At 35.7% G+C, this 1,153,433-nt stretch overlaps 8 protein-coding genes across 20 annotated transcripts in view; 3 read left to right on the plus strand and 5 right to left on the minus strand.

Annotated features, from left to right (window-relative positions):
* Positions 1-191,099, minus strand: part of Rhp (GTP-Rho-binding protein rhophilin) — a 288,568-nt gene extending 97,469 nt beyond the window's left edge. Inside the window, exons 1-8 of one of the 2 annotated variants that reach the window (XM_090398531.1) lie at positions 190,947-191,099; positions 157,272-157,486; positions 76,627-76,742; positions 47,627-47,755; positions 35,698-35,773; positions 13,200-13,277; positions 8,507-8,631; positions 7,475-7,583 (exon numbers count right to left, since the gene is read on the minus strand). In XM_090398531.1, coding sequence (XP_090254657.1) covers positions 7,475-7,583; positions 8,507-8,631; positions 13,200-13,277; positions 35,698-35,773; positions 47,627-47,755; positions 76,627-76,742; positions 157,272-157,346 — 708 coding nt within the window. In that variant the 5' untranslated portion in view covers positions 157,347-157,486; positions 190,947-191,099. The remainder of the gene's footprint in view (positions 1-7,474; positions 7,584-8,506; positions 8,632-13,199; positions 13,278-35,697; positions 35,774-47,626; positions 47,756-76,626; positions 76,743-157,271; positions 157,487-190,946) is intronic. The other variant, XM_090398532.1, reaches the window with a different exon arrangement.
* Positions 191,100-251,713: 60,614 nt separating this feature from the next.
* Positions 251,714-332,869, minus strand: LOC150103085 (Fanconi anemia core complex-associated protein 24-like). 4 transcript variants are annotated; one of them, XM_090397841.1, is made up of 5 exons: positions 332,847-332,869; positions 312,063-312,202; positions 278,122-278,274; positions 260,681-260,825; positions 251,714-252,010 (listed from the first exon to the last, which is right to left on the minus strand). In XM_090397841.1, the coding sequence occupies exons 2-5, from the start codon at positions 312,183-312,185 to the stop codon at positions 251,898-251,900; spliced, it is 534 nt and encodes a 177-aa protein (XP_090253967.1). In that variant the 5' UTR covers positions 312,186-312,202; positions 332,847-332,869; the 3' UTR covers positions 251,714-251,897. The 4 variants fall into 4 exon arrangements, with proteins under 4 accessions (XP_090253967.1, XP_090253964.1, XP_090253965.1 ...); XM_090397838.1 differs by lacking the exon at positions 332,847-332,869 and adding an exon at positions 332,618-332,836; XM_090397839.1 differs by lacking the exons at positions 312,063-312,202; positions 332,847-332,869 and adding exons at positions 326,879-327,360; positions 332,618-332,713.
* Positions 332,870-333,149: 280 nt separating this feature from the next.
* Positions 333,150-470,445, plus strand: Syn1 (Syntrophin-like 1). 2 transcript variants are annotated; one of them, XM_090397440.1, is made up of 6 exons: positions 333,150-333,572; positions 357,138-357,565; positions 394,927-395,069; positions 441,948-442,156; positions 449,992-450,170; positions 468,953-470,445. In XM_090397440.1, the coding sequence occupies exons 1-6, from the start codon at positions 333,164-333,166 to the stop codon at positions 469,043-469,045; spliced, it is 1,461 nt and encodes a 486-aa protein (XP_090253566.1). In that variant the 5' UTR covers positions 333,150-333,163; the 3' UTR covers positions 469,046-470,445. The 2 variants fall into 2 exon arrangements, with proteins under 2 accessions (XP_090253566.1, XP_090253567.1); XM_090397441.1 differs by having other exon boundaries at positions 357,162-357,565.
* Positions 470,446-471,570: 1,125 nt separating this feature from the next.
* LOC150103087 (malonyl-CoA-acyl carrier protein transacylase, mitochondrial-like) lies at positions 471,571-557,871 on the minus strand. Of its 2 annotated transcripts, none has more exons than XM_090398554.1 (5): positions 557,205-557,871; positions 534,435-534,647; positions 507,810-507,897; positions 488,665-488,879; positions 471,571-472,397 (listed from the first exon to the last, which is right to left on the minus strand). In XM_090398554.1, exons 1-5 carry the CDS (start codon positions 557,679-557,681, stop codon positions 472,005-472,007), a joined length of 1,386 nt encoding a protein of 461 aa, XP_090254680.1. In that variant the 5' UTR covers positions 557,682-557,871; the 3' UTR covers positions 471,571-472,004. The 2 variants fall into 2 exon arrangements, with proteins under 2 accessions (XP_090254680.1, XP_090254679.1); XM_090398553.1 differs by having other exon boundaries at positions 488,665-488,882.
* A 2,465-nt stretch (positions 557,872-560,336) lies between these two features.
* dpa (disc proliferation abnormal) lies at positions 560,337-798,606 on the plus strand. 3 transcript variants are annotated; one of them, XM_090398134.1, is made up of 20 exons: positions 560,337-560,526; positions 576,396-576,469; positions 579,394-579,417; positions 604,998-605,111; positions 621,990-622,077; positions 637,386-637,464; positions 637,586-637,795; positions 642,157-642,391; positions 653,680-653,922; positions 656,115-656,199; positions 666,132-666,278; positions 666,365-666,456; positions 682,877-682,979; positions 697,714-697,890; positions 702,560-702,653; positions 721,020-721,168; positions 749,015-749,132; positions 760,424-760,665; positions 777,017-777,227; positions 798,353-798,606. In XM_090398134.1, the coding sequence occupies exons 1-20, from the start codon at positions 560,522-560,524 to the stop codon at positions 798,449-798,451; spliced, it is 2,589 nt and encodes an 862-aa protein (XP_090254260.1). In that variant the 5' UTR covers positions 560,337-560,521; the 3' UTR covers positions 798,452-798,606. The 3 variants fall into 3 exon arrangements, with proteins under 3 accessions (XP_090254260.1, XP_090254258.1, XP_090254259.1); XM_090398132.1 differs by having other exon boundaries at positions 560,339-560,526; positions 721,014-721,168; XM_090398133.1 differs by having other exon boundaries at positions 560,340-560,572; positions 721,014-721,168.
* A 30,759-nt stretch (positions 798,607-829,365) lies between these two features.
* Positions 829,366-1,001,165, minus strand: LOC150103089 (nudC domain-containing protein 1). 2 transcript variants are annotated; one of them, XM_090397646.1, is made up of 9 exons: positions 1,000,855-1,001,165; positions 960,800-960,954; positions 951,933-952,106; positions 927,601-927,802; positions 876,924-877,118; positions 868,265-868,475; positions 853,478-853,622; positions 842,483-842,599; positions 829,366-830,286 (listed from the first exon to the last, which is right to left on the minus strand). In XM_090397646.1, the coding sequence occupies exons 1-9, from the start codon at positions 1,000,985-1,000,987 to the stop codon at positions 829,816-829,818; spliced, it is 1,803 nt and encodes a 600-aa protein (XP_090253772.1). In that variant the 5' UTR covers positions 1,000,988-1,001,165; the 3' UTR covers positions 829,366-829,815. The 2 variants fall into 2 exon arrangements, with proteins under 2 accessions (XP_090253772.1, XP_090253773.1); XM_090397647.1 differs by lacking the exon at positions 1,000,855-1,001,165 and adding an exon at positions 1,000,290-1,000,785.
* A 15,499-nt stretch (positions 1,001,166-1,016,664) lies between these two features.
* On the plus strand, positions 1,016,665-1,049,963 carry imd (death domain-containing immune deficiency protein). 3 transcript variants are annotated; one of them, XM_090397334.1, is made up of 5 exons: positions 1,016,665-1,016,808; positions 1,030,143-1,030,274; positions 1,038,803-1,038,964; positions 1,042,362-1,042,454; positions 1,044,847-1,049,963. In XM_090397334.1, exons 2-5 carry the CDS (start codon positions 1,030,160-1,030,162, stop codon positions 1,045,074-1,045,076), a joined length of 600 nt encoding a protein of 199 aa, XP_090253460.1. In that variant the 5' UTR covers positions 1,016,665-1,016,808; positions 1,030,143-1,030,159; the 3' UTR covers positions 1,045,077-1,049,963. The 3 variants fall into 3 exon arrangements, with proteins under 3 accessions (XP_090253460.1, XP_090253461.1, XP_090253462.1); XM_090397335.1 differs by having other exon boundaries at positions 1,038,842-1,038,964; XM_090397336.1 differs by lacking the exon at positions 1,042,362-1,042,454.
* Positions 1,049,964-1,060,044: 10,081 nt separating this feature from the next.
* Positions 1,060,045-1,146,245, minus strand: LOC150103091 (uncharacterized). 2 transcript variants are annotated; one of them, XM_090398577.1, is made up of 5 exons: positions 1,145,809-1,146,245; positions 1,106,329-1,106,371; positions 1,087,834-1,087,929; positions 1,074,985-1,075,045; positions 1,060,045-1,065,448 (listed from the first exon to the last, which is right to left on the minus strand). In XM_090398577.1, exons 2-5 carry the CDS (start codon positions 1,106,338-1,106,340, stop codon positions 1,063,860-1,063,862), a joined length of 1,758 nt encoding a protein of 585 aa, XP_090254703.1. In that variant the 5' UTR covers positions 1,106,341-1,106,371; positions 1,145,809-1,146,245; the 3' UTR covers positions 1,060,045-1,063,859. The 2 variants fall into 2 exon arrangements, with proteins under 2 accessions (XP_090254703.1, XP_090254702.1); XM_090398576.1 differs by lacking the exon at positions 1,106,329-1,106,371.
* Positions 1,146,246-1,153,433: the final 7,188 nt, after the last annotated feature.

Consider the following 1,153,433-nt stretch of genomic DNA (forward strand, 5'->3'; position numbering starts at 1 on the left):
AAAAACTGGTGAGATCTTTCTGAACCAATAAATACAAAATGTTATATTAAGGAAATGACAATCAAGGAAAAGAAGGAGTAGCCATAGTACTCAACACAAAATAAGAGGCTAATCTTCTTGAATGGCATGCAGTCTCAAGTAGAGTGATGTGGGCTAATATCAGAATGGGGAATTGGACAATGAGACTTATTTGTGCCTATGATCTCACAGAAGATTCTACTAAGGTAGAAGTGGAGGAATTTTTTGAGGCCTTAGAAAAAGCAACTGACACAATGAAAAAGGAAAAGTTGGTCCTTGTTGGGGATTTAAATAGCAGAGTAGGAAATGATTGTGAGACATACAAAAATATTTTGGGAAAATTTGGAGAAAAGAGCAACGCTAATAATAATGGCAAATACCTGTTGGATTTCTGCTCAGGACATGGACTGGATATTACTAACACCATGTTCCAACATAAAAATGTGCACAAATTCACATGGAGAGAAGAGGCTAGGAATAAGAAAAGTCTCACTGACTATGTTATTGTTGATAGTGATGTTTTCTCCTTGGTGCAGGACACCAGAGGGTACAGAGGATTTGAAATTGGAAGAAGTGATCACTATTTAGTCTTGAGCAGGATAAAATTGAATTTCATATTGAAAAGAATAACATGTAAGAAAGTTTTAAAGTGAATAAAAGTTGAGCAGCTCTCAGATGTGAACTGTAGACTAAAATACGCAAAGATAATTGAAGAAAAAATTAAAGAGTTTGAGAACAGGAACCAAACCTTGGAGATTCAGTGGCAAGCCTTGAAGAAAGCCCTGATTAATTCAGCTAGAGAGACATATGGTGAAGTTGTCTGCAAGGATAGAAAAATTAGAACTCCATGGTGGACACAGGAAGTTAAAGAGGCAGTGAAGGAAAAGAAGAAAGCATATCAAAAGTTAATGGCAAATAAGTCAGCTTGTGCTCTTAGAGAATACAGAGACAAATGCAAGAATGCTAAACACTGTGTAAAACTAGCTAAACAAAAGTCATGGGATATCAAGAAGGTGGCAAAATATTCTGGAGGTTGTTGAAGAAGCTTAGGAATGGAAGAAAGAGTGCTGTAAAAGGAGTTAGAGATGACAAAGGTGACATAAAAACGAGAGAAAAAGATATCCTTGAAATATGGAGTAATTAATCTTTGAAAGACTGCTAAATGAAACAAGCAATGATGACAGCACAGTGGTAAAAAACACTGACCAGGCATGCAGTCAGTAATACATATCCATACTTGAAGTAGAAAAAGCCATCAAAGGCTTGAAATGTGGAAAGGCAGCAGGAGTAGAGGATATTCGACCAGAAATGCTGAAGTATGGTGGTATAAGAGTCTTACAGTGGCTGCACTGCATAGTTCAGAAAGCCTGCACAGAGGGATGAATTCCCGATGATTGGAGTAGAGCTCTCATAGTACCCATATATAAAAAGAGAAATAAAACTGAATGTGAGAATTACAGAGGTATTCCCTACTGAGTGTTCCTGACAAGATCTATACAAGTATACTTGAGAAACGGTTGAGAAGAAGTGTGGAAGAAAAGCTTGGTGAAGAACAAGCTGGATTCAGGCCAAATAGAGGCTGTCAGGATCAGATCTTCACATTACGACAAATATTCAAAAAAGCATGGGAATATAACAAAGATCTGTATTTAAGTTTTGTAGATTTGGAAAAGGCATATGACAAGGTGCCAAGAGAGAAGCTATTCGATACTCTACAGTTATATGGTGTCAATGGGGTATTATATCAAGCAATACTTAGTCTTTATTTGAGTTGTAAGTCAGAAGTTAGAATTGAAGGAAGTACGGGAAGATGGTTTAATGTTAAATCTGGTGTGAGACAAGGATGTACATTATCCCCTCTGTTATTCATTATCTATATGGATCATATTATAAAGGAAAGTGGTATTAAACATGATATCAAAATTGGAGATGTTAATGTCAGCTCTTTGCTTTATGCAAAGAATGTTATACTTCTAAATAAATCTGCTACAAGTCTGCAAGATTCTCTGACTAAATTGAATAACTGTTGTAATACATATGGTATGAAGGTCAGCAATAAAAAGACAAAGACAATGAAAATAGGTAGAAACATTGAAAATGTCAACTGTGTTGTGAATGGAGAACCTGTGGAACAAGTAAAACAATTCAGCTACTTAGACACGATTTTTACTCAAGATAGTAAATTAAATATAGACATAGACAACAGAATCAGTAAAGCTGGTATGGTGGGAAGTCAATTGAATCAATTCATGTGGAATAAGAGAGAAATTTTAGTCGGTACACTAAATTAGCTGTATACAAGACAGTGTTCAAACCAGTTTTAACTTATGGATCTGAGAGCTGGGTCAGAAGTAAAACACTTGACCAAAGACTAGAGACCGCAGATATGAGAGTCCTGAAAAAGATTAGAGGCATGAACAGATGGCATCAATGGCAATATCATATTAAAAATGAGGATATTAGGAAAGAACTTGATATTCTCAGCATCCAGGAATGCATTAGCAGAGCTAATCTCAGGTGGTATGGTCACTTAAACAGAATGGGCGAAGAAAGATTAGCAAAACAAGTGTTCACTGCCAGGTTGGCAGCAAAATGACCCAGAGGAAGACCAAGATATAGGTGGATTGATACTGTACAAAGTGCCTTAGACGATAGAAATATAAGATCTGATAATGTTGGAGTCTTGACAAGTAACAGACTGATTTGGAGGAAAATTGTAGATAGGAAATTAGTAATAATGTAAATTTTTCATGTAGTACTATCATATCCTGTACATCTCTTGAGGATACATGTGAGGAATTTGATGACAATGACGGTTTTGTGGAGGAGTCTGTATTGGATATTCCAGTTACCGGGAGCCAAAGAGTTCAAAAATAAAATCCTATCAACTGTTTTTTTGGAACAGCCATTGAGAATAAAGTAAGTCATCATTTTGTATAACAGAAACTGCTCTGTTCTTTAGTGTGTGGATTATGCCTAATTTTTGGAAAGGATGGTGAAGAGGCACGAAGATAGCATCCTGTATGTGAACAATAAAACACTGTTCAGTGGAGCAACACATTTTATAAACAAAAATTTGGACTTGCCATGAGCAATCCCCTCTCTCTTCCTGCATCTGACCTTTTCTTGGAGAATTTTGAAGACTGAAAAGATTAGAAAGAACATGATGAGAAATTAATGGACATCAATTTTCAGTTATACTACTGACTCACCATATTAACTGTTCATTCTCTGATTCATCTTAGGGCAGACCACCAATTGACAGGTAAAGCACAATACAGACCTCTCCCAGTGAGGTATCAGATAAATTTTCAGACAAAGAAATTCTTATGGCAAAAGAGATACATCCTATATGCAGGAAATGGCAACTAGACTTGCCATGTCGTAGACACCATCAAGTAAAACACCAATACCTTGATTATTGAAGGACTGAAGAGTTCATACTATGTTCAGTTGACATAAGAGGATTCCACTCTCTTACCCTTTCTCCATTTTATCTGGTGCTTCACAGTTTTGTGCCACACACTAATAGGGTGCTTATTATCACCAACTCTTGGCACAGGGTTGGCACTTAACCTTTGTGCAATCAGATATTCCATTGAAGAGAACTGCACATTTATTAACTCTCTCTGATTGCTTAAACTTCTTTTGCTATTCAATAATATTCATAGGCTGCCATTATAATTCACCATATTGTGAAAATCACTATTCTATTCAACTTCTAATCCCTGAAAGTTAATTTTCTTCAGTCTGATTACCCAAGCAGTAAAGTCATCTTCCTGGTGAATTCAGTGACAACTAAAGCAGACTTGCCTTTCCAATTTCCAACCATACAAGAAAAAATTTTCCTCTACATATTCCTAACAAAATAAGCATCTATTCAACCAATTCAAAAAGCACAGAGATAAAAGAAGTCCACCACAAAACTAAAATCTTGACTTATTACCCTTACCTCAGTCCTTTCTACAATAATGAAGAGAGTAATCAACAGTCAACTTTTCACTACCTGGGAGCCTTACAGTTAATTAATGACTAGTGGCCGATTCCATCCCTAGATCTATGACACATTGTGAAACATTGCATGGAAATGTTTGGAAAAAATTGTAATGATGCTCTTGACATTTCCAGAATACTTTGTCACATTTGGCATTAAGGACTGCTTCCTGTTGTCTACCTTCCACTTTTACCTGGCTAGCCAGTTTTCTCTTTAGCCAATCACGACATATCCAGTTGAATGGCTTCCTCTCCTCAGATCTGTCCATCAATGAAGGATGAGAGAGAGTTCTCTTCTATCACATACCTTTTTTTTTCCATAATAAATGACCCATCATTCAGTACTTTCGCTGCTGTCTGGATATTCAATTCCTCTTTTATTTAACAAACCTTGCAGTACACAAACACACCAAACTTCAAGATATCCTATAAACTATAATTTAAATACACACATTCATGACATTCTTCAGTGAAGTGGGGGTAATCTGGTCACTACCAGATTATTGTGCTACCAAAACACAGCTTTACCTTCTCACAAAAAATATCAATTCACCTTCTTTTATCTCTGATAATATACAAATTGCTAGACAAGCTCAGTCTCTTCTTGGAATGAAATTTATTTCAAGTCTTTTCTGGTACAAATGAATAACTTTTTCAGCCTAAAAAAAAATTATCATTCTTTTCTGCTCAAGACGATATTTTTTACTTTCCAGTTAATAACTTTGTATTAATCCCAAATCCAACCAAACTTAGAATATAGTTTTTTTTTGTTTGAAATGGTGCATTAAAATCTTTCCTAAAAATTCTTTATGCTGTCCAGAAAACAGTTTCATTTCAATCCCTCTTTCACTGACCCAATTCAATCTCCATCACACAAACTATTCTCTTTCTCCTACAGGAACTGTACTACTTCAGTACTTGTAGGCCCACCTGTTAATTATTGATTGATCCCCGATATGGCAAAAATCCAAAGTCTAGTAATCTTTTTATTCTTTGCAATCAGGTCACCTACTTCCAGTAGTTTAATTCACATATCATGATGGATGGATTTCTTTTTTTAACGGGAACGAATTTTTCATGATTATTACACATTTTTATCCTTATTACTCTTTTTCATAATTTTATACTGATAATTAATTATAAAACTAACTTGTTTACATAATTTGCGGTACAAAAAAACTGTATTGTTATGGTAGTAAAAAGAATTAGCAATTGAATTTATTATATGCTGTTCGGTACTCTTCAGTATTAATACAGTTCAGTATTAAGCTAAACTGAAATGGGTAATCTTCCCCACCAGAATGTTTTACTAGCTATTTACTAATTTACACTGACACACTAGTATATGGAAAATACCAAAATACTGTTATATTACTCTTTTTCTATATTTTCCCTTTTAGCCTTTAAGATTAGTCTATACTTAACTCGTTGTTCTCTTAAATCTTTCCCTTTTTTAAACAAACAAAATCTTTGGCCGCTCTTAAGTTTAATCACGTGTAGGATACTTAATGATTAGGGCTTTGTCCTAGAATGAGATGCGGCCATTAAACATATCTTCTGAGACAGTCCACCTGATAAGCATTGACAAATTTATTTTTTAACTGTGCCAGCCAATACCGAGGACAGATGAGATTCTTATCCAGGATGGCTCTCTCAGAGTGATACACAGTAACTAAACTACAATAAATATCTAACTTCTGTTCACTATATTCTTGCATGCAGTCATGGTCCGCTTCATTAAATTATACACGTGGGTTCTTCCTGCTAAGTTCGATAATATTTTTTATGAGTGGCTGTTTGAATTCATATACCAAACCAGATCAGGCAGGTACTAAGAAACATTTATTAATTAAAGAAATGATACATGAAAGCCTTACTACTAGGTAATCTGAATCAAATTTTAGTAAGACCTCTGGTTCATTACTACTAATGAAACACAGGAACAAATTTGCTTGGATCACCTCTATATGTAACTTAACATTATCTCATCACAAGTTATCACACATTCTACACTCACGTGGTCACTAGTTATAACACTTAACACAACACAATTCATACAAAATAAATAGAGCCCTTCCAGGCAGACAGTTCTCAAACACAGATGGGTCTATGCCAAGTTGGAGACAGTTCCTAAAGTTGCATATAATAAGTCCACTACACAAATGTTCCTTGGAATACACACAATTCTTTAACTAGAAAATATAATACAAGGGTCTACATTACCATCTCTGAAATGATACTCGCTCCTTTCTTCTGCCTTGTCTGGGCATCAAGGCTTCTTCTCGGTCTCCTGCTCGTCTGGTCACCTTCGACAACTGTACGGTCAGATTCTCAGCGGGGAGGGCGATATGGCTCAGGAGCTTAGCCAGAATGGATGGCATCTACTTGGTTTTTCCGTCGCACGATATAGCATAGCTATCCTAGTCCAAGGAAATAGCTAGCCCTATTCCATACGCTGTGGAAGACGACTCATACCTTCCACGGCCAGCCTGGAACTTCTCCGTAGGTGCAGACTGGACCAACGTCCGAGAAGTCAAGAAGCAGGAACCAAAAAAAGCCCCGAGTGGAGGTTGGTTGACCTTCTTGTTTTCATGCTCTTCCCAGTGTTTCTCGTATATCACAATGCCTGCCAACGGTCACGTGGGTTTTCATCATGGCATCCAGCTCCTTCCACTACATCGCACATGCTTTTGGCGTGTTTTCTTAGAAAGCGCTCTAGTTTCTCTTTCTCGTAATTTCTCTTTCCCTCCGGCCATATGTTATTCTAGACGGCTAAAGTGTGACCCTTGGACCTTAGCTTATACACTTTGCTTTCTCATACTACATGAAATGGGATACTTTAAATGAATTAATACCTTAAATAAATTTACAATTAGACTTCCTACAAAACAGGTTAAGTCTCACATATTTTTCATATTAATTATTTCTTCACTTCTATCTTTCTGTTATTTATATATATATATATATATATACATGGCATTCATTGTCAAAACACAACATTCTCTACCCACAATCAAGGTTAGTTGTTCCTGAATAAATTAATGTTTTGTCCCACTTATATTTTGATTATTCAGGACACAACAATACCAATCATCTGATAAATTGATGTCAATATTTCTCAGGTAATTATTTCAAAAAATGCTGAATAAACTAATAGAATAAGCAGCATTACATATTACATATAATTTATCCCACAGTTATTTCCCAAAGATTCACTTTTTCTTTTTATTCTTTTTTTTTTTGTTACCTTTTAAGAGAGTTAGCTACAGAAGCTAATTGCCTCTGAATATAAATCCATGTTGGAAAACAATTAAAATTATACACTGCACAAACAATGATTAAATCAAAAGTAAATCATGTTTCCTTCTGTATAAAGTTAAATTTTTAAAACTCATGCATCTCTCTAAATCATTTTAATTTCATAATTTTTTCATAGCGAAATCTATGACAGAATTCTATTTACCTGTTTGGCTCCAATTTGGGTATAAAGAGCAGCAATATTAAAGAGTATGCTAGCTTTTTCAAAAGCAACTGTTTTCTGAATACTAGGAACTCCAGTTAAAGAATCAAACCTGTTAAAGAATTGAAAAATAACAATTTAACTGCAAGGAAAAAAAAAAAAAAATTCTGTCCAATTTCCTTGACAACCAAAAATATAAATATTAACAAACAGGTGATAATAGATTAACACACACAAAAAAACACAAGTCTGAAAGAATGAGAGTTCATATGACCATTTGAATGAATGAACATTTCATACACAACACAGAATAGTTGGTCACTTTCACGCATTTCATGCATAACCATAAAATTTCACGGCACAAATATAGATTTCACGTGCGTTTACAAAATTAAAATAACTAGCAAGCAGTTACATGGTCTCAAGGTTTCTTCTCCACTACTGGGAAAGCAAAGAACATTAACAAATGGAGAATAATTTAACTGAAATTAAATCACTAATGCCTCCGATTTTCTCAAACCTGTAAAAATAAAAAATCTCACCTAGTCACCATACGTAGTACAACTTCAAACTTTACATCAACAATTATTACTTAACCTCGTCACCCATGTATATCAATTCTTTTAAACAGCTTTCCTCATCCAGTATTCTGAAGGATTGCAAGTGACAAATGTCAATAAATTCTGTTTTGTTTCCATCACCTAATCATCATCATCATCATCATCATCATCACACACACACACACACAGAGGGGGGGAGGGAGAGAGAGAGAGAGACTTCATAAACTATAGGTTCTTTAACCCTTCTGGTTATATAAATCAGTAGAGTTAATACTGAAGTAATCTGCAGTAGTCACCAACTAAAATATACAAATAAAGACGGAACTAAGTCAATTCAACAACATAATTAAAAAACAAATCATACATATAGTATACAATGTGTGATTTACTTTTATGTTTATATATGAAAACAATTCTATGATATACAGACTGTGGCAAAAAGTATAAGTTATTAGAAATATGAAAGATTTCATACCATTCAAAGAAAATTCCCATGCTTCTATGTGGAGGAAAAAAACGTCTGTCAATGAAATAGAGGAGGTTGTAATATTCAAAAAGTAACTTAACACCCAACTGATCCCTGGTAGGTGTTCGTATAGCCTAAAATTTGGAGGAAGAAAAAAAAAGAAAACTAATATTTAAAAAAATATATAACAGGAAGCAGAAATAAATATACTTCTGTTGGTTAAATCTATTTATTATTCATTTTATATAAATTAACATTTTTTATGTTATTAGTTTTATTTAGAAAGAACAACCTTGAAAGAGTAACATAGTTTTGAAATAAAATAATTACATATTTCTTTTATTTGTACAGTTCTTTTGTATGGTATGTATATATGAATGAGAAAATAAGAGGCTATCCCTGGAAACTGTAGTGGAATGGAGGCTATCCCTGGAGTGGTGGTGAGCAGAGTGCACTGCCTGAGAGTGTGGCAAGTTTAAACACATTGCGTTTAAGGAGGCAGTTTGATAAACTGTGTGTGTGTGTGTGTGTGTGTGCGTGTGTGTGTGTGGTGAGGAAGGGAGAGAGGGCCTCGTGCAATGATTTGACTTCATGGAGGTCTGGAGCTAATAATAATAATATTATTATATAACACCTCCAGGGGAGTCCTAAGAGACTCATCAAGGGAGGGCACCTACTCTACAACTCTCCACCAACTGCAACTCCACCACTAGTATTTCCACAGACAATCACAAACATCCATGCCCACGGCAGGAATCAAACCTGTAGCCTTTTGGCTGGAGAGCGGATACGATAACCACTCAGCCAACCAGGCCGGCATATTTGTTAGAAAATACTTAATACACTGAGTTAGTTTTGCATTAAGAACACCCCCCTCCTCTATTTGCATATTCCACGTAATAATGAAGAACCACATGATATCGACGTCGTGTGTGTATACTATAAATGGGCACATCTATCCTCTGTACATGATCAGCAAACGTTTGCTAGTAATTGGAAAATGTGGTGCCAATTTCACCTCAGGCAAATAGTTGGGCCCGGAGAGCAGGTGCCAGTATTTTGGAAATAGCTGCACTTGTTGGCTGCTCCTGTACTACTGTATCAAGGGTATACCAGGACTGGACTAACCAAGAACAGACATCCAAAAGGACTCACATTGGTCAGACATACATGGTGAGTGTCGGATGTCATGACTGGTATTTCAGCAACAACATGCAGCTCACACAACTCACCCACCAGCACAACAGCAGGGTAGATCAACCAATTTCTGCATGCACCATGCAATGCTTCGCCTGGGGTTTCACAGCCAGAGACCAACAAGGGTACCCATGATGATGGCCAGGTACTGCAAACAACACCTTGCATAGGCCAAAGAACATCGGTAATGACCCTCAATTGATGGAAGAAGGTAATCTGGAGTGAAGAGTCCTGTTTCCTGCTGCACCATGCTGATGGCCAGTTTTCATTGGCATAAATAGCATGAAGCCCTATGCCCTGGTTGCACAGTTGGGATTCAACAGGCCAGTGGAGGTGGTGGTGGTGATGAACCTTGCACATCCTAGGTTCATTGGTCCCTGCAAGGGACCAATGATGCATGTGCAATGGTCCCTAGGCCCCTTTCACCAGATGGTGAATGCTACAGGAACCTGTCAGCCAACAATCTCCATCCATATCTGTAGGAGGTCTATCCTGATCATAGAGCCATCTTTTAACAGGACAACACACCTTGTCATCAGGCTCATACAACTACTGAGTGGTTGAAGGGACATGACAATGAATAATTATATTAATGACAATTAATTATTAACATGAAATTTGCCACATTGCCTTCTCCCCCCCCCCCCCCAAAAAAAAAAAAAATACCCTGACTGTAACCCAATTGAATATGTGTGAGATATGCTAGAACAGGGTGTGAGAATTGCTGATCCTCTTCCACGGAATGAATGTGAACTGACAGAGTTGCTGCAGCACATGTGGGTAGAGTTATGCAAAGAGGATGTTTGACACCTTGTGGAATCTGTTCCTAGAAAGAGAGGTGGACCAATGCGTTATTAGGTGGGTGTTCCTAATGCAAAGTTAACTCAGTGTATGACTTATTACAAATTCCCATTTAATGAAATCTCCAAGTGGTAGAGTTCTGCAGCCTGGAACAAAAAGGGTGAGGGTGATCCTTGCCTAAGAGGATAAGAGTTACTGGCCTGGTGTGAGGTTTGAAATGCTTTTTTTTCTTTTTTTAGGAGATAAAGAGAGAGTCTAACAGGTGAGACTGAAGGAAGCCCACTTAAATACCAAAATTGTGGATTTCAAAAATTAAAATTTTAGTAAATTATTAAATTTTGAATAAATTATTACCCCTATTTATTAAAAACAATAAAACTCTGAATTTTTTCCCCAAATTACTCATTATGTTCCTCCACATGAATGTTGGTGACTTTTATCCTTTTGTAAATGGTCATAAGATTACAGCATACAAACATTAGTTTGGCATGATCATTTGCTTTCCTGGTGTTGCTTGAGCATATACCCTATTGGTTGGTGAGCGAAGGCGGTATGGATTTGAATCATCCATGGCTTCAGTAAGATTCAATAATTTCAATGTTTTGTAGTATTTTCATTGTCACAATAATATAATTGAGACTATCAAGGCAATTTAACCTATTCACAGGTTGGGATGAAACTTTTCAGCCTGTCCTTGGCCTTGCAGCAAGACAACATGTTTTCTTGTTCTTCAATTTACAAATTGCAGATACACCACAAACCGTGGTGGGTTCTCTGACTAAAACTTCATGGAGAGGGGATGAAAAAAACGGATATATTAGAAACCAATAATTAAGGAGAATCCTAATATTTGGTTGGTATGTTTAACTAAAAGGTGTAAATATGAGCCCTGTGAGAATGACTGACAAATATAAGGGAGAGAAAGAACCTTGGTTCATATTTACACCTTTTAAGTAATTAAATATACCAACCAAATATAGGGTTCTGCTTAATTACTGGCTTCTAATATACAGTAGAATCCAGTTAATTAGGGCAGCCATTTATTTGGGATAAATCTTAAAGAGCAAAACCAAATTGAGAAAATTGCCAGAGTTTTCCTCACTTGATTGGGACAGGAGATTGCAGCACTCAAGATTATCCCTATGAAGTAATCGCCTGTGAATGATTTATTAACTTTGTTCCACACGTGTTTAAGGTAGCACATGTGAATGATTCAACTCATGTTATAAAGCATACTATCTTCTAAGGGTAACAGTTTCTAACTAGCCTCAGTTGCATGCACTTGTCATCTTTCATGCTGAGCTAACACCTAATCAGATAAGAGTAGAAATTTTTCAGTACTCTGTTTTTGGCTATTTTGGGGTTTAATTTTATTAAAAGTTTGGACCCTTACCAAGATGCCAAGTAAAGATTTGTCAACATCAGAAAACACTGCCTTACTAGACCAAAGCAAAGGCCATTCACCCCATACCAGTCGTCGTCCGGCAGAAATAACTGGATTACTGAAATCTATGATTGCACACTTGATACAACAGAAAGATAAACTGCAAGAAGAATGAACATGCCATGGAAAAAAGGAAACATTCCTAAAATGGAAGCATGAAGATGAGGATCCTGACATTAAGAATGTCCTAAATCAGCGGTTCTCCATTATAACTGAACCAAGAGTGTACCTCAGTGCTCCAATGTTAAAAAAGAAGTCATAGTAGCTGGCTAAGAAGTGTCTTCTAAGGGTAACAGTTTCTAACTAGCCTCAGTTACACCTTTTAACACCTGGGTCAAAGATTTCACATTGGATTACATGAAAGGATTTTAAAGATAACTGGTCTCTGTTTCAATATTGATGATAAGAGAAATTTAACCATGAACATATTTTACTATTAAAATTAATTTGAATAAATGATTTGTTGCTCAGTGAAATGTTAGTTTGTCTTTTCAATCTTTTTAATTAGTAACATCAAACTTCGCATGACTGGAATGGCTGCTGAAATGGGCCAAAATATTCTAGTCTTGATGTGTCCCAATTATCAGAATCTACTGTATCCTAAAACAACCCCCTCCCCATGTAATTTGCTGGGATGGAGCAAATTATATGTGATCCTATAATCTCTGCACATACATGTTCATATCTATAATGAGCATAATTAAAAGAAAAAAAAACTTATGAGAGGGAAGAGAGATTTGTTTGTGAAATATCAATAACTAATCAATAATAAACAATGTCTATTGTTTTGGATCCATACAATCTTGTATGGATCCAAAACATTAACAATGTTTTGGATCCATACAAGCATCCTGGATCAATGCTCTTAAGATTCAACGAGTCTTAAAAGCATCGTCATCTAGAGTAAGAGGTCTTCCAGATCGAGAACGATCAGAGAGAGAGATCAACATTTTTTTCTGCAAATCTCCTAAACCATCACTGACATTCTTTCCTTGTTGAAACAAAAACACCATACAATGACATAAATGGTGCTCTTCAACTTTAAAGTCCACCATATTAAAAATAATAATCTGAAATTTAAAAAAAAAAAATTTTAAATAAAAAAGTAATTCTAATATTTAAATAAAAATCAAAATTAATGATTTATGTGTTATTTAAAAAAATACAATCGGCTAAAAATGAACTATTAAAAATAATTGATTTCTTTCCGGTCCCCCTTATATATATGAAAATTTAACAGAAATTCAATATATACTTAACCTGGCGAATGTCTGTTAATTCTTGTAAAGCTTTCTCATACCGTCCTGTCTCCTCACTGTAGTGTTCCAAAATAAAGTCCTAAATATACATATTATTTTAAATTAAAAAAATAATAATAAATTATCTACTTATATTTCAACCTAAGATCAAATACTACTTCAAGAGTGAAAAGGCAATCTTTAGTTAATAACTAATTCAACTTTTGTATGACTCACCATGACAAAATTATTTGCAAATTACCCAATATCAGTGCTATATTAAAAATTATATATAATGAATGCATGCTCAATTAAAGGAAAAAACCATCTGTAGTAAGATAAAATCCAAAAACTTATAACTAAGAGCTAATTAAGGATTCTGTCTTATCTAGTAACATTTGTCAAATTTTTTAACCTATTTCCCCCCCCCCCTCCCATGTAGCTAAAGCAATATCAATTATTAATATCATTCTATAATAATTAAAGAAGTTCAGTTGCTGAACATCAGAAGTAATTACGATGTACATTTTCTTTTAAAATACCAAAGAAATAACCATTGCAAGTAATCTTTCATTCTGAAACGATTGTTCAATGAAAAAGAAAATACCGTATTTTTCGATAGATAATGCACACCTAATGTATATCGTGCACCCCCTAACATTTTCATCAATCCTTTTGATGTATAGATAACATGCATGCACCAACTAGCGGTAGAGTTAGGAAGTACAGACAGAGGATGGAGGAATTCTTTAAAAGCACATGTGTTGCTAGTAGCAGTGGTCGAGAACGTCATATAAAGATACAGTTACATTGATTGTAGAAAGTTGGGCTGCTGTAAGTGAAAACTGTGTGAAATGGTTTCATTAAAGCACAGGGAATGCAGCAGTGGTTTCCGGTGACAATGATTATGAAGCTGAAGAAATACCAAACGAAATTTTTAATGCAATCGATTCTTTCAATATTGAGTCTGATGAAGAATTTTTTGGATTTGAATAGCGTAATGTTCAATAAATATTAAGTAATACTTCTACTTTGTTTTGTTATTACATTTGATTTACCTCTCATACCTCTCAAATGTATACCGCACATGTTCATTTTTAACGATTTTAGAGTTTTTTTTGTATATATAATGGGCGCGTTACCTATTGAAAAATACGGTACTACATATTTTTATTATTATTATTTCGTATTTTCTTGCAGTATAAAAAAAAAAAATCACTGCACATTTAAAAAATACATTTACTACTATTTTACTGTAAATAGGTATGACTACATGCTCCCAAGTAATTTTTGTTCTAAATTGTCATGTGAATCCAGTTTTGAAAATAAATTATAATCTTAAATATCTGTAAGCTGAATTGGTGGGTAACCAATTTAAAAAAAAAAGGAAAGCTGAGCTTTCCTGTTTTTTTAAATTGGTCCCATATGCACTTTTTTTTAAAAAAAAAAATCAGATCCGTCTTTCTTTCAAAGATAATTGTATCAGAAAATTTATAATTTTTTGATAATAAAACTGAAACTGTTTATTATAAATTAAGAAATTATTTTGACATAAATACTGTATCAGCCTGTAAAAGAATTAGTATTTCTGTTTAGGATGTCAGCTAATCAAACACTTGGAAACAAAACAAGCCATTTAGAATATATACTGCACTACTCCTTGAAGCTCTTTAGTGTGTCCTTTCCATTCTTTCTCAATAGCAGCACGAATAATATAAGCTTTTAGTCTTTTCCTTGGGCTGAGAGGTTTATTATCCAGTATATCATAGACATAGCTTATTCCAAAATAGAAACCAGCAACAACGGAAGTAGTAAATTTGGATTTTTTTTTAAGGAAGAAAAAAAAAACATTACCAAACTTTCTTTTTTTGTGACATAAATATAAACAATTTTATGTATTTGTGAAAAAATAATGTGAAATGTATTTACAAAACAGAATAATATCAGCAAACAGCTGAACTAATTGTAGATTGCAAAAAAATAGTCTGGTATTAGAAATACCTTCTTCAACAGATACAACAATATTATTGTCTTATTTCTTTCGTCAAAATCATAAAATGAAGTAACAGATTTTGAATAGTGTCTGTGAAAACTTTCGAAGCAGTAGAAAATTAGACAGGGTAGTTATATACAATTCAGTTCTAGGAGCAGAGAGGAAAGAGGGGGGGGGGGGGGGGTGCAACTAGAAATCTTCAAAATGAGCATAAATTTTGAATCAGTCTGTATAGGATATATATCATACATTTTCACCATATCCCTATCTATGGTTAACACCAGATATTATAGGAATGTGCATCCTACCAAAAAAAAAAAAGGTTAAAAAATCATTTGTTGCAAGTTTAAACAAAAGGTGAAGGCAACTTTCTACTGACATATCACTGGTAATAAATTTTTGAAGAGCCTGTGTAGCTCAGTGGATGTGGCGTAGGGCTAAAAACGGCCTCGCCTACTTCCTATATATACGGGAATAAAAAGGCGTTAGCTGATTTTTTTTTTTTTTCTGATAAATTTTTGATATTAAAGTCTCACAATTGGAAAATGAGTAACACAATTAAACATCATTTTTTGTTCAATAAAACAGAAAAAAACTTGTTTCTAAAACTTAAGCATGATGATCCATATAGTGGTATTGTACAAGGAAATAAGTAAATTTCCTTGCACTGCGAAGAATTATGAGGATATCATGGAAAGACAAAAAGACAAATGAAGCGGTACTAGAGTGATGGTAGGAATAAACAGGAGCCTGATGAAAGAAATTAAAAAGAGAAAAGTCACTATTTTGGACATATTTGGAGACATAACTGCCTACAAAGGAACTGTTGAGGGAAAAAGAAAGAGAGGAAGACAAAGACTGGAATGGATGAAAAATATAGAAGACTGGACCTATCTCTCATATGAGGAATGCAGCAGAGAGGCACAGAATAGGACAAGGTGGAGACACATGGTAGTCAATCTCCTGGAGGGAGAAGACACCTGACAGGACAAAGAAATAAAACAAAAGTCCATATTTATTTCAGTAAATGTTACTTAAAAACATTATTTATAAATGACAATTCTCTTTTTACACGACCTTTTTTACATGGTTTAGAAAACGAAAGCAATTCTATTTTACACTGTATATTTTGATTTACCATGGTTCAAATGCAGCTTATTTTTAAAATTTCTGTTTGAATTCAGTTCTGTTAAAAAAGGTATTTCCATTATAATTATCATTTCCTAGTACGGTATGTATGTATTTAAACTTGAATTTAGAGGAACCCATTCAATGTTTTAAATATCAGGGATTACTCTATGCTACAGAATGTAGACAAATGCCAAGTAGAACTTATATAGCAAAATCACAAAAAAAGTGTTGGTGGCTTTAAAGCAGCTAAGGATCATGTAACTATTATTTTGCAACAATGCTTCAGGAGATTGTATATTAAAACCATTACTCAATAATTGATCCCTAAAACCAAAGACAATAAAAAGTGTGGATTTTAATATGTTACCAGCACTGGAAGAAAAATAAAAAAGTTTGGGTTACAAAAGAAATTTTTAATGAATGGTTCCATCAATGTTTTGTTCCAGAAGTTAAACACTATTTGATGAAAAAAAATCTGGACTTTAAAGTTTTATTGATTATAGACAATGTGCCTGTCCATCCTGTTTTAGAACACCCAAATGTGTAATTTTGTTTTCTGCCACCTAATACAACATCCTTAATACAACCACCAGACAAGGATGTGACTGCTACCTTCAAAACTTACTACATAAGAACATTCCAATACATTTTGGATAAACTAGATAAGGATAATTTACTGACAATTATTGATGTGAGGAAGAAATTTTCTATTTTGGATTGCATCAAACTTGCTAAGATGGTGTTATCAGAATTGAAACCATCTACTTTAAATGCATGCTGGAAAGCTACTTGGCCAGAATGTGTGAAAAAGAAAAACCCTGTACCTTTGCATGCAACTGAATATCCCAATATCATCAGATTAGCACAAGCAGTTGAAAAAGGATTTGATGATTTTTCGTCTGCAGATCCTTGAAAATCTTGATGAAAAAGAAAAAAGTGATGATGAAGAGATTCTACTCACTGCCAGATTAATTAAAGAAGGACTTCAAATTGCTAGCAAAATTGCACCTGCAAAGTCATTTTCTTACACATGATCCAAATACTGAACAAGTTGAACAGTTTAAACATGAACTTAAGTCATGTATGGTGTGATATGATGAATTATACAAAGATCTAGTCAAAACAGGATTTCAACGATTAATTAAGAGTTTGTGGTAAAAAAAATTTTTTTTTAAATTCAATCTTCAGAATTATTGGAAATTAGTATACTAATTTAGTTCATTTTACTCAAGAAAACGTTTCGCCATTGCAGTATTAGCAGGACAGCCAAAGTGTTTCAAGTGATGGAAATGATTTAATTCCAGTATCACACAAAGGAGTATGTATACTGTCAGAAAGTGATGACAAATAAAATTCAACTAATAAACATATGTGCAGGCATATTTGGATCTTTTCAAATTTATGTTTTATTAGTGACACACTATTTGTTTTAAGAGATGCATATATATGTGTTTTGTTTGAAAATAACTTATTGTTCGTATAGGTTTTCACATCTGGAACCATTCTTCTAATTTTTTATGCACTATATTCTTTTTTTTACACGATTTTTTCTGGAACCAATCTATTGTATAATGTATAAATGGAGAATTCAGTGTACATCATAATGATTTTCAATGCAAGCATTTTATAATACTGTGGAAATAATTTCTGCAGTATTGTCATTAAAATGAAAGAACAAACTTTCTTATTTCATTGCACTGATTTGAAGAATAAAGATAGCAAACTTACAATTACTAAATAAATTCATTGCAAAGGCGATCTCTTGACACATTTCAGAATAAATTATTTTCACACATGTGAAATGTGTTTTTATCTTTGAGAACAGACACAATAAATAAATTATTATTACATGACACTGCCAGGGAGTCCAAGGACTCATCCTGTAGAAATAGTGCAGAAAAAGTTCAAATATCAAAAGACAATGAAGGAAATTCCAAATAACACAGTATACTTAAAGGAAGTGACACAAAGGTCACTCCATTACAGTTAATCCCTAATGGCTCCATGGTGGAGGAGGGTAATTACATGATAAAAGGTAGAAAGTAACTCATGTTTTGATCCATGAAAAATCCTAATGTGGTCTTGAGTATTTTATCCACATCAGCTGATTGAGAGGTTAATCTGTCCTCATGCTCAATATTCCAAGGTCTTAGTCACCTCTGCATTTTAACATTTTCATATCATGCATTTATCCAAGTGACTAGATCTGTGCACAGAAATCCAGATATGATGTGATTAATACCTTATACAATGGAACTATTACTATCTTATCCCTACTTGTCACTTCATTAGGACAGCAATTTTCTAAATAACTTTTAATGAGTTCAGTCTCACAAACTTCAGCTCCCTACCCACACACTCGCCGATCCCTTACCTCTTCCGCCTTCTAGAGTGAAGCTCCTCTAATGTAATACATCTCATTCCATCTTCTATGGCCAGAGTGCATGACTTTTCACTTAGCAACAATGAGCTGATCTGCCATTTCATTTGGCCCAAAGTATCAATCTACTTAAATCCTTTTGTAACAACACTGTATAAGAGTTAAGTGACACTGCTCCTCCAAATTTAGCAAAATCAGGAAACGACTATCTCCTCTCAAACCAAGTCATATCACATTATATAGATAGTGTATATAAGATTAAACAGCAGTCCCAGAAAAGAACCCTGTGATGTACTTTCTCCTTCATAACATCCTTCTCAACAGCTGCTACATAATTCATCCATTTCAAACCTCCCACACACACTATTCATTCCTAACTTTAAGAATACAATGCATTGATGACACCGCTATCAGTACATCATGTCAAAGTCTAATATATTCATGATTTCTCTCCCCCCTTCAGTTGATTATTCCATAGCAGGTCATCAACTAGTTTCCTCAGTTCGTGTCTGCTTCTCTGCAGTTTCATACATCTTTATTCAGCAAATCACTCACCTAGCTACTTCTCATTTCAAAACAGACCAATGATCACCAAATGGTAGCTTTCATCGTTCAGTAATAGGTGAAGGAACCATGATGCCAGCAGTTTGTGGCATCATGGAGACTTCTCATATTAGATCATAGGAGACATTAAGTCTGACACTCATGTCGCTTCCACCACATATTGTGCAAGATAGATATCCCCAAGTAGCACAAGAAATTCATTCTCCTTGTTTGCACGTTCTTTCCCACTTCCAATCAATGTTTCCCTAGCTGAAGCTACCAATCACCTGCCTGCCAATTGCCAGTCTCATCTGCCAATTGTAGGAGAATGCTACTTTTCTGAGATCATCAGTAATACCCTATCCTTATTTATTTTTATATATATCCTTTGCCTTCTTGAAAAATGATAAGTCCACCATATTCTATACCCATTACATATATCCTAAATCCTAAATCTCAAACTTTATTGTTGAAATTAGATATTGCAATAACATTCATAAATGGTTTGATTGAAGCAAAAATCAAGCTTGGAATAATGTGGCAAATTTCTTAAGACTTCCAAACATCAAATTTCATTAAAATCCATTGGCCAGAGCCCTGAAACAACTTGCATATATATGAACGGAAAAACAAGTTCAATAAGTGCTTACACACATTTGTGAGACACAATAAGAGTTACCTGACTGGCTTAGGCAGATGACCAGCCTTGGAAAAAATGGTGTAATCTCCAATGGTGTAATCTCCAATAAACTTACAATGAGGAAAAGAAAAATATTTCTCTACTTGTGAGTAGATGCAGCATATAAAGAACATGTTATAATTACAAAAATGAGAGCCCGGAAATTTCTGCCGCCCCTCAAAATTTGGCGCTCTAGGCCCGGGCCTATTCCTAAATACGCTACTGCATATAGCAGATTAAGAAGTTTTCTTCTGGGCACATGTTATATGCTCAGAAGAAAACTTCAACAAAATCTTTGTTAATTTTAAAATGTGGAACCATTTGAAGTGAATGACAAGCAGTAACAACAGAAAAGTAATGCTAACATGGGACATCACAAGTTTGTAACTCTAACAACACTCATATCCAAAAGTTGAGATAGAGTGGAAACCTGTTTTTATTTTTAACAAAACAAGAGGATATGAAATTCGATTCTTGATTAAACAAAGATGGAAAACAACCATAATAGAGCTAAAGGACTATCTGAAAGTGCAGTCTTCTTAAAAATTATAACACCCAAAGGTAAAGTTAATGACAAAAATACAAGGTCTACAACCTCTCACAATGCTGAAATTAACAACAACATTGCAGACATTTAGTAAATAAAGACAATCACTCATACATTTACATTACAGTAGCAGTTGACATTTAAAGAACATTTTTTTTCGACTTTCAAATTAAAGATACCAAGAAATTATACACTTGGTTTCATCCTTTATCCAAGTGTAGGCAAGCAAAGTTTGCACATGAAGTCTCTTCACATCAATTGCCTTAGTATCCCATAATGCAAAGCACATATCCTTACAGACATATATGAAAAGCATTATGGGAAGGGCCACTACCCAGACCAGTTTCGACCTTTATTGAGGTCTCGTGTAAAAACACTTTCAACATCTATCTCTAATCTAGAGTATTTTAGTAATCAGGTGTGACACCTGTTGACTATTCAGATCAATTCAGATTTTGTAATTCAGTTTAATAAGTGTAAAAATTACAATCAGTTATGCATCTATAAAAAAATGCTCATGCATCCGAAGACAATTATGGAAACAGAATGAAAACAAAATACTGAGTTTACTTAGTATTCTGTTCTTTTCTTAAGTATTTACAAAAAAATGACAAGTTCTACATCACAAATACCAAAACAGCCAAGATAAAAAGAATTATTATTATTACTTGACGCCTCCAAGGAGTTCAAAGACTCACTGAGGGAGGGCACTCACTCCACAACTCTCCGTCTCCAGCACTCAATCCACTAACTACAGTGAATCGCATCATCTACACCAGTGGTAGCTAGTCCATAAGGGCTGCAGAGCTGCAGACCCTCCAGTATAAAATGAAAGTTCCTGTTTTATTATCGGTGTTTGCAAATTTTTATATATTTATCTAAAAAACATTATTTTCTTGTTTGTAATACAGTACTGCTCGATAGTATTTTATATAATTCATTTTGCAGCAACAGTTGTATTTTGCAGTAGTCAATGTACTGCGCGGGCTAGGTCAGTACTGGCTAGTATACTCAATGCTGGAGCTGCATTCAATGCAGACCTCACCAAACCGCTACCTATTGGGGATAATGCAGTGGAGGTAACACATGATTTACATGCAGTTTGGGCTGGAAGCATTGCAGCCTAAGATATGTTACCACTACACGTGCACAAACAACACAAATTAACATCGCCATTATCATAAGTAAATATTGTGCATTTACTAGCATTTATGATTCTCAGCTCTCAACAGAATTAAAACTTTAAGAAATTCAAGGGCACAAAATTGACTTACTTCTTTAGCCATGCTAAGTATACAGAAAAACATGATTACAAATATGACAAATTTTAATGATAAGGTCATAGATAAATTTGTAAATCAAAAAGAACAAAGAATGGAATTTAAATATAGACAGATAATCATTCTCTTGACATTTTTCTTTTTACATTCAATTGAATTTAAGTGTATAACTTGACTTAGCAAATAAATTACATAATTCTTTCAATCCACGTCGATTTTTTTTTGTTTTACTTTTATTGCTACACCCCACCACTACAAATTCTTACGAGCCACCACCGATCTACACCTATGCCATCTGCTGTCCACCATCACCACCACCACTAGTATTTTCATAGACAATCACAAACATTCATGCCTATAACGGGATTTGAACCTGCAGCCTTTTGGCTGCAGAGCAAATACACTACCCATTCAGCCAACTAAGCTTTGACTGGCTTGTCTGACTGGTTGGCCAAAAAATAAACGAGTATTTTGAACTCAGACTTGCAAAGAAAGGAAATTGAAAGGCAGAATGCTAACAATGCATTTGATGTATAATGATTTGAAGTCATATTTTCATATATGAGTAGCCAAAAGGTGTCACACATTATTAAAATACTCTGGATTAGAGAAAGTTATTTCCACTTGGTTATACTATAAAACTTCTAACTATACTAAATACTATACAACAACAACAATACTAAAACCTCCAACAACTTTCTCTAATCTTGAGTATTTTAATAATAAGGTGTGACACTTTTTGGCTACTTGTATATGAAAATATGACTTCAGCATTACTTCAACCTTAGTATCACCTCTGGGTCTGGCTCTCACTGATGAGACCTCAATAAAGGTCGAAACTGGTCTGAATAGAATTTTACATGTCTGCAAGGAGATATGCTTTACATTATGGGATACTAAGGCAAGTGATATGAAGTCATTAGCTTCTTTATATGAGTTGCCCCAGTCCTGAAAATAGTTCAAGTGCAAACTTGTTTGCTTACACTTGGATAAAGAATCAAACCAAGTATATACGTTCTTATCTTTATTTATATAACCAAGTAGAAAAACTTCCAACAACTTTGTACACTGTTAACTAGTTTGAAGGCTATTCTAACTTTCACTGATTTTAATAATCGGGCTATTTTTCTCGATGCGTTTCCAACATATATGGTAAGCAGATAGTGCCTTTGAAATTAATTTATGAGTTAAAATAGGGCTGTCCATAGGAAAATAAGTTTCTTCAGTAACCTTCTTTGAGTATCCATTTTGGAGAAATTAACAAAATAGGATTTGAAGTTGTTTTCTTTTAATTTCATCATACTTGAGTACATTTAAATCTTTTTTTTAGGTTCTAATGTTACCTAATTTTTGTTGAGGGTGATGAAAAGCACCAGCATGTAAATACCTATGCATATGGGTTTGTTTTTTTATAAACCTCTAATGGTAATCCTCCACTGATGTTTTTGTTGACCAAGGATATCTGGGCAATGATTAAGGGTCAAAGCTGTATAACTGAGAAGAGACCTCCACATAGCCTTTAAAGGAATGCGGAGAACCGACCAGGGCTTCTGACCTAATATCAAATCCTCACCTTCTCGAGGTGCACCCTGTTGGGTATCTACTTGGATACTGAACGAACGAGGATGGGCTGGCAATTTGGGATTTAGTCGACCAAATTGTATTCTTATTGGTTAAACCAAAAAAAAAATGATGGTACAACATGACAAAATTTCATGCCGGCTGGGGCGTCGCTTGGTTAAACAAGGCCCCCGTTGTTTTCGCCAGGGAACCAGGGCGAACAGCGAAAAGTCAGCTACTGGAACAAATCTGAAAACAAACCCCAACTCAACATCACCAGAGTTAAAGATCGGTACTATCAACATAAGAAGCCTGAATAGCAAAGAAATGGAGCTAGCTGAGGAATTAGATAAGTACCAGATCGACATAATAGGGGTGACTGAAACAAAAAAGACAAAAATTTGGTAATGACAATCAAGGAAAAGAAGGAGTAGCCATAGTATTCAACACAAAATACGAGGCTAATCTTCTTGAATGGCAGGCAGTCTCAAGTAGAGTAATGTTGGCAAATATGAGAATGGGGAACTGGACAATGAGACTTATTTGTGCCTATGATCCCACAGAAGGTTCTACTAAGTAGAAGTAGAGGAATTTTTTGAGGCTCTAGAGAAAGCTACTGACACAATGAAAAAGGAAAAGTTGGTCCTTGTTGGGGATCTAAATAGCAGCACAGGAAATGATTGTGAGACATACAAAAATATTTTGGGAAAATTTGGAGAAAAGAGCAAAGCTAATAATAATGGCAAATATCTGTTGGATTTCTGCTCAGGACATGGACTGGTTATTACTAACACCATGTTCCAACATAAAAATGTGCACAAAATGACATGGAGAGAAGAGGCTAGGAATAAGAAAAGTCTCATTGACTATGTTATTGTTGATAGTGATGTTTTCACTCTGTACACTCTGGTGTCCTGCACCAGAGTGTACAGAGAATTTGAAATTGGAAGTGATCACTATTTAGTCTTGAGCAGGATAAAACTGAATTTCATATTCAAAAGAATAACATGTAAGAAAGTTTTAAAGCGAATAAAAGTTGAGCAGCTCTCAGATGCGAACTGTAGACTAAAATACACAAAGATTATTGAAGAAAAATGAAAGAATTTGAGAATTTGAGTTTGAAAACAGGAATCAAACCTTGGAGATTCATTGGCAAACTCTGAAGAAAACATTGATCGATTCTGCCAGAGAGGCATGTGGTGAGGTTGTCTGCAAGGATAAAAAAATCAGAACTCCCTGGTGGACACAGGAAGTTAAAGAGACAGTGAAGGAAAAGAAAAAAGCATATCAAAAGTTCCTGTCAAATAAGTCACCTTGTGCTCTTAGAGAATATAGAGACAAATGCAAGAATGCTAAACACTGTGTAAAACTAGCTAAACAAAAGTCATGAGAGGACTTTGGCAAGAATATAGAAAATAAATATCAAGAAGGTGGCAAAATATTCTGGAGGTTGTCGAAGAAGCTTAAGAATGGAGGAAAGAGTGCTGTAAAAGGAGTTAGAGATGATAAAGGTGACATGAAAACAGGAGAAAAAGATATCCTTGAAGTATGGAGTAATTACTTTGAAAAGCTGCTAAATGAAACAAGCAGTGATCACAGAACAGTGGTAAAAAACACTGACCAGGCATGCAGTCAGGAAAACATATCCATACTTGAAGTAGAAAAAGCCATCAAAGGCTTGAAATGTGGAAAGGCAGCAAGAGTAGATGATATTCGACCAGAAATGCTGAAGTATGGTGGTATAAGAGTCTTACAGTGGCTGCACTGCATAGTTCAGAAAGCCTAGACAGAGGGACGAATTCCCGATGATTGGAGTAGAGCTCTCATAGTACCCATATATAAAAAGGGGAATAAAATTGAATGTGAGAATTACAGAGGTATTTCCCTACTGAGTGTTCCTGGCAAGATCTATGCAAGTATACTTGAAAAACGGTTGAGAAGAATTGTGGAAGAAAAGCTTGCTGAAGAACAAGCTGGATTCAGGCAAATAGAGGCTGTCAGGATCAGATCTTCACTTTACGACAAATAGTCGAGAAAGCCTGGGAATATAACAAAGATCTGTATTTAAGTTTTGTCGATTTGGAAAAAGCATATGACAAGGTGCCAAGAGAGAAGCTATTCGATACTCTACAGTTATATGGTGTCAATTGGGCATTATATCAAGCAATACTCAGTCTTTATTTGAGTTGTAAGTCAGCAGTTAGAACTGAAGGAAGTAGAGGAAGATGGTTTAATGTTAAATCTGGTGTGAGACAAGGATGTACATTATCCCCTCTGTTATTCATTATCTATATGAATCACATTATGAAGGAAAGTGGTATTAAACATCCAATTTTGATGATTAAACATCAAAATTGGAGATGTTAACATCAGCTCTTTGCTTTATGCGGATGATGTTATACTTCTAAATAAATCCTCTACAAGTCTGCAAGATTCTCTGACTAAATTGAATAGCTGTTGTAATAAATATATTATGAAGATCAGCAATAAAAAGACAAAGACAACGAAAATAGGCAGAATCATTGAAAATGTCAACTGTGTTGTGAATGGAGAACTTGTGGAACAAGTAAAACATTTCAGCTACTTAGGCACAATTTTTACTGAAGATGGTAAATCAAATATAGAAATAGACAATCAGAATCAGCAAAACTGGTATGGTGGGAAGTCAATTGAATAAATTCATATGGAATAAGAGAGAAATTAGTCAGAACACTAAATTAGCTGTATATATACAAGATTGTTCAAACCAATTTTAACTTATGGATCTGAGAGCTGGGTCAGAAGTAAAACACTTGACCAAAGACTAGAGACCACAGATATGAGAGTCGTGAGAAAGATTATAGGCCTGAACAGATGGCATCAATGGCAATATCATATTAAAAACGAGGATATTAGGAAAGAACTTGACATTGTCAGTATCCAGGAATGCGTTAGCAGAACTAATCTCAGGTGGTATGGTCACTTAAACAGAATGGGCGAAGAAAGATTAGCAAAGCAAGTGTTCTCTGCCAGGTTGGCAGCAAAACGACCCATAGGAAGATCAAGATATAGGTGGATCGATATGGTACAAAGTGCCTTAGACGATAGAAATATAAGATTTGATAATGTTGGAGTCTTGACAAGTAACAGACTGATTTGGAGGAAAATTGTAGATAGGAAGTTAGTAATGACGTAATTTTTTCCATGTAGTACTATCATATCCTGTACACCCCCTTGAGGGTACATGGCAGGAATTTGATGATGATGATGATGAGGAGGAGGAGGAGTAGGAGGATATCTGGAAATGATAATATATTGTCTTTTCTGTTCCTAATATGAATGTGATTTTTGGATAGCAATTATTCAAAAATTGTACAAATCTTCAAGGTTTTATCGAGTTCTCAATTTCATGTCAGGTATGTGGTCATCCTAGTTCCAAGTAAACTGTTTTGCTCTGAATACCACGATAGTTTTTGTGGTATGCTTAATGCCCATTTTTTTGTCCTCTGTACTGATTGTAATTCCCAGAATACTTCTTTCCATTACTGTTTAGATTGTTCTAAGTTTTTACTCAAGCATGGGTGTTGATGTTAACTTAGGACAGCGCTTCCCAAACTGTGGGCCAATCCCCCCACCCCCTTGGGAGCCGTTTTTTGTTGAGAGAGGGGACATTAAATAATGAAAACAAATTTAAAATGTTTTAAGACTAAGTGTGCCATGTCAAATGTGTATGTAAGATGCTAAAAATGTAATACATGCATTTGAATTTTGTAATATTCCCTGTGTATGTTTTGTATTGAATATAAATACAATAAATATTATAATAATATATGTCTGTATTACGATTTTTTTTCCGATGGAGCCATGAAATATTTTAATTTTTGCAAAGGGGCCTTTACATCCATAAGTTTGGGAAGCACTGAATTAGGAAATATAATAGTCTTCTCAGCTTCCTTTTTAAATATAAATAGACAAATGATTCTTTGTGCATTGGCCCAATCTCCATAGATTTTGATTCTTTGATTACTTTATATTGTATATCTAGGTCTTGTCTGCTGTCAAAGGGTATTCTGGGTATATGTACTCTGGCATTTTGAATGTATTCTCTGGAATCTCTCACATGCCAGAGAGCACAATGAGATGGAGAGAAAAGGAAAGCTCAGAAATATGGCTTGGTGATCACTTGATCTGTTTCTTATTGTAAATTTTATTGTACAACAGATAATGCTTCTCTGTAGGTGATGTTTTGTCTTGAATCCTGCTCGTCTAATAATAGCACTGATTTGCTTTGGATTGGTCTAAGATCCTATGTTCAATCAGTATAATGAAGAACTTGTTAATTTATGAGGAAGTAAGACTTACTGGAATAAAACTATCTCATCTACTAGAAATATATACACGTTTACACAAGAATAATGTTTAATTTGCCAAATATTTCGGTCTGAATATTACAGACCATCTTCAGTGGCTACATAAGAATAGTTTTAAAAAACAAGGTGGAATACGAACAATTGATCATTCACACATAGAATGTGTCAATTGTTTGTATTCCATCTTGTTTTTTAAAACTATTCCTATGTAGCCACTGTAGATGGTCTGTAATATTCAGACTGAAATATTTGGCAAATTAAACATTATTCTTGTGTAAACATGTATATATTTTTAATCATTATGTCACAAGTATCGTTAAAAAATCATATCTTACCTACAGTTTTTCTTGTATAGAAGAATCACAATTAATTCTTTAATATAAAATATAGAATTATCCACTGTTTCCTCTAAACTGTGCATGCACATCCATTAAAAAGAAAGTGCACATGCTAGTAGCTGCATGCACAAAATTTTTGTTTTTAGAATTTCCAATTTACAGTCAGTAATTTTTGAACATATTATAAAAATGAATTATATGATAAATCATACTTTCACTGATTTTATTTAGTTATTTCTCCAATATCTCCACTCCAATATTACTCTAACCCTTTCCAACTTAATATACTGTAACTACTTTTAACTACTTGTGGGATGCGAGCGAAATGATGTGGATTTCAACAAGTTGGTAGAGACATATTTGTTTAGAGTGTCTACTGTCCAGAGAGTATAGTCATTCTAAATGCAACATGCACAGGGTCATGGATTCTTGTAACTATATGGATTTAAGTGAATTAATTTAGTGCTTGCAATTTTAAGTTATTGCTAGATGAAAAATAGGACAACAATGATATGAGAAATATTACATTAGTGCACACATTGAGTCTCAGACTCAAAACTTGCACACAGAATGGTTTTCCATGCACACATGGGCCAGCCAAAATTAGAGGGAACACTGACCATGACCTTTACTTTTTTCATCTCTTGGATAGCATTTGTAAGTCTTGGTGATGCTGCAGCTGCTGATGTCCAGGACACCTGTCTTTAGTCATGTAGCACTAAGAAATTGATCAGTCTATAGATTGATCCATCTCTTGCTAATAGTATGCATGAGCATCTGTTTTTATAGATAAATTTAGTTCATGTTTGATATTTTAAAGCTAGTGTTATTCTAAATCATTATTCATTAATGCATTGTTAGCAATTTAGTATACTGGAAGTTTATTTTTCACTTGGTTAGACTATAATGAATTCAGTACTAAATTTAATTACTAAATTCATTATAGTCTAACCAAGTGAAAAATAAACTTCCAACATCGTTCTCTAAATCCAGAGTAATTCAATAATAAGGTGGTACACCTGTTGGCAACTCCTATAAATATGACCTTTCCTATTGCTTCTGCCTTAGTATCTCCACGTTTGGGTCTGCTTCCCCCTGACGAGACCTCAATAAAGGTTGAAACTGGTCTGGGTAGTGGCCCTTCCCTTAATGCATAGCAGTATATACATGTCTGCATCTGCAAGGAGATGTGTTTTGCATTATGGGAGATACTGAGACAAGGCGTGATGAGAGCTTGGTCCAACTTTGCTCGGAGTTGCCTGGTGTTGCACTACCTTAACTCAGTCCTGAAGATATTTTCAGGTGCAAACTTTGTTTGCTTACACTTGGATAAAGGATTAAACTAAATTCATTACAATTTAGTATAGTTGTTAGAAGTTTTGTAGTATAACCAAGTGGAAACAACTTTCTCTAATCCACAGTATTTTAATAATGTGTGACACCTTTTTGGCTACTCATATATGAAAAAATGACTTCAAATCATTATTCATCAACACATTGTTAGCATTCTGCCTTTCAATTTCCTTCCTTTACAAGTTTGAGTTCAAAATACTCATTTATTTCTTGGCCAACCAGGCCGGTCAAAGCTTGGTTGGCCGAGTGGATAGCGTATTTACTATGCAGCCAAAAGGCTGCAGGTTCAAATCCCGTCGTAGACATGGATATTTGTGATTGTCTGTGAAAATACTAGTGGTGGTGGTGGTGATGGTAGATAGCAGATGGCATGGGTGTAGATCGGTGGTGGCTCGTAAGAATTTGTAGTGGTGGGGTGTAGCAATAAAATTTAAAAAAAAAAATCAATATGGATCGAAACAATAATGTCATTTACTTGCTAAGTCAAGTTATACACATAAATACAATTAATGAATGTAAAAAGAAAAATGGCGAGATAATTATCTGTCTAGATTTAAATTCCATTCTTCGTTCTTTTTGATTTACAAATTTATCTATGACCTTATCGTTAAAATTTGTCATATTTGTAATCATGTTTTTCTGTATACTTAACATGGCTAAAGAAGTAAGTCAATTTTGTGCCCTTGAATTTCTTAAAGTTTTAATTCTATTGAGAGCTGAGAAACATAAATGCTAGTAAATGCACAATATTTACTTATGATAATGGCGATGTTAATTTGTGTTGTTTGTGCACGTGTAGTGGTAACATATCTTGGGCTGCAATGCTACCAGCCCAAACTGCACATAAATCATGTGTTACCTCCACTGCATTATCCCCAATAAGTAGCGGTTTGGTGAGGTCTGCATTGAATACAGCTCCAGCTGTGAGTATATTAGCCAGTACATTGACTACTACAAAATACAACTATTGTTACAAAATGAATTATATAAAATACTATGAGCAGTATTGTATTACAAACAAGAAAATAATGTTTTTTAGATAAATATATAAAAATTTGCAAACACTGATAATAAAACAGGAACTTTCATTTCATACTGGAGGGGCTGCAGCTCTGCAGTCGTTATGGACAAGATACCACTGGTGTAGATGATGCGGTTTCCTGTAGTTAGTGGATTGAGTGCTGGAGACTGAGAGTTGTGAGGTGAGTGCCCTCTCTCAATGAGTCTTTGAACTCCTTGGAGGTGTCAGGTAATAATAATAATTCTCTTTATTTTGGCTGTTTTGGTATTTCTGATGTACAACTTGTGATTTTTTTGTAAATACTTAAGAAAAGAACAGAATACTAAGTAAATATTCTGTTTCCATAATTGTCTTCAGCTCTATTATGGCTGTTTTCCATCTTTGTTTAATCAAGAATCGAATTTCATATCCTCTTGTTTCGTTAAAAATAAAAACAGGTTTCCACTCTCTCAATTTTTGGATATGAGTATTGCTACAGTTGCAAGCTTGTGATGTCCCATGTTAGCATTACTTTTCTGTTGTTACTGCTTGTCATTCACTACAAATGGTTACACAGTTTAAACTTAACCAAGATTTTGGAAGTTTTCAGTCTGGGCATAGAACATGTGCCCAGAAGAAAACTCTTTAATCCGCTATATGTATCTCTTAACAAGAGATTACACCATGGCTAGTCATCTGTCTAAGCCAGTCAGGTAACACTTATTGTGTCTCACAAATGTGTGTAAGTACTTATTGAATTTGTTTGTCTCTTCATATATATGCAAATTATTATTATTATTACCACGGGCTACTCCAGGAGTCCTTAGACTCATCGAGGGAGGCCCTAAACATCATGTTCACGCAGCTGTTCAACATTCTCACAGTATCTATCATACCTTGCCTTGAACTCGCTCACTGTCATAGCACCCGCAACAGACTCTGGCAGCTTATTCCACTCATTTACCACTCTAAAAGTAAAGAACCCAGCTCTAACACCCCTGCTAACCATGCTCTTGCCCAGCTTCCATGGGTGTCCCCTAGTTCTCCCACCACCAGTCCTGATCTCAAAAATATCATCTGAATTAATCCTATAGAATCCTTTTATCAATTTGAATGTCTCAATCATGTCTCCCCTTTTCTGCCTATCAACTAGTTTCTGCAACCCACAAATCTTCAACCTGTTCTCATATGGTTCATTCCATAGACCTGCTATCATCTTGGTCACTCGCCTCTGGATCCTCTCAACCTCCTCCCCATCAAGAAGGAACCGAGGTGACCAAATCTGGGCACAGTAGTCGAGATGAGGTCTTATCAGGGCTCGGTACAGAGGTACAATAACTTGTTTTTCTCTGCTCGTCAAGGTATTTTTCAACAACCAAGTGAGTTGATGAGCTGATTTAGCTACTTTCGCAATGTGCCCCCCTAAACTTCATCTCCCTATCCACCAACACTCCCAAGTCCCTGGCCTCATCAATCTCTTGGAGTACAGTTCCATCAATGTGGTATACTGCTGCTAATCTTTTCACTCCGAAATGCATAACCTTACATTTTGTCACATTAAATTGACATCCATTCTCCTTAGTCCAGAACTCCAATCTATCTAAGTCATCTTGCAAGACTTTGACATCTTCTGCATTCACTATCGCCCTACCCAACTTTGCATCATCTGCAAACAAATGAACTGTCCCACTTAGACCCTTCCCTATATCGTTAATGAACAGATTAAACAGCAGTGGTCCAAGAACAGAACCCTGTGGCACACCACTAGTCACAGGTCGTTTTTTGGACTCTACTCCTGAATAAACTACTCTTTGATATCTCTCCATCAACCACCCAGCTATCCATCTCACCAACCCTATATCCATTCCCATATGTTGTAGTTTACGGATTAGAATTCCATGTGGTATCCTGTCAAACGCCTTTGCCAGGTCCAGCAGTATCACTGTAAACCCATTTCCCTTATTCAGTTCAGCCGTCACCTTGTTATGAAACTTGAGCAAGTTACTGAGGCATGATCTACCCTTCACAAAGCCATGCTGTCCTCTGTACAGTATCTCATTTTCATCAATCCATTCCTGTATTTTTCCCTTGACTACTTTCTCCAAGACCTTGACAACGACTCCTGATATGCTGATCGGTCGGTAATTTGCAACCATAGTCTTGGATCCTCCTTTATGCAGTGAAACTATTTTCCCCTCTTTCCACGCCTTCGGGACTAAGCCAGACCTGAGACTCAGATTAAACAACATGGTCAAGGGCACTGATAATTCATTAGCCGCTTCATGCAAGACACGTGCCGGTATACCATCCAATCCCACAGATGTATTCACATTAAGGTTCTGTAATAGACTATTCACCTCCACTTCATTCATCACAATTCCCATATAAACTAATGGTTCCTTCATTTTTTCAACGTCACCACCTGGATGATATACTTTTGCAAAGTGCGCGCTCAGTAACTCCACTATATCGACTGGTTCAGTGAACTCTTTACCATCGTCATTCCTTAAAATCATTTTGCCATGTACAGTTTTTTTCTTGCTTGCAGCATATTGAAACAACTGTTTGGGATTCTCTTTTGCTTGCATAGCTAGTTTCCTTTCATAATCGATTTTTGCTGTTTTTACCACACTCGTTACCCTTCTGGCCTGTACTTTATACCGTTCGTGTGCCTGCAGGTCACCCCTTTCTTTAAATTCCCTCCATAGTTGTTTCTTTTTTTGCAGCTCAAGCTTAATGGTGTTATTCATCCATTTAACCCCTCCTTGTTTCACTATTCGGACCTTAGGTATACAATCAGCCATAACCTCCTGTAAATGAAATCATGGGAAGTGATCTTTGATCACTTCCCATGCTCTATCGACGTCCAGCCCTTGCAGTTGTACATGCCATGGCACTGATCCAAGCAATCTCTTAAGCTTGTCATACTTGCCAGCACGGTAATTCCACATATACCCTGTCTTAATCACAAATTTCACACCTTTAGCCACCTCCCAGGTCAAGACCTTATGATCACTCTCACCAATAGGTGGCAACATGGTCATATTCATTACAGTCAAATTCTCAGATACTATTACCAGGTCAAGCACTCTCACACCCCTAGTATTTTCAATTACATGCTGTTTCAGATAGTTATCCCTTAATAATTGAATAAAATCCATTTCCTTCCTCACATGTGTCCTCTCCTCCTTCCAATCAATGTTACCATAGTTGAAATCCCCCATAATAATTACCCTCCTTCCACTCATTTCATCAATTTGCATACCATCTCCACCATCTATTCCATCACCTGGTCTATAGCAGCACCCAACTGTATATTTTATTCTGCCAGTATCAATCTCACACCAAATAGCCTCAAATGAGCTCCTTTCACTATCCTGCAATACTTCAATTCTCCTTGGCTGCAGTTCATCAGCTAACATCAATAACACCCCTCCCCCAATTTTATTCTCCCTGTCCCTCCTAAACATACTATAACCTACACATTCTATCCCACTAACTATATCATCTTCCATCAGCCATGTTTCACTAATGCCAATAACCTGTGGCCAGGAAAAGCCAATCAAGGCCAAAAATTCTTCCTTCTTGTTCCTAATACTCCTGGCATTAGTATACATGAATTGCAATGTTCCCTTTGTTCCACCCCTATCTTGATGCGTTATTCTAAATATCCCATTCCCATTTTTTGTCCTTATTGCTGGCTCAGGTACATTATATACAATTTTACACTCAACTGTCTCACTGATGTCTGGATATCCACTTCCCCCCCTCCTTGGTAGTTCTAGTTTCCCTGGTTCTGCACATCCATTTTCACTTCATTCAGCAACACTTTTTCCAGTCTCCGCACACCAAGTCCATTCAAATGCAGGTCATCCATCTTGTATAAGTCCTTTCGCCCATCAAACTCATTCCACACGTCCACAAATTCCACACCACACCGTCCGCATAACCTGCGCATAATATCATTTGCGATTATGGCCCTCCTTCTAAACTCCTCTCTGTCATACCGCGGTAACAGACTCACCATTCTAACTCTGTCACTCTTTTCTTTCGCTACCTTTAACAATACTTTCAAGTCCTCTCTCATAAAAAATTTATCACCTTTCAATTCATTCGTACCAGCCACAATTGTTATTTCTTTCACCCTCTGTTTTTGCACTCTAATGCTCTCACTTACATCCTTAAATTTCGCACCCGGTAAGTACGATTTAGATTGTTTCAGGGCTCTGGCTAATGGATTTTTAATGAAATTGGATATTTGGAATTCTTAAAAAAATTTACCACATTATTCCAATTTTTGCTTCAATCAAGCCATTTATGGATATTATTGCAATATCTAATTTCAATAATAAAATTTGATATTTAGGATATATATAATGGGTATAGAAGCACAAACTTGTTTGCTTACACTTTTATAAAGGATCAAACCAAGTATATACTTTCTTGGTATCTATAAGTTATAACACTGTACAAAATTTCCTACATTTCCCTAAGGATAGTATTTCATTCTACAAACATATTGAGGTATACAAGATTCCTTGTTTCTGCAGAAAGGTGTGCATGCATCAAACCAGAAGTTTTGAAATCCATAAAAAAAACATGTAGGTGATGTTGAAAATAACAGAGAAGAAAGAAAGAAGCAAACAAATGGCTCAGATTCTCACAGTAGATTGGCAAACTCCCTCCATGCCTTACTTAGAAGAGAATACTTTTGTCAGAATATTCAAGGAATCTTCTGAGGTCATTTGCTCACACAGCACATGAAATAGAAACCAAGGAATTATTCTTTATGACATCTGGAAGTCTCAGTGTATGTAACATTTGCTACCTCTGTTGTGCCATCAATCACAAAGTTTGCACAATAATGTACAGACTTTGCATGATATGCCTAATGATACATGTGATTAAACTGTTAATCCAATATCTCAATTTATAGAAATAACAGCTACTGGAAACATTTGAGATTTCTCTCTCTCTCTCTCTCTGTGTGTGTGTGTGTGTGTGTGTGTGTGTGTGTGTGTGTGTGTGTGTGTGTGTGTGTGTGTGTGTGTGTGTGTGTGTGTGTGTGTGTGTGTGTGTGTGTTCCTGAAGATACTGTCAGCATCTTTAGCAATAAAAGTTCTATAGTCAAATCTGCTTAATTATCCATAGTTAAACCTAGCAATTTTTTTTTTTCAGGATCAACTTTCAAAATCCTGTATTTTCTTATATTATATGTCAAAATCATTAAGAAAAATACAGTTCTAAGACTAATAAGTATTTAAAATGCAATAAAAAATGCAGTTTGTTTGCATTAAGAGTAACTTAATGAAGCAATGTCAAATTGAGAAAATCAGGTAAGTTATCTTCAAAACAAACATTACTTACTTTAAATGGTTCCTTGAAGTCAATATCTTTAGTTTCCTTAAGGCCAAGTGGAATCATAGGAACTACTTGAGAGGCACTAAATATTTTTCCAATGAAAATAATTTTACTATGATCAACCAATTCATCTATTTTTATATTACAATGGAAATGGGAAAAGGAGAAGGAAAGCATATCAAAATCATTACAGCTATATGTTTCTAACATCTGAAAGCCTTTCAATTAATCATTTTGTTACTGCACTAAATTTACTTTCTGTTTATGCAGAGATGTCTGTGTTCAGATTACAAAAGTGAAACATTCTGTTTTGATAGGGAAAAAAAAAACTTTTATTTGTATTAGTTGTGAGACTTAAATAGTATGTGAATATATCATGCATGATTTGAATATTAGTCATGCCAGTTTTAACATTATTTAAAAATGAAAGCGCATGAATAATATGACATTATAAATTATTAACATCATTATGAAATGATAACTGTAAAAATTAGCAGATGACAAATTTTAAAATTAAGCTTAAAAGTATATTATTATTATATAGCCCAGAAGAAAAACAATGTTTGCCTTTGAAGTTTAAAGTTTCAAGCTCCCCAGGAGTTTTAAATGAGTCGCCTCAACTTAAAAGATGATAAAGTTTGTCCAGCCGAGTTTGTAGTACAAAAAACATGACAAGATGTAGTTGACACTGATGATTATACATCCAATTGTTATTAGTGCTTCTGATTAAAAGCAATAAAGGAAAAAAAACTTCACTGGCCAGACATTCTGAACCACTGGTTCTCATCAGATACCAGGCCAGACAGAAAATCGCAGAGTGCAAAAGTCCTTGCAATACTATGGTTGTTGTGTAGTCAAGTAGAACAACAATGATTGTCTTTGAAACTTAGTTCTGAAAGTGAGTGAGAGCTTATGAGAACAATATTAGTCATGAGAGTCAAATAGCTGGGATATTACACTAGTTATTCAACAGATGACAAATTTTTCCAGGAACCCATATCTGCATTTTGTGGTTCTGGTTAAGAATTTTATTGAACCTGACAGCTATTTTAAATTATTGGTTCTCATCAAAGACCAAGTAGAAACCCTCTAACAGCAACTCCCCTCTCCAATACCATAAAAATCTCATATTTTTCCTAAGTGAACTTCTGATTAGTACCTAAATAACTATAACCATAATTATAAATGAAAAGAGGATAAGACTATGTAACTGCAGTAGCAAATCTACCTCTGATCAGGGTAAGTGACCATGCAGTCTTCTTGTTGCTCAACATGTTGAAATTTCAGTCAAGAAAGGGTTTATGCAGAACTACAAAGCTGGAGATTATGAAAAATGTATGAAACAACTTGAAGCAGCGATAGCATAAGAAACTACATGGAATGAATGTCATTAATGCATGGGAAGTGGTCAAGGATTGTTTGAGCAAGGCAGTATCAAAGTGCGTACCCAAGATCAGGATGCTAAACCAAGTAGGGATTAAGTGGATAAGTAGCAATATAAATCAAGAACTTCAAAAAAAGTATTGTAGAAGGAATATAAATAACAAGATGATCAGCATACCCGTGAGCAATATGAAGCACAAGCAAAAAGGACAGGAAACTAGTATGGTAAGGAAGGCTAAATCAGACTGAGAGAAAATTAGCTAAGCAGGCCCAAAGTAAATCCAAAAGAGTTTTGTCACTACATAGAATGATTATGGAAAGATAACATCAGTGCTGGGAGGGGTGCTTAAGGATCAAAGCTGTATAACTGAAAAGAAACTTCCAGATAGCCTTTAAAGCAATGCGGAGAACCGACCAGAGCTTCTGACCTAATGTCCAATCCTCACCTTCTTATGGTGCACCCTGTTAGGTATCTACCTGGATGCTGAACGAATGAGGATGGGCTGGCAATTTGGGATTTAGTCAAACAAATTGTATTCTTATTGGCTTAAACCACAATATTAAATGATGGTACAACATGACAGAATTTCATGCTGGCTGGTGCATCACCTGGTTAAACAAGGCTCCCGTTGTTTTTTGCCAGGAAACCAGGGTGAACAGTGAAAAGTCAGCTACTGGAACAATTCCTAAAACATACCCCAACTCAACACCACCAGAGTTCAAGATCAGTACTATCAACATAAGAAGCCTGAATGGCAAAGAAACGGAGCTGGCTGAGGAATTGGATAAGTACCAGATTGGCATAATAGGGGTGACTGAAACAAAAAAGACAAAAATTGGTGAGATCTTTCTGAGCAATAAATACAAAATTTTATATTCAGGCAATGACAATCGAGGAAAAGACAGAGTAGCCATAGTATTCAACCCTAAATAAGAGGCTAATCTTCTTGAATGGCAGGCAATATCAATAGAGTGTTGTGGGAAAATATCAGAATGGAGAACTGGACAATGAGACATTTGTGCCTATGGTCCCACAGAAGATTTTACTAAAGTAAAAGTGGAGGAATTTTTTGAGGCTTTAGAGAAAGCAACTGACACAATGAAAATAAATCAAAGATACCAAAAAATTATATACTTGGTTTAATCCTTTATCCAAATGTAAGCAAACAAGTTTGCACCTGAATTATTTTCAGGACTGGAGCAGCTCATATAAAGAAGGTAATGACTAATGACTTCACATCACTTGCCTTAGTATCCAATAATGCAAAGCACATCTCCTTGCAAGGAGATATGCTCTGCATTATGCTTTGCAGTATATAATTTCTTGCTATCTTTAATTTATAAAGAAGTGGAAAACTTCCAACAATTTTCTCTAATCCAGAGTATTTTAATCATAAGGTGTGACACCTTTTGGCAACTCATATATGAAAATATGACTTCTGCACTACTTAGTATCACCTCTGGCCCTCCAAGCATTCCTCTGCTGACAACAGATCTGGACTCCATACTTAGTCCAAATGACTCCATAATAATAGCAGGAGATTTCAACTCAAAACACACATCTTGGTACAGCTCATCTACTAATACCAAAGGTCACACACTTTTCAACTATGCAATGCTCAACTCTATTGTAGTGACCGGCCCTACTGAGCCCACCCATTTCAGCCCTTCGGGTGGCTCGGATGTGCTGGACATTGTCATCTTTAAAAATTTAAGATACCAATACAAATTGGAATCAGTCAACGAATTATCTTCTGACCACAGTCCAATAGTGCTTAATCTAGGTTCATCAGATCAATTCTCTCCTCTGCACACATTCATACCATGGGACAAGTTAGCAAAGGTTCTTCCTGATCATATTGGTCCGGTACCCAATATCAGTAAAAAGGAAGAGATTGACACAGCAATAAATAACTTAACTATACAAATTCAGAAAGCAATTGAATCAGTCAGACAATCCACTGCCTTCAACCCAACTAACCGAATCCCTGAAGAAATCATGGATCTAATCAGAGCAAAAAATAGAGCCAGGAAGAGATACCACAATACCAGAGCCCCATAAGATAAAAAAAGTATTGAACAATCTAAACAGGCAGGTCCGAGAAGCTCTTCAAAAACACAGAAACCAACAATGGGAAACCAAATTGACCAACATTAACATTGATGATCATTCTGTATGGAAATTCTTAAAAGCAATCCGCACCAAAAAACAACTCATACCCCCTATCCAAACCAAGAAAGGAACAGTTCACAAAGATGAAGAGAAAGCCGAGGCAATAGTAGATAATCTAGAATCTCAGTGCAACCCATCGTATACTAATTTAAATATCAACCTTATATACAAGATTCATCGTCATGTTAGGTCAACCTTAAGACAGAACAATGTCAACTCAGAACTTATCACTCCTACTAATCCAACAGAAATGATAAATATCATCTCCCATCTAAACAATAAAAAAGCCCCAGGACCGGATGGCATAACTAATAGAATAATAAAACTACTTCCAAGAAAGGCCATAGTCCATCTCGTTAACATTACAAATGCCATCTTTAGATTCCAGCATTTCCCTTCTACATGGAAAACAGCCACAATCATGCCACTGAAGAAGCCAGGAAAAAATGCTCACCTACCTGAAAGCTACAGACCCATAAGCCTATTATCCTGCCTCGGAAAGATAACAGAGAAAGTGATCCTCTCAAGATTCCAAGCAGAAACAGATAAGTTAGGAATTTTGCCTAATGAACAGTTCGGCTTCCGTAGGGCCCATAGTACATCCCAACAAGTGCACCGGCTGGTAGAAATTATTACTAAAGGTTTCAACTGGAAACTCAATACAGTTGCCATCTTCATCGACGCAGAGAAGGCTTTTGATAAAGTATGGCATCAAGGTCTTCTCTACAAACTGATTAAATTTAATTTTCCAGTCAGGCTAATAAAGGTAATACATTCTTACCTGAAAGACAGATACATGCAGGTCAGGGTAGGCGAAACGGTTTCGACCAGACGCAGGATCTCGGCAGGCGTACCTCAAGGATCTCTTCTGGCACCTCTACTGTTTTCAATATATGTAGCAGACATCCCTCTGAACCCAAGAACAACATTCACTGCATTATATGCAGATGATACTGCACTGATGGCAAGATCACTGAGCCCAAAACTGGCAACTAAAAGATTACAAAATAGCATACACACCTTAGAAAAATGGATGGCAGACTGGAGGATCCAAGTTAACCCCCAGAAAAGCTCAGCCATACTGTTCACTAGAAAGAAAATTCACACCATGGAGGATATTTATTTATTGGGAGTAAAGATTCCATGGCAGACTGAAGTTAAATATCTTGGAGTGATTCTTGATAGTAAACTCCTATTCAGCAAACATATTAGTTACATTACCTCTAAGACATCCAACGTCTTAGCACAGCTCTTCCCTATGATCAACAGAAAAAGTAAACTGGATATGCAAACAAAATTAACAATCTACAAGATGGCAATTAGACCGGTTATCACTTACGCATCCCCAGCTTGGAGCCACACCGCAAATTCAAACATTCTAAAACTTCAGAGATTACAGAATAAGAGCCTGAGGATGATTCTGGATGCCCCCTGGTACATAAGAAACACCCAGATCCATAGAGAAGTTAATATCCCTTATATCTCTTCCCTTCTCAAAAATCTAGCCGAGAAGTTCTTTACCAAGACAAGTAACCACCCAAACCCTTTAATCAAGGAAGCCTCGGAATATAATGAAGAAGAAATCAACAAATATAAAAGACCAAAGTCTATCTTAAGTTCAGCTGAACACAACTAACTTCACTGCCCTCAATGGGTGAGCATAAAGCTCACAAACATTCCATTTAAAGTCCTACCATTAAAAGACAAAGGGGAATATGAAAAGCAATTTTGCTTCACCCATCTAGCCAGAAATGTTAAATGTTAATGTTAATCACCTCTGGCTCCCACTGACAAGATCTCGGCAAGATAAGTACTTTGGTTTTCTTTAGTTCGTTTTTCACTTTGATTTTATTTTACTGTTGTTAGTGGTAGTTTCACCTCCACTAGCACTGGTATTTATTAAAATAAATATTAAAATTGCTGGTAGTGCAATTAGTATCTGCATTACGGGATTACTTTTGGCAAGAGGGTGAGAGATCAGACAGTGAATGAGCTTAAAGAATGGTATGTAGACCTATCTAAGACTGGACCTCCCGCAGTGACTTTTGACTCCCTGAAGATCCAGAATAATAAAGAAATGAAGCTCTACAGCATTATGATCTAACTTACTGAAACTTTTCTTAAGTTACCTCTAATGCTTAGAAGTAACTTAAGTTTCAATGAATTAATCCATAATAACCCTGATTCAGAGGGTTTTTAGGATAATTTGACCCATGAAAGGCCGCCAGCCCAATGAGAATGAGTGCAATAAGTACCCTAAGTTGTATAAGGATTAGATAATCTGGAATCCCATTACAGAGAAAACATGGTCTTGATGATGTTTAGGTATTAGATGATTGAAAAAAAATCATCTACTACTTAAACATGCTCAGAACATTCAAGTTACAATGAGATTCAAATCCAAAGCCTTAACATTAAAAAGCAGAAATGCTCATCACAGACAAGACCAGCAAGTTTGCAGGAAGGGATATGATACAGATTGTCATAGTAAAAAAATTGAACAGAATATTTGTTGGAAACAACTGCTATTTAATTATGAGGAGGGGTCATACTTGTTTTTGAAACTAAATTATCACCATAATGTTTAGAAAACAATGTGATTAGAAAACTGAAGGTTGTGTAAGAAGCTGAACGTTCTACAATTAATCTACATATTTGACTGTAAAATCAAGACATATTAGCCATTTAAAAAAAAATACTTTGCATTCGTATTTGATACAAGTTTCATGCAATATAATACACATGCACAGTTTTTAATTTGAAATAACAAAAATTTATAAAATATGAATAGATCACTTTTTTTTTTCAGCAGCCACAATAGAGTAACATAGCATCAGTAACTATTAGTTCTATGTTTAGAACATTAGAGGAAACCATAAACTTTAGATATTTTGTCCATTTACAATTCGCATTGTTTCATTTATTTATGGTCATGTGTCAACTATAACATGGTTTTTGTTCTGAGGATGCTGGCTTGAAATCCAACAAAACATTATTATTATCATTATTATACAGGTATCTCATGGAGTTAGAAGACTCATCATGAGAGATCCATTTATTCACACACACTAGCCATCATTCACACAATACCTATCAAATTTCTCCTTAAACTCATTTACTGATGAAGCACCCACAACCACCTTTGGCAATGCATTCCAACCATTTGTCAATCCTATAAAACCCATTTAATAACTTAAATGCTTCTATTATGTCTTCTCTTTTATATCTATCAGCTAAATTTTGAAGCCTACAGACAGTCAAATCTATTCTCATAAGGAGCATTCCACAGACTTGCCACAATCTTTGTCACTCATCTCTGGATCATCTCGACAACTTCATCAATACGGAATCCAGGAGTCCAGATCTGTGCCTTTATTAAAGCCTTATATAGGGGAACAATAACCTCTCTATCCCTGCTTGTTAGTGTGTTCTTCAACAACTATGTAGTCTGATGTGCTGTTTTGGTTGCCTTTGCCATCTAAACTTCAACTTCCTGGCCTCATCGGTTTCTGCAGTTCAGTTCCATCAATACAGTACAGTCATACCCCCACTTATGCGAATCCGGAGTTACGTGGTTTCATATATGTATGTATTCCCATCCCGCTTCACGGCTCACCACTGGTCGTATCTTTCTGGCGCCGGCCGCATTCGCCAGTGTCGCACATGCTGTGAACAAGCACTGATGTGTTTTGCACGGTTTCCATTCATACACGATTTTTATAGTTTACAAACCTTGCGATTGTTTAATGTTATGTTCTTGATAAAAATTTTATCACATAAAAAATAATAATGTCGTCCAAAGGAAGCAAGTCCAATTCTTCTACAGCTAGCAAGAAAAGAAAAACATTGACTTTGGAAACAAAACTCAACATTATTAAGGATTTTGAAGGCGGAATGAAAATTTGTGAGCTAGCAAAGAAGTTTGATCTACAGGAATCCACAGTAAGAACAATCATAAAAGAAAGATTTCCAGATTTTGGAGGACATAGATTCTAACGAGGAACGAACTGTAGCTGCAAGGTAAGGAATAAAAAAATCATTAGCTTGCTATGAAGAAATTTTGCATGACAAGAAAAAGACATTATGCCGTCAGATGAATCTATTAGATTTTATGAAACCATTGATATCGAAATAACTTTCTTTTTTTTATGTACGAAAAACTACAATTATGATTATACTTCTTAAAAAATATAGGTGTTTTTGTAAACCTTTGGTCCCAATTAACTAATACTTTGTATGTTTGTATGCAAAATTATACCCGAGTTACGCAAATTTGACTTGCGCGCTTTCTGTTGGTCCGACCTACCACGCAACTTCGGGGTATGATTGTATACAGCTTCTGATCTCTTCCCAAAGTGCATTACTTTACACTTGGCCACATTAAACTGGCAGCAATTTACCTTTGTCATACTGCTAGTCTGTTTAAGTCTTCCTGCAGGATCTCTGCATCATCTTCATTTACCACTGCTCTTCCCAGTTTAGCAACATCAGCAAACAATTGACGACCAAGCCCTGTGGTACACCACTGGTCACTGCCTCCTCCTGGACTCAAGTCATCCATAAACTACTCTTTGATATCTGTCCATCAGCTACTCTCTAATCCAAATCACCAGATTTATATCCATCTCCATTTGCATCAATTTATGCAATAGAGTTCTATGTGGAATCTTCTCAAATTCTTTTGCAAAGTCTAGCAATATCACTGAGTAGTAGTGATTTCCCTTATCCAACTCCTTGTCACTTGATTATAAAAAGTAAGCAAATTACTAAGGCAAGACCTACCCTTCACAAAACCATGTTGTCCCTTATGGAGAATCATATTCCTATCCACCAAGTCTTAAATTCAAGTCTTTCATCAATTTCTCAAATACCTTGTAACCACCACTCCTGAGATGCTGACTGGCCTATAATTTGCTACTTTTGTCTTGGAGCCACCTTTATGCAATTTGAATATTCTTCCTTCTTTCCACTCCATTGGCACAATCCCACTACTAAGGCTTAAATTAAACAGCTTGTCAGAGGGAGCTGATAATTCCCTTGCACATTCTTGTAATACACAGGCCAATATGCCATCTTATCCCATAGCTGTGTTGAGGTTCTGTAATACTTTTAGTACCTCCCTTTCTTCAACCTCTATTCTCCTATCAGTCAACATCACATCTAGACATCACAATGTCACTACCTAGATAGTGAACTGCAAATTGCTCACTCAGTAATTCAATTATTTAGTTTGGTTTTTTACCTCCCCACCATCAGCACTTTTTAAAGTCATCCTTCCACAGTCATTCCTCCCTTTATTTGCCCCATAGCGAAAGAACTCCTTAGGGCTTCTTTTGGGCTCGTCAACTAGCTTTCTCTCATAATTAGCTTTAGCCTTCCTTGCTATACTTGCCTGTCTTACACTGCTCATGGGCATGCTGATCACCTTTTCCTTTATAAACTCTCTCCATAACCTTTTCTTTGTGTGCAACTCCTGCTTAATGAAACTATTCATCCATCTTACTCCTGACTCTAGGCATACATTTAAATACTGCTGTCTTTAAACACCCCTTTGACCACTTCTCTTGTGCACCAACATCTCTCCCCCTACAAATTCTTATGCCATTGCTCTGCTGAAAGCCCTGTTTGTGAGGTGTTGTAATATAATTAAAATAAGTTATGAATAACATTCAACACCTAAGCTTGTAAATTAGATGGCCTTACTCCTGAAATAACACAAAATCAGAACCGTCTACAAGCCTCTCGACAAAGTCTAGATTTTTCTCAGGTAAAAGGAATACGAAGATCCTCTTTCTTTCACAGGTGTTTACAGTATCCCCTGTCATGTAGAATCCCATAATTTAGACACAAAGAACATAAAAATATATTCAGTATGGACAATCAGAAAGCAGACTTGCTCAACATGCCTTGGATGAAGACATTTCTCATTACGTGGAAGAAAGCAATGCTAGTAACACAGATCCCGGTTTAAATCACAGACTGTTCCTGGAAGCAGTTCATGTGGTACAGAACCTAGTGAAATGTAATAGAAATGATGGCTTGATTCTACATAAATTTTGGCCACTGCCCCCCCCCCCCCCACTCTGCCCATCAGCAATAGTTACAGAACATCACTGCAGAAAGTGCCACCATCACCCTCCATACATGCGACTGTCCTTGATCTGGTAGTCCTTTTGAAGTTTAGTCTTCACTGAGCACATAACTTCAAAGTTGACTCTGATAAGGATAGCTTGAGCTAGCAAAACATCAGGTTGTAAATATTTAGATCTAGTAGATAATCTATTTCATTCATGTTTCTATATACAGTAAAACCCCTTTTTTACACTTTTCAGGGGACTGATGGAAAAAAAAGCGTAAATAGCAGGAAATGTAAAAAAACATTAAAAAAAGGCTAAAAGATGACTTACTGCTAGTATGCGAGTCTACATACTCGATTACAAAATTTAATAACTGAAAATAAATGAATTTACAATTACTTACATTTATCTATTTAAAAAAATCTTTAATTGTTGATCGTTTTTGTTTTTCGGTTTTTTTTTTTTTTTTACATGCCGCCAGATTGCTTTGCATTCAGTTCAATGCTTGACCTGTTTTTTTTACTATTGTGTTCAAAGTGGACATGGAGAGTCCAAGATATTTTGGACTCTCCAATCTACACATCACAGAATTGCCATCTTTTCCTCTACCGAAATACATTTTCTGTCTTTTTTCTCCATGTTACTAACATGGATAATCCATCATCACAACTTGAAAGCAACTTTCACACACTAAATTATGTAGCAGAAATTCTGCAATATCAATTCTTACTGTGATTGAAAAATCACAGTATTGCTCACGACTACATTACTGCTGCAAGCATGCAGGCCACCATGATGGCGGAAGCGAAACTACAGTTGAAAGCAACGCCACCATCTGGGAACAGAAATGCACAGATTTCCGCACAAATCAATTTAAAAATCAGTATTGCCACCCAAGAAAAAAACGCAAATTACGGGAAATAACGTCCACATCAAGTTGTTAATGGCGGGAAAACAATATATCGTAAGAATAGGCCTTAAGACGGGACAAACGGAAAATGACGTAAATAGCAGGAAAACATAAATTGCGGGAACATAAAAATGGGGTTTTACTGTAGTTTTAATTCCAGAAAATTCAACATGGAAGTGTGTGAGCAGTAGTGCACATTAAGCTCCAATGCGTTGGCAAAGTCAACATGAAATTCTTTTTTTTTTAATAGATGAAGTCTGGTTTTGCTATTTTATGGGGTATATTTTTATTGAATTTTTTGGCAATTTTTTGTTGATTTTGCAGGATATATTCTGAAATTTTTTGCTCATTTTGTGGGAGATTTTTTTTAAACTACAGTAACACTAATTCTTTATGCTGTCTTTTTTAGAATAGGGCATGCAGCAAGATTGAAGGACTTGTGGACAACACTCCAATCTAAGAGTAGCCTTGAAGATGATCCTATAAGTTCCTATACACAGACTCCGTCCAGGTACAATCAGGCAAATAAGGAGGAGGAGGATGATTTTCCAGCTGATCAGAAAGCTTACCAAAATGGTTACCATCACATTATCTGGCAGCTGGCCTATGGAAACCACTCTACTGTGGTACCCTCAAATGGGGGAGGTATCGGCTCACTAGTTGAATAATCACAATGTGGAGATCATGCCCAGCAAATCCACCAGCCTCTGGAAACTGTTCTAGAGACAAAATGTGACAATAGCTTAAATGGTAGAGAACTCATTGTGTGGTGAAACACTAGGTGATGAGTCATCTAACATCTAAGTCTAGTTGGCATTTTCTCCAACTAGAAAAGGGCTTTTAAGGTGGTAATACTCTCCTTGCCAGAGCCCCATTTGTGGAAATGGGATATACCAAAAGAAGGTGGGGGTTACATGTCTGGGACAGGCTATATACTGCATATGTCACCAGTTCATTAATGGCCTGAAATTAGTTATAATAATACCTGATTTGGGGCAAACTTATAACCAGTTAGTTACATAAAATAATTCTAGATGCATGTGATTTACAGTGATAATATGGTATTGTGCTATGCAAATAAAGTAGGGTTATCAGAAATCAAACTCACTTAAAAAGGCAATATGAAGAAATACATGAAATATAACAATGAACACTGGATATTGATCACAATGATGCGCTATGAAACTAAATGACTGCATCCGATTTCATAAAAGAAAATGGGGAAAAATATAGAAAATCAATAATGTTTTTAATACAATAAATATTAAACAATAGAAAATATAACTAGAAAAAACTTCCAGTATATAAAACTTCAGTTCAAATAAATTAATTAATAAAACATTTTAATAATAATGCTGGAAATTATATTACAGTACTAACTGTTTTTCTTACCTGTTACTTTGATAAATTTGGACAGAACTATTTAATTCAGCTAGCTGTTCTTTAAGTAACTGTAAATTGGAATTAACAAAACTCAGTTCCAATGCGACAGTTTCTTTTAACTTCTTGTTTGTAGTTGCTCTAATTGCAATGGAAAAATGTCATAAGCAATAAAGAATAAAAACATCATTTCCTATCATAAGATTAATGTATTTATTAAAAATAATTCAAACACTTAAAAAATTTTCTGGATACTAAGGATGATGCTAGAGAAGTAATGTTTATGCTAGTGTTATGTCCCTTTCTATCCTACGATTTTGTTTGTCTTACAAACTGCCTTCGTCTATATTCTTCTAACTTCTACTTTCAAGACATCACCAAAATTTCTACTAATATCTGAGTTATTGTTCCCCGTAGTATCCCTAGTATTTGTATTTTAACTGCGCCCTTTGGGATATTTAGTTTAAGATATTTTATACATAAACAGAGAAAAGGAACTCAAATATCTGAAAGTGTAACTATTGCAGTCGTGACACTATTTCTTGTTACTCAACATTAATTCCCCGCGTGGTTAGGCTCGAATGTTTCTAAGCGGTGCATTGGATTAGCAATATCAGACAACCTTTTTTTATCATTAAACAAAAGGTTTATTTCTCTAAACATGGTTTAGAGAAATATTTCTCTAATCAATATTTCTCTAATCAAAATACTCAACTAAATTAATTACACACAAAAATTAGCTTAATACAAGTAGTTGGGCTATGATTCGACAAAAGTTACTACGATCATGCCGCCACAAAATTTCATACAAAACATGAATTCACTTAACATGGAAAAATTAGATCACCACACATTATTAGATTATTCAACTTCAAGTACACTAACAAAATCATTAACTACTCTAGCACATACTTATGACAATTCTGATTCTCTACACATCACACTAGGCATTCAAATTCCTCTGGCTACTTGATTACTCAATTCACACTAATCAAACTCAATATTAACAAAACCATTTACTTCATTAACACACAACTATGTCATTAACTTTCGTTTTACAATGTAGTAGGCACTCAAGATTCTTAGGATAATTAATTATTCACAAATTATCAACACTAGCTAGCTTACTTTTAACACTCTCTATCAAATTCTAAAGTCCTATTATAATTTCCCCCTAATCACTTTAACAGTTCCGTATTATGACAATGGTACCTATCACAAACAACTTCTAGTTAACATAAGACAAAATTCACAATACCTTTCTTTAGCTTCACTTACGGGCCTTTACCTTCTACTGAACGAACTTGCTTGCATAACTTCTTGCAATTCAGGGCTATATAAACATCTGCACCATCGGCTGTACTATCCGAAACGAGGACATCGATATTTTCACAGCTTCCTATGACTCTATGGATATTTCGCTTTCTACATAGGAATACGGGAATAGCTTTCCCGCTCACCTTCGATTCCTTGTTGTGGCATGAGGATATAAGCCATATCTCTCCACTCAGGAACACCGTGAAATCCACTAGAAAACCAAACTAAAACCACCGCGACTATCCAAACGTTTCTTCTCCTCTGGCAAAAAGGCCTCAAGCCTCCTTGACTATCTAAACGTCTTCCCCAAAACCCAAAAGAGCCTACTCTTCGAAAAGACACGAAGGGGGGGGGTTACCAACCCTTTTATAGCTGCTCCCCTAATGGCGCCCTTTCTTACTTCTTTTTCCCGCCTCCTACTTGTCTTCCGTCTGTCTACCAATTGGGTAGCATTTTGCCGCCATACGTCATTTTGATCAGCAACTCGTAACGAAGTTTCTATCCGGGTATAGGCCCTAAGCGATATTCCGTTATTTCTCTTGTTAGCCTCTATCTTAACCCCCTTTGAAACCTTTTCTCAGAATTCTACTTAATGCTTAATCTGTAGCCTCTTACATAGCATATTTCATGACTCATTCTTTTATACTTATGCACTTAACTCTTTCATTCTTAATCGCATTACTACATTAATTCTTAGATAGCTACTTATTTAATACAAATTCCTTGTTTAGTCATAATACATCTTAATACATTCTTTTCTTTTGTTATCTTAACTAAACAATAGACCTTTACATTTTACTCAATTTATACTGGATTGAAGAATATTTTATTAATTAAATTATCCTTTTTATGCAGGGGTTTTTATTTATGTTATTTATTTTTCATGTTACACCATGATAACTGAGAATACTATATTCTCAAGATATCAGGCGTAACACTAGGAAAGACTAAAAGTAAGTCCCAAACACATTTGTGTTGAATATTATCACAGGTAAGGGAAAAACTAAGATTATGTTTGTGAGAAAAAGACAAAACTGTTTTGGAAGTAATGATGGTGACCAGATTGTCATTAACCCACTCAAGAATGGTATGGAGATCAGTGTTTAGGGTATGTATTGTAGACTTTAAAGTGTGAGATTTTTTTTTTAGCACAAGATTTGCTATATAAGCAAATAGTTGCATTAATAGCTGAAGAGAAAACACTCACCATCATCAGGCACTGTGGACAGTCATTACTTTTATGTTCTCAGCAAATTACTGAAAAGATCTTGATGCAAAACATTATCAGATTCCTTTTCTTTTATCATTGACAGAGTCTGCATTGAATGAATGGAAAAATTCCAGTATACATTTCTCCAAACCTTGTCATGGCACGTGCCCCAGTAGTGAATGGTGTAGACAAGGAGATCTAAGGTGGATTTTGATTGGTTGAATCCATACTGATGACTGATTAGTTGACAGTTCTCCAGCGGTAAGAAGTTGATTGTCGATGATGTTCCATATTACTCTATACAGCACTGAAGTAAGAGCAATAGGTCACATGGTAGGTGCATTACATCCAAGCTGTGCATTTTTTTTTTGACCCCACACATGAACGGTCAAGACTTATAACACTACAGTGCCATGTGTGAGCAAATGATTAAGGGGTAATGTAGCTTGTTGATATATTTCTTAAAGAGTGGGAAGTTAAACTCAGTGGGGAAAAACAATATGGAGGAGATTATTTAAAAAAAAAAAAAAAAGAGGTAAATGGAATAAAGGATGCCGATGAGAAATTAGTTCAGTGTATTCAAAGCTGGACAGTTTGAGTATTGGCCAGTGCCTTTTCTAGTTCTTCTATGGTTAGAAAAAAATAGAGGAATGGAAAGAGCCAATTCAGAAGAGCAATGCCCATGAAGGTATATAGAACAGGCACAGCACTGAAACAGAGTGCCTATGATAAAGTGACTGAAGTGAGTCTGTGAGTGAAGGGTCTTCTGTTAAGCAGATTACCCTCTTCTGAATATCATCAAGAGTTCTTAGAGAGGTCTTGGGTGCTCTACCAGAAATGTGGGAACAGTATTCCAAAGTTAGATGGATCTGAGACTTTAAAGTGTTGGGAGTTGAGAGGAAGAGAAGTTGTGCTTAGAACAGAAAGGAACACTAAGCTTTTCAGAGGCTAAGGAGGCTATATAAGTAATATGTTTATAACAGGATAAACTGGATGTGACAGTCAACTCAGGAAGAGAAAGTTGATCTGGAAAGGAAACTGGAATGAGTAGTAAGGCAGGCTTGAGTTTTTTTTGTTAGCATTGAAATTTATTAAGTTGTCTTCACCCTTTTCAGGATGTTGAAGTCAGTGTTCAAGTCACTGGTTATGGAAAATCTTGAGGCAACTAACATTAGGGTACTGCAGTGTTTATTGAATGAGGAATAGAGATTTGAAGTCAAAACAAGGAGGTCTGATGTAAAGGGAAGAGTGTGGGTGAGAGCACAGAACCCTGAAGCACACCACCAACAATACAGAAATCTGATGACAGGAAGCTATCCACCATGACACACAATGAACAACCATTGAAGAAGCTGGCAATCCAATCCAATCACAGAGTGTAGAAGGGAGACCATAAGATGGCAGCATGTTCAGGAGGCCTCGGTGCCAGAGATGATCAAATGCCTTAGAAATATTGAGAGCAATAACATAAGTTCTTCCAAATCTTTCCATGGCCTGAGTCCAAAGGCGGGCGAGAGGAGCTACAAGGTCAGGTGTAGAACGAGAATGGCGAAATCCACATTGGCAGTTACTAAATAACTGATGAATCTCCAAGGTAATGAACAAGCTGGTTGTTGATAACCATCTCTGTCACAGTTGAAAGTACTGAGGTGAGAGCAATAAGACAATAGTTAGATGGCTGACTTTTGTCTCTCTTCTTGGGTCAAGAATACAAACTGAACCAGAAACTTTTTTTAGTATCATGATTAATGAAGGTTTTTCTGATGTCTTTTTAGCAAACATTCAGAGGAGACATGCAGTAGGCAGTTTGTGGAAGTACAGGAGGTGATTTGCTTTTGACATCTAGACAGGAGTTGGAAGGGGAAAAAGTGATGCCAGGAGGCCTGCCTTTTCCTTGGAAAAGGTTACCATAGTACCATTAGGATGCAAGGGAAGGGCAAAAGTTAAGCCCAACAACCTTAGCAAAAAACAGAAAGGCTCAACTAGCAGTTCATCAGCAAGCGAGTTTATTGCATTTCATTCTTATTAAGCCTGATTTGAAAAATCAAAACTTTTTTTTTTACACTTTGCTAGCTGGTGGTGCACCCTGTTGGGTATCTACCTGGATACTGAACGAATGAGGATGGGCTGGCCATTTGGGATTTAGACACCAAATTGTATTCTTATTGGTTAAACCAAAAGACAGAATGATGGTACATGACAAAATTTCATGATGGCTGGGAGCGTCTCCCAGATAAACAAGACCCCCGTTGTTTTTGCCAGGCAACCAGCGAAAAGTCAGCTACTGGGCCAAATCTGAAAACACACCCCAACTCAACATCACTAGAATTAAAGATCGGTACTATCAACATAAGAAACCTGAATGGCAAAGAAATGGAGCTAGCTGAGGAATTAGATAAGTACCAGATCAACATAATAGGGGTGACTGGAACAAAAAAGGCAAAAAATGGTGAGATCTTTCTGAGCAATAAATACAAAATGTTATATTCAGGCAATGACAATCAAGGAAATGAAGGCCTATCCATAGTATTCAACACAAAATACGAGGCTAATCTTCTTGAATGGCAGTCAGTCTCAAGGAGAGTGATGTGGGCAAATATGAGAATAGGGAACTGAACAATGAGACATTTGTGCCTATGATCCCACAGAAGGTTCTACTAAGTAGAAGTAGAGGAATTTTTTGATGCTTTAGAAAAAGCAACTGACACAATGAAAAAGGAAAAGTTGGTCCTTGTTGGGGATCTAAATAGCAGAGTAGGAAATGATTGTGACATACAAAAATATTTTGGGAAAATTTAGAGAAAAGAGCAAAGCTAATAATAACGGCAAATATCTGTTGGATTTCTGCTCAGGACATGGACTGGTTATTATTAACACCATGTTCCAACATAAAAATGTGCACAAATACACATGGAGAGAAGAGGCAGGGAATAAGAAAAGTCTCATTGACTATGTTAATAGTGATGTTTTCTCCTTGGTGCAGGACACCAGAGTGTACAAAAGATTTTAAATTGGAAGTGATCACTATTTAGTCTTGAGCAGGATAAAATTGAATTTCATATTGAAAAGAATAACATGTAAGAAAGTTTTAAAGCAAATAAAAGTTGAGCAGCTCTCAGATGAGAACTGTAGACTAAAACACACAACGATTATTGAAGAAAAACTGAAAGAGTTTGAGAACAGGAATCAAACCTTGGAGATTCAGTGGCAAGCCTTGAAGAAAACCCTGATTGATTCAGCTAGAGAGGCATGTGATGAAGTTGTCTACAAGGATAGAAAAATTAGAACTCCATGGTGGACACAGGAAGTTAAAGAGGCAGTGAAGGGAAATAACAAAGCAATATCAAAAGTTCCTGGAAAAGAAGTCAGCTTGTGCTCTTAGAGAATACAGAGATAAGCGTAAGAAAGCTAAACACTGTGTAAAACTAGCTAAACAAAAGTCATGGGAGGACTTTGGCAAGAACATAGAAAATAAATATCAAGAAGGTGGCAAAATATTCTGGAGGTTGTTGAAGAAGTTTAGGAATGGAGGAAAGAGTGCTATAAAAAAGGCGGTAGAGATGATAAAGGTGACATGAAAATGGGAGAAAAAGATATCCTTGAAGTATAGAGTAATTACTATAAAAAAACTTAAACGAAACAAGCAGTGATGATAGCACAGTGGTAAAAAACACTGAACAGGCATGCAGTCAGGGATACATATCCATACTTGAAGTAGAAAAAGCCATCAAAAGCTTCAAATGTAGTAATACAGCAGGAGTAGATGATATTCGACCAGAAATGCTGAAGTATAGTGGCATAAGTCTTACAGTGGCTGCACTTCATAGTTCATAATGCATGGACAGAGGGACGAATTCCTGATGATCAGAGTAGAGCTCTCATAGTACCCATATATAAAAAGGGAAATAAAACTGCATGTGAGAATTACAGAGGTATTTCTCTATTGAGTGTTCCTGGTAAGATCTATGCAAGTATATTTGAGAAACGGTTGAGAAGAATTGTGGAAGAAAAGCTTGCTGAAGAACAAGCCTGGATTCAGGCCCAATAGAGGCTGTCAGGATCAGATCTTCACTTTACAACAAATAGTCGAGAAATCATTGGAATATAACAAAGATCTGTATTTAAGTTTTGTAGATTTGGAAAAGGCATATGACAAGGTGCCAAGAAAGAAGCTATTTAATATGCTACGGTTATATAGTGTCAATGGGGCATTATATCAAGCAATTCTTAGTCTTTATTTGAGTTGTAAGTCAGCAGTTAGAATTGAAAGAAGTACAGGAAGATGGTTTAATGTTAAATCTGGTGTGAGACAAGGATGTACATTATCCCATCTGTTATTCATCATCTATATGGATCATATTATGGAGGAAAGTGGTATTAAACATGATATCAAAATTGGAGATGTTAATGTCAGCTCTTTGCTTTATGTAGACGATGTTATACTTCTAAATAAATCTGCTACAAGTCTGCAAGATTCCCTGACTAAATTGAATAACTGTTGTAATAGATATGGTATGAAGGTCAGCAATAAAAAGACAAAGACAATGAAAATAGGCAGAATCATTGAAAATATCAACTGTGTTGTGAATGGAGAACCTGTGGGACAAGTAAAACATTTCAGCTACTTAGGCACGATTTTTACTCAAGATGATAAATTAAATATAGAAATAGACAACAGAATCAGCAAAACTGGTATGGTGGGAAGTCAATTGAATAAATTCATATGGAATACGAGAGAAATTTTAGGAAAACTAAATTAGCTGTATACAAGACAGTGTTCAAACCAGTTTTAACTTATGGATCTGAGAACTGGGTCAGAAGTAAAACGCTTGACCAAAGACTAGAGACTGCAGATATGAGAGTCCTGAGAAAGATTAGAGGCATGAACAGATGGCATCAATGGCAATATCATATTAAAAACGAGGATATTAGGAAAGAACTTGACATTCTCAGCATCCAGGAATGTGTTAGCAGAGCTAATCTCAGGTGGTATGGTCACTTAAACAGAATGGGCGAGGAAAGATTAGCAAAACAAGTGTTCTCTGCCAGGTTGGCAGCAAAATGACACAGAGGAAGACCAAGATATAGGTGGATTGATACGGTACAAAGTGCCTTAGACGATAGACAAGTATATATCTTGACAAGTAACAGACTGATTTGGAGGAAAATTGTAGATATGAAGTTAGTAATGATGTAATTTTTTTCATGTAGTACTATCATATCCTGTACACCCCTTAAGGGTACATGGCAGGAATTTGATGATGATGTGTAAGCTGAATGAAAAACTGGAGTTTTTAATTTAAGTCAATTGAACATAAGCTGCATTTTTATCATGGATGCAGACAAACGTTTTTTTTTTTTTTGGAAACAGTGCTTGAATACGAGTCAGGGATGTGCACTGGAGTGGGGGAATGAAGGCACACTCATTCCAGTGAGAATTATTTCAGTTATTAGTTCAGTTCAGTACATGAGTTTGGATCATGAGAGCGAAAGTAGCATAAAAATTTCAGAAGTCATCCCAGTTGGCATAATTATAGCACCACGGGGTAGAAGGCTGAGATTGGCTGGGAGGAGGATGAAAGATAGAGAAGGAACCTGAATAAGATTGTGCTCAGTCGCCAAGGAGAGAGCAGACATCCATAGGATATTTGGAGAGAGAGAGAGAGCTGGTTAAGAGAAGGTCAAGAATGTTGGTAGAATGATCAGGACTATCTGGTTGGTATATTGACTATTTCTGTTAGGTCATTTTGCCATTTCTGATGGCAAAAGTTTCAGCTTCCCTTCCGGAGGAACAATTGGTGTTATGGACATTAAAGTCTCCAAGGAGGAACAATCTCACAATTTGGATAATTAATTTGTAAGAAATCAATTTTGAATGATAGGTTGACAAAAAGAGTAGCAGGATTGTCATAGTTAGGCAAGCAGTAAAAGCAGCAAATGAAAGCAGTAAAGTGAGGTAAGAAAAATTACCTGCCACTTTGTGTTGTTATTATTACTATTATTACATGCTCCATAGAGTCAGCACTCATCGTGAGAGGTTCATTCAACTGACAACATATTTATCATAGAGAATCTTAAATTCCTTAACACTCTTTGCATTAATAACACATTCTGGTAATGCATTCTGTTCACTCATAATTCTCCATGTAAAAAATCTACTCCTCACATCCCTCTTCACTACATGACCTTTGGTTCTTCCCCTCTCACCTTCTACTCTTTTTCTAATCCCCTCTGGATTAATCTGATAAAATCCTTTCAATAGCTTAAATGTCTCTATCATATCAACTCTCTTCCTCCTATCCAAACTCTGTAATCACCTCTGGACCCTCTCCAATGTCTCCACATCACACTAAAAATCAAGTGACTAGATTTGAGCACAATAGACCAAGTGTGGTCTGACCAACGCTTTACACAGTGGCACAACCACTTCCTTATCCCAACATGTTAGAGTACATAGAAGAACTACGATGTTCAGTCTTCGCAACACTAGCAATATGCCCCCTAAAGTTCAGTCTACTGTCAACCATCACTCTCCGAAATCTCTAATCTCATCCACTTCCTGCAGTACAATACCATCGATATAACACACAGACATATTTCTGCACTCCAAAATACAACACCATGCACTGATTGATAGTAAAACCACAACCCCACTCCTCTGTCCAAGTAAAAAAGTCCTGAAGGGAATTAACATCAGCAGTGATACTTATAATTCTTCCCAACTTTGCATCATCAGCAAACAACTAAAGATCCCCAGTCAATCCACATGATATATCATTTACAAACAAGTTAAACAGAAGGGGCCCAAGAACAGAACAGGCCCCCTCCTTTTTTGAGACACTTCCCTATCATACAACAACCTGCAGGTATGGACATTAAAATTCCCAAGCAGGAACAATCGCCCAATTTGGGTTATTTATTTATTTCGTATCCAAACACAAGTGGTATAGTAGTAAAGCAATTCGTACAACAGTATTTGCAACAAATTAGGATACATTACAAATGAAAACAGCTTAAATTTAATAGGAGGATTATTTATTGTATATATATGTTCCTCCAGTATCTTGCGCAATCAACTGCTCTTTCTGTTCAGGATATAAGGCTCTCTTTTGTGGAAGATGATTAAAGAAGGGAGTAATTTGGGTAATTAGTTTGTAAGAAATCAATTATGAGTGATAAGTGGACAAAAAGGGCAGCAGGACTATCACAGGATCAGTAAATGCAGCAAATGAAGGTGGACAAGTGAGGTAAGGAAATCATGAGCCACAGCAGATCAAAAAGTGGGGATTCCAAGTTGGATAGCCTTTGACAGAGGATATCAGATTTCCAAAAAGCACGTTCCACCCTTTTTGCAAAATGCATTGTATAGGATGTAGTTGGAATAGTCGAGGTGGACTATTGTCGTAGAGGATGCCAACTGAGATTCTGTTAGGAAAGAGAGATCGGGTTTTGATGTCTGTTAAGTGGTGATGTATGTTGTCACTAATGTTTGTATTAATGCCTCGAATGTTGGTGAAATGAATATGGAAATTTTTTTTATTGAAAAAATTTTGGTATTATTTATGGTGGGTTGTGGGTGTTTTTATTATGTGTTCCAATTTTTTTTGTTATATTTTCATATTTGTAGATTTTTTTAAATTTTTTGTGGGAGTTCTTTTGTATCCACAGTTAAAAGTAATATTTTTATGATTGACTTTCACGTGTAGGGTGGTTGATTCAGAAAACAAAGAGAAGGGACATGCAGCAGGGTGAGGGACTTGTGTGCTTAACTCTTACAAAGGGAATGCCCAGACTCCAGTCCAAGGATGGCCTCGGAGAGTGCACCCCCCCCAGCATGCCACTGACCTGGTTTCCCCTCCAGGTATGACCAGCTAATTGGGAAGCCTCCAACAGATGCATTACATCGAGTTCAGTCCTGTGCACCATCTGGCCACCAGTCTGCAGAAAGCTGTTTTACTGTTGTACCCTCAAATGGAGCAGAAACTGGTGCAAGTTAAGTATAATATAATACAGAGGATCAAGAATGAGTTAATTCAGGAGTAAATATCTTCAATCCCATAACTGGTAAGAGTCCAACGAATCCCCAAGTCTTTTTGATATTAGTGTTGTTAACAATTCTTTTGATGTCTTTATCGTGGAAGGCCATACCTCCTTATTTACCTAGAACTCTGAATGTGATGCTGAGTTCCAGGTAAATTAAGGAGGCAATTTGCTTTGGTCAACTATGCAGAGCTTGGATGAGAAGAATGATACCTGGAGATAGCATCATCTTTAAGTGATGATGCAGTGCCTCTGCCATCTAAGTGATAGAGAGGCTGGAGCACAGAATGATAGAAATTGTGCCCAACTTTTTTAAGGGACCAGAAACCAGACAACCCTGTTAATGATAGTTGTACTAGTGTTGTGAGTCTCAGTGCAGACTGAAGAAAAAAAAAAAAAAGTTGAGTGTTTGTCTCACACCTACCATCCTACTACTGACCAATTGCCATCATCTTAATCCTCTCCAAAATAATGGAGAAAGTTTTCAATGGTTAACCTCGCTACCTAGAAGCACACCAGTTAATCGGTGACTACCAATACAAATTCCACCGATGCAGATCCACTGCTGATCTCTTAGTCTACATCCCCTACCACTGGACACATGCCACGGAAAGGTTTGGAGAAACATGTGCTGTTGCCCTTCATATTTCCAGAGCTTTCAATCGTGTTTGGCATTAAGGCCTATTTTGCAAACTGTCTTCCTATGGTCTACCTGTCACTCTATGTAACTGGATAGCCAGCTTCCTCTCTGGTCATTCACTACATGTCATGGTGAACGGCCCACTCTCCTAGCTTTGCCACAATGCAGAGTGCCTTGAGGCTCCATTCTATCACATATATCCTATTTCTCTTATACATAAATGACCTATTCTCAATCATCACCAATCCTATACACAGCTTTGTTGACAATAACATACTCAATATCCTATTCCTCTGATAAATCGTGTAGTTCTCAGTTATCCTTAACATCAAGATCATCTGCAACCACTGCCTTAAACATTGATTGCCATACCATCCTTCAGTGGGGCAAAGATAACCTAATTGCCTTTAATGTTGCCAAAATGCAGTCCAGCCTTTTCTCTCACAAAAGGGATCTCAGCTCACCTTCCCTTATCCTCAAGTAAAATACACACATCACCAGACAGGATTAACACTCCCCCCCCCCCCCCCCCCCCCCACACACACACACCTGAACGGGCCCTTACCTCCAGTCTCGCCTGGCATAAACACATCACATTGATAGCCTCCTCAGCCTCTAAAAAACTAAAAATACTTTTCTGCTCAAGAAGCTTTACACCCATCAAGCTACTAACCCTATATAAATCCCAAATCCACTGATTCCTATAATATTGTCCAGACATTTGGGGTGGTGCACCTAAAACCTTAAAAATTCTTGATGGTTTCCTGAGGAGAGCAATTTGGCTCATAGATGACCCTTCTCTCACAGACTCACTTGAATCTCTATCTCACAGATAGAATGTTTCAGCTCTGTCTCTCTTCTATAGGTACCGTCCATGGTCACTGCTTCAGTGAATTGGCAAGCACCATTCCTCCACTTACTGTTGGGCCTGATACCCAACATCCCTTTTCAGTACAACTTCAAACACATTGAACCTGCTTCTCTTCTTCATTTATTCCATCTACTTCTGTCCTCTGGAACAGCTTTCCTCATGTGTTTCCCAACTTCAACCAATAGATTTCTTCTTTCTCAATTCCTATCTGCACCTCACAACTCACAAATGGCACTGATGTGCTATAAATTCTTGTACTTCTGTGTGAGATCAAGCAATTCGTTTGAGTAATGCTGTCTGTTTTATGCTGTAAATCGTTTTTTTTTTTTTAAGTTTACCTTACTTATCACACAGATAAGTATTTTGAGTAATAATTGGTAAATTTGCTCGAATCTTACATAGTATTATTTACTTTTTGTATCTTAGCGTGTCTGGGTGATTTCTGTATGTTTTCTGAGTATTTTAATTAGTAAATTGATAGACACGATTATTTGTGCACATGGCCCCCATAAAGAGAAATACAAAGATGGCATTCAGGTCGCCATCTTTGTCTAAAAATTTTAATTTAAAGGATTTGATTCAACGTACCGTTTGCAAAATGTATGCATTGAAGAGAGCAGCTGGAGTCTGGTTAAACAACGATAGTGGAGTGAATGTGTGGATAAAGTGTAAGGAATGTGGGGATTTAAAGAGTGTTTCAGGTCGTGAGAGTGATATCGTTGTTGAAAGTGAGAATGTAGAAAATAGTGATATGCGAGGTATGAATAGTAATATTTGCGAGGTAGTACCAGATAGTTGTGAGAGTGGCGTTGAAAGTGAGAATGATGGTAAACATACAGAATGAACGAATGTATTAACGGAAAATAAAAATGATGATACTGATGCAATGAGTGAGATCGCACGGTTACGCAGAGCGATACACAGAGCAAATCGGCAGCTGGAACGTTGGCAAAAATGTTTACCGAGCGTATTGACTAATAATCAGCAAAAGTATGATAGGAAAAATAAGAGTATGATAGTGGGCGTAAACAAAAATGAAAGAGCGAGTGTTGTACGGAGATTCTTTATAATAGTAAAAGGTGTGATAGTTGAGAGTTTAACAAAATCGTACCAACCTGGTGCGAACGTTAAGGATGTAAGCGAGTCAATTAGAATGTAAAAGCGGCAGGTGAAAGAATTGATAGTAGCAGGTACAAATGATTGAAAGGAGATAAAATCGCTATGAGAGGGGATTCGAAGGAATTGTTTGAGGTAGCAAGAGAAGAGTGAGAGTTAGGATGGCGAGTCTGTTGCCGCGGTATGATAGTAAAGAGTATAGAAGGAGGGCCATAATTGCTAATGACTTTATGTGTGGATTATGCAGGAGGAGTGCTGTGGAATTTGTGGATGTGTAAAGTGAGTTCGATGGGCGAAAGGAATTATATAAGATGGATGGTTTACATTTGAATGGATCTGGCATACGGAGACTTGAAAAGGAGGTTCCAAGACTGCTGTTGTAAATTACCGACGATTAGCAAATCAGGAATCGTTGTCAAGGTCTTGGAGAAATTAGTCAAGAGAAAAATACAGGACTGGATAGATGAAAATGGGATACTGTATGGGGGACAACATGGTTTTGTGAAGGGTAGATCATTCTTCAGTAACTTGCTCACATTTTATAACACAGTGACGACTGAACTGGATAAGGGTTTACAGTGATTCTACTGGACCTTGCTAAGGCCTTTGACAGGATACCCCATGGAATTCTAATCAGTAAAATGCAGCATATGGGGATGGATATAGGGTTGGTGAGATGGATAGGAGAGTGGTTGATGGAGAGAGATCAGAGAGCGGTTTATTCAGGAGTAGAGTCCAAAAGACGGCCTGTGACTAGTAGTGTACCGCAGGGTTCTGTTCTTGGACCACTTCTTTTCAATTTGTTCATTAATGATATAGGAAAGGATCTGAGAGGAAGTGTTCACTTGTTTGCTGATGATCCAAAGTTGGGTAGAACAATAGTAAGTGCATAGGATGTCAAAATTTTGCAAGATGATATGGATAGTTTGGAGGACTGGGCTAAGGAAAATGGATGTCAATTTAATGTGGCAAAGTGCAAGGTTATGCATTTTGGGGTGAAAAGATTAGCAGCAGTATATGATGTTAGTGGAACTGTACTCCAGGAGATCGATGATGCCAGGGATTTGGGAGTGTTGGTGGATAGGGAGTTGAAGTTTAGGGCGACATCGCAAAAGTGGCTAAATCAGCTCATCAAATCACTTCGTTGCTGAAAAATACTTTAACAAGCAGAGACAAACAAGTTATTGTTCCTCTGTACCGAGCCTTGATAAAACCCCATCTAGACTACTGTGCCCAGATATGGGCGCCAGGGTTTCTTCTTGATGGGGAGGAGGTGGAGAGGATCCAGAGATGAGTGAAGTTATTGTAGTACTGTGAGGTAACCAGTTAATTGCAACATAAGATATGCAGTAGACAGCAGCAATTTAGCTAATGTCTTATCTAGTGATGGAATATGCAGAATTTGACCATTCGCAGTGGATATTAAAATTTGGAAAGTTCAGAACGAAGTCTTTATTTTCCCAAAATAATCTTCATGCTACTTGAGAATGGTGAGAACAATTTTTAAGGAATTGGTTATAGAATATTTGAGCACTGATTACTAGAAGGCATTGTGAATGAAGAAAGGAATGCCCAGTTATCACCAAAACTATGGATAGGATTTGAGGGGGTAGAGAGAGAGAGAGAGGCAGTATAGCAGCAAGAATGTAGTATGAGTGAAAACAGAGTACCCTCAAGTACCCTAGCTGATAAAGAAATTTAAAAGAAACCATGATGTGATAATGATTCATGTTGAAGTTTCTGGAATAAACTACATAGAACTGGAATGAAAATTAACAATTTAATAACTAAATGAAATTACATGCAATATTTCACCTGCTTCAGCTAGCATTCAAAGCACTTTGAAGACACACACACTCAGCAAAGACTACAAATGAAATGACCTAGAGAACGCAGACAGTTACGTGTAGGCAACAGCAGTACTCGCTCCACAGCAGACTTCTGTGATTACTGATGATGGGACAGTTGTTCAAAGTTTGTGTAGCATTACACCACCAGTTCTACTGAAATCTACTGGGTTATACAGAACATGAGCTGCTTTGAGGAACAGTCTGTGTGATTTGAAATGGAGAATGTTGTCATTACAAATACATGTTTTGTTGATTTTCACTGAATTTGAAATATGCATGAATAGTCTCTGTGATTTGAAATGAGATCCGTGTAGTATCCTCGCTTTCTTCCACTTTATGAAAGTGGTCTTCTTCCAAGGCATGTTATGTTAGTCTGTCTTTTGCCCATATTGAATATACTTTTCATATTCTTACCAGGGTAGTCCTATCTGCTCAAAACACTGGATTCAGTATTTCAGATACTATTGTTAAATTGTGAATGAAGCTATGTTATGTAATTTATTATTTTTCATTCACATTTAACATGGCTTATTAAATATTAATCATGGTTTATATAAAATTGTTTATTATTCCTTAATTAAGAATTACTAATTAAATATTTACTCAAAATCTGACCTGCTATTAACTTATAAAATAATAATATGTTTAGAATTTTGTATAACTAAATATATGTGGTGTAACGTAAAGTGTTAATTTATATTTAACTGTATACGTAATCAAAAAGTTAAAGAAGTAGCTTAAATATTCTGTTGTTTTATTTTGTGAAATATTTAATGTTATGTAATCACTCATGAATAATAATAGACCATACATTACATTAGCGAAATGTTTACGTGCAGTCTGTTGTCATGGAGACGCACGCGTAAACAACCACGAGTGGAGTAGAGCGTGGCGTTCGAACGTAAGGTGGGAGTGAAGGTCATATAGAGATATAGATAGATATATAGAGAAGAGGGAAGGTCATAGAAAAGAGATAGAGAAGAATTATTATTAAGGAGTGAGGAGAGAGTTTTGCGGAACCAAGATTATATAATCCTCAGGGCAGAGATTTATGAGTATAGTGTTCGAAAGTGAACCTATAAGTAGTGAAACATAAAGTTTAATGTTATAAGCGAAATCTGCTGTTGTTATGAAGAAAGGTTGATACCGTAATCAGATAAAAGGAAACTGGACAGTCAATGCGAAAATTCTGATTAGTTCTAGTTAATCTGGATTACGATTAAATTCTATGTTGCCCTAAGAAAAAGGTTATATTGGTTACTTGGAGAAGAGTGAACAGGAAAAGATATTAGTACCTAATTACTGTTGTTTGGAATAGTGAAGTGCAACTTACAGTAATACAGTTTAAACTATGGAGAATATTTGTTATGTGTGTTCCGCTAATGTTAATTAAGTTAATTCATAAGTGCTCTCTCAATAATTTGATGTATTGAAGAATTTGTCTGGTAAGAGTAGTTGTATAAGTTTCTCTATTCTAGCATTAACTGTAATATACCTCCGATGCTCAAGGTCTGGGAATATATTTGCTTGGAATATAGCTTACGTAGTTTATTGCCTGCTGTGAATATAAACATTGAGCTGATAGATTTGTGAAGACTGAATAAGTGTGAAATTGTTATATTAACTTGAGATAAGAAGATTTGTGTTTTTGAGACTGTGAATAGTATATGAAAGTTAGAACATTGAATTAGCATCAGTGACCTAAGAAGATGTGTTAAGTTAATTGTATAGTTCCATTTTAAAATAGAGTTCTTGTATTTGTTGACCATATCATATATTAAATGTTTTATTTTGTTGATCTAAATATTGTGTTTGCCTGAATTCCTTATTATTGCACCGTTCATAAATATTCGAATCTTGCGGGAACCCCAAGTAAAAATGATAATAGATGATTCGGCCTAATGAGATGACTGTTAACTTAATTTAGAACTGATTCTACTATTTATATAGACTAATCTAAGAATAGGGTGGCGCAGTATAAATATAAATTTCCCTACTTTTGGATCGGTGATCATTTCGTAATTAGTTGTATTATTCATAAAAGTGACTTGAAACTAGATAGAATTAGAACACGACAGAAAAGAGTCGTCACGACACTATAAACACAAGAGAAGGAGAGAGGATCCCGAAAGTCCATGATTTGTCTACAGACTCTTCTAATTTTGTGTGGTTTTAGGAGTTGATCCCAGTCTGTCTGTTGTACTTTTAATGTAAGGTAGGAATATGGTAAATGTATAATTTGGTTGGTGGGGGGAAGTCTTCTTTTTATTGAAAAAAAAGAACAATATAGGAAACATATAAGCAGACTAGCAACAAAACTAACAATACTCTGGAAGAAGACCATGTCATTAAGTGGAAGAAAGTCAGGCTACTATAGAGATCCTGTTTCAAATAACAGAAACTGTTTCTGTTGTTCTACATAACCCAGTGAACTGCAACAGAACACAACACACAATGATATGACCTTCACCTAAAACTTTTCAGGCATAAACTGCCTGATATCTGAGTATTAATAGTGTCTCTTGGCCAAAAATGAATTGGATATTCTTGATTAAACTTTATTTAATCAGGAAGCTCAACAGTCTTACATCTCAAGCAACTTCCAGTAGACAAGGTGATTGGCAACATGTCATATTAAAAGCTTTCAACCAATGAAGTCAAAAATGTAAGCACGTGCTTCAGTTTCACAACTGCTTCAGAAAAAAATCCAGTATGCTCAGATCATAAATGAATTCAATATGAAAAGATTAAAACAAGATGAAGAATACATTATTAGGCTAAAAGCTACTATCTTGTTAAAAAAAATTGCACCCCCTCCAAAAAAGAAATATCATTAAGGGGGAAAAACAGCCTTGAGAATTAAATCATAGTGAAGGCAGACAAAGCAAATGCCAAAGTGATGCTTAATGCAGAAGACTAGAATAATAAAATAATTAAGTGATATGTCAACATATATTCCAACAGTGAAAGATCCAACAACACTGATTAAAAAAATAAAATCACAAGCCTGTTAGATAATATTACAACCTGTTAAAAAAATTTCACCCCCCCCTCCAAAAAAGAAATATCATTAAGGGAGAAAAACAGCCTTGAGAATTAAATCATAGTGAAGGAATACCAAGCAAATGCCAAAGCGATGCTTAATGCAGAAGACTAGAATAATAAAATAATTAAGTGATATGTCAACATATATTCCAACAGTGAAGGATCCAACAACACTGATTAAAAAAAAAATAAAATCATAAGCCTGTTAGATAATATTACAACCTGGACAGCAGAAACTTTGTCCAAATTAAAAATCTTTTGGGTTACACAAAACTGGAGTCGCATTGCATCCCATCATAGATTCTATAAATTGTTCCCACCTATAAACTTTCTAAACATCTGGCATCTGAACTTAAGAAGCACATTGGCAAAACCTTATCTTACACAAAAAAATTTCACATGGACTTGAAAACTAATATACAGAACCATTTACTGGTAATCTCTTTTCAGTAATGTTCCAGTAGATGATACACTAGAGCTCTTTTCCAAAATACTTTCTCACTGACATTTCCCATCTCTTTAAGCACTGCCTTAAATTTGGATATTTTAGCTGGAATAACCAGCTTGAAACAAACTGAAGATTTGAGTAATGAGCTTCCCTTCATCCCCACTGCTAACTTATAAATGGAATATTTTAAAACACTTCAGCACTGTATTCAGTCCCCTCTCCCATTCAAGCCAAAAGTATGGCCAAGTTATACAGACAATGTAGCCATTTGGCTGCAATAGCACATAAGCACTTTCTAATCCACCACAAAAGGCTCTAGTTTTTTGAATACTTCAACTACAAGCAGTGGTGAGCTATGGAAATTTTAACAAAGGGCTCGCAACATTGAGCAAAAAAAAGCCACATTTCACACAAAAACTTTTATTAATACAGCTTGTGTACAAATGCCAATCAAAAAGTATGAGGGGACAATCAACCTGTAAAAGTTATCATTTTTAAACAAAAATTTCATGATCTAAACATTTTTGCACACAATCATCTGTGTTAATTTATCTTACATAAGAAAAACACTTTTTAACTATCAAAATATAATAAGAATAAAATCTTTTATAATCGCACATATATATATGCAATAGTCCATGCAATAGAAGTTTATATGACAAACAATCTCATCATCATCATCAAATTCCTGCCATGTACCCACAACGGGTATACAGGACATGATAGTACTACATGAAAAAATTATATCATTACTAACTTCCTATCTACAATTTTCTTCCAAATCAGTCTGCTACTTGTCAAGACTCTAACATTATCAGATCTTATATTTCTATCATCTAAGGTACCTTGTACCGTATCAATCCACCTATATCTTGTTCTTCCTCTGGGTCGTTTTCCTGCCAACCTGGCAGAGAACACTTGCTTTGCTAATCTTTCTTCGCCCATTCTGTTTAAGTGACCATACCACCTGAGATTAGCTCTGCTAACGCATTCCTGGATGCTGACAATGTCAAGTTCTTTCCTAATATCCTCGTTTTGAATATGATATTGCCATTGATGCCATCTGTTCACGCCTATAATCTTTCTCACGACTCTCATATCTGCAGTCTCTAGTCTTTGGTCAAGTGTTTTACTTCTGACCCAGCTCTCAGATCCATAAGTTAAAACTGGTTTGAACACTGTCTTGTATACAGCTAATTTAGTGTTCCAACTAATTTCTCTCTTATTCCATATGAATTTATTCAATTGACTTCCGACCATACCAGCTTTGCTGATTCTGTTGTCTATTTCTATATTTAATTTACCATCTTCAGTAAAAATCGTGCCTAAGTAGCTGAAATGTTTTACTTGTTCCACAGGACAAACAATCTATAAATAATAAATAAATATTATCTAAACACAATAATACTGAAATATGTTATACTGTATTTCTGTTTTTATATACTTCGAGTGATAATCAACGGATTTAACCATACGATTGGCTACCAGTAGGGAGAAGGGTAAAGATAGCGCATTTGCTTATTTTATTTTCAAATTTGGGTGCATTCGTTATAAAGGAGTTGAAACAAACAATAATTCCAAATAATCTATACACTGGCGAATAGACTAATTTTTGCTAGGCTACCATATGAGTTTGTCGCTTAATATATTTCAAAAAATTATGGGTTTTTTTTTTTTTTTGAAAAAATAAAAAAGTAAACAAGAAGAACAAGGGGTTCTCAAATTCGAGAAAAAATTTAACAAAGGGCTTTCACGAGCCCCTTATAGCTCACCTCTGACTACAAGCCAACTGGATGGGTTCCTCACATGTTCAGTCTACTGCAAGCTTCCCCCAACACACACACACAGAAACCTATGTGTCACTTTACAATACTATCCAAAAGCTTGGAATTTTCAAAACTTCAGCCTCCTAGACAGAGCAAATTTCATCCTCATCTGAAACAAATGACTCCTCTTACATCATTTGAACAAAACAATTATAAAAAAGAACCCTTGCCAAACGTTTTAAAAAGAATAAACCTTTCTACCCCAGCCCAACAACATTAACATACACCATATCCCTACCTACATTTAAGATACAGGCATACTGTGCTCATTCTTAAAAAAAAAAATTAGAACAGTATATAAACCTCTGGACAAGTCTCTGGCTTTCTAAGAAAACTCATAGGCTGACAAGATCCTCTCACTCCATCCCAAGTGTCTAACAGTATCCAATGCCAATGTAGGAGCCAATATTTTGGACAGGTAGGATGGACCGTGTTGGAAAGAAGAAAAAACATGAAAGTATATTCGGTATGGACAAAAAAGCATACTATCACAATATGCCTTGAAAGAAGATTATTTCAATCAGGTGGAAGAAAGCCAGGCTACTACACAGATCCTATTTCAAATCACAGCAAATGTTTCTGCTTGTGTTCTACATAGCCCAGTGAATGGCAAAAGAACTAATGGTGTAACCCTATACAGCAGAGCTTTCCAAACTGTGTGTCGCAACACGTTAGTGTGTCGGCTGCAGTGTGAAGGTGTGTCACGCGAACATAAAGAGTTAAACAGAATAATCGCTGAAAATTTCCACAGCGGAATCCATTCGCAAAGTACCAGTACGACTTTTAGTTTGCGCCATTAAAGAAGATATTTGGTCACCCGCTCGGAACCCCCCCCTGAGTCTATACCGACTTGCATGCAACCATCACCATCAGTTTTGTTTTCGTTGGGTTTTCTATAGTTCATTCAAGTATGAGTGACAGTAAATGTAAACAGAAGCTAAATTGTGCAGAGCCACACAAAGGAGTCCCAAAAATACTTTACTTTAAATAGAATGTAATTGCAAGATGTTTTACGTTCTAGAATTTAAATTTCACTTTCAAAATTATATATACAAACTATCTTTTAATTATTTTTAACCTTTAAGAATATTTCATATCAATATATTTCAATAAATAATGGAGAATAAATGCAGCCGAATTCATCACTGTGATTTTATCACGTAGTAGTTGCTCGGTTTTATTATCGTTTGACCAATAACAATAAAATGCCCCACTTATTCATACAAATGTTATTATTGATGTTTATTCTAACTGTAACGTGAATAAACAAAGAGCTGGTGCTTTTATTTTATGTTTAGTTGCTATAATAAATTTAGGTTAATCCTTTATTCAAGTGAGCAAACAAAGTTTGCGCCTCAAAATATCTTCAGGACTGAATATGGTGTTGTACTACCTTACCCCGGTAAGGTAGTACAACACCATATTCAGTCCTGAAGATATTTTCAGGTGCAAACTTTGTTTGCCCACACTTGGATAAAGGATTAAACTAAATTTATTATAGTCTAACCAAGTGAAAAATAAACTTTCAACATGTTTAGTTACTGTTAAAGCTTTACAATAAATTCACACAGTTTTATTTATCAAATTGATGTTGAATTACCCGTAAAATGGATAAGTTTCTAATTAATAAAAGAAAAGCTGAAGGTGACGTTTGTGATGAACAAAATGTATCGACTATAGAGGAAACTACTCAAGAATCAACTGTTGAACAGTCTGCATTAATACAGAAGAAGTGTAAAGGAATATTTTCCACACCTCGTTTATACAATAAAGATTATATGAAATTGGGGTTCACATTTTCTGGTAATGAAAACCATTGTTGTGTAAAAAAATGAAGACATCAGAGAAAGCTCAAAAGGCAAGTTACTTGGTTGCTCAAATAATTGCCAAAAACAAGAAGCCACACACTATTGCCAAAACCACTATAAAAGAATCTTGCTGTGCTATTGTTCGAACAATGTTTGGGCCAGAATTTGAGATAGAAGTTAATAAAATCCCTTTGGCAGATTACACGATTGGAAGACGTATTCAAGACTGTCTGCTGACATTAAGCTGAAAATAAAAGATATTTTTCAAGACGATAATATGATTTTTATATTGCAGTTAGATGAATCAAGAGATGTCGATTGGTTAACGCAATTACTCGTTTTTATGCGTTTCATTCATACCAACAGAATTATGGAGCAATTCTTGTGTTGTCTAGAACTTCCAATGAAAACTAGAGGTGAAGATATATTTAAAACAGTAGACTGCTTCATGAAGGAAAATAATTTGCTATGGTTAAATTGTGTAGGAATATGCACAGATGGCACTCCTTCAATGGTTGGTTCAACAAAAGGTTTCACAGCTTTAGCAAAGAAAGAGAATGAAAATATTATAATTACTCATTGCTTTTTACATCGCGAAGTACTAGTTGTGCAAACCACTGGTAATGAATTAAAAAAGGTTATAGACAAGTTGTTCAAAATGGTCAATTACATTAAAAGTAGACCTCTTAAATCAAGATTATTTGCTAAAATTTGTGAAGATATGTGGGCAAAATTTAAAAAACTTATACTACACTCAGAAGTTCGATGACTGTCAAGAGGTCAAATGCTTTGTCGTGTATTCTGCGATCTAATTCAAAACAAATTATGGTGCACAAAATTGGCATATCTTGCCGACATATTTGAACACTTGAATAAAATAAGCACCAGTATCCAAGGAAAAGGAGAAAATATCTTAATCAGCAGTGGATAAAACTTGTGCTATGAGAGACAAGATAGAAATTTGGAAAAGGAAAGTGAAAGAAGGAAATTTTGAAATGTTTTCCAAAACTGCAGACTGTGAACTACAATGTGATATCAGCTCGCTAATTGTTGACCATTTAACAATGCTCGGAGAGAAAATTCGTCACTACTTCCGAAATATTAAAATACAAGACTATGATTGGATCAGAAATCCATTTTTTCAACTGCAACGATTAACTTGTCACTTATTGAAGAAGAAGAATTAGCTGAAATAAAAAATGATTGAAGTCTGTTAATGATGTATGAAGAGGGTGATTTAGACAACTTTTGGATTCATGTTTCAAAAATGCATCCAAACGTAGATAAAAAAGCGTTAAAAATTCTTTTGCAGTTTTCCACTACATGTGTGAAGTATCCTTTACAACGATGGCAAACTTGAAGACATTGAAACGCGGAATCTTAAGAATGCTTGATGACGAAATGCGAGTGTCTTTATCTACTATTCCACCATATAGTGAAAAGCTGTGTTCATCCCATGAAGCTCATATATCTCATTAAAATTCTATTATTATATATTTCTTTCTTTTCTTTCTATTTCTTATAACAATGACATTAATCTTGGAAATAAATATAAATATATTATATATTTTTATTTTGTATATTTTATTATATATAAAAATACAGTATGATCGAAAAAACTCAACAAGCGAGCTATGAAATCTGTTTTCCCTATATTAAATACATTGAAAAATTAAGAAGAGAGAATCATTTCAGCTCACTTGAAGTGTTTTTTATTCGATCATACTGTATTATATATTTTTAATAAAAATGAAAGGTTTTCATGAGATAGGTTGTGTCGTGAAAAAAGTTTAACCTCTGGTTTGCTAATAGACTGTGTAGTTCCCTCAAGACAAGAGTATAGTCTAACTATATCATGCAACCTTTAAAGGAGTTATATGATATTTGATCTTATCAAATATCAAAAGGAGTTGCTTGTTATAGTAATGATGGGATCAGTTTTAAAAGGAGTAAATGATTAATCACTTACTATAAATAGTAAATTTTTATTAACCTGGTATCGGATGAACAGGAAGAGATTTTTAAATAAACCTAAAAGTTATACAAAATATAAATGTAAAAGCATATACTTAAACTACATGTGATCTGGCCACATGACCCATGAGAGGCACATCAGACTGAATTACTGTGCCGCGAAATTATGTTTGTCTAAAAAGTGTGTCACTAACATGAAAAGTTTGGAAAGCACTGCTATACAGATTTTGGACAACTGCCCTATCCTTCTGTCAGCAGTAATCTTAGAAGACTATTATAGAGAGCACCACTGTTGCCTCCATGCATGTGACTGTCTTTGTTCTCTAGGTCATTTCTTTCCAGGTCTTCACACACTCTCTCTCTCTGTGTGTGTGTGTGTGTGTGTGTGTGTGCGCGTGCGCGCATCTCTTCAATAATACTAGCTTGAGTTAGCAAAACATCAGCATGGAAGTATTTAATTTAGTTATTAAATTATTTATTTTCATTCCAGTTCTAGATGGTTTTCATTCTAGAAATTGCAACATAAATCACTACAACAGCTACAGAAACTTTAATATGGAATTACATGACATGATGAACCGCCAGAAAGGAGGCTACCAATCCAATCACAAAGGGTAGATCCTAAGGTGATAACTGAGTAAGAAGGCCTTGGATGCTCGACTGTCAAATGCCTTGGAAATAACAAGAGCAGCAGAGTTCCTTCACATTTTACCATGGGTTGTGTCTGAAGGTTGGCGAGTTCAGCTAGATCTGCCATGGAATAAGAATGCAGAATCCATGATGGTAACTATTAATCAACTGATTCCAGATAGTGAAGAATTTAGCCTTTAATGACTTCCTCCATTCAAGTATTCAGGTGAGGGCAGTGTGTGTGTGTGCATACTACAAATAATTAATATGTATAACAACCCTGTATGCAATATAATTAACATACTGCAAATATCTTAGTACGAAGATTAAAATGTCAGATGATTAACTCATTTCTATGCTGACCATCTCCACACGTACGTATATACATACATTACTGCTTCTAGAACACACTCTCTCTTTACAGTGTCTCCTCTCTACCCCAACTCAACTCCCCCATTTCCCTATCCATTGTGCACATTCCTGTTCTCACATACTCGTCTCTCCAACTACTCTTCTCTCCATTCATACTTCCTATTCCACTCTTGCTCTTTCAACATCACCAGTGACTTTTTTCTTTTTTCGATCCCTTGTTCACATCATTCATTACATTCACTTCTAGTAACAATTTCTCCAGTTAATTCATGCCAAATCCATTTAAATACAACAACAGAGTTTCCAAACAGTGTATCGCAATAAATGAACATGGGTAAATGGGTGATATCTTAGCAACTTTGATTGTGGACGTATTATCAGCACAAGACAGATTGGTCATTCTGTCACCCAAGTGGTAAGAATCCTAGAGTTCTCAAGGGCAACAATATCAAAGGTCTATATACCATCAATGGACATGTACCAGTGTCCTGTGAGCAAATGGCAGCCAACCACATGCCACTGATGACTGGAGTCTACGTAGACTGTCCAGACTGTCAGCAGTGGTACATGAATAGCATCTGCTCCCATAGCTCATGGTATGCAAGGTATGCCAAACTGTTAACTTGCTGATGCTGCTTGGACCTCTGACATTGAAACTGGATGTGATTTGTGCTGCCATTGCCATTAATCATGTACCATTGCTGACAGCTCAGGAGCAAGGGATACCACAGACATCAAGATGATGAAGTGAATCTTTATGTAAACAGATAAGAGTAGCTAATTTTTCCTATGGCCTGAAGAAGACCTGCAAGTTATACCTTTTAAGAATATTTTTTTCCTGAGTTGCCCAATGTAGAGGGGGGGATAGCAATGGATTTTTTTTGTATCTTGGATTTATGTGTGTGTGTGGGGGGGGGGGGGGGTGAGACCTCTGTTGATTTTGTGAAGGCAGAAGCTACTGGCTAAAAATATGCCATAAATGTGACTGAATGCAGTAGAAAGGCTGGTATGATCCAAGCAGATGCTTCTCAAGCTCTATCAGTTAATGCTTTGACATTACCATACTGCTGGAAGAGGTGATGGATATACCTTCTAGTGTGGATAGATTTTCCGTAGACAGACAGGATAAGGATCAGTTGTTAAACCAAGAGTGTCAAGGAAGGACACACAGTTACTGTTTTCCTTTTCAATGGTGAAATGGATCGCTGGATATTGGCTACCGATGTGTGCTAAAAAGGTTTCCAACATATCCTTCTCCATGTGACGAAATGGAAAACACATCAACGTACCTTAGTCATTTAAGGCTAAGGTAAAACAGCAAGAGTACATAGTGAAAGTGAATAAGTTAGATATGCCTGGAGAAGGAGGGGATAGAGAGTATGAATGATTTGTGATTTCTTTTAGGAGTACACTACTGAATAAGGAGGCTATACCAGAAATTCAGAAATGACCATGATGCCAGTATCCTTAAATCATATCTGACAAGCAAGATTTGAAGTTCAGAGTTTAACATATATATATATATATATATATATATATAGAGAGAGAGAGAGAGAGAGAGAGAGAGAGAGAGGGAGGGAGAGGGAGAGAGCACTATTGGGCTAAGTATTTGACCACTTTATAAGTAAGGAAACCAATACTGTCTGCAAAAATAAAACATGCATACCGCTTTCAGACTATACTAAAAATTAGCCACCCTAATTTACTCACCTAAAGATCCACTTCACCTTCTTGATTATCCTTGTGTCTATGGTATCCCTTGCTTGCAAACGTAAATACTTCAACGATCAAGATGGTGAAACTGGAAGAACAGGTAACATCCACCTGGCAGAAAACATGTCCATCATCTGCACTACAGCTGTTCCAGAGTGACAGACCATGCCATGGATATAAATTATTATTGCATGACACCTCCAAGGAGTCCAAGGACTCATCACAGGAGGACACTCCATTCTATATAAACCATCCTCTACATGACTTTGAACCTCTATCTACACAATGTCACCATCTATAGCACTACTCCACAATCCATCAGCTACACACAACACCATTTACCCCACTAATAGTACTTTTCTTTTTTCATCTGTAAATTGTATGTGTGTTTGTAGGAGAGCTGATTTGCTTATATGTGGGATGAAAAACCAGTTTCCACAAGATAATCAGGAAAAAAAATATCATCGGATTTAATGGGGGGGTGGACCTCCTTTTTTATACAGAAACAGATGCAAATCAGAGAGAGAGAGTTACTGTAATCTTCCACAGAATTCCAAAATTCTTCAAGCCTAAACAAATTCAGCTGTATTATATTGCCAAAAATCTGGGAGACCATGACAATTTTTTGAAACACTAAACTTTTGAAATCAGTGTGTTTTCCTTCCTATGTGCATGTGATGTGCTTAATATTTCTTTGTACCCATAAAAATGCCTTGGTGACCAAGAGATGAAATATAGGGTTGTAATCTAATTAGCTAAATAAATTTAATCAGTTCATTATTTTTAGATGTGTTTTCTTCATTAAACATTAATATCTAAAAACCATAGATTTGCTCCTTCAGTCTCTTTTGTATTCACAAATTCTCAGCACTTGTTCTCTCAATAACCCTTTTGGCTGATAACATTCTCAATCACATGATCCTCACTGCCTTTGCTTAACATTTATTCCTTGTTTGCCCCTCTCATTTAACACATCACTTTCTTCAGATCCACACACACTCTTCATTTCTCCTGTTCAATCTCTCCACTAACACATCCTCTATATCTCCCCACTCCCCATATATATATCATATATATATATATATATATATATATATATACACTCATAACAACTAATCTTCAAAAAATATACACTGCACACATATATTTGATTTTTACACTGTGCATTACAATCTCTTAACGAGCTTGAAGATCTCTATCATATCTCCTCTTTTCCGCCTATCCACCAAACTCTGTAAACCATCTTCCCTCAAACGCTTTTCATAACCAACAATTCCAAAGTCCTGATGTCACTTTGGTCATTAGCAGTAGTGGCTCGTAAGAACTCGTGGTGGGGCTGCAATGCTACCAGCCCAAACTGCATGTAAATTACACATTACTCCCACTAGGTATCAGGGGTAATGCGTAATTGAGTATACTAGCTACAAACTATCTAGCTATTGCTACAAAATGAATTATATAAAATACTATCAAGTGGTATTGTATTATAAACAAGAAAATAAAGATTTTTAAATAAATATATAAAAATTTAAGAATGGCAATAATAAAACAGGAACTTTCATTTTATACTGGAGGGGGCTGCAGCTCAGCAGCCCTTATGGGTGAGCTGCCGCTGGTCATTAGTCTTTGGACCCTATTTAGCATTTTCACATCACAATGAAAACAAGGCAACCAAATCTGAGCACAATATTCCAGAATTACTCCTTATCTCTGCATCTCAATATACTTTATATCATGGCAGCAATACGATGTGCATACAATTTTGCTAATATTACAGAATATAAAACATCTGACTTGAGAAGTTCTATCAGCACTCTTTCTGACCATTATTCAACTAAGTAGTGAAGATTTTTATCTTCATTACTAGAACAGTTAGCTATAAGTAAATAGTTAACTATAAATAAAGTGAACCTTTTTAGGCTTTCTCTGAAACCTTTTCAATATAAGCAGGATATCTATATTCAAGATAAATGCAACATTTTTAATGGAATACTACAAAAATGTTACACAATTGCAGCTTAAAACTGCCAAATGTTATAGTTGGCACATAAATGCTTAACTAATAACATATATTATGTTAAAACATAATATAAATCCATTGAAGATTTAAACCGTCCAACAAAAACAAACAAACAAAAAATTAATAACTCACTTAAATAATTTTTCTGCTCCATTTCTCATCATCATCTGTTTGTTTATTTCTTGGTTCAGTTTGGAACGTCTGTACTGTAATTTACCTCTGCAAGTTGCCACTCTTGGATCTGAACCCTATCATATTAAAAAGACCTGGTTCATAAAGATATCAACATTAAAATTACAGCATCTGTATTAATACCATATGCAGAAATCAGATGTATAATGGTCCAGGGAATATAGATAATTATAATCATCCTTACTAAACCAACTTTTGTCCAATTAAAAGGAGCATTTATTGTCAGATTATTATCTTAAGCAATGTAAATAATTTGTTTTTAAGGCACTATTTAAGTACCGAAGTATTCTCATTTGTTCTGGATAGGACATTCTCTGTATTATCTAACCCTTAGTCCATTCATAGTACAAATACTAATGTACTATAAACAGCCTTTGGTAGGTGCCATACCATTTATTTTGAATGGCATGGCAATGTATTTTTGCCTCTTGGAGAGTGGTTTGATAAAGTAATGATTGTTACATACAAATCGGATGTATAAAAATTCACTAGGCTCGATAAAACAGTACTTTTAATACAACATCACATTCCTCTCTATTCGATGTCTACCACTTGATGTGCATGTTTAACTAGAAATGGCTTGAAACATCACACAGGGAACCTCCACCTATGTGATACTATTTCAAATCCCAACAGAATGTTGGATTTAAGTTATTCCCCCACTCCCCTGGATGTTTCTATCTCTCTCTCTCACACACACACACACCCCCTACAAATGTATGTTTTTTTCCAAGCATATAGTTTAGCTTACCTGGTTAAAATCTCATTTTCTTGCAGCATATGCATATCATTAACCTGAACAGACTAGCTAAAATAAATAAATAAATGCTTTTCATTATGTATAGGAAGTAGATGAGGCCAATTTAGCCTTATCTAATTTCTGGAGGCTGAGGGAGCAGTTTAATCTCTGCTGGTAGCCAATCAGAGATAGTCCAGCTATTACTAAACAGCTATTACTAAACAACATCTGCTGAATTCAGCCAAATTCAGATTATATGCAATATAGCAGTTGTTGGCAAGATCTGATATTTCAATCTTTAATTTTGCTACTAATCCACTGTCATTGTTTTTTCCCAACATGTTACCTGCTACATGTTAACCAATTAATCTTCCATGGCAGGAATAGTAGGTTCATTTCTTAGTCTAATCTATCAAAGTCCCTGCAGCTGTTCAGTTTTGGAAAGGAATTATTTAAGTAAATGCTTCTTTCGTTTCTGATTTTTATCTGTGTATCTCATAAAAGGGAAAGTTTCTCCTCATCAGCACAAAGACAGAGGGATGTAAATTGTGATTACTGATGGAACTATGACAAATATAACTTGGTAATAGATGGCACAATCTTCCCTCATGACAGGATACATTAATTAATCAAGGTGGCACCAAATGGCAAAACAAAATCAAATAAGAAATGCAAGAGAATGTTATTAAATGTTTGAAATAAAAGTGCCAGAATTTGAGCAAATAATCTAATAGTTGGATCAATGTAGTTATGTATTAAAAATAAATAAATAAACAGGGGAAAACAATTGACACATAAATTTGATAAGGCTAAATCCCAAAATGTTTAGTCTAGAAGAAGTTAAAAGAAAATACAGAGAGCAGTAATTTCAATAGAGAGAACGAGTAACAATGATATAGATTGAGGACTCTAACATTCTTCCATGATACAGCAGAACGGAAGCTTAGAAGTCACCCAAACAAAAAAAATTAAAAGCAGAAATTACATGCAAGAAATCTCTTCTGATAAGAAAATGAACTTATATATTTGAAATAAAAAGGTTAAGTGCTGGAAAAGATAAATGTCAACAGTTTGAAAAGATGGCATCATAGCTGCAAGAAGAAAATTTTCTGGAAAAGCTGTGCAAAAACAATGTCCCAGGACAGGATTGAAATTGAAAATTGTGCAACAGTGGAGACACTTCAATGAAATATTAAGTAAATAGCAGTGATAAAATAGGGATGGAAATAGAAAAAGGAGTAGATGAATTAAAATTGTAGGCCTGGTTGGGCAAGTGGATAGCAACACACCTGCTCTCATATCAACAGGTTATGGGTTTTAATCCCACCTTGGGCATGGATGTTTATCCAAAGCCTGCTCTAGACAGGCATGATCGCTCTGAGTTTATAGAGCTTATGGGCTTGTCTTGATTGTTATTTAAAAAAAATTATACTATCACACCATCTAAATTGGAGATAAAAATAAAAAAGGCTATTAAAGGAACAATGGGAAAATTACAGTGGATGATAGAATCACTGCAGAAATTCTAAAAATTGATATTGCAACTATCACAGATCCAGATCTGCTATTTCAAGAAATGTGGAAAAAGAGAGGTTCCTAATAACAAATTTAAGGCATAAACTGGTTTGAAAATAAATACAAATAAAATGGCAGGTGAAAATCACTGAATAATGCACAAAATTGAAATAGTTTAAATTTTTACATATTTTGTAAAAATTGAAACCATTTCAATTTTTACATATTTCGTAATACTTACATATTTTGTGTAATCCCAGTGTACGAATTTTGTTTGCTTATATTTGAATAAGTGTAAGCAAACACTCATCCAAGTGTTTGTCACACTATTGTTTAATTTCTTAGCATCTTTAAATTTAATTTATAACCAAGTGAAAAAACTTTCAACAACTAGCTCTGATTCCATGTTTAAATTTTGGTAGCTGTCGTTATGTTGAAGTTCTCTCATACATATCATCGGTGACTGTCCCCTTCGCTGTTTCCACGGCGACCTGCAGGAGATTCATAAAGTGTTAAAGGAGGCTCTAGAGTTGCTTTCAACATTGGACATTGAACTATAGCTGAAATTTACAGCTAACGTCTCACTAGCTTAAGCTAGCATAATTAGAGGCAATTTAACACTACACACACAGTGAAGACAAACTAAAATGACAGTCTTGGCAGTCTGACGTATGTGATACAGGACCTCCTTACGTAGAGAAAAGAAACTAGTCCGTGTAGGAAGGGACTTTATTTTTGGGGCATAATTAAGAGACATTTTCATTTAAGTAATAGAGGGGATTCACTTGATTCAACATAAAGGCTTTGAAGGGGTGATGTGCGAAAAGAAGTAGCTAATCGATACCTTTATAATGGATCGGGTCCAACCACTGAAGCATGTCCTCACTTGAAGAACTGTAAACCTGGCACCAATAATGAAGCTTTGAGTGTACAAGTGCAAGATAAATTCAGTTCAAGGTACATCGATCAGCACCCCATTCAATAGAGGATACAGTGTGGAGAATGTTCAATGCTTTTTTTTTTTTTGCACTAATCCCAAGGATATATTGAGCTATTGGAGACAACTTCTTCAAGACGCATGTGACAGAAGGAACTGGAGGTCAAAGAGTGCTAGATATGATCTAAATGTCGAAATGGAGTTCAGTTAAAGAAAGTGAACTTTATCAAAGATGAGTCCCTGAAACTTCATCTCTGAAAGTACAGGGATACTAGCTTTCCCCATCCTTAAATCAGGATCAGGGTGGAAAGCGAGTTTCCAGCTGTAGTGTACACAGATGGTTTTTTCGGCAGATAATCTGAATCCATGACAGAGAGCTCATGAAGATACACGATCGATTGCTTGTTGAAGTTGTCTTTCAATGATCACATATTGCAGGTCAATACAATTGCTTACTGTGAGAGGAAGCTGTTCAGTAACTGAGTTCACTTTAATAGTGAACTCAGTTACTGAACAGCTCAGTTACTGAACAAGAAGAGGGTCACACTTAACATAGAGCCCTGAGGCTCTGTGTAAGTGTGACCCTCTTCTTGATGATATGGTTAAGATAACGTGCTACCCACCGGGACTTGGAACACATGGCTGGAGAGAAAGTCCTTAATAAAAACAGAAAGTACCCCCTTCAGACCAAGATTAAACAGATCCTTTAATATGCCATATCTCCAGGCTGTGTCATAGGCTTTTTCCAGAAACGAGAACCATATGTTCTTGTTTCATGAAAAAAAAAAAAAAAAAAAAACTGCTACCTCCGATATGAGATCGACTAACTCACCTTCAAATATAAAAGACCATATAAGGATTCCTCTTGTAACGGCAAGAATCGAACTTAGTCACTTTCCAATCGATGAGGGCAATATATTGTTGTTGTTCTAATTGCGCAACAGAGACGCTTATAGCAGTTAGAGTAGGTAATTTTATTTAGTCACTGTAAATTATGGTGGCTGTTAATTCACTTAAAACTTCTCAGATCGTTTCGATGCAGATTACAGTTAGTACATACCAAATTTCATTTAATTCCGTTCTCTGATTCCTTTGATGGTACACCTGAAATGGTAACTGTCGACAAATTTCACTAAGCACTCAACTTGTGTACACCAAATAGATAAAATGAATCTCAGGAAGTGATTACGCACTTTACGAAATGATTACAGAAGTGCGTGCATTTCTGTAAATGAAATTAAATTTCGTTTAATTTGGAACACACCAAACCGTTTTTTTTTTGTAAAACGGTTTCGAAACCGTTTTACAAAATTATGGGAGGAGTAAATGGTACGATTGAAAAATAAGATGGCTCAATATTTAAAAAGATTGTACATTTCAATTAAATGTACAGTCATGGTAAGAGCCGAGATAACTTTCAGATGGATGGACGCAAAAAAGGCTAATAAAATACACGATTATCTAATTTTACGAAATGCCCCTAAATTATTTGGAAGCTTTGTATACTGCCACTGCTTCACTTCTCAAAATATATAAACAGGCGTGATATTTATCTCAGACTATTCAGGATATATCATTAGCTTCGGGCGCATTAAAATGTTCAGGATTCCAAATTAGTGCATCTGTGAAATCAGTTTCACGCAAGCTATGTGCATGCGCAAATAGTTTATTCTGGAAAAAAGACCCTGCGAGATGTTTTTCCTCGACAGTTTTTTTTTTTTTTTTAGTTGTTTTTCAGTTATGACTTATCATGAACAACTGATTGCCTAAACTGTAAAAGTAAATTTTAGGACAAACTGAAAAAGGAGAAGAGCAGTGTACACTCCAGCAATGATTCCTTGGATGTGTCATAATAAATATTTGAAAAAACGAGGTGAAAGTCGTGTGAGTTGTATTATTTGTAATGGCTATTCTTCAACAACGTACAGCTCACCTGACTTTTACATCGGTAAGTGTGGAGGATTTGCTCATGAAAATTATGGCAAGTCTATGTAAGACCTAACACAAGCCACCGGATGAAAAGCCATTAGAAACAAAAGGTTGTTCTGGTATAAAATAAGTCAAGATTTTCATGAGTCATATTCCATCTAAATGCGTGCTCCATATAAGTCATATTGTCGGCCGAATGGTTAGCATATCTGCTCCAAGACTGCAGATTCGAATCCCACCGTAGGCATGGATGTTTGTCTTGAGGTGGGGATGAATTTCGTCGCGTACTGTGAGACGCGCCGATCCGCTTAGATTGACCTTTAAGTGACTTGAAAAAGTTCATTATCTACAGCAGTGCTTCCCAAACTTATGGATGTAAAGGTCCCTTTGGAAAAATTAAAATATTTCACGGCCCCCCAATCGAAAAAAAAAAATCGTAATACAGACATATATTATTATAATATTTATTGTATTTATATTCAATACAAAACATACACAACGAATATTGCAAAAATCAAATGCAAATATTACATTTTTAGCGTTTTACATACACACTTGACATGGCATACTTAGTCTTAAAACACTTTAAATTTGTTTTCATTATTTCACCGCCCCCCCTTCCTCAACAAAACTAACGGCCCACAGTTTGGGAAGCGCTGGTCTACAGAGCAAGAGACCCTGAATTAGGTTAAAAAAAAAAAATGATGTGTGTGTGTGTGTGTGTGTGTGTGTGTGTGTGTGTGTGTGTACAAGGTGAGTCAAAATGACATGAGCGATTTCTGCCTATTTTTACGAAGAAACAATTAGCGATAGGAAAACGCAACATGCAGTAATTGAAAAAGAAACTCAAGAGTTCCAGATTACACAAGATTACTATCTTTCAGCAAGATGGAGCACCGCCGCACATCCATCACAAAGTCACGTCCCTTTTGAACATCCAACACCTTAGCAGATGAATAGGCCAAATGGATCCTACACGGTCACCGGAACTTACGCCCCTAGATTTTTTCCCCTCTGGGGTATGTAAAGGACAAAGTTTATGCGCCGCCTTTGCCACAAAACTTGGTCGATCTGAAGGATCACATACGCAAAGCTTTAGAAACAATTAATCGTCAGATGTTGGTTTCTATGTGGCAAGAAGTTGCATAACGATATGCAACTTCTTGATTAAATGTTCGCACGTGTGCCGTGCAACATTTAACTTTTATAAATCCGACACAAAAACTGTTTTAGTTACTCTTTCAACTAATGCAAGTTTCGCATTGCTGTGTTGAATAGTTTTTGTTTAATAAATGTTTCTAATCGCTCACGTCATTTTGACTCACCCTGTATATATGTAATAAAATATTCTTATCCCACCCACAGTACGAAGGCACTATAGGTTTACAACTTTTAGTGGGTTGGAATCACAAAAATAAACTTTCTGATGTTCTTGATCTGTAGTAATCTTTTCTTTTATTCTCTGGAAAAAATGAATTTGCATGTGAATTTTAAACCAGGACAAGATGTTACATATGTTTGACTTTCTCAGTAGTATCATTAGACAGTGCGTTCTTGCTGGGCGAGGGGGGGGGGATATGTTCACGGGATACCGTAAGCCCTCCTTTAGACCCTGATCATCACCAACAAACTCTCCATATACCAAGTCAATTAACAGCAAAATTATGTATATTTACTATTGGCTATATTGGACCACAATAAGCTCTGGAAGATTCGTTTGAGTTCCGACGTCGATGATACTCGTATAACCTTTGCTTCCTTGCATCAGTTTTATATTACGTCACAAAATAACAGGCAAAAACATAAGTATGAACTCAGTTTCATGTCTCATATGCAAAAGTTAAAGTAAGCATGATACATGCTTGTTATACCAATCCATATCGTGCAAGTAGTTAAAAATTGCTTAAATTAGTTCACGGACAGAATGAAAGATATCGACAGTTGAATATACCACTCCAGGATCAAAAGCAATACCACAGTCGTTATGCAAAGCTGTTACTGTTTCCGTGTACTTTTTTGGCGTCCTCTCTCTCACACACACAACCATACAATTTATCCCCTCTCACGTTATTCAATAACGAAATAAATAAGATAATCGAATATACAAGTTTTTCTCTTAAATGTTCTAAATAAATTCAATTTTTAACTTAAATAATTACATAGAATAATACTCTTGATAGAATATTTTGAAATGAAACATACCAACGATTGAATTCTGACTATAGTTTGTTTTTTTTTTTTTAATGATTGAGATTTCTAAAACTAAGTTTATTTACTGGTGCTGAGAAAAGGGTTCATCTCCGTGAACGAGAAATCATTCTAGTATTTAACCATTCAACCCGCGCCCCACCCCCCAATCAAAAATGCCATTTAAAAATAATACCTAGTAATAACTAAAGTTTAAACACGCATCCAAAGTAACAGATTATTTTGATTTTGGCTTAAGGTTTAAAAAACTAAACTTGACAGGCATAGAAGGACATTAAATCAGTTTTCTTGGATTGATAAGACTTTCGGGGGGCCCTGTAACCTCTAGAGAGCGCGTCCACCCCACCAGATACGGTGGGGTGGTCCGAATATATTGAATAAGGACTCGTGGACCAACAGGGCCAATCACCTTGATTATAAGGGAAGTGGAACCACCAAGGTCCCCCAGCTGGATTTATCATCTTCTTCCTCTACTTTGAGGAAGGTCCACTCACTTGAATCTTTTCTGTAAGGCCGTATAAGCCAACTCTTCTTATTTTATGACCTTATTAGAGTACTCGAGGGCTATGGGAATCTTTCCATTTCTGGCCTATAATCTGTCCTCTCTATAATCTACTCTTTCCCCTTCAGCATATATCCTATGCCTCCTATGGGCTTAAATTTGGAAGAAGGCTAGTTCAGAAGCCTTAAGCAGCCCTACCACTGGACTATCCATCGCCAGGCTAGTCACCTGACATGGAGAACATCAATCTACCTTTAAGCCAAAAGAGAAAGGTAATCGAAATGAATCTATGGAAAACGACCTGGAATGGAAACGATAAAATATAATACATATAACAAACTGGAACGTAAGAGGAATAGCATATAAAGAAATAGAATTAGACCAAATATGAAATGAAAAAAAATTTCAAAAAGTAGTAATCACTGAAACAAAAAAAATAAATTAAAAGGAACCAAGAGAAAAGAAAATTTTAATGTAATATATAGTGGAATTGACATAGACCAAAGAGCACAAGCAGGTGGTATGATCTGGATTCATAATTCCCTTTCAAAACAGTTAAAATATTATAAATTATGGAATGAACGAATAACAGAAGCTAGAATAAAAATAGATAGAGTTTATTTAACAATAATTGGTTTATATGTCCCAGAAGAAGGAAGACAATATAATAATATTGAATTGTATAATCAGTTACAAAATATATACAGTATAATAAAATAAATAAAAATTATGTAATATTAGCATGAGGCTTCAATGCAAGAATTGGAAACACGAAAATTAATAATAATATAGGAATATATGGAGAGCATACTGAGGGGTGTAGTCGGGCCAGGGCGTTGCCCTGATACTTTTTTTAAAACTATAAAAATTTTTAAATTCATTATAATAAATTATAAGAATTATAATAATGAGACTTATAATGCAGTTCCAGCTTTCGGTCGAAAAAATAGCAGCTTGCCGCTCTTGTCATTTTCGTTTCAGAAAAGAATGCAATCTCTCTGCCATATGGCCGTCGCAATAATAATAATAATAATGCCGCACTTCGTGCTCTGGGTTTTTGTTTCCAAGATAGAGAGCCCTGGCACTATTTCTTTTAGGACTACACCCCTGAGCATACTCTAAACAGGAATGGTAAAAAATTGATAGACTTTGTAGTTTATAATAACCTTAAAATAATGAATTCTTTCTATAAACAATAAAGACATATATAAAGAATATACTTGGGCAGCAAAAGGATGGAAATCAATATTATATTACTCTTTAGAGTTCACATAGGACATGAAATAAGTAGTGACCACTTCCTCGTTAAAATAAAATTAAGATTACCACCTAAATGGCTACAAATAACAAGAACAGAAAGAAAAATTAAAACATTTGTTTATGAAACTAGATTATTAAATGACACAAATATACAATGGCTATATGAACAAAGAATTAACCAATATTTAGATAAAATAAAAAGAAATGAAGAAACAGGAATAAAATGGCTTAATATAAAAATGATACTAAATACAGCAGCAAATGAAAGATCAAAAAATTCAATAAAAAGAAAAAAAACCGAAGATATGGGACGATACAATCAAAGAAATAATCAAAATAAAAAAAGAAGCATATCATAAATGGTTAAGCAGTAAAAGATTAGAAGATGAAATAAAAGAATATGAGCCACAGCTAAAAGAGAAGTCAGAAAAATACAGAAAATCATGGAACAAATTTGTTTTTAATTTAGAACATGATTTATATAAAATAAGACCCAATGCATATAATATTTTGAAACATTTAAGTGCAGATACTAAAGAAAACGTAATATTAAACACCGAAATTCTTCTAATTTCGAATTTTCGATACAGACTTGTGGACAGATAAATATTTAATGAAAATGAAAAGAACTAAAGAAGAATTAGAAATCAGCCTGAAAGAAACAAGAAAATCACCTGGAGAAGTGTTAGATTCAGAATTATATAAATATGCAGGAATAAGGTTCAACGAAATACTCCTGTTATTTTAAAATAAAATCTATTCAACAAGTAACCCACTAATAGAATGGAAAAAAGCAAATGTGATCCTTGTCTTTAAAAAAGGTAGTTGAGATTACCCTAAAAATTATAGAGGTATAAGTATACTAAATTCCTGTTACAAAATATATAGCAGAATTTTAAATAAACTAATAAAATATTCTGAAAACTTTATTTTAGAAGTACAGAATGGATTTAGAAAAGGACGATCATGCACAGACCCGGCCTTTTGCCTAAAATTAATAATAGAGAAAAGAAGAGAATATAATTTAGAAACACATATTACATTTATTGACTGTGAAAAAGCATTTGACAAAGTTAAAAGAAGCATTTTATTTAACATATTAAAAGAAAGACAATTATCAAATCATATTGTAAAAGCTATTCATAAGTATGCGAGTATATGAAAATAATCAAATAAGATTAAATTATGAACTATCAGGTACGAGAAGATCGATAAAACCAAGGAGCCGACGGGGATATCCCCCTTTCAGCAACTCTTTTCCCTATTTATGTAAATGAAATAATAATAAAATGGAATAAAAATTTCCATCAAGGTATTAAACTTTCTCCAACTGTGAACTTAAACACTCTCCTTTTGCTGATGACCGAATAATTACAAATTCTGAAGATAACTTACAGGAAGATATTTTAAATTTAAATGAGGAAGCCAAAGATTATGGAATGATAATATCAACATAAAAATTAAAAACGATGGCCTTGAAAGGACAAGATCCAGTAAGAACTAAAATAGTAATAGATAACAAGGTTTTAGAACAGGTGAATTCATTTAATTACCTAGGATGTATATTACATATGAAAACGATATAAACTTAAAAATTTAATATTTAAAAATAACAGGTGTAATTAACTCTATATTTAAACCTAACCTAGTTCAAAAACAAACCAAACTAAAGTTAGCCCTACCAGTCCTAGTATATGGAAGTGAAATCTGGACAAAATAAAAAGATTAATAACAGCTGAAACGAAGTTTATCAGAAAAACTGCAAAGTAACTCTATTCGATCATAAAAGAAATGAAGAAATTATGAAAGAATAAAACCAGGAATCAGTAACAAAAAAAATAAAAATAAAAAAATAAATGGATGGAACACATTGAAAGAATGAAAACAAAGATTACCAAAACAAGCCTTAAATTACAAACCACTAGGAAAAAGAAAACCAGCACGTCCTCTTAAGAGATTCAATGATGACTTCTAAGGCAGGAACAGGCCACTGTAGGCCTAAATCCTTGACAAGCATGATGATAATCATGGGTAGATATGAATGCAAACAGAATAAACCGATATACATTCTAAAACAAATTTTAAAAAAATCAGCATCAAAAAACAAATGAAATCAGTGTCAAATTATTAAGTTTGTTTACATATCAATAAGTTTTTAGAAAATATAGCAAAATGTATTTTAACTTACGAACTTAATTTTCAAAACGCACTCCATCTGCAAAGGAATCATCACACCATTAAAATGAAATAAAAGGAAAAAGAATGTACTCGGTTCCTATCTACATAGCAGCACTAGATACATTAATCTATTCCTGACGAAAAATAGCATTAAATGTAGAACGACTAAAGGTAACTTCTAATGTTTTGGAACACTGACCTGCTCCACTTTAGTGCGAGAATAGCATACAATTTGGTCGCGGTCATCAAACCGACGTCATCATTTGCCTGTGGATATGCTAGGAGCATCCAAATATCAGGAATTTCGTAACACGAAGCAGAACTCGAAGTGATCGCATCCTAAAAAAAAAATGAAATGCGCAACTACGAAATCCTGTAAACAGATCCGATATCGTTCAACTAGAATGCTGTTCATCTGCCATTTCATTACACCGCATTGCATTAAAAAAAAAAAAATATATATATATATATATATATATATATATATCAGTGGTTCTATGCGTGTACAGCAAAAAGTGCTCTAATCTAACGTTATATTGTACCTTAAAATTTCCGTATACTGATTAATGTATTTGCGAATCAAGTCAATTTTTACAAATCTAATTTGCATAAATCTTTGAAGAAATTGGCTAATATTGGACTGGATTATAAAATATTAGCTAGGATAAGAAGGATGGCTGAGAGACATATCAATAAAATGCTATACGAGGGATGCGAGTCTACAAGATTTAAGGTGATCGGTGGTGTACCACAGGGAACGGACCTTAGTCTATTGTTGTTCAATCTTTACATTAATGACATCAGGAGGAGGGATTTGGCAGGTGACATATAATAAATGCCGCTGATATGCAGTGCTTGCAGAATGATTTGAATAGGCTGGAATTAGCTACAGTTAAGTGTTAATAAATGTAAGGTATGCACTTGGTGTGATTAGATATCACATGAATTATATTGATAGAAATTATGCTAGAAGCTGCTGCTCAGGCTAGAGATCTTGGAGTTTTAGTAGACGGGAAGTTGAAGCTCAAGGGTCATATAGTAAAAATTATAAATAGAACTCGGAGAATAATTGCAATGCTGAAACGACCCTCGACATGTAAAGATAAAATAATTTTGATCTTCACAAGGCCTTGATAAAACTTCACTTGGACGACTGTACGTGGGTCTGGTTTCGGCGGTGATTCTGATGCAGTGGAGAGAGAGAGTAAAAAGAGTGTTAAAGATGATACCGATTTGTGGACCGCACATACTAGCATACGGGAAAAAGATGGGTGATGTGATGAGACTGACCAACTTCTGAAAGAGCCATACAGGTTACCAGTAGATGGAATTTTCCATTTTATTAAGTGCCGTTTTATGAAGGCATGTTTCTGATGAAGAAACATGCCTTCTTAGATGAGTTCCTGACTGCCTGGAGGTTTCTCTTGATAATAATAGTAATCATCCTAGGACGGAGTGCTTAAGGATCAAAGCTGTATAACTTAGAGGAGACCCCCACATAACCTTTAAAGGAATGCGGAGAACCGACCAGGGCTTCTGACCTAATGTCCAATCCTCAACTTCTCATGGTGCACCCTGTTGAGTATCTACCTGGATACTGAACGAACGAGGATGGGTTGGCAATTTGGGATTTAGCCGAACAAATTGTATTCTTATTGGTTAAACCAAAATACAGAATGATGGTACATGACGAAATTTCATGTCGGCTGGGACGTCGCCTGGTTAAACAAGGCCCCCGTTGTTTTCGCCAGGCAACCAGCGAAAAAATCAGCTACTGGAACAAATCTGAAAACACACACCCCAATCAACATTACCAGAGTTAAAGATCGGTACTATCAACATCAGAAGCCTGAATGGCAAAGAAATGGAGCTAGCTGAGGAATTAGATAAGTACCAGATCGACATAACAGGGGATGACTGAAACAAAAAAAGGCAAAAACTGATGAGATCTTTCTGAGCAATAAATACAAAATGTTATATTCAGGAAATGACAATCAACAAAAAGAAGGGGTAGTCATAGTATTCAACACAAAATACGAGGCTAATCTCCTTGAATGGCAGGCATCTCAAGTAGAGTGATGTGGGCAAATATCAGAATGGGGAATTGGACAATGACACTTATTTGTGCCTTTGGTCCCAGAAGGTTCTACTAAGGTAGAAGTGGAGGAATTTTTTGATGCTTTAGAAAAAGCAACTGACACAATGAAAAAGGAAAAGTTGGTCCTTGTTGGGGATCTAAATAGCAGAGTAGGAAATGATTGTGACATACAAAAATATTTTGGGAAAATTTGGGGAAAAGAGTAAAGCTAATAATAATAGCAAATACCTGTTGGATTTCTGCTCAGGACATGGACTGGTTATTACTAACACCATGTTCCAACATAAAAATGTGCACAAATTCACATGGACAGAAGAGGCAAGGAATAAGAAAAGTCTCATTGACTATGTTATTGTTGATAGTGATGTTTTCTCTCTGGTGCAGGACACTAGAGTGTACAGAGGATTTGAAATTGGAAGCGATCACTATTTAGTCTTGAGCAGGATAAAATTGAATTTCATATTGAAAAGAATAACATGTAAGAAAGTTTTAAAGCGAATAAAAGTTGAGCAGCTCTCAAATGTGAACTGTAATACACAAAGATTATTGAAGAAAAAATGAAAGAGTTTGAGAACAGGAACCAAACCTTGGAGATTCAGTGGCAAGCCTTGAAGAAAACCCCGATTCATTCAGCCAGAGAGGCATGTGGTGAGGTTGTCTGCAAGGAAAGAAAATTCAGAACTCCGTGGTGGACAGGAAGTTAAAGCGGCAGTGAAGAAAAAGAAGAAAGCATATCAAACGGTCCTGGCAAATAAGTCAGCTGTTGCTCTTAGAGAATACAGAGACAAATGTAAGAAATCTAAACACTGTGTAAAACTAGCTAAACAAAAGTCATGGGAGGACTTTGGCAAGAACATAGAAAATAAATATCAAGAAGGTGGTAAGATATTCTGGAGGTTGTTGAATAAGCTTAGAAATGGAGGAAAGAGTGCTATAAAAAAGGAAGTAGAGATGATAAAGGTGACATGAAAACAGGAGAAAAAGATATCCTTGAAGTATGGAGTAATTACTTCGAAAAATTGCTAAATGAAACAAGCAGTGATAGCACAGTGGTAAAAAACACTCAACAGGCATACAGTCAGGAACACATCCACACTTGAAGGAGAAAAAGCTATCAAAGGCTTCAAATGTGGAAAGACAGCAGGAGTAGATGATATTCGACCAGAAATGCCAAAGTATGGTGGTATAAAAGTCGTACAGTGGCTGAACTGCATAGTTCAGAAAGCCTGGACAGAGGGACGAATTCCCGATGACTGGAGTAGAGCTCTAATAGTACCCATATATAAAAAGGGAAATAAAACTGAATATGAGAATTACAGAGGTATTTCCCTACTGAGTGTTCCTGGCAAGATCTATGCAAGTATATTTGAGAAACGGTTGAGAAGAATTGTGGAAGAAAAGCTTGGTGAAGAACAAGCTGGATTCAGGCCAAATAGAGGCTGTTAAGATCAGATCTTCACTTTATGACAAATAGTCGAGAAAGCCTGGGAATATAACAAAGATCTGTATTTAAGTTTTGTCGATTTGGAAAAGGCATGTGACAAGGTGCTAAGAGAGAAGCTATTCAATACGCTAGTTATATGGTGTCAATGGGGCATTATATCAAGCAATACTTAGTCTTTATTTGAGTTGTAAATCAGCAGTTAGAATTGAAGGAAGTACAGGAAGATGGTTTAATGTTAAATCTGGTGTGAGACAAGGATGTACATTATCCCATCTGTTATTCATTATCTATATGGATCACATTATGAAGGAAATTGGTATTAAACATGATATCAGAATTGGAGATGTTCATGTCAGCTCTTTGCTTTATGCGGATGATGTTATACTTCTAAATAAATCCGCTACAAGTCTGCAAGATTCTCTGACTAAATTGAATAACTGTTGTAATAGATATGGTGTGAAGGTCAGCAATAAAAAGACAAAGACAATGAAAATAGGCAGAAACATTGAAAATGTCAACTGTGTTGTGAATGGAGAACCTGTGGAACAAGTAAAAAATTTCAGTTACTTAGGCACGATTTTTACTGAAGATGGTAAATTTAATACGGAAATAGACAACAGAATCAACAAAGCTGGTATGGTAGCAAGTCAATTGAATAAATTCATATGGTATAAGAAAGAAATTAGTCGGAACACTAAATTAGCTGTATATATACAAGACTGTTCAAACCAGTTTTAACTTATGGATCTGAAAGGTGGGGCAGAAGTAAAACACTTGACCAAAGACTAGAGACCACAGATATGAGAGTCCTGAGAAAGATTAGAGGCCTGAACAGATGGCATCAATGGAAATATCATATTAAAAACGAGGATATTAGGAAAGAACTTGACATTGTCAGCATCCAGGAATGCGTTAGCAGAGCTAATCTCAGGTGGTATGGTCACTTAAACAGAATGGGCGAGGAAAGATTAGCAAAACAAGTGTTCTCTGCCAGGTTGGCAGCAAAACGACTCAGAGGAAGACCAAGATATAGGTGAACTGATACGGTACGAAGTGCCTTAGACAATAGCAATATAAGATCTGAGAGTCTTGACAAGTAACAGACTGATTTGGAGGAAAATTGTAGATAGTAAGTTAGTAATGATGTAAATTTTTCATGTAGTACTATCATATCCTGTACATCCCTTGAGGGTTCATGTCAGGAATTTGATGATGATCATCCTTGGACAAATACCTGAAGAATGTTTTCAATTCTTAGTGCATAAAGTGTATTACATATGTATGCATGTATACATAACATTTGCGTAAGCTCCTGGTAACTTCCACATACTACGTCCTCAGAAGAAAGAGGAGCGCTCTAGCTTCTGGGAGTTGAACCTATTTCATAGTCACCGACTATGAAAACCTTTTGTGGATTTTCTTTTTTTTTTTTTTTCTGTTTTCTTCTAATCAATCCGCTCAAAGGAGGTCGCAAAATCCACAATAACACAGCAGTGCTAACTAGTGAAGACAAAAAGAATTTTTTTTATGTGACATTTGACGACAAATATTAAATTTTCTAGTATTACTCGTGGGAAAAAAAAAAAAAAAAAAAAAAAAAAAAAAAAAAAATTCGGGATCCAAATATAGCCTTTGGTGTTTACCAAGTAAAGGGGGGAAGTTATGCAAAATTTTGGTGTTCCAACTGTGAAATTTTGTGCAGTGGACAAAAACTGACTTATACAGGGTGGATCAAGTCTCTAGTTCATTCAAACATTATCAGCATAGAAAGGATCTCAAGACACACAAAAAACTCACGTAATAACGAGTGATGCCTATACGATAAGTTCATTTTTCAATCATAATCTCACACGTAAAACTGCATATAATCCCTATAATTTCAACAATCTGCTTATTCAAAAACTAATATAAACAGGTTTGATGTTGCACACATTCAAAACACCAACGGCGCAACATGCATTGCACGTTGCGCCGTTGGTGTTTCGCAAAGATATCTAGTCAGCTGGGAATTCAAACTCCCAAATACTGCATTTAGTTTTGTGGTTTATATGATGAGGAGTCAAAGGAGTAGTATGTGGTCTCAAGGATGCATAGCTTGCCAATAGATGTGAACTAATAAAATTCGGGAAATGTCATTTATTGTTACCAAGTCTGATGCATGAATATCCTCGTCGTGGCTCCTGGGTAACGCTTTTATGACTAAGTTATAAAAGGACAAAAAAGGGAGTTCCTGACGCTTTCAAATTGGGACCAGCGAGCTAGGGAAGACAACCCTAGCACAGAAATTAGTCCTCCAGGTTTTCTGGGAGTTGAACCTATTCCCGAAAAAATTACCTTGTGAGGAAATTTGAGGAAACAATAACTGCTGGACGGACTAAACGACGACAAAATGGCAAATGTTTTTAGCATTTGAGAATTAAATCGTGGAACGTACTTTCTCTTTGCCGATCTGGAGCAGTTGGATAAAAACAACTTAGATATTACTGCTATAGAAGAAATTAGATGGAAAGGAGAGGGGACATAAAAAAGAAGAATCATGTTATATTTTATATCTGCCAAAAGAAAGATCACGTGTTTGGAACAGGCTTCATTATAAACAAGAGAATAAAACATCTTATCATGCACTTCAAAGCAAAATCATATAGAATGTGTAGATTACGAATCAAAGAATTGTTTTAACTACAGTTTTATTGTGCACATGCTCCAACTGAAGAAAAAATGATACTGAAAAAGATCTCTTTTATGATTATTCATATTAGATCTATGGAAAATGCCAGAGAAGGGATATTAAAATTATTACAGGCGATATGAATGCTAAGATGGGCAAAGAGGATCAATGCAGGCCAACCATTGGGAAATATAGCTTACATGATGAGTTCAATGATAATGGGAACAGGCTGATCATCTTTGCTTCATCGAGAAACATGGTTGTTGGAAGTACAATTTTTAATCACAAAAAAAGATCTGGAGTCTCCCGATAGAAACACCTTAAACCAAACTGATCACTTCTTAATACACGCAGGACACTTGTACAACTTTATGGATGTCAGATCCTATAGAAGGCCAAATATTGACTCGGACCACTATCTAGTTATATCAAAAATCAGAAGCAGAATCTCAGATGCAAGGAAGATTCATGGATTCCATGCCAGAAAATTTAATAATACAAGACTGGTGGAATCAGAAATCAAAACCAGATACACTGGAGAGAAAAAAAATTAAAAATTAAAGAACGCTTATCTATTCTAACTGACAGTGAGTGTTAATGATGCCTGAGAAAATTAAGAATCATAGCGACAACAGCAGATATGGAACTAAGAAAAGTACGCAGAGTTGAATATAAACTAGTTCGATATCGAATGTGAACGTGTGACTAGCAAAAAATGAGGCATATACACGAATGCAGCAAAGGAACCACACTCGTAAAGCTGTAGAGGAATGTCATATGGCCAGAAAGGAAGAAAAAAGAGTGCATGAGAACAGAAAGAATACTATGAGGTCGAACTTAAGGAACTGGAACATCTCTGAAGTATAAATGAAAGTGGGATCTACTATCGAAAGTTAAATAGAAGGCGGAGACTTCCAAGCCTAGCACAACGTTATGTAGGAGCGGGGGGGGGGGGGCATAACCCTGAGTGGGAAATACTAGAAAGATGAGCAGAGCATTTTGATGAACTATTGAATACTAATATATCTGATCAGTTGGATGCCATGAATAAAACAAGGAGCCAAACAGAAGATTCAGAAGCAGCTGAACAAATACCAACAACTGCGGAAGTGAAAGTAACTATTACAAAACTTAATAATAAGGCCCCAAGAATAGATACGATACAAGAAGAATTAATTAAAAATGTAGGTAGAGAATATTTCAGGCATCTGTATCAACTTATTACTAAAATCTTGATTAATGAAACAATCCCAGGCAAGTGGAATTCTGAGCGTAGTGTGTCCTATACATAAAGGTGATGTAATGATCTGCTCCAAGTACTACAGAGGAATCAACTTATTATGTACTATCTATAAAAGTTTCTCCAACATTTCATTTAAGAGACATAAATCCTATGTAGAGAATGCTATTGCTGATTATCAATGTGGATTTCGTCAGATAAGATCTGCAAATTATCAGATTTTCATTATACGTCAGATACTTGAAAAATGCAACGAATTTGGAATTGAAACAAACCATCTATTCATAGATTTTAAAGAAAAACGAAAATAACTATGTACAAAGTGCATATAAAACCAGTATTAACTTATTCCTTATTATCAATGGTAAATGAAAGATTCCCAAACATTTTTTTGAAACAGTACAAGAAAATAGGATGTGGGGAAAAATACACAATTGTGAATAGTACAGATTGTTTTAATGAGCCAGACATTATTAAGTACATTAAAATCAATAGATTCAGTTGTTAAGTTGCTATTGTTAAGAAGATATTCAATGCTAGACAAGAAGGAAAAAGAAAAACTGGAAGACCCAAATTGAAATGGGAAGATTTAAGTGCTCCAGGATATTAAAGCACCGGGAGTTAAAAACTGAAGGAACTTAGCAATAAACAAGGAAGGTTGGTAGAAGTTTCTGAAAAAGGCCAAAACCACATAGGGAAGTCGAACCAATGACGATGAGGTTTATATGATGTTCGCCTGATGACAAGCAGCAAGGTACTGAAACTTAATTGCGAGTACTATAATGCAATATCATGTGCGAAGTTATTTTCACGTCGACTAGCATCGTAGGCACTGTTTTCCTTTTCCATTTTTAAAAGTATTTCTATGCAAGGTTAACGTAATAATGTTTGGTTGAAAAGCGAGAAGTGTAGTAGTGGGTGGATTATTTAGTGCAGAATAGCCTCTGGCAGAGAAGAGCGAGGATTCTTCTCAAGAGGAGTAATCTTGGTACCATGCAATAATAATAATAATTCTGCTACAATGAACACTCCACTACCCCGAATTTTATGTTAGTTTCAGACGGGAAGGTGACAATATAAGTGGGGAATAAATCCAAATTCCCCCCCCCTCCTTCTCTCTCTGTTTTAACTACTTGTTTGATATGATTTTTTGGGGGCATTTGTCCTGATATATTTGTTTGTTTTAGTCTATCGCTAGGTGGTAGTCCACAACCCGTTGCGGCAGTGGGCTTTAAAAAAAAAATATATATATATATATATATATATATATATATATATATACACAGGGTGTTCGGGATAAATTTGACAGTTTCGTAAGGAAAAAGAAAATCTTCTTTGTATCTATTAAATTTAATGAATTGACAAAAACACATTACAGGCAGAGTTAATTACAATACTATCAACAAGATTTACTCAAAATAACCACCATTAGCATCGATCACAGCTTCAATTCTGCTTCGGAACCTCGAACAAGCTGAATGCTACAGTCTCCCTGGGAAGGGCCGCAAAAACTGTTTTAATTTTATCCATTAACTGGGCTTTTGTATTACTGGAAGTGCGATTGGTGTCTTTTTCAACTGCGCCCCATACAAAATAATCCATGGGGTTAAGGTCTGGGGAGTTTGGAGGCCAAACATTTGGACTGGTGAAGTCGTAGAAATTTTCAGACAACCATTTTTGACTTTTCCCAGAGATGTGGCAAGGGGCCGAATCCTGCTGCCATACATAAGGCCTACCATTGGCTACCCTTGTTATCCAGGGCTTGACTACAGTTAGCAACTCCACGAACAAAGCCCGAATTCCAATGCCAGGGTTCTTCAACACCTGTTCCTGCAGATTTGCGAGGAATTCTGCTGTACGAACGCAATCAGATCGTCTGCTAGGGATCTTTCTTCTTGCTACATCCTCGTAGTCACCATTGCAAGTCTCTAGTTCATGCCTGATTGTTTTTACTGTATTCAGGGAGCATTGGGCAGCAGTCGTAATATCCTTATTTTGATGGCGGGCACGAATCATCATGATACAAGTTATTCTCTTCCATGATTCAGGTGGGTTCCAGCTATCCATCCTTTCTGACATCTTGTATATGAATGAAGAAGGGTCCAAACTTTTAAATGAAGAGAAGTGTGTGTTAATACATGTAACTTACGGAAAAATATAATTAATTATAAATATGTCAAATTTATCCCGAACACCCTGTATGTATGTATGTATGTATGTGTGTGTGTGTGTGTGTGTGTGTGTAGGTTCAAAATTCCACGTACAAACTTTGAAGGGAGGTAGAGAACATCAAAATCAACCATATTTACGTAGGAAAGCATGACTGGAAACGCCACCCGAAAGTGATAGGTGGTGCTGTTCACTACCTATCATTTTCAGCGCTCAAAGTGAGCAATTGCGGCCTTCAATCACCACAACGCTAATATGTGAGCCCATGAGAACCCACAAGCTGTGCAATCACATGCTGCACAACTACGTTTTGCCATTAATGTATGGGCAGGTATGGCCGCTGACTGTTTAGTCGGCCCAAGCCAGTTGTCACCCCGACTGGACTCCCAGAAGTATCAGACCTTTCTGGGAGAAGTTCTGCCGGATTTACTGAACAATGTTCCAATGACTGTGCGTCGCAGATGTGGTTCCAACACAACGGGGCTCCAGCCCATTTTGGCATTTCGGTGCGTCAGTATTTGGACAGGTCCTTTGTGGCTCGATGGCCTGGGCGTGGTGAACCCGTCGCATGACCCCCCCCCCCACACACACACTCACCTGATTTATCGACCATTGATTTCTTTCTGCGGGGGGGGGGGGGGCTTAAAGCCATAGTGTACGAAACACCTGCTGCCTCTGACATGGACCTCGTGGCAAGAATCGCCATCGCCGCTGCTAATATCCGGGAAACTCCAGATATTTTCGAAAATATACGGCAATCAATGCGTCGTCGGTGTCAGGCATGCATCACTGTTAATGGTCATAACTTGGAGCACCTGATGTGAAACCATATTATGTATCCAACTACTATTGAACTGTTCAGTTACGCCTAATAAAGTTTTTACATTACTTACTGCCTTGTGTTATATCTGTATCTTTCTGTCCCTGTTAGTACCTTCTGGTGGCGTTTCCGGTCATGCTTTCCTATGTGAATATGGTTGATTTTGATGTTCTCTACCTCCCCTCAAAGTTTCTACGTGTAATTTTGAACTACCCTGTGTGTGTGTGTGTGTGTGTGTATGTATATATATATATATATATATACACATGTGTGTATGTGTGTGTATATATATATATATATATATATATATACACATGTGTGTATGTGTGTGTGTGTATATATATATATATATATATATATATATATACACACACACACATACATACATACACACACACCTGTTCAGTATGGTTTGGGGACATTTGTGTTTGCAGGGTCATGCTCACTGCAGTATAGCGCTTGGTGGAATAGTGGGTTAGGGTGAATAGCTTCGCAGCCTTTTCGAGTAAGAAAGTTTTGATCTCAGGGTAAACGGCTTTTCTAAAGCCTTATTTTTCTTACGAACCATGATGCGTTAAACGATATTCGTAAAGATTTGTTTTGGATTGTCTATAGTTTGCTAGCGTTTGAATCCGCTGTGCGAACACAAGGGTGAGTTATATACAGGGTGGTTCAAAATTCCACGTAAAACTTTTAGGGGAAACGCCACCGAAGGTACTAACAGGGACACAAAGATACAGAAATAACACAAGGCAGTAAGTAGTGTAAAAAACTTTATTAGGCGTAACTGAACAGTTCAATAGTAGCTGGATACATAATACGGTAAACGAGGTGCATGTGTGCCATTTCAGCGTTCGTAAAACGATGCATGGTCTTCGTACGACGTCGAAAGCTTGAATGAGGAAGCCCCAATTGCTCACCTGGAGCGCTGGCGAACAGCGCCACCTATCACTTTCGAGTGGCGTTTCCGGTCATGCTTTCCTATGTGAATATGGTTGATTTTGATGTTCTTTACTTCCCCTCAAAGTCTGTACGTGGAATTTTGAACCACTCTGTATATACATCACAACTAGACTGCCTGATCAGCATATTGTATAACAGCAGTTTAAGTTATGTGCTGAGCCGGCTACGACGATTCCGTAACAGGTAAAACTGCCCAATTACCCTATTTGATTTTCAGCAGACATGATCGATGAGTTGTAAAGCTCATAATCTAGTTTAATTTCTTTCTGCGGGGGATCCTTAAAGCCATGGTGTACGAAACGCCTGTTGCCTCTGACATGGACCTAGTGGCAAGAATCGCCATCGCCGCTGCTAATATCCGGGAAACTCCGGGTTGACTGCTGGCTACCATGGAATGGCATCCAGTAGCCAAACATGAAAATTTCGCCTTCCAGGGACACTCGTCTTCTTGTGAATAGCACTGCAGTGCTCTTGTCTGCATTTACATCAATTCACCATTTTTTTGAACCATTGTTCTAATACTGAGACTGGGTTTCGCAGTTTTTTAGTTGCCTATCTAGGTTGCAAGGCACGGATCATTATGCAGTATCATTGCGTATCGGACCATTGTGGTGGTAACGCGATGGATGCCAGCCACATAGATAGCCGGCAGCCGTGGGGAAGGATGCCTGCAGTGATTCCTGTAGCTTCACGCTGAGTTTGCGATCACTGATGTACGATTTGACAAGTTTGAACAGTCCTAGTAGGAATTTGCCCTGCATAAGTTTGAAAAGAAGCCCATCGTGCCATATTTCATCAAATGCTTTGGCAATGTCAAAGAAGATCGCTCCTGTGTGATGCTTCTAGTTCACCCCAAGCTAATGTTTTCCACGACTCTGAGAACTTGTTCTGTGCAGAGGTTCTCCCGGAATCCAAATTATTCACTGGAGATATTTAATTCTTTGGTAACTTTCTGCAGTCTTATATTAGTATTACCCTCTCAGGTATTTTTCCTGGGCTGGAAAGCAGGCTAGCTGGGCGATAGTTTTGGGGAAGGTGTGATGTTTTTCCTGGTTTGGGAATTAAAAGTGCATCTGCTGTCTGCTACTTTTCATCGTGCAAGGAAGTAAAGATATCTTAATATTGCATTAATAATAGTAACAATGTGCATTGCAGCTTTATGCGGCAAGCATTTGATAATTTGGGGATTCTTTTTCGCTTTTTAAAGCGAACGTGTGGTATTGGAAGTCTTCAGATCCCCTCGTCAATCTTGGGTTTCGTAAAATTTATTTGACAGTTTTTGAGAGCTGTGGCCACTTCCGTCCATTGTTCCTTGGCTCGCAGGATAACAGGAAGAACTCTTTCTTGATTGGTTCGTATCTACTTCCATGGGAGTTGCAGTTTCGTTTTATGTTGGTTCCTCGCGTCGTTTTTTCCTTCTGGATTCACAAAACTCGTCTTGTTCCTCAGCTGTTTCCTGGGTAAAATATAAGCTTGATTGTGAGAACAGAGTCTGGGACTCTGGTCTGTTGTCGATAATCGGAGTGGTTGTTGGCCTCTCAAGCTCGACTTGGATTTCGTTTGCAAGATGTTAAAAACTTCGGAATTGTGTAAACATCTGCTCGCACTGTAGGCTCTTCCATGGGGGTTGTCTATTTAAAGTTTGTAAAGCGCGATCCTAAATTCTAAGTTAACAGTGGGGGGGGGGGGGGGGGAATGACTACCGAGTATCAGAATATTTATACTATTTTACCGATATAACGAAGAAATCGATCGAGCTGTTGGTACGAAATGCAACATTTCACCAGTTCAGTTAATAAGCGTGCTGTATCGCTCCGGAATTGCTTCAATTATTCGAACCTCAACCAGTAACGTTCAATAAATCACGGTTATAACCTTTCCTTTTGCAGAATTCTTGTATTTTTTTTATTTCGTACACTATACCACTTTTATTTTTTATTAAGTAACTTAGTACGCTGTAGATTGTTTTTTCACTAAAGTAACTTATTTTTTCATTTTTACCAATTCATTTAAGTATATGTGCTTATCAAATATCGCATAATACGTTGCTAAATGACGACGGATTTAGAAGCATACCAACCTATTTCAATCTCCAACAGAAAGACGGATGTATTATCAAAGAGCACTTATCAATGAGAATGTATTTTAAATGAGCACTACGAAATGTTCACATTGCTAATGTGAACATTTCGTAGTGTAGCCCCCCCCCCCCCACCCCAAAAAAAAAAGCTTAGATACCTAACAAATTCATATTCTCCACACCGAATTATTTCGGAGATTTAGGTGAATTAATTTTGCTGAATTTTGTATCTTTGAAAAAAATTCATTCAGCCGAATCACCCAATTTTTCTTTCAAGCGGTTATTGGAAGAGGCGCAAAACAGAAGAACATGTAGAAACTGTAATATCTCGCTCGGGCTGACTAGAATTTGAGAAAACGTGGAATACAAGATATATACAAAATGATGATCATTACAGTTCAATTCTAGTTTCGATCAAGTCATCTTCATTAGCAAAACAATTTGAAATATGTAATAATTCTGCACTGGCTGGATGGAATTTCATATAATTTCACATTTTTCAAAATTTCTCAAGTCGTTTCTATTGTTATAATTGCAAAATCGAGCAAAACAAAATGCCATTTATTTATGTGCGCTCCACGGCATAAAAGGCTTTAAACTTTTACTTTAGGTACTGTACTGTAGAAGAGTTAAGCGTTAAATAATTCGAAACCCATTTGATCATTCCGACGTTTAAGGGTTAGCACTTCTTATAATTGTCTATATACAATACAGTATTATACTGCTTAGAGACTGTAACAAAACTAAGTTTTTAAAAAACTTTAAGTGGTGGTACATCTGTAAAAACTCGGACAAGTATCAAACGTCATAACACAACATTCGCAGTTTTAATTATTCAAAAATTGGTTACAGTGGTATAATAATATATCACTTCTTTTTTAAAAAAAAAAAAAAAAAAATCAATGACATACGAGGGCCCCAACAGCTGAGATGAAAGAACGAAAAATTTGCTCGTTAGCGGGGACAGCTTTCCATGGAGTCGTAGCCCATTAACATTTCATTGCCAAGTCGCAACTTTACCTTCCGATGTTTAACATGTGAGATGATAAAAGGTTATATATACATATGCACCTCTAGCGCAACTGGAATAAAGATGTTGCGCCTTTCGATTGAAAAAGATCTCGTTTCAATAACGTGTTAACGAGAGGAATCTTTATAAGGAATTTTTCAATCGAAGGCGAGTTTAGACATCAAAGGAGGTAGCAAGAAAACACCCCATTCGCATCCAGACAAATAAGCAAAAAAAAAGACAATTTACAGACAAAAATGAAATGGCAGATGGCGGCAGTGTCGTGTGTCGATAGAGGATTAATAAGTGTAGACGGTGGCTGTGTGGAGTAGAGTGTCCTCCCGTAATGAGTCCTTGGAGGTATCATGTAGTAATATTTGAAATGGTCCAGAATAGATTTGTGGAAAGGGCATCTGCGACCCTACCACTTCTAGCAGAAAAGGCCTACCTGGTTGGCCGGATGGTTAGCGTATCCGCTCTCCGGCCAAGAGGCTGCGGGTTCGAATCTCACCAAAGGCATGGATGTTTGTGGTTGCAAACTCTTTGTGGAATGGGAATAACGAACAGAATAAATTTAACTGGTAGTGTTAATGGTAAAAAAACCCAAAATATGGGGGGGGGATGATAGTGCTCAACCAGAAAAGTGAAATTCTGGATAAACCGAACAGTGGGATGTTAAATGTGACATTAGCCAGAAATAGCAATGTGAATGAGTCGATCAGCTGATACATCAGAAGGAAAAAGCAATGATGTTGCTTGCTCCCTTATGAGCAGAACGTATTCATCAAGTTTGTGACAGAGCACTAATAATAGTAATAAATGGGGAGAAAATGCTATAAACGTATGGTTCGAAAATAATCCAGAGAAGGATGTCCCTCGTGTGAACGTTCAAAAAATTGATTTTATAAAAATATTCATTCGAAAACTTGGGGAAAAAATGGTATTCGTTATAAAATGTCAAATTAATGAAAGAATCAGCAATAAACTGATCATGTTGCCAATGAAAGCTTTTCTTTCATTGGCGACATGAGCTGGGCATTGTAGAAGAAAATGGCTTATAGGCTGGACTCTTTAAAGCTGACGAAACTGGCTTTTCTCTTCTGATCTTGTAATAGAACAAACAAACATTAAGATTTAAGGTAGGCCAGGAAGAGAATAACTCTTCTGAATTTTGTTAAAAGGTCCCCTCATGGAATTGGACTACATCGGCGAATCCCGAGGCAATGAGGGAGAGGAACAAGAACTTCTTGCCGGTATATTAGCAATCAAAAACACTTGTGGAAGCAGCCTTCTTGCTACTGACTAGAATCACAAATATTCTGAATGAATAGTATATCTAGGCTTTGAATAAATAGTATAGTAGTCTCACAACTACAATGAAAATAATCACCTAACAACATTCACAAACCCTGTCACAATGGGATTAGAATCCTCCCTATGGGTTCCAACGGAGACACTATATGACCGGCAGCTAACAGTTCAGAGACACAGTTTAAGATACTAATACATTTAATTAAAAACAAACATACCGCGCAATCCTGGGAAAATCTGAAATAGTACTCGCTAAATCTGCTAGCATCTGTGTATTAGAATACTCTTCTCATAAAAACAAACATATCAGAGATAATCATATGAAGTGTATTTCGTAATCATCATGTTCCATAACTGTTGCTATGATTCATGTAGAAATTTCTGAAACAAAACAAACAAAAAAAAAAAAAAAAAAAAAAAAAAAAACACGTGAAACTGAATGTAAATAAATAATTATTCACTATAAATTATTTAACAATCCGACGTTTTGCTAGCTCAAGCTCTCATGATCAGAGGCACTTGAACAATACAGAGTCAACGAAGACGGCAATGTGAAATGATTTCGAGAACAAGGAATGTAACGCGCATGGAGGGCAATAGTTGTGCTTTTTTTTTTTTTTTTATGTTGCTCCCACCCACACAAACTTGTAATAATACATTATGCACCCGTGGGCGGGCTAAGGATTTTTTTTTTTCTATTTCTTATCAATTTTATATTTTTTGTATTTTTACACAGTCCAGAAACCCTGCTCTACAGACCAAACATGGAACTTTTTCAAGCCACTTCAGGCTTCCAATAAGCGGAGAGGTGGTCTCACGTCAGCGACCTGTTGGTTAGAAAGCAGGTACGCTAATCACTCGACTAAGCAATTCTTGTTGAGAATTTATGTTATTAATGCTAACAGGAAGATAGGATGGTGCAACAAAATTTATGCGAGATCACACCATCAGTTGCAGTTAAGCGAATTTTTTTTTTTTTTGCAAAACTTATGACGCTTCCATGAATAGTCTTTCTTATTTAATCTGTGAAATGGCCTGGCTTTCCTCAATCTGATGAAATTTCTTTTCCTCCAAGGCATGCCTAGTCTGTTGTTTTGGTTGTTCCATATCCGATTTTATTCGTCCAAGCAGTATGGTGGTCCCAGTCAGTCTTGTCTGTCCGAAATCACTGACAGATGAAAGGATCCTGGCAATCCTTGATTTGTCTCAGGAAGGTGGAAATTTTCTTTTGCGTGTATACTGTCACAATTCCATGTTGTTTCAGGAGAGAGCCCAGTTTAATCGGATAAAGATAAAAAGACCCCCCTCCCCTCCCAACCGGACAGTCTGTTTTGGGGGCGAGGTCTTTTTAAAGAATTTGATTTTTTTTATGTTGTATACGTTTTGTTCGAATTATGTCTTACAAGTAGAGATTTTTGCTTCAAGCAGCGTATGACCACCTTGAGAGTGAAATTTGCTAAACCCTGAACCACACTTTTTTTCTACATGATTATATCAGTTAATATAAACAAATAACTGAACTGTTTTAAAATTTTAAATCATTCACATTTGTGAAAAACTAAAACTTTTACATTTTAAACTAAAATGTCAAACTTTTAAAAATGTTAAACTAATTTTAAAAACAACATTGGACAAGTCTACAAACTCATTCTTTCCTAAAATTATAGTTTTTATATATAATTTTAAATGATAAGATAAATGCTTAGCATTAAACCACACCTCACAAACTCACCTATTGAGAAATGCTTAATTCGATACTCGTAAGAAGTATAATTAGACAATAATAAATACTATTTGAAATGATATTTAGGGTAAGAATATACACACTAAATATAAGCTGGCCACATCCAACCCCGCTCAGTGAGTTCCCCAATCCCAGAGTAACGTACATTATTTGGTGGGATTGGCGAACTGATTAAGGTACGATAACAGGCCATCACAAATGCATAAATTACGCAATAAGATGACGATAGCATCTTCGATCAGCATAAGTCAAATATACCTGATTAAATATTTGACAAGTCATCTAGTCTTGTACATATTTTAGAGTTTTGATTCTCTCTCGCGCGCGCGTTGTCTGATCAAGAATTTCTCATGTCATAATATGTATACAGCTTTCTCTCTGCCATAACTTCAAGTAGCGTACGGGTATGATAAGCTCTGGAAGTATTATAGTGTTCTGTTCAATTCCATTCTGGAAGTATTATTCTATTCTATTTCTTGAATTGCCTCTAACCCACCAAATTTCGAATACTGCTACCTCTTATTATAGCAAACCAAAGGTGTGGGACTTATATGGATTTTTAATGGATATGTCACTTTCGAAGAGATGTGAGGTTTACTGAAAACTTCATAATTTATCTTATGACGACACTTCCTCCACAACAGAACAGAAAGCTCGTCATCTGCGAACACTAAAGTATCTTGCAGTGACAGTGCAACAGGTGATCGAATATCTGAAGAGTGAGGCACTGCTCTTAAGGCAGATTTCAAGTTTGTGTATAATATATCAAATGCTTATTTTTCATAAGAGATCTAGATACATTAATTAAAACAGAAGTAATAATTATTTTCTTCCAGATGCATTAGTTAAACAGCAAATTGCATTTTCTCTGAATCCAGTGAGTTAAATTTAGAGGACATACGGCAACAATGAAGTCTCTGTATATCATTGCCCTCCCACGTTTCATACCGAAAATAACAGAAATAACAGAAACTGACCTTATCACGCAAGTTATATTAATACAGTCCACGCTTATTTTATAGCCTTTAACCTTTAAATGTGTTGTACATTATAAAAAATGAAAGATCTATGAATACAAGTAAGAACTTTAACTCATTTTTTTTACAGTACTTCTTTATGACGGATTAGTTTTCAATCTACGCTAAATGAGCCACGGCAGCCAATTAAATGACAACGAAACAGGGTTTTTTAAAACAGTTTTACCTTTCCGAAACTGATTTTTCAACTGGCGTAGAAGCAAATCGGTCAAGAAAACACACAATTTACAAACAAAAGTTACTATTGGTGATAGTGTTGTTGCGATATGGAGAATTTAGTGGAGATGGTGAGTTGTATATAGTACAAGATTGTCCTCCTGCGATGATTCCTTGGAGGTGTCATGTAATAGCAGTAGTAATAATAATAAAGTTTCGTAAATTTATTACTGAGCAATTCATAAAGGTTCCTGGACTGATCCTTTATTTAGAGCTCCCCTAGAAAGCAATAGAATCCATGTCTTTTCAACAAAAGAAAATTTTGCACATTTTTGAGTTCTAAAGACTTAGCAATAATTTTTAGTTAACTGAAGTAGCGGACTTGGAAGTTAGGGAAAATGAATAAATATAGCTGGAGAGTCAACTTAATAAAGCAACACAATGAAATTTTAGGAAAGCCATTGTCAGAGCTTGATGTTTAAATTTATTAATAATTTTCGATGCTTTCAGAACATTTTTTATAGTTTGAAACTTGAAGAAAAATGGGATATGGGTTCAAGTTTTCATTATTATTCTTTCATTAAAATAGCAAAGTACGTCTGTTGTAAAATTTGTCTATCCAAGATAATACTGATGGCAATTAATCTATCTAAAATTTATTCTAATAAAAAATGGAGGAGGGATCAAAGACAAAGTTTAAGGGTGCATTATTTACTTGTAGAGATTAATCCATGTTTCAGTGATACTTAAAAAAAAAATAATAAGAAGAAGAAACGTATCTGAGCAAACTGCTATATTTAAAGCCTTGGGAGAACCTATTGACCCACTATAAGATGAAGTAAATTGGTCCTAATAGCCAGCAGTTAGAAAAACCAGTTCCTTCAACCTCGTTTTTACCAAATGACCGTCAACAGTTATACAATTAAAACAAGACCGCCTTTCTTACTAATGGGGATTGATATCGATTCATTCTTAAAATAGCACGTCATTTATTTATCAGGGAGAAGCACGTTTCACAGCAACATTGAAGGGAGGATATCTTGTTTTTAAACAGATATGTCAAAATACTAAACCCCAATTATTTCAACTGCTACAATTTGAAATATGTCATTTTCATGTCGGAATATTTTTGCGGTATTTTTAAGTAAATCCTCACTTAATACGGAGACGAAAGCGGTTGTGTCAATATCAGAGTTTCTCAACTCAAGAACGACAAATGTTTCCATAAGTGATAAAATTAGCAAAATATACAGCCCCGTTGCAGGTGCGACAACTTTAGACACATGAACATGATATAGTCCATAAATCGTTTACATGATAGTACTTTAGTTTTTATACAGCTGAAGAACTGTTTAACAAGTAAAAATCCTAATTTACATATTGTGTAGACAAAACACATCGAACATAAAAATCAGAATTACACAAATAGAAACAAAAAGTTACGTGAGCAATGCAACATTACAAGGTGCATTCGGGATAAAGATCAAAGGGGAACGAATTATATCACCGACATCAAAGGTAAATTCATTGCGCGAGTAGCCTACGAAGTAATTTACTCTAAGTTTTATTAAAATTTTGAATTTAACAGAAATTCATCTACTCTGCATGTCCTCACTCGTTTGTCTTCACAACTGTATGTTTATTAGGATTATTATTTTTTTATGTGGTCCCCTCCCACGAAAGGTTTATTTGTAAACCTGCAATGGGTGGGTTAAGGATTTATATATATATATATATATATGACTACTACTATTAACTCGGAGTTGGGATATGTTCATTTTAATGTAAACTGACTAAAAATCCGAGAATCATAACAAATTGAGATTTATTTGAAAACGCAACATGTTTCGTCGGGATTGACTTCAGGCGTTAAGAACATAGAAAGCTATTAAAAGACACTGAAAAAAAACATTGAGACACTCTAAAGCTATACAATTATAAAGCTATAATATTCGACTGTAAATTACAGTTATTATGAACTTGAGCTATAGTCCGTGTTAAAGTTCTATTGTTGTACACTTGTGCGTGTGTGGAACCACGCGATCTCCAGTATCTGATAGTAGAGCTGAAACAGTCAATTATCCCACCGTCAACGTAGAGACACAGGAAAACTCCAAAGGTTACATCTCCTTGCCATATATCAGCACACTATCCAAAAAAACTGAGCAGAATCTTAAAGAAATTTAACCTACAAATGTGCTTCTCGACTCTTCCAAAAATAAGACCAAGTTTCAGCAACTACAAACAATCTCACAACCTTCTACAATTCCCAAGTGTATACAAAGTCACATGTGAGTGCGGAAAACCTTACTATGGCCAAACGGAGAAATCTATCCTCCTATGTCTCGAGGAACACCAGAGAGACATTGCTTACAAGAGAACCAGAGCTAGTGTATCAGGCCATGTCCTGTTTTCAATAAACACGAACAACGAAAGCCGCCAACATGAAGTAAACTGGACAACAACTTCAAACCTACACATTTGCCACGATGAGGTAGAACGCCGCATTGTCGAGTCAAAAGAAACCACCTTGGACCCTCTTCATATGAACAATAATCTCAGCTATAATTTGCCTGACTCTTTCAGCTCTACTATCAGATACTGGAGATCGCGTGGTTCCACACATGCACAAGCGTACAACAATAGAACTTTAACATGGACTATAGCTCAAGTTCATAATAACTGTAATTTACAGTCGAATATTATAGCTTTATAATTGTGTAGTTTTAGAGTGTCTCAATGTTTTTTTTTCCAGTGTCTTTTAATAGCTTTCTATGTTCTTAACGCCTGATGAAGTCAATCCCGACGAAACATGTTGCGTTTTCAAATAAATCTCAATTTGTTATAATTCTCGGATTTTTAGTCAGTTTATATTAAAATGGATATATATATATGTGTGTGTGTGACAGAATGATCATTAACTCGGTTAACATACATATTGAAGAATTGAATGACTAGAACCGAGATTTAAGTAAAAAGGTTTTAATATAAAAACAAAAAAAAAAACAACGTTCTTGAAACGTTGCAAATTTCATGCTGTCTTTCCTAAATTTATATTCTTTAAAGAAAACATAACAACTGAACGTGAAGAGAATCTATCATAAAGCTAAATTAGACCTACTGTCTGAAAGAATCTCGGATACTAAACGAACTCTCGCATTTCTTTTCAATAAAAAAAGAACCATAGCTGAGAAACTGGAAGAATCTCTAAATAATGAAAGTTGGCATACCTTTAATACATACTGTGAATCTCAAGCAGCCAGAATACAATATAATAACAAAGTAAATCTTAAAAGTAAATTTGAAACATTAAAAAGATTACAAAATAATAGGAACTTCTCAAAACCACACATCAATATTGACAAAGTCGTTATCAACAAATCTTCTTATATACTTTCAGATGTAGAAAAAAACATCCTTAATAAAGGTCTAAACATTTATTCCTTCCCCAAAATTAATACCAAAGGAGACGCTACTTACAAAAATAGAAAAAGCTACTTTTTTTCTCCCTCCACAAGATGCAAATCTTCTACGTATTGAATCAATCTTTATTATCAATAACGCAAAACCACCTGCAGACAACATTACTTCAACTGAACGCAAAGCTATTATAAGTTTAAAAAACAACAGATATATAATCATCCTCCCTGCGGATAAAGGCAATGCAACAGTCATCCTCAACTATGTAGATTACCAGAATAAAATGCTTGAATTACTACATAATGATACCTACTCAATACTCGAGAGAGATCCAACTCGTGAACTTCAAAATCGTACAAACAGCTTATTAAAAACAATAACTGAATTATCCCGAAACGTTCGTTTATCTCTACGCTCTCTCCATCCGTTAATTCCTCGCATATATGGTGTTTCTAAAATCCATAAAGAGAACACTCCATTACGTCCAATTGTAGAAGGTATCAATTCTCCTACGTACAATCTTTCAAAATATCTTGCCAAATACCTAAAAAGTTTTTCAGGCAAGTCTCCATCCTTTATCAAGAACACTACAGAATTTGTTACATCAAGGATATTACAGTTAATGAAGATGACATCATGGCTAGCTTGGACATAACTTCTTTGTTCACTAATGTCCCAACAGATGAAGTCCTAACATTACTCAAGAACAAGTTATCCAAAAAAAATGTTAGCCTTGCTTACACATTGCATCAGGTCCGGTTACTTCAAATTTCAAGATAATATATAGAAACAAAATCATGGACTGGCTATGGGTAATCCTTTATCCCCTGTACTCGTAAATATTTACTTAGAGGATTTTGAAACCAAGGCTATCTCTTCCTTTATTTTAACACCTAAAGTTTGGAAACGCTATGTGGATGATGTCTTCATTGTTTGGAGTCATATGGACATGAATCCTTTATGGTTTTCCTCGAACATCTCAATAGCCGACATCAAAGTATTAAGTTTACTGCCGAGCTTGAAACGGATAATTCCTTGGCTTTTCTTGATGTCAAACTGACTCGCTCTTCTGGTAAACTCAAAATATCGATATATAGAAAGCCCACACATACCAACAGATATCTGCACAGTCAAGCTTGGAATAATTTCAACCTTGGGACATAGAGCCCGTTCTCTTCTTGATGACCCAAATGAACTTCTTACAGAAATTAACCATCTGAAAACTTCTTTCGAAGTTAATGGATATTCCAAGAGAATCAATGAAAAATTCCTTCTTAATCCTCCTAGACATCACTCAGAAGAAACAAATAGATTCAAAGGCAATATATCTATTTCTTACATAAGTACTGTTTCACATAAATTAGCAAAAGTTCTAAGAAAATACAATATCAGAACCTTGTTCACTCCACTTCTAAAGATCCGTTTCTTAATAAGCCACCCAAAACCTTGTCATCATCAACTCAAATACCCTGGTGTATATAAAATATTGTGTGATTGTGATATTCCTTATTTTGGGCAGACAGACAAATCTGTCGAATTGCGTATAGAAGAACACATGAGAGACATTACTTACAAGAGACAGCGAGCCAGTGCATTATCAAGTCATATCCTTTTCTCGGCTAATCCTAATTATGAAAAAAGTCACAAAGTCTGCTGGGAAAAATCTACTAACATCTTCCGTTGCAGTGACGAACTAGAGAGAAAAATCGTGGAATCTAGAGAAATCATCTTCAATCCTGTTCATCTAAATAACAACTTAAGCTACAACCTCCCAGATAGTCATTCAGCTGTAATCATGTACTGGCGTTCACGTGATGCTGCAAGCACGCACTCTCCCAACAATGCAACAAACGAAAGAACAGCTTCAAATACAACTACAACGTTTTCATGCTAATTATGTATAGAGACTGTCTATGTTGTACATAGTCTTTTAACCTTCAATGTTTAGTGTTTTTTTCCTTTCTTTTATAATGTCACCTGAAGAAGGCTGTTACATGCCGAAACTAGTAGTGTTTTTATATTAAAATCTTTTTACTTAAATCTCGGTTCTAGTCATTCAATTCTTCATTAAAAAAAATAAATAAATAAAAAATATATATATATATTGGTATTTTTATTTTTTACCGGACCCGGAAACCCTGCTGTAGAGACCAAACAAGGAACTTTCTCAAGCCACTTCAGGCCTTCAATACGCGGGGCGGTGGTCTTACAACGGATGATGAAATTCATCTCCCACCTAAGCACATTCACAAACATCCATGCCCATGGCGGGATTCGAACCCACGACCTGTTAGTTGGAATGCGGATAAGCTAATCACTCGCAAACCAGACCGGCATTTAACACCATTAACATTAATACGCAAATAAAGTTACTCGTATAATTTTTTTGTTTCTGTTTTCATGTGTAGTAATTATTGACCCATCTTTATAAAAATTAAGTTTGTTTGCAAAACATACGCGCCTTTGATAAGTTGCCATTTCAAACAGACCATATCATTAAACTTGATTTACTAACAATAATTTACTGCATATTATTCTTAGTTTTGAATTCTTACAAAAATGCACCTTTATGCAGAATTTTAATAACTCGTTCATCGATCCAAAGCCGTCACAAATATATTATGACAACATATTTTGCTTCTACATATATGAAGGCAATGCGTTTTCGGTAACGTTTTTCTTTTTTTAACATAATGGTTTGGATCTACCTTGTAAACCGGTTTAAAGCTAAGATAGGTTTGGAATAAACGGATTAACTCTCTGCACTATACATGTGGATATGTACTTATAATAGAGGAAATGCAGTATTTTATCCTCATTGCTTAAGCGAGGTTGTATGGGCTGGAATTAGACCCAGCTGGTTTGGTTAGCTTTACGGCCAAAGCAAATAAAACCAAAATGCCAATAAATGTTATGTTAACTATATGTTATTTCCGGCCGATCTACCTGACTAGTGTAGTGAAAAAACTTGACAGTCCGGGAGAAAAGCATCCTCCACCAACTCATAGCTTGAAAAAAATTCTTCGCATCCTAGAGGAGATATGAACCAGTCTTTCAAACTGATCGATAGTGAATGAGCTAATCTTAGTTGTCAGCCGAGTACTCTTTTGGTCAGATTGCTTTTTTTGTTATTTGCAAGATCTGTTTCCCCAATCTATTTCACATGCTAATTGTATCACGTTTCTGAAAAAACTTTTTAAATATTATTATAAATAATATATAAACATATATATATTAAATTAGTCAATTGTATATTATAATTGTATAATACTAATAAGATTAGTAACTTGCAATTATTTTAATATCTTTAGTTTATATTTTATTAAATATGTCCATAAAAGTCTAATCATTCAAGGAACAGGATATACTGGAAATATCGGGCGCATTAAACTCGAATGTTTGTGCAAGCTATAAATTCAACTGACATCTTTATTTTCCTCACGAGTAATAATTACAACCATTACTTGACTTCTTGGAGCAATACGCATAGGCATACATTTTTTGGTTGATTTCAAAGTGCACGATGCCTCTTTTAAGCATTCCCGCTTAAGTAAAATATCCTACTATGTTCCCTGTTGTAATTGCCATACTTCTATTTGTTCTCTATTAAAATATATATCCTTTGATCCTTTATTAAACATTTTGCTATTTTTATTCAGTATACACCATTTTAGAATACGAATTTGCTAGAACCCAAAAAGAGTCGAACTAAAGCTTAATCACAGAACAATATTAATCTAACTATACAATTCAATTTAACAAACACGAAGAGCCAAGTGCAAGTAAGGACAGGCACGCATATTCCCTGCCCCCAAATCTCATCTAGCACCATGGATTTAAATGTAATAATACAAATTCTGTTCTAGATAAGTGCCCCCCCCCCCCAAGTTCCAAGCCTCTTCGGGTCTCGGAAAAGCAAAACTGTGGTCTCGCACCAGATGATAAAATTTAACTTTCATAAGCGTACAACGACAGGAATTCCTATACGTTGCATAGTTTAAAAATAATAATAAATAAATAAAACTATCCACACATTCAACTAAAATTAACCATAACTCAGTAATTATTGCTTGATCGTTTTATACACGAAGCAGCAACAGCAATTTTTAAGCAGCCTCCCGACCTAAATAGAAACTGTAAAAACAAGCTTACCATAAAATAAATAAAAAACTAATCTTAATCCATGATGAAATAGTATGGACTGATTGAAATTAGCATTACTATCAAGGTAGCTGAGGAGGCTAGTCCATCATGTCAGTAAATTCCGTGTGTTGGCGATTGCCTTATCTGTTTCAGAAGGGAAAAAAAATGCTGACACCACCGCCGTATTAATTTTTTGTTTTTCATTCTGGAATTTCGTTTTTTTTCCCCTACAATATTTTATATCACTCTCAACTATTTTTATAATGTTAGCAGCGTTGTCGCTGTAAGAGGAAAAAAAATTCATACTGCTTCATCTTGGATCTTCGAGATATCATAGCAAGCAGTCAAGATCAATGTACAGCATCATTCTACAAATTGATCTCCCGTCTTTCTTCCGTAATCTCGCCCCAACAAAAGGGGACTAGCAAATGCGAATACTGCTGGCTTATGAAGCATACCCTTCTAACTGAAAACTACTAAAATTAATTTTGTGTAGTTCATTGGCTGTTTCGAATATGCCAAAGGCAAAAGTTTTGTGGTGAACGTATCATGTCAATAAATTTCAGATATTCTCTGGTCGTTTTTATCTTATATCAGGTGAGAAACCAAAGATTCCGAAGAGGATACTGTAGTAACTTGAGATCAGTAGTATCTTCAGTTGAAATTTCCTTATGTTCCTACTGAACTACAAAAGGAGTTTCATGTGGCAAAAATCCCTTCTGTAATAAAACCAATCTCACCTCATAATTTTGAGACACGACAGGATGAGATTAACAGACACAATAAATTACATAAGAACATAAGGATTACTTTGTATAGGAAAGTATCAGCAATGATAGAGAATTAGGATGAACAGATGGATTTTTTTTTTTTTCTTACGAAAACTTATTAAACTTTGATTGTTATAAAGTCGCTATACAGTATTGGTGTTCAACTTTTTTTTACTACGCGAGCTACTTTTCTATAAAAAGTTATTCGGCGATCTACTCTCTTATATAGATCACGTTCCCCCAACCTGATGTCTGATTACACACAAATAAACAACTAAAAACTTTATTTGTGTATTTAAAAATTTATTTATCACTTTTAATTATTTTAATACAACAAATAAAGCAAATATATTGGAATAAAATATTTATTTCTCTATTTTGGAAAACCAAAGTTAGAAAAAACAACAGATTGATTACAAACTCACAAGTTACAGGAAATGCTGGTTGATTAAAAAAAAAAAAAAAAAAAAAGTTAATGTGAAATTTGGCATTGTTTGGACCTCGCAATATTTTCATAGTCAAGTTGATATGAAGAAGTGGCCAATCGCAGACAATCAGCCAAATGATCATTTGTAATTTGGTTTCTTAATTGATTTTTTATGACGGTCATATTTGAAAAAGCGGATTCTGACAAGTATGTCGATCCGAAACATGACAGAATTGGGAATTTTTCATGTGTATACTTCCAAATGACTTCATTGTTTATTGATTTTAAATGTAAACTATTCTGAATGTTTATTATCTTAAGTTCTACTTCAGCTTGGTTTATATCAAACAGCCCACTAATTTTATTTGAAATTTCTGTGATGTTGAAGTAGAAAAAGCCATCAAAGGCTTGAAATGTGGAAAGGCAGCAGGAGTAGATGATATTCGACCAGAAATGCTGAAGTATGGTGGTATAAGAGTCTTACAGTGGCTGCACTGCATAGTTCAGAAAGCCTGGACAGAGGGACGAATTCCCAATGATTGGAGTAGAGCTCTCATAGTACCCATATATAAAAAGGGAAATAAAACTGAATGTGAGAATTACAGAGGTATTTCCCTACTGAGTGTTCCTGGCAAGATCTATGCAAGTATACTTGAGAAACGGTTGAGAAGAATTGTGGAAGAAAAGCTTGGTGAAGAACAAGCTGGATTCAGGCCAAATAGAGGCTGTCAGGATCAGATCTTCACTTTACGACAAATAGTCGAGAAAGCATGGGAATATAACAAAGATCTGTATTTAAGTTTTGTCGATTTGGAAAAGGCATATGACAAGGTGCCAAGAGAGAAGCTATTCAATACGCTGCAGTTATATGGTGTCAATGGGGCATTATATCAAGCAATACTTAGTCTTTATTTGAGTTGTGAGTCAGCAGTTAGAATTGAAGGAAGTACAGGAAGATGGTTTAATGTTAAATCTGGTGTGAGACAAGGATGTACATTATCCCCCCTGTTATTCATTATCTATATGGATCACATTATGAAGGAATGTGGTATTAAACCTGACATCAAAATTGGAGATGTTAATGTCAGCTCTTTGCTTTATGCGGATGATGTTATACTTCTAAATAAATCCGCTACAAGTCTGCAAGATTCTCTGACTAAATTGAATAGCTGTTGTAATAGATATGGTATGAAGGTCAGCAATAAAAAGACAAAGACAATGAAAATAGGCAGAATCATTGAAAATGTCAACTGTGTTGTGAATGGAGAACCTGTGGAACAAGTAAAACATTTCAGCTACTTAGGCACAATTTTTACTGAAGATGGTAAACTAAATATAGAAATAGACAACAGAATCAGCAAAGCTGGTATCGTGGGAAGTCAATTGAATAAATTCATATGGAATAAGAAAGAAATTAGTCGGAACACTAAATTAGCTGTATACAAGACTGTGTTCAAACCAGTTTTAACTTATGGATCTGAGAGCTGGGTCAGAAGTAAAACACTTGACCAAAGACTAGAGACCGCAGATATGAGAGTCCTGAGAAAGATTAGAGGCGTGAACAGATGGAATCAATGGCAATATCATATTAAAAATGAGGATATTAGGAAAGAACTTGACATTGTCAGCATCCAGGAATGCGTTAGCAGAGCTAATCTCAGATGGTATGGTCACTTAAATAGAATGGGAGAGGAAAGATTAGCAAAACAAGTGTTCTCTGCCAGGTTGGCAGGAAAACGACCCAGAGGAAGACCAAGATATAGGTGGATTGATACGGTACAAAGTGCCTTAGACGATAGAAATATAAGATCTGATAATGTTGGAGTCTTGACAAGTAATAGACTGATTTGGAGGAAAATTGTAGATAGGAAGTTAGTAAAGATGTAATTTTTTCATGTAGTACTGTCATATCCTGTACACCCCTTGAGGGTACATGGCAGGAATTTGATGATGATGATGATGATTTCTGTGATGTTCAAGTTTTCTTGAAATGGATTATTGATAAAAGATAGAATCATTTTAGTTTTATTAAAATCTTTAAATTTTGAATTTATTTCTTCCTCAACTAATTCTATTTCACGAATAAATTCTTTTAAATCATAGCGAAGCATTTCTTAATTTTGTTCAAAAAATTTTAATAAATATGGGAGATGTCTAAATTCGCGGTCATTTATATTTTTCTTTAATAAAAGTAGGTATTGTTGGAAAGTTTTTATTGAATTAACATGTCAATTAAATTTTTATCTCTACCTTGTAACTCTAAGTTTAAATTGCTTAATTTCGTACAGAAATCTACTAAAATGATAAGTGTAACAACCATCTTTTATCACTCAATTGTGGATAAATATCTCCTTTTTCATCAAGAAAAAATTTTATATCGTTAATTAATACAATAAATCTTTCTAAAAATTGACTTCTGCTGAGCCAGCGAACATTATTGTACAACAGAAGTTTAATATCATCATCTGCCTGTAACTTAAATAACCGCCGTTGCAGGACTTTTCCTCGAACAGAATTTACAATTTTAAATGTAATATTCAAAACATCTTTTGTGTTTAATCTTTTACTACACAGTACATGTTGGTGAATAATACAGTGGTACCTTAAAAAATCTGGATATTTGTCATCGTTTTTACATAATGAAATGAAGCTTGATTTATTACCTATCATTGCAGGAGAACCATCAGTAGTAATAGACACAAGTTTAAAAAGAGGAAGTTTGTGTTGTTTCACAAATTCATCAAATGCTGAAAAAATGTCTTCTCCCCTAGTCCTTCCCAATAATGGTATAATTTTCAAAAGTTCTTTATTTGAATAATCTTGAAATACCATTAACTGAGCAATATCAGTGAAGTCGTTTGATTAATCAAATTGTAATGAAAACGGAACACACTGGTGAATGTCTGACATTAACCTGGCCTGGAAAGTTTTCTCTGGCAATTGGAACTCTTCCTTTCGGCCATTTGAAACCATGTCTGCGGCCTAGAAGTAGTCTCTCTCTCTAACGACGTCTCGAACCGAGAAGCTCCTTTCTGGAAGCGGGAAACTCCTCTCTCAAGCAACGTGGATCCTGGCAGTCTCTCTGACGGCGACTCTGGACCAGGCAGCCTCCTCTCTCTGACAGCAATTCTGGAACCGGGACCCTTCTGCTTGCTTCAGTCCCTTTTTATTAGGTCTCCTCTGAGACCTCGCATGAAGTTTGGCAACCCCCCAAAGAATCGGTATGGGTCTTTCATCTTAAGTTTCAAGTTCGGCACGCCTTTTATTCTCCTCCGCTTTCTTTTGATTGTAAGTTGCCGGCCATCAGAAAGTTGTTTGAACTCTTTCTGACTGACTTCGGAGATGTTTACACTTAGAGCCTGCAAGCCTTTCTCATACATACAAGTTTCAATAAAAATCTTTCTAATGCCGCCATGTACAGCTTCGGCGACAATATTCACATGGGACTTAACCTAAGTAAAAAATCGATGTAATGTGCTTTGGAATATTTAATATTTAAGCTACAATCGAGTTTTTACACTTTGCTTATAATCGTATTCACTCAGCTCGCTGTTTGACTTCCACTGATCCAAATTAATTCATTTATCCGGACTTATAAGAAAATTACTGATTTGACAATTTTAACGAAAAATAAATAAACAAATCAATACACTTAAAGCGAATTAAAAATAATACAAAATAATGATAAATAAAATATGTTTTCAGTTTTAATTAAATTTGTAAGTAAGGAGGAATACACAAGAGATCGACCAAAAATCGCTCCGCGATCGACGGGTTGAACACTACTGGTATATACTGTATACTTTAGGATGTGCCAATTCTAGTAGCAACTTAATAGATTTCCTCACCCATGAAAACACTACCATTATCAATCGTTTTATGTGGCAATGTAACTGCAAAGTAGAATGAAATGTTATTTGTAATTTTTACTCATCCTTTCTCTAGTTAGAATACTGATATTTCATTCAACCACAGTATCTCCTCTACCGATAGAAACATCACCTAAAGTAGCCACTTCTAAACTGACTATAACTTCCTGTACTCTCAAGTGGTTAGCTTTTTTTTAACATATGAGATGATTTTGATGATATAATTAATTTTAAATTAACTGGGTAAATTAGTCCAGGAATAAGCAGTCGAAATCAGTTCAACAATACGACCCGCAGCATTTTAATTTCTATATCTATCCATTTTGGTCCGGTTATCAAAACTATGCGATTTATAGAAGTAGCTTCGGTGATCTCCCCCCCCCCCCCATTTTAGTCCGATTTCAGTTGACCTTACCTTAGGCAACTTAAGAGACGACTATATAACAATCGAAAACGGTTGAACTAGGCGACCAATAAAGATCTGCGGAGAAACGATCTCCTCCCCTTAATCTTTCTATTTATGTTCAGTAATGCAACAAAAAATAAAATAAAAATATCATATATTCAAATTCGTACGAATCGGCTGAACGATGCGACCTGTAGAGGAATCTAAAGAAAAAAAAAATTAAAAACTGACTTCTTTTTTTTTTTTTAAGTGGTTTAGCTGTTTTATTAACTGAATTTAACAATCCACATTTAGCAGGCTGTGTCCTATCGAACATAGATGTCGAATAAAAGTTCCATCGATAATATTCAATTTAGACTAACACAGCAGGTCGAATTTGATCCCTAATGATTCTTCTAATAAGATTAGTCAGTAACTGGCTCAGCGAATTGCCGGCCTGGTAGCCGAGTTAACATGCCCTACTCACTTCAACCTACTTGGTACAAGGTTCGAATCCCCACTATGGTTGTGTGTGCGCGTGTGCTCAGTGAACGTTTTTAGGTGGTAAATAATTTTAACATCCGAGACTTCCACCTTACTTACGGAGGCCTGAAGAGACTAAAAAAGTATCACTTTTGTTCTCCAAACAGGGTTTCCGGATGTTCTATGGCGGGCTAAAGGGAGTCGCATTTCCTTCATCCCGCCCATACTAATGCATTAGAGGCTAACACCCTTTTGGAGGGACGATTAAAAAAAAATAAAAGAACTTGGATAACCTGGTACTGATGCTACTTCGAATACTGGATAACTTCGTCGACATTCTGCGAGAAATTATACAGTTATACTCGTAAAATGTCTCACAAAATAATAATTTCTAGTTTATCTGATTTTTGATAACATATCATCGAAGTTCTCATGTAGGAAAAAATCAATAACTTCCTCTCTTGGCATATATATATATATATATATATATATATATATATATGTTAAAGATACCAAGCTATTTTAAACCTGGTTTTACTCCATTTCCCAAGTAAGCAAACAGACAAGTAATATATATATACAGTATACATAACATCTATGGCTGCCTCACAGTTTACAAAAATAGCCGCGATTTTTCTTCTGCAAAACTACAACTACAATTCCATTAAATATCCAAAATTCGCTAAGGAATTCTGTTACATTTGAAGAGATCCGAAAACCCTTTTAAAAACCAGTCATTGCTCAGGTGTAAACATTGTCCTGCGCTTCGCTTCAAAAAGCGCTAAAGCGTGGGCAGCATTCGTAGCCGTCAAACTTTTGGTAGTGACAGCTCTTCTACATAATCTTAGTTCTTCGGCAGTTAAATCACAAAAAATCACAGTTAAAGCTGTAGTAGTGGCAGCACAGAAATAATGAAACATTGAAATCTTATAACTGAGGCGACCAACTATAGTATAAAGTTCTAAGGGGTCATGGTTTAGCCAACCTGGTTGGCCGAGTGCTTAGCGCACTCGCTCTCCCACCAACGTCGCGGGCTCAAATCCCGCTGCGGGTATAGATGTCTGTGATTGTCTTAGCTGGTGTACTGTTATAACCCTTGATGTAACGCTGTATAACTTCTTTTTTTTTTTTTGCTGTTCTTGCGCCATATAAAATATGTATATATATGGTTTAAATATATCGAATAATTTATGCTTCGACTTCATATTATTTCAATAGTATCCAAATGTCTAGTATTCATTTCAATTAAATTCAATGGACACTTTGCATCATGTAATTATTGACTTGTAAACACATCAAAGCCAGTGATGTCTTTCTTGCCTAAAGTAGTAGTAGGACTTCACAGATTACCAGAGACTAATCACATGGCTGTTGGGATAATCAACATGAAATCAAAATCCTTAAGAATGGAAAATAGCTACCATATCAGATTGTATCACATTTAATTATTAGTCCTTTCAAAGTGTAAGTTTGGAAATTGCTTAGAGTCTTCGTAGCAAAATAAAACGATCATACATTCTTTAAAGTAAAAATAAAATGTCGTTTAGTCCGTCAACTACTGATAATTAAATCTCGTAATTGCTCTTTAAAAAAAAAAATGTTCATTTTAGGCGTTCTGAAATACAGCAAGCAGTCAAAATTAAAATTAGCTAGTTTCGATTTTTTATTCTTCACATGATGTATTTATTCTATCACAATCTGATTTTATTACTATTTTTGATATGTAAGACTGAATGCTGAAAGAAAACAGGGAAATTCATTAATTCATTCTACAGGTAGGCGACTGTTTGGGATATCAAATTCCCACACAGTAGGAAGACTAGCAGAATAACCAGTTGACTTAACCTCAATACACAAATATAATAAGGCGTTATATGTGAACATGTACAACATGCAATATCAATCGCTCGTTTAATATTTTAGCAGTTTACATTACCAACAAGACACGCACTTTAAAACAATGCAAAGTGCAAAAACCAACTTTTAAAAAACAAAACAAACTTTAAAAATCATTTATCATTTTCGCAAGGCTGCTTTCGAATTTTATTCAGATCACGAAAAAAAAAAGCAACAGCAGAATTTTTGATACAGTACATGACTCACGCTTAACCGAAGTGTTAGAAATAAATATAACATACAAAAGTATATTCATATGTTTAGTTTATTACTTAAACGTAATAAACGTGTACACACACACACACACACGCGCGCGCAGAGAGAGAAAAACAGCTTTTCAGATAAGTACAAGCGTTCAATATAAAGTGCGATTTTAAAAAGTTTTAAACTGTTACCATCAAAGATTTTCGCATCTCTTTTGGAGAGGATCCTGCAATTTAGGAAATCCTCTCTATATCAAGTCCCTTTATAACCAAGTTTGTGTTTAAGTGCGGAGACTGTCCGTGACTTATATCTGGGTATGGTTCTTTTTGTCTTTTGCAAAAAATCTGTTTAGTGACAAGAGACGGTGTCACGGAAATTGATGCAACATCCTTAATAACGATCACTTTAAAGATCTTTATTAAGGATGATGCATCACTTGTCTCTGACAATTTCCTTTCCAAGATTTATTTTTCTTTGTACGACCTTCTTACATAAACAATACTGACTCAAAATTTGTTGCTAATATTAGTTGATAAACATACTTTTTTTTAAGCGATCGATAATACAGACTGCTCGAACGAAACCATCGCTGGAGTGTCATTAAATCTAATCCTACATGAAAGTTTTTGACTTTCAATTTCTCAGCAATACCTCTATATTTTGATCGCAACTGACTATATCTTCGGAGTCTTAGATTTTCTGGCAGGAAATACAGGCTGACTTGCACTATAATCGCGCAAAGTTTTACTCTATGCAATCCTCTCAGCACAGATTAGGTGGTACTGGTGCAAAAACACATTATTTTTTCCTTTTTTTTTTGCTTGTTTGTAACGGAATGGTGATTTTTCCTTACTGCCACGTATTGCATGGGTTTCAAAACTTTTTTTTTAAATAATAAGACATCGCAGATGCCTTATTTAAAATAAAAAAAATCTTCAGACATTCTACAAAAGAAAGCAAATATTGCATGATCAGCACTTTATAAGGAAATGCATTGACAATATTTTTAACAGAGGAATACCTCCTCTGTTTTTAAAAAATAGTCTTTCCTTATGAGGAAATTGCTCTCACAGAAATTAGAGATACAGATCTAAATGACCAGGTAGTAATGAACAATTTGCTGTGATTAATCCCTAGTCAGGAGAGCTCCTGACTATGGATTAATCACAGCAAATTGTTCATTACTACCTGGTCATTTAGATCTGTATCTCTTTAATTTCTGTGAGAGCAATTTCCTCATAAGGAAAGACTATTTTTTAAAAACAGAGGAGGACCAAGTTTTACTATTCCTTTCTGACATTCATTAATTATTCATTACATTTGAAAAAATGTACGCTTCAAAATTTTGATTACTGGCGATGGGAATTTTTAATGCAATAATCGCAAATTTCCAAGTTATAAACAATTCTTACCTATAATTGGGCTTTGTGTAATTTCATATGACGAAGATGCATGTTCAAGTACAAAAACTGGACGATTCAGATTAAACCGAACTGCGTAAATAAGTGTCCATTATATATATATATATATATATATATATATGCGAAAAATCTGTACAGCGAAGACGGCTTTATAAAGTATGTACATTTATACACACAGTGGTGCAAACAAGCAATATGCATTCTTGCAAGAAGTATCCAAAAACTGAAAACGTTCTTAATTACTATAAACAACTTCATTAGACAAGTATTAAAAACGATACTAAGTTACCTAATTTTGCACAGGAAATTCCTGAAACAAAAAACTGGGACATTTTAGTGCTGCTAAGCGCACGCACACACAAGAAAGAGAGAGAGAGAGAGGGATGATTTCTTAGGCATTCTCCAACGAGAATACTATTTGAATAAATATATGTTTATTCATAACGCAGATTCTAAAACATCAAATTTGGAACAAATACGAAATGTTGAAAATAAAAATACTATAAATTAAGTCGAAACTACCACTTCATATTAATATAAGAATCAAACATTATCTACCAGCTGTGCAGCAAATACACTATCGAAATAAACAGTCCCCCCCCCCTTCACTCCATGTTAAGAAGTAATGTTTTTTTTTTCCTTTACTTCTTGACAAAAACATTCAATTACTTACATTATCATCCGAAATAGTCTGTTCTAGCATACTCCTCTCGCGGATGCAAACTTGCAATTAAATACTTTCGGTCTCTACAGTTACCAACGATAGCAACAGGTAATGGCTGGGGTATACCAAGTAAAGACCAATATATTCGTTACACTAGTAATGATAATGCCGGCAAGGACAAAACAGGTTATGGAGCAGCTGATCGGGGTTGCCTGCTATAAAAACTACCTCAACTAGTGTACCCACAGCGGCACACTGTACGTTATCATGCAGATACTCTAGCCAAACACTAAACCAAGGTGCCATGTAGAGAATTAGATGACCACTTTGCAGGGCGTAAAACGAACTTCCTATTAAGTATTTGTATATTGACGAGTTCTATCACCTACGACAGAATACTGGCCTACTAGCAGACAGGTAGGTATGTTTCCTATTTGAAATCCTTAGTAGCACAGCATACTTGAATGCCACGAAAGCACTGGAGTGAAAAAGTTTTTGGAGCTCGCGATTAAGCAGAGCATATCCACTTCGGAATGGACTCAACCTCGCAATGACTTTGTAATGTAAAATATTACTCTTACCACCATAAGTCTTTAGAACACCAGAACAGATACGAAGGGAAGAATGGGGAGAGGAATCGATAAGATGTACATATGAATGCAATTCCGCTTCTAAAACTGAGGCCACTGAACCGAAGATAATGGCGTCGCTGAAAGTATTGTCCATTTTACGACAGCTTAACGGGTCGTATCTAACATAATAGCGCGCATTATTGCAAATAAAAAAAATGAAAAAATGGTTAACTACTATTAAGAATATTGTAACAATACAAATTCGTAATTAAAATCAAATATATATTTATGATTACTGTAACGGGTGATTTGAAAAAAATTGTAGAAATACGAGTTAAAGGACGTATACTGAATAGCATTAAAAAGTAAATAAATAAATAAATGCATACTGTGGGGAAAAAAAACAGCAAATAAAACAGTCACATTTTCTAGAGAAGTCGGATAAGTTCACATCTAAAAATTAAACATACTGGAGAATGACAATTTGTGGTAGAAATAAAATTATGGGTAGGTATCTTTTCAAATGTCAAGAGATCTCGTTTTACAACTGTACCGCGATCTCAGATCTATATTACCAATTCAAAAACTGCAAGTGTTTTGACGAAATTATCTCCTCTTCGTTGTAATGAAAAGAAATTGCACGTCGCTATACAATACGAGAGTAGTCTAAATATATTACGCAGAAGAGGATTTTAACATTTTCAGGCAATGGATTTCAAGTGAAAGGTGATCGGGGAGGGGGGGGGTCATCCATGATCACATTTTGGTGGGGGAAGGAGAATGTGGTCAAACAACTGGCAATTAAATTGTATACTGGTATAGAGGATGGGGGGAGGGAATTCTTGGATTCATTAAAAAGTTTTATTCAAATATAAAAAAATTTACCTATATAATAATTAGTTACTATATTACTGTTCCAAAAATAACTTAAGTGTCAATGAAATGTTTGGGCTTCTGTATTTGAACAGAATTTCTTTTTTAAACTGTGGTTACAAAAAAAAAAAAAAAAAAAAAAAGCATCCTTAATTCGCAATAAGCACTGAAGGTGAACGTATAATATCTCCCAATATGTGAAAAGGTTTGCTCGCATTTCATATCCAAGATAAACCGGTATCCTTTCAATTACTTTTTGACATTTTTTTTTAATTTTAAGTGGTTAAAAACTATTTTATATTTTAGAGAAGAAAGCAATTTTTTATGCTTTGGTCATTCTACACCCACTATTGCGAAATAGCATCAGTGTCACAACAGTAAGCTTTCGATATTCGTTTAGCAATCTGCATCAGTCATTAAGTTCTCGCTATCTTTAGAAATAAATCGAGCTTCATTAATAAAAATATGTATTCATTCATACCGTTTAATATTATTCTAACTTGAATTTTAAAAACAACAACAACTGAAATTTCCATTTCAAATAATACAAATGATGACACTAACGAATTATCTGCAATGATCACTCAGCAAGTAATAATTTACTTTGATCATATCATATCAAAAGGTGACAGCTTGGAGTTTTTTGGTATGATTAGAAATCGTTAATTTTTGTATTCTACGTATTATCGGATTTAGCGTTCAAGAAAATAACTCGTTCACAGAATGAGTGATCTAAACATTGAAACCACAGTGTGCATTTCTGCTTGAAGTGGCTTTTGGCAGTGACTTGATTACGGTTTTCCCAGCAATGCAAAAAGAGTCAAATACTAAACGTTTATCATTTTACAGGAAATAAAAATGAGCCCCCCCCCCCACAAAAAAAAATTAGCATAGTTTTGAAAGAATAGTAATTGCAGATCATTCGTTAGTGTCATTATAGTTTCATTAATAAAAACACGTATTCATTCATACCGTTTCATATTATTCGTAACTTGAATTTAAAAAAAAAAAAAAAAAAACTGAATTTTCCATTTAAAATAATACAAATGATGACACTAACGAATGATGATCTGCGATTACTATTCTTTCAAAACTATGCTAATTGGGGGGGGCTCATTTTCATTTCCTGTTAAAATGATAAACGTTTAGTATTTGACCCTTTTTTGCATTGCTGGGAAAACCGTCATCAAGTCACTGCCAAAAGCCACTTCAAGCAGAAATGCACACTGTGGTTTCAATGTTTAGATCACTCATTCTGTGAACGAGTTATTTTCTTGAACGCTAAATCCGATAATAAGTAAAATACAAAAATTAACGATTTCTAATCATACCAAAAAACTCTGAGCTGTCACCTTTTGATATGATGTGATCAAAATAAATTATTACTTGCTGAGTGAAGCTGCCGTGAGTTAACATTTTAGAAATAAAAAAAAATTAAATTCCAGCTTAAACTTCTCATAAATTTTAATTGTACTTATTAATACTTTTATTTAAGCTAAAAAATTGCGATATCAGCAAATAAATTGGCAGGCAATAGTGCTTATAATACAAGGATTTGGGGGGGGGGGGGTCTCTTTACGCCAGCGTTTGGTTCTTGGAAGGTGCTGGCGTCAAAAAAATAAAAAATAAAATAATGGAAGTCGATCAGTTAATTACCTTTCCGTCTAATAACGGAAATTAAATAAGAAACTAATTATTATTATGACACTAACGAATGATCTGCAATTACTATTAAAATACTATTCTAAAAAAAAAAAAATGTGACACCACCAGGGAGTTCATAGACCCATCGAAGAAGAGTGTGCCAACAGAATTGAACGATTGTCCTCCTTCAACTACTAACTGCGCTGAAACTTGCTAACTTTTGCATGAGCCATTAGTAGCGGAAGCTCTACCAATCGACCAACATAAATTCATTCTCTTTTTCTATTTTTTTCACTCTAACCTGGCTTTCAAAATCCTGGCTGGAGCCACGATTTTGAAAACAGCACAGCTGACTGGTTTCTCAAAAGGTGAGATATCGCTGGTGTTTAATCAGTGGAAAAATAACCCACTCTGCTTGTATAAGCGGAGTAACTGTGGTCAAACTATTATCAGAACAATTCTGATACTGATAACACTAAGAAACTCGCCGCCGTATACGGACAAACAGAGCTTCGTGTGTGCAGCAACTGATTGAATCATTTAATGAAGGCTGTTCCCAATTCATATCTCACCGAACGATGCACAGGAAACTGAAGAGGGTCGCTATTGGTAGTCGCATGCCCATACGAAAAACCACTGATTTCCGCGAAGAATTGGAAAGTTCGTCTACAGCGATGTCAGGAACACCGTGACACAAGTCACGGAACACCTTGTGCTGTACCGACGGTAGGCAGAGAGTTTGGCGGGAGCCCACGAAGCAATGGACTAGCTTGCCTTGTAAACAACTCAGGGTTTTCTGGAGGTGGCATCATGGTGTGGGGCATGTTCTGTTGGCGGAACGGATCCCCTGATATCGCTGGAAGGGCACTGTCCTCCAAGAAAAATCCGAACATTGTTGCCGATCAAGTCCATCCTGAAATGTTGACGTTTAATCCAGCAGGTCATGACGTCCATTTCATGGACGACAATGCTACTGACCATCGCGCAAAAATTGTTCAGCAGTAGTTCAGCGAGCATGACAGCGACTTCCACCATTCTTCCCTAGCCACCAAAATGCCCGGATCTGACACCCATTGAGAATATGGAACATATTAGGAAAACAGATCCGAAGAAAAATGCTCTTCTGTCAAATCAGAGCCAGTTAAAGGACTGTATGATGAATGCCTGTTATGTTGTAGACGTAGGCTTCTACGTCTACAACATAACAGGCGTTCACCATACAGTCCTTTAACTGGCTCTGATTTGACAGAAGAGCATTTTTCTTCGGATCTGTTTTCCTAATATGTTCCATATTCTCAATGGGTGTTCAGATCCGGGCATTTTGGTGGCTAGGGAAGAATGGTGGAAGTCGCTGAACCACAGTTGAGCAATTTTTGCGCGATGGTCAGTGGCATTGTCGTGCCAAAACGATAGAGGAGGTCAAACACGGTATTAATCTATGGATCAAAATTGAGTGATTCATTCTGTGGTTTGTTGTCAGTTTAAAACAAAAGGGATGCGTCTATCTAAAAGTTTCAGTAAATATTCCAAATTTTCATATAAACCCATTCATTCAGAATAACTCATATAAGTAAAGAGTGATTAAATTTTGTACAAAATACTTAAAATCTGAAGATATGAATAATCACAGATGGGAATTATAATTTGAAAATTCTGTCTGTGAGACGTTCTTACAGATCGCTGATAGACAAACAGAAAAAAACGAATTCGAAACACAAAGAGAGTGATAATTATACAGTATATCGTCTAATAAACCAAGAAGCATTTACTTATGGAGGTTTTTAAATATATTACTGATTTTTTTCTATGATATTTCATAGTTCAGTATAAAACGAACTATAAAATGTTATTTGATCATATCTTTGCGTCGTCGCAGTTGATGGTGGTTCACCAATTCCAAGAATTTTCTTTGTGTTGAAGCTTACAGTTTCTGTCCTACACCATAGTGTTCATAGTCTGCATACATCACACATTCTGCAAGTCACTTGGCTTTTAAATATTCAAGCAGGTTTTATCAAAGAAATTACCCAACATGCTTTTAAGAATTCTACAAGAAGAAGGTCGGTGCACAATATATCTTTTCTGACATGTAATGATGACTCATGTGAGCGAAGCGAGTTCGAACTAAATACAAACAAGGAATAGTAAATGATATATTTTCATACAACTTTATTGTGTGAAAGAATTACGTGCTCAAGTCCACAAAGTGAACCCGACTTTGAAGCGTATTCACTTCCTATCTAAGATAATGCAAGTCACTGCTTAACTTATTCTATACCACGAAGTACGGTAATCTTAATAGGAATTAATCTAAAAAACTAACAAACAACACAGAGTAAGCAATATATGTTTTGCTTGTGAAAATAGCTGTTTTTCTGGTGAAACATGTCCATAACCTCCATCTAAGACCACCTGAACTCAGCACAGTTGAAAACCTTATCAGACAAGTAGCGCGAAAGACATCAGCCCAAGCACGTAGGTTTTTAAGGGCACTTTTGCTGGTTCTGGCGTTCCGTCAAATTAGCTTTACAGATTCTGAGTGCATTAACCGATCGCCCTATCTGCTGGTACACCTATACAAAAGGTTTGCGATAATTTCAGGGAGGAAAGCGTGAATGACATTTCAGAACTCAGATCAGTGCTTGTTAATTCATGATTACTACTTCTACGTTTAATTTCGTAATGGCGTCTAACCCGCGTGTTGTTACCGAGAAGTTATCAAGCGACGCCAATATTTTCTATGTGCGAAAGGTACACAATTATAATATTTCAATCTTCATGACTTCTTTATAATTGAGAAAATCATAACTGCTAGCTCTTTATTAAACTTCATTTTAAATCTCAACTCGCACAACAGCCATGCACTGATGATGCCACAGTATTCCGAATACGATTTGTAGCAATTCCTAAAATACTGCCAGACTGCCTAAAAAATAAAGCAAGGAATTGGGAATTTATGCTTCACTCAGATTTTTTCTTACATGACTCGAATATGACAGCTATGACTAGGTATATCACTGTATACAGATATTAAAACAGTTTTTCCTTCTTATAGATGTCGATTTTGTGTCTATCAGAATTGTTTCTTCCTCCCTTGTCTTTATCCCTTCATGATCCGAAACACGAAAGGTTGTTCAACCTATGGATAAACAAATTGGGAAGGTCGAGAAGAAAAACGTGTTAACGCTAAACTCGAAAAACCTGCAGAAGTGTATTTCTCGGTAATATATAATTAGCGAGGAAGGCAATAGAAGGAATGAAAGAAGGAAAACATTCTGAGTTTGGAACAGAACTGTAAAACTAGATTGGTTAAATCATCGTTTAAAGGTAGAATACAAAACAGATCGGAATGGCTGGTCTTAACGTTAAAGACAGCAAATAAATTTGATAAAATAACGTTATGTTATTTTTAACCCATGAAAATTAAAGAGAGATGCTTGGTAAGACAATGTAACGCGAATATCATGCACAAATACCAGCTTAAGACGAAATTTGCTCAAAGAATCTGGGAACGAGAAAAAAAAGTCGGATAAGTAATGATCGAAGATGACAGTTCCGTCTAATAGGAAAAGTAGGTTTGGTTTTATGGAATGAAAACGGACATATCATTAAGGTTGGAAACGAGCAATGTATATTTGTGAAGTGAAAGTTCGGAAAGCTTAGAATATTTTTCTGTATGTGATCTCTTTCTTTCTCGGCGTTGCACTATTGTTTCAAGAGTTGAAATTGGGAAAAGAATGAAATATGTAAATAATTATTTTGCGAACCATCAACGTACATAAATTCACCCAGTCTTTCTACAAACCGAGTCAGCACGCTCCACCACATAACACTAGCAGCCACATCTTGCATAAGAAAGAGTGAGATAATTCACTAGTTGACCTGGAGATCCTAAGGCAGGCTGTCCAACCTTAGGTAATCCGAGGGCCGCATTAAAAAAAATTAAATTAAATTAAAAAAAAAAAAAAAAAGATTTATCCGAGGGCCGCATCCTGAATAATAAATACAGTACATATATTATATTATATACGTTGGAACAAAACAGTGCAAGAACGCTTCTTTGACATATTTAATATTTGAAAAATACGTGGGTATATAGTGATGTAAAAACACCAAATAAAATTACCAACATCAAGATTATCGATTAGTAATAGAATTAAAATATCTAATAATACGCATTCGATTCAAATTGCTATTTTATTTTTTTTGCTCGTGAAAATCAAAACCCACAGGCAGGCCGCAGAAAATCGCACCGCGGGTCGTGTTTTGGACAGCCCTGTCCTAAGGCATTACCAACTTAGTGGCCAGTCTTCTTAGGTAAAGTGACAGCCACAAAATGAAATGTTGGAACCCGCCATGATATCCATCTCTGAAAAGATACTTCATTACAGAAGACATGGAGTGTAAAAAATCCTAGTCTTTAAGAGTAAAAAATGTTCATAAAAAGCTTCAGATAATTAAATGTGGGTTCACACCAAATGATGATTTTCATTGACTTTTAGTTCTACAGAAGCTTGGCATTTCCTCTAATGAAGGAAAGTTGGAGGAGAGGTTGCCAAGCCTCTATCGTAATCTCCCTGACTGTGTTCGTGCACTCATGAATAGTTTCCTCCGGCTTGATGGTTTATTGCTTTTTAAATACAGTCAGAGGATTTGATTACTGCAAACTGGCTGGACCTTGATATTCAATATGCATCCAGATTTTCGGTACTAGAGTAGCGCGGTGGCAAGAACAATGTGGCATTTTTCCTCCGACTGAAAAATCTTGAGTACAAATAGTGTCTACAAGTCACTATAACAAGACACTCTCAGGCTGGCAAAGGTGAGCTTAAGATAGTAATAAATAAATAAAAAATAAATGCTCACACATTGCCCTCATCTTAGTGGCATTTAAAGATATACTAGAGATGAAGCAAGGTCATACCAAGCTGTTAAAATATAGTTTGCCATATGCTGAAGAAAATGTCCATGAACTCTGTATCGTTTCCCTCATATCAAGATCGTTCCGTTTTAACCATAACATGCATGGTGAGGAATTCTGTGAACTCCAGGGAGTGTCCATTACTACTGGTGGCTTAAGTATCAATTCAATCATAATTTTAAGACTGAAGGTTTAAAACAAGTATCTTAATTCAGGTATTTTACCTTGCAGCTTCAAAGAGCAAATAAACAGCCTCAATGAGTAACTATTTCTCCATTCGCTCACCCACAACATTTACTAAGCTCGAAGACCTTTTTTGTGCCCCTCAGTCTAAAAGAAAAAAAGAGAGAGAGAGAGAGAGAGAGATACTGTTCTAATGAAGATAATGCGGCATAATTTAGGAGACAGAAAGAAAGAAATACGCTACCGAAAACTTTTGGTATTGTAATTCGGAAAACTATTTTTAGCTTCCGACAAGATAGCTCATTATTATTTATTATGTTATTTATTACTTCCAGGGAGTCATGTACTCATCGAAAGAGTCCCAATATCACTCAACACCAGCTGTTATATTATTCTTTAATTCATTTACGCTACCTCCAAAGGCAAGCTATTCCAATCACGCACCGCTCTATGAGAGAAAAATTTAGCTATCACCCCTTTCTTAACTGCATTCATTCTAACTTCCATGGACGCCCTCTCTCCAACCTCGATAAAATTAAATTCCGTCTATCGTTATAAAATATGACTCTTTCAGAACTTTGTAGGTCTATCATATATCACCTCCCGTTCTTCTGTTTGCTGGTGTCGGCAGTCTGAAAATCTACATTCCATGCAAATATCATCTTTAACACTACCCACTGCACTGTCTCCAGTATATGTGCATTACTTCGAAAACAGGAGACCAGATCTGCATGTACTTAATAGTCCATGAGTGGTTATCAAAGACTTGTAAATAGGCAAATTGACTTCCTTATCCTCAGTATTGCAAGTATCCTATGAGTTATTTTTGCAATCTTTGCAATATAGTCCCCTTAAACTTCAACTACCTATCTACTGAAACTAAGATTTCTGGCCTGATCAATCATTGTCTAACTCAATCATGATATTATAAAATGCGAGCAACTTGTCAAATATGACCTTCCCTTAGTAAACATACTATTTTTGCAAAGTACTGTAACTCTCTCCCACCAGCTTTTCCAAAAGCTTCACCACTACAGAGATCATTTTCTTCTTAAGAATCTCTTGCTTAATATGACTGCACATCCATTTTATCCCTACTTTATCTATTCTCGAACTCTAGAGACACATTCAGCAACAGATGCCATTGAGACAAATTTACTATACTCTCAATTGGTCATAATTCCCTGTTTTGTAATTCATGTTATGGCGGTGGTAGCATCAGTGATGCTATTCAAGACTATTTTTGTTGGCTTAAAATTTCAAAAAAAATATTAGAGTAGAGACACGCCAAGAACTTAAATGCAAACTATTCATAAAAACCTTACCCATTGCGCCAAAAGATACTTTTAAAATGACTTACGAATGCATTGTGTACATTCATAAGCCAAAGTAAACGTGTGAAAAAAAAAAATAATAACAATAATAAGTAGCTAAAAGAACTCTGCCAACTCTCGTTGAGGGAGACGTTAGAGGATTTATTTGCAACTTCCGCCATCTCGTGTTTTTAATTGGTATCACTGTCTGAAACGACGCAAAATCTACTATCGATTTCTGAGTAGCAAGGTTAAAACCAGACTTTTCGGAGGAGATGCACGTGTCCGAGTAGCAAATGGTTCTTATTCCACAATGCTATATTCCCAGAGGAAAAAAAAAAAAACCACTATAAATTTGATCCCACACTATGAAACCAGGAAACATTGTCACAAGGCTACATTAGGCATTACAAAATAAAATGTCAAAAAATAAAAAAAAAATCTGCTAACTCCTTTTACTTTTACAAAGGATGCAGATGAGGCCGTTTATTGCTTAACTTTTTAAAAACTGGGAAGGATAGCCAATTCCACCCTTAGTCAATCATGGATAGCTGGTTCAAGGCCAATAACGATTTTAAAATCAACTATTGGCGGCCTATTAATAGGCATTCGGGGAGAAGAGTGCGGCAGATAACTGTCATCTAATGGTCCCTAACACTACATATTGTCTGAGAGAGAGTTCTTCAGTCGATTTTCTTGAGTTGTGGGATTAAAAAGCCTGCTTCCTATATATCGACTAACTCGGCAGCCGCTCGAAGAAAGGCTTGGAGTTCCTCTAGTCGGGCGACTAAAATCAAACTTATAACGGTCTCTTCGGGTAAACTAACACTAGGGATGGAAACGCCATTTTCACAGAGCTAAAGGGCCTATGCATACTCAAATTTATTAACTCGTTTAATAATGCAAAAATATACATATAAACTACTTAGCAATATCAAGAAAGGGATGTATAATGAAGGGAGTTATATGTAAATATTTTCAAAATAAATAAAATTGGGTTCAAAAAAATTTTCATTCTCTTTGAAAATTCCAAAATACAATGGCAATAATCAGCGAAGATAATAATAATCTAATATACCCTGTTATTTTAGTTTTAGAGGTTCTATTTCATGGGAGAAAATGACGAGAATTAGATCGTGGTTCGAATACTGTTTGATGCCACATAGGCTAGAAAGAAACGAGTTAATGAAGAGCATCGCACAAATGATGTAATGAAATAAATGCATTCAACAAGAGGAAATCATTCAAATCCTATATAACAACTAACGGGAAATGAGCCTGAATGTAGTTTTATTCGACCTTGTGCTTTTCTCTGGTTTAAGCAATCCGCCCAGACGGCAGTTGTGCTAACACTTGTATTCGATGAATACAAAGGTTGCGTGATCACGAGTTTCCACAACCTTGAAACAATAAAAGGTTCTCGTCTATTATTGGGTGTAAATAGCATAATGTCCAGTAGTGCCCAAAAGTCTTTTAGTCTTCTCTTGAAAAAAAAAAAAAAAATCGACTGCAGCATAAATGCTCGTAACATTTTTTTTTTTTTTAAATGAGGAAAGTGTATTTTTATTCGACGACAGTGCACGGATTTCACTTTAGAGCAGTTTGGAGTTGAAAGAAGTGCACAGTGGTACTAGTTAACCACGATGAAATAGAGAATAGTATTGTTTAGTCCGTTTAAAATACACAATGCTATTTTTCGAGTTTCAGATCCTATTCCCTCCTCACCTTCTATCTTATGTCTCAGAGGATGGACTTGGAAAAAAACTGGGGTTATAATTACCAGACGTTTTAGGTTAAATATCTTCCCGGTGAATGAGGAAGAGCAAAGCGATTAACTTGTCATTTTAAATAATGAAACCGCCAAATAATAAATTTTATTCCCACTTTAAGATTTTATAAATTTTTACTTTTAATATTTGTCCTTGATTTTTTTTTAAAAAGGCGACCAGAAAAAATAAATCTCGACCGAAAGAATTTAATACAGATAACACAACGACAAAGCAGCACGTACTCAAATATATTCCTGACACTGAGTGTACCGTAAATATTCCCTTAGGGAGTATTAAAACGATGCCACTATCAGAAATTAATCGTAATGAAAACAAATCTACCACGACAAAAGGTCATAGACCGTTCATTGTTTTTTGAAATTGGCTATTAAACAAAATAACGCATTATTCCATCCACCATTTATCAGCCAATCCGAGCAATCGCATCTGATTAACATTAATATGTGGTACAGCTCACTCGTCGGATCTTGCTCCGTTAAAATTTGGGGACAAGCAACTCACACTACAATAGGATTCCCAGATGATTTAGCCTTTAAATTACGTTTAAATAGTCGACTGTCGTCCAGTAAAGCATGCGTGACAATTTTAATTACTTTCTATTCCATTTTTCGAGCCTTTTTCATTTTTTCGTATAAAATTAACTTTTCACTACTGTTCCCAATTTAAATATGAATTTGAATTATTAAACGTACATTTAGGTGACCTATACAAAATAATATGCCTTGCATAACTTACAATTAATGGAGGTATTCTAATTCTAATTTAAATAAAACAACGTGATAATAGCAAAGTAATTAATCACAGCTAAAATTTTGGTACGTACCTCAACCCTTTATTCTCATATTTAATTAATTAGTCTGAGAAATCGAATCAAGTGGAAGCGCCAGAAATTTCAGACTGCTGATCACAGTTCGAAACCTAAAAACTAAAACGGAGCAATGTGAACAGAAGGAATTAAAATACCGGTGAATTTTGAAATGTTTTTTGTCGCTGTGATTAATCCCCTTCTGAAGGCTCAAATCCTACTCAACTGACAAACCATGCAGTACTCTGACACCGCAGACTACAAGATCATCTACAACTAGTGCCTTAAACATTCATCTACATACTATCCTCCAATGGGGAGAGGACAACTTTGTAATGTTCAATACCACCCAAAACACAGTCATGCCTTTTCTCTCGCGAAAGAGTTCTCGGCTCACCTACCTCAACCCTCAGTAATACACAAATCACCAAGACAAGATCAGATCTCTTTCTTGAATTAACGTTTATCTTCAGTCTTTCATCGCATAAACACATCACATCAAACAGCCTCCCCTCAGCATTCAAGAAACTTGGCATTCTCTTCCGTTCAAGATCCTATTTTACACCCAACCAACTCTTCACTATATACAAATCAATCCAATGCTTAGAATACTGCTAACATGTTTGGAGCGGTGCAGCTAAAAGTTCCCTTAAAATCCTTAATACCATCCAGAGGCGAGCAAATTAGGCTCATAGATAATCCCTCTCTAACAGACTCACTGCATCCTCTATCTCATAGGATATGTTTCAGCACTGTAATTCTACAGGTATTTCCATCACTGTCCAGCGAATTGGTAACCATATTTCTCTACTTTCTGTTAATATAAGAGCAGTAATTGCCCACCATCCCTTTACTGCGCAATTGCAAACATACCGAACCTGCTTCTGTTAATCTTTTATTCCGTTCACCTGTCCACTGGAACAGCCTTCCTGAAGAAGTATTCCCTCACAACTACAACCTGGAACTCTTCAAAAAAAAAAAAAAAAAACATCGATAAACTTCTCTCTCAGTCCTCATCTGCCTACAGGTCCCTCGACCTGTCGTGTATGGGATCAATATAAAAAATTAAAATTAAAAAAAAATTATATATATATATTATATCCTATATGAACTGACGATAATATTGGCTATATCAAATCTTTATTCAATAAGTATAATCTTTTTTAGAACTGTCAATTAATGTCAATTGATGATATTGAACCCTTAAGCAGTATATAGAATACTATGAAAGTTCAATGTGATCAAGTTCATATTATTACTAACTTCTTGTCAACAAAATTCTTCCAGACTAATCCGTTATTTGCCAATATTACAGATGCTACATTTTGGCTCTTCAAAGGTACTACTAAACTAAATCAATTCAACCGATCTCGGTCTTCTTTCGAGTCGTTTTCCAGCCATTGAATACATATTTTGCTAATATTTTCTTTCGGAATCCTCACTGCTAGCACTGTTAAAGTTCCTTTCTAATAGCGCCATTTTTAATATCATTCTGCGACTGTTGCAATCAGAACTCGCATACTTATGAACTCAGGTCTTTGAATAACTTATTTCCAACTCAAAAAACAGTCTGATTATTCTGTACTACAATCTAGTATAGAATAAAGGAGTTATTCATTTTGACTCTCAGAGATCAAATTTCATTATCCAATTTCTCATTTTGAAATTTGCTCACATCACTCCTTTTCTCTAATCGCTGTATCTGAATATAACATCTTGTAATACTTATGTTGGTATGGTATTTCTGCCAGTTCCACATCTTTTATGTGCATGCTTATACTGATGACACAATTCAGTGCTGTTAAATTGGAGATTCTTCCAGTTGCCGACTTTGTTGTTCGCCCTGGTTGACGAAAACAGAAACTGTCCGACCACACATGGGAGAACCCTAGTTGGCACAATGCCAAGAAGTCAATTCATGTTGAAGGGAAAATAAATATTAAAATGAATGGAAATGAATTAAAAAAAAAAAAAAAGTTAGATTTAAGACACACGAGATGCACATAGTCCAATTCTGGTTTGAAACAGTGTATTTTTATTGACAAAATAATGCAAAACATTAATAATCACTGGCTTGACAGAATTTAATAAAATTCTATCAAATTTAATATCGTTATTCAAATTTGTCGAACCATTTCAATCGGATTATTAGTTATAACAAAATTAGACAAAAGAATACGGTATTGTATATCATGGGTACATAATCTCAAAGCGAGTCATTATGAGACAACGGATTTTTATAAAAGTATCATGACCACTCGATAGTTTCTTTTGAATAACAAACTATGCCCAACCATCAAGACAGTTCTTCAGAAAACAAAAGAAATATAAACAATCAAAAATTCAACTCTGATCAATTTTGTTTGCGTGAGACACTCAGGCTGAGACCAGTTTGTGAGACGAGTGTTCTGGGCTATTTTACTTATGCGAGAAAAAAAAATATATATATATATATATACTATTTTTGTATAAAACAGACTAACTAATCTTCAACCGAAAAGCCTTTATAAAAGATTTTGCATTCCAGAAGGAATTCTGATTTTTTTTTTCTTTCACAACCAAAGAGCATCGTCCTCCTTCGTTTGAAGCTGCTTGAAGTCAATTTCTTTCTCATTCCCTGACATTTTTTTCAATGGACATAACTCTGACATGATAATTTCGTTTTGCGCTGTAACTGGACTATTTGAATGGAAAAATAAAATGTGTATAGTACATAAGCCAAAAAGTCAGCCTCTAATCGAAATGTGATAATGAATGATGTCAATATACAATAAAGCGATTAAGAAATGCACCTTTTTATGGCTGAACGTCTACAGAACTTCCTTAGTAGTTTTTATGCGTGTAGCAAATTATGTGACTTCCACCCACGAAAGGTCAAAGCTATAGTACATTAGTACTCGTGGTGAGCTAAGGATTTCTATTAATTTTTTGTATTTTATAATCATTTTTTACCTGCTCTGCAAACCTTGCTCTAGAGACGACATGGAAAATTTTCGAGCCATTCAAATATGCGGGGCGGTGATCTCACACCAGGAGATGAAATCCATCTCCCACCTAAAGACAAGCATCCCTTCCCACTGCCTGTTGGCGAGGGGCGAAAACCCTAACCACTCTGCCCACTCAGGCCGGTGGAAATAGAAACTGAACGGAAACTTTACATTAGCATATACGCAAGGAGTATATTGCAAAAACGTGCATAACACACCGTACATACATTTCCTATCAACTTTACGTGATCAATATATCTCTAGCACTGTAAAATTGCATTAGACAGATGTTTAAGCAGGTGTTATATGCTAAATATAAATTTCAATTTTCTTTCGATTCCACGAGAAAAAAATAAATAAATAAACATGAAACTAAAATAATTCTTACTAAAGAAATTATAGCATTAAGTTTTCAACATCATACTATTTAAAAAGAGCAGACCGTTCTTAAATTATGTCGTGATATTTCTGTTATCTGGATTAAATTGAGAACTAAAGGAAAGAGATGACAAATCTACTTACATACACAAATATTCGAAGCAATCGCGGATCTAGACTTAAGGTAAAGTCTTGGGGAGGGGAGGGATATATGACGTGGAGTTGCCACAAGTAACCTTTTTTTGTTGTTGTTAAGTCTGTATAATTACAAATATATATCCGGCCTGGTTGGCCGAGTGGTTAGCATATCCGCTTTCCAGTCAAAAGGCTGGGGGTAGTTGCGGTTCGCTGTAGAAGGAGACAGAGCTGTGTAGTGGGTGCCCTCCGTCGATGAGTCTTTGGACTTCTTAGAGGTGTCACGTAATAATAATTTATTTATTCGTATGGAGTTTCCTCCCTATTTCTCCCCCGTCCCTAATGAGGCGAGTTGAGCCCCCTCATGGTGGGTTAAATATTTATGACCGCTGATCCGTGTGTGTGTTCACGGTGACGGTCTGCCTGTTTGCGGATGAAAAACCCCAGATAAATTGGTGGAAAAAACCCTGCTGTCCACGCCCAAGACCGGCTAACTTTGGCTATGGCTGAGGAAGTTCCTTAAGCTCCTCACGTCGTCGACGGGAATCGAACCTAGGACGCTCCTTCCCCAGGCATATGGTTGCGAAACGCATAGCACCTAGACTAACCGCGCGGACACGTAATAATAATGATATTATTATATTGAAGGGAACCAAAATTCAAAACTATCACTGATTTCTTGGAGGAGGAACGATTCCCCTATAGCGTAGTCCTGTGGATTCGCACCAGAGACGACATTCTTTTCTTTAAAAGCAGTGGTGTAGCACTTTATATATAATTTAAATCCATAAATATATGAATAAACTTACAAGTTTGTTTCTGCTCATAACATCCAGTTTTCATTATGTGGCCATGAAACAAGCACTAATACATCCGAACCATTGGAAGAATTTAAAACTTATCAATATCTCAATACCAGTAGCATGTCCTCTAGTATAACCACACAAATGATCTCATTTTAGCATCTCAACGAAAAGAAATCAGGCCACCTGCTCTAGCAAAGTGCAGAACACTCACTTTTGGGAATTCATATTCCAGCTGAGCAAATGTCTGTTTTCCAGGTACCAAATTTAGGGCAAATGAAAGGGTCATATTTAATACAAAAAATATCATTTCCATACTCCACAAAAGAAGTAACATAAACGCATCTGTCAGTAAAAGCTTGAAGCAAGCTGTTTGTAATATCCATATACATTATTAATAACCATATACATATCCATATACATTATGTAATATCCATATACAATATACATTACGGTAACAATATACATATGTATATTGTTACCGTTAAACTGATAGCGAATGGTTTTAGAGAACCCATAAAAACTTCTGTCACTTGTTTCCACATTTACAGTAATTTTCTTCAATATTATCTTCATAAACCTGTCAGAATTTGTATTATCACATCATAAGTAACAAGTGCCTTCTTGACAATCATTCATTTTGAGTGTAGAGATGCAATATTGCATCTGTACACTTCCTACACGTCAAAATTTTTATGTAAACGTGTTTTTTTTTTTTTTTTTTTACATAAGGCAACCGTATTATTATTAACACACAAATGGGAAATCGCAATGTCAGCTATTTAAGCACATTTTATTAGTAATAATGACATATTAAACATGGAAATGCATAAAAGAATAAGAACGCTGGTATAGTAAGAACCAGATGAATACATTCGCAATGAAAGAGGAATTAGACCCATTAAATCCATTTTAACTTCAATAATTTAACTTCAAGACTGGATACCACAGCTGAATGAAAAGATGGCATCAAACAGCATTAAAAAAAAAAAAAAAAGGGGGGGGGGAATGAGATATTAGGAATTATATTATTGGTATGCAAGCAGAGCTAAAGTGGAAAGAGTAGCAAAACAAGTGTTTTAATGAAAGAATGACAGGAAATAAATCCAGAGGAAGAAGACTAAATCTAATTGGACTGATGCAGTTAGAAGTGCCTTAAAATAACGAAATGAAAGATCTGACAAATAACAGACCAATCTCGAGGAAAACTGCTGATAGTAAGCAAGTAATAATGTAGTACAGCCACGGTATCCTGTATACTCCTTGAGGATACATACAGTGTTCCCGTTAAATAATGAGACAATTATATCAAAACAAAAGAACTATATTTGGAATTGTCAATTACACAGATTCAAAATAATCTTCCTCCAAGTCCACACAACATCTACATCTGTCGTACAGCACGGTAGAAGTCCTGAAGACCTTGCTATAAGTCCTCAATGAAGCTGAAGCGCTCCCCTTACAAGGCTCTTCATCTTTCCCCTTCCCAAAGATAAAGTGTGCTTTTCAATGCGCGCTTCATCTATGGGAAGAGCAAACGTCTGCGGAAGCCAAATCTGGTTTAAAAAAAAAAAAGTGGGAGAAGGGATTTCAATCACACAGATCGACTTCGAAGCCAGAAACTGCTTCACAGGCAGTTTCTCACTTCGTGACAAGGTGTGTGCGGCACAAACCTGGAATAAATCTTTCTCTTTAACAAATCTCTAATATTAATCTGGCCGTTTCCTTACCGACACTAAGCTGTAGAGCGAGTAGCCTAGTGGTTATTCGCCTATCATGGGCAACAATTTCCCTAGCTTTCACCACATTTTCATTTGTTCGTGCAGAAACTGGCCGTCCATGGCGTGGTTCATCCTCCGCAGACTCCTTCTCTTCTTTGAAAGTTTAAAACCAGCAGAACACCAGTGCATGGCTCAGACAGTCATCGCCGTAAACTTTTTTTTTTTTTTAGGTCTTGGTATGCTTCTGTAGCAGTTTTTCCTAATTTAGAGTAAAATTTTATCATGGCTCTTCGCTCCATGACGCAACTTCTGACACGCTCCACTCATACTCTTACTTCAACGGTTGCCACACGAAAACTGCTGCGTCACCCGACTCAAAAGTTGCACCTGCAATTACAACACTAGCGGTAAACTATAAGCACGTTTGTTACTTTTATTCAAAGGCTGTCCTGTAAAAAATCAATCTCGTCACTTAACGGGCACACTGTGTATAAAATAATCGTGCGTGTTCAAATAGTGATTACAATGTGTGTGTGTATATATATATATATATATATATATATATATATTTTTTTTTTTTTTTTTTTTTGCTTAAATAATAAAGCATCTTTATTTTAGGTCATAATATAATTAAAATATTAGTTATATTATTCAATATAATTAATTATATTATTGCAGTTACAGACCAACATAAAAAAGCCAGTACAGAACTAACTATGTTGACATAATTGCTATTACTGAAATGAAGAAAACTAAGACAGGTGAGATACTTCTAAACAACTACAGGGTGGCCCATAAGTCATGAAGGGTTCAAACATTTAATAACTTTTTTATTTTTATTATTTTTGTTATAATTAAATACAGAACCTGGAGGTTTTTTTTTTTATTAGTTATGAAAAACCACTTATTTTAAACTCCTTTGTGACTTATGGGTCATTGTATAAGATCAACATTAAACATGCAGGTTAAGCGTTTCAATGACAAGCAATTTCAAATACAGGTGATGCGGACAATGAAAGTTATTTGTAGTTATGGTTCTCGTAGAGAAAAAAAAAAAAAGTAGAGGAATTTTGAGTAAAAAATTACAAGTGACAAATTAAAAGGTAAGGCTGGTTCTTGTTGAAGATCTAAATAGCAAAACAGGAAACAAATCCTACAGAAATCTCCTCCGTGGTGCAGTCGAAAGAATGAGAGGCCAATGTACCTTTCAAGAAAATGTGTACAATAATGCCAGAAATGTAGAAATGTATAGGATAGGAACCTTTCATATTATTTCATTATTGCTTGAGCTACGCTTATGGGAATCAGAAATATGTCATATCGTCCGTTCTGAGATGATTCAGATACAATGTTTGATGTCCGGAAGTTCTTGTTTTAACTGTTGTGGATTAGGGCATATATCATGAACCCAATGTAACAGTTTTTATGATTCTAGTCTTTTGAGAAGGATGGCGAACATATTCTTGATGAAGGAAGCGTTCAGCAAAGGTGGGTTTTTGATAAACGGAGGTAATTTCTGAAGAGGAGCGGGAGAGTAAAATATCTAGGAAAGCTAGTTTATTTTCTTTTTCAATTTCCATCGTGAAATTGATTAGAGTATCTTCATTGTAAGGTCATATGGCAAAGCCATCACTGATGAATGTACTCAAAACAAAAGCTGAGCCTGCATGGAGGAGAACATGATTTCTAGATGTTGTAGATAAAATTGGGCAGGGGCAGGAGTGAAAGTGGACTCCCCCATATGAGTCCCTTCAGCTTGTCTGTAAATTCTGTTCTAACAAATGAGTAGATGACAAAGTCGAATAATTTCTGACTATATCTGGCAGAAAGGCTTTGAGAGCAGATGAAGGAAATCTTCCGTGTGTTAAGGCTTAAAACACACGGTGTTTGGAGGCAAAAAGTACAACCTCTACACAGTTTTTAAACCCCACCGGAAACTTGCTACCCTTATCCGTTCTACCAAAGATTAGCTCCCTCCTTTCTCTCTCTCTGCCTGGAGTTTGTAAAGTACTTTGTTCCTGCAAGTTGGCTTACTTCGGAGAGACAGGCAGATCAGAGACTTTTAGAACACAAATCTTACATCTGCAATTAGGACTATGATCAATCTGCCCTTCCAGCCATTAAAGCATTAAAATTAGTTTTTAATAATAATTTCCTAGTACTGCAAATATTTCATTAAACCTCCAACATGAAGGGAATCTTCCAGAGGCACATTAATGAATAAGGATTCGATATCGAAGCTCGCCATAAGTTTATAAGTTAAAGGGATAGATTTCTCACTTTATCTAGGAAATCAGAAGATTTTCTTTTTATGAAAGAATGGGAATTGCCAATTTGAGATTAATAAACGGACTAAAAACTCAGCAATGCGAATGTGAGAGAATCGATATAAGCCACAATGAGACGAAGAGGAATGCCTTACCTGTGGATTTTAGGCAAATCACAAAACTTATTTTGCTAGGACCCCAAGCTTTAAGTTTGTCTACAGTGCCTCCATCAAGACTGGTGACTTCATCTATTAATGAGTTTAGCTCAATAATAGATGAAGTCACCAAAGTTGGGTATTCAAACATTCAATAGCAATCTGCTCACTATCCTTCTCAAAAGACTGGAATCATACAAAAATCTGTAACATCAGGCTCATATTATATGCTCAACAAGAAAATCCACAACAACAGCCTCCGTAGCTCAGCCAGTACATACAAAGCCCTTTGGCTGGAAAGACCTGGGTTCGATTCCTGTCCGTGAAGTGAGGAACCTCTATCTGGCCTCTGTCGACGAAGGTTTCATACGGAGGTAGGGGTTTTTCGTCCCCCAGAACAGGCAACCGATCCCGTGAACACCCACAAGGATTACAGTCAGAAATACTTAAGAAACGGTCTCTCCCCAGCCATAGGCCTGATTCGTTAGCTATGCCGTTCTTGCGCCGAGATAAAATGGGGGGGGGGGGGGATTGAGATGGCGCTGTACCTCCCCGTAAAAGGGGCTCACTGTCGTTGTATCATCATATGAAATAATAATAATCCACAACAGCTACAACAATAACTTCTGGACATCAAACATTGTACCTGAATGGCATCTCAGAATAGACTGACATATTTCTGATTCCTATAAGTGTAGCTCAAGCAGCAATGAAACAATATAAAGGGTTCATATCCTATACGTTTCTGACGTCTCAAGACCAATCTCAAGAATCCTGAAAAAAAAATAATAGGAATAATAATAATTTAGTGACTATGTTCATTCCTTTCAACTATCATCATGGTTCCATCATCTAAAGATAAATCCTCATCCCATCTCTCTTCCTGGCATCTATCAAGTTCCTTGTGACTGCCACCTTTCTTACTTTAGACAAGTTGGACATTCAGTGTAAAAAGTGATATATATATATATATATATATATATATATATATATACACATATATATATATACACAGTTGTTTACAGATGATGCAAAGTTGGGGACCGGTATGAAGAGTAGAATAGATGTTGCAAGAGGACATGAATAGGCCAGGGGAATGGGTGAGTGTGTGGAGCTACCAGTTCAATGTAACAAAGTAAGATATTAAGATCTGGGAAACAAAGATGGAATGGAGAGTATGAGATTGATATCTTGGAGGAGGTGGAAGAGATGAAAGATCTGGAGCTGATGATGGATAGGGACTTGATATTTCAGGCACATTTGGCTAAAATTGTGAGGGTAACACAGAAGATTATAGCAAAGATGTCGAGAACACTGACATGTAGATGTAAGAATGTTCTGATTCCATTGCTCCATACTGTGTGCATATTTGGTCACCTGGATTTCAAAAAGGATGAAGAGTTGTTGCATAGTCTTCAGATATTATGGAAGACTTTTGGATCTTCAATTTTGGGTCTCCAGAATATCAAATATGAGGACAGATTGAGAGAATGCAAATTGCAGAGGCTAGTGGATAGGAGGAGGGGGACACAATCACGAAATAAGTTGGTAAAGATAATTAACAGATTAACATGGGTGGGATTTTTCATAGAATGACTAGAGACAGCAGGAAAACAAGAGGTCATCTCCTGGAAGCTGTTTAAAGAAGACTGAAGAGTAGGTCTTTTTGCATGGAGAGTGGTGGGTGATTGGAATACACTGCCCGAAATTGTAGTGAGTGAAAAGAAGACAGTGAATGCTTTCAAGTCAGGAAAATGATGAGCTGTGTGTATGAGTTGGACACCTCCCAACTCTCTTGATGAGCCTCTTGACTCCAGAGATCTGATGATAAAAATTTTTGCCAACTTCACTGTATAATTTAGAAAGCTGTTCAGAAGGCAGAGTTTCAAATAATTGGAAGAAAGCTCTCATAAGAACCATCTATACAAAGGGAATAAAACTATTAATAAGGTAAAATAATTTCCTTGCTGAGTCCATAAATTAATTTAGCTAAACAGGTATTTGCCAGGATCAGAATTTTAAAATTAAGAAATTCGATAAATCATAAAAATAACAAGAATCTTCATTTAAGTACTGTATCAGTAGGTATGGATAAGGTGTGTATACAAGATGCCAAAAGAAACTGTTCAAAAATATGATTCTGTGTAAACAAGGCATCAGACAAAGCAATATGAAGCCTATACTTAAGTTGTATGTCAGCAGTTAGAAATAAGATCTGGACAAGAACATGATTTAATATAAAATCAGCTATCAAGTTAAAACACCATCTACTATAAAGGAAATGGACATTAAACCTGATAACAAAAATCAGATATTATTATTATTGCACTCTCTATGGAGTCAGCAGACTCATCATGGGAGGTTAATTCAACTGACAATATATTTATCATACCAAATCTTAAAATCCTTAACACTACTTGCATTAACAACACATTCTGGTAATGCATTCCATTCACTCAATTCTCCATGTTAAAAATCATTCTCACATCCCCCTCTCACCATCTATTCTTTTTATAATCTCATCTGGATTAATCCAATAAAATTCTCACTAACCTAAATGTCTCTATCATATCAACTCTTTTTCTCCTATCTACTAAACTCTGCAATCCACATTTTTTCAACCTCTCTCCATAACCAGCAGTCCTGATATTGTATTAGTCACTCACCTCTGAACCTTCTGCAATGTCTTCACATGACACTGAAAATCAGGTGACTAGATTTGAACACAACAGTGCAAGTGTAGTCTGACCAGTGGTTTATACAGTGGCACAACTACTTCCTTATCCCTACATGTTAGAGTACTTCTTATCATATCATCACTATGATGTGCAGCTTTTGCAACACTAGCAATATGCCCTCTAAACTTCAGTCTACTATCAATCATCACTTCCAAATCCGATCTCATCCACTTCCTGCAGTACGGCACTGTTGCACAGCCTTATATTTCTGAAATCCAAAATGCAACACCTTGCACTTATTGATATTAAAACTATAACAACACTCTAGTCAAATCTTCGTGAAGGGAATTAACATCAGCAGTGCTACTTATAATTCTTCCCAACATTGCATCATTAGCAAACAACTGAAGATCCCTAGTGAGTCCACATGTTATATCATTTACAAACAAGTTATCATTCAGAGAGCCAATTTCCAATCCATCTAACTGATATACTATTTATTTCCATTCTCTACAGCTTGTAAAACCAACTTATGTGGTAATCTATCAAACTTTGCTTTTGCAATATCCAAGAATCACTGTATATGATTCTCCTTTATCTAACACATACATTACCCTATCATAAAATGCAAGTAAATTGCTAAAACAAAATCTACACTTTACAAATCCATGCTGACCATCATAAGGAATGCTATGTCCATCAACCCACTCCTATATTCTATTCCTAACCAATCTCTCCAACATCTTGACCACAACCACAGTTATACAGACTGGTCTATAATTGGAAACGTCCATCCTATAACCATTCCTGTAGACTGGTACTATTTTGCATTCTTTCTGCTCCTTAGGAACCCTACCCACTGCAAGAGATATTAAGTCATTTCTTTACTTTGTGACGCCAAAAATGCTAAATAAATCTACTACACATTTTCAGACCTCTTTGATTAAAGTGAATACCTACTAAGAAAAACTATCATCAAAATCAGCAATAAAAGACAAATTTAAAAGATAGCTAGGAATGTGAAGAACTATTGAATAATAGTTATTGAATAAAAATTATTGAATTCTTATGGTAAATCTACAAAACAAGTAAAACATTTCAGCTATTTAATCATAATTTGTAGTGATGATGGCAAATTAAACATGGAAATTTACAACAGAAACAACAAAACCAGTACAGCTCAGTCAGATGAGCATTTATATAGACTCAAAGAGAGAGAATGAGAGAGACCAAAATAAAACAGCTGTGAGGATTAATTTTGAGAGGGTTTCATATTTATAACAGACATAAGTACTTGACAACATCAGCATGTCACTTACACAAAATGGGAGAAAAAGCGAACAGGTGTGCAGTGGTAGGAATAAGATCCACAAGAAGACCAAAGTAGATTAAAGCAGTTCACATTATAAATAAATGAATACAATGAAATAAAAAAAAATAGGAAAACACTAGCAGTGCCTGGAAAGACCTAAACACAAGAATAACAAATAACAGATTAATTTGAAAAACTGTTGATAGAAAGTGAGTAATAAAGTAAACTTAACTGTTATATTATCAGAATACCAACTACATATCCTTTGAGGATCTATATCAGAATATGATAACGACATCAAAAATACCCTGCTGCACATCCACAAAACCTTGAGCTAATATTGTCAGGGAATACTTAATATTATCTTTTTAATCGCACAACTCTTAACACAATGCAATATCTTGCATCACGTGTGACTTTGCTAGCTTATAACTATTCAGGTCCGGTTTTATCATTAGGTTAACCTAGGCAATCGCCTAGGGGTGCTAAGACTTCAGGGCAGGAGATTTTGCTACATAGTTCGGGAAAAAATTACAACCTTTGAAAAAAATTAGTAAAACCTTGATTAATAATAAAAAACTGAAATAAGTCAAGCTGTCCTGGTGTTCACTGATGATCCTACATTATTTTCATCTTTCTCTATTTCTTTATTTATTATTTTTATAAATATTCACATGTGTAGGTGTACATGTGCTTGCGCGAGTATGACAAAATATATAGAGAGAGACAGCGTATAGGGGTGCCTAAATTTTCTTTGCCTAGGGGCATCAGATACTCTCAGACCGGCCCTGAAACTATCAATTCCTAACTGAACTTTTATTATCATTAAAGTACTATTTCTTAATTACAACAAAACTGTAGAGTCATGCTACAGTTGATAATCTGAACAGATATGCAACATGAACTACCACATGCTATTGCTATATGTGAAAAAGAAAGGTGTTCTCTTTCTCCATTATACGTACTAAGTGAAATATTTAACTTGCTTTGAAAAATCATACAAGTTCTCTTATGATTTCAGTAGATAATAAATGCAAATGCTTATAAGTCATATTTTATGTAAATTGCTTGATTTTACAGGTGAAAATATACATTATACACAATGTTGTGAAAACTTTAAAGAAATATGCAACTGTTTTGTAACATATTCTCCACGATTTACAAATTTGCAACTTAATAACTAAATAAGTCATTTTGAAATTAGCAAAAAAACCTTTTTGCACAATTAAGGACTATGCCATTATTTCAAATTCTGAGAATAAAATTCTAAAAAAAAAAACACTAAAATTTGATTTATTATTATTATTATTTCGGGTTACTCCAGGGAGTCCTTAGACTCATCGAGGGAGGACCTAAACTCCATGTCCACACAACTATTTGGCATTCTCACAGTATCTATCATACCTTGCCTTGAACTCGCTCACTGTCATAGCACCCACAACTGACTCTGGCAGCTTATTCCACTCATTTACCACTCTAAAAGTAAAGAACCCAGCTCTAACACCCCTGCTAACCACACTCTTGCCCAGTTTCCATAGGTGTCCCCTAGTTCTCCCACCACCAGTCCTGATCTCAAAAATATCCTCTGAATTAATCTTATAGAATCCTTTTAGCAATTTGAATGTCTCAATCATATCTTCCCTTTTCCACCTATCAACTAGTTTCTGCAACCCACAAATCTTCAACCTGTACATTTACAGTAGCAAACTAATTAATTCAAACAAGCCTCATTTTCATGAAGTTTTTGGTTTGGTTTTTGTTTCAGTTCACTATTTTGGTTGAGTGCTGTGTGTTTTGGCTGTCTGCATGATGTTCATTAATAGTGTTGTGCATTTTTAAGAATGTAAACAAGTTGACATTTGTAGCGTTTTATTCATTTTGAGTAGCTATAATATGGATACATTATTATTATTATTACATGATGCCACCAAGGAGTCCAAAGACTCATCAAGGGGAGGGCACCCACTCCACAGCTCTCTGTCTCCATCACTCAATCCACCAACTACAGCAAACCGAAACTGCCATCATCATCTACCCACCATGATCACTAATATTTTCACAGACAATCACAAACATATATGCCCAGGACAGGATTCGAACTAGCAGCCTTTTGGCTGGAGAGTGGATGCACTAACCACTTGGCCAACCAGGCTGGCAAAAAGTACACAAATCACAGTCGACAGGATTCGAACCTGTGTGGGGAAACTCCAATGGATTTCGAGTCCACTGCCTTAACCACTCTGCCACAACATATCCAAGAAACTGTTCAAAAATATGTATTCTTTCTCAGCACACATTCATGACTCAAAGACAAATTGCCAACAAGTGTAGTGTTGGTTTGGGTACGGTTAATGAAATTTTAAAGTAGTTTAGGGAGACAGATACCTTTTTTTTTTCCTGAGAGAAAAGGAAAATGTGGGTGAAAAAGGAAAACCACACTTACTCAGGATCATTTACGAATTAGGAAAAGCAAAATTAATCCAAAATTGTCTGCTGTAGACTTAGAGACTTGGAAGCTAGTGGGATTAATGTTTCTGACCACTCCGTGAAGATACTGGAAGCAGGAAGTACCGCCAATAGACCAAAAAAGCCGTTGACAAAGGCTATGCAGAAAGAGGCTCCAGTGGGGGAAAAAAGTGTACAAATACGGGACTGTTGAAGGGTGGAAGGAGGCCATATTCTAAGATATGAGAGAATTTCTTCGTCCGAGGGCAAGTAGCTTATGTTCACAAATCAGCAGCTGAGAAAACTTCTCTTGCCCACTTTCAACAAGCTCCTAAACACCCAGTTAAAAAGATATTCTGGGGTTGTTTTAGACATGATGGTCCAAGATCACTTGTGCCTGTTAATGGCATGATGAAAGTGACCAATACATAAATATTGAAGAAAAGAGTGGTCCCACAGATCCAGAAAGACAAAGAACTCATTTTCCAACAGATCTCACTCCATGCCACACTTGAAACAAAGTGAAAGAGTTTCAAGAATCTCAAAAATCACAACATGCAATTGTTGCAGTGGCCAGGTAATTCTCCTGACATTAACCCAATAGAAAATTTGTGGACAATAGTCAAAAAGACTAGGAAAATTAAATTGTGATACGAAGGATAACTTAATACAACCTATTATAAAAGTATGATTTAGAGATTTAGAAATAAGAAAAATGTGTTCTATGTTGGTAGAGTCCATGCCTAAGCAAACTGATGAACTTATTAGGAATAGAGGATCATATAAATTATTCCGTAAAGTTGGAGTTTCTTACTTATTTTCGTGCAAAATTAAAATTTTTCTTTAAAATGTGAGTGTTCAGATTAATTGTTTGCTAATGTAGAAATCCCAGTTTGGGAGAAACTTGGATTTTCTTGGGAAATTTAGATGTGTTACAAATGGAGTTCATAATGTGCAGATGTAAATACAAACCATGTTTTAAACATATGCAATAAGCAAATATCTAAAAAAAAAAAATAATAATAATAATAATAAATGTATATTCAAGATAAACTATGCACTCATTTTGATGGGGGGAGAATTCAACAAAAAGATTATCTAAATACTCAACACTAAGCTCATTAAGGAATAACTATCTCAGACATTATATATGACTGAGGGAAAAGCCGAATTTGATAACATCGAACAATATGACTGTGAATTGATCATTAATTAGCCTAGAAAATGGATAGGTATGGATTAAAATGAAGTGTGGAACTATATGAAAGTGATCATGAAAGACTGAAAGCAGAGGTCTTTTGAAACCTTTTGAAGAATACTCAACTCTACTAATTCTAATTGATTCATGTAAGTTCCTCATTTGTATTACTAGTAAGTTTAATAGCAAGCTTATGTATAGGAGCACCCTGCTATTAAACTAAACCTATACACAATTAAGATGAACAGGATGCTGAAGAAAAGTGTACCCACTTCCACTCTCCTATGCAAGTTATCCTGATCACCACTGCAATGGCTTAAACAGTTTCTCTGTCTTAAATGTCATGCAGTTGTCCAATACATTGTCTGTTAGTGGCTATGTAACTACATTAAAGTGAAAAACTGATATGACTTCAATTAAGAATATTCATGTATCTTCAGAAGAAGCACTAAATCAAAATTATGTAAATCAAAAAATTATTATTCCATTTATAAGTACATTTCTCTTTTATGCTATATTCTAATGCTCAAATGCAGTATTTCATAATATAAGTGTCACTCTCAAGATCTGTTTCCCTTGGCACAGCAATAACTTACTACATCAAAAGTTAAATATTAAAAGCAACTAGATGCAACAAAAGGAATCGATTTTCAATGAAATATTTGATGCTATCTGATGTTTTTCTGCTATACTATGAACTCAATAAATCACATGAACAGGCAGGTAATTAATCAGGTGCACTTAATTACTGATTTCTAGTCATGGACTAAATCTGGCTGACCATGGCAGAAACTGCATACTGCTTTTTTAAAATTTACACATCATTAAAACATGAAATTTATACAAATAACTTACACATCTATACAAGAGATGAAAACAATAAATGTAGTCTTTATCCATCAGAAAAAACCTGCTTAGGTTTTTTTCTATAATAGGAGAGTGGGTAGAACAAGATGCCATTGCTGGAAATTGTATAAAGAGGGTGTGAGCAGAGGAGTGAAGAAAAGGTTCTTTGCATGGAGAATGGTTGGCGAGTGGAATACATTGCTTGAGTGTGTTGTGAATGTAGATGCACTTAATCAGTTTAAGGCAAAGTTGGATGAGCACTATGTGCAATAGTGTGTACCCTCCAATGAGTCTCTGACTCCATGGAGGTCAGATGTTAATAATAATAATGATGACCATATATGTTTATGTGCTGATAGAACAGTGTAAGACAGCATCAAACTAATCCAAAAAGAATTTGCAAAACTCACCTCTGATCTTTTCTAGTAAAACTATAATGATTAATTAAAGTGACATGCTAATGTTTCACATTATTATGTGATATACAGATTCACATACAGTTTATCATAATTGATAAACTCAACTTTCCTTGATAATTGCATAACAGTTACAAATAATCTACAAACCAGACTGAAGGGACACCATAATAGCAATTGGTTAGCACAAATGGCTGGATATATGTCAAACTTATGTATCATAGCAAATGAACCTCATTTCAAATGGGTAACTATACTAAATCTGGTACAACATATTTTTAGATCTGTGTTTTTAAATGAAAAGGCACATTAAACATTTCAGAGAACACAACGATAAGTCAGAACAACCCAAACATTTCAAATATCAGACAATATTTTTATAATAAAATGCAATTGAAAAAACCCCATATAAAGATTCCTGCCATCTTTTTTTTGTATTTTACAAAATTAAATACAAATTTTTTTGTATTCCATTCAGCTAATTCAATTGTCTTCTCTTCTCCAGGATGGACTGTTTTTATATACCTAATGCAGCCATATTTTTTTAACCTGGAAGTCATTAGAGCAATGAGTGCCATTAAAAAAAAAAAAGAAGAAAAGAAATCTCCCTATCTCCAGGCAGAAAGAATTTCTGTTAGCTCTTAGCTCTAAGAACAGAACATGACTGAACACGCCTCATGATAAATTTGTAGCAATGGTTTGCGGCCGCGTAATGCACAACTCCATAAAGTTTGCAGTGTAGTAATTTGTTAATCCAAATGTAATTACAGTGATTATAAAATAAAGAGAATCTGACTTTCATCATGACTGGTAGCAAGCTTACTGATTTTGTACCACAAGCTGAAAGACAAAATGACTTATTATTTTTGATCATTAAAATTTGGTAATGATTTACAAATGTCTTGCATGGTATTCTAAAATTTTAGAAAAAAATTTAAAGTGCAATTCTCAGATATTACAGTGATCTCTCAATTATTTATCTGTTGGTCAGTTAACTGATAGGATAGAGGATAGAGTGAATGATTTTGTTTATCAACTGATGAGTTCTCAGTATGGTTTGCTTGTATACATGAAGGAGCTCTGCTCCTGCTAACAGACTAGTTATCCTATTCTTGAATGAAAAAGTGTATAAAATTTATATGCAGGACTAACCAAATGCAAATCTTAAATCAGACAATATACAATAAAACTAAATTTTTCATCTAGTTTTAAGATTACAGCTACTACAGTTTAAGTGAATGCAGCTGACCATCCAGTTAACAATGGAAAGTTTCAGTTTCTTGGTTTAATGAAGCTAATAAAAATTTGTAAATGTAAACTTAGATGTGTTAACATTTACAAATAAAGACAGCCTTTGTGAAGCACTAGGTAGTAGTTATAGTTCAATCATTGAAGGGGGGAAAGCTAAGTTTGCAAAGGATAAATAATTCGGAAAGCCCATTATCCCTTATGCAGAACATACCAACATAAATATGAGCTTGTTTTGACCATCACTTCCGACAAAAGGTGTGGGTAACATAATATAACTTATAACATTAGTGCCATACATGTAAAGGAGAAAAGGGGGGGGGGGGGGAGAGAGAAGCAATCCATTGATGTTCCTGTTTAAACAACTAGATGTTGAGGTTCTTGGTAACACTCGATGCATAAGTACATTCTTCCAGAGAACAGATGAAATGAAAGACAGGAATTGGCTTCATACATTCACAGACTAAATGGTTGAACAGTTATTTATACTTACAAATAAATATTAATATGTTAACATATGCCACATGCATTTTCTGGGTGGTATGCACTATCAGTCAATTAATGCCAAGGCATTGTAAAATGACTGTGTATGATACATAAATCAAATAAGGCAAAACCAGATATTGTTTACATCTGAGCAATGTATAACAGTTTTGAAACAGTACTGGAAATACAATGTACGTGATCCATACAGACAATCATGAAGTGAATTTGCAGCAAGGCCTGCAACAACTACTATATAACAATCTATAAGCTAATACTGGAGTACTAGATGTGCACAGAACCACACACACCAATGTGGATAGTTATAGATAGTACTGCTGTGGTGCAGACATTTAGACATCACTTGTAGATATAGGTACTATATCCACAAGGCTTGAAGCAAGAGCCAAGTACAATGAATATCAGCTTAATTGAAGCAACACATCCCAAAACTGTCAGTAATCGTGTAGTAGTTTTGTAAGATTTCAAAGGAAAGTTATGAACAATTTTAATAGATATGAGCTGGTGGTCAAATGAAGTCATCACAAGACTCAATAACACTGTGAACTTCCATAACCATGTACAGAATCTAAAAATTCTGTTTTTAGAATCTAAAGAAAAAAATTCCCACAAGACCATAAGCAGCAACTTAGAGAATGACACGTCCTCGGGGTATTCTGGTGCCATATTTTCTTTAATAAAGTATTTCACACTAATCAATAGGAAATAGTACTAGTGTTAGGTTTTAACATATCTGAACATAATGACCTGAAAGTATTGTACACAGTTCCTTCTCCCACAGCCGAACGCGCGCGCGCACCAGCATTCAGTGAGTTTGAAAACTCTGGATTGGTCATCCCTATCAACACTTGCTCACTTAGCTAAAGAGTCGAAAGCCAAATTTTATTAAAAAGGGACCAATTTTAATTGGTGCCTTTTTAATAAAATTTGCGGAAGGCGGAAATTTAGAAAATTGTAAATAACACCCCATCAATTAACTAATTAAAATATGTCGATATACAAAAAGTTACTATTATAATACGCTGTCGATGTCGCCAGGAAACTTAGCGTCGGCCGGAGAACCGTTCGGTTTTTGTAAATCCCCTCCCCCCTGAGCACTTTCAATGGACCTGGTCAGCTATTCCTCACAACTACAGGGTAATTACGCCAGTTCTAATACCAAGTGTTTTGTGTTAATGCTACTTTCACATACAAGACATTTAGTTTATTGCAGACTCACATTAATAATATTATTGCTGGTGACTGCGTCACCAGCTACTGGAAACAACAATTTTAGGATACACATGTTGCAGATCATTCAAAACAGCAAGGAATACCTTCGCACACTTAATTAAACTCCAAATTCTTCCCTGATAACATATGATTACTTAGACAATAAATGCAAATATAAAATTTATCGACTGATGAACCAAGTGTAGTAGACCACAACAGCTATTAAAACTACAGTTGCCTGCAGCTAGCTGTAGACAGCTTTCACCTTCGTTTCTATTCTCGCCTGCAGCGATTACTATAACACTTTGTTGTATACGTATGTACATGTGTATATATATTTATATATAAAATAGCCAAAGGTGAGCCAACTCTTAAAGACTCGCTCTTAGCGATGAATTTTTGAAGTCGTGTATTTCATACTATGGCTGTAATTATATTTATAAAGTTAATCAGAAAATATAATTCACTTTAAAAAAAATCTAATACTCACCCGTACTCTCTTGAAATAATTATCATCCTTATATTCAGGTTTGGTGTTCTTACTAATTCTAATATCCGTTTCCATAATACCAAAGAAGCAGTTAATGTACACAAACTTTCACTACCACCACTATTGTTGACACTGGCAGCGTACACACTAGCGTGGTTTTGGACGAGTGCCGACTGAAACGACTGAGTGAAGTTCATCAGCGCCCTCAAGTGGCTCTTAAGATCAAAATTACGACACTATCAGAAGCTGTTTCCGTCAATTCAAAACATAGCTAATAACATTTAGTTCAGAATAATGAAGTTAATAACATATAATCGGGTGGATTAAAGTAAAACAAGTCTTAACATCATTCACTAATCTTTCATTACTTTATATATAAAATGTAAAAAACTCTGCATTTACATCCTTTTCATATAAAGATGCTTTAGCCCATAACCATGGTGTAATGAATAACAATTGCAAATTATTATTCATTACACCATGAATAACAATTACAAAAAAATGAGGATTCTGAAAACAATTGTAGAATATGCAAATAGTACTAACGACATATTTGATATTTTATAAGGGCCCCCTCTCATATCTGAAATGCCCAGAAAATTTTGAAACTAATACAGTGAAATGCAAAAAGCACTGTTTATTATTATTATTATTACTACACAAGACCTCATGGAGTCAAAGACTCATCTGGGAAGTCCTTTTATTGCACACACACACACACACACAGCTCATCATACTGTGCTTTGAACACATTCAAACTCCCTGCAGACACCACACTCTCAGGCAAGGCATTCCAATCATTTACAACTCTGCACAAAAAAAAACCTGCTTCTCACTCCCTACTCACACCTTCTTGTGCAGTTTTATACAGTTTCCAGGGTATTGACAGAGTAGTTCTAGTGCTGTTGTTCCTCATATAAACATATATGACTGCAGTCTTAAAATGGATTTATTGCATTTAATGAAAAAGCAGTTTAATCCCTTTAATCTGATTATATTATAATAATAATTCATACAACAAATGGCTGAAGCCGTTAAATTGGGGAAAAAAAAATTGTTTTAAAAATATACCCAAAATGTGGAAAAGCAGAGGTTGTTCTGTTTACAAACTGAGAATCCCATGGCTACTTTGCTAGCTTAATTTTTATTAGTATTCCATCAAGACTCTGTACTGAGGTTCAGTATGATCCAGGAGTCATTAATTCATAGTATGAATCTGACATCCTGAACAGTGAGTAAAGTTGAAGGGAATGTCATGAATGATAAAATTCAGATATGTGTCATTCTTTCCATACACAAGAAAATGGTGCGAGCAAAGAATTGAAAGTAATATTAATCCATATCATATATATTACTATTTTAAATAGCTTTCATGTAAAGTAATTAAAGTTACATCACAGGACATCCAGTTCAATTCTTTCTTTATACACAAGAAAAATGATGAAAAAGAAATATTAAGAGTAATATTCATATCATGTGTGAATACTATTGCAAAATAACTTTTATACAGGGCAATTAAAGTCACAAACTATTCAAGTTAGATGTCGAGTGATACAAAAGATATATTTAATATAAAAACTTCTATATCCAATATTGGCATCATTTTGTGGACTAGCTGTTCTATGGATGGGCAGACCAAATAGAATATGGAATCAGCTCATGCTGTTACCCTTGATGAAATGGCTACCAATCAAATAACACAAGTTACAAAACAGATACTCAATATACATATGTAATTTAATGAATAAACTTATTAGTATCAATATTACCGGATACCTCCAGGGAGATATCGAGGATGGCCACACATCACCAGTTGTCATACCTTCTGCTGAAATCATAGACGTTACCTACATTCTTAAAGGACTACACCACCTCTAAAGGCATGCTATTCCAGTTGTATACTGCTGTATGAAAGAAGAAGAATCTAGCTCTCACCTCTTTCTTGTCTACATTCATTCCTAACTTCCATGGATGAACTCTTGTACTCTTCCCTACCCTCCATTATATTAAAAATTACACCTAATGGTATCCTGTATGATCCTTTAGAAGTTCGTCAGTTTCTATCACATCAACTATCTTTCTTCAATTTGTTAGCGTCAGATCTACATATTCTCGATCTGTTCTCATATCAACATTTTCCACAGACCTGATATCATCCTTAAACTCTCCTCTGCACCCTCTCCACTGTATCTGCATCACTTCGGAAAGCTGGAGACCAGATCTGAGACAGTAGTAGAGATGAGGTTGTATCAAGGCCTTGTAAAGAGGCAAAATTCCTTATCCTTATATCATTTAAATTTAAATAGGATATGTTCCTGTCTGATCTTTTTTTCCCCACCAACCCTGCGCAGATAAGTTTCTATTCATATGAAGTCATTGTAGTCTCCACAAATTAATTTAGCATTAAGAGTATCAAAAAAAAAAAAAACATATTTTGATTTTTGATAAATGGGACAGATTTAATTAACTTTTTTTCTTGCAACAAGTGGAAGAATTAAGAGATTTTGCATCAGAAAAAAGTGACTGGTGATATCAACTGTCTCTGGAAGGATAGTAAGGACATATTAAAGAAATGCCATCTAAACAGCCTTCAGATTTGTGGAATGATATGACAGAAACATACATGTTAGTACATAGTTTATACCAAATTATTGCTCTCTCTCTCCCTCTGTGTGTGTGTGTGTGTGTGTGTGTGTGTGTGTGTGTGTGTGTGTGTGTGTGTGTGTGTGTGTGTGTGCGTGCGTGCGTGCGTGTGCGTGCGTGCGCACGTGCGCGCTCATAGGGTGAAGGGAGAGAGAGAACTGGTATATGAATTTTTGATCATGGATTTTTTTTGTTTGGAAAATGGTGGCAAGTAAAATGTGTTTCCAGGGAATGTGGCAAAAATGGAAATAAGTTTAAAGGTAAGAAAAATATGCATTGTATTTGTTATCAAGGAAAATTTAAAAAAAATACATTTTATATGAAAAGAAACCCAAATACTAAAAAGATAAGTTCCCTACTAGCTCCATTGCTGTTTTCTATATACATGTCAGACATCCTGCACAATCCCATGTCTTCCATTTTGGCCCTGTATGCGGACGATACAGCAATACTAACCAGATCTCTCCGACCCCATTTCATTACTAGAAAGCTTCAAGAAAACCTTCTAAAGCTGGAGGGTTGGTTCTCCAAATGGAGATTGGAAGTCAACCCCCAAAAAAGCTCAGCCATTCTTTTCTCAAAAAGGCCAATATCTCCTGCAGGAGATGTGTTACTATTCAATACTAAAATTCCCTGGCAGATAGAAACAAAATACCTGGGTGTAATTCTCGACAAAAAGCTATCTTTCAACCAACACATAAAGTTTACGTGTGCAAAGGCATCTAAAGCCATCGCACAGATCTGTTAATTAATAGAAATAGCAAGCTCAGCAACAGAATCAAATTGCAACTATACCAGATGATGATTCGTCCTATAATCACCTATGCCTCTCCAGCCTGGAGCCACACCTCTAATACTAACATTATCAAAATACAACGAGTACAGAACAAGTGCTTGAGAATGATTCTGAATGCCCCATGGTATGTTAGAAACATTCAACTTCATGGAGATACAAATATTCCCTATATTTTCTTTTTCCTACAATCCTTAGCATCTAAGTTCTTCCTAAAGACGTCCATACACCCCAACGATTTGGTTCAGCAAGCTGCAGCATACGAGACAACAAACATATTCAAGCATAGAAGACCAAAAGCTATCGATGCATAATCTCCATGCCCATTCAGGGCGAGCAAACTGCTCATAAATTTTACCCTCACTGTAACCGCAACGGATAATGGGGAATATGAAAAGCATCTTGCTTCATCCCTAAAGACATAAATGTCAAAAAGATAAGTTGGCTGAAATTTAGAAAAAACTACTTTTCAGATATTGTTTTTATTGATGTGGTGTAAGGGATGGTGGCTGTTATGGTAATACTCGAATTTTGGAGGCCAAGTGATTAGTGTATATGCTCTCCAACAAACAGGCTGCTGTAGGTTTGAACCTAGTCATGGATGCATCATGTCTTTAGATAAATTTCATTGCCTTTTGTGAAACCATCACACCACTTATTAGAGACCTGAGTGGCTTGAAAAAGTTATGTGTTTGGTTTCTCGGGCAAGGTTTCTGAACTACATAAAAATAAATATAATTACAAAAAAATCCATAGCCCATCCTCAGTACAAATTTACTAGTGGTTAAAAAAATAATAAGTAACTGCTTGTAAATGTCAATCAGCCTCCCCTTTTTTCATAAGAGATGTATGGCTATTATTGTTGTTACTGTCATTATTAGATAATGTCACGTATTTTCTTACACGAAGTAGGTAAAACAGTCAGCAAAGAAATGGCCGAAAGCAACTGGACAATACCATGATGTCTGTGGCATTTTACTTTCTTCTCCCTCCTTTTTGCTTTTTTCTTTTTTTTTTTTTCTCTCCCTATTAGTTTGTATTCTTGTGGCAACACAAACAACATTAATTAAAGCAATTGAAGAAATCAGTTGAGACATGACTTGCAAGAGAGTCTCCAATCAAAACTAGCCTACCTTTCATATATGTACCCATTTATTTTAGTTCAGTTCAAGTGATTTCTCAGGCCAGCTGAAGAAATCTAAGAAATAACTATAATTGTGATAGAAATTTGTTGAATTATGTCATCCATAGGGATGTTTGCGAAGGATAAGAGTGGCAGATGGTGGGGGGAGAAATGATGCTTTTGTGGAAGGCTGTTTTTACAAAGTACTCCTGTTCTCCTATTAATTAAATTTAATAATTAAAATGTAGCAAGCTGTGTTCAGCTTAATTCCTTCATCGAATAAAGGAGGCGGATTGATATTTCATAAAATCACACTTAAAGGATGTAGAATTTGGACCTTAATTATTTTTGGAATTAATATTGGTCTGTAATACACACACTATCCAAATTTCATCAGTATTGTATATCGCTAGTAGCTAAAAATCATTTTGTCAGCAAGCACTTGCTTCTTCAGCAGTTCACACAGATAAAAATCACTCGTTTTTTGGCGCAGTCACAGTCACGCACTTGAATGGTTGCGTGACTGTAACTGGGAAAATTACCTGTCACACAATTCAAATTCTGAACTCAAGCGTTTGCAGCAAGCAGATATTCAGTACTTACAATGTCAGCTTAACCAGAAGTACAACTTCACAAATTCCAAATACTGTTGCCACCGCTTCTTTGTGCATGTGTGTGAAAAATACATTCACAATATTTCCATATTGGATGTGTAAGAAATAAGCGTCATAGTAATACATGGAATGCATAAAAAAATGAGATTATCCAATGAGTTGCTCTAGTATTCCTAATATATACAATGTTTCTGCAGTCAAGATGGATATGAGCAGAACTATGCACATTATCAATGAAGGATTGATGAAAATGAGATACAGTATAGGGGACAGCATGATTTTGTGAAGGGTAGATCATGCCTCAGTAACTTGCTAAGGTTTTATAACACAGTGACGGCTGAACTGGATAAAGGTAATGGGTTTATAGTTATACTGCTGAACCTGGCTAAGGCCTTTGACAGGATACCACATGGAATTCTAATCAGTAAACTGCAATATATGGGAATGGATATAGGGTTGGTGAGATGGATAGGAGGGTGGTTGATGGAGAGATACCAGAGAGTAGTTTACTCGGGAGTAGAGTCCAAAAGACGGCCTGTGACTAGTGGTGTGCCGCAGGGTTCTGTTCTTGGACCACTGCTGTTTAAATTGTTCATTAACGATATAGGGAAGGATCTAAGAGGAATGGTTCATTTGTTTGCTGATGATGCTAAGTTGGGTAGGGCAATAGTGAATGCAGAAGATGTCAAAATTTTGCAGGATGATTTGGATAGATTGGAGGTCTGGGCTAAGGAGAATGGATGTCAATTTAGTGTGGCAAAATGTAAGGTTATGCATTTTGGGGTAAAAAGATTAGCAACAGTATATCACATTGGTGGAACTGCACTCCAGGAGATTGATGAGGCCAGGGACTTGGGAGTGTTGGTGGATAGGGAGTTGGAGTTTAGGGGACACATCGCAAAAGTGGCTAAATCAGCTCATGAAATCACTTGAATTCTGAAGAATACTTTGACGAGTAGAGATAAGCAAGTTATTGTTCCTCTGTATCGAGCCTTGATAAGACCCCCATCTTGATTACTGTGCCCAGATCTGGTCACCTAGGTTTCTTCTTGATGGGGAGGAGGTTGAGAGGATCCAGAGGCGAGTGACCAAGATGATAGCAGGTCTGTGCAATGAACCTTATGAAAACAGAAAAGGTTGAAGATTTGTGGGTTGCAGAAATTGGTTGATAGGCGGAAAAGGGGAGATATGATTGAGACATTGAAATTGCTGAAGGGTTTCTATAGGATTAATTCAGAGGATATTTTTGAGAACAGGACTTGTAGTGAGAGGACTAGGGGACATCCATGGAAGCTGGGCAAGAGTGTGGTTAGTAATGGTGTTAGAGCTGTGTTTTTTACTTTTAGAGTGGTGAACGAGTGGAATAAGCTGCCTGAATGACAGTGAATGAGTTCAAGGCAAAGTATGTTAGATATTGTGTGAATGTCAAATAGTTGTGATGGACATGATGTTTAGGGCCTCCCTCGATGAGTCTAAGGACTCCTTGGAGTCGCCTGTAATAATAATAATAATAATAACCCAAATGTCACTGTTAGAGCAATGGCAGTAGAAGGTCACAGATCCACTTAGACATCCAAGCTGTTAGTACTCAAAATAGATCTGTTTCCATTGCATGATACTAGATTCATATACTCTATTGTCAACTGGTATACTGGAGACGAATTGCTGGCTTTTAATATATAGAAATGGATCATGCGAGTCACTTCGGCATATGACCATGTTTCTAGTTGTCCTACGATCAGCTGCCTCCATAGCTCATTCAGTATCGACGATGTCCTTTTGTTGTCAAGATCTAGATTCGAATCCAGTCTAAGGATCCAAAGAACCATTATGACAGCTTTACAACTGAAGGTGCGTTAGCCAATCTCTTGAAAGGATGGGGAAAGGGGAATTCCTCCCGGAAATTCGATTTTCGCCTGCAAACGGGCAAGTCGCGCTAAAGTTCGCACACAATTTACATAGAAAAGATACATACAGGAATAAAACTAATCCTAATAAATTTAACTTATAAAAGCCAAAGGATACTTGGCCGATTATGGTCCGTAAAGGCCTTTAAGTACCAATGGTGATTACGAAATGTACAAATTAAATTGAGTGTAATGAAAAAACTGTTTTTAAGATAAAGATATAGCGAACTTTCCTCTCATATTCCCTTTCCTTCAATATGCGGTTTTATTATCTCATTCAGTATTGATTCCCTGCCCTCCCTCAATGATTCCCGAGAGATCGCTAATTTATAGCATTTAGTACAATTGGTAAGTTAAGAGTTGAATTAATCCAGGAACCTTACTCTAGAAATTGCACAAGCCACTCCAGGCCTTCAATAAAAAGATGGTGTTCTCGCACCAATGACAAAAATCGTTAAGAGAAGAAAGCTAGTGGTTCAACTGGTTTCCTTTGTTCCTTTATAGATTAAAATACTACCTATTTTTATTATTAACTAAGTTCAAAATGTAACCGGTAATGGAAACTTAAAAATGGCTCCAACACTACATTAATTAAGCACGTACGGCTTTTTTTTTCTTTTTTTTTTTTAAAGGAACATTTTTAATACTGCTTACATCTGTCTACCCTTTATAACTTGTTGGTATATGGCGGCTGACAACGCAAAATAGTTGTCGCATTACTTTACATGTCCTGCAGTTAGTGTTGCGTATAAACGCTAGACTACCTACTGAAGTAAACGGCAGGTGGCAAAATCCATAGTGACTTCCTTATCTGCTTTCTTTGTAGGTGCGTCATAATGACGTCACGCAGTCTTCATAAATCCAATTACTGTTTATTCAAGCAAATGATTTTACGTGTGGATGCAGACAATGAATTTCGTGTCAATAAGTGCATTCGATTATAATGTTGCGGCAGTTTTTGTTCAGCATGGCGGGGAAAAAAATTTACTAACACTATTTGTAGCTTAACTGCACTAACTTAAAATTGTTCTTCTCTGTGGGAAATGTAAATAAATCTCTAATTCAAATATACACAGTGTATTACAAAGTGTATATATATTTTTTTTTATTCTCTAAGTTTGCAAAAAAGAAATCACTCATCTACATATAATGAATTTGAGATATGGATAGAAGAGCTTAATCAAAACATCTAATGGATGGATTATTTGTAAACACAAATTAAGTTCTAATTATCTTCTTCTTATTGTGCTATCTTCTATCGAAGGTCAGCGACCATCCTGGCGAACAAACCGCGCTCTTGTGCTAATCTGAGCAGTTGTGCACTGCTCTTTCCTGTCCACGTCTTGATGTTGTCAAACCATGATATTCTTTTTCTTCCTCTAGTTCCTTTGCCATCAATTCTTCCTACCAAAATAGTTTGTAGAAGTTGGTATTTGCTGTTTCTCATGATGTGTCCAAGATATGATGTTTTTCGTTTCTTGATTATTTGTACAAGATGTTTAGCTTTGCCAATGGATTTTAAGACATCTTCATCGGTAATTTTTTCTGTCCATGATATCTTTAGCATTCTTCTGTATAGCCACATCTCAAAGGCTTCGATTTTCTTGATGGTTGTTGCCTTCAATGTCCATGTTTCAACTCCATAGAGCAGAATAGACCACACGTAGCATTTCAGCATTCGGCATCTGACTTCCATGTTTAGGTCTTTATTGCAGAATAGTGTTCTCATTTTCATGAAGGACTGCCGTGCAACTTCAATCCTTGTCTTTATATCTATTTCTGAATCCCACCGTTCATTAAGCCAGCAACCAAGATATTTATATCTTGACACTTGATCAATATTTTTCCCATTGAGTGTCAGTTTCATTGATGAGGCTGGATGTTTGCTGATGATCATGTATTTTGTCTTGTTGGTGTTTATATTTATTCCCATTCTTTGGCTTTCTATGTATACTCTGTCAATGAGTTTTTGGAGATCCATAATGTTATCTGCAATTAGCACGGTGTCATCTGCATATCGTAGGTTGTTAACAATCTTTCCATTTATTGTGATTCCCTCTGGACATTCTTCCAATGCTTTTTTAAAGATTACCTCTGCATATATGTTGAACAGGAGTGGTGAGAGCACACATCCTTGTCTCACTCCTCTTTTGATGTTAATATCACTGGTGGTAATGTTGTCTAATTGAACGGTAGCTGACTGATTCCAATACAGATTTGTTATTAGTCTTATGTCTTGTTCGTCTAGCCTTATTTGTTGAAGGATTTCTATTAAGTTGGTGTGTCTGACATTGTCGAATGCTTTTTCAAAATCTATAAAACATAAAGACAGATTTCTGTTTTTCTATGCATTTTTGTATCAATATTTGGGTACAGAAAAGGGCCTCTCTAGTACCAAAACCATTCCGAAAGCTGAATTGTGTTTTACTTAGAGTTTCTTCACTTTTTCTATAAATGCGATTCTGAATTACTTTCAAAAATATTTTTAATATTTGGCTCATTAGACTAATAAGTCTGAAGTCACCACAGGAATTCGCTTTGGGTTTCTTTGGGATAGTGATAAATGTAGATTTGAGCCAATCTGATGGAAATTCATCACTTTCATATATTTTATTAAATAGTTTTTCAAGAAGTTTGATGTTATCTGGTTCGATTAATTTTAAAATTCTGTTTGCACACCATCTGGTCCACTGGCTTTTCCTGTTTTACTTGTTTGTATAGCATTCTCTATTTCGCATTTCATGATTGCTGGTCCTTGAATGTTATCTTTTATATTTATAGGCTTCTGTCTAGTATCATTGAAAAGTTCTGTTACATATTTTATCCAAATCTGTGCTTTATTCTCTTCTTCTAGAACTATTTTTCCATTTTCGTCTCTTAGAGACATTATTTGCTTTTCCTCAGTTTTCCGGAAATTTCGTTGATTTTCTTATACAGATTGAAATTATCATGTTGTTTCTGAAGCAGTTCAATTTCAGTACATAAATTTTTCATCCAATTTTCCTTGGCTTCTTTTATTTTTTTCTTGATGATGTTATGTGTTTCTGTATACCTGGCTAGGTCTTTGTTTTTATACATTCTTCTTGTATCAATAAGAGAAAGAATCTCATCTGTTCTAATTATACCCAGTGGAAAATTTAGAGGGAAAGTGAATATTATGCAGGATCCCAAATTCTGGATGGCTAGGGAATCTTGAGAACGAAGTTGTTATTCTAAAGCAAGGAATAAAAGTAATTCCGGATTTCAGTCGGAATGCGTCTGTCCCGGCTATCGTTAATACTTGTGGATTAGATCTGAAACTTTATAGTAAATAAGTTATTTCTGGATGCTTTTGGAACCTCTTGCAAACTTTCGTTCACATACCCGATGCTTTTTTTTGTCACGAGATGATCCAGACTCCTCAAACTGTACCAAACACTGAATTGATGGATGTAAGATTTATTTCTAGCGTACATTACAATGATAATGGCCCGTTTTTATGTTCTTCGTGCGTGTGTGTGTCTAAAAACAGCATTGAGTAATTATGGGGGTCCTTCCTCGAAAAAAAAAAAATGCATATTCAACTTTAGTGACAATCCATTGCAAATTTTGATAAATGTATTCAATTTTAAAATAATATTTATAAAGTTCTTCGATAATCTTTCGTGACTTCCTCAAATAATATTCAGACAATAAATTATAATTATTTATTGTCTGAATCAAATTTTCGTATATCAATCAATACAAGATAACTTGGATTTCAATATTTTGATTATGCCTTGATTTAACTGGCTACTAATAACACTCAAATTATCATAAAGATTCAGTAGATGCTAGTGAATATTCTATCATGCATTTTATAATTTTCCACCGTCATTGATCAGATAACACTTGATTCATGCTGAAGCTATTAAGTGGGGACAATAATTATCTATTCCAAGTGAAAGAAACTCAAAGAACTAAATAACACCTGGTCTGTGAACTTCATCTTTAATATATCTTTAAAAATATTCAGAAAGTAAAATTTCTTATTATAATTAGTTTAAAGGCTGATTAGTTTGTATTAATCATATTTCATAACTGCTAACATGAAAAAAAAAATTTTTTTTCTTCTTCTCAATCCTTCAGAATATAGCCCTGGATTGAAACATTAAGGGAAAGATAGCCTAAACTTCTCTAAAAGAATGCAAGAAGCAAATAAATTTTGAAATATTCTGTGTCTGTACCAGAAAAACAATTACTGACGTATATAAACACAACTTTCTAATATCAACATTCCAGATGAAAAGTGAATTTAGAAACCCAAATTTACAGTTATAAACGAAGTACGGGCTGGCCTTTTTTCATCATAATGAGTGTCGAGTGCTTAGAATCCTCTCCAAGACAACACATCAACGCTACCCTCTAGGAAGGTTCATAAATTTTCCTCAGTGACTTAAGTCTGGTTCAACATTGATAACTAGGTCGCCCCTGGGTCCAGCCATGTGTATTATATCTCATTTCTAAGAGGGGAGATTAAGTGAATCTAAGCACGGGACGTAATCTATACCTTGTCGTTTTATCCCTGATTGGTTGAAATATAATGAAAGAGCATCCCTCACTTGGGAAAGTGGCCTCTTTAATGGTATTAGAACACACACATGTACTCTACGAAAGAATTAAAAAAAAAAAAAAACTTTAACATCAGGCTTTTTAATAAGCAAAACTGATAGTATCATTATTGGGTGTATTCTGTCTTTTGAGCGTATCGTTTCTTAAATTACTTGATGGGTTTTGAACCATGAAGTAATTGATAAGCACTTTTCTTACAAATATATACAGTATATTCTTCGAATTCGCCAAATTGAACACATAATGAACAACACTTCATCGACTTCAAGAACAAAAAAAAAAAAAAATTAAGAAAAAACACACTACCCTACTTTTCAGTAGCTTCTGTAGGTGAATTTTTTCGTTTACTTAAATGTGTATATTTTATGTATTGGATCTGATATTTATGTCGATATACTCAAATATTATGCAACTGAGAGTCGATATTATGAGATCAGTGATTAACATAGTGAGCATTTTGAAATGGAGAAAATGTTGTAACGGTTACTGTTCAGTCTCTAGAGTACGAAATAATGAGTTCGTCCGTCGTCATCGGGGACGGTGGTTATTACATGGTAAGAGTTGGACTTCTGGCTAGTCTGTTATATATACAGATTGAGTGGGATCTCTGGTATGTCAGCAATGTTCTGCGGAATGTAACCGAGTTCCGGGAGGATGAGAACCTGATATTCTCAGTATGAGACCCGGTAACTCATCTTCAATTGAAATGAAAAACTCTATAAAGTTTCTTACGTCACCGACGGAAATCGAACCTAGGTCTTTTCAAATGAAGGGCACGATGCGATGTCTTAGCTATGGAGGCACAATACAAACAGTAGTAAGAATAAAGCAGTTAATTTTACAAATATAATGCTGTAATTATTTCATAATTGCTTCTGAATTGAGGTCACTAGAAGTTGACCTCTCAAACATAAATGCAATAAGTAGTTATATACTGCTCTCAGTATCACTGTCATTTCCGGAAGGCTTGAAAAATAGCTTTTATCTCATATGCAGTAATTTTGTTATGCTAATAACGTTTAACCTTGAACTAAGGGTCACTTTGTTAAGTAAGTGCGAAATTCTTTGCGGCAATTACCTCACCTGTAACTACACCCTTCAGCAAAATGCGTGATGAATATTTATCATACCATCCTCACTAGATATTCAGCGAATTGGAAGAGCTCAAGAATGATAATAAAATGACGTGTGCGGTGATTATTTGTAAGTTCTAGGGTAGACTAACGTTTGAAATATTTATACAGCCGTTAGCAGAAAACAATAGGCTGTCTTTTTTGTCCTTGGTGACGAATATCACCCTTTCTGCATGCCTCCCACTTTTCTCTGATGACCTTAACGTCATCCCGTACCTCCTACACGTTACAATAACCTCGGCGATGTTTTTTTTTTCTCTCTTCACTGTGAGGCGGAAGTTACTCACTAATACTCCTTACTACCTTCAGACAGCTATTCGCGTAATGTCAAGTACGTAGTAACACTTACGTCAGACAAGTTCATCACTCACTATTCGGAACCTGGTATATCGAGGCACATGCTGAAATCACCTTCGTTATCCGCACCTACACTTCAAAAACCCATTACCCCCCTTCCCTCACTTCCCTCTTTTCTCCAGAGTAAGATAAACGATGCAGTGAAGCCATTTCGTGACGAAACGGCAGCTGGATATAGCTAAGAAGAAAGTGTAAAAGTGGTGTAATTTCCTCTTACGTCATTTCTTTTAAGATGCTTATTAATTTTATTATGCATATCTAAGAAAATATAAACGTTAATTAACGTGATATCCACTTTCTAATACATGAGACTTAATTTATTGCCACTGATCGTTGCAGAACTGGCTGTTTACCAAAAAAAAAGGGATAATTCGCCATCTTTAAAAATATAGAGGTAGTTTCTTTCTCAAGTCTTAACTTGTGGTGCACGGATGTTAAGTCCCTGTGGTAACAAATAAAACTGACCTCACTGTTCTTCAGCTAATCATTTTTAAAGTAATAGTGAGAAATTTTCATATCCGCTAAGTTTCATACATCATATCATTATCTTAATATATGTGCCAGTCATTGCGTATGCATTTTCTGATGCGTCATGCTGATAATCCAGACTCATCTTTGCAGAGTTATCGTATCACATCATGCTCAGAGACAAAAAGAAAGTAGTAAATACGCACTGTATATTCAGTTAAGTCGAAATTTTTTCACGTTTTAAGTCCCTTTTGATTTTTAATAAGCGTGTGTTGAGGTTCCAAAACTCTTTCATCTCTCTCTAATTATACAGACGGTATAATCAGATAGGTACAACCATTCGTCTGATAATTAATTCTATTTTTTTTTTAATAATGAAATGTTTATAAAATAAATAATCAGACAACTCCAGGAATTTGTATTTATTGATTCACAACTCTTAAAAACCCACGCGGGAATGTAATGATGATCGAATCATAAAATTAATAAAACTTTCATATTTTGTAGTGAAACTGAAATTAAACTAGAAACTGAAATTAAAGAAACATTTAATAGAAATAGGTAGAGAATTGTAAATAAGTGCACTAGTCCTCTGTCATGCGAAGATAAAAAAAAATAATAATAATATAAAAAAGGAGGAACTATAATGGATCATTATAATAAAATAAACCTCCAAATTAGCCTGCAACATCTCATTACATATTCAGGAAAACTCCACATAAAAGACATTTCATTCGCAATTATCACTTCTTTTTCCTTTTATTTAAAGCTAATTTTTGCAGCTCTTGATTTCACTACAAAAGTGTGCATTTCTACGACAAGAGTAAGCTATTGAAGCAGTTTCTTTCCCAAAAAATTATGTTATTTGAGACTGTTCGGGCATTCTTGAAATTCGAAGCCTCTTGCTTGCATATATGTATTTTTTATGTGACTCACATCAGGAGATTTGTAAATCTATACTACGTTAATACAGTGAATTGTCAAAAGATTTCTTCTATTTTATTTTTATATGCCTAATCCAAAAAAAAAAAAAAAAAACTACTCTAGAGGACTAAATATTAAACTTCTATAAGCCACTTTAGGCTTCCAAGATGCTGTGGGTGATCTCACACCGGGCAATGAAATTAATCTACTACCTAAAGATCAACACAAATATGCGGCATGATTCAAACACGCACCTTGTTGATCGGAGAGCTGATACGCTAACCGCTTGGCAACCAGATTTGTACATGTGTAGGTTCGTGATCCAAGTCGTTTTCATCACTGTAAAGGTATCCAAAATGATTATAATCTCTTTCTTATCAAAATAGACATTCTAGGAAAAACACTTAATTGACAATGAAACTATCATCGTTCATCCCTAGTTATCAAGGAAACTTTTACAAATAAGGAAAAGAGATACTATTTCTAATCCCTTCGTCGTATAAAAACTTACCAAATGAGGAAATATTTTTCAACAATAGGTAGTGACGATATTATAAACAAACAAACAAAATCCTTTCTTTTACCTTGCGATTTTTCCTATAAGAGAAAGTTACACAACTTGAGTTAATTACCAACGATTAATTTCATTTTATCATTAGCCAAGGTTTGGCTAAAAATGTATACCAATAAATTACTGTAATTGAAAATTGTGCTTTTTTTTTCTTTTTTTTTTTTTTCGTATTATTTCTTTCACTACTGGAATTAATAACACCTCTGTGGTGTAGTCGAAGTACTGTGTATCCTTTGGTCAGAAAGAACTGAATTCATATTCAGTGAAGTCACCGATGCAAGGCACTTTTTTATTTTATTATTATTATGTATTTAAAAGTTGAAACTAACGTAACCGACCAAGACGGACTTTGCAGAGTCCGTTCTCAGGAAATTTGAGCTTTCATAAATAGATGAAGGCTTCCTGACTAGATACAACTGACAGATAATCGTCTCATGGCCTTGGTTGTCTTTGGAAGAAAAAGAGCTACCCCTAACTTCACTATTAAAAAATAATAACAAAAATTATTAAAATTAAAAAAATTAATTATTAACCCCTCCAAGGAGTCCAAAGACTCTTCGAAGGATGGCACCTACTCTACAGCTCTCTGTCTCTACCACTCAATCCATCAACTACAATGAACCTCAACTACTTTCATCACCTACACCAACGGCATCTACTGCCCACCACCACTAGTACTTTCACAGACAATCACAAACTTCCATTCCCACAGCGGGATTTGAACCCGCCTTTTGGCTAGAGAGCGGATACGCTAACCGCTCAACCAACCAGTCCGGAAAGTTTGCAAATCTGTTGAGTTTTTAGATATTTTCATGATATCTAATAAACAGATAAAACACATGATAAGTTTTATGCGGACTAAAAGCGGGCAAGTCATATTTCTTCGTCTATTAATCATCAAAACAATGTAAACTTATCGAACGGATAGTAGGTATCATATGTGTTCTTAAATAAAATATTTTGTAGTAATGGTTCATTATTATAATTCTTTTCCGATAACTTTTTATAAAAAATTACCAATTCACATAAAAGAGGACTTTTTTGAAACGCATTTAACATTTACTAAGTTGTATAATCACTGATAAATGAAGAACTTCTTTAAAAATAAAATAAAATAAAATAGAAAACATTTATTCATATTCACTTCCGGAATTTTGTTTCATTGCTTCACCTTAATGATGAGTAGGATTCCTTCTTCCTAAACTGAGAATAAATGGCACTGATTAGTTTTTTAAAAAAAAAAACATAATAAAAGCCAAGTTTTAGCATTATTTTGATCATTTCTTTGAAAAAATTCGTACAGGTGCGCAGTGGAAATCATAATAATGTGATAATGCAAAAGAAACAATAAGGAAAGGACGACAGCATTCTAATTAAGAGTAAACCTATCATGTGATGTTTCTGACATGATTGATTTATTATCGCGAAACTATGGGAAATAAAACACTGTCCTACTGTCTTTATTTCAGATCAGCTGGAAGAATGAATACAGCTGAGGAACTCCTGCTTCCGTGCGAGACCAAGTCACACACGAGGAGAAAATAAATAACCGGAACAGAATCCAAACTTCATGCGGTGGACCAGAACAAGGGCGTCTTGGTCATTACGTTACTTCCTTTACCAAATTTATATTTCCTAAAGTTATATGCAACAGTGTTACATGAATACGTGTTAGGAATTCCTACATATTTAAAATAGGCCAGGTGATTATGAGACGTATTTTACTAATGAACCCGGACAAATTACAAATTTGCGTCAGGCCAGTGTGTGTGTGTGTGTGTGTGTGTGTGTGTGTGTGTAAAGGAATTTCCTAGGGTAGGATATAGCATTTATAATTAACGTTTTTTCGTATTATCATTATTGTCATTGTTTTACTATTAAATATCATTTTCACAGTTATCCCATCATTAATGATGAAATTTATTATAAAATTTATCTGTGCAGGAAGTAAATGAAGGGATCAATTACTGCATTAACTGAATAATCCTGTTATTTTTGAAAATAATTACCTCGTACTCGGCATATTCAATCATCAACCTGATATTATTGAATAGTGCTCTTAGTTCGCCATTTCTTTAGTTGTGACAGTTCATGGACAGACGGAGAGTTGTTCATCTTCAAGCAAGTCATGGTCACGCCAAAATTCGGTCTGGGCACTTCAGTGATACATGGGATAGGATATCGTACATCGTCCCCTAACATTCCCCTGTAACCATTTTCTCGTGAGTGGCTTTTGATGCTAGGTTCTTTTTTCAGCAAGTATTTCCAGGTTGTGTATGAGGGAGTAATATCCCGGAAGAGGAAAGTCACTAGTGGCGTGCGCTAGAAGTCTGTTTTGGGACCGTTGTTGTTTAATTTGTATATAAATGACACTGGAAAGGGCTTTAATGGTGATATACAGTTGTTTGCAGATAATGCAAAGTTGGGGTGCGTTATGAGAAGTAGAGCAGATTTTGTATCTTTGCTAAATAGACTGTCTGAATGGGCGAGTGTCTGTGGAGATGTCAGTTTAATGTGTCAAAGTGTAAGGTTTTAAAATTTGAGAAGCAAAAATGGGATGCAGAGGATTGGTGAGGATATATTGGTGAGTGGATAAAGACTTGAAATTTGTGGACATTTTGCAAAATTGTGAGGATGACACAGCTGATTATGGGAACGATGCGGAGAACACTGGCGTGTAGAAGTAAGGATGTTTTGATTCCATTGTACAAAACTGGTCAGGCTTCATATGGATTACTGTGCTCAGATTTGGTTGCCAGGTTTTCAAAAGGACGATGAGATGTTGGAGAGGGTTCAGACACGACTGAAGTTGGTTTCTGGTGTCTGGAATGTGGAATATGAGGACAGATTGAAAGAATGCAATTATAGCGTCTAGTGGATAGAAGGAAGAGGGGAGACATGATGGAGACGCATAAATTGGTAAGGATATTAACAGATTAACGTACACGATATTTTTCATAGAATATCTGAAGACTTGGGAAGAACGAAGCGTTTTTTTTGCATGGAGAATGGTTGGGTGATTGGAATGCATTGCCTGAGGGAATGCAGTGAATGCAAGGACGTTATAAATGCATTTAAGTCGAGGTACGATGAACTGTGCATGTGAGAGTGGGACTCCCACGATGAGTGTCTTGACTCCATGAAAGTCTGTTGATAATGATAATAATAAAAAATAATATTAAATTATGAACAGATCGAGAAATTGTCCGATTTTCTGATATTAGGTCACTTAAATTTTTGGTGTAAAAGTTTTCTTAGATTACTTATATACATTTAATAATGATACATAAAAAATTCCATTCCTCTGCTAATCCATCTATTTCGTAGTTAAACTGCGAATTATCATTTAATTCTCGTATATTTTTTATGGTCAATCGTAACCACAAGTTATTCAACCTCTACTATATTAACACTATGAACTGTCGGAAACGTGAGTTTTAGAAGAATTTGATAACGTTGGATTTGAAAACCTGTAAACTGTATACTCTTCAGGAAATATAAGAAGGAAGCCTGTTCCAAACGACAGTAGCAGAATGAATGAAGGAGGAAGAAAAGTTTAGGTTTTGAGTTTAGAGTTGAAATGTGAAGAATAGACGCTTCGTGTCTTTACGACGCAGAGTGGGAAAATTACGGACGTTAATTCTTAGAACCTGAAAGATTTATAAATTACTGATGCCAATTCTTAGAATCAAATAGCATCAATAACCAAAGAATATTAAAAAAAAAAAAAAAAAAGAGGAAATTCTCAATTGGACGCTGTCTAGTTACGCTGAATATCAAAACGAGCATGCGCAAAATGTAACCATTCAGACGGAAAGATCAAAGCAAGCGTGATTGGGAAAAAGTCAAATGAGTAGTAATCGAAAACGCTAAAATATCAGCCGTTGAGATCGGGAAGGTTTTGGGAGATTTGCCTTATACAAAGATTAATATTTAAATATAGAATTTTACATAGATGCCTTTTCTGTTGTTTTGTGATTTATTTATTGTAATAACAAACAAACAGCATGTGCATAGCACTAGTATATATATATTTTTCCTATTTAAAAATGTCTGTTGCGTAAGTTGGACTCAAAAGGAGAGAAAGTCTGTGTGTGTGTGTGTGTGTGTGTGTGTGTGTGTGTGTGTGTGTGTGTGTGTGTGTGTGTGTGTGTGTGTGTGTGTGTGTGTGTGTGTGTGTGTGTGTGTGTGTGTGTGTGTGTGTGTGTGTGTGTTCTCTGGTGTGTCACTCCAAAGAAATTAATATCAGATATTATTGATAATTCAAGATAATTAACATTACGAGACACTAATTTCCTATCAACAAAGTTCTTTCAAACTGGACTATTACGGACATCCCGCCGTGAGCATGGATGTTTGTGATTGTCTTTGAAAATACTAGTGGTGGTTCTGGTGGGCAGTAGATGGCGTCGGTGTGGATGATGAGGTTCGCTGTAGCTGGTGGAGACGGAGAGTTGTAGAGTCCTCCCTCGATGAGTCTTTGGACTCCCTAGAGGTGTCACGTAATAATAATAATAATAATAATAATAATAATAATAATAATAATAAATAATATCTCTTATTAAATCATCCCAGACGTTATCATCGAATTGCTAATATGTATCTTCAAGGATACTATGTGATTGGAAAAGCAATATTCTGAAAATTATCCTTTATTCTATTTATCCAAAATCCAAATTTATCCAAGTTATTTAATTTATATATATATATATAAAACTTTCTGTCAACGCGGGGAGCTTAGTCGATAGTTCGGATCTTGCTAGGACACGAGTGATTGTGAATTTCTGATCTCCAAGTGTGGCAATCACTTATGAGAGGTCGAAGCGGATTGAAAAAGTAAACGTACCATGTTTAATCTCTAGACGAGGGCTCCTGTATTATCTAATAGTTAACATGCCCATTGTATTAAAAATGTATGCTTCTAACTTTTCGTCAATGAGACTACTGAAAATTAAGTTGTTAAATAGATATTAACAATTTTACACATGTCTATTCCAACAGAAATAACTTTCCCTGTTTCTATTCTAACTCAGCTTCAGTTGAATAGCACGTAAACGTCCCTTGCTTCTAGACAGAATTTAACCCACCGTCATTCTAACTTAAAGGATGTCGTAGCTTCTAACGGAATTATGGAAACAGTTGTATAATTTATTAATTCGTAAAAGATTGATTGCACACTTATTCGGCTTGGTTAAATCGAGTTTACTTCACCTCCTAGGGCGAAGCAAACTCGATTACCTCAAATAATAAAGGATAAACTTTCCTTAAAAATATAAGCCAGCGTTTCTAAAAAAAAAATTAGCACTGAGGATAAATAATCCTCAGTAGTCAAGTGTATAACGAATAGATTTAAAATCATAAGCACTTTTTTGGCTATTCTGTATCCGCGTGGTTTAAAAAACAAACAAAAAGAAAAATAAGCGAAGATAAACAGAGTTAGATTACGTAGAAAACACCAGTCGATTTATGACCTTGAGCACGAGTAACTTTTGTCATTACCTTTGGTGCTACTATTATGGCATGTGGTGTGTATTTATTGCATCTGATAACTTTATCAGCGTATGCATTCCAATGATATTAGCCAGTTGCTTGAGCTAGTGGCCAATTTTTATCTTGTCTATCTTCTTTTCCATTTATTTTGCTATGCATCATTAAAGCAACCTTCCTTTACTGCCAGTTAAGTTTACTTTTTCACACACACACACACACACGCACGCACGCACGCACGCACGCACGCACAAAAAAAAAAAAAAGAAAGAAAAAAAAAGTCTAATGCATAAGACAATTAGACCGAAACTGGGTGTTCATAAGTAATTGCACTTGCATAACTTGGGCAAAAAAGAAGGTTTCAAGCATCTTCCGAATATACGGAACATACGAGGAGAAAATTTATTAGAGCAGAAACAAATCCTTTAGAAATTAATATCGTCAATGTTAAATACTCCGATATTACTTCTTTCTATATAATAGGAAGTAAACACGTACACAATCTCCCACTCCTTACGCATATTTTATAGCCACATCAATATTCGAACGAGGTTCGATATATTTTTAGGCTTATACATCCTCACTTACTTGTGAAATTCATTTTACAACTTCGTTCTTATGTTTAAAGAAAAGGAATCTCGAAATAGTAGGCGTTATTGATAAAATGGACCAACATTCAAATTGTAATTAGGCTCGGTCGGATTCATTTCCAACAAAATTTAAAATTTATGTTGAAGACCGTTACGAAGACATTTTGTGTGTGTGTGTGTGTCCGCCTCGAACTAATAGTCACAATCGACGAAAATATTGGCTCTGATCAAAAGCTGCTCTTCTGGTTTCACAATATCACAACACCAATAATGAAGAACACCGAAAACACGAAGCAAAGTTGGTCTGTAAACACTTTAATACAACACGGCGTATATGCCTATCGCGAAGCCTCACGATGCAGGAAATGGGGGGGGGGGGGACTCGTGTAAGGTCCAAATACATATAGACGCATGCGCGCGCACATTTAACGAAAGGAGGGAGAACAGGTGCATTTTCCTCTACACATTGAAACAACTTTGCTGGTAATCGATGTCATGTTTATAAGAAGGAGCAAGTATCTGTTATTTAAAAGGGAAGCGACTGTCTCTGTTTACTTTATGCATTAGTTGTGTCTGTCTGGAGCATAATTCATTTCTTGATTTTGTTGAAATATGGTACAGAGGATGATGCTTGTAAACATGCATAACGAAACATAGAGTTTGAACTGGAAGAATCCTATTAATCACTGAAACTAAAATAGTCCAGGGTTTTAATGGATTCTAAGCGTTACGTATCTATTACATAATTAAAGACACCGATTCGTTTCGTTAGCCTGTTGTCCATAATATATGGACAATAGGCTAACGAACATGGTTATGTCCATATTCGTTATGGACAATAGACGAATATGGACAACTTTGCATCATCATCGTTCGCTGATGATGCAAAGTTGGGTAGGGCGATAGTGAATGCAGAAGATATCAAAATCTTGCAGGATGACTTGGATAGATTGGAGTTCTGGGCTAAGGAGAATGGATGTCAATTTAATGTGGCAAAATGTAAGGTTATGCATTTTGGGGTGAAAAGATTAGCAGCAGTATACCACATTGATGGAACTGTACTCCAGGAGATTGATGAGGCCAGGGACTTGGGAGTGTTGGTGGATAGGGAGATGAAGTTTAGGGGGCACATTGCGAAAGTAGCTAAATCAGCTCATCAACTCACTTGGTTGTTGAAAAATACCTTGACAAGCAGAGAAAAACAAGTTATTGTACCTCTGTACAGCCCTGATAAGACCTCATCTCGACTACTGTGTCCAGATTTGGTCACCTAGGTTCCTTCTTGATGGGGGGGGGGAGAGGATCCAGAGGCGAGTGACTAAGATGATAGCAGGTCTATGGAATGAACCATATGAGAACAGGTTGAAGATTTGTGGGTTGCAGAAATTGGTTGATAGGCGGAAGAGGGGAGATATGATTGAGACATTCAAATTGCTAAAGGGTTTCTATAGGATTAATTCAGAGGATATTTTTGAGATCAGGACTGGTGGTGGGAGAACTAGGGGACATGGAAGCTGGGCAAGAGTGTGGTTAGCAGGGGTGTTAGAGCTGGGTTCTTTACTTTTAGAGTGGTAAATGAGTGGAATAAGCTGCCAGAGTCTGTTGTGGGTGCTATGACGGTGAGTGAATTCAAGACAAGGTATGATAGATACTGTGAGAATGTCGTATAGTTGTGTGGACATGATGTTTAGGGCCTCCCTCGATGAATCTAAGGACTCCCTGGAGTAGCCCGTAATAATAATAATAATAATAATAATAATAATAATAATAATAATAATAATAATAATAATAATAATATCACACACTTCTATATTTCTAAGAATCGATGAGGCACATAGAAAAAAATTACTAATTTACAATTAGTAAAGGTGTAACATTTAATTTGTAACAATAAATTTACTCAAGTAGTAACATTTCATGCACACACGTGGAAATGATAAGACGTAAAGGAAAATCTGGAGGACTCGACAATGGTCGGAAATATTGAATTTCAATAAGATCTGTTCAGAGAGCGGAAGAACAACCTTGCGAAGGGAAGGCTCCTAAGCTTATGTGCATTTTACAAATAGAAATCTGAGGGCTTTTAGAACATCGATTATCATATTTGTGTATTCGTACTCATTCATAAGGTAAGTAAGCGTCTAAAAATGAGTGAGAACTCATTAGATTCATTTTATCTTTTCATCCTTATTCAATTCATTCCTCGACTTAGAGTGAATGATTTTTATTGAAATTCGTTATCTGGAATATCTGGGCCATAGACGCTTGCTTTCAAATAGTATCTCCGATCTAGCAGATTTTATGTCTGTGTTTTTGCAAGTGCATATACTTCATTCAGTTATTAAACGTTTAAATCACTTGTGCGGATTGAAATCGTATCACTGCATGTTCAGCTTATTCGAAGTGACTGCGTGATTATCCTCTCCCCCTCCATCAGTCCGGCTGTTTACGAAGCGCAGGACCGGATTTAAGGTTGTTGTTGTTGTGACCTTTAAGCTATAACTTTTAAGACGTCCCTTCTATTAAACAAATTTTAGATTTAATAGCTTTAAGAAGGTCCTTTTAATGATGCGAGGTCATACTATGCTGAAGCTTGTCTAGCTCATGCTTAAATCCACCCGTGATGAAGCGAATAATAAGTGATTAGAAATAATTTCTGTTTTAGAATTTGATGCGGATGTACATTTCTCACCACGAAATTCATAATTCATGTATATTTTTGTTTGTTTACTATTACTACTTAAACTTGAATTAAATAAAGAATATTATATTATCAGCAAGATGTCAATATAAGTTTAGTTATAATTACATATTACATATATTAATATATTATACTACCAATCTTAATATCTTACTGGTAACATAATATTTTTAATTAAATTTTTTTACTTATATTTCTAATCTAATATAACATAATGCATATATTTTAATATAACATAACAACCTCTGTAGCGCAATTGGTGTGTTGATATGATTAAAAGTTTATATTAAAAGTTTATATAAAACAAATGGAATAAGTAATTGGCTATACAAAACGGAACAACTTAGAATGTAATTATTGTTATGTAACCCTTCTTATGTATTATATATATATATATAAGATGAGGACTGAGATAGAAGTTTATTATTATTATTATTATTATTTATTTATTATAGCTGTAGATTGTAATTTGGGAATACTTCATGATGAAGGCTGTTTCAGAAGACAGAGTTAGATTGCATAAAAGAGTAAGAGGAAAAACAGGTTTGGTGTGTTTGTGATTGCATAGTAAAGAGATGCTGGGCAGCGGCTGCTCTTGATTTAACAAGTTCAACAGAAAGTGGAGGAATGATGGTTGTTGTTGTTGCCAATTGACTGGAGCAGTGATCACGGAAGTACCTGTAGAATAGACACAATGCTGAAACACTGCGTCTATGAGATAGAGGTTGAAGTGAATTTGTAAGAGAGACAGAGGTGGATTATGAGCCTAATTGCTCGCCTCTGAACAGCGTCAAGGATTTTAAGGGCAGTTTTAGATGCACCATACCAAACATGTGAGCAGTATTCTAAGCGTGTGCGGATTTGGAATTTGATTATAGTTAAGAGTTGGTTGGATATAAAATAGTGTCTTAAATGAAAGAGAATGCCTAGTTTCTTGGATGCTGAGGATACTACTGATGGTGTGTTTAGTCTCCTTTGGTCTTACCGTTTATCTCCAGTCTCTCCAGTGGAAAGACTAGAGATGAATGGTTAGTCGAATCAGAGGATCTGATCTTGTCTGATGATTTGTGTCTTACTCAGGACAAGGATAGGTGAGCTGAGAACTTTTTTGCTAGAGAAAAGGCAAGACTGCGTTTTGGTGAGATTGAGCATGATGAGTTTGTCCTCGCCCAATTGAAGAATAGTATGCTTAAGGCACTAGTTGTAGACGATCATGTAGCCTGTAATGTCAGAGTACCGCACGGTTTGTCGAATGAGTAGGATGAGTGGGGAGTACTATCGCCAGCAAGACTGTGGATAGGATTAGTGTTGATTATGAGTAGATCATTTATGTACAGGAAAAGAGAGTAGGTGATAGGACAGAGCTTTAAGGCACTCCAGCATTGGTGTGAAGCTCGAGGAGAGGGAGCCATTACCATGACTCGCAGAGAGCATAAAGCTGGCTACCCAATTACAGAGGATGGCAGGGAGACCAATGGATGGAAATTTATTTAGTAGGCCGAGATGCCACACACGGCAAAAAAACTTTGGAAACGTCAAGCACAACAGCATACGTTTCTCCGAACGTTTCCGTGGCACTGATCCAGTGGTGGGTATGATATAAACTATGAGGTAAGCTGTGGATCTTGAATGCGGAATCCGTACTTGTGGTCGCTGATTAATTGGTGGGTTTCTAAGTAGTGGAGGAGTTGGCTATGATGACTTTTTCCATTATTTTGGAGAAGACAGAGGTGATGGTAATTGGTCAGTAGTCTGACGGTAGACATCTATCACCATTTTTGGGATGCGGGACGGTGTTAGTTCTGAAGTACAATGTTCGACAACAATTGGAGAGATGAATCCTCTCAAGACCGGAAGACTTTTCAGTATCCAAGTTATTTTTAGTGTTATCTGATGTCTTTTTGTCGAAAAACTACAGGAGGCATATGGTGAGTGGATTTCGATATGGTAGGAGGTGATTTCGTTTAATCATCTTTATCTTTGAGTAAATTAACATTGGTGCCATCAGGATGAGAGAGAGAGAGAGAGAGAGAGAGAAAGAGAGAGAAAATGAGAGGAAAGTACAGGAGAGCAGAAGTTGCCTCCAACGGCATTAGCAAGGGACCATAACTCATAGTTTACATTTGGACAGAAGGCAAGTTTTCTGCTGTTGGTCTTTATGAAATCGGATTTGTATCAGCTGATAACTGAATAGCATATATTGCGCGCCAGTACAGATGATCCAATTAAAGTCAAATTTTTTCAGAATTTTCTATTAAAATAAAATTTTCTATTAATAGAAATTTAAAATTTATATTAAAATAGAAATTTAACAGAATTTATATAGGCATATTAACCACCCGGCCAAATTTAACGAATTTTAATATTTAGGATCACTATTAAAATTTTCCTAGCCTTTTCAACTGGAATTTAATGGCACAATAAGGCTAAACAAAAATATATGACAGGTATATAAGAGCAAAACGGTTATTTATGTGTCACTAGTTTTGAAACGCACATTTGTTCTGACTGCCTAAGTTCATTCTTACTTCTTAGCTTATATACTACACGTAGGTAGGTACTTTTGTTTTGTCCAAATTTGGCACAGAAGCCTGTGCGCCTCTGTAAAATGGTATCTTCCTCCAAAGAGATAAAAGACCAGATGAGAAGCTACTACAGGTCTGATTCTAGTCACCAACTAAAGGACCATCTTCTAGATCTTTATTCAGCCGATTTCCAAGTTACTCAATCTTGTGCGTAGGCAAGTTTCCTTCTAAAAATTCAGATTATTAATCCAGCAACCCCAAAAAGCGAGAGTAGAATTCACACTATTTCAGACAATAATGCACACACATACATGCGCATGCGTTAAGGCTGCTATCTTGTGGCAGCAAATACCTGCCATTCTCTCCCTCTCTCTCTCTCTCTCATTCTTTCACAGATTAATTCCAATCACTCTATTGCAAAAGTTCGATTTGTGCCTGATGCCTCTTTTATAGACATTTGTACGGACAGTGTGTGTTGAATGAGCGACCATCATTCCTCCACTTTCTTTCTTCCAAGACTGTAAAAAGAGTAGTTCTGATCAGCATTCATTTTCTGTCCAGCTTCAAGCCAACCAAACCAACTTCTTTTCCTTAATTTTCATTCCATTTACTTCTGTTTTTTTTTTTTGTTTTTTTTTGAAAGAACCTCTCCTTTTACCAATAGGTTCAACTTCAGCTGTTTAAGAAACACATTAATCGATTCTTTCTTTCTCCTTAAATTCTTTCCCACATGCTACACTGATGTCCCATAAATTTCATAACCTTTGATGTACAATGTGATAAAAATATAATAATAATAATAATAAGCATTCTAATGACGTTTTACTTTTTTGTTGCTGATAAGCACTATTCTATAATTAATTTTTCAATAACTGAGAAATCTAGAGGAATTTTTAAACGGAATGTGTCTCTTGGCGTGTATTTGAATGACCTCCGTTCGGCCCTCGTTTGGCTGACAGCACGATCGCGTTCCAACGGCAAGGTTAATTAATTAATCTGTTTGCATAAAAAGTTTAAATTCAAATTGTTCGAAGCACGCAGACAACTCCCCGCTAAATTGAAAATTAAATTTAAAAAAATAAACTACAACTATAGAACCATATTTTATCAAACTAACTTCTTCCCAAGAGAAAGAGTTTTTTCTCATTAAACTCTTTATTATTGAAATAATATTCTTTTATCATTCAAAATTTAATTCCATAAGTTTTGTTGTAAAAAATGTATTTCGTCGTTTAAAAATGTTTCACGTTTGTAATTTAGTCCAACGCAAATGTTGAAAAATAAATACCATCATAAATCATTAAAAACTGACAAAGGTTTTACTTTATCTTTAAATAGGTAAACTTTCTGATGAACTTTTTCTTCCCCTCTTGTTATAGTGATTGCATTCCATCAACCAATTGCCTCCCGGATAATGCCATGCTTTAATATGGCATTGTGTTATGTTATCTATAACTATTTCAATTATTTAAAAAGAAATGACTTCAGCACAGTAATTACATAAAAACGATTAAGAAGAGTGGCTACATGAATTTCCAAAAGAAACGTAATTATAATAATAAAAAACAATACTATCAGTCATTAAAGCTTCAATAATATATACAAAAATAAGCCAAAGAAAAATTTCAGACAGGTTGATCGTGATGAACTGCTATATCTTTCTGAGCAAACAAGAGTATTCCACATCAGTTATCGTAATGGAGAAAATAATCTTAGCATAGATCTACCAATCACTTTTTATCAGAAGTGAAGCTGTGACTTAGTTCCAATAATGTCGATAACAAAACGTACGCACCGTGTTAAATTTCAGCACAACACAGGCACAGGGTATGGTTACAAAAATATCTAGGACAAAGAGATATTCTCAGTAAATATGAAAACTAGACTATGATTCGGACAAATACTATCGCCTAGAAATACTGTACCTCATATCAGACATCGATAATGCAGATTTCCAGAATATAATAATTACAACCTTCTATAACAGACTGAGAAAACAATGAAGTTGAGGGAATAAAAATAATTTAATAATAAAAGATACTTTATAACTAAAGTTCAAGTTGCTTGGGTTTAATTTATAGAGAAATTCTGCTTTTTTTTTTACACGTGAATATAATTCTTCATACAAAGCCCTACACAGTTATCTGATTTGACGCACATCACATGAGGTACCTGAAGGTTCTACTTTGAAGAAGACATTTTAGTAATACTTTTTTTTTTTTTTTGATCGGACTTTGTACATAATATAATATAATATAATATAATATAATATAATATAATATAATATAATATAATATAATATAATATAATATAATATAAATAGCGAAAACAGAAAGATCATGGGAGAGTTCAATGCAACTGCACTTAGACTCGGTTGTTTTCTTTTTAACTGACCGGAAAAAGAAGCATTGGAAGACCAAGAAAGTGATGGCATGAGACCGGAACAGGCCACTTGGCCTAAAATCCATGATAGGAAGAAGAATTGGCCAACTTCAACAACGACACCACACGCAGTGGAGCCAGAGGCTATTATGCTCCCTGTAAAGGAGCAAAATTTGTATCTTAATCATTTGTTGGAAGACATATATATACATACAGTGGTATCTCGCTAATCAGAACCTCTTTAGTCCGAACCCTCCAGTAATCCGAACTGCGGTTTGAAAGAAAAAAAGTTTTATTTATTACGTATTATTATTTTATGTACTATTATTTTTATTTAATAATTATTATTTTAACTATTATTATTTATTTTATTATTATTACAGTACAGTCTTTTTTCATACTGTCGATTGTACGGTTATACAGGAGGCCTATTTTGATTTATTGTGTGTTCACGTTTGCTATTTTATACTGTACAGTAAGTACTGTATTGTCGGCATGGATCATAAAAAGAGGAAATTCAAAACGTCCGTAATTTGGTTAAAAATATAAATCCAGATGTTGAAATTTCACAAACAGATGTTACGGAATGGATTACAGATAGAACCGAAAGTGAATTCGAAATCAAATCAGATGCTGAAATTATAAATATGACGCTACAGAATGAATTAGAAGATGATGATGACAATAAAGAACTCGAAGAAAAAAAAGTAAATCATGAAGAGGCAGCTGACAGTTTTAATATGTGTATAGAATGTGCTAAGCAGAATGATAAGCCATTCCACAAAATTTTGTTGCTAATGCAGCTCCGAGAACAAGCATTCGAAAAAAGTTCAACTTCCAAGAAGCAAAAGAAAATCAGTGACTTTTTTACAAAGAAATAAAAAAACTTTTTTTTTCTCTGTTATTTTGTGAAAGTTTTTTTTTCTGTTGTGTACAAGAAAGTGATATTTTTTACTCAAATTAAGTTATGTACTGAAATATGCAATTTTATTAAATCAGAATCCTCAACAATATAGGTACATAACAAATTAAATTTTTTCCTAAAATAAACTTGTGTACTGAATTATTTTTTTGTTTTACATTACAGTAGTCTTCTTCTATCAGTTAATTTATTTACAGAATTAAATTGATGTACCATTAGAATCTGATTATTTTTGTCTTAAACGCTAATTATTGTTGTCTCTTGGAGGAAAACTCGCTAATTCGAACTTTTCGCTAATCCGAACGAGCACGGTTTTTATTAGTTCGGATTAGCGAGATACCACTATATATATATATATAGTTTTTTTTTTTACCTTGGATAAGTTATATATTAAAGATACCAAGCAATTTTAAATGAAACTTGATTTTAATCCAATTTCCCAAGTAAGTCAAGTTTGCGCCTGTACGTAGTGCAAGTCAGGGAGACTCGGCACGTAGTGCAAGTCCAGGCAACTCGTGGTAAAAGTGGAATAAGCTTTGATCGCTATCCTTGGTATTTACCCTTAATGCAAAGCACATCCCCTAACGGAGATGTATGATGCTATACATTAAAGGCAGGGTCACTACCCAGACCGGTTTCGACCTTTATTGAGGTCTCATCGGTGGGAGTCAGGCTTAAAAAATTGCTTGGTATCTTTAATATATATATGTATATGTTAAAGATACCAAGCAATTTTATAAGCTAGGTTTTAACATATACATATACATGCATATATATATATATATATATATATATATATATATATATATATATATATATATATATATATATATATATATATATATATATATATATATATATTAGTAAATTTTAGTTCGTAGGAAAGGAATTGGAAAACAGACGTTGATGTTTGAGTGTTTAAGTAAGAACACTAGATTATTATCGAGAGGCCTTTTTGGATTTTGAAGTGCTTTTTCCTTCATTTCATTTCCAGGAACCGTAACACTATTTCTCTCACTCCCCTTTTTTTTTTTTCAAGGTTACCTCACATCACTATGGTTTCAACATTCATTTCTTTTCCTCTCTTAACAAGCAATTACTTGGATACTTCGCTAGTCTAAAGTGTAGACAGTAGTTCCTCCTCCCCCCTTATCCGCGGGGGGATACGCTCCAAGACATCCCGCGGATACCTGAAACTGCGGATAGTACCGAACCCTATATATATACTGTTTTTTCTTATACATACACTATGATAAAATGTAATTTTTAAATTAGACACAGTAAGAGATTAACAACAATAACTAATAATAAAAGAGAAGCCTAAAAAAAAAAAAAAATCTGCTGAGGTTGCTAAGATTCCATTCACATTCAGAAAACTTTATTACAGTATGTGAATGGAATCTTAGCAACCTCAGCAGAAAATTTTTTTTTTTTTTTAGGCTTCTCTTTGGCATATACGAATTGTCACATCACTACTCTTGCACTTTGGAGCCATTGTTAAGTAAATAGGGGTTACTTGAACACAATCACCGCGATAGTAGATCTGATAACCGAAAACTACTCAGAACGGCGTGCAATTCCAGATATTCCTGATTTCCGAAAGGCCGCAAAAATGCGTTTAGCTTTTTCCACCTTTGCAACAAGTTGTGTCCTGGTGTTGCACCTCTGGAATCAGCTGAATTGTCTATTATTAAAAGAAAGAACAATACGGCTTCATTCCGGCGATGTAAAATTCTATAGGCAAAGTGGATGTTAGATCTAACATTATTTCAAAGCCGAATGTTTGTAGAAACTATGAAAGTTTCGTAAGTTGACCTGAGAGCTTACGAGAATACAGTTCTCGGCAGTTACCTTAGCTACTTAAGTCAAGTAGGTGGTGTAACTCCGGGATGCCGAGAATTGTATTCTTGTAAGCTCTCAGGTCAACTTACGAAACTTTCATAGTTTCTACAAACATTCGGCTTTGAAATAATGTTAGATCTAACATCCACTTTGCCGATGTTATTATAAATTGTTTATTTCTGGAATTTTCCATTTAATATCTTTGATTGGGGGTTGACCGCGGATAGCGAACCAGCGGATAAAGGGAAGGGGGATTACGGTATAAAGAAGACAAGAAAACTAGATATTAAAGGTACGCTGCTTCTGCTAGTACTATTACTAATAATAATAAATTAAGGATGTTTTATGAATTGAAGATATTCGTATCATTCAGCTGTAGCAGTTATCCGATTTACAATAAGCGCAGACAATACCAACCCTTTTGTAGCTCAATTAGCAACAACAATGTAGAGAGAGAGAGAGAGAGATCTGGATTCGAATTTCATTTACTATACGTGGAACTTTTACCAAGAATTTGTTATCAAATCACCGACTATTCTTATGAGTTTAATCATTAGGACCAAAATTCCATTTGTTTTAACTCCAACTATCAAAATTGAAACTTTATCGGTTCGATATTTTTATTCGCTAGAAACGACAGATAGATTTGAAGCGTTGAATCTAATTAATAGAAAAACTATCCTATCCTTAGGACGGGTTGAGTCCTAAGGGAATATGTCCTAATATATCCTGAAGCTATGGATACTTATTGTCAACTGAGAATTAAGAATCTATAACAGAAGTGAACAAACTTTTCTGCAGAATGGGCAAATTAAAAGTCTAATGTCTTTATGGATCATTATCCAAATGTGAAAATTTCCAGACTGTTAACTGTGCAAAAGACTCATCTTGTATCATGTACAGGAAGTAAACGAAACTTAAAATAGAAACGTTTTCCTTAAATTAATGGAATTAAAACTTAGCAAAATTATTGGAAATAGTAAAATAATAAGTTTTAATTTATTGAAACAATTATTCCATTCACAAAAGCTTTTAAATTTCTAATACATCAGTATTACAAAAGGTTATATAATATGAAATCTCTGCTCTCTAGACTAACCATAAATTGTAGAAGTTTTTAACCATCAGTATTAGTTTCTACCATGAATTTATGATAAAAGTGATAATTCATAGAAGAAGAAGAAGAAAAATATTTTTTATGATGTAGCATTCGTTGCTGTAAACGTTTTCAAAGCACCTCAGAGACTTCAATAAGCAGGGCGGCAGATTTACCCCTGCTTTATGGAGTTTCCATTACTCCATATACGACTCATTACACGTCAAGGATTTAACCCTGACACACAACATGGATTTAATCATCTTATTCTAAAACTACAGATTTGCCGACGTTCTTTTAGAGTAAGATCTGACGTATTCGAATGTAACCTAGACGTACAGAATTTATCACAGGGATTATGTCGAACGACATCAGTATACGTACTCGAAAAGGGCTACTATACAGTTACGTTTATAACGGCTGGTTACATTTCAGTCATTGTTCCGTGTGTGTGTGTGTGTGTGTGTGTGTGTGTGTGCGCGCGTGCTATAGTCGGATTGAGCTTTCATTATTATTTTTGTGTAATATCTATTGAAATAACAGTTATGTGTAAACAGCAAAATGTTAAGAGGATATTTGTTGGACTTTTAAAAACTGTCGTATTATATTAAATGCACGTTTAGAGTTGCTGCTGAGAATGGAGTATGATGTATATTATCACATGTTGTAAACCAAATTCTGATAGATATACAAATAAATAAGAATTTTCTGAGTTTTGCCACAGGGTTCATATTCTTGTTTCGAAATAATCAATCATAATAATGAACACCAGTGTAAATGCTGATCGACTTAGGCCTAAAGGATGCATTACTCATACAATGTTATTTTAAAAGATAAATATGTCACACAGTCTCAATAAATGCTCTGAATAAAGTCGTGCGTAACATTATTCTTTATTGCGGATCAAATCATCAGGATGCATCAATCCGGTTTACATCATATTATGACAAGTTACGTTATCTGTAAATTTGTATTACAAATCAATAGTAGATCCGTAATGAACTTACCAACCACTTAAGCAACATTCTTTATGTAGCCTTGCGAGAAAGCCAATGCTCTCCATCCTTCCAAGTGAATCGGAGCGATGGTGCGAGCAAAGAGTTAGAGAGAAAGTTACATTCATCACTACTCACGATTCTCCACAACGTATCCGTCAAGGATTGCATTCGTGCCATACGCTGCTCTCTTAATACAAAATGTTTTTACACGCCAACAGCTCCGATTACTGGGGTGTAGAATTTTGTATTCGTAAAAATTCTACACCTCAGTAATTGGACACATGATTACCTGACTGAAATTCATGTGTTTTTATTTATCAACACTTCAAATGCGTATGAAGTTTCTGAATTCTACGATAACGAAACCTGAATCCACGAGTAATGCACGTTAAATCCAACTCCTCGTATTACTACCGTGCTACTAATGTTATATGTAACAAAAAAAAAAAAAAGTTAAGCACGAAGCAAATATGCAGAATGCAGCACTCCGTATTTACATACAAATCCTATCTACCAAGATGGTGTGTTTTATTATAAGTTTTTAGTTTTTTTTTAAATTATTATTGTTGTTATTGCATCTTTCAGAGTATCACATCCACCTATCAAGACAGCTTAAATTAGGATAATGAATGGTGTCCCATGTGATAATAGTAAATCAGCGAGTAAAAAAATCTGAAACCCTTTATGTTAGCAGTGACTATTGGATACTCAACACAATAGCAGTTTAAGCTTTTAGAGGTTTGTTGATAAACTGTTTGAAACAAAACTTTCCCAATTTGAAAATATCTTCTAATGTCTCCAAAATATCTTTGGAGGATATATCCAATATATCATCCAAAAATATCCGCTGACTATAAGAACAGAAAAGAACTTTATTAATGTGGCTAACCACAAAGATGATTTTGATTTATTCGCAGAGTGGCACTTTTTTTTTTTCTTTGCCACGTCGCACAGCCCATGTGATGGCGCAGTCCCAGTCAATGAGAAAGAGAAAGATAGAGAGAAAGTTGCTATCCGTCATTATTCTGCTTCAGAGAGCTTTTGAAGTTACTCGAGTATCAAAGGTTATTTCACCACGACTGAATGATTATGTCTGTTGTGTTTACGTTGGTAGATATTGAATTTGTAATTGACATACTACAGAATTACTATTAAAATTAATCGCCAGATCCTTTTCAAAAATTACATTTAAATGGTGGGGATAAGTTATGTTTATTACCTATCTAAGTAAAATTGGTTAAAATAGAACAAAATTTTATAATCATTTCGAACAGCCAGTGTGCACACTTATTCTTTGTAAATCTATAGATAATATGAAATTACACTAGCACATTATATATATATTATATTTATATTATAAAAAGTAAAGAAAAAAACTTTTATTACTTCACGCTACTCAGGAGGTACTAAAAATCGTGTCTTGATAAGTGAATGCGCTAAACACAAATCAGACTTGGGGATTCAACATAAGGCCTACAAGGTGGAGTACAAAATTAAGAAAAATAACACTGGGAATATCCAGGGCCGTACTTATGCACAGGGTCATGAGACTCTGCCTAGGGGGCCCCGAAAAATTAGGGTCGATTTTAGGGCCCCCAAACAATTAGGGAGGGACCCCCGGAGCACTCTAGCGCCTCGGGAAAAGTAAGTACGGCCCTGGGAATATCTAAAGCAAGTGAATGAAATCTTCAAAAAAATAAGTTTGTCTGAAAATGGACATAAGAAATCCAAAAGTAAACACCCTGAGTAAAATGGCAGAAGGATAAGAAATTGGACAATCACGCAGCAAGCTGTGCTGTGTGATTATTCTCGGTAAAACGTTCTGTCTACCAGAACGTTCTCGGTAAAAAAAAAAAAAAAAAAAAAATAACATGATTAATAGGATGCCTGAATAAAAATAACATAATTAATAGGATGCCGGGGGAAAATAAATCTAAAATATGTTTTTTTTTTCTTTCTTCCATCTAAAGGATAGGGTAACCAAATAAAAAAAATAAAAATAAAAACATTTTAACTCGCTTTTATCAAAAGCAAAGATTATGCAACTTCATCCCCATTCCCACCATGATGATTTCATCTGGAATACCCCAGAGTAGGAAACAGAATATTCAGAAGTTTATTTATTCTCCCCTGACTGATAGTGCTAGTCAATTGATATCGACTGGATATCATAAGTAAATGATAACAATCTGAAAATATTGAGTTCGATGTTTGAAAGCTTATTTCTTTGAACTAGAGACCTCATGTTACGCTCACGTTATCACCGATTAGGGCCTTCAATAGCCTAATCAACGCCTTAAATGTATCCAGTACTGGAGAATGGTACTTCCATCAACAAATACACAGATATTGAAGGGTGAATTTTCTTCGATCATGAAGATAATAGTAAGGTTAAAAACAATGAGAGAAAGTTACAGAAACTGTTTTGAAATGAATTATCGCGTCTCTCTCTTTCTGTTTCCATCTTCGACAAATGGGAAAAATAAATTCAGTGATTATACCATATTAATTACGTATTCAGGACAGTTAATTCTCACTTATGGATAAACAGATAAACTAAGCAAAGTGCACCTTGCTACAGTTAGTAGTTTCCAAGGCGAACAAAATGAAATGATGTTGATATATTACAGGTTCTTCATCTAGGTCAGTGTTTCCCAAAGTTTTTTGGATCATGCCCACCTCAACGCCTCAAAGAGTTTGATGCCCCACCTCAACTCTGATACTTGATAGCTGAGTATATCAGTGATGAGGTGACGAATGCAACATATTTTCTAATTGTCCCCCAAAATATTCAAACCCCCCCCCCCTGTAGGGCGTACGCCCCACGTTAAGAAACACTGTTCTAGGTCATTGTGCATATTAGATTCGCATCTATTAGATTCGCTGCATATTAGATTCGCATCTATTAGATTCGCTGCATATTAGATGGCCAAAGCATCTATTAGATTCGCTTTGGCCATCTGTTCTTGAGATGGCCAAACGAACAGTTTCACTAGGACTAAACGGATTTTTAAGAAAATTTAATATTTAAGATTTTCATAGAAATTTCCGAGCCACCCCAATTTTAGTTTCAGTCAGACCATTTTAGGGGAAAAATTTGGCGAAATAATTCGAAGCAATACACCGTCGATTAAAACAAAACGGTTTGTTGAATGTCACTGAAACTTGGTAGGTGTACAACGCTATTAGCTCCTGAAAATTTCAGTAGGGCAGAGGTTATGTAATAACACATTTGAAAAACGCGAGTTTTTCATAGTAACAGTACTGGTTGGTTGAGCAGAAGGCGAACATTGTGCTTTTGTTAGTCGAAACAAAAACTATTAACTGGAGTTATAAGCAAGCACACACGCATACTGTGTATTACTATTCTTCCCGATTATCTTTGTATAACACACAAAACGTTTCTTTGTTCCATTCTTTATTCCGAAAATCTGCATTGATACAGCTACCACTCCGAAATTTCGCGTCTTTCTATTGCACTATGAAAAAGACTGTGGCCTATGTTTGAACTCCGAAACATTCGATTCTGAAACGTGAGCATTTTTATTTTATTATTATTATTTAAAAAAAAAATTAGATCCGCAATTTCGCTAGCATAGCTTCTAAATTAAATTTTACTTAGTGGTTGATTTTTATCGTTCGATGTAAGACCATTACAACTCTGCTTATTGGACGCGTTTGTAAAACTGGATTCCTGGATCATACGAGGTGGTGAATAGTTCTTATAAACACTTAGAACAAAAACGATATTAAAGCAACTCTTCTTATATAGCCTAAAAGAAAAAGAATAAATGAATAAATTTGATGAAACATGAGGATTAAAGGGATTTAAGATATTTTTTTTTCTTGTGGTTATATCAGTTGCTTTAATATCAGTTTTTGTTCTCGGTTTTTATCAGAATTTTTCATCCCCCCCCCCTTCCCTCGTACTCACTGTACTAGTCAACTCACCAGTTTGGATCAATATCCGGAGGAGGAGAAGTCTGAATTAATGGAAAGTTCGAATTAACAAGCAAATTTATTAAAAATACATCAATATACATTAACTAAAATGGTATTAGGAATATAAGTATGATGAAAATAAAAAAAAGAACATTTTTTCAAGCAAACACTGATAGTCAAAACAGAATTTTGATATTTTATAAATAATTCAACAGAGCAAGAAGAATAAAATGTTGTTAAAAAATAAAATACATTTAAATTGTATTAATGATTTGCATAAAACATCCCGAAGGTGATTTTTTTTTTTTTTTTTTTTTTAATCTTCGAAATTGAATGGTCTGTTGAGTTCCCCGTTTCACTATAATAGATCGCTGGATAAATAATTATTTAGGACTTTTTTTTTTTTTTTTTAAAGCAATGATGATAATATAATAGACGATTAATAAAATTAAAAACTTCCAAGAAGACAATGTTATCACAGGAAAATCAAATTACAAATAAAACAACTGGAAAGGAAAATCGCAAGACACGCAGTGATCACGTGAATTCTCATGGAGGTTTCACGAACTGTTTTTACGCAATCGTGTCCGTCAACAAATTCTGACAACTATTGTAAATTTCCCTAATCTCCATACAGATCTTTTTAGCTGTATGGAACGTTTCTATGTAAAAGTGGGAAAATGAATTGTTTTTTAGTAGAAATGAGATAAAACATGGGTATTTTAACACTTATCCATGTGAAATTGCATAATTAAATTCACTTTTAGGAAACATTTACGTTCTATAAAGAAGTACGTGCATAAACACGAAAGCGATATCCGAATTAACGGATATATCATTACTGAATGAGGCACTCATGATTATATTTCAGTACCCTGAATGTCAAAGATAATTTATACTAAACGAAATGCAAACATAATGATCGTCATGGTTATAAGGAAGAAACAAACAATTACTACAGTTCATGTGCAGCTTAGTAAATATTAGTATCCGATTAATCAGTAAATTTAGCGTTATTGTAAGCATTCCACAAACATGACATTCAGAAATTTACATAACTGCTGATAACATTATCTATGACAACTAATTTTATGTAATCCTATCTGCACACAAATTATGACAATGCATTGTGTAAAATTTTTGAATCTCCATAGATATGAATATCTGATATTTAAAAAAATAATAATAACACTAATAATAAACCATAATTAACTTTGTTTCACTTTTGTAAGGAAAAAAAAAGCAGAAAGAAATTAAAATTTTATTCTTTCTCCTTTTTTGCCATTATATTTAACTCAATAGTTTATGTGTAAGTAGGTAATTAATACTTTTCCGTAATGTTGAAAAACAAATTCTGGGGGTAAAAATATTTATTAAATTGTCAAAAATATAAATATTAAAATTATTTATATCGGATTAAATTCTTTTATAATTAACAGAAGACGAGGAAGAGGCGCTGTGGTAGTGAATTCTCCCATTAGAATACAAAGGGAAATTTTTATTAAGAGGAAGGCTGCTTTACGGATAGTCGTAGCTTGAAGTGAGATGGGATGCCATCATAGGTTTTTTAACTGCAATGAATTAAGTAAAAAAGATGCAAAATAAGTTAATATTTAATGAGATGTGTCAATTGTTAGAGGTAACGAGGCACTCGTGATTTTTATCAGGGTTAAATAAATAACAGAAGATAAAGGTTAAATAAATATGTGATATTTTTTAAATATCAGATATGAATATCTGATATTTAAAAAAATAATAACAGTAATAATAAACTATAATCAAGTTTCACTTTTGTAAGCCAAAAAAAAAAAAAAACAGGAAAAAAAAATCATTATCCCCTTTTTTGCTATTATATTTAACTCTATACTTATGTAAGTAGGTAATTAATACTTTTCTGTAATACTGAAAAACAAATTCTGAGTAAAAATATTTATCAAATTGTTAAAAATATAAAGATTAAAATTATTTATATCGAATTAAATTCTTTTATAATTAACCGAAGACGGAGGAGAGGGCGCTCTCGTATTGAATTCGCGTTGTGAATTCTCCAACAATTAGAGTATAAAAGGAAATTTTTATTAAGAGGAAGCCTGCTGATATATATATGAGTCCTCCTGGAGACGGCCTGGAGAAAGTCCTTTTTAGGACTTCCAGGGTAACAAATGGCAATGCTGTAGCCAATGAAGTTTTAACTGAGGCTCGGCTATTGCCGTTACCCGGCCATGACTAGAGCTTTTTAGCTCAATAACACTCCATCCACACAGATTTACTTCATTCAGATGACGGGATAAAGAGTCAAGGACTCAGTCCATCGCCCAGTTCTTATAAGAACTATAAGAGGAAGACTGCTGCAATAATTGTGTTGTTGAGAAAAAGTCAAGATGGCGTCTCGCGTGTTAGTGTTTCGTGTCGTGTATTTTTTTATGGTGAATTGTGAATTTGACTGATATGTTTTTAGAGATTTATGCTTATATTCATTAATAATATCAGTTAATTACTTGCTGCCATAAACAGGCACTTTATTTTCTATACTGGTTTATCCAGGTAAGTTTATTGAATTTACAAGGGCGATACGCTAGGCCTACTGCCGCTAGTATCGCCATTGTTGTATTTTATATCGCCACATCTTATTGCTGGTAGACACCTTAGTGTGTCTACGGGATTTGCTAGTGGACTCTGAAAAGTCCACAGGATAAGCTGTCTACGGGATTTGCTAGTAGACTCTCAGTCTACAGGATTACCTGGGAAACTGTTAGTTTCTCTCAAGTCTAACTATGGAGTCTCCATATGACGAGCTTGATTTCAAACAGCTTTTGGCTGTCTTTAAACATGTAGGAGGCTTACTACAAAGGAAATGGCCAGGTAAGGTGGCAATCCACCAGGTTGAGGAGGTAGAAACAGAGGACTGCCAATCCCCTGACCCTCTCCCCTGCACTTCTCAAGATAACATTAGAGAGATTATGTCACCGATTAATGATCAGACCCTAGTGGACTCAGATAACTCATTAGATTATCAGGTTGTCAGCAGGAAAAAACGTAAGAAGGATTCGCCAGCAACAGAGCCTGAAATAGTCCTTCAACCCCTGGAAAAAACAACTCCAATGGAGTTAACAGCACAACCTGACGTAAGAATAGAAACCCGACTCCAGGGCACAACCTAAAGAGAGGATCCCACCTATAATCTTGAGAACCAAAGAAAAATGGTCATCAATAACAACCAAGATGAAGAACGTAAACATCAAATTTACATCAGCAAAGAGCACAGATGAAGGAATCCGGATTCAACCTGAAGGTATTTCGGACTACCGCCAACTAACCAGATTGCTGGATGATCTCAATGCTCCTTATCACACATTTCAGCTTAAAAGCGAAAAGAACTTAAAAGTAGTAATTAGAGGGCTGGCTGAGACCATACCAGCCGAAGAAATAGCTACTGACGTCAAATCACAAGGCCTAGAGCCGATTAAAATTTCACGGATGTACCGATCGGACAAGCGCCCTATGCCTCTGATCCTGGTTGAGATCAGTAAAGAGCATAAAGAAATTTACGATCTTAAAGTAGTTTGCAGTTTGGTCATCAAGATTGAGCCTCTCAGAAAAAAGGCTTCAGCTGGTCAATGCCATCGCTGCCAAAAGTATGGACATGTGCAAAAGCTATGCAAAGCAGAATTCAAGTGTGTCAAATGTGGCAACAACCACCCTTCACACACTTGCGTCAAGCCACGAACCACACCTGCTAAGTGTGCAAACTGTGGCGGCCCACACCCAGCAAATTACAAGGGATGCTCATTTTATCCACTCAACCTGCAGAAAACTAGAGAGGTTCTACCCCTGCCTAATCAGAAGAGAATTACACAGAAAGCAAAACGCGGGTTGTTACTCCTGAAAAGACATATGCTTCTACCGTCTATACTAATAATAAACCGGCATCTTGCAACCAAGCCACTGAAGCAATCCTAGCTGCCACACTAGGAGAGATGTTGACAACCTTTAGCAAAACAAATCCCAGTCAGGCTGACACCCAATAAATTCCTCAAAAGCACACAAGTCATCTTCTCTATGATTAATGGATAACACGGTCAATTTAAATAATTCACTACAGATTGCTTATTGGAATGCTAACGGGCTAAAAAACAACCTCCTAGAACTAAAAGAATTTACTGAAAGATACAAGATAGACATCCTTCTGGTCAATGAGACGCACCTTAGACCTTGTGACAACCCCAAAATAAAGTACTACACACTACTAAGATCAGATAGACTTAATGCCAGAGGGGGCGGAACTGCTATATTTGTTAAAAATAGCATTAGATACAATGAGATCAAGAAATCAGCAACCATAAACCTGGAAGAAACAGGAATTGAAATACAAACAAAAAGCACAGGCAGCTTAAAACTATATTCAGTCTACAACCCTCCAGGCAAATCACTTCTAGCGTCAGACCTCTCCCAACTCCTTGACACAAACGAAGCAACAATGGTGGCAGGAGATCTAAACGCAAAACACCCTGCTTGGAATAGTAGAAACACCAATAACAACGGGAAGAGCCTACACAAATTTGCTATGTCAAGAAACATCACCATAGCAGGTCCTATTGAACCAACTCACTATGGACCAATGGGCAGGCCTGATGTGCTAGATATCGCCATTTTCAGGAACACCCCATATCAATTCAAGTTGCAAGTTATTAATGATCTTAGCTCCAACCACAATCCAGTTCTGCTTAGCCTTGGCGGAGAAGCAATAACCATCCCCGAACAATCGTACATAAATCTCAAGAAGCTCAACTTAACTCTCAGCAACACCATAGGCCCTGTTCCGACTATCTCCTCACCCAAAGAAGTAGACATAGCGATCAATAAACTAGAAAGAATAATCCAATCAGGCCTTACAACAGCCTCCACCATCACCGTTCCAACCCAAACTAACCTGCTCCCTGAAGAGATTCTAAAACTTATCCGAAGCAAAAACAAAATTAGGCGACGGTACCATTCAGCGCTATCACCCCAGGATAAAAAAGAGCTTAACAGAGCAATAAACCTAGTCTGATATGCAATCAAAGACCATAAAAATCAGCAATGGGAGAGAAAACTAAGCTCCTTAAGCATTGAAGATAACTCGCTATGGAAGATGACTAAAGCCCTTCGCAGCGATCACCTCAACATAAAACCAATACATGGAGAAAACGGTATAGTCTGCCGAGACGATGAAAAAGCTGAAGCTTTTGCAGACTCATTGGAGCTGCAATTTCAACCAAACTACACTCATGCGGACTTGCGCTTCATTGAAAAAATCCACAAGCAAGTACGCTATGCACTTCATCGTCCCGCCACCCATGACAACTCAAACTACACTACACCAAATGAAATACACCAAATTATCAAGAACCTCAATAACAGAAAAGCACCAGGTCCTGATCAGATTTCAAACAAAATTATTAAAGTACTTCCTCATAAAACAATAATGCATCTTGTGGCAATCATTAATGCTATGCTAAGACTCAATTATTTTCCCACTCGATGGAAGCAGGCAGATGTAATCCTTGTACACAAACCAGGGAAAGCACCCCAGTTCCCCTAGAATTACAGACCTATCAGCCTCTTGTCGAGCTTGGGGAAAATAGCAGCAAAAGTAATTCTTAAACGCCTCCAAACTGAAACAGAGAATCTAGGTGTAATCCCAAAAGAACAATTTGGATTTAAAACAGGACATAGTACAACCCAACAAATCCACAGACTCATAGAATACATCACTATTGGATACAACTGGAGACAGCATACAGGTGCAATCTTCCTAGATGTGGCAAAGGCCTTCGATAAAGTGTGGCACAAAGGCCTCATCCACAAACTAATTACTGCAAAATACTCACTAAACCTCATTCAAATCATAGACTCTTACCTAAAAGACCGAAAATTTCAAGTGAAACTTCGTGGACTCAGATCAACTACAAGAAAAATCACAGCAGGTGTCCCACAAGGCTCCCTGTTATCACCACTACTCTTTAACATTTTTATCTCTGATGTCCCAAGTACGACATCAACCATCATGGCATTTTATGCGGACGACATGGCAATACTCACCAGATCGCTCAAACCATACCTAGCCACCCAAAGATTACAGACTGCAGCTAAAAATCTTGAAAAATGGTTTCGATTATGGAGAATAGATGTTAATGTAGATAAAAGTACGGCCATACTATTTACAAGGAAGAAAGCAGACCATCATGGAACAATCACGATGTTCAACACTGTTATCCCATGGCAAACAGAAGTAAAATACCTGGGAATCATACTAGATAACCGTCTCAGTTTCAACTCCCACATCTCTCATGCTTGCAATAAAGCAAATTCAACAATAGCTCAGCTCTACCCTCTACTCAACCGCAGAAGCAAAGTCAGTCCAGAAAACAAATTAAGAATATACAAAACAATCATCAGACCTATACTGTCTTATGGTTCCCCGGCATGGAGTCACACCTCTCCTAGCAACATCAAACGATTGCAATTAATCCAAACCAAATGCCTCCGAATGATCTTTGATGCCCCATGGTTTGTAAGAAACACCATTCTCCATCAAGATGGAAACCTGCAAGACATACCTACATTTCTCCTCCAGATAGCAACCAAGTACTTTACTCAAGCATCACTCCATCCCAACCTACTCATTCGTGAGTCATCCAACTATGATGAAAATGACAGATGGAAACATAAACGCCCAAAGGCGGCCCTGATCACAGATTGAAACCTTTCAGCACAGCCCTAATAAGGGCGAGCCAAGTGCTCAAAAATTTCTCCATTAAACAGAGAATTTCAGAGCGGTGTAGAGAATAAAGTCCACGGGACTGACATCCATCAAGCACAGAAGATAAAAGATAAAAAAGGAAGACTGCTTTACGGATAGTCAGAGCTTGAAGTGAGATGGGATGCATCATAGGTTTTTTTTTATTTTATTTTTTAAACTAATGCACATAAGACTTCATGAAAGTAAAAAAAACAAAAAAAACCGCAAAATGAGTTGAGGTAACGAGGGTTAAATAACAGAAATGCAATGTGTAGAAGTTTCACATATGCTACCGACATAGTATATTAATTCTATACACATCCAAATTATTCCTTTTAAATGTGTACATCAAAAATGATTATGTGTACATCAAAAATGATTATGTATACTATTCAAATATGAATCATTTTGCCAATAATAGTCTTTTATTTATCCGTTTTCAAAAACTGCTACTCGAACAGTCGCGTATTAGGAACTGTAATACATCATGGTAGACTCAATAGTAGCGAAAGTGCGTAAGTCAGATTCACTCGCTACTCATTAGAAGTAGAATTGAATGGCTCGAGAGGTTGCTCGCATACATAGCAGCAGCTAACTCCCCCGACCAATTTGCTCTCTTCTAAACTGAAAGTTCCTCATGTAAATTTTTCGTTTGAAAATTTGGAAGCAGAGTACATTTTTGCAAATCCACGTAAAGATTTCATTTGAGATATTAATAAGTTGAAATGTGTAGAAAGAACGAGCCAATGATATTAGAAGACATCACGTTCACTGTAGAAGATAAGTGATAACTGGAACACAATCAAATGGCAATAAAATTGAAATATTCTGACCATGATATGACGATGGAAAGAATACGACAATGACGCGATAACATTAAGAGGAAGAATGACAAATACGTCTCAAGACAAAAGGAAAAGAAGTAATTGATATAAAACTGCAATATCATTGTTATTGCACTTGAGAACCACTATCAATTCTCTGCCAAAAGTGTATAAAACGGAAAAATAAAAATGTTGATTTGTCATTTTAAAATTAAAAAAGAATAATAATCAGAAAATAAAGATCCATTCAACGTGATAGGCAAAGAATCATAAGATTTAAAATTACCAATTTTATTCAGGCCTACTGGAGGGAGGTGCTTGAAGGAAACACTTAATATTTACCGCTCAGTTGTAAATTTTATTACTTTCTATGGTAATCTATGTGTATTTCCATAAAATGCAAAGTATCCATACACACACACATCTCTCTCTCTCTCTATCTCTCTCAGGGTTTCCTCCTCTTAATTGCATCTTCCTGTATATCTTTATGTATCCGCGTGTTGACCTCTCATTTTATTTTTATGTTATTTTTTAACAAATAAATTAGTCCAGATCAGGCTGTTTACAAACTTTTGATGGCTTAGACAGGTTCGGACCCTGGCCTGCGTAGTAAACAATATGTGGTTTTACCCACTGAGCTGTCGAGGCAACTTAATCTCAGTTGACAACATCTACTTTTATTTTTTTCGACAAATCTTTTTGCTCCTCTCTTATAATATTATGGTTTCCCATTGCTAAATTGCAAATTTTCATTCGCACATGAATCCACATTCACAAAAACATTCTTATTTTTGAATGTTAAACTACACCCATTTACTTTTACACAACAACAACAAGGAAATTCAAGGCTCGAATTGCTTCCTTAATGAGCGATGACTAAGCTAGTCGTGAGATTCAAATTGTGGGATTTTTGCCAAGGTTAATCTCAGGCAGGTTTATAGACACAATAACAACTTAGTCGGAATTATACATGAAATGCTAATTCCAAATCTTATATTGTTTATTTGCGATTAGCGAATCGTGTCATTGATAAGTGACAGTAATCTGGTCTTATTTAGAGAGCGGGGTTTTTTACCAGCAGTAATCACCTTTATAGACACAATAACAACGTGGTCTGAATTATACTGGTGGCAATTCTGAACCGTTATTTTTTCATAGTTGAGCTTCTGCGTTGGATTTCTTTCATAGCTTCTTTCGCTTTCCATTTCACATTCTTACCTTAAGCAAATATACAGCTTCATGGACATTAAAACGAAGACGATACACTAATGCATTGGTTCCCAACCTTTTACCACTTGCGTACCCTCTTTTAACCCATTTCTATAAATTGTATCCCTTGTTTTTAAAATAGCTGTTTTTAAAAATAGCTCTTAATGTAAAATAGTTTACTTTACTTGTTTTCCGCCATTACTGATTATTTTTCGTGTACCCATGAATGGCCCAGTACGTACTCCCGGGGATACGCGTACCACCGGTTGGAAACCGATGCATGTATCACTGTTAATTTGGTGAATTCTGAATTGTTCGAAGTAAAAGCATATTGGTAGACAGTAGCACAAAAATTAATTTAAAGAATGTTATATCCTTTTTTAAAATATATCAGGACTTGGGACTCCTGTGTGTGTGTGTGTCTGCTGTTATATAAAAGAACATACTTCAAAAATGCAATTCTGGTGCCAACCACAAACTGGCCGATGAACACATGTGTTTGACAGAAATAACGCATTCCGCTGATAAAGCAAGAGTTGCTTTATCATCAAAGAGCTCTAATCAACCCCCCCCCCTCTCTCTCTCTCTCTCTGTATGTACTGTATATGTTTCCCAATGTTGGATTAACAGCATCCACCTCCACATTAAAGAGAAGTTTGCATGCTTCAGGGATTTTGAAAGCACGTTATCTAAAGAGTAAATAACAAAACCTGAATCACGATTTGACCTATGCTCTGGGAAATTGTTGTTTACACATAATGCAGTTTCGCAACTGTGCTGACATCAATAAAACCGTTTAGGAATTCGTGGCATTATAACATTGTTACAACGGGGATTTTTTTTTTTTTTCGTAGAAGATTAGTTTTCCTGGAGTTTCTCACCGCCACTTACAAAAAGGTGTATTATTTATTTATTTTTATTATGAAGTAGCTTTACCAAGAAACTATAATTGTTGATGAACATTCCAAAAAATAAAAAAAAAGTAAAAATAAAAGAAAGGAAAGGAAAAAATAAAATGCGGAATTTGAGAAGAACGTTTTTAAAATATAGGCAAGTTTAATTTACTTGCTAAAAGTCATAAAACTATTCATTAAAAACTTATTATTATTATTTTTATTATTATTATTAACCGGATCTCTATAGAGTAAAGAGACCAATCACTGCTTTGAGATTTGATTGATCTTTAGTGTTCAATAACTTATTGAATTTAGACGTTAATTTTTAACCTTATAAAAATTCGTTACTAATTATGATACTGTGACATAATCACATTAATCATGGGCATCGCGTTGACAGAGTGGGTAGTCTAGCCTCTCCGCTCCTTGACCTACAGGTTGTAGGTTCGAACATCCTCAACATTTATGCTGCCAGCATGAATGTTCATGAATATCTTTAGGTATTAGATAAACATTTGTACTCGTCTGAGTGTAAGACCATTCGAATTATGTAATCACCCACCCCTCCAAAAATATATGAAATGTGCTATGAGTTTCCAACATTTCATGGATGAGAGTGACGTTAAAAAAAAAAAAAAAAAGTAGTGATAGTCTTGGGAAATTTATCACTGAGTGGCTACTGGTGGAGATTGAACTGTCTCCTCAGTCTCTAAGATCCTGGATAAAGTTAAAACTGCCTCGCCTACTCTTTATAAAGAATAAAAGGCGTTAGCGGATTTATTTTAGTTTACAAACAAAAAAAAAATATTAAAAAGGTACTTGTACTTGCATTAAAACAGCATTGAAGAATAAAATTTTCAGTATGCTAATTAAGAGTTTACTAATCGGAGTCTTCAGTGTAAACTCACAACGTCCACATGCAATAAAGAACATTTTTTAAATAGTCGTTACTAAAAAAAAAAAAAAATTCTCATAGCGTAGTGATGTACTGATTTTTTTTACATATTTCTAAGAACAGTACCATAATTTTATCATTGTATTCCATTTTTTGTTATTATTGTAGTTGATAGTATATTGGTAGATAACAGTACAAATGTTAATTCAAAGATAGCAACAACAAATCCTGATTTTACAGACTGGCAATTTCCATAACAGCGTTTTAATCAAGTAGAGGATGAAATTGTCTAATTTGATCAAGATGGGTTTAATATTTAAATTTTCATGGGGATTTTAATACAGATCCGTCAGAATTTAAAGTAAGTCTCGTAACCCAGTTATGGCACTTGTTCCCTTGACCAAAATTCAGTAACAAAATAAATACTCGGTATTTATGTGCTTTGGAATTTCCTCAGTTCGAAATTTCAAATTCATTCTGTTGAGCTGCGTTGTTACATGGGTACAGCAAAATCACATGTGATGTCCATAGCCACTGCTACACTGTTTTTCAATAGCTGCATATTTCGGGGGAAAAAATCCAAATGAATGAATTATTATATCAATTACCCATCATATACACTGTATTGGGATAACTCCGTTCTCGGTTATTATTCCAACACAGATCTGTGTTGGAATAATAACCTGGAAACGTACAGATGAAGGAAATGCTCCAATTTGGAAACGTACAGAAAACATGCGCTGATATTTTTAATAAATATTAAAAATACATTGACGACATTTATGAGGAGGGGGATCTAGAAAGTTCTCAAAACACCTAGAAGAAAAATGATATTAAAGCAACCGATATAACCACAAGAAAGAATATACTAGTAGCAGAGTTATGAGTGTAACTTATGTTATTATATCCTCGTATGTTCTTTTTGTGGTTATATTAGTTGTTTTAATATCATTTTTCTTCTAGGTGTTCTTCTAGGTGTAATTTGAAATAACATTTATAGGTCCAGTGCAGGGGAGAATGCTGGTCTTGAAATTCACGCTTGCTCTTGTTATCATTCAGGGAGTGAGAGGTGTGACTGAAGTCTGATTAGCGGAATAATGAATTACTGACCATTTAAAACTATATATTTAGAAATTTATGTACATTTAATCGTACAAATACAACATTTTTTTTACAAATGATATTCTATCTTTTTCAATTTAGCTACTTGAATACAAATTCTACCCTACGGTTCTTCTTTATGAACTGGTCAATAACATCGTCATAAAAAAGTTGGTTGTAACTTAATTTTCCCAAGCAACACGCACACTTGTAAAGGCTGCTGAAGCTCACTGGCTAGAGCTACTTTGACTGCATACGGCCTGTGTTTAAGACGACGTGAAGGGATCGGAAATGGCTATTCTCGCGCATGAAATCACAGTGCTGCAGCGAGGACCTGGAAGCTCCTACAACCGAGCAAGCATTGGCCTTCGATACACACAACGCAAAGCTCAATTATTGCCGCGCAAGCTTAAGACGTCTTCTGTCTACAAAAATAAAAGCCTAAATAGAATGCTTATAAATGCATGCATTTATTACTTGAAGATCATTACATGAAGATTTACTTGAGACTTACCAGTGCTTGATATTTAAATTCTTGAATTCATTTTTTTATGAACACTTTTATTGTAGCGGTTTATTTACCCAAGATTTATATTTTGATTAATGCTTAAGTCTCTGATAGTTAAAGTATCTAATGTGAACTCCATGACTCATAACAGACGTGGAACAAAGTCCAAGAAATGAGATAAACAATGTTATCCATAGCTCTATCAGCAAAATTAAAATAACATTTTTCTTAATTTAATAAATAATAATAAAAAACGCATACTTGCAGAATATTACCAGTATTTCACTGCCGAGTCAATGTTAATGAATTGCTGCTTTGTCCTCTGAAACATACGGACTGTTGTGTTGGTAAAAGTACTGAAACACTACTGTTCTTAGAATGAAACACTGACATACATATTCCTGAATCCGTAATGTCTATATAAGGGAAACAGATGTACCATCATAGTCGATGGAGAACAACTGATGGACTTGGAGAAAGATGTTATCACAGGATGCCATATTACTAGCATGTCCACTCGTGATATTCGCAAAAGACATCACCAATGCATCATCTGATGAAAATGTGAGGATCCCACCACAGCCCAGAACGATCGAAGAAGCTAATACCAAGAGATCAAAAGGTGGTTCTGAAATCTTTGTCACAAAATTAGTTCAAATTTTACAGAGGTTTAGATTAATAATTAGACTGCAAAATGGTGTAAAATTTCATGTGGTGAAAAACAGAAATATTTTTTACCTATATCGATTTTACACGGGCCATAAAATACCTATATGTAATTAGAAATGTATGTAATCTACTGTAATGTAATAAATTTTGTAATATAATGTTAGAATAACTGAATGTAGAACCACAAGCAATTGTAACTAAAAAGATTAGACAGGATTAGGGCAGTAAACTGAAGGTCAACAACAGTCTCAAAGGTCACCGGATTATATGAGTTTTGCCGCCAAAATCTTTTTTTTTTTTTTTTTTTTTTTTTTTTTTTTAGCTAGATGGGCGAAGCAAGAATGCTTTTCATATTCCCCGTTATCTGTAGAGGACAATATAAGGATAGGGTATTATTGAGCTATGAGCTGTGATCATGGCAAGTGGGTAACAGCAATAGCCGAGCCTCAGTTAGAACTTCATTGGCTACAGCATTGCCATCCATTGCCCTCCCTGGGTACCTATTTTAGTCGCCTCGTACGATATGCATGGGATGCAGGGGAGCTATTCTTATCCCGGCCGCCACACGGGACCGCCAAAAACCAAACGTAAGCGTGGGTGATAAGGGCGATTCCAGTAAATCCGGGAAGTTTTGGAAGGAAGGCCAAGGGACAGCAAATGATGTAAAAGGTGGAGATTTAGGGGGAGGGCTCTCTTATTTTTTGTTCCTGTGGCAAGCTTTTCGAGGAGGGGAAAAGTTGGGGTCCCGTGAGCAGTAGTTCTGGAGATCATGGGGAATTCGCTGGTAGAAAAGGCCGTATTTCAGTGTAGCCTTCCGTGAAATTCTTCGACTAGTGTACCGATCCATTTGCGTGCTGATTTCTAGCAGCCGAACAATTTCCCGACATCCCCGAAGAAATGCAGTACTGTTACAAGGGAGGAAATCGTCAGACGACTACTGTCATCTGGCGATACTGTCATAATGCCCGATCACAGCCGCCGCACAAGATTAAGAAAGGATCCAGCGGAATTTGCTCTTAACCCTTTTGGATTAAGGACTGTACAATGATAATAGTGAGCTTGTAAGTAATCTGCTTTATGTTAATAGTCTAGATTGTGTGTACAGACGATAGATGATTCTGTTTAACTAATGGCACAATGCGTTGAAGAGGTCAGATAGCCGAACGTCAGTTTGAATGTGTATAATAGAAAATTGTAATCTTGAATATTGCTTGTGCTATCTAATGCTTAGAACGTGTTAAGTATAATTTTGCCTTATATTAATAATAATGAGAGCGAGGTTATGTGTGCTAAAATCCATCCACTTGTCTAATAAGATGAGTGTAAATAATTTCTTTGTCTAATGCTTTAAGTGAATTGTCTTAATGAATATGTGGAGAATCTGGCACGTGATACGTCCCAGTACTTTTGTATGTTAATTTGTCTTATTTAGAATAAATATGTTTGGGTTTGTTAATAGCTTACCTGATCTTTGTTAGCCAATGCATTGTCTCATAAAAACCTGTGTGACCTAAGTAAAGTAACAGCCACGACCGAGTAATTCGAGTTGCTTGAGATAAAATTAATTTAAAGGTTATTTTTCGTGTTTAGCTAAATTATTCTCTTGTATGTAAAGGAAAGATAGAAAATTCTTTTACACAATCCTTAATGGCGCAGTCGTTAACAAAAATAATTTTTAAGGATTAATGCATTTGAATTATAGCAACGTAGATTTGGCCCCAACCAGAAGCTTTTCCTCAGTCTACGATCTAGCACATGTGTGAGCATACTTTACAGCACTGAAAGGGGGGAGGGGGGGAGTAAAGCTAGGTAGATTACGAAAGGATTAAAGTCAAATAATAGTATTATATGTGAGTTAGAGATAAGAGCATATAGGCATTTTGTACAAGCTCAGGCAATCACGAAAATAACGAAGTAAGAGGGGAGATACCTAGAAGTAAAAAAGTAACGTCATAAACAATATAATAAAATAAATTACGAAATACGAAATATTACAATGGTATGTACAATCTCGGCTTCTCCATACTGCGCACAAACGCATCTACCACAAAAATCAACATTAACATTAACATTAACATTTCTGGCTAGATGGGTGAAGCAAAATTGCTTTTCATATTCCCCTTTGTCTTGTAATGGAAGAACTTTGAATGAAGTGTTTGTGAGCTATATGCTCACCCATTGAGGGCAGTGAAGTTAGTTGCGTTCAGCTGAACTTAAAATATATTTTGGTCTTTTAAATTTGTAGATTTCTTCTTCATTATATTCCGAGGCTTCCTTGATTAACGGGTTTGGATGGTTACTTGTCTTGGTAAAGAACTTCTCAGCTAGATTTATGAGAAAGGAAGAGATATAAGGGATATTAACTTCTCTATGGATCTGGGTGTTTCTTATGAACCAGGGGGCATCCAGAATCATCCTCAGGCACTTATTCTGTAATCTCTGAAGTTTTAGAATGTTAGAATTTGCAGTGTGGCTCCAAGCTGGGGATGCGTAAGTGATAACCGGTCTAATTACCATCTTGTAAATTGTTAATTTTGTTTGCATGTCCCGTTTACTTTGTCTGTTGATCATAAGGTAGAGCTGTGCTAAGACGTTGGATGTCTTTGAGGAAATGTAACTAATATGTTTGCTGAATAGGAGTTTACTATCAAGAATCACTCCAAGATATTTAACTTCAGTCTGCCATGGAATCTTTACTCCCAATAAATAAATATCCTCCATGGTATGGATTTTCTTTCTAGTAAACAGTATGGCTGAGCTTTTCTGGGGGTTAACTTGGATCCTCCAGTCTGCCATCCACTTTTCTAAAGTGTGTATGCTATTTTGTAGTCTTTTAGTTGTCAGTTTTGGGCTCAGTGAACTTGACATCAGTGCAGTATCATCAGCATATAATGCAGTGAATGTTGTTCTTGGGTTCAGAGGGATGTCTGCTACATAGATTGAAAACAGTAGTGGTGCCAGAAGAGATCCTTGAGGTACGCCTGCCGAGATCCTGCGTCTGGTCGAAACCGTTTCGCCTACCCTGACCTGCATGTATCTGTCTTTAAGATAAGAATGTATTACCTTTATTAGTCTGACTGGGAAATTAAATTTTATCAGTTTGTAGAGAAGACCTTGATGCCATACTTTATCAAACGCCTTCTCTGCGTCGATGAAGATGGTAGCTGTATTGAGTTTCCAGTTGAAACCTTTAGTAATGATTTCTACCAGCCGGTGCACTTGTTGAGCTGTACTATGGGCCCTACGGAAGCCGAACTGTTCGTTAGGCAAAATTCTTAACTTATCTGTTTCTGCTTGGAATCTTGAGAGGATCACTTTCTCTGTTACCTTTCCGAGGCTGGAACAAAAATCAACAACAATCACCGCTGTATAAAAATATCATGATCGTCCACAAAGCGCTGAATGTCAGTGATATACAGAGAAGTAATAAAGATTTTCCCAATCGGCTGGGTGAGTGTGGGCATGGATTGGCATATTCCAGAGAGTATCTAAGAGAAACATCTCCCAACTGTTACCACCAGAGACACAACAGTGGAGATTTTTCTCTTATTGTAAACCCAACCTTCGGTTGCAGTGTTTAAAAGCATGAACATTGTAACTACACCGTGACAATTTTACGGACAGACCCATGCCTCTTTCAGTGATAATGTGTTATACCATACTGTAGGTGCTACTGAGACATGGTTTGAGGAAAATGATGTGGAAAAGCCTGTCTTGCACCGCCTGTCGATCTCAAATGAAAAGAACGCCTTTGGGACGGTTGGAATGGGAGAGGCCCAGCGCGTCCAAACAGCGGCACACTAGACTGATGGTTATGTACGATGTTGTTGAATTCATACTGCTCAACTCATCACAAATCTAGTAAGTTTAGAAGGGCAAAAATGGTGATCAGAGTTAACAAAGGATGTGCAAATTCGTTGATTGGATTTTAACGGTATAGATGCGAACTCAGATTGATAAGAAAATAAATATTTATTAACTTAATTGCTAATATTTTGCTGGTAATATATTCAGCATCTTCAGAGCACACAAACAAAGTTTGTTACAGTAGCGAAACAACCGCAATCCGGTGTAACAGTGGGACTAGTATGGGTAATTGTAGCGTGCAACACAAAAATTAAAGTCCTACCATCTAAGTTAAAAAGAGAGAGAGAAAAAAAAACAGATATTAATTTGGTCTTAGGATGACTTCTCCTAAATCTATGGTGGATTTATACAGCCATACTTGTTGAGGTTTGGAGTATGTTTCAAGGCTTCTGTTGATTCCAGGAACAACCTCTCTGACTTGTAAAAGCTTCTGTGCAGTACCTTTTTTCCCCAGTTGATCCTATGTGCAGAGGTAGTATCCAAAGCATGGTCTGCCAGACCCGACTTGCCATAGCAAAAGTGCCGGATATACTTTTTGTGTTCACTGAGGTCGATGTCCGCAGTTCTTCCTGTCTGTCCATAGTAGGCTCAATGACATGAACAGGGCATTTCATAGACTCCTGGATGTGATAAAGGAGAGAATCTGTCCTTAGGTGAACGGATGAGAGTTGCCAATTTCATATAAGGACAGATTATCTCCTTTATCACATCCAGGAGTGTATGAAATGCCCTGTTCATGTCATCGAGCCTACTATGGACAGACAGGAAGAACTGTGGACATCTGCCTCAGTGAACACAAAAATGATATAGGGCACTTTCGCTATGGCAAGTCGGGTCTGGCAGACCATGCTTTGGTACTACGCCTGCACACAGGATCAATTGGTCTTTTGTTTTTACTGCATAGAAGCCGCTTTTACAAGTCAGAGAGTTGTTCCTGGAATCAACAGAAGCATTGAAACATATTCCAAACCTCAACACGTATGGCTGTATAAATCTACCAATGATTTGGGAGACATCATCCTAAGACCAGATTAATACATGTTTTTTTTTTCTCTTTTTTTTATTTTTTAAAATTAGATGGCGCCTAATTAGGACTTCAGTCTTTTGTGTTGCACGCTACAGTTACCCATACTAGTTCCACTGTTACACTGGATTGCTGTTATTTCGCTACTGTAACAAACTGTGTTTGTGTGCTTTGAAGATGCTGGATATAATACTAGCGAAATATTAGCAATTAAGTTAGTAAATAGTTATTTTCTTATCAATCTGTGTTAGCATCTATACTATTAAAATCCAATCAACATGTGCGGCGAACACATAAGCCTTTCCACATGTGCAAATTCGGTTCCTCTGATAAACAGTGCTATTGTCACAATATTTATTTTCATACAGTGTAGTTAAATTTCAGAAAATATAAAATATTCAGAATGATTATATAATTTACAATAATTTCAAGTATACCTATCCATAAATTAATATTTTATATACAACACAATTAACACAATAAGCTTAACACCAGTGTTTCGACTGGACTGTTTTTCCAAATCCTACAGTTTTTGGCTTGTGCTTTTGACTCAGGGATCATCTCCACTTCCTTTCCATTATCTGTTATAACTGTCATGATTTTCACAGGTGATATATTTGTGAATGGCACTTCCTTCGTCTGCAGAATTTTTTATTTTATTTTTCTCTCTTTATTTATTTTTGTTGAATTGATTCTCTCGATTGATCCTGCAACCGATTTTTAGTCGGATGGAGTTTCTTCCACTAGCCACAATAACGCGATAAGTGTCACCTACATTATCATACAAATGATCGACAGTGCAAGCGAGGTTCACTGAAAGACAATTTTCATATTTAGTCGCATTAATATTTAAAATGCATCAGTGAATATGCAAGCCCTAGAAACCTGACAGACTGAAAATCTAAAAGCGATTCCGCGTACAGTAATTGCACACATTAACAGTCAGCGATAAAGTAAACCAGTCAAGCGAAAAAATGCGCCACTAGCATACTTGGAATTGTTGTAATTGTTTCTTGGGATCCTCAAATTTGGCTGAAAATTTTCTCTCTCTCTCTCTCTCTTCAGTTAAATATATAATGCTGTGGATATTCAGCCAAGGATGAAATGTTAATTATTGCATGCTTAATAGTCATTGAAATTCTATACTGAGTTATTACAAATGATTGGTGTCGTTTCATAGACTTATTCAAATAAGACTGAAGGTGAGGTGTGGTTTCGTGCTGATGAGTTCTGCACCACAAACATACGAATACCTTAGTCATGTGTTCGATATCTAGGAGGATGGAGGATTAGTAATATGACTGGCAGATTTCTCTATTCAGTTTATCTTACTAGTCAGCGATTTCAAATAATCTGTGAACTCTTCAATGAGGGTTGGAAGCATATACATTTGTGATGCAGTGATCACACACACACACACACACACACACACACACACACACACACACACACACACACACACACACACACACACACACACACACACACACACCTATATATATTTTAAGCTCTGCATTACTTCAATCATAGCATTGTCAAGTTTGGTTCCCACTGACGAGACCTCAATAAAGGTCGAAACCAGTATGGGTAGTGACCATTGCCTTTAATACATAGCATCATACATCTCCGCAAGGGGATGCGCTTTACATTAGGGAAAAAATAATAAGGAAAGTGATCAGAACTTAATCCACCTTTACCACGAGTTGCCCAGAGTGGCACTACCATGAGTTGCCTCAGACTTGCACTACGTGCAGGAGCAAACTTGACTTACTTGTCTGTTTGCTCACTTGGGAAACAGGATTAAAAACCAAGTTTATATAAAATTGTCTGGTATCTTGAATACATAATATACCAAAGTTAAAAAACTTTCTATATATATATATATATACAGTATATATATATATATATATATATATATATATATATATATATATATATATATATATATATATATATATATATATATATATAAAAGAGAAACACCAAGTTTATTTCGAATTTCTAGACTACCTTCTTCTGGACGAATCTTTTTAGGCATTTATTATTATTATTATTATTATCATTATTATTATTATTATTATTATTTCGGGCAACTCCAAGGAGTCGACAGACTTATCGAAGAACGCCCTAACATCATGTCAAGAACAACTATTAGACATTCACACAGTATCTATCATACCTCGCCTTGAACTCATTCACAGTCGTAGCACCCACAACAGACTCTGGCAGCTTATTCCACTCATTCACCACTCTCCAAGTAAAAAAACCTAGCTCTAACACCCTTGCTAACCACATTCTTGCCCATCTTCTATGTATGGCCCCTAGTCCTCCCACCACCAGTCCTATTCTCAAAAATATCTTCTGAATTAATCTCATAGAAACCCTTCAGTAATTTGAACGTCTCAATCACCCCATTTCCACCTATCAACCAATTTTTGCAACCCACAAATCTTCAACCTGTTCTCGTAAGGTTCATTCCATAGTCCTGCTATCATCTTGGTCACTCACCTCTGGATCCTCTCTACCTCCTCCCCATCAAGAAGAAACCCTGGCGCCCATATCTGGGCACAGTAGTCTAGATGGGGGCTTATCAAGGCTCGATACAGAGGAACAATAACTTGTTTGTTTCTGCTTGTTAAAGTATTTTTCAGCAACGAAGTGATTTGATGAGCTGATTTAGGCACTTTTGCGATGTGCCCCCCCCTAAACTTCAACTCCCTATCCACCAACACTCCCAAATCCCTGGCCTCATCAATCTCCTGGAGTACGGTTCCACCAGTGTGATATACTGCTGCTAATCTTTCCCCAAAATGCATAACCTTATACTTTGCCACATTAAATCGACATCCATTTTTCTTAGCCCAGTTCTCCAAACTATCCAAATCATCTTGCAAAATTTTGACATCCTGTGCACTCACTATTGTTCTACCCAACTTTGCATCATCAGCAAACAAGTGAACAATTCGTCTCATATCATTTCCTATATCGTTAATGAACAAATTGAAAAGTAGTGGTCAAGAACAGAACCCTGCAGCACACCACTAGTCACAGGCCGTCTTTTGGACTCTACTCCTGAATAAACCACTCTCTGATATCGCTCCATCAACCACCCTCCTGTCCATCTCACCAACCCTATATCCATCCCCACATGTTGCAGTTTACTGATTAGAATTCCATGTGGTATCCTGTCAAATGCCTTAGCAAGGTCCAGTAGAATCACTGTAAACCCTTATCCAGTTCAGTCGTCACTGTGTTATAAAACGTGAGCAAGTTACTGAGGCATGATCTATCCTTCACAAAACCATGTTATTCCCCATACAGTATCCCATTTTCATCTATCCAATCCTGTATTTTTCTCTTGACTAATTTCTCCAAGACCTTGACAATGATTCTGATATGCTAATCGGTCGGTAATTTACAACAGCAGTCTTGGAACCTCCTTTATGAAGTGGAACCATTTTCCCCTCTTTCCATCCCCTCGGGACTAATCCAGACCCGAGACTGAAATTATACAAAATAGTCAAGGGCACTGACAATTCTTTAGCCGCTTCACGTATGACACGAGCTGGTACACCATCCAATCCCACAGATGTATTGACATTGAGGTTTTGCAATAGACTACTCACCTCCACCTCGTTCACCACAATTTCCGTATAATCTATTGGTTCATTAAATTTTTTAATAATGAAGCTATTCTCTATTTCAGCAAACATAAATCACCATATTCTAAAGAATCTAAGAAACTGGACATAGATAATGAATCAACACATTTTTGATTGTCGTGGATTTGTGCAGTTTCACAAATGCACACTCATTTTTCAGAATATGACATGGCATGTTACAAGTAAGAAGTGAACATTGTAAAATGGGTTTCATACATTATCTCCAGGAAGCTCACTCTAGCGCCAGAACAAAATAATCGCTGTTTTGGTACTGCAATAGTAAAACAAACGTTAACTAAGTACTAGTAAAAATATTGAAATACCGATAATCTATAGATTCAAGTAAGTAAAGCTTAAAAGGTTTATTATTTGCACTGTTGTTATTGTCATTCTACTCAATATATTGTTTGTTTCGAATAGATATTAAAAATCATGTAATTATTTCAAATCACGATAGTGATATAACCAAGGGAAAGGGACGAGAAAGTGCTCTCATACTTTATGAGAAAGTATTCTCATAAACCTCAATGACTTAAATCTCGAGGTAAGCCACTCGAGACTTCAGTCATTGAGGTTTATGAGAGCCAGACGAAGTACTGAATATTTGCCAGCAAAGGTTGGTCGATTGGTAGCGCCTCTGCTACTAATGGATCACGCAAAAAGTTAAGCAAGTTTGAACACGGTTAGTAGTTGGAAGGGATTCAATCTTTCGATGCTGTTGGCACACTCTCCCTCGATGAGTCTTTGCACTCCCTGGAGGTGTCACATAATAATAATAATAATATTTGCATCTGGACAAGCCGAACTTCAGATGTGAGTTAACAGTTATTCGATATTGAACAGAATGATGTAGCGCAATCAGGATTTAATCTTGGGGGGAGGGGTGTGTCCTGGTTGAGTAGACGATTTGAGAAACACACTGCACATCAGTGGCGCACCCAGAGGGGGGAATGGGCCCGGGCACCCCCCCAAAGAAAAGGAAAAAACACTAGAAAATTTTCAAAAAATCTTTTCCTAATTTTTTTATTTATGTTGTGTCGTGCCTTCTATTTCTATACTACTTATGAGTTAGCGATCATTGCAGATGCTCATTCATAGGTCGTATGGATGCGTAGTGTGTATTTGCAAATCGTCTCCTCAACTCTCCCCCCCCCCCCCAAGGTTAAATCCTGAGCGCTCGGCCCCCTTCAAGATTAAATCCTGAGTGCGCCACTGCTTGCGCATCGCATACGACCTATGACTGAGCATCTGCAATGATCGCTAATTCATAAGTAGTATAGAAATAGAAGACACGACACAACATAAATTAAAAAAAAAAATTAATTTTAATTAGGAAAAGATTTTTGGAAAATTTTCTAATGTTTTTTCCTCCTTTTTCTTTGGGGGGGGGGGAGAAGGCCACTTGCTCCCCACCTCTGGGTATGCCACTGAACGCAACTCACTGTTCATAAGAGACCACAACGCATAATACGCTAATGAATGCTATAACGAATACTGCACAGTTTCAACACGATTCGATTTAATGACGCCATAGCTGACGTAGAATTATGCAAAGCTGTCAAAATATTTCGATTACAAAACGAAGCAGTTTAATTCATGTTTCCTCGCGGGTGTTCAATATTGCGTGTGCATTTTGCGGTGGTCCTACCTCGAGAAAGTATTAGAAAATATACTAGGAAGAAGGAAATTTATTTGAGAAGTACTCAAGAATGAAGACTACTAGGATACATGAGTATTGAAAGCATTTAGAAATATCTGCTAACCTAATACAAAATCTGCCGTAGACGTAACCCACTTTTTAAATGTGCGAATTTTTGCTCAAGGTCACGTGTTATTCTAATTATAGAAGGTCGCATTTTGTGATGCATGAGATAGACATACAACGTACGTGCATTAAGTTTAGTAGGAAAATCGCTTAAATGGCAACCGATAAGAATGAATGAATGAATGAATGATATAATCACGTAATCACAAGAAAGATATTTATTTAACCAAATATTTCGGTCTGGAAATAGCAGACCATCGTCGGTGGTATTACAAGAACAGTTTAAAAAATATACAAGCTAGAATACTAACAATAGATCGTTGAAATTAGAACATGCCGCGTGATGTTATATCACTAAGTATGAAACGAAATATTTTGAAGTAGAAACATGATTGAATTTGCTATTAAAAAAAAAAAAAAAAAAAAAAAAAAATTAATGAGTAATCTTGATTAGGCTTTCCCAGATTTTTGATATAGATATGCAGTCATTACGATTCAGGTTGGGATGATGGAGCAAGGCCTCCACGCTTTCCTTGAACAAACGTTCGAACCTATAACGGGATCTATGTAAGAGGCGCGTTTTGGACCAAAGGATGCTGTGGTCAGTTTCAATCCCGTGTTGAGCCAAACCAGACTTTTCAGGTTTATTGTGAAGAATGGATGATTGATGTTCTTGGATTCTTTTTTCAAGAGAACGTCCAGTCTGTCCAAAGTAAGAGAGATCACAGTTGCAAGGAATTTGATAAACTCCAGGAAGAGATAAAGTTGAGCGTTTGTCTTTAGGAGAAGGAAAATGAGAAGACAATTTGTTAATAGGAGAATACGTAGCTATTAAATCATATTTCTTCAAAATTCTTGCGATAGGTTCTGAAATACCGGAGATATAAGGAATAGGTACTCGACGTATTGAATCTTTGTTGTTTTGTGGAGGATTATAAGATGTAAGAAGACGTTGAATACTTTTTTCAGAAAAGCCATTGAGTTTCATGTGTTGCTGGATAGTAGAAAGTTCTTTCTGTAGATAATCAAAAGTAGAACAATTAGTTTTGGCTCTTTTGATGAGACATTTTATAATTCCTGTTTTTTGACATGGATGATGGGCTGATTCTTTCAGAATATAACGACCTGTGAATGTTGGTTTCCTGTATACTGTAGTTGTAAGAATATTTGAAGATGATCGGATGAGGAGAACGTCTAAAAAAGATAACTGGTTGTTTTCTTCTAATTCCATAGTAAACTTTATGCGATGATGTAAGGAATTAATACTGTTTAAAAAGGAAGATAAAGTGTTTTTACTGTGAGGCCAAATAGCAAATATGTCATCTATATATCTTACCCAAAAAGATGGTAGAGGGAAACTAGATGTGAAGAGGACTTTTTCTAAATGTTCTAAATAAAAGTTGGCTAAAGCTGGAGAAAGAGGACTTCCCATGGCTGTTCCTTCTACTTGGCTATAAAATTTGTTTTGACATATGAAATAACCAGAATGTATAACGAAATCGAATAGTTTTATAATATCTTGAGGAAAGATGTCAGCAAGTAGTTTTAAAGTTTCCTTAAGAGGTACATTGGTGTATAAAGATTCTATATCAAAACTAACCATAAGATCTGTAGGTTGTAATGAGACATCTTTTAATTTTTCTAAGAAATCTGAGGAGTTTTTTAAAAAAGAACTCGAGTTGCCAATGTAAGATTTCAGCAATTTAGCTAGATATTTAGCTATACGGTAAGTAGGAGAATCAATGCAATCTACTATTGGACGAAGAGGATAGTCAATCTTATGGATTTTTGGAAGGCCATAAAATCTAGGAGGTCTTGCAAAATGAGTTTTAAGTCTTTCAATTGTGTCTTTATCCAAACTGATGACTTCATCAAGGAGAGAATTTAATTTCTTTAGTTGTCTGTTGGTTGGATTATAATCAATTTCTTGATATGTGGAGCGATCTCGAAGCAAAAGAGAAAGTTTTCTTCTGTAATTTACTGAGTCCATAACTACTGTTGCTTTTCCCTTGTCAGCTTTAGTGATAATGAGGTGATTATTTTTTCTCAAGGACTGTAAAGATTTCATTTCAGAAGGAGATATGTTAGAAGGAGGAAGTTTAGCCTTAAGTAGAGAAGAAGCGACTTCTAGGCGAAGAGCATTAGCATTATCGCTGGTTAGATGATTAAGATTCCTTTCAATGTTAACTAGGAAATCTAGATATGGTATTTTATTTGGAACAATAGAAAAATCATGTCCTTTTGAAAGGATGAGGGTTTCGCTTTTAGTCAAAGGACGTCCGGATATATTTACAATCCAATTATCTGGAGTTATGAATATATAAATATATCCGGACGTCCTTTGACTAAAAGCGAAACCCTCATCCTTTCAAAAGGACATGATTTTTCTATTGTTCCAAATAAAATACCATATCTAGATTTCCTAGTTAACATTGAAAGGAATCTTAATCATCTAACCAGCGATAATGCTAATGCTCTTCGCCTAGAAGTCGCTTCTTCTCTACTTAAGGCTAAACTTCCTCCTTCTAACATATCTCCTTCTGAAATGAAATCTTTACAGTCCTTGAAAAAAAAATAATCACCTCATTATCACTAAAGCTGACAAGGGAAAAGCAACAGTAGTTATGGACTCAGTAAATTACAGAAGAAAACTTTCTCTTTTGCTTCGAGATCGCTCCACATATCAAGAAATTGATTATAATCCAACCAACAGACAACTAAAGAAATTAAATTCTCTCCTTGATGAAGTCATCAGTTTGGATAAAGACACAATTGAAAGACTTAAAACTCATTTTGCAAGACCTCCTAGATTTTATGGCCTTCCAAAAATCCATAAGATTGACTATCCTCTTCGTCCAATAGTAGATTGCATTGATTCTCCTACTTACCGTATAGCTAAATATCTAGCTAAATTACTGAAATCTTACATTGGCAACTCGAGTTCTTTTTTAAAAAACTCCTCAGATTTCTTAGAAAAATTAAAAGATGTCTCATTACAACCTACAGATCTTATGGTTAGTTTTGATATAGAATCTTTATACACCAATGTACCTCTTAAGGAAACTTTAAAACTACTTGCTGACATCTTTCCTCAAGATATTATAAAACTATTCGATTTCGTTATACATTCTGGTTATTTCATATGTCAAAACAAATTTTATAGCCAAGTAGAAGGAACAGCCATGGGAAGTCCTCTTTCTCCAGCTTTAGCCAACTTTTATTTAGAACATTTAGAAAAAGTCCTCTTCACATCTAGTTTCCCTCTACCATCTTTTTGGGTAAGATATATAGATGACATATTTGCTATTTGGCCTCACAGTAAAAACACTTTATCTTCCTTTTTAAACAGTATTAATTCCTTACATCATCGCATAAAGTTTACTATGGAATTAGAAGAAACAACCAGTTATCTTTTTTAGACGTTCTCCTCATCCGATCATCTTCAAATATTCTTACAACTACAGTATACAGGAAACCAACATTCACAGGTCGTTATATTCTGAAAGAATCAGCCCATCATCCATGTCAAAAAACAGGAATTATAAAATGTCTCATCAAAAGAGCCAAAACTAATTGTTCTACTTTTGATTATCTACAGAAAGAACTTTCTACTATCCAGCAACACATGAAACTCAATGGCTTTTCTGAAAAAAGTATTCAACGTCTTCTTACATCTTATAATCCTCCACAAAACAACAAAGATTCAATACGTCGAGTACCTATTCCTTATATCTCCGGTATTTCAGAACCTATCGCAAGAATTTTGAAGAAATATGATTTAATAGCTACGTATTCTCCTATTAACAAATTGTCTTCTCATTTTCCTTCTCCTAAAGACAAACGCTCAACTTTATCTCTTCCTGGAGTTTATCAAATTCCTTGCAACTGTGATCTCTCTTACTTTGGACAGACTGGACGTTCTCTTGAAAAAAGAATCCAAGAACATCAATCATCCATTCTTCACAATAAACCTGAAAAGTCTGGTTTGGCTCAACACGGGATTGAAACTGACCACAGCATCCTTTGGTCCAAAACGCGCCTCTTACATAGATCCCGTTATAGGTTCGAACGTTTGTTCAAGGAAAGCGTGGAGGCCTTGCTCCATCATCCCAACCTGAATCGTAATGACTGCATATCTATATCAAAAATCTGGGAAAGCCTAATCAAGATTACTCATTAATTTTTTTTTTTTTTTTTTTTTTTTTTTAATAGCAAATTCAATCATGTTTCTACTTCAAAATATTTCGTTTCATACTTAGTGATATAACATCACGCGGCATGTTCTAATTTCAACGATCTATTGTTAGTATTCTAGCTTGTATATTTTTTAAACTGTTCTTGTAATACCACCGACGATGGTCTGCTATTTCCAGACCGAAATATTTGGTTAAATAAATATCTTTCTTGTGATTACGTGATTATATCATTCAGTCTTATGTCGCAAGTATCCTTAAAACAACAAATGAATGAATGAATGCAGATGGTACTGAGCGATGATGGACTGAACCGTGAAAAGCTTTTAAACAGTTCTGCTAGTTGATGTCGAAACTGACGCAGGTCATAGCGCCCTTCGATTGCCAGAAGGGATGAATTACGGATGAAGAACGCAATTTACTGAGAAATGGCAGAGGACAGCTCATCCGTGAAATATCTGTGATGAAGTGCACTGAAAATATCCACAAAGTGGACATCCGGCAAATGGAAAATTCGCATAATGATCCCTCCAGTTCAACGTCTGCTGCAGTTTATTGGGAAAAAAAAAAAAAAAAAAAAAAATGCAATACATCAAGTAAACCATGTTCTTCTACTAATAGATTTAGCAAACTTTATGAAATAACAACGTAATAACCAGTGATTTAATGTTTTAAGGAACAACCTGAGTGGCTCTGAAGAAGTCATTAGAGGTATAATGTGATCATTTTTGTAATGTGAATGAACTGTTCGAAACATGAAAACTATTACAGCAACATACGCACGTATAATTTCATCACCTGAACCTTCAAGCCTTTCTGTCTTTCATCTTTTAACCTCGCAGTGATGACGCCATGACATTCCATGTCAAAACAATTTACGGATGTGTCATTCATCTTTCCATGTATTGTTTTCTGTGTGCAAAGACCAGCGAGCCTTTCTACCCGGAAGTTATTATGTCGATATGTACTCCCACATACTGTATTTCTTGTCTGCGCAGTTTGCTATCATATAACTAGTAGCTTAACTGCTTGAAATATCTTTGCGTTAGTTACCCACTTTCGCAGAATTGCATGTGATGGATTACAGAGATTACTTAAATAGGCACTTTATTATTTATTATGTGGAGTTTATAAATACCAAACAGAACTGAGACTTTCTTTGGTTAATGAGCAAGTAACGATATCTTCGAAAAAAGAAACTGATATTAATGCCTGATAAAAGAAGTATTAGGAAAAAAATTCAGTCTTAAAAAATCATACAATCACTCATGCTTTTGTTATTTACTCATCTTTTGCTATTTGATGTGCAGTTTCTAATTATATAAGAAAATAGGAGGAGCAACCACACCAGTGGTGGCCCTTACATAAGCACTGCGACACTGAAGCACCCCGAAGGAAAAAATGAAAAAATTAAATTTTGTTTGTGTTTATGAATAATAACAATGCTTACAACATTATATAAATGCAGTACAACATGTTAAAGGTTACAGCTTATGTTTTCACATTGAATAGTTAATAATTGGAATTGTTCAATTAACTCTTTAATTACGAAACAAATGCACTGCGATCTAACGCCGATATTCGTTTGCTCTTTTTCATTGCACGTTACGTCATTCCCAAATGTAACTGCTCAAATGGCAGTGTATTTTTAGTAAGCTTACGCGCCTTATTTCTGTGAGATATGAAACGTTTATTATTGGTGCATGTGCTTGGTGAACTATTTTTTGTAAATCTTATTTTATTTTGTTAAAATGACATATAATTATTTATATATTATAGATACAAGGCTGAATTATGACGAGTGTCACTGTTGAAAATATGAAAAGAATAATATTTTTTCAATTATCGTTACACGAAACAAATGCACTGCAATCTAACGCCGATATTCGTTTGCTGTCGTTGCACGTTACATCATTAGCTACACTGCCGCTTGAGCAGTGTATCTCATGTCTGCGCTCGTTATTTCTGTGAGATATTATTATTATTATTATTATTATTATTATTATTATTATTACCACCTCAAGACCTCATGGAGTCAAAGACTCATCTGGGAGGTCCTTCTATCACACACAGCTCATCATACCATGTTTTAAACACATTTAAACTCTTTGCAGACACCACATTCTCAGGCAAGGCAATCCAATCATTCAAAACTGTGCACGAAAAAAACCTGCTTCTCACTCCCCTACTCCCACCCTCTTTATACAGTTTCCAGCGATGACCTCTGGTTCTCTCCTGATCTGAAACTATTCTCTGTAAAACTTCTCCAGCCTTGATCCTATAACAACCCCTTACCAACTTGTAGGTTTCTATCATATCTCCCCTCTTCCTCCTGTCCACCAGACTCTGCAAATTACATCTTCTCAATCTTTCCTCATACTCGACATTCCAGTGCTCAGAAACTTCCTTAGTCAGTCGTCTTTGGACCCTTTCCAACATCTCTTCATCCTTCTGAAAACCCGGTGACCAAATCTGAGCACAATAGTCCATGTGTGGCCTAATCAAAGCCTTATACAACGGAACACGAATCTCCCTACTTCTACACGTCAGTGTCCTCCGCATCATTCCCAGAAGCCTTTGTGTTGTCTTCACAATTTTGGCGATGTGTTCCCTAAATTTTAGATCCTTCTCCACTATCACTCCAGATCTCTTATTTCCTTTACCTCCAACAATATATTCTCACCAAGCATAAATTCTGCATCCCAACTTTGTTTTCCAAATTTTAAAACCTTACATTTTGCAACATTGAACTCAGATTCCCATTTTTGTGTCCAATCAATCAATCTATTCTAGTCTTCCTGTAAGGCACAACATCTTCACTACTCTTTATGGTTTGTCCCAACTTTGCATCATCTGCAAGCAACTGAATATCTCCATCCAAATCTTCGCCAATAACAATTAATATACAAGTTAAACAGTAATGGACCTAAAACAGACCCCTGAGGCACTCCACTAGTGACTTTCCTTTTCCTGGATATCGCACCCCCCATACACAACTTGTTAATACCTATCAGATAGCCAGTCTCCAATCCAATGCACCAATCTAATATCCAACCCCATCTGCTCTAGTTTGACTGTCAACCTATCATGAGGTACTCTATCAAAAGCCTTTGCGAAATCCAAGTATATTACTGTGTATCCTTCTCCTCTGTCCAAGGAAGCACTCACCTTATTGTAGTAAGTAAGTAGATTACTAAAACATGACCTCCCTTTAGCAAATCCATGCTGTCCATCAAAGATAATACCATTGTTATCAACCCAACTCTGGATCTTAGTTCTCACAAGCTTCTCCAACAACTTAACCACAACACCTGACACAGATAGGCCTATAGTTTGATGCTTGAGTTCGATCACCTCCTTTATCAAGTGGCACAATCTTGCCCTCCTTCCACTCCTTAGGAACTTGACCGAGCGCAAGACTGATATTAAAAAAATATGTCAAGCCAGGTGTCACTTCCTGGCACTTTCTTTCAGAATACGTGGTGATATATTATCAAGTCCCACAGCCTTATTAACATCTAGTTTACTCAACTCCCCATACATTTCTTGCTCATCTACAGTCAGTCTCTCCTCCCCATCATCAACTGTTCTCAATCTCTCCATGAAGTCACATTCACAAGATTGAAAGATCTTTATGAACTGCTCATTAAGTATCTCCACCACACATTCTGTATCAGCTGTCTTTATACCATTTTCTCTAATCAATGTCATCCTTCCATAATTATTCTTTCTTTTGCTGCCTACATATCGAAAGAACTCCTTAGGATTCTTTTTGGCTTCATTAGCCAACTGCTGTTCATACCACCCTTTAGCTACCCTCACCAACCAAGTCACCCTCCTCGCTTGGTCTTTGTAGACTTCATGGAATTGGTTATTTCCACTTCTCTTATGCTGCCTCCACAATGCCCTTTTTCTCTGTACCGAATGCTTAATCTCTTTATTCATCCATCTCACACCGATCTTATTTAACCTTCTCACCCTTGGAATACATTTAGACATTGCATCTACTAAACAGTTTTTGAAAATTCCCCAAGCTGCATTGATCTATTTTCCAGCTAATTCCTTATTCCACCTACACCCGCAAGCTGTCTCCTGAGGTCTTCATAATCCCCCCCCCTCTTGTAGTTCCACATATACCCTTTTCTCACAGGGGTCCTCACACTGCTGGCAACCACCTAGGTAATTCATGGTCACTCTCACCAATTGGTGGATGATTTGACACCTCATTTATAATAACATCCTCTCATGAGATGATCAAATCCAAGCCCCTCAATCCTCGCATGCCCTCTGTTACATACTGTCTGAGGTAGTTATCCCTCAAAAACGCAAGAAAGTCATTTTCTTTACTTTCAGTTGCTATCTCATCATTCCAGTCTATATTGCCATAATTAAAATCACCCATAATGATCACCCTTTTCTTATTTGCTTGGTTAATTTAACTATACATTTCACTATCACCACCATCCACATTACTTGGTCTATAACAACATCCCACCAAGTATTTGATTCCATTCACCTCTATCTCACACCATACTGCCTCAAAACCACTGGCACTATTTCCGTCTTGCATCTCTACTTTGTATGGACATAACTCTTTCTCTGTCATCAATAGCACTCCCTCCCTCCCTTTTTACCCCTTCTATCCTCACGAAACACATCATACCCTTCCATCTTTATTCCTGTCAGGATGTCATCCTCTTCCAACCATGTCTCACTTATTCCAACAATCTTTGGGTGAACAGACGCAATTAGTGCAACAACCATTTCATCTGCCTTGTTTCTTATACTTCTAGCATTTGTATACAAACACAACAGCTCATTTCTGGATCTACAGCTAGTTCCACTGATACCACTCACTCGATGTGATCTCTCCATGCTCGACTGGGGCCATTTCCTTTTCTGCTTCTTCATTTTAAAACCCTTTTCAATTCCAACTGTTTCCTCTTGATCCCTGGTCATCCCATTCCTTTCCTGCATACACATGCTCACCTCCTCTTGGAGCATCCACCTTTCTCACGCTGTGTACCTCTGTCCACCCTGAGCCTCCCCGTTTCCCTGCTCCTCTTGCACACCCATTCTCTCATTTTCTATAATCATACCACTCACTTCCCCATTCATATCCACCTTTTCAATCTCTCCTGTCTTACTCTCCCGCTCTTCCAGATCACTTCCCACTCGATCTGATTTATTCTCTCTATTTACTTCTCTACCTTCCAGCAGTAGTCTCTCCAAGCAATCACTATAACCACTCAAATGCAGTCCATCACTCCCATACAGCTCACTTCGTCCCTCAAACTCATTCCACACATTAACAAACTGTACTCCCGTCTCCTCACATATTTCGCCCAGGATATCATTCATAATCCTTGCTCTCTGCCTCATTTCACCACAGTCATACCTTGGCAACACGCTAACTATCCTTCCTGTCACACTATTCTCTTTTATCCTTCTAAGCAGCCTCCTGATATCCATTCTGACACACTCTTTTTCCTCTCTCAAATCATTCGTACCTATTAATACTATTAACCCTTTAGCTCGCTCCTGCCTCATATCCAATACCTCAATCACTCTACTCATTTTAGCGCCTAGAAAAACATACCTTGTGCATTTTATCCTCTAGCACACCTTTAATAATGGAGTCGCCATACAACTCCTCTTTCGTTAACTCTTTCATGCCATCATTATTTATTTTAATAGTTTTTACCCGAATTTTCTTAATTTCATTCCGCATCCATTTCATTTCTTGCCTCATCCAAATCCAATTCAACTTCCGAATCTCGGGAAACATTCTCTCGATCATTCAATCTTTCTAACCTTCTAACGCTCGACCTAACCTCGCTATCATTCTTTCCATTTTCACACTCATTCATCTTTCTTTGTTTCTGTACTTTCAGTCTAACATGAGTCGAACTTTCGCTATCATCCATTCTTTCGATTTTTTTCATTTTCGATTTCTGCGTCACGCCCTTTCTAGTTTCATTCGTTCTCTCAATTTAGTTTCCTTCCACCACTCTCACCTCACTTTCGTCCATTTTAACATCCGTTACGGTTTTCAAATCGCTCTTTTTCTTTTTTACTGATTTTTTAACATTTTTTCGCCCCTCTTTCTCACCATCCTATTTCAAACGCGCACTCATTTTCCCCGCGACATTCTCGCTACTAACACTTTCTGTCATTAATTTCATGTTTGCATTTATCAATTCCTCGTTCAGGTCACACTTCGCACACGCCCTCTTTCCATCCTCACCAAATATCCACAAATCATTTATGTAATCGAAAGAATACATATAACAGACCTCACACTTAACGAAATGACAAAAATCTAAATTGAAGTCATGGAATGACAATGCGGCCGCCATTTTTTGCAGGTTACTAAGTCTAATAATAACGATTTCGTAATTAAGTTTTGGCAAAAAAAAAATCCCCCACACTAATAAAACCGGTAGCGCACAACGTTTACAGCCTCTCTTATTCAAACAAATACGCATATATATTTAATTATTCCTAGAAAACTTATCCCAGTCAGGAGCTCTTCTTATACATGTCACTGCGCTTGACTCACGAGCGCCCTTTATGAAATGTTTATTATTGGCGCGTGTTCGTGGTAAGCTATTTTTTTTCTAAAACTTATTTATTTTGTTAAAATAACATAATTATTTATTTATTATAGATACAAGACTGAATTATGACGAGTGTCACTGTTGAAAATATGAAAAGAATTATATTTTTTCAATTATCGTTACACGAAACAAATACACTGCGATCTAACCCCGTTTTCGTTTGCACTTGTCATTGCTATTGATACGAAACTTTTATTATTGGTGTTTGTGTTCGTGGTGAGGATGAAATATTTTTAATAAAACAATTTTTAATATGTAAATTTATTTATTAATAAATTCGTTACTGCATATTAAAAAAAAAAAGTTGTTGTTTTTTTTAATATGCAGCATTCCCCACTTAAAATTTTCACCGGCCGCCACTGAACCACACACATACACATTATCAACACTTCTCTGAAAGTGGATTGTTAAACGATACAATTTCCGGCGGTAAAGAACAGAGCCAAAATACCGGAAATATTAGCAGCAGTCATCAATATGATTCGCGGCGTAGTGTTTCATGAATGTTGTGCCGGGTTCTTCTTTTGGCGTTAAAATCCTTCTCGTCAGTGATATACTCAACATTCCAGGAAATCTCTTAATCCACGCGGTGTGTGTGTGTGGGGGGGGGGGGAGGACCTAGGATGAAGTAAGTCTCTCTCTCTTTCTCTTCTTCAAGCCACTGTAGTAGGATGATAAAATTCATTTATCGCCTAAAGAGAAACTATTTTTATCCAAAAAAAAAGGGGGGGGAGGGGAGGAACATCCGTCCATATTGCTATATACATTTACATAATACAAAATACGAATTTAGAGAAAGTATTAAAGAAAACCAACGAGTATAGAAATTCTCACCAAAAAAATTAAGAATTTTATTCCCACATTTTGACAATAATGAGAGGACCATTAATCTTATTTGCATAGTGAGAATTTCTATACTCGTTGGTTTTCTTTAATACTATCTCTTAATTCTATATAGCTATATCCGTCCATATTGCTATATAGCAATATGGACGGATGGTCCCCCCCCTTTTTTTTTTTCTTCTATATGCATACTTTCTAAAATAAGAGCATTTTTGTTTCTTTTCGAATAAACAAATATAATTTACACGTGACCCTGCTGATAAGTCCTAATTAGAAGTGGTGTTGATTTAGCTGGATTAACACAGCTGTTCTTCCATTCTGCAACCAAACTTCAGTAGCTGTCGTATCCGGTACTGCTTCAATTTATCTTCCACAACCAACTTCATGAAATAATTCGGGATGTAAAGGAAATTAACTAATAAGGATGAACGAAAGTCTCGAAGATGGTAATTATACCAATTAACTTAAATCAGTTTTAGGAACTGGGTTCACACTGAATGCTGTACAGATTAACGGTTCAGAGAGTTAGCAGCAACAAAATTCTATATGTAATTTAAATTATTCGAGCTGCTTATTCGAAGATTTTCGGAACTAATTAATATTTAAACAAAGATTTAAAGGGCGAAAATGTTTTTTTTAACTTATAATGTAAAACATTAATAGTTTTTTTTTGTTATTATTCAGAGAAATGCATAAATCAAAGTTTTTAAATTTTGAAAAACTCAATCCCTACTTCTAAAGCCTAAAATCTTGATTTATTGGAGATTGCACTTCGAAGTACTTTTTTCAAATCAATGTTTTGTTTTATTTTTCTTCATCTCGACGAAGCGCCATCTATCTTTACAATGTTATAATTATCACATTCAGGTTTAAATATTGTAACTCTCGTATGGTTTTTTACAATGAAAGCCACTCTAGTTAAACTCGTAAAGACACAAAGATATCTGAAAATAACTTCATTTTATTCATATACTATCAGAAAACTGAAACAAAGATACAACTGCAACAATCAGAGGCAGTGGCGTAGCTAGTTGGGGGGGGGGGGCGGTCCACCCCGGGCGACACTTTGAACCTTTTTGAACTTTTGCAGTTAATTCTAAAATACAGTCTCGAGAACTCAGTTCCAAATATTGTCATACTACTGCGAATTTTCCTCACAACTGCTGTGAGCAAAATTACCTACATTACTATGAAATAGACTTCGCCAATGTCATCGACGATTTTGCTAACAGAAAAGCAAGAAAATAACATTTTAGAATGTTGAAATTAAAGTTTTACTTCAAAAATAAACATAGTGTTTTAATTTATTTAATTTAATTAATATATTCGTTTTGACTTTTTGTAGTATTTTTGGTGTGTATTGATAGGGGTGGCAAACTCAGGGATCTCCCTGGGCAACAACAGCTCTAGCTACGCCACTGATCAGAGGGCAAAGTTGTTCCTACTCGGGTAATAATTATTATTTCTTGGAACATACCCCCCCCTCCTCCAACTCTCCAAGAAACAAGCAAAAATTCATTATATAATATAAATTAATTGAAAAAGATTAAGATTATGATAGCGTTTAATACAGTTGCGATTAACTGACACTCGGTTAACTACCAATTCGTTTTAAACCGAACAGAATTAAGGTGGAGTTGTACTTTAACCGAAGGTCTACTTGCATTTTTTTTTTTTTTTCACCTAAAGCCAGTACAGTTTTCTTGAATGAAAATTTTCATTTTAATTTTTGAACATTTCCCCCCATCCCTTTCAATACAAAATATATTGAAAAGGATGGAGAAAACAATCTCCTGTTTTAATCAATCAAGACTTCACTATGCTTATTGTAATATGTTTTTAACCATAATAAACACGTGAAATGAACAAAAGCGAAAGGTTACAAAATAAATTAACAAAATAAATGTTATAAACATAGTATTTCTCAATCTTCCTTCGGAACACAAAAATAGATAAATAATAAAATAAACTAAAAAAATAATAATAAAGTAAACCGCTCCATCAGTCAATATCCAAATAGATATATTGGATTAATCTGCGATGTGTATTGACGAATTTAATGAGGATCCCATCCTTTTTACACAGCGTTTTCTGGGGAGAGAGTCACTTGAAAAGCGACTTTCTAAGTACTTCGTGTACGTTAGTATTATTTAGTAACACGCATTCCAGTTCTATAAAATGCAAAATATCATCATATATTACTACTGGCTGAAAGCTGGAACCAGCGCCATCTAACAAACGGTGTTGTATTTACCTAGCGTCGCTTCAAAAGTGATGGTACGTACTGTACATGTGAATATTTACGGAGAGTTGCATGGGCCAACATTTTTAGTCCCAAATCGAACCAAAATTTCCGAAAATTGTACGATATTGAGCCAGATGTAATGTGACTAGTGTTATCTTAGAATTAAGAAAGATTTAAAAAAAAAGCATGAAGGCGAGTTGTATACAGAAATCTGTTATTATTATTAGTGGAGAGGTGAAACACAGCTACATTCTGTCTGCTTGAGCTTGCTACATGTGTGCTGTTTAGCAGAACGCAAGTTCCTCTCCTCCCCCCACGACTATAGTGTGACAATTTATCCTTCAGCTTCATATCGATATATTCATTTCAAATCAAAATGCGATGAAGTTTGCTTCATATGCAGAGTTGCACAGCTAAGCATTACAAGATCGTATGAATAATTATAAAAATAAAGTTTGTGAAAATTGAAGAGGTATCAAAAAAAAAAAAAAAAAAAAAAAAAAATATATATATATATATATATATATACACACACACACACACACCGGGTGTCCCTGAATTCATGGTCCAAACGTGAGAGGATGGTAGTACACACCGAATCCAGCAATATTCGTCATAGAATATGCTGCCGCAAACGCAGTGAGGAGTCGGAAATGAAGGACAGACAAAGGTTTCCAAAGTCCCATTTATTGGAGATCATTACAACAAATGCTCAAAGTCCGCCCACCAACGTTGATACACGCGACACAACGGCGGAGTAGTGATTGGCGTACCTGCTCGTAAACACCAGGCTTGTCGCATATTCTATGACGAATATTGGTGGTTTCGGTGTGTACTATCATCCCCTTGGGCCATGAATTCAGGGACACCCTGTATATATATAAGAAAAAATAAAAGAGATAATAATAATAAAAAGATAATACTTTTTTTTTTGTATTCCTGTAAAGATGTCTGATAAATCAAAATTTTACTGAATAGTACCATGGTTTCATGATTTGATTTTCTCATATTTCAATGAATATATTCAAGTTCCACTCACTTGCATTAGGTTTGATTAATCAGATTACCGCCGAAGCAACAAAAGTTCCACTGCACACGTGTGCCAGAAATGGCGTATATCTTCTGAATCAAGATGAGTGACAAGGATGATTTTATCACCAGGTCGACAATGTTCTCAATTGGAATAGAGATAAGCTCAAGACGTAGATATTTGTTTACTCGTAGATATTTTTAACACTTAGAAATATAGGTTTACAATGACTCTACTGTTCATTATAATTATTATTATTACGTGACATCTCCAGGGAGTCCAAAGACTCATCGAAGGAGGGCACCTACTCTACAGCTCTCTGTCTCCACCACTCAATCCAACTACACAAACGCCATCTACCGCCCACTACTAATATTAGTATTTCCGCAGACAACCACAAACAGCCATGCCCATGGCCGGATTCGAACCCGCAGCCTTTATGCTGGAGAGTGGACACACTAACCCTCGGCCGACTGTTATACACAGTATCCGATTTAGAGTACTGGAGACTGCCAAGTACGTTTTCTAGAGGTCTTCATTCAACAATCATTAATATATGTAATGCAATATTTACTTTCAATTTTTTTTTCCTTTCTTTTATCTTTCAAGCTTTTTAGAGCAACAAAAATGCATACCTTGCAGCAGTTCTCTCGATCATTACACATCGAGTGCCCAAGATCTCGACATTTTGAGGCTCTGGTACAGTTATTGCACTCTGATTTCGATTCATTCAAATACCTTCTAATGTCTAGGATTTTTCCCCCCCTACTACTATTCAACTGCAAACATTTGGGCATTACCTGAAGAAAACTTGTTCAACCTGGATCGGTCCACTGCTGGACGAAGATCTTCCTAAATATTCTCCATTCCATTCTATTTTCAGATTTTCTAGTCCATTGCATTCCAGTAATCCTAACAATTCCTTCTTGCCATCTCTTCCTTGATATTTCCCTCTGCCTGCTGCCATCCATGGGCCTCTATTCTGTCAATAATTCAGGCGATCTTGTGTTATTATATCTTACGTGTCCAGCCAATCTACATTTTGAACGCACAATATAACTAAGAGAGAGCTATTGCTTTCCAATAACTGTGAAATCAAGAAAACAACGTGATCTACATATCAAGTGACATCATAGGAAGTGATGCTGTCGGATGATCTGCATTGCTTATTGAGGTTTTTTTTGTTTCTTAATATTCGGAATAGGGCATTGCTAAATTTTTCGCGTAGGCAGTGCCATTTCTCTGCAATGGTTCTAGGTAGTAGAGTTTCTGCAAATGAGTTTGTGCATGTTATTGTTTGTAGTCGAGGCATGTTTATTTTACAAGAAATGATGCTGCCTTTGGTGCTTATTTTTCTAAGGTGTGTGTGTGTGATAACAGTCTGTTATTGGTTGACTTTTCCCCCACAACTTGTGGCTTTTTTTTTTTTGGTTAAGTAAAGGTAGGGATATGGATTTTAAAAGGACAGGTTAGGTTTCGAGAGCCACAGGTCGGTGTTTTTTTTTTTTTTTTGCTACCAACGTTTTCACTGCTGTTTTTTTGGTAGTATTGCAGTATCCTCCCCCCGATCCCCATTTTTTAAAGGGATGATATGTTGATTTCACTGAGGTTCGCTTTCCAGGGCTAAAAGTCAGTGGTGTCTGGTAGTATATTTTTGAGTCTTCATAACAGTGTATTTGTAGTCATTTTTTATTTTCTGTGTTTCTGTAATTTTTCTTATGTGACTTTCCATAATATGGAAATAATAGTTCGAAAATCTTATCTTTATCCGTTTTGATAATGATCTTGGGCTGTCTGCATAGCCCAAGATCATTATGTTGTATGATGTAAATTCTTTTGTTTTTATTGTACTTGTCATTATTGTTGCTATTGCTGACGTTGATGGAATTGGCAGTAGTTTTTTTTTTTTTTTTCCGCTCTGCATTCTCTTGACATTTTATCTGTCAGGACACACTATCTTGAGTTTGCTACGCCTAGTTAATTATTTTATAAGAGATGTGTTATCATGGACAATGTTTGCTTTACACACACACACACAAAGAAAGACCCTGATAAACGCTCAGGATGCGTTCTTAGAATGTAGGGCCAAATAAAACAGCGTTAAACAGGGTCATTTTAACCTTACGTAAATAGGGAAAGGTGAAAACACAAACATGAATAGAACAGTTGAGCTTTTATTCAATATTCTATGTTCACATCAGTGGCTGCCGATGAAAATTTCAAGTGAAGGTGCTGCATATACAAAATAAAAATAAATATCTTTTTTTCCTAACCAGTAACCAATTTATTAATAAATAAATTTACATACTGAAAATTACTTTATTAAAAATATTTCACCCTCACCACACCAATAATTAAAGTTTCGTATCTCACAGAAATAACGCGCGCAAGCATACAATTTATATGTAGCGACACTGCTCAACGAGCAGTGTCGGATTCACATGTTACGTACAGTGACAAGTGCAAACGAATATCGGCCAGTCTAGCTGCAATTGGCCGAACGCGATAATTCCGGCACCGCGTTAGATCGCAGTGCATTTGTTTCGTAATCTAAAGCGTTAATCAAACAATTCCAATTATTAACAATTCAATCAATGCCGAAACATAAGCTGTAACCTTTAACATGTTGTATGCATTTATATAACGTTGTAAGCATTGTTATTATTTATAAACACAAACAAAATTTAATTTTTTCATATTTTCCTTGGGGGTACTGCAGTGTCGCAGTACAAGCCGCCACTGGTTTCCATGTTCTAAACGGCTCAGATACATAGCTGCCTTTGTATCTGAGCCGCTTCTCCAGTCATGCGAATGCAATGGAGGTTAGTACGCTTTTTAAATCTATCAAACCAGCCTTTGCTAACTGTAAATGTTTCGGACGTTTGTCCTATCCTTTCTTGAATATGTGAAAAATGGTTCTTGCTTTTTCGATTATTATTAATTGACTTAAGGGAATGCTGCATCGATTATGATCACCCGTCCAAATACAAACTTTGTGTGTGTGTGTGTGTGTGTGTGTGTGTGTGTGTGTGTGTGTGTGTGTGTGTGTGTGTGTGGCTCCATTTCTTCAAGAATATAGCTTCTTCGACCTTTTTTGCTGAAACTTTTGAGATTATGGTTGCAGATCTTATTTTGTATGTATCTTCATAATTATTCTTATAGTAGACGTTGCTAAGTTTAAGGGAGCAGCTCTATCGACTTGACGCTCACCTGCTTCTAACTGCCTTAACATGCAGTTTCATATCCAAGGAAATGCTTTTTGCATCTTTACTTTTTCACATTCACTTTCACAGACATTATGACTCAAAAAAGAAGATGTTTTTTTTTCTAATTCAAACACTGCTGTATGTATTTAATTACTGAACGTGTGTATTTCTTACGAAACGCATCGAATTACTGAGTTGGTACATTTAGTATCGTCGCTTGAAGCAGGAGAATTCGGGAAATTATGCGCCGTTATCGTATAGACGAGAAGCTCTTTGGTCGGAAAGAACTGGGTTCGATTCCCGTGCATGAGGTGGGGAGCCTTTATCTGATCCCTTTCGACTAAAGGTGAGTTAGTTAGCCGGTCTCATACGGAAGTAGAGGGTTTTTTCGCCCTCGGGTTTCATTCCTCAGAACAAGCAAACCGGCCCCGTGAACACACACATGGATCTACAGTCATAAATATACTTAACCCCTCATTAGGAGGGCTCAACCCGCCCCAAGAGAAGAGGAGGGAAAAGAGGGGACACCCCATACGATTAAATAAATAAAGGCACGAATGCGGTGAGTTCAATTCGGAAAATTACCGTTTTACCGAGCGTTTTTGCAAACGAGCGAAACAGCGTTAACCTGGATTTTACCGTATGGATATTTATATCGCGATTTATTGGTGTGCAGTAGCTTTCGCAAAGCTGTACCGAAAAAGTGGAGCGTCTGGTTCAGAATAGATACCATAATCAACAAATGTGTAGCCAGAGGCTACTTAACAACTTTAATATTAACTAGAGAATATACATTAGATTACATCATTACTTTTACGCCCAGAACCGCAAAGTAGTACCTGAGAAGCCCGTCTCGATTAGCATAGTTTTCTAGTGTGTGCTGATTGTTATTACTTGGGAATGCAGCCGGGAAACAACAACAACAACAAGAAAAAAAGTTAAATGAGGGAAGTGCATTATCATGTCTGTTAGTTTAGTGTATTCTTCTAAGCGGTTTGCCTGTGTTGAAGGATGCAAAACATGGAGGAAAAACCCTTCCACCGCCGTATGAAACCGGCTAACATGCCTTCAGACGAAACGTTCGAATCCTAGATGGGATTCGAGCTCATTTCAACTAAATGACATCGTCGTTATCTACCAAGTTTGTTTCTCCTTAATCAATTGCACATACATGTTCCTATTGTATTGGTTTGTTATTTTTTTTAAACAAAATCATTAAGTTTCTTACTGTTGTTACTTTTGCCTACACCACATTTCTCTCTTATATACACAACTGCTTCGCAATAAGTCAACGGACACTCCATGGGCAAGGTGCCATATAACAAGTCACGTGTTTGTAGCCGGTATAAATTGGAAGAAATATGATGCTCCCAAGTCAGTGCAACTGTATCCTGGTGAAATGGCTGTGAAAATGGGATCCGACGGAGTTTGATAGGATGTCATGTTGCAGGCCTATCTGTTCGGCCAAATGTTGACAAATTGGGACATCCCAGGTCAACAATCAGTGTGATGGAAGTGCAGGGAGTCAACTGCAAGTGCTATCCTCAGTGGACAACCCACCACACTCACCGAACGTCACCGTAAGGTGCTACGAAGTATATATATATATATATATATATATATGTAAAAACCACCATTCGTCGGTCGACACGTTGATTGCGGAGTTCCGGTCATTGACTAGAACACGAATCTGCACAAAAACATTCAGAACCGATGTTCACAATATGAGTTTCCATGGAGCGCAATATGCAAGCCCTACAATACCCGTACCAACATGCAGCGTCGTATTTTAGTTTTCAGTGCTAAGAGTGTGTACAGTGGGACGTGGAAGCTTGCAGAGCTGTGTCATCGAGCAACGAATCACGTTACACCCGCCACCTACTAGATGGACTGGAGTGGGTGTGGCGGATGCCTGATGAATGTCTCTTACCAGAGTGTTTTATTACTAAATAAGTTTTTTTATTACTTTTCAAACTACGTAACCCCAAGTACGAGATTCGGAGGTGGCGGTGTGATGGTATGTGACTGTTTTTCGTGGTCTAACCTTGGACCTCTGTTTGTGGTGCCACAAACACTGAACTTTGAGATGTCTGAACATTTTGGACAATGTAATGCTTCCTGCTTTAGCATTTCTATGGAACTGGTCATTGTCTCTTTCAGCAGCACAATGCACCATATCATAAGGCTGCTACTGTAACTGCATGGTTTGTGGATATGAACGTCACCACATTTGACTGGCCTCCACAGAGCTCTGATCTCAACCTTATTGAACATCTGTGAGATGAACTAGAGAATTGAGTGAGGTCAAGGAACGTCCACCCCCACAACAGTCCAGGACTTCATTACATGCCTAAAGAAAGAATGGTCCAAAATTCCCATTGATTGAGATCTTACGTTTGTGGAAAATATGCCCCATAGGATTGCTGCAGTTATTGCAGCAAAAGGAGGTTCTGCATCTTATTAAGGTGGGCACCATGGTTGTTTGTTCCTCACACTATGGTGTCCGTTGACATTTTCCCAAGCAGTATGTATGTGTGTATTCTCCATGTAGTCTATATGGACATTTTCAACTAAAGGTGCATTATTGCATACGTTTCACATTCTGCAAAACCTACGTCTAGGTTCGTTTCACAAAATGCGCATTAGGAGCAAAATTCGGGTCAAAACAACATTACATATTTATAATACAAGCCAAAAACGTCTCTAGGTTCATTTATATAACATCATACAAGAATGCTATTACAAAGTTTCAACCATTTTATACCACTCAATAACGTATAATGTCACAAATTTATCATAACATAAATATAAGCTATAATTCAATATTTTAAGATAGTTCAAATGATAGTTCAAAAACGTCTCTAGGTTCATTTATATAACATCATACAAGAATGCTATTACAAAGTTTCAACCATTTTATACCACTCAATAACGGATAATGTCACAAATTTATCATAACATAAATATAAGCTATAATTCAATATCTTAAGATAGTTCAAATGAGACTTTTATTTAAGTAGGATACGAAGGACAACTGGACTACAGTCCTCTGATGCAGTTTTCTAAAACAATTACCTCTTTAGATTGCTAAATAAATAAATAAGTAAACTATATTATGGCACTGTAAAATATGTATTAAGCTATTAAAATATCTTTATCGACTTTCTTAATCTAGTGAATTTGTTGGAGCAAAATACTTTTCATTATGCCAATGCTTAGAGGAGTTTTTTTATTACTTTCCAAACTTTCCTCATTATAATGACATGTACTTAGAGACAAAAGAATTATGGGACTTTTCTTTAAGGACGACTGGTTAAAGACAGCGACTAAGTGGATAAAAAGGATGTTATGTCTGGCGTGTAGCAAAACACGTTCATCTTTCGAGTGCAATGTACTACGCCGTTCGTCATCTACTGAATTTATGTATTTGTGAGAGAGAGAGAGAGAGAGAGAGAGAGAGAGAGTTATGTGTTAATCAAGATTACGTGTTTTTATTGTTTTTAGTTAAGGCTGCATGGAAACTGCGTTTTCAATGCAAAGACTACGAGGTTCTTGTCCTTTCTACTAATGAGACTTCACAAACAATGCATTCATACTAGGGCTGTTGTCCTGAGAAATTTTCTAATCTTTCTTGACTCGATTGCCTAGAAAAACAATTCCAGATTTGAGACCTTTCGAAAATGTAAATTTACAAATTTGTAAATTTAAAAACTATTTAATGTAATGTTATTCATTATTTTATACACTGATTTGTGTTTTCTCTCAATATATAATACAATAATATCATTATATAACTATAAATCAAGTGCAACAAAACAGGTATACGCAGTGGCTCACCCAGAGGGGAGACCAAGGAGCCCTGCTCCTGAAAAAAAAAAAAAAAAAAAAAAAAAAAAAAAAAAATCACTAGAAAATTTTCCAAAAATCTTTTCCTAATTAAAATTCATTTTTTTTTTTTTTTTTTGGTCTACCTACTCACTGATGAAGCCTCAAAAAAGACTGAAACCGGTCTGGGTAGTGACCTCCTACCATAATGTAATAACAGCATACATTTCCTAGGAAATGTGTTTTTACATTATGGAAAATACCTAAGAATAGCGATCTGAACTTTCCCCACCTTTGCAACAGGTTGTCCGGTATTGTGCTAGGTATTAATTTTATAATTTTAATATGCAAAACATCCAGGATATTATGGATCCATCCATAGTTTAGAGCCAAATACTTTAAAAAGTTTCGAGGATATAAACTTTGGCATCTGAGTTGCATTGTTTTAAAACATACGAGCTCTTGAAAGATTTTTTCACTCGGTTAGCCTATAAATTAGATGCCGAGCAATTATATGCTTGATTTAATCCTTTGTCCAAGTATACATGTCCAAAAGGGGGGTGTGCTTTGCATTATGGGATACTAAGGCAATTGATGTGGTCATTAGCCCCTATATACAAGTAGCCCAGTCCTGAAGATATTTTACGCTCAAACTATGTTTACTTACACTTGGACAAATGATTAAACCAAGAATATAATTTCTTGGCATCTTTTAAACACAACTTTTACCCAGGCGTCAGTGTATTTGCTTTTATTAGTACTTAAATTAGGTTTCACTGACCTGAAAGCTGTTTTGAACTGTTGATTCTCATCAGAGAGAGAGCCAAAATCCTCTCGATATCGTAGCAATCCTATGTCAGAAAGTTAAATTAAATTTAAAAACAATTTAATTTAATTTTAATTTAGATTTTTACACAAAGTTATGGGTTTTAAAGAAAAATTACTTAATTTTTCGCTTTATCCTGAAACAAATTGTGACTGTCTAACGAACAATATCAGACAGAATAATAGCCCTTTACACACGCACACACACAGTGAAAGAAACTATTCACTACAATGAATATTTTCTCAATTCTTCAACGTTTAGTTTCCAGCTATAGAAAATTCAGAGAAGTGTGAGTAGTCTCTATCTAATATTACTTAATCCTTTAAATGTGTTGCAATCTAATAAATACCATAATTTAGGAAGTAATATATCCGAGTCTGAAACTTCTAAAATAAAGTATAACGAGCATCCAGAATGTCAACTTTTGCTGACGGGAATAGTACATGTAATGGAAGATATTTCACATTATTTAAACGTTAGCGATATTAACTAAAGTTTTTTAAAAAGATAGTCTTAATTGTATAGTAGTATACATGTGAAACAGATATGGTAGAAGAATCGAGCATGCCATTATTAACAAGTTAACAGTGTTTAATTTTTCTTTTTTCCATTTTCTCTTTATCTGGGAAAAGAAGAGGGTGAATGGGAAAATGTGATAATGATGAAATATGTTTCAGTGTTATGACAAAATTTAAACTTTTGAATATAATTTTTTTTCTATAATCAAAATAATCCTTACTATTAGCACTGGAAAAAAAGAAAAAAAAAACACGCCGGTTTAGTGTAAGCAAAAGAAAATGCCTACATGAGTGAACAAGCTGAATTAAAATAACCAGAAGAATTTCGCTGTGATCAGACATTTATACAGATAGACTATTGTGGTTGCACTGATGACCAAAATATAATGAAGAAACTAAACGTCCAGATATTCTATTAAAACTTACAAATAATGTTCTTGTTCATTGGAATTATTTCAAGACGGCCATAATTAATAACAATTGAAAACAAATCTTTTTAGGTATAAGCCTGTATAGCCAGCAGAAGTGGCATTTGCATCCTCTGTCTAGGCCTTCCGGAGATAGGCTAGTTCTAGTCGCTGCCTGGAGGAACTTTTTCTAAGCCTTTCTTCAATCCATTCCTGAGTTAGTCGATGTCTGGCACAGACAAGCGGATCCCCCCGCTCCCGAAAACTCGAAGTTTCGTCCTATAAACTCAAATAAATCGACCGTAGAACCCACACTATTTCAGACAAGAACATATCCTGTTAGGGTTAGGAACTAAGCGATGGCAGCAGTCATTTTTCATCGGTTGCCGCTTATAATTAGTGACAATCGTGGGCCAGCTATCTCTGGCTGTTGAACTGTTAAGTTTTCAAAAGCTAGATAGGGCTAAAAGACCTCACTACTTCCTATAAGGGAATAAAAGGGGTTAGCAATTTGTTTTATATTTTTGACCTTTAGTCCTCTAAAAATGGAGAAAATACAATGATAACTGAATAATTCTTACTTTTAACACCCCCTCCTCCTCCACTGGTTTACTGTAAGCAAAAGAACGAAAATACCTATGTGAGTGAACAAGCTGAACTTTTTCCTTCATTTTATTATACTTTTTTCTGTATATTCAAAAACAGAACTACCAGTAAGCTCATCAAGAAGAATATAAAAAGAACATTTGAAATACAGGTGGCCATAATCAGAGGCCCTGTAACAAAAAATGTATTGGATGAAATTGAACTAAACTTGTTAGTACTCTGGAACATGGGAGCTTTATTTACAGAAGATAAATAATAGTACAAAATTCTACCACCAGGGGAAATATGGCGCTAGAATCGTACGATAGTTGCATAATCTCACTGTTTCTACTGACAAGTTGAAGGATAGGAGAAAAGGATAGGCAGTGATGCCAGGATCATGCCACAAATGGATTATTCCTCAACAAGTTGACAAAGTTGCAACTGCTGGCATTAAATATGGAATGAATAACACACAGCAGGGTCAGCATGCTCGGGCAATATCAAAGCAACTGAACATACATATTCAACTGTGTGGAAAATCCTGCATCAAATGCTGAGGTTTTTTGTCCCCTGCAAGATCTCCCATACTCAAGATTTGCTTCATGGTGATGTGCAAACTCAACTGCAGTTTGCTCTAAATTCTTAGCTCAAATGGAGGTGGATAATGCATGGACGTGAAAGATCTTGTGGAGTGATGAGGCATATTTTTTACCTGAATGGTAGTGTTAACTCACACAACTGCTGCATTGCAAATTACCCTTGTGTTCCATCAGACCCCTTTACACTCACCAAGAGTCAGTGTGGTTGGGTTTCACTACATCGTTTATTATCGGTCTGTATTTTTTCGAAGAACTTTGACTGACAGGACCAGTGACTTGTACATCAAGAGATGCTGTGTAACTTTGTTGCTCCACAACTGCAGCAGCGAAGATGCCTTGATTCTACTGTATTCATGCAGGATGGAGCATCACCTCACATTGGATTGCCTGTACAGTAAATGTTATGAAAAAACTTCACAGTGATTACTCATGCATTTTCTGCAGCATGGCCACCTTGTTCACCTGATCTCAATCCCTGACTTTTGTTTATGGAACCATCTGAAATGCGTGGTGTATGAAGGACGTTCCTGATTTAGCAATCTTGAAAGACAGAATAATGTAGCATGAGGCGAATCAATGCAGATCTGTTGCATTCCACTGAAGAGAATGCAGTTCTTAGAACATCTGAATGGATATATTGAACGACATCTGTAATTTATATGAACACAAAAATTGATTTCTTTTAACCATTACTGTTTAATTAATCCAAAACCATGCATTTATAGCGCTAAATGTCCCCTGATGGCAGAATTGGGTACTATTTTTTATTTTTTGTAAATCAAAAACCCTATGTTCCAGAGTGTACTTACACCAAGTTTGGTTGAATTTCGTCCAATACATTTTTCGCTAGAGGTGTTCAGGGGCTCTGAACACCTCCTTATTTATGGCCACCCTGTATATTAAGTTTTTTTCTTTTTTACTTACAAATGAAGAATTATTGCATTTCATTCTCTCTCTCGCTCTTTCTCTGTGATGTTTCATTAATTGTTCATTCTCTCTCTCTTTCTTTGTGTTCTTCTGCATTCAATTAATGAAAGCAGAGCAAACGAATACTACTCTGCCCGAGAATCTGATATGCATTTGACATGCATAAACAGGTCATTGAAGTGTAGTGAATGAAATCGTAGCTAGAACAAGAAATTTTCGGTTACAAGATTTAAAATGTTAAACATAAAAATATTCATCCCATTGTAACACGTAGATGAGTCAATACATGAAATGAGTTTCTCAGATAAATAACAAATATTCAACTACACAATAAGCCATTATATCAAATGAATTTTTTGTTTGAAACCAGACTGATGGTAGATACATCTAGTATAAGTACCCACTTAAATTGGTTTCTTCGCAGGGTAGTATCCTGTCCTATTGACAGATATCGAAATAAGGAAGTAAAACGGAAAGCCTGTGTAGCTCAGTGGATGTGGCGTTTGCGTACCACGGCGCTTAACTGCACGAAGGAAGACTTCTTAGTTTCGAATCTAGTCGGCGACTAGAAGAAATTTTTCTAAGCCTTTTTTCGATCGGTTCCCGAGTAAGTCGATCTCTGGCACAGCAAGCGGGTTTTTTCTCCCGGAAACTCGGGTTTTTCGTCCCGTAAACTCAAGAAAATCGACCACAGAACCCACATTATTTCAGACATTAAATAGGAGCGTTAGGGACCACGAGATGGGGCACTTGTTGAGCCGTCTCTCTTCACTGTGTGCCACTTAATTAGTGATAGCCTTGGGCAAGCTATCTCTGATGGGGTACCAGTGGAGATTGAACTGCTCACTCAGTCTCCAAAAGTTAGATAGGGCTAAAAATGGCCTCGCCTACTCCCTATACACGGGAATAAAAAGGCGTTAGCTGATTTTTTTTTTTTTTTTACGAAACGTAAAAGAAATTTAACAAAAAGAAATTTTCCATTTGCCGATTATCGCATTCGCCGAGTAACATGAAGGCCAGTTTATTGAGAAAATGTAGGAAGCGAGTCTCCAGTAAGTTTGGAAAATAACACAATAACTGCACACAAGGAATAAGGTATATGGGCATCCAATTGCTGACAAAGTGGACACAAATATTAACATTAACAAATACCAGAAAACATCATAATGTAATATTCAGACTTTTTTGCATGGACTCTAACAGATACAACACAAAATGAAGATATCCTCTTCTTCCTGTCATGGTCCTAGGCTAAATGGCTTGTTCCAGTTTTGTGCCACTACTTTCTTGGTCTTACATTCTTCCTTTTCCATTTATGTTATATTATGATTATTATTTGACACCTCCAGGGAGTCCAGATTCATCGAGTGAGAGTGTGCCAACAGCATCAAACGATTGATCCCTTCCAACTACTAATCGCGCTCAAACTTGCTTAACTTTTTGCATGAGTCATTAGTATCAGAGGCTCTACCAATCAACCAACCTTTGCTGGCAAGTATCTGCCTAGTAATTTTGGCATTCTGCTGTTGTTCATTCAAATTAAATATTCCATTTATTTTTGGTTATATGATGTATATTTATTTATGCTATCAGCTAAGCTGATTTTTGTTTATTTATGCAGTTTATATTTATTTATGCAATTCATGTTTTATATTTTAATAAAAAAAAATCTAAAGCCTTTTATTTCCCTATAGGGAGCAAGTGAAGCCATTTAATCCTATCCAATGTTCTTTTTTGGAGAATGAGGGAGAAGTTCAATCTCCACTGGTAGTTAATCAGTGATAGCTGGCCCAAGACTATCTCTAATTTTAAGCAACACTGAAGGAAGAGATGCAAAACAGTACAGCCATTTCATGGATCCCTAACGCAATACATTTGTTTGAAACAGAGTGTGTTTATCAGTCTATTTACTCGCGTTTCGGGAGAAAATACCTGCTTACTCATGTAAGAGATCGACTAACCCTGGAACAGGTCAAAAAAGGTTAGAAAAAGTTTGTGACAAGATTTGAACTGAGGGTGGCCTAGCATTATTGGGTGCAAATGTCACTTCTACAGGCCTCTAAGTTTTACATTTAGACTCAAAATTGCATTTGTTTTATGCTCTACATCGTATATTCGACTGTTTATTCTGAGAAATTTTATTTCTTCTCTTTGAATTCGTTTTTCATATTTCCTTATACTGTACATGGCCAATGTTTCGCTCACATATAGCAAAGATCGTTTAGATAAGAAATTATATCTGATTCTTGTATATATTCATACAATGGATGGCTTAAAATGTTATCCTATTTTCTTTGATAACATTTGATGGGTGTCATATAAGCATGTACACTGCCTGTTCATGGATATATATATATATATTTTTTTTTTCTTTGATAACATTTGATGGGTGTCATATAAGCATGGACACTGCCTGTTCATGGATATATATATATATATATATATATATATATATATATAATTAAGAGTTTATAAGACAAAAAACTGGAATAAGACAGTAACAATTATTTTAATTAAATCACGTTTAATCCTGTTACATAGGATTTCAATTGGTGTAAATATGAAAACTAGTGGACAAACAGTTGACTAACAGTGGTTACAGCCAATAAGTAATTATATAAAAGTCTGAATATATATATATATATATAACTGTTCAGTTATATGTTTTTAAAATTGTATTGTAATGTGCATTGCATTATTGAACACAGTGTGCATATTTACAAATTAGCATACATGCGTTTTGCTAATGCTGGCTAGGATGTATTCAGACAAATTGATACTTGGGTTTATATTTAATGTTTTGGATCCAATATCATTTCAAAGGATTTCCAAATTCTTCTGTCAGTTATGTAACAGAAACGGTGTAGTAGTTCAATTTATCCCATAACACTTGTCTCATTGTTATTATTATTACGTGACACCTCCAGATAATCCAAGGACTCAAAGGTCTAAGCATTTTGTGGATCAGCTGAAGAGAGTACATGTGATGACCAAGCTGTGAAGACCGTACTTCTTCAGTATTTAATATCTTGGATGTTAGTCAACGTGTTGCTCGATAGAGTTTTCTATGGTAAGATGACCTGAATTCGCCCCATAGACACCCATATTATTATTCTTTAAGTGGGCTATGTTGAGGTCTTGTGGATTGGGGTAGTGAATCTCATCTTGATAAAGGAGATGAATACTGCTTTGATTTTGTTTTCATTATAGCCATCTTAAATACTGGAGTGCTTTAAATTCCTGTCAGTAATGAGCCAATGGGCTTTTGTTCCTAATGTAGAAATAATATCTAATTTTTAAGGTCTATTATGATGGGAAGAGGCATGCAGATTTTTTTTTAAAATTAAAATACTTGTTATAGTTCACCCACAGTTTGTAGATCTCTGCTTGAAGACTTGTTAAGAATAGTCGATTCATGCTGAAGGGGAGAAAGAAATGAAGGACGTACGAATTGGTCGCCAACACGCGAAATCACATGCTTCATAGGTAAAATTTTCCAACTGTTATACAGGCAACATAGTTAACTACAATGTTCATAAAAGAGAAGTTAATTTTCCGACACGTAATAATAAACAACTCAACACGGACTGATTACACTATTATCGGAATGCATTCTCCTCCTGTTGACATGCGCAGAAGTGTCAAACGGTCTCGAATCTGTGGGTGTACTATACCATCTTTTCTGCCTTATGAACTATTAACTCATATATACATACATACACACACTACTTGGAAAGAAGTCGATGGACACCATATTCTGAAGAACAAACAGCCCTGCCACCCACCTTAATACAATGCAGGACCTCTTTTCACTTCAATAACTGCAGCAAATCTATGGGGTATACTTTCTACATATAATAGCGATTAATGGAAATCTTGGACCATTCTTCCTGTAGGCATGTAATGAGGTCCTGGACTGTTGTTAAGCAGATGTCCCTTGACCTCACCCAACGCTCAAGTTCATCCCAGAGAGGTTCAATGGATTGAAATCAGGGCTCCATAGAGCCCAGTCAAGTGTGGTGACATTCATATGCACAAACAATCCACTCTCTTGCTGAAAGATAACGGTCAGGTACATCTCAGAGTTGATTGTTTGTGGCACCACAAACAAAGGACTGAGGCCAAATCATCAAAAACAGCCGCATATCATCACACTGCCACCTCTGAATTTCATAGTTGGGATTACACACTGTGGTACAAGATGCTAACTGGACATAATTCCGAATATGAAATTCAGAGGTGGTGTTGTGATGGTGTGGTCATGTTTTTCATGGTTTCCACTGACACCTGCTTATCTACTCATAAAGAGGGTGTAATGTGATTTGTTGCAATCTTCCACATCCCAATGTACATGCTTATTGCAACACTGAAGATGAGGCTGCATGTTGATTCAGTTAATGTGGGGCTTGCATATAACAGTTCTAACATGGAAACCCATGTTGTGAGCCTTGGTTCAGAATGTTCTTGTGCAGATTCAATATTTGAATCTGCACAAGAACAGATTAAATATTTGAATAATGTAATCATTTCTATATTTCAGCTTATTCTACTTGAGTGGTCTGAAAAGTTCTCGGCCTCGCCCATAAATGGCAACACTATCGGCAAGATTTTTTTTCTTTCTAAGTTGGTACATTTGTCCTAAGCATCCATGTGAAATTGCAAGTCATTCTATCAAGTATTTTTTTTTTTTTTTTTTATACAGCTGTCGGAGGTCAAAGTGTTGTCTGAATCTCTTGAAATTGGATAAAATTGTGTACCGTGCAGTTATAAAATTCTCTGTAAAAGAAGGTTTAATGCCAAAAGAAATTCATTCGAAGTTCATAAAAGTTTATGGGCACCCTTCTCCTTTGTTTGCGACAATTAAGAAATGGGCTGTGGAGTTTAATCGTGGCCGTACCAGCCTTGAAGTTGATCCACGTGAAGGACATCCAAAAAAGTGTAACAACACCAGAAATCATTGAAGTGCACGATATGGTATTGGATGACCAGCGAGTCAGAGTGCATGAAATTGCTGAGACTATAGACATTTTAAAAGAACGTGTAGGATATATTTTGCACGAAGAATTGCAAATGAAAAAGCTTTGCGCAAGATGGGTGCTGCACTGATAAAAAACACTCGTATGAAAATCTCTGAACAGTGCTTGGAGCATTTTAACAAGAATAAAACTGATTTTTTGAGTCAATTTATTACTATGGATGAGACTTGGATTCACAGTACACACCAGAATCCAAACAGCAGTCAAAACAGTGGATAGAAGCCGGTTGTTCAACGCCAAAGACAAGATCATGGCATCGGTATTTTGGGATGCTAAAGGCATTTTGCTTATTAATTATCTTGAAAAGGGTAAAACAATAACCGGGGATTATTATTCCGATCTTTTAACCAGACTAGATGAAAAAAGTAGTGAGAAAAAATCTAGTTTACACAAGAAAAATATCTTTCATCAGGACAATGCACCTGCCCACAAAGGTGTTTTTGGCAATGGGAAAATTAAGGGATCTGTACTATGAATTGTTGGAACATCCACCCTGTTCCTCAGATTTGGCTCCCTCTGACTTCTATCTCTTCCTTGCTGGTCAGCGTTTTTCTTTGAATCAAGAGGCGATTCTGTAGAGGGGTATAATACTGAGAACCACTACAGGGACAGGATAATGGCACTGGAGCATTGCTGGAATAAATGTATTAGTCTTAAATGAGATTATGTTGAAAAATAAAAATAATTTTGAAATTATAAATTCGTTTTTTCATTGTTAGGCCAAGAACTTTTCAGACCACCCAAGTAACTTGTGACAAAGATAGAAATTAGTTTCCTTTTAGGTGTGTTTTTTTCAATTAGGTAAATTATAAAATGGTACAACTTGCGCTATGCACTCTCTTATTAGAAATACTTTTGTTATAAATGACAGCATATAGTACTGTTTGTTTCTTGAATTTTTGGTATTGGTTTTTGTTTTCTTTCCTTTTTTTTTGTTTGTTCGCCTGTTCTTATCGTTTTTTTTTAGAAAAACATAACACAAAAGATAATGAAGTTCTCTTTTATTACATTTGGAATTTTGTGGCATAGTTTTGTTACCGAATGCATTACTGGATTTTAAAGATGCTAATTCAAGTTCTGCTAAGGAGAGGCAATTTATGTACATGTTTTCTGATCAAGGCTAAGATAACCTATTTTTACAAGTGCATTTTTTTCCCTTCTACAAAACAGACAAACTTCTCTAAAACAGTTGGACATAATGCAAAAAACAGCCATACTGAAGTGTTTTTATTCCAACTCCTTGTCACTGACGTATGCTACTGGAATCCTGTTAGCCTCTTCAAGAAAACAGATGAAATTACAAACAAATCTGAGATTGAAAATCCAAATCAACTGCAGAGATTTGTTTATTACTGATTTCTGATGTAATATGGCTAGACATAAAATTATGATGTCTAAAATATCATTATATTATGAATTAATAAAACTATTTAATGATTAGAATAAATTTATCTACTGATTTATGTTTTTATTTCCTTTCAATATATAATATAATACAATAATAACATTATATGACTGTAAATATAAGTGCAACAAAACAGCTACATTCTACTTAGCTACTCCAAGTTCGTTCTTTCATAGCATCACGCTCCTTACCAGATGGTTTGTTTGTTACAGGAAAGAAACAAAATCACTACCAGTACCCAAAAGGCTTTTATGCTGTAATGTATGGTGAAGTTATTATTTTTCATTTTTATTTTCAAATTTGGATTGCATTTGATAAGTTGTTGGTATTAAAATTTTTATAATTTTTTTTCTTAATTTTATAAATTTAATATGGATCCATCCATATTTTATAGCCAAATATAAAAAGATACTTTAAAAAGTTTTGAAAATTTGCTTTTGAAAAAAATGAGTTTATGAGACTGTGCTTGAAAAATCAGTTAATGAGAATATAACTTTCGGCATCAGAGTTACCTTAGTTTGCACTATTTAAAAGTAAAGCTCTAGCCAGGTTTCCCTTTTTATTAATGTTTAAAGTGGGTTTCACAGTCTTGATAGCTGTTTCAACTGTTAATTCCTGCCAGAGACTAGGCAGAAACTTGAGAGAGAGAGAGATAGAAATAGGGAGGGAAAGCAAAAATCTTCTCAATATCGTAACAGTCCTATGGCAGAAAGTTAAGTTCCTTAAGTGAACTGTCAGCAGATGCGTAAACAGTTACATGAAGTATAGAGTCGAAAGGTCAGAGAGGGGAAACTTAAGTAAGAGAGAGAAGTATAATGTACCATTTATCTGACCTTCCAACCATTGATCCTTTATTTAAAAGACTCTTGAATAGGTGCTAGTATGTCAAATGACTTTTGGTATAGCACTATGTATTTTTAGTTATTTCACTCTTCAATTATACAAATGACAAATTACTTTCCTGCTGTAATCACTGAAACTGGTTTAATGATGTGACCTTAGGTGCCTTGAAGGATGCTCCCCCACCCATTTTAGTTAACTATACATCTACATTATAAATTCAATCATGGTTTCAGTTATGCAATCAGTAGAAGTGGTTATAAAGTAGCTACCCAATAATCTTTTCATTTCAGCCAGATTGGATAGTAATAATGCATCAGTGGTGGTCCTAGCAAAGCACATTGAAGTAGCGGTCTGGCATGTGGCTTACCAATGAGTTTATTTTAGTAAATATTATAGATAGTGCAGGAAGGTTTCATTTTATAAAGGCAAAACAGTCTAAATAGATGGAAATGAATGGTTAATACATCACAAAACATATATAAACTATAAATTACTATATGAATGTTAGCCAAAATGTATCAATGAAACAAAAAAATCAAATTTTATTATATTACTGCAAATTTTTCTGCCTTAAAAACAAAGCTCTTTTTAAAGTTTTTAAATTATATAGTTTATCAAAATATTTATATCTATTAGAACTTGGATAACTATAATAATCAGCTGTTGGTTAAGTGAAATTTCTAATTTCTTGTCAGTGTTAGCAAAGCTAGCTGCTTCTATCAGGACAATGGTGGAAAAAATCCCACACTTTTTGAGCACTTGATTTTCCAATAATTGGTTCTAATTCTGTTAAGTCTGCATTTATTACTGCTTGAAGTGCTGTAACAGAAAAGCAATATCAGTGTTTGAAATTTTTAGTTACGATTAATTATAACATCAAAATTTTAATTACAACAGGACTAAGGATAACAAATTAATCAAGCATAACCAATTCCTCAGGAATCATTTTGAATGATTCCTGAAATTTGAATGATACAGCTAGAGTTGCAGAAGAATTTAATAAGTACTTTGCAAAGTGTATATTTGAAGACTGATTAGAGGAGAACATCACTTATCTTAAATCAACATAACGCAACTGATAAGGTCAGAGCCAGGAATATAACTCCTTCACTGGTAAGAATAATCGTATGTCAGGGATAATCAATTCAACTTGTGATCATCCAATATACTGCTGAGATTTAGAAAAGTACCTTCTGATTGAAATCTGTAAAGATTATTCAAACTTCTAAGAGTAGTTCATCACAAAGTTGAGAATTACTGAGCAGTTAATCTTATCAGTATTACAGACAAAGTAATGGCAAAATTAATTAAAATCTTTGGGATAGTTTGATAGAAATCACTTGAGTAGGTCACAGCATGTTTATGTTTTGTGAAGAGGTAATGTATGAAATAAAATCAGCACTAGATGCAACTTTACTGAATTTCAGCAAATTCTTTGACAAGAATTTGCTGAAATTTCAATGATTAAACTGCAGCACATAAACATTGATAATTATCTAGTGAAATGGTTAGGAAATTGTTTGGCAGGCAAATGAAAGTGGTAGTGCTTAAAGGGAAGCCATGTAGGAGCCATATTGATAAATAGCTGTACATGTCTATTTGCCATAAAGGATTTAGGTTAAAAATCGAACTTCTCTCATTAATGTCAAGCTGAGTAGAATTATTAATTGTTCAAAAGACTTATTCTTTACAGAATGATCTTAAAAGATTAGAAGAATGAACATAGAAGTTAGGTTTACAATTTAAATATGAACAATGCAAGAACAAGTGACTTGTGAAGGAGCTAGTATGAGATGAATAAGTTGAAGTAAATGGGTTGAATTAGAGCTAAAGCAAGGCCATTGTTTGAAGCCACTATAAGGTTATTATTTTATGTTCTAATTGCCTGTGTTCTAATTTCCGTCTTTTTTGTGCAAGAAACAATTTAATTTTCAGGAGGAGAACCCTACCTTCTGTTTTCCAGAAGGGTGGAAAACTTGCCTTCACTTACATCTTTCAAGAAACAACATCATCATTACCAACTGGACTATAATTGAATCTTGTGCTGTCTCAAAATGAATGAAAACTTCAGTGATTTGAGTATTTGGTTGAGTTGGAATCTGAGTTCAGAAATCATAGTGCTAAGACAACTACTAATTCTCAGAAGAATGTGGGATGAACTGAAAGAAGCATCTCTTTATAGGAGAAAGGAAGATGAGGTCCTCTCATATGTCACTGGTGAGCTCGGTATTGGATTATGGCTCAAATTTCTGGATATCAACTGAGTCAAAGATATTTAAGGAAGATTCATTAAGTACATAATGATTATGGGAAGTGTGATTAGATGAAGTTAATTCAGGAGAGATTAAACTGAAGTTTCAGTTCAAGTCATATGTAATAGACAGCAATAACTTGTTGTAATTGGCTAAACCAGGGATTTAGGCATAATAAAATAATATTGGAAAAGAGAACAAATATATATATATATATTTTTAAAATCAAGGTAAAAAATGTGAAATAATTTCATAAATAATGAATTTATGCAATTCTTTCTTAAAGTTACATAGCTGTTACATCTGGGGGATAGGTTAAATTAAAAATTAACTTATTCTGTATAATTATCTAATGTAGTAGGACTGCACATGTCAGCATCTGTCATGTGTTTGAGAATAAAATTGTGTGTGAGGAGAAGACAAGCTGCACACACAATGATGTGCCAAGTGTAACAATGAGTAATAGTGAGTTTCATACAATGTCATCCTAGAGGAACTTTAAATCTCCTGATGAAACACCAATAATAACGATACTGTAACTTTTTATTTATTCAATTAATTTTTACTTAAAAAAAAATAAATATATGCTGAAAAGATCAGTAACTAACAGCTCAGTGAGGAAAAACAGTAATGAAAGAAAAAAGAACCTTATTTTAAATATATATATATATATATATATGCAAATATCTGAAATACATTTCAATGATATTATAGCAACAAATACTGTGTATATCCAAATCTTCTTGTTTGGCGTAATTATTTTCTAGAATATACCTGAATGCACTATCTCCCCCCCCCCCCCCCCAAAAAAAAAAACAACATAAGATTAAGATGCTGCAAATCAATGCTAGACATGGAATTAAGAGAAAATTAATTTCTTGATTTTTTTTTTTTTTTCTCCCCAAAGAGCTGGAGAGGTTATAATCTGATTAATACTTCATGAAGAAAGGGAAGCTGTTCCACAAAACCAAAGTAAATGGCAAGAAAGATGAATGGGAGTTGCACGTTGTTAGATCCTGAGTGAAGGAATCTCGCAAAGAAATCATTCATTCAGAATCTAACATACTAAACTTACTAACAAAGAGAAATACCTGCCCATCAGCTAAAATCAAAAGTGAAACTTCTTCACTTTATGTATAAATTTGCAATTTTATCTTATGTTCCATGTATTTTGATCACTACTAGACTTAAATTAGAGAATGTCTTAAAGGAAGAATTTTGTTAATATTAATTTTAAGCCTCACTTAAGCTGTATAGATTAACTGTGAGTCACCAGATAGTTACTAAGTAATAATTCTTAGAAAGCATACAAGTACATGTGTCCAGCGTAATGCCGGTGGCAGTAGCTTACATGGAATGTACGTTGATGCGTATTCCATGAATCCAAGAGCATAACGGGGTTGGGAAAGCAAGGGATGAAAAGATATGGGTCATGTGCATAAGGGACTCCGCGAAAGGAGGCACTCTAACAAAGAATATAAGGGGGACGAGCGCCGTATCGAGGTCTCTCTTGTCGTATCGTTTTCCTGTTTAGTGGCTCGGAAGTTAGCGGGAGTTCGCGTAAAGGGGGGGGTGAAGCGTCTGTGCTAAGATAAGATGTCGGACAGCAGGCTTTCTTGAAAATGGAGAAGGATGCTACGCAGAGCTGAAGGTAAAAATTTCCAGTCCTAGCAGAATCAAGCCATCGCTGAGAAGTCCCATCGAGTTGTTCCTGAAACGCAAAGATTTAAGTCCGTTTTCTGCAGAAATAATGAAGATAGCGTAACCCCTATGTTGGCGTATGGACAGCCAACAGACAAGAAGTAACCAGACGTACATGTGGTGCTGAAAGACGTGGAAAAAGTTCCGTAAGGTGAAATTACTCTATTTTTGTGTATAAAATTCATTAGAAGAGAGAAGATTGTTTGCGAATGTGAAATTAAGAATAGTATTCTAAAGAACTCTGTGGACAGTCTCTAATTAGAAGGTTAGCCTCCTTTGAGAGAGTAAGAAGAATTGTTTGGAAAAGATCTTTAGTAATTAATTGTATGTGATAGGATTAACTTAATGAGATCAGAATTGTGGATTTTAGTAACTGAGTAACATTGGAATGTTTGTTTATATTATCTTATAAATAGCATTACAGAAAGGAATTTTAGTTGAACTTCATATCATTTGCTATCTATCCCAATATGCAGTTATTGTGTTTTGCATACTTTATGACCTTTAATTAATTTAGAATATGTTAACCTCTTAACTCGAGTTTCATTTAGTATTGAGTCATAATTGAGTGTATGAATTTTGTATTCTGTTTAGATATTCCAATAAACATGTCATATTTACCTAAACCTGAGTCATGCCTGATTACAATTCCAAACTACCACTTATAAAAATAGAACTCATTTTGGCGGGAAAGAATTAGTAAGAGTATATAATTATAGATTTAGGTCACGACTGCAATAATCTGAATCTATACGGCAGTGTTAAAGTATTGTTAAAGTATAGGAGACAATACTAGGCTAAGAGTCTAGTATTGTCTCCCCGAGTAGGAACTTTTTCTACTATAGGATACTGGCTGGTGCAGCATAATAAAAATTTGCCAGTACCGAAGAGGAAACAGTCCTGGACATAAATAGATATAAGCATATTAGACCTGATATCTGAAGAAGAAAAATAGCGATAGAAAGATAGAATAGGAAGATATAAAGCAGTAAAATATAGAGAAAGCAACGACATAACGATAGAGCAGCTGGCAGGACTTTAATTGAATGAGGCTTAAAATAAGAAAGGATAATAATACAGTAAACGAACTAATTAAGTATAAAATATATAAGTAAATATATTTAACAATGTTCAGTTAGCCAGCAATTCAACTTCCAAAAGGGTGTCAAGCAGGTGTTACTCATGTTATTTTTGGCTTAGCATAAAAGGGGAGAGGGGTCATTTCTGCTGAACAGTCAAACAATCTTATCAAAGGCCCTGGAAAGGTCAAGGGCAACAGCCCAAGTTTCTCCAATCCCTTCCACAACACTTGCCTAGAGGTGGATGATATAGGTTAGCAGATCTGTTGTGGATCTTGAATGAAAGATTACATTTTGGTAGTCACTGATTAGTTGAATTGTTTTTTAGGCAGAAGAAGTTGATTTTCTTCATTACTTTACACAGCAATGATGCGAAAGTAATATTATTATTACCACAGATCAATAGTTTGATGGTAAACACTCATCGCTGTCATTTTGGAAATGTCCCTGGGGTGGATGCCAGGCTGAGTATAATATAGTGTAGAAATGATAAAGGACAGGTGTTAGTTCAATTGATGGGATCCATGTTGTTCAAGATTCTTCTGATGACTTTCTGGTGTTAGGTTACAGAAAGCATATGTGATGCTGTATTCAAGGTAAAGTTAGTTGTGATTTACCTTCATCATATAGACAGAAGATGGATAAGAAGAATGATGCTAGGAAGTCAGTTTAGGTGAGAGAAAGGCAGAAACACTAATGGGCAGAAATTGTGCTCAACATCTTTTGAAAGAGACCAGAAGATATGACTACCATTGACACAGGCAGTGTTTACTACATTTAGCCCCTTTCAAAATCAGGCTTAGCATTGTTAATGATTATTTACTAAGTACTGCAGGCTGTGCATGAAGTTAGAGTTTTTGTCTCAAGTCACTTAAATTTTTTTTTTTTGCATCTGTATGTAGGGAGGAGGAGGAAAAGCATCCTCAAAAAACAAAATGGACAGGAATTTTGAACAGAGTGGGGAATAAAGACCTCTCATTTCAACATGGATAACTTCTATCATACATTCACAACAAGTATCAGGATCTGGAGAATGGACACAGTAGTCTAACCATGAAAAGGGCTTAATCTATTGGATCTTCCCACTTGGTAATGTTGTAGAGCCAAAGGATATGAGTATAATTTGGACAGTTAACAAGGAGTGCAGTTGTGGCAGTAATTTGGAATTCAGTTAAAAACAGGAGATAGTATATCTGTAAGTGAAGGTGCACATTATACTTTATCAAAAATGCCAGTTAAATGTTGTGTATGTTTTTTTTTTTTTTTGAGAGAGGGGGGGGTTTGTTTTATATTTTAATTACAGTGACATTATATCAAATTTGTTATTTTCAAAATGATGGTACAGAGGTGATGAGAAAAAAAAAGAGTAGGGGAACATGTAGGATTATGCACCAACTGAACACATCAACACTAGATTAAGTCCTGTGTGTACTGTCTGCTTTATTGCTGTATCTCAAAAGATGGGAGGTGGGGGTTGGATCCCCCACAGTATGTTTGGCAGTGTTGATACCCTTGAAGGATATTACTCACTGCATGTTAGAAGTTTGGGAGAGAGTAGAAACAGAAATCAGAATTGTTGCATTGGGTAACAATTAGTCAGTTTATCTCTCTAATAATCAAGATGGAGGTGTTTCACTGGGTGATGAACATCATCATCTACCACTTGTAAGTCAAGTTAGCATTTAATCTAACTATGAAGGTATCCTTTGACAGTAAGATTGCTTAGTGAAGAACTGGAGCTCCTTTGGGGCACATCTTGAAAAAAGTATGGCTGATTTGATTGGGAGAGGCTATATATTGCATATTAATGGCTGTGTGCTATCATGTCAGGAGATATGCTTAAGTAACTCAATTTATTAATATTAATTAATATTGCTAAATAACATGATATAATAATAAGTATCTCCTTTTATATATACGAATCACAACAGAGGATCAAGAAATGAAGTACCAAAAGGCAACACAAAAGGGTTTGGTCTTGTTATATGTAAACAGATTCATCAGTAAAAAGCTTATCTTCTTAGTGGGTTGCCTTTGTGAAGTCCTTAGAGAAAGACATTAAGTATATATTTTCATGACCTTCAGAAAACTTCAACTCAAAAGCTTGTGTACTTTAATAAAAAAAAAAAGAAAAAAAGAAATGCGATCAAGAGGTAAAATTGTAATTATCTCTGATATTGTTTCTAGTCTGATAGCACCACATCCTAATAACATTTCAGAAAAAAAAAAATCTTCTCTCAAGAAATGATATTTTCTTTAAACATTGCATTTAAAATTGAGTAAAAATGCTGAGTATTTTTATTTTAACTGCCAAATCTATAAAAACAAAATATTTTATGCTTTTTATTCCAGCATAAGGCTTTCATCCTAACAGGAGTATTGTAGGATGCATTTTGTAATTATAATATCTTATTGCTACAGTAGCTGTAAACCACTGATTTACAGTTGCTGAAATTAATCAATGGGTTCCTGCCTACCACTGAAAGAAACCAAAAGTAAGGAATGGTGTTATCTGGAAGTGAAACATGAAAAACCAAATAGCAAAAACTATTATAGTAACTTTCAGAGGTATCTTCTGTTGATTCAGTATCATTTTGCATTTCTATGGTTATGTTCTGAATACAAAGTTGCAGAACGAATAGCATCTTTTGTACTTTATAGTTGTGTTTAAAAAGTTGGATGTTTTCAGATATCATCAGATCTCACATGGAATATTTTATTCAATGCGAGATCTGAGAATTTGGTGAGAATTTTCATTCTTAATGAAAATTCTCACCAAAAATACCATAGGATTAAAAAAACTCATAAAACAATCACCTGGTGTGAGTAACAATAATCATCACTTATGTCTGAGTAATGGAAAAAAAATGATGCATACAGATAATAAATTAAACTAAATTTTATTTAATTATTAAACCAATATTTCATTTTGATCCTATGTGCATGTTTTTTGTCCTAATACGTAAGCAGTCACATAGAAGTAGTAAGGCAAACTACAGTAGAGTATTAAATGGCATAATTCTATAGTGCTCTAATTGCCATCCTTTTTATGGGCATGGAAAGGAAATCTTGATTGGCAGTCTCATAGTAACAGTCACCAAGATTTATTTATTTAGCCTTCATAAGATCATTAAAATCCTGCAAATTGATCTACTTTGCTTAAAGAGGAAAAACTGGAAGAACATAAAAGAAAAGTGCATCTTATATCTACATTATAGCCACTCAAGAGTAATATATTATGGCAATGATTCAGATTATCGTATTCAATCTGTGTGTGAGAAGCGGGAATCTTTATTATATGGACGTACATAAAAATCTGAGAGAATGTTTTTGTAATCTGCCCAGTTATACAAAATTCTATTACTACTATTATGTGACACCTTCAAGGAGTCCAAAGACATTGAGGGAGAGCACCTACTCTACAACTCTCCATCACCACCACTCAATCCACCAACTACAGCGAACCGCCCACTACCAATGGTATTTCCCACAGACAATCAAAACATCCATGCCCACAGTGGGATTCCAACCCACAGCCTTTTGGCTGGAGAGCGGATATGCTAACCACTCGGTCAACCAGGCTGGCAAATTCTTCCAACCTAAATAAACAAGTGACCTATACAGGCATACTTTGGTCATAGATATGTCAGGTTCCCAACCACTGTCACAGAGAAAAACGCTGCCCCCTCCCCTCTGACTTGTGAATGCATGTAATGCATTTTAAGTGGTCATTTATGTGCATAACTGACTAAAAAAGGTTTTTTGTTTGCAAAAAAACAAATTTGGTTTTTAACAACTATAACATCAGTAGTGCAGGTAAGTCTAGCCTATTGCCTGTGAGTTTGATATGCAACTGTCACTAAATTTAATCATTTTAATCTAATTTTTATTTTTTATAATATCTTACAAATTTTATAAGTATCATCAGCCTAAGACAACAGGATGCTGTTCACATTCATTTCCAACCTCATTTATTCATTTAGGTCTCTAATGACTTTTGCCAATGTTAGACTGAACAGGGTTGATGAGAGAGCATCTCATTGGCAGAGTCCAGATTTTGATTCAAAATCTGATGAAAACATTTCTGGAGGAAATGTACCTTGCAGAGGGTGTGGTGATTACAAAGTTATATCATATTTTTAAATACTTTTGCAGTATTCTAAAAAAAAAAAAAACAAGTCTCATTGCACTCCATAGTCCACTTTATAGACTTTAATAAAATTTCAATTCAAAATCAGACTGCCAGTCAGAACATTTCATTTTTCCACTTACATTCTCATTTTCAACTTTGAACCTAAAACTGCTTTAATATTATTATTATTATTATTATTTCCACTTATTATATCATAAAATTCTAAACTCAGCAACAAAGATAATGAAATTAATAGGTACAAGTAGTAAATTGTAAGCTTATTAAAGAAATAATATCTGGAATCAACAAGTGTGAAGGGACATACATTTGAAATGCTTAAGTAGGTCTTTAGCTTTTACTTCACCCAGTGATGGCACCTTCATTAAAGAATTAATTAAAGATATCTGGAAAGGCTGAGCACGTTTCTTTTCAAGTAATGGATTTGGTTTGGACCTGCTTTCAGTGTGTATCTTGATGAAAACAATAGGAATATGTTTCAGCAGACATTGCAAAGACATGTTTATATATAAAATACTTTGAATTTCTTTAAATAAATTTCACTTACAAAAACAAAACAAAACAAACAAACACCATATACATTATACATTAAACTAATTCCCATTTAATGGCTTTCCATTTTGCACTTAGTAGAAATCCCAAATACTTTTTCAATATATTCTCTTAGCCTTGGTTTAAATCTTGGTTTGATTTAAACCAAGACAGCTAAAATTAACAAAATGAGAAACACCTATCAACAATATCATAAATTTTTTCATTATAAGATTCTTGTACTAGGCAGCAATATCAAAAATGCATTGATGAAAAAACAAACCTCACAAGAATTATAAAAGAATCAGCTTTGGGGTACAGAATATGTGGAATAGAAAAAAAGAAGAATATACAGGGTGTTCGGGATAAATTTGACAGTTTCGTAAGGAAAAAAAAAATCTTCTTTGTATCTATTAAATTTAATGAATTGACAAAAAAACATTACAGGCAGAGTTAATTACAATACTATCAACAAGATTTACTCAAAATAACCACCATTAGCATCGATCACAGCTTCAATTCTGCTTCGGAACCTCGAACAAGCTGATGCTACAGTCTCCCTGGGAAGGGCCGCAAAAACTGTTTTAATTTTATCCATTAACTGGGCTTTTGTATTACTGGAAGTGCGATTGGTGTCTTTTTCAACTGCGCCCCATACAAAATAATCCATGGGGTTAAGGTCTGGGGAGTTTGGAGGCCAAACATTTGGACTGGTGAAGTCGTAGAAATTTTCAGACAACCATTTTTGACTTTTCCCAGAGGTGTGGCAAGGGGCCGAATCCTGCTGCCATACATACGGCCTACCATTGGCTACCCTTGTTATCCAGGGCTTGACTACAGTTAGCAACTCCACGAACAAAGCCCGAATTCCAATGCCAGGGTTCTTCAACACCTGTTCCTGCAGATTTGCGAGGAATTCTGCTGTACGAACGCAATCAGATCGTCTGCTAGGGATCTTTCTTCTTGCTACATCCTCGTAGTCACCATTGCAAGTCTCTAGTTCATGCCTGATTGTTTTTACTGTATTCAGGGAGCATTGGGCAGCAGTCGTAATATCCTTATTTTGATGGCGGGCACGAATCATCATGATACAAGTTATTCTCTTCCATGATTCAGGTGGGTTCCAGCTATCCATCCTTTCTGACATCTTGTATATGAATGAAGAAGGGTCCAAACTTTTAAATGAAGAGAAGTGTGTGTTAATACATGTAACTTACGGAAAAATATAATTAATTATAAATATGTCAAATTTATCCCGAACACCCTGTATAACTGGAACAGCATATAAAAACCAAAAAGGACAGTCGTGAAATTTTATTATCCTGAAATTTAGCTGTTTCTGGCTAAATTTCAGGATAATAAAATCAAGTAAAGCACAAAAGAAATACTGCTACTGCAAAAAACAAAGATGAAATAATTTTGTAAGAAAACCAGAAAAGGACATATCAAAACTATGAAAACCTAATATTATGAAATAAATCAATACATAAATAAAATGTAAATGAACATTAGCCTTAGATCATGGGCTGCATGATTGTGAGCTTTCAGCTAAGTCACTGTTTTAATATTTATTTAATGATATTTTGATAATTACTGATTGTAGTAGTAGTATTCTTGTGTTTGACTGTGTGGGTGAGTGCATTTATTTTTAATATATTTATACCACGTATGATAGAAAAACCGTGTTGTTCATTCATAGTGAAGAATTTATGGAGACAAAAAACATGAGTTGGAGTAATTACTTTACTTATAATTATGAAAATAACAACATTCGACGTTTTGACCTCTGTATTGAGGTCATCATCAGGAAAACATATGCACAGGACACTACACAAAAGTAAGATAAATCTAAATGCTTTGTTAATCGCTTACTCTTATGCCTGACCTGTGGTGAAAAAATTTTTTTAAATAATTAAAAAAATATATATATACAACACTATAAATCACTTAACAAGCTATATTAAATTTTTTATTTTCATCAGTATAATAATATACAGATGATAAGAAAAAAGGGGTACTTAAGGGTCAAAGCTGTATAACTGAGAGGAGATCTCCACATAGCCTTTCAAGGAATGCGGAGAACTGACCAGGGCTTCTGACCTAATGTCCAATCCTCACCTTCTCGTGTTGCACCCTGTTGGATATCTACTTGGATACTGAACGAACGAGGATGGGCTGGAAATTTGGGATTTAGCCGATCAAATTGTATTCTTATTGGATAAACCAAAATAAAAAATGATGGTACAACATGACAAAATTTCATGCCGGCTGGGGCATCACCCGGTTAAACAAGGCCCCCGTTGTTTTCACCAGGGAACCAGGGCAAACAGCGAAAAGTCAGCTACTGGAACAAATCTGAAAACACACCTCAACTCAACATTACCAGAGTTAAAGATCGGTACTATCAACATAAGAAGCCTGAATGGCAAAGAAATGGAGCTAGCTGAGGAATTAGATAAGTACCACATCGACATAATAGGGGTGACTGAAACAAAAAAGATAAAAACTGATGAGATCTTTCTGAGCAATAAATACAAAATATTATATTCAGGCAATGACAATCAAGGAAAAGAAGGAGTAGCCATAGTATTCAACACAAAATACGAGGCTAATCTTCTTGAATGGCAGGCAGTCTCAAGTAGAGTAATGTGGGCAAATATGAGAATGGGGAACTGGACAATGAGACTTATTTGTGCCTATGGTCCCACAGAAGGCTCTACTAAGGTAGAAGTGGAGGAATTTTTTGAGGCTCTAGAGAAAGCTACTGACACAATGAAAAAGGAAAAGTTGGTCCTTGTTGGGGATCTAAATAGCAGAGTAGGAAATGATTGTGAGACATACAAAAATATTTTGGGAAAATTTGGAGAAAAGAGCAAAGCTAATAATAATGGCAAATATCTGTTGGATTTCTGTTCAGGACATGGACTGGTTATTACTAACACCATGTTCCAACATAAAAATGTGCACAAATTCACATGGAAAGAAGAGGCAAGGAATAAGAAAAGTCTCATTGACTATGTTATTGTTGATAGTGATGTTTTCACCCTGGTGCAGGACACCAGAGTGTACAGAGGATTTGAAATTCGAAGTGATCACTATTTAGCCTTGAGCAGGATAAAATTGAATTTCATATTGAAAAGAATAACATGTAAGAAAGTTTTAAAGCGAATAAAAATTGAGCAGCTCTCAGATGTGAACTGTAGACTAAAATACACAAAGATTATTGAAGGAAAAATGAAAGAGTTTGAGAACAGGAATCAAACCCTGGAGATTCAGTGGCAAGCTTTGAAAAAAGCCCTGATTGATTCAGCTAAAGAGGCATGTGGTGAAGTTGTCTGCAAGGATAGAAAAATTAGAACTCCATGGTGGACACAGGAAGTTAAAGAGGCAGTGAAGGAAAAGAAGAAAGCATATCAAAAGTTCCTGGCAAGTAAGTCAGCTTGTGCTCTTAGAGAATACAGAGACAAATGCAAGAATGCTAAACACTGTGTAAAACTAGCTAAGCAAAAGTCATGGGAGGACTTTGGCAAGAATACAGAAAATAAATATCAAGAAGGTGGCAAAATATTCTAGAGGTTGTTGAAGTAGCTTAGAAATGGAGGAAAGAGTGCTGTAAAAGGAGTTAGAGATGATAAAGGTGACATGAAAACGGGAGAAAAAGATATACTTGAAGTATGGAGTAATTACTTTGAAAAACTGCTAAATGAAACAAGCAGTGATGACAGCACAGTGGTAAAAAACACTGACCAGGCATGCAGTCAGGAATACATATCCATACTTGAAGTAGAAAAAGCCATCAAAGGCTTGAAATGTGGAAAGGCAGCAGGAGTAGATGATATTCGACCAGAAATGCTGAAGTATGGTGGTATAAGAGTCTTGCAGCGGCTGCACTGCATAGTTCAGAAAGCCTGGACAGAGGGACGAATTCCCGATGATTGGAGAAGAGCTCTAATAGTACCCATATATAAAAAGGGAAATAAAACTGAATATGAGAATTACAGAGGTATTTCCCTACTGAGTGTTCCTGGCAAGATCTATGCAAGTATACTTGAGAAACGGTTGAGAAGAATTGTGGAAGAAAAGCTTGGTGAAGAACAAGCTGGATTCAGGCCAAATAGAGGCTGTCAGGATCAGATCTTCACTTTACGACAAATAGTCGAGAAAGCCTGGGAATATAACAAAGACCTGTATTTAAGTTTTTTTGTCGATTTGGAAAAGGCATATGACAAGGTGCCAAGAAAGAAGCTATTCAATACGCTACAGTTATATGGTGTCAATGGGGCATTATATCAAGCAATACTTAGTCTTTATTTGAGTTGTAAGTCAGCAGTTAGAATTGAAGGAAGTACAGGAAGATGGTTTAATGTTAAATGTGGTGTGAGACAAGGATGTACATTATCCCCTCTGTTATTCATTATCTATATGGATCACATTATGAAGGAAAGTGGTATTAAACATGATATCAAAATTGGAGATGTTAATGTCAGCTCTTTGCTTTATGCGGATGATGTTATACTTCTAAATAAATCCACTACACATCTGCAGGATTCTCTGACTAAATTGAATAACTGTTGTAATAGATATGGTATAAAGGTCAGCAATAAAAAGACAAAGACAATGAAAATAGGCAGAAAGAATCATTGAAAATGTCAACTGTGTTGTGAATGGAGAACCTGTGGAACAAGTAAAACATTTCAGCTACTTAGGCACAATTTTTAGTGAAGATGGTAAATTAAATATAGAAATAGATAACAGAATCAGCAAAGCTGGTATGGTGGGAAGTCAATTGAATAAATTCATATGGAATAAGAGAGAAATTAGTCAGAACACTAAATTAGCTGTATACAAGACAGTGTTCAAACCAATTTTAACTTATGGATCTGAGAGCTGGGTAAGAAGTAAAACACTTGACCAAAGACTAGAGGCCGCAGATATGAGAGTCCTGAGAAAGATTAGAGGCATGAACAGATATCATCAATGGCAATATCATATTAAAAATGAGGATATTAGGAAAGAACTTGATATTGTCAGCATCCAGGAATGCGTTAGCAGAGCTAATCTCAGGTGGTATGGTCACTTAAACAGAATGGGCGAAGAAAGATTAGCAAAACAAGTGTTCTCTGCCAGGTTGGCAGGAAAACGACCCAGAGGAAGACCAAGATATTGGTGGATTGATACAGGACAAAGTGCCTTAGAAGATAGAAATATAAGATCTGATAATGTTGGAGTCTTGACAAGTAACAGACTGATTTGGAGGAAAATTGTAGATAGGAAGTTAGTAATGATGTAAATTTTTTTTCATGTAGTACTATCATATCCTGTACACCCCTTGAAGGTACATGGCAGGAATTTGATGATGATGATGATAAGAAAAAAAAAATCTAAATAAATAAAAATAAAGTTTTATAGCAGAAGTACATTAAACTCATCTCTACACGATTGCGGAACCTCGACACAAGAAAACCTCTAATATTAAGATTTTCTTGTGTTGGGGTTCTGCAATCATGTTCTGGATGCTATATAGGTTGCAGATGGGTCCTTCAGATTCTTAGAATTTCTAATTCATTATTCTTGTTTAGATTCTGATGATGTTTCAGCATCTCATAAGCTTCCTAGAACTTTCAAACCATGTTTTGGTGCAGTGTCATCAGAATCTAAACAAATATAGTGGAATAGTAATTCTGAGAATCTGGAGGGCCCATCTGCAATTTATATAGCATCCAGAACATGATTGCAGAATCCTAACAACCAGAAAACCTTAATATAAGAGGACTGTAGAGATTTGTTTAATGTAGTTCTGCTATAAAACTTTATTTTTATTTATTTAGAATTTTTTTTTGTATCATCTGTATATTATTATACTGATATGAATAAAAAATTTATTTTAGTTTAATCTTTATAAATAATAAATTACACGATATTTTAATGATACTTGTGACAACGATTAGAAATATATACACGTTTGCACAAGAATAATATTTAATTTGCCAAATATTTCGGTCTGAATATTACAGACCATTTTCAGTGGCTACATAGGAATAGTTTTAAAAAACAAAGTGGAATACGAACAATTGATCATTCACACATAGAACGAGCCGTGTGATGTCATATCGCTAAGTATTAGAAGAGTAAACATTTTTGAAGTCATAATTAAAGATTATGATTGCAGAATCCTAATAACCAGAAATCCTTAATATAAGAGGACTGTAGAGATGTGTTTAATGTAGTTCTGTTATAAAACTTTATTTTTATTTATTTAGAATTTTTTTTGTATCATCTGTATATTATTATACTGATATGAATAAAAAATTAATTTTTTTATTCATATTCAAGATTATTATATCAATTCAGAAATTCATATAATAATCTTAAATAACATTAGACTAATATAGGAAATTTACAACAACAACAACAACAAAAAAAAAAAAAATTAATGTGTTATCCTGATTAAACTTTCCCAAATGTTTGATATAGATATACAGTCATTACGATTCAAGTTAGGACGTTGAAGTAAGGTCTCCACACTTTCTTTAAATAAACGTTCAAATTTGTAGCGACATCTGTGTAGGAGAGTCTTGGACCAAAGGATGTTGTGGCTTGTTTCTAATCCATGCTGAGCTAATCCAGATTTCGCAGGTTTGTTGTGTTGAATTGATGACTGATGCTCTTGAATTCTTTTTTCTATAGAATGTCCAGTTTGTCCAAAGTAGGAAAGATTACAATTACAAGGAATTTGATACACATCAGGTAGAGATAAGGTGGAGTGTTCAACTTCTCATTTATTACAGAAAGAACTTTCAACTATCAAACATCACATGAAACTAAATGGCTTCTCCGAAAAGAGTACACAACATCTTTTCGATTCTTACAATCCAACACAGAACAGCAAAGATTCAATACGTCGAGTTCCAATTCCTTACATTTCCAGGATTTCAAAACCAATTTCAAGAATTCTGAAGAAATATGATTTAACAGCCACTTATACACCTATTAACAAATTATCCACCCATTTTCCTTCATCTAAAGATAAACGCTCAACCTTGTCTCTACCTGGTGTGTATCAAGTTCCTTGTAATTGTAATCTTTCCTACTTTGGACAAACTGGACATTCTATAGAAAAAAAAATTCAAGAGCATTGTGGCTTGTTTCTAATCCATGCTGAGGTAATCCAGATTTCTCAGGTTTGTTGTGTTGAATTGATGACTGATGCTCTTGAATTCTATATATCTAAATCAAAAATTTGGGAAAGTTTAATCAGGATAACACATTATTTTTATTTTTTGTAAATTTCCTATATTAGGCTAATGTTATTTAAGATTATTATACGAATTTCTGAATTATCTTTAATTATGACTTTAAAAATGTTTACTCTTCTAATACTTAGCGATATGACACCATGCGGCTCGTTCTATGTGTGAATGATCAATTGTTCTTATTCCACTTTGTTTTTTAAAACTATTCCTATGTAGCCACTGAAGATGGTCTGTAATATTCAGACTGAAATATTTGGCAAATTAAACATTATTCTTGTGCAAACGTGTATATATTTCTAAATTACACGATAAACACAGTAATTAACTTAATGAGATGAAAGTACAGATATTTCTTACTGAAAATAACAATACATCATCAGTGTGTAGAAACAAGCAATCAAAGGAACCAGATTACAAAGTACATACAGCAGTCAGTGGTTTACCAATTAAAAACCATTGCCATGTGCTAGAAATTAGTATTAATAAATAATATTATTAAACAACTATTTTTGATGGTTAAATGATGAAATGATATGATGCTACAAGTTATGTCCATCATACCAGACTGAAAAACTCTGCAGTTCAAAACAAACTGGCACCTCTATCAATAGTTGGTGTTGACCAGTGTTAAATTCTGAATGAAGAGAATTATAAATTATTAATACTTCATTCAGGATTTAACATAATCTGTCATTCCCTGAGCTAAGTTTGCTCATCAGATAAATAGTGAATTAATTACTTACTACTGTTTATTCCATAGTTATAAAATAATTATATATTCTAATAGTTGTTAGTTGTTTATCCTGTACTATTTCCTTGTAGAGTATGTATATATATATTATGTAGACTGTGTACGGAGACTCTGTATTAATCTGCATATGGAAACCATCGCGAAGGACATAGCATAACAGAATTAAGCACTACATGTCGTTACGAATTTATCCACCAGCGCACATTTCGGTGCAAGTTGCTATACGGTGTAACGAAGTCAGTGTGAACCGGGTTTTGGCAGGAAGAAAAGGAGATTGCAGGGAGTTAGAACAGGGTAGAAGGGACAGGGGGGATCTCTCTGGTTTTTCACTTAACTTTTAGGCTTTTGTTCATATCCAGATTCCTAATTCCTCGTTGAATAATAGTAAAGGACGTAAGGAAAGGCAAGGATTGCCTAGGAAGCCTGAAGGATTGTCAATTTAGAGAAAAAAGCTTTGTGTTCTTGAACCGGTCGAGCCATTTCAATAAACCAGGATTCTATCATACTGATGTGACCAAAAGGAGAAAGCTAGAATCAAGCAAGGAAGTATATCTCAGGATCTGTGATAATAAGCTAAGTAAATCCTTTCTAAGTCTTTCGTGAATGTACTAAAAGAAAGAAGGAAAGTGCATTGCTATGATGACAATTCGTGTTTGAAAGTGTGATTAATTGAACATTGTTCTATGAGAACGTGATATAAGCTAAAATTGACTTATCAAGAATTAATATATAGTGAATTAATTACAATACCACCTGAGATTAGCTCTATTAACACATTCCTGAATGCTAACAATAGCAAACTCTTTCCTAATCTAGTAGTCCTCCCCTTATTTGCAGGTTCAGTCACCCATGGTCAACCCTGGTCTGAAAATATTAAATGGAAAATTCCAGAAATAAACAATTCAGAAGGCCATTCTGAGTAGCGTGATGATATCTTGCACCATCCCACCTGGGACATTAATCATCCCTTGTCCAGCATATCCACGCTGTACTGTATACGATACCTACCCGTTAGTCACTTGGTAGCCATCTTGGTCAGTAGATTGACTGTCGTGGTATCTTAGAGCTTGTGTTCAAGTAACCCTTATTTTATTTAATAATGGCCTCAAATCACAAGAGTAGTGATTCTTGGCAATTCGGATAAGCCAAAGAGAAGCTGTATAGTGCTTCCGTTACATGATAAGGTGAAAGTTTTTGACTTCATAAGGAAAAAAAAAAAAATTGTATGCTGAGGTTGCTAAGATTCATTCACATAACTTATTATAGTATACCGTTATAACTAGTTCTATTTTATTATTAGTTATTGATCTCTACTGTGCCTAATTTATAAGTATGTATAGGAAAAAATGTAGTGTGTGTGTATATATAGGTGTTGGTACTACCTATCTCTCTCTGTGGTTTCAGGTATCCAAAGGGAATCTTCGAACGTATCTCCCTGTGGAGGGAACTACTGTATCCCCATTTTTAATGTGATACTGCCATTCATGCCATCTGTTCACTCCACTAATCTTTTTCAGAACTCTCATATTACAGGTCTCCAGTCTTTGATCAAGTGTTTTATTTCTTATCCAGCTCTCAGATCTATCAGTTAAAACTGATAGATCTAATTTAGTGTTTTGACTAATTTCTTTCTTATTCCATATAAATTTATTCAGCTGACTTCCTACCATACCAGCTTTACTAATTCTGTTGTTTATTTACATATTTAATTTATCATCTTTCAGCTATTTAAGCACAATCTTCACTAAAGATTGTGCTTAAATTGAAACGTTTTACTTGTTCTATAGGTTCACCATTCAGGATACAGTTGATGTTTTAAATGTTTTTGCATATTTTCATTGTCTTATATAAAATATAAAACTGGTTGCTACAATAGGCTAGGGGATTCCAGGGATGATGTGTAAGACATACATCAGCAAATCAGTACAATGAATGTAAGTCAAGTAATTATGGCGTGTGGGGGAGGGGTTCAACTTCGGAGACAGACTGGAAGGAGGAAATGGAATTTACACATTTATTGAGAGATAATTATTTGAAGCAGAATGTGAAGGAGGAGACTCAGGATATGACTGTTATAGGATCAGAAGACTTGTCCATAATTAAGGTGGATTCATTGCCTCCAATTGGGGAAAGTGATCATGTAGTCTTGACTTGAGAGGTAGCAAAACATTGAAATTCCAGTTAAGGGATGTGGAACTACAAGGCAGGCGAGTATGAGATACTTAGGAGGTAGCTTGAAGCAATACCATGGCATAAAGATCTGTAAGGGAAGGATGTGAATACATCCTTCCCTTACAGTGCATGTGGGATATTCAAGGGGTATCTGGAGGAAGTAATGTCACACTGTATACCCATGGTCAAGAGGGTAAATCTCGGAGGAGTTAGATGGATGAATAGTATCACTAAGCATGAGCTACAAACAAAGAAAAGCCTGTGAAGGGTATAGAAAGAAAAAGGTGACCAGCAAAATCATGAACAGTATGAGGCTCAGGTAAGAAAGGTGACTAGCATTGCAAGGAAGGCAAAATCAGATTACGAGAAAAATTTAGCTGAGCAGGCCAAAGGAAATCAGAGAGTTCTTTCGTTACATGGCAAGTAGGAGGAAGAATGACTATGGAAGGATATCTTTAATGAGTATAGATGGTGACAAAGTGGTGACAAAGGCAGATGGAATTTTTAAGCTATTGAGTGACCACTTTGCAAGGGTATATCATCCAAATGAAGATATTTTATGGCAGATTTGATGAATGAAAAGATATGTATATACCTGATGGACTGCATTTAAATGGTTTTGGAATTAGATGCTTGAAGAGAGTGTTCTTCAATGAGAGGTTAGAAGTACAAACTCAGGGAAACTACATGTATTAGAAGGAGGGATGCAGTCAAGTGAGAGTTCAGCCACTCCTAAGACAAATGAATGTGTATGGAAATCATTACGCAATGGTGAATGCAGTTTCGCACGTTTCAAACCTGAATAGGTTGGTGATGATATTACACAAGGGTAACTGTGGGACCAAGGAGATGTTGAAATGCATATATATGAATGCCAGAAGTATCAGAAATAAAGGACAGAAGTTTATGACATCGATCAACTTGACATGGCTAAAAATTATGGGCACTAGTGAGATGTGGTTGACTGGAAATGATATAGTTACAGGAATAAAATGTAAATGGTATTGCATTTTTAGGGAGGATAAAGGAGAATAGGAGAGGAGGTGGGGTATTCTTGATGATACATGAAGAATTTCAACTAGCAAAATTAGAAGTTAAAGAGGATTTTAGGTCTTGGGAGAGATCTAGTATGAGATGAATGCCAATAGGACAAGGTATATTGTTGCTTGCTGCCAGGAGGTCCACAGGAAAATGTGGATGCCTTGCATTGGCAGATTAGCTCTATCTGCAATCCAAGCAATTATGAGAGACATCAACTGTGGTGAGAGATTAGAGAGAGGAAAGGGAGAATGGTAGGAGATGAAAGTGGACATTATATAGTTACTAAGAGATAATAATCTAAATGACCTTGATAGAGAAAGCAGGAAAAAAAAGATTTAAAGATTAATCTAATTAAACCAAACTGATGACAAATTCTGATCAAATCGAACTGAAATTAACATTTACTGTGACCAATTAGTTAGTTTTAAGAAAAACAAGATAAAGAAATATGTAGAAGAATCACACAAGGAAACAAAGTATTTTGGTTGTATAAGGATCGTATGTTAGGAGATTTGCTTATGTACATAAAAAAGAAAGCTCTTTAATATACACATTATTTCAATGTTTACCTATGGAAGTGAGACATGGGCAACAATTAAAAAAAAACAGGAAGACAGGTTGCATGTAGCCCAAAGAGGTTTAGAGAAAAGAATGCTCCACATAACAAAAAATGGATAGAATAAGAAATGCCAGAATTAGAGAGATGACTATAGTAGAAGATATTGTGAGGTATTGTGAAGCATGTAAATGGAGATGGGCTGGCATATTAGTAGACCACCAGAAGAAAGGTGGACAAAATTAAGCACCAAGTAGATACCAAGAAAAGGAAAGTTCACAAAGAACAAGATGGAAGGATGATCTACAAAGGTTTGATATGATATGGCAAACATTGGCTAAAGACAGACAGAATTGGAGAGTTAAGGGGAGGCCAGTATTCGGCAGTGAATAAAGAGGCTAAAGAGGAACAATAAGAATTACCTGACACAGCATATTATGGAGGAGACACCATAGGTTCGAGAGTGCTGGATCTGGTAATAACATAACCTCCCTTGATGATGTAACCATCATCAAGGGAGGTTATGTTGAACTATAAAGCTAGTAATTATGACAGACTTAGGAGATATCTTTGAGCAGTGCTGTGGCTTGAGAAGCTGCAAGAAAAGAATATCAGTTGTGTGTAGGAAGTGGTCAGGGATTATTTGAGAGAAGCAATATCAGATTGCATATCCACAGTCAGGAGGATTAACCAAATGGGGTTTAAATGAATGACTAGGCATATAAAGCAGGAACTGTAAAAAAGAAGACACTGTAGAAGGTATATAAAGAAAAAAGTAATCAGCAGACTCATGAGCAGTAAGCAAGAAGGGTTACTAGTATGGTAAGAAAGGACAAATCAGATTATGAGAGAAAATTAACTAAGCAGGCCAAAGTTAATCCAAAAGAGTTTATGTAGCAGGTAAGAAGAAAAATGGCTATGGTAGGATGATTTTATTCAGTGTTGACTGTAGGAAAGTGACAGAGGCAAAACAAATTTTTGAATTGCTAAGTGGTCTTTTAGTAAAAACATATCATCCAGATGAAGATTTTGCAGTTGCTGATGTCAGACTTGCATGTCATAATTGAGGTAGATGAACAGGAGGTGTTCAGTGCATTGAAAAATGTCAATGTAAATACAGCAGTATGACTGGATGGAATGTCAGCCTGTAAACTAAGTGAATGTGCAAGAGGGCAGTGTCACTAATTAAATTGTTAATCTAAGTGTCATCTGTGGCAAGGGGTTCAAGAAAGTGATTTATCCAATCTAGTTTTGGTTTTTAACTTTAGTTGCAATTTTTTTTAAATGCCTGAAGTCTTTTGTAATTCATTTGTCTTTTGAATAGTAAAGTTTATCTTTTTTTTGCCTCCACATATTTATTAGTTTCAGATTTCTTTTATATTTATTTTATTGCATCTAATATCCCATTTACTTGTTCCAAAATTCTTCTGTATATTCAGAGTAAGTTTCTATTTTATAATCAATTCTTTTCTCGAAACACAATGTGTATCAAATTCCAGATACATAACCTCAAGGTGGAGGGATTATTTGAAAGGAGCAGTATCAGACTCACAGTATCACACAGACAGGAGGATTAACCAAATGGAGTTTAAATGGTAGGCATATAAAGCATGAGCTGTAAAAAAAGAAGACATTGTGGAAAGTATATAAAGAAAAGTGATCAGCACACTCATAAGCAGTGCAAAGTACAGACGCTTAAGATATAGCACTCCATGGTAAAGCTTACATTATTATGTCAGTTTGGACTCCAGTATTATCAGATCTTATATTTCATTCTTCAAAAGGCATTTCTGTTTGCATCAATCTGCCTAGATCTCAGCTTTCCTCTTGGTCTTATTCTTGCCATCAAACATCTGTTTTTCTCTAATATTCTGTTTGAAATTAGCTCTGTTCATATATTGCAGAATGGTAATAGTGTCGAGTTCCTTCCCAGTATCTTCATTTTTAATATGATTCTGCTACTGATGTTATCTATTTACTATTTTTCTTAGAACTTGAATACCTGTTGTCTCATCTTTGATCAATTGCTTTATTTCTAACACCTCTCTCAGGTCCAAATGTTAAAACTTTGGCTTCTCTTATTCCACATAAATTTATTCAATTGTCTCCCCAATACACCAGCTTTACTTATTCTACAAAATTAAGATTTCAATACACTCTTTATGTAGTGGATTAATTTTGAGGTATGAAATCTTAGAAGTAAGTTGAAAGTTTATTTTTCACTTAGTGAGACTATAATAAATTTAGTTTAATCCTTTATCCAAGTGTGAGCAAACAAAATTTGCACCTGAAAATATCTTCAGGACAGTAAAACACCGGGCAACTCATAGCAACGGTTGACCAAGCTAACATCACTCCTATCTCAGTATCTCCCATAATGCAAAACACATCTCCTTGCAGATATGTATAATGTTATGCATTAAGGGAAGGGCCACTACCCAGACTAGTTTCGACCTTTATTGAGGTCTCTTCAGTGGGAGCCAGGCCCAGAAGTGGAGATACCAGGACACAGGACATATATGGTGCAGAGGGTGAAGCTTGACGCTTTTTATATTCCCTGTTGTCTGTTTCGGAAGCAGTGATGGGAGAGATTTGTGAGCTATTTTAGCGCGCCTTGAGTGGTTACATGTCGTTGAGTGTTAGGATGGCTTTTGATCTTTTATGTTTCCAGTGGTCATTACCATCATAGTTTCCGGCTTGTTGTATTAGTTGGTTTGGATGCGTAGATGTCCTCATGAAGAATTTTTCTGCTAAGGAGCGTAGTTGTGGAGAGATGTAGGGGATATTTATGTCACAGTGGATCTGGGCGTTCCTGATGAATCACGGGGCATCCAGGATCATTCGCAGGCACTTGTTCTGTAGTCTTTGCAGCTTGAGGATGTTTGTCTTGGAGGTATAGCTCCAGGCTGGGGAAGCATATATATAATTGTAGAACGGATCACTGTCTTGTAAAGTAGAATTTTATTTCTTGTGTTTAGTTTGCTGTGTCTGTTGATGAAGAGGTACAGCTGGGCGATAACTTTTGAAGCTTTGGTGCATGTGCTCTTGATGTGGCTGTTGAAGCATAATCGTTTGTCAAGTAGTATTTCGAGGTATTTAGTTTCAGTTTTCCAGGGAAGTTTTGAGTTGAACAAGGTGATGTCTCCTTTGGGGGATGCTCGTCTTCTTGTGAAGAGCATCGATGTACTTTTCTGGGGGTTTAATTGTAGTCGCCAGTCTGTAAACCATTTTTCTAGATTCAGGATGGTGTCTTGTAGTTTTTGGGTTACGAGATGAGGTTGGCGGGACCTGGCTAGTATAGCCGTGTCATCTGCATAAAGGGCGATGGTGGATGCGAGAGGATTTTGAGGGATGTCTGCCATGTATATGTTGAACAGGATCGGGGCTCGCAGTGATCCTTGAGGAACTCCAGCCAGGATTTTCTGTTGGGTTGAGACTGTTTCATTTGTTTTCACTTGCATCTTCCTGTTTGTGAGGTATGATTTAATCAGATGTATCATGTTTAGTAGAAGGTTTGCGATGATAAGTTTGTAGAGGAGGCCTTTATGCCAGATCTTATCGAAGGCCTTTGAGATGTCTAGGAAGACAGCTCCGATGTGCTGATTCAATTAAATCCTGTGGTGATGTATTCTACCAGTCTATGGATCTGTTGGGTGGTGCTGTGGTTTTGACGGAAGCCAGGCAGAAGCAATGCCGAGGTCATCTTTACCTATAAGAGTTGCCAAAAGGTTTGCTACCTTTTTTTTTTTATTAAATTACTCTGGATTTAGAGAAAGATGTTGAAAGTTTATTTTTCACTTGGTTAGACTATAATAAATTTAAGTTTGCTCACACTCATATAATCCTTTATGTGAGTGTGAGCAAACAAAGTTTGCACCTGAAAATATCTTCAGGACTGGGGTAAGGTGAGATAGGAGCAATGTTAGCTTGGTCCACCTTTGCTATGAGTTGCCTGGTGTAGTACTACCTTACCCCAGTCCTGAAGATATTTTCAGGCACAAATTTTGTTTGCTCACACTTGGATAAAGGATTAAACTAACTTAGAAGTAAGTCTTTTCCTGTTGGTGGTTGTTTTAATAAGCTTAATTTTGCTGATAAAACTGTGAGTAGAATGCCATCTATTTTCTTTCAAGTTTTTACATTTTGGAATGACATTTTCCCTCTTTTTGTTGACTAACAGAATCAATTTTTCATTTTATCAAAGTGAGATTCAGGTGTATTTGCAACTGCCTCTATAAAAAAACAGTTTTTACAAAATTCAAGGACTACTGCCTTGTCTATTCTTTTTGTGAATCCCAAAGTTTCTCATTATTTCCTCCACATCTTCATAATATTTACTTATTTTTGAAATGAAGTCTAGTTACTATCAATGTGCCTTTTCTATAACTCATGAAGTTATGTCATTGCTGGTGCATAAACTTGAATTATTATTATTTTTTTTCTTGGCAAGTAAAATATTCTTGCATTTTTGATGTCAATTCATCCAAGTCCGATATGTCTCGAGTACTTAACTCCAATTAAATTTTCTAGTTTTAAATGAACTTCTAACATTAATTGTCAACAATCTTATCTAATCTTGGTTTTCCTTTCATAATTTCTCAAATTTTATATTTCTCATATTCCTGATTTCCCTCATGTCTCCAGAAAGATTTGGTTGTTACAAACATGGAAACACTAAACACAACTAGAAACTGATTGTTTGGAGAAGTTATAAACAAAATAATGCAGATAGCTTGCCAATCCTCATGCAGAGTCTTCATTATAAGAACAGGACAGAAACTTTAGAAGAGAAGACAGACTCCTGCAGAACAAAAGAAGAGAAGCGATCACCACCACTCTTCAAGTACTCTAATAGCAATGGAGGGATGAAGCAAGAGGAAAAGAGAGAACAAAAAAAGTGTAGGGACTAACCTACAAATAATATAACAGGAATATATTACATAATCAAGACCAAGTGCAACAACTAGGTTTGATGCTCCTTTACTCACTAAAGTGAGCCTGTAAACCTTTAAAATCTTCAAATGCCATTTCTAGTGATTCTGCAAATAAAATTTGGACAAAAAAAAAATAATCATTCACATTTTGGTTTAAATTATATTATATAAATAAATGCAGTTTTTCTCATTTTTATAAAAAAAGCAGTAAGTAACCAACCATGTCAAGATGGAGTTACGTAAAAGGCTATTACGTGAAGGATTTAAATTAATTTTATGCTTTTATCTTAACTAAGTTTTGATAATTTTTATTTTTATATACTGAAAAGAGAAATTACTCCAAAAAAAAAAAAAATTAGTAGAAATTGGTGGCTAAATTACGCTGAAGCAACCAGCATCATCAGTTTTTTTTTTTTAATCTGCAATTTACCCTTATCTAGAAAACACACATAGATGCATGTCTATGCATATAAAATAAGTATATTCAAAGAATTAGAAAAAGGATCTTACAATTTCAGCAAGAAGATGAGATGCTTCAACTTGAGATTTAACTGGAATCAAGAACAATTTTAATTCAAATACAATAAATTTTTGTATTAAAAAGAAATACTGTTCAGTTACATGTGTCTTTTCAGCTATCACAATATATCTCATTCCATCTACCTAAAAAAAAAAATAAATAAATAAATAAAATACTAATTGCTTGAGCAAAAATGTATATACATATTATACTTGAATAATAAGAGAGTGATGTGGACAAATATCACAAGGGGGAACTGGATAATATTTATTTGTACTTATAGTGCTTAGTAGAACCCACAGAAGGTTCTGCTAAGGAAGAAGTGAAAAAATTTTTCGAGGCATTAGAGATGGTCCTTGTTGGAGATCTAAACAGCAGAGTAGGAAATGTTTTGGGAAAATTTGGAGAAAAGAGTAAAGCTAATAATAATAGTAAGTGCCTGCTGGATTTCTGTTCAGGATATGGATTAGTTATTACCAACACCATGTTCCAACATAAAAATGTGCACAAATTCACATGGAGAAAAGATGCAAGAAATGTCTCACTGACTATGTTATAGTTGATAGCCTATGTTATAGTTGATAGCAATGTTTTTACACTGGTTTGGGACACAAGAGTACTCAGAGGATCTGAAGTAGGAAGTGATCACTATTTAGTTTTGGGCAGGATAAAATCGAATTTCATACTGAAAAGAAGAGTGTGTAAAAAAAAGTTTTAAAATGAAAAAGTTGAGTCTCTTTCAGAATTGAACTGTAGACTCAAATACACAAACGTGATTCAAGAAAAAAATTGAAGAGTTTGAAACAAAGAACCAAACCTTGGAGATTCATTGGCAAATCCCTGAAGATATCACTGAGTGATTCAGCCAAGAGGCATGCGTTGAGATTGTAAGGATAGAAAAAAATCAGAATCCCATAGTGGACTCGGGAAGTTAAAGATGCAGTAGGAAAGAAGAAAGCATATTGAAGGTTCCTGGCAAGTACATTTGTGCTCTTAGAGAATATGAATACAGAGAAAAATGTAAGAAAGTAAAAGCAAGGTGTAAAACTAACTAAACAAAAGCCATGGAAAGAGTTTAGTCTTTCCATGACTTTTGTCCAGAAAATGAAAATCAGGAATGTAGTAAAATATTCTGGATGCTACTGCAAAAGCTTAGAAATGGATGAAAGGATACTGTAAATGGAATCAGAGATGATAAAGGTGACATGAAAACTAAAGATATTCTAGATATTCTAAATGAAACCTTTCTTTTAGGCTTACACGGTGATCCGAATACATTTTGGAAAATTATGGAGACAACTACCGTGTTTGAGTAAAACTTTACTTTAATATAAACCAAAATCCACATTCGACGTTTCGACCTTTATATCAAGGTCATCTTCTGGAGCATATATACTATATACAGAAAAAACAAGCTGCACTACAAACTACATGGTTTGTTAAAGTTACTGACCAACCGTTACAATTACTGGCTTGACCCCTGGTGAAAAAAAAAAGAAAAAAAAAAAGAAAGAAATATTTTTAACAATCCTTTCCTTTAGTGTTACATGGTGATCAGCATTCATTTTAGACAAATTATGGACTCTGCAACTGTGTTATAAATAACTATTTTAATTTCCCGACATTTCAACCTCATATTAAGGTCATCATCTGGAGTATACACATATATACAAGCTGAATTACATTTCACAGAGTATGCTAAAGAGACAATGATTTGATCAACATTCTACAGGCATGACCTCTAGTGAAAACAGAATAAAATTTAAAAAAAACAATTAAATCAATTAACTAAAAAAACTACATCATGCTATATTGTATTAAGATAACATCAGAGAAACATTCTTTCAAATAGATAGTTTTCTTACTATAAGAAGTATATAGATAGTTTCCTTACTATAAGAAAACTATCTATATGAAAGAATGTTTCTCTGATATTATCTTAATACGATATAGCTCGATGTAGTTTTTTTAATTACGGTAAGTAATCATCCGAAATCAGTTCCTCTATCCAGGCTTTCTTTCTGGATAGAGGAACTAGCAATTTTTCGAAGTAATTACTCCATACTTCAAGGATATCTTGAAGTAAGGAGTATAGATAGTTTTCTTACTGTAAGAAAACTATCTATATGAAATAATGTTTCTCTGATGTTATCTTAATACAATATAGTTCGATGTAGTTTTTTTAATTAAGTAATTAATTAATTGATTGATTTCTTATTTTTTTCTTATTATTTTATTTTTTTAATTTTATTCTATTTTCACTAGAGGTCATGCCAGTAGAATATTGATCAAATTATTGTCAAAGTGTGCTGTAAAAGGAATTATATAAGATAAAGGTGACATGAAAACTGGAGAAAAAGATATCCTTGAAGTATGGAGTAATTACTTCGAAAAATTGCTAGTTCCTAAACTGCTAGGAACTGATTACGGATGATTAGAGTAGAGCTCATAGTACCCATATATAAAAAGGGAAATAAAACTGAATGTGAGAATTACAGAGGTATTTCTCTATTGAGTGTTCCTGGTAAGATTTACACAGGTATACTTGAAAAACAGTTGAGAAGGATCGTGAAAGAAAAGCTTGGTGAAGAACATGATGAATTCAGGCCAAATAGAGGCTGTCAGGATCAGATTTTCACTTTACGACAAATAGTTGAGAAATCATGGGAATATATTTAAGTTATTTAAGTTGGAATATACTTTTAAGTATATTCTAACTTAAATAATATAATTAAGTTGGAATATACTTTTCCAGATCTGCAAAACTTATATTTAAATTTTGCAGATCTGGAAAAGGCATACGAGGCATTATATCAAGCAATACTTAGTCTTTATTTGTGTTGCAAGTCAGCAGTTAGAATTGAAGGAAGTACAGGAAGATGGTTTAATCTTAAATCAGGTGTCAGACAAGGATGTTGTTATTATTATTATTATTGTTCCGGGCAACTCCAAGGAGTCGACAGACTCATTGAGGGAGGCCCTAACATCATGAGAACAACTATTCGACATTCACACAGTATCTATCATACCTTGCCTTGAACTCATTCACGGTTGTAGCACCCACAACAGACTCTGGAAGCTTATTCCACTCATTCGCCACTCTCCAAGTAAAAAACCTAGCTCTAACACCCTTGTCAACCATGCTCTTGCCCAGCTTCCATTCATGGCCCCTAGTCCTCCCACCACCAGTCATATTTTCAAAAATATCTTCTGGATCAATCTTATAGAAACCCTTCAGTAATTTGAATGTCTCAATCATATCACCCCTCCTTCGCCTATCGACCAATTTCTGCAACCCACAAATCTTCCACCTATTCTCATAACGTTCATTCCACAGACCTACTATCATCTTGGTCACTCGTCTCTGGATCCTCTCCACTTCCTCCCCATCACGAAGAAACCCTGGTGCCCATAATTGGGCACAGTAGTCCAGATGGGGTCTTATCAAGGCTCGGTACAGAGGAACAATAACTTGTTTGTCTCTGCTTGTTAAAGTATTTTTCAACAACGAAGTGATTTGATGAGCTGATTTAGCCACTTTTGCCATGTGCCCCCCTAAACTTCAATTCCCTATCCACCAACACTCCCAGATCCCTGGCCTCATCAATCTCCCGGAGTACGGTTCCACCAATGCGATATACTGCTGCTATTCTTTTCACACCAAAGTGCATAACCTTACACTTTGGCACATTAAATTGACATCCATTTTTCCTAGCCCAGTCCTCCAAACTATCCAAATCATCCTGTAAAATTTTGACATCCTGTGCACTCATAATTGCTCTACCCAACTTTGCATCATCAGCAAACAAGTGAACACTTCCTCTCAAATCCTTTCCTACATCATTGATGAACAAATTGAAAAACAGTGGTCCAAGAACAGAGCCCTGTGGCACTCCACTAGTCACAAGCCATCTTTTAGACTCCACTCCTGAATAAACCACTCTCTGGTATCTCTCCTTCAACCACCCTCCTATCCATCTCACCAATCCTATATCTATCCCCATCTGCTCCAGTTTACTGATTAGGATTCTATGTGGTATCCTATCAAAAGTCTTGGCAAGGTCCAGTAGTATCACTGAAACCCATTACCCCTATCCAGTTCTGCCGTCACTGTGTTATAAAACGTGAGCAAGTTACTGAGGCATGATCTACCCTTCACAAAACCATGTTGTCCCCCATACAATATCCCATTTTCATCTGTCCAATCCTGTATTCTTTTCTTGACTAATTTCTCCAAGACCTTGACAATGATTCCTGATATGCTAATCGGTCGGTAATTTACAACAGCAGTCTTGGAACCACCTTTATGCAGTGGAACTATTTTCCCCTCTTTCCACTCCCTCAGGACTAACCCAGCCCCGAGACTCAAATTAAACAAAATGGTCAAGGGTACTGACAATTCTTTAGCTGCTTCTCGTACAACACGAGCTGGTATACCATCCAATCCCACAGATGTATTGACATTGAGGTTATGCAATAGACTACTCACCTCCACTTCATTCACCACAATTCCCGTATAATCTACTGGTATATTGGTTTCTGCAATGTCACTACCTGGATGATATATTCTTGCAAAATGCTCACTCAGTAACTCAACTTTATCAACTGATTCAGTTACCTCCCTACCATCGGCATTCTTTAAAATCATTCTGCCATGTACATTTTTCCTTTTACTTGCTACATATCTAAAAAACTGTTTAGGATTCTCTTTAGCCTGCATGGCCAATGTTCTTTCGTAATCCTTTTTTACTTTTCTTACCACACTTGTTACCCTTCTGGCCTGCGCTTTATACCGTTCGTGTGCCTGCCGGTCACCTTTCTCCTTAAATTCCCTCCATAGTTGTTTCTTTTTTTGAGCTTTTGAGCTTAACGCCATTAAGCTTGAGCTTAATGGCGTTATTCATCTATTTAACCCCTAGTTGATTTATTATTTGGACTCTAGGTATACAGTCAGCCATTGCTTCATGCAAACACTTCTTAACTACCTCCCATGCACTAACGACTTCTAGTCCTTGCAGTTGTACATGCCATGGCACTGAACCAATCAAACTCCTAAGCTTGTCATACTTTCCAGCCCGATAATTCCACATGTACCCTGTCTTAATTGAAAATTCTACACCTTTAGCCACCTCCCAAGTCAAGACCTTTTAATCACTCTCACCGATTGGTGGCAATCGGTGAGATTGCCACCAATTTTTACAGCTAAATCATCTGAGGATTTGGCTGTAACAAATATGACCACAGCCAAATCCTCAGATGTAATTACTAGGTCAAGCACTCTCTGATCCCTAGTATTTTCCATTACATGCTGTCGCAGATAGTTATCCCTTAATAACCGCATAAAATCCAATTCCTTCCTCCCGTGTGTCCTCTCCTCACTCCAATCAATGTGACCATAGTTGAAATCTCCCATAATAATCACCCTCCTTCCACTCATTTTTTCTATTTGCTTGTGCATACTGTCACCACCATCTTTTCCATCACCTGGTCTATAGCAGCACCCAATTGTATATTTAGTTCTGCTAGCCACAATCTCACACCAAATGGCCTCAAATGTGCTCTTTTCTCTAACCTGCAATTCAACTTCTATTCTCCTTGGCTGCAGCTCATCAGCTATCATCAACAATACTCCTCTTTTCAACTGAAGTCAACTGAATAAATTTATATGGAATAAAAGAGAAATTAGTCAAAACACTATATGGATCATTATCTATAAGGATCATATTATGAAGGACAGTGGTATTAAACCAGATATCAAAATTGGAATGTTAATCTCAGCTCATTACTTTATGCAGATGATGTTATACTTCTAAATAAATGTGCTACAAGTTTCCCTGACTAAACTGAATAACTATTGTAATAGATGTGGTATGAAGGTCAGCAATAATAAGACAAAGACAATGAAAATAGGCAGAAGCATTGAAAATATTAACTGAATTGTGAATGGAGAACCTATAGAACAAGTAAAACGTTTCAGCTTAGGCATGATTTTTAATGAAGATGGTGAATTAAATATGGAAAGAGACAACAGAATCAACAAAGCTGGTATGGTAGGAAGTCAACTGAATAAATTTATATGGAATAAAAGAGAAATTAGTCAAAACACTATATTAGCTGTATACAAGACAGTGTTCAGGCCAATTTTAACTACTGATCTGAGAGCTGGGTTAGGAATAAACACTTGACCAAAGACTACAGACCGCTGATATGAGAATCCTGATGAAGATTAAGGACATGAATAGATGGCATCAATGCAATATCATATTAAAAAAGCAGATATTAGGGAAAAAAACTTGACATTGTTAGCATTGAGAAATGTGTTAATAGAGTTAATCTCAGGTGGTACACTTAAACAGAATGGGAGAAGAATGATTAGCAAAACAAGTGTTCTCTGCTAGGTTGGCAGGAAAAAGACCCAGAGGAAGACCAAGAATTAGGTGGATTGATACAGTAAAAAGTGCCTTAGAAGATAGAAATATAAGATCTGATAATGTTGGAGTCTTGACAGGTAACAGATTGATTTGGAGGAAAATTGTAGATAGGAAGTTACTGATGACATAAGTTTTTCATGTCGTACTATCATTATCATGTACACCCTTGAGGGTACATGTCAAGAACTTGATGATGATTAAGAGAGATCTCCAGGGACTCATCAAGGGAGGACACATACTACACACACCAGCTATCATACTTATTCTTGAATTCATTAACAGTGCTTCCACTCACAACATCCAATGGCAATCCATTCCAATCACACACCACCCTATGAAAGAAAAATGTAGCCCTCACCCCCTTCTTAGCAGCATTCATTCTCGGCTTTGAAAGATGCCCTCTTGTCCTTTCTCCACCCTAAATTTCCATAAATTGAAAAATTCCATCAACAGAAATCCTGTGAGATCCTTTCCGAAGTTTGTAGGTCTCAATCATATCACCCCTCTTTCTCCTGTTTGCTAGTGTCTGCAGTCTACAAATTCTCAATTTGTCTTCATAATCAGGATTCCACAATCCTGATATCATTTTTAACACTCTCCTTTGCACTCTCTCCAATGTCAGAATCACAATGGAAACCATGAGATCAGATCTGCATACAATAGTCCAAGTGAGGTCTTATCGAGGCCTTGTAAAGAGGCAAAATGACATCGTTATCTTACATATAAACGTTTGTTTCAGCATTGCAATTATCTTTAGAATTGTATTTGCAATCTTTGCTACGTGGCTTCTGAACTTCAACTTCCTATCTACTAACACTCCAAGATTCCTAACCTCATCAATTTCTACAAGAATAATTCAAGCCCACCAATATAATACGACATTGGATATCTAATCAAGCTAAAGTGAATGACGACATCTATTTTAGCCTTATTATTTAAACCTTAGCAGAATCGACAAGTATTCATGGTGTATCCAATTCCCCTTGTCTAATTCAATGGTAACATTGTTATAGAATGCGAGCAAGTAGCTAAAACATGACCCCCCTTAGTAAACTCATGTTGCTTATTGCAAAGTAGAGATTTACTGTCAACCCATTTCTGAATGCAAGTCCTAACCAGTTTTTCCAAAATCTTAACCACCACTACTGAGATACTAATTGGTCGATAATTGGATACATCGGTCTTTGCGCCACCCTTATGTAATGGGATTACTATACATTCTTTCCATTCCTGTGGAATCTTCCCTGTTCTGAGACTCATATTAAACAGCCTGATCAAAGGAAAACTAGTTCAGCTGAACATTCTTTTAGCACAGGTGCTGATATCTCATCAGTCCCTATTGCTGAATTCTTATTCAGTTTGTGCAAAAGTCCTAATACCTCCTCCTCATACACCTAAGTTTCTTCATCCAGTGAAGAGGTAGCAGTGAACTCAATGTCGCATACACCAGGTTGATAGCTTTTCAGAAAATGGACACTCATTAGTTGAACAACCTCTTCTGCATCTGTATAACCCTCACACCATCTGCATTTAGAAGAGTTATTCTTTCATATTCATTCTTTCTTTTACTTGCAGCATATCGATAGAATTCTTGTGGGTTGTCTTTAGCATGCAGAGCCAGTTTCTTTTCATATTCAGACTTTGCTTTCTGTACAACAGTGACTATTTTAGCCTGCTGCTTATAATTATCATAATGCACATCATCCTTATGCACACGGTATTCCTTCCACATCATCCTTTTCTTATGAATCTCAGGCTTAATAAGATTACACATCCATTTGACTCCTACCCTATTTATTCTTTGAACTCTTGGGACACACTCTGATATTGCATCATTAAGTATTGTATAAATGCTTCCCATGCACTTTTGATATTCTTCCTATTCATCAACTAACTCCATTCCACTGAACTCAGTATACTCCTCAGTTGGTCATAATTGTAGTTCAGCAAATAACCTTTTCTGAATGGAACATTCATAAACTTAGTCACTTCCCAACTGAGTAACGCATGATCAGTAGTCACCATTAATTATTTGTTCCAAGCAATAAAAAACCTCATCTTCACACATAAGCTTCCAGAGGCAACCTTTGTGCTCGTATTCATGCCATGTAATGAAAAACACCTGCATCCATCTACAGAACCACAGGAATAACTTTTGTTTCTGTTCACATACCCTGGAAAAATCAATTTTGAGTGTAGCCACTAGTAACATTTTATTTTTATGAAGTTTTGGAAGGCCACAAATACTGAGAGGGAGGGATGCAAATAATGAGGTATTAATTTTTGATGGCCATGATGTGAATGATTTAAGTAATGCAATAAATTATCCTTAACCCCATAGAAAAAAATGCTATATTCTTCTTTTCATAATTTAACTGAGGTTTATTATTATTGTACACATACCTCCAAAGAGTCCGAAAACTCATTGTGGGAGATCCAAACCATCCACACGATATTTATCAAGCTCTCCTTGAAATCAATCTTTGTTCATCATAACGGACAAAGCACTCAGTAGACTTGGCAACCCATTCCATCTATTCACCACACTCCGAGCACGAAATCCAGTCTTCGCACTCTTACTCAACTTCCAATGACCTCTTGTTCCACCTCTCTAGTCAAGTGCTGATATATTTCCTCTAAAGCAATTCTATAAAACTCTAATGATTATCAGCCAACTTTTGCAACCCACAAACCCTCTATCTATCCTCATCATCAACATTGGGAAGATTCCACAAACTACTCACCATCTTTGTTATTTGCCTCTGGATCCTTTCTAGTGCTTCCTCATCCTCAAGAAACTTAGGTGACCAGTATAATAATAAAATAATAATAATAAAAAATGTAAAGTCATGCATTTTGGAGTAAATAGATTACAAGCTGTGTACCACACTGGTGGAACTGTACTCCAAGAAATTAATGAAGCTAGGGAATTTAGGAGTGTTGTTGAAATTTAGAGGACATATTGCTAAGGTTTATCAAGGTAGCTCATAGGATTACTTGGTTATTGAAGAACATGCTAATAAGCAGAGATCAGGAAATCAATTTACTCCAAAATGCATGACTTTAAATTTTTTATTATTATTATTTTATTATTTTCGTGACACCTCCAAGGAGTGCGAAGACTCATCGAGGGAGGACACTCACACCACAACCCTCCGTCTCCACCACTACATCAACGCCATCCACCACCACTAGTATTTTTTTGTCTGTAAATTGCATTCGTGTGTTCTGAAGGACCGATTTGTCTGTATGCAGAATGAAAAATCCGAGTTTCCAGGAGAAAAAACCCTGCTACCTCACCTTCATTTGAAAAAGTCCATATAAAGATTCCTCCCCACATTAAACTGACACTCATTATCTTTTGCCAAGACATCCATAGTTAGCTTATTTAAATCATCTTCCAAGCTCTCCACATTGCCTTGATTAAACATTATCCAATTTTGATTCATCGACAAACAACTGCATACTTCCTTTCAAATTATTTCCCATATCATTTATGCACAAATGAAACAGTAGTGGTCCAAGCACAGAATCTTGCAGTGCATCACTAGTCACCTGCTTTCTCCTGTCTTTATCATATACTACTTTTTGGTATCCCCATGTTTAATGGAATGAAACGGCATTGGGAAAATATTTCATCTGAGTTAGAGACATCAGGGAATACAAAACGAGACTTGCAACACATGCAGGCACGCAGCACAAAACTAAGTGAAACATATGGACAAAACCTAGTTAGGACTAGAGTCCTAACTAGGTTGGGGCACCTTCTATAGGCACAGTGTTTCCCATATGTTGGGAAGTTTTATGCGATGATATTTATTCAAATTAGGCTGATTTTTAAGGCCAACTTTCAGGAACAAGAACTCTATAAACTGAGTAAGGAAGGAGTTTGTGTTTAGTGGAGCATATGTATATGATTAAGTTCTGCTGTGAGAGAGAGAGACCTCACTGGAACAAAGGAACAAGAAGTCTCTCTTGCAACAGAACTCAACCATATTCACACTTTTTTTAAAAAAAAAGTAATGGCTATAGTTCCCACAGTATCAAGGAAAAAAAAAAATCTTTTTTATACTCATTATCTTCAGAGTGCGAGACAGAATGTATACGTGACAGTGAGTAAGTGAAACAATACAAACTGTAATGAACAAAAGATCTTAAGTCCTAATTTGGTGCCATCTAAATGTTGCAAAAAAAAAAAAGCATTACAGCTATGTGGGAGTCACTCTTAAGATAAGTCTCCCAAATTTTTGGCAAATTAATGCAACCATATTTATTCAGATTAGGAGAATTCTTCATAGCCATGGCTGACTCAAAAAAGAATCTTTCCGATCTGTAATGCCTTCTAAATTACGCATAATTGTTTTCTTCCATCTAATCTTGTGTGAAGGGGTGTCCAAAGCATGGTCTGCCAGTCCTAACTTGCCATAATAATGGAAGCAAATGCATTGTTTTATGTTCTTCCAGATAGATGTTAACCTTCTCTACCCATAGTAGGCCAAGTCACAGTCACATGGAACTTCATATACTCCATGGTACATGCTAGAGGGTGAAGTTTATCCTTAGGAGCGTGGATCAGAGCTACTATTTAACATGAGGTTTGAATGTAATGCAATGGCCATGTTTTATTAGTACCTTGGCTATCTTTTCTGATGTAGCTCTGACATATGGAATAGGAATGGTAATGTTGTGTTTTTGTGAATTAGAGGAGAGAGAAGTAATGGGGTTATGTAGTATTTTACCTATTTTGTAGGAATTGTAGCCATTGGCCAAGAAAGTATGGTACAGAGTTCTGCATCATTAGAACAAATGGCTCTGTGTTCAAGTATTTTTAAAATACTATGCTGTTGGGCTGGATGATAATTGATGTGATCGTTTATGATATCCTGTATGTGTTGGCGTTAAATTCTGTTTGAGAAGAATTTGAAGTAAATTATGCTCAATCAGGATTTAACATATCCACCATTTCCCCAAGGTTAAAGTGATATTCAGAAAATATACTTCTGTAGAAAAATACTGTTGTAAATACTCTAATTCTAAGTTTATTTAACTTGTAAGTCAAATCTGTAAATTGTGTGTTAAAAGTTTCCATATATCTTGTAAAATACAATTGGGTCTAGACACATTTCCTGGAATTTAATCCTATTAACATGAAAGTCTGCCTTCAGCAATGCACGTGAAAAAAAATGTGCAAGTCACGATTCCGACGATAAAGTTGTCCGCCAAACGCGTCTGTGGCGCTATTTTTGGAGTACAATTACATTTACGACCGCTAGAGTACCTTTTGGCACTAGTGGCCTACGGTACGATAGATGATTTGTTGTGTGAACTGATCCAATGAAAGTGACTGAGAGGGAAATATAAAAGTTATTACCAATCCTAGAAAGACTCTCTTGTTACAGAACTTCTTGCCTAATGTGTCATTTTGGATGAAGCGCAGGCTTGCAGGATAAATTTTTTTTACTATTGTTGACATGAGTCTTACTAACTTGTTCTTTTGCATTTTATTTTACTAACCTTTAGTTGCTGGTAGCGCTTTTTAGTGCTACTGGATTATTTTAGAGTCTTTGGACTCTAATTCTTTTTTTTTAGATGCAGAGACCAGAAATGAGCAGAGTGATCCCTGTCCCCCCCCAAAGGACCCGGACCTTAGAAGTGGAGATTCCAGGGTTGGAGGACCCCAGAGTACCGACCAAAGTCCTTAAGGAGCTCGCAGGAGTTCAGAATATCTTCTCCTTCACCACCTACAGAGGAGGAAGATTTCTGTTTGTGGTGAAACACGTGACGACGAGACAAACTCATGGAGGACTTCCAAGTCCAATGGAAGCAGGTGACCCCTACCATGGTGGGGTTGCAAGTGCGCCAGCTAAAGATCAGCCGCTTTCTCATGGAGTATTTAGAAGCTGAAGACTATGTGCTCACGCACGTATTCAGCAAGTGGGGGAAAGTGAGGAACATCAAAAAGAGCGTCTCCCAGGAGGACCCCGCCTGGTACTCCGGTGAAGTCACCTTCACCATGGACATGTGACAACCTGTGCCCAATCTTGTTACCATCGGCACGTCACATGTCATGGTCAATTACCCCAGAGTGCAGAGACAGTGTCTGCCATGTGGCTCAATTGAACATCTGGGGAGTGACTGCCCCCGAGCCAAGTGCTTCAACTGTGTCAGGCACATCTTTAGCCAGTGCACACATCCCTGCCGAAAGTGCGCTAACATAAAACACAAAATAACATCTTGTCCTCTGTGCACATTCGCAGAGCGGGCAGGGCACCAATCGAGCCATTGAACACGCAGCCTGCAAGAGACACCGGTGAATTTCCGGTCTCCCCAACACCAGTGAGGACAAAACTTTTTCCCAGACTATACTAGGGAAAATTAAGAAGCGTCCTGCTACAACACCAGCAGAAGAAACTGTTCCCCCCCCCCCCCCCAGCAACAACATCCGCTGAGGAAACAGTCTCCCCCTCGGCTACTTCACCATTCCATTACCACCGTTGGAAGTAGAACAACACACAGCCGAGGGTACAGACAAAGCTAAGGATAGCGTTCCACCAGCTATCCCCCCCACCCCTCAACAACACCAGCTTCGTCTGTCGACGCTTCACAGGCCCCCCCCCCCCTGCAGTAGCCAGCCAACCCTCTGCAGAAGAAGCTAAAATGGAGGAGGTGGAACAACAACTACCACCCCCTAAAGAACCACCCAAAAAAAAAGAAAAGAGGAAGCTTCTTCAAAAACAGAAAAAAAACATCGTACCCATTCAAGGAGAAGCAGGGATACATCAGAATTGGAAATGGAGGTGAAAACCCCTCCTCACTGATCAGAGAGCATCAACTCGAAGATTGGAAAATACACTGGCTGCCAGTTTAACTGTTATGACTATAAAATAACAGTAAACAAACTCACCAGCATTAAATTAAGAACAGTCACCATGAGTTCGAGGTCCTCTTGGGCTTGTGTGCAAAACTGGAAGCTGTTCTGCAGGGGACCGGATACTCTGCCTACTCCCTACAAATTGACTCACTGGTTAAATACGTCAAACAACTACGTATCAATGGCAAGAGAGTTCTTGTCGTTGACTGGAAGTACCGAGGCAGCATCACCGGGTATATTAACATCTACGCCCCGGCAGACCGAACATCTAGGTCAAGATTCTTCCAGTCACTCCACAACTACCTGTATGGCGCCCATCATGTCATCCTGATGGGGAACTTAAACTGCGTGGCAGACCTGGCCTACAAAAAAGTAGGAGGCAATCCCAAGACAGGTACAGCTGGCTACAGGGACTTGGAAATTCACCTTAGGAATCTCCAGTTGACAGACAACTGGAGGGCTCACAACCCCTACTGTCAAAATTATACATAGACAGGCCAAGGCACACAGATCGACCGCCTCTATGTGTCACCTTCCCTTGTCTCCAGAGCTGAGACAATAAGGCATGTTCCAATTAATTATTCCATCTCGGGCCACAAATTAGTTGTGCTCACGTACCATGCACTTGAAACTGTAGAAGTTGGTCCAGGCCCCTGGAAATTACCACCACACTTGCCATCCCTGTTCTCAGCCAAGCTTAACCAACTGTGCTCCACCTGGTGCACCGCTTGCTGGGAGTGGGACACGTGGGCACGACTGAAAGCTAACATCAAAGAAAATATGATAAAATGGGGCCAGGAACGTGCCTTCCTTAGAAGAGCTCAGATCCGTGACCTGCATAAGGAGAGAAGCCGGTTTGTCGCCAGCCAACACCAAAGGCTTTCTATTTCACAACGCCATCCGTGACATTAATCTCGACATTGAAATGGAGAGACAGAAGCAGGTGGAAGAAAAGAACATTAAGATCCTTCTCCACTTCCGCTCGGAAGACAGGTAATTGGGCGCGTTTTATAACAGGCGTTATGTCAACTTCCAGCAGGAGCGAATCATCACCACTATCACTGAAGGTGGGTGCAATTGCACCACAACACCCGACTTCATGAACGCCTTCTGGGGGGTACTACAATCAACTCTATCCAGACAACAGTGCCCACCAGGATTACTACGGTTGGAATATTGACCCGTTCCCTGTGCACATTCAAGCAGGGTTGAATGCACTGATTACAGTGGCCGAAATAACATCAGCCTTCAAACAATGCCGTACAAAGAAAGCGCCTCAGTCAGACAGATTAAGTGCAGAACTCTACCGAGAGGCCTGAGATCGCATCCTCCCCATTCTCGTGGCAATCCTCAACATCTTTCTCACCATTGGAAACATGCCACGGGAATTTTTGGAATGCCATACCGTCTTCATCCCGAAGACCAAGAGGGACCCTTCCAACATCAAGAACTGGCACCCCATCAGTCTGTCGAACACAGACTATAAGATCCTCACCCGTGTTCTCAACCACAGACTGAAGATCGGGATGAGGTACGTCATCAAAAGTACACAAGCGTATGGTGTTCCTGGTCGATCGATGGAGTTCAATCTCATTTTCATCAGAGAACTGCTACGTCTGGTTAACATCAAAAACTACTCCATGGCATTATTGACTATTGATCTCAACGGAACGTTCGACAGCGTCCGGCAATCCTTTCTCTTTAACATCCTGGAGAAAGTCGAGGTCAGCAGTGGACTCCTTAACATCATCAGAGGAGGCTAGAACAACAGCTCCACTTGTCTCCTCATTAACGGAGACCTATCTGAACCCATTACCATCCAGAAAGGGGTCAAACAAGGGTGTCCGCTGTTCTTCACACTAGTCCTTGAGCCGTTCTTACGAGCTGTCAACAGTTCTTGTGCCATCAGAGGAATTCCATTTCCTCTCACCACGGATGATTCCAAGCCTACGTGGATGACGTGGTGGGCACCCTTAGGGACAACGACTACATTCAACTTGTAATTTTCTTTTCTTTGCTTTCTTCATTGTACCCTGATGAAGCCAACAGCACAAGCCAGCAAAACTAGTTGGTAATTAAATTAGTTATTCACCAACACTTGACCAATATCTAAATAATAGTTAATTTTCATTAATCTTTGTGGTCAAGAATTAACAATTTCTAGTGTTTTTTTTTTTCTTTCTTCTCTTTTACTTAAAATGTATGGAATATTATGTGACATGCACCTTTTATTAATAGTGACTGAACATATGGACACTTAGAAATTGTACATATACACTACATTTAGAAATTTGTAATATTCAGTTTTTTTTTTATTTTATTTTTTTACCTATATATATATATATATATATATATATATATATATATATTATTATTACCCCAAGAGCTGATGGAGTCAAAGACTCATCTGGGAGGTCCTTTTATCACTCACTCACTCACACTCACACACACACACACATCATCATACCATATCAAAAACACACTCAAACTCCTTGCAGACACCACACTCTCTCAGGCAAGGCATTCCAATCATTCACAACTCTGCACGAAAAAAACCTGCCTCTCACTCCCCTACTCACACCATCTTTATACAGTTTCCAGGGATAACCTTTGGTTCTCCCCTGATCTCCCACTATTCTCTATAGAACTTCTCCACCATTGATCCTATAACAACCCCTTACCAACTTATAGGTTTCTGTCATATTTCCCCTCTTCCTCCTGTCCACCAGACTCTGCATATTGCATCTTCTCAATCTTTCCTCATACTCGACATTCCAGAGGTCAGAAACTATCTTAGTCAGTCGCCTTTGGACCCTTTCCAACATCTCTTCATCCTTCTGAAAACCCGGTGACCAAATCTGGGCACAATAGTCCATGTGTGGCCTAATCAAAGCCTTATACAATGGAACAAGAATCTCCCTACTTCTACATGTCAGTGTCCTCTGCATCATTCCCACAAGCCTTTGTGTTGTCTTCACAATTTTGGCAATGTGTCCCCTAAATTTTAGATCCTTATCCACTATCACCCCAGATCTCTTATTTCCTCTACCTCCAACAATATATATTCTCACCAAGCATAAATTCTGCATCCCATCTTTGTTTTCCAAATTTTAAAACCTTACATTTTGCATCATTGAACTCAGATCCCCATTTCCGTGCCCAATCACTCAATTTATTCAAGTCATCTTGCAAGGCCACAACATCTTCACTACTCTTTATGATTCGTCCCAACTTGGCATCGTCTACAAAGAACTGAATATCTCCATCCAAATCTTCGCCAATATCAATATCCAAATGGCCCTAAAACAGACCTCTGAGGCACTCCACTAGTGACTTTCCTTTTCCTGGATATCGCACCCCATACACAACTTGTTGATACCTATCAGATAGCCAGTCTCCAATCCAATGCACTAATCTAATATCCAACCCCATCTGCTCTAGTTTCACTGTCAACTTATCATGAGGTACTCTATCAAAAGCTTTTGCGAAATCCAAGTATATTACTGTGTATCCTTCTCCTCTGCCCAAGGAAGTATTCACTTTATTGTAATAAGTAAGTAGATTACTAAAACATGACCTCCCGTTAGCAAATCCATGCTGTCCATCAAAGATAATACCATTGTTGTCAACCCAACTCTGGATCCTAGTTCTCACAAGCCTCTCCAACAACTTAATCACAACACACACAGATAGGCCTATAGTTTGATGCTTGAATTCGATCACCTTCTTTATGAAGTGGCACAATCTCGCCCTCCTTAGTAACATGACCAAGTGCAAGACTCATATTAAAAAAATATGTCAAGGCAGGTGTTAACTTCCTGGCACATTCCTTCAGAATACATGGTGATATATTATCAAGTCCCACAGACTTATTTACTATTACTATTATTACGGGCAACTCCAGGGAGTCATTGGACTCATCGAGGGAGGCCCCAAAACATATTCATCACAACTATTTGACATTCATACAGTATCTATCATACCTCGCCTTAAACTCATTCACTGTCACAGCATCCACCACAGACTCAGGGAGCGCATTCCACTCATTCACTACTCTAAAAGTAAAGAACCCAGCTCTAACACCTTTACTAACCACACTTTTGCCCAGTTTCCATGGATGTCCCCTAGTCCTCCCACAACCAGCCCTGTTCTCAAAAATATCTTCTGAATTAATTTTATAGAAACCCTTCAGTAATTTGAATGTCTCAATCATATCTCCCCTCCTCCGCCTATCAACCAATTTTTGCAACCCACAAATCCTCAACCTGTTCTCATACGGTTCATTCCACAGACCTGCTATCATCTTGGTCACTCGCCTCTGGATCCTCTCCACCTCCTCCCCATCAAGAAGAAACCTAGGTGACCAAATCTGAGCACAGTAGTCTAGATGGGGTCTTATCAAGGCTCGATACAGAGGAACAATAACCTGCTTGTCTCTGCTTGTCATCGTATTCTTCAGCAACCAAGTGATTTGATGAGCTGTTTTGGTCACTTTTGCAATGTGTCCCCTAAATTTCAATTCCTTATCTACCAACACTCCTAAATCTCGTGCCTCATCAATTTCCTGGAGCACGGTTCCACCAATGCAGTAAACTCCTGCCAATCTTTTCACCCCAAAATGCATAACCTTACATTTTGCCACATTAAACTGACATCCATTCTCCTTAGCCCAGACCTCCAATCAATCCAAATCATCCTGCAAAATTTTGACATCATCTGCATTCACTATTGCCCTACCCAACTTCGCATCATCTGCAAACAAATGAACTATTCCTCTCAGATCATTTCCTATATCATTTATGAAAAATTAAACAGCAGTGGACCAAGAACAGATCCTTGTGGCACACCACTAGTCACAGGCCGTCTTGTGGACTCTACTCCCGAGTAAACCACTCTCTGATATCTCTCCGTCAACCACCCTCCTATCCATCTCACCAACCCTATGTCCATTCCCATATGCTGCAATTTACTGATTAGAATTCCATGTGGAATCCTGTCAAAGGCCTTGGCAAGGTCCAGTAGAATCACCGTAAACCCATTACCCTTATCCAGTTCAGCCGTCACTGTGTTATAATACGTGCGCAAGTTACTGAGGCATGACCTACCCTTCACAAATCCATGCTGTCCCCGATACAGTATCCCATTTTCTTCTATCCAAACTTGTATTTTCCTCTTGACTATTTTCTCTAAGACCTTGACAATGATTCCTGACATGCTAATCGGTCGGTAATTTACTACAGCAGTCTTGGAACCACCTTTATGCAGTGGAACTATTTTCCCCTCTTTCCACCCGCTAGGGACTAACCCAGACCCGAGACTCAAATTAAACAAAATGGTCAAGGGTACTGACAATTCTTTAGCTGCTTCTCGTACAACACGAGCTGGTATACCATCCAATCCCACAGATGTATTGACATTGAGGTTATGCAATAGACTACTCACCTCCACTTCATTAACCACAATTCCCGTATAATCTACTGGTTTATTCGTTTCTGCAATGTCACCACCTGGATGATATACTTTTGCAAAGTGCTCACTCAGTAACTCAACTATCTCAACTGATTCAGTTACCTCCCTACCATCGGCATTCTTTAAAATCAATCTGCCATGTACATTTTTCCTTTTACTTGCTACATATCTAAAAAACTGTTTAGGATTCTCTTTAGCCTGCATGGCCAATGTTCTTTCGTAATCCTTTTTTGCTTTTCTTACCACACTCGTCACCCTTCTGGCATGTGCTTTATACCGTTCATGTGCCTGCCGGTCACCCTTCTCCTCAAATTCCCTCCATAGTTGTTTCTTTTTTTGCAACTCAAGCTTAATGGTGTTATTCATCCATTTAACCCCTACTTGATTTATTATTCGGACTCTAGGTATACAGTCAGCCATTGCTTCATGCAAGCACTTCTTAACTACCTCCCATGCACTATCAACTTCTAGTTCTTGCAGTTGTACATGCCATGGCACTGAACCAATCAAACTCCTAAGCTTGTCATACTTTCCAGCCCGATAATTCCACATGTACCCTGTCTTAATTGAAAATTCTACACCTTTAGCCACCTCCCAAGTTAAGACCCTATGATCACTCTCACCGATTGGTGGCAATGTGGTCATATTTGTTACAGCCAAATCCTCAGATGTAATTACTAGGTCAAGCACTCTCTGACCCCTAGTATTTTCCATTACATGCTGTCACAGATAGTTATCCCTTAATAACCGCATAAAATCCAGTTCCTTCCTCCCGTGTGTCCTCTCCTCACTCCAATCAATGTGACCATAGTTGAAATCTCCCATAATAATCACCCTCCTTCCACCCATTTCTTCTATTTGCTTGTGCATACTGTCACCACCATCTTTTCCATCACCTGGTCTATAGCAGCACCGAATTGTATATTTAGTTCTGCTAGCCACAATCTCACACCAAATGGCCTCAAATGTGCTCTTTTCTCTATCCTGCAATTCAACTTCTATTCTCCTTGGCTGGAGCTCATCAGCTATCATCAACAATACTCCTCCCCCCATTTTATTCACTCTGTCATTCCTGAACACACTATACCCATCACATTCAATCCCACTAGTTATATCATCTACAGTCAGCCATGTTTCACTAATACCTATAACCTGTGGTCTGGAAGTGCCAACCATGGCCAAAGCTTACTCAACTTACTTTGGGGAGTTGAGTAAGCTTACTAGCTTACTCAACTCCCCAAACACCTCTTGCTCGCTTACAGTCAGTCTCTCCTCCCCATCATCAATTGCTCTCAATCTCTACATGAAGTCACATTCACAAGATTGAAAGATCTTTATGAACTGCTCATTAAGTATCTCCACCATACATTCTGCAACAGCTGTCTTTATACCATTTTCTCCAATCAATGTCATCCTTCCATAATCATTCTTTCTTTCTGGCTACATATCAAAAGAACTCCCTAGGATTCTTTTTGGCTTCATTAGCTAACTGCTGTTCATACCTCTCTTTAGCTACTCTCACCAACCAAGTCACCCTCCTTGCCTGGTCTTTGTAGATCTCATGAAATTCGTTATTTCCACTTCTTTTATTCTGCCTGCACAATGCCCTCTTTCTCTGTATCTCATGCTTAATCTCTTTATTCATCCATCTCAGGCCTACCTTATTTAACCTTTTCATCCTTGAAATACATTCAGACATTGCATCTACTAGATAGTTTTTGAAAATCCCCCAAGCTGCATTGATCTCTTTTCCAGCTAACTCCTCATTCCACGTTACACCCGCAAGCTGTCTCCTGAGCTCTTCATAATCATTCCCCCCTTGTAGTTCCACATATACCCTTTTCTCACAGGAGTCATCGCACTGCTGGCAATCACCCAATTAATCACCTCATGGTCACTCTCACCAATTGGTGGATGATTTGACACCTCATTTATAATTACATCCTCTGATGAGATGACCAAATCCAAGACCCTTAATCCTCGCATGCCCTCTGTTACATACTGTCTGAGGTAGTTATCCCTCAAAAACACAAGAAAGTCATTTTCTTTACTTCCAGTTGCTATCTCATCATTCCAGTCTATATTGCCATGATTAAAATCACCCATAATGATCACCCTTTTCTTATTTGCTTAACTACTTTGATTATACAGTTCATTATCACCTCCATCCACATTACCTGGTCTATAACAACATCCCACCAAGTATTTGATTCCATTCACCTCTATCTCACACCATACTGCCTCAAAACCACTGGCACTATTTCCGTCTTGCATCTCTACTTTGTATGGACATAACTCTTTCTCTGTCATCAATAGCACTCCCTCCCTCCCTTTTTACCCCTTCTATCCTCACGAAACACATCATACCCTTCCATCTTTATTCCTGTCAGGATGTCATCCTCTTCCAACCATGTCTCACTTATTCCAACAATCTTTGGGTGAACAGATGCAATTAGTGCAACCATTTCACCTGCCTTGTTTTTTTATACTTCTAGCATTTGTATACAAACACAACAGCTCATTTCTGGATCTACAGCTAGTTCCACTGATACCACTCACTCGATGTGATCTCTCCATGCTCGACTGGGGCCATTTCCCTTTCTGCTTCTTCATTTTAGAACCCTTTTCAATTCCAACTGTTTCCTCTTGATCCCAGGGCATCCCATTTCTTTCCTGTCTACATATTCTCTCACCTCCTCTTGGAGCATCCACCTTTCTTACGCTGTGTACCCCTGTCCACCCTGAGCCTCCCCGTTTCCATGCTCCTCTTGCACACCCATTCTCTCATTTTCTATACTCATACCATTCACTTCCCCATTTATATCCACCTCTTCAATCTTTCCTGCTCTTCCACATCACTCTCCCCTCGCGATCTGATTCATTCTCTCTATTCACTTCTCTACCTTCCAGCAGCAGTCTCTCCAAGCGACTCACACCATAACCATTCAAATGCAATCCATCACTCCCATACAGGTCACTTTGTCCCTCAATTCATTCCACACATTAAGAAACTGTACTCCCATCTCCTCACACATTTCAGCCAGCATATCTTTCATAATCCTTGCTATCCACCTCATTTCACCACAGTCATACCTAGGCAACACACTGACTACCCTTCCTGTCACACTATTCTCTTTTATCCTTCCAAGCAGCCTCCTGATATCCATTCTGACACGCTCTTTGTCCTCTCTCAAATCATTTGTACCAATTAATAGTATTAACTCTTTTGCTCGCTTCCGCATCATATCCAATGCCTCAATCACTCTGCTCATTTGACCACCTGAAAAACATACCTTGTGCATTCTATCCTCTAGCACACCTTTATTAATGGAGTCGCCATACAATGCTACTCGCTCATCTTTCGTTAACTCTTTCATGCCAACATAATTTATTTTAATAGTTTTGACCTGAATTCTCTCAATTTCATTCCGCATCCATTTCATTTCTTGCCTCATCCAATCCAATTCAACTTCCGAATCTCGCGACACATTCTCTCTATTATTCCATCTTTCTAACTCCCGACCCCCTCTTCTCACTTTCACTCTCATTCATCCTTCTTTGTTTCAGTACTTTCGGTCCAACATACGTCCATCGTTCGCTAACATTCTTCTCACTTTCACTCTCATTCATCTTTGTTTGTTTCTGTACTTTCGGTTTAACATGCGTCCAACTTTCGCTATCATTCTTCTCACTTTCATTCATCTTTCTTTGTTTCCATACTTTCATTCCAACATGTGTCCAACTTTCACCATCATTCATTCTTTTTTCGCTATCATTCATGCTTTCGATTTTTTCCAATTTTGATTTCTGTGTCACGCCATTTCTAGTTTCATTTGTTCTCTCAATTTCGTTTTCTTCCGCCACTCTTGCCTCACTTTTGTCCCTTTTAACATCCGTTATGGTTTTTAAATCGCTCCTTTTCTTCTTCTTTTTTTTTTTTTACTGATTTTTTTAACATTTTTTCACTTTTCTTTCTCACCATCCTTCTCTTTCAAACGTGCACTCATTTTCCTGCGACATTCTCGCTACTAACACTTTCTCTCATCAATTTCATATTTGCATTCATCAGTTCCTCGTTCAGGTCACACTTCGCACACACCCTTCTTCCATCCGTTCTAAACATCCACAAATCATTTATGTAATCGAAAGAATATATATAACAGACCTCACACTTAATGAATTATATAAAACATTATATATATATATATATATATAGGTAAAACAAGAAGCCAGGTAGACCTCTTTTGAGGTCTACTTGGCTTCTCTTTCCAATTAATTTATATTTTATTAATTGTTTAAGATATCAGGTGTTGGCCGTTTAGTTTAGATGTTCTATCCAATTTTGTTTGTAATTGTTTAGGGTTTCTTCTATTGATTTTATTTTTAGTTCTTTTAAAATATCTTAGTTCCTTTTTAATTAAATAAATAAACTGTATAATATACCCTTAAAGAGTGGACAGGATAATATGATAACACAACATAATTAAGAGTTCAGTATTTATTGCCTCTTATTGGCAATTTTCTAACTGTTGTTTAAGCTGTTGTTTGTGAAGTTCCCAATTTCGTAATCTTCTAAGCCACTACTAACAGCATCATCAATACACCCAAACCTCTGTTGTCTTCTGGGTATTTTCCATGCCATCAAATATCTGTTCTGCTAACCTTTTTCATTCTCTTTAAGCGACCATATCACTTCAGATTAGATCTGCTCAAGTTGATCTTGACATTGTTAGGATTCAAGACTATTTCACTGTTTTTTAATATTATTTTGCCATTAATGCCATCTGTTCACTCCCAATTTTCTCAGAACTTTTATCTGTGATATCCGGTCAGTGATCAATTATTTCCAACCAACTCTCAGATTGATAAGTCAAAATTGCTTTGAACACCATCTTACACACATAGCCAATTTAGTGCGTTGGCTAAATTTCATATAAATTTATTCAGTTAGCTCCCCACCATACTAGCCTTGCTTATTCTATTGTCAATTTACATATTTAAATTTGTCATCTTTACTAAAAATGTTATGCCTAAATAGCTGAAACTATAAAAATAACTTCTGCTATAAAATGCATTTTAGTTTTTGCTACTGAGAAATGTAGATTACGTTTTACAGTTCTTTAGCTGCTCTTAAGCAGTTATTCAATTAAGTTAAAGAGTCCTGAAGATTTGCACCACATTTAGTTAAGAATATAAAATCACCTGCATATCTGATTTAATCTCATTTTCATTTATAACGTGATCCATATAGATGATAAATAATAGTGGAGGTAGCATGATACAAAAGATGTAAAGTAAGTGTTCATGCTATTTTTCATCATCATCATTTTTTATATTTTTCATATATCTTCAATTCTAACAGCTGACAAATAACTAAGTATTGGCTATATATTGCTCTATATGAGTCACATTTATAGCATATAACTGAAGTTTTGAGAAAAGCTTTTTTCTCTTAGCACCTTAGCACTTGCCTTTTCCATATCTACAAAACTTAAATTTCCTTATATTCTCATGATTTTTTGCCTTAAAGTAAAAATCTAATCCTGACAGTGACTATATGGAATGAAACTAATCCCCCCCCGCCTTTCACGTTTCTTTTCTGCTATTTTTTTAACCTCTCCTCAAATATGCTTGTACAAATTTTACTTAAGATTCAGTAAAGAAATACAAGAGTTTTGATTAATGCGTCGTTAACCCTGCGGAGCTCGCAACTGATCTGATAGATGCATGCAAAATGCTGATCTGATAGATACATGCAAAATGTTTAATATAAATATTCTTACATAATTCAGTGTATAGCTTGGAGGTCATGAGTAGCTGTGCATTCATATGTTACGAGTGATATTCCGCACTGTTTTTTGCTGTCAGTTTGGTTTAACACATGTTATGTAAAGGTTTGTGATATTTGACAGTAAATTGTATCTGAGAAATACCATGACCTCCGATGAGTATAGTATGGTTTAGTTATTTTTTTTTTTATTCTTTGTTCAATAATTTCTAGATTGTAACTAAAAATAAATAAACCATCATGTATTACTGAAATAGAGAGCCAAAGGCTTATTTATCATACATGTCCTTATTAAACATTTACTTTACATTCATTTTTTATCTTTCCTAAAAGAGTACCATATAAAACGAATTATTAATACAGTAATCGATCATGGACAAATTGTAATTTTACCATTGATTATTAGATTTGATTAATGCAATTTTGATATACACGGTAACATCGAGGGATACCTATATTTTAAAAAATATCGCTATCTTTAACAATTTTTACCTTGACATTGTATTGTTAGTTTGAAAAAATGTACATAAAATATATTCAACATTATTTCCCATTGTTGAGAAGAATAAAATAAAATGTCAGCTTTATAAAGAAGTAACCAGTTATTTAACAAGAAACCACAAGGAATAACTAAGTGCACTTTACTACTCAGCTGCCAGTAACATACTGAATATAACCAAACTCTCTGTACTATTGAAGGCCTGCATGCCTTTCTTTCCCAAAGTGATCAGGGAAGGAAAAAATAGCTGGAGTATTCAATACTAAACGTTATGACTGAATTGGTTGCCATTCAAGAAATATAAGTAGAATGATTACAAATCAAAATGGGAAAATTGGACATTAAGACTTATTTGTGCTTATCAGGGGTGTATATTCAGGACATGCTAGGTATGTACCACATACCTAGGAAATTTCCCACATATTTCAGCTTGGTCTATGCTTGGTCATACCCGTTAAAAATGCATGTCGATTAATCATCACATCATGTAGGTATACTGCATTTCTCTTGCTTCATATATAACTAGTGAATGTGTGCTTCAATAGAAACACTCATCTTATCTAATTTATATTCACACTATGAATGTCATGATATTTGTAACATTTCAAGACAATTTAAAATTAATAACTGCTCAAAAATTATTTCTTCACGAACTTCCGGTGTGTGGCACACATCTAGTATGCCCTGAATATACACCCCTGCTAAGCACAAATAAGTCTTATTGTCCAATTTTCCCATTTTGAAATTTGTAATCATTCTACTTAAGTTTCTTGAATGGCAAGCAATTCTATCATGTTTAATATTGAATCGTCTAGCTATTCCTTCCTTTCCCTGATCCTTATTGTCTAAATGTAACATCTCAGTTATTATATTTAGCAGTATTTCATCTGTTTCAGTCTTTTTCATTTCACTATCACCATATGGTAATATGGCATATCTCTAAACCTTCTGTGGCTTTCTACTTATTTATCATGGATACTTCTTATGTTGATAGCCTACCTTCAATTCTACTGAGGTGGAGTTTATTGCGGTAACCAGTCACTGTTTGCCCTGCTTCTTTAGCGAACACAGAGAGATCTTGTTCAATTGTATAATGCTCCAACTGGCATGATCTTACATCACACTGTACTAGCATCTCTTCCTTCTAGCCCTTTTCATAATCACTGAATATTTGTAGAGAATATATGATTTATCTAAGTCTCAAGCTGCCATCCCATCTTTGTTTGATCAGTATCCAGGTGGATACCTAATAATAGAGTACACCACAGAAAAGATGATGATTAAACTTAAGTCAGAAGTATTAGTTCTCTGCATTCTTTACAGGCTATATGGAGGTCTCCTTACCGTTATCTCCATGAAAAAAAAAAAAAAAAAATCAACAACAGATTGTAATATGAAATGCCTACAGGACAAATAACATCCATATTACACACTGTGGAAGAGACCCAGATCACTAAAGTTTGAAAGGAAAAGCTGGTTGTGTTGTGAAAATTAAGAATCATCAAGGAAGGATATTTTGCTATTAGTCAAGTTGGATTGGAGAAAAATCATCTTTTAAAGAGTGGCTTTCAAGCCCATTGTGACTATACAAGCTCTGTTACATTCACCTAACAATCACAACCCTTTCAACAAACATCCTGGAGTTCACAATATTCCATTTCTTGTGACCTTGCTTACATAGGACAAGCATCTAGAAGTTTGGAAATTAGGCAAAAAGAGCATACTGGAGAAGTTAATAACAACAGAGAAGGTAGAGGCCTAGCTTTCCACTTCTCCCACACTCACCACAATACTGAATGGGACAAGAGCTCCATGACTTACCTAGAACACAACTTCAGTGCTTGCAACATCAAAGAAGCTACAGTAGTTATCCACTCACAAGGCACACTCAACAGAAACCAAGGAATGATTTTGTGTGATATTTAGAAGTCATTTATTAGATCTTTCCACACATCAGACTTGAACTTTTCTGCCAACTATCATGCAAACCTACTGAACAACGACTAACCTGTCCCAGTTTCCATGCTCCAGTTTTTTTTTTTTTTTTTTTTTTTTTTGCACTTTTATGTAACAGTTCCTATATGTTCGGTTTTTAGTTATGCAATGGTTCCTGTTTACCACTTGTATTTTTTTGTTCTTCCTAACCCAGAAGAAGCCACTAGCATATGTGGCAAAACTAGTTGGTTTAACTTTCTATATTATCATGACCTATTAAACCAAGGATTAGTTATCACTGTCACAAGAGAATAAAGTTTTGGAGATGATGGTACTAAAATGGAACTAATAAAGAACATACAGAAAAGAAATAAAGATATCACAGTTATCTCCATGGGAGTATCTATCACATATTACCTATATGTGATAGATACTAATGAGGGATGAAAGTCTTCAAAATGATTAATTAGAGAAAAGAAATGAAGGAGCAATGTAGAACTATGTAGAGAAAAGCTCAAGACAGAAATATATGGAGATCCATAATGACCCACCTCCTGGATGGAGATGACACCTGACAGGACATTTCAGTTTTAACTCTATTTATGAAAATAATTATCCCCACCCCCCTCAAGCACTGAGATTAGACTGATTCCCCTTCAATTTTCACATTTAGAGAATGCATTTCTTGGGTATTAAGATTATTATTATTTCCTGCCATTCTTTGAGTAGCATTTTCATTCTCCAGCACTTGAGTAAAGATCACCTGCAACTGATGATCGGAAATTTCTTTGTCTTAAGCATTCCTGTTGTTAAGTTATCACTGCTGTTGGCCTTTCCATTTATCTTCTCTACTAGATTCATTATTTCTAATACTGTAATAAAATCAACAGAGTCATTCCTTGCAGGTTATATGGAGGAGACATCTATATAATATGTAAGGAATGTAGGGAAAAGACTCGAGTTTCTGACATTAGGTCAGATGGTAGAAATATCCACCTAAATAATGAATGAGTGAGGATGAGCTATTAAGTCAATACCAAACATGAGAGATCAAACCTATAAGAGTGCTGTGTGTATGTGGGGGGGGGCAAGCAGTTAAGGAGAAAGAAGGAATCTATTAACAAGTTTCTCGAGAAGCTGGGGAAAACAGCCTTAATAAGAGCAGCAGAGGGAAGAATGAAGCAGATAAACTGGTTGAATATACCTGGAATCCAACTGTGTATAAATGTGGAGCAGTAGCTGCTTGCATTCAACATGACCTGAGTAAAGAGGAATTGCAGTCTGTTCTTCTGCAAGAAAGTATCCATAAAATACCTCTAATACTCATAAAAGTAGCACAATGCAGAAATCATGAGTGTGTGTACAGAGGAGGGAGAGCAATCTCCCTCCTCTGTACACAAGCAATAATTCCCAAGGAGGATCTAGGTATTCCACCCAGAAATGTGAGAACCACATTGCTAGGTCAGCAAGAGCTGGGATCCATAAAACACTAGGAGCTAAGCATGATAAAAGAAACATTCTGAAGCAAAAAAAGAAGACCATCACCTCAGAGGCAATGGTACAGAAGACACATGTTAGGACAAGCTAGATGCAAAAATTAGTTCAAGTGAAAAGATGATCCTGATCGGAAACTATAACACCCTCAAAAGGAAGAGGGAGTAAAGCAGAGCACATGCAGCAATAAGACAGAATTATGTCTCAACAGCACTGACATTTACTGGATTATCCTCCCTCCACATGAGAAAGGAGGAGACTAACATCCAAGATGCTGGCCATATATCCCAAAGTCCAAATCACTTGAGCACTACAAATGCTTTTTGAAGAAAGAAGAGGAAATAAAGAGCACTATCACAGAGGAAACAATGGACAGCTTAAAGAATTGAAGCTAAAGAGAGAAGGTCATTAATGCAGAGGATAAGGAGCATGGGTGAGAACACAGAGCCTCAGAATACTCCAGCACTGCTAAAAGGAGACCATCCTCCATGATGTGCAATGAATGACTGGAGAGGAACTGGCAATCCAGTCACAAAGCACAGAAGAGACCACAAGATGGCAGCCCAGCAAGATCTCAATGACAGCAACAATAAATACTAGGAGTGACAACATAAATTTCTCCAAATTTTCTTATGGCTTGAGTGCAAAGGTAGGCAATAGAGCCTGTGATCCCTAACTTTGAGACTCTAGGCAGTAGAGAAGCTAGCCTAGAGTCTCAAAGTTAGGGATCATATGTTGTTTGACATAGCACTGGAGTATCATCTTATTTAGGAAAATAAGATGATACTCCAATGCTATGTCAAACAACACTATAGCAAACTATCCACTAGCAAACTCATATGGACCACAAGCTACTCTTGTGGTCCATATGAGTTTACTATAGTATGAATTGATTGGATTATCAATTTGAAATACTTTGTTCATACACATCTGAACAATGAAATAGTGCAACAGATATTCTTAAGGATTTAAGATATTGAATTTTAATAAAAGTCATCCAGCCAGAGTCCAGGAAATAACTTGCACGTGAATGTAAGGTTATAGAAGATTATGCAAAATGTACTTAAAAATAGAACGGCAAAATTGACATACAGCTCGGCAGACAGGTTCTTAAACTACTTTTGAAATCCAGTACCTCGTGTTTGAAACACTTTTTTTTTTTGCATAGTTTAAGAGCAGTGTTCTTCCCAGTGGCGTATTTAGGTATAGGTCCAAGCCTAGAGCGGCAAATTTTGAGGGGTGGTGAAAATTTCCAGGCTCTCATTTTTGCAATTATAACATGTTCCTTATATGCAGCATCTACTCACAAGTAGAAAAATATTTTTCTTTTCCTCATTGTAAGTTTAGTCTGCAAATATATTGGCATGTAATCAGATTCTGCATAACTATACAGACCGAGACATGTGCACTGAAAGCTACTGTATTGTTGTCGGTAACTTGACACAAAAGCAATAGGAATTAGTGAATTTGATCCCTTCCTTGCTGAGCACGTTGCAAAAGGCTGGAAAAAAAAGGAAATGATTTCGTTTCCTATCTTTCCTTTGACACGTATGGGGAATTTATTAAAATAATAGGCGAGAAAGTAATCAGAATTTATTGTGGAAGAACTTAAAATAGCTAACTACTATTCCATAAGTGTTGACTCAACACCAGCCTCGTCTCATGTTGATCAGCTGTTCTTCATTGCACGATATGTGAAAGAACATGGAACTCCTGTGGAGCGTTTCATTCCTAATGTAAGTCACAAATCTGAAGAGTTACGAGACGTGTTTTTGACTTCACTAAACGAGCTTGGAATTGATGTAGCAAATTGCAGAGGTCAGGCATATGATAATGCTAGTAACATGTCAGGCAAGTACACAGGACTGCAAGCAAGAATTCTTGAAATAAATCCATTGGCAGAATTCACACCGTGCGCTGGACATTCTCTGTCTCTAATAAACTGTACGTATTTTTCACATCTTCAACACATTGGCGGAGTGTTCTAAGAAAGCACCTGGAAACTTCTGCAAAAGTAATCAAACATCCTTTGCCTACTCGTTGGTCAGCTCGTGATGATGCTTGTCAGAGTCTTCATGAGGAATGGACGGAAATAATTTCCACTTTGTCCGAAATTGAAAATGACACTACTCAGAAGAAAGTTATGAGATATGAAGCAAGTGGGATTCAACGGTAACTTCAGTCAATGGAGGTTGAGATCATAACCTGCCTATGGGTAGGTCACGAGGGGCGGCACTTTCTGCGGCCCTAGGGGTGGGAAATACCTAAATACGCCACTGGTTCTCCCCAGAAATTTTTACCAGCTGGGTAGAATGAAGCATAGCTGGGCATACAAACATTTTGAATGAGTTAAGAAAGACCCTTCTTCATAACAAATTAAAATAGTAATTTTATTAGAAATGACTTCAAACGAGGATAATATTTTATATAGCAAATATAACAAACAAGACTAGGATCTTTCTTATTTTCTCATTAAGTAATGAAAAACCTTGTAATGCTCACAGCTTAAAATTCTATAATTAATTCTTCTCCTCTTCTTAGAAGCCCAGTTGTCAGCAGCTTTTTTGTAATTAAAATCTGCTGGATCTGGTCCCTGCATTGAAATCAGCATCAGATTATTTAGTGTTCTGACTGATGAGATTCCTAATACAGGTTTTTATCCTTTTTAATGCAGAGAAACCACTTTCACATTCAGCTGTGCTCACAGGCATGGCCAATCCAACAGCAGCTAGTTTTGCTAAATTTGGAAAAGACTCGGAGCTCAGATGTTGTTGCTATTTCAGTAGTATTTGTCTTGGATCTAGATTTTTGTATAACTGTCCATTAATCATTTTTGATGCAACTGCCCATTCTAGTTTAGTACTTTCATAGTTTAAAACTGCAGGACTTCCATTTCTAGAATAATAATCAAAAAGAATCTCAGAAGCCTTAAGTTGATCATGACTTTCTGCATTGAAAAGTAGGAAATGGTTGGCATATCTGGAAATCTTGCTTCTAGGTGTTTAATAACTGTGCCTATGTATTTATCATATATTGTAGTCTTAAACATAATAACATTGGAATCTGAATAATCAATGTGAAGGTCTGACCGTTCACCTGAAAGATGCTGATGAAGATTTTGAAAATGACTGCCAGGAGTGTCTTTCAATTTCATGATGGATAGTTTTCTGGCTTCTAAGACTGGCTCTATTTCAGTTAAGTCAACATCTTGCCTTTGCCATGATCTAGACAAGTTAGATAAATGCGGTAACACATCTGAAAGCATCATTAGTGAAGCTACGAAATTGTATGTTCTCATATATTTACTTAAACCTTCAGCTGTGATATCATTTTGTTCGGTGGCCTCTCTTTCCAATGCAGCTATAACACTCACCATGCATTCTCTTAGAGGCTGTATTGCAGAATCATGAGAAAGCCATCTAGTGTAACTAGCCATTTTAAGTTTAATCTGAGGACTGTTCAGTATATTTTGGATGTGGGTTAAACCAGCCATCCTGACTGAGGAATTTTGGAAGAAGAAAAACAATTGCCTTAAGATATCATTAAACATGACTAAATAAGGCACTTCAGCAGCTGCTTAGGCACTAGCAAGAGCCACTCGGTGGTTTACACAATGACAGTTGACCATGAGTCCATCTGTTTTATCTTTGAGCAGCTTTGCAACTCCATTTTCTTTCCAATTATGACAGCTGCTCCATCAGATTCTAGGCCTACCAGATTACAAGCTTTTAAGCCTAGACTGTCAAGGGTCTCAATTACTTTGTTAGTTATAGTCTCAGCTTTGACATCAATGATATTGCAAATTGATAAAAAACTAACCCTGACCTTTTTTCTAAGTTAATGTACACAATCAGCTGTTTTAAAAATGAGATGTCGGTAATTTCATCACATAAAACACTGAAATAATCTGCAGAATGTATATTTTTCAGTATTTCAGATCTAATTTTTGATACTAAAATATCAATCAACTCTTGCATTATTCTTTCTGAGGTATAATGTGCATTTTTACCAACGTTAAGATGTTCTAAGTAGGAACAGCCCATAGCCTTGCAATGTTCAAGCAATTTTTTAAATAAAGTAGTATGTGGTAACTCATTTTTCGCTAACCAATACATAGATCTTAAAGCTCCCAGAAAACCATCTCTCTGCAAGTTATTCAAAATAATATTTCAATTTGCCACATTTCCAGTTTCTTCTAGTATATGTTTTTCAATTATATCTGAACAAGAATCAGTGTATAACTTGCTTTGTTCATGGTCAACCAAGCTTTCATTTTGAAGTCTTGTGCATGGCATAGTTACCCAAGTTACTTCCTTGTTTGTGGGTCGTCTCTTTCTGTATTTCATACATTCCATTATCTTTCACCACTAACCAATGGAATTTTTTAAACAACTCACTGTTAATACTCTATAAGAGGTGTTTAGACATACATTTTACATTTGAAAGACTCTGCAGAAATCGACGATACTGTTGTTGATTTGGTGTATTCACTACTATGCTTATCGGTTTCATCTTTCTTAAAATAACTTAAGAGTGTGGTTTTCTGATTTGACTTTTTACTCATTAGGGAGAATTTAATAAATAGAAAATATCATTGCTATTAAATTAACCAGAACAAATCACTGAATTGTACACTGACAGTAATACCCGAGACACATAACACGTGTTATGTCGCAATTTTACTATCTATAAGTATTAATTACTAGGAATGGGAATTGGTATCACTAGAGACTGACGTCATAGTCCTCGAGAGTTTCGAGAATTCCCCAAGATCACAACTATGTTTGATGCGCAGGCCTATTTTCTTTTACAAAATAAAATATTAAATACTTGACTCACGATCTTCCGACAAAAACCATTATTAAGAAAAATAAATGTAGATTTTTAACATTGATTTTTGCCTTCGATTCAGATTCGCTCAATTTTCACAATGTATTTCTTTCAAACATCAAAATTATGTCTCTTTCATAAAAGATCTTCTTTGTAACCAATACTGTTGTATTCGAGATTCCCATTTTTGTCTTCTTCCGCATACGGATTGGTGTGCATCAAAGTGAATATCTGAAGCTCTCGAGATTGGCTTGAAAATGCAAGAAATTGAGCTGGTCTCATGAGTATCGAGAGTCTGGTTCGATTTCTCATCACTATTAATTAAACAATGTCTTAAATTATTTTCCCATTCTTGCTCATTATTTATCCATGTCAATTCACAACATTAATTAGCTGGGCGGTCAGTAAAACCAACTGGGCGGTTTGCCCATTCTAAAGGTCCTGGGGAGAACATAGAAGAGAATGGCAGTGTAATATGCTAAGTACTTTTATAAGACAGAATAGATTTTGCCCAGGTCATCATGCAGGTTTAAAAAATTTTCAAAATTAGTCTTAAGACATGTCATGTAATATTATTAAACAGTGATTAAGTGTATGAAAAAAAAAAGTCTCACCTTACACAACCTCGCAAGTCTTTTACGATAGTCATCTCCAGCTATAATATCTCCTTCAGTAATATATACAACTGCGGTTCTATTAGCAGGATGAAAATCAACTATTCCCAATGATCCTGACATTATAATTTGAACATGTCCTATTCATAACAACATACAGACTTCAGCAACATACACATAATAATAATGTGTGTATTAACTAAATATTTTCTGATCCAGAGAAATTTGCATTAAGTTTTGTTGACAAGAAATTATATTATTGTTTTAATCCTTACCCAAGTGTAAGCATACAAAGTTTGCATGAAGTATCTTCATGACTAGTCTAACTTGTATACAGAGGCTGTTGATTTCATATCAATTGCCTTGGTATCCAATAACGCAAAGCATACTCCCTTTTGGATGTGCATTATAAGAAGAATCGCTACTCAAACCAGTTTTGACCCTTGCGGTTTATCAGTAGGATGTAGACAGGAAGATACTAAGATTGAATCAATACAAGTCTTATATTTTCCATATACAAGCAGTAAAACAGTGTATCGTCATGTTACTAAAATATTCTGGACCAGAGAAAGTTGTAAGTTTTTTCACTTGGTTAATACTTCAATAGATCAGATGAAGATCAGAGATCTTTGGCTCTTTTGGGATACTGCTTTCTTTGCACCCAAATATATGCAGGATGTTGGATCATGAATGAAAAGATTTCTTTTAAGAAATGATTTATTCAGGATTCAACAAGTTTTAGCTAAACAACAACAAAAATGCTTGTACGTAGGTAAAGATACAAATTGCTTAATGAATCATATGCTAGTACTATTTTATGTAATATTACTTAAGGGTAAACGATGTCAATTTTGTAAGAATTTATAATGGAGGAAGTATTCTTTGTAAGATATATGTTATGGCATGAAACAGAAGTTCAAAGTCCACTAACGAAAACTTCGGGTGAATTGCATAGGCTATGGCAAATTGTATAGATGCGGAGTGGCATGTGCATGGGGTTTTCCAGGAAGATGCGAATTGAAAACACGAGACAAGCGCAAAAGAGGGTGCCAGGCAAAAAGGTATAGTAGTGAAGAGGGCACCAAACCTCTTAAAAGGGGTTTGCCACCCTTTTAAGAGGATTGTCTTTCGTTCTTTTCGTCTGATTTGCTTTGGATTTTCTTGTGAAGTCGGAATAAGTTTGAGTTCAGGATCGTATCGATAGCATGTAGCCATTAGCTGCCATCGGTTCACGATGTTGTACGGAAGGAACAGACGAGGAGATAATCAGTAGCCTTCAGAGTAAGTGTGAAGGCACTGGCCGACATATACATCCACGTGGATTGATCCTAGCCATGCTGTTTCTAGTCCGCGATGGGAAAGAAAGGCAGAACAATGAAGTCCAAGCCTTGCCTGTGAGACAATCGTCTAGAAGAAGACCGAACATTCCGTGGGATGAAGTAAGGATAAGATGACAGAATGAATATACTTCCAGAAATATGGTAATATAAAACCTTTTGTAATTCTTTGTTAAGAAAGAGAGGAATATTGTAATATAGAAGAAAAGAGATGTTATGTTTCATTACTTTATACTTGCAGGGAAAAGGACTATAGCGAATATTAGATAGCAGTGTCTTAAGTCTTAGGGCTATTTCTCAAGTAATTATTTGAGTGAATTGTAGAGTAATGATCTATTAAGTTATCGATGTGATTGTTTTGAGAGTATGTGTAGACTAGTAAGGATATTTAGAAGATAACAAAATTTTGTGCTGTGAAATTAACCTATGATTGGATATGTTGTGCGAATTACTGTTGCTACGTTTAACTTTATAACTTAGTTTAATATAACTAAAATCTACTATTAAAAACTAAAGTTGTTATTTAAACATGGTAGTTGTCTCCATAATTTTCAAAAATGCATTCGGATCACCATGTAAGCTTAAAAGAAAGGATTTACAACTTAGGATACCTCTATTCCAATTGAGTATGTTCTTGTAAATGTGTATTCTTAGGAATTTAATAAATGTATCTTGGATATCTTAACCTGTTTTGTGCCTTATATTGAATCCAATGCACTGCTTGCTAATATCTGAATCTGAGCAGGAAAGAATAATATGACAGAGACCACGACTGCAAACTAAAGTATTTTAAGAGAGAGATAAAATTGAGATAAAGAGTAATTAATAGACTGATTTACTTAATATATTTTCTGAAGGTTACTCCTTGGTTAAGAGGAATTTCTAACCCAGGGATCTGGCTGGCACAGCTTGATCAAATAAATATTGCCAGAACCTGATTAGGAGGGAACTCTAGACCATTATTGCTGAGGATAGGACTCAATTCAGAAGTCTACCCTTTGTTAATTATTTAATATACTTCATCATTCTAAGAATCATCCAATTATGTGGATAGATTTAACTGTAGATAAGAGAGTAAAGAGTTCTGATAGTCTCGTGTGTATAGACCATAAAAATATATAGTTAAAGTAATAACACTACACAGTGACAATCTAAGATAAGTGATACAAATAAGAGAACACAATAAAGTATAAATTAAAGAAATGCAATGATATAACAAGGGAAAGCAGTATCCCAGAGGTATCGTGGACAATCTATTCAGGATTTGAACAGACTGAGGGTGAAGTTCTGACATGTATCCTCAAGGGGTGTATAGGATATGATAATACTACATGAAAAACTTACATCATTACTAATTTCCTATCTACAATTTTCCTCCAAATCAATCTGTTACCCGTCAAGACTCCAACATTACTGGATCTTATATTTCTATCTTCCAAGGCACTTTTTACTGTATTAATCCACCTATATCTTGGTCTTCCTCTGGATCTTTTTTCCTGCCAACTTGGCAAACACTTGTTTTGCTATGTACATATTATGTATATATTAATGAAGGCGAAACAGTATTGTGAGGGTGAAATTCTGTGACAAGAAAGTAAAATTCAGGAGACAACAGAAGAACGAAACCAGTTACTGTTCCATGAAGACCTGACCAGACTGTGCAAAGACAGTCATTGGTTTTTGGAATGAGAGGTGAAACTGGAAAGAACTTTTCACAGTTAAGTAGCTATGGTAATATGAGATCTTTGGAATGTTGATTCATATTGAAGTTTCTGGAATAAACTATGTAGAGACAGGAATAAAATAACCAATTTAATAAATAAATTAAATTACTTAAATAAAGAGCCAATAGGCTTCACTTTGGCAATGTAACATTATTTAAATTAAGGGGATATAAAATTCCACATTATTTCAAAGCCGAATAAGAAACTCAAAGATAGGAATCAAAGAGTTTCATGCCAAATATAGCCAACTATAAAAAGTTTTGGCGAATTGTAGTGTAAGCTAAAACACATAGTTCAAAACTAGGGCAACTCGCAGCAAAGGTGGGTAAAGTTCTGATCATTATTCTTAGTATTTCCCATAATGTAAAACACATCTCCTAGGAGATGTATGATGTAGTTTTATAGTTTGCTTTATTCAGCATGAAACTCTTTGATTCCTATCTTTGAGTTTCTTATTCAGCTTTGAAATAATGTGGGATTTAATATCCTCTTAATTTAAATAAATTAAATATTTACAACCTGAAATTTCACCAGCTTAAGCTAACATTATCATAGGCACTTTATGCTCTCTATTGTGATGTTTCATGATTATTGCTGATAAGTGGATAGGACAGCATGCCAAACTTTATGTAGAATTATACCATTTCTGGGAACAGTCTCTGTGATTTAAACTGGGATTTATGTAGTAGCTTTGCTTTTTTCCACCTGATGAAATGATCTTCATCTGAAGCATGATAAGCTAGTCCACTTTTTGGTAATCCATCCTGTTTGTTCAATCCCGCATTGACAGGGGGGATAAACTGACACCTGGGAAGGAGGATCCTGGTGATCCTTAATTTTTCTAAGGAAATTGGAGACTTTGTCCAGAGGTTTGTAAACTATTCTGAAAATTTTACTGTTTCAGGAGTGAGCCCAGTTATTGTTGTACCTTTTGATATGAGGTAAAGATATGGTGTGTGTGTGTGTATATTATTATTATTACCCCAAGACCTCATGGAGTCAAAGACTCATCTGGGAGGTCCTTTTATCACACACACATCTCATCATACCGGGCCTTAAACACACTCAAACTCTTTGCAGACACCACACTCTCAGACAAGGCATTCCAATCATTCACTCTGCATGAAAAAAATCTGCCTCTCACTCCCCTACTCACACCATCTTTATACAGTTTCCAGGGATGACCTCTGATTCTCCCCTGATCTCCCACTATTCTCTGTAGAACTTCTCCACCATTGATCTTATAACAACCCCTTACCAACTTGTAGGTTTCTATCATATCTCCCCTCTTCCTCCTCTCCACCAGACTCTGCAAATTACATCTTCTCAATCTTTCCTCATACTCAACATTCCAGAGGTCAGAAACTACCTTAGTCAGTCGCCTTTGGACCCTTTCCAACATCTCTTCATCCTTCTGAAAATCCGGCGATCAAATCTGGGCACAATAGTCCATGTATGGCCTAATCAAAGCCTTATACAACAGAACAAGAATCTCCCTACTTCTACACGTCAGTGTCCTCTGCATCATTACCAGAAGCCTTTGTGTTGTCTTCACAACTTTGGCGACGTGTCCCCTAAATTTTAGATCCTTATCCAATATCACCACCAGATCTCTTATTTCCTCTACCTCCAACAATATGTTCTCACCAAGCATAAATTCTGCATCCCATCTTTGTTTTCCAAATTTTAAAACCTTACATTTTGCAACATTGAACTCACATCCCCATTTCCATGCCCAATCACTCAATTGATTCAAGTCATCCTGTAAGGCACAACATCTTTACTACACTTCATGGTTCGTCCCAACTTTGCATCATCTGCAAACAACTGAATATCTCCATCCAAATCTTCGCCAATATCATTAATATACAAGTTAAATAGTAATGGCCCTAAAACAAACCTCTGAGGCACTCCACTAGTGACTTTCTTTTTCCTGGATATCGCACCCCCCATACACAACTTGTTGATACCTATCAGATAGCCAGTCTCCAATCCAATGCACTAATCTAATATCCAACCCCATCTGCTCTAGTTTCACTGTCAACTTATCGTGAGGTACTCTATCAAAAGCTTTGGCGAAATCCAAGTATATTACTGTGTATCCTTCTCCTCTGTCCAAGGAAGCAGTCACTTTATTGTAATAAGTAAGTAGATTACTAAAATATGACCTGCCTTTAGCAAATCCATGCTATCCATCAAAGATAATACCATTGTTGTCTACCCAACTCTGGATCCTAGTTCTCACCAGCTTCTCCAACAACTTACCACAATACCTGAACACAGATAGGCCTATAGTTTGATGTTTGAGTTCGATCACCTCCTTTATGAAGTGGCACAATCTTGCCCTCCTTCCACTCCTTAGGAATTTGACATTATTAGTCTGGTTGAGGGGGAGGTTTTTTTTTAGAAGTCTTATGAGAATTTTGTGTTATCACTGTTCACATAAGTTCAATACAAGGAAGAATAACTGTGTTGAATGATGACTGTTGGGAGGTGACTGATGCAGACAAAATGGTTAACTTACTGAGTGATCATGTTGGAAGGTGTATTATCCAGGTGGATGATACTGTAGTAACAAATGTGATATGAGCTGATGTGTAAATAGCAGTAGGGAATTGAGAAGTGCACAGAGTATTACAGATCCTTAACAAGAATAGTTATAGGATTAGATGGCATTTCAGCTAATGTATTATGAAAATGTGAGAGAGAATTAGTAGTTCCTTTTACAGATTATTAAAGTCTTGGCCCTGGGTGGGTCTCAAAGGAGTGGAGAAGGGCAAAATAGTTCGCATAAGGGAGACTCCAAGACCGAGGCAGCAAATTATTGACCAATCAGCATCTCAGGAGTGGTGATTAAGGTATTGGAGAAGTTGGTTATTACAGACTCCACGTTTCAGACAAAATATTACAGAAATTGCCAAAATGGCTTACAGAGTTATATGATTATTAAAGAATACCTTGACACAAACAGAGAAAGGAGGTTATTACACTTCTTTATAACCTTTACAAGGTTACATCTGAAATCCTAAGGTTTTTCTTTTTAATCCAGTTAGCTGGGCTACATTTGACAAATTGACAGGTGTTGTCGTCTCGGATGAATAGTGTCATAATAATTAGGCTTGTGGACTTCTAGCAATCCCCCATGGATTAGTCATTAATTCCCCTGGAATAATGTGAAAATAACAATCTCAACTCTTACTTTAAATATTGTCTATACTACCACTAATGCTGTAGCATTAGTTGCTATTTTTAATTATAGCACAATATAACTGAAATGGTTCCCTAGTAGTTTTTTGTCCTAGTATAATTTTGTCTATAGGCTGATGTGTCTGTATGCAGGATGAAAAACCCGAATTTCTGGGAGAAAAAACCTTGCTACCTCCATACGAGATCGGCTAACTCACCTTCAAATGAAAAAAAAAAAACCCATTAAAGATTCCTCCCACTGGGACAAGAATTGAACTTAGGCCTTTTCCAATCAAAGAGCGCAACATACTGTTGTTCTTCTTACAATTGTGCACGAAGGCACATATTATATACATATGGAGTATAAGAATATATATTATAACATATATATGATATAATTATTATTACAGTAATGATATATGATAGTGATATTATCATTACAGCAAACCTCCTGAAGACTAAGGGAGTGAGGAAAAGAGAGGTTTATACAATAAACATTGTGTTGCTTAAGTTTCGCTGGAAATTTCACTTGAATTAAAATAAAGAGGAAGTGGATGAATAACTTCAGTCACTCAACCATTTTTGTCGAAAGGTTTGGAAAACTTTTCTTTCTCTCTTTACATTGCTTAAAGTCTCCTGGCAATAGGTCCTTCAGCACAATGAGGTGATAACGAGAAGCAGTGTTAAAGAAGAGAGGAAACGAAAATGCTCAGTTACTACACTAGAAATGGCATCCTTCATATGGTTTTATTATTTTCTTTATCTCCATGGAGTCGCAAGACTCATCATGGGAGGTCACTGCAAGTCAATAATAAAATTTAATGTACCACTTAAACTTATCCACAGTTTGCACTTACACCATTCTCTCAGGCAATGCATTTCATGCTCCCACCACTCTCCATGCAAAAAAATGTACTTCTTACTCTTTTATCCACTGCTTCCTTTTGCAACTTCCAGGGATGACCCCATGTCCTTATTCCTTCCATAAGAAAAAAGCTCCCAGTGATAATCCAACAATAATCCCTTAAAAAAGCTTAAAATGTCTCAATCATATCCAACCCTCTTGTCTTCATGCACCAAACTCTGCAATATACATGCATAATCAAGATTGTCCACATATCATTTTTGTTATCCATCTCTATACCTCTCCAAGGATATTCCATCTCCTTCAAATCCGAGTGACCAGCTAAGCACAGAAATCTAGATGTGGTCTGATCAAAACTTGATGTAATGGGACCACCACCCTTTTATTTCTCGTGATCAATGTCCTCTTCAATATTGTATCAATTCTCTGAGATGTCTTCACAATCTTTGTAATATGTTTTCTGAGCTTAAAATTTCTATCTATGATCACTCCAAGATCCGTTGTTTGCTCTATTTCTTCCAGTATAACTTCACTAAGTGAGTATGATGCATCCTATCTGTGGATCCAATGCTGGCCTGGTTGGCCAAGTGGAGTCCAAACTCATCGAGTTTGGACTCCTTGGAGGTGTCACGTAATAATAATTTCAAAACCTTACATTAAGTTACATTAAACTGATATTCCTATTCATTTGTCCACCTCTGCAGCTTATTCAAATCTTGAAGAGCCAAAATCAGCACTATTACCTATAACCCTCTGACACTTCACATCCAGTGTTGGTGCCAGGTTATTTTGAGCCCTAGGCAAAGTTTACAAGTATGCCCCTTATTTCACAAGTTGGATATTTTTTAAAATGAAATTTTAAATATAAAAAATAAAAATTATTTTGGCATGCTTTATTAATAATATACAGAGTAATATACAATATGTATAATATATGAAAATCAAATTTTAATTTTTCTTGCTTTCAATTTTGCAAAATTTTGAAAGTTTTGCACCCCTTCATGGCTTGTGCCCTAGGTGGTTGCCTAGTTTGCCTAAATGGTAATGCCAGTCCTGTTCACATCATGTGTAAACAGAACATTTCCAGTAGTCCCGTGACAATATCATAGGCATAAAGATTGAACAGTAGTGGTCCTGGTACTGAACCTTCAAAATTCTTTCATCCAATGCATTGCTCTAAGCTGGTTCTAAGTCTGTGAAAGCTGCCTGCCTTATAATTCAACATAAATTCTTTCTAGAAGCACTGAATAGACCATATGTCTGTTTATCCTCCAAGTCAGGACTGCATGGTCACTCTCACCAACATGGGAAAGTATACTGACATCTCAGTCACAATCAGATTCTATGACCAAATCCAAAACTCTCGATCCTCGTGTTCTCTCCACCACATGCTGCCTAAGACAGCTGTCCCTCAAGAAATCCAAACTCAGTTCCCTTATTGATGCATGCTGTCTCCTTTGCCCAGTTTATATCGCTATAGTTGAAGTCACCCATAATGATGACTTGCTCTGCACTTCCCAAACTAATTTTCCTAAACATTTCCTGCTCATCACCAGTTATATTTCTTGGTCTGTAGCAACATACCACTAGACATCTGGTCTTATAAAGATCTATCTCACACTATATACTCTCATAGCCATTAGTTATTTTCACCACAATTTTTCCTGAGAGGGCACAATTCATCTCTAATCATGAGTAACACTACTGCTGCACTATATCCTTCAATTTTTATCCCTGTTTGAACATCCTCCTCACTCAGCCAAGTTTTACTAATATCAACAATCTTTGAAGAGACAATCAGTCAATGCCACAAACTGATTCCTTTTATTCTCAATACTCCTAGCATTCGTGTACAGAAAAACCAGTGCCTTGCTAATATTCTTATAGCCATTATTACTTCCTGCATATTTCACCTGACTCTGCAATATTGTGGTATACCCTTTCATTTCTCAAGCCATTATCCCCACAAGACCATTCCTACTACATTTCACCCATACAATTCTAGTTTCCATGCATTGACACAATCATTTGTCTACAAAACCAAATGCCTGCATCCTTTTGCATTCAAATATAATCTATCTTTTGTGTATAGCTTTCTTACTCTATGCATCCACATATTTCAGACCTCTCTTCCTATACATTCTCACTGTCATCTCATTTGTTATCACTGATGTTCACCCTGCATACCAAGGCAACACACTATCTTTCCTCTGATGCATTACTGCTACACTATCCTTAACATCAATCTCAAATCTCTCACTACACAATTCCTCTCAGGTCATTTGTATCTATAACAATTATTACTATTATCTCTACATTTTCACCTCTCTTCATTGCCACTCTGTCTCTTGCTATCCTTCTACCCAGTAAATACTCCTCTGGCACACCCTGAATCATCCAATCTCCATACATGATGTGCCTAACTGATTCATTCATCCTTCTTTCATTGGCATCCCTGACGTTTTCTGCTTCCAATCTTTCTTTCTCACTTTCCCTACATTTCATCTCTCTCTCTCTCTCTCTCTCTCTCTCTCTATAACTACCTTCCACACTTTTGACTTTCTCCAACTTCCTCTCTTCCCCTGTCTCTCCCATTATTTCATGTCCTTCTCTCATTCTCCTTGCCAACCTGTCCAGACTCCTGATCTCTTCATTCACCCTCCTCAACTGTCTTCATGCCTTCCATCTCCTTTCTCAACAGTTGTCTCTTCACACACCCCTACTTTCGACTGACATTCACACACACAATCATGGTCATCAGATAAACCATCTCCCTCTGTCAAATCCATATGTACATCTTTCACATTCTCTTTACCCTCTAATACATTATTAGTATCCACAAACTGGCATTCACTTGTTTCTGAAGCACTATCTCTACTGCTGCTGAATTCTGAGATCAAAATATTAATGTCTCCCAGCACTTCCAACCTGCCACATTTTGAAAGTACACGATGTATACATTGTTGGATCCTACTTCATCTTAATCTATACTTTGGATTTGACATGATTACTATTACGATGTTCTTAACTAATTGATAAGTTGTGAGTTGATTTCTAATTCAAATATAAAGAAAATTTATATTTAAAGACTGCACCACTTTACATCTGAATTAGTTCAAGAATTGAAGATAAACCAATCCTCAACTATTTCTCCTTAATATATATACTGGCCGAGTATATTTAACTAACTTAATTCACCTGCTTTGGTTCGAATATTTTATGAATGGTGCAGTAAAAGAGATTCAGGCAAAATACAACTTTTGATTAACAAAAACAAGCATTTAATTTTATAATCACAAATTATACACTTAAGTTCAAATCACTAAACAAGTTATTATAAACACTTCAGCCTTTCTGATAATACTGTCATACAAACTCAGACAATGGTAATTTGTTATCTTTAATACAGTCTTCTCACAGTTCTTTAAGTTCCAAATACAATAAAAATTGCAGTAATACCTCTTCACAAACAAACACTTTTAAATTTACACTTTAGCTAACTTCCTCAATAGTTACTGTTAGTATAAGGAAATTCTAGGATGAAACACTCACACTTCTCTGTATAGGAATATTAACGGTTGGAATAATCTTACCGATAATTTTTTTTCTTCACCTACTTATACGTAAACACTTTTTATAACTGTAAACACTTAAACAGTATACGGCATTCATTAAAATAATTCTTCTAAGCAATAACTGAATTAATCATCGGTCACAATACACATAAATAGACGTTGCATAAAGTACTATTGATCACTCATGAATTAAGGCAACACACAATAATTCCTTAACTTGAGGTTTTATATGCACAGTTGTTCACTCTTCCGGCATTCAATTAATTTTACAGCCTCTACTATTCTCTAGTTACTCGATGCTTTATTTCAAGATTCTGTGTGTCCTTGACAGGTCGCCCCTGAAATTATATCTCAATTCAAGTATCGCTAGTCTAATTAATAGTCTCTCAGCTGATTTCCGTAGCTATAATTGTTATTTTACAACTTATTAGCTAACTGCTTCTCGACTAGTAGACTTTATTAGCTGCTTGAGTGACTTGCCGACTCGCTATTATCGCACTGAGATTCCCGAATGCTCCAATTCCAACCTAATGCCAATCCTCTCCTTTCTCTCTCTCTTAATCTATCTAATCTCTTAATTAATAATTTCAGCATTCATCACTTATATATCTGTTCTTCCCGTCTAAATTATTCTTGTGATTTTTCTTTCTAAAACTCTATTCAATAAACCTTCTCTTCACGTGGTGTTCCAAAAACATGCTCGCTCACTTACATACGTTTCCATGACAACCAAACAAAATATAATAAAATTGAGGTATTGCATAAAGCTAAACTTCTACAAATAGGAATAAATAAAGAATATTTATATTTCAATTAATGCGCAGTTAAATTATCAAATATAAATTCTATATTAACATAGAAATAAGCTAAATAGCTTGATAATATTTTAACACAGAGTTTTTCTACTATTAATACATATATTCTTGATTAAATAATTAAATATTAGATAAAATTAAAGGTAGTTATATGAATATTAAATTATAAACAAGTGATTTACATTAAATAATATTTACAAATGTAGCCTTTGCCATGGTGGATTATGTTGGATTCTGAGGAGAGTATTAATAATTTAAATTTCTCTTCATTCAGAATCCAACAACATGCTTTGAATTTTCGCGTTTTTTTTTTTTTATCTTTTCATTGAGAAAATGATCGCAAAAAAAACATCTCATATGTAAAAAAAATGAATCCAAAAACTTGTAAAGCTGGTAGTCAGCTGCAATTTAGAAATGCAGTTTTGGACGGTGGTGAATGTGTGGAATGTGTTACCAGAGGTGGTTGTGAATGCTTTGCCCGTTAACAAATATCATACTTCTCCTTAAGGCAGTGTTTCTCAATGTGGGCAATTTGAATATTTTTGGGGGAAGTTAGAAAATGACACTGCATTTGTCACCTCATCACTGATATACTCAAAAAACTCACCATTGTCGGCGATAAATTGTCGATGTTGCAACCCTGACTTTCCGAGAAAAAAAAGCTGACATCGCTAGTACAGCAATCAACATAAATACAGTATCAAGAACTCTGAGAAAAGAAAAATGATGAGTCTATTAGAAATTTATTTAACATAAAAGGGACAATGGCATGGCTTTCTGATGAGACAGAAATGAAATACCAAAATTCAACTAGTTTTGCAAAAAAAAAAAAAAAAAAATACTGTTGCTCTTCCCGTAGTCACATTTAGTTGAATGTGGCTTTAGTGCTGTAAATGACTTGCTACTGAACAAAAGAAATCATCTGGATATCACAAACCATGGATTTGAGATTGAAAATGACTAAATTAGTACCTCAAATAAAAACTCTTTGCAGCAGACATCAAGCTCAAGGATCGCATTAACTTAGATTTTATTTTCGCCAGTTCAGTTCGATTTAAGTTTTATAATATACAAAGTGTAATATAAAATTCATATTCATTGAAGTGAAGAAAGTCTAATTAAAAACAGTTTTATCTATGTTCCTTTTTTATTTAAAGTATATATTTATATTATACTTTTTCAGAACTGGCTGACTATTATGCTAGAGGGAGGGGAGCATCAAAATCTTTGAGGCGGGGCACGATCCAAAAAACGTTCGGAAACACTGCCTTAAGGAGAAGTATGATAGGCATATATTTATGTATATACCTATATATAGGTATATATTTTTGTTCGAATAATGGTTAGTATGTCAATGTATGGTCTCCTGCGGTGAGTCTTCTGACACCATGGAGATACCCTCATAATAATAATTTAGAAATGCTCTTTATGAGTCGCTTCTTTACCGGGGAGTGTTGTGAAATGCGATATAGAGATGCAACTAAGTTGGCTTGTGATTTAGGATTTTTTCAGTTCCAAATATGAGAAACTTTGGTTTTGTAGTGTAGCTGCTAGATTAACTAGCAGAGATGTGATTAAAGTTATTAAATTACAGATTATACTGTATTTAAGAACAGCAGCACAGGTAAGTGGACTGTAATTGCAACGAGGGCGATTCGTTAGGCCTAACAGCCGACAGAATCGCCATTGTTAGCACATTTATTTCAGATCCAAATATTTGCAGAAATTACTTGCGTTCATACGCAAATCGTCAATGATGAATGTGTTAGATTTGGACGCCCTCACAGATTCTCTGGATGAAGGGGCAGCGTTAATTCTAGTAAATAAACTTCAAAGGAAGTTTAAGCTAAAATGGCCATCTAACATGATAGATCCTGACATCATTATAGACTCTCTAGATAAAGGACTTGCATTCAGCTTCATAAAGAAACTCCTTAATAAGTTCGAGCTTGAATGGCCTGGCTTCCTAAATCTTACTCTTTACCTGAGACTGATGAAGATCAAAATGAAGACGCTCTTCAAATGGAGGAAACATTAAATCTAGTAATCTCAGACTCTACTCATTCAGATCAAGGAGAGATGCACACGTGCAAAAAACGCAAAACTCTGGCCTCTGAGTCAGTAAACGAAAATGGCATGGATGAAGATGCCCCCAACACAGATTCTTCTGCCTCCATCAATGAAAAGGTGCCTCCAGTCATTCTTAGGGAAAAGCAGAGATGGAGAGTCTTAAGAACTACCATGGCCAACCTACAGATAAATTACTCCACTGCCAAGAACACAGAGGAGGGCATCAAAATTCAGCCCGCTACAGTGACTGACTATAGAAATTTAACCAAGAAGTTGGATGTAAGAGGTATACAATACCATACCTTCACACTTACCTCGGAGAAAAATTTAAAAGTGGTACTCAGAGGAGTATCAGAAGACACTGAAACAGCTGAAATAGCTGCTGACCTCAGCATGCAAGATCTGCCTCCCATAAAGGTCAGTAGAATGTACAGATCAAACAAGACCCCTATGCCTCTGGTATTGGTGGAAATACACAATATCTATAAAAATATTTATAACTTGAAGACAATCTGTGGGCTTAAGGTCTCACCGGAGCCACTTAGGAAGAGGGCCTCTTCTGGGCAGTGCCATAGATGCCAAAAATTTGGTCATGCCCAGAAGTTGTGCAAAGCTCAATACAGATGTTTAAAATGTGGTGACACCCACCCCACACATTCCTGCTCCAAGCCAAGAACCACACCGGCTAAGTGCGCTAATTGTGGTGGCCCCCACCCCACAAATTACAGAGGGTGCATTTGCCACCCAAAAAACAGGCAAACCGAGTTAATCAGTCAATCTACCTCATTATCAGAAACGAGAGCCCCAGAAGCTCAAGTTCATCAGGCTCCTGTTAGTTTGAACAAGATGACAGGTGTTCACCCACAATCAACTGAGCCCCCCAAGAAAATAAATCTTCAACACCAAACAAGAACATATGCTGACGTGGCCCGTCCCAAAAAAGCAGTCCATGATCAGAATATGCCGAATCCACATTCAAATATAACAGCCATCATCACCTCTTCTCTTGCAAATATGTTACAGGATTTCAGTAACGCAAATCCATCACTAAGCACTACAAAAAGTTTCTTGCAGCAAACACAGTCCATTTTATCTGCACTCTCCAATGCATAGGAAAAAAATTTTCCCCAGATTCTCTAATGATTATTGCATGAAATGCCAACGGCCTTAAAAATAAAATACTAGAAGTACAGGAATTCAATGACAGATATAATCCGGATATATTATTAATTAACGAAACTCACCTGAGACCTGCTGACAATCCTAAATTCAAAGGATATCAACTTTACAGGAATGATAGGCTGGATTATAGAGGTATTGGTACAGCCATCCTCATCAAAAATCACATCAACCATCATGCTGTAGCCATTCCTACAACCACTAATCTCGAAGTCACAGGTATCAATGTCATCACAAACTCTGTCGGAAACATGCTGCTTATAACCCACCATCAAAAACATTGCTGACCACAGATCTGGATGCTATCCTCGGCATTAAACTACCAGTTATTATCGCCGGAGATTTAAATGCAAAACATCACGCCTGGAGCAGTAGGTCTATAAATAGGAATGGCTGCATCCTCTTTAACTACACAAACTCAAATTGCGCAGCTGTGGCTGGCCCCTCAGTGCCAACTCACCTCACCACAGTCCCACTGCCTCATCTGACGTCTTGGATATATTTGTCCTTCAGAATGTCAACCTTCAGTGCACCTTGGTGTTGGATTCTGAATAAGGAAAAATTTAAGTTATTAATATTCTTTACAGAATCCAACTTAATCCAAGGCTATACTTGTAAAAATTATTTGATATTAATTCCATGATTGTAAATTATTATTCATGTAATTGCCTCGAGTTTATTTATTAAATTTTATTAATTAATCTAAAATATGTGTTAGCAATGATAGGACCTTGTATTGAAATATTATTCTGTTTATTTTGATTATTCCTAATTTAATATTATGAGGAATTGTATATATATAATATAAGTTTAATATGCCTTATGTGAATTATAATATTTTCATTTTTATTTATCACTACCAGTATGTAAAGGTATAATGTTATGCAATATTTCTGTTTTTATTTTATTTTGTTTGTTACTATGGAGACGGGCTAGAAATAGCTAGTGCATGCATGGATCACGAGATATGGTATTCAACTGCAGAGAAGGAATTGAGATAAGAGAGCGTGAGAAACAATTTTGGGCGGGAAAAAGGAGGGAGGTATATAAGCTGAGAGCGGAGAAAACCGAGGGCTCCTCTCTTTTTCAGGACCGACCATGCTGGGACATGAGAGCATGAAGTATAGCACAGACAGATGAGGAAAATACTAGAGGCAGCAAAGTGAATGCAAAGGATTGATGTGTCTAGAACTTTAGTGCTGTAATTGGACTATTTAAGGACCGGGAAAGTAATAGGCAACTGAGAATAATTCTAGAAGTTAAAGAATTACTACGTGTTCCATTAGTTTCATGGAACTATAACAGAGAGCTGAATTGGTCGAATAGTGTTAAAGAGGGAATGAGCATTTTCCTTTATCCAAGTACGTCTATACTCGTGAAGTGCGACCATTAATAGTTCAGTTATCATTGAGAAGATTCATTCTAAATAGTGTTACCATAGTGTGCTAAGTAAATATAGTTATAAAGAGTGCCCATAGTGAAATTGATGAGCAAAGGATTTATCCGGTAAGAACTGTCCAATTTTATGTTACTTCAGTGCAGATATATATGTGTAATTCCTCCTGTTATTCTCCACATTAACTATAACATTTTTTGCTGAAATCAGCCAGAGTATGAAGTAGGAAAGTGTATACTCATGAAACAGTTATTGCCACCATTAATGTATTGAGACTTTACTGACTGTATGATAATAGTTAAATTTATTACTAAGAGATTTTGTGATATTGAACTCTATTAAAAGTTATTTTAATATTGTGAAAGCTATAAGTCTGATAGCAGAATGCCCATAGACTGAATCTGTAAGATGTTGTGACCAGTTAAGCTAAGACATTTATATTATCTTGTTTTCAGAATTGGGTTTATATGTATAATATATAACCCTGAATTAAATGTTTTGTTTTGATGATTTTAAAATTGTGTCTCCTTTACTGCACCGTTCATGACATTATCGGACCTAGCACGAGCTTCAAACATAAGAGATAAACTCGGTCTACGTAAGAAATAATATTGATATAAAATTAGTTGATGGTTGGTTTCACTAATTTTCATTAGACTAATCTAGATATAGAGTGGCACAGTCTAAAAATATAAATTTCTCTATATTTAAATTAGTAATCAACCAGCTACTTATTACTTGTTTAAGAACAGAGTTAAAACAAGATGGCGGATCAAAAACAAGGAAGTACAATCCAACACTGGAATCATTGAATGAATTATCAGACCACCATCCTATTTTGCTCCAACTGGGTTATCAGAGGGGACTTCCCCCTTCATCTCACGCCTTCATTCCCTGGGAAAAACTATCCAAAATGCTTCCAAACTACATTGATCCTGTCCCTCACATTAATTCCAAGGAAGAAATTGATTCTGCAGTCAAAAAACTTATTGATCAAATCAACACAGCCATAGCATCTATCACTTCAAATTCAATTGCTTTCAAGCCTAAATGACTACCAGATGACATAATGAACTTAATCAGGGAAAAAAATAAAGCAAGAAAAAGATACCACAACACCAGAGCACCCCAAGACAAAACATATCTCAACAAAATGAACAGTGCAGTGAGAGATGCACTTAAAGTCCACAGAAACAAACTATGGGAAGACAAATTAGCCTCCATATCACCTGGTGATCAAACCATCTGGAAGTTCCTGAGAAACATCAAAAACAAAAAAATATCTCTTCCTCCTCTCAAATCTGACCTGAACATTGTTTACACAGATGCAGAAAAAGCTGAAACTATAGCTAAAAATTTAGAAAAACAGTGTAGCCCTTCATACAAAAATCTAAATTTCAATCATATTTACAAAGTCCACCGCCACGTCAGACACGTGTTAAAACGGCCTGATACCTGTACCAGCCAACTCACACCTACTTCCCCAGCTGAAATTTATGACACTATAAAGAACTTAAAGAATAAAAAAGCTCCAGGGCCTGATGGCATATCCAACAAAGTTATTAAACTGCTACCCCGAAAGGCCATCGTACATCTTACAATAATAAATGCTATGTTCAGGTTTAAGTACTTTCCCTCTGCATGGAAGTTGGCAGATGTAGTTCCTATATACCAGCCTGGCAAGGATCCTCAGCAGCCTCAAAGTTATCGTCCCATAAGTCTGATTTCCAATTTGGGCAAAATAGCAGAAAAAGCTATCCTTTCCAGAATTAAACATCCTTCCTTCAGAACAGTTTGGTTTTTGCCAGTTTCACAGTACCACCAAACAAATCCATAGATTAATAGAGTTCATTACTCTTGTCCCCATCTACAAGGGTAAAGGGGATGCACAAGACTGTAAAAATTACAGAGGAATAAAGTTGATGTCCCACACAATGAAGATCCTAGAAAGGGTTCTTGATGGTAGATTGAGGAAGGAGGTGGAGATTGCAAAGGAACAATTTGGATTCATGCCTGGTAGATCAACAACAGATACTATCTTTGGGTTACGGCAGATGATGGAAAAATATCGAGAGAAACAAAGGGAGCTACATCTGGTATTTATTGATCTGGAGAAAGCATACGATAGAGTGCCAAGGCAAGAAGTCTGGAGGTGTCTGAGGGAGAAGAAGGTGCCGGAGAAATATGTCAGGTTGGTGCGGGAAATTTACAGAAATGTGAAGACAAGTGTTCGGACCTGTTTGGGACAGACAGAATGTTTTCAAGTAACAGTTGGCTTGCATCAAGGGTCAGCATTAAGTCCGTTTCTGTTTAATATTGTGATGGAGGTGGTAACAGAGGAGGTGAGAGAAGATGTGTCTTGGACAATGTTGTATGCAGATGACATCTTGTTGTATGTAGATTCAAGAGAAGAAGCGGGAACTAAACTGGAAAGATGGAGAAAAGTACTGGAAGAGAGGTACGAGACTGAGCAGAAGTAAGACAGAGTATATGTGTTGCGCAGTCGGCGGCGGCCAGGAGACAGATCTGGAGCTGGAAGGAAACGTCATCAGGAAGGTGAGAGACTTTAGATACTTAGGTTCAACAGTGGAAGAAGATGGAGGAGCTGAGAAGGAAGTGGGATGCAGGATACAAGCGGGTTGGAGGGAGATGGCTGGAGTGTTATGCGATAAGAGGGTGCCGATCAATCTGAAAGGCAAAATTTATAGGACAGTAGTGAGGCCAGCTATGACATACACTATAGAAACTGTAGCCCTGAGGAAAAATAACATCAGCAGGATGGAAGTAGCAGAGATGAGAATGCTTAGGTGGATGTGCGGTGTGACCAGAAAGGATCGTCTGAGAAATGACTATGTCAGGGGAACAGTGAAAGTTACGAACTTAGGAGCAAAAATACAGGAAGCAAGGTTGAGATGGTTTGGTCATGTGATGAGGAGGGAGGACGAATATGTGAGAAGAAGGGTCATGCAGATGGATGTGCAAGGAAGGCAGAAGCGTGGGCGGCCAAAGAAGAGATGGAGGGAGCTGGTAGAAGAGGACTTGAAGATGAAGAACTTGGATGTGGTGACAGCCCAAGACAGGAAGGTGTGGAGGAGACTCATTACAAACAGTGACCCCACTTAAGTGGGAGAAGCTGCAGAAGAAGAAGATTACCACAAGTTACAATTGGCACTAGTACACTGGAGCAGTTTTTCTCGACTTAGAAAAGGCGTTCAACAAATTATGGCACTTTGGACTGCTATACAAGTTGATTTTAGCTGCCATTCCATTAGATCTAGTCCAAATTATAAAATCATTTCTTAGTGGCAGACGAATGCAAGTCAAACTAAATGATATATTATCTAACCAGTGATGAATCCTGGTAGGAGTGCCTCAAGGGTCCCTACTGGCACCGATACTTTTCACAATTTACATGGCGAACATTCTGCACAATCCAATGTCATCCATCATTGCCCTATACGCAGACGACACAGCTATACTAACCAGATCTATTAAACTGCACCTTGTCACCAAGAAACTGCAAGAAAACCTGCAGAGATTAGAGCACTGGTTCTCGGAATGGAGATTGCAAGTAAACCTTCAGAAGAGTATCGCCATGTCTTCACTAAAAACTCAATATCTCCCAAAGATGACATCTTCCTATTTAATATCAAGATTCCTTGGAAAGCAGAAGCCAAATATCTGGGTGTACTGCTGGACAGAAAACTAACCTTCAGTCCACATATAAAAGCCTCATGTAAAAAAGCATCAAGAGTCATTGCACAGCTTTACCCTCTTATCAATAGGAATAGCAAGCTGGATACCAAAATAAAACTGCTCCTTTATCAGTTGATGATTCAACCCATTATTACTTATGCGTCCCCAGCCTGGAGCCACACCTCAAGTACAGATATCCTCAAACTACAGAGAGTGCAAAACAAATGTCTCCGCATGATCTTAAACGCACCATGGTATGTCAGAAATGTCCAACTCCACCGGGATACAAATATCCCCTACATCTACTCTTTCCTGCTGTCTTCGGCAGTAAAGTTCTTCTCAGCATCCTCTTCACATCCAAATTAATTAGTGCAACATGCAGCAAATTATGATGAATCAGACTTCTCCAAATATAGGCGACCCAAGGCCTATATTTGGAGATTGAACATACTTCCAAATGAAGATATTTAAATCGCACCCACTCAGGCAGAGTACTTAGCTCATAAACTTTTCCTCACACAGTAATCTTATCAGATAGCAGGGATTATAAAAGCATTTTGCTTCACCCTTATAGTCAGCATTGTCTTGCTTCTTTACCGTTGTCAAATACATTCCCAAATGATCAACAGAAAATTAATAAACATTATAAGGTTAAATATTTAACGTCTAACAACAAATGCATAAACAACGGCGGTAAAATATAAGCACTTACGACGAAGGTATGAGATTAGCAAACTTCCATTCCATCTGTCATTAACTACCACATGACCAATTGGCACTTTTATGTCTTTACGTACTGGGGTCTGTGTTTGTTCGCACATACTATATGTATGTATGTATATATATATATATATATATATATATATATATTGTTTTTAATCCTGGATTTATCTTATAATATGGGAAATATAAAGTTAAGTATGCAGATCTGTTTCTTGTACCTCAATTTAATGGAACAAAGAGCAGCCTACCACGTTTTCAAAACAGAAAATTAGAACAAAATCATAATATCCGCCAATTTAACGTCATCTGCTGTTAAAAACAGCAAGTAGTAACTTCTGTCAATGAATATCAGCATTAACTTTATATTATAAACAAAAATATATAAGTGGATTTATTGGATCATTTTTTATTTATAAAAGTAAAACAAAATAAATTTTATTGAATCCATATTTAATATAATGACGTCATATATGCAAGGCACTTGATCTAAGTGTAGTCTGCCAAAATGGCGGGCAGTGGATATGCACGTACTGGTATGTTGGAGGTGTATGCTAGACAGCAGTGGTATAAAGTTTTGTCTACGTTAGAAGAAGATTGCCTGAGCATTAGTTTGGATGAGAGTTATGAAGCAAGTAATGGACCAACAAATGGCTTATCAGATTCTGAGCCTCCCGACATTCCAGAGAGCATCGCTAATCAAAAACGTGTTGTACGTGTCGTTAAGCAAGACAACAACGGCTTGGGAATCAGCATTAAGGGGGGGAAAGAAAATAAAATGCCCATTTTGATTAGTAAGATATTTAAAGGGATGGCAGCAGATCAAACTGAACAGTTATATGTGGGAGATGCAATTCTGTCAGTGAATGGAGAGGACTTAAGGGATGCCACACATGATGAAGCTGTGCGAGCATTGAAACGTGCAGGCAAGGTAGTCGATTTAGAAGGTATACAAAATAAAAACTATTTTAATTTAGTTTTAAACGTCTTTAATCCTACTGACGACAAACGCAGTAAAGTCACTCTTACACACTATTTCCTAATATTACAACATTACATCTAACTGTTAAAGACCATTTACTGTTCAGTTTTTTTGCATTGCCAGATAACGATTTATTTAATGGGTACGTTTGGACATTCTTTCGCTAATCTGCTTAAATGTTAATGTTTGAAATTAAATTCGAGTGCATTCAAATTGCGCACGTATATTGAAATACATATTTGATTTGCAGGATGCATATTTGCATACTGCAATATGCATTACTGTGTATTTCTTTAATTTAATCTAAATTCAACTTATTTTAAAAGTCTCCTCAATAATGAAAAGTTTAACACCCACTTCGCTAGGGGATGAGATGATCCACCTTCACACACTTCTAAAGAATTGATTCTTTTACCAGGAGTTGCTTACCCTGAATGCTGTGTACAATGTACTGGCACATAATCGGAATATGAGATGGATTCTTGTTAATGTGCCTTACAAAATTTTTCGTTTTTTTCCCCTTTTTTTTTGTTTTTATTATTATTATTATTATTATTTTGGGGACTCCAGGGAGTCCTTAGACTCATCAAGGGAGGCCCTAAACATCATGTCCACACAACTATACGACATTCTCACAGTATCTATCATACCTTGCCTTGAACTCGCTCACCATCATAGCACCCACAACAGACTCTGGCAGCTTATTCCACTCGTTTACCCAAAGATATAGGATATCTTTGGGTAAATGAGCCCAAAGATATAGGATATTAAAACAATTACAGCTTCCTAATCATTGATTAAAAAACAGTATGCCATTTAGTGACTTACATTCTTCTTTTTCAACTCATAAATATGGAATAGTGTCTTGAACTGGTATATAAATTATTTGAAGATGGGATTTTTTTATATTCTACCTAATCACAATGAGGTCTGAATAAAGTGGTTTTGGAGAGACTTATTGTTATGTTGGTTAATGTACACTTCTGAGCAAATGTGCTAACATTATGGGATTTATGTAGCTACTCCTAGAGATATAATGTAATATATATATATATATATATATACTTAGTTTATTTCTTATTTCCTAAAGGAGCACCCCTTGTATTAAATCATTGACTTTTTACTGTGGTTAAATTAAGACATGAATAATATGTTTTAAACATATATTGAAAGAGAAATGATATAAGCAGCGTAATATTTGACATACCTTTGGAGATCTTCATGTTTGATTTTTTAACGATACTTGTGACATAATGATCAGAGATATATACACGTTTTTGCACAAGAATAATGTTTAATTTGCCAAATATTTCGGTCTGAATATTATAGACCATCTTCAGTGGCTACATAGGAATAGTTTCAAAAAACAAAATGGAATACGAACATTTGATCATTCACACTTAGAACGAGCCGCATGATGTCATATCGCTAAGTATTAGAAGAGTAAACATTTTTAAAGTCATAATTAAAGGTATTAATTCAGAAATTCATATAATAATCTTAAATAACATTAGACTAATATAGGAAATTTATAACAAAAAAAAAAAAATGAATGTGTTATCCTAATTAAACTTTCCCAAATTTTTGATATAGATATACAGTCATTACGATTCAAGTTAGGATGTTGAAGTAAGGTCTCCACACTTTCTTTAAATAAACGTTCAAATTTGTAGCGACATCTGTGTAGGAGGAGAGTCTTGGACCAAAGAATGTTAATATTGTGGCTTGTTTCTAATCCATGCTGAGCTAATCCAGATTTCTCAGGTTTGTTGTGTTGAATTGATGACTAATGCTCTTGAATTCTTTTATAATATTCAGACCGAAATATTTGGCAAAATAAACATTATTCTTGTGCAAACGTGTATATATTTCTAATCTTCATGTTTACTTAAAATTTTTTGATGAAACAACGTCAGAAAATATAAATGGTAAAAAAAATTTATATATAAACAGAACTCGAAAACAATAATGAACTATAAAAGGATTTTTGGGACTGTCAATTAGATTAAAAATGTGTTGGAACTTTTCTCAGAAGGGGGTAGAATAGAGATAAAAATATATTGAAATTAGAAACAGTTTAATACATACAGTGGTGCCGTAGTGGGTTCATATGAAGAATGAACTACTGAAATTGAAAATAAAAATAGAAATTACAGGGTATGAGTCATCTTTAGAGTTCAAATATAAAGTGGAGTCTATGTCATGTCAGCTTTATGTTTGCATCTAATTTCCTGAGTTGTTTATTGACAGAAATCTCAGCTTAATTTGCATGTGATGGAGCTTCCATCTTTCTGATAAATGGCCACATAGGGGATGGTGGGCATTTATGAAATTTCTGTTGCACTTTATGGCTATGGTTTTTGAAATTCTTAACATTGTTTTGTTAATTTGTATATCAATTATAATGGCTTTTTTTCCATCTGTGGAGTGTGGTTCTGTTCGAATGCATGGATCATGATATCAGTTTTTCCATTATTTGATTTTTTATTCTAGTTTTGGTTTTTATTCTTCTTATTACTTAATTAAAGTAAAAAGCCAATGATTTAATAAAAGGGTGCTCCTTTGAGAAATATAAGCATTGATATCAACTTAGAGGAGCAACATGAAAAAATTTTAGAAAAATAATCTCTCTCTCTCTCTCTCTCTATCTATCTATCTATCTATATATATATATATATATATATATATATATAACATCATAAAATATTGTGCATTGTTGCAACCCCCCCTCCCAAAAAAAACCCAACAACAACAACATTATTTTTGAATTTGTTGAAAATATATTTTTTAACATTATACCATCACTATTATGGCTGTATCCTAAAATTTTTCTAAATATTTCCACATCTTCCCTCTGTTAGTTCAAAGTGTCATTCAGATCTAACTGGAGGACATTCTCATTAAATGAATGGTTAGTCTATCTGTTTGCAAAGAGAAGGAGCAAAAAGTCTTAAAAAAGCAAAATAAAATTATTGCACAATTAAGTCGTAAGCATATTTAATTCAAAATTGATATGTTGATCCACTTTGAGCATATTAATAGCATGTACACAGTAGCATATTTGCAGTACAAATTCTTTTACAGGTAAACCAGCTCACTGAACTTACACAATTATGACACAATACACTGCCTCACAGCCATAGTTACTTTGGCCAAACAATCCAACACAATCATCCACTTACATTACTTTGGTTTATCTAATTTATCTAATATAATCATACTAAACTAAAATTAACAGATAATCATATTGAAATTGTGGATTTTAGGCAAATCTTATTTGCCTAAAAAAAGCGCTTTAATGTTATGCATTATTTCAGTGTTTACGTATAAAAGTGAGACATGGGCGACAACTAAAAATTAGGAAGACAGATTGCATGTGACCCAAAGAGCCTCAGAGAGAAGAATGCTTCACATAAAGGGATAGAATAAGAAATACTAGAATTAGAGAGATTACTGGAGTTGATATTGTGAAGTGTTGTAAAGCATGTATATAGAGCTGGGCTGGCCATATTAGTAGACTGCCAGATGAATTGTGGACAAAATTAAGCACTGAGTGGATACCAAGAGAAGGGAAGGTCATCAAAGAATAAGATGAAGGGAGTGGGGAGGCCTATATCCATCAGTGAATGGAAAGAGGCTGAAGACATGTCATCTATATTACATGGAGTCATTTTTTATAGCTTTATTCCATAATATCTAAAGATGCATTTCATTTGTCCATCACTGCTAAAGATTTTTGATCAGTGATTTGTGTGTGTAGACATGTTACGGGAATACTTGTTTGGAGGAGCAATGGCAAATGTAACTATGGTAATAAAGCAAGGTGAGAATAAGAATGAGGTGATAGTGATGGTTGGTACAAATGATCTGAGAAATAATGTGCATTGGGTACCAAGAGATCTGAGGTTAATGTTAGGATTGTGCATCGGAAAAGTGTGACGAAAGATAGCTAGTGTGTTGTCCAGATACAATAATGAAGAATTGAGGAGGAGAGATTTGAGGATAGAAGAAAGCCATATGAAAGAGAGACAGTATTTGAATGTTGAAGGATATAGACATCTGGAGAGAGAGAGAGAGATTGTTGTCTAGAAGAGTGAGAGTGTTAGGGCAGGGAAATGAGTTGTCGGTGGATGGTAGCAAGGTTTGCCTCTTGTGGGGGATAGTCACTTGGGAGATGAGAGAATTATAGTATGTTGTAGTCACATGGAATCTGGAGGTAACGATAGATATACTAACAGTTCCTTGATATTTCTTTATATAAATGCCATTAGTATCAGGAATAAAGTTCTTAATAGACATCATGAATTAATTGCATTCGTAGCCTCAGCCTGAAAAGATTATTGGAATTGGTGAAATGTGGTTGATAGGGAATGATATCCTTATAGGAATAGAAGTAGAAAGATATAACATATTTTGGCAGGATAGAAAGGACAAATGGGAATGATGTAATGTTATAAGTGATGAGTTGTGTCCTCTCAGAGTAGAAAGTTTGGAAGGAAATAGCACTAATAGTTTTAAGTGTAAGGTGGACAGGATATTTAAAGGAATTTTGCTATAGGCCAGAAAACCCAGAGGGTTATAATCAGAAAATGGTCCTGATGGAATTCCACCAGTTGAGCTCAAGAGATGTGCTCCTGAACTAACATCTGTTTTGTATTATCTGTACATTACATTAATCTTAGCTCACATCCACCTTACAGCATGAAAGGAAGCCCATATACAATCATTTCCAAAAAAAGAAAAAAGTGGTGTCTGCCATCCAACTTTTGACAGCTATTTCTCTCTTAACAGTGTTGTCAAAGTAATGGAGAAGGTTTTATCAACAGTCAACTTCTTCAGCATTTGAAGAACTGTATCTAAGCAATGACTTACTGGTATGGATTTTGTCCATCAAGATTCACAGCAGATCTCCTATCCTAAAGCACCCACTTCTGGACATCTGCCATGGTTTGGATCTTTTGATAGGTGGTGGCATTCTTTGGCTTCTTCCTTCCTTTGTAATTGGATTGTAAATCTTCTTGCAGTTCATTCACTGTGTATAGTGGTGGAAGTTTTTCTCTCTTCAAATTTTTCTGTTAAGGAAGATATTCCTCAGGACTCTGTTATATCACCCGTCCTATACATGTCCTCAAACCCTGTTCACAGTTTTGCTGATGATGGCACTCTCCACTCATCCTATTCATATGACAAACCTTGCAATGTTCAGGCATCTCAAGCTTCAAGATCATTTACAATAAGTTCTCTATACTATAAGGTGATTAGGCTGTCCTTCATTGGAAGGACAACCTAATCACCTTCTTTACCTAAAACACGATTTTTCTATTTTCTCACAAATGAGACTTAGTTCTTCTCCACTTGCCTTTTTGATAATGCTCAACTTAACATTTAAGACAAAATGGAGTGAAACAGCTCTGAGAATAATTCTTCCAGTATTTTCTCTCAGTAACTGAGACATCATCGAGTACAATTCTGAAACTTGTAACACACACACACACACACACACACACACACACACACACACACACACACACACACACACACACACACACACACACACACACACACACAAAGGCACCACAAAACTAAGTGAAACGTGTATGAAAGACAGTAGTCCTAACTAGTTGGGATTTATTCTGTGGGCACCTGTTGCCAGTCAAAGATGTAAACTGTGATTTCAAAGTATTAGTGTTATTAGTGTTTCCCATATTTATTTAAATTAGGCTGATTTCTGAGAGCAGCTGCAATTTCAAAAATAGTCATTCTCTTCTAAATTTATTTGCTGTGATGGAGCATAGTGGTCTTTTTTAAATTGATTCTAGGAGCTCTATCTAAAGCATGGCCCATTGTGTTCTTCCATGCAGATGTTGGCTGATTTTTGTGAGTATCCATAGTAGGCCAATTTGCAGGAACAGGACATTATATGCTCCAGGTGCAGAGAGAGAGGGAGAGAGCTGATCTCAAGTTAAATGTATGAATAGCAAGCTTTTGGTGGTGCTTGAAAGCTGTGCAGAGATTATTTCTTTAAGACTGGTTATTTTTTATGAAGTGACTTGGAATGCAGCTGCTCTCAGAAATCAGCCTAATTTAAATAAATATGGTTGCATTAAACTTCTCCCAAAATTTGAGAAATACTAATACTGTACTTTGAGATCCCAGTTTACATCTTAGGCTTCCAACAGGTGCCCCACCTAGTTAAGACTGCTGTTTCATCCATGCTTTTCAATTAGTTTGTGTTGCTTTTGTGTGTGTGTGTGTTGTCTCATGTTATACTCCCTGATGATAATTCAGTGACTGAAGCAAAATGTTGGAAGAATTAAATAATAATTTTAATTCTTTCTCATTGCTGTTTCACTCCATAAGCCTCTAACGTGAGTTTCTCTCAGCACTTAAGCCTTAACACATGGACATCAAGCTCACTTAGCTCCTTATGTACCTTTTACTCAGTCACCAGTAAGTCTTAGTCTTCTCCCATTTCCTCTTCCCTTGAACTTCTCATTATTTCAGACTGATGGAGATGAAATATCCTGATGAATTGCTTACTGAGTACATTGACTATGTCCTTCTTACCAATCTACTATTTTTATCCATTAACATCATTTTGCCATAATCATTCTTCTTTCTGTTGTCCACATATTAAAAAACTTCATGATTTTTCTTGGTCTGATTTGCTATTTTCTGCTGTGCAGTTCTTTTTCTGACCTTACTGAGTTACCTTACTAGAGTGGTCTTTATACTCTTTTTTGCAACTAATTATTATCGTTATTCATCTTGTGCCACCTCCACCTCTTTTATCTTCATTTAACATCTTCTATAAATTGCCTTTTTGACCTTTGGAATATATTCACACATTGATGTTATTAAATATCTCTCAGAAGCAGCATTTATCTCCTCCTCACTTTGCTTCTCATCCTATGCTATAGCTCTAAGCTGTCTCCCATGCTTTTCAGGATCACTAGTCTTATAGTTCTACAAATATCCTTTCCTCACAGAAGTCTTCATGTGGCTAGCCACCATCCATGTGATCACTTTTGCCAACAGGAGATAGTTGTCTTTGGAGAACTCAGGAAATTTATTTTCTTCATTTCAATCTATATTATCATAATTAAAATCACCCATAATGATCACCCTTCTCATATTCACTAACCTAAGTTGCTTGTATATTTCTTCATCACCACCCTTCACATTACCTGGCATATAACACCAACCTTCATCTAAGTATCTCTTCTTCTCAATGTTCACCTCACACCATGCTGCCTCAAAGCCAGTGTACTGTTTCCCTCTTGCATCTCTACCTTATGCTGACATTCCCCTGTTATTATCAGTAGCACTTCCCACTCTTTTTATCCTTTCTCTCCTGTGAAAAACATGATATATCATAAACATCACATCTGCCCACTTCTATTCCTGTCAGGATATCATTCTCATCCAACCATGTTTCACTTATTTCAACAGTTTTTGAATGAATAAACTCATTTAATGAAACAATTTCATCTCCCTTATTTTTGATATTCCTGGCATTCATAAATATATACCACCATTCACTTTTGTCTATAATTAGTCTTACCCATGCCACCTGTTGGTTGTGATTTCTCCACCACACATCTTCTCCTCTTAATATCTACCTCTTTTTATAATTCCTTCTGTATTAATCTGGTAGAATCCTTGAGAAGAGTGGACGTTGGATAGTAGAGGGTCGTTCAATAAGTCTGTGCAAAAGTGAAGAAAACAATTTTTTTGGGACAAACATTTTTTATTTTTCAACATAGTCTCCTTTGAGGTCTATACACTTAGTCCAACGATGCTCGAGTTTTTTGATCCCGTCCATATAGTATGATTTGTCCAATTCTTCAAAATAGGCAGTTGTTTCGGAATCACCTCAATCACCTCATCGTTTGATGAAAATCTCTTTCTGCCAGCCATTTTTTTCCTGTTTGGAAACAGATAGTAGTCCGAGAGAGCCAAATCTGGAAAGGAGGGGGGGGAGGATGCAAAAGGACTTCATAGCGTAAATCGAACAATTTTGCGGTCACAGTTGCAGAAGAGTGAGCGGGTGAAAAAGATTGTGGTGAAAAATAATTTTCTTTTATGCCAGGTTTGGGCGTTTTTCCTTTATTTCATTATTTAAATGATCTAGAAAATTCTCGTAATACACTCCAGTAATTGTTTTGTCCTTTTCCAAGAAATTTATGAAAATTATTACACGAGCATCCCAGAAGACGGTGGCCATAACCTTTCCTGCTGAAGGAACAGTTTTCTCTTTCTTTGGTGCAGATCCACTTGCAACCCATTGTTTTGACTGTTCCTTGGTCTCAGGCTGGTAGTGATGAATTCATATTTCCTTCACTGTTACAAAATGACGCAAAAAATTCCTCTCTATTCCATTGAAACAGCTTCAAGCTGTTGGTGCAACAGTTCACACATTGACGTTTTTGATCCAGTGTGAGCGAACGCAGCACCCATCTTGCGGATAGTTTTCTCATATGTAAATGTTCATGTAAAATATTATATACGCGGTCATTTGAGTAGTGACCTCAACAGGGCGTCCAGAACGTTCAGCGTCACTTGTGCTCATATGGCCACTTCGAAAGTTACTAAACCATTTATAAACCATTCTAATCAAAGGTGCAGACTCACCATTATATTTATCAAGCTTAGCTTTGGTTTCCTGAGCCGTTTTGCCTTTCAAAAAGTAATGTTCAATCACTGCACGAAATTCTTTCTCATCCATTTTTCACAAATCATAGTACTTGATCGATTCAAATGAATGCCAAACACAGAGTAATAGATCTGTCTAACGGAAATTTAGTGTGTGATCCTCCAACAGTTGCCAGCAACTAAAAATAACTTCGATACGTACTGGTGGTGCCATCTCTTAGACTTTGCACGGACTTATCAAACAGCCCTCGTATATCTCCTTAGATTCAACTACCCCCCCCCCCTTTCCACATCCCAAGCCATTCAATTCCAATGCTGATCATCCCCATACACACATCACTGCTATCCAACATCCACTCTCCTTTATAATAAAGTAACAAAAAGTTACAAGAGCGGTTTACAAGGGGAAAGACATCTACTGCCTTTTTTTTTTTTTTTGCAAAGGCATTTGACAAGGTGCCACATGATAAACTGACATTTAAGTTGCAACATATGGGGCTTGATATCAGTCAGTAAACTGGATTGAAAATCCAGTTTACTGGCTGTCTGATAGATATCAGAGAATTGTGTATGGGAGGTCACTGGTAGGAGTCCACAGGGATTTAACCTTTATGTCAGTGATATCGTCATTACATTATACAGATATTCAGTTTTCAGATGTGCAGCTTATTATTCCTTTGTAATCAACAGATTCATTGTGGGAGGCCCACTCAACCAGCAACATGACCATCTTGAACTTTGACATTATTTACACTCTTTGCATTCACAATGCACTGTGGTATTGCATTTTACTCATCAACAATTCTCCACATAAAAAATTACTCCTCACATCTTTAGACAACTTCGAGGGATGGCCTCTCCTTCTTCTCATCTTAAGATCCACCTCTTTTTATAATTCCTTCTATATTAATCTGGTAGAATACCTTAATTTGAAAGTCTTTATCTTATCTCCTCTTTTCCTCCTATCCACCAAACTCTGTAATCCACATTTTCTCAATGGCTTTTCATAACCAACACTCCAGAGTCCTGATATCACGTTGGTCATTCATCTTTGGACCCTCTCTAGTGTTTCCACATCACAATGAAAACTAGAGGACCAGATCAGACCACAATATACTATGTGTGGTGCCTCTATAAAATACCAATGTCTTTTATAGAGGCACCACCTCCTCATCCCTAAATGTCATTGTACTTTTTATCATAGCAGCAATACGATGTGCAGTCTTTGCAACACCTACATTATGCCCTCGGAACTTTAGTCCACTGTCTACCATTACCCCTAAGTCCAACTCCGCGAATACAGTATGTAGTCTTATATCTCTATATCACAAAATGTAACACATTTTATTTATTAATGTTGAAACTGCAACCCTACTCATCTGGCTACACTAAAAGTCTATTCAAATAATCAAATCTTCCTATGGAGAATTAACATCAGCAATATCCTGATAATTCTAAATTTTCATCATCAGCAAACATTAGAAGATCCCCAGTCAATGCACATGAAATATTATTAACAAATAAGTTAAATAGTAGGGCTTAAGAACAGAACCCTGAGGCATGCTGCCCATCCCCTTCCTTTTCTGAGATACTGCTCCATCATACACAACTTGCTGGTATCTTTAAGAAAGCTAATCAAATCCATCTAACCAATCTGTTATCTAATCTTATCTTCTGCACCGTATACACCAATCTGTGATGTGGTAATATATCAAATGCCTTTGCAAGGTCAAAAAAGAAAATCGCTACATATGAATCTCTCTCTCTATTTTATCCAACACATTCATCACCTTATCATAAAATGTAAGCAGATTGCTGAAGCAAGACATGCCCTTCACAAACTCATGCTGACCATCATAGAGAATCTTACATCCATTAACCCAATCCTGCATTTTATTCCTAACCAATTTTTCCAACACTTTGACTACAATTGCAGATATACAGACTGATCTATAATTGGAAACCTCTATCTTAGAATCATGCTTGTGGAGAGAGATTATTTTTCCTTCTTTCGACTCCTTAGAAACCTTCCCCACTGCAAGACTTTCATTAAATAACCCGGTCAAGACTATGTCTAACTCTCTTTCAGATTCTGTAAAAATACGTGGCAATATGTCATCCATTCACACAGCCTTATTAACATCTAACCCAAGCAACACTTGATACACATCTTATTCTTTCACCTTTAATTCTCCTAATCCTTGCCTCTTTTCTACATGTTGTACAGCATCATTCACACCACTATGATATACACTGATATGAAGTGTTCATTAAATAATTCCTTTATATCATTTGCTATGGGTTCTCTACTACAATAACTATCCACCGTTATCAACCTGTCATAATTATTTTTATTCTTCTTCATGCCATAACAGAAAAAATTCTTTTGGATCAGAGAGGAGATTGACCAGCCAGTCTCCTCTCATATTCCACTTTTTCTTTTTTTAACCATGCTTGTCATTCTTCATGCATCTATCTGTTCACTACAAACTGTCTTGTACCTCCTCCGTAACGTTTTCTGTAACATTGCTTGATTGATATCACTGTTCATCTGTCTGTCTCACTGCTACTTTGTTTATTTGCTTAACTCTTGGTATGCAGTTATGCATTGCTTGTGTTAGATACTGCCTTATCATTTCCCATGCATTGTTAGCATCTTTTCTGCACAATTCATCAACCCAGTGTATTGATGCTAGTTGACTAAGAACTTCTCATAATCACCAACCTTATAGTTCCACATATAGACCTTCTTGGTAACAACTTTTTTACCAAGAAATAAAAAAGTTGTTACTTTTTTACTTCTTGGTGCAATATTTTTTACAACTAGGTAAAAAAGTAACAACTTTTTTACCAAGTTGTAAAAAATACTGCACAATCACTCATCAACTGGTTGCTACATTAATTCTTCATTCACAACCACATCCTGTGAGGATATCACTAAATCCAACACCAATAAACCTCGTGTTGCTTCCATCATATGCTGCTTTATGATAAGCAGAAACTCAACAGATTCACTCTCCTTTTTTCCATATACCAGGGTGGTCTGAAAAGTTCTCGGCCTAACAATGAAAAAACGATTTATAATTTCAAACTTATTTTTATTTTTCAACATAATCTCCCTTAAGACTCGTACATTAATTCCGAGGATGCTTTAGCTCCATTATTCCATCCATGTAATGGTTCTCAGTAAGATCTGCAAAATACCCCTCTACAGCTGCAATCACCTCTTGATTCGAAGAAAAATGCTGAACGAGGAAGAGTTTTAGTTTTGGGAAGAGATAGAAGTCAGAGGGAGCAAAATCTGGGGAATAGGGTGGATGTTCCAACAATTCATAGTGCAGATCCCTTAATTTTCCCATTGGCAAAACACCTTTGTGGGCAGGTACATTGTCCTGATGAAAGATGATTTTTTTCTTCTGTAAACTGGGTCTTTTCTCACAAAGTTTTTCGTTTAGTCTGGTCAAAAGATTGGAATAATATTTCCCAGTTATTGTTTTACCCTTTTCAAGATAATTAATAATAGCATCCCAAAACACCGACTTGGTGGAACCGACTTGGTCTTCTTTGGCACTGAACAGCCAGCTTCTGTCTACTGTTTTGACTACTGTTTGGATTCTGGTGTGCAATGGTGAATCCAAGTCTCATCCATAGTAATAGATTGACACACAAAATCAGTTTTATTCTTGTTAAAATGCTCCAAGCACTGTTCAGAGATTTTCATGCAAGTGCATTTTTGATTTGTGAGCAAGCGCAGGCACCCATCTTGCACCAAGTTTTTTCATTTTTTTACATTCATGCAAAATATATCCTACATGTTCTTTTGAAATGCCTATAGTCTCAGCAATTTCATGCACTTTGACTCATTGGTCATCCATTATTGTGCACTTGATCAATGATTTCTGGTGTTTTTACACTTTTTAGATGTCCTTCACGTGTATCATCTTCAAGGCTGGTATGGCCATGTTTAAACTCGGCAGCCCATTTCTTAATTGTCGAAAATGAACGAGAAGAGTGCCCATAAACTTTTGTGAAATTCGAATGAATTTCTTTTGGCATTAAACCTTCTTTTACAAAGAATTTTATAACTGCATGATACTCATTTCTCCATTTCAAGGGCTACAGACAACACTTTTGTTTCAGACAACTGTATAAAACAAACTACTTGATAGAATGACTTGCAATTTTACATGGTTGCTTATGACAGGTGTATATACCAACTTAGAAAAAAAAAGTTGTGCCAATAGTGTTGCCATCTATGATCGAGGCCGAGAACTTTTCAGACCACCCTTGTAATTGTAGTTTAGGGCAGTGCTTCCCAAACTTTGGGCTGTGGTCCCCTTGGGGGCCGTAAGTTTTGTTGGGGGGGGGGCTGAAATAATGAAAACAAATTTAAAATGGTTTAAGACTAAGTAGATCTTTTTTAATCTTAAAAGAAATGTATTTAGTTTTTATTATTTATTATTCCTTTTTTGTTATTTTTTATATTTTAATGGAAAAATATCACACATTGGTGTTGGTTAATGAATATTAGTAAATATATGCTTATTCATATGTTTCATTTCAAAGGTACTGATAAGAAGCACAAAAAAGCTTACAAACCAAAATCTTGAATATAAATTGTATTGAATATAAATACAATAATTATTATAATAATATATGTCTGTATTATGATTTTTTTTTTTTCCGATGGAGTGGGGCCGTGAAATATTTTAATTTTTCCAAAGGGGGCCTTTACATCCATAAGTTGGGAAGCACTGGTTTAGGGTGTATATTTCAAAGACAGTGAATGCAATCTAGAGGATTGCTGCAATACTAAGAAGGATTTTGACTTGGAGAGAGATGAGAATGGAGATTCTGTTATATTAAGCCTTGATCAGACTTAACCTGGATTATTAATTTCAGATTTTTCTCAAGTCTAATAGTTTTCGACCATTGTTATTCATGCATAATTCTCCATATTTTCCTAAGACATTTGGGATTGGATTATTTTCAACTGTAGCATTAAGATCTCCTGCTATTAATATATAGTAATTTTTATTACATTTATTTAACCGATTTTGTTGTTCTTCATAAAATTGTTTAGAATCTTCTTCCCATCTTCTTCAGAGGTATATACTTCTATGATATTAAGTTGCTTCTATTTGTTTTTAATTTAACTGTTATAATTCGATCATTTACAAACCATGCCACTAGTAGCTCTGATATGTTGGTCCACTCCACTATATAACATAGTAAAAACCATCTATATCTTTTGTTCCCTTTAATGTTTTTTTTTGTTTCTGTTATTGCAGCTATATCAATATTATTAGTTTTTAGTTGTTTTACCAATTGTGATTCCTTTGTTGTTATGCTTTGCACATTCCAAATGGCTACTTTTAAATGTCCGAGATTGATTATCTTTATTCTTTCTTGGCCGTTTTCCATTGTTTCGGTCCAATGAATTTTCCATTTGAAGTGTAATTTTTTACTTGGTAGGGTAACCAGCCTTATGCAAAACCCCCAACCAGGACCAGGGTATCTCTTTTAGTCTGGCATCTACCTCTCAACGTGTCCAGCTAGGGAGGGGGGCCTAACATTAGCTTAGCTGCTGCTGGCATAGTTCTTGAGGTTATTGGTGTACGCAAGCTTCCTTAATGCATCAGGTTTCCTCTCTATATGGCTGATTAATTCCTTTGATCGACTTTTATATTTCTATCTTATTACTTCCCTATTGAGTGTTCAGGTAAAATTTATTTAGGTATAAGTTAAAGATATCAAGAAATTATATACTTGGTTTAATCCTTTATCCAAGTGTAAGCAAACAAGTTTTCACCTGAACTATTTTCAGAACTGGAGCAAGTCGTCTAAAGAAGCAAATGACTTCACATCACTTGCCTTAGTATCCCATAATGCAAAGCACATCACCTTGCAGACATGTATAATGCTATGCATTATGAGAAGGGTTACTACCCAGACTGGTTTTTACCTTTATTGAGGTCTCATCAGTGGGAGCCAGATCCAGTGGTGATACTAAGGTTGAAGTAATGCAGAAGTCGTATTTTCATATACGAGTAGTCAAAAGGTATCACACCTTATTATTAAAAATACTCTGGATTAGAGAAAGTTGTTAGAGGTTTTTCTACTTGATTATACTCTAAATTAAAGATACCAAGAAATTATATAATTTATATTATAAAAACCAAGTATATAATTTCTTGATATCTTTAGTCTACAGTATAACCAAGTGGAAAAACTTCCAACAACTATCTCTAATCCAGAGTATTTTTAATAATAAGGTGTGACAACTTTTGACTACTTGTATATGAAAATATGACTTCTGCATTACTTCAACGTTAGTATCACCTCTCGGTCTGGCTTCTGCCGATGAGGTCTCTGTTTTCGGCAAGATTGCTTTGGTTTGCTTTCATTTGTTTTCACTTTGATTTTATTTTACTGGTGCTAGTGGTGGTTTCGTCCCCACTAGCACTTTTTTTTTTTTTTTAAATTTTTGAAAATAAATATTAGGATTGCTGGTAATGCAGTTAATATCTGCATTACAGGATTACTTCAGCAGTATCACGGCTGCCATTTTATAGTAGCGCAAATAAAGCATTTGCTGGTGGTGTACAATTATTTCTGTATCATGGGATTATTTAATTCTCAGTCTTACAATCAAATGCAGAGATTATAGTCTTTTCCCACTTGAGATAATGGTTCCAATTCCTCCAAGGATGTCAACTCTAGGAATTGAAATTCCCAGATGTGAAGAAGCGAGACGGGTAACTAATGTTTTAAAAGAGACAGTGCAAATAAGATTTATTCTTTCATCCCTTATGGCGGAGGGAAATATTTAATTGCAGTTAAAGATGTGGAAACAAGGGACAAACTATTACAGGGTTTTACTTTCGAAGGCACACAGTTATTCCTGTAATGGTCAGGAGCCAGGTAAAAACAGTAAAAATTGAAAGATTTCCCATGGAAATCTTTCAATTTTTATATAAACATTTTCGAAATGGGGTAAGATTAGTTATTACTAATATACGAAAGGATTTATCAGGCGAAGATCCAAATTGGTTTTCTGGTGATGTCACCTTCACAATTGATATGAAGATGCCCATACCAAATTTTGTCAATATTGGTACAACCTGAGTTATGGTAAACTATCCCGCAGTACAGCAGCAATGCCTGTGTTGTGTTTCATGTGATCACTTGGGTGGTAACTGTCCCGAATCTAAATGTTTCAACTGCATGGAGATCGGACATATTGCTAATCAGTGCCTCAAACCCTGTCAGAAATGCGAAAGTTCTGAACACTGCATTAACGCTTGTCCTTTTAGAACTTTCACGGAAGAGTGGGAGCACCAGTAGAGCCAATTAGAACACCATATGTTGGAAGTTTTTTTTCCCACTTGGTTAGACTATAATAAATTTATTTTAATCCTTTATCCAAGTGTAAGCAAACAAGGTTTGCGCCTGAAGTATCTTCAGGACTGAGGCAACTCGTGATAAAGGTGCGGCAGATTGAGAGGTATTGAGATTGTGGGAGTGATAGAGAGTGAAATTGTCGGAATGCAAGATTTAATGAAATAGTTATTGAAAATGAAAAATAAAATGGACAGTATGGCGAGTGATGTGAAATGGCTTTGAAGTGAGTGTACTGAAAAAGTGTTGCTGGATGAAAGTGCAGTGTGTGATGTGTGCACGAGATCAGAAGAAAGAGATGAAGGGGAAAATCAGGAGAGTGGTACTGAAGAGACAGAAGTGCTTGGCAGTGGAAACAGTAGTATGTGAGAGATGAAGAGAGAACGGGAATGCAAGAGGAACAGGGAAATGGATGGAGGTAGCTCGGGTTAACAGGGAGACAGGATATAGGAAGAGTGGGTTGAAAGTGGCAGTGAATGTGTGTATGAAGATGGAGTATATTGTGATGTGAGTGTGGAATTTGAGACTGAGCAGATATATTTGGTAAGTGGTGATTGGGCAGGTGTGGTGGGAAAATCACAACCAACACATGGCTTGGATAGGACTGCCTGTAGACCTAAAAATGAACTGCTCTGTTTGTTTACAAATGTCAGAAATAAGGGGGGGGATTAAATGGTTTCAGGGATTGAGTTTTTTTGCCCCAAAATCATTGGAATAAGTGAAACATGGTTGAATGAAGATGATATCGTAACGGGAACAGAAATGGAAGGATACAGTATTTTTCACGAGGATAGAAAGAGCAAGAAGAGAGGTGGAATGCTGCTGATGATAGCAGGGGAATTAGGTCCACATAAGATAGACATGAAAGGGGGAAATAGTTGGCAATGGTTATGAGGCAGTGTGGTGTAACATGGAGGTTGAGAGGAAGACATTTAGTTGGATGGTGTTATTGGCGTGGGAATGTGGAGGGTGGCGATGAAGAAATGTATAAACAACTTGGATTAGTGAATAAAGGAATGGTAATTTTTATGGGTGATTTTAATTATGGCAGTATAGATTGGAATGAAGAGACAGCATTTGGAAATAAGGAAAATGAATTTCTCGAGTTCTTGAGAGGTAACTATCTCAGGCAACATGTAAAGGAGGGCATGCGAGGATTAAGAGTTCTAGATCTGATCATTTCATCAGAGAATGTAATTGTAAGAGGGGTTTCACACTTTCCTCCATTTGATGAAAGCGATCATGAAGTAATCATCTGTGTTGTGGCTAAGTCATATGCAGACTTGTGAGGAAAGGATATATGTGGAATTATAAGGCTGGTAATTATGACAAGCTTAGGAGACAGCTTGGAGGTATAACATGCAACGAGGAGTTGTGCGGTAAGGAAATAAATGCTGCATGGGAACTGACAGTATCGATGTGAATGTATTCCAAAGGCTAAAAGGCTGAATAAGGTAAGTATAAAGTGGATGAATGTAGAGTAAGCATGAAATCTGGAAGAAGAAAGTACTTTGGATGAATAATAATAATTAGAATTATTATTATTTGACACCTCCAGGGAGTCCAAGACTCATTGAGGGAGGACACCTGCTCTACACCTGTCTCCACTACTCAACTCCCATCTACTGTCCACTACCACCACTAGTATTTTCACAGACAATCACAAACATTCATGCCCACGGTGGGATTCGAACCTGCAGCCTTTTGGCTGGAGAGCGGATATGCTAACCACTTGGCCAACCAGGCTGGCAACGATGGTAATTATCAGTCACATGAGCGTATAAAGAATAAGCCACGAGATCGACTCAGTTAGTAAGGAAAACAAAAGTAGAGTATGAGCAGAAATTGACAAATCAGGCAAAGAAAAACCCTAGAATTTTTTAGATATGTGGCAAGTAGAAAGAAGAATGATCATGGTAAGATGAAGTTAATGGATGAAAGTGGTAGAATGGTGACTGTTGCAGAAGACATTGTTGAGGTATTCACTGATCAATTTATAAAGGTGTTTCATCCTGATCAGGGTGGAATCATGAGGAACTTAATGTAGAGGACATAGGAGGGGATGGCTTAATTGTGAGTGAGGGAGGTATTTGATCAAATCCTATCACCAATAAGGTGATAGGATTTGATGACATATCACCACGGATCTTAAGGGAATATTCCAGGGAATTGGCATGCCTGTTTAATAAAAGTCTTACAACAGCAGGTTCCAAGGAAGTGGAAGGAGGGTAAAATTGTTCCACTGCATAAGGGTGGTGATGAGGTTGTAGCTTCAAATTATAGGCCTGTCTGTGTATCTGGAGTTGGTGAAGGTACTAATCAGTACCTTCAATAACGAAGAAATTGGTGGGAAATAGGATACAGAAATGGGTCGATGACAGCAGTATTCTATATGCTAATACTAGAAGTATCAGCAACAAAAGAGAGGAGCTTTTGTCATTGGTTTGTGCAACCTTTTCAAACTTTTATGCATTAGTGAGATTTAGCTAACAGCAGATGATGTAGTTAGAATAGAATGTGAAGGGTTTTGTATTTTCAGGGAAGATGTGATGGGAAGGGGGGGGGGGAGGACTGCTGCTGTTAGCAAATGGATTGTAGCCATAAAGAATAGGAGATATGTGGGAGGGTTCCTGTTCATTTAAAGCAGTCTGGTGTGAGATCAAGGCCAGTTTGTTGTTGCTATAGGCTGGGGATTCCATGGATGATCTGGAAGACATTCATTGGCATATTAGTACAATGAGTGCAGACCGAGTGATTATTATGGGGAACTTGAGATATGGATTGGAAGGAAGAAAGATCATATGGCAGGAAGGAAATGGAATTTATACACCTACTGAGAAATAATTACTTGAGGCAGCATGTGATGGAAGGGACTAGTGAAGTGAGAGTAATGGACATGGTCATAGGAACAGAAAAGCTATTCATAACCAAGGTGGCCTCTGATTGGCAAACATGACCATGCAGTCTTGACTGGGATGATTGTAAAACATGAGGAACATTCTGTCATTAAGGGATATATGTGGAACTACAAGGCAGGTGATTATGACAAGCTTAGGTGGTGAGGAGCATAAATCTGTGGCATGCATAAAACCCTGCAAAGGAAGGATGTTAGTAATGCATGGGAGATAGTTAAGGGACATCTAGCAGAAGCAATATTAAATTGCATACCTAATATAAGAAGTTAGATGGATGAGTAATATCATTAAGCATGAGCTACAGAAGAAGAAAATGCGATGGGGGTGGGGTATATAAGGAGAAAGGTGACCCACATGATAACGAAGACAAAATCAGATTAAGAAGAATCTATCCAAGCAGGTCAAAGGAAATCCCAAGGAGTTCTTTTGTTATGTGGCAAGTAAGAGGAAGAATGACTATGGAAGATTAATCTTAATGAGTGATGATGGTCACGAGGTGACAGAAGCAAATAAAATAGTTGAGTTACTGAGTGATCACTTTGCAAAAGTGCTCACTCAGTTCTTTTGTTATGTGGCAAGTAAGAGGAAGAATGACTATGGAAGATTACTCTTAATGAGTGATGATGGTCATGAGGTGACAGAAGCAAATAAAATAGTTGTGTTACTGAGTGAGCACTTTGCAAAAGTATCATCTAAGTTAGTTTCCTACATGTTACAAAGTAACATGTAGGAACAGAGATGGATGAATTGGAGGTTCTTAGGATATTACAGAATCTCAATGTAAATACATCTGTGGGATTAGATGGAATATCAGCTCGGGTTTTGCGAGAATATGCATGGGAACTGGCAATGTCCCGACTATGCTCTTTAGTTTGTCTCAGCTCTGGTAGAGTTCCAAGGGAGTGGAAAGAGGACAAAATAATTCCTTTTCAAAAGGGAGGTTCTAAGACTTCAGTGGCAAATTATAGAACAATCATCTCAGTCGTGGTGATTAAGGTATTGGAAAAATTGGTCAAAAAGAGAATTGAAGAATGGGTAAGAATATGGTACTGTATGAGGGGCAACATGGCTTTGTGAAGGATTGGTCATGCCTTAGTAATTTACTGACTTTATAATAGAGTAACAATAGAGTTGGATAAAGGAAATGGCTACTCAGTGATTCTGTTGAATTTTAGAAAAGGCATTTGACAGAATACCACGGAACTCTGCTATGCAAATTAGAACAAATGAGGATGCATATTACACTGATTATGTGGGTAAGAGGGTGGCTGCTGGATGAATATCAAAAAGTGGTATATATAGAAGGGCAGAATTAAGGCAAAAGCAAGTGACTAGTGGTGTGCTGCAAGGTTTGGTGCTGGGACCACTACTGTTTTATTTGCACATAAATAATATAGGGAATAACCTGAAAGGAAATATTCATTTGTTTGCTGATGAGCAAAATTAGGTCAAGCAATAGTTAATCAAGACAATGTGAAAAGCTTGCAGAATGATTTAAATTGGCTGTCAGTATCAGAAAAAGATAATGGGCATCCGTTTAATGTGGAGAAATGTAAAGTTATGCATTTTGGAATAAATTGATTACAAGCTGTGTAAGACGTCTATGAAATACTCCAGGAAATAGATGAAACTAGAGATTTAGTCTTGGTGGTGGACAGAGTTAAAGTTTAGAAGACACATTGTCAAAGTTTCTAAAGTAGCTCATAAGGTTATTTGGTTATTGAAGAACACACTAACAAGTAGAGATAAGGAAGTTGTTATTCAGCTATATAAGTGCTTAAATTGTTCACATCTAGATTACATCAGGTCTGGTCTCCTCAGTTTCTTGGAGATGAGGAAACCATTATGGAGAAGATTCAGAGGCAAGCAACGAAGATGGTGAGTGGTCTGTAGAATGTTTTCTGTGAGGATACATTGAGGCTGTGTGGATTGCAGAAGTTGGTTGATAGGAGAAAAAGAGGGATGAATATGGAAATAGATAATGGAATATTATTATTATTATTATTGTTCCGGGAAACTCCAAGGAGTCGACAGACTCATCGAAGGAGGCCCTAACATCATGTCTGGGACAACTATTCAACATTCACACAGTATCTATCATATCTTGCCTTGAACTCATTCACGGTCGTAGCACCCACAACAGACTCTGGAAGCTTATTCCACTCATTCACCACTCTCCAAGTAAAAAACCTAGCTCTAACACCCTTGTCAACCACACTCTTGTCCAGCTTCCATGCATGGCCCCTAGATACAATATACAAAACTAATATGTTGGGAAACTAGTCAAATAAAGTTACATGGAATAAGAGATTAAAATTAGCTAAAACACTAAACTAGTAGTTCAGACGACAGTACTTAAACTGATTTTAACTTATGTATCTGAAACTATAGAAACATTTAAGTTGCTAAGCACTTAAATGTTTCTTTAGGTTTTATAAGGGTTTTATAGAATCAATGTAGGGGAAGTATTTCAGCACTTAGCGAGACCAAAACAAGAGGTCATCCCTCAAAGTTGAATAAAGGTGTGATTAATAGGGGTTTGAGGACTACATTTTTTCCTTGGGGAGTTGTTAATGAGTGGAATGGGTTGCCAGAGTCAGTTGTGAGTGCTTTTTCTGTTAATGAGTTCAAGGAGAGGTATGATAGATTCTATAGATAGTTGGAGTCTTCTGACTCTATGGAAGTGTTTATACAATAATAATAATAAACAAGACATTATGTAGAGCAGCATATAGGCTATATTCAAATTGCAAGTATGGTTAGAATTGAAGAGGGAAAAAGGAAGGTAGTTTGATGTCAGATCAGGTATAGGACAAAAGTGTGCTATCTCCCACTAATAATCATTGATGTGGTTCATATTATAAAGAAAAGTGGCATTAGACCTTGTTATTAGATATATTTGTCTGTTTACTTCATGCATATGATGTTATAGCCTTAAATAAAAATCCAGGAAAATTCTTCAAAACACTGAAGTAAATAATTGCTATAATGAATAATGCATGGATCAGCAGTCCAGCTCGTAGCATTCGAAATGTGCATCCTCTAATAGAGAAACCTATTAAACATAAAACCTTTCAGATAGTTAGGCATATTTATTAGTGAATATAACAAATTATCTCTAAAAAAGGTAGTTAAACTTTTCTTTCAAGAGATATGCTGCTTCTCACATGGTATAAATCCCAAATTTATCTGACCATGGAATGTTGCTCACACTTTTTGGGTGGTGCATCCAAAACCTAAGATTGCTGGATGCTATAGAGAAGGGGGCAATCTGATTAATTGATCATCTCTTTTCTGACAGATCCACTGCAATCTCTTTCTCATAGATGTTCCATTACTTTCCTGCACAATGTTTCTCAGAACTGGCCACCATCGTTCCATTTTCTTCCCAGAACAAGTGCAGCTAAACTTACCAAACCAACTTCTCTTTTCTTTCTCTTTTATTGCATTGTTTTTTTTTTTTTTTTTGGAACAACTGCCCCCTTTCTTTGTCTTCCACAAGTGCTGTCACCTTCAGCTGTTCAAGAAACACGTCAGTGGATTCCTTCTTAGTTCTTACCACATGTGTCAATGTGCTATGAGGTCTAGATTTGCAACCTTTAATGTGTGGATTTGTTATTAAAAAAAGAATTAAATGTGGAAATAGATAATGGAACATGCAAAACTAATACAATGGGGAACTAGTCGAATAAATTTACATGGAATAAGAGAGAAAAATTAGCCAAACTAAACTTGTATTTTAGAGCACAGTACTTAAATTAATTGTAACTTATGTATCTGAAAGTTAGAAATAAAACAGTTGATTGAGGACTAGACTGCAGGTATTAGTCATGAATAAAAGTAAGAGAAAGTGATCAGTGGGCAGAATCACAAGAAAGCAGCTTGATTAAGTAGTAAGTTGGGTTAGAATTAGTGCAGTCTGAACGATAGGATATAATAGACTTACTTATAGTTCATATAACAGACTTTTATATGACAGTTGATTTTTAAATAAGAAATACTTTGGTAGAGTGAAATTTTTGAACACTTCTGGCCAGCCTTTGCAATTGTTTCAATCTTGGTGTTTGTATGCTACCATTTTAAACTCTTAGTAGGTTATAAATGCATGAATTGTTTTATTTATTTATTTTTTGAGTAAAATTTGTCTTTAAAATAATATTTTTATATATAAAAAAGATATATATATATATATATATATATATATATTTATAATAAAATTGATGATAGTAAGCAGTAATATCATTTCTTGGTTTTGGTATTGCCATCTAAATTATCAAGATTTAAATTTTAATCTTAGATAAATTTTAACTAGATTGCTTAATTTCTCTTTCAAAGTTTGTTTTTCATAAACATTTTGCCATAGTAACACTTTGCTTTGCTGAAGCACCTAATTGGTAATATAGATAACAATACTTCTCTTTTTTGCATGGATATTATTTTTATTTTATTTCTTTTGCATGTTTTCCTGTGGGCACACATTACTCCATCCTCAATGTTCATTTACTCTGTTGCATGCAAATCTTGAATACTTCATATGAAACCATGCCTTCTGACTGCAGTCATCACATCGTTTTATCTTACAGTGAAGTATCTGAGAGAAGTGACTCCATATTTTCGCAAAGCTTCTGTTTTAGCAGAGGTAGGTTGGGAATTTCAGCAAGGTGGATTTTTAGCCCGTGATAGCTCTCAAGGGCATCACAAAGCCAGCCGTGCTGATACTCGTTATGTACCCCTATTGCTTTGTCATCTAGCACGGAATCTTACTATGCCTGATCCAGACAACCGAACCTTTGAACTACATTCACCAGATCGTCGTCATTCTTGTGTTTTGCGATGTTCTGATAGTGCACAGTGTTCAGCATGGTTTAATGCAGTACATTCAGCTATTAGTTCTCTTATGAGTCAGGCAGTAGTAGAAGCAAGCCATCTCTTAGTAGAAGTTCTGGAAAGAGCAGAATTGAAACATATGGGATGGTTGGCAGAAAAGGTAAGCAATATATATATATAATTCCTTTCTTTCTTTTTTTCTTTTTTTTTGAATACATATAATCATAAGATTTTTATGAAGTGACCATTATTATTAATACTCTAGTTAATAGTTGTTACCTTCATGATTACAATTAAGGTAATACATTTATAGAAACAAATTTCAGATAAATGTTTGTGCTAATCCAGGAACTGGTGGAAAAAAAAATTGAATTGGAGTAATAAAAAAAAATCATTTTTTTGCTTCTTTATTAATGATAGGCTGAAAAAGCAGTGCATACCAAACCAAATTGAGATAGATGAAATTTATTTTTATTAATTGCAGAATTTCTGGCATGGTATTGAGGCTGTCTTCTGTATAATGATTGGTTGCATTAAGTCAAAATACAAATCAGAATAAAAATAAAATGTTTAATTTCTGTATAACCATAAGGCAGATTATGTAATTCCCATCAATAAAATATCATATTTTACTCATGTTGTATCTTAAGAGACTTCAGTCACTAGTCCGCAAAGATGTTTTTGAGTAGTGCAATAATACACATTATTAAAGCGCATTCAGCTTATCAAAGTGTTGTATCTCAAGATCTGCTGGTCAAAAATCAAGAAGTTAAATGTTTTTTCAAATGCAGTAATGTCTTTGAATAATGAAATAATACATAAGATTAGAACAGAGTTTGCCAGAAGTCTAGGATATACTGATTATCTAAAATTCATATATTCCACTCAGACCAGTAATGAATTTTGGGTGTCCAATATATAAACTGACAAAACAACTGTCATTAGCCCTCTCTGGCTTTGGAAGCAATTCTTCTCTCATATAAACAATGCAGAAGATTAAACTATTCAAGGTGTCACTTGTTTCTTTCCAATATCCACATCAGTTTTTATGTTGTCCCCTCTGTTTATAAATATTCTGTTGGCTGATACTAAAATTATTTTACTCTAGAAATTTTAAAACTCTTTGAATTTACTATTACTGTTGGATACTTTAGATGTAGATAAATTTAAACAGGTCAAAATAAATATAAAATAAATATAAATATAAACAGGTCAAAGGCCTCTAACATTGAGTTTGCATGTCTCATCTATACTTGATAATGTACATGTTATCTTATTTTTAATTCTGTTTATCCTCATGCTTCTGTATGAATGGATAATATTGATATTTTTGCTATCTGGACTTCCAAACAAAGCTTAACCATTTTTATATAAGATTCAGATCCATCTACTGTAGCATGCACTTTATTCCTAAAAATGGAATTGATTTTTTTTCAGTCTTCTCATAGAAAGCCTAATGGGCTTTAATTTCTGTTTATGAAATGAAAATATGCACCGGAAAATATACAGATCATCTCATTGATGTCCTGTTCAAAAGTAATTTAATATTAAATGTTTCATACTCACTAGTCAGAGTTATGCTGAAAGAAATGGAGGAAGCAAGGAGTCTTCTTGTGATTGTAGATAGAAATTTGAAGTTCAGGGACATATTGCAAAAGTTATGCAGGCATCTCAAAGAATTGCTGCAGTATTGAGAGAACATTGACCATGAGAGATTAAGGGATGGTGGTCCCATTGTATAAAGCTTCGATCTGACCACATCTGGATTTCTGTGTGATCACTGGAATTTGAAGGAAGTTATTAATATTATTACCCTAAGACCCCCATGGAGTCAAAGACTCATCTAGGAGGTCCTTTTGTCATACGCACAGCTCATTATTCTGTGTATTAAACACATTCAAATTCTCTGCAGATGCCACCCTCTCTCAGTCAAGGCATTTCAATCATTCACAACTCTGCATGCAAAAAACCTATTTCTCACTCCCCTGCTCACACCCTCCTTATACAGCTTCCAGGGATGATCTCTGTGGTTCTCCCCCTGATCTCCCATCATTTTCTTTTAAACCTTTTCAACATTGATCCTATAACAACCCCTTACTAACTTGTAGGTTTCTATCATATCACCCCTCTTCCTTCTATCTATTAGACTCAGTAAATTGCATCTTCTCAACCTTTTCTCATATTTGACATTCCAGAGATCAGAACCTATCTTAATTAAGCGCCTCCGTAGCGCAATTGGAAGAACGACGGTACATTGCGCCCTTCGATTGGAATAGGCCTAAGTTCGATTCTCGTCGCGACGGGAGGAATCTTTATCTGGTCGATTTCAATCGATGGTGAGTTAGCCGATCTCATACGGAGGTAGCAGGGCTTTTTCTCCCGGAAACTCGGGTTTTTCATCCCGCATACATACAAATCGGCCCTTCAGAACACACGCAATTTACAGACAAAAAAAAATTACTAGTTGTGGTGGTGTTGGAGGTGGGCGGTAGATGGCGTTGATTTGTAGTAGAGGTAAGGTGTAGAGACAGTTGAAGATGTCCTCCCGCGATGAGTCTTCGGACTCCTTGGAGGTATCAGGAATAATAATAATAATAATAATAATAATAATAATTGCCTCTGGACAACTTCCAGCATATCTTTGTACTTTTGGAAACCGGGTGACCAAATCTCTGCACAGTAGTCCATATGCAGCCTGATCAATGTTTTATACAGTGGAACCAGATTCTCCTTATTTCTGTAAGTCACTATCCTCTACATCATTCCAGAATTTTTTGTGTTGTCCTCACAATTTTGGCAACGTGTCCTCTAAATTTTAGATCCTTATCCACCGTCACCTCAAGATCTCTTATTTCCTCCACCTCCAACAAGTATATCTCCACCAAGCATAAATTCTACATTCCATCTTTGTTTCCCAAATTTTAAAACCTTATATTTGGCAACATTCGATTGGCATCCTCACTTCTGTGCCCATTCATTCAAGTCTTTGTTAGGCCACAACATCTGCTCTACTCCTCATAGTTCGTTCCAACTTTGCATCATCTGCAAACAACTGAATATCTCCATCTATATCTCTTCTCCAATATCATTAACATACAGGTTAAACAGCCATCATCCTAAAACAATACCCCTGAGGCACACTACTAGTGACTTTCCTCTTCAGGGATATTACTACCTCATGCACAACTTGCTGATACCTAGCAGATAGCCAATCTCTGATCCAATGCACTAGTCCCTAAATGGTGAACCTATGGCATGTCAACGATTTACAGGTGATATCCTTTTATATGTGTATAAATTATTGAACTTTTTTTAAAATTATTACAATATGTACAAGTTAAATTTTGTTATACACGAGAGAGCAGCTATGAAGACATGCATATGATTGGTGCGGTATTAACAAAAGATCGTGCATCCCAAAGACAAAGGCAACCGACAGTTGTTGAGTTGAAATGCTAATTCTCTTCAACCAAATTCCATAACATCTGAAACTGTCATAACAACATTCACTATATATTTCTTAGTTTTAACACATTTATAATGAGGTGTCGTTTATCATTCTGATGGAACTTCTCATTACCGGAGGGCTCAACTAGCACAATGTTTCAACCCTTGGTTGAATTTCATTGCTGCTTACTTGCATTTGAGTTGGCAGGCAAAATCACACACTCATTATATGGCATGTTTCAATTCGTGGTAGAATTTTATTTGTAGTTACCCTTCGTGATCTGTCATAATGACATCAAGAATTTTAAATGCAATAAAACAAACACTTATTTCATGTAATTGAAAAATTGGACAATAGTTTTTAGTTAGATACTTTGTTTCGGTGCAACATATGGTTTTGCTTTAGTCTATACATTACACAGATCGCAAAAGCCTCTGCACCTTATTCAGGGATACAATAAAACTACTTGTTTTTATTGCATCTGCAGTATAAAATGGCCGTTGGGAAGGGTGTGTTGTCCGTGGGGAGAGAGTTACTGTCGCCTCGATGTGAACATGTTTAAACATTTTTCATGTGCCAGGTCTATGCAGAACTTTTTAATGTATTGTTTCGTAAAGTAAAATCAGGGGTGTGAGTTGTACGCTAGGGCAAGTTATATTAGAGTAAATACGGTAAGCATTTCACCGACAAGTTGACATCCTTCTGCTGCTTCCCCTGCTCAGCTGACTTCGATGGTGAGTTAAAATGCATAAATATTTTTCTCACTACCGTTTTTTTTTTTTTTTTTTTTCCAAACCAACATCATTAAAATCAATTTAATAATATATTAATCATTTTATACTGAATAATATAAATTTATATATAAATAAATATTATAAATACAGTGGGAGCCAGACCAAGCTGATACCAAGGTCACTTCCCATAATGCATATCATTGTGCATGCCTGTGGGGATGTGTGTTTTGCATTGTGGGATGCTAGGGCAGGTGATGTGAGGTCATAAGCCTCTATATATGATTTGCCCCAGTCCTGAGGGTGGTTCAGGCACAAACTTGTTTGCTTACAAAGGATTAAACCACGAATAGAATTTCTTGGTATCTTTAATTTATAGTATAGCGAAGTGGAAAAACTTCCAACTACCATCATTTTATATTTTGGTTAAGCCAACAAAAATACAGTTTGGTTGCCTAAATCCCAAATTACCAGCCCATCCTTGTTTGTTCAGTATCCAGATAGATACCTAACAGGGTGCACCATGAGAAGGTGAGGATTGGACATTAGGTCAGAAGCCCTGGTTGGTTCTCTGCATTCCTTTAAAGGCTACGTGGAGGTCTCCTCTCAGTTATACAGCTTTGACCCTTAAGCACCTCATCTTTATACCCTCTTTTACTGCAAGGTAAAAGAGGGTATAAAGAAGATGAGATATATCATTCATGAGCTTAATTTCCTAACAAAAATATCCCAAATCCCTGTAATAATTAACTTTTTCTAAAGCCTCTTTCCATTTATATTCATGTAAATGTTATCTTCTTACTGAATTGCAACTTATATTTCTTTATATTAATTTAGTCCACTCGGTTAGCTTAGTGGCTGTGCACTTCGTAACCATATGCCTGTGGAAGGAGTGTCCTAGGTTCGTTTCCTATCGGTGACGTAAGGAACTGAAGGATCTTCCTCAGCCATAGCCAAGTTATCTGGTCTTGGGCGTGGACAGTAAGTTTTTTTTCCAGTTTATCCTGGGGTTTTTCATCCCACAAAGTAGGCAAACCAGCCTTGAGAACTCAACACTACAGGGCATAGGGCTGACCACCTTATTCTGTGAACGGTTTGAGATCCGATGATTAATAAACCTTTGACACCGCAAGGTAAAAGAGGGTATAAAGAAGATGAGATGAGATTATTTATAAAATTATAAATAATTATTTATAAAATATTATATATATATATTGGGTTGGCAAATAAGTTCGTTCGGCTTATGCATCAGTACAAGTTTACACTGTTTCGCCTGTCGCTATTCCGCAGTTGAAAGGCGACAGTTCACATAACCTTTCAGTGAATTTTGGTTGGCCTACTTCAGTTGCGTGTGTGTAACATATTTTTAGATATGGAAGGAAATAACGTACATTACTGGCATATTTTGCTTTTTTATTTCAAAAAAGGCAAATGAGCTGCGGAGGCCCATAAAAAAATATGCAGAGTATATGGGGATAGTGCCTTAACAGAACGCGTATGCCAAAAGTGGTTTGGCAAATTCTGTTCTGGAGATTTCGATGTCAGTGATACGCTGGTCACCCGACCGAGGTTGATTTTAGTGTGAAGGATATCGTCTACAAAAATCCATTACAAACAGTGCGGGAGATTGCTGCAGTACTGAACATATCCCATACAAGCATTAAAAATCATTTGCACAAGCTGAGATATGTTTCAAAACTCAAAGTTTGGGTGCCGAATGAATTGACTGAGGCCAATATGACTGCTCGCATATCCATCTGTGATTTGATTCGCTTCGTCCCCAAGAAAATGACCCATTTTTGAAGTGGATGATTACAGGAGATGAAAAATGGGTCATGTACAATAACTGGTACGTAAAAGATCATGGGGGCACAAGAGCGAACTGCTGCAAACAACCTCGAAAGCGGGATTGCACCCAAAGAAGATCATGCTCTCTGTGTGGTTGGATTATAAAGGCGTTGTCCACTACGAGGTGTTACCGTCAGGTAGAACGATTGATTCAACTGTATTGCTCACAGTTAATGCAACTGGCCTGTGCAATTAGCACAAAATGTCCTGAATTGGCAAATAGGAAAGGAGTTATCTTTCACCACGACAACATCAGATCCCACACATCGTTAACAACCCGGAGTAAATTGTTACGTCTTGGCTGGGATGTTTTGCCACATCCTCCGTATTCACCGGATCTGGCACCTTCTGATTACCACTTATTCCGATTGTTGCAGAATTCTCTGAATGGGAAAACCTTCACTAATGAGGAGGCTGTCGAAAGTCACCTGGATCAGTTTTTCACCAGTAAACCTCAGGAATTTTATGAACGTGGCATAATGAAGTTGGTGACCAGATGGCAAGAGGTCATTGATAAAGAGGGTCGATATATAACTGATTAATATGTATTATATATATTAAATAAAATGTGTTTCATTCCACTCTGAAAAACTGAACGAACTTATTTGCCAACTCAATATAATAAATAAATTAATTAATTTTCTATTAATTTTCCCTTATTAAAAACTGCTCAGCATGTCAGCAACTTGATTTATAAATTTTTGGCACATGCACATAAAAAGGTTCGCCACCACTGCACTAGTCTAATATCCAACCCCATCTGCTCTAGTTGACTATCAACTTATCATGCGTTAATCTATCAAAAGCTTTTACAAAATCTAAATATACTACTGTGTATCCCTCTCCTCTGTCCACGGAAGCTATCATCTTATTGTAATAAGTAAGTAGATTATTAAAACATGATCTCCCTTTAGCAAATCCATGCTGTCCATGAAAAATAATGCCATTGTTGTCAATCCAATTCTAGATACTGGTTCTTATTAGCTTCTCCAACACCTTAACCACACATCTGACACATAGATAGGTTTATAATTTGGTGGTTGAATTCTATGACCTCCCTTATGAAGTGGCACAATCTTGGCCTCCTTTCTGACACAGTGCAAAACTCATATTGAAAAAATGTCAGGGCAGATGCCAACTCTCTGGCACATTCCTTCAAAATAATTCCTTAAAGTCTCACAGTCTTATAACATCAAGTTTGCTTATTTCCCCATACACCTCTAGCCCACTTACAGTCAATCTTTCCTTCTCATCATCTGCTGCTCTCAAACTCTCCATGATGTCATGTTCACAAGAATGAAAACCTTTATGAACTGCTCATTAAGTGTATCTTTCACAGCAGTTGTTCCTATATCATTTTCTTCAATCATTGCCATCCTTCCATAATCATTTTTTGTTTTTTTTGGCTTCATTAGCTAACTGCTGCTCATACTTCACGTTTGCTACCCTTGCCAACTAAGTCGCCCTCCTTGTCTATTCTTTGTAATCCTCATAGCATTGATTATTACCACTCTTCTTATGCTGTCTCCATAATGCCTTTTTCCCTCTGTATTGCATGCTTAATTCTCTTCATTCATCAATTTCACATCTACCTTATGTAACTTTCTGACCCTTGGAATACATTTGGACATTGCTTCTAATAGACAGTTCTTAAATATTCCCCAAGCTGCATTGATCTTCTTTCCAGCCAATTCCTCATTCCATGCAAGATGTTTCCTGAGCTTCTCATAATCATTGTAGTTCCACATATAATATGTTCCACATAAAAATTTTTCACATATAAGGTAAATATTTAACTATTTTCCTCACAGAAGTCCTCACACTGCTGGCAATCATCCATGTAATCACTTCATGGTATCCTCTTCGTTGATGAAAGAAACCTTGGAGAGGGTGCAGAGATGAATAACAAAAATTGTTTGAGGATAGACTGAGGGCATGCAGATTGCAGAGTTTGGTGGATAGAAGACCAAGGGAATATATGATTCAGACATTTAAGCTGTTGAAGAGTTATTATTGGATTAACACTGAGGAGATTTTTCATATTGCAGAATTTTTGCATAGAGAGTGGTAGGAGCATGGAATGCATTACCTGAAAGGGTGGTGAAGGCACATGGTGGATGAGTTTAAAGAGTGGTACGATGCACTTTGTATTGACTAGTGAAGGTTCTTTTACAACAATAGTTGAATTTCGTTAAATTTTGCTATCAATGTTAAAACTATTTAACTATTGTTGTATTTTTTTTTATAACATCTATCTTATAGAAAAAGGGAAACTTCAAACACTTTTTTTTTTTTATCAGATTTTCAAGTAATGTCTATAGTAATTCTATTCTTTAGGTCCAAGATGCTTCAGAGAAGATTACAAGAAGACTTCAGTGTTCTGAAAACTTAAGTTTTCTTTTTGTTTGTGTAAAGTTATCTTCTTCATATTCACCTATATATGATTGGATCTGTTGCTCTGTGCAGGAGCTTGCCAAATGCTTATGTAGTTTATGTTGATCTTATGGCCTTTCGTAATTTGGACAAACAGGAAGGAATTTATTTTCACAGAAGAACACCTTGTTCTAGGCATTGTATCTTCTGCAGCATCTCCTTGATAAGTGTCTGACTCTCTTATATAATAATAACTCACAGAAAGCCTTGGAAAAACACCACTATACTATTCAAAGGAAATTCACTTTAATTATGCATAACAAATCATTCCTGTGGTTCTTTGCAAGTTTGCTGTAGTGAAAGTTGACTATAAATTATTTGTCAATCATCAAAGTATCATGATACAATTATCAAAATTCTTGTATGAGTTATCATTATTGCCCATTTGCCTTCACCACATACTCATTATTTGTTATATCTTTAAAATAATGCAAATGACATTAAATTCACCCCCGCCAGTTTAAACTATTTAATTATTTCTGATTATTTACTTTTTTTGACTTTATCTGCAACATTTCTGCTTATTTCTATAATAAGGGCATATTATCCACCTTTGCCATATGGGATAAACATGAATAGTGTCTAATTTCTTTCAAAAAATTAAGTGATAATGTTATGCCGGAACCTTTTGAAATATAAAACCAAGTTAACATAAAACTAACAAATCCAGTCCAAAATTGATTGCAAAAGAAAGAAGATATGAAATAGAATTTGCATAGTGAATACAGTTAACCTTCAAAGAAGTCTTTATTATTTGGCAGGTTTTAGCATGAGTAAAAGTACCATTGAAATACAATATCCAGGCTATCCTGATAAGCTGTTAACCCAGCTTTCTCATTGTCTGTCTCTTGTCTCTATAGCACTTTGGCATATTCAAGCAGTGTTCCTGTTATACCATATTTATTCGAATATAACTCGCCCTCATGTATATCTTGCACCCCGGATTTTACTTTACGTAAAATAAATTAAATAAATTAAAAAGTTTTGCATATACTTAGCATACGAAACAGTTTAAATCTTTAAGAAATAGATAGTGAATATTATTATAGAAGTTTCGGATATTTTGGAATTCGGTTGAAGAGAATCAGCATTTGAACTCAACAATTGTCAGCTTGCCTCTTGGTTTGTTGTTGAGTCACGGTCTTTTGTTAATACCTCACCAATCATAATGCGAGACTGGTAGTAGCAAATAGTAAATTCTTGGTAAGTCATGGTGATCTTATGATTCCTAAATGATAAAAGTGTAAGCAATAATGAAACTGTTTGTTTTAATTTAATTACAGAAGCATTGTCACTAAAGATTCAAATATATTGTCTGATGAAGGTGAGCGACCAATCGCATAAATAACGTTGATATTTATTTCTTAAATCTTTAAGAAATAGATAGTGAATATTATTATGGAAGTTTCGGATATTTTGGAATTCGGTTGAAGAGAATCAGCATTTGAACTCAACAATTGTCAGCCTCTTGGTTTATTGTTGAGTCACGATCTTTTGTTAATACCTCACCAATCATAATGCGAGACTGGTAGTAGCAAATAGTAAATTCTTGGTAAGTCATGGTGATCTTATGATTCCTAAATGATAAAAGTGTAAGCAATAATGAAACTGTTTGTTTTAATTTAATTACAGAAGCATTGTCGCTAAAGATTCAAATATATTGTCTGATGAAGGTGAGCGACCAATCGCATAAATAACGTTGATGATTAAAATTTAATACATTCCTTTTATAAATAATATGAGCAATTATAAATTACGATGAATATTGGAGATTTAAATATAAACATCAGTTTCATTTTTTCCTGAAAAACTTTAGTTTCTGGAAATCCCTGCATATATCTTGCACCATGATTTTTTAATTTTCATTTTAGGGAAAAAAGCGCGAGTTATATTTGAGTAAATATAGTATATTTGACTAGAAGATAACCATTTCGAAATACTCTTATAATTGGAGGAAATGCCAGATTGACCTACTCAGTTGGGAGATGACCTCATTGACCTGTGAAACACCATTGCTGTCTTCCTTTATTGTTAGCCTGAAGTGATGGTGTAACGTTTGGTCTCCAAAGAAATGATTGGTAACTTCTTTTTCGCTCCCATCCCAACATGTGGTATGTATACCTTTCAGGGTCATATCATATGTATCATAAAGATTCAGTCTTCTTCATTTAAGGAAATAGCAGCAAAGTGGTTCTCCAGGCTGGTTGCCAGATAATGTGTGGGATTGAACCTGATGGTAACATTAGGAGACTTCAACAAGCTGGTGCATAATCCAGCTGCCACCAGTACTCAGAATGCACTAACGCAGCCACTGTCAAGGCCACATTATGGCTTAGAGACCTTTCTCAAACTATGGACAGGGAACACAGCGTGAGAAAGCCTGAAGCTCCAATACGATGTGAATGCATATGTGGACAAAAAGGGAGGGGGGGGGGGTGACCTGGGAACTAGGGCAAACAGTTGGATTTGAAGAAGGTTCTGGGATGAATAAGGAGAAAAAGAAAGTTTGAGGAAAGTATGGAGAAGTCACAGCTAATAAGTGGTATCAGTGAAACTTGTTATAGATCCAGGAATGAGCTATGGGTTTGAGGTAGTAAGATGTGAGATAGAGGTGAATAGAATGAAATACTTGGTTCGATGTTGCTATAGACCTAGTAACGTGAATTGTAGCAACGATAAAATGTTTAATCAAATTAGCCAAGCAAATAAGAAAAGGGTGATCATTATAGGTGATTTTAATTATGGTAGTATGGACTGGGATAATGAGATAGCAACTGGAAGTAAAGAAAATGAGGCTCTCTTAGTTTTTGAGGGACAACTTCCTCAGGCAGTAAACAGCAAACCAAGAAGTATGTAACAGAGGGCAGATGAGGATTGAAGCTCTTGGATTTGATAATTTCATCAGAGGACGTTATTATAAATGAGGTGTCAAATCGCCCTTCATCCTCATCTGCCACCCTCAAAAACTAGGGAAACTCATTTTCTTGAATGACAATGAAGTGATTACCTGGGTGGTTGCCAGCAGTTTGAGGACTTCTGTGAGGAAAGGGTATATGTGGAACTACAAAGCTGATGATTATGAGAAGCTCAGGAGACAAGTTGCAGGTGTATCATGCAATGAGGAATTGGATGGAAACGAGATCAATGCTGCTTGGTTGATATTCAAGAACTATGGTAGAAGCAATGTCTAAATGTATTCATTCCAAGGGTCAGAAGGTTAAATAAGGTAGATATGAAATTGATGAATGAAGAGATTAAGCATGCGATACAGAGGAAAATGGCATTATGGAGGTAGCATAAGAGGAGTGGTAATATTCAATTCCATGAGGATTACAAAGAATAGGCAAGGAGGGTGGCTTAGTTGGCAAGGGTAGCAAAAGTGAAGTATGAGCGGCAGTTAGCTAATGAAGTAAAGAAAAAAATCATAGGGAGTTCTTTCGATATGTAGCCATCAAAAAAAAAAATAATAATAATATTGATTTGAGAAAATGGTATAAGAACAACTGCTGCAGAGGATATAGTTGAGATATTTAATGAGCAGTTCATAAAGATCATTCATTCTTGTGAGGGTGACACATCTTGGAGAGTTTGATAGCAGTGGATGACGAGGAGGAGAGACTGACTGTAAGTGAGCCAGAGGTATATGGGGAATTGAGCAAACTTGATGTTAATAAGGCTGTGGGACTGGATGATATATCATCACGTATTTTGAAGGATGATAAGTTGATAGTCAAACTAGAGTGGATGAGGTTGGATATTAGACTAGTGCATTGGATCAGAGATTGGCTATCTAATAATCAGCAAGTTGTGTATGGGGGAAGCAATATCCCAGAAGAGGAAAGTCACTAGTGGTGTGCCTCAGGTTTAGGTTTTAGGGCAATTGCTGTTTAACCTGTATTAATGATATTGGGGAAAGTATGGATGGAGATATTCAGTTGTTTGCAGATGATGCGAAGTTGGAACGGATGATGAGAAGTAGAGCAGATGTTGTAGCCTAATAAGAAAACTTGAATTGATTGTGTGAATGGGCACAGGAGTGAGGATGCCAGTTGAATGTTGCCAAATGTAAGGTTTAAAATTTGGGAAACAAAGATGGGATGTAGAATTTATGCTTGGTGGGGATATATTGTTGGAGGTGGAGGAAATAAGAACTCTTGAGGTGATGGTGGATAAGGATCTAAAATTTAGAGGACACATTGCAAAATTGTGAGGACAACACAACAAATTTTTTTAAATTTATTTTTTTATTATATTTATTATAAATACCACAAATTCTGGAATGATGTAGAGCAGCACTTCCCAAACTGTGGGCCGTAGGTTTTGTTGAGGGGGACCGTTAAATAATGAAAACAAATTTAAAATGTTTTAAGACTAAGTAGATTTTTTTTATTTAAAAAAAAAACGTATTTAACTTTTATTATTTATTATTTCTTTTTTGTTATTTTTTATATTTTAATGGAAAAATTCGCACATTGGTGTTGGTTCACAAACTTTGCTTCCTGCATATTTCGGCGCTTAGTGAATATTGGTAAATATTGCTTATTCATATGTTTCATTTCAAAGCAGTGGTTAATTGTATTTACTTCGAATGCTCTCCAGGGAAGCTCCAAATCTTCCTGTCCCTTTCATCATGCATTAGTAATCAGGGACTGTTGATATTGACTTTATATACATATCAAAACTCATTTTATATTATCACTGTCATCCGAGCTAGTTTTTTGTTACCAATAAAAGTTTCGCATATACTTCACACATGAAAAAAAGCTTAAACAAGTTCATGTGGGGAGATAGTAACTCGCTTGCAGTTGTAAACAACATGCCCTCCCTAACAGCCACTATACTGCAGGGGCAATAAAACAAGTACTTTTATTATGCCAGTGAATAAGGTATGAGGAGTCTGTGTAATATATTTCTCATCAAATAGTGCAATTAGAGACAACTGGGATAAAAACACACTAATTAATGAAAACATATGTTGCATGGGCAAACACAGTATCTTACTAAAAACTATTGTTATTAATTAGATGTGTGTGAGTTTTTGATTTCCCAAGGCAGCAATAAAATTCAACCGAACGTATTAAAATTCGTAAAAGTGTTAAAAGTAAGTAATATATATATATATATATATATATATAAAAAATGAATGTTATGGAAGTTTCACATCTGGAATTCAGTTGAAGAGAGTTAGCATTTCAACTCAATTGTCAGCTATGCTTTTATCTTTCGGTTGCGCGATCTTTTGTTAATACTGCACCAATCATATGCACGTTTTAATAACCTGCCTTTGCTGTCTGTTTCGCGTTAGGCTTAATTACCGTAAAGGGAGAAAAGTCACAAAAGAGAAAAATGTTCCTGGTCTGGGGATTCCCTTATTCAGGTAATATTCACTAATTTCATGTTATCAGTCTGTGGTGTGCCAGTATCGGTAAGTGGTGATATTATTTGATTTATTCTACGTTAAAAAATTTAACCCGAGATGGATAAGTGGCTGATAAAAAATAAAAAAAATTCCTGCGAACAATCAGAAGAAGCAGAAACAGACTCAAAAAAAAGGACAGTATTTCATATTTTACCTGCATTGTCTTCAGAACAAACGGTAAGAGGCAAAAAATGTAATATATGCATTTGAATTTTGCAATATTCGCTGTGTATGTTTTGTATTGAATATAAATACAATAAATATTATAATAATATATCTCTCTATTATGATTTTTTTTCGAGGGGGGGGGCATGAAATATTTTAATTTTTGCAAAGAGGGCCCTGACATCCAGAAGTTTGGGAAGCACTGATGTAGAGGATGGTGACTTACATAAATAAGGAGAATCTGGTTCCATTGTGTAAGACATTGATCAGGCTGCATATGGACTACTGTGCAGAGATTTGGTCACATGGTTTTCAAAAGGACGAAGAGATGCTGGAAGTCATCCTGAGGCAATTAATTAAGATAGATTCTGATCTCTAGAATGTCAAATATGTGGAAAGGTTGAGAAGATGCAATTTACAGATTCTAGTGGATAGGAGGAAAGGGTTGGTATGATAGAGTACAAGTTATTATACATAATAAATAACGGAAAAACTCACGTAGAAATATTATTTAATAGTATAATTTTCGCCCGTGTGTCACAGGCATCTTCAGTACAATTAGGCACAAAAATTAAACACTAACTGACAATTCCAAAAAGCGCCACCTAAGTTACAATAAAAAGTTAGGAAAGATTAGCTGATTTGTAAAGTACTATCTCCCATAAAGGGGATAGACGTAAGCCGTCGGATCTGTTTAAGTTAGGAGAATGAAGTAGAGTTTCACATGCTTCTTTATAAAGGCGTTCCATGAGAAACTGACTTTTGTGAAGAACTTTTGTCTTTCTCTAATGAACTCTGTGTCTAGTGAAGATGGCATGTTCTGCAAGTCCAGACTTTTCAGGTTTAAAGTATTCAATATAAGATTGGTGTTCTTCTAGCCGAATGGAGGCAGATCTTCCCGTTTGTCCGAAATAACATAATCCACAAGAACACGGAATCTGGTAGACACCTGGATGATTAAGATGTGGAAGCTTGTCCTTTGGAGAAGCGAGAAAGGTGGAGATTTTTCTAAATGGTCGAAAGGCAACAAAACTATTCAGTGGTTTTAAAATTTTTGCTATACGTTCACTGATGCCTTGTATATAAGGGATGGTAATGCGCGTTATTTCCTCTGTGTTTGAAGAGGGAGACATATTAAATCTACTCAAAGATTCATCGGGCCCACTCCTTTTGTTCTACAGACGATCTTTTACAGAAAGAAATACGATATATAACTTCTTCCTTTCTATCTAATGGCTATAAGAATTGCTTCATTAAAAGAACTTTGAGTAGATTGGCAAGGTGTTGCTATAGGTTTCTGAAGAGGTTTATCATAAAAAGGTGGGAGATCAGGGAAGAACAAGAGGTCATCCCTAGAAGCTGTAAAAGGAAAGTCTGAGCAAGGGAGTGAGAAGAAGCAGATCACTGAGAATTTTTTCATGGAGAGTTTTGAACGACTGGAATGAATTGCTTTAGTGTGGTTTGCAGAGAATTTGAATGTGTTTAAGGCAAGGTATGATGAGTGTGTGTATGATGAAAGGACGACCTAGATGAGTTTCTGACTTCATGGGGTCTTAGGAGAATAATAATGTTTCAGAAGAAAATTTTGTTTTTAATATTGATTTGCATAAACTCGTGGAAATTATCCCAATTCATTCCTTTGAAATAGATTTTTATAATTATCTTTGATTTCACTGTATCAGCATGCAGTCGGTTTTTTCCCTTTGTTCCATAATAATTTCACTAAAGAAAAAAACTCTTTCTACTGAAATGATGGAACTACACAGTGTCATAAATTCAACAGTGGTTTTCATATTCACAAAAGAAATGTTTTCATTGTGAAAGTGCTGGAAAACCAGAAGCAACAGTTGTTTGTTTTATGAATATTACATGAAGACATTTCATTTTAGAAATCAGATATTGAAAAAAGGCACATTTGTCATTCTAAAAGCATATCTGAGTATGCTAGGGCAATTACAGTTTTTATGACAATTGGCCTATCCTATTCAAGTAGGCTGGATGGCCACTACAAAAATCAGAATGCAGACATTGCAGAGGGAATGTGTTGTTCAATCCGATGCAGTCAATGGAAAACTTCACAGAACTTTCTAAATGCACTTTCCAAATATATGTGGTTTCATTGTTGTCAGTCAGTTATCACATATAACATGATCAGAAAGAGAACTGTTGAATTACTAGTTTCTTATATTTTGTTGTGTGCATCTTTAGATTAAGTTACAAAATTAGAAAAAGTATAATAGAGACATTTATAAATTAATAATTGTTTTATATCAAATGAAAAACCAGATGTTGAATATAACATCAAGATGTCAGATGTCTTGTATTCATATAAGTTTTTAATATCTGTTGACTAAATCTGGTTAAAGATGAGCCTGGTTTTTGCTACATTGGTTTGGATATCATAGCATTTTGGTAGTTGCTTTAAATTTGCAAACATAGTTGTTGAATTAAACGTCTGGTATTCCTATGAGTTCTCAAAATAGTTGATACTTTTTGGAATGAAACACTAATACTGATTTATTGTGCTTGTTTTTTCTCCATCTCTTTGATAAAGGTCTTTGAGGCCGATTTCTCCCAGTTGACTTGTCTGTCCAATATAATCATTACTGCTTGCACAGAAAAATTTGTGCACTCTTAGTTGCTCGAGAGAAGAGTGAGGCTGTTTTGGTAATCGTAACATCATGGACATTTTTTGTAGCAGTGTGAAGGCAAGTTTTAAGTTGTGTTGCTTGTTGCTTGGGAATTCTATCTTATTGGTAATGTTTTTAATGTAGGGGGCAAAGAAACAGCACATTTGTCGTTGTCTTGCTGGTATGTTCACTAGAATATGTAATTGTCTGTTTGTTATTGATTGTTTTAATATTGTAGCCAATTTTTATGAGTATATCTCTAAGATATATTATTTCTTGTTGCCTTTTGTCATCACTTGATATTGCGAATGCTCTGTCTTCGAGTGTTTTCTTTTTTTGGGCATGTTCAATACTAGAAGATACCTACATGCCACATTGCATCATCATTGGATGATGATGCAATGTGGCATGTAGGTATCTTCTAGTATTGAACATTTTTCTGTAGACTTCAAATGCAAGTGTGCCATGATTTTCTATTGAGATGAGAACATTTAGGAAAGGAAGTGATCTGCTTCTTTTAACTTTCAGTGTGAACTGGATTCTGTGGTTTGGACTGGTAAGAAAATCTTTGAAATTGTGAAGGAATTCTTTGGAGCTTAGGCAGATGAAAAACATAAAGTCCACATACCCAAACCAAAGGCTGGGTTTAGTATGGTAATCATTGAGGGCTGTTTGTTCAAATAACTCCACAAACATATTGCAAGGAAATACTAAGCCATCTGTTTGTTCATAGTAAAGATCTTGAAACTGAAAGAAAGTGTTTTGAAGGCAGTGATTGAGGAGTTTGAGTGTCCAGTGGTGTGTTCTCTTGGAATGTTAGTAAAAAGGCTTGTGATGGCCAAACCTGTCATGATATCTTTTTGATTTGGGATATTAAACACATCCTTGATTTTGTTGAGGAAGTCTTTGGAGTTTTTTAATATGTGAAGATTTGTTTCCTACGTAGGTAGACTTAAGGGTAGAAAATATTTGCATAAGTACTATATAGGCAAATATCTGGCATCATAGTAGGTCTAAGTGGAACTCGCCTTCTTTGTGAATTTTGGAAATGTTATAAATACATGGAATGACTGGATGTTTTCATGTTATTTATTCCTCGATCTCTTTAGTCTTTATGAAGATCCTTTATTAAATCATTTGTGTTATATGGGATCACTATTTAATAGTCTCTAAGTATTGACATTACTACTTTAGCATTTCTTGATCTACTTTTAATACAAAAATGTAATTTTTGCACTGATTCATTAGGTCTTTAATTTAGGCATTAGAGATGTTCCTGTCAGGAGATTTGAAATTCTTATACGCATGATGTCCATAATGCTCTTGGAATTCTATATAAGTTTTTTAATATGCAGATGATTATGTCAACTTTAGAAATATGGTTGGAAGATATGGCAAAATTAAAGCCTTTGGCTTAACATATTTGTCTTGGCATGCAAGGGAGCATGTGAGGATAGGTTAACCACTACTTTATCCATTTTACTTTCTGCCAGTTGGTTCACCCCCCCTCCCCCCATAAGATGGGTAAATTTCTTCTCTGATGCGAGCATATAGTTTCAAGCAACATATTCTGTCTGAATTGAGGTTAATTTGTCTCTTACATCTAATAAATCTGCTTGCATTCCAATGTTAGATGTGAATGACAATCGTGTTTGTCTGTTTCTGATAAAACAATCTTATTTTTTTATCAGAATCAAAATCTTACATCTAATAAATCTGCTTACATTCCAATGTTAGATGTGAATGACAATTGTGTTTGTCTGTTTCTGATAAAACAATCTTATTTTTTTATCAGAATCAAAATCTTACATCTAATAAATCTGCTTGCATTCCAATGTTAGATGTGAATGACAATCGTGTTTGTCTGCTTCTGATAAAACAATCTTATTGGAGATTCTTTCTCATAACTGCATTAGAGAAGCTTTTTGATCGTAAATTCATTCTTAGAAATTTGGGAATAAAATAATTGTTCTGACAGAAGTTGCTGTTATATAAGTTAGACGATACATTGCACAATAAGCCATGTGTCCAGCATCCTAATGTTATATTCAACATCTCTCTTTTTGTGTTATATATGTTTTTCTTTCTGATTTTCTAATTTAATCTGAAAATTATACGATAAAATTGGACATTTCACACCATAGAAACCTCAATTCATTCTGGTTTTAGTTCCAACCTCAGTAATGTTCATTTCCATCTTAACGTTTGCAAAATCTCACCAACTTTTCTTGATAAACTGAACTTGCAAATTCTTCAAATATTACTCATCTCACTTTTCCAAACTGTATCATTGACTAATTCATTTCTAAATATGGCACCTGTGCATATGTTCACTCTGATATATATGTTAAAGAGTCAACTTAGCATTTCCTGTTTTTGGGTGAAAAATTTCTCCTCTTATTCTGCCAAATTCATTTGCTGTTTCTGTTACTCTTCTACTGCCACTAGAAATTCTAATTTTTTTTTAATGGTTTTATTCATTCCAGCTTTCCTAACAGTGAAGCTTTGTTCCTTGGGGATTTTAATATTCACTACATCAACCAGCTTTCCTCTTCCACTGTGCTGGTGGAAGAGGAAAGCATTCCTATCAAGTAGATAGGAATGCTGAGACATTCCTGTGAATATCTTTTAATTCATACATCACTTTGTATGAATTAATCACATGCCTACCTAAATGCCAGATAAAAGTAAATACTCTGCAAACACCCTAGATCTCTTTCTTAATATTAGTGACCATCACAGTACATTATGAATGTTAGTTCTATAGGTAATTCAAGGGCAAACTAGCTGTGATCATTTTCCCCATGCAACACGCATTCTTTCATCCATGTGTTGTGTGCAACAAAAGAAAGACAAATGAGATAATCTTTTTGCCTATTTAATTTGGTTGCAGCATTGTCTCCAGCTTGTTGATCCTAATATACATACAGAATGTATCACCAAAGTAATTATTATTGGTGTGGAAACATTTATTCCTAATTTTACTCCGATTTCCTGTTCATTATCTAAAAGTGAAGAAATGAGCATACTATAAATGGCTCTCTTCTAAAAGTCCATCTTCCTCTACTACTTATCCTAAAGCTCAGAATAGCTGAAAATGATGCACATCTAAAGCTTAGTTTGTAAGATCCAAAAAGCAAGAAACTTTCATTTTGCTTAAATGGTAGTCATGCTTTCTAGTCTCTTGCCATAGCTCTTAGACTGTAACTTCAACTCTACACTTCTCTTACACTGTTCTACTTTGATGGTTCTCTTGCATCATCCCCCCAGAACAATCCCCCCCTTGGCTGCTTACTTTTCCAGTTCTTGGATAGTCGTTCTTTGCAAATGATCCCAAATATTTTCCAGTGTGCTGACCTTTTATCAAAATGAGATCAGAGGAATCCTGTTCAATTTGAATATCAAAATCATCCCACACCATCATATTTGTGTTACTTGACATTAAGCTGACTGCAGCATATTATTTTTAGTTCAAAGTGAATATACTCTTACTGGCATTTTTGTTTGCACGTGTGTGTGTGTGAACTTTATTCAGATAATTTCCTAGAATGACAGTGTCAAGAGTTAAAGTATGTCATTGATTCTAAGCCAAATACTTTATTGAGTCACTGTTTATTCTTATTACAAAAATTATGAGAGATGAAATTTCAAATGTACTTAACTTGTGAGTTGAATATTATCATCACTTTTTTTAGTGGATATTTAGCAGAACACAACTGGCAAATTAGTTTTGTTCAATTCATTTAATGAAAGAACTGCAGCACTTTAAAAATACAAAGATTTTCCCAAAATGTCACTTCCAATAACTGGTACCTCAGCAAGTTACAAGTTCAATGAATTTCTGCCACTTCTCATACAGAGGGGGGGGGGTTGAATAAAGGTAGTGCGCTTTCTTCATGGACATTTTAACAGGCTCCATCATCAGCCAATTTTGACTGAAGTTGGAATTATTTCTGACACTACATGAAAGCTTTTCTGAAAATTTCAGCAGAATCAGAATGGTTGTAAAATGGGAAGGCATGTCCCACACAGATATGTCTGCATTGTGTTATCATTTTTGACTAAATGTGAATGTAGTTGTTTCATATTCTGTTTCAAGGTCCCCTTACAATTTTGGCACATTTGGACCAAACTAGACAGTTATAGTACAAAGGAAGGAAAAATGTAACATGTACAGACTGCTTCAGATTAATTTTAAACTAATTTTCACTGTATCTTTTTTGAATGTTTTATGTACAATTGTGGGATCTCATGAAAACCATCTCATTTATAAAATAATGACTCAAGTAGTGATGAAGCAGGGGGTTGAGTATTTGATTTAATACCATATATTCAGTTAACATTATCACTTTATTTGTTGAGAAGATCATCTGAACAACTTAGAGCAGTAGTAGCATAGACAGAATGCCTAATTATTAAAAATGTTCATCAACACAGTTGTATCTAAATAGTGACCACACTCCTGCTTCCCCAGTTATTGCCCCCCCCCCCCATCAAACTTGTTTCATCTAAATAAAGCTTCCATGGATGGCCCCCTACTCCTCCCACTACCAGCCCTATTCTCAAAAATATCTCAAAAATTAATCTTATAGAAACCCTTCAGTAATTTGAATGTCTCAATCATATCACCCCTTTTCTGCCTATCAACCAATTTCTGTAGCCCACAAATCTTCAACCTGTTCTCATAAGGTTCATTCCATAGGCCTGCTATTATCTTTGTCACTCGTCTCCGGATCATCTTCACCTCCTCCCCATCAAGAAGAAACCCTGGCACCCATATCTGGGCACAGTAGTCTAGTGGGGTCTTATCAAGGCTCGATATAGAGGAACGATAACATGTTTGTCTCTGCTCGTTAAAGTGTTTTCCAGCAACCAAGTGATTTGATGAGCTGGATTTTCCACTTTTGTGATGTGTCCCCTAAACTTCAACTCCCTATCCACCAACACTCCCAAATCCCTGGCCTCATCAATATCCTGGAGTATGGTTCCACCAATGTGATATACTGCTGCTAATCTTTTCACCCCAAAATGCAAAACCTTACATTTTTCCACATTAAATTGACATCCATTCTCCTTAGCCCAGTCCTCCAAACTATCCAAATCATCCTGCAAAATTTTGACATCCTGAGCATTCACTATTGCTCTACCCAACTTTGCATCATCTGCAAACAGATGCACAGTTCCTCTCAGATCCTTTCCTTTATCATTAATGAACAAATTAAACAGTAGTGGTCCAAGAACAGAACCCTGGAGCACACCACTAGTCAGAAGCCGTCTTTTGGACTCTACTCCTGAACAAACCACTCTTCATCAACCATCCTCCTATCCATCTCACCAATCCTATATCCATTCCCATATGCTGCAGTTTACTGATTAGAATTCCATGTGGTATCCTATCAAAGGCTTTAGCAAGGTCCAGTAGAATCACTGTAAACCCGTTACCCTTATCCAGTTCAGCCGTCACTGTGTTATAGAACATGAGGAAGTTACTGAGGCATGATCTACCCTTTATAAAACCATGCTGTCCCCCATACAGTATCCCATTTTAATCTATCCAATCATGTATTTTCCTCCTGACTATTTTCTCCAAGACCTTGACAACAGTTCCTGATATGCTGATCGGCCGGTAATTTTCAACAGCAGTCTGGGATGAAAAAAAGGATGTTGTATGTATAACTTATTATTAATTAAAAATCTAGTGATAAAGGATTCTGTTTATTTACTTATTGCAGCAGGGATATTGGGATTTATCAGCACCAATAGTCTGTTGGAACTCAGAATTGGATGAGAATAGGTCATTATGTAGCATTTTTGGGAATGACAGAAATGAAAAAAGAAGAGAGGGTGTACTCTTAACGATAGCAGTGCACATCACCACATTTGGAGACTTAATACAAGTATTGATGATGTGTACCATGTACAGGCATCAAAATCTGATCTACTATTCCTTACTGAATCTCATCTGTCATCCTCTAAAGCTACATATCACTTCAACTATCCTAACGAAACAATGTATGATACCTTCTGAGTGAAGGAAAAGACTGTTGTAAGGTTTAAAGGTTTAACGTTTCTTTCCAAAATTTCATAAACCTTGTATCCTCCTCTATATAATATACTCTGGCTTAAGATTACCGTACTTAGTTGTTTTCATTTATTCCTTTTACCACTCTCCTAATACAGATAACCATGCTGACCTCTTTTGATTGTTAATCTTGAAGTTAGTGTTGTAGTCTAATTGCCCAAGCAGTGAAATTCTTCTTTGGAGACTTCAGTATTCATAATTCAAACTGCCTCCCCTTCTCTGAATTCAAGATCAAGCTTGTAGGGAACCAAACTATTTGTTACTATTACTGAAAGAAATAAAGGATTAAACATAAACAAAGACTAAACAAATAAATATAATAAAATACATAACTGAAAAGCCATCCTCTAAAGCTACTACATGTAAATCATTTTTAATAAAAATGTACTACATTTTTTCCATGACAAAAGATCACAGTAGAGGGGAGGTTGTGAAGAAGAAGAAATTATAAGTTACATTTCAACTTTGTTGTGTAGTACAGGAAAACCAACGAGACAGCAGAATAATGAGATTGAAGAGAAATGGCTGGAACTCATTGGCATAGAAAAGCTCAGTATAGCCCTCCACCACAAAATCCTGTATTTATTCCTTTGTCCAGCACTGGACAGAAAATAGCTGATGATGATGAGTGTTTCAAGCAGGAGAGTGGAGATTCACTTCAGTGTTGCCATCATCAAGTTTTGCACTTTGATCTACCAAATGGATTGTAGTACACTATACTGGTCGAATGAGTTTCAGAAGGCAGTGGAGGCAAGCAATTTGGGAATGATAGTAGATAAAGAATTAGTTTAGTGAGCACATTGAAAGAGTTATTGAACTCTTCCATTATACATGCGAATTGCCTCCATGCTGAAATGAATGCTGACAAGTCAAGATAAGAAAGTGATATTTGAATATAGTATTGATGAGACTACTGTGTGCAGATCTGTTGTGCTGAAAATCTAGAAGTTTAGAAAATGCTGCAGAGGTATTCTGATGGACTGTGGCTTGTGCAGAGATTGAAGGGGATGGTGATAATATCAAGTCATGAATGTTCCCATGATGAAATGATCAGTTACAAACCTGTGGTGAATGTCAATAATGGTCAGTTTTGACGTCTCCTCCCTATTCACTAATGTCCCACTCAAAGAAACCCTAGAGCTCATCCAAGCCAAGTTTCTTACCAATATCTCAGCCCTATTTCAGTTCACAATGAACTCAGGCTATTTCATTTGGCAAGGAAAGTTCTACAAACAGATAGAGGGGACAGCCATGGGTTCACTACTTTCCCCACCCTTGGCCAATTTCTTTATGGAGACCTTTGAAGAGAAAGCCTTAAACTCCGCCCCACAAAAACCCACCATTTGGCTTCGTTATGTGGATGATGTGTTCGCTCTTTGGCCACATGGCTCAGACTCACTCCACTCCTTCCTAACACACTTAAACAACCAACACCCCAGAGTCCAGCTCACCTTAGAAAAAGAAGAAAACAACACCCTCCCCTTCCTAGACACTTTAATCACCCGCCAGCTTGATGGATCTTTGGTTTTCTCTGTTTACAGAAAACCCACCCATACTGGCAAATACATTCACCAGCAATTCCCACCCCCTCACAACAATATGGGGTTATAAAAACACTATATAACAGGGCAACATTAATCTGCTCAGATGACAAGGCCCTAACTACTGAACTAAACCACATCCACAACACTTTCTTAGCCAATGGCTATAACCCCCAAAAAATACTCAAACCAGTAAACCACAATCCCCCCCCCCCCCCTCCACAATAAAGATTACACCAAATCTATCACCATCCCTTACATCCAGGGCACCTCTGAGAATAACCAATATCCTCAGAAAATATGACCTTCCTTCTTGTTACAGACCATATAAAAAGTTGGCATCCCTTATCCGCTCTACCCAAGACCAACCACTTCCCCTAGACCTACCTGGTGTATACCAGGTCCCTTGCAGCTGCAAATTGTCCTACTTTGGCCAAACAGGCAGAACAACAAATACCAGGATTTCAGAACACAAAGACTACATCCGGTTTCACCAGTACAGCAGCTCTGGGCTGGCAGACCATGCCTTAGATACCCACCATACAATTCGTTGGAAGAAAACAAAAATAATACACCGCAGCAAGTTTAAATACGAAAGATTATTCAAGGAATCTTCAGCAGCTCTAAAAAACGTTCCTAACCTCAACAAATTTGGGTGCATGAAACTACCCCAAATTTGGGAGACTTACATTTTGAGAACTTCAGCCCAACTGCCAAGTCAACCAAATTAGCCCACCAGAGGGCACCATTAGGACTTTAGGAACAATATTAGTTTCTTACTTTCTTCCTCATTTGCTTTTGTTAGTGCCTGCATGCACATACCATATCTTTATGTTCCTGAAGATGGCAACGTGATGCTGCCGAAATATAGAAGTTATTTATTAAAGTTACCTTTAATTAATATACTTTATATGCTTCTTGTGTAGAGGCTTAAGTGCTGTGAGGACATTATGTTGGAGGTTTAATGGATTTTTTACAACACTCAAAAAGAATTAAAATAGAATTTAATACTTCCTATATTTCGTCCTAGTCACTAGGACATTAGATGTCCTAGTGACTAGGGCGAAATATAGGAAGTATTAAATTCTATTTTAATTCTTTTTGAGTGTTGTAAAAAATCCATTAAACCTCCAACATAATAAATACTTTATATGCGTTGTTAATTCCGTAAACTAATTACCAGTTATGTCATTGTTACTATTGCAGAACTGCTCTAATTTTAGATGTTCTCAACAAGTAAAATGATAATGTTAACTGAGTATTTGATTTTAAATCAAATACTCCACCTCCTGCTTCATCACTACTTCATCACCACTGTACATAAAACATTCAAAAAAGATACAGTGAAAATTTGTTTAAAATTAACCTGAAGCAGTCTGTACATGGTACTTTTTTCCTTCCTTTGTACTATAACTCTCTAGTTTGGTCCAAATGTGCCAAAATTGTAAGGGGACCTTTAAAAAGCATATGAAACAACTACATTCACATTTAGTCGAAAATGATAACACAATGCAGACATAAAGCTGTATAACTGAGAGGAGACCTCCACATAGCCTTTAAAGGAATGCGGAGAACCGACCAGGTCTTCTGACCTAATGTCCAATCCTCACCTTCTCGTGGTGCACCCTGTTGGGTATCTACTTGGATACTGAACGGATGAGGATGGGCTGGCAATTTGGGATTTAGCCGACCAAATTGCATTCTTATTGGTTAAACCAAAATATAGAATGATGGTACAACATGACAAAATTTTATGCCGGCTGGGGCGTTGCCCGGTTAAACAAGGCCCACGTTGTTTTCGCCAGGGAACCAGGGCGAACAGCGAAAAGTCAGCTACTGGAACAAATCTGAAAATAAACAACAACTCAACATCACCAGAGTTAAAGATCGGTACTATCAACGTAAGAAGCCTGAATGGCAAAGAAATGGAGCTAGCTGAGGAATTAGATAAGTACCAGATCGACATAATAGGGTTGACTGAAACAAAAAAGACCAAAACTGGTGAGATCTTTCTGAGCAATAAATACAAAATGTTATATTCAGGCAATGACAATCAAGGAAAAAAAGGAGTAGCCATAGTATTCAACACAAAATACGAGGCTAATCTTCTTGAATGGCAGTCAGTCTCAAGTAGAGTAATGTGGGCAAATATGAGAATGGGGAACTGGACAATTAGACTTATTTGTGCCTATGGTCCCACAGAAGGTTCTACTAAGGTAGAAGTGGAGGAATTTTTTGAGGCTTTAGAAAAAGCAACTGACACAATGAAAAATGAAAAGTTGGTCCTTGTTGGAGATCTAAATAGCAGAGTAGGAAATGATTGTGAGACATACAAAAATATTTTGGGAAAATTTGGAGAAAAGAGCAAAGCTAATAATAATGGCAAATATCTATTGGATTTCTGCTCAAGACATGGACTGGTTATTACTAACACCATGTTCCAACATAAAAATGTGCACAAATTCACATGGAGAGAAGAGGCTAGGAATAAGAAAAGTCTTATTGACTATGTTATTGTTGATAGCGATGTTTTCTCCCTGGTGCAGGACACCAGCGTGTACAGATGATTTGAAATTGGAAGTGATCACTATTTAGTCTTGAGCAGGATAAAATTGAATTTCATATTGAAAAGAATAACATGTAAGAAAGTTTTAAAGCGAATAAAAGTTGAGCAGCTCTCAGATGTGAGCTGTAGACTAAAATACACAAAGATTATTGAAGAAAAAATGAAAGAGTTTGAGAACAGGAATGAAACCTTGGAGATTCAGTAGCAAACTCTGAAGAAAACATTGATTGATTCTGCCAGAGAGGCATGTGGTGAGGTTGTCTGTAAGGATAAAAAAATCAGAACTCCCTGGTGGACACAGGAAGTTAAAGAGGCAGTGAAGGAAAAGAAGAAAGCATACCAAAAGTTCCTGTCAAATAAGTCAGCTTGTGTTCTTAGAGAATATAGAGACAAATGCAAGAATGCTAAACACTGTGTAAAACTAGCTAAACAAAAGTCATGGGAGGACTTTGGCAAGAATATAGAAAATAAATATCAAGAGGGTGGCAAAATATTCTGGAGGTTGTTGAAGAAGCTTAAGAACGGAGGAAAGATTGCTATAAAAGGAATTAGAGATGATAAAATTTGTCATGAAAACGGGAGAAAAAGATATCCTTGAAGTATGGAGTAATTACTTTGAAAAACTGCTAAATGAAACAAGCAGTAATGACAGCACAGTGGTAAAAAACACTGATCAGGCATGCAGTCAGGAATACATATCCATACTTGAAGTAGAAAAAGCCATCAAAGGCTTGAAATGTGGAAAGGCAGCAGGAGTAGATGATATTCGACCAGAAATGCTAAAGTATGGTGGTATAAGAGTCTTACAGTGGCTGCACTGCATAGTTCAGAAAGCCTGGACAGAGGGACGAATTCCCGATGATTAGAGTAGAGCTCTCATAGTACCCATATATAAAAAGGGAAATAAAACTGCATGTGAGAATTACAGAGGTATTTCCTTACTGCAGTGGCGCACCCAGAGGGGGGTCCAAGGGGCCCGGGCACCCCCAAAGAAAAAGAAAAAACACTGGAAAAATTTCCAAAAATCTTTTCCTAATTAAAATTCATCTTTTTTATTTATGTTGTGTGCTACTTATGAATTAGCGATCATTGCAGATGCTCAATTATAGGTCGTAGGCGATGTGTAGTGTGTATTCGCAAAACGTTTACTCAACTCGGGCCCCCTCCCCCCCCCAAAGGTTAAATCCTGAGCACTCGGCCCCCTCCAAGATTAAATCCTGAGTGCGCCACTGCCCTACTGAGTGTTCCTGGCAAGATCTATGCAAGTATACTTGAGAAACGGTTGAGAAGAATTGTGGAAGAAAAGCTTGGTGAAGAACAAGTTGCATTCAGGCCAAATAGAGGCTGTCAGGATCAGATCTTCACTTTACGACAAATAGTGGAGAAAGCATCGGAATATAACAAAGCTCTGTATTTAAGTTTGTCGATCTGGAAAAGGCTTATGACAAGGTGCCAAGAGAGAAGCTATTCAATACGCTGCAGTTATATGGTGTCAATGGGACATTATATCAAACAATACTTAGTCTTTATTTGAGTTGTAAGTCAGCAGTTAGAATTGAAGGAAGTACAGGAAGATGGTTTAATGTTAAATCTGGTGTGAGACAAGGATGTACATTATCCCTTCTGTTATTCATTATCTATATGGATCATATTATGAAGGAAAGTGGTATTAAATCTGATATCAAAATTGAAGATGTTAATGTCAGCTCTTTGCTTTATGTGGATGATGTTATATTTCTAAATAAATCCGCTACAAGTCTGCAAGATTCTCTTACTAAATTGAATAGCTGTTGTAATAGATATGGTATGAAGGTCAGCAATAAAAAGACAAAGACAATGAAAATAGGCAGAATCATTGAAAATGTCAACTGTGTTGTGAATGGAGAACCTGTGGAACAAGTAAAACATTTCAGCTATTTAGGCATGATTTTTACTGTAGATGGTAAATTAAATATAGAAATAGACAACAGAATCAGCAAAGCTGGTATGGTGGGAAGTCAATTTAATAAATTCATATGGAATAAGAGAGAAATTAGTCGGAACACTAAATTAGCTGTTTACAAGACACTGTTCAAACCAGTTTTAACTTATGGATCTGAGAGCTGGGTCAGAAGTAAAACACTTGACCAAAGACTAGAGACCACAGATATGAGAGTCCTGAGAAAGATTATAGGCATGAACAGATGGCATCAATGGCAGTATCATATTAAAAACGAGGATATTAGGAAAGAACTTGACATTGTCAGCATCCAGGAATGCGTTAGCAGAGCTAATCTCAGGTGTGGTATGGTCACTTAATCAGAATGGGCAAGGAAAGATTAGCAAAACAAGTGTTCTCTGCCAGGTTGGCAGCAAAACGACTCAGAGGAAGACCAAGATATAGGTGGATTGATACGGTACAAAGTGCTTTAGACGATAGAAATATAAGATCTGATAATGTTGGAGTGTTGACAAGTAACAGACTGATTTGGAGGAAAATTGTAGATAGGAAATTAATAATGATGTAATTTTTTTCATGTAGTACTATCATATCCTGTACACCCCTTGAGGATACATGGCAGGAATTTGATGATGATGATGATTACATATCTGTGTGGGACATACCTTCCCATTTTACAACCATTCTGATTCTACTGAAATTTTCAGAAAAGCTTTTATGTAGTGTCAGAAATAATTCCAAATTCAGTCAAATTTGGCTGATGATGGAGCCTGTTAAAATGTCCATGAAGAAAGCGCACTACCTTTATTCAACCCCCCCCCCCCTCTGTATGAGAAGTGGCAGAAATTGAACTTGAAACTTGCTGTTGTACGAGTTATGGGTAAATGACATTTTGGGAAAATTTTTGTATTTTTAAAGTGCTGCAGTTCTTTCATTTATTCAATTTCATTAAATGAATTTATTCAATTCATTTAATGTAATATAAGAAATACTTTAATGTATTTTTTATACTACAACCTTCTACAAAACTAATTTGCCAGTTGTGTTCTGCTAAACATCCACTAAAAAAGTGATGATAATATTCAGCTCAGAAGTTAAGTACATTTTGAATTTCATCTCTCATGATTTTTATAATAAGAGTAGACAGTGACTTACTAAAGTAGTTGGCTAAGAATCAAAGAATGAATGTCATAATTTAACTTTTGACATTGTCATTCTAGGAAATTATTTATGTAAACACTCATATGCCAGTAAGCAGTATATTCACTTTGAACTAAAAAATAATATGCTACAGTCAGTTTAATGTCAAATATGATAACAAGAGGAGTCATTCTCAATAACCATAGCAGCAGTGCTCAAAACACAAAACCTGATAACTAGAAATGGATAGTTTTGAGCAGTTACCCTCACAACAGACTGTTTTCATAATATAGTGGATTTCATAAAAAATGTGGATCTCTGAGCAGCTCAATAAATACTATGAGTAAGACTGTATGGCATGATGGTGTGGGGTGGTTTTAATATTCAAATTGAACAAGATTCTTCTGATCTCTTTTTGATAAAAGGTCAGCACTGGAAAATAGTCAAGAACATTTGCAAAGATCGATTATCTAAGAACTGGAAAACTAAGTACCCAGCAGGTTGGATTGCTCTGGGTTGATGATGCAAGAGAACCATCGAAGTATAACAGTGTATACTTTGATGTAGATTAGAGTAAAATTAGAAATAAATGTTTCTGCACCAATAATAATTACTTTGGTGATACATTCTGTATGTATATTAGTATCAGAAGACTGGAGACCAAATTAAATAGGCAGAAATTACAAATATTATCTCATTTGTCTTTCTTATGTTGCACACAACACATGCATGAAAGAATGCATGTTGCATGGGGAAAATGATCAGAGCTAGTTTGCTCTTGATTACCTACAGGACTAACATTCATAATGTACTACGATGGTCACTAATATTAAGAAAGAGATCTAAGGTTTTTGCAGAGTTTTTACTTTTACCTGGCATTCAGGTAGGCATATAATTAATTCATACAAAGTGATAGTAATGTCTCAGCATTCCTATCTACTTTACCAGCACACAGTGGAAAAGGAAAGCTGGTTGATGTAGTGAATATTAAAACTCCCAAGGAACAAATCTTCACTGTTAGGAAAGCTGGAATGAATAAAACCATTAAAAAAAAAAAATAGAATTCCTAATGGCAGTAGAAGAGTAACAAAAACAGCAAATGAATTTGGCAGAATGAGAGGAGAAATTTTTCAGCTAAAAACAGGAAATACTAAGTTGACTCTAACATCATATATCAGAGTGAACATATGCACAGGTGCCACCTTATTTAGAAATGAATTAGTCAATGAATATAATTTGGAAAAGTGAGATGAGTAGCATTTGAAGAATTTGCGATTTCAGTTTATCAAGGAAAGTTGGTGAGATTTTGCAAACATTAAGATGGAAATGAACATTACTGAGGTTGGAATTGAAACCAGAATGAACTAAATGGTGTGAAATATCCACTTTTTTGAGAATCACATATAACAGTCAGCAATAGAACTATTCAATCACATGTTTTGTACATCCTGTACATTTTCAGATTAAATTACAAAATCAGAAAAAAAAAAGTATAACACAGGGAGAGATTTCTAAATTGGTAACAATTATTTTATTCCCAAATTTCTAAGAATCAAGTTATGATTAATAAATCAGATCATCTACAAAAAAACTTCTCTAGTCCTGTTACGAGAGAGAATTTTCCAATAGGATTATTTTATCAGAAACAGACAAAAACTTATGATTATTATTCACATCTAGCCCTTGCAATGCAAGCAGATGTAGTTAATGTAACTGACAGATTAACCTTGATTAAGATTGAATATGTTGTATGAAACAATATGCTCACATCAGAGAAAAAATTCACCAATCTTATGGGGTGGGGAGCAATAAACTGATAGGCTAAGTTATCATTGGATATAGTAGTGGTCAACTTATTCTCACATGCTTTCTTGCATGCCAAGTGAAATATGTTAGCCAAAGGCTTTAATTTTGTCATATCTAATCATATTTCTGAAGTTGACATAATGATCTGCAGAAAAAAAAAAAAAACCCTCTTATATAGAATTCCAAGAGGTGCTGTAGACATCATACGTATAAGAAATGCAGCCATTCTGATTACTTTCAAACCTCTTGAGAGGAACATCTATATTGCTGAAATTAAAGACCTAATGGATCACTGTAAAAATGACAACATTTTGATATTAAAAGTAGATCAAAGAAATGCTAATGTAGTACTGGATTCAAACATGTCATATACAAAACGAGAGAGAGATCTGCTTAGTGATGTCAATACTTATAGACAATTAGCATCCCCATATAACACAAATGATTTAATAAAGGATCTTCATAACTGGCCTAAAAAAAATCGAAGAATAAATAACATGAAACCATGCAGTCATTACATGTATTTATGACGTGCCCCAAATTCACCGTTATGGTGTGTCTGTGTGTGTTTTCCACTTAGACTTACTATGGATGGTGAACATTTGCTTGTTTAGTAACTGTGCATGTAAATATTTTCTGCTCTAATGTCTCCTTATGTAGGAAACACTCATTTTCATATATAAAAAATTCCAAAGATTTCATTAACAACATTAAACCAGATCCAAAAGATGTCATGGCAAGTTTGGACATAGCCCGATGAATTATTTTTGGTAGTTAATTTTCTTTTTGGCATTGAAATATGAATATATCATATTTCAAGGATTCATATATCATTATGATATATTCATGGGTGCTAAAAGAGTGTTCAGCTGAAGTGGCTATTCCTTTGGCCAGGCTTTAAAATTTCAGTCTCAGAACAGGGATGATTCTGTAGGAACGGAAAGAATGGTAATCCAATTACACAAGGGTGGTGCAAAGACTGATGTCGACCAATCAGTATCACAGGAGTAGTAGTGAAGATTTTGGAAAAATTGGTCGGGGCTTGCATTCAGAAATGGGTGAATCTCTACTTTGCAATGAACAGCATGAGTTTACTAAGGGAAGGTAATGTTTTAGGAACTTGCTGACATTCTATAATAATGTTACCATTGAACTAGACAAGGGGAATGGATACACCATGATACTTTTGGATTTGGCTAAGGCTTTTGACAGAATACAGCATGGATGACTATTGCATTAATTGGAGAATATGGTTTTGGATTATAAAATATTAGCATGGATAAGAGGATGGCTTTTTTGATATCTGTCAGTCAGCCATCCACTTATCCAGCCTTGGTATACTGGGGATGTGAGTTTGCAAGATATAAGAGGTATATATTGTGAGGTATCATGTTCACCCCAAAGGGAAGGTCTTCTGTCCTTTCTATCCTAGAAGCTGGGATCACTTCGTTGACGAAACCTCCTCTCAAGCCCCAGACATATATCTCGGTACTGTCCTGAATGGACAAGGCTATCTGTTCAGCTGTGAGATCATGGCTCCGACCGCCACCTGACACCCCCTACTGCATATTTCCATGTGAGGGTGAAGGGTGGCGGGCTTGGGGTTCCATCACTTAGATGGCTGAATCGCGTAGTTAGAACTGTCTTCTTCCCCTATCTACAGAGAAGCTTTCTATAGCCCATTAATACAAGAAGACTTCAGGCAGGCCAAAGGCTGGGCCCATTATCAAGGTATCTTGAGTCAGCACCTCAGAACACAAGAGATGGGCATCTCTGCTGCACTGTTCTGCAGATGGTGCTCCTTTAATAGAATCATATCTGGTACCTCCCCAGCATAATTGGGTAAGGGATGGCACCTGACTCCTCCCTGGGTTTGAGTATATTGACCTTATCAGGATGAGGATCAATGCCCTGCTCACTTGAGCCTTCACAGCTCGATGGGGTAGTGATGACTCAAATTATAGGACTGTCTGCCACTACAGTGAGACATTGTCTCATATAGCCCAGTGTTGCTTCCGCACCCATGGGGTCCACATGCGGAGGCATGACGCCATGGTCTCCATTTTGAACAACTGCTTTTAGAACAAAGGCTGGGAGACCACGGTGGAACCACATTATAGGACCTCTGAAGGTTTGCGTAAGCCAGACTTAGTGAATAAAAGAGATGGTGACGTTTGGGTAGTTGATGCCAAGTGGTGGGAACAGGGCGCCCATTAGTCTATACCCATAATAATAAGGTAAACTATTATAAGAATAACCAAGATCTAGTTAGTAAGATATGGGCGGAGCATGGGACAACTCTGAGGTTTACCAGTGCCACTAACTCTTTATATGGCGTATGGAGCGCAGATAGCTATAAGGACTTAAAACACCTTAGGCTTATGCAGAAGGATATAAAAGTTCTTTCCTTGAGGGCCCTACAGGGCATAATGGTGGCATGGCATTGCCACAGAGAATGACTACAGTGATAACTAGAACAGGCATGGCGTAAAACAGTTGTAACGGCTTAGGCCTATATCAAGTTTGGACGAGATGTCTGGATGTGATGTAAGGGTAGGACTGCCCATAACCAGTACAAAGATTAAAAAAAAAAAAAATAACCAGTGGTATGCCACAAGGATCAGTCCTTGGTCCATTGTTATTTAATTTGTTATTAATTATATTGGGAAGGATTTGACAGGTGACATACAGCTGTTTGCCAGTGACGCAAAGATAGGTAGTGTAATCAGGAATGCTGCTATTCAGTACTTGCAGAATGATTTGAATAGGCTGGAATTGTGGGCATGGCATAATGGATGTCAGTTCAATGTAGATAAATGTAAAGTCATCCACTTGGGTGTGATTAGATATCCAGTGTCATATTATATTGGTGGGATTATGCTAGAAGAAACTGATCAGGATAATGATCTTGGACTGTTAGTAGATAGTAAGTTGAAGTTAAGGAGCCATGTAGCAAAGACTGCAAATACAATTCAAAAGATAATTATAATGCTGAAACGAACTTTCACATGTAAGGATGTCATTTTGCTTCTTTACAAGGCCTTGATAAGACCTCATTTGGACTATTGTGCGCAGGTCTGGTCTCCTGGTTTCTGTTGTGATTCTGATATACTGGAGAGAGAGAGAGAGTGTGCAAAGTAGTCAAAATGATATGAGGATTGTGGAATACTGATTTTGAAGACACATTGAGAATTTGTGGACTGCAGACACTACAAACAGGAGTGATATGATTGAGACTTACAAATTTCTGAAAGGGTCATACTGGATGTCAGTTGATGGAATTTTTCATTTTATGGTGGGTGGTGAAAGGACAAGAGGACATCCTTCAGTGGCGGCCCGTGAAGCTTTAAGTGGGGATGCTGCCTATAAAAAAATAATTTAAAAAAATTATTTTTTTCTTAATTAGTAATCAATTTATTACTAAATAAATAAATTGGTTACTGATTAGGGAAAAAAAGAATTTTTTAAAAATTATTTTGTATAGGCAGCACCTCCACTTAAAACTTGACGGGCCGCCACTGACTTCCTTGGAAGTTGCTAAGAAGGGGCTGAGGGCTAGATTTTTCTCTCACAGGGTGGTGTGTAATTGGAATGGATTGTCATTAAATGTTGTGTGTACAAACAGTGTGAATGAAATCGAGCATAAGTATGATAATTGGTGCGTGTAGTATATGGCCTCCTTTGATGAGTCCCTGACTCCCTGGAGGTCTCTCTTAATAATAATGATAATAATATTCTGCTTTTTAAAACATCTCAGAGGAGATGTTTTATATGCCATATATGTGATGAGAAGTACATTGTTGTTGATCTTAACAGGTAGAGGTTTATAGATTATAAAAGTAAGGATGATATTCTGAATTGGAAGTTTGCCTTGTTGTATATGTTATGGCTGTTGTCCTTGTTGGAGTAGCTCAACATGTGTTTTCATCAGCGACATCAAGATGATGATGTTCAGAGGTAATGTCCTTGCAGGAGTTTAGAGTTCTATTGGTTATCACTATTTATGGTATTCTTTTTATGTCATATTTTCCTTCCTGTTCTTTATTTTAAGCCTTGAATAGGCTATTTCTCTTTCTAAATATAGTTGGGACCAGATGTTTATGGTGAATAAGGAGAGAAAGTTTCATAATAGGGAGTTTTTTAATTTGTTCTTAGGGTAGCTATCACTAAGTCACATATAAATGCCAAGTATCATGCAAGCATGGATCTAAATGTAACTGTAAGCATGCAAGCACAGGAAAAGTATCCAAGAAACTGCAGACTTAGATGATCGGAAAGACATCAGCAAAAAAACATTTTAGCTTACATCCAGTAACACTCTATGTTGAGCAAGCCTTCTCTACAGCACAAACATAAATTACAAACATCTCATGTCCTAACAGAAATTTAACTATTATATATATAGCCTGTAAATAAATTGAGCTTTATCTTGTATACTTAGATTATTTTATGGATATCAAGTACAGGTAGTCCTTGACTTACGACGGGGTTACGCTCCAATGTCTCCGTCATAAGTCGATTCTGACGTAAGTCAAGGACTTTTGTTAATTCTTGATTTGTTTGATTTCTGTTATATTATTTCCATAAATTAGGTTTCTATTTAACTTAAAACGGTTAAAAATTTATAAACTTACATAAACATTTATAAATTATTTATTAGCACATATACATATGAATATATAAATACAAAATTAAGAAAGAAAAATTTAAGAAAAAAATGCATAAACACATACCAAAATCACCATTTTTGATATGTGTTTACTTCAGATTTTTCTTGAAAATTTCAACAGTTTCAAAATCGGAACTAGCAGCTTCTCCCATTATTCGTATGTTATGTAAGTTAAATCGGCTTTTGAATTGATAAAACCAACCTTTACTAGCTTTAAATGTATGCTTGCCGTATTTATCTTCTTGTTGTTTTTTCCTTGAATTGTCACATAGGCTGCATGCTTTTGTTTGAATCATAAACAAACTGAGAGGAATATTCTTGTTGATTTGATCATCTATCCATATCATTAAAAGCTTCTCCATTTCATTGAATTGGCCCTTCTCTTTTTTCGTTAAAATTGTACATTTCATATTAACTGCCTCTTTAGCTGCCTCCATTATTCTTGATTTATCTTTTATAATTGTTGAAACAGTTGAATGCAATAGTTTTTCTTGAATGCAATAGTTCTTGTGCTATTTCACCGACTTTCTTTCCTTTGTCATATGCTTTAATCACCTTCATTTTAGCATCTAAACTTAAAGCTTTCCTTGCCTTCTTTTTTATGTTGGAATTTTCATTAGTAGCATTAGTAGTATTACTTCTCTTACTGGGTTATGACGAGATACAAAAATTGCAACGAGAGAAACTAACACTTCGACTGCTGATTAGCAACTAACCTGCTAAAGGCTGTGATAAGTTAGAAGTGGGTGAATCATAGCAGCGGCTATTGCGTATTGGTGATAGGCTTTATTTGTCGACTAATGGCGACCCTGCAATCCGTATTCAAAAGTAATGTGATATATGTATGTATATGCTGGTGGCAAAGTTAAATTAGAGAATTTTTAATAATAATTTTTGGCTGTCATAAGTGCAAATTGTCTTAAGTCGAGGACTACCTGTACAATAAAATGGCAATATGGTATAAGAATATAGTTTTTATAATTGTTTATCTTATCATATTCAGAAATCATGATACATTATGAAAACTCTTACTGAAATAGGTAATTTATGCATTATCTAATAAAATGCTTATGCAGTCTTCATTTGGAAAATATTTCATTACAGATAACAGATGATGCTGGTGTAGTTCAGTGGAGACCAGTATTTGTAGCAATTACTGATAGAGACTTACTTTTATACGATCTTGTACCTTGGACCAAGGAAGCATGGGCTGTTCCTGTTAATAGTTTACCATTAGCACAAACAAGGTATATGTTTTCAATGACTGATTCAAATGATATAGTTTTTTCCTTTATGTATATATATATATATATATATATATTCACACACATATATAACACCGAGTGAGCTGTTAGAGATAACTAGCGTGATAGTTTTATGACCACTGTAAGCATTCTTAACAGCATTTTTTGCGATCGTGAAGTGGAAATCATGAAGCAGAAATACTCCTGTCTAGGATACAGGAAACACGTTCATCTGAAGATGGGTTGGTTAGTCTCATAAGGAGGTAGCTGGCTTTCCTTCCAGAAATAGAGATTTTTCATCTGACTCACCCAAGTAGCCAGAAGAACACATGTATGTTATGTAAATAATACAGACATAATATTCTGCCTTCATAAACTTAGTTGTTTTGACTGTAATGGAAAACAGAAACATTAACCTTGATGATATCCTGTAGTTTAATCAGATTTGCTAGCTATGGTTCTCTGTTGTGAATATCTCATTCCCATGATATCCAAGTGGTGCTCCATTGGTTTGAGATCCATGATTATTTTATGTGACACCTACTCACAGATGGTTGTAGACCTGTGTGAGCTAAGGAAAGGAATTTTTTTTATCTATTTTTATTCAATCTATATTTTTTTTTGTATTTAATTTATTTTTTACACAATCTGGAAACTAGAACAAACTGCTCTCTAGAGATCAAACATGGAACTTTTTCAAGCCATTTTAGGCTTCTAGTAAGTGGGGAAGTGGCTTTACACCAGTTATCGAAATTCATTTCTTACCTAAAGAAAATTGCAAATATTCATTTTCCCATGATGGGATTTGAATCTTCCGTCCTGTTGGTTGGAGAGTGGATAGACTGACCACTTGGCTAACCAGGCCGAGTGGATTGGAAGAAAGTACTAAAATTGAAATAGCAGATCATAATTTTTGGAAATATAACTCCTTCACCAAAGAAATTATCATGGTACTCTCTTCTGGAAAAGCACTGCTAATTTTCTTGACTGTATGATTTATCAGCACTGGGTACTTCAGAAAGATAGTTTTCCTGGTGCATATTAAGCAAACACACTAAACCCCCCATTTACCTTTTAGTAGGAAAAAAACAAAAACAAAGAAAAAAACCTACAGTTCTTGACAGAATGTGGTTTATGCTTCAAGTCAGTTCACACTGATAGTGATATCTTCACATTGGTTTAGGATACAAAAAAGTTTACAGGGAATTTAAAATAAAAAGTGAACACTAATTAGTTTCAAGAGAATAAAAATGAGTGTCATGTTGAAAATAAAATGATAAAGTTTTTTAAAAAGAATCAGTCAGTTAAAGATTTCAGAGACATAAAGTTAAATATTATTATTAAGAGCGACCTCTAGGGTGTCAGGGACTCATCAATGAAGGCCACATACAACATACACACCAGCTGTCTGGAATTCATTCACACTGCTTGCACACACAACATCCAATGGCAGCCCAATCACGCACCACTCTGAGAGAAAAAAACTTAGATCTCACACCTTTCTTGACGACAGTCATTCTCAGAGATGCCCTCTTGTCATTTCCCTAACTTCCATAAAATGAAAAATTCCATCAACTGAAATCCTGTATGATCCTTTCAGAAGTTTGCAAGTCTCAATCATCTTACTCTTCTTTCTTCTGTTTGCTAGTGTCAGCAATCTACAAATTCTCAATCTGTCTTGATAATCAGTATTCAACAATCCTGGTATCATTTTTAACATACTCTCTCCATTGTATCAGAATCACAACAGAGACCACACCTGAGCAGAATAGTCCAAATGAGGTCTTATCAAGGCCTTTGTAAAGAAGCAAAATGACATCCTTATCTTTACATGTGAAAGTTCGTTTCAGCATTACAATTATCTTTTGAATTGTATTTGCAGTCTTTGCTGCATGGCCCTAAACTTCAACTTGCTATTTACTAACAGTCCAAGATCCCTAGCCTGATCATTTTTTTCTAGCATAATCCCACCAACATAATCTGACATTGGATATCTAATCACACCCAAGTTCATGACTTTGCATTTACCTACATTGAACTGACATCCATTTTCTCATGTCCACAATTCCAGCCTATTCAAATCATTCTGCAAGTACTGTATATCAACCACATTCCTGATTATCATACTCTTTGCATCATCAGCAAATAGCTGTATGTTACCTGTCAAATTCCAATGTCATTAACATACAATTATATTAACAATTATATATTAATAACATTAATCCAATGTCATTAATATACAAGTTGACTACCAATGGACCATGGACTGATCCTTGACACACACCACTGGTTACCATGAATCTTGCAGACTCACATCCCCCCCCCCCCCGTATAATGTTTTATACGGGGGGATGTGTGTGTATCTATTTCTCTTGTCTAACTCGATGGTAACATTAGAGTCTCCATAGCTCAGTTGGTATAGACAAAGCCCTTTGGTCAGGAAGACCTGGATTCAATTCCTGTCCATGATGTGAGGTGAGGAACCTTTATCTGGTCTCATACAGAGTTAGAGTTTTTTCACCAAGAAACTTGGGTTTTTTGTCTCTCAGAACAGGCATGCCGGCCCCATGAACACACATGGATGTACAGAAGAGATCAACCCATCCTAAGGGACAGGGGAGGAAAGGGGATAACCCCATATGAAATAAATGGTAACATTATTATAAAATGTGAGCAAGTTGCTAAAACATGAACTTCCCTTTATAAACCCATGCTATTCATTGCAAAGTAGAGACTCTCTGTCAACCCATTTCTGAATGCGAGCCCTAACCTACTTTTCCAAAATCTTCACCACCACGCTTGAGATACTGATTGGTTGATAGTTGGATACATTGGTCTTTGCACCACTCTTGTGCAATACTATTACCATACATTCTTTCTACTCCTGTGGAATCTTACACAAATGTTATTGGAGTTATTATTGGCATATTTGAACTTGGAATGGAGGCAAAAATGAACAGTAAGAACAAGGTCATCCAGATGCTTGGCATGAAAATTGAGTATGTCTTGAGTGGTGTGGATTTTACAGAGATGGTTTGTTGTCAGGAGTATAATAGGTATGTATGCGTGGGTGAATGGAGCAGATGTATTTGAGAGATTAAACAAGAGAAGTGAGGGTCCGTAGAACGTGTGATATGTTAATGGATTGTGGTGATTTGAATGAAATTTGGGAACTGGAAGTGAAGAATACCAGACAAAAGGCAGTGATGGATGTAAGCCTAAGAATGCTGGCCAGAAGAGTGAGCATGAGAATATGAGTGCAGAGAATGTGATTGTGCATATGGAAATGATTACAAAAAGAAAGCTAGGCATAATTACAGAAGTAGAAGTGTGCCTGACTGAAGAAGCAAGAGCTGGCATGACGTGGAAATGGAAGAAAGTCTGACTGAAGCAATAGCAAGAATGATTGCTGGAATGCAAGATTGAAGAATAAAATGATTCTTCGACTCTTGAAAAATGAAATGAGGCATGTATAGAATGAAATTATATGTATGGAAGAGTGCAAGAGAATAAAATGAAATATAGTGGAGAGAAAGAATTAGATGACTCAAGAATCTCACTATATGGAGATTCATGTCATAAAAGGTATGATAGATGAGAGGGGTGCACAAGGTATGTTTTCCAGGAGGGAGAATGAACAGAATGATTGAGGTGCTGGATATGAGAAGTAAGCATGCGAGGGAGTTAGTGGTTGTGGTTGGAACAAATAATTTGGTTGGACATAGGAGAATGTGAGATTGGATATCAAGAGATTATTGAGGAGTGTCAAAGACAATGGTGTAGTAGAAAGAGTAGTTTATGTGTTGACCAGATATGACAATGATGAGTTGCAGCAGAGAGCAAAGATCTTGAATGGAATGTTAGCAGAAATGTGAGGAGAAAGGAGAACAGTTTGCAACATGTGGGATGAGTTAGGAGAATGCGAGATTGGATATCAAGAGATTATTGAGGAGTGTAAAAGACAACGGTGTAGTAGAAAGAATAGTTTGTGTTGCCCAGGTATGACAATGATGAGTTGCAGCAGAGAGCAAAGATCTTGAATGGAATGTTAGCAGAAATGTGAGAAGAAAGGAGAACAATTTGCAACATGTGGGATGAGTTTGAGAAACTAATGGAACTATATAAGAGTGGTGGACTGTATCTGAATAGTTTAATGAGTCATTTGGAAAGGTTGCTGTTGTAAGGAAGCATAATGAGCGATGCAAACAAGGTATCTGTGATAGTCAAAGAAGATGTGAATGAGCTGGAAAGTGGACTAGGTGAGACTGATCTTGTGAATGGAAAAGAGAATAAGAATGCAAGTTGGACAGGGAAATGGGGTGGGCCAGGGAGGTCAGGGAAATACAGTGCAAATAGAGTGGATTCTTAATGCTGTAACAAATGCATGTATGTGGATGGTAAGCATAGGAATGGAACACTTGGTGGGGTACATGGGGCAGAAGGTGAATAGACAGGAGGAGGTGAAAAAGTCTCAATGATGGGGCATGAGTAGGACTGGTTATAGACCAAGAGATGAACTGTTATGCTTATTTATAAATGCCAGGAGTATCAGAAATAAGGGAGATGAAATTGTTGCATCGATTGAGTTTGTGTACCCCAAAATAGTTGGGATAAGTGAAACATGGTTGGATGAGAATACCATCTTGATGGGAATAGAAATGGAGGGATGTGATGTTTTTCATGAAGATAGGAAAGGCAAGAAGGGAGGGGAAGCACTGCTGATAGCAGCGGGAATTATGTCTGCACAAGGATGACGTACAAGGAAAAAAAATGTGGCGGTGGTTTTGAAGCAGTATGATGTGAAGCGGAAGTTGATTGAATGAGATATTTGGTGGGTATTGCTATAGGCCAGGGAGTGTGGAAGGTGGAGACAAAGAAATGTGTAGACAACTTGGCTTAATGAGTATACAAAAGGTGATCATTATGGATAATTTCAATTAAGCAATATTAATCTACAATTAGTCTACAAAATTACTTACAAAATCAATTAGTCTTCAAAGAGATAGCAACAGGGAATAACGAGAATGAATTTGAGTTCTTAAGGGACAACAATCTTAGGCAGTATGTAATGCAGGGCACAGGAGGGTTAAGAGTCTTAGATCTGGTTATATCATCAGAGGATGTGATTGTGAATGGAGTGTCTAATCTTCCCACCATTATTGATAGTGACCATGAAGTGATCAGCTGGGTTGCTACCAGTCATATGAAACCTTTTATAAAGAAAGGGATATGTGTGCTGGCCTGGTTGGCTGAGTGGTTAGCATATTTGCTCTCCAGCCAAAAGGCTGCGGGTTCAAGTCCTGCCATGGGCATGGATGTTTGTGATTGTCTGTGGAAAGACTACTGGTAGTCGGTGGTAGATGGCATTGTGTAGTTGCGGTTAGTGCAGTGGATTGAGTGGTGGAGACAGAGCTGTAGAGCAAGTGCTCTCCCTCGATGAGTCTTTGGACTCCATGGAGGTGTCAAAATAATAATGATAATGTGGAACTACAAGGCTGGTGATTATGGAAAGCTTAGGAGACAACTTGGAACTATAGTGTGGAAAGAGGAGTTAAGTGGGAAGGATATAGATGCTATGTCTGAGTATATTCCAGAGGTGAAAAGATTAAACACAATAGGAGTAAAATGGATGAATGAAGAGATTAAGCATGAAATCTGGAAGAAGAATGCACTGTGGAGGCAACACAATATGAATGTTTGCAATGATCAGTTGCATGAAGAGTACAAAGAGTATGCCAAGAAGGTGACTCAATTTTTAAAGGCAGCAAAATTGCAGTATGAGAAGAAATTAGCAACTCAAGCTAAGAAAAATCCTAGTGAGTTCTTTCAATATGTGGCAAGTAGAAGGAGTAATGACTGGGAGGATGATGCTGGCAGATAGGTAACCAATGCATAGGATATAGTTAAGTATCAGTTTATCGGTATATTTCATTCTCGTGAAGAAAACTTAAGGGAAAGCTGGAGTGTAGAGTGTATGGTGGAGGAGGGGCTGATGGTGAATGAGCTGGAAGCATATAAGGCAATAGAATTTGACACTATATCACCACTTGTCTTAAGGGAATACTCTATAGAATTAATGACACCTTTGGCACACCTGTTTAATATGAGTCTTTCAACAGGGCAAGTCCTGAAGGATTGGAAGGTGGGAAAAGCTGTTCCACTTCACAAAGTAGGGTTAAAATTGAGGCTACAAATTAGTCTAATTTGTAGCCTCAATTTATGTGTCTAATTAGTCAATTTGTGTGTCTGCAGTTGTTGTTAAGGTGTCAGAGAAGTTGGTGAGGACTAGGATTCACAAGTGGATCAATAATAGCAGTATTCTTTATGATGCAGCATGAGTTTGTTAATGGGAGGTCATGTTAATGGCAAAGCCTTTGATGGACTAGTAAGTTGGATAGGTGATTGGCTGTCAGACAGGTATCAGCAGATTGTGTATGGAGGAATCCCAAAAGAAGTTGCTAGTGGAGTGCCATAGGGATCTGTTTTGGAACCATTATTGTTTAATTTGTACTTTAATGATAGCAGCTGTTTGCTGATGATGAAATGTTGGGAAGAACTATGAGAAGTAGAGCATATTTTGTGACCTTGCTAGAGAATCTGAATAGACTATATGAGTGGACAAACAAGTGGGGTTATCAATTTAATGTTGCAAAGTGCAAGGTTGTGAAATTTGGTAGGCGAGGTTAGGATGCAGAGTATACAATTAATGGAGAAATTTTGAAGGAGGTGTGAGGGGATGGGAGATCTGGGAGTGATGGTGGACAGAGACTTGAAGTTTAGGGGTGATATTGCTAAAATTGTAAGAACATCCCAAGATTATGGTAATAATGAGTTCAGAAGCAAAGAGGTTATGGTTCTAGTGTGTAAGGCTTTGATTAGATCACATATGGGCTACTGTGCATGCATTTGGTTGCCTGGTTTTCAGGAGGGGGAGGATGTATTGGAGAAGGTTTATTAAGTTAGTGTCAGGTTATGGAATGTCAAATACAAGGAGAGATTGAGGGGGGGGGGGGATGCAACTTACAGAGCCTTGCGAATAGAAGAAGAAGAAGAGGGAACATAATTAAGACATATAAACGTGTGGACAGACTTATGTGTTCGTCGAACATTTGTTTATTATTTTAACGGTATAATAGAACACAGAAACTAAGTAAATAAATAATTTATTAACTTAATGCTGATATTTCGCTGGTGTTATAACCAGCATCTTCAGAGCACAAAAACACTGTTTGTCACAATACGCGAGACTAAAACAACATGATGCACACCATCTGCATAAAGTAAAGTTCAGATTAACAGCTCTAATTTTGACATCAGACATTTCTGTCTCCTCTTTTCTGAACTATTAACCAGTTTTCGTAACCCACAATCTGGCTTCATGGTAGACATTCACACAGATAATGCAAACTTGGTCACCTGTTTCGGAATTCCCCCAAAAATATCCAGGTGGCCAAATTTCAGCACAACTGTCATAACAGCTAAATTGGTGAACATAACAGAGCTTGTATTCACAATGGGCTTGAGCTTGAAAACCATACTTATGTCATGAGATTTCAGGAGATTGGCAATTTTGAGAGAAAGTTTGCCAGTATAAGGGATGGAATATAGGTATGATGCATACCTAGTGAACAATGACTGACCCGTACCAGCTTCCACGCTCCACATGTTTGTTTTTTCTTTTGTGCAGTGTTCCTACATGTTTGGTTTTAGGTTATGTAATGTTTCATGTTTATCACTTATTGTATTTTTTGTTCTTCCTAACCTAGAAGAAGCCGTTAACATATGTGGTAAAACTAGTCAATTTAACTATCTATATTGTCATGGCCTACTAAACCCAGTGTTAGGTTATCACTTGTCACAGTCGAATATGTTAGTCAGCTTTGACATTGTTTCTCTATTTGCCAACATTCCATTATCTGACACCAGTAGTTTACTATATGATGATTTCCCTCCTTGTGTGAAGATTTTTAATTTGTTATACAATCAGGATATTTCTACTGGAAAAACAAGATCTATAGACAGGTTGAAGGCACAGCCATGAGTAACCCTATGGCTCCACTTTTGGCAGAGTTTGTTGATAGGAAAATATGTAGGAATAAGATGATATTTCTTTAAAATTCTATCAGTAGATATGGAGATATACCAGAAATATAAGGGATCAGAACCCTGCATTCTGTTGAATAAAAATTCTATAGACAATATGAATGTAAGATCTCCTTGGAGAGAGAGAGAAAGAATATAACTTAATATACCCAATTATATCTATTGTGTGTGTGTGTGTGTGTGTGTAGTAAATATTTTAATTTTTTTTTGTACTTGAGCTTCATTCTTTGAAATATACAACATGCTGATTATTATTATTCTATGGAGTCAGACTCATCTGGGAGGCCCCTTTGTCATACACACAGCCCATCATGCCTTGTCTTAAATACATTCAAATTTTCTGCAGACACCACACTTTCAGGCAATGCATTCCAGCAGTCATTCACAACTCTCAATGCTAAAAAAAAAAAAAACCTGCTTTTCACTTATACAACTCCTAGGGATGACCTCTCGTTCTTCCCTGATCTCCAAATTATATGAAAAAAACTCTTCAACAGTTAATCCTATAGTAATCCCTTACCAACTTGTACTCTATCACCTCTTCCTCCTATCCACTAGACTGTACATTGCATCTTCTCAACCTTTCTTCATATTTAACATTCCAGAGATTAGAAACCACCTTAGTCAATTGCCTCTGGACCCCTTTCCGACATCTCTTCATTCTTTTGAAAACCAGGTGACCAAATCTGTGCATAGTAGTCTATATATGGCCTAATCAGAGCATTATACAATGATACCAGAATCTTTTTATTTCTACAAGCCAATATCCTCCACAGAATTCCCCATTGTCTGTATTCTACACACACACACACGAGGGTGGTCTGAAAAGTTCTCAAGCCTAACAATGAAAAAATGAATTTATAATTTCAAAATTATTTTTATTTTTCAACATAATCTCCCTTAAGACTAGTACATTTATTCCAGTGATGCTGCAGCATCCCATCCCTATAGTGGTTCTCAGTAAGATTTGCAAAATACCTCTTGACAGCTGCAATCACCTCTTGATTTGAAGAAAATGCTGACCAGCGAGGAAGAGATAGAGGTCAGAGGGAGCTAAATCTGGGGAACAGGGTGGATGTTCCAATAATTCATAATGCAGATCCCTTAATTTTCCCATTGCCAAAACACCTTTGTGGGCAGATGCATTGTCCTGATGAAAGATGATTTTTTTTTCTTCTGCAAACCAGATCTTTTCTCATGAATTTTTTCATCTAGTCTGGTTAAAAGAACGGAATAATATTCCTGGTTATTGTTTTACCCTTTTCAAGATAATTAATAAACAAAATGCCTTTAGCATCGCAAAACACCGATGTCTTGTCTTCTTTGGCACTGAACAACTGGCTTCTGTCTACTGTTTTGACTGCTGTTTGAATTCTGGCATGTACTGGCGAATCCAAGTCTCATCCATAGTAATAAATCGACGCACAAAATCAGTTTTATTCTTGTTAAAACACTCCAAGCCCTGTTCAGAGATTTTCATGCGAGTGCGATTTTGATCTGTGTGGCACTCATCTTGCGCAAAGCTTTTTCATTTGCAATTCTTCATGCAAAATATATCCTACACGTTCTTTTGAAATGCCTATAGTCTCAGCAATTTCATGCACTTTGACTCACCAGTCATCCAATACCATATCGTGCACTTGATCAATGATTTCTGGTGGATGTCCTTGATCAATACCATATCGTACACTTGATCAATGATTTCTGGTGGATGTCCTTGATCAATGATTTCTGGTGGATCACTTTTTGGATGTCCTTCATGTGGATAATCTTCAAGGCTGGTATGGCCATGTTTAAACTTGGCAGTCCATTTCTTAATTGTCGAAAACAAAAGAGAAGAGTGCCCATAAACTTTTATGAACTTCGAATGAATTTCTTTTGGCATTAAACCTTCTTTTACAAAAGAATTTTATAACCGTATGATACTCAATTTTATCCATTTCAAGGGCTACAGACAACACTTTTGTTTCAGACAGCTGTATAAAACAAACTACTTGATAGAATGACTTGCAATTTCACATGGATGCTTATGACAGATGTACCAACTTAGAAAAAAAAAAAAAAAAATCGCGGCGATAGTGTTGCTATCTATGGTCAAGGCCGAGAACTTTTCAGACCACTCATGTATATAGAAAACCTAATAATTCCTATAATTATTAGGTTTAATGGAATAAATATAGCACAAAGAAACAATTAAACATAACTTTAATGGATCCTATATTTTGTCTCTGCCACAGAGATATTATTAGGAACACAATCTTAAATTTGTATTAACAAATTTAAGACACAATCTTAAATTTGTATTAACAAATTTAAGATTATTACACACCAAACCACTTATTTTGGTGTGTAATAAACAAATTTATTACACACCAAACCACTCAAAACAATAAGCAGAAAAAAGTTAAGACTAAAACATTGTGCCCTTCGATTGGAAAAGACTCGGGTTTGATTCTCGTCGTGACAAGGGGAATCCTTATGTGGGCTTTTTTAATTGAAAGTAAGTTAGCAGATCTCATATGGTGGTAGCAGGATTTTTCATCCCAAGTACAGACAAATTGGCCTTCAGAACACATGCAGTTTAGAGACAAAAATATAGTGATGATGGGTGGTTGATGGCGTTGATGGTAGTAGTGTCATAGTAGGAGAATTAAATAATAGTAGAGAGGGTGAGATGTATTTAGTGAAGTAGAATGCCCTCCCACGATGAGTCCTTGGACTCCCTGGAAGTGTCACATATTAATAATAATAATAAAAGCCTGAAGTTCTATGAGGGGCACTCCATATGGGTGTCGTTGGGTGCAAAGCCTAAGAATTAGTTTTCCAAATCTTATGAAAGATTTATTTACCATGTTTATTAAGATTAGGTTGGTTTTTCAAATCTGCTACTGATTCTAAGAAAAGTCTTTCAAGTCTTTCTTTTATATTTGTTGTGATGAAACATAGTAGTTTTTTTTTCAAATATAGTATTAGAAAATGAACTTACCTACATACATTTTGACTGATAGTAATGATACATTACCTTATAATTCACATCAACAGATTGACATTGACACAGTGCCTTATGCCAGTGATGATGAATCTTAGACAGTATTAGGGTTTTATTGAAAACACCTTGTGAAATTTTGTTAGATACAGGAGCACATATTTCTTTTATTTCTTGGTCACTTTAATAAAATTAAAGAATTGATTCCTGATAATATAGAATTAGATATTCAATTAGTTTGATAGGTATCTTTGAAACTGAAATTTTTATTTCTAAAAAGAACAGTGCATTTCTTTTCATTCCTTGTTTTCATTTGATGGTTTCTCGTTGCTATTTGTTCTTCGAGAGACATCTAATTCTAAAATACAGATTACTCTTGGTCTTGATTTCCTAAAGAAATATAAACTTGTCTGTAATTTCTTGGATGGTACTATTTCTCTTTGTGCAAAGATGCAAAATTGAAATATATACTCTGAAGTTTGATTCCAAACAAGATCAAATGCTTGAAACTGAAACAATAAACACAGATGAATCAGAGATAGTTCTCTAATCCAGAGTATTTTAATAATAAGGTGTGTGACATCTTTTTGGCAACTCGTATATGAAAATATGACTTCTGTATTACTTCAAACTTGATATTACTTCTGGGTCTGGCTCCCACTGATGAGACCTCAATAAAGGTCGAAACCGGTCTGGGTGGTGACCCTTCCCATAATGCATAGCATTATACATACCCGTAAGGATATATGCTTTGCATTTTGGGATACTGAGGCAAGTGATGTGAAGTCATACCACTTTTACCACGAGTTTCCCCAATCCTGAAAATAGTTCAGGCGCAAACTTGTTTGCTTACACTTGGATAAAGGATTAAACCAAGTATATAATTTATTGGTATCTTTAATTTAAACACAGATGAAGTAGAAGTTGGATTTGTTTCAATAATTAAATGCCATGAGTTGATATAATGAAAAGAATTATAAAAAGAGAAGACTCACGTAAAAAAACCTATTAACAACATAGAAGTTTTGCCTAAATATCATAGGCATTGTTGATATAAGATCACAGAATAGCTATTAAAGAACAGACAAGTGTCATCTATTGAGCTAACTTATTTTTTAAAAAAAATTATATATGTCTATCCTGTTTTGTGGGAGATTGTACTTTTTAAATCTGCTAATCTTTCCTAACTTTAGACAAAAGTCTATGTATATATTTATAATTTTTTTTAAATAAGTTAGGAAATTATTTACTTTTTTTTTTAGTTACCTTACATTAGCCAGGTGATGTATTTTAGAATTGTCTGTTATTGTTTAATTGCATTTTGAGATATAGTACTAATGATGCATCGGATACTTAGGCGAAAATTTTAACGTTAATGTGACCCCATTTTTATAATTTTTTTGTTAAAGAACTCAGAATAAAAGAGAAATCGAAGAAAATGCAATGAAATTGGGAACTACAGCCCATGAAAAGAAGCTAGTCAATATATTCTTTGAGTCTGTACTGAAACTGTTCTCTAATGTCTTTATCAGAGATACTGTTTGTCTTGTACTACTGCCCTTGAGCATTCTGTGTACAACTTACTACTCAGACACTTACCTGCCTGGGAACCTTTGTGGCTCAGTACGGTTTGACAATGCTGTTTGGTCGGAAAGACCTGAGTTCGAATCAGTCTAGGACACGATAAACCTTTATTAGGGTTTTTCAACTGAAGGGGAGTTAGCCAGTCTCATACAGAGATAGAGGGTTTTTGAGGTGGAAAATATCATGATGTAGTAGAAAGAAATTCAGTTGTTTATGAATTTATATTAGAAACTAGTAAACTAAGTTCCCAGAACATAAGAGCATTCATCTTCTTCTCTTCAAGGATTAGGTATTTGCATGTTTTGGCTTCAGTTGGTATTTCCATCTTGTCATTGGTCTTCTCCCCCCCTCCCCTTTTGGTCTTGATTTATCCACCTCTTTTGGTAACCAGTCTTTTCATCCTAAATAGATGTTCTTTCCATTTCTCTCTATATTCCCTGATCTTTTCATTTATGTTATAAATATCTAGTTCTTTTCTGATTTTTTCATTTCTTATATGGTTCAATTTTGTGCATCCTTTAATTGTTCTTAAAAATCCCATCTCTGCAACTTGTATTTTACTTTCGACTTTCTTTTCAGCTGAACATGCTTCTGAACTATGTAATAGAGTGGTTGTTACTTTGTAAAATTTTAGTTGAGTTTCTTGTCTTGTTTTTTTTTATTCAGTGTCCTTTAAATTGTTCCACAGATTTTCTGAAATTACTTTCTTTTTTTCATCTATATCTTTTAGATATGCTATTATGCAGCCTAAATAATTAAAATGTGTCATCTGTTCTATTTTATTTTCTATAACTATTTTTGATCTAACATGATCCTGACCTTTAAATGCCGTAACTTTTGTTTTCATTTGTGAAATTTTTAAATTGTATCGTTGTCTTATTTTGTTTAATTCATAAACTGATTTTTGAAGGTCATCTTCATTGTCTTTTGATATAATCTGACATCTGCATACATGCATTTACAGATGATCAGTATATGAAAAGTATATTCATACTTTTATATACTGACTGAGATCCGAGAATTAGAACAAACAATTAAATTGATAAAATACGCAACATGTTTCATCGGAGTGGCCAACTTCTTCAGGCATGAGAGAACATAGAAAGCCAAAATTATTCAATATTATACTTATATTATTCAATCTTTATGTCACAAGTATCCTTAAAATATTAAAATATCATAGAAAGCCAATAAAAAATACTATAAAGAAATGTTGAGTCACTATAAAAATATAAATTTGACTATAAACCACAGTTAACTTTGAACTGGAGCTACAGTCCGTGTTAAAGTTCTATTGTTAGACACCTGTGCACGTGTGGCTTCATGAATGCACCAATATCTGACAGCAGAGCTGAATGAGTCCAGTAAATTGTAGCTGAGGTTACTGTTCATATGGAGAGGGTCCATGACAATTTCTTTAGACTCGACTATTCGGCGTTCTACCTCATCGTGGCATATGTGAAGGTTTGAAGTTGTCGTCCAGTTTATCTCATGTTGGCGGCCTTCATTATTTCTGTTTATTTACTGAAAACAGAGCATGGCTTGAGAGGGCACTAGCTCTGGTTCTTTTGTAAGCAATGTCTCTTCGGTGTTCTTCGAGATGTAGGAGGATGGATTTTTCCGTTTGGCCATAGTATGGTTTTCCATAGTCACGTGATTTTGTACACATCTGGGAATTGTAGATGGTTGTGAGCTTGTTTGTATTTGCTTAAACTTGATCTTAGTTTGGGAATAGTAGAGAAACAAATTCTTCTTAGTTTCTTGGAAAGTGTGCTGATGTATGGCAAGGAGATATAACCTTTGGTGTCGTCCTGTGTTTCTACATTGACGACGATATAGTTGTTTATTGATAGTTTTTGAAGAGTAGCCATTGTTTTTGAAGGTCCTTTTGGGAAAGAAGAGTTTTGGAAAAGTTTAACATAAGAATGTGCTTCTCTACTCTTCCCAAACTAAGATCAAGTTTAAGCAAATACAAACAAGCTCACAACCAGCTACAATTCCCAGGTGTGTACAAAATCACATGTGACTGCGGAAAACCATTGCTTACAAAAGAACCAGAGCTAGTGCTCTGGTTCTTTTGTAAGCAATGTCCTGTATTCAGTAAACACAAATAACGAAGGCTGCCAACATGAGATAAACTGGACAACAACTTCAAACCTTCACACATACCATGACGAGGTAGAACGCCGCATAGTCGAGTCTAAAGTAATTGTCATGGTACCTCTCCATATAAACAGTAACCTCAGCTACAATTTACCGGTGTTAGATCTTGATTGATGACTCTATCAAGAATAGAACTACTCCATTCAAGATTTAACAAGAGAACAATATCAAGCAAAAGCACACTTGTACTCTTGGCAAAGCAGACATAATATGTAAAGATGTAGATATTAACTTTGCTTAAAAAAAGGAATTAAAATATAAAAGAAGAGGTTGAATCTTAAATTAAAATGAGATTGAAGTAGGAAATAAATATTAAATTGTACTATGTTTAAGGTTATTGTCTAAATTAGACGGAATCTTAATTTGTCAAAAACATCAATGTTAAATCATCGCTCATTAGGTCATCAAAGATGACCTAATGAGCGATGAGTAGGCATTCGTGGAAGGCGCAAGAAATTCGCTTTCCCCAAAAAAGGCGATGCGCATACAGCAAGGAGGTGACATCACTCAGTGACAGCGAATGGGAGAGTGTCATAGACAAGTTTGGAGTGCGGAAAAAGGGCACTATAATGGGGTTTAAAACGGATTCACATTGTTGAGAGGGACTACTTATTTTTAGCTTCCTTTTACATTTTTTCCTGGTTCCTGTGGTGTTCCCCTGGTCGCGTGTGCTCTCCCTGTGAGTCTCCTGCTTGAAGTTCCCAAGTGGAACAGCATGCCTGATATCCAAAAAGACCTGTGAAGACGGCAAAGCGGCAGCGTGTTTCCCGTTGCTGAGTGATACAAGTCGAAGAAAGTATAGCACGAGATGATGGCAGTGTTCGAGTTTTAGACCATTGGTGTGGATCTAACTGATGAGAAAGCAGCAAAGGATTCCTTTGAAGGTAAATCACATTAGAAGCGACGACGCGAAAAGTTGGTAAGCCCAGAAGAAACAAGTGTCGAATTCGGGACGAGCATGTGACTCCCATGTGACGGCAATCCATCGTACAGAGGGACAATCTATAACAAAGAACAGACGGAAGGATCGAGAAATCATCTAATAAGGTGGTAATGTACAAATCTTTTTTATGTGTTATCCATTGGTGATGAAGGTGTAAAATGGACAGAGTTTAGAAAAGAAGATAGAGAGATTTTTGAGACAATTTCCTGTGTTATGTTAATTGAATGGACTGGTAGTCTACGTTCATAAGTTATATAGGCAAAGTTTAATGTGAATGGGTCATTAGTAACAGTAATCTAGTTTAATACTGACATCCATGTTTGTAATATAGATGAACATAGGATTCTCATAAGTGTGTTTTAATAGCCTGTCTATTTGATTATTATTACCCTGCTTTACTTGTATTTTAGTATTAACCTTGATTTGCTTAATTATATGTGTTGTTTAAATTGTAATGTCTTAGATAAGTAATTAATGTGATTTACCATGTATACCCGAGTTTGTCTGAGTTGATTGAATTTTACCACTCACAAAATTATCGAACCTAAGTTTAGAGGAAAGAAGGGAAATTTAAGATTGTCAAGACCATGATTGTATACTGAGAACTCAATCTACCTAACTACTTAATCTATATAAGGTATTACTCGAATTCTGGGAAAGTTATTTCGGATAAGAATTTCTATCCTAGAGTTCTGACTGGCGCAGCATTAACAAATAAATTTCGTCAGAGCTTGAAGAGAGAAACAGCCCCCAGAAAGTCAGTTTAGAAGCCAGATCTCAGTAGGCACAAGGAGAACAATAGAGGTAAATTATATAAGAAAACAATGACATAACACCGGAATCATTCAGCTCTGCTGTCAGATATTGGCGCACTCGTGAAGCCACATGCGCACAGGTGTCTAACAATAGAATTTTAACATGGACTGTAGTTCCAGTTCAAAGTTAACCATGGTTTATAGTTGAATTTATAGTTTTATAGTGACTCAATATTTCTTTATAGTGTTTTTTATTGGCTTTCTATGTTCTCTTATGCCTGAAGAAGTCAGCCACTCTGATGAAACATGTTGCGTATTTAATAAATTTAATTGTTTGTTCTAATTCTCAGATCTCAGTCAGTATATAAAAGTATGAACATATCCCAATTCTGAGTTAATACAACAAATCATCATCATATATATATATATATATATATATATATGGGAATAAATTTTTAACTTGGGTATATTGTATATTAGGATAACCAAGCAATTTTATATGCTTGGTTATTTTAGCTCCTAATCCCAAGTATGCAAACAATTAAGTTTGCGCCTGAAACAAAGTTCAAGTCTAAAGATGGTACAACACCAGGGCAACTCATTGTAAAGGTGGCTAAAGCTTTGATCACTATTCTTAGTATTTTCCCATAATGTAAAGCACATCTCACTAGAAGATGTATACTGCAATGCATTATGGGTGGGGTCACTACCCAGACCGGTTTCGACCTTTTTTGAGGTCTCCTCAGTGAGTAGCTAGACCCTAAATACCAAGGTTTTAGTAATACAAAGCCTTATCAACTTTACCTATATAAGTTGCAACAAGGTGTATTAAGTTTTAATAAAAATCTCTGGAGGAGATATTGATGGGAATAAATTTTTAACTTGGGTATATTGTATATTAGGATATTAGGATAACCAAGCAATTTTATATGCTTGGTTATTTTAGCTCCTAATCCCAAGTATGCAAACAATTAAGTTTGCGCCTGAAACAAAGTTCAAGTCTAAAGATGGTACAACACCAGGGCAACTCATTGTAAAGGTGGCTAAAGCTTTGATCACTATTCTTAGTATTTTCCCATAATGTAAAGCACATCTCACTAGAAGATGTATACTGCAATGCATTATGGGTGGGGTCACTACCCAGACCGGTTTCGACCTTTTTTGAGGTCTCCTTACCTATATATCAACTTATATAGGTAAAGTTGATAAGGCTTTGTATTACTAAAACCTTGGTATTTAGGGTCTAGCTACTCACTGAGGAGACCTCAAAAAAGGTCGAAACCGGTCTGGGTAGTGACCCCACCCATAATGCATTGCAGTATACATCTTCTAGTGAGATGTGCTTTACATTATGGGAAAATACTAAGAATAGTGATCAAAGCTTTAGCCACCTTTACAATGAGTTGCCCTGGTGTTGTACCATCTTTAGACTTGAACTTTGTTTCAGGCGCAAACTTAATTGTTTGCATACTTGGGATTAGGAGCTAAAATAACCAAGCATATAAAATTGCTTGGTTATCCTAATATCCTAATATACAATATACCCAAGTTAAAAATTTATTCCCATCAATATCTCCTCCAGAGATTTTTATTAAAACTTAATACACCTTGTTGCAACTTATATAGGTAAAGTTGATAAGGCTTTGTATTACTAAAACCTTGGTATTTAGGGTCTAGCTACTCACTGAGGAGACCTCAAAAAAGGTCGAAACCGGTCTGGGTAGTGACCCCACCCATAATGCATTGCAGTATACATCTTCTAGTGAGATGTGCTTTACATTATGGGAAAATACTAAGAATAGTGATCAAAGCTTTAGCCACCTTTACAATGAGTTGCCCTGGTGTTGTACCATCTTTAGACTTGAACTTTGTTTCAGGCGCAAACTTAATTGTTTGCATACTTGGGATTAGGAGCTAAAATAACCAAGCATATAAAATTGCTTGGTTATCCTAATATCCTAATATATATATATATATATATATATATATACAGGGTGTTCGGGATAAATTTGACATATTTATAATTAATTATATTTTTCCGTAAGTTACATGTATTAACACACACTTCTCTTCATTTAAAAGTTTGGACCCTTCTTCATTCATATACAAGATGTCAGAAAGGATGGATAGCTGGAACCCACCTGAATCATGGAAGAGAATAACTTGTATCATGATGATTCGTGCCCGCCATCAAAATAAGGATATTACGACTGCTGCCCAATGCTCCCTGAATACAGTAAAAACAATCAGGCATGAACTAGAGACTTGCAATGGTGACTACGAGGATGTAGCAAGAAGAAAGATCCCTAGCAGACGATCTGATTGCGTTCGTACAGCAGAATTCCTCGCAAATCTGCAGGAACAGGTGTTGAAGAACCCTGGCATTGGAATTCGGGCTTTGTTCGTGGAGTTGCTAACTGTAGTCAAGCCCTGGATAACAAGGGTAGCCAATGGTAGGCCGTATGTATGGCAGCAGGATTCGGCCCCTTGCCACACCTCTGGGAAAAGTCAAAAATGGTTGTCTGAAAATTTCTACGACTTCACCAGTCCAAATGTTTGGCCTCCAAACTCCCCAGACCTTAACCCCATGGATTATTTTGTATGGGGCGCAGTTGAAAAAGACACCAATCGCACTTCCAGTAATACAAAAGCCCAGTTAATGGATAAAATTAAAACAGTTTTTGCGGCCCTTCCCAGGGAGACTGTAGCATCAGCTTGTTCGAGGTTCCGAAGCAGAATTGAAGCTGTGATCGATGCTAATGGTGGTTATTTTGAGTAAATCTTGTTGATAGTATTGTAATTAACTCTGCCTGTAATGTTTTTTTGTCAATTCATTAAATTTAATAGATACAAAGAAGATTTTCTTTTTCCTTACGAAACTGTCAAATTTATCCCGAACACCCTGTATATATATATATATATATATATATATATATATTGAATAGAGTTGGAGATAAGCTACATCCTTGTCTGACATTCTTATTTATTTTAATTTTTTCTGTTAATTTATTACCTAACTGTAACTATTTTTGTATCTTTATATAAAATTTATATCAAATGTAATGGATATCCTTGTTTTTTTATTTATTCCATAGTTTTTCTCTGTGTATTTTATCAAAAGCTTTCTCCTAATCTATAAAGGCCAGATGAGTCTCTGAATTAAATTCTTGTATTTTTTCAATAATTTATTGTCACATAAATATGGTCTATACACAATCTTCCATGTCTGAAACCATTTTGCTTTTCTGAGAATAGTTGTTTACGATATTTCTGAGTCTTTTATTCAGGATTTTACTGTAAATTTTGTAACCTGTATTTAATAAACTTATTCCTCTTTAATTTCTACAATCATGTCTCCTTTTTTAAATATAAATATAACTTTAACTTTTCACTAATCTGATGGAACCTTAAATTTCCTCCAACAGTTATTTATTAATTTTAAGAAGCTGTGATGTAAATATTCTCTATGATTCTTTCAAAGATATGTATTTATACCATCTAATCTGTTTTGATTTTCTATTTTTTGATACTTTTATTGTTTTAGTTCTAAACCGATTGGATCTATATCAGTACTGATTTCTTCATTATTGTTTTCTGTTATTAAATTTGGGTCATACCATAAATTCTTATGTTCTATCCATTGTTTCTCTTGTATTATGTTGATTTGTGCTGTATCTCTTCCTTCATTGTTTAATTTTATTAATATTTGGTAGGTTATTTCTTTTGTTTTTGTATATTTCTTCTGTTTCCTTTGTATGTTTTTGAAGGGATGATTTGTATGCCATTTGTTTTTCTTTTATTGCATTTTTTATATCTGTGTTCATTTTTAATGTTTTTCTTTTTAATATTTTATTTTTCTTTCCAAGTGCTTCAGAGGGTGCTTTATGGATTATCTTTATTAAAGTTTTCCATTCTTCTTCTATATCTTCACTGATTTAGGCTTCTTTTAGCTAATCCGTTAATTGTGATTGCTGTAGCATTCTAATGCTTTTTCTTGTAATATTGTTCTATTTCTTGTTTTTTCCTATTTACTTTCTTTCTTTCTTCATTTTGTTAGTAGTTTCTAAAATAGAAACTACTAAGAAATGATCTGAAAAAATTTCTTTTTTCCTCTGTAAACACGTACATTTTTTACACTTGAAGCTAGTTTCTGATTAATAACGATATAATCAATTATAAATCTTGTTCCTTTGCCATTCCATTTATATTTATTTATATTCTTTTTTTTTTTTTTTGAAAAAAAAGTATTAGTTATTTTAAAATTATTGAAAATCCCAAAGTCTAATAGTTATTGACCATGGTTATTCATGAGAAGTTCTTCATATTTTCCTAAGACATTTGGGATTGGATTATTTCCAACTCTAGCATTAAGAGCTCCTGCTATTAATATATAGTAATTTTTATTACATTTATTTAACTGATTTTGTTGTTCTTCATAAAATTGTTCGGAATTCTTTCCTACCTTCTTCATACTTCTATGATGTTTAAGGTAGCTTCTATTTGTTTTTAATTTAAATGTTATAATTTGATCATTTACAAAATTGTACTTTCATATTCTGTTTTTCCATTTATTATTGATTGAAAGGCCACACCACTAAAAGCTCTGATATGTTGGTTCACTCCATTATATAGCACAGTAAAACCATCTGTATCCATCACACATCCACATGGCTACTTTTAAAATGTCCAAGATTCCTAATCGTTTATCTTTATTCTTTCTTGGTCGTTTTCCATTGTTTCAGTCTGATGAATTTTCTATTTCAAGCATCTGAGTTAGAAATTTTTTACTTGGTAAGGTAACCAGCCTTATGCAAAATTCCCAACCTGGAGGATCAGGGTATCTCTCTTAGTCTGGCCCCCTACCTCTTGACCTGTTCAGTTAGGGTGGCCCTACCAGTGGCTTAGCTACTGCTGGCATAGCTCGAGGTCATTGGCGCATGCAAGTCTCCTTACCACGTCAAGGTGTTGATTCCATTAAGGAGGAAGAGCATTCATAAATATATTTATTAAATATAAGAATCTTATTCCTAGTGATTTTGTACATTTTAGATAATAAGATTATTATTATTATTATTACTGGCAGCTCCAAGGAGTTCTTAGGCTCATCGAGGGAGGCCCAACATCATGTCAAGAACAACTATTCAACATTCACACAGTATCTATCATACTTTACCTTAAACTCATTTACAGTCATGGCACCCACAACAGACTCTGGCAGCTTATTCCACTCATTTACCACTCTCCAAGTAAAAAAAACCTAGCTCTAAACCCCTGCTAACCACATTCTTACCAAGCTTCCATGGATGGCCCCTAGTCCTCCCACTACCAGTCCTATTCTCAAAAATATCTTCTGAATTAATCTTATAGAAACCCTTCAGTAATTTGAATGTCTCAATCATATCATGCCTATCAACCAATTTCTGCAGCCCACAAATCTTCAATCTGTTCTCATAAGGTTCATTCCATAGTCCTGCTATTATCTTGGTCACTCGTCTCTGGATCTTCTCCACCTCCTCCCCATCGAGAAGAAACCTTGGTGCCCATATCTGGGCACAGTTGTCTAGATGGGGTCTTATCAAGGTTCAATACAGAGGAACAATAACCTGTTTGTCTCTGTTCGTCAAAGTGTTTTTCAGCAACCAAGTGATTTGATGAGCTGATTTAGGCACTTTTGCGATGTGTCCCCTAAACTTCAACTCCCTATCCACCAACACTCCCAAATCCCTGGCCTCGTCAATCTCCTGGAGTACAGTTCCACCAATGTGATGTACTGCTGCTAATATTTTCACCCCAAAATGCAAAACCTTACATTTTTCCACATTAAATTGACATCCATTCTCCTTAGCCCAGTCCTCCATCCAAATCATCCTGCAAAGTTTTGACATCCTGAGCATTCACTATTGCTCTACCTAACTTTGCATCATCTGCAAACAGATGCACATATCCTCTCAGATCCTTTCCTATTAAACATATTAAACAGTAGTGGTCCAAGAACAGAACCCTGTGGCACACCACTAGTCACAGGCCGTCTTTTGGACTCTACTCCTGAATAAAGCACTCTCTGATATCTCTCCATCAACCACCCTCACTCGCCTATCCATCTCACCAACTCTGTATCCATTCAAAGATTAATAAGATGAACTAGTAAACTTAGTTTCCAGAACAGAGCATTTATAAATGGATTTAGAAAATAAAAGAATCTTAGTCCTAGTAATTTTTTACATTTTAGATAATAAGATTGGTCTTAAAAATATTTGTAAATTAGGTAAAACAGCTCATGTCCATATAGGATATTAAAAAAAGCTGTCTCCAGTAAATTTTAAATACAAGAAACTCTGTCTAATAGCAAACTACCATTAAGACATGAATAAGATTGGCAAATTTTTTGGGAATATAAAACTTCAAATTTCTCTGATATATCTGAAAATTAACTTTCAAATTGATTGGTGAGATTTTTTATTTTTTTAAGTTTTTTATGTTAGGTCCATATATGAGAGGTCGGCTGATCAACCTATAGTACTTTGTACTGTATGTGGGTAGTGGGTTGGGAAAGGAGGAACTTGTTGACATTGATTTTAAAAGCCTATATATTGTATTCCTTGGGAAATACATCAGGTAGAAGACTGTTCCACAGTACAGCAGGCAGGGATGAAGGAGGAAGAAAAGAAACTTGTTCTGTGGGTTTCAAGGTGAAAGGATTTTGGTCGGCAGCTGTACGTGTTCCAGTGGGCTTAGTACAGAGTGAGGAAATTATTGATGCTGTTTCAGATGAACATTTTCCATGGAAATATTTATAGAATATATAAATTGCAGAGACTAAATGTCTGTGTGAAAGTGAGGGGAGTGAGTTGGTAAGAGATGGTCATTTATCAGTCTAATTGCTCTCCTCTGTATTGAGTCAAGAATTTTGAGGGAGCTTTTAGGAGCCCCACTCCAAATGTGAGAACAGTATTCGATAGCTGGACAGATTTGTGATTTGTATAAGAGTAACAGTTGTTTAGAGATGAAGTAACGTATTGAGCGAAAGAGAAATCCTAGTTTTTTGGAAGCTGACAGTGGATGTGATGTGTTTATGCCAGGAGAGGCCTGATGTGAAAGTAATTCCGCGGGAAGGGAAATCTCATCTGGTCTGAGAATGTGAGTGTTTTCAAAAATAATACTGGGGGGGGGGGGGGGGAATGGTTCTTTTTTTTGTGGGAAATAAGACAGAACTGGGTTTTACTAGCATTGAAGTTGACGAAGTTATCTGAGCCCCATTGGAGGTCAGAATTAAGGGAAGTTGTGGTTAATGTTCTGTGGGTTGAAGTGAGTTGTGAGTTGTGTAGGGTAAGATTTATTAAATGAAAGGAAGGAGTGCAATGCGTTGTCATCTGCAAAACTGTGTATTGGGTTGGTCAACTGAAGTAGGCCATTGATGTACAGAAGGAAGAGGGTCCATAAGAAAACTAAAACCTTCTGGGACCCCTAGCATTACTTGGATAGAGAAAGGAAAGGGAGCCCTCTACTCACACATAGTGTGCATCCAGACAGAAAGCTGGCAGTCCATCTGCAGAAGTCCTGAGACAGTCCAAATGATGGGAGTTTGCTTAGTAAGCCTTTGTGTCAGATCTGGTCAGAAGCTTTAGAGATATCAAGTGCAACCACTTGGGATTCGCCAAATTTCTCCATGGCATTTGTCCAGAGATGGGTGATATACGAGAGCAAATCACCTGTTGATCGACATTGACGGAATCTGTACTGGTGGTCGCTTAATAGCTGTACACCTTTAAGACAGAGTAAGAGTTGAGAATTGATGGTTTTCTCCATCACTTTAGATAGAACTGAGGTGAGTGAGATAGGGTGGTAGTTAGATGACAGCGATTTGTTACCCTTTTTTTAGGAATGGGTTGAATACAGGCCAATTTCCAGGCATTGGGATATATACCAGTGGAGTAAGCGAGTGTGTACAGATGGCATAGGATAGGAGTTGGTTCTGCTGCACAGAGCTTCAGGACAATTGGAGTAATGCCATCAGGGCCAGGAGCCTTTTTTGTGTCTAATTTAGACAACAGGTTTATGATCTCTTTCTGGCAAAAGGATACAGGGGACATTGTATGTCGGGCAGTTGGAATGATGGGGGGGGGGGGCATTTGCCATGTATGTATGCATTGGAGGCAAAGTGTGAAGCCAGGAGATTAGATTTTTCTACAGGTGATGTTGCAATTGAGGATTGGGTATAAGCATTGAAGGAGGATGGAGTTCTTGATTTGAACCAGTTGTGGTATGCCTGATATTTCATTTATACAGCCTTGGCACATCTTTTGGACAACCAGGGTTTAGATAGGGGATGGTAGTTCAGGGAAATGTGGGGAATGTATATTTTCATGCCAGTGAGGGTTACTTTGGTGATACACGTTCGGTGCATATGTATGGTTGGAAGACCAGAAATAATAGTACAGCCATGGGAATGAAGCATAGTAGTCTCAGAGGCTGTCCCATTTGGCACTGTTATAATGCCAAACTACTCTTGTGTGGATGTGACTGTGTAAGTTGTTGCATGGGGAAGGAGATGAGCACTAGGTTGTGGTCAGAACTACCCAGTGGACTCACTACATTCACTGCATATTTGGAAGGATTATTGCTAAGGAAGAGATCTAGGGTATTTGGGGAGTGATTCGGGTTATCTGGTATTCTGGTCAGCTTGTGAACAATTTATGTAAGGTCGTTAGTGATGGCAAATGTTTCAGCATCTGTCTGCAGGATCTGTACAACTGGAAGAGGAAAGCCAGTTGGTGTTATGGACATTAAAATCACCTAGGAGGATGATTTCACTGTTAGAAGAGTGGGACTAGAGAAAATCAACTGTTAAGGAGAGGAAATTATAGAGCTTGGAGTGGTTGGTTGTATTAGAAGATCGATAGAGACAGGAGATGAATTTGACTGAGTTGGGGGAGGGATATTTTCAACCAAAGAAGGTCGAAGTTGGGATTGTAGATTAGGTGTTCTTTATCAGGGTATGTCAGAGCAGATATATGCGCACACGCCACCCTTGGGGTTGAAAGGAGTTAAATAGTGTATAGTTTGGAAGGTTGAGATGGATAGTGCTGAGGGAAGGTGAGATTTGAGTTTCTGTTAAAAACTCAGAGTACGTGGAGTTTGGTGGACTGCAGATGGTAGTGGACACTATTAAGGTTGGAGTTGAGACCACAGATGTTGGTGAAGTGGATATGTCAGGTTCTGTGAAGCATGACTTTGACTGCAAGGGTCTTGCACATTTCCTATGCAGTGCCTGCATACTGGTCTCCTCAGTGGCTACTAGTGGCTTGAATTTTGCCCTAGTTTGGTTTGTTTGTAATGTATGGTCCAATTGTCTCCATTTTGGCATTTTTCTTCTAGCTGTCTTCGGAGTTGCCATCTTTCTTCCCTCTGGGCAAAAGTTAAATCAGGTCAAGCATGTATGCGCGATTGGGGGCAACTATCCTTTAGCTTGCTATTTATCGCTATTATTAATTTGGATGTGTTTGTCGGTGTGTCACAGGTCACTTTCACGAGATGTAGAAAGTTCATTCCATTCTTTCTTTTGTTTATGGGTCCGAAATGGATGGCATTTGGCAATATTTCTGGGATCAAAGTTGCATTTACCTACTAATTTGCTGACATCTTCTTTTAGTGATTTATCATTTTCTGCTGAAAAGTTCATAATAACAGTGTTGAGTCTCCTGTTTTCGGCCTCGAGCAACTCGTTACTGTTGATGCAATTAGGTCGCTGAGTTCATTAGCATGGACAGGTGCACTTGTGATCAGCTGCTGGTCGTCAAGTGTCTCAAGCTCATTTTCCAACTTTCAGATTTTGGAAGAGAGAGTATTGATCGTAGTATTAAGGTGTTGTTCGAGGTTTTCAACTTGTTTGCCTAGGTTCAGTACCTGTTTAATGGAAGGAAGGCACATCGGACAGAAGAAAGGCTGGTTGAGATCGATAAAAAGCTTGTGCACCGATTCATCTATTTTTGCACAGGAAGTATGTAGCCAGTGGCAACAGAAATTGCACAATATACCTTTTTTCCTTTCAGTAAATTTGGATTGTTAGTGATTTATTATATCATTAGTGATTTATTATATCAGATATTAAGGTGGAGACATGAGTTGCCTCAGCTTGCACTACCTTAAGGGTCAGTTGCTGCAGTATCCAGGTATTTGCTTATGCTTGGAATCGCCGAACTTTATATAGTTTCTACTATATTCGGCATGAAACTCTTTGAGTTTCTTATTCGGCTAAGAAACGATATGAGATGTAATATCCCTTTACTTAAACAGGCTAGTATTATCTGATAGGATGCTGTTATAGGCCAGAGAATGTAGAGAATACTAATGATTCTGAAATGTTTCGGCAGATTGATTGGGCATGTAAAAAGAAGGTGATCTTGATGGGAGACTTTAATAACAGGAGTATAGAATTGTAGAAGGATATAGTATACAGAAACAAGGAGAATGAGTTTTGTTGTGTTTCTGAGGAATAAATATCTTAAGCAGCATGTGACTGAATCAACTAGAGTCTTTAGTGTTTTGAATTTGGTGATAACTTCACAAGATGTAGTTTTTAATGAGGTATTAACACTGCTGCCAGTTGATGAGGGTGATCACGAGGTGCTTTTTGGGAAGTGGTGAAACAAGAAAAGGTTACTGCCAAAGAAGGATACATGTGGAATTATAAAGTGAGTGATTATGGGAAGCTCTGTAGTCATTTAGCATCAGTATGTTGGGTAGATGAGATGTGCACAAAAGATGTTGGCGGTGTCTGACACAAGCAATGTATAACTGCATTCCAAAGTTAGGTCAGTTAATAGAGTAGGAGTGAGTGTTAGACAACAAAAGGTTATAGAGGAAGTACAAGACAGTAGGTGGTGATCAGATCCATGAAGAGTATAAATTGCAGGCTAGGAAGATGACATTCATGGTAAAGGAAAAGGTAGAGTGAGAGGGGGAATTGACTACTAAGGCCAAGGTTAATTCAAGGGAATTCTTCTATATGGCAAGCAAGAGGAAAAATAATTATGGCAGGTTGATTCTGGTGGATAGCCATGGCAGCAGAGTGACCATTGCAAAGCATATTAGTAGAATTATTGAATGACCACTTTATCAGCATATATCATACTGGTGTAAATGATGCTGTGTAACATGTAGATGGGAGATAAGTATTAGGAGGATTGGAAGAAAGAATACGATGTGTATCAAGTGTTGCTTTGGGTCAAAGATATATCAGGTGTTTGTTGGATTAGATATTAATAAGACTGTGGACATGGATGACATATTACTATATATTTTTAAGGAATACACACAGCAGTTAATTATACCCTTGACCTGGTTATTTAATGAAAGTCTTGTAATGGATAAGGTTCCCAAGGAGTGAAAAGAAGGCCATGTTTCTAGGACAGAAATTTTCAATTATAGACCAGTCTGTATAACTGCAGTTGTAGTCAAGGTGTTGGAGAGATTGGTTAGGAATAGAATACAGGATTGGGTTGATAGACATACGAGGGTTGTTTGAAAAGTTTGGAAAAAATAAGTTAAATGCATTTTTTTTTGGAAAAAATCACATTTATTTCTCAACATAGTCTCCATCAAGGTATACACATTTGGTCCAGCGAGTTTCCAATTTTTTCATCCCATCTAAAAAGTAGGATTTGTCAAATTGTGCAAAATAGTCATTGACAGCTTTGATGACATCCTTGTTAGAAGAAAATTTTTTCCAGCCGAGCCGAATTTTTAAGTTTGGGAGCAAGAAGTCGTACAGGGCCAAATCCAGAGAATACGGTGGATGTGGAACCAATTCGAACCTCAATTCATGCAATTTTGCCATTGCGACAGCCAATGTGTGGGACGGTGCATTGTCTTGATGAAAGAGCACTTTTTGTGCCCCAATCTTGGCTGTTTTTTTTTTTTTTTTTTTCTTCTCCCAGTTCTTCTGTCAAAACGGTCCACTGTTTTGACTGCTGCTGCTTTGACTCCAGTGTGTAGTGGTGGATACAAGTTTTGCCTACAGTCACAAATCAATGCAAAAAATCCTGTGAATTGCAATTAAACATTGCCAAACACTGCATTGAAATGTCTTTTCGCATATGTTTTTGATCGACAATTTTTCGTGCAGGATATTATAGACTCGTTCAGTTGAGATGCCTATAATCTCAGCAATCTCACGCACTTTCACTCGACGGTCTTCCATAACGATTCCATCGATTTTGTGAATCATTTCTTTCATAGTGACCTCAATCGGGCATCTGGAGTGCACTTTATCTTCGATGGACGTATGACCATGTTTAAACTCATTTATCCAAAAATAAACTGTCATAATGCTGTGCAGAGTCCCCATGAACTGCATCTAACTCGGTTTTTGTGCAGTGATAAAAGTGTTTTATCACTGCACAAAATTCGTTTTTCTCCACTTTTGTGAAAAATGCGAACACGGTCATTTTAAATGTTTGCCAAACGAGAACTATGCATTGCACGTGGCTACAATTTTGCCAGGGGTCATGAAAAAGATGATACGTGCTGACACTATATGAATGAACGAATTGTGTTGGAAATCTATTGGAAATTTACCAAACTTTTCAAACAACCCTCGTAGTATTCTTTATGATGGTCAGCATGAATTTGTAAAGGGTAGATCTTATTTCAGTAATTTACTTGCATTTTTTGATTAAGTTAACACGTGTTAGATAAGGGAGAGTCATATATAGTGATACTCTTGGACTTTGCAAAATCATTTGATAGCTTACCACATGATAAGTTGGTGTACAAGCTGCAGAGGATGGAATGAATAGTATATTGGTTAGATGGATTGTTCATTGGCTCTCTGAACTATACCAGCAAGTTGTGTATGATGGAGCCAGTGTCTCAAAAAAGGAGAGTAACTAGTGGTGTATCCCAGGCTCTGTTCTTGGGTCCCTGTTGTTTAACTTGTTTGTAAATGATATATCGTGTGGCCTGACTGAGGATCTTCAGCCGTTTGCTGATGATGCAAAGTTGGGGGGAATTATAAATAGCACTGCTGAAGTTAATTTCCTTCAGGAGATTTGAATATTCTTTTAATTGTGGAGTTCAGAAATATAAGGCTGTGTACTATGTTGATGGGGCTATACTGCAGAAGTGGATGAGATTCAAGATTTGGAAGAGTGATGGTTGATGGTAGACTTAAGTTTAGTGGACGTATTGTACGTGTTGCAAAGACTGCACATTGTAGTGCTGCTTATAATAAGCAGTACACTAGCATGTAGGGATAGGGAAGTGGTTGTGTCACTGTATAAAGCACTTATCAGACCACATTTGGACTGTTGTGCTCAGATTTGATCACTTGGTTTTCATTGTGGCGTGGAAACATTGGAGATTGTCCAGAGATAAGTGACTAAGACTATATCAGTACTCTGGAATTTTGGCTGTGGAGAGATGTTGAAGGAATGTGGTTTGCAGAGTTTGGTGGGTAGGAGGAAAAGAGATGATATAATAGAGGTGTTTAAGTTAGTGAGGGGATTCTTTTGGATTAATCCAGAGAAGATTAGAAAGAGAGTAGAAGGCAAGAGGGTTATGTAAGAGTGTGGTGAAGAAGGGTGTGAGGAGTATAATTTTTAGATGGAGAATTGTGAGTGAATGGAATTCATTACTGGATTATGTTGTTGATGCAGGGTTGCTAAGGATTTTAAGAATCGGCACGATAAATATTTTGTCAGTTGAATGAACCTCCCACGATAAGTCTGCCCAACTCCATGGAAGATGTAATAATAATAAAAAAGGTAATTAAAAACTAAAAATAAAGATTCTGTATATATATAGAATAATTACTTTGAAAGATTATTCAGTAATTATTGAATGACACCACATGGAGCAGTAAGGGCCTCATCATAGAAGCTCCTTTGCATTACATAATTCACTGTCTCCAGTATGGCTTTTGTATACTGGAGACAGCAGATTATGTGAAGATGGCAAATTAAATAGGAATAATAGAATATGCAATGCATATATTATAGGGGGATTGTTGAATAAATTTACATGGAATAAGAAAGAAATTGGCCCAAAGAAGAAACTGTCAGTTTTCTGTTTGGGCAGGAAAGTTTTAAATTATGGTTCTGAGAGTTGGTTAAATGAAACAGTTGATCCAGTTGATCAGACTAGAAACCACAGTATAGAAGTTTGTCTTGGGAAATTAGAAGAGTATACTAGTGGCAACATTGGCAGAATTATTGTATTAAAAATGAAGACATAAGAAAGGAACTTGACATTGTTAGTTTTCAGGAATGTGAACAGAACTGATCTAAGGGAGCATAGTCACTTTAATGATATTCGTTGAAGGAAGGCTAGGAAAATAGGTGCCGTTGCTAGAATTGCAGGGGAAAAAATGTTAATCTGAAAGAAAAGTTATTGAGAGGATTATCCTGTACAATCCTTGAGGCTACATATTGATAATTATGGTGATTTGCACATGCTTCTGAGTGAATTTTTCATTTTTTGATTATCAGCAAATAATTTTTATTTTTATTTGCTTAAAAGCTTATCAGTATAATATTCATTCCCATCCCATCCTATCTTCCTGTTCATGTTAGGATTCATGATAGGCTCAACAGCCTGCCACAGCCAAGTAACTTGGCTTCTAGAAACCTGATTACTGCTTTTGATAGGGAAGTTAATTCTGTCTACATTGTATGAGACTGGCTAAGTCACCTTTACTTAAAGTCCTGATAACGGTTTTTTGCATCCTAGATAGGATTTGAACCCCAAATGGATAAATTCATTTTGAGTAAGGTCAGAAATACTAAATATTAATGTAATCGATTACACTGCTTGGAAATAAGTCAATAGACACTCCCATGGGCAAGGTGCATTGTGCCATGTAACGAGTCACGTGTTTGTAGCCAGTATAAGTTGGAGGAATATGATGCTCCCAAGTCAGTGCAACTGTGTCCAAGTGAAATGGCTATGAGAAGGAAACTGACAGTTTGAAAGTAGCATTGTGATAAAATGCTATGTTGCAGACCTATCTGTTCTGCAAATTGTTGACGAATTGGGCCATCCCAGATCAACAGTCAGTAATACAGAAATGCAGGGGATCAAGTGCAACCCACAGTGGATGACCAACCACACTCACCGAACATGACCATAGGGTGCTACAAAGAATAACACGTAAAATCCGCATTCGGCACCCTACACATTGAATGCAGAGTTCCAGTCATCGACTGGAACATGAATCTGCACAAAACATTTTGAACTAAGGTTCACAACATGTGTTTCCATGGTAGGACTGCAATATGCAAGTCTCACATTACCCGAACCAACATGCAGCATCATCTTCAGTGGTGCAAAGAGTGGGTACAGTGGGACATGGAATCTTAGAAGGTTGTGTTATGGATGGTGACAAATTATGCCACATTCTCTAGTGAGCAGATGGATGAATGTGGTTGTGGTGGATGCCTGGTGAACGTGTCTTTTCAGAATGCGTAACCCCAACCATGAAAATCGGAGGTGGCAGTGTGTTGGTATAGTCTACATTTGGCCTCGGACCTCTGCTTGTAGTGCCACAAATTTAACTCTGAGAGAATATCTGAACATTCTGGACAATGCAATGCTTCCTGTTTCACAGCATTTCTGCAGAACTGACCATTGTGTCTTTCAGCAAGATAGTGTAGCAGTCCTACAGGGCATACTTTCTACGCTTGTGGAAAGTATGCCCTGTAGAATTGCTGCAGTCATCACAGCAAAAGGAGGTTCTACATCTTATTAAGGTGGGCACCATGGGTGTTTGTTCCTCACACTATGGTTAGTGTCTGTTGACTTCTTTCCAAGCAGTGTACAACTCTCCCTTAATTCTGCTCTTTGGTTTAAAACAGAATGGTGGTCAACTGAGTGTCAGTTAATTATGAATCTGTTAAGCTATTCATTTTAGAAATTATGGACTTTACAACCATGTTATAAATAACTCTTTTAATATCCCGACATTTCGATCTTCATATTAAGATCATCATCTGGAGTGTATACAAATATACAGGACAAGCTAAGTTACATTACATACAGTTAGCTAGAGAAACAATGACTTGATCACAAGTTATTCTACTGGCATGACCTCTAGTGGAAAAAAAAATATTTATAGACTACGTCAAGCTAAATTCTATTTCTGATAACATGAATAAACATTATCTTGCTGAAAGAAGGCACAGCCAAAGGGGAATACCACTGCAATTCTGCAATCCTGGTCTGCAATGATGTTTAGGTAAGTGGTAGACACCATAAATTCTTGCTCATGAATTTGGACCCAGGGTTTCCCAGTAGAATATTGTTCAAAGCATTGTTTGGGATATTAAAAGAATTATTTATAATACGGTTGTAAAGTCCATAATTTCTAAAATGAATACTGATCACCGTGTAACACTAAAAGAAAGGACTGTTAAGCTATTGTTTTAATATTTTTCAATTAATTTCTGTTATACAGTATGGTGGAAAAAAAAAGAAAAAAAGAAAACAGTACTGAATAACTACAATCATATACACTGAAGAGCTAAAACATTATGACCACCTACCTAATATGATGTTGGTCCTTAACGTGCACACCTGCTTCAAACAGCTCTTATTTGGTGAGGCATCAACACTACAAGATTTCTGAAGATTTCATGTGGTATCTGGTACCAACACATAACCAGCAATTCCTTTAACTCTTGTAAGTTAAGTGGTTGACATTCCACAGAGTGGATGTGCTGTTCCAACACAAACCACAGATACTCGATTTGGATTGATGCCTGAGGAATATGGAGGCCAGGGCAATACCTGGAAGTCTTCCTCATGTTCTGCAAACCATTCTCACACAATCTGGGCAGTGTGGCATGGTGCATCATCTTGCTGAAAGAAGGCACAGCCAAAGGGGAATACCATTGCAATTCTGCAATCCTGGTCTGCAGTGATGTTTAGGTAGGTGGTAGACACCATAATTTCTTGCTCATGAATTTGGACCCAGGGTTTCCCAGTAGAACATTATTCAAAGCATTACCAGTCAAGTCAGCAGTAACCCTTCTGTTGGCTTGTACCATCCGGGATAGCCTTTGTTCACCTGGCGCACTGATGAGCTATGGTTGGTCCATGGTTTGCTGGCAGTTCGTGGTTTTTGCTCTTCAGATCACTCTTTGAAGGTACTCGCCACAGCTGACCGTGAGCATCCTTCAAGCCTTGCTGTCTTGGAAATAATCTGATCAAGTTGTCTTGCCATCACAATTTGGCCTTTGTCAAAATCACCTAAGTTCATCGCCTTTCCCATCTGAAGAACAAGAATAACAGTGATTAAGAGTGGTATCAGGTGTTATTAGTGCGGTGTCGTTTCCCTGCAGTTGCTTCGATTTGTATGAAGAATCGCTGGTCATGACGTTTTGGCTCTTCGTTCTATGTTATGGAGTAAAATAGTTTATTAACAAAGAAATATATCTTTGCACACATGATATGTAGATCCATGACATCCTCATCGAATAAAGCATTAACAACAGTAGATTACTTGTTCAGAATGGGCTCTTTTAAGACAGGTTTCATAGTGTATGTGAAGGTTCTCTTTCATCTTGGAGAACATGGGTTGGGACATCTGTTGGACATATCATGTAATTTTATCCCTTACTTCATCAAGGTTTGAAGATAGGTCATGGTGGAATACTCATTCCTTCAACAAAGCCCCAAATGAAGGCATCAAGCGATGTGAGATCAGGAGAATACGAAGAGTACAGGAATTCTGTGAACCTCGAAATGCGCCTCCTGAGGAAGTGTTCTGATAAATAGGCTCTAGAACTATGTGATGTGTGACAGGTTGCTCCATCCTTTTGGAATATCTGCGCACAAAATGGAATGTTTTTTGCACAACACATCCAATGCAAATCCTGGGTGAATGGAGCCGACACATTCTTGATGTAGCATTTGCTATTCAAGGTCACAGTTACAGCACCCTCTCAAATGAAGTAGGGTCCAATTATTCATGGCCAGAAATCGCACACCATGTGGTGAACAAATTCAGGTCTTGAGAAACCAAGAAACTTGTAGGTTTGTCTGTTTACATGACTGCTTAGATGGAAATATGCTTCATCCGAGAATCAGACATTATGTAGGAAAGACGGATCTTCATAGACTCAAAAGTGTGCACAGTATTCCCACCACGTAGTTGTTTTGCAGTGTACAAAATGTTTAACAGCAACAAATCTGTTGCTGTTAAACAATGTACCACCTGAATGATGTTCGAAAAAGCACACATCTTCTTAAGGATTCGCTGTAGTGACTGCCTCGGTATCCCAGGTTTTACCTCTGTTTGGCATTGACTGCATTTTGGAGACTGCAACACTTGTTCCAGCACATGCCCATGATTCTCATTTGTGTTAACAGTTCATTTTTCCCTGGAATTGCATTGAAGCATTGCATCAGTACAAGGCAATAATGACACTATTGCTTTCAGCATGTTTATGAAAATGACGAACAAACTGCTCACAAATATGTCGTAGGCTTGGACTATTTGCTCTACCAGCTCTGTATGAGCGAAAATAATGCTCAACAATAAACATATTGTCTTCCAATGTCAATGCTATTGCTACAGCTAAATGTAATGGCATAGACTCTACATGTGCTCTTCTAATAATGTGCATACAGTCAAACAGCATATCTCATAACATGTGTACTGAAGGGGGATGTCGAAGTTCAGTACTTTTTTTTTTTTTTTTTTTTTTTGTACCATACAATTAATTTTTTGCATATGTCTTGGTGAGTTGGCAGGGGGAGAAATTCATGTTCCAATAAGAAATAATAAATTATTCCCCAAGTAGGAATGATTTTGTGCTCTGATTGTTTCAGTTTATCTTTGTTTCAATTTCTGATAGTATATGAAAAAGTGAAGTTATTTTCAGATCTTTGTGTCTTCACATGTTTAAAGAACATGTCTTTTCTTGTAAAAACTAAAATGAAAATTGCAATATTTAAGTCTGAAGGTGATAATTATAAAAGATATAGAAAGTTTTTTAACTTGGGTATATTATGTTAAAGAAACCAAGCAATTTTATAAGCTAGGTTTTAATCCTTTTTTTCCCAAGTGAAGCAAGCAAAGGGGGCGCTAGTGGGCCAAGTACTGCGGACGTGTTTTAAAGAGCTCCTGATTCAGATAAGTTTTTACTAGGAATAATTAAGTATATATGCGTAATTGTTTGAGTAAGAGCGGCTGTAAACGTTGTACGCTACCGGTATTATTAGTGTGGGTTTTTTTTTCTTGTCTAAACTAAATTACGAAATCGTTATTATTAGACCTATAACCGGCAGAGAGAAAAAAAAAAATGGCGGCAGCATTGTCATTCCATGATTTGAATGTAGATTTCGGTCGTTTCGTTAAGTGTGAGGTCTGTTATATGTATTCCTTCGATTACATAAATGATTTGTGGATGTTTAGTGCGGATGGAAGAAGGGTGTGTGCGAAGTGTGACCTGAACGAAGAACTAATGAATGCGAATATGAAATTGATGACAGAAAGTGCTAGTACCGATTGTATCGCGGTTGCACGTTTGAAAGAAAAGGATAGTGAGCAAGAGAAGCGAAAAAATGTTAAAAAATCAGGAAAAAAGAAAAAGAGCGATTTGACAACCGTAACGGATGTTAAAAGGGACGAAAGTGAGGTGGAAAGAAACGAAATTGAGAGAACGAATGAAAGTAGAACTTGCGTAATGCAGAAATTGCAAGTAAAAAAAATCGAAAGAATAAATGATGGCAAAAGTTCGACGCATGTTGGACCGAAAGTACTGAAACAAAGAAAGATGAATGACAGTAAAAGTGAGAAGAATGATAGCGAAAGTTGGACGCATGTTAGTCCGAAAGTACGGAAACAAAGAAAGATAAATGAGAGTGAAAGTGAGAAGAATGATAGTGAAAGTTGGACGTATGTTGGACCGAAAGTACGGAAACAAAGAAGGATGAATGAGAGGGAATGTGAGAAGAGGGGGTCGAGAGTTAGAAAGTTAGAAAGATTTAATGATAGAGAGAATGTGTCGCGAGGTTCGGAAAGTGAATTAGATTGGATGAGGCAAGAAATGAAATGGATGCGGAATGAAATTAAGAGAATTCAGGTCAAAACTATTACAATAAATCATGATGGCATGAAAGAGTTAACGAAAGATGAGCGAGTGGCGTTGTATGGCGACTCTATTATTAAAGGTGTGCTAGAGGATAAAATGCACAAGGTATGTTTTCCAGGCGGTAAAATAAGTAGAGTGATTGAGGCATTGGATATGAGGCGGGAGCGAGCAAAAGAGTTAATTGTATTAATTGGTACAAATGATTTGAGAGAGAACAAAGAGCATGTCAAAATGAATGTCAAGAGACTGCTTGGAAAGATAAAAGAGAATAGTGTGACAGGAAGGGTGGTCAGTGTGTTGCCTAGGTATGATTGTGGTGAAATGAGGCGGAGAGCAAGGATTATGAATGGTATTCTGGCTGAAATGTGTGAGGAGACGGGAGTACAGTTTGTTAATGTGTGGAATGAGTTTGAGGGACGAAGTGAGCTGTATGGGAGCGATGGACTGCATTTGAGTGGTTATGGTGTGAGTCGCTTGGAGAGACTGCTGCTGGAAGGTAGAGAAGTGAATAGAGAAAATGAATCAGATCGAGAGGGGAGTGATGTGGAAGAGCAGGAGAGTAAGACAGGAGAGATTGAAGAAGTGGAAAACAATGGAGAGGTGAGTGGTATGAGTATAGAAAATGAGAGAATGGGTGTGCAAGAGGAGCAGGGAAACGGGGAGGCCCAGGGTGGACAGGGATACACAGCGTGAGAAAGGTGGATGCTCCAAGAGGAGGTGAGAGCATGTGTAGGCAGGAAAGTAATGGGATGACCAGGGATCAAGAGGAAACAGATGTTGTTGCAAAGGGTTCTAAAATGAAGAAGCAGAAAGAGAAATGGCCCCAGTTCAGCATGGAGAGAGCACATCGAGTGAATGGTATCAGTGGAACTAGCTGTAGATCCAGAAATGAGTTGTTGTGTTTGTATACCAATGCTAGAAGCATAAGAAACAAGGCGGATGAAATGGTTGCACTAATTGCGTCTGTGCACCCAGAGATTGTCGGAATAAGTGAGACATGGTTAGATGAGGACGACATCCTGACAGGAATAGAGATGGAAAGGTATGATGTGTTTCATGAGGATAGAAGGGATAAAAAGGGAGGGGGAGTGCTATTGATGATAGAGAAAGAGTTATGTCCATACAAGGTAGAGATGCAAGAGGGAAATAGGGCCAGTGGTTTTGAGGCAGTATGGTGTGAGATAGAGGTGAATAGAATCAAATACTTGGTGGGATGTTGTTATAGACCTGGTAATGTGGATGGTGGTGATAGTGAAATGTATAGTCAAATAAGCCAAGCAAATAAGAAAAGGGCGATCATTATGGGTGATTTTAATTATGGCAATATAGACTGGAATGAAGAGATAGCGACTGGAAGTAAAGAAAATGAGTTTCTTGAGTTTTTGAGGGATAACTACCTCAGACAGTATGTAACAGAGGGCACACGAGGATTAAGGGTCTTGGATTTGGTCATCTCATCGGAGGATGTAATTATAAATGAGGTGTCAAATCATCCACCAATTGGTGAAAGTGACCATGAGGTGATTACCTGGGTGGTTGCCAGCAGTGCAAGGACCCCTGTGAAAAAAGGGTATATGTGGAACTACAAGGGGGGTGATTATGAAGAGCTCAGGAGACAGCTTGCAGATGTAGCATGGAATGAGGAGTTAGCTGGAAAAGAGATCAATGCAGCTTGGGGGATTTTCAAAAACTATTTAGTAGATGCAATGTCTAAATGTATACCATGGGTGAGAAGGTTAAATAAGGTAAGTGTGAGATGGATGAATAAAGAGATTAAGCATGCAATACAGAAAAAAAAGGCATTGTGGAGACAGCATAAGAGAAGTGGAAGTAACCAATTTCATGAGGTCTACAAAGACCAGGCAAGGAGGGTGACTTGGTTGGTGAGAGTAGCTAAAGAGAGGTATGAACAGCAGTTAGCTAATGAAGCCAAAAAGAATCCTAGGGAGTTTTTTCGATATGTAGCCAGCAAAAGAAAGAATGATTATGGAAGGATGACATTGATTGGAGGAAATGGTATAAAGACAGCTGTTGCAGAATGTGTTGTGGATGAATAAAGAGATTAAGCATGCAATACAGAAAAAAAAGGCATTGTGGAGACAGCATAAGAGAAGTGGAAGTAACCAATTTCATGAGGTCTACAAAGACCAGGCAAGGAGGGTGACTTGGTTGGTGAGAGTAGCTAAAGAGAGGTATGAACAGCAGTTAGCTAATGAAGCCAAAAAGAATCCTAGGGAGTTTTTTCGATATGTAGCCAGCAAAAGAAAGAATGATTATGGAAGGATGACATTGATTGGAGGAAATGGTATAAAGACAGCTGTTGCAGAATGTGTTGTGGAGATACTTAATGAGCAATTCATAAAGATCTTTCAATCTTGTGAATGTAACTTCATGGAGAGATTAAGAGCAGTTGATGATGGGGAGGAGAGACTGACTGTAAGTGAGCAAGAGGTGTTTGGGGAGTTGAGTAAACTAGATGTAAATAAGGCTGTGGGACTTGATAATATATCACCACGTATTCTGAAGGAGTGTGCTAGAGAGTTGACACCTGCCTTGACATATTTTTTTAATACGAGTCTTGCACTTGGTCAAGTTCCTAAAGAGTGGAAGGAGGGCAAGATTGTGCCACTTCATAAAGGAGGTGATCGAACTCAAGCATCAAACTATAGGCCTATCTGTGTGTCAGGTGTTGTGGTTAAGTTGTTGGAGAAGCTTCTGAAAACTAGGATCCAGAGTTGGGTTGGCAACAATGGTATAATTTTTGATGGACAGCATGGATTTGCTAAAGGGAGGTCATGTTTTAGTAATCTACTTACTTATTACAATAAAGTGACTGCTTCCTTGGACAGAGGAGAAGGATACACAGTAATATACTTGGATTTCGCAAAAGCTTTTGATAGAGTACCTCATGATAAGTTGACAGTGAAACTAGAGCAGATGGGGTTGGATATTAGATTAGTGCATTGGATTGGAGACTGGCTATCTGATAGGTATCAACAAGTTGTGTATGGGGGTGTGATATCCAGGAAAAGGAAAGTCACTAGTGGAGTGCCTCAGGGGTCTGTTTTAGGGCCATTACTATTTAACTTATATATTAATGATATTGGTGAAGATTTGGATGGAGATATTCAGTTGTTTGCAGATGATGCAAAGTTGGGACGAACCATAAAGAGTAGTGAAGATGTTGTGGCCTTGCAAGAAGACTTGAATAAATTGAGTGATTGGGCAAGCAAATGGGGATGTGAGTTCAATGTTGCAAAATGTAAGGTTTTAAAATTTGGAAAACAAAGATGGGATGCAGAATTTATGCTTGGTGAGAATATATTGTTGGAAGTAGAGGAAATAAGAGATCTGGGGGTGATAGTGGATAAGGATCTAAAATTTAGGGGACACATCGCCAAAATTGTGACGACAACACAAAGACTTCTGGGAATGATGCGGAGGACACTGACATGTAGAAGTAGGGAGATACTTGTTCCAATGTATAAGGCTTTGATTAGGCCACACTTGGACTATTGTGCCCAGATTTGGTCACCGGGTTTTCAGAAGGATGAAGAGATGTTGGAAAGGGTCCAAAGGCAAATGACTAAGGTAGTTTCTGACCTCTGGAATGTTGAGTATGAGGAAAGATTGAAAAGATGTAATTTGCAGAGTCTCGTGGAGAGAAGGAAGAGGGGAGATATGATAGAGACCTACAAGTTGGTAAGGGGTTGTTATAGGATCAATGGTGGAGAAGTTCTACAGAGAATAGTGGGAGATCAGGGGAGAACCAGAGGTCATCCCTGGAAACTGTATAAGGAGGGTGTGAGTAAGGGAGTGAGAGGCAGGTTTTTTTCGTGCAGAGTTGTGAGTGATTGGAATGCCCTGCCTGAGAGCGTGGTGTCTGCAAGTAGTTTGAATGTGTTTAAGACACGGTATGATGAGATGTGTGTGTAAGATAAAAGGACCTCCTAGATGAGTCTTTGACTCCATGAGGTCTTGTTTTAATAATAATAATAATAATAAATAAGTCGAGTTTGCACCTGAACATAGTTCAAGTCTGAGGCAACTCATAGTAAAGGTGGAGTAAGATCCAATCACTTTCCTTAGTATTTCTCCCTAATGCAAAGCACATCCCTTTGCGGAGATGTATGATGCTATGCATTAAAGACAAGGGCCACTACCCCAGACTGGTTTCAACCTTTATTGAGGTCTCATCAGTGGGAGCCAGACCCATAAATGCCAAGGTTGAAGTGATGCAGAGCTTATAGATTTTTTAATTTTATTTTATACCTTTACTACGAGTTGCCTCAGACTTGACCTATGTTCAGGTGCAAACTTGACTTATTTGTCTGTTTGCTTCACTTGGGAAAAAAGGATTAAAACCTAGCTTATAAAATTGCTTGGTTTCTTTAACATAATATACCCAAGTTAAAAACTTTCTACATCTTACTCTCATCTGGAGATTTTTGTTTAATAAAGTCAAAGCACCTTGTGGTAACTTGTTTAGGTAAAATCTATAAGCTCAGCATCACTTCAACCTTGGCATTTATGGGTCTGGCTCCCACTGACGACACCTCAATAAAGGTCAAAACCGGTCTGGGTAGTGGCCCTTGCCTTTAATGCATAGCATCATACTCCGCGAGGGGATGTGCTTTGCATTAGGGGGAAATACTAAGGAAAGTGATTGGAGCTTACTTCACCTTTACTACGAGTTGCCTCAGACTTGAACTACGTTCAGGTGTAAACTTGACTTATTTGTGTGTTTGCTTCACTTGGGATAAAAAGGATTAAAACCTAGCTTATAAAATTGCTTGGTTTCTTTAACTGTAAAGATAGATGGATTTGGTGAAAAATAAAGTAAAAACTGTGGTTTGGAAAAAGTACTTCAAAGTGTAATCTCCAATAAATCAATATTTTAGATGGCTTAAAAGTGTGGAGGGGGGGGGGGGAGAGTGAAAAGTTTCAAAAACTTAAAAACTTTGATTTATGAATTTCTCTAAATAATCACAAAATAAATAGTACTGTTAATGTTTGTACATTATAAGTTAAAAAAAAAATTATTTTCGTCCATTAAATCTTTATTTAAATATTGATTAGTTGTAATTTCCGAAAATCTTTGAATAAGCAGCTTGATTGATTCAGCTCTGAATTCATTAATCTCTAAGTTTTTTTGGCATGATGAATACACAATGAGAAAGTATAGTTGATAGTTTCAAATTCGTTTGGTAAATGTGTTTTCAAGATACTCCATAATTTTGACTGAAATTTACTGATGAAGATAGAACATGATGTTGATGATATTGGTGTATGAAGAACTAAAACAGTAAGTTGTCTTCTAAAATCTAGAAAACTGCAAATATACTGTGTGCAATACTTCGATGGGAGTTGAAGTACTGTACAATATATTTGCAGCAATAATTACTAGATACTTTTCTGAATACTCTTGTAGCTCTCAGGATATTTCGTATGATGTAGTGTGTGTTCTTTGTACTCATTAACAAGAGTGAATGGTTTATGGTACAAAAGTGAGTGGAGGGAGAGTATGTCGTATGCAATTGCAAGAAATTTCATAGTCGTGTGGAAAGTGAGAGAATGAAGCAACTGGTATTAACAACATAAGGGCAAGATAGCGAAAATGTTGTAGAGAATGTGGAAGGAGGGAATGATAGTGCACACAAAATATGAATGATAACATAAGGGCAAGATAGCGAAAGTGTTGTAGAGAATGTGGAAGGAGGGAATGATAGTGCACACAAAATATCATGAAAGAAGTGGTTGAAGGTAATATGGATAATGAAGTGACACTAAGGAGTGAAATAGTGCACTTGTGTGGCATCCTTCACAGGAAAAAATGTGAACCAGAGTGACTGGAGAAACAATTGTAGTATGGTACACCTGGAGGAAGAACAAAAAAAAAAAAAAAAAAAAGAGCGAGAGAAAGAATGGGAAAGTGTTAATTGCATTTGAATGGTTTTGGAGTGAGTGTTGTACAATAAGAGGTTGGAAGTATAAACTCATGGAAATGAAGTATTGGGGAGGATGCAGTGAAGTATGGGTTCGCTTATCCCCTGAGACAAATGAGTGTGTGTGTGTGTGTACAGAAATGATGATGCAATATTTGAATGCCTGTGAATCCATTTCACAGCTTTCAAATCTGAATGGGTTGGTAATGATATTAGGCAATGGTAACTGGGAGTCCAAGGGGATGTTGAAATACATATACATGAATGTCAGAAGTTTCAGAAATAAAGGAGAGGAGTTTTTGGTATTGGTCAGCTTGACTTGGCTAAAAATTATAGGCATTATTGAGACATGGTTGGCAGGAAATGATGTAGTTACAGGAACAAAATATAAAGGATATTGTATTTTCCAGGAGGATAGAGAGAATAGGGCAGGAGGTTGGATACTGATGATGATACATAAAGAACTTCAACCAACAAAATTAGAAGTTAAAGAAGATATAAGTCTGGGAGAGATGGTTCATTTGAGGCTATCTGGTGCAAGGAAAACAAACCAAGTGAATAGGGATATAAGTGAAGAGCTGCAAAAAAAAAAAAACATTATGGTGGGAATATTAAAAAAAAAAAAGAAAGGTGATCAGCATCCTCATGAGTAATACAAAGTGCAAGCAAGAAGGGTGACTAGTATAGTAAGAAAGACCGAATCAGATTATGAGAGAAAATCAGCTAAGCTGGCCAAAGTAAATCCAAAAGAGATTTTTCATTATGTGTAGTAATTGAGAGGAAGAATGACGAAGGGTTACTTTGATCAGTGCTGGTTGTAGGAAAGTGACAGAAGCAAAAAAAAAAAAATAGTTGCTGACTGTTACTTTGCAAAGGTGTATCATCCAGATAGTGATTTTGCATTTACTGATGCGAGAATTGAAGTAGATGAACAGGAGGTACTCAGCATATTGAAAAATATCACTACAGCAGTGGGACTGGATATTATTGGCCCGTGTACTACAAGAATGTGCAAGAGAATTGGTGGTGTCTGTGATGAAGTTGTTCAATCTAAGTCTCAGTTCTGGTAACGTTGTTCTAGGGGAGTGGAAAGAGGATAAGATAGTTTCATTACATAAAGGTGGTGCTAAGAGACAAGTAGCAGAGAACAGATCAACTAACATCTCAGGAGTGGTGGTTAAAGTATTAGAAAAGTTGGTTAAAGGTAAAATCCAGCAGTGGGTGGGTAGGAATATGATATTATATGGTGAGCAGCATGACTTTGTAACAGTTAGGTCCTACCTTAGTAATTTACTCACATTTTATAAGAAAGTGGCAGCATGATTAGATACGGAAATGATACAGTTGGACTTTGCAAAGCCGTTTGACTGGAATATCACTTGGAAAACTATTACAAAAGTATGAGCAAATGGGAATGGATATGAAGCTAGTAGCATGGATGCTGTGGGGGGGGGGTATGACAGACAGAACCAGTGAGTGGAATCTGGGTGAATGAAGATACCTAGTGGAGTGCCTCAGGGTTCTGTACAATAGCCACTATTCCTTAATTTGTATATTAATGATATAGGGAAAGATTTAAGCTGGTGGGGAGGTATTCAGTTGTCTGCTGATGATGCAAAACTGGGAAGGGACAGTAGTTATATATATAATGATATCATATATAATGATACATATAATGATCGTCAATTTAATATTGCAAAATGTAAGGTTATCGGTTGAAAAGTTTACATATTGTGTATCACATTGATGATACTGGATTGCAGGAAATTGATGAGGCTAGGTACCTGAGGCTAAATAAGGGACATAGAATTGAAGTTCAGAGGACATATTGCAAAACTTGGTAAAAATAGCTTAAAGTATTACATCAATGTATAAAAAATGCTAACAAGTAAATATAGGCAAAGGGAAGTTATTATCCCTCTTTATAAGGGCATGATTTCCACATCTTGACTGCTGTGCACAGATTCGGTCATCTTGGTTCCTTGAGAATCAGGTGGTGGAGAGAGGATTCAGAGACAAATGATCAAGATGGTGACAGGTCTCTGGAATTATCCCTATGAGGATGGGTTGAAGTTGTGTGGGATGCAAAGTTTAATTGGGCAGAAAAGAGGGGACATGATAGAGACTTAAGTTATTAAAAGAATTCTATAAGATTTATACAAATGAAAGTTTTCAGTTTGTGAATAGAGAAAGAAAACACTAGACATCACCGTTGGAAGTTGTGTAACACTGGTTAGTGTGTAGACTAGATTTTTTGCTTGGAGAGTAGTGAGTGAGTGGAATAAATCTGTCAGAATTACTTGTGTGCACACTGACACTGAATGAGTTTAAGGAGAGATATGATAGATATTGTGTGTATAAAGGTTAGCATGAATGTCCCATGATGAGGATTCTAACTCCATGGAGATACTCGTATAACAATAATAATATATTTAACTTTGCCCTACTTTTACAATGTCACAGTAAAGAATGTCAATTCTAGCAACTGTTTCTATAGAATTTGAGATATTGGAGCAAAAGTATTGAAATAGTCATAAAGAATTTTTTTTTTTTATGATGGCAAGAGGTTTACAACTTTTATAATAAATTATTATATCCTTGTGACTAAGTTCCTAATTATTGCAATTAAATTTTTTTTTTCTTTTCTTTTATGTTCAGTAATTTGATTTGTATAATTTATACAGAATGAATTAAAGATACCAAGAAATTATATTCTTGGTTTAATCCTTTATCCAAGTGTAAGCAAAAAAAGTTCGGGTACGTTTGGATAAAGGTTGTCAAGTATCTTCACATCTATATACAAGTATCTTCACAACTTGGCTACTTGTATATAGATGCTAATGACCTAACATAATTCATACTGCACCTCCTTTCAAACGGGTATAATGCAATGCATTATTGGCCTTTATTGAGGTCTCATCAGAGGGATTCAGACTCGGAAGAAGTTCAAAGAGTCTGGGTCTGTCTCTCAGATTCTTAGTCTGACTCCTACTGATGAGACTCCAATAAAGGTTGAAACTAGTTTGGATATCTATATACAGATATAAGATACTTGTATATGTATACATGTATCTTCATAACTGGGCTACTTGTATATAGATGCTAATGACCTAACATAATTCAAACTACGCCTCCTTTCAAATGTGTATAATGCAATGCATTATGATAAGAGTCACTATACAGACTGGTTTCAACCTTTATTGAGGTCTTATCAGAGGGATTCAGAAGAGATTCAAAGAGTCTCTCAGATTCTTGGTTGACTCCCACTGATGAGACTCCAATAAAGGTTGAAAGTAGTCTGGGTAGTGGCCCTTCTCGTAATGCATTGCATTATACACATCTGAAAGGAGGTGTGCTTTGTATTATGGGATATTAAGGCAATTGATGTTAAGTCATGACCTCTGTATACAAGTAGCCTAGTTGTGAATATTTCATGTGCAAATTTTGTTTGCTTACACTTGGATGAAGGATTAAACCAAGAATGTAATTTCTTGGTATCTTTAATTTATAGTATAAAATCAAGTGAAAAATCCTTCAACATTTATAGAGAATGACTTTGTGTTAATTTTTATTATTGAGAAATAAATAATATAGCTACTTAAAAATTTCAATTGTGGAAAAGATGTTGTGTTTTTAATATGCACAAGCATAGTGACTGCACTGTATATATGCAAGTTTTTTCTCTCATTAGCCAAGTGGATAATTTAGCACTTACAGGTTGTGGGTTTACATTTGAACCATGGGATGAATGGATGTTTGACAAAAATCTTTTGGTTGTAGGTGACCTTTCATTACCTGGTATGAGGATGCTGTTACAGTCAAAGAAGCACACCACCCTGATTATTGGAGGCTTGAAGTGGCTTTAAAAAGTACCACATTTGGTCTTTAGACCAGAGTTACTGGATTATTTAGTGCCACTTTTGGCCCAAATGAACCTAGCTGTGTATGTTATGTCTTTATATAGTATATAGTCCATTTTGCTGACTTGCTGAGAATGGATATTTTATCCATGTTCTGAATTATTGCTATTTTCTTGAGTTTTTTCTCATGAACTAGGAATAATGTTTTAACCATAGATATAATAATTTTTGTGTATATGGAATTTAACATGTCTCAAGAAAACTGTCTAAATCAATTTGTATTCATATTTAAGATTGTTATAAAACAAACATGAAATGAAATTGCTTAGAAAGAAAAATGTAGTTAACCAATTTGTTAATAATGCAGTTTTAATTAGGTGGTCAGTAAACATCAGGAGTAATTCAAAAAAAAAAAAAAAATGAAAATAATTTTTTGACTTATTTTATAGGTTAGTTCATTCAAGCAGTAGTCGCCAGCCGGTTACTAGTGTTTCAGGCCTTACAGATGTTACAACTTTTACGTTACGGCTTGGCACTCGTCAAGGTGTGGAAAGTAGAGTAATGAGGGTGGAAACGCACCGTGATCTTGCATTCTGGGCTAGGCATTTAGTACAAGGAGCACATTCAGCAGCTGTTACAGTCAAAGAAGCACACTTTTGTAAGTTTTGAATTTTATGTATTGTATAATTATAACATAATTGTAATTATACAGTTTATTAATCTATCTTGTCAATTAATTGTATAATTTAATATAGATAGTCACCATACATTTTACCTTCTCCTACTATTTTTTTATATTATTTTTACTTTCCTGTTTTTTAAAGAACCAAGAAATTATATACTTGGCTTAATCCTCTATCCAAGTGCAAGCATACAAAGTTTGCGCTTGAAATATAATCAGGACAGGGCAACTCGTATATAGAAGCTAATGACTTCACATCACTTGCCTTAGTATCCCATAATGCAAAGTACATATCCTTATGGGTATGTATAATGCTATGTGTTATGGGAAGGGTCACTACCCAGACCTGTTTTGACCTTTATTGAGGTCTCTTCAGTGGGAGCCAGACCCAGAGGTGATACAAAAGTTGAAGTAATGCAGAAGTCATATTTTTTAATATACTAGTTGCCAAAAGGTGTCACGTCTTATTAATAAAATACCCTGGATTAGAGAGGGTTGTTGGAAGTTTTTCCACTTGGTTATACTATTAATTAAAGATACCAAGAAATTATATACTTGGTTTAATTCTCTATCCTAGTGCAAGCTTCTATATACAAGCTTCATTAGCTTCTATATACAAGCTTCATTAGCTTCTATATACAAGTTGCTCTGTTTTGATTATATTTCAGGTGCAAACTTTGTTTGCTTGCACTTGAATAGAGGATTAAACCAAGTATATAATTTCTTGGTATCTTTAATTTATAGTATAACCAAGTGGAAAAACTTCCAACAACTATATCTAATCCAGAGTATTTTAATAATAAGGTGCAACACCTTTTGGCAACTCGTATATGAAAATATGACTTCTGCTTTACTTCAACTTTAGTATCACATCTTGGTCTGGCTCTGACTGAAGAGACCTCAACAAGGTTGAAACGGTCTGGGTAGTGACCCTTACCATAATGCATAGCATTATACATATCCATAAGGATATGTGATTTGCATTTTTGGATACTAAGGCAAGTGATATGAACTTATTAGCTTCTATATACGAATTGCCCTGTCCTGATTATATTTCAGGTGCAAACTTTGTTTGCTTGCACTTGGATAGAGGATTAAACCAAGTATATAATTTCTTGGTATCTTTGATTTATAGTATAATGGTTATAACCAACAAGTGGGAATTTCCTGTTTTTTACTTTCTTTATTATCCCTACTAACATTCTAAATGTAATGTAATACCAATGAACTTTTATAAGTGAAAAAAAAAAGAAGGTCTATTGTTGTTTTGAGAGTTAATTTAGTTCATTTCAGTAAAATGTTTGGATAGTCATATTTGTAAAGATAGATTGCAAGACTTACTAATGTCTAAAGTAATATATATAATATGCTTTACATTTATTTATCTCAAAAGTTTCACTACAGTTAAAAAGTAGTTATTACACCTACAGCTATTTTGCCTGCTTCTGTTTAGGAGTGCCTCTGTTTAAATGTCATTGGCTTTTTACTCATGGATTCTTAGGACATTGTAGATGTATATTTACCAATAAATATATGTAGCATAAAGGAAGAGAAATTTGCACATACGTTTTTTCTGGGTGCTGTGGCTTTTCTTCTTTCTGTGATGTCCAAAACTACTGTGTGTGTGGGGGGGGGGGGGATTAGGCAATGTGGGAGAATTAAAATAGAAATGGAAAAAACCCGAGTTTTTTTTTAATAATATATATACATACATATATATTATAAGGGATGGGCATAGGACGGGAAAGGGTGAAAGGGGGTTGAAAACAGCAACTTATTTTTAGAGGGGGGGGGGGGATTGACGGGGTGTAGTCCGTTTCGACTGTTATTGGTCGTCGTCTGAACACATGGAGGAAGTGGATGCTATGTCAGGTCGGGTAGGTGCTTCTGATTTTGAAGTGTTTGTGTTATCGCCTATTGGTCGGGGTTGTGACCTCAATTTTATGTTGTGAAGCTTCCAAACCTTGGAGATTATGTAGGGCCTGTGTACGTTGATAGAGTTAGCGTCACATTTTATGGCTATTGTTTCTGATATTCTAAGCATTGTTTCATTGTCTTGTCTACTATGATGGCCTTGTCGATCTGCGGGGTATGTTTTTGTTCAAGGGCGTGAACAGCTATTTCCGTTTTTGCTGTGCTTTGTATTTGATTTTTCTTTTTGATGTTGCATTTTTTAGTATTTAAATGTTCTGGAATAGGGATGTTACAATCGCGGAAGTGTTCTTGTAGTCTTGCCCATAAAGACCTGATTGTGGAACATGTGTAGGTGATATCACAGTCTTTTTGGCAGGGAAATTTATAGACTACGTTGTGATGTTCAAATATTTCTTTTTGTGTGCGAGATTTAGTGGGTTTTAGGAAATTTGCCAATTTTTGGTTTGTGATGAATACCAGTTTGTAGTCAGTATGTTTGAAGATGTATTTATAGGCTTTGTATGTGTTTTGGGTGTATGGTAATTTGATAATTTTTTGTGTGGGGAAGTTTGTTTTGGTACTTGGGTTGTTTTGGCGGTTTTTGGCCATCTTGTTTGCGTAATTTATTAGTTGTATAGGATAGTTGCGATTTTTGAAGATCTGTGTTAAGTTTTTTTATTTCTGCATTTAGATTACCTTGATTGGTTGAAAATTGAAAAAGTTGAAAAACTCTATCAATGTACACAGGCTCTACTACATAATCTCTGAGGTTTGGAAGCTTCACAACATAAAATTGAGGTTACAACCCTGCCCAATAGGCGATAACACAAACACTTCAAAATCAGAAGCACCTACCCGACCTGACATAGCATCCACTTCCTCCATGTGTTCAGACGACGACCAGGAATAGTCGAAACGGACCGCACCCATCAACCCCCTTCCCCCTTGTAAAAATCAGTTGCTGTTTTCAACCCCTTTCACCCTTTCCCGCCCTATATAAATATAAAAAAAAATGCTCCACCCATCCCTTATAATATATATGTATATATATTATTCAAAAAAACCTGGTTTTTTTCCATTTCTATTTTAATTCTCCCACATTGCCTAATTCCCCCCCCCCCTCACACACACACACAGTAATTTTGGACATCGCAGAAAGAAGAAAACCCACAGCACCCAGAAAAAAGGTATGTGCAAATTTCTCTTCCTTTATGTTACATATATTTATTGGTAAATATACATCTACAATGTCCTAAGAATCCATGAGTAAAAAGCATTGGCTTTTTACTCACGGATTTTAAACAGGGGCACTCCTAAACAGAAGCAAGCAAAATAGCCGTAAGTGTAATAGTTTGTTAAGAGGAGTAACATGCGAGTTTTCCCAGAAATAATATCCTTGTTAAAAAGTAGATTTTTGAAAAATAAGTGATGAAACGAATTGGCTATTAAATTTTTAATTTGATGTAAAATATGTGCGGGTCTTCCAATAATAATCTTATTGGCACCCTCAGGGAATCCAAGGATTCACTGACAGAGGTTCTTTTAGTCACCCATGCCTAATTAATAACTTATTTTATGGTTTTGGTTGGTATTACAACACTAACCAAACCCAATTATAAAAAAGTTGTTTATTAACTGGCTTATATTTTGCTGGATTTCAAACCAGCATCTTCAGAGCAAACATGTTACAGTTTACATTTGACGACAAGTAAGTGAAATGATTCAAATTGTAATGGACAAACGATCTCAAGTCCTAATTTGGCATTGTAATACTGTAATACTTCTTTTTTTTACAACATCCGAAGGTGGTGTAAAAAAAATATTACAGTGTGTAGGAGTTGATCTTAATTATAATAGTGTTCCCAAATTTTTGCCAAATTAATACAGCCATACTTGTTAAGGTTAGGAGAATGCTTCATGGCCATTGCTGACTCTAAAAGTAATCTTTTTGATATATCACATTGGTTTTCTCCTGTCTAATCCTGCGTGAAGGGGATGTCCAAAGCATGATCTTCTAGTCCAGATTGCCATCATAATATTAAGTTTAGGAAAATTAACTGCAGGATATAGGAAAACAATAGATTTTTGGATTTTAGGTACCCCATGTATATAGGGTGGTTTAACATGAACAGCTTTTATTTTGTTGATTTCTTTATGTCAAGAAGTCTGCGTTTTTTTTTTTTTTTTTTTTCCCAATAATTTATGAACTTTTTTCATTTGAACATAGTGGAATCTTGATCTATGAATTGACGAACAAAATTGCCATTAAGAATATCCACTTTTTTTTTCCCACAATATTTTTATTCTTATAAAAAAAACAGCTATTTCATTTTGTGATATTAATTTTTTAGGTGATTTAAATTTGGTCAGGATGATTGCTATTCCTAAATGAACATTATTGATTATCGAATGTGGACGATTGTAGATGCTCCATTCTATGTTCATCATAATTTAGTTTTGGAACTTGTTTAGATGTAATAGTAAAGTTGTGACCTTGACTGAAAGCATTTGTTAGTATCTTCTGTAAGCACCTGTGACAATAAATTTATAACTACACAATTGTGACGAAGTTGTGGGCATAGTACATTGGCATTGTGGGAGGATTTCAAATTTATTAAACTACCTGCTTTTAACCTTTGTGAATTCTCTTTTTACTAATGTCTAAAGTTAATATATACAATATGCTTTAAATTTTATTTATCTCAAAAGTTTATCTTTCACTAAAGTGAAGAAGTAGATTTTTGAAAAAGGAATGATGAAGGGAATTTGCTATTAAGATGCTATTTGAGATGTGATATAGGGTCAATAATTCAGGATTTAGAACATTAAATAGTTCTTTGTGTAGAGCCAGTATAGTGCTGTTTAACTTAGTAAGCTCTGTGTGAGTAGCAGAAATTTGTTCATGTAGGAGTGCTAACCTTGCCTGTTAAATATGATATGCCTTATCTGAATGAAACTTTTCTTTGAATTTGAAAAATGCAGGAATTGTATTGCTACCCTGGCATCTTTTGAGGAAGGATTACCTGTTAAGTTGTCTGACCATTTTCAGTTTCAGCTTATTAAACTGTTGTGCTTTGTATATGGTATCATCTCTGTGGAGTATCATTAATTGACAAGCTTAGGCATTGGATGTTATTCATAACTTATTGTAATAGTATTAATTTAATGGTATTTTTTTTAACAGTAAATTTAAACATCTTATTATAATTTGGTTTGTTTGGTGTTGTGATACCATTAAAATATATCTCAGTTAATTATGTCAATGTACCTCGGATATATTCCATATATCAAAGATACTATCTGAAAAGATGGTCAAAGTACTGATAAAATATAACCTTCATTCAAATATAAACTTTGATCTGCTCTTTGAAGGACAGCTCCATCCTCTGGCATATCCTGGAGTGTATGAAGTTCCCTGTGACTTGCCTACTATACTATGGACAGACAGGAAGATCTATTAACATTTCCCTTGGAGAATATAAGAAATACATTCACTACCATTATTATTGCAAGTCTAGACTGGAAAATCATGCTTTGGACATCTTTTCACACAGGATTAGAGAGGAGAAAACAAGTGTGCTATATTGAAGTTGTTGCAGGTCAGAAAGCTTATTTTTAGAGTTTGTAATGCTGTGAAAAATTTTTTTAACCTTAACAAGTGTGAGTGCATTAATTTGCCAAGCATTTGGGAGACTTATCATAAGATCAACTCCTACACAACTGTAACACTTCTTTTTTACTTCCTGACATCCTTCTGATGAAAGACCATGGGAAGCACTGAGGATAGTTTGTGCCTTGGTCATCTAAACAAGAGTTGAGTAGACTAATCTTTAGGATGTTGTTGTTGCCATCTCTTTCATTAGGATGAAGGAGAAATGTGGAAACCAAGTTGCACGGAAGTTTTACCTAACAGTCTTGGCAGAGGACTAGAATGCTCAACTGCTGTTTCAGCAGGAGGCAAACTTAGTGCATTTGGATCTTAGAAAGTCTACTTTAGCTTGAATTTTTAGCTTGAGCCATTGAGTATATTCTGCATTTTCAGCTTAGACTGCTCTGGCACACTTGTTGGACTTGGATGGTAACTGGAGATATTGATTGGAATGTGGAATAAAGGCACTCACTTCGGTAAAAATAATTTTAGTTATTTCAATAAAAATATCTTTTCCTTTTCTATACATATTAAAGCATACTGGGGAAGGGAGCAGCATACTCCTGCTTTTTAGTTCCTTTCCACAGTTATTGACTGCAACGTTTGTCCATCCTAGAAAGAAATGAGAATCATATTTAATGGTGGTTGCCAAAAAGTCTCTTGATGGTGCTGATGTAATTTCTGTTTTTAATTGGTTTATGTTTTGTGTTGGCATCTTCTGCTCTCCTATTTCATTGGTATTTATCCTGATATGGATGGATTCAACTATATCCAACCTTTTTCTGAGAAGAAATCTTTGTCACTAAATTGTTATTCTATTGCTTGTACATTAATTAAAGCTTTCTAAAGTAATAGAGATTTCCATTAACAGTGAAGAAATCCATTAACTAATAAAAGATTGCCAGAATGAATTCTGCCATTATTGATCAACTTATGTCGCCATTGGACAAATATCATGGAAGGGATTGGAAAAACTCAAATAATTGTTGTTTATATCTCTTAAGCATTTGATTAGATTTGTAAGTGTAAAAGTCTAAGTAAACTTCTTTCTCATGGGCTGTCTTCTGACTTGCAATTCGGTTTCCAGTGTTTCTTTTTGCCTGGCTGCACATTATATGTGATGGGCTTTTATTCTCAAATTCTGCATTTAATTATGGTTATGACAGGAGCCTTTGAAGCCTTTGGCTCTTCATATATCTAATAATTTATTAGGACACCTCTCGGCAATACTCATAGAAGGGTTGTAAGTTCTGTTTGCTACAAACTTGATATTAACTAGGTCTACCTACTCACTGATGAGACTTCAATAAAGGTTGAAACCGGTCTGGGTAGTGACCTTCTCTCATAATGTAGAACAGTAATACAGCTCCTAGGAGCTAAGTTCACATTATGGGTAAATATCAAGAATAGTGATCGGAGCTTGCTCCACCTTTGACATGAGTTGCCTCAGCTTGCTACCTTAAGGATCAGTTGCTGCAGTATCCAGGTATTTGCTTACGCTTGGGATCGCTGAACTTTATATAGTTTCTACTATATTCGGTAGGAAACTCTGAGTTTCTTATTTGGCTAAGAAACGATATGGGATGTAATATCCCTTAACTTAAACAAGTCATATGTCGCCGAATTGAAGCCTTTGGCTCTTCATATATCTAATAACTTCCATTCTTACTTTTGACAGAACAAAATTATCTAGACAAGATGTGATTTTCCTTCTTGGGATAGCTCTGTATCCAAGAACTTTTATATTTCACTCCAGGAATTACTTTGAACAGTTAATTTTTTACACATCACAAATTTGTGTGCTCATTGAATACTGATTTCATTGTTCAGACAGTCATTTGGAATAGTGTTCTAGAAACTGTTGACTAATACAGAAGAGAGCAGTTGAGTTGTTGAGTAATTTATCTCTTCCCTGTGTACATAATCTATAGATATGATTACTCTTCATTCAGAGTTAGTAATGGTAATTCTCTCACTTTTCTATAAATATTAAGCTATATATGACTGTTCATAACCATTTTGCATTTCAAACTCACTTTGCTGTTACCCTTTGAAGCAGCCTTCCTTGTATTTTCTAGTGAGTACAGTCTTGCAGGTCTTTATATTCGTTTCTTTTGAACTTTCTGTCTATTTACAGTCTTTATGTCCTGAATTACATTAAAAAATATTACTTGATTTACATTTAAATGTCAATTATATGTCACTTTCTTAATCTCCTACTCTTATGTGATAATGTCTTCTTTTACAGCTTGCTTGTATCAAGCTCAAGAATGTATAATAACCTTACATTATGAGAATGGTTTTCTCCTTCAAGATGCACGCCGTCACAATATTCTCTGGCAGTATCCTTATGAAAAATTAAGAATGTCTGCAGATGATGGAATGAGGCTTGTGTGGCTGGATTTTGGAGGAGAAGATGGAGAAAAGGTAATTTTCCATACAGCAATGCAGCTTGCTTTGCTGTGTATTTTATATGTATATATAAATGAAAATATTTTTGTAAAATTAACAATTAATTATAAAAGTTCTCTGAAACAGTAACTGAATTTGTTGCATTGGGTGGTATATCTGAAATTTCTTCTGCGGCGACAAAATTTTTTTCATATGCTCCTCTCAAAAAAGGCTCTCAGATGCGCTTCGCAGTAATGCCATTAATTTAAAAACTAAGTATTTTTTCAGATTTATTGGTTTTATATTATTGCCTTTGCTATATATTTTATAACTTTTAATTTGATTTCTAGTATTCATAGTTTATTTATGCATTGACTAGGGAGGGCTATATGGAATTGGAGGATTAAATTTCAAAATTATATTGTGTTGTTTATTATAATAAAATTATGGAGATGTTACCATGTTAGAATAATAGCGTCATATAAACCAAGATGTTTTGTCCTTCATATCAAGGCCTTCATCTGGAGTATACATGTATGTACAAAGAGACAAACCACATTATAATTCACATAGTATGCTAGAGGTATCACTGATTTGGTCATTGTTTATACGCTACTGACCTGACCTCTGGTAGGGAGAGGGAAAAAACCACATCAGTACTCAAGTCCTGTTATCTGTTCGGTTCAGCTTGATAGAGGTCATTAACTGATAATCAAAACAAAAACGCTATTAGTGGGGGCCAATATGTGAAATAAGAGCTGAAATTATTGCCTAGAGACCTGAAGTGATAGATTGCTGGAGGACATGAAACAGAAGTTATGTGGGTTGAATGTTTTGCTATCCATATTTTTAGATTTTTAGGCCATCATTATTGTTTAGATTAAGATGATTAATCAAAATTAACCAAATGTTAGTATGATGTAAGTTAGATTCCTTTCCAATCAGATGTAGCCAGTTGGAATGTCTTTTCTCCAGTGAATAACTCGGGAGTGACAACACCGCAAGGAACTGCCATGTGATCAACCTGTCCAGCCACACCCAAAATAATGGTGGACTCTTGCTACTTAATAAAGGCCTAAACTTCGCAGTAGCACTTGAAACTGTTAATAAACTAGATGGTATATATCATATTGAAAGGAGCATTATGTTTTTTGCAATTAATATAGCTGGTAAATTTTTTTTTTAGAAATTTGTAACATTTTGAATAATGCAAAGCAGTATCCACATATTGCAATCCCATTGAACTAGTAGCTATCAGATCATTAAGAGCAAATCATGATATTGTTATCATTAAGGTAGACAGGTAATTCTACTGTCATTTTAAACAGTTCAATTTACTTTTCATCAAATGAATCAATTAGTATCTGACAGCAAAAAAAAAAAAAAAAAAAAAAATTTCTTCATGGGTGTCGAATATTGTTAACAAGGTATTACCCCACTACACATGCACCTCAAGAATTTATCATCTTCCTAAAATGCATATTGTGGCACTTGGGCCATTACTTAAAAGTATAGATAGCCTTAATTATCACTTAGCCAAGAAACTAGCATTGACATTCAAGGAGTTGGTAGGTCATTCTCTCTACTATAGAAAAACCATGTAACACTTCACAAAATTTAGAATGTTACATTCGGCAAAGATGAGTTATTAGTTGTTTTGATGTTTCTGCAGTTTCACAATTATCCCAATTAATTACACGATTCTTCTCTTACATCACAAATTTCACTCAATATTACAGCTCTTTTTTTTTGTCCATGTACTATATGCTGGTTACTTCCTGAACAAAGGGACAGCCATTGATGGACTTGCCAGTATACTATTGCCAACTTTTATATGGAAGTTTCTGAGCAATGTGTTCAAGATTCCTCTACTTTAAAATCCACAGTTTGTCTTTGATACATAGACGATATTTTCTTTATCTGGCCACACACCGCCACCATACTTTCAACACTATTCTTCATCTATTACAAGCCAATGCATACTGATCAATGAATATGTGTAAACTCCCACCAATATTCTCTCTAATTTTTGCTGGGCAATGTGTGAATGAGAAACATTTTGTGTACAAGTTTTCAGTCTCATACTCAATGTGTACAGTAGCAAAAGTCACAAACTCTTGAATTTGGCAGCAACATTGTCATTTCAGCACATTTGTCCAGCTCCTCAAATTTAAACAAACGTGCAGTTATTTTTTTGCTTAAACTTCAACAGTGACATTTTAAAGGCAGCATTTCTCGTATTAATGTTGCCACTTTTTTGTCTAGCTGTAACCAGTAAAATTGTGATCACAAAATTAATGTGTTTAAATTCATGTAGCTACAAATATTCATCACTGTTTGCATGGGTTAAAGTGATTGTACTGTCTAGATACTAAATATAAATATGCCTCTATAACTTGCTGACGTCAGCATTAGTTTGTCCACGTGGCACAAGCTAAAAGTAAGTAATTGGTGTATTACGTTGGAATGGGTTAGAGTTAGAGAGGAGAAATTACTAAATAAAATAAGTGATAAGTATGATTTATCATATAATTCATTTTTATAGTACATTCAAAAATGATTGACTTGCAGAAATTCTGCAAGTAAAAATTGTGTTTGCAATTATTGGACATATGCACTCCCTTTCTGACCAGTGTGCATGTGCATAGCTTAGAGGAAACATTAACTACTATGCTTCACAGGAACTTGTCATTAGTACTCTCAAAAAGAGAGCAATAAAAGTTTGCTTTAATGAGGAAGCTCTTCAGCATGAATTACAAATTGTTAGCAGCACTTTTATAAACAGTGGATTTAGCAGAAATACTGTGAATAAATTTCATAGGCCAGCTAAAAATCGAAATAATATAGATTACAGTAAACTGATCGCAATTTTAAAGGGATATCAGGGGGAAAAAATGCTATCCAATTAAAAGCGTAATGTCACCTCTACAAATTGAAATATATCTAACTCCTTCAGGGATTCTGTCCCTCACAGGTCCATCCCTGACATGTACTGAATGAAGTACATCTGTAACTTAACTTATATTGGTGAAGCAGAACATATGATTCCAATCTGGGGGGAGGGGGTGACACAAACAACACATCAAATTTAATAATTTTGATCAATCAGGCTTTTCTGACCTCTACACTGAAGTGATTGCAAAGGAACCTGTTCCTTTGCAATCACTTCATCAGTGCTTCCCAAACTAATGGATGCCAAGGCCCCCTTTGGAAAAATTAAAATATTTCACGGGCCCCCATCGAAAAAAAAAAAAATCGTAATATAGACATATATTATTATAATATTTATTGTATTTATATTCAATATTTTATGTTTGTAATTTTTTTTGTGTTTCTTATCAATACCTTTGAAATGAAACTTATATGAATAAGCATTTATTTACTAATATTTATTAATCGCCGAAATACGCAAGAAGCAAAATTTGTGAACTAACCCCAATGTATAATTTTTTCCATTAAAATATAAAAAAGAACAACAAAAAAAATAATAAAAATTAAAGACTAAGTAATTTTTTTTTATAGATTAAAAAAAATCTACTTAGTCTTAAAACATTTTAAATTTGTTTTCGTTATTTCCGCCCCCCAAACAAAACTTATGGCCCCCAAGGGGGCCGTGGCCCACAATTTGGGAAGCGCTGCCTTACATCATACTAAAACTTGGTATGAACACAAATTTAAGGAAGTTGTGAAATTTCGATCAGCAATCCCAATCTAAATGATGATGATGATGGCCTAAAAATATCAAAAAAACATGACACACATTCAACATGCGTAACTTCTGTTTCAATCTCTAACAGTTCCTTATTTCAGGATTATTCAAGACAATAATTTCAGCTCTTATTTCATATATCGGTCACCATTATTACTTTTGTTTTAATTAGTTAGTGATCTCTAGTCAAATACATAACAGGACTCTAGCTTTGTGTTTTTTTCTTCCACCACACATCAGGCCAACAATGTTAAGAGTTGACCGAATTAGTGATACTTTAGCATACTCTATGTATTGTGATGTATTTTAAGATGCCAATATCAGTTTTCCTTTCTTTTAGGGTTACACTAACACAGTGGTCAGCATTCATAGCGAAGAATTTATGGAGACACCACACGTGTTAGAATAATTACTTATTAAGAAAGTAAAATTTGATGTTTTGACCTCTGTATTGAGATCATTATGAAAATATACATATGTACAGGATACAAGCTACCTGACACTACACAAAAGCATTATGAATCTAAATGTTTGTTATTCCTTTACCCTAGCCTGACCTCTGGTGACAAAAAAAAAAACTACATAATTTCTAAAGTCCTCCCATATTGAGATTTTCTTCTGTTTTGTGTTGTTCTGGAAGCTATGCGAGTTGAAGAAGGGTCCTCCAAATTCTTGGAATAATTAATCCATCATTCTTGTTCAGATTTCGATGATGTTTCAGCATTTCACAGGCTTCTTTGAATTTTCTCTTTCAAACCAGGTTTTGATGCAGTGTAGGGACTTGGTGGCTTTTCAATCAGTTCTATGACATGTTTATAGTGAATGGTCTGACAGGCCTGTTTTACCATAGTTGGAGGTATTTAATGTGAAGTTTGTGTTCGTCTTTTCTAATTGGGATGGGGGGGGGGCATCCTGTTTCCCCTATGTAAAGTAGGTTACAGATACATTGGATTTTGGGTAAGGTATGGAAGAGTTAAGTAAATTTCTTAATTTGCAGAGGGTTTGAAGGTTGTCATAATATTGTATTTAAGTAGTGTGTTCTATTTTTGCTGAAATGCTCCTAATGTATGGTATGGCATTCTTCTAATATTTTTTTTTGCTTTTAATGGCATTTTTATGGAGGATCTTGTGAACTGTTTTTTATTGTAGCCATTTTTTCAAATGTTTGGCTAATAATTTCAACTTCTTGGTTCAGAGCATATTCATTGAAGCAAATAGTTAGGGTTCTATGTTTGATTGGGCTGAAGACCCCTAGTTTTTGTGCTGGATGGTAGTATGAATTTTTATGTATGTATTAGCTATGTGTGTCAGTTTGCGATAGACTGTGAAGGAGAGGCAGCCAGAAGGATGACGTGTGACACAGGTGTCTTGACACGTATCGTATATTCCTATAATTTCTCATCTGTTTATCTTCAGGAGATCTGATTATGACAACCTCTATTTGGCCCATACCCAGTGTATTCTTCTCCAAGTTTTCTCTTCTCAAGTATGCTAGCATAAATCTCACCAGGAATGTTAAGTATGGAAATACTAATGTAATTCTCAGATTATTTCATCCGTTTTTTTATAGATGAGTACTAAGAGAGCCCTATCCCAATCCCTGGAACTCAACTCAGGCAGTGCCACTGTAAAACTTTTATACTTTCATATTTGAGTACAGTGATATCTCGCTAATCCGAACTAATAAAAACTGTGCACATTCGGATTAGCGAATTTTCTTCCAAGAGGCAACAATAACTAGCGTTTAAGACAAAAATAATCAATTTTAATGGTACATGAATTTAATTCTGTAAATAAATGAAGTAACTGATAGAAAAAAAAAAGCTACTGTAATGTAAAACAAAAAAATAATATAGTACAAAAGTTTATTTTAGTAAAAAAATTTAATTTGTATGTACCTGTATTGTTGAGGATTCTGATTTAATAAAATTGCATAGTTTAGTACATAACTTAATTTGCGTAAAAAAATATCACTTTCTTGTACACAACACCAAAAAAAAGTTTTACAAAATAACACAAAAAAAATTTTTTTTTTTCTTTATAAAAAAAAATTACTGATTTTCTTTTGCTTCTTGGAAGCTAAACTTTTTTCGAATGCTTCTCAGAGCTACATTAGTATCATTCTGCTTAGCCCATTCTATACACATATTAAAACTGTCTCTTCATGTTTTACTTCTTTTTTTTTTTTCGAGTTCTTCATCATCGTCTTCTAATTCATTCTGTAGTATCATATTTATAATTTCAGCATCTGATTTGATTTCCAATTCACTTTCGGTTCTACCTGTAACCCATTCCGTAACATCTGTTTGTAAAATTTCAACATCTGAATTTATATTTTTAACCAAATTATGCATGTTTTGAATTTCCTCTTTTTGTGTATACTGTATTTGTGATTCATGCCGACAATACAGTATGTACTGTACAGTATAAAAAAAGCAAACGTGAACACACGATAAATCAAAATGGGCCTCCAGTATAACGGTACAATCGACAGTATGAAAAAATACTGTACTGTAATAATAATAAAATTATTAAATAAAAATAATGGTACATAAAATAATAATACGCAATAAATAAAACTTTTTTTTTTCAACCCACAGTTCGGATTACTGGAGGGTTCAGACTAAAGAAGTTCGGATTAGCAAGATACCACTTTATTTCTGAATGAATGTCATCTATCCTAGCTGCTGTCCCAAATTTCAGGTTTTTTATGACTTTTTCTACTTTAAGCATGAATATGTATTCCTGATTGCAATCCTGTTGAGTTCTTTTCTACCACCTTGTTGACACTGTTGGTTTCAGTGAGCAGTCTTTCAAAGTTATTACTCCAGACATCTAGGATATCTTTATTACTTTTATCATGTTTGATTCCCCTTTCTTTCCTCAGTTTCTAAGGCCCCCTCCCCCCAATCACCTCAAGAATATTTTGCTACCTTTTTTGATACTTGATTTAAAATTTTTCAGGAAATGACAATGTATACTAAACTATTAACTAAAAAACTGTAATCAGTACCTTCCAGTATTTTGGCAATGTTACATTGCCATCATTTGGGATCTAATGCTTTTCCCCATGTGTTTGCCTTGTGGTGTGACTCATGGACATCTGGAAGGAGGATGTAGTAGTCTCGCATTACTTTGGCAAGATGGGCAGTCCTGAGTGCACCAGCCAGGATCAATCAGCTAGTGGGGGTTGCCTACAAGGGTAAACAGTGTTGCAATAAGTATCTTATTCCATGGTCCAGGATCAGGACCCAACGCTTTTAGTGGTGCTGGTACGGCATCCAGGGTAGCTCTGGCATTCCACTCCAGAGCACAGTCATTGCTTGCCAGTCAGTGGGCATCCATGTGTGGCTCTGTGGTGGTGGTTGGGGGAGCTCTGGTGCCAAACAAAACACCTCTAGAGCATGAATTCTTCATCCTCAAATGTTCCAAAACAAGCTTCCAACTGCTGATACCATAAATACATCATTTGGTAATAGAAGTAAGAAACAAAAGATAAGTGATACTAGTACAAATGTACCAGTGTTTGTGATCATCCACAAGCAAAAACAGCCAACAGGGAAATATCACCCTTCTTTATTCCAAAGGGTTTAGGACTGGCAGGATCTCCCAGAACTCCAGATCATATCCTCGTGGAAACATCATGTCAGCAATACTCAGAAAAATTACTCAGGACAACATTAATGGGCAGAATACCAATCACAGTAACACCACAGTAAAATGCTTGATTCTTGTAGAGGAGTGAAATCACAATGGGATCTCCTTGATATTCCTGAGAAGGTTCAGAGCTTATTTATTAGGGGGTAACAGGTGTGAGATGCATCCTGATATGTAGGGATAGTCGCCTAGTTCTGTCCAGGAACATGCTTACTTTTGATACGTGTAATCCTCTAACATATGTAAAAGCAGGATACCTCAACTGTCCTGTTGTTATTATTATTTTGTATGGTGATTCAACGGTTGTGAACCCTTATTATGGGAAGGTACGGCACTACCTCAATCCCCCTATTTTTATCTGGGCCTGGGACCTGGCATAGCTGACAATTCAGACCTATGGCCGGAGGGATTGCCTTAGGTAGTCCTGACTGTATCTGTATGTGTTCATGGGGTCGGTTTGCCTGTTTGCAGGATGAAAAACCCCAGCTAAACTAGGGAGAAAACTCTGCTGTCCATGCCCAAGACCAGCTAACTTGGCTATGGCTGAGGAAGATCCTTAAGCTCCTCTCGTCGCCAACGGGAATCGAACCTAGGACACTCCCTCCGCAGGCATATGGTTGCGAAGCCCAAAGCCACTAGGCTAACAGTGCAGACAACTGTCCTGCAGGACCGGCTCTACCGACAGTGCAAGACGTGCATTTGCATGGGGTGGCAAAGTTGGCATAAACTATACGAAAAATAAGGGAGAAGGGGCAGCAAAATTCCTAGGGGCGGCCCTGCTGTCCTGTTAGATTGTACATCTCTAATCCACTTCTTCCCATAGTCCACAGAGGGCCATATAATAGATATTAGAAAATATTTCTCACAGAAATCTTCCACTTATTCCTTGATTGACACTTTGCTTTTAGCGCTGTAAGTGAAGCACCTGTCCAGTTTTTTATGTTGTCTATACAGTTTATTCTAGGTCTACCTCTCTTTTGAGCATCCGGAATAAGTCCTTCAAGAACTTGCATTGGTAGATCATTTGATATGACAAAGCCACATAAGTTGTTTCCTTTGAATCTTAGTTATGATATCTTATGGACTGCAAAAAAAAAAAGATTTTTTTTTGTCTTACTTCAAAATGCCAGCAACCTCTTTTTATCTTCTTTTAGGAGGGGCCAAGTTTCACTTCCATATAGAAGTACTGAATTAACTAGTGTGTCAATAAGGCATAATCTGTTTCTAACTGTAAGCTCGTTATATGTCAATAGTGGTTTTAGTTTTTGGAATGCTGTTGTTGCTTTTGCAATTTTTGTTCTAACATCTTGTCTTGGTCTTCCATCTTTATTAAAAATATTGCCTAGGTATTTAAATAGCACAACTTCTTCTAAAGGTTACTTATGATTAAGCCATTTATTTTTAACAGTATGAATTAATTTTGTGCTGATTTCCTGAAGATCTGTTTTTTCCCTCCTAGGAGATCAGTATCATTAGCAAATTTTAAATGATTTATTCTTCTTCCTTCTATAATTTCCATTGGAAAGGAAGTGCTATAATTCCCTTTGATCTCAACCATCAAAAGATGAGTACAAGGATTTAATCAGTTGTATTATTTTGCTATGTTGCAGAATTTTAAAGGGCCTCATGCCAGATGGCTTTCTGTAGATCAATAAAATTATGATATATTACTTTGTTCTATATATTTTTATCCAATGATATGGGGCATAAATATATGGTCAGTTGTACTCCTGTTCTTTCTAAATCCAGCCTGGAAGTCTGAAAACTTGAAATCCATTTTTTTTTTTTTTTTGCTCAACATGTGAGAATAAGATGTCCCAAAATATTTTGCTTGATGTTAACTGTCTTAAAATTATTGCACTTTTTTTTTTTTTTTTGCTTTTCGTTTTTTTGGAATGGGAATGACTGTGTGTCAGTCTTTTGGCTAGATCTGTGTGGAACACTGAAATCTTTTCAATATTTTTTCATGATCAGTAATATTTGTTTCATCCTCAATTTTCTAGTTCTTACAAACCAAAGGCTTTGTTAAGTTCTTAATTATTTGGTATGCTGTTGTATGCATATTCTTTGAAGATCATCCTCAATTTCTTTGTATTTATTTTTTTGCAAGCTTCAATATGTTCAGATAATTATCCTGTTCATTGTTGTTTTAATGTGCCAAATTGGTTGTATCTTCTGCACTGATCACAAAGCTGTAATACTTCTTGGATAATCCAAAGTTTAATACGTTTTCTTCCTAGGATATTTTTGATTGCTTCAATAACTGTACTTGAAAAACTGTTGATATGAGGAATCAGGATCAAGAGAAGTGGAAAGATGAGAAAGAAATGCAAAAAATTAAAATAAACAAAATATATCATAGAAGGATGCAAAAAGGAAGGCAGCTGCCACCGCTACACCTATTCTGAGATCATCTTACTGAGATAGTGGCAGCTAAGAAAATATCAACAGCATCTCAAACATGCCTGTCTCTTCCACCATACCTGAACTTTGATCGTAAGTTCTTTTCTGTTTAGTGCATTAATCACATGACCTACGGTTTCATTCCAGAAACTATTCCAAAAGTGGTTCCATACAATTTGAATACTTCGGTACCACTGAAAGTAAATTAAACTTGTCAACTGATCCTGACACATCAGTTGATGTACTGAATATCTTACCAGAGGAAGAGATGGACACTGGCTGTCCATACTTCCCAAAATCAACTGAGAAATATAAACCTGATAAGAGGAAGATTTACCAAATTTTTGGAATTAGTCAATTGTTATTGCCATCCCAAATCCAGAAAAGCATCCAACACAAGCAAATAATTATCAACCTATTGTTCTGACTGCCTTTGTAAGATATTAGAGAAAATGGTAATGCCAGAATTCTCTGGTACTTAGAAAGCAGTGATCTTTTCTCCAATACTCAGTATGGTTTTTGTAGACATTCTCACCTTTAGACCATTTGATCTGTTTAGAAACTTGTATAAGAGATGCATTCCTAATGCAAAAACATCCAGCTTCAGTGTTCTTTGACATGAAATAAAAGCTTATGACACAGCCTGGCATGTTAAAAGTTCTCTATAGCCTAGGTCTCAGAGGACACTTTCTGGTATTTATATTGAAAACTTTCTGTCCAGGCATGCTTTCCAAGTCAGGGAAGTACACTATCTTGGTCATATAATCAAGAAAAGAGTGTTCCCAAATGCTCTGTCTTAAGTGTGATACTTTTTGCGATCAAAGTTAACTTAATTGCTGAACATCTTTTTCCACTGTAGGCAGTGCTCTATATGTTGACTTCTTAATTTACTGTCACAAGCAGTTAATAGTGTCTCTCTACGGGCTCTTTGAAATGGGTTCAGGTTTTCAGCAGAAAAAAGTGTCCACGTATTCTTCTGTTGAAAATGCATTCTTCCCTCCAGTCCTGAATTAAGAATGGGACAAACTATTATTTCAGTAGTAACAGTTGGGACTCATCTTTGATAGGAAACTTACGTTCCTTGCACACATTTGTTAACTAAGAGAAAATTGCAAGAGAGCATTGAATTTCCTTTGTACTCTATCCTCTTCTTGATTGAGGTGTGTATCAATCTCCATTACTTCTTTTTCATCATGCACTTATACATTCAAAGCTGGATTATGAGTCTCAAGTCTATTTCTGCAATGCAGAATAACCTGCGATGGTTGGATCCAATCCATCATTAGGATATAGAGATAGATACCGGTGCCTTTTGCACATTGCCCACTCAAAGTCTTTATGTTGAAGCAAATGAACTGGCTTAGATAGAAACAGTCGTCTCTTAACTCTATGCATTAAATAAAATCTCTTCCATTTAATTTTATTTATCTACGTGGACTAGTCTTTTCTCTGCATTGGAAAGCTCAATATCACAGACATCAGACTACTACAGATCCTTTTGTTGTGCATGTTAGAGATTATGGAAGCTGTCAGCATGAATGTTAACAGCATTGCCTACACCAAACATAACAGCATTAACATGGCAGGTTTGCACTCCATCCTGTAACCTCTCCCTTTGTCAACTACAGAAGTCTCGTACTCCATCTGTTTTGTTTGCCTGCAATTGTTTAATGGATAGAGAGCAGCCCATTTTGATTTCTTGCCTATCTATGCTGATGGTCCAGGATCAGGGATCTCTGTTAGCAATGCTACTTTGTTTCATGACATTACTATCTCCGACAGATCCCACCCGATTGCAGTAATTATGTAGCAGAGCTGCGTGCCATTCAGCTTGCACTTATGCACATAAAAGAAACCCGTTACCAAAAGTATGAATTTATATAGCTTCACTGACTTCGCAATCTTGTTCTCCCTGTCTATAATCCACATCCAGTGCCACAACAGATTTCCCCTGTTGTATAAAATGAAGACCTTTAGTTTTCATGTTTGGTTCTGCTGGATTCCCACCCACATTGGAATAATGAGAAATGAGACTTCAGATGCAGCTCATACTTTTGACAGTACCATATACAGATTACAAGCAGTTTATAAGATCACTGCTAACTGCCCATTGGCAGTCATCAGCAGGAAGCACTAAAAAACAAATTACATGAGACCAAGCCTGAAATTAAGCATCGGTAGTCTAGTCAATGTAGAAACAGAGAGGATTTGATCTTGCTAGGCTCCATGTATGTCAGTTATCTTACGCATTTTTATTTACTGAGGGTTGATGAACCCACCTATGTGTAAAAAAAAATGCAACACATGTTTTATCATTTGTCATATCCTGGTGGAGTGCTAGCTCTTCACAAAAGAGAGGAATGAAATTTTTACCTATCTAGCTAGCTGATAGGTAAAATCATTTAAAATTTGATTATAAATTTTATTTATATTTAGATATTACATCGCCTGAAGTAAATTTTTGTACATACATATTATTTACTAATTTATCTCTGTTTATTAATACCCTGTGTACTGCTGTGACTTTTGCTAAGAAACCATAGATCGATCAACAAAGTCTCTAACATCTGATTATTGTTTTCAAACTCTGTTTTTCTTGAATTGTATATTTAAGTCTGCAGATCTCCAAAAAGCCGTTCAGCTTTGATTCTTTTTCATATTTTTCTTTTGATAAGATTGATTTTTATTCTGATTACTTCCCATTTCAATACCTTGTATATTTTGTCTGGATACACTTGCTATAACTGTAAATTATTTAAAGAGAAAAGTATTTAATATGACACTAATATTCCTGATGATTATCTCTCATTATGTCATCAATGAATACATAGAATGAATGGTGACAGCTACATGTGGTGATGTGATTTCATTCTCGTTTATGTTAAATGCTTTATCTTGTGTCCCGAATCAACATGAAGATATTATCGAGAATAAGTGAGTCTTCTGTGTGAATATGTGCACATCTTTATTTCGGATATGGTGACTAGTCTGTGCTGAAGAGAAATCCAGCATATACATATTATTATCCCTTTTTTATCCAAATTTTTCCAATTAATTTTTATATGTTTGCTATAGGGTTTGATTTATGTTGTATGTTTCAGTAGTTTCAATCACAAGGAATTGTCAATAATTCCTTGTACCAGTTATTTGGGAGATGGAGTTACTGGCAGTCTTATTTTCCCATATGTTGCTTGTTTTATAATCATTCATTTTTCCTTGAAAAGTGAAAATGAAAACATGAGCCAGATCTTGTTACTGTCCACATACAAGTTAAGTTGAAACTTACAGATTTCTTCAGAATAATCTTCCCAAGCATTGCTATCTACAGTTATGCAGTACAAGTTTGAGTAACTTTCTTGTCAGCCACTGAGACTGATTAGAATATGGGAAATAATGCATCACATCTTCTTGCATTCCTTATACTCTCAGAAGATAGTTTTTATATCATGTATAGACCATTCAGAAAACTATCTTTAAAGAGTTTATTTTCCATTCTGAGATTTTCTTTAATGTAAGGAATGATACTCGTGGAAAGGCTTAGACGTTGGTTATGCATTTTTTACTAAGTAATTTAAGGAAATTACAACGTCACTAGGATCTACATTAAAATAAATTTTAATATACTTCAATATTTCGGCAACGTCACGTTGCCATTTTCAAGAAACTTAAGAACAAAACAAGTGCATGCAGGCACAACAAACAGTAAATGAGGAAGAAGTATATTAAAATTTATTTTAATGTATATCCTAGTGGCGTTGTAATTTCCTTAAATTACTTAGTAAAAAATGCATAACCAATGTCTAAGCCTTTCCACGAGAATTACGATAATCCACGGAGATGATATTGCACGAAAAGCACGCCATTACGGTAAGAAGAAGTTAAAGCTATCAAGACAACTGAATCGTCTCGCCTTCTTCCTAAAACGCTGCCTGTATAACCAGGTAATTCCTAACTGTGTGAAATTCAAGCACAGTTTCTCTTCGCAAAAGGCGCTTCGTATTTATAACCGTGCCAGCTAAGCCTTACTCAGAGAACAAATTGCCGCGACGCCATTTCCTGAATGATGCTAACTTAGCTATACAGGCACTTGAATATGACCTTTCAAGCACCTTAAGCCACGAAATTTAGTCTATTTTATACGACATCTCGTGCACTGCAGCGGAGAAAGAATTTAAAAAAGTACGAGATCGACACATCAAAAAATTTGAAAATTTAAAAAAGAACTCGATCTTGAAACCACAACTTCCTACCGAAACGGTAGTCAACATTTCGTCAATTAGTGTAAAACCTGAAGCACTCGACGCCCTCACACATGGCCACAACTTCGCCATTGCACTGAGAAGAATACCTGCTGAATATATTATGATACGAATTGAACGTGGGATATGACACCTTCCAAACCACGTTGCCAACGATATTAGACTGGATGTAGCTTGTGTTCTGACCTAAGCTAATTAAATCTCTACTGGAATTAAAGAAAAACAAGAAAATAATAATCACCAAAGCTGATAAAGGGAAAGCCACAGTATTGCTTAACCAAAAGGATTACACAGGTAAGCTGAAAGCTTTATTGTTAGATCGGGCTACTTACCTCCCTATCGAGTACAATCCCACCAACTCACAAATTAGAAAACTCCACAGGCTCCTTAAGAAGGTCACTTCTTGGCCTGTGGAAATCACTAACAAATTAAAACCATTTAACTCCATATCCCCCCCCCCCCCCATATTTATGGACTCCCAAAAAGACAAGGAAAATGTGCCATTACATCCCATAGTGGATGGCATTGATTCCCCCACATACAAACTAGCTAAACATTTGGCCAAAGCTCTCTCACACTATACTGGCAACACACCTTCACACATAAAAAAATCAGCCCACTTGAAAGCCAGCATAGAAAACCTTACACTCAAACACAGTGACATAATGGTCAGTTTTGATGTCTCCTCCTTATTCACAAATGTCCCACTCAAAGAATCCTTAGAACCAATCCAAGCTAAATTTCCTCCCGATATCACAGCCCATTTTCAATTCACAATCAACTCAGGCTATTTTGTTTGGCAAAGAAAATTCTACAAACAAATAGAGGGGACAGCCATGGGTTCTCCACTCTCCCCACCCTTGGCCAACTTTTATATTGAGACTTTTGAAGAGAAAGCCTTAAACTCTGCCCCACAAAAACCAGCCATTTGGCTTTGCTATATTGATGATGTGTTCGCTATTTGGCCACATGGCTCTGATGCACTCCTCTCCTTCCTAACACATATAAACAACCAACACCCCAGAATCAAATTCACCCTGGAAGAAGAAAAAAACAACTGCCTTCTTTTCTTAGACACACTAGTCACCCGCCAGCCTGATGGAACCTTGGTTTTCTCAGTCTATAGAAAACCCACCCATACAGGCAGATACATTCACCAACAATCCCACCATCCCTCCTCGCAACAATATGGAGTCATTAAGACACTACACAATAGGGCTAAACTTATCTGTTCAAATGACAATGCCCTAACCACAGAACTAAACCACATTCTCAACACTTTCTCAGCCAATGGCTACCCCCTCCCAAAAATATTGAAACCAGTAACCCCCCCCTCACAACAAGGATTACTCTAAATCCATCACCATACCCTATATCCAAGGCACCTCGGAAAAAATCACAAAAATCCTAAAAAAACATGACTTCTTGTTACAGACCATATAAAATATTGGCATCCCTTATCTGCTCTACTAAAGACCAACCTCCCTCCCCCTAGACCTACCTGGTATATACCAGGTCCCTTGTAGCTATAAGCTGTCCTACTTTGGCCAAACAGGCAGGACAGCCAATATCAGAATTTCAGAACACAAGGACTACATCTGGTTTCACCAGTACAGCCACTCTGGTCTTGCTGACCATGCACTGGATACCTGCCATAGAATACAGTGGAAGAAAGTCACGACAGTACACCGTAGTAAATACAAGTATGAAAGGCTTTTCATGGAATCAGCTTCAGCCCTAAGAAACAATCTGAACCTCAACAAATTTGGCTGCATGAGACTGCCTCAAATTTGGGAAACCTACATCAGAAGACCTTCAGCCCAATTCGCCCAAGAATACCAACATTGCCTGCTAGGGGGCACCATCAGGACTTTAGGAGAAATAATAGCTTCCTGCTTCTTCCTCATTTACTGTTTATTGGGCCTGCATGCACATGTCTTGCTCACAAGTTCCTGTTGAAAATGGCAACGTGATGTTGCCGAAATATTGCTAAGCTAAACCTTTTTTTTTTATTATTTTTTTTTTATTCCCGTATACTTAGGAGTAGGCGAGGCCATTTAGCCCTATCTAACTTTTGGAGACCAAGTGTTCATTTTGAACACTCAGTCTCCAAAGAGATTGGCAGTTCAATCTCCACTGGTACCAATCAGAGATAGATGGCCCAAGGCTATCACTAATTAAGCGGTTCACAGTGAAGAGAGACGGCTCATATTTGCCGCCATCTTGTGGTCCCTAACCCTAATACAATATATTTAATGTCTGAAATAATGTGGGTTCTATGGTCGATTTTCTTGAGTTTCCGGGAGGAAAAACCCGCTTGCCCGTGCCAGAGATCGACTAACTCAGGAACCAGTCGAAAAAAGGCTTAGAAAAATTTCCTCTAGTCTTGACTAGACTCGAAACCAACTCTTCCTTCGTGCGGCCAATCGCCGTGGTGTGCAAACGGCACATCCACTGAGCTACACAGGCTTGAACCGAAATATTGAAGTATGTTAAAATTTATTTTAATGTATATTCTAGTGACGTAATTTCCTTAAATTACTTAGTAAAAAAAAGTAAGGAATGATAATTCTGTTTTTTGGACTGAGTGCTGTATCAAATCACAAGTTTTATTAAAACACTTAAGGAATTGAACAACGTAGTTAAGGATATAAATTAAATTAAACTTTAATAAATATTTTCCGATATTTCGGCAACGTCACGTTGCCATCTTCTAAAGGAACTTACAAAAAAAAGTTACATGCATGTAGGCACTACAACACAGAAACTGGGAATGAAGAGATGAAGCTATTGTTCTCTTAACAGTCCTGATGGTGCCCTCTAGCGGGCTAAGTAGGTGTTCTTGGCTGTTGGGCTGAAGGTCTGCTGATGTAGGCCTCCCAAATTTGGGGGAGTTGCATACAACCAAATTTGTTGAGGTTTGGAGAATTTCTTAGGGCTGAGGCTGAAAGAGTCTTTCAAATTTGTATTTGCTACGGTGTATCACTGTAGCTTTCTTCCACCGTATTCTGTGGCGTGTATCCAGAGCATGGTCCGCAATCCCAGAGTGACTGTATTTGTGAAAACGGATGTAGTCCTTGTGTTCCGAAATTCTGATATTCGTTGTCCTGCCTGTTTGGCCAAAGTAAGACAGTTTACAACTGCAAGGGACCTGGTAAACACTAGGTAGGTCTAGGGGAAGTGGTTGGTCTTTAGTGGAGCGGATAAGGGATGCCAATTTTCTGTAAGGTTTGTAACAAGAGGGTCAGGTCATGTTTTCTTAAGATTTTGGTAATCTTTTCTGAGGTGCCTCGGATGTAGGGAATGGTGATGGATTTAGAGTAATCCTTGTTGGGGAGGGGAGGGGATCAGTGGTTTGTAGGTTCTAATATTTTTTGGGAGGGTAGCCATTGTTGAGAAAGTGTTGAGGATGTGATTTAATTCAGTGTTTAGGGCCAAGTCGTTTGAACAGATTAGTTTAGCCCTGTTGTATAGTGTTTTCACTACTCCATATTGTTGTGAGGGGGGGGGGGTAGGATTGTTGGTGAATGTATCTGCGTGTATGGGTGGGTTTTCTGTAAACTGAGAAAACCAAGGATCCATTAGGCTGGCGGGTGACTAGTGTATCTAGGAAAGGGAAGCTGTTGTTTTCCTTTTTTTCTAGAGTGAATTTGATTCTGGGGTGTTGGTTGTTTAAGTGTGTTAAGAAGGAGAGGAGTGTTTCAGAGCCATGTGGCCAAATAGCGAACACATCATCAACGTAGCGAAGCCATATGGTTGGTTTTTGTTGGGCAGAGGCTAAGGCTTTTTCTTCAAAGGTCTCCCTAAAAGAAATTGGCCAAGGGTGGGGAGAGTGGTGAACCCATGGCTGTCCTCTCTATTTGTTTGTAGAATTTTCCCTGCCAAACGAAATAGTCTGAGTTCATTGTGAACTGAAATAAGGCTGAGATATCGGGAGAAAATTTAGCTTGGATTAGCACCTTCAGCCCAACGGCCAAGAACACCTACTTAGCCTGCTAGAGGGCACCATCAGGACTGTTAGGAGAACAATAGCTTCATCTCTTCATTCCCAGTTTCTGTGTTGCAGTGCCTACGTGCACATAACTTTTTTTGTAAGTTCCTTTAGAAGATGGCAACGTGACGTTGCCGAAATATCGGAAAATATTTATTAAAGTTTAATTTATATCCTTAATTACGTTGTTCAATTTCTTAAGTGTTTTAATAATGCATAACCAACGTATAAGCCTGTCTACGAGAATCAAATCACAAGTTTCTTTTATGATTAATTCATATGGAAGATATGCACAAGAATACACATGATCATGTATATTTTTGAGAATTCTTTCTCATTATTTCTATTATTCAGGAATTTGTAGGAATTAAAACTTTAACTTATAGGCCACGGCCAAATAATCTCATTCATGATTATAATTAGTTTGCATTCGTAGATTTTGGTTTCAAACCTGTAAAGTCTTGAACCACAAGTCTTGATATATTTTTCAAGTAAACCAAATCTAACCCATTTCACATTCTTCACTATCAAGTCACCAGTTAGTTTATGTATGATTTGCACTTCAGTTATTTTTCTTATACTATTAGCAGTTTAAGATTGCAGAATGGAATCATGAATCTTTGTGGTCTCCTTTTAATTCAAATAGCTAATAATACCTTAAATTCATCTTATTGTGGATTGTCTACACTTTTTAGTGTGTTTTTGTTTACATGTTGTCCATTATTCTGTTAACTTATTTATTTGTATTTTTTTTCTAAGAATAACACTAAATTCTTTTTTTCCCCTTCTTTTTCCCAAGGAACTTGATATGCTACAGTCTCCAAAGCCGTTTGTCTTTACATTACACACCTTCCTGTCAGCTAAAGTTACTCGATTAGGACTGATGGCATGACAATTACAGCAAGTGGAGGACTGGGAATAGCAACGTTATCTGCCATAATCCACATTAAATAGAATACCTGATACTTAATACAGTACCTTACTTCCTAACCTACTGGCTTCCTCTTTATTAACCAAGAGGATGACCTTTTTCCTTCAAAGGTACAAAGTTGAAACTGCAGGTATGTTCTTAAGCCTGTGCTTTGTTTCTAACCAAGCCTGTGCTTGTTTCCAGATGTTTCAAGTGATATGACTGCTGGAATTGCAAGAAAATGAGCTACTGTTCTCCCAGTGTACAGGAAGATGTGTGCATTGTGGCTTAGTTCAGTATGACATCCTTTTAAAGTTGCCATGGTCTAGAGATTATTTTTCCCAATGACAAAATATGTAATAATCACTTCCTAGGTATGTGTAAGTATATAGATAAATGGAGGGTACAAATAAATATCTCAGGAAAAAGAAAGGAAAAAAAAAAAAATGAAAGAAAAATGCCGAAGTTTACTAAACGTACTGCTAAACTTACAAAATGTACTTTTAATAAAAAGAAAGTTCAATTATAAAGGAGAACTGGATTAAGTGAAACAGCTAGCTTAATAAATAATTCATATATCATCCTGAATAAATTTAAATGGCTTTTAAGTCCATCTAGAGAATTCATTCTGGTATCTCAGCAAACATTTTCTTACTAATGCTACTGATTGTATTGTAATAGAATGATTACAAAAGTACAAAGTAATATCAGAAAGTTAACATTGAATAACTTGAAACAGTCTAGCAAATTGTGTAATATTTTTATAAGTATGTTACATGTTTTCTGTATGTATTTAAGTTATATCAAAATTATTTCTTGCAATTTTAATTATTAAAATCATTTGAGTGAAACATTGTTCTGATGCTTGTCATTACCTGTGGAGAGTTCAAGGGGATAGATTAAATGAAGTTAATGTGGGTATTCTTTGGGAAAAGCAATGGGTATTTTATTTTGGAAAGAGGAGGAAAGCATCTATTTGTGTATTTGTTTTATTGTTGATAGATTTTGTTGTTGCTAGTCTTGGTATCCTGACCAATTTGTCAGATTTATTTTAAGATGTAATAATAGTGTCTACATATATGCTACTCCAAATGTAAAACAATAGACATTCATAAAACATCCTTGAACACATTACTCATCATTCTGTTTTACCAATATGTGAATAATTCCCTCCCTGGCTCTCAAAGTTTCATATACCTTGAGTCATTTGTTTTTGTATAATGTAACATTTTTATACAAATATCAAAGTTGTAATCATCACTTGAGTAAGAGTGAATTATTATGAACTGGAGCTAAGGAAGCTTCTTTATGAAATATGTACAGTAGATTGTATCTTTCAAATGTTTTGTAATAAAAGCCATCCTGGTGGTTTGTTGTTGAAATAGATGCAAGTTACTTTAAAACATAAACCATTACAGTGATACTATAGTTATATTAATTCTGGAAGTACCAATATTTGCAAATTGCAGGCCTAGAGAGAGTGGATACCAAATCACTTCTGTGGTTTATTGACTTATGGTAACATTTAAGTAGTTTCTTCAGTTTGTCACTGTATAACTACCTTGTTAAAGGAATCATTTTTACTGCGGCCTCAACTTCATTAGTGATTTAAGTGATGTCCTCTTAAACTCTTCTCCAAAGGAGAAGAGTTTGAGAGGACATGCTTAATATGAGAAGAACATCTCCTCCAAAGGAGAAGACAGTCTGTCTTCTCCTTTGGAGGAGAAGTTCTGTCACTCAGGACAAACTGTTTGAATCCTTATGTTCAAGTTTTGCAGCATTTCAACATTGTGCTCAGGGTCATTTGTAAGACTAACAGGTAATGTAATAAACACCATTTATATTTCAGAAAGCACCGATCATGTCTTTGCCAGTGACTGGCACAATCGAACTTTTCTTTGGTCCTAGCAAACCTCTGATGCTTATCTCCCATTGAATATGAATGAGTGGAATATTTCTTGCAATCAGATACTCTTGTTACTGCATTTATTACCTCTCCGTACATCGTGTGGAAAAATAATAAATGAACTGCATAGTTCACATTAATCTGTGGGCCTATTTATGTGATCCAAGGAGTCCAAAGACTCATCAAGGGAGGGCACCTACTCTACAACTCTCCATCACCTATGACATGGGCATCTATGGTGATGCCCATGTCATAGATTGATTTGGCCGTCATTAAAGACCTTATGATCTCAAAGCAAAAATACGTTTCTGATTGGACAATGAAACCTAAACTTTAACAAATTTTGGTAATTTCTTAGGTTTCAAGTTTCAGACATTTGACATGACAACACTATTTATTTCGTGGATGTAATTGAAATTGAACTTGACTGCTTTTTAAAAATTCTCCAATAAATTTGAGCATAGCATCCATTAATATTCAGCTTAATTTTTGTAATAACTTATCTCCTGCAGTTATTCCTATCATGTTTTGAATAAAAATAAACCTCAAATTGAGATTTTATAATTGTGTTTTTGTTCACAAGAAATGTGTAGTAGCCTGATTGGTGACTAAAGAAGTATACATTTTATTATTATTACGTGACACCTCCAGGGAGTCCAAGGACTCATTGAGGGAGGGCACCTACTCCGTGACTGTCTCCATCATTCACAATCCACCAACTGCAACACCACCAATGCCATCTACTCCCCTACAACCACTAGTATTTCCACAGATTGGCTGGAGAGCAGATATGCTAACCACTCGGCTAGCAATTTTCATTAATTATTCACAAAGTATGGTTTAAGGATAAATCAAGGGCCCATCCTTAAAACTTGTGTGAAAGAGTGGAAATTTAATGTTGTAAAGGTAGAACTATAAGACATAATGGACTAAATGTACCAAGTCTAACCCATAAAAGTTCTATAACAAAAATGCAGTTATAATAATCTTGTATTATTATAGGTCAAAGACAATTTTTTTTTGCAGCAGTTCATTTTAGTGAACATCAATGGCTGAGCAATTTTTCCATGCCTTTGCATTTACCATTTTCAGAATAGTTTTTAAACTCTGTCCAGGACCGCACTCAACAGTTTTTGGGAAAGAAGTATCAACTGGTCTTTCATAAATAACATGAAGAGTTTGCTCCCACTTCACAGGGGAACATATCTGAGCAGTAAGTGTCTTTACTATAGCATGCCGATATGGCTTGCCATCTACGTTAGAATACACTGGAATTAATGGAGAACTAAATTGTATAGTTTGGAGTGCTTGAGCAAGAACTTTCTGTGCAGGTTTCATTAGTTTTGTATGAAAAGCACCACTCACTGGAAGGTGTTTCAGCCTTGTTATTCCAAATTCAGCAGCATTCACTTCAATGAACTTGAGTGCCTGCAATATTAAAATTTCCAATTTAAAATCATTGGTTTGTGCTATCATTCCTAATTAATTATTATAAAATAGCTCCAATTAAATTAAAAAAATTATGTATTCAATTACTGAATTAGTTCTATTTGTCTAAACATTTTAATTTAAAATGTTTAGAAAAAGAAGTTATTCCACTAGATACAAACTTTCCAATACACATTTATGCATAATAGTATTTCTTTCAGTATGTTGAGCATACAGTAAGATGCCAGTTAACACTCAAGATACATTCTTAGAATTTAAAGTGCTAAATTGTAACCTTATGGAACAAGGGGAAAGGTGAAAACACAAACATGAATTGATAGAAGTGTTGAACTTTTATTCAACAATACATGACATTTTAGATGAAGAGCCAAGCTGAATGTCTCTGAACTCTGGCATCATAAAGATGTAGCTATGAAGGGTCGATTGCCATTTTGCTTTTTCATTGTGATAATAATTCTGCCTGAATGCTATGCTCTGCCAATTCTTGTTAAGGACAAGCAGCAACTTACTTCCACTATTTTTTCTAGATAATTATAGCTCAAAAAAGAAAAAAAAAATTAATTTTTAGCCAATTCAAACACTAGTGTATGTGTTTAATAACTGTACCTATATATTTCATACCAAGCATGTCCGTACATTGAGTATTGCTTGAAGGCAGTGAGTTCAGGGAATCACCATTTTGCATAGCATATCCAAAACACACTTTGAATGGGATAGCATTAAGAATTTTACCAATGTTTATAGTAAAGCAGTGATAATCTCTCTTTCGTGTATTATGAACTATTCTTGATCAAACATTTCCTACGTACATTCCTTTTAATCCTAGAAACTTTTTTTTTTTTCGTTTGTAAAATTTAGTCATCATCAAATTCCTGACGCCTCAAGAAATGTACAGGATATGATAGTACTACATGAAAAATTTACATCATTACTAACTTTCTATCTATCTACAATTTTCCTCCAAATCAATCTGTTACGGGGTGGTTAAGAGTCAAAGCTGTATAACTGAGGAGACCTCCACATAGCCTTTAAAGCAGTGGTTCTTAACCTGGGGTGTGTGTGCACCCCTGGAGGTGCGAGAGAAGTTTCTAAATTTTGACCCAGACTCAATAGACAACAGCTATTTAATAAAAGACGATTTTATTGAAATACGAGCCAATGCACACATTCAAATGGAATTTGAAAAACTGGACTTGGAACAATTCTGGTGTACATAGTTAGAACCTTATCTACAGCTAGCAAAAGCAGCATTGCAGACACTTTTACCATTTGCCACCACTTACCTGTGTGAAATGGGATTTTCAACAATTTTGCACATAAAAACAAAACCCAGAAATCGCTTAAATGCAAGTGATGACTTATGCTTGGCTCTTTCAAAACAGGAGCCTCGCTTCAAAAGTATTATTATCAATAAACATAGCCATTAAAAATTGAGATATTGTTTTGAATGTTTATGTAAATGTAGTGTTTATTTTTCAATAAATATAAATTATCTTGCAATAGCTGTAATTTCCTATATAAAGAAATAGAAACACATTTTTCAAGGGGGTGCTGATCACTAAAAAGGTTAAGGCCCACTGCTTTAAAGGAATGTGGAGAACCGACCAGGGCTTCTGACGTATTGTCCAATCCTCACTTTCTCGTGGTGCACCCTGTTAGGTATCTACCTGGATACTGAACGAACGACGATGGCCTGGCAATTTGGGATTTAGCAGACCAAATTGTATTCTTACTGGCTTAAACCACAATATTAAATGATAATACAACGTGATTATCATCCGGTTAAACAAGGCCCCCTGTTGTTTTCACCACAGGGAAACAGGGCGAACAGCAAAAAGTTAGCTACTGGAAAAAATCCTAAAACACACCCCAACTCAATATCACAAGAATTGAAGATCGGTACTATCAACATAAGAAGCCTGGCAAAGAAATGGAGCTAGCTGCGGAATTAGATAATTACCAGATCAACATAATAAGGGTGACTGAAACAAAAAAGACCAAAACTGGTGAGCTCTTTCTGAGCAATAAATACAAAATGTTATATTCAGGCAATGACAAGGAAAAGAAGGAGTAGCCATAGTATTCAACACTAAATATGAGTCTTCTTGAATGGCAGGCAATTTCAAGTAGAGTGATGTGGGCAAATATGAGAATGGGGAACTGGACAATGAGACTTATTTGTACCTATGGTCCCAGAGAAGGTTCTCCTAAGGTAGAAGTGGAGGAATTTTTTGAGGCTTTAGAGAAAGCAACTGACACAATGAAAAATTGTTGGGGATCTAAATAGCAGAGTAGGAAATGATTGTCAGACATATGAAAATATTTTGGATAAATTTGGAGAAAAGAGCAAAGCTAATAATAATGGCAAATACTTGTTGGATTTCTGCGAACATGGATTGGTTATTACTAACACCATGTTCCAACATAAAAACGAGCACAAGTTCACATGGAGAGAAGAGGCTAGGAATAAGAAAAGTCTCATTGACTATGTTATTATTGATAGTGATGTTTTCTCTCTGGTGCAGGGCACTAGAGTGTACAGAGGATTTGAAATTGGAGGTGATCACCATTTAGTCTTAAGCAGGATAAAACTGAATTACATATAGAAAAAAATAACATGTAAGAAAGTTTTAAAGCAAATAAAAGTTGAGCAGCTCTCAGATGTGAACTGTAGACTAAAATATACAAACATTATTCAAGAAAAAATGAAAGAGTTTCAGAACAGGAATCAAACCTTGGAGATTCAGTAGCAAACTCTGAAGAAAACATTGAATGATTCTGCCAGAGAGGCATGTGGTGAGATTGTCTGTTAGGATAAAAAAATCAGAACTCCATGGTGGACACAGGAAGTTAAAGAGACAGTGAAGGAAAAGAAGAAAGCATATCAAAAGTTCCTGTCAAATAAGTCAGCTTTTGCTCTTAGAGAATACAGAGACAAATGTAAGAAAGCGAAACACTGTGTAAAACTAGCTAAACAAAAGTCATGGGAGGACTTTGGTAAGAACATAGAAAATAAATATCAAGAAGGTGGCAAAATATTCTGGAGGTTGTTGAAGAAGCTAAGGAATGGAGGAAACTGAGATGATAAAGGTGACATGAAAACGGGAGAAAAAGATATCCTTGAAGTATGGAGTAATTACTTTGAAAAACTGCTAAATGAAACAAACAGTGATGACAGCACTGTGGTAAAAAAACACTAACCAGGCATGCAGTCAGGAATACATATCCATACTTGAAGTAGAAAAAGCCATCAAAGGCTTGAAATGTGGAAAGGCAGCAGGAGAAGATGATATTCGACCAGAAATGCTGAAGTATGGTGGTGTGAGAGTCTTACAGTGGCTGCACTACATAGTTCAGAAGGCCTGGACAGAGGGACGAATTCCTGATGATTGGAGTAGAGCTCTCATAGTACCCATATATAAAAAGGGAAATAAAACTGCATGTGAGAATTACAGAGGTATTTCCCTACTGAGTGTTCCTGGCAAGATCTATGCTAGTAAACTTGAGAAACGGTTGAGAAGAATTGTGGAAGAAAAGCTTGGTGAAGAACAAGCTGGATTCAGGCGAAATAGAGGCTGTCAGGATCAGATCTTCACTTTACGACAAATAGTCGAGAAAGCATGGGAATATAACAAAGATCTATTTAAGTTTTGTCGATTTGGAAAAGGCATATGACAAGGTACCAAGAGAGAAGCTATTCAATACGCTACAGTTATATGGGGTCGATGGGGCATTATATCAAGCAATACTTAGTCTTTATTTGAGTTGTAAGTCAGCAGTTAGAACTGAAGGAAGTACAGGAAGATGGTTTAATGTTAAATCTGGTGTGAGACAAGGATGTATTATTCATTATCTGTATGGATCACATTATGAAGGAAAGTGGTATTAAACATGATATCAAACTTGGAGATGTTAATGTCAGCTCTTTGCTTTATGCAGATGATGTTATACTTCTAAATAAATCCGCTACAAGTCTGCAAGATTCTCTGACTAAATTGAATAGCTGTTGTAATAGATATGGTATGAAGGTCAGCAATAAAAAGACAAAGACAATGAAAATAGGCAGAATCATTGTGAATGGAGAACCTGTGGAACAAGTAAAACATTTCAGCTATTTAGGCACTATTTTTCGTGAAGATGGTAAATTAAATATAGAAATAGACAACAGAATCAGCAAAGCTGGTATATTGGGAAGTCAATTGAATAAATTCATATGGAATAAGAGAGAAATTAGTCGGAACACTAAATTAGCTGTATACAAGACAGTGTTCAAACCAGTTTTAACTTATGGATCTGAGAGCTGGGTCAGAAGTAAAACACTTGACCAAAGACTAGAGAGCACAGATATGAGAGCCCTGAGAAAGATTATAGGCGTGAACAGATGGCATCAATGGCAATATCATATTAAAAACGAGGATATTAGGAAAGAACTTGACATTGTCAGCATCCAGGAATGCATTAGCAGAGCTAATCTCAGGTAGTATGGTCACTTAAAGAGAATATGCGAGGAAAGATTAGCAAAACAAGTGTTCTCTGCTAGGTTGGCAGCAAAACGACCCAGAGAAAGACCAAGATATAGGTGGATTGATACGGTACAAAGTGCCTTAGACGATAGAAATATAAGATCTGATAATGTGTGAGTCTTGACAAGTAACAGACTGATTTGGAGGAAAATTGTAGATAGGAAATTGATAATGATGTAATTTTTTTTCATGTAGTACTATCATATCCTGTACACCCCTTGAGGGTACATAGCAGGAATTTGATGATGATGATGAACAAATGGTTGAAAAGTCATGGGAATATAACAAATATCTGTATTTGAGTTTAAGGGTCAAAGCTGTATAACTGAGAGGAGACCTCCACATAGCCTTTAAAGGAATGCGGAGAACCGACCAGGGTTTCTGACCTAATGTCCAATCCTCACCTTCTTGTGGTGCACCCTGTTGGGTATCTACTTTGATACTGAATGAACGAGGATGGGCTGGCAATTTGGGATTTAGCCGACCAAATTGTATTCTTATTGGTTAAACCAAAATAAAAAAATGATGGTACAAGATGACAAAATTTCATGCCGGCTGGGGCGTCGCCCGGTTAAACAAGGCCCCCGTTGTTTTCGCCAGGGAACCAGGGCGAACAGCGAAAAGTCAGCTACTGGAACAAATCTGAAAACAAACCCCAACTCAACATCACCAGAGTTAAAGATCGGTACTATCAACGTAAGAAGCCTGAATGGCAAAGAAATGGAGCTAGCTGAGGAATTAGATAAGTACCAGATCGACATAATAGGGGTGACTGAAACAAAAAAGACCAAAACTGGTGAGATCTTTCTGAGCAATAAATACAAAATATTATATTCAGGCAATAACAATCAAGGAAAAGAAGGAGTAGCCATAGTATTCAACACAAAATACGAGGCTAATCTTCTTGAATGGCAGTCAGTCTCAAGTAGAGTAATGTGGGCAAATATGAGAATGGGGAACTGGACAATGAGACTTATTTGTGCCTATGGTCCCACAGAAGGTTCTACTAAGGTAGAAGTGGAGGAATTTTTTGAGGCTTTAGAAAAAGCAACTGACACAATGAAAAAGGAAAAGTTGGTCCTTGTTGGGGATCTAAATAGTAGAGTAGAAATGATTGTGAGACATACAAAAATATTTTGGGAAAATTTGGAGAAAAGAGCAAAGCTAATAATAATGGCAAATACCTGTTGGATTTCTGCTCAGGACATGGACTGGTTATTACTAACACCATGTTCCAACATAAAAATGTGCACAAATTCACATGGAGAGAAGAGGCTAGGAATAAGAAAAGTCTCATTGACTATGTTATTGTTGATAGTGATGTTTTCTCCCTGGTGCAGGACACCAGAGTGTACAGAGGATTTGAAATTGGAAGTGATCACTATTTAGTCTTGAGCAGGATAAAACTGAATTTCATATTGAAAAGAATAACATGTAAGAAAGTTTTAAAGTGAATAAAAGTTGAGCAGCTCTCAGATGTAAACTGTAGACTAAAATACAGAAATATTATTGAAAAGGAAATGAAAGAGTTTGAGAACAGGAATCAAACCTTGGAGATTCAGTGGCAAACTCTGAAGGAAACATTGATTGATTCTGCCAGAGAGGCATGTGGTGAGGTTGTGTGCAAAGATAAAAAAATCAGAACTCCCTGGTGGACACCGGAAGTTAAAGAGGCAGTGAAGGAAAAGAAGAAAGCATATCAAAAGTTCCTGTCAAATAAGTCAGCTTGTGCTCTTAGAGAATACAGAGACAAATGCAAGAATGCTAAACACTGTGAAAAACTAGCTAAACAAAAGTCATGGGAGGACTTTGGCAAGAATATAGAAAATAAATATCAAGAAGGTGGCAAAATATTCTGGAGGTTGTTGAAGAAGCTTAGGAATGGAGGAAAGAGTGCTGTAAAAGGAATTAGAGATGATAAAGGTGAAATGAAAACAGGAGAAAAAGATATCCTTGAAGTATGGAGTAATTACTTTGAAAAACTGCTAAATGAAACAAGCAGTGATGACAGCACAGTGATAAAAAACACTGATCAGGCATGCAGTCAGGAATACATATCCATACTTGAAGTAGAAAAAGCCATCAAAGGCTTGAAATGTGGAAAGGCAGCAGGAGTAGATGATATTCGACCAGAAATGCTGAAGTATGGTGGTATAAGAGTCTTACAGTGGCTGCACTGCATAGTTCAGAAAGCCTGGACAGAGGGACGAATTCCCGATGATTGGAGTAGAGCTCTCATAGTACCCATATATAAAAAGGGAAATAAAACTGAATGTGAGAATTACAGAGGTATTTCCCTACTGAGTGTTCCTGGTAAGATCTATGCAAGTATACTTGAGAAACGGTTGAGAAGAATTGTGAAAGAAAAGCTTGGTGAAGAACAAGCTGGATTCAGGCCAAATAGAGGCTGTCAGGATCAGATCTTCACTTTACGACAAATAGTCGAGAAAGCATGGGAATATAACAAAGATCTGTATTTAAGTTTTGTCGATTTGGAAAAGGCATATGACAAGGTGCCAAGAGAGAAGCTATTCAATACGCTGCAGTTATATGGTGTCAATGGGGCATTATATCAAGCAATACTTAGTCTTTATTTGAGTTGTGAGTCAGCAGTTAGAAATGAAGGAAGTACAGGAAGATGGTTTAATGTTAAATCTGGTGTGAGACAAGGATGTACATTATCCCCTCTGTTATTCATTATCTATATGGATCACATTATGAAGGAATGTGGTATTAAACCTAATATATCAAAATTGGAGATGTTAATGTCAGCTCTTTGCTTTATGCGGATGATGTTATACTTCTAAATAAATCCGCTACAAGTCTGCAAGATTCTCTGACTAAATTGAATAGCTGTTGTAAGAGATATGGTATGAAGGTCAGCAATAAAAAGACAAAGACAATGAAAATAGGCAGAATCATTGAAAATGTCAACTGTGTTGTGAATGGAGAACCTGTGGAACAAGTAAAACATTTCAGCTACTTAGGCACAATTTTTACTGAAGATGGTAAACTAAATATAGAAATAGACAACAGAATTCGCACAGCTGGTATCGTGGGAAGTCAATTGAATAAATTCATATGGAATAAGAAAGAAATTAGTCGGAACACTAAATTAGCTGTATACAAGACTGTGTTCAAACCAATTTTAACTTATGGATCTGAGAGCTGGGTCAGAAGTAAAACACTTGACCAAAGACTAGAGACCGCAGATATGAGAGTCCTGAGAAAGATTAGAGGCGTGAACAGATGGCATCAATGGCAATATCATATTAAAAATGAGGATATTAGGAAAGAACTTGACATTGTCAGCATCCAGGAATGCATTAGCAGAGCTAATCTCAGGTAGTATGGTCACTTAAAGAGAATATGCGAGGAAAGATTAGCAAAACAAGTGTTCTCTGCTAGGTTGGCAGCAAAACGACCCAGAGAAAGACCAAGATATAGGTGGATTGATACGGTACAAAGTGCCTTAGACGATAGAAATATAAGATCTGATAATGTGTGAGTCTTGACAAGTAACAGACTGATTTGGAGGAAAATTGTAGATAGGAAGTTAGTAATGATGTAATTTTTTCATGTAGTACTGTCATATCCTGTACACCTCTTGAGGGTACATGGCAGGAATTTGATGAAATATGATGATAGATCTGAAAAAAGCATAGGACAAGGTGCCAAGAGAGAAGCTATTCAAAATGCTACAGTTGTATTGTATGGTGTCATTGGATCATTATATCATGCAATACTTAGTCTTTGAGTTGTAAGTCAGCAGTTAGAATTGAAGAAAGAACAGGGAGATTACATTATCACCTCTGTTATTCATTATTTATATGGATTACATTGGAGATGTTAATGTATGCTCTTTGCTTTTTGTGGATGATGTTATACTTCTAAATAAATCTGCTACAAGTTTGCAAGATTCCCTGACTACATTTAATAAGTGTTGTAATAGATATGGTATGAAGGTCAGCAATGAAAATAGGTAGAATCACTGAAAATGTCAACTGTTGACATTTTCGGTGGTGGGGAGGAAGAGCCCACATGTGTGGTTGTATATATATATATTGATCCATTCAACGAAACTAGTATTTCTTTTAATAAACCATGTCACCTCTTTATCTCTCAGTATCAGTCATTTAAACTAATTAATAATATATATACAGGTAACCCTCTTATAACACGGATGTTAGGTTCATAGAAATGCCGCGTTATATAAATCATGTTATGTGAGACTTAGATAACAATAGAAAAAGTAGGGTTAGGTTTTGAAATTTTATTTATTTATTTTTTTTAATTATATAAACAACGACATATCCAACCAAAATATATTTTTATTTATTTCAGGTAATTCACGTAAGTTAAGAAAACAAACTACGAGGCAAATACATAGTATAAAATTATAAAAATTACAAATTGTACACAAACTTCATTGTACACAATGCATAAATGTTTTAGACAATAAAATAAAGCGCATATTTTAATTGTCATTACTGTCTTCAGAAATAACATTTCGTGGATATTCTTTATTTACGAGTGACTGGACGTCGTCTACACTTGAAATCTCTTGGACATCATTTGTATAATTCTCATTGCATATACTTCGGCTGGTTTAGTTATCAAGAAGTTAGTAATAAGATCTTGCTTATTACTTACTTGCCCTATGCTGCAATTTTCTTTATTAATCATAATATGGTGCTAAACAAATATCCAATTGTCTCGTGAATTTTCTCGAGTGCTCCATTGAGGGATCATTATCCATAAAATAACTTCCTAACCTTCTTGTCAAGTCCAATCCTTCTGCTAATTTCTTTAAACTGAATTCTATAACAGAATCTTCGGCAGAACTTTCCATGGAACTAACTATTTGGTTCCACAGCATCTATTAATTGTACAGTTCCTCATTTAAATCTGTTTCCCCATCAATTAATTTACTAATTTTGTTTTTAACCATATCGCAAAGGTGTGAGACTTTATTATACGACTTAGCTCGGATCCACTGTAGGTACAAAATTTTGTCCCAGAACAGCTTCAGATCATATTTTTTTCCAGCAAGCATTCAGCATAGAGGGTTGTAATTCCTTAATTGACAGAAAAATAATTTTCACACAATTCAATATTTAAGACTCTTTCCATGCTTGAGGCAGTGTCATGTTTGGATTAGATTCCATTTTTTCCAAAATTAATTGGAATGTTTGACGAATATAATATGACTGAAATGTTGATATTATTCCTTGGTCAAGTGGTTGAATAAGTGAAGGAGTTTTAGGCGGCAAAAAAGTTATTTTAATATTCAGATGGCTTAGATTTGTTGGGTGGCCTGGTGCATTATCTAAAATTAGTAGAATTTTGAAGTCCATATTCTTTTTCTTTGTGTAACTTTCTACATCGGGTACAAAACACTTAAAAAACCAATTTTCAAACATGCTAGCTGTAACCCATGCCTTTTTGTTGGGGCACCCCTGAGAATATCGCGTACACGAGCAACGCGCTTTGCACTTACCATTGACCAAGCAATAAACACTTTCTCGGATTTTATGTTCATTTTGTTTGATTGTTCGAATTGTTGATTCATTTAAATTCAGAGTCCTTGCAACAACTCCTGGTTTTTCTCTAATTTTCAACCGATCCAAGATTTTAATTTCCTCTTCAATGTTGGTTTTTTCCCTTTCGTTGCAGTTTTAGTGGCCATTACGATAAAAATAAACTTTTACATAAAAAAAAAGCATTACATATTGTATATAGCTCACCAGAAAATAAACTGCTCATCTTGAGAATAACACACTTGTGATTTTTAATGTGCTTTCCTGGCAGAAAACGAAGACAATTTTCAATAATAAACACTTTATAGAGTAAACCCTAGATGGTGAACCTATGACACTCGTGCCAGGGGTGGCACGTCAACGATTTACAGGTGATATCCTTTTATACGCTTATAAATTATTCAACTATTATTATTATTACAATACGTACAAGTTAAATTTTGTTTTACACGAGAGAGCAGCTATGAAGACGTGCATATGATTGGTGTAGTATTAACAAAAGATGGCATGACCCAAAGACAAAGGCAAATGACAAGTGTTGAGCTGAAATGCTAATTCTCTTCAGTCGAATTCCATAACATCTGAAAGTGTCATAACATTCACTATTAGTTTTAACACGTTCACGACAGGGTGTAATTTATTGTTCTGAAGGAACTTCTCATTACCGGCTGGCTCAACTCTCACAAAGTTTCAACCCTTGGTTGAATTTTAAAGCTGCTTGTTTGCATTTGAGGGGCAGACACTCACACACTTATTATATGGCATGTTTCAATTCTTGATAGAATTTTATTTGAAGTTAGCCTTTGTGATCTGTCATAATAACATCGAGAATTTCAAATGCAATAAAACAAACACTTATTTCATAATTGAACAATAGTTTTTAGTTAGATACTGTGTGCAACATATGGTTTTGTTTGAGTGTATACAGCATAGTTTCTGATAGGAGGACACGCGATTCATTAGTTAGTGCCGTTTTTATTCCAATCTCTAATTGCGCTATTTGTTGAGAATTATACAGACTGTAAAAGTCTCTGTACAGTACCCTTATTCAGGGATACAATAAAATTAAATTCGATACTTATAACTACTTACGTGATACGGGGAGACACAAATTTAACGAAAATAAAATTCTATTTTTAAGTGGCGTGGTGAAAAATATATGAAAAAAAAAATATAAAGGGTTACTAGAAATTATAGACCGCGTTATATGAGGGTTACCTGTATATACATACACACACCTATTTTTATCATTCCTATTTATCTTGCATAGACCCCATGTTATATTCAGCCATTACAAAAAAAGAGAGATAAGTCTTGCATCACCAAACTGCTTTTCAGTTTTTCTCAAAAACATGGAAAACCAGCAGCACAAATTCTGCCAACCTTGATCTACAATGAAAGTACCTTTGAACACAAGCCATAGAGGTTTGAAGAAACTTGTGTAGTGTCACTGATTTGCCTGGCATTTCATCAGGTACAACAAGGACTACTCACCTTTCTATTTTTTGCAACTGGGTTACCAGCTTCCTCTCCTGAAAGTTCTCCATGATGATTACAATAAATTTCCTTCCTCTTCTTCTTATGACAAAAATGCAAAATCATTCAAAGCATCAATACCTAAGTATTTGTGATCAGTGCTTCTAAAATGCAGTTCCTATTTTTCTTGCAAAAAAAATTCACTTTCCTTTACTGTTGATAATACCCAGTTTTCTAAAGAACAGATTTCTCTTTTTGGGTTGATTAAACCTTTCCTAGAGGAAGCACATCACATATAAAGTCTTAAGCCTCCAAAACAAAACACACACAAAAAAAGTTCACTTTTTCTTTCAAGTACTACTCATCTGTACAACTGCTAAGAATTAATATCAAATTTGGCCTACCCTGGAATATTCCTCATGTAGTTCAAGTACTGCACCAAAAACCTCTCTAAAAATACTTGATACTTATAAATTAATCCAGTTAACTGATGCCTCTTTCTGTTTCTCTCTCTCTGACATTCAATTTAATGACTTTTTCATAGATATTGTTTCCTCTAACAGAAACAGCTGTCAGTCAATATCCATTCACTTTCCAGCTTCAAACCTACTGAACCACTTACCTGTTCCTCCTCTTTCATATCTATTTATTTAGTAAACAGCTTCATTCATACTATCTTCTCAAGACATTTAACAATCCAGCTTTTGAGGAAAACCAACACACTCCAACATGGCCCTTTAACATGTGGGGGTTTACACACACACACATGCAGTTCTTGACTTTACAAGTTAATTTGTTCCTGGTGCATGTTTGTAAAGTGGGAATTTATTTCCTATAGATGTAATGTTAAAAACAGATTAATTCTCAGCAATGAAATTTTGACCATAGTAATGTTAAATAAAGATCAACAAAACAATAGTTTGTGCTTAAGCAATGATTTTATTATTATTATTATTTATTATTTGTCACCTCCAGGGAGTCCAAAGACTCATCGAGGGAGGGCATCTATTCTACAACTCTGCTTCCACCACTACTAGTATTTCCACAGACAATCACAAACATCCATGCACACGGTGGGATTCGAACCTGAAGCCTCTTGATTGGAGAGCGGACACACTAACTACTCGACCAGCCTGGCCGGCCGAGTGATTAGCGTGTTAGGTTCATGGTTTTATCTGAACAAATGAAATTACAGTCTTTAAAATCAACAAATTATATAAGTTGTTTGTTTCCAAGAGAGACTTCTCTTTTCTTCATAAATTTCATGAAGTTATTCATAAGCATTTTTTGAAATCTGAAGAACATTTTTAGTGTGCTTGAAATTTGAAACTTGTGACTTGAAAATCTCAATTGCTTTTTTTATATATAATGAAAAGCTTCTTCAAGTGTAATAACAGTTTACATGCTGTTAATTTCTTTAGTATGTAATATGTAGATTGCATGGATTATGCATTTTTCAAATTTCCTTCAAACGTTTTTCTTTATCCTTTAAAATTGCACACACAGAAGTGTTTAGGTAATATTTTGTACAAAGATCTTTAACAGTCTACTGAGAGTCTCTACTCATGTAATAGTAAATTTTTGGTATACTTGAGGGAACATAGAGGAACAGACATTTTCCAATGTTATTCCTCTTTGCAATTTATTTTTATTAGCATTCATTCTCCCCATTACTTCATTCTGGCATACAATTTGAAATAAGTACAAAATTGAGAACAACACAAGTACTTTTTGCAAAGTCAGCATGGTAACTGCTTTGAGTCAGTGAGATGCACTCATCTGCCTGAACAAATATGTACAGTATTGTATAGCTGTACAAATGGTGTTTGAAATATGTTTATGAATGTTCAAGAATTTATTTATTGCAATTAATGTTCATATTTTTGATTTTGTTGATATGTGAAAAAAAAGAACAGTTAAACCTAGCAGCACGTAAAGTGCAAACTGCCTATATGCATATAACTCATTTTCTTCATTTGTTAAGATTAGATGCAAAAAGGCTGGCTACTCCATCAACTTTGTTATTTGGTTGGTAAAATCCAGGTTTCAGTCCTATTTAGTATAGGAACATGTGTAAGGCTTTTCAACTAAAAGTGAGTTAGTTAGTCTAATAGAGAAATCGCAAGATTTTCCCTAACACAAAACAGACAAACATAATCTAGGCATGTCATCTTAATTTTCCTATCAGGAAACTTATTCAGTGTATATAAAAACAAGTTTCTTGGCTATGACAGTCAGTGAGCCTAACCATGTTAAGAGGAAGATGGCTTTGGAGATTTATGTACTTTGTATTTTGGTGGGTCACCAGTCCAACTATGCAAAGGATTCATGATTTTAATGTGAATGGGAGAGCAGGGCCTGCAGTCAATGTCAGTTACTGAAGGAATAGCCATGAAGACACTGCTCAACACCAGGTTCTAGCAACCTGAAAGTTTGCTTGATCCCAGAAAATGCATAGTACCTCCACTTTGTATAAACCAATTCAATGAAGCAGTTTATATAAAGTGTAAGACATTTTTCCAAAGGAAAAAAATCTTTAACTGTCTTCATTAATGAAGATACTTACTTTGAATGAACTTGAAGGAACAATGAGGCATGTTTGTCAGCTTGGCTGACCATATGGTTAATGTATCAGTCTCCAACCAAAGGTTTGAATCCAGCCATGGATGTGGATTTTGCCTTTAGGTGGGAGATGAATTTCACTTCCTGGTTTGAGACCAACCACCACTTTTTATTTGGGGACATGACATGGCTAGAAAAGGTTCCATATTTGGTCTGTAGAGTGGGGTTTCAAGTCTCTGTAGAAACTAAAAATAATAAAAAAATCCTTAGGCTTCTCATGGTACTGTACTACAGCTTACAACCTTTCCCAGGTGGAAGTGACAAAGAAAAACATGGACTGGATTTAAAGAAGTTATTTATAAATTTTTGGAAATAACAAAAGACATCGATTACCGAAATACTGTCAACATCTGACTCAACAAGCTGAAAGATCAATACTTCAATACAGTCAACTGTCTACAGAAAACACCATTAGAAACAAAATTACTTGCTCACTATAACAAACTCCCTCAAGTCTGACCAAATCTCTGTATGCACAATGCATTCTGAAGAAAATTCAGTGTATAAAACTATTCTTGTTGTTCCTACAATTGAAAGTCAACTGTACCATGAATATTAAATTAATTTCTGAAACTCGTATTTGGATTTCCTGAAAATCTCTGAGCTGTTAGCAGAGAACAAAAGGAAATATCTTGTTAAAGCAAACATAATATAAATTGTTTATTGTACTAAAATAAACAGTTTTATGTGTACACACATACACACAATGCTTGGAAAAAAGTCAACAGACACCCCTATGGGCAAGGTGCATCATGCCATGTAATGAGTCGTGTTTGTAGCCAGTATAATTTGGAGGAATACGATGCTCCCAGGTCAGGGAATTGGCTGCAAGAAGGGAACTGACGGTTTGAAAGAGGTGTTGTGATAGGATGCAATATTGCAGGCGTATCTGTTTGGTAAATTGTTGACAAATTGGGCCATCCCAGGTCAACAATCAGTGATACCATACTCGGATGGAAGCATAGGGAGTCAACTGCAAGTGCTATCCACAGTGCATGACCTACCACACTCACCAAATGTGACTGTAGGGTGTTACGAAGGATAATATGTAAAACCTATCATTCATGGCCAACACATTGAATGTGGAATTCCAGGTTCAACTGGAACATGAATCTGAACAAAAACATTCAGAACCAAGGCTCACAACATGGGTTTCCATGGTAGGAATGTAATATGCAAGCCCTATATTACCCAAACCAACATGCAGTGTCATCTTCAGTTATGCAAAGAGTGTGTACAGTGGGATGTCGAAGCTTGGAAAGCTGTTATGGAGCAATGAATCATGCTATACCTTCTACTGAGCAGATGCATAACCCCAACTATAAAATTCAGAGGTAGTGATGTGATAATACAGTCCTATTTATTCTGGTTTGGCCTCAGACCTTTGTGGTGCCATGAACACTGAAATACAAGAGGTTTCTGAACAATGCAATGCTTCCTACTTTGTGGTGTTTCTATGGAACTGCCATTGTCTCTTTCAGTAAGACAATGCAACATAATCATAAGGCTGCTGCTGTAACTCTGTGATTTATGGACATGAACGTCACCACATTTGACTGGCCTCCACAGAATACTGATTTCAAGTCTATCAAATATCTATGGGATGAAATGGAGCATCAGTGAGGTCCAGGGACGTTACCCCCACAACAATCCAGGACTTCGTTACATGCCTACAGGAAAAATGGTCCAGAATTCTCATTGATCACTATTGTATACTTGTTGATAGTATACCCCCCCCGTAAGATTGCTGCAGTCATCGTAGCAAAAGGAGGTCCTACATCTTAAGGTGGGTGCCATGGCTGTTTGTTCCTCACATTATAGTGTCCATTGAATTCTTTCCAAGCAGTGTATGCGTGTATATGGCTTTTATTTTTCTTCCTAATTTGTAAAAAATTATTTTCAAAACCAGCATATATGATTATGAAATTCAACCTATTAGAAGTAAAACAATTTTTAAGATGTTTAAATGTGTAGGTCTGTGTCATTAAATTATTTGATACATTTATCTGTGTGTTAATTTTTTATGAAAGGTTGTGCTTCATTCAATGCATGCAATTTGTTGGGAAAACAAAGCATTAAACATACCTCCTGGTTTCCTGCAATGACTTTACAACCTGGAAAAAGGAAGTTTGCTACTGAACAAACAGGATTTTCTACACCTAATCTAGCACACCATTCCTGTGCAGCAAAACAAGCAAAACCTATTTTAGCACCAGCTCTATAAAACAATGTCATCATGCCACTTGGCAGTAGCTCTGATGCAGCTTGCATTGCTTCACCTCTAATTTTCACCAGCCGTACTGCTGAATAAAGAAAATTTAAATTTAAAAACTTGTTTTTGCACATATATAAACACTTTTTTTATTTTTATTTTTATTTATCACACTTAATAAAACTACATAATATGAGGAGAGCAGTATGCTCCATTTATCTGGTAAATGTGCAATGGTCACAACAGCTTCATAATACAGGAATTATTACCATTCATAGTGTATGTGCATCTGTATACAAAGGTTAGATAATCCAGGTACCCTGATCTAAAGAACAAACATGGAACTTTTTCAAGCCATTTCAGTAAGCAGGGCGGTAGTGGTATCATACTGTAGATTAATGTACCACCTAAAAGCATTCACAAAGACCCATGCCCACAGTGGGATTTTAATCTGCAGACTTTTTTTTTTTTTTTTTTTTTAAAATAAATGTAAATGGAACACCCATGAAAAATTGCAAACTTGAAGTAAATATGTTTACTATAATAAACTTACAGTACTAAGGGCTTTGCTTGTATGCATGATGTCGTTTAAGGAAAATGACAGACTATATAATAACTAAATAAATTTACTTATTATTTCCAAATACTGGCATCTTCAGGGAATTAATACACTTGTAAATGACAATGAACAGGAGAAATACAGGGAGCTATAGTCCTAAAACTATGCCACCCATTGACTTTGGCTGGGCTGATTGTCTGATGAGTTTCCATATGAGAGCAGAAAAAGATTTTAGGAAATGCCTTCCAAATTTAAATTTGCTTCAGTGAAGTAAGGTGGCTTCCCCCCCCCCCCCCCATTGGATTCCATAATAGATATCCAGGACATGGCATACAACACCTGAGCAGCCACAGTGGTGGAAAAATGATGCAGCCTTTGTGTTCTAATGTCGGCTGTTCTGCCTGTTTGGCCTTTGTATCAATGGTTGCAGCTAATCTTTAGTAGAGCATATAAGGGATGCTAACTTTCTGTGTGGTTTGTAAGTTGTCACAAGATTGTGTTTTTCTAAGCTTTTGGCTACCCTTTAAGAGATGCCACAGATATGGGGAATGTGAATTGCTGTAATCTATGGTTTGCTAGATCTAGCTATCCATAGTCACAATCAGAGATGTATTTTTTTTTTATGTTCTTCAAATATATCCATAGTAGACTAACTTGCAAGAAAAAGGAACTTTACACAATCCAACCCACTTACCCACCAGAAACAGAGAGAAGGAGTTGGTCTTTGGATGAATGAATAAGGGTAGCCAGTCTCAAGTAGTGGCTTGAACGAAGCACAGATATTGTAATTTTTTTCTTTGCACCAAAATTCTGGCTATTAATTCTAATCTCTCCAGACATAGAGAACAGTGATTGCAATATTAAAATCTACATGTAGAGAATGTTGAGGATTGTAAGAAAGGATAATTAGTTTTGTTAATTTTGCTGGAATTTTGTAGCAATTAAAAAGAAGGTCCATAGTTAAGTTCAACTGGGATGATGCTTCACTGAAACAGAATTTCTTCAAATTTTGTTCAAAGCTGAATGAAACTTGGTTTTCAAAACACATCCTCTGCATCTATAGGAACACCAGCTTTGCTCTCTTAAAGCGTAGGTTGTAGTTATGTTTTATAAGTGTGGGTGACAGAACTGAGTTATATAGATATTAAGTAAAAAGTGTATATTTCCTTAAAGTATATATTGCAGGTATAGCACCAATGCATAACAGAACAATGTCAGCCATGAGGTCTTTGTCAGACAAATAAAATTTGTGCGATTTTTGTCCAGTGTCGAATGTGAAAGATGTATTCGTTGCAAAAGAAACTGGCAAGTGAGTGTTTTGAGAGAGAGAGTGTGCAGAGAGAATGAATTACACGATAGTTGAGAGTACTGATAGAAGACCAGAAAAAATATTGGTGGTAATATTGAAAGTGCAATAGGGGAGGGTCAGGATAACGTAGAAGACCTGAATAAAGAAATAACTGCTTGCATGTAATCCTTCATAGATAAAGCACAAAAATGCAAGGCTGCAGCAACATCAAGACATTAGTCAAACTGACACGAGAAAAAAGCAAGCAGTAGTCATGGCAATGACCGCTTCCTTTTTTTTGCCCCCCCCAATCCTGTATGAACTAATGAGAGAAAGAGGGTAAAGAGAATTTTTAAAGCGTGATTCTATGATAAGAAGAGTAATTCACAAAAGCACTACAAAATCTCTTTTTCCCAGTGCAAAAATCAATAATATTAGTGATGCTGTAAAAATATGAAAGGGAAAGGTTGGCCTTTTGTTTTGTTCCCTGGAAATGTTAATAAAACTAAAGCAGTTAAGATGGATGCAGGCAAATGTTTGTATGAAAGCACCTATGAGGTGAATGAACAAAGAAATGCAGAATTTAGAAGGAAACAATATTGAATGTGATACGTCAATTAAGGATGCAACTATGGGGCTACTACAGTTTCTATATATTAATGCTAGATCATAAATAAGACAGAGGAGTTTTTAGCAATAGTTATTGCAACCTTGCCAAAAGTTAATGGCATTAATGAGACTTGGCTAACAGCAAACAATATAATTACAGGGATAGCATATGATGCGATTAGTACAATCAGAGAGAGAGAAAACAAAGTATACAGGATTGGGGGGGGGGGGCATTTCTTTTGAGGTGATCTAGTGTAAGACTGAGGCCAACAGGACAAAATATAAAATTGGTTGCTGCTAAGTCCATGTGTCAGCAGCTTAGTACAGTCAGTGCTGGTCAAGTAATTATTATGGGGGAATTCAATTTCGGAGACAGGCTGGAAGGAGGAAAAATCACATGGCAGGAAGGAAATGGAATTTATACGGTTACTGCGAGATAATTACTTCAGTCATGAGTGTGTTGGATCTGGTTATAAGATCAGAGGACCTACATCTCCTCCAACTGGAGAGAGTGATCACATGTTCTTGACTTGGGAGGTAGCAAAATTTGGAATATTCAGTTAAGAAAGGGATATGTGGTTTATTGCTGTACAGAAATTTGTTTTGCTGGCCTGGTTAGTTGAGTGGTTAGCACATCCACTCCAAACCAACAAGCTGTGGGTTTGAATCCCACTGTGAGCATGAATGTTTGTGGTTGTCTTTAGGTGGGAGAAGAATTTCATTGCCTGGTGTGATACCACTCCTCTGCTTACTGGAGGCCTAAAGTGGCTTGAAAAAGTTCCATGTTTGGTCTCTAGTGCAAGGTTTCTGGACCAGGTAAAAAAATGAATGAAAAATACAACAAAAAATAACACGCACACGATCAATAATATATATATATATATATTATTGATCGTGTGTGTGTTATTTTTTGTTACATATATATATAGCAATTTGTAGTATTAACTCGGTATTGGGATATGTTCATATTTATATATATTGACTATAACTGAGACTAGAATAACAATTAAATTTATTCAAAACGCAACATTTTTCATCGGATTATCCGACTTCTTCAGGCGTGGGAACATAGAAAGCAAATAAACACTATAAGAAACATTGTATCACTATACAAACAACTATTATAAAATTCAATTAGTTTTGAACTGTAGCTACAGTCAGTGTTGAAGTTCTATTGTTAAGCCTATAATATCGTTAACCCACCCACAGTATGAATGTACTATAAGTTCACAAATAAACCTTTCACATGAGTTCTTCAATGCTGTGAAACTGTCGATGTAATTTCATTTGAACTGGCTCTACTAACGAACTACAAGAATTTGTCTGATGCCTAAACACTTTTTACTCTAGGATTAAATTCACTTTTCAATTAGAAAGCAACACATGATTGCCATTTTTAGACATGTGGCCATGTTTGTCTACAGACCAAGAAAGAAATGGATTGACAACATTAAAGGAAGCACCCGCTTAAACTCCATAATAGAACTACATAAAAAGACAGCAGACAGAAAGAAATGGCAAAAATTCGTCTGAGTAAAATAGTTTTCCATTCTTTTTTTTCCAAAGAATGGAAAACCATTTTACTCAGGGAGTTAAGTTAACATTCACAGAGTGGAAGTCGCAACATTAATCAGCAATAGCTTGCAGAACTCAATCTTAACCTTAGAACCACATGGTTCAAGAATTATAGCAATTAATTAAAAGGAAAAGAAAAGGGATTTTTTTTCAAAATTATCCAAATTTATGCTTCCGATCAATTACATGAAGATGAAGAATCAGATACTTTCTACCAGCAACTACAAGACCTTATTGATAAAACAAATAAAAAGGATATCCTAATAGTAATGGGAGACTTCAATACCAATGTAGATTTAAACCTGACATGAAAGATGTGATAGGCAAATATGGAGTGGATGAGAGAAATGAAAGAGGCGCATTCTGTAAACACAACAATCTATTAATCTCTAACACTATGTTTTTCCCATAGATCACCACACAAATACACACAGACATCTCCAGATTATATGATTAAAAATTGTATTGATTATATTCTGATCAAAAATAACTGGAAATCCTCAATCCAAAATGTAAGCATACTGAAGAAAGTAGATTTTGACTCTGATCGTGAATTTATCTGCAAAAATTAAGTTGAAATTTAAAAATAACAAACCAAAGATCCTATAAGCAACATTATTAACATAACAAAACTGAAAGATATAACTATACTAAACAACTACAGAAACAGAAAATAATCTTTAACAAAGTAGAAAATACATGTAAAATGGGCAGAGAAGTAGTGGTAAATGCTGCAAGAAAAATACTTGGTACAACATTTAGAGCAAATAATGAGTAGATAATCACAGAAATTTTGGAAATTTTAGAAGAAAAAAGTGCTGCAAAAAATACTCTGAACAGAGAAAAATAAGCAACATTATAAAAGACTGAAAAACAAAATAGATAGAATGTGGAGATCTGCTAAAAACACTTGGTTAGAAGAAAAATGTGTGAAGCCAATAAAAAGAATGATAGCAAGACTATATAAAATTATAAAAAAAAAAATAACAAACACCCCAAAACAGGCCACTAAAACTACTAAGATAAAAACAATATTAAAACTGGAACAATCCAAGAGATTAAATACAGGCAGCCCTTGTAAACCGAGGACTGCCTGTAATGCCAGATGCTTGGATGTGCTTTCTGACTGTAGTGTGGTCTGACTGAGAAACGACACTAGCAGGCACTCCAGTGTTTACCGAGCTACAATGACGTACATGTATCAAACCTAGTTTTACTGTACGAATCTACCTAATTGTTCTATTTAATTTTTTTTTTACATACATATGTATTTAAATTGATAAAGTATGTAATTACTTACCACATCTGATAAAAGAAGTGCAGAAAACTTAGCAGAACTTGGTGTTAAGAAGGTGTGAAAATCAATCACACTTGAAAAGAAGATGGAGGCGAAGTCTGTAGAAGTATGAACTTACCTCCATCGACTCTTACTACAATTATGAAAAATGCAGATAGAATAAAACAGTCTGCGCAACAATCTACGGCAGTACTAAATGCAAATTATAGCAGGTGATAAACTTCATGAAAAAATGGAAAAATTATTATCATTATGGGTGGATGACCTGAATCAGAAAAACATTCCTCTGACGCAGGCTGTTATAACTGAGAAAGCAAAACAATTTTTGAGGATCTTAAAAAGACAGATGGGGACAAAGAAACATTTTTAGGAAGCCATGGTTGGTTCATGAGATTTAAGTCTCGAAGTAAGTGCCATAGTGTCAAATTATGTGGTGAGGTGGCAAGTGCAGATGTTACGGCAGCAGCTGCTTTTCCTAAAGAATTTCAAGACTGTGTAGAACATAGAAGTTATCCTCCTGATCTCATATTTAATGTTGATGAGACTGGGCTCTACTGGAAAAAATTGCCATCACACACCTTCATTTCCTGTGAAGAACGTTCTGCTCTAGGAACTGGAGCTCCAAAAGATAGACTTGCGCTTTTGTTGGGTGCAAATGTCTCCAGAACTTTGAAGCTTAAACCAATGTTGGTGTACCATTCACAGACACCACATGCCTTCAAGGGTCTATTGGAAATGGAACAAGAAAGTTTGGGTTAAACAAGACGTTTTTATAGATTGGTACACAAATTATTATTTTTGTCCTACCGTGCTTTGCTTCTGTAAAGAAAATGATTTGCCAAGGCATTGCTTCTCTTGGATAATGCCCCTGGACATCCTCAAAACCTTATTGAAGTAAGAACACCATTTGATGTCAAGGTTGTTTACATGCCCCAAACACTCCATCGCTTTTGCAACCGATGGATCAGAGGATTATATCAATCTTTAAAGCCTATTACTTCCCTATAACATTTATGGAAATGGTAAGAGTCTTGGACACTTCAGGAAAAACTATTAAAGACTATTGATGGTTATTCGATATTTTGAAGGGCATTAACAACATCAAGGCAGCTTGGAACGAAGTGTCAGCAAAGTGTTTAAAAGGAGCATGGCGAAAATTTCTTCCAGCATTTATGCACAACTTCGAGGAATTAGAGCATGAGGAGAATATTATTGAAGACGTTACCAAGCTTGCGAAAGAGGTGGGATTGGACGATATTACAACTGAAGATGTGACAGAAGTCTTAGAGAGCCCATGATAAATCGCTTTCTGATGAAGACTTAAAAGAATTAGCCGAACAATTAGGTCAACATTCAAAGGAGGAGAAAGAAAATGAAGAGAAAATGGCCGATTTACAGTATCCTTGCAAGCATAGAGACATTGACTGATGAACTCTGCAAAATGGACCATGATTGGGAATGGAGTGCGAACGTAAAAAGGAGTGTAATCGCATCTGTTCGACCTTACACTGAACTCCTTAAAGAAAGAAAAAGAAAATCTAGGCAGTTAGCACTGGACTCTTTTTTCAAAAAAAATGCAAGTGATCCAAAACCAGGAACTTCAACATAGAAATACGTAATATCTTTTCGAAGTTTCATATTTTTTGTATATAATTTTGTTTTGTTTTCGTTATTAATAATTTTATTTTAACAAATATATATGTATGTATTATCAAATCTTTAAATATAATAATGTTACACATACTTCGTGTGCATATTTTTTGACTGGCGGACCATAACTTTGTACCTCCCATTAAAATTGGGTTCATTTTACACCGATTTGGTTTATGCCTGTTTTTTCGGGAACAGAAGTGAGGCGTAAACCAAGGGCTGCCTGCACTTTTCCGGAGGGAAGAAGACTGGAAAAACACAAATGAAGAAACAGAAAAAGAAAAAGCCTCATTCATAATAAAAGAAATTTTGAATGCAATAAACCAAATGAACTTATCTAAGTCACCTGGTTATGATGAACTTCCTACTGAACTGTGGAAATTTGATTTCTTTATCCTCCCTTTTTGAGAATTGGTATTATGGTGCCTGTCTTCCAGTCATCTGGAATTCTACCAGCATATAATAATGGTTAAAAAGTTCCAGCAGGAAATTGATGGCTGTTATGCCATCATGCTTGAACTTTTTAACCATATATTATATACTGGTAAAATTCCAGATGACTGGAAGTCAGGCATCATAATACCAATTCTCAAAAAGGGAGATAAACAAACATGTGAAAATTATAGACCCATAACACTGCTAAGTCATAGCTATAAAATCTTCACACACACTATTCAAAAGAGAATTCAGACTTTAATGAATGAGACAATAGGAGAAGATCAAGCAGGATTCAGACCTGGAAGGTCTACTATAGACCATATTTTTACATTTAATCCCCCAAACCAACCAGGATGTCTATAGACGTCTAGCTAAATCTGGATACAATTGTAACACCAATTGAATAACATGGATAATACGTGCAATTTGGTCTCACTATTTCATCCACATCAGTCGGCAGGGAGATTAATAGCCTGGCTGAAAAGTACTGGGTATATAACTTACCTATATATTGCAGTTTTAATGACTTCAAACAAGCATTTGATTCCATTTACAGGAACAATATGATAAACATCTTAAAATGTACGTAGTTAGATTCAGAACTACAAACTTTTATTACAGATTATTATAAAGATACCAAAGCAACTGTCAAATTTAATAAAATAAAAACAAAATAGAAAAAGGAGTCATTCAGGGTTGTCAAAGTGGACACTCTCACCAAATTTATTTCTTGACTATCTCAAAGAAATATGCAAATCCATAGCTGAAGAACCAGGTCTACAAATAAATGGCATGAATATCAAGTACACCAAACACATCAGCAGATGATATTTCTTGCAGAATCTAAAAAACAACTGAAAAAACAATAAACATTTTAAATGAAGAATGCAAAACTTTTTGAATGAAAATCAACCTAAGCAAAACTAAAACAATAAAAATAGGAAGAGATGAAGAAATATCACTAAACTTAAAAAATCACATACTTGAACAAGTAAAGCAATTTACATTTCTTGGCAGTCTCGTTACTCACAAGCTCGAAAATACAGACTTAACAAAGGATGATCTAATATGAATAAATTAAACAAAATATGGAAAAATAACAGCATTTCAAAAAGCATCAAACTAAAACTCGATAAAACCATTATTATACCTACAGCAAAGTATGAAGTAGAGACTGGGACACTCAAACCAGAAAGAAATACAGAAAATCAGAGCATTTGAAATGCCTAAGAAAAATAAACAAGACTCACCGGTCAGAAAACAAAACAAATGAGTAAGTCACGCATGAATTAAACTATAGAGACGATATTATACCTATAATTCTTAAACAGGAATTAAGATGGTTTGGACTCCTCCAGAGAATGTCCTTTCAAAGATTACCAAATATAATTAGTGGATTGAGTGGCAGAGACAGAGTTGTAGAGCAGGCGCCCTCACTTGATGAGTCTTTGGACTTCCTGGAGGTGTCTAATAATAATAATCTTGAATGGAATCACTGAAGGAAGATCAAAAAGAACTTGGCTACAGTCTTTGAAGGAAAGGTCACAATTATTGAACCTCAGAGAGAGATGACAGAAATGACCAGAGAGAACCAAATGGCAAAGAAGATAGTAACGAACAGTCCATGTCCAGAACAGAAATCTCGGAGGTGCTTACCATTATTATTAGCTTTGTCCTCTTCTCCAAATTTTCTCCAAACATTTCTGTATTGTCTGGTATTTATGTACAGTGCTGTTCTTTTTTTTTTCCCAAAAAGGACCAACTTTTCCTTCATTTATGTTAGCTGCTTTCACTAATGACTTGAAAAATTTATCCACAAATGGTTCCACTTCATTAGCATAACCTTCTGTGGGACTAGAGGCACAAATAAGTTTCTTTATCAAATTCCTTGTTTTGATGTTTGTCCAAATGACTATTTGAAATTGCCTGCAAATCTCTGTGTTTGGTGTTAAATGGTATTACTAATCCTTACTTTCCCCATCACTATTGCTTGAATATAATACCCTATAGAAGGATTTGATTCTGTTTCAGTCATTTGAGTAACAGCAATTATGTCCACATGATACTTTTTCTAGTTCATCTGTTAGTTTGACTTTTTTTTTTTCCTGTCAACACTTTTTATACTGATGATACCTATCTATAATTCTTCTGACATGACATTTGTGTCAGTAACTGATTTTCACTGTCCATCCTAATTTCTTAATGGAAACAGTGGGACCCTTCTTTACCCAGGCAATGCCCCAGCTTGCATGACATTTCACTGTGTCATACCATGATGATAGTTTCTAAGTTTATGCCAATACAGAAAACACTTTGAATGGCTAAAGTTCCAAATTGCAGCCATCCTCATTTATTCATTACATACTGAACACCCAGTAACAGAGTACACCACATGAATGTAAAGACTAGACATTAGGTCAGAAGCCCCTACAGAGAGTTCTCTGCATTCCTTGAAGGCTTTGTGAAGGTCTCCCAGTTATCTCGCTTGACATTTAAGCAATCCCATTGAAATTAAAAAATAAATAAATAAATAAAATATTCAGTTATACCCTCCCTGAATATACAGACCACCAAATAATCAAACACCTAATAATCTTCTCAGATTAACAGTGGATGCTTGCGATTTTCCCTCTTACAAATAATTCTGACAACTAGCCCCCCATCTTACCCCCTCACTGGTCATACCACTTTTTTCGTTAAAAATTCTACCCAATTTAAAGCTTCTATTAAAAATTGAATTTTAAACATTTATTAAATTATAGTCAGATTTAGTATGCATCACTCCTCTCTTTACCAAAATCCCCTTTTTAAATGATACCTTAACACCTTTAAAATCTTTCTCAGACATCACAGATCTTCACTCTTTCACCACTGCTGCAGATTTTTTCTCTTAGAAGAACAAAATATACATTCCTATTATTATTTATACAAAAAAATATATTATTAAATATATGAAGAGCCAAAGGCTTCAATTCGGCAACATGAACTTATTTAAGTTAAGGGATATTATATCCCATATTGTTTCATAGCCGAATAAGAAACTCAAAGAGTTTCCTGCAGAATATAGTAGAAACTATATAAAGTTTGGCGAGTCCAAGCGTAGGCAAATACCTGGATAGTGCAACTGACCCATTTGGTAGTGCAACATTGAGGCAACTCATAGTAAGGGTGGAGCAAGTTCCGATCACTATTCTTGGTATTTACCAATAATGTGAAACCCAGCTCCTAGGAGCTGTATTACTGTTCTACATTATAAGAGAAGGTCACTACTCAGACCAGTTTCAACTTTATTGAGGTCTCATCAGTGAGTAAGTAGACCTAGTAATAACCACCTTATTATTACATTACTCTAGATTTAGAGAAAGGTGTTGGAAGTTTATTTTGCATTTGGTTAGACTAAAATCAGTTTAGTTTAATCCTTTATCCAAGTGTAAGCAAACCAAGTTTGTAGCAAACAGAACTTACATATCCTACTATCAGTGACCTTCTCTCATAATGTAGTGCAACATCATAAAGGATGATATCATAAAGATGTTATCTATATGGATCACATTATGAAGGAAAGTGGTATTAAACATGATATCAAAATTGGAGATGTTAATGTCAGCTCTTTGCTTTATGCAGATGATGTTATACTTGTAAATAAATCTGCTACAAGTCTGCAAGATTCTCTGACTAAATTGAATAACTGTTGTAATAGATATGGTATGAAGGTCAGCAATAAAAAGACAAAGACAATGAAAATAGGCAGAATCATTGAAAATGTCAACTGTGTTGTGAATGGAGAACCTGTGGAACAAGTAAAACATTTCAGCTACTTTTAGTGAAGATTGTAAATTAAATATAGAAATAGACAACAGAATCAGCAAAGCTGGTATGGTGGGAAGTCAATTGAATAAATTCATATGGAATAAGAGAGAAATTAGTCGGAACACTAAATTAGCTGTATACAAGACAGTGTTCATACCAGTTTTAACTTATAGATCTGAGAGCTGGGTCAGAAGTAAAACACTTGACCAAAGACTAGAGACTGCAGATATGAGAGTGCTGAGAAAGATTAGAGGCGTGAACAAATGGCATCAATGGCAATATCATATTAAAAACGAGGACATTAGGAAAGAACTTGACATTGTCAGCATCCAGGAATGTGTTAACAGAGCTAATCTCAGGTGGTATGGTCACTTAAACAGAATGGGCGAAGAAAGATTAACAAAACAAGTGTTCTCTGCCAGGTTGGGAGCAAAACGACCCAGAGGAAGACCAAGATACAGGTGGATTGATATGGTACAAAGTGCCTCAGATGATAAAAATATAAGATCTGATAATGTTGGAGTCTTGACAAGTAACAGACTGATTTCGAGGAAAATTGTAGATAGAAAGTTAGTAATGATGTAAATTTTTCATGTAGTACTATCATATCCTGTACACCCCTTGAGGGTACATGGCAGGAATTCGATGATGATGATGATAAATTAAAGATGCCAAGAAATTATATTCTTGGTTTCATCCTTTATCCAAACGTAAGCAAACAAAGTTTGCTTATGTTGAAGCAAACTTTGAAGTGTGAAGTCATATCACAACTGGGCTACTTGTATATAGACACTAATGACTTCACATCAGTTGCCTCAGTATTCCATAATGCAATGCATTATGGGAAGGGTCACTACCCAGACCTGTTTCGACCTTTACTGAGGTCTCATCAGTGGATGTAAAACCAGACCCAGAGGCGATACCAAAGTTGAAGTAATGCAGAAGTCATATTTCCTATACGAGTAGCCAAAAGGTGTCGCACCTTATTATTAAAATACTCTGGATTAGAGAAAGTTGTCCAGTCCTGAAAATAGTTCAGGCACAAACTTTGTTTGCTCAACACTTGGATAAAAGATTAAATCAAGAATATAATTTCTTGGCATCTTTAAGTTATAGAATAACCAAGTGAAAAAACTTCCAATATATATTATGTGTTTCTCACCTATGAAAGGTTATTAATAAACCTATAATTCTTGTTGAAAGGCTTATACGCTGGTTAAACATGATAACTAATAATTAAGGAATTGACAGCGTACACTAGAAATATAAATTAAAACCAAATTTAATAAATACTTTCCGATATTGTTTTTTCCGATGACGTTGCCGAAATATCGGAAAGTATTTATTAAATTTGTTTTTAATTTATATTTCTAGTGTACGCTGTCAATTCCTTAATTATTAGTTATAATAAACCTATAGTACATTTGTACTGTGGGTGGGCTAAGGATTTTTTCTCTCCATTTTTAATATATATATATATATAATTTTGAAGAATCTACAGCTGTCCATAAAAAACCAAATTTTACTAATACTAAACCAACTTAATTTTAAATGTATTCAATTTCTCCAAACATAGTAAATTGTATAACCTTTGTCTACTATATCACTTTACTTTGTGTTACAACTTATAGTATAAAGATGAAGATATTTCTATGACAGAAATGAAAAACTGGAAGTATTGTTGTTATGTTCCATCAAGTCGTTTTCGACTCATGGTGATTCTATGAACATACATTCTCCATTCAGATCTGTCCTTGGCCATATCTTTCAGAATTTCAAAGCACATTCCAGTTGTTTCTTTAACTCCACCCTTCTAATTCTTGGTCTTCCTCTTCTCCTGCTTCCATCAACTTTAGCAAGCATCATCATCTTCTCCAGACTGTCATTTGCTCGCATAATATGTCCAAAGAATGACAATTTTTGCTTGATGATCATAGCTTCGAGAGAGCAATCTGGTTTTATTCTGTCTATCACTGATTTATTGGTTTGCTTTGCAGTCCATGGTATTCTTAGCAAGCTTCTCCAAACTCATAATTCAAATGCATCTATCTTCCTTCTTTCACTCTTTATCAGAGTCCAACTTTCACATCCATACAGTACCACAGGCAATACCATTGATTTCATGATTCTGATTTTTGTTGTGAGGCTTAAATTTTGCTTAAATTTGTCATTGCTTTGAACAAAGGCAGACAAAGGGTAACTTCACAGTCATTTTGAATACCAAAGATTATATTACAAAGATCGATACTTTACTAGCTGACCAGTCTACATATCAAATATTAGAAAAAGATTCAACCATGAAAAACCACAACGAGACCAATCTTTTGATTCGCAATATGAATGGATGGCCTCAGGACTTATAAAGAAAACTAAAATGTTTATACCCAATAACTCCACGTCTGTATGGTGTTCCTAAAGTACATAAAGATGAGGTTCCACTCTGCCCGATCGTAGATGGCAGATACTCTCCCATATACCTACTAGCCAAACACCTCGCTGACCTATTAAAAGAGAAGATAAGGAAATCAGCTTCATACATAAGAAATTCTTAACACTTCGTTGAAAAACTTAAAAACATTAATATATCCAACACAGACTTATTGGCAAGTCTGGATGTGGTCTCTTTGTTCACAAACGTACCAGTTGAAGAAGTCATTAAGATTATAAAAGATCTCTTTCCAAATGATATCACGCAACTATTCTGCCACTGTCTCAAGTCCAACTACTTTAAAGTTAACAACGTAGTATACCAACAACTAGAAGGCTTAGCAATGGGCAGTCCCCTGTCACGACCACCATGTGCAAACCTGTTCATGGAAAAATGAGAAAATTACATCCTAGCAAAAATAAATTCAAAACCATCAGTCTGGTGGAGATATGTTGATGATGTGTTCATTATCTGGAAAGATAAGGAAGATACCTTACATGAGTTCCTCCAAAAAATTAACTCCTTCCATCATAAAATTAAATTCACATTAGAATTGGAAAACAATCATCAATTACCCTTTTTTAGATGTAGTTAAAAAACAAGATAATGGAAATATCAAACTTACAATATATCGTAAACCTACAGATACTGGACGTTATCTCCATTATATATCCAATCATCACTATGCACAGAAACTGAGCATTATACATATGCTAAAAAACAGAGCCAAAATATCATGACAGAGGAAAAAGACGTATTGGCTGAGCTTTCCCTTATATCAAAAACTCTATCACAAAATGGTTATCCTCAAAATATTATCAACAAACTTCTCTATAGAAAAAACCTCCAGCAACAACCTCAGATGACCCAGTACATATCATCCATCGTCATACCTATGATCAGTCTCCACCAAAATAGCAAGAATCATGAGACCTTTTAACATCAGAGTTGTTTTTACACCTACCACAACTACAAGACACTTATAAAGATCCACTAAGGATAGTGTCGCTTTCTACAAATACGCAGGTGTTTATAGCATACCTTGTACGCGTGGCCTTACCTACATAGGCCAAACTTCAAGAAGCCTAGAAAGTCAAAAGAAGGAACATGTCAGATATGTCAATCATAATAGAACAGACACCTCAGGGTTAGCACATCATTTCTAAACTTCAAATCATTCAATAGATTGGGATAACAGTTCCATGCCATATATCGAAGAGGATTTTAGATGTAGAGCCTAGCCTTTAAAGAAGCTGCAGTAGTCCTATGAACAGGAAATAATCTCAATAGAAACCAGGGAATTATATTAAAAGACATGTAGAAAAATCTGTTAAATTCATTAAGTTTAACAGAACTAAATTACACAAAAAATTATAAAATGTGACTTAATAACAATAACTAAGTCTTCATGCCTTATGCGTGTGATGTCACACATACTCTCCAATTTGTCTAACTGTTTTTAAACCGTTACTTCATTCTTTTGATTTTTGCATTTAATACTAGCATAACCTTTCTCATCTTGACAAAGCTAGACAGTTACAGCTAACGAAACTAGTTGACGATTTGTATAAATGTTTATTAAATTCATGGTCTTAAAAATCAAATAGTATGTTTCAATTTGTCATTACTTTCTTTCTGAGTAATAATCTTCTTCTAACTCCTTCAGTACAATAACCATCTTTATCAATTCGGGATCCTACGAACACAAAATTGTTAACTGCTTCCATTTTCTCTCTATCTACTTCAAAATCATTAAATTCACATGTTGCCATAAATTTTGTCTTTTTGAGGTAAGGTTAAGCCGATATTTAGCACTTTCTTCTTTAACTTTCATAATAAGTTCCTCCAAATCTTCTTTATATTCTGCTAGCAAGGTGGTATCATCTGCACACCTCAAATTATTAATATTTCTAATATTAATCAAGGAAACAAAGGTAGACATGCTTTTGATATTCCTGTGCTCTTTCTATTATCCATTCTTAAAATGTATTCGCTGTACAAGTTAAACAGGTACAGAGATAAAATACATCCTTGTCGCACCCCTTTACCTATAGTGAAATACTCAGTTTCTTAAAGATCTGTTCAGATAGTAGCTTCTTGTTCGTAATAAGGATTCCTCAGAAGGATAATGAAATGCTCTAGTACTCTCATTGTTCTTAACACATTCCACAGTTTCACATAATCTACAGAGTCAAAAGCCTTGCTATAGTAAGGAAACAAAGGTAGACATTCTTTTGATATTCCTATGCTCTATTATCCCTCTCACATTAGCGATTTGATGGAATTCTCTTGTTCCTCTGCCTTTTCGAAATCCTGCCTGTTCATCTGGCATTTCTCTCTTCATGAATGGTTCCAGTCTTTTCTGAATGATCTTAAGTAAGACTTTACTTGCATTAGAAATCAGTGCTATAGTTCTGTAATTTTTGCACTCTCTCTCTCTCTCGCATCGCCTTTCTTCAATAAAGGTAGTATATAAACTGATTTTTCCATTCCCTAGGCCATGTAGTTGTGATCCAAATTCGCTGACAAAAAGCTTTTAAAATTTTAGCTGCCTCTTCTCCCAGGGCTTTGAGCAGCTTAATAGGTATTCCATCTCTTGGTGCCTTCTTACTGGATAGCTGTTGCAGTGCCCACCACACTTCACTCTCCAGTGGTACTGGCTCCTGTGTATAATCCTGCTCTTCAAATTTCTCAGTAATTTTGGAGTTCTTTCTGTAAAGGGCTTCTGTATACTCTTTCCATCTTTCTTTGATGTCTGCAGCTTCTGTAAGATATCCTTTGTGTTTACTTTTCAATATTGTCACCTTGGCACAAATCTTCCCTGTTAGTTCTCCGATCTCTTTGAAAAGATCTCTTGTTTTGGTCTTCTATTTGTTGGCATTCCTGGTTAAAGTATTTTCCTCGTCTCTTCTGCCTTGTCATTGAAACTCTGCATTCAAAATGCTGTACTTCCTGCAAATTTCCTGTGGCTTTCATTTTCCTCCTTTCCTGAACAGTTTTGATGGCATTTTCTGACAGCCATTTAAACTTCTTTTTATTCTTACAAACTGTTGGAACATTCTTCTTTGCTTCTGTTTTAATTATATCTTTAATCTCTTCCCACAGTTCATCTGGTTCTCTTTCACACAAATTGAGTGTTGAATCTGTTCTGTATACTAATATTGTATTCAGCTGGTATGTTTCTAAGATCATATTTGATTGACATTTGTGTTGTTTTCAGTTTCCATAATTTCACATGTATCGTAGCCACTAATAACTCATGGCCTGTTCCACAGTCTGTACCTGGAAAAGTCTTGACAGATTGAATTGCACTTCTCCATCTTCTTTGTCCAAGTATATAGTCAATTTGATTTCTGTATTGTCCATCAGGTGATATCCATGTGTACAATCTTCTTTTGTGCTGTTTAAAGCAGGTGTTAGCAACAAAGAATTCTCTGCACAAACTCAACTAGTCTCTTCTCTGCAGTGTTATGAATACCTAAACCAAAACGACCTGTTATTCCTTGTTCCTCAGTCTCTTCCACTTTTGCATTCCAATCTCCAATAAGTAGCCATAAATCTCACTTTGGTGTTGCATCTATCACTTGTAAATTGCCATAAAATTCTTCAATGTCTTCTTCTGGTGCCTCTGTAGTGGGTGCATAAACCTGATGGTCATATTCATTGGATGTCCACTCACTCTGAGAGAAATGATTCTGTCACTCACTGGATTATAACCTAATACATACCTAGCCATCTTTTTCCTGAGTAAGAAAAATACTCCATTTTTACGACTTGTCTCATGTCCTGAGTAATACACCATATAGTCCCTTCACTGAAAATGGTCCATTATATTTTTGTTTAATTCTTTCCTTGTTATTTCCATTAAACATTCAACATACATTTTAACTAGCACTTAAGCGTTAGACACCCACCGTGGAGTTCGTTTTGAGCTTTTTACTTTTAAGAAGGAGTTTGCTAATGGTGTTCTCTATCATAAGAACTGACAGCAATTACACTCGTACCTTTAATATAGAATTTACTACCTTGCTTCAGTCATGTTTTTAATGGTTATTATTCTGAAGAAAATGCAGTTTATCTGTAAAGTGTTACCAGAATTTTGTACTGAAACGGTATAGTTTCTATTTAATCAATGCATGGTTGTTTCTGCAACTAAATTAATAACCATTAAATTTATATATCTCAGTGAATGCTATATGGTATGGTATGTCATTTATTAGATATTGACCAAGAGGGCTAGATGGATAGCATCTCTGCTATTCAAAAAGCTGAATGTGGGTTTGAATTGTACCATATGCATGGCAGATGTTTATGTCATTACTTGGTGCAAGACCACCACCTCACTCATAGGATGTCTGAAGTAGGATGAAGAAATTTCTGCCGCTGGTCTCAAGAGGAGAGTTTCTAGATTGTTTAGTCATTAGCTCACACTGACAGTTCTTTATTAAAGAAAGGAAGTTAAGAAAGTTAGTTGTGCTAAAAATGTGTGCATAAAAAAAAAATCACATTTGATGTCCGTAGATGCTGTATAGTCACTCCCGTACCTCACCAGGTTTGGGGAGTGAACTCTTCTGCTAGAATAAGTGGTAGGGTTCAAACCTGCAGCCTCTTGGTGGAGAGCAGACACGCTAGACTAGCAAATGTAAATGCAACATATGCAAACTTTTTGTTTGCACAAACTTTATTAATGATTATAAATCTAAAAAACAAAGTTCACCATGTCAATAAAATGATGATAAGGATACAAAATTTACACTTTTAGAGTATAGAAGATTACTGAATAGAGAGCATTGGTAACTAATTAACTGCATAACACAAAGGAAAGGATACTCATAATGCTAATGAGATCTTTAAAATAAAATGGAATGAAAAAAGAAAAGAATAGAAAAAAAAATCCTAATACTCTAATTCACTCATTTCAATTTGTTTCATTTCATTTGTTTCAATTTTGAATTATGAGCCAGCTCATAATTCAAAATGAGCTGGCTTTTATGTGAACTGAATCCATGAAAGGCTATAATCCAACTTAAATTATTACATTATTTTGTATCCTGGATGAGCTAAACATTAGATAATCTGGATGACCTTCAAGAAATCAAACATAAAACATTTCAAGCCATCAAGTCTCCAGAGTGCATTCGTAGTTTCACACTGAGAAATGAAATTCATCCGCCACCTGAAGACACTCAGAAACATCCAATGGGATTCAAACCCACAAGTGTCTACTGACTGGAGAGGAGAGGTGTTATCTACTCGGTCAATGCTTAAAATTAGTAAATTAAGTTCTCATAATATCCTTAAAAAGATTCTGAATTCATGAGGTGATTTTATTTATCAGATTAGGAGAAAAATGCAAACACTTACCATCCTCAAAAGATAAGGCTCCAGCAAAAACCAACGCTGCATATTCCCCAATACTGAAGCCTGCAGTTGCAATACAGTTCTCAATTGTCTGTTGATACAATAAACTTTTAAGCGATGCATACCAAAATTTATAGATTTTCAATATTATACATAAAATCAACATGCTTTAAGGATGGAAACAATTATCAAACATTATAACAGCATTTTTTGTTTGTTTTATTTTATGAGTATTATTGATTACTTCACTCTCTAGATTATTTTGTTTTGGGAAGGAAGGAAATTGTTAATCCATTCTGTTCAAGACAACTGGCTTATTTAAATAGTTCAATATTTCCTGCTACTGTCCCTGCCATGCAGATTTCTAACATCATTCATATCAACTTAAATGAAATATCTTTGGTACATCTCATCTTCCTTTTACCATCTTTTAACTTGCAGTGTTGAGGGTTTATTAATCATCAGACCTCAAACCATTCACAGGATAAGGTGGTCAGCTCAATACCCAGGTGTATCCTATGTTCTGTAGTGTTGAGTTCTCGAGGCCGGTTTGCCTGCTTTGCGGGAAGAAAACCCCCAGAATAAACTGGGGGAAAAAAAACCTACTGTTCATGCAGTAGGGTTTTTTCATTACTGCATGGACTGGCTAACATGACTATCGCTGAGGAAGATCCTTCAGCTCCTCACGTCACTGACGGGAATCAAACCTAGGACACTCCTTCCCCAGGCATATGGTTGCGAAGCGCACAGCCACTAGGCTAATCGCGCAGACTATTTTTGGTACATCAGTTCAAATTTGAATACAACTGTCAAAACAGTTTGGTTTTGGTAATACAGCCTGCAGAAAAAAATAGAATTTATGATCAGAAATGTCTGGAAGTAAATATTTTGCAGGGAAATGAGTCATCTCCTTCATAATACGGTCTTGTTGTAAACAATGCAAACATTGTTTACAACTTTGAGAGAATGAATAAGTAGCAATCATTCCACTCATTCATTCTCTCCAAGCAAAAAATCTAGTCTGCACACCCTTATACCCCCTAGTTTCTCTCTCTTTGTCAGGTACTGAAATTTTTTTGTGTGTGTTAATCTTATAGAACTTCTTCAATAACTTTAATGTCCCTTCTTTTCTGCATATCAACTAAACTTTGCAATCAGAATCCACACCTTCAAACTATGATCTTCACTTGTTAGAGTAATTTTCAACAACCAAGCAATCCTTTGAGCTATTTTGCCAAATTTGCAATATGCCTTCTGAACTTCAACTTTCAACCATTACCTAAAAATCCCTAGCTTCATCAATTTCTTGCAATCCAGTGCCATTAATGTGATACACAGTATGTAATCTTTTCATCCCACAGTACATAACCTTATATTTTGCAACAGTCAATTAACAGCCATTATCCTTGGCATACCATGCCAATGTATTTAAATCATCCTGCAGGATATCTACATCACCATTAACTATTGCCTTCCACAGTTTTGCAACATCAGCAAACAACTGAATATCTCCCCCTTAAATCATTAATATACAAATAAAATTGTAATGGTCCTAATAGAGCCTTGATTCACTTCATTACTTACTCTCATTCTCCTAGTTTCCACTTCATATACTACTTTCTGGTGATCTATCAGCGCCCCCCCCCAAAAAAAAATTCATAACACTGGCTTTGTATCCATTCCTATTTGCTACAACTTAAGTAATAGTTTTCCATGCAGTATTCTGTCAAATGTCTTTGCAAAGTCCAACATATAGCCATTTCCCTATCTAATTCTGCTATCACTCCATTATAAAATGTAAAGCAGGATCAATTTTCTACATCACCTTCTGTGATGTTAACTGGTCTATAATTTGCTATTTCCATCTAGGAGCCTTTTATGTAATTGGGCTATCTTATCCTCTTTCCATTCCCTTGGAACTTTCATAGAGCTGAGAATTCTCAGCTAATCAGCTAAACTTTGTTAAATTTGATATAATTCTTGATATAATGCCCCACTGACACCATATAACTGTAGCGTATTGAATAGCTTCTCTCTTGGCACCCTGTCATATGCCTTTTCCAAATCGGCAAAACTTAAATACAGACCTTTGTTATATTCCCATGCTTTCTCGACTATTTGTCGTAACGTGAAAATCTGATCCTGCCAGCCTCTATCTGGCCTGAATTCAGCTTGTTCTTCACCATCCTTCTCGACCGTTTCTCAAGTATACTTGCATATATCTTACCAAGAACACTTAAAGAGCTGTAATTCTCACATTCAGTTTTATTTCCTTTTTTATATATGGTACTACGAGAGCTCTACTCCAATCATCTGGAACTCGTCCCTCTATCCAGGCCTTCTGAACTATGCAGTGTAGCCACTGTAAGACTTTTATACCTCCATACTTGTGCATTTCTGGTCGAATATCATCTACTCCTGCTGCCTTTCCACATTTCACACTTTTGATGGCTTTTTCTACTTCAAGTATTGATATATATATATATATATATATATATATATATTCCTAATTGCATGCCTGGTGAGTTTTTTTTTTTTTTTTTTTAATCACTGCTAGTTTCATTTAGCAATTTTTCCAAAGTAATTACTCCATACTTCAGGATATCTTTTTCTTCAGTTTTCATGTCACCTTTATCATCTCTAATTACTTTTACAGCACTCTTTCCTCCATTTCTGAACTGCTTCAACAACCTCCAGAATATCTTGCCACCTTCTTGATATTTATTTTCTATGTTCTTACCAAAGTCTTCCCATGACTTTTGTTTAGCTAGTTTTACAGTGTTTAGCTTTCTTACATTTGTCTCTGTATTCTCTAAGAGCACAAGCTGACTTATTTGCAAGGAACTTTTGATATGCTTTCTTCTTTTCCTTCACTGCCTCTTTAACTTCCTGTGTCCACCAGTGAGTTCTGATTTTTTCTATCCTTGCAGACAACCTCACCACATGCCTCTCTGGCAGAATCAATCAATGTTTCCTTCAGAGCTTGCCACTGAATCTCCAAGGTTTGGTTCCTGTTCTCAAACTCTTATTTTTTTCTTGAATAATGTTTCTAGATTTTAGTCTACAGTTCATATCTGAGAGCTGCTCAACTTTTATTCGTTTTAAAACATTCTTACATGTTCTTCTTTTCAATATGAAATTCAATTTTATCCTGCTTAAGACTAAATGGTGATCACTTCCAATTTCAAATCCTCTGTAAACTCTAGTGTCCTGCACCAGAGAGAAAATATCACTATCAGCAATAATATAGTCAATGAGACTTTTCTTATTCTTTGCTTCTTCTCTTCATGTGAATTTCTGCACATTTTTATTTTGGGACATAGTGTTAGCAGTAACCAGTCCATATCCTGAGCAGAAATCCAACAAGTATTTGCCATTATGATTAGCTTTGCTCTTTTCTCCAAATTTATCCAAAATATTTTCGTATGTCTCACAATCATTTCCTACTCTGCTATTTAGATCCCCAACAAGGACCAACTTTTCATTTTTCATTGTGTAAGTTGCTTTTTCTAAAGCCTCAAAAAATTCCTCCATTCTACCTTAGTAGAACCTTCTGTGGGATAAAAGACACAAATAAGTCTCATTGTCCATTTTCCATTCTGATAATTGCCCACATCACTCTACTTGAAATTGCCTGCCATTCAAGAAGATTAGCCTCGAATTTAGTGTTGAATACTATGGCTACTCCTTCTTTTCCTTGATTGTCATTGCCTGAATATAACATTTTGTATTTATTGATCAGAAAGTGCTCATCAGTTTTGGTCTTTTTTGTTTCAGTCACCCCTATTATGTCAATCTGGAATTTATCTAAATCCCCAGCTAGCTCCATTTCTTTGCCATTCAGGCTTCTTATGTTGATAGTACCAATCTTCAATTCTGGTAATAATGAGTTGGGGCGTGTTTTAGGATTTGTTCCAGTAGCTGACTTTTCGTTGTTCGCTCTGGTTCCCTGGCGAAAACAACGGGGGCCTTGTTTAACCGGGCGATGCCCCAGCCGGCATGAAATTCTATCATGTTGTACCATCATTTAATATTGTGGTTTAAGCCAATAAGAATACAATTTAGTTGGCTAAATCCCAAATTGCCAGTCCATCCTCGTTCTTTCAGTATCCAGGTAGATCCCTAACAGGGTGCACCACAAGAAGGTGAGAATTGGACATTAGGTCAGAAGCCCTGTCAGTTCTCCACATTCCTTTAAAGGCTATATGGAGGTCTCCTCTCAGTTATACAGCTTTGACCCTTAAGCACCCTTATTAATGATTATTCCATTTATTTTTATTTCTTCTTCTACATCCTGATGAGCCTCTCTAAGCATCTGTTCACTATAAAGGTTAAACAATAATGGTGATAACTTGCATCCATGTCTAACTCCTCTCTACCAGGAATTCTCCTGTTTCCTATCCATTTACATATACTGACGGTGTTTGGACCAATATAATCTCTTTAAAAGTTCCAAGTCATAATAGTCAATATCAATAATTTCTAGAATGTCAAAAACCTTTTATGTTTCACTGTATCAAATGCCTTTTCAAAATCTAGAAATCCCCCAAACAACTTTTCACCATGGTTTAGTGTTTTCTCTCCAATAATTCTTAGACAAGTTATAGCCTCTCTAGTTCCTCTGTTGGTTCGGAATCCAAACTGTTTCTCATTCATTTCTTTTTCTATTTTATTCTTAATTCTCTCTAAAATTATTTGTGCTAAAATTTTTGCTGTGCGAGTTATAAGACTTATCATTCTAAAATTGTTACAGTCTAAAACTCCTCTTTTTTTTAGAATGGGGATAAAAATTGATCTTCTAAACTCCTCTGGTAATTCTTGTCCCTTATAAATTTCGTTAATAATTTGCCATAACACTTCCATACCTTTTTCACCTATATTCCTTATAAGTTCTATCTGTATACCATCTATTCCACAGGATTTTCCTTCTTTTATCTTTTGAATTGCTAGATTCAATTCCTCCCTCATGATGTATGGTCTCTGCCCACTATGCTCTTTCATTTGATTTTCTCCTCTTCCTCTGTCTTCATAAAGTTTACTCACAGCAGCTATTTTTAATGCATGGGCTGTATATAAGCATGGCCTGGTGCACTAGAAACCGAACTTAGCCCATCAAAATAAGAAAATCCAACATATGTTTATTCATCTTTTGAGATTGACATTCTTGATTATTTTTAGACAAATCTAACAAAGATTCGGCAACTTGCTCTCTAAAAGCAGTATTGATATGTTTCTACCAGTCATACCTTTATAGAGGAAATAAGAGTTTATGACAGACGACCCTAAAAGCATGTCGACAGCAATTTTTCTGTACCATTTGAAATCCTTTCTCAAACTTGTTGAGTAAGATTTGATCTGGTCAGATAAATCTATGAAAGTTTCAGATTTGTTATAATCTACGATGGCATCAGGCTTATTTACTTCAGAATTTCGACTGGATCTGACCAACATGCTTTGTAGAAAGAGCTAGGTCATCACGTTTGTGCTGCCACTTCGTGACTACAATTCCTCTATTGCTCTCCATAGAGATACAGTCACCTTTTTCCTAGTTTTTTTTAAATTACTTCTCCTGGGTTGTTTTTCCTCAAGGTACTAACGAGGTGTGTTTTTCTTTCAAGTAACTTAAGGGCGAGATCTACACTCATGTAATAATTTTTTATGTAAACTGTTCTGCCACAATCCAGCAGTGGGTTGCATAATTTCATAACAACAGTAGTTGGGACATTTTCATTGGCATTTGTCAAATTTTTCTCTTTTCCGCAATAAATTCTGAAGTCATAGGTATAGCCACCTACAATGCACAACTTGAATAGTTTGACTCTGAATTTATTGTTTGTTTTTTATGTATTGCAGAAATGTTATTCTGCCTCAAAAAGAACCAACTTCTCGTCTATACAGACTCATTCTCTGGGTGTGAAATAACATTTGAAATTAGCTTTCAAAGATTCAATTAGTGACATGAGCTTATACAGTCTATTGGAAACATCTGCATTTTCATTATTCGAAAAATGTCAGTTTGATAGCAGCAGCTCGAAACGATTTCGTGACATGACATTACTAATTTTATTTGAATACATTATTTTTTCGACCAATAGACGGGTGAGGCAAACGGAAAAGACCCATCCAAAGCTGCAATCCAATGAAAGTCTTCATTTCCTGTATGTTAATATCCTTCCATTTGTTGATTCTCACACTGGGCAAAAAACTTGCGTTTATTTTCTGAGAAGAATAATGATTAGTTTCGTTGATCACGAGTTCCAACAAATGATCATCTAAGAACAATCTATAAAAATCAATGGGCAACTTTTCAAACATATTTTCAAAAAGTTCAACAAGTATTCCTGCATTTTCACCTTTGAATGGAAATTCCTTCAAATACCTTCCGGTTATTTTGTCCCACGCGAGAAAAGGTAATTCATCTTCATTATCTTTTACTGAGGAATCATTTAGGTAGAAATTACTCACAACATTCTCAATAGCTTCTGTGATGTGGTCGTCTGTAAAATAGTTTTCGGTAGGCACGTTTATGGATGAGGAACAAGATGGAAAAACAGGAGAAATGTCTGGCAGTGTTTTTTCTTTTTCAAGAGTGGTGTTTCACTATCTGAAGATAATGAGCAGCCTGCTTTACTTGGTTCATACTTTGCATCATCAGATGAGCCCTCGAAAGGATGGTCTTCTTCTTTCGACATCAATTCGTCTAAAAGTTTTTGCAATATTTGCTGCTGTCTCTCGTAGCCATCCATATTACTAAAATAATAACGTTGTCAAAACATTCAATATTTTACATCAGCATTACCTAATGAAAAGAAGTACCCGTTTTTTGTTTCACTATATCAATCACTTAGCTAGCGATAAAACAAACAAAACAAAGTCAACAACTCTGTAAACAAACATACTAAGAAATCCAAACTTGGTAGATAGGTTATATGTGAAATGCATATGCCTCACATAGCCACGTGGTGTTTAACTGTTGGCACATGACCTTTCCTGCTGATGGAACTGACTTTGTCTTCTTTGATGCTGAACAAACGGTTTATGTCTACTGTTTTGACTGCTGTTTGGATTCTGTAATGGTGAATCCAAGTCTCATCCATAGTAATAAATCGACGCACAAAATCAGTTTTATTATTATTAAAATGCTCCAAGCACTGTTCAGAGATTTTCATGCGAGTGTGTTTTTGATCTGCTCTGAGCAAGAGCTTCACCCATCTTATGCAAAGCTTTTTCATTTGCAATTCTTCATGCAAAATATATCCTACACATTCTTTTGAAATGCCTATAGTCTCAGCAATTTCATGCACTTTGACTCGGCAGTCATCCATATCGTGCACTTGTCAATGATTTATGGTGTTGTTGCACTTTTTGGACGTCCTTCACACGGATCATCTTCACGCTGGAATGGCCACGTTTAAACTCGGCAGCCCATTTCTTAATTGTCGAAAATGAAGGAGAAGAGTGCCTGTAAACTTTTATGAACTTCAAATGAATTTCTTTTGGAGTTAAACCTTCTTATACAAAGAATTTTATAACCACACGATACTCAATTTTATCCATTTCAAGGGATACAGACAACACTTTTGCTTCAGACAGCTGTATAAAACAAGCTACTTGGTAGAATGACTTGCAATTTTACATGGATGCTTATGACAGATGTACCAACTTAGAAAAATAAAAATCTTGCCAATAGTGTTGCCATCTATGGTCGAGGCCGAGAACTTTTCAGAACACCCTCGTATAAAATAAGACCTAATATATATAAGATTTTGAAACAGTTGAGTACAGATATAAAGAAAACAAAACTAAACACTGAATTGGAATTAGAAGAATTTCTACATGGAATTCTGGACAGATAAATATTTTAAAAAAGATAACTGGCAAACATTTAATGAAAAATCACCTGGAGAAGATGAGTTAGGTTCAGAATTATATAAATATGCAGGAATAAGGTTCAAAGAAAGACTCCTATTATTTTTAAATAAAATATATTCAACTAGTAATCCCCCAGTAGAAGGTAAAAAAGCTAATTGTGATCCCTATCTTTAAAAAAGGTAGTAGAAATGACCCTGAAAACTATAGAGGTATAAGTATACTAAATTCCTGTTACAAAATATATAGCAGAATTTTAAATAACAAACTAATAAAATATTCTGAAAAAACTATTATCTTTTTTTGGCTATATATAGCCTACTTTCGTTTAGGAGTGCCCATTTTTTACAATGTCATTGGAGAGTGTTTTACTCAAATCTTAGGGTATTACATGATGCGTTATAAAACTAACATATGAAGAATAATATAGGAGGAAATACGGACATACCTTTTGTGTATGTTGCTGGCCGTCTCCTTATCCCGGCGATATGCATTCATCTGCTGTTAAGGGAGGGAGTTTGGGTAAAAGTGGGGGTAAATCAATGTAGAGGAATTATTTGAAAAAATTTGGGAAAAAAACCAAGGATTTTTATATGCATAAAATGATTATTATCAAGGATCCGTGGGGAATGCATTGGGGGGGAGGGGGATGAAGAGGAAGGATTAACTGGAAAAGGTCAGGTGTGGAAGTAATGGGGTGTGAACCATTTTGAATGTGCGTCGTCTTCTGAACTCATGGTGGAAGTGGAAGGCTATGTCACATTGGCTTGGTGTTTGTGCTTGTGTTATCTCCTATTGGTTGAAGTCGTGACCTAAATTTTATGTTATGGAGCTTCCAACTCTCGGAAATTATGTAGGGTTGGTGGACGTTTATTGAGTTTGTCACATTTTATGGCTATCATTTCCAATATTCCAAGCATTGCTTCGTTATCTTGTATGTCTAATATTATGGCCAGTCGATTCGTGGGGTATGTTTCTGTTCAAGGACATGGATTGCTATTTCTGTTTTACCCCGCAAATCGATAAGGCCATGATATTAGACATGAAAGATAACAAAGCAATGCTTGGAATATTGGAAACAATAGCCATAAAATGTAATGAAAACTCAATAAACGTTCACCGATCCAACATAATCTCCAAGAGTTGGAAGTCCCATAACATAAAAATTAGGTCACAACTCCGACCAATAGGAGATAATACAAGCGCACCAAAGACAGAAACACCAAGCCAATATGACATAGCCTCCACTTGTACCATGAGTTCCAAAGATGACGCACGGTTGAAATGGACCTTTTCCCATCAATCCCCCCCCACACACACACACCCAAAGTGCTCTCTACCCACCCTTAATAATAATAATTTTATACATATAAAAAAGCCTGGGTTTTTTTCAAAATTTTTTCAAATAATTCTCCCATATTGCTTTACCCCCACTTTTCCCCCAAACCCTCCCTTTGACAGTTTAGCAGCAGATGAATGCATATCGCCGGGATAAGGAGATATGCCAACAACATCCAAAAAGGTACGTCCGCATTTCATCCTACATTATTCTTCATATATTAGTTTTATAACACATCGTGTAATGCCCTAAGATTTGAGTAAAAAACCAATGACATTATGGAAAAAGGGTACTCCTAAACAAAAGTAGGTATATAGCCAAAAAAAAGATAATAGTTTATTTTAGATGAATAACATGGGAATTTCCCAGAAATAATACCTATTCTGAAAACTTTATTTCAGAAGTATAGAATGATTTTAGAAAAGGACGATCATGTATAGACCCAGCCTTTTTGCCTAAAATTAATAATAGAGAAAAGAAGAGAATACAATTTAGAAACACATATTACATTTATTGACTTTGAATAAAGCATTTGACAAAGTTAATAGAAGCATTTTATTTAACATATTAAAAGAAAGAAAAATACCAAATAATATCCTAAAAACTATCATAAGTATATATGAAAACAATCAAATACAAATAAGATTAAATCATGAGCTATCATATACGAGAGAGAGAGATAAACCAAGGAGTCCGAAAGGGATGTCTCCTTTCAGCAACTCTTTTTAGTATTTATCTAAATGAAATAAAAATTTTATCAAGGTATTAAACTTTCTCCTACTGTGAACTTAAACACTCTCCTTTATGTCGATGACCAAATAATAATTACAAGTTCTGATGATAACTTACAGAAAGATATTTTAAATTTAAATGAGATAGCCAAAGATTATGGAATGATAATTCTATTCTATTCCCTGAGCCATATGGCTGGTGGTGGTAGCTATATGCTACCATACTAGGGAAATGACCATGAGCAGGATGGTTTCCCGTTGCCTTACTTGCCATACTATATCCTATGACTGTATCCTGTATGTTCACATTGCCGGTTTGCAGGTTTGTATTTTAGTCTACAGTTGACATCTGAGAGCTGCTCAACTTTTATTTACTTTAAAACTTTCTTACACATAATTCTTTTCAATATGAAATTCAATTTTATTTTGCTCAAGACTAAATAGTGATCACTTCCAATTTTCAAATCCTCTGTACACTCTGGTGTCCTGCACCAGGGAGAAAACATCACTATCAACAATAACATAGTCAATGAGACTTTTTTTATTCCTTGCCTCTTCTCTCCATGTGAATTTGTACACATTTTAATGTTGGAACATGGTGTTAGTAATAACCAGTCCATGTCCTGAGCAGAAATCCAACAGATATTTGCCATTATTATTAGCTTTGCTCTTTTCTCCAAATTTTCCCAAAATATTTTTGTATGTCTCACAATCATTTCCTACTCTGCTATTTAGATCCCCAACAGGGACCAACTTTTCCTTTTTCATTGTGTCAGTTGCTTTTTCTAAAGCCTCAAAAAATTCCTCCACTTCTACCTTATTAGAACCTTCTGTGGGACCATATTCACAAAAAAAAAAAAAAAAAAGTCCAGTTCCCCATTCTCATATTTGCCCACATTACTCTACTTGAGATTGACTGCTATTCAAGAAGATTAGCCTCGTATTTTGTGTTGAATACTATGGCTACTCCTTTTCCTTGATTGTCATTGCCTGAATATAACATTTTGTATTTATTGCTCAGAAAGATCTCACTAGTTTTTGTCTTTTTTGTTTCAGTCACCGCTATAATGTCGATCCTGTACTTATCTAATTCCTCAGCTAGGTCAATTCCTTTGCCATTCAGGCTTCTTATGTTGATAGTACCAATCTAACTCTGGTGATGTTGAGTTGGGGTGTATTTTCAGATTTGTTCCAGTAGCTGACTTTTCGCTGTTTGCCCTGGTTTCCTGGCGAAAACAACGGGGGCCTTGTTTAGCTGGGTGAAGCCCCAGCCGGCATGAAATTTTGTCATGTTGTACCATCGTTTTTTATTTTGGTTTAACCAATAAGAATACCATTTGGTCGGCTAAATCCCAAATTGCCAGCCCATCCTCGTTCGTTCAGTATCCAAGTAGATACCCAACAGGGTGCACCACAAGAAGGTGAGGATTGGACATTAGGTCAGAATCCCTGGTCGGTTCTCCTCATTCCTTTAAAGGCTATGTGGAGGTCTCCTCTCAGTTATACAGCTTTGACCCTTAAGCACCCCATGAAGGTACATATCAGAAATTTGATGAATTTTTAAATTCACAAACTCTTTACTGTCTATTACAGTTGCGTTCATCATTATGATCCTGAAGCAGTCTATGGATTATCACTGAGCTACCTTACTAAAGGGTACAAAAAAATCAAAACTCAGCCTTTCACTAAAAAAGGCTTGCTGACTGTCTTTTGGGACAGCAAAGGTGTTGCTCACTAGGTATGGTGAAAAGGACAACAATAAATTCACAAAGCTGTATTCACAAGTGAGGAAGATCCTTAAGTTCCTCATGTTGCCGACGGGAATTGAACCAAGGACACTCCTTCCCCAGGCATATGGTTGTGAAGCGCAAAGTCACTAGGCTAACTATGCAGACTATGGAATGATAATATCAATAAAAAAATATGGCCTTTAAAGGACAAGATCCAGTAAAACTAAAATAGTAATAGTTTTACTGGATCTTGAATGAATTCACCTGTTCTAAGATTTTAGAACAGGTGAATTCATTTAACTACCTAGGATGTATGATTACATATGAAAATGAAAAAGATATAAACCTAAAAATTACAAAATATTTAAAAATAACAGGTGTAATTAACTATATTTAAACCAAACCTAGTACAAAAATAAACAAGACTAAAAGTATACGATACGTTAACCCTACCAGTCCTATTGTATGGAAGGGAAATCTGGAGAATAAAACAAAACGGCAAACAAAGATTAATAACCACTGACATGACGTTTATGAGAAAAACTGCAAAGTATATTCTGTTTGATCATAAAAGAAATGAAGAAATTATGAAAGAATTAAACCAGGAATCAGTAATAGAAAAAATAAAAAAATAAACATAAATTGATGGAACGTTGAAAGAATGAAAACAGAAAGATTACCAAAACAAGCCTTAAATTACAAACCATTAGGAAAAAGAAAGCCAGGATCCTCTTAAGAAATCTAACGATGACTTCTAAGTCTGGAACAGAGCACTCTAGGCCTAAATCCTCGACAGGTATGATGATGATAACGTAAGATGATATTTCTGATTGGAACCAGGTGATCATTCCAACGTATGAGGATTCTCCTTATGGCTGTCACTCCTTGGTTCTTCAGTCCAGAGCAAATCTTCTCATCAGGAACATTCAGGACATCTCACTCCAATATCATTCCTTGAGAAATATTCCAAGGATTGTGTGTGTGTGTGGGGGTGTAATTGATTGGTATTGCTAAATTTTGGAAGAATTTTAACATTAGGAAAGCTATTGAAATAGCTATGAGTCAGGGCAAGAAATTACGGCTAGCACAATAAGGGCCATGTGGAAATATCTTCTGCTTTACTGTGCAAATGAATTTTGCCACTTCGAAAGTCAAGTTGACAATCTTATTGAAGAAATTAGGATAAATGGAAAGGATTTTGGCTTTGAAGATGGCGATTTCTCCAGTGTAAGAGAATAGCTGAATTCACATTTACTGCCACTCACTGACAATGGATCTTATAGAATTGGAGCAACAGCATGCCCACAACAAGAAAGAAGATTGTGATTGAAGGAGCAGAGTGTATCTCAAAGGAAATTTTGTGAAAGAAACTCAAATAGATGTTTTGAATAATGGAAACTTAAGCAACAAATTATGGATTTATATCTGAATGTGGAAAGAAGCATGTTAGTTCATCCAACCCTCGAGAACAGAATTAGCTGTTATCATAAATTTCATGAAGAGAAATAAGCTACAACTATTCAAATGATGCTTGACAAATATGTTTTGTAGAAAGGCAGTTTCGATATATACAATACAATTGTTGCATGAATTAACCGCATGTTCCTAGGATCCCAAATTGATAAAGATGGTTATTGTATCGAAGAAGTGTTATACCCTGATAAGTTAAGAATGTTAAATTTCCACTTATCATGGTATAACGAGCAAAGAAGTAAAAACCCTGGAAAATAATTAAGTAAACATGCTTGTTTCTAAGTAGGTATCGTTGTGAAATTTAGAAAATATTGAATACATTAATTTAAGAAGAAAGAGATAATTAATCAGCTCAAGGAGGATTTTATAATAATAAAAAAGGGAATTTAGATAAATATGTATAAAGCATAGTTGCCAGAGATAAAGTGTAAATTAAGAGAGTTATGATTTTGTGTTGATATTAAATTCAATGTAAGAATAACTTGTAAAATAAAAATGAGCTCGAAGTTCTGGGGGGGGGGAAAGCAGTCTGTTGCCCCAAGCGGTCGCTTGCTTGGTGCGTGGAGTAAACTCTCTTGGTTTTTTTTTCATCGTGTGGAGTTTTCGGATTTCCTCGAGTAGTGAAGGTTTAGCCTGGTGCTGGTTCGGGGATGGCCGAACGATACCTCTAGACTAGGACGATGTTACTGCGGGTAACCTTGTCCTAGATTCCCTGAAAGTAACGGCAGACCATGCTGTTAAAAAGTCAGCAGAAGCATGCGCCCAATATCTAGGCTGGTAATTACTATGAAGAAGTTAATCCAGGGTAGATTGAGGGAAACAAAGAAGTGTCCTAATGAAACAGATGCAGAAAATTAGAGATACCACTGAGTGGAGATAAGTAAAGTTTGTTATTTATATGAATGTAATCTGAGTGCGTGATGATATGGGTCCTTTGTTAGTGAAGGATTTAGATACAATTATAGGTCAGGACTATAGCACGTGTGTTTTATAGGAAGTCATGAGTGAATAGTAACTACTATTCACTCATGAATCTGAATATTTGTATGTTGAAGAATGCTTAAAGTTACCAGTTGTTAGTGTGGAAATTAATGAATGGAATTTAGTAGATTTAGATGTTAAAGAATTATTAACTTGTGTGTGAATTATCTGAAGAAAATTGTGTTTTAGGGAAGTCATGAGTGAATAGTAATTAAGTGAATCTGAATATTTATATGTTGAAGAATGCTTAAAGTTACCAGTTTGTTAGTATAGAAATTAATTAATGGAATTTAGTAGTGATCTAGATGTTAAAGAATTATTATCTTGTGTGTGAATTACTCGAGGAAAATTATGTTCAGAGATCATACCTGATGAAGTTTAGCTGTTTAATTGATTTAGATTAGAATATGTCTATTTAGAGTGATGATTGTTTATGTATGTAAACTGTAATTTTAGAAGCTAATAAACCTTGCTTGAAATTAACTAAACACGAGTCTGTGTATAGAATTCGATGCACCGCATGTGAAACTTATTAGAGATCTGAGCGGGAGTTTAATTGATTAAGGTTAAGGCTATGATTGCAACCCTAGGTCACATGAGTATATCTTCTAACTTACCTCTTGATTGAGTTATTATCTTTAATCTAATAATTCCAAGCGGCACGGTCTAAAAATACAAATTTCTTGGGATTTTAAGAGAGGTAATGTTTGAGGACTCTAGCCACAATGAATTTTGGCTCTACCCTGAGGCTATTTCTTTGTGTGATAGAGATACCACGTGACCCATGTAGAAGAGACATCACTTTTATCGGCTTGATATAGAGATATAAGAATTTATAAGAAAGGGGGCACAACAGAAGTTAGAAGAAGATTATTACTCGGGAAGAAAAGCAACGACACATTTAAGCAAGATCTTTAAAGTTAAGATATTAGCCTCACAACAAAAATCAGAATCGTGAAAGCAATGGTATTCCCTGTGGTGTTGTATGGATGTGAAAGTTGGATCCTGAGAAATAGTGAAAGAAGGAAGATAGATGCATTTGAATTATGGGTTTGGAGACGCTTACTAAGAATACCATAGAACTGCAAAGCAAACCAATAAATCAGTGATAGACAGAATAAAGCCAGATTGCTCCCTTGAAGCTATGATCATCAAGCAAATATTGTCATACTTCGGACATATTATGCGAGCAAATGACAGTCTGGAGAAGATGATGATGCTTGCTAAAGTTGATGGAAGGAGGAGAAGAGGAAGACCAAGAATTAAATGGGTGGATGGAGTTAAAGAAGCAACTGGAGTAAGCTTGGAGGTTCTGAAAGACATGGTCAGAGACAGATCGGAATGGAGAGTGTATGTTTGTGGAGTCGCCAGGAGTCGGAAACGACTCGATGGATCATAACAACAACAACAATCTTAAGTTTACCTGTACACACACATGCACAATGATCCCATACACGAGAGGGAACTATAAGCAAATCACTGACATGTCTGGGGTGTAAGTGAGTAATCAGAAGTTCATTAACTGTGACAAAAGCTCCAAAACATTAAGAATGAATTCAAATATTCCCCATTGGTTTATAACTTTAATACATGCAGTGTGTGTCGATATATAAGGTACACTCATTGCATGAATTAACCAGATATATTGAAATTTACCTGTACACACACGCTGATGCCATACACAAGAGGTTGAAGGACCTATTAGTACATCAGTGACATGTCTGGGGTGCAGGTGAGGTGTCAGAAGTTTATTATTATTAAGAGACCTCCAGAGAGTCAGGGACTCATCGAGGAAGGTCAACATACTACACGCACCAGCTATCATACTTATTCTTGAATTCATTCACACTGCTTGCACTCACATTTAATGCAATCCATTCCAATTACGCATTCATTCTCAGCTTCCAAGGATGCTCTCTTGTCCTTTCCCCATCCTCCATAAATTGAAAAATTCAATCAACTGAAATCCTGTGCGACTCTTTCAGAAGTTTGTAAGTCTTAATCATATCACCCCTCTTTCTCCTGTTTGCTAGTGTCTGCAGTCTACAAATTCTCAATTCAAAATATTCCAATAATATCATTTTGACTCTACTTTGCACTCTCTCCAATATATCATAATGACAATGGAAACCAGGAGACCAGACCTGTGCCCAATAGTCCAAATGAAGTCTTACAAAGGCTATGTAAAGAGGCAAAATGACATTCTTCTTATTATTATTATTATTGTTCCGGGAAACTCCAAGGAGTCGACAGACTCATCGAGGGAGGCCCTAACATCATGTCTGGAACAACTATTCAACATTCACACAGTATCTATCATATCTTACCTTGAACTCATTCACGGTCGTAGCACCCACAACAGACTCTGGAAGCTTATTCCACTCATTCACCACTCTCCAAGTAAAAAACCTAGCTCTAACACCCTTGTCAACCATGCTCTTGCCCAGCTTCATTGCATGGCCCCTAGTCCTCCAACCACCAGTCATATTTTCAAAAATATCTTCTGGATCAATCTTATAAAAACCCTTCAATAATTTGAATGTCTCAATCATATCACCCCTCCTTTGCCTATCGTCCAATTTCTGCAACCCACAAATCTTCAACCTATTCTCATAAGGTTCATTCCACAGACCTGCTATCATCTTGGTCACTAGTCTCTGGACCCTCTCCACTTCCTCCCCATCACGAAGAAACCCTGGTGCCCATAACTGGGCACATAAGTCCAGATGGGGTCTTATCAAGGCTCGGTACAGAGGAACAACAACTTGTTTGTCTCTGCATGTTAAAGTATTTTTCAGAAGCCAAGTGATTTGGTGAGCTGTTTTAGTCACTTTTGCAATGTGCCCCCTAAACTTCAACTCCCTATCCACCAGCACTCCCAAATCCCTGGCCTCATCAATCTCCTGGAGTACGGTTCCACCAATGCGATATACTGCTGCTATTCTTTTCACCCCAAAGTGCATAACCTTACACTTTGCCACATTAAACTGACATCCATTTTTCCTAGCCCAGTCCTCCAAACTATCCAAATCATCCTGTAAAATTTTGACATCCTGTGCACTCACAATTGCTCTACCCAACTTTGCATCATCAGCAAACAAGTGAACACTTCCTCTCAAATCCTTTCCATGTATTATCTTTACATGTGAAAAACGTTTATTTCATCATTGCAATTATATTTTCAGTTGTATTTGCAATCTTTCCTACATGGCCCTTGAACTTCAATTTCCTATCTAGTAACACTCCAAGATACCTTAGCTTCATCAATTTCTTCTAGCATCATCCCACCAATATAATATGACATTGGATATCTAATCACACCAAAGTGAATAGAAGGACTGGGCACCTTTACAGCCAATCCTGTGGAATCTGAAGTGCATAATCAAAAAGGCCTGATTTTTTCATTATGAAGAAATTTAATGTGCTTAAAGGGTGCTTAACAGTCAAAACTATATAACTGAGAGAAGACCTCGACATAGCCTTTAAAAGAATGCAGAGAACCGATCAGGGCTTCTGACCTAATGTCCAATCCTCACCTTCTCGTGGTGCACCCTGTTAGGTATCTACCTGGATACTGAACGAACGAGGATGGTCTGGCAATTTGGGATTTAACTGACCAAACTGTACTCTTATTGGTTTAAACCAAAATAAAAAATTATGGTCAAAAAAGGCCCCGTTGTTTTCGTCAGGGAACCAGGGCAAACAGTGAAAAATCAGCTACTGGAACAAATCCTAAAACCCACCCCAACTCATCATCACTAGAGTTCAAAATCAGTACTATCAACATAAGACCTAAATGGCAAAGAAATGGAGCTAGCTAAGGAACTGGATAAGTACCAGATTGACATGATAGGGGTGACTGAAACAAAAAAGGCAAAAACTGGTGAGATCTTTCTGAGCAATAAATACAAAATGTTATATTCAGGCAATGACAATCAAGGAAAAGAAGGAGTAGCCATAGTATTCAATATGAGCTAATATTGAATACTATGGCACACAGTCTCAAGTAGAGTGATGTGGGCAAAAATGAGAATGGGGAACTGGACAATGAGACTTATTTGTGCCTATGGGTCCCACAAAAGGCTCTACTAAGGTAGAAGTGGAGGAATTTTTTGAGGTTAAAGCAACACTAACATAATGAACAAAGGAAAAGTTGGTCCTTTTTTCATTATGTTAGTGTTCTTTTCCAAATTTTCTCAAAATTTGGAGAAAAGAGCAAAGATAATAATAATAATGACACATACCGATTACATTTCTGCTCAGGACATAGACTGGTTATGTTCCAACATAAAAATGTGCACAAATTCACATGAAGAGAAGAGGCAAGGAATAAGAAAAGTGTCATTGACTATGTTATTGTTGATAGTGATGTTTTCTCCCTGGCAGGACACCAGAGTGTACAGAGGATTGGAAATTGGAAGTAATCACCATTTAGTCTTCAGCAGAATAAAATTTAATTTCATATCGAAAAGAAGAACATATAAGTAACTTTTAAAGCGAATAGAAGTTGAGCAGCTCCCAGATGTGAATTGTAGACTAAAACATACAAACATTATTGAAGAAAAAATGAGAGTTTCGGAACAGGAAACAAACCCTGGAGATTCAGTGGCAAGCCATGAAGAAAACACTGATTGATTCAGCCAGAGAGGCATTTGGTGAGGTTGTCTGTAAGGATAGAAAAATCAGAACTCCATGTTGGACACAGGAAGTTAAAGAGGCTGTGAAAGAAAAGAAGAAAGCATATCAAAAGTTCCTGGCAAATAAGTCAGCTTGTGCTCTTAGAGAATACAGAGACAAATGGAAGAAAGCTAGACCCTGTGTAAAACTAGCTAAACAAAAGTCACGAGAGGATTTTGGTAAGAACATAGAAAATAAACATGAAGAAGGGCGGCAAGATATTCTGGAGGTTGTTGAAGAAGCCCAGAAATGGAGGAGAGAGTGCTATAAAAGGAATTAGAGATGATAAAGGTGACATGAAAACAGGAGAAAAAGATATCCTTGAAGTATGGAGTAATTACTTCGAAAAATTGCTAAATGAAACAAGCAGTGATGAGAGCATAGTGGTAAAAAAACACTGACCAGGCATGCAATCAGGAATATGTATCCATACTTGAAGTAGAAAAAGCAGCAAGAGTAGATGATATTCGACCAGAAATGCTCAAGTATAGAGGTATAAAAGTCTTACCATCGCTACACTGCATAGTTCAGAAGACCTGGAACAGAGGGACGAGTTCCACATGATTGGAGTAGAGCTCTCGTAGTACCATATATAAAAAAGGGAAATAAAACTGAATGTGAGAATTACAGCTCTACTGAGTGTTCCTGGTAAGATTTATGCAAGTATACTTGAGAAACGGTTGAGAAGGATTGTGGAAGAGAAGCTTGGTGAAGAACAAGCTGAATTCAGGCCAAATAGAGGCTGTCAAGATCAGATTTTCACTTTACGACAAATAATGGAGAAATCATGGGAATATAACAAAGATCTGTATTTAAGTTTTGTAGATCTGGAAAAGGCATACGACAAGGTACTAAGAGAGAAGCTATTCAAAATGCTCCAGTTTTATGGTGTAAATGGGGCATTATATCAAGCAATACTTAGTGTTTATTTGAGTTGTAAGTCAGCAGTTAGAATTGAAGAAAGTACAGGAAGGTGGTTTAATGTTAAATCTAGTGTCAGACAAGGATGTACATTATACCCTCTGTTATTCATTATCTATCACATTATGAAGGAAAGTGGTATTAATCCTGATATCAAAATTGTGTCTGTTAATCTCAGCTCTTTGCTTTATGAGGATAATGTTATCCTTCTAAATAAATCTGCTACAAGTCTGCAAGATTCCCTGATTCAAGTGAAGAACTGCTGTAATAGATATGGTATGAAGGTCAATATTAAAAAGACAAAGACAATGAAAGTAGGCAGAAACATTGAAAATATCAACTGCATTGTGAATGGGGAACCTATAGAACAAGTAAAACATTTCAGCTACTTAGGCACGATTTTTGGTGAAGATGGTAAATTAAATATGGAAATAGACAACATAATCAGCAAAGCTGGTATGGTAGGAAGTCAACTCAATAAATTTATATGGAATAAGACAGAAATTAGCCAAACCACTAAATTAGCTGTATACAAGACAGTATTCAAGCCAATTTAATTTAAACTTATGGGTCTGAGAGCTGGGTTATAAGTAAAACACTTGATCAAAGACTAGAGACCACAAATATGAGAGTCCTGAGAAAGATGAACAGATGACATCAATGGCAATATCATATTAAAAACGAGGATATTAGGAAAGAACTTGACATTGTCATCATCCAGGAATGTATTAGCAGAGATAATCTCAGATGGTATGGTCACTTAAACAGAATGGGAGAAGAAAGATTAGCAAAAACATGTTTTCTGCCAGGACAATGACCCAGAGGAAGAACAAGATATAGGTGGATTGATACAGTAAAAAGTGCCTTAGAAGATAGAAAAATAAGATCTGATAATGTTGGAATCTTGACAGGTAACAGACTGATTTGGAGGAAAATTGTAGATAGGAAGTTAGTAATGATGTAATTTTTCATGTACTATCATATCCTGAACACCCCTTGAGGGTATATATCAGGAATTTGATGATGATGGATTTGTGCTCTTCTTTTCTTACTGGAATTGTTTGTCCTATGTTTCTCTAAGTAGAATAAATTATAGGTGCACTGGATTTTGTATACCCCTGGGGAGAAAAGAAATATTTAAGTGAGCTAAGTAGGCTTTTTTGATTTTGTGGGTGGCTTGAATGTCACCTTGACATTGTATTTCTGTAGTGTTCTGCCTATTTTCTCTGAAATTTTCCTATTGTAAGTAATGGCTATGACCTTATGATTTTGGTCTTGGAAAGGATTCTATTGATTGTGTTCCTGTTGTAGGCATTCTTTAAAAATGTTTTGCTGATCATTTCAAACTCATCTTTCAGAGCCTGCTTATCAAAGCAAATTGCTAGAGCTCTATTTCTGAGGGATGCTAATGACAGCTACTTTTTGTGTTGGATATGTCTTTATGTATGTATTCTTTGTATATGTAGGTTTATGGTAGACCATGACAGAAAGACAGACCAGGGAAGATTAATCTCCACAAAAGGAATAGTGTTATTTACTGCTTTCAATCTCAGTCATAAACTAGATATGTATGTCTGTTTGTTCGGGTGGCGTAGGAAGATATTTAAAGTTTTGTAGCCGTGGGTCCAAACAGGATAGCAGATCTCCAAATACAAAATACTAGGAGTTCAATTTATAACCAGTGGTTGATGGACAACAAACAGAACCTAAAAATAATAGGAGTGTAGAGAATTAACTAACCAGTAGTATTTGATGTAGTTCAATTTATTTAAGTGTTTAATTATGACATTTAAAGCTGGTATGGTAGGAAGTCAAGTGAATAAATTCATATGCAATAAGAGAGAAATTAGTCGGAACACTAAATTAGCTATATACAAGACAGTGTTCAAACCAGTTTTAACTTATGGATCTGAGAGCTGGGTCAGAAGTAAAACACTTGACCAAAGACTAGAGACCGCAGATATGAGAGTCCTGAGAAAGATTATAGGCATGAGCAGATGGCATCAATGGCAATATCATATTAAAAACGAGGATATTAGGAAAGAACTTGACATTGGCAACATCCAGGAATTTGTTAGCAGAGCTAATCTCAGGTGGTATGGTCACTTAAACAGAATGGGTGAAGAAAGATTAGCAAAACAAGTGTTCTCTGCCAGGTTGGCAGCAAAACGACCCAGAGGAAGACCAAGATACAGGTGGATTGATACGGTACAAAATGCTTTAGACGATAGAAATATAAGATCTGATAATGTTGGAGTCTTGACAAGTAACAGACTGATTTGGAGGAAAATTGTAGATAGGAAGTTAGTAATAATGTAATTTTTTTCATGTAGTACTATCATATCCTGTACACCCCTTGAGGGTATATGGCAGGAATTTGATGATGATGATTATGACATTTAACACATGCACACACACACACACACACACGCACATATGTGCACGCACATTCCTGATGATGACCTAATAAAAGTTGAATCATTGAGTGTTATTTTATCTTAGTTTTAAGTAAACTAATTGCTGTAACATTGGAGTCTGTATAACTCTACCTAATGAATGCTAGCCAATGTGTAACCATGAATGAAAGAACTTGGCACATTCAGACCAACAGACTTCAAGATAGAATATAAAACTGAATCCTCAGTTATGCACGTAAATTAAAATAAAAGACAAAGTTGAATGTAAGAAGCCTAATATATAAAATGTTTGGTTATAAAAGACTGTTTTGCAGAATGCCAAGTAAGCTGAATGATTCTATTCCTCATAAGCTCTCAATTTTTTGAAAGTGTATTTTTTGAAAGTTATGAAGTGTTTACGAGAAATTGCAAAGTTAATCATAATTTCTTGTAACTTAAAACATAAGTTACTATGGTATTTGGAGCATTTCTTCCTAGCCACTAAGAACCAAAAGTAAGAAACAACCAAATCCAGTGAAACCAGTGATCCAAAGTAGCAAAAAAAGTGAAAATATGTGGGCACTTGAACAGTATCCACATCTTGTAAATAATTTAGTATGAAGACAATTCATGCTGAAGGTTAAATTTTCATAATGAATTCTCAGTAACAACAAGCTCCTATTCAACATTATCAAATTTAAGACTGGCATCAACGGAAAAGAAATTGAACTAAGAAGAATTCAATAAGTACTAGAATGACATAACAGATGTTACCGAAACAAAAACAGGTGGAATTCTTCTAAGCAACAAATATAAGATGTAATGTTCAAAAAATTATCAGAGAAAATAAAGAGTAGCTATAATAGCATTCAATATTGAATATGAAGATATTAATTAGAGTAATGTGGGCAAATATCAGAATGGGGAATTGGACAATGAGACTTTTTTGTGCCTACAGTCACAGAAGCTGTACTAAGGAAGTAGAGAATTTTTCAAAGCACTAGAGAAGGCAGATGACACATAGAAAAATTTGGTCCTTACTGAAGATCTTAACAGCAGAGCAGGAAATTAATACTTCATATGAAAAATGTTTGGAGACATTTGGATAACCTAACATTAGCTTATGACACTGTATGGAAGAATGAAGAAAAGTTTGCTGTATAAAGCAACTAAAATAATCAAATGCCAAAAAACACTAAATTTGCTAGAACAAATGATCTCCAATAGTAAAATAAAGGTTCATCTGAATTCCCAAAAAAGCAGAACGTTTATCTCACAAGGATCTGTACTCGCCCCAGCTTTATTCACCCTTTACACAAGCAATACCCTCTCGAATAGACAGATGAAAGTTTATCTATGCTGAAGACATGGCTATTGTCACCCAAGACTATGTTCCAAAGCCATGAGGAAACACCGAGCAAAGATCTGAGCTCGCTACAAAATTACTTTGAACGCTGGGGACTATCTCCTAATTGCAGCAAAACTGTTGTTTCTGCTTTTCACCTAAATAACCACAAAAACTTCTACAACAGTAGTCTAATCAATGAAGGTAACCCTTGTTTCTTTGGTGTTACACTTGACCATAGTCTAATTTACCAAAAACATCCGGGGGAAAAAAAAAAAAAAAAGTTAAAAAGATCTGCCAGGAACATCATAAACAAGCTGACATGCACAACTTGGGGTTGTAATGCCTCGACTTAGAATAGCATCCCTGACTCTAGTCTTTCATGTTGCAGAGTACTGTTTGTCACTTTGGAGCCAAAGTCACTACATAACTCTTGTAGACACAAAGCTTAACATAACAATGTTAAGCTGCATGTTTCAGTACTGCTAGAGTTCCAAGGGATTGGAAAGAGGGCAAAATAATTTCCTTGCAAAAGGAGGTTCTAAGACTGTAGTAGCAAATTACAGACTAATCAATATCTTAGGCATTGTGGTAAGAGTACTAAAAAATTGGCCAGAAAGAGAATTCAAGAATGGATGGATAAAAATATGATCCTGTATGAGGGGTAACATAGCTTTGTGAATGGTAGGTCATGTCTTAGTAATTTACTAACTTTTTATAATAGAGTAACAGCTGCTTTGGATAAAGGAAATGGTTACACAATAATTCTGCTTGATTTCGCAAAGGCATATGACAGAATATCACATGGAATTCTGTTACACAAATTACAACAAATAGGGATGGATATGATATTGGTTGTGTGGATAAGAGGGTGGCTGCTGGAGAAATATCTGAAAGTGGTATATGGAAGGGTAGAATAAAGTCGAAAGCAGGTGACTAATGGTGTGCCACAATTTTCAGTGCTGGGATGACTACTGTTTAATTTGCACGTAGGAAGCAGCCTTTAAAGGATATATTCAGTTGTTTGATGATGAGTGAAAGCAGGTAGTAATAGTTAATCAGGGCAATGTGGAGAGCTTGCAGTATGATTTAAATAGGCTGTCAGTATGAGCTAAAGATAATAGGTATCAGATGAATGTGGAGAAATGTAGTCATGCATTTTGGTATATATAGATTACAAGCTGTGCACCTATTAATGGAATTGTACTCCAGGAAACGGATGTAGCTAGTGATTTAGGAGTGGTGGTGGACAGAGAGTTGATGTTTAGAAGGCTTGCTAAGGTTGCTTATAAGATTACTATTGGCTACTGAAGAACACACTTTCAAAATTTTTTTTTCACATTTGACGTCCATAGACACGGTATGATTACTGCTGCACTTCACATGGTTTTGGCAATTATGTCTTCTGCTATTACCTAAGTGGTAGGGTCGCAGATTCCCTTTCCACACAAAGTTTGTAGGACAATTACAAACATCCCTGCCCACAGCAGGATTCGAACCCACAGCCTCCTGGCTGGAGAGTGGACATGCTAACCACTCCACCAACCAGGCCGGCTAAAAGTACATAACCACAGTAAAACTCATACTCTGAAAAACCTAAAATATATGTGTGTGTGTGTGTGTGTGCAAGTTTTATATATAGCCATTATGTCTAGAGCACTGAACCCCACTGCTATCAATAAACATGAACAGATAATTCTGATAATTCATAAACAAAAAAAATTTCTTTCCTGACAAGGAAAATGAGTATACTAGCAATTAGCAGTCGCTGTAAAATTCAGCATACTTTAGAACCTGAAAGCCTACTTTTCTGTTAAATACAGTTCTATTATTTCTGAAATGACAAAAAACGATACATTAAAATGTATAATTTTTTGATTCAGATGCAAGAAATAATTTACATCGCATTAACTTAAAGCTCACAAGAGTGCAACTCTCAAAACTTTGTACCATTCAAAAGTCATGTCAAAAAATTTGACCCCCCCCATGTGGCTCATAATCTGAACAAAATGATCTCACATTACTGCTGAAAAAGCCCAGATAATTCTTCTCTTAAGCAGCAACATCTCTACTGTAATATATAAATGTGTAAGCAAATACTATGTGTTACATTAAAGTATTAGAGCAGCTTTTTTATCTTTTCTTTTTTTTTTTTTAAATAGTTTCTTTTTACCAGAAACATTTTTCTCTCTCATCCTGAAAGACAAGTCAGCCAGAAAATGCACACAACTGGCAGAAAGAGTAGGCTATGTATGGAGTATTAGCCCTAGCATATTTTAATTAGGTTTCTATATAGGCACTTGGATGTAACAAGTTATATATCCTCCTGTGTACACCACATTAAGTGAATTTTTAATTGCAGTAGAGTTATAGTTAACCAAGTGTTTTAACCAGTATTAAAATCCAAAAACAGTTGCAGTATGGGTTTCTTCAACTTTTCATTTTAAAACTCTTTCAGTCAATAATTCTGCATCTGACATATGCTTCTGATACAACATAGATTATACACATATACTTGCAGTGGATAACTAGGGCAGAGGAAGAAATGGTCACCTTGGATGCCACAATTCACATAATAGCAAAACAGTGTGTGTAAAAATAATTAGAGGGGCAGTATGGACAGCAACATTCACTTGACTTAGGTAGCTTCTATGCCTAGTTATACCACATCATCTAGTTGTATGCCTGCACTGCTCTTTCTAATGTTTCCCACATTAACCTACATAAGAAGTTAATTGAAATAGTTCTGTGAATAAAACATATTCACTGAACTTGCAGACGTTATCTAGCAAACAGGAACTAGGGCCTTAACATTCACACTATGAAGCATTTCTCCTATCTAGCTATGCAGAGCTGGTCTCAAATTCTTTCCATTTGGTGGATGCAGTTATTTACCAAAAAAAATGTGCAAGAACACACTAATAAGTAGATATAAGGAAGTCATTATTCCTCTTTATAAGGCCTTGATATACCCACATACGTACAATAATGATAATAATATAATAAGTATTTACTGAATGGTTTGTAGTTTTCTTAATTGAAGTGTTAGTCTATTTATGTGCCATTGTATGCTAACTTTTACTACAAGCAATTCAATTATGCATATGCAAGTGTGCGTGCATGTGTGTATTTCATCTCTATTATTAATGAATCTAAATATACTTACACTAGGAGAATCAACCCTTAGTTTTTCAATAGCAGACAAAGATGTGACTAAAACAGCTGGTTGGCAATGTACAGTCTTATCCAATTTTGATTTTGGTCCATTCAGGCATAAGTCTAAAAGATCATATTTCAAAATATCACTAGCCACATCATACATGTCTTTTACATTTGGATATTCGATCAAGCTTTGTCCCATACCAACAAACTGAGAACCCTTAAAAAAGAAAATATTTTTAGGAATTTTGAACATTTCTAATTATATGTATATAACACAAACATTCATTTGATATATATTTTAAAGAGAAATGTGAAGACAGCATGTAAAACAAATAAATAAATGAGAATTACAGGAAATCCCTAAATATATTTAATTAATGTGGATTTCACTTACTTATAACTAATAGCATCTTCAGGAAGTTATATGGAAAAATGCATAAAGCTCTGAATATTCATAAATCTTTATTTGATGTGTATATATGGTAGTACTACAAACTTTTCTCCAGTGTTTTAATTTATTTATATTTAGAATCCTATGCTCTAGACTTCTATAGAGATTTATTTCATGGAGAGGAAAAAGGAGAGTAATACACAGTAAAGGTGCGCAAAGAATGAATTGAAAAGCAGATTATTAATCAAGCACTGGATTCTATTACTACTTTCAAAGCATATACTTCTCTACTTTCTATTGCAGCTTCCAAGGAGAAAGATAGGCTCTAGATGCAAGTACAGCTGCAAATGACAGAAGTTGAATTTTTGCACTAATCTTGTGATAAATTGTAGATAGATTTTGTTGTACAATTTATTGTCATATCTCATTTCCTATAACAAATAAAATAATTCTGGCAATTATCTTCAAATATCATATTTATATTTTTCTCTAACATATACATATTACTCAAAATTTTAAGAATGGATTAATATCAGGTCAGCCCACCTCCTTCACTAAGATTGCTAGCTGCATTCCTAGATGCTGAATGCATAAGGCGAGCATAAATAGCACATCTGGAGTTCTTTGTGACTACATGACCAACAAAATCTTATGCACAAAACAATAAAATGAGTGCAGCAGCTGGCTTATTAGCAAAAATTTAGCCCATATGTAGCACAGATATGCTATAGACCTTGCAATCTCTCAAATAAGATTGATATTGAAAAACACATCATAGTAGCTTGACTGCTTATTCAGCAATAGTGTAACGATCATTAAGAGTACTAGATGGATACCTCTTTAATATCGATCTCATTTCAGATGTTATAACGGGATACGATACAAAATTAATTTAGCCAGATAAGAAATCAGAATCCAGAATGTTCCAGAAATATTTTGCCTATTATTTGTCTAGTCAGTCATTCAAGTGAGATGCACAAGGTACACAGAATGTTTTTAGAACAACTATAACTTTATAAACTGCAGCAATTCTTTTCCTGAAACATTCTATTATCTGCTGGTGGATACATTTATTAACAATAATGGATAAAGGAATTGTAACAACTGTCTGATCCTTTATTCACTTAATTATTATTTAATTACTCTGGATCAGAGATGTTTGTTTGCTTATATTTGGATACGGGCTTAATAATAGTGATACACCTTTTCACTAATTGTATATGGGAATATATGACTTCTGAATTACTTCAACTTAATATCCCTTCTGGGTCTGGCTCACACTGATAACATTTGATAATGTTCATCTTTGGGTCAGCTTGCTTCTTGGGGAATATAAAGGTTCTGCTCACTGGCAGGCTTTTGCCTGTTAATGAGTGTAGCCACTGCTCAGTTTCCTCTCCTGAAGTCATTCAGGTCAGGAGTAACAAGTTTAGTAGCAATCCTTTAGGATCACTTAGTGAGATTTAGAGTGATCTTGTATATCACTTAAGAGTTTTTGGAGAGGAATCCCAATATTAACAGGCTGAAGCTGGTCTGGGCAGTAACCCTTCCCATAATGTATAACATTATACATACCTGAAAGGATATATGTTTTGCATTATGGGATACTATGGCAACTGATATGGTCATTAGCCTCTATATACAAGTCTATATACTTCATGCATAAAATCTGTTTTCTTACATTTGGATAAAGGATTAAATCAAGAATATAATTTCTTGGCATCTTTAATTTATAGTATAACCAAGTGGAAAAACTTTCAACATTTATCAGCAATAGTTGAGGATGTCAGCTAAGTTCTATGAGAAATACAGAGATAATATGAAATTTTATTGGAACTTGTGCCATTATAACATTTGTTAAACCTACATATTCATGAGAATATAATAATTTTATTACTGAAAATATTTCAACTAGAAACTAACTAATCATCAGTGTATTAGCATAATAACAAGGTGTAGCTACAACCTTTGCCTTCTTGTGAATACTTGTGTTTAATAAATAAAAAAATAAATAACAGATCCAGTTTTGATGCATGTCATTAATGTTAATAATGAGGCCCCGAATATCAGTATGCGTGCGTAGTAATTTATAAGTTTTTAATTTGTGTATTTTTGATAATTTTTTTTTTTGTTGTTCCTTCTGTATTATTGTGGGATTTTTTTATTTTTCATTCTGTAAGTTTCTGATACCATCAGAACCTTACAGAACAAGGACATGCAGTTTGGGTGAAAGATTCAATCCCACATAGAGTGCCTAGTCTCCTATCTAAGTGTGTTCTTGTATATCATTAAACCCCTTCCAGGCACAATTGGGAAGAGTAAGCAGCAGCCTTCTGATGCATTACCATTAAATTCAGTCTTGTGTACTATCCACATGTGAGAAAGTGGCTGGCCTGTAGTGGTAGTGGAGGTACTATGTCCCTAATTAATTATGTCAGTGAGCATATCTATAAAGGGAGTCACATCCTCACTAAGAATAGGAAGAAAGCTGGAGAGACCCTACTATTGTCATGTTTGATCTCTATTTCAAGCATATAAGCAGGTCAGGTGTTTTACTGTTCTGATGCAAGTCCTCTACCACTCAAGGGTCTACGTGACATTTCCTCCAACTGATGAAGGTATGCTTGGAGGTAATACTAGCTTATAATTAATGAATACTTATATGGCAGCAATCCTCAGCTAAAATGCAAGATTCCCATTAAGGAAACAGGCCACCACTGTTGTAAGGTAGAATTGGTGTGACTGGGAGAACACTATATATTGCAACATTACTAGCTCGTTAGCATTATTATTAGAAATTAGTATCTAAGAAGGATCAAGATACTAGGTTCCAATTAGAGATCTTATTTTGCAGACTAACTGATAAGTCACTTCAGACCATTTCAATAAGCATGGTGGGTGATGATAGTGTTATTTTTTTTAGCAGGCAGTGATACTTGCTGAAACTCAGGGGATAGTTGATATTTCTTCAAATTAGGGATCAAACTAGGGAAAGCATGCTTAGTACGCAGCAATACCTGCCTAATACACCTGGTCTTGTTTGCAGAAACAATACATGCTGTGGGAAGATGGGATTGACTTTTGAGAGAGGCTATATACTGCATATCCAAGCTCAACAATTCCAAATTTAATCTATGTTTCATAGAATAAATTATGAACTTTTTGCACAAAAGAATATTTATAGCATAAGTGGGATTCACAGACAAAACAAAACATCTGGAAATCTCTCATATATAATCAACTGAAACTTGATTATATATATATATATATATATATATATATATATATATATATATATATATATATATATATATATATATATATATATATATATATATATATGCATGTACGTATTTTATGGCAATACATTCAAGACTAAAAATCTATAGCACATTGGATGTTGCAGTTGGGCTGAGGATTAGGTAATTTTGCAACTTTACTCTAGAGACCAAATATGATACTTTTACAAGATACATCAACATCAACTTCAATCAGTAAACAGATAGTTTCACACTCGATGCTTTTTTCATCATCTAGTGTGTGCGCATGAAGTTTCCAAACATCTGTGGATTGAATTCAACCATGGCTGGATTTGAAGCATTCTGCTGGAAAGTAGAGAACAATAAACTGAGCAATGCAGATTAGAACTACTCTACTTATAGTTCCCCTATATTGAACAAAAGGGTGATAAGATTATTTTCATCACCTTTCGTGTCACAACTATGACTGATTTTATTATCATCATCAGACCACCATGGAGTCACGAGACTCATGGGAGGTCCCGCTCTTGCACATGCAGCTCATCATCCCGTGACTGAAATGCATTCATTGTCTCCACAATTACACTTTCAGCAACGCATTCCAATCACACAACACTCTCCACACAAAAAACCTACCTCCTCATGCTTTATAGATTCTATGGATGGATCAATTCTCCCCATTCCATGAAAAATCTCATCCTCATTAATCAGGTAATTGCTCCTTACCAACTATGTCTCAATCATGCCACAACCTCCTCCTATCCATTTTTTTTTTTTTTTAGTTATTTATTCACGTTTCATGTCAGTGGATGCTGTATAGTTAATCTTGTACCATACTCATAGGATTTTGGGATGGATGCTTTCTACTAGAAGATGCCCTTTCCACTCAGAATTAGTACAACAATCACAAACATCTATGCCCATGGCAGGATTCAATCCTGCAGCCTCTTGGCTGGAGAGCGGATATGTTAACCACCGAGCTGACTAGGCTGGTTTCCTAACCATTGGGCTGTGCAATTTGCATTCTCTTCCAATCTGTCTTCATATTTCACATTCAAAAGACCAGAAACCACCTTAGTCGATCATTTCTGAATCCTTTACTCTCCTTTTGAAAACCAGGCGATGAAATCTGTGTACAGTATATATGGTCTGATCAAAGATTTATACAATAGAACCATAACATCCTCACTTCTAAATATCAGTGTTCTTGGATTATTGCTATAATCTGCTATGCTACACTGAAAAGTTTAGCAAAATGTCCAAAAATTTCAGGTCTCTATCCACTCCTCCAGATCTTTCACATCCTCCATCCCCTCTAAGATATCGCCACAAATCTTACACTCTACATCTTAACTTTGCATCCCAAATTTTAAAACCTTATACCTTGCCAGATTGAACTGGCATCCCCCACTCACTCACCCATACACCCAGTCTAATCAAGCCCTCTTGCAAGGCTACAACATCCATTCTATTTCCCATAGCTTACCCCAACTTATCACAAACAACTGTTTATCACCATTCACACCCTTCCCAATGTTATTTATATTGAAATTAAACAACAATAGTCCCAGAAGAGACCCCCCTGGGGAAAACCACTAGTGACTTTACTTTTCTGGGATATCACTTCCTCATACACAACTTGTAATACCGGACAGCCAATCTCTAATCCAACATACTAATCTACCATTCAAATTAATCTCTTCCAATTTATTTACTACCTTATCATGTGGCAGTCTATCAAATACTTTTGCAAAATCTAAACATAAAAATTTACTCGATTCCTCATATAATTCCTGCTCACCATCAGTGGCTCCTTTCCCACTTGCTCTTAAGTTCTGCATTATGTTACACTGACAAGGACAAAATACCTTAATGAGTTGCTTATTTAACATCTCCACCATATCAGACAGATGAAAGGACTTATACAAGAAAGATGGTTTGCATCTGAATGGATTTGGTGTTCAGAGCCTGGAAAAAAGTGTTTTTGAATGAAGTGAAAGTGATATATGCCAAATCAGGAAAACTAGAGATTTTAGGGAAGGAGCTGTTGAGTGGATGGATGAATGAATACCATTATTAAGCAGGAGCTACAAAAAAAAGAAAAATTTGTGAAGGAAATTCAAGGAGAAAGGTGATTAGCAGGCAAATGAGTAGTACAAAGTACAGAACCAGTGTTGTAAGAAAGGCAAAAGTAGAGTATGAAAGGAAATTAGCAGCATAGGCCAAAGATAATCCCAAAGTGTTTTTTTGGTATGTTATAAATAAAAAGAAGAATGTAAGTGGCAGAATGATATTAATGAATGCTGATGGTAAGGAGGTAACTGAATCAGCCAAAACAGCATAATTACCAAGTTAAGAGCTCTGCAAGAGTATATCATCCAGGTGGAGATATTGCAGTAACAAGAGAGGCAAAGGCTTATATGACAACTGAGGTAAATGAACCGGAGGTGCATGGCATATTACAAAACTTTGATATGAATACAGCTATGGGATTAGATAGTGTACCAGTTCGAGTTTTACAAGAAGGTACTAGGGAATTTGACCACATTTTTAAGTCTCAGCTATGGGTTAGTCCCAAGAGGGTGGAAAGACAGAAAAATAGGTCCATTGCACAAAGGAGGCTCCCAGAATGATGTAGCAAATTACCAGCTGATCAGCATATCAGGTCATAGTGAAGGTGCTGGAGAAGTTGGTCAATAGCAAAATACAGGAATGGATAGAGAGAAATGGGATACTATATGGGGAAAACATGGTTTCGTGAAGAGTAGGTCATGCCTCAGTAACTTGCTCATGTTTTATAATCACAGTTGAGTTCGATAAAGGTAATGGGTTTACAGTGATACTGTTGGACTTTGCAAAGGCTTTTGGCAGAATACCACATGGAACTCTAATCAATAAACTGCAGCACATGAGGGGTTGGATATAAAGTATAAGTGGATAAGATGGTGATTAATGAAGAGATAGAGTAGTTAATTGGTGCAAGAACAGCATAGGTAAAAATTCATTCCTCTCTCATGTAAAGTGCTGTTATTCCACCAGAATAGGACAAACATTAAGAAGTGTGTTGCATTTTTCACACACAGGTGGGTCCTCAGTAAATAAGAATGCGTAAAATGACTATGACCTATGCAGAGCCTAGCAAGAACAATTTCCTCTCTTCTCTTTCTACATTAACTACAAATGCTTAATTTCAGGCTTAATGTCACATAATTTGTTTGTCAACGATGACTGCCACTGAGTAATTAGTTTGATCAAAGTGTCAGTAGTCTGTATATGGTACTGCTAAGCAGTACATCAAAAAAAAGTATGAGCTGATCTAGCAGCTGCATCTGCAGTCTCATTTCCCTTAATTCCAATGTGGCTGGGAATCCAGCACAACCTAACATCAAAATTAAAGGTTTTCATTTTGTACAACAGGTGTAACATAAAAAAGAGCTCAATTAGTATGTATAATTACACACTTTTAGCAGTTGTTATCTTTTATATGCACAAGTGCAAGCTGAATGGTATGCAACACTGCTGTATAATTACTGCAATCACGTGGTATCTGGTTGGAAATAGTAAATGTCACAAAATACAACAGCACACCCAACACAGGTGTCAATTCTTGATGGGCAAGAAATCAGAGTGGGCTGCTCTGTGTGCATTAAACAATTGCAGGTAGACAGATGGAGTATGAAACTTCTGTAGTTGACAAAGTGAGAGTTTGTAGGATGGAATGCAAACCTGCCATGGAGGGACACTGTTATGTTAGATGTAGGCAATGTTGTCAACATTCATGCTAACAAACATACCAAAAGAACGAATAACAGTCTGACGTGATATTAAGCCTCCCACTACAGAGAAAACAGACCAGTTCATGTAGAATAATCTGGAAGAGACTTTATCTTCTTCTTCTTAACATGGATTTTAGGCCAGTTGGCCTGTTCTGGTCTCATGCTGTCTCTTTCTTGATCTTCTGATTCATCTTTTTCCACTTATTTTATATCTGTATAATATTTTCAGTAGTCTGCTGCTGTCCATTCGATTTAAATGTTCTATCCATTTTTGTTTATACCGTCTTATGTAGTAATTAATTGGTTTTATATTCGGGGATTGTAAAATTTCTTCATTTGTTTAATGGTCCCACTTGGCATATCCAGCTGTTTTTCTGAGAAATTCCATTTCTGCTGTTTGAATACATTTTTCATCTTTCCCTTTTATGGTCCATGTTTCACTTCCTTATAGTAGAGTTGGTTGGAAATATAAGACATTATATACTGTAGTCCCACCCCTCCTCCTTATCTGCTGTTAACTCTGGTCAGAAAATATTAAATGGAAAATTTCAGAAATAAAGAATTTATAATTGCATTGGCAAAGTGGATATTAGCCAAGTTGCCTTAGCTTGCACTACTTGGGCAACTTGAGGATGCCAAGGATTCTCTCAAGCTCTCAGGTCAACTTATGAAACTTTCATAGCTTCTACAAACATTTGGCTTTGAAATAATGTTGGATCTAATATCCACTTTGCCTATGTAATTTTACATCACCAAAATGAAGCCGTCTGGCTCTTTCTTTTAGTAATAGACAATTTATAAGTTTTAAATCACACGCCATTCTGAGTAGTTCTCAGGTATCAGATCGACTGTCACTATATCGCAATGCTTGTGTTCAAGTAACTCTTATTTTACTTAATAATGGCCTCAAAGCGCAAGAGTAGTGACATGTTGGCATTCGGATATGCCAAAGAGAAGCTGTAAAGTGCTTCCTTTTAAGGGAAGAAGGTGCACTTGCATAAAATAATTTTTCATGCTATAATTTTCTATTTTATTATTAGTCATTATTGTTAACTTCTTATTGTGCCTAATTTATAAATTAAACTTTATCATAGGTATGTATGATTCTAGTAGCAAGGCTTATACATTGGTCATACATAACTGGTAATTAGTTTATGGAATTAACAACGCATACAAAGTATATTAATTAAAGCTAACTTTAATGAATAATGTCTATATTTCGGCAACGTAGCGTTGCCATCTTCAAGAACATAAAGATATGCGTGCACATACCATATCTTTATGTTCCTGAAGATGGCAACGTGACGTTGCCGAAATATAGAAGTTATTCGTTAAAGTTACCTTTAATTAATATACTTTATATGCGTTGTTAATTCTGTAAACTAATTACCAGTTAGGTATGTATGTATGCATAGGGAAAAACATAGTCTATATAGAGTTCGGCACTATAGCAGGGTGTTTTGGAACGTATCCCCCAGCAGATAAGGGGGGGGGGGCTACTGTAGTCTGATTCTAGTGTGTTTTTGTACTAGTGATGGCTTAAATAATATATTATTTATTATTATTTATTATATATTATTTATTAAAATATTAAACTTTGACAAAGTTTAATATTTTAGTGTCTGTCTTTTTCTTCTTCATATGATAAATCACATCCTAAGTATTCAAAAGTATTTACTTGTTCTAACATTTTATTATCTATCACTATATTACTTCTTATTAGGTTTTCTCCTTTGAATGCCATTATTTTCATTTTTTTCCCTTAGATATTGTCGTATTATATTGATTGGAGATATCATTTAATGAGCTTTGTAAATCATCTTCTGATGTAGCTAATACTGTTTGATCATCTGCAAATAATAGTGCATCTATCTTCATTTTTGGGGTTATACTGTTTCCAGATTGTTATAATTTTTTATATATACAGGGTGTTCGGGATAAATTTGACAGTTTCGTAAGGAAAAAGAAAATCTTCTTTGTATCTATTAAATTTAATGAATTGACAAAAAAACATTACAGGCAGAGTTAATTACAATACTATCAACAAGATTTACTCAAAATAACCACCATTAGCATCGATCACAGCTTCAATTCTGCTTCGGAACCTCGAACAAGCTGATGCTACAGTCTCCCTGGGAAGGGCCGCAAAAACTGTTTTAATTTTATCCATTAACTGGGCTTTTGTATTACTGGAAGTGCGATTGGTGTCTTTTTCAACTGCGCCCCATACAAAATAATCCATGGGGTTAAGGTCTGGGGAGTTTGGAGGCCAAACATTTGGACTGGTGAAGTCGTAGAAATTTTCAGACAACCATTTTTGACTTTTCCCAGAGGTGTGGCAAGGGGCCGAATCCTGCTGCCATACATACGGCCTACCATTGGCTACCCTTGTTATCCAGGGCTTGACTACAGTTAGCAACTCCACGAACAAAGCCCGAATTCCAATGCCAGGGTTCTTCAACACCTGTTCCTGCAGATTTGCGAGGAATTCTGCTGTACGAACGCAATCAGATCGTCTGCTAGGGATCTTTCTTCTTGCTACATCCTCGTAGTCACCATTGCAAGTCTCTAGTTCATGCCTGATTGTTTTTACTGTATTCAGGGAGCATTGGGCAGCAGTCGTAATATCCTTATTTTGATGGCGGGCACGAATCATCATGATACAAGTTATTCTCTTCCATGATTCAGGTGGGTTCCAGCTATCCATCCTTTCTGACATCTTGTATATGAATGAAGAAGGGTCCAAACTTTTAAATGAAGAGAAGTGTGTGTTAATACATGTAACTTACGGAAAAATATAATTAATTATAAATATGTCAAATTTATCCCGAACACCCTGTATATATATACATATATATATATATATATTGAAAAGCAGAGGTGAGAGGGTACATCTTTGTTGTACTCCTTTTGATATATCTTTCCATTCTGAGATGTGCTCTAATTTAACTGCTATTTTGTCTCCAGTATATATTTCTTGAATGGATTATAAAAGTTGGTTTGGTATATTTAAATTGGTCAAGATTTTAAACAATTTTTGTCCACTAATTTTGTGGCTTTTTCATAATCAATAAAGGCCATGTGTGTCTTTTTGAAATTGTCTTCTCTTTACCTATAGGGCATAATTAAGAGAACTGTTTCCATCTAAGTGATAAAGCCAGTTAATTTGTTTCAACATAAAGACTTTGAATGTGAGATGTGTGAAAGGCACCAGTAGCTATCGGTATACTATGTTGATGGATGAATCCAACCATTGCAAATTATTTTGCTTTGCAGAACCACAGACTTGAGACCCCCATAATCCAGCTTTGAACATATAAGCACATGATAAAAACAAACCAGTGAAGATCAACATGCATCCCATTCAGTAGAGCAGCATTTCCCAAACTATGTTCCGTGAAAAATTATCAAAATTAATTGCGACAAGTTCAAACATGTTTGAAAATTGGGCACTCCTCACTTTTTTAAGGCCAGCATGTACTGGCCTTAACTAAGCCGACTGTGGTTGTCGACACTTCTGAGCACAAGTGAAGTACGGAGGTATCTATTCTAGGAAATGTGTGGTTACAAGCAAGGTCAATGCAATGTACTGCAGCCCCCAATACACATGTAGTGTGCGCTGTCGCATTTTTGTGATGCGATACAGCCTGCTGTGGCAATAGTGTGCACTTAGCTTTATATTGAATATGAGACTGAGACCGATGATACTCGACTCTAACCCAGGTGTTCTGTTAAAATTTCAGGATTTGAAGTGCTCCGTCATAGGAAAAGTTTGAGAAACCCTGCAGTAGAGGATAAAGTGTGAAGGAACATACATAAGCTTGCTGTTGAAAGTTTATTTTTCACTTGGTTAGACTATAATAAATTTAGTTTAATCCTTTATCCAAGTGTGAGCAAACAAAGTTATTGCCTGAAAATATCTTCAGGACTGGGGTAAGGTGAGATATGAGTGATATTAGCTTGGTCCACTTTTGCTACGAGTTGCCCGGTGTTGTACTACCTTACCCCAGTCCTGAAGATATTTTCAGGTGCAAACTTTGTTTGCTCACACTTGGATAAAGGATTAAACTAAATTTATTATAAGCTTGCTGTTAAAGATGAGTCCCAAGAACTTGGCTTTGGTTGCTAAAGGAATAACAGTTCAATCAATTCTGAATTCAGGATTTGGATGAAGCATGGGTTTTTGGACACATTTTTTTTCTGCTGAAAACCTGAACCCATTACTAAGAGCCCATAGAGAAACATGATCAGAAGATGTCTTTAAATTCATTTCATGTTACAAGAGTGAACGTAAATTGTGAAGTCATCAAAATGTAGACCATTCTCTGCAGCAAGAGAAGGCTGTTCATCAGTGATTGAGTTAACTTTGATAACAAAAAAAGTCACACTTAAGCCAGAGTATTGGGGAACACCGTATTCCATGATGGTATGGCTGAGAAAGAATATCTTCTGCTCTGAGTTGGAAAGTTCGCCTCGGCAGACATATGTATACTCCAGGCTATGCCATAAGCTTTTTCCCATGTCTAAGAAAACTGAAACCAGATGTTCGTGCTTCAGGAATGCCTCTCTTATAGAAGTTTCTAACTGGACCACATGGTCTAAAGTTGAACAATGTCGACAAAAGCCACATTGCATATTGGAAAGAAGATTGTTGTTTTCTAAATACCAGAGAAGTTTGGCATTAACCACTTTCTCTAAGATCTTACAAAGACATTTGGTCAGAGCAACAGCTCAATAATTATTTGCTTGTGTTAGATCCTCTTGGTTTTGGGGATAGCAATGAATTATGCCAAGAATCCAGAAACTCTTACTCTGCAAGCATTCTGTTGTATATTAAGAGGAGATCCAAAGATGATGGTAGATGTTTTATCATTTCATAATGGATGTCATCATGTTCTACTGCACTAGGGTGAGACAGTAAAAGAGCTCTTTTTAGTTCCTCCTTAACAAATAGCTGATTATATGGCTCAAGTCATTGGTAGAAAAATTTAGCCTTTGTTACTCTTGCTGCTCATTCAATATTAAAAATACAGGAGGATATGAAGCTGTTGCTCAGTTTCTTGAAAAATTTTCTCCTAAAGTGTCAGCAATTACACATCCATTAAGGTCGTACACAAATGGTATGTTCTACATCTACCTTTCATTTTCCTGATTTTATGCCATACAATTTTTGCACTAGTTGTGTGGTTAATTGAGTTAAATTGGATCCAAGATTGTTTTCGACCGTGATGTTTCACCTAATGTGCTCTGACTGAAGCACGATTAAAAGCTATTTAGTTTTATATGGTGAAGTATCTACAAAATATATCCCACATTCTGTGTTGATCTTTTCTGGCTGCCTGGCATTCTAGGTTTCAGCAAGGCTTTGGATAGAGTGGAAATTGAGATGATGTTCTTGGACTGGAGGCTGTTGCTGCTTCACTGACAAATGTTTGACTTTATCAGTATTAAATTTTGCAAGATGGAAAAAAGTTTCTGTTAACCTGGTGCATTTTCTCTATGGGAATTCATGTAGGAGAACATCGTTCCTGTGTAAACAGGAAATGATTGTTTCCATATATGTTCTCTTTGACATCCTATGTGAGTGGTGAAAGAACAGAAGGAGAACATATATGGAGTATGACTGCCCACTAAGATGGCTACTCTTCCATTAGCAGGAGGACCATATCCAGTTCTGTAAATGCTTACAGCAGTGAAATTCCTTAAGGTAGGGTCCCCACTAGACCTTAGATATGTTTTCTGTAGATAGACAGAAAAGTAAGGTTTGTGTTTCTGCAGCAAACTCTTGATAACATCAATATTCTGGCAAAACCCACAATAGTTCCATTGTAAGTTTTCCTATTGTTTTGTTTTATAGACTTGTCTGGTTTTCAGGTGGTTGAGAGCTTACTTTTGTCAGGTTTATATTTATCAATTTTTTGGGGAAGTATTGATGGCCAGTGTCTATCTGTTCCTCTGGCAAAATATTCAAGACATCTGATGTGTTAGGGTCAGTTGTCCAGTTTAGTTTACTTTCAGTGGATACCAAAGTATTCATTTTTTCCAAAGGGATGTCTGGTGGTTTATTTAAGTGACACCTCTGCCATAATTTTTTGACAAGTGGGCTCTCACAAATGTAACCATTCTTGGTTCCATTGTGTCTGGAGTAAGACCGTAGGTCATGCGATCATAAAGTTCAGGTATGGTGAAATTATCAGGTGGTGGAATAGACAAACATATGTTTACATTTTTTTGCTGCCACCTTCTCAGCATAAGAGGGTCTCAGAACAGGTGTAATGGTCGTTAAGTTCCTTTTTGCATTCTGATATATATTTTGTTTTGTTTTAATTTTTTGTATTTCTTTTTCATCTTTCCACTTCTGACATGCACAAGAGTAGGCTACATTATTATTACCCAAGTCCTCATGGAGTCAAAGACTCCCAGATTATCTCCTGATGATTGACACATTTAGATTTTATGGTAGAGCAAGATTTGTTATCATGCTTATTACTACCATTGAGACATTTGACATGGGACAGGGTAGTTTGGGCATGTATTTAAAGTATCTGAGTGGATAAGGGATGTACACTAACACAACAGTTGAGATACTCTACTTTTACAATATTGCAGGCTTACATGTATCAAAAGTAAGGATGATATTCCTGTTTGGAACCAGGTGACCATCTCTACATATCAGGATGCATCTCACACCTATCACTCCCTGATCTTTAAGCTCTGAACATATTTCCTTATCAGGAACATCAAGGAGATTCCATTCTGATATCACTCCTCAACCCAGTTGGAATGTTGCTGGCATGATGTTTCCACAAGTATATAACCAGAATGTAAATTCTTAACAGTTTTGAGAGATCCTGCCAGTCTTAAATTCTTTCAAATAAAGAAAGGCAACATTTTCCCTACTGGCTTTTCATCTGTTGAAAGGATGTTCAAAAACACCAGTACAATTATACTAGTATCTTTTTTCTTTCTTCTGTTACCAAATGCTATATCTACAGTATCAGAGGTGGAAGTTTGTTAGGACAACTGAAACATTTGAGGATGAAGCATTCATGCTTAAGGGTTTCCTTGGTTCAACACCAGAGCTATCCACTCACCATACATGGATGCCCACTAATTGGCAAGCATCAACTATGCTCAGGAGTGGAATGTCATGGCTACCCTGTGGGCTACCAGCACCACAGGGTAGCCCACAGCTTGGGCTACCCTGTAGTGCTGGTAGCCCACAGCTTGGACCATGGGATGAGAGACTTACTGTAACACCGTTGACCTTTGCAGGCAAGCCCACTAGCCAATTGATCTCGGCTGGGCCATTCAGAACTTCCGAATTGCCGAAACAAAGGCCAAAGTAGTGGCAGGGTCCCCGTTTCTGGATGTCCATGGAAAACCTGGTGGTAGAGCATTGGATCCCAGTGATGGTAGGATGGAAGAAAGGATAGTAAAAAGACTCAGGAGAAGTAGAGTAGAGGGAAAAAAAAAAAAAAAGGGAGAGAGAGAGAAATAATGAAAAGGGCGAGTACCATCACTGGGAGATCTCCTCTACCATGATCAGTTATCTCACAGGGTTTCCAGTAAAAGGAAGTGTGACAAGTGGACCTCAAGGAACTGTTCTTGGACTGCTACTATTTAATTTGTACATTAACAATATTACTATTATTATATGGGCATCTCCAGTGAGTCCAAAGACTCATCAAGGGAGACCCAACTTATCCACACAATATACCATACCTCTCCTTGAACCCATAAACTTACAAAGCATTCACAACTGACTCTGGTACACCATTCCACTCATTCACAACTCTCCAAGCAAAAAATCTATTCCTCACACCCTCTGCTGATCACACCTTTATTCAACTTCAAAAAAGATGACCCTTTGTTCTGGTCCCTCTAGCCAAATATTGAAACATTTCCCCTGCATCTATTCTATAAAACATTATACGCAACTTAAATGTTTTTATCATATCCCCTCTTTATCTCCTATCAATCAACTTTTGCAATCCACACACACCTTCAATCTATCCTCACAGGGCACATTCCACAGGCCACTCATCTCTGAATCCTCTCCACCGTTTCCACATCCCCAAGAAACCCAGGAGACCAGACTTGAGCATAGTAATCCAGATGTGGGCATATCAAGGCCTTATAAAGAGGAATTACAACTTCCTTATCTCTACTTGTTAATGTGTTCTTCACCGGCCAAGTAATCTTATGTGCTACCTTAGCAACATGCCTTCTAAACTTTGACTCTCTGTCTACCCCCCCCCAAATCTCTAGCTTCATCTATTTATCTCAAAATACATAACTTTACATTTCTCGACATTAAACTGACACCTATTAACTTTTGCTCATACTGACAGCCTATTTAAATCGTCCTGTAAGCTCTCCAGATCACCTTGATTACTCTACCTAATTTCGCATCATCAGCAAACAACTGAATATTTCCTATATCATTCATGTACAAATTAAGCAGCAATTCTTCTTCTGCAGCTCGTGCTTACTGATATTACTCATCCATCTAACTCCTACCCAATTAACCCTCCTTACATGAGGTATACAATTTAATACTGCTTCCTCCAGATGACCCTTAACTATATCCAATGCACTACTAACATATTTACCCTGCAGTGTTTTATATCATGGTGCAGATTTAAGCTATGTCATAATCTCCTGCCTTGTAGTTTCACTAATATCACTTCTTGATAGAATATTCTTCATGTTTTACAGTTTTCCAAGTCAAGGAAATGGTCACTTTCATCAACTGCAGGCAACTCCAGGGAGTCCTTAGACTCATCGAGGGAGGCCCCAAATCATGTTCATCACACCTATTCGACATTCATACAGTATCTATCATACCTCGTCTTAAACTCATTCACTGTCACAGCATCCACCACAGACTCTGGCAGTCCATTCCACTCATTCACCACTCTAAAAGTAAAGAACCCAGCTCTAACACCTTTACTAACCACACTTTTGCCCAGCTACCATGGATGTCCCCTAGTCCTCCCACAACCAGCCCTGTTCTCAAAAATATCTTCTGGATTAATCTTATAGAAACCCTTCAGTAATTTGAATGTCTCAATCATATCTCCCCTCCTCTGCCTATCAACCAATTTTTGCAACCCATAAATCCTCAACCTGTTCTCATAAGGTTCATTCCACAGACCTGCTATCATCTTGGTCACTTGCCTCTGGATCCTCTCAACCTCCTTCTCCCCATCAAGAAGAAACCTAGATGACCAAATCTGGGCACAGTAGTCGAGATGGGGTCTTATCAAGGCTCGATACAGAGGAACAATAATATGCTTGTCAACGTATTCTTCAACAACCAAGTGATTTGATGAGCTGATTTGGCCACTTTTGCAATGTGCCCCCTAAACTTCAACTCCTTATCCACCAACACTCCTAAATCTCGTGCCTCATCAATTTCCTGGAGTACAGTTCCACCAATGTAGTAAACTGCTGCTAATCTTTTCACCCCAAAATGTATAACCTTACATTTTGCCACATTAAATTTTATGGATAGTTCTTCTGATCCTATGATCAGGTCCAATACTCTCCCACCCATAGTCCCCTCAATCACATGCTGCTTTAAGTAATCATCTCTCAGCAGGTGTATAAATTTAATTTTCTTTCTGCCATTTGATCTTTCTTCCTTCCAGTCTCTCTCTCTCTCTCCATAGTGGAAGTCATCTATAATAATCACTTGATCTGTACTCATTGTACAAATTTGGTAATGCATGTCTTCAGATCATCTGTGGAATTCCCTGGCCTATAGCAACAACCAACTGTGTATTTCGTCTTACTCTCACACCAGATTGCTTCAAATGAACAGCCACCCTTCTGCCTATCTCCTATTCCTTTTGGTTGCAATTCATCTGCTTTCATCAGCAGTACTCTTCCCCATCCTATCTTCCCTGAGAATACTAAACTCTTTACATTCAATCTCTGTATCTACATCATCTGCTGTTAGCCAACATTCTTGACATTAAACTGACACCCTTTAAATTTTGCTCATACTGAAAGCCTATTTAAATCGTCCTGCAAGCTCTCCATATCACCTTGATTACTCTACCTAATTCCGCATCATCAGCAAACAACTGAATATTTCCTATATCATTTATGTACAAATTAAACAGCAATGGTTCAATCAATGCCCAAAACTCATCCCTCTTGTTCCTGATACTTCTGGCATTAGTATACAGAAACAACAACATCCCTTTATTCCCCCACCCACTTTTGCTTTATGAATTGACTAACCTATTCAATATTTTTGCTTGAGAGATTAAATTTCTCACTTGGTCATTCTCATACTCACTCACTTCATAGTTGCCTTCACACATACTCACTTGCTTCCACCCTAATTGCTTAAGTTACCCTGAATTTGCATGTCAGCATGCTTGGTGAACAAAGTTCTCTCCAGACATCTAATACCAAAACCATTCAGATGCAGTCCATCTGCATTGCACAAATCCTTGTTTCCATCAAACAGAGACCACAGATCCATATATAGGAAAGTTGTTTGCTGATGATGCAAAATTAGGTAGAGGAATAGATAATAAAATTTTTCAGGATGATTAGGATAGACTGGCAGTTTGGGTAAAGGATAATAGATATCAGTTTAATGTGAATAGATGGAACCATACTCCAGGATATTGACAAAGCCAGGGATTTGGAGGTGCTAGTGGATAGGGAGTTGAAGTTTAGAGGGCATATTGCAAAAAGTGGCTAAAGCAACTCATTAGGTTACTTGGTTACTGAAGAATACCCGACAAACAGAAACAAGCAGGTTTCTCTATATCTCTTTATAGAGCCTTGATAAGACCCCATTTTGACTACAGTACACAGATTTGGTCACCTGGGTTTCTTGAGGATGAGGAGGTAGAGAGGATCCAGAGCCAAGTGACCAAGATGATAGCAAGTATATGGAATGAACCTTATGAGGACAGGTTTACAATTTATAGGTTGCAGAAACTGGTTAACAGGTGGATAAGGAATGATATGATTGAGAAATAGAAATTATTGAAGGTTTTTTTACAAGATTAATACAGAAAAAAAAATTCAGAACAGATCTGGTGTGGGAGAACTAGGGGCCATCCTTGGTAACTGAGCAAGAGTGTAGTTAATAGGAATCAGGACTAGATTTTTTTTTGCATGGAGTTGTAAATGACTGGAATAGGTTGCCAGAACCTGATGTGGATGCCATGAATGTGAATGAGTTCAAAGCAAAGTATGACAGATACTGCATGAATGTTGGATAGTGCTTAGCATGATGTTAAGGGCCTCTCTTAAGTCTAACGACTAGATGGAGTAGCCCAAAATAATATCATCTTCAATCGTTGTCATTGGCAATATTATCCCTCCATAATCATTATTTCTACTGGCCAAAGGAAACAGCAAATTGGCCTCATTTGCTGAGTGCTGCTCATACTGCACTTTTACTGCCTTTATCAAGCAAGCTACCTTTCTTGCTTGCTCTTTGTATTCATCATTCAACCAATTATTGTAATTCATCTTGTGCTGTCTCCAAAATACTTTTTTCTTCCAGATTGTATGCTTCACCTCTTCAGTCATCCATTTTATGCTTCTTCTCTTCCGTCTAAGATGGGTTGAGTCTTCTCTTGAGCAGGATCTTCCAGTCTTCTCTATTCCTTGTTGTTCAAAAACGTTCTTTATATGTTCTGCATCCTGAGATGTTCTTTATTAATTTCAACCAGGTAATTCTTGGTCTTCCGAGTCTTCTTTTTTCAGTTGGAAAAGTATTGATTAGGATGTTAGGAAGTCTGTCTGTCCATTAGTACAGTGTGGCCAAACCATCTCAGTTGTTGTTTTCTAATTTTTTCTATTACTGTCTTTTTATACCATAATTCTTGTCTGGCTGTGCTGTTTGTTTTCTTTTCTATCCAACTTGTTCTATTTATTTTTCTTAAGCATTTCATTTCAAATGCCAGCATTTTTTTCTCCTCTCTTTTCTTAACTGTCCACGCTTCTGCTCCATAGGTGACTGTTGGTATAATTATTGATTCATATAATTTGATTTTGGCTTGCTTAGATATCTTGTTTGTTTTCCAGATTTTTTGTAATTTTCCCATGGTGGTCCATCCTATCACTATTCTGTATTTGATTGTTTTGAGTTCATCTATTGTTTCTGTTAGTTTTGATCCAAGATATATGAACTACATCTTGGATGGTATTTCTGTTCCTCCCTATTTTCATCACTTTTGTCTTTTGTATATTTATTGTCATGTCATGTCATATGTTTTACAGGTTTCGTTTAGCTTGTTTATCAATCTTTGCAGTTCATTTGGGGTTCTTGCAATAAGGACGAGATCATCTGCATATTTGATATTATTTATGTTTAAATTGACATTGATTCCAGGCTCATTGTCTATTGCCTTCTTTACAACTTCTTCTAGATATATGTTGAATAGGCATGGGGATAATGGGCATCCTTGCATTACTCCTTTTTGGATCTCTATGGGTTCTGTTGTGAGTGTGTCCTTTTTAATTATTGCATTTGTCTTGGAGTAATATTTTATCAGAAACTGTATTATATATTTGTCTATTGCTTTTTCTAATAGAACTTTAAGAAGGATTTCTCTGTTGATGCTATCGAAAACTTGTTTAAATTCCACAAAATAATAATATAGTTCTTTATGATCTTCTCAGCTGAGCTCTGCTAGTTGGTGCAATGTGAAAATCTGGTCTATTGTTGAACAGTTTCTCAGAAACCCAGCTTGTTCTATGCCTATCAGTTCTTCATAGGTGTTTTTTAATCTAGTTTGTATAATTCTTACGAATGTTTTATAGGTGTGGGAGAGTAAATTGATTGGTCTGTAATTTCTGCAGTCTCTTTTGTCTCCTTTCTTGTATATTGGGATGATCTCTACAGTTCTCCAGTCATTGGGATCTCTCCTGTTTGTAGTATTTTATTGAATAGGGTTGTTAATTATTCTATTGATGTGCTGCCTCCATATGACCACAGTTCAGTAGGGATAGTATCAATGCCTGGTGCTTTATTGTTTTTCGTCTGTTTTATTGTGTATCTAACTTCTTGTAAAATTTTTGGGTGGTCGTTATTTTCTTCTATTGTTGGCATTGTAGTTTTGTTTCCTTGGTGAAAGATAATCTTAAAATGGTTTGACCAGATTTTTCGTATAGCTTCAATATTTCCAGTTTCAGTCATCTTGTTGTTTATCATTGTTAGCTTTTGCTGAGAATTCCTTTGTAATTTCTCTTATAGTGTCATGGAAGACTTTTAGGTTGTTTCATTGGTATGCTTCTTGGCATTTCTTATCTTTTTCCTCTAACCATTTTTCTTTGGCTTTTTTGCATAGGTTATCAACTTTATATTTTAGTGCTCTGTATTTTTCTCTATTCTCTTCATTGTTTTGTTGGTTTACAAGTATCTTGGCCACTCTTTTCTCTTCTATTGTAGCTACGATTTTTTGGGTTATCCACTGTTTGTTTATTTTGGGTTTGGTACCTAGTGTGTCTTTTGCAATTGTTTCTTTTCCTTCTTCCCAGTAATTTCTGCTGTTTTGGAAGATGGAGGGTTTTAATTTCAAGCACATCTGTTCTAAAAATCAACTTCTGCTTGAGCTATCTTTTAGTTTTGATAGGTTGATGTTTTCTTCTTTTCTGATATTGTTTTTCCTGTTGAATTTTATCTTCACTTTGGCATTTAATATTTCATGGTCAGTGTTGAAAATCAAAGCTTCTTAATGTTCGTACATTATTTACTGATCTTTTCCATTGTTTGTTTATGATGATATAGTCAGTGCAGTTCTTTATGTTACCATCTGCGGATGTCCATGTATATTTATTATTAGGGCATTGATAGAACAATGTGTTTGTAATCATTAGATCATTTGCTTTACAGAAATGGAATAATTGTTCTCCTCTGTCGTTAAGCTCTCCATATCCAAATTTCCCCATCACATCTTTTTTGTCTACTGTGAACTGTCCTATTTTAGCATTAAAATCTCCCATCACTATCATGAGTTCTCTATTTTCATGAGTTCTCTATTTTTGGAATTATCTATTTCCTGTTGTAGTTCTTCATAGAAATTTTTTATTTCTTCCTCTGAATGGTTACTGTCTGGTGCATATATTTGGATTATTTTAATTGTTTGACCTTTTTCTTTTGCTTTAAGTTTGGCTGTGATTATTCTAGGAGACAATGATTTTATTTCAATTACTAAGTGTGTAAGTTTCTTCTCAATTAATAATGCAACTCCTTCTCTGTGTATGTTATCTTTTCTTCCTGAAAAGTATAGTCTTCCTTCTGATAAATCCATGAATCCATCTCCACACCAATGTCTCTCTGATAAACCTAAAATACTCCATTTCTGTCTTTTTAAATTTTCCTGGACTAATTGCAATTTTACAGGTCAGTATAATGATCTTACGTTGAGGGTGGCTACATGTTTTACGTCCTGGGCTGACCACATTGCTGATTTCTCACCTACTCTATGTGGTCTTTAAGTAGGCACGTCGGCTGTCCCATATGCAGTAGTACTATCTCGGTTTGTAGACTTTCTCTGGCTCATGGAAGTTACTGGCATAATAATGTAGCCAGCTTGCCATGCCTCTGCTACATCCTTTGGTCCACGGCTCTTTATTCTTTATTCAGAGCAACTCATTTGGGTTTCCCCCATCTGCCACCCAAGGGTAGGAATGTAGTCTTTCCCCAAGATTTTATGTTTACGTTATTTAATCTCCTGATCTTCGAAGTACATTCAGACATTGCTTCTGCTACAGAGTTCTTCATAAATATTGATCTCCTTTCCATTCAATTCTTCATTTCATAATATAGCTGCATTTGTCATAATCACTAGTCTTATAGTTCCACATATATCCCTTCCTCATTGAAGTCCTGATATGGACAGCTACTACCCAAAGGATCATTTCCCTGTCTCGTTTACCAAATGGAAGAAGATTTGATACTTCATTTACAATAACATCCTCTGATTAAAATAAAAAAAAAAATCCAGGATCCTCAATCCTTACATACCCTCTATCACATATTGCTTAAGACAGTTGTCCTTCAAAAACTCAAGAAATTAATTCTCTTTACTTCCAATCTACATTCTACTAAGTCAGATTTCTATGAGAGGTTAGTTTTTGGGTGATGATTAAAACAGTTATTAGTTTTAAATGAGAACTCTTAGCCCTTATCCTAAAACTAATCCATTTCATCCCAGTTTCAGAAAAAAAAAAACAGCATTTAATTTTCACTGTACTGTTACCACTTAGTTCTGGAATGGAAAATAAATGAAAGTAAAGAAAAAAAAAACAGTAGATATCCTAAGGTAACAGACACCATAGAAAATTTCATTTAAGTTTCTTACCTGTCCTGGAAAAAAAACGACTGATGTATTCTCAGGATTAATATTCGGTCGCAAAGCATACTCTGCTTGACTTCTTCGAGGATCGATAGTTGTTGGATATAACGGTGTAGTCCACATATCGCCTGACTTAGAAGTATCATCTTCAAATGTAGCAGCATTTTTTAAAAGATCGTTAACGTTTTCATTAAGTAAATTAACAGTACAAGGCGACGACTGTTCTTCTGGAAGAGACTTTGTATTGGTCTTTGATAACTCATTTACTGAATCAGAACTGACCGAATATCTTTTAATTGTGCTTACAAATGAATTTATGTAATTTATTCGTAGAGAATTCGCACTTCCTAATTTATTGCCAAAAGGTAAGCTTATTCGGAGATGACATGTCTGAGTTCTATATCTCAGTATTCGAATACATACTTTTATTAAGTTCCTGTTCGCTGTTTGTACAGAATACATATTGAAAAGCAAGGTAAACATTAAGATTACTATAAATTTCCAATTAGACCTTTATATCAAAGGTTAACATCACAGAAGGAATAAAAAACCTACTTATTAGTATTTTCATTACCCATACATTATTACAGAATAAATACAACAGCAGGATTTTCGTAACGTACGAATTTTGATCTATCAATCATAACAACTCCACCATGCGGTTTAAATACAATGGAGCTACTCCGAGAAAAACTTGCATGGGCCACGTGATTTTAAAGGTATTATGTTGCAAGTTTTGGCGCGAAAAAACGCATATTGAACGTGGTCGCTTGTGTACTCCATTTAACGTAAGTTTAGTATTAACATATAAACTTCGTATTTAACCTCGTCCTGATTTGATGAGAATTTTCATTTCCATATGACCCTCGATAAGCTTTTTAATATTATTACTTTTATATGTTAAGTTTAATTTCTGGTTTCCCAAAGCTGCAATAGTACAATTCGCTCTTGTATATCGAAAATACAAATATATACTAATTATAATGAATGCAATATTTGATGTACTCTCATGGGTAGCATATGTAATACAATGCGTGCAAAATGTCACTTAATTATGAGTAAGAATAATTAGTGGAAATCAGTTTCTTCAGTAGGTGTACATATATTGTTAAAGCACTGTGTTGCGCTTTCATATTAGATTGTTTCATTTGCTGAACGGCTTCATAAATGTCACAATTCCGAGAAGTCTAACTTGCAGTTCATTGTGAATATAATGAAATGCAATTATATTTACTTGAATTGTGAATTTCCATGAATATAGTTTCCAATTTCTAAACTTTTTGTAGAAATTTATTCTTGAAAATAAGTGGACAGTTTAATAGGCTATAACGTTATAAGTTATTATTACATATGGGTATCCCCATGTAGTCAGAAGACTCATCGCGGGAGACCCAAGCTATCAAAACAATATCTATCATACCTCTTCTTGAACTCATTTACAGACGAAGCACTCACAACTGAGTTAGGCAATGCATTCCATTCATTCACCACTCTCCAAGCAAAAAAATCTAGTTCTCACACCCTTGTTAAGCACACTTTTCCTTAATTTCCAGGGATGACCTCTTGTTCTTCCATCACTATCACACAGCTGAAATATTTCCCTTGCATCAATCTTATGAAAACCTTTAAGTAATTTAAATGTTACTATCATATCTCCTCTTCTCTGCTTATCAACCAACCTCTATAATCCATAAGCTCTCAATCTATCAATGTAGGGAGCATTTTTTACACCACTCACCAACTTAGTCACTCTCCTCTGAGCCCTCTCCACCATTTCATCTCCAAGGGATCCAGGCGACCAGACTTGAGCACAGTAATCCAAATGTGGAAGTATCAATGCCTTATAAAGAGGAATAATAACCTCTTTATCACTGGATGTTAGTGTGTTCTTCCATAACCAAGTAATCCTATCTGCAATCTTGGATACCTTAGCAATGTGTCCTCTGAACTTCAATTCCCTAACCTGTTATTCCCCAAGTCCCTGAGGCTAGGGACTTGGGGGTATCCCAATACTCCCAAGTCCCTAGCCTCATCAATCTTTTGGAGTACCGTTCCATCAATGTGGTACACAGCTGGAAATCTTTTAACCCCAAAATGCATAACTTTACACTTTTTCAGATTGAACTGACATCCATTACCCTTTGTCCATTTTGCCAGCTTATTTAAATCATCCTGCAAACTCTCACATTGGTTTGATTTCTTATTGGGCTTCTCAACTTTGCATCGTCAGCAAACAACTGAACATTTCCCTTCAAGTCATTTCCTATATCATTTATGTACAAATTAAACAATAACAGCCCAAGCACAGAGCCCTGAGGCACACCACTGGTTACCTGCTTCATCCTGGACTCTGCTCCTCCATACACTAATTTTTGCTATCTCTCCATGAGCCAATCTCTTATCCATAACACCAGCTTAGTATCCATCCCCATTTGTTCTAATTTGCGCAACAGTATTCCATGTGGTATCCTGTCAAACGTATTTGGAAATCCAGAAGTATCACTGTGTTGCCATTTCCTTTGTCCAATTCAGATGTCATTCTATTATAAAAAGTTAATAAATTGCTAAGGTAGGATCAACCTTTAACAAAACCATGTTGGCCCTTATACTGTATCATATTCTGATCCACCGAATCCTGAATTCTGACCTTAACCAACTTTTCCACTACTTTTACCACCACTCCCGAGATGGTAATTGGTCTGCAATTTACAACCGCAGTCTTGGACCCTCCTTTATGCAAAGGAACTATTTTGCCTTCCTTCCATTCCCTAGGGACCATACCAGAGTTCAAACTCAAGTTAAATAACCAAGTAAGAGGATTTGACAATTCACTTGCACATTCGCGTAACACTCGAGCTGATATTCCATCTAAACCAAGAGCAGGGTTTGTGTTTAAATTCTGCAATATTCTAAGTACCTTTGTTTCATTAACTTGAATTCTCACATTAACTTGAATTATTGACTTTCATTAACTTGAATTATTGCTACAGGTACAGAGATATTCTCACTTGGGTGATAGACTTTTGAAAAGTGCTCACTCAGTAACTGCTATTACATCTGATTTGGTCACCTCGATACCATTGGCACCCACTTAGGTTAACCTTATAATGAAGTTATAACGAATTATTATCAAGCTATGCTTTTGCTAAAATGTAAATCAAAATATGCTAATAAGTTAGGTAAGATTAGTTATAATATTTATTTAATGTAATTTAATGATAATAAATGCTGATGAGGATTAAAAAATTGTTGTTAATGTGTGGATCAGTGGTGACTCGTGGCTTGAAATCGTGTGGGTGCTGCAACTTTCGAAATATACATACATGCTGTAAGTACAGTGTATACAGTGTTTGGATAAAATATCAAATATTATGGTAAGAATTTTAAAAAAAAATTAAACATGAAAAAATAGTTTATTATGAATAAAATTATACAGTTTGGTATAATTCAAAATTACTTAAAAATAAAATCCATTATCATAACTCCAATAATGTTCTAAAATAAAAACTATAACAAATGTTATGTCTTTAATTGTAATGTCCAAATATTTAAAGAGACTTTAAAGAGATGTGTGAGAGAAAAGATGTGCAACTTGAATGTATGGAGCAAATCTGAAAGCAAGCTGGAGTGGGTGAGAAAGAGATGCACTGCATTGAAATGAGTTGGAGTTATTGGGATTTGGTTTGGGATTTTGAATTATGACTAAAGCAACTAAGGCTGTGAGGCCAGCTGGACTGTTAAATGCATAGTTTTTCTCCTCCCAGGTTGCTTGTTTTGTGAGATGAACTAGAGTTTTCACAAGGGAGAATCCATCACCTCCATAAGAAACCATCTTTCTTATCCTCATGTGAAAAGCCCTTATAGAGACTCTTCTTGTCCTAAGTGGGATTCAAACATCAAATCCCAAAAATATCTGAAATAAGGAGAATAAAGTTATTGCAATAATCACGTATACGTTTGTCCAAAGACGTTGAACGAGGACAACATCTGGACAGGGATAGATGGAGGTATGATGCTTTTTTGTGAAGACAGAAAGGGAGTGGTAATGCTATTGATGAAAACAAGAGTTATGCCTATCCATGGAAATGCAAATAGTTGCATTGGTTTTGAAGCATTATAGTTGGACAGGATGAAATATCTTGTTTAGCTATAAGTAGAAATATAAGTTGTCCAAATATAAGAAGGAAAACAGGTCTTGGAATATGTGGATGCATGGAGTATGTTTAAGGATAGAAGAGAATTTTATGCATGGAGATTTGCAGAAGAACATGACATTTGGAGAGATTTGTTTTCTGGGCAAGTGTATATATCGGGGTAGGGAAACTAGAATTGTACAGTTGAAGGTAGCAGAGATTTATAGCCTCCCTCGATGAGTCCTTGACTCCCTGGAGGTCTCAGATAATAATAATATTCTGGTCGAAATCATCTTCCAAAAATAATTGGAGCAACACTCGGGTGGGAGGTACTAATTATGTCTTGTCAGATGTCATCTCCTTCCAGGAGGTTGACTACCATGAGCTTCCACCATGTAGAGTTTTGTGCTTCTCTTTTGCATTCTTCATAGGACAAAAAGGTCCATTCCTTAATATTTCCCATCCAGTCTGTTCTTTGTCTTCCTCTTCTTGTATCATTCCTTCTGGAAGTGTTTTTTGGAGGGATTGATGCCTTAGTATGTGACCGAGGTAGATGGTTTTACTTTTCTTAATGGTTTTCAACAGATTCGTATTTTATGCAATCATCTCTAATATTTCTAAATTAGTTTTTTTGGCAGTTTTTTGAGGATCCACATCTTTTAGTTTATTTTCACAATAATTTGATATTGTTCAGGTTTCTGCTACATATAGCAGCGTTGACCATACGTAACATTTGGACAGCCTAATTCTTATTTTTGTAGGTTTTTTGTAGGGATTCATGTCTTAGAGTGTGACACCAAGGTAAGGGGTTTTCCTTTTCTTAATGGTTTTCAACAGATTCCTATCTTCTCCAATCATCTCTAATATTTCTAAATTATTTTTTTTTGCAGTCCATGGGACTCTAAGAATTCTTCTGAGGATCCACATCTCAAAGGCTTTTAGTTTATTTTCACAATATTTTGATATTGTCCAGATTTCTGCTCCATATAGCAGTGTTGACCACATGTAGCATTTGGACAGCCTAATTCTTATTTTTGTGTGAATTTCCCTTGAGGCCAGAATATTTTTCATGCTAATAAAGGTTGATCTAGCAATTTCTATTCTTCTTAATATTTCCTTATCATACTTTCCATTCTCTGTAATTAGATGATCCAAATATATATAACTATCTACTTTATCTAAAGTATTTCCTCTGATCTTAATATTTATATGGGGTATATTCGCTTTTTCTCTTGTTACCAGCATGGTTTTGTTTTTTGTTTGAAGTTGAAATTAAGTCCATATTTTTCACTTAGCTTCAGCGTCTCTTCTAGTAGGTTTTGAAGATCTTTTTTCAATTTCAGCTAGCAAAATATATATAACTGATCCAAATATATATAACTATCTACTTTATCTAAAGTATTTCCTCTGATCTTAATATTTATATGGGGTATTTTCCCTTTTTCTCTTGTTACCAGCATGGTTTTGTTTTTTGTTTGAAGTTGAAATTAAGTCCATATTTTTCACTTAGCTTCAGCGTCTCTTCTAGTAGGTTTTGAAGATCTTTTTTCAATTTCAGCTAGCAGTACTGTATCATCTATATATTTTAAGTTGTTTATATTCCTGCTTCCTACGCTGACTCCTTTAAATTCTTCTAATTGCTGGAAGATATTTTCAGTATAGAGTTTAAACAATATAGGAGAAAGAACACAGCCTTGTCTGACACCCTTCTTTACTGGGAATTCCTCTGAGATTTCTCCTGATATTTTTATTGAGGCAGTTTGCTCCCAATATAGTTTTATCAGTAATCTGGTATCTTTACCATCTACTCCTAAATTTCTGATGCATTTGATTAGTTGTTCATGTTGTATATTGTCAAAGGCCTTTGTGTAGTCAATAAAACACAAGTAGACTTCTTTCTGCTTCTCCAGATATCTTTCTATAATAGTTCTGATGTTGAAGAGTCCTTCTCTAGTTCCTTTATTTTCCTGGAAACCAGATTGTGTTTCATTAATTTCCCTTTTGATTTTATGTTTATTTCTTTCCAGGATGATATATAACATAACTTTTGCTATCTGACTGATCAGACTGATAGTTCTATACTCTTCACATTTGATTGCCTTCGATTTTTTAGGTATTGGTAGGAACGTTGAGTGCTTAAAATCTTTTGGTAGGTGTGCAGTTTCGTATATTTTGTTACATATGTCAGTCAGTGATCTTATAGCTTTATCATCTAAAGCCTTTAGATATTCTGCCATAATGCCATCCATTCCTGGAGCTTTTCCTGGTTTCAGTTTCCTAATGGCATTTGTTACTTCCCAGGTAAGAATAATAGGGGCCCCCTTCAAATCTTCTTGCATTGGCATATCTATTCTATCATGATTTTAGAGTTCCTTTGAATATTCTACCCATCTATCCCATATTTTTTTTTTCTCCATTAGGATGTTTCCACTGGTATCTTCAATGCAATGAGAGCCTACTCTTTTGCAAGATTTGCTAATTAGCTCCCTAACTTTTTCATGAAGTTCTCTGGTTTTGTGCTTTTTGTTCAGAAGTTCAATTTCCTGGCATTTGTTGTTGAGCCATAGTTTGCAATCCTACATTCTTTCCTGATCTCCTTGTTTAAGTTCTTGTATTCAGGACGATTTTTGTGTTTCTTTTTTTCTGCCATCATTTTCAGTATGTTGTCATTCATCAGGATTTACTCATTTTCTTCTAAACTTTGGGAATTGCTTGTTTTACTGCTTTTCTATGCCCTCTTTAAATTTCTGCCATCTATCCTCAATCTCATCTTTAGGGTAAGGATACTTAGTGGGATCAGCAACATTAACAGCAGTGGATTGTGCCAGTCCCTTTAAAAATTTATCTTGTATTTCTTGATTTTTAAGGGAGCCAAGATCATATTTTTCTATGTTTATAGGTTTCATTGTTTTTTTAAATTTTATTGCTGCTTTAATGACCACAGGGTTGTGGTCAGATCCAATGTCAGCCCCTGGGTATGTTTTGGCTTGTAAGATGTTATTCCAGAATCTTTTTTAAATCATTATATAGTCAATCTGGTTTCTACAGCTGTCTCTGGGACTTTTCCATGTGTAAAGTCTTCTAGGAGGGTGGCTAAATAAAGTATTTGCTATTACCAGATTGTTTTCTCCACAGAACTGTATTAATCTTTCTCCTCTTGGATTTCTGTGTCCCAGGCCTTGGTTTCCCATGCAGGAAGAGATCTTTTCTGAGCCTACTTTAGCATTTAGATCGCCCATAACGATAGTTATATCATCTGATTTAGTGTTGTTTAGTGCACTTTGAATGTTTTCATAGAAACATTCTACATCTTCATCTGGGTAATCAGAAGTAGGTGCATATATTTGGACAATAAAAATATTAAACGGTTGAGCTGCAATTTTTAATGCAATTATCCTGTCACTTATGGGCCAAAATCCAAATAAGGATTGCACAATCTTATTTTTTAGTACAAATGCTACTCCATTCCTATGACTGTTTCTGCATGAGTATATAATTGAATGGCTCTTTCTATTTATTTTTCCATTAATAGTCCTTACTTTACTGATACTAGCAATGTCAATTTTCATTATGGTAACTCACCACAAAACTGAACTTTTCTTGAGGAGTAACACCAGAGTGGAATCCTTGATATTCCTGATGACATGATTTATTCCAAATTAAAAGATCAAAGAGTGATATTAATGAGAAGACCTCTCATACATATCATACATATGAATGATATTCTAGTTCTGACCAGGAATATCATCTTTACATTTAACACCCTGAAACCCCAAACATCAATGAAAGCAAGATATCATAATTGTCCTCTCAGGCTTTATATCCTGAACCCTTAGGGCTGCTTTAAATGTCAGGAATATTGTCATGCATGGCCATTTCTGTCCAATGTGTCCATTAAAGAGAATAAAGGCTGTGTAAAAACTCCTAAAAATTTGCTAATTGTGAAGGAGAACTCAGCTTACCCTTTAGTATGCCAAAGATGGAAGGATGAAAACAGGATTCAAAAGATCATGACCGAGAAGACATTCCATACCAGGATGCAAAGAGGAAGTTTATTACAACAACATGTAGTGGAAAACCCTGAGAAGGCAATAGCAAGAAAGTTTAAGAGGGGACATTAATATCTCTTTCACACCTTCTCACAGTTATATCATTGCTGAGTGATATAATTTACTCACAGTATCTACAATAAAAATATTATTAGAGTAAATTAGAGAAAAAAAAATGAATATTGTTTCACTCTGGAAAACTCACCAGAAATGACTGCAATAAATCAAAACTCTAGTTACTAACAAAAAATGGATGGTATGCCTCAAAGCTTAAAGGACATGCCTCCAGATTTGACTAATAAATGGGATGTACCCTTGCATTCCAGAGAAAAAAATAAAATCATTCTACCTAGTGCCCTAGATGGAGCAGAATTTGATGTCCTGGATATTTTTCCTGAGGAGCAAAATTTGAACCCTGGCCATCCATAATGGGAAAAAAAAAAAAAAAAAACTGATAAGAACAAAACTGCACAACACTGGAAGCCAGGAGGATTTGCAAAAATAACCATTGAAATTGTTCTACAAGAATTCTTTTGAATTCTTCCGGAATATGGATAACATCTTGATCCTCCTGCAGAATTATCAGCCTGCATACTGAAAGCCTGGTGAAAATCTATTATTATGGAACATTGATATTACTTTTAAATACAGGATAGGGATATAGGGACTTGCCTATGGATGGATTATTCATCTGCCTTCTGCAGAATTCTTGAGGAACAGATGTCTTAGGCAACATGTAACAGAATGAACAAGAGGTTCAAGAGTTTTGGATTTGGTTATAGCATCAGATGAGTTGATAATAACTGAGAATGACATCTCTCCCACCAGTTGGAGAGAGTGACCATATGGTTTTGACTTGGAAAATGAATAGACATGCAGGAGTATCAAAGAGACAGGAACTTATGTGGAATTATAAAGCAGGTGATTATAATAGTCTTAGACGTCAACTTTGGGAAGTTTCGTGGAGGGAGGAATTGGAAGGCCAGGATATCATTAGTGCATGGGAAATTGTGAAAGAATATTTGTTAGCAGCAATGGTAAGTTGTATACCACGAGTGAGGAAGAGGACACAATTTGGAGTAAAGTGGATGACAAACAATATTAAACAGGAATTGCATGCGAAAAAGAGGCTATGGAAGAGATATAAGGAGACAGGTGAAGAGAAGATGCATGAAGAATATAAGACACAGGCCAGAAGAGTGACTAGTGTGGTAAGGAAAAACTGGAATATGAGAGGAGATTGGCCCTAAAATCCAAAGAAAATCCTAGGGAATTTTTTAGCTATGTGGCCAGTAAGAGGAGAAATGACTATGGAAGAATGATATTGTGGGATAAAAATGGGAATAGAGTGACTAATGCAGAGGACATAGTGGAATTGTGCAATGAACACTTTATTGGAGTATTTCATCTTAGAGGAGTCAGTTTTAATGCTAGAGGGATAGGGCAGGTTCGAGGTTTAGAGGTACAGGAGGAGAGTGTGTTTCAGATACTGAGTACTCTGGATGTCAGTAAAGCTTTGGGACTGGATGGTATTTCATCACGAGTTTTGAGAGAATGTGCTAAGGAACTGACAGTGTCTTTAACGTGGCTTTTCAATGAAAGGTGCCCAAGGAATGGAAGGAAGATAAGATAGTGCCATTGCATAAGGGTGGTAACAGACTGGAAGTGTCTAATTATAGGCCAGTCTGTGTGTCATCAGTAGTTAAGATTTGGAGAAAGTAGTGAGGGACCGTATACAGCATTGGGCAGATGAGGGTAATGTTATCTGTGAGAGTCAACATGGATTTGTGAAGGGATGCTCTTGTTTAAGCAATATGCTAGCCTTTTATAATAAAGTTACAAGAACATTAGATGAGGGAAAGGCATATACTGCCATTTTCTTAGACTTAGCGAAGGCATTTGACAGGGTGCCACATGATAAGCTGATATTTAAGTTGCAGCACATGGGTCTGGATGTCAACTGGATTCAGGATTGGCTGTCCGATGGGTATCAGAGAGTTGCGTATGGTGGGGCAATTTCAAGGAAGCAGAGGGTTACAAGTGGGGTCCCACAGGGCTCAGTACTGGGACCTATATTGTTTAACCTTTATATCAATGACATTGCAAGGGGATATTCAGTTGTTTGGGGGATGATGGGAAGCTGAGAAGGATTATTAGTAATAGTGCAGATGTGGTAGCCCTGCAAGAGGATTTGAATAAGCTAGATAGATGGGCAAATGAATGGGGGTGTCAGTTTAATGCAGCAAAATGTAAGGTCTTGAGGTTTGGGAAACATCGATGGGATGCTGTATACTCTATGGGAGGAGTTATACTGGAGGAAGTAGGGGAGACAAGAGATCTGGGGTTGATGATTGATAGAAACCTGAAATTTAGGGGACATATTGCAAATGTGGTGAAGGTAACACAGAGGATTGCTGCAATTATGAGAAGGACAGAGATAAGAGGGTTATCATTCCGTTGTATAAGTCTCTGATCAGACCACACTTAGACTGTTGATTTCAGATTTGTTCCCCAGGATTTGAAGGGGATAAATTAACTGTGGAAAGGGTACAGAGATGGATGACAAAGATGGTTTCAGGACTGTACAATTTTGGTTATGAGGATCAGCTAAGGGAATGTGGACTGCAGAGTTTGGTGGATAGAAGAAGGTGATATGATTGAGACTTTTAAACTATTGAAGGGGAGAGGTGATATGATTGAGACTTTTAAACTATTGAGAGGTGGTTACAGGGTTGACACTGGGGAGTTCTTTCGCTTGGTTGAACAGCAGGAGGGAGTGATGACAAGAGGCCATCCCTGAAAGTTCCGAAAGGAAACTGTGAGCAAGAGGGTGAGGAGGGGTTTCTTTGCATGGAGGGTGGTTGAACTGTGGAATGCATTGCCTGATGGAGTGGTGAGAGCGAGAACGGTCAATGAGTTTAAGGAGTGGTATGATAGACTTTGTGTTTCTTAGGGGGGGGGGGGGACCTCCCCTCGATGAGTCTTGACAGACTTTATGTTCTTAGGAAGGACCTCCCACGATGAGTCTTTTGACTCCATGGAGGCCTGAATAATAATAATTTACCACCTGGTACAGATATATCCCAGGATGACATATTACAGCTGCCACCCCATAGTCCCCCTCTATGTTAAAAGTGGCCTTTAAGTTCCCCCTTAAGGGGGGGGGACTTAAATGGCTGCCAACTGTGTGTTAGTGTTCGTATTAATATTTTTTTAATAAAAGCTGCCACAATACCTAAAATATCCAATTGGCTTCCACCTTTGACTATACCTTCTTGGAATGATGATTCTTCACCAGCCAGAAAAGCCTCAAACAAAGCTTGGGTGATCTTCTACAGATATCTGTGGGATATCTGATAAGAAATCTGATTGCTTTTACATCTGTTTAAGTAGTTCAGGCATGATAATATGATCTGCTGTCAGAGCCAGGATTCACAATTCTAGTAGATGTATATAACCAGATCAACCATCTCCGATGAGATGTGGAATAAAATCAAATGAATGGCATATGTGTCAACTATCCCACCCACTTTTGATCCTATAACACAGTTGATGCAGAATTACTGATGGAAAAGCAGTTTCAGGTAATATTCTCAGAAGAATATTATCAAGAATATCATGCATCACTACATCATCTCATTAAACTCTACATGCCCATTAAAGATGCATTCCTTAAAAATGATCAGCTGGTATCAGTTTCCTTTGAGGTGAATAAAAGCATAATGATGCTGCCAGGCCCCCTCCCCCTAGGAATTTTGCCTCCCCTTTTCCCTTATTTTTCGTATAGTCGCCCCGTGTAGCATATTTTGCCGCCGCTTCTTTCTTATTTTTCGTGTAGTTTATGCCAACTTTGCCGCCCCGAAAAAACTTGCCGCCCTGTCCAAATGCACATCTTGCACTGTTGGTAGAGCCGCCCCTGGATGCTGCTTGGCGGTTTCATCATATTGACAGATATACACAACTGTGGTCTTTGATGACTCTCCCTCTTTTCATCAAAAACTTCTGTCTATTATCCAAACATTTCAAATCCAAGTGTGAACCACTCTTTCCTGATCCTATCCCTTAGAGAAAGAAGTCCCATAAGGGTTATTTTAAGCATTGTGGTGCTACCCCTGTGTAGATGATTTCACCATCTACATAGAAAGCACTACTTACATGTATATCTTTCTATGAGTGTCATAGGAAGATGGTTGTAGTAAACCATTAACCATATTTTCACTTGGGCTCTTGCTTTGTAAATTGGTACAGGTTTCTCCTCAACAAGCATCATTCCTCCTGATCCAGAGCTATGAGATTATTGTTCTAATCCCCCTAAGAGGAGACTAGAACAATTAATCTCAGTTACAACAGAAATAAAGTACAGTAATACCCCTTCTTATGACACTTTGCTTTAGAGCAATCTGCTCATACAATGCTTTTCAATTATGACTATTGCCCATTTATATGATGTTGCATTTACTCATACAAAGTTTCAGCAAAATGATGCTCCCATGAATCAACTGACACACAGTTTTCTTGAACTCTTTGTGTTTTGTTGTTTCACTGTGAATTATAAACTGTTTATAAGGTTTTATTTTATCATTGTTAATAATTGCAGATAAAATTCAAAGTAAAGGTGCTGTTTCTTCTACAGAAAAGAAGATCAGTTAACCTATTACATTACATGCTAAGATTAAAATTATTAAATTTAGTGACGATAGTGTATTGAACACAGAGAGGCCACAGGCTAAATTTATCTTGTAATACTGCTGTTACAGTTGTTAAAAAAAAAGATAAAGTTTTAAGTGAAGTGAAAAGTGGTACACCAGTTAATACCAGAGTTATCCAAAAATATGACAATCTTATTGTTCAAATGGATAAGCTTTTAATAGTCTAGATTGATGCTGAAACTAGTTGGCATATTCCCTTAAGCGATACTAATCAGAATAAATTTTTCATTTACAAAAATTATTCTAAGTTTTTTATTTGCATATTTAACATAAATAAATGCTTTATTTATGTCATTTATGCATATATGACTGCTTAAAAATGTTATTAAACCATTACATTTATATACAAGTGAAAAAAAACTACATGGCAGTGGTCTGAAATCTAATGTTTCATACGACCAGGATATACTTACTTTGGGATTTATATTTGATACAGAAAACTAACAATCTTGTCATGCATACATCAACTCTAGAATAGATGCTATAGAGAGCAATGAACATCCTGTGTTCCCGAGTCTATGTTTTTTTTGTCTAAGTTATGTATATTTCAGTGGTTGGATACTATCCACCATTGAGCAATTGGATATCACTTGTTCCTAGTCTTTATGCTGAAACACATTGACCTCTACTGTTCTTTCTTTTAAGGTTACACAGTGGTCAGCATTCATGGTGAAGAATATATGGAGATAAAAATACGTGTTGGAATAATAACTTGACTTATAATTAAGAAAATAACATTCAACGCTTTGACCTCTTTGTCAAGGTCATCATCCGAAAAACACACATATGCAATGGCACAAGCTTTTATGATCAATTTGATTTATCCTACACCAAAGTAAGATAAATCTAAATACTTTGTTAGTCATTTACCCTAGCCTGATCTGGTGAAAAAAAATAATAATAAATAAAATACAAAATAAATTAGCAAAATAAAATGATTTTTTATACATATTAGTATAATAATATATAGAGGATAGAAAAATAATAATAAAAAAAATCTGTAAATAAATAAAGTGTTATAGTGAAACTACATTAAACATCTCTACAGTCCTCTTATATTATGGTTTTCATGATGGCACAACCCCAACATAAGAAAACCTTAATATAAGATGTCTGTAGAAATGTTTATTGTAATTCAAGTATAAAATTTTATTTATTTAGAGATTTTCGGAAAAAAAATTATTTTATTTATTTATTTTTCTGTCATCTATATATTATTATCCTGATACGTATAAAAATTTATTTTATTTTGTTAATTTATATATTTTTATATATTTCATTTATTATTGTTTTTTATTTTATTTTTATTTACTTATTTAATTTTTTTTCACTGGAGGTTAGGCTATAGTAAATCATTAATTGATGATGATGACCTCGATACAGAAGTTGAAATGTTGAGTTTTCTTTAATTATAAGTACAGTAGTTACTCCAACATGCGTATTTTTGTCTCCATATATTCTTCACTATGATCCTTTACTGTTGTTTCAACATTGACAACTGTGTTTGCTCTATGCAATGAAAATGAAATCCCTATTCCTTATACAACATGTGGCAGACTACCATACACTCTTTTGGACTGTGTATAAAAACTTCCTGATCTTGAGATATTACTGTAGACAACATGCAAAAGCTCCTCTTAACATGCCACCACCTTGGCACAGTTACATTCCATTATCAGTCTTCTCTTTGCGCATGTTAGGGATGCATTTAATCATCACTACAGCAGATTTACACAACCAGCCTCTTGAAAATACATAACACAGTGCTGCACAGATAGTTCAAAATTCAATCTCTCGTATGATCTGCTTCTATAAATTAAAGATGCCAAGAAATTATATTCCTGGTTTAATCCTTTGTCCAAGTATAAGCAAACAAAGTTTGCTACTGAAGTATTTTAAGGACTGGGCAACTCGTTTATAGAAGGTAATGACTTCACATCACTTGCCTTAGTATCCCATAATGCAAAGTACATATCCTTACAGACATGTATAATGCTATGCATTGGGAGCCAGACCCAGAGGTGATACCAAGGTTGAAGTAATGCAAAAGTCATATTTCCATATACGAGTAGCCAAAAGGTGTCAACATAAAGGATCAAACCAAGATTAAATTTCTTGGCACATCTTTAATTTATAGTATAATCAAGTGGAAAATTTCCAACAACTGTCTCTAATCCAGAGTATTTTAATAATAAGGTGTGACACCTTCTGGCTACTTGTTTATGGAAATATGACTTCTGCATTACTTCAACCTTGGTATCACTCTTGTTCTGCTTCCACTGACGAGACCTCACTTAAGGTCGAAATTGGTCTGAGGGTAGTGATCCTTCCCATATATGGACATCTATAATGCATAGCATTATACATGTTCATAAGGATGTGTGCTTTCCATTATGGGATACTAAGGCGAGTTGCTGAGTCCTGAAAATACTACAGGTGCAAACTTTGTTTGCTTACACTTGGATAAAGGATTAAACCGAGAATATAATTTCTTGGCATCTTTACTTTATAGTATACTTACAACAAAGATCTGCTTCTATCTTCCCAGACCGTATAATATCTAATTAGATTCCACTGCTATGTAGCAATTATAATGGTGACTTGCATGCCATAGAACTTGCACTACATTATATAAAGATGAAATGCTGCCGACAATCCATTACTTACACTGACTCATTAAGTTCTATAGGCTTTGAAAAGGTTTCGTATGCTATATACAATTCTCTCTGGGATCCAACATCTTTCATCAAATCTGAAGGCTGCAGACAACAATGAAGTCAAGTCAAGTCATTTCCTAAGATGTGTTCAGAAACACCTGAGTTTGAATCCTATCTAAACATGAAGACTGTTTATTGTTTAGATTATATTTGGTCATTCAAACATATAATTAAATTGTAATATATATTGATCTTTAATTGACCATGATTTATAAACATCTAATACCAACAAGTTTCACGAGGGGGGGCTGTCCAGCTTCTTCAGGACTTATTACGGTAAGAGAAAAAAACTCAAAGTGGCTAGTACAGAGAAAATGGTGTAACACTATCGTATAAATTAAACATTAAAACGGAATGTGTAACATTGCACGCATGGAGCATGTAGTGTTAGTCACTGTTATGAGAGCACGTTCTGTAGTTTTGAGTGAAATTAAATTCTGGCAAACTGAGTGATCTTATTAAGGTTTTTTTTTCATATGTCAGCTATTATCATTCCCTGGTTTCTGTTAAGATTTTCTCCAGAACGGAGGACTACAACGGCAGCGTTTTTGAAATTTCTATAATGGAAATCTTCTTCTAGGTAAGGCATGGAGCTGCTATCCCAATCAATGGTATGGTTAATAATCGTGAAATGATAGGCTAGACCTGAGTTGTCTGTTCTGTTGTTATTAACATCTCCTATGTGTTCTTTTTTTTTTTTTTTTTTGGATTTCGAGGCTTCTCGATGTCTGTCCTATATAGTTTAGACCACAAGCACATGAGATGTTGTACACTCCAGCATGTTTGAAAAAAGGATTAGTTGATTATCTTTTTCCAGTTCTAAAGTGAATTGTATTTTTTGATGAAAAGAATTAATTTTAGTTAAAAATTCCAAAAGAGCTGTTTTTGTGTCCCTCCAAATTATGAAGACATCGTCTACATACCTCCACCACACTAAAGGTTTTGGGTCTACTTTTGAGAGGATGTCTGTTTCTAGCATTTCCATGAACAGATCTGCACAGGGCGGCGAAAGGGGACTGCCCATAGTTAAGTCATTTAGTTGCTCATATCGCTTCATTCCATTTGAAATAATTAGATTTTTGGATGTCCTAATCAAGAAACTAGCAGATGGACATATCAAACTAACAGTCTACTGCAAACCAACACACACACTGGATACTACCTTCATTTCAAGTCAACTCACCATATTGCCCAGAAGCTCAGCATAATACATATGCTCAAAAATAGAGCTACGAACATCATCATCTCAGAAAAAAAAGAACTCTATGATGAAATTACTTATATATCAGAGACATTAATAAAAAATTGGCTATCCAAAGAATCTAATCAACAAGATTCTTCATAGAAACCCCCCCCAACAACCTACCATCACTCAATACAGTTCATCCTTAGTTATTCCTTATGCAGGTACAGTGTCCGAGAAGTTTGCAAAACTTTTTAAACCTTTCAACATCAGAGTTACGTTCAAACTGGTTAAGACTGTCCGTCAAGTTTTAAGATCGCCAAGAGACATTGATCCTTTTTTCAAACACGCTGGAGTGTACAACATCCCATGTACTTGTGGTCTAAACTATATAGGACAGACATCAAGAAGCCTTGAAATCCAAAAAAAAAGAACATATAGGAGATGTTAATAACAACAGAACAGACAACTCAGGTCTAGCTCATCATTTCGTGATTACTAACCATACCATTGATTGGGATAGCAGCTCCGTGCCTTACCTAGAAGATTTCCATTGTAGAAATTTCAAAGAAGCCATTGTAGTCCTCTGTTCTGGAGAAAATCTTAAGAAACCAGGGAATGATAATAGCTGACATATGGAAAACCTTAATAAGATCACTCAGTCTGCCAGAATTTAATTTCGCTCAAAACTACAGAACGTACTCTCATAACAGTGACTAACACAACACGCTTCTTGCACGTAATGTTACGTGTTCTGTTTTAATGTTTAATTTATATGATAGTGTTACACCATTTTCTTTGTGCTAGCCACTTCGAGTTTTTTCTCTTACCGTTATAAGCCCTGAAGAAGCCAGACAGCCCCGTCAGCGAAACTTGTTGGTATTATATGTTTATAAATCATGGTCAATTAAAGATCAGTATATATTACAATTTATTGAAGATTGTTTATAAAATTTTTCAGCTGAAGGTGGTTTAGCCAGTCTCATATAGAGGCAGAAGGGGTTTTTCTTCCTGGAAATTTGGTGGTTTCATCTCACAAAACAAGCAAACTCAGAAAAACGCATGCATTTACAGAATACACTAGTGTCATTTATTACAAGGATATTAAGGAATGGTAAATTTTTGTGATCATCCAGTTCAAGAGCGAATTTTATATTGGGATAAAAGCTACGATTTTTCAGTCTTCTGCCTGTCTCTTTTATAGATTACAGGCAGATTATAAAAGAAAAATTAATATCCCACAGGCAAACTTCATGACATAAAGAAAACAACAATAAGCTATACCATTTTAAGCTTCAAAATTAAGCTCAACACCACTCATCACTTGATGGAACTCCTGTTAGTTACTAGGACATATTATTAAAAAAATGTGAGGGTCTTGGGCAAGTGCATTCCTTGTATGGAGTTTTGTTTAATTTGTCAAGACATCTGAAAAATTTTGCAAAACCTGCAAATTGTCAAATGTGCAGGTTATTCAAGATTCTTGTGTAGTCTTTCTGGTAGAAAGCTACATAAGATATACAATGCCATATTCCACGCATACGAGATAATTTGCCTTTGTCATCTGTGCAGGAGTTGAATACAAGAAGAATGCTTTATCTTTAACCGATGTTTCATACCACCACCACCACCACTTGGTTGAGAAAGAGGTGAAGCACAGACAAAAGTTGCACCCAAAATTGTTTTTGAGGTACCTGAAGTCATGCCTGCCTAGAGCCTTCGTAGCTCAGTTGGTATGGACGAAGTCCTTTGGTCAGAAAGACCTTGGTTCGATTCCTGTCCATGGCATAAGGAACCTTTTATCTGATCTCTTTCAATCGACTAGACAGTCTCATATGGAGGTAGAGGGTTTTTTCCCTCCTGGAAACTCGGGTTTTTCATCCTTCAGACAGGCAAACAAGCCATGAGAACACATGCAATTGACAGCCAAAAAATACATTATAACCAATAGCTTCATGTTGGTTTCATAAGAGTCCCATATAGATAGTATAGCACTCACGGCCGCTGTGTCATCATACGCTTGCTCACTCATGACTGCCATTGGGCCAGGTGGCAAGTTTTCTACATTCAGCCCTTTCAAATTCAGACTTAGCCCTGTTTATATCTTTTCCTCCTTTTAGCATATTTTGTTTTTCAGTTATTTTATAGCTCTGATTTGTTTAGAAAGTTGAAGATTCCTAATCATTTCTTTATCCTATCCTGGTCATAATCAGTTATTTCTCTAATGAATTCTCCCCCCCCCCCCAACCTGGAGGACCCTGAACCAGGTTGGGGTGGAGGAATTGACCAGAAATAGAAATTATTGATAACATAAAATTTAGTGTACTAGAAGTTGTTTGTGCATTTTAAAAATATATGGTTTATATGAATAATTGATATATTGATGTGAAATCATTTTTAATTCAGAATGTCTTCTCCTGCGCGAAATGCAGTTGGAGGGTCCCAGCATGAACATGCATTAAGTGAAGAACCAAGAACACGTACGTTTTTGTATTATTTATCTTCATGAATTAAAATTATTTATCTAAAGGGTATTTTGAAAAGTTCATAGAAATATCACCAGAAAAACAATTCAGAATCAGAGAAATGTTATGAATATGTTATATGAAATAAGAAAATATGTAGTCAAAAGTAATGCTTATGAAAAACTGAGTTATGAAGTTGTACATATTAACAGTGAGACAATGACTTTTAAGAATTGTTTAAAATATTCACATTGAAAAATTCAATTGCCTTGTTAAAACATCATTTCACAGTGTGTATTCTCAAAAGTGTGCATGATACTATGAGAGTCAGAGCTGGATGATGGGTAAGGAATCTATAGTCTGTAAGGAATAGAGAACCAACTAGGTCTGGACTAATGTTCAATCATCACCTTCGTTTGGTGTATCTCATTACCTGGTAACCACTTGGGTACTGAACAAATGCATGGATGGGGTGGCTATTTATGACCTGGCCTTTTAGATTGTATTTACTATGTGATCAGATCATTAAAACATATCTGAATGACCTGTTTACTTTGAAATACTCCGTGCCATTTATCATCTGAAGACATTAGCTGATTTTCTTTTGCAAGCTGGAAAATCACTAGAGACCACATATAATTTACAGACAAAAACTGCAGTTAACATATTTGAGTGGTTTTTGGAGTGTGCTGTAAGTTGTATTACATGCATAATGCACTTAATATACTCCTAGATATGATAGAGCAGATGAAGATTTCTAGTTTGGAGTGTGGTTTGAATGTGATGCAGAGGTTATATTTATTTGTTACCTTTAGCTATGCACTTTTGAAATTTATTCTAGATAAAGGATATAAGAATAGTTCTGCTTTAATCTTGTGTGAAAATCACTAGAGACCACATATAATTTACAGACAAAAACTGCAGTTAACATATTTGAGTGGTTTTTGGAGTGTGATGTAAGTTGTATTACATGCATAATGCACTTAATATACTCCTAGATATGATAGAGCAGATGAAGATTTCTAGTTTGGAGTGTGGTTTGAATGTGATGCAGAGGTTATATTTATTTGTTACCTTTAGCTATGTACTTTTGAAATTTATTCTAGATAAAGGATATAAGAATAGTTCTGTTTTAATCTTGTGTGTTTGAGAATGGGAAACTTAAGTATTTTATTTATATTATCAAGGTTGTAGCCATTGGCTAAGATAGTTGAGTTGTGCAAGAGTTCTGCTTTTGTCACAGAACTCAACTATCTACCTTTTCCATAAATTTTTAGCCATTAGCTATCCTTATAGATAAAATACTACATTCCTTTCCATATACAATATACAAGACAACTTTTTTATTCCATATTATTATTATTAGGGTTATTGTCATGGAGTCAGAAGACTCATTGCAGGAGGCCCATACTAATCATTATTTACACACAATACCTATCATACTTCAAACTCATTCACTGTTAGAGCAGTCACAGCTACCTCTTGTAGTTCATTCCAATCATTCATCACTCTCCAAGCAACAAAATCTAGTCCTTTTTTATTTTTTCCCCCCATTTTATTATAAGAGAAATAGTTGCTTAATTTGTGTATCCAGAATATTGTTATTATGATAAATTAAGAGATTGAGTTAGACACAAAAGAAATTCAAAAATAATATATATATTTACAAATATTATTAGTGTAGATTTCTCTGTATTATGTTTAAATGGTGTGTGTAAAATGGTTGTTTTACAAGTGCAATTTTGCATTTTAAATAACTTTATCTCCTAAAGAGAAAAAAGGTCTACAAATTTAACACAGAACATAAATATAAATTAAAGAACATAAATACTACATAAGATTCCTTCTCTTCAAAATCACAGGATTTTGTGAGAATACAACACAAACTTTAAGCTCATAACACAGTTTCTTTAGCTCTCGATAATGGCCATAAAATATACATTTTTTAACTCATGACTCAAAACGTGATTATACATGTTTTTTCTTTAAAACAAAAAAATAATTTTTGAACAGTCTTTCTTAAAAAAAACGTGTTTCTTTCATATCTTCTTTGTAGTATCATTTCCTTTCCTATTTCTTTAGAATATGAAGATAATTTTAAAGTTCTCTTATGGAAGCTTTATCACTATCCTTAAATACAAAAAGTTCATCTCTTACAGGTTTACAGTGCTCATCTGGAATACATTTGTTCCATACCATATCAAAAAGGAACTATCCTTTGCTTGGAAGAAAGTGTATAATCACTTTTATCTGACACAACTTTCTTCATATCAAGGAAATTCATCTGTTAATTTTGGGATAACTATTTGTTTCTCATGACACTCTTATCCACCTTTTCGACTTAAATTCCTTAAAACTCTATTTTCTTCTCTAACACATCCAACTCCTTTTGAACATCATCTCTTTCTCTGTTTCAATGAATGCAACAACTGTTCTATTTTACTCTCTCACTCACTAATTCAACTTCTTCTTTGGAATTACAATGTTCATGCAGGTGCACTACTGCCTGACATGGTAAGCAATATGGTGATGAGATGAGCATCACTTGTAAACAAGTCGGCAGTTCTTCAGTGCCATGAAAACACCATCAGAAAGTTCAGTAATTTCTTCTCTCAAGTTTATGTTACACAAATGGAAAAAAAAAATGCACTAGATGGTCCTTTTTTTACAAATAAAAATATCACAATGAAATAGTTTTCGACGTGCCGTAAATAACAAAGAACTTGTTACAGAAACAAAAAGAACAGATTCCAGTGGATTTCTGCATTAGAGAATGTAGTATGGCTCCATTCTTAATTTTTGTTTTTGTGCGTTTTTGAAATTTATGAAATATATTATTTTTGAAATATATTTGAAACAATTCTGAATTATAACCAATAAGACTCAATTTATTTTTAAAAGCATGGAAGATAAATTTTGCATTATTTCTTTTATTATAGCTTCAAGAAGAAACAGAAAAACTCGTATGTATTAATACGTTCTTGTCAGTACTTTATTCTGAAAGAAAATTTTTTTTAGTAATTTAAGTTTTACTTCCAACTTGAAAAGTTACTTTATAAAAATATTTCCAGATTATGTATCTGTAAAATATAGAATGGTAAAATATGAGTGGGGGAGGCTGAAAAGTTCTGAAGCAAAGAAAGAACATATGAGGATATAAGAACTTAAGTTACTTTACCTTCATAACCTCTACTACTGGTATGTTCTTTCATATTGCTATATCAGTTGCTTTAATATAATTTTTGTTCTAGGTGTTTATCAGAACTTTTCAGGCTCTTCCCCCCCCCCCCCCCCACCTCATATATTATAATGCTGAAGTAGATGTTTCCAGCAGTATTAGACCCCTTGAATTTAACCACATGATTTTGGATATACAAGGCATGTTCAAAAAAAAAAAAAAAAAAAAAGACTGAACTTTTGCTATAAAGACTTTATTGCTAATTTTTACAACATTTTAAGCACTGTCCCTTCAAAGTAGCCCCCTCTACTGGTGATACACCGTTCCCAATGTTTCTTCCATTGTTGGAATTCTTCTTGGAATGCATGTTTTGTGATGGCGCAGTTCTCTTATCGCATTGTTCTGAATCTCTTCGAAGTTCTGGAAACGACATCCTTTCAAATTGGTTTTAAGTTTGGGAAACAGGAAAAAATCTGCTGGGGCTAACTCCAGAGAATAGGGTGGTTGGGGGCGCATTGGATGTCTGATGTTTTTGCCATATAACTGCAGATGAGGAGCAACGTGAGCTGCCGCATTGTCATGGTACAACATCCAATTCTGGTTTTCTCACAATTCAGGCCTTTCCTGCACACAGCATCATTCAAAACGTGCTAAAACTTTCTGGTACAATTCTTTGTTTACCATCTGACCACGTGGTTCAAATTCATAATGGACAATACCTTTCTGATCAAAAAACACAACCAATATTACCTTGATCTTTGACCGACTCATCCGTGCCTTTTTTTTTTTGGTTGAGGAGACCCTTTCCCCATTCATTGTGATGATTACATCATCTTGGTTTCAACATCATAGCCATAAACCCATGTATCATCTCCTGTTATGATGATGTTAAGAAAGTTTTCATTACCATTTTTGTTGGCAAGCAGTTCCTGACTGATTTCAAAACATTTCTCTTTCTGATCATCATTCAACAAACACGCCATGAATTTTGCGCTGACACAACGTCTGAAGTTTTTCAGTCAAAATTTGATGGCAAGATCCTATGCTGATGCCCACTTCGTCAGCAACTTCTCGGACAGTTAAATGACGATTTCCACGAATCACAGCACGACTCTCAACTTGACCGTCGTCTGTTGATGTGGAAGGCTGTCCAGGCCTGGGATTCACTGACTGACCTTCTGCCCTTTTTACAATGCTTAAACCATTCATAGCACTATGTTTGACTCATACAGTCCTCTCCCGTATGCTTGGTTAAGCAATTGAGATGATCCTGTAAAATTTTTACCAAGTTCAGCATAATTTCAGACATGCACACACACACACACACACACATTGTTCTTCAAGCTCTTTCATTGCTACTTTGTCCCTAATCCAACGAACAGTTTGTGTGCTTGTGCTGACTTCAGCAGATGTAACTCGACGATTGCTCATAGCAGAATGGGGAAATTGATAATTTGTTGTTAAAACCTGTCGCTAAGTTTGCTCAGTAGCCGCGCCCTCTCTTGGTGCTATTAAAAAGTTCCGTCATTTTTTGAACACGCCTTGTATTCTGTGTGTGTGTGATGCATAAATATGAATGACTATGCAGTCTGCTGTATTCATTTTCAATTATCACAGAGACTGAGTTTGAATGCTGTTAGATGGTTGGATACAATGTTGCTCGTCTGTTCTTGATTTCGGAGACTTTTTTTTTTTTTTAAAGATCAATATATGAATGTCACATGTAGGCATAGTTTCCCAAAGCCTCCCATATCCATTGTAGTAAACTGTGTGAACCCTTCAAGTTGGCTGTTAGTGAGAGTTGACTCGAAGGTTAATGTCTCAATATTGTTTGATTGAGACCTAATGGGTCGTCATATTTTTATAGATCTATGAATGGTTACCTTTGCTGATCTAAAATCTTCAACAGAATTTTGCAGGAATATAAATGAGATGTGTATGTACTCTTCTGGGTATTGTAGAGGAATTTCATGGATGAGCTGTGGCTCACAATTAATGCTCATTCTTTTTTTTCTCTCTTTTTTTATGTTGAAATACAGAACCTGGAGAATTTTTTTTATTAGTTATGAATTATTCACATTTTAATCCCCTTCGTAACTTATGGGCCACCATGTATATAGCATAATTGGTTTTCTATTATCTGATATCCTGTGTGAAGGAGTGTCCAAAGCATGGTCTGCCAATTCAGACTTGCCATAATAATGGTAGTGAATGTGTTTCTTATGTTAAGTTATTAATTAAATGAATTATTTCTAGCTTCCTGTCAACATTTCTCTTCGAGACTACTAACTGCTTTAGTTAGTAGTGTGATGACAGCAGATGAATTGCTGCCAAGAAGAGTATGAGATAGGTATGTATGCGAATAGCAATAATTTGAAATAGTCTGATGTGACATGAGGCATTAGGACAAAATATACAGTAGATTGTTGCTGTAGGCCAGGGGATTCCAAGAATGATGTGGAAGACATGTATTGGAAAATTAATACAATGAGTGCAGGTCAAATAATTATTATGTGGGATTTCAACTATAGAGACATAGATTGGAGGTAGGAAACATCACATGACAGGAAGGATATGAAATTTTATACACCTATTGAGGGATAATCACTTGAAGCAGCATGTTTCAAATTTGAAATTGACGAGGTTATCTGAACCCCTGAGGGAAGTGGTGGTTGATGTTCTGTAGGTTGAGGTGAATTGTAGACTAAGGTTCATCAAATGAAAGGGAGGAATGTAATGTGCTATCATCTGCAAAACTGTGTATTGGGTTGGAGGTCAACTAAGTAGGTCATTGATATACAGAAGGAAGAGGGTTGGTGAGAGAACAGAATCTTGTGGAACTCCTGCATTAGCTAGATGGTGAGAAGATAAGGAACCATCTACCATCACACATGGTGTGTCCAGACAGAAAGCTGGCAATCCAACTGCAGAAGTCCGAGACAGTCCAAATGATAGGAGTTTGCTTGGTAAGCCTTTGTGCCAGACCTGGTCAAAAGCTTTGGAGATATAAAGTGCAACTACTTGAGATTTGCCATATTTCTCCATGACATTTGTCCAGAGATTGATGAAATATGAGAGTAGATCTCCTGTTGATCGGCAGTGATGGAATCCATACTAGTGTTGCTTAATAGCTGGGTGCCTTCAAAGTAGTGTAGGAGTTGAGAATTGATGGTTTTCTCCATCACTTTAGATAGGACTGAGGTGAGTGAGATAGGGAAGGAATTAGATGGCAGTGATTTGTCGCCCTTCTTAGGAATGGGTTGAGTCTAGGCCAATTTCCAGGCTTTGGGAATAGAAAAGAGTGGAATAAGACAGTATGTACAGGCAGCATAGGATAGGAGTCAGTTCTGGTGCAGAAACCTTCAGGACAATTGGAGGAATGCCATCAGGGCCTTTTTTGTGTCTAATTTTGACAATCAATAGGTTTCTAATCTCTTTCTTATAAAAAGGATATAGGTGGCATTGTATGTTGGGCAGCTGGAATGATTGGTGGGGCATTTGCCATTGTCAGTTATGCATGCATAAGTTCATAGTGTGAAACCAGGAGATTAGCTTTTTCTGTGAGTGATGATGCAATAGAACCAACTGGGTATGATAGGGGGTGGGAATAGTGTTAGGCAAAAGTTACGACCAATTGTTGTGGCATGAGACCAAAAGATGCGGCTGCCATTTGGACAGACTGCAAGTTTCCTGCTTTTTTGCCCATTCAAATTCTGTTTTGGAAGCATTGATAGTTTACTTGTATTTATATTGGGCTTGGGATGTAGTTCTTGATTTGAGCCAGTTGTGGTATGCTTGATTTTTCATTTTTGTACAGCCTTGGCACATCTTTTGGAAAACCAGGGTTTGGTTTTCCAAAAGATGTGCCAAGATTTGGCAGTTCAGAGTAGTGTGGGGAATGTATGTTTCCATGCCAGTGAGGATTACTTTGGTGATACGTTCGGTGCATATGTTTGGATTGGAAGACTGAAAAGAATAATCCATCCATGGGAATGAAGCATAGAAATCATGGAGGATGTCCCACTTGGCACTGTTATAATGGCAAAGTACTCTTGGTGGGAGTGGCTGTGTAAGCATTGTTGCATGGGGGAGAGATGAGCTCTAGATTGTGGTCAGAATTACCCGGTTACCCGGGGGGGGGGGTTCACGAAATTCACTGGGTAATTGGTAAGGAAGAGATCTAGAATATTTGGGGAGTGTTTTGAGTTATCTAGTATTCTGGTTGGCATGTGAACAGTTTGTGTAAGATCGGTAGTGATGGAAATGTTTCGGTATATCTGCCTGTAAGATCTATATAACTGGAGAAGGAAAGCCAGTTGGTGTTATGGACATTAAAATCTCCTAGGTAAATGATTTCACTGTTAGGAGAATGGGACTGGAGAAAACTAATTTTTAAGTAGAGGAAATTAAAGAGCTCAGAGTGGTTGGTGGCATTAGGAGAGCAATAGAGACAGCAAATGAATTTGACTGAGCAGGGAAGGGATATTTTCAACCAAATTAGGTTAAAATTGGGCAATTTCAGGTTGGGTGCTCTCTGACAAGGTATGTCAGAGCAGATATATGCATATATGCCATCCTTGGGTTGAAATTAGTTAAACTGTATGTAGTTTAGAAGGTTGAGATAGATTGTGCCTGGGGGAGGTTAGATTCGAGTTTCTGCCAAAAAGAGAGGTGGGGTTTGGTGGACTTGAAAATATTAGTGGACACTATTAAGGTTGGAGTTGAGGCCAAGGATATTTGAAGTGGATGTGCAAGGTTCTGTGGGACATATTTGAACACAAGGGTCTTGCACATTTACTATGCAGTGCCTGCATACTGGTCTCTATGGTGGCTGCTAGTGGTGTCACTTGATTTTTTGCACTAATTTAACTTGTTTGTAATCGATGATCCAACTGTTGTCTCCATTTTGGTGTTTTTCTTCAAGTTGTTTTCAAGGATGGCATCCTTGTTCCCTTTGGTCGAGCACATTATGTGCAATTGGAGCAAGTATCCTTTAACTTGTTATTTATTGCTGTTATTAATTGGATGTGCTTGTTGGTATGTCACAGGTCACTTTCACGAGACATGGAAAGTTTGTTGTGTCGTTTCTTTTATTTATGGGTCCGAAACGATGGCATCTGATGATATTTCTGTGATTGAAATTGCATTCTCCTGCTAATTTGCTGATGTCTTCTTTTAATGAATTAACATTTTCTGTTGGAAAGTTCAAAATAGTGTCGCCGTCTCCTATTTTCAGCCTCAATCGACTCGTGTACTGTTGATGTGATTGGTCACGGAGTTCATTAGTGGGCAAGGGTGAATTTCGATGGGGCATTGATTGTTGGGTAGTTGCACTCTTATTGGCTTAAACCACAAATACACCTGATGGTACAACAGGTTAAAATATCGTGGGGTGGGGCATAGCCCAGTTAAACAAGCCCCTCCCCACTGTTTTCATCAGGGAACTAGGGCAAACAGAAAAAAGTCAGTTACTTAAACAAACTCTCACTCAACATCTAGAAAAAAAAATATGAATAAGCCCAATGGAAGATAGGAACAACCAGTATAAGGAGTATTAATGGAAAGGAAAGGAAAGGAAATCAAACTCGCAGAAGAACTGTAACAGTGTTATGTGGACATAATTGGCATTACTGAGACAAAGAACACAAAAACTTGGGGAGAGCTTACTGAATAATAAGTATAGGATGTTATTTTTGGGCAATAATGATCAAGGGTAGGAAGGATTTGCAATAGCATTAAACACCAAACACTAAACAGAAAAAAAATGAGTTTGAAAACAAGAACCAAATCTTGTTTTCAAATCTTGCTGGCAAACTCTGAAGAAAACATTGTGATTCAGCTAGGAAGGTATGTGGTTTAGTTGTCTTCTGCAATGATTCTTTTCTTATCTCTTTCTCTTATTGTCCATCCTTCACTGCTATATATTAATGTTGGTTTGATTAAATATTATACATTCTTAGTTTGCTTTATTTTGGTAACTGTTGCTGACCTTAATGTTTTGTTGATTATTACATTGTGATTCAGCTAGGAAGGTATGTGGTTTAGTTGTCTTCTGCAATGATTCTTTTCTTATCTCTTTCTCTTATTGTCCATCCTTCACTGCTATATATTAATGTTGGTTTGATTAAATATTATACATTCTTAGTTTGCTTTATTTTGGTAACTGTTGCTGACCTTAATGTTTTGTTGATTATTATATTTACTTTGGAGAATTTGTTATTTTCTTAGAAATGTCTAAATCTTCATTGTAACTTACTTTATAACCTGGATAATTAAAATTGTTGGCTTATTCAATTATTTTGTCTATAATTATTTTAGTTCAGATGGGCATTTTTTCTGTGCCATAGTTTTAGTCTTTTCTTGAGAGATTGACTTATTACATTGTTTTATTATTAAATTCAGTTTATATACAGCTTTTGGTAGGGTGTCCTGAGTTGTTCCAAATATCACTTGGTCTTCTGGAAAGAGTAAGGTATCTAAGATAAAATTATTCTCTATTTGAATTCCTTCTGTGTTGGTTATCTTCCATTCTTTGATTATTGGATTCATATGTACTTCAAGTAATATTGGAAAGGTGGACATCTTTGTCTAAGACCCCCTGTTACTTCAAATGCTTTAGTTTTGTTCTCACCTTTTTTTATGCTTATTATTGTTTTCTCATATAGGCTGTACAGTTGATTTAATAAATTTATATGCAAGTGTTGTGTTAGTATATCAAATAGTTTATATTTGGAATTTTAAGTTCTTTTCTTTTTATATCATCACCTTTAATTATATTTAAGATCCAGATTTTTTGTTGGGGATGTGGAATGAGCTTGCATGTAAGTACTGCCTTGTGTGAGTTTATTTTCTGTAGACTTTTAACATTAATCCTCCAATGTTTGTTTTTTTACCAGGATATCTAAGAATTGCAAGTTGTCATTTTTTTTTCTCACTTTAGCATGTTGATTTTTGGATGGCAATTGTTTTGGAAATATACAAAATTTCAATGTCTTTTTAGATGTGCTTCAATGATAAACACAGTATTTACATATTTACACCAAACCTGTGGCTTTTTGGGGTGTTTTGATTTTAGTTGTTTTTTAAGATCTTCTGCAAATTCATCTATATTATAGATCATATCATTGGTTTTTTTGTGCAGTGACCAAGTGGGATCATGGCCCATTTCTGAGTAAGAGGAAGAATCTCACAATGTAGAGTAATCTTGGTATCACAATCCACACTATTTAAAATGATCATGAAGTTACCTTTCTTGGCTGAATTTAAGGGTGATGATATCATGATTAGCATGGAAACTTCTTAAGGCACTCTTCTCCAATGTTGTGATGTTACTTTTTTGGTAGCCAATTTAGTTAATCTCTCCCCCCCCACTTGGTATCTTGGCTTCACTTAGTAATTTCTTGGCATCTTTAATCAAGTTTATAGTTTGAAAATTTTATAATAATTTTATTCATACGAAGGATGAAATAAACCAAAACTGATAACTCTGCTACAACAATCAGACAATCTTACCTGTCCGTCCTACATGTTTCTGCCACAAGGGTGCTTTTACTTGTACTTTTGTGCAATCTGATATTCCTTGATAGGAGGATGCCTAATCTTGAATATTCCCGTTTTGACGTTCTGTGGTTCATGATTTCCTGCATACCAACTTCCCTAACAGTAAAGTCCTTGGTGATTCTCCACGAATATGATTGTAACTCTAACTTGCTTTGTTTTTCTAATTTTACTGTCACCACACTGGAAAAAAAGCTGAGGTATTTGTTGTTATCAGTGGCCTAAAGCAACTTGTTCATCTCCTGACCAGAATTTCTGGAAATTTTCTCAACTCACTGTTCACAATGGATCTTTTTTTAACTACTTCTCCTTCTGGGCAATGCAGCAATGCATATTATGACACATGAGGAGGTAATTGCTTCTCTTGATAATTCAGATCATATTCTCATCTACGTTTCATCTCTCGTGGAATGCCCTTCCCCTCATACTTGGTTATTATACAGTATTAAATGCGAAGATCTCCGAAACTTTTTCTCCTCCACTACTTTTCTCCAGATCTTGATACTAGTTGTGATCTTATTACATTAATAAAGGCCTTCATTCCCCACTCTGCCCAAATTTTCTGTCTTATATTTTAGTGACGGTTTTTCAATAAGTGTGCTTGGATGATCTAAGAAAAGAAAACAGCTTATCATAAGTGGCTTAAGACCAAAACTTCAGCTTCATTTACAGCCTACATTGAAGCTCATTACACTTGTAAAATGATCACTAATAGGACTCTCTGACTTGGAAAGGGCTAAATGTAGAAAACTTACTTGTGGTAGTAAGGTCCCTCAGGGGTCCTGGAAAAAGCTGTTGGGTGCAACTTTTGTCCATCTGTGCTTCCATCTCTTTGTCATCCAAATGGTAATAGTGTAACATCACCTATAAATAATGCTGACCTCCTGGTATCATTCTTCTCATCCAACACTTGCATAGCATGTTTCCTGTGGTCTTTTGCCAGAAAGACATTAGAAAAATCTTGAACAATCTGGATACCAACGAAGTTTTTTCTGGTCCTGATATAATTCCACTAGTTGTCCCTCTGAACTGACACAAAGAAATAATGTTTATACTATCAACTGTTGCTCTCACCTGCATCACCAATGTGAAGACAAATGCCATGGAAAGGTTTGGAGAAATCTGTGCAGTAGCACTTGATAAGGTGCATTTGATAGATTTGGCATCATGGGCTTCTCAGCATATTGCCACCTTATGGTCTGTCATCCATAATTGGATTGCCAGTTTTCTCTAAGGTGATTCATTACATATAATGGTGAAAGGTGTTACTCAATTAATGCAGGTGTTCGTGTTTGTCAGGACTGTTTCACCCACTCTCTTCCTGACATAAACAACCTGCTCTCTAGCTCTGTTCACAGTTTTGTTCTAAAGCACATTTTTGTCTTTTTTCCTTGTAAAAAAAAATACTAGTGTTTCTCTCTTCACCTTTGACAGTGCTTAACTTAACAGAATCAGATCTTTTACTCCTAGCCTTTCTTGGCATAATCATATTACTTCCATAGCATTGCCAACCTCTAAAAAACTTGGCATCCTTTTTCACTCAAGATGTTATTTTTGATCTGTCCAATTACTTATGCATTATATTAGTTACATTACTTTTGCTGTACAAATCCCAAAACTACTTGACCTTGGAATACTGTTTTTTCACATTTGGATGGTGCACCTAAAACTTCTATAAAAATCCTTGGTGCTGTTCAGAAGAGTAGTTCAATTGTTTGATGACCTTTTCTCACAAATTCTCTCCAGGCATTGTCTCACAGTTATTATTAACTTTCCTCCCATTGTGTCTTTTCTCTGACTACTTCCATAAATGATGTTTAGCAGAAATGGAATTCATTTACCCCTCCCCCATTTCTGCCAAACCTAAAGTAACATGAGTGATGGTTGCTCAGTATTTATTTAAGTTTTAAATGTTGATAATACTTGGACTCTTCTACTCTTCTCTTCATCTTTCATTCCATCTGTCTGTTCTCTAGACAGCCTTCCATGTGATGAGATATTTCCAAGAACTACAACCTTTGGCTTTTTGAAAAGAACATAAATGAATTCCTTCTCTGTTAAACTCTACCTATACATAGCATCAGTTTGCTGTAGGTTTGTAACCTCTTTGCAAAAGCAAGAAAAACCCAACCAGCCAACCCAAAAAAAAAGAACTGCAGAAGTTCATTCCACATTCTCTTCACCAGCGTAAATAATATGCACCATCACAATCATATCAAAGAAAAAAGTCCCCAGTCTTGTGCAGCTCTTTGCAACCACCACCAAGGTGGTGGTGATGAATCTGGAAGAGCAGGTGGTGCTAAGAATCTCGAAGAGGAAGGTAGACCACGTCCACAAATTCGACCCTATTTATTGGTTCTTTCAACGCTCAAACTCTGTCTTCAGACTCCCATATTGATTTTCTGTTTCGAGAACTGCAAAATGTAAAGTTTGATGTCCTTGCTATTTGTGAAACCTGAAGAAGCTCTGAATTAACAGCAAAATGGAACAATGGCAACCAAATTTTCCTGGGAGCTTCAGATAGTGCTACAAAGGTTGGAGAAGTTGGCTTCAGCACAAATGAAAAGCTACCTAAAAAATATTATTTCTTGTACAATCCATTCTGAATGACTAGGAACTAACACTAAAATTAAAAATAGGAGAATCAGTAACAATAAAAATAGTAGTAGTTTATGCACCTACTTCAACAGCTGAAGAAGAAGAAATAGAAAACTGCTATGAACACTTACGAGAAACATTACAGAAGAAAATAACATACACTATAGTGTGTGGGGATTTCAATGCAAAGATTGGTACAGGATCTAATGAAGAAAAATACATTCGACCATGGGTAAAGGGGAAAGAAATGAATGAGGTGAACTCCTAACAGAATTTGTTGAAGCAGAAAGGCTTTACATTATGAACAGTTTTTTTAAATAGAGAACTGGAAAAAGATGGACTTGGCAATCTCCAAATGGAGAAACAAGAAACGAAGTTGATTTCATCCTAACAAATTGCAAAAGAATAGTAAAATTGTTGAAGTTATTAAAAAAACCTGTGATATCCATTCAGACCACTGCCCAATAAGTGCCACCCTAAAAATACATAGTAAAAATGAAGAACGTGTACGAGCACAGTCCAACCATAAAAAATGCTTATAAATAAAAACAGATAAATTCAGAAGAATTTAGAAAAATTGTGGAAGAAACTGACTGGAAATTAAAAAATGACATCAATAAAGATTTAACAAATTTTAATAATCATTTATTGAATTGCAAAGAAAGAGCTTCCTATGAACTTCCTCCTAAGACCAGGGAATGTCTATCAGTGAGAAGAATAGAAATATTGAAGAAAAGAAGAAAACTGAGATACAAAAAAAGACCATTTAAAATATAAAATTATCTGTAAACAACTGAGAATATCAAAGACGACTCTAATGTATATAGAATAACAAAATTAGCAGAATTAGGCTCCACAGTAGCCTAAAAAAGTAGAAAAAGAAATAAGTCTAAAGCAACCACTATCATTTCATACAATATCAAGGAAACAGGCACACAAACAGAGGTGAAATTTAAAAAAAAAAAAAAAAGTAACCTTTTTATGAGAAGAGGTTCTCATTAGCTAATCTAAACAAGTGGTCACAGGGTCCAGTACTAGATGAAAATTTGGAAATACCATCTGTCTTACCTGAAGAAGTAAAAATGGCTATCCATCATATGAAAACTGACCGGTTATCAAGAATTGACTGTATAAAATCTGATGAATTAAAAATGGATGGACAAGTACTCTTTAAAGCTCTAACAGAAAGATTTACTCGATATATACAATTACAGAAAGCACCCACTGAATGGAAAACATCAAAGACCATAATTCTACATAAAAAAGGCAATAAAGAAGATATCAGTAATTATAGACTCATCTGTTTATTATCACACACATACAAAATATTCACCAGAGTCATTCTAAACAGAATACAAACCTCCATCAATGAAAATAGCTGCAAAGAACAGGCTGGTTGCAAAAAAGAAGCTTTTCAACAGTAGACCACATTCTGACTTACTCAATTAACAGAAAGATACAGGGAATACCAAATGGCACATTGCTTTCTTTTTATAGATTTTAAGAAGGCATTTGACACTGTTGAACATAACAAAGTAGATTTACTTTTTTTTTATTCCAAGCTTTAATAGAACAAGGAGTAGAAATAGCATATATCCAGCATGCATATCAAAAGATTCCAAAAGAATGGAAACTGGAGCAGTAATAAATATTCACAAAAAAGGTTCCCAAGGACAAATGTGGAAATTACAGAGGCATTACTCTCTTAATAACAGCATCTAAACTATATGCAAACATTTTAAACAACAGACCAATTAAATATACAGAAAATTATTTAGAAGAAGAATAGTGTGGTTTTAGAAGAGGGAGAGGATGCACAGATATTTATCCTGAACATTTGATGTCCTGCAGTCCTAACATCCAAGCAATGAGGTCATCTTCTAGAGGATATTGGTGTCGAAAGTGAAACTTTCTTCCCTTTTCCTGTTTCATTGATCATGTAGGAAGAAGTATTTGCTGTTACTACTCATAAGTTGACAATCTTTCTTTTGCAGATTGTCCACTTAACCACCAAACAGAATACACACACTCTTCTCTACCATCCTAACACCCTCAGTCCCCTAATAAATTTTCTAGATTACTGGAATTTTAAGCTCTCTTCTTGGTAACTTTCACCATAACCTTTTGCAAGTTGACTTTTCTACAGAATGTTCTTCCACTAACTGTCTCAAGTCCATTTATAGTATTGCTAAAAGAGATGGACTCCTTGCTTGGGTTCATGATTATTTTCACTCATCTGATCCAAACTGCTCTTACAAAATAACTAAAATAATTACTGTGGCTTTGGTGCTGTTCAGAAGAGCAGTTCACTTGCTTGATGACTTTTTTGTCACAAATTCTCTCCACCCATTATTGTCTCACAGGTATTAATTTTCTTCCCTTTGTGTCTTTTCTCTGACTACTTCCATAAATGATGTTCAGTGAAAATGGAATCCAATTCTAATGGAATGTTCAGTGGAAATGGAAACCAATTCTAATGGAATGAAGCCTCCTTTTCCACTTAAACTCTCCCTCCTTCTCATTCCATTTAAAACAGAATCACTTAATCGTAATCTCCAAGATTCAAGATTTTGGTGAAATTGTAATGTTTTTCTCACTTGGTTCCAAAGCAAATTATACTTGTTAAGAAATTTTATTTTTGTTTAATCGTTTATCCTAATGCGTAAGCAAACAAAGTTGGCATATAGTATTAGGCTATTTGTATATAACGGCTGTTGACTTCACAAATTGCTTCATTATCTCATAATGCAACGTACACTTTCCTTTTAGACATGTATATTGCTATGCATTATGGGAGGGGTTACTACCCACTATGGTTTTGATGTTTTTTGAGGTCTCACAATGGGAGCAAGACCCATGAAGATACAGACATTGAATTAATACAAAAGTGATATGTTTTCCATATACAAGTAGTAGCAGCAGTATATCACCTCAAGGAATTGTGCTTTGCATTGTGTGATACTGAGGCAATTCAGTGTGAGGTCAACAGCTTCTGTATACAAGTAGCCTGGTATTGAAGACGTGTAAACTTTCTTTACTTACACTTGGATAAAGGATCAATCAGGAATATAATTTCTTGGCAGGTAGATTTACTTTGTAACTCAATGAAAAAGTTTTCTAAACTGTAATTTTCAATATTCTGGTCTTGATTATTTTAATAAGATAATACGTTTTTTCTGTTTATTGCTTTCTTTAATTGTTCTATTAGGGTATACATAGAGGTTATAGGCAATTAATGCAGCCAGCTTGCCACTCCTCTGCTACATAGCTCCTAATAGGATGGAGCCACTAACCCGAGAGCACTATCTCTCTCTGTGGATAGAGGCTTCTTCTAACATAAGATACCATTGCATTTTGCAGCTGCTCTTGACATGGGGTGCAGATGCTGTGGAGTGCTTTTAGACACTAGGTAGTGGTCCTGCCCAGTTCTGTCAGCTAAATCAGTTTCAGTTATTTCAATTATGGCTCAGGCTTTAGACAGCTTTGTACTCACTTTGGCACAACACCTTATAGGATTCTTGTAGGCATTTTTTTGTGTCAACGATGCCACTCACTGACTCACCACATCCTGGTAGTGTTGCTGCTGTTGGTCTGGGACTGCTTATTGGTTATTTGCAACTAGCCACCATATCTGATGGTCTTTCTTCTATCCTCCACTTGGGACTTGCCTGGTAGTAGTCAGCTCTACCCCAAACAAAGCAGTAAATGCAGAAAATACAGAATGAGAATTAACTTGAACAAAACAAAAGTAATGAAAATCGGAAAAGAAGAAGAAAACTTAGCAAGAAATCTCAGAGAACAACCACTAGAACGAGTAAAAAGTTACGTATATCTTGGCAGCCTTATTACAAATAAACTAAATAACCTTGAACCAGTAAAGCACAGATTCAGTATGGGATGGTCAGGCACGAACAAAATAAATAAGATATGGAACAACAGCAATATAACGAGAGGCATGGATGTCATAAAATTTTATTGAAAATCCTTGGATTCAAATCCTGGCTAGGATGCAAGGAACTTTATAAAGGATTTTCAGCTGAGGTTGAGTTAATCACTCTCAAGGAGAAGTGACACTAGAAATTGAAGTTTTTCATTCTACAAAACATGCAAATCATTTGGAGAACACATGAAAGTAAGAGACACTGCCTCAGCTTGTTGCTTTGGCCACAGTTTCACCCAATTTCAATCCCTCTAGTGACCAAACTATGAATTAAACACATATGCAGAGAAGCCTAAGTAGTTTATTTCATACTGCTTATGTTGGTTTATTTTATTTAAAACAAAAAAGGGCATTTTTTTTTTTTCTTTTAGGAAGCACCTGTATTTTATAATTATTTTATATAACCCAGCACTGCTGTGTTTATTTATTGTGAATATCTGTTAAAAATACTTTCACAGCATTGTGAAAGTTTTTAATACTTTCACAATGCTGTTTTGAAAAGGCCAAATTCCACTTTTTTTTTTTTTTTTTTTTGCAGATTTATTGCCATTTTATAACCAGGAAAATTCATAAAGGGAATTTACTTTTTTCTTCAACTTCTCCTCTCCCTTTTCAAAATTTTTTGCAGTGCATTTCTTGCTTTTACCAGTTTGACATCTTTTTTTTAAACACTTATTTCCAATTCTAAGCTTTTTTGTATTAGTATCTAGAATATTTTTGAGTTTAATCTTCTCTTTCTTCCATTTCTTCATTTGTTTTTATGTTATTCAACAGGACATACTGATTTACTTAGCCGTAATGTCCATATGATTTCATACTTCTTTATCTTCTAAGGGGTATTCAAAGAACTAACAACCCTTATCTGCTTTCCTAGGTATAAACCCAAATCTTTGACACATTTAAGGGTGTATAAAAATGCTGTGTGCCTGAAACTTAGTGTGTTTCAGACTGATCTAAAGTACTGTTAACATCTTTGCAGAACATAAGAAATGTTTATTTCTTATGTTCCATGATTATTGTTAGTCAGGACTAGCAGACCACATGTTGGATTTTGAACACCTGGGATCACTCTGTATTAAAAGGGGGAAGGGGAACAGTGGTATTGTATAGATACTGTTACAAATTTGAGAGATTAGTTTCAAAGTTGGCATCATTAGCAGTGAAGTACTCCTCTTATCTCAGCAAATAAGATTGCATTAATTGCCAATAAATTGGGAGACTTATTTTAAGACCACTTTCAGCTTGGACAAGGACAGTTGAAGAGGAGTTGACTTCCATATCATACATAGTTATGAAAAGATGAAGGAATTGGAAAGCATAGTGGGATAGGCACAGAGTTTGTGTTGGGTCATTGTTAACAATATCTGAGCAGTTCTTCTGGGTATTTTGCCCGTCTAAATTCTGGTTTTACTTGAGTCTTGGCTTTTTATTTATTTATTTATTTCAGTATTAAGGTTTACTTGGGATCGCTATTGTCATTTATTGTTTTTAAGGTATTGTGGTAACATTTAATCTTTTAATGGATAAAAAACCTGTTAATATTACTGTTCTGGAACATTTAGAATTCCTTTGTTGCTTATGCCTAAGGGTCAAAGGGGTGCTTAAGGGTCAAAGCTGTATAAAGTCAAAGCTTTAAAGGCTATGTGGAGGTCTCCTGAGAGGAGACCTCCACATAGCCTTTAAAGGAATGCAGAGAACTGTTCAGGGCTTCTGACCTAATGTCCAATCCTCACCTTCTCGTGGTGCACCCTGTTGGGTATCAACCTGGATACTGAACGAATGAGGATGGGCTGGCAATTTGGGATTTATCTAACCAAATTGTATTCTTATTGGCTTAAACCAATATAGAAAATGATGGTACAACATGACAAAATTTCATGCCGGCAGGGGCTTCGCCCGGTTTAACAAGCCCCCCCCCCGTTGTTTTCACCATTGAACCAGGGTGAACAGTGAAAAGTCAGCTACTGGAACAAATCTGAAAGCACACCTCAACTCAACATCACCAGAGTTAAAGATTGGTACTATCAACATAAGCAGCCTGAATGGCAAAGAAATGGAGCTAGATGAGGAATTAGATAAGTACCAGATCGATATAATAGGGGTGACTGAAAAAAAAGACAAAAACTGGTGAGCTCTTTCTGAGCAATAATACAAAATGTTATATTCATGCAATAACAATCAAGGAAAAGAAGGAGTAGCCATAGTATTCAACCCCAAATATGAGGCTAATCTTCTTGCATGGCAGGCAGTCTCAAGTAGAGTGATGTGGGCAAATATCTGAATGGGCAATTGAACAATGAGACTTATTTGTGCTTATGGTCCCACAGAAGGTTCTACTAAAGTAGAAGTGGAGGAATTTTTTGATGCTTTAGAGAAAGCAACTGACACAATGAAAAAGGAAAAGTTGGTCATTTTTGGGGATCTAAATAGCAGAATAGCAAATGATTGTCAGACATACAAATACATTTTGGGAATATTTGGAGAAAAGAGCAAAGCTAATAATAATGGCAAATACCTGTTGGATTTCTGCTCAGGTATTGGACTGGTTATTACTAACATCATGTTCCAACATAAAAATAAAGTACAGGAAGATGGTTTAATGTTAAATCTGGTGTGAGACAAGGATGTACATTATCCCCTTTTATTATTCTTTATCTATATGGATCACATTATGAAGGAAAGTGGTATTAAACATGATATCAGAATTGGAGATGTTAATGTCAGCTTTATGAGAACGATGTTGTATGTCTAAATAAATCCGCTACAAGTTTGCAAGGTTCCCTGACTAAATTGAATAACTGTTGTAATAGATATGGTATGAAGGTCAGCATTAAAAAGACAATGAAAATAGGTAGAATTGTTGAAAATGTCAACTGCGTTGTGAACAGGGAACCTGTGGAACAAGTAAAACATTTCAGCTACTTAGGCACAATTTTTAGTGATGATGATGGTAAATTAAATATGGAAATAGACAACAGAATCAACAAAGCTGGTATGGTAGGAAGTCAATTGAATAAATTCATATGGAAGAAGAGAGAAATTAGTTTGAACACTAAATTAGCTGTATACAAGACAATGTTCAAACCAGTTTTAACTTATGGATCTGAGAGCTGGATTAGAAGTAAAAGACTAGAGACTGCAGATATGAGAGTCCTGAGAAAGATTAAAGGTGTGAACAGATGGCATCAATGGCAATATCATATTAAAAACGAGGATATTAGGAAAGAACTAGACCTTGTCAGCATCCAGGAATGTGTTAGCAGAGCTAATCTCAGGTGGTATGGTCACTTAAACAGAATGGGCAAGGAAAGAATAGCAAAGCAAGTGTTCTCTGCCAGGTTGGCAGGAAAACGACCCAGAGGAAGACCAAGATATAGGTGGATTGATACGGTACGAAGTGCCTTAGACGATAGAAATATAAGATCTGATAATGTTGGAGTCTTGACAAGTAACAGACTAATTTGGAGGAAAATTGTAGATAGGAAGTTAGTAATGATGCAGTTTTTTTCATGTAGTACTATCATATCCTGTATGGTACATATCCCTTGAGGGTACATATCAGGAATTGGTGATTTTTTCTCATGTAATCTGAATTACTATGGATAAACTAGTTACCCTGAAGCAAGGTATGAAGAAATCTAGAATACACTGCTGTAATAAATGTCAACAAACGACCCTTTATTGGCACGTTTCCTATAAATTTGCCATAAGCCTTTTTGCACACTAGCCAAATGTGTATAAGAATGTCTTTTACAATTTTCTGCATTCGGGAGATATAACTAGTAATGAAACATGACCTGACTGTGCCATTGTTAAAATATATCATGTTATATATTTATCTTATTCCTTTTATGTTATTTCTCATACAAACTCCTCTTTTATATAGTTCTTTATGTGTGCCTAACTTGACCCTACCTAGGAATGATTCCTTTTCGGACACTGGCAAATTTATATTTTTTTACTGTGCCAGCCAGTATCCTATAACATGAGTTTATTCAGGTTCCGGGAATATTCCTAGATTGGTTGGCATTCACTCCACACTGTAAATAGATATCGGTACTAATTGCAATCATGGCCAATGATCTATTACTCAAACACATTCATCAAAAACCCTCCCGCTATGGTTCTTATTTTTGCAAGTGGTAATTTGAAATCTCGAATTCAGGCATGAGTCAGGTATATGCAACAAAACATGTTGATTGGAACAAATGACAATTACAACTAAAATTGGATTAAACTACTAATACTTCCAAATCTCTTACTAGGTTAATATCTCATGCTGTGCTAGTTACACAATGCTAAACTCATCAAAATTGCACTCAGGTCACAATACTAATCATACAAAACAATAGAACTAAATGACGATATTTATGCAACTTGTTACTATCTGATAAAGATCATCCACTAAATACAAATACACATATATTTTTAGTCACATGCATCTATATAGATTCATTTCTGACATTTCTTTGTTCAACAGAATTATGCGATCTGAAATTACGAATTCTTATCAGAGACCTCTATGGATTGTCCACATAACTTAATCTAACATTAATTTCTATCTCTTTCAAAACATACAGCAAAGGTCTACCCAGTTCTTTCCGAATGTCTGTTAACTGCCACGTGTTGTTCGGGTCATCCTTCAATCTGTTGTCTCGGTGCCCGACTTATGGCTACATCGTCCCTTCTACATTTTCCGAACTCGAACTTATTACTGCCTCGGGGTTATCTCCTCTCCTTATTGAATGAGACATCCAACGACTGGCACATTTTCTCCATAGGCCGATGATTCATAAGCAGCTCGTCATGGGACCTTGTTCAGCATACTCAGAACGACTGCCCACTGTCCAACATCATAGGACCCTGGCTGGTCCTTTTTCCGTCCACTGGTCAGGAATCCTCGAGGTGAAGTCAGGAACAAAAAGCCCCGCAATATAGTGTGTATTGCCTTATATTCTCTCTCTTCTTTTTTGTACGACCCTTAAATTTTTTGCCCTCAAGATCATCCTCAATTTCCTTACTGCCGTTAGGTGCTGTATTCTAGGGAAGCGTGCTTGCGTCATCCTCCGCGTATGCAGTACTGTTGGATTGTGATAGAGTGGAATTTTATGAACTCCTATCTTATCACAATCTAACATGGGTTTCCAAACAAAAAAAAGGGAAATAAATACAATAAATTGCCTCTAAGTGTAAAATAAGTAATATGTATATGTATATCAAGTGTGTTCTGTTATGAAAAGGTTAAATAAGTATATATTTTGTGCCATTCGCGAATGAGGTTAAATTAATATTAAAAATGTAAAACATTATCAGAGCTTTATAAAATAACATGTATAAAAGAATTATAGAATGTAAGCACAAATTCAACAGTTGGGGGGGGAGTCAAGTCCAAAGGTCACGGAGCCGTAGCGCGAGAGAGCGGCTTGCCCCAAGCAAACAACGTGACACCAGCGTACGTGCAATAGCGGGGGAGAGATATGGACGCCATGACATAGTAGCACGTGTGAGTTGGCTGGACATCGAAAAGGGCGAGAATTGCCGAGAAAGAAAGAGGGAAATATAAGGGTCATGCGACCCTGTAACAAGGCTTTTTTTTTTTGTTCTTGGATCTCAGGTGTGTTCCTCTTTCTCGTGGGGGAAGAGGGTGACGGTGCCTCGGTATCGAAAAAATCCCGATAGGCAGCTACGGTCTTGGCGGCCGTATCCTCCACGAAAAGAAGCAAGTCCGGCTGTCCACAGAAGGCCAGTTTCCTGTGAACCTATGAAGCACTAAAGAACCAAAAAGGGAAGATAAGTAAACTTTGTTTGTGTTACATTGATTATGAATGAAAGATTTGTGTCATGTTAATATGTTATAGAAGAAGAACATTAATGATATAGGATTGTATTGTTATCACTTTAGAAGAATATCGATTTTAACCTTACTATCTGTCGTTGTGTTAAAGTTCGCCTTTATATTGAATGAAGTTAAGGATATGTTAGAGTAAAGAATTGGCAAAAGTATAAAGAGATTGTGAAAGATATGAATGTTATCTTGTGTAGTCTGACAGAGCTATGGAGTTTTAGATTGATTGTGATAATAGTACATGACTAATGCATTAACGAAGGTTAATATAATTCTTACTTTAGGAAGCTACTGTATAATATTTTATGAGTGTAATAGTAGTGTTTGAATATTATATACCTTGTCTGGAACTCCCTTAAGATGGGATTTTAATTTATGTTATTATGTGTATCAACTTTTGAGTATAATAAACCTTGCTCTTGATTCTAACAAAGACTTTCTGTGATTTCTGGAATCCGATGCACCGTTTATAAAATATTAATGCGAACCTATGCGGGATATTAAAAGGGTATATTTTGGCCACGTCTGCAGAGTTAATAGGTATCGTTAAGTACTGTCCTGAGAATACTGTTCTGGTTGTTAATATTAATTAATCTAATAGCGCTAAGTGGCGCAGCGAAACAAATAAATTTCTTGGCGTTTTACGAGAGGTAAATCTCAGACACTCTGATACTCTGGTACTGCCTCGATCTCGAGGAAATTCCATTGTCCCTCAGAGGTACCACGTGCTACCCGATAGAGTGTATTACGGAGATATAGCATGAAAGGTTAAAATAGTTGTGATAAGGAAGAAAGCGACACAACAGTACCCTGCGTCGTTATGGACGACATGTGCGTTTCAGAAGCGACCTTAGCACTGGTGCTCTTTACTGTCTGGCGATTTACGAAGTTCCAGACAGCTTAATAGGACAAAATTTAACTACTATTTCCTTCTTACAAAAATCATAATATCTGATAATTTTCCAGTTTAGTTTTTTGACTATAATTATTTCTGATACAATTCATATACTATTACACAATTTCCTATACAACAAATCAGAACTTTCTGCTGGTGAGCAGGTATTATCTAAGTCAGCCAGAATTCTCATGTTAGATTCTGAATGAATAATTTCTTTAAATTCGTCCATTCAGGATCTAACACCATATCATGGTCTAGTTCTCACTGACATTTTTGGAGCTTGTAAATAATATTTTGTTATGTATCGTTGGGTTTAACATGTGCTTTACACATGGTACTTTTATTAAAAAGATACTGATGGAACTATCAAATGTGGTGTATATATTGATTTGTGCTTCGTTTAGGATTTTGTAATAAGAACTGCTGATCAGGTCTGATTCCAGTTTCCCACTTATATTGCTCCTAATTAGCTAGTTCTAAGTAATGTACACAATTTGTAAAAGATGGCCTCACAGATAAAAGAGATGTGACAGTAATCATTGATATGATTACTGTCACATCTCTGAGGATTATACTGTAAAACAGCACATTTCATACTGACACTTATTCAAAACTTGAAAGACATCCTACTCATGAACTGCAAATCCATTTACTTAAGACCAATATTTTTTGGAGGGGTGATGTGTAGTGCACGAGCATCTTTATTAGCAGTGATGTGTGACAGATGCAATTCATTTAGAAATTGTCCGCTCGGTTAGCCAGCCTAGTGACTCTGCACTTCACAACCATATGCCTGGGGAAGGAGTGTTCTGGGTTCGATTCCCATCACCGATGTGAGGAGCTTAAGGATCTTCCTCAGCCATAGCCAAGTTAGCTGGTCTTGGGTTGGACAGTAGTTTTCTCTCCAGTTTATCTGGGTTTTTTCATCCCAGAAGCAGGCAAACCGACCCTGTGAACACACACATACGGAACTACAGCCATAAATACTTAACCCCCCCCCATGAGGGGCTCAACTCGCCCCAATAGGGACAGGGAAGAATAGGGAAGAAAACTCCATATGAATAAATAAATTTAGAAATTAGTAATATTCAGTAATTATTTGCACATTTACCTATTATGCAAATAAGCTTAGTTATTTAATAAAATTATATTTTCATGATGTCTGTTGTAAAGATATTTGCTGTATAAAACATTTTTTTATATTTGCTGTATAAAATTTTTATTAAAAATTATCATGTACATTTTACAGCTAAGCTATCAGCTAACTTTTATTCCCTTATAGAGAGTAGGTGAGGTCTTTTAACCCTATCTAGCTTTTTGGAGACTGAGTGGGAAGTTCATTCTCCACCAGTAGCCAATCAGAGATAGCTGGCCCATGACTATCACTAATTATAAGCAGCAACCAATGAAGAAGTGGAAAAACAAATGCTGCCATCTCTTCGTACCTAACCCTAACAAAATACATTACTGTCTGAAATAATGTAGGTTCAACGGTCAATTTTCTTCACTTTTTGTCCCTGAGTTTTGGGGGACAAAACTCAGGGACAAAAAACCTGAGTTTTGGGGGACAAAAATCTACTTGTCTGTGCCAGAGATCGACTAACTCGAGGACCAGTCAAAGAAAGGCTTAGAAAAAGTTCCTCCATTCAGCGACTAGACTTGAACTAAAGTCCAACTTCAAGTGGCCTAGTGCAGGGGATGCAAGTGCCACTTCCACTGGGCTTTTTTTTATACTTTTTATATATCTAGAAGAATATGAAGAATATATTTTACTTCAAGAGGCCCAATAAGTTTGGTTTAGCCAGCCATGTATTATCTGCTAGACATAGAATTCATTGAAACGAAACTAAAATTCTACCTAAAAGTTATTTTCTTCTTGAAATATTATATAAAGAAAGTTGTGAAGCTCATATTCATAAGTTGAATCTCAATAGAAATAATTCTGGAAGCTTTTTTCATTTGGTTAGACTATAATAAATTTAGTTTAATCCTTTATCCAAGTCTAAACAAACAAAGTTTGCACCTTAAGTATCTTCAGGACTGAAGCAACTCGTGGTAAAGGTGCACTAAGCTCTCATCACTTGTCTTAGTATCTCCCATAATGCAAAACACATCTCCTTGCAGACATGTATAATGCTATGCATTAAGAGAAGGGCCACTACCCAGACCAGTTTTGTCCTTTATTGAGGTCTTGTCAGTGGGAACCAGACCCAGAGGTGGTGATACTAAGGTGGAAGTCGTGGAGAAGTCATATTTACCTATACAAGTTGCAAAAAGGTGTCTCACCTTATTATTAAATTACTCTGGATTTAGAGAAAGATGTTGGAAGTTTTTTTTTTCACTTGGTTAGACTATAATAAATTTAGTTTAATCCTTTATCCAAGTGTAAGCACACAAAGTTTGCGCCTGAAGTATCTTCAGGACTGAGGCAACTCGTGGTAAAGGTGGACTAAGCTCTCATCACTTGTCTTTACCATAATTCAAATATGCATTATGGTAATATGGCATCAGGTAAATATGACGTCTCCATTACTTCCACCTTAGTGTCACCATCTCCGGGTCTGGTTCACACTGATGAGACCTCAATAAAGGTCAAAACCAGTCTAGGTAGTGGCCCTTCCCTTAATGCATAGCATTATACATGTCCACAAGGAGATTTGTTTTGCATTATGGGATATACTAAGGCAAGTGATGAGATCTTAGTCCACCTTTACCACGAGTTGCCTCAGTCCTGAAAATACTTCACGTGCAAACTTTGTTTGCTTACACGTGGAGAAAGTATTAAATTAAATTTATTAAAAATAATTTCCTTCAACTCCCAATTTCTGGAGGTCATCCTAGGTAACACTCATTATTAATTATTGTAAAAAATTACAATAATTAATATTATAATTATTTAAATTACTTCTCTATATTCGAATAGTTTGTAGATTGGGTTCTGTCTAGTTGATAGCATATATTGTCACATGCTTGTAATTTTATGCATTTTATTGTGATTATCTCTTTTCAGCTATATTGACAATGGCTAGGAAAACTAGCAGAAAATTCTACAAATAATAAATATTTTCTTAAAGTGTGATTTCGTTACTGGATAATAATTTTATTGTTTATCAGACTATAAAGTAAAATTGTATGAAAATAATTTTTTTAGTTTTCTTTTTATATTCTTTAAATTTTCAATTTTTCTTGTTGGCAAAGAATGCGTACCGATACTTATTGTTTTATTAAAAAACATTGCATAGGACTATTTCAGAATATACAATGAATTAGTTTAACATGGATCTTCTCATCCACCTATCCCTTGTATATATTGAGCTGTAAAAGTTTTACAGTTGGTGCAGTAATAATTCAGGAGCCTTCTCAGAAGGTTGAATTCTGCACAATTGCAGCAGAGTTCTGATAGTATCATCCATAAAAAGAAATGAAAATTAGTGGAATGTGTCTGCTAAGTGTACCATGTAAGATATATATTTAAGCATACTTGAGAAGAGGGAAACTTAAAGAAGAACAGAATCAGATTTTTACATTAAAACAAATAGGTTAGAAATTATAGGAATAATATAAGGCTCTGTATTTAAATTTTATAGATCTGGAAAAAGCATATGACAAGCTGCTAACAGAAAATATTCAAAATACTATAGTTATATGGTATAAACATGCTATTATATAGAGCATTACAAGCCTGCAGGATTCCTTAATAACTGCAATAACATATTTGGTATGAAAATAGCAAGAAAGACAATTTATGAAAATAGGCCAGAACATTGAAAACATCAGCTGTATCTTGAATGGAATACCTGCAGCATGTAAAACATTTCAGGTATTATGAAGATGGCAAAATTAAATTTAGAAATAGACAACAGAATAAACAAAGCTGGTAAGGAGTCAAAATACTAAATTCTCTGTTTGTATATCAGATTGCTCAAATTAATTTTAACTTGTGGGTTTTTTTAAGAGCTGAGTTAAAAATAAAACACTTGATCAAAGATTGGAGATGGCATTTGTGAGAGTTCTGAGAAAGATTAGGCTAGTGAACAGATGGCATCAATAGCAGAATCATATTAAAAATGAAGATATTAAAAAGTAAGTTGATATTATTAGCATGCAGGCATGCGTGTATAGAGCTAATCTTTGGCAGTATTGACACTTAAACAGAATGGGAGATGAAAGGCAAAAGGGGTATTTTATGCTAGGATGACAAAAAGAGACCTAGATTAAGACCAAGATCCAGTTGAATTGATGCACTTAGAAGGCCAAAAAATTAGATCTGACAATATTGAAGTCCAGCCATATAACAGACTAATTTAGTAGAAAATTGTTGATAGGAAGTTAGTAGTTATGTAAACCTTTGATGTATGTAGCACTTATCATAGTATTCTGTACATCCCTTTGATTGTGATGATTGAACTTGTATCAATCATATTTCTATACTGACCTTGTAATATTTTTATATTGTTTGTGTTTTTTGTTTAGTAAATATTGCTGCATGTTTCTAATAATACTGTAATTATTTTCTAATTACTCAAGCATCTCACTCATCTCACAGAGGAAGTAGTACTAGTAGTGATCTTTTACCACTTCCTTCCTCACCTGCTGAAGGAATCCAACCTCCATCTAGCCAGTTGTCTAGAAATCTTCCAGGTATTTAATCCTTTTATTATATTTCAAAATTAGCATAGGATGTTATTGTCATTGGATTTTTTTTTTAAAGTAATTTTCGTGGTATTATGTGATTCTTCAAGTTTCCACTCTGTAGTTGAAAGTCAATTCTCGCTATAGGAAACACTATTATTGGATACAGAATCAGAAACAAAACCTAGTTTATTTCTGAGGAAACATCATTTTATTGAACTTCCTCACTGTAGTAAACACCGTCATAACATAACAAACTACTGAAAAGTCTTGGCCGTTGACCCATAGATGCAGTACTATGCTAGAAGAGATTAACTATAGCAAACTGTTCCTGTATAAACAAACTATTCCTGTGTCCCTATGATCTTCTAGTATGATGGTCAGATGGATTTTTCATTAGTTTATATATATATATATATATATATAAACTAATGAAAAATCCAAACCAGAGCTTCTCAGTATCAATGTTACAGCAAATCTCTTCTATAAGAAACTGTTTTTGTTTCTGCTCTATAGGGACAGTTAACTGTAATAATGCCTTATGCATCTCAACCCTAAACCATTCCTTTGTATGTGCATATAGTGAGATTAAAATAGTTTTTATTTTGAAGTTTTATTTTGTTTTTAATTTATATCATCAAATTATTTCTTTGCTCCACGTATATATTCTGCATTGAGGGTTGGCTTCAATATCCAGAGTTAGCCATTGCTACTCATTTTACCATTAATGGCTCAAGTATCTGACCATGCCTTCATTGATGAAACACACACACACACATATATTAAATTTTGGTCCTTATTTTAATACATTCTAATTATAGCATACTCCATTATATTGAGCTTGGCACTGTATTAACACTTAAATGGCCTCCATAATGTAGCTGGAAGAGTAGTGTGACATATGCCTTTTAGTTGGGAAAAGACTTTAGTTCTTGCCATAACACAAAGAATCTTTTGTATATGTTGAGTTTTTCTTTCTCTTCAGTTTCTGCCCAAATTGCACATTGGTAAGTACCTGCTAGATTTCTGCTCAGGACATTATTATTATTTTATTATTATTATTATTGTTCCGGGAAACTCCAAGGAGTCGACAGACTCATCGAGGGAGGCCCTAACATCATGTCAAGAACAACTATTCAACATTCACACAGTATCTATCATACCTTGCCTTGAACTCACTCACGGTCGTAGCACCCACAACAGACTCTGGAAGCTTATTCCACTCATTTACCACTCTCCAAGTAAAGAACCTAGCTCTAACACCCTTGTCAACCACGCTCTTGCCCAGCTTCCATGCATGGCCCCTAGTCCTCCCACCACCAGTCATATTTTCAAAAATATCTTCTGGATCAATCTTATAAAAATCCTTCAGTAATTTGAATGTCTCAATCATATCACCCCTCCTTTGCCTATCGTCCAATTTCTGCAACCCACAAATCTTCAACCTATTCTCATAAGGTTCATTCCACAGACCTGCTATCATCTTGGTCACTCGTCTCTGGACCCTCTCCACTTCCTCCCCATCACGAAGAAACCCTGGTGCCCATAGCTGGGCACAGAAGTCCAGATGGGGTAAATATGACTAACACCATGTTCCAACATAAAAATGTGCACAAATTCTCATGCAGAGAAGATGCAAGCAATAAAAAAAAAAGTCTCAATAACTATGTTAATGTTGGCAATGATATTTTCCAACTGGTTCAGGACACGAGTATCCAGAGGATTTGAAATAGCAAGTGTTGAGCAAGGTAAAATTGAATTTCATATTGAAAATGAGAGTAAGAAAAAATTTTCAAATGAATCAAAGTTGAGTAGCTTTCAGAATTGAACTGTAGACTCAAATACACAAACATCATTGAAGAAAAATGAAAGAATTTGAAAACAAGAACCAAACCTTGGAAGTTCAGTGGAGAAAACATTGATTGATTCAGCCAGAGAAGCATGTGTTGAGATAGTCTTTAAGGATAGAAAAATCAGATCTCTATGATGGACTCAGAAAGTTAAAGAGGCAGTGAAGTTAAAGAACAAAGCATATCTAAAGTTCCTGGCAAGTAAGTCAGCTTGTGCTCTTAGAGAATACAGAAAAAAATGTAAGAAAGTGAAGCACTGCATAAAACTAGCTAAAAAAAATTCATGGGAAGACTTTGATAAGAACATTGAAAATAAATATCAGGAAACTGGAAAAAATATTGTGGAGGCTATTTGAAACGCTTAGAAATTCAGGAAAAAATACTGTGAAAGGTATCCGAGATGATAAAGGTGACTTGAAAACTGAAAGCAAAGATATTCTAGATGCCTGGAGTAATTACTTTGAAAGATTGCTATATGAAACAAGTAGTGATGCGTGATGAATTTTTTGGATTGGAATTTTTATTTGAAATTGTGCACGGCAAAGGACATATGATTGTATAAACATAATGATCAATTAGATTGAGCTTCAGTCACTCACAAGCATTGGCGATGCAAGTGTGTTATTCATAGTTCTCTTCAATTACACCTGAATTTTTTAATTTGTTTTCTTTTTAACTATAACCTTTCACAGTGATTGTGACGTTTAAAGCACATTATCTGAAAGAGACTTTTAAAATGTTAATGGAAGCAACTGATAAAGATGGAAACTTTTCTATCAAAGAAATTTGGAAGACATTCAATATTTTAGATGCATTTCGGGTAATGCAGGGTGTCTGGCATAAAGTTTCCGAAAAAACTATGAGAGGAGTATGGCATTAACTTTGTCCTCAGTGTAATGATAATTTCGAAGGCTTTGAAGACCCAACAAAGTTTGTGAATTCTGAAACTGAAGCGATCACAGGTATAGCTAACCAGTTGCAAATGGAAGTTTCAGAAGGTGATGTTAATGAGCTGCTTCAATCCTAGAGGAACAAGAAAGAAACAAAGAAGAAAAAGACAAATAAGATGATGAATATGAAGCTCCAACTCAGTTTTTTCTTTAAAATGCCTAGAAGAAGCATTTAAACTTCTTGAAAAAGCTGAAGCAATCTTTGAATCACAAGATTCAGACTTTGAACGATTTGAATTTTCCCTCGAAATGAATAATGCTTCTGCTTGCTATCAAACTATATTAAATGAAAAGAAGCAAAAATCAGTGAAGCAGATGACATCTTTGGTCAATAAAGCATCAGTAAAGTCTTTTCTTATCATTTAATATTCACATTATATTTTATATATTCCTTCTTACGAACCTAACTCTTGCTTATAGCATCATTTCTAAGGCAAATAAACTCTCGCTTTACGAATTCCCAATTTATGAACAGCCGCCAGGAACCAATTAATTCGTAAAGGCGGGAACTACCTGTATATAAAATGTGGAAAGTCAGCTGGAGTAGATGAAATTCAGCTAGAAATGCTCAAATACAAAGGTATAATAGTTTTACAGGGACTGCATTCCATAACTCAAAAGATATGGTCAGAGGGGTTGAATTCCAGATTGGAGCAGCTTTCGTGGTACCCATCTTAAAAAAAAATAGGAAAATGAAAATGTGAGAATACAGAGGTATTTCTCTACTGAGTGTTCCTAGTAAGATTTATGCAAGTATATTTGAGAAAAAACGACTAAGAAATATCATGCCAGGGAAGCTTTGTGAAGAACAAGCTGGATTCAGACCAAATAGAGATGAGGTTTCCAGATCGTATTTTCACTTGGGATTATAACAGGGATTTGTATTTAAGTTTTGTTGATCTGGAAAAGGCATGTGACAAGGGTGACAAGAAGAAAGCTCTTCAAAATGCTACAGTTACATGTGTAAATTGCACATTATATCAAGCAATACATAGTTTCTACTTAAATTGTAAGTCAGAAGTTAGAATTGAAGACGATACAGGAAGATGGTTTGATATAAAATCAGGTGTGTGACAAGGGTGCACATTATCTCCACTGTTATTCATTATCTATATGGAACACATTATGAAGAAAAGTGGTATTAAATCTGATATCAAAATTGGTGATGTTAATCTTAACTCTTTACTTTATGCAGTTGAAGTTATACTTCTGAATAAATCAAGTACAAACCTGCAAGATTCTTGACTGAATTGAATAACTGTATTGATAAATGTGGTATGAAAATCAGCAATTAAAAGAGAAAGACAATGAAAATAGGCAGAAACATTGAAAACATCAACGGTATCCTGAATAACAAAGCTATAGAACATGTAAAACATTATCACAATTTAGGCACAATTTTTAGTGAATTTGGTAAATTAAGTATGGAAATAGGCAAAAGAATTAAAAACTGGTATGGTAAGAAGTCATCAACAAATTCGTGACATGTATTCTAAAGGGGTGTACAGGATATGATAGTACTACATGAAAAACTTACATCATTACTAACTTTCTATCTACAATTTTCCTATAAATCAGTCTGTTATCTGTCAAGAATCCAAGTAGAAACTAGGTTTATCAGATCTTATATTTCTGTCTTCTAAGGCACTTTTTACTGTATTAATCTGCCTGAACTTTCTCTGGGTCTTTTTTTCCCTCTGCCAACCTGGTAGAGAACACTTTTATTGCTAATCTTTACTCTCCCATTCTGTTTAAGTGACTTATACCACCTGAGATTAACTCTACTAACATATTCCTGGATGCTAACAATGTCAAGTTCTTTCCCATTATCCTCATTTCTAATATGATATTGCCACTGATGCCATCTGTTCATGCCCCTAATCTTTTTCAGGACTCTCATATCTGTGGTCTGTGGTCTTTGGTCAAGTGTTTTATTTCTAACCGAGCTCTCAGATCCATAAGTTAAAATTGGTTCGAACACTTTCTGTATACAGCTAATTTAATTTAATGTTTAAACTAATTTCTCTCTTATTCTATATAAGTTTATTCAGTTGACTTCCTTCCATACCAGCTTTGTTGATTCTGTTATCTATTTCCATATTTAATTTACCATCTTCACTAAAAATTGTGCCTAAGTTGCTGAAATGTTTTACTTGTTCTATAGGTTTCCCTTCAGCATGCAGTTGATCTTTTCAATGTTTCTATATATTTTTATTGTCTTTGTCTTGTTATTGCTGATGTTTATACCAAATCTATCACAAAAGTTACTCAGTTTTATCAGGAAATCTTGCTGACTTGTACCAGATTTATTTAAAAGTATGACATTATCTTCATAAAGTAAATAGTCGAGATTAACATCTGCAATTTTGATATTAGAATTAATACCACTTTGCTTCATAATGTGATCCATATAGATATTGAATAATGGAGGGGATAATGTACATCTTTGTCCGACACCAGATTCAACATCAAACCATCTTCCTGTACTACTACTACCTTCATTTCTAACTGCTGTATTAAAACTCAAATAAATATTAAGTATTGTTAGATGTAATTCCCCATTGACACCATATAACTGTAGTGTTTTGAATAGCTTTTCTCTTCGCTCCTTGTCATATGCCTTTTCCAGATCTACAAAACTTAAATACAGATCTTTCTTATATTCCCATGATTTCTCAACTGTTTGTTGTAAAGTGAAAATCTGATCCTGTCAGCTTCTATTTGGCCTGAATCTAGCTTGTTCTTCATCAAGCTTCCTTTCCACAATCCTTCTCTACCTTTTCTTAAGTATACTTGCATAAATTTTATGAGGAACACTTAGTAGAGAAATACCTCTGTAATTCTCACATTCAGTTTTATTTCCCTTTCTATATATGGGTACTATGAGAGCTCTACTGCAATCATCTGTCCAGGCCTTCTGAATTATGCAGTACAGCTACTGCAAGAATTTTACCAGCTTCACTGAAAATTGTGCCTAAGTTGCTGAAATGTTTTACTTGTTCTATAGGTTTCCCTTCAGCAGGCAGTTGATCTTTTCAATGTTTCTATATATTTTCTGAGGGTGGTCTGAAAGTTCTCGGCATTGACCATAGATGGCAAAACCAGGCAAGATTTTTTTTTTTTTTTCCTAAGTTGGTACATCTGTCATAAGCATCCATGTGAAATTGCAATTCATTCTATCAAGTAGTTTGTTTTATACAGCTGTCTGAAGCAAAAGTGTTGTCTGTATCCCTTGAAATGGATAAAATTCAGTATTGTGTGGTTATAAAATTCTTTGTAAAAGAAGGCTTAATGCCAAAAAGAAATTCATTCGAAGTTCATGAAAGTTTATGGGCACTCATCTCTTTCGTTTTCAGTAATTAAGAAATGTGCTGCCGACTTTAAATGTGGTCTTGGTCTTCACCATTACATACCAGCCTTGAACATGATCCATGTGAAGGACGTCCAAACGTGTAACAACACCAGAAATCATTGATCAAGTGCATTAATTTCAAAGTGCATGAAATTGCTGAGACTAGACATTTCAAAAGCATGTGGAGGATATAGTTTGCATGAAAAATTGCAAATGAAAAAGCTTTGTGCTTGCTCACAGCAGATCAATAACACACTCGCATGAAAATCTCTGAACAGTGCTTGGAGTGTTTTAACAAAAATAAAACTGATTTTGTGTATCGATTTATTACTGTTGGTGAGATTTTGATTCACCATTACACACCAGAATCCAAACAGCAGTCAAAACAGTGGGCTGACGCCGGTTGTTCAGCACCAAAGAAGACAAAGTCGGTTCCATCAGCAGGAAAGGTCATGGCATCGGTGTTTTGGGATACTAATGGCATTTTGTTTGTTAATTATCTTGAAAAGGGTAAAACAATAACCGGGGATATTATTCCGATCTTTTAATCAGGCTAGATGAAAAAATTTGTGAGAAAAGACCCAGTTTGCAGAAGAAAAAAATCATCTTTCATCTGGACAATGCACCTGCCCACAAAGGTGTTTTGGCAATAGGAAAATTAAGTGATCTACACTATGAATTGTTGGAACATCCACCCTATTCCCCAGATTTGGCTATCTTCGACTTCTATCTCTTCCCAAAACTAAAAACGCTTCCTCGCTGGTCAGTGTTTTTCTTTGAATCAAGAGGTGATTGTAGCTTTAGAGGGATATTTTGCAGATCTTACTGAGAACCACGACATGGACGGGATAACGGCGATGGAGCATCACTGGAATAAATGTATTAGTCTTAAGGAAGATTATGTTGAAAAATAAAAATAATTTTGAAATTATAAATCCGTTTTTTTTTTTTTTTTTCATTGTTAGGCCGAGAACTTTTCAGACCACCCTTGTACTTATGCATTTCTGATCAAGTGTCATCTATTCCTGCTGCCTTTCCACATTTCAGGCTTTTGAATGTCTTCTACTTCAAGTATCGATATGTATTCTTTGATTTCATGCCTGTTGAGTGTTTTTTCTCACTGTGCTAGCACTGATTGTTTCATTCAGCAATTTTTTGAAATAATTCTTCCATACATCAAGGATATCTTTTTCTTCAGTTTTCATGTCATCTTTATCATCTCTAATTCATTTTACAGCAATCTTTCCTTCATTTTCTCATTGTAAGAAAGCTAAACACTGTGGTTTGCTTTCTTACATTTGTGTCTGTATTCTCTAAGGAGCACACAAGCTGACTTATTTGTCAAGAACTTTTGATATGCTTTCTTCTTTTCCTTCACTGCCTCTTTAACTTTCTGTGTCCACCATGGAGTTATAATTTTTCTATCCTTGCAGCCGACTTCACCGCATGCCTCTATGGCTGAATCAGTCAATGTTTTTTTCAGGGCTTGACACTGAATCTCCAAGGTTTGGTTCCTGTTCTCAAATTCTTTAATTTTTTCTTCAATAATGCATGTGTATTTTAGTCTACAGTTCACATCTGAGAGCTGCTCAAGTTTTATTCGCTTTAAAACTTTCTTAGATGTTCTTCTTTTCAATATGAAATTCAATTTTATCCTGCTCAAGACTAAATGATTATTAAATACTTAAGGAATTGGCAGCGTGTACTAGATTATAAATTAAATCAAGCTTAAAAGAAACTTTAATATATATTTTTCAATATTTCAGCAACGTCACATTGCCATCTTCATGGGAACTTAAGATAAAGACACGTGCATCAAGTACTACACAACAGCAAATGAGAAACGAAGTGAGGAAGCTACTGTTTTCCCCTTAGCGGGCTATATTAGATGTTTTGACCTTTGGACTGAAGTTTTCCTGATGTATGTTTCCCAAATTTGGGGCAGTGTTATGCAACCAAATTTGTTGAGGTTTGGCATGTTCCTAAGGGCTGAGGTTGATTCCATGAATAGTCTTTCATACTTGAACTTGCTGCGGTGTATTACTGTGGCTTTCTTCTACCTTATTCTGTGACGAGTATCCAGATCTGCAGGCCCATAGTGGCTGTACTGGTGAAATCTTCACTAGTACAGCCCTTGTGTTCTGAGATTCTGATATTTGCTGTCTTGCCTGTTTGGCCAAAATAGGACAATTTACAGCTGCAAGGGACCTGGTATACACCAGGTAAGTCTAGGGGAAGTGGTTGGTCTTTAGTGGAGTGGATAAGTGATGCCAAGTTTCTATATGGTCTGTAACAAAAGGTCAAGTCATGTTTTTTTAGGATTTGTTTATTTTTTCTGAGGTGCCTCGGATGTAGGGAATGGTGATGGATTTAGAGTAATCTTTTTTCTGAAAGGGGGGAGGGGGTTGTGGATTAGGTTTTAGTATTTTTTGAAGTGTTAAGGATGTGATTTAGTTCAGTGGTTAGGCTTTGTCATTTGAGCAGATTAGTTTTGCTCTGTTGAATAGTGTCTTTGTGAAAACGGTAGCTTCCTCTCTTCGTTTCTCATTTGCTGTTGTGTAGTATTTGTGTTCATGTGGCTTTATCTTAAGTTCCCATGAAGCTGACAACGAGACGTTGCTGAAATATTGGAAAGTATATATATGAAAGTTTGATTTAATTTATATTCTAGTATACGCTGTCAATTCCTTAAGTATTTAATAATCATGTTTAACCAGCGTGTAAGCCTTTCTACAAGAATTACTATCAAGACTAAATGGTGATCACTTCCAATTTTAAATCCTGTGTACACTCTGGTGTCCTGCACCAGGAGACTTTTCTTATTCCTTGCCTCTTCTCTCCATGTGAATTTGTGCACAGTTTTATGTTGGAACATGGTATTAGTAATGACCAGGCCGTGCCCCGAGCAGAAATCCAACAGGTATTTGCCATTATTATTAGCTTTGCTCTTTTCTCCAAATTTTCCTAAAATATTTTTGTATTTCTGACAATCATTTCCAGCTCTGCTGTTTAGATCCCCAACATTTCCTTTTTCACTGTGTCAGTTGCTTTCACTAAAGCCTCAAAAAAAAAAAAATTCTCCACTTCTACCTTAATAGAACCTTCTGTGGGACCACAGGCACAAATAAGTTTCATTGTCCAGTTCCTCATTCTGATATTTGCCCGCATTACTCTACTTGAGACTGCCTGCCATTCAAGAAGACTAGCTTAGTATTTAGTGTTGATTACTATGGCTACTCCTTTTATTGCCTGAATATAACATTTTGTATTTATTTCTCAGAAAGATCTCACTAGTTTTTGTCTTTTTTTGTTTCCGTCACCCCTATTATGTCAATCTGGTACTTATCTAATTCCTCAGCTAGCTCCATTTCTTTGCCATTCAGGCTTCTTATGTTGTTAGTACCTATCTTGAACTCTGGTGATATGAGTTGGGGGATGTTTTAAGATTTGATTTAGTAGCTGTCTTTTTGTGTGATGTGATGGATTCAGTATATTCAGGGATGACATAAAAATAGGAAGGACAAGAGAATACTGCCTATGATCCGAGAGTAATTAAATTCAGAGTAAAAATATCCAAATGGTTGTGGTGATAGTACAAGTAATACAGCAATGATCTGAGGCCATTTGGTTTAACAGGGCTTAGAAAGGAGAAAATACATGAGCATGAAAGGATGGATGTGTGTTTTAAATTAAGAGGGTCAAAATTTTCAATGTCACGACATGATGATAGGAAAAAGGGAATGATGCATGTTGGACAACACCAGGAAAAGTTATGTCTGACAATCATTTCCTACTAAGCTGTTTAGATATGCAACAAGGACCAGCTTTTCTTTTTTTATTGTGTTAATTGCTTTCTCTGAAGCCTCAAAAAATTTCTCCACTTCTACCTTACTATAACCTGTGTGACCATAGGCACAAATAAGTCTCATTGTCCATTTCCCCATTCTGATATTTGCCTACATCACTGTACTTGATATTGCCTTCCATTCAAGAAGATTATCCTTGTATTTAGTATTGAATACCATAGCTACCCCTTCTTTTTCCTGATTGTTATTGTCTGAATATAACATTTTGTATTTATTGCTTAGAAAGAGCACCAGTTTTGTCTTTTTTTGTTTCAGTCACCCCTATTATGTCGATCTGGTACTTATCCAATTCCTCAGCCAGTTCCATTTCTTTGCCATCGAGGCTTTTTATGTTGATAGTTCCGATGTTGAATTGGGATGTGTTTCAGGCTTTGTTCCAGTAGCTGTCTTTTTGCTGTTTGCCCTGGTTCCCTGGCAAAAACAACAAGACCTTGTTTATTTAAATCCTCACCTTCTCATGATGCACCTAACAGGGTGCATCATGAGAAGGTGAGGATTGCCCCATCCTGCATGAAATTCTGCCATGTAGTCAAATCCCAAATTGCCAGGCCATCCTAGTTTAATCCTCATCTTCTCATGATGCACCTAACAGGGTGCATCATGAGAAGGTGAGGATTGCAAATTAGGTCAGAAGCCCTTTCACCGCATTCCTTTATATGCTTTGTGAAGGTCTCCTCTCAGTTATGCAGCATTGACCCTTAATCGCCCTTGTCTGAATCCTGTTACCTTCCCCATTTTCTCATGCCTACAAATTTCTATTCCCTCAATCTCATCTCACATTTGCTCTGACATGCCAAATTCCCAGTATCATCTTTGTTATCTGACTTAGTATAATTTCTCTAGTTTTTTCGTCTCTGAAAATCCAGGTGAAATTTATAAGATAGTGACAGATGTGGTTATATTTAGGCCTTCCATGAAATCATGGAATATTATTATTATCATTACAGTAATGCTTGTTCACAAGTCTTAACTGATGGAATACAAAACATCCATTTCTGAATCTCAAAGTTTCAGATTCAGATTCTGGTATCTGTGTTCATTTGTCTACTTTCAAGATCTTCATTAACCATTGCATTAAACATTGATCTCCTAGCGATTGTTGAGTGGAGTGAGAATAACCTGATTATTTTTAGTGCTGCTAAAATGCAGTTTTGTCTCATTTCTTAGAAGGGAGACCAGGCTTTACTTCATTCTAACTTATGACAATATTCTGCTCGCCAACCAGGATCAATTTGTTCCGTCTTGGATTGTCTTTGACATCTAGCCTATCCTGGCAGGTCCATTGCCTCTTCAGTCTCCAAAAAGTTCGTATTCTTTTTCACTCTAAATAATACTTCACTCCTGCTCAATTCCTGACACTTTATAAAGTCCAAATCTGCCTGACCTTAGAATGATACTGTATGCATATCATTTGGAGTGTTGCACCTAAGAACTTCTTAAGAATGCTTGATTGTATTTAGAAGAGAATAATTCACTTAACTGATGATCCCTGTCTTTGTGACTCCCTCCTGTTGGTGCTTTTCCCACAAATGCATTGTCTTTTTTTTTATAGGTATTTTCATGTGTGCTGCTCCACTTAACTAGCCAATACCATTTGTCCTCTTTCTTCTAATTATGTATGAACACAAGCATTTGCTGGTCAACACCATATACAGTTCATCGTCAAATTTATCGAATCAACTTCTCATCTAACTACTTGTCTACTTACAGCACTGCGTGTGGACAAGTAATTAGAGAGAAGAAAGGAATATAAATATGTTGATGATTACAACCCTCAGGTCTTCAAAAATCACAGCAAATTCCTTTCTTCTATCTGACCACATCCCTACACTTACAGCACTGAATGTCATAGGTCTTGGAACTTCTCTCTCCTCTGTGTATGTTTGTGGGGGGGGGGAGACAGATTTAAAAAAAAAAAAAGCTTTTCGTTGTATTCAAATTTCCTGAAGAGCCACAGCATAGACACCAGTCCTAAATAACATCTCTGCAATTGCAAACAACTGAATATCTCCTTACAGTTCATTCATGATATCAACTTAAAAGTTAAATAGTAATGCTCTCAGCTCTCCCCAGGAATGAATCTTGTGGAACATTTGTTTTCATCTTCTTTCTCTGTGATACTGTTTCCCATGCACAAATTTTTGATAGCTGTCAACCAGTGCATCCAGTCTACTAGACAATTATCTAAACACATTTGTTTGACCCTAAGCATTATTTTCATCATCAGATCTTCATGGGATGGAAAGCTTTTGAGAAAGGCAAGAAATACTGTTGGTGCAAGCAAGAAACTTGGTTTCTTACTTACACCAACAGCAAAGGATGAAAGCTACCTGTAAGACCCAATCCATTAGAACTATGAATTTGACTCGTAAAATATATGAAGTCAACTGAATAAATTTATATGGAATAAGAAAGAAATTAGTCAAGACACCAAATTAGCTGTATACAAGAGAGTGTTCACACCACTTTTAACTTATAGATCTGATAGCTGGGTTAGGAATAAAACACTTGATCAAAGACCGGAGACCTCTGATATGAGCGTTCTGAGAAAGATTAGTGGAATGAACAGATGGCAGTATCACATTAAAAAAGCAATATTAGGAGAGATCTTGTCATCGTTAGCATTCAGGAATGATATGGTCACTTAAACACAATGGAAGAGGAAGCATGAGTGAAACAAGTGTTCGTTTGCCAGGTTGGCAGGAAAAAGACCAAGATGTAAATGGATCATACAGTAAAAAGTGCCTGAAAAGGCAGAAATATATGATCTGATAATATCAGAATCTTGATAGATAACAGATTAAGTTGGAGGAAAATTCTTGATTGGAAGTTAGTAATGGTGTAACTTTTTCATGTAGGACTATCGTAATTATCAGGAATTTGATTTGATGATTTGTTGATGGTTTTATAATAGCTTACTATTCTTTTAATATTTTTGACATTCCCAATTTTTTTATGAGCAAGTTCTCTTCTTCAAAATTATGCTTTTGTATTCCATAGATTATTGTTTAAACACCTTAAAAATTTCAACACACACAATGGAAAATCTTTACTTTTTTTTTATTTCTAGATTAAATTAAGTTTTGAAGATGTAATGAATTTAGAAAATCTGTCAAATAGTCACTTTGGTCAAAGTTTTTGGTTTACAAATATAGGTTCCTTATTTTCCACTATTTTTTTCACAAAAAAGATTTGTTTCTTGCTTTTGAAAGTAAAGCCCTGTGTCATGAGTAAATCATGAACGATTGGTGAATGCTTCAGACTTTTTATTGGAATCCCTACAAGAGGTCTCATCAAGTTTTTTTGTTGATTGATTAGTAGGATTATTTAAGATTTGTGCCCTGGATTCTATATTGGCCTTAAAATTAATAGGTTGTAAATTCTAAGTATTAATATTTAGTATACCAATAAATTTGATATTAAATCAGATTTCTCTCTCTCGGATTTCCTCATGTCTGAGGACTCGTGATCTTCCTGATGATGCTTCACCATTTCTTTCTCTCCTGTGCCTCTCTTATTGCTTGTTCAGTTCAGTGATTCTTGATATTTGGTCAATCCACCTGTTGGGGGGTTTCCTCTTTTTCTTTTCCCACGTGGTATACCTTGGATGATTACTTTTTCTAGGCAGTTGCCTTCTCTTCTACATATGTGTCCAAAATATTGCAGTATTCTCTTTTAGATTGTTTATCAGTCTTGTGTGGATATTCAATTCTTCTAGAATACTTTTGTTTGTTCTCTTTTCTGTCCAAGATACTCTTAACAATCTTCTCCAGCACCAGAGCTCGAATGCCCCAATTCTTCTTCTGTCATCTTTTGTCATAGTCCAAGACTCAGAAGCATAGAGAAAGATTGAAAAAACTAAGGTTTCTACAAGGTTAATTTTTGTCTTTTTGGAGATGTGCCTGTCTTTCCTGGTCTAGGTTAAAGCAGTCATTGTTTTTTTAGCTAGTGCTATTCTTCTTCTTATCTCTTTTTTACATCCATCTTTTTTTGTTATCATCACTCCAAGGTAGTTGAAATGGTCATCAATTTCAATTCCTTCTACATTTATCTCTTCTGCCTTGTTTAAAATCATTATTTTAGTTTTATCCTGATTTATTCTTAAACTGTGGCTTAGGCTTTCCCATTCTAATTGATTCAGGATGGATTTTAATTCCTGTTCGCTTGTTGCTATTATCACTGTGTCATCTGCATATCGTAGGTTGGTGATTGTTCGGCCACCTAATTTAATGCTTCCATTCCACTTTTCTAGAGATCTTTTCATTATAGTTTCGCTGTAAAGGTTGAATAGTAATCGTAAGAGTATGCATCCTTGTCTTGATCCTTTTTCAAATTGGAATGCAGGGGACAGTGAGTTTTCAATTCTTACTGTTGCTTGATTTCCTTGATATAAGTTCTTTATGAGGATTATTAGATGGTTTGGTATTTCTGATTCTTGCATGATATCCCATTAGATATCCCACCTCATGCAGTCAAAGGCCTTGGAGTAATCTATAAAGCATAGATAAAGGCTTAAGTTGAATTCCCTTACTTTTTCAATTATTTGTCTGATGTTAGATATATGATCTCTAGTCCCTCGACCTTTTCTGAATCCTGCTTGTTCTTCTATATCTGATGGTCTATAAAACTTTATAATCTCTCCTTAATAATGTGTAGTAAAATCTTGCTGGTATGTGAGATAAGGACAATGATGCGGTAGTTTTCACACTTGTGATTGCTTTTTTTGTAGATTGGGATAATGGTGGAATTGGTCCAGTCATTCGGCCATCTTCCAGATTTTATTGCATAAATCGTGTATCCAGTTTACTGCATTCTCTCCAAGGTTTTTCAACATTTCAGCTGGTATTGAATGGGGCTTTGTTATTCCTTAATTTTTGATTACTTGTTCTACTTCACTTATGAGGATCTCCGGTTCTGTTTCCATGTTTTCCATAGCTCCTTTGTCTTGTTGAATAGCTGGATCCTCGTAAAGCTCTGTGCAATACTCTTTCCATCTTCTGGCTATGTCATTTAAGATCTTGCCATTTTCCTCTGCAATTATAAGTTTTGGTTTGAATATTTTGGTTATATCCTTAACCTTCTTGAGTAAATCTGCTGTTTCGTTAGAGTGTCTTTCTATTTCTTTACAGATGTTTTGGATATAGTTATTTTTATCATTTTGACTAGATTTCTTAATAGCTTTATTCAGGTTCAGGTAATTTGGGTTTTGCCAATTTGTTATTTTAATTTGTTACCTTTTTTCAGTTAGTTCTTGGTTTTCTTTTGTAATCCATGGAGTATCATTCTTCTTTTTTATTGGGATGTGTTTGGCTGCAGATTTTGCAATAGCTTGTTTTAGGCGTGTCCAATATGATTCAATGCTTTGTTCCTGAGGTGTGTTTTTTTTTGTTTCTCGAGCTCTGATTCAATGTCCAGTGTAAATTTCTTGTCTATTTGTGAAAAGTCATATCTTTTGTTGCTGTTGTTCTTATTTGCTTTCAGATGGATCTTTAAATTAGAGATTAATAATTGATGGTCTGATCCTCAATCTACTCCTGATTTATATCATATTTATAGATATTAAATAAACATTCATTATTATTGTTTTTTTTATATTGAATTACTTGTAATGATATAGTAAGTACTAAAATTTGTTATTTAATTTGGATCATGGATTATGGTCCAAATTAAATAACATGGATCATGAATTAGTCGAAACAAAATTATTTACACCATTATGTTAGAAAAAAAATGTCTAGGTTCTATTCATGTGGTAATGAGTGATTATAGTCAAAAATGCAATTACAAATTTTTTTATTATTATTTTTTAAAAAATAATTTTGAGTAATTTTTTTTATTTTGCATAACAGATTGAAAATTGACCCTTCAGTATTGTATTGTAGTTCATAAGATCTTGCTGATGCTCAGCAAGGTAGCTCGCTTCTTTAAAGCTAGAAGAATTTTATTTATCTCTAAATAGCGAATATTATAAATTCATGCTTATTTCAAAGTCAAATGCATATTAATTTAAAAAGTTTTGAAAATGGACTAGAGAGCTTATGAGAATACAACCCTCATCAGTGTAGATTCTTTGGCTTGAATTACTTCAAAGACATGAAGGATCATGCATATTCAGCTTTTATTAGTTATTTTAGGTTTCACTGGTCTGACAAGGGTTGTGAATTGTTTGTTCTCATCAGAAATGAGCAGAAACCTTCCATCTATAGATTCATTGAACATCATCAGATGCTTTATGGTCACAACCACTTGGTGATGTACTACACCAGTCCTCACCAATTGGTTCTGTTGTATGTTTTTTCTGAAAGCTTCAACTGTTCTTCAGACACATCATCCATCTCATTGAGAGTCTATCACTTCTTCTTTTTTCTGGAACTTTACCATCAGTTACTGTTTTGAGAAGTCCTCCTTCCATTCTTTCAATATGTCCAAAGTATTTCAGTTTTATTCTCTCAGTATCCTTAGGAATTCTTAAAATTCTAGCAATCAAGAAGCACGAATACCTATAGTAGTTATTCTTGCTTCTTGAATATTTTGAACATGGCCCAAAATATGTCTTAATTCACAATTTTCTCTTCCATTTAAAAGTAGCTTGTTTTACCTGGTGTTCTTCTGGATGATTAAGGGGATGGTTATCTTGATTAAAATAACACTTTTAATATTGTTTACTATTTAGTTTTAATATTTAACTTTTTTTTTGTATTCTGTTTATCCTTCTTTTATAGATAATATTGTTTTGTGACTGCAGATCCAAAAATCCAGTTTATCTTTGTTGTTTACTAGTTTTATTTATATATTTCATCAGTTTGTGTGTGTGTCTATATATATATATATATATATATATATATATGCACTACCTTTTTTTCCTCCAGTGTTTAGTGAGATTGATCTTAGCTCACCTTTGAATTATGGAACCCCGAGTTCTCACAGTACTGGAGCTGAAACGCCTCGGTCATCAGTGTAAGTATCATATACCATATGCAGTATTTTCTCTTGAAATAGTGTTCCAAAAATGAACTTTATTAAAGTTTAGATTATCTCCTGTCCGGAGTACCACTGCAGCTTCTTTAAAGTTTCTACATCTGAAATCTTCTTCAATGTAAGGCATGGAGCTGTTATTCCAATCAATGGAGTGGTTTGAAATCGAGAAGTGATGGGCTAATCCTGAGGTACTTGTTCTGTTGTTGTTGTTGTTAACATCCTCCTATATGTTATTTTTTTCAGATTTCTAGGTTTCTTGATGTTTGGCCTATATAATTCAGTCCACAGGAACATGGGATGTTATATACACCTGCGTACTTGTAGAAGGCAATACTGTCCTTAGGAGATCTTAACATGTGTCTTGTAATTTAACAGGTTTGAAAGATGTTGAAAGACCTCATGAGTTTGGCTATTTTTGTTGAAACTAAGTGAGCATAAGGTATGACAGTGGACGATGTATACTGCGTGAAGGTTGTTGCTATGGGTTGTTTCTATGGAGAATCTTTTGGATTATTTTTTTTGGGTAACCATTGCTAACTAGAGTTTGAGATATGAGAGAGAGTTCATCAAGGAGATCTTTTTCTTTTGAGATAATATTTTCTGCTCTATTTTTAAGCATATGTATGAAGCTAAGTTTTTGTGCATGATGGTGAGAATTCTATAAAGAATTCTAAGCATTTCACTAAAAAATTAAAAGGTATTAACATCTGAAATACAGACCTACTTGCAAGCCTAGACATAGTGTCATTATTCACAAACATACCAGTTGAAGAATATAATAAATTTAGTTTAAACCTTTATCCAAGTGTGAGCAAACAAAGTTTGCCGCTGAAAATATCTTCAGGACTGAGGCAAGGTGGTACATCTGTTGGCAACTCGTAGCAAAGGTGGACCAAGCTCTCATCACTCCTTGTGAGACAGTATCTCCCACCATGCAAAGCACATCTCCTTGCGGACATGTATAATGCTATGCATTAAGGGAAGGGCCACTACCCAGACCGGTTTCGACCTTTATTTAGGTCTTGTCAGTGGGAGGCAGACCCAGAAATGGTGACACTAAGGCAGAAGCAGTGGAGAGGTCATATTTACCTATATGAGTTGCCAACTAGTGTACCACCTTATTACTAAATTACTCTGGATTTAGAGAAAGATGTTGGAAGTTTATTTTGCACTTGGTTAGAATATAATAAATTTAATTTAATCCTTTATCCAAGTGTGAGCAAACAAAGTTTGCACTTGAAAATATCTTCAGGACTGAGGCAAGGTAGTGCATCTGTTGGATAAGAATTAAACTTAATTTATTATAGTCTAACCAAGTGCAAAATAAACTTCCAACATCTTTCTCTAAATCCAGAGTAATTTAATAATAAGGTGGTACACCGGTTGGCAACTCATATAGGTAAATATGACCTCTTCATTGCTTCTGCCTTAGTGCACCCATTTTTGGGTCTGCCACCCACTGACGAGACCTCAATAAAGGTCGAAACCGGTCTGGGTAGTGGCCCTTCCCTTAATGCATAGCATTATACATGTCTGCAAGGAGATGTGCTTTGCATGATGGGAGATACTGAGACAAGGAGTGATGAGAGCTTGGTCCACCCTGCCTCAGTCCTGAAGATATTTTCAGGTGCAGACTTTGTTTGCTCACACTTGGATAAAGGATTAAACTAAATTTATTATAGTCTAACCAAGTACAAAATAAACTTCCAACCAGTTGAAGAAGTTATCAAAATCATAGAAAAATCTCTATCCACATGACATAGCTCAGCTTTTCCACCATTGTCTCAAATCAAACTATTTTAAAGTAAATAATATAATGTATGAACAACTTGGTGGCTTAGCCATGGACAGTCCCTTGTCACCTCCTTGTGTGGATCTGTTCATGGAAAAACTAGAAGCTGACATCCTCTCCAAAATAAATCTGAAGTCATTAGTCTGGTGGAGATATGTAGACGATGTCTTCATTATTTGGAAAGACAAAGAAAATGCCTTACATGAGTTCCTTAAAAAAATAAATTCTTTCCACCAAAACAGCTTTATTAAAATGAATTCCAGTTTCTATTGGTTTAAATGAATGTCACTTACCTAAAATTGTCATAATAATAAATCTGGCCAGCTTGGTTGACTGAGTGGTTAGCATATCTGCTCTCCAACCAACAGGCTGCAGGTTCAAATCCTGCTATGAGTAAGGATATATGTGATTGTCTTTAGGTGATAGATGAATTTAACCTGCATGAGACCACTACCTTGCTTAATGCCAATCCTTTGTGGAGGCTAGAAGTGTCTTGAAAAAGTTCCATGTTTTGGTCTCTAGAGCAGGGTTTCTGGAGAGGTAAAAAAATTAATAGAAAATACAAAAAATAAAATAAAATAAAATAGAAATAAAAATTAATAATAATAGGGAGGGGAAATCCTTCTCTAGTACTAATGTACTATCGATTTACAATACAGTTGGTTTCATGACTATGAAACCTAACTGAAAATTCTGCAAATATTAAGTAATTTTCCTAATGTAAGTGTCATCCTTTATTTTATTTTTATTATTCTACAAGAAAATAAAACATGCATATACAAAGCTCCCTAGAAGGAGTCTGATTCGATATCTTGGATGTTTTCCCTGATGAAGAAGAAATAATGAACACTGGCTGTCCACAATTCTTTCAAAAGAAAAAAAATCCAAAGCTAAAACAAAACCTTTCAACCAAGCCTTTGCTATCTGTTCAAATGACATAGCCCTTGAAACCGAGCTTAGGGACCTTTGCAATGTCTTTTTAACCAGTGATTATAGCCCATATAAAATAGATAAAATACTCTATGCACCCTCCATACCTCCTGCAACCAACACATAGGAAAAATCAAAACTATTCCAATCCCATATATTAAGGGTACATCAGAAAAAATAGCCAAAGTTCTCTGCAAATATGTTACTTTCAAACCTTTCATTCAGCTAGCTACCTTTTTCTGTTCTCCTGAAGATCAGCTTTATCCTCTTGCATATCCTGGAGTTTCTTGTTCCTGCAGTTTAACTTCCTTTGGACATATTAAATCAGTTAACAATTTGCTTTGAAGAACACAAAAATTATATTTGTAATCTGTATGGCAAGTTGGGATTGCAGACCACTCTCTGGATGCTCCTTCACATATGATTAGATTGAGGAAAACATCAATAATAAAAAGTTATTATAGCTCTGAGAGGCTATTTTTAGAATTGACATCAGCTCTGAACCATCTCTTAACCTCAGCAAGTATGATTGCATTAATTTGCCAAAGATCTGGGAGACTCGTTAAGACCTTATAGCCTAACTTCTCCAAATTAACTTTATAGTTATCTGACCCCATAAAGAGTGCCATGAAGGGACATTAGTTCAGTTTCAGTTACAGTTTGAATTGTTTTCCACATTTATTTAGTTTAGTGCTGGTCACAGCTATAATTGTGCTCTAAAGATGCTGGGTAGAAAACCAGAAAAATGTATAAGTTTTTAGAAAATAAGTTTAATAAATGTATTTTTTCTTCTTTTTGTGTTGTTTATATCATGAAGCTCTATTATCAGTAATCAGTGGCACCTGAGCTTTCTATACATAAAACCTCTCAACATAGGAAGCCAGATACCACTATAAAGAAATAATGAAAACATTTCTTCAATGGGATTGTCATGAATTCTGACAAAGCATTAATGACATCGGTGGGCTCTTGTAGAAGTAGAAACCAATATGCTTCTGCCTACAGTATATGTACCTGAAATTCTAGTTACAATCTGGCATTATGAATCATAACTACATTCTTAAAGACAGCACAGGAGATGGGCTTGCTCAAGGAGGAGTTGCCATCTGTAGTCGGCAACCACACCCACCTCCAACAACTCCACGTAATACCAACAGAGAGGCAGTTGCTATCCCACTCTCGTTTGAAATGCTGCATTTACCTTCTACTGCAATAGATATCTCCCAGAATAACTGATGATGTCATATTGAAGTTAGCATTCACCCCATGCTTTTAATGGAGGATTAAAACAGACGTGGTTCTCTATGGGGGTAGTGCTTTAACAAATGTCATCAGAAGAGTTGTTGATCATGTGCTTGAAAACAACCTCTTCCTCTTGAACACTGGAAGCAACACCTTCTTCTACATGCCTAGCCAAATATTCACTGGCAATGATTTAACTGTCTACTCACCTTCCCTCTTTTCACAATTCAACTAGGAAACTGAAAATAACCTATATGGCAGTGACAATTTCACTGATATAAACCTTCTTACATTGCAGATATCACGATGGAAAATTGAGCAAGCTGACTGGCCCACCTTCTCTACTTTAGCAGATTCAGCTGTCATAGTCATCTATCAGTTATGCAGCAAACCACATGACAGAGCTTATACACACGTTGCAACAACTGAAATCCCTTAAACATCTAATCTGTTCCACATTTCCCTAAGCCATGATGGAATAATGATTGCACATCATCCAAAGAAGTCTGGAAGAAAGCAGAGTATCTTCTGTGGATACCTCATTGCTGTCCAACTCTAGCTTGTTGGACAGAATTAACTGAGAGCAAAGAAGTATCTGTTTAAATCCAGAAAATTAAAAGCAGATATTCCATCCACCAGCTATCTCTCTGTATCGTTGAACATAATGATTGCACAGTTGTGAATCCAAAAGCGATTGCTGACATGCTTGAGGAGATTTTTGCTAAAATATTAGCCACATCTCCCTATCCCCCCCCCTCAATTCCTTGCTGAAAAATGCAGAGCAGTAAAATAACATTCTGTTTTGTTTGAATTGACCATGGATCAATTTCTGCATCTTTTCAACAGAATTTTCTGAGAGAATGAGTTTCTCAATACCTGGCAAAAGGATTATTATTGCCTTTCTTAAGCCATGGAGGGATCCAAAATCCCCAATATTTACCATTCAATTTCTCTGACCAGCTGCCTGTGCAAGATTCTAGAAAAATAGTTAACACTCGTCTTTTATGGTTTCTGGAGAGAAACATTTTTTCCAGAACACAGTCTTGGCTTCTGTAAATACAAATTTTATATTATTTTATATACAAATTTTATAACTGTAAATAGCATTTTACAACAGGTCATCTAGTCTGGCTGGAAGCATCCATTAGAGATGCCTTCTTAAAATGTGAGCACTTAATATCGGTGGTTTTTGATATGAAAAAACAAACAAACAAATGACTGCTTGGAAATTTAAAATATTGAAAGACCTGCACAGTTTTGGTCTCAGAAGGAATCTTCGGTATTTTATCCAGAACTTTTTATCCAACCAAATCTTCAGAGTATGAGTGGGAGAGAATCTCTCTTGCCTGTATATCCAAAAGGAGGGAGACCTTTTTCGGTTTTATGTGTGTTGCTGTTTGCATTAGAGGTTAACTTGATAGCTGAAGAACTTCTTCTAACTGTAAATAACGCTCTGTGTAGATGATTTTACAATCTTTCAAAATGGACGCTTGCAAATTGGTTCAGATTTTCACAGCAGAAGACAGTTTGTATGCATTTTTGCTACAGACGTTTTCATTCTGACCTAGAACTGAAATTAGGAAAAACTTTAATACTATCTGCACCAGAAGCCAAGTAATTCAGAGGCCCTAGTGCTGTCCTCCCAGACAGTAGAATAACTTTTCACATCCTACTAGAATGTAGCAACTTTACTGCTGAGCTGTGTGCAATAGTGCTTGCATTAAAATACATAAAATTGCATTGCTACGAAAAGTGCATAATGTATTCAGATTCATAGAGTTATGCAAGCAATAAGATTTATAAATATCCTATTGAATCCAACATGTCCTCTAGAATAGAATAGAAACTACACTTGGATGTACACTTCTGTTGGATTTCAGCCACATTGGGATTAAGAGAAATGAGGCTGCAGATACTGCAGCTTGCTCAGCTCATTTCTCAGGCTTCCATCATTAACATAATAATAATAATAATACTTCAAGGGGTCACTTTAGTGAGTACAGGCATGGCAAACCCAAGGTACCAGATGCTGGACCATGCCTTACTTCATGTAGTATACATTCTGTTATATTATTCTGTAGACTGGTCCCTCCCCTTTCTTTGCTTCTTTCTCCTCTCCTTGCTCCTTCCCCCTGATGCTATTAGAGTATTCGAGGACTAGGAGTGAATCTTTCCTATCTTGCTAAGTCATTTCGTCTTATGCAGCCACTGAAGGAGGCAAGCTAGCCTCAAAAAATGGCAGTCCCAAGCCCAGATAAATGGCGAGGGTTGATGTCAGGAAGGGCATTCGGTCGTAAAACTTCACTGCCAGCTCTAGCTATGATATGAGTCAAAGAGAAAATGATATAAGGGCTAGGGTGTACCCCTTAAGTGACACGCAGCTACATCGCCCTACAGCTGTGAGAAGTGGACGAGGGCTACCACATCAAGGGCAGGTTCAGTTAAAGAAGCGAGCCCAGCAGGTGGAGAGGATGTTGTGAGTGGGAACACTGAATATTGGAAGCATGACTGGAAGGGGAAGAGAGGTGGCAGACATGATGAGGAAGAGGAAGTTGAGAAAGATGAGTTCTGGAATGTGTTAGATGAAGAAATGAGGGAACTGGAGGAAAACGAGATGGTGATTGTTGGAGTAGACTTGAACGGACACATAGGGAGACAGAATAGAGACTGTGAAAGGGTTCGTGGTGGCCACGGAGTGGGAATGATGAACCAGGAAGGAGAGAGGGTTGTGGACTTTGCAGTAGCGTGTGATCTGGCAATTGTGAACTTGTTTTTCTACAAGAGGGAAGAACATTTGATAACATTTAGGAGTGGTAACAACAGATCACAAATTGACTACATTTTGACTAGAAGAAAACATTTAAGGTTGTGACAAATTGTAAAGTAATTCCAACAGATCAAGTGGCACAGCAACACCGACTGCTGTGTGCAGACTTTAAAATAAGATCGAAGATAAGAACCTCTGGAAGCCATGGGATGAAGACAATTAAGTGGTTTCGCTTAAAAGAAAAGAGTGTGAGGAATCGTTTTAGGGAGAGGGTGTTAGAGAGGATTTCGGATGGACTGGAAAGTGTACAAGATTGGTGGAAACATAATTCAAAAGTAATCCTGAGCTGTGCAGTGGAGGTGCTTGGTGAGACATCTGGAAAGATTAGAGAGCAGAAGGAGGGTTGGTGGTGGAATAATAATGCACAAGTGGCAGTGACAACTAAGAGGAAGGCAAAGCAGAAGTGGGATGAATCAAGAGTGGAAGAGGACAGAGAGGTGTACAGAGAGAGAAAGCAAGAAGCCAAGAGAGTTGTGGCATAGGCGAATGCCATGCATATCAAGATCTGTATGATCAATTAGAAACAAAGGAAGAACAGAGAAAAATTTACCAACTAGCGAAATGTAGAAATAAAGCAACAAAGGACATCTTACATGTGAGGCAGATCAAAGATGCTGAAGGAAGAGTATTATGGAGAGATGTTGACATAAGAAACAGATGGAGAATATACTTTGAAGGACTTTTGAATGAGGAAAATGCAAGGACTCACAGAGAAGATGGGCAGCCTTCTGAGGAGATGGCGCAGAACATCAGTAGAGTGGAAGTGACGGAGGCCGTGAAGAGGATGAGGAATGGAAAATCAGTGGGCCCTGACAGGATTCCGGTGGAGGCATGGAAGGCACTGGGGGAAGAGGGAATTGACCTGCTGTGAGACCCGTTCATGAAAGTTTGCCAACAGGAAAATATACCTGAGCAATGGAGGGAGAGTACTCTTGTTCCCATCTACAAGGGTAAAGGGGATGCACAAGACTGTAAAAATTACAGAGGAATAAAGTTGTCCCACACAATGAAAATCCTAGAAAGGGTTCTTTATGGAAGATTGAGGAAGGAGGTGGAGATTGCAAAGGAACAATTTGGCTTCATGCTTGGTAGATCAACAACAGATGCTATCTTTGGGTTACGGCAGATGATGGAATAGTTTCAAGAGACACAACGGGAGCTACATCTGGCATTTATTGATCCGGAGAAAGAATTATTATTTTAAGAGATTTGATTTTAAGAAAGAAGCATTATTTTGAATGAAAAATAATATTAAATTTTTTGGAGACTGCAGATATAATATGATTATGCCATGATAAGTTATATGTGAAAGTCAGCTAGAGAAAGAAAAACTGATCCTAAATAGCAAATTGGAATATTATCAGAAATAAGGAGAAAGATCATTCTACCAAGAAATGAGAAGATTGTGTTTTGGAGCATTGAAATTCTCTAGATTATATTCACCCTACTTGAGAGTGGTGAGGAGAGCAGTGTTTGAAGGTATTGGTCATAGAACATCTTGAAGGTTAAATCATTTGAGGATTGCAAGGCTCTGTGAATGAATAAGGGGAAATGGTGTATTGAAATTGGTGAAACAGTGGATAGGATTTAATGTTAGTGAAAGGTCATTTATATGTAGGAGGAAGAGGATGAGTGAAAGCATAGAGCCCTGGGATGCAGTAGTGTTGATGGAAAAGTCTGAACAGAGGAAACTGTCCACCATGGCATGCAGTGAATGACCAATCACAAAGAGCAGCAGAGAGACAATAAAATGGTAGCTTTGCAGAGGGTCTCATTACCAGACTTGACTAAATGCTTTGGAAATATCAAGAGCAACCATGCTATATGAGATTCTCCAAACTCTTCTATCTCCTTTGTCCAGAGATGGGTGAGTGTAGTGAGGAGATATCTTGTAGAATGAGAAAGGCAGAATACATAATATTGATGACCTGATTAACTGATGGCTTTCAAGGTAGTGAAGAATCTGGTTGTTGATTGCCTTCTTCATTACTTTAGAGAGTACTAACGTTGAGGGCAATGGGATTAAAATTTGGTGGCTAACTTTTTATTTCTCTCTCTTTTTCTCTTTATGGAAAAGCTGAATAAAGGCTTTTTTTCCTTACCACTGGATAGATGCCAAATGAAACATCATTAACAAGACGAGTGTTAATTCTTGAGCACAAGTTTTCAGTACAACTAGAGAAGTATCATCTTGGGTAGAAGTCTTTTTAGTATCAAGGTTGAGTATTTTTCTAATATCTGATGAAAGATCAGAGAAGGCATCTGTTAGGTGATCTGTAGTGAATAGTGGATGGGGATTTGCTTTGGTCATCTAAACAAAAGGTGTAGGAAAAGATTGATGCGAAGAGGTATGCTTTCTACAGGATATGTTACTGGAAGTTTTTTTTTTCCACTTAGACTATAATAAATTTAGTTTAATCCTTTATCCAAGTGTAAGCAAACATTGCACCTGAAGTATCTTCAGGACTGAAGCAACTCGTGGTAAAAGTGGATTCAGCTCTCATCACTTGCCTTAGTATCTCCCATAAATCAAAGTACATCTACTTGCGGACATGTATAATGATATGAATTAAGGGAAGGGCCACTACCCAGACCTGTTTTGACCTTTATTGAGGTCTTGTCAGTGGGAGCCAGACCCAGAGATGGTGATACTAAGGTGGAAGTAATAGAGAAGTCATATTTACCTATATCACCCCCTCTGGGTGTGGCTCCCGCTGATGAGGCCTCAATAAAGGTCGAAACCAGTCTGGGTAGTGGCCCTTCCCTTAATGCATAGCATTATACATGTCTGCAAGGAGATGCGCTTTGCATTATGGAAGATACTAAGGCAAGTGATGAGAGTTTAGTCCACTTTTACCACGAGTTGCCTCAGTCCTGAAGATACTTCAGGTGCAAACTTTGTTTGCTTACACTTGGATAAAGGATTAAACTAAATTTATTATAGTCTAACCAAGTGGGAAAAAACTTCCAACATCTTTCTCTAAATCCAGAGTAATTTAATAATAAGGTGAGACACCTTTTGGCAACTCCTATAGGTAAATATGACTTCTCTGTTACTTCTGCCTTAGTATCACCACCTCTTGTTTGGCTCCCACTGACGAGACTTCAATAAATGTTGAAACCGGTCTAGGTAGTGGCCTTTTCCTTAATGCATATCATTATACATGTCCGCAAGGAGATGTGCTTTGCATTATGGGCAGTGGGGGCCGGTGAAATTTTAAGTGGCGGTGCTGCCTATACAAAATTTTAAAAAAAAATAATTATTTTTTTCCAAATCAGTAATCAATTTAAATCACTTAAAATTTCACCTGCCACCACTGATTATGGGAGATACTAAGACAAGTGATGAGAGCTTAGTCCACCTTTACCAAGAGTTGCCTCAGTCCTGAAGAGACTTCATGTGCAAACTTTGTTTGCTTACACTTGGATAAAGGATTAAGCTAAATTTATTATTGGGTATGTTACCGTTGAATTATCTGGATGAGGAAGAGGTTGAAACATGGTAGGGCAGAAGTTTTGTTCTTGGCAAGAGACTAAAAGGCTCAGCATTTGACGTGTGTGTATTAGATTACTAATTGGCTAGAAAAGTGCAATATATAGTTCCTGGTCCTGCTTTCCCCACCTTCCTGTGCTCTTGTGTGTTTTCATTAATAGGTCTGGCACGTATTGCCACTACAAATCTGTACTTTCCTACTTGGACAAAATGCTAGATAGACCCCTAAGTGTTAATGACTCTCATCTCACAGTGAAACTACCATGTTGCTTACTGGGGGAACCAGACATAACTATTGCCATGGTATGATCCCAAAGCAGTGTTTCTGGTTTCTACTGTAAAAATGGTCATAATTTTTAATTCTTAAACTTTTTTACAATTGTTTCCTCTATGTTTGTATTCTATAAGTTTTGGTTTATAACCATGTATAATTGACACTTGTGATGTGTCTGATAAGAAATGAATATTTATGTTAAAATAAAATGTACAGTATGTGAGATTGATTTTATTTACCAGATATCATATACTTGCAATAATTTCAGTGGTTCTTTATTGTAATTCACAATTGTTAAGTATTATGATATCATTTATCATAAAGACATTATCTTTTCACTAACAACAATAACATGTCAGCTATTACTAACTTCTCAATTGCCACTTAATGGAACAAGTGTGCATGCTCACTGAGAAGATGGATTGACTGACAGACAGAGAGAGTTCAGTACCAGGGTAATGAAAAAACAAAAGACCAGAGAATCTTGATTTAAGAAGTACTTAGAAAACTTGACAGTCAGAATATATTAATAGAAGATTCTGCAAAGGGAATCTTAACAAGGTGAGTCCTTTGACTGAAAAAGGTGAGACTGTCAACATATGAATAGTAAATAAAAGAAAATATTAAGTAGTTGTTTTATTTCACTATTCGAAGAAATGCTAGATGAAAAGTTTTGTCTTCTGTTCTCCAGGAAACCTGTGATTATTAATTAATTTTCTTCAAACATGTCATCATCATCATCATCATCTTCCTTATACCCTCTTTTACCTTGCGGTGTCGAGGGTCCATTGATCATCGGACCTCACTCCGTTTACAGGATAAGGTGGTCAGCCTTATGCCCCGGTGTATCCTATGGCCTGTAGTGTTGAGTTCTCAAGGCCAGTTTGCCTGCTTTGCGGGATGAAAAACCCCAGAATAAACTGGGGAAAAAACCCTGCTGTCCACGCCCAAGACTGACTAACTTGGCTATGGCTGAGGGAGATCCTTCAGCTCCTCACGTCACCGACGGGAATCGAACCTAGGACACTTCTTCCCCAGGCATATGGTTGCGAAGCGCATAGCCACTAGGCTAACCACACGGACAAACATGTGAGTAGTGAAATCTGAAACTGTAAAGTGTCTTTAATGAAGAGACTCTACTTTGATACAGTGTTTATAAAGCAGTAAAAGAAACTGTTTTTCTCTATCAAAGAATTTATAATTTGGGCTTGTTATAATAAAATTGTCAGAGGTAAGACTATTTATACTCCAGTGAGGATGAATGAAATTAATGGAACAATATATGGTAATTAAGGAAACACTGCATACTCCAGGAAAGTTAATAAGAAGTTTTATATTTTGAGAAAATCCTTGATAAAGAACTGACTCTTTTGAACATTTTTTTAATTTGTAGGAATTTATTCATCATCATCATCCTTTCAGTGATTTAGGCCCAGTTGCTGTTCTGGTCTCTTTTCATCTTTTCCTTGGTCATCCCTGACTTCTGTATCCTCCAACTGGGTGGTATTGGAGTATTTTTTTTTTTTTTTTTTTGGGTAGTCTTTAACTGCCAATTCTAGTTCAGTTCGCTTTTTTTGATATTCATATACTTTGTTCAATACTGAGTCTATTTTTAGTTCTTTACATATTTTTGTGCTTCTTCTTTTGTCCCAGAGAATATAGTCTGTTATGCTTCGTAGAAATTTTATTTCTCCAGTTTTTGTTCTTTTTTTCTTCTGCAGTTTTTATAGTCCATAATTCACTTCTGTACAGTAGAGAAGATCTTGCTAAAACCTTATAAACTCTTATTCTTCTCTAGGTTTGAAAATATTATCGATCATTCCATTACCTTTAGAAAATTTAAATTTTGATATCAATGTCAGCTTCTTTTGTATTTGTTACAGCACATTCAAGGTATTTGCAGCAGTTAATTTGTTCTAAAATTTTATTTTCAATCATGATTTTACTTCTGACTGGAAATGGCCCTTTATGAAAGCCATGATTTTTGTTTTGTCTGTTGATATATTTGTATTCTTTTTTTTTTTTTTCACTTATGTTTAAGGTATATATTGATTTTTGGAGTTCATCTTCACTTCTTGCTATGATTATTTGGTCGTCTGCAAACAAAAGGGGTATTGAGTATAGTTCCAGGATCCATGAGTTTAAATGCTGGTTTTATATTTTCCTTCCATTTCTTTACTAATTCATCTATATAGATATTAAATGACAGTGGTGACATTGGGCATCCTTGACATGTAGTACTATCATATCCTATAGTGCTATCATATAGGATATGATAGTACAACATGAAAAATTTACATCGTTACTCACTTTCTATCTACAATTTTCTGCCAAATCAGTCTGTTACTTGTCAAGACTCCAACATTATCAGATCTTATATTTCTGTCATCTAAAGCACTTTGTACTGTATCAATTCACCTATATCTTGGTCTTCCTCTGTGTCGTTTTCCTGCCAACCTGGCAGAGAACACGTGTTTTACTAATCTTTCCTCGCCCATTCTGTTTAAGTGACCATACCACCTGAGATTAGCTCTGCTAACACATTCCTGGATGCTGACAATGTCAATTTCTTTCCTAATATCCTCGTTTTTAATATGATATTGCCATTGATGCCATTTGTTCACGCCTCTAATCTTTCTCAGCACTCTCATATCTGCAGTCTCTAGTCTTTGGTCAAGTGTTTTACTTCTGACTCAGCTCTCAGATCCATAAGTTAAAACTGGTTTGAACACTGTCTTGTATATAGCTAATTTAGTGTTCTGACTAATTTCTCTCTTATTCCATATGAATTTATTCAGTTGACTTCCTACCATACTAGCTTTGTTGACCAAAATGCAAAATGATGGTACAACATGTCATTCCATATTCTCCAGGGAATTTTCCTGATCTGCTTTGCTGTATTGCTTGTCGGAGATTTTGTAATGTTATTTCTTCCATTATATAGTCAGTAGTAAGCATTATGTCCTTTTTTGATTCGTTACTGTCTTGTCATAAATTTTAGAAGTCCCGGTTTTCTCTTTGATTATTTCAAGTTTCACTTTTTATTTTACCTCCTTATTCATATTCCTTAGAATTTTGTATGTATTTGGTCTGTGAGATCTTTCCAGTTTTGTTATGAAGTTATCCCATTTTTTCTGTATTTTTTTGACATGTTTTTTTGCTATTGTTCTTTTGTATTTATAATTAATTTTTGCTTCTAGTGATTTTGTGTTTATTCATTGTTTATATGCTTCTTTCTTATCTTTGATTATTGCTTCAATGTTTTCATCCCAATTTCTTATTCCTTTCTCCTTTTCCATTTACTTTTTGTTCCAAAACATTCTGTTGCTTCATTTATTAACACATTTTTAAAATTATTCCATTCTATCTGTATATCATCATTTTCTTTAATTTCCTCTAGTTCTTCCATTTATTCTTTGCAAATAAGGTCGATACTTTTATCATCCATGAGTTGAACTCTAAGAGATTTCTGGAGCTCTTAGCACTGATTTGTTAATTTTAAACCATCTTTGAAGTATTCTTAATTTTCCTTGTAAGAGATAATGATCAGATTATATTTCTGCACTTCTAAATATCTGGCTATCTAGTATCGTATTAGCTGTTTGTCTATAGTCTGTTTATACTTTTTAGGTTTCTTTATTTCCAAGTGAATTTATGGAAATCTTTATGCTTGAAAAAAATTTTTTTAGTAATTTATAAGCTATTATATGCAGAAAAACCACTAAGTCTATATCCATTTTTAATGCACATTGTTTCACCATTTGTTCTTATATTTGTACTTAGTGGAATGTTCTCTACTCTGGCGTTAAAATCTCTCATTATTAATAGATAATCATTTGTGTTTATGTTATCTTTTATTTTTTGTAAATCTGAATAAAAGGCATTACTATCTTCCTCTCTTCCTTCCTCTGGGGCATAGACACTAATAATAGTCAGGAAGTCACAGCTTATTTGTAATATTTATTCCAGAATAAACACAAATAAGTCTCCTTGTTCAGTTCCCCATTCTGATATTAGCCCACATCACTCTACTTCATGTTGCCTGCCGTTCAAAAAGATTATCCTCATATTTAGTATTTAATATTATAGCTACTTCTTTTTCCTGATTGTTATTTCTTGAATATAACATCTTGTATTTGTTGTTTAGAAAGATCTCACCTGTTTTTGTCTTCTTTGTTTTGTTAACACCTATTATGTTGATCTGGTACTTATTTAATTCTTCTGCTAGTTCCATTTCTTTTTCAGTGAATTTTCTTATGTTGATGGTGGTCGTCTTGATCTCTGTTGATGCTGAGTTGGGACATGTTCTGAGATTTGTTCCAGTAGCTGACTTTTTTTGCTGTTCACCCTGGTTCCCTGATGAAAACGGGAGCTTTGTTTAACCAGGCGACATGGCAGCTGGCATGAAATTCTGTCATGTTGTACAATCATTTTACATTGTGATTTAAGACAATAAGAATGCAATTTATTCAGCTAAATAAATGAATTGCCAGATCATTTTCATCCATTCAGTATCCAGGTAGATACTGAACAGGGTGCACTACAAGTAAGTGAAGATTAGACATTAAGTCAGAATAATAAAATTAAGTGACACTTAATGTATATTCATATTTTTCACACTGCTATGAATGCTCAAGCTTATTTAGTATACAGATTAAAAAAAAATATTGTTGCATTTTAAATTAGAATATTTTTAAGATTAGGCTTTATTTTTGCAATTTGATTTCAGACGAGGTACACCAATCCGGCATCGAACTGATATTCGAAGTGAAAGAAAATTACGTCAGGTTAACGTCGGAACTGTTGATGTAAGCTGTTATTATGCTTTTATAGTTTAAATGATTAGTCAAATTATCCATTTTTTAAAATTATATCCTGTCTTATTCTTCAGTTTTATTCTTTCAGTTTTATAATGAATTGTTTGTTTAGGAGCCGTCAGATTTGGTTGGAGGAGCAGTAACCAGTGACTCTTTGGCAGGCCCACAGTTGGTGATTTGGGGAACTGATGTAATTGTCAATGATTGCAAGGAGAAATTTAAACAGTTTATTTTAAATTTTGTGGAACATGATGTTGAAATGGATGAACGTACAGATAATATTAACCTTGATCAACCATTTTATCAACAGAAATTGGAAGAGGTAAGAGTCACAAAGTTAAGATTTTTATCAAATGATTTTAACCTCACTATTCTGTAAAGATAAATTATTACAAATAATAAATGAATTGATAATTCTTTTTTTATTTCATCAGGTATTATCAGTACTTGTGAAAAGTTATCAATTCCATATAATATGATAACAAAGTGCTATAGCATTTTGTCATGACAAGTTTAGTTGTTGTTCAAAAAAAAAAAAAACAGTAATAGATTTTGTTATCATTCTATTTTTATGACACTCTCTCACCAACGAAATGTTTACAACCTCTTGTGGGTGAGTTTTCAGCACATTAGTATCATGGGAGTTGATTGATAATGTGGGAATCCTACTTTAGAGATCAAACATGGAACCGTTTCAAATGAATTCAGGCCTCCAATAAGCAGAAAGATAATTTTACAATAGGCAGCAAACAACTACTACTGCCAAAAAACATTCATAAATATCTATATTGTGGTAGTATTTTTATCTATGCTCTATTGGATGAAATATATATCACTCCTGATATACTTTGTATCTATGATATTTCAATATAATGTCAATGGTATTACAATTTTAATACACATTTTGTATTCATGACAAATGTGGTGTGTATACATGTCAGAGTCGGTTGGGTGGTTAAATAGTGGAAAGGTTATTAATGTGCTAAGTTGAACTGGCAGGGCTATTTTGGCAGTACCATATTTGGGCACATAGTTAACCCAGCACTGGTAAAGTGGGAAAATGTAACAAAAGTGGTAAGGTGGGGTCCCAAAGACCCACCCAAATAATATAGTATATTATAGAAATCCATATCTTTTTAATCAATATTAGTTTACGTATTGTTTAAGTATTGCTCAAGATAGAGACTTGGAAGACCATAATTTGCAATATTTAATTTTTAATATAAATCTCTTTTCCCTTTTCACATTGTATCATATTGTGAATAAACTATGTATGTATGTATTGTTCCTGTAATTTTACAGAATAAAAACACAGATCAACAAAATTAAATTTTTATTACCCAAAAAATACTTAACTAATTAAACATCTTTATTTTCAACAAAAATATACTCTTCCTAGCTTATATAATGAACGAACTAAGTAAATCAGTATTTTTTAGGCACTTTGGCTTACAAAAGGAACATATACATTATAAGAAGCTAATACAATAATAAACATTCAGCCTTGAAATTCCAGTGATATCACTAACTAAAAATTTTCATTTTCTGTAATTGCACAGTCGGGGCACCTTGGAATTATGTGATCGAGACGCACATATTTTGCTTGCTAAACTTAAACTTGCTTGTGCGCAACAGCCTGTTGTTTGGGGCATCGAGTAGCAGGTTATGGGAGGGGAAGTTATACTGAGGCATGACTCATTGCCACGTATTGTTAAAAAGTTATAGTCAATTTAAAATCTTTGGGGTCTGTGTTAAGACCGCTGAGTTAAAGAGAAAAATGGAATCTGTTGATTTTTGGTTTGTCAAAGGCCATAGTGCTTGAAGAAAACAGTACAGTGAAGCTGTTACTATGAGCAGAGTTAGAAAGAACAAAAGAGGAGGACAAGCAGTTACTTTAATAAGTTTGAGCTGAACTGTGTATGGCAGCTTCTCTACACAGTTTCTTATGAGAAATAAGATAAATTTGTTTTGGTAACATTGCAGTTATCCTCTGTTATCATTCTAGATTACTTTCACTCCACCAGAGAATGATAAGGAGATCACTGTCTAGAGACAATAGCTATGGAAGATCTTTAAAATTGAATCACTGAAGTATTGCAGGTTTGGGGGAATGAAGAAGAGGAAGAGTGTGAACAGCAACTATGAATATGAATTGTGGCCACTGAGAGAAAGTTATTAATGTGTGGTAGGGATAGCATGGATGAAATCACAGAGCTGTAAGAGTATCCCAGCATTGAAACCCAAAGAGAGAGAGAGAAGAAACCATTCAACATGACACACTCACACACAATGATAAAAAAGAAACCATTTACCCATTTCAAAGGACTGAAGACCATATAATGGCTTGGTAAGAAGCTCTCTATGCCAGACACAATTTTATATATGAAATAAAGGCATGATGGGTTTCCAGAAGAAAAAAAAAACAAGCTGTCAACTCAGTTGAAGAACCCAGGAGACAGTATATGAAAGGAGCTTACCTAATAAGCTTATTTAACTTTTTAAACTATTTAAAAAAAATAAAATAAAATAAAAACTTACATGCTGTATCTGATTGTGCGAGGATACATTAATCAAAAAGTTCACATATATTACATTTTCCTATATTTGATAGTATTCTCTTATGCAAATTGTTGTGTCCTGAATAAGCATTAAAAAAGTTTATATTAAAATATTCAGGTCACAACATTAATTCTACTCAGGCAGAGAACATGGAACGTTGGCAATAGAAAAATAAGTTGTTTGTGAATACAAGTCAGGATAAAGTTTAGGGAATTGTATAAAATTGTATAAAGAGTTTAAATATAATCTGTATTAAGTGTGGGCCTGATAATAGAAATCCATTTGTAAAAAAACCAGCCTCTTGCACTGAAATAGTAAAGCCTGTGAGTCAGGGTTCAAGGGTCACTTTTACCGTCCTGCATTATGAAAGTACTGGAAAGGGGAAACCTAAGCATCTTCCAAGAATAGGAGGCAGATACACGTGCGGAAAAAAATAATAGAGGGAGCTAATGAGATTGATGTGGACACACGTGACCGAGTTGGCGCGTATCGCAAATATCGAGATTTACCGAGAGGAGAAAATTGAACAAAAAGGCCTTGCATGAAGATTCGAGGCCTCTTATCTTTTTTCTTCCTGGATTCCTGATCTCTCGGAGTGGTCCTGCTCGTCGTAGGAGGGAAGTCCCTGACCAGTCGCAGAAGGCACTTAGTTTGTCCGTCGTAGCGTTCGTATTGGGCCAAGCTATGTCTGTGTTCTAGGATAGCTGTGATGTTGTCGTACGACGGAGGGACTAAATTGAGCCGTCCATTCAAGGCGAAGTTACCGTGCCACTTCCCAAGTTTCCCTCGGAGATTCTACTCGTACAGATCTAGAAGATATCCTCCAAAGCGATTATATTTGAAGACCTTGATGATTAGACAAGGTGGGAACAAGTTTTAAGAGTTCAAGGACAGAAATGGTAATGTAGATTTTTGAAATACTAATTCCAGTTGTAAGAAGAGAGTGAATTTCCTGTGTGAACATTTAAATTGGACTGAACTTAAAGAACCGTAAGAGTAGCCTACAACTAGATACTTGTCCGAGACAGTGTGTTAAGAATTGTTTGCCCAAGAGGCCGAATAGATATAAGATTATGTTAAACTAAAAGAGTAATTGTGCTGATGTGTTCACTGTCTACCACATGAACGTGTTTCACGTGTTAGCCACGTGTATCTGGATTCGGATACACGTGGCTAACACGTGTATCCAAATGGCTTAATGATAATCTATGAATTTTACTTTATGATTGCATTTAAGGTTATTAAGATTTAGTATATGTGATAAGTACAAGTTAATTAGAAGTTTTGATCTGAGTTGAGTGCAACCATATTATCCTGTTTTGAATGTATTATAGTGTATCACCTTAAAGCTCATTAAATTGTTTCATTCATGTACTTGCCTGATCTGCCTATATTATATGAATTCAAAACTACCACTCATAAAAATAACAACGAACCAAGCGGGATAAACCCATGAGTACGAATGCAATAAGTAAGCCGCGACTGTAAGAAAGAAAAGGGAGGGGAGATTAATTTATGCTTCATCATTAACTCTCTGAAAGGGTCACCCTGAACAAGAATCCTTTCTACCCTGGTATTAGCTGGCGCAGTATAAATATAAATGTGTTAATACTTATAGAGTGAACTTCTTCAGATTGTTTGTTTAGGACATAGAGAGGCCAATAGGACTGCAAAGTACTGAAGGAGAGAATATTTGATTGTAGTGTTTAAATCATAAGGGATAAATTGTATAACTAAGGTACAGTGTTGGACGAGTTTTGAACTTAAGAAAGATAGACTACTGGGTTAGTTAAGAAAGGGTAGATAAAAGGTAAACAACTAATTAAGTAAAGAAATAGCAAATAAGATAAAAAAGGGCAATGGCATAAATGCCGGAGTCGAAAGGATAGTTAACATTAGAACGAATATAAGAAAGAAAAAGTCACAACATAAATGGCGAAGCCAGTAGGATTATAAAGAATAAGGAAGTTAACCTAATCGATTAGAGTATAAACTCGCAACAAAATGCATAAGAGAATACTATCAAATTCGAATGCAACTTACAGTTTATTATTATATAATTTAAAGTACTGACATTTGTTTTTGTATTTTTTATAAGCATTGTGGAAACCCTTGTATTTTCAGATTTATACTTTAGAAGAACCTTTTCTAAATATAAATTGTGCTCATCTGTGTCAGTTTGATAGAGATTTGTATCGTCAGTTGGTGAGTTATCCTCAGGAAGTGATACCAACTTTTGATATGGCAGTAAATGAAATGTATTTTGAAAAATACCATGATAGCCATTTGCCTCATCAGATACAAGTACGACCATATAATGCTGAGAAAACAAGAAATTTAAGAGCCTTAAATCCAGAAGGTTAGTGATTTTGCCATCTAAGTAAACGTGTCTTTGGATTATTTGTATTCATATTAGTGTTCTGTATTTAGTTGCTGTAGTATTTAATTTTATGACAATTTTAATCATATAATGCCTGTAAATTAGAAATAACTTACATTTACTGAAAATTTGAATAATGTAAAGGTGTCAATTCAAAGTGGAACTCAAATTGTGTGTTATAATTGCATTTGTTTTTAGCACAATTGTTATTGCCTTTGTATTGTGACAATTGATTTGTGCTACTATAGACCTCCAGGTATATAGCAGCAACCAACAATATATTTTGTTCTATTGGCCTCTATCTGACATCAGAATTCACAAATTCTGGTGTGAGATAGCGGTCAGTATAGATGAAGCCCTTTGGTCAGAAAGCCCTGGGTTTGATTCCCATCCATGACGTGAAGAACCTTTATCTGGTGTCTTTCGACTATAGGTGAGTTAGCCAGTCTCATACAGAGGTAGAGGATTTTTTCATCCTGAAATTTGGATTTTTAGTCCCTCAGAGCAGGCAAACTGGCCTGTGAACACACACATTGATCTGCAGTCATAAATATATACTTAACCCCCCCCCCATTTATTTATTTAGCGTATGGCTCATACATGAAAAGTTACATCACATTAATCCTTAATATATATGAACAGAATAATAGACATATGTACAATAATAAGACATAATACAGTAAAAAAAAAGAGACACTCAATAATAGGTTACAATTCTGAATCTGGGTTGATTAGCTAGTCAACTGCACTTGGTGTAGCATGGATGAAGTCCGACAGGTTTCCATTGTATGCACATTGGGCACATTCTGCTGTAATATGATTAATTGTCTGGCAGGATGATCCACAGTGCACTTGGGTGAGGCAATCATGCCCCATTTCTAAAGGTGGTCTGCACATCTGTCATGATTGGTGCAGATTCGGTAAGGGTAGACCAAGTTTTTTGAGGTAGGTCAAACCTGAAGGCGTCTGTGTTGGGTCCACTAATTCATGGAAGTCCTCTGTTGAAGTGTTACACCAGGACTCTTTCCACTTCTCCTTCATGTTGAAACTTGCCTCTGCAAGATTTTTTGCTGTTCAGATTGGAGAGTGCCTTGACTTTAGCCTGTTTACTTCTTTGGGTGGGATGTCTTCGTGGATTGGAAGATTTTTGATTTCCATGATATTGCTGTATTCATGTAGAAGAAAGTTGGATGTGTGGAGGTGGGATGTTGCTTAGCACTGGGAACCAGTAGGTTGGAGTTATTTCACTGTTCCAGAAATAAGGCGCATAGTGGTGTTAAGCTGAGCATCAACCAAATACACATTGGTGCTGTTCAGCCATATGGGTGAGCAGTATTCAGCTGCAGAGTAAATGAGACCAAGAGCAGTGCAGCGAAGTGTTGTTGCTGAGGCACCTCAAGTTGTTCCACATAGTTTTTGAAGTATAATTTTTGCCTCCTCATCCCCCATTAGGAGGGCTCAACCAGTCTTAAGGGAAGGTGGAAAAAGGTGGGGAACCCTATATGAATAAATAAATAAATTCTATTTTTGTTTCTTGAAGTTCTTCAGCTATCATTAAAATACCCCTCCTCCTGCCATATATTTCCTCTTATCTTTTTCTGAAAATGCAATATCCATTACATTCTTTCCTTGTAATTATACCATTCTCTGACAACCAGAGAATGGTTGTCTGCAGGGACTGGAGTTTTGGCATTGGTCAGCTCAACTTGGCCAAAAAATTATTGCTGATGCAATCTTCAGTCTTTGATCAAGAGTTTTATTTCTAAGCCAGCTCTCAAATCCCTAAGTTAAAATTGGTTTGAACACTGTATTGTATACAGCTAGTTTAATGTTTTGACTAATCTCTCTCTCTTGTTCCATATGAATTTATTCAGTTGACTTCATATCATACCAGCTTTGCTAATTCTGCTGTCTATTTCCAAATTTAATTTCCTATCTTCACTAAAAATTGTGTCCAAATAGCTGAAATATTTTACTTGTTCTGTAGGTTTCCTTCAGCATGCAGTTGATGTTTTCAATTTTCTACATATTTTCATTTGTCTTCATCTTTTTAATGCTTATTTTCATATCAAATTTTTTACAGCAATTATTCAATTTGATCAGGGAATCCTGCAGACTTGTTCTGGATTTATTTAGAAGTATAACATCATCTGCATAAAGTAAAGAGCTGAGATTAACATCTCCAATCTTGATATCAGGTTTAATACTGCTTTCCTTCATAATGTAATTCATATAAATGATGAATAACAGTGGAGATCATGTGCACCCTTGTTGCACACCTGATTTTATATCAAACCATCTTCCCATACTTCCTTCAGTTCTAACTGCTGATTTACAACTCAAATAGAGACTATGTATTGCTTGATATAATGTACTATTTAAACCATGTAATTCGAGTACTTTGAATAGCTTTTTCTCTTGGCACCTTGTCATATGCCTTTTCCACATGTACAAAACTTAGATACAGATCCTTGTTATATTCTCATGATTTCTCAACTATTTGTCTTAAAGAGAAAATCTGATCCTGACAAGCACTGTTTGGCTTGAAGCCAGCTTGCTCTTCTCCAAGCTTCTCCTCCACACTTTTTCTTAGCCGTTTCTCAAGAATACGTGCATAAATCTTACCAGGAACATTCAATAGAGAAATTCCTCTATAATTCTCACATTCAACTTTATACTCTTTTTTATAGATTGAAACTGAGTTCCCCAATCATCTGGAATTTGACCCTCTGACTAGGCCTTCTGAATTATACAGTGTAGTCACTGTATAACTTTAATAACTCCATATTTTAGCATTCCTGGTCGAATATCATCTACTCCAGCTGCCTTTCCACATTTCAGATTTGTGGTAGCTTTTTCTACTTCAAGTACAGATATACATATTGAAGATGGCATTTCTGTTGAGTGTTTTCTAGTACCATGCTATTAGTGGGTGTTTCATTTAAAAATATTTCTAAGTAATTACTCCATACATCAAGAATATCTTAATCTTAAGTTTACATATTTCCATTATCTCTTATTCCTTTTACAGTATTCTTTCCTCCATTTCTGAGCTTTTCCATTAGTCTCCAGGATATTTTACCACCTTCCTGATGTTTATTTTCCATGTTCTTACCGAAGTCTTCCCATGACTTTTGTTTAGCTAATTCTACACAATGCATTGCTTTCTTGCAATTTCCTCTGTAATCTCTAAAAGCACAGGGTGACTTACTTGCTAGCAGCTGTCGATATGCTTTCTTCTTTTCCTTGACTACCTCTTTCTTGAGTCTACCATGGAGTTCTGATTTTTTTAATCCTTACAGATTACCTCACCATATGAGGGTGGCCTGAAAAGTTCTCGGCCTCGATCATAGATGGCAACACTATCAACAAGATTTTTTTTTCTAAGTTGTTATGAGCTCGTACATCTATCATAAGCATCCATGTGAAATTGCAAGTCATTATATCAAGTAGTTTGTTTTATACAGCTGTCTGAAGCAAAAGTCGTCTGTGTGTCTTGGAATGGATAAAATTGAGTATCGTGAGGTTATAAAATTCTTTGTAAAAGAAGGTTTAACACTTAAGAAATTCATTCAAAGTTCATGAAAGTTTATGGGCACTCTTCTCCTTCGTTTTCGACAATTAAGAAATAGGCTGCCGAGTTTAAACGTGGCGGTACCAGCCTTGAAGATGATCCTTGTGTAGGACATTCAAAAAGTGTAACAACACCAGAAATCATTGATCAAGTGCACGATATGGTGTTGGATGACTGGTGAGTCAAAGTGCGTGAAATTGCCGAGACTATAGGCATTTCAAAAGAATGTGTAGGATATATTTTGCACGAAGAATTGCAAATGAAAAGGCTTTGTGCAAGATGGGTGCCACGCTTGCTTACAGCAGATCAAAAACTCACTCACATGAAAATCTCTGAACAGTGCTTGGAGCGTTTTAACAAGAATTAAACTGATTTCTGTGCGTTGATTTATTACTATGGATGAGACTTGGATTCACCATTACACACCAGAATCCAAACAGCAGTCAAAACAGTAGACATAAGCCAGTTGTTCAGCGCCAAAGAAGACAAAGTCGGTTCCATGAGCAGGAAAGGTTATGGCATTGGTGTTTTGGGATGCTAAAGGCATTTTGTTTATTAATTATCTTGAAAAGGGTAAAACAATAACTGGGAATATTATTCCAATCTTTTAACCAGACTAGACGAAAAAATTCATGAGTAAAGGCTACAATCAATTTATCCTTTTGTAACGATACTTCATTATTTTACATTTCACTAACAAATTCCTGTAAGCACCCTCATTACACATACTAATTCCAATTGTATCTTTCCAAAACTTTAATAAAATGTGCTTACTTATGGTAGCCTTTTACATACACCATTCAGTCAATTGCACAAAACCTCAATAACGCCTTCATCATTGGTTACAATCGTTGCTTGAACGATGTGGCGGTTTTTGCTCTGGGAATTGCCAGACAAAGTCGGAGCGATTCTTCTGTTGGTACTGCCACTGTGATTTCCCATTGGTAACTGGAAAGGAACTGCCAAAGTCTCCTTATGACTGCGTGTAGTAACACGTCCACACATTCAAACAGGAGCTCCATCGATAAGGGCCTCGCCTCCACACACACCTGAGACTCTGCCGAAAGTTTCCAAAAGGCAACAATCAATAGGTCCCCCCAAAAAGCATAAAAGTCCTCTTATATATCTTCTTTAATCCTTTGTTAGTACGTTATAGTTTCCAGGATTACCCACCAGCACAATGACATCACTTTGACTCCCTCTGCTTCCATGTTTCTATCGTGGGTACATATTTTTATGTTCGCAAGAGTTTGAAAACGTTTGTTTTTGCTTAGTCATTGTTCTAATCTCTGCTAAACCCCTCTTTTCTGTTTTATATACACTTAATGGAAATTATTTTATGCATTTTACAGAAAATTAATTACATTTATTTAATTACCACAAAAATTCTATTTTATATGTGTTTGGAAATCTCTGTAAAATTGAACTCTATGAGTTAATTTAATGAATTGCGAGAGATGATTTTACAACATTATTGAAGGAATATAAACAAGAAGAGTGATCAATATGCTCATGAGGAATATAAAGCACAAGCAAGAAGGGTAACAAGTATGGTAAGGAAGGCTGAATCAAAATTTGAAAGAAAATTAGCTAACTAGGCCAAAGTAAATCCAAAAGAATATTTTTTGCTGTTTAATAAGTAAGAGAAAGAAGGATTATGTAAGGATAGATCTACATCTTACTCAGTGCTGATGATAGGGAAATGACAGAAGCAGAAGAAATAGTTCCATTACTGAGTGATCACTTTGCAAGGATATATTATCTGGGTTGTGACTTTGCAGTTACTGTGAGAGAAATTGAGGTACTCAGTATGTTGAAAAATATCAGTGTGAATACAGTGGTGAGTCTGGACAATATGTCAGCTCATGTGCTACGGGAATATGCAAGTGAATTGGCAGTGCCTCTGATGAAGTTATTTAATGTAAGTCTTAACTCTGGCAAGGTTAAAAGGTAGTGGAAAGAGTGCAGACTTTAGCTGATGGGTGGAGGAGAAGGAGATATGATAGAAATTTGAGTTACTGAAGGGATTCTATAATGTTGACACAAAAGAAATTTTTCAATACATGAGGAGTAGGGGGGGGATGAAGGGTCACACTTGGAAGTTGTCTAAGTGTGTGGTTAGTAAGATTGTCCGGTGAATGAGTAGAATGGATTGCCAAAAGTGGTTGTGAGTGCCCAACAGTGAATAAGTTTAAGGAGGTGTGTGATAAGTATTGTGTTAATGGATAGTATGGGTCTCCTGTGACGAGTCTTTTGACTACATAGAATACCTGTATAAATAATAATAATATTCCAAAGCTCTGGGTTGAGAATAGAAGAGGGCTCTGTTTCAAGAAAGCTAATGGCAACCATAACTATCTTGTGTGAAAAACTGTAATTCTTAGATCTTCCCAACAACTGTCTACAAATGACCTCATGACTATAAAATATACTTTTGGTGTATTTAAACAACTTTGGTAAATATATTTTACCAGAAAAATAAAAAAGAATCAGGCCTGATTATATGATGTGGTTTAGAAAGTAGATTGTCCTTTCATGGAATTTTAGTTATCTATTCGCTTCAGGATACATTCTAACCTTTGCCATTACCCAGAGTGTTATCAAGTTCTGTATGCCTATGAGTTAAGCCACTTTGGAAAACTGGGGTGAAACAAGAAATACATATGCTTCTGTCATTATGACAAGTCAATACTACTAGATGCCATCCTTTTGAATGCTGTTTTACATGGTTAGGTGGCAGAAAATTATGATTCTTAAGCTGCTTTTCAGAATTGGCAGTAGCATTGAAGCACTTCACTAATTTTACGAGTATGCCTTTGAAATACTATAAGCCTCTCGTAATTTGAGAAGAGCCTGCATAGTTCAGTCAGTTTAGATGAAGCCCTTTGGCCAGAAAGACCTGGGTTCATTTCTTGTCCATGATACGAGGAATCTTTATCTGGTCTCTTTCGACTAAGAGTGAATTAGCCAGTCTCATATGAATGTAGAGGGTTTTTTTCATCTGGAAAAAACTCTCCATTTTTTTGTCCCTCAGAATAGGCAAACCAGTCCCATGAACACACACACATGGATCTACAGTGAAAAAATATACTTCATCTCTCATTAGGAGGGCTCAACCCATCCTAAGGGACAGTGGAGGATAGAGTGGAACCCCACATAAAATAAATAAATAATTTGAGATCCTTTAATTTTATAAACTTCAGTCCAAATGGCCTAAGCTCTCTGTCATCTCAGTGAGTGCTTAATAGAACTTTGGTTTTTCTCTTGTTTAGCTTTGTAGTACAGTCACAAGGATGACATGGTGTATTATGGTCTACCTTCTTCCTGTTTTTCAGTTGGGTTGCTATTTTACTGGTCATTTATTATGCATCTTCTTAAATGGTGTCTTCTTTTCAGATTTTCTCATGAATGCTTCAGTAAACCCCAGGACTATATACTTTGTGCCTGCATTATTCCTCTTATACATGACCTTCTCTCTCTCTCTCTCTCTCTCTCACACACACATGAACCTCAAATCCTTTATGTAGTTTTGCTGACAATAACATACTTCATTCTTCTTCTTCTTCTTTATTTGCAATCTTGTATTGTTTAAATGATTTGCGATCTTCCATAATCTGTCTTAAACATGATCCTCTTGTCATTTTTCAGTGGACTAAGGCAGCCTGTTTAATTTTAGCGCTAGCAAAACACACACACTTCACATTTCTTATAACAAATATCTCACTTCATTTCTGTTTACCTTAGATAATGTTCAGATCTCTAATCAGGAACAGATTTTTCTTTTCTTGCTTTGCCTCGCACAAATGCATCACATTCTTAGCCTCTTCAACATTCCATAAACCTCTGTATCCTCTTCTTTTCAAGGCAGTGTTTCTCAAAAACACAAGAAAGATATTTAATTAACCAAATATTTCGGTCTGGAAATAGCAGACCATCTTCAGTGGCACTACAAGAACAGTTTAAAAAAAAATACAAGGTGGAATACTAACAATAGATCATTTAAAAATAGAACAAGCCAAATTGAAATAAGATATTAATTAATAATATTAAATAACATAAAATTAATGAATTAATGAGTTATCCTGATTAGACTTTCCCAGATTTTTGATATAGATATACAGTCATTCCGATTCAGGTTAGGATTATGGAGTAAGGCCTCTATGCTTTCTTTGAATAAACGTTCAAATTTATAACGGGATCTATGTAAGAGGCAAGTTTTTGACCAAAGGATGTTGTGGTTAGTTTCAATCCCGTGCTGAGCCAATCCAGATTTTTCAGCTTTGTTGTGATGAATGGAGGATTAATGTTCTTGGATTCATTTTTCAAGAGAACGTCCAGTTTGTCCAAAATAGGAGAGATCACAGTTGCAGGGAATTTGATAAACTCCAGGAAGAGATATAGTTGAGCGTTTGTCTTTAGGAGAAGGAAAATGGGAAGATAATTTGTTAATAGGTGAATACGTAGCTGTTAATTCATATTTCTTCAGAATTCTTGCGATAGGTTCTGAAATCCCGGAGATGTAAGGAATTGGAACTTGACGTATTGAATCTTCGTTGTTTTGTGGTGGATTATAAGAATCGAGAAGATGTTGAGTACTCTTTTCGGAAAAGCCATTGAGTTTCATGTGTTGTTGGAGAGTAGAAAGTTCTTTCTGTAGAAAATTAGAAGTAGAACAATTAGTTTTGGCTCTTCTGATTAGACATTTTATGATTCCTGTTTTTTGACAAGGATGATGGGCTGATTCTTTAAGAATATAACGACCTGTGAACGTTGGTTTCCTGTAAACTGTAATTGTAAGAGTATTTGAAGGTGACCGAATGAGGAGAACATCTAAAAAAGATAACTGGTTATTTTCTTCCATTTCCATAGTAAACTTTATACGATGATGTAAGGAATTGATACTGTTTAAAAAAGAAGGTAAGGCGTCTTTGTTGTGCGGCCATACAGTAAAGATGTCATCTATTTATCTTACCCAAAAGGATGGTTGAGGGAAAATAGATGAGAAGAGGACTTTTTCTATATGTCCTAAATAAAAGTTGGCTAAAGCAGGAGAGAGAGGACTTTCCATGGCCGTTCCTTCTACTTGGCTGTAAAATTTGTTTTGAGATAAGAAATATCCAGAGTGTATTATGAAATCAAATAGTTTTATAATGTCTTCTGGAAAGATGTCAGCAAGTAATTTTAAAGTCCCCTTGAGAGGTACATTTGTATATAAAGATTCTATATCAAAGCTCACATAAGATCTGTAGGTTGCAATGAGACATTTTTTAATTTTTCTAAGAAATTGAGGAGTTTTTTAGAAAGGAACTAGAGTTGCCTATGTGAGATTTTATTTCAATAATTTAGCTAGATATTTGGCTATACGGTAAGTAGGAGAATCAATACAATCTACTATTGGACGAAGAGGAAAGTCAATCTTATGTATTTTAGGAAGACCATAAAATCTAGGAGGTCTTGCAAAATGAGTTTTAAGTCTTTCAATTGTGTCTCTATCTAAACTGATGACTTCATCTAAGAGAGAATTTAATTTCTTTAGTTGTCTGTTTGGTTGGATTATAATCAAGTTCTTGATATGTGGGGCGATCTCGAAGTAAAAGATAAAGTTTTCTTCTGTAATTTGCTGAGTCCATAACTACTGTTGCTTTCCCCTTGTCAGCTTTGGTGATAATGAGATGGTTGTTTTTTCTCAAGGACTGTAAAGATTTCATTTCAGAAAGAGATATGTGGGAAGGAAGAAATTTGGCCTTAAGTAGAGAAGAAGCGACTTCTAGGCGAAGAGCATTAGCTTTATCACTAGTTAGATGACTGAGATTCCGTCCAATCTTAACTAGGAAATCTAGATATGGTATCTTATTAGGAACAATAGAAAAATCATGTCCTTTTGACAGAATGAGGGTTTCACTGTCAGTTAGAGGACGTCCGGATATATTGACAATCCAATTATCTGGAGGTTTGAAGGGCTTGAATTGTTTAGACGAAAGAGCATCATATTTTCGGTTTAGATGTTGACTTAGTTTATTATATGCTCGTTGAGAGAAACGTTTAGCCACATTTAGAACTATGTGTGAAAGATGTGGATCCAAGTTTGTTGAAATATAGGTGAAAAGATCAGAAATATGATGACTGTGAATAGCAAGATCACGTTTAGCAGCTTTAAGTTGGTTACAGATTAATGATAAACTGGTGTTCCGGGAAATATTATGAGCTCCAGGAGATTTCCTTCTCCTAAAGACAAACGCTCAACTATATCTCTTCCTGGAGTTTATCAAATTCCCTGCAACTGTGATCTCTCCTATTTTGGACAAACTGGATTCTCTTGAAAAATGAATCCAAGAACATCAATCCTCCATTCATCACAACAAACCTGAAAAATCTGGATTGGTTCAGCACTGGATTGAAACTAACCACAACATCCTTTGGTCAAAAACTTGCCTCTTACATAGATCCCGTTATAAATTTGAACGTTTATTCAAAGAAAGCATAGAGGCCTTACTCCATAGTCCTAACCTGAATCGGAATGACTGTATATCTATATCAAAAATCTGGGAAAGTCTAATCAGGATAACTCATTAATTCATTAATTTTATGTTATTTAATATTATTAATTAATATCTTATTTCAATTTGGCTTGTTCTATTTTTAAATGATCTATTGTTAGTATTCCACCTTGTATTTTTTTTTTAAACTGTTCTTGTAGTGCCACTGAAGATAGTCTGCTATTTCCAGACCGAAATATTTGGTTAATTAAATATTTATTGTGTTTAGGTGCATATATTATTCAGTCTTTATGTCACAAGTATCCTTAAAACATCAGTGTTTCTCAATATCCAATTCTTATCACCATATAAATTGTAAATCTTCCTGACCTTAGAATACTGTTCTCACATTTGAGAACTACTTAGAAATACTTGATATTATTCAGTCCATTTAAGAGATGTCCCCCTCTGTGTTTCACATGCACTCCAGCCAAATATAAGAGAAATATGTGTTTCTGCTTGCATTTGTTGTTGGCTATTTTGATGAGTGCTGTTGTACTGAATGAGTCACTATCATTCCTCTACTTTTCTCTAAGCATGTAAAACCACAACCAGCTGCCAGTCAACATTCATACATAGTTTATCTTCTAATGTACCACATGAATTTCTCCCCATCCATTCTATCTATAACTGCTCTTTTGAACAATTTTCCTTAAACCATTTTTCACAAATACTACATCTTCCCAGGAAGTTGCTTTTTTGATTTAAAGCTCTTTCTTAATACACAGTAATGTTTTGTTATAGGTTTTTCCACCTGTCACATGTGAAGTTGATATAAAAACAAAATAATATATCGTTCGTGAAGTCGTTCTTGAAGAAACATGTTGTGTTTTTTCAAATAAATGTCATTGTGTTATAATTCTCGGGTTTTAAGTCAGTTAATTTAGAAAAATGAACATATCCCAACCCCGAGTTAATAGTACTAATCAAAATAATATATATATATATATTATTTTGATTAAAATAATATATATATATATATTAATAAATGTTAAAAAGTGCATGTTATCGAAATGTATTTTTAAATACATTTCAATAACATGCACTTTTTAAATTTTATTATGAAGTTGAATGAATATGTGCTTAACATATGTAAAAATTGTGGCTTCGCTGTATGTATGTATCTTTCTATATTACAAATTATGTTTTTTTTCTAGATATTGATCAGCTGATTACTATCAATGGTATGGTAATTCGTACATCAAATGTTATTCCAGAGATGAGACAAGCTTTCTTTTGCTGCAACGTATGTTCTTTTACCACAGTCGCTGAATTAGACAGAGGTCGGATTTCAGAACCTGTAATATGTCGCCATTGTAATACTAATTATACATTCAGTTTGATTCATAATCGTTCACAGTTTTCTGATAAGCAGATGGTTAAATTACAGGAAGCACCTGGTAAGTGTACATTTTTTTTCAAATTTTTTGGATGACTGATTTATTATATATATTGCATATACAATACATGAATATGTATTCATTCTTTTTCTAGTACTGGATGCTAGACACCTCTCTGGCACATTTAAAAGGACAACATGATAGCTTGTCCTTTTGTTTGAAAGACATGGGTTTGAATCATGTTTAGGACATGATGGAATTTTTATGAAGGTTTTTCAACTGAAGTTAACTGGTCTTGTAACCTAGATGGTAGGTTTTTCATCTAGCAAAACAGACAGCTTGGCTGCACAAAGCAACAAACATAATAATAAGCTTGTATCACAGTTGTTTTAGCTGTAATTCCTGTCAGACAAAACTGATTGTTTTGAATTGATTAATATAGTAATCAAATATGAAATTAAAATTGAAATGGGTTTCAAAATTATGTTCAGTATCAGTTTTCAAACTGATTATGAATTTCCATTATTCAGGCTTTTGATATTTTCTCATAAAAAAAAAAAAATTCTTAATGCTGTTATTGGTTGTATGACTAAACAACTTTTGTTCTTATTTATCCCTCTTTTAATACTGATCTAACTTGAATCATAGCCTGGCTACATACTACTGATTTATGTGGTTTTTGTCTTGTTATATTTGTTTGCAAGTTATTAGTTAACATTCTTTGTATTATTAAAATGTAGCAGCATATATTTCTCAATGTTCCTGTATGAGTGCTTGGGATTTAAAAGTGCCAGCCTGCATGAAACAGTCATACAGAGTAAGCATATTCACACTGTGTATTCATACATTGTCTGTTCATTTGTAATTATGTATCAGTTGTAGATGGCTAAATGAAATTAAGATTAAAAAAAAGTTACTAATTATTGAATTATTTAGCTGGAACTGTGCTGAAAGAAGGGATGTTTGCAAAAGAAAAGATAGATTTAATTAGCTGCCACTGTGAAATTGGATGGAATTATGTGCAAGGTGATGAAGTGGAAATGTATTTTTGAACTTGCTATATAGCAAAGATGACTACAAATTTTGCTTGACCATCACTAGGTTTTTTATGGATGGATTTGAAGTCAGCATAAATATAAACTTTTTGTTGTGTTTGTGTTTTTAATGTTTGATTATTATTATTTGCATTTCATTATATATTATTATTATTATTTGAAGCAGTGTTTGAGAATGTTGCCAATGAGATATGTGATAAGGAATTGCCTGATTTTACTGAAAATGGAATTATGTTTGTCATTGCTGTCATTAGAACTCAGAAAACTTTTCTGAATTAACTTTGTCTTTATCTGATCCCTAGAGGGGGACTTATTAGGACATAAGTTCATTTTTCATTTATAGTTTGAATTATTTCTACAGCTATCTAATTAAGTTCTGTGTCTACCACATTTATAATTTTGTGATCTGAAATGCTGATTAGAAATCCAGCTAAACATCAGTAAGATCAATATATTAATTACATATATTTTCCTCAGATGCTTATACCATGAAGCACTGTTATTAATTTCATCAAAAACTTGGTGCCATTAGATCCTGGACCTTTTAATGCATCACTATTTTTCAAATATTCTGTGTTTATGATACTATTAGCTTGTTGCAAAGTCATTTGGGGTAGTATCATTTCAAGTTTTTTTTTTATTTTACGATCCTTCCTGTGATGTGTATTACAATGCACACAAATCTAGTAGTGAAACTTTAATGTTCAACAAACACTCCATGAAGCAAAAGGATAGAGTTATCTATTTAAGTAAACCTTTTTTATTTTATTCTCTCATTTTAAAATCAGAAAATATAAGTTATAAAAATAAAATCACAGTTTATATTTATTTAGATTAATTTTAAAAAATGCTGCAGATTCCATTACCTAGGCTATGCTAACACCTAGACTACAGAGGATATAAGCACTGTGAATCAATGAACAAGATATTCTTACGATAAACTGTCACAAGCATACTAGAGAGAGAGAAGTTGTCACTTGAATGCTGGTTTTAAATATTTTTAAGCTCAGTATTTATATTAAGATTCTTCTGTGTCGAGGACTTGCAGAAGCACATTTTAACACACCTGGACTAATTGTAGTAATAGCAAGTATGACACCTATTAATAAATTTTGTACAGAAATAACTAAATTTAATATTTGAATGCTATTCAATTCTTTTATTTAAAAAAGTATATATTTCTTTTCACCTGTGTAGATGATATGCCTGCTGGTCAGACACCATATACTGTTATACTGTATGCTCATAATGATCTTGTAGATGCTGTTCAGCCTGGTGACAGGTATGTTATGAATAATAATTTCTAAAATAAAATAAAATAAAACTATAATATGGACACTTTATATTTACATGATTAGAGTCTTTTTATTGTTCAGGCAGAGAAACATTCATTAACAATTGTTTTCACTCAAGTTGAAGTGCTGGAATGATATATACATGCCATTTACATAACTTAAGCATGTGAATATGAATACAATGGCAATATCATATTTTTAATATGATATTGCCATTGATGTCATCTGTTCACTCCTCTAATCCTTCTCAGGACTCTCATATCTGCGGTCTCTAGTCTTTGGTCAGGTGTTTTACTTCTGACCCAGCTCTCAGATCCATAAGTTCAAACTGGTTTGAACACTGTCTTGTATACAGCTAATTTAGTGTTCTGACTAATTTCTCTCTTATTCCCATATGAATTTATTCAATTGACTTCCTACCATACCAGCTTTGTTGATTCTGTTGTCTATTTCTGTATTTAATTTACCATCTTCACTAAAAATCGTGCCTAAGTAGCTGAAATGTTTTACTTGTTCCACAGGTTCCCTGTTCACAACACAGTTGACATTTTCAACAATTCTACCTATTTTCATTGTCTTTTTAATGCTGACCTTCATACTATCTATTACAACAGTTATTCAATTTAGTCAGGAAATTCTGCAAACTTGTAGCGGATTTATTTAGAAGTATAACATCGTTCCCATAAAGCAAAGAGCTGACATTAACATCTCCAATTCTGATATCATGTTTAATACCACTTTCCTTCATAATGTGATCCATATAGATAAAGAATAACAGAGGGGATAATGTACATCCTTGTCTCACACCAGATTTAACATTAAACCATCTTCCTGTACTTCTTTCAATTCTAACTGCAGACTTAACTCAAATAAAGACTAAATATTGCTTGATATAATGCCCCATTGACACCATATAACTGTAGCGTATTGAATAGCTTCTCTCTTAGCACCTTGTCATATGCCTTTTCCAAATCGACAAAACTTAAATACAGATCTTTGTTATATTCCCATGCTTTCTCAACTATTTGTCGTAAAGTGAAGATCTGATCTGACAGCCTCTATTTGGCCTGAATCCAGCTTATTCTTTCACCAAACTTTTCTTTCACAATTCTTCTCAACTGTTTCTCAAGTATACTTGCATAGATCTTGCCAGAAACAATCAGTAGGGAAATACCTCTGTAATTCTCACATTCAGTTTTATTTCCCTTTTTTTTTTATATATGGGTACTATTAGAGCTCTACTCCAATCATGGGGAATTTGTCCCGCTGTCCAGGCTTTCTGAACTATGCAGTGCAGCCACTGTAAGACTTTTATACCACCATACTTCAGCATTTCTGGTCAAATATCATCTAGTCCTGCTGCTTTTCCACATTTCAAGCCTTTGATGGCTTTTTCTACTTCAATTATGGATATGTATTCCTGACTGTATGCCTGTAGTGTTTTTTACCACTGTGCTATCACTGCTTGTTTCATTTAGCAATTTTTCGAAGTAATTACTCCATACTTCAAGGATATCTTTTTCTCCTGTTTTCATATCACCTTTATCATCTCTAACTTTGTCATCTCACTCTAATATGAAAATCATTAATATGGGGTTGGTCCATTCTTTGTTGCTATAACAGCTTTCAGTCTTCTATTAAAGAGTTTCTGCTAGATTTTGTTACATTCATGGGTTAATTCCCTTCCATTCTTCCAGAAGGGCATTACTGAAATCAGTCAGTGATGTTGGGGTATTTCGGCCTGGCTCACAATCAGTGTTTCAATTCATCTCACAGTGTTCATTGAGGGGTGGAAATCAGGGCTTTGTGTAGGTCATTCTAGTTCTCAAGTTCATCAAGACATCCCTGCACAGACTTCACTTTGTGGATGGGAGTGTTAAACTCTCAATTGTGACAAATATTATGTTAATATTTTTGATCGACTGCATCAGTTATACCAAACCCTATTCACCTTGGTATTATTATTATTATTATTATTATTATGTGACACTTCCAAGGAGTCCAAAGACTCATCGAGGGAAGGCACCTACTCTACAACTCTCCTTTACCACTTAACCCACCAACTACAATGAACTGTTACTACAATCATTACTTACATCAACACCATCACCACTACTGGTATTTTGTCTGTAAATTGCATGTTCAAGGCTGATTTGTCTGTATGCAGGACGAAAAACCTGACTTTTCGGGAGAAAAAAGTTCTGACCAGCTGTCTTTATAAGATTTGGAAAAAAATGGTAAATGCAAGGCTCTTCTGGTATTAGTAAGCAACGCACCTTTACCCATTTCCCACTGATCAACCTTGTACCATTTGGTCCATTGTAGAAACATGTATAAGTGATGTTTTCCTGAAATGAGAACATGTGTTTTCAGTGTTCTTTGACATGGAAAAAAAAGCTTACGACACAGCTTTGGAAATGCTGCACCTTAAAAGACCTGTTTAATCTTGGTCTGAGGAGACACCTTCTTGTTTTTATTAAATACTTTTCATCCAGCTGAGTCTTTCAAGTTGAATGGGAAGAATGATGTCTCAGTCATATCATAAAGAAGTTCCTGAAGGGTCTTAAGTGTGATTATCTTCACTATTAAACTGAACTCAATTACTGAATAGCTTCCTCCTACAATAGGCAATTGCCTTTGTCTCTGATTATGCAATACGAGGGCCACCGAAACACAACTTCAAGTAATCAATCATGTCTCTTTTCCATGGGTTCAGGTTTGCTGTATATGTACACTTCTGCCATAAATGCTCTCTTCAACCTGATCCTTATTTAAGAATGGAACAAACTCAGTAGTACCTGAGACCAAGTTCTCTGAACCCAAAGACAATGAATGTGTGTAAAGAATGTTAGCTTTCTGTCAAAGATGAGTTCCAAGAACTTGCCCTCAGTTGGGTACTGATTGATGTTCCTTGCTCTGTATTCATGGTGCACTTGTTCAAAGCTTGATTATGGATCACAGGTTGAATGTTTTGCAAGGGAGAGACACTCCAGTGGTTGGACCCTATCCATCCCCAGGGTATCGTAATATCCACTGGTGCTTTTTCCTTATCACCCATTCTGAGTCTTTGTTCGAATCATTCTTTTGAATCAGATGACCCCCTCCCCCCCACCCTCTATCACTTAGATGAAAACATTTGTCTCTTAACCCAGCATTAGTAAGGCGGGAAAACGTAACAAAAGTGGTAAGGTGGGGTCCCACACTAAACTTGCGTGCACGCGACAGCCTGTCGACTATGGTGTTGAGTAGCGGGTTACGAGAGGGGAAGCTATACTGAGGCATGACTCACTGCCACGTGTTGTTAAAAAGTTATAGTCAATTTAAAATCTTTGGGGTCTGTGACACCCCACCTTTCTAACACCGGGTTAATTATAACACAAAAATAAAGCCTCTTCTAAATCATCCTACATAGAATAGTATCTTTTCTCTAGAGATGGAGATACTGGAGATCCAATATTACTCACGTCAGACTACTGTTTATCCTTTGGATGCTTGTTAAAGAGGCCATGGAAGCTATTGTCATGAATGCTGACAACTTTAGCTCCACTAAACAAAACAGCATCCAGCCATGACAAGCTTGCACCCTATCCTGTAACCTCTCACTTTGTCAACTACAGAAGTCCCATATATCATCATCTGTCTACCTTCAATTGTTTAATGCACACAGAGTAGCCCATTCCGATTGCTTGCCCATCTATACTGATGGTTTAAGATCAGAGATCTCTGTTGGCTGTTCTGATGTGTTTTCTAGCATTACTGTCACCAACCATATCCCACTCGATTGCAGTAATTATACAGCAGTGTTGCATGCCATTCAGCTTGCACCTGTGCATATAAAAGAAAACTCCTACCAAAAATGTGCAGTTTATACATTCTTCAAGTTCTTTACAGACTATTTCCTCTCTGGTGAATAATCCACATACATGCAGTGCTTGGTAACGGGGTTATAAGTTTTGTACAAAATGAAGATCCTTAATTCTAATGTTCTGTTGTGCTGGAATTAAGGGAAATGACATCACAGATGTGGCTGCTTGATCAGCTTGTACTTTTTTGATATACTGATTTTTGACAGAACCATATACTGACTACACACAGTTTATAAAATCGAAGTTCATTGTCCAGTGGAAATACTCCTGGCAGGAAGCACTGACAAACAGATTGCATGAGAAATTAAATTGCCTGAAATTAAACATTGGCATTGTAGGAAGAAAAGAGGAAGTTGTTTTTTCTACATCGGTCATGGTTCTACATGGTTCTGCATAGTCATCTTACACATTATTTACTGAGGGCTGATGACCCACCTATGTGTGTGAGAAATGCAACACCTGTCTGACCATTACTCATATTTTAGTGGAATGTTGGTACTTCACAAGAGAGAGAGAGAGAGAGGAATGACAGGTTTACTTATCTGGCCGAGCTCTATACACTCAGGTATTTTCAGACTTGGGCAAATTGCGTGAAGATTTTGGTCGACCTGGTTGGCCAAGTGGTTAGCTTATCTGCTCTCCAGTCAAAAGGCTGCAGGTTTGAATCCTGACATGGGCATAGTTGTTTGTGATTGTCTGTGAAAATACTAGTGGTGGTAGTAGTGGGCAGTAGATGGCACTGGCATAGATAATAAGGTTTGCTGTAATTGTGGATGAGTGGTGGAGATGGAGAGTTGTAGTGTAGGTACCTTCCTTTGAGTCTTTGGACTCCCTGGAGGTGTCACGTAATAATAAATTTATTCTAACACATTTGATTATAAATCTGTTTACATGTAGGTACTTACCCATAGACATACATTTTTACTCATTTATCTTCTTATAGCTATTTATTAATACCTTGTATAGTTAACTTCCTTTCAATACCTTTAAATATATAGATACTCTATTTCTTGTACATATATTTTATCCATCACTCTTTATAACTATTTATTCATATCATATATATATAACTATTTACTAATACCTTTAATATGCAGATACATAACACTTTGTACATACATGTTATCTTATTCACTAATTTATATCCGTATAACTATTTATTTATTTATTAATCCACTATACCCTGTGACATAGTGCAGTATGACCTTTATTGTCATGCACCATAAAACCCCTAATCAATCAATCAACTCTGAATAGATCCCACTTAATCACAGTAATTATACAGCAGAGTTGAATATCATTCAGCCTGCACTTGTGCATATAAAAGAAATCGCTACCAAAAGTATGTAATTTATACAAACTCATTGAGTTCTTTATAGGCTATCTCCTCTCCTGTGTATAATCCACATCCAGTGCTGTTGTACAAAATTGAAGAAGTATATTGAGGTTTGTTGTCCCATCCACAATTGAAATTAACAGAACCTGTCACTATGAGCGTCCAATGGCAGTCATCATGATAGAAAGCACTGACAAGGAAATTTCATAAGATTAAGCCTGAAATTAAGCATTTTTAGTCTAGTCAACATAGGAAGAAAAGAGAGAAAGTTATTCTTGCTAGACTTCGCATAGGTCACAGTCATCTTTCACATTCTTACTTACTGAGGGTTGATGACACACCTTTGTATGAAAGATGCGACATGCATCTCACCGTTTGGCATCTTCTGGTGGAATGCCAGCACTTCATGCAACAGAGGAATGAAATTTTTAATTATCTAGCCGAGCCATGTACACTTAGGTAGATGTTATCATACTCAGACAAATTACACAAAATTTTAAAATTTTTACCTAGTCTTGCCATAAATACTGTTACAACTTCCACCCATCCCCGCACTTCCCACAGAATTGCATGAGCCTCAGTTCCATTAGTGGCGCTGTGTGCAGTCAACATTTGTATGTTTATCAGTAAAGAGAGAGAGAGTTGTTCATCTGTATGGGTTAACATACAGTAGGAAAATTATGAGAACCGTATAGCTGTAATAGTATTTCACAAAGTTGGAATGCAGCTACCTGTTATTTTCAACATGATTAAGACACTTGGGGTCAGTAGGATATTTATGTGTTTCACTGTTAACTGTTATTATGATACAGAAGATGTATGTGATCGCCAAAGAACAGGTTGACCATGCTGTTTTAGGGTGCTGAAACAGCTTGTGAGAGCTGTGAAACATGCGTCTGTCGTAATCCTGTGAGAATGTAGAAAGTGATGTCATGAGAGATGAACGTTTCAAAGAGAACAATGTCTCATATATATGAGAAGATTTTCACCATTGAAGAGTCATTTAACTGGAAACACAATCAGGTATATGCTCTGGATGGTCGCATAGCTCATGCCATACCACTCTCAGGATGCAAGGAGGTCATCACCCTGTGTCAGTGATGGTTTGGTGTGTGTGTGGTGGGGGGGTAACATATAGAGGATATTCAAGTTGCATTTCTGTGAGGAAGGGGTCAAAACCTCTGTCAAAGTGTATCAAGACACTGCTGGAACCCATGGTACAGCCTCTGAACAACATTTTGTTTCCTTGTAGGCAGTGGAACTTCTAACAGGACTCTGTCCCTGCACACAAAGGTTGGGCCTGCCCCATCTAGAAGTCCTGATCTGAATCTATTGAACTTCAAATTGTGGTTGGAGCTTGAGAGAGTAGCCTGCAAAAAATGACACTTCAGCATCGCCAGCCTGGATTCGGAGTGAACGGTGGCAGCGTTTCCATTGAATGTTATGTATGTGGTCTCATATACTTTGGGTATGTAAAGGCATGAAGGCAAAAAGGGGACATTTCAAACGTTGAATGCTGCTATATACACATTATAGATGTGGTTTGTTTGTACTGAAAGCTGTAAATGATTTACTGATAGATTAAAGGTACATGCACTGCTCAAATTGTAACAGTATTTACGGCTAGACTGTGTGAAAAGAATTAATTTATACAAACACATTTCATTATAAATTCTATTTATATATAGATATTGCATTCTTTAACTTAATTTTTTGTTACCTTGTATACTGCTGTAACTCTAGATATGGTGCAGTATGACCTTTGCTGTCTTTGTGACAATAAACAAATCAACCAACCAACCAATCACCCAAGGACAGGCTGACAATTTTGGCATTGGCTGAAAAGATTATATTTTCTCTCTTTTATCTGAAACTGCAAACATTATCACATTGAAGGATGGCATGAAGATTAGAGTTTAGGGCATGGGGTATAGATGATCTTCAGATCTTTGAACAATGTGAGATTTGTCACATTGTTCAAAGCAAAATTCAACTTGTGAATTTTTCTCTCATTAGTAAAACTCTGTATAGTGTTTGTGGTGCTTTAGAAGGTTTATATATATACATATATATATATACGAGGAAGAGAATGTGTGTGATAACTGATCCCGAAGGAATATCTGCTTTGATGGAATAATATGATAAGGGAACACCCTTTACCATTGCCTGCAGTGAACATCTTCACCAGCTTGAATATCAAAGAGGTTTCTGGCAGTGATATCACCAACTGTGCCAAACCAGTGCATGCCTGCACCTCTCCATCTCTATCCTGTATGATACTCAACTACCCCCCCCCCCCCCCTCAAAACATTTACAAAAGGTGGAAGGTAGCCATTTTGCTGAGAAGCCCTATTAATTGTCTTGGAAATGTAGAGTGCAACAGCACAGGTTTCTTCAAACGTTTCCATGGCACATATCAAAAGATGGGTGATATAGGCAAGGAGATCTGTGGATCTTGATTGGCAGAGTCCAAATTGGTGGTTATGGTTTGGATGACAATTCTCAAGGTGTAACCTTCTCCATTACTTTAAACAGCAGTAGGATGCAAGCAATAAGTCAATAGTTTGATGTCAGAACATCTTTTTTTTTTTTTTTTTGGAATTGGCTGAATATGTGTTTGTTTCCATGCTCTGGGAAGGAAGGGGATGCCGGTTTTGTATATACAGTGTAGAGATGAGGGAAAAGTTCAGGCATACATCTGTTGAGTACAGTTGGTGGTATACCTTTATCACCAGAAAACTTTTCGATATTCAGGCTGATGAAGATCCTTTGTGTTTCTTGCAGAAAGTGATTGGAGGTGATTACTTGTCATCTATGCAGTGGCTGGAAGAGAAGAATTAACCAGGAAGTTAACTTTATCTTCAGGCGATGTTGCAATAATGCCATCTTGGAGAGGCAGGACTACAGATACATTGCACTCAAAAACTTTTGTAAGGGACTAGTAACAGTAATTGAAATGACTGTCTTTGGTTACATGATTACATTTAGTCATTTTAGAGTTACATATAGTCCTGTTAATGATTCTTGTGAAAGTGCTGCAAGTATCAATATAGATGATAAATCAGACCAGAGTTTTTCTTTCAAGCTTCTCAGAGTGTGCTGCTTTTTTGGACTCCCCTGTCATCCTCCTCTTGGAAAACTATGGCTCGAACAGAATGGGGGAATGAAGTTCTTCATTCCGACATGGATAATTTTTTTAACATGATCACGATAAGTATCTAGATCTGAAGAATGAAAACAGTAGTCTGACCAAGGAAAGGAAAAGTAAAAGTCTTGAATATCTTCTCACTTGGCATTGTTGTAATTCCAAATGATGCAAGGTTGTGATTGACTGATGGGAAGGTGTTGTGCTAGAAATGAAACTTGTATGAGGTTATGATATGAGTTACCAGTGAGAGGTCTCGTCAACAGTGTACTTATAAGGAGAACTGGTTAAGAAAACATTCGGTGTCAGGTGAGTGGAGGGGATTTTGAGGTATTCTATTTAATAGATGAACAGTTTGCTTTAGGTCATTGCTGGCAATAAATATTTCAGCTCTCTTACAGCTTGATTAGTGGAATTAGAAATTTAAAACTAGTTGGATTGTAGGAAATCAAACTTCAAAGATAAGAAGTCAAAGAGATCAGAATGCTCTTCAAAATTGGAGAACCTGTAAAGACAGCAGATGAATGATACATAATGATGCAAGGAAATCTTAAGCTACAGAAGATCAGAAAGAGGAAATTCTAGGTTGGGCATTCTTTGGCAAGGAATATGTGCCCACCCCCACACACACACAAAAAAAAAATTATAGTTCTTGTGGCAGAAGGAATCAAACAAAGTACAGTGTGAACAGTTAGGATGGCGTATAATTGTTATTGTTGCAATAATTTGGAGTTGGGTCAAAAAACAGGTTAGGTTTGGATGACTAGATGTTGGTGCATATCATGTATGTTGACATTTATGCTACAAACGTTGGCTTATCAACTTTATAAAGTAGACTCTTAGTCTTATAGTAGCTTGTACAACATTGTAGTCTTCCATCCAAAGCATGAACTGCAGTCCAGTTTTGCCATGATGATAGGAAATGTAGATTTTATATTTTTTAAGACAGATGCTGTCACATATTTCAGTCCATAGGAAGTAAAAGGAATTTTATACTCTTTTAGATGTGCTAGAAGATGAAGTTTGTTCTTAAGAGAATGGATTTGGTTGGATGTGATGTGGAGAAATTATAATCTGTATTCTATTACTGATGGACAAAAATCAATAATGAGCATTACACATTTTGCAAAATGTGCTAAAAACGCACACACACTGGAAACAGGTACTTCATAAATCTTTTATTGAAAAGAGTGTTCATGCATCTGTTTGAGATTAAAAGACTCTTCATTTTGAAAATTTGTAGTGGGAAGTTAGAGACAAAGTAAGGAGAATGAGCCGAAAAAATCTCATAAACAAGATGTTTTTGAGATTCTTTTTGGCACCTCTTACATTTATGTCTAAAAAAGGCAAACACTGATAATATATAAAATTCTGATCGGCTAGTAATGTATCCCACTTATAACATCATGTATTTCTTATCATATGGCATGTTGCTATGATGCTACTTATATTATTCCGAGATTTTTATTAACAGTTTTCTTTCAAAACAATATTGTAATAGTGTAAGCTTAGACCATTGCATCCTATATATCAGAAATGTGATGATGATAAGGATTACTTTTTTCTCCCCAGGATTACAGTAACTGGCATTTATAGAGCAGTCCCAGTACGTATCAATCCAAAACAACGAAATGTAAAGGCAGTTTATCGTACTCATGTTGATGTTGTGCACTTTAGGAAAATTGATACAAAAAGACTTCATGAAGATACTGAAGATGGGTGAGAACATTATGTTCAGTATGTTTCTTATATTTATCTTTAATAGTTTTGCTGTTTTTACTGACTTATGCAAATATTTGTTATAGAGGTGATTGCCATTTTCCACCAGAAAGAATAGAGAAGCTTAAATCATTGTCTCATTTGCCAGATATTTATGAAAGATTGGCTCGGGCATTAGGTAATGTTTTACTTATTTTAATAAAATATAATATTTACTCTGTATTGTTGGACATAATTATTGAAAAATGCAAATATCAGTTCTTCGTTAATCCATTGAGCGAATTTTTTTATAAAATAGACAAACCTACCTTCAGAATTTGGCCAACCTCAGGCATTTGAAAATGATTATTTGTATTTTATTCTATTTTATTTTATTATAAATAAATAAATACATATATACAGCTAATTCTCTTTTTACACAATTTCGAAATAATACGGTTTAGAAAACAAAAGCAATTCTATTTTTACACAGAATATTTTGATTTAACACGGTTCAAATGGCGCTTATTTTTAAAATTTCTGTTTGAATTCAGTTCTGTTAAAAAGGGTGCTATGCGATTAATCGAAGTTAAGTTGGTCCGTTACAGGAGGCCTGCCTATATAAGGCTGCTTAGAAGGACTTAAGCTAAGCAATCATTTCTTGTTTACAGTTCGAAATGTTTAAACGTCTTGTGTTTTGTTTGTGCAATAGAGTTATACAGGTATGTATTAATTTTGAAGTTTTGTATGCGTAATATCAAATGAGTAAAATTAATTATTGATTATTTTCAGTTATTTTCTTAACATTACCCAATTAATCACGATGTCAGATAATTTAGTTAGACAGAAGAAGAAAAGAAAAGCTATTTCTTTAGAAACTAAGATCCAAATTTTAGATTGTTTAGCAGCTGGAAAAGGTTCAACATCTTTAAGGAAATGTTTTGGATTGAATGAACTACTCTGAGAACAATTAAAAAAAATTGAAGAGGCCATTAGAAAATCTGCTCTTTATGGAACAAAATTAGGAGCCAAGTTGTCATCGTATACGAGAGAGATTATAAGTGGGTGCTGCACTTGCTCACAGCAGATCAAAAACACACTCACATGAAAATCTCTGAACAGTGCTTGGAGTGTTTTAACAAGAATTAAACTGATTCTGTGCGTCGATTTATTACTATGGATGAGACTTGGATTCGCCATTACACACCAGAATCCAAACAGCAGTCAAAACAGTAGACATAAGCCAGTTGTTCAATGCCAAAGAAGACAAAGTCTGTTCCATGAACAGGAAAGGTTATGGCATCGGTGTTTTGGAATGCTAAAGGCATTTTGTTTATTAATTATCTTGAAAAGGGTAGCAGTCAGGAATACATATCCATACTTGAAGTAGAAAAAGCCATCAAAGGCTTGAAATGTGGAAAGGCAGCAGGAGTAGATGATATTCGACCAGAAATGCTGAAGTATGGTGGTATAAGAGTCTTACAGTGGCTGCACTGCATAGTTCAGAAAGCCTGGACAGAGGGACGAATTCCCGATGATTGGTGTAGAGCTCTCATAGTACCCATATATAAAAAGGGAAATAAAACTGCATGTGAGAATTACAGAGGTATTTCCCTACTGAGTGTTCCTGGCAAGATCTATGCAAGTATACTTGAGAAACGGTTGAGAAGAATTGTGGAAGAAAAGCTTGGTGAAGAACAAGCTGGATTCAGGCCAAATAGAGGCTGTCAGGATCAGATCTTCACTTTACGACAAATAGTCGAGAAAGCATGGGAATATAACAAAGATCTGTATTTAAGTTTTGTCGATTTGGAAAAGGCATATGACAAGGTGCCAAGAGAGAAGCTATTCAATACACTGCAGTTATATGGTGTCAATGGGGCATTATATCAAGCAATACTTTGTCTTTATTTGAGTTGTGAGTCAGCAGTTAGAATTGAAGGAAGTACAGGAAGATGGTTTAATGTTAAATGTGGTGTGAGACAAGGATGTACATTATCCCCTCTGTTATTCATTATCTATATGGATCACATTATGAAGGAATGTGGTATTAAACCTGATATCAAAATTGGAGATGTTAATGTCAGCTCTTTGCTTTATGCGGATGATGTTATACTTCTAAATAAATCCGCTACAAGTCTGCAAGATTCTCTGACTAAATTGAATAGCTGTTGTAATAGATATGGTATGAAGGTCAGCAATAAAAAGACAAAGACAATGAAAATAGGCAGAATCATTGAAAATGTCAACTGTGTTGTGAATGGAGAACCTGTGGAACAAGTAAAACATTTCAGCTACTTAGGCACAATTTTTACTGAAGATGGTAAACTAAATATAGAAATAGACAACAGAATCAGCAAAGCTGGTATCGTGGGAAGTCAATTGAATAAATTCATATGGAATAAGAAAGAAATTAGTCGGAACACTAAATTAGCTGTGTACAAGACTGTGTTCAAACCAATTTTAACTTATGGATCTGAGAGCTGGGTCAAAAGTAAAACACTTGACCAAAGACTAGAGACCGCAGATATGAGAGTCCTGAGAAAGATTAGAGGCGTGAACAGATGGCATCAATGGCAATATCATATTAAAAATGAGGATATTAGGAAAGAACTTGACATTGTCAGCATCCAGGAATGCGTTAGCAGAGCTAATCTCAGATGGTATGGTCACTTAAATAGAATGGGAGAGGAAAGATTAGCAAAACAAGTGTTCTCTGCCAGGTTGGCAGGAAAACGACCCAGAGGAAGACCAAGATATAGGTGGATTGATACGGTACAAAGTGCCTTAGACGATAGAAATATAAGATCTGATAATGCTGGAGTCTTGACAAGTAACAGACTGATTTGGAGGAATATTGTAGATAGGAAGTTAGTAATGATGTAATTTTTTCATGTAGTACTGTCATATCCTGTACACCCCTTGAGGGTACATGGCAGGAATTTGACGATGATGATGATAATAACCTGGAATATTATTCCAATCTTTTAATGAGACTAGATGAAAAAATTCGTGAGAAAAGACCCAGTTTGCAGAAGAAGAAAAATCATCTTTCATCAGGACTTTGCACCTGCCCACAAAGGTGTTTTGGCAATGGGAAAATTAAGGGATCTGCACTATGGATTGTTGAAACATCCACCCTATTCCCCAGATTTGGCTTCCCTCTGACTTCTATCTCTTCCCAAAACTGAAACTCTTCCTCGCTGGTCAGCGCTTTTCTTCGAATCAAGAGGTGATTGCAGCTGTAGAGGGGTATTTTGCAGATCTTACTGAGAACCACTACAGGGATGGGATAATGGCACTGGAGCATCACTGGAATAAATGTATGGCAGGAATTTGATGATGATGATGTCTTAAGGGAGGGAAATTATGTTGAAAAATAAAAATAATTTTGAAATTATAAATCGTTTTTTCATTGTCAGGCTGAGAACTTTTCAGATCATCCACGTATATGACTTTGGTTGTTGGGGGGTGGGGGGGGTGAATTCAATGATTCAAGACTACCTACATTTTTGAAATTTTCCTGCTGCTTTCATGGATAAAAAGCAGTAATCACAAAAGATAAAATGTTAAAAAAAATCACTTGTTTGAAACATCTGATATTACATACTAATGCAGTTCCTATGGATACTGTAATTAAGTTATCTGCTGAGTGAGATAGATGGAGAACCACAAAGATGAACTGATTGACTAACAATTTCTGCATCCTGAGGTCCAGGAATTGTTACTTAATTAATCAGGCATGGCAACACGGTACTATTCATGGCAGAATAGTGTTTGTGTAGGAAGAATAGTTTATGAAGTAATTTCCAACGAACTTTATCTTAAAGATTTCATTGTCAGTCATATACAAATATGATAAATGAATGCTCTATCATATTTGTATATGATTCATTATATTTCTAGAACATTTTTTTTTTGTTATTTTTTTTATGTTGCTCCCGCACACGAAAGGTTATTTCAAACCTATAGTACATTTTGTATTATGGGTTGTCTAAGAATTTTTTTTATATTTTTATTAATTGTAGTTTTTGTATTTTTTATTATTATTATTATTTTTTAAGATCTAATTTTTACATTGTTCGGAAACTCTGCTCTAGAGACCAAACATGGAACTTTTATAAGCCACTTCAGGCCTCCAATAAGCAGGGAGATGTTCTTACACCAGGTAATGAAATTCATCTCCCACCTAAAGACAATCACAAATATCCATACTCTGTGGAATTTAAACCCATTCTGTTAGTTGGAGAGAGAGTGAGTACACTAACCAGCCCATCAAATTACAGTGCCTCTCTTGCATCAGAATGATAGCACTGTTTTTGTGAAATGGCAAATATAACAAACTCATGAATAATTACAGATAGTTTATATTATAGGTTATTTCATAGAAAACTGCTAATTTGATTTTAGAGTAACCATTATGGGAAAAAAGAGGTAATTGTGATCAAAATACTTCCAAGACTAAAAAACAGAGAAAAGCTATAACACTGGAGGAAAAATTAGAAGTTATAAAGAGGTATGAACGTAATGAGCACACAGTCGACATAGTCAGAGCTACAGGAATTTCAGAATCAACTTTAAGAACAATAAGAAATCAAACAGAGAAAATAAAAGAAAGTTGTAACAGTGTGACAAGAATGTCGACAACTAAGATAACACAGATAAGTGCACCAATTATGGAGGAATTGGATAGGATGTTGGCCCAATGGATTGAACATGAAAATCAACGTTCTGTTCCGTTATCTACCCTGATTATCCAGGCTAAAGTGAAACGTTTGATGATTTGAATGCTATAGATCTGATCCTAAAGTGCAATCTTTTGCTGCAAGTGCTGGGTGGTTTGAATGTTTCAAGGTGCGACATGGATTCCATAATTTCAAACTGACTGGCAAGGCTGCAGGAGCTGATGTTGTTGCTGCTTAGAACTTTCCAGCAAAATTTCTAAGTGTTCAGTAACATGCTTATTTGACTCAGCAAGTGTTCAATCTCGATGATACAGGGGGGGGGGGTTGTTCTGGAAGCGTATGCCTAGTAAAACGTTTCTATTGATGCAAGAAAAGAGGGCCTCAGATTTTAAAGCTTCCAAGGACCATCTTACTTTGCTGTTAGGAGGAAATGCATCTGGAGATTATAAAACTAAACGACTGATGGTTTATCACTCTGAAAACCAATGCACATTCAAGGGCTATTCAAAGGAGGATTTGCCTGTTGTATGGAGGTCAAATAAAAAAGCATGAATTACCAGAGCTGTGTTTGAGTCCTACTTTTGCAATGAACTGCGTCGCGAATTGAGGCTTATTGTGACAGGATAAATGTATCCTTCAAATTCTTCTGCTTCTGGACAATTCACCAGGACATCCTCCAAGCATCACTGAAATTGATGATAATATCAAAGTTATTTTTCTGCCACCAAACACAACATCCCTCATTCAATCTATGCATCAAGGTGTTATTGCAACTTTCAAGAGTTATCTCTTCCGAACATTTTCACAGCTAGTTCAAGCTACATGTACTGATGGTGAAGATAAAATTTCACTGAAAGAATTTTGGAAGAAATATGATATAAAAATTGCAAGGCAATTGACAACATTGGAGAGGCATGGGCAGAAGTTGAACAGTCCTGCATGAAGGGAGTTTGGAAGAAAATTTTGCCTGGAGTTTCTGGTTCTAATGATTTTGATTCTGAATGTGAACTTGCCAATTCAAGACATGACATGGTTAAAATGGCAAAATCTGTTGGATTTGAGGATGTAGATGAGACAAATGTGAATGAACTGCTCGAGTCCCACTCTTCAGAGCTCACTAATGAAGATCTTCTGGAAATGGAAAACAACATGAATGATTAAAGTCAGGAGCCCTTTGTTGCTGAGCTCATCAAACAGCTTTCAACAAAATAAATGACCGAATTGTATAAATACATTGACAGTGTCATCAGAATAATTGAAGAAAATAATCCTAATGAGACTAGAAGCGCCAAAGTTGTGAGAGAAATTCAGAATTTTTTGACTTGCTACAAAGAACTTTATAGAGAGAGGAAGAATGCTGCCTGTCAGCTAAGTCTCGACTGTTTCATTAAAAAAGTTGAAGATCATTAGCCTATCATACCAGGGACTTCAAGAGAGTGATGATCCAGACTCACCAGACCCATTCCATTCATTATCCGATTCAAGACTCTCAGAAGTATATAGTGTTTAGGTGTTTATGACATTGTATTAATTAAATTCATTCATCCAGCCATTCATTCATTAAAATTTGTGTGTTGTGTTTATAAGTTTAAATAATTCATTCATTAAAATTTCTTTTGCTCACAGGTATTTTCATCCCTATTTCATCTAAATTCAACTCGCTTTACACGATTTCGTGTTACGCGATTATTTCATAGAACCAATTAATCGCGTAAAGCGAGAGAAATGTGTAATGTGAAATTTAAGAGATTTCTAAATTATTGGTAATCTTATCCGGAAATTGCCAGTATATGCTGTACTATTGTGTACGTGCACACAAACCTCTTATTCGTTAACATGTTGGTGCTGAGCTTCGTCTGCTTGCAAGGACACTGCCTGTGAGAACTCAGTTTACTGCATGTATGCTGCTTCTGAGTTGGGCAGGTGCATTTTCACACAATTTATATGGCATATCAGTTGGAACTTTTTTGTTAGAATTTTACTTGTAAAATTAGTATTTGTGAACTGCCTTAATGATATTGAAAATCTCAAATGCAGTTTGTTTTCTGCATCCAATGGCGGCATTATAAATGGGAGTGCCCACATTTTTGACAACGAAAAATTTGAAAGAGGATGTCAAGACAAATGTATTTAGTTAGATATTGTGTTTGATGCTCCAATAAAACTGTTTTATTGTGCGTACGTTTGCAGCATAGTATGTGTGGGTGAATGTGAGTTTTTCATTAGGCGGGATCATTCATTTGATCAGTTGTTCTTAATTACACTAATTGTTACTAACTGTAGTACGTAGACTCTAAATGTCTCTGTACAGTATTTAGTGATACAATAAAACTACAGTTGACCCTTGAAGAACGCGGGTTGATACTGTGCAGGTTCACTTATATGCATGTCTTTTTTTTTTAAAATAAATATATTGGAAAATTTTTTAGAGATTTCGACAGTTTGAAAAAAACTCGCGGACAAACTTGCATAGCTTAGAAATATCGAAAAAAATTGAGAAAGAGTTAGGTATGTCAGGAACGCATAAAATACACTATCTACCAATAATTGTCCAGACACTTTAGCAATTTACATTTGATACCAGCAGGTGAACCCTAATATCAAGTAGGATTTGATTTTGATTACCTCCTGCACCCTTTGGATCACCTCCAAAGGGGTGCAGGCTTTCGTACAACGTGCTGCATACATCAGGTGGAATTTGTTTCCATTCGTCCGTCAAAGCAGCATTGAGTTCAGCTACAGATCGAGGATGTGCTTCTCTGGACCTCAATCGTTGCACTATTTCATCTCACAGGTGTTTGATGGGGGTTGAGGTCAAGATTCTGCACACACCAGGGCAGTTGTTTAATACCCATTTCTTCATACCATTCAATTACAGCTGCAGCTTTGTGGCATGGGGCATTGTCTTGATAGTAACATGGGGCCATTCCATTAAAACTCAAGAGTGTAGACAGCACCTGATATTCCAGAATATCAAGGTATTGAGCTGCCTTCATGGAACCACAGACAACGACCAGCGGTTCCACTCCAAACCATCTGAATGCACTCGACACCATTACTTCACCACTACCACCATCAAACTTTACTGCCATCAGACCGGAAACAGATGAACTTTGATTCATCACTCCATAATACTCTTTTTCCACTGATCAATTGTCCAGTTCACACGCTGTTTGCACCAGGCCAGATGAGCTGATTTGTTCGTTGTTGTGATGTTCAGCTTGTGTGCCGCTGCTCTTCCTTGGAAACTCAGTAAATAGAGTTCTTTTCATACAGTATTAGTGCTCACCATGGTGTTACTGGTGCTCTGGAACTCACCACGGATGGTCTGTGCTGATTGTAGCTCGTTTTTGCATGCCATCCCATTTTAACACCCTCATGTTCCTGTCAGTCATATTCAGCAGCTACCCTGGGCGTTTTCCTGCACTAGTGATGCCAAAACTTCTCAATTTGTTGATCACATTGCCAACTGTTGATTATGGATGCACCAGTTGAGTGGGAATGGCACCTATGGATATACACCAATGTGATAGCCTACAATGTCACTTCTCTCTCTCGAAGTTTGAGTTCACATCAGGTTGCCATACCACCCAACTGCTACAACGAAATACTGCTTCCTACTATCTGTATACCAATTTTTATATTATTAACAAACCTGGAATGTTCCATAACTTCAAATAACAGATAATTATTGGTTGGTAGATAGTGTATATGTAGATACTAGTATTATTATTAGCACCATTAAATATACACAAATCTATTATAAAAAAAGTTAAAATTTATCAAAACTTGTGCACACAAACACTTGCATACCATGCATGGCCATTCGCAGTTGAGAGAAATGTAAACAAACTTAAAGATGCAGTATTAAATCACAACTGCATAAAATAAAATAAAAAATTATAACAATTCATTATAACAATAGATAAGAGAATCAAACAATTATGCAGGAGATTGAATGAAGAATGGATCAAAAAAAGAACAAAACCAGAGAAGCATTCCTGAAATGAAAGAACTTAATGAAAAAGCAAAATGAACACAATCTAACAATATCAAGGACAAAGAAGGTAACATAATTGTTGATAATGAAAAGATAAATAAGAGATGGGTGGAATATTTATCAAACCTCTATGATGATGATGAGAACATGAGCGACGATTTACGGCACCATAGGTTATGTGCAGCAACATATACCACTCTACCTACAAGAAATGAGCTACAACGCATAATCAAGAATCTTCCTAATAGTAAATCCGCTTGGTGTGATAAATCCCTGAAGAACTGCTGAAAGCTTTGACTGGTTACAATAACTTAATTAGTGAACACTATTCCACACATCTATAAAACAATAGAATTACCTGAATCTTTTACAACATTGCTCTTCATTTCAATTCCAAAGAAAAATAATACCCAAAATTGTGAGGATTATAAAACTATATGCCTAATCTCTCAATGCATCTAAAATCATTTTAACCACTGTTAACAAAAAAAAAAAAATTGAAAGAGCCTTAATTGGTGAACTGAGTGAACAACAGAAACGCTTCAGAAGAGGAATGGGAACCATTAATGATATCCTGGAACTAAAAATATTATTGGAAAGATCACTTGAAAGGAACATGAACATATTCATATGCTTTATAAACTTTCAGAAAGCCTTCAATCAAGTAAGACACAATGAACTGTTTAATATTCTAGAAAAATTAGACTTAGAAGATCATGTACATAAACTTATTTTATGATTTACTCCAAGCAGAAAATGCAGCTGTTTAACTCTGAGACTTCTGAGGTGAAATGGAAAGAGGAGTTAAACAGGGCTGCATCCTTTCATCAAATCTATGTAATAATTACAGTGAGACAGTGATGAAAAAGATTGAAAAACAAATTATATGAATCAGTATCTATGGTATAAAATACTATATTCTTAGATATGCTACTAATTGAAGAAGGTAAAGATGTTGGCCTACATTTAAATGCAAAAAAGACCAAATTTATGAGAATCTCAAAAATAAATAGATCCGAGCCAGAAACATTCATAAACAATATAAAAATTGAGCATACAACAGAATACAAATATTTAGGTACCTACTTTTACTGCAGATGGAAAATAAGATAAAGATGCCTTCTGGAAAAATAAAGATCTGCTCAGAAGTTCTGTGGGTATAAAGACAAAGAAGAGAATGATAAGAACATTAGTATGGCCATGTTAAAAAAAAAAAAAAACGTTTAATTTTCTTGACCAAAAAGCTCTGGATAATTTAGATAAATTAATCAAATGAGAGACCTATGTATTCAAGAAAACAGTAAGACAACAGATAGTGGTCTTTGAAATGTGGTGCTACAGAAGAGCCCTGAAAATCTCATGGACAGAGCATGCGACAAATGGAAAGGTACTACAGAGAATGAAAACACAAACATCTTTATTGCAGGAGATGATCCAGAGAAAGATGAAACTGGTAGGACATATATTGAGGGGATCAGCAGGATAGAGGACACTAATGGCTTTAGAAGGAAAGAGTATGGGAAGATGATCAAGAAGTAATAAAAGGACTTGGCTTGATGATATAAGATCATGGACAGGATCATATGACTATGCTGAAACAAAAAGAAGACCTGCCAACAGAGAGGACTGGAAGGACATAGTGCTTCACCATCGCATTCAGGAAGCTACATGAAGAAGGATTCATTCATTAGTGTATGGGTTAGGCTACTGCAAAGCAATCGTATCGATTGCATTAAGCTACCATAAAGCAGTCATATTGCCGCTTCTTCGTTATCAATGCATGAATTGTTATAAGTGTAAATAAATATGAAATAATTTCTTTTTCACATTATCTTTTCATTTTTGAATCTAGTGTTAGTAATACATATAACATTTACAGTGTTTTGTGTTATATAAGACAATATTGATGTAGGTACTGACAGCCATATGAATCATCTTGTAAACAGACAACGTAAACTTACAGTATCGATAAATACAGTACAGTATTGTAAATGTATTTTCACTTCCTTATGATTTTCTTTAATAACATTTTCTGTGCTCTAGCTTACTTTATTGTAAGAGTATAGTATATAATACATACATACCATACAGAATATGTGTTATTTGACTGTTTATGTTATCGGTAAGGTCAACAGTAAGCTATTAGTAGTTATGTTTTTGGGAAGTCAAAAGCTATATGCATATTTTCGAATAATGCACGAGTCGGTGTCCCTAACCCTTGCATTGTTAAAGAATCAACTGTACTTGTTTTTCTTGCTTGTGCAGTGTAGTCTCTGTTGAAGATGGGATTTTTTCACACTGCAGTAACATTTTCATTTCAGTCTTTTGAAAGAATAGACATGGTGAGTAAAAAATGGTCTATTCTTGAATAAAAATCAGTCATTCTCTGTATTATAAGAAATGGAGAAGAAATGTCATAACATGTCAAATGTTTACTAATACACAAACATGAAATATTGGAGCACGAGTTATTTTCGGGGTGCTTAAGGGTCAAAGCTGTATAACTGAGAGGAGACCTCTACATAGCCTTTAAAGGAATGCGGAGAACCGACCAGGGCTTCTGACCTAATGTCCAATCCTCACCTTCTTGTGGTGCACCCTGTTGGGTATCTACTTTGATACTGAACGAACGAGGATGGGCTGGCAATTTGGGATTTAGCCGACCAAATTGTATTCTTATTGGTTAAACCAAAATAAAAAATGATGGTACAACATGACAAAATTTCATGCCGGCTGGGGCGTCGCCCGGTTAAACAAGGCCCTCTTTGTTTTCGCCAGGGAACCAGGGCGAACAGCGAAAAGTCACCTACTGGAACAAATCTGAAAACAAACCCCAACTCAACATCACCAGAGTTAAAGATCGGTACTATCAACGTAAGAAGCCTGAATGGCAAAGAAATGGAGCTAGCTGAGGAATTAGATAAGTACCAGATCGACATAATAGGGGTGACTGAAACAAAAAAGACCAAAACTGGTGAGATCTTTCTGAGCAATAAATACAAAATGTTATATTCAGGCAATGACAATCAAGGAAAAGAAGGAGTAGCCATAGTATTCAACACAAAATACGAGGCTAATCTTCTTGAATGGCAGTCAGTCTCAAGTAGAGTAATGGGCAAATATGAGAATGGGGAACTGGACAATGAGACTTATTTGTGCCTATGGTCCCACAGAAGGTTCTACTAAGGTAGAAGTGGAGGAATTTTTTGAGGCTTTAGAAAAAGCAACTGACACAATGAAAAAGGAAAAGTTGGTCCTTGTTGGGGATCTAAATAGTAGAGTAGGAAATGATTGTGAGACATACAAAAAAATTTTGGGAAAATTTGGAGAAAAGAGCAAGCTAATAATAATGGCAAATATCTGTTGGATTTCTGCTCAGGACATGGACTGGTTATTACTAACACCATGTTCCAACATAAAAATGTGCACAAATTCACATGGAGAGAAGAGGCTAGGAATAAGAAAAGTCTCATTGACTATGTTATTGTTGATAGGGATGTTTTCTCCCTGGTGCAGGACACCAGAGTGTACAGAGGATTTGAAATCGGAAGTGATCACTATTTAGTCTTGAGCAGGATAAAATTGAATTTCATATTGAAAAGAATAACATGTAAGAAAGTTTTAAAATGAATAAAAGTTGAGAAGCTCTCAGATGTGAACTGTAGACTAAAATACAGAAATATTATTGAAAAGAAAATGAAAGAGTTTGAGAACAGGAATCAAGCCTTGGAGATTCAGTGGCAAACTCTGAAGGAAACATTGATTGATTCTGCCAGAGAGGCATGTGGTGAGGTTGTGTGCAAGTATAAAAAAATCAGAACTCCCTGGTGGACACAGGAAGTTAAAGAGGCAGTGAAGGAAAAGAAGAAAGCATATCAAAAGTTCCTGGCAAATAAGTCAGCTTTTACTCTTACAGAATACAGAGACAAATGTAAGAAAGCTAAACAGTGTAAAACTAGCTAAACAAAAGTCATGGGAGGACTTTGGCAAGAATATAGAAAATAAATATCAAGAAGGTGGCAAAATATTCTGGAGGTTGTTGAAGAAGCTTAGGAATGGAGGAAAGAGTACTGTAAAAGGAATTAGAGATGATAAAGGTGAAATGAAAACAGGAGAAAAAGATATCCTTGAAGTATGGAGTAATTACTTTGAAAAACTGCTAAATGAAACAAGCAGTGATGACAGCACAGTGATAAAAAACACTGACCAGGCATTTCGACCAGAAATGCTGAAGTATGGTGGTATAAGAGTCTTACAGTGGCTGCACTGCATAGTTCAGAAAGCCTGGACAGAGGGACGAATTCCCGATGATTGGTGTAGAGCTCTCATAGTACCCATATATAAAAAGGGAAATAAAACTGCATGTGAGAATTACAGAGGTATTTCCCTACTGAGTGTTCCTGGCAAGATCTATGCAAGTATACTTGAGAAACGGTTGAGAAGAATTGTGGAAGAAAAGCTTGGTGAAGAACAAGCTGGATTCAGGCCAAATAGAGGCTGTCAGGATCAGATCTTCACTTTACGACAAATAGTCGAGAAAGCATGGGAATATAACAAAGATCTGTATTTAAGTTTTGTCGATTTGGAAAAGGCATATGACAAGGTGCCAAGAGAGAAGCTATTCAATACGCTGCAGTTATATGGTGTCAATGGGGCATTATATCAAGCAATACTTAGTCTTTATTTGAGTTGTGAGCCAGCAGTTAGAATTGAAGGAAGTACAGGAAGATGGTTTAATGTTAAATCTGGTGTGAGACAAGGATGTACATTATCCCCTCTGTTTTTCATTATCTATATGGATCACATTATGAAGGAATGTGGTATTAAACCTGATATCAAAATTGGAGATGTTAATGTCAGCTCTTTGCTTTATGCGGATGATGTTATACTTCTAAATAAATCCGCTACAAGTCTGCAAGATTCTCTGACTAAATTGAATAGCTGTTGTAATAGATATGGTATGAAGGTCAGCAATAAAAAGACAAAGACAATGAAAATAGGCAGAATCATTGAAAATGTCAACTGTGTTGTGAATGGAGAACCTGTGGAACAAGTAAAACATTTCAGCTACTTAGGCACAATTTTTACTGAAGATGGTAAACTAAATATAGAAATAGACAACAGAATCAGCAGAGCTCGTATCGTGGGAAGTCAATTGAATAATTTCATATGGAATAAGAAAGAAATTAGTCGGAACACTAAATTAGCTGTATACAAGACTGTGTTCAAACCAATTTTAACTTATGGATCTGAGAGCTGGGTCAGAAGTAAAACACTTGACCAAAGACTAGAGACCGCAGATATGAGAGTCCTGAGAAAGATTAGAGTCGTGAACAGATGGCATCAATGGCAATATCATATTAAAAATGAGGATATTAGGAAAGAACTTGACATTGTTAGCATCCAGGAATGCGTTAGCAGAGCTAATCTCAGATGGTATGGTCACTTAAATAGAATGGGAGAGGAAAGATTAGCAAAACAAGTGTTCTCTGCCAGGTTGGCAGGAAAACGACCCAGAGGAAGACCAAGATATAGGTGGATTGATACGGTACAAAGTGCCTTAGATGATAGAAATATAAGATCTGATAATGTTGGAGTCTTGACAAGTAACAGACTGATTTGGAGGAAAATTGTAGATAGGAAGTTAGTAATGATGTAATTTTTTCATGTAGTACTGTCATATCCTGTACTCCCCTTGAGGGTACATGGCAGGAATTTGATGATGATGATGATGAGTTATTTTCTCTCTCCCCAAAAGAAAATGAAATTGACGGAGAGAGAGAGAGAGAGAGGTTTTATTTCTGACTGGCGTGAACTTGTTAAATTAAACATATTTTCTTTTCTAATCACCATTGAAGAACCAAGTAAGTGCTTGGTACTTGTGCACTTTGTGTTTCTTATTTCATGGAATTAATTCAAATTAACTGTTTATTTTTAATTAAAATTTAATTGTATTTTGAAATAAATCAAATAAAAAGTATACATTTAACAGTACCACTATACTCAATTTAATACATTTCATAGAGCATGAGCATCTGACTAATGCCATCTCCAGTGTATTTGAGAGTCAGATAATTGGGACTCTACTGTACCTAATTATTTTCCAAGCATTAAACAGCATATTGCCACATGAAAGCCTGCTGTTGAATATTTGTTAACAAGTTATGTTCCTAGAAGACTTATCATTATTCACTGCCCAAAATTTAAAAAGAAAAGAAAGAAAAGTAAAAAAAAAAAAAAAAAAAAACTACAAAGCATCATATTTTGGAGCCATAAGAGATATTAAAAAAAAAAAAAAATAAAAATGCATGCATGAGTTATTTTATCTCTCCCCAAAAGAAAATCAAATCGATGGTTGATAACAGATTATTCTGTCATATAGTAGACAGTTCATCATCATCATCATCATGCGTATCAAGGATTTAGACCTAGCATGGCCTGTTCCGGCCTTAGAAGTTATCGTTGAATCGTTTAAGAGGATGTCCTATTTTCTTTTTCCTAATGGCTTGTACTTTAAGGCTTGTTTTGGTAATCTTTCTGTTTTCATTCTTTGAATGTGTTTCATCCATTTATGTTTATATTTTTTAATTTTTTCTATTACTGGTTGGTTTAATTCTTTCATAATTTCTTCGTTTCTTTTGTGATCAAATAGGGTATACTTTGCAGTTTTTCTCATAAACTTCATTTCTGCTGTTATTAATCTTTGTTTGTCTTTTTGTTTTATTGTCTAGATTTCGCTTCTATACATTAAGACTGGTAGGGCTAATGTATTGTATACATTTAGTTTGTTTTGTTTTTTAACTAGGTTTGGTTTAAATATAGAGTTAATGACACCTGTTATTTTTAAATATTTTGTAATTTTTATGTTTATATCTTTTTCATTTTCATATGTCGTCATACATCCGTAGTTAAATGAATTCACCTGCTCTAAGATCTTGTTATCTATTACTATTTTAGTTCTTGCTGGATCTTGTCCTTTAAAGGCCATAGTGTTGGTTTTTTTCTGTTGATATCATACCATAATCTTTGGCTATCTCATTTAGATGTAAAATAGCTTTTTGTAAGTTGTCTTCAGAATTTGTAATTATTATTTGGTCGTCAGTAAAAAGGAGAGTGTTTAAGTTCACTGTAGGAGAAAGTTTAATTCTTTGATGTAAATTTTTATTCCATTTTATTATTATTTCATTTAAGTAGATATTAAAAAGAGTTGCTGAGAGGGGACATCCCTGTCGGACCCCCTTGGTTTATCTCTCTCGTATATGATAGCTCATGATTTAATCTTATTTGTATTTGATTATTTTCATATATACTTGTGATAGCTTTTATGATATTATTTGGTATTTGTCTTTCTTTTAATATGTTAAATAATATGTTTCTTTTAACTTTGTCAAATGCTTTTTCAAAGTCAATAAATGCAATATGTATTTCTAAATTGTATTCTCTTCTTTTCTCTATTATTAATTTTAGACAAAAGGCTGGGTCTATACATGATCGTCCTTTTCTAAATCCATTCTGTACTTCTGAAATAAAGTTTTCGGAATAATTCATTGGTTTGCTATTTAAGATTCTGCTATATATTTTGTAACAGGAATTTAGTATACTGATACCTCTATAGTTTTTTTGGTCATCTCTATTACCTTTTTTAAAGATAGGAATTGCAGTTGCTTTTTTCCATTCTATTGGGAGGATACCAGTTGAATAAATTTTATTTAAAAATAATAGTCTTTCTTTGAATCTTGTTCCTGCGTATTTATATAGTTCTGGACCTAGCTTATCTTCTCCAGGTGATTTTCCGTTTCTTGTTTCTTTCAGGTTGATTTTTAATTCTTCTTTAGTTAGTATAGTAGTAATTTTTTTAGTTATAGTATAGTAGACAGTTAACCTGATGTTTACCATTGCTTATGATTTTTTGGCTAATTGTCTTTTATTCGTAGCTCCTGGCATTTATGAAAATGAAGATATCAAGAAAGGAATATTACTTCAGCTGTTTGGTGGCACAAGAAAAGATTTTACAGATACAGGGAGAGGGAAGTTTAGGCAAGTAATATTAGTATAATTAAAAGAACACCAGTTTTAATAAAGCGATATTAGTAATGATTTTAATAAATTCATAGTAGTTGTAGTAGTGTGTATTGTATTAACTTTATTCTGTTTGGAGGAATGAAGATATATAATGCATATGTGAAACCATTGTATCCCCTATGCTAAACAGGCATTTTATTAAATGCTTTGACATACATATGTATGTTTGATATTTGGTGAATATCGAAATTTCCTTTGTTGCAATTTTATGGTAAATGAAGTTAGGAGTGGAAGAAGAGTTTCAAGGTTGCATTTGAGCTGTTATCGGTAATGTCTGTATACTTCTTTGCTGGAGAAATAACTCATTTATCAAGGCATGGGCATTTTATTAAATGCTTACTATATATATATATATATATATATATATATGAACAACATATTATATATATATATATATATATATATATATATATGAACAACATATTATATATATATATATATATATAATGGGGTGCTTAAGGGTCAAAGCTGTATAACTGAGAGGAGACCTCCACATAGCCTTTAAAGGAATGCGGAGAACCGACCAGGGCTTCTGACCTAATGTCCAATCCTCACCTTCTCGTGGTGCACCCTGTTGGGTATCTACTTTGATACTGAACGAACGAGGATGGGCTGGCAATTTGGGATTTAGCCGACCAAATTGTATTCTTATTGGCTAAACCAAAATAAAAATGATGGTACAACATGACAAAATTTCATGCCGGCTGGGGCGTCGCCCGGTTAAACAAGGCCCCCGTTGTTTTTGCCAGGGAACCAGGGCGAACAGCGAAAAGTCAGCTACTGGAACAAATCTGAAAACAAACCCCAACTCAACATCACCAGAGTTAAAGATCGGTACTATCAACGTAAGAAGCCTGAATGGCAAAGAAATGGAGCTAGCTGAGGAATTAGATAAGTACCAGATCGACATAATAGGGGTGACTGAAACAAAAAAGACCAAAACTGGTGAGATCTTTCTGAGCAATAAATACAAAATGTTATATTCAGGCAATGACAATCAAGGAAAAGAAGGAGTAGCCATAGTATTCAACACAAAATTCGAGGCTAATCTTCTTGAATGGCAGTCAGTCTCAAGTAGAGTAATGTGGGCAAATATGAGAATGGGGAACTGGACAATGAGACTTATTTGTGCCTATGGTCCCACAGAAGGTTCTACTAAGGTAGAAGTGGAGGAATTTTTTGAGGCTTTAGAAAAAGCAACTGACACAATGAAAAAGGAAAAGTTGGTCCTTGTTGGGGATCTAAATAGTAGAGTAGGAAATGATTGTGAGACATACAAAAATATTTTGGGAAAATTTGGAGAAAAGAGCAAAGCTAATAATAATGGCAAATATCTGTTGGATTTCTGCTCAGGACATGGACTGGTTATTACTAACACCATGTTCCAACATAAAAATGTGCACAAATTCACATGGAGAGAAGAGGCTAGGAATAAGAAAAGTCTCATTGACTATGTTATTGTTGATAGTGATGTTTTCTCCCTGGTGCAGGACACCAGAGTGTACAGAGGATTTGAAATTGGAAGTGATCACTATTTAGTCTTGAGCAGGATAAAATTAAAAAATTTCATATTGAAAAGAATAACATGTAAGAAAGTTTTAAAGCGAATAAAAGTTGAGCATCTCTCAGATATGAACTGTAAACTAAAATACAGAAATATTATTGAAAAGAAAATGAAAGAGTTTGAGAACAGGAATCAAACCTTGGAGATTCAGTGGCAAACTCTGAAGGAAACATTGATTGATTCTGCCAGAGAGGCATGTGGTGAGGTTGTGTGCAAGGATAAAAAAATCAGAACTCCCTGGTGGACACAGGAAGTTAAAGAGGCAGTGAAGGAAAAGAAGAAAGCATATCAAAAGTTCCTGGCAAATAAGTCAGCTTTTACTCTTACAGAATACAGAGACAAATGTAAGAAAGCTAAACAGTGTGTAAAACTAGCTAAACAAAAGTCATGGGAGGACTTTGGCAAGAATATAGAAAATAAATATCAAGAAGGTGGCAAAATATTCTGGAGGTTGTTGAAGAAGCTTAGGAATGGAGGAAAGAGTGCTGTAAAAGGAATTAGAGATGATAAAGGTGAAATGAAAACAGGAGAAAAAGATATCCTTGAAGTATGGGGTAATTACTTTGAAAAACTGCTAAATGAAACAAGCAGTGATGACAGCACAGTGATAAAAAACACTGACCAGGCATGCAGTCAGGAATACATATCCATACTTGAAGTAGAAAAAGCCATCAAAGGCTTGAAATGTGGAAAGGCAGCAGGAGTAGATGATATTCGACCAGAAATGCTGAAGTATGGTGGTATAAGAGTCTTACAGTGGCTGCACTGCATAGTTCAGAAAGCCTGGACAGAGGGACGAATTCCCGATGATTGGAGTAAAGCTCTCATAGTACCCATATATAAAAAGGGAAATAAAACCGAATGTGAGAATTACAGAGGTATTTCCCTACTGAGTGTTCCTGGCAAGATCTATGCAAGTATACTTGAGAAACGGTTGAGAAGAATTGTGGAAGAAAAGCTTGGTGAAGAACAAGCTGGATTCAGGCCAAATAGAGGCTGTCAGGATCAGATCTTCACTTTACGACAAATAGTCGAGAAAGCATGGGAATATAACAAAGATCTGTATTTAAGTTTTGTTGATTTGGAAAAGGCATATGACAAGGTGCCAAGAGAGAAGCTATTCAATACGCTGCAGTTATATGGTGTCAATGGAGCACTATATCAAGCAATACTTAGTCTTTATTTGAGTTGTGAGTCAGCAGTTAGAATTGAAGGAAGTACAGGAAGATGGTTTAATGTTAAATCTGGTGTGAGACAAGGATGTACATTATCCCCTCTGTTATTCATTATCTATATGGATCACATTATGAAGGAATGTGGTATTAAACCTGATATCAAAATTGGAGATGTTAATGTCAGCTCTTTGCTTTATGCGGATGATGTTATACTTCTAAATAAATCCGCTACAAGTCTGCAAGATTCTCTGACTAAATTGAATAGCTGTTGTAATAGATATGGTATGAAGGTCAGCAATAAAAAGACAAAGACAATGAAAATAGGCAGAATCATTGAAAATGTCAACTGTGTTGTGAATGGAGAACCTGTGGAACAAGTAAAACATTTCAGCTACTTAGGCACAATTTTTACTGAAGATGGTAAACTAAATATAGAAATAAACAACAGAATCAGCAAAGCTGGTATTGTGGGAAGTCAATTGAATAAATTCATATGGAATAAGAAAGAAATTAGTCGGAACACTAAATTAGCTGTATACAAGACTGTGTTCAAACCAATTTTAACTTATGGATCTGAGAGCTGGGTCAGAAGTAAAACACTTGACCAAAGACTAGAGACCGCAGATATGAGAGTCCTGAGAAAGATTAGAGACGTGAACAGATGGCATCAATGGCAATATCATATTAAAAATGAGGATATTAGGAAAGAACTTGACATTGTCAGCATCCAGGAGTGCGTTAGCAGAGCTAATCTCAGATGGTATGGTCACTTAAATAGAATGGGAGAGGAAAGATTAGCAAAACAAGTGTTCTCTGCCAGGTTGGCAGGAAAACGACCCAGAGGAAGACCAAGATATAGGTGGATTGATACGGTACAAAGTGCCTTAGACGATAGAAATATAAGATCTGATAATGTTGGAGTCTTGACAAGTAACAGACTGATTTGGAGGAAAATTGTAGATAGGAAGTTAGTAATGATGTAATTTTTTCATGTAGTACTGTCATATCCTGTACACCCCTTGAGGGTACATGGCAGGAATTTGATGATGATGATGATGATGATATATATATAATATGTTGTTCAGCATGCTGAAGCAATATCTGGAGAAAAAAAGAAAAAAAAAGTAGTTCTAAAATTCATCACCGTGGGGTTGTAAACATCAAATGTATGGAACTTGCATATCGCACAACTTGGTAGGTGCCAGGAGGGTTTTAAAAAGATAGACACGGGATTTTTTCGTTCATTCTGGTTGTGAATACTGTCCACAGTGATGCATTGTCCCAACATGCTTTGCTCTTGAAGCTGTACTAGTTAAACAATTGCTGTGCTGTTGCTGCACTCTGTGAATTTCGTCATCTGTGCTCTGCGCCAAATGATTAGTTGTTTTGAAGAAACAAAATTATTGCGGGTTAGGCTTGTCAGAAGTTGCAAACCAATCAGTTCACAACAAGTGAATGAAGTTGCTGATGCCATTGTAGAGTAGGCCATAAATAACAGCAATGTTTCCTGCAGTGCACATTCTGTATCAAGACACATGCATGTGAATTACACAACTGTCTGGAAAATTCTACAGAAGATTCTATATTTCTACCCATTCAAGATAACTCTGACACAGGAGTTGTGCCCACAGGATTTTGAAACTCAACTGACATAAGCTTTAACATTGCTTGCTCAAGTGGAGTTGGATGCTGTGTGGTTGTGGAAGATTTTGTTGGGAAATGAAGCTCATTTTCACCTGAGAATTGTTAATACCCACAATTGCCAGAACCATTCCTCTTTGAAGACATTCACCAGTCAAGTTCTGTGATGTGCTCAGTTACTAAAGATAAACAATTTTGTTGTGCCACAGCTACAGCAGTGCCTGTGCATCGATTCAGTCATTTTCATGCAGGATGGTGGTCTTCTCCATGTATCAGTTGATCTGTACAGGAGGTTCTTCAAGAACGCTTATGCCAGAGTGATCAGCCATGCATTTTCCACTGCATGGCTGTCTCATTCACCTGATCTGACCCCCCCCCCCCCTCTGACTACTGGGTTTATTTCGATCATCCTGATAACTTGCCAGCATTGAAAATATATATATAACATAGCATGTGCACAACATCGGTCCAGACCAGCTGCATTCTACCGTTAAACACACCAGGCAATGGATGCAGTTTGTGGCATACCAGAAATGGCATCATATTTAAAGTATGGGCTGTGAATGCATAATGGAAGCAAATAAAAATCTGTTATTTATTTATGCTTGAGTCGTTTTTCTCCTTCTTACACACACACACACACACACACACAAAATTACATCTACATTAGGTACACCACGCAGCATCCCCTGGTAGTGAATTTTGGAACCTTTTCTCAGATATTGCTTCCTCATGCACAATGTATTCCTGCAAAGTTTGGCAGCATTTGGATCACTGGGTGGCATTCCACAAGGCCTTAAACAGAGATACTTTAATTTTGATCACCCTGTATATTGTGACAGCATGTGATATTTGGTGTACACTGCTTAAAAAGAAGTCGATGGACAATTCACCTTGCCCCCCACGGGCAAGTTGCATTGTGCTATTTAATGAGTAAAGTATTTGTTTATAGCCAGTATAAATTGGAGGAAAGTGATGATCTTAAGTCACTGTAACTGTGTCTGGGTGAAATGGGAACTGACAGAGCTTGAAAGAGGTGTTGTGATTGGATTCTATGTTGCAGGCCTATCTATTCTTGAAATTGTTCACAAATTGGGCCATCACCAGTCAACAATCAGTGATATCATTCTAAGATGGAAGCACAGGGAATCAACTGCAAGTGCTATTCCCAGTGTACAGCCTGCCATATCACTGAACATGACCATAAATTGCTACAATGGAAAATATGTAAAAACCGACATTTATCAGCTGACACAGAATGCAGAGTTCCGTGCATCGACTTGAACACAAATCTGCACAAAAACATTTAGTACTGAGGCTCACAACATGGGTTTTCATGATAGGACCATAATATGCAAGCTTCTCATTACCTGAACCAGCATGTAGTGTTGTCTTCAGTGGTGCAAAGAACATGTACAAGGGAATATGGAGGCTTGGAAAGCTGTGTTATGGACCACTGACTCATGCTACACCCTCTGACAAGCAGGTGTGGGTGTAGTGAATGCCTGTTACTAAACGTGTAACCCCAACTATGAAATTCAGAGATACCGGTGTGATGATATGGGCCTGTTTTTTTGTGGTCAGACCTCTGTGGTGCCATGGACATTGAATTACGAGAAATATCTGAACATTCTGGACAATATGATGCTTCCTACTTTGTGGTTTTTCTACAGAACTCACCATTGTCTCTTTTACAAGACAATGCTGCATGTCATAAGGCTGCTACTGTAACTGCATGGTTTGTGGACATGAACATCACCACATCGACTGATCTTCACAGAGCCCTGATCTCAACCATATTGTACATCTGTGGGATGAACCAGGGTGTCGTGTGAGGTCAGCGGACATGTGCCCCACAACAGTCCAGGACCTCATTATATGTCTACAGGAAAAATGATCCAAAATTCCCATTGATTGCTATCATGCATTGTGGAAAGTGTCCCACTAGGATTGTTGCAGTCATCACATCGAAAGGAGGTGGTACTTCTTATTAAGGTGTCATAAGACACCTTAATAAGTACATTGACTTCTTTCCAAGCAGCGTATATTGAAATTCCATTTGATACAGTTCTATTGGAAAAACAAGTGGAATAATTTCCTGGACCAAGTATTTCATGTCAGGAGATGATTATCTTGAAGTATGAGATCATTACAAGTAAGTATTATAATAAAGACATGTTTAATAAAAGAGTTCTATATGTCATTTGCAAGGATTAAAATATTAATGAAAATTGATTTGATCGATACTTCATTCATGTGTTTATTTCATATGGAAGGTATACTTCCTTCTTCTGAACGAAAATAAGAATAAATACTCCAAGGCTTAAAATTGTATAGCACCTGTGTGTTTATTTGGGATCAGTTATTCATGCACATGTGACAAATGTGGCTTTGGATTTTTTTAAGGTAAATCCTACCATTGAAAATTACTTAGTGGAATGGATGAGTTAAGGGTTAGCTATTCCAGAAATCTTACTCTGGAAACACAAGACATTTTATTATTATTCTTCCTTCTCCCTTTCCTATGGTTCTGCAACCCAAATCAAGCCTTGTCTTCCTGTATTTATTGCTTTCCATCCTGTCTGCTCAGAACCTTACTTCTCCAGTATTGGACATTGCAATGTTGATGTTTCCATCTGAAATAATGGTGTTTATCTGTTTATCCATCTTGTTCTTGATTTTCTCTGGATTTTTACCAAGAACTTTACTATTTATAGTCTTCTTAAGAATTCCGTCATTTTCCATACAAAGAACATGTATTGCTCACTGCAGCTTTTTTTGAATTTGATTATTTCTAGATATTGTGGGTTCTTCATAGAGTTGTTATAATTCATGGTGGTATCTGATCCTCCAGAGACCATTATTGTTCACTGGGCCAAATATTTTTTTCTAAGAATTTTTCCTTTCAAAAGCTGAAATCAGATACTTCACTCTTACTGTCAATATCAAAGGTTCACATCCATAGGTAAAAGCTGGATGAATTATCAGTTTATATATTTGTATTTCAGTTTTCCAATGGATAACTTTTAAGCCGAATATACATGAGAGAGAATAAAAAGCCTGATTACCTCTCTTTATTCGATTATGCTGCATTTTTATTATCTCATTTAGTTGGCTTGTGATAATTACAACTAAATATCTAAATTGTTCCACTTTTTCTACTTCAGGGATCCCAATTTTCACATTTGAATCAATTACCTTTCGCTTTCTGTTTTGTTCTTTATATGATGTTAAGGTCATCCACATATTCTGCTATATGCATTGATTTTTTTATTAGAGTACCGTTTATTGGCTGGGAATGATCAAATAATATCCAAAGCTTAGTTAAAAATTATCATTAGGACTAGACTATCTCCTTGTTTTTATCCTTGAGTTAATGGAAAGAGATCTGTTAAATCATTTTGTAATTTAACTTATGCTTCTGAGTTTCCCATTTTATTTTTAAAACTTATTAGCTTGTCTGGTTTAATTTTTCTCTATTAATGCTGTCATATGCTTGGAAATCAATAAAAATCTGAATATTAATATCAAATTTCCAAAATTTCTTTAATAATTGTTTAACTATATCTGTCTGATTAGTTGTATATTTGCCTCTTCTGAAATCTGGTTGGTTGATGCCAGTTATCATTCAAATTTTTTGAATGGCATGCAAAAGGGTCACGTAGTAGCTCTCAACAAGATAAAAGACTGTGCAAGGCGAATTGTGTTTGAAAGAGGCTCTTTTCATGGATGAATAAAGTTGCAAACTTGGATGTCTTGTAATGTCTCCAAGACATCATCTAGATGATTTCACGTGGGGAAGAATGATTGGTAAGCTTGAATTACTGAACCAGCAGAATTACTAATATAACCAGAAAGGTTGGAATCTCCCATACCATTGTATCCAGGCTCTTGGCATAGTGAGCCAAACCAGTGGAATGTGATCCAGACATTTGCTACCACAGAGCATGAAGACAGAATTTTGGTTGTAAAAGCAAAATGTAATTGACACACTGTGACAAGTCATAGAGCACGTTTGCAGTTGTATCCATAAAAGTTGGACAAGACGCCAATCGACTAACATACTCTTTATAGACGAGAGTCGTTTTAATCTTTCCTTCGATTCTCGATGATACTTGATCTGACATGAAAATGGTATACTGCTTACTGTTGCTAGAATATTCTTGAAAGAGATAGATATGGCAGTGCTGTGGTCATGGTATGTAGAGGCATTATGCTTAATGGATGCACTGAGGTACAAGTGCTGGAAAAAGGGACTCTGACTGTTGAACAATATTACAATGAAGTTTTTCAACGTCATGTTCAATTGTTCTGTGGTGCTCTAGGCGAAGAATTCAGTTTTATGGATGACAGTGCCACACCACATTGTACACAAGTGGTGGAGATACTTCTGGCGACTGAGGATATTAATTGAATTGAGTGGCCAGTACTCTCACCAGATCTCAGCCCCATAGAATGCATTTGGCATGCAATAGGGAGATGCATTGCTGCTTGAAATTCCCTTCAAGAAAACAGACAAGGCCTTATCCTTGCTCTGAAGGAGGAGTGAACCAGCTTGCCTCAAGAACTCCTTAATTACCTGATGATAAGCATGGTACAATGTTGTGAGAGCTGCATCGTAGTTTGGGGTGGACATATTCTCTACCCAAATGTCTGTCTACATAGTTTTCTGTAAGCACTGTACATTAATTCCTTAACTACATCCTTAGGAAATTTGTAACTTTTGCCAAAAATGTTGCAAATTAATTTGTATGAAATTTATAACACATTTTTTGTGTAATATAATTTATTAGTATGCTGGCAATAAATTTATGTCCACATTTAGCTATAGTCATGAAAACGGTGTCATATATAGGTAAAAATGTACTTCATCCTTAGCTTTTGGATTAGCACCAGTGTTAATTTTGAGTTGCAGATGTAAAGATCCCATTTAGTAATTCATTGAAATATTTTCTCCATCTGTTATTTTTTAATTTTTTTCTTTGTTTGTTTGTTAACATGTGTCATTTTTCATCTCTGCATATATATAGTCTAGACTTATATCCTCCTTTAATTTGATTAATTATGTTATATGCTTGCCATAAATTAAGGTCTATTTCATTTTAATTTATATTTATAATTTTATTTATTAACCAGTCCACTGTAAAGAGGCATTTTTACTGACAAAGCAAATTATGTAGCATAGTATTGGAGTGTCATTTTCCATCTCTGCATATGTATAGCCTAGGCTCCTCCTTTAATTAGATTAATTATGTTATGCTTGTATGATTACTCTTGTTCCTCATTGATTGTTCTGTTGTGCTTGTCATTTCTTCAAGAGGAGTTAATCTTTTCTTTCATCGACAGACTTGATTGTTATATTGGTCTCTCATCCTAGTTCTTTATATTTTTTCTTCTTTAATCCTAGTTGATCTTGTAGTAAATTCTTTGTATACATTCTTTTTTATTATTGCTTGAGCACATCCTTCATCAATCCAATCTCTTTTCTTTTGCTTATTTTGATATCCCAGAATTTTCTCTGTAGTATTCAGAATCCATTTTTTGATATATATGTTCCTATATCTTGTTCCGTCTCTATATTTTCTTTAATTTTGTGTCGAAATTTTTTTTTTTTTTTATTTCATCTTCTTTAACGTTCTACAAGTTAAAATTTAGTGCCCTTTCATTTCTTACTTATTTCTTCATTGATCTGCATAAGCCTTTTTTTTTATAGTCTGTAACAAGGACAGGTTATTTTTATATTACTCCCACACACGAAAGGCAGAAAAGCCTATAGCAAATAAATGCTGTGTGTGGGCAATAGATGAGGAAATCTTCCTCACAGAAATATTTCAGTCAGTTTTTAAATGACATCTAGTTTTAAGCTCTGTAAGAAAAGTACCCTTTTTTTCAGTTTGCTATATTGTCTGTTGTTTATTCTAGGTCAGCCTTTTTGGGTTCCTGGAATAAGTCCTTTGAGAACTTGTATTGGACAATCATTAGATCTGTTGGTATGGCCAAGCCAGATAAGTTGTTTTCTTTGAATCTTTATTATGATGTTATCTTTTGGATCTGTGAAACAACTGATTCTTTGTCTTACTTCAGAATTTGTGATATAATCAGTGCATGATATCTCTAGGAAATGTCTGTAGCACCTCATTTCAAATGGCAGCAACCTCTTTTCATCTTCTTTTAAGAGGGTCCAAGTTTCATTTCCATATAAGAGTATAGAATTAGCTAGGGCATCAATAAGATGTAAACTCGTTATCTATCCATTGCGGTTTTAATTTTTGGAGTGTTATTACTGCTTTTACAGTTTTTTTTTAATATATTGTCTTGATCGTCCATCTTTATTAAAGATATTGCCTAGGTATTTAAATTGCTCAACTTCTTCTAAAGGTATTGTATCTCTGATAGGATTTTTTCAGCTTCAGTTGCAGCACATTCTTTTTGGTCTGACACACAGATTATTATTATGATGATAATTACATAACACATCCAGGGAGTCCACAGACTCATCGAGGAAGGCCACCTATTCTACAGCTTTCTGTCTCCACTATTCATTCCACCAACGCCATCTACCGCCACCACCACTAGTATTTCCACAGACAATCGCAAACATCCATCCCCATGGTGAGATTCAAACCCGCAGCCTTTTGGCTAGAGAGCGGATACGCTAACCACCCAGTCCAGCAGATATTTATCATTGTGTTTGATTTTTCAGTACTTATGGTTAAGGCATATTTTTTGAGTATAAGTTATTTTTATGCTGATTTCCTGAAGATCTGATTTGTTTTCTGCTAGGAGATCAGTATCATTAGCAAACTTTAAATGATTTATTCTTCTTCCTCCTACAGTGACTCAATATTGCAGTTCTTGAGAGCTTCATTTACAACACATTCAAGGAAGCAGTTAAATAATACTTGCACAATTCTCACTCCCCATTGCATTGTTCCATTAAGATAATGCTGTAATTCTCCTTAATTTCAACTGTTGTTTCAGAAGATGAGTACAGGGATTCATTTAATCATATTATTTTGCTGTTTCATAATGTAGAATTTTCAAAGGTCATCATACCAAACAGAAACACAAGGGCTTTCTTATAAGTCAATAAGATTATGTCATATTGCTTTGTTATGTTCTTTGTATTTTATCCTATGATATGAAGTGTAAATATATGGTCTGTCAAATTCCTGTTTTTTCTAAATTGGCCAAAAATTGTGAAAAATTCGTTCTGCTTTTGCATTAGTTCGTGAGAATAAAATGTCCAGAAAAATTTTCTTGGTGGTTGATGAGAGCAATTGTCCTAAAATTTTATTGCACTAAAAAAAAAAAAGTAGTCCAAAGTTGTGAAAAAAATAAAATAAAAATAAATAAATATTAATTTGGTCTTAGGATGACTGTCTCCCAAATCTTTGATAGATTTATACAGCCATACTTGTTAAGGTTTAGAGTATGTTTAAAGACTTCTGTTGATTCCAGGAACAACCTCTCTGACTTGTAGAAGCTTCTGTGCAATACTTTTGTTTTTTTCCAATTGATCCTATGTGCCAGGGTATCCAAAGCATGGTCTGCCAGACCCGACTTGCCATAGCGAAAGTTCCGGATATATTTTTTGTGTTCGCTAAGGCGGATGTCCACAGTTCTTCCTGTCTGTCCGTAGTAGGCTCGATGACAAGAACAGGGCACTTCATAGACTCCTGGATGTGATAAAGGAGTGAAGCTGTCCTTAGGTGAACGGATGAGGGTTGCCAATTTCACATAAGGTTTTAATACAGTGCACAGTTGATGTCTGTTGAGCACCCTAGATATCTTTTCAGGTATGCCTTTAATGTATGGAATGGTGATAGTTTGTGGTAGTCTTCTGTGGTAGATAGTGGGGGAGGATTTCTGGGTAGCATTTAGTATTTTATCTATCTTATGGGGATTATAGCCATTGGTTAGGAAGATGTGGCGTAGGTGAGAAAGTTCAGCAGTGAGAGCAATGTCATTGGAACAGATTGTTCTATGGGTTAGTGTTTTTAAGATACCATATTGTTGAGAAGGGTGAATGGTGTGATTGTTTGTGTAAATATCTCCCTGTATGTGTGGGTTTTCTATAAAAAGAAAATGCTAAGGAACCTTCTTGAAGATGTGTGAATGGTGTGTCCAGGAAGGACAGGCAGTCATTGGCTTCTAGTTCCATTGTAAAGTGGATTTTAGGGTGCTGACTATTTAGATCCCCTAAAAATGTATTCAATGTTTCTGGGCCATGTGGCCAAATAGCAAACACATCATCAACATAGCATAGCCAGAGACTAGGTTTGAGAGTGGCTGTGTTGATAGCTAGCTTTTCCAGATGTTGTGTGTAGAAGTTGACTAAGGGGGAGAAAGGGGGATCCCATAACTGTCCCAACTAATTGTTTGTATATTTTCTTTTTCCATTTAAAATAACCTGCCTGTACTGTTAATTTAAATAGCTGAAATATATCAGGGGGAAATTGTGAATTTAGTAAGTTAAGTGTTTCAGTCAATGGTACATTAGTGAATAATGAGGTGATATCAAAACTCACCATTAGATCTGAACTATTTAAGGTATGGTTTTCTAAAATACTTTTTAGGTGGGTGGGATTTTTAACAAAAGAGGGAGAATTGTTTGTGTAAGTGGCTAATAGTTTGGCTAAATGTTTAGCTAGTTTATATGTAGGACTGTTTATACTATCTATAATAGGGCATAAAGGTATACCTTGTTTGTGAATATTTGGAGCTCCATATGTTCTGGGTGTTTTAATGTGAAAGAGTTTGAGTTTGTTGACTGTTTCTTTTGGCCATGAAGTGATTTTGTTCAATAACTTGCACACCTTATTCTTTTGTGAGTTCATGGGATCTCGATCTATGATTTGATATGTTGACTGGTCTTGGAGAAGTGCGTGCATTTTGCTTTCATATTCTGTTGTATCCATTACTACAGTTGTGTTTCTTTTGTCTGATTTGGTTATTTTAATGTGGTTATTATTGCGTAGCTCTTTTAGAGCCATTATTTCTTTATGTGGGATATTATTTTTGGGAGGCTTAGAATGGATTAGGATATTGGCCATGTCTAACCTAATATAATTGACTATTGCTGGAGGCAGGTTGTATATTCCACGTTCAACAGAAGCCATTATTTTAAAGTGCTGCACAGAAGCTTCTACAAGTCAGAGAGGTTGTTCCTGGAATCAACAGAAGCCTTAAAACATACTCCAAACCTTAACAAGTATGGCTGTATAAATCTACAAACGATTTGGGAAACAGTCATCCTAAGACCAAATTAATATTTATTTATTTTTATTTTATTTTTTTCACAACTTTGGACTACTATTTTTTAAAACTTTCAAAGACTACTATATTAGTGATAGCCTTGGACCAGCTATCTCTGATTGGCTACCAGTGGAGATTGAACTGCCCACTCAGTCTCCAAAAAGTTAGATAAGGCTAAAAAAAAAATGGCCTCGCCTACTCCCTATATGGGAACAAAAATGCGTTAGCTGATTTTTTTTTTTTTTTTTTTTCAAAACTTTGGACTACTGTTTTTTTTTTTTTTTAACTTAGATGCCGCTGTATTAGGACTTTAGTCTTGTGTTGCATGCTGCAATTACTTATACTAGCCCCACTGTTACACCGTATTGTGGTTGTCTCGCATTTGTAACAAACTTTGTTTGTGTGCTCTGAAAATGCTTGATATAATACCAGCGAAATATTAGCTTTTAAGTTAATAAATAGTTATTTTCTTATCAATCTGTGTTCGCATCAATACCATTTAAATCCAATTCAACATGTGTGACGAACACATAAATCTATCCACACGATTGTAATATTTTATTAATGTTATCTTTTTTTTTAATATTATTGAATTTCCTTATAATATTCTTAATTTTAATTTAAGAATGTTATTTTATGTTGTTATTTTATGTCTTGTTCTAGTATATGTGTATGTGTGTGTGCATGTTTATGATCATTTGTTACCTATTAAGCTTAGACATGAAGAAAAACTTTCTGAACTTGCAAATCTTCTTGAACATTCAGTCTTTTAATTATTCATCGATTAAATCTTGTGTCATTGCTAACCATCTCTCTCTCTCTCTCTCTCTCTCTCTCTCTCTCTCTCACACACACACACACACGTATATATAATTTGTGAGTTTGTTCAAGTTGTGTTTAGTTGATATTGCTGGAAAGGGAGAAAAAAATAGAAATTAATAGAAAAATAAATTATGATATAGGAATTAGTTTTTTTGAGGATTATGCAGCAATTTATGCACATTTTTTTATTGTTGTGTAAAGGATTTTACAAAAAATATTTACATTGTAGATCTGAAGTTAACATTCTGCTTTGTGGGGATCCAGGCACAAGTAAATCGCAGTTACTGCAGTATGTTTTTAATTTAGTTCCAAGAGGTCAATATACATCAGGGAAAGGGTCAAGCGCTGTTGGTCTTACAGCTTATGTCACTAAAGATCCTGAAACTCGACAACTAGTTTTACAAACGTGAGTTGAATTTTAAGTTCGTATGTTGAATTTTGTATTGTTTCAAATAAATAGTAGATTTTGTAATATTTTCATCTATACTTACTAAATAGTTCTCGTGGAAAGGCTTAGACATTGGTTATACATTCTTACTAAATAGCTTAAGGAAATTGCAACGTACAATAGAATATACATTAAAATAAATTTTAATACACTTCCAATTTCATCTATACTAAAAATGAAAGCTTCATTCTAGAATATTTTAAATGATCTGTAAGTTATTTCATTTATTCTTACTTTTATGTAAATGTTATACAAGAAGCACTAAGAATACATGAAATAAAATAAGTCATGGTTCAGTGGGCCATTCAGTAACATATAGTTTGGAACATCCATTACTGTGTTAATGTTAACCTGCTGGACTTGAAGGGAGGAACTTACAACCTAATAGAAACTGTGCTTCCCTGTAATGTGATATTATTGCACTTTTAGTTACGATATGCCATTCATATATGAGGGTCATAATATATATTATGAATGAACGTGAAAACATGAGCAGCTGTTCAAGATCCCTTTAGAGTTCAACTGCAAATACAACAAACTTACTTCTGCACTTCCTCTTTTATTTCATCTATATTCTCTGGCAGAGCCTTCCCCATGATGTTTCCGCCAACTACATCCTCTGGCATTATCAAGATTAATATGAGCAGGTTCCATTTTTCCTAACCCTCACCTATGCATGGTACTAATGTCACTGTAAATCCTTCCTCTCTCATGTTAAAATAATAATAAATAAATAAATAAATACACACACACACACACACACACACACACACACACACAGTCGGGTCTCTTTTTATGTGGTACATACATTCACAGAAAACCGCATATAAAAAATCGCACAAAAAAAGACCTAACTTACCTTAGAAAATTAGGGATACATTCCATGATTTTCTAAAACCGTATAAAACCTAAGCAATGAATTAAAATAAACCTAAAATCGCATAAAAAATTTATAAAAATTCAGGAAATTAAGAATGCCTAAGTTTGTTTTAAAGCTTTATTCATTTAATTTTATTGAAAAATAACAAATTTTTTTTTTTTTACATTTTGTCATCAAAATTATCATCGCTGTTAGACAATATTCGGCAATGTGCAACCTGCTGCGAAATCACTTTCATCACCAGAAGAGATAGTCAGCGCAACAGATCTGTATGGTAAAGGCAATGGTTCTTCACAAACAGAATTTTTTTTCTTCTGACAATGTAGTCAGTGATTAAACTTTGCGATGATGATTTTAGCAATTTTTATATAGCTCACAATATCCAGACATAGTTCTTCAGCTCATGTTGGAATTTAAAGGTTCATTCAGAATTTGTGTCATTAACAAGAAAATGATTTTCCAATTTATTGCATAGTTCAAGACCTTCTCGAATTATATTTGCATTGAGAGAGACAGGTTTTTTTCCACTTCACTATCATTTTTTGGATCTTCGACGATATCTAAAGTTAAAGATACCAAGCAATTTTATAAGCTAGATTTTTTAAATCCTTTTTCCCAAGTAATCAAACAGACAAGTAAGTCAAGTTTGCTGCTGCACGTAGTGCAACTCGTGGTAAAGGTGGAGCAAGCTCTGATCACTTTCCTTAGAATTTTCCCCTAATGCAAAGCACATATCCGCAAGGAAATGTATGATACTAATGAGGTCAAAGCACCTTATGGCAACTTGTTTAGGTAAAATATTTATAAGCTCTGTATTACTTCACCCTTGGCATTTTTTAGGTCTCGCTCCTGCTGACAAGATCTCAATTAAGGTCGAAACTGGTATCGGTAGTGACCATACCTTAATGCATAGCATCATGCAGCCGCAAACTTAACTTACTTGTCTGTTTGCTTACTTGGGAAAAAGGATTAAAAAAAAAACCTAGCTTATAAAATTGGTATCTTTAACATAATATATACCCAAGGTAAAACACTCTCTAGATATCTAAAGTCAATCGATATCCAATAATATCATCATCACTTAAAGCATTATCCACAAACTTCTCCACCGATTTCCTGTGCCAAAGTAATGATTTCAGGTTAAAATGTAGATGTTTGCATGGTTGCACTGTTTGCAACACATCTAAGCCAAGCTGCTTTCCAACAGGCATTTAAAGTTTGTGGTCTTATTTCAGTGATAGCAGACGCAAAATGATTTAAGCGATCCAAAATTGAAAATTTTTTCCAAACGTCAGTTACTGTTAATGATTCATTTATTCAATATAAATTGAAAAGTGTGCTTAACATAATATTTTTTAAAAGTAGCAATTATGCCTTGATCTAATGGCTGAATAATGCTTATTGTATTGGTGGAAAAAACACAACCTGCACATTTGGATGTTCTAAATGCGGATGACTTGGTTCATTGTCAACAATTAATAAAACTTTTAAATCGAGAGCTTTTTGCTTCATGTATGTTTCAACTTCTGGTACAAAGCAATTATTGAACCATTCAATAAATACAGCAGTCGTTACCCAGGCCTTTGTATTAGCCATCCAATGTACCAGCAGCTGTTTTAGATCTTTGCCTTTTAGAGCATGTGGTTTTAGAGATCGATTTACTAAGAGGGGTTTCAACATTTGATCCCCTGATGCATTGCTACAAAGTAACAACGTTACTTGATCTTTGCTTGCTTTAAACCCACTTGGTCTTTTCTCAGACTTTGCGATGTGAGTTTGACTAGGCATTTTCTTCTAAAATGGGAATCCTGTTTCGTCGGCGTTAAACACTTGATCAGGATAATATCCACTATCTTGAATAATTTTGGCTAACTTCTCTTGAAAATTTTTGGCTGCTGCAACCTCGCCTGTAATCTTCACGTTATGAATTGCATTCCTTTTTAAAAACCTGGTTAACCATCCTTTGCTTGCTGAAAATTCTTTATCAGCCTGGGAAGCAGAAGTAGATGGCTCCAATTGCTTCATCTGTTCATAAACCCGAAGAGCTTTTTGTTTAATTAAATAACCATTTATAGGAATTCTTCTTTGAGTTAATTCTTCAATCCAAATTATGATCGCTCATTCCGTTTTTTCTAATAAAGCATCTCTTGAGTACGATGATAATTTGGCTCTTAGTTTTGTGCTAGAAATGACAGATTTTCTTATTGCGACTTCATTCTTTTTAATTACTCTTATAGTAGATTTGCCTAAATTAAAATATTTACCAATCGCCGTAGATCCCTCTCCTTTTGCTATGTGATCTAAAATTGGTGCTTTTGTTCTACATTGGGCCAAATTAAATCTTTAAAATAAAAATTAGCAAAATTTAGACTTTCGATAATGAAAAGACAAACACTTGCTCACATGCAAAATTAAACTTCACGGACGCTTATTGCTTACACATTACTCATGTGCTCCAACATACTATTCATTATGTACAACGGTACATAAGTTTTGAAGTTATGCACCACATAAATTCAAATCCGCATAACAAAAATAGGCATAAAAGGAGACGCGAGTGTGTGTGTGTGTAGCAACAGAAAGAGACAGATTATAAATAAATGTGAAGATAGCATACACAGTCGTACCTTAGACATTACTTATATAGCAACAGAAAGAGACAGATTATAAATAACTGTGAAGATAGCATCACAGTTATGAAATAACTGTGATGAAATAACATCGCATTATAGCATCACAGTTACCTTAATGCATAGCATCATGCAGCCGCAAACTTAACTTACTTGTCTGTGTGCTTACTTGGGAAAAAGGATTAAAATTTCATAAAATTTCAATCATACATAACTTTGCAAGTTATGTATGATTGTAAACACTGTTATAATAAACATACTGACCATCACATGCTACTGAGAACTTTCAGCTGAAAAATTTTTAACTCAAAACAGTCTTGTTCTAAAAAAACATTTACTATGACTATCCATTCTAAAATACTATTCTCCATATAAGTTTTCTGTAGTGAAAGTTCACTGTTTTAAGTCATGTAGCTTTTTCCTTGACCTTTTTATCCCCCCCTTCTTTTTTTTTTTTTTCATTTCAGCAAAATTTTATTTTACTGAATTGAAAATCATGGTACTATAATAAAGCTCCCCATATCATAAGGTACAAATCTGTAAGAAGATATATTAATTGTAAAAAATATATATGCTTCTTTTCTCAGCAGTGCATCCGACATATAATAAAATTTATCTTTGAAGAAATCCATTTTCAGAAGAAAAACTGTCTTACTGAAAATGTTTTGGCATTTTTCCATTTGTTAAAAATAAATAAATGAATGGCACCTGGACGTGTTTTAACTTAAATATGGATGCATCGTGAGAAGTTGTACGTCTTGCATACATCTTTGTGCAGTGATTTGGTAAGACAAAGGCATACTGTCTCCATTGTTATTCATCATCTGTAAGGATGACATTATTAAGCAAAATGGCATTTTAACATCTTCAAAAATGTGGAGATGTTAAACCGAGTCTCTTTATGTTATACTCCAATGTACAATGAGTCTTATCCAGTACCTTATTTCATATTCCGAGTTTACTCTGTTTTTCACAGTCTACGAAAATATGCAGTAATCTTTTTTGTGAAGGATTTACATTTTGTTTAAAACATTATGATAATTTTATAAATTATTTTGGTAAAGCTTTATTGTCTTATAATTTGATCAAAAAATAATATATGTATATGTCTTTCCAGCGGAGCACTAGTGTTGAGCGATAATGGCATCTGCTGCATTGATGAATTTGACAAAATGAGTGACAGTGCGCGATCTGTGCTTCATGAAGTTATGGTAGGTTCCAATATCAGTATCATTATTTATGTTTTTTTTTTATGTTGAGGCCATACACAAGAGGTTGTTTAATCAACCTATAGAATGTTAATATATGTATTAGTAGTGGTTTGGAAAAGGAGAAACTGGTTTACATTTGATTTAAAACTCTCTTTATTGTATTCTTTGAGAAACACATCAGGGGTAGGAGGAAAAGAAACTTGTTCTTCTGTGGGTTTCAAAGTGTACTGTGAAGGGATGTTGGGCAACAGCTGCATGTGTTTCAATGGACTTAGTACTGAGTGGGGGGAATTATTGATGCTATTTTAGATAAACATTAGCCATAGAAATATTTATAGAATACACATATTACAGAAACCAAACTCTTGTTTGAAAGTTGGAGGAGTGAGTTGTTAAGAGATGGATTATTAGTCAATCTAATTGTCCTCCTCTATATTGAGTCAAGAATTTTGAGATAGCTATTAGAAGTCCCTCCCCCCCCACTCCAAATGTGAGAGCAGTATTCAATAACTGGGTGGATTTGTGATTTGTATAAGGTTAACAGTTTTTTAGAGGTGAATAACATCTTGAGCAAAAGAAAAATCCTAGTTCTTTAGAAGCTGAGGATGCATTGGTTGTGATGTGTTTATGCCAAGAGAGGCTTGATGTCAAGATCTCTTCTTGATTTCAAGAAGAGAAATTTCATCTTGTCTGGGTGAGTACCTTATGGATGATATGAGTACTTTACAGCAGTAAATGTTATTTGTGTAATTAATTGGTTTTATTATTATTATTTAAAAAAAAATAAAACTAAGAAAATAAAACCAACGGGGTTATGTATATCTTGTGTTTCAAATGTTATATTCACTTTTAGCTTTCTTGTAGCTTTGGTTATTATTAGTATAATAATAAAATGAAAAGACCTGGGTTTGATTCTCATCATGGAGAGGGGAATCCTTATATGGGCGCTTCCAGTTGAACGTGAGTTAGCTGATCTCATACGGTGGTAGCAGGGATTTTCTTCCAGAAACTTGGGTTTTTCATCCCGTGTACAGACAAACCGGCTTTCAGAACACATGCTATTTACAGACAAAAAAAATACCATTGTTGGTGATGATGGTAGTAGTGTCGTAGTTGGAGAATTAAGTAGTAGTGGAGAAGATGAGATGTATTTAGCGAAGTAGAATAGTGTGCTATCCCATGATGAGTCCTTGGACTCCCTGGAGGTGTCGCATAATAATAATAATTGAAGTTTTAAATATTACAAGACAGGATCTGCAGCTTCCATAGCCATCCACGATCACTACTTGGTTCCTATTAAAGGCTCATGCAAGGGATTAACTTCACTTAATTCGTGTAACTGACATGATAAGAATTTTCTTCCTAATATGGTTGTAACTATTCACTCCACTGTGTGGTTTTCAAGTGGGATGTGCATATAAGACTTGCTTCTCATTACTGTTGTGAGTAATGCTACTGCTATAATGTTCATTTTTTTCTAATTCATAATTCTTTTTATCTGCATTATGAGGCTTTTCACAAGAACATTAGATTTTATGGATCCTTAGACATTTCTATGTTATGTTTTGAAAAGATCCCTGAAGGCTGTGTTGGTTTTAGACAGACTTTTTATAAGCTCATCTTAATATTTAAAATCCATTGTCTGCATATATCCATTATGAAATGATAAAACATCTTCCATCGATGTTCTTCTCTTAATATATATCAGAAGACTTGCAGAAAAAGAGTTACCAGGTTCTTGGCTAAAGTCAGTTGTTATTGCTGTCCTAAATCCAGGAAAGGATCCAACATAAGCCAATATTTATTGACTTGTTGCTCTCACCAGATTGTTAAAATAGTTAATATCAGAACATTTCTGGCAATTAGAAATCAAACAATCTTCTCTGCAATACACAATGTGACTTTCGTAGACATTGCTCAACCTTGGACCATTTGGTCTGTTTAAAAACTTGTATAAGACGCTTATGATACTGCCTGGATATATATAACATATTATCTTGTTTCAGAGGACACCTGTATTTAGTAAAAAAAAATTGTTTATTTTTAGATGTGATCCTTTTTTGCATTTAAAGTAAACTCATACACTGAACTGTTTACCACCACCGTAGGCGCTGTATGTTGAAAACATCACAATTTACTGCCAGTCTCATAACATGAAAGCAATTGAAAGAACAACTTCAACATTCAGTTGATCTTGTTTCTCCATAGGGTCTTAGTAATGGGTTCCAGTTTTCAGCAGAAAAAAAGTTTCTGTGTACACTTCTTCTGGAAACGCACTTTTCATTCAGATTCTGAGTTAAGAATGAGACAAACTGTTATTCAAGTAGCAACAGAAGCCAAGGTCTTGGAACTCATCTTTGACAGAAAACGTACATTCTGTGCAAACATTTATCAACTAAGAAAGTGCAAGAGAGCATTGACTCTTCTTTGTACTCTATCCTATACTGAATGGTTGGATCTTCATTGCTTCTTTATCATGTGCTTATACATTCAAAGCTGGATTATGGGTCTGACTCCTGTCCATCCTTTTGGTATTTTTGTTAAAGAGATTATGGAAGCTATTGACATGAAATATTCATAATATTACCTGCACCATACATAACAGCATTCCTCCATGGCAGGTTTGAACTTCATCCTGTAACCTGTCCCTTTGTCAACTACAGAAGTCTCATACTCCATCATCTGTTTGCCTGCAATTGTTTAATGCAAAGAGAGCAGCCCACTCTGATTTCCTTCTCATCTATATTGATGGTTCAAGATCTGGGAATTCTGTTGATTGTGCTACTGTGTTTCCTGACATTACCAACCAGATCTCATTTGATTGCAGTAATTATACAACGGAGTTGCATGCCATTCAGCCTATGCTTGCAGATATAAATGTATAATCGACATCCAGTGCTTTGTGAAGCAGAATAGCCTACACTGATTGGCCCCTTCCATCTTCAGGGAATATGGATAGCTACAGGTGTGCCTTTTACATGTTGCCCACTGAAAGTCTTTATATTGAAGCTTCAATTTTGTACAACAGCTGTAAAACTGTTGTACAAAATATTGAAGACCCTTAATTTTGATGTTCAGTTGTGTAGAATTCTGAGTCACCATTGGAATTAAGAGAAATTAATGTAATGTTTGACAGTACCATATACAGACTACAGACAGTTTATAAGATCAAAGCTAATTGCCCACTGGCAATTAGAGAATAGAGAAAATTTTTCTTTCTAGGCTTCACATAGGTCACAGTCATCTTACACATTCCTATTTACTGAGGGTACATGCTTTTGTATGAAAAATGCTACATGCATCTGAAAGTTTGCCATATTCTGGTGGAGTGCCAGCACTTAATGCGAGAGAGGAATGAAATTTTTAATTATCTGGTCAAGCCATATACACTTAAGCAGATGTTTTTATTATTATTATTATGTGACACCTCACTCAGACAAATTGCATGACATTTTTAACTTTTTACAAAGAATTAATTTATATAACACATTTGATTATAAATTCTATTTATATGTAGATACTGCATTGATTAACTTAATTTTTTGTTGTTACATATTAATATACTAATTTATCTCTTTGAGTATTTATTAATACCTAGTGTAGTGTACTGCTGTAACTTTGATATGGTGCAGTATGACCTTTGCTGTCATTGTGCTAATGAACCACAAATTCACCCAACCAACATTCACATTTGAACATTTCTAGTTGAATATAGCATCTGTATACCCCAGCTGTCTTTCCACATTTCAGGTATTTGATGAATTTTCTACTCCAATTGTTGATATGTACTCCTGAATGCCATCCTCTTGAAATTTTATTTACAATGTCTATCACTATATCATTTACTACTCTAGACTTCTAGAAGGTCTATCTTCAATTTTCATGTCATCTTTTTCAAAAGCCTCCAGAATATATTTTCTTTCTGATATTTATTTTCTATGTTCTTATCATAGTCTTCCCATCACTTTTGTTTTGCTTGTGTTCCACACTGCTTCACTTTCTTACAATTTTTCTCTGCATTCTCTCAAACTACATGCCAACTTACTTTCTAGGAACTACTTTCAATATTTTTTTTTTCCTGATTGTCTCTTCAAATTTCATGAGTCCATAGTATAGTTTTGAGTTGTCTGTCCTTATAGACAATTTCACCTCATTGCTCTCTTGCCAAATCAGTCAGTATATTTCTTCTAATTCATTTTACTCACTCCCTCCCTCTTCTTTTCAATTTGGTGCTCAGCTTTAACCTGCTGAGAACTAAATAGAGTCACTTCCTGTTTCAGATCTTCTGTATAAATCTTTTGTCCTGAACAAGCATGAAGATAATGCTAACAAGAATAACATAGTCATTGAGACTGTTCTCTCGATATGAACTTGTGCACATTTTTATGTTGGGACATATGTGTTGGCAGTGACTAGACCATATCCTGAACAGAAATCCAACTGGTTTTTGCCATTATTATTAGCTTTGCTCTTTTGTTCTTATTTGCCCAAAACATTTCTGTTTGTTTGTCTGGTAATCGTTTCCTACTCTGCTGTCTTTAATGCCTCAAAGAATTCCTCCACTTATTCCTTAGTAGAACCTTCTGTGGAATCACAGGCACAAATAAGTCACATTGTCTAGTTCCCCATTCTTAGCTTAACACCACTTAACTAAATTTTTTGTTATTACATAATTCAAGAAGTTTATTTTTGTATTTAGTGTTGAATACTATAGTTACTCTGTTTTTTACCCAACCATTGTTGCCTGAATTTATAACACCTTATATTTATTGTTTGGAAGAATCTCACCTGTTTTTGTCCTCTGTGTCAGCAGCACCTATTGTTCTAATCTGGAACTTATATGATCTTCTACATGTTCTTTTTTTTTTTTTTTCATTGATGCTGCTTATTTTGATTGTACCAGTACCAGTCTTGAACTCTGCTGATGTTGAGGTGACGTTTGTTCCAGCTGACTTTTCACTACCCTGGTGAAAACAGTGTATGTGTGTGTTGGGGGGGGGGTAACTAGGTCATGCTTCACTAGCATGAGATTCTTTCATGTTGTACCATTATTTTTTATTTTGGTTTAAGCCATTAAGAATGCAGTTTGCTTGGCTGAATCCCAAATTGCCAGCCCATCCATGTTCGTTTATTATCCAGATAAGTACTTAGGTTGTGGGATTAACAGAAATTCCGGCATTAGAAAATGCCTGAACTCTTCTCCAAATTTCTGACCTTCTGCCTGTTTTGTAATTTTCACAGTGGTTACCCTTGAGATGTGTCTTTAATGGAGGGAATAATCAGAAATTCCATGGAGCCAAAACTTCACAATTTCAAATCCTTTATTGCAGCCCAAGTGTGTAATGATTTGACTGGCATGTGCTAATACGATTGTTAATTTCAATATAGTATACAAAGTTATTTGCCAGTTTTTCCTGATTAACGGCATAGCTTTAAGCATATAGAAATTAGGTAGGAGATGAATTTCATCATTTAATGTGCTACTACCACCACCCTGTGTATTGAAGTGGCTTGAGTTTCATGTTTAGTGTCTAGGGCATGGGTTCTGGACCATGTGTGTGTGTATGGGATAAAATATACAAAAAATATATAAAGTCAATAAAAATGAAATAAAATCTTTTTTGCCCATGGTAAATGTACCATAGGCTTACAAGTAACCTTTCATGGGTTGGCTTCACATAAAAAAAAAGTATTTATTTATTTTTAAAGTCATCCTTTGCAGTTTTGGCTTCTCACTTTATGCTAGGTCATTAATGCCCACTCTGTCAGTACTCACATCTACATTTGTTTTCATATAAAACCTTTTATAATTGGCAATGAATCACAGTAATTAACTTTTTATGCATCATTACTTCTGCATTACTTAGATTTTAAATAAGTAAGCCATTCAAAACTCTGTTGCTACTTATTCTGGTAGTTGTGAAGGCTGATATTCTGGTAAGCACACAACTGGTAACCTCAAAATACTCGAGATGGATTTGATCATACATTGTGTTTATGTGAAAAGAGTTAGATTACTTTTATGTCTCTTTAGTTTCATCTTTTTAGTTAATAATTTCTGAGATATTTCTGGTCCAGTACTATTGGAGTCAGTCAAGGGATTGGTTTGTTCCAGTTTATTACTAATTTATATAATGCAGAAATCACTCAAAGGTTAAAACTTGTCTTTTCATGACTTCTTAAATTCAAATTACTTTCCATTTAGGAAAGAATATAGTAGATAAATGTCATGAAGACAGCAAACTGTTCCAGTGGCTATTGAAAAAAGGAGGACTGAAAAAATGATAAATGTGAAATAAAAACTGAAGATAAAGAGTTATTTTGGATACCTCAAATGATGTATTTTAAAAATTATTAATTCTATTAAGAAATAAATAATGGCAGAATAAGGTAGAAAATATTTAAGGGTAATACATTTGGGAGCACATAACGATACCAGAGGGAGGAAACTATCAGATGCCTGAAATGTGTTATTTAACCAGAAATGTTCTCATATGGAGAAATAAAAGTTTTACACTAACTCAGAAGGTTAAATTCCAAATGATTGGAATAGGACTTTCATCAAGATTATAGAATTAGAGATTACCCTAGTGTTTTGTTCTAGTTTGTGTGCAAGCATACTTGAAAAGCTGTGTTCAGGCAAAATAAGGATTGCTGGGATGAAATTTTAACTTTAAGGAAAACAGTTGAGAAATTGGTGAAATAACAAGTGTCTCTGTTTAGTGGATCTGGATGAAAAGGCATATAATAAGGCATCATGAGAAAAGTTGAATCCAAACATTATAATTACTGTAAATGTGAAATTATACAACAGTTAGAATTGAGGGAGATGCTGTAAGATGATAAGATGTAATCAGGTGTAAGACAAGGGCACTTTATCTCCACTGTTATTTATCATCTCTATGGATTGCAATTGTGAAAGAAAGCAGCATTAAATGTGATATCAGACATACTAACCTCACCTCTTCTTTTCGATTGTGTATATCCCCACCTTTTAGATATACACAATCAAAATTGGTTTGAACACCATCTTGTATACTGCTAGTGCAATATTCCAGTTAGTTAATTTCTCTCTTATTTCATATAAATTTATTCAACATATTTAAATTGTGCCATACCAGCCGGGTGCCTGCCCTGGGCACAATTAATCATCTAATGCAGATGATTAATCTGAAAAAGGCAGATTAATTAAAAAGAAAATTGTTAATAATAATATTAACTTAATTATGTAGTGCTGCCCTAGTATCCTAAGCACCCCATGAGGGCACATGTGCAGCAAGGCAGAAAGCATCTGATCACAGTTGAAGATAAGCTCAAAAACACATGAAGAGAAGAAAGAATGATCATGTTGCCCATGGGCACAAAAATCAAGTTAATACAAACTCAAGACAGTTTTTGTAAGAAATATGAAGAAACAATCACAAACCTACAAACGAGAGTTGTTTGTCATAAGTACACAAAGAATTTTTTGTTATTCTACTGCTTTTATTTTTTAATTGTGTCCAATAGAATGCAGGCTGTTACTATTCAAAATCTTGTAACAAATAGCAGTTTAGTGCACTTACTCAATGTCCAAGTAAGGATGAAAAGAAAAAATAAAATGTAGTAAAGGCACCATTTGACAATACAAAAAAGACGGTTAAAAATCAGATAAGAAAGGAACACAAGCAAATATTCATGCTCATCTATAATGATAGTTTATTGGAGAAGAAAGATTTTTCTATAAGGAGCTGAAAGGTATTAAAATAATATACTTGGATAAAGTTTGTAAATCCTTAATCAAAAAACTGGGCATTTAATAATAACACTAACAGATAGATGTAAATGTTGAATTTTTGAATAAAAAATAAAAATAAGCTAGAAGTGTTAAATTCATATCAGAATGAAACTGCCAACTCACAAGACTGATTAAAACTTTACCCTGAAGGTAATGCAAGTTTATCTTCCAACAACTCTCTCTGTTTGTGAACAAGGAAGTTGAAATTGATTTCTGATGAGCAGTGGCCTAACGAGGGTGTGGCGAAAGAGGTGCCCGCCCCGGTCACAACTAGGTTTGGGGCACAAAATGTAGAAAATGTAAAAAATAAATAAATAGATATAAAAGTCTGCTATTTTATATTGTATTTTTAAATTTCGGCAATACACTGCTTTAGACATGCGGAATTCCGCTGTGTTGCAGAATTTGTATTTGGTAACACCGGTGAGTTCCAATTCGTCTCGAGTTAGATGGCAATGACAGCGCCAAATATCATGACTTGATCCACTTGAACATAACATTTCTTTGCAATTATTCTCATTTTTTGTCTCAAGTAAATTTTTCCATCGCATCATTAACTATTAATGAATGTATTTTTCCATTTTATACACTTACACTTGGATAAAGGATTAAACTAAATTTATTATAGTCTAACCAAGTGCAAAATAAACTTCCAACATCTTTCTCTAAATCCAGAGTAATAAGGTGGTACACCTGTTGGCAACTCGCATAGGTCAATATGACCTCTCCTATTGCTTCTGCCTTAATATCTCCACGTTTGGGTCTGCCTCCCACTGACAAGACTTCAATAAAGGTCGAAACCAGTCTGGGTAGTGGCCCTTCCCTTATTGTATAGCAGTATAGATGTCCACAAGGAGATGTGCTTTGCATTATGGGAGATACTGAGACAAGGAGAGATGAGAGCTTGGTCCACCTTTGCTGCGAGTTGCATCACCTTACCTCAGTCCTGAAGATATTTTCAGGTGCAAACTTTGTTTGCTTACACTTGGATAAAGGATTAAACTAAATTTATTATAGTCTAATCAAGTGCAAAATAAACTTCCAACTACTGATGATTTGTTTGCCATGAATGAAACTGAATTATTAAAAAAAGAAATATGTGAAGTTTTAGATCTAATACTCATACAACTGAATGATAGATTTACTGCTTTACAAGAGGTTGCAGACGACTTCAGTTTTTTAAATGGACATGCTCTAAAAATTATGCAGCTAGAACGATGCACAGCTGACTTGGCATTGAAATATAATAGTGACTTAGATGCTCCAGAATTTGTATGTGAAATTGAGAGTTTCAAATATCAAGCCATGGAAGTTTTGAAAAATTTAGGTGATATGGACACTTTTCAAATCTTGCAAAGAAATTACGAACTCTCATTACAAAACACGTATCCAAATCTAGACATAGCATTAAGGATTTTCATAAGAATGCCTGTAACAACAGCTTCCTGTGAACATTCGTTTAGCAAATTGAAAATTGTAAAATCATACCTTCATTCATCTATTGGACAAGAGCAATTGACAAACATGTCTATAATATCAATTGAAAAAGATATTGCAAAAACATTAAATTATGACGATATAATAGATAATTATATAAATATAATTATGGGGTGCTTAAGGGTCAAAGCTGTATAACTGAGAGGAGACCTCCACATAGCCTTTAAAGGAATGCAGAGAACCGACCAGGGCTTCTGACCTAATGTCCAATCCTCACCTTCTCGTGGTGCACCCTGTTGGGTATCTACTGTGATACTGAACGAATGAGGATGGGCTGGCAATTTGGGATTTAGCTGACCAAATTGTATTCTTATTGGTTAAACCAAAATAAAAAAATGATGGTACAACATGACAAAATTTCATGCTGGCTGGGGCGTCGCCCAGTTAAACAAGGCCCCCGTTGTTTTCGCCAGGGAACCAGGGCGAACAGCGAAGAGTCAGCTACTGGAACAAATATGAAAACAAACCCCAACTCAACATCACCAGAGTTAAAGATCAGTACTATCAACATAAGAAGCCTGAATGGCAAAGAAATGGAGCTAGCTGAGGAATTAGATAAGTACCAGATCGACATAATAGGGGTGACTGAAACAAAAAAGACCAAAACTGGTGAGATCTTTCTGAGCAATAAATACAAAATGTTATATTCAGGCAATGACAATCAAGGAAAAGAAGGAGTAGCCATAGTATTCAACAAAAAATATGAGGCTAATCTTCTTGAATGGCAGTCAGTCTCAAGTAGAGTAATGGGCAAATATGAGAATGGGGAACTGGACAATGAGACTTATTTGTGCCTATGGTCCCACAGAAGGTTCTACTAAGGTAGAAGTGGAGGAATTTTTTGAGGCTTTAGAAAAAGCAACTGACATAATGAAAAAGGAAAAGTTGGTCCTTGTTGGGAATCTAAATAGCAGAGTAGGAAATGATTGTGAGACATATAAAAATATTTTGGGAAAATTTGGAGAAAAGAGCAAAGCTAATAATAATGGCAAATATCTGTTGGATTTCTGCTCAGGACATGGACTGGTTATTACTAACACCATGTTCCAACATAAAAATGTGCACAAATTCACATGGAGAGAAGAGGCTAGGAATAAGAAAAGTCTTTGACTATGTTATTGTTGATAGTGATGTTTTCTCCCTGGTGCAGGACACCAGAGTGTACAGAGGATTTGAAATTGGAAGCGATCACTATTTAGTCTTGAGCAGGATAAAATTGAATTTCATATTGAAAAGAATAACATGTAAGAAAGTTTTAAAGCGAATAAAAGTTGAGCAGCTCTCAGATGTGAACTGTAGACTAAAATAAAGAAAGATTATTGAAAACAAAATGAAAGAGTTTGAGAACAGGAATCAAACCTTGGAGATTCAGTGGCAAACTCTGAAGAAAACATTGATTGATTCTGCCAGAGAGGCATGTGGTGAGGTTGTGTGCAAGGATAAAAAAATCAGAACTCCCTGGTGGGCACAGGAAGTTATAGAGGCAGTGAAGAAAAAGAAGAAAGCATATCAAAAGTTCCTGGCAAATAAGTCAGCTTTTACTCTTACAGAATACAGAGACAAATGTAAGAAAGCTAAACAGTGTGTAAAACTAGCTAAACAAAAGTCATGGGACGACTTTGGCAAGAATATAGAAAATAAATATCAAGAAGGTGGCAAAATATTCTGGAGGTTGTTGAAGAAGCTTAGGAATGGAGGAAAGAGTGCTGTAAAAGGAGTTAGAGATGATAAAGGTGACATGAAAACAGGAGAAAAAGATATCCTTGAAGTATGGAGTAATTACTTTGAAAAACTGCTAAATGAAACAAGCAGTGATGATAGCACAGTGATAAAAAAACACTGACCAGGCATGCAGTCAGGAATACATATCCATACTTGAAGTAGAAAAAGCCATCAAAGGCTTTGTTGGATTCTTAATGAAGAGAAATTTAAATTATTAATACTCTCCTCAGAATCCAACATAATCCACCACGGCAAAGGCTACATTTGTAAATATTATTTAATGTAAATCACTTGTTTATAATTTAATATTCATATAACTACCTTTAATTTTATCTAATATTTAATTATTTAATCAAGAACGTATGTATTAATAGTAGAAAAACTGTGATAAAATATTATTAAGCTATTTTATTACTATGTTAATATTATAAGAACTTGTATTTGATAATTTAACTGCGCATTATTTGAAATGTAAATATTCTCTATTTATTCCTGTTTGTGAAAGTTTAATGTTATGTAATAGCTCAATTTTATTTATGTTTTGTTTTGTTGTCATGGAGACGCATGTAAGTAAGCGAGCGCGAGAATTGGAACAGAACGTGAAGAGGAGGTTTATTGAAAATGCTGAAAGTTTACTGGAAAGTTAAAGAGATCTTGAGAAGAATTTAGGCGGGAAAAATGGATATAAAAAGGAGAAACGCTGAAAAAAAAAAAAGTATTAGGAGATGAGAGCATTAGAGATTTATTAGAGAGAGAAGGATTGACATTAGGTTGGAATCGGACATTCGGCATTTACAGTGCGATAGCGAGTCGGCAAGTCACTCAAGCAACTAAATAAAGTCTACAAGTTGAGAAGCAGTTAGCTAATAAGTTTCTGAATAACAAATAAAGCAACGGAAGATAGCTGAGTGACTACTGAATGACTAGTGATATTTTAGTTGAGATTTATTTTCAGGGCTGACCTTTCAAGGAGACATTGAAACGTGAAGCATAATAAGAAGTAACTAGAGAATAAATAGAGGCAACAGGGTTATGTTTAATGATAGCGGTGTTTAGAATTATAGTGCCTAAAGAATTATTTGAATGCCGGAGGAATGAACATCTGTATATATAAAACCCCAAGTTAAGGAATTATTGTGTATTGCCCTAATTCAAGAGTGATCAGTAGTGCTTCATACATGAACATCTGATTATATGTATTGTGCCCGTGAACTAATTCACGCTTAGAAGATTTATTTTAACGAGTGCTATTTATTGTTAAAAGTGTTTGTGTATAAATTGATGAAGATAGAAGATTATCGGTAAGATTATTCCAACCTTTAGTTTTCCTATATAGAGAAGTGTGTGAGTTTCATCCCAGAATTTCCTTATGTAACTATCGCGAAGATTAACTGAAGCAAAAATTTGAAAGTGTTTACTTGTAAAGCGGTGTCACTGCGATTTTATTGTATTTTGGAACTTAAGGAACTGTGAGAAGTCTGTAATATAGAGATAACAGATTTATCTTGTTAGAGTTTGTATGACTGTATTATCAGAAGAGCTGAAGTGTTTGTAGTATCTTAATTAGTGATTTGAGCTCATGCGTATAAATTGTGATCCTAAATTAAATGTTTGTTTTTGTTAATCAAAAGTTGTATTTTGCCTGAATCTCTTTTACTGCACCATTCATAAAATATTCGAACCAAAGCGGGTAAATTAAGTAAGTCAAATATACTCGGCCAGTATATATAATATTGACACCTAAAAGGAGAGATAGTTGTGAGTTGGTTTATCTTCAATTCTTGAACTAATTCAGATATAAAGTGGCACAGTCTTTAAATATAAATTTTCTTTATATCTGAATTAGAAATCAACTAGCAACCTTCTATTTTGTTTAAGAACATCATAGTAAATGACATGTCGGATCCAAGGTATAGATTAAGACGAAGTAGGATCCAAGAAATTTAAATTATTAATACTCTCCTCAGAATCCAACAGCTTGAAATGTGGAAAGGCAGCAGGAATAGATGATATTCGATCAGAAATGCTGAAATATGGTGGTATAAAAGTCTTAAAGTGGCTCTACTGCATAGTTCAGAAAGCCTGGACTGAGGGACGAATTCCCGATGATTGGAGTAGAGCTCTCATAGTACCCATATATAAAAAGGGAAATAAAACTGAATGTGAGAATTACAGAGGTATTTCCCTACTGAGTGTTCCTGGCAAGATCTGTGCAAGTATACTTGAGAAACGGTTGAGAAGAATTGTGGAAGAAAAAAAAAGCTTGGTGAAGAACAAGCTGGATTCATGCCAAATAGAGGCTGTCAGGATCAGATCTTCACTTTATGACAAATAGTCGAGAAAGCATGGGAATATAACAAAGATCTGTATTTAAGTTTTGTCGATTTGGAAAAGGCATATGACAAGGTGCCAAGAGAGAAGCTATTCAGTACGCTGCAGTTATATGGTGTCAATGGGGCATTATATCAAGCAATACTTAGTCTTTATTTGAGTTGTAAGTCAGCAGTTAGAATTGAAGGAAGTACAGGAAGATGGTTTAATGTTAAATCTGGTGTGAGACAAGGATGCACATTATCCCCTCTGTTATTCATTATCTATATGGATCACATTATTGAAGGAAAGTGGTATTAAACTTGATATCAAAATTGGAGATGTTAATGTCAGCTCTTTGCTTTATGCAGATGATGTTATACTTCTAAATAAATCTGCTACAAGTCTGCAAGATTCTCTGACTACATTGAATAGCTGCTGTAATAGATATGGTATGAAGGTCAGCAATAAAAAGACAAAGACAATGAAAATAGGCAGAATCATTGAAAATGTCAACTGTTGTGAATGGAGAACCTGTGGAACAAGTAAAACATTTCAGCTACTTAGGCATGATTTTTATTGAAGATGGTAAATTAAATATAGAAATAGACAACAGAATCAGCAAAGCTGGTATGGTGGGAAGTCAATTGAATAAATTCATATGGAATAAGAGAGAAATTAGTCAGAACACTAAATTAGCTATACAAGAGAGTGTTCAAACCAGTTTTAACTTATGGATCTGAGAGCTGGGTCAGAAGTAAAACACTTCACCAAAGACTAGAGACCGCAGATATGAGAGTCCTGAGAAAGATTAGAGGCGTGAACAGATGGCATCAATGGCAATATCAAATTAAAAATGAGGATATTAGGAAAGAACTTGACATTGTCAGCATCCAGGAATGCGTTAGCAGAGCTAATCTCAGGTGGTATGGTCACTTAAATAGAATGGGAGAGGAAAGATTAGCAAAACAAGTGTTCTCTGCCAGGTTGGCAGAAAAACGACCTAGAGGAAGACCAAGATATAGGTGGATTGATACGGTACAAAGTGCCTTAGATGATAGAAATATAAGATCTGATAATGTTGGAGTCTTGACAAGTAACAGACTGATTTGGAGGAAAATTGTAGATAGGAAGTTAGTAATGATGTAAATTTTTCATGTAGTACTGTCATATCCTGTACACCCCTTGATGGTACATTGCAGGAATTTGATGATGATAATAAATATAATTATTATTATGATTATTTGACACCTCCAGGGAGTCTAAAGACTCATTGAGAGAGAGTGTGCCAACAGCATCGAACGGTTTTCCCTTCCAACTACTAACTGCGCTCAAGCTTGCTTAACTTTTTGAGTGAGCCATTAGTAGCAGAGGCTGTACCAATCGACCAACCTTTGCTGCCATGTGTTTGCAAATAAAAAAGCTAGAAAAATTTCTTTATAAAATATGCTGAACTTATTTCTGTTTTTATTATATTATTTTATATTATACCTATGTCGTGTAGTTCTTTAATTTATTTGTCATTGAATATGAATAAAAATTTGTTCTTATTTAATGATTATTTATTTATACAAATACATAATTGGATTTACAGGCAATTCATTTTGATGGGGTTAATAGTAGGTATTTAACATATTCAGTAAAATATAACTTGTTACATTTAAATTTTTTAAAATTGTTGCCATTTTTGGGATGGGGGGGGTGCAGTTAGACACTTGCCACAGGCGCTTCATACCCTCGTTATTACGGCACTGCTGATGAGATAAGTCAGGCAATGAAGTACATATTTTAGTGTTTTAATTTTTTATAATTAAAACATTAATGTTTGTTGGTTATACAGAAATTAGAACTTAAAGAAGAAAGGTGACAGTTTTTTTTTTTTTTTTTTTTTTTTTTTTTTGGTGGGTGGGGAGACGAATAAAAGAAATCTTGAAACAAATCTACTTGGAGACAGCTAAATGACATTAACAAAATGAAATAGAGTTCATATTGATAGGCAAGTCTCCATATTGTTAGAATACTTGAATATTTTAAAGTAATATTAAATAAAGATTATAGATTAATTTGAGCAAAATAGCAATAAATTTAAGAAGTGAAAGGAGAAAACTTAGTAATAAAAGATATCTATAAAAAGATTGAGAAATTCAAAGAGAATATAAACTAGTAAATTACAAAAGGAAAGAAACAAAAAAAAAATCTAATAGAAATAATAAGAAAAATTAAACAAGATGCCCATAATATAAGACTTGTATTCTAAGTGTCATAGTGTAAAACCTTTAGAATATATTGAAATTTGCTGAACACTGAGATAGAGAAAAATAACTAATTTTAATCTAAAAAATTATAAGTAAGAAGAAAATAAAGTTTCTTAATAAAGGAATATATGAAACCTATAATTGATGGATATTCACTGCTGAAATACTATCAATTCTTGCTATAGCACTTGTAGCAACCAAAGAAATAGGTTGTTATAATGGAAAATTTGCTAGAGTAAGCAAGTTTACTAGTGATGTCTGAAATAGTTATTATTCCTAGCAATTTTTGAATAAAATTGCTAGAAATAAAAACTGTAATTTCCATATGTTTCAAAGATAATAGTCAAAATCTTAGAGACCATCAAAAATGAAAAATGATATGATAAACACCAGGGCTGTATCTGCTGCACACATCAAGAGAAGTCAATCATGTTAATTGTTTTGTCCAAACCAGACACAGAATCTAGTGGAAGGTGATTAAAATTCTCCATTAAAGCAGATTTCTTTCTTTTTTTTTTATTTATTTTAAAGACTGTTTAAGAAGAGCTCTGAATCTCCATTTCATAAGCATTCCAGTAAGCATAATTGTCTACATATAAATTTTGGGAAGTTGTAACTCTTCATATACTTTTGTATTATTTTTTATATTTATATTTTTATATATTGTTTTTAATATAGTATGATTTGATAATTCATGCCATTTCCATTTTCCGAGGACATGTTAGGCACAATGGCCTGTCATGGCCAAGTGACTTGTTTATTTTGAAACCTGATTAAGTCTCTGATAGGGCAATTAATCTTATCTGCATATTATGGCTGCAAATTGTGTGTATTATTCTGGCTGGTTTGCTGGATGAAAAATCCGAGTTTGGGACAGAAAGTCCTGTCACCTATGAGACTAGATAACTCATCTTCAGTTGAAAAGCCCTGGGAAAGGTTCTTCATGTCCTAGATGGGATTCAAGTTCAGATCTTTCCAACCAAAATGCATTATCAAAGCTAGTTGAGCTACAGATGCTTGATTGATTTATATTTTTGCTTAATCACAGACACTGGGTTCTAATATATGTAATCTTGCTGCATGCTGTGCAATTGCATAGTTTTTAAATATAATTAATTGTTAATAATTTATACCTATAGGACTACTCTTGCCTTCTTTAAGCTGTTAAATCAGTTGCATTTCAACTTAAGCATAGTCATGGAAGTAGGCTGAAATACTGGGTACTGCTGAAATTAATAAATGATCTTTTACAGTAATTAATTCTTTCTTGAATGTGATGCTGTGTAAATTTATGCTATTTACAAATGCTGAAACACCAGATAGGATAGGACAAGCGATGAAATTTGAGATACCATAAACAAAACTAGTAGATGTCCTATAAATGGGTTTGCACACATTTTTTTACCTGTTTACTTGTTAAGCACCAAAGAGAAAGAGAGGTGTAGTATTTTGCTATCTAGTTTCTAAAACAAATGATAACGAATATGACACAGAGATATTTTCAAATGAAAAAAAATAAATAATAAATAATGGCAGATACAATTCTTGGGAAAAGCTTGAAAGTTATGTTCAAGTTTGATAATTCTGTAATGAAAGTGATGGAGGAGAATCAACAAATGGCTGAGTGCATCTACTAGTGTTTTGCAGTCAGAAACAAAATAGTAAGATGTAATTGTCTCAGGGAGCATGGAAGATTACATTATATGCTACAACTAGTATAAGTCTTAATAAGATTGCTAATGTTGATCTAAGTACTTGTATACCACATGAAGGAAAGGTTTCCTATTCTAAAAGGTTTGCCTGTATACTACCTGTATTCATATTCTAAAATTATTCTGATTTCTATGAACTTGTATGTATTATGCATTTTTGGAAATTATGGAGACAACTACCGTGTTTGAATAAAAACTTTAGTTTACTATTACTAAAATTTTACAATTCGACGTTTCGACCTTTATGTCAAGGTCATCTTCTGGAGCATACAAATATACACAGGAAACAAGCTATACTACAATCATACTGGTTCGTTAAAGACACTGACTAACCGCTACCACAATTGTTGGCCTGACCTCTGGTGGAAAAAAAAAAATAAATAAAATAAAATTATACATCAACGCTAAAGTCCTATTATTTGTGTTGTCTACTATATACATATATTAACATCATTCCAGCCAGTTGGAGTGGAATGGTTTCTAATAATAGCATATTGGCTAGAGTCCTGACTTATGTTGAATCTTTCAAATTATCTTTCAAATCTTCAACATAAGTCAGGACTCTAGCCAATATGCTATTATTAGAAACCATTCCACTCCAACTGGCTGGAATTGATGTTAATATATGTATATAGTAGACAACACAGATAATAGGACTTTAGTGTTGATGTATAATTTTTTTTTTTTCCCGCCAGAGGTCAGGCCAACAATTGTGGTAGCGGTTAGTCAGTGTCTTTAACGAACCAGTATGATTGTAGTATAGCTTGTTTCCTGTGTATATTTGTACGCTCCAGAAGATGACCTTGACATAAAGGTCAAAACGTCGAATTGTAAAATTTTAGTAATAGTAAACTAAAGTTTTTATTCAAACACAGTAGTTGTCTCCATAATTTCCAAAAATGCATTCGGATCACCGTGCAAGCCTAAAAGAAAGGATTATATGTATTATCATTGTTTTATTTAAGAATAAGTAAAAAAAAATATTGGTAACGTTACACGGATATACACTTAGTTTTCTTTTATGAAATGTTGATTCATTGATAATTATAATGTGTTTGAAATGTCAAAAATATAATTCTTTTTTTAGGAACAGCAGACACTTTCTATTGCTAAAGCAGGAATTATTTGTCAGTTGAATGCCAGAACATCAATTTTGGCTGCAGCAAATCCTGTTGAATCCCAGTGGAACAAGAATAAAACAATTATTGAAAACATTCAGTTGCCACATACACTTCTCTCTAGGTAAATATACAAGAGGATTTTTGCATAGGCCAAATAACAGTTATAAATTTTTATTAACTTTCATCTGAGGGTTATTTTTTATTCATTATTATTATGTGATCCCTTCAGCGAGTCCAAAGACTCATAGAGGAAGGGCACCTACTCTACAGCTGTTTCCACTACTCAATCCATCAACTACAACGAACCACAACTACCATCATTACCTATATCAACACCATCTACTGCCCACCACCACCACTAATATTTCCCAGACATACACAAAGATCCATGCCCACAGCAGGATTCAAACCCGCAACCTTTTGGCTGGAGAGCAGATACACTAACCGCTCGGTCAAATAGGCCCGGCCATAAAATGCTCTGTTCCTCTAGTCGGTGACTAGAATCAAACTTTCAACGCCCTTTCTTCGAGCAGTTTAGTACTGAGGAGTGCAAACACCACTTCCACTGATTATTCATGTTATTCATATAATATAAAATATTTGATTTGGTTCATTTAAGGTGTCTTATCGTTTAATTAAATCTTCTTTTCTTAATTTTGCATTTTAAAATTTAACACAACCTTTGTCATTCTTGAAGGTAATCATCGTCATCATCATCAAATTCCTCACATGTACCCTCAAGGGGTGTACAGGATATGATAGTACTACATGAAAAATTTACATCATTACTAACTTCCTATCTACAATTTTCCTCCAAATCAGTCTGTTACTTGTCAAGACTCCAACATTATCAGATCTTATATTTCTATTGTCTAAGGCACTTTGTACTGTATCAATCCACCTATATCTTGGTCTTCCTCTGCGTCGTTTTCCTGCCAACCTGGCAGAAAACACTTGTTTTGCTAATCTAATAGCATTAGTTTTTTATGAATGTAATATTTTAAAATGATTTCAATTTCTAGCCAGTCTAACCTGCTACTGAAAACGGTGTTCTGGTCACCACAGTGTGTGCATGGCATCCATGCTATTCAGAGGAAAGATCAAACCTATGTAGTAGTATGTATCATTAGGTGATAGATGAGTTTCATTACCTGGTCTAATATCACCAAGTTGTTTTGGTTTGGAAATTTTCAGTCTTCTGGAACAAAATTTTTTTTTCTTTGACACATCACTAAACATTTATTATTGGTATAGAAACATTCATTTCATTTTTCATTCCATTATTTATATTAAATCTCTCAAAAGAGTTGCAAGCAAATTATTATCGGTTTCAAAAGGACCAGAAACTGGAGACCTGCAGTTTCTGGTCCTTTTGAAAGGTTTCTGGTTCCTTGCCAAATCATTGTCTGTAACTTTTGTCACACCCTGTTTCCATTTAATTTGCATTGTTTTGGATCTGTTGTATCATTACCCATGCTTGACCTCTTATTTTTGTATTAATTTTGATAAATTTCCTCTTACTATTTCTAAAATACATAAAATCTTTAGTATCTTTTCTTTCTTTTTTTTCCCCCCTCCTCAAGAAAGATAGAACTTGGTACCAAACACCTGGTATGAAAGGCATTGATTATAACTTGTGTTTTTGTTTAATGGGGAAAAACACTGGCATTTATGAGTAATAATTAACTTTTGATTTAGTTAGTTTTCTCAGGGGGCTTACATTGGTGAGTACAGGCATGGCAAATCCAAGATAGACCTGATCTTACTTTTCACAATATGCACTTGATATATCATATCTGTAGACTGGTTTTCTACTCTTCTTTCTTCTATTCCCTCTTACTTCTTATCCCCCCCCCCCAGTGCTATTTAGAGCAATTCGAGGGCAGTGGGGTGACTCTTTCTTCTCAAACCATAGTTTCCACTATCTACTAAAAAAAAGGCAAGCCTAGTTGCTTTAAGGTGGCAGCCCCACTACTAAGATCCCTATCGTCATGCTAGTAACTTGACATAGGGAAACACCTGTTACTTTTTAAGTCTTGATAAAATTCAAATTGGACAGAAATCATCAGAAAAATTTGCAAACTGAAAAAAGGTTAAGAAACTTCAGAAAAACATGAAGTATGCTACATGGAAATTAGAAGCATAGCACATAAAGAAGAAAAATTAGATAAAATTTTAAATGATGAAATTACTTTCCCCCCAATGCTATTAGAGTATTCGAGGGCTAGGGGTGAATCTTTCCTATTTTGCTATTTCATCTTATGTGGAAAGGGCCTCTGCAACCCTACCACTTTCTTCTTGCAGTGACTTCACTCCAAAATGCTACTATGATTGTGCCTAATAACGCATCTCATGCTACATCGGCTGTCGCGCAGAATAATCAGAGCCACGTTCAGGGCTTAGGCAGAGGGTCCTGTTCGAGAAGTATATTACAGTCTCCATCAAAAGTCAGTAATACCGTGAATCAGCAACACAGAATGTATAAGATTAATCTTAGAAAAGAATTTTACATAGGTACATGGAATGTCCAGGGTTTACAGATGGGTACTCTTGAGATTGTCTGTAAAGAGATGGATAGGTATAAAATTAACATCTTGGGAATTACAGAGACCAGATGGAATGGAGAAGGTTACTTTAAAAGACAGGATGGTAAGCTAGTTATTTACTCAGGTGGTGACTCAAAACATCATGGGTAGCTGTGATACTGAAGACAACTCAGGCAAGAAGCCTTCTTGGTTATAACCTCATTAATGATAGGATTCTCTCCATTAGACTTAAGGCTCAGCCTACCAATGTATCAATTGTGGTAGTTTATGCACCCCACATGGATAGGCCTGAAGAAGAGAGTGAAGAATTCTATGAAAACTTGCAAACTGTTTTGGACTGCCTACCAAGGAGAGACATACTGTACATCTTAGGAGACTTAAATGCAAAAGTGGGAAAGAGTATGAGAGTCAGGCCGGAGTGTGGCATGTTTGGTCTGGGTGAACGTAACACCCATGGTGAAAGACTGTTGGAATTTGCCCGTGCTAACAGATTAGTTATTACCAATACCTGCTTCCAGAAACATCCATGACGGACCTATACTTGGACATCCAACATTGATAGGTCAAGGCACCAGATTGATTACATCCTGGCTCTCCAGCGGTGGAAGACAATCATCTCTGATGTGCATACTTGTCCTGGAGCAGATTGTGGTACAGACCATCAGCTGGTAAGAGCCAAAGTAAGACTAAGACTCCGAAGACTTCCAGGTCAGGCACATTCCACTAGATTGGATGTTAGAGTAATTCCTAGTGGATTCACAGAAGAAACATCAACTCGGCTGGATGATTTTTTGGAGACCAATGAGGAAATCTCACCAGAAATGCTTTGGGAAGGAGTCAAGATGATAATACAGGATACAGCAAAGACGTATCTTGGCCCAATAAGAAAACCAAGAGACCCATGGATATCAGATTCAACATGGGAACTAATCAAAAGAAGGCGGTTGGAAAAACAAAGAGACACAGGAACCGAAGAATACAAGAGATTACATAGAGAAATCAGAAGAGCCATCAAGCAGGATAAGGAAAAGTTCTATACTAATAAATGTGAAGAAATAGAGTTCCAGATGAGAAGGCATAATTATAAAAGGATGTTTTATTTAGTTCGTGACTTAAAGCACAAGTTCAAGCCTAAATTGAATGTCATCAAAGACAGGAATGGATCATTACTAACAGAAGAGTTGGAAATCAAAAACAGATGGAAAGAATGCTGTGAGGAACTGTACAGCAGAGTGGGTAAAGAAAATGTGGAGTCCTCCCACCAAGAAAATTTTGATTTGGAACCTCCTCCACTTAGGCATGAAGTTGAAAGAGCAGTTAAGCAGCTCAACAGCAATAAGGCCCCAGGTGCAGATGAAATCCCAGCAGAGTTAATTAAGGCCACAGGAGATGGAGGGATAAGAGTGTTTCATAGATTGATTACAAGGATATGGGAGACAGGATCATGGCCTAGAGACTGGAAGAAGTCAGTTTTCATACCACTACACAAGAAAGGTGATATGAAGGCATGCAAGAATTATAGAACTATTAGTTTGATATCTCATGCAAGTAAAATTTTATTAAAGATTATGCTAAATAGGATTGAGGCCAAAGTTGAGGCAGAGATGCCAAAGAACAAGCAGGTTTTAGGAAAGGTAGGGGCACCAGAGATCAGATCCTTTGCCTTAGACAGATCTTAGAAAAATATAAAGAATTCAGACTCCCTCTGGTAATGTTTCTTAGACTACTCTAAAGCTTTTGACTGTGTTGAGCATGTGAAACTGTGGGAGGTAATGGAAAGAATGGGTTTTCCTCAACCCACTATCAGGTTGATAGCGAACTTGTATAAGGAGCAAGAAGCCACAGTAAGAACAGGTGTTGGATTAACTGACTGGCTTCAAGTTGGAAAAGGAGTTAGACAAGGATGTTTACTTTCTCCTGACTTGTTTAGTATATATGCAGAGGACATCATGCGTGAAGCATTGGATGAGCTCAGGACAGGAATTACGATAGGAGGTAGATTGATCAGTAATCTGAGGTATGCTGATGATACAGTACTCCTTTGTAATGACATGGAAGAACTAGGACTAATTCTTGACAAAGTTAACAAGATCAGTAATAACAGAGGACTTCAACTCAATTCTAGCAAGACAAAGATCATGGTTCTCAAAGGAAAAACAAACAGAGAAGCTCTTGAGAAACAAATGTATCTTAATGGAGAAAGAATTGAGGAAGTCAGCAAGTTTGAGTACCTGGGATCCATTATTAATGTGAAGAATTGCTGTTCAGAAGATGTCAGAAAAAGGTTAGGAATGGCTAAAACAACAGTCAGAGATCTGTCTAAAATCTGGAAGGATGGATCTATCTCCATGGGAACAAAGTTGAGGATTCTGGATGCAGTTGTTTTTCCAACAGTGACTTATGGATACTTGGAACCTAAAGAAGTCAGATAAGAAACAGATATCTGCTTTTGAGACGTGTTACAGAAGGCTGTTGAGGATATCATACACTGAAAGGCGTACAAATGAATGGGTGTTAGAAAAGATTAGTAGAACTTTAAGGCTCCTTAAGGATATTGACAGAAGAAAATTAAAATATTTTGGACACAGAAAGGATGGAAGGAGGACTTCTCAGAACAGTAATAGAAGGTAAAGTTCCTGGAAAAAGAGGTAGGGGTAGACCATCAATGAGATGGATGGATGGCGTGTGTGGAGTGACTGATCTTCAGAGAGTTGAGGCTGCCAGAAGGGCAAACGACAGGACTACATGGCGAGGCCTAGTGTGGAACATCATCGAGCATCGGAGTGACCATACGGCATCTGTAGATGCCCAGTGAACACAGACAGACAGTTCTTATAGAAACAAAAAAAAAAAAAAAAAACTTAAAGGAGCAAAAGAAACAACTAATTATCATATCATATATAGTGGAGTGGACAAACAAATACGTGCAAAAGCTGGTGTAATGATTTTGGATCCATAAATCGGTTAAAGCAAAAATAACTTATTATACATACTGGAATGAAAAGAATATTAGAGGTGCGATTAAAATTAAATAAAGAAAATGTAACAGTTGTTGGAGTGTATGTCCCTGAAGAAAGAAAAGAAGAAAATTATTACTTTTACAAACAGTTACAAGGAATATATGAAAAATTAAATAAAACAGACCATATAATTATAGCTGGAGATCTTAATGCCAGAATAAGAATGAAAAAAATTAATAATAATAATATAGAAAAAATTGGAGAACCAACACTAAACAAAAAATGGAAAGCAACTCATTGATTATATAATATATAATAAAAGAGGACAAAAATCATAATAGACTACTTTATAACAAATAAAAAAGCAGCAAACCTCTTTCTAGATGTTAAAGTCAGAAAAGAGCTAGAAATCGACACAGAATCACTATTTAGTGCAGACAAAACTAAAGTTTCCACCCAACTGGTTACAAAAAATACAAAAAAGTAAAGAAACTAGAGAAACCTAATTACAAAGTAAGACTACTAAATGGTTCTACGGTCGATTTTCTTGAGTTTACAGGACGAAAAACCCGAGTTTCCGGGAGGAAAAACCTGCTTGCCCGTGCCAGAGATCGACTAACTCGGGAACCGGTCGAAAAAAGGCTTAGAAAAATTTCCTCTAGTCGCCAACTAGACTCGAAACCAAGTCTTCCTTCGTGCGGCCAAGCGCGGCGGTGTGCAAACGCCACATCCGCTGAGCTACACAGGCTGAGCTGACTACTAAATGATTCAAGTACAAGAAATTTATACCAACAGAAGGCTGCTCTTCTAAGCACAATACCCAGACCAATACCTAGGTCGTCTGCAGATGATTTGTTGCCTGCACATCACACCTGAATGGTGTGATGTGCAGGCAACAAATAGAAACATCAAGGCAACGATGACTGCCTTGATGCTTCTATTCTAGTGGTCTCATTGGCAGGGTGATCACACTGTAACAGTACAAAAGCAACTCATGAGACACGAATGCTGTCATTGCAGTGGCTAGGCGGGATTCTGACTTAGAAGCGTTCAGTCATAATCCCACAGATGGTAGCTTCGCACCACTGGTCACTCGACCATGTACATATACCAAGTGTCCGAATCCGCGGTTCCTCTCATATTGAGCAGGATTACTATCTCGACTAGTCATCAGTAGGATAAAACTAACCTGTAATCTTTATTAGCAGATTGGACTCTCTTGATAGATGTCAGTGCCATTTATTATTAAAATTGATTGTTCTTACTCCTACTATGGATTTGGCCAGTCGAACTTGTACCTATCTGTAATTGATGAAGCCTATGAGAATTATCCCTGTTCAGGCTAATAATGGAGTTTATGTGGCAGGCTCATACTACACAGCCACCAAATTGACCAAACGAGACATCCATCGCTAGAGAGTCAGACAAAAAGGTTCCCAACAATTGCTATGCTGGGGCAGGGTTTTAGAGTTGAATGGAGTACACCACCTTCTCCTCATTATCTAGACGAAATATACCATTTAATGATGGAGCTAGATCGCCAAATTCCCTATGATAAGCTCGTGTGCATAGGTGGGGTGGAAAGTACCCAAATTAAGTAGAGCTCTTATGCATCTACCTTTGGGATCCTCATATGAGGCCTGTTGAACCTGTTATAGGTGGTTAGCATTTCACTAGGAATTATGAAATGTTCTATAAACACTCAATATCTATCATCAGGCTCCCTCTGATGACTTGATTATTTTCTTAAAGGATATCAATAGAATTCGGCTAGTTAACTTGACCAACAGGACTAAGGCTCAAACCTCCACATCTACCTCAAAGAGAATCATAGTTACTCCTATTGTTTACCCGCTTTTGATTGAATTTCTTCACTTTGACATTCAGAGCACTGGGCAGAAATCACATTGCGTTATCACCTCTCAATGGCCATCGCAATGCTTCCATGAGACATTCCATGAAAAGGCCCCAAAGCTGGTCCAGGCTCAATCATTCCATCACTGGACAGTTTCGCCCAGTCCCAGTGCAGTACCGTACCTGCTTTGGACTCCAGCCCGACTGACCCAGTCGTCAGGTTACTGATCCGTCTTGCCGACTTCCCTTACCTACATTATTTTATCGACTAGCGGCTGTTCAACTTGGAGACCTACTGCAGATATGGGTACAATCCAGCATGAAAATGGAGGTGCAGTGCTTTAAGGGGATAGCATCCCTATCTCTGGATGAGCCAAATCCAGGGGGCCAAACCCTTACAAAGAAAACACAACTCTCCCTGGGACTTCTGTCAACTTCTCTGAGTTTCGGTTGCGTTACTGCACTTGGCCCCAGAGGGACCAACATCCGGGTTCTGAAGGTTTTTTCTCGCAACGTCCTGCTTCGGAATGGATTTCTCAATTTCCCTTAGGACCGACTGACCCATGTTCAACTGCTGTTTACATGGAACCCTTCTCCACCTCAGTCCTCAAGGTTCTTACTTGAGTATTTGCTACTGCCATAAGAAAATGAAGATATTGGGGAAGAATGGAATAATATAAAATAAATTATTACATCAGTAGCATATGAAAGTCTAGGAACACACAAAAAATATCATAAAAATAAAAAATTACATATATGGGACAATGAAATAAAAACAGTAATTGAAAATAAAAAGCTGGCCTTTAAAATAGCAAAAAACAAGATGAATTAAATATAAAAAAAGACGAGCAATAGCAAAAAGAGAAACCAGAAAGAGAGACAAAGAAATCTGGGAAAAATTTGTATTGTATCTAGAAAATGACATTTACAAAATATGACCCAAAGCATATAAAATACTAAAATACATGAATGCAGATATAAAATAAATTGCAAGATGTAAAAGAATTTTTGGATTACTTCACAGATCTTTGGACAGATAATATTAACATAAAAAAAATTACACCAATAACTTACAAAACTCTTTAAATGATATAATAATGATGAAAGAATTAAAGGACATCCTAAGTAAAATAAAAAGTGGCAAATCAGCAGGAGAAGATGTGATAAACTCTGAACTGTATAAATTTGCTGGAAAAAAATTTCATCAGAGATTATTAAAAGTTTTAAATAAAAATGCACTTGAGTCTCTTTTTATGCATATCTTTTTTTATGCAGTTTTGAAGTTATGCAGTGCATAACTTCAAAACTTATGTACCATTGTACTTAATGATCAGTGTGTTGCAGCACATTCTAGCGTAACGTGTAAGCAGTGAGTGTCTGTGAAGTTTAATTTTGCATGAGAGTAAGTGTTTGTCTTTTCATTATCGTAAGTCTAAATTTTGCTAATTTTTATTTTAAAGATTTAATTTGGCCCAATGGAGAAATAAAAAAAAAACAAAGAAAAGCAGTTTCTTTGGAAATGAAAGGAGAGGGATTTACGGCGATTGGTAAACATTTAATTTAGGCGAATCTACTATAAGAGCAATTAAAAAGAATGATGTCGCAATAAGAAAATCTGTCATTTCTAGCACAAAACTAAGAGCCAAATTATCATCGTACTCAAGAGATGCTTTGTTAGAAAAAACGGAACAAGCGCTCGTAATTTGGATTGAAGAATTAACTCAAAGAAGAATTCCTATAAGTGGTTATTTAATTAAACAAAAAGCTCTTCTGTTTTATGAACAGATGAAGCAATTGGAGCCATCTACTTCCGCTTCCTATTCTGATAAAGAACTTTCGACTAGCAAAGGATGGCTAACCAGGTTTTTAAATAGGAATGCACTTCATAACATGACGATTACAGCAAGGTTGCAGCAGCCAAAAATTTTCAAGATAAGTTAGACAGAATTATTGAAGATAGTGGATATTGTCCCAATTAAGTTTTTAACTCTGACAAAACAGGATTGTTTTGGAAGAAAATGCCTAGTCAAACTTACATCGCAAAGTCTGAGAAAAGAGCAAGTGGGTTTAAAGTAAGCAAAGATCGAGTAACGTTGTTACTTTGTAGCAATGCATCAGTGGATCAAATGTTGAAACCCCTCCTAGTAAATCGATCACCAAGACCACATGCTCTAAAAGGCAAAGATCTAAAACAGCTGCTGGCACACTGGATGGCTAATACAAAGGCCTGAGTAACAACTGCTGTATTTATTGAATGGTTCAATAATTGCTTTGTACCAGAATTTGAAACATACATGAAACAAAATGCTCTCGATTTAAAAGTTTTATTAATTGTTGACAATGCACCAAGTCATCTGTATTTAGAACATCCAAATGTGCAGGTAGTGTTTTATCTGCCCAATAAAACAATCATTATTAAAACACTTAAGGAATTGAGCAACGTAGTTAAGGATATAAATTAAATTAAACTTTAATAAATATTTTCCGATATTTCGGCAATGTCACATTGCCATCTTCTAAAGGAACTTACAAAAAGGCACGTGCACGTAGGCACTACAAACACAAGTAACTGGGAATGAAGAGCTGAGGCTATTGTTCTAAAAGTCCTGATGGTGCCCTCTTGCGGGCTAAGTAGGTGTTCTTGGCCGTTGGGCTGAAGGTCTACTGATGTAAGCCTCCCAAATTTGGGGCAGTCGCATGCAACCAAATTTGTTGAGATTTGGAGAATTTCTTAGGGCTGAGGCTGATTCCATAAATAGTCTTTCGTATTTGTATTTGCTACGGTGTATTACTGTAGCTTTCTTCCACCGTATTCTGTGGCGTGTATCCAGAGCGTGGTCCGCAAGACTAGAATGGCTATACTTGTGAAACCGGATGTAGTCCTTGTGTTCAGAAATTCTGATATTCGCTGTCCTGCCTGTTTGGCCAAAGTAAGACAGATTACAACTGCAAGGGACCTGGTATACACCAGGTAGGTCTAGGGGAAGTGGTTGGTCTTTAGTGGAGCGGATAAGGGATGCCAATTTTCTGTAAGGTTTGTAACAGGAGGTCAGGTCATGCTTTTTTAAGATTTTGGTAATCTTTTCCGAGGTGCCTCGGATGTAGGGAATGGTGATGGATTTAGAGTAATCCTTGTTGTGGAGGGGGGGGGGATCTGTGGTTTGTAGGTTCTAATATTTTTTGGACTTTTTTTGGGGGGGTAGCCATTGGCTGAGAAAGTGTTGAGAATGTGATTTAGTTCAGTGTTTAGGGCCAAGTTGTTTGAACAGATTAGTTTGGCCCTGTTGTATAGTGTTTTCACTACTCCGTATTGTTGTGAGGGGGGGGGGAATTGTTGGTGAATGTATCTGCCTGTATGGGTAGGTTTTCTGTAAACTGAGAAAACCAAGGTTCCATTGGGCTGGCGGGTGACTAGTGTGTCTAGGAAAGGGAGGCTGTTTTTTTCCTCTTTTTCCAGGGTGAATTTGATTCTGGGATGTTGGTTGTTTAAGTGTGTTAAGAAGGAGAGAAGTGTTTCAGAGCCATGTGGCCAAATAGCGAACACATCATCAACGTAGCGAAGCCACATGGTTGGTTTTTGTTTGGCAGAGGCTGAAGCTTTTTCTTCAAAGGTCTCCATAAAGAAATTGGCCAAGGGTGGGGAGAGTGGTGAACCCATGGCTGTCCCCTCTATTTGTTTGTAGAATTTTCCTTGCCAAACGAAATAGCCCGAGTTCATTGTGAACTGAAATAAGGCCGAGATATCATGAGAAAATTTAGCTTGGATTAGCTCTAGAGTTTCCTTGAGTGGGACATTTGTGAATAAAGAGGAGACGTCAAAGCTGACCATTATGTCAGTATGTTGGAGTGTAAGGTTTTCTATGCTGGCTTTGAAATGGGCTGAGTTTTTTATGTGTGATGGTGTGTTGCCAGTATAGTGTGTGAGCTCTTTGGCCAAATGTTTAGCTAATTTGTATGTGGGGGAATCAATGCCATCCACTATTGGACGTAATGGCACATTTTCTTTATGTATTTTTGGGAGTCCGTAAATACGGGGGGGTATAGAGTTAAATGGCTTTAATCTGTTGGTATCTTCTACAGGCCAAGAAAACAATCATTATTCAGCCATTAGATCAAGTTATTATTGCTACTTTTAAAAAATATTACATTAAGCACACTTTTCAATTTATATTGGATAAATTAGAAAATGAATCATTAATAGTAACTGACGTTTGGAAAAAATTTGTATTTTGGCAGATGCAACATGATTTATGCCTTAAATCATGTTGCATCTGCTGTTGCTGAAATAAGAGCACAAACTTTAAATGTCTGCTGGAAAGCATTTTGGCCTGGATGTGTTGCAAACAGTGCAACCATTCAAACATCTACATTATCAGCTGAAATCATTATTTGGGCACATGAAATTGGTGGAGAAGTTTTTGATACATTTATCCAGAATGATGTAGATGAATTGCATGTGGATAATGCCTTAAGTGACGATGATATTATTGGATATCAATTAACTTTAGATATCGTTGAAGATCCAGAAAATGATAGTGAAGTGGAAGATAAACCCGTGCCCCTCCCTGCAAATATAATTCGAGAAGATCTTAAATTGTGCAATAAATTGGAAAATAATTTGTTGTTAATGACACAGATTCTGAATGAGCCTTTAAATTCGAACGTGAGCTGAAGAACTGCATGTCTGGATATCAAAGCTGTATAAAAAATTAGTAAAATCATCACAAAGTTTAATCACTGATTACATTGTCAGAAGAAAAAAATCAGCACAGAACGAGGGTGAAGCTAATTCTGTTTGTGAAGAACCATTGCCTTTACCCTACAGTTCTGATGTGCTGACTATCTCTTCTGGTGATGAAAGTGATTTCGTACCAGTTCGTAAACGTTGCCAAATATTGTCTAATAGCGACGATAATTCTGATGAAAAAATGTAAAAAAAAGTTACTTTTCAATAAAATTAAATGAATAAAGCTTTAAAACAAACTTAGGCATTCTTATTTTCCTGAATTTTTATAAACCTTTTAGGTTTATTTTAATTCATTGCTTTGATTTTATGCTGTTTTAGAAAATTATGGAATGTATTCCTAATTTTTTAATGTAAGTTAGGTCTTTTTTGTGCGATTTTTTTTTATATGCAGTTTTCTGTGGAACATATCTACCGCATAAAAAGAGACCCAACTGTATATACAAATGGACAATTACCAATAGAATGGAATACAAGTATAGTAATGCTTATATTTAAAAAAGGGGATAAAACAAAACCTGCTAATTACAGGAGTATTAGTTAATGAAAATATATAGTGAAAAAATATTATTAGAATATCAAAATGGATTTAGAAAAGGACGCTATACAATAGATGCAACTTTTTGTTTAAAACTACTTATAGAAAAAAAAAGAAGTGAATTTAATTTAGAAACTCATCTTTTGTTTATAGATTACAAAAAAGCAATTGACAAATTAAATATATATAAACTGTTTTGATATATTACAAAGAATAAATATATCTTATATTTTACTACATGCAATAATGAATATATACAAAGATAATGAAATAAAAATAAATGAAAAAATGTCTGAAAAACGATCTATAAACCAAGGAATAATACAAGGATGTGCTCTGTCTCCAATACTCCTCAATATTTATATTAATGAAATATTAATACAGTAGAACACCTTAAACAATCCAGGTATAGAAATTTCCTGGAATATCAAAATAAATACACTATTATTTGCAGATGATCAGATAAGGAAGAAAATTTACAAAGAGCAATATATAATTTAAATGTTATAGTAGAACAGTTTGGAATGAAAATATCCATAGATGAAACTAAAACAATGGCATTTTGTAGACACACTCCAGTTAAAAGTAAAATAGTTATTAATAATAAAATAATAGAACAGATAAATACTTTCAGTTATAAAAAGCCAAACGGCTATTTTATCTGGCGAAGTTAATTAAATTAAGGGGATAAAAATCCCTTATTTTACAGCTAGTATGCGAAACAGATCGGAAACTATGATCTATGCGAAACTGAGATCGGAAACTATGATCTAAGAGTTTCATGCCGAAGAACTATCGGCAAATCCAACATAAGTGAACACCTGGTAGTACAACACCAAGGCAACTCGAAGCAAAGGTGGAGAAAGTTCCCTCACTATCTTTGATATTTTCTCATAATGTAAAACACAGCTCCTAGGAGATGTAATACTGCCTTATATTATGAGGAGAGGTCACTACCCAGACTGGTTTCAAACTGGTTTGAGGTCTGATCAGTGAGTAGGTAGACCTGGATGATATCAAAGTTTAAATGAAAAGAACTTGCATACCTTCACTATATGAATGCCAGAAAGGTGTGCCCATATATTATAACTAAGATAAAAAGCCAAACGGCTATTTTTTTCTGGCGAAGTTAATTAAATTAAGGGGATAAAAATCCCTTATTATTTTACAGCCAGTATGAGAAACTCTGAGAAATAGCTGTTTGGCTTTTTATCTTAGTTATAATATATGGGCACACCTTTCTGGCATTCATATAGTGAAGGTATGCAAGTTCTTTTCATTTAAACTTTGATATCATCCAGGTCTACCTATTCACTGATGAGACCTCAAAAAAGGTTGAAACCTGTCTGGGTAGTGACCTCTCCTCATAATGTAAGGCAATATTACATCTCCTAGGAGCCGTGTTTTACATTATGAGAAAATATCAAAGATAGTGAGGGAGTTTTCTCCACCTTTGCTTTGAGTTAATTAAATTAAGGGGATAAAAATCCCTTATTATTTTACAGCCAGTATGAGAAACTCTGAGAAATAGCTGTTTGGCTTTTTATTTTAGTTATAATATATGGGCACACCTTTCTGGCATTCATATAGTGAAGGTATGCAAGTTCTTTTCATTTAAACTTTGATATTATCCAGGTCTACCTACTCACTGATGAGACCTCAAAAAAGGTTGAAAGCAGTCTGGGTAGTGACCTCTCCTCATAATATAAGGCATTGTTACATCTCCTAGGAGCTGTGTTTTACATTATGAGAAAATATCAAGGATTGTGAGGGAGCTTTCTCCACCTTTGCTTTGAGTTGCCTTGGTGTTGTACTACCAGGTGTTCACTTACGCTTGGATTCGCCGATAGTTCTTCGGCATGAAACTCTTAGATCGTAGTTTTCGATCTCAGAGTTTTGCATAGTGGCTGTAAAATAATAAGGGATTTTTATCCTCTTAAATTAACTTTCAGTTATTGGATATGATATAATATGAAGGAGAAAAAGACATAAAATTAAAAACTTCAAAATATTTACAGATTATAGATCTGTAAATATTAAACATGCTTGAAAATATACAATACTTTAATAGTGCCCACATTATTATATGGCAGTGAAATTTGGACAATAACCAAACAAGAACAAAGAATAAAAAGAAGTGAAATGAAATTTATAATCACTACAAAATACACATTATTACACCAAAAAAGGAACAAAGATATTTTAAAAGAACTAAAAACAAAATCCCTATCCAAAACAAAATCCCTATCCGATATCCAAAACAAATAATAAAATATAAACCAATTGGAAAGAGAAGGTCGGGTAGATCTCAAAAAAGGATATTGGATGATAATGAGACCCGAATAGACCAACACTGTCTGTATTCGTAATTAGTATTATGATGATGATTTAGTTAGCATTTTGTCTTGGTGAAAACCTTGTCACCAAGACATTTTCCGATGCACAATAGCAGGAAGGCAAACAAGTACCGAGTTCAGAATCACATGATTCTACAGTCCTAACCTGCACTTTTGTAGGTATAGTGAGATCTTAATTGTATCATTAGTGGACTCATGGCAGTCTCCCAGTTTGTTAGTTGAGAGAAATGTAGTAGATGTTGGACATTTTCTGTTCTTCTAGTTTGAATCTCAACATAGCTATATATGTCTACCTTGATGAAATGTTTTAAGCACAACTTAACAGCCAACACCCTAGGATCTGTTTTAACTGAAAAAGAAAACAACTCTGTCCTTCTTGACAATCTATTAATCTCCCCAGCAGATTCTTATCCTTTTGTGTTTACACAAAACCAACACACATTGCTTGGTACATCTTTTTTTTTTCAATGGGATTTTTTTACCCATCAAAAGTTGTAAGCCTATAGTGCATTTGTATACCATGGATTGGTGCACTACAGTACATTAGTGTCATATTATTTTTTTTATACATATACAGTTTACTCTTGAAGAACGTGGGTTTGAATAGCACAGATCCACTTATACACGGTTTCTTATGAATAAATATATTGGAACATTTTTTGGAGATTTGCGATAATTTGAAAAAAACTTTCAGACAAACCGCATATTGAAAAAATTTTTTAAAAGGTTAGGTATACCATGAATGCATAAAATATATGTAGATACTAGTCTATTTTATCATTTACTACTATAAAGTATACACAAATCTATTATAAAAAAGTTAAAATTTATCAAAACTTTTACTTACAGACCATACATGGCCATTTGTAGTTGAGAGAAATGTAAATAAACGTAAAGATGCAATATTAAATCGTAACTGCATAAAATTAACTTATTAATTAGCATGAAATAAAATTTTTATAATGATTCAGTCATTAGTGTATAGGCTAGGCTACCATAAAGCAATCATATTGCTGCTGCTTGGTTATCAGTGCATAAATTGTTATACCTGTAAATAAATATGAATTTTTTTTTCATGTTATCTTTTCATTTTTGATGTCTAGTGTTAGTAATACGTATAACATCTACAGTGTTTTGTATTATATAAGACAATATTTATGTAGATACTGACAGACAGATGATTCATCCTTTAAAAACAGGCGATGTAAACTTTTATTGATAAATACGGTATGGTACTATCAATGTATTTTCACTTCCTTATGATTTTCTTTAATAACATTTTTTTTTTTCTAGCTTACTTTATTGTAAGAATATAGTATATAATACATATAACATACAAAATATGAGTTAATCGACTGTTATGTTGATTAACATAAACCAGTCAACAATAGGCTAATAGTAGTTAAGTTTTCAGGGAGTCAAAAGTTATACGCAGATTTTCAAACACAGAGGTTGGCACCCCTGCGTTGTTCGAGGGTCAACTGTGTGTATATATATATATATTTTTTAATTTGTTGTTTTTTATGACATCCAGAAACCTGCTCTAGATACACCAAATCTGGAATAATGTGGTGGTTTCAGGATAAAATTCATCACAGGACAATGAATTCATCTTCCATCTAAAGCAGGGGTCGCGAAACTTCTTTGACCGTCGACCCCGTCAAGAGTTTCTTGACTTTTTATCGGCCCCTTCTATTTTACTATTACGTAATTATAATAGGACATGCAAAAAAGACGCTTATGTGAATTTTTAGATTGTTTATTTTATAGTTACAGTGTTTATTGTATGTATAATATAGTATATATTATTATATTGGCTTAATGTCAAAAGGGTACGTTTTTGTTTTTGACGTCCTTCTTAACATTACATATTTGATAGGAGGGATAAATAATATGTAAAATATAAAATTTAATTTAGATAACAAAATAACAATAATACAATCTTCCTTATATATATATGAAAATAAGACTTAAATAAAAGAGCCAATGGGCTTCGCTTTGCCGATGTAACATTATTTAAATGAAGTGGATATTAAATCCCAGATTCAGCATGAAACTCTTTGATTCTGATCTTTGAGTTTCTTATTCAGCTTTGAAATAATGTGGGATTTAATATCCCCCTTCATTTAAATAATGAAAATAAGACTTTTATTAACTTAGTATACAATTTACTAACGTTGTCAATGTGAAGGGTGTGCTTCGTGACTCTTGACAAGATTAGAAATGTTGAAAATTAGTAAGTTTCAGCCTTAAATCGCCATGGAATTCTATATCTAGCTTATTTCTTTGTTTTGTTAAAATGGAATTAACATGACTGAAACCAGCTTCAACCATGTACGTGCTGGCCGGGCAGGAACCACCGACATCCGTTTATTGGTAAATACTTTGCTTACTTGATTGGCCTCCGTAACTATTTTCATGACATTGCTCCATCTTACAAGTTCTATTCATGTATTTTCATGACATTGCTCCATCTTACAAGTTCTATTCGTGTCACTGTTCCCACGATTCACTCTTAATTGCATTGTCATTCAGGATGGAGGTGATCCGAGTTAACCAAATTAAATATTACCTACAATGATGTCTTATATTTTTCTATTGACCCCCAATCGACCTCTGAGCCCGAATCAGCCTCTAACAATGTTATATCGACCACTTTGGCGACCACTGATCTAAAGCAATCACAAATGTCCATGCTTTCTGCAGGATTCAACTCCCCTACCCCGTTAGTTGGAGAGTGAGTATGCTAACCATTTGGTTAAATAGGTTGGCAATAATTTTTCGTCATCTTTCACACTGTCATCCCTCTTAACATCAGGCACTTTGAAGTTACAGACCATACCATTGAAATAGCTCATTGGATATTATTACAAGAGAGACCTCCAGGGGGGTCAGGGACTCACTGAGGGAGGCCACATATATCATTCTTATTATCTACACTCACTACCTCCAAAGGCAATCCATTCCAATCACACACACACACACACACACTACTCTATAAGAGAAAAATCTAGCTCTCATGATTATGTTGACTTGCATTCATTCATTCTTAACTTCCATGGATATCCTCTTGTCCTTTCCCAACTCTATAAAATGAAAATTTTTATCTGTGAATCCTGCGTGACCTTTTTCAGATGATTGTAGGTCTCGATCACATATCACCCCCCTTCTCTCTTTCTTTCCATGCTTGGTTACTGTCTGCAGTCCAAAATTCTCAGTCTGTCCTCATAAGCTACAGTATACAGTCTCATGTTTAATACTGCCATTGTGCCCTCAATACTGTATGTATACATTACCTCAGAAACCAGGAAACTAGATCTGCACACAGCAGTCCAGATGAGATCATATCAAAGCCTTGTAAAGAAGCGAAATGATTTCCTTCTGAATTATACAGATATAAATACAAATCTGAGAGACTTGTTTTAGGGCAAACCATTAGCTCTAGTGAACAATAAGCACTATTTATATAGAGGTAAATAGGTAAATATAAAAAATCTGCAACTGTTCTTAGAATCTGACTCATTCTAAAAAATAAAATTAAAATAAATAAAAATAAAAATGTCGCCTGTCATCATGAGATCATCAGTGGAATGATCATGATCCCTTCCCACCCATAGAGAGCATTAATCATGGCATTTTGAACTCCATTTTTGTTTGCTTTTATTGCTGTTGTGCCTGCATGCACATGCATAACTTATATCCTTGTGCCAATGAAAATAATAGGTATAGCAGTATGAGGTGAAATATCAGCTAATAATAACTACATAAAAAGCTTAATTATCCCTAGATGTCTGTTTCTTCTGTTAAAGAAAAATATTATACCAAAAAAAGTCTTGCGATCTTCATAATATTTCCTACAATTGTTGTGAAGGTTAGTGCTTCAGGGCTGTCTCCTGTGCCACTCGATATGCAGCTGGAAATTAACCCATATTCAGCCTATTCCTAAGAAGGGCAACAAATCTTTATAATCAAAATTAGCATCCCTTTTCTTTCATTTTAATTATTTCTAAAGTAATGGCAAAAACCATTTATTATGGCTTCTTCACTATCTAGAACTCTCATCTAATAAATGATTGACATAAATCATTGGGATGGGAGGGGGGGTCATCCTGCTTATCTCGCTCATCTTTGGACGAAAGTCATGAAAAGGATTGCATAAAAAGTTCCCGTCATTTGATTTTCTGACTTCTGCCACTGATTTGCCAGTTTACATTATGGTTTTGCATTATATGTGATGGTGGACAGATCTTTATTTTCAAGCTTTACCAGTAATGATAAAGTTTCATAAGGCTATTCTTTTTCCTACAGTCTCCCTTCCATATATCAGTGATCTTCTCCATGTAACTGCAGATCCAATTCATAGTTTCACTGATAACAGTTGGCTACGCCCCTCCTGATTCGGCAATATCTTACACTGCAGAAGTCAACAAAGTGTTCCAGATATCATCTTCTACAATCCTCAATTTGATTCCCAAAGTGTGATCAACTATAATGTCAGTGCTTAAAATCCATTCTTACTTTTAATAGTATCCAAATCTCTGGACAAGAAAAGATTTCTCTTCTCTGATAACTCTAACCTTCAATCTTTCTTGCCATAAACATAATACAAATGTTGCCTCATTAACATCCCAGAAATTGGACTTTCTCTTTTATCTACAATGTTACTTTACATTTAATAAACAGCCATTAACTCTATGCAATTCACAAATCCATCCAGGCATTGAATATTGTTCTCACATTTAGATTAATGCTTGCGCACATTGTTTAAAAATGCAGTACATTATACAGTGGTAAGTAGGTTCATAGACCCACATGTCACTAATTCACACATTTCTTTCTTTCTTTCACACTTTCTTTCACATTTAGTTTCTGCTGCTTGTATTTACTAGAAATATTTCTGTGCTATTCGTTAGAATTTGTATTGTTAATTCAAGATTGTTTCAGTCTTTTGGAACAGCATATCCATGCATCGATTTCCTAGATTTTACAATCTTGTAGATTTTTGAATATGATGTCATGAAGTTTCTTCTCTCTCTCTCTCTGTTTTTCTATCCACAGTACTAATTTACAATAGGTTAAACAATCTGTTATGTATGGGATTATCATTTAAAAAAAAAATGATCAGTTACATTTATACTGCCTGACTTTTTTTTTTCTCCTGTATAACAGACAACCACTGTGACCTATTTGTTTTTTCTCTTCTGAGTAGAAGTGGAAAAACAAATTGGTTTTTCATTTTTTTGAAGAATTTTTTTAAATTAAATTTTTTCTTCAGTATTGATTCAGGTGCCACATCACTGTCATTTGGCTTTTTAGTGAACCATGAAATTTAATCCATTTTTAATTTATATTGCAGAAAGTAGTTTATTTCATTTTTTTAGGTGCATTCAGTAAAATATTGTGATTCATATTAAATTAATTTTTGTATGTATGCAATTACATTTTATAGATGCACTTTATTAAAATTTAGTATTTGAAATGCTTAAAAAAATTAGTTGAATATTATCCTTTTTTTTTTTCACTTGGATTATATGTAGGAGACAGAGGTGCTAAACATGTTGCAGTTATATATGTGCAGTAACTCTGCAATTTGAGATATAAGATGTACACAAAATGGATGCCCATGTTTTGTTTGGGTTTAAAATGGATCATTTTTATTGACATGTTTTCATGTCATTTGTCAGGCTATTTGTATGATAAAATTGGTTAAAAATATATTTGTAGTATCCAAAACTAGGTTGATGCTCCACTGCTTGTGTCAGATGTGGTGTTGGCATTATCATCCTTAAAAATTAATTCTTCACCTATAGCACCATGGAACAACTGAACATGATGTTGAAAAACTTCGTTGTAATATCGATCACCAATCTTAGTCCCTTTTTCCAGTATTTGTATCACATTGGTGCATCCATTAAGCATGATCCCTCCCTGCACCATGATCCCAGCACCGTCATATCTATTCCTTTCAAGAACATTCTCGTGATGGTAAGCATTACCACTTTCTTGACGACACCAGTTTAGGTGTCGTCAAGAATTGGAGGAAAGACTAAAATGACTCATGTAAAGAGTACATTAGCCCTTTGTTATCTTGTCCAATTTTTATGGATAAAACACCACTGAAAATGTGCTTTACAGTGAGCTGTGGATAAAGGGATGCAGACTACTGGCCTTTGGACATATTATTATTATTATTCCGGGCAACTCCAAAGAGTCGACAGATTCATCGAGGGAGGCCCAAACATCATGTCACGAACAACTATTCGACATTCGCACAGTATCTGTCATACCTCGCCTTGAACTCATTCACGGTCATAGCACCCACAACAGACTCTGGCAGCTTATTCCACTCATTCATTACTCTCCAAGTAAAAAACCTAGCTCTAACACCTCTGCTAACCACATTCTTGCCCAGCTTCCATGTATGGCCCCTAGTCCTCCCACCACCAGTCCTATTCTCAAAAATATCTTCTGGATTAATCTTATAGAAACCCTTCAGTAATTTCAATGTCTCAATCATATCATCCCTTTTCCGCCAATTGACCAGTTTTTGCAACCCACAAATCTTCAACCTGTTCTTATAAGGTTCATTCCACAGACCTGCTATCATCTTGGTCACTCGTCTCTGGATCCTCTCCCCATCAAATATGGGCCTACTAGTTGTAGATCTTGCCACATTTTGTTGGGATACCTGCATACCTGTGCTTGAATGGAGCTGACTTGCCATGTTGCGTCGATTACGTTTTGTTGTTATAACCAAAAATCTGTCTTCGTGCTCCATGGTAGAGCAAGGGTGATCTCTTAGCAAACATCTGGAACACATTCCATTGATTTGAAATGCTGCTCAGTGCCTGGACACAATGGTACATGAGATTCTAAACTTTCTGGCTCTATCAGTAATTCTGTAGCCTTCAAGCTTTTCAATAATTATTCCCCATTTGAAATCATCTAGATGTCTTTGAGACATTACAAGACATCCCAGTTAGCAACTTTATTCCTTCACAAAAAGAGCTTACTTCAAACACAATTTGCTTAGCACAGCCTTTTATCCTGTTGAGTGCTACCACGTGACCCCTTTGCACGCCATTCAAAAATTTGAATGTGTATCCACTTTCTACTCAAAATTGAGTCATACAAATTGCCACAGTTGATATAAATGGATTTGCAGTTGTAATCTTCAGAAATAATATTCATTCTTAGGTTTTGGACACCAGTTTATATATGGCAGTTTGTTTTAGAAATCAGTCTGTTAATACAGTTTTTTTTTTAAATTTGGATTTTATTCTTGATGGTGTATGCCATAGAGTGTAGGAAACTGGTAGTATAGACAACTGTTTTTAATCTTTTCTCTTCATAGTGGTCAGTGCAGCAGTAAATAAATGTAAAATATCAAATATAAAAGAGTAGAGATAACATACCAACCTTGGCAGTAAATAAATGTCTATTCAAGATAACTAAACCATTTATGATTATTTCAATAGGTCCCCAAGAACAGAAACTGTTCCTACTTATTGGAAATTTGCAAGGATAATACCAATTCATAAGGGAATTCATGATGTGAAATGGAAACCGTTAGTATGCCAATAACTTACAATAAGTGGCCTATAGATTTCCATATAATTCTCATATAAGTTCCTGCTTTGTAGTTCAGCATGTAACCTTTTCTGAATGGAACATTCATAAGCTTACTCATTACCCAAGTGAGTACCACATGATCACTGCCACCAACCTGAGGCAGAATAGTTACATCTTTAATGGAAACTCCCTCTGACACTATGATCAGATCTAACACTCTTCATATGTGATATTATATATGCATATGTTATTCCAAAATGTATTTCCTTTCTTATAAGAAATAACACTCCTCCTCTCCCTTTCCTCCACGTGATCTCTCTTGACAGTATTATAATTCTCCTCATGCAGTTCCCTATTGAGAACCTCTCTATTAAGCAAGTTTCATTAACTTCTGTTACATGCAACACAGTAACTTATTTTTTAAATTTCATGTAGTAGTATAAAGAAATTTTGAACTCCTGAAATCATGTTTTGAAGACAGTTTCCTCACTTTTCCTACTTACTGGCCAGGAAGTAGGAAAATCTTCTCTGTTATGATGACTGTCACGATCCTTCAAATTTCTTAAGCATATCACAGCAGTTAGGGCTTTCCCATTTTGAGGGGAACAGTAAACACCCAAGCATATGCTGTCTTTACAGAACTATGGTTACTAATACAGTGATTTCATACATTGAGAAATCCATGATCATGCCTATACATAGTTTATTTTAAAATAATTAAAGACTAAACAAGGATATTTTATTAGTCATTATTTTTGAAACTTGGGACCGAATAGTTTTGCTTGCACCAAAACACTGGTGGCTTCATTGGAGTTTATAATAGGTACAAAAATATAAAAATAGACAACAAAGTTGTCCAAATGCTGAAAAATCATTACTAAAGAAAATAAATCAATTCATCCTAAATATGAAGTCACATGCCATGCATTAACTGTCATCAGGCAAAGACTGAGGATATTATTGTATGGGCACCTCCATGGAGTCCGAAAACAGACAAAGCACTCACAACTGACTCTGGCAACCCATTCCACTCATTCACAACTCTCCGAGCAAAAAATGTAGTCCCCACACTGCTATGAACCACACCCTTATTCAACTTCAAGGGATGACCTCCTGTTCTGGTCCCTGTAGCCAAATGTTGAAATATTTCCCCTGCATCAATCTATCTATAAAACCCTTTAAGCAACCTAAATGTTTCTATCTTATCCCCTCTTTTTCTCCCATCAGCATACTTTTGCAATCCACACATCCTCAATCTATCGTCATAGGGAACATTCCAGAGACCACTCATCATCTTGGTCAATTGACTCTGAATCTTCTCCACTGCTTCCTCATTCCCTCTCAAAACTCAAGAGACCAGATCTGAGGCCAAGTAATCTTATGGGCTACCTTAGCAATATGCCCTCTAAACTTTAACTCTTTGTCTACCACCACCCCTAAATCTCTAGCTTCATCTATTACCTGGAGTACAGTTCCATCAATGTGGTACATAGCTTGTAATCTATTTATCCCAAAATGCATAACTTTACATTTCTCCAAATTAAACTGACACCCATTATGTTTTGCCCATACTGACAGCATGTTTAAATCATCCTGCAAACTCCCCACATCACCTTGATTAACTGTTACTCTACCTAATTTTGCTCATCAGCTTACAACTGAATATTTCCTTCAGGTTATTTCCTATATCATTTATGTACAAAATAAACATTAGTGGTCTCAGCACTAAGCCTTGCGGCACACCACTAGTCATCTGTCACCTTGATTCTGCCCCTCCATATACCAATTTTTGATATCTGCCAAGGGTCGCTTAAGGGTTAAAGCCAAATAACTGGAATGACTACATATCACCTTTCAGGAATGTGGAGAACTGATTGGAATTACTGGCCTAATATCCACTCCTCACCTTCATGTGGTGTGCCTCGTTAATAGGTATCTACTGGGTACAGAACGAACATGGATGGACTGGCAATTTGGACTTAGCCGACCAAATTGTACTCTCTGTTGGCTTGAACCACAAACTTCTTCCAATAGTTGACCATTTCGCTGCTCACCCTGGTTCCCTGAAAAAAAACAGCAGGAGCCTTGAAATACCCCAGCTATCATGAAATCTCAACATGTTGTAACATCATGCCCCCTGCCAATTCTTCAGTGAACCAAGGTGAACAGTGATAAGTCAGCTACTGACACAAGCTCCAACTCAACATCTAGAAGAAGACGAAGAATAAACCTGACATCAGAAGAACTGAAGATAGAAACCATCAATATAAGGAATTTGAATGGAAAGGAAATCGAACTTGCAGAAGAATTGGAAAAGTACCATGTGGACATAATTGACATTACTGAGACAAAAAATAAAAACTAGGGAGATCTTACTAAATATTAAGTGTAGGATGTTATTTTCAGACAATAATGATCAAGGAAAGGAAGGAGTAGCAATAGCATTCAATACCAAACATGAAGATAAACATCTGGTTTGGAAGACAATTTAAAGTAGAGTTATGTGGATATACTTCAAAAATGGGGAGATGGACGATGAAACTTATTTGTACTTGCGGTTTCACAGGAGGTTCTTCTAAGGAAGAAGTGGGGGAAATTTTTGAGTTATTACAACAGGCAGCTGTCATAAAGAAAATGGAAAAAGTGGTCCTTGTTGGAGACCTGAACAGCAGAGTAGGAAATGAATCTCACCAGCTATATAGGAAGATTTTGGGAAAATTTGGAGAAAACGACAAACTTAATAATAATGGCAAGTATTTACTGGACTTCTGCTCAGGACATGGACTAGTCATTACTAACACCATGTTAACTGTTAACATCGACATAAAAATGTGCATAAGTTCACATGGAGAGAAGACACAAGAAATAAGAAAAGCTTCATTGACTACGTCATTGTTGATAGTGATAACAATCTGGTTCAGGATACGAGTGTATAGAGGATTTGAAATTGGAAGTGACCACTACTTAGTACTAAGCAGGATAAAAATGGATATCATATTGAAAAGAATGGTATGTAAGAAAGTTTTAAAAAGAATTAAAGTTGAGCAGTTTTTACAAGCAAATTGTAGACTTGACTTTACAAACACTATTGAAGAAAAAAATGAAACAAATTGAAAACAAGAACCAAACCTTGGTCCTTGTCTTGTTCACTGGCAAACTCTGAAGAAGACATTGATTGATTCAGCTAGGGAGGCATGTGGTGAAGTTATCTGCAAGGAAAGCAAAATGAGAACACCATGGTGGACAAAAAAAGTTTAAGAAGCAGTCCTGTAAAAGAAGAAAGCATATCAAAAGTTTCTAGCAAAGAAGTCAGCGGACATCCTAAAAGAATAGAGAAAAATATCTCGCACCAGACTGCTTCAAATGAACAGCCATCTTCCTGCTTATCTCCTATTCTTTTTTGGCTGCAGTTCATCCTCTGTCATCAGCAGTACTTCCCTTCCCCCATTGTGTCTTCTCTATCATCCTTGAAAATACTAATCACTTCACATTCCATCCCTGTAATTACATCATGCGCTGTTAGCCAAGTCTCACTAATCCCTATAACTTTTGGTGACATTGCACTAACCAATTCCAAAAACTTCTCTCGCTTGTTCCTGATACTTCTGGCATTAGTATATAGAAATTGCAGCATTCCTTTAAGTCTGCACTCATCTTTACTTTCTGATTTGACTACCCTATTCAATATTTTTGCTTGAGAGACTAGATTTCACTTCATGTGTGCCTTCACACAAACTCACCTATTTCCATCCTAATTGCTATGTTTTCCTAAATTTGCACTTCAGCATGCTCAGTGAATAAAGCTCTAGACACCTAACACCAAAACCATTTCGATGCAATCCATCAGCATTATAGAAATCTTTCCTTCCTTCTGTAAAACACAGACCACAGATAGGCAAAATCAAAATTCAAGATGTTGAAGTACTTAATGAGAGATTTCTAGATGTCTGTTATTCAGGTCTGGATTTTTGTTCAAAAATCTGTGTGAATGGATAATTGTAATGGGTTTTTTAAGAAGTCTGGTGGAGTAACAGTTTTCTTCTAAATGCAGCATGGTCAAAATATCCCAGTTTAATGTATGCTTATTGGTTGAGGTATGGTTCGCAAGACTAGTTATTTCTTTTCATTTTATGCTTAACATCTCCATCATGTTGTTTCTTTCTCCCTTCAAATCCACAGGTTGGCTGTTGATTTGAGGGGAGAAAGGTATTCTGTATATTTCCAGGTGTTTGTTAAAGGGGGGGGGGGGGTGCTGTCCTTAGGAGACCTGAGTAGGCTGCAGATGGTTTCATTCAGCTTGAAAGTCACTGTGATGTTAAGTCCTTTATGAGAAGTAATCTTAAATAAACTGCTTAATCAGTCTACTCAAATAATCTACTGAAAAATCAATTTGCTGCAATTATAAACTGTAAAGGTTCTGCATGCTGGAAAATCTCTCTTGTTATTGTCATTGTTGTTTAAATCAACATCATTACAAAATGATTATGAACTGTCATGCTTCACTTCAGTTTCTTCCATCAGAATCTAGCTACTTAAAGTAGCTAGACATTTTATTTTTCTTCCTCAAACTATGGATTTTTGCCTCTCTAAGTTGCTTCTTTCTTCTCTTGTACGAATGTCTTCTCTAATATTAGGTTCACTTCTTTCTACTAACGGTTTCTCTTTTTCAGAACAACGTATCTGAGTGATTTGTTCACAAATGTAGGATTTGTGAACCTGGTTTGCTTTCTGTACCTTCTTCCCATATTTTATGACTACTGCACTGCACAATCCCAGGCTTCCTTGCTTAAACATCTATTACATTTTGGTTTAATTCTTCAATTCTTGTGTACTGCTTTATAAATTGCATAACATGCATTTCTTCTTGATATACCTTCATTTTACTTCACATATTCAGTATGACTATCATGTGGATATGTGAATTTCCATTTCTTCAGAAAAATTCTCATCCACTTTCCACCCCCCCTCCCCTCCCTTAATCTGTCTCTACTCATAGTTAATAATGGCTTGAAACAAAATTTCTATTATGTTTTACTTACTATTTACTTCGACATATAAAAATTAGCACTGCTTGAACAGGTTTGAAAAATAACAATTCAGAATTAGAGAAAAAAGTGCTGTTGACAATCAGAGATTAATAATATTTAGTGTACTTTTTCAAAAAGTAAATCAACTGAATTTTATTTGTCAGTAGCAACATAGAAAAGTATTCTTGGGAGAGGGAAATTGTACTGTCTTTTTTTTTTTATCAGTGCCAGGTAGAGGGATCCACCCTCATAGTCACATAATACTTTAGAATTTTATTTAATATTTACTTATTTTATTTTATTTACTTAATGAACGTTAAGTTTTTTTATTTTATACTTATGATTTCACTTTTGTTTATATAATTGTAGATTCGATCTGATTTTTCTAATTCTTGATCCCCAAGATGAGCTGTATGACAGAAGATTAGCCAGGCACCTGGTATCATTGTACCACAGAACACGAGAAGAAGAGGAAGAGGAGTTTCTGGTTAATAAAATTTTATTTTGATCATGACTTTGTAGTTTCATGTGATTTCCTCCATTTTTTGAAAACATGTTTAGATTGGAACTTAAGCTTACATGTAGTTCTTTGTCTGGAAAGAGAGAGAGAAATACTATTAAATTCTGATTTGAATAACATACATACATAAACAGGTTTATTGTTTTCATGTACAATAGAATTCTGTTATTTGGGACAAATCTTGAAGAACAAAAACCAAATTGAGAAAATTGCCAGAGTTTCCTTCGCTTATTTGAGACAACAAGCTGTTTATTTAAGATAGGAGACTGCAGTTCTTGAGATTATCCCTCTGAGGTAATTGCGTGTAAATGGTCGTTAGTTTAGGGATTATTGGTACAAGTAGAGCAAAGGTTATTCTGTTTAATGCAGCTTGTAAATGACTCATCAGCTTTGTTCCATGCATATTTTACATAACGCATGTTAATGACTCATCATTCCTCTTACCAGTTCAGGGTTATATAGCGTATTGCTTTTTTGAGGGGAATAGTTTCTAACATAGTGTCAGTTGCATGCATTTCACATCTTTCATGCAGAGCCAACACCTAACAGAAAAGTAAAAAGACTTTTCAGTACTCTGTTTTTGGATAATTTTGTTTTTAAATTTATAAAATTTTGGACCCTTAGCAAGATGCCACATAAAGATTTTCTACTAACCAAAAAAAATTGCCCTACTAGACCAAATCAAAGGCCATTTGCCCAGTTTTAATCATTGTTGTGACAGAGATAACTGGGGTAATGAAATCTGTGATTGCATGCTTGATACAACAGCAAAATAAACTTCGAGAACCATGGAAAAACAAAGAACATCCCATAAACGGAACATAGAATCTTTTTAACTATTAAACAATTTTAACAATTTGGTCCAAGAGACATGCATTTAAAATATTATTCAATAATGACCGTATATTATATAAATAGGAGATCGACGATGATGTATTCCTTCATAATTGTATATACGTTTACATTATTATCTGTTGGCACATCACTTAATTCATCAATTTCCGCTAGTGTCAATGAATAGATATTGGAAACAATTGGTTCTATCTATACGTTCACTGGGCATCTATGGATGCCATATGGTCACTCCGATTCTCGGTGATGTGCTACACTAGGCCTCGCCATGTAGTCTTGTTGTTTGCTTTTCTGGAGGCCTCAAATCTCTGAAGATCAGTCACTCCACATGCACCATCCATCCATCTCATTGATGGTCTACCCTTTCCTCTTTTTCCAGGAACTTTACCTTCTATTACTGTTCTGAGAAGTCTCCCTTCCATCCTTTCTATGTGTCCAAAATATTTTAACTTTCTTCTGTCAGTATCCTTAAGGAGCTTTAAAGTTCTACTGATCTTTTCTATCACCCATTCATTTGTACGCTTTTCAGTATACAGTCTTCTGTAACACCACATCTCAAAAGCAGATATTTATTTCTTATCTTACTTCTTTAGGTTCCAAGTCTCACATCTATAAGTCGTTGTTGGAAAAACAACTGCATCCAAAATCCTCAACTTTGTTCCCATGAAGATAGATCAGTCCTTCCAGATTTTAGACAAGTCTCTGACTGTTCTCTTTGCCATTCCTAATCGTCTGAACAGCAATTCTTCACATTAATAATGGTTCCCAGGTACTCAAACTTGCTGACATCCTCAATTCTTTCTCCCTTAAGGTACACTTGTTTCTCAAGAGCCTCCCCTGTTTGTATTTCCTTTGAGAACCATAATCTTTGTCTTGCTAGGATTGAGTTGAAGTCCTCTGTTATTACTGATCTTGTTAACTTTATCAAGAATTAGTCCTAGTTCTTCCATGTCATTACAAAGAAGTACTGTATCATCAGCATACCTCAGATTACTGATCAATCTACCTCCTATCCTAATTCCTGTCTTGAACTTAGCCAATGTTTCACGTATGATATCCTCCACACATATACTAAACAAGTGAGGAGAAAATAAACATCCTTGCCTGACTCCTTTTCCAACTTGAAGCCAGTCAGTATCCAACACCTGTTCTTACCATGGCTTCTTGCTCCTTGTACAAGTTGACTATAAACGTGATAGTGTGTTGAGGAAAACTCATTCTTTTCATTACTTGTCACAGTTTCACATGCTCAACATAGTCAAAAGCTTTAGAGCAGTCTAAGAAACACATTACCAGAGGGAGTCTGAATTCTTTATATTTTTCTATGATCTAAGGCAAAGAATCTGATCTCTGGTGCCCTTACCTTTCCTAAAACCTGCTTGTTCCTTGGGCATCTCTGCCTCAACTTTGGCCTCAATCCTATTTAGCATGATCTTCAATAAAATTTTGCTTGCATGAGATATTAAATAGTTCTATAGTTCTAGCATGCCTTCATATCACCTTTCTTATGTAGTGGTATGAAAATCAACTTTTCCAGTCTCTAGGCCATGATCCTTGTAATCAATCTATGAAACACTCTTATCCTCCATCCCCTGTGGCCTTGATTAATTCTGCATGGGATTTCATCTGCACCTAGGGCCTTATTGCTGTTACGCTGCTTAACTGCTCTTTCAACTTCATGCCTAAATGGAGGAGGTTCCTAATCAAAATTTTCCTGGTGAGAGGGTTCCACATTTTCTTTATCCACTCTGCTGTACAATTCCTGGTGAGAAACTGTATTCTTTCCATCTGTTTTTGATTTCCAACTCTTCTGTTAGTAATGCTCCATTCCTGTCTTTGATGACATTCAATTTAGGCTTAAACTTGTGCTTTAAGTCACGAACTAAAAAAACATCCTTTTATAATTGTTCCTCTTCATCTGGAACTCTATCTCTTCACAATTTATTAGTATAGAACTTTTCTTTGTCCTGCTCTTCTGACTTTTCTATGTAATTTCTTGTATTCTTCAGTCCCTGTGTCTCTTTGTTTTTCCAACCACCTTCTTTTGATTAGTTCCCATGTTGAATCTGATATCCATGGGTCTCTTAGTCTTCTTATTGGGCCAAGATACTTCTTCGCTGTATTCCTGTATTATCACCTTGACTCCTTCCCAAAGCATTTCTGGTGAGTTCTCCTCATTGGTCTCCAAAAAATCATCCAACCAAGTTGATTTCTTCTGTGAATCCATTAAGAATTACTCTAACATCCAATCTAGTGGGATATGCCTGACCTGAAAGTTTTTGGAGTCTTAGTCTTACTTTGGCTCTTACTAACTGATGGTCTGTACCACAATCTGCTCCAGGACAAGTATGCACATCAGAAATGCTCGTCTTCCACCGCTGGAGAGCCAGGATGTAATCAATCTGGTGCCTTGACCTATCAATGTCAGCTGTCCAAGTAGAGGTCCATCGTGGATGTTTCTGGAAGCAGGTATTGGTAATAACTAATCTGTTAGCACGGACAAATTCCAACATTCTTTCACCATGGGTGTTACGTTCACCCAGACCAAACATGCCACACTCCGGCCTGACTCTCATACTCTTTCCCACTTTTGCATTTAAGTCCCCCTAAGATGTAAAGTATGTCTCTCCTTGGTAGGCAGTCCAGAACAGTTTGTAAGTTTTCATAGAATTTCTCACTCTCTTCATTGGGTCTATCCATGTGGGGGTGCATTGACTACCACAATTGATACATTGGTAGGATGAGCCTAAAGTCTTATAGAAAGTATCCTATCATTAACAGGGTTATAACCAAGAAGGCTTCTTGCCTGAATTGTCTTCATTATCACAGCTACCCCATGATGCTTTGAGCCTTCTGAGTAAAGAACTAGCTTAGCATCCTGTCTTTTGAAGTGACCTTCCCCGTTCCATCTGGTCTCTGTAATTCCCAGGATGTCAATTTTATACCTATCCATCTCTTTACAGACAATCTCAAGAGTACTATCTGTAGACCCCGAACATTCCATGTGCCTGTAAAATCCCTTCTAAGATTAATCTTATAACTTCTTTGTTACTCATTCACAGTATCACTGACTTTTGATGGAGACTGTAATATACTTCTCGAACAGGATCCTCTGCTTAACCCCTGAACTCGGCTCTGATTATTCTTCACAACAACCGATGCAGCATGAGATGTGTTATAAGGCACAACCATATTAGCATTTTGGAGTGAAGTCACTTCAAGAAGAAAGTGGACTGGTAGAATTGCAGAGGCCCTTTTCTCATTTTATCTGGAAGCAGCCCTAGCCCTTGAATACTCTAATAGCATTAGGGGGAAGGAGCAAGAAGAAAAGAAAGAAAAAAAAGGGGAGGGACTAGTCTACAGATAATATAACAAATGTATATTACATGAAGTAAGGCATGGTCCAGCATCAGGTACCTCGGGTTTGCCATGCCCGTACTCACTAAAGCGAGCCCTTGAAGCAAATAATTGGTTAAGAATTGTTATTTAATGAGCTTGATTTGAAAATACCCTATGAGAATTTTTACTGATTACTCACTGTCTTCTTTTTTTTTTGTTATGAAAATATCACATTTTTATTATTATGCTGACTTTTTGGAGAAAGAGCATGGGTGAAGGTACAGAACCCTCGGATACTTCAATATTGATAGAGAAATCTGATGAGAGGAACACAGGCCTTTCCATATCCCGTGTCCAAAGGTGGGAGAGATTAGTGAGGATGTTTGCTGTAGAATGAGAATGGCAGAATCCATATTGGTGATCACTAATTAAGTCTCCATGTAGTGAATAAGCTGGTTGTTGATCCTTCTCCATCATTTTTGAAAGTACTGATGTGAGAGTAATGGGATGATAATTAGATGGCTGACATTTGTTTCCTTTCTTTTAGTGTTGCATGGTGATCAGCATTCATTTTAGAAATTATGGTCTTTACAACCGTATTAAATAACTATTTTAATTTCCCAACCTTCATATTAAGTAAGGTCATCATCTGGAGTATATAAATATACAAGGACAAGCTGAGTTACATTTCACACAGTAAGCTAAAGAAATAATGATTTGATCACTGGTGGTTATTCTACTGGCCTGACCTCTAGTAAAAAAAAAAAAAAAATACAGATAAAATTACAAATCAATTAATTATTTAGAAATTACATCAAAGCTAAATTCTATTTAAGATAACATGAGAGAAACATTCTTTCTTATAGATAGTTTTCTTAGAGTAACAATGATATCCTATTTTTAACATTACAATTCTTATATTAGATTTAGGATTCTGGATTATCTGCAGTCCTGTTTATAGTTAACTCTTAGAGATAAAGGTTTCATGGGTAGAATATGTGCCTTCCATATGCTTGGGATTTTTAGACCATCATTATTGTTCAGATTGGGGTGGTTGATAAGAATCTCACAGGCTTCCTTAAATTTGTGTTCATATCATGTTTTGGTGTGATGTAAACAACTTTCTGATCACGCCCTGAATACTTTACATAGAATTGACTGGAAAAAAAGCACGTTGTTTACATCACACCAAAACATGGTATGAACGTAAATTTAAGGAAGCTTGTAAGATTCTTATCAACCACCCTAATCTGAACAATAATGATGGTCTAAAAATTCCAAGCATACAGAAGGCACATATTTTATCCATGAAACCTTTCTCCCTAAGAGTTAACTATAAACATGACTGTAGCTAATCCAGAATCCTAAATCTAATATAAGAATTGTAATGTTAAAAATAGGACATCATTGTTACTATAAGAAAACTATCTATAAGAAAGAATGTTTCTCTCATGTTATCTTAAAGAATTTAGCTTTGATGTAGTTTCTAAATAATTAATTAATTTGTAATTTTATTTGTATTTTTTTTTTCTTTCACTAGAGGTCAGGCCAGTAGAATAACCGATGATCAAATCATTGTTTCTTTAGCTTACTATGTGAAATGTAACTCAGCTTGTCCTTGTATATTTGTATTTACTCCAGATGTTGACCTTAATATGAAGGTCGAAACGTCAGGAAATTAAAATAGTTATTTATAACAATAATTTACTTATAACAATATAGTTATTTATATTGTTGTTACAGACCTGGTGGATTGGTTGCTGGTGATGAAGAAATGCATCACCAATAGAAAAGGTGAGTGCGAAAAGAGTAATCATAATGGGAGACTTTAATTATCCAAATATTGATTGGGTAGCAGTAGAATCTCATGAGAAGAATCGAAATGCATTTATTGAGCTGTTGCAGGACAACTTCCTCAAGCAGCATGTGACAGAAGGAACTTGAGGTCAAAGAGTGTTAGATTTGATTATAGTGTCATTGTGCGGTTTCAGTTAAAGACATAACTATTCTGCCTCCAGTTGGTGACAGTGATCATGCGGTACTCACTTGGGCAGTGACTAAATTTATGAATGTTCTATTCAGAAAAGGTTACATGCTGAACTACAAAGCAGGAAATTATGACCAACTGAGGAGTATACTGAGTCCAGTGGAATGAGATCTGTTACTGGATGGAAAGAATATCGGCAGTGCATGGGAAGCATTTAAACAATACTTAGATGATGTGATATCAGAATGTGTCCCGAGAATTCAAAGAATAAATAGAGTAGGAGTCAAATGGATGTGTAATCTTATTAACACGTTTGCTGCCAACTATGAGTATACTCGTAGTTGGTAAACCAGCCACACAAGCCAGCTACAAGTATACTCGTATGATGCTTACCGCTGGCAACGAGATTACTGTACTGACCTTGAAGAAGTGAAAATGCTTGGCTTGTGGAGCTAGCATCAAAACTGTGTATTCTCATAGATGGTATATGCTCTGCACAAGCCAACTACGAGTATACTCGTATGACGCTTACTACCGGCAACAAGATTACTGTACTGACCTTGAAGAAGTGAAATTGCTCGGCGTACGGGAACAGACTATGCCGAAGTAGCGTGGCAGCTAACGTGTTAAGCAAGAGATTCGTAAGAAAAGGACAATGTGGAAGGAATACTGTTTGCATAAGGATGACGTTCGTTATGAACGAGCAGGTTAGAATAGTCACAACGGTTGTATGGAAAGCGAAGGCTCTGCGTGCTAAAGACAACCCACAAGAATTCTATTGATATGCTGCAAGTAAAAGAAAGAATGAATATGAAAGAGTAACTCTTCTAAATCCAGATGCCATGAGGTTACAGGTGCAGAAGAGGTTGTTCAGTTAATGAGCGCCCATTTCATTAAAAGCTATAAACCTGGCGAACACAGCATTGAGCTCACTGTTACCTCTTCACTAGATGAAGAACCTCAGGTGTGTGAGACCGAGGTATTAGAGCTGTTGCACAAACTGAATAAGAATTCAGCAATAGGGACTGATGGAATATCATCACATGTGCTAAAAGAGTGTTCAGCTGAACTGGCCATTCCTTTGACCAGGATGTTTAATATGAGTCTCAGAACAGGGAAGATTCTGCAGGAATAGAAGGAATGTATGGTAATTCCATTGCACAAGGGTGGTGCAAAGACCGATGTATCCAACTATCAACCAATTAGTATCTCAGGAGTGGTGAAGATTTTGGAAAAATTGATTAGGGCCTACATTCAGAAATGGGTTGACAGTGAATCTCTACTTTGCAATGAACAACATGGGTTTACTAAGGGAAGGTCATGTTTTAGCAACTTGCTCACATTCTATAACAATGTTGTCATTGAACTAGACGATGGGAATGGATACACCATGATACTTTTGGATTTTGCTATAGCTTTTGACAGAATACAGCATGGCAGACTGCTGCATAAATTGGAGAAAATGGGTTTGAGTCATACAATATTAACATGGATAAGAGGATGGCTGACTGAGATATTAAAAAGAGGTATAAGGGAGATCTGATTCTGGAAGGTCAGCATGATTATAGACAGAGAGCTTTTGTCCCTTCGGACGGCTGTGCCGAAAATATATATCTTCTTTCTTCTCTTCTCTCTGATTCCTGATGCCACCTTAAGCCTCTATATATGGCATCACTGGACGTCCAAAAGGCCTTTGATAGTGTCTCCCTTCCTACTCTACTTTGAGCGCTCTCTATTGCTGGATGTCCAGAACCCTTTCTTTCGTATGTTATGGAGCTATACTTGGGTAGCTCCATCACTATCACTACAGGGTTCCGTGCAACTTCTATTCCCACTAGAGGGTAATCCTCTATCTCCTCTTTTTCTTAAATGTGTCATAGATGAGTTTCTTCACTCTCTTCCTAGCCATATAGGCTACTCTTTAGGCGCTTCTTCCTTTAATGCTATGGCTTTGCGGCGATCTTATTCTCGTAGCGTCTACTAAGATAGGCTTGCAGGAACTCCTTGACCGGGCAGTTGACTTCTTCTCCATTCAAGGCCTTTCTATTAATGTAGAGAAGTCCTGCTCTAGCTCTTGTCCCCTCTGGTCGTGAGAAGAAGCTTAAGGGTGAGACTATAGAGTTTTCCCTGCACGGGAGGCCATTGCATGCTTTGACCATCCTGGAAGAGTGGAGATACCTTGGTATCATGTTCACCCCAAAGGCAAGGTCTTCTGTCCCTTCTATCCTAGAAGCTGGGATCGCTTCTTTGAGGAAAGCTCCTCTTAAGCCCCAGCAAAGACTGTTTCTTCTTTCTCACTATCTCCTACCTCGCTTTTACCACAAGTTGGTGCTTGGGAGGACATATATCTTGGTACTGTCCCAAATGGACAGGGCTATCCGTTCAGCCATGAGATGATGGCTCCGACTTCTGCCTGACACCTGTACTGCATATTTCGACGCAACGGTTCCATCACTTAGATGGCTGATCCCACGCCTGCAGGTGTCAAGAATCGCAAAGCTAGAACTATCTTCTTCCCCTATCTGCAGAGAGGCTTTCTATAACCCATTAATACAAGAAGACTTTAGAGCAGGCTAAAGGCTGGTCCCATTATCAGGGTACCTTAATTGAGTCAGCACCCACAGAACACAAGAGGTGGGCATCTCTGTTGTACTGCTCTGTAGATGGTGCTCCTTTAAAAGAGTCATATCTGGTGCCTCTGCAGCATGATCAGGTAAGGGATGGCACCAGACTCCTCCCTGGGTTCAAGTATATTGATCTTGTCAGGACGAGGATCAATGCCCTGCCTACTCGAGCCCGCACAGCTCAATGGGATAGTGACTACTCAAACTGTAGGGCTGGCTGCCACTACAGACAGTGAGACTATAGCCCAGTGTTGCTTCCACACCCATGGGATCTGTGTGCGGAGGCATGACGCCGTGGTCTTCATTCTGAACAACTGCTTTAAGAACAAAGGTTGGGTGACCGCGGTGGAACCATATTATAGGACCTCCGCAGGTTTGCGTAAGCCAGACAGTGATTAAAAGAGATGGTGACATTTGGGCAGTTGATGCCCAGGTGGTGGGAAGAGGGCACCCACTACCCTATAGCCATAATAATAAAGTGAACTACTATAAAAATAACCAACATCTAGTTAGTAAGATATGGGAGGAGCATGGGGCAACTCCGAGGTTTACCAGCGCCACCATCTCTTTACATGGCGTATGGAGCATAGATAGTTATAAGGACTTAAAACAGCTTGGGCTTATGCAGAAGGATATAAAGGTTCTTTCCTTGAGGACCCTACAGGGCACACTGGTGGCATGCCGTTGCCACCAGAGAATGACTACAATGATAACTAGAATAGGTATGGGGTAAAACACCTGTAAAGGCTTAGGCCTATATCAAGTCTGGATATAATGTAAGGGTAGTACTGCCCATAACCAGTACAAAAATTAATAATAAAAAAAACAAGTGGTGTACCACAAGGATCAGCGTTTGGTCCACTGTTATTCAATCTGTACATTAATTACATTGGGAAGGATTTGACAAGCAACATAGTTATTTGCTGATGATGCAAAGATAGGTAGGGTAATCAGGAATGCCGCTGATATGCAGTCTTTGCAGAATGATTTGAATAGGCTGGAATTGTGGGCATGGGAAAATGGGTATCAGTTCAATGTCAGTAAATGTAAAGTCATTCACTTCAGCATGATTAGATATCCAATGTCGTATTATATTGGTGGGATTAGGCTAGAAGAAACTGATGAGGCTAGGGATCTTGGAGTATTAATAGATGGGCAGTTGAAGTTTATGGGGCCATGTGGCAAAGATTGCAAATACAACTCAAAAGATAATTGTAATGCTGAAACGAACATTCTCATGTAAAGATAAGGATGTTATTTTGCTTCTTCACAAGGCCTTGATAAGACCTCACTTGGACTATTGTGCGCAGGTCTGGTCTCCTGCTTTCTGTTGTGATTCTGATATATTGGAGAGAGAGAGAGAGAGAGTACAAAGCAGAGTGTTAAAAATGATATCAGGATTGTGGAATACTGATTATGAAGACAGATTGAGAATTTGTGGACTGCAGATACTACAAACAGGAGAAAGAGGGGGGGTGATATGATTGAGACGTACAAACTTCTGAAAGGGTCATACAGGAATTCAATTTATGGAGGGTGGGGAAAGGATGAGAGGGCATCCCTGGAAGCTGAGAATGAAGGCCGCCAAGAAGGGTGTGAGAGCTAGATTTTTCTCTCAGAGGGTGGTGCATAATTGGAATGGATTGCCATTGGATGTTGTGAGTGAAAGCAGTGTTAAAGAATTCAAGAATAAATATGGTAGCTGGTGTGTGTAGTGTGCGGCCTCCCTCGATGAGTCTCTGACTACCTGGAGGTCTCTCTTAATGATAATAATAACATAGTTTTAAAGTACATAATTTCTAAAATGGATGTTTGTCTCCCTGTTTAGGTACACTAACTTGGTCTTCCTCCAGGCACAACCTGGTGGAGTAAGCAGCAGTAAGATTATTTTCCAGGTGATCAGGAAATTTCCCAAGAGACACGTTACCATTGGGTTTGGTCCCATGTAGCAGCCAGCCTGCAGAAAGCTGTTTTACTGCTGTACCCTCCCATGGAGCAGAAACTAGCTCCCTAGTTGAATAATAATACTATGCTGAGCATGCCCAGCAAAGCCCTTACCTGCATTGGATGTGGGAAGAAGCTGTGCGAGACAAAAGCCATAGTCCTATTTTTTTTTACTAATTTCAGGATTGTAACCATTTAAAGCACTGTTTGTTTAATAGCTGAGATTTCATTGGTGAGAAGTGTTTCAGGTGAGTAGTTATGATCTCTTTATTACAGTTTTGAATATTCTTATTTTTGGAAAGGATAATGCATTGAGGATTGATGTATGTAACATCCATAAAATATGGATTTATAATGCATAGAAATGAACACTTTTTCTTGTTAGTTTGTTATAGTGAGTATTAAATGTATTATATTGAACTTAAGAAAAAGTTGATATTGGTTCATGATATTTTGGGATAGTTATATCCCGAATATGAAATTAATATAAAAATTTCACTTTCATTTATTAGGACTTGGGACTGTTAAAAGATTATATTGCATATGCTAGAACTTACATTCATCCTCGCCTCAGTGAAGAAGCTGGACAGGCACTTATTCAAGCATATGTTGAAATGAGAAAGATAGGTAGTGGACGAGGTCAAATATCTGCATATCCACGTCAGCTTGAGTCTTTAATTAGGATATCTGAAGCTCATGCTAAGGTTCGATTATCAAGTGTAGTTGAATTGGTTGATGTGGATGAGGCAAGAAGGTTTGTGTTTAGCATAAATGTCTTGATAGCAATTTTTTTAAGATTATTATTATTATTGTTGTTGTTATTAAGAGAACCTCCAGGGAGTAAGGGACTCATTGAGGGAGACCACATACTATGCACACACACCAACTATCATACTTATTCTTGAATTCATTCATACTTCTTGCACTCATAACACCCAATGCCAATCCATTCCAATCATGCACCACCCTTTGAGAGAAAAATTTAGCCCTCTCCCCTTCTTAGCGGCATTCATTCTCAGCTTCCAAGAATGCTCTCTTGTCCTTTCCACACCCTCCATAAATTGAAAAATTCCATCAACTGGAATGTATGACCCTTTCAGAAAAGTTTTTGTAAGTCTCAATCATATCACCCCGCTTTCTCCTGTTTGCTGCTGTCTGTAGTCTACAAACTCTCAATCTGTCTTCATAATCATTATTCCACAATCCCGATATCATTTTTAACACTCTCCTTTGCACTCTCTCCACTGTATCAGAATTACAACGAAGATCAGACCTGCGCACGATAGTCCAAGTGAGGTCTTATGAAGGCCTTGTAAAGATTCAAAATGATATCTTTATTTTTACATGTGAGTGTTTGTTTCAGCATTGCAATTACTTTTTGTATTTACAATCTTTGTTACATGGCCCCTGAACTTCAAGTTCCTATCTACTAACACTCCACGATCCCTAGGCTCATCAGTTTCTTCTAGCATAATCCCACCAATATAATACAACATTGAATATCTAATCGCACCAAAGTGAATGATTGAAGATGAATGAAAGTGATTATAATAACGCATCTGTTCCTTCCATTTTATATGAATTATCCTATTTGAATTTTTGATTAGGTGTATCATTTTGTTAATCTAATTCTGTTCATAAGCATGTTTACCTTTTATTTTAGCATATTGGTATGCAAAATACAATCGAACTTTCTTATAACAAGCACCAGGGAACCAATAAAATTTCTTCATTATAACCATTACTTACTATATTAGTGATGAGTTAAATCTATCTTTTTTTTTTTTTAATTTTCAATAACTCAATAAAAATAGCTTAAAAAAAACAAAAGTTTTAGAGAGAGAAAAAAATATAATTACATACCTAGATATTATTTGTATGAATATACTTGTATAAACTATAGTACACTCAATATTAAACACAATTTATTTGTAGATAATTTTAAAACAATACCTTTAATACTAAATAGAGTTGATTTCATTAAATATTAAAATATTTTTCTTCTTTTTGAATAGCTTCTTATTTGCTGTGTATAATCCACAGGAAGTTTTCTTATGCTTTTGAAACATTGACGTTTTAACTATTTATGCTAATAAACAAGTTTTTTTGTTTATCAGTTCCTGTCGTATTTGCATATATGAGACTGTCAAGTGAGTCTTTGAATTCTTTCCACCCTTTGAATTTAAATATATTGTTAGGTGTTGAATTATAACAAAAGTCCTGTTTTGTCAGTGTTCTAGATGTCTTCATCACTGAAATCTTTCCTGATTTCTGTTGATTGAGATTCTTCACTAATTTTTGGATAAACAATGTTTTGTCGGTTTTTAAATTGATCCAGCCAACCATTGTTACACACAAAATTGTCCTGTCCAAATTGTGTAGTGAACCATTGAAGCAATGTCATTGACATTTGTAATTTTGCACTTTCTAATTTTTTTTTCTTTTGGTTATGTTGTTTTCCAATGTGATACGTAAATATTTTTATTCTTCCTCAATGTTGATACTGTTGAAGAGGACAAAAAACGTTTTACATACTTCATTTTTTGCACGATGGTCTAATACAGGGTTTCTCAAACTTTTTCTACGACGGAACACTTCACAAATCCTGAAATGTTCACGGAACACCTCTAAGCTATAACATAACATAAGCTAAGTTACCAATTAATAATTAATTGGTAACTTAGCTTATGTTATTGTTAATTAATGGTTGATAATTACTTATTAATTAAACATCAATTAAACCATCATTAAATTAATTTGTGCTGATTTTCATTGACATATCCCATTCTGATCACCAAAAATTTATAACATTATTATAAGTACTTAGGAGTGAATGCAGACTTTTTCTCCTGTGTGCTGGTTTTGTAGGGTAGGTAAATATAAATAAAATAAACGAATAAATCTAAGTGTTAAGAAAAAACAATCATTTATTGTCAAATGTTAATTAGTAAAAACAAAACACATAAAAATAGTAAAACGTATATTGCAAATTAAGTTCTTAATGACTCCGATGTTTTTGGGTCTTTGAATTGGAAATTCTTTTGATATCAGGCACAATATTAGAAAGTTGAATTCTCATATTTGGTGTAGCGTCGAGTCTGTTCCTGGGCTTTGATTTGGTTGCAGCATAATATGAAAATCCTGCCTTGCATAAATATGTCGTTGTTAAAGGAAGTAAAACAAGAATAGCTAGTTTTGACACGCTGGGGTACTCTTCTGTTAAATTTGTCCAGAAATCATTTATTGGCAGTTCCTTGTATTTTTGTTTTAAATCAGCATCACTAATTAAGTCAATTAGATTTTCATAGTCACTTGCGCTGAAGCCTGCTGGCTTAGCTGTCACTGTAAATGGATTCAGAACCCAGGAATTGTCCTCACTGGATTTTGGAAAATATTGCAAAAGGGTTTGATTGCAAGTTATGCAAGTGTTCTAAAATTACGTTAGATACTTCTTCATTTACTTTAGAATTTATTTCAGTCAAAAATTCATGCAAGGTGGGAAAACAATCAAAATTATTCTGTTCAACTGTAGAAATCCAGAATTGCAACTTCCTATCAAAAGATGCAATTTTATCTCTTGTATTAAAAATAAAAGTGCGTTATGTGCACTACCCATTTCATCGCTGTATTAGACCACTTCTGGATTGAAGTGGTCAAGATTTTACATAGTTGATCATTTTTACGGCTTCATCCAAAATAGTTTTTAAATATGTAGGAATTCTTTTTGTTACTAGTGCTTGTCTATGCAAAACACAATGACTTTTGGTGGCTCTTGTAGCTACTTGCAGGATACGTGTTACAACTCCCTTCATCTTTCCTACCATTGCTTGAGCACCATCTGTACAAATATCAATACACTTCTCCAACCGACTTCCTGTTTTGTAATATAATTATTAATACAGTTGAATATATCTTCTCTGGTAGTTTTTTCTTGTAGATATTCGCACATGAGTAAATCTTCTTCAATACTTTTATCAAATATGTAACGAACAAACACTAGTGATACAGCGAGTCCTGCAACATTTGTAGATTCATCCATTTGCAATGAATATTCACTGCAAAGTCTAAGTCAATGAATTAGCTCTTTTTCTGTCAGCAGAAAGATCTTTGATGCGGCGTGAAACAGCATCATTTGATAATTGTACTGCATCTATTTTTTTTAGCAACCTGCTCGTTTAACATGCATGATACAATGTCTTTCACACAAGGCTTAATGAGCGTCTCACCAATTGTATGAGCTTCACCATGAAGTGCAATGCAATAACTCACGCGACAAGATGCCTCTGTTGCATTTTCAGTTGTAGCAATTGTAGCCATTTGAAGTTTAGATTTTTCTAGCAAGTCACGTCGTCTCTTAAAAAAAAATGTATATCTTTTCCTTTGTAATCAGTGTGTTTCGTTTCGAAGTGCCTACGAAGTTTAGCTGGAACCAAAGAACTGTTTACTAGTATTTTATTACATAAAACACACGTTGCATCAGGATTATGTGTATTGCCAATACACGCAAATCCATAATTTAAATAACTTTCATGGTACTTCCATTTTGGTCTGTTCTTAGATGACTCTTGTTCTTTAATATTAGCTTTTGAAGAAACCACAGTGGGGTGCTTAAGGGTCAAAGCTGTATAACTGAGAGGAGACCTCCACATAGCCTTTAAAGGAATGCGGAGAACCGACCAGGGCTTCTGACCTAATGTCCAATCCTCACCTTCTCGTGGTGCACCCTGTTGGGTATCTACTTTGATACTGAACGAACGAGGATGGGCTGGCAATTTGGGATTTAGCCGACCAAATTGTATTCTTATTGGTTAAATCAAAATAAAAAATGATGGTACAACATGACAAAATTTCATGCCGGCTGGGGCGTCGCCCGGTTAAACAAGGCCCCCGTTGTTTTCGCCAGGGAACCAGGGCGAACAGCGAAAAGTCAGCTACTGGAACAAATATGAAAACAAACCCCAACTCAACATCACCAGAGTTAAAGATCGGTACTATCAACGTAAGAAGCCTGAATGGCAAAGAAATGGAGCTAGCTGAGGAATTAGATAAGTACCAGATCGACATAATAGGGGTGACTGAAACAAAAAAGACCAAAACTGGTGAGGTCTTTCTGAGCAATAAATACAAAATGTTATATTCAGGCAATGACAATCAAGGAAAAGAAGGAGTAGCCATAGTATTCAACACAAAATTCGAGGCTAATCTTCTTGAATGGCAGTCAGTCTCAAGTAGAGTAATGTGGGCAAATATCAGAATTGAGAATTGGACAATGAGACGTATTTGTGCCTATGGTCCCACAGAAGGTTCTACTAAGGTAGAAGTAGAGGAATTTTTTGAGGCTTTAGAAAAAGCAACTGACACAATGAAAAAGGAAAAGTTGGTCCTTGTTGGGGATCTAAATAGTAGAGTAGGAAATGACTGTGAGACATACAAAAATATTTTGGGAAAATTTGGAGAAAAGAGCAAAGCTAATAATAATGGCAAATATCTGTTGGATTTCTGCTCAGGACATGGACTGGTTATTACTAACACCATGTTCCAACATAAAAATGTGCACAAATTCACATGGAGAGAAGAGACTAGGAATAAGAAAAGTCTCATTGACTATGTTATTGTTGATAGTGATGTTTTCTCCCTGGTGCAGGACACCAGAGTGTACAGAGGATTTGAAATTGGAAGTGATCACTATTTAGTCTTGAGCAGGATAAAATTGAATTTCATATTGAAAAGAATAACATGTAAGAAAGTTTTAAAGCGAATAAAAGTTGAGCAGCTCTCAGATGTGAACTGTAGACTAAAATACAGAAATATTATTGAAAAGAAAATGAAAGAGTTTGAGAACAGGAATCAAACCTTGGAGATTCAGTGGCAAACTCTGAAGGAAACATTGATTGATTCTGCCAGAGAGGCATGTGGTGAGGTTGTGTGCAAGGATAAAAAAATCAGAACTCCCTGGTGGACACAGGAAGTTAAAGAGGCAGTGAAGGAAAAGAAGAAAGCATATCAAAAGTTCCTGGCAAATAAGTCAGCTTTTACTCTTACAGAATACAGAGACAAATGTAAGAAAGCTAAACAGTGTGTAAAACTGGCTAAACAAAAGTCATGGGAGGACTTTGGCAAGAATATAGAAAATAAATATCAAGAAGGTGGCAAAATATTCTGGAGGTTGTTGAAGAAGCTTAGGAATGGAGGAAAGTGTGCTGTAAAAGGAATTAGAGATGATAAAGGTGAAATGAAAACAGGAGAAAAAGATATCCTTGAAGTATGGAGTAATTACTTTGAAAAACTGCTAAATGAAACAAGCAGTGATGACAGCACAGTGGTAAAAAACACTGACCAGGCATGCAGTCAGGAATACATATCCATACTTGAAGTAGAAAAAGTCATCAAAGGCTTGAAATGTGGAAAGGCAGCAGGAGTAGATGATATTCGACCAGAAATGCTGAAGTATGGTGGTATAAGAGTCTTACAGTGGCTGCACTGCATAGTTCAGAAAGCCTGGACAGAGGGACGAATTCCTGATGATTGGAGTAAAGCTCTCATAGTACCCATATATAAAAAGGGAAATAAGACTGAATGTGAGAATTACAGAGGTATTTCCCTACTGAGTGTTCCCGGCAAGATCTATGCAAGTATACTTGAGAAACGGTTGAGAAGAATTGTGGAAGAAAAGCTTGGTGAAGAACAAGCTGGATTCAGGCCAAATAGAGGCTGTCAAGATCAGATCTTCACTTTACGACAAATAGTCGAGAAAGCATGGGAATATAACAAAGATCTGTATTTAAGTTTTGTCGATTTGGAAAAGGCATATGACAAGGTGCCAAGAGAGAAGCTATTCAATACGCTGCAGTTATATGGTGTCAATGGGGCATTATATCAAGCAATACTTAGTCTTTATTTGAGTTGTGAGTCAGCAGTTAGAATTGAAGGAAGTTCAGGAAGATGGTTTAATGTTAAATCTGGTGTGAGACAAGGATGTACATTATCCCCTCTGTTATTCATTATCTATATGGATCACATTATGAAGGAATGTGGTATTAAACCTGATATCAAAATTGGAGATGTTAATGTCAGCTCTTTGCTTTATGCGGATGATGTTATACTTCTAAATAAATCCGCTACAAGTCTGCAAGATTCTCTGACTAAATTGAATAGCTGTTGTAATAGATATGGTATGAAGGTCAGCAATAAAAAGACAAAGACAATGAAAATAGGCAGAATCATTGAAAATGTCAACTGTGTTGTGAATGGAGAACCTGTGGAACAAGTAAAACATTTCAGCTACTTAGGCACAATTTTTACTGAAGATGGTAAACTAAATATAGAAATAGACAACAGAATCAGCAAAGCTGGTATCGTGGGAAGTCAATTGAATAAATTCATATGGAATAAGAGAGAAATTAGTCGGAACACTAAATTAGCTGTATACAAGACTGTGTTCAAACCAATTTTAACTTATGGATCTGAGAGCTGGGTCAGAAGTAAAACACTTGACCAAAGACTAGAGACCGCAGATATGAGAGTCCTGAGAAAGATTAGAGGCGTGAACAGATGGCATCAATGGCAATATCATATTAAAAATGAGGATATTAGGAAAGAACTTGACATTGTCAGCATCCAGGAATGCATTAGCAGAGCTAATCTCAGATGGTATGGTCACTTAAATAGAATGGGAGAGGAAAGATTAGCAAAACAAGTGTTCTCTGCCAGGTTGGCAGGAAAACGACCCAGAGGAAGACCAAGATATAGGTGGATTGATGCGGTACAAAGTGCCTTAGATGATAGAAATATAAGATCTGATAATGTTGGAGTCTTGACAAGTAACAGACTGATTTGGAGGAAAATTGTAGATAGGAAGTTAGTAATGATGTAATTTTTTCATGTAGTACTGTCATATCCTGTACACCCCTTGAGGGTACATGGCAGGAATTTGATGATGATGATGATGATGATGAGAAACCACAGTTTGCAATTCCATATCTTCTCCAATCATACGAGTAGATATGTCAGCAGAAGTAAAGTTTCTGTCTTTAAACAAGGATCCATGGGTATTTTTTCAATAATATTCAAATTCCAATATTTGTCAGAACTATAATAAAAACAAATAGAATTATGTTGTAAAGGTAACTTTAGTATGAAAAACAATAAGATTATAAATAAGAAATGTCGAATAATATAAAAGTAAATTAATAATGCAAAATAGTAAAAAATAGACTGCAACACACAAAAGTAAATATGAATTGTAACAATACTTGTAAGAAAAGTACTAAACCATATCATATAATGTAAAAGCAATTGTAATAAGAATGATTTGATAAAATGTTCAGTAACAAAAATTAAACAGTTCGATATTAATTATAAAATTAGTTAAAAGAATAAGAAGAATTCTTTTTTTAAAAGCCGCCTCGCCTATTCCCTATATACGGGAATAAAAAGGCATTAGCTGATTTCTTTTTTTCTGAGGGCCCGGTCAAACAAATTTACTTGTATAATAAATTTAGTTTAATCCTTTATCCAAGTGTGAGCAAACAAAGTTTGCGCCTGAAAGTATCTTCAGGACTGGTTTAAGGTGGTACAACACCAGGGCAACTCGTTGCAAAGGTGGAGCAAGCTACCAACACTCCTATCTCAGTATCTCCTATAATGCAAAACACATCTCCTTGCGGATATGTCTAATGTTATGCATTAAGGGAAGGGCCACTACCCAGACTAGTTTCAACCTTTATTGAGGTCTCTTCAGTGGGAGCCAGGCCCAAGTGGAGATATCAGGCAGAAGCATTAGCAGGTCATCTCTACCTATAGGAATTGCCAATTGGTGTGCCACCTTTTTTTAACAATTTACTCTGGATTTAGAGAAAGATGTTGAAAGTTTATTTTTCACTTGGTTAGAGTATAATAAATTTAGTTTAAGCCTTTATCCAAGTGTGAGCAAACAAAGTTTGCGCCTGAAAGTATCTTAGTATACTTTCAGGCGCATATACAAGTATACTTTCAGGCGCAAACTTTGTTTGCTCACACTTGGATAAAGGATTAAACTAAATTTATGATAATCTAACCAAGTGAAAAATAAACTTTCAACATCTTTCTCTAAATCCAGAGTAAGTTATTAAAAAAGGGTGGCACACCAATTGGCAATTCCTATAGATAGAGATGACCTGCTAATGCTTCTGCCTGATATCTCCACTTGGGCCTGGCTCCCACTGAAGAGACCTCAATAAAGGTCGAAACTAGTCTGGGTAGTGGCCCTTCCCTTAGTGCATAACATTAGACATATCCGCAAGGAGATGTGTTTTGCATTATAGGAGACATTATAGGAGATACTGAGATAGGAGTGTTGGTAGCTTGCTCCACCTTTGCAATGAGTTGCCCTGGTGTTGTACCACCTTAACCCAGTCCTGAAGATACTTTCACGTGCAAACTTTGTTTGCTCACACTTGGATAAAGGATTAAACTAAATTTATTATACTCTAACCAAGTGAAAAATAAACTTTCAAAAAAATTTACTTGTAAATACTTTCCAAAAATTTTTTAAAGTTCATACATCAACATAAGCATTAGTAATTAATTATGGCATAATCATAAAGAGTATTAGTACACTTATGTATAGGGTGTGGCATGTTGACAAATATAAATTACATTTAAATTAGTTATCAATCACTGGACCAATGAAATCTTGTAGCATGTCGTAGTTTCTTCAGGCAAACATCATTAAATTAATTTGTGCTGATATTCATTGATATGTTCCTTTCTGATCACCAAATATATTTATAATATTATTATAAGTACTTACAAGTGAATGCAGACTTTTTCTTCTGTGTGCTGGTAGTTTTCCCCTCCTTTTGTACATCCTGGAGATCTTCGTAGGCTTGAGGTGGATGACTCACTATCTGCTCCGTCTTAAACACCTTCAATAAGAGATTTCTTAATACCAAAATTAAACAAAGTGCCTTGTCTCTTATTCATATTAGATTTTAACTCTGTATTCCTATTACTTTTAAAAAAATCGCGGCACTCCGGTTTCAGAACAAGCACTTACACACTGCAATACGAACTTGCGAAGAAAGTATTCAGTAATAATAGATTTGAGAACCGGATACGGACTACCTTGTGTTGGATTCTGAATATATAGAGATTTAAGTAATTATTATTTGCTTCAGAATCCAACATGATCTTCCATCACAAAGGCTAGACTTGTAAATATTATTTAATGTAAACAACTTATTTTACAATTTAATATTCATATAACTACTTTAATTTTATCTAATATTTAATTAATTATTCAAAGATATATGTATTAATAATGAAAAGACTGTGTTAAATATTATTAGGCTATTTTAATTATTACTATGTTAATATTATAAGAATTTGTATTTGATAATTTAACTGCACATTATTTGAAATGTAAATATTCTCTATTTATTCCTATTTGTAGAAGTTTAGCGTTATAATACCTCAATTTTATTATATTTTGTTTGGTTGTCATGGAAACGTATGTAAGTGAACGAGCACGTTTTTGGAACAGAACGTGGGAAGAAAGCTGAAGGTTTACTAAAAAGGAATTAGTTAAAGAGATCACGAGAAGAATTTAGGTGGGAAAAACTGATATAAAAAGTGAGAAACGCTGGAAAAGAAAAAGCATTACAGATTTATTAGAGAGGGATTGGCATTAGGTTGGAATCGGGGCATTCGAAAATCACAGTGCAATAATAGCGAGTCGGCAAGTCACTCAAGCAGCTAAATAAAGTCTACTAGTCGAGAAGCGGTTAGCTTATAAGTTTCGGAATAACAAATAAAGCTACTGAAGATAGCTAAGCGATACGGATAGACTAGCGATTACTTGAGTTGAGATTTAATTTCAGGGCCAACCTTTCAAGGACACACGGAAACTTGAAGCATAGCACGAAGCAACTAGAGAATAATTAGAGGCAACAGTTGTGTTTAATGATAGCGGTGTCAAGAATTATAGTACCTAAAGGATTAAATTGAATGCCGGAGGAATGAACAACTGTGCTTATAAAACCTAAAGTTAAGGAATTATTGTATTGCCTTATTTCATGAGTGATCGGTAGTACTTTATACAACAACATTTGTTTATGTGTATTGTGACCGATGATTAATTCAGTTATTGCTTAGAAGAATTATTTTAATGAGTGCCATTTACTGTTCAAAGTGTTTACGTATAAGTAAATGAAGAAGAAAAGATTATTGGTAAGATTATTCCAACCTTAATATTTCTGTACAAAGAAGTGTGTGAGTTTCATCTTAGAATTCCCTGATACTAACAGTAACTATTGTGGAGAATTAGCCGAAGTGTAAAATTAAAAGTGATTGTTTGTGGAGAAGTGTTACTGAAAATTTTATTGTATTTAGAATTTAAGGAGCTGTGAGAAGACTGTAAAGTAGAGATAGCAGAATTACCATTGTCTGAGTTTGCATGACTGTATTGCCAGGAAGGCTGAAGTGTTTCTAATAACTTAATTAGTGATTTGAAGTTAAGTGTATAATTTGTGATTATAAAATTAAATGTTTGTTTTGTTAATCTAATGTTGTATTTTGCCTGAATCTCTTTTACTGCACCATTCATAAAATATTCGAACCAAAGCGGGAGAGATAAATAAGTTAAATATACTCGACCAGTATATAATTTTAAGGAGAAATAGTTGAAGGTTGATTTTTCTTCAATTCTTGAACTAATTCAGATATAAAGTGGCGCAGTCTTTAAATATAAATTTTCTTTATATTTGAATTAGAAATCAAATTACAACTTATCAATTGTTTAAGAACATCATAGTGATTAACATGTCGGATCCAAGGTAAAGATTTAGAAGTAGGATCCAACACTTGATCTTCGATTACAGTGGAAAAATTTTCTTTATACTTCCTTGCTGATGGTCACTAACATTTGCAACACAGATGTTATTTCGTTCAGTTTTGAGAACACACCAACCATTGTTGTAATCGGCTTGCAGGCAATTTTTATGATCAGTCATAAATGGCGGTATTCTCTTTCCCGATTGTTGAAAGATTTCATTGTGTGAAAATTAACGATAATTCATGAATATTTCCATGTTTAAAAATATGCTGCTTGGTCACTGACATTTGCTACACAGATGTCATTTCCTTCAGTTTTGAGAACGGAGGATATGACACCAATTGTTGTAATGGGCTTGCAGGCAATTTTTATCACCCATCATAAACAGCGGCATTCCCTTTCCCAAATGTTGAAAGGTTTCGATGTGTGAAAATCAACGATACACAGATGTTATTAGGTGTTCTGGGTCTGAGCTTTTCGACATATTCATGAATATTATTTTCCTCAGAATATTTTTACTATAAAATATTTATTCATGAAAAATGCTTAGAAAATGACAAATTCCAGAACTTCTTGCGGAACACCTATTCACCCTCCGCAGAACACAGTTTGAGAAACCCTTCTAATATAAAAATAATTTAGACTTTTTATGAAATGAGAGGCAATTTCCTTTAGTAGACATATTTCAGATGGAAAGGTTTGTTTTTAACTAATTTTACAATCATGGCAGTCTTTGGGTAAAATGAGGGAGAAGGGCCAGAGTGGGGATTATTCCTATGGACAAGATTAGGTTATAAACCAGTACATAATTTGATGCAGATAGTCATAAAAGCCAAGTCGCTCCTTTTCATTTTTGTCTACTTCAGGTAGTACTTGGGTATGCCAAGAACTACCTGAGCAATTAAGAATGCTTGCATAGATACCAAAATTGGTATGATATATATGTGTAGTATGCTCTTTGTTTACTGTGTAGTAAATTAAAACCATTATGGCTTTTTGCTCATTACAGTCATAATCTCATTATTTTCTTACTTGTTATAACAAAGTTTGACTGTATATAAAACGAATTGTTGATCCTCCAATCTCTGCTACTCTTGTTGTTCTAAATAAATATGTACTCCTTGCATACTGACAGAGCAGCATTATGTATTATTGCCTGGCTGTTAACCTAGATAATTCCTGTCAGTGGATTAGACATGGCAAAATTAATTAATTTTGCCATGTCTAATCCATTACATTAATATTTCTCTAGTGTTAACAGCATCACCAGAGCCATGTTAGACAAGGTAAACAGTAAATATGTTCTGAATAAAATAAAAAAATTCACATTTAGAATAAAGTGACATCCTTAATAACAATTGTTTATTATACTGGATTTATGCAGTCGACTACAATTTGAGATAAAAAAACTTATATTAAAATTCTGTTTTGACCTTTACGTTAAAATCATCTTCAGGAATACAGTAGCGAACAAATTAATCCGAACAAGCAAAATTTTCAAGTTTTTGGTTTCAGTTTACTGTTGTGGTTGAGTGCTGCTTGTTTTAACTGTTCTCTACAATGTTTATTAATAGTGTTGTGCATTTTTAATAGTATAAACAAGTTGACATTTGTAGTGCTTTATTCATTTTGTGCAACTATAAAATGGATACATCTCCAAGAAAGCATTCAAAAAAAAAAAAAAACGCTATTTAGATATTTACAGTGAATAGAGGTGGATGGAATAAAGGAACTGATGAGAAATTTGTTTGGTATGTTTGGAGTTGGACAGTATATAGGTATTATGGTTAAAAGAAAGAGGAGGAATGGTGGCAGCCAATTCAGAGGAGCATGCCTATAAAAGAGGTGCAGGAAGGGAGCTGAAGGGAGTCTGTGAGGTAAGGGTCATCTATTATGTGGATTGCCCTCTTCCGTATATCATCAAGAATTTTTAAGATGGTTTTGGGTGTACCACCCCAAATGTCGAACCATATTCCAAGATTGGTTTTATCTCACATTTATGAAGTACTAGGAGTTGAGCAGAAGAGAAATTATGTTTTGAATGGAAAATGACAGAGTTTTTTAGAAGCTGAAGAGGCTTTGTATCTAATGTTTGTACCAGGATAAACTGGATGTGACAATCAAGCCAAGAGAAAGCTGATCTTGAAAGGAAATTAGAACATTATCAAAAGTAAGAGGGAGTGAAGTAGGATGTTTCTTGTGGGTAATAAGGCAGGCATTGCAAATTTACTAAGTTGTCTTCATCCTGTTTGAGGATTTTGAGGAGATCAGTTTGTCACTGGTTCTGGAAGATCTGGAGACTTCTATGATTTGAGTGCTACCAAGCTTCTCAAATGAGGAAGAGGAATGAAGAGTACTGTCATTGACAAAACTGTGAATAGGATCGAAGTGAGAAGTTTATTAGCATAAGGAGGAAGAGCATGGGTGAGAGTACAGAAACCCTGGGGTACTCCATTATTAATAGAGAAATATTTTAATTATACCACAGGTACCTTTAAAGAATAGAGAAATCTGATGAGAGGAAGTCATCCACCATGACATGCAATGCCTGCCTTATTACTCACAAGAAACATCCTACTTCACTCCCTCTTACTTTTGATAATGTTCTAATTTCCTTTCAAGATCAGCTTTCTCTTGGCTTGATTGTCACATCCAGTTTATCCTGGTACAAACATTAGATACAAAGCCTCTTCAGAGGAAAGCTATAAGATGGTAGCTTGTTCCAGAGCTTCAATGTCAAGCATGGTCTAATACTGTTGAAGTATTGAGAGCAACAACACAAGCCTTTCCATGCCCTGTGTCCAAAGGTGGGTGAGATTAGTGAGGATGTTTGCAGGTGATGTACTAAAACTGGATGTGAGAATTATAGAGGAATTTCTATACTGAGCGTTCCTGGTAAGATTTATGCAAGTATACCTGAGAAAAAGCTACAAAAAATTATGGAAGGGAAGCTTGAAGAAGAACAAGCTGTGGTCAGGCCAAATAGAGGTTGTATGGGTCAGATTTTCACTTTAAGACAAGTATTTGAAAATCATGGGAATATCACAAGCGTCTATATTTATTAGACTCTAAGACCAGGCCTTCTGAACTTTTTGTACCTCCATATTTGATCATGCTAGGTCATTGTCTAGTGCAGTGGTAGTGAACCTTTTTATGTGCACATGCCAAAAATTTACAACCGAGTTGCTGACGTGCCGGCGCATGCCAAAAATTTACCAATCGATTTGCTGATGTGCTGCGCAATTTTTAATAGTGGAAAAATTAATAGAAAATTAATCTAACTTAATTAATTTATTTATATATTTATAATATTTTATAAATAATTATTTTATTTATAATTATTTATAATGTTATTCAGTGTAAAATTGATTATTGTATTATTAAATTGATTTTCATTATGTTGGTTTGAAAAAAAAAAAAAACAGTGGTGAGAAAAATATTTATGAATTGTAACTCACCATTGAAGTTAGCTGAGCAAGGGAAGCAGCAGAAGGATGTCAACTTGTCGACGAAATGCTTACCATATTTACTCGAAAATAACTCGCCCTCTCATATAACTGGTACCCCTGATTTTACTTTACGAAAAAAAAAAGACATTAAAAAGTGTTGCATATACCTTGCACACGAAAAATGTTTAAACATGTTCACGAATATTGGTGATATAAAGTCTGATGATGATGATGATGTCTATTTCTGGAGCTAAGAGACAGATTCTGCATTCTATGTTTTTCATTAGTTCTATCACTGGCGATGCCACCATCAGCTTGTTACAGTTGGAGCTCTCAGTCATCCTTAACTCTGAGCTTTGTTCCATTCCCTGCTACATTTCAGAAGCCTCTACACAAAAAGAATTCCTAAAAATAAGAAATAAGCATATCAAAAAGTACAGTGTTTCTGTGCAATCCTAAATCACAACTGCAAAATCAGCTTCTTCATGACATAGCGAATCTGTCTTCAAAAAGACTAAATGAAGATGCTTTAGCACCCTAAGCCTCAGCCACAATTTTGTCGTCGCACCAAAAGAAATACCAGTGTAGACCTAATATACAAGTTAGAATACAGAATCTGTCACTTAGCTTCAGAAATAGACAACATCAGACTTTACATTGCCAAATTGCTGCTCCCAGAAAGCTATGAAAACTAATAAAGTATTGTTATTCAAGTGATGACAATACTTTTTTAGTTTAGTTTAGTTATTTAGATGCCATTGAATATAATTGGAAATGAATTTTATTCCTTGAGATTGCTCTATCTGTATCCCACTAGACTGTGACCTCACCAAAACTAAGGTTAAAAAATTAACCTAAGAATGCATTTAAGGATTAATTTTCCTGGCTGCCTGACATAACAAAAAAAACCCTCAAATTCTTCATTTCATGTGTCCTCCCCGATATATGGTTTACCTAATCTCCACAAGCCTAATTCTCCCCTAAGATCTATAGTAGATGCAACTGATGCTCCATGCCACAAATAGTTTTTTTACAATTTGTAGCATGGAGCACATGTTCTTACCCACCTTTCACTGGTCATATATAAAAATTTCTATCCCATTTTAAACCTCAATTGAAAATCTAATTCTAAATAATACAGATGTATTGGTAAACATTGACATCACCTCCCTGTTTGCCAATATTCTCTTGAATGAGTATTCTCCTATTCAATATTCTCTTAATGCTCCTTAAAAAAAGTTTTTCCTTCTGATATCTTAGTCTTTTCCTTTGGCATCAATTCTGGTTATGTTTCATTGAGTATTGTGTGTGTGTGTGTGTTTTACAGTGTTACTTGTACTCCCTGAAAATGTCTCAGTCACTAAGAAAAATATTGGAAGCATTAAAATTAGTTTTTAATCCTTTCTTAGTACTGTCAATACTCCATTAAACCTCCAATATGATGTCCTCCCAGCACTTAGTCCTAACACCTAGTTATATTAAAATTACTTTAAATTTAATTTTTCCAAAAAGCAAAGTTCATTGTTATCAATATTGTTCTTAAATTAGTATTAAAACTTTTAGTTATTTTAATTAATGTTCTGTTCTTCCTTATTTAAAAAAAATAAATAAATAAAAAGAACATTTGAGGTAATGAAATAGCCACATAGTATGAAATGGTTTGCAACATGCACACAGTATAAAAGGCAGTGCTGCTTTTCTGTTCTTTTAAAAGTCTTTGTTAAAGTGCAGTTGTGTTAATATTCATATTAAACAAATGTAATAAACATAATAAGTCAGAATATTTTAAAGTTATATATGTACATGTGATGATTCGTTACTACTTGATTATACTTTTAAATTAGGTTACATCGGGAAGCCCTGAAACAGTCGGCAACAGATCCATCATCAGGCAGAATTGACATTTCTATTCTTACAACAGGTATGAGCAGTTCTGCTCGTCGTCGCAGAGCAGAGACAGCTCAAGCTTTAAGAAAGATGCTACAAGCTAAAGGAAAGACACAAGCATTCAACTACCAAAAAGTTTTTTTGGAATTAAAAGAACAGTCAGATGTGGTGAGTTTAGTTTTAATCAGATGTTTTGTGATCAAATGATATGGAATGACAGTATTACACACAGAAAAGTATAAACAGTATTTTTGTATTCATCACAGTATGGTATTATTAAGCATTTGTCTGCTAATGTTAAATCTGAAATAGGGGGAAAAAAGTTATTCACAGATTTTGTGATGATATAACACTTAATATAACACATAAATACTTTTCAAACAGACAATATTGGCAAAGACCAATTCTGCTCTTTCATCTGATAGAATTTCATGCACTGAACTCTGCAGTTCTTTTACATCTCTGCTGAAAAAAAGCACTACTAATTTCTTTGGTATAACTTGTAGCTTGAAGTCCTGGAGATACTTTTTTCAGATGGAAAACAATCAGAAAGAGTTTTGTTTTGCAGTGATATTCAGACAGCTGTAAAAAATAAAATCAAAACTAAATATTTGAATGTCATGATTATACGTGACATCCAAATGCTTGTTATATGCTTATAACACTTTCATGTTCGTGTAGCTTTTGTGGTCCATCATAATGCTAAGAGGTGAAAGCCACTATTAAATCTAGCTAGTTACAACAGGTATAAACAATTCTGTTTCTAGCTGTAGAGCAGAGATAGCCCAAGAATTAAGAAAGATGCTCCAAGGTAAAGGAAACATATAAGCATTCACCTACCAAAAGACTTTTTTGGTAGTTAAATGCTTGTAGGGAACAAGTTTTTTTTTATTTCTGAACCTCCTCTCCCCACACAACACACTCTGAATAAACAAACACAATGGCAATAATCTTAACAGACAATTTATTATATGTTTAAGATGATGCCATCCAGCCAGTATTTCACCACATGAATTGCAGTGTTATTACTGCATAGTTATATGCTAAACTCTTGTCACTCTAATCCCTTGATACAAGATGAATAAATTTTTTGTTACTATTATAGATGAGAGAGATTGTCTATATTGAAAAAGTTCCATGTTTAGTTTCTGGAGCAACATAAAAAATAAAAAAAATTCTTAAGTACATAAAAGATAAAGATCGATTTGTAACTTTACAATAAATAGTTGAGAAATCAATTGAATATGCCAAGGATCTGTACTTAAGTTTTGTAGATCTGGAAAAGGCATATGACAAGGTGCTCAGAGAAAAGTTTTTCAAAACACTACCATTATATGTGATAAATTGAACATTATACAGAGCAGTACATGGTCTATATTTAAGTTGTCAGGAAGATGATTTGATGTAAAATCAGGGGTAAGACAAGGATGCACATTATCTCCACTCTTATTCATCATCTATATGGATTATATTATGAAAGCAAATGGCATTAGATCCGATATTAGAATTGGATATGTCAAACTTAGCTCTTTGCTTTATGCAGATCATGTGATATTCCTAAACAAATCCAGTAGAAGTCTGCTTGATTCTCACTAAATTGAATAACAGCTGTAACAAATTTGGCATGAAAATCAGGAATAAAAACACCAAATGTACGAAAATAGGCAGAAGCATAGAAAACTTCATCTGCATTCTGAATGGAGATCCTATAGAACAAGTAAAATATTTCAGCTATTTAGGCACAGCTTTTATTGAAGATGGCAAGTTAAATCTGGAAATAGGTAACAGAATAAGCGAAACGTACATGATGGGTAGCCAGCTGAATAAATGTATGTTGAATATGACAGTGAATATGTATATTGAATATTGAATAACTGAGAGGAGACCTCCACATAGCCTTTAAAGGAATGCGGAGAACCGACCAAGGCTTCTGACCTACTATCCAATCCTTAACTTCTCGTGGTGCACCCTGTTGGGTATCTACTTGGATACTGAACTAACGAGGATAGGCTGACAATTTGGGACTTAGCCGACCAAATTGTATTCTTATTGGTTAAACCAAAATAAAAAATGGTGGTACAACATGACAAAATTTCATGCTGGCTGGGACATCGCACGGTTAAACTAGGCCCCCGTTGTTTTCACCAGGGAACCAGGGCGAACAGCGAAAAGTCAGCTACTGGAACAAATCTGAAAACACACCCCAACTCAACATCACTAGAGTTAAAGATCGGTACTATCAACATAAGAAGCCTGAATGGCAAAGAAATGAAGCTAGCTGAGGAATTAGATAAGTACCAGAGTGACATAATAGGGGTGCCTGAAACAAAAAAGATAAAATCTGGTGAGATCTTTCTGAGCAATAAATACAAAATGTTATATTCAGGCAATGGCAATCAAGGAAAAGAAGGAGTGGCCATATGTTGTTTTCTCCCTGGTGCAGGACACCAGAGTGTACAGAGGATTTGAAATTGGAAGTGATCACTATTTAGTCCTGAGCAGGATAAAATTGAATTTCATATTGAAAAGAATAACATGTAAGAAAGTTTTAAAGCGAATAAAAGTTGAGCAGCTCTCGGATGTGAACTGTAGACTAAAATACACAAAGATTATTGAAGAAAAAATGAAAGAGTATGAGAACAGGAATCAAACCTTGGAGATTCAGTGGCAAACTCTGAAGAAAACATTGATTGATTCAGCTAGAGAGGCATGTGGTGAAGTTGTCTACAAGGATAGAAAAATTAGAAATCCATGGTGGACACAGGAAGTTAAACAGGCAGTGAAGGAAAAGAAGAAAGCATATCAAAAGTTCTTCGCAAATAAGTCAGCTTGTGCTCTTAGAGAATACAGAGACAAATGCAAGAATGCTAAACACTGTGTAAAACTAGCTAAACAAAAGTCATGGGAGGACTTTGGCAAGAATATAGAAAATAAATATCAAGAAGGTGGCAAAATATTCTGGAGGTTGTTGACGAAGCTTAGGAATGGAGGAAAGAGTGCTGTAAAAGGAGTTAGAGATGATAAAGGTAACATGAAAATGGAAGAAAAAGATATCCTTGAAGTATGGAGTAATTACTTTGAAAAACTGCTAAATGAAACAAGCAGTGATGACAGCAGAGTGGTAAAAAACACTGACCAGGCATGCAGTCAGGAATACATATCCATACTTGAAGTAGAAAAAGCCACCAAAGGCTTAAAATGTGGAAAGGCAGCAGGAGTAGATGATATTCGACCAGAAATGCTGAACTATGGTGGTATAAAAGTCTTACAGTGGCTGCACTGCATTGTTCAGAAAGCCTGGACAGAGGGACGAATTTCCGATGATTGGAGTAGAGCTCTCGTAGAACCCATATATAAAAAGGGAAATAAAACTGAATGTGAGAATTACAGAGGTATTTCCCTGCTAAGTGTTCCTGGCAAGATCTATGCAAGTATACTTGAGAAACAATTGAGAAGAATTGTTGAAGAACAAGCTGGATTCCGGACAAATAGAGGCTGTCAAGATCAGATCTTCATTTTACAACAAATAGTGGAGAAATCATGGGAATATAACAAAGATCTCTATTTGAGTTTTGTCGATTTGGAAAAGGCATATGAAAAGGTGCCAAGAGAGAAGCTATTCAATACGCTACAGTTATATGGTGTCCATGGGTTATCATATCAATCAATACTTAGTCTTTATTTGAGTTGTAAGTCAGCAGTTAGAATCGAAGGAAGTACAGGAAGATGGTTTAATGTTAAATCTGGTTTGAGGCAAGGATGTACATTATCCCCCTCTGTTATTCATTATCTATATGGATCACATTATGAAGGAATGTGGTATTAAACCTGATATCAAAATTGGAGATGTTAATGTCAGCTCTTTGCTTTATGCAGATGATGTTATACTTCTAAATAAATCTGCTACAAGTCTGCAAAATTCTCTGACTAAATTGAATAACTGTTGTAATAGATATGGTATAAAGGTCAGCAATAAAAAGACAAAGACAATGAAAATAGGCAGAATCATCGAAAATGTCAGCTGTGTTGTGAATAGAGAACCTGTGGAACAAGTAAAACATTTCAACTACTTAGGCGCAATTTTTAGTGAAGATAGCAAATTAAATATAGAAATAGACAACAGAATCAGCAAAGCTGGTATGGTGGGAAGTCAATTGAATAAATTCATATGGAATAAGAGAGAAATTAGTCAGAACACTAAATTAGCTGTATACAAGACAGTGTTCAAACTAGTTTTAACTTATGGATCTGAGAGCTGGGTCAGAAGTAAAACACTTGACCAAAGACTAGAGACCGCAGATATGAGAGTCCTGAGAAAGATTATAGGTGTGAACAGATGGCATCGATGGCAATATCATATTAAAAACGAGGATATTAGGAAAGAACTTGACATTGTCAGCATCCAGGAATGCGTTAGCAGTGACCATACCACCTGAGGTTAGCAGAGCTAATCTCAGGTGGTATGGTCACTTAAATAGAATGGGAGAGGAAAGATTAGCAAAACAAGTGTTCGCTGCCAGGTTGGCAGCAAAACGACCCAGAGGAAGACCAAGATATAGGTGGATTGATGCGGTACAAAGTGCCTTAGACGATAGAAATATAAGATCTGATAATGTTGGAGTCTTGACAAGTAACAGACTGATTTGAAGGAAAATTGTAGATAGGAAGTTAGTAATGATGTAATTTTTTCATGTGGTACTATCATATCCTGTACACCCCTTGAGGGTACATGGCAGAAATTTGATGATGATGATGAATATGACAGAATTTAGCCAAAACACCAAGCAGTATACAAGACAGTTTTAAGTTATGGATCTGAGAGTTGGATTAGAAATAAAGTACTTGATCAAAGACTAGAGACCATGGATATATTAGTTTTAGAAAAATTAGGGAGTGACTGAATGGCATCAATGGCAGTTATGTTAGAAATGAATATATCAAAAAGGAACTTGACATTGTTAGCATTCAAGAATGTGTCAGCAGGTCTAATCTAAGGTGGCATGGCAATCTAAATAGAATAGTTGAGGAAAGGTTATCAAAGAGGTGTTTGATGGCATGAAAGAGACAGGGAGACCAAGGTCTAGGTGGATTGATTCAGTTAGAAGTGCCTTAGAAGCACGAAATGTTAGATATGACAATATTGGAGTTCTCACAAGTAATAGACCAATTTATAGGAAAATTGTTGATAGCAGATTAATAATGATGTAAATAATTTAGTTATCTACTCTGCATTGTCAATTTCTTGAAACAGCACAATGCAAAATGTAGTATAGGTTTGTAAATAATTTTTTGTGTTTTGGAGCAACACACACACACATATATATATATATATATATATATACACACACACAGGAATACCTTGTATAACGCGGTTTTGAACAACCCGTTTTTATTATTACATACACTAACATTGTCAACACTGACCGGCGACTCCCGGATGCCGCAAGTGACAGTCAAGAGTTTATGCAGTAGTTATTCGATTGGCTCTCACGTAGACACATTCTTTCCCTGCGGCATTTTATTATTTACGTTAATATTAGTATTTAATATTTTTTTATTATTTAAGTATGAGTGAAAAGAGACGAAACAAACAAGACACTGTTGGACTAACAAAAAAATGCAAGTGGTTGACATTAGAGAAGAAACTTGAAATTATAAATGTCATGAGAATGACGCTTCGTTTGCTAAAATAGCATGTGAGAATTCAATGAATGAGTCATCTGTACGAACAGTTATTCAGAGCAAAGCAAATATTAAACAACATGGAATGAGCACCGCTTCTTATATGTCAAAAGTGATCACGAGAAATCGATCTTCTACAATGGAAAATATGGAACGCCTTCTAATGATCTGGATTGAAGATTGTAATCAGAAAAAGATTCCTTTGAATCAAATGATAATCCAGGCAAAAGCAACAAGTCTATATGACAAAATGAAAGCGAAAATGAAGGAGGTACAACTAGTGAAACTTTTATAGTAGGTCGTGGGTGGTTCTATAGTTTCAAAAAGCGTATGGGACTCCATAACGTAAGAATCCAAGGTGAAAGCGCAAGTGCTGACACTAAAACTGCAGAATTATTTCCCAATGAATTGAAGGAGCTTATTGAGAAGGAAGGCTACACAGATGATCAAGTTTTTAACGTTGACGAGACTGGCTTGTTCTGGAAAAGAATGCCATCGCGCACATTTCTAGCAGAGAAGGAAAAAACACAAGCTGGGTATAAAGTGTCAAAAGACTGATTGACACTTTTACTAGGAGGTAATGCATCAGGTGATTTAAAATTGAAGCCACTGCTATACAGAGCAGAAAACCCAAGAGCTCTTAAGGGCTTTACAAAGAACAATTTACCTGTTCATTGGCATTCGAATAAAAAAGCGTGGGTGACTCATTCAATTTTCGAAGACTCGTTTAAAACTTTTGCCCTGAAGTTAAAAGCTATTGTAAAAAGAATTCCTTTTAAAAATTTTCTTTTATTAGACAATGCGCCAGGCCATCCAACTCTATTGACTGACTTAGATGAAAATGTCAAGATTCATTTTTTCCCTCCAAACACAACATCAATTCTGCAGCCAATGGATCAAGGCGTTATCTCCACTTTCAAGGCTTACTATTTAAGACGAACTTTTGCTCAAGCTATTAAAGCTGAGGCAGAGAAGATTCTTGGACTTTGAGTGAATTTTGGAAAAAATTTAACATAAAAGATGCCATTCAAAATATTTATGAATCTGGGCGAGATGCGACTCAAAGCAACATGAGAGCAACATAATATCTTGCTGCATTGTTCAAAGGACTTTGTTGCTTTTGTAACAGAAATCTCAGCAGAAATTGTGTAGATGGGCAAAGATCTTGGTTTTACAAGTTTCGATTGTAAAAATGTGAACGAATGTATTGACTCTCATTCAAATGATCTGGATGATGAAACCCTTTTGGAGTTGGAACAACAACGAGCCTATGAAGCAGAAGAAGATGAAGATGACCCCACTCATGTCATGGTTGAAGAATTTTCCTTCAACCAAGTACTAGATCTCTGTAGCATTTGATGGCATTATTGAGACTTTGTCTCAATAATGCCATCAAATGCTACAGAGATCTAGTACTTGAAGAGACAAAGAAGACAAGGATGGTTCAACAAACACTAAAAGACTACTTTAGTAAAAAGTAAATTACTGTATGCTAAAATTGAAGCAATATTTGTATTGTTTTCTACAACTTTTATATCAGATTGAAAGGATTTTATTTGTTATTCAGTTAATAAAAATAACATTTTTTTTTTCATTTTTAAAGATTTTTATTATCCTAAATTTTTGTAATAGACAAATTAAATTGAAAACCTTTTGCATAGCGCAGTTTTGCATAGCGCAGACTCTTCTTGGACCCAATTAACCATGCTATACACGGTATTCGTGTGTGTGTGTGTGTGTGTGTGTGTGTGTGTAGTGGATGTGGCATTTGCACCCCACGGCGCTTAGCCACATGAAAGAAGACTTGGTTTCGAGTCTAGTCGCCAACTAGAGGAAATTTTTCTAAGCCTTTTTTCGACCGGTTCCTGAGTTAGTTGATCTCTGGCACAGGCAAGCTGGTTTTTCCTCCCGGAAACTCGGGTTTTTTGTCTGGTAAACTCAAGAAAATCGACCATAGAACCCACATTATTTCAGACATTAAATATATTGTGTTAGGGACCACGAGATGGCGACACATTTGAGCCGTCTCTCTTCACTGTGTACTGCTTAATTAGTGATAGCCTTGGGCCATCTATCTCTGATTGGTACCAGTGGAGATTGAACTGCCCACTCAGTCTCCAAAAGTTAGATAGGGCTAAATGGCCTCGCCTACTCCCCATATACGGGAATAAAAAGGCGTTAGCTGATTTTTTTTTTTTTTTTTTTTTAATATATATATATATATATATACAGGGTGTTCGGGATAAATTTGACAGTTTCGTAAGGAAAAAGAAAATCTTCTTTGTATCTATTAAATTTAATGAATTGACAAAAAAACATTACAGGCAGAGTTAATTACAATACTATCAACAAGATTTACTCAAAATAACCACCATTAGCATCGATCACAGCTTCAATTCTGCTTCGGAACCTCGAACAAGCTGATGCTACAGTCTCCCTGGGAAGGGCCGCAAAAACTGTTTTAATTTTATCCATTAACTGGGCTTTTGTATTACTGGAAGTGCGATTGGTGTCTTTTTCAACTGCGCCCCATACAAAATAATCCATGGGGTTAAGGTCTGGGGAGTTTGGAGGCCAAACATTTGGACTGGTGAAGTCGTAGAAATTTTCAGACAACCATTTTTGACTTTTCCCAGAGGTGTGGCAAGGGGCCGAATCCTGCTGCCATACATACGGCCTACCATTGGCTACCCTTGTTATCCAGGGCTTGACTACAGTTAGCAACTCCACGAACAAAGCCCGAATTCCAATGCCAGGGTTCTTCAACACCTGTTCCTGCAGATTTGCGAGGAATTCTGCTGTACGAACGCAATCAGATCGTCTGCTAGGGATCTTTCTTCTTGCTACATCCTCGTAGTCACCATTGCAAGTCTCTAGTTCATGCCTGATTGTTTTTACTGTATTCAGGGAGCATTGGGCAGCAGTCGTAATATCCTTATTTTGATGGCGGGCACGAATCATCATGATACAAGTTATTCTCTTCCATGATTCAGGTGGGTTCCAGCTATCCATCCTTTCTGACATCTTGTATATGAATGAAGAAGGGTCCAAACTTTTAAATGAAGAGAAGTGTGTGTTAATACATGTAACTTACGGAAAAATATAATTAATTATAAATATGTCAAATTTATCCCGAACACCCTGTATGTACTAACACTCTAAACAGACAGCTCATTGTCTTCAAAGCACCTGACTCAGGAGAACATGATACAAAACTTCCAGCACTTTATCTTGATACAGAACTTTTAAATTAGATTCTGTTGACATCCTTGTTTGCCAATGTTTATAGGATTGACACACTAAGAGTTAATTGAAAGAAGACGATTCTTGATGTTAGCAGCTATTCAAGCATCCTCTACACAAGAAATTTTTCACATAAAGCTGTAAGTTTTATGATTAATTAGAAGACATCATGGCAAAGTCTTTCTTTCCCCATTAATCTAAATTTATGGAAGAATTTAACTCTTGTAATAAAGTCAAAGATTTAACAGTAATCCAAAATATTTTATTATTATTTTGGCAAACTCCATCAAGTCAATAGGCTCGTCGTGGGCAGCCCACTCAATAGCAATATATCTATCGTAATGAGCTTTGAAGTTATTTACACATCCTCCATTCACAGTGCACTACAGTCGTGCATTTCACTCACCAACAGCTCTTCACTTAAAACTACTCGCACCCTTTTTCACTACATCTTTATACAACTTTCAGGGATGGCCTCTCATTCTTCTCATCTTAACATGCCATGTTTATATAATTCCTTTCGTATTCTCTATCAAATGTCCATGCGGTTAGCCTAGTGGATATGCTCTTCGCAACCATATGCGTGGGGAAGGAGTGTCCTAGGTTCAATTCCCGTTGATAATGTGAAGAGCTCAAGGATCTTCCTCAGCCATAGCCAAGTTAGCCTGTCTTGGGCGTGGACTGCAGCGCCCCCCCCCCTCAGTTTATCTGGGGTTTTAATCCCGCAAGCAGGCCAACTGACCCTGTGAACACATGCCTCTACAGTCATAGGATACCTCCAGGAATAAGGAGTAACCAACCTATTCCGTACGATTTCAGTTCCATAGTGTAGGTCTGTGCATGAGCATAAATTAGGATAGGGTAGGATTCTCTATCATGTCTCCTCTTTTCCTCCTATCCACCAAAGCCTGTAATCCATATTCCTTCAAAAAAACTACATAATCAACACTCCAGAGCCTTGATATCGCTTTGGTCATTCGTTTTTGGACTGTCTCTAGTGTTTCCTCATTATGATGAAACTAGGCGATCAAATTTGAGCATAATAGTGAATGTGTGGTTGGACCTACATATCAATATACTTTTTATCATAGCAGAAATACAATGTGTGGTCTTTGTAACACTTGCAACATGCCCTAGGAACTTTATTTCATTATCTACCATAGCCTCAAAATCCTGAATCTCATCTGCTTCCTGAAGGACAGCTCCACCGATACAGTATGTAATCTTATTTAGCTATATCCCAAAATGTAACGCCTTGCATTTATTAATATTAAAACTACAACCCCACTCATTTGTCCAAGCTTAGTAAAAGCCTATTCAACTCTTCCCATAGAGCATTAACATCAGCAACACTTCTGATAATTCTACCTAACTTTGCATCATCGGCAAACATCTGAAGATCCCCAGTCAATCCACATTTAATATCATTAACCAATAAATTAACAATAAGGACTCAAGAACAGAAACCCTAAGACATGCCACTGGTCACCTTTTTCTGAGACATTGCTCCATCATATACAACTTATTGGTATTGTTCAGAAAACCAATCTTCAATCTATCAAATGCCTTTGCAAAGTACAAGAAAATCACTGTATATGAATCTCCTTTATCCAATGCATTTGTCACCTTATAAAATATAAGCAGATTGCTACAACAAGACATGCCCTTCACAAACCTATGCTGACCATCATAGAGCATTTTATATCCATCAACCCAATCCTGTATTCTAGTCTTAACGTTTATAACATGGCTTGCTTGGTTTCACTGTTCATCCATCTCACTCCTACTCTATTACTCTCTTAACTCTTGGTATGCAATTATGCATTGCTTATGTTAGATACTGCCTTATTATTACCATGTACTTTCAACATCGTTTCTGCACAATTCATCAACCTAATATATTCATGCTAGTTGACTATAAAGTTTCTCATAATCACCAACCCTTATACGAGAGTTTTTTGAAAAGTTTGATAAATTTTCAAAAAGTCAATTGAATAAATATGAATTTATTCAATTGACTTCCCACCATACCAGCTTTGCTGATTCTGTTGTCTATTTCCATATTTAATTAACATCTTCACTAAAAATCATGCCTAAGTAGCTGAAATGTTTTACTTGTTCCACAGATTCTCCATTCACAACACAGTTGACATTTTCAATGATTCTGCCTATTTTCATTGTCTTTGTCTTTTTATTGCTGACCTTCATACCATATCTATTACAACATTTATTCAATTTAGTCAGGGAATCTTGCAGACTTGTAGTGGATTTATTCAGAAGTATAACATCATCTGCATAACCTTTCACCAACAAGAAATTGAGAAAATTTTGCTCAAATTGGATACCAGAAAGTCCCTTGGCCCTGGTGGCATTCCTCTGATTGTCCTAAAGGTCTGGGTTCTGGAGCAGACTCCCATTCTGTGTTGGCTTTTACATGCTCTAATTCCACTGGTATCTACTATGCAAGCTGGAGATTAGTCTATGTTGAACCTATTCCTAAAAAGGGTGACAAATCTATACCCTCAAACTACCATCCAATTTCTCTTACTCCATTGCTTTCCAAAGTAATGGAAAAAGCTATCAACACTTAGTCGCTCTGCTATCTTGATGACTTTCAACTAATAAATGGTAGTATAGTTTTTGCCACTTTCAGTTAACAGGCAATCTACTCACTTATGTCACCTATATCTGGACACATACCATGGAAAAGTTTGCAAATCCCAAATGGTTGGTTGACCTTGATATCTTAAAGGCTTTTGACTGGGTCTGGCACAAAGGCGTTAAGTAAACTTCCATCATTTGGTCTGCTGCCAGCTTTCTGACTGGATGCCCACTTCAGTTGATGGTGGTTGATTCCTTATCTTCTAAGTATGCAACTGTCAGTCATAAGGTATAAGTTAAGTATATGGGTCTACATATTAGAAGTATACATTGTTCTCTCACCTGCCCTAATCCTTCTATATGTAAATAAATTACTTCAGCAGACTACCAATCTAATAGTTAGTTTTGCTGACAACAGCACATTGCATTCCTCCCTTTCATTTGACAAACCTGGCAGAGCACAAATCACGACGATATCCAGAGTGAATACCACTACCACCTTAGATACAGCTTTCAAAAACATTCATCAGTGGAGTTTGGATAATCTTGTTTATTTCAATACTAGCAAAACACAACTGTCTTATTTCCCTCAAAAAGAACCCTTCTCCTACAGCCTTACTTTTGATAACATCCAAATCCCCATGCATGGTGAAATTCATCTTCTTGGGATAACACTAATCTCAAATCTTTGTTGGCATAAACATAGAAATAAGTCTCCTCTGTCTCCAAAAAATTAGATTTTATTTTTTGCTTGAGGCATTACTTTACTCCAAACAACTTCTAACTTTATACAAATCACTAGTCCCATATATGGGGTGGTTTTCATAGGAACTCCCTAAAGATACTGGACTCTGTATCTTTAGGGCATTCCTATGGAAACCACCTATAGTCACTCAGTTTTCACTGCTTGTGGAAACTATGAACTGTAGATTGTATTCCTTGGAATCCTTTCTTTTAGGGTTACACAGTGATCAGCATCCATTTTAAAAATTTTTTATGGAATTTACAACCGTGTTAAAAAACTTTTTTATTATCCCGACATTTTGATCTTCACATCAAGATCATCATCTGGAGCGTACATAAGTATACAGAACAAGCTGAGTTACATCATTAACTGTAAGCTAGAGAAACAATGATTTGATCACATGTTATTCTACTGGCATGACCTCTGGTGAATAAAAAAATAAATAAATAGAAATAAAAATAAAATAAAAATTTTTACATCAAGCTAAATTCTATTTTTACAATGACAGGAATAAACATTCTTTTAGATGGTTTTCTTTCAGAAACAATTAGTGTCCTATTTTTAGTATTACAGTTCCTATTTTTGATTTACAATACTGGATTTTCTACAGTCCTGTTTATAGTTGTTATTGGTGAGGAAGGTTGAATATATACCTTCCATATGTTTGGGATTTTTAAACCATCATTGTTGTTCAGATTGGGGTGGTTGCTGATAATCTCACAGGCTTCCTTGAATTTCCATTCATACCATGTTCTAGTGTGATGTAGACAGCTGGTGGTTTTCCAGTCATTTCTGTGTAAGGTATTCAGGGCATGATCAGAAAGGCCACCTTCACCATAATTATTATATTTAATTTGTCGTTTATGTTCTTTTTGTCTAATAGGAATAGTGCGTCCTGTTTCTCCTATATATGGTATGTTGCAAGTACAATAAATCCGGTATACTCCAGGGTGAGCTAGTGGAGGGAGTGGGTCTTTGGATGAGTTGAGTAAGTTTTTTAATTTTGCAGGAGGTTTAAAGGTAGCTTTGAGGTTGCACTTTTGTAGTACTCTGTTTATTTTGTCTGATATTCCTTTAATGTAAGGAATGGTTATAGTTTTACTGTAGTCTGGTTTGTCTTTGTTTTTTATTGTGGTTTTGTAGATTATTACTGATAATTTTAAACTCGTCTTTCAGCGCCTGTTCACTGGAACAAATCGTCTGAGCTCTGTTTTTTAGCGTGTTGATGACACCTAGTTTTTGTGTTGGGTGGTGGTGGTAGGAGTTTATGTGTATATATTGTCCCGTATGTGTCGGTTTTCGGTAAAAATTCATTAGATATAATAATTATGGTGAAGCTGGCCTTTCTGATCATGCCCTGAATACCTTACACAGAATTGACTGGAAAACCACCAGCTGTCTACATCACACTAGAACATGGTATGAATGGAAATTCAAGGAAGCCTGCGAGATTATCAGCAACCACCCCAATCTGAACAACAATGATAGTTTAAAAATCCCAAACATATGGAAGGTATATATTCGACCTTCCTCACCAAGAACAACTATAAACAGGACTGTAGAAAAGCCAGTATTGTAAATCAAAAATAGGAATTGTAATACTAAAAATAGGACACCAATTGTTTCTGAAAGAAAACCATCTAAAAGAATGTTTATTCCTGTCATTGTAAAAATAGAATTTAGCTTGATGTAAAAATTTTTATTTTATTTTTATTTTTATTTATTTATTTTTTTATTCACCAGAGGTCACGCCAGTAGAATAACATGTGATCAAATCATTGTTTCTCTAGCTTACAGTTAATGATGTAACTCAGCTTGTTCTGTATACTTATGTATGCTCCAGATGATGATCTTGATGTGAAGATCGAAACGTCGGGATAATAAAAAAGTTTTTTAACACGGTTGTAAATTCCATAAAATTTTTAAAATGTATTCCTTGGAAAACACATAATGGTGGAATGGATAAATGAAGAGGAGGAGAAATTTGTTCTGTTAGTTTGGAGATGCATTGTTGTTTAGTTGCTGCACATGTTTGAATTGATTTGACAGAGAGTGGGGGTATTATGCTAATACTTCTATGGATACTGTTCATCAGAATTAGCATAATAACCTCACCATTGAAGAGTCGTTTAACTGCCAAAACAAGGGATAGGAAATAGGTGTGCCCTGGATGGTTGCACAGCACTTTCCATGGCACCAGGATGCTGACAATGTCAAGTTCTTTCCTAATATCTTCGTTTTTAATATGATATTGCCATTGATGCCATCTGTTCATGTCTCTAATCTTTCTCAGGACTCTCATATCTGCGGTCTCTAGTCTTTTTTTTTCATGTAGTACTATCATACCCTGTGCACCCCTTGAGGGTACATGGCAGGAATTTGATGATGATGAGGTTTGTGTACCTCTCAAGTTGTGACAGTGTTTATGGCTAGACTAGATAAATCCAGTACAAGCCTGCAGGATTCCATAACCAAATTGAATAACTGTAAAAAAAAAAAAAAAAAAAAAAAAAAAAAAAAAAAAAATCATCATCATCAAATTCCTGCCATGTACCCTCAAGGGGTGTACAGGATATGACAGTACTACATGAAAAAATTACATCATTACTTGTCACTGAAACCATTATCACTGACCAACATCATCCTCTCATAATCATTTTTCCTTCTACTAGCCACATATCTAAAAAAGCTTCAAGTTGTTTTAGCCTCATTTGCTAACTGCTGCTCATACTGCACTTTGGTACCCTAACCGAGTGGGTCACCTTCCTTGCTTGCTCTTTGTGCTCCTCATGGAACTGATCATTGCCACTCATTCTCTGTAGCCTCCACCATACCTTTTTTCTTCCAATTTGCATGCTTCACCTCTTCAGTCATATCATGACTCATGTGATAAATAGTTATATGTGGAACTATAAAGCAGATAATTATGACAAACTCAGAAGGCAGCTATATCATGGAATGGGGAATTGGATGGGAAGGAAATCAATGCTGCTTAATCTCCTAACCTTTGGAATATACTCAGTCATAGCCTCTGCCAGGTAGTTCCTGAGTAATCACCAAGCAGCATTGATTTCCTTCCTATCCAATTCCCCATTCCATGATATTGCTGCCTCTTGAGTTTGTCACAGTTTATCATCTGCTTTATAGTTCCGCATATAATCCTTTCTCACAAGAGTCCTGATATGGCTGGCCACCACCCAAGTGATCGCTTCATCGTAGATTTTACCAAGTGGAGGAAGATTTGACACTTAATTTACAATACTATCCTCTGATGTGATAATCAAATCCAAGACCTTCTGTTATATACTACCTGAGATAGTTGTCCCTCAAAAACCCAAGAAATTCATTCTATTTGGTTTTGGATGCTGTCACTTCATTCCAGTCTATATATCATAATGATCACCCTTTTCTTATTAGCCAGAACAGTTTGCCTGTACATTTCCTTTTCACTGCCTTCCACATTACCATTTCTGTAGCAACCCCTACTAAACATTTCAATCCTATCCACCTCCACTTCACACCATGCTGCTTCAAAACTGCATCTCCATTTGAGATGGACACAACTCCTCTGTTATCAAGAACAGCAGTCCACCTCCCTGTTTGTTTTTGCAAAAAACTACAGATCGCTCTATCTCTATTACTGTCAGAATGTCATCCTCATCCAACTACATATCACTTAGTTGTAGGTGTAGGTTTCTGTGGATTAGCAGTTCATAAGAAAGATTCCGGTAATTGGACCACATGTTTATTAAGATAAATATCAATAAAAATAAAAAACCCGACAAGTTTCATAAGTCATTTGACTTACATATTCAGGGGTCAGAGGTAACTAAAAGTTTAAACACAATAAATGAGAAATTACTCAAAATAGTTCATTCGATGCAGTTGTCGCCGTCTAACTGTTCATTAAATTAAATATCCGAATGCAGATTCAATGCAATACTAAGTTTGAACAATGCTGGCTGCTGTCACGTTCTGTTGTTCACATTGTCCGAGGTCTGACTTGGGTATATATTTTATCAATGCAGACCAAACTTGGTGTAGAATTAGGCCCTGGTTTTTGTTGATTACATCCAAACTTGCTAAGATGTATGAAGGTCCTATGCAAATATCTTTTACCTTCTCAATAAAATGTGCACTGTTCTTAATGAAAGATGTTGTTTTTCCTATGTGTGGTAAAATCATGTTGGTGAGGTGTTTTGTCAAAATCGAGTTTGGAGAGTCTCTTCCATCCACTATCGGTCTTAAAGGAATGCCTATCTTGTGTATTTTTTGGCAAGTTTGGATGTAATCAACCTGTTTACAAATGTTCCCAGATATGAAACATTGAATCTCTTTGAAGACCTCTTTCCTCTGGACATTGTAGAACTTTTTAAACATTGCATAAAAAATACGTTTTTCTATATCAAGACAAATTTTGGGAACAAAAAGGAGGATTGGCTATGGGCTCCCCCCCCCCTCTCCCTGGCTTTAGCTAACCTATACATGGAACATTTTGAAAATAATGCTTTAAACAATTATCATAAAAAACTAAAAATTTTGGCTACGCTATGTAGACAATATTTTCATCATATAGCCAGGAACAAGAGAAGAACTAACTGCTTTCAAAGATTACCTGAATAATAAACACAACAACATAAAATTTACTTTGGAACAAGAACATAAAACTTCCCTTTCTTGATATCCTAATAGAAATTAATGAAAAAGATAATAAATTATCCTTCTCCATCTATAGAAAACCCACCAACACAGGAAGATTTCTTAATGCGGCCTCACACCACCACCACCCCTTGCAAAAAATAAGTTTAATTAAAACTTTGAGGAACAGAGCTTATATTTCCAGCACAGAAAAACAGAGAAAAGAAGAATTTTAATATTTAACATAGATCCTCAAAAAAAAAAAAATGGTTATGAAGCTAAGACAATAAAAAGAATCCCCAACACTCTGTCGTGACGACTCTTTTCTGTCGTGTTCTAAATCTATCTAGTTTCAAGTCACTTTTATGAATAATACAACTAATTACGAAATGATCACCGATCCAAAAGTAGGGAAATTTATATTTATACTGCGCCACCCTATTCTTAGATTAGTCTATATAAATAGTAGGATCAGTTCTAAATTAAGTTAACAGTCATCTCATTAGGCCGAATCATCTATTATCATTTTTACTTGGGGTTCCCGCAAAGATTCGAATATTTATGAACGGTGCAATAATAAGGAATTCAGGCAAACACAATATTTAGATCAACAAAATAAAACATTTAATATATGACATGGTTAACAAATACAAGAACTCTATTTTAAAATGGAACTATACAATTAACTTAACACATCTTCTTAGGTCACTGATGCTAATTCAATGTTCTAACTTTCGTATACTATTCACAGTCTCAAAAACACAAATCTTCTTATCTCAAGTTAATATAACAATTTCACATTTTATTCAGTCTATACAAATCTATCAGCTCAATGTTTATATTCACAGCAGGCAATAAACTACGTAAGCTATATTCCAAGCAAATATATTCCCGGACCTTGAGCATCGGAGATATATTACAGTTAATGCTAGAATAGAGAAACTTATACAACTACTCTTACCAGACAAATTCTTCAATACATCAAATTATTGAGAGAGCACTTATGAATTAACTTAATTAACATTAGCGGAACACACATAACAAATATTCTCCATAGTTTAAACTGTATTACTGTAAGTCGCACTTCACTATTCCAAACAACAGTAATTAGGTACTAATATCTTTTCCTGTTCACTTTTCTCCAAGTAATCAATATAACTTTTCCTAGGGCAACATAGAATTTAATCGTAATCCAGATTAACTGGAACTAATCAGAATTTTCGCATTGACTGTCCAGTTTCCTTTTATCTGATTACGGCATCAACCTTTCTTCATAACAACAGCAGATTTCGCTTATAACATTAAACTTTATGTTTCACTACTTATAGGTTCACTTCCGAACACTAAACTCATAAATTTCTGCCCTGAGGATTTTATAATCTTGGTTCCGCAAAACTCTCTCCTCACTCCTTAATAATAATTCTTCTCTTCCTTCCCTGTCTTATCTATGACCTTCCTTCTCTTTCTCTTTCCTTCTCTCTATATCTATGACCTTCACTCCCACCTTACGTTCGAACGCCACGCTCTGGTCCACTCGTGGTTGTTTACGCGTGCGTTTCCATGACAATAGACTAAACGTAAACATTTCGCTAATGTAATGTATGGTCTATTATTATTCATGAGTGATTACATAACATTAAATATTTCACAAATAAAAACAACAGAATATTTAAGCTACTTCTTTAACTTTTTGATTACGTATACAGTTAAATATAAATTAACACTTTACGTTACACCATATATATTTAGTTATACAAAATTCTAAACATATTATTATTTTATAAACTAATAATAGGTCAGGTTTTGAATAAATTTTTAATTAGTAATTCTTATTTAAGGAATAATAAATAAATTTATATGAGCCATGATTAATATTTAATAAGCAATGTTAAATGTGAATGAAAAATAATAAATTACATAACATAGCTTCATTCACAATTTAACAACTCCTCCTACAAGCATCTCACAAAAGCAAGATTTCAAGAACGCAATCACACTTACATACATCAATAATGTTGCAGATAAAATGGCCAAATTACTAAACAAACATAACATCCAAGTTGCTTTTCTACCTCTGGAAAAAATTTCAGGATTTCTGCATCCCCCAAAACCTCCACATCATTCTTTAAAAAAACAAGGTGTTTGTTCCTGTGGCATCTGCTACGTAGGCCAGACGGGAAGATCAGGGGAAATTCGCATAAACGAACACCAAAAAGACATGGAGAACACAAATCGGGCCTAGCATACCATACAACTTCCATTGGCCATAATGTACTCTGGCAAAAAACAAACATGTCTTACATTGAGAAAAATTGTTACATAAGAAAATTTAAAGAAGCTGCAAACATGTTTAGAATTCCAATGCAATGCAACAAATACCAGGGCCTAATTCTACACCAAGTTTGGTCTACATTGATAAAATATATACCCAAGTCAGACTCGGACAATGTGAACGTGACAGCAGCCAGCATTGTTCAAACTTAGTATTGCACTGAATCTGTATTCAGATATTTAATTTAATGAACAGTTACATGGCCACAACTGCATCGAATGAACTATTTTGATTAATTTCTCATTTCTTGTGTTTAAACTTTTAGTTACCTTTGACCCCTGAAGATGTAAGTCAAACAACTTACGAAATTTGTCGGGTTTTTTATTTTTATTGATATTTATCTTAATAAACATGTGGTGCAATTACCGGAATCTTTCTTGCATCTCACTTATTCCAACAATTTTGAGTGAATGAATTCTCTCTATCCTACAACTTAATACACACTGGCTCAGTTTTCTTTCAATAACAAGTCCCACGATACCCCCCCTCCCCCAGTCACTTCCCTCTCTCATCACTGATATTACACATCTCTCCAGTGTTACCCCCCCCCCACACACACACACATCATTGACTATCTTACTTCTTTCTTGCACAGAACCTCTGTAACACAGTCGGTTCGATGATGCCCTTTGTTTGGAAAGACCTGGTTCGAATCCCGTATAGGATGCGAAGAACCTTTATTAGGGCTTTTCAAATGAAGGTGAGTTAGCCAGTCTCATACAGAGGTAGGGGGTTTTTTCGTCCCTTAGAACATACATAATATACTGGCCTCATAGCCTGAGTTGCTTCGGCTGTAAATCTAAATAAACCAAGCCTTTCTTTCACAGTTGCACATCCACCCTTGGAACTATCATGTACACCTCTCTGTTCACCTTGAGTCCCCCCACCACTCTTTCTTGTTTATCTTATATTCTTTGCTCTTCGTCAAAACCTCTTGCTTCCTCAGATCTTCCATTCATTTCAGTTATTTTCTCTTGCAGCAACAGTCATTTTGCTGACTCACACCAAATCCATTTAAATGTATCCCATCTGTTTTACACAGCTCCTGTAATCGTTGAATCCTCCATACAGTGCTAATCTTGAATCATTTAATATCTCTTTCACAAAGCCAGCTTTCATCCTGTTCTTCCTCACATTTCTATGCAAATCTATAATTCTCCTCGGTTCATTCCTCATACTTCGTCTTTACCATCCCTCAAATTCAATCCCCATTCACAATATGAACATCTCACACAACTCTGTTGACATAGCATTCAAAATCTTCGCTCACCTTCTCAACTCAACATACTCTTGAATCATTTAATCTCTCTTTCACAAGGCCAGCTTTCATCATGTTCTTCCTCACATTTCCATGCAAATCTTTAATTCTCCTCGGTTCATTCCTCATACACTTAATCTCATACTAACTGTGCTTTCATGGCTTCAGTTACTTTCTCACTTTCTTTCATATTTCCTGCATTCCCACTCACCGCTAGTTACACCAGTTGTCTTGTCATCGTTATCCATGCTTGATTCCATAATTACATCCATGACTTTTTACCTGCTACCACTCACATTGTGATAAGCATGATACATTTCTTGCATACCCAAACTCTCTCATTTCTCCCCAAGCATATATAATGCACTCGTGGCACCTGGCCATTTTAGAGCTACATACAAGATACACAGAATTAATGTTCAACCTTTAACTAAACCAAACTCTGCCTACCAATTACAAGCTATCATACAACAATATTTGATTAACAAATTATCCATATCACCATACACACAATTATAACATTTAAACTTATCTTTCCAAAGCTCTTTCTTCGCTACTGCTCTTATCATTTGTTTTCATAAAGACTGAAATGAGGAACAAAAGCTATTAAAAGCTTTCTTTATTATAAAATTTATAGGACATGTAGAAGTGAATGATAAAAATTTAAAAATAAGTACTGCAAAAGACATTACTGATTTTGCTGTAATAAATCATATCAAAGAATTTTACTTAAGTGTCATAAAGGATGTGCTTTTGTATTAAAAATTAGTCATTTCTTTTTTTTTAATTTACAGATGATCACTCGGGAAATGTTTGAAGATGCATTAAGGGACTTGCACGATGATGAATTTATTGTCGTCACTGGCAAAAGTACCATTCGACTTTGTACCTGATAAAATTTCTATAACCATTAATTTTGTGAGATGGTAAAATTTTTAAATTGCAGATATTTGTGTAATCAATAATTAATTGTCATATTTAAGCTGGTTTTTGATTGTTAGCAGATTGTAAATATTGTGCATGTAATTACAGTTTTGTAGTTTATATTTATATGTGGTCTTTCATTTTTATCTCAGGAATATAGGATAATTTTCTCTGAGAGTTGTTTTAGTATGTGCAGGGGACATTCATAAAGTTGGTTATTTCTTCATTCATATGAAATGGCATATGAGTGTATTTCTTGTGTTATTGTGCACATAATGGATGACTCTTTTACAGGTTCCTTGAAACATGTAAAAACATCAAGCAGTTATCAAATTTTTGACACACAACAATATAACTGATATTGAAATTCATCACTGACTTGGTTGGCCATGTGGTTATCCACTCTCCAGCCAAGACTGTGGATTTGAATCATACCTTGGGCATGGCTATTTGTGATGTTCTTCATTCATATGTGCAAATATACATTCTCCCCACTATGGCAGAAGTAGAGCCAACACTCTCCCACATTTTTTTTTTTTTTTTAAATGGTGAAGTAATTTTTGGTGTGCTGCTTTGCAGTTTTGACATTAATGATTAATCACGAAGTGGACATCCAAAAACTGCAATTGATGATTTCCATGAGCAGAAAATTAAACAGTTATTCATGAAAATTGGCAAGTTAGACAGAGATCATTACACAATTAGAATATAATAAAGTGTCAGGTGCCAAACAAAATGAAACTGACAAGAGTAAAAGTTTGTCACCAGTTGTTTTGACACACCAAAGGGAAGGCGGCCGTCCCAAAATTTAAGAATATAAAAGTTGGATCCATCATTGTGATCCTGAAATGAAAATTCTTTAATATCATCACCTTATCCCACCAAAGTTCAGAATTCGATGTGCATGCTGTCTTTTGGATCAGTATAGGTGTATATGTCAATCATTCTGTGTTCATGCCAAGGAATGGTCATAAAAATTGATAGGGAAATTATATTGGAGAGTTATAGGCACCTAGAACAAAATTGATATTAAAACAACTGATATAACCACAATTGTTCTTTCTTTTGATTATATCAGTTGCTTTAATATTTTTATTCTAGGTATTTATCAGAACTTTCCAGCTCTCCCTTGTTTATTAAAATTAGGTAATGGAAGCATTACTTTTAGAAAGTCCCTTATATGTGAAAATTATGATCTAGATTTAATACATCTAGGTCATGTCTGGGCATTTTTCTCACATGCTGGTTTAAACTTTTTATTAGGTTTAATGGATCTTATATTTCATCTCAGAGACATCCCTGATGTCTCTGAGATGAAATATAAGATGTTAAAATATATTGTAACAGTTTACAGATATAACAGGCAATACAGATAGGATTAACCATCCTATCATAAGCAATAATCAGGTTTCTGAGAAGCCAAGTTACTTGGTTGTGACAGGCGATTGAGCCTAACAATGCAAGTGAAGATGGGGTGGAATATACTTTTCCAGTTTACATTATAAATGTGGCCATAGTTTTAACTTCCTATGAGTACCAAGGAGTCCATCTCTTCACTTTATTCCCAACTGTTCTATCTTTCCCCCCCCCCCGACACACACACAGGCTTCATATATTTCTTGTTTAGTAATAATTTTTGAAGTATTTCCCGCTTTCATTGAGTTCTGTTTTCATTAAAAAAAATTTTCCCCCTTTAAACTGCTCTTTTATTCTTCATTAATATGGTGTTTTACTTTCTTCCTACAATATTCTACCTTAAACTTTTTTCTTTAATCTTATTAATGTGTATGTTACTTTTTTTTTAAATTTATTTTTCCAGTAAATAATGTATGATCAACTGATGACTCAGATATCAATTATTCCATGAAGTTTAGTGTTTTCTGTTTGTTATTATATAGTCTGTTGTGGATAAGTTTTCTAAGGTATTTAAAATTTCTTTATGTTGGTTAAATGTATTATTTATTCTCAATACACTGTGTGTACAAAACTGCAGCAATTTATAGGTATTTGTGTGTAGCGACAAGGTCCATAAATTACTTTGCTGCCATCTACATTCTTCTGGCCAACACAAATGAAGCTATCCATGTGTTAGAAGAGCTTGCTGAATGTTGATCTCTGGATGATCCTTTCCAATATTTCAAAAAATATGAAAATCGAATTTAAAAAAAAAAAAAACTCAACTACCTCATAACACAGTATAGTTCGCCCACCGTTTGTAGGTCCCTGCTTCGCGTCTTTCCAAGAATAGTCGATTCATGCTGAAGGGGAGAAAGAAATGAAGGACGTCCAAATTGGTCGCCAACATGCGAAATCACGTGCTTTATAGGTAAAATTTTCCAACTGTTATACAAGCAACATAGTTAACTACAATAATCATAAAACAGAAGTTAATTTTCCGACCGGTAATAATAAACAACTCATCCCACAATACGGACTGATTACCCTATTATCGGAATGGATTCTCCTTTTTCTGAGATGCGCAGAAGTGTCAAGGGACCTCTAATCGGTGGGCAAACTATAATAAACATATTGTCCTTCACCCTGAAGCAATTAGCACACTCATATGCAGCCATAACTACCACCTAAAAATATTCTGGCAGAAGAAATAATGATCCAAGAATCAGAAGACATTGCCTCCAATTGGGCAAAGTGATCATATGGTCTTGACTTGGGAGGTAGCAAAATATGGAAATTCCAGTTAAGAAGGGATATATGTGGAATTACAATGCAGTTGATTATGATACACCTAGGAGGCAGCTTGAAGTAGTACCATGGCACAAAGATAAAGTGAATGAAGGAGGAGTTCACAGTACATTGGGAATAGTCAAGGGAACCAATATCACACTGTATACCTAAGGAGGGTAAATCAAGTAGGAGTTAGATGGATGAGTAGTATCATTAAGTTTCAGCATGAGCTGAAAAAAAGAAAGAAAGAAAATGTGGAAGGCATATAAGGAAGAAGGTTGACCAGCCAACTCATGAATAGTACAAGGATCAGGGAAGAAAGGTGACCAAAATGGTAAGGAAGGCAAAATCAGATTATGAGAAGACATTAGTTGAACAGCAAAAGGAAATCCCAAAGAGTTTTTTGTTATGTGACAAATAGGAGGAAGAATGACTATGAAAGGATAACTTTAATGAGTGTATGTGATAGAGAGGTAGCAAATGAAATTGTTAGGCTGCTTAGTGACCAATTTGCAAGGGTATATCATCCAAGTGAATATATTGTTATGGCAGAGGTGATAGGGATTGATGTGAGAATGGAGGTTGATAAATTGGAGGTATTTAGGAATATTGCAGAATCTCAATGCAAATACAGCTGTGGGATTGGATGAGATAACTTCAAAAGGCCAATTAAAATCTTGGTTTTTAAGTGGCCTTTTGAAATTTTTTTTCCCCTTTAAATTCTTGACTAGTGTTATTGGTATGAAATGTAAAGCCAAGTTTATCATATTTTAAGTAGTTGATGTAATCTCTGTGTTCTTTAATTTTGATCTAAGGATTAAGGACAGGGTGGTAATTTGACTTGTATGGAGGCAATAAAGTTTCTGCATAGTTTAGAAACCATCTAACTATGCAGATGATTATCATAATTGCAAAGAACTTATGCTATAAATGTTAACACTGAACTCTACTTGGTTAATATTTATCGAAGATCTGCTGTTGTTAGTCTGGTTGCATCCATTAGCAGTCATGGTAGTTTTTATGTTCTTTCACACATAACAAACTGGACTCTGTAAAGCACCTGGAGTGAGATTGATACACTAGTTTTGACAGCATCTGCCACCTGTGATGGATGATTGGATTTGCCATCTTGTAAACAAAGGGAAAAATGTATGATATCAGTAGAGGCATGTATTATTGTTTCCATGAAGGGAAGGCAGTTTGTTTCTTGGTCAACAGTAAATGTACTGTGCCTAAAGACAGGTGTGACTATAGGAATGTGTTAACATTTCAGAATGTTCCATGAAGTAGTCTGCTAATGCAAGAGAGAGAAGATTACTGTGTGTGTATTGTTTTGCTTTTTTTCTTGTGCATGTAATCCTGTCAACTGCACCATTAATAAATTACTCTCTTCATTCCAAGTGGTTTAACTTTTAAATCTCAAAATCTTAAATCTCCTATGTATAATTTATCATATTAACCATTTAATCCTTCTTGTCTTCTGATGCCTTGATAACTACAAGAAAATACCTTTAATTTACAAAAAAAGGATACAAATATATAATTTAATTATTTAAACACCAATACAGTCAGAGAGCACTATATGAACCATAACTTTCATTGATTTTACTCTTTGTTTATAGTGAAAAACTTACTGTAATGAAACATGAGCGTACAGTGCACTATGTACTCACAGAAAATAATCAGTTGGAAACACATTGAATGAGAGTAATTCTTCAAAGGTAAAGCTTTACCAATTGATTGATTCATCAGAGGAGATAAAGGGGCTAAAACAACAAATTCAAAAAGTGCAACAGAGTGTTATCAGGATTTCCCATCGGAAGAATAACTTGTGGATGGTCTAAGCTTATCTTCAGGGGTAAGGTGGCAGCAGGATTGGGATTCCTTAAAAATTTGTACATTATGTCTAACTTAGTCTGCGCAGTTTGCATTTTCTTTTCTGCATAAATTTCTCTATAGCAAGCAATTGCTGTTTGTATCATTCTGTGTATTTTGCTAAATCTCTTCATGTTGGAGTCCATATCCTCAAACAACTAAATTGCATTATTAACAGAGGAATGCCTCACTAAACTTTTTTGGGGTTCAGCTTCTGCTTCATATTCTGTTGCTTTTTTTTCCTTTCTTCTTTTTCTAGCTGTTCTTCATTGTGAAATCCAACTCTTTAGCTAACAGTTACTATCTTGTCACTAACCTCTTGTAAGGTTTTTTTCTTTTGTCAAATCCCATGAATGCATGATCATATATTTTCTGCACTTTCTTCCAAACACCATTCATACGTTCTATTGCACCTTAACTCCATGCTGCATCTACATTCTTTGTACAGTGTATATTTCTTACAAGCATATGACAGTTTCCTCACCTTAGTAAGTAGCAGCAATAACACTCTAATCTGCAGTTGCAGGACTGAGGTGGTATTTGGTGAATTGTGTTAAGATAATGGCTGTCATAAATATGAGTGGTCTTAAGTTGCATATATCATAAGTTAAAGACTGACTGTATGTACTTCAGATCACAACTTCACTGCCATCTTCTATTATATAAACCAACAGTTATCATCTTATGTAGACAAAACTTCTGGAATTTTAGTTAATATCTTCCTATGGATCTTTCATTCTTCTTTGAATTCATATATGATAGGAGAAAAACAACTAATACAGAAACTGCTTTCTATATAACATCAACATAGTATAAACAATAAATTACACGATAACCACAGTAATTAACTTTAATGAAAGTACAGATATTTCATACTGAAAATAACAGTACATCATCAGTGTGTAGAAACAAGCAAATCAAAGTTGGTGGTTTATCAGTTAAAAACTGTTGCCGCATGTTAGAAATTAATATTAACAAATAATATTATTAAAAACTATTTTTGATGGTTACATAAGATAAGAATCTCCCAAACTTTTAGGGGAGAGACGATCATTCTGATTCAGATTTGGCCGATGTAAAAGGAGTTAGCAACTTTCTTTGAAAAGGCATTTGTATTTAAATCTGCTTCTATGGAGATACTATGTTTAAGTGTCAATACTATGTTGTGCCAGACCAAACTTTTGAGGTTTCATGTATTCGATATAATATTGATGTTCATTAATTATTTTTTTCCACTGAACAGCCTATTTGCCCGAAGTATATTAGATTATATTCACTCAGTATCTGGTAAGTGCCCAGCTAATGATAGAGGTGACAGTCTTTTGTAGATGGTAACAGATGAGAAATTTTGTTGATCGGAAAATATGTGGGAATGAGATGATATTTCTTCAAAATTCTACCAATAGGTTCTGAGGTGCCAGAAATATAAGGAATTGAAACCCTGCGATCTATCTGTTGAACAATCCTGAGGTGTTGGAACATAGGAGTTGATTATCTGCTGGATTTGATTAGGGTTGTAACCATTAAATTCCATTAATGTTTTGATAGAAGTTCTTGTGAGCTTGAGGAGCACACCTTATGTGCTCTATTAATTAAAGACTTGATAACACCAATTTTTTGAGAGGTGTGATGAGCAGACTTTTGATGAATGTATCTGCCAGTAAAGGTAGGTTTTCAATAAACACTGATAAATTACTGGAGGCTGTGCATGTAAGAAGGATGTTCAAGAATGGTAAACTACCAGCCTTTTCTTTTTCCCATGGTGAATTGAATGCGTGGGTGAAGGTTACTGATCTGTTGTAGTAAAGTGGTAAGTTCATTTTCAGAATGAGGCGAAACAGCAAAGACATCATCATAACGAAACCAATGAGAGGGTTGAGGATGAATGGATGAGAACAAGGGATCTTCCAGAGGGTTCAAAAGATAGTTTGTCAAAGGTTGAGACAGAGGGTTACCCATTGTTAAATCTTGAATGAAAGGTTTATTATATTGTAAAATATTTCATTCAGATTTAACAGGTACAAAAAAATGCTTGTATATAGGTATAAGTGAAATTGTTGACAGAAGTAACGAAATAATCATTTAATTGTAAGTTCTCCTATGCATTATATTGTTAAGTGTCCTTGTAAAACTGATAAGGGTTGGAATTTAGTGAAAGTTATGTTAACATGAGAAAGTTAGATCTAAGTATACGAGATAATTGGCTTAAAGAAATGAGCCCAGGAAGTCACATATGCAAGGTCCAAGTTGTGCGCATGGAGAACACAACAAGGAGAGAACAGTACCAAGTGCAAGAATTTTAGGTGCCGACTGGAAAGGAGTGACGTAAGAGGGAGAACAGCTCAGCAAGGATATATAGAGCTTGGCGACGCCAACTCGGGCTCTTATTTTTTTGGTTCAGGATTCCTGTTCCAGTCATTCCCGGAGAAGTTTCGTGAGAGCGGTCGAAAAAGAACGATGTCCAGTGGCAACCACGCGGCCAGATAGCGATCCAGTGCAGGCATAATCATCGGTACAGCGGATAAACCAGTGCAAAGCGATCAACATGCAGAACCAAGTGGACCAAACCCGGCAGAGCAGCTTTGCCCACATTGGTAAAGGTGATTCGTGATCATAATCGCTAGTTTGTCCTACCTGAAGACAACTGACCGTAAGAGAGGGTAACAAGCCGTGTGAATTTTTCGGTAGATCGAGAGAAAAGGCAAGAGAGATCCTGATGATCAGTAATGTAGAAACTTTTCAATTCCTTTGTATGCAAATTTGTGTGGATATGCTGTGATTGAACTCACAAAAACTGAACCAGGACTTTAGTATCTAATCAACTGGTAGATTGTCTTAGCTCTGAGTAAGAATTCATGTAGTGTGGTATTGAATTGCTAAAGTTTGTTATAGCCGGATAGTTCTTGAATCTAGAATAAGATAAATGCTTGTACAAGAATGTTAGTTGAATAGGATCAAGTCAAAAATTTAACTGGTAGTAGATATTGTCTCATACTGTTTATGACTAGGAGTATTAAGGTTATGTCTGGTTAATCATTTTTAATTTTTTTAGGAGAGACTCAGTTTTGTTATGTGATCTTAATATTTTTACATCACATTAAAGTAATGAATACATATTAAATTTCTTTTTTTTTTCTTATCTAACAAATTACCTAATCTGTGAACCCAATGCACCACTCATAAAAATAGAACCAGTGTGAGTTAAATTGTGGGGATAGCTACGACTGCAGTAAGAGTAAAGATATCCAAAGTTTTTTTGAAATTGAGAATTTTAATTGCTTGGTTATCGAATAGTGTGTCATTCTGAGTGTTAACTCCCTGACAAGGAAGATTCTCCTGTCTAAGAATTTGGATGGCGCAGCTTTAACAAAGAATTTTTTCCATATTCTGACACGGAGTTAATTCCAGATTTGTATCAAAGAAATTTGGCTCTAGCTGTGGGCAATTTCTTTGTCCACCAAGTTTTACATACGTGAGCAATTTAAGTAGTGGTCACAGAGCAAAAAGGGTGAAACCAAGCACGAGAAATTATATCAAGTAATAGGGATATTCACTAAAGATAATAATCGTAAGTTTTACTAATAACAAATTATAAACACAACAAACACACACAAGGTAAGAATTTAAAGTAAAAAAAAAAAGAGAAATTTAACACCATGGCACTACTTTCAACTTGTCTATAGATCTTCTTTTTCCAGCTGAAATATCCTGATTGTATAACAAATTCAAAAATCTGCAATATCAGGAGAGCAATCATCATATAGTAAATTGTCAGATAAGGAAATGTTAGTAAAGAGGGAAACAATGTCAAAGCGGACTAACAAATCCAACTCTTGTATTTCAATATCCTTGATTTTCTCAAGAAAATTTGTGGAATTCTTGATGAATGATCTGGATTGTCCACTATGGGCAGTTAATAAACATGACAGAAATTTAGCAAAGGCCGTTCTGTGGAAAAAAAGAACTAAATACAGTATCCAGTGGGATGAAGCTCGTCTTCTCCATTGAATCAGGTTTAAATATAGGCAACAGTTTTTAATTGGTAAACCACCGACTGCAGTATGTACTTTGTATTTCCGTTCCTTTGATTTGCTTGTTTCTATACACTGATGATGTACTGTTATTTTCAGTACGAAATATCTGTACTTTCATTTCATTAAAGTTAATTATTGTGGTTATCGTGTAATTTCTTGTTTGTAGTCATCTGTCTTCACCCAAGATACTTCAGTAACTTAATTCACTTTCTATACAAAAGCCATAACAAGCTTCATGGAATAAACTACTTAAAACCATATCAACAATCTCATTATACTTCTCTGGAGAGATAAACTATATCAGCAGTTTAAAATTGCCTTTCAAACTGAGAATTCTAAACAGAACAACACACTGAGTCCATTTCTGTGTGAACTGGAAAGCAATAAAGTTTCTAACTGAATGATTAAGTGGCAATAGGGCCTCATGAGAGTAATCAAACTGGGTTTGTTGGGCTGTCTTGGGGCAACATGTGATGGAGGGGGCCTTGTGGTTGGGGAGTGTTGGATCTGATTATGGTTTCAGTTGGGGATGTGGCTGTTCTGCTTCCCATTGCTGACAGTTCTGTGCTCACTGGGGTAGTGGCTGAGTTTTTGAATGTTCCATTCAGGAAAGATTACACGTTGAACTGAGAGGTTTGAAGTTGGGAAATTGTGATCAAATGGGGAGTGCCATGTTCAGCGCAGTGGTGTTGGTTGCTGGATAGGAGGAATGGCAGCAGTGCATGGGAAGCATTTAAAGGATACTTGGGTAATGCAGTGTCAGAGTGGGTCCAAGGGGTTCAAAAGATGAATACAGTGGATGTTTAGTCTTGTCGGGCAGGAGATTCATAGGAGGGGGAATGGTGTGATACATGATGTCTCCTACATGTTCTTCCATATATACAACTCAATAGATTTCTCTGTCTGACCAAAATAGGACACACAGCAGTTATGTAAACTGTGTGTGTGTTTTTACTTGTTATTTATAAATCCTGCTTGGTTACTGTGCCTTTGAAATACCGTTATTCTAATTAGCTGTGCACACTTTCTCTCTCGTAACCTTTCTTGCTTATACTATTGCATACTATGCTTATCTACCTTTCGCACTATGAGTCTTATGCCTATGGATACTAGAAAATTTATTTTTATTGAGACTGCGCCACTAATATCTTTTAATTGGCATAAAACTCAGTAATATGGCTGGTTGATTTCTCTTTCTCTAACACAAATTCCTTCAGTAAAACTTTACACAAACAGTTGTGGTCTATTTGCACTAACTATACGCTTCGGCTATCTCGCTTGGTTTTCCGCTCGCAAGTCCGATATTTTTTTTTAGGAACAGTGCATTGTAAAATAAACAATCATTAAACACACATTAAATAAGTGATAGGGAGGTTACTCTTCTCTACCTATCCTTTTGGCATAAAGAAACAAAACTTTCTCTTTTCAATATTAAACGACTAAACAATATATTTACTCTGTTACTTCTCTGCTTAAGAAAACCAAATTGCCAAGACTAATTTACTCATAAAGAGATTAACTGGCTATGGCAAGTTATCTTACAATTTAATATTCCAGTTAACAACTCAGAGGACTCTAGAGATTAGCTAGTTATGGCAAGTTATCTCATCATCATCAAATTCCTGCCATGTGCCCTCAAGGGGTGTACAGGATATGATAGTACTACATGAAAAAAATTACATCACTACTAACTTCCTATCTACAATTTTCCTCCAAATCAGTCTGTTACTTGTCAAGACTCCAACATTATCAGATCTTATATTTCTATCGTCTAAGGCACTTTGTACCGTATCAATCCACCTATATCTTGGTCTTCCTCTGGGTCATTTTCCTGCCAATCTGGCAGAGAACACTTGTTTGCTAATCTTTCTTCGCCCATTCTGTTTAAGTGACCATACCACCTGATATTAGCTCTGCTAACGCATTCCTGGTTGTTGACAATGTCAAGTTCTTTCCTAATATCCTCGTTTTTAATATGATATTGCCATTGATGCCATCTGTTCACACCTATAATCTTTCTCAGGACTCTCATATCTGCGGTCTCTAGTCTTTGGTCAAGTGTTTTACTTCTGACCCAGTTCTCAGATCCATAAGTTAAAACTAGTTTGAACACTGTCTTGTATACAGCTAATTTAGTGTTCTGACTAATTTCTCTCTTATTCCATATGCATTTATTCAATTGACTTCCTATCATACCAGCTTTGCTGATTCTGTTGTCTATTTCTATATTTAATTTACCATCTTCAATAAAAATCATGCCTAAGTAGCTGAAATGTTTCACTTGTTCCACCGGTTCTCCATTCACAACACAGTTTACATTTTCAGTGACTCTGCTTATTTTCATTGTCTTTTTATTGCTGACCTTCATACCATATCTATTACAACAGCTATTCAATTTAGTCAGAGAATCTTGCAGATTTGTAGCGGATTTATTTAGAAGTATAACATCATCCGCATAAAGCAAAGAGCTGATAATTTAAATACAGATCTCTGTATTTAAATTATCTTACAATTTATATTCCAGTTAACAACAAATCAGAGGGCTCTCTTACACAGTCCATCTATGACATATCTCCTAGATTACAAAAAGAATGTACATTAAAGGTTGGACACATTTACGGAGGCTCTTTGTCACGACACCTTCCAAAAGTCCTGCATCAGTGACTCTGCTTATTTTCATTGTCTTTGTCTTTTTATTGCTGACCTTCATACCATATCTATTACAACAGCTATTCAATTTAGTCAGAGAATCTTGCAGATTTGTAGCGGATTTATTTAGAAGTATAACATCATCCGCATAAAGCAAAGAGCTGACATTAACATCTCCAATTTTTATATCATATTTGATACCACTTCATAACGTGATCCATATAGATAATGAATAACAGAGGGGATAATGTACATCTGTCTCACACCAGATTTAACATTAAACCATCTTCCTGTACTTCCTTCAATTCTAACTGCTGACTTACAACTCATATAAAGACTAAGTATTGCTTGATATAATGCCCCATGGACACCATATAACTGTAGCGTATTGAATAGCTTCTCTCTTGGCACCTTGTCATATGCCTTTTCCAAATCGACAAAACTTAAATACAGATCTCTGTATTTAAATTATCTTACAATTTATATTCCAGTTAACAACAAATCAGAGGGCTCTCTTACACAGTCCATCTATGACATATCTCCTAGATTACAAAAAGAATGTACATTAAAGGTTGGACACATTTACGGAGGCTCTTTGTCACGACACCTTCCAAAAGTCCTGCATCAAAGTATCTATGTTTTTTCTCTCATCTCAGGCCTTAGGTTTCCATCCGGAGAGTCTTGTTTCAGGGGGGGGGGGGGTGCTTCGTTGGAAAATGAGTGGGTCTTGGATGGTAATCTTCTCGGTGCTCAAAAGTTCAGGCAAGAAGTTTCAGCATTCATGCTTGAAGATCGTTCTGCAGCTTTTGGCTTCCTGCAGCACTAGGACATCTGACTGGCACTTGGCATCGCCCTTCTCCCAATTTTTCTCTGGCTCTCTTTGGTAACAGTGCTTTGCCTCTGCTCTCCTCTGTCAGCAACTGGACCTGGACTTTCCTCTGGTTATCTGCCGAAAACTGCCTCCCGATGTTCAGCTCAGTCCTCTTTTATTTTCTCTCCTCTGCACCAAGGGTTGTAAACCCCGAAGAAATCGACAGTTCTCCTTGATTCTTTTGTTAAAGCCAGCCTGTTCTTTTTTCTCCTCAGTGCGCTCTTTTTTCCTTGTCTTGTCAGGCAGTGGAAGCTTCTCTAAAACTAGTGGACCTCTTTGATAGTAGCTTTGAAGGTGTTAATGCACAGACCTTACAAACAACTTTCTCACACACTTCATCGTAAACAACTTTCTTGTGCTCTTATACATAGCTATTATACAAAACTTCGCCTTTGTTTTTGACATTTTAGAAACTTTAGTTAAAACAGTAAATACAATCAATTCCTATAGGGTTAAATCTTTAACATTAAAATACATAGAGACAAACAAGGTTATTTTTGTAATAGTTCTCATGAGACTTGACCTCTGTAAAAATCTATGTAAAGCACTTTGATATTTTTAAGCTACAATCGAGTTTTACAGTTACACCAAAGACACTAAACTCCTGGGTACTTTAGGCTGTCGTGTGTGTGTGTGTAGTACTGAGTTGAGTTCATTTTAATTATTCCTGCAACATGAGTTACAACTGTCACTTGACTTCTGTTGTGACAACATGAATATTTCAAATGTCTTTATACAAATAGCACCATCATTTCAAAATTCGATAGCACATACAAAATTACAATTAAGCTCTATGCTATCTCAATAAAGTTTATTTTATATCTAAGGAAGACTTTTTGGCTACTGAAGTCTTACTTGCAACAAACGAAACATATACATTTAAATAATTGGATAAAATAATTGCATTTAACTTTTTAGCTTTAAATTTAATTTGTGGGAAGTCTGATTTTATACAAATATCCTACATTATCCCTTGGAAAGAGGTGCTTTTTACAGTGACATAACTGTCATTGATAACTCGATGAATCTTGGACTCCCTGGAGGTGTCAAATAATAATAATGAAATGAGTCGGTCTAAAAAAAGCTTTTTTTTTTTTTTGGAACAGTGTGTTTATGTTAAGTATATGACATGATTTAAATTAAATTATACATATTTGGTCGTTTTATAATAGAAATACAATTTTATTAATACAGACCAGTTTACAATAAAACTTATATTAAAACCTACCAGTTTCGCCAGCAAACTGTCTGGCTTTTTCAAGGCGTTTACGGAGATATGAAAACTAATAAATGCAAATTGAAAGGAACATAAAAAACGTTGTAAACCAACTAGTAGCTATGATTACACATTTCGCATGACAGAGAGGACTTATTGTTCTTATTCATTATCACGCTTGCGTGTTTGTTGTAGATGTGTAATGTGATTACTGGCTAGCTGTAGTTCAGATTGATTGAGAGAGAGGATCAAGTTTTTCCACGAACTGTTTAGAATTACACCCTGATTTCTGTTGAGGTTTCCGCCGGTTATTAACACTATTGTGGCTTCCTTAAATAAACGATGCCTGTAGTTGTCATCGAGATATGGCATGGAGCTGTTTTGCCAATCTATCATGTGGTTAGACGTACAGAAATGATGTGCTAAGCAGGACTCTTCCTGCTTGGACTCTGATGTTATGGGCTCTTAGTATTCTTGCTATTTGATAAGAAATTGACTTGATGAAAGGTATCACTACAGTAGAAATGTGCTGACAGTTGGATTCTTCTTGTCTGGGGTTGTCATTATATAGATATTTTTTGATGATGTTTTGAGGATATCCATTTTGTGATAATGTGTTGGCTATTAGTGAGAGTTCAGTCTGTGTATCTTCCTCTTCTGATATAAACTTTTTGGCTCCATGTTTCAACATGTGGATAATGCTCAGTTTGTGTGTCTTGTGATGGTTTGTAGTATAATGAAGATATCTTCCAGTATCTATGGGCTTTCTGTAAATGGATCATTTGACACTGTTAGGTTGTTTTTTTATCAAGATATCTAAAAAATGCAGTTGGTTGTTGTTTTCCACTTCCAGAGTGAATTTTATCTTGCTAATTTCGTGGAAAAACTTGATCCTCTCTCTCAATCAATCTGAACTACAGCTAGCCAGTAATCACATTACATGTCTACAACAAACACGCATGTGTGATAATGAATAAGAACAATAAGTCCTCTCCGTCACGCAAAACATGTAATCATGGCTACTAGTTGGTTTACGTTTTTTATGTTCCTTTCAATTTGCATTTACTAGTTTTCATATCTCCGTAAATGCCTTGAAAAAGCCAGACAGTTTTCTGGCGAAACTGGTAGGTTTTAATATAAGTTTTATTGTAAACTGGTCTGTATTAATAAAATTGTATTTCTATATGACATGATTTCTATATGACATGATTATTATTATGGAAATAATTTTGGAATCAAGTAGACAATGATTTTTTTTTCTTTAAACTCGGTTATTTATTTTATGTAAGATCATATCCTATTAAGACTCAATAAATTTGTTTTATACATGTTAAACTGTTTAATAATTTTAATATGGGGGTCCCCAATTTACATGTGAACTCATTTCCTTCCCCTCTCCAAATGCTGCTTGCTCCTTTCACCATAATTGGTTTAAAATGACTAAAGCCAATTAAGTTTAAATTATTTAATGAGAGCAGATACAGTGAAAGAGAGAATAACAACTGAAAATGATTGGGCATGTTACAACATGCAATGTCAAAAGTAGCAGGAAAGCTCAATCTTTAACTATTAGAATTTAAAGAATTACTAAACTGTAGAGCATAAAGGTTTTAATTTGACATAAGATATAATAGATCATCCATATTTCATAGTCAAATATAGAAAGAAATGGGCTCCTGGGCCATTTTTGTCTTTTAAGTAGTGCAAACGAAGATAACTAATACTGAAGGTTATATTTTCATAAGCTTTCTGGTAAGTTTTGGAACTTTTTTAAATTTTTTTTCTATATTTGATTATAAAATATGGATGGATCCATAATATCCTCCATTTCAAAATCAAAGTATTATTTATCTAAGCAGATCCCCCACTCAGATACACATAGCATGAGTACTCCCAGTGGAATAACAATACCAGCATGGGGAAGTCCTGATTTAAGTAGATAATTGAGATCAAAAAATGACCAATGATAGTGAATCCACTTATATTGAGAATCATATTTCTATAAGGATAAATGTAATTAGGGTTTAATTTTCCCAAGTAGTTGCACTTGATATCTCCAAAGCCTTTGACCGAGTCTGGCACAAAGGCTTACTAAGCAAACTCCCATCATTCGGACTGTCTCAGGTAGATTGCCAGCTTCCTGTCTGGACGCACACTATGTGTGATGATAGACGGCTCCCCCATCCAATTAATGCCAGGGTCCCTCAAGGCTCAGTTCTCTCAATGACCTACTTCAGTTGACCTCTAACTCAATTCACAGTTTTGCAGATGACAGCACACTACATTCCTTCCTTTCATTTGACAAACCCTACCCTACACAACTCAATTCAACCCACAGAATATCAACCACCACTGCCCTTAATTCCGACCTCCAAGCCATCCTCCGATGGGGCTCAGACAACCTTGTCAACTTCAATGCTATTAAAACCCAGTTCTGTCTTATTTCTCACAAAAAAGAACCATTTTCCCTATTCTTTGAATTTCTCTTTCGCTCAAGACGCTACTTCACCTCTAAACAGATGTTAACATTATACAAGTCACAAATCTGCCCAGCTCTCGAATACTGCTCTCATCTGGAGTGGGGCTCCAAAAAAAAAAAGCTCCCTCAAAATGCTTGACTCAATGCAGAGGAGAGCAATTAGACTAATAAATAAGCCATCCCTCACCAACTCGCTCCCCCCACTTTCACATAGACGCTTGGTCTCTGCAATGTATATATTCTATAAATACTTTCACGGGAAAGGTTCATCTGAAACAGCATCAATAATTCCCCCACCCTGTACCAAGCCTATTGGAACACGTACAGCTGCCGCCCAACATCCTTTTACAATACATCTCAAAATCCACAGAACAAGTTTCTTCTTCTCCTCATTCATCCCTGCTACTGCAGTACTGTGGAACAGTCTTCCTCCTGATGTATTTCTCAAGGAATACAATATACAGGCATTCAAATCAAATGTAAACAAGTTTCTCCTTTCACAACCCATCACCCATATATGGTACTAACGTACTATAGGTTGACCAGCCAACCTCCTGTATATGGGCCCAACATTTAAAAAAAAATTAAGAACATGAAGCAGGAAAAGGCACACAGATACCAATAGATAATTTATTAAATATTCTTTATAAATGCATTCAATATAACTTACCATAAGGAATATAAATGCATTCAATATAACTTACCATAAGGAATACAAAGGACACAAGTAAAAGAACCATTGGTTGGTTTAGGATTAGTGAAAAAATGAAGGAGAGGCAGTTAAAAACTGAGCGGATTATCCATTATAGTCCCATTTTCTTCCATCATGACAGGTGAAGGTCATTAGGCTCTTCTCCCTAATGGCCAAACATTTTTTTTTTTTTTAAGTTCTATAATTTCCATAAGGAGTCTCTATTTTATCATTCTTCATTTAGGTTTTCCTTCGGATTGAATCAGAATAGGCTTTGCTTCATAATCTTTGCCATTAATTGTTGGAAGTTTTTCCACTTGATTATACTATAAATTAAAGATACCAAGAAATTATGTACTTTGTTTAATCCTTTATCCAAGTGTAAGCAAACAAGTTTGTGCCTGAAGTATTTCTCGGATAGGGCAACTCGTATATAGAAGCTGATGACTTCACATCACTTGCCTTGGTATCCCATATGTAAAGCACATACCCTTACGGGTATGTATAATGCTATGCATTATGGGAAAAGCTGAGGTCTCAATCAGTAGGAGCCAGACCCAGAGGTGATACTAAGGTTGAAGTAATGCTGAAGTCATAATTTCTTATACGAATAGCCAAAAGGTGTTGCACCTTATGCATTATACATACCTGTAAGGATATGTATTATTATGGGATACTAAGGCTAGTGTTGTGAAGTCAGCAGCCATCATTCTATATACAAGTTGCCCCAGTCCTGAAAATACTTTGCACAAACTTTGTTTGCTTACACTTGGATAAAGGATTAAACGAAGTATATAATTTCTTGGTATCTTTAATTTATAGTATAATAAAGTGGAAAAACTTCCAACAACTATCTCTAATCTAGAGTATTTTAATAATAAGGTGTGACACCTTTTGTCTACTTGAATATGAATATATGATTCTGCATTGCTTCAACCTTACTATCACTGCTGGGTCTAGCTTTCACTGATGAGACCTCAATAAAGGTCAAATGAAAGAACTTAATATGTAGACAAGATCAAAAAGGAAAGATGAATTAATAAAAAAAATTGAAGATAAAAAAAAAATTTTTAAGGAACTACATCCATCTAAAAAAAAAGTAATTAAAAATGTAGATGGAGAAGGCTATGGATCATCAAATGAAAACTCTTCAGGCTCATGAAGAACCAACTCATGCTAATAAAGAGAAAGCAAGAAATACAATTAAAGAAAATATAATAAAGTTTACTGATTCAAAGTATTTTCAGTACAGTTATCATCTACATGAAAAGAAAATAACCAGCTTTCAAACCAAGAACGATAGGCACGAAATTGAAATAATTGGAAACAACTGGAAAACAGTTTACAAGAAGCAGGTTACACAATTGCTCCTTCACAGATTGAAGACCTCATTAGGTTCATCCAAAATTTAGAAGTTAAAGACTTGCCAATGACACTATAATAATCATAGCATCTTAAATTAAACTTAAACAAGTTTAATTTAAGATGTTTAATTTAAATTAAAATTAAACAAGAATCTATATGAAAACTTATGCTACACCATAACATCAGGTCTGTGTTTCTTCAAGAAACATACTTTTGCAGATATAGATATAAAAAGTTTAACAGAGAGATCCACTTCTTTCTTATTGGAGCTTTGGAAGATTTAACAGGGCTGGAGTAGGAGTTCTTATTCTTGCCCCCCCCCCCCCTTTCTTGGGTCATTCTGTAATATCCAAAGGGATGCAGAAGGGAGAATCTTGACAAGTATTACATTATACATCCACAGTATTTCCAATCGTATTTCGATTGGAAATACTGTGGATGTGTAATAAAGTTTATAAATGTTTATGCTCCATCCAATGGAACAGTTAGATGAAAATTCTTCCAGAAATTGGAGCCACATTTATATGGTGCCCACTACATCATAGCAGCTGGAGACTGGAATTGTATTGAAAAAGTGGGATATTATTATTATATCACACCTCCAGGGAGTCCAAAGACTCATCGAGGGAGGGCATCTACTCTACCACTCTTTGTGTTACTACTCCAACCTTCATCACCAATGCCATCTACTGCCACTAATACTTTCACAGACAATCACAAACATCCATGCCCATGGTAGGATTTGAACCCGCAGCCTTTTGGCTGGAGAGCGGATACTCTAACCACTTGGACAACCAGGCCAGCTGCACAGTTAAAAATATGTCTCAACAATGCTCAGCTAGTAGACATATGGAGGATTCACAATCCTAATCTCCAGGCATATATGTACATGAATCAAAGTATTGGTATTCGCATTGATCAAATTTATATATCTTCTTCCCATATAAATAGGATAATTCAGATAAAACATCTTGACATCAACATGTCAGATCATAATCCAGTTCTACTTAAGTTCCGCTGCATGGAAAAAGTAGAGATCTCTTCTGGACCATAGAGACTTCCACCAAATTTTCCATTAATCTTTTCAACCAAATACCAGATCCTCTGTTCAAATGGGAATAATGTTACCTGGAAGTGGGATATGTCATTAAAATTCAAAGCAGCAGCAAAACAGGATATGATTGAATTGGGAAAGAAACAGGCTTTCCTCAAAAGAAAATGAAAGACCTGTATAAAGAGAGAAGCTGGTTCATAGCAAACCCACTCAGTAGTATAGAATGTAGCAATATCATTAGAAACATTAACATAGAGATAGAAGTGGAAAGGCAGAAATAAGAATACAGCAGCACATGGCCCTTCATCTGCATTCTTCCACAGACAATTCACTAAATTCCATAAAGAAGGACTATCACTAAAATCTGCGTTGATGGTGAAGCCATATCCACCACTCAAGACATCCTGGACTCCTTTCAAAAACACTACAGAAATCTGTTTGAAGACAATAGTACTACTGTTGGAAATTAGAACATTAATGGTTTTCCTGTTCATATCCAAGATGGACTTGACAGACCCATTACAGCATCTGAAGTTATCACAGCCTATAAAGAATGCTAAAACAAGGAAATCACCAGGACCTGATGGTCTAGGGATAGAACTTGATTGCAAGGCCTGGGATTTTATTCTTCCCATTCTAGTTACGGAGTGCTTTTTTGGGTTGGAAATTGATCATTTTAACGCAGTTCGGTATCACTCTTGTATCCCGACATCTTTTTAAAAAGGCCAGCCTGTTTAGTTGTCTAGATAGTCGTAGTTTTGACTTACCGTATTGCTTGGATTTGCGTGCTAAATCTTCTCCATGGATGATTAGAATTCTTGTGTAGAGGCTTAAGTGCTGTGAGGACATTATGTTGGAGGTTTAATGGATTTTTTACAACACTCAAAAAGAATTAAAATAGAATTTAATACTTCCTATATTTCGTCCGAGTCACTAGGACATCTACGGGGATTACAAAAACAATTAATGTAACATGCACACAAAAACTTACAGTGCTAAGCCCAACCATGTGGATGACACTAAAGTCCTATCTAGGTGGAGCACCCTCTAAGGGCGGTAGTAGGTGCCCTGGAATGTAAGGTGGGACCTCTGGTGATGAGTGTTTCCCAAATCTTAGGAAGCTTAATGCAACCGTATTAATTGAGATTTGGTTGGTTTCTGAGAGCTTCTGCTTCTAAGAAAAGTCTCTCTTTCTTGAATTTGCTGTGGTGGAGCATGGTGGTTTTCTTCCATGATACTCTGTGGGTGGTGTCCAACACATGGTCAGCCAAGCCTGAATGGCAGTAGTTGTGTTTAACGATGTACGACTTGTGTTCCTCTAGGCGGATGGATGCTGATCTGCCTGTCTGTCCAAAGTACGCAAGCTTACAGGAACAGGGTACTTTGTAAACTCCAGGCAGAGAGAGAGGATGGAGCTGATCTTTCGGAGAACGGATAAGGGTAGCAAGTTTGCGGTAGGGCTTATATGCTGTGTGTAAGTTATACTTTTTTAGTATCTTGGCTATTTTTTCCGAAGTACCACGGATGTAGGGTATGGTGATGGCATTTTTAAATTCTTGTTGACGAGAGGGACGGGGAATGGGGGAGGAATTGATTATTTTTTGATACTGTGTTCGCTGTAGCCATTGGAGAGGAAAGTGCTGTGTATATGTTATGTGTATATATATTAAGCTCAGTAGTGAGGGGCGGAGATTGTGGGCTCTCTTGGTAAGAGTTTTAATGATGGCATGTTGTTGTGAGAGTTTGTGAATGTATCTGCCTGTGTGTGTGGGTTTTCTGTATACAGTGAAGGCAAGTGTATCATTAGGCAGGCGTGTGACTAAGGTGTAGGAAGGGTAAACAATTGTTCTTTTCCTTTTCCATAGTAAACTGGATTCTTGGATATAGGCTATTGAGATGACTGAGGAAGGAGTCTAACGTGTCTGAGCCATGAGGCCAAATAGAGAACACATCATCTACATATCTTAGCCAGATAGAAGGTTTGAGTGGGGCTGAGTCTATGGCTCGTTTTTCAAAATCTTCCATATAGAAATTGGCAAGGGGGGGGAACCCATGCGGTTCCCTCTATCTGCTTGTAGATTTTGTTCTTCCAAGAGAAATACCCAGAGTTGATGGCAAAGGAAAAGAGATCTCAGATGTCAGTGGGAAAAACGTTTTCTAAGAGAGATAAAGTGTCAGTTAAGGGAATATTGGTAAACAAAGAGGAGATATCAAAGCTTACTAATATGTCTGTATTATTCAAGGTTAAATTTTCTGTGAGGGCTTTAAAGTGGGTCGAGTTTTTTATATAGGAAGCGGAATTTCCGGTGGGGGGGGGGGGGGCAGAGAGTTGGCCAGCTGTTTAGACAGTCTGTAACAAGGTGCATTGGTGGCATCTACAATAGGTCTGAGTGGGGAATTGGGTTTGTGGATTTTTGGTAAACCGTATATTCGGGGGGGGGGGGGACGGGAGCGGAAAGGTTTAAGTTTTTTCGTGACGTCCGGGGGCCAGGAGGTTACTTTTTGAAGTAAGATTTTTAATTTCTTAACTTGTGTTTTTGTGGGGTCGTGTTCTAGCGGGATGTAGGTAGCGCGATCGCGGAGGATAATGTTCATTTTAAGATTGTATTCGCTGGTATTAAGAACGACTGTGGCATTACCCTTATCCGCTCTGGTGATGACGATACTTTTTTCTTTGCGTAGTTTCAGGAGAGCCATGCGTTGGGCATACGATAAGTTACTTTTTGGAGGCGAAGAGTGAGCGAGGATGTTGGCTACGTCGAGTCTGATGTTGTTGGCTACCTCCGACGGTAAGCGACCGATCCCCCGTTCGACGTTAACCATTACATCGAGCGACGGCAAAATTACGGCCGAGGCATCATCGTTGAGCCTTTTGGAAGAGAGGTTTATTACTGTCTGGAGCGGTTGAATTTGCGGTTGTGGTTTGTCTTTAACCAGGTTGCTGTATTTCTTGACGTGTTTGTTTTTTATTTTTTGAAATTCTCTCTGGGCGGAAGTTTCCGAAATGTCAGAGAGAAAATCGACCAAAGTTCAGGGTTAAGAACGGTGGAGAGCGCTGAAAGTAAGGAGCCAATGGCGGCGTTCGTCACTGCGAGGGCGGCACGAGTAGAGGCGATTTGCTCGCGTAGTATTGCCAGGCTGGCACGTTTATATTTATATATACGGAGTGCTTTTTTGGAATGGAAATTGATCTTCATTTTAACGCAGTTCGGTATCACTCTTGTATCCCGACATCTTTTTAAAAAGGCCAGCCTGTTTAGTTGTCTAGATAGTCGTAGTTTTGACTTACCGTATTGCTTGGATTTGCGTGCTAAATCTTCTCCATGGATGATTAGAATTCTTGTGTAGAGGCTTAAGTGCTGTGAGGACATTATGTTGGAGGTTTAATGGATTTTTTACAACACTCAAAAAGAATTAAAATAGAATTAATACTTCCTATATTTCGTCCTAGTCACTAGGACATCTACGGGGATTACAAAAACAATTAATGTAACATGCACACAAAAACATATCATCACTTGCATTTAAGCGATTTCGGGTTTTTGTTTTTATGTGCAAAAGTGATGAAAAATGGTAGAAATGTCTGCAATGCCACCTTTGCCAGTTGTGGAAATGGTTCTGAGTACACCAGAATTGCTCTAAATCCAATTTTTCAAATTCTATTTGAATACATGCACTGGCTTGCATTTCAATAAGATCATCTTTTATTAAATTATTATCATTTATAGAATTAAGATCAAAAAGAAATGGATCAAGTATCCACCTCTGCTCTTTGCCAACATCTTCCGAGGAAAAATATCCATGAAAAAAATCAATTGTTGCAAATGTATTATAGTTTCAGATAAAATTGTGATTTTTTTCATTTTCCAGAACAATTTCATCATGCAAGGGAAAGTTTGCAAAATTGCCATTTTCAACTCGATGTATCCAAATTTTTAGTTTTTCAATAAAAGAAAATAATTTTTCACTAAATGTTATTATGTTCTTACCATACCCTTGCATTGATATATTTAATTCATTTAGGTGTGCGAAAATCTCTGCTAAGTAGGCCAATCGAATTACTGCATCTCCTTGTGCATTTCAAAAACCCTGCTAAGCATATGTCCCTTGGAGAGCCATCTCGTGTCAGTGTGATAAAGAAGCAGAATATGGTTAGCACCGATTTCTTCACAAAAAGCGCAAAAGATATGATGATTAAGCACCCATCCTCGAATATAATTTACTATGTTTACCACTGTAGCTAAATATTTTTTTTAAGTTCTCTGGCAAAGTTTTTTGCTGCAAGTGCATGGCGGTGCAACATGCAATGTGTTCTTGTAACTTGCGGTACTTCTTTTTTGATATAGGCAAAAAACCTATAATTTTTGCCTAACATCGCAGGTGCACCATCAGTATATGTATTGAGCTAATCACATCCGTTGGTATTTGATGGTTCAAGAAAAAGTTTTTAATGTGATTAAAAACATAAATTCCTTTTACCGTCAGTTCCAGTTGATCACAAAATAAAAATTCTTCCAAAATTTCCTTTTCCTTTATGTATCACACAAACACTAATAACACTGCAATTATCAATGTCAGTTGACTTCCAATTGAATACACACTTCAGAGGACTGGTTTTAATATCTTGTACTACTTGCAGTACATCCTGACTGATGTCTTGAATGTGTGATTGAATCACATTTGATAATGGAATCTGCTGAATTTTCTTATGTGCTTCAGAACCTAATATAATTTTTGCAATTTTCAATGCACATGGTTTCACCAATTCTTCAGCTATTGTATGAGGATTTTTTTTTCTCTTTATGCACAGATATGCCACCTGATAAGAAGCTTCTAGCAAAGGCTTCTGAACTACCACAGAGTTCAAATTTTGAAATGGTACCACTGCTATCGAATCGTGCCTTCTTAGACTTAAAGATGTTTAAGTGTATGTCCTGTAGCTTTACCACCATGCTGATTGTTGAAATGTTCTAACAACTTTGACGGTTTAAGATTGGAGTTTGAAAATATTTTGCAACATAAATTGCATTGTGGTCTGAGTACCGTCTTTCTCTGTTGCACATGTAAATCTGTAAGCAACATAATCCATTGGGATCTTTTTGACATGGCAAGGATTACCACAAATAATAGATTAATATTTACATATTATTTAACTACGCAATTGGCCATGGTTCCTTAAGAAATTATAAAATAACGTGTAAAGAAAAATTAATTTTAGTTCTTACTAAACTTTTCAAAATTTGAGTGAAAAAATTTAATCAATTGTTCTTTACTTACTGATTACTGCCAGTAAAACAAAAAAATAGTGTTCATTTCTCACTTGATCCACTTTGTTGACGTTTGTACAAAATGAAATAATGGTTCTCATGACAATGGCAAGTGTATGCGCAGCAAGTAACTGTGCGTTCGGCTTGGACGCATGTATGAGCGTTTGTGAGCGGCAGTACATTTGGGGATATTTTTTGAATATAGTGGTTTTTAATTTCTTAAAATGTAACAAATGAAAAATATGTATAACTTATATTTAATGGTTCTTGGTGAAATAGAATAATTCTGTATGGGTTGAAAGATTATATATCTTAAATATAATTTAGTTTGCATAACTTTTTTCCTCTCATGGAAAAAGCAAATGTGATTTAAATAATTAGTCAATATATGCTGGAATATTTTCCAGCTCGCATCCCTGGTTAAAAAACTGTGCTTTAATGTATACAGACAGTTCAGTTCTCCTTAGAGAACTGAACTGTATACATTACATACATGACCCTGCCCAATAGTAATATGCAACTATGCATTCTATCCTATTAACCTCTACTTCACACCAGTCTTCAAACCCACTGCCTGTATACTTGTAGTACCATCATTCAAGATCATTAACTAGTTGTTAATTCCTCTGCCATCATTAGCAATACCCCTTCATCCTTTCTATCATGTTTGTCCTCCATGAATACATTGTATCCATCACATTCTATTCCTGTAAAGTATTCTTTTCGCTTGGCTAGGTCTCACTAGTGCCAAAAATATTTGGTCCTATTTTATCTATTAATGCTAAAAATTCATTGCCTTTATTCCTAATGCTTCTGGCATTAAGTGAACTAACCCACTACAGGTTGATGCATATTCAAATCGCTCTGAAAACATGACTGGTTCAACTACATACCATGAATTGATTATCAACCAAATTCCTTACCCTATTGCTGCGATCATTGCTTTTTTTTGTCTGACAAAACTAGTCCCACCATACTTTCACACAATTCATCCAGCAAGGTATACAAATCCTTTCAACTATAAAAAACACTATATATCAATTTACCATTTCTTTTGCACTCTTGAATCATTAGGAATAACAGCTCTCTACCTCACTTCACTCATGTCATACCTTAGCAAACGGCTTAAAATCTTGATTTCTTTTTTCTTCTTCTTTTTCATCTTATTCAACCTAGTTCTTTGATATCTGTTTTAAAATAGGTACATAATCTGTCTGTCATGTTTGTAGAAATTAAATATGACGAGAAATATTTGGTATCTCCTTTCTTTTATTCTGAGTGATACAAGATGTCCTCCACTTGTTAGCCTCAGTCAATGTTACAAATCTTCAATTCCAAAAAAATACACTGAATTCAAAAATTATTACAATATTGTTATTTTTGAAACATTAATAAACATGTATATTGCTTTGGAAGGCACACAATTTGAACATAGAAATAAATAAATTCATTATTGCTTTTATTCATTTATAAATCCTGAAGATTTTAAATACATCCATTGGAAACCCCCCCCCCCTAAAAAAAAAGTGTTTGCTATAATGAAAGAATTGCTATTTTAAATTTCCTATAAAATAGCACTGCGTCTATGGACTTCACCTGAAACTTTTATAGTGGTTTGTTATAGTAAGTTTAGAATGGTTAAAGCTGACTACATTTCAAACTGGAAGAGGACCCAAGAAGTATGAATGCATCCTTAAGAAAGAAAGATGTATAAGGTATGACAAAATTCTGATTTTCATTATCATTTTTGCAAAGTTTGGCATTTTTTTTGTGGTTAAGGAAGACAACAAGAAAAATAAATAAATGAACTGAAATATATCCACCCATTAAAAATTTGAGAGCACATGGACTTCCACTTTATGGATATACAGTATAAACCACTGAAAGGTATGTGAGAGCATACTGAAGTTTTTTTTTTTCATTTTTTAAATCCATGTACCAGAATGAATCAAAGTGCATGTATTGAGTATGATATCCACCCCCCACACACACACATTTGGAAAAGAAGAATTGTGTAAAATATTAATTGATTACATTGCATGACTGGAGCAGAGCTCTCATATGAATCTGCAAAAAAGGAAAATCAAATTAAAACTAAATAGGAATGTTCATTGCTTCAATAATCAGTGATGAACAGCTTGTATACTGAATGCGTTGATGGATCTTATACTATTTTACCAGACATAACTTACAGTTACAGCTCATCAATTCAATTACACACACCTGCAAAATTCGAGTCATGAAAAGTTGTCTGGAAACTATTAACTGTTTCTGATTTAGTTTTGACTGCTGATTTCAAATATCTCTTCCATTTTTCTCTATCACATAAGGATTTTTCACAAAATGGATCTGAATATTATTACAGTAAAACAGCTTTAAAATGCATTCTATTAAGGAAAATAATATTTAAAATTTTTTGTGAACATTTTTGGAATGAAAGTATTGGAAAAAAATTTTTAATTAAAGATTAATTTTTAGTACATACTTTATATTTCATTGTGGCATCTTTTTCTTTTTCCTTCAAAGCTTCTTTTTGAACTTTTTCTGTGAAATTCTTTTCCCAGGTCGTCTCTGTGCAACATCCAGCAATAGTCTGCCACCATGTTGACAATCCACCTGCCCTGATACCTTCTTTCCATCTCCTTGATGTCTTGGTGGAATCACTCTCCTTGCTCTTTGCTGACAGTTCCCAGATTTTCAGGAAAGTAGTCTAAATGAGAGTTGAGAAAGTGAACTTTTAAGCTCATGGAGCAACCAATTTCTGTAGCATGTCTTCCACAATCTTTTATAGTTGGGGTCCTTGTGATTTCCTAAATATTTGGTCACCATCTCTTTCAAAGCTTTCCACACTTCTTTTCCAACAGTTGCCATTTTTTATTCTTCATAAGTTTCCTGATGTCTGGAAAAATATCTTCTTTCAATTTTGTTGTAGATAACCCCAGAAATTTTGCACAGATGTATTTAAAACATTCTCCTTCTTTCGACAAAGCCTTGACAAATTGCTTCATCAATCCCAGCTTTATGTGAAGCGGGGGCAAAAGGATTTTTTCCCGAGTAACCAAAGTTTCGTGTAACACATTTTTACTTCCAGGTTCTAATGTGACTCTTTCTGGCCATTCCTTCTTGATCCAATGTTGCTCTCGATCTCAGCTGTCCCACTCACACAAACAGCACAGGTATTTAGTGTATATCCTCTTTGTTGTCCCAAAATCATAGATAATACTTTAAGATCACCACAAACTGTCCATCCTTGATCATTGTACTTAAGTTTGCTGAGAATCTGCTTCTACACAAATGGAACATACTATATGCGGTGCCCATGGCTTATCTAAGCCACCAAGTTTCATCCCAAAATATGCATAGTACACTTTTTTTCATGAAATCTGTAATGTTTCTTCGTTGTTTTTTTACCACTAACTCCCTGCATATGTAGCAGAAAATGTTAGGTGAATTTTTGCAAACTCTTGAAGCCATCACAAACACCGCTTAAAACACAGTTAAACGAATTTTAACGAATGACATCAACACTATTACATGACACTATGTAAAAACATTAAAAAAAACTGCAAACACATTAAATTAAATCTTCACACTAACTTAGAAAATATGCCACCTTAGTAGTCAACGGCTAAAGTTCAACTAAAGAATCACACAAGAAAATGTGTCTGTAACAATAGGAAAGTCATCCGTTATCTCGGTGCAGGTTCAAAGCACTTTTATCTGCATTCCTCCCTCCCTCCCTCTCCCATCTTAAGAATGAGAAGTTTCGTGGAAATTTCTTTATTTACCATAAAAAGGCACTTATACAACTAATTAGCTGTAAATAAAGGAGAATGAAAATAAATACCAATGCACTTAATTTAAATCAAAATACTACTAATAAAAATGATAAAATTAGAAATTGGGTAAAATTGGTGGGTGATGGAATTTTTTTACTATTTTTTTCTGAAATCAGCATCTAAAAATCTATAAGAATCAATTATTACTTCTCAGACAACTTTTCCATCGCTTGCATGTGTTATCATACTGTCTTCAGCAATACACGAACAGTGGGCCAAACATAATTAACAAAACATTTGAAAAAATTAACAGTAAAGCATTCCATTAGTAAACAAATTGATCTAGAGCATAATTTTTAATAATAATTAAAGGGCCAATTTTTTTTTAGTAGGTGGCTACAAAGCAAAAAAATTATCTAATGTACTATCTATAGATGATAAAAAAAATATATATATACAGTGCTACCTCGGCTAACGAAGATAATTCATTCCAGAATCACATTCGTTAGCCGAAACGTGATTTCCCGTAGGTTTCTATAGAAAATCGTTTAATTCTACTATTTAAAGATAAGTTTTATAAAATAGTAAAAAGCACACTATAAAAGGGCAAAAACTCACCAAAGGCTGAGATAAACAGCTACCCAATTAGATGAAGGAGAATGGAAAGTAGAATGAAAAACTGACGATCTTTACACTATTACATACATTTTATTAAACTGAAAATATGTACACAACATTTTTACTATTCTTCTTCCAAATTTTCAAAGTTTATTCAAGGTAAGTCTCCTCTTCTTCAGTAGCTGGCCTCTGTCTCTTTGCTAAAGGAGAACTCAAAAATCTGTCCAAAGTTGATTGAACTTCTCTTTTTTTTCAGAATGTTTTTAAAATGATTCAGACACTTGTCTTCAACCAAGGCACAAAGTCTGTTCATTTCAGCTTTGTTGGGATGCCACTTTGTAGCCAAAGACTGAAACTCTTCCCAGTAGTGCAGCATTTTTTTAATGTCACCTGTTGGCATTCTTCCCTTTTTGTTGCTGTCCTCCTCCTCTGATGAGCACTCTTTATCTTCCTTGTCTCTTTCCTGATTCAGTTGCTTTTTCAACTCTTCAAGATCTTCTGTTGTCAGATCTTTTGAGTGTTCTTCAATTAATTCTTCTACATCTTCTTCATTTACCTCCAAACGTAATGCTTTGCCCAAGGAGACCATCTTATTACAATGTCAGCATTTTCAGCAGCAAGTTCCCCAGCAGCATCTTGAACACAGTACGGAGCATGCACCGTACTGACACTGGTATGAGGCATCTCATTTCCCGCTGTCTCGAACGTAAACAACCCAGTCGGGTTGGTAGGTCTCCCTTATGTGATGTGGTCAGCTCGTTTCTTTGTCACACACATACAGATGGAAAAGATAAGCTCCTGGAATGGCCTGACCGTTCATGTTAACGCGTGCATCCACTAAAACATTCGTTAGCTGAGTCCGAAAAACAGCGAAAAATATCTTCGTTAGCCGAGGTATCACTGTATATATAAAATTACTGCATAGCTACGTAAATGATTTCTTAAAATGTAAAAAAAAAAAAAAAATCAATGTCAAATAAGAACACAGTGGATGACACTGGGCTGCAAGTTATTTTATGTCCACATTAACGTGTCTATAGTCATTGTGATTCGAAGTATAGTAATCCATCAAATTACGTGATTGTGTTGAGAAGTCAATTTGCTGGTCAGATTGAGGTTTACAGTTATATGGTGCTACACTAATCCATCCAGGGGATTGGGTTATTTGAAGGATTACTGTATCTATTGAAATGTTATGTCCTTAATGCAGTCACACTATATTTTAATTTCATATCAAACCTTCTCATAGAATTTTTTAAAACTTTCAGCAAAAGTCTGAAAAATTCTGTTCCAGTTCTATTTCAACACATTCATCTATCTGAAACTCACATTAATTCCATTTGATATCTAGGATTTGCACTTTCATTATCACTGTTTAAGTATTGCATAATTCATGTTTTGGTTAGGTACATCAAATTCACCAATTTTCTGCTAGCATTTTTAATAAGTGTTTCTAATTTGGAACAAATATTTCAAAAATTATCATGTGTGTGTGTACTTATTGGTGTGTGGGGGGGGGGGCAAGAAAAATTGTTTTGAGCTAAAGGTTGCCCATCTGAAAGATGGCTAATGTTAGTCTAGAGCCTACTGGTAAGCCTATAAAATTATATAGTCCACGCCAGGCAGTAGAGGTGCCCTAAGTAAATTTTTAGGAATAACAGGGCTAAATGATTTCAGAGCATGTATTCAGCAACTATAAATTTAGAAAAAGAATATATATATATATATATTATGTGGAAAAAAAATTATCTTGGTTGATGAATTTTCAATTAGAGGTATTCAATGGACAGTTTAAGAGTATGTTAAAAGTAAGGTGTCAGAGAGTTGTAGAGTGAAGTGAGAGAATAGAAAATTTTGGGATGAGGAATTTCTAGTAAGGGCATTAGAAACCAAATCGGATGAATAAGTTGGTTAATCCTTATTTCCAAAGTGTTCTATGCCTGTTTTGAGAGATGAAAAACCCAAGTTTCCAGAAACAAAAATCCTCCATCTCAATATGAGACTGGCTAACTCACCATTTGACTGAAAATACCTGATAAAGATTCCTCACATCACAGACTGGATTTAAACCCAGGTTTTTCAAATCAAAGGTCTTGTCTAAACCAAATGAGCTATGGAGGCTCATTTGGTTTATCACTGAAGGTTATTTATCATCACCTTCAGTTGAAAAGTCCTTCAAGTAGCAGCCGCCTCATGCTTTGCTATACTGAACCCTGCAACATAGTTTTATTCTTCATATTCAAGTTTAAATATGAAAAATAAAACATATTTCATTTGCTAATATGCAAAAACAATTTATCAAATTATTACCAAATTTATTGTAAATTAACTATACATTCTATTTTTTTTTTATTTTGTTTGTTTACAAAAAAAAGTGCTAGTTTACAGATTTCAAATTCATGAGTAGTTTTTACATGCCTTTTATTCATTAAGAACATTTACTTATTAAATAAAAGAAGGCATTCCTACACTGAAAGGAAATTATGAAGAATGAAATACAAAATGTATAACTCATTCCAGTAAAGACATTCAGCTGAAATTTTACAAAAGTTTGTTTGCAATAAATTACCAATATTTTGATTGCAGACAAAGAGCAGTATTCTTTTGTATTAGTTTTACTGTATTAACTAATTAGCCATTCACATTGCCATTTCTGTTTACATCAGTGATTTTAAATTCTGTGAGAAGTTAGAACATATTTCATTACTAAAAGTCCAATTTTGAATTAAAAAAAACAACAAAAATCACTTTCAGCTCTCTCCGACTTTAATAGCATATATCATATTCTTACTTAAAACAAAAATACACTCCTTACTAGCAGCAAGTCCCAAAATACCATCACACTGCTCAAGATTTATAACATGCTGTTTGGCAATTCGGGATACCTCCTCACCAGTTTTACGATTACGCAGTTCCAATGCTGTATGCAAGCTTTCAGGCTGATGGTAAATATAAATATGTCTTGCACCATCACTTAATACAGCATACTGAAAATCTGGTGAACATAAAGCAAATTTTTTATTTTGTTTGGAGGCCTGGACATACCCTAAGGCAGGGAATGTGGCGATATGCTCCACTCTAAATTGTTCATTTTCTCCTTCACTTATGACATTTTTTGGTTGCCACACAATACCATCAACATCATGTCTTATACACATAACAGGAAGAGATTCTGGACATGATGCTGTTTTGAATAGCCACTGATGGCCACCCATATTTATCTGTAAGAAAAATGAAAACCATGTGGTAACTGATTTAATAATAATAATAAAGTTTAAATAAAACTCAGAGTGAAGAGATGCAAATTAAGGAAATCTTATTAAATTCCTGTGCATGCTCTAATGCCAAATAGTATTTAAAATACTTTATTCAACAAATAAAATTTTCAATTTTTAAGTTTCTTTATAATAATCTCATTTTTTTTTTTTTTACTGCCATGATAATATTTCAAAACAAATTCCACTAAACTAATATTCTGCACCAAAATACAAATGCTACCATCTGATATTGTTCAAAATATGCTGAAAAAATGCAAAGCCAATGCAATTGTGTTATGGCTGTCAATCATCATGTTGGAGGCTTAATGGATTTTTTACGACACTCAGAAAGGATTAAAACAGAATTTAATACTTTCTATATTTCGTCTCAGTCACTGAGACATCTTCAGGGATTACAAAAAAACTAACGTAATATAAACACAAATAACAAACAATACTAAGCCCAACCACATGGGTGACACCATTGGGCTTAGTTTTTTTGTAATCCCTGAAGATGTCTCAGTAACTGAGACGAAATATAGAAAGTATTAAATTCTGTTTTAATCCTTTCTGAGTGTTGTAAAAAATCCATTAAGCCTCCAACATGATGTCCTCACAGCACTTAAGCCTCTACACACGGCTGTCAATTACATATGTTCTCCAGGAAGGGAGAGAAGTTGTTAAAAGGGATGAATTTCTAGAAGCTTATAAATGCTCTTCATACTTCGGAGATGAAATGAGAAGAAATTTGAATTCATTTCAACTACAGTGTCTGGTATCAGTGACTATGATCTTGAAAAATCAAAGTTAACTTTCAATGATTTTCACTCTGGTCTGGGTAGACAAGTGGTTACCATATGGGTTTCAATCACACCATGGCACAGATGTGTGAATGCCGTTCAGTGAATGTCATTGCCTAGTGGATGCACACTACTCTGCTGAATGAAAGCCTAAAGTGTTGATGTTTGGTCATGTCAGTCGTCAAAGCACAGTTACCAAATTTAACACTTAGCCCACTATATTAACATACAGTAAGTTTACAACCTTTCATAAAGATTTAAAAAAAAAAAAAAGTTATCTAAATAAGAAAAGGTCAGTTGACAACATTCAAAATGGGCAATAGCATGCGATTACTTGTGTCTTAGTTACTCGCTGTTACAGTTTAAGGGGAAACACTGGTTAGTTTTTGTAATTCAAATATAGGATTACATAACTCATTAATTATTTGAAAAAATATATATATATTATATATATTTTTAAAAAGAATTGAAAGAATTGTATATATATATATATACATTAACTTAATCATGATTACTTTCCAAAACTTTAAGATAGTATCAGAATGACTGCATGTCTGTCTTCTTTTCTACTATCCATCAAGGATATATCGCCATCCATCTCTCTCTCTCTCTCTCTCTCTTTATGATGTTTATCAAGTACCCTGTTCACTTTGTTATCCAAGAACATCAGGATTACATCAAATTCTTGGCAACTGATCTTGCTTCCCATACCACTGTTGTGTCGTACATCCTGGCTCTGAATCCGCCATCTTGTTAGAACGTAGTTCTTATTTAAATTATCTGTTTATTATCTTAATTAATTGTTGGTTGATTACTAATCCAAATATGAAGAAATTTATATTATCCTGTGCCACCCTATATTCAGATTAGTCTATATAATATAGTGGAATCAATCATCAACTAACTTTAGCAATCTCACTTTTCTACAGGCCGAGTTTAAAATAAACATTTAAGGCTTCCGCAAGGTCCGATAAACTTTATGAGCAGTGCAATGAAGAAAAATCAGGCAAACAACAAATTGAATCCAATAAAATAAACATTTAATACAGGGTTATAGATCATGTACATTTAAGTAAAACTTTAAAAACAAGAAAATGCAAATCAGCTTAGTTCAAATACTCATAACAAACATAAACATCAGGCATCGCAATTCAGCTGTCAATACTATATTCATCCGAATAATTGAAGATGGTCCACACAGTTCAATGTTACAGAATCTCACAGTAATTATTCTTAAAGTAGAATTCTCTAATTCTCTCTTAGTCAACTAATACTTAATTTAATTATGAGGCAGTTATCACTTCAAGCGTGAAACACTTTAAAGCTCCATACTTTGGCTATTTTTAGTAGAACGCCACAGTTAATGTTAAGATATATCAGGCGGAGCCAACTCTTATATCTTCACGCTGAAATATTAAAAAAATGGACTGCTCTTATCGGGTTGCATCTGTTACACATTGGATTCACTATAGGCACACTTAAAACTGTATTTAACTATCACTCTGAAGCAACACTATTCAAAAGAAATCTTCACTATAATAACTGAAATGTTAAACATAGAGCTTCACAAGTCTTGACGCACTCGTTTCAGGTAATCTACTTATTCCTTATTTTCTTCTATGCATTAATTTCAGTTTTGCACTATTCTTCCTCAAAACAATTGGAATTCAATGTAATTTTAGAATTCCGTAGAAATATTCCTAATTGCCTATTAATTTCCCAGTCCCTTCTTAATTTATTTATGGCATTTCCAAAATTCCCTTTACTGCCACCCGTTACTTCATTCTGTGCTGTCCTGAATGCTTCTCCTTTGTTTTTTTTTTGTTTTCCAATAAAATACCTTCATTCTTCCCGCCAAAATCTGGTTCTAGCCAGTTCAGCTCATATCAACTCCTTCTCCCTTCGAATACCATAGCCCATGCTCCACGCACGTGCTATCTAAAATCAACTCTGTTTCCTTGACAACAGCCAATCAGAAGAATTACATAAAATTACTTTCTCTTTCATTTACAATAAATAAAATGCACATATTACGGTCCACTTAGGATACATTTATAAATTATATAATGAATTTATACAGAATAAATAACTAAAAAAAATTACAATTATTATTTCAATAAAAAAATTACAGTAAGTATTTAAATTAGAATTTACTTTGGAGCAAAATTAGCTCAGGATATGCAATTTATGTTAAATCATGAATGAAGTATTAATAATCATAAAATTCTTCATTGACAATTTAACACCACTGGCACTAAACACAGAATTCTCTGGAAACAAGCTTCTGTATCAAGCCAAGTGAAATTTGATGATCTGTTCTTTAAATCTCACCCATTCTGATTGAATGCCTTTCTCAAGTGTTAGGAGGTAATCACAGCTAACTGCTTATAAGTATTTTTAAATATTGAATGAATTATGTAATCCCAGTATTTTAAATAAGGGGAAAAAAAAACCTGTTTCTAACAGTGCATTCTACTGTTTACCCAGTTGTGACTGAAACACAAGTAATCAACGTTATGACTTCTGTCTGTTTTGAATGTTGTCATCTGATCTTCTCTCCATGATGATGCCCTTGTAACAAGTAAGAAATACAGTATGTAAGATCTAATGAATTCCATTATTCTCAACTTGTGCTAACTGTTATTAACCATATAACATGTGATAGTTTGAATCAGGGATTTCAGCCCATTCTTCCTTCACCAGGGCTAGTTCATATACTCCTGCTGGATGCACTTGTCTGGTCTAGTCTGTATATAATAGTATAGTGGCTAGAATAGAATCAGAATAACTGTTTCTAAATAAAATATCAATGATGAATTTCAATCCCTCCCCCCATCCTGGCACACACATATTAATGCTATGAACATATTTTTAAAAGAAAAGACCAAACCAAAACTGACATGGGGATAGTCCAAAAAGTCAAATATATTATATTTTACCATGTCATGTAAGAATATTTAAAGATGTTTCAGTCATCAATCACATGGGAGATAAGAAGTGATCACAGAAGAGATAGAGAGGAAAATGACAACAGAAGTAATAACATAAAATACAAGCTGAAACAGAATAAAACAAAACGTGCGAAGATAAATAATGATACATTAGCAGCCAACAAAAAATTACATAAAGAAGAAATTTCAATATATATATATATATATATATATATATATATCAATAAAAAAAATAACATGCTTGAAAAAAATAAATCTACAAATGAATATTATACAGGAAAGTCATAATCAAATCATTACAGAAAGTGCACATAAGATGAAAAGGTTAAAAATAAAAACTTATCATAGAAAAAAAAAATGTGTTGGAGAAAAGAAGATAACTGGAGAAAGAAAAATAAATATAGCAGAACTTACAGAAATAAATAAAAAAGGATACAAGAAACAATAGATAACAATAAAAATATTAAAGTACTAAACAATGCTCATAACAGAAAAAAAAATAACAATAAAAGGCATAATAAAAAAAGGGCTAGAATTGTATAACACCACAAGCATTGTTGTTAAAAACATTATTACATGGAAGTTAGAAGGAAGTGTCCCAGTTTGAAACTAGAACATGCAAGAAGCTCAGCCTAATGAACAAGCCTTATTCAAAGGGGGGGGGGGGGTTGCACAATCGACCATACAGTGAATCAACCAACAGAAAAATGCAGAAAATACAACTTAGCATTGTTTGTAGGTTTTATGGATTATAAAAAAGTCTTTGATTCAGTTGAAAAACAATTAATCCTAATAGCAATGAAAAAACAATAAATCAAATTTACACACAGGTAATGAACAAAATACATGAAAAAGTTACAGCTAGTATCCTTGTATATGAACAAAGCGGTTTATTTTTTAAAAACTTCCATGCATGCATACATGAATGCATACATGAAAGTTTTTGGAAAACTGAAATAGTTCCTGTATAGTAAAATAAAATCAGAAAATACAGCCAAACTTTTTAACCAATGTGCCATCCCACATACAGATCAGAAACATGATCAATAACCAAATACTGGACAGAATGAGGAAATCTGAGCATAAAATTGAGAGAGAGCATGCTAATCAAGCAAGATAAAATACAGAATGAAGATACAAGAAAAGAAACAAAAGTGCTGGATATAGGGGGAAGATATTTTAAAGTAAAGGAGGTGGGGACATGTTGCATAGATGAAAATTCACAAAGACAATTACTCAGTGGCAATCCATATGAAGAAAAATGAATGCCTGGATGACTTAGTGGAGATAGTGGGATAATGGTGGCATTGGGATCATCAACAGAGAAAGATGGAGACAAATGGGAGAATACAACCAAAAATGTTTATAAAAAGAACTTAAAAGAAGAGGGTGCACACAGCAGAAGAATCTCCTGGCCACTGTGTTGCATGGTGCATGCTGACCACACATCATGAGAGAGATTAATCAGCTAATAATGAAACCTCATTGTGCAATAGAATACAATAAGAATATGTTGTATTCTACTGTATTAATAGAATAGATCAGGCATGATAAGTTCTATTGAACATGTGATAAGACCATAGTATAAAGTTCATTTTTCACCTCCTGGACATAATTATAATTCTAAATTCTCAGACACTGTACAACATAAAAACAGGGTAAAAACATATTTCAGATTTTTGAGACTCCCATAAGAGAAATTTTTAAAAACTTCCATGCATACATACATACATACACCAAAAGCTACTAAAATGCAATGTCCATTGCTTAGCAACCAATCTCTCAGAATGAAAGAAAGATTCTTCCTGTTCCTGGTTTCACCTGCAGCAAAAATAGAAATACAAAGTACTGTTGTGTGTTTACACACCTCATAAGAGAAGAATGGGTAAGATAGCAGATATTTGTGTGACAAATATCATTGCTGTGTGTGTGTGCGTGCACGCACACGCATGGGCCTGCTGCTTTGGAAAATATACAACAGCAATGTTTCATAATGGTTACCACTGTAAAATTACCGAGTACGATGTTCAATAAAACATAATTTCGGTTCACCTTGATTTGAAAACAAATATCTTAAGCTTTGTATGTGTATTTTTGATTTGAATTATAAACGAAAATTATGAAAATAATTCAGAAAGGAGAGTCTGGATGGCTTCTATTACCTCAGCATTGAAAAAGGTTAAGAATTCCTCAACAAATAAAAAGTGCTTCTTTTATTTGGTGTAATCCATTAAAACTACAAAGCAATTATTTAAACTAAATGAAAATAATGCTTGTTACTATATAATTGCTATAATACAATGGAACAACGTAGCATATAAAGATAGTTACATGCAACTATGGGGGTGCTTAAGGGTGAAAGCTGTATAACTGAGAGGAGATCTTCACATACTATAAAGGAATGTGGAGAACCTCCCAGGGCTTCTGACCAAATGTCCAATCTTCTCATGATACACCCTGTTAGGTATCTACCTCAATACTGAATGAAATAGGATGGACTGGCAATTTGGGACTTAGCCAACTAAACTGTATTCTTATTGGCTTAAACCATAATGTAAAATGATGGTACAACATGGCAGAATTTCATGCAGGCTGGGGCACTGCCCGGTTAAACAAGGCCTCGTTGTTTTCGCCAGGGAACCAGGGTAAACAGCGAAAAGTCAGCAACTGTAACAAATCCTGAAACATGTCCCAATTCAATACAACCAGAGTTCAATATCAGCTATCAACATAAAAAGCCTGAATGGCAAAGAAATGGAACTAGTTGAGGAATTGGATAAGTACCAGATCGACATAATAGGATTGGCTGAAAAAAAAAAAAAGACAAAAACTGGTGAGGTCTTTCTACGCAATAAATACAAAATGTTATATTCAGGCAATAACAATCAGAAAAAGGAATAGCTATAGTATTCAACACTAAATACGAGGATAATCTTGAATAGCAGGCAATATCAAGTAGAGTGATATGGGCAAATATCAGAATGGGGAACTGCACAATGAAACTTATTTGTACCTATGGTCCCACAGAAGGTTCTACTAAGATAGAAGTGGAGGAATTTTTTGAGGCAAATGACACAACAAAAAAGGAAAAGTTGGTCCTTGTTGGATATCTAAATAGCAGAGTAGGAAATGACTGTCAGACAAAAATATTGAAAATTTAAAGAAAAAAGAAAAAGCTAATAATGGCATATACCTATTGGATTCCTGCTAAGGACATGGGCTAGTTATTACTAACACGATGTTCCAACATAAAAATGTGCATAAATTCACATGGAGAGAAGAGGCAAGGAATTATAAAAGTCTCATTGACTATGTTCATATTGATGTTTTTTTCACTGGTGAAGGACACTAGAGTGTACAGAGAATTAAAAAATTGGAAGTGATCACCATTTAATCTTGAGCAGGATAAAATTGAATTTCATATTGAAAAGAAGTACATGTAAGAAAGTTTTAAAGCAAATAAAAGTTGAGTAGCTCTCAGATGTGAACTCTATACTAAAATATACAAGCATTATTCAAGAAAAAACAGAAGTCTGAAAATAGGAACCAAACCTTGGAGATTCGGTGGTGCACTCTGAAGAAAACATTGATTGATTGACTCAGCCAGAGAGGCATGTAATGAGGTTGTCTGCAAGGATAGATTAAAGAGTCAGCTTGTGCTCTTAGAGAATACAGAGCCATCATCATCATCAAATTCCTGACATGAACCCGTAAGGGATGTACAGGATATGATAGTACTACATGAAAAATTTACATCATTACTAACTTCCTATCTACAATTTTCCTCCAAATCAGTCTGTTACTTGTCAAGACTTCAACTTTATCAGATCTTATATTTCTATCGTCTAAGACACTTTGTACCGTATCAATCCACCTATATCTTGGTCTTCCTCTGGGTCGTTTTCCTGCCAACCTGGCAGAGAACACTTGTTTTGCTAATCTTTCCTCGGCCATTCTGTTTAAGTGACCATACCACCTGAGATTAGCTCTGTTAACGCATTCCTGGATGCTGACAATGTCAAGTTCTTTCCTAATATCCTCGTTTTTAATATGATATTGCCATTGATGCAATCTGTTCACGCCTCTTAATCTTTCTCAGAACTCTCATATCTGCGGTCTCTAGTCTTTGGTCGAGTGTTTTTCTTCTGACCCAGCTCTCAGATCCATAAGTTAAAACTGGTTTGAATATTGTCTTGTATACAGCTAATTTAGTGTTCCGACTAATTTCTCTCTTATTCCATATGAATTTACTCAGTTGACTACCTACCATACCAGCTTTGTTGATTCTGCTGTCTATTTCCATATTTAATTTACCATCTTCACTAAAAATCATACCTAAGTAGTTGAAATGTTTTTCGTTCACAACACAGTTGACATTTTCAATGATTCTACCTATTTGCACTGTCTTTTTATTTGCTGACCTTCATACCATATCTATTACAACAGTTATTCAATTTAGTCAGGGATTCTTGCAAACTTGTAGCGGATTTATTTAGAAGTATAACATCGTCCGCATAAAGCAAATAGCCGACATTAACATCTCCAATTTTGATATCAGGTTTCATACCACTTTCCTTCATAATGTGATCCACATAGATAATGCATAACAGAGGTGATGATGTACATCCTTGTCTCACACCTGATTTAACATTAAACCATCTTCCTTCAATTCTAACTGCTGACTTACAACTCAAATAAAGACTAAGTATTGATTGATATAAAACCCCATGGACACCATATAACCGTAGCGTATTGAATAGCTTCTCTCTTGGTACCTTGTCATATGCCTTTTCCAAATCGACAAAACTTAAATACAGATCTTTGTTATATTCCCATGCTTTCTCAACTATTTGTCGTAAAGTGAAGATCTCATCCTGACAGCCTCTATTTCGCCTGAATCCAGCTTGTTCTTCACCAAGCTTTTCTTCCACAATTCTTCTCAACCGTTTCTCAAGTATACTTGCATAGATCTTGCCAGGAACACTCAGTAGTGAAATACCTCTGCAATTCTCACATTCAGTTTTATTTCCCTTTTTTTTTTATATATGGGTACTATTAGAGCTCTACTCCAATCATGGGGAATTTGTCCCGCTGTCCAGGCCTTCTGAACTATGCAATGTAGCAACTGTAAGACATTTATACCATCATACTTCAGTATTTCTGGTCGAATATCATCTATTCCTGCTGCCTTTCCACATTTCAAGCCTTTGATGGCTTTTTCTACTTCAAGTACGAATATGTATTCCTGACTGTATGCCTGTTGAGTGTTTTTTACCACTGTGCTATCACTTTAGCAATTTCATTTAGCAATTTTTCGAAGTAATTACTCCATACTTCAAGGACATCTTTTTCTCCAGTTTTCATGTTACCTTTATCATCGCTAACTCCTTTTACAGCACTCTTTCCTCCATTTCTAAGCTTCTTCAACAATCTCCAGAATATCTTACCACCTTCTTGTCTTGATATTTATTTTCTATGCTCTTGCCAATAGTCCTCCCATGACTTTTGTTTAGCTAGATTATGCTTTCTTCTTTTCCTTCACTGCCTCTTTAACTTTTATGTCCACCATAGAGTTCTGATTTTTCTATCCTTACAGACAGCCTCATCACATGCCTCTCTGGCTGAATCAATCAGGGTTTTCTTCAAGGCTTGCCACTGAATCTCCAAGGTTTAATTTCTGTTTTCAAATTCTTTCATTTTTTCTTCGATATGTCTAGTTCACATCTGAGAGCTGCTCAACTTTTTATTCACTTTAAAGCTTTCTTACATGTTATTCTTTTCAATATGAAATTCAATTTTATCCTGCTCAATACTAGATAGTGATTACTTCCAATTTCAAATCCTTGTACACTCTGGTGTCCTGCACCAGGGAGAAAACATCACTACACAATAACATAGTCAATGAGACTTTTCTTATTCCTTGCCTCTTCTCTCCATGTGAATTTGTGCACATTTTTATGTTGGAACATGGTGTTAGTAATAACCAGCCCATGTCCTGAGCAGAAATCCAACAGGTATTTGCCATTATTATTAGCTTTGCTCTTTTATCCAAATTTTCCCAAAATATTTTTGTATGTCTGACAATCATTTCCTACTCTGCCATTTAGATCCCCAACAAGGACCAACTTTTCCTTTTTCATTGTGTCAGTAGCTTTCTCTAAAGCATCAAAAAATTCCTCCACTTCTACCTTAGTAGAACCTTCTGTGGGACCATAGGCACAAATACGTCTCATTGTCCAATTCTCAATTCTGATATTTGCCCACATCACTCTACTTGAGACTGCCTGCCATTCAAGAAGATTAGCCTCGTATTTTGTGTTGAATACTATGGCTACTCCTTCTTTTCCTTGATTGTCATTGCCTGAATATAACATTTTGTATTTATTGCTCGAAAAGATCTCACCAGTTTTTGTCTTTTTTGTTTCAGTCACCCCTATTATGTCGATCTGGTACTTATCTAATTCCTCAGCTAGCTCCATTTCTTTGCCATTCAGGCTTCTTATGATGATAGTACCGATCTTTAACTCTGGTGATGTTGAGTTGGGGGTGTGCTTTCAGATTTGTTCCAGTAGCTGACTTTTCACTGTTCGCCCTGGTTCCCTGACGAAAACAATGGGAGCCTTGTTTAACCGGGCGACGTCCCAGCCGGCATGAAATTTTGTCATGTTGTACCATCATTTTGTATATTGGTTTAAGCCAGTAAGAATACAATTTGGTCAGCTAAATCCCAAATTGCCAGCCCATTCTCGTTCGTTCAGTATCCATCAGGGTGCACCACGAGAAGGTAAGGATTGGGCATTAGGTCAGAAGCCCTGGTCGGTTCTCCGTATTCCTTTAAAGGCTGTATGTGGAGGTCTCCTCTCAGTTATACAGCTTTGACCCTTATGTACCCCCAGAGACAAATGTAAAAAAGCTAAACACTGTGTAAAACTACCTAAACAAAAGCCATGGGAAGACTTTGGTAAGAACATAGAAAATAAATATCAGGAAGTTGGCAAGATAATCTGGAGGCTGTTGAAAAAGTTCAGAAATGGAGGAAAGAATGCTGTAAAAGTAATTAGTGATGATAAAGATGACATGAAAATTGGAGAAAAAGATATCTTTGAAAAATTGTTAAATGAAAAAATTGAGTTGCAAAAAATACTCAACAGACATGCAATCAGGAATACTATCCATACTTGAAGTAAAAAAAGCCATCAAAAACGTGAAATGTGGAAAGGCAGCACAGGTAGATAACATTTGACCAGTTTGCCTCAAGTACTCCTGAATCACTTAGTGCTAAGCATGGTATAGTTCCCCCACCGTTTGTAGGTCCCTGCTTCGCGTCTTTCCAAGAATAGTCGATTCATACTGAAGGGGAGAAAGAAATGAAGGACATCCGAATTGGTCACCAACACGCGAAATTACGTGCTTTGTAGGTCAAATTTTCCAACTGTTATACAAGCAATATATAGTTAACTACAATAATCATAAAAGAGAAGTTAATTTTCCGACCAGTAATAATAAACAACTCATCCCACAATACGGACTGATTACCCTATTATCGGAATGGGTTCTCCTTTTTCTGAGATGCGCAGAAGTGTTGAGGGACCTCTAATCGGTGGGTGAACTATACAATGTTGTGAGAATTGCATCACAGTTTGGGGGAGGGATATATTCCATACTGACATGTCTCTCTGCATAGTTTTCTATCTTCACAGCACTATGCTTTAATTCCTTAACCCAACCTTAGGAAATTTGTAACTTTTGCCAAAAACATATAGCAATTTAATGTGTACAAAATTTATAACACATTTTGTACAATATAATTTATTAGTATGCTGGCAATAAATTTATGTTCACATCTTGCTGTAGTCATGAAATTTTTTTCATATACAGGTATGTAGTTCATCCTTAACTTTTAGACATCAACATTAGTATATGACTTTTTTTTCACTGAATATATACAAAATTTTCAAAATCTTTCTAAGCATTTTATCAGTTGAAGTCGAAGAACATAATTTTCATCCCCAAGTTTAAGAAAAAAAATTTAAAGAAATATAACAGAATCAAGAAATCAGTATCCTATCAATCTTGAATAACCTGTGTATAATTATGCGAATTATGTTAATGATTTCTTTATATTTTCTTCTTTAATTCATTATGTCAAGTAATCTAACTCTGCAATAGCATGTTTTCATGAGCATGCATAGTCAACAATTGCTATCTAGAAACTGTTACTTGGAATAAATGACAAAATAATATACAAATATACACACCAAAACAAAGGCAATTGCAAAATCAACATTTAGTATGGAAATTATAATATGACATATACTTGGATTATGTTATATAGAAAACAGTTAGTTTTATTATCATAAATTTCATCATTAATGAAGTAACATTTATATTTTGATAAATGTTTCAAACCTGGTGCGTTACTCTGTGGCTATCACCATCTAGTCGCAAAAATAAGAATATCTCTGTGCAAACATCACAATCCTCTAACTGCTGAGAGTTATATGGAGGTTTGTTCCTTCCATGTGCCTAAAATATAAATAAAATATAAAATATAATATAAAAAATTTAAAATAACTAATAAGCAAAAGAAAATGAGTAGCATTTCTTATAAAGTGATAAACAGGTGGTGTGGTATTGTACAATCATTCTCATGATTAGGGACATGCTATATAAGCAAATAACAAGTGCATTTTCTGTGAGCAAGATTTGTTTGTGACATAACTGAGGCCATATGAAAACAGGTAAAAAAATGGAAGATATTATTGTATTAGTTAAAACAAATGAGTTGAAAGGAAATAAGCATGGTATGAGATGAGATATGAGAGTCAAATGGGGTGAAAAAATAAGAGCAAAAAAATTAAGACTGTGAACGTGTTGCCTAGGTATGATATAAGTGAACCAAGAGCTGTGATTACCAATGTAATCACAGCTCTTGGCAACCTGACCATTGTTGAATGGTTTCTCATGATCATTCAACAATGGTCATGAGAAATGCATTTCAATAAAAACTATGTGCCAGGAACTACACAGATTGGATATCATGGTCAGGTTGCTTTACACAAGCCTCTGATCGCTCCCATCAATGCACATCATCATGTCCAATGGTGCAAAGATCACAGGCAACAGACTACACAACATTAGAGGGATGTGATATGGTCCTATGAATCCATGTTCTCACTTTTTTGCTGCAAACGGATGAATACGTGTGTGGCATCAGCCAGAGTACTCATTTCCAACTGTCAAAGGTTTTGGTGGTTCTGTAATGGTCTGAGGCACATTCTCATGGCATAGTTTGGGTCCACTTGTTGTATTGGAAGGCAAAGTGGATGCTGCATGCCATCTTTCAATCATAAATGATCATCTTCATCCCATGTTGACACATGTTTCTCCTATGCGGCCAGCCATGTTTTAACAGGATAATGCTCCCATTCATTGAGCAAATGTAGTCATCCAGTGGTTTTACGGAACATGATCGTGAGGTGTCCTGTCTGCCATGGTCATCCCAATCTCCAGACTTAAATCCTTTATGGGACATTTTGGAGCGAGCTTGGCAATGTTTCCCATCTCCAAAGAACAAAGGCAAACTGATCCAGTTTCTGTCGGATGAATGACGTAAGATTCCTCCTGTTAAGTTCCAAGCACTGACAGTCTCTCTTGCTTGAAGAATACAGGCTGTACTAGATGCCCATGACAGATCAATGCTATATTAATCAAAACGTGTCACTGTTTCCATATTTTTTTGTCCATTACCTGTATGTTTAAAAAAAAAAAAAAAAAGGTGTTTTACATTAATTGTATTACTTACCAGAGACTGATGTTTGCTATAATTTCAATGGTATTTATTTAATTCACAGAATCTACTAAATGCTTACAGTAATAACTGTTGTTTATCATAAAAGACATTCTTGTTTCTCTAACTAGAATGTGGAACTATTATTATACCTTCTTGCTTGTCATGATAACCGTACATATAACGTGCAAAGATTTAGCGCAAATTCACAGCTGGACTAGAAAAGTGCCATTAACCAAATCACAGAGAGCGAGAGAGAGAGAAGAGAAACGGAGACTAAATTTATTTCAGGACTTTATATGACTGAAATACATAACAGGCATCTCTGAAAATGAATTTTTAAACAAAAGTTAATTATACAGCTAAGGAATTGATAGTATAATAAAACTGACAGCACCAGGAAGACCATCAACAGGCATTCTATTTCAAATTTAAGGAAAAAATGCTAAACTTTTTTTTTTTGTTTCAACGACACAAATAGTATGATAAAATGAACTGATATTCAGAAACAAGTGAAGGAGTAAATCAAATTGAATTGTAAATGAAAAAGAGCCATTTTCTTGAAACATTCATTGAAATCTCAATTTAAGAAAAATTGAGATTTCAATGGTAAAATAGAACTTGTGATTATATTTCCTAATCTGATGTTATCTGAGATAAGACAATATTTATGCTCAGTGTGATAGTGTGGAAGAAGATACATATATATTTATATAACATGTAAAAGAAAACTGCAGTCTTATGGAAGTTAAAAAAAAATTACGGCTTGAGAAAAGGCCTTGAATCAATAATAAGAACTATAAATACAGAGAAAAACTGATGTAAAAAAACTTAATTTATTGTAAAACTTTCACCTAAGTGTCACAAGCATTTTCACTACAGGAATACTGAATGGCAATTAAATAATAATGGACAATGCTAAAAATGCCACCTAGTAGCTAATTTAAGATAAGGTCAATTTCCTAACTTACTAAAAAAAAATATATATATATATACAGGGTGTTCGGGATAAATTTGACATATTTATAATTAATTATATTTTTCCGTAAGTTACATGTATTAACACACACTTCTCTTCATTTAAAAGTTTGGACCCTTCTTCATTCATATACAAGATGTCAGAAAGGATGGATAGCTGGAACCCACCTGAATCATGGAAGAGAATAACTTGTATCATGATGATTCGTGCCCGCCATCAAAATAAGGATATTACGACTGCTGCCCAATGCTCCCTGAATACAGTAAAAACAATCAGGCATGAACTAGAGACTTGCAATGGTGACTACGAGGATGTAGCAAGAAGAAAGATCCCTAGCAGACGATCTGATTGCGTTCGTACAGCAGAATTCCTCGCAAATCTGCAGGAACAGGTGTTGAAGAACCCTGGCATTGGAATTCGGGCTTTGTTCGTGGAGTTGCTAACTGTAGTCAAGCCCTGGATAACAAGGGTAGCCAATGGTAGGCCGTATGTATGGCAGCAGGATTCGGCCCCTTGCCACACCTCTGGGAAAAGTCAAAAATGGTTGTCTGAAAATTTCTACGACTTCACCAGTCCAAATGTTTGGCCTCCAAACTCCCCAGACCTTAACCCCATGGATTATTTTGTATGGGGCGCAGTTGAAAAAGACACCAATCGCACTTCCAGTAATACAAAAGCCCAGTTAATGGATAAAATTAAAACAGTTTTTGCGGCCCTTCCCAGGGAGACTGTAGCATCAGCTTGTTCGAGGTTCCGAAGCAGAATTGAAGCTGTGATCGATGCTAATGGTGGTTATTTTGAGTAAATCTTGTTGATAGTATTGTAATTAACTCTGCCTGTAATGTTTTTTTGTCAATTCATTAAATTTAATAGATACAAAGAAGATTTTCTTTTTCCTTACGAAACTGTCAAATTTATCCCGAACACCCTGTATATGTATTCCTTGTAGAAAAATAATTTAAGGAATTCACAACATATACTAGAATATAAATTAAATTAAACTTTAATATATATTTCCAATATTTCAGCAATGTCACGCTGCCATCTTCATGGGAACTTAAGATAAAGACACGTGCACACAGGCACTACATACAGCAAGTGAGGACGAAGCGAGGAAGCTACTGTTTTTCCTAAAGTCCTGATGGTGCCCCCCCCCTAGCGGGCTATATTAGGTATTCTTGGCCATTGGGCTGAAGTTCTCCTGATGTAACACTCCCAAATTTGGGGCAGTCTCATGCATCCAAATTTGTTGAGGTTTAGTTTGGCATGTTTCTTAGGGCTGAGGCTGATTCCACGAATAGTCTTTCAAATTTGAACTTGCTGCAGTGTATTATTATGGCTTTCTTCCACCGTCTTCTGTGGTCTGTATCCAGAGCTTGGTCTGCAAGCCCAGAGTGGCTGTATTGGTGAAACCGGATGTAGTGCTTGTGTTCTGAAATTATGATATTCGCTGTCATGCCTGTTTGGCCAAAGTAGGACAGCTTACAGTTGCAAGGGGCCTGGTATACACCAGGTGGAGCGGATAAGGGATGCCAATTTTCCATATGGTCTGTAACAAGAGGTCAAGTCATGTTTTTTTAGGATTGGTAATTTTTTCTGAGGTGCCCTGGATGTAAGGAATGGTCATGGATTTAGAGTAATGTTTGTTGTGAGGGGGGGGGGGTTACTGGTTTTAGTATTTTTCTGCTCCACTAAAGACCAACCACTTCCCCTAGACCTACCTGGTGTATACCAGGTCCCTTGCAGCTGTAAGCTGTCCTACTTTGGCCAAACAGGCAGGAAAGCAAATATCATAATTTCAGAACACAAGCACTACATCCGGTTTCACCAGTACAGCCACTCTGGGCTTGCAGACCATGCTCTAGATACATGCCACAGAATATGGTGGAAGAAAGCCACAATAATACACTGCAGCAAGTTCAAATTTGAAAGACTATTCATGGAATCAGCCTCAGCCCTAAGAAACATGCCAAACCTCAACAAATTTGGATGCGTGAGACTGCCCCAAATTTGGGAGGCGTACATCAGGAGAACTTCAGCCCAACGGCCAAGAATACCAAATATAGCCTGCTAGGGGACACCATCAGGACTTTAGGAAAAACAGTAGCTTCCTCACTTTGTCCTCATTTGCTGTGTGTAGTGCCTGTGTGCACATGTCTTTATCTTAAGTTCCCATGAAGATGGCAGTATGACATCGCCTAAATACTGGAAATATATATTAAAGTTTAATTTAATTTATATTCTAGTATACATTGTGAATTCCCTAAGTTATTTAGTAAAACCAACGTATAAGCCTTCCTTCAAGAATTACTATCATCAACGGAGATTCCATCGCACGCAATGCCCGCCAATACGATAAAATGAAGTAAGTTATTGAAACAACTGAATCGTCTGACCTTCCTAAAATGCTGCAGGGATAATCAGGTAATCCCAAATTGTGTGAAATTTAAGCGCCATTTCTTTTCACAGAAGGCTCTTCGAATCTATAACTGCACGAGCTGTGCCTTACTACGAGAACAAATTGCTGCCACACACATTCTCCTAGCTGATGCAAACAAAGCTATTCTGGCGCTAGAGGAAGAGCTTTCCACCAACATGCTAAATCACGAACTTTCGTCAATTCTACATGACGTCTCATGCACTGCGGCAGATAAAGAATTTGAAAAAATATGGAGCCGACATATCAAGAAATTTGATAAATTAAAAAAGAACTCAACCTCTGAACCAAAACTATCAACCAACACTGTAGTCAACCTTTCTTCAGTTATTTTGAAGCCTGAAGCACTCAACAATCTTTCACGTGGCCACAATTTCGCCATTGCTCCTAGAAAAATACCGGCTGAGGAAATAATGATCCAGATTGAACGCGAGATCCGCCACCTTTCAAACCACATCGCCAACAATATTAGACTGGATGTAGCCTGTGTTCTCACCAAAGCAAGACCACCAAAAACCAACATATCCAATAGTGAATATAAAGCTCTACAGGAAATGAAGAAAAACAAAGAAATAGTAATCACCAAAGCAGATAAGGGGAATACTCAACCAAACTGACTACACAGGTAAGCTAAAGGCTTTATTATTAGATCGGGCTAATTACCTCCCCTACTGAATACAGCCCCATCAACTCGCAAATTAGAAAACTCTATAGGCTCCTTAAGAAGGTCACTTCTTGGCCTGTGGAAGTTACTAACAAACTAAACAGTTTAACTCTAGACCCCCCACCCCACCCCCATATATATGGGTTCCCAAAAATACATAAACAAAATGTGCCATTACGTCCCATAGTGGATGGCATTGATTCCCCCACATACAAATTAGCTAAACATTTAGCCAAAGCCCTCATACATAAAAAAACTCAGCCCACTTCAATTCCAGTGTGGAAAACCTTACACTCCAACATACTGACATAATGGTCAGCTTTGATGTCTCCTCCTTATTCACAAATGTCCCACTCAAGGAAACCTTAGAGCTAATCCAAGCTAAATTTCCTCCCGATATCTGAGCCCTATTTCAGTTCACAATGAACTCAGGCTATTTCGTTTGGTAGCTAAAATTCTACAAACAGATAGAGGGGACAGCCATGGGTTCACCACTTTCCCCAACCTTGGCCAACTTCTTTATGGAGACTTTTGAAGAGAAAGCCTTAAACTCTGTCCCACAAAAACCTACCATATGGCTTTGCTATTTGGCCACATGGCTCTGATACACTCCTCTCCTTGTTAACACACTTAAACAACCAACACCCCAGAATCAAAGTCACATGGAAAAAGAAGAAAACAATAGTCTCACTTTCCTAGACACACTAGTCACCCGCCAGCCTGATGGAACCTTGGTTTTCTCAGTTTATAGAAAACCCTGGCAGATACATTCACCAACAATTCCCCCCCACACACACAACAATATGGAGTTATTAAGACACTATACAACAGGGCTAAACTAATCTGTTCAAATGACAATGCCCTAACCAATGAACTAAATCACATCCTTAACACTTTCTCAGCCAATGGCTACCCTCCCACCCAGAAAATCCAAAAAATACTAAAACCAGTAATCCCCCCCCCCCCCCCCTTCACAACAAAGATTACTCTAAATTCATCACCATACCCTACACCTGGGGCACCTCAGACAAAATTACCAAAATCCTAAAAAAATATGACTTGACCTATTGTTACAGACCATATAGAAAATTTGGTATCCCTTATCCACTCCACTAAAGACCAACCACTTCCCCTAGACCTACCTGGCGTATACCAGGTCCCTTGCAGCCGTAAGCTGCAAAGCATACTTTGGCCAAACAGGCAGGACAGCAAATATCAGAATTTCAGAACACAAATCCAGTTTCACCAGTACAGCCACTCTGGGCTTGCAGACCATGCTCTGGATACATAATACACAGCAGCCAGTTCAAATTTGAAAGACTATTCATGGAATCAGCCTCAGCCCTAAGAAACATGCCAAACTTCAACAAAGTTGGATGCGTGAGACTGCCCCAAATTTGGGAGACGTACATGAGGAGAACTTCAGCCCAACGGCCAAGAATACCTAATATAGCCAGTTAGGAAAAACAGTAGCTTCATCGTCATTTGCTGTGTGTAGTGCCTGTGTGCACATGTCTTTATCTTAAGTTGAAGTCTTTGTCTTTATCTTCATGGCAGCATGACATTGCTGAAATATTGGAAATATATATTAAAGTTTAATTTAATTTATATTCTAGTATACATTGTGAATTCCTTAAGTTATTTAGTAATCATATATATATATGTATATATATATTTTTTTTCAATTTAATGTCAGCCTGGCTGTCCGAGTGGTTAACGTATCTGCTCTCCAGCCAAAAGGCTGCGGGTCCGAATCCCACCATGGGCATGGATGTTTGTGATTGTCTGTGAAAATACTAGTGGTGGTGGTGGTCAGCGGTAGATGGCTCTGGTATAGTTGTGGTCAGTTAGTGGACTGAGTGGTGGAGACATTTGTAGAGCAGGTGCCGTCCATTGATGAGTCTTTGGACTCCCTGGAGGTCTAATAATAATAATAATAATAATAATTTTTTTTTTTTTGGATAATTATTTAGTATGCTATCTGCACTAAACACAGACTTTATTGGAATAAGACAAGAGTCCTTCATAAAAGTTGTTTCCTCATAGAATCTCTTTATTAAGAAATGTGAAACTTTACTTTGTTGTCCTAGCTTAAACAGATCCAGTGGTCTATGTCTATCCCCTTTTAGAGAGAGAGATAGAAAAGATTAGCAAATTTAAGCTAGGACAACAAAGTAAAGTTTCACATTTCTTAATAAAGAGATTCTATGAGGAAACAACTTTTATGAAGGACTCTTGTCTTATTCCAATAAAGTCTGTGTTTAGTGCAGATAGCATACTAAATAATTATCCAAAAAAAAAAAAAAAAAAAAAAACTTTATTTATGTATATTCCCTTTGTGAGAGATAGGAAAGATTAGAAATTTTTAAAGCACTAACTTTATTTATTTATTGACTGTTTTATTAGTTTCACATTAGCCACTAAGGTGGCATTTTTTTCCTTTTTCAGAATTGTCTGTTATTGTTTAATTGCCATTCTGTAATCCTGTATTGATGACGTCTATGAACTTAGGCAAAAATCTGACAATAAATGTTTTTTTTTTTTTTAATTTGAGTTTTCCTCTGTTTTTATAGTTTTTATTATTATGCCAACTCACAGTATTCCACTTAAATGGACTTGGTGTTAGATGCCTGGAGAAACAGTTCTTCAATGAAAGAGGCAACAATACAGGTAGCCAGGTTGGAGAAAATGGTTGCATAACGGCTTGAATATATGCACTAAACGAGAGATCGAGAGAGAAGGATATGCAAATAATTAAAACATAAGAGTACATTTAAATCAAAAAATTAATACAGCAGAAGGCTTAAATAAGAATTTTTAATGACATAAAATTTTAGCAGAAGTATTCAGGATATCTTCAGTATGAATTTAAAATTAAACAAGGCACAAGATGCATTGCAACTATGTAATAAGTTGAACCTATGCAGTCAATGGCATGCATCATAATAGAGCATCTGCTTTATGGAATTTGCAGAGACCATACAATCTAGGAAGGTAACCATAACAAGGTTTCAGCTTCTTTGTGATTTCTTCCTCCTAAATGGTGACGCCATCAATGAGTCTATTTAACTGACTAGAAGTTGGATCATAAGAAAAAGAACAAGAAGCAGTGTAATCGAATAACATTAAATTAAAGTTTATATAGCAATCTTTTCTGCCTTGAACCATTGCTTTACCCTTATCAGCCTTTGTGATAAACAAAAATTTATATTTCTCTTTAAGAATAGCAGTGCCTTAAAGTTCTGAATAAGACAGATTATGTGATGGAGGTTTGCACTTATAGAAAATTTGTGCTGCTTTGAAAACAAGATGGTTAGCTGTCTCAGGAAATGCATACTTTTATCTATTGCAAGGATAAAAGAAATCCAGAACTGGAATTGTTTTAGATGTAATAGCAAAACCAGGATCTTTGGATAATGCATTCATTTCTTCTGTAGCGAGAAGTTATTCAGAAATATTAATGATTTTTTTATCAGGGTCTCTAACAACAGAAAAAGAAGAGAAGAGAAAACTGTATTGACATCCTAGAAGATTAAACTTTCATATAATTTTATCTCCTATAGTGGGAAAAAGCCCTCTCTCAGAAGACTCCATAGATATATACTCTATTACATTAAACAACTCCAGAGATATTGTGACTGATTCATTATGAGTTGACTGAATAAAGGCTAGGGATGTTTTGGTCTCATTATGTCGACATGAAAGTAATTAAAGGACTTGTCTTGAGTAAATTATTTATGTTAATGGAATGGTTTGAACAACAACAGCTCTGTAATATCCATCTTAGACTCTTGATATGGTACAGATACATGGATCTTTGCAGTGTAGCAAGGCTCCCTTTTGTGAACTTAGACTTTCTCACAAATATTACTGGTATTCATCCTCACATATAATTTACTCTTAAAATTGAAATGGATAAATGCATTTCCTTCATTGATCTGCTTATGATTCATGCAGCCAAATGGGACCTTTAAATTTCTGTTTTTAGAAAGAAAACCATTTGGTCTCATTTTCGTCAAAAACCAGGCACCATTAAATACTTTATTTATCAGCTTGCTCTCTCTGTGCTCTACTAAGACATCACTAAAACAAAAAGAATATGTTATCAAACTCTTCTTGTCTAACAGTTTCACTGAATCTTTTGTAAACAAGGTTATTAACAGTTAAGGAGTTTCTCTGTACCAGTCTCCTAAGAAGTTATCAATCACATTCCCATTAAATATGCCAAAGCTGTCTATAAACGAATCTCCAAATTACTTACTTACTTCCATTAGTCTCAGATTGACTTTTCACCTGATTAATAACTTTCCTCCTTTGGTCTACTCTGGTATGTAACAAATATCCTGTCACCTGTGGTTTATTGTAGATAAACCACAGATCATAAGCAGATTTGCACAAGATGAACATCCAGACTATATTAGATTTCACAGTCTGGAACAAATATATATTATTTGCTGAACATGCCATTTCTTCCAAACATAGAATTCTGTGGAAAAAGTATATAGTCCTACACCAAAGCATTTTCTTATAGCAAATGTATAAAGAAAACTGTGAAACCTTACTACATCATAATAAATTTAGTTTAATCCTTTATCCAAGTGTGAGCAAACAAAGTTTGCGCCTGAAAGTATCTTCAGGACTGGGGTAAGGTGGTACAACACCAGGTCAACTTGTTGCAAAGGTGGAGCAAGCTACCAACACTCCTGTCTCAGTATCTCCTATAATGCAAAACACATCTCCTTGCGGATATGTCTAATGTTATGCATTAAGGGAAGGGCCACTACCCAGACTAGTTTCGACCTTTATTGAGGTCTCTTCAGCGGGAGCCAGGCCCAAGCTGAGATACCAGGCAGAAGCATTTGCAGGTCATCTCTACCTATAGGAGTTGCCAAATGGTGTGCCACCCTTTTTTAATAAATTACTCTGGATTTAGAGAAAGATGTTGAAAGTTTATTTTTCACTTGGTTAGAGTTCCCTGGTGAAAACAACAGTGGCCTTGTTTAACCGGGCAACGCCCCAGCCGGCATGAAATTTTGTCATGTTGTACCATCATTTTTTATTTTGGTTTAACCAATAAGAATACAATTTGGTCGGCTAAATCCCAAATTGCCAGCCCATCCTCGTTCGTTTAGTATCCAAGTAGATACCCAACAGGGTGCACCACGAGAAGATGAGGAATTGACATTAGGTCAGAATCCCTGGTTCGGTTCTCTGCATTCCTTTAAAGGCTATGTGGAGGTCTCCTCTCAGTTATATAGCTTTGACCCTTAAGCAAATATAACATTAAATGGATAATATAATGAGGGAAAAAATCAAAACATTGTCAGTTAAAAAAAAAAGTATTCTTCTTTATGTCAATTTACTATTTTATAGTGCCGACTCACTCATTTGCTTTTCGTTGGCTAAGAAATGTGATTTAATTTTTGGACTACTTTTAAACAAAATTCTCATTGTCTTTCTCTGCTTACAGATAAACTGCAAACATAATTCATATCTGATTTTGAAAAAAAATTAAATTAGCTCTGTATAATTACCTCAATTTCAGAAGTAATATGTGCTAATTGATGATGAATTTCTTCCACCAATGCAGGATCCATAACTTCCTCTCCTCGATTATCTCCCTTAACTAATTCTTGCCATACTAATCCTTCCTCTGCTTTAGTTAGCATTATTTCCAATCTATAATGAAGAAACTTTATAATCAAAAACAGATGCAAAACAAAAATGCTAGTTTAAAGTAACATTAGAACAATTAGAAATATAATTCAGTGATTTTTAATATAAATGTGTGACATTTATATAAATATTTGATAAAGTAACTCCCTATTTCATTTAAAAAAGGAAATGGATTAAGTTGTACTACTAGATAAAAGAGTACTATTAAAACAGTGAAACAGTTTGTGCCGAATCTGAACTTGAGTGGACAAATTTTCTGGAAAATAAAAGGAAAGAAAACTATTACAGATAGAAACAGTCCTATTTCTCTGGACCAGTTCATTTACGGAATGAACTGAGGATGAAGACAAAAAGAAACTGGTCTGCATCATTTACAGATCAAGAATAAAATAGAAGTTGAATAGTTCCCACAAGCTAGCTCAAACCTACTAAAAGTTTCAGTAAGAATGCTTTATGACAGCATATATATATATACACAGTGGTGCCTCGTAGTTCACATTTAATTCGTTCCAGAAACCCATTCGAACTATGAATCGTTCGAAGTCCGAATCAAGATTTTACATAAGAAATAATGGAAAGCGAAACAATCCGTTCCCATACCCAAAAAATTTCAATAATTTTTTTTTTATTTTATCTATTTTAGGTTTTTTAATGTTAATAACTTAGAAAAAATTAAACAAATAATCTTATATTTATTTTATTAATTTTAATTATTACAACATAAAAATAACAGTGAAGAATATTTTTTTAATATAAAAATCACAAAGACGAAAATAAGGCTCCCGTTGTTAAGCGTGTTCTTTCTCATTCTTAGCTGGAGTTGAGAATGCTGATTCATGTTCTCTTTTTTCTGCAGAGAAGAATCCATCTGATATTGTTTGGCACTGACGATTTTCTTTGATATTTTTAAAATAACCCATCACGTTATCATCGAATAAGTTGATATTCCTGGTTACTACTATCTTATTAGGGTGCCATTTTTCTACAATAGCTTGTGTTCTAACCCAAACAGAGAACAATTCTTGAAGGTCGGCATTGGAAATGCATCCTTTGGCGTCCTTCTCTTCCATAAAAATTTCTTTTTCCATTTCTTTTTGTTGTTGATCGTGAAGATGTTGAAGTTCTTCTGTGCTGAGTTCAGTTTTATGATCACCCATTAACTCCTCTACATCCTCATCACTCACCTCTAATCCCATAGCTTTACCCAAAGACACAATTTCATTTACAACAGACTCTTCTTCACAGCTTACTACTTCACTGACTGAAATACAATCTGGCCAGAGTTTTTTTCAAGTAGAAATCATTGTTTTAATAGAAACTTCTTTCCATACCTTATCGACGATCCTTAAGCAATGAAGAATGTTGTAATGCTCTTTCCAAAATTCTTTAAGAGTCAGTTCAGTTCTGTGGCATTGGTTATTTCAAAGCACTTTTGAAACATAGCCTTAATATACAATTTTTTGACGTTTGAAATCACTTGCTGGTCCATGGGTTGTATGACAGAAGTGGTACTGGGCGGCTAAAACTTTATCTTGATGAAACTGAATTTACCAACTAAATCCTCCTCTAACTTTGGTGGATGAGCAGGAGCATTGTCCATCACTAGAAGAGCTTTTAATGGTAGATTTTTTTTTCAGTAAGATAAGCTTTTACAGTGGGAGCAAATTTTTGATAAATCCACTCAGTGAAAAGCTCTGGTAACCCATGCTTTCGTGATGGCCCCCCACATAACACCGAATTTGCTCTTTATGACATTGTTCTTTTTAAAAATGCATGGATTTTCAGAATGGTAAATGAGCAAAGGTTTTATCTTACAGTCATTTCATGTGAAGTGCATAAACTTACATTTTGCAAGATTAAATTGACAACCATTGTCCTTTGCCACTGTCAATTTATTTAAATCATCCTGTAGGATATCTACAACACCTTTATCAACTACAGCCCTCCTCAGTTTTGCATCAGCAAGCAACAGAATATTTCCCCTTAAATCTATCGCTATATCATTATTATACAAATTAAAGAGAAGTGACCCTAGTAGAGTCACAAGGTATTCCACCAGTCACCCTCACTCTCTTAAATTCCACTCCACCATACATCACACATTGATAGCTGGCTGTCAGCCATCCCCATCCATGTCATCAGCCTAATATCCATTCCCATTTGCTCCAACTTAGTAATAGTTTTTAGAACTATTTTTTTTGGTATAAAACCACAAACAAAGATGTCAAACAGAGATTATGTAATAGTTTTATGTTATTATCTAATAGTATATCCTATTCAAGTGCCATAATTTGACTCATGATTAACTATGGGTCGTACAACATGTGGTGAGGACCCAATCTCTTCCGCATATTGTCATAAGTATTCATGGCTGTAAATCCATGTGTTCATGGGGCCAGTTTGCCTGTTCTGAAAGATGAAAAACTGAGTTTTCAGGTGAAAAAACACCTATTTCTGTCTATTTCTGTATGAAACTGGCTAACTTACCTTTGGTCAAAAGAGACCGGATAAACATTTCTCATGTCATAGACAGAATTTAACCCAGGCCTTTCTGATCAAAGGGTTTCATCTATACCGACTGAGCTCCAGAGGCTCTTAATAGTATTATAATACAGCAGTCCCTATTAATATGCCTAATGCATTCTTTAAAACGGACATATTAATTGAAAATGCACTAATCAAATGTATGAACCTATGGGGAAATGTATGATTCATTCCTCAAATTTCTTTTTTGACCCTTAATTTTTTTATAAAAGAATCAGGGGTCCAGTTAAATGAAAACCATGAGGCTGAAAGACAATAAAACATATTCAGAATATAAATTTATTATTCTACTTCTTACCAAAGAATTCAGCTAACGTAGTTTTGGTGGGCATTCTGTTTCTTTTTTTCATACAACTGACGGGTATGGCCCTATTGCCTCTTCTACTTTTTTTCTGCAAATTTTACTACTTCTGTCTTCATCAGAATCAGCCTCCAAGCATTGCTGCTTAAAAACTTCAATTGTATGAAATATATCTTCAAACTGTTTCTGTGAAATCTCTTTTGGCTGACTGTCAGTGGTTAAATTTTCTTCATATCCTTCAGGATCTTCCTGCTGTGCATCTAAATTTCACAGGTCAGAATCACTTAATTCCTCAGAATGAGATTTAATTAACTCTTGGACATTATCATTGTCGATCTCGTCAAAACCCAGTTCGCGCCCGATGTTAGCAATTTCCTCAACAACCTTATCCATTTCATTTGAAAAGCCTCTAAAATCATTTGCACAATGTAAGGTATACCCTTATATGTGCTAGTGTTGTAAAATAAGGGAAAACCTCTAGTTAAGGGCAGATCCTCAATTTAGATTGCTAATGCTCATGTTTAGTAGTCCTTGAAAAATTTATATTAGTTAACGACTGCACCATCAAGGACTATGTAAATTTTATATTCTTTACAAACATGAGAATTTATCTACTAAGCACATATAAGAGCCCTTTGTTCGTTAATCTCAAGCAACTCTGAATTGTACAGTCGTGGCAGTTACTTAACCTTGGTTACACAAGTCCGATTAGTTTTTGTGAGACAGTGCATTGGTTAACAAAGATCAGGCAAGCTATTTACAATATAAAACAAAACATGTTTATTTTAACTAAGACAAATATTTTACAAACAGCAATGAGCATATCATGTGCTTGAATCACCATTTATGAAGTAAAGCTAATCACGTGAGCCATCAAACAAAAAGAAATCTCACACTCAACTTATTTATGACGTGAAAAGTCCTTTGAATTTTATAAAATTTTAAGACAAATTATATGTAACAAGGGTGAGCCTCAGCTAATGGGGGGGGGGGGGTCCTGCAATGAGGGGAAACCTGAGCAGCTCCGAACCGAGGCGATAGTGCTAATAGGGCATTACCAAATACTGTAACTTGGTCAGGTCATCATACAATGGTCATACCACCATCTGTCATGCGGATTACTAAGGGATGTGTTCGGTTTTAGACAGAGGGACCCGTTCAAAAAATATGTTAGTATCCCTTAGACACCATTCCTCAGCACTCTGCTAGAGGAAACTTCATCAATGGGCCCGCTTCCTGTTTAGGGAGGTGTTCAGGGACAGCGCAAAGAAATGGTTCTGCAAAAGGACAGAAAAGGCAATGACAACGGCACCAGACTATGGCTTTAGGCAACTGGAACATCTTTTCTTTGACAGGGAAGGAGAAGGAACTGGTCGAGGAGGCCAAGAGCTACCAACTACATTTAGTCGGGCTTTCTTTGACAAAGAGGAGAGGCTCTGGAACTGTTGACCTGAATGAGGGGTGGAAGCTCTACTATTCTGGTGGGAGTCTGACAATGTCTGCTCAGGCAGGTGTGGGGGATGCTCACAAGCCCCCAGCTGTCAGACTGTGTTGCTGAGTGGATCCCATTGGGGGGACAGGTATGTGTGTTAAGGTTCCAGATGAAAAACCACAACTTGGCTGTGGTACAAGCCTATGCACCTAATCTGGAGTCAGAATACTATGCCGTCCTAGAGGAAGTGGATGCTGCTTTTGACAGGGTGACAGACATGGAATCAGTTCTGCCAATGGGTGACTTTAATGCACATGTTGGAACAGATGACCAGACATGAAGGGGTGTGTTTGGGAGGAACGGAAACCCTGACCTTAACATGAATGGGTTGAAATTATTGGACTTCTGCTGTACTAACAGCTTGTCCATAATCAATACCTTCTTCCAGCACTGAGAAGTCCATAAGTATAACTGGTACAGGGATACACTTGGACAAAGGTCTCTGATTGACTTCTTTATAGTCTCAGCAGACCTATTTTCCTCAGTGCTAGAAGTTCGTGTGAAGAGAGGGGCAGAACTGTCAACCAGCTTGATGTCTGCACTCTACGGCTACAGAAACCAAATGCTACCATCAATGCTGGTAAACCTAAGCAGCTATACTGCGTGCAATGGGAGGCATTGGAAAATGAGGCTGTGAGGAAGAATTTTGCAGATAACATTTCCTCCAGGTTCAAAGAGATTCCCAAACATACTGCAGATGTTGAGGAGGAGTGGGTGCTGTTCTGAACAGCTGTCACTGCCTCTGCACTCTCATGCTGTGACAGAAAGCAGCTCAGTGACGGGCAGTGAGAAAAGGACACGTTGGTTCCAAAAAGCAGGCCAAAAAAGGAGGCCTACCTAACATGGCTTAGGGCCAGGTCACCTGAGATGCGTTTCCGGTACACTGAGGCACGAAAACCTGCTGCCAAGGCAATAAAGACAGCAAAGCAGAAGGCTTGGGAATCCTTTGGAGAAAGATTAGACTCATCCTATGCAAATGCAAAAAGTATTCTGGCAGACCATCCATGCTGCCTTCGAGGGAGGAAATTGTGCACAGCAAGGGAAATTAAACCCTCTGATGGTGCACTTTTAACAACTGAGAAGGATATCCTCCACAGATGGAGGGAATACTTTGAGAGCTTTCTTAACCCAGGTGGCACAGCAGCTGTGGACATCCAAGAGGTGCAGATCGGGACGATGACTAGTCTCACAGCAGAAAATATCTATTTAGCAATAAAATCGGGCAGGGCTGCTGGTGGTGATGATGAAATTCGACCTGAAATGCTAAAAGCCTTAAATCGAGACAGTGTTCTCTGGCTGACTCGAGTGTGTCAGGCTGCTTGGATATCTGGGCGAGCACCAAAGAAATGGCAGACAAGCATAATAATAATACCGGTCTTCAAGAAGGGAGACCAGAGAGAGAGAGATTGGCAACTATCATGGCATTTCTCTGCTCAGCCTGCCTGGGAAAGTATATGCTAGGTGCTTGGAAAGAAGGTGCAGGAGCATAGTTGAGTCAAAATTCCAGGAAGAACAATGTGGCTTTTGTCCTGGTAGAAGCACAACTAACCAAATCTTGACTTTAAGGCAAGTCTTTGAGAAATCTTGGGAATATGCTAAGAATGTCTACACATGTTTTGTGGACTTGGAGAAGGCATATGACCGGGTTCCTCGGGATAAGCTTTGGCAAGTAGTACATGAGTACGGAGTGAATGGCCAACTATTAGCTGCCATCAAATCCCTGTATGAATGCCCAGAGTTTTGTGTCAGGGTAGTCTGAACACAAAGTCTGAACCTTTAACAGTCTCCGTTGGTCTCTGCCAAGGATGTGTTCTGTCACCCCCTCCTTTTCATAATATTTATGGACTGGATTGAAAGACATAGCCGAGGTAGTGAGTGTGTCAGAACTGGAAGATGTAGCATTGGACAGCTGCTTTTTGCAGATGAACTCCAGTGGACCCTGGATAGGTTTGTAGCTGTTTGTGCAGAAGCCGGGATGAAGATCAGTGTGACCAAAACGGAAATATTTGTGGTCTCAAGACAACCATCCCAGTGCACTCTACACGTGAGTGGAGTCCCACTGAGGCAGGTGGAGAAGTTTAAATACCTTGGGTCCATATTCACAAGTGATGGAAAGTGGGTCACAGAGCTAGATACTCAAATTGGCTCAGCAAGCACAACATTGTGGGAGCTTGGCTATTCGGTAGTATTGAAACAGGAGTTAAGTCAGGAGACAAAGCTGGCTGTCTTCGATACAGTCTATGTCCCCATCCTCACCTATGGTCATGAAAGCTGGGTAATGACCAAAAGAATGCAGACACGAATCGAAGTGGCTGAAATGAAGTTCCTGCGAGGGTTGCGGGGTTGACAAGACTCGACAGAGTCTTGTCAGCCCCGAACTGAGAGTTTTCCGAATTGCTCTGCAATTCGGAAAACTCTCAATACTCAACCGCTGCTTCTCCGTGTTGAGAGATCACAGTTACGATGGTACGGGCACCTGGTCAGAATGCCACAAGAGAAGCTCCCCCAGCAGGCCCTCTTTGCCAAGCCAGAGGGTGGGAGGCCATGTGGAAGGCTAAGGACTTGCTGGATAGATTATACCCACAACCGTGAATGGATACGTCTGGGAGTCCCACCAGAACACCTGAGCTTGGTGGCATATGATCGTGACCATTGGAAGTTCCTCTTGCAGTTGCTGCCCCCACAACCCAATCAGGAAAGGTGGGCCTTGAAGATGGATGGACTTTCTATGCATTAATTAACACAGGCAATATACAAACATATCATTCATTTATGCACATACAGACTAACGCTCGGCTCTCTAACTTCTTTGCCATGTACTAGAATTTACCACGTAAACAGGACTAGCATCGATTATATACACAAACAATCTTGGACATTAACACATACAGCAATCTACTTACTAGCTCTTCGACTGGATCGGTATTTTTGTCGAAGAGCATCTCAAAGGGTTCCTTTGAATACAGCCTCTCCTGACTCCCCCCCTTCTGTTGCACTGGGGGGGGGGGGTTACCTACCAGCGAACTTCCCAGGATCTCCCGAATGACTCCTCGAGGGGCTCCCTGCTCTTCTCCTCCCAAGACTCCAGAAGAAAAAAAAAAAAAAAAAAAAAAAAACCTTTTTACCTGCCAATCACAGCCTTTTATATAATTCAAAGTCCCTTGTCTTACCATCCAAACTTCTCGGATTTTCCAGAAGCTCCCTGACGTCACCTATGCTTACTTTAGGTCTTGGCGGCAAAACTCCTATATTTCAGTGACCTTAGAGATTATTGTTCACCTCCAGCTCACTAGCATAATCCTGTCTAAACTTTTAGTTACATATACTTGTTCTACATTCAGTTGTTTTCACAATATAATACAAAATTTAATACATTAAAGCAGGTTATATACATTTCTAATTTTAAATATTTTATGAACTATGTAAAATCGATATAGGTGAAAAGAATTTTCTTTATTTCACCATAAGAGATTTTACAATAGCCTATGCTCAAACCATCCAGCACTAGCATGGAATTCTTCTTTTCCATCATTGATAGCCCTGTCTTTCAAGGTTGCAAAGAGACTTAATGCTTTTGATTTAATAAGGTCAGTGCTTAGCAGGATCCGTTTTTACAATCTTCAAGCCATTTAAAAAGAACTCTCTCGAATTCAATCATTATAATACTTTGATTTCGAGTGGTCTGCATGCATAATGAACTTAAAGCAGCATTACCTCTCTTCTCTTTTTTGTTCAGCAGCTTTGATTAAAATTGCTCTTATAGTTGATTCACCCATTTTGTGTTCTTGTCCTATCTTTGCTCTGGCTTGCCTTGTTCATTTTCTTTATTATTTCAAGTTTTTCTTCCAATGAGATTACTTTTCGAATCTTTTTCACACATGGGTGGCACTTTGAACAAGATCAAGATAAGGAATCATGACGTCATTGGTTGATAAAGTTCTTGACGTCGTTGTGCGTGACGGTCATGAGTTTGGAATTTCCCTGGGGGAAATTATGTGTCATTGACGTCACGGTGTCTGTTTTGTTCGCGTATGGAATTGTGGGTGATTGTTAGAGATAAGGAATCGTGTCGTGATTGGTGGGGCACCTTAATAGGGGAAGGGTGAATGGGGGAAGCGATGTCAGTGTCATGGATGTGTGTTGTTATCAGATGTAGATAAGTGACATAATTTGTTAGTTGTAAATAAGTGACATTATTGATTTAAATGGAAAAGGAAGATATATTAGTAGATAAGATTCGTGCCGTGATTGGTGGGACACTTTAAACCAAATAGAGGTAGGGTGAATGGGGAAGCGACGTCAGTGTCATGGATGTGTGTTGTTATCAGATGTAAATAAGTGATGTAATTTGTTAGTTGTAAATTAAGTGACAACATTGATTTGAATGGAAAAGGAAGTTATAGTAGTGGATAAGGATTTGTGCCGTGATTGGTGGGACACTTTAAACTAAATAGGGGTAGGGTAAATGGGGGGAAGCAACATCAGTGTCATGGATGTATGTTATTGTGATATGTAGATAAGTGAATGGTTTGTGTATGGAACTGTGGATGATGGTTAGAGATAAGATAGACTATGGAATGTTTGGAATTTCGCTGCCCCCCCCACACACACCCATCTGTCAGTGACATCATGATGTGTGTTTTTGTTCCTGTATGGAATTGTAGGTGATGGTTAGAGATAAGGAATCGTGACGTTATGAGTTTGGAATTTTTCCGGGGAACATATGTGTCAGTGACATCACATAGTGTGTTTTTGTTGCATATGGGATTGTGGGTGATGGTTAGAGATAAGATAGAGTATTGAATCTTGGAATTTCCCAGGGTGAAATTCCAAGAGTGAAACACACATCTGTCATTGACGTCACATTGTGTTTTCGGTTGTCTATAGTTAGCAGTACAAATTTTCCAATATAGGTTTGTGTATTTCATTCCTGTTATTGAGTATGGGAATTTTTAGTTAAGAGTCAAGAGATGACAGCAGCATTTAGACCTTTTCTAAATAATTAATTGCAAACTTCGATTGGTGTCCTCCCTCAAACACACACACACACATACATACGTTTTTCTTGTCAATAGATGAGTATGGGAATTCTTAGTTTAGAGTCAAGAGATGGCAGCAGCATTTAGACATTTTCTGAATAATTAATTATAGGCTATCATTGCTGTCCCCTCAAACACACACTTTTTTTTTTTTTTCTCATATACATAACTCATCCAAATATTTTAATTTGTCTAAAATTTAAGATCTTAAAGTTCATTACTTTTTCTAATTATTGATATCTTTATTACAAAAGTTTTTGGCTATTGGAATTTTTAGTTTAGAGTCAAGAGATGGGTCAGCCTTTAGAGATAAAATGAGTTATTTTTTGAATGAAAAACCAAATAGCATTTTTCTTAAAAAAAATAAACGGAGATTTAAATGGATTACAAGAACTTTTGTATGCAGTCTAGAAAAATTCTAATGATAATTGAGATTAACTTACTTTTTCTCCAGAATGGGTCTTCTGAATGCAAATAGATGATTTTTAACAATATATTCACAGTACAACACACACACACGCACACACAAGATCTGAAAGAACGAAATTGTTGTAAATAATCTGAAATTGTAGTTGACTCTTGTTCCTTTAGGTTTCTATCCGTTCGTTAATTTCTTCGCACTGTGCCTGATGGCTATGTTTTTTTCCCACAGTTCTGTCCAAAGTGACATAAATTTGAATTGAAAATGCGTTTTGTTGTGGGTATGCGTGACTTCCGGTGTTTGGGTTTGGAAATCTCCGTTAGCAATTTCTTTTTAGAAAATTCTTTTGCCAGCACAAATAAATAGGGCAACTCATAGTAAAGGTGGTTTACTATGAGATGCCCTGTCATGAAAGGTTGGCATATGCTTGTATCTGCCAAAACTTTTATAGTCTCCATATTCGGCATGAAACTCTTGTAGTTTCTATATTCGGCTATGAAATAATGTTGGATTCGATATCCACTTAATCTGAATAATTTTGCATTGCCGAAGTGAAGCCTTTTGGTTCTCTTTTTAAGTAATTTTTGGTACCTTTTGTAACGTGACACCTTTTTTAGCAACTCGTATGGTAAAGTACAAGTTCTGCATCACTTCATCCTGAATATTCTTGGTCTAGCTCCCACTGACGAGACCTCAAAAAAGGTCGAAACCAGTCTGGGTAGTGACCTTCCCCCATAATGTATAACATCATACATCTCCTAGAAGATGTGTTTTACATTATGGGAAAATACTAAGGACAGTGATCAGAGCTTGCTCCACCTTTACTATGAGTTGCCCTGTCATGAAAGGTTGGCATACACTTGTATCCGCCGAAACTTTTATAGTCTCTATATTCGGTATGAAACTCTTGTAGTTTCTATATTCGGCTATGAAATAATGTTGGATTCAATATCCACTTAATTTGAATAATTTTGCATTGCCTAAGTGAAGCCTTTTGGCTCTCTTTTTCAGTGAAATGTGAAGTATTTAAAAAAATGTATGTACTTAATGGATTTGGATAGTTGAGTTACTTTCAAAAATTTTATTGTGGTTTAAAATTATTAAGTGCTGTGTTTTGTAAAGACATTCTCGTAACGCTAACGGAGACGTGTCAGCTATTATATATATAACTTCTTGCTTGCCACTTTCATGGAATGCGCATGCTTGCCGAGGAGCTTGATGGGTGATTGACAGCTGACAGAGCATTCAGTATCAAGGTAACGGAAACAACAAGAGAGCGTTCGGTATCAAAGAACGGAGGATAAACAAAAGAGAGAGAGAGAATGGAGGTTTAAGAACGCAGATGGAGGAATTTTGTTCTTACAAAGTTTATTTAGTTGTATGTAACAGTTGAGAGGAATATTAATAGAAGATTCTGAAAAAGGAATCGTAGAATTGTGAGCCTTTAAAGTGGAGGAGTTAAGACTGTAAATAAGTATTGGTAAATAAAACAGAATATTGCGATTGATGTTCTGTAGGAATGTTCGACAAAACGCTGATCGAAAATTTCATCTGGTTTATAGACTCCGGATCTATCTGTTATTTCTTCTGGAAAAGGAGACAGAATTTAGCAACTTAGATAAAGCAGTAGAAGAAACTTTTTTTTGCTGGTACAAAAATTTACCTGCATTAGGTAAGAGTACCTATACTTCGGTAAATTCAGATTATCTTACTTCAGAATCAGGAGGAATAATGTGTGCTAAATAACGGTGATGAGAAAGAATTCTATGGAAAAAGAAGAAGAGAATCTTATATCTTCGGAAAGAGGCCTTAACAAAGAAACTGACTATGAACATTTTGTTATTGTGTAAACAAGGTGTTTAGTCCAGTAGAGGTGATTAAGCATATGTTAAATAAACCAGTAATAGAATGAGTCAGAGAATGGGTGATGTCTAAAGTGTAAGTTTATTTTAAAAGGCCTTGGATCCAGTTAATTTTGTAGTTAGTTGTGTAATTTTATTTGAAGTGTATATATTGTTTTTGTTTTATTAAATGTGCATATTTTGTATTTGGTCTTGAATCTGATTTTTTGGATTCTGAAAGAAACAGTTAAAAGTCATTGCACCAATCAGAAATGAATCCTTGTGCATATAAATAAAAACACTCAGAAATTAGAAATAATCGCATACCAAATGAGGATTGATAATAAATAAATTAATAAATAATCCCCCTCTTTATAACAATATTAATTAATGTGTAAACATTGGAACAATGCTAGTTGTTGCTGTTGTTAAATCTTGAATAAAAGGGATTTTAGTAATATAATACCTTTTATTCAGATTTTAAAAGTATACTAAATCCTGCTAAAATACTTGTATACCAATGAATAAACTTGGTGTAATTGTAATAGAAATAATGCTTTTTTTTTAATTATGAATAATGTATTATCAATAGTTTTGTGTAAGAACAAAAGAGATTGTATTGTGTCTAAGTATGCTATAGTGAACAAAAAAATTCCAGACAGGATTAAGAAGATTAAGTCATGACCTGAGGCTACTGTACACGTGCAGCGTGATATTACACAGGGGTCTCCCATCTAATTGCGCTGATAGACGTGGGTGTCAGGTGCAGAAAATTACGGTACCCAGTGGACGATGACGTAAGCAAAAACGAAGGTCATCGGGACCGTATAAATAGCAGTTCGCTACTTGTCTTGCCTTTTTCTTGGAGTATGCATTCGAGTTGATTTGGTCAAGCGAGAAGTTTCAAGGTCACATGGGGTGCCGACTTGAAGTTACGATGTATGCTACGGCAGCGGAGTTCTGCTAACATCGTCGGAGATAATTTGTAATCACCATCGGAGACTTGTGGTCAGATAGAAAATTGCAGAGGGACTGACGCAACTAAGATAGGCTGTTTTAGAAGAAATTGGATGCCGATTTTCCATGCCGCCAAGTTCCTGATGTCTGCTGATGATAGAGAAGAATCTCTCAAAGCCCCAGAAAAAGGTACCCCAGTTCAATGCTAAAGTCAAACGGAAACAGAAGGAGATTTAATGGATCATTCAGAGAAGTACAGACCTCAGTTCAAGTAAGATCTTTTCATTGTTTAGCTAGAGAAAAAGATTGTGACGGTGATTTAATGATAGTTGACATATTTTGTTATGTGTGAGAGAAGGTCTGGCAAAAAATTTAAAGTGAAATATCGTGTATTATATATTATAGCTATTGCCTGAGCCTGCAGAATGTTACGTAAGATTAATCTGAGTATAACCAAGTTTAATGAGAGAGAATTATAGACACGTGGTCTTACTAGAATTGAATATGATGAGGAACTAAATTGTAAACGTAGTCATTAGTTGTGATTTGAAGCATAGATGCTAATTTACTTAGTACTTAAAATTGACCCATTGTACACTTCACTGATGTTAAAATAAATCGTTTTCTTGTTTAAATAACTTGCCTGATTTCTAATTCAATGCACTACTCATAAAATTCGAATCTGTGTGAGCCTTAAAAATAGATATTGTCACGACTGCATAACAGGAAATATAAGTTGATAGATTTACTTAGAATTAAGGGAGAAAAGTTCTGTGTAGTTTACTGTGTTATTCTTTGGAGGGAGATTCACCTCCCACCCACGAATTTGGTGGCAGCACAGCTAGAAACTAAATAAATTTTCCAAATTCAGTTGAGAATAAACACCAGTAGGTCAGACAAAGAGATTGGCTCCAGCCAGAGGCAATTTTTTGTTCTGTAAGTTTTGCACACGTGAGCTTTATTATTTGCGGCCATAAATCAGGTGTATAATAAAGGTTAAGAAGAAAGGTTTGAACAAGATAACTATAGTTTTTACAAAGGCACAGAAGACAAGATATAATTGAAGACATTTGATAACATATTTAAAAAATAACAATTTACCACTGTCACATTCTGTGATATAATGCATGTCATATCCAGTTCCACAGCTTTTTTTCATGTGCGAGGTATATGCGAAACTTTTAAATTTAATTTTTTGTAAAGTAAAATCAGGGGTATGAGTTATATGTGAGGGAGAGAGATATTTGAGTAAATACGATAATTGATAGTTTGCTCTAATGAATTCCTTTTAGTAGAGTATTGTGCATATGGGGTTTTTGTCAGGACTTTTTTAGTAATTTGTTATTAGTGAGCAGACAGTCTGCTATAATGGTGATTGCTATAGTGAGACCATTGACTGTATCTATGACACATATATCTGAATGTAACCCATTAAAAAATAAAAATCTTTTTACAACTTTTGTCATATACTTAATTTCTAAAAAAATAAATAAATAAAGCATATCCCTTAATGGCATTTTATTTCCTGAGGAGAGTAAGCAGACTTGAGCTCCAACTTTTGGAAATTAGTAGACAGCCAGTTTCTTTGTCATCATGGTAATTGAGTTCATTTCTGCCAACTACTTGCAGACATGAGTAATGAGAGGATGGCACACAAATGCAGTAATTTTGTGTTCCTAAACCTAAGTGGTATTAATGTGTGAAACAGTGCAAGTTCTTATGTTGATTAAATTTTCTGAATTCGTGAGGCTAAAATCTTACATGCTTGAATCAAAGATCAAGTAATTTATGAAATTACTGAAAACAAGGTCAAGAAGTCCTTACTGTTTCTATTCAGAGATTAGAAATGACCTTATAATGGTCTTTCTTCATCTGATCTACTGTCATGGAAGTTGCCATGGGACTACACAGGCATAACAAAACATATATGTATATATAATTCAACAAATATTTTCAAACAATAAAAGACCTTAAAAGAAATGAAAACTCAAGTAAACTTTACACTTTAAGTATAAAGTAAAATCAAATAAAATATTTTGATAATGCCTACTTGTTTCCTTTAATAGTCCATGTACTGTTACATTCATCTATTACCTTCCATAAATCACCTTTGAGAACTGTCTTCCCTCTTACCCATACCTCTATATGTGAAGGCTGCAAATTAATCTGAAGATCATTTTTGGAAACCCCATCAGGCAATCTGAAGATTACAGTAATATCTTCCATTGATTGAATATAGGTATATAAGGGAGGCTCTGAAGCTAGAAGGATGTAAATTTTCAAAGAATAATCAGTTTAAAAAATATAGTGCATAGTGTTGCATGAATATGCATCTTAATTATATATTACTTTGACTAAAACTCTTTGCTTCATGTAGCAAAGGTATGAAAACTATGATAAAACTAGTTTTGACTTAGGAATGCGAGTTTTTTTTTTTTTTTTTTTTTTTTAAATAAAGACAAAATATGGAAATAGATTCAAGTAGTGATCTACCGTTTATTTGGAAGGCAACTGGCTGTTCCAATAACCGAAGGGTCACTATTTTGAAGGTTGGATAAACGTTTGATTACTCTATTTCCAACAGTTGTTGGTATGGTTGGAAAAATGGATATGACTTCAGAAATCTACTTGATCAAAAACATTCTTTTAAATGTTTAAAAGAATAAAAATGATTGCATGTATAAAGCATATAAAAAATTATTTGTATAAAAAATCTAGATGTGTATCAATACAATCAGATAGAAATATCTGTACATTAAGAAATTTTAAAGAAGATATATATGTTGCAAAAATTTAAAACACCAGATATACTTGATTGATCTGATAAAATCTGCCTGAAAGCAAAAAGGTTGGATTACTAAAAGTCCCAATAGAACATTTTGGGACACAACAGGGAGACACACTGCTCCTCAAAATTCCCCTCCAGGAAACAAACAAACAAAGCTTTATCTTTACTCTGAAGGAGGAGTGGGCCAGCTTGCCTCAAAAACTCCTGAATCACTTGGTGCTAAGCATGGTATGACATTGTGAGAGCTGCATCGTGGTTTGGGGTGGCCATATTCCACACTGAAATGTCTCTGTGCATAGCTCTCTGGAAGCACTGTACATTAATTTATTAACTACATCTTTAGGAAATTTGTAACTTTTGCCAAAAAACATACTGAAATTTAATTTGTACAAACTTTATAACACATATTTTGTATAATAATTTATTAGTATCATCATCATTGTTTATTTATAATTTTACAATTATAAACAGGAAATCAATCAAAACAAATAAGTAATCTGTTTACACTAAGATAGGACTTGGAGGTTCTTATGATGTGAAAGTAAACCAGGCTTCTCTGTCATATGCTAACTGACGGATCTCTGATGCAGAGAGTTGGGGGGGAAACAGGGAGAATACTGCTGATGTATTTCCAATATTGAGTTTGGGGGGATGCCTCTCTTTTTCCATCTGTAGGGGCATAGAGGACCAGAGCATCAAAAAGGTGCAGAGGATGGATGTTTGAGTTCATGGCTGAGCCATTTTATTTGGTTTCTTTGAACAGTGCTGACTACGAGGATCTTGCTGGGTTTCATCTAATATAGTAGAGTTGAGAATGTGGTCTTGCCAGGAGTAATCCAGGATATTTCTTAGACAAGTAGTTCCAAAGCTATTTATAATATTGGTTGCTGTTTTTGTTGAGATGTTCCAGGTCTGGGAGCCGTATAGAAAGATAAACTGGCTGGTGCACTAGTAGAGACGAATCTTGGCCTCCTTTGAGATGAGGCTCAACTTCCATACTTTATTAAGAGTGCTTTCTGTTTTCGTGTCTTAATGTCTGTTAAGGAATCTGAGATGTGTGATCCTAGGTATACAAAGTCCTCTACTTCGTCAAGGTGATCATTTTGATTTATATAGATATGCCCATCTATCTGATTTTTTAATATCTTTGTTTTTTGGGAGTTTATTTTTAGTCCAAATATTTCTGCAGTTCTCCTAAGGCTGTTGAGGTTTGGGGTATCTGTAATGTTGGAGTCAATGAGGACTATATCATCTACAAAGCTCAGGTCTTCAAGGTGCATCTGTATATATGGGTCTTTGATAAGGATTCTAGATTTAACTTGAATCAATTTAAAAATAGTCAATCACTATGCTGAATCGATATGGGGCCAGAGTATCTCCCTGTAGAACTCCTGTGGTGATGGGAAAACTTTTTAATTTCTTTTTAAGTAAAACCAGAGGTACAAGATATATCACATGGCAGAGTATTCCACATATATTGTCAATAAAGGATATTACAAAATCAACATTTTTAGTGTGCCAAATGCACCAAAGCTCTAGCATGAATATATACGGGGCTTGAAAATTTGTATGCTGGCTCACCAAGTCAGGCAAATATCTCACTCACGTGTGACTATGGTATATTAGCAACTGTTGTAGAGTACACTTAGGCTAACGTGAGCGAGATATTTGCCTGACTGGTGTGCCAGCATACAAATTTTCAAACTCTGTATATATTCATGCTAGAGCTTTGTTGCATTTAGCACACTAAAAATGTTGATTTTGTAATATCCTTTATTGACAAGATATGTGGAATACTCTGCCATGTTTATCAGTCTATTAAAGAAAACAAATTTATGCATTTTATAAGTAATACAAAACTATTTATTATTATTTTATTAATAATACATTTTTAACTATTTCTGCTTCTAAAATGTTTTTCTTGAATCACTTTTATGGGGAAAAAAGGCAACAATTTCTTCTCTGCCATTATAAGTAAACACTGAACATTTTCATTATCATCATAAATCTTAATATCATAAAAAATCTGAATAAAATAAACCCTTGGATCTCCACAAATAACTGCATTAGTGCATTTCTGAATTCTGGCTCTGTTGGAAGGACAGGGTAGGTGATGTCACATGATATGGTGACAACTCAGGAAACAACTGAAAACATTTAGGTTAGAATCAATATAATCAAATATTTTGGGAAAATAGATACTTCTTTCTGACTGTTCCGAGTTTTAATATCCACTATTAATGGACAAATTCTACAAATTCCATCACTGGGTAAGAAATGAGCTAAGAAGAGAATCTAATAAGCAAAACCAGAGAAATTACAGAAATTAGAGGGAGGGAGCAATCAAGCATGCATCTAGCTGCCCCCTTAAGATAAATGAGTATGAGTACAGGAATGACTGTGATGAAATAGCCACCTCTGAGATAGAAGAGTATGAGTGCAGGAATGATTTTGAAGAGCTGGGTACAGTTTCCCAGGTTTCGAATCATAACGTTATGTAATGGTAACTGTGGGCTCAAGGGGATGTTGAAATGCATGTACATGAATGCCCAAAGTATCAGAAATGAAGAAGAGGTGTTTTTAGCAATGGTGAGCTCAACTTGGCTAAAAAGTATTGGAATTAGTGAGATCTCATTGTCAGAGAATGATGTAGTTACAGGGATACAATGTAATGGATATTGTGTTTTCAAAGAAGATAGAAGAAATAGGGCAGGAGGAGGGTTATTGTTAATGATAGTTGAATAGCTTCAACCAAAAAAAAAAAAAAAAAAAAAACAGAAGTTAAGGAAGGTTGTAGATCTGATGGAAATAGTTCATTTGAGGCTGTTTGGTGTGAGATAGAGGCCAATAGGACAAAATATATTGTTGGTTGATGCTATAGACCTGGCAGTCCAGAAGAAAATGTGGATCACATGCATCAGCAGAATAGCACGGGTGCAGGCCGAGCAATTATCATGAAAGACTTCAACTATGGTGATATATATTGAAAGGAAGAAAGGGCACATGGCAAAATGGAAATTGGTTACTAAAGGTCAATTACCTGAAACAGCATGTGATGGAGGGGACCAAGGGTTTGAGAGTGTTGGATCTGGTAATAGCATCATAACTACAGTAGCAACTCTACCTCCAATCAGGGAAAGTGACCATGCAGTCTTGTACTGGAAGGTTGCTCAACATGTAGAATTTTCACTAAAGAAAGGGTTTATGTGGAACTACAAAGCAGATTATGACAAGCTTAGGAGGCAAATTGGAGCAGTGCCATGGCATAAGTGGCTACATGGAATGAATGTCATTAGTGTCTAGGAAGTGTCAGGAATTTTTTGAGCAAGGCAGTATCAAACTGCATACCCAGGGTCAGGAGGATAAATTGAATAAGGATTAAGTGGGTGAGTAGCAATATAAAGCAGAAGCTGCAAAAAAAAAAGAAAAAGAAAACATTGTGGAAGGAATATAAACAAAAAGTGACCAGCATGCTCATGAACAATATAAAGCACAAGCAAGAAGGGTAACAAGTATGGAAAGGAAGATAATATCAGATTTTGAGAGAAAATTAGGCTAATTAAGCCAAAATAAATCCAATAGTTTTTCACTACATAGCAAGTAAGATAAAGAATGATTATGGAAAGATAACTTTAACCTTACTTTGCAAGGGTATATCATCCAGGTGATGAATTTCAAGTTACTAATGTGGCAGACACTGATGTGAAAATTGAAGTAGATGAACTGGAGGTACTTAATATATTGAAAAATATCAACGTAAATGCAGCAGTGGGCTTGGACTGTATGTCAGCTTGTGTGTTACAAGAATGTGCAAAGGATCTAGCAGTGCCTCTGACAAAGTTGTTTAATCTAAGTCTCTGCTCTGGCAAGGTTCCAGGGAGTGGAAAGAGGATAAGATAGTTCCTTTACATAAAGGTAAAGGAACAAGACAGAAGTAGCAAATTACAGACCAATTAATATCTCTGGAATGGTGCTTAAAGTATTGGAAAAGTTAGTTAAAAGTAAAATTCAGGAATGGGTGAATAGAAATATGACACTATGGGAGCAGCATGGTTTTGTAAAAGGTAGGCCCTGCCTCAGTAATTTATTCACATTTCATAATAATGACAGCAGAACTGGATAAAGGAAATGGCTACAATATGATACTGCTGGACTTTGCAAAGACGTTAGACAGAATACCACTGGAAAATTATTACGTAAGTCGGAGGAAATGAGAATGGATATGAGGTTGGTGACATGGATGAAGATGACCAGTGGAGTGTCCCAGGGCTCTGTGTGCTAGAACCACTATTCTTTAATTTGTACATAAATGATATAGCAGAAGATCTGAAGGGGGAATATTCAGTTGTTGCTGATGATACAAAACTGGGGAGTAAAATAGTTGATAAAAGTGATATAGATATCTTGTAGGATGACTTAAATAAATTGGCAGTGTGAGCAAAGGACAATGTTTGTCAATTTAATGTTGTAAAATGTAAGGTAATGCACTTTGGGATGAAAGGATTGCATACTTTGTATCCTATTGATGGTATAATATTAGAGGAAATTAATGAGGCTAGGGATCTGGGTGTGATGGTAGAAAGAGATTTGAATTCAGAGGACATATTGTAAGAGCTGTCAAAATAGCTCAGAAGATTTGCCAGCCTGGCTGGTCGAGTGGTTAGCATATCTGCTCTCCAGGCAAAAGGCTGCAGGTTCAAATCCCACCACGGACAGAGATGTTTGTGATTGTCTGTGGAAATACCAGTGGTGGCGGTCGGCGGTAGATGGCATTGGTGTAGTTGCAGTCAGTTGGTGGATTGAGTGGCAGAGACAGAGCTGTAGAGCAGAGGTGCCTTCCCTCGATGAGTCTTTGGACTCCCTGGAGGTGTCAAATAATAATAATAACAATAAAAAGATTATTTGGATGTTGAAGAACACATCGACAAGTAAAGACAGGGAGGTTGTTATCTCTCTTTATAAGGCTATGATTTGGCCACATGTTGACTACCGTGCACCGATTTGGTCATCTGTGTTTCTATATGACCAAATCTGTGTATAGTAGTCAGAGATGAGTGACCAAGCTTGTGACAGATCTGTGGAACATTCCCTATGAGGAGAGATAGAAAGTGTGTGGGTTGCAGAGTTTAGCTAACAGGCAGAGGAGAGGGAATATGATAGAAACTTATAAGTTACTAAATGGATTCTATAAGATTGACACAAAAGTAATTTTTCAATTCATAGGGAGTAGGAGGAAAACAAAGGATCGCACTGGAGGTTGTCTAAGAGTGTGGTTGGTAAAGGTGTGCAGACTAGGTCTTTACTTGGAGAGCAGTGAATAAGTGGAATGGATTGCCAGAGGTGGCTGTGAGCACCCCCACAGTGAATAAGTTTAAGGAGATGTATAATAGGTATTGTATTAAAGGATAGTGTGGGTCTCCTGTTATGAATCTTTTGACTCAATGGAGTTCATGTATAAATGATAATAATAATAATAAAAACAACCACTGCCTACTGCAAACATGTGGGAAGGCTTATGTGTTCATCGTACATGTTGATTAATTTTAACGGTATAGTGAGAACACAGACTGATAAGAAAATAACTATTTATTAACTTATTGCTGATGTTTTGCTGGTATTCTATCCAGCATCTTCAGAGCACAAAAACACTTTGTCACAGTATGTGAGACAACCATAATCCAGTATAACAATGGGATTAGTTTGAATAATTGTAATGTACAACACAAAGACTAAAGCCCTAATCAGGCACCATCTATGTTGAGGGAAGAAGAGGGAAAAAAAAAAAAACCCAGGGAGAGAAAGCAGGTATTAATTTGGTCTTAAGATGAGATGACTGTCTCTAAATCTTTGGCAAATTTATACAGCCATATTTGTTGTGGTTTGGAGTATGTTTCAAGTCTTCTGTTGATTCCAGGAACAACCTCTGACTTATAAAAGCTTCTGTGCAGCAATTTTGTTTTTTTCCAATCCATCCTGTGTGCAGGGATATGTAAAGCATGGCCTGCTAGACCTGACTTGCCACAGCGATAGTGTCGGATGTATTTTTAATGTTCACTAATGCAGATGCCCACAGTTCTTTCTGTCTGTCCATAGTAAGCTCGATCACAAGAACAGGACAGACACTTCATAGACTCCTAGATGTGATAAAGGAGAGATTCTATTCTTGGGTGAACGGATAAGAGTTGCCAATTTCACATATGCTTTAAATACGGTGCATAGTTGATGTTTATTAACACTCAAGATATCTTTTCAGATGCGCCTTTAATGTATGGGATGGTGACAGTTTTGTTGTAGTCTTCTGTGGTAGACAGTGGGGGGGGGATTTCTGGGGAGCATTTAGTATTTTGTCTATCTTGTGGGGATTATAGCCATTGGTCATGAAAGTGCGACGTGAGTAAGTAGGTGTCACCATCACATAAAACAATGCAATGCAATACTGAGGAAACACTGTATTATAAATTAAACTCTTTTGTCTCTACAAATAACTACATTAGTAAGAGATGTGTGATGCATAACATCAAGCAGCCCTTACTGTTTCAAATAAATCCATTGTTTGCATTCTACCTTGTAATTAACTATCATTGTCCCTGATGATGGTCTGTAATAATATTCAGGCTGAAATATATAGCATTAAATAAATATTATTAGTTATTTCCTTGTATTTTTTGTGTGAATTAAAGAAACCTCTCACGGCACAAGTATCTCTTTAAAAAGAAAATTTCCTGTGGTCCCTGCCAATTTTCTATATGAGAAGCAACTATATATGTACACATTTATATATTTCTATAAAGTCATTTCTACAGGACTACACATACACTCTGTATAGCCCTGTGGATATGACATCTAATGGCATAGTGCTAGACCACCAGAAGAAAGACCATCATAGGCTTGATTTTAATTGATAACTAGAGGAACTTTCTCTAGACCTTTTTTCCAGCTGATTCCTGAATTAATCAATCTTTGGCACAGGCAAGAGAGTTTTTTACCCACCTCAAGGGGAAAAAAAAAAAAAAACTAACACTATTTCTGATAATTAACATATACCCCATTTCATATTCCAAAATCCTATTAAGTTTCAATAATATGAAATAGGGTAGTTATCCATTGTGAAATCATGATAGCCTTGAACTCAGCTACCAGAGATGGCTAAAGGTGGAGAATGACTGCCAATGATCTTCCAAATGTTAGGATTAAATGACCTCTGCCTATTCCCTATGGAAATAAAAGGAATTACGGGATTTACTTATTTATTTCAGTTAAGCAAAAACGAATATGGAAAATAATCATAAGTTGTTTTGAACTAATTCTGATTTTATTGCCTCATTAAGTTTGCATATTTTATATAATATATAGTATTATATACATAATATAATTTATATAATATATAGTCTGCATATATTATATTTTATGGCCTATTGATGTAACCAGCTTATTTATAAAGAACTTCAATCTTATGAAATACTATTGCATTGTTGTCAGATGAAAGCTCTGAAACCAATAAGTATCTAAATTTACTCCAATTTCAACCAAAATTAGTGATCCTAATGAGCAGTGCTCAACAAATGTGCTTGCCTACTGGCATATGTAATATTTTACCACCTGGTGAGTAGCTAGCTGAACAAAATAGAATTTTTTTATTTAATAAAAAATAACTTTCGAAAAAATCTTTTTAACTTTAAAAAGCACAGATTCAGAACCACTCATTGCTTCATGGAACTCCTGTTAACTTATTGGAATGTGTTAAAAAAAAAAAAAATTGAGGGGGGGGAGGTCTTGGGCAAGTATATTTTTTGCATGGCAAGTAGAGTTTTGCATAACTTGTCAAGCTCTACTAATGAGTATTTATATACTACTGTGAAACTCAATGAAAATGTGAAGAAATAACCACTAATTAATTAGCTTAATTTTTAATACTGGATACCTTTTGGTTGTGTTATTCTTTCAACCTCATCCTTTTCTTCTTGCTTTAAAGAATCATAAAAGAAACTAAATTCTCTCTCAGTAGCTAAACATATAGCACCTCCGGTGGGTTCTATAGCTGCATACTCTGGCATGGAACCACCAACTAATCTACGCTGACGTTTAATGGACCAAGAGTTAGCTTCATTACCAAGTCCTAATAATAAATTGTACAACAGCACAGTTACATTTATCTTTATAATAAAATATTTTTGCAGTTTTATAATTTAATTAGAAAATGAAAACTTCTCTCCAAAGTTAAAAATGAAAATAAGTTGTAAATTAAGAATCCACAAAAAAAGAAAATAACCAAGTGTCAAAATGAAAGGTATGGACATTTATTCATGTTTCTATTAGTGCTGTGTATAACTTCATTTTTCTTTATCCAATACGAATGGATAAAGCAATGGATAAATGGATAATGAACAATGCAATAACTAAGTGATATTCATACATAGTTCATTACAATTCGTGACTGTATTTCAAACAGCAGTAATGAAAAGAAAGTAACTTTAATAGGAAGTGTAAGATATATAACTTAAAACTGTTTGAACAGTATCTTGTATATTTCTAGTTTAGTATTTTGGCTAATTTTTTCCTATTCCACAAAAATTTATTCAACTGGCTCCACCACCATATCACTTTTGCTTATTCTACTGTCAATTTCCATATTTAATTTGCCATCTCCACTAAAAATTATCCCTAAATACCCAGAAATATTTTACTTCTCCATAAGGTGCTACACCTTTTCACTACTTGTATATGGGATATATATCTCTTCTGCATTACTTCAACCCTGTATCTCTTCTGGGTCTGGCTCCCACTGATGAGTCTCAATAAAGGTTGAAACTGGTCTGGGTAGTGGCCCATCTCCTAATTGATAACATTATACGCATCTGGAAGGATGTGTGCTTTGCATTATGGGATACTAAGCAATTAATGTAAAGTCACTGCTTCTATATGCAAGTAGATTAGTCATGGGGAATGAACAGATGGCAGAATCATGTTAAAGATGAGGATACTATGTAGGAACTTGACATCGTGAGCATTTAGGAATGTGTGAGCAAAAATAATATCTTAGGCGATATGGTCACTTAAACAGACTACATGAAAGTTTTCAGTAGTCAGTCAACTTGGTTGTTTTTTAATTTAATGGTACAGATTGCACATATTTAGTTTATTCTGAAGATTTCAGGTAAGTTACAATCATTTAAGCTGATATTTAAATGTTAATTTTAGATTTTTATAATTTTGTGTGCTTCTAGTTCTTTTTTTGTGTCTCCTACTGTTGTTGGCATTTGTGCTCTTCATATTGTCATTTTGTGTACTTTATGTATGGTACTTACTAATCCTTTGTGTTTTGTCATCCATGTATGATTTCTGCCCTTTTTTTTTTCATTTCCTACAATTTCCATTGTTCAGTTTCTAGTGATTTCTTTTACTTTTTACTTCTCTTGAATTTTTTTGTTCTGCTTCTAGTGATTTTCTTTATGTTTTTTTGTGTAATTTCCATGATGATTTGTTTTGTTCTATATATCTAGCAATTTCCTTGGCTAAAGTTCCCACAATTTTCTTTGCTACATTTTTTCACGATTTCTATTGTGTTATTTCCCATTTTTCTTTTGTTCTATTTCTGGGATTTCCTCTGTTCTGTTTTCTGCAATTTTCTTTGTTATACTTTTCACAGTTTCTTTTGTGTTATTTCCCATGATTTATTTTATTTCTCACAATTTCCTTTGTTTCCTGCAATTTTCTTTGATGTTGTTTCTCACATTTTCTTTTTGTTTCATAGGAACGGATTGCAGTGGTTAGTATTTTGGGGTATTTTTTTATCCCAAATTCACTAATGAATCTCGCATTACAACAAACTATGTCTCAAGTCCATAGGAATTTGTATAGTGATTGTCTACTGTGCAAGTCTGCAGGATTTCCTAACCAAACTGCACTGCATACATACTATAATAAATTTGATATCAAAATCAGCAATAAACAGACAATGAAAACATGCAAAAACACTGAAAGCTTCCTCTCATCATAAACAGAGAACCTATAGAACAAGTAAAACATTTCAGCTATGTAGGCAGTGTTTAGTGAAGATGGCAAATTAAATATGGAAAAAAATGACAAATTTAGCAAAGCTAGCATGGTAGGAAGGTCAACTGAATAAATTTATGTGAAACAAAAACATATGGAAAACTAGTCGAAACATTAAACTAGCTGCATACAAACCAGTGTTTAAACTAATTTTAACTTATGAATCTGAAAGCTGAGTTGATCACTTGATCAAAGACTGAAGATCAGAGTTTAGAGAAAGATTAAGGGGAACAGATGGCATCAATGGCAGAATCATGTTAAAGATGAAGATACTAGGTAGGAACCTGACATCGTGAGCATTTAGGAGTGTGTGAGCAAAAATATCTCAGGAGATATGGTCACTTAAACAGAATGGGAGGGAAAGAGCTAATCTCAGGACTATCAACACTTAAACAGAAAGGGAGAGGAAAGATTAACAAAACAGATATTTGTTCTCATGATGGCAATCTGTCCAAACTCCAGTATGATAATATTGGAGTTCTGACTGATAGCAGATTAATTTGGAAGAAAACTGCATATAGGAAATTAGTAATGATGTGAAGGAACTTGATGATAACAAATGTCTCCAAAAACAACAGATAAAGAAAATAACTGTCATGATCAATGTTATTTTCGACCACTAAATACTTAAGATAACTGAAATTTGGTTTTTATTGGTCAGAATTAGTTACAACTAGTAACTGACTAGTTTTGCCACGTTAACTGATGGCTTCTTCTAGGTTAGATGAATATACATATATCAGCTTAAAACAAACGAGCTTAGATTACGAATCAATACATAACTGAAAAATGAAAAATACTAAACTCATAGGAACCGTTATACAACACAAATATGTGGAGCGTAGATGATAGCACTTGGTCAGTCATTGTTAAGCAGGTATGTCCCATAACTAGCTGTGAAATTAAACTCTGATGTGTGGAGAGATCTTATGAGCAAGTTTAGATGTTGTGTCTATATTTACAAATGTCCTGGTGAATGAATTTATACCTCTCATAGAAAATCTGTTTCCTCAAGACATCTTCCAACTTTACAAACATTGTCTCAATTCAAATTTCTTCAGATGGAATGAAAAAAATCTACAAACAACTTTCAGGCCTTGCGATGGGAAGTCCTCTATCTCCTCCATGTGCAGAGACTTATTCATGAAAAAGTTTGAAAATCACATCTTATTATGTAAGGATCCTTAACCAGCAGTGTGGTGGAGATACGTTGATGACATATTTATAATATGAAAACACAGTGTGGCAGAGCTATATGATTTTCTAGCATCCATAAAACTCGTTTCACCATAAAATCAAGTTCACCTTAGAACTTGAAAATTAAGGGAAATTACCTTTTCTGGTTATATTAATTACAAAACAATAGGACAAAAGCATTTGTCTTAATGAGTACTGCAAGCTGACTCACAAAGGTGAGTCAGCTTGTAGCTTGAAACCTGCATTTCACCTCATTACACCATATTTCACAGAAATTAAGCATTATACATATGCTGAAGAATAGAATGATCTATTATAAGAGATGAAAGAATATTAACAGAAGAATTAGATTTTATTCTCCAAATATTAACCAACAATGGTTATCCTTTCCACAGCAAATGGTGTCCAGGACACTCATTACAGGATTTCAATTTCCATTCCTTTTAAGTTTTAAAAGAGGTAAACCGTGAGTAGGCATAACGGTACACAATAAATAATGGAAAAAACTCACGTAGAAAGATTATTTATTAGTATAATTTTCGCCTATGTGTCACAGGCATCCTCAGTACATTAAGCTCAAAATTAAACACTAACTGACAATTCCAAAAAGCGCTACCTAAGTAGCTGGTGTAAGATAACTAAAAAGGTCAATAACTTTCCTAAGAAAAAAAAAAAAAAAAAAAAAATTAATACAATAAAAAGTTAGGAAAGATTAGCTGATTTGTAAAGTACTATCTCCCATAAAGGGGACAGACGTAAGCCGTCGGATCTGTTTTAAGTTAGGAGAATGAAGTAGAGTTTCACATGTTTCTTTATAAAGGTGTTCCATGAGAAACTGACTTTTGTGAAGAACTCTTGTCTTTCTCCAATGAACTCTGTGTCTAGTGAAGATGGCATGTTCAGAAAGTCCAGACTGTTCAGGTTTAAAGTATTCAATATAAGATTGGTGTTCTTCTAGCCGAATGGAGGCAGATCTTCCCGTTTGTCCTAAATAACATAATCCACAAGAACACGGAATCTGGTAGACACCTGGATGATTAAGATGTGGAAGCTTGTCCTTAGGAGAAGTGAGAAAGGTGAAGAATTTTCTAAACGGTCGAAAGGCAACAAAAATATTCAGTGGTTTTAAAACTTTTGCTATACGTTCACTGATGCCTTGTACATAAGGGATAGTAATGTGCGTTATTTCCTCTGTGTTTGAAGAGGAAGACATATTAAAACTACTCAAAGTTCTTTCAATGAAGCAATTCTTATAACCATTAGATAGAAAGGAAGAAGTTATGTATTGTAGTTCTTTCTGTAAAAGATCGTCTGTAGAACAAAAGGAGTGGGCCCGATGAACCAGTGTTTTAATAGTTCCTGCCTTTTGACTGGGATGGTGATGAGATTCCGCATGGATATAATGGCCTGTATGAGTCTTCTTTCTATAAACTGAGAAATGTAGGTTACCATCTGGTTGGCAAAGAATTAGAAGATCTAAAAAGGCTAACTGCTTATTTGATTCTATTTCTAGGGTAAACTTGATCCTAGGATGAAATGCGTTTAACTTAGTGAGAAATTGTTGAAGTTCATCAGACGAGCCATTCCATACAGCAAAAATGTCATCAACATATCTGAACCAATGCGTAGGTCTGGGAGAAATATTGTCAAAGATACGTTGTTCAAAATGTTCCATAAAGAAATTGGAGATAGCAGGAGAAAGAGGATTACCCATTGCTGTTCCTTCAATTTGTTGATACAACTTATTTTTAAAGGAAAAATAACCAGAATTTATTACAAAATCAAATACGTTTACAATATCCGAAGGAAATTCCTGTTGTAGTAATTCAATACTTTCCGAAAGATTCACATTTGTAAATAAAGAAACAACATCTAAACTGATCATGATATCAGAAACGTCCAAATGAAGATCTGAAATTTTATTTTTGAAATCCAATTTTTTTTTTTTTTTTTTTTTTTTTTTTAGGAAAGTTATTGACCTTTTTAGTTATCTTACACCAGCTACTTAGGTGGCGCTTTTTGGAATTGTCAGTTAGTGTTTAATTTTGAGCTTAATGTACTGAGGATGCCTGTGACACACAGGCGAAAATTATACTAATAAATAATCTTTCTACGTGAGTTTTTTCCATTCCTTTTGTTGGCATACTTTCACAAAAAATTGTCAACCTCCTAAAGTCTCAATGACATTTAGGTAGCCTTCAGGCTAGTATGAAATTATGGAAACCGATTAGGACAGTATGGAATATGTTACGCTCACCTAAAGACTAGAATGCGTTCAATAAACAACCTGGAGCTTACAACATTCCTTGTTCTTGTGGCCTGAATTACATCGAACAAACTTCAAGAAGTCTAGAAATAAGACAAAAAGAGCACATTGGAGACCTCAACAACAACAACAGAGAGGAAAGTTCTGATTTAGCATTCCATTTTTCCAACACTAACCATAACATTGAATGGGATAAAAGTACTATGCCATACATAGATGACTACAGCTCCCACAACATTAAAGAAGCCACAGTAGTAATCTGCACCCTGAACCAAGGGATGATCTTTTGTGATATCTGGAAATCACTCATAAGATCTATCCACAAATCAGAGTTTAATTTCGTAGCTAATTATAGGACGCACATGTTTAACAATGACTGACCAAGTGCTAGCATCCACGTCCCACGTATCTGTATTGTGTAACGGTTCCTATGAATTCAGTATTTTTCATTTTTCAGTTAGGTACTGATTCGTAATCTAAGCTCGTTTATTTTAAGCTGATATTTGTATATTCATTTAACCAGAAGAAGCTTAATGTGGTGAAACTAGTTGGCTACTAGTTGTATCAAATTCCGACAAATAAAAACCCAATTTCAGTTAACCCAATTTTATCTTATTAACACAACTGTCAGTTAAAGCTACAAATTGCATATGCAAGAGCAAGTATTATAGCAAAGTTTGTGGTAGACAACTTTAAATTTAAGTAGATACAGTTTCCATTCCATGAACATGCCAAAAATGAGAAAGTACAATATGGTGCTGGATGATAAGACCCCGTGCCTGAAGGCATCCAACATGCAACTGGGGAAGAACAGAGGGTTTCCACAAGTAGAACTAGTGTTTATGATGTGTCCAGGTCAAACCCGGAAGGAAGCTTGGTCACGGATGTTGCTGGTTGGAAAAGGGAGGCTCCCTGTTTCACAAGAAACCACAGGATTGGAATGGTAGAAGTATGAACCAAGATAAGCTGGAAATAATAAAGATGGAAACGGAGCACAAGAAGCTGGATATATTCGGAATAAGTGAACTTAGATGGACAGGAATGGGCAATTTTCAGTCGGGGGACTACATGGTGTATTACTCAGGACACGAGACAAGTCGTAAAAATGGAGTATCTTTCTTAATCAGGAAAAAGATGGCTAGGTATATATTAGGTTATAATCCAGTGAGTGACAGAATCATTTCTCTCAGAGTGAGTGGATATCCAATAAATGCGACCATCATTCAGGTTTATGCACCCACTACAGAGGCACCAGAAGAAGACATGAAGAATTTTATGGCAATTTACAAGAAGTGATAGATGCAACACCAAACCGAGATTTATGGCTACTTATAGGAGATTGGAATGCAAAAGTGGGAAAGACTGAGGAACAAGGAATAAAAGTTTGTTCTGGTTTAGGTATTCGTAATACTGCAGGAAAGAGACTAGTTGAGTTTTGTGCAGAGAATTCTTTGTTTGTTGCTAACGCCTGCTTTAAACAGCACAAAAGAAGATTGTACACATGGATATCACCCGATGGACAATACAGAAATCAAATTGAATATATACTTGGACAAAGAAGATGGAGAAGTGCAATTCAGTCTGTCAAGACTTTTCCAGGTGCAGACTGTGGACCAGACCATTGTTTATTAGTGGCTACAATACATGTGAAATTACGGAAACTGAAAACAACACAAATGTCGATCAGATATGATCTTGGAAACATACCAGCTGAATACAATATTAGCATACAGAACAGATTCAACACACTCAATTTGTGTGAAAGAGAACCAGATGAACTATGGGAAGAGATTAAAGATATAATTAAAACAGAAGCAAAGAATAATAAAAAGAAGTTTAAATGGCTGTCAGAAGATGCCATCAAAACTGCTCAGGAAAGGAGGAAAATGAAGGACAAAGGAAATTTGCAGGAAGTACGGCATTTGAATGCAGAGGTTCAACAACAAGCCAGAAGAGACAAGAGAAAAATACTTTAACCAGGAATGCCAACAAACAGAAGACCAAAACAAGAAAGGAAAAACAAGAGATCTTTTCAGAAAGATCAGAACTAACAGGGAAGTTTAGTGCCTAGGTGACAACATTGAAAAGTAAACACAAAGGATATCTTACAGAAGCTGCAGACATTAAAGAAAGACGGAAAGAGTATATAGAAGCCCTTTACAGAAAGGACTCCAAAATTACTGAGAAATTTGAAGAGCAGGATTATACACAGGAGCCAGTACCACTGGAGAGGTGGGCACTGCAACAGCTACAAAGAGGGCACTGGGAGGAGATGGGATACCTACTGAGCTGCTCAAAGCCATGGGAGAAGAGGCAGTTAAAATTTTAACAGCTCTATGTCAGCGAATTTGGATTACAACTACATGGCTTAGGGAATGGAAAAATCATTTATATACCTTTATTGAAGAAAGGCGATGCAAGGGAGTGCAAAAATTACAGAACTATAGCACTGCTTTCTCATGCAAGTAAAGTCTTATTTAAGATCATTCAGAAAAGACTGGAACCATTCATGAAGAGAGAAATGGCAGAGGAACAAAAGATCAAATTGCCAATGTGAGATGGATAATAGAAAGAGCACAGGAATATCAAAAGAATGTCTACTTTTGTTTCCTTGACTATAGCAAGGCTTTTGATTCTGTAGATCATGTGAAACTGTGGAATGTGTTAAGAACAATGGGAGTCCCAGAGCATTTCATTATCCTTCTGAGGAATCTTTATTATGAACAAGAAGCTACTGTCCGAACAGATCTTGGAGAAACTGAGTATTTCACAATAGGTAAAGAGGTGCGACAAGGATGCATTTTATCTCTGTACCTGTTTAACTTGTACAGTGAATACATTTTAACAATGGCAGGGCTAGAGGAATCTTCAGTTGGAATTGAAATTGGTGGGAAAAATATTAATAATTTGAGGTATGCAGAAGTATACCTCAAATGTATACTAGCAAGGTGGTATACATTGCTAGCCGAATGCAAAGAAAATTTAGAGGAACTTATTATGAAAGTTAAAGAAGAAAGTGCTAAATATGGTCTTAAACTTAACCTCAAAAAGAGTTATGGCAACATGTGAACTTAATGATTTTGAAGTAGATGGGGAGAAAATGGAAGCAATTAACAATTTTGTGCTCCTAGGATCCCAAATTGATAAAGATGGTTATTGTACTGAAATTAGAAGATGATTATTACTCAGAAAGAAAGCAATGTCAAATTTAAGCAAGATCTTTAAAGATGTTAGCCTCGCAACAAAAATCAGAATCGTGAAAGCAATGGTATTCCCTGTGGTACTGCATGGATGTGAAAGTTGGGCCCCTGAGAAAGAGTGAAAGGAAGATAGATGCATTTGAATTATGGGTTTGGAGACGCTTACTAAGAATACCATAAACTGCAAAGTAAACCAATAAATCAGTGATAGACAGAATAAAGCCAGATTGCTCCCTCGAAGCTATGATCATCAAGCAAAAATTGTCATACTTTGGACATATTATGCGAGCAAATGACAGTCTGGAGAAGATGATGCTTGCTAAAGTTGATGGAAGCAGGAGAAGAGGAAGACCAAGAATTAGATGGGTGGATGGAATTAAAGAAGCAACTGGAGTACGCTTGGAAATTCTGAAAGACACAGTCAAGGACAGATCTGAGTGGAGAGTGTATGTTCGTGGGATCACTAAGAGTCGAAAACGACTCGATGGAACATAACAACAAAGATACAGTTTTCTAAAATAATGTGCATTTGGAATTCATGTGGTAAGTAATTATTTAAGAGAAATGTGATGAACAGAGCAGAAAAAATGCTTTCTGGGGGATGAAATACTTATAGACATGTTTAACACATGTTAATGCCAGAAAAGGCTGAAACAACTGTTAGTTTGAGACAAGATATCTAATCAAATGTTAATATATAAATATATATATATATATTTTAAAAATAGATATTTAATGACTTTAAACCGAGATAAAATATTAATTATTACTAATGTCCCTACTGAGGAGGTATTAACATTACTAAAGGACAAATTGTCTAAAAAAGATATTTGCTTTATTAAAGCATTGTATTCAATCTGGCTACTTTAGATATACAGACTCCATTTACAAACAGAACCAAGGCCTAGCAATGGGCAACCATTTATCCCCAGTTCTAGCTAACATTTTCCTAGAAGATTTTGAAACGAAAGCCATATCGTCCTTCTCACTTAAGCCGAAACTTTGGAGACGTTATGTTGACGATATTTTCATTATATGGAGTCACGGACACACATCTCTCATGGATTTTCTTCAACATCTTAACAACCAGCTTCCTAATATAAAATTCACTGCCGAATTAGAACGAAATAACTGCCTTCCTTTCCTGGATGTAATTCTTACACGATGCTCTGATAGATTTAAAATCTCTATAAAACCTCCTCATACTAATAGACATCTGCACTGTCAATCTCATCACTTTCCACCACAAAAGCTCGGAACTATTTCTACCTTAGGACACAGAGCACGCTCTCTTTTAAATGAACCAGATGAGCTCCAAAGAGAAATTAATCACCTTTCTCTTATCTTTAAACAAAATGGATATTCTGAAAAAACAATTAAGAAATTTCTTCTGGATCCTCCTAGGCAGTGTACTACAGAAACTACTAATTTTTAAAGGTGGCATCTCCATCCCATACATTAGTTCAGTCTCCAATAAATTGGCTAAAGTCCTTAAAAAATACAACATCAGGACGTTTTTCAATACACTTCCTAAAATCCATTCTCTTATAAGCCATCTGAAGCCTATTCATCACAACCTAAAATATCCTGGTGTATACAAATTATGGTGTGATTGTAATATTCCTTATTTTGAACAGACTAACAAATCTATTGAACTATGTATAGAAGAACATAAGCGAGACATCTCCTATAAAAAGATCACATGCATCTGCACTATCCAGTCATGTTCTTTTCTCAAACAATCCTCATGATGATCTACAAAATCATTCAGTTTGCTGGGATAAATCCGAAAACATTTTTCACTGCAGTGATGAGTTTGAAAGGAAAATTGTGGAATCCAGAGAAATCCTCCTTAATCCTGAACATTTGAACAGCAATTTAAGTTAAAACATCCCTGATAACTATGCTGCAGTTGTTCAATACTGGAGTTCACGAGAACTTACAAGCATGCACGCAATAAAAAATGGCCCGTTGGATAGAACAACTTAAAAAATACGTTTTTTATGTCAATTATGTATTGCATTTTTGCCTATAATTCTCAGTTTTTTGTAACTTCAATTTTTATTATTATGTTCTACCTTTAGTGGATACCTGATGAAGGCTGTAAAAGGCTGAAACAAGTTGTATCATTCTCATTAAAACTTAATATTTTATCTCGGTTTAAAGTCATTAAATATCTATTTTTAAAATGTACCATAACAACCGAGTAGAAACTCAGGAATACACACATATATATATATATCAATTTTCACTTTAAAAAACATCACAATGAATTCACTCACTCTAACAAACTTTTACAAAGTCCCAACTAAAACCGCCATAGGTATAATACTATGCTAAAATAAACTCACTACAGCAAACTATCCAACATATCAACATACTCCCATCATCCCTATAAAAGTTGGTATAATGAGAATGAACTGTATCTTCCCTCAGCCTAGTCTTCACTATTCTTTAAGAAACTATTTACCCTGAAATCTACACTCTAGTAATGAATAATTTATATCATATTTGACTGGATTATTTATAATTATGTTTTATGTTTTGGCAAAAAAAAAAAGCCACAAGGCTGTATTATGTCTTTCAACTGTATATATTTGCCAGCTGAATTTTTAATCCGCAGGATAAAAACATTATGTCACCTCTACCTGAGACTCAATCACTTTTCCTGAAAAGACCTAAATTGCCTCTAACATCTTTCAAATGGAGAGATAAGACATCGCATTTTCTAGACATTCAATTTCATCATCATCACTTTCTAAGGGACAATCTTGCTATGGTGAATTGCTTGTAGGTTTCCCTATTCCCAGCATTTCTCTTTGATTGCTTATAACCTTTTCCAATTAATCCAAATAAGTCTCTAATAATTAGAGACATTTTGTGTGTGTAGATGGTATGGAGTTGGTGGAGATGCTGAATTATGCATTGTAGAAGAGACTGCCCTCACTCGATAAGTCCTTGGATTCCTTGCAGGTGTCATGTAATAATAATAATTATTATTATACAATATATTTATACTATGTTTCATTAATATTAATAATTTATTACTATTATTATTAATTTATTATATTATAATAATATATATTTGGGTCATCTTTTACCTTATTTGCCCTTCTAATATGCCATGATCCATTCATTATGCCTCCACAGATGTTCCAGGAATTTCATCTTCCTTCCTGTAAGTGGCTTCTTCAATACTCAGTTCTCTTTTATTTCACATAAGACTTCATCCTAATGATACTCTCCTATTGTACATTTCAAATACTTCAATTCTTTGCCAGTCTTCTGCTGCAAATAGCCATCTCACAACCATATATGAATATATACTCCAAACAAATGTTTACATAAATCTTTTTCATATGTCTTTATTTATCTTACTTGTAATAAATTATCACTTTATCTATAATACTTCATTTGGCACAGCCGTTCTTCTTTGTATTCCAACTTGCATTTCCCATCTTCTTGAATAGTTTTCCCCCTAACATGTATGAATGATTTTATTCAATGTCATTACCTTTAATTACTATGTTGTTCTTTTGACTGTACCACCATTATTTTAATTTTTGCTACATTTATATTCAGTCCATTATCAAATGAAACATCATCTATCCTAAATAATATATATTTTAAATCCTGTTCATTTTCAGTTAATACATCTATATCATCAGAAAACTGTATCATACGTATCTGCCCCTCCACAAACAGTTACCCCCTCATTCTTTTTGGTACTTTCATTTCATTCTCTATATATAAAGACTGTAAAGTAAAGATGATAATGCACAATCTTGTCTTATGCATTTCTTTATTTCTGCAGCTGTTTCATTTTCCTGTATTGGCCTACAATTTCTTAATTAGTCTTTTCTCTTGATTCGAATTCGAAAAAGCTTTTTTCCATTATACATTATAGAATGCCTTTTTCAATCTATACAGGTAATGTATATGCAGAATTTATTTACTTTAGTTCTTTGGGCTACTAATGTTCATAAAGTTAGTACTGCTTCAATGATTCTCTTTCCATTCTGGAATCTGAACTGGTCTTTATCTAAATATTATTCAAATTTTAGTTTTATTCTATTTTTGGCTATATTTAGTATATTGTAAAATTAATTTTTACAATAATTTTCGAGATTTTTTTCGATAATTTTTAGTTTGTTACATTCCCTTACTTGGGTACTGTTACCATCATACTTTTGGGGAAATCGGCTACTCCCTTTTTCCCTCCTGATGAATTAACTTAATTGTTTTAAATAAAGCTTCCTGTATTGAATAACCCAGATTTTTTGAAAATTCAACCTATATCTCATCAATTCCTACAGTTTTCCAGTTATGTAATTCATGTTACTCTTTTAATTTCTTCATATTCTGCTTTATTATTTCTGAGATTCATATTCTGCTTTATTAATTTCACTATTCATATTTTTTATATTATATGTCTTCAAGATATTCCTTCCATCTCTTTCTCTACTATATCTTTGTTACCAGCAATTAATTCTCTCTCCCCCCCCCCTTTTTTTTGTACTGTTATGCAGCAATTATTTGATTATTAAATATATGAAGAGCCAAAGGCTTCAATTTGATATCATAATTATTAAGAGAGACCTCCAGGGAGTCAGGAACTCATCGAGGAATGCCACATACTACATGCACCAGCTATCATACTTATTCTTGAATTCATTCACAATGCTTGCACTCACAGCATCGAATGGCAATCCATTCCAGTCATGCACCACCTGTTGAGAGAAAAATCTAGCCCTCAGACCCTTCTTAGTAGCATTCATTCTTAGCTTCCAAGGATGCCCTCTTGTCCTTTCCCCACTCTCCATAAACTGAAATCCTGTATGACCCTTTCAAAAGTTTGTAAGTCATAATCATATCACCCCTCTTTTTCCTGTTTGCAGTCTGCAAATTCTGTCTACTTAATCAGTATCCCATAATCCTGATATCATTTTTAACACTCTCCTTTGCACTCTCTCTCCAACATATCTGAATCACAACAGAAACCAGGAGACCAGACTTGCACACAATAGTCCAAGTGAGGTCTGATCAATGCCTTGTAAAGAGGCAAAATGACATCTTTATCTTCACATGTGAACGTTTGTTTCAGCACTGCAATTATCTTTTGAGTTGTATTTGTAATCTTTGCTACATGGCCCTGAATTTCAACTTCCTATCTACTAACACTGCAAGATTCATAGCCTAATCAATTTCTTCAAGCATAATTCCACTAATATAATACAATATTGGATATCTAATCACACTAAAGTGCATGACTTCATTTTTACTGACATCCATTTTCCAATACCCAGAATTCCAGTCTATTCAAATCATTCTGCAAGTACTGCATATCAGCAGCATTCCTGTTTAGCCTATCTATCTTTGCATCATCCATTGCCATTCCTTACGCTGGGACAGTTTCACAGAAGATTGCAACACTTCTCAAACCATATGAAATAAGAGTAACTTTCAAACCATTCAAGACAGTCTGCAACTTATTAAGATCACCAAAGGATAATAATTCTTTCTTCAAACATCCTGGAGTTTAGAACATCCCTTGTTCATGTGGTTTAAATTATGTAGGACAGACTTCCAGACATTTGGAGATAAGACAAAAAAGAACACATCGGAGACGTTAATAATAACAGAAAAGATAATTCTGGGTTAGCCCTTCATTTCTCGAATACCAATCACAATATTGAATGGGACAAAAGTTCTATGCCATATTTAGAGGAAGACTTTCGTAACTGAAACTTCAAAGAAGCTACTGTGTTAATCCATTCAAAATGCAGCCTCAATAGGAACCAAGGGATAATCCTTGTTGACATATGGAAGACTCCCTCATAAGAACACACCAGAATTCAACTTTGCTGCAAATTACAGAACACACTTGCATAACAATGTCTGACATCACACACACACACACATTCCATGCATTTGATGTAACGTGTCTTTTGAATTTGTATAATGTTTAGTACTCGTTTATGTTTCTTTCATGACTTGTTTTAAGCTGTTTTATCACCTTATTTATGCCCAGACGAAGCCAACAGTCAAGTTGGCAAAACTAGTCAGCCAAATTTGTTATTAAAATCTTCAGCCAATATATCCAAGTTTAATTTTATTATTGAATTATCATCAATATATAGATTGAATAACAGTGGACCAAGTACTGATACTTGTGGTACACCTCTGGTTACCTTAAATCTTGTAGATGCATATTCTCTATATACCACTTTTTGATATCTGTCAGTCAGCTATCCTCTTATCCACGCTAATAGTCTATAATCCAAACCTATATTCTCCAATTTATGCAACAGTCTTCCATGCTGTATCCTATCAAAAGCCTTAGCAAAATCCAAAGATATCATGGGATATCCATTCCCACTGTCTAGTTCAATGGTAACATTGTTACAGAATGTGAGCAAGTTACTAAAACATGACCTTCCCTTAGTAAACCCATACTGTATGCTCATTGCAAAGTAGATTCACTGTCAACCCATTTCTGAATGCAAACCCTAACCAATTTTTTCCAAAATCTTCACCAGCACTCCTGAGATACTAATTGGTCGATAGTTGGATACATCTATGCACCACCCTTATGCAATGGAATTACCATACATTCATTCCATTCCTGCAGAATCTTACCTGTTCTGAGACTCATATTAAACAGCCTGGTAAAATGAATACCCAGTTCAGCTGAACACTCTTTTAGCAGTGCTGATATCCCATCAGTCCCTGCTGCTGAATTCTTATTCAGTTTGTACAACAGCGCTAACCTCATCCTCATACACCTTGATTTCTTCATCCAGTGAAGAGGTAGCAGTGAGCTCAATGTCACATACACTAGGTTGGTAGCTTTTAACAAAATGGGCACTCATTAGTTGAACAACCTCTTCTGCATATGTAACCCTCATACCATCTGCATTGAGAAGAGTTATCCTTTTATATTCATTCTTTATTTTACTTACAGCATATCGATAGAATTCTCATGGGTTGTCTTTAGAATGCAGAACCAGTTTTTTTCATACTCGGGCATTGCTTTCCGTACAACAGTTGTGACTATTCTAGCCTGCTGCTTATAATTTTCATAATGCACATAATCCTTATACACAGAGTATTCCTTCCACATCATCCTTTTCTTACGTATCTCTTGCTTAAAAAGATTACACATCCATTTGACTCCTACCCTATTTATTCTTCAAACTCTCGGGACAAACTCTGATATCGCATCATTTAAGTTTAAATTGAAGGGAAGATTATTGACAGTGCATGGGAAGCATTGTTTAAATGCTTCCCATGCACTGTCAATAATCTTCCCTTCCATCAACTGATCCCATTCCACTGAACTCAGTATACTCCTCAGCTAGTCATAATTCCTGCTTTTGTAGTTCAGGATGTAACATTTTCTAAATGGAACATTCATAAACTTGGTCACCTCCCAAGCAAATACTGCATGATCACTGTCACCAAGCAGAGGCAGAATAGTTACATTTTTAACTGAAACGCCCTCTGCAACGACTATAATCAAATCTAACCCTCTTTGACCTCGAATTCCTTCTGTCACATGCTGCTTGATGCAGTTGTCCCACAACATCTCAATATATGCATTTTCATTCTTCTCATGAGATTCTACTGCTACCCAATCAATATTTGGATAATTAAAGTCTCCCATTATGATTACTCTTTTCGGGCTCATCTTGTCTATTTGGTGATGCATTTCTTCATCACTAGCATCCAATCCACCAGGTCTGTAAGAACACCCCACTATGTAATTGATCTTGTTAGATTCCACCTCACACCAGATAGCTTCAAAATCACTGCCACATGAAATACTGTTAGTAGTAGTACTCTTACACCCTGATAACCAAGAATGTAATAATTTCAGTTATCATGGTGTAAAAGAAAATAAAAATATAAAATCCTATTTAAGTAGCTAATACAAGATATTTAAAGACAGAAAATATGCTTGCATCCAATAAAATTAATTATAGCAGAAATTGTTTGTTTAACCAAATAATAAAAACGGGAATCTTATTACAAAAAAAAAAGGATATGGAAAAAAATAGGTTAAGTAAGACAAAGAAAATTAGAGATAAGAAGAATTTGTATGTGAGAGGCTAGTTTAACACTTGAAAAGAGGAGATTAAAACATTCAAGTAAATTCTAAAAAGGGGATTAATTTAGTATAGAGGCTAGCTTAAAGCAAATGACGATCACTCAAGGTCAATTCCCGAAGTGAGACGTCGTCACGTGAGAGTCGCGTGCAAGCGAACCGTAGCATGTTTTGGGCAGAAAAACACGACTTTAATTGGTGAGTAAGATCGACTCCAGAAGGGGGGGGGGAAAGAAATTGAAGAAGGTGCCGATAGGGGCGATGCAGATAAAAGGGTGAGGAAATCCCCCCCCACAGGCTTTTTTTTTTCTCAGTTTCTTCACGAAATTTTCGTATGGGTAACATGGGTTTTCCTGAGTGATGGCACAGGAGTTATTTCCGTCCCACGCAACAAGGAAACAAAGTGTGCAGGAAATAGATCCCGTATTCCTATTGCAAGAGACGAGAACGCAGTATAGTTACAAGGAAGGAAGGAATTGTCTAAGTATCTCATCATCCAGTACTCGTATCAAGGGAAAGAAAATCCATACAGAAATTTGTGCCCATGTGATGAGTTCCATAATGATAGAATAGAAGATCCTGTGTGTTTCCTTTATTCAAGCACGAAAGGTATAGATCATGAAAACCAGGGTTCGTCCTAGAAAGGTATTGTAAACTCTTGTATCAATTGAAATCGCATATAGTTGCAATCATTGTTAATTACTGGACGGTCGAAGATATACTAGGACTTTAGTGCAAATCAGAGTAGAGTGAGAGCAAACTAGTTATACTAGTTTAACTAGTATAATTACTTATCAAATAATATAAAATAATTTATATTATTTGATAAGTAAACTTATCAAATAATATAAACTGGTTTATATTATTTGATAAGCATTCATGTGCTAGAGATTTATGTATGTGCAATGTATTTCATATGAGAGTGTCTTAAAGGTCAAATATATGTATGGGCATAGTGAAAGGATAGTTTAACCTATATTGTTTCGTAAGTTAGATAAGGTAAACTGAATATAAACATTAATGTCCATGGTATTATAGCAATGTAGAGCATTCTGACTAGTATAAGGTTAAGTAAAGTGTTAATTTGTTCCAGGATTATATGTATAAAGTCCGTTATGACGGCATGATCGCAAATTCCCATATAGGATTTTTGCCCAATACTTGTATTTTGCTTGTGTAATTTTGTAATTTTATTCTTAGTAATGAATTGTGTTTTATATAATAGAAATTGAATTGTACCATGCTTGAGATCTTAAATAAACTTTTGATCATTAATAATACAGTTGTCTGAAATTGCTGCCTAATGCACCATTTGAAAAAACACGCGAACCTGATCACGCGGGAAAATTTAATGTGTTAAGTTACGAGATAAAGGGTCACGACTGCTTAATAGTTTCATGCTCAGACATATTTTTGTATTTTGCTCCTTGTTTTCGAATTATATATCTTAAACTAAATGTCCTGAAAGGCGCAGTATAATATAAATATTAGGGACACTAAGGGGAGAAAAAGCTTAAATATTTGAATTTTGTAATATCTCATGCATAGTTAAGTTTTGATTAAAGAAAATATAGAGATTCACTTGAAAGGAGAAAAAGAAAGTTTAATAATCATAAATAGGGACACAACATAAATGGTGCAGACGACAGGATGTAGTTTAGCTAATTAAAATCTTAATTATAAGCTATTCACAACAAGTTGGTTTTGGGTGTAGGTCAGACAACTGAGAGGCAAAGGTTTAGTTAAGTTTTGTTGAAAATTTTAAAGAGTAAATTAGTGTAAATTGGATGCAAGTATGACTGAACCCTCTAGTAGTTTAGGCATGGATAACAGCGAATTTTTTCGTTACATTAACCCACAGCAGGTGTTCCCACAATTTTCAGGTGAAGAGACTGATGACGTCCTAAATTTTTTTAGTTACATAGAAGAGCTTAGGAGAGTTGGAGGATGGACTGATTTTCAGTTGCTAGTCTTGCTCAGGAGTAAACTGGTGGGAAAGGCCAAGGCATTCTTAGATCACTCTCCTTTGCTAAGAGAAGCCTTGGATTATCAACAATTCAAACAAATATTGGTCTCACAATTTGCTGGAAAAAGGGGGAGTTCCCAAATATTGAAGGAGTTGTATAATTGTGTACAAGAGGAGGGAGAAAATGTATCTAAATTTCTGAGCAGAATTATGTCTGTATCACAATCCATGAGGTTCTCGTTCCCAGAGGAAAAGGCTCACATGAAGTGGTTAGCCTTCCAACAGTTCAGAATCGGATTATGTGATCGACTAAGAGAAGTGATATTTAAGAAAGGGGCCCAGGACCTAGATTTGTGCTTTAGCCTGGCCAGAAAAGAGAGAAAAATTTGGATGAAATGGAGCAAGCCTGTTCTCTGAGGGAACAACTAAGAAAGGGGTTAAGTAAAGAGAATGAGAGAAGTATAAGTGCGGTTGTCGGTAGTTCAACTGAGAGAGATGATTCAGTGAAGGGAGAAGGAGTAAGAATACAAATTGTTTCCTTAGCAGAGGTGAAAAGGGAGTTGCCCCTGCTGTTGGTAGAAGGTTTGATAGAGGGTATACCCTGTAAACTCCTGTTTGATACTGGGGCTCACATATCGGTAATCCCAGAAAATTTGGTTAAGTCATTCCAGGATGTAGCCTCTAATAGCTTTACTAAACTAAGTCAACCCATCAAGATCATGGGAATTGTGAAGGTTGAGCTTTCCTCAATCATGAGAGTGAAGCAAGCATTTCCATACCCTGCTTCCCTATCAATATCATGCATGAGATGCTAGTCTTACCCGAGGCTGTAGATACTAGCAATCAAATCATACTGGGGATTGATTTTTTTAGAAAAACATAACTTTATGTGTGATTTTGCAAGTGGAACACTGTTCCTGTGTGGAAAAGAGTGCAGGCCACAGTGCAGCAAGACCATGTAGGGAAGAGAGAAGCCTTGAAGGTTGAATTGAAGGATTGGGAAAAGGAGTCCAGCATGTGGAGGAATAAGCTGATCCATGATACCATTAAGAACCTTAGTTCTGAGCAGGAAAGGATTCACATGATGGAGTTGTTTAAATCAGTATTCCACAAGTATCCAAAAGTGTTCACAGAAGAGATCAGCTCGCTTTCTTGTACTAACCTGGTTCAACATGCTGTTAAAATCAGTTCTGATGTGCCCATATATGTGAGGCAATATCAGACTCCACTAAAGCATATGGAAGCACTCAAGAAATTACTCCTGGAATATGAGAAAGCTGGAATTATTGAAAAGTCAAATTCTAGATGGAATAGCCCATTTATCTTAGTAGAAAAGCCTAATGGCGGGTTAAGGTTTGTACTGGACCTGAAGGAAATCAATAAGGTCACAAAACCTATAGATTTTCCCGAGTGCAAGATTGAGGACTTGTTGATTGGCCTGGAGGGAGCTAAGTACTTCTCCAAACTAGATCTGAACTCTGGCTATTTCCAGATTCCTTTGAGGGAGGAGGACAGAAAATACTTTGCCTTCACCACAAGATGGCAGAAGTATCAGCTGTGTCGATTCCCTCAGGGGGCAAGGAACTCAGCCATGAGTTTTCAGAGCCTGATGAACTCTGTGCTATCTGATATGTTGGGAGAAGGGGTTATCTGTTTCCAGGATGATCTTCTGGTTTACTCATCTTGTGTCAAGGAGCATAAAAGACTACTCATAGAGGTCATGGAAAGACTTAACAGAGCTCAGTTATCGCTGAAGTGTTCTAAATGCAAATTTTTCCTCAAGGAAGTTGCGTACTTAGGCCATGTGGTAAATGAACACGGTATAACACCCACAGAGGAAAATGTGACTGCCATATTGAAGGCAAGAACTCCCACAACTGTAAGGCAGGTTAGGAGGTATTTGGGAATGATCAACTTCTACAGGAAGTTCATTCCCGAATGCTCCAAACTGATGGAACCTATAGTTAGACTCACAAAGAAAGGAAAAAAATTCGAGTGGGGAAACAAACAGCAGATTGCACATCAATGCTTAAATCTAGCTCTAAGTCGCCTGCCCTGACCTATCCCAAACCAGGTAAGGAATTTTATCTCCCCGCTGATGCTTCCAACGATACAATCGCCTCTGTTGTAGAGCAAAAGGAGGAAGGGGGGGGGGGGGGGTTAAGCCAATCGCCTTTATCAGTAGGAAGCTTTCATCTTCTGAGATAAATTACTCGGTAATTGAAAAGGAAGCTCTTGCTATTGTTTATGCATTAAGAAAGTTCAGGTATATGTTATTAGGACAACATCTCATCTTGCGCTCTGATGACAAGCCATTGTCATTTATATCTTCAATGAAGGACAGAAATCAGAGAATCATTAGGTAGGCTCTGGAGATGCAAGAATTTGATTTGGAAGTAAAATACATCCCTGGCTCAGCAAACGTGGTCGCTGACTATCTGTCCAGATCTCTGGATGGTGTACATGATAGTGATGTCAGTCCTAGTAAAGAGGTGATTTTCCCTATATACAAAGAAAAGGGGGTAGGCAAGAAGGGAATCAATTCTTTAGAACAATAAGTATGGGATAAGTCTCGCATAATCGAAGAGCAAAGGAGGGATCCAGTATGGGGGGAAATTTATGAGAAAGTTTTGAGAGGAGAGAAGTCCCTTATTAAAGATTCTTTCAATCAAACACTATACATTGATCCAAATGGTCTCTTATTGTCCAAACAAAGCATCACAGGGAGATGGAAGGAGAAAATCATAGTTCCAGAGAAAATGATCCCATAGATGCTATTCACCTTTCATGACTCTGACCTGGCAGGTCACCAAGAGGTGCATAGAACGTGGAACAGAGTTCGTAATCGATATATATGGAAGGGGATGAAGGGAGATGTAGAATCGTATGCGACTTCTTGTCATTTGTGTCAGCAGAAGTCCAGCATTGTGGGTAAGGCTCCCCTCCAGTCTTTCCCTAACCCCATGCGTCCTTTTCAGGCTGTAGCCATGGATATCATGGGCCCCCCTACCTATCACCAAGAAGGGAAATAGGCACATACTAGTGGTCATAGACATGTTCTCACGATATCCAGACGCTGTAGCAATTAAGAACCAATCGGCCCAAAAAGTAGCTTATAAATTTCTCAAGCTGATTATTTCTAGATATGGGATACCCCAAACACCTCTCTGACAAGGGCTCCAACTTCACAGCTGAAGTCATGTTACAGCTGTAAGTTGTTGAGGGGAAATTGTTCACCACTCCTTATCATCCTGAAGGAAATGGAATGGTGAAAAGATTGAACAGGACTTTGAAGATTACCTTGTCTAAAATATCCGATCTCCAGATCTCGAATTGGGATATCTTTTTGCCTCACACATTATTCGCATGCAGAACCACCCTACATACCGCCATCCAAGAAGCCCCTGCCGTTATCCTCTATGGGTTTGAGCCAACCTTCCCTGCTGATTTCAGGAATTCCCATGTAAATTCGGGATTTCCAGACATTGATGATTATCTCAATAGCCTGATCACGAATAATAGATTTGCGTATGAGATGGTTTACAAATCCAGTGAGGCTTGCTCACAAAGGGCAAAAAATTATGCTAACAAATTGAGGAGATACAAGGATCTGAATCCTGGCGATCTGGTCTTGTTAGAACAGAATTCTATTAATAAAAAAGGGGGGGAAGTTTAGGAGCGTGGCTGGACCATATGAAATTCAAGAAAAATTGTCCCCAGCGACATTTAAAATAACAGAGAAATCTAAAAAAGGGAAATCCTGGGTAGTACACTGTGATAGATTAAAACTTTATAGGACGAGGCCTAATAAGCTGGTATGCCATGGAGATTTGATGGAGAGTGGATACAGAAGGAGAAGGACTACAAAAGGAGGTAACAGTCCTCGTCAAGGAGGAAGACGTGATGTGAATGCCCCCTCAAGAAGAGGGAATAGTACTGATTGTCAAGGAGAGGGGGGAAATTCCAGTCTCAGATCGGCAGTCCTCCAGGTTCAATCAGTTTAAACAATGTATGGGGGAAAGCATAACAAACAAGGCAAACGGCGACAAATATGGGGAATGGGGTCTATGGGAATCAGAGTGAAGACAGATTACTAGAACAAACCCAGTATAACCTTAGGCCCTGACAAAATGGTAAGATGGACTACAGGAAAGAAGTTTATCCCTTAAAGATGCACGTCTCCAATAAATGGACTTATGATGAAAGGATCTCAACAAAGGGCACAAAGGGGGGAAGTATGAGAAGGAAATCTAAAGGAGAGATATACAATCAGGATAAAGCACATAGCAGAACTCGATGCATACAATTCACTAGGTATTTCTTCAACAAGCAGCAAGTTCCTGTAGGGATGAGAGGAGAGGGAGTGGAAGGTTTATCAGATGACAGGGAGGAAATCTTAAGAAATGTGGAATCTTGAAAAAAAAAAAAAGGGAGGGGGGGAGAAACCTAGGATATGAGAAGAGGAACACTTCGTAGAAAAAAATTTTTAAAGAAAAAAAATTTTTTTAGAGGGGGGGGGGGGCCTTTGTTACACCCTGATAACCAAAAATGTAATAATTTCAGTTATCATGGTGTAACAAGAAAATAAAAATATAAAATCCTATGTAAGTAGGATTTTTAATTTTTTTTATACTAATACAAGATATTTAAAGACAGAAAATATGCTTGCATCCAATAAAATTAATTATAGCAGAAATTGTTTGTTTAACCAAATAATAAAAAAGGATATGGAAAAAAATAGGTTAAGTAAGACAAAGAAAATTAGAGATAAGAATTTGTATGTGAGAGGCTAGTTTAACACTTGAAAAGAGGAGATTAAAGTATTCAAGAAAATTCTAAAAAGGGGATTAATTTAGTATAGAGGCTAGCTTAAAACAAATGACGATCGCTCAAGGTCAATTCCCAAAGTGAGACGTCGTCACGTGAGTCGCGTGCAAGTGAACCGTAGCATGTTGGGCAGAAAAACACGACTTTAATTGGTGAGTGAGATCGACTCCAGAAGGGGGGGGGGAGAAAGAAATCGAAGAATAAGAAGAAGAAATAATAAAAGAAGAAAATACATATTTTTGTATTTTGCTCCTTGTTTTCGAATTATATATCTTAAACTAAATGTCCTGAAAGGCACAATTAAGTTTTGATTAAAGAAAATATAGAGATTCACTTGAAAGGAGAAAAAGAAAGTTTAATAATCGTAAACAGGGACACAACAGTACTCCAATTACAGGTCTCAACTCTAATTGGATTCAAGTCATCTGATATCATTAGCAGCACCCCCCCCCTCCTCTCCTCTCTATCCTTCCTAAAAACAGTGTATCCTTTACGCTCGATACCAGCTAGTACGTCTGATTCTGATAGCCAGGTCTAACTAATGTCTACAATCCGAGGTCCCAACATACTGACTAAAGCAACAAACTCTACCCCTTTGTTTCTGATACTTCTAGCACTCATGTAGAGACATAATAATCTACCTGCATGTTCTTTTGTATAATCTTGTGTGCAATCTGTGTGACACAGTTGGACAACTTGCAGATCTCTATTCTTGTCTAGTGCCTTATACATGCAGATATCTTTCCACACGTTTGATGAGTTTGAACCGGATGAACACAAAGTTGAAATCGTTCTCTCCGCGTCAACATTTCCATAACAAAGCCTATTCCCACCATTAACAGTGTTATATAACATTGTTTCTCTTTCACTCACATTGTCACTATTCCTCCCTTTTAATTTAGTTTCCCTGACTCTCTGTGTTAGGTCTCATACCAGTTATTAGCTTTTCTAGACTCCTGATACCAAACACATTAAGATGTAGGCTGTCTGTTGTACAAATCCAATCTCCTCTCAAACTCACTCCACACATCCAAAAACTTGCATCCATTCCTTCTACACAGCCTACGCATTGAATCGTTTGCCATCATAGTCTTTCTTAATTCATTTTTATCATATCGAGGTAAAATACTGATGATTTTCCCTTCCTCACTTTTCACTCTTGTCTCTTCCAACAATCCTTTCATGTCCTCTCTCATACTGAACTTATCGCTAGTTAAGTTGTTAGTACCTACTAAAATTACAATCTCATCTCATTTACTTTTCTTTTCTGTTTTTGAATTGCTTCCTTTATATTCTTAATTTTCGCTCTGGGAAAACTCAAAATTATAACTACTCAATCAATAGCATGTTGCATACCAATAGTGTCACATACCAAATAACTTATTTCTTTTTTACTAACAACATCACTTATCTGATTTTCGTTACTCTGTGACTTACCTGTTTCCTTGGTTTGCATTTTGCCTTAATTTCATTTTCTCCCTATGCTCATTTAAATGCCTTTCGACTTTTTGCAATTCCTGAATGGTTTCTCTGATGATCTGCTTTAATTTTGCTATTTTGGAGGTTAATTCATTTTCACTAACCTCCTCCACAACTCCAATAACATCATTAGCGGGGCTAACCTTTTTGTTCTTGCCTGCAGTGCTCTTTTTAGCATTAATTTTCTTGTATGTTTTTGGCGGCATTTTAAATTTATACTTATTGTTGAAAAATCTTATTGCTGAAAAATAAAAATATGTTATAAAATACTAAATACACCAAAATCTACACTAATATATTATAAAACACTAATTTTCTAAGGAAAAAAACATAATGAAACAGACAAAAATCACCAATTTTTGTGGGGCACTAAATTTACTGACCAACCACAATGTATCCTCGAACGAAAATGTACCTTGTAAGCTTTCACGGTTTGATATGAACACAGATGGATAAGAAAATAACTATTTATTAACTTTTAATTATTTTAAGAAATATTAGCTTTTAAGTTAATAAATAGTTATTTTCTTATCCATCTGTGTTCATATCAAACTGTGAAATCTATTACAAAAATGTCTGACGAACACATAAGCCTATCCACGCATATACCTTGTAAGCTACTACTGGTTTTCAATTTATGTTTGAGTTTGACTTCATTATATATTTCTTAAATCCAGTTTTTCTTCACCTCTTTTTTTTTTTTTTTGCAATTTTCGCTAATTGTATTCCTCAGTCTCAAATAATGTTTCTTTCTTTCTATAGTCTTTTTCCTTTCTTTATTTTGTTCTGTAATTAAATTAACCATCTCATTTGTAAATCTGTATGTGTTTATAAATTTATACTAATTGTATATCCTGATACTTTGTCTGCTCATTTTTATTGATACTATCTTTATGACAATCTAGTTTTCTCAGCTCTGTTCATCTTAAGCATGCAATCTGTTTCTTTTGTTCATTTTTTATATATGCTCTTTAGTAGTTCACCATTCCATCTTCTTTATTCTACCTTTTTTTTTTTTTTTTATATGTTTTACATTTTGCAATAACAAGTGAGTAGCTGTAACATGATTTTAATTGGATTCTATATTTCTTCTTGACTAGTATGTAGGCAAGGAGAGCAGATAAGCTGGTATCACAAGGAAACATGATATCACCTCCACTAGCATGGTAAGATAAACAGAAACTAATAACTTTATTTTAATGAGACCATACGTTTTTAGTAAAGATTATACAAATAGCCAACTAGTTTCGCTAGCTTCTGACTAGCTTTCTCAAGGCTGTAACTGTGCTAATAGAAATGCAAAAAATTAAATGAATACAGAAACATTAGTAACTGTCAAGCAGCTCCATTTGATATTTCATGTGGTGTAGCGTGCATGCATTCGGATGCTTCAGTCAGTATCAAGTACATGACTACACGTCACATGGTTATTTGCTAATTGTAGTTCTGTTGAGCTGAGAGAAGAGATGAGGTTTTTCCATATATCTTTAAGGATAATACCCTGATTTCTATTTAAATTATTGCCTGTGCATAGTACTACTGATGCTTCTTTGAAAGTTCGGTGTCTATAGTCATCTTCGATGCAAGGCACAGAGCTGTTTTTCCAGTCTATAACGTGGTTAGAAGTTGAAAAATGATGAGCTAAACCTGATGTAATGATTCTGTTGTGATTGACATCCCCCACGTGTTCTTTCTGTCTTATTTCAAGACTTCTAGAAGTCTGTCCAATATAAGAAAGGCCACACGTGCATGGAATTTCATACACTCCTGGATATTTAAAAAATGGGACCTTATCTTTAGGTGAACTTAAGATTTGTCTGATCATGGTAGTTGGTTTTGAAACCACTCTGATGTTATGATCCTTTAACATTCTTGCTAATTTCTTGGACACTGTACTCACATATAGTATGACTGCTGTGGACACGTGTTGGGGCACCGTTTCACGTTGTTAAAGGTTATTTTTAAACAGGGATTTCTTTAAAATGTTTGTAGGGTAACCATTAAGAGATAGAGTATTTGCGATTTGAGCCAGTTCTAACTGTACATCTTCTTCTTTTGAAATAAACTTTTAGGCTCTGTTGCGTAGCATGTGTATTATACTGTTTCTGTGACTTATGATGGTTTGACAAATAATGTAGATATCTTCCTGTATCTGTGGGTTTCTTGTAGATAAAAAGTTGGAAATTGTTATAGTGTCTCTTAACCAGTATGTCCAGAAAGGGTAGTTCTTTGTTCTTTTCGAGTTCCATAGTAAATTTGATCTTATTGTGTAGTGAGTTGATTTGATTAAAAAACACCAGGAGGTTTTCCATATTATCTTTCCAAAGGATGAAGATGTCATCCACGTATCTCCACCAAATTGAAGGTTTGGGAGAAATGTTAGAGAAAATATCATTTTCAAATTTTTCCATAAACAGGTCCGCACCAAGTTTTAAAAGAGGTATACCGTGAGTAGACATATCGATACAAAATTAATAACGGAAAACTCATGTACAAAGATTATTTAATAGTATAATTTTTGCCTGTGTGTCATAGGCATCCTGAGTACATATTAAGCTCAAATTAAACAATAACTGATAATTCCAAAACCACCTAAGTAGCTGGTGTAAGATAACTAAAAAAGGTCAATAAATTTCCTAACAAAAAAAAAAAAAAAAAAATCTATACAATAAAAAGTTACGAAAGATTAGCTGATTTGTAAAGTACTATCTCCCATAAAGGGGATAGATGTAAGCAGTTGGATTTGTTTAAGTTAGGAGAATGAAGTAAAGTTTCACATGTTTCTTTATAAAGGCGTTCCATGAGGAACTGACTTTTGTAAAGGACTCTTGTCTTTCTCCAATGAACTCTATGTCCAGTGAAGATGGCATGTTCTGCAAGTCCAGACTTTTCAGGTTTAAAGTATTCAATATAAGATTGGTGTTCTTCTAGCCGAATAGAGGCAGATCTTCTTGTTTGTCTGAAATAAGATAATCCACAAGAGCATGGAATCTGGTAGACACCTGGGTAATTAAGATGTGGAAGCTTGTCCTTAGAAGTGAGAAAGGTGGAGATTTTTCTAAATGGTTGAAAGGCAACAAAAATATTCAGTGGTTTTAAAACTTTTGCTATACGTTCACTAATGCCTTGTACATAAGGGATAGGAATGCGCATTATTTCTTCTGTATTTGAAGAGGAAGACATATTAAAACTACTCAAAGCTCTTTTAATGAAGCAATTCTTATAACCATTAGATAAAAGGCTACCTGATACTGGTCCAATTAAAACATGTGCCTCTCCATCAAATTATTGTCGAACTGAAGACAGCAATCTGGATGCAAGAATTTCATCCCCACAGCTCTATTCATTTTAGTTAGAAGCTAGCGAAACTAGTTGGCTATTTGTACGATCTTTATTAAAAACTTATGGTCTCATTGAAATAAAGTTATTAGTTGTAATACATTTAGACACCAAATGTAAACAATTTAAATAAACAGAAACTATTAAAATATTCAGCATGAAATGACATCAGAACAAGCTTGAAATATGCCAGTTTGTAGAGCCTGCTCACCAATATTCAATAGATTTTATCAAGCAAATTTTCACCTGCAATGAAAAGCAGGTTTGCTTACAATCCAAATGCATAAAATAAATGGATCAACCTAAGTGGGAGAGCTCAATCTGAGAACAAGATCAATATTTCTCAACTACATACTGGTTAAGAAGAAATATAGATAATTTAGAGAAGAAATAGATAATAGATACATTTGCTACAATTTCAAGGACAGGGTCCACTGTGAGCTGATTCCAGAACAGCAAGTCATCAAATCCAAACCTCTATTTTTAAGAACTGCAACAAGTGCATGTTGTTCTTAATTAATGCTACCTGATAATGGTCAAATTAAAACATGTGCCTCTCCAGCAAATTATTGTCGAACTGAAGACAGCAATCTGGATGCAAGAATTTCATTCCCACAGCTCTATTCATTTTTTTTTAATATAGGGGAAACAGGATGCATAATTCCTATGAGAAAAAAAAAAAAAAAGAACATAAAAGACACATTAAGTATAATAACTACGTCAAATGGGTCTTTCTGATCATGCCCCTTTACATAGAATTGACTGGAAAAGCACCTGCTGTTTACATAACACAAAAACATGGTATGAACGTAAATTTAAGGAGGCTTGTGAGATTCTTATCAATCACACTAATCTTAACAATAATAATGGTCTAAAAATCCCAAGAATATGGAAGGCACAATATTCTACCCACTTAATTAGGATTAATTATAATAATTAATCCTCTTTATAATCAAAGAATTGATTATAAATAGTACCATAGGTAATCCAGGATCCTAAATCTAATATAACATTTGCCATATTAAATTAGGAAGTCATTTTTACTGTAACAAAACTATCTATATGAAAGAATGTTTTTCTAATGTTGTCTTAAATAGAATATAGCTTTGATGTAGTTAATTTATATTATTTCATTTATTTATTGTAATTTTATTTGATTTTCACTAGAGAAAATAAAATAAAATTACAAGACCAGTAGAATAACCGTCGATCAAATCACTGTCTCTTCAGCATACTGTGTGAAATGTAATTTAGCTTGTCTTTGTATATTTATATATGTGTACTCCAGATGATGAACTTAATATGAAGGTCGAAATGTCGGGAAATTAAAATATTTACTAACACATAGAATCCATAATTTGAGTCAAATGAATGCTGATCACCATGTAACACTAAAGGAAAGGAACCTACTCTCTCTCTCTCTCTCTATGTATGGCCAAATAATGAAATGGTGTAAGTTGATGTAAGTAGTAGAACAGCATTATACCTTATTTGATATCTTAAGGATACTTGTGACATAAAGATTGAATAAGATAAGCATGTAAAACAAAAGAAAGATATTTAATTAGCCAATTATTTCATTATAGTTTAATTAGTCAAATATTTCATTGTAGTGCCACTGAAGATGGTCTTCAGTGGCACTACAAGAACAGTTCAAATCAAAATCAAATCACCTAACGCCTTTTATTCCCTAATAGGGAGTAGGCGAGGCCTTTATACCCTATCTAGCTTTTGGAGACTGAGTGGGCAGTTCAATCTCCACCGGTAGCCAATCAGAGATAGCTGGCCCATGTCTATTACTAATTATAGCAGCCACCGATGAAGAGGCTGGCAAACAAGTGCTGCCATCTCTTGGTACCTAACCCTAACAAGATATGTCACTGTCTGAAATAATGTGGGTACTACGGTCAATTTTCTTGAGTTTACGGGATGAAAAACCCAAGTTTCCGGGAGGAAAAACCCACTTGCCTGTGCCAGAGATTGACTAACTCGGGAACCAGTCAAAGACAGGCTTAGAAAAAGTTCCTCCAGTCAGCGACTAGACTAGAACATAAGTCTAACTTCAAGCGGCCAAGCGCAGAGGACGCAAGCGCCACTTCCACTGAGCTACACAGTAGTGTAGCTCATTTAATGATATAATCACGTAATCACAAGAAAGATATTTATTTAACCAAATATTTCGGTCTGGAAATAGCAGGCCATCGTCAGTGGTATTACAAGAACAGTTTAAAAAATACAAGCTAGAATACTAACAATAGATCGTTAAAATTAGAACATGCCGCGTGATGTTATATCACTAAGTATAAAACGAAAAATTTTGAAGTAGAAACATGATTGAATTTGCTATTAAAAAAAATATTTTAAAAAAAAAATTAATTAATGAGTAATCTTGATTAGACTTTCCCAGATTTTTGATATAGATATACAGTCATTACGATTCAGGTTGGGGCAATGGAGCAAGGCCTCCACGCTTTCCTTGAACAAACGTTCGAACCTATAACGGGATCTATGTAAGAGGCGAGTCCTGGACCAAAGGATGCTGTGGTCAGTTTCAATCCAGTGTTGAGCCAATCCAGACTTTTCAGGTTTGTTGTGAAGAATGGATGATTGATGTTCTTGGATTCTTTTTTCAAGAGAACGTCCAGTTTGTCCAAAATAAGAGAGATCACAGTTGCATGGAATTTGATAAACTCCAGGAAAAGATAAAGTTGAGTGTTTGTCTTTAGGAGAAGGAAAATGAGAAGACAATTTGTTAATAGGTGAATACGTAGTTGTTAAATCATATTTCTTTAAAATTCTTGCGATAGGTTCTGAAATACCGGAGATATAAGGAATAGGCACTCAACGTATTGAAACTTTGTTGTTTTTTTCAAGTATCCTTGAAACAACAAGAACAGTTTTAAAAAATACAAGGTGGAATACTAACAATAGATCATTAAAAATAGAACAAGTCGTGTGATGTTATATCACTAAGTATTAAAAGATATTATTAAGCAGAGACATGATTGAAATAAAGATATTAATTAATAATATTAAATTATCAAATTCCTTGCAACTGTGATCTCTCCTATTTTGGACAAACTGGATGCTCTCTTGAAAAAAGAATCCAAGAACATCAATCCTCCATCCATCACAACAAACAGGAAAAATCTGGATTGGCTCAGCACGGGATTGAAACTAACCACAACATCCTTTGGTCAAAAACTCGCCTCCTGCATAGATCCCACTATAAATTTGAATGTTTATTCAAAGAAAGCGTAGAGGCATTACTCCATCGTCCTAACCTGAATCGGAATGACTGTATATCTGTATCAAAAATCTGGGAAAGTCTAATCAGGATAACTCATTAATTCATATTAATTTTATGTTATTTAATATTATTAATTAATATCTTTATTTCAATCATGTCTCTGCTTAATAATATTCCCTTTAATACTTAATGATATAACAACACGCGGCTTGTTGTATTTTTAATGATCTACTGTTAGTATTCCACATTGTATTTTTTAAAACTGTTCTTGTAGTGCCACTGAAGATAGTCTGCAATTTTCAGACCGAAATATTTGGCTAATTAAATATCTTTCTTATCTTTACGTGCTTATATTATTCATTATACCTTATAGAAACCTAAATTAGACATAACTGAGCAGTATTCGTGAGTGAGCAAGTGCAAGTAAGCCCTCTTTTGGTCCTAATACACTTTCCACCATTCTGTAATAATGAGTCAGATATTGGCCCATTCTTCCTTCATATAATGAAAAACTGAAATGTTCATACCTGACATTTCAATCTTTATTAAGCTTGAGACCATTCAAGTTTTTACACTGTTTTCCTCAAGCTATGTTTTATGACAATGTACTGTCATGCTGAAGAGAAATAGGGCTATTCAATATCACTGCTATGCATTATCCATATTGTATGTCTGCTGTGCTTAACCCGTTTATCAGAATAATAAATTTTAATCCTTTATCCAAGTGTAAGCAAACAAAGTTTGCACCTGAAGTATCTTCAGGATTGAGGCAACTCATGGTAAAGGTGGACCAAGCTCTCATCACTACTTGTCTTAGTATCTCTCATAATGCAAAGCACATCTCCTTGTGAACATGTATAATGCTATGCATTAAGGGAAGAGCCACTACCCAGACCGGTTTCTACCTTTATTGAGGTCTCATCAGTGGGAGCTAGACCCAGAGGTGGTGATACTAGGGTGGAAGTAATGGAGAAGTCATATTTACCTATACGAGTTGCCAACCGGTGTACCACCTTATTATTAAATTACTCTGGATTTAGAGAAAGATGTTGGAAGTTTTTTTCCACTTGGTTAGACTATAATAAATTTAGTTTAATCCTTTATCCAAGTGTAAGCAAACAAAGTTTGTACCTGAAGTATCTTCAGGACTGAGACAACTCGTGATAAAGGTGGACCAAGCTCTCACTACCACGAGTTGCCTCAGTCCCAAAGATACTTCACGTATAAACTTTGTTTGCTTACACTTGGATAAAGGATTAAACTAAATTTATTATAGTCTAACAAAGTGGGAAAAAACTTCCAACATCTTTCTCTAAATCCAGAGTAATTTAATAATAACGTAAGACACCGTTTGGCAACTCGTATAGGTAAATATGACTTCTCCATTACTTCCACCCTAGTATCACCACCTCTGGGTCTAGTTCCCACTGATGAGACCTCAATAAAGGTTGAAACCGGTTGGAAGCTTGGGTGATGAATGGCAATGCTGTAGCCCATGAAGTTTTAACTGAGGCTCGCTGTTGCTGTCACCCAGGTCCTGGGTGGTGGCGAGGATAATGAATGGCAATGCTTTAGCCCATGAAGTTAGCTGAGGCACGGCTGTTGCTGTTACCCCCTCAGATGACATATGAGCAAATGAGTGGCTCTGCTCGGTGGTGGGGTGAGCCTGCTATGGGTAGAGCCAACGCTGAGAGTTCTTCTCAGTGGCAGGGTGAGCCTGTTAATGAGGGGAACAATGCTGAGTTTTTGGAGTTTGACCTGTACCTGAACATTCAATAAAGGTCGAAATCAGTCTGAGTAGTGGCCCTTCCCTTAATGCATAGCATCATACATGTCTGCAAGGAGATGTGCTTTGCATTATGGGAGATACTAAGACAAGTAGTGATGAGAGCTTGGTTCGCCTTCACTACAAGTTGCCTCCTGAAGATACTTCAGGTGCAAACTTTGTCTGCTTACACTTGGATAAAGGATTAAACTAAAGTTATTATAATTTAATGAGATAGTGTCAATTCAGCCGAGAAATGCATGGAAAGGACATGTGATGACAGGAATATATGATTCACTCATATCAGTATGTTTCATTCAAAACAGGAAATGTACTTAGTTATTTCAACATACTACATGAATATTCAGATTCAGAATCATGTAGTACTTAAAGCATTTCTCAAAACTGGAAATTGTATGTAATACTGAAGTAATTTTGAAAACCACTTTGAAAGCACTTCTCAAAAACCAGGAGTATTTAGCAGGTGCACACACACATACACACACACGCAAGCTATAGGTCTTAAGACCTCTTGTGTGGGTTGATATATAAGTTAAAGTACCTTTCCCAAAAAATATACTTGAAGTACTTTCTACTCAAAATTTTTTTCAGAAGAAGTGTGAAGTGTTTGAGCTAATCATTTAATACCATTAGTGGTCACTATAACAAAAACTGTTAGAGAGTTTATTCACTGTAATAAACTGCCCAAAACTCCACACCTATAGCTTCAATAGCATAACTTGTATTTATCATCATCATCATCAAATTCCTGCCATGTACCCTCAAGGGGTGTACAGGATATGACAGTACTACATGAAAAAATTACATCATTACTAACTTCCTATCTACAATTTTCCTCCAAATCAGTCTGTTACTTGTCAAGACTCCAACATTATCAGATCTTATATTTCTATCGTCTAAGGCACTTTGTACCGTATCAATCCACCTATATCTTGGTCTTCCTCTGGGTCGTTTTCCTGCCAACCTGGCAGAGAACACTTGTTTTGCTAATCTTTCCTCTCCCATTCTATTTAAGTGACCATACCATCTGAGATTAGCTCTGCTAACGCATTCCTGGATGCTGACAATGTCAAGTTCTTTCCTAATATCCTCATTTTTAATATGATATTACCATTGATGCCATCTGTTCACGCCTCTAATCTTTCTCAGGACTCTCATATCTGCGGTCTCTAGTCTTTGGTCAAGTGTTTTACTTCTGACCCAGCTCTCAGATCCATAAGTTAAAATTGGTTTGAACACAGTCTTGTATACAGCTAATTTAGTGTTCCGACTAATTTCTTTCTTATTCCATATGAATTTATTCAATTGACTTCCCACGATACCAGCTTTGCTGATTCTGTTGTCTATTTCTATATTTAGTTTACCATCTTCAGTAAAAATTGTGCCTAAGTAACTGAAATGTTTTACTTGTTCCACAGGTTTTCCATTCACAACACAGTTGACATTTTCAATGATTCTGCCTATTTTCATTGTCTTTGTCTTTTTATTGCTGACCTTCATACCATATCTATTACAACAGCTATTCAATTTAGTCAGAGAATCTTGCAGACTTGTAGCGGATTTATTTAGAAGTATAACATCATCCGCATAAAGCAAAGAGCTGACATTAACATCTCCAATTTTGATATCAGGTTTAATACCACATTCCTTCATAATGTGATCCATATAGATAATGAATAACAGAGGGGATAACGTACATCCTTGTCTCACACCAGATTTAACATTAAACCATCTTCCTGTACTTCCTTCAATTCTAACTGCAGACTCACAACTCAAATAAAGACTAAGTATTGCTTGATATAATGCCCCATTGACACCATATAACTGCAGCGTATTGAATAGCTTCTCTCTTGGCACCTTGTCATATGCCTTTTCCAAATCGACAAAACTTAAATACAGATCTTTGTTATATTCCCATGCTTTCTCGACTATTTGTCGTAAAGTGAAGATCTGATCCTGACAGCCTCTATTTGGCCTGAATCCAGCTTGTTCTTCACCAAGCTTTTCTTCCACAATTCTTCTCAACCGTTTCTCAAGTATACTTGCATAGATCTTGCCAGGAACACTCAGTAGGGAAATACCTCTGTAATTCTCACATTCAGTTTTATTTCCCTTTTTATATATGGGTACTATGAGAGCTCTACTCCAATCATCGGGAATTCGTCCCTCTGTCCAGGCTTTCTGAACTATGCAGTGCAGCCACTGTAAGACTCTTATACCACCATACTTCAGCATTTCTGGTCGAATATCATCTACTCCTGCTGCCTTTCCACATTTCAAGCCTTTGATGGCTTTTTCTACTTCAAGTATGGATATGTATTCCTGACTGCATGCCTGGTCAGTGTTTTTTATCACTGTGCTGTCATCACTGCTTGTTTCATTTAGCAGTTTTTCAAAGTAATTACTCCATACTTCAAGGATATCTTTTTCTCCTGTTTTCATTTCACCTTTATCATCTCTAATTCCTTTTACAGCACTCTTTCCTCCATTCCTAAGCTTCTTCAACAACCTCCAGAATATTTTGCCACCTTCTTGATATTTATTTTCTATATTCTTGCCAAAGTCCTCCCATGACTTTTGTTTAGCTAGTTTTACACACTGTTTAGCTTTCTTACATTTGTCTCTGTATTCTGTAAGAGTAAAAGCTGACTTATTTGCCAGGAACTTTTGATATGCTTTCTTCTTTTCCTTCTCTGCCTCTTTAACTTCCTGTGTCCACGAGGGAGTTCTGATTTTTTTATCTTTGCACACAACCTCACCACATGCCTCTCTGGCAGAATCAATCAATGTTTCCTTTAGAGTTTGCCACTGAATCTCCAAGGTTTGATTCCTGTTCTCAAACTCTTTCATTTTCTTTTAAATAATATTTCTGTATTTTAGTCTACAGTTTACATCTGAGAGCTGCTCAACTTTTATTCGCTTTAAAACTTTCTTACATGTTATTCTTTTCAATATGAAATTCAATTTTATCCTGCTCAAGACTAAATAGTGATCACTTCCAATTTCAAATCCTCTGTACACTCTGGTGTCCTGCACCAGGGAGAAAACATCACTATCAACAATAACATAGTCAATGAGACTTTTCTTATTCCTAGCCTCTTCTCTCCATGTGAATTTGTGCACATTTTTATGTTGGAACATGGTGTTAGTAATAACCAGTCCATGTCCTGAGCAGAAATCCAACAGATATTTGCCATTATTATTAGCTTTGCTCTTTTCTCCAAATTTTCCCAAAATATTTTTGTATGTCTCACAATCATTTCCTACTCTACTATTTAGATCCCCAACAAGGACCAACTTTTCCTTTTTCATTGTGTCAGTTGCTTTTTCTAAAGCCTCAAAAAATTCCTCCACTTCTACCTTAGTAGAACCTTCTGTGGGACCATAGGCACAAATAAGTCTCATTGTCCAGTTCCCCATTCTCATATTTTCCCACATTACTCTACTTGAGACTGACTGCCATTCAAGAAGATTAGCCTCATATTTTGTGTTGAATACTATGGCTACTCCTTCTTTTCCTTGATTGTTATTGCCTGAATATAACATTTTGTATTTATTGCTCAGAAAGATCTCACCAGTTTTGGTCTTTTTTGTTTCAGTCACCCCTATTATGTCGATCTGGTACTTATCTAATTCCTCAGCTAGCTCCATTTCTTTGCCATTCAGGCTTCTTACGTTGATAGTACCGATCTTTAACTCTGGTGATGTTGAGTTGGGGTTTGTTTTCAGATTTGTTCCAGTAGCTGACTTTTCGCTGTTCGCCCTGGTTCCCTGGCAAAAACAACGGGGGCCTTGTTTAACCGGGCGACGCCCCAGCCGGCATGAAATTTTGTCATGTTGTACTATCATTTTTTATTTTGGTTTAACCAATAAGAATACAATTTGTTCGGCTAAATCCCAAATTGCCAGCCCATCCTCGTTCGTTCAGTATCAAAGTAGATACCCAACAGGGTGCACCACGAGAAGGTGAGGATTGGACATTAGGTCAGAAGCCCTGGTCGGTTCTCCGCATTCCTTTAAAGGCTATGTGGAGGTCTCCTCTCAGTTATACAGCTTTGACCCTTAAGCACCCCCCTTGTATTTATTCTAAAGCAATTCATGAGAGCAAGCTGTCTACTATAGCCATTTCTTTGGTCCCTATGAATATATATACATATACACAGTTGATCCCTTGAACAATGCAGGGGTTAGGGGTGCCGACCTCCCCTCCCCACATTGTTTGAAAATCCATGTGTAACTTTTGACTCCCCAAACACTTAACTACTAATAGCCTACTGTTGACCAAAAGCCTTACCGATAGCATAAACAGTCGATTAACACATATTCTGTATGGTATAACTAAATAACTTAAGGAATTGTTGTTGTTGTTGTTGTCTTGTCCTTTGAAGAGTCTTAGATGTTTCCGTGCGCTCCTCGTACTGCTTTGGCTATGTCTGTGATTTTGTTTGTATAGAGCTGTTGTTCAGGATTAGGATCTATTTCTTGCAAGGCTGCTGTAATTGCTGGACAGGTAAAGATGTGAGTGGGTGTCAGTTCCGTATTGGGGCAGTTGTTGCAGTTTCTATATGTTCTCGTATCATCTGTATTGATCTTCATTCCTCTATAATGTCCTGTTCGTAGTCTTGCTATCGTAGTGGAGGTCCTTCTGTCAGCATTGATCTCGGGAATTTGATGTTGTATCACTGATTTCAATGGAATTAGTTTAGCTTTTGCTAGTGCATTGGCATCAGCAAGAGTTATCATATGAGTTTCTTGGTTGAGTTCTCTGGCCTCTTTTGCTAATTTATCAGCTGCTTCGTTGTGATCAATGCCTACATGAGCAGGAATCCATTGTAGAATGCAACTTTTACCTAAACCCTTTAGATGATTTAAGAGTTTATGGATGTCTTGTGTGAGCTTGGTATTGCCATTTTTGATTGCCTCCATAGCTGATCTTGAGTCACTGTAAATTATAATTCCTTCAGATTGTTGAGATGATGATAGATTTAAGTAGGCTTCTAGTGCTTTAATTATTGCGTAGAGTTCGCTGGTAAAATTGGAAGCGATTCTCCCAGATCCAACTTTTATTGAAAGTTTTTCACCTTTCGGGAGTAGAAGGAGAACACCAGCGCCTCCATTAATCATATTGGTGTCTGATGATCCACCGGTATAACAAATAACCTGTTTGGAGGATGAAAGAAGGTTGATGGTATTTAGGCCTTTTATTTATGTTGTCAATTCCAACTTAAGGAATTGACAACATATATAAGAATACAAATTAAATTTCACTTTAATAAATATTTCCAATGTTTTGGCAACGTCAAGTTCAATCTTCAAAAGGAACTTATAAAAAAAGGCATGTCCACATAGGCATTACAACACAGAAACTGAGAATGAAGTGAGGAAGCTATTGTTCTCCTAAAAGTCCTGATGGTGCCCCCTAGCGGGCTATGTAGGTGTTCTTGGTTGTTGGGCTGAAGGTCTGCTGATGTAAGCCTCTCAAATTTGGGGCAATCTCATGCAACCAAATTTGTTGAGGTTTGGAGAGTTTGTTTAGGGCTGAGGCTGATTCTATGAATAGTCTTTCGAATTTGAACTCGTAAAGAAATCATTCATTCAAAATCTAAATACTAAACTTACTAACAAAGAGAAATACCTGCACATCAGCTGAAATCAAAAGTGAAACTTCTTCGCTTTATGTATAAAACTGCAACTTTATCTTATGTTTCATGTATTTTAATCTGTTGTGATTATACTAAGATTGAATTAGAGAATGTTTTAAAGGAGGAATTTTGTTAATATTAATTTTAAGCCTCACTTAAGCTGTATAGAGTAACTGTGAGTCACCAGATAGAGATTAAATAATAATTCTTAGAAAGTATACAACTAACGCGTCCAACGTACCGCCGGAGGCAGTAGCTTACGCGGAATGAATATAGACGCGTATTCCATGAATCCAAGAGCATAACAAAACAGCATCAGGAAAGCAAGGAATGAACCCAAGGGGTGAAAAGATATAGGTCGTGTGCAAAAGGGACTCCAAAAAAGGGGGCACTCTAACGAAGAAGATAAGGAAACGAGCGCAGTATCGGAGCCCTCTCTTGTCGTATCGTTTTCCTGTTTGGTGGTTCAGAAGTTAGCAGGTAGTTTGCGTAAAGGGGGGGGGAATGAAGCGTCTGTGCTAAGATAAGATGTCGGACAGCGAGCTTTCTTGAGAATGGAGTAGATTCTACACAGAGCTGAAGGTAAAATTTCCAGTGCTAGCAGAGTCAAGCCGTCGCTGAAAAGTCCCATCGAAATGTATTCCGAAACACAGAGATTCGAGTCTGTTTTCAGCAGAAATCATGAAGATAGCATAACCCCTATGTTGGCGTAAGGACAGCCAATGGACAAGAAGTAACCAGACATACACGTGGTGCTGAAAGACGTGGGAAAAAGTTTGGTAAAGTAAAACCTCTATTTTGTGTATAATATTAGATAGAAGAGAGAAGATTATTTGCAAATGTAAATTAAGAACAATTTTCTAAAGAACTTTGTGGACAGCCTCTAATTAGAAAGTTAACCTCTTTTGAGAATAAGAATTGTTTAGAAGAGATCCTTTGTGTTGTATGTGATTGAGTTAACTTAACAAGATTAGAATAGTGGATTTATAGTAACTGAGTAACATAAGAATGTTTGTTTATATTATCTTATGAATAGCATTACAGAAAGGAAATTTAACTTAACTTCATATCATTTGCAATCTATCCCAATTTTCAATTACTGTGTTTTATGATGTTTCATAACCTTTGATTTAATTTAGAATATGTTAACTTCTTAACTCAAGTTTTTTTATTTAGTATTGAGTCAAATTGAGTGTATGAATTTTTTTGTGTATTCTGTTTAGATATTCCAATAAACATGTCATATTTACCTAAACCTGAGTCATGCCTGATTACGATTCCAAACTACCACTTATAAAAATAGAACCTATTTTGGCAGGAAGGAATTAGAAAGTGTATATAATTGTAGATTTAGGTTCATGACTGCAATAATCTGAATCTATACGGCAGTGTTAAAGTAGATCATTGTGTAAGAACGCCTCAGAATCTAGTATTGTCTCCCTGAGTAAGGATCTTTTCTACTATAGGATACTGGCTGGTGCAGCATAAAATAAATTTGCCAGAATCCGAAGAGGAAACAATCCTAGATATAAATATATTAGGCCCAATATCTGAAGAAGTAAAATAGCGATAGAAAGATAGAAAAGGAAGATATAAAGCAGTAAAATAAAGAGAAAGCAACGACATAACAATTGAGCAGCTGGTAGGATTTTAATTGAATAAGGTTTTAAATAAGAAAGGATTTAATCAAGTAACAAACTAAATAAGTATAAATCGCACATTAATAAAAATATTTAACACTATGGTGTATTATTGTAGCTTTCTTCCACCATATTCTGTGGCGTGTATCCAGAGCATGGTCTGCGAGACCCAAATGGCTGTACTTGTAAAACTGGATGTAGTCCTTTTGTTCCGAAATTCTGATATTCGCTGTCCTGTCTGTTTGGCAAAAATAAGACAGTTTACAGCTGCAAGGGACCTGGTATACACCAGGTAGGTCTAGAGGAAATGGTTGGTATTTAGTGGAGCAGATAAGGGATGCCAATTTTCTGTATGGTCTGTAACAGGAGGTCAAGTCATGTTTTTATGAGAGTTTGGTAATTTTTTTCCGAGGTGTGCCTCGGATGTAGGGAATGGTGATGGATTTAGAGTAATCCTTGTTGTGAGGGGGGGGGGTAGTCATTGGCTGAGAAAGTGTTGGGGGTGAGATTTAGTTCAGTGTTTAGGGCCTTGTCGTTTGAACAGATTATTTTAGTCCTGTTGTATAGTGTTAAACTGGCTTCCAATTTTATTTTAATATTTGAATTCATATATATATCTTTATATTTATCTTCTGTTCTGACTTACTCCCCTTAAGTAATTTCTTAATCTATCATTAGTGAGTCAAGTCTTAACTAGCAATCTAGGCAGATGAGCAATTTTACAAGATGTGCATGTGGGCTATGAAGACAAAGAAAATGTCGTTAATTGGCACCAATTCCTTTGTTTCAATTCTGGTACTGGTTCCTTTTTAATTTTAGGGAAAATTTATATTTATACTGCGCCACCATAAAATGTACTTGATGAATATTTATTCATGGAACCAAAATCTAGATCAGCACACTGTCTCGTAATTCTTAAACACTTAGCAGAGTATTCTCAATTAATCTCACTGTTAGGATTTATCTCGCAGTCGTAGCCCCCTATTTTATGTTTGTTATTCTTACCTCCTGCCTTGGTTCGAACTTTTATGAGCGGTTCAGTAAAATGATAATCAGGCAAGTCTTCATATTCATTTCAAAAGAAATTAACATTTAATTCACTCATTAGACATAATACATGTTATAAGAAATTTTTACAGACATAAAATTAATCTTGATAATATTGGGAAGTGAGTAGTTTCACCTATGATTGCTAAATCTCCTTTAACATATTAGATCATAATTTCATACCATTAATCCTAACAAAGATCTAACTCTCATCTATGTATGACATCATTAAAGGCTATTCTTTCTATACTTCAGATACATTAACAAATATCTTCACACTATTATTCCAATTAAAGTATAGAGTTCCTAAGTTTCATCAGCATAATTCCTAAAGTTCTTTCAATGAGGACTCAGTTTATTGTCCCCTACACAATTTTACATAACAATTAAGAGTCTACATTACCAGTAGTTGGGGACGCACTAGACCTTCATGTGTATCCCTACAGCACCTTCAATTTCCAGATTACTTTCCAGATTTACCACGGCTTTTCTACATATCAGATGAATTCGGACTTGACACATCGCTGACGGGTGAAGCAATTCTCGCTTATCAATCGGCTGGGGCATGGGTCTTCGATCTCTGGCGTGATCTGAAACTTTACCGTGTCAGGTCACTCCATAGTCTAGAACTGCCCATGGATATTACCGCTTGCTGCGATGACCTCACGATGGACTTCTCCACCGATGACCACTTCAGTACAGGGAACGAGAAAAAAAAAGCCACAAGCTGGCACCACAGCGCCTTTTAAAATGCATGCCCTATGTTTCTTGCCTACGTCATCCTGATTTTCTCCCCTTTCTCATGACGTGTCACTCATTTCAGCACCTAGCGAGCTCTTCGGATCCTACGCGTTCTATTAGATGTATGTATACGACTTCAGACCATTGATGTATAATCGGATTGTCCTTTGCCTTCAACATCGTAATAGCACTTACGTAGGTTACACATAGTTCTAACTTCACAAAACGCTTAATTATTTTCAATATGATGCATTAGGTAAAACTTTCTTAAATATTAACGTAACTGATAAATTAAAATTGGTTATTTTTCTCTTGATATATTAATACTGGCTCCGGAATTGATAAACCATGTTAAATCGGAATGAAAGTAAAGGTTTTGACTTTTCCTTTCAGAAACTTAATTCTGTGGTGGAGGTTGTTTAAGTGTGTTAAGAAGGAGAGGAGTGTATCAGAGCCATGCGGCCAAATAGCGAACACATCATCAACATAGCGAAGCCATATGGTTGGTTTTTGTGGGGAAGAGGCTAAGGCTTTTTCCTCAAAGGCCTCCATAAAGAAATTGGCCACGGGTGGGAAGAGTGGTGAACCCATGGCTGTCCCCTCTATTTGTTAGTAGAATTTTTCCTGCCAAACGAAATAGCCTGAGTTCATTGTGAACTCAAATGGGGCTGAGATATCAGGAGGAAATTTAGCTTGGATTAGCTCTAAAGTTTCCTTGAGTGGGACATTTGTGAATAAGGAGGAGACATCAAAGCTGACCATTATGTCAGTATGACCCTCAGCCCTAAGAAACTCTCCAAACCTCAACAAATTTGGTTGCATGAGATTGCCCCAAATTTGGGAGGCTTACATCAGCAGACCTTCAGCTCAATGACCAAGAACACCTACATACCCCACTAGGGGGCACCATCAGGACTTTTAGGAGAACAATAGCTCCCTCACTTCATTCTCAGTTACTGTGTTGTAGTGCCTACCTGGACGTGCCTTTTTTATAAGTTCCTTTTGAAGATGGCAACTTGACGTTGCCGAAATATCGAAAATATTTATTAAAGTGTAATTTAATTTATATTCTTATATGCGTTGTCAATTCCTTAAGTGATTTAGTAATGCATAACCGTTGCATAAGCTTGTCTACGAGAATTTCTATGTATTATATACTATATTCTTACAATAAAATAAGCTAGAGAAAAGAAAATATTAAAGAAAATAGTAAGGAAGTGATTCTAGACAATCACATTGTCTTATATGATACAAAACACTGCAGATGTTATACGTATTACTAAACACTAAACATCAAAAATGAAAAGATAATGTGAAAAAGAAATTATTCATATTTATTTACAGGTATAACGATTAATGCATTGATAATGAAGAAGCAGTAATATGATTGCTTTATGGTAGCTTAGGCCCTAGTGCAATCAATAGAATTGCTTCATAGTGGTCTAGCCTATACACTAATGAATGAATCGTTATAGTTTTTTTTATTTTATGCTAATTAATTAATAACAGTTATGATTTAATACTACATCTTTAAGTCTGTTTACATTTCTATAGACAGCGAATGCCCATGTATGGTCTGAAAGTGTTTGTGTGCGTAAGTTTTGATCAATTTTAACATTTTTTATAACAAATGTCTGTATATTTTATGGAAATAAATGATAAAATAGACTTGTATCTACATATATTTTATGCATCCATGAGATATCTAACTTTTAATTTTTTCGATATTTCTAAGATGTGTGATTTGTCTGCGAGTTTTTTCAAATTGTTTAATTCTCTAAAAAAAATTTCAAATATATTCATTCAAAAAAAAAAACCATAAGTGGACTGGCGCAGTTCAAATTCACATTCTTCAAGGGTCAACTGTGTGTGTGTGTGTGTGTGTGTGTGTGTGTGTGTGTGTGTGTGTGTGTGTGTTTTAAAAGAATTGAATGACATAAATCGAGAGTGAAGGAAAAGGGTTTAATGGTATCACATGACTAGCTTTGGCTTTTTACAGCCTTCTTCAGGTATTTTCATAAAAGAAAAGAAAAAACATTAAACATTGAAGATAAAAACTGTGAACAGTACAGGAAAGTCGCTATACATATTTAATGTGAAAACGTTGTAATTAACGTATTCAAAGCTGTTCCTTCATTGTCCACATTGTTGGGTGAGTGCATGCATATAGCATCTCGTGAGCGCCAGTATGTGATCACAGCAGAATGACAGTCTGGGAGGTTGAAGCTTAAATTATTATTTAAATGTACAGGGTTGAGGATGATTTCTCTAGATTCTACTATTTTTCTATCCAATTCGTCAGGGCAACGGAAAATGCTGTTAAATCTATCCCAAAGGATCATATGACTATGGTTTTGATCATCTTCTACTTTCAAGACATCACCAAAATTTCTACTAATATCTGAGTTATTGTTCCCCATAGTATCCCTAGTATTTGTATTTTAACTGCGCCCTTTGGGATATTTAGCTTAAGATATTCTATACATAAACAGAGAAAAGGAACTCAAATATCTGAAAGTGTAACTATTGCAGTCGTGACACTATTTCTTGTTACTCAACATTAATTCCTTAAACTTCCCGTTTCTTAACATTAATTCCCCGCGTGGTTAGGCTCGAATGTTTCTAAGTGGTGCATTGGATTAGCAATATCAGACAACTTTTTTTTTCATTTAACAAAAGGTTTATTATTTCTCTAAACATGGTACATATCAAAATACTCAACTAAATTACCTACACACTAAAATTTGCTTAATAACAAGTAGTTGGGCTATGATTCGACAAAAGTTACTACGATCATGCCGCCACAAAATTTCATACAAAACATGAATTCACTTAACATGGAAAAATTAGATCACCACACATTATTAGATTATTCAACTTCAAGTACACTAACAAAATCATTAACTACCCTAGCACATACTTATGACAATTTCCGATTCTCTACACATCACACTAGGCATTCAAATTCCTCGGGCTACTTGATTACTCAATTCACACTAATCAAACTCAACATTAATAAAACCATTTACTTCATTAACACACAACTATGTCATTAACTTTCCTTTTACAATATAGTAAGCATTCAAGATTCTTAGGATAATTAATTATTCACAAATTATCAACACTAGCTAGCTTACTTTTAACACTCTCTATCAAATTCTAATATCCTATTATAATTTTTCCCTAATCACTTTAACAGTTCCATATTATGACAATGGTACCTATTACAAACAACTTCTAGTTAACATAAGACAAAATTCACAATACCTTTCTTTAGCTTCACTTACGGGCCTTTACCTTCTACTGAACGAACTTGCTTGCATAACTTCTTGCAATTCAGGGCTATATAAACATCTGCGCCGTCGGCTGTACTATCCGAAACGAGGACATCGATATTTTCACAGCTTCCGATGACTCTATGGTATATTTCGCTTTCTACATAGGAATACGGGAATAGCCTTCCCGCTCACCTTCGATTCCTTGTTGTGGCATGAGGATATAAGCCATATCTCTCCACTCAGGAATACCGTGAAATCCACTAGAAAACCAAACTAAAACCACCGCGACTATCCAAACGTTTCTTCTCCTCTGGCAAAAGGCAAAAAGGCCTCAGGCCTCCTTGACTATCTAAACGTCTTCTCCAAAAAAACCACAAGAGCCTACTCTCCAAAAAGCTCCTGAGGGGGGGGGGGGGTACCAAATCTTTTATAGTTGCTCCCTAACGGCGCCCTTTCTTACTTCTTTCTCCCGCCTCCTACTTGTTTTCCGTCTGTCTACCAATTGGGTAGCATTTTGCCGCCATACATCATTTTGATCGGCAACTCGTAACGAAGTTTCTATCCGGGTATAGGCCCTAAGCGATATTCCGTTATTTCTCTTGTTAGCCTCTATCTTAACCCCCTTTTTAAACTCTTTCTCAGACCTACTGGATGCAAGAATATTTTATTAAATAAATTATCCTTTTTATGCAGGGGTTTTTAATTATGTTATTTAATTTTCATGTTACACCATGATAACTGAGAATGTTATATTCTCAAGATATCAGGTGTAACAAAAGTAAGGAATGTCGGAGTCACACCATATCTTGTATATACCAGGATATTTTAGGTTGTGATGGCTAGGCTTTGGACTGCTCACTAGAGAGCGGATCTTAGGAAGCGGAGTGTATAAAGTTCTAATGTTATATTTTTTGAGAACCTTGGCTAATTTTTGAGAGACTGAGCTTATATATGGTATAGATATATTGCCTTTAACATTATTCATTTCTTCAGTATGCAACTATGAGGATTAAAAAGGTATTTTTTAGTAATTTTTTGAGAATAATCATTCAGTTTGAAAGTAGATCTAAGAAAATTGATTTCTTTATGAAGTTCATCTGGGTCGTCAAGAAGAGAGCGAGCTCTATGTGGCAAAGTAGAAATAATTCCAAGTTTCTGAGGAGGGAAACTATGGAGATATCTATTGGTGTGTGTAGGTTTTCTGTACATGGAAATTTTAAGTATTTCAGAAGAACGGGTCAGTTTCACATCCAGGAAAGGCAGGGAACCATTAGTTTCAAACTCAGCCATGAATTGGATATTCGGGTGTTGAGATGTTCAAGGAAATCCAGAAGAGAATCATATCCATGGCTCCAAATGAGGAAAATGTCGTCCACATATCGTTTCTAAATTCTGAGTGCTAAGGAATAGGAAGAGATAGCTTTAACTTCAAAATCTTCCAAATAAATGTTGGCAAGTACAGGAGATAAAGGATTACCCATTGATAAACCATGATTTTGCTTATAGATGGTGTCCTGAAATCTAAAGTATCATGACTTGATGCAATGAGTAAGTAAGGCTAACATTTTTTTAGATAACTTATCTTTGAGTAGTGTCAGGACTTCGTCTGTAGGAACATTTGTAAACAAGGATACTATGTCAAAGCTAGCCATGATTTCATTTTCTTGAACAGTAATATTCTTAATGTATGATACAAAATCTGTAGAGTTGTTAATAAAAGACGAAGACTTGCCAGAAAAACATTTAAGGTATTTTGTGAGATATTTTGAAAGGTTGTATGTTGGTGAATCAATGCCTTCAACAATGGGACGAAGTGGGGTATTTCCCTTGTGGATCATCTTGGGAACTCCATATATGCGTGGCATAAGCGGATGGAGAGAGCAAAGAGAAAGGCAAATGTTTCTAGACAGTTCAGAAGTTGTTTTTAATAAATTGTTGGTACGATTTTGAAGTTCATGAGTGGGATCTCTCTCAAGAATTGAGTAAGTGTCACTGTGTAGTAATTCAAGCTTCTTATTTTTATAATCTTCAAAGTTAAGCACAACTGTGTCACTGCCTTTATCTGCGGGAAGGATAAGTATATTTCTGTTGTTTTTTGAACTCTTAAGAGCCTGTCGTTCCGACGAAGAGATGTTATCTGTGGGTGGTTTAGCATTGTTAATGATAAAGATGGATTCAATACGGAAAAGTTTTGTGAAGGGAGGAAGGAGGCAGCCTTTTCTATCTTGGTGAGGTGTGATTCTCTTGGGATAGATTTTGGAGAAGGAATAAAATTTAAACCTTGCTGAGGATGCTTTTTTCTGCATCTGAAAGGATGTGAGATGATTTTATTAATTACAACTTTGTCAGGATTGATGTGGGGTTTCGAGAAGTTCATATTTTGTACTCTTTTTAGTGCTTCAAATTTCCTAATAAGTTTTAATTTGTTGTTATATTGGATTTGGGCTGCTTGAGACTCACTACTCATACTAAAGAGATGCCAACTTCCATTGTCTAGAGATTCTTCAAGTATTTGAGATAATGTACTTTTTTTGGCAAACAAAAAAGCAAGAGTATACGTTTTGTGTTCAATATTCTTTCAGCAAGAAGGTCTAACTTTGCTTTGCGATAGATTCTTTTGCCACGTTCAAAGTAATATTCTCTTTAAAAGATATAAACTTAGGAAAAACTGCATGGAATTTACAGCGTTTCAAAAAGATTAGCCTGTTGTTGATTAACCAGTCCTATCTTCTTCAGTGTTTTGTTGAAGTTTCTTTTATTGTTATTAAGAGAGACCTCGTCATGAATCTCGATTGTTAAACTGTCTAGAAACATTCGCATTTCTCTTCGCTCTCTCCATCCGCTCATGCCACGCATATATGGAGTTCCCAAGATCCACAATGGAAATACCCCACTTCGTCCCATTGTTGAAGGCATTGATTCACCAATATACAACCTTTCAAAATATCTCGCAAAATACCTTAAATGTTTTTCTGGCAAGTCTTCGTCTTTTATTAACAACTCTACAGATTTTGTATCATACATTAAGAACATTACTGTTCAAAAAAATGAAATTATGACTAGCTTTGACATAGTATCCTTGTTTACAAATGTTCCTACAGACGAAGTCCTGACATGACTCAAAGATAAGTTATATAAAAAAATGTTAGCCTTACTTACTCATTGCATCAAGTCATGATACTTTAGATTTCAGGACACCATCTATAAGCAAAATCATGGTCTACCAATGGGTAATCCTTTATCTCCTGTACTTGCCAACATTTATCTGGAAGATTTTGAAGTTAAAGCTATCTCTTCCTATTCCTTAGCACGTAGAATTTGGAAACGATATGTGGACGACATTTTCCTCACTGGGAGCCATGGACATGATTCTCTTCTGGATTTCCTTGAACATCTCAACACCCGAATATCCAATTCATGGCTGAGTTTGAAACTAATGGTTTCCTGCCTTTCCTGGATGTGAAACTGACCCATTCTTCTGAAAAACTTAAAATTTCCATGTACAGAAAACCTACACACACCAATAGATATCTCCATAGTTTCCCTCTTCAGAAACTTGGAATTATTTCTACTTTGCCACATAGAGCTCGCTCTCTTCTTGACGACCCAGATGAACTTCATAAAGAAATCAATTTTCTTAGATCTACTTTCAAACTGAATGATTATTCTCAAAAAATTACTAAAAAATACCATTTTAATCCTCCTAGTCGCCATACTGAAGAAATTAATAATGTTAAAGGCAATATATCTATACCATATATAAGCTCAGTCTCTCAAAAATTAGCCAAGGTTCTCAAAAAATATAACATTAGAACTTTATACACTCCGCTTCCTAAGATCCGCTCTCTAGTGAGCAGTCCAAAGCCTAGCCATCACAACCTAAAATATCCCGGTATATAAAAGATATGGTGTGACTGCGACATTCCCTACTTTGGCCAGACAGATAAGTCTATTGAATTGCGTATGGAGGAACAAAGGAGAGATATCACTTACAACAGAACACGTGCCAGTGCTTTATCCAGCCATATCCTTTTTTCTGCCGATTCTGATGATCAAAACCATAGTCATACGATCCTTTGGGATAGATCTAACAACATTTTCCGTTGCCCTGACGAATTGGAGAGAAAAATAGTAGAATCAAGAGAAATCATCCTCAACCCTGCACATTTAAATAATAATTTAAGCTACAACCTCCCAGACTGTCATTCTGCTGTGATCACATACTGGTGCTCACGAGATGCTATACGCACCCACCCAGCCAACAATGTGAACAACGAAGGAACAGCTTTGATTACGTTAATTACAACGTTTTCACGTTAAATATGTATAGCGACTTTCCTGTACTGTTCACAGTTTTATCTTCAATGTTTAATGTTATTTCTTTTCTTTTATGAAAACACCTGAAGAAGGCTGTAAAAAGCCGAAACTAGTCGTGTGATACCATTAAACCTTTTTCCTTCACTCTCAGTTTATGTCATTCAATTCTTTTAAAAAATATGTTTAACAACCGAGTAAATCAACCTCAGTGCATGCATACATACATACATATATACATACATACATACATATATATATAGTGCCTGTATATACTCAACTGTTTATTAAAAGCATGGCAAGGTAATGCTAACAGTATGCTTTGCAAGTGAAATTTTGGTTCCCTGGATTTTTTTTTGTTGTTGTTGTTTAATGTTTTCATCAGTGTTTTCAAAATATTTTTCTAAGTGAAACTCAGATTAACTTAATTGCATATTAAATGACAAAAATAATTAAAGATATTTACCATAAGTGAGTGTAATCCATTCAATTACATACACAAAATGAACTGTGGTTTCAGTTAATCTGAAGTTGCCTTTAACATCTTGGGGTCGACAAATATGGGCTACTAAACAATCAATTTGGTGACTTCCAAGGAAACTACGATAGATACTATGAAGAAGATAGCATGGAAATTGGCAGATTTCCATGTGGTATGTATAACATAACTGGAAAATAAATATAAAATATTAATTCTACATTATCAGTTAATTATAGGACTTTATTGCAGATTTAGATATTTAGATTTTTTCAAGTGTTATTGTTATTATGCAGTTTTTATGGTCTATTACAACGCATCAGTGAAAGAAATGACTAGTTTGCCAATAAACTTGTCATTTATTTGCTTAAGCTCATTAGCCTACTGAATACAGGATATAAAATATACGCAGGAATATTAAAAGAGAAACTAAGCAGCATTGTAGAATGCTGCTTAGTTTCTCTATTCTAGATCAAATTATTAGAAGAACAAAATGGTTTCCGAAAAGTTGTTGTTGTTGATGATGCTGATCCTGCATAGATCCAATTTTTACTTTAAAATTATTAATAGAAAAGAGAAGAGAATTTCAAAAAGAAACATACGTGGCCTTTATTGATTATGAAAAAGCCTTTGACAAAATTAGTAGACAAAAATTGTTTAAAATATTAACCACTTTAAACATACCAAACCAACTTTTACAATCTATTCAAGAAATATATACAGGAAATAAAATAGCAGTTAAATTAGAACACATCTCAGAATGGAAAGATATATCAAGAGGAGTACGACAAGGATGTACCCTCTCACCTCTGCTTTTCAATATATATATAAATGAAATATTAACAATCTGGAAACAGCATAACCCATTTGGTATACAAATGACCCAGCAAATGAAGATAGATATGCTAATATTTGCAGAAGATCAAATAGTATTAGCTACATCAGAAGATGACTTACAAAGATCATTAAATGATATCTCAAAGCAATATAATATGACAATATCTAAAAAAAAAATAATAATAATAATAATGGCATTCAAAGGAGAAAACCCAATAAGATGTAAAATAGTAATAGATAATAAAATACTAGAACAAGTAAACACTTTCAGATACTTGGGATGTGATCTATCATAAAAAGAAGAAAAAGACATAGATACTAAAATATCAAACTTTGTCAAAGTAAATGGCATAATAAATAATATATTTAAGCCATTCCTAGTACAAAAACACACTAGAATCAGACTATATAATGTCTTGTCAAAACTAACTCTACTATACGGAAGCGAAACATGGACCATGAAAGGGAATTCAAACAGCAGAAATGAAGTTCCACAGAAAAACAGCTGGATGTACCAAGTGGGACCACAAAACAAATGAAGAAATCTTACAATCGCTGAAAATAAAACCAATTAATTACTACATAAGACAGTATAAACAAAAATGGCTAGAACATTTAAATTGAATGGACAACAGCAGACTACCAAAAATATTATACAGATACAAAATAAGTGGAAAAAGAAGAATCGGAAGACCAAGAAAGAGATGGCATGAAACCGGAAAAGGCCACTTGGCCTAAATTCCATGTTAGGAAGAAGAAGCTCGTTTAACATCAATACGTTGAACTATCCACCTCGCTGGTCACTCAAATCCCACTACAAGCATGGTTGTCTGTGAATATTTTTAGGTGGGTGATGCATTTTCACTGTCTCATGTGAGAGACCACTACCCTGATTATTGCAAGTCTGAAGTGGCCGTGTACAGTATAGAGAGTAGAGTTTCTATGAGTATCTAACCCTTAGCCCAACTAAGGTGCTAATATATGATAGAATGATAAGCTTTTGTGAGAAGGATTCACATAAAGTTATAAAAAGAATCAAACTTCAGCAGCTTTCAGAAGTTAACTGTAGCTCATATATATAAATGTTATAGATTTTAAAAAAAATAAAATAAAATAAAAAAGCATTAAAGAGTTTGAAAAGAAGCGAAACCTTAGAGACTGAGTGGCAAAACTCTGAAGAAAATACTGACCAATTCTGCAAAAGAATCATATGGTGACATTGTCTGCAAAGATAGAAAAATCAGAACTTCTCAGTGGACCTCAAGAAGTTATTCCTGGAAAAGTTCTTTCAAGAAAATTTTAAGCTCCCTCAGGGATTACAGAAAAAAAAAATGACAGAAAACTAAGCTATGTTTAAAAGTAGCAAAACAAAAGTAACACTGGAAGACTTTGGTAAGAGGACAGAAGATAATAAATGAATAACAAAATGCTCTGGATGTTACTGAAAAAAAAAAAAGGCTAAAAAAAATTGAGGAGAGTAAGAATTAGAGAAGATAAAAGAAACATAAAAATTGAAGACAAGGATGTTCTGAATATCTGAAGTATTTATTTTAAAAGAATGCTCAGTGAGATAAGCAAAAGAAGAACTGTGGCAGAAAATAGTCAAGAGAAATGTAAACAGGGATAGCAAAAGCTATCAGAAACCTGAAATTTGGAGAGGTGGCTGATGCAGATGATACAGAACAAAACAATATAAAAGTAAAAGGATATATTTCCTAGCTGAAGGAAATACCAACTAGACCTATTAGGTAGTAAATGATTGTTATCACATGATGCAATACACCACCTTGTTTACTGGAGGCCTGAAGTGGTTGCTTAGCAGAGTAGAAGTTCTTCTTGGTCCTCAAACTTCTAAAATATAGTGTGAGTGATAGCTCAAGGGCATGGAAAACATACTGTGGAGATTGAAAAAATTCTCCATCTTCAAGGGTATAGCAGTAAAGCAGTTCCACAAGCCGGCTGCAATATAGTCTACAGGACCAAACCTCATGGTAACACATTCAGAAGGCTTCCTGATCAGCTGACACATTCTGAGTGTCAGATATGCTGCTAAATGGCTGGAGGAAGACACACAAAACATAATCAGTGACATATCTATGTCACTGAACTATGTTTTCCTGCACTTTTCCTCTTCACTTCTGAAACACTAACATCACCTAAATGTAAATATAGTCACTGATTTTTAAAAAACAACAACAAAAAATCTCCCCTCCCAAATTTAAAATACTCAAAACCTTATGAAAATTTCTTCTACATTCACCAACATTCATGGTGTAAATACCAACCTAAATGATGTGCACCATTACTTGCATACATTCCAACCTGATCTGCTTTTAATTGAACCTCAAATTACTGATACAACAACAACATGCAACTTAACTGTCCAAATATATTCAGCACTCTGGATATTTTCTAGACCAATTCTCCTTTTGAGATGATTGAATCAACTGTGTTGATCCAATCTCATCTCAACTGTGTTGAGATGACATCCTCTTGGTAATTCAGATTATAATTCTTGTGGAATGTCTTCCTCTCAGTCATTCATAATCCAATATCCTTTGGTACAATATTTCCATTCTCCATAACCAGATACTTGTCACCATATCACAGAAATTATGGAATGAGGATTTTTTCATTTCCCCACCCCTGTTAAAAATTCCCATCCATTATCCAAGCCATGGTTCTCCAAAGAGCATTCCAGGGTAATCCACGAGAAACAGCTTATTCATAAGTGGCTTGAAACAAAAGCTCCAGCTTCATTCACAGCCCACACTGAAGCCCTCAACACTTGCAAAACGGTCATTACGAGACTAAGTCTGACTTTGAAAGGGCTAAACATAGAAAACTTGCTGCCTGTGCCAATGGCAGTCATGCCTGCTGGTATGGATTCTGTTGTGTGTGTATGTGTGTGTGTGTACTGCCAGTCCTGTTTTTTTTTTTTTTCCATCCTTAAAATGTGCTTACATGCATATTCCTTGCAAAAGCTGTTAGGCACAAATTTTCCCAATCTGTGCTCATGCACTCTCTCAGCCATATGACAGTATTGTAACATCACTTAAAGGTAAATATGACCTCCTGTTATCATTCTGATCTTCTAGCTCTCCCAGATGGATAACCAAGTCAAATTGCTTCCATCTTTACTTCAAACACTGCATGACACACTTCCTGTAGCCTTCTGCCAGAAAGATATCTTGATCAATGTAGATACCAAAAAGGTTTCTGGTGCTGATGGTATCCTATCAATTGTACTCAAGAGACAAGTTCTTGAACTTAACACTTTTCATTTTGAAGATTTCTGTGGTAAAAGGACATGATCTAATTATGTCGATATTTCAATCACATAGGACAAATTGGTGGCAAAACAATACACAACTGGTTTCGTGATATAACCATGTTTCACATCTTCAGGAGATAACAGTGAATAAAACAAAGAGTTAAGCTACAAGCAGGTAACATTCACAATATTGATATTTAAAAAAGACTAACAAGGAATGCACACTTATGCTAGCTTAATGGTTAGTGATATTATGTATGCCACTGGTGTTTGCATGCATTAGATGTTTTATGAGAGAAGATGAGACTTGGTATAAGTTGATGCTTTGTTTCTTCTTGCATTGTTGTGGAGATTTTAACATTTCAGATGACTCTTATAAAAGCTCAGAATTTTTATTTCAGATAATCAGATCATTTTAATTCACTGCCAAGTTACCTCATGTTTGAATTCTGTTGTGTGCGTATTGTCAATCCTGATTTGTGTTTTCTTTCCATCCTTAAAATGTTCTGAAATACATATCTCTCCTGACCAGCCTGTCTGTCCCATATAATACAAACCTTATGTGTTATATGGTACAGTGATCTTGTAAACACCAGGTTTTTTAAGTGGCAGATGGGAAAGTTTTAGAGGCCTAAAACAATTCAGGTTGGAGGCCTAAAACTATCTCATTGAGCAGGAAGAAAGAAGGCCAATTTAATCCCTTGCTTTTAGTAACTCTGAAATCTTGTCCATGATTGACCAAGCATAGGGAAGAATTACTGCTATTCTGTAATCTTGTTTTTCTTTTTTATCATCTGTTCTTTATCATCTCTATGCTGTATTATATTATACTCAGCTGGCAGCCACCCTACAGAACAGATGCAAGCCCAAGTACCAAATAGAAATTAAAAAAGAAAAAAAAATTATAAGTGTTTACAACTGCATTGCTCTCATCTCAGTATTGTATAAAAGTAATGGAGAAGGTTAGCAACAAGCAACTTCTTCGATATCTGGAGAACTATCGACTAATCAGTGACCACCAATATGGATTTTGTCAATCAAGATCCACAGAAGATCTGCTTGTTACCTCTAGACCAGTGATTTTTAACCGGTGTGCTGTGAAAGGTGCAGTTTGCCACAAGATTTTGACATAAAGAAATAAAAACTGATGTAAAAAAAGTGTTTTTGCACATTTTATATACAAAGTATATGAAGAGTCATAATGTTTACATTACATTGAACAGAATTGTGAAGAGTGAATAAAATTTATGATTATACAGGGTGTTCGGGATAAATTTGACATATTTATAATTAATTATATTTTTCCGTAAGTTACATGTATTAACACACACTTCTCTTCATTTAAAAGTTTGGACCCTTCTTCATTCATATACAAGATGTCAGAAAGGATGGATAGCTGGAACCCACCTGAATCATGGAAGAGAATAACTTGTATCATGATGATTCGTGCCCGCCATCAAAATAAGGATATTACGACTGCTGCCCAATGCTCCCTGAATACAGTAAAAACAATCAGGCATGAACTAGAGACTTGCAATGGTGACTACGAGGATGTAGCAAGAAGAAAGATCCCTAGCAGACGATCTGATTGCGTTCGTACAGCAGAATTCCTCGCAAATCTGCAGGAACAGGTGTTGAAGAACCCTGGCATTGGAATTCGGGCTTTGTTCGTGGAGTTGCTAACTGTAGTCAAGCCCTGGATAACAAGGGTAGCCAATGGTAGGCCGTATGTATGGCAGCAGGATTCGGCCCCTTGCCACACCTCTGGGAAAAGTCAAAAATGGTTGTCTGAAAATTTCTACGACTTCACCAGTCCAAATGTTTGGCCTCCAAACTCCCCAGACCTTAACCCCATGGATTATTTTGTATGGGGCGCAGTTGAAAAAGACACCAATCGCACTTCCAGTAATACAAAAGCCCAGTTAATGGATAAAATTAAAACAGTTTTTGCGGCCCTTCCCAGGGAGACTGTAGCATCAGCTTGTTCGAGGTTCCGAAGCAGAATTGAAGCTGTGATCGATGCTAATGGTGGTTATTTTGAGTAAATCTTGTTGATAGTATTGTAATTAACTCTGCCTGTAATGTTTTTTTGTCAATTCATTAAATTTAATAGATACAAAGAAGATTTTCTTTTTCCTTACGAAACTGTCAAATTTATCCCGAACACCCTGTATTGGCATAATACAGATTTATTGTACCTGTTATAGATATGCATCGTTTTATGTGTTTACAGGTTCCTCAAGATGTACGACAATTACAGCATTCGAGGCACTTACACTGTAGCATTGCCACTGTATAAAGATGAGACAGGTTTAATCAGTGAACAACTGAAATCTTTGTGGTTTCTCGCCTAAACAGATGAATCGGTTTCAATTCTGTAAAATCTGTTTCATTGTGTTTCAATGGTATTGAATTTTAGTGAAAACTATGAGTGCTGCACTTTTAAAATGTTACAAGACCAGTAATTTCAAATGATACCTGATTTTCTTTTAACTGGGAAAGAGTTAATAAATTAATTTTTTTTCCGATTTTGGTTGATTTTTTTTCTTTTTTTATAAGAATCCATTAAGCATGGACAAGTTTCTAATTAAAAAACGAAAATTACATGATAGGGAAGTAATAACTGATGTTAGTACATCTAAAACTGCAGAAGACGACAAGCTAACAGAAATAAGGAATGACAGAGGATTAAAACTTAAACATTCAACAACAGATACTATTTCATTCTGGTTGTCTCTTCGAAGTGAATATCACATTATCACAAAAAAAAAAAAAAATCAATTGAAGCACTTCTTCCTTTCTCCACTTCATATTTGTGTGAAGCTAGCATTTCTGCAATGAACACTATAAAAAACAAGAATAGCTTGTGGCTTGAAACCATGGAAGATTTGAGGGTATTCCTATCTACAATCCGACCTCATACAAGGGACAGAATGAAACAATGCCAAGCTCAGGTGTCTCATTGATTAAAAAAATACATTTATGTTACATGTATGTATATTAGAAAAAAATAATAAATAATTACTGTCATAAATAACTTTGATTATTCTTTTGTATTTCATTACAAGGTCATTAATACTTGAGTGGTGTGCTGTAGAATTTTAGTAATTAGTTTTAGTGTGCCAAAAGATAAAAAAAAAGGTTGAAAGCTGCTGCTCTAGACAGATGCCATGGTAAGATTTGAAGAAACCTGTGGTTGCACTTGATGTTCCCAAAGCATTTGATAGGGTTTACCATCAAAGGCTTCACAGCAAACTGCCATCTTACTGTAATTAGCCTTTCACTCTTTGTAATTAGATTGCCAGTTTTTCTCGAGTCCTTCACTGTGTGTAATGGTAGAGGATATTCTTTCTTCAGATTTTTGGACTAATGCAGGTGGTACTCAGGAATCAATTATTTCATTTATCCTCATATACATAAATGACCTCTTATAATTGACCTGAAATCCCATTCATAGTTTTGATGATGATAGCATACTCCACCAATGTTCCCTAAATGTACGTGAGTGAACACAGACCAGTCAAAAAGGGAAAGCACATGCCCTAGTAAATGTGCACACAAAATTTTTGCTTTCAGAATTTCTAATTTACAGTCAATAATTTTTGAACATATTATAAAAACGAATTATATGATGAATCATAATTTGACTTGTTTTATTAGCAATTTCTCCAGTATTCTCTATTTCGATATTACTCTAACCCATTCCAACTTAATAACTCTAATTAGCTACTTTTAGCCTAACTAGTGTGGGCAAAACTGATGCTGACATCAGCAAGTTGCAGAGGCATATTTGTTTGGTATCTACTCTATAGACAGCAGTACAATAACCTGAATTCATGTGAACAGCAATGGATTGTTGTACCTACACAGAAGCAAATTAATTTAGTGTTCTCAGTTTTACAGGCAGGTTATAGCTAGACGAAGGGGTGCTCAAAGTTGTATAACTGAGAGGAGACCTCCACATAGCCTTTAAAGGAATGCAGAGAACCGACCGGGGCTTCAGACTTTGTCCAATCCTTACCTTCTCGTGGTGCACCCTGTTGGGTATCTACCTGGATAGTGAACGAACGAGGATGGGCTGGCAATTTGGGATTTAGCTGACCAAATTGTATTCTTATTGGCTTAAACCAATATAGAAAATGATGGTACACAAAATTTCATTCCGACTGGGACGTCGCCTGGTTAAACAAGGCCTCCGTTGTTTTCGCCAGGGAACCAGGGCGAATAGTGAAAAGTCAGCTACTGGAACAAATCTGAAAGCACACCCAAACTCAACATCACCAGAGCTCAAGATCGGTATTATCAACATAAGAAGCCTGAATGGCAAAGATATGGAGCTAGATGAGGAATTAGATGTACCAGATCGATATAATAGGGGTGACTGAAACAAAAAAGACAAAAACAAAGACAAAATTGCTCTGAAAGGTGAGACCTTTCTGAGCAATAAATACAAAATGTTATATTTAGGCAATGACAATCAAGGAAAAGAAGGAGTAGCCATAGTATTCAACACTAAATATGAGGCTAATCTTCTTGAATGGCAAGCAGTCTCAAGTAGAGTGATATGGGCAAATATCAGAATGGGAACTGGACAATGAGACTTATTTGTTCCCATGGTCCCACAGAAGGCTCTACTAAGGTAGCAGTGGAAGAATTTTTTGAGGCTCTAGAGCAGGGGTAGGGAACCGTTTTGAGTATCAAGAGCGAACATTTTGCCCGCGGGCAAGGGTTCCGCATCCCCTGCTCTAGAGAAAGCTGCTGACACAATGAAAAAGGAAAAGTTGGTCCTTGTTGGGGATCTAAATAGCAGAGTAGGAAATGATTGTCAGACATACAAAAATATTTTGGGAAAATTTGGAGAAAACAGCAAAGCTAATAATAATGGCAAATACCTGTTGGATTTCTGCTCAGGACATGGACTGGTTATTACTAATACCATGTTCCAACATAAAAATGTGCACAAATTCACATGGAGAGAAGAGGCAAGGAATAAGAAAAGCCTCACTGACTATGTTATTGTTGATAGTGATGTTTTCTCCCTGGTGCAGGACACCAGAGTCTACAGAGGATTTGAAACTGGAAGTGATCACTATTTCGTCTTGAACAGGATAAAATTGAATTTCATATTGAAAAGAATAACATGTAAGAAAGTTTTAAAGTGAATGAAAGTTGAGCAGCTCTCAGATGTGAACTGTAGACTAAAATACACAAAGATTATTGAAGAAAAATGAAGGAGTTTGAGAACAGGAATCAAACCTTGGAGATTCAGTGGCAAGCCTTGAAGAAAGCCATCACTGATTCAGCTAGAGAGGCATGTGGTGAAGTTGTCTGCAAGGATAGAAAAATTAGAACTCCATGGTGGACACAGGAAGTTAAAGAGGCAGTGAAGGAAAAGAAGAAAGCCTATCAAAAGTTCCTGGAAAATAAGTCAGCTTGTGCTCTTAGAGAATACAGAGACAAATGTAAGAAAGCTAAATACTGTGTAAAACTACCTAAACAAAAGTCATGGGAGGACTTTGGCAAGAACATAGAAAATAAATATCACGAAGGTGGCAAAATATTCTGGAGGTTGTTGAAGAAGCTCAGAAATGGAGGAAAGAGTGCTGTAAAAGGAATTAGAGATGATAAAGGTGAAAACAGGAGAAAAAGATATCCTTGAAGTATGGAGTAATTACTTCGAAAAATTGCTAAATGAAACAGGTAGTGATAGCACAGTGGTAAAAAACACTCAACAGGCATACAGTCAGGAATACATATCCATACTTGAAGTAGAAAAAGTCATCGAAGGCTTGAAATGTGGAAAGGCAGCAGGAGTAGATGATATTTGACCAGAAATGCTTACGTGTATTGGTATAAAAGTCTTACACTGGTTGTACTGCATATTTCAGAAGTCGTGGACAGAGGGAGAAATTCTCGATTATTGAGTAGAGCTCTCATAGTACCCATATATAAAAAGGGAAATAAAACTGAATGTGAGAATTACAGAGGTATTTCTCTATTGAGTGTTCCTCGTAAGATCTATGCCAGTATACTTGAGAAACGGTTGAGAAGAATTGTGGAAGAAAAGCTTGGTGAAGAACAAGCTGGTTTCAGGCTAAATAGAGGCTGTCTGGATCAGATCTTCACTTTACAACAAATAGTGGAGAAATCATGGGAATATAACAAAGATCCTTATTTAAGTTTTGTCGATTTGGAAAAGGCATATGACAAGGTGCCAAGAGAGAAGCTATTCAATACGCTACAGTTATATGGTGTCAATGGGACATTATATGAAGCAATACTTAGTCTTTATTTGAGTTGTAAGTCAGCAGTTAGGATTAAAGGAAACACAGGAAGATGGTTTAATGTTAAATCTGGTGTGAGACAAGGATGTACATTATCCCCTCTTTTATTCATTATCTATATGGATCACATTATGAAGGAAAGTGGTATTAAACTTGATATCAAAATTGGAGATGTTAATGTCAGCTCTTTGCTTTATTCAGATGATATTATACTTCTAAATAAATCTGCTACAAGTCTGCAAGATTCCCTGACTAAATTGAATAACTGTTATAATAGATATGGTATGAAGGTCAGCAATAAAAAGACAAAGACAATGAAAATAGGCAGAATCGTTGAAAATGTCAACTGCATTGTGAACGGAGAACTTGTGGAACAAGTAAAATATTTCAGCTACTTAGGCACAATTTTTAGTGAAGATAGTAAATTAAATATGGAAATAGACAACAGAATCAACAAAGCTGGTATGGTAGGAAACCAATTGAATAAATTCATATGGAATAAGAGAGAAATTAGTCGGAACACTAAATTAGCTGCATACAAGACAGTGTTCAAACCAGTTTGAACTTATGGATCTGAGAGCTGGGTCAGAAATAAAACACTCTACCAAAGACTAGAGACTGCAGATACGAGAGTCTTGAGAAAGGTTAGAGGCATGAACAGATTGCATCAATGGCAAGATCATATTAAAAATGAGGATATTAGGAAAGGACTTGACATTGTCAGCATCCAGGAATGCGTTAGCAGAGCCAATCTCAGGTGGTATGGTCACTTAAACAGAATGGGCGAGGAAAGATTAGCAAAACAAGTGTTCTCTGCCAGGTTGGTAGGAAAATGACCCAGAGGAAGACCAAGATATAGGTGAATTGATACAGTACAAAGTGCCTTGGATGATAGAAATATAAGATCTGATAATGTTGGAGTCTTGAACAAGTAACAGAGTGATTTGGAGGAAAATTGTAGATAAGGAGTTAGTAATGATGTAAATTTTTCATGTAGCACTATCATATCCTGTACACCCCTTGAGGGTACATGGCAGGAATTTGATGATGATGATAGCTAGATGAAAAAAGGGCAACATTAATATGAGAAATATTACATTAGCAGTTTTAGTGCATTAAATCCTAGAATTTCTTATAGGGTCCAGGAATAGAATTTCCTGTTCTAGAACTTGATATAATTGGTTTATAAAACTGCATGTATATGCAGTATTTAAGTAGCTAAAGTAAGCATTTAGGATGCAACATACATGATCTTTTAACAAAGATGTTGTCACCAACTTTAAGCATATCAAATTAATTTGTGGCTTGTGACTTTCATTATTGTGAGCAGAAGCTATTAATACATACTGGGTTATAATCGGTGACTAGATTCAAACTCACTAGATATAAACACCACTTACACAGAGCTATAAAGGCATGCACATGCACACACACACACACGTGTGTGTGTGTGTGTGTGTGTGTGTGTGTGTGTGTGTGTGTGTGTGTGTGTGTGTGTGTGTTTAAATATATATATATAATTTCATTTAACTTAACAATTCCATATATATATATATATATTACATATATATATATATATTACATATATATATATATATATGGAATTGCTTTTAAATTTTACATTATCTACACTGCATAATTCAGAAGGCCTGGTCCGAAGGTAGTAAATTAGTGAAATAGAGCACTAAACTGAAATAGAGCACTCATAATCTGAGAAGAGGCTAAGAAACATTGATGAAAAACTTTAGGTCCAATATAAGTGGATATTAGATCCAGCATTATTTCAAAGCCGAATAGAGAAACTATGAAAGTTTTAAAAGTAAGTTGACCAGAATGCTTACAGGAATATGCCCACTGGCATTTACAAATTGCCCTAGCACGGACCACCTTAGAAAACATGTGCGCTGCCCAGGAGTGCAAATAATCGCTTTCTAATTTGGTCCATTTTTCAGGTTTCACTGGCCTGAAAGCTGTTTCAAACTGGTTGGTTCGCTAGATATAAACACCACTTACACTATGGCAGACCTTAAGAGAGCAAAAGCTCTCTTGCAATACTAAGGAACTTGAAATGTCGGAAGTGTACTTTTTGTAAGCGAACTCTTGTCAGTGCATAAAAGTATTTACTAAAATAAAGAGCCAAAAGGATTCACGTCGGCGATGGGAAATCAGTGACAAAGTGGCTGATTTTATGTGCTACTAAAACTCATGTGCTGAAATATATAGTATGTGGCAAAATATTATACATATTAGTATATTAAAGAAATTATGTAAAAGAACTTTTATAATTAATAGGATTTTTAATATATTGTAATTTAAACTGCATCTGAAAATTTACAAACTAAGATTTTAAAAGTTTTACTAATAAAAGTCTCACAGCCTTCCCAGAAAACCACACAACCCTCTAGTGGGGCACAGACCACTTTAAGAAACACTACCTTAAAAGACCAAATAAATTACTATTGGAGTGCTGACAAGTAACAGACAGATTTGAGGAAAATAGTTAACAAAAGACTAGTAATAATGCAAATCTTGTGGGAATATATCCTAGCCATAAATGTCAGATTTTAGGGAAAGACAATGTATACTAGAATATTAATTAAAATTTTTAATTAATACTTCCTATATTTCGGTAATGTTACATTATCATCTTCAGGTATCACAAAATAATAATATGTGCATGCAGGCACTAACACTAAGCAAATATGGCTGAAGAAAATAACTAAGTGAGTCCTGATGTTCTTAGAATGTTCTTTCCATATTTTGGGACAGTCTCATGCATCCAAATTTGTTGAGGTTTGGGAATTTTTTTAGAGGAATAATCTCATATTTATACTTGCTGCAGTGCAGTAAAGTGGCTTTTTTCCAGCGTATTTTGTGTTGGGTGTCCAAAGCATGGTCAGCAGGTCCTGAGTGGCTGTATTGGTGGAACTGGATATAGTCCTTATGTTCAGATATCCTGATATTAGCTGTCCTGCCTGTTTGGCCATAGAAGGACAGTTTGCAACTACAAGAAACCTGGTATACTCCAGTGGGTTTAGGGGAAGTAGTGGTCTTTGGTGGAGCAGATAAGAGAAGCGAATTTTTATATGGTTTGTAACAAGTTGTCAGGTCATATTTTTTTAGGATTTTTGTTAGTTTTTCAGAAGTACCCCGAATATAAGCAATGGTGATAGATTTCACCATTCATAAAGCTTACCTCTTAGGTCAGCTTTATCTTTGAGTGAAGTATCAGTAGTGCCATCAGAATGAGAGAGAAAGAGGTGGAAGTGCAGGCGAGCAAAAATTTCATCGAATGGTTTTAGCAAGGGATCAGAAGGTAGTGAAGAAGTTGGCTACTGATGATTTTCTCCATTATTTTGGAGAGGACTGAAGTGATGGCAATTGGTCAGTAGTTTGATGGTCGAATTCTTCCTTTTTTTGGAATAAGATGGATATGTGATTGCTTCCACATGTTGGTATAAGTACCAGCTATGTATAATAGATTGTAGAGATGATAAAAGATGGTTCTATAGCTCTGGAGCATGCTTTGAACAACTGGAGAGATCCAATCAGGACTAAGAGGCTTTTTAGTGTCCAAATAACATTCTGATGTCTTTTTGTCAAAAAACTACAGGAGGCATATGATTCTCAGATTCCAGGTATGGCAGGAGGCAAATTTCCCTTGGTCATCAATGCAGGAGTTCAAGGAAAAGTGTGATGCTAGGAGGTCAAGCTTTATCATTGAATAAAATAACAGTAGTGCCATCAGAATGAGGTATGGCTTCCATTTGTACCAGAAGCAAGTTTTCTGCTGTTGGTCTTTATGAAATTAGATTTAGATGTGCTGATGAATGTTTTGCATGATATGGTATAGGCAAGTATGAAGTTTTAGTTCTTGATGTCTCACCTGCAGTAAGCTGATTTTTTCTTCAATTGCTTTGATATAGTTTTTCTTGAACCAGGGCTTGGAAAGAGGATGAGGATTTGGAGTAAAGTGAGGGATGAAGGCCTTCATGTTGGTGAGAATAATTTTGATGACTTGTTTGGAGCAGGTGTTAGGGATCAGATGAGCTGAAAACACAGTCAGACCATGGAAAGGATGAGCAGAAGTTCTGAAGGTCATCTGACACCTTTGTAGTGCCAGAGGATGCAAGGTGGCTTGAGTGCATTCTGTCAAAGAGAGAGAGGAGACTTGTACAAGAGTGTTGTCTGAGTTGTCAAGAGGGATAGTGACCTCTACAGTGTATCTGGAGGGGAAAACTGGTTAAAAAGAGATCCAAACTATTGGGAGAGAGCAAAGAGGTTTTGCTCCAAATCAGAACAATTTACTGGAGCAAAAAAAAAAATTCCACTACTCTGGATTAAATCCTCAAAGATTGATATCCAAGAACTTAAAACATCAAATGTTTCAGTAGGATAGAAATATATTTACAAAAAAAAAATAAATATATATATATATCATTCTACTCCAGAATAATTGTCTGAGAATCAAAAAGGATTTTCTTCAGATATTTATTTCAACCCCTGGTAAAGAGGTCTGAGTAGTTACCAAAGTTTGGAGAATAGTAAATGTAGCAGATCAATATTACTAGATGGGACAAGGAAACCTTGAGCCAGAGGAGGTTGAAACAGGAGATTCTAAATTAGCCAACTCTCTGGCATTTCACAAAGGCACAGATGCTACCCTTATGCCAAACAGAATTGTGAAGCGTGTAATTTGGACATTGAAGGTGGACACTAGTGGATGCTGATGCTAGTTGGGTTTCTGTCAAGAGTAAGATATCTGGTCTGGATGACTGTAAGTGATGATGAATATAATTTATTTTGATTAGTGAAGTGGATGTAAAAGTGAGTTTTTAATAAGGAGATTAAGACATGGATTGTATGTATGATTGATTGCATTGTGTAATTTTTACTGGAATTGGTTTATGAGAGAGAGATTCCTTATGTCACCATGTCACTGTCATTGCTTGTAAAGTTCTTCATTAGTTCATTCATGTTAGATGGAAGGACAGACCGGGGGCATGCAGCAAGAAGAAATATACTCTTGGACATGACATCCATACAGAGAGTGACCAATTTCCTTGCCTGTCGTAATGTGGTCTCAACAGTGCCTGCTGCATACCACTGCTTGGACTCCCTCTCCAGGCACAACCTGGAGATGGAGTGCAAGCAGTACTAATGTACTACCCCTCAAATTAAAAGGGGGGGGGGAACCAGAATCCCTGCTCTGGAGACCAAACATAGCATATGCCAGTTCAGGGCTCCAATAAGCCAAGTGATGGTATTTCACCAAGAGATAAAGGTCATTTACCACCTAGTGGTCAAGTTGGCATTTTCTACAACCAGAAAGGTATCCTTTATAGTAGGAATACTCACTAGTTTTGCCAGAACTTCTTTTGGAGAAACAGGCCATAACATTGAAAGGCTGCATATTATGCAATGCTTGCTCATCAGAGGCCCTAATGGAAACAATTGATGAAAAGTTCTAGAAGGATACCACCCTAAACTCAAATATGGAAACGGTATATCAATAACATATTCTTAGTCTGGAACCATGGACTACCTTCATTTTTGAATTTCCATGCGTACTTCAATAGCCAACACATCCTAAAATAAAGTTTACTTTTTTTTTTTTTATAATGACTCCACACATGAAAGCTCACAAGATCTCTATAACACTATAGTGCAGTGTTTCTCAAAGTGTGGTAAGCGTACCCCTGGAGTTACGCGAAAGGTCTTCAATGGGTATGTGGCAATTTTCGGATATGCATCATTAACGTATAGAATCATTATTAAGAAAAAAAGAATTACTTTAAGCATATATATTTCTCAATAAATTATATATTATGTATGAATTCTTCTACTCAAATTGCGAGTCATGTCCTGGCGATAGTAACTTGCTCCCTGGGGTAAACAACACGTCCTCCCCAATAGCATCACTATACTGAAGACGCAAGAAAAATAAGTAGTTTTATTGTATCACTGAATAAGGTACAGAGACATCTGCAGTCTGTGTAATATATTTCTCAACAAATAGTGCAATTAAAGACAACTGGGATAAAAATGGCACTAACTAATGAATCACATCTTCCCCCCAACAGAAACTGCTGTATAGACTCAAGCAAAACCATATGCTGCCAGTGCAACATATGGTGTTGCTTGACACCACCCTGTCATGAACATGTTAAAACTAAGAAATATATAGTGAATGTGTTTCAGATATTAGAATTCAGTTGAAGAGAATTAACATTTCAACTCAACTGTTGGCTTGCCTTTGTCTTCGGTTCGCACGATCTTTTGTTATTACCGCACCAATCATATGCACTTCTTCATAGCTGGTCTACCTCTACTGGCCTACATTTCTGTCTGTTGTGTGCTCTGCTTTTACTTCTCTTTTAATTCAAAAATGACTTCTGGGTTATGTATCTCAAGTCTTGAAAATTACTGGTAATTTTTGCTTGAAATAATGGGAAAGAAGATGAAGCTATCTGAGTAGATGACTTTGACAATGCAACAAGGAAACCATTCTCGATGCCAAAAGAAGTGATGGTGAATAGAAGCTTCTTTGTAAGTTACACCATTTTCAGTTTTTTTCTGAAAACTTTAGTTTCTGAAAATCCCCGCATATATCTTGCACCACAATTTTTTAGCTTTAATTTTGGGAAAAAAAGTGCAAGTTATATTCGAGTAAATACAGTAATTTTTTTTAGCTTTCAAATTCTTAAGTATGGATCATTGGCTAAAGACTGGATTTATAAAACGCACAAAAGAGAGCAATATAGCAAAAGAATACAAGTAGCTGTAAGTAGCAAGAAAAGGATGATATTGTATTTGGATCAAATGAAATTGACAAGGATGTGTCGTCTGACATCTCTAGAGAACCAATTAGGAAGAAGAGAAAAAATCTTCGTAAGTATGATATGAATTATTTGAAATGTGGATTTTCATGGACAGGAAATGAAGAGGAACCTATTGCAAATTTTCCATTAAAAATAAATGATATTTTTTGTTTACATGAACATATAAATTCAAATAAAATAGACACTTGCAATGAAATATACTTTATTTATTTATTTATTATTATTATTTTGATAAGGGGATACTTGGTAATAATGAAAATTTAAGAAGAGGGTATGCGGATATCTGAAGTTTGAGAAACGCTACTATAATGTCATGTGTGCAAGTAATTAAGGAGAAAAATGCAGCTCATTGATATGTTTCTTAAAGAGTTGGAGGTTGTACTCAGTGAGAAAAACAGTGGGGGGGGGGAAGTGTTCCGAAGAATAGAGGTGGATGGAATGAAGGAAGTCATTGAGAAGTTGGTTCAATGTGTTTGGAGCTGGACAGCATACAGGTGTTGCCCAGTATGAACTCTAGTTCTGATATCGTTAGAAGAAAGTGGAGGAATGGTAGCACCAAAATCAGAGGGGAAATGCCCATGAAAGTGCATACTCAGTGTTGAAACAAAGTGCCTACGATAAAGTGACTGAAGGGAATCTGTGAGGGATCGATCATACATTAAGTGGACTGCTCTCTTCTGAATATCACCAAGAATTCTAAGGACATTTGGGTGCTCCATCCCAAATGTGGGAACAGTATTGAAGTCAGAGAAAGGAAGTCAATGATGTAAAGGAGGAAGAGTGTGGGTGAAGGCACAGAACTCTGGGGCACCCCATCCCAGCATTGATCGAGAAATCTGATGAGAGGAAGCATTCCACCACGACACACAATGAATGACCAATGAGGAAGCTGGCAATCCAATCACAGAGCGCATGAGGGAGGCCATAAGATGGCAGTTTGGTCAGGAGAAGTCAGTGCCAGACATGATCAAATGCCTTTGAATTGCTGAGAGTGATAACATGAGCTTCTCCAAATCTTTCCATGGCCTGTGTCCAAAAGTGGGAGAAATTAGCTATTAGGTCGGATGGAGAACGAAAATGGCAGAATCCTTATTGTGATCGTTAACTGTTGAGTCTCCAGGTAATGAAGAAGCTGGTTTCTGATAACCTTCTCCATCACTTTTGAAAGTACTGAGGTGAGAGCAATGGGTCGACAGTTAGATGGCTGACTTTTGTCACCTTTTTTTGGATACAAGCTAGATGTAGGCTTGCTTCCATGCTTTTGGGTAGATGACAGTAGAAGATGATAGTTTATATAGGCGATAAACGATGGGTGTCAGTTCTAGAGTACAAATCTTGGGCACAACTGAAGAAATATATCTGGACCAGGAGCTTTATTAGTATCAAGATTAATGAGGGTTTTCCTGATGTACTTTTGACAAAAGTTCAGAGGAGGCATACAGTGGACAGTTTGTGTTAGTATGGGAGATGATTTGCTTTGGTGGTCCAGGCAGGAATTGGAGGAAAAAAAAACTGATGTGAAGAGGTCTATCTTTTCATTGAATAAGGTTACCATGGTGCCATCGGGATGCAAGAGAGGTAGCGAACAAGAAAGGACGGAAGTTATACCCAACAGTCTTAGCAAGGAACCAAAGACTTGAATGCCAGTTGAGCAGAAGGCAAGTTTATTGCACTTCATTCTTATGAAGTGTGCTTTGGAATCATTAATAACTTTTTTACATGTTTCTAGCTGTTGTGTAAGTTGAATAAGAAGGTTTTTCATTTAAGCCATTGAACATAAGCTGCGTTTGATCATGGAGTGCAGAGGCACATTTTTTTGAGAATCAGGGCTTGGATACAGGATGAGGGTTTGCAGTGGAGTGGGGAATGAAGGCTCATTTCAGTGAGGATTATTTCGGTTATTAGTTCAGTGCAGGTGTTTGGATCGAGAGAGCAAACGCAATAATTTGACTATGGAACAGTGGAATAAAAATTCTGGAGGTCATAATTATAGTACTATAGCATAAGAGGATGAAATTGCCTGGGAGGGGAAACGAACTGTAAAGAAGGGGACTTGAATAAGACTGTGGCCAGAATTATCAAGGGGAGAGCAGACATCCACAGTGTATTTGGAGGGAGAGGTAGTTAAGAAGGTCAAGAATGTTGATAGAATGATGAGGATTGTCTAGTATTCTGGTTGGTAGATTAACTATTTTTGTTAGGTCATGACTGATGACAAAAGATTCAGCTTCCCTTCCAGCTTGATCTGTGAAGTTGGAGTAGATGAGCCAGTTTGTGTTATCGACATTAAAGTCCCCAAGGAGGAAAAATTTCACAATTTGGGTAATAAGTTTGTAAGAAATAAATTTTTAGTGATGGGCAGTCAAAAAGGTCAGCATGGTTATCAGAGTTAAGAGGTAAAAGCAGCAAATGAAGGCTGCAAAGTGAGATAAGGAAATCTTGAGCCAGAGCAGATCAAAAAGTAGGGATTCCAAGTTGGATAGCCTTTGACAAGGATATTAGATTTTACAAAAGCACATGTTCTGCACTTTTTTTGCAGAATGCATCATGCAGGACCTAGAATCTAATGTTTCATTCCCATTTCTGAATCTTTTAACTAAAGCACTGACTGATATCTACGTGTCTCTTCCCATCATTACAGACCGCAAAAACTGGGCATTGTTTCAATACCAGAAGCAACAGCACACATCTCTTTACTGACAAGGAAGAGCTAAAGAACTCCAACTTCTAAAAAGTACCTTTCTACAAAATGGCTATAATGAATGCATTGTCTCAAGACTGCTTAACTAATAACCGATTCAAACTAATTCCAATAACGAGGAAATCAAAGGTTTTATTACTCTTCCATATACTGGCTCTATTTCATTAAAACTTGCAAAAATCATAGAGTATAAAATCAAAACAGTATCCACTCCTTTTATATGGATAAGATCACTACTCTTATCTGAAAACCTCAATATGGTACCTTAAAACATTCAGGTGGTTACAGACTATGGTGAAAGTACAAGACATCAGACAGACTGTTGCTCTATTGAGCAATGCATGGAAGAACACATTAGAGATAATGAATATCAAGGAAGTGAGGCCTCAGTTCTGTTATCATGTGTACTGATGACCCACAAGATGCCTTGCCAGTGAGACAATTCAAGTCTTACAGGTAGAATCCAAATTATTGCATCATTGCTATAACATAACTGAGAGAAGAATTTAGGAATTCGTAAAAATGGCACTGGATCCCAAACACCTAAATATAAACAATAGTATCAACTTGCTAGAATATATTCTAGCCAGAGCTAGCCAAACAAGTAAACGTGCAAACATGCACAGTGTACTCAACAATGCAATGCATAACTAGAAATATTTTTAAACTCATCATTAATATCTTTTTCCAGTGTACTGCCTTACTGAACTCTTATTTATTTATATACCTAGTCTAACCATAAATACTGTTACAACTTGAACAGCACATAAACCTTTACTCTATCAGGAAATCACTTACAGCTTTCAGCACATACAAACCACATGTATAACGTACATATAGCAGCACTCAATGTTCTAAATGTTCCCTTTTGCCTTCACACATGCCCGAAGTCTGTGAGGCCACATATCGATAGCAGCATGCACAACATCCAACGGAAACACTGCCTGCTCTAAACCCACCTTCAGGCTGGAGATGCTGGGGTGTCGTTTCATGCAGTCTACTCTCTCTCTCAAGCTCCAACCACAATTTGAAGTCCAACGGATTCAGATCAGGACTTTCAGATGGCCAATCAAATAATGATATGTGGTCAGGCACACTTGCCTCAAACCACTGTTGTATGGTCCTCGCTTTGTGTGCAGGAGCTGAGTCCTGTTGGAAGGTCAATTGCCTACCGTGAAACAAGGTGTTGTTCAGGGGTAGCACAAGTTCCAGCATGGTGTCTTGATACACTCTGAGGGAGGTTTTCATTCCTTTCTTGCAGAAATGCAACTTGGATACTTCGATACATCTACCCCCATCAAACCAACACTGATGCAGGGTAATGACCTCTGAATCCTGGGTACTGTGACACGTAATGTGGTATAGCACCTAGAGGGCATATACCAATCATTTTGGTGGTTAAATAACTCTTCATTGATGAAAAAAATGATGAAACAGACATACAGATATCCTCATCTGTGAAGAGGATATCTCTCTCTATGTCTTTTGTTCACATACTGCTGGAGAAATGCTTTTGATTTTTTCACCCTCTGCGACAAAGTTGTAGTGTTAGAAGTGTCCAGTAGAACAATGACAGACTCTCACTCCCCAGGTCATCAGTTAGTACATGTGACATCGTTCTGTGCAAAACGTTCATCTCTCACGACATCACTTTCTGCGTTTTACAGGATTACACTGGAGATGTGCCTTCACAGCCCTCACAAACTGTTGTGTCCTAAAGCAGTGTAGCTGACCTGTTCTTTGGCGTGTAATAATCTCCCCACTCATGTTAAACCGTACAGCTAGACAATGCTCTCTCTACTGATGAACACATGAATATTAGCTGGGCACAGCACCATTAACAGAATTAGTCAACCTGTTCTTTGGCATGTAATAATCTCCCCACTCATGTTAAACTATACAGCTAATCAATGCTCGCTCTCTCTCTCTCTCTCTCTCTATTGATAAACATGTGGATGAATATTAGATGGGCACAGCACCATTAACAAAACTGGGCTAGCGCAATTCTGTGGGCAGTGCGGAGGTGTGCAGAAGTCATAACGGTATTTATGGCAAGACTGTGTGTGTATCGGGGGACTGGAAAGTTCTGATAAGCACTTAGAACAAAAATAATATTAAAGCAACTGATATAACCACAAGGAAGAACATACTAGAAGCAGAGTTATGAAGGTAAGTTACTTATGTTCTTATATTTTTATATCCTTGTACGTTCTTTCTCGTGGTTATATCAGTTGCTTTAATATCATTTTTGTTCTAGGTGTTTATCAGAACTTTCCAGCACCCCCCCCCATGTGTGTGTGTGTGTGTGTGTGTTTGGTTTAGACCATTTTTAATCAAGAAAATTATGACAATAATCCTTCTTCTCAATGAAAGGAATTTAATAAAATATATTTAGGATCTCTATTAAAATTTACTGAGTCATTTTAAGTTTGTTATTGATCAAACGATTCTCATAATGTAAACAGGCAAAAGAAAATAAGTCTATAAAATAGGTTAAAGTTTAATAACAGTTGTCATAACAGATGACTAACAATTTCATAACAGGTGAGTGGCAATTTTAAGCAAAAATCAAACAAAACAAAATCAAGTCTATAAAACAACAGATGTGATAAGAAATAAATGCCGTCCTATGCAAGAATGCAATTACATATTGTACTATTTTATGATGATTTATGACAATCTGTAAAGCAGATTTTTTTTTTTTCTTTTTTTAGACCTAATTTTGTCTGTATAAATGGTCAAACTAAAACCAAAACCGAAACAACTTTAATTTAATTCCATTCTGCCAGTTCAGGATCATAACTATCAGTTCAAAAATTTTGCAAACAAAAAAAAAAAAAAAAAAAAAAAAACCCAACTTAAACAAAAATCAAACCAACTGAATATATTCTATAACCTAAATCCTAAGATATATATACACTATCTACCAATAACTGTCCAGACACTTTAGCTTACAATTGGCACCAGCAGGCAAATCTTAATATTGGGTATGTCCACCTTTGATATCTGTGTTTTTTAGTTAGTTGGTTTATTGTATGTTATATGATCCTGTTTAAATCGTGATTGCTCTTTTTTTATTTTAATATAGTGTTTTTTGATTCTATTTAGTACGGTTCTTGAATATTTTTTAGGACAGCAGACATTGGTGTCTAGTGGTTAATATTCATTTTTTTTTAGGGTGGTATCACCTCCTGAATTCTTTGAGGGAGGCTTTCCACCAATGCAATGGACATCAGGTGGAATTTGTCTCCATCCCTCCATCAAAGCAGCACCGAGTTCAGCAACAATCAAACTGAGGTTCAGACTGCTCTGGACCTCAATTTCCACTCCAATTCATCCCAAAGGTGTTGATGTTTAACACCCATCTCTTCATACCATTCCATAATGGCTACAGCTTTGTGGCATGGAGCATCATTGTTGTCTTGATAGTAACATGTGCCCGTCCCATAAAAATTCCACAGTGCCTCCCATACAATTCAGTACCTTGATATCCAGAATATCAAGGTACTGAATTGCCTTCATGGAACCACGGACAATGACCAGTGGTCCCACTCCAAACCAGCTGAATGCACACCACACAATTATTCCTCCACCTCCAAACCTTACTCTAGGTACAACACACTGTGGTAACAAGCATTCACTAGGCTGCCTGCACACCCTGCCATCAGACTGGAAACAGGTGAGCCTTGATTCATTGCTCCAGAGTACCATTTTCCACTGGTCAATTGTTCAGTTCACACACACTTTTGCTCCAGGCCAGACGAGCTGCCTTGTTCGTTATTGTAATATTCGGATTCTGTACTGCTGCTCTTCCTTGGAAATCCAATAAATGGAGTTCTTTTTTGTACAGTATCAGTGCTCACCAAGGTGTTACTGGCATTCTGGAATTCATCACGGATGGTATATGCTAATTGTAGCCAGTTTTTTTGTGTTTTAACACCCTCCTGTCCTTGTTGGTCATTTTCGGTGGTTGAGCTGGGTGTTTTCCTGCACCAGAGATGACAAGACGTCTCCATCTGTTGATCACATCACCAACCGTTGATTATGAATGCTCCAGTTGAGTGGCAGAAATTCATAACCAACGTCATTGTGGGCTATCACCATGTATGTGATAGCCCACGATGACGCCTCTCTCAAAGTTCATGTCATGTTGCCATACCACCTGTATTCAACTGCTACGATGAAATACTGCTTCCTACCATCAGTCTGTACACTGGTTTTTATGTTATTAACAAACCTGAAATGTACCATAAATTCAAATAACAGGGGTATCTGGACAATTATTGGTAGATAGTGTACCTTAAAATTTAGGTTGTATTAATTTATTTTTTTTAATTGTATCAATTAAAAAAAAATCTACTAATATCAGAAATTAAACCGACCTGCCATGGTTCACCTTCAGTTCTACTAGGGGTATTAAGTAAATATACTGCACCACTTCCATCACAGACTAATGCCCATTCAGCTGAGGGAAAATTAATAGTCGAGTTAGCAGCAGGTCGACTGGACTCTACTGGAAGTTGCCAAACCACACGTTGCTCTGCTAATCTTCTGTCCTACATAAAGAAAGTATGTTTTATCCAGTGTTTATAAATGGACACACAGTGTATGATATCTATATTAATGCTGAACTCATTCTGAATGTAGTCAAATTAAACCATCGATACCCCTTTAGTCATCAGAACCAACTGCCAGCCTGAAAGACCAAGTGTAAGTCTGATTCCCATTGTATCATGAATGTTTATCATTACCTTTAAACCCCAAAGTGGTTTGAAAAAGTTTGTTTGATCTTTAAAAGCAGGGTTTCCATATTATTATTATTATTATTTTGGTAACCTCACAGAACCAACAGACTCATCGTGGGAGGTCCATTCAACCAGCAACATGTCTATCATAATGAGCTTTAAAGTTAATTACACAACCTGCACTCAGGCAATGCATTCCACTCACTAATGACTCTCCATGTAAAAAATCTACTCCTCACACCCTTCTTCACCACATCTTTATCAAACTTCCATGGAGGGCCTCTCATTCTTCCCATCTTAACATCCACTCTTTCTATAATTTCTTCTGTATTAATCTGACAGAATCCCTTTAAAACTTGAAAGCCTCTATCATATCTCCTCATTTCCTCCTATCTACCAATCCATGTTCTCTCAAACACTCTTCATATCCAACATTCCAGCATCCTCATATCACACTGGTTATTTGTCTTTGAACCCTCTCCAGTGTTTCCACTTCACAATGAATACTAGGTGACCATATCTGAGCATAACAGACCATATGTGGTCTGAACTATACCTTATATAGAGGTGCCACCACCTCCTTATCCCTACATGTAAATGTACTTCTATCATAACAGCAATATGATGTGTAATCTTTGCAACATGTGCCTTCAGAACTTCAGTACACTGTCTACCATCACTCCAAGATCCCAAATTTCATCCACTTCCTGAAGTACAGCTCCACCAATATAGTACGTAGCCTTATATCTCTATATCCCTAAGTGTAACACCTTGCATTTATTAATATTAAAACTGCAACCCCACTTATACGTCCAAGCTAAAAGTCTATTCAAATATTCCTGTAGAGAATTAACATCAGCACTACTCCTGATAATTCTACCTAACTTTGCATCATCAGCAAACATTTGAATCCCATCAATCCACATAAAATATCATTGACAAATAAGTTAAATAGTAGGAGCCCAAGAACAGAACCCTGAGGCACAACACTAGTCACCTTCCTTTTCCTTGGATAATCCTTTATCCAAGTGTAAGCAAACAAAGTTTGCACATGAAGTAACTTCAGTTGCTTCCACTTGGATAAAGAATTAAACCAAGAATATAATTTCTTGGCATCTTTAATTTATAGTATAATCAAGTAAAAAACTTTCAACATCTTTCTATAGGAGTATTTTAGTTATAAGGTGTGACAACTTTTGGCTACGTGTATATGGAAATATAACTTCCACATCACTTCAAACTTGGTATTGCTTTTGGTACAGTTCTGACTGAAGAAACCTCAATTTGAACTGGTCTGGGTAGTGACCCTTCCCATAATGCAGAGCATTATACATGTCTGTAAGGATATGTGCTTTGCATTATGGGATATTAAGGTAAGTGATATGAAGTCATTAGCCTCTATATACAAGTAGTCTGGTCATGAAGTTACTTCACACATAAACTTTTGTTTGCAAACACTTGGATAAAGGATTAAACCAAGAATATAATTTCTTCATCATCATCATCATCATCAAATTCCTGCCATGTACCCTCAAGGAGTGTACGGGATATGATAGTACTACATGAAAAAAATTACATCTTTATTAATTTCCTATCTACAATTTTCCTCCAAATCAGTCTGTTACTTGTCAAGACTCCAACATTATCAGATCTTATATTTCTATCGTCTAAAGCACTTTGTACCGTATCAATCCACCTATATCTTGGTCTTCCTCTGGGTCGTTTTGCTGCAAACCTGGCAGAGAACACTTGTTTTGCTAATCTTTCCTCGCCCATTCTGTTTAAGTGACCATACCACCTGAGATTAGCTCTGCTAACGCATTCCTGGATGCTGACAATGTCAAATTCTTTATTAATATCCTTGTTTTTAATAAAAAAAAAATATAAAAAAAAAAAAAAAAACAGAGGGGATAATGTACATCCTTGTCTCACACCAGATTTAACATTAAACCATCTTCCTGTACTTCCTTCAATTCTAACTGCTGACTTACAACTCAAATAAAGACTAAGTATTGGTTGATATAATGCTCATCGACACCATATAACTGCAGCGTATTGAATAGCTTCTCTCTTGGCACCTTGTCATATGCCTTTTCCAGATCGACAAAACTTAAATACAGATCTTTGTTATATTCCCATGCTTTCTCGACTATTTGTCGTAAAGTGAAGATCTGATCCTGACAGCCTCTATTTGGCCTGAATCCAGCTTGTTCTTCACCTAGCTTTTCTTCCACAATTCTTCTCAACCGTTTCTCAAGTATACTGGCATAGATCTTGCCAGGAACACTCAGTAGGGAAATACCTCTGTAATTCTCACATTCAGTTTTATTTCACTTTTTATATATGGGTACTATGAGAGCTCTACTCCAATCATCGGGAATTTGTCCCTCAGTCCAGGCTTTCTGAACTATGCAGCGCAGCCACTGTAACACTCTTATGCCACCATACTTCAGCATTTCTGGTCGAATATCATCTACTCCTGCTGCCTTTCCACATTTCAAGCCTTTGATGGCTTTTTCTACTTCAAGTATGGATATGTATTCCTGACTGCATGCCTGGTCAGTGTTTTTTACCACTGTGCTGTCTTCACTGTTTGTTTCATTTAGCAGTTTTTCAAAGTAATTACTCCATACTTCAAGGATATCTTTTTCTCCCATTTTCATGTCACCTTTATCATCTCTAATTCCTTTTACAGCACTCTTTCCGCCATTTTTAAGCTTCTTCAACAACCTCCAGAATATTTTACCACCTTTGTGATATTTATTTTCTATGTTCTTGCCAAAGTCCTCCCATGACTTTTGCTTAACTAGTTTTATAGTGTTTAGCATTCTTGCATTTGTCTCTATATTCTCTAAGAGCACAAGCTGACTTATTTGACAGGAACTTTTGATATGCTTTCTTCTTTTCCTTCACTGCCTCTTTAACTTCCTGTGTCCACCAGGGAGTTCTGATTTTTTTATCCTTACAGACAACCTCACCACATGCCTCTCTGGCAGAATCAATCAATGTTTTCTTCAGAGTTTGCCACTGAATCTCCAGGGTTTGATTCCTGTTTTCAAACTCTTCCATTTTTTCTTCAATAATCTTTGTGTATTTTAGTCTACAGCTCACATCTGAGAGCTGCTCAACTTTTATTCGCTTTAAAACTTTCTTACATGTTATTCTTTTCATTATGAAATTCAATTTTATCCTGCTCAAGACTAAATAGTGATTACTTCCAATTTCAAATCCTCTGTACACTCTTGTGTCCTGCACCAGGGAGAAAACATCACTATCAACAATAACATAGTCAATGAGACTTTTCTTATTCCTAGCCTCTTCTCTCCATGTGAATTTGTGCACATTTTTATGTTGGAACATGGTGTTAGTAATAACCAGTCCATGTCCTGAGCAGAAATCCAACAGATATTTGCCATTATTATTAGCTTTGCTGTTTTCTCCAAATTTTCCCAAAATATTTTTGTATATCTCACAATCATTTCCTACTCTGCTATTTAGATCCCCAACAAGGACCAACTTTTCATTTTTCATTGTGTCAGTTGCTTTTTCTAAAGCCTCAAAAAAATTCCTCCACTTCTACCTTAGTAGAACCTTCTGTGGGACCATAGGCACAAATAAGTCTCATTGTCCAGTTCCCCATTCTCATATTTGTCCACATTACTCTACTTGAGACTGACTGCCATTCAAGAAGATTAGCCTCGTATTTTGTGTTGAATACTATGGCTACTCCTTCTTTTCCTTGATTGTCATTGCCTGAATATAACATTTTTTATTTATTGGTCTTTTTTGTTTCAGTCACCCCTATTATGTCGATCTGTTACTTATCTAATTCCTCAGCTAGCTCCATTTCTTTGCCATTCAGGCTTCTTACGTTGATAGTACTGATCTTTAACTCTGGTGATGTTGAGTTGGGGTTTATTTTCAGATTTGTTCCAGTAGCTGACTTTTCGCAGTTCATCCTGGTTCCCTGGCGAAAACAACAATAATACATATATAATAATACAACAACAACAAATATAATTTCTTGGCATCTTTAATTTACGTTTGTGACCAACTCTGTGTGGAAAGGACATCTGAAACCCTACCACTTTGATGCAGAAAAGAACAGCATGAAAGTAAGTTACATGTGAATAACTAACCCACCCACAGTATTAAAGCGCTAAGGAATCACAACCTTTCATGAATGGGAGTGACAAAATACAGTAAATAAGACATTTCATGGAATGCACCTCTCAAAGAATCTACAGAATGTCATTTTGCAAACAGGGCTTCAAAATCTTCACATGCACTACTATGGGCTTTCAGAAAAGTATCACAAAAGACTAAAAGATTGAACCTTTTTTTTTTCAGCCTCTTAATCTTTTTTTCATGAGCACTTTTGTGGATTTTTCTGCATTAGTTAATATTAAAGCAAAAAAATGGGAGGTGGGAGAGAATAAAGTCAAATTGATGATGAAATGTGAGTTATGTTTATCAAAATTTGCCTCAACATATTTTTTACCTCAGCTAAAAATATATAAATACTTTCGATCTTATATCTCACATTAACAGTCATCATCATAACTGGTATCTTTATCTGTACCAACAATGTTACAGAACAAGATAGTACAACAGTCTATGGCAAATAACAAGAATAGTTTCCAATCAACAGTATTCTTACACACCGGTGTATTATTTATGAGGTATATTACCTGATATTAGCCCTTAAATTTTCATCTTCTTAAGCACTACTAACATCTTCCTCTTGATCTTTTCCTGTCATTTGTACTTAATTTTTTTTTTTTTTTGCTACCATCTCACATTTGGTTTAAGAGATCATACAATCTCAGATTAGATGAGTGTAAAGATGACATATGACTTTGTTTAATACAATTAATTCTAATATGATTGTGTTTAATATACTTAATTTTAATATGATCGTGTTTAATATATTCTGGTGATGTCATCTGTTTACTCATCTAATTTTAATCAGAACTCTCACCAGTATTCTCCAGTCATGGATCAACTGTATTACAGTACTCCAATATTGATGTGTTGTCTACCATTTCATTCTTATAAGGCACTTCTTGACTGAATCAATCCACCTAGACCTTGGTTTTCATCAAGTTTTTTTTCCAGCCATCTTGCCATCAAACACCTAGTTTTCTACCCTTTCCTCTCCCATTCTTTTTAAGTGACCATACCACCTTAGATTATCTATGCTCACACATTCTTCATTGCAAACAATATCAAGTTCCTTCCTAATGTCTTCATTTTTAATATGACTCTGCCATCGATGCCACGTGTTCAGGCCCCCTAATTTTTCTAAGAACTTTCAGAACTAGTCACTAATCTTTCAACAAGTACTTTATTTCTAACCCAACTCTTCAATAAATAATTTAAAACTGCTTTGAGCACTGTCTTGTATACTGCTAGTTTAGTGTTTTGACTAATTTCTCTCTTATTCAATATAAATTTACTCAACAGGCTCCCCGCCAAAGCTTTGCTCATTCTGTCGTCCATTTCCGGATTTAACCTGTCATCTTCACTAAAAACTGTGCCTAAATAGCTGAAATATTTTACTTGTTCTATAGGATCTCCATTCAGAATGCAGCTGCAGTTTGCTATGCTCCTACCTATTTTCATAGTTTTGATCTTTTTATTGCTGATATGATTTTCATTCCAAATTTGTTATTACAGCCATTATTCAATTTAGTGAGAAAATCCTGAAGACTTGCACTAGATATGCTTAGGAGTGCAACATCATCTGCAAAAAGCAGAGAGCTAAGTCTGACATGCCCAATTCTAATATCAGGTTTGATGCAACTTTCTTTCATAATGTGATCCATATAAAGAATGAATAAGAGTGGAGATAACATGCATTCTTGTATTACCCTTGATTTTACATCAAACCATCTTCCTGTATTTCCTTCAATTCTAACTGTTGACTTATATCTTAAATATAGATTATTTACTACTCTGTATAATTCTCCATTTACCTTGTGTAACTATAATGATCTGAAAAGCTTTTCAATGTGCACCTTGGCATTATGCCTTTTCCAGCTCTACAAAACTTAATTACAGATCCTTGTCATATTCCCACAATTTCTCAACTATTTGACATAAAGTGAAAATCTAATCTTGACAACCTTTATTTGGCCTGAATCCAGCTTCTTCCTCTCTGTTTCTCTTCCACAATTTTCTTAGCCTCTTTTCGAGTATGCTTGCATAAATCTTACCATAAAACTTGCATAAATCTGTAATAGACAAATTCATCTGTAATTCTCACATTCAGCTTTATTCCCATTTTTATAGATGCGTATTATGAGAGAGCTCTGCACCAATCATCTGGAATATGCCTTCTGACCATTCCTTTTAATTATACAGTGTAGTCACTTGCAAAACTTTTATACCTCCATACCTCCAGAGAAAGAGATAAGAAAAGAATCATTGCAGCAGACAACTTCACCACATACCTCCCTAGCTGAATCAATCAATCAATGTCTTCTTCAGAGTTTGCCAACGAGAATGCAACATTTGATTCTTGTTTACAATTTGTTTCATTTTTTTTAAATTAATGTTTCAATCAGCTGAATCAATCAATGCCGTCTTTAGAGTTTGCCAATGAGACTGCAAGGTTTTGTTCTTGTTTTCAATTTGTTTCATTTTTTTCTTCAATAATGTTTGTGTAGTCAAACACAATTTACCTGTAAAAGCTACTCAACTTTAATTCTCTTTAAAACTTTCTTACATACTGTTCTTTTCAATGTGACATCCATTTTTATTCTGCTTGGTACTAAGTAATAGTCACTTCCAATTTTAAATCATCTTTACCCTCTTGTATCCTGAACCAACACGATGATAGCACTATCAATAATGATGTAGTCAATGAGGCTTTTGTATTTCTTGTGTCTTCTCTCCATGTGAACTTGTGCACATCTTTATGTTGAAACATTGTGATAGTAATGACTAGTCTGTGTCCTGAGCAGAAGTCCAATAAATATTTATCACTATTATTAGCTTTGCCCTTTTCTCCAAATTTTCCCAAAATGTTCCTATATGTCTGGTGGGATTCATTCCTCCACTTCTTCCTTAGAACCTTCTGTGGGACCACATGCACAAATAAGTTTCATTGTCCATTTCTCCATTTTGAAGTTTGCCCACATGACTGTACTTGAAACTGCCTTCCAATCAAGAAGTTTATCTTCATGTTTGGTTGTTGAGTACTATCGCTACTCCTTCCTTTTCTTGATCATTATTGTCTGAAAATAACATTCTATACTTATTATTTAGTAAGATCTCACCTGTTTTTGTCTCCTTTGTCTCAATTATGCCAATTATGTCCACATGGCACTTTACCGATTTTTCTGCAAGTTTCATTTCCTTTCCATTAATACTCCTTATACTGATGGTTCCTATTTTCAGTTCTTCTGATGTTTTTTTTCTTTTTCTTCTAGATGATGAGTTGGAGCTTGTTCCAGTAGCTGACTTTTCACTGTTTGCCCTGGTTACCTGATGAAAACAGCAGGCACCTTGTTTAACCACAATGCCCCCAGCTAACATGAAATCTCATTATGTTGTACCGTCATATGCATTTGTGGTTTAAGCTGATAGAAAGAAACAATTTGGTCAGCTAAGTCCCAAACTGCCAGCTCATCCTTGTTCATTCAGTACCCAGCAGATACGTGCTAACTAGGTGCGCCCTCATGAAGGTGAGGATTGGACATTAGGTCAGAAGCTCCAGTCAGTTCTCCACATTCCCAAAAGGTGATGTGGAGGTCTTCTCTTAGTTATTTGGCTTTGACCCTTAACAAGGATCAAAGTGCCCCCATTACGGATCTGGTTGACCTAATCATCTATGTCTTTCTCACATGTTTCCGATTTACGAAAAACAGATCCCAAGCATCTGAAATTATCTGCTGCTCTGACTACTGACTAGGAAGTCTTAAATTTTTGCCTTCTCCACAATACCACCAAAATAACAATTTTGCTATACTTAAAGTGTACTATTAAACCAAGTGTGTGTGTGTGTGTGTGTGTGTGTGTGTGTGTGTGTAGAAGGGGGGGGCCCTCTATATAACTATCCCAAATCCAGAGTTTTATTATTATTAGCCAATGGTTACAACAACTATTAATGGTTCCTATGGTGTCAAGTATTCAGATCTCCACTGCTTGTTTCTCTAGTTCTTTGAGAAACAAGCAGTGGAGATCACCTTCACAGCCAGATTTCAAGCGAAGCACATTGTTGATGCTCAAAAGACTAAAGAAAAGAAAGAGCAAAAGAGGAAATTCCATTCCAGTCTATCTGGATAGAGATTCAATACATATATACAGTGGACAAACATTCCTCAAAAAACTTTCTTAGACTAAACTAGAGCTAACCATAGGAGACATACCTCAGTTTCTTTGAGTGCTTCAGTTCTTCTTCAATTGCAAAATGAAATTTATAACTTTAAAAGAACAATATATATATATATATATATATATATATATATACATATATACACACATATATAAAAGCATACCTGACATAAACAAACCCAGAAGACATGCTTTGCTTGACTGACAAAAAATACACATGTATGCATAAATGGATCTTGAAATATGTGATTTAGATAAGCTGTCATCTTAACTTGAAGATAGCCATACTGATCCTCACCCAATTCAATGATTTCCACACCTAGTAAAAGAATTTAAAAATTTCACTTGAGAAATTTTTTGAAGAAAGACAGCATTAAAATATGCATTTACAAATAAAGGTAAAAAGTTAATTCTGGACTATTTGAAAGCACTTTCACAATTGGTAAGATAATAAGAAATGTGCTACTAAAATTGAAAAAAGAAGTGTTATGGATAAAAATGTCTTGAATGATAGCAAGGCAGAAAGATGTTGGAGCGATTTGAATGAAGCACAAAAAATACACTTAAAAATAGAACAAATAACATTTACTATTTTTATATTTAGAAATATAAAAATGTCATACATCTAATTATGTATTCCATTTAACTTTTCCCATTTATATTAATTCCACCTATGAATTAATTTATACCTCTTGAGGAAACATATCAGAAACTGACAATTATAATAATTATATTTAAATATAATTATTATATATAACTTTTCCCATTTATGCTCATTTCACCTATGAATTAATTTATACCTCTTGAGGACACATATCAGGAACTGACAATTATAATAATTATATTTAAATATAATTATTATGTCGGCGCGGTTAGCCTAGTGGCTTTGCACTTCGCAACCATATGACTGGGGAAGGAGTGTCCTAGGTTCGATTCCCGTCGACGACGTGAGGAGCTGAAGGATCTTCCTCAGCCATAGCCAAGTTAGCCGGTCTTGGGCGTAGACAGCAGGGTTTTTTCTGCCAGTTTATCTGGGGTTTTTCATCCCGCAAGCAGGCAAACCAGCTCCGTGAACACACACAAGGATACAGCCAGTAATACTTCGAGGCATAGGGGTGACCATTCTATCCTCGTATTTCGGTTACGAAATCCAAGCATGCTTGGAGGGTTGTGGGCCTTAAAGGCCTGTTAAAGCCATTGAGATAGATAGATATAATTATTATAATTGTCAGTTTAATGTGTTTTAATGTTTAGTATGCTTAATTATCATATATGTTTAATTGCATAATGATTATTTCATTTAATACTTATTTGAATAAAAAGTAAAAATTGCAAAGTGCTTCTGTTTCTATTACATATCTGTCCAATTGAAAAATGTATAATGGTTATTTACATATAATGCTTTTTAGTATACTCAATCTGAGTTGAATTTTGCATTTCTAACACATTTTGTAATCACTGATCATTTTTTTTTTAAATAAATATATTTTCTTTACTTACACATTCATGCTACATTTATCAGTTGAATAAGAAAGCTAAATTAGCAAAACAAGTGTTCTCTGCCAGGTTGGCAGCAAAACGACCCAGAGGACGACCAAGATATAGGTGGATTGATATGGTACAAAGTGCCTTAGACGATAGAAATATAAGATCTGATAATGTTGGAGTCCTGACAAGTAACAGACTGATTTGGAGGAAAATTGTAGATAGGAAGTTAGTAATGATATAATTTTTTCATATAGTACTATCATATCCTGTACACCCCTTGTGGGTATATGGCAGGAATTTGATGATGATGATAAGAAAGCTAAATTTTTCAGTTTACTGGTTCAGAAGAAGATGGTTCTCACATATAGACATAAATATTGTACACATCTATGTTAGAGAATTCATTGGATTCAAGAGATTCATTGGCCACTTTAGAAAACAGCATAAGCAAATATGAAAAAACACTAAGCAAAAAAAAAGTATATAAAAGAGACTATTAGTTATTTTATGCAGAAAACATTCTTTCATTTCAATACTGTGCAAATTCATTAAGGCAAAATAGTATTAATTTAAAAACTTATCACGTCATTTAGATACTTTATAGAAAATGAATTTTCTTTCACCATATCAGCTGTTTAGATGAGTGTATTTATAGTTAATACAAAGTATGTGTTTTTCTTCAATAAACAAAATATATGAATTTTTTTTTATTTATAGTATAAATTTATTAAAACATTATAACATTAACAAGTCACGATGACATGAATGTGGAAAATAACTATACTGCCAACAGGTACTCTATCTTTAGAGTCATAGCAACTTGCCGCCCAAGATACTAAAAGGACTGTCCTGATAATCATGTATTTCACATGCACTTAACAGTTAATTTTGGACTATTTGAAAGCACTTTCACAACTGGTAAGATAATAAGAAATGTACTACTAAAAATGAAAAACAAGAATGACAGCTGTGTTATGGATAAAACGACTTGAATGGTAGTAAGGCACAGAGAGAGAGAGAGAGAGATGTGTGAAGTGATTTGAAAGATGTGTTATACATCTGTTTAGAGAGATGAGAAGGTTAATAGCTTAATGGGTGATGATGGTGGTGGACATCTGAATAAGTTTGTCACATAAACCAATGTAAAAGAAAAGGATTACATATGCAGAAGTCAATATGGTGTCAGATAACAGGAAAGAGAGAGAAGAGAAGAAGAATGCATATAGTTGAAGATTTTGAAAGTTAAGAAAAATCAAATACTAATAATGCAATAAGGATGGATGAAATACTATCGAATACTTTAATCCTAGGATGGGTGAACTGGAGTGAATTGTAGAAGCGTGCACATGGTAGATTTGATGCTATTCTAAACAAATATACTTTTATTATCTGACTTAAAAATTAAATGTTTTATAACATAAATTAAAAGCCAAACAGATATTTTTCTAGCGTCCTTAATAATAATTCAGGGGATACAAATCCCTTGTTGTTCAACTGCCAGTAAGCAAAACTCTAAGATCGAGAACTACGAATCTATGAGTTTCGTATATATACTGAAAAACTATCAGCGAATCCCAGTGTAATGACCACTTGGTAGTACAACACCAAGGCAACTCGAAGCAAAGGTGGAGCAAGCTCTCTACTTTGCTTCAAGTTGCCTTGGTGTTGTACTACCAAGTGGTCATTACACTGGGATTCGCTGATAGTTTTTCAGTATATATACGAAACTCATAGATTCGTAGTTCTCGATCTTAGAGTTTTGCTTACTGGCAGTTGAACAACAAGGGATTTGTATCCCCTTAATTATAATTAAATGTTTTATTATTATGTATACTTCTCCAGGGGGGGGGGGTCACTACTACTTATCACACACGTTCATCAAAGACACACACACACATACAAATCTAACAGTAGTCCATTCTACCCACTTGATAAGAAAAGTATCTGGCAGGGCCACATTTATACTTTGGGAGGCCCTAGGCGCAACATCAATGAGGCATCACAAGAGCAAGTCTACTTCAGTTAAGCAAATTCATATGCATTTTTTTTAGTTTATTGAAAACAAAAGTTGACATTTTTCATAATAACTCATTTTAATAAATAAAAATAACACAACATTGGTATACATATACAGGTAACCCTTGTATAACGTGGATGTTAGGTTCCAGAGAAATGCCACGTTATATAAATCGCGTTATGCAAAACTTAGAGCACATAGAAAAAGTAGGGTTAGGTTCCGAAGTCGTTTTTTTTTTTTTTTTTTTAATTATATAAACAACAATGACATATCCAACACAAAAATATAGTTTTATTTAATTCAGGTAATTCATGTAAGTTAAGAAAACATCATTGCACACATAATGCATAAATGTTTTAGACAAAATAAAATAAAGTGCATGTTTTAATCGTCAGCACTGTCTTCAGAAATAAAATTTCATAGATGTTCTTTATTTACGAGTGGCCGGACATCTTCATCATTTGAAATCTCTTGGACATCATTTGTATAATTCTCATTGCATACCTTCAAACCCTTCCGGCACCTGCCGAGATGCATCATATGCAAATTCGGCTGGTTTAGTTATCAAGAAGTCAGTAATAAGACCTTGCTTACCACTATGCTGCAATTTTTTATTTTCATAATATGGAGCTAAACAAATATCCAATTGTCTCGTGAATTTTCCAGAGTGCTCCACTGAGGGTTCATTATCCGAAAAATACCTTTCTAACTTTCTTGCCAAGTTCAATCCTTCTGCTAATATCTTTAACAGATTCATCACAATCAGAATCTTAGGCAGAACTTCCTAAGATTCTGATTGTGATGACGTCAAACCTTCCATTTGGTTTGACGTCATCTATTAATTGTACCAGTTCCTCCTCATTTAAATCTGTTTCCTCATCAATTAATTCACTAATTTCGTTTTCAACCATATGGCAAAAGCCCACTCCACCAAAATGTATGCGGTTTATTACACGACTTAGCTCGGCATCCACTGGAGGTACGAAATTTTGTTCCAGAACAGTCAGGACATATATTTTTTCAGTAAGCATTCAGTGTAGGGGGTTGTAATTCCTTAATGGACTGAGAAATAATTTTCACACAATTCAATATTGAAAACTCTTTCCACGCAGTGTTATGTTTAGATTAGATTCAATTTTTTCCAAAATTAATTAGAATGTTCAACGAATATGACTTAAATGTTGATATTTTATTCCTTCGTCGAGTGGCTGAATAAGTGAAGTAGTATTAGGCAGTAAAAAAAAGTCATTTTAATATTCGGGTGTCTTAAATTTGTGTGTAAATTTCTACATCAGGTACAAAACACTTGATTCACAATTTTCAAACATGCTAGCTGTAACCCATGCCTTTTCACTGGCCCGCCAATAAACAGGTAGGGTGGAGTTGTTGAGCCATTTCATAGGGAAATTTTAATTTTCTCTTCAAGAGAAATGGAGTTTCTTTTCAATGTTTTTTTTCCTTTTGTTACAGTTTTAGTGGCCATTACTAGAAAAATAAATTTTTTACATAAAAAACGCATTACATATTGTATGTAACTCACCAGAAAAAAAGTGCTCAGCTTGAGATTAACACACTTATGATTTTTAATGCGCTTTCCTGGGAAAACGAAGACAACTTTCAACAATAAATACTTTATACGGTAAACTATTGACGTACATGCTAAAGGGTATTTCTCTACTATAAATTTGCTTATAACTACATTAGCAATACAGGCAGATGCAAATTTAACAAAGATAAAATTTGATTTTTAAGTCGTGCGGTGAAAAATATACGAAAAGATAAAGGGTTACTATAATTTGTAGACTGTGTTATATCGAAGCCGCATTGTATAAGTACTGCGTTATATGGGGGTTACTACAATTTGTGGACTGAGTTATATCAAAACCGCGTTGTATAAGTACCGCGTTACACGAGGGTTGCCTGTACTTGCATTTAAAAAAAGGATAAAAATAAATCAGTTCAAATTTAAATTTAAAAAACTTTTTTAATAACAAAGTTTCTTTTTTCTTTCTGGCTTTAGTTTTAGCAAATATAATAGCAAGTTATAGCAAATAGCAGATGTAATGGACTCAATTAATTATGATGACATTACAGATATATATAATTAATTATAGATATATATCTATAATGTCATTATAATTAATCGAGTCCATTACATCTGATTCAATGCATAATAATGACAGGTCACTTTAGAAAAGTGCTTTTGGTGCAAGTTGCTTTTTAAATAATTTTTTATTCAACATTGAAAATGGGCATTCAGCACTTGCATTTGAAATAGGCATTGTCAAAAATATTTTTTAAATTGTTTCTACGTTTGGAAAAGTAGACCTTAACTTTATAAATTTGTTACATATTTTTAATTGAAGAATTTTCTTCCTTTATTATTACTAAAAATTGCTTAACTTCAATAAATTTTTCTGAGTCAATATCAGTCCCATAAGTTTGTAAAATTTTGTTAATACTAGTCTTGTACTTGTCTTGATCTATATCTTTCTTCAAAAAAATGTCAAACATATCTAATATGTCTAAATATCTTTTTGCTCGTTCATTAATTTCCAAAATTAACTTATCGCAAATGACATTAAAAGTATTAACAATGAAATTTTCTTTCCCATTTAATATAATCTCATTGTTAATTGTGAAACTTCGTCACACATTTTTTTCCGTTTTTTCACTCTTTCCTTCTCATCTTTAAATTTTGTTTTCATCTGTTAATAAATTCGCTTCTTCATTTAAAGCAGCAAAACTATTTATTATATCCAATATAAAGCCAACTAAAGACTGTAACAAATTATTAGCTAACAATAAATGCATATCGAGATCTTGTAGAGGTTTACTAGTAGCATTTATTCGTTGTAAAATTTTGTCCCACACAACTGTTAAAATTGCTGTTTCTGAATTATCAAAATGTTCAGCCAATGATGAGCTCTCTAATTTAGACATAGGTTTTTCATGAGGAGAAATGGATAGTTCAAGTAATACTTCCAAGTAATACCTCTTTAATTTGTTTATATCAATGTTTCAAAGCCAATATAGCATCAGCTACTGTGGACCACCTTGTTTCACTTAGTCTTTTAACTTTTCAAGATTTTTTTTTCTAAATGTTTAAGGAGTATATCCCATCTTCTTGTTGAAGATGAAAAGTAATTATATACATTTTGAATAAAACAAAAATATTGCACTGCTTCGAGACAAGATTCCACGGCATAGTTGCCAATTAAATTTAAGGAATGACTAGAACATGGTATATATTGTGCAGAGGGACCATGTTTTTTCAGCCTAGCTTGTAAACCTGTATAGACACCTTTCATATTGGCAGTGTTATCATAGCATGCCCTCTGAACATTTTTATCTATAAAAATAATTCTAATTTTTTTAATACTACCTCTTCAAAATATAAGGAATTATGTTGTGTAATACTGATGAACTCGATAAATGTTTCTCTAATGTGAGAATTTGCGGTAACATACCTAAATGTAATAGCTAGTTGGTCATTATGCAACGTCTGGCATTGAATCGAGTGTAATTGCAAAATAAGCAGCTTCTTTAATTTCTGATATTAATATTTCTCTTGTTTTATCAGCTATTAATGCTATGAATTCATCACAAGTGTGGTAAGAAAGATAATTTGATCTGCCTGAACCACAGTTGGTGTTTTTCAGATGATGTTTTAAAAAATCATCAAATTCATTTAAATAATGTAAACACGATAAATAATTTCTGCAAGAGTCAGAAAAAATATCATTTGTATTGCCTCCAAATGCTAGCCCTAGTTTACTCAGTAATTTACTGGTAGCTATTATTCTTTTTAAAACCCCTCGCCAATAATTTTCTTCAGATTGTATTTGTTTCATCAATTCAAAATCAATTAGACTATTTACAGAACTAGATTTCCTTTTGCAATATGTGCACATCACTCGTATGTGCTTGGTAGAACACTCGTGATCACATAAGGTTTGTGTTATATTTCTCAAGTCATTAAAACCTTCATTAAGTTATTATTTGACTTAGAAAACAATTTACAAACAAAGCAGTAAATTGCTTTGCTGGTTTCTGAAAAAATTAGCCACTCTTGTTTCTCCTTTGTTCCATTCACCTTTTTAGTAAAAATGTGATCATTTAAATTTCTGACATATATTCTATTGTGTTCTGTGTATTCTTTTTTTAAAATTTCGATTTTACAAACATTCTGAGGCATATTTATTAACATATGCTCAATAAATTGTTCAATAATACTAACTGGCCACACTGCTATATCGGAAGAATAAGAGATAGCTTGCTTGCTGGTACTCCAATTGAAAATTTTCTTCAAAACCCTCTTGATTTGATTCATTTACTTCTTTCTCTCCTCTATGTTTTCCACAACGTTTTGCTTTCATTTTGAGAAGTCTGAGATACAACTTCTATGAAATTCTTCAATTCCTTCATTTTCAAAAGAACGTAAGAAAGACAAAATTGCCTCCTTTTGACTATGTAGCTGTTTTTCTGTATATCTGAATCATTTTCTTTTACTAGCTCCGGATTCAAACTTTCTTGGCATCATTATGTGTATTATACTATCAAAAGGGAAATAAATATTTATTAAATCCAAAATAAACATATAAATAAATAAAATAAATAATTACATTAAAAGCTAAAAAAAATACAAAAATAGAAAGGGTAGTATCTAGATTTTGTTAAAATAAACGAGTAACAATAAAATAAGAATAATAAATTCACTGAAATATATATTATTACCCGAAGACCTCATGGAGTCAAAGACTCATCTGGGAGGTCCTTTTATCACACACTACCGACTGAGACAACTACTTTAACTATATAATTAGGTATATATTCTGGCTATTTCATCTGAGGTGGATGAAATAGCCAGACCACCCCAGCATTTTTCATGGATCAAAATTTCATCGTCATTCTACCTTTTATCATGCAATCACCCCCCCCCCATCTGCCATTAATCCCTGAACAGCAATTTTAGAACTGTTAACAGATTAACCGTGGTGGAGCGACCTTTGTGTCACTTGTCTTTACGTGTACTGTGTTACTTGGAATTTCTTTTACTGTCCTACAATATTTGACTCTTTTTTGCTGCACAATTTTGTCTCTCTTCCCAAAAATAAAAATTAATTTCACATGTGCAAAAATAATCAACCCTGAAATGAAAAGAGATCAGCCTTTTCAATGAATCTATTTAGTAACAGCAAATTTGCTGTCTTTTATTCTTCAAATCAGTGCAACGGAACAAGACAACTTCATGTTCTTTCACTTTACTGACAATATAGAAGATTTTTTTTTTTTTCGTGAACCTTTCAAATGTAAGGTTTTAAAATGTGGTCCCAGCTTGCACCTTATGGTAAATGCGGTCCTAGTGTCTGGCTTCACACCCTTCCTAACCGAATCCTTAGCCAGTTTTCAAGGATGACCTTGAGTTCTGCCTACACCAGCCATATCTCATTTATATCTAATATACTCTAAGTGCCCCTCCCCCCATACTAACTTATATGTTAGTATCATATCTCCTCTCATCCATTTCTCAAACATGCAATTCCATCGATGAGTTAATCATCTTGGTCACCAATCCTCTATCTTTTCAACTATCTTTCCATCTTGGAATTCAGGCTTCCACATCTGTACAACCTGTAAGTACTTACAGTGTATTAAATCAGCTATCCTTTCAATTCTAAATCAGCCACGTGTAAGCACTCGCGATTCCTACCACACGAAGCAAAGATGGCCGCATCAAAAGCCAACGGTGAACGAGCACTACATGTCTCGCCAACACAGTGCTGTCGATTGCCACTGACAAACCTATTACATGCCACAGCTGCAAAATTGTCACAGACAGAAAAAAGGACATATTCTGCGAGTTCTGTTGCCACTGGCTGCACGCTTCCTGCGTGAAAATAGACGAAGCTGTGCAAAAGCTACTTAACCAGCCGTTCTTCTGTTCGCTGTGCCTCTCTTTGGTAAAGCAACTTCTGAACATAGGTAAATGTGTTGAAAACCTCAAACAGCACATCAATGCTTTAAATGAAACTTTCAACCCTAAAATATGTGCAGTCGAAGCTAAGCTAGAACAAATTGAAAACCAGCACAACGCAAGTTCTACTCTGCCAGCGAAATAACTTCGCGATCTAATTGCATAAACTGTAAACGACTTGATGGAAGCTAAACACAAAAAACTCAAAAAATCAACACCATCATCTTGAAAACTTCCCAATGGAAAACAGAAAAGCATTACAAAAGGGCATCAACAAACTAGCTGAAGAATGTAACATTGATCTTAAGAATATCGTCAGGTGCCATCATTTCGGGCCTATAAATAAAAGGAAGGACGGAACAAACTTTCCGTGTCTAGTAAAAGTGACTTGCGACAAACCGAAAAGTACATCAAAAATAATAATAGCGATCAACAACAAGTTCAAAGACACTTGTCCCCAATCACGCATACGTGCACAATCAGACTTATCATTTGCACAAAGGGAACAAAGATGCCAGCTTCGAAGACAACTCACAGAAAAACGTCAAAATGGTGACAACAGTTGGACCATTGACTACAGACAAGATAAACTGGTGAAAAAAAACCAAGTGATGCCACTAGCAGCCACCATGGAGACCAGCATGCAGGCACTGCATAGGAAATGTGCAAGACCCATGTGGTCCAACATATGACTCAAAAAGCCATACACATCCATTTCACCAACATCCGTGGCCTAAACTCCAACCTGAATAGTGTCCACCTACAGTCTACCAAACCCCACCTTCTCTTCCTGGTAGAAACTCAAATCTCACCTCCCCCCAGCACCACTTATCTCAACCTTCCAAACTACTTACTCTTTAACAACTTTCTCCTAAGGATGGTGTCTGTGCATACATCCGCTCTGACATACCTTGCCAGAGAGCATCCAATCTAGAATCACCCAACTTTGACCTTCTTTGGTTGAAAATATCCCTTCCCCACTCAGTCCAATTCATGGACCGTCTCTATCGCTCCGCCAACACAACCAACCACCCAGAGCTCTTTAATTTCCTCTCCCTAAAAATCGACTATCTCCAATCCCACTTTCCCAACAGCGAAATCATCCTCCTAGGAGATTTTAACGTCCACAATACTAGCTGGCTTTCCTCCTCCAGTTGTACAGATCTTGCAGGCAGAGATGCTGAAACATTTGCCATCACTAATGACCTTACACAACTTGTCCAGATGCCAACCAGAATACCAGATAACCCAAACCACTCCCTAAACACCCTAGATCTCTTCCTCACCAATGACCCCTCCAAATACACAGTGAAAGTAGTGAGCCCCCTTGGCAATTCTGACCACAACCTAGTGCTCATCTCCTCCCCATGCAACAACGTTTACACAAACACTCCAATACAAGAGTAGTTTGGCACTATAACAGTGCCAAGTGTGACAGCCTCTGCAACTTTTATGCTGCATTCCCATGGTTGAACTATTGCTTCCACCCTTCCAACCCAAACATATTCACCAAACTTATTATCAAAGTAATCCTCACCGGCATGAATACATACATTCTACACAGCACTCTGAACTGCCATTCCCTAATGAAACCCTGGTTCTCCAAAAGATGTGCCAAGGCAGACATATCACAACTGGTTAAAATCAAGAACCTCATCCTCCTTCAAAGCTAACACCAAAGCCTGTAATAGATGCAAAAAAAACAATCAACGCTTCCAAAACAGAGTTCGAAAGAGCAAAAATCAGGAAACTAGCAGCCTGTCCAAATGGTAGCCGAGCCTTTTGGTCTCTCACCAAAACAATTGGCTGTAACTTCTGTCCAACACTATTCCCACCCCTCTGAAGTAGAGCCATCATACCCAGATGGCTCTACTGCATCATCACCCACAAAAAAAGCCAATCTTCTGGCTTCATACTTTGCTTCCAATGCATGCATATCACAACTGGTTAAAATCAAGAACCTCATCCTCCTTCAAAGCTTACACCAAAGCCTGTAATAGATGCAAAAAAAACAATCAACGCTTCCAAAACAGAGTTCGAAAGAGCAAAAATCAGGAAACTAGCAGCCTGTCCAAATGGTAGCCGAGCCTTTTGGTCTCTCACCAAAACAATTGGCTGTAACTTCTGTCCAACACTATTCCCACCCCTCTGAAGTAGAGCCATCATACCCAGATGGCTCTACTGCATCATCACCCACAAAAAAAGCCAATCTTCTGGCTTCATACTTTGCTTCCAATGCACGCATAACTAACAAATGGTAAATGTCCCCCCAACCATTCCAGACACCCAACATACAATGTCGCCTATATCCTTTTGCCAGGATGAGATCAGAAAAATACTGTCCAAATCAGACACAAAAAAGTCTCCTAGCCCCGATGGCATTTCCCACATTGTTCTGAAAGTTTGTGCTCCAGAACTGACCCTTATCCTATGTCACCTATATATATACTCTCTTACTTCACTGAATCTATCCCACAAACTGGAAATTGACCTATATTCAGCCCATTCCCAAGAAGGGTGACAAGTCACTGCCATCCAATTACCACCCTATCTTGCTTACCTCAGTCCTGTCAAAAGTAATGGAAAAAATCATCAATTCCCAACTCCTACACTATCTTGAAGACACTCACCAAATAAATGACCGCAAGTATGGATTCCACCACTGCCGATCAACAGGAGATCTACTCACATATGTCACCCATCTCTGGACAAATGCTATGGAGAGGTTTTGCGAATCTCAAGTGGTTGCACTAGATATCTCCAAAGCCTTTGACCGGGTCTGGCACAAAGGCTTACTAGGCAAACTACCATCATTCGGTCTGACCCAGGACTTCTGTAGTTGGATTGCCAGTTTTCTGTCTGGATGTTCACTGTGTGTGTGACTGGGGACGGCTCCCTATCATCTCACCACTCAATTAATGCTGGGGTCCGACAAGGTTCTGTCCTCTCACCAACCCTCTTCCTGCTATATATCAATGACCTACCGCAATTGACCTCCAATCCAATACACAGTTTTGCAGATGACAGCACACTACACTGCTCGCTTGCATTCGATAAGCCTTACCCTACACAACTCACCTCAACCTACAGAACATCAACCATCACCACCCTCAACTCTGATCTCCAAACCATCATACAATGAGGTTCGGATAACTTCATAAATTTCAATGCCAATAAAAACTCAGTTCTATACTATTTCCCATAAAAAAGAACCATTTTTTCCCAGTATCCTTTTTGACAATACCCAAATTTCCAGACAGTATGAGATCTCGCTTCTTGGAATCACCTTCACATCAAACACCTCTCATGGCATAAGCATATCACAACCATTGCATCCTCAGCCTCAAAAAAAACTAGGATTTCTCTTTTGCTCAAGACGTTACTTCACCCCCGAACAGCTATTAACATTATACAAATCACAAATCCACCCAGCTATTGAATACTGCTCCCACATACAGTGTGGGGCCCCAAAAAGCTCTCTCAAAATGCTTGACTCAATACAGAGGAGAGCAATTAGACTTATCAATGGTCCATCCCTTACCAACTCTCTCTCTCTCTCTCCCCCCCCCCACTTTCACACAGACGTATGGTCTCTGCAGTATGTATATTCTACAAATATTTCCATGAGAAATGTTCATCTGAAATAACATCAATAATTCCTCCGCCCGGTACTAAGCTCATTGAAACACGTGCAGCTACTGCACAACATCCCTTCACAGTACACCTAGAAACAAACAGAACAATTTTCTTTTCCTCTTCCTTCATCCCTGCAACTGCTGCACTGTGGAACAGTCTCCCACCCGCTGAACCATGTAAACAAATTCCTCCTTTCCCAACCCACTACCCATACACAGTACTAATGTACTATAGGTTGACCAACCAACCTCCTGTGTATGAGCTCAACATAAAAAAAATTAAAAAAATACCCATTCCTGAGTATTTATAACATCCTTGTATGTGGAATCCTATGCAGAACATTGCAAATTTAAGCAAGAAGACTAAATCAAGAAATTCAGATCTTAACTAGAAATGAATATTATTATTATGGTTATGCCTTATAATACATCTCATGCTGCATTGGTTGTTGTGCAGAATAATCAGAGCTGCGTTCAGGGGTTAGGCAGACTAGAGGTGAATGAGGAACACAGAAGGTATAGGATTAATCTTAGAAGGGTATTTTACATAGGCACATGGAATATTCAGGGTCTAACAATGGGTACTCTTGAGATTGTGTGTAAAGAGACAGATAGGTATAAAATTGACATCCTGAGAATTACAGAAACAAGATATGGGATGGTAAGCCAGTTCTTTACTCAGAAGGTTCAAAGCATCATGGGGTAACTGTGATAATGAAGACAGTTCAGGCAAGAAGCCTTCTTGGTTATAACCCTGTTAATGATAGGATACTTTCTATTAGACTTTAGGTTCATCCTACTAATGTATCAACTGTGGTAGTAATGCACCCCACATGGATAGACCTGATGAAGAGAGTGAGGAATTCTATGAAACTTACAGTCTATCCTTGGTAGGCAGTCCAGAACTTTACATTTTAGGGGACTTAAATGCAAAGGTAGGAAAGAGTATGAGAGTTGGGCTGGAGTGTGGCATATTTGGTCTGGGTGAATATAACACCCGTAAGGAAAAGCTGTTGGAATTTGCCCATGCTAACAGATTAATTATTACCAATACCTGCTTCCAAAAACACCCACGATGGACCTATATTTGAATATCTAACAGTGATAGGTCAAGCCACCAGATTGATTATATCCTGGCTCTCCAGCAGTGGAAGACAAGCATCTCTGATGTGCATACTTGTCCTGGAGCCGATCGTGGTACAGACTATCAGCTAGTAAGAGCCAAAGACTAAGATTCTGAAAACTTCCAAGTCAAGCACATCCCACTAGACTGGATGTTAGAGTAATTCCTAGGATAGGCAGTGGATTCACAGAAGAAACATCAACTCAGCTGAATTCAAGGCCAATGAGGAGAACTCACCAGAAATGCTTTGGGAAGATGATAATATAGAATACAGCCAAGAAGTATCTTGGCCCAATAAGAAGACCAAGAGACCCACAGATATCAGATTCAACATGGGAACTAATCAAAAGGAGGCAGTTGAAAAAAAAGACACAGGAACTGAAGAATATAAGAGATTATATAGATAAATCAGAAGCGCCATCAAGCAGGACAAGAACAGTTTTATACTAATAAATGTGAAGAGATGTTTTTTAAAAGGATGGTTTATTATGACTTAAAGCACAAGTTTAAGCCCAAATTGAATGTCATCAAAGACAGGAATGGAGCATTACTATCAGAAGAATTGGAAATCAAAAGCAGAAAGAATACTGTGAGGAACTGTACAATAGAGTGGATAAAAAAAAAAAAAATTTGGAGTATTCCTCTCACCAGGCAAATTCCGATTTGGAACTGCCTCCACTTAGGAATGAAGTTGAAAGAGCAATTAAGCAGTTTAACAGCAATAAGGCCCAGGTGCAGATGGAATCCCAGCAGAGTTAATTAAGGCCACAGGGATAAGAGTGTTTCATAGATTGATTGCAAGGATATGCAAGACTGGATCATGGCCTAGAGACTGGAAAGTCGATTTTCATACCACTACATAAGAACGGAGGTATGAAGGAATGCAAGAACTATAGAACTATTAGTTTAATATCTCATGCAAGCACCTCAACTTGAACTCAATCCTAGCAAGACAAAGATTATAATTCTCAAAGGAAATACAAACAAGGAAGCTCTTGAGAAACAAGTTTACCTTAAGGGAGAAAGAATTGAGGACATCAGCAAGTTTGAGTACCTGGGATCCATTATTAATGTGAAGAATTGCTGTTCAGAAGAATCAGAAGAAGATTAGGAATGACTAAAAACAGTCAGAGACCTGTCTAAAATCTGGAAGGATGGATCTATCTCCATGCGAAGAAAGTTGAGGATTTTAGATGCAGCTGTTTTTCAACAGCAACTTATGGATGTGGGACTTGGAACCTAAGGAAGTCAAATAAGAAAAGGATAGCTGCTTTTGAAATGTGGTGTTACAGAAGGCTGATGAGGATATCATATACTGAAAGGTATAAGAATGAATGGGTGTTAGAAAAGATCAGCAAAACTTTAAGGCTCCTTAAGGATATTAACAGAAGAAAGTTAAAATATTTTGGACGCATTGAAAGGATGGAAGAAAGACTCTCAGAACAATAACAGAAGGTCAAGATCCTGGAAAACGAGGAAGGGGTAGACCATCAATGAGATGAATGGATGGTGTGTGTGTGTGTGGAGTGACTGATCTTCAGAGAGTTGAAGCTGCCAGAAAAGCAAACAACAGGACTACATGGTGAGGACTGGTGTGGCACATCACCGAGCATCAGAGTGACCAAACGATATTTGGATGCCTAATGCACAGATGAGATTATTATTATTATTAAGAGACCTCCAGGGAGTTGGGGACTCATCAAAGGAGTCCACGCACTAGCTATAATACTGCTTTAATTCGTTTACACTGCTTGCACACACAAAATCCAACGGCAATCCACTCCACTCACACACCACTGTATGAGAGAAAATCTAGCCCTCAACCCCTTCTTAGTGACATACCTTCTAACCTTCCAAGGATACCCTCTTGTTCTTTTCTTTTCTCACCCTCCATAAAATGAAAAATTCCATCAACTGAAATACTGTATGACCGTTTCAGAAGTTTGTAAGTCAATCATATCACCCCCCTTTCTCCTATTTGTATGCAGCCTACAAATTCTCATTAGTCTTAATAATCTGTATTCCACAATCCTGATATACTATTTTTAACACTCTCCTTTGCACTCTTCCCACTTTATCAGAATCACAATGGAAACTGGGAGACAAGACCTGCACATCATACTCCAAGTGAGGTCTTGTAAAGAGGCAAAACATACATCCTTATCTTTAAATGTGAAATCAGCATTGCAATTATCCTTTGAGATGTACTTGCAATCTTTGCTACATGGCCTCCCCTGAACTTCAACTTCCTATCTACTAACACTCCATGATCAATAGTGATCAGTTTCTTCTAACATAATCTCACCAATGTAATAAAACATTGGATATCTAATCACACAAAAGTGCAGGACTTTACATTTACTGACATCCATTTTCCCATGTCCAGAATTCCAGCCTATTCAAATCATTCTACAAGTACTGCATATCAGCAGCATACCTGATTACACTATTTATTTTTGCATCAGCAAATAGCTGTATGTTGCCTGTCAAGTCCTTCTCAATATCATTAATGTACAGACTGAATCACAGTAGAACAAGGACTGATCCTTGTGGTACACCACTAATTACCTTAAATCTTGCAGACTAAGATCCCCCCCCCCATATACTTTTTGATATGTCAGTCAACCATCCTCTATTCATGCTAATATTTTATAATACAAACCCATATTTTTGAATTTATGCAAGCCCTCCATGCTGCATTCTGTCAAAAGCCTTTGCAAAATCCAAAAGTATCATGGTGTATGCATTCACCTTGTCTAGTTCAGTGGTAACATTGTTATAGAATGCAAGCAAGTAGCTAAAAAATGACCTTTCCTTAGTAAACCCATGTGGCTTGTTGCAAAGTAGAGATTCACTGTCAATCCATTTCTGAATGCAAGCCCTAACCAATTTTTTCAAAATCTTTACCACCACTCTCGAGATACTTATTGGTCAATATTTAAGATCTGTATTTAAGTTTTGTGAATCTGGAAAAGGCATATTACAAGGTGCCAAAAGCCTTTGCAAAATCCAATACGCTACAGTTATATGGTGTCAATGGGGCATTATATCAAGCAATACTTAGTCTTTATTTGAGTTGTAAGTCAGCAGTTAGAATTGAAGGAAGTACAGTAAGATGGTTTAATGTTAAATCTAGTATGAGATAAGGATGTACATTATCCCCTCTGTTATTCATTATTTATATGGATCACATTTTGAAGGAAAGTGTGGTATTAAACATGATATCAAAATTGGAGATGTTAATGTCAGCTCTTTGCATTATGCAGACGACTTCTAAATAAATCCACTACAAGTCTCCAAGATTCCCTGACTAAATTGAATGACTGTTGTAATAGATATGGCATGAAGGTCAGCATTAAAAAGACAAAGACAATGAAAATAGGCAGAATCGCTGAAAATGTCAACTGCGTTGTGAATGGAGAACCTGTGGAACAAGCAAAACATTTCAGCTATTTAGGCATGATTTTTAGTGAGGATGGTAAATTAAATATGGAAATAGACAACAGAACCAACAAAGCTGGTATGGTAGGAAGTCAATTGAATAAATTCGTATGGAATAAGAGAGAAATTAGTCGGAATACTAAATTAGCTGTATACAAGACAGTGTTCAAACCAATTTTAACTTATAGATCTGAGAGCTGGGTCAGAAATAAAACACTCGACTAAAGACTAGAGACCACAGATATGAGAGTCTTGAGAAAGGTTAGAGGCATGAACAGATTGCATCAATGGCAATATCATATTAAAAATGAGGATATTAGGAAAGAACTTGATATTGTCAGCATCCAGGAATGCATAAGTAGAGCTAATCTCAGGTGGTATGGTCACAAACAGAATGGGCGAGGAAAGATTAGCAAAACAAGTATTCTCTGCCAGGTTGGTAGGAAAATGACCCAGATATAGGTGGATTGATACAGTACAAAATGCCTTAGATGATTGAAATATAAGATGTGATAATGTTGGAATCTTGACAAGTAACAGACTGATTTGGAGGAAAATTGTAGATAGGAAGTAATGATGTAAATTTTTTTATGTATTACTATCATATCCTATACACCCCTTGAGGGTACACAGGAATTTGATGATGATGATTGGTCGATAGTTGGATATATATCGGTCTTTGTGCATTCACCCATGCCCCCCTTGAAAGGGATTACCTTCCCTTTCAAGCTGAACTGGCTATATAATTTGAGATCAGAACAGGAAAGATTCCTGCGGAATCTTTCCTGTTCTGAGCTCAAATTATATAGCCAGTTCAACTGAACACCCTTTTAGCACCCATGCTGATATCCAATCAGTCCTTACTGCTTATTTAGTTTGTGCAACAGCTCTAATACCTCCTCTTCATACACCCGAGTTTCTTCATTCAGTGAATAGGTAGAAGCAAACTCAATGTTGCATACACCAGGTTGACAGCTTCTAGCAAAATGGGCACTCGTTAGTTGAACAATCTCTTCTGTGTATTTAACCCTCACACCATCTGCATTAAGAGTTATTCTTTCATATTCATTCTTTCTTTTACTTGCAGCATATCAATAGAATTCTTATGGTTATCTTTAGTACACAGAGCCAGTTTATTTTCATACTCAGACTTTGCTTTCTGTACAACAGTTGTGACTATTCTAGCCTGCTGTTTATAATTTTCATAATGCACACAGTATGCCTTCCACATCATCATTTTCTTACAAATCTCTTGCTTAATAAGATTACACATTTATTTGACTCCTACCCTATTTATTCTTCAAAATCTTGGGACACATTCTGATATCGCATCATTTAAGTATTGTTTAAATGCTTCCCATGCACTGTTGATAATTTTCCCATCAATCAACTGATCCCATTCCCCTGAACTCAGTATTCTCCTCAGCTGGTCATAATTTCCTGCTTTGTAGTTCAGGATGTAACCTTTTCTGAATGGAATATTCAAAAACTTGGTCACTTCCTAAGTGAATAATGCATGATCACTGTCACCAAGCAGAGGCAGAATAGTTACGTCTTTGACTGAAACATCCTCTGATGCTATAATCAAATCTAACACTCTTTGACCTCGAGTTCCTTTTGTCACATGCTGCTTGAGGCAATTGTCTCGCAACAGCTCAATAAATGCATTTTCATTCTTCTCATGAGATTCTACTACTAACCAATCACTCTTTGCATAATTAAAGTCTCCCATTATGATTACACTTTTCACACTCATCTTGTCTATTTGGTGATGCATTTCTTCATCACTAGCAACCAATCAACCAGGTCTGTAACAACACCCTACTATGTAATTGATCTTGTTAGATTCCACCTCAAACCAGATGGCTTCAAACTCACTGCCACAGGAAATACTGTTTGTAGTACTACTACTACAATCATAGGTCTAAACTCTAACTGGATTCAAGTAATCCGATATCATTGGCAGCATGCCCCCTCCTCTCCTATCCTCTCTAAAAATAGTGTACCCTTTACACTCGATACCAGTTTAGTAAGTCTGATTCTGATAGCAGGGACTCACTGATGCCTACAATCTGAGGTCCCAACTTACTGACCAAAGGCAACAAACTCTATTACTTTGTTTCTGATACTCCTAGCATTCATATGTATAGACATAATAATCCACCTGCATGATCTTTTGTGTCTGCAGTCTGTATGAGACAGTTGAACTGCAGATCCCTATTCTTCTCTGGTGCCTTATACATGCAGACATCTTTGCACACATTTGATGGATCCAAACTGCACAAACACAAAGTTAAATCATTCTCTCCTCTTAAAAATAGTGTACCCTTTACACTCGATACCAGTTAGTATGCATGATTCTGATAGCCAGGTCTCACTGATGCCTACAAATCTGAGGTCCCAACATATTGACCAAAGGCAACAAACTCTATCCCTTTGTTTCTGATACTTCTAGCATTCATATATATATAGACATACTAATCCACCTGCATGATCTTTTGTATACTCTAGTCTGCAGTCTGCATGACACGGTTGAACTGCAAATCGCTATTCTTCTCTAGTGATCTTGTTAGACCACAGTTGAACTGCAGATCCTTATTCTTCTCTAGTGATGCACATGTTGGATGTATCTAAACTGGACAAACATAAAGTTCAATCGTTCTCCCCTCGTAATCATTGCATTGATAATGCCCATTCCCATTATTAGCACAATTATATAACAATGTCGCTCTTACACTCATATTCTCACCATTCCTCCCATTATAATTTAGTTTCTCTGACTCTCTGTGTTAGGTCTCATAATAGTTATATGTTTATAGACTATTATTATTCATAAAATATAAGGAATGTATAAATATTAAACAAGATGTTTTCATTAATAGACCAAGAATAAAATACACAGTTCCTAAATCATAAAGAAGCAATGCTTAAACACTTTCCTTATTCAGTGACAAAAATATGCAATACCCTACTTTTATCATAATATTGTTATAAAACATGAACAATTGCAAAAACATGACCTTCCTTTAGTAAACCCATGCTGTTCCTTGCAAATATAGCTTGTTCATCAACTGATTTCTGTATGCAAGTTCTTACCAACTTCTCTAAAATCTTCACCACCACAACAGAGATACTGATAGGTCGGTAGTTAGACACACTGGTTTTTGCACCACCCTTGTAAAATGAAGTTATCATACATTCCTGTGGTATCTTTCCTGAGATGACACTCGAGTTATACAAACATGTCAAAGAAATAGCCATTCGGGTGAACATGCCTTTAGCATGTTTGTATAACTTGAGTTATATAAAAGTGAACTATAATCTTCTTGTTATAGATCTCTCGCTTAATAATGTTGCACATCCATTTCACTTCCACCTATTTTTTTCTTTAAACTCCAGGGATACATTCAGATACTTCCTCATTTAAGCACTTTTTCAAAAATTCCAACGCACTGCTATTGGAATCTTTGAATTCAGTTGTGCTACAAAGCTGGAAATCGATCATGATTTCCAGCTTTGTAGTTCAGCATGCAATCTGTCCTAATTGGAACATCAATATAATTAGTTACTTCCCAGGAGAGCACACCATGAACACTGTCACCAACTGATGATAAAAGAGTCATATTTTTAACAGAGACGCCTCCTAATGCTATGAACAAATCTAAGACTCTCTGATCTCAAGTTCCTGTTTTCACATGCTGCTTGAGGAAGTTATCTTGCAACAACTTAATAAATTCTGCTTCATTCTTATAAACGAGAATTCTCTTCTACCCAATCAATGTTTGGATAATTAAAATCACCCATAACTTGCATTTTATCATCCCCTGCAACTGAACTGCCAAGTCAGTAGTAACACCCACCATTTATTTCATCTTGTTAGCCTTTACTTCATGCCAAATAGCCTCAAACTCACTGCTATATTGGACATTATTACCATTATCATTTTCATGAATTTCTACCCTAACTGAACTGTCGTCTGATATCGTTACTAGTACAACCCCCCCTCTCATATCTCTTCTGTCATTCCGTAAAAAAAAAAAAAAAAAAAAAAAAAAAAAAAAAAAAAAAAACCTTTGCACTCGATACCAGCTATAATTTCTGATAGCCAGGGTGCACTAAGGCCACAACATGTTCAATAAAGCAATAACAACCCCTTTGTTTCGGATACTCCTGCCATTTGTATACAGACATAAATTACCACCTAGCCTTTTCTTATAAATAGATATGTGATCTGTTTGGCCTTGTTGTAGAACATACTCTTTACCCTCCCCAGAACATTTCAAAGAAACACTGAACCTTGTCCAACCCGACCAGCAACCAATCGAAAGCAGAATGGTTCGACTCATTTATAGAGAGTACAAGTTAATCCTATTCTCAGACACTATTACATTACCAGATCCAATGTTCTTGTACTGTGAGTTGTTGTTGTTGTTGTCTTGTCCTTTGAAGAGTCTTAGATGTTTCCGTGTGCTCCTTGTACTGCTTTGGCTATGTTGATGATTTTGTTTGTATAGAGCTGTTGTTCAGGAATAGGATCTATTTCTTGCAAGGCTGCTGTAATTGCTGGACAGGTAAAGATGTGAGTGGGTGTCAGTTCAGTATTGGGACAGTTGTTGCAGTTTCTCTATGTTCTCGTATCATCTGTATTGATCTTCATTCCTCTATAATGTCCTGTTCGTAGTCTTGCTATCGTGGTGGAGGTCCTTCTGTCAGCACTGATTTCGGGAATTTGATGTTGTATCACTGATTTCAGTGGAATTAGTTTAGCTTTTGCTAGTGCATTGGCATCAGCAAGAGTTATCATATGAGTTTCTTAGTTGAGTTTTCTGGCCTCTTTTGCTAATTTATCAGCTGCTTTATTGTAATCAATGCCTACATGAGCAGGAATCCATTGTAAAATGCAACTTTTACCTAAACACTTTAGTTGATTTAAGACTTTATGGATGTCTTGTGTGAGCTTGGTATTGCCATTTTTGATTGCCTCCTAGCTGATCTTGAGTCACTGTAAATTATAATTCCTTCAGATTGCTGAGATGATGACAGTTTTAAGTAGGCTTCTAGTGCTTTACTTATTGCGTAGAGTTCACTGGTAAAATTGGAAGCGATTCTCCCAGATCCAACTTTTATTGAAAGTTTTTCACCTTTTGGAAGTAGAAGGAGAACACCAGCACCTCCATTAATCATACTGGTGTCTGACGATTCATCGGTATAACAAACAACCTATTTGGAGGATGAAAGAAGGTTGATAGTATTTAGGCCTTTTTCTTTGAGCATTTCTTTTGGTTCTTTTTTTGTACACAGTTTGGTAAGGTTTAGATTCATGCAGGTATTTGAAGGTAAAGGACTGGAAAATAGAGGTTCTTTGTTTATGTAGGCATTTAGCTGATCAAGACCTATTTCTTTCCTGATAGTGTCATCATATTGTAAAGTTGATGATCTGTGAAGTATGCATTTTTGGTTCCAATGTTCATAAGTTTTTAGGGAGATATGATCACTTTGATAGCTTCTGATATTATTTATGAATTTTATGGTGGCAAATTTTCGTCTGTCCTCCAGCAAGTCAAGTCCACATTCCTGTTGGGCTCTGATGTTGTTAGTGGATGAGACTGCACCAATGATAATCTTGGATGCTTTTGCTTGTATTTTGTCTAATTTTTTCTTTACCGATGAGGCCGAAGGTGACCAGATAGGTGCTGCATATTCCATTATTGGCCTTATTAGTGTAGTGTAAGTAGTTTTGAGGATTTTTGGCTTTACGCCCCAATTTGTTCCACAAAGCCTTTTCAGTATATTTAATTTTTTTAGAGCTCTGTTGGAAGTGTTAGAGATGTGTTGTGCAAAACGTAATTCCTGATCAAGCGTAATACCAAGGCATTTTGGATTTGCAACTTTTTCAATTAGCTTGTTGTTGATCATGACTCTGGGATTGTAGGAATGTCTATTTTTCCTATCTGTACTAAAGGTATTTAGTTTTGTTTTGTCTGGGTTAATTTTGAGTTTAAGTTCATCTGACCATTTTTCTAATCCTCTCATGGATTTGTTTAGAATCTCCTCTGATTCTTTGATTTTAGCACTAGTGTGCCAGATGGTTATATCATCTGCATAGCAAGTTACTTTTGTGTCTTCTGTAAGGTAGGGATGAATGTTATTGACATATAGAAGGAATAGTAAGGGACTGAGTACTGAGCCCTGGGGAACACCAGCCCAGGTTCTCTGCTCTTTTGATATTGCGGCATTGATTCTGACTTTGATCTTTCTTCCTCTAATGAAATCAGCAATCCAGCGTTTCCTCTAATTCCAATATTATGTACTGTTTGTATTAATTTTTTGATCCAAACACGATCGAAAGCAGCAGTCATATCAAGGAATATGGCAGTTGTCTTTTTTGTTGGTTTTTCCTGAAATGAGTCTATTATTGTTTGGCAGAAGTGGAATAATTGATCTGTTATCGAATGATGAGTTCTATAGACAGTTTGGTAGTAGTTGATTTTCTTATTTTTTGTCAGCCAGTGCATAAGCCTAGAGTGTATGATTCTTTCAGTAATTTTACAAAGTATGCTAGTTAATGCGATAGGTCTATAACTTTGACATTCTGCAGCATTTCTGTCAAGTTTCAGGATGGGTACAATAACTGATTTTTTCCATTCTTTTGGAAGTTTGCCTGTTTGCCAAGAGGTATTGAGAATGTTCAGAAGTTGTTCTTTGGCAATTTTGCCAAGGTGTTTGACCATATGACCAAAGATAAGATCATAAGACCAGGAGATTTATTAGGTGCAGTTTTCTCGATTGATGAATTTAATTCACTTAGTGTTAATTCTTCAGAGAAGATGTCATTATATTGGTATGTTCTTGCTTGTTTTAGTATTTTACTTGTGAGTTTATTGAGGGTCTTGTCCTCTCTGTTACACTGAAGTTTGGAGTTCTTTGAATAGGTTTTTGCCAGTGTGTTTGCAATTTCTTGATCTGTAATAGCTTGTTTCCCAGCATTTATGATGAAGTTTGTTTTCTGTTGGTTCTCTTTTTTGATATTGTTGTCTAGGATTCTAATAATGTTCCAGTGTTGACTGTCTTTTCTTGGATCCAGGTTATTACTGCAAAATTCCGCCCATTTCTCTTGTTTGCACTTCCAAATTTCCTGCTCTATTTTGTGTGTTATGTCCATTAATTTCTTTCTGTATTCATCAGTTTTATTAATTCTGAATTGTTCATTGATATTGTCTCTTTCTGTAATCATTGAATCAATATTGTGATCTTTCCAGTATGGTATCCAGGTATTTTTCCACTTGCCTTTTGGTACTGTTGCTTTGGCAGCTTTACTGATGTGTGAAGTAAGGATTTGTAATTTTCTGTCAAGGTTTCCAGAGACAGGTTCATCTTGACAGAGGCTCTCCAAGGTTTGAGTAAACCTTGTCCAGTTGGCTTTTCTGAAGTTCCATGTCCTTTTGATTTGCTGTTCTTGATCAATCTTGAAGTTTAGTGTTGTTATTATGGGTCTATGGTCACTGATGGCATTTCCCAAAATTTTCCATTGTGCACTTGATCCAATACTATAATTAACAGCTGTGATGTCAATAGCAGATTCAGTTCCCGTAGTTTTAGAGAGATAGGTGCTCTGTCCATTGTTAATTGTTGTGAGTTCCAAATCTGTAAAGAGGTCTTCCAATTGTTGACCTTTATGGTCTAAATCGGGGGAGCCCCACGTTGGGCTTTTTGCATTTAGGTCACCAAGTATAATGGTTGCGTCAGTTAGAGATTCGCTTAGCATTTCAATGATGTCTGTATCAATATTTGTATTATCAGGATGGTAGACGTATGTGATTGAAACAGAATGGTTTGGTAAATGTATTTCAACAGCTTTAGCTTCCGTCGAATTGTTATTATTTAAATATTGATTTAGGGTGATTTCTTTGAATTTGATTTCTGGGGTCTTCAAAAGGATAGCAAGCCCACCACCCGCTCTTTCCTCTCTATCCTTCCTAAGAACTGTGTATCCTTTGATGTTGAAGTTCAGATTTTTATTTAGTTTTGTTTCTTGTAGACAAGCTATATGGATATTGTTTTTGTAAAGCACGTATTTGAGTTCATCCATTTTTCTCTGAGTACCGTTGATATTGAGTTGCAAAATGTTAATATGAGTCCTCGTAGCATATTTATCATCAGGAGCCTGGACTGCAACCCCAGACGCAGTAGCACTGGTTGATAACTTTTTATGACTCTTCATTAGAAAATGAGTGCCGTTGCCACGTTAGTCACCTTGAAATCGGACCATAAGAAATTTGGTCAAGAGCTTCTAGGGTCCAGCGGGAGCCGCGAGGAGGTGTGGTCAGACTTCTCCCCCCCCCCCCTGTGTACTGTGAGTTCCTTCCATCATAAGCTGCTCTTCCCTGTGTAATTCTATAAATCCTTTTTCCCTTAAACAGCATGCTTCCTGCAGTCTTTATCTTATTGAAATTGTCCATGATGATAGTTCTCTTTGTCTCCATAAAATTTATCTAGGAAGTTCATAGTCCTTCCAAGATGACCTGTCTATAGAAACACCCAATTGTGCAATTTGTCTTATTAATTTATTATTCATACTACCACTGCCATTAGAGATTTCTAGTCTGATTAATGTTGCGAAATGCAAAGTTATGCACTTCAGTTTAAAGAGGTTGCATATAATGTATCATATGATGGTATTGGATTGCAGGAAATTGATGAGGCTAAAGAGTTGGGGATAATACCTTGGTTCGAGGATACATTGTGGTTGGTCAGTGAATTTAACACTCTGTAAAAAATCACATTTTATTGTGATTTTTCCTTAGAAAATTAGTGTTTTACAGTATATTAGTGTGAGGAAGGGAAGAATAGTGAGAATATAAGTGAGAGAGTGACAATGTTATATAACACTGTTAATGATGGGAATACGCTTTGTCATGGAAATGTTGACGAGAATGATTTTGACTTTGTATTCATCTGGTTCAGACCCATCAAACGTGTGGAAAGATGTCTACATGTATAAGGCACTAGACAAGAATAGAGATCTGCAAAGTTGTCCAACTGTGCCATGCAGACTGCACACAAGATTAAAAATCTAAGAACATGCAGGTAGATTATTATGTCCGTACATTAATGCTAGAAGTATCAGGAAAAAAAGGGTAGAGTTTGTTGCCTTAGTTTGCCAAGTCACACTAATGAGACCTCGGATTGTAGGCATTAATGAGACCTGGCTATCAGAATTAGACATACTAACTGGTACCAAGTGTAAAGGGTACGCTATTTTTAGGAAGGATGGAGAGGATAAAAGAGGAGGAGGAGGCATGCTGCTAATGATATTGGATGAGACTTGAATTCAGTCAAAGTTGAGACCTATGATTGTAGTAGTCACATGTTCATGTGACAGTGAGTTTGAAACGACCTTGTATGAGGTGTTGAATCTAACAAGATCAATTACATTGTGGGATGTTGTTACAGACCTGGTAGATTAGATGCTAGTGATGAAGAAATGCATCACCAAATAGACAAGATGAGCCCGAAAAGAGTAATCATAATGGGAGACTTTAATTATCCAAATATTGATTAAGTAGCAGTAGAATCTCATGAGAAGAATGAAAATACATTTATTGAGCTTTTGCAGAACAACTGCCTCAAGCAGCATGTGATAGAAGGAACTCGAGGACAAAGTGTGTTAGATTTGATTATAGTCGTTGCAGAGGGCGTTTCAGTTAAAAATGTAACTATTCTGCCTCTGCTTGGTGACAGTGATCATGCAGTATTCACTTGGGAGGTGACCAAGTTTATGAATGTTTCCATTCAGAAAAGGTTGCATCCTGAACTACAAAGCAGGAAATTATGACCAGCTGAGGAAAATACTGAGTTCAGTGGAATGGGATCAGTTGATTGATGGGAAGATTATCGACAATGCATGGGAAGCATTTAAACAATACTTAAATGATGCGATATATCAGAATGTGTCCCAAAATTTTGAAGAATAAATAGGGTAGGAGTCAAATAAATGTGTAATCTTATTAAGCAAGAGATTCGTAAGAAAACGATGATGTGGAAGGCATACAGTGTGCAGAAGGATGATGTGCATTATGAAAATTATAAACAGCAGGCTAGAATAGTCACAACTGTTGTACAGAAACCAAAGTCGTCATCATCATCATCATCATCAAATTCCTGCCACGTACCCTCAAGGGGTGTACAGGATATGATAGTACTACATGAAAAAATTACATCATTACTAACTTCCTATCTACAATTTTCCTCCAGATCAGTCTGTTACTAGTCAAGACTCCAACATTATTAGATCTTATGTTTCTATCATCTAAGGCACTTTGTACCGTATCAATCCACCTATATCATGGTCTTCCTCTGGGTCGTTTTCCTGCCAACCTGGCAGAGTACACTTGTTTTGCTAATCTTTCTTCACCCATTCTGTTTAAGTGACCATACCACCTAAGATTAGCTCTGCTAACGCATTCCTGGATGATGACAATGTCGAGTTCTTTCCTAATATCCTCGTTTTTAATATGATATTGCCATTGATGCCATCTGTTCACGCCTCTAATTTTTCTCAGGACTCTCATATCTGCGGTCTCTAGTCTTTGGTCAAGTGTTTTACTTCTGACCCAGCTCTCAGATCCATAAGTTAAAACTGGTTTGAACACTGTCTTGTATACTAATTTAGTGTTCCGACTAATTTCTCTCTAATTCCATATGAATTTATTCAATTGACTTCCTACCATACCAGCTTTGTTGATTCTGTTGTCTATTTCCATATTTAATTTACCATCTTCACTAAAAATCATTCCTAAGTAGCTGAAATGTTTCACTTGTTCCACAGGTTCTCCATTCACAACACAGTTGACATTTTCAATGATTCTGCCTATTTTCATTGTCTTATTATTGCTGACCTTCATACCATATCTATTACAACAGCTATTCAATTTAGTCAGGGAATCTTGCAGACTTGTAGCTGATTTATTTAGAAGTATAACATCATCAGCATAAAGCAAAGAACTGACATTAACATCTCGAATTTTGATATCATGTTTAATACCACTTTCCTTCATAATGTGATCCATATAGATAATGCATAACAGAGGGGATAATGTACATCCTTGTCTCACACCAGATTTAACATTAAACCATCTTCGTGTACTTCCTTCAATTCTAACTGCTGACTTACAACTCAAATAAAGATTAAGTATTGCTTCATATAATGCCCCATTGACACCATATAACTGTAGCGTATTGAATAGCTTCTCTCTTGGCACCTTGTCATATGCTTTTTCCAAATCGACAAAACTTAAATACAGATCTTTGTTATATTCCAATGCTTTCTCGACTATTTGTCGTAAAGTGAAGATCTGATCCTGACAGCCTCTATTTGGCCTGAATCCAGCTTGTTCTCCACCAAGCTTGACTTCCACAATTCTTTTCAACCGTTTCTAGTATATACTTGCATAGATTTTGCCAGGAACACTCAGTAGGGAAATACCTTTGTAATTCTCACATGCAGTTTTATTTCCCTTTTTATATATGGGTACTATGAGAGCTCTACTCCAATCATCGGGAATTCGTCCCTCTGTCCAGGCTTTCTGAACTATGCAGTGCAGCCACTGTAAGACTCTTATACCACCATACGTCAGCATTTCTGGTCGAATATCATCTACTCCTGCTGCCTTTCCACATTTCAAGCCTTTGATGGCTTTTTCTACTTTTTACACCAAGTATGGATATGTATTGCTGACTGCATGCCTGGTCAGTGTTTTTTACCACTGTGCTATCATCACTGTTTGTTTCATTTAGCAGTTTTTCAAAGTAATTACTCCATACTCCAAGGATATCTTTTTCTCCCGTTTTCATGTCACCTTTATCATCTCTAACTCCTTTTACAGCACTCTTTCCTCCTAAGCTTCTTCAACAACCTCCAGAATATTTTGCCACCTTCTTGATATTTATTTTCTATATTCTTGCCAAAGTACTCCATGACTTTTGTTTAGCTAGTTTTACACAGTGTTTAGCATTCTTGCATTTGTCTCTGTATTCTCTAAGAGCACAAGCTGACTTATTTGACAGGAACTTTTGATATGCTTTCTTCTTTTCCTTCACTGCCTCTTTAACTTCCTGTGTCCACCATTGAGTTCTAATTTTTCCATCCTTGCAGACAACTTCACCACATGCCTCTCTGGCTGAATCAATCAGGGCTTTTTTCAAGGCTTGCCACTGAATCTCCAAGGTTTGATTCCTGTTCTCAAACTCTTTCATTTTTTCTTCAATAATCTTTGTGTATTTTAGTCTATAGTTCACATCTGAGAGCTGCTCAACTTTTATTCGCTTTAAAACTTTCTTACATGTTATTCTTTTCAATATGAAATTGAATTTTATCCTGCTCAATACTAGATAGTGATCACTTCCAATTTCAAATCCTCTGTACACTCTGGTGTCCTGCACAAGGGAGAAAACATCACTATCAACAATAACATAGTCAATGAGACTTTTCTTATTCCTTGCCTCTTCTCTCCATGTGAATTTGTGCACATTTTTATGTTGGAACATGGTATTAATAATAACCAGTCCATGTCCTGAGCAGAAATCCAACAGGTATTTGCCATTATTATTAGCTTTGCTCTTTTCTCCAAATTTTCCCAAAATATTTTTGTATGTCTCACAATCATTTCCTACTCTGCTATTTAGATCCCCAACAAGGACCAACTTTTCCTTTTTCATTGTGTCAGTTGCTTTTTCTAAAGCCTCAAAAAATTCCTCCACTTCTACCTTAGTAGAACCTTCTGTGGGACCATAGGCACAAATAAGTCTCATTGTCCAGTTCCCCATTCTCATATTTGCCCACATTACTCTACTTGAGATTGCCTGCCATTCAAGTAGATTAGCCTCGTATTTTGTGTCGAATACTATGGCTACACCTTTTCCTTGATTGTCATTGCCTGAATATAACATTTTGTATTTATTGCTCAGAAAGATCTCACCAGTTTTTATCTTTTTTGCTTCAGTCACACCTATTATGTCGATCTGGTACTTATCTAATTTCTCAGCTACCTCCATTTCTTTGCCATTCAGGCTTCTTATGTTGATAGTACCGATCTTTAACTCTGGTGATGTTGAGTTGGGGTGTGTTTTCAGATTTGTTCCAGTAGCTGACTTTTCGCTGTTCGCCCTGTTCCCTGGTGAAAACAACAGGGCCCTTGTTTAATCGGGCGACACCCCAGCCGGCATGAAATTTTGTCATGTTGTACCATCATTTTTTATTTTGGTCTAACCAATAAGAATACGATTTGGTCGGCTAAATCCCAAATTGCCAGCCCATCCTGGTTCGTTCAGTATCCAAGTAGATACCCAACAGGGTGCACCACGAGAAGGTGAGGATTGGACATTAGGTCAGAAGCCCTGGTCGGTTCTCCCAATTCCTTTAAAGGCTATGTGGAGGTCTCCTCTCAGTTATACACCTTTGACTCTTAAGCACCCTGAAACCAAAGTCTGAATATGAAAATAAACTGGCTCTGCATACTAAAGACAAGCCATGAGAATTCTATTGATATGCTGCAAGTAAAATGAAAGTTATACTTGAATATGAAAGTATAACTCTTATAAATGCAGATGGCATGAAAGTTAAAGATGCAGAAAAGGTTGTTCAACTAATGAGTGCCCATTTTGTTAAAAACTATCAATCTGGTGTATGTAACATTGAGCTCACTGCTACCTATTCATTGGCTGAAGAAATTCAGGCGTATGAGGATGAGGTATTATAACTGTTGTGCAAACTGAATAAGAATTCAGCAATAGGGACTGATAGGATATCAGCATGTGTGCTAATAGTGTTCAGCGCTAAACTGGCTATTCCTTTGACCAGGCTGTTTAATATGAGTCTCAAAACAGGGAAGATTCCACACGAATAAAAAGAATGTATGGTAATTCCATTGCATAAGGCTGGTGATGGTGTAAAGACCGATGTATCCAACTATGTACCAATTAGTATTTCAGGAGTGGTGGTGAAAATTTTGGAAAAATTGGTTAGGGTACGCATTCAGAAATGGGTTGACAGTGAATCTACTTTGCAATGAGTGAACAAGGTTTACTAAGGGAAGGTCATATTTTAGCACTTGCTCACATTCTATAGCAATGTTACCACTGAACTAGACAAGGGGAATGGATACATCATGATACTTTTGGAATTTGCTAAGGCTTTTGATAGAATACAACATGGTAGACTATGGTACACTTTCAAACTACAACAGCCTGAAACAAGAAATATACGCACCCAACACACCTTACAAACTTAATGAAACATGATATATTAGTTCAAGCTTTCCAGTTCAGACACATCATGACATTTCAAATTATCGTGTGTGTGCACGTGTGTTCAGGCATGTGCATGTGAATGAATTTCTCACCCTATGGTGTAGTGAATATCAGACCTATCAAACATCAGCCAACTTCCAACTTAGCAATCAAACCAATAAATAATAACTAACTGGTGTCATCCTCAGATAAGCTTACTAAAAAGCTTTGAGGATGCAAGCTAAGACATTTCATCTCAATCAAGATCAACACAAAGAAAATAAAAATATATCCATTTATTACATTTAAGTGCTGTAGTTACAGAAAACACTAAAACAATTACCTAAAACAATTTTATTGTGACAAGTCAATAAAAAAATTAATGCGGAAGAATAACTTTAATGAATGTAGGCAGAACCCTTGTGTGAGAACCAGAGGAGAGTGTTCAAATAATGAGTGCTCTTTCTGCTAAGATCTATAAACCTGATGTGTGCAACTTGTGCACAATACACTGGATGAAGAGACAGAGATGCATTGAGAAGGAGGTTCTAGAGCAGTTGCATAACCTGGATAAGAATTCAAGCAACAATAACAGATGGATCCTTTCTTTTAGGCTTGCACGGTGATCCGAATGCATTTTTGGAAATTATGGAGACAACTACCGTGTTTGAATAAAAACTTTAGTTTACTATTACTAAAATTTTACAATTCGACGTTTCAACCTTTATGTCAAGGTCATCTTCTGGAGCGTACAAATATACACAGGAAACAAGCTATACTACAATCATACTGGTTCGTTAAAGACACTGACTAACCTCTGGTGGGGAAAAAAAAAAAAAAAAAAAAAAAAAAATATACATCAACGCTAAAGTCCTATTATTTGTGTTGTCTACTATATACATATATTAACATTATATTAACATCATTCCAGCCAGTTGGAGTGGAATGGTTTCTAATAATAGCTGATTGGCTAGAGTCCTGACTTGTGTTGAATCTTTCAAATTAGGTTGGCTGAATGTGTGCCATCCAGATCCTTGGAATTTTCATACCATCTTTATTGTTGATATTTGGGTGGTTTATCAGGATTTCGCAGGATTCTTTAAATTTTCTTTCGTACCATGTTTTTGTGCAGTGTAAGGAGCAGGTGCTTTTCCAGTTGATTTGGTGTAGGGTGTTGAGTGCGTGGTCTGAGAGGTCTGCTTCACCATAATGGTTATATTTAATGTGGCCTCTCAGACCACGCACTCAACACCTTACATCAAATCAACTGGAAAAGCACCTGCTCCTTACACCGCACAAAAACATGGTATGAAAGAAAATTTAAAGAATCCTGCGAAATCCTGATAAACCACCCAAATATCAACAATAAAGATGGTATAAAAATTCCAAGGATCTGGATGGCACACATTCAGCCAACCTAATTTGAAAGATTCAACACAAGTCAGGACTCTAGCCAATCTGCTATTATTAGAAACCATTCCACTCCAACTGGCTGGAATGATGTTAATATAATGTTAATATATGTATATAGTAGACAACACAAATAATCGGACTTTAGCGTCGATGTATAATTTTTTTTTTCCCCCACCAGAGGTCAGGCCAACAATTGTGGTAGCGGTTAGTCAGTGTCTTTAACGAACCAGTATGATTGTAGTATAGCTTGTTTCCAGTGTATATTTGTACGCTCCAGAAGATGACCTTGACATAAAGGTCGAAACGTCGAATTGTAAAATTTTAGTAATAGTAAACTAAAGTTTTTATTCAAACACGGTAGTTGTCTCCATAATTTCCAAAAATGAATAACAGATGGAATATCAGCACATATGCTAAAGGAATATTCAACCAAAAGAACTCACAGGAATGGAAGTTCTCACATTCCTATCAGTTTTTTTGGCTGAATATGATAGTACAAAGGGAGTACAAAACTGATTTATCTAACTACTGACATATCATTATCTAAGTTGGTAAGAACTTACATAAGAAAGGGTTTGATGGACATGCTATACTTTACAAAGATAGCATGGGTTTATAAGAATCTCTCATATTTTATAAGAATGTTACAACTAAGTAGAATAAAGGGAATGGATATGTAAAAATTCAATTGTAGCTTAAATACCCCAAAGCACATTACATCGATTTTTTTACTTACGTCAAGTCCCATAAGAATGATGTAAACTTAAACTTTGTTTGTCTCTGTATATTTTGTACTAGATACCTTTGGAAATTAACTGTATATATCCTTTAATAAGAATATGTTAGAGTGTTAAAAACAAAGGCAATGTTTTTGCCGCCAGAGCTGTATGTAATAGATCTACATGGCGGCATAAGAAAGGTTGTTTATAAACTTTGAGTGTATGAGAAAGGCTTACAAGATCTGCGCATAAACACCTCCAAAGTCAGTCAGAAAGGTTCAAACAACTTTCCGATGGCCAGAAACTTACAATCAAAAGAAGGCACAGAAGAGAACAAAGAGCAGGCCGAACTTGAAACTTAAGATGAAAGAATCATGCCGAATTCTTCGGGGGGGGGTTACAAACTTCATGCGAGGTCTCAGAGAAGGCATAATAAAAAGGGACAGAGTCGAGCATAGGGAGGCGGCCCGGCTCCAGACGTCACCGGAGAGGGCTTCCCAGATCCAAAAGTCACTAGAGAAAAGAGCTGCCCGTTTCCAGACGTCACCAGAGAGACAGAGCTTCTAGGCCGCAGATAGGGCTTCAAATTGCCGAAAGGAGAAGTTCCAATCACTGGAGAAAAGGTTCCAGTCTAGAGAGAGAGATCCTGGTGAGACAGTTGGCAGCAGTTCGAGTTAGTGGAAGTGGCAATTCGAGCTCTTTCAAGACGGCAGACAAAAGCGGCGGTCATCCAGGCATTTTCAGCGAGCCCAAGCAGAGGAGAAAAGGCAAGGCAAATTACCCTAAGCACTTTCTCTCAGAAGTTTTTGTTTTCGCCGTGGGAAAGCAACCTTTTGCAAGAGCTATGCGAGTTTACAGCCCGCTATTTTTCCGATGAGATACTACTGAAGCCAAATTTCCTGAAGGAAGCTCGAGATCTGAATTGAAAGAATTGCCATAGAACTTTTAGTGCAAGACCTTTGACTGAATGTGCGATACAGAGCTTTTGTAAGTTATATACCTTTGAACAATTCCTCTTATGTGTTTTAGTTGGACAATTAAGATTTAGATTAACAGTAACAAGAAGTGTCATTAAGAAAATCTATTGGCATATTTGAAGTTGATATAAAATTTGTAAAAGTAATTTAACAGAGAGGTAGCTAACCTCTTTGCAAGTAAACTAGGAGTTTAATAAATTAAAATTGCAAGCAGAGAGTAAATAAGTTTTTTGGGTTAAAGAGATGAATTAATGTTGAAGTAAAAAGGTTCTAATTTATGCTAAAGAATTTGTATAGATGAATAGAGAAAGCAATCTCCCTACTGTTTAATTCATGTATATTTCATAGTAATGTAATTAAAATGTGTTTTGATTTTTTTGTTAAAGGAGTGCTGCCTGATTGTTTATTTTTACAAACTGCACTGTTCCCAAATAAATCGGACTTGTGAGCGGGAAACTATGGGAGATAGCCAAAGCATAAAGTTAAGTAAAATAAAGGACCACAACTGTTTGTGTCAAGTTTTACTGAAGGAATTTGTGTTAGAGAGAGAAATCTGCCGGCCGTATTATTGAGTTTTATGCTAATTAAATGATATTAGTGGCACAGTCTAAATTAAATAAATTTTCTAGTATCTTAAGCATAAGACTTGTAGTGTGAAGGGTGGATAAACATAGTACGCAGTAGAGTATATGAGAAAGGATAAGAGACAAAAAAGCGCACTAGAGTAAAGCAAAATAGGAATAGGAATAAAAATGGAATAGAATAATGATAAAAAGATATTACTAATATAGGCAGAGTAAGAAAGGAAAATATATAGAAAAAAACATGTAGAATAGTAAAGATAATAATATAAGCAAGAAAGATTCAGAGAGAGAAAGCGCGCACAGCTAATTAGAATAAAGTATAAAGATAAATATTTTAAGAATAATGGTATTTAAAGTGTAGAGTAAAGACATTACAAATAATAGTAATAAATAAAAAGATATAAGGTATAGAAAAAAAAATAGACACTTAAAATAAAGAGAAATTAACAGCATATGATTACAATGGCACAGCATTCGTGTACAGATACACTGTTACACCTGATAACTTAAGAATGTGAACATTTCAGTTATCATGATGTAACAAGAGAAGAAATAAAAACCCTGTATAGATAACTAAGTAAGCAAGCTTGTTCCTAAGCAGATATCGTTAAGAGCCTTTGAAAGTAACGAATACAAAAAATTAAAAGAAAGAAAAATATGCTTGCATCCAAGTGAAAAATATAGCCGAAATTGTTTGTTAAACTAAATAAAAAAAAGAAGGGAATTTTATTACAGTTGTAATATGATAAAATAAGGTTAAGTAAAGCAAAGAAGATTAGTCATAGGATTTTGTATGTGAGAGGCTAGTTTTTACACATGAAATAAGAGATTAAAGATTTGAGTTAATTCTTGTGAAATTTTGGAAAGGGGATTAATTTAGTATAGATGACATAGAGGTTAGCTTAAACAAAAACCAAAGCTCGAGGTCATAATTCCCAAATTGAGACTTTGTCACGTGTCAGTCACGTGTACACGGACCGCATGATGTTTTGGCAGAAAAACGCCACTCTAATGTCAGTGAAATCGACTCCAGTAAGGTGGGAAGAAAAGAAATTGAAGACGGTGCCAGTAGGGGTCATTGTATAAAATTGGGACACAACAACACTATGATAATGTTGGATTTTGCTAACGCATTTGATAGGATGCTACATGAAAGGCTGTTGCATAAACTGGAGAAGATCGGTTTGAAATATAAACAACTGACTCAGGTAAGCAGGTGGTTGATGGACAAGAATCAAAAAGTGGTATATGGGGGGGGGATCTGCTATTGTCTTTTATTCCCCAAAGGGAGTAGGTGATGCCACTTAGCTTTAAGTTTTGAAATCTACTGGGCAGCTATTAACCACCCTTAGCCAATTAAATTAGCACGCCCAAGACTAGTGCCGATTTTGTTGATGAAATGTTTTTTTTTTTTTTTTTGAAACGGCTCTGTTTTGGAAGAGGATGCCAACACGAACATTTACTGCAAAAGAGGAATCAATGCCTGGATTCAAGGTCGCAAAAGATTGGATCACTGTTATGATTGGCGGCAACACTTCAGGGAACTTGAAACTTAAACCAATTACAGTGTACTATTCCTAGAGGCCGCTAGCCTTTAAGAACATTGACTCGAGTAGGCTGCCTGTAATCTGGAAATCCAATACCAAGGGTTGGGTTACACGTGTGCTGTTTGCAGACTGGATCAATAACCACTTCATTCCCCAAGTGAAGGAATATTGTGCCAAGAAAGGAATCCCGTTTAAAGTGCTTCTCCTCCTGGACAATGCCCCCAGCCACCCGGAAGAGTTGGATGACTTTCATTCTGACGTAAAAGTTGTTTACTTGCCTCCTAGATCCACCACACTATTGCAATCTATGGATCAAGGCGCTATTGCGACTTTCAAAGCCTACTATCTGTGGCATATGTTTTACCAAGCAATCAAAGCCATTGATAGTGGTGAGAGCATTACTCTACGTGATTTCTGGAAGAATTATAATATCCTTGACACTATCAAAAACATCGGGGTTGCATGGGATTAAGTCAAGCAGACAACAATGAATGCTGTGTGGAAGAAACTCTGCCAGAAATGGTGCAAAATCATTTAAAGGAAGGAGAGCAGACAATAACTGATACGGTTGTTGAGTTGACACAAGATTACAGCAAGCAACAGAGACGTGTGTGCAACTGACAGAGCAATTACAGCTGGAAGTGGATAACGTTGACGTTAAAGAGCTTCTTTTGAGTACGATGAAGAGCTTACTAATGATGACCTTATTCATATAATATATGTTAATAACTGATACGGTTGTTGAGTTGACACAAGATTACAGCAAGCAACAGAGACGTGTGTGCAACTGACAGAGCAATTACAGCTGGAAGTGGATAACGTTGACGTTAAAGAGCTTCTTTTGAGTACGATGAAGAGCTTACTAATGATGACCTTATTCAGTTAGAGGCATTCCGAAATTCCAAAGAAAATACTATGCTGATTGAACTGCCAACTCCAGACGTTAAGAAATTTACAACAAAGGGACTAGGCCGAGGCTTTTAACCTGAAAGACATGGCGCTAGCAAAATTAGAATCGATGGATCCGAACACCGAGCGGTTCGAGAATGTTAGCTGCCATATCCATTCCGATATGTCTGGCTACAAGGCCATCTACGATGACAAAAAGCATGTGCCAACACAATCTACTCTAGACATGTTTGTGAGATGCAGCCCATAACAACGTCAAGATGACAACTCACACGACCCCAACTACGTTCAGCCTTCAACATCGAGAGGGGTAGAAATTGCCAGAGAACAGCATTTCTCTTCACAACCATCCACCACCAGTGCCGACTCTACCACTACAGAGCTAAATTAGCTGTCACAAGACATTTTTTTATTTGAAAAGTGTTATTTCAGTTTGTTTTTATATTCTTTTATATATTTTTCATACTTTTATAGTTTATATCCAAGTAAATACTGCTGCATGATGTTTCATTTATAAAATAATACTGTATATATCTGTATATATATATATATATTATAATAATAAATATTGCAGTTTCTTATGAAGTTACATTTAAGCAATTTACAAATTCGACTTACGTAAAATTCAAGTTACGTAAATGTTTACGGAACACATTACTTAAGTAACTCGGGAGGGTTACTGTACCTCCTATTCACTTACTAACAGTTCCTCCTCCTCCTTTCCCACTGCTTTCAAATTCTGCATTAATGTCACATTCATAAGAATGAAATCCCTTTATAAATTGCTCATTAAATATCTCAACTATATCCTCCGCAGCAGTTATCATTCTTCCATTTTCACCAATCATCTCCATTTTAAAAAATAACACGGAATTTATGAAGCTTCATAAATTCCTTGGTTTTTGGTTAAAAAGAACAAGGTGTAAATAAACAAATATTGCATAAAAATGTGTGCAATTTTCCATGAAATAAATATCATAAATGATATCATTTATAATATTAACGAAAATATCATTTATGAAAATATCATAAATGATATTTATTATTCTGATATTGAAGCAAAACCTTAGTTTTCATATCACGTGTTGTGGGAAATATGATATTAAGTAAAATGTGATGTGTTCTGTTTGCACATGTTGATGGTACTGGCTTTTGTGATGTATTTTGTTTGCTTTTTGGTGCTTGTGTATTCTGGCTTCATTCAGACCTCTCCAAATATCAGTTACATACAAATTAAACAGCAATGGACCCAAAACAGACCCTTGGGGTACTTGGAGTTGACTTTAAATGATCACATCAGTTTTCAAGGGATGCAGGCCAGAGGTGTTAGCTTCTAGGTTCACGTGTTGTTGGCATTGACTTTTGCGGTTGTTTGCTTTAAAGCCAACAGCAGAAATACATGCTCTTAGAAGCAGACACTCTAGCCTGAGGCCTACAAAAGCTAATCTTGCCATTTAAAGTCAGTAAAGTCAATAAAAATGCACATACAAAAATAAATGAAACAGCATTTTCTAACAACGCACGATCTGATACTATACCTTAGTTTTGTATTCCAGTATCAAACTACAAAAACCAAGGTCCTGCTTCTGTTATGCACACCAGTATCATTATACAGCCTGAAAATTACACGTGTTTGTCATTTCTTTATGTACATTTTATTCTTTTTAAATGAGCAAGAAGGGGAGAGAAATTCGCGATTTTCTTCTTAATTTTGGGAGCCGGCAGGACTGTTATGATATATCCTTTTTTTTTTTTTTTTTTTTTAAATCAGATCAAGCCTCCAGTAAGCAGTGTGGCGATATCATAACGAGTGACGAAATTCTTCTATCACGTAAACATTCAGAAATATCATGCCCATAATGCATTTTAAATTTAACAGCCTGTTGGGTGGGAAGCGAATACATTACCAACTTTGCCAACTAGACTGACTATGAACGACAGAACGTGCAGTTCTGAACAAAATAAGAAACACGACTGCACATTATAACCACGTTGTTAAGATGACAAGCGTCCACATGAGATTAGAGCACTTAAATAAATAAAATAACAAAAAAAAAAACATGAGTTAAATTTTAATATACTCGTACATAATACGACTTTTACCTCCATTTAGCTTTTGCTTAAGAACAGGAAGTGGATCTAATGATAGCCGGTAACTTTCAAATTTTGAATCTAATAAACTGCGATTTGGAATAAGATCAAGATGCACCGCCATTGCTATTAAATCGACTGCCATCTTACGGTAAAGAACTGTGATTATTAATTTTTTTTTTTTTCAGTACAGTATTTACATTTAGAAGAAAAAAATCTTAAAATAAAAGCACGGAAAACCCTACGGAAGGTAATTCAACACCATCTCATCCACAAGGCAGAATGCTTCCGATAATATACCATAGTTCAAGCGAGGAGTCTTACACTTTTCGAACACACTGAATTAGAAACCGTTATGCAGATAAGCGTAAACGTCACATATGCAGTGTATATACAAAATACTTGATCACCTGCGGCATCACGTGTTCCAGACAACTATTTAAGAACGCTGCTGGTCAGTAATTGTCAACAGTGTTGATCACAATAGGATAAATAAAGTTTGGAGAGTTCGATAAATGCCTTATTGTGGGTGCCAGTCAACAGTAGAGCTGACTGGCTTCTAAAGTCTCTACAATTACATCCCTTCGATGTAATCTCCTGCCATGTGAGATATCCCGGATGTGTAATCAGTCGAAAAATAATCCACGTGGCTTGTCTAAGACGCGTAACTGTTATCCTAAGACAATCTGTCACTGTCAGGAACGAGATCGCCGTCGTCTGAGAAGGCTTGTACAAACAAACAGAACTTCATGTGAACACCGTGACTGAACACTGGATGACTGGAAAAAAGTCATTTGGCCTGACAAGTCACACATCTTGTTCTAAACCGAACTCAGCTTGCCTTGTTAACACAATTCAAGGTTCTAGAGGTTGGCGTCATACAATGACGCATGTTCTGTTGATACGGAAAGAATCTCCTGATATTGCTGAAAGATCGGGTGTCCTCTATCTGAACAATGTTGTCGATGAAGTCCACCATGCGATGTTGACTTTTTATCCAACAAGTGACTGTTGTTTCACTGACGACAATGCGCAGGAACTGTTATGCACTGGTACAGCGAGAATGACAGGACTTCTACCATCTTCCCTGGCCAGCACAAATCCCCGATCTGAGCCTCATTGAGACGTATGGAACATGGTAGAAAAACAGATTCTGGAGAAAAGTCCTCCTCCGTCAAATCTGAACCATTTAACATGTTCATTGCCAAACACGCGATATCGCGCGATGTGAGTTCTCACCAAACGGTCGATCACGCGTTATCGCGTGGACGTCGTTAACTAAATAAAAAAATAAAAAAAAGTTGGCCACCACACGAAATTCAAATTTTCAGCTAGGCAATGAAAGTGTTAAAAGACTTTCTACTGTATGACTGGTAGATTGAAGATATAATCCACCACCTTTTCAAAACCATGCCAAACCTCATATGTGTTGTAATTCAGGCTAAATGAGGTCCAACACGATATTAAAAAATATTTCTAATGGTAAAAAGCAACTATTTGGATAGTTACTTTTGCTTATTACCATTTCAAAAAAAAAAAAAAAAAAAGCCAGCCTGTGTAGCTCGGTGGAATTGGTGTTTGGCTCCTTAGCCCATACTTCCCAAAGATGAACTTGAGTTCAAGTCTAGTCGCTGACTAGAAAACTTTTTCTAAGCCTTTTTTCGATTGGTTCCCGAGTTAATCGATCTCTGGCACGAGCAAGCGGTGTTTTTCTCTCGGAAACTTGGGTTTTTCGTCCGGTAAACTCAAAAAATTCGACCGTAGAATCCTCACTATTTCAGACATCAAAAACATTGTGTTAACGTTAGGAAGCACGAGATGGCGGCACGTGTTCAACCGTCTCTCACTCCAGGCTGCTTAAATTAGTGATAGCCTTGGGCTAGCTATGTCTGATTGACTATCAGTGGAGATTGAACTGCCTGCTCAGTCTCCAAAAGTTAGGGCTAAAAAGGCCTCGCCTGCTCCCTATACGGGAATAAAAGGCCTCAGCTGATTATTTATTTTTTTTAGATATTTTCGCACTTATTGACTATTTTCCATCTTATTTTTACGAACCAAGATTACTAAGAAATCTCACTAGGATAGCTCGTGTTGCTCTGTAAAAGGCAAAAAAATTCCATGATGGTGTATAGTAATATGCGGCGGGAAATCAGAGGTAGACGACTTTATTAGATTTGATGCAGGATAACTGAATTTAAATAAATTAATATATCATCTAATGCCTTTTATTTCCGAAGGGAATAGGCAGGGCCCATTAAACGCTAAAATGTTGAGATTCATGGGCGACCGGTATCTATTCTTGAACCTGAAAGAGAGTTCAAAGCTAGCAAAGAATTAAAATTCTATTGCGCGAAATTACGTCAGAAACGTAAGATCGCATCATTATTCTAGGGAAAAAAAAACATGTTTTAGCTGGCGGCAAAGATGACTAAATTGGAAATTAGTTGAAGTACAATCATGTACCATTGTTATTGATTCCTCCCCTCCCCCCAATTCTACTTCAATTGTTGTTACAATATCGTGTGTATTAGATTACGAGTTTCTATTTTTTTCTTTTTTTTTCTTTTTACTTTTGAAAATGTATAGCTAAAGGGAAGCGGTGCGTGCGCCCACAGCACTAGACTAGAACGCTTGTGGTCGCGACTAAAGGAACTTTTTTTTTTTGAAACTTTCTTTGAGCGATTATTGTATGTCTGGCATGTACAAGATAGTTTTCCTGCCGAAAATTCGGATTTTTCGTCTCAAATCCTCAAGAAATCTAATTCAGAAAGCACACTGTATTCGTACATTGAATATACTGATTCGGATTAAAAACCAGGCCACCAGAAGGCAACTCTTCTCAGTCACTTCTCTTCACCGGAGGCAGTGTATAATATTATAGATATAGATAGTATGGGCCCAGCTATCTTTGATGGACTGCTGGTGGAAATTGAACGCTTCCTTTCAGTCTGCAAAAGTTTTTATAGAGCTAAAACGTCCTCGTTCATTCCTTATAGGGAAATAAAAAGGCGTTAGCGGATTTATTTATTTATTTATTTTTATGTCCATTTCTTCATTAATCATGTGCATCAAAATTTCTCACTATAAAGATAGTCCTTTTTTCACAAGGATTCTGCAGTCTGCATTAGTCCCTAAGACAAAATTACGTGCGCTGTACTTACAAAAAAAAAATATTTATATATTCAGTTCTTCATCCTTTGGTCTACAAAGGACCATAGAGTAGATTTGAGAAAATATTCTTTACAGAACGCTTCTGCTCAGTCCCTCATTGAAACTTTGCTTTCAGCTCTGAAAGTGAAGCACTGGTCCAACTTTTCATATTTTCTATACAGTTTAGTCTGGTCTTCCTCTTTTTCGAGTTCCTAAAATAAGTTCTTCAGAAACTTCCATTGATTTACGATTTGATCTACTGATATGACTAAGCCACATAAGTTGTTTCCTTCGAATATTAGTTGTGAAATCATCAGTTGGACCAGAAAAGAACCGATTCTTTGTCTTACTTCGAAATTTGTAATCAGATCAGTGTATGGCATGTTTAGGAGTCATTATAGCGCCTCATTTCAAATGTTAACAACCTATTTTCATCGTCTTTTAAGAGGTTTTAAGTATCATTCCATATAGAAGTTTTGAATTAACTAGTACAGTATATCAAAAAGACGTAACCTGTTGGTAATTGTAGGCTTGTTATTTGTTCATAGTGGTTTTAGTTTTTGAAATGATGTTGTTCCTTTTTCAATTTCTGTTCCAATATCCTGACTTGATCTGCCACAGTTATTGAATATATTACCTATGTATTTAAGCATATTAACTTCTAATAACCTTATCTTCAAGAAGATCTTCAGTTACATAAACAAAAAACAACAACAAAAAAAAAAAAAAAGCAAACATAAATTCTGTAACGTTATTATTCCCTATAGGGTATACGTAGAGCTCCTTTAGCCCAAACTGACGCTTTTGACAGCAAACAGACACAGCCAATCTTCATCCTTCAGTATTCACTGATAATATTATTATGTTATCAATGAACTAAGACTTCCGAGAAAAGAGAATAACACGCAACTTAAGCCATTTCGTGTTTCTAAACCATAACATTCCTATTATCTCCTGGAATAATAAGTTCTATTGTCGAGGGTTTGTTTATTTTTATGGAAAATCTCTCTCTCTCTCTCTTTCTCTTTCTCTCTCTCTCTCTCTCCCTTACAAAAGAGTTCAACACTTTTAGCTATTTATTCGAAGAAATACAGGGTGGCCATAAAATAACTTTCCCTTTCTAGAGGCATCTGTAGCTAAAACCAATGAACGGAATGAGACCAAATTTTATATTTATACTTTTGAAGGCATGGGGAGATGAATTCCGCGAAAAAAATATTTAATACCAAAACTCGCCGATAGGGTAAATTTTGGCTCTGGCGGAGCCGAAAGTTGTCAGATATTTGCAGTAAACGCAGGTAAAAAGGATTATGCAAATTTTACTGTGCGTATGTGACAGCAGCACCACCAATTCCACTTAAAAAGGGATTAGGAACGTTCAGGCAGTTATTCGAATGACTGACGAATTGTGCTCAATATGCGTCCTTGCCTCAGTGTTCTTTACTTGTTAAGTTGTCTTACCTTAAACAGTGCAATGCCATAGCAGCCCTTCGGGAATTTAGAAGGCTTCATAACCTGCGTACAAGTTCTATGTCAGCTGTAGCACTGAGAGCTATGATTAAGTAGTTTGAAGAAACTGGATCACTAGGAGTTAGACCTGGCAGAGGATGGAAAGCAGTACAAGAAGAGACTGTAACAGACGTTGTTACTGCGGTGTTCGACGACACAGGGACCAGTACTGGTCTAAGCGCTCGTGCCATAACTCGCCAACTTGATATGGCTTATGGTACAGTCTTGAAAATCTTATGGAAAATGCTTCACTTCTATCAGTATAAGTTCTGTCGCGTGCATTATTATTCTTATTATCATTGTAACGCGCTACATATCCAGCTGGAATAAGTGACGCGGCTGTCGCTTACACCATCGAAATGTTATTATTCCAATTTATCTGTCTTTAATGTAATTATCCCATTCTTTTCGGCTCCGCAAGCGCAAAATTTCCCCTATCGGCACATTTTGGTACTAAATCTTTTTTTCGCGGAAATCATCTCCCCGTGCCTTCAAAAGTCTCAATATAAAATTTGCCCAAAGCCGTATGCGATAAAGGATTGATCATACATGTCTAGTTAGACCAAATTGAATAACTAATGATTTTTATTACCTTTAAAAGTAGGTGAGGGTGTCTTATCTCCTAACATTTGGAGACTAGACGAGATGGAGTTTAATCTTTACGTGTAGCCAATCAGAGATAGCTGTCTAAATTATCACTAACTATACATGATGACTAATTATAAATAATAATAATAATAATAATAATAATAACAAGAATAATAATAATAAGCTAATGCCTTTTATTCCCTTATAGGGAATAAGCAAGACCTTTAAACCCTATCTAGCTTTTGGAGACTGAGTGGGCAGTTCAATCTCCACTGGTATCCAACCAGAGATAGCTGGCACATGTCTATCACTAATTATAGGCAGCCACTGGTGAAGGGACCGACAAATAAGTGCTGCCATCTCTTGGTACCTAATCCTAACAGATATGTTGCTGTTTGAAAAAATGTGGGTTCTAGGGTCGATTTTCTTGAGTTTACGGAATGAAACCCGAGTTTCCGGAAGAAAAAACCCTGGTTGCCTGTGCCAGAGATCGACTAAGGAACCGCTGAAAGAAAGCCTTAGAAAAAGTTCCTCCAGTCGGTGAATAGATTGAAACTCGTGCGGTCTAGCGGATGCATGTGCTACTTCAGCCAATAGCCAATCAGAGATAGCTGGCCCAAGGCTATTACTAATTAATCAGTATGCAGTGAAGAAGATGGTTGACAAGTGTCGCCATCTCGTGGTCTGTAACCCTAACATAATATTTTTTAATGCCTGAAAATAGTGTTGGTTTGACAGCCGATTTTCTTGAGTTTACAGGACGAAAAACCCGAGTTTCTAGGAGAAAAAACCCGCTTGTCCGTGCCAGAGATCGACTAACTCGGGTTGAGAAAAGGCTTAGAAAATGTTCCTCTAGTAGACTACTAGATTCGAACACAAGTCTTTTGTAGTGCGGTCAAGTGTCATATAGTACAGACGCCACTTCTACTTTTTTTTTCTTTTTTTTTTTAATGAACAACTTTCGCAATTATTTACATCATAATGAATTATATATACAATATATACAATTGTTATTCCATTATTTCAATCGAATTTTCATGTTATATTATATCATCATGTTATAATGTAGTTGTTACGTTACTGTTCTCTTAAAATGCCTTGACTTCCTTTACTTATAAACAGGGAATCTCATAACTGGTAGTTACATACACATTACTTTCTATTACATCAATTAATGTATATTTCAGCTTTGTTAGCTTTGTTTTTTCTCTCTCTCAGTTGGGTTTAACACTTTTTTTAAGGAATATACAGTAAATTATATTTACATACCATATATATAAATATATATCACACTTATTATATATTTAGCGAACTATATATTCTACAAGATAAATCATATATACATCTGTACAACGAAATAACATTCATATGCAATCATCTACAGAATTTCTTCCATTATATTACAAGTGGCAGTTATAATTAAATACAAAACTTTCACATATGTTACATAAAATTCGGCGTCTTGTAATTTTCCTGATAGATTTTTTTTTTAACTTGTAACACTGAGTTCGCTGTTTGCATTTAAGAAAGAGAGCACTCTTTTTTTCTTGCGCTAGGAGATCTGTTCCAAGTGACTCAGGAGCTGTTTCCTCTGATGGAGGTGGAGAGTTAATATCCTTCCGATTTTACTTCCGATTTGCCCCATTTCCACTAGGAGTGATGAAGGTGTCGTTCTGTTATTGGTTGGAGGGCTCGTCTGATGTGAGGTTGGAGGTTAAGTGTGCCTATTCTTCTGTAGTCATTCTTCTAAACTGGACTGAATTGGTGATCTCCTCCTGGATATAGTGATGTAATTTCGATATTGTTCCGGGGGCTGTCTTCCCTTCCATACGCTTGGTCGCACCTGTGAGCCCAAATTGCGTACATCGTTAGGATTAGAACAATTGTTTGCACCCTGTTTATATGTTTTCCTTTTAGCTAGAATAATATTTCTTTATCGATTAATCTGATTTCGGGAAGCCATCTTTTAAGGCTTTCCAAGTTACTTCTGCTTCCTTGCAATATAACATTAGGTGGTATAGTGTTTCCGGTTCCTGCCAAAACTGATATGTTTCATGCCCTTCAAGGGGTATACCTTTAGCCACTATCAACATCTTGGTTGGTAGGCAGGCATGGTGCACTTTAAAGAAGAAGGTTTTATACCTTGGATGTATTGGGAGCTTGAAGATATTATTTAATACCGGACTGAGTGTGATTTGTCCCCTTCTTAATTCTCTATGTTGTGTTATGGGAATGGTTGTTCTGCTTAGTTTGTAGTATGTTCCTTTTGTTTTCTGACTTATTAAGGTGGTTTCAGTGTTGATGCGCTCTGTCACAAATACGTATCCCTCTGCCATCTTTGTAAATATTCTGGGAACTCTTCCGTGAATCTCTGTCATTGTGCTGATTATTCTGTGTGGAAGGCATTTCTGTAGGAATGCCATTGCATATCCGTGGTATGACTTAGTGTTTGCTGTTTCTGCAGTCTTCGCTCTGTTGATAACTGTTTTTAAGTGGATATTAAGTATACCTGGACCTCCGGCTTCTAATTCGTGAAAGAGCGTTGTTCTCCTCATCGGTTGGTACCGAGAACCCCAGATGTAGGTGGCGCATAGCCTGTGGATCTTGTCAACCCATGGTACGGGATGTTGTTCACTTTGTACCAGATGCGAGAGGATAAATATATATTGCATATTCACGCTTTTCCTCTTACAGATAGTTGTCTTGGGCGCATAGTATTTATTTTCCACGCAACAGCTGCGTGGAGTTCTTTCCACTGTTCTTCATACGTTTCTGGGCCGCCTAGTTTAACTCCCAGAACCGGTAAGTATACCTGAGTTCTTATGTCTTGAGGAATCCCAGGGTTCTTTTCCCATTTTCCTATTAGCATGCAATGAGATTTATTCAGGTTTACTTTCAGGGCATAAGCTCATGCAAAAGCGTCTAGTAATTTCATTGACTCTTCTATGGACGTTTCCGTCTCTAGGGTTAATGTGATGTTGTCAGCATATGCCAATATTTTTGCTTGGCTCTCCCCGTGAATGTTTGTTCCCTTGATTTCTTTGTTGGAAATGATCGCTCTGATGACTGGTTCTAGTGCAAGGACGAAGAGGGCCATAGAGAGGGGGTCTCCTTGTCTCATTGAGCATTTCATTTTAAAAAGATGGGCATAGCTTCCTGTTCACGATTACTTGAATTTCTGCATTTGCGTAGAAAGTTTGCAGCCAGTTCCTAAATATTGGACCAAATCCCATTTCCTCTACAACTTTGAATATATATACATGGCTTATGGTGTCAAATGCCTTTTCTATATCCAAGCCTAGCAGGACACAGGGTATGTCGGTCAGATTGTAGTACTCATGTACTGATCTTAAATGAGTAATTGTGTCTGCTATGTTTCTGCCCTTAATTCCACAAGTCTATGCAGGAGATATTAATTTCTGTAGTTACTTCTTATTCTATTGGAGAGGATTTTTGAGATGATCTTGTAATCGGTGTTTAAAAGGGTTATCCCTCTCTATTGCTTTATGTCTTTTAATTTCTCTGTGTCTGAAGTTTTCTGGATAAGTGTGATGTACCCTGTGCTGAATCTGTCTGGTTTTATTTGTGTTTCGTATATTTCTTGCGTCAATCTCATAAATAAATGCCCGAATTTTTGGAAGTAGTGCTTGTAAAATTCGTTTGTAAGACCGTCTTCTCCTGGGGATTTCTTGTCTGGTAAATTCTTACTGTTTGCCTGAATTCTGCTGCTGTTATCGGGACGTCAATTTCCTCCGCCTCCTGCTGGGTTATCTTAGGTATGAAGGGGAGGAATTTGTTTCTGTTCCGTTCCTCGCTTTGTTTTTCAAAAACAATGTTGCGAAGTATTCATGAATAGCATGCAGTAGTTCCGCATCTCCTTGAATAATTTTCCCATTGTAGTGTAAACATTCTATTCTCTTTCTTTCGTAATTCCGTTTTTCGAAAATCCAAGCTGTGGATATTTTTCCCTCATCATTTTCTATGGTTCTTAACCGGGAGCGGAGTCATGCTCCTTCTATTTCCTGAAGTTGTTGCGTTTTAATTTTTTCTCTAATTAGATTTACTTCTACTGAGCTACACAGCCTCATATATATTTATTATAATTCGATTTTTATATATAATTATAATAATTCATATTGTATATGTTAAAGATATGAAGAAATTTTGTAATTTTTTTTTCTTGATATATTCTTGTATGAAATAGTGTTTAAGTGAAACTTAGGTCTATCTTCGGGCGGCCTAGTACAGAGGATGCCAGGGTCACTTCCACTGAGCTACAAAGGCTTTGCACAGTGAGCTGTGCAAGTATGTTATTAAATAATGTGAATTTTTTTAAAAAAAAACTGATGAACTATTTGTCAATTCTCAATCTCTAAAATCTTATCTGTTTCTTTAAAAAAAATAAAATACTCGTATACACACATGCACCTGTCTCGGATAAATTAATACTTCCTTCTTTGAGGTTTCAGCCCTGTTCCTGGCAAATTGCATCCCTAGCGTCCAAAAATTTAATGTCCTCATCGTCCTGTTTTTGACATTACTTATCAGGTATACAACTCCTGACTTAAATCCAAAATCAATCCCAGTTAGAATGTTGTTACAACTCTTAGGATGATGTGCTGAAAAATTTCTCTTATAATGCTAAATATGCCTAGAAGATTGCAATCTTCTTGAAAGGTGATTCCTTCCCAAGAGACTTCATCAGACCACTTTCTTATAAACACTCTGTACATTACACCTTTTTGTAGGAGTGTTTTCCCGAGCGTCTCCACTTTTTCGTGTAAAAATTTAAAAACGTGAGCAGTCGCTCGTTGAATCAATATAAAGTTCACCTTCAAACTTAACATGGCGATTTCTTATCATGTTTCATTTCATTGAACTCTGTTCTTTGGGTGGGCTTTCTCCTTGGATGGCCTCTTCCACGTTCTCAAGTATCATATCCACAGATTCCCTTCTCTCTCTCTCTCTCTCTCTCTCTCTCTCTCTCTCTCTCTCTCTCTCTCTCTCCTTCTCGCTCTCTGACCACTGTATAGTCCTGTGCAAATGCCACCTATATTATCCATAGTATATTATTATTATTATTATTATTATTATTATTATTATTATTATTATTATTATTATTATTATTATTATTATTATTATTATTATTATTATTCCTCAGATACGCCTACATATTCCTCAGATAAGCTTACATATAAGCTTCGAGGATGAAAGCAAAGAAATTAGTTCTCATCCAAGATGTATCATATGTAACCAAATGCATGCAATGTACGTATCACATGAAAACCAATGTATGTAATGTATGTATTATATGTAAACCAATGTACGTAATGTAAATATCACATGTAAACAAATATAAGTAATGTATCATAAAGAGATGTATGTAATGTATATAATAATTGTAATAAATGTATGTAATGTATATAATAACCGTAACAAATGTATGCAATGTAAAAAATAAAATTCTTTTAAAAGTAAATCATGAGTTAACACAGTATGTTTGTGAGAATAAGGAAACATAATATTTAGATTGCATATGTGTAAATACTGTTGTATAATCACACCTTTTCAAACTTGAAAAAAAAAATAGTAAACCACAACATGTAATATTATACAACCTATGTAACTCTGAACAATATAATTGTAAATTATTATGATGATTGTTATATATATAAAAAAAAAACTGTTATCATCATTACTATTTAAATGTCATTATATGTAGCACAAAGTGCTGAACCTTGTAAAATAATATACTGAATAGATGATCATTGTACATATGTAAAAATTTGAAAGAACAATAAAATAAAAATAAAAATAAAATTATTGACACCTCCAAGGAGTCCAAAGACTCAACGTGGGAGGACACCTACTATATACTCCACCACTACACTGAACCTCCACTACCAATCATCTCCATCAACCGCCCACCACAACTAGTATCTTTTGTCTGTAAATTGCGTGTGTTCTGAAGGGTCGATTTGTCTGTATGAGGGTGAAAAACCCGAGTTTCTGGGAGGAAAAACCCTGCTACCTCCGTATGAGATCGGCTAACTCACCTTCGATTGAAAAAGTCCACATAAAGATTCCTACCGTCACGACGAATATAAAGACAATTATATGTTGGGATGTGGTTACCAAATATTGAATCTCTTATTGGACCTTTTTTTTCCAGCGAGTTCCAGAGTTAGTCGATATTTGGCAAATTCAACTACTGTTTTTTAAAAAAAAAAAATCAGCTAACGCCTTTTTATTCCCGTATACGGGGAGTAGGCGAGGCCATTTAGCCCTATCTAACTTTTGGAGACTGAGTGGGCAGTTCAATCTCCACTGGTACCAATCAGAGATAGATGGCCCAAGGCTATCGCTAATTAAGCGGTACACAGTGAAGAGAGACGGCTCAAATGTGCCGCCATCTCGTGGTCCCTAACCCTAACACAATATATTTAATGTCTGAAAATAATGTTGGTTCTATCGATTTTCTTGAGTTTACGGGACGAAAAACCTGAGTTTCCGGGAGGAAAAACCCGTGCCAGAGATCGACTAACTCGGGAACCGGTCGAAAATAGGCTTAGAAAAATTTCCTCTAGTCGCCGACTAGACTCGAAACCAAGTCTTCCTTCGTGCGGCCAAGCGCTGTGGTGTACAAACGCCACATCCACTGAGCTACACAGGCTCTGTTTTTTTTTGTTTTTTTTTTAAAATTTTCACCATAAAACTCAGGGTTTTAACGCACAAATCAAAAACAGCTATAAAACTTTACTTCAGACAGTACTATATACACTACTTGGAAAAAAGTTAACAGATCACATTGTGAGGAACAAACAGGCATAGTCTACCTTACTGAGATGTAGCACCTCCTTTCTTTGCGATGACTGCACAATTCTATGGGGCATACCTTCCAGAAACTTACGATAGCAATCAATGGGAATTTTGGACAATTCTTCCTGTAGGTATGTAATGAGGTCCTGGTCTGTTGTGGGGCAGATGTTCCTTGACTTCACCTGATGCTCCATTTCTTCCACACATGTACAATAGAGTTGAGAACAAGGCTCTGTGGAGACCAGTCATGTCTGTGTGTGTGGGGGGGGGAGGTGACGTTCATGTCCAAAACTATGCAGTTACATCACTAGCCTTATTACACGGTATATTGCCTTTCCTGAGAGAGAGCTAGCTGAGTAAAAACGCCACAAAGTAGGAAGTATTGCATTGTCCAGAATGTTATACCTCTTGGAGTTCAATGTTCATGGCATCACAGACAGGGATTGGAGGCCAAATCAAGAAACAGAAAAATACCATCACACCGCCATCTCCGAATTTCATAGGCAGATGTTGTGCACTCTGGTAGAAGACGTTCATCTGGTATCCACCACATCCATCTGCTCGATAGTGCATGTAGTGTGATTCATCTCTCCATAACACATCTCTCCAAGCTCCCACATCCTACTATACATGCTGACGTGGTGCTTCTATATTTCGGGGCCTACCATAATGTGGGGCTTCTATATTGTTGTCCCACCAGAGAATCCCATTTGGAACACAACTAAATGCCTAGGAAATGGAAAAAATCAGTTTACATACCTTTATTGAAGAAAGGCGATGCAAGAGAGTGCGAAAATTACAGAACTGTAGCACTGATGTTTCATGCAAGTAAAGTCTTACTTAAGATCATTCAGAAAAGACTGGAACTATTCATGAAGAGAGAAATGCGAGACGAACAGGCAGGATTTCGAAAAGGCAGAGGAACAAGAGATCAAATCGCCAATGTGAGATGGATAATAGAAAGAGCACAGGAATATCAAAAGAATGTCTACCTTTGTTTCCTTGACTATAGCGAGGCTTTTGACTCTGTAGATCATGTGAAACTGTGGAATGTGTGTTAAGAAGAATGGGAGTACCAGAGCATTTCATTATCCTTCTGAGGAATCTTTATTATGAACAAGAAGCAACTGTCCGAACAGATCTTGGAGAAGCTGAGTATTTCACAATAGGTAAAGTGGTGCGACAAGGATGCATTTTATCTCCATACCTGTTTAACTTGTACAGCGAATACATTTTAAGAATGGCAGGGCTGCAGGAGTCTTCAGTTGGAATTGAAATTGGGGGAAGAAATATTAATAATTTAAGGTATGCAGAAGATACCACCTTACTAGCAGAATGCAAAGAAGATTTGGAGGAACTTATGAAAATTAAAGAAGAAAGTGCTAAATATGGTCTTAAACTTAACCTCAAAAAAGACAAAAGTTACGGCAACATGTGAACGTAATGATTTTGAAGTAGATGGGGAGAAAATGGAAGCAGTTAACAATTTTGTGCTCCTAGAATTCCGAATTGATCCCGAAATATATTATTCGGAAAGAAAGCAATGACAAATTTAAGCAAGATCTTTAAAGATAAAGATATTAGCCTCGTAACAAAAATCAGAATCGTGAAAGCAATGGTATTCCCTGTGGTTCTGTATAGATGTGAAAGTTGGACCCTGAGAAAGAGTGAAAGAAGGAAGATAGATGCATTTGAATTATGCATTTGGAGATGCTTACTAAGAATATCATGGACTGCAAAGCAAACCAATAAATCAGTGATAGACAGAACAAAGCCAGATTGCTGCTTCGAAGCTATTATCATCAAGCAAAAATTTATTTCGGACATATAGCGCCTCCGTAGCGCAATTGGAAGAACGACGGTACATTGCGCCCTTCGATTGGAATAGGCCTAAGTTCGATTCTCGTCGCGACGGGAGGAATCTTTATCTGGTCGATTTCAATCGATGGTGAGTTAGCCGATCTCATACGGAGGTAGCAGGGTTTTTTCTCCCGGAAACTCGGGTTTTTCATCCCGCATACATACAAATCGGCCCTTCAGAACACACGCAATTTACAGACAAAAATTACTAGTTGTGGCGGTGTTGGAGGTGGGCGGTATATAGCGTTGATTCGTAGTAGAGGTAAGGTGTAGAGACAGTTGAAGATGTCCTCCCGCGATGAGTCTTCGCGGAGAGGACATCTTAATAATTATTATTATAATAATAATAATAATAATAATAATAATAATAATAATAATAATAATAATATTATGCGAGCAAATGACAGTCTGGAGAAGATGATGATGCTTGCTAAAATTGATGGAAGCAAGAGAAGAGGAAGATCAAGAATTAGATGGGTGGATGGAGTTAAAGAAGCAACTGGAATGCGCTTGGAAATTCTGAAAGATATGGCCAGGGACAGATCTGAATGGAGAATGTATATTTATGGAATCACCAGGAGTCGAGGACGACTCGATGGAACATAGAAACAAATAAATAAATAAATATATATATATACTGTATATATTTTTTTTTTATTCCCATATATAGGGAGTAGGCGAGGCCATTGTGCTCTATCTAAATTTTGGAGACTGAGTGGGCAGTTCAATCTCCACTGGTAGCCAATCAGAGATAGCTGGCCGAAGGCTATCACTAATTAAGCAGCACGCAGTGAAGAGAGATGGCTCAACAAGTGCTGCCATCTCGTGGTCCCTAACCCTAACACAATATATTTAATGTCTGAAACAATGTGGGTTCTACGGACGATTTTCTTGATTTACGGGACGAAAATCCCGAGTTTCCAGGCGAAAAACCCCGCTTGACGTGCCAGAGATCGACTAACTCGGGAACCGCTCGAAGATTCGAAACCAAGAAGTCTTTCTTCGTGCAGCCAAGCGCCGTGATATGCAAACGCCACATTCACTGAGCTACACAGGATCTGATATATATATACAGTATATATATATATATTGTTCATATTTTTGTTATTTTTTCTCGTATCGTTCCTGGTAGCTAAGTTATTCAGAAACTTTGAGAGTAGATGCATACAGTTATGAGGGTAAAAAATTCGTGAGCATAACCCGTACATAGAACGCATCCAACTCAGTGCAGTGCCTCGACAGTACTCTCACCGCATACTACTATATTTGGACTTTTTCAGGTGCGACCTGGCATCACAGAATAATTTGCAAGCTGTTATGGAAGCCTCCAAGTTAGTAATACGTCGGGATGAAGGTAGAATGTGCTACCTAGCAATAGGCTTGCAGAACTTCTTTACTGCTTATTCTCAGAAAAATTACATTTTAATTGCCTTTTGAACTGGAATATTTGTAACTTGGAAAGATAATAATGACCCGTTTAACCTTAAAAGTAAATTCATCTTCGGAATAATAACTATTTGCTATTTTATTTATTTCCTTCTTTTTTTTTTTTTTTCAGAAGTGAACTGAAAAGATTTGGTTTGATAAAGTTGGAAAGGGCTGCCTGACCACATGAATGCTCCTCCTGTTTAGTTCTTGACATTACTGAAACATTTCGGTAAACCCACTTAGTCACTAAAAAAAAGATAAATTACTTTCTTTTTTTTTTTAAGATAGAGACGCGATACTCTGGGAATCAATCGCTGATTCAGATAATTTAACTATAATTAAGAAATCACTAAAAATACAGCTGGAAATATAAAAATAATAATGCTACTACTAATAATAAAAAAACAGAAATCTTGGGAATGTCAACTCTACTACCAAAAGCTGCATCTAGTTTTCAAACGATGACATTGCAAACACTGTTATAATGAAATCGAATCAGTGTGTTGATAAGTTATCTGCATAATGGTGATAACATTACATAGTCAGCGTCGCTCTCTCTCTTTCTGGTGTAGGCTACTTGTATGTTGTTTACAGGTAGAACATGAGTGAAATGTAAGTCATCGTTTTATAAATTTTTCTAATATATTTACTTAATTGGCATTTTATATATTTATTATATAATAAGCAGCGCACAGTACTATTTTTTTTTTTTAACGAAGAACTATTTTTTTAACCTCACATGTTTTTTATATTATCAGGAGATGGATTTATGACGTTATTTGTTGGTATTGAATGGGGTTCAGTTTAGTTTCACTTTACTTAAAGAGAGCATCATATTCGTCGAAAAAATAAAGGGGGGAGAGAAATGAAATACTGCCTTTTCATCTGAATTACTATGCGCGTAATGAATCCTTTCTCTCGAAAATTATACCCGATTCTGAAATGGCAAATCGTGGAATTTACCATGAAATAATTTTTTTTTAAATTATTATTCAGTTAAAAATCATATAGCATGAAATTATTCATAAATATATTTCACTTAAATAAATATTTACATAAAACGAAGAGACAAAGAAAATCGACAGTAATATACAATCTAAAGTTGATATGTAGCAATAATATGAACTCATAGTTATTATTTATGTGAAGCAAAGCTTCTTAAACTATGGATCGCGATCCCAAATGGGGTCGCGTAACCGAATGTGCGGGTTCGAAAAATTTGGCAGCCCTCCCCCCCCTCCCCCAGCTACGCCTCTTCTGCTTCTGGGTTATTAGGAAAATGGTTCTAGATAGCTTTGCATATATTGCTCTTGATTTGGTATGTAGATACTTAATGCCATAATTTTCTTCTATCCTTCAGCCATTTCAGTGAACATTCTTCTTGGTCTTTTTTTTTAGATCAAAGGAAGAGAGCTGACGACTTTGTTAGGAAGGCACTTTTGTAGAAAAGCAATTGCGTATCAGTGGTATGATTTATTATGTACTTTTACTGCAGTTATGGCTCTGATTATCAATGTTTTTTTAGGTGTATATTAACTAGACCGAGACCTCCAACTTCTATTTCGCGGAAGAGCGTTGTAGAGCGCATTGGTTCATATTGCGTACCCCATATGTATGTCGCAAAGAACTTATGAATTTTATCTCCCATTGTCCGTGGTATGGAATGTTATGTATTTTGTACCACAGTTGAGAGGCTAAGTGCCTATTGCAAATCCTAGCTTTGCCGCTCTTATTACATTTGTTTTACTATTATTAATAATAAATTGTTAATCATTTTAGCACACTATTGTTTAATTACATGTTAGGAGTTCCTGAAGTTCACTACCAGAAACTGTATTCGTAACTAATTTTGATTCTTTTCAGAGAAGCTGCACAGGTTCTCGACTATAAATGTTAATGTCTAAATACAATATTTATTAAATTCCATCAGGAATGTTGTTGTTTCTTTATTCTTTTGAAAACCGTAAGAAAGTAATTATTATTATGATGATCATCATTATAAATTAGTAATTATAAATCAAACAGAAGCTATCTTTTGAGATTTCTGTGATTATGTTGAAATTCTTGAGCGGTTCGGTATAAAGGCAACATAATTATTCCAAGAAAAAACATTGTCAGGTACTTGTCTACTGTTTACTGTAGACAAGTACCTGACAATATTATATCGTTTTGTATTATATCGTTTTGTATACTTCTTTGGGAGAGGTTGTTACATATAAATTAAATGACAAGAGACCTTCGCTGTCAAAGCTGGAATGTCATCAAAGATTGAAAAATGGTTTAAGAATGGACAGGTAATGGCTTGTGAACAAGCTGGAATTATCACGTTTCAATAAAAACAACTAATACTATTCTATTTTTATCGAATTATTTATTAGGTCTGTTAATTTTTCCAGGAATGTTCATCATCATCATCACGAACCATGGGCTCACTGCCCGTTGATGTCTGATGCCTGTTTCACTATCTTTTTCCACCTTTCTTTGTCCAGTGCGCAGTGTCGCAGTTTTTATACACCCATTCCACACCAGTCTTTTATATCGTCTATCCATTCTCTGTATGGTCTACCTCATCTGTTTAAACCATCCAAAATACCAAACATAAATGTCTTTATCTTCCGGTCCTCACTCATTCTATAGATGTGTCCAAATAATTGCAGCTTCCGTTTTATAATCTTCTGCATTAGATTCTGTTTTGGCTGTATCTTCTGATAGAGCTCTTCATTGGTGATTTTCTGTACCCATCCTATTCTTAGAATCTTCCTGTAACAAGTTCTTTCAAATGCCAAAATTCTTTTTCTTGATTCCTTATTCATTACCCAAGTTTCAGATCCATACAGTACACCGCTGAAGATGCATGTTTCCAATACTCTTAGCTTTGTTTGCAGACTGATCACTTTACTTTTCCAGATGTTATCCATGGCCTTCAGATATGTTCTTCCCTTTACAATCCTGATCTTTATTTCTTTTTTACAGTCCAAGTCATATGTCAGTTTACTTCCCAAATATGTGAATTGTTCTACATTTTCTATAACAGTTCCATCCATTTGTATCTTTTGTTTCATGTTCTTCTCACCAAATACTATTGTCTTCGTTTTTTCAAAGTTCATAACAAGTCCAAATCTCTTCCCTTCCTCATTTAACAGTTTCAGTGTTTTTTGTAGTTCTCTTTCGTCTTCTTCAATAATAACAATGTCATCTGCAAATCTAAGATTGTTAATTCTTATTCCGTGTACAGATATTCCTTTGGCATCTTCTTTTATTTTATCCATTGCTCTTTCTAAATGTGCGATGAAAATGCTCGGTGATATTGGATCTCCCTGGAACCTGTCTCCAGGAACGTTGTTGTTCCTTTATTCTTTGGAAACAGTGTAGTGTTTTTAGGATGATGTGGAATTTTTCTTTGTATATAGAGAGTTTGCGATACACAATTAGCTCCATAATTTAGTTGATTACGCACAATGTAGCGATGAGTTATTTGTTTATAACATTTCTTTTTCCTGTTAATGTACGAGAGTGATTAATGCAGTGTTTCAGGTATGTACCCCGTTTCGAAGATTGTAACACTTTTAGTATAACAGGACATACGTTAGTTGAGTGTCTTTTGATCTGATTCCTGGTCCTTTGTTAGGGTTAATTTAGTGAATTGCTAGTGACAGTTCTTCCTTTGTTACTGTCAGGAACCGTATTGACTGGAATTCCAGTGGTCCTAGTAGAGAACATTTCTTTGTGTGAGGGGTGAATGTTTCCTGAAATTTTTGGGCAGACTTCACAAAGTGCCGATTAAAATTGTTTACCAACTGTTTGAGGGATTTGGATTCACAAGCAAAGCTGTGTTTTATCATTTCATTGGCGGTGGCTTTATTTGTATTCTTTCCATTTCTTTGATCAGGTGCCATGTTTCTTTTATGTCGCTCTGAGCCGTTGTTAATTTGTTTCTTTAATGGTTTCTTTTTGCGATTCTAATCAGTGTTAAGTTGTTCCGTTTTCTTTTGTATTCGGCTTGTAAATCTGTATTGCTTAACGAAATCTTAAGTTGTTTCCATGGAACATCTTTTCTTTGTATATGTATTCATGTTTCCTGTTATCCGTGGATTCTGTCTGTTTTATTTTTATTTTTGTTATTACTTTGTTAAATGTAAGTTTTCTTTTTCCGATTTTTTCATTTACAACAGTTTCATTTATGACGCTATTATGCTGTCTCGGTGAGTTTTAAGGTTTCTCGTTTAGTATGTAACTGCAGTGCAGTTAAATAATGGTCTGCTAGTGCGGATGTTATTACAGCCAGGGCTGTACTTATGCACAGGCACACGAGGCTGTAGCTTGGGACCAGAAAAATTAGTGCCGCAAACAATAAGGGAGGAGCCCCCTGAGCATTCTAGCGCTTCGGGCCCCCGCCCGCCTAGGGAAAAGTGTAAGTACGGCCCTGATTACAGCTGCAGTATAGGATGATGTGATTGGGTTTTGGGCAATCTCTTCTTTTGTATACAACTGTATGAGATGGGATTAAGTTATATCCTGATAGGAGGCCTAGGTATTGCACTGTGTTGTTATTTATGTCCATAATGTTTATATTTATGTCACCTATTATTATCAGGTATTCTGAGGCACCTTCTTCTGTGGTTGAAAGCTGTCTGTTTAATTCATCAAGAAATTTTATGGTTTTTAAATTGGGTGGTCTATACATAGCGTTTATTAACAAAGAATTTGATATTTTTTTTACTTCAAAGCATATATTTTTCGAATATTCTAATTTATACTTTATTTCTTTACTTCTAATTTTTGCTTGCTAAATATTATTCCACCTCGTTTCATTTGCCTACAGTGTTTGTGTTCTTGAAATTTTGGCATTTGATAACTGATTGCTTCTTCATTTGTTGTAGATAGTAACAATAATAATTATTATTATCTTTCCCATCTTTCCTAGTTTGTACATCAACAATATAAGTATATCACTGTAGATGTGTTTCTGTTATTCAACACATTTGTCACCTTACAAAGCGCGAGTAGATAGCTAAAGCAAGGCTCTTTTAGAGAATCCTATGTCTATCAACCCCAGTCCTGTATTTTATTCCTAACAGACCTCTCTAATACCACAATTACAACTGCAGATATGCAGACTGGTCTTTGAAACTTCTATTCTAGAACTCTGTTTGTGGAGTGTTACTGTTTTACCTTCTTTCCACTCCTTAGGAACCTTTGCACTGCATGGCTCATTAAACAACTAGGTTAGAGACAATTCTTCTGCAAATTCACCAAGAATATGTAGTGATATATCATCCATTATTATTATTATACAGGTATGGCCATGGAGTTAGATGACTCATCGTGGGAGATTAATTATTCACACAATACCTATCATGCTTCTCCTTAAACTCATTCACTGATGAAGCACCCACAACCACCCATGACAAATCATTCCACCCATTCACCACTCTCTAAACAAAAAATCGGATCCTAACACCCTTGCTAATTACACTCTTACACAATATTCACTGGTGACCCTTTGTTCTCTCCTTTCTTTCTGAAAGGAGAGAACAAAGTACTGAAAAAAGTCTTCAGTGCCAATCCTGTCTCATCTTATTTTTGAAGCCTACAGACCATCAACTATTCTTATAGGGAGCATTCCACATACCTGCTACAATCTTTGTCACTTGCCTCTGGACCCTCGCCACTTCTTCATCCCCACAGAATCTGGGAGTCCAGATCTGTATAGTCTACATGTGGCCTTATTAAAGCGTTATATAGGGGAACAATAAATTCTCTATAACTGCTTGTTAGTGTGTTCTTCAGCAACCATGTAATCTGATGTGCTGATTTGGTTACCTTTGTAATATGTTCTCTAAACGTCAACTCCCCGTCCACAATCATGTCCAAGTCCCTGGCCTGGCCTCATCAGTTTCTTGCAGTTCAGTTCCATCAATATAGTACATAACTTCTGATCTCTTCCCAAAGTGGGCCACATTAAACTGACAGCCATTTTCCTTTTCTCATACAGCTAATCTGTTTAAGTCTTCCGGCAGGATCTTTGCATCACCTCCATTTATGATTGCTCTTCCCAATTTAGCATAATCAGAAAACAAATATTTCTTGTCAAATCATTTCCTGTATCATTGACATACAAATCAAACAACAAAGGACCAAGTGCTGAACCCCTGTGGTGCACCACTATTCAATTTCATTCTCTTGAATTCAACTCCTCCATAAACCACTCTGTATTTGTCCATCAGTCACCCTCTAATCTAAATCACCAGATTCATATTCACTCCCATTTGCTCCAATTTATGCAATAGAATTCTATGTGGAATCCTGTCAAATGCTTTTTGCAAATCTATCAATATCACTGAGTAGCCATTTCCCTTACCCAACTTCATTGTCATTTGATTATAAAAATGTGCAAATTACTAATGCGAAATCTACACTTTACAAAACCATATTGTCCCTTATACAGTATTATATTCCTATCCATTCACTCCTGAGATGCAGATTAGCCATAATTTGCAATTTCTGCTTTCATATCATCTTCACTCAACCATGTTTCACTTATTCCAATGATTTTAGAGTTAATAAACTCAATCCTGAAAACATTTCATCTCTCGTATTTCTGATACTTCTGGCATTTGTAAACAAACACAGTAGTTCATTTTTTTGGTCTATAATCAGTCCTATACAAGCCACCTGTTGGTTTTGATTTCCCCACCACACAGCCCTTGCCCAATCACCTTTATTGCTGCTTACCACATACCTAAAAAAAAAGTATATATCTCAACTTCCTCACCCACACCAAATATTCATCTCTATGCCAATCATTGCCATACACACATTCACTGCTATTTTCAACATCTACTCTCCCTATGCCATGCCCCCACTCTGTTTCCCTGTTCCTCTTGCATTCCCATTCTCTCTCCATCTCTCTCAAACGACTATTGTTTGTTGCACTGCCAAGCAGTGGCACACCACAGGAGTCCCCCCCCCCCTCCTCAAAAGCTGATCTCCTCTGGCCCGAGCCAGGCCAGAGGAGATCACGGGTATATCATGTATTGGCGATCACCGCAGATGCTCAGTTATAGGTCGCATGCAATGTGTAGTGTGTATTCTCAAACAGTTTACTCAACTCGCCCCCCCCCAAGATAAAATCCTGAGTATTCTACTGCTTCCAAGCACTTCTGTCTCTTCAATGCCACTCTCCGAATCTTTCACTTCATCTCATACTTCTCATGTGTTGCTTGCATCACACATTGCACTACCACCTGGCAACACTTTCTCCAGTGCAGTCACTCCAAAGCCATTCAAATACAACTCATCACAGCTGTATAATTCCATTCTTCCCTCAAACACATTCCATTCATCTACAAACTGCACTCCCTTCTCTTCACATAGATTCTGCTAACATACCATTCATGATTCTGGCTCTCAATCGCAACTCATCATTGTCATACCTTGGCAACACACTGACAGACTTTCCCACTATATTGTTTTCTTTCACTCTTCTCAATAACCTCCTGATGTTCACCCTTACATGCTCCTTATGACCACTTAAATCACTTGTCCCCACAACTACCACTAATTTTCTTGCTCATTTCCTCCGCATGTCCAGTGGCTTAATAATCTTGCACATTCTCCTTCATGGATAGCAGAATTTATGGACTCTTTCACTAACTAATCCACGAAGGAGAATGTGCAAGATAGTTAAGGCATTGGACATGAACTGTATGAAATCTCCATACACTGTTATCCTGAAATCTCTTGTCACCTCTTTTATCCTTTTTTTCTTTCGTTCTATTCTTTTGCACGCTTTCATTAGTTTCCACTAAGTGTCTAATATCTCTCTGCATATTCCTCATTTCATTTTTCATTTTCAATAACTGTTTCATTAAATCTTGCATTCCGACATTTTCCCTCTCTGTCACTCACGTAGTCTCGCTACCTCTCATTCTGCGCACCTTGCTTCCGTTTCTTAATTCATGCTTCCTCTCGCTGCCTTATCACTAACTTTCGCTGCTACATTCTTATAGTCTTTCACTCCCTCACTTTCACTAACTTTAGTTCCATTTCCGTTTCTTTTGTTTAGGACAGAACACCTACTAGTTTCACAACAGTTAAGTTGTGGCTTCTTTAGAGTAAAAAATAAACATACAAGTGACAAGCACAAAAAATATAAATTAAAGTAAAAACCTGAGAAAAGCTTGCGGTATAAACATTAAAGATACTAAGAAATTATATACTTAGTTTAATCCTTTATTCAAGTGTAAGCAAACAAAGTTTGCGTCTAAAATATAATCAGGACAGGGCAACTCGTATATAGAAGCTAATGACTTCACTTCACTTGCCTTAGTATAAACAACTAAAAAACAAGAAACAGTGAAGTATAGAAGTCATCTATTTTCTACATTTGTGGTTAGCTGAAAAATTGAAGTGATATATGAAGAGATCTGATTAAAGACTTCCAAATATTGCTTAGGGTGAGCCACATGAAAAAAATGAGTGGTGGATTCTTTATCTGATGAGAAAGAAACTTATCGAGATATGGCATAGTGGCCTTTCTTACTTTGAAACTTCAGCAGTTCTGAGCAATGGAAGAAAAATCACTGGAACAAGGAATTCTTTAAACACCTGGATGTTTGTAGAAGTGGTGGTGTGTGTGTGGGGGGGATTACTTGGGAGAATGAAGGAGGTTGCATATAGTGAGAATGGGATTGAAGCCTGCATTGATGTTTTAAGTTTTAAGAAGATTGGTAATTCTGATCCACTGTCTCATGTTTTTCAGTTGTTAATACAATGGGTTCTATCAACTGCCTTTTATGTTAATTTATGTTTTATTCTTGTCACCTTTATGTTGATTTTTTTTTTATCCTGAAGAAGCCACAAGTCACCTGTGGCGAAACTCGTCAGTGTTTTTCTTTCTATATGTTTTTTTTGTTTCAACAACTAAATAAACCCCATCTGTTTTAATAGCTACTTGTTTATGAAGATTTTCATAATCTTTCAAATGATAATACCTCATATTATTATTTCAAGGCATCCACATGGAACTCATAAATTAAAGAAGCCAAGAAATTATATTCTTGGCTTAATCCTTTATTCAAGTGCAAGCAAGCCAAGTTGCACGTGAAGTACCTTCACGACTGAGAAACTGGTATATACAAGATGACTTCACATCACTTATCTTAGTATTCTATAATGCAAAGCACGTATCCTTACAGACATGCATATGCTATGTATTATGGAAAGGGTCACTACTTTATTGGGGTCTCATCACAGAGGCATAGCTAGGGGGGGGCAGTCCTCCCCGAGCGGCATTTTGAACCTTTTTGAACTTTTGCAGTTAATTCTAAAATAGACTGGAGAACTCAGTTTCAACTATTATAATACTACAGCGAATTCTCCTCACAATTGCTTTAAGTGTTGCTAGTTGTGAGGAGTTTTTCTAAATAAGATTGATTAAGAATTACCTACATTACTATGAAATAGACCTCGATGATGTCATTGACGATTTTGCTAACAGATAACGAAGAAAAATAACATTTTTGAATGTTGAAATTAAAATTTTACTTCAAAGATAAATATAGTTTTAATTTATTTCCCTATATGGCGTTCTGACTTTTGGTAGTATTTTTGTGTATTGAGAGGGGCGACAAAAGTTCTAGCTACACCACTGTCTCATCAGTGTGAGCCAGACCCAGAAGTTATACCAAGGTCAAAGTAATGCAAACGTCATATTTTTATATACAAGTACCCAAAAGGTATCACAATTTATTACTAAAATACTCTGGGTTAGAAATGGATGTTAAAATTTTCCACTTGGTTATACTATGAATTCAAGATGCCAAGAAATTATATTATTATTATTATTATTCAGGTCTCCATGGAGTCAAAAGACTCATCGTGAGAGGTCCTTCCTAAGAACATAAAGTCTGTCACGACTCATCAAGGGAAGGTTCCCCCTAAGAAACACAAAGTCTATCATACCACTCCTTAAACCTTGATTTAATCCTTTATTAAAGTGTAAGTAAACCGTTTGTTCATGAAGTAACGTGACAACTGAGTAAATCGCATATGAAGCTAATGACTTGTATAACCAAGTGGAAAAACGTTTAACATCTATCTCAAACCCAGAGTATTTTAGTAATAAGGTGTGACATCTTTTTGCTACTTGCATATGGAAATATAACTGCGTTACTTCAACCTTTGTATCACGTCTGCACCTGGCTCCCAATCACGAGACTTCAATAAAGGTCGTAACCAGTCTCGGTAGTGACCTTTCTCGTAATACATAGCCTTATGCATGTCCATAAGGATATTTGCTTTGCATTATGGGATACTAAGGCAAGTGATGTAAAGTCATTAGCCTCTGTGTACGAGTTCTCCAGTCATGAAAGTACTTCATGTGCAAACCTGGTCCGTTTGTAGGTCCCTGCTTCGCGTCTTTCCAAGAATAGTCGATTTATGCTGAAGGGGAGAAAGAAATGAAGGACGTCCGAATTGGTCGCTAACACGCGAAATCACGTGCTTTATGAGTAAAAGTTTCCAACTGTTATACCAGCAACATAGTTAATTACAATAATCATAAAAGAGAAGTTAATTTTCTGACAGGTAATAATAAACAACTCATCCCACAATACGGACTGATTACCCTATTATCGGAATGGATTCTCCTTTTTCTGAGATGCGCAGAAGTGTCGAAGGATCTCTAATCGGTGGGCGAACTACATGCTTACACTTGGATAAAGAATTAAAACAAGGATATAATTTCTTTGCATCTTTAATTTATAGCATAACCAAGTGGAAAAATTTACAACATCTATCTCTATTCCAGAGTATTTTAGTAATAAGGTATGACATCTATTCACTGCTTGTATATGGAAATATAACTACTGCTTTACTTCAACCATGGTATCACTTCTGTGTCTGGCCCCACTCATGAGAACTCAATAATAGTCGAGTTAATCACTAGGGGGAGATAAAATTCTGTCTATTCTTGCTATGAGAGATTTTTTTAAATAGTTCCATCCTCTTAATTCAATGTGGTCTTATGATCAATTGCAGGAGTGACTGCAGAGCAATCCCAGGCAGAGAAAGCCAACTGGAGGCAGTTAACTCAGATAAGTCTAACCACCTGCGTATCAGTCATCAGTCATCTTTGTGCTTTAGTTTTAATTGGCTTTTGGTTTGAAATTGATGAAAAAGGAAAACTGATAGCTTTTGGTTATATGATGATAAAAAAGAACCGAGGCCTTTTCTCTATCTATCTGTCTTTTCTTTCTTCTAATACTATCAGGCTCTCTTGCACCCCTATACTAACTACTCTAGGCCTATCATGAGCACCCGCTTTACTTTTTCATCTTAATAAAGGTTGAAACTGGTGTGGGGTAGTAATCCTTCCCAAAATACATAGCATTATGCATGTCCTTAAGGATATGGGTTTTACATTATTGGATACTAAGGCAGGTGATGTGAAGTCATTAGCCTCTATATACAGTTACACTCTGAGTTACGTAAGTCGAATTTTTAAATTACATACATACAATAAAATGTTCAATAGCTACTCATACCGCTGTCTTACATGAACTTTTTTGCCATTAATCAGGTATTTTCCATTTGTTAATAATTTTAATATTTTTCATTTTTAGGGTGATTAAAAAAAATTCAATTGTAAAAAAATTTATCATTGTATTTGAATAATATACATACTGTAAATAGGAAAGTATGAAAAATACATAATATAAAAACAAACTGAAATATTCACTTTTCAAATAAAAAAATATCTTGTGACGGCTAAGGTGGCTGTTCTAAGGAATGCTGTTCTGCGGAAAGTTTTACTCCTTTCGATGTTGAAAGCTGAGGGTAGTCAGGGTCGTCTGAGTTGTCATCTTGACTTTATTGTGAACAGCATCTCACAAACATGATATTGGACCCAGCCTCTTCTTGGTAATAATTGCTTCAACGCTACTGCACCTGTCGTGCTTTCAACAATGCGAACTTTATCCTTCACTATTGTACAGGGGCGAGTTCTCCATGCTTGCTGCGCAAGCTCATTAATTGAGAAAGACGTAATATTTATTTGTTAATAAATGCATGCATTTATAAGCATTCCATTTAGGCTTTTATTTTAGTAGACAGAAGACGTCTTAAGCTTGCGCGGCAATAATTGAGCTTTGCGTTATGTATAGAAGGCCGATGCTTGCTCGTCTCTAGTCAAAGCTACGTTGGCTTGCTCGGTTGTAGGAGCTTCCAGGTCCTCACTGCAGCACTGTGATTTCATGCACGAGCACAGCCATTTCCTCTCCCTTCACGTTGTCTTAAACATAGGCCATACACAGTCAAAGTAGCTCTAGCCAGTGAGCTTCAGCCAACTTTACAAGTGTGCATGATGTTGCTTGGGAAAATTAAATTACAACCAACTTTTTATGACGATGTTATTGATCAGCTCATAAAGAAGAACCATAGGGTGGAATTTGTATTCAAGTAGCTAAATTGAAAAAGATAGAATATCATTTGTAAAATAAATGTTGTATTTGTATGATTAAATATACATAAATTTCTAAATATATAGTTTTAAATGATCAGTAATTCATTATTCCGCTAATCAGACTTCAATCACACCTCTCACTCCCTGAATGATAACAAGAGTAAGTGTGAATTTCATTCGGTTTTGTATTTGCATTCCATTTTAAGAGTAAAAAAAACAAAACAATGAAACTAGCAGTAATAACAAGTGACTGAGCTAACCGCGCGAGGCATCTACTACTGTACTACAATAAGGCTGTCAAAGATGCAAACATGTTCATACGTGCTAGTAGATTTATTACGTAATTGCGAATTTACGTAAGTCACGTGTTACGTAACTCGGGGGTGTAACTATAAGTTTTCCACTCTCAATATAAGAAATCTACTCTTGTTCACTTCCTCACTGTACTTTCACACAGCTTTCAGGGATGGCCTCTTGTTTTTCCTATCTCACTGGCCACTCTTTTTACAATCCCCTCTGTATTAATCTAGTAAAATCTCACAAGTAACTTAAACATCTCTATCATATCACCTCTTTTCTGCCTGTTTACCAATTTGCATTTCTTTATTGTAATTTGCATTTCTTTAACATCTCCCCATAACTAACATGCTAGTCCTGATATTGCCTTGGTCATTCATCTCTGGATCGTCTCCACTGTTTCTACATCACAGTGAAAGCCTGTCAGTGTACTCCTTTTCATATCAGCAGTGTGATGTGAAGAGTAGTTTTTGCAATACATGAAACTTGCCTTCCAAACTTCAGTCCACTATTCACCCATTGCCCATAGATCTCATACAATTTCATACAAAGAGAGAGAACATCACCATCTAACTAATCTATCTGTTCCTGTCTTCTTCAGCATGTACACCAACTTACCACAATGCAATCCATCAAATGCTTTTGCAAAGTCCAAGAATATCACTACATGAATCTTTATTATACAATACACTCATCACCATATAATAAAATGCAAGTGGATTGCTAAAAACAAGAAAAAAAACTGCTCTTCACAAATCCATTCTGTCCATCATAGTGGATGTTATATCCATCAGTCTAATCCTGTATTCTATTCCTAATTGATCTCTCCAGTATACCTTGACCACAACTGTAAGATATACTGACTGGTCTATAATTGGAAACATCTGTCCAGAACCATCTTGTAACCACTCCACAAGCATGGTTCTAGATATTATACTTAAACTGCAACTTCCTGAAGGAGTGCATATACTCCACAGAGATTATGGTATTGTTAATCATAACAATGTGGATTTTGTATTTGCACACCTCAAAAAGAAATATTGTTTTATTCATATTCAGTGATTGAACAAAAGCAGGGAAAAAAGTTTATGATCAACTTCTAACTGGATTGTATTTTACTTGTGAAAGAATCTCGAGTATTTAATTAACATTAAAGTTATTTTTAATTTGATTTATTCCACAGGCATGCATTAGTAAAAAATGGACGCTAAAAAGTACCACTATTCTTCTGATACCTCTCGACAGAATAAAACTGGGAATGATAGCAATCAAAGGCAGTCTCAAGATAATTCCTCAGTGGCTTCTGATAATATCAGTAATTTAAATATTATGTATTTTTAATCTGTTCATTTCTTTAGTAGAATTATATATATATATATATATATATATATATATATATATATATATATATATATATATATATATATATATATTGTGTATACTAATAAAAGGTTAACTATTTATTACACACTGCTTTTAAATCACGATTCTAAAGAAAATCAGAAGGGAAGAAGGCAATATTTCTTCCTTTCTTTACATAGAGAGGACTGCAAAATGTATGTACGAGTATATTAAACTATAGATTGGTCATTATCTCAGGAGTAATAGTTAAGGTATTGGCAATGTTTAGATGCATTTCAGTACAAAGGACCACTTATACGGAACAAGCAGGGATAAGGAAGTTCTCTAGAATGTTTCCCATAAGGATGGAATGAAAGTTGAGCAAGAATATGGTTAGAAATGATACAAAGACTAGATTTTTTGCTTGGAGAATGGTGAATAAGCCAAATGGGTTGCCAGAAGTAGCTGCGTGCAAATGCATTGCAAGTGGAGTTTAAGAAGCGATATGATAGGTATTGTGTGAATGATGGTTAATGTGCATCATGTGATGAGCTTTTGGACTCTCTGAAGATGCAAGGATAATAATAAAATATCTCACTTAGTGTGCTCATTACACTGGCCAACAAATCAAAACTTTTTTTTTTGTATATGAAATTAATTTCAAGGTACTGAATACAAATCTGCAGTCCCAAAATTCTGTCATATAAAGATTTGTTTCTTATAAATATGCACAATTTGTGTAGGTTTTTTGAATATTTTATAATGAATCTATCAGTAATAATACAAAAGTTTTGGATTATTGTTTGAAATGATACAAAGACTAGATTTTTTGCTTGGAGAATGTTTTGTAGTTTTGTAACTAAGATGTGTAGCATAGTTTGAAAATGAATGAATTTGGTTTGGATATGTTTAAATGTATAAATCTATCTTACATCAACAAATATACTCTAATACAGGGTGATCCAAAAATTGAAGCTGAGCTGCATTGAAGTATTAGGGAGTAGGAAGGTTACAAGTGGAGTTCCACTGGGAGTCCTGGGACCATTGCTATTCAATCTTCATGTCAATATATATTATTGTCACAGGACTACAGAGAGATGTTCATTGTTTGCAGATGATATGAAGCTTGGGAGGGTTATCAATAATAGTAATGTTTTGGCTTTTCAAGAGGATTTAAATAAGCTGGTAGAGTGGCCAAAGGCATCGAGATTTCAGTTTAATGCAACTAAATGTAAGGTTTTAAAATTTGGGATCCACAGAGGGAATGCTCCATACTCACTTGGTGGAGTTATACTGGAAGAAGTGCAGGAAGCAAGGGAACTTGGGGTGATTGTGGATAGAGATTTAAAGTTCCAAAGGTTAGGAAGACATCCAGAGAATTGCAGAAATGCTGAGGAGAACATTGGCCACAAGAGATAAAAGTATGCTGTCCCATGGTATAAAGCTTTGATCAGACCACATCTGGATTTCTGTGCTCAGATCTGGCATGAGGTGAAGGGGATGAAGTAATCTTGGAGAGGATGCAGACTTATAACAAAAATGATGTTAGGACTGTACAACATAGATTATGAGGATAGACTGAGGGCATGCAGACTGCAGAGTTTGGTGGGTAGAAAGCAAAGGGGAGATATGATCGAGACATCTGCTGAAGGGTTATTATTGTATTAACACTGAGGAGATTTTTCATGTGGTAGAATTAAGGAAAGGAACTTGCAAAAGGAGGATGTGAATAAAAAGGTTAGAAGTAAGTTTTTTGCATGGAAAATGGTAGAAACATGGAATGTATTGCCTGAGAGAGTGGTGAACATACACACTGTGGAAATTTTAAGGAGTGGTGTGATAGACTTTGTGCTTAACTAGTGTTGACCTCCTGCAATGAGTCTTGTGACTCCATGGGGGTCAGGAAAATAATAATAATTTCTTAAGCACACTCATCCACTTCAAAGATGCCTGCACACATGCTCAACTGTTTTCACCTTAGTTGCCCTAGTTTATCCTGCTGCACATCAATTGTTTCTCTCTCTCTATGTCTTTGGAATCAACAGTTATAGCTGGCCTGGTTGGCTGAGTGGTTAGTGTATCCGCTCTCCAGCCAAAAGGCTGTGGGTTCGAATCCCACCATGGGCATGGATGTTGGTGTGAAAATACTAGTGGTGGTGCTCAGCAGTAGATGGCATTTGGTGTAGATGATGAAGGTAGTTGCGGTTGGTGGATACAGAGAGTTATAGAACAGGTGCCCTCCCTTGATGAGTCTTTGGACTCCCTGGAGGTGTTATATAATAATAATAATAATAAATAGCAGTTTCTCCAAAACCCAACTCCAAATCCATTTAAACACATGCCTACAGAACCTACACACTGAGTCATTTGTTATCATGGTTTTAATTTTTCTGACCAAATGGTAATAAATTTACAATCTTTGCTCTCTCACACTTCATTTTCACTTCTTCCAATAAAAAAGGCATTGAACCAAAATTTGATATGAGCACTTATTAGTGAGGGTACATGCAAATACTGATAAAGCAAATGGGTGTATGATTGTTCTCTGAGACAGTAAATAAGAATGGGATTGTGGGTACATGGCATAAGTTTAATTATGGACCAATGAGATTTATATAATTTATGTGTACTAGTGCCAGAAGTATTAGAAACAAGAAGGAGAAGTTATTAGTTTAGTTCCTATTGGCCGAAAGTCATTGGTATTAATCAGTGGTGTAGCTAGACCTTTCGCCACCCAGGGCGGTCCCTGAGTTTGTCGCCCGGGGAGGTCCATGAGTTTGCCACCCCTCTCAATACACGCCAAAAAATACTACAAAAAGTCAAAACAACGTATAGGAAATAAATTAAAACACTATGTTTATTTTTTAAGTAAAACCTTAATTTCAACATTTTTAAATGTTATTTTTCTTGCTTCTCTGTTAGCAAAATCGTCGATGACATTGCCAAAGTCTATTTCATAGTAGTGTTAGTAATTCTTAATCAATTTTTTTTAGAAAAACTCCTCTCACAACTAGTAACACTTAAAGCAATTGTGAGGAAATTCACAGTAGTATTACAATATTTGGAAATGAGTTCTCGAGACTATTTTGGAATTAACTGCAAAAGTTCAAAAATGTTCACAGTGCCCCCCCCCCCTCTAGCTGTGCCTCTGGTATTAATGAGTCGTAGCTGATTAAAGATGATGTAATTATGGGTATAAAAAGTATTGGTTATAGTATTTTTAGGGCAGATAGAGCTAATAGGATGGGGGAGGTATTACTAATGATATCAGATGAGTTGCAGCTTAAAGGGAGTGCTAACACAACAGGAAATCAGTAAAATAGAAAACAGTGCTTTTGAGTCTGTCTCATGTGAGATAGAAACTAACTTGACAAAGTATGAGGGTGGTCTGAAAATATCTCGGCATAATAATGAAAAAATTTCAAATTTATAAAATAATTTCAAAATTATTTTTATTTTTCAACATAATCTCCTTTAAGACTAATACATTTATTCCAACACTATTATTCTGTCCCTGTAATGGTTCTCAGTAAGATCTGTAAAATACCCCTCTACAGCTGCAATTACCACTTGATTAGAAGAAAAATGCTGACCAGCGAGGAAGCGTTTTAGTTTTGGGAAGAGATAGAAGTCAGAGGAAACCAAATCTGGGGAATAGGGTGGATGTTTCAACAATTCATAGTGCAGATCCCTTAATTTTCCCATTGCCAAAACACCTCTGTTTGCAGGTGCATTGCCCTCATGAAAGATGATTTTTTTTGTCTAGTCTGGTTAAAAGATCGGAATAACATTCTCTGTTTATTGAAATTACCCTTTTCAAAATAATTAATAAACAAAATGCCTTTAGCATCCCAAAACACCGATGCCATGACCTTTCCTGCTGATGGAACTGACTTTTCTCTTCTTTAGCACTGAACAACCGGCTTCTGTCCACTGTTTGGATTCTAGTGCGTAATGGTGAATCCAAGTCTCATCCATAGTAATAAATTGACGCACAAAATCAGTTTTATTTTTGTTGAAACATCAAGCACTGTTCATATTTTTATGCGTGCATTTTTGATTTGAATGGGATATCAGCCCATGGATTACAAGAATGTGTTAGGGAATTGTTAGTCCCTATGACTAGATTGATTGATCTCTGTCTCAGCTCGGGTAGAGTCCAAAGGGAATGGAAGGAGGTAAAAATAGTTCTATTGCATAGAGGTGATTCCAAGACCAATATAGCTAATCATAGACCAGTTAGTATTTCAGGAGTGGTGGTCAAATCATGCACTTGATCAATGATTTCTGGCATTGTTATACTTTTTGGACGTCCTTCACGTGGATTATCTTCAAGTATGGTATGGCCATGTTTAAATTCGGCTGCTCATTTCTTAATTGTCGAAAATGAAGGAGAAGAGTGCCCATAAACTTTGAATGAATTTCTTTTGACATTAAACCTTCTTTTATAAAGAATTTTATAACCACACGATACTCAATTTTATCCCTTTCAAGGGATATAGACAAAACTTTTGCTTCAGGCAGCTGTATAAAACAAACTACCTGATGAAATGACTTGCAGTTTCACATGGATGCTTATGACAGATGTACCAACTTAGAAAAAAAAATTGTGCCGATAGTGTTGCCATCTATGGTTGAGGCCGAGAACTTTTCAGACCACCCCCATATTTAGTTGGTTGCTGCTATAGGTCCAGGGAATGCAAAGGATGATGTGGGAAATGTGTATCAGCAAATAAATTCAATAAGTAGAGAATGGGTAATTATTATAGATGACTTTAATTATGGAGATATAGAAGGAAAAAAGGTCGTATGGGCAGAAGAAAAATGGAATTTGTGCAGCTTCACATAGCAATAATTATCTAAGATAGCATATAATGGAAGGTACACGGGGATCATGAGTGCTGAACCTTGTGATTACATCTGAGACTGTTTATAACTAAGATGAATATATTGCTGCCAATTGGTGAGAGCGTCATTCAGTTCGATGTGGAAGGTGGCTATGCATCTGGAATTTTCAGTAAAGAAGGATTTGATGTTACAAAGCTGGGAACTATGAGAAACTTAGAAAATTGCTCTGAGCAGTACCACAGAGGATATACTTCATGGAAAAGATGTTAGCAGGGTATCTATCTATCTATCTCTCCCGTCCATCTGATTCAGACGGGTTGGGTCTCCTCCTAATAAGGAGTCACAGCAAAATAATGCAGCTGGCATGCCACTCCTCTGCTGCATCCCTATTGGAGGTATTCATGACTGTAGTCCATGTGTGTTTATAGGGCTGGTTTGCCTGCTTGCAGGATGAAAAAATCCAGCTAAACTGGGGGGGGGGGACCATACTGCCCAAGACCGGCTAACTTGGCTATGGCTGAGGAAGATCCTTGAGCTCCTCATGTCTCTGACAGGAATCGAACCTAGGACACTCCTTCCCCAGGCATATGGTTGCGAAGCGCACAGCCACTAGGCTAACCGTGTGGACTAGTAGTGTATGGGAAGTGGTAAAGGAATGTTGGAAGGAAAAGATAGCTTAACTGCATACCAAGAATTAATAAACTAGGACTTAAATAGATGAGTTACAGAATTAGAAAGAGAAGCATGTGGAAGAGACTCATAGATGATTAGCAAGCCCCTGAGCAGTATAAAGTACGGATCAGGAAAGTGACTAGTATGGTAAGAAAGGCAAAATCTGAGTATGAGAGATTAGCTGAACAAGCCAAGAGTAATCTAAAAGAGTTCTTTCAATATGTATGTGGTAAGCAAAAGAAAGAAGGACCACAGTAGAATGGTTTGAAGAATGCAGACAATAGTGATAATATTATGGTAATAGATATGACAGAGATTAATGTGGAAGTAAGGATAGAGGAAGTCGAGATACATAGAACATTACAGACTCTGAATGTCAACATGACTGTAGATTTGAACAGGATATCAGCTCGTGGATTACAAGAACATGTTAGGGAATTGGTAGTCCCTATGAATAAATTGGTTGATCTCTGTCTCAGCTTAGGTAGAGTCCAAAGGGAATGGAAGGAAGTAAAAATAGTTCTATTTTTATAAAGGAGATTCCAAGACCAATGTAGCTAATCATAGACCAGTTAGCATTTCAGGGGTGGTGGTCAAAGCATTGGAGAAGTTGGTTAAAGACAAAATTCAGGAATGGGTGGATAGGAATGGAATATTGTACGGAGACAGCACGGCTTTGTAAAGGGTAGGTCGTGCTTCAGTAACTTACTCACTTTCTGCAATAGGGTGACAGCTGAGTTGCATAAAGGTAATGGCTATACAATCATACTGTTAGATGTTGCAAAGCCATTTGATAGCATGCCGCATAGAATCCTGATACGTAAGTTAAAGTAATTATACATGCCAAGAAATTATATTCTTGGTTTCACCCTTTATCTAAGTGTAAGCAAACAAGGTTTGTGCGTGAAGTAACTTTACATCTGGGCTACTTGTATATAGAGGCTAATTACTTCACATAAATTGCCTTGATATCAGTGGCGGCCAGTGAAAATTTTAAGTGGGGGTGCTGCATATGCAAAATAAGAAAAAATAATTCATTTTTTCCTAATTAGTAACCAATTTATTAATAAGTAAATTTACATATTACAAAAACTGCTTTATTAAAAATATTTCACCCTCACTATGAACACAGACCAATAATAAAAGTTTCGTACACAGAAATAATGTGCACAAGCATACAATATATCTGTAGTGACACTGCTCGTTGAGCAGTGGCAGTTTCGACATTCCGACACTATGTTAGATCACAATGCATTTGTTTTGTGTAACGATAATTGAGAAAATATAATTCTTTTCATAATATTCAAGTGGCACGTCATAATTCAGCCTTGTATTTATATTTATATTTATAATAAATAAATAAATAATTATGTTATTTTAACAGCATAAAATAAGATTTACCAAAAATATTTAACCCATCCAGACCAATAATAAAAGTTTCATATCTCACAGAAATAATGCGCGCAAGCATACAATTTATCTGTAGCGACACTGCTCAATGAGCAGTGTCAGATTCACTTGATTGCCATAAATGTTGGTTAGTTCTTGACATGATGTTTAGGGCCTCCCCTTGATGAGTCTAAGGATTTATTTTGGAGTGAAAAGATTACCATATTGATCGGACTGTACTCCAGGAACTTGATGAACTCAGGGATTTGAGGATATTGGTGGATAGGGAGTTAAAATTCAGAGGGCATATTGCAAAAGTGGCTAAAACAGTTCACAGGATTACCTGGTTATTGAAGAACACCCTGACATGCAGAGATAAGGATATTATTCCACTTTATGCTGCATCTGGATTATTGCACACTGATCGGGTCACCTGGATTTCTTGGAGATGTGGAGCAGAGCTAAGATGGTGGCAGGACTGTGTGATATCCCATATAAGGAGAGAGAGTGAAGCTTTGTGGGTTACAGAAGCTGGTTGATCAGTGGATAAAGGGAGAGAGTTATGATAGAGACCTATAAGTTGCTTTGGTGGGATTAAAAAATGGACAAAATATTTCAGTACATGAATATTGTGAGGAAAACTAAAGGTCATCCATGGAAATTAAATAAGAGTATGGTTAGAAAGAGAATAAGGACTAGATTTTCTGCTTGGTGAATGAGTGAAACAGACTGCCAGTCAATTGTGTGTGTGCCTTGTTGGTGAAAGATTTCAAGGCAAAATATGACAAATATTGTACAGGTATTAATAAATAAAAAAAAAATCAGCTAACGCCTTTTTATTCCCGTATACGGGGAGTAGGCGAGGCCATTTAGCCCTATCTAACTTTTGGAGACTGAGTGGGCAGTTCAATCTCCACTGGTACCCAATCAGAGACAGATGGCCCAAAGCTATCACTAATTAAGCGGTACGCAGTGAAGAGAGACGGCTCAAATGTGCCGCCATCTCGTGGTCCCTAACCCTAACACAATATATTTAATGTCTGAAATAATGTGGGTTCTACGGTCGATTTTCTTGAGTTTACAGGACGAAAAACCTGAGTTTCCGGGAGGAAAAACCTGCTTGCCCGTGCCAGAGATCGACTAACTCGGGAACCGGTCGAAAAAAGGCTTAGAAAAATTTCCTCTAGTCGCCGACTAGACTCGAAACCAAGACTTCCTTCGTGCGGCCAAGCGCCGTGGTTGGCAAACGCCACATCCACTGAGCTACACAGGCTCTATAGGTATTAATAATTGTTGATTAATGTTTTTTTTTTAAGTGGACCTCCCATGATGAATCTACAGACTCCATGGAGGTGCATGTATAATAATAATTCTGGTTATAATAATTATAACCTGAATTTAATTTTCTAGTTAATTATATCAAGTTATCCACTTGTGAATGACAATGCAGTGTTCTTCAAATGTTCATTAAGTCAATGCATTTTTATATATATATATATATATATTATATTAAAATTACTCAAATGTGTTTCTTTAGTTAATTATTTTGATTTATAGTTTAGTACTGAAATTAATTTACTGATATTCTTTCAGACATTATTACATTTCATTCCTGCTCTGGTATTCACATAGGACCTGCAAATTACATAACACAAAACTTTAAAGGAGATGTTTCCAAAAACTCTGAACAATATAAAGGGAAAGTAAAATGCCAAAATACAAATGAGGACATTGCTGTTTCTGATGATATTTTAAGTAAGTAATGAAAATGCTTTCTGTATGTGTTTAAACTTTTATTTTTCTATATAAATTCTTTGTTAAGATCTTGGAGAAATTAGTAAGGGACCATATACAGCGTTGAGCAGATGAGAGTAATGTTATCTGTGAGAGTCAACATGGATTTGTTAAGGGAAGATCTTGCTTTAGTATAGTATATGCTTGCCTTTTATAATTAATTACCGTGTGATGGTACAGCCGTGAGTTCCCTTTATGGGAATGTACGGCACCATCTCAGTCCCCCCAAATTTTATCCGGGCTCCGGAACTGGCATAGCTGACGAATCAGGCCTATGGCTGGGTCAGTATTCCTGACTGTAATCCATGTGTGTGTCCACGGGCCGGCTTGCCTGCTTGCGGGATGAAAAAACCCCAGATAAACTGCGGAAACCCTGCTGTCCACGCCCAAGACCGGCTAACTTGGCTATGGCTTAGGAAGATCCTTAAGCGCCTCACATCGTCGATGGGAATCAAACCTAGGATACTCCTTGCCCAGGCATATGGTTGCAAAGCGCAAAGCCACTAGGCTAACTACACGGACACTGCCTTTTATAATAACGTGACAAGAGCAGTTGATGAGGGAAAGGCATATTCTGCCATTTTTTTGGATTTTGCAAAGGCATTTGACAGGGTGCCACAGGATAAGCTGATATTTAAGTTGCAGCACATGGGTTTAGATGTCAGGTTAGTTAAGTGGATTCAGGATTGGCTATCTGATAGGTATCAGAGAGTTGTATATGGTGGGCAATATCAAGCAGGCAGAAAGTAACAAGTGTGGTTCCGCAGGGCTCAGTACTGGGACCTGTATTGTTTAACCTTTATATCAATGCCATTGTCAGTGGATTGCAAGGGGATATTCAGTTTGCAGATAATGTGAAGCTGGGAAAGGTTATTAGTAATAGTGCAGATGTGGCAACCCTTCAAGAGAATTTGAGTAAACTGGACAGATGGGCAAATGAAATGAATTTTTTTTTTTGGGGGGGGGGGTCAGTTTCATCATCATCAAATTCCTGATATACATCCTTTATATAAGGGGTGTACAGGATATGATAGTACTACATGAAAAAATTACATCATTACTAACTTCCTATCTACAATTTTCCTCCAAATCAGTCTGTTACCTGTCAAGACTCCAATATTATCAGATCTTATATTTGTCTTCTAAGGCACTTTGTACTGTATCAATCCACCTATATCTTGGTCTTCCTCTGGGTCTTTTTCCTGCCAACCTGGCAGAGAACACTTGTTTTACTAATCTTTCCTCTCCCATTCTGTTTAAGTGACCATACCACCTGAAATTAGCTCTGCTAATGCATTCCTGGATGCTGATAATGTTGATTTCTTTCCTAGTATCCTCATTTTTAATATGATATTGCCATTGATGCCATCTGTTCATGCCCCTAATCTTTCTCAGGACTCTCATATCTGCGGTCTCTAGTCTTTGGTCATGACCCAGCTCTCAGATCCATATCCATAAGTTAAAATTGGTTTGAACACTGTCTTGTATACAGCTAATTTAGTGTTTTTTAGGGTGTCAGCTTAATGCAGCGAAATGTAAAGTCTTGAAGTTTGGGATATATCGATGGGATTCTGCATACTCTGTTGGAGGAAGTAGGGGAGACAAGGGATCTGGGGGGGTGATGATTGATAGAAACCTGAAATTCAGGGAACATATTATAAAGATGGTAAAGATAACCCAGAGGATTGCCGCAATACTGAGAAGGACGCTGACCTGCATAGATAAAAGGGTTGTCATTCCATCGTATAAAGCCCTGATCGGACCACACTTGGACTATCGTTTTCAAATTTTTCCACAGGAGTTGAAGGGGATAAATTAACTCTGGAAAGGGTACAGAGGCAGATAACAAAGATGGTTTCAGGCCTGTATAGGGTTAGTTATGAGGGAATGTGGACTGCAGTTTGGTAGATAGAAGTGAGGTGACATGATTGAGGCTTTTAAACTGTGGAGAGGTAGTTACAGGGTTGACACTGGGGAGTTCTTTCGCCTGGTGGTACAGAGGAAGGAGCGAGGACCAGGGGGCCAACCCTGGAAGTTGCAAAAGGAAGCTGTGAGCAAGAGGGTGAGGAGTTGTTTCTTTGCATGGAGGGTGGTTGAACCATGGAATGCATTGCCTGATAGTGGTGAGAGCACAAACGGCCAATGAGTAGTATGACAGACTGTGTTTTCTAGAAAAGACCTCCTACGGTGAGTCTTTTGACTGCATGGAAGCCTGAATAATAATAAATTCTCTATAAGTCAAGGTATTGCAAGCTTTTCAAAATCTTAATGTAAATACTGAAGTGGGATTAAATGGAACACCAACTTGTCTCGTGTGTGTGTTAAGGAAATATATATGAAACAAATGATCTTTGATCTAGTTGTTCATTTTGACATTACCTCTCCATTCCGAAAGTAGCAGATTATAGAACTAGTATATTCCTCCATTCCAATTAAATGCTCTTTACCTCTATTTTAATACACTGCTTCCTCTTTTGACAATATCTATATATTTAGTTTAGTAGTATTCCTTCATTTCAAAAGCACAAATTATAAGCTAGTTCGTATATTTAGAATGGTCTTTAAACTTTATTATGATAACTCTTCTCTCCTTCCTCATTCTTTCTTTTCATTAATTTTTAATGAAAATAAATATTTTATTTATTTACATTTAGCAAATTATTACATTTTGTTGTGAAGATATGATAAAGATAAATTTTAAGGTGCAGTAACATTTGTTCATACTCGCATCCTATGAAACACATTTCACTTACTAACCACTCTTGCCATAAAACATCTGATCATTTCAGTGCCAACTTGCTCATAATTATAAGTTCCTTGAATCTCCTCTTGTTCTATACTGTCAACTTACTCTGTGTAAAATGTTTTCTTTCATTAATTTAGTACAAATCCTTCTCCAGCATATGTCTCATATAGAAATAAAAACATTAAATTCGACTGTACAAGGCCTTGAGGAAGCTGAATATGGATTACTGCTTGCAGATTTGGTGAAAGGGATAAAGAGGTTTTGAAGAGTTTTTAAAGGATGGAATTTTGCAAAGGTCCAGAGAGGAATGATTAAAGTGTGCACATTTCTTTTAATCTTTTAATATAAAGACAGATTCAGGGCACACTTTTCAATGTTATTCCATTTTCATTAGCATCTAGGTAAGTGTTAAGTTCAGTTTTTAAGAATTTTAATTCTAACACGATGATCACATTTGTTGCAATTGACAACTATAATCAGTAAATTAGAGAATGATGATGGTATTCATCAAGAGTGTCAAGGATCTTTCTCGAAGGTTCAATTCTTTTTTTTTTTGTGTTACAAATGTTAGTATAGTGTGTTCAATCGCTTTTTGTTTCTCCTTTTCTCTAGATTCAAAAAAAGAACTAGATAGAAATATAAAGGAATTTGTAGGAAAAAGCATAGGAGATAAATGGAAAAACATGGCTCGCCATTTGCCACCAGGTTAGTAAAAAAATAATGGGAAAAATCACATTTACATGCGAATTATCTATTTGCCACCCCTATTTTAAATGTTAGTTTAGCATTGAAATATAAACTATTACATTTAAAATAGGGATGGCAAATAGATAATTCGCATGTAAAATATCTTCTCCATCTATATCTATAAGGGTAGGCTGAAACATAATGCCTGTTGCCTTATAAAATCTGAAATAAATCTTGCATTCTCAATTCTTTTATTACAAAATTTTTGAGCTATTTTTTCTATAAACCATTATTAACCCTTTCTGACCTGAATATTTTTTCCCAAGTGAAAAAAATTTTTCTTTCTATTTATTTTGTCTCTAAAAAAAGCAAGAGTATCAAGTATTTTGATGAAAAATACATTTCAGGATAGGAATTCTGACCGACTGATTCCATATGGAATCATTATATTCTGGTAGCAAATATTCAACTTCTGAGCTTATACTGTATAATCCAATATATGCATATTATTCTACTAAGTCATATTGGTAAGATATATACGTATAATACATACCTGTTATTATATTAAAGAAATGGAACTATGATGTACGATACCAATTGGAATCATTCGCCATATATAATATGGGCTACGAAAGCTTTCTGCCCTAGTGATTCCAATTGGAATCACTAGGGCAGAAAGGGTTAATATTTTGGTTTAGGTTTTTTTAACAATGGCCATCTCAAATGATCTACTTGCAGCAAAAGATATTCATTTCCTATTCCGGTCAGAAGAAAAGCCCTGAAAATTCATCGAAAACTCCTTAATATGCATGATGCAGAACATGCGAGTTATGTCAGAAGATAGATTAGTAAAATATTAAAAAGAAACAGACAAATACACATTAAAAAAGATCTACTAGATGAGGTAGATATCATCTCACATAACAAATGATGAACATCAGTGAAAAGTGGATGAGATTCAAACTACCCAAGAACTTTCTTGAAGGCTGAAATCTAAGGTTACCAGAAAATTTGTTTAGGTACTACAGCCTTCCTAATTTCTGAAAGGCATAATTAAATATAGTCATTTGAGTCCATCACTTCCTCACAATGAGTCAGAATCCAAATGCAACAATGGAAGCATAATCTCCCCCCCTTCACACACACACACACAGATTCTGAGTCAGTACAAAATTTATGATCCCATTTTTTATAGTGATAAAGATATTTTGAGTTTAAAAAAAAAACTGGGTGAGACCTGGTAAAAACTGGTATCACCAAGGATAAGTGTCGTGGGACCTTGGGAAAAAAAAAAAAAAAAGCCCTACTAAAAAATAAAATGAACGATATGTAAGCTAATGTCTGATGATGATCGTCAGACGATAACTTACCTAAGATAATACTATTGTTGCTTTGCATACACAGCTCAGCAGGCTGTCCATGAAATTTTCTTTGTTTCTATAATCTTTGTTCCAGTGGAACCTCTCAACAAAATTCAACCACATACGCAATACCTTCCTTTTCAATGGCCAGTGCTTACAGAATTAAATACAATTATACAATTAAAAAAAAAATAAAATAAAAAATAAATAATACCATTTCTACAGAGCTTTTAAGCCCCATTGGAAACTTGCTACCCTTATCCACTCTACCAAAGATCAGCTACCTCCTCACTAAAGACTCATTGTGGGAGCACATTATACCACACAACCAAGTGTCTACATTAGTAAATCCACTACCTACATTACCCCCCCCCAATAGTATATTTGTCTTTTAATCATGTTTTCTCTAGTAGCTAACTCACCTTCCATTAAAAAGTCTGCATAAAGATTCCAAGATTCTTGTGATGCCAAGAATTAATCTCAAATTTTTCAAAAATATGGAGGCACTTAGTGCAAAAGCTTGTAAACCATTTTATTTCTATTTAATGAATTTAGCCATAATGGCAAAATTCATTAAAACAGAAGGTAAAGTTCTCTCATTCTGATATAATCTAATGTCATTGAATGCATGTTTTATCAAGCTGGAAAGCAAAAAAAATAGTGATATAGATCAAGAAGTATTGGTCATTATCCTCATGCTACATCTTTCCACTCTAGCCATAAAATTAGTATTAACACAGCTTGCTTAACACCTGAGCAGTCCAAGCTGTTAAGCAAGTTATGTACTATATAAGTACATGAATAGCTGATAGCTGTAAAGTGAGCACTTTTCAATATGTAATTTTAATTATATTAAAATTACCCCTATAAATTCAACAGAATTCATAACAATGCATTACTAAGGTCTTCTTCTTCTATATGTTAACAGGAGTTATGTATTTGAATATTATGTTTATTAATAGTGTCAATTTTTTTACATGAATTAGAATGATTTATCTTGAATACATACAAAACCTACTGTATGCTTTTTCCCCCTCTCCTTTTCTTAGATAATGGTGAAGTTGCCTTTTCTGAAGCTGAACTTGAAAACCATGAGCAAGACTACCAACACGGTCATTTGGAGGAACTAACTTATCAGCTTCTTACTCGATGGGAACAAAAACATCCAAAAAACGCTAATGTTGGAAATTTAGCTAAGACTCTGTGTCATATTCAATTTGCACATATAGCAGCAAACCTCAATTCATGTAAAATACAAAATATTAGTCTTGATGAATAGTGTTGTTTAAACTTACTAAAAGAGGTATAATATTGGTAGTACAGTCTCATAAGCTTAATTTTGTCATAGAACAAAGCATCTATACCTATTTGACTTGAAATAAATTTAACATGAGATTTATGCTACTGCATACTCAAGCAAAGTGGATTAACTGGGGTAAAAGGAAGTGAGTTCATCATCAAATTCCTGATATATACCCTCAAGGGGTGTACAGGATATGATAATACTACATGAAAGATTACATCATTACTAACTTCCTATCTACAATTTTCCTCCAAATCAGTCTGTTACCTGTCAAGACTCCAACATTATCAGATCTTATATTTCTATCTTTTAAGGCACTTTTTTACTGTATCAATCCACCTATATCTTGGTCTTTTTCCTGCCAATCTCACCGAGAACATTTGTTTTGCTAATCTTTCCTCTCCCATTCTGGGAAAGAAGCGAGTTTTTTCATATGGGAAATAAGAAAGGATTGTGTTTTGGTAGCATCAAATTCAAGGTTATCCTCTCCCCAATGAAGAATAGCAAGGAGGTATGGATTGAAGGCATCATGACTTGAAATAAATCTAGCATGAGATGCAAGAGTTTAGAAGAAAATCAGTTTTCATTCAAATGATGGCCAAAGCAACTAAGTCTGTGAGTGCATTGCCCGTTAAATTACCCACTTAATACAAATGAGATATGTTAGTTATGTTCTGCAACATGTTTTAGTGGGGGAAAAAAGTCCTGCCATTGTATAAGATAAGCTAAACTCATTCAGATGAAATTCCCTTTTGCAAGTTGTGTCCTTGATAGGATTTAAACAGTCTTTCCAGAAAAAGAGCAAACATTAAACAACTGGCAGGGGAGGAAGGAGGGGAAAAAAAAGCATATTGGCAGAATCGTATGTATGCTTATCATTGGACATGGGTCAAATGCTTGTTTCACCATTTCTTTACTATTTCTCTGTCCATTGCCAGGTTACTTAAATTTTGCAAACTCTTTCCACACCAATTCGTTTTCTATCCACTCTCACCTTGGCCGTCCTCTTCTGTTTATACAGTCCATTGTACCCAAACACCAAGGTTTTGATCTTTCTACTGTTACCCATTCTACAAATATGTTCTAAAAATTTTCATTTCCTTTGAATTATTTTCTGCATTAGATTTTCTTTGCATAACAGTTCATTTGTTACCTTTTGCACCCATCTAATTCAGAGAATCTTTCTATAACATAACATGCACTTTCAAAAGCCAATGTTAGTCTTCGCCTTTGACACCCATATTATTTACTTTTCCATATCTTGCAGTGCCTATAGGTTTACCTTAGCTTTTATTAATCAAGATTTATCTTCTTTTTAAACTCTAAATTGCACGTCATGTTGCTTCCTACATATGTGAAATTCCTAACCTCTTCCAGCTTTTCTCTTGCCCTTTATTTGCTTTTCATCCTTTTTTCTCCGAATATCATTGTTTTATCGATATTCATTATCTGCCCATATCACGTTCCTTATTCACTAAACTTCAGCGTTGTTTTTACTTTTCATCTTCAATAATGACTATACCATCTGCAAATCGTTTATTTACCTTGAATCGAAATTCGCTTTATGTTTTCCTTTGACATCCATTGTTCTTCCCAAAAGTATGATAAAGATACTTGAGGATATCGAGTCTCCATGTCTCATAGATCTTGTCTGAAACCATTTTCCAGTTTCTCACAGCAGCCTCTGCATGCAGTGTACAGCACATTCCACTTTTTGATCTATACTATCAAATACTTTTGGAAAGTCAAAGCATGAGTGTACAAACGTTTCAATTTTTCTGTAGCTTTTGCAACAATATTAACATGAATATTTGGTGCACGGTACTTCTGTCTCTTCTCAATCCTGCTTGTTCACATTCCAGATTTTCTTCCATTACTTCTCTTATTCATTCCGTTAATATAAGTACTTCTCCCATGTGATTCATTCATTAGAACTATTCTGTAATTTTTCCAGAATATATATATATATATATATATATATATATACATACACACACACACAGTCAGGTCTCTTTTTATGCGTCATATGTTCCACAGAAAACCGCATATCTCAATCCTGCTTGTTCACATTCCAGATTTTCTTCCATTACTTCTCTTATTCGTTCCGTTAATATAAGTACTTTTCCCATATGATTCATTCATTAGAACTATTCTGTAATTTTTCCAGAATATATATATATATATATATATACACACACACACACACACAGTCAGGTCTCTTTTTATGCGTCATATGTTCCACAGAAAACCACATATAAAATAAAAATCTCACAAAAAACCTAACTTACATTGAAAAATTAGGGATACGTTCCATAATTTTCTAAAACTGCATAAAATGTTAATGATTCAATGCAATGAATTAAAATAAACCTAAAATCACATAAAAAAGTTCATAAAAATTCAGGAAACTAAGAATGTAAGCAGTCCAAAATAGAAAATTTCTGAATGTCAGCTACTGTTAATGATTCATTTTCCAGTTTATAAAATATAAATTGAAAAGTGTGCTAATGTAATATTTTTTAAAAGTAGCAATTATGCCTTGATCTGATGGCTGAATAAATGCTTGTATTGGGTGGAAAAAACACTACCTGCACATTTGGATGCTCTAAATACAGGTGACCTGGTGCATTGTCAACAATTAATAAAACTTTAAAATCTAGAGCTTTTTGAAAGTTTGTTTTAAAGCTTTATTCATTTAATTTTATTGAAAAGTAACAATTTTTTTTTACATTTTTTCATCAGAATTATCGTCGCTATTAGACAATATCCAGCAACATTTGCGAAATCACTTTCATCACCAGAAGAGATAGTCAGCACATCAGATCTGTATGGTAAAGGCAATGGTTCTTCACAAACAGAATTAGCTTCACCCTCGTTCTGTGCTGATTTTTTTTTCTTCTTCTGACAATGTAATCAGTAATTAAACTTTGCAATGATGATTTTATTAATTTTTATACAGCTCGCGATATCCAAACATAGTTCTTCAGCTCACATTGGAAGTTAAAGGCTCGTTCAGAATTTGTGTCATTAATAAGAAAATGATTTTCCAATTTATTGCACAGTTCAAGACCTCAAATTATATTTGCAGGTTTTTCTTCCGCCTCACTATCGTTTTCTGGATCTTTGACGATATCCAATAATATCGTCGTCACTTAAGGCATTATCCACAAGCAATTTGTCTGCATCATTCTGGCTAAATGTATCAAAACCTTCTCCACCAATTTCATGTGCCACAGTAATGATTTCAGCTGATAATGTAGATATTTGAATGGTTGCAACACATCCAAGCCAAGCTGCTTTCCAGCAGGTATTTAAAGTTTGTGGACTTATTTCAACGATTGCAGATGCAAACTTCTGGTACAAAGCAATTATTGAACCATTCAGTAAATACAGCACTTTGTATTAGCCATCTAATGTAACGGCAACTGTTTTAAATCTTTGCCTTTTAGAGAGCATGGTCTTAGAGATCGATTTACTAGGAGGGGTTTCAATCTTCGATCCCCTGATGCACTGCTATAAAGTAACAACATTACTCAATCTTTGCTTGCTTTAAACTCGCTTGCTTTTTTCTCAGACTTTGCGATGCAAGTTCGACTAGGCATTTTCTTCCTGTTTCATCAGCATTAACACTTGATCGGGACAATATCCACCATCTTCAATAATTTTGGCTAACTTCTCTTGAAAATTTTTGGCTGCTTCTTCATCTGCTGCTGCAACCTCGCCTGTAATCTTTACGTTATGAAGTGCATTCCTTTTTAAAAACCCAGTTGGCCATCCTTTGCTAGCCAAAAATTCCTTATCAGCCTGGGAAGCGGAAGTAGATGGCTCCAATTGCTTCATCTGTTCATAAAACCGTAGAGCTTTTTGTTTAATTAAATAACTACTTATATAGGAAGAGTTAATTCTTCAATCCAAATTATGAACGCTCGTTCCGTTTTTTCTAATAAAGCATCTTTTGAGTATGATGATAATTTAGCGCTTAGTTTTGTGCCAGAAATGACAAATTTTCTTATTAAGACTTCATTCTTTTTAATTGCTCCTATAGCAGATTCGCCTAAATTAAAATGTTTACCAATCGCATAGATCCCTCTTCTTTTGCTAAGCGATCTAAAATTGCAATTTTCATTTCCAAAGAAATTGCTTTTCTTTGGTGCTTTTTTTTTTCTTCATCGGGCTAAATTTTTTAACTCTTTGAAATAATAATTAGACTTACGATAATGAAGACAAACACTTACATGCAAAATTAAACTTTATGGATACTCACTACTTACACGTTATGCCAGCATGTGCTGTTCGTTATGTACAACAGTACATAAGTTTTGAAGTTATGCACCGCATAAAAAGAGACCCGAGTGTGTGTGTACATACACAGACACCAATTCAGATATGTGTAATATATTATATTAGAAAAGACCCAGACACTAGTATTCCAGAACATGTAAGCAAAGCTTCAACTTAGCAATAAAAGATTAATAGTACTGGTGCGTGAACAAAAATGGTAGGAAAAAGCTGTTAGTCCAAGATATAAATGGGCTGATCTTTGTTTCAATTTAGGAGACAGAAATATCAGTGACCACACTGAGCAGCTATATGAAAATTATTGATAGGAAACTTAAATAATGAAACCTAAATTGTGGCGGACAGTCATAGTATTCTGCAAAATGTAATGACAAAAAACTTCAATGGATGCAATTTGAATGCTTGGCCACATCAAATTCCATATGGAGTGGAGCTCTTATGTGCCAATTTATCAATGAAAATAAAATGAAGTAAGAATTATATAATTTCTGTGCTATATAATCAAAGATTTATACATGTATAATGAAGAAAACTTATTAAAGACCAATTCAGTGAAAACACTCATTGTAAATATTTTTTCAGACTAATAATCATGCACATAAAAAGTAAGATAGGAAAGTTTTCCAAAAACACAAACCAGTAGTGTAAATGGAAACACTATATTGATTGATAGCTTATATTAAATTTGCTGTGCAAGTTATGAAAGATGAGGGTTGCCAGATATGTTCACCTTGTGTACATCCTGAATCATCCAACCAGAGCAGAATTATTGCAGTATATACACATATATCATTTTAGCACATTTTGCTCCTTTGTGTGTGTGTTTGGACCATTTGGTCCAAATGAAACAAATATTGGACTGAAATTTTTGCAAGGATTCCAAATTTCAAATTCAACCAAGCCTGAGTCCCAGAATAATTTTGCAAAATGCAGCTAAATAAAAAGGTATCAGAAAAAGAACTTACCAATATTCAATTTTGTTTAAGAACCAACTAAAAAAAAAATTATCGCTTAAACAGAATAAGAAACTGAAGCATTAGTAGAACAAGTGTTGTGTGTGTGGGGGGGGGGGGTGGAATCTTCAAAGCATGACATAGGACTACTTTAAGACTGTACAAGCTAAACAGAATATTTTTAAAAATACCCCCCCCTTTCTCACACACACATGATTGCAAAGCCTATATATATTACATCAATACCATGTGTAAAAAGGTTAAAGAGAAAGCAGCAATCTGACACGTTTCTTATAGCCTTCCTCACTATTTCAAAGTCAGAAGTATATAAAATAAAATGAAAGAAAAATAGGTTTAGTAAAGATGCCAAGCTATTTTAAACCTTTTTAATCCATTTCCCAAGTAAGCGAACAGACAAGAAAGTCAAGTTTGCACCTGCAATTATTGCAAGTCTGAGTGACCCGCACGTGGTGCAAGTCATAGGCAACTCGTGGTAAAGGTGGAATAAGCTCTGATCACTTATTACTTAATATTTACCCTTAATGCAAAGCACATCTCCTTGAGATGTATGATGCTATGCATTAAAGGCAAGGGGCCACTACCCAGACCAGTTTCGACCTTTATTGAGGTCTCATCAGTGGGAGCCAGGCTTAGAAATACCAAGGTTTTAGTAATACAGAGCTTATAAATATTTTACCAAAAACAAGTTACCATAAGGTGCTTTGACCTTATTAAATAAAAATCTCAGGATGAGAGATAGATGTAGAAAGTTTTTTACCTTGGGTATAATATTACAGGGTGTTCGGGATAAATTTGACAGTTTCGTAAGGAAAAAGAAAATCTTCTTTGTATCTATTAAATTTAATGAATTGACAAAAAAACATTACAGGCAGAGTTAATTACAATACTATCAACAAGATTTACTCAAAATAACCACCATTAGCATCGATCACAATAATCAATTCTGCTTCGGAACCTCGAACAAGCTGATGCTACAGTCTCCCTGGGAAGGGCCGCAAAAACTGTTTTAATTTTATCCATTAACTGGGCTTTTGTATTACTGGAAGTGCGATTGGTGTCTTTTTCAACTGCGCCCCATACAAAATAATCCATAGGGTTAAGGTCTGGGGAGTTTGGAGGCCAAACATTTGGACTGGTGAAGTCGTAGAAATTTTCAGACAACCATTTTTGACTTTTCCCAGAGGTGTGGCAAGGGGCCGAATCCTGCTGCCATACATACGGCCTACCATTGGCTACCCTTGTTATCCAGGGCTTGACTACAGTTAGCAACTCCACGAACAAAGCCCGAATTCCAATGTCAGGGTTCTTCAGCACCTGTTCCTGCAGATTTGCGAGGAATTCTGCTGTACGAACGCAATCAGATCGTCTGCTAGGGATCTTTCTTCTTGCTACATCCTCGTAGTCACCATTGCAAGTCTCTAGTTCATGCCTGATTGTTTTTACTGTATTCAGGGAGCATTGGGCAGCAGTCGTAATATCCTTATTTTGATGGTGGGCACGAATCATCATGATACAAGTTATTCTCTTCCATGATTCAGGTGGGTTCCAGCTATCCATCCTTTCTGACATCTTGTATATGAATGAAGAAGGGTCCAAACTTTTAAATGAAGAGAAGTGTGTGTTAATACATGTAACTTACGGAAAAATAATTAATTATAAATATGTCAAATTTATCCCGAACACCCTGTATATGTTAAAGATACCAAGCTATTTTAAACCTGGTTTTAATCCATTTCCCAAGTAAGCAAACAGACAAGAAAGTCAAGTTTGCACCTGAGACTTGCACTACGTGTGGGTGACCCACACATAGTGCAAGTCAGGCAACTCATGGTAAAGGTGGAATAAGCTGATCACTATTCTTAATATTTACCCTTAATTCTAAAACCTTGGTATTTCTAAGCCTGGCTCCTACTGATGAGACCTCAATAAAGGTCGAAACCAGTCTGGGTAGTGGCCCTTGCTTTTAATGCATAGCATCATACATCTCAAGGAGACGTGCTTTGCATTAAGGGTAAATATTAAGAATATAGTGTTCAGAGCTTATTCCACCTTTACGAGTTGTCTAAGACTTGCAGGTGCAAACGTGACTTTCTTGTCTGTTGCTTACTTGGAAAATGGATTAAAACCAGGTTTAAAATAGCTTGGTATCTTTAACGTATATTATACCCAAGGTAAAAAACTTTCTATAAGTTTAGTAAGTTTACAGCTGGATAATAAATGGGCTTTTGGATGAGTGGTTAACATTCCTACTCTCCAACCAGCAATCTTTGGGTTTGAAACTTGCTGTGGAAAGATGAAAATGAATTTCATCACCTGATGTGAAACCACTATCCTAATTATTGGAAGCCTAAAGTGGCTCAAATGTTTTGTTCGGTCTTTAGTTCAAGGTGTGCTGACTATGTAAAAAATTAAATAAGTAGAGTATTTTTTATTAGCTCAGCAGAGCAGAACTCTTTGGCAAAAAAAATAATTCTGTGAGGGAAAGGTCATCGTCTAAATTAGACTGCTACTTCCTGGGGAGCATGGACCATTGAAGATCTGTTGTGCTACCTCAGTATGGAATCAAATCTTTTTCATTTGTCAAATGCAAATCATCAGCAAAGCAATATTTACAATTTGAAGTCAGTAAGAGAAGGTATCCTGATGCTGATAAGGAGGGGAAGAGATCTACTATGACACACAGTAAAGACCAGAGAGTTCTGATTCAAATGCAAATGGTGCAAGACTCAAAAGAACCTGACCTAGTCAAAACGTCCTATAGTTAAGTGACCACAAGTTTCTCCAAACCTTTCCAGTGCTTATAACCAAAGGCAGGTGTGATGGCTATGAGTCTGGGTGGAGAGTATGTGGAGGCATATCAGCTGGTAAGAACACATTGAAATGTAAAGGTTGAGAAGTTACCCCCCCCCCTTTATAAGACTGGGTTTCAGGAGATGGGAGAGGATCCAGATTAGTGACCAGCTAATAAGAGGTCTGGAATGCTGAGTATTTATATTGAAAGTTGCAGGTTAGTTTCGAGGTTCCTTATTTTCCTTATAATTAGTTGAAACAGGTAGAAGAGAGGGAAATGAAGTCACTAAATGGGTTCTAGAAGATTGGCACAAAAGAAATTTCTCAATACAATGCATGTAAGGAGAAAACATGGGGGGGGGGGGGGTAACTGCTGAAATTGTATAAAAGTGTGGTTAACAGTGTGCAAACTAGATTTTTTTTGCTTGGAGAGTGGAATAGATTGCCAGAGATAGTTACGAGTGCTGAGTGAATGAGTTTGAGAAGTGATATGATAGGTATTATGTGAAGAAAGGTTAGCATTGGTTTCCAGCAACAGGTTTTGACTCAATGGAGATACTTTATATAACATAATAATAATGGTTACAAACATATTCCAACATAAAAAAACATGGTAAAATTCACATGGAAAGGCAGTCTTGCAGATTGCAAGAATGTACAGTAAATAACTGCTACAGTGATTCATAGAATGATAGAAAGTAATACCACAAATGTATAAGGAGAGAGGGATATCACTGCTTCTACTTATTGTCGAGTCCACAGTTATTTGGGCGAGGAGCTAAAACTAAAGAAACATGAAAATAGCCTTTTCTCCACTTTAAAGTAAGTAGTAAGTAAGTAAGTCCATGCACAGGGTGGCCTACAAGTCATGGAACATTTTGTAGAAAGGGCCAACTTTCTGAAGCTGAAAATAGAAGGCATTTATGCAATGGTTTTTCATAAAAAAAATCTGGATGTTAAACTTATGCACTTACTTTACAAAGACTGGTCCTTTCTATGGAATGTTTGACTTATGGGCTACCCAGTTACAAAGAGTCTAGTCCATAGTGTTGCAGTCTTCACATACAGTAAAACCCCGAAGTTACACGGTAGGTGGGACCAACAAAAAGCACATAAGTCGAATTCGCGTACCTCGGGGTATAATGTTGCACGTAATTTATATACACAAGCATACAATTGGGACCAAAGGTTTACAAAAACACCTATATTTTTTAAGAAATATAATCACAATTGTAGTTTTTCGTACATAAAAAAAAGAAAGTTATTTCGATGTCGATGGTTTAAAATCTAACAGATTCATCTGATGGCATAATGTCTTTTTCTTGTCATGCAAAATTTCTTCATAGCAAGCTAATGATTTTTTTATTCCTTGCCTTGTGGTTACAATTCGTTTCTCGTTAGAATCTATGTCCTCCAAAATCTGTAAACCTTTCTTTTATGATTGTTCTTATTGTGGATTCCTGTAGATCGAACTTCTTTGCTAGCTCACAAATTTTCATTCCGCCTTCAAAATCCTTAATAATGTTGAGTTTTGTTTCCAAAGTCAATGCTTTTCTTTTCTTGCTAGCTGTAGAAGAATCGGACTTGCTTCTTTTGGATGACATTATTTTTTACATGATAAAATTTTTATCAAGAACATAACATTAAACAATCGCAAGGTTTGTAGACTATGAAAATCGTGTATGAACGGAGACCGCGCGAAACACGTCAGTGCTTGTTCACAGCATGTGTGACACTGGCGAATGCAGCCGGCACCTGAAAGATATGACTAGTGGTGGGGTGTGAAGTGGGACAGGAATATGTACATATAAGAAACTGCGTAACTCCAAATTCGCGTAAGTCGGGGTATGACTGTATATAAGATCAATCACTTTGCTAGCTAATAAAGTAGGAATTATTTGTTAGTTCTTGTTGAGAAAAGTCAGATGGGGATTTTTTTTTTATTACAAACTTTTCCTGTTTGCAAAAGTTTCTATGTTTCTAAAATTATCTGTGCATCTTAAATGACTTAAATGTGACGGAAGCAAATGTAGACTGCACTACTTACTCTACTGTTGTAGAAAAATGCTTTTATATCTGATTGAATCCTTGTTTTCTGTGAATACCTGCTTATATAATATTTCCTTGTTATACTCATTTTATCCTGTTAAAAATTAGATTACTTTCTACTGCTCCCATTCTCCACTGTACTCTAGTAAAGATTTGCTATCAATAGTACTGCAATCAATAAGAACTTTTATGTTCTCTTCACATGAATTTACACACATCATGTTAGAAAGTGTTGGTACCTGCTTGTTCTAATGTTCTAAACAAGAAATCCAGCAGGTATTTTTGTTAGCTATCTATTCTAAATTTTCCAAAACGTATCTAGAGGTTCAAATTTTGACAATTTCCTACTTGTGTTAAATTATCCAACAAGAAGCAACTTTTTAGTTTTTATGCTTATTTTGTCTGCCTACCATTCAAGTGCATCTTGTCTAGTGTTAAAAATACTATGGCTCTTTCTCCTGTTCTCCATTTTGGTTAAAGAAATAATCACAAACATTGATTATTAAATTATTATTAAAATTATTAGAGAGATTACTGCATGGTATTTAATTCCTAATGTATGAGGTGAAGATAGCCATCTTCACCTCATATACAATTGTGCTTCATATATTGATTGCCATCTTCCATTCAGTTGTTCTATTAGCAACTTTTCATATGTTTACCACTTCCTATGAAAACAATGGGCAATGCTATAGCCAGCTTGAATGAACAAGTGGGCATCTCTACATGTCCACTTGCTTCACTCTCCCACCTGATTTCAAATCCCACATAGCACAAATATTTGTGAAAGATTTTAGGTGGGTATTTGTCACCCAGCATGAAACTAGTGTGTCCTTACAAAGCCCGAAGTGGTTTGAACAATATCATAATCAGTCTAAAAATGGGGAGAATGTTATCTGCTAACCCACCAGTGGTACTAAATGTGCTAGGTTACCAACTATTTGTAGACAGAACTAACATAAAAATGCATCATCACTTTAGTAGTAACCAACATCAAGATAGATGAAATAAAATACAGAGAAACTAATTAGACTGGAAAGCAATTCTACATTAAACATCCTGTTACTATTCATATTTTATGGTTTAATAAAATGAATGAATTAAAGGATTTTAATTAACGACTCCTTTAATAGATTCTGCGGTACACTACTTCTACCACAGAGAGAGTAAGTAGTGTGCACATGAACAGGAAGTACAATATAAGACAGTAACTTGCACCGGGCAATACAAACTAGAAATAGACTTCAGCCTTCTTGTTTCCACTTCAAAGGTGTAGGCATCAATTGTTGAGGTGATGGTTCCAGAGTAATAGCACATTCCAATTGTGGTATGGGCAGTTTCACATAACCAATTTTAAGCAATCCTAATATAAGTGTTCAGACCACTGATAGAGGTCTACAATCCATGCTGGTTGCTCCACTTGAAAGAACAAACTCAAAAACAGCGGACACATTGCTGGTGTGGATTCTTCTCTTTTTTTTTAGCAATTAAAGAGTAATAAATATCCATTCTTTCAAGGCCAAATAACATTTGAAACTAACATCATTTATTAGTGCTTTTGATAATGGTTTCACTAAACTGATTCCAACAGCAGCCAGGGTTTTTCAATATTTTAGTTATTGTATTTTGTGAAATTGCATTTCATATAAACAAACCTTGTCAGTACATGCATAAGCCATTGAATAAAGAGCAATGGCAGCTTCAAAATTTACATAATTCAAATATTAAATATTCTTTTAACCATATAGCCCCACCCCCTTTCAAATAATAGTTTTGAAACTATTATTTGAAAGGGGGTGGGGTTATATAAACTTCAGCAAATGGAATTACTTTGGTATCGCACCACTTAAAAGCTTACAGTGCTCAGGAACCAAACTGAAGCCTTCTTGGCTCTTTCAACATGATTTATGCATTCATGAGTTTACTTATAACTTCTCAATGTGGGGTTACTATGGCAATGAGAAATATTTCACTAGTAGAAATTTGTCTGGTCTTAACAAGAACCAAAAGGTTTCAAATTACTAACCAGTATTAAGGATGGTTTGTGATCTTTCAATAGCACACTACTAACACTGAGGCAGAAGTTTTTATTTTTGTTTGTTCTTATAAGCTTTATCTTTTTTTGAAACAAAGATTTAAATGCAATTTTGCTATGAAAGAATAATGGATATTTAACTCTTCTTTAAACACAAAATTAAAATCTTATAGGCACTTTCTTCAATTATCATGTGGAACATTTTAAATGCCATGTTGGAGATGACAAACTCAAATCATCAAATATTAAAAATATTCTCTATTTAGCCACATGGTTCAAATCAAATATATCAGCAATCTTATCCATGCCCACCTCAGCTCACTTTTTTAAATGCTAATACATATCTTCCTAATGGTACCTTAACTCTCTGTCACACACACCAAATCATATCATACTGGATATGATACAGTGAATAGGAAGCCATTATTACTGGCTTCCTATCAGCAATTTTCTTTCCAATTTAGTCTTATTTTTCAAGACTCCACTAGTCAGGTATGTCTTCTAAGGCACCTCTAATTACATAAAATCACCCTACATCTTTGCCTCTATCTTCAACACCTCTTTGGCAAACTTGGTATTCTGTTTAAGTGATGATACCACCTTAAATTAGCTTGCTCACCTACACATTCTTGAATGCTAACAATGTTAAGTTTCTTACTAATTTTTAATGATTCTGCCACTAATGCAATTTGTTCACTCTCTCTACTTTTGCCCTTACTCTCATATCTGTGATCTTTAGGATCAAGTTTCATTTCTAACCCAGTTCTTACAAAAATTGGTTTTATTATTATTATACAACACCTCCAGGGAGTCCAAAGACTCACGAGAGGGCAACTACTCTACAACTCTGTCTCCACCATCATATACACCAACACCATCTACTACCCACCGTCACCACTAGTATTTACACCAATGCCATCTACTGCCCATTGTCATCACTAGCATTTTCACAGACAATCACAAACAGACATATCCAGGGCAGAATTTGAACCTGTAGCCTTTTGGCTGGAGAGCAGATGCGCTGACCACTCAGCAAACCAGACCGGTTTACTAAACTAGCTGCAATTTGACTGATCTCTTAATTCCATATAAATTTATTTAATAGACTCCCTTCCATATTCTCCTTTTGTTTCCATTTCCATATTTAATTTGCCTCCATTAAAAATTGTGCCTAAAAGAGCTGAGTTATTTTACTTGTTCTACACCTTGTTCATACAGGATACAGTTAGCATTTTCCACGTTCTTGCCCATTTTCAGTTTTCTTAATTTAAATTTATTTTCATGGTAAGTACACAAACTGTGCATACGGTTTTCTGTATGTGTACATATCCGTAAATAAAGTGACTCACATAGCAGTATCTAAAACTGAAAGTTTGTGTTCATCTCCCTCTGCCTCCCAACAATATGGTATTATAAAAAGGAAAGCAAAAATTAAACATGGAAATAAAAAAGAACAGGTGACTATAGATAACTGGTATAGAACTCAGCTGAATAAATTTATAATGGAATAAGAGAGAATTTAGCCAAAACACTAAACTAGCAATATATAAGACAGTGGTTAAATTACTTTTGAATCCAAGACTAGGGTTAAAAATGAAGCACTTGATCAAAGCCGACAGAAAACTGATACGAGTTCTGAGAACTATTAGGGATCCATACAGATGATATAAATAGCAGAATCTTATTAAAAATGAGATGTTAAGAAGGAACTTGATATTGTTAGCAATTAAGAATGTGTGAGCAAGGCCAATATTCTCTTACATCCAGAGTACCTTACAGAAAAGCAACTAAAGGTCTTATCCCATCCCTATTGGTTCCAGATGCATATAAGTTCCTTGTACTTTGTCCATTAATGGTACTTCAATGAAGTATCGTTAATGGACCTTATACAAGATGCTTATTTTGTATTAAGCCCTGTTACAACTTTAAATATGGATTTATTAACCAGTCAATAAGAATACTGTGAAGTAGAATAAAACAAAGATATCTGTGGTACCTACAGTTATTTATGGACACAGTCTAACAACACAGTTGGGTCTATACCAACCATACAAACATATTTATTCTATATTATATATATATATATATATATATATTTATTACACATTATTATTATTAAATAAGTTGCAAAGGGAACAAAACCTGCAGGACTTGAATCGGTAACTAAAATGTTCAAGCCATTTACAAGTTAGCAGATTAAAATATAATAGAAATAGAAATGAATACCATTATGCACAGTTTTCCAACTGTATTTAATCATTGCAAAACAAAACAAAAAGGGAGAAAGAAATTTTACACCTGCATGATAAATTAAAACATCACTCAACTGAAATTAGTGGGAAGTCATTTACAAAAAAATTAATGTGAAATTAAAGATGGTTAACAAAAATTATTTTAAGCTGGCAATTGTGGATTAAACAATATTAGAGTTGTTCTTTAATAAAATATACCAAGTAAGTAGCACTTTTTGGTTTTATGATTATGATTTCTAAATGAATAAATCAAAACTATAGAGAAAATCGTAAGCTACCACTACAAAGGTGATCAGTGACACAAATAGTATACTCAAGTATTTAAATAAGGATATAAACAGTGCAGACCCTTTGGCTGGCAATTTACTGGGAAAGATGTGATTTGGTACCAATGGCATAGATAGAGAATTTGTATCTAAACAATGAAAATTATTCTGCAGAAGCACCCCCTTCCTGTACTGAATCAATGTTTTGCGTAAAGTGTAACAGTATCGCAAATCATTCCCTTAAAGAGTGTGCTAAAAAGGAAGTTGGTCAAACCAGCATTAAAGGAGATTATTATTAATAAGGGAAAACATAATATATATACACACAGAGGTAACTTTCAAGTGCAGCCAAACTATTTATAATAAAAGTTTAATGCGTTATCACTGCTATTATTAAGACAGAGCAAATATTACATAAAAAGGGAAAAACCTGGACTATTACATCAAGAAATGTGTCATTCTTTAAGAGCACCAATACAATGTTCCATAACATTCCTGTATAATATAAATATTAAATACAATGAAAAAAGATAAAGATCAGTCTGATGTAATTACAACATCCAAGTATTAGAACTTGTGGTTCATATATAAACTAAATAGCAACAGAGATTTCATTTTTTATAAAACATTCTTTGAGAATATTAGAAACTTGTTCATAAAATGCTGAAAACTAATATGCTAATTTATATTCTTAGAAGATATTCAATAAAAACAAAAGGAATAAGTTATCATTTTTAGAATTTTATATTCAAAAGGAAATGGGAGAAAGAGAAACAAATGATAAACAGAATAAGGCACAAATTCTGGAAATTTATCTGTCAAGCCAGAAGTTCATCAATGCAAACCTACTGAAAAGAGGGTATTCTTGAAAATCAATGCAATTCTCAATAAACATCCAGCATCTTTTCATGAAAAGATCAATCACATACTTCGTTAAAAAAAAAAAAAAAATAAAAAAAAATAAAAAAAAAAAGGTGGAGTGGAGGTTCTAACCATACAATAAAAAGATGAGATTAAAACAAAATTGTTATTCTCTATATTTTATGAAAACATAATTCCTACATTTGGTCCAGTGGCTTTTTTTTTTTTAATATTTCATTTGAAAATCAAATCATTTAAAAAAACCCAAATAATCCTTATAATTTTTAAATTCATTAAGCACACAAAATATTTACCTATTGAAAACATCATTGCATACCACCTAATATATGCATAGTAAGGGAGAATGTATAACCATTCATTTTCAATTCTGTTTGTGAATTACTTCACAACCATTAATGTTAAACCACAGTTTTTAAACATTTCATGCAAACCTGGAACTGCACAAAAATACATACACAACTTAAATCAGCAATACACCAATTACCATTTTGATAAAAACAGTTAAGTGACATGATATTCATTATTTCATTCGTGATTTTTATTATACATTACAGATTTTTAAAAAATTCAACATTTTTTAACTTTGACTGTAGATGAATTCGTACTACAGATTAAAATACTTCGGAAACTGTATTTAATGTCCTAGTCATTTTCTAAAATACAATTTTTTTGCTGATTTAGTAGTGTTATAATAGCATTTTAAATATGCATACAATAAATATCAGTGATCACAGAAGAAATTACATCTACAAACAGCAAATTCACTCTGCCAAGTAATTTGACACTGTACAGCCATATTATGATGGAAGGAAAGAAAACATTGCTGTCAAGTTAATTACTGAATATCTGGAAAGAGAGGAAGAGAACACTTGAAATATTTAATTAAGTGACATTCTAACAGTAGAATCAGCTCTAGTTTAGCAGTAAGATAACCTACTACAACAGACCTCACTCTTCTTTAAATGACAATATTAGCCATAAATGAGTGGAGATTTCTAAATTTTTCTTTTTTTTTTTTACATAAAACTCAATAACAAATGTCATGCTGAGTAAGAAAGCTAAAATAATCCTAATTTAATAATGTGAATTAAAACCAAAAACAAGCACATAACAGCTGAATATAACTGGCAAACTGGTACTAATTAAAGCACAGTAAATATAATACAGGAAAAGTGAATGCCGAGTATCTTAGGAAGTTAAGTGATGAAACTACAATAGTAGAACAGTATGCCACCATTGACGATAAAAGCTAAAATACATTAATAGATAAAAATCAAAAGATGTCCATGGCACGTGACAATTTAGGCACCTTAATCTGAAAATTAGGAATCATTATTGGCCAAGCATGTTTTATATAGGATGAATTTAAATAGACGATATAGCTGCTATTTATATATTTTTTAACTGCACTGATAGGATGTCTCTTATGAAGTATCTTTTAAAATGTAAATAACTGATTTTAGTAGCCCTGTATATGAAGTATGAACCAAACTATTATTACTTCTCATATGCCATCACAGAATAAGATAGAAGATAATACTGCTTTTCTCTCCCATGAATAATATGTTAGCTGTGTTATTTTATACAACTGGTTGGTGCACAGAATAACACATGGATAAAAATAACTGAAATTACATAATATTTGAGCAAACACATCTAAATCTCTTTGTGTAGTGCAATTATAACACTTATTTGCTATAGCTAATGGAATCTATTAATGTAATACTGTGTTATATATTTTATAATGCATGAATTAGGTTGCCTGTCATTCTTAAATTAAAACACAAAAATACCAATTATAAAATAATTGCTACGCATTTCTTTACAAAGTACTATATACCTGATAAAGATAAATGTGGGAAATCTTACTGTTTAGTATACAGAACTATGTGAAAGCAAAACAGTAAATAAAATTCACCATACAAATTTGTGCCTTTATTCAGATAAAGTTTTTGAGAAAACAAGTGAGAGAAAAAAGATGGAAAATTTAGTGCTTTCCCTGTAAATATTAATTACAAGAACACCACCTTTAAGTACCAATTGAAAGACAAAGCACTTTACAGTAACTTTCAGAGAGGTGGGGGAGAAAGGAAATCTTTCCTGCATGTTCAAATACTGCATATCCTAAAGTTTTATTAAGAATATACAGGTCACACCTATTACAAGATCATATAAGAGCATATAATCTTATAAGTGAAGGGAAGGCGAGGAAGGAAGGGAAAACCATTAAACAATTAAAACATATAACAGTTAACTTTACAGTTTTCCAAGCACCATACTTTTGAAAATGCAATACAATCAGCATGATTAGAATGGGTTTTTTTCAGTGTTGCAGACTTCTGGAAATGAAATTTAAACAGTCAGCAGTAAATAAATTATATACCACACATACACTTGCTTTTCACACAAATATAAGATTTAAGTAAAATCTCTAAAATTTTGTCATCTAAGTTTCAAATACTCTGAACACTACACCTGAAAAAGCATTTGTGTATGTGTGTGCGTGTATATATATATATATATATATATATATATATACAGTGTTATATTTTTATATATAGATATATATAAACTCTTCATTTAACTACAACATTACTTGCTTATTTTAAACAATCGAAGACTGATACACTGATTTCAACAGTCTTAACAGGAGTGTGTAATATGAATTTTGATGAGATTCAACTTTTAATTAAAATTCCAGCAATAACTATTAATTTGGTAAAGAATTTAGCATGCGTGCACACACACACACACACACAAACACACACACATATGAAAATGATCAAGTATGCTAAAATATTAAATAAAAAAGCCAATTAATGAAAACCTAACTTAATATCCAGGTTACAGTTTTCTAGTAATAAGCATACAAACCAGAGTTACCTATGATGCCCCATAATCTTATGGCATTTAAATAATCCAGTCTTTAATTGCCAGTCAAAGGGCTCTTTTTCACTTATTCCTAACATTTTAATTAACATGAAATTATTTCAAAGTGGCTGAGCAGTTCACTGTAGTCAACATGCTATGAACACACATTTATGCACACAACACTATCTACCTTTTAATTTAAAGTTATGCACAAAAGCTCACTCCTTTTGTGTAATCACAAGTGATGCGTAATTTTGGCAAATAATGCCACGTTAGAAACAATCTTAAATCAAAATATGCTTAAACAACACTTTACATTAAATTCTAACAGACTGCACACTTTAGAGTACATCTTTAGTGACAGGCACATGTGAGTTGCCATTACTTTTTTCTTTGCTATTAATCTGTTCTTCACTACCTTCAGTATCTGATGTAGCAACAGTTTGATGGTCATAACCATTAAGTTCAGGGGAAGCACATTGTTTTTTGAATAAATCAGCCCATAGGGCTGAATTTGAATAACTATTATCATGAAGCTCATTTGACCCTTTTTGTTCTACACTAGATTCATCATGTTTCAGGGTGACTTTTGAAACACTGTCGGCTAAAACATCAACACTACCACCACTACTCTTGCATCCATTTCCAGAATATGCAAGAGCATTGATTGCAGCTTTTGTTTCAACAGGTTCATTTTCCGGTGTGATTTCTGAATTGGTTATTGTTATACTATTCTGCTGTATACTTGTGTTTTCAAAGCTACTAGCTTGTGATTTAGATGTAATATCTGAAAAGTTTTGTGTCCCATACCCAGCATGAGGCTGTGTACTCTCACTGCTAATAACCATAGTGTCTGTGCTTTGATTAGCAAGCTGCTCTTCAGGAACACAACCACAACCATTTACAGGATGAACCACTTCACCCATCTGCATTACCATTGAAGCAGATGCATGTGGAGACATATATCCAGCATATGGAGGATTAAACACAGGAAGATAAAACACTGGGGCAGAAGCTGTCTGTGGACCAGAAATATGAGAGTATGGAAGGGTGTGCAGTCCTGGAGGATATCCTGGTAAAGGGATGCTACCACTAGTAACTGCAAATGTTGATGGTGGCACTGAAAAAGGCACAAGTGGTATGGACGAGGCAACTGTTGTCAGATGTTCTCCACCAACATCCATTGGAGTCTGCAGTGATACAGCCATATCATCTGTGATCATTGTTCCTTGATGATAGCTATCCACAAGATTTCCTACTTCATTTGGATTAAAGTAATTACTGCTGGGAATATGTTTCTTTTTGGTGCGTCGATTATGCTGCCTGTCTATTGGGGTTCTGGATTTTTGCCTGTCGGATATAGTATCACCTTTAATGTCAGTTTTCTCAACTGCATGCAATGTAGTTTGAAGAGGGACAAGGTGGCCATAAGGTGCTTGCAGGTGGCTAATTTCAGCCATGTCTCCCCCTCCAGGCACAGTACAAGTAAAAAATGGTACCCCTACCTGGGGATAGCCACGAATATAAGGAAGGGTTCGCTGTATGAAGTATGGTTGTGGACTTGGAAAATGACCAACATTTGTGGCTGTGGGCATATTCACTCCAGGAGGTGGTACAAAAGCTCCAACAGTCATTAGATCGGGATTAGGAATGGTGCTGCCTAAAGGCGGAGGTGGAGGAGGAAGCTGTGGACTGGGTGCTGGTGGTGTTGAATAGATAACAGCTTCTTCTGTCGATGAAACTGTAATGGGATTATCAGTTGTAGATGAAACCAAGGTGGTGGTGGCAATGGTGGAAGTTGTAACAGAAATGCTTGTGTCATTATCAATAACACTAGTAGTGACAGCAACATCAACTTCAGTAGTAGTATCGAGAATAACATCAGTTGAATCATCGCTGCTAGGTGTAATGGCAGGCCTCTCAAGCAAATCTAAATCAACAAAATAAAAGGTAACATATAAACTTCAAATGTTGACAAACGCCTCAGAGATAACAATTCCCTATAAAAGTAAGATATTTATAATAAAATAATTATAAAAAAAATAATTTCTCATTTCTTCACAAAAATACTGATTTCCACATTCTATCTTTCATTCCAACTTCATTTACAATGTTGAGAATTTTCAGTACCTCAACAAATGGCCTTTGAAATCAAAATTCTGATCCGTACAGGATTTATAGTGCCACCACTCTGAAGTGATCCTCCAAGCATGTAAGACAAGGTCTGACTCTGAAGAATGATTCCCTGTCTAGCTTTTATATTTTTAAAACAAAAGTGCCATTCTTCCACTTGCACCAATTGCTGAATCTGATTTATCATTGATTGATTTTATATCAAAAGGAAATGTGTTTCTTTTGCAACAGACAGAAACTCATTTCGGAATTCACTTCCCTTAAACTTAATTTTAATGGAAGTGAATTCAACAGCTACTGATGAGCAACAATTTTTAAAATGAATTCAGGTTTTTTTTTTAAAAGAAAAACTTTGTTAGTGTTCCTTCTCATTTTTATAATTTTGACACCATGGTACATTCACTTAAGTAGTAGTAACATGCTGAAACTAGGGACACCCTGTATTTCTAAGAAATCCTTGTTTCAAAGTAATAATCTCAAAATAAGTTATTATTCCAATATATGGAATAACTTATTATTCCATATATTGGAATAAATGGAAGCAATACTGAAAAATTGAAGAAATCTGTTGATGCCGTTGGCTTGGTTTGTTACACTACTTCAGAATAGGAGAAATGGAAACAATCAAAATTTACTCTTTATAGTAGTGTTTCATGGGTATTCTTGCAATTACCTATGTTAACACAAAACACAAGCTCCACCCATTCATAAAGCAACACGAAGTATAACAGACCTCCTATCATAATTTTCACTGCTTGTGATGAAATGTTATTTCATTTTATTGGATTTCAGGTATAAGCATACATCCAGAAAAATGAAATAATTCTCTTCTAGGACACATGGCCTGAAGAATTATTAACTAACTGTGGATTAGGTGGCTATCAAATCAACACTGTTGATTTGATAACCATGATTAAGTCAAAATAATGATTATAACTGTCTTGGTTTAAAAATAAATAAAGAAAAATGCGTACATGCACTTGCTGAGATTTTAAAACTGGCTTAGCATTCCAAAATTAAGACCATGCAAACTGTCAAGTCTGATTAAGTCAAAATAATGATTATAACTGTCTTGGTTTAAAAATAAAGAAAAATGCATATATGCACTTGCTGAGATTTTAAAACTGGCTTAGCATTCCAAAATTAAGACCATGCAAACTGTCAAGTCTGCAAAAATTCTAAATATTTTGCGTTTATCCCTGAAAAAAATTATGAAAGAAAAAATATTAAACACAAAATATATATAAGACTTCAACTCAGAGCATTTGCCAATTAAGAAATTCAGTTTCCAATTAGCAAGAACTATTTAAAGATCATAAAAAAAAAAAAAGATTTTACTCAGTCTGTGGATATGATACCATGGAAGTCTTCAGCAGTGGAATACAATAAATAATTACAATTCTATATAACATAGCTTATTAATTAGGTTAAACGCTTTAACAATACTGAAGTATTTGAATAACAAAGACATTTAGGAATGAAAGTGATATTTTTATTCCATTTTTAACATGAGAAAGTTAGTAATGTTATACATTATACAGGGTTTTCCAAAATTCACGCAAGTAGTAATTTTGATAGAAAACACAGGTTTTTAATTAAAAATCGTAATTTCTTATTGATTCATAAAGTATACAGTATAGGGTTATGCATGGAATAGCATATCAGGTAAATGGCCTCCATGGCTTTGCTGGCGCATATGCACTCTTTTGTCGAAATTTTCCATGACCGTTTTGCATAAATGTGGCTGAATTTCGTTGATAGAGTGCTCAATTTCCTCCTTCAAGGCGTGGGCGGTCGTGGGCTTGTTGGCATAAACCTTAGACTTCAAAAAACCCCAAAGAAAAAAGTCCAACGCCATTAAGTCGCATGATCTGGGAGGCCAATTCTGATCACCAAAACGGGAAATTACACGACCAGGAAATGACTCATGCAGTAATTGAATTGTTTCTCAGGCTGTATGCATGTGGCACCGTCTTGTTGAAATCACATGTTGTCCACATCCATATCTTGCAATTTAGGCACAAAAAACTGGATTATCATGTCGCGATAGCAAGTACCATTAACTGTTATTGCCTTACCGGCAGCGTTTTCGAAGAAGAATGGACCGATGATGCCTCCAGCCCAAAATCCGCACCAAACAATGACACGTTGTGGATGCATTTGTTTCTCAACAATCACTCGTGGATTTTCTGAACCCCAAATGCGACAATTTTGTCGATTAACGAAGCCATCAAGATGAAAATGAGCCTCATCGCTGAAGATGATTTTGTGCGAAAAATAAGCATCCACTTGTTGTTGTTCCATAATCCATTCAACGAACTCTCTTTGCTGTGTGTGGTCAATAGGCATCAGTTCTTGAGTCAATTGAACTTTGTAAGCACAAAGATGCAAATCTTTCATGAGAATACGCTGTAGAGAGCTTCTCAAAATACCTAATTCAAGATCAGGGGTGCCAAATTGATGTTCCTGGACTCTCAGCAACACTCTCACGAACTGCTTCGATGTTTTCTGTTGAACGACTTGTTGAAGGATGGCCAGAGTGTATAAGATCACTAATTGATCCAGTTTCCTTGAATTTTTTAATTAATCTTTTCACAGTTGATGAAGTTAAATCACTATTCCGACCACATTTTGTACGAAAATTGCGAACTGTAGCTGCCAAACCTTCATTATTTTTAAAATATTGCTCAACAACGAAAATGCGTTGTTCTTTCGTGTAGCGCTCCATTTTTAATAACTCTGAACTGTCAGCTGTCACGTTGTCTTTTTTTTCTCGTTGGCAACACTTTACCGCACAAATGGCACTAAATTTAAATCTTGCATGAAATTTGGGACACCCTGTACAAGTCTGCTATGGATTTATCATCTTAAATTTACCTATTTTAAAGTAACTCCTGCATGCTGATTTTGAAAAATTATTATTTTTCACTATTAGTGTTTTAGAAATTAGTGATAATTATACTCTGTGTTCACTATATTTCATGAACAATTATAATTTTAAATTAACTCACCATCACTAGGCCTACCTCTACTAAAAAAATACAACATTAAATGTTGCTGCTGACAAGCTTAATTGATTTTTATTTTTACAATACAGAGAACTTAACTAATGTACCACTTAAGAATCCTTCCTGTCAATTATGCTCGACAGGCAAAAAGAAAAACTGCAATTTGTCCATCCTACCAAGGTAAGAAAGACCCATGATATCAACAAACATGAATCTCAACAAGATTCAAGGCTTCAAAATTAACCAATATGCTATGTCCTCATCTGCTCATAAAAGCTCATCCAAACTTGTTCAAATCCTCCAGTAAATGAGTATCAATCACCAATTTAATCAGAAGGCTTTGGTATATAAAACACCCAAGAAATAATGTTCTATTTTCAAACCTATTCAGAAGATTTTTTAGAAGAGGTATGGAAAACAGTTACTGCCCTTGATTACCTTGCCCATCTATATAAAATCTACAGTAACTACCTTTATTTGAAATCAAAACTGAAAGAAGCTTAGCTAATTACATTTTTACATATTGAGTCTGTTTAATCTGTTTATCCAACTAATATAATTTAGTAAACAGAAAAAGTAAACAGTTTGCAGTTATAGTTTGAGTAGGTTATACTGGTTACCTTATGTTCAATGTATGTGATCATTAAGATAACCTCTTGAGGAGTTAAATATTTAAAACAGATACTCATCAACTCAAAAATGTTCAAATCAAAAACATTTTAAAAAGATGGTGAAAATATGATCTACTGTTAAGAAGTTTAATTTTAAAAGTTGATGTAACAAAGTCGGCAACTGATCGTTTTAGTATAAATTATCAAATTCCTGACAAGTACCCTCAAGGGGTGTACAGGATATAACAGTACTACATGAAACTAACATCATTACTAACTTCCTATCTACAATTTTCCTCCAAATCAATCTGTTACCTGTCAAGTCCAACATTATCAGATCCTATATTTCTATCGTCTAAGGCATTTTTTTTTAAAAAATCAATCCACCTATATCTTGGTCTTCCTCTGGGTCTTTTTCATGCCAACCTGGCAGAGAATACTTGTTTTGCTAATCCTTCCTCTCCTGTTTAAGTTCCTTCCTAAATATGATATTTAGGAAGTTTTAAATATGATATTGCCATTGATGCCATCTGTTCATGCTCCTAATCTTTCTCAGGACTCTCATATTTGTGGTCAAGTATTTTATTTCTAACCCAGCTCTCAGAACCAAAAGTTAAAATTGGTTTGAACACTGTCTTATATATAGCTCACTGGTATTTTAACTTGTTTTCCTTGTTCTATAGCTTCTCCATTCACAATGCAGTTGATATTTTCAATGCTTCTGCTTATTTTCATTGTCTTGTTATTGCTGACCTTCATACCATATCTATTACAAACAGTAATTCAATTTAGTGAAGGGAATCTTGTAGACTTGTAGTGGATTTATTTAGAAGTATAACATCATCCACATAAAGCAAAGAGCCGACATTAACATCTCCAATTTTGATATCAGGTTTAATGCCACTTTGCTTCATCTTCTTATTGTGCTATCTTCTATCGAAGGTCAGCGACCATCTTGGCGAACAAGCTGCGGTCTTGTGCTAATCGGAGCAGTTGTGCACTGCTCTTTCCTGTCCACGTCTTGATGTTGTCAAACCATGATATTCTTTTTCTTCCTCTAATTCCTTTGCCATCAATTCTTCCTACCAAAATAGTTTGTAGAAGTTGGTATTTGCTGTTTCTCATGATGTGGCCAAGATATGATGTTTTTCGTTTCTTGATTATTTGTACAAGATGTTTAGCTTTGCCAATGGATTTTAAGACCTCTTCATTGGTAATTTTTTCTGTCCATGATATCTTTAGCATTCTTCTGTATAGCCACATCTCAAAGGCTTCGATTTTCTTGATGTCCATGTTTCAACTCCATAGAGCAGAATAGACCACACGTAACATTTCAGCATCTGACTTCCATGTTTAGGTCTTTATTGCAGAATAGTGTTCTCATTTTCATGAAGGACTGCCGTGCAACTTCAATCCTTGTCTTTATATCTATTTCTGGATCCCACCGTTCATTAAGCCAACAACCAAGATATTTATATCTTGACACTTGATCAATATTTTTCCCATTGAGTGTCAGTTTCATTGATGAGGCTGGATGTTTGCTGATGATCATGTATTATGTCTTGTTGATGTTTATATTTATTCCCATTCTTTGGCTTTCTATGTATACTCTGTCAATGAGTTTTTGGAGATCCATAATGTTATCTGCAATTAGCACGGTGTCATCTGCATATCGTAGGTTGTTAACAATCTTTCCATTTATTGCGATTCCCTCTGGACATTCTTCCAATGCTTTTTTAAAGATTACCTCTGCGTATATGTTGAACAGGAGTGGTGAGAGCACACATCCTTGTCTCACTCCTCTTTTGATGTTAATATCACTGGTGGTAATGTTGTCTAATTGAACAGTAGCTGACTGATTCCAATACAGATTTGTTATTAGTCTTATGTCTTGTTCGTCTAGCCTTGTTTGTTGAAGGACTTCTATTAAGTTAGTGTGTCTGACTTTGTCGAATGCTTTTTCAAAATCTATGAAACACATAAAGACAGATTTCTGTTTTTCTATGCATTTTTGTATCAATATTTGGGTACAGAAAAGGGCCTCTCTAGTACCAAAACCATTCCGAAAGCCGAATTGTGTTTCACTTAGAGTTTCTTCACTTTTTCTATAAATGTGATTCTGAATTACTTTCAAAAATATTTTTAATGTTTGGCTCATTAGACTAATAAGTCGGAAGTCACCACAGGAATTCGCTTTGGGTTTCTTTGGGATAGTGATAAATGTAGATTTGAGCCAATCTGATGGAAATTCATCACTTTCATATATTTCATTAAATCGTTTTTCAAGAAGTTTGATGTTATCTGGTTCTATTAATTTTAAAAATTCTGTTTGCACACCATCTGGTCCACTGGCTTTTCCTGTTTTACTTGTTCGTATAGCATTCTCTATTTCGCATTTCATGATTGCTGGTCCTTGAATGTTATCTTTTATATTTATAGGTTTCTGTCTAGTATCATTGAAAAGTTCTGTTACATATTTTATCCAAATCTGTGCTTTATTCTCTTCTTCTAGAACTATTTTTCCATTTTCGTCTCTTAGAGACACTATTTGCTTTTTCTCAGTTTTCCGGAAATTTCGTTGATTTTCTTATACAGATTGAAATTATCATGTTTCTTCTGAAGCAGTTCAATTTCAGTACATAAATTTTCATCCAATTTTCCTTGACGATGTTATGTGTTTCTGTGTACCTGGCTAGGTCTTTGTTTTTGTAATTCTTCTTGTATCAATAAGAGAAAGAATATTCACATAACCTACTTCTTCAATACTTGTTGTTACAATGGCATTCTTTAAGCTATTCCAAAGAGATTCCACACTTTAATTTTCTTCTATGTTAATCTGTTGTAATCGCAGGTTAAGCTGTGTCTTGGCACTTTTATTTATGTTCGGGTCTTTCAGTTTTCTACATCAATTTTCTTTTTCTTCTTTTGTGATTTTTTAGCTGATTTTAATCTAAGACGTACTTCTGCAACTGTGGGATATCTGCTCCAGGATAAGTCTTTGCACTCTTTATACTACTGTGGAATCTTTTATTTATCAGTATATAATCAATTTGATTTCAGACAATGTTATGTTGGTTATCTTGAGGCGATTTCCAAGTGTACAGTCTTCTGGGTGGAAATTTAAACCAGGTATTTGCTATTGTTAGATCTTCTTCCTGACAGAACTGGACTAGGCGATCTCCTCTGTCATTTCTGGTGCCTAAGCCATGTTCGCCAACAATTTCTGCATCACCCCCTCTTCCTACTTTTGCTTTGAAGTCACCCATCACTATGTTTATATCATGTTTCTTTGTTAGGTTTTTAATCTCTTTTAGGTGTTCATAAAACTCTTCAACATCTTCTTCACTTTTGTCAGCTGTGGGTGCATAAGCTTGGATGATATTTATGTTAACGGGGTTTCCCTTAAGTTGTAACAGCATTATCCTTTCAGAAAATGGAATCCAATTTAGTACTGATTTATTGATTTCTTCATCTACTATTACAGCTACACCGTGTTGATATTTGTTCTCATCATTCCCAGAGTAATACATTGTTGTATTATCTTGTTGACACTTTCCAGATCCTGGCCATCTTGTCTCGCAAATTCCCAAAATCCGGATGCCCAGCCTTTTCATTTCTCTTGTGGCATTTCTTAATTTGCCAGCTTCATACAGAGTTCTGACATTCCAAGTTGCAATTTTAAAAGTGGACACCATTTTGAGCCCGGAGATTCTTTGCACCCGTCCCATTTAAGGGACGCCGGGAACTTGGGGCCAATTTTAAGGGTTTGCTTGCCATGGTGGTTGTTCTGGAGATAAGGTAGAGCAGTAGTTTCTCCGTTTGCTTTCTACTCCGCAGTATTACAGACGTACACAATATAATCATATTGCCATCTGCAAATCTCTGATCACAAGCTTTTCCATCACCATTTGGCTTCAACCTTGTCAGTACTGACAATGCTGCTTCCCAATGTCAGGGGCAGCAACCCCAGCAGGTACTTATTTAATGGCGGCACTACTCGCCATGTCACCGAGTTGTCATTGGGCTTTGCGAGGTTTTAAGTGAGACAGAGTTGCCACTCCTGCTCCCCCACGCCCTGATAGCTCAGTCGCAGTTGGTCCACGGCTGCTTATTCGCCAGATTGCTCTACTTATATCGCAGCTAGCCTCCATATCTGAAGGCTGTTCCCCGATCGGCCACCTGGGGATGCACCCGGTAGTAGTCAGCTCTGCCCCCTTTGCTTCATAATGTGATCCATATAGATAATGAATAACAGAGGGGATAATGTGCATCCTTGTCTCACACCAGATTTAACATTAAACAATCTTCCTGTACTTCCTTCAATTCTAACTGCTGACTTACAACTCAAAAATAGAATATTGCTTGATATAATGCTCTATTGACACCATACAATTATAGCGTTTTGAATAGCTTATCTCTTGGCACCTTGTCATATGCCTTTTCCAGATCTACAAAACTTGAGTACAGATCTTTGTTATATTTCCATGATTTCTCAACTATTTGTTGTAAAGTGAAGATCTGATCCTGACAATCTCTATTTGGCCTGAATCCAGCTTGTTCTTCACCAAGCTTCCCTTCCACAATACTTCAACCATTTCTCAAGTATACTTTCATAAATCTTACCAGGAACACTCAGTAGAGAAATACCTATGCAATTCTCACATTTTTATTTTTCCCTTGTTATATATGGGAACTCTAATCATCTGGAATTCGTCCCTCTATCCAGGCCTTCTGTACTATGCAGTGCAACCAATTTAAGACTTTTATACTTCCATACTTGAGCCATTCTGGTTGAATATCATTTACTCCAGTTGGCTTTCCACATTTCAGGCATTTTCTACTTCAAGTATGAATATGTATTCCTGATCGCATACCTGTTGATTGTTTTTTTTTTTTTTTTTTTTACCACTGTGCTCTCATTGATTGTTTCATTTAGAAATTTTTCAAAGTAATTACTCCATACATCAAATATCATTTTCTCGTTTTCATGTTACTATCATTTAAATTCCTTTTACAGCACTCTTTCCTCCATTTCTGAGCTTCTTTATCAGCCTCCAGAATATCTTGTCCACCTTCTTGATATTTATTTTCTATGTTCTTATCAAAGTCTTCCTATGACTTCTGTTTAGCTAGTTTTACACAGTGTTTAGCTTTCTTACATTTGTCTCTGTATTCTCCAAGTACACAAGCTGACTTATTTGCCAGGAACTTTTCATATGCTTTCTTCTTTTCCTTCACTGCGTCTTTAAAACTTCCTGTGTCCACTATGGAGTTCTGATTTTTCTATCCTTGCACACAACTTCACCAAATGCCTCTCTAGCTGAATCAATGTTTTCTTTAGAGCTTGCCACCGATTCTCCCCAAGATTTGGTTCCTGTTCTCAAACTTTTCATTTTTTCTTGAATAATGTTTGGTATTTTAGTCTACAGTTCACATCTGAGAGCTGTTCAAATGAATATTTGAATTTCAATATGAAATTCTATTTTATTCTAATTTTATTCTGCTCAAGACTAAATGGTGATCACTTCCAATTTCAAATCCTTTGTATACCCTAATGTCCTGCGCCAGAGAGAAAACATCACTATAAACAATAACACAGATTATTTCTTTATAGAAGCTTCAACATCATCTCATTCTATAATAAATTAAATTTACTTCAATTTTCATTTTATAAGTGACAATTAATAGAAATAATTAAAAAGCATGCAAATTACCGTGCTGTTCAATATACTGCTGATCTTGGTCTTCTTTTGTGGAATTAACATTCCAAGGTAACTAAAAAAATTTTTTTAATAACTAAATCAGTTAAGATAGATAAAATGCAAATCTAAGAATGAAATTGTATTAAAATTCAAATGAAAGTCAGATGGTAAATTGCATACACAAACAGCACTGAAACATATGTCATTATAAACTTAAAACATAAAAAGAGCAATAATTTTGATCTTTGTCCATCTGTTTAGCTAATCTATATTTCTGAGCCATTACTTTATAAAATTTAAGCCAGGTTTCCTCTTTCTTTCTTTTTTTTTTTTTTAAATTCAGTGTATTAAATTGTTATGCAGATTTTTCTGTAATTATTTTTTCATTTATACCTATGTTTTGAATATGTCACAATGCAACCTAGAGAAAACTGTTTACAAATACTTTTCTTTAAACATTATTTCCTTGAGATCTTCCGTGTATTGTTTGGCTATTTTACGTTATTCAAATGGATTTTGAGCACTCATTTTTTATAATATTATTCTCATAGATAATGATTCACAACAGTTCTTGTTAAATGGATACTTTTTTTAACAAAAAGTTTGGCTTTCAGTAATAGAAATTAATTAAAAGAAGCAAGAGAGTATCCTACTACTAATATAAATTTACTTTTTGTATCCTTGCATAAAAGTGCCTGTTTAGCTTTGCAGAAATTGCAGTTGCATCCACTGCAATAGGACACCTAAAGATCATTATAGGTTCTACTCTCTAGAATTAACTTTTCTACTCCTTTTGGGATTTCCAAATTAGTCTATCTTCGTCACAGGCAAAGCAGGTCCCTCAGAGCTGTAGGATGGGTGGTCAAAAAGTTCCCACTCAAACTTCTCATTTGCCAGACAGTTTGAGCTGTAGTGTGAACTCGGACATTATCATACAAATGCATGATCCTTGTGTAGAGGCTTAAGTGCTGTGAGGACATTATGTTGGAGGTTTACTGGATTTTTTAAAACACCCAGAATGAATTAAATTAGAATTTAATACTCCTATATTTCGTCCTAGTCACTAGGACATCTACGGGGATTACAAAAACAATTAATGTAACATGCACACAAAAACTTACAATACTAAGCCCAACCACGTGGGTGACAATAAAGTCCTATCTAGGTGGAGCGCCCTCTAAGGGCGGTAGTAGGTGGCCTGGAATTTGACATTCCAGGCCACCTACTACCTGTTTTTGTAATCCCCGTAGATGTCCTAGTGACTAGGACGAAATATAGGAGTATTAAATTCTAATTTAATTCATTCTGGGTGTTGTAAAAAAACCCATTAAACCTCCAACATAAATGCATGATCCTCTCCCTCTGTAAACTCAGATCTCAATAAACTGACTAGACAATAACACGAGCACAAGTGTTTAGGACCATGACAGCAGCAGTTGTCTGCCACACTCTTTGAAAAGCCTTGATTTACTGATAGCATCAACAAATTAGGCATGATATATGGAGATGGCTTCTTACCTATCTTCGAAAGTTTTGTTAGTGCTAAAGGAGTTTCAACTACTTCCTTTTAGAATAGAAAAGGCACACTTGATTTATCTTTTTTTTTTTTTTTTTTGCTGGTACACACTTAACTGGATAGTCTTTTTATTATTATTACATCTATGGATCTTTGAAAAAGATCATTTTATAATTCCCACCTTCATTTTCGTGTTAGGCTTAATGGCCTAACACGAAAATGTTATGGCCAAATAATGTGACATATTAGAAACCTGATACTGCTTTTGAGGGCAATTAATTCTTATTCTCTGCTATTAATGTAAATTGCATGTATTCCTTCAGTCAGCCTGAGGAAAACCATACAATCTGCATATGAGACCAGCTAACTCACCTTTAGATGACTCAGAGCGAATCTTTACATAACAGATGGGATTGGAACCAGGATCTTTCTAACCAAATGGTTTGTCTGTATGAACTGATCTATAGAGGCCCTTTCATTTTCTACAGTCCACCTCCAAGTTAAATTCACTTTTTTTTAAAAAAAAAAATATGAGATGCATCAGAAAGTAAAGTCCATTCGGAATTTACTGCCAAATAAGATATGGGAGAAGGGTCGCATGTGCATGGTAGCAAAGAGCAAATCATTAGTTAGTTGTGATGCATTTTACTTTCATTGCATTATCGTTTGTTGCTTGTACAAATAATTTGTAATGAGTACTGCGATAAAAAAATTCCACCAGTTGCGAGTTTGTGGTGTGATACAGTTTTTGTTGACAGAAAACAATACTGCTGCAGAAATTCACCTATGACTGTGTTTATGGGCCTAGTGTAATGGATAGTAAGGTTAAGTAATAGTGTCATTTATTTAAAGAAGCATGCAGCAATATTTGCAATGATGAGGCCAAGTTAGTGAGAGACGATTTGGTGGAAGGAGTGAACATGTAAATTCATGAGAATTTACATGTTCACTCCTATTTTAAATTGTAAATCATCATTTTACAATTATGAAACTTTCTTTTTAGTTCCTGAAAGTTTCAAGAACAGTCATTCATGAAATTGTGACAGAAAAGCTGGGCTATAAGAATTTGTGTACCAAATGGGTTCTAAATATGCTTACCAATGCACAGACAGCAGAGTGGAATCAGCTTAAAAAATTCTGGGGTTAAGGAAATGAACTTTTTCTCATATTGTGAACTGGTGATGAAAGTGGATTTCATACACAAACATCAATGCAGTGGTGTGATCCATCTCCAAAAGCAAAAAAAAAAAAATTCAAACAGACAATGTTGGTTAAAAAAGATGGCTACTATCTTCTGGAACTGAATATCTTGCTAGTAAATTTTCTTCAACGAGAAACAACAATTTATGCTGATGCATCTTGTGAAATGCTGACAAAACTCAGACAAACAATTCAGAACAAAAGATGAGGAATACTGTTATCAGGGATCATGCATTTGTATGATAATGTCCGAGTTCACACTACAGCTCAAACTGTCTGGCAAATGAGAAGTTTGAGTGGGAACTTTTTGACCACCCATCCTACAGCTCTGACCATGCGCTTAGTGACTACCTGTTGTTCCTGCATATGCTGAAGTAGAGGTTCCCACCTCAGCGCTATCAAGATGAACAGCATGACTCCGTGGTTGAACTCATTGGCATGAAACTTTTTTGACACACGTGTGAAGAAGCTGGTGCCATACCAAAAATGCCTGAAAAATAAAGTATATATGTAGGCATTTTAGTGTATAATAAAACTTTTCTTCTCTACCGGTTTTTTTTTTTTTTTTTTTTTTTTTTTAAATTCTTGACTGAACCTTACTTTCTGGACTTGGCTCTTTATACATTATCTTTCCTGTCTAAAATCATTTATTTTTTAGTCAAGTGTTTGCAACAGAATTCCACAATCATATTTTGTAATCAGTATTAAGTTTATTCACTATATATATATATATATATATATATATATACAGGGTGTTCGGGATAAATTTGACAGTTTCGTAAGGAAAAAGAAAATCTTCTTTGTATCTATTAAATTTAATGAATTGACAAAAAAAACATTACAGGCAGAGTTAATTACAATACTATCAACAAGATTTACTCAAAATAACCACCATTAGCATCGATCACAGCTTCAATTCTGCTTCGGAACCTCGAACAAGCTGATGCTACAGTCTCCCTGGGAAGGGCTGCAAAAACTGTTTTAATTTTATCCATTAACTGGGCTTTTGTATTACTGGAAGTGCGATTGGTGTCTTTTTCAACTGCGCCCCATACAAAATAATCCATGGGGTTAAGGTCTGGGGAGTTTGGAGGCCAAACATTTGGACTGGTGAAGTCGTAGAAATTTTCAGACAACCATTTTTGACTTTTCCCAGAGGTGTGGCAAGGGGCCGAATCCTGCTGCCATACATACGGCCTACCATTGGCTACCCTTGTTATCCAGGGCTTGACTACAGTTAGCAACTCCACGAACAAAGCCCGAATTCCAATGCCAGGGTTCTTCAACACCTGTTCCTGCAGATTTGCGAGGAATTCTGCTGTACGAACGCAATCAGATCGTCTGCTAGGGATCTTTCTTCTTGCTACATCCTCGTAGTCACCATTGCAAGTCTCTAGTTCATGCCTGATTGTTTTTACTGTATTCAGGGAGCATTGGGCAGCAGTCGTAATATCCTTATTTTGATGGCGGGCACGAATCATCATGATACAAGTTATTCTCTTCCATGATTCAGGTGGGTTCCAGCTATCCATCCTTTCTGACATCTTGTATATGAATGAAGAAGGGTCCAAACTTTTAAATGAAGAGAAGTGTGTGTTAATACATGTAACTTACGGAAAAATATAATTAATTATAAATATGTCAAATTTATCCCGAACACCCTGTATATATATATATAGAGAGAGAGAGAGAGAGAATCAAAATATATAATTTTTAATCAAAATTTTATACCAAATCTAGAAAGTTTTATATAGCAATTATCCTAATACGAATTTATTAAATAATTAAGCTTATTTGCATACCAGATAAACATGTCAAAAATTATATACAGCCTCTCCTAGTCTTATCAACCCTGCTTTCTCATGGTTTGGCTTGTTTCTGCTAAAAGGTCTCTGGCAACAGTGAGTATTCCCGTTGCATAGAATACCTTTCTAGGGAAAGGAAATGCCAAGTGGATCTACCAGGTGGTAGATAACTCATCACCAGGGAAACACCACCATCACCCTACTTATTGGGGCCTGAATAGCCAAAGAATGTCTAATCTAGAATGCCTCCTTGTTAACCTTCTGTGGCTTCAGATACAATCTTAAGCTATGCAGTGCTACATGTTGCAACATTCACCTGCTGCTTTACCATACCTCTAATTCTGAAAATCATTCTGATCTGTTTAACTTCTTATCTTTTAAGCTCAATTTCGATCAATCCAAACTGACAAACAGTGAAGTCATCTTCCTTGGTGACTAATGTCCACAACTTTGACTCCCTTTCACTGATTTCATTGGCGAAGCTAGAAGAAAGGCAGAGATTTCTGCTATAAGCAAATGAACCTAAAACTGATAATTCACCTCCCTGCCAAAATTCACAACAATTCCTATTCATAGTAATTCAGACAATTTTATTCAAGTGGCATCTCCAAAGGAACATCCTTCAACCATTCACAACTGAGTATACTTGAGTGTTATGCTACAACAATGCCATGCTATAAGACTTAGTTGACTTTTACTCCTTTTCATGGCAGTAGAAAGATAAAAGGTATGACTTAAGCTAATGTTTTTCTTCTAGGTAATTTTTAGTTTAATTTACTGCCACACCTTAGCTCTGATAGTGCAAACCAATATAACAAAAATTTTTGAAGGAAAATACTTTTATAACTATTTTATCACAGCAAACTGTGTTTCACTGAGTGGAATATGAACAAATTCTCAGGTACAAAAATAGCATAAATATGACCCTTATATTGAATATAAAATTTCTGTGGTTGAGCATTGCAATTAATTTTTGGTATCGAGACCACATGCTTCTAAACATAACAGGTTTAATAAAATAATGACTTACTTTGTATGTACTAATTGTGAAGTTTTGATAACATCTATATGTAATTACACAGTAACCATAAATACTGTTACAACTTGAACAGTGCATAAACATTTAATCTATCAGTAAATCATTCACAGCTTTCAGCAGCAAATGATTCAGACCACAATTTGAAGTCCAACAGATTCAGATCAGGACTTCCAGGTGGCCAATCAGATGATGAAATATGGGCAGGCAACTTCCAACCAGTATTGTGTGGTCCTGACTTGTGTGCAAGTCTGAGTCCTGTTGGAAGGCCCACTGCCTACCATAACAAGGTGTTGTTCAGGAGCCATACCACAGGTTCCAGCACACTGCCTTGATACATTTTTTGCGAGGTTTGGGACCCTTTCTCACAGAAATGCAACTTGAATACTCCTTGATACGTCACCCCCCCCCCCCCAAAAACCATCACTGATGCAGAATGAATGACCTCTGAATCTCCTGGGTGTTAAGGTACGTGCTGTGAAACCATCTGCCTCAATTATTTAAACAATTCTTCAATGGTGAAAATCTTGTACTGCCAGAGAAGTGACTGATTTTATCATCTCTGTCACATAAGTTGTGGTGCTAGGAAGTTTCCAATAGAACAACAATAGGCTCTCATCCCAGGTCAGTCATTACATATGGCATAGTTCTCTGTGAAATGTTCATTTCTTGTGACTCACAAGTTGTTGCGTCCTAATGCAACGTAGTCAACCTGTTCTTTGACAATCAGATGTCTTCTGTATCATTATAATGGTTAATACTCCAAAAAAAAAAAAACATCCTAATGATCCTCAGCATTTTAGCATGTTGAAAATAGCAGGTAGATGCATTCCGAGCTTGTGAAGTGCTACATGGTTCTCATAATCTCCTCACTACATGGTAATCTGTATACAGCTGGAAAACTCTCTATCTCTACTGATAAACATGTGAGTGTTGGCTGAACCAGTGCTAATGGAGCCAGGCTAGGGCAATTCTGTGGACATCATCAGGGTGCATGAAAGTTATAATTTGAACAATACTAGGTAATGTTTCTAGTCTTTTTTTATACAAGTTTTGGTACCTCTGTTGATGTGAGTCCAATGACTTATAAAACCTTTTGGGTTATATTATTTCATGTTTAGAAATGGTCTTAATACAAAAGATTAACTGATGATGATGCTGAACTTTCCAAATGGTGAATGAATGATCAGCTAGTTTCAATACACTAAGAGAAACCATGTGAATACAGAATGCAATAAATACCAGAGGATTAAATGTCTCAGAGAATCCAAATCCATGTAAAGGATTAATCACAGAACACACATCTGAGATTAGCAATTCTTAAAATTCTAGTTTTATATACCTAGAAAGACTGACAATCTCATGCCATGTATCAAAGAAGCTGAACAAAAATTGTGGGGAAGACATCAAAAATATAGAGGCTAAATATCAGGAAGGTAGCAAAATGTTCTGGATGCTATTGAAAATGAAAAAGTTTAGAAATGGAGGAAACAGCACAACAAAAAAAGAATCAGAGATGATAAAGAAGACAAGGAAACCAAAACTAAAGATATTCTGAATATCTGGAGTAATTACTTTTAAAGACTAAATGAAACAAGCAGTGAGACAACAGTGGTAGAAAATATTCAAGAGAAAGCCGGAGTATACATATTAATAATTGATAAACTATCAAAAGCCCAAAACGTGCAGTCACTTGAAGTAGAGGTATACAAGTTTTGCAGTGGCTACACTGCATGATTCAGAAGGCCTAGTTGGAAGGTTGTTGAATTCTGGAAGATTAGAGTAGAACTCTCGTAGTTTCCATCTATAAAAAGGGAAATAAATTTGAATGTGAGAATTAGAGCAATATCTCTACTAGTGGGCAAAGTAAGATCTATGCCAGCATACTTGAAGGAGGATAAGAAAAACTGAAAGACAAGTTCAAGAAGAATTTCACAGGCCTCCTTAAATTTACGTTCATACCATGTGTTTGGTGTGATGTAAACAACAGATGCTTTTCCAGTCAATTCTATGTAAAGTATTCAGGGCATGATCGGAAAGGTCAGCTTTACCATAGCTATTAAATTTAACGTGCCATTTATGTTCCTTTTTTCTGATGATTAATTGTGCATCCTGTTTCCACAATATTACAGGTGCAATGAGTGCGGTATACTTTAGGGTGCACCAGCAGAGGAAGTGGCTTTAAGGTTGCATTTCTGTACTGTTCTTTTTATTTTATCTGATATCCCTTTAATGTATAGAATGGTTACAGTTTTATTGTAATCTAGTTTATTTTTGTTTTTAAGTGAGGTCTTATTTAACTACCTAGGATGTATGATCAGATATGAAAATGAAAAAGATATAAACGTAAAAATTGCAAAATATTTAAAAATAGCAGGTGTAATTAATCATCATCATCATCAAATTTCTGCCATGTACTCTCAAGGGGTGTACAGGATATGATAGTACTACATGAAAAAAATTACATCATTACTAACTTCCGATCTACAAGTTTCCTCTAAATCAGTCTGTTACTTGTCAAGACTCCAACATTATCAGATCTTATATGTCTATTGTCTAAGGCACTGCTCCCCAAACTTCTGGATGTCAGGACCCCCTTTACAAATATTAAAATATTTCGCATCCCCCACCCAACCTGGAAAAAAAAATCGTAATAGAGAGATATATTATTATTCGCGCAACCGAAAGATAAAAGCATAGCTGACAATTGGCTTGAAATGCTAACTCTCTTCAACCGAATTCCATATGTGAAACTGCCATAACATTCATTATATATATATATATATATATATATATATATATATATTACTTAATTTTAATACGTTCAGTTGAATTTTATTGCTGCCTTGGGAAATCGAACTCGCATCTAATTAATAACAATAATTTTTAGTTAGATACTGTTGGCCCATGCAACATATGGTTTTGTTTCAGTCTATACAGCATAGTTTCTGTATGAGGGAGACATGTGATTCATTAATTAGTGTGTTTTTATCCCAGTTGTCTCTAATTGCACTATTTGTTGAGAAATACATTACACAGACTCCTCATACCTTATTCACTGGCATAATAAAAGTACTTGTTTTTATTGCCTCTGCAGTATAGTGGCTGTTAGGGAGGGCGTGTTGTTTACCACTGCAAGCGAGTTACTATCTCCCCACATGAACTTGTATAAGCTCTTTTTCATGTGTGTGAAGTATATGTGAAACTTCTATTGGTAACAGAAAACTAGCTCGGATGACAGTGATAATATAAAACGAGTTTTGAGATGTATATTAAGTCAATATCAACAGTCCCCGATCACGAACGTGTAATGAAAGGGACAGGAAGATTTGGAGCTTCCCTGGAGAGCACTCGAAGTAAATACAATTAACCACTGCTTTGAAATGAAGCATATCAATAAGCAATATTTACTAATATTCATTTAAGCACAGAAATACGCAAGAAGCAAAGTTTGTGAGTCAACACCAATGTGTGAATTTTTCCATTAAAATATAAAAAATAACAAAAAAGAAATAATAAGAGTTAAATACGTTTCTCTTAAAATAAAAAAAATCTACTTAGTCTTAAAACATTTTAAATTTGGATTCATTATTTCACGGCCCCCAAGGGGTCGCACACACAGTTTGGGAAGCGCTGGTCTAAGGCACTTTGTACCGTATAAATCCTCCTATATCTTGGCCTTCCTCTGGGTAGTTTTGCTACCAACCTGGCAGAGAACACTTGTTTTGCTAATCTATCTTCGCCCATTAAGTGACCATACCACCTGAGTGTGGTATGGTCACTTACATAACACATTCCTGGATGCTGACAATGTCAAGTTCTTTCCTAATATCCTCGTTTTTGATTTGATATTGCCATTGATGCCATCTGTTCACACCTCTAATCTTTCTCAGGACTCTCATATCTGTGGTCTCTAGTCTTTGGTCAAGTATTTTACTTCTGACCCAGCACTCAGATCCATAAGTTAAAACTGGTTTGAACACTGTCTTGTATACAGCTAATTTAGTGTTCCGACTAATTTCTCTCTTATTCCATATGAATTTATTCAATTGACTTCCCACTATACCAGCTTTAATGATTCTGTAGTCTATTTCTATATTTAATTTACCATCTTCACTAAAAATCGTGCATAAGCAGCTGAAATATTTTACTTGTTCCACAGGTTCTCCATTCACAACACAGTTGACATTTTCAACGATTCTGCCTATTTTCATTGTCTTTGTCTTTTTATTGCTGACCTTCATTCCGTATCTATTACAACAGCTATTCAATTTATTCAGAGAATCTTGCAGACTTGTAGCGGATTTATTTAGATGTATAACATCATCCGCATAAAGCAAAGAGCTGACATTAACATCTCCAATTCTGATATCATGTTTAATACCACTTTCCTTCATAATGTGATCCATATAGATAATGAATAACAGAAGTGATAATGTACATCCTTGTCTCACACCAGATTTAACATTAAAATCTTTCTGTACTTCCTTCAATTCTAACTGCTGACTTACAACTCAAATAAAGACTAAGTATTGCTTGATATAATGCCCCATTGACACCATATAACTGTAGCGTATTGAATAGCTTCTCTCTTAGCACCTTATCATATGCCTTTTCCAGATCGACAAAACTTAAATACAGATCTCTGTTATATTCCCATGCTTTCTCGACTATTTGTCGTAAAGTGAAGATCTGATCCTGACACACTCTTCTTGGCCTGAATCCAGCTTGTTCTTCACCCAGCTTTTCTTCCACAATTCTTTTCAACTGTTTCTCAAGTATGCTTGCATAGATCTTGCCAGGAACACGCAGTAGGAAAATGCCTCTGTAATTCTCACATTCAGTTTTATTTCCCTTTTTATATATGGGTACTATGAGAGCTCTACTCCGATCATCAGGAATTCGTCCCCCTGTCCAGGCTTTCTGAAATATGCAGTGCAGCCACTGTAAGACTCATACCACCATACTTCAGCATTTCTGGTCGAATATCATCTACTCCTGCTGCCTTTCCACATTTCAAGCCTCTGCTAGCTTTTTCTACTTCAAGTATGAATATGTATTCCTGACTGCATGCCTGGTCAGTGTTTTCTAACACTGTGCTGTCATCACTGCTTGTTTCATTTAGCAGTTTTTCAAAGTAATTACTCCATACTTCAAGGATATCTTTTTCTCTGCTGGCCCACCCTGGAGTAGTGTATTCACTGCACCTGTAATGTCCTATATAGGGGAAACAGGAAACATAATCAGAAAAAATAAACATAAATGGCACATTAAATTTAATAACTATGGCAAAACTGACCTTTCTGATCACGCACCGAATACTTTACATAGAATTGACTGGAAAAGCATCTGTTATTTCATCATACCAAAACGTGATATGAACATAAATTTAAGGAGGCCTGTGAAATTCTTATCAACAACCCTAATCTTAATAATAATGATAGTCTAAAAATCCCAAGAATATGGAAGGCACATATTCTACCCACATAACCTTTCTCCCTAAGAGTTAATTATAAATACGACTATAGGTAATCCAGGATCTTAAATCAATATAACAATTCTCATGTTAAATTACGACATCACTTTTGCTGTAATAAAACTATCTATGCAAAAAATTTTTTCTCTGATGTTGTCATAAACAGAATATAGCTTTGATGTAACTATTGATGAAATCATTCTCTTTAGCATATTATGTGAAATGTAATATAGCTTGTCTCTGTATATACATGTCTATACTCCAGATGATGACCTTAATATGAAGATCAAAAATGCCAGGAAATTAAAATAATTATTTCTAGCATGCTTGTAGTCTCCATAATTTGTCTGAAATGAATCCTGATCACCCGTGTAATAACACTAAAAGAAAAGGTTAGAATTGACAACATATTTACGTAACCTTTACAATAGAAATTGTGAAATATAACAAGGATCAATATTTAAGTTTTGTAGATCTGGAACAAGCCTATTACAAGCTGCCAATAGAAAAGTTGTTCAGAGCACTATAGTTACATAGGATAAATGGAACATTTATCTCATGTTAGTCTTTCAAAGTTGTAAGTCAGTAGTTAGAAATGAAGTAGTAAAGGAAAATGGTTTGTTGTAAAATCAGAAGTGAGAAAAGAGTAATGTAAAAATTATAATTTAAAATTATAAGGTTTTTTAAAAATTGTTTTCTTTTACATAGAATTCTTATTACTAGTTACAGTTTCATAACTTCACACAATGAGCACTTATCGCTGATTAGAAATTGATATTTATGTTTAAAGAAAATTTTTTTTAAATAATGGATTAGATTAAACGTACTTACCAGATATCTGATAACAATACTAATTTTAATGACAATTCATTCTAATTCACAATCTGTTCAGTGTACACTATCTGCCACTGGGTGTAAACAGAAAATTTTGAGACCAGAGAATATTGTTTTGGAAGTGTCTAAGACTTCACAGTTGGAATATGTTGATTGTGTTTGTTAAAAAAACTTGCATTACCTATATAATAGGTAATGCAAGTTTTTTTTTAAATAATGATTAATTCCGATTTTTGATGGATTGATACTGTAATTAAATTGACAATAACACAAGGAGGGAGAGATACTCAATAAATGTTCCATAAAAAAGCAAAAGTGGAAAGTCGTTTTTTTTTAATCACAAAAATACCAGATATAAATAAATTATTTTCTCAGAAGCAAGTGGATGAAATAGGCAATATGAAACTGTAAAGTGACAAATACACAAAGATAACCCCACATCTTCTTGATACATTCTATTTATAAAATATTAAGATAAACTATTTTCTCTGGTAAGAAAGTATTAAAATATTTTTTTTGTGTGAAAATTTCCCAACAAGATGCTCTGATTTCAAGATGCCTTGGAGATTTTAATGTTTGTAACTCCAATTGGCTTCCTTTTTCAAATTATACAATTAAAGCAGGGAGAGGTGCCCAGGCATTTATCACCAACAAACTCAAATTCTTTACATGAAACCAGATCACTAAGTTTGCTATAGAGAGCTGTTAGGTAGTGAGAGATGAGTATATAAAGAGTATGCAAAGTCAGTCTTTCACAAACTTTGCAGCAATCAACAAAACTTCCAGAATATCAACTTCTACAATCCTAAATTCTGATATTTTTATTGGCATAAATTTATTACAAGTAGCTCCTTCCATATTCAAGAAAGTAAATTTAATTGGACAAGTTACTTAAAACCAAAATTGCTTTATCCAATATTTATGAAAGGGAAAAAACTGTTCACGGTGTGAATCATAAAATCTTTTCTATAATTCATATCAAATAAATACTTACTTGCACGTAACAAACACCATCAATAGGTTTTAATAATTTTTGTATTGTTTTTATTTCATCTTCACTTGCATTAGTAAAGTCAAAGAATTCCAAGTCCTAAAAAGAAAAATTTTAATTTTGTTATAATTTAAAATATATGATACTTATATATGTGGTACATAAATGTCAGCAGTTCAAAATATAGCTCAAAATTTTTATGTTTAGAAATCTTGTATACGAGTATTGAGGAGGCTTGGATGCAAGTGCTACTTTCCTAACAACAACAACAAAAAAAAACTTCAGTTGTGAAGATTATGGAAGTATCAAGGAAAATTACCATAATACCCTGCTAAAGACTACCCAGTGACACTTTCATTATGGTGCACTTGCCTTGGTAATTCCTGTGCCACCATTACCACATCACTAACACTCATTTAGTAATTCAGTGTCCTTCGTGCAGAATACATGCACACGTTTAACTACTGTGCATATTGTTTGAGGAGAATGAAGACAAGTAAGAACTGCTGCAACTAATCAACAACACTACTTCATTAATACTACCAATGGATCATGGGATAACTTTGGTTAGGCAAGATTGTAGATCTGAGAATCAGGCAAGTCAAGACCCACAGTACAGTCATCTGTATTTTCCGGTGTATAAGACGCACCCAAGAAATTTAATACAATTTTCTGGAAAAAACCTAAACTTTACTTAAACCAAAACAATGCTCACAGGCTACTTTGACTGCATGTGTACGAATCATTTTTGTTGAAATGGCAATGCCATTTTGCCGATTTTCTTGCACCCATTTCAAAACTCGATGAGTCTCCGAACTCCATGAAAGGGCCTATACAATAATAATAATATGCTAAGTAAATAGTTCTTTTGGATAACCTAGAATCATGAAGGAAGTTTGGACACCACACCAAAAGCTTAAGGGGACTATTCGTCTCCAGTTAGTGAAGAAGCTGGTTGTTGATAACCATCGCCTTTGAGATTTAAGTGAATGCATTGAGATAATTCGATACCAGACTTAACTTCTTTTTTTAAGGAACAGGATGTATAAAAGCTTGCTTCATGTTGTTGGATAGATGTTCGATGAATAGGATACCTTGTAAGTGATACTTTATTCAATTTAGTCAGGGACTCTTGCAAACTTGTAGCGGATTTATTTAGAAGTCTAACATTGTCCACATAAAGCAAAGAGCTGACGTTAACATCTCCAATTCTGATATCATGTTTAATACCACTTTCCTTCATAATGTGATCCATATAGATAATGAATAACAGAGGGGATAATGTACATCCTTGTCTCACACCAGATTTAACATTAAGCAATCTTCCTGTACTTCCTTCAATTCTAACTGCCAACTTACAACTCAAATACAGACAAAGTATTACTTGATATAATGCTCCATTGACACCATATAACTGTAGCGTATTGAATAGCTTCTCTCTTGGCACCTTATCATATGCCTTTTCCAGATCGACAAAACAAATACAGATCTTTGTTATATTCCCATGCTTTCTCAACTATTTGTTGTAAAGTGAAGATCTGATCCTGACAGCCTCTATTTCGCCTGAATCCAGCTTGTTCTTCAAGCTTTTCTTCCACAATTCTTCTCAACCGTTTCTCAAGTATACTTGCATAGATCTTGCCGGGAACACTCAGTAGGGAAATACCTCTAATTCTCACATTCAGTTTTATTTCCCTTTTTTATATGGGTACTATTAGAGCTCTACTCCAATCATCAGGAATTCGTCCCTCTGTCCAGGCTTTCTGAACTATGCTGTGCAGCCACTGTAAGACTTTTATACCACCATATTTTAGCATTTCTGGTCAAATATCATCTATTCCTGCTGCCTTTCCACATTTCAACCCTTTGATAGCTTTTTTTACTTCAAGTATGGATATGTATTCCTGATTGTATGCCTATTGAGTGTTTTATACCACTGCACTATCACCGCTTGTTTCATTTAGCAATTTTTCGAAGTAATTCTCCATACTTCAAGGATATCTTTTTCTCCCGTTTTCATGTCACCTTTATCATCTCTTACTCCTTTTACAGCACTCTTTCCTCCATTTCTAAGCTTCTTCAACAACCTCCAGAATATCTTACCACCGTCTTGATATTTATTTTCTATGTTCTTCCAAAGTCCTCCCATGACTTTTGTTTAGCTACTTTTACAGTGTTTTGCTTTCTTACATTTGTCTCTGTATTCTCTAAGAGGACAAGCTGACTTATTTGCCAGGAACTTTTGATATGCTTTCTTCATTTCCTTCACTGCCTCTTTAACTTCCTGTGTCCACCATGGAGTTCTGATTTTTCTATCTTTGCAGACCACCTCACCACATGCCTCTCTGGCTGAATCAATCAGGGTTTTCTTCAAGGCTTGCCACTGAATCTCCAAGGATTGGTTCCTGTTTTCAAACTGTTTCATTTTTTCTTCAATAATCTTTGTGTATTTTAGTCTACAGTTCACATCTGAGAGCTGCTCGGCTTTAATTCGCTTTAAAATTTTCTTACATGTTATTCTTTTCAATATGAGATTCAATTTTATCCTGCTCAAAACTAAACAGTGATTGCTTCCAATTTTAAATCCTCTGTACACTGTGGTGTCCTGCACCAGAGAGAAAACATCACTATCAACAATAACATAGTCAACGAGACTTTTATTATTCCTAGCCTCTTCTCTCCATGTGAATTTGTGCACATTTTTATGTTGGAACATGGTATTAGTAATAACCTGTCCATGTCCTGAGCAGAAATCCAACAGGTATTTGCAATTATTATTGGCTTTGCTCTTTTCTCCAAATTTTCCCAAAATATTTTTGTATGTCTGACAATCATTTCCTACTCTGCTATTTAGATTCCCAACAAGGACCAACTTTTCCTTTTTCATTGTGTCAGTTGCCTTTTCTAAAGCATCAAAAAATTCCTCCACTTCTACCTTAGTAGTAGAACCTTCTGTGGGACCATAGGCACAAATAAGTCTCATTGTCCAGTTCCCCATTCTGATATTTGCCCACATCATTCTACTTGTGACTGCCTGCCATTCAAGAAGATTAGTCTCGTATTTTGTGTTGAATACTATGGCTACTCCTTTTCCTTGATTGTCATTTCCTGAATAAAACATTTTGTATTTATTGTTCAGAAAGTTCTTACCAGTTTGTCTTTTTTGTTTCAGTCACCCCTATTATGTCGATTTGGTACTTATCTAATTCACAGCTAGCTCCATTTCTTTGCCATTCAGGCTTCTTATGTTGATAGTACCGATCTTTAACTTTGGTGATGTTGAGTTGGGGTGTGCTTTCAGATTTGTATAGTATTGCTTTGGCACATTTATTGGAAAAAACCAAGGCTTGGGAGTTTTCAGTGGTGAATAAAGATACTCATTCCAGCAAAGAATAATTTTAGTTATTAGATCAAAGCAAGTGCTTAGACTGGGAAAGTAGAAGCAATAATCAGACCATGAAAGAGGTGCAAAAACCCTGTAACATTACTGTATAGGACATGAGACAAGATTAGCTGGGAGAATGACAATCTGTAGAAAACAAAACATGGCTGGAGTAATGTCAATAGTTATTTTAGGAGATATTAAGATAAAGTCCAGTATTGGAAGAATGAGAAGGATAATCCAGTGTTCTGGTGGGTTAACAATTTGTCTTACAATTATTACTACTACTAACAATCAATTTAGATTCTCTTCCAGCTTGGTCTGAGGTCAGACAAATGGAGAGACAATTGAGTAAGTTGATATCACTAAAGAAGGATATCCAAGTGATTAGACTATATGATCAATTTCAGATACAGAAACAAAGAGGTCAGTATAATCATCAGAATTAGAAGAGCACTAAAGGCAGCAAGTACTTGAAAGCAACAAAATGAGGCAAGGAAATCTTGAGTCAAAGCAGATTATACAAACGACATTCAGGTTTAATAACCTTTGGCATGAGATATCAGAGCTGACAGAAATACATGTTCCACCCTTCTTTCAGATGACATCATGCATTATGTACTGTGGAAAGTTCAGGTGAGCCATAGTTGTACACGATGATAGTTTGGGTTTGGTGATGAACAGGCAGACTGCATTTTGATGTTGAAGTGGTGGTGCACATGATTAATGTTGGAATTAAGTCCCTGGATGTTGGCGAAGTGTTTTTTTTTTTATTTTTATCACGATAACACTAAATTATGAGCTATCATCAGAATGTGATGAATATTTACAGTAGGGGGATATAGGATTTGTAGACAACTGCCATGGGTGGGTGGCTTCAGTGGTGTCCACTTCAAGCTGCTATATTGACCTCCTCCAGGCATTTCTGAACTGATTTCAGTTCCATCTACTACTGGTGGAAGGTCTGCTGAAACTAATGCTATACCCTTGAAGAGAAGAGGTTCTGGCTCCCACATACCCAGCAAGGCTGCCTTCACCACTTACACTCCAGGTGAGAAAGGAAGGAAGAGAAACTAGGAACCCCTCCTCTAGAGATAAGCAGGTTGGTGGCATTTTACCAGTTGAGTCATTTATGGATACTCTTTAATGGGCTATGGGGGTTTTGAATTCCTCCCTAGTTACTGTTTTTAAAACAACCTATGTAAGAGGTTGCACAATCTATAGTAGCATGAGTATTGTGTGTGTGTGGGGGGGGGGTAGTAATATCTTTAGTTGGTAGCTTATATCCACTATCCAAGTATGTGAGACCACCAGACCATTAATTAGCAATATGAAGGAACTACAAAAGCTGCCATGTTTGGTTTTGTACATCATATTAAATGTACTTTAGATTATCTCTCCTCATGGGGGAGAGATAATCAGTTTCCTGATAAGTAGACACAAGAGGTGTTGAAGGTTACTATGACAGCACTACATAATTAAGTTTACATTATTAATCTCCTAACAACAATTTTTCTATAAATTAATCTATTACTTGTGAGCACTCCAATATTGTCATATCTGACATTTCGTGCTTCTAAAGCACTTCTGAACGAATCAATCTACCTAGACCTTGGTCTTTTGGTATCTTTCCAGCCATCTCGACATCAAACACCTGTTTTTGCTAACCTTTCTTCACCCATTCTTAGATTACACGACAGAGTCCCATCTTTATTTTAAATATGATTCTGCCATTGATTCACTCCCTAATCTTTTTTCAGAAGACTCATATCAGTGGTCTCTAATCAAGTGCTTTATTTCTAACCCAGCTCTCAGATCCATAACTTAAAACTGGTTTAAACACCATCTTCTATATTGCTATTTTGTTGTTTTGGCTAATTTCTCGTATTCCATACAACTTTATTCAGCTGGCTACCCACCATACCAGCATTCATTTATTTCCATTCAGAATGCAGATAAATTTATCTATGTTGCCTATTTTTGTAGTTTGTCTTTTTATTGCCGATTTTCATGCCAAATTTGCCACAGCCGTTATTCAAATTTAGTTAATGAATCCTGGAGACTTGCACTAGATGTTTAGGAGTACAACATCATCTGCATAAGGTAAAGAGCTACGTTTGACATCTCCAATTCTAATATCAACTTGATGCCACTTTCTTTCATAATGTGATCAATATAGATGAATAAGATTGGAGATAATGTGCATCCTTGTCTTACGCTGATTTCACACCAAACCATCTTGTATTTTCTTCAATTCTAACTGATGAGTTATAAACTTAAATGTAGACTATTTGTTGCTCTGCACAATGTTCCATTTACTTAGTGTAGCTATCGTGTTTTGAAAATCAGCTTTTCCCTGAGCACCTTGTCATATGCCTTTTCCAGATCTACAAAACTTAAGTACATTACTTGTCATATTCCAATTATTTCTCAAACATTTGTTGTAAAGTGAATATTTGATCTTCACAACTTCTGTTTGGCCTTAACCCAGCTTGTTCTTCTCCAAGTTTCTCTTCCACAATCTTTCTCCACCTCTTTTCAAGTATGCTTGCATAAATCTTACCTGGAACATTTAGTAGAATACCTGTCATTTTCACATTGTTTTATTCCCCCCTCCTTTTTTTTAATAGATGGTACTATGAGAGATATCTACTCAAATCATCGGAAATTAAACTTTCTGAACAGGTCCTCTGAATTATGCAGTGTAGCCTTTGTAAACTTTTGTCTAATATCATCTACTCCAGCTGCCTTTTGCATTTCAATTTTTTGATGGCTTTTTCTACTTGAAGTTTTGATATGTACTCTTTGCATTCCTCTTGAAAATGTTCTAGTACAGTTCTGTCACTGCTTGGTTTGTTTAGCAGTCTTTCAAAAGTTAATTATTACTCTAGACATCCTTATCTTCATTGATTCCTTTTACAGTACTCTTTGCTCCATTTCTAAGTTTCTTCAATAGCCTTCAGAACATTTTCAACCTTCCTGATATTTACTTTCTATATTCTTACCAAAGTCATCCCATGACTTGTTTAGCTACTTTTACACATACTATAGCACTTCCATTTTTTTCTCTATACTCTTTTAAACTATCTGCCAACTTATTTGCTAAGAACTGATTTAAGAAGGATAATAACCTTTCTATCTTTACTTGTCCATGTTTAGCATCCAAGTAACCATTTGAGCTATTTTACCAACTTTTGCCATATGCCCTCGGATTTTCAAATGTCCATCATTCCCAAATTCCTATCCTCAAGTTCCTGCAATCTAGTACCATCAATATGATACAACATACGTAATCTTTTCATTCTAAAGTACATTACCTTATATTTTTCAACATTAAATTCAGAATACACTGTACTTTGCTCAACTATTACCCTTCCCTGGTTTGCAGTGTCAGCAAAGAACCGGATACTTGCCACCCCCCACCCCCCCCCAGCCAAAAATAATTCCTTATAATTAATATACAAATTTGGCCCTAGTATAATGTATATTATACTATTTGCCGACCTGGTTGGCCGAGGCTTAGAGTATCTGCTCTCCACCCAAAAGGCTGCGGGTTCGAATCCAGGAGTGGGCATGGATGTTTGCAATTGTCTGTGAAAGTACTAGTGATGGTAGATGGCGTTGGTGTTAGATGAAGGTTGGTGGAGTAGCAATACAAAAAGTTGTAGAGTAGATGCCTTCCCTCAATGAGTCTTTGGACTCCCTGGAGGTGTGATGTAATAATAATAATATTGTACTATTAACTACCTTTCCACATTTGGAATTGTTAATTGATTGTTCTACCTCTAGTACTGAAATATACTATGCCAATTTCTCTCCATATGCTATCACAATTCTGTTGTTACTGGCCATTTCATTCAATTTATTTGCGAATTTAGGCTTAGGTGCTAGTTCAAGTGCATGTTAAGGCTTAATGGTTTCAATATTTTATATCATGGAGGTATAAGCTGGAATATAATGGGATTCTAATAACACAAAAAAGTAAATAAGATAAATATGTGAAAGATATCAGACTATAAGATGACAGTAATGTTTCCCATTTTTTTTCTGGTGGACAGGAGGAAGGGGGGGGGGGGGATATGATAGAGACCTACAAGTTGGTAAGGCGTTATAGGATCAATGCTTGAGAAGTTCTAGAGAAAATAGTGGGAGATCGGGGGGGGTCTCATCCCTGGAAACTGTATAAAGAGGGTGCGAGACGCAGGTTTTTTTTCATGCAGAGTTGTAAATGATTTAGAATGCCTTACCTGAGAGTGTGGTCTCTGCAAAGAGTGAATGTGTTCAAGGAGCAGTATGATGAGCTGTGTGTGTGAGAGAGAGAGAGAGAGATAAAAGGACCTCCCAGATGAGTCTTTGACTCCATGAGGTCTTGGGGTAATAATAATTCTCATATTGTATCCAAGATGATGTCTAAAAAAAATTTTTTGGGGGGGGGGGGGGGTTCAAAGCACCAGATGGCTTTAGTACTGAGGAGAGGGCAGGGAAAATCCTTTCTTGGTTACAAACCCAAAAATGACAGGAAAACTGATAGATTTAAGGATGATCTTATCAATGTTTTAATTACGGTGGTTTATGCACTCAACATAAGTAGATCTCATGAAGAAAGAGAGGAGTTCTATAAAAGTTACTGTTTTTGACTGCCTGCAAAGGATCTGTTCATTTCATCCTAGGAAACTTAAGAAGTGAGAAAGAGTATGACAGTCAGCCAGAGTTTGATCTATGGGAACATAATACCAGTGGCAAAGATTAGTTGCTGTTAATATTTGCTTCTAGGACCACCCCACAACATATCTATACTTGGAGACATGAAACAGTGACAGGTCAAGGCACTAAATGATTACTCTCATACTGCAGTGGTAGAAGACTAGCATCTCTGATGTGCACACCTGTCTAGGAGCAGACTGTGACACTCTGCCAGCAAGATACTCGAAAACCTCCAAAGTCAGTCCCATCCCACAGGATGAGTGACTGACTGACTAGAGTGCACGAAAGAAATAAACAATGTCAAATACCTTTGGAGATTGTGATGAGTAGAACATACATGAAATACTCTGGGTGGAAGTGAAAAGCATGCACAGGATAAAGCTAGAACCAATTAGGCAACCATAAGACACACAGATCTCAGTCAATATGGGATTTGGTCAAGTAATGTACAGAGAAAGAAAGCATGGGGACTGAAAAATGAGATTATTAAGAATAACATCAGGCTGGACAAGGAAAAAGTATCCTATCTTCGCATTTCTTAACAAAAGAAATGTGAAGATAGGATAATGGAAGGAGATCAAAAATATATAGAATGTACTTTCAGGAACTGCACAGGGTGAAGAAAGGGGAAAAAACAGGATCTTGAAGACTGCTTTCCAAGAGAATCTCGAGTAAAAACCAATTCCATTTAGGTATGAGGCTAAAGCAATTAAACTTAATAACAATAAGATGTTGTAGGAATAAGAATGTTTCACAGATTGATTGTAAAGATATGGGAAACAGAAGTATTGCACAGAGGCTGGAAGAGATCAGTATTCATGATGCTACACAAGGGGGAATATAAAGAACAGCAACAACTAAAGAACTTTGTTTATGAGCAACACACAGAAGTTTTGTTTTATGCATTAATACGATATCACAAATGTTAATTTATTTTCTGTTTAAAAGCCAGATATTTCGAGCTGAAAATTACAGGCTCCATGTATAGCAATACATGGCTAATACTGCACTGTTCTGTCTTCTACTTTGTATTCAACTGCTTGATGCACTGAAATTATATGGTTGAAACACATGGCTTTTAAATAAACATAATTTAAGGCATAACTATCACTAAAAGAACTGAATATTTGAATGCAACATTTTATCCAACAGTAATTGAGGCACTGTGAAGGATAAACATAACAAGGTAAACAAAGAAATTTGAATAAGAAATATACTATGCCAATTTCTCTCCATATGCTATCACAATTCTGTTGTTGCTGGCCATTTCATTCAATTTATTTGCGAATTTAGGCTTAGGTGCTAGTTCAAGTGCATGTTAAGGTTTAATGGTTTCAATATTTTATATCATGGAGGTATAAGCTGGAATATAATGGGATTCTAATAACACAAAAAAGTAAATAAAATAAATACTTGAAAGATATCAGACTATATGAACAGAACACTAAGGAAGCATTCAAATGTGGACTACTCTCTAGGCACAGTCAAAGGTGGCTATATTTTTGTTGATTAAAATGCCAAATTAGTCTCCGAAATGTTTAGTTACATTCATATTATCTTCTGTAAAGAAGATAAATTTCCAGTGTAACTGTAACTTGAATTTTAGTATTTTTAGAGTAATAGTTCTTCTCTAACTGCATGTAAGTGGTCAAGCACATGATCAGCATTCACTTTGTCCATATTGGTTCATAGCTATAAAATTTGGGCACTGTTCTGTTTCAATGCAGATCTGCCAAACAATGCACTTCATATACTCCAGGTATGATATGATAATGGATGAACTGTACCTTTTGGAGAATAAATAAGGGAAGCTAGTTTTAATATTGCTTATAGATACATAGTTTAACAGCCTGTTTAATTTTTTATAACTGTAATCATTGGTCAAATTAAAAAAGTATTTAATTCTTTTTGCAGTAAAAAGTATCAGAGCAAATGGCTACAGCTCTATGTGCTAAGGTTTTTATTATGCCATATATCTGCACAGGAATGGTGATGTGAATTAATTAATGTTTAGCTATCAATATGAATGGACTTTCTATATACAGTATAAGAGCTATACTGAAGTCTGGTAACTCTGTAAAGAATAAACTATTTTCAATTTCTAAAGTAAATTTTATTCTAGAGTTTTTGTCATTTAAGTGTATTAAAAAACAGATTCAATGTTAATGCAGCCATTGGGAAAATATTGGAGGAGTTTAGCTCTTTTTTTTCTTTTTTCTGGACTATTTCAGGTATTTTTTTCTGTGAAAAAATATCTGAAACAGGCAGATTTTGATGACAACTTTATTATGCCATATAGAAAATCCTGATTGCACCACTAAATACAGGCAGCAATATTAGGAGGAACATTTTTTAAAAAAAATTAGTTTCCTTAAGCACAATATTTGTACACAGAAATAATGACCAGTTAACTTATGTATTATAGACAGTCTTGCAGATCTGCAGTGAAAAGGAGAGAACAAAATTATATAATTATGAACAAACATAGATGAAGTGGATTAGCAAACCACACACTTCACACATGTAGCTGAAAATAGAAAGACTGCTATCCTAAAAAAAAAAAAAAAAAAAAAATCATGGGAATATGACTAGGATCTGTACTTAATTGTACATGTTGAAAGTTTTTTTCACTTGGTTATACTATAAATTAAAAATGCCAAGAAATTATATTTTTTGTTTAATCATTTATAGTATAACCAAGCGAAAAAAATTTCAATGTCTATAACTAATCCAGAGAATTTTTAGTAATAAGGTGTGAGTGACACCTTTTGGCTACTTGTATATGGAAATATGACTTTTGCATTACTTCAACTTTGCTATCCCTTCTGGGCCTAGCTCCCACTGATGAGATCTTAATTAAAGTCTAAACTTGTCTAGATATGTGCTTTGCATTATAGGATACAAAGGGGCAAGTGATGTGAAGTCAGTTTCTATGTACAAGTAGCCCAGTTGTGAAGTTACTTCATGCACAAACGTGGTTTGCTTACACTTGAATCAAGGATTAAACCAAGAATATAATTTCTTGGCATCTTTGTAGATCTGGATAAGGTCTATGACAAGTTGCTTTTCAAAACATGATAATTACACAAGGTAAATGGAACATTGTGCAGAGCAGCAATCTCATTTAAGTTATAAGTTAGCAGTTAGGATTGAAGGAAATACAGGAAGATGATAGATGTAAAACCAGGAGTAAGACAAGAATACACATTATCTCCACTCTTATTCATCACCTATACGGATTACATTATGAAATAAAGTGGCATCATCAAGATATTAGAATTGGAGATATCACACTTAGTTCCTTTTTTTATACAGATGTTATACTCCTAAACACATCTAGTGCACATCTCCAGGATTCACTAATTACATTGAATAACAGCCGTAACAAATTTGACATGAAAATCGGCAATAAAAATATCACAACTATGAAAATAGGCAACGTTCTGAATGGAGAGGCTATAGAACAAGTAAAATATTTTAGTTATTTAGATTTTTAGTGAGGGTGGCAAATTAAATTTGAAAATAAACAGAATAAGCAAAGCTGATATGGTGGGGAGCAATTGAATTAATTTTTATGGAATAAGTTTGATGTTTGGGTTAATTTCTCTCTAACAGAATATAAGACATTGTTCAAACCAGTTTTAAGTTATGAATGCGAGAGTTGTTAGAAATAAAGCACTTTATCAAAAACTAGAGACCAGAGATATGAGTTTCTGATAAAGATTACCAGAGTGAACAGATGGCATCAATGGTTGAATTCGTATGTGAGCAGAGCTGATTTAAGATAGTACAGCCACTTAAATATAATGGGTGAAAGGTTAGCAAAACAGGTGTGATGACAAGAAAGACAGAAGACCAAGGTGTAGGTGGATTGATTCAGTCTTAAGTGCCTTATAAGAATGAACTGTTAGAAATGACAATATTTTTAGTTCTCATAAGTAACAGACTAATCTGTAGGAAAATTGTTGATATGAGATTAATAATAATGTAAAGTTAATCATACAGTGCTGTATGATTATAATCATAATATATCATAATAGCCTGATATATTTTTTAAGCTTTAAGCATAATATTTTTTAAGCCAGTAGTAGATTCAAGTGATCTAATTTGCTGGTATTTGCCGGAAATCAAATAAGAAAAACTAGTGTGCTAGTTGAACGAATTATATGGAATAGAAGAAAACTAAAATACTAAAATGGGAGTGTGCAGAACTTATAAACAATACAATAGAGATACATCTGAAAACAAGAGAAATGAACAAGCAAAGGAATAATACAGAGAATTTTTCAATACAGAATAATGATGATAAAATGCCATTTTAAAAAATCCTCAAATATAGTTCTCCCATATTAAGAAAATAAGAGCTGTGAGACCAATAAAGACAGGAAAGGTACTCATGTGAGGTCGACATTCATACAGAAATACTACAAGCCCCAGAGGAAAGTGGAATACAACAGTTAAGAAAACTAGTGGCATTTATGAAAGCACATGTTCCTGATTAACTCAAGAATCTTATCTTTATAAATATTTAAAAAAGACTAAATGCAAATGTAACTTAGTCATCTATGAAAGCAGGTGACAAAGGTTGTCCTAGTTGAAAATCTAAACTACCAAGTATGAAATTAAAATCAAAGCTAATAATAATGATAAATACATGGTTCTCTGTTCAGGGTGCAGACCAGCCATTATTAACACCATTCTTCAACAAAGATTTGTACATATTCACATGAAGAGAAGACAAGAAATAAAAAGTTGTGTGCTATTGATGAAAGCAATATCTTCACATGAATTCAAGATACAAGAGTATACATGGGATATGAAATATGAAGTTATCACCATTTAGTTTTAGGCCAAATACAAATATCATATTGAAAAGAAAAATATGCAAGAAAATTTTAAAAAGAATTAAAGTATAACACTTTTTAGAGGTGAATGTGGAACAACTACAGAAATATAAAGGGTGGAAGCTGGAAAGTTCTGATAAACACTAGAATAAAAATTATATTAAAGCAACTGATATAACAACAAGAAAGAACATATCAATAGCAGAGTTATGAAGGCAACTTATGTTCTTATATTCTCGTATGTTCTTTCTTGTGGTTATCTAAGTTGCTTTAATATCATTTTTATTCTAGGTGTTTATCATCACTTACCTGACCCCCCCCTTGTATTATTTAAGGGAAATAAATATATAAAAAATAAAAAAACACATTGGAAAAGAACCAAACTTTTGAGTCTCAGCAACAAACAGAAGGCATTAACTGATTGAACTAGAGATGAAAGCAGTGAGATTTTTTGCAAGGATAAATCTTCATGTGCTTGAGAGAGAGAGAGCACAATGTAAGATGTATAATCAAATTCCTAATATGTATCATAATATGAACAATCCAGAAGAGAACAGGTGTCATGGATCCAAATGAGAAAAAAAAAAAAAAAATATGCATAGGTCAAACAGGACAGGCTGGGCTTAAGCTATGTGAAGACCAAAATAAATAAATAAATATATATATACAGGGTGTTCGGGATAAATTTGACATATTTATAATTAATTATATTTTTCCGTAAGTTACATGTATTAACACACACTTCTCTTCATTTAAAAGTTTGGACCCTTCTTCATTCATATACAAGATGTCAGAAAGGATGGATAGCTGGAACCCACCTGAATCATGGAAGAGAATAACTTGTATCATGATGATTCGTGCCCGCCATCAAAATAAGGATATTACGACTGCTGCCCAATGCTCCCTGAATACAGTAAAAACAATCAGGCATGAACTAGAGACTTGCAATGGTGACTACGAGGATGTAGCAAGAAGAAAGATCCCTAGCAGACGATCTGATTGCGTTCGTACAGCAGAATTCCTCGCAAATCTGCAGGAACAGGTGTTGAAGAACCCTGGCATTGGAATTCGGGCTTTGTTCGTGGAGTTGCTAACTGTAGTCAAGCCCTGGATAACAAGGGTAGCCAATGGTAGGCCGTATGTATGGCAGCAGGATTCGGCCCCTTGCCACACCTCTGGGAAAAGTCAAAAATGGTTGTCTGAAAATTTCTACAACTTCACCAGTCCAAATGTTTGGCCTCCAAACTCCCCAGACCTTAACCCCATGGATTATTTTGTATGGGGCACAGTTGAAAAAGACACCAATCGCACTTCCAGTAATACAAAAGCCCAGTTAATGGATAAAATTAAAACAGTTTTTGCGGCCCTTCCCAGGGAGACTGTAGCATCAGCTTGTTCGAGGTTCCGAAGCAGAATTGATTATTGTGATTGATTCTAATGGTGGTTATTTTGAGTAAATCTTGTTGATAGTATTGTAATTAACTCTGCCTGTAATGTTTTTTGTCAATTCGTTAAATTTAATAGATACAAAGAAGATTTTCTTTTTCCTTACGAAACTGTCAAATTTATCCCGAACACCCTGTATATATATATATATATATATATATATATAGATAGATCCATAGTTGCTATAGGAGATAAGGGCAGCCTATGAGAAAGATTTATGAGACAAATATTGTCTGTCACAAACAGCCTCCATGATGGCTGTTCTTGAGAAGAAATACTCTGCTTCCTCTGGTTAAGTTTAATCACTATCAGCTGACAGCCTATACCATGTTCTTACGATCTCTGACAACACTAAACTTTCCAATGGGCAATCTTCTAAATGTACTATACAAGCATGGTTGGGTCAGACCTTTTTGACAGCCATAGTGGCAGTTCATTATGGCATAACAGGTAATGAGAAGGCAGACCAAAACAGAGAACAAGAATGCCTTCCCAGAAAGGGACAGGTTGACCGAGGCATGTTCAGTACAATTGATTATATTAGCACTAAGTTCCTTGTGCACAAATTTTCTCATAAAATTTCTGAGGAAAAAAAGAAGCTCACGAATATTGCTTTTGCTATAATTAGTTGATCATGTTGTAGGTTTAATGGAGTACTGACCAAACTAAGGATTAAAAACTAAATTTAATGCTTCCAATATTTTTCAGTCAGAAATTTCTTCAAGAAGTACAACTAACACTTGTAACACAAAGACAACACAATACTCAAAATACATGGCTACAACTCTAAACTACTATCTAGGTGGTGCACCCTCTATGGGCATTTTGTGGCCTAGGAGATAAATTATGATCTCTGATGATTAATGTTTCCCAAATTTTAGAATTTTTTTGCAACCATATCTGTTTAAATTTGGTTGATTTCTGAGTGCAACTGTAGATTCCAAAAAAAGTCTTTAAATTTACTGTGATGGAGCATCATGGTTTCTTCCAGAAGATGCTGAGTGGTATCCAATATATGGCCTGCAAGAACAGATTAATCCGCAATCACAACAATGGTCAAAGTTTTGTTTATCTCAATGGATGGTGGCTGATCTACCTGTCTGTCGAAAGTATGCCATCTTGCAAGAACAGGGTATTTTATATATGCCAGGTGCTGAGAGAGGAAGGAGCTAATCTTTAGTAGAAAGGAAAGGCAGCAAGCTTCTGGTGAGGCTTAAAAGCTATTATGTAGAGTTGTACTTTAAGGACCTGGCTATTTTTGTTTTTCTGATGTACCCTTATCATAATGGGATGGTAATGGCATTTCTGAAATCTTTTTGAAGGGATAGCTAGGACTTGAGGGGGGGGGGGGTTTACCAAATTATGTAAGTACTATAGGCATTGGTGTTGTATATATGTGAGTTCTGTTGCGAGGTTCCACTGGAACAGAGGTTGGAGGCTCTATTGGTTAGTTTTAATGATGCCATATTGTTGAGAAGGGTGGTGGTTAGAAAGTTTGAATGCATCTGCCTGTGTGAGTGGGTTTTCTACATACACTATCCGATCAAAAGTATCCAGACACTGCTCTGAAATTCATAAACTGACGTCTAGATATCACTACGACCTTATTTATGGGTATAAAAGGAGGCACGGAGCTGTGTGTTGTTCAGTAGTAAGAAGTACGAGCAGAATGGGTAGGTCAAGGGAGCTCAGCGACTTCGAACATGGACTAGTTATTGATTTCCACATCTGTAAGAATTCTGTCAGAGACATTTCAAACCTCCTCAAGTTGCCCAAGTCAAACAGTTGGTGACATGATTGTGAAGTGGAAATGTGAAGGCACAACCACAACAAAACCATGGTCAGGCAGGCCACGTTTAATGACAGGGACCGTCGAGCATTGAAGAAGGTGGTTTGCGGAAATCACAAACATTGAGTTAAACAATCACCTGGGAGTTCCGCAGTGCTACTAACTGTCCAGCCAGCACCATGACTGTGCATCGAGAGTTAAGAGGAATGGGGTTCTATGGTCGGGCAGCTGACTATAAACCAAAAATTTCTCCTGTGAATGCTAAGCGCTGCCTGTAGTGGCATAAAGAGCGATGCCACTGAGCAATTGGAAACGTGTGATTTGGAGTGATGAATCACATTTTACAATGTGGCAGGATCTGGGCGTGGCAAATTCCTGGAGAATGATTCCTACAAACATGTGTAGAGTGCCAACAGTGAAATTTGGAGGAGTGGTGTTTAGCGTGGGAGAGTTTTTCATGGAATGGATTTGACCCTCTTGTAACACTACACGGAAATCTAAATGCGGAAGGGTACAAGGACATTTTGATCCACTGCGTACTGTCTATGGTAGAAGATCAATTCGGTGATGACTATTGTCTGTATGAGCATGACAATGCTACCTGCCATAAAGCAAGGTCTGTGAGGGAACGGTTTGTGGACAATAACGTTCCAGAAATGAACTGGCTGCCCAGAGACCTGACTTGAATCCCATAGAACACCTTTGGGATGAATTAGAATGGTGACTTCACTCCAGACCCCAACGACCCATATCACGAACTGCTCTGGCTATAGCTCTTCAGAAAGAACGGGCTGCCATTCCTCCAGAGACGTTCCAACACCTGATAGGAAGTCTCCCCAGCAGAGTTAGAGCTGTCATAGAAACAAAGGTTGGACCCATCCTGTATTAATGTCCATTACTGGAAAGTGTGTCACAAGTCTGATTGCAGTTTCGAGTAGGTATTTGGATACTTTTGATCAGATAGTGTACAACGAAGAAGAGATTACGATTCATAAAGCATGTCACTAAGGTGTTTAAGGAAGAGTATACTGTTATTTTCCTGTTCCATCCTAAACTGAATTTCTGGTAGACTACTGAGGTGAAAGAGAAAGCAGTCTAATGTGTCTGGCCATTGAGGCCAGACAGAGGACACATCTATATATCTTAGCCAGATAGGTTTGGGGGGGGGGGGGAGAGTTCCCTCTATCCTGTTTGTAAATTTTGTTCCTCCAAGAAAAATTAGAAATGATGGCAGAGGATAAGAGACCAATTTTTCGTTATGATATCACTTGACAATCAAACATCCATGCCCACGGCAGGATTCGAACCTGCAGCCTCTTGACTGGAGAGCGGACACGCTAACCACTCGGCCAGCCAGGCTGGCATGACACTTTACACATAACACATTATCCATATGTTCAGGCTTAAGTGCTTAGGCAACATCATGTTGGAGATTTAATGGAGTATTGACAGTGCTAAGAAATGTTTAAAAGCTAATTTTAATGCTTCAAGTAATCAAAGTTTTAAATGAGTAGTTTATACGTGTGTGTGTAGGAGGGATAGTAAAAATCCACAAACCCAATTCACCCCTAAAACATTGAGGAATTTTTACTATCTCTCCCACACACACACACTATTAGCATCTATTATGTTTTAGAGGTCAATTGGTTTTGAGGATTTTTACTATCCCCCCCTCCACACACACTCTGCTCATTTAAAACCTTGATTACTTGAAGCATTAAAATTAGTTTTTAAACATTTCTCAGCACTTAAGCCTTAACATATGGATAATGTGTTATGTGTAAAGTGTCATGCCAGCCTGGCTGGCCGAGTGGTTAGTGTGTCCGCTCTCCAGTAAAGAGGCCGTAGGTTCGAATCTTGCCGTGGGCATGGATGTTTGTGATTGTCTGTGAAAATACTAGTGGTGGTGTTTGGCGTTGGTGTAGATGGTGGTTCGGTGTAGTTAGTGGAAACAGAAAGCTGTAGAGTAGGTGCCTTCCCCCAATGAGTCTTTGGACTCCCTGGAGGTGTCATGTAATAATAATAATAATAATTAGCTGATGTCAGAATGGCTATACACCATCCAAGCACATTTGGTAATTGTACTTCATGAATGAGGATCACGCAACTGATTATGCAATATCGCTGGATAAAAAAAGTAGTTTCCAAGAAGATGAAGTCTAACTTGACACACAATGAGCCTTTGTGTCAAAATCATGAACTGTAATATACTTTTTTAAATGCAAGAAATGGTTAAGAGTGCTTGGACAGACATGCATCCCAGGCAATAATGAATGTGAATGCATGCATATGATAATCTAACTCAAATGGTTACCATTCAACAGCATACTCACTTTGTCAAACATATGTGCAGTTGCATGATCCTACAAAAAATACCTGCAAGTAAAACTGAAGTGTTATGCTTTAAAGAGTTCATTTGTTTATGTTAATAAAGATTTTTCTAACACAAAGTATTTGTCAGCCACTAGGAGTTAAGCCATGAGTTACCACTAGGGGAGAACAAAAAACAGCATATGAAAACCCATTTCAAACTTCTGCTAACAAGACTGGTAAATCCACCAGCAATAGGTCAGAAATTCTGCTACCTAGTTTAAAGATAACATGCCAAGAGGCTATCCTTGGCTTACATTCTTCAGGCATCAAATTAAGCAACTCTGCTTATACCTAGTGACTCAAGTACTTTGTGTAAGTATTACAGATTTTTAACTGTAAGCATCATTTCAACCTTGTTCCAGCAAATACTCAAAATTAAAGATTTAACTACAAATATAATAAAGAAAAGCAAAAACACCTCTGAAATCAAACAACTGTTCACTGACTGACAAAGCAAATGCTGTACTGTCAAATGGTAAACATGTCATCAAGGAATGTCCCAATAAACATCAAGACAGCCACTCGCCAGGAAGAAATAATCAGGGCATACATAATCCATTGAGTTAACCTACTGTAAGACTGGAATTGAGTATGTAGGATCAGTAGGCAATACTGGACAAGTCATGTATTAAAACAATTGCAATATTTTATGATATGCAATCTACTTCCAAAAGTATTTTCTTTAATGTACTGAGAGAAATCAAATGAAATCAATTGTTATATATGAATTTAATGACTTGTTATTTGAAGGTTTGCATTAAAACAAAACTCTTTTTAAGGTTGCAGCCACACAGGTATTCAAAATTAAAGAGGATAAACCATTACTAAATATTATGTCCACTGAGGTAAGTAAAGGCAAGGGAATATTGCTTCTTTAAAAAAAAAACAGAGTATGTCCAAAAACAAGTTTCTGAATAAAAAGGTTTGTTTTGTTGGAAGTTTTTTTCACTTGGTTATATTATAAAATTAAAGAGATCAAGAAATTATATTCTTGGTTTAATCCTTTGTTCAAGTGTAAGCAAACAAAGTTTACACCTGAAGGATCTTCAGGACTGGGCAATACATATATAGAAGCTAATGGACTTCACATCACTTGCCTTAGTATCCCATAATGCAAAGCACATATCCTTTCAGACATATATAATGCTATAAACCAGTCTGGGTAGTGACCGTTACCATAATGCATAGCATTATACATGTCTGAAAGGATATGTGCTTTGCATTATGGGATACTAAGGCAAGTGATGTGAAGTCATTAGCCTCAATATAGTGGTCCAGTCCTGAAGATACTTCAGACTCAAACTTTGCTTACACTTGGATAAAGGATTAAGCAAGAACATAATTCCTTGGCATCTTTAATTTATAAAAATGCTAGTTTGCATGGCCAGGTAGATAGTCTTAATCTCACTGTATGAATGTATGTATAATCTGAATGACTTAGGTAGAAGATGAATTTCATTAACTCGTGTCATACCACTATTCTGTTTACTGGAAGAGTGAAGCTTGAAAAATACCATCTTCAGATTATCTAACTCTTAAACCACCGACAGTACTAATGTATGGCAGGTCCACAACCCTTTCATTTGCAAGATTCACATAAAAATTCACATACTGGATCATACCGTATAGGGAGATATTGAGGTTAACTGAAAAATCATGCAACTCATTATCAGTGATTCTCATAATAAAATTTTAATAATTTATTATCATAATGGACACCAGAGTCCATACTCATTGTGGTAGATCCACTAACATTCTGAAAACTTTTATTTGCACAATACCGATTGTACTTTGTTTTGAAGATGTCACAGTACCCACAAATGACTCTGGCAAACTATTTCACTCATTAATCACTCTCAAAGCAAAAAATCTATCACTCACTCCCTTGCTAATTGAACTTTCTTAATTTCAATGGATGACTCTTAGTTTGCCCTATACTAGTCATGTACTGAAAAATTTCATCTGTGTCAATCCTACAAGCTACTAATGTCTATCATGTTTCCTCCTATCCACCAATTTCTGTAACCCACAATCTTCAATCTATCCTCATAAGGAGCATCCCAACACCATCTTGGTGACCTGCCTCCAGATCCTTTCCACCCATCTGACATTGTGCACAATAGTCAAGATGGAACCATATTGAGGACTACGAAGTATGATGACTTTCCCATCTCTGCTTGCTAGTGTGTTCTTCAATAATCAGGAAATTCTATGCATTATGGCCTCTGAATTTTAACCCAGACTCCAGTCGGATCTCCAAATGAAGGTCTAGCCTCCATAATTTCTCGCAGTTCTATCAATGCGGTACATAGCTGATAATCTTTTCATCCCAATATGCATACTTACACTCAACCACATTCTATACAAGCTGTCCTGCAAGATCTTCACATCATCCTTATTAATTATTGCTCTCAGCTTTATATCAGCAGTGGCCCAAGTACAGAGCCCTGTAGCAGACTGCTAATCAGATGCCTTGTCCTGGACTCAACTACTCTGATAACCATCCACATCACCACTTTCATATTAATTCATTAATATGAAGTAATTTGAATTATGAATTAGCAATAATTAATGAAAATAACACAGCATAAAGAGAAGTAATTAAAAAGCATTGCTTTTGTGTTAACACAATTTTAATACTGGGGTCTTGAAGATGTCTCCGTGACAGACGAAATATTAGAATGATCAAACCTGCTATTTACTTATTTCTCTTTGTACTATATTCATTCTATTTAAATTTTCATTATGAGCATAAAACAGCAATGATAGTTTTATTACTATTGGCTTTCCACCAGGAAACATGTCTATCTCGAGCAACTACAGCATGAACTTCACAAAATACTCAATATTTATACTGGAATACATATATCTAAAACTAAACAGCATTCAGAGTTAGTTTTGTTTGTGAGGAAGAAATAAAGTTTTCTGTACATTTAAAAAGTCTGGAGACTGTTTCAAAGCACATCAGCAGAGGGAATAAATTGTAGTTAAACTTTAAGTGATAAAATGAAGCTGGTCAAGTCAGGTTACTTGGATTTGCAACTCCAAGTCAGGGATTCAGAACCATGTGCCAGTACATGTTTACACCTGCTGTGATATATATAATGCTTCCTTATGAATGCTCTGGAAATGTATAATTTGATGTTATTTGAACATGCAACTTGCATACTGAAATTTATAGAAACTAAATCATTATAGAATTTCTATTTTCAGAAGGTGCCAAACATACACGAAAAGCCTACTAAGAGATGTTTAATAACCTAAGCTGTAATTATTTCGATTCTGGTGCAAGTTGTTGGCAAACCTTACCAATGACAAAGTACTACAATATTTATTAAACTACACATATCTATTCACTGAAATTATAATTTCATAACAGACAATTAGCAAGCTTTACAATACAAGCTTGAACAATCTTTAGTACATTTGTACCATCTCTGAAAACAAAACACCAAAATAGATCCTTAAAGAGATCAATGCACTCTGTGTTTCAATTTGTGCTGGCATGTATGAATGGTGTATATTTCTCTTGTCTTGTCAGATGTCATCTCCTTCCCAGAGGTTGACTACCATGAGCTTCCACCATGTACAGTTTTGTGCTTCTCTTTTGCATTCTTCATAGGACAAAAAGGTCCAGTCATTAATATTTCTCATCCAATCTGTTCTTTGTCTTCCTCTTCTTTTTCCATGTATCATTCATTCTAGAAGTGTTTTTTGTAGTGATTCATGCCTTAGTATGTGACCAAGATAGGTGGTTTTTCCTTTTCTTAATGTTTTTCAACAGATTCCTATCTTCTCCAATCATCTCTAATATTTCTAAATAAGTTTTTTTTTTGGCAGTCCATGCAACTAAGAATTCTTCTGAGGATCCACATCTCAAAGGCTTTTAGTTTATTTTTGCAATATTTTGATATTGTTCAAGTTTCTGCTCCATATAGCAGTGTTGACCATATGTAGCATTTGGACAGCCTAATTCTTGTTTTTGTGTGAATTTCCCTTGAGGTCGGAATGTTTTTCATGCTAATGAACGTTGATCTAGCAATTTCTATTCTTAATATTTTCTTATCACACTTTCCATTATCTGTAATTAGTTGACCTGAATATATAACTCTCTACTTGATCTAAAGTATTTCCTCTGATCTTAATATTTACATCGGGTATTTTCCCTTTTTCTCTTGTTACCAGCATGGTTTTAGTTTTTGAAGTTCAAATCAAGTCCATATTTTTCACTTAGCTTCAGTGTCTCTTCTAGTAGGTTTTGAAGATTTTTTTTATTTTCAGCTAGCAGTACTGTATCACCTGCATATCTTAAGTTGTTTATATTCCTGCCTCCTGTGCGGACTCCTTTAAATTCTTCTAATTGCTCGAAAATATTTTCAGCATAGAGGTTAAACAATATAAGAGAAAAACACAGCCTTGTCTGACATCCTTCTTTACTGGGAATTCCTCTCAGATTTCTCCTGATATCTTTATTGAGGCAGTTTGCTCTCAATATAGATTTATCAGTAATCTGGTATCTTTACCATCTACTCCTAAATTTCTGATGTATTGGATTAGTTGTTCATGTTGTATATTGTCAAAGGCTTTTGTGTAATAAATAAAACATAAGTAGACTTTGTTCTGCTTCTCCAGATATCTTTCTATAATAGTTTTAATGCTGAAGAGACATCTCTAGTTCCTTTATTTTCCTGAAAACCAGATTGTGTTTCATTAATTTCCATTTTGATTTTATGTTTATTTCTTTCTACGATGATATATAACATAACTTTTGCTATCTGACTGATTGTTCTGTACTCTTCACATTTGATTGTCTTCAATTTTTTAGGCATTGGTAGGAACATTGGGTGCTTAAAATATTTTGGCAGGTGTCCAGTTTTGTATATTTTGTTACATATGTCAGTCAGTGATCATCTAAAGCCTTTAGATATTCTGCCATAATTCCATCCATTCCTGGTCTTAGATTCCTAATGGCATTTGTTACTTCCTAGGTAAGAATAGTAGGCCCATCCAAATCTTCTCGCATTGATTTATCTATTCTATCATGATTGTAGAGTTCCTTTGAACTCTACCCATCTATCCCTTATTTTATTTTTCTCCAGATAAAATGGTAACCCATTTTATCTCAGCATACTCATTTGAGTACAGCACCTAAAATGGCCTAGTGGTGACATCTCTTGCATGACAGTCAAACATCAGGCAAGGTTACAGTTTTAGCAAGCCCTCATCTGCCACATTTTCACAAATTAAAAGTTAGGTGATGCTATAGTCATACCTTTTCAGTACATATTCTAAAACTGACCTGTCAATTTCTGTATGATAATTCAAGTGCTTTATGTCTTGTAGTTTTTTCGAATATTTTTTCATTGTGCTATGTGTTACAAAGGTAAGTACTAAATACATTTTTTTATATATCAGCACCTGTGTTTGATTATGGGTTGACAACGCATACAAAATGGACCTATACTCATTTGAGAATGGTGAGCTTATAAGGAGTCAATATATAAGTTTAGTACCTCTGAAAAAAATGGACCCCAATGAATTTCAGCCAATAAGTCCAGTTCAGTTTTATGGAAAGCGTTACAGAACACTTGGGTTAGCTGTGGACGATATAGCAAATTCCAATCACCAAGATATATCTGTAGTTATCATTCCTCCCAATGTTGATTATCAAACAGATAATGAGGATATTGATGATGATCTTCAGCCTGACCACCTTCCCAATGATGTTTCAGGGAAAATAGAGCTTCATTATGTGAGTGACATATCAGACAGTGATGATGATCTTCCTCTAGTCACAATAAGACAACGTTGCTTGGCTGTGCAAGATAAAGTAATTACCAACGAGCCCGTATGGACAGAAGATAGCTTAGACATCAATATGGCAGTAACTACACGGTATATGGACCGTCTGAATAATGTGAAGGACCAAATCCAAAATAAAACTCCAGTTGAAATATTTATCGATAAAGAAATTATTACCGTTATTATTGAATAGACCAATTTGTAAGCTACGCAGAAAAATAATCATGTATTTCAAGTAACTGAAGAAGGCATCAAGATATTTATCGCAATTCTGCTTCTAAGTGGATACCACAGTTGCCAAGAGAGCGTCACTATCGTTGTTTAGATGAGTATCTCCTGGTTCCCCCAGTGGCCAACAGTATGTCAAGGAACCGTTTTCAAGAAATATCTACATTTGACCGATAATTCACAAATTGATAAAATAAGACCTCTAATGGATAAACTAAATAAAAAATTTCAACCGTTTGGCATATTCAACAAACGTCTCTCAATTAATGAAGTAATGATCACGTATTTTGGGCATCGCTCTGCTAAGCAGTTTGTTAATTTTGACGCCTGATCTGCCCAATGTACTCATACGAGTACACTTTTTTTTTTTTTAACTGCCAGTATAGTATAGCATTCTGACACGTTTTCAATTAAATAATATGAAAAAAATTGCCCTTTTTTTAAAAAAAAAATTCTTGGGACCAAATGGGTTAAGATGTTTCCACTGATATCTTCAATGCAATGAGAGCCTGCCCTTTTGCAAGTTAGCTCCCGAATATAACTCTCTACTTGATCTAAAGTATTTCGTCTGAATTTAATATTTATATCGGGTATTTTCCCTTTTTCTCTTGTCATCAGCATGGTTTTAGTTTTTTTGAAGTTGAAATTAAGTCCATATTTTTCACAGAGCATCAGCATCTCTTCTAGTAGGTTTTGAAGATTTTTTTTTATTTTCAGCTACTTTTCCAGAACTTTTTCATGAAGTTCTCTGGTTTTGTGCTTTGTGTTCAGAAGTTCAATTTCCTTGCATTTGTTGTTGAACCATAGTTCTTTTGCAATTCTACATTCTTTCCTGATCTCCTTGTTTAAGTTCTTGTATTCAGGATGATTTTTGTGTTTCTTTCTTTCCTCCATCATTTTCAGTATCTTGTCATTCATCCAGGGATTACTCATTTTCTTCTCAAATTTGGGAATTTTTTTGTTTTACTGTCTTTTTTATGCCATCTAATTTCGTCTTTAGGGTAAGGATACTTGGTGGAATCAGGAACATTAACAGCAGTGAATTGTGCCAGTTCCTTTAAAAATTTATCTTGTATTTCTTGATTTTTAAGGGAGCCAAGATCATATTTGTCTATGTTTATAGGTTTCATTGTTTTCTTTAATTTTATTGCTGCTTTAATGACCACGGGGTTGTGGTCTGATCCAATATAAGCGTGCGTTTACAAAACATACCATGGGTATGTTTTGGCTTGTAAGATGTTATTCTGGGATATTTTTTTAATCATTATATAGCCAATCAGTTCCTACAGCTCTCTCCAGGACTTTTCCATGTGTAAAGTCTTCTAGGAGGGTGGTTAAATAAAGTGTTTGCTATTACCAGATTGTTTTCTTCACAGAACTGTATTAATCTTTCTCTTCTTGGATTTCTATGTCCCAGGCCCTGGTCGTTTTCCCCATGCAGGAGATCTTTTCTGAGCCTACTTTAGCATTTAGATCTCCCATAATGGTAGTTATGTTATCTGATTTAGCGTTGCTAAGTGTATTTTGAATGCCTTCATAGAAGCATTCTACAGGGTGTCCCCAAATTCACGCAAGAAGTAATTTTGATAGAAAACACAGGTTTTTAATTAAAAATTGTAATTTCTTATTGATTCATAAAGTATACAGTATAGGGTTATGCATGGAATAGCATATCACGTAAATGGCCTCCAGGGCTTTGCTGGCACATATGCACTCTTTTGTCAAAATTTTCCATGACCGTTTTGCATAAATGTGGCTGAATTTCGTTGATACAGCGCTCAATTTCCTCCTTCAAGGCGTGGGTGGTCGTGGGCTTGTTGGCATAAACCTTAGACTTCAAAAAACCCCAAAGAAAAAAGTCCAACGGCGTTAAGTCACATGATTTGGGCGGCCAATTCTGATCACCAAAACGGGAAATTACACGACCAGGAAATGACTCATGCAGTAATTGAATTGTTTCTCGGGCTGTATGGCATGTGGCACCGTCTTGTTGAAACCACATGTCGTCCGCATCCATATCTTGCAATTTAGGCACAAAAAACTGGATTATCATGTCGCAATAGCGAGCACCATTAACTGTTATTGCCTTACCAGCCGCATTTTCGAAGAATGGACCGATGATGCCTCCAGTCCAAAATCCGCACCAAACAGTGACACGTTGTGGATGCATTTGTTTCTCAACAATCACTCGTGGATTTTCTGAACGCCAAATGCGACAATTTTGTCGATTAACGAAGCCATCAAGATGAAAATGAGTCTCATCGTTGAAGATGATTTTGTTCGAAAAATAAGCATCCACTTGTTGTTGTTCCATAATCCATTCAACGAACTCTCTTCGCTGTGTGTGTGGTCATTTTTAATAACGGTGAACTGTCAGCTATCACGCTGTCTTTTTTTTTCTCGTTGGCAACACTTTACCGCACAAATGGCACTAAATTTAAATCTTGCGTGAATTTTGGGACACCCTGTACATCTTCATCTGGGTAATCAGAAGTAGGTGCATATATTTCGACAATAAAAATATTAAAAGGTCGAGCTGCAATTTTTTATGCAATTATCCTGTCACTTAGAGATCAAAATCCAAGTAAGGATTGCATAATCTTATTTTTTAATACAAATGCTACTTCATTCCTATGACTGTCTCCATGAGTATATAATTTAATGGCTGTTTATTTTTCCACTATTAGTCCATTTGGCTTCACTGATTCAATGTCAATTTTCATTGCTTCAAGTTCTTGTATAAGGCTATCTAACTTCCCAGGGGTATATTTAAGAATCTCTAACTTTTTCCATTATTACTTATTTACTATTAAAAAGTAGCAAAAATTCATTAAGGTGAATATGGCAACTGGAAATGAGAGGTTACTTACCCTAAAATACATTAGTGCTGTGAATAAGTTTGATTGGGGGGGGGGGGGATCTGCAAATACTTCCCATATATATAAATATAAAGTGGTGTAAGGTCAAGACTCACAACCTCATTGGTTCTTGTGGGCTAAACTCTGCAACTTTTTTTTTCTCTTCATAATTTCAGCAGTCTCCATATACGATTCATCACAATTGATCACAGTGCCTCTCTCTCTCCCCAAAAAGTCAGCAAGCAAAATCCTATTTTTGCTTGCTGACTTGGTCTCAGAACACAAATGCTATGACTACCTGTAAAAGGCTGTCTTTTGAATTTATTATTTATGACTTTCCAGGCTTCTTTGTGCTCCTCACTCAGCATTTTCGGAACCCAATTGTGTGCAAACTGCATTGTATCCTAGATCATTAATGATGGTCATCACTACTGGTTTTCCTACTCACTTCATTACACAATTCATGAGCTATGATTCAGCAATCCTTGTTCAGTATATCAATGTAATCCTTGTCCATCACTGCTGTTGCTGCCTGTCTGTTTTGATTCTAGACTCTGACCTGGTTTCATTCTTAAAGTGTGATACATTTCTATCAAACTTATCTCCAGAAATAAGAAATTTAATAACTTAAGACTAATACTTGGATCTATAAAAGCTGCAATTTGGAACTACTTGTATGTTGTATTGATATGATGGCCTGCAGCACCATTTACTGTGGAGTAAAGCAGAGACTGGCACTATAAACTGAGCAAAGTGTAAAACTTTCTGCCATGCGCATATTGAAAGAAAAATAGGATGCATTGTTTGTAAATAATTAACACAAAACTTTATTCTTTGTTGTAATCCTTTACCCACATGTAAGCAAAATGTTTGCATGTGTAGTATCTTCACAACTGGACTACTTGTGCAGAGACTGCTGACTTTCACATCAATTGCCTAAGCATTTCATAATGCAAAAACATTATTGGAAAGCACTACCCAAACTGGTTTTGACCTTTGAGTTCTCATCAATTAGAAAATAGTATCTATTGGCTGTGCTCTTGAAAATATATTCAGGACAAATTGACAGAAGAGACTATGAATTATGCTTAATTTTTGGAATGTGAAGAGATGAAAGTGTCCAGTATAGATGGGCTTATATAATGCCAACAAACTGTTGAATTCCAGTGTTTTTTTTTTTTTTGGTGCATGTGTGTGTGTGCAAATTCGAACATCTAAAACAATCCCATTCCCTATCTTCTTATCAAGTAAGCTCTGGTTCTCCAAAAGATATGCCAGGGCTATACAAACAAAGAGCCAAGCTTACAGCAACTGGCAGTCATCAAAACTCTACCTTCTCTCACTGCTTCCTCCTAAGCATGAAACATCTGCAAGAAAATCATCAATGCAGCAAAAATCTATTTCCAAAGAGCCAAAAGCAGGACTTGGATTGTGCCCAAATGACAGCCATGTATTCTGGTCTCTTGCTAAAGCAGTTGACAACTTCTGTCCAACACTACTCCCGCAGCAACTGTGCTTAGACCCATCTCTTGCATTGGCACACACAGTAAAAGCAAATCTCCTGGCATCATACTTTTCCTCGAATGCTTGTATAGGTGATTTTGGTACATCCCCCAACCACCCAACACCTCCATTTACCTTTCACTAAAAATTGACCAGAAAATTTCTGTCCAAATTAGATATGGAAAGTCCCCTAGCCCTGATGGCATTCTTCAAGTTTTGCTGAAGATCTGTGCTCCAGAATTGACTGCTGCATGACCTCTTTTTCCTCTCTTGCTCCATGGCATCTACCCTACACCTTGGAAATTAACTCATGTACAACTTATTCCTACTGCCCAACCTCTCACCTCGTTAAATTAATGGAGAGAGAGAGAGAAAAAAAAACCATCAACACCCAACTTTTGTCCTCTCACCTATCCTCTTTCTTCTATATATCAATGACCTGATCCAGTTGACCATCAATTGCTGACACTTGACAAACCTTGCACCAAATAAACTGCCACAACCTACAGAGCAACAACTGTTGCAAAACTAAATTCTGATCTCTAAACCATTCTTTGATGGGGACTTGGATAACGCTGTCAATTTCAATGCCTGAAAAACACAGTTCTAGTTTATTTCCCACAGGGGGAAAAAAAAAAAATCCATAGTCTCCAAGTCTCACCTTTGACAACATCCAAATCTCCAGGCAAGATGAGATTTCTTTCCTTAGGATTAACTTGACATCAAGACTCCCCTGGCATTAACACATTAAATTAGGATTCCTCTTTTGCTCAAGGCATTACTTTACCTCTGAGCAGCTATTAATCCTGTCCAAATCACAAATCCATGGATTTTCTACTACTCGCACATGTTAGGTATCCCCCAAGAGTTGCCTAAAAATACTGAATGCAATACAGAAGATAGCATTATACCAATTCATGACTCATCTCTTACCAACTCATTCCAACCACTCTTGCATAGGTGTTTGGTTACTACTGCATGCATCTTCTATAACTATTTCAATGGTAAATGTTCATCCAAGCTAGCATCAATAATTTCCCTTTCTCTACCAAATCCAATGAAACACATGCAGCTACCACCCAATACCTGTTCAATCCACCTCCACACTCAAAACAAGTTTATGTTCCTTCTTCTTTCCTGCTGTATTTTAGAACAGCTCCCCCCCCCCCCCCCCAGTTCCCAAGGAATACAATTCAAGGGTATTCAAAATTTAGTGTGAATAAGTTTGTCCTTTCCCAAATCTCCTCTAATAAACGCCACTAATGTACTGTAGGTTGATCAACCAACTTCGTGTCGGGCCCAACAACATGATGTTAACATATCTTCAGCAGGTTTTGGATCAGTTTGGGGAAGAAACTGTTATTCAGTCTTCCATATAAAAACCAGTGTGTGTGTGTGTGTGTGTGTGTGGATCAGAGGGAGATAAGGGTTTTATGTAGCCCATACAAAGTTACTTTTAAAGACTGTTCCACTGGTTGCTCACTATGTCAGACTTACAATCATATCCATAGCTTTGCTGATAACAGTACACTTCATTCCTCCTTTTCATTTGACAAACCTTGTAGGGCTAAAATATTAGAAGCCTCAAGATCCACCTACTAGTGATCTGAACTCTAATTTTCTAGCTATATCCCAATAGGGCAGGACTACCTTGAAGACTTCAAAATGCCACCAAAATTCAGTCCTGTCTGATCTCTCACAAGAGAGAGCTAACACCCCTCCATCTTACCTTCAATAATACTGAGATATCCAAACACAATCAGATTTCTCTTCTTGGACTGACCTGCACCTTCGATCTTTCCTGGCACAACCACATTTCAAGTACAGCTTCTACAGTTGTCAAAATAGTTGTATATTTTTTCACAAGACATTACTTCATACCTCCACACCTGCTAACTCTATACAAATCCCAAATCTGCCCAGCCACGGAATACTGCTCCCATATTTGGGGTGGTGCACCAGAAAGATTGCTCTATTCTATCCAGAAGAAGGCAATCAGGCTAATTAATGATCTGTCTCTCACATATCTACTTCAATCCCTCTCTTAGATGTTCAGTTTCTACCATGTGCCTCTTTTCTAGAAACTTTTAGGAATAGTACTTTGCTGAATCAGCCACTATTATTGCTTCACTCTCCTCCAAAATCATGAGAACAAGAGCCACTGTCAACCCACATCCTTTTATAGTCCACTGTAAAAGGATATTAAACTAAAGTTTTACTCTAACACGGTAGTTGTTTCCATAATTTTCATGATGTATTCTGATCACCGTGTAAGCATGAAGGAAAGTCTTTTATGGTCCACATTGGAACTCAACCAAATCAATTTCACGGTTTCTTCTTTCATTTCATCTACTTCTGTTGTTTGGAATAGTCCCCCCCCCCCCCAATCTGCCTTCTCCAAAGATTACAAGCTTCAGAGAGACTAGGAATATTCTCTCTTTACACCAGTGTTAAGTATACCTTGAAGGTGTCAAGCTTATTGAAAACATTTTCTCGCCAGATGTCCTAAGACTGTTTAAGTAATACTTTTAGTTCCAATTTCTTTACATTGTTTTTTATCTGATCCACACACAAAAGGTCACAAGACCTATAGCATATTAATGCAATGTGTGGGCATGAGGAATAGGTCTTGGATCATCTGGTGAAAAGAGCTCTTCAATGAGGCTTAATACCTACAATGGATACATTGGTGTAAAGAGAATATGTAGACATGCCAGGATGTTGCAATACAAGATTGAAATATCTGTCAATTTCTGAACAAAATGGAGTGAATCATGAGGTAAGATGTCTACCAGTGTGGGAACACCTGTAACCCATATTGGACACCTCCCCAGGTAACGGATCAGGGAATGCTCATCATAGTTTACTATGAAGGGTAGAAGGGAAATAAAATGCATCCTGCTGACCAATAGGATTGCACTTTTCTCATAGGCCAGTCTGGGGGCCTCAAATGTGGCATCCCCACCACCAGACTCAGGTGCTGAAGGCTAATCCTCTACACACCTTAAAAGAAACCACAAAGAGATAGCTTAACTACCTAAATGGTTAATAACAAAGCAAGAAAAAAGGCACATGAGATACAGAACATGGAACATTAAAAGTTCACACAATAAAGAAAACAAATTAATAGATGAAAAAAAGAGATCGGATCTCCTAATAGTTACAGAAACAAAAAAGAAAGGCCAAGGTTGCCTGAAATTGAAAGATGGATATACAATTTTTTATTCAGGGGTAAACCCAAGAGAATGGGGAAAACAAGGGGTACCATGCATAATTAAACCAGAGCTCAAAGAATATATTATTAAATGGCAATGAATAAATGAAAGGTTGTTCACAATCACTATAAATTTTAAATCAGGTAACTGAGTATTTACTACATATGGCCCAAATGATATCGCTAATAAAGAAATTAAAGATGAATTCTTTGAACTGTTACAAAAAAACAACTGAAGTTCAAGGGGATGTTATACTGCTAGACCTTAACAGGAGGTATGGTTTATACAAAAACCGACTTTTGAAAAAACTGGTTTTCGAATTCCACTATCTCCAAATAAACTGTGTTTTGAATTTTTACAAAAAAAAATAAAATATAATAATTAAAACAGTAAAAAAATATTTATACCTATTTTAAAATTTTTCACTTTAATACTTATGGAACTACAAAAATATAACAAAATAAAATATACTCCATACAAAACCAAATAAAAAAAAAAACTAAAATAACTAAAAGCCACACAAAATAGAAATTATAATTTTTTTAAATTTTATTTAGTATTTTTCTTCAGGAAATACAATTTCAAAAAACATAAAATGTCCACTGAACGATTACTTAATCTTGTTCTTATTCTAGATACAAAATTGCCTGAAATAGAAAATACTCTCTCACTGGTTACTGAACTTGGTTTTATTGCTTTCAAGCATCAAATAATAAATCTAAATTCTTTGTTTTCTTTTATTGGTTACCTCAAATACTGAAAATTTAGCCTTCAGTGTCTTCGGATTCGATATTAATTTCTTCAAGTTTCTCAAGAAACATGAATTAATTTTTCCATGGCTTCTTTTAGAGCATTGCACTGATTAGTTTCTCTGTCTCCAATATATTCATCATCGAAATCTGTTTCCATACAAGAATTTGGATATATTCTAGACAATATTTTTCCAGATAACTTAATAATATCAAGTTTTCAAACTAGTGAAAATACACTAGATTTCTTTGTTGAAATGTTTTGTGGATTTTGCAAATATAGCAAAAGGATTACCAATCCAACTTGTCTTTTTTCTTGAATTCATACTTCTAAAGCATTTAATAATTTGGAACTAATTTCAGTCTTTAAACTTTTAGTTCATTTAGCAGAAATTCAAATGTGCCTTCACTTGTTAATAAATTGGCATCTTGCTGCCTTAAGGCTTCAGCTGCTAGAGTACTGGTCCCAACACTTTAAGAAGCTCCATGAAAGCTAAAATAACACATTCTTTTAATATTATGAATTGCAAATTTTTCTAATTTGGGAAATTGACTAATTGTCAGACAACATAGGGAATCCACAGTCATTACCTAGATCAAGAGAATTTAAAAAATCCTCACCATAATATCTTCTTCACACTCTACATCATCTTTCAATTCCTCACTTCCGATTCCAAGGCTGCCACATAGAATAGCATAATAGAATGCATTTGTGGATTTGCATGTCAAACATTTGCTTGACTTATGAAGATTAGTTTTACTACAATATGCTTGTGCCCGAGGTGATTTCATGTCAAAATGTTAACTTTTTTAATTCAATAATTAATTTTTCCATATTACTTCTAATATCTGAAACTTTTTTTTTTTAAATTTAAAAACCGGTTTTCTAATTTCACAAATTTATCAAAAAAAAACATGACAAACCCTAATGAGAGGGTAGGGAACCAAGCGGATGAAGAAACAAAAAAAAGTGTTGGATCACAAGGAGAAATAACCCGGAATAATAATGGAGAAAAAATAATCTTTGCCTTATGAATAATTTAATAATAGCGAATACTATGTTCAAGCATAAGGAAATCCATAAGTTTACCAGGGAAGAGCCCAGCAGACATGAAAAATCTATAATTGCCTACACCATTATATGCAGATCCTACTGGAAGTATACAAAAAACACAAGAGTCTATAGAGGTCCTGAAATAGGCAGTAACCACTACCTGTTGAAAGTTTATTTTTCACTTGGTTAGAGTATAATAAAATTAGTTTAATCCTTTATCCAAGTGTGAGCAAACAAAGTTTGCGCCTGAAAGTATCTTCAGGACTGGAGTGAAGTGGTACAACACTAGGGCAACTCGTTGCAAAGGTGGAGCAAGCTACCAATCTCCTATAATGCAAAACACATCTCCTGCAGATATGTCTAATGTTATGCATTAAGGGAAGGGCCACTATCCAAAATAGTCTTGACCTTTATTGAGGTCTCTTCAGTGAGAGTCAGGCCCAAGTGGAGCTACCCGGCAGATGCATTAGCAGGTCATCTCTACCTACAGGAGTTGCCAAATGGTGTGCCACCCTTTTAATAAATTACTCTGGATTTAGAGAAAGATATTGAAAGTTTATTTTTCACTTGGTTAGAGTATAATAAAATTAGTTTAATCCTTTATCCAAGTGTGAGCAAACAAACTAATTTTATTATACTCTAACCAAGTGAAAACTAAACTTTCAACATCTTTCTCTAAATCCAGAGTAATTTATTAAAAGGGTGGCACACCATTTGGCAACTCCTATAGGTAGAGATGACCTGCTAATGCTTCTGCCTGGTAGCTCCACTTGGGCCTGGCTCGCACTGAAGAGACCTCAATAAAGGTCGAAACTAGTCTGGGTTGTGGCCCTTCCATTAATGCATAACATTAGACATATCTGCAGGAGATGTCTTTTGTATTATAGGAGACATTATAGGAGATATTGAGATAGGAGTGTTGGTAACTTGCTCCACCTTTGCAACGAGTTGCCCTAGTGTTGTACCACTTCACTCCAGTCCTGAAGATACTTTGAGGCGCAAACTTTGTTTGCTCACACTTGGATAAAGGATTAAACTAATTTTATTATAACCACTACCTGTTAGTATTGGAAATGATCCATAAAATAAAAATTTTTAAATGTAGAAAAAGAGCAAGGAAATAAATGTTAAAATAAAGAACTACAAACTAAAGAACGAAGAAATAGCCACTGAATATAAAAGAACAGAAGATGAAAGAAGTAGAGAAAGAGATTTACGAAAACCCAGATGTAAAAAGCCTATTGTACAGGTTCAAAACACTTCTAGAAACAAGTAAAAAAATTTGTGGTATCAATAAACAGAAGAAACATCAAAACACCTTGGACTGAATAAATTAAAAGAAAAAGCAATTGTGAAAGAGATATACAGCATCAAGGGTGCAGGTTGACAGAGTTGTACAACAATCAAAGAAATAAAGTTTATTAAAACACTAGTGAAAGAGAAAAGAAAGTAACAAGAAGACTTTGGACATACTTTAGAATAAGTTATGTTATGATAGGTTTCACGGTATAAAAAGAACACAGATGGTTAAGAAAATAACTATTTATTAACTTAAAAGCTAATATTTTGCTGGTAATATATCCAGCATCTTCAGAGCACACAACACAAAGTTTGTTACAAAGGCAAGACAACCACAATCCGGTGTAACAGTGGGGACAGTATAAGTGATTGCAGCGTGCAATACAATACTCATCATCAAATTACTGCCATGTACCCTCAAGGGGTGTACAGGATATGATAGTACTACATGAAAAAATTACATCATTATTAATTTCCTATCTACAATTTTCCTCCAAATCAGTCTGTTACTTGTCAACACCCCAACATTATCAGATCTTATATTTCTATCGTCTAAAACACTTTGTACCGTATCAATCCACCTATATCTTGGTCTTCCTCTGGGTTGTTTTGCTGCCAACCTGGCAGAGAACACTTGATTTGCTAATCTTTCTTCGCCCATTCTGTTTAAGTGACCATACCACCTGAGATTAGCTCTGCTAACGCATTCCTGGATGCTGACAATGTCAAGTTCTTTCGTAATATTATCGTTTTTAATATGATACTGCCATTGATGCCATCTGTTCACGCCTATAATCTTTCTCAGGACTCTCATATCTGTGGTCTCTAGTCTTTGGTCAAGTGTTTTACTTCTGACCAAGCTCTCAGATCCATAAGTTAAAACTGGTTTGAACACTGTCTTGTATACAGCTAATTTAGTGTTCTGACTAATTTCTCTCTTATTCCATATGAATTTATTCAATTGACTTCCCACCATACCAGCTTTGCTGATTCTGTTGTCTATTTCTATATTTAATTTACCATCTTCAGTAAAAATCGTGCCTAAATAGCTGAAATGTTTTACTTGTTACACAGGTTCTCCATTCACAACACAGTTGATATTTTCAATGATTCTGCCTATTTTCATTGTCTGTCTTTTTATTGCTGACCTTCATACCATATCTATTACAACAGCTATTCAATTTAGTCAGAGAATCTTGCAGACTTGTAGCGGATTTATTTAGAAGTATAACATCATCCGCATAAAGCAAAGAGCTGACATTAACATCTCGAATTTTGATATCATGTTTAATACCACTTTCCTTCATAATGTGATCCATATAGATAATGAATAACAGAGGGGATAATGTACATCCTTGTCTCACACCAGATTTAACATTAAACCATCTTCCTGTACTTCCTTCAATTCTAACTGCTGACTTACAACTCAAATAAAGACTAAGTATTGCTTGATATAATGCCCCATTGACACCATATAACTGCAGCGTATTGAATAGCTTCTCTTGGCACCTTGTCATATGCCTTTTCCAGATCGACAAAACTTAAATACAGATCTTTGTTATATTCCCATGCTTTCTCGACTATTTGTCATAAAGTGAAGATCTGATCCTGACAGCCTCTATTTGGCCTGAATCCAGCTTGTTCTTCACCAAGCTTTTCTTCCACAATTCTTCTCAACCGTTTCTCCAGCATACTTGCATAGATCTTGCCAGGAACACTCAGTAGGGAAATACCTCTGTAATTCTCACATGCAATTTTATTTCCCTTTTTATATATGGGTACTATGAGAGCTCTGCTCCAATCATCTGGAATTCGTCCCTCTGTCCAGGCTTTCTGAACTATGCAGTGCAGTCACTGTAAGACTCTTATACCACCATACTTCAGCATTTCTGGTCGAATATCATCTACTCCTGCTGCCTTTCCACATTTCAAGCCTTTGATGGCTTTTTCTACTTCAAGTATGGATATGTCCTGACTGCATGCCTGGTCAGTGTTTTTTACCACTGTGCTGTCATCACTGCTTGTTTTATTTAGCAGTTTTTCAAAGTAATTACTCCATACTTCAAGGATATCTTTTTCTCCCGTTTTCATGTCACCTTCATCATCTCTAATTCCTTTTACAGCACTCTTTCCTCCATTCTTAATCTTCTTCAACAACCTCCAGAATATTTTGCCAACTTCTTAATATTTATTTTCTATATTCTTGCCAAAGTCCTCCATGACTTTTGTTTAGCTAGTTTTACACAGTGTTTAGCATTCTTGCATTTGTCACTATATTCTCTAAGAGCACAAGCTGACTTATTTGACAGGAACTTTTGGTATGCTTTCTTCTTTTCCTTCACTGCCTCTTTAACTTCCTGTGTCCACCAGGGAGTTCTGATTTTTTTATCCTTACAGACAACCTCACCACATGCCTCTCTGGCAGAATCAATCAATGTTTTCTTCAGAGTTTGCCACTGAATCTCCAAGGTTTGATTCCTGTTCTCAAATTCTTTCGTTTTTTCTTCAATAATCCTTGTGTATTTTAGTCTACAGCTCACATCTGAGAGCTGCTCAACTTTTATTCGCTTTAAAACTTTCTTACATGTTATTCTTTTCAATATGAAATTCAATTTTATCCTGCTCAAGACTAAATAGTGATCACTTCCAATTTCAAATCCTCTGTACACTCTGGTGTCCTGCACCAGGGAGAAAACATCACTATCAACAATAACATAGTCAATGAGACTTTTCTTATTCCTAGCCTCTTCTCTCCATGTGAATTTGTGCACATTTTTATGTTGGAACATGGTGTTAGTAATAATCAGTCCATGTCCTGAGCAGAAATCCAACAGATATTTGCCATTATTATTAGCTTTGCTCTTTTCTCCAAATTTTCCCAAAATATTTTTGTATGTCTCACAATCATTTCCTACTCTGCTATTTAGATTCCCAACAAGGACCAACTTTTCATTTTTCATTGTGTCAGTTGCTTTTTGTAAAGCCTCAAAAAATTCCTCCACTTCTACCTTAGTAGAACCTTCTGTGGGACCATAGGCACAAATAAGTCTCATTGTCCAGTTCCCCATTCTCATATTTGCCCACATTACTCTACTTGAGACTGATTGCCATTCAAGAAGATTAGCCTCGTATTTTGTGTTGAATACTATGGGTTCTCCTTCTTTTCCTTGATTGTCATTGCCTGAATATAACATTTTGTATTTATTGCTCAGAAAGATCTCACCAGTTTTGGTCTTTTTTGTTTCAGTCACCCCTATTATGTTGATCTTGTACTTATCTAATTCCTCAGCTAGCTCCATTTCTTTGCCATTCAGGCTTCTTACGTTGATAGTAAGGATCTTTAACTCTGGTGATGTTGAGTTGGGGTTTATTTTCAGATTTGTTCCAGTAGCTGACTTTTCGCTGTTCGCTCTGGTTCCCTGGCGAAAACAACAGGGGCCTTGTTTAACCGGGCGACGTCCCAGCCGGCATGAAATTTTGTCATGTTGTACCATCATTCTATATTTTGGTTTAACCAATAAGAATACAATTTGGTTGGCTAAATCCCAAATTGCCAGCCCATTCTCTTCCATTCAGTAACCAAGTAGATACCCAACAGGGTGCACCACGAAAAGGTGAGGATTGGACATTAGGTCAGAAGCCCTGGTCGGTTCTTCGCATTCCTTTAAAGGCTATGTGGAGGTCTCCTCTCAGTTATACAGCTTTGACTCTTAAGCACCCCACAAGACTAAAGACTAAAGCAACACAAGACTAAAGTCCTAATATGGCGCCATCTAGGTTAAAAAAAAAAAAAAATCAAAGTTTTGAAATAGTAGTCCAAATGATAAAAAATAAAAGTAATAAATATTAATTTGGTCTTAGGATGACTGTCTCCCAAATCTTTGGTAGATTTATACAGCCATACTTGTTAAGGTTTGGAGTATGTTTCAAGGCTTCTGTTGATTCCAGAGGTTGTTGACAACCTCTCTGACTTGTAGAAGCTTCTGTGCATTACTTTTGTTTCTTTCCAATTGATCCTGTGTGTAGGGGTATCCAAAGCATGGTCTGCCAGACCCGACTTGCCATAGCGAAAGTGTCGGATATATTTTTTGTGTTCACTGAGGCAGATGTCCACATTTCTTCCTGTCTGTCCGTAGTAGGCTTGATGGCAAGAACAGGGCACTTCATAGACACCAGGATGTGATAAAGGAGTGCATTTGTCCTTAGGTGAACGGATGAGAGTTGCTAATTTTTTATAAGGTTTAAATACTGTGTGTAATTGGTGTTTGTTAAGCACCCTAGATATCTTTTTAGATGTGCCTTTAATGTATGGGATGGTGATTGTTTTGTTGTAGTCTTCTGTGGTAGATAGAGGGGATTTATGGGTAGCATTCAGTATGTTATCTATTTTACGGGGATTATAACCATTGTTTAAGAAGGTTTGATGTAGGTGAGAAAGTTCAGCAGTGAGAGCAATGTCATTGGAACAGATTGCTCTAGCTCTATGGGTTAGTGTTTTTAAGATACCATATTGTTGAGAAGGGTGGTGGTGTGATTGTTTGTGTAAGTATCTCCTTGTATGTGTGGGTTTTCTGTAAACAGAAAATGATAAGGAACCTTCTGGACGACGTGTGATCAGTGTGTCCAAGAAAGGCAGGCAGTCATTGGCTTCTAGTTCCATTGTAAAGTGGATTTTAGGATGCTGGCATTTAGATGCACTAAAAATGTATTCAATGTGCCTGGGCCATGTGGCCAAATGGCAAACACATTGTCAGCATAGCATAGCCAGAGGCTAGGTTTGAGAGTGGCTGTGTTGATAGCTAATTTTTCCAGATGTTCTATGCAGAAGTTGGCTAAGAGGGGAGAAAGAGGTGAACCCATAGCTGTCCCATCTAACTGTTTGTATATTTTCCCTTTCCATGTAAAATAACCTGCCTGTACTGTGAATTTAAATAGCTGGTATATATCTGGGGGAAATTATGAATTTAGTAAGTTAAGTGTTTCAATCAGTGGTACATTAGTGAATGAGGTGATATCAAAACTCACCATTAGGTCTGAACTATTTAAGGTGTAGTTTTCTAAAATACTTTTTAGGTGGGTAGAATTTTTAACAAAAGAGGGACAATTGTTTGTGTAAGTGGTTAGTAATTTTGCTAAACGTTTGGCTAGTTTATATGTAGGACTGTTTATACTATCTACAATAGGACGTAAAGGTGTACCTTGTTTGTGTATTTTTGGAGCACCATATATTCTGGGTGCTTTAACGTGTATGGGTTTAAGTTTTTTGACAATTTCTTTAGGCCAGGAAGTGATTTTGTTCAGTAACTTGCACAACTTATTCTTTTGTGAGTTGGTGGGATCTCGATCTATGATTTGATATGTAGACCGGTCTTGGAGCAGTGTATGCATTTTGCTTTCATATTCTGTTGTATCCATAACTACAGTGGCGTTTCCTTTGTCTGATTTGGTTATTGTAATGTGGTTATTATTGCGTAGTTCTTTTAGGGCTATTATTTCTTTATGCAGGATATTATTTTTGGGAGGCTTAGAATGGATAAGGATATTGGCCACGTCTAACCTAATATTATTGGCTATGGCTGGTGGCAAGTCGTGAATCCCACGTTCAACGGAAGCCATTATTTTGGTTTTAGGCACATCTTTTGGAGTAACAGCAAAATTGTGTCCAAGACTTAATGCACTGGTGGCCTCTTTGGATAAGGTTGTCGATGATAGGTTCACAACGACGCCATCTTGATGAAAATGCGGCCGCTGTGTAACATTGCGTTGCTGGAGGATTTCAAATTTTTTCTGGTGTCGGTTTTTAACTTTAGCAAATTCTTTATTGGCTGTAGAGTCAGAGATTCTATCCAAAATCTCCCATAGCTGCGGGTTCAAAATGTCAGATAATGTGTCACGAAGTACACTGATCGAGGAATTAATTTTTGAAAGTTCTCGGTGAGTAGCGTATACCTGTTCCCGTAATAGTGCTAAACTCGCTCTTTTATAAATACGTTGGGCTTTGGCCGAGTGAAACTTGTCCCTAATTTTTATACAGTTAAGAATAAGATTTTAAAGAAAACCAAAAACTTTTATAATGCTTTAAGAATGAGGTCAGAGAAAGAATGCCCAATAAAGTTATCAAAAATAAAGATGGAAAGTTAGGCACAAACTTATTTGCTTACACTTGGATAAAGGATTAAACCAAGTATATAATTTCTTGATATATTCAATTTATAGTATAAGTGGAAAAACTTCTGAACTACATGCCTGTTTTATAGATTTTGAAAAGGCCTTTGAGTTCCTAGACATTTAATGTGCCAAATATTAAAGAAAAATAAGGTACAAGATAACTTAATACTGGCCTACAAAGCCTCTATAAAAGCAATAAAAATTATGTAAGAATGTAATAATAGATCAAAGGAATTTGAAACAAATGTAGAAGTGAGGCAAAGCTGTATCATCAACGCTCTTCTTTTCATTATAGTAATGGATGAAAATTTAAAGGCATGCCAAACAAAAACATTCTACCTAGGATATAGGAAACTGAAAGAAACAGGATTTCACATATAGCTTTTTGCAGATGATGTAATGATTCTAGTAAATACAGCCAAAGATTTGCAGTTTTCAAGTCAAAGGTATGAAGAAACAAAGAAAAGGAACATGACCATAAATATGAATAACTAAAACAACGATCATATCTAGAAACCAATTAAAACACATGATAAAAATACAGAATCATGAACTGGAACAAGTCCACTCCTTTAAATACCTGGGATCATATGTACAAGGAGGTGGTAGACCAGACACAGAAATTAATAACAGGATAAGTGCAGAAACAGAGCTTTGTTTGTATTTGTATTGCAATGAAAGGCCTTTTCACAGAAAAGAAATTCTGGGTAACTTTTTTCTTTTCACAGAAAAGAAAAAAGTTACCCAGAATACCAAAATTGCAGTATACGTTCAGTGTTTGTACCTACATTAACACATAGTTGCAGTGTCTAACAAAAGGAAACACAAATAAACTACAATCGAAATGAAATATCTTAAGAAAGTGGCACAAAAATCATGAATTAGATCGAATGAGAAACAAACTATAAGAGACAATCCTCAAGTTGCATCTCTGAACCAATTCACAAAAGGCCCAAATAAGGTAGTTTTTGGACATCTTACTCGAATGGAAAAAAGGAAGAATAGCAAAAACTATATATGCAAGCCACAAAATAGGAACAATAAGCATAGGCAGGACCAGGAAAGGTTGGCAAAAGGAAACTAAAGAAAAATTAGGAAAGAAGCAAAAAGAACAAGCCTTGTACAGGATGGCATGGAAATCTCAACACTTAAAAGCATAAGAAATCATAGACAAAGCAGAAAAAGAATAGGTGTCTAATGTGGACAGGTAAGAATGGAAATCAGTTAAGATCAAGGAAAAGGAAATGGTCAGACCTAAGAGATGTGGTATAGCAACTAGAATAAAGAATGTTGGTGTGGTAGAATGGCCTTAAAGATACAGGGATTGTTATGTTTGTACACAAATATAAAGAGTATTAAAAAAAAAAAGAAAAAAAAAAGCTGAGTTTGTTGCATTCATTGAGTCAGTATGCCCAAAGATAATTGAAATAAGTGAAACCTGGCTGTTTGAGGAGGATGCGATGTCAGGAATTGAAATGGAAGTATATTAAATTTTCTGGTAAGATTGGAATGTGAAAAAAAAAAGGGGGAGGGGAGGGGGGGGTTGCTGTTAATGACTGCAGATGAATTGTGCCCACTAAGTGTGGAAGTGGATAGTGCATGCACAGATTTTGAATCTGTGGTGTGAAGTTGAAATTAACAGGCCAGTGTATCTGATAGGATGCAGGGAGTAAGAACAGGGAATGTAGAGAATACTGATTGTGAAATGTTTAGGCAAATTGGTTAGGCATGTAAAAAGAAAATGATCCTGATGGGAGACGTTAATTACAGGAATATAGAATGGAAAGAGATAAAGGTTACTGCCAAAAATGTGGAATTATAAAGCGAATATTTATAGGAAGTTGTGCAGTCAGCATCAGTACATTGGGTAGATGAGCAGAACAGAAAATATGCTGACAGTATATGGAAATTCACGTGACAAGCAATGTATACCAAGAGTTGAGTAAATAGGGTAGGAGTGAAATGGATGAACAGTGAAATCAAGCAAGCTGTGTTAGAAAGAAAATGCTACAGAAGAGGTACAAGACAAGTGGTGGTGATCAGATTCATGAAGTGTACAAAGTACAGGCTAAGAAGGTGACAAGCATGGTAAAGAAAGAAAAGGTACAATATGAGAGGACATTGGCTGGTTAAGCCAAGGTGAACTCAAGAGAATTTTTCTGCTATATGGCAAGCAAGAGAAAAAATAATTATAGCAGGTTGATACTGCTGGATAGTCATGACAGAAGAATAACAGTTGCAAAGGATATAGTGTAATTATTGCATGAGCACTTTATCAATGTATAAGATTTGTGTACACCGGCATAAATGATGCAGTGCAATATATAAAAAAAGAGACAAGTATTAGGGAGAACTGGAAGTAAAAAAAAAAATCAGGTGTTAACTGGATTAGACGTTAATAAGGATGTGGGAATGGATGACATATCACCACATATTCTGTGCACAACAGTTAGCTATGCCCTTGACCTGGTTATTTAATTAAAGTTTTGCAGTGGGTGAGGTACTTGAGTGGAAAGAAAGCAAAACAGTACCACTCCACAAACATGGTTCTAGGACAGAAGTTTCTAATCATAGACCAGTTTGTATAAATTCAGTTGTAGTCAACATTGGAGGGATTGGATAGGAATAGAATACAAGACTGGGTTGATGGATATAGCATTTTTTATATCATAAGGTATTTTTTATATTTATAAGGTAACGGGTATTAGAAAAGGGAAAATCAGATAGTTATATTTTTGGACTATCCTAAAGCAATTGATAGATTACCACACAATAAGTTGGTGTACAAGCTGCAGATGGGAATAGATAGTATATTGGTTAGATAGGGACGTTGGCTCTCTGAACAATATCAGCAAGTTGTGTATGATGGAACAGTATCTCAAAAAAAGGAGGGTAACTAGTGGCATATCCAAAGGTTCTGTTCTTGGGCGCCCCTGCTGTTTAACTTGTTTGTAAATGCTATATCACGTGGGCTGACTAAGGCACTTCAGTTGTTTGCCAATGGTGCAAAGTTGGAAAGAATTATAAGTAGCACTGCTGATGTTAATTCCCTTCAGGAAGATTTGAATAGACTTTTTACTTGGACAAAGGAGTGGGGTTATAGTTTTAAGATTAATAAGTGCAAAGTGTTGCATTTGAGTGCAGAAATATAAGGCTGTGTACTATATCGATGGTGCCGTACTGCAGGAACAGATGATAATCGAGAGTGATGGTTGATAGTACTGTAGTTTAGATGGAATATTGCAAATCTTGCAGGTTGCAGTGCTGCTATGATAAGTACTCTACCATGTAGGGATAAGGAAGTGATTGTGCCACTGTATAAAGCACTGGTCAGACCACACTTGGATTATAGTGCTCAAATTTGGTCACTTAGTTTTCAATGTCCAGAGAAAAGTGACTAAGACAATATCAGGACTTTTGAATGCTGGCGAGAGGTAGAAAGAACGTGGATTGCAGAGTTTGGTGGATAGAAAGAAAACAGGTGATATGATAGAGACATTTAAGTTAGTGAGAGGATTTTATCAGATTAATCCAGATGGCTTTTAAAGAGTAAAGAGCAAGAGGGGAAAAACCAGAAGACATCTCTGGAAGTTATGTAAGAATGTGGTGAAGAGAGAGGTTAGGAATTTTTTACATGGAGAATTGCCACTGAATGGAATGCATTACCAGAATGTGTTGTTAATGCAAGGATTTTAAGATTCAGTATGATAAATATGTTGTCAGTTAAATGAACCTCGCACAATGAGTTTGCTAACTCCATGGAGGGTGTAGTGATGATGATAACAATATTTCAGAAATGCTAAAGTATAGAGGTAAGTTTTGCAGTAGCTACACTTCATAGTTCAGAAGACCTGGTCAGGAGGTCAAATTCCAGATGATCAGAGTAGAGCTCCCATAGTACCCATCTATAAAAAAAGGGAATAAAACTGAATATGAGAATGACAGAGGAATTTCTATACTAAATGTTCCAGGTAAAATTTATGCCGCATACTTGAAGAGGTTGATAAAGATTGTGGAAGATAAACTTGGAGAACAAAGTGGGGTCAGGTCAAATAACAGTTTTCAAGATCAGATTTTCACTTTATTACAAATAGTTGAGTAATCATGGGAAACAAGGATTTGTACTTAAGTTTTGTAGATCTCGAAAAGGCATACAAGGTGTCCAGAGAAAAGCTTTTCAAAACACTACAATTATGTGGGGTGAATGGATCATTATACAGAACAATATGTAAGTCTAGATTTAAAATGTCAGCAGTTAGAATTAAAGGAAATACAGGAAGATGGTTTGATGTAAAATCAGGAGTAAGACAAGGATGAACATCTCCACTCTTATTCATCATCTATATGGATCACATTATGAAAGTGTGCATCAAGCCTGATATTAGAACCGGAGATAAACTTAGCTCTTTGCTTTATGCAGAAGATGTTTTACTCCGTTTTACACATCTAGTGCACATATCCAGGATTTCCTAACTAAATTGAATAACAGCTGTAACAAATTTGGCATGAAAATCAGCAATAAAAAGATCAAAACTGTAAATATAGGCAGAAGCAGCTGAAGTTTTCTAAATATAGAAAACTTCAGCTGCATTCTGAATGAAGATCCTATAGAACAAGTAAAATATTTCAGCAATTTAGGCACAACTTTTAGTGAAGATGGCAGGTTAAATCTAGATATAAACAGAATAGGCAAAACTGGTATGGTGGATAGCCAGATGAATAAATTTATTTGGAATAAGAGAGAAATTAGTCCAGTCAAGATGACAGTAAATAACAATGCTCAAGCCAGTTTAAAGTTGTGTATCTGATAGTTGGGTTAGGAATAAAGCACTTGATCAAAGACTAGAGACCACTGATATGAGAATTCTGAGAAAAATTAGGAGTGAACTGATGGCATCAATGGCAGAATCATATTAAAAATGAAGATGGTATAGAACTTAAAATAGAATGAGTGAGGAAAGGTTAGCAAAACAGATATTTGATGCCAAGATGGCAGAAAAGACTCAGAGGAATTCCAAGTGGATTGATTCAGTTAAAAGACGTACCTTAGGAGCACAAAATGTCAGATAATACATTTTGGATTATATTAAAGAGCTTTGGAGAAAAATTGTTGACAGAAGATTAATAATGTAAACATAATCTAGTTCTGTCATAGTAACCTGTACATATCAGGAAATTGATGATGATACGGCCATAAAAAATACATTCAGCACCAGTTATGGCAAGTCAAGACTTGCAGACTATGTTCTGGATACACCTTCACACAGGATCAAATGGAAAAAACAAAAATGCTACACAAAGTTCTTATAAGTCAGAGAGACTGTTTCTGGAACCAGCAGTAGTTTTAAAACATTTCCCAAACATCAACAAGTATGGCTATATTAATTTACCAAAAATTTGGGAGGCAGTCATTTTAGGATCAAATTAATACTTAACTCTTTATCCAAGAACAGATGGCATCAATTAGGACTTTAGTTCCTTGTATTGCCACTTAATTTTCAAGCTGTTCCTAATGTTAACAAATTGTTGCTGTGCAAACTGTTCTTTGTGTTTTAAGATGCTGGATTTAACACCAACAAAATATCAGCAAATAAGTTAAATATTATTTTCTTATTATTCTCGTGCTGTGAATTAAAAACCAAGTTAAAAGAAACAAAAACCTGGATGAAACAGTTATATGATGAGTAACTTATGATCAACAATTTTTATCCATGACTTATTTGTCAAGACTCCAATATTTATCAGATCTTATATTTGTCTATTAAGGCACTTTTAACTGTATCAATCCATCTAGATCTTGGTCATCCTCTGGGTTTTTTCCTGCCAACCTACCAAAGAATACTTGTTTTGCTAACCTTACATCTCCCATTATGTATAAGAGACCAATACCACCTGAGATTAACTAACACATTCCTGAATGCATTAGCAGAGTTAATGTGTAAGATAATAATGGCAAGTTCTTACCTAATATCATATTTACTATGATACTACCACTTTGATATTTTGGTATGTATACTTTGATATGTATATATACTTTGATATCTATGGCCTCCAGTCTTTGATCAAGTGTCATTTTTAACCCAGCTTTCAGATCCATAAATTAAAAATGGTTTCAAATAATGTCTTGTATTCCACTAGTTTACTGTTTTGACTAACTTCTCTCTGATTCCACATAAATTTATTCATTTGACTTCTTATAAGACTAACTTTGCTAATTCTGTTGTCTATTTTAATTTATTATGTTCACTAAAAATTGTGCTAAAAAGGATGCAGTTGATGTTTTCAATATTTCTACCTGTTTTCACTATATCTTTAAAAAAGATATCGTGAAAATATGCTGATTTTCATAACAGATTTATTACAGCAGTTATTCGATTTAGGCAAATTCTCCAAACTTGTACTGAATTATTTAGAAGCATAACTTCATCTGCATAAAGCAAAATACATGTTACTTCCTCTCCCAAAGAACATAAGTAGATGGAGTTCAGAAAGAAGAGCTGTTTCTGTAAGGTTGAAGATCGACCATAAATGGATGTTAACTAGCAACAGATGTCGCATTCTTATGTTTGCAAAAAGACAAGATAGCACACAATTTGCAATACCTAAATAATCTAAACTTTAGAAATCTACTGATGGAACTGATGTTCTGGCTAACATAACATGGGTGCATGTTTAATTTTGAGGAAGTCTAGTAAATATGTAGACCAAATCCCATATCTATAACTTACTGTTAAAGCTTTGGAAATATGCCACAACTAAACAAGTATTAGTCTGGCAGACTGGAGTGCACTTATTTACAAGAGGTCGAGATGGCCTTTTTATTGAGTGGCATGGAAAGCACATGAACTTTTAGATACCATAAAAAGAAGAACTGCATATATTTTTGAGATCAGGACTGGTGGCGGGAGAACTAGGGGACATGGAAGCTGGGCAAGAGTGTGGTTAGCAGGGGTGTTAGAGCTGGGTTCTTTACTTTTAGAGTGGTAAATGAGTGGAATAAGCTGCCAGAGTCTGTTGTGGGTGCTATGACGGTGAATGAGTTCAAGACAAGGTATGATAGATACTGTGAGAATGTAATCGCATAGTTGTGTGGACATGATGTTTAGGGCCTCCCTCGATGAGTCTAAGGACTCCTGGAGTCGCCCGAAATAATAATAATAATAATTGTGTAATGCAAAGAAAAATGGACTACAACCAAATAAGGCAAATCACAAAAAAATTAAAATTTATGTACAAATCTCAGCACTGTCCATGTCATCACCAATATGCTAAATCACCTCTCTTTTCCAAATTGCACCCAGTAATCTTTTCATCTCCAACAGGGGCGACTCAGCTGTCAGTTTTTCGGGCCTCAGAACGAGTCCCATGCTCAGAGGTGTCCCAAACTTTCAAATTTCTAAGAAAATTTTTGATGTTTCAGAGATGTATTGATATGGGAAATATATATATATATAAAAAGATAAGCCAAAATTTGAAATTTTTTTTTGTCTTACCAGCCCAGAACTCGGGGGGGGGGGCTTCCCAACCTAGTGTATGTATGTGTGTGTATATATATATATTTGTATAACTAGTATATAACTATGTGTATTTAATGATTCTAAATTATGTTTAATAAAATTCTTTTTTGCAAATATTTTGGGACCCCACTAATAACTTTTTCCCGAGGCCCTGCAAAACCTCCAGTCGGCCCTGACCTCCAAGATGGTATTAATAAAGAGTTGTGTTGTATAAGCTCAACCTTAGGACTGGTTGAGCACTGCAATGAGAGATTAAGTACTATATCTTGTGACTGTAGCCTGGGTGTGTTCTTGGGGCCAATTTGCAGGATGTAAAACCACAGATAACACTGGGAGGGAACCATGCTGTCCATACCCATACTTGGCTATGGCTGAGAAAGATCCTCAAGCTTCTCACGTGGTCGATGGGACTCAAACCTAGGACACTCCTTCCCCAGGCATGGGCCTGTGAAGCACATAGCCACTAGGCTAACAGTGCAGACACCCTCAAGGGGTGTACAGGATATTATGATAGTACTACATAAAAAATTACATCATTACTAACTTCCTATCAACAATTTTCCTCCAAATCAATCTGTCAGCTGTCAAGACTCCAACATTATCAGATCTTATATTTCTGCCTTCTAAGGTACTTTTTACTGTATCAATCCACCTATATCTTGGTCTCTCTCTGGGTCTTTTTCCTGGCAAAACACTTGTTTTGCTAATCTTTCCTCGCCCATTCTGTTTAAGTGACCATACCACCTGAGATTAGCTCTGCTAACACATTCCTAGATGCTAATATCAAGTTCTTTCCTAATATCCTCATTTTTAATGATATTGAAATTGATGAAATCTGTTCAAGCCCCTAATCTTTCTCAGGACTCTCTTATCTGTGGTCTCTAGTCTTTGGTCAAGAGTTTTACTTCTCACCCAGCTCTCAGATCCATAACTTAAAATTGGTTTGAACACTGTCTTGTATACAGCTAATTTAGCATTTTGACTAATTTCTCTCTTATTCCATATAAATTTATTCAGTTCACTTCCTACCATAGTGGCTTTGTTGATCCTGTTGTCTATTTCCATATTTAATTTACCATCTTCACTAAAAATTGTACCTAAGCAGCTGAAATATTTTACTTGTTCTATAGCTTCTCCATTCAAGATGCATTTGATATTTTCAATGTTTCTGCCTATTTTTATTGTCTTTGTCTTGCTACTGCTGATTTCATACCAATCTTATTACAACAGTCATTGAATTTAGTCAGGGAATCTTGCACTTGTACTGGATTTATTTAGAAGTATAACATCATTTGTGTGAAGAGCTGAGATTAACAGGTTTAATAGCACTAAGGCAGGCCTGGTTGGCCGAGTGGTTATCATATCCATTCTCCAGCCAAAAGGCTGCGGGTTCAAATCCACGCGTGGGCGTGGATATTTGCAATTGTCTGTGAAAGTACTAGTGGTGGAAGTCGGCAGTAGATGGCATTGGTGTTAGATGAAGGTTGGTGGAGTAGTGAGACGAAGAGTTGTAGAGTAGCTCCCTGGAGGTGTGATATAATAATAATATAATGCCCCATTGACACCATATAACTGTATCATTCTGTATAGCTTTTCTCTTCGCACCATGTCATATGCCTTTGCAAGTCTACAAAACTTAAATACAGATCTTTGTTATATTCCCATGATTTCTCAACTATTTTTCGTAAAGTGAAAATCTGATCATGACAGTCACTATTTTGTCTGAATCCAACTTGTTCTTCACCAAGCTTCCCTTCCACAGTCCTCAACTGCTTCTCGTGTATACTTGCATAAATCTTACCAGGAACACTCAGTAGGGAAATACCTCTGTAATTCTCACTTTCCTTTTTTGTATGTGGGTACTATGAGAGTGCTACTCCAATCATCTGAAATTTGTCCCTCCGTTCAGGCCTTCTGCAAGACTTTTATACCCCCATACTTGAGCATTTCTGGTCGAATATCATCTACTCCTGCTACCTTTCCACATTTCACATTCTTGATGGCTTTTTCTACTTCAAATATGGATATGTATTTTTTACTGAATGCTTGTTCAGGTGTTTTTTTACTGTGTTGTCACTGTTTCATTTAGCAATTTTTCGAAGTAATTACTCCACACATCAAGTATCTCTTTTTCTCTAGTTTTCATATCACCTTTATCATCTCTAATTCCATTTATCGCATTCTTTCCTCCTTTCTGATATTTATTTTCTATGTTCTTGCCAAAGTCATCTCATGTTAGCTAGTTTTACAAAGTGTTTAGCTTTCTTACATTTGTCCCTGTATTCTCTAAGAGCACAAGCTGACTTATTAGCAAGGAACTTTCAATATACTTTCTTTGTTCCTTCACTGCCCTCTTTAACTTTCTGTGTCCACCATGGAGTTGTGATTTTTCTATCCTTGCAGACTACTTCACCACATGCCTCTCTGGCTGAATCGATCAATGTTTTCTTCAGGGTTTGCCACTGAATCTCCAAGGTTTGGCTCCTGTTCTCAAACTCTTTCATTTTTTCTTGAATAATATATGTGTATTTTAGTCTACAGTTCACATCTGAGAGCTGCTCAACTTTTATTCACTTTAAAACTTTCTTATGTATTCTTCTTTTCAAGATGAAATTAATTTTTATTTCATTACAAAAATTCAAAATAATGATAAATTATCAAATCCAAGACTGATTTTGAAAGAGCCATATGTAAGCTAACATTGTATTCAAGTGACAATAAGGATTTCAGGTTCTTTGTTAAAGCTTTGATTTCCTATGTCATCATTCTATTGCACTGTTATTTGCAAAAAACTTTTTTTCCCTCTTTCTTTCGTAAAACTTGGCAAATGTTTTCCTGCCATTTAACTCTCCATTCAATTTCCCCATTTCAGTATTAGAATAGTCTCTCATGAAGATACAAAAATCATCATGATAACACTTCTCCAGATCTTTACTTCTCTAGCACTTTTTTTTAAATTTTTTTATCCTGCAGTTTGGAAATTTACCCACAACCTTTTCATAAGAGCAGCAATAGTTAAGTTACCATCCAATAGCATGTTTGGCAACAGTGGCTGTGGTATTTGAAAGTAAATATAAAAATGATCTTTTTTGAATGGCTGGCAATATCAAGTAGCGATGTGGGTGAGCTTCAGAACAGTCAAACAATGAGACTTGCTAATGCTCTGGTCCTGCAGAAGGGAGGGGAGTTTTAAGGAACTGGAGAGGGCAGCTGATGCAAAAGAAAAATTTAGTCCTTGTTTAAGATCTGAGCAACAGAATAGGAAATTATTACTGGAATATGGAAATATTTTGGGAAGATTTCAAGAGCAGAGCAGGGCTAGCAGTAATAGAGAGTAGCTGTTGGATTTCTGGTAAGAAAATGGACAGGTCATTGCTAACACCATGTTCTAACAAAGATGTGCACAAATTCACATGGAGAGAAGACAAGAAATGAAAAGTCTGACTATGTGAGCATTGATAACATGTCCTCACACTGATTCAAGACATGTGGATTTCAAATGGAAAGTGATCACCATTTAGTTTTGAGCAAGCAAAAACTAAATATATATTGAGAAAAGTGTTAGAAAATTAAAAAAGAAATCTAAACAGCTTTCAGAGTTGAACTGTAGATTCAAATATGCCAAAATTTTCAAGAAAAAAATGAATTTAAAAAGAAGAACCAAACCTTGGGAGATTCAATAGCACATCCTGAAGAAAATGCTTCAGCTAGAGAAGCATGTGGTGAGGTTGCCTGCAATGAAAGAAATGAGAACTCAATGGTGAATTCAGGAAGTTAAAGAGACAGTCAAAGAAAAGAATAAAGTGTTTTAAATGTTTTGGGCAAACAAGCCAGCATGTGCTCTAAAAGAATACAGAGGAAAATATAAGCCAAGCAATGTGTAAAAGTAGCCATACAAAAGTAATGGGAAGACTAGTATAAGAAAATAAAAGAAATATCTGGAAGGTGGTATGATGTTCTACACGCTACTGAAAAAGATTGGAAATGAAGGAAAGAGTAATATAAAAAGGAATCACAAATGATAAAAGGTAGCATGAAAACAGATATTCTATACATCTGGAATAATTACTTCGAAAGATTGCTAAATGAAACAGGAAGTGAAAGAACAGTAGTAGAAAATATTCCAGGCAGGAATGCAATTAGAAGTATAACCAATACATGAGGTAGGGAAAAAAGCCATCAAATCCAGAAATGCAAAGAGAGACAGATGAGTAAATGTCTGACTGCAAATGCTCAAAAAAAGTTTTACAACAGCTACACTGCATAATTCAGAAGGCTTAGTCAGAGGATTGAATTCCAGATAACTGGAGCATAGCTCTCATAGTACCCAAATCAATAAAAAAGGGAATAAAAATGAAAATTATAGAGGAATTGTCATATTGAGTGTTCCAGGTAAGGTTTCTACGATTCTTTCAAGGCTAGGAAAAATTGTAGGGGGGGGGGGAGACTTAGATAAGAACAAACTGGGATAGGCCAAACAGAGGCTAGGTTGTCAAGATCTCATTTTCACCTCAAGACAAATGGTTCCAAAATCATGAGAATACAATGAGGATATGTAATTTGACTTTTGTAGATATGCCTCTACAAGGCACCAAGAAATGCTGTGCAAAATGCTATAATTATGTGGGTAAATGATACATTATTATTATATCACACCTCCAGGGAGTCCAAAGATTCATCGAGGGAGGGCATCACTCTACAACTCTTCGTCTCACTACTCCACCAACCTTCATCATCTAACACCAACTACCACCACTAGTGCTTTCACAGACAATCACAAACATCCATGCCGAAGGCAGGATTCGAACCCACAGCTTTTTGGATGGAGAGGGATTAGCTAACCACTCGGCCAACCAGGCCAGCAGGTCTATATTTATCAAGCAGAAGTCTATATTTATGTTTATGAGTCAGCAGTTAGAACTGAATAAGTACCGGGAGATGATCTGATGTTAAATTAGGTGCAAGATGAGGATACACATTATCCTCACTATTACTCATCTAGATGGATCACAAATAAACAGAATATGCAAAACTGGTATAGTAGGAAACCAAATCAATAAAATTTATATAGATTAAGAGAGAAAATAAACCTATCTGTATACAACATTGTTCAAATCAATTTTAAACTTAGGGATCTGAGAGATGGGTTAGAAATGAAACACTTGACCAAAGATTGGAGACCATGAGAAAGATTAGGAAAGTGAACAGAAGGCAATTATTAAAAATGAGAATAGTAGAAAATAAATTGTTAGCATTAAGGAATGTATGAGCAGAGCAGAGCTAATCCAGTGTGATAGTCACTTGAACAGAATGCGAGAGGAAAGGTTAGCAAAGCAGGTATATTTGTTGACAGAAAAAAATGACCCAGGAATTTGATGACTTCTACTTTTTCTTTATACTTTCATATTCCATTCTGAATCATCCTACAGCTTGGAAACTGGTCCACATTCAACCTATTACTAAGAAGAGGAAATCAAATTAGCAACCTACTGCTACCACGCTGAAGAAAATTTCAAATTTTACACTACCTGGAAACATCATATAATAGACAAGCTACTGCCATCTGCAACATTCCACCATTTTCAATCAACAATAAAGGAAGAAGAGAGGGACTCTGCTTATGTCTATCACCCCCTGCGTAAATGCTATTAAAATATATGAATTTCAAGGAAATTCTTGATATTTCTTAGATGTGATTGTATTTAGTGCAAAGTGCTAAATACAATCATTCAAATTTATGATCTGTCTTCTGACTTTTGAAGATGGGTTGCAAACTTTCTCTCTGGTCAGGCATTTCATTACAATTATCCTAATATGTAATGAACTAATTAAGACTCCATAATTTCAACCTCTTTCTTCTTATGTCAATGACCTCTTGATTAGAAGTCCAAGCCATACCATTTTGCTAATGACAATACACCGAACTCCTTTCTTCATCCAACAAATTCTGCACTACGAACATTCAGAACATCTATAAGACTATTACACTTTTTTTATAAAATCTTTATCAAGTAGCTTTATTTTTATCCTCCTACATGTTTCGCCAATCTGTTTCTATGGGCATCCTCAGGGAATACAAATCAGTAAGCACATTCAGAACATCTGTTTTATTACCCTAAATTCAGATCTCCAAGCACCTAGCAGGTTTTGATAAAAACAGTTAACTGAATGCTAGCAAAATTCAAACCTATTTGAATTCACCTTTGCTAGCAGTCAGCATGAATATTGTCAAAACAAACTGAAAAAGGCACATTCACAAAAAAAGCAATTTTTCAGTTTTACTTTTAACAATCCTTTAATATCTACACATACAATTCTTTTCCGAGGATAACACTTAACTCCAATCTTGACTGTCGTAATTTCATAAACCTGTCACAACTATCATCTCCACAAATCAAGGCCAAGTTTTCTAATTACTTCACCTCAAACATAACTATTAAAACTATATAAATCAGACCATCTCTAGCCAGTGAAAGCTGTTGTCTTATTTGAGATAGCTAATCAAAAATCCTTCATGTAGTACAGAAGAGTAATCAGGTTCATAAATAACACCAGTACCAATTCACTTTTTCAGATGGATTTTCAAGTATCAATTACACATTTCCTGCAGATGTGTTTCCAATGTCACATCAGAAATTTCATTAATAACTGCTCTACTTTCTTCAAAATATGTTCAGTTTTGTAGTAGCTATTTAACACTTCACTGATCAATTTTTTTTTTTTTTTTTTTTTTTGTTCAGTCTCTTTACTACTGTCATTTAATACAACCTCCTTTCTTATATATTCCCTAAAAGGACTTCAAATCCATTTTTGTGTTCATATTTCCTCAACCTTTCAGCACATCCACAATAGCGGTGTACAACATGGTCGAGATTTTTTTCACATAGACCATAACGTATATCACTTTACCAATAAGACAATACCTCAGTATTACTGCTTTATTATTAACCATAAAAAGGTCTACAATTTCCCCCACCATCACATGATCCAAAGTTTCAATGCATTGCAGACTGCCAATCTATTTATATTAAAGTTACCCAGTAGTAATGAATGTTTCTAACATTCTACTTCTTATCTGTGTAAATTAATCTAATTAAATACAGGGATCACCAGCAATACTTATCTGAACACATTTAAGTTTAGTATGTCTTGTACTTAGTATCTATTTGTCTAACTTCTATGATGTCAATGAATAATGTTATTAATTTCTCATAAGCATATATCTCCAAATTTTTTTTTATGTTCACCTACATACTCCAACGTTACACTAATGGTGAACTATAGATATATATTTTTTAATATATATATATATATATATATATATATTTTGTTTTCAATCATTTACAGTAGACAATATTTAGCAAGGCCTAAGATCCTGACAGAATTTATCAGTTTGTTATGAACAGTATGATCAATTCCAACAGTCAAGACCCTAGCTTAGACAAATACTATAACCTAAATGAATTAAGTTAAGCATTACATGTTTGTTTTTCATCTTTTGTCTCATGCAATTTAAAGGCCAGGTTCAGGCTTCATAACAATTACTGAAAATTTAAAAAATACTGCTCACCACACCATGTTATATATATTTTAAATACAAATCACATACCAAAAAGTTGTAAATCTATCATACATAAAGCAACCTTAAGTAGACGAAGGGTTAGATAATGTGATTTCCCCTTAATGTGATGGACCACACAAAACAGTACTTTTCGTGCCATTTTAGAAATCCAATAACCAGACAATGAAACTGTTGACTGCTTAAAGACTATACAAACACCCACATCAGTGGGATATGTTCCTGAGCATGAATAATAAGGCAACTGAGATGTTGAGGAATAAATATATTTATTTGCATATAAAGTGGTTTACCATTATGAGTGAGAACCCACTGTGATCACTTGCATTTCTCTTTGGGATAATTGCAATATGCATTTCAATATAAACTGTTAATTACAAAATACTATTGTATTTTATAACAATTTTTATTAAAAAACAATTGTAAAGTCAGTTTTCCTCTAAAGTGGGCAAAAATATTGACTTTTTTTCTCCGAAAATGTGTGAAGAATTCCTATGCAAAGAATAAACATCAATGCTGTATGTGGTCACTATGTACACTGAAAAGTATGCATTATAAAAAATCAAAAGAAATGGTGAAATTTTCTGATACCTAGCATGGTTATTCTGTTTTCTGATAGCTTGATTACATACACAAAACTAATGTGACTAAATGTACATACTAAGTTATTAAGTCTTGTTCAGTGATCACAGAGCACAAGCCTAAGGATTAGTTATCTGCAAATTAAAAGTAATTAGATGGCAACTTTTGTATCAATAGTCTCAAAGCTAACAGCATGGTTAATGTTGGTGTATATTAAGAACTAATGATATAACCAATGTATCATATATACTTAAGTAAAATTTTGTAATAACTGCTTTGCTTGCTATCCTCAAGTAAGCAGCGAATTACCAAATAAGTTGATCTGAAAACTCGTGTGCGATTATTTCATATTCAGACATTATCGAAATCATGTGATTTTCTTAACATATTATCAATCGGATATTGTAAAATTGAAGTCGATTATGTTCCTCAGGGCAATAACGACGAAAGGAGTAAAAATAAAGTAAACGAGAAATTACTAGAATGACTATGACATATATATTAGGTACCGTTAAGAGTCGAAATATGCTTGCATGACGATTACCACTTTTTTTTTTTTTACGATAATTTTGATTGTATACAAAAACCAAATTGCTTCTGATCGCAAAAATTATCCATTCGAATATAAAAATACGAATAAAATAAAATAATAATTTGAGGGTTAGCAACCAAACACCTATGAACTAAAAATAACTTGATACAAAACACCTAAGCCTATTTTACCTCGGCTGAGCAAATACACAACGGCGAGCTGCTTTGGAAGTGAAATGGAGACCGAGAAATTCACTTATAACTTGACTATTTATTTTCGCCCGACTATTACAGACAAAGTTTATTACCCAATATAAATAATAGCATATACTTAGACGCCATATGGCTCACTTACCAAATACGAGGTGTCCATTGTAGCCCAAAAAAATAATGTCACGGCATGCTCCTGCCGCAAGCCGACATATTGTCAGCTAAATGACGACAAGAAATTAGGCCACCAAAAACAGGAATGAAAGCTTTTCAATCATTGGCGGAATATTTGCCCTCGTATAGTTATCCACCAGTCACAACTATCAGTTCACATCGTATTTAATCTTGTTCGCAGTAACCAACCTATATAGAGTAGAAAGCTGTATTCATACCTCAAAGAAACAAGAAGTTTTATCTAATTCTGTAACCGTGGATGTCTAACTAAGCTATTTCAATTATGGATAATGTAGAAAGAGACATTCAGTTGCAATACTGATTTAAAACACGAAAATGACCAACGATTTCGAGAAGCTATCACTACGTACTCTGGAACTAGCAGTTTCCAAATTTATAAAAATTTGTTATCACAAATTCTGAAATGACCTCCAAATTCATGAAAATTCGTTATCACTATACATTCTGAAACGACCTCCAAGTTTATAAGAATTCGTTATCACTATACTTTGAAACTATTTCCAAATTCAAGAAAATTCGTTAGGCGCTCATATTCCATCATAAAAAAATATTGAAAACAAATATAAATAAATGGCTATCACTGGATTAGTTTGGTTAAGAAATCAACTTGTTAAAAGAAAGCCTAGTCTGCACATTAAAACTTTCAAAGTTTAGTTTAGAAGGTGATGAAAGCTTATAAAATGTTCTAAACCTTTCGGATAGAGTTGCCTTACTACTGTACTGCTTAAAAGACATGATATCCTTAGTTGTCCTTAGATTTGGCATTTTGATTACGAATTTCAGTTTTGAAACTGATTCTCTTTAGCAGGGGCGAATTCTCCATGCTTGCTGCGCAAGCTCATTAATTGAGAAAGAAGTAATATTTATTTATTAATAAACGCATGCATTTATAAGCATTCCATTTAGGCTTTTATTTTTGTAGACAGAAGACGTCTTAAGCTTGTGCGGCAATAATTGAGCTTTGCGTTGTGTATCGAAGGCCGATGCTTGCTCGTCTAGTCAAAGTTACCTTGCCTTGCTCGGTTGTAGGAGCTTCCAGGTCCTCGCTGCAGCACTGTGATTTCATGCGCGGCATAGCCATTTCACGTCGTCTCACTCAGTTGCTTAAACACAGGCCATACGCAGTCAACGTAGCACTAGCCAGTGAGCTTCAGCCAGCCTTTACAAGTGTGCATGTTGCTTGGGAAAATTAAGTTACAACCAACTTTTTATGACGATGTTATTAACCAGTTCATGAAGAAGAACCATAGGGTAGAATTTGTATTCAAGTAGCTAAATTGAAAAAAGATAGAATATCATTTGTAAAATAAATGTTGTATTTGTATGATTAAATGTACATAAATTTCTAACTATATAGTTTTAAATGGACAGTAATTCATTATTCCACTAATAATACTTCAATCACACCTCTTACTCCCTGAATGATAACAAGAGCAAGCATGAATTTCAAGACCAGCATTCGCCCCTGCTGTAAGTATATTTTATTGTTATTATTATCATCCCGATATTTCACGAAGTCAAAACATCGTGAGAATTCCACAATAAGCATTATTCGTACAAAACTCTTTTTTACATTAATTGATTGGCTGATCACTCACATCCACTTTGAGAAATCCACTCTACTCATTTAAATGAGTAGAGTAAATTTCCAGAAGTAGAGTAGAGTAGTGGAGTCGTCTTAAAAAGTTGGGTGGTAATTCCTATAGCACCCAAGTGAAAGCTGCTCTTATTGCCAATCGGATTAGTGAATCTGTCCAGAGCTAAATCAGAAAAAACTCAGTAAAATAATAGGTAGGAATCAATCACACTTAAAGAAGGTTGTCCTGAAGTGACCGATCTATCTCCAATCCATTTACCAAAGAATTTCTTGCTGCACTCCAGGGAGTGAAAACTAGAAAGCACCAGGATTTAATAATATTCAACCGGAATTTTTAAAAAACTCTGGACCAAATACAATGGTATGGCTGACAAAATTATTTTCTAATATTCTCCAGAGTGGCAATCACTGGCAGAATTTAAAAAATTGAAGAAAATAGCCATCCTGAAACCTGGAAGTCCTGCTGATAAATCTGAAACTGGTAGACCTATAATACTGCTAAGTGTCTGTTTTATGCTATTAGAAAGACTTATTTACAACAGAATTAGTTCTATTATTATTAATACTCTCCCTCATGAAAAGGATGCCTGGGGTTTCAGGCCACGGGCGCAACTCTGAAGATCGAGTTTTTGCCTTAACAAATCATATACGGTCTGGTTTCGAAAAATGCTTTAAAACTGGTGCAGTCATTATAGACTTCACAGCAGCATATGAACCGTATGGAGGAACAGCATGATCTACAAGCTCCTTAAAATACTGAAATGTAAAAAAAAATGACCCATCTGATTAACACCATTCTGTCTAATAGAACAATATGGGTAGTCATTGATGATGATATGAGCAAGCGAAGACCACGTAACAATGGACTCCCACAATGATCAGTCCTGGTCCCCATTTCTATTCAATTTGTATATTTCTAACCTTCCAAGGACAACATCTAGGAAATTCGCATATGCTAATGATCTATGCATCACATCCCAAAATCAGATCTTCTGTACTATAGAGCACATACTAAATAGTGACCTAGAAGAGCTAAACCACTTCTTTGAGAAGTGGCGTCTTATTCCAAGCACTACCAAGACTGAAACATGCTATTTCCATTTGAACAATAGCATGGCACATGACATCTTAAGAGTCATTCTCAGGGCCATTTCTACATTTTGCGTGGCCCTGTGCGAAATGGAAAAGCGGGGTCCGTGAAAGTTAGTAACATTTATCGAAATTTTAAATGGAAGAATATCTTGTTAATTAATTAATTAAATCAAATATGAAAAATATTTATGCGCATAAATAAACAAATATGCTCTTTAGCATCAATTTAAATAAAGGGAAAAATTAATTAAAAAATAAATGTGTTTGTAGGTGATATATTACTTTATTATGTAAGTACACATTATCATTTAAATACGCCAGAACAATGATTTATTTAATAATATAAAAATATGAAATAAATATCCATTTTTACTATAAAGAATGAAATATATGTATAACAACTTATAAGATTTAAAGGAAATGTTAATATATTAAATGTTATTTAACCTAATGCGCTAATCAATAAAATCATTTATAACGCTATCGAAATTCAATTTTTTTTTTTTCTTGCTCTATAGATATTATTGCAGGGACGACAAACGTTCTTGAGACATAGAAGATCACAAATAGGTTTCTATTAATTTTAATTTGGAAAATGACCTTTCTGCTGATGCGACCGTAACTGGACTGGTCAATAATATTTTAAATGCCATAGTAATATTTGGATAAATATCCGACAAATTATTTGCAATTATGAATTTTAAAATATTAATGGGTGCATCTTCTGGAACAATATTTCTAAAAAGAATTAATACATTATGAAATTCAGATTCGTCAATATCTGTATTTAATTTTTGATACAGCTGTTTGCAGCAAAATTTTAATTCATTTTCTGTCATGTTTCTTATTAAATTCATATCATAAAGAAATCAAATGATTTTTCTTGAATTTCATACAATTCAAATCTTTTTCTGACAGATTGCAGAGCAGTATCTAAAATTACAAAAAAGAAATTTATCCTAAAATTATCTTTATCACCTATGTGTGATTCATCAGGCGTTTCATAATCAAAAAATACTTTTCTTCGACGTACTCGACTTTCTTTAAATTTAATTTCTATTTCTAATAGATTTGACAGTTCTTTATCAATCTCAAACGGCTATCAAATCCTGATATTCTCTGCTCTTCAAAGTACTGCACTAACTCTTTAATATGCTTAGTTGCTACGTCCATGCGAATTTTTGCATTTTGTAATACTTTACTTACTAAATTAACTTTTGACAAAAGCTCATACCAAATTACATGGCTTAGTATAAACAGTATAAACTCAAATGAATCTATTTTTTCATATATTGAAACCACTTCTACTGTGATAGTATTGTCTGATGCAGTTTTAAATAATTATTTTAGTGCACTTAAAAATTCTGGAATTTGAAAACGTACAGATCTAACTAATTCTATTCTACATTCCCATCTTGTATCACATAACGGTTTTGGAGTTAATTGTTTAACAAATTTCTTTAATATGTCCCGACGTGAAGTTGAGGCAGCAAATAATGAATATATTTTTTGTATTACATTAAAAAATGTATTGCTATAATTGATGATTTTGCGACACCCCTAAAATCACATTTAAATTATGACAGGCGCAAGGAGTATAAAATGCCTTTTCGTTTTCATTTAAAATTGACAATTGACATTTATGTCTTTAGGGGTGAAGCAAAATGCTTTCATATTCCCCGTTATCTGTTGTGGTTACAGTGAGGGTAAAATTTACGAGCAGTTTGCTTGCCCTGAATAGGCATGGAGATTATGCATCGTTATAGGAGGCTAACATAGCTTTTGGTCTTCTATATTTGAATATGTCCGTTGCCTCGTATGCCGCAGCTTGCTGAACCAAATCGTTGCGAAGTGTGGACGTCTTTAGGAAAAACTTGGATGCTAAGGATTGTAGAAGAGAGAAAATATAGGGAATATTTGTGTCTCTATGGAGTTGATTGTTTCTAACAAACCACACCTCTAATGCTAACATGGATAATGTTAGCATTAGAGGTGTGGCTCCAGGCCGGAGAGGCATAAGTGATTATAGGACGAATCGTCATCTGGTATAGTTGTAATTTGATTCTGTTGCTGAGCTTGCTATTTCTATTAATTAGCGGAGAGAACTGAGCTATGGCTTTAGATGCCTTTGTGCACGCAGTCATGGTGTGCTGATTGAAAGATAGCTTTTTGTCCAGAATTACACCCAGATAATTTGTTTCTGTCTGCCAGGGTATTTTAGTATTGAATAATAACACATCTCCTGAAGGAGACATTGGAGTTTTTGAGAAAAGAACGGCTGAGCTTTTCAGGGGGTTGACTTCCAATCTCCACTTAGAGAACCAACCCTCCAGCTTTAGAAGGTTTTCTTGAAGCTTTCTGGTAATGAAATGGGGTTTGAGAGCTCTGGTTGGTATTGCCGTATCGTCCGCATACAGGGCCAAAATAGAAGGCATCGGATTGTGTGGGATGTCTGACATGTATACAGAAAACAGCAATGGAGCAAGTAGAGATCCCTGAGGCACTCCAGCAAAGATATAGCGCTCGGAGGATGTAGAACCATTGATTTTTACTTGCATTGATCTATTCTGAAGACCTGAATGGGTTAGGTGAACCATTTCTAGTGAGGTACCGGCTGAGATAAGTTTGTGAAGGAGTCCAAAATGCCAGATTTTGTCAGATGCTTTGGATAGGTCTAGGAAAACAGCTCCTGTGCACTGGCGCCAGTTGTAACTGGTGGTGATGTATTCGACAATTCTGTGGATTTGCTGGGTAGTACTATGTTGTTGCCGAAAACCAAACTGTTCTTTGGGATGATGTTTAGGTCATTTACTGAGGTTTGGAGTCGTACGAGGATGACTTTCTCCGCAACCTTACCCAGATTGGAGATAAGACTGACTGGACGATAATTTTGCGGTAAACAGGGTGATCGAGGCAGCAGCATGATCACTCTGTTTGAGATGCCGTCTGGTCCAGGAGCTTTATTATTCTTAAGTTTTTTAATATCATATAATTCAACAGGTGATGTGGGTGTAATATGGTCAGCACTGGTATCTGGGAGACTTAATGCGTGCCTAACCTGTCTGTGGATTTTGTACAAGTGATTGAAATTTAAGTTGTTATAAGAAGGTTTGCACTGCTCCTCAAGATTCATTAGTATGGCTTCTGCCTTATCTGCATCTGTGTGGAGTAGGCCTTGCTTTGAGATTATGGGGAGGGATCTGCTTTTATTTTTGATGTTTCTCAGTAACCCGCAGATAGAGTGATCAATAGGTAAGATAAAGACTAATCTTTTATCATAAACTTGGCTTCTATGAGTTTTAAGTGCATCTCTTACTGCTCCATTCAATATATTAAGCACTGTGATGTCCTGAGGATCGCGAGTGTTACGAAATCTCTTCCTAGCTCTGTTCTTCTCTCTGATCAGGTCTATAATATCCTCAGGTAAACGACCAGGCTTGGGAACAGGTTTGTGGAAGGTTGCAACCGTTATAGCGGACTTAATCTGTTGGGCGAGGCTAGTCACTGCAGATCACACATATTCTGGTGTGCATATGTGATGGACGGGCCCAATTTGATCCCTAAGTGCTTTAGACAGTCTCACCCACGATATGCCTGGAGGAGACGGGCATTCGTGTTCTCCCAATTGCAGTAGAATTTGGTTGTGATCAGACGACAGCTCGTTTAGTGATTTAAGTCTGTACTGTACTGTAGTTTAATGTCTTGCGGGATAGCTATATCAGGATGTCAGCAGTGCCAGACGTACTGAGATGAGTTGGTTCGGTAGGTCCAGCCACAACAGCATAGTTGACACTGTGTAGCTAGAAAGGATGCGACCATTTTTATTGGTAGTTTTACTGTTCCAAGCAAGGTGTTTTGCATTGAAATCTCCAGCGATGACAACCGGTCCTTTTAATCCAAGGATGGCATCCAGATCTGAGGTTAATAATGTCTTTAATGGAAGGTTGTAAGCAGAAAAAATTGTTAGGTTTCCAAATGAGTTTGTGAGGACATTAATTCCTGTGATTTCGAGGTTGGTGGTTGTGGGGTTGGTTATTGAATGATGGTTGATATAGTGTTTGATAAGGGTGGCTGTACCTCCACCTCTGTACCCAAGTCTGTCGTTTCTGTAAATCTGAAATCCTCTGATGTTTAGGATGTTGGCAGGCCTCAGGTGAGTTTCGTTGATTAGTAATATATCTGGGTTGTATCTAGTATTGAATTCCTGGATTTCTAACAGTTTATTTTTGATACCGTTGGCATTCCAAGCAATAATCCTAAGAGAATTTAGAGCTATTTGTTTCTTATGCATCAGAGAGTGCAGATAATATGGATTGGATTTGCTGTAAGAATCTTTTTTGTAACACTAAGTGATGGATTTGAGTTGCTGGAATCCTGCAGCATGTTTGCAATTTTCTTAAGGGGCTCAGATAATGATGGACAAGCGCCTATTGTCGTGGTTTCACTCTTGGAGGACTGAGGAGCATGAGCTTCAGGTACTCTCGCACTAGATGACGAGGTAGACCGATGATCTGGATCGCTCCATCTGTTTTCGGGGTGATGTATACACCCTCTATAATTAGCAGGGTGAGGACTCCCACAATTAGCGCACTTAGCTGGGGTGGATTTTAGCTTGGCACAGGTGTTTGTGGGGTGATTCTCGACACATTTTAGGTCTTAACTGAGCTTTACATAGCTTCTGGGCATGGGCAAAAATTTGGCATCTGTTGCACTGCTCAGAAGATGCTTTCTTTCTCAGTGGTGCTGAGGTTATTTTCAGTGCACACATTGATTTTAGATTATAGATGTCTTTGTAAATATTATGAATTTCTACTAAAGGCATAGGTGTCTTATTTGATCTAAACATTCTAGTGACCTTTATGGGAGGTAGATCCTGTAAGTTAAGG

This window comes from Typopeltis vanoorti, chromosome 9 (assembly GCF_054136105.1).
Source record: "Typopeltis vanoorti isolate ZY-2024b chromosome 9, IOZ_Tvanoo_1.0, whole genome shotgun sequence".
Classification (NCBI taxonomy): Eukaryota; Metazoa; Arthropoda; class Arachnida; order Uropygi; family Thelyphonidae; genus Typopeltis; species Typopeltis vanoorti.

Bases quoted from the DNA above. Each gene is read 5' to 3' on its own strand.
- LOC150103091 (XM_090398576.1), bottom strand. The intron at 1,075,046-1,087,833 runs GTAAGTATTTAT...AAATTTTTTTAG, and splicing joins ATGGTGTTTGTTACGTGCAA to TTACCTTGGAATGTTAATTC. The intron at 1,065,449-1,074,984 runs GTAATTTGCATG...TTGTTGATTTAG, and splicing joins GCAGTATATTGAACAGCACG to ATTTGCTTGAGAGGCCTGCC.
- LOC150103087 (XM_090398553.1), bottom strand. From the start codon at position 557,681: ATGTTTACCTTGCTTTTCAATATGTATTCTGTACAAACAGCGAACAGG. The intron at 534,648-557,204 runs GTAAGAAACTTA...TTCTTTTTTAAG, and splicing joins TCGTTTTTTTTCCAGGACAG to GGTTCTCAGTTTGTTGGTAT. The intron at 472,398-488,664 runs GTATGTTTAATG...TTAATATTGCAG, and splicing joins TCATTGCAGGAAACCAGGAG to GCACTCAAGTTCATTGAAGT.
- Syn1 (XM_090397440.1), top strand. From the start codon at position 333,164: ATGTTGGAGGTGTATGCTAGACAGCAGTGGTATAAAGTTTTGTCTACG. The intron at 395,070-441,947 runs GTATATGTTTTC...CTTATTTTATAG, and splicing joins TTACCATTAGCACAAACAAG to GTTAGTTCATTCAAGCAGTA. The intron at 450,171-468,952 runs GTAATTTTCCAT...CTTTTTCCCAAG, and splicing joins GAGGAGAAGATGGAGAAAAG to GAACTTGATATGCTACAGTC.
- dpa (XM_090398132.1), top strand. The intron at 637,796-642,156 runs GTAAGAGTCACA...TTGTATTTTCAG, and splicing joins ATCAACAGAAATTGGAAGAG to ATTTATACTTTAGAAGAACC. The intron at 666,457-682,876 runs GTAATGTTTTAC...TTTTATTCGTAG, and splicing joins AAGATTGGCTCGGGCATTAG to CTCCTGGCATTTATGAAAAT.
- imd (XM_090397334.1), top strand. From the start codon at position 1,030,160: ATGGACGCTAAAAAGTACCACTATTCTTCTGATACCTCTCGACAGAAT. The intron at 1,030,275-1,038,802 runs GTAATTTAAATA...ATATTCTTTCAG, and splicing joins AGTGGCTTCTGATAATATCA to ACATTATTACATTTCATTCC. The intron at 1,038,965-1,042,361 runs GTAAGTAATGAA...CCTTTTCTCTAG, and splicing joins TGTTTCTGATGATATTTTAA to ATTCAAAAAAAGAACTAGAT.
- LOC150103085 (XM_090397838.1), bottom strand. From the start codon at position 332,726: ATGTGCGAACAAACACAGACCCCAGTACGTAAAGACATAAAAGTGCCA. The intron at 312,203-332,617 runs GTAAGTGCTTAT...TGTTATGAATAG, and splicing joins GCTAATCTCATACCTTCGTC to GACATGTTCAAATTATAATG. The intron at 278,275-312,062 runs GTGAGACTTTTT...TTTTTTTTTTAG, and splicing joins GACTTGCGAGGTTGTGTAAG to GTAGATGGAATGAGATATAT.
- LOC150103089 (XM_090397646.1), bottom strand. From the start codon at position 1,000,987: ATGGCAGTCGATTTAATAGCAATGGCGGTGCATCTTGATCTTATTCCA. The intron at 853,623-868,264 runs GTAGGCATTATC...TCTTCATTATAG, and splicing joins TGGACTATTAAAGGAAACAA to ATTGGAAATAATGCTAACTA. The intron at 842,600-853,477 runs GTAATTATACAG...TTTATATTTTAG, and splicing joins ATATTACTTCTGAAATTGAG to GCACATGGAAGGAACAAACC.